This window comes from Caretta caretta, chromosome 5 (genome assembly GCF_965140235.1).
Source record: "Caretta caretta isolate rCarCar2 chromosome 5, rCarCar1.hap1, whole genome shotgun sequence".
NCBI lineage: Eukaryota > Metazoa > Chordata > Testudines > Cheloniidae > Caretta > Caretta caretta.
This window is the reverse complement of record NC_134210.1, coordinates 104,981,453-106,134,885: the sequence shown is the minus strand read 5'-3', so window position 1 is coordinate 106,134,885 and position 1,153,433 is coordinate 104,981,453. Positions and strand designations below refer to the sequence as shown.

Here is a 1,153,433-nt window from a genome sequence, read left to right as displayed (position 1 = left end):
TTAGCAAAGAGATGAGTAAAGGTCAAATCCTTTATCAATATAAGCTTTAGGACTATTGCTCAGCAAAGCGTTGCAAATATTCTTCTTGCATCTCTTTGCCCTCCCATCGCAGGAACATGCACACTCAGACATGGTGGCATTTCAATGATTTTGAAAGCCCTTAGTCTTTTCCTGCAAGTTCTTTGCAAACTTGGCCAGTATTTCAGGTTAAGTGTTAACGTCAATGAGCTCCTCTTTTAAGATGCATTGTTAGTCTATCACGGAAAACTGTGTGACAAAAATCAAAGGAGTAGACAAATAAGTAGCATACTATCATCCCAATGAGACACCCACATTAAAACAGACATTTTCACACAGATGAGTAGTCTCAAAATAACCCCTTGATAGGAAAAATCCCCAGCCTGGAATCTAAAGGTCTTTCACTGGCACCAATGCAAAACAGTTGAGAGTATAGAATGGTTTGTCTAAAATAATCCATAGTACTATCTTTAAGGATATGTTCTATATTTGTATGAAACAAGGGCAAAGTTCATCAAGAAAAAAATCCTTTTTTGTCTCTAAGGATTGTCAGATACTTATTAAAAATGCAAAATCTCTTATTCTATTTTTTAAAACCTTTTATAAATGCAGGTCACAATTATACTAAATATGGGCAGAGGCTATTATATGAAAATATAAAACAGACAAAAGGACACGCACAGGATAACAATTTTCTGTTACATTTAACCTCTCACAAATGCCAGCTCACCACTCCCCAAACTACCCTTTCAAAAAATAAAATGTTTTATTTTTATAACTCTGTGTGTGTGCGCGTGTGTGCAAGAGAGAGAACTTCTGCTAGATGCCAATTTCTAGCCTGGATTTCTCTTCAGTCTTCTTGCTTTTTTATTTGTCAAGAGGAGAGCCTGCAGTAAATGAAATATAAAACCAAGTTCCTGACCACTTTTTGGAAGAGGAGGGGTCTTTGATGAGTGTTCAGACGAAACTGTAGCTAGAGCAATTTCAATCCAAATACCTAAATTCTTGTTTGCTTTTACTGGATGAAGTATTCTTTGCTTCCTGCCCACCATTGCTGTGCAGTGGATATACTGTATTATTGTTTATCGATGGGGGTCTATGCAGATCCACCCATGCAGAGCTCAATAGCATCTCTAGCTTACTGCTGTATATAGTTTATAAAGCACTTTGGAATTCTTTGGGATGCAAGAAACAATATAAATGTAAACTATTATTATTGGTTGATTTTTATTTTGCAGGGTTGTGTGAAAAAGGTGAATACTTTGGCCAATAAAAGAAAATCTTTGTTGACGAATTATAAAAAAGTTTGTTTATATGTATGTTCAGTGCATGGCTTTATCACCAGTTATGGGATAATGGTAAGATAAGGTAGACTTTGGGAAACCTTATTGTGGTGTGTATGGCTATAAAAAATATCTTCTGTGTACCGCATCTTTTAATGTAAGGCATCTGCCCATCTGTGTGTCTTGCAGTGCTAGGATACCAGGCTGGATAGTGTCCCCCGCCATGCTCTCCTGCTGGTAATAGCTCACCTTACCTGATCACTCTCCTTACAGTGTGTATGGTAGCACCCATTGTTTCATGTTCTCTGTGTTTATAAATATCCCCACTGTATTTTCCACTGAATGCATCCAATGAAGTGAGCTGTAGCTCACAAAAGCTTATGCTCAAATAAATTGGTTAGTCTCTATGGTGCCACAAGTACTCCTGTTCTTTTTGCAGATACAGACTAACACGGCTGCTACTCTGAAACCTGTCTTAAAAATGAAGTGACTCAAATGTTAACCACAGTCTTATTTTCTTAACATGTATGTTTCTTTCACTAAAGTGTACGGAGTTTCTAAAGTATCGATACATACAAAATCCTTACATTGGTAAAGAAGACTGCTGTTTATTTCTCAGGCTTTCTGGGCTCTTGGTATAAGGCCCAGTTTTGCAGAGCATGGTCTAATGGACTAAACATGGCAGTGGTATCCAGAAACTTCTGTATTCTAATTCAGACTCTGCAACTAATTCATTGTGTGGTCTTGAGCAGTTTACTTAGGGCCAGATTTTCAAGAGTCCAGCTCCTATTGAATGCAATTGAAATGGCTAGATTTGCTCAGTGTTCAATACACAGAAGTTCCCATTATTCTAAATGGGAGCTGCAAAGTGATGGATTTTTTTTAAAATGTGGCCCATAATAACACTTACGGGCTTGATCACATGGGCAACTAAGTACTTCCACCTCCCTTGCCCCACCACCGCAGTCAGTGAGAGCTGAGGGTGCTCCGCAGAGCCCAGGAACAGCACCCTATATATCTGAGTTTCCCTAAATGTAAAATAAGGATAATACTCTTTAATTACCTAACTCACAGGGGTGTTGGCAGGATCAATTAGTTAATGTTTGTACAGCACTTTGCATATGTGAGTGCTATGTTAGCACTAATTATTATTATTGTGGTGATGTCTTTGATGTAGGTTCTTGTATCTTGAATTCCAGAAATGAAAATTAGACTGTGTGTGTGTGTGTGAGTGTGAGAGAGAGAGAGAGAATGAAAGTGCAGTTCAGTGAAGCACAGCAAATGGTTTTAAAACAGCCATCGCAAACCCATCACTGACATGGTCAGCAGGTAAGAATTAGCCAACTGACACTAAGTGGAGCTCCACTGAATTATGGTATCCTTGGAGATTTAGCAACGGATCATTGATGATTAATGAGACTTGGGAAGTTGCTTTAAAAAAAAACCCTTCCATTTTGATTGCTAATTACTCAAAGAAAGACTAAGAGCAGGAGTCTCGCACTGCAGCAGGACAACACATTTTAAGCAAAAACAAGAAAATTGATCACCCAGTTAGTATGCAAGCAGCTATGGAGAGCAGGGTCGACTGTGCTAATTCAAGAGACGAGTTGGGAGTTTGAGAGCTTTTGCCAGAGCCACATAGCTTATTTCAGACTTTCAATTAAAGATGAACTGAACCAGTTTGCAAAAGTTCAGATACCTCTGGACTGAGGTGTCCCCCCATTCACAGAGCACTATGATTGGTACAACTATCTGTTTTCACTGAACTGCAGGCTGTGCAATAAGGGCTTCATTAGTAGTAGTATTTTACTATTTGCATAGCATGCAAAAATGTGCTTTCCAGGGGTGAATGCTTTACAGACATAAAAAGATCTGACATTTTTTGAGTCTAAATAGACAATACAGACAAAAGAGGAAGCACTCATTTTTCATTCCTTTCCCATTTTTGTTCTTTTTTAAACCCTTGCCTAATATTTAGCCTCTCTCATTGACTAAGATACCTCACATCTCCTAAATCTTGTAACCACAAGACCATACTTACTCTACATATCAACTTCTTTGTATCAAAATGTACCTTCACATATGCACGCACAACTCCCATTGACTTCCTGTGGGGATCATGTGTGTGTATTTGACTGTAGAATTTGGCTGTAGGTTATTCTATCCTAGAATGGATATGTTCTACTGAGGAGAGCCCTGAGTGGACTGCTTTGCCCATTTGCAATGGGGTACTGGCTATTGAAAGTACGCCCTGTGAAGAGCAGCATTGATACTGGCTGCCAATCTAAAGATATTAGTGTGATTATAACAGTGCCAAAATTATCTTTTCATATTCTTACATTGCTTCTGATGAGACTATTAAAGGATCAATAAGAGCTGGCTGACTGATGACAAGAGCAAGAGGATGACCAGATCAGTGTTTAGTTGGCAATAGTAGCAGCACCAGGCCCAACAGCTAGAATTTTCAAAGGAGCCTAATAGAGTTAGGTGAAAGTCAATGGGATTTGGCGACCTCATTGCTTTTGTCTTCTATGAAAACCCCTGCCAGGGGATATCTTTAGCCCTCTAGTTCCATATACTGAATCGGTAGACTATATCCTAGATCTTTAGGTAATAGTTCTGTTCTCTGATCTGAACGTACGATTTCATTTATTATTTGGGAGTACAACAAGGAATGCCAGGTACTTCAGAAAAACAAGATATGGACCCTTCCTCAAAGAGCTTATAATGTATGTTCATTATGACACAAAAAGTAAGGATCATAAGTAAGCCTAAGGACAAAAGTCACACTAAACAGATCACAAAGTTATTCCTCACAGTTACTGCATCTTAATGCTTTTGTTTGACTCTGGGGGAGGAATGTGTTTGTTGGTTTGTATTGACTTCTTGGTGGGGAGGGCGGAAATGGCAGAATTGAGATTTAAGGAGGGATTTGAATCAGGAGAGAAAGAGCTTGGCAAACAGGTTTTGAGCCGTCATGAGCTGCATAGATGATGGTCTGGAAGAAGACATGCAGATAGGAGTAAGAGAAAGGAATGAAGGGGATGTTGGCATCTTGGTGGCTCAGAGGACTGATGCAAAAGGTTAAAGACCAAGGCTGCGGCTGAGTTTTACAGCTGAGGATTCTGTAAATTCAGCCATTGTAAATCCAGAATCTCAATGGCACATTTATGCTCAAAACGAAGAGCCTATCAGTAATATTTCAGACTACATCGGAGAGTTCAGAACCAGCAGGCCTTCTCAGATGGCACAAAGGAGTAGTAGAACCTATCTGTCACAACATCATTAAGCTACCAGGTGCCCAACTGAGACGAGCCAGAGGTAGAATTCAACAACAAAACCAAGACCCATCACTCTCCATTTCCCCTCCGTCCCTGAACAAAGTGAAAACACCAAGCCAGGAATCTGCTGCAGAATTAACAAGAAGTAAAGAACTTGCAGCATGCTACACTCAAAATCCCAGATCAATCACTCTGCCGCTTAGCTGAGGAAATGGGCATCAAAATTAGATTTGACTGTGACCAGGATTTAGGAGAAAAAGAGAAAGTGGCTTTACCAACTGAGCGTATTAGAAATATAGCCAGAGCCATCATGCATGGACAACTCTTTCTGCTTCTCTACTTGTGGATGATCATCCTTCTCCTGCAAGAACAAATGTGGCTACCAGAAGACTGGCTAGGAATAACAAGAAAATAGGTGCAGCTAAATGAGTGTAGGTTGCAATTCCACTGGAGCACATAGCATGTGGCAGTTGTTGGATTTAAGAGGGTTTAGAGGCAGCATCAACTGTTAGAAAGCATGAATGAGAAACTCCTTCTCATGGAAGGTTAGAAGACTGAATTCTGATCACTGTAAATCAGAAGAAACTCCACTCAATACAGTGAAACTATATTGGTGTAAAAATGATTTCATTGGGGTCAAAATCAGGCCCATAGTTCCTTTTTTCCCTTCTCCTTTTTTTCCAGATGTCAGTCTCTTTAATTTTCTTCTCCATGCTATGCTTGTGGTGCAGGATGCAGTGGAGACAATCCCTGGTTCAATCTCAGTTTATACATTTTTGAGTATTCAGCCACTGTCCTACACTTATTAGAGTATCAGTTTGCCTCAGAGCCCAGTTCACCCTGTGGAAGTATTTCTAAAGTACTGTACTTTTGCATTCCTTGTAACGAGGTGTATCAGCAAAGACTGGACATAAGACTCACCCACCTCTAGTTCTAGCCCATCATGTTGCTTTCAGTACAACAGGTCATTTGGGCTTAGAAAAAGAAGCTGTGATGTATGACACTGCGTAATAGAAATGTTTTTATGCTGAATGAGGGTTACAAAAGATCACCTTTTTTCCCGTCAAGCTATTCATTAGCATTTGGGAGAGCAGGCACAACAGACAGGATCGAACAACGCCAACTGATCGCAAGAGTGGTCTCTTGTACTCATAGCCTAACAAACTTTGCCATCTGCTGCCCTCTGACTATCAAATCTTCCTTGATCTATTTCAGTGTTTAAAGCAAACCTTACAGATAGTTGTCCCCCTACATTTAGGAGGGAACTAGTGGTGACCTTAAGTTCTAAGGCCATTATCACAGCTGTGGTCTTATTTGTTCTTCATTTGTTTAAATATTAATCTTACAGTAATCTAAAACTGAGGGGGAAACGTATGACACTAATTCAGCTAAGCCAAATCCCAGTTTGAAGAAAGGTGCTAGAATGCAACAGGAAAAATATATTTGCAAATAAGGACATTGGCCCTATGCATTACAGTGGTGCATTCTCTCTGCGAGAGGTGCATGAATCATAATAGTCTAGCTCCCTTCACCTCTTTATACAGTATTATACTTCACATACAGTTAGATGAGTTGTAATATAGGTTATATTTTTTTCTCTCAGCAAGTTGTTGTATGGTAGAACACTGATCAAAAGTGTCAAACATCATTATGCTGACAGATTACCAAAAATCAAGCAATTGGCAGTGAAAAGAATAAAAGGATATTATGCGCATTAAAATAAATATGGTCTCATGATGGCAAAAACACATTCCGTTTACTGTCAGTTAAATAATATAATTTTATAAACAGAATGCATTTTTAACATCACAGAACAGTACAACCTCATCAAAAAAGAGGCAAGACTTCAGGAATATATCTAGATGGCTAGCTCTATTATGCTAATCTAGCATGTCTATTGTTCTGTGCTGCTTGATCATTTTGTAAGACATTATAGCTCAAATATAGACCTGGAGATATAGAAAATGGATCCCTAAGCAGTTTGAATAAAATAGCTCAGTAAAAAAAATGTTGCAACGTCTGTACAGGGAATTTATCAAAATGAATAGAGAAGTTGTTGCAGAATTACAATTGCAATCTGCTTCTTACATTTAGGACTGCTTAATAAGTGGGCAGCCACATTTGGCACCCATAGAGGTTTCAAAGTGGTCGTCAGAGTGGTAATGTAAAATGTGGTAATCCAGTCTTGATTTACTAAAAATGTGGACAACCATGGAGAGGTCAGTATATGAACAGAAAGGATGCAGCATGTTTGTGAAGCACAGATGGGGAAAAACTTCTTTTGGCCACGGCTCTTACTGGACATCCCAGAGAAGGTAGCAGCATTTAAAAGGAATTAAGATATTTTATATGAGAGATTACATTCCCCCCCGTCATAAATATAAAGGGAAGGGTAAACCCCTTTAAAATCCCTCCTGGCCAGAGAAAAAATCCTCTCACCTGTAAAGGGTTAAGAAGCCAAAGGTAACCTCACTGGCACCTGACCAAAATGACCAATGAGGAGACAAGATACTTTCAAAAGCTGGGAGGAGGGAGAGAAACAAAGGGTCTGTGTCTGTTGGTACGCTGCTTTTGCCGGGGATAGAACAGGAATGGAGTCTTAGAACTTTTAGTAAGTAATCTAGCTAGGTATGTGTTAGATTATGATTTCTTTAAATGGCTGAGAAAAGAACTGTGCTGAATAGAATGACTATTTCTGTCTGTGTGTCTTTTTTGTAACTTAAGGTTTTGCCTAGAGGGATTCTCTATGTTTTGATTCTAATTACCCTGTAAGGTATCTACCATGCTGATTTTACAGGGGTGATTCCCTTACTTCTATTTCTATTAAAAGTCTTCTTGTAAGAAAACTGAATGCTTTTTCATTGTTCTCAGATCCAAGGGTTTGGGTCTGTGATCACCTATGCAAATTGGTGAAGACTTTTATCAAACCTTTCCCAGGAAGTGGGGTGCAAGGGTTGGGAGGATTTTGGGGGGAAAGACATGTCCAAACTACGTTTCCCAGTAAACCCAGTTAGTGTTTGGTGGTGGCAGTGGATATTCCAAGGACAAAGCATAAAATTAATTTGTACCTTGGGGAAGTTTTAACCTAAGCTGGTAAAAGTAAGCTTAGGAGGTTTTCATGCAGGTCCCCACATCTGTACCCTAGAGTTCAGAGTGGGGGAGGAACCTTGACATGGTGGCAGAGTGGTGGGATTAACCTGAAATCATTTTGAGATCAATTTGAGATTTTTTGAACTAGAAATACAGATTTTAAAAAGGATTTTTTTTTCCTTTGGAGCTGCTGGAAAGCAGCTTGTTTTTTCTCTGCTTTGGGGCCAGAGGAGAGGCAAAAGGGGATTATCTTTCTGAATTGCAGGTTTTCTTTGCCTGGAGGCAGGGTACTTAACTCCTGCAGGGAAATTCACAGTCTTCCAACCCAGAGTTTTTTTTCCCCTAAAATTAAATGGGGAGGGGGGTATTCTACCCATTTGCCTGGAGACAAAAGTGGCAGGGTTTTTTTTGGGGGGGGGGGGGGGATTTTGATTTTTTTACAAGGAGCACAAATTTGAAAAGGAATTTTTTTTTCCTTTGGGCTGCTGGTAAGCAGGTTTCCAAGTAGTTGGAGGTTTTTTGCTTTGATTTGGGCCCAGAGCAGAGACAAGGGAATTATCTTTTTCTGTAGGCTGACAATCACTATCAGAGAATAGGTATTCTATTCCAGCACAGCAAAATTTTACAGCCAAGTTTTGTTTGTTTATTTCTAAACCTCGGGTGTAAAGTTAGTTAAAAACAGAGAGGTTAGGATGACAAAATCCACTGCTCGACAAAAGCTGGAATTAGCCTGATTTCAGGCTGAGGAAAAACAAAGGGAACATGAAAGACAGATAGAACTCATTTCAGAGGAACAGCCGTGTTAGTCTGTATTCGCAAAAAGAAAAGGAGTACTTGTGGCACCTTAGAGACTAAGCAATTTATTTGAGCATGAGCTTTCGTGAGCTACAGCTCACTTCATCAGATGCATACCGTGGAAACTGCAGCAGACTTTATATATACACAGAGAATATGAAACAATACCTCCTCCCACCCCACTGTCCTGCTGGTAATAGCTTATCTAAAGTGATCAACAGGTGGGCCATTTCCAGCACAAATCCAGGTTTTCTCACCCTCCACCCCCCCACACAAATTCACTCTCCTGCTGGTGCTAGCCCATCCAAAGTGACAACTCTTTACATAATCAAGTCGGGCTATTTCCTGCATAAATCCAGGTTTTCTCACATCCCCCCCACCCCCATACACACACAAACTCACTCTCCTGCTGGTAATGGCTCATCTAAACTGACCACTCTCCAAGTTTAAATCCAAGTTAAACCAGAACATCTGTGGGGGGGGGGGGGGGTAGGAAAAAACAAGAGGAAACAGGCTACCTTGCATAATGACTTAGCCACTCCCAGTCTCTATTTAAGCCTAAATTAATAGTATCCAATTTGCAAATGAATTCCAATTCAGCAGTTTCTCGCTGGAGTCTGGATTTGAAGTTTTTTTGTTTTAAGATAGCGACCTTCATGTCTGTGATTGCGTGACCAGAGAGATTGAAGTGTTCTCCGACTGGTTTATGAATGTTATAATTCTTGACATCTGATTTGTGTCCATTTATTCTTTTACATAGAGACTGTCCAGTTTGACCAATGTACATGGCAGAGGGGCATTGCTGGCACATGATGGCATATATCACATTGGTGGATGTGCAGGTGAACGAGCCTCTGATAGTGTGGCTGATGTTATTAGGCCCTGTGATGGTGTCCCCTGAATAGATATGTGGGCACAATTGGCAACGGGCTTTGTTGCAAGGATAAGTTCCTGGGTTAGTGGTTCTGTTGTGTGGTATGTGGTTGTTGGTGAGTATTTGCTTCAGGTTGCAGGGCTGTCTGTAGGCAAGGACTGGCCTGTCTCCCAAGACTTGTGAGAGTGTTGGGTCATCCTTTAGGATAGGTTGTAGATCCTTAATAATGCGTTGGAGGGGTTTTAGTTGGGGGCTGAAGGTGACCGCTAGTGGCGTTCTGTTATTTTCTTTGTTAGGCCTGTCCTGTAGTAGGTAACTTCTGGGAACTCTTCTGGCTCTATCAATCTGTTTCTTTACTTCTGCAGGTGGGTATTGTAGTTGTAAGAAAGCTTGATAGAGATCTTGTAGGTGTTTGTCTCTGTCTGAGGGGTTGGAGCAAATGCGGTTGTATCGCAGAGCTTGGCTGAAGACGATGGATCGTGTGGTGTGGTCAGGGTGAAAGCTGGAGGCATGCAGGTAGGAATAGCGGTCAGTAGGTTTCCGGTATAGGGTGGTGTTTATGTGGCCATTGTTTATTAGCACTGTAGTGTCCAGGAAGTGGATCTCTTGTGTGGACTGGACCAGGCTGAGGTTGGTGGTGGGATGGAAATTGTTGAAATCATGGTGGAATTCCTCAAGGGCTTCTTTTCCATGGGTCCAGATGATGAAGATGTCATCAATATAGCGCAAGTAGAGTAGGGGCTTTAGGGGACGAGAGCTGAGGAAGCGTTGTTCTAAATCAGCCATAAAAATGTTGGCATACTGTGGGGCCATGCGGGTACCCATAACAGTGCCACTGATCTGAAGGTATACATTGCAAGGTAGCCTGTTTCCTCTTGTTTTTTCCTACCCCCTCCCCCCCCCACAGATGTTCTGGTTTAACTTGGATTTAAACTTGGAGAGTGGTCAGTTTAGATGAGCTATTATCAGCAGGAGAGTGAGTTTGTGTGTGTATGGGGGTGGGGGGGATGTGACAAAACCTGGATTTATGCAGGAAATAGCCCGACTTGATTACGTAAAGAGTTGTCACTTTGGATGGGCTAGCACCAGCAGGAGAATGAATTTGTGTGGGGGGGTGGAGGGTGAGAAAACCTGGATTTGTGCTGGAAATGGCCCACCTGTTGATCACTTTAGATAAGCTATTACCAGCAGGACAGTGGGGTGGGAGGAGGTATTGTTTCATATTCTCTGTGTATATATAAAGTCTGCTGCAGTTTCCACGGTATGCATCTGATGAAGTGAGCTGTAGCTCACGAAAGCTCATGCTCAAATAAATTGCTTAGTCTCTAAGGTGCCACAAGTACTCCTTTTCTTTTTAGATAGAACTCATGCGGCTGAAGAAGGAGGAGAAGGAAAAAGAGAGGAAGCATGTGGAGGAGGAGAGGGAAAAGGAGAGGAAGCATGCACTGGAGATGGAGAAGGTAAAGGCTCAGTGGAATATACCAACAAACCCTAGCAATCCTTCTCCAGGTACCACTCCCCATCCCAGAAAGTTCCCCACCTACAAGGCAGGCGATGATACTGAGGCCTTCTTAGAAAACTTCAAAAGGGCCTGCCTTGGGTACAACATCTCTACTGACCAATACGTGGTAGAGCTGAGGCCGCAGCTCAGTGGATCCTTAGCTGAGGTGGCAGCTGAAATGCCTAAAGAACACATGAACAAGTATGAACTGTTTAAATCCAAGGCGAGAGTCAGAATGGGGATAACACCCGAGCAGTCTCGTCGGAGGTTCAGAGCCCTAAGGTGGAAACCAGACGTGTCATTTACCTGACATGCCTACCACATTGTGAAACATTGGGATGCCTGGATATCAGGAGCAAGTGTTGAATCTCCAGTAAATTTGCCCTTCCTAATGCAAATGGAACAATTCTTAGAGGGTGTTCCTGAGGAAATAGAAAGATACATCCTAGATGGGAAGCCCAAAACTGTAATCGAGGCAGGAGAGATTGGAGCCAGATGGGTGGAGGGGGCAGAGAAGAAGAAAACTGGTTGCAGTTGGAGTGGAGACCAGAAGGGACCACCCCAGACCACACCCTATTCCCGGGGGCCGCCCAAAGCCCCACCTATCTCCCAAATAACCCTTCAGACCCCTTATCGTCCCACCACCCCGTTCTCCAGCAACCCACCTCGCCCCAGTGACCCGTCAGCTGGACGATGTTTTAAATGTAATGAGCTGGGGCATGTAAAGGCCAACTGCCCCAAGAACCCCAACAGATTACAGTTCATTGCACCGGAATCACACCAGAGGTCCGCAGGCCCAGATACCTCCCAGATACCCTTGGAGTGGAGGGAAACTGTGAGTGTGGGCGGGAAGAAGGTCACCGCATGGAGGGACACCAGAGCACAAGTGTCAGCTATCCATGCTTCCTTAGTGGACCCCAATTTAATCAACCCAGAGATCCAAGTGATGATTCAACCCTTCAAGTCCAACTCTTTCAATTTGCCTACAGCCAAGTTGCCTGTCCAGTACCAGGGCTGGTCAGGAACATGGACTTTTGCAGTCTATGATGATTATCCCATCCCCATGCTGTTGGGGGAAGACTTGGCCAATCATGTGAAGCAGGCCAAGAGGGTGGGAATGGTCACCCGCAGCCAGGCTAAACAAGCCGTGAGGCCTAGCTCTGTTCCGGAAACTTCTATCAGGACCTGGTCAGAGGTGATGGACCCGGACCCCAGGCCAATGTCTGCAACAGCAGCAGTGGATCCAGTCCCAGAGACCCAGATGGAACCAGTCCCAGAACCGGAACCAGCGGAACAACCAACACCAGACCCATTGCCAGCACTGAATCCAGTACTTGCAACCTCAACACCAGAGGGCCCCACCGAACCTGAACCAGCAGCAGCCCATAACCCTACACAAGAGGCTCAGCGGGGCCTGAATCCCAACATAGTGCCCCAGCGGAAAGCGGTTCACAGTCAACGGAAACAGCCTCATCCCCTACATCACTTCCAGAGGTACGAAGCATAGGTCCACAATCCAATGAGGAACTGATGTCTCCAGCATCAAGGGAACAGTTCCAGACCGAACAGGAAGCAGATGAAAGCCTCCAGAGAGCTTGGACGGCGGCATGGAGCAACCCACCACCTCTCAGCTCTTCAAATCGATCCAGGTTTGTTGTAGAAAGAGGACTTTTATACAAGGAAACTCTTTCTGGGGGACACCAAGAAGACTGGCATCCTCAGAGATAGTTGGTAGTTCCAAGCTCTTGAGCTTAGCCCATGATCACCCTAGTGGCCATGCTGCAGTGAACAGGACCAAAGACCGTTTGGGGGGGTCATTCCACTGGGAGGGAATGGCAAGGATGTTTCTACCTATGTCCGGTCTTGTGAAGTATGCCAAAGAGTGGGAAAACCCCAAGACCAGGTCAAAGCCCCTCTCCAGCCACTCCCCATCATTGAAGTTCCATTTCAGCGAGTAGCTGGGGATATTCTGGGTCCTTTTCCGAAAAAGACACCCAGAGGAAAGCAGTACATACTGACTTTCATGGATTTTGCCACCCGATGGCCGGAAGTAGTAGCTCTAAGCAACACCAGGGCTAAAAGTGTGTGCCAGGCACTAGCAGACATTTTTGCCAGGGTAGGTTGGCCCTCCTCACAGATGCAGGGACTAATTTCCTGGCAGGAACTATGGAAAACCTTTGGGAAGCTCATGGGGTAAATCACTTGGTTGCCACTCCTTACCACCATCAAACAAATGGCATGGTGGAGAAGTTTAATGGAACTTTGGGGGCCATGATACGTAAATTCGTAAATGAGCACTCCAATGATTGGGACCTAGTGTTGCAACAGTTGCTCTTTGCCTACAGAGCTGTACCACACCCCAGTTTAGGGTTTTCCCCATTTGAACCTGTATATGGCCGTGAGGTTAAGGGGCCATTACAGTTGGTGAAGCAGCAATGGGAGGGATTTACACCTTCTGCAGGAACTAACGTTCTGGACTTTGTTACCAATCTACAAAACACCCTCCGAACCTCTTTAGCCCTTGCTAAAGAAAACATACAGGATGCTCAAAAAGAGCAAAAAGCATGGAATGGTAAACATGCCAGAGAGCATTCCTTCAAAGTAGGGGACCAGGTCATGGTCTTAAAGGCGCTCCAGGCCCATAAAATGGAAGCATCGTGGGAAGGGCCATTCACGGTCCAGGAGCGCCTGGGAGCTGTTAATTATCTCATAGCATTCCCCACCTCCAACCGAAAGCCTAAGGTGTACCATATTAATTCTCTAAAGCCCTTTTATTCCAGAGAATTAAAGGTTTGTCAGTTTACAGCCCAGGGAGGAGACGACGCTGAGTGGCCTGAAGGTGTCTACTACGAAGGGAAAAGTGCTGGTGGTGTGAAAGAGGTGAACCTCTCCATGACCCTTGGGCATATGCAGCGACAGCAGATCCAGGAGCTGTGCACTAGCTACACACCAACGTTCTCAGCCACCCCAGGACTGACTGAACGGGCATACCACTCCATTGACACAGGTAATGCTTGCCCAATTAAAGTCCAACCTTACCGGGTGTCTCCTCAAGCTAAAACTGCTATAGAACAGGAGATCCAGGATATGTTACAGATGGGTGTAATCCGCCCCTCTGGAAGTGCATGGGCATCTCCAGTGGTTCTAGTTCCCAAACCAGATGGGGAGATACGTTTTTGCGTGGACTACCGTAAGCTAAATGCTGTAACTCGCCCAGACAACTATCCAATGCCACGCACAGATGACCTATTAGAGAAACTGGGATGGGCCCAGTTCATCTCTACCTTGGACTTAACCAAGGGGTACTGGCAGGTACTGCTAGATGAATCTGCCAAGGAAAGGTCAGCCTTCACCACACATCTCGGGCTGTATGAATTTAATGTACTCCCTTTCGGGCTGCGAAATGCAACCGCCACCTTCCAAAGACTTGTAGATGGTCTCCTAGCGGGATTAGGAGAATATGCAGTTGATACCTTGACGATGTGGCCATATTTTCGGATTCCTGGGCAGACCACCTGGAACATCTACAAAAAGTCCTTGAGCGCATAAGGGAGGCAGGACTAACTGTTAAGGCTAAGAAGTGTCAAATAGGCCTAAACAGAGTGACTTACCTTGGACACCAGGTGGGTCAAGGAACTATCAACCTCCTACAGGCCAAAGTGGATGCTATCCAAAAGTGGCCTGTCCCAAAGTCAAAGAAACAGGTTCAATCCTTCTTAGGCTTGGCCGATTATTACAGACGATTTGTACCGCAATACAGCCAAATCGCCACCCCACTGACAGACCTAACCAAAAAGAAACAGCCAAATGCCGTTCAGTGGACCGAAAAATGTCAGAAGGCCTTTAACAAGCCTAAAGCGACACTCATGTCTGACCCTGTACTAAGGGCCCCAGACTTACAGGGTAATTAGATTCAAAACATAGAGAATCCTTCTAGGCAAAACCTTAAGTTACAAAAAAGACACACAGACAGAAATAGTCATTCTATTCAGCACAGTTCTTTTCTCAGCCATTTAAAGAAATCATAATCTAACACATACCTAGCTAGATTACTTACTAAAAGTTCTAAGACTCCATTCCTGTTCTATCCCCAGCAAAAGCAGCGTACCGACAGACACAGACCCTTTGTTTCTCTCCCTCCTCCCAGCTTTTGAAAGTATCTTGTCTCCTCATTGGTCATTTTGGTCAGGTGCCAGCGAGGTTACCTTTAGCTTCTTAACCCTTTACAGGTGAGAGGATTTTTCCTCTGGCCAGGAGGGATTTTAAAGGGGTTTACACTTCTCTTTATATTTATGACACCCCCCCACAAGGTTATGAAACTGAGTAACAAATCGTGGGCATACTCCCTTATTTGAGGGAGCTGTCACAGTTTCCACCTCTTAATTTTGCATCTCCTAGTCCACCAGCATACCAATTTCTTCCAGATTGAGCCTCAGCCAATTAGTCTGTGCCACAGGGCAAATTGCATACTTGAAACTGACAGGACCTGATCAAATGAAAATGTATAGCTGGGTATTGTCTGCCTATGAAAAAAGCTTCAGCCCAAACCCTTTGCTAACCTTTTCCCTGCTGACCCCACAACAGCTCCATCCACACACTGAGGGGTGACCAATCAGAACCCTGGGAAACCCCATATGAGAGACTCCTTGATTCAGCTGAGTCATCTCCTGATAATGCACTCTAACTCTTCCACTGTATCCTCCTCCCCACAATTCTGAACCCAGCCCAAATTCCAGCTACCTCTCACCTCCATTGGATTGGAATGGTCACTATATCTGTGACATACCAGAGTACAATCTAGACTAGTGAGCACCCTGCCCTGCATCCTTGGGTGCTTTATTATGCTTTGCTGGAGTAGTTCCTACTTGGGTCACTCACAAACAACCTTCCAGCATGCAAGCCACACCCTGAGTGTGTGTGTGTAACTGCAGCCTGCCAGCTGTACTTGGGTTATACTCTGGCTCCCACAGTGTTGGTTATACTGCAGGGTGATCCGCAATCTTAGATTTCCCCCCAGAAAGGTATGTCCTGTATTGCCCAGCCCTTTCCTGGACAGTGCAAGTTTTATTAGGTCTGTTATTTCTTTAAAATAATAATATGCCAGTTTATTATTTCAAATAGTTATTCAGATACTTCAATTTAAATACGCAGGATTAGATAAAACAGTAAAACAAAGAGAGAGCTTTTAAGTGAATACAGTTAATGAGCCATAAAAGCCAGAAATGGTTACAAGAAAAATAAAGATGAAACACAACTGGTGCCTAACATAAACTATGTTAAATTCAAAGCAACATTTTCTTGCCACATGTTTTCAGCAGTCATACTGACCAAACTTCTTAGGTCAGGACCCCTTCTCCCAGATGCCAGTGAAGGCTTCCTTTGTTGTTTCAGGTGCAGGGAATGTGATGGACAGGAAGAGAAAGGGGGGGGGGGTCCAATGGGGTATTTGTCCCTTCTTTTATAGTTTCAGTTCTGCTCATGAAATACATTTCCAGCTGGGTACCAGGAGACAAAAATGTCTGTGGGGACGGATGTTCCCTGTTGCTTTTCCCTCACCTGTTTGAGCTTCCCTTGTGTCCATTCCTGCTTGATGACTCTGTTTACTGTTTAAATACAAATGAATCAGATCATACATGCCTTTGTTTAGGATTAGGACAGACCTTGTTTGCTAACCTCAGTTACTCTATGCAGTGGAATCTTCACACACATTTTATCAGGACAATACCCATCAGGAAATTATGAGTTTTCAAATGATATCTTACAAGGCATACTTTGTTACAAAGATTATTACAATAGTATATAGAATGTGAACACAGGGATATATTCTGTCATAATCTCCAGTGCTGCTCTCCCACTCAGGCCAATGAGATGGAGCATGGACTGCAAGGAAAACCACAAACCTCTATGAAAAGATATAAAGGCCCTTTCACAACAAACTGATTCTCCACCCTAAAAATCAATCTTCACAGCATAGACCAACTCCACAAACTGCTCCCCTCCTCTCAAGTCACACAACAAAAACTCTTCTCCCCCCTCCAAAAATATGAAAAGCCTTGCCCATCACCCAACAATGAAAGTGTTCCCTCACTCTATGATCGACCCTCCTTGTATCAGACACAAAATAGCTCTCCAGCTATCCTTCTCATAATCAGCCTCTGGAGCCTGCTGGGCTCTGCAGAGGGGCAGAGTATCCACTTAAGGAATGGTCTCCATCGTAATCATCATGCTGAGATAATGCTGTCACACAATGGAATCCAGACAACAACAACAACCTATTAAATAATAACCCTTTTGTAAATAACTTTGGCAAAGCTTCATCTCAGAACACTCCCAAATTTTGGCCCAGTTTAGATTACTGAATATAGAAAGTGTAATATCTTTAAAAGCTGGTTTTTTAGCTTTATCTTTTCAATTATTTTTGTCACAAGCGTTCATTATTTTCCTTTTCACATCATGTTTAGACAAACTTTTCAAACCTAGGCTCCTTAAATTGGCATCTAAAGCCAGATTTAAGCATCTATGTAACAGATTGTCAGCAGATCTCATTAAAAAGACGTAAATGGGAACTATGAATGCCCAGCAGCTCTGAAAATCAGGACACTTATTTATTTGGGAGTCTTGTTTGAGGCACCCAAGTCTGAGTGTTTCCATTGACCTCAATGGCCTTTGGATCAGGCTAGGAAGGAGGAGGCTTGAGAAGTTACACATAAGCAAATAACAATGGGACGTATGAGCAATACTCCCTTTCTTCCCACGATGACTTTGAAACTGCAGGTTATATTCACTCTTGCAAAATCCCAATTTGATTTTGGCCAAGTGGCTAATTTTTCATTTCCCCATATCTGACTGCAGGAAGAATGAGTTTGCGGAAGATGAAAAACATGCCTGGTGTGTTCCAAAAGCATTGAGGGATGTGATTTCAGACAGGAGATATCCAGCTGCTCACTTGTTATTTTCAGAGAGAATATCATGATGGTTGATGTTTTTACATTTTTTTATGATTGGATATCTATGCTACTTCAGAGCACCATTAACAAGGCATTTGAATTAATTATTCTCTTGCATCATGCTTTGATTTTTTTTGTAAACGTTCTGAGATAGCAACACCTTTCCTCAGTGCATTTTGCTAAGCTTTTCATTTTATTCTCTCCATTTGCTACTGTTCTGGTCTATAAGGATAGCAGTTCCCTCCTTCTCCTGTGAGGCTAGATCCCTTTGTTGCTTAGAATTTTGGTAGCACTGGAAACCATACCATCCCAAACCTCAAAAGCAAGTTTGATGATCGAAATGCACAGCAAAGCCTGTATGAAGTCCTATGGAATATTTGAACCTTAGGACCAAATTGTGATCACTTGTGGGAAGGCAGTGGGACTACCCATGTGAGGAACACATTAAGAATTTGCCCCTTTATGTGCACATACATGTTTTGGGTGGGCTGTCATTATAGGAATAAATTTCACCGTGTATTCAATCTCAGAGTTAAAGCTCAGAGTCAAAGGTCCACTTATGAATGACAACGGCACACAGCCCCTTGCTCTTGATCATGCAGAGATAAGGTAATTAACATGATGTAATTCAGATCAACAGGAGTTACATAATACGGTATTAGATAGTTTAATAAATACATGATTGATAACGCAGCTCTAATAAGATTAAATCCTTTGGGTTATCCTGGTTTGAGCATTGTTATTGGAGTACTCTGCGTGTATATATGTAAATAGTTAATAGAAAATGTTGTAGGTACATACAATTTTACACACAAGGCTAGACTTTGAACATTTGGACCAAAAGTACCTTCTGCTGCTGGTTCCATTAATATTATTGGGGGTACTTGCATTCTGGTGTGGGAGAAGAAAGTCCCAGGACAGGTAGTTACCATACCAGTCAGTAACTACAATTGTAATTTCTCCTGATCGGAATCTATCTTCCTAGCAGGATGTTTAGCCTCAAGAAGTGATTCCAGATCCCATTAGAAAGTATAGAAAATATACAATAATATTGTACATTAAGCTTCCCTTGTACAGCATAACCGCATCAATTTTACTGAAAGGTGTGCCCTGCAGACATGGACGAGGGGATTGGATTTACAAGCACAATTGACATTATCTGTGAAGTGAAAGAGACAGGAAAATTTACCATGCTTATGGAGAAGCTGTCTGGAATTTGATGAGTTTGTCTTTGGATTGTGGCCTGCAAGGCTGAATTCTCACTACATTTAATTATATATTTCTAGCACAATTGTCTATTTTCTCTATTACAGTGTGGCTATGTGGAGATTATCTTGTAATGTGAAATGTGTATGTATTTATTTATTTATTGTGCATTTTCATTTACTGACTTTGTTCTTGAAATAATAATTGCTACATTTGGTATAAAATTGTAACCCCAGGAAAGCCAGCTGTTTTGTTTTATATTGCTGATGTGGAATTCATAGAGTATTAGGGGTTTTTGCTTGTTCACGGATTTGTTTCTGGCATTCAGAATGGGGTTTTTTTTAATTAGTTTTCCTCCTAGTTTCAGCCTGGTTTTTTCTCTGCTCTGAATACATACGAGTTGCATGTGTAAATCTATTTTTGCTCGCTCTTTACGATCTGACTGGGCAACCTTTACTCCAGTGATCATTTATTCATAGAAGTAGTCCTACTGATTTCAATTCATTCACTGAGGGTGCAATCTGTACTCACTGTGGTGAGCACTTACTCACGTGAATAGCCCAAGGAGGAAGGGTCACACTATTCCTCCCGTAACATGTTAACTGCAGTGTGAAAATTCGGGAAATGTTATAAATGAGATTTTTTTCTAGAAAAAATAAAATCCCAGATGGAAAACAAGAAATCAGATTCAGCTTTTAACTCTCACAGGTGCCAATCCTGAAGCAATGAGCAAAGCCTGAGTAAAAGGGCTTTGCTCCCATGCAAAAAGCTGTAAACCACAGCACAGATAAGGGAAGGATTCCTCAGCTAACATTCACTTTAGCACCTGAGAACCTGTGTAACCATCCTGTAGGCCAGTGATTCCCAAACTTGTTCTGCTGCTTGTGCAGGGAAAGCCCCTGGCGGGCTGACCAATTTATTTACCTGCCGCGTCCGCAGGTTCGGCTGATCGCAGCTCCCAGTGGCCGTGGGAGCTGTTGGAAGCAGCGGCCATTACGTCCCTTGGCCCGTGCCGCTTCTAGCAGCTCCCATTGGCCTGGAGCAGCGAACCGTGGCCAGTGGGAGCCACAATCGGCCAAACGTGCGGACGCAGCAGGTAAACAAACTGACCCGGCCCACCAGGGGCTTTCCCTGCACAAGCGGCGGAACAAGTTCAGGAACCACTGGTGTAGGCAGTAGTGGTAGGGATGGGAGAGGTGAGTAGTTGGTTCTCTGCTTCCTCCCTACTCAGGGGTTTAGCATTGATCCTGATTCATCTGTGGGGATAGGCCTCATTTCTTATCCTCTGCATTCCCCTAGGAACAAATTTCACTTACAGAGTTTGGGTTTTCTTTTGATTTGCTCTCAACTGTAGTGGATGTGCTGCATTACACCTTATTAACCATTATAGGCACCCACAGCCTGGTTGAATTATTATTTTTTATTAACAGGTTTTTATGAAAAGCTGTTTTTAATCCAAAACTACATTTTTGATGGACAAAAATTGTTTTTTGTTAAAAAAATGAAACCCCAATTTTTTTTGTATTAAAAAAAATCAAAATTATAGGAAAATGCCCACCTTTTCTCAGTATTTTTACTCTTTCTTTTTATTTGTTTTAAATTAAAAAGTGAGAAAATATAACATAGAATAAAATTGAATGAAAACAAAATCTTTTCTTTTTTTTTTTTTGAGGAAAAAAACTCGTTTTGACCAGCTTTGTTGGGCCCATAGTCTGAAAGATGATCAAAGGTGAAATCCTGGCCCCATTGTAGTCAAAGGTAAAACTTCCCTTGACTTCAGTAGGCCCAAGATTTCACCCTAAATGTAGAACTGGCTGAAATTTTTCAAATGAAAAATTTTCCCATTGGCAACTGTGGTTTTGTTAAAATCAAAACATTTTGTTTTTGTTTTTTCTGTCCAGAACACTCCAAATTTCATTTTGAATCAACATTTGTTGTATTAAAAAGAAAGACATGCATATTGATAAGTCTCAATGCACAGATATAGCTGATTACTTGGGAGAAAATGAAGGATCTTCACATGGGAAAAGATTTCGAATAATCTTTCTGAAAACTGTAAAGCATCTGAAAGGTAAAAACAGACTCCAATGAGAGACTGCTGAATTGGAATTAATTTGCAAACTGGATACAATTAACTTAGGCTTGAATAAAGACTGGGAGTGGGTGGGTCATTACACAAAGTAAAACTATTTCCCCATGTTTATTCCCCCCACCCTACCCCCCACTGTTCCTCAGATGTTCTTGTCAACTGCTGGAAATGGCCCACCTTGATTATCACTGCAAAAGGCTTTTTCCCCCCCGCTCTCCTGCTGGTAATAGCGCACCTTAAGTGATCACTCTCTTGTTACAGTGTGTATGGTAACATCCATTGTTTCATGTTCTCTGTGTATATAAATCTCCCCACTGTATTTTCCACTGAATGCATCCGATGAAGTGAGCTGTAGCTCACGAAAGCTTATGCTCAGATACATTTGTTAGTCTCTAAGTGCCACAAGTCCTCCTTTTCTTTTTGAAAGGTAAATGTATTTCATATTATTTTTCTTACTCTGTTTCTTAATTACCAAAGCTATCTTTGTATAAAAAATGGCTTCCTCCCTCACAACAAGAATCGACCCTCAGTGCCTGAGTACAGATGGGAGATATCACTGACCATTTTGTCAACAGCAACAATAATAAAAACAAACTACTGCTGTTTTTAAAGTGCGGTTATACTCTTGAGGGCCGAATTCTGCATCAAATCACACCCAGAGCAATCCTTTTGACTTCACTAGGGGTTGCATGTCAGTGCAAAATTTGGCCCTAAAATGACTACTTAGAAATGACAATGTGAAGATCCATAGCTATTCTGTTTCATATTACTCTGAATCCACACTGGGAATAGATCTGTTGAGTGAGAAAGTGCTACTTTGCTAGTCATAACTTGACCTATAAATCTTGATGTAAGTTTGCATGAGATAAGAAATACATCTATAGTAAAAGCCAAATATTGTTTATTATTTGTTAAGCATGGAGAATATGTTCTGTGCTGCACAGATAACCTTTGGCCTGACAAGGTGAAGAATCGTAAGTACTTGCACATGCTCTATGTGTCTACCCAGCATTTAGACTACGTTGCTGATTTGGCCATAACATCATAAGTACGTTTTAACTGGTGCATAGGATCCTCCACATTGGTATGTATTACAACTCTAAAGCATTTATTTTTTTTCCCTTTTAAAAATTGTGGATGAATGAGAGCATTTTAAATGAGCTGCTTAGGCACCTGGCACTACTGGGCCACTTCTTCCTTATTCAGATGTTACTTAGTGGATGGGGAATGATTTAGGGCCTAATCCAAAGCCCAATGAAATGTATAAGAGCATTTACTCTAATGGGTTTGGATCAGGCCCTTAGTGGATGATCTTTCCCATTAATATTTTGAATAACATAACATGCCCAAACTAGGGAACCATTTATCTCATACAAATTTTCAAACCCTCATTAGTAATAAAGGTATTTGAGCCTAAATACCTTTAAATTTTACCTGACAACCAGGTTGCTTCTCTCCCCTTGACTTCCCTTCTGGAAGTTACTGGGTTGTTTATTAAAGTGGGAGTAAATAAATTTGCCAAAAGGAGGAGATTGTTTCCTTGCATGTTCTAAGCATGGGAGGAGGAAAAAGAAGCACAGGCAGAAGAACACTTGGAGTGGTGCCCTAATATAAAAAAAACAAAACAGAAAAACTGTGAGAAGAGTTTAAAAAATATTTGCATGCCCAGTGGAATAACATTTGTATATGTTTAAATGCCTCATAACGGGAGGAGGATTACATCAGAATGTATAGGAAAATCCCTCCTCTAAAATTGAATATGTTCGTTACTCCTTACAGTGGTAAAACTACAAGGACTTTGAGTGTTTAATTTTTTTTTAGAACTAGTTAGTTTGTGCTCAGGGAGCTAACCTTTAGCTCTATCATCTGATTTCAAATTAAAATGGAATGACTGCACTGAACAAATCCAGTATTCAGAAGTATCATTAAAAAGGATTATCCTCAGGACTATCCATTTTCAGCTAGGCTAAGAAAGGAACAAAGTGATGAAAGGTCCCCCGTCAGGGGAAAAAATGATTTACTGTTCTTAATAGCAATAGTCAGAGAACTTTCAAATCGCTTTATGGCAATTAATTAATTAATCCCTCGCAACTCCCCTATGTGGTAGGTAAACCTATATCATCTTCCCCAGTTTACAGTTAGCAAAACTGAGGCAGAGATAGATAAAGAAAAAAATTGTAAAGCGTCTTTGGATCTTGGGTGTCTCAAATTTTGAGTACCCAGTCCTAGCTACTGGAGCCCTTTTTAAAAATGTCCACTGATTTCAGTTCCTCAGTCTTTTGGTGCCCAACTTTAGATACAAATAGGTTGTTTAAAGTTGGACACTCAAAAGCTGATGCATGCTAACTCAAATGTCTGGTTGTAAATTGGTCCCTAAATGATTAAGGCAACTCCTCAGAGGATGAAAGTGTCAGCAGCAGGAGTAGAACCCTAGACTTTCTGATGCCTAGTCTTGTGTTAGACCACTAGATCACATAACCAGATGTTTTCTGTCTTGAAACAAGCTGCAGCTTCTAGCAATATAGATGCTGCAGAGCCATGAAAGAGAGCAATATATTACTGCTACTACTGCTAATGGCTAATAATTCCTCAGAACTGATGTCTTACCCCTCCTTCACTCACCAGCTGGATCAGAAAAAGGAATGAACATTTAATGTTTGTTTCAAGACTAACATGTCAGGTGTTATGCATAGTCTAACATGCTCATGGATGTTAATTATCAGAGTTCTTGAAATGACATTTAGGGCAGGTCTACACTACACATTTACATCAGCGCAGCTGCACCGGTGCTGCTGCACTGCTGTAGCATGTCTGTGAAGACGCTCTAAGCCTACGGGACAGAGCTCTCTCGTCTGCTTAATAACTCCACCTCCCCGAGAGGCAGTAGCTATGTTGGTGGGAGAAGCTCTTCCGTCAACACAGCACTGTCTACACAGTAGGTTAAGGTCAGTATAACTACGTTGCTCAGGGGTATGGATTTTTCACACCCCGAGCGATGTAGTAATACCAAAGTAAGTATGTAGTGTAGACCAAGCTTCAGTGTTCCAAGAGCATGTCTTCATAGTTCTCCAGAACCACAGACAAAATAGTTGGAGACAGGCCGCCAATCTTGCAATTTGTGTGGCTATGGTATATCATGGGAGATGAAGTCTTGTGAGAGAGCCCAGCATATAGTGGAGAATGGGTGCATGAGACACCCGAGCTACAACTCCTTTGATACGCTGCAGCCTCAAAATATTTTGGTTTTCAGCTTAGGGGTATTTATTTTTTTGACAAAAAATGACACTTTTTCCACAAAAAAATTCATTTCGTGAGAAAACCAATTTTCTGAGAAAAACAGTTTTAATGGAAAATCTTCAATAAGCCCTATTGCTGGGCTTAGTTGAAGACTTATACTTGGGTGATGCCACTGACTCACCATCTGAGGTTATTGGTGTACCTTCTCTAGCTCACTTACTCAGTGCCTGCAGCTTGCTAGACTTATATCAAAGTGTAGGCCCCTGTGAGCTTAATGCATCAGCACCTCTAATTTGTTGATCTTATTTGAAGGCCAAGACTTCTGTGAAGTCACTGGATCAGCACCCCCACTCCCCTCTGATTTCAAAGCAGGGGCCTCTATATCAGTTCATCAGTGCAGTTTTGCAAGCTGATATCAGTGCTCCAAACTCTGTGAGCTGGTAGGGTCAGGAGTTTTAGCTTGCTGGGCTGATCTCAAGCCTGTGCCTTGGTGAGGTTAGTGATTTACTTTTTATTGTTATTTAAATTCCAGCAGCACCTAGAACTGCTTGAAGGTTTTCATCTGAAACTTTTTTGAGACAGAAAATACAGATTTGGGTCAACTGCAATATTCCACTAATTTGTGTTGATTTTTGGCAAATTGTTGTGGTCAAAACACAGTATTTTGACATTTCTGAAACATCTAATTTTGATTTTTCAGGCTAGATTCACACACACCAAAAACAGTATCCCCCCATGACCCTTAGCCTAGTGGTTAGGGTACTCACATGGGATGTGGGAGCCCCAGTTAGACTTCGTACTCTGGAGCAGGGACTTGAATCTATGTTATCCTCCTCCCACATCAGTGTCTCAACCCCTCCCCCCCAATCGTATAGGTATTCTGGGATGGGTCTCTCCCCTATTGAAGCTCTTCCACTTTGTATGACATACTTTACCAGTTCTTGAGAGAGCAAGAGAGAAGGAATGATTCTATAGCCTGGTGATTAGGGCATTGGGATAGCATCTGGGTTCTAATCCCCATGCTGTTGGATATTTAAGCATTTCTACAAAGTGGAGCAGCTTCAACAAGCAGAGATTGAGAGAGGTCCATCCTAGAATATTCTATAGCCTTTTTTTTTTTGAGTTTCAAATAAACATGTGAAAGAGCATTGCCCCACATCCTAATATCATTATGAAATTCAATGATTCAGCTACCACTCCCTAATATACTAAAATTCACAAGATTTGGAGTCAGGTCTGAACTTGTGCCTAACATTCACTTCTCTCAGTTAATAATCCCTCCTGTTATTTTGAAGAAGGTAACATCACAGATTTATATGTAATTCTTTCTGGCCTGAAGTCCTTCGTTCTTGCTTCTTTAATCCTTCTCAGTATTACCAAGGAAGCTTATGTATAATGACACAGAGATGTTATCAGTTCTGTGGTGGGGAGTTATCTATGTCAGTCTCTCTCTCGTTCTAAGATAGTGTGAGACCCACATTAGAAATCATGATGAATCCTAATGTGTGTATCAAGGTGAGCTAGTGAGCATTTCTGTGTAGAAAGGGAATGTGTGTGCATATATATATATATATATATACCTATACATACATATATATATGTATGTATGTCAGCGTTTTTATGTACTTCAGGGAAAATATGTCTGTCTTCGTCACCATGTATCCCTAACTTTCCTCCATCTGAGTGTTTTTTGTACAGGACATTATTCAGCTAATGTATTTCACATTTTCCTGATAATAACTGGTTCTTCAGATAATGTGGCATTTCAATTAAATCTGAATGGAATAAATAACTACACACATACTGTTTGTTACTGGAATGTGATTAAGTGATAATAGTTAAGTTGCAATGTTTTATGGGACAATGATCCAGTTCCTGAGTGGATAAACTGTGAGCCTGAGGGCCAAGCAGTTTATCCCAGAAAGGGAATACGATTATTGCAGAGTAAAACAGAAAGAGAGTGGCATGAGCTGTTTTGTGCTTCAAAACGTAAAGGAGAGCTGAGATGCTTTTAATCTATCAAGTTATGAAGTTCAAGCATCAAGTTTTTTCTTGCAACAATTGATGGTGATAATTGTTCATTGCAGAATTGGTACAGGTGGTGGAAGGACATACAGTCACTCCCCCAATTCAATTCAAGCACTGATTCTTATGTATACTCAAAGTTTTGCCTGATTCAGCATCAGTAAACTAGGAACCCTACTGGAGGCAATTTTTTATTTCCTTCCCTTAAATCAAGCAGGCTGGGGAAGTAAACCTTTTTCTTCTCTATCTACATAATCATAAAATATTGATCCATCAATGGTTCAAATGCAAATTATGAGGGGGTGGGGAAAAAGAGTAACGTGTTATCTTATGATGTGGCATGGTACACTACAGTGCCAAGACTTACCTGCTTATTCAGTTTTGAGCTGTGGGTTTCATGATCTGCAGAGTGACATTGCATTTCCAACACAGATATTAATTGCAGGAAAAGGTGCAGAATGTTAGTAAGCAGAAGAAAAATGCTTCTGACTGTTACTGATGCTTGGATCTGAAAGGAACTGAGGCTCTCCACTCTCCCCGCCCCCGTTGTATAACATTTGGGCTCATGTATATTAATATGTTTGGTAAAGGTGGCCAGCAAACAGAATCTCCATTCTGTGAGAAATTCCAACAGAACAGAATCAGAACAAAAAGTCTCAATTTTGAAATTTACTGTGAAATGGAAATTCCAAGTAATATTGATTCGGAAGCATTAAGACATTTCATTTTTTATAATATTGAATTTTCAATAAGGTCAAAAATTTTCATTTTGACAGTGTTGAAATATTATTATATATCATTCATAATATTAAGATTCTTTTTTTATTGTATTATAAAAACCTAACTGAAACACAACAAAAGGAGAAAGTCAAAACAATTCGTTTGGACAATGTTCCTTCAAAAAATTGGTCAAAATCAAATGAAATATTTAGGTTCTGATGAAACTGCATTAGCCATGGAAATCTGTTTAGAAGAAAATGTTTCTATCAGCTCTACTGTTTATACAAATTAGGTTGACTTCTAATCTCAGATACCGCAACATATATCCCTAGGTAACTTACAGATTTCCGGTTGTGCACAAAAACAATAGCAAACACACAGTAGTAACATTTTTCTCTTTACATACATGTAATGATGTCAGAACAGAGCTCTTACTGTGGTGGCAGATTATAGGACAGATTTCAGAGTAGCAGCCGTGTTAGTCTGTATCCGCAAAAAGAACAGGAGTACTTGTGGCACCTTAGAGACTAACAAATTTATTAGAGCATAAGCTTGTGTGAGCTACAGCTCACTTCATCGGATGCATAGAATGGAACATACAGTAAGAGATAGATAGATAGATAAAGTTGGAAGTTACCATACAAACTGCGAGAGGCTAATTAGTTAAGAAAAGGAGTACTTGTGGCACCTTAGAGACTAACCATCTGGTACTTTACTTTTGAGCTATAGCTCACGAAAGCTTATGCTCAAATAAATTGGTTAGTCTCTAAGGTGCCACAAGTACTCCTTTTCTTTTTTGCAAATACAGACTAACACGGCTGTTACTCTGAAACCTGTAATTAGTTAAGATGAGCTATTATCAGCAGGAGAAAAAAACTTTTGTAGTGATAATCAAGATGACCCATTGAGACAGTTGATAAGAAGGTGTGAGGATACTTAACTGAAGGAAATAGATTCAATATGTGTAATGACCCAGCCACTCCCAGTCTCAGTGCATATCATTTTAGCTCCCCTGAAGCCAGTCTGCCCCTCTCTATTAGTGCAGACTAGTGGTACACGTTAATATGCTGTATTTTCAAAGAGAGAGGAGGAAGACAATTCATGGTGACTATTGCCATTGAAGCGTTTTGCCTACATTGTTTATAAGTCACACAAAATCCTGATGTAGAAATACAGATTTATACTCTAGCTTTGCATGGCCATATATAATAAACAGTGAAGAGTTTTTGGAGGAGGAAAAGTTTCAGAGTAACAGCCGTGTTAGTCTGTATTTGCAAAAAGAAAAGGAGTACTTGTGGCACCTTAGAGACTAACCAATTTATTTGAGCATAAGCTTTCGTGAGCTACAGCTCAAAAGTAAAGTACCAGATGGCAATAGGCACTAGCCACTGTACATTATAGTGGATGGGACAGTGGTTAATCTGATTGTGTATGAAAACTTGTATTTCAAATAGTGTCATAAACTACAAGGAGCATGCTTTACATTTTAGGAAACAATTTTATTTCAGCATGAACAGTCTTGGTCTTTTTGTGAATGTAGATAACACATTAGTGTACAGTGTTCTTCTTCTAGTGGATAATAAAGTTCCTTGATATTTATCCCCCTACTGTATAATGTTAGTTATTAGGGAAGCTGTTCCTTCCACTGATATAGTCAAGGGCCAGTTGTCCTGCTATTCCCATTATAAAATGACAGACCAAAACAAAATGGCTTTGGAATGGAACTTGGCAAAGTAATTCTTAGGCTGGTAACCAATTTTGAAAAATGTCAGGCCAATCACTGTACTTTTCACAAACACAATTTTGTTACTTTTGTTTAAAAGAGGAAAGTCTGCTGCTTGCATCTTCACCCTATAAATAGAGATCGGATTTGGGGCTGTATTGTGGTTGGCCTTAACTTGAGTGTGGGGGGGGGGAGGAGAAAGCTGCCCCCTTAAGAGGGATGTGGGCTCAGCTGCAACCGTGCAAAGTTTGGCCTGCCTTCCCAGGTAGAGGCAATGAGTCCACCTGACAAGGACTCAGGTGACCAGGAACTGAGCCTGCTGGGGGGATAAAAAGGGATTCCTGGGAGAGGAAAGAAGCTGGTTGTTGAAAGCTACCTGCTGAGTAGCTGCCTTTCTGCTCAAAGAAGAGTGTAGTAAGAAAGTGTACTGCTGAAAGAGGTTAAAGAAAGGTGCATTGCAGCTGAAGAAGTGCAGTGGCAGGAGAAGAGACAATACCTGGAAGGGTGTGCTGTTGCTGAAGGAGTGTCTGATAGAAGCAAGGTGAGTCTCCAAGAGAGAGAGCTAAGCAGAAAAGGACCCCAAGGAAATGAGCCCTAGCAGTTGGTGCTTGTCAGAGTGAGAGGCTAGCCAGGTCTGATAGTAATATAGGAAAAGGCCCTGGGGGATTGAGTCCTTATTTTTGGCTTGGCTATGGGAACAGTCTGTTCAGCTCTTTAGGAGTCCCAGGGCTGGGAATCCATAGAAACTGGTGGGTCTGTGTTCTTCCTCCTATGGTGCTACCTGGTGATGTGAAGCAGTGACCCCTCATATTAAAGGAAGGGGCCTGGAGACTGACAAAAGCCCAGAAAGACTATAGTGGAGCCCAGGTATGGAGTGGAAGACTTTTCCAACTTTGGTACCCTAGCAAGTGGTGGACTTAAGGGGCTTGGCTAAAGGACCAAGTCTCCATAGTCGCCTTGACTATGCTGACCATTGAGAGAATACAGTTCATGGGTGACTCCCAGGTGGAGTGTAATCCTGTAGGGAGCAGCCAGGAATTAGGGCCAAAAGCACTGCAAGGAAAAGGTTGATTGTAATAGATTGTGTCCAGAGCTAAGGTCCTGAGAAGAACTCAGTTGAAAGCTCCCTGGGCTGAGAGGAGTCCACCAGCTCAGCCCTCATACACATGTGTACACATCCTTCCGTGCATCAGCATTTGGTCAGTCACAGTGAGGCAGGTGGGGGCTGCTGGCCTCTTTTCCTCCTTATATAGGTGGATAGAGAGAGAGGGAAGAAGTAGGCGGAGCCATGGTTCTACCCATCCAACATGCCATCTACTATAGTTGGGCCATCTCAAAGGGGTAGAAGGATCCTATACCCAGTGAAGAGTTGTAACTAATTATTTCCTCCTGTAACTAATTACTTCCCTGCCTGTGAACGCGCACACAACACAAGGGAGCATGGGAGTTCTGAGTCACAAGTCCTCACCAGAGCTCCTCCTGAGTGGTGGTACAATCTAGCCCTTAATTATCTGTAAGTAGTGCATGCTACTATACATATAAAAACAATGAGCAAATTTCTGCAGCTCTCTTGACTACACTGAGGCTATGAGAGTTTAAACTAGCTGAGAACTTGGCCCAAACACTTCACTCTTTGACTAGCCCAAGTAGCAAAAATTAGATCTATGGAATTTTTGAAGATTCTTCTTTTTTTGCAAAATAAACAGAAAATGACACACTCTGTACAAGGCACCCCAGGATAACATTTGCAGCAAATCACTCCTCCTGAGACCTATGTCTCTATGTTACTATGTCTCTATTGGCTTTTAAAGCATAACCATCTTTAAATATGTGTAGGCACTGTTGGAAATAGCAGCTGAAATTCCTGTGTGCTAGGCAGGCAGTATCTGGCAGTATCAGGAAGTATCCTACTCCATCTGAAGTCAGTGGCAAAACTCCCATTGACGTCACATGGCAGAAATGTCAGGTATACAATCCAGCCAATTCCAGGTGATCTCTTCATGTACCAAATACCTGGTCCAAACAAATGTGCCACAGCTGGGACATCTGCAGAACATGCCACATGCCAGTTGTTTGATTTAATGTCAGTTGGGAAGATGATCCAGAAGAGAGAAAGCTCAGCACATTTAAGCCTGTTTCTTTCTCCCTTTCCTCCTTTTTTTTTTTTTTTTTTTTTTAAATCCTCTCCTGGTTTGTTTCTGTCCTCAATCATCACCCTTTTTTAGGCAATGACACCAATCCTGAATTCTCAGGAAGTATCCTACTCCATCTGAAGTCAGTGGCAAAACTCCCATTGACGTCACATGGCAGAAATGTCAGGTATACAATCCAGCCAATTCCAGGTGATCTCTTCATGTACCAAATACCTGGTCCAAACAAATGATGTTTGCTGCACTGGTGCACGTCAGATATTTCAGTTGTCACCATCTCTCTTAAATGTATCTGCCCACTGACATACAAGTGTCTTTGCTTAACGTGAACATCAGCTAGCTTCCATGCCTCATGGCCCATATGAGCACAGCTGTACAGAATAGTGTTCAATAGGGAAAATGAAGTAAGAAAAAAAAAATCAGACACCATCCACCATTCTGCCTACTGGGGTAATAAAGTTCAATAGCTATTTGTTTTGCCTTTATACTTAATAACATGTGTACGTGTGGTCCCTGGGGAAAGCAAGACGACACTTCCAGGGAGAGCCAGCCCTGTGATACCTTACACTGGTAAGAGCACCACACTTTCACAGGATCTAATGCTAGAGAGTGACTTTCTGTATAGTTCATATCCTCAATTATATCTATAGTGCTTCTGGCCCCTTTTGTTCCCCAGAGGAGTGTGGAAGCTGGGGATAGTGAAGAGCCAGCCTCTGCATCTGAAAGAGGGAGAAAGACTATGTTGCCATGGTTTGTAACTGCTTTTTCATAAATGTTTCAGTCAGGTCATGGCCTGCTTGATTAATTCCAAGAGTTCACATTCATCTACTGCTACACAGACAGCTTACAGCAGATGTTCACCGAAGCCATTTCATGCTGACTTAAATCCCTTTTCTTTTTCAAAACCTAATATATAGGGATGGCTGCAGTGTGGACATAGAAGTCACTTGAATAGTTGCTCACAAATCAGTTGCTGCTTTTCAGGATCCTAGAATTCCAGTAAAAAGAAAAGGAGTACTTGTGGCACCTTAGAGACTAACACAAGTACTCCTTTTCTTTTTGCGAATACAGACTAACACGGCTGCTACTCTGAAACCTAGAATTCCAGTGTTTGCAGTCATGGTACCAATTGCAAAGAACTGGTATTATGCTTCGACTGTCCTGCATAACAGTGGCCATCAATGTTATTGATGTGGTAGGTCATTAAATAACAGGTTTTGTTGTGCTCTTTATGCAGCATAAGCAAAATGTTTAGGGACAGATTGTGATGACTCTTGCATGGGTATGCAGGATGGGGGGTCAGGGGAAGGGCATGGCCTGCAATTGCTCAAAAGCAGCACACGATAGAAATCCCTGTACCCCCTCTTGCTCTGGGGAATGCAAGGACTGTCTGCTCCTATTCCCCCCAGGGACCAAGTGCCCCAAAATAGGGAAGAGGCAGCCTCTCGTCACGTGGAGTAGATTGGAATGCTGGAGGGAGAGCCAGACTGAATATTGGGAGTTGAGGAGGATTTGCAGGATCCTAGACCCCATCAGGAGATGATAAAAAAGACGATCGGGGTATGAATTTTGAGGAAACTGAGATCCGAGAGAAAAGTGTTCCAGGCTTAACATTTCCTCATGAAACCATGTGAAATTCTACTGTATGGCACAGTTGCTGCTTAAAATTATGTTAAAAACCTAGTGGTTTTTGGTTGAGTTTTGACCATTATTTTTTCTGATTGAAACTTTTCATTCAAACTCAAATTCTAGGGGTCTGAACCAAATCAAACTAAACTCATGCTTAACAGAACCACCCATGAGCTGAAATCAGTGCCTCACACAGTTCTAGTCACTAGTAATTACCTGCAGCAGGCAAAAGATACTCTCGGAGAGTCTGTAATTTTGATTGAACGGATAACAAAGGAAAGGACTGCTTTTCTTATCCTCTGCACAGCACTTCTGATGTCACTCTAAGCACTGCAAGAAGATAGAATGCCACTATGGAAAATGACACGATTGCTTGAAATCTGCATCTACCTCAGTCATTCCCTCTGATTTACTCCTTATTACAGTATTATGTTGTAAACACAAGACACACTTTTGCAAGTCCTGTTTTTCTGAATGCCAAAGCATCTCCTACATCAATAATACCTGTGCCTGCTGATTTCCTCTCACTGTAGCTCATCCCCACCTCAAAGCCAGATTGTGACTTGCCCTTGTGCATGAATACTAGCTGTGTGTGAGGGCCAAAGGGGCCATATTCTGCTCTCAGCTACACCAATATAAATCAGGAATAGTTCCACTAAAGTTACAGCAGTGTGAAAAGAGAATCAGGCCTGAGTGGCTCTCCTTTCCTCTCCCAGCCTTTGTACCTGCTGCACTGGGGACAGCCATAACTGCAGTCTCTGGTCTTCTGTGGGACTAACCATAAGAAATGGGGAAGGGAGAGTGGAGTGGTACCATGCCTTCACCCCGCTTCTGCCACAAGTGGATGGAAGCATGCGCTGGACACTCGGAAGAGTTGGTTGCAGAGTGATGCTCCCCAGCTCCCTACTGGAGCACCCATTGGGGCAGTCTGGGTTTCTTGACTTCTGGAGTATGTGTGTCAAGTAAAGAGAGAAAAGAATAGCTATAACTTCACAGGACTGCTGAGAAGCCCCTGACATCCCACCCTACCCTACCCCACAATGCAAACATCTTCAAGATTTAAGGATAACATAATCCAGATCTGAATCTAAATTGTATAGCTTTAAAAACATTTTAAAACATACATTTTTTACAAGTACATTATTAAAATGGAGAGCATTCTAACAACAAAGTTGACTTTTCACCACTCATGTTAGTTTTCTCTTTGCATTACACTGAGCTTTGGCACTGAAATGAAACTGGTGAATTTAGCTGTTGTTTGGCAGTTTCCTTAGCTGATTTTTCATGTTTTACTAACATGACGCTGTTGGGTTTGGGTTTTCACAGCACTGAGGATATGTCTTTTCAATGTGGCTGAGCATAGCAGGGCTAGGCTAACCTGGGTGCTCAGACTCACGTGGGAAGACCTACCCTAACTACCCAGAACAGAAAAAGGGGTGGGGGGGGAGAAAATACTAGTATCCTCATTTTACAGATAATTTCTCTCCCTCAGTTCTGCAAGTGACTTTCCCAAAGTCCCTCAGGGAGTGTGCAGGAGACCTGGGCACTGAATCCAGACATCCTGAGGCCTGATTTAGTGCCTTAACTACAAACTTATCCTTCCTTGTGTGCTCTAATCAAGTTCCTCTCTTCTTCCTTAAAGGGGTTGGTATATTTCTTTTGTTATCTTTTCTGCCTTTTCTTAGCTTCTTCCTTTGGGGTATTTTGGGGTATGCAACTGGAGAAATAAATCAAAGAATGGAGTTTTACATTTACAGGGTGAGTTTTGGGGTCATTCTGGTCTCCTGTTGCATGAATAACAAAGACCTGAACCAGCCACCATGAAAGTTTTGTCTCTTGCCTTCTCTTCATGGCTGATATGCTCCTGAGGGACTAACTATCAAGGCATGTCATGGATGTGTTACCTGAAGGTCTTAAACTCTTTAAATATGTAATAATTCTTCTGGAATCAAGTTTCAGTGTAACTTGAAGGAGGAGAATTAGCCCACTCCATTGCACGCTGGGCTTGTTTTTGTCAGCATGCGCTCCTAATCACTTGGCAATTTCTTATGCAAATTGGAGGAGCAGATGCTGAAGAATTGCTTTCGGGGTTAGCTTTTGGGGGCCTGCAAAGCCAGTAGCTGTAGATTTCTTCATTTTGGGGTGAGTTCCAGTAAGGCTTAGTAGAAAGGGCTCAATTCTTCAGTGCATCTGTGCACTGCTCAACTGTGGAATGAGTACCTCTGGGTGGGTGAGCCTGTTGTGTTAATTTTGATTAAATAAATGGGCCCTACAAGTCAAAGGTGTTAACATGACCCTGTCACTGTCCAACATTAAACAGTTTTAAACAAGGTTCAGGGTTTGGTATGCAGAGACTTCAGTCTGCTTTGTGCTATGGAAAACACACCAATAAAAATCCTTAACTTTTATTAAAGATACAGAAAGAAGGAAAAATAGTTAAAGCATTTAAAATGTTAAGTATTAAATAAAGCTTCTATTTTAATAATATCCTTTGCTTTCTTTGGCCATAGAGAATCTTTAAAAGAAAACCTCCCTGTTTGAAGCCTTTAAGATGGTGGTAACTGTACTCTTGGGGAAAAGAGGAGAAGCTAGTCAAGATAGCCAGATCTGCTGCTGTTGTTAAAGTGTGATCCTGTTTCCTAGAAGATAAAACAAGACAAGTGCACGCAAAGGGGAGAGGGAGAACAGCAAAGAGAAAATGCAGCTTCTGTCTTTGGTGGTGACTCTCACTTGCAAATTTACTGCTAGAAGAACTCAGGCCTGACATACTGTTTTACTATCGTCAGAGTAGCAGCCGTGCTAGTCTGTAGTTTAGTTCCACTGAATGCATCCGATGAAGTGAGCTGTAGCTCACGAAAGCTTATGCTCAAATAAATTTGTTAGTCTCTAAGATGCCACAAGTACTCCTTTTCTTTTTTTTTTGGTTTTGTTTTGTTTTGTTTTTTACTAGCCACTCCAAGATCTGGCAAGCTTGCACCAGCAAACAATGTGTTTAGGACATTGCTTTTAGCTGCCTCTTTGGTTATAGGTTTCAGAGTAGCAGCCGTGTTACTCTGTATCTCCAAAAAGAAACAGCTCACTTCATCCCATGCATTCAGTGGAAAATACAATAGGGAGATTTATATACACAGAGAACATGAAACAATGGGTGTTACCATACAGACTGTAACAAGAGAGTGATCACTTAAGGTGAGCTATTACCAGCAGGAGAGCAGGGGGGTGGGGGAGAACCTTTTGTAGTGATAATCAAGGTGGGCCATTTCCAGCAGTTGACAAGAACGTCTGAGGGGTGGAGGGGGGGAATAAACATGGGGAAATAGTTTTACTTTGTGTAATGACTCATCCACTCCCAGTCTCTATTCAAGCCTAAGTTAATTGTATCCACTTTGCAAATTAATTCCAATTCAGCAGTCTCTCATTGGAGTCTGTTTTTGAAGTTTTTTTGTTGAAGAATTGCCACTTTTAGATCTGTAATCGAGTGACCAAAGAGATTGAAGTGTTCTTCGACTGGTTTTTGAATGTTATAATTCTTGACATCTGATTTGTGTCCATTTATTCTTTTACGTAGAGACTGTCCAGTTTGACCAATGTACATGGCAGAGGGGCATTGCTGGCACATGATGGCATATATCACATTGGTGGATGTGCAGGTGAACGAGCCTCTGATAGTGTGGCTGATGTGATTAGGCCCTATGATGGTGTCCCTTGAATAGATATGTGGACACAGTTGGCAAGGGGCTTTGTTGCAAGGATAGGTTCCTGGGTTAGTGGTTCTGTTGTGTGTTGTGTGGTTGCTGGTGCGTATTTGCTTCAGGCTGTCTGTAGGCAAGGACTGGCCTGTCTCCCGAGATCTGTGAGAGTGATGGGTCATCCTTCAGGATAGGTTGTAGATCCTTGATGATGCATTGGAGAGGTTTTAGTTGGGGGCTGAAGGTGATGGCTAGTGGCGTTCTGTTATTTTCTGGTTATAGGCTTACAGCAATGTTGCAAAATATACAGCCTTGGCTGGGTAAGCCGGACTCCCCTTCGATAGAAGGTAAAAGGAGAGAGATAGTAAAGATGAGAAATAAGGGGTGAGGAGGGAGGTTAAGGGGGGAGTGACAAAGTCTCACATCCAAGGTGGTCATTTGGATTTAGTTAGAACTGATGGAAGTGTTGATGCCATCTGGGTCGCTCTCTCACGCTCTCTTTCTCTCTGACCCATTCTGATCAGGATATCTTTCAGAATCAGGATGACAAAAGTTTAATGATTCCATAAGAATGGCCATATTGGGTCAGACCAAAGGTCCAGCTAGCACAGTATCCTGTCTTCCGACAGTGGCCAATGTCAGGTGCCCCAGAGGGAATGAAGAGAAAAGATAATCATCAAGTGATCCATCCCCTGTTGCCCTTTCCCAGTTTCTGGCAAACAGAGGCTAGGCAAACACCATCCTTGTTCATCCTGGCTAACAGCCATTGATGGACCTATCCTCCATTACCTAGTTCTTTTTTTTTTTTTTAACCCTATTATTGTCTTGGCCTTCACAACATCCTTGGGCAAAGAGTTCCACAGGTTGACTGTGTGTGGATCCCAGGAAACTGTGGAGTTGGCAGCCATGATGGCTCATTCTTTCCTGTTCTCCTGTCTCTCAGCTTGCAGGCAGTCTTCCCCACAAGTTCTTTTTCCTTTAAAGATCCCAAAAGGAATTGATGGGTGGAATTGTCCATCCTCTCTTTATTTTGTTTGCCACTTAGGCTTAATTTTCAACAGGCCAACACTTCTCTTGTTTCCCAGGCATAAGCCTAACACCGTCCTTGAGTTATATCAGCAAGCCTCTTCCTTTGGACTAATTCAGTCTTTCTGCCTTCCTTTTTGCACCTTTTCCCATCAACATTATTGTTGTAGGTTATTGTGACTTTTTATGAACTTTCCCTCACTTCTTACAACTGAGTTCACAATTAGAGTAAATTTGTAGTTCCAGTTATTACAACAGTCCCCAAAGATTCCTTCTGCTCTGAAGGGCTAGCAGGCATCCAGAGCATGGATAAGGAGGAAGATGGAGTTTGCTGGTTGAATGGTGAAGTAACAATAAAATTGGGATCTTGAGGGGTCAAAACTAACCTCATTGGGGGTCCCCAAATATCTTGAATGGGATGTCTACAGACCCCTTTAATGGGATGTCTACTATCTTGCTATTACTCTGAAAATATTGAATGCAGCCCTTGCTGTTTTACCTGCTTTAGATTATGTAAAGTTATAATTATATACCATGACTCAGTGCTCCCTTTCACATACATGCCTATTCTGTAGTGTTATCTAGCACAGAAACACACTGTTAAGTAACTTTGATAATGGTTAATAGGTAGAGCAAAGGGTTGATTAAAGTACAACCATCTAAGTATGTTTCTTAACTTGCATAATTATCTTTAATTAAAGAGCACAGAATATAAACTCTACTTTGTGCCGTGATGACCACTGACAAGTGAAATTCCCTACGGAAAGGGTATTTGTGGATTCTGAGAGATCCTGTGGGGAAATCAATGACATTTTAATCTGCATTAGACATTATTCCTGCAGAGAGGTATCTAAGCAAGCCCATAGAAAACTACAGATTCTTACAGACAACAGAGCATCTTCTATCATATGTATCTCTTATTATGTAGAGATTTTTCTATAGGTGACTTGCAGCATAAACTTTTTTTATGGCCCCTTTTATTTTTTAGTCCCAAAAGTTGGCAGTTTACATTTTATATAAGGTTAAATACAAGCAGTCTAAAGATTAAAATTTTTCTATCTGATCTTCTAAAGATTAAAACCAATCCATGCATAATCCCTCACTGCTATCCAGAATGCATTTTAAAAATGTTCATTTAATTATCCAGACACTAAGACTTGCACTCTGTATTACATCATATGATCATATCTAAAGTATTATTAATGGATTACTGTGCTGAAAAATACAAAACATTCCCCTTTTGTAACTTTCATGGGTGCTTTACTGCCTCTCTGTGCTGCTCTTTGTGATTTCTATCTTGAGTTCCGAGAGGAAAATAAATAAGAACAGGGTATCAGAGTAGCAGGCGTGTTAGTCTCTATTCGCAAAAAGAAAAGGAGTACTTGTGGCACCTTAGAGACTAATCAATTTATTTGAGCATAAGCTTTCATGAGCTACAGCTCACTTCATCGGATACATTCTGTGGAAAATATAGTGAGGAGATTTATATACACACACAGCATGAAAAAATGGGTGTTGTCATACACACTGTAAGGAGAGTGAGCACTTAAGATGAGCTATTACCAGCAGGAGAGGGGGGGCTGTCTGTAGGCAAGGACTGGCCTGTCTCCCAAGATTTGTGAGAGTGATGGGTCGTCCTTCAGGATAGGTTGTAGATCCTTGATGATGCGTTGGAGAGGTTTTAGTTGGGGGCTGAAGGTGATGGCTAGTGGCATTCTGTTATGTTCTTTGTTGGGCCTGTCCTGTAGTAGGTGACTTCTGGGTACTCTTCTGGCTCTGTCAATCTGTTTCTTCACTTCAGCAGGTGGGTACTGTAGTTGTAAGAATGCTTGATAGAGATCTTGTAGGTGTTTGTCTCTGTCTGAGGGTTGGAGCAAATGCGGTTGTATCGTAGAGCTTGGCTGTAGACAATGGATCGTGTGGTGTGGTCTCGGTGAAAGCTGGAGGCATGTAGGTAGGAATAGTGGTCAGTAGGTTTCCGGTATAGGGTGTTGTTTATGTGACCATCGCTTATTAGCACCGTAGTGTCCAGGAAGTGGATCTCTTATGTGGACTGGTCCAGGCTGAGGTTGATGGTGGGATGGAAATTGTTGAAATCATGGTGGAATTCCTCAAGGGCTTCTTTTCCATGGGTCCAGATGATGAAGATGCCATCAATATAGCGCAAGTAGAGTAGGGGCATTAGGGGACAAGAGCTGCCGCTCTCCTGCTGGTAATAGCTCATCTTAAGTGCTCACTCTCCTTACAGTGTGTATGATAACACCCATTGTTTCATGTTCTCTGTGTATATAAATCTCCTCACTATATTTTCCACTGAATGCATCCGATGAAGTGAGCTGTAGCTCAAGAAAGCTTAGGCTCAAATAAATTGGTTAGTCTCTAAGGTGCCACAAGTACTCCTTTTCTTTTTAAGAACAGGGTACTTTCCACTTCTCTGTGAGGATCTGAAAGCCCTTAAGGCTCACAGAACTTTTGTGAGGTAGGTACTATTAATATCCTTATTTTGCAAATGTACACATTGAATATACTCTGGTAACAGCAATCAAACAAAGGCTGCCATAATGTCTTGTGCCATGAGTAGAGAGAGGTTAAATTTTCTGATGAATAGTTTACTCATTGAAACATGCAGTTTTGGGTCAACTGAAAGTATTCCTGAACTTGATATGAATTCATGAAATAGTTTTCACCAAAACATTGACTTTTTTGGTTTGGTGAAAACACTTCATTTCAATCCCAAACATTGTCTTTAGACTTTGCAGCATTTTGACAAAAGCAAAGGGTTCATAGAACTGGGGTAGGGGTGGTATTTACATCTCCTAAAGTCCACTGGCTAGAGCACTCTTCGGGGATGTCGGAGACCCAGATTCAATTCCCTTTTTCTCCCAGATGTGTAAAAAGGGATTTGAAGTTGCATCTGTTACTTTACAGGGCAGTACCTTAGCTCCTGGACTACTAAATATTCTGGTGTAATGCTTTCTTAATCTCACCTCTTGAAGCTGTTCCACTTTTTATAAAATAGTTAGTGACATAGGAACTTGAAGTTGGGTCTCTCACAGCCTAGGCAAGTGCCATAACTACAAGGCTATAGTTATTCTTTCTGCCCAATGACTATAGTCCTTGAGAGTGGCAATTCAGAGTGATTCATAATGACAATGTGGTCCAGGGAAAGAGTGATACTAGCAATTGTACATGTAAGTGGGTAATAGAATGCATAATTTTTGGATATGCTAATATTCAATTTGCATATGCAACCACAAAGTAAATGTATTTTTTGCACACACATTTTGTGAAGCATTTTTTTAAAAATTAGTCTCTATTTTTTTTTTAGGCTATCTCTAATCTGAGAGAGTCTGGCAGCTGTGTACAGTATAGATTTTGCTTTGTTTATGTACTATTGATTATACAGTTCTCTACAAGAAGTCCATAAATAATCCTCTTCAGAAATCAAGTTATAACGAGATTACACTGTAAAGAGAAATTTTAGCTAGACAAAATATAGTTCACTGAACCATAGCAACTTGTTATAAAATCTTTCATATTATTGTCCTTGTTCTTGCAATTCAATGTCAGACACTTTCTGTGCTCTTCATAAGGATTCCCTAACATTTTAGTGTATTATAAAGTGCAAAAAATATTGTTTTTTCAATCTAATTGGTACTGACTCAAACACATCAGCTCTGCCGCAGCCTACATGTAGCTTGGAAGCACTGTGACAGCCAGACTCAGCCATGGAAGCTCCTTGTTAGTTGCTCCCAGGCTTGACATCTATATGCAAGCTGGCCCAGGTCTTGGCAGTTCCATATCTGCTGGTCACAACTTTGGAAGCTTTGTGCTAACCAGTCCTAAGGTTGAACAAGCAGAAACCAAAGTAAATTCTGCCTCTAGCCTAGCCCATTGAGCAAGCCATATCTACTTAGGGCTTGTCTGCATAGTGCAAAACGTGCCCGAGGGTGTGATTTGTTAAGTTCACTAACTTGCTGCGCTCTATCAGCTACACACAGACCCTGCTGGCATGCTCTACAAGGTGCCTCCTTTGTGTGAACATAGTCCTTAAGTCTTCTGAGCTTTGTGGAAGGCACAGAGCTCAGAATATGTTGTGGTGTCACAGCTGGTGTATGTGTTTAAAAAATAATAATAATAATAATTTTGTGGGGGGATGGGGAGTCTATTTCAACCAAATAGAATTCTGTGAGGAAATTCGAAGGTTTCAGTTTTTCACTGCAAACAAAACAAAAATCCACAAATAAAGAAACCATTTTCATCTAAATTGTTTCACTGAAAAATACATTTTGTCCTGCTCTAATAATAGTAATTGGGAGCAAACAGTGTGATGTAATTGGAAATAGAATCCAGGGTTTCTTTCTCCCAGCCTTCAGCTCCGTTTCAAGGTATATTCCTGCTTCCTCACTCTTTACACTTCCAGGAACTCTTGTAATCGCTGTATGTTCTAATGAAGATATTTTTACTCCTTGCATCATATCAAACAGAGCAGTTTAAGGTTCACAAACTCCAGACTGAATAACTCTAAAGATACCCGACTAGCCTTTCCAAAATGGCACCAGTCCTCTAAGGTCAATTAAGTGAAACAAACCTGAAGTTTCTAGGACACAGAATTTTTTATTTGACATCCCTAAAATAAGTTAGAACAGCTATTAACTTGTAAAAAGAAAAGGAGTACTTGTGGCACCTTAGAGACTAAACCAATTTATTTGAGCATAAGCTTTCATGAGCTGCAGCTCACTTCATCGGATGCATTCAGTGGAAAATACAGTGGGGAGATGTATATACATAGAGAACATGAAACAATGGGTGTTACCATACACACTGTAACAAGAGAGTGATCACTTAAGGTGCGCTATTACCAGCAGGAGAGCGGGGGGAGAGGGGGAAAGAAAACCTTTTGTAGTGATAATCAAGGTGGGCCATTTCCAGTAGTCGGAGGAACAGTCGGGGGGAGGGGGAATAAACATGGGGAAATAGTTTTATTTTGTGTAATGACTCATCCACTCCCAGTCTCTATTCAAGCCTGAGTTAATTGTATCCAGTTTGCAAATTAATTCCAATTCAGCAGTCTCTCGTTAGTCTGTTTTTGAAGTTTTTTTGTTGAAGAATTGCCACTTTTAGGTCTGTAATCGAGTGACCAGAGAGATTGAAGTGTTCTCCGACTGGTTTATGAATGTTATAATTCTTGACGTCTGATTTGTGTCCATTTATTCTTTTACGTAGAGACTGTCCGGTTTGACCAATGTACATGGCAGAGGGGCATTGCTGGCACATGATGGCATATATCACATTGGTGGATGTGCAGGTGAACGAGCCTCTGATAGTGTGGCTGATGTTATTAGGCCCTGTGATGGTGTCCCCTGAATAGATATGTGGACACAGTTGGCAAGGGGCTTTGTTGCAAGGATAGGTTCCTGGGTTAGTGGTTCTGTTGTGTGTTGTGTGGTTGCTGGTGAGTATTTGCTTCAGGTTAGGGGGCTGTCTGTAAGCAAGGACTGGCCTGTCTCTTGCTGGTAATAGCTCACCTTAAGTGATCACTCTCGTTACTGTGTGTATGGTAACACCCATTGTTTCATATTTTCTATGTGTATAAATCTCCCCACTGTATTTTCCACTGAATGCATCCGATGAAGTGAGCTGTAGCTCATGAAAGCTTATGCTCAAATAAATTGGTTAGTCTCTAAAGTGCCACAAATACTCCTTTTCTTTTTGCGAATACAGACTAACACGGCTGCTACTCTGAAACCTATTAACTTGTGTAATTCTTCTTTTTCTTCATTTTTTTTCCAAACTAGTGCCTTGTCCTCCTTTCCACTTCTCCCACCTCAAACTATTAAATAAAATCACCAGAAGGATTGTTTTGGTCTGACTAAAGGTGTGCCTGTTGGCAAGGAATGTGAAGGTGAGAAGTCAGGTCAAAATGTTGATTCTAATGGAAAGCAAGTCTTAACTCCCGATTATGAAGCTACACATTTTGGACTAGGCCTTCAAAAAGGTGGCTTTCTACTTTTGACCCAATAAAATATATGCCTACATTTTGCAATCATATTTTGTACCCACAGAAAGAAGGATTGTAGGCAGAGTTCAGGCAACTAGAAGTGCAAGCATTTTAATGTGCACCCATAGTGCACTTCTGTGAGTGCAAATTGTACCTGCAAAAATGGAGGTTAGACCTCAGCACTTTGAAAATGTACTTCTTAGAGAAACATAGAAAGGAAAGTACTAGAACTTTACAAATTGGCCAATTTAATGTTGCTGTTGGAACTTTAACTTTTGCATAGACTTCTTATGTTGTTTAAAGTAGTCTCAATTAGTCTTTGACGTTCACACCTCATTAAGGCAAAGGGAGTAGGGGAGAGTTGATTTCCAGTTTTTGCTGCTGTTTGTTTTTTGCAACACTTGATTAAAAAGACGGCTGAAGCACATTGGAATGGCGGTAATTTCACAGCAAACAGCTTTAATTTTAAAAAAAAAGGCTTCATAATCGCAGGGTATTCCAGGGTGCACGTGCAGATTTGGGGGTTTTCCTCAAGCACATGATTTTCTTCTCTCCCTTATGTTAAGATAGACTTTCTTTTCTGGACAGTGTGGTGGGTTGGTGGGCACATGGAAACTGCCCCAAGAGTAGCCTCTGTCTTTTCCATCCCCTTGCTTGTGCCACCCAAGGAGAAGGAGCGTGATGTAGCTCCCACTGAAGTCAATGGGAGGTTTGCCCATGATCAGTCCATTTGTCAGACAAGGAAGCTGGACCTCATTAAGCTGTGCTGAATTCTGAGGTTTGTCTCTAATGTGCATATATACAGGGGAGAAATAAAATAAATACTCAAAAGTGGCTTTTCCCACAGCTTCTTGTGTATAATTTTTTAGCCAAACCAAACATAAGTCCTGCATGAGAAATGTCTCTACTAAGTTTCACATTTTAAGCTGTTTTTAGTTGTATGGTTGGTTCTGATTTTCTTTTATAGTGGCAGAAGTGTATTTTTGTCCCATAACCCTAGTTCAGCTGCAAAGAGGTTGCTCAACCATTTTGTAAAAAATTCATCATTAGTCAGTGCTCAAGCATGAAGCATTTCTGCCCAAGAGATGAATGTTTCAGGAAGTGATGACCGTGTAAAAACAGGTTTCAGAGTAACAGCCGTGTTTAGTCTGTATTCACAAAAAGAAAAGGAGGACTTGTGGCACCTTAGAGACTAACCAATTTATTTGAGCATAAGCTTTCGTGAGCTACAGCTCACTTCCAGAGGCTTACAATGCAAACATGTTCAAACTTTACTGATAACAGGTGTGATGAGCTCAAGTTATAATAAATTAATAGCACTGTTCACCCAAGACCTTCAATGTTCTTTTGCCCATTAATTCTCATAGTACCCCTGTCAAGTTGGTAAGAATTATTATAGACATTATTTTAAAAGTTAAAACTCTAATAAAATTGCTTTCTACTTTTGCCAGACCTGGCTTCCAACTCTGATTAGATGGCCAGACAGAAATAGTTTTAGTAGTTTAATCCTACATCACAGTTCAAAAAAACCCCACAAGTCCTGTGCAGTGGGCAGTTTCTGTTGCAAAGAGATCCAGGAGTAGAATAGCAGAGATACAGAATGCTGAGGCCGAAACAGAAGTGCATTCAAAGACCTGTATGTTTGACAATGGCTCCTGGTCACAGTCAGTGCCATTAGTCTCTCCACTGTCAAGCAACAAAGTCACCCACATTTTGAAAACAGGGTATAAATAAAAACCACGTTAATTACTATTTCAGTAAAGCCCAGGCCATGTTATAGCTCTTTCATATTAATCTCAAATAAACATGCATAATCCATTTGCAGTACCAGGCAGCTAACTCTCAGCTGTCTTACTATTCCTGTCTTAACTCTTTTGTTTTCTGTTATACTTAATTCCCAGGTAAGGATTAGTCATGGACTCGTTTGAGCAAAGAGCTCAGACATTCCCTTTCCAGTAAACCTGAGGTTAAGAGATGGCTAATTCTCTTTCCAGAGCAAGGAGCCTGATCAGGCACACCCTTATGTAGCCTTACTCACACATGTACTCCGATTGATTTCATGAAGGGTTTGCATAAACAACCCAAGATTCCAATCCCTCTTAGAGATTAGCTATGTTTGAGGGCGGGGAAAATTAGTCATAAAAATATCCACCCAAAACTTGAACCTCCTAATATGCCTGTTTGGGGATGTATCCAAATTTTTCATGCCCCCTTGGAGCAGCCAGATATTTTGTCACATTCCCTTTACTCTTTCTCCTATCAGCTGTGCAGCCCTCACTTATGCATTTACTCACATGAGTATTCCATTGACTTCACTCATGTAAATTCACAGCTATGAGAGTAAGGATTGTACAATTTGGTCCTAATGGAGGTGCTTTCCTTTATATGTTGCTGCTGCTGAAGGATGGAAATTTGAGCTTTGGGCTCTTTCTTATGTGGATTTTTTTGTTTTGTTTTTTTGGGGGGGGGGAGGGGGTTGTTTTTTTTATTTATAGTCACCTTGTTGTACAACAGGAGCTCTCACACACAATCTCTTAAAGAAGATCAACTGTAATGTAAGAAATTGTTCAGCAAGGTCAAATGTTTGGTGTTTGGTATTTCTTTTAAGAAATGTCATGCAGCAATGAAGTTTATAACACTTTAAAGGGCCAAGTTTTAGCGTAAAAGAGAAAAATCTTTCATTTTTTAAAAAAATGACAGAAAATATGGAAATAGCAAAACCTAATATCAAACTATTGTGACAGGGTCAGGCCAGCTGCCTACAGAAGAGTGATCCTATTGGGATCCAGGAAGTGCCACTGCCGAAGGATCCCCCCCAGCCTAAGAGGGGGATCCACAGAACCTGGAGACCAAACAATTAAGGGGACAACTAATGAAATAACAAGGGCAGGAGTGTGGTCAAAGGGTCAAATGAAGCGAAACAGACAGGGACACCAAGCAGAGAACCCCAGACAGTGCCCAATGCTCCTCAAAGGCATCAAGGGAGTCAGTGGACACTGCCCAGAGGAACTCTGCCCGGATAAGTGAACGAATGGAGGATTGGAAATAGGCCCCACAGTCACAGGAGACTCCATTGGCCAACTTCCTCACCCTGATTTTATAGATGGCCATTTTAGCCAGGGCCAGGAGAAGGTTGACAAGGAGGTCCCATGACTTTGTGGGGCTATGGATAGGGAGTGCATAAATAAAAAGGTGAAGGGAAAAGTGCAACCAAAATCTTAACAAAATGTCTAAGAGGAGCCGGAATAGAGGCTGCAGCCTGGCACCCTCGAAGTAAATGTGCGCCAGGGTTTCCCTCACACCGGAAAAGGGGCAGGTGTCCGGGATAGGGATAAACCGCGCCAAGTACACGCCCATGCTCACGGCCCCATGAAGGAGCTTCCAACTTATATCCCCAGTGGGCCTCGGGAGCAGGGTGAAGTATAGGCTGGCCCACCAGGGCTCCTCACCCTCTAGAGGTGGCAGGAGGTCCCGCCACTTTGTGTAGGGGCAGGACGCGAGGGTGAGGGCATGAAGGGTGTGGAGCACAAGCGTGTATGGATGTTTCCTTGGTGCGGTCTGGAAGCGGACTGGCTGCAGATCGTGCAGCCTGCTCACGGTGAAGGGGCGGGGGGGTCGGTCAGGTCCACGGCGCAGAGACCCAATAAAAAGGTCCAGGGGGTACAGAAGAGTGATAGAAGGCAGATATATTAGTCCCAGATTAAGTAGATCCCTTTTCCCTGGGTAAAGTAACAGGGCAGTTCCAGAACAAGCAGGAACTTGCTGGAACCAGTTAAGGCAGACAGGCTAATTAGGACACCTGGAGCCAATTAAGAAGCTGCTAGAATCAATTAGGACAGGCTGGCTAATCGGGGCACCTGGGTTTAAAAAGGACCTCCCTTCAGTTAGGGAGAGGCGTGTAAGGAGCTGGCAGTGAGAGGATGCTGGAGGACTGAAGAGTACAAGCGTTATCAGACACCAGGAGGAAGGTCCTGTGGTGAGGATAAAGAAGTTTGTTGGGAGGAGGCCATGGGGAAGTAGCCCAGAGAGTTGTAGCTGTCACACGGCTGTTACAGGAGGCACTCTAGACAGCTACAATCCACAGGGCCCTGGTCTGGAACCCGGAGTAGAGGGCGGGCCTGGGTTCCCCCCAAACCTCCCAACTCCTGATCAGACTCAGGAGGAGTTGACCTGGACTGTGGGTTCCACCAGAGGGGAATGTCTGGGCTGTTCCCTGACCCACATGGTGGATCAGCAGAGACTGCGTGGGTTGTTCTTCTCCTTTCCCTCATGCTGGCCAGTGATGAGGTTATCTGAGTGAATGGCAGATTTCAGCCATGAAAGCGGCCAAACTGAGGGCTGCTGTGAATCTCTGAGGCAAGCAAATCCACCAATAAGCGCAGGACCCACCAAGGTAGAGGAGGAACTTTGTCACACTATATAAACTGAATAGTTACAACATTTAAAACAGTCCTTTGCCATTGTCTGGGTAAGATCTATCACAACCTGAAAATTCCTTTAATGACTAACAATAATGCTGGTACTTTTCATGCTTAGATGGCCCGTTTCTGACATTGTTTCCCTCACATTACAGCTGACAATGGGCTCACAGGGACACACTATTATGCTCACAGAGAAACCAATGCACAATTAAGTGTAGGGACAAACATCTGCATCTTCATATCCACCAAAAGAGCAAAATATTAGCACCACTAACTTGATCTTTAAAAATGTATTCTATCCTTGTCATTAGCAGCCTTTTTGTTGAAGAAAGGGTGTGGAAAATCCACTCCTCCATGGGGATAAAATATAAGAACAGAAATCCCTTAAATGTATACCATTTCATGATTCCTTCCTTTTCTATATGAGCAGGATGGGGAGAGTCTCACTAGCATTTCTAGAATGGAAAATAATGAGACCAATATACATTTTGTTTCTTTCAGTCACCACTTAACTCACTTCTCCCTGATGTTGCTGAGTGACAACACAGAAAATAGTCATTCAAGTAGGGCTAGGTATTTCTTAACACACCAATATGACTTCATTCTTTGGTATGAAAACTATAGCACTCCAAAAATCTCATTGTTAAACTAAAGTGAGAAAATTATATGCTGTATTCAGGAGTGCTGTACAAATGATGCAGGGTATTTACCAATGTGGATGAAATAAGAATTGAAATCCGTCTGATGTTCAAGCATTAGTTATTACTTGCAGTCTAGTAGTTCTTAAAGGTCCCAGTTAGGATTGGAGCCCCATTGTTCTGGGCACCGTAGACTCATATTTAGCTTGTGATCCCCACTATGACACTCAGATTCCTTTCCATAGTACCTTTTCCTTGGCAGTCATTTTGTATGTGTGCTGATTGTTCCTTCCTAAATGGAGTACTTTGCATTTGTCCTTATTGAATTTCATCCTATTTACTTCAGACCATTTCTTCAGTTTGTCCAGATCATTTTCAATTTTAATCTTATCCTCCAAAGCACTTGCAACCCCTCCCAGCTTGGTATCGTCCGCAAACTTTATAAGTGTACTGAAGAAGGTTGTGGAAGATGCAGGTAAATGGACACTTCAGGCTCGTATCACTAGCAGACGTGAGGGATTGGAAACAATAAGAGAAAAGTGGTTAATCATGGAAGGTTATGTTGTGAAGGGCCTTGAAGATGGGTATAAAACTTGAATTTGATTCAATAGAAAATGAGAAGCCAGTGCAGAGGTTCAAAGGCGGTTAAACACAATCAGAGCGACAGGCAAGGAAGATTATCTGAGGAGCTGCATTTTCAGTGGATTGAAATGTCCCCAACTTGTATAATGACATGTTAGTGACAGGAGGTGCACTTTGAATGGCCTGGAATGTTCCTGACTTGCATAATGACATGTTAATGACAAGAACTTAGAGGGTCAGAGCAGCATTCTTATCTGTGAACCTTCTGACTTCCATGAATTTTCCCAAAACCAGTGAATTCACCAGGGTTAAAACTCCTCAAGGGCAGCAGATTCTGCAAATTGAGCAATATGCAGGCTTGTTTTGCTATTGTGACCTCAAATTAACAAAATCTATACTCTACAAGAGATTGTACATTTAGTGCTTTAGGTAAAAAAAATAATTTAGACTTTATTTAACCATGTAAAAAATAAAACCTGCTTTGATGTAGCAAATTACCTCCCAGATATTGTTACAAAAATGAGACACAAAGTGGTGAATTAAGGTTCCTGGATTTCCTTAACTCAACTTGGTTCCTTTGGCACTCACTATGACCACAGTGCAGATGGCTTTGATTGGGTCCTACAATATTTTATAACATAATCAGTTAAGTTCTGTAGGGCAGACCTGGCCTGCACTCTTTGTTGTAAACTTCTTTTCACATCAAATGTAGACTGAAAAATGTGCAGAACATCACTGTCCTGTTGTCAGACAACCCCTGGACATAAGCTATACATGGATCTCCTTGTTCCTTTGGAGAATGTTATTGTAAGTGCTAATTTCACCATTCCTACACATGCTTGATGAAATGATCTTCCTACACTTTAGCCAAGATAGACTTATTCTAGAAATTGTTCAGATTGCCTGGAGATAAGTTTGACCATGAAAGTCAGGGTCATGTTACTGGAAATGGAAACATGATTAAAAAAAAATTAAAGGACAAAATACTTATCATCCATGGGGTTGGATTTGTCAAAGGAATAAGGGGGAGATAATGTTCAGTTTGGGGAATTCTAGTAAATAAATGGAACGCTGACCCTCAGCAACACTCAAAAGTAGAGAAAGGTTAAATCTAGTGATTAAAACCCAAATTTCTGTCAGTCATACTCCCCTCCACTGGGCAGTGAAGGGAAGAGGGGTAGAAAAGGAGAGGAGACAGGGGAGGCAAGACCCTCAACACCAGCAATAGGACCAAAGATATCTGCAACATGATTTCTCCCCTTCCCCTCCAACACAAACAGAAACCACTTGGAAATTATTAAGTTGTAGGAGCTCTGTGGATTTGGACCTGAGCTGGGAAGGAGCCATGTGCCAGAACCTGGGTGGACAGAGCCAGGCACACAACTTGTCTATGTGGCATCCTTCTTTTCAAAATCTAGGTATGTAGTAGATTCTCCATCACTCGATGTCTTTACAACTTGATATCTCACTAAAAGATATGCTGTAGGTCAAACAGAAGTTATGGGCTTAATGTAGGAATTACTGGGTGAGGTTCTGTGGCCTGTGTTATGCAGATGGGCAGACTAAATGATCATAGTGGTCCTTCTGGTCTTAAGATCTATGAATCTCTGAAAACAAAAGGGAGTAAATTTTATTCTAAACAAAAGTAACTCCCCCTGTTCATTAGAGGGGATTAGAGTACAGTTACAGCAGAGGATAAACCTTAGTAGCCAGGCAGAGCCTAGGGAGCATCACAGTTGGTTTCTGATTTTCCAGAAGCTTCTCTGGCTCAGTGGGATTTGAAGGTTGCCTCAATTGAAGTTGCAGATTTCAGCCTTTGAGAGAAGAATGCAGCAACAAGCCTACAAATATCTGTTGGTGGAGTGTTTGATATTTTCCTTATCCTATGAACTTTCCCATGGAGAGGAGCATTTAGGTCTCATTGGGCCTGATGCACTTTCCATTAAAATTAATAGAAAACTCACACTGATTTCAGTGAGAGTTTCATCAGGCCCACATAGAGGAAAACCCACCTTTTGTGTATTCCCTAGTTTTCTATAAATGTAGGAGTTTTCATAACAAGCAGTGATTGTTTATCTCCATTCAAGTTTGTACATTGGAAACAATTATGGTAATATCTCACTATTATATAGTACATAATCTTCCATTCTCTTGCACCATAATCTCTAGCTTCATGCCAGGTACAGATGTAATAAATTCCAATTACTGAATCACCAGTACTATTTCTTGCATTACCTGAGTTTTCACGGTCTCTCTCCTGTCGATCTATGATTAGGCTTGATTTTGCTTGGTGTCTGAAAACTGATAACTTCATGGTCCAAACTACTATGGCTTCACAAACACTGTAGCCTACATGCACTAAACAGTAAACATTTTATTTGCCTGTAATCCTGTCAGAAACACTGGTCACGTAATTGATAGGAAATATTTTGGACTTCTTTTTCCATTTTTGTTCAACATCCCCCAAAATGCCCCACCAAGGGACACATTTTGTCATTGGGTATGTACACATTTTTCATTAAACTCAATGAGACCTCTGTGTGTGGGGGTAACTGATGCCAGAATTTGGAACTGTGAATAACTAGCCTGGGTTTCAGTCCTATGTGACTTTTTTTTAATGATTTAGCTCTGATCCTTACAGGAATCAAACCTTTCCATGTTAACTGTCTGCATCGTTAATCTATTTATAGTGTGTGAAACATTATTCAGCTATTACAATTATGCCAGCTATTTTTATCCTCAAAGTTCCTTTAAATGCTCTTTTACTATATGTAATTTTGCCTAAAATTTTAGGATATATTTTATTAGAATTACTAAAACAATTGTAAAACTTGAATTTTTTCTGTCCAACTATAGCTATTTTTTCCCTTGACAAAATTTCACATGGTTGCTGAGCTACATGGTATGTTTTCTAACTGTGCTTCTTTTCATACTAAAAAGAAACAAACGTGAATATGAAAGAAAGAAAGAAGATCCTGTACCATTCTTCCTTCCACACCTGCCTAGCTTTCTTTCCGTCTGGTCTTCCAATTCTCTCTCATGTCTTCTCTCTCCCTCTTCCATTTCATCTCCTCTCTTCTCAGCTCAGCCATCTTGGCCTCTGTAGTATCCTTTCAGCCATGATAATGACAATCTGTGTTCACGCGCTCTCTCTCACTCACACACATACACACACATTCTTTATTTCTTCAATATCAACTCCCTCCCAACATTTGTAATAAAGCTCATCTCACGTGATGAATAAAAAGATCAAATCTAATTATTCTCAGTTCAATTTATTTTTCTCTTGCCCTTGTCGTCTTCCCCTTTTCCTCTTCCTCTTTTAAATGAGGTTTAGTGTGGCACTATCCTGCCCTTTTTTTCCAGAGTACATTGATCGTTTAAGGAGATGTGTCACACACAGACATCCAAAAGTTTCAATTTAATTTTTATCAGGGGTTGGCCAGTCCAGTGCCAGACTGTGCACACAGTTAAACAACAAGAGCTCTCTCAGGGGAGTATAGAGTTGCAAGCTTAAACATCTATATGCAAATTAGATTTTATTTATTTGCTATCAGTTACAGCAGAAATTTTCCATTGAGGCAATTTTGAAACTGGCATCGTCTCACTGGCTGCAATGCATATAGAAACTTATTTTTAAATGCCAGCATATCCTAAGGCAAGGTTATATCATAACTGCATAATCATCCTAAAGAAATAACAGGTAGCACTGAAGTCCACTAAACAGAAGTGCAGGGAAAAGATTCACAGAGATATTTGTTGTATGACAAGTGGAGAAGAGGCATTGAAAACAAAGAATATCTCCCAGGCAGAGGACTGTAAAACCTATCTAAGTGCACTCTAATCCACACACTCTCCTAAACTTTGGCATATGTAAACCTGGAGCTTAATCGAGCAAAAAGAAAACATGTTTAACTGGTGACCCATAGAAACTTAGAAGGTATACTGTTACACAGCTGGGGGGACTAAGCCTGACACTTCAGAAGAGAGCCCCTCTTTGATGGTCCTGGAACACAATATTAAGTATATTCTGCTGCTCTTCTCTATGAAGAAGATGATTTACTCTTACTAAATACTATCTGTCAACTGGACTGTAGAGATTGACATCAATGGACCTCATAAAAGTTGCCCTAGCAATCTCTCAAGATACCCTAAGTGCAGGCAGAGTCTTCCTCTGAAATGTAAATGTCAGTAAACTACAGAAGGACTTCAAAAAAACACCACATCAGCTAGAGGTTTTGAGTGGACTTTTTTCTGCCTAATAGGTCTATTCTTCATGAGAGAATAGAGTGGTTGAACTCAGGAACAAATCTGCCCCCAGTGGAGAGTATTACACAGACTAAGTCTGACCTAAAGATGTATTTGTGCAAAAATATTGGTTTCCAGTTCCTGCTCCCCAGAAGAGTCAAACCTTTTAAAAATATAGTTTGTTTTTTGCAATACATTTAATCAAAAATGGCATTTAAGCCCCAACAACAACAACTTTCACCCCCACCCCCCCCATGGTCAAGCTGGGGTGGGGGTCTCACCATCCTATGCCTAAGGCAATTGCCGATTGCAGCATGGCCTCTAGCAAAGCTTTCTGAGATCTCACCTACAATGACACTTAGCCCCATTTTCAGCCTTCAATATAGCTGCACCAGTGCTGACCCACAGTGCAGGCAAGGGAAGCTATGAGTTGCACTGGTGGAGTTTATAGGCTTGGGAACAAATTGATAAAGTAAATAATATGTCATCAGGATCCGATAGTATTCACCCAAGACTTATGAAGGAACTCCAAATATAAAGTTACAGAACTACTAACTGTGGTATGTACCCTACCACTTAAACCAGCCTTTGTGTACCAGATGACAGGCGACATTGGCGCTGACTTCCCCTCTGCTCCGTGGGTGCTCAACAGCCCCGCCCCGCCCCACCCCTGCATCACCCTGCCGCAATTCCACCCCCTTCCCCACCCCTGCCCCACCTCTTTACCACCTCCTCCCCTAAGCGTGCCATGTCCCCACTTCTCCTCCTCCCTCCCAGAAAGTCCTAAGCACCACCAAACAGCTGTTAGGGGGTGAGCGGGAATCGCTGGGAGGGGGGAAGAGTGAGGATGTGGCGCACTCAGGGGAGAGAAGCGGATGGGGCAGGGGGAGCTTGATTGCTGGTGCGTGCCACACCCACTGATTTTTCCCCATGAGTGCTTCAGCCCCGCAGCACCCATGGAGTTGGCACCTATGACAGAAGGGTATCTAATGTAAGGCCTATTTTTTTAAAAAAAAGTCTCCAGAGGCAATCCTTGTAATTATGGGCCTGTAAGCCTAACTTCAGTACCAGGCAAACTGGCTGAAACTATACTAAAGAACAAAATTATCTGCCACCTAGATAAACGTGATATGTTGGGTTAATGTTGACATACCTCACCAATCTTTTAAAATTCTTTGAGGGAGTCAAGAAACATGTGGACAAGGGTGATCCAGTCAATAGTGTACTTGGACTGTCAGAATATCTTTGACAAAGTCCCACACCAAAGGCTCTTAAGCAAAGTAAGCTGTCATGGGATAAGAGGAAGGGTCTTTTCATGGATCAGTAACTGGTTAAAAGATAAGGAGTACTTGTGGCACCCTAGAGACTAACCAATTTATTTGAGCACAGGCTTTCGTGAGCTACAGCTCACTTCATCGGATGGCATACATCCAATGAAGTGCGCTGTAGTTCACGAAAGCTTATGCTCAGATAAATTTGTTAGTCTCTAAGGTGCCTCAAGTAATCCTTTTCTTTTTGTGGATACAGACTAACACGGTTGCTACTCTGAAACCTGGTTAAAAGATAGAAAATGAAGAGTAGGAATAAATGGTCAGTTTTCACAATGAAGGGAGATAAATAGCAAGGTCACCCAAGAATCTGTACTGGGACCAGTGCTGTTGAATATATTCATAAATGATCTGGAAAATGGGGTGAAGAGTGAGGTGGCAAAATTTTCAGATGATACAAAATTACTCGATAATCAAGTGCAAAGCTTATTGTGAAGAGTTACAAAGGGATCTCCCTAAACTGGGTGATTGGGTGACAAAAAGGCAGAGGAAATTCAGTATTAAGTGTAAAGTAATGTACATTGCAAAAAATAAACTCAACTATACATACAAAATGATGGGGGTCTAAATTAGCTGTTCTCATGCAAGATAGATCTTGTAGGCACCATGGATTGCGTTCTGAAAACATCCACTCAGTGTGCAGTGGCAGTCCAAAAAGCTATCAGGATATTAGGAACCATTACAAAAGGGACAGATTATAAATCAGAAAATATAATAATGCCACTATATAAATTCATGGAATGGCCACACCTTGAATATGGTGTCCAATTCTGGTTAGCCCGTCTGAAAGAAGATATATTAGAATTAGAAAAGATACAGAGAAGGGCAACAAAAATGATTAGGGGCATGGAACAGCTTCCAGACAAGGAAAGATTGAAAAGACTGGGAGTGCTCAGCTTGGAAAAGAGACCAATAAGGGGGCAACATGACAGAGGTCTATAAAATCAGGAATGGTATGAAGAAAGTAAATAGGAAAGTGTTATTTGCCCCTTCACATAACACAAGAACTAGGGGTCACCTGATGAAATTAATAGGCAGCAGGTTTAAAACGAAAGGAATTGCTTCACACAACGCACAATCATTGCTGTTGCAATGGGATGTTTTGAAGGCCAAAAGTATACATAGGTTCAGAAAAGAGTTAGCTAAGTTTATGGAGGATAGGTCCATCAATGGGCATAAACCAAGATGGCCCAGGGACACAATCCCATGCTCCAGGTATCCCTAAACGTCCAACTACCAGAAGCATCTGGCACTGGCCACTGTTGTAAGACAGGATACTGAGCTAGATGGACCCTTGGTCTGACCCAGTATGGCCCTTCTTATCCTGGAGTCAAACGGGAGTAAGTTCCACCAGTGCAAATTACAGCTTTCTTTGTCTACACATAGAGTTTATACTGGTACAAGGTCGCTGAAGGTTGTTCTTGTAGCTAATTTTATTCTTAAATTCTTGATGTCTTTCAGAAGTGGATGAAAAAATGTAGAAAGTCTAGTTGTCTCCTCCCAGTGGCTATCACTACAATGAGACTTATGGTAATATGGCTTTAAAAATAAATATAAAGGACAAATTCATTGGTTTATTTCCAACTACCACAGGAATATATGTGACTTTATTTTATTCTCTCGAACCATGTTGTGAATGAGTTTTAGAGCTTGTGAAAGGTGCCAGGTTGACAGTCCTGGAGACTGAAGTCCTTTATTTGTCCACACAATGCCAACTTGTCCACACTGTATTTATTACCAGTGCATAGCAACCTTGGTCTTGAAGGGCTACCCCTAGAGGTGAGTGTGACATTATTGACATGAACTGTGATGTATAGATCATTGTTGCAACCAGGGTCGTATGGTTGCACTAGGTCTTGTACAGAGGAGGTCAAATGGGTGTCTATGGAAAGGTTGTAGTTTGCTGCTTATGATTATGCTGTCTGTATGGGTGTATCATTTTTGTATTTGAAGTTATGAATATTGGGTATGTAATTGTATCTCAATGTGTTTGATTCTAAGTAGCATCAGTGAAGCATTTGGTAAGCTTCTTGAGAAAGGACTATTCTCAGTAAGTGCCCAATCAAGAAACACTTAACTGACAATGGACTTTGGGAGACACCACATCTCCACATCTGAGCTTTCCTGGGACTGTTCTAACTAACATGTAAACAATGGCGTTGGCCTGCAAAAAGCTGAATCATTCATGGACATGTGACTTGCCCAGGTGGCTACAAACTCCATCTTGTTGCTGTGATTTTGCACAGGAGAACAAAGGGGTTTCTGCCCATGAGAGAGAGAGAATATAAAAGGCCCTGGAAACCTCTCCATTTTGTCTTCAGCTGGCTTAAGAGATGGACTAGCCATCCCAAAGAGATGCCTGAAAGAAACTGGAACAGAGGACAGTAACTACGAGGGTGTGAGTGATTGCTGGACCCAGACTAGGAAGGAGTCCAGTCTGTGAAAGAAGCTTATTGGAACATCTCTGGGGGGTGAGATTTCATCTGTAATCAGTTTCTTACTGTATTACACTTAGACTTGCATGTTTTGCTTGGTAACTTACTTTGCTCTGTCTGTTATTACTTGGAACCATTTAATTCCTACTTTTTATACTTAAAAAAATCACTCTTGTTTATTATTGAACCCAGAGTAAGTAATTAGTACCTGGGGGAGCAAACAGCTGTGCGTATTTTTGTATCAGTGTTAAAGGGCGGACAACTTATCAGCTGTATCAACTGTATCAACAAGGCAGCGTTCTAAACGCCCAAACTGTCAGAGAAAATGGGCTCAGAGGTCATTCCAGCACATCAGGTGACAGTCCCAAGAGGGTCTCTGTGACCAAACCCATCACAGGGAGATGGTAGCTAAAGTGCCATAGCCCTGCATTTTTTTGGTTTCTCTTCTGAGATTAGCAGGTGAGGTGCCAATCAGCGCTGTGTAACTAACAACTGAATTCACTAAAATGATATTCTTGACTGAACTGGGTGGGATGTTTTGACAACTTTTTTTTAAGCCAATTTGTCAAAATTGAAACTATTTGCAGGGAAGGGTTGGTTTTGACAGATTTTAAAATGTCAAAATGTCCCATTTTGACAGTCTCGGAATGAAAAAGTTCAGAGTTTGGGGAGGGAGGGGGGAAGGAACTGCCAAAATGAGTTTTTGTTTGAAATCCAAGTTTATTTATAGCTTAAAAATCAAAATTAAAATGAAATGTTTAGAAATTGCCAGAACAAAACATTTTGACTGTTCCAATTCCCCTCCCCCCTTCCCCCAATTTTCTATTTGTAAATTAATTCAGGATATTGACTTTTAATCTGGATTTGAGATCGGGAAAATTTTTGATGTCTTCAAAATTCTTGCAGGAGGGGAAAGCTATACCCCACAACTCCCTGCAGAACCCTTTCTATTTATTTTTCTGCAAACATTCAAATTGACTATTTTTGCCCCTTATTCGTTTGCAAAAGTGTTTGTAGAAAACCATAGTTTCACAAATACATATGCAAATCCAGTTTTGTTTGAGTGATCACACCTAAAGTGTTTGCATGGCCAGGGTGTAATCTCTTTGATTTGTGCTGGCTCTCTGGACAGGGATGGATTTTGCCCTTGATGGGTGTTACAAGAGAACTATTTTAGTTAATAGAGCTAGATTTGTGTTTTTCTTTGTATAGTCTCTGCTTTGCCAACTTTTATGTTTTTGTTTTCCCCTTTTCATCTCCCTCCACCTTATGCAATAATACTGTAGAGCAGTCACATCTGGCTTTAAAATACAATTTGCTTTTTTCATGTGGGGGCACTGATGCACAAAAACAATCGTAATGCTAAGTAGGTACTAATTATGAACAATGAGTCACCAATGTACTTTGAAGCAAACGTGGTTTGATTGATGCGAAGTGCCTGAGCTAGGGAAAGAAATGGTAGGAATTTTTTTCCCCTCTCTCATTCATCCTTTTTTTAATTTTCAAAGTTTTTTTTTCCATTTCCTCCCCAACTGGCAGTCATGAGAAGTTGCCATGTTACATAACCACTTCTATCCTTACCAGATGGAGCATGATGCCATTAAATGTCTGACGTTGCACTCCTCAGCACTATTTTATTTTGCACGCTATTTGAGAATTAGTTCTACATTCTATTCAAAACTGGCCAATTTCTACCCTAGCTTAGGCATTGTGATGTTGGCTCTGTGTGTGTTTTCTTTCTGCATGCTGTACTGACTCTAGCCAGATCGCTCATACAGCAATCTCCGATCGAACTACCCAATAACTACAGACTCAGTTCATAGCGAAGGAACTTGGTCAGATTTATTGTCAATGAAGCACAGTCCTAATATCTTGGTTCCATGGTTACAGGTACACTACCACATGTATGCCCGTTGCACTGGACTAGCTCAGTTAATGGCGGGACTTTCCATTATCCCCTAGACCAGCCAAAGAAACTCCCTCTGACATACCTCTTTATACGCTGACACAAACAAGTTATCTATTACTCCTGACATATCTAGGTGCCACCCTCTGATGTATTTGGGTGCCACCCATTACCTTATACATGTTGGTTCAATCAAAACATCTCTATCCATCATGCTGTCATCCTGATCTCATCTTTAGGATGGGTCAGTATGTCCCTGTTATCTTTGGGGAATGTGTTTGGTATCGAGATGTTCCGGTACCACCTTTCTGAAATGTGTTTCCGTATATATTCTTATGCCTAACACTGTTTAGGAATGTGTGCTTCTGCAATATCAGCCCTGTTCTTGCCAGATTCTGTGAGCAGGGCCTGCCTCTTGCTTACAACTTAACTTTGCTTTATATCAGAAAAGTTTTGACTACTTTAGTCCAGGCTTCAGGCCTCATACCAGGCCTCTGATACATGGGCTTATGTTTCAAGCCCTCTTCCAACTACAGACACATACTTCCTTCCCTAGACGCTACCCCAAATGATCTATGGTTCATTTTATGCCTCTCTGCAGTGCTGTTTCCAACAGTTTCTACTCTAATATTTAGAAGGGCTCAAATCAAAACTTGGGATCCCAAAGTTGGGATCCCAAGCCAGTTGGTATATTTGAAATCTGGATCTGAATTTTTTGTAGTTTGGGTATCTCTGGGGGGGAAGAATAAGGTGCTGAAAATGTTGGCATGTCATTTGCTCTTATAGGTGCAATTCTTGCAATTAGAGAGAGGTCCAGACCACAGTATGTGGATCTGAATCTGTCTCCAGAGTTTCCCAATATTTGAGTGTATTAGGAAGCATACACTTCAACCCATTTTAAAGATAGGACACAGCCAAAAAAGTTCAGCTCCAGATCCAAATTCGCCTGTCTATTGTGTATATTTGGATAGAGGGTTTTGAGGTTGAGCCATCTCTAATTTCATTGCTGGGTATAAAACCTATTGTGCAATATTACTTCCAAAAAGACCCGTTTCTTTCAACTAGGGTTGCACGTGCTTGACTGACATTTTCTTCTTGATGCTGTCAGAATGTAGCTAATTAGGTGATATGCTAATCTACAGATCCCTTGTGTGTATCCTCCCAATTCCCCACCTGTGCCCTCACAGGGGCTCATGCAGCACCACTGTACATGCTACATCCTCTTGAAAAATGCCAGGTTCCATATATTATGCAACAAACAAACAGAAAAGGGTAGCAGGGCATTAATGTCACCAAAAGACACTGTTAAACCTGAGACCAAGCAAAACTATTGTAAGATGTTAATTTAAAAGTAAAGCTGGTTGAATTACTGATTTGGGGCAGTTTTCGGGGGGAAAAAAACAAAAAAAAAATCAGTTAAGCTTAAACCAAAACGATATGTTCTTTGAATGCTGGCATATTGACTATGTTGACAAAACCAGCATTTCAGCTTGAATTTTTCTTTTTGTTTCCAGTCACTTAAAAAACCTAAAACCAAAGGACTAGACTCACAAAATGAGGGAGGCAGTGGTGCTGCCTTCCTTATGACTTTTAGCCCCATGGTACTCACCTAGCTTCAATTCCCCGCTCTGCCTGATGTGATGTTAGCTTTGCTCACCCACATTATAGGATACTGCCTCAAGCCCCAGCACTATGGGGTGTTTTGGGAAACAGGCGTGTCTCAATCTCTCCTCTTGAAGCTGTTCCACTGTGTATAAAAAAATAAGAGGCATTGAAGCATGAACTCCGGCTCAGGTCCCTATCATTGTAGATGAGTCCCCAACCAAGGAGGCGAATAGAGTCATTTGCACTCACTTTCTTTGGTCCAATGACCAGAATGCCTGGTCAAAAAGGGACCCTGGCAGCTCCGGCCAGCTAACCGGGCCACTAAAAGTCTGGTTGGCAGCCGCAGGGCAGGCAGGCTCTGTGCCCGGCTCCGTGCGGATCCCAGAAAGTGGCTGGCATGTCCCTCTGGCTCCTAAGTGGAGGGGCAGCTAAGGGGGCTCCGTGTGCTGCCTCCATCTGCCAGCTCCACAGCTCCCATTGGCCAGCCCACCTGTGTTTAAATGTCTTAATTAAATATAAACTAAAGACGCTCTCAAAGTAGCACGGTGTAGTGGTTGGAGGACTGGCCTGTGAGTCAGGAGAACTAGAGTTTTTATCCCAGTTCTGCCAATTACCTGTTGTGTGGCCTTGGGCAAGTTGCTCTGCTTCTCTGTGCCTGTTTCCCCTCCCACATTTGTCTGTCTTGTCTATTTAGAATGTAAGTATGTGTCAAGGGACAGTCTCTCACTATGTTTGTACACTACCTAACACAATGGAGTCCTTGTCCTGGCCTCAGGTGTGGCACTACCAGAATATAAATAAGGTAATAACCATAAGGTGCATCAGGAAAAGAGCAGAAAGGCATAGAATTAAGTTCTCGGCTGTATTTACTCTGACTCTTGTGCCTGCCAGATGATGTCAAGATGCTAGAGTGGATTCAACTAGCCAATGTAATACCTCATCTGGAGAATGGACTTGCTGTAATGTATAATAAGCATTAGAACAAAGACTTAAACTAGGACCCTTATGATTCAAAACCAGGTGTTCTCCCCCTCTCCCTCCGGCAGAGCTAGTAGGTGATCTGCTAAACTTGTCTCAGCTGGAAGTCTCTGTTTGCTTATCTTACCCCCACTATTTTTTGCATGGTTCTTTGTTAGATTGTTATGTGCTCTTGTAACACTTGAAGTATTAGAAGGCATCCAGTACCTATGTTTGAGGTAAGACTTCTTTTTCAAAGTCTCAGTTAGGTAACTGTATCATGAGAGGAGGTAATTTGGCAGAAAAGCAAATGCATGCTGTCTTCTAGCGAGGTAGGTTGCTGGCTGAGTGCTCACAAGTGAATGTGGAGAGGGAGAGAGGAATCATTCTGTGATATTTCTGTCCTTGAAGACAGTTGGGGCTGATTCAAATTTTCTTCTGCACTTCTGGAGTTGTCAGTCCACAGCAGGAGGGTGGGGAAGGGGCACCCCAGGAAATCAAAGCAAACTCAATTATCTATCTGCTGACAATGACAAAACCATTTCATTCCTTAGCTCTTCACAGAATGTGAGGGTGAAAAATTAAAAGCGTGAACATTTTTAATGAGTGCAATTATTGAATCATCAGTCACACAGTCCATCTGCTTCAGAGTGTTCCAGTGACTAGAGAAATACTAAAATACTGCATTGCCTTTTTGCATTCATATAATCACATAAATGTTCTTTAAGGAAGAGCTAATGATATTCATATATCATACCCATCACTTTCAATAACTCACAGCTCTCCTTTTTTCTTCCTTCACTCTATTAATTACTAATTTTGCATTTTGACACCAACTTACTGCAAATATCCTGGCAAAAGCATGGATAACAGTTAGCCCTGTGACATTAAATACAGAGATATGTAATATTCAATTGAAGAGATAAACTAATGCAAAAATTATCTCAAAGGTACCATTCAGTCTGGAGGTTGTGAACAAAATGCACTTTACGCTGCAAAGAGGACTGGATTTTAAATTCCTGTTCCTACTACTATCAATCCACTTGGTGCACAGGTCTGGCTGTGACAGTATGTCAGTGAAGAGCCAAAGCTTTCTCAATAGAGTCAGAAAAACCTCTGCAAATAGTCAGGATAGATGTGGGAGGGGGAAAGGTTCCAACAAATATATGAACCTGAGGAATTGTGACCGAACTATAAATCTGGTTTGGCTCTGATAGCCTAAAATCCATCCCAGAATGGCAGGAAAGGTGGAGATTTGGATCTTGAAACTCTAACAGGCTTTGCTATGTATTAACTCATTATTCTGTTAGGATTTGTGTGAGAAGCATGTGGCTGAGTAAAAAGGAGAATGGCCGGAATTGCAAACAAATATAACAACACAATGTAATAGATCTGCATTGGGTAGGTCATGTTAGGCTCTCTCTACAATACCCAGCTGTGAACTGCCCAGATTCAGTAATCTGCATATCTGAAGTGTATTGCCTGAGAAACCAGTAATATTGCTACAAGCACCAATATCAAAATATTTAAGGTTTTATCTTAAACTTCTTTCATTCAGAGTCTGTAAACATTATAAGGTAACAGTTGTTTTTCTATAGATAATACAACAAAAACAACCACATTTCTGTCTCTCTTCTCAAGTCTGGAAATCCCTTTTCTTGTAGCATTGGATAGTCTTGTCATAGGATATGTAATTCATAGCAGCTGATGCCAAACTAATGAGCCCAAGAAATTAGACATTTTGAATTCTGCATCATGTCCATTCTGATCGTGCATTTGAGCTAAAACCAGCGAGACTGTATGTGTGTTGGTAAAAGCCCATTATTTGTTGTCAGAGATAAGGCAAGTTATTGTTTTTATTGTTACATTATCATACTTGCTCTATGAAGTAATTATTTATTCCATTTTCAAACAGTATGTTTTATTTGGGAAACCAAGATCAAAGAGGCAAACAGTTGGCTCAAATGTTATTGGCTGCATACAGGCTGTGGCTAGCTAATATACTCCTAACTTTTTCTCCCTCCCCCCAAGTTAACCCTTGCTGGGGCTACCGCAACAATTTTTGCTATCAGGATGGAGAAGTGTTAAGTCAAATAAATAATTAAGCAATGTATTGCTGAAGTTGTTCTGTTTGGAGGAATATTGGATTATTTTGTTTTTCAAAGTTCCAGATATGGATACTGACTCTTGCATAGAGCGGTGAAAAAAATATGGCCCCAGTTTCACAGACAGTTTCCTCAGTAGTAATCTAAAAGTAATCAGTAATCTCCTTCTCCTGTGAGAAAGTAATCACTGGTATGTGGGTGAAACCAATAAGTGGTGGTAGATTAATCCTCCCCTGAAACTTTAATAGCTATGGTTAAGGGCTATGTGCTGTGTCGGGTGTTCTGGAGAAGACTCACCCAACTCAGGTTTCGCTTATCCTTTTGCAAACTAAGGGTCTGATCCTGCCAACATTTACAAAAGTGAGGAACTTTACAAGTGAATTTGTGATAGAGAGAAAAGTGAGATTGCATACAGGTCAGGTGTGGAGAGGTAGGCGTGAGGGTCCCAAGATTTGAGAGGGCAGAGTACCCAGGACTATACCCTGCGATCACAAAACTCCCAAACTACTACTGAACTTTGGCTAGTTTTGATAAAATGGCTAAGTTATAGTTTGGCATTAATTGCCTAACAAAAGTAGAAATGATGACTGAACTTTGAGATTTTGGGGATCATTTGAACTCAGTATTTTAAGTGTGAATCTGGGAGCACTAAACCAATGCAAACCAAAATTGAATGACTGCAAAGCAAAAACACTGTTTCTCATAGCTTATATGGGGATTCTCTGATAAAGCTGAGATCTTCTACCTTACTTATTTCAGAGTAGCAGCCATATTAGTCTGTATCCGCAAAAAGAAAAGGAGGACTTGTGGCACCTTAGAGACTAACCAATTTATTTGAGCATAAGCTTTCGTGAGCTACAGCTCACTTCATCCGATGCATTCCGAAAGCTTATGCTCAAATAAATTTGTTCGTCTCTAAGGTGCCACAAGTCCTTCTTTTCTTTTTAACTTACTTATGTTTTTTACTGTTATAATTTAACATTTACATTGTGGATCAGGTTGGGCCAGGCAGTGTTAGGCACGGAATCACTATATAGTTAATTGAACAGGAGTACTTGTGGCACCTTAGAGACGAACAAATTTATTTGAGCATAAGCTTTCGTGAGCTACAGCTCACTTCATCCACTGAATGCATCGGATGAAGTGAGCTGTAGCTCACGAAAGCTTATGTTCAAATAAATTTGTTCATCTCTAAGGTGTCACAAGTACTCCTTTTCTTTTTGCGGATACAGACTAACATGGCTGCTACTCTGAAACCTGTTGTTATATAGTTAATTATAATCCCTGGACCAAAGATCTTACAACCTAAAAGACAACACAGAATGGGTGGGTGAAATAAACAAGTCAATGGACAGGTGGGACAGATGAAGTAACGGGGATGGAATCCTGGCCCCATTGAAATCAATGGCAAAACTCTATTTGAGTTCAGTGGGCCCAGGCTTTTACTCAGGAGATTTATAGTATGAAATATCTATGAATACAACTCTAACCTGCAGTAAGCCAATTGGGATAAGCAGTTACAGGAATCATAGTTCACCTCCAACTTTGCCATTATCAGAGGCCAAATTTCTCTAGTATTCATTGCAAAGGTAGGCTACAAGAACTTGAATATTTGGTCAGCTTAGCTTTCATCCCAGAACTTCAGCACACCCGACCAAATTCAGCCCTGACATAAATGGACACAACGTTCATTGATAGCAGGGCTCAATGTGGTCCATTATAAAACCAGGAGCTGACAAGAAATAAAGAGAGAGAAAAAAAAAGCTGTCTTAAAAATCTCCTGTTATCCAAAGTTAACTGCTAGGAATGGCCTATGGTAAAAGTCGTTTACAAAATACGGTGACAACCAATTTAGAGGGTCTTATTGCTACAGTAAACTTTAATACCAGCAATATTTTCAATCGACATTGGTGTCTGCAGCACATTTTGGACAGTCCTCATTGAAAAACTGGTCAAAATATTATGGCACTGAGCAAAACTGGGACCAGCCCCATTTTAAAATGTATTTAACCTTTCCCACCTTTACCTAATTACTGAACTTTACCACTTTCTTTACACACACAAAAAATAGTCCCTAATTCACCACTGCCATGCCAATCAGTTTAACTGTGCAGTAATACTAATGGAAGTGGGGGAGCGGGAAGAGAGAGATGGTGGGTGTGAGAGAGAACACATAATGGTTTCTTTGAACTGTAAGGAAAGGAATAGAGAACGTTAACAAAGAATGTAATTTAATACCTAATCAATTTACTGATTGGATTTTCCATGAGATTAACTTTGAGTCCAGAATGAATTGCACTGATCTCAGAAACAGCTTTAATGACCACAAGTGGTATGAGGCTGTAGTGGTATAAAAATGATAATGTCAGAGCTTTTAAACCACTACTATAGTTAATTAAATGTGCTCAGATAACATTACAGGTCAGACATAAACCCACAAAAGCAGGGAAATTCTGAGGTAAGGCTGCCAGAGAGTCTGTAATTCTGCCTGTTGTGCTTACATATTGCAGCACATACGGCCTTTTATCTGGGGTCCCAGAGCAGTGGATTATCTTACATATCAAAGGGGTGAAACCTGCCCTCAGATAAATATGCAAAATTCCCTTTGACTTCCATGCCTTTTGTGTATGTATTTCCAAGAGCAGTATTTAGCTTTATTCAATACCTCTGGGGCAGTTTAAGATTAAAAACAAACAAAAAACAACATAGCTGTGCTCCAAACAGGAAAGAGGGCGGGCAAAAGTGACCTTTATGCTCCACCTGATACTGGGGCCAATAGGTCATTTGGGCAGCCAGGTGTCAACCAGATATGCCTGTGTCCTGGCCAGGCACACGGAGGCATAGCCATCTCTCCTGCAGTGGGGGGCAGAAGATGCTATGGAGATGCTTGCAGTATCACTAGGCTTCTTATCACCTGGCTTTGGAGATTTCTTACTAACTGGCTTTGTGCTGCTGGAGCAGAGGATCTGACCACAAGACTTATTCTTAACTCCAGGACTACTGGACTAAATTCCACCCATGTGTGTTATTACTTTAATCTGTAATATGTTAACTTACTGTAGTTTTTAACATCTAATTAGTTTGTTTGTTGCTTTCCAATATTAGATCTCATTCAAGGAGTGTGGTCCTTCCCATTAACATGAATGAGACTTGCCGTGATGAGGATGCCACTGCTCTTACACTATAGAATGCAAAAAAAGATCCTGGCGAGGTGCCATGCTAATGGCCTGACTCAGACAAGGACCTTGACTCCCCCAGTGTGCTTAGCACTTCTTACAGGTTATGCTCTTCTCTTTGAAACCCCATACTTAGATCATAACACAGATTAATTATGGAACATGCAGCTGAAATGTTTGACCTCAGAATTTTATGATTAGTTTCATCCATAGGCAACCATCCCTCTTAATAGTACAGGTTTGAAAGACATGGATCATGCAGTTTTGTTTGCTGATTTTTCACTTTACAATCTAGCATTCACTAAAGCGGTATTCAGTCAGTCCAGACTGAAAGATACAATAACTTCTCAACTCCAGTCTCCTGTTGTTGGCTTGATTTTGGCTATGATATCCCAGAACCATATAGACTTCTTTCCATTTTTCTGAGCTTTTGGGATTCCCTTGCTGCCCTCCTCAAGAGTGGGGAAAAGTCCAGGAGATTGTAGAAGGGTCTCTCACAACCCCATTTCCAAACTTTTGAATCAGAGGTTACAGACGGGCTTCAGTATTTTTAAGGTTCCCACCTGGAAAATACAAAAAATGGAAGATCAGAAAGACATCCAGACTATAAATAAGCTAAAGGAGAATTACTAGCTGGAGAAATGTTTTCTGCCTTTTACCACTGATTCTGAGAGAACTAACTTGGTGTTTAAACTGAGATCATATGAATTATATTTATTTACAACCTAATGTAAACTGTGAACCATTCCCTAAAAATACAGATGTGAAGTCAAGTATAATTTCAGGGCTGCTGCTGTTCTGAAGCCAATTAACCATGGGCATTTTTTTCTTCAGAGATCCATGAGATGAGAGAATCCCTCCATTCCGTAAAGCAACTCCAAGAGTAAGCATCTCTAGTGGTAGATATCAATCAGATGTAATGTGCTGAAATGGTGTTTGTGGAAAATAATTGGAGGAGATACAAAAATAATGGAGAGGGTAAGGGAAGAATGGTTTTGTGTTTCATCTGGAGGCAAGGGAAATCTAAGGTCAATTCTTTGCTTGGCCAAAGACATCCTGTGTGACTTGCGTAAGTCATTAAGGTCCATTATTGAAAGTGCTTATTAATTTTGGATGCCTTGGAGAAAAAGAAAAAAATATACAATATGTGCAATTTTTCATCTGGATTTGAAACAAAATGGAGTCAATATGGTGGAAAGAGTCAGAAAGGCTGTTCTAGAAAGGAGTAGCTACAGGGAAGAAGGTTCTTATACCAACATTGTGAAACTGTGTAGAGGGCTAGAGAAGAGACTGTTTAAAGGCCAAAGTCAGGATGTACAGCACCAGTACAAGGTGTAAAGTTTCATACCCCCAAGTGGAGAATGGAAGAACATAATGGAAGAGGTGGAAAATGGAAAAACGAAAAAAAAAGTATTAGAAATGTTAGAAGGAAATTGTTTTAGTGAAAGAACATAGCAAATGGGAAAAATATTAAAACAGGAAAAAAAGTCGGGATATGATTTTCACATATAAGGTCAGTTAAACATTAAACAACATTCATTCATGACTTACGTTAATTTATGTAAATACATATGCAAATTAGCCATGGACTTAGGGCTCCTGAGAAGTTGTTAGTGTGGCTCTTGGTGCCACAGAGAATATGTATCACTGGTTTAGGCCATGGATAATATGTGGTCATTTTGGAAGCCCCAAGTCCACTGGTACAGTATTATTCTAATAGATAAATGGGGGTCTGGGCCAACACAGATTAGCTGTTTAGAGTTCATCTCTGGCGAACTATAGAGAATACAGGGTGTATATTACTCTATGAATAACTTCCTAAGAGATATGGTACTCAGGCCTAATTCTTTTAAACAGAATGGCAAGTAGTATAATAGGCTAGCCTCCATGTATGCTGCAAGTTACTTTGCAAGTGTTGATCATTTCAGTTCATAACGCTATGCCTGGAAACATGGACCAACTTTGGGTACAGGGCATGAATGAAATTTTCCTAGCAGGTGTAACTTAAAGTAGATAACATTTTGCTTTGATTCTGTTATGCTGGAGCTGGCGGGGGGGAGAAAATCTGTTTTTTGTGCACTTGAAATATGGATGTATTCTTTCATTCTGTTTTTGATGTGAAAGCAGTTCAGAATTGCCTCAGGTTATTCTTCTGAAATCTCTGTGATATCATCCAGCTAGAATTATGCGCACATATTTTCTAAATTCTGCAAGGAGAATAGCTGAATTCTCTGTGACATTTACCTTACAATATCTTTGCAAATTTTTTTTTCAAAAACCTATTTCCCATCTTAAACTCGATCTCCTGGAGTGTTTAATGCCTTTTAAAATCTTTATTACTGTGGCCAGTACAACCGCAGTATGCAATAATATACATAAATAAATTTCCCATAGGGTTGCCACATTTTCCAAACCACATAGGTCTTCATTTTCTGGAGAATCCTTTTATATGTTCTAGGATGCTGCTTTGTGAGGACCAAATTTTGCCCTGGGATATGTATGTGCAGCTCTCGTTGAATTTACTTGGAGATGAACGTGCATATCTGAGGGCAAAATTTGATCCTAATTATTTAGCTCAGTGTGACTTTTCCCATATAAATTCATTTGTACCCCCAATTCTTCAGACTGAGTCAGTTCAGTTGCCATTTTCTTCATCTGTCATTCCATTTTTAATCCTGCTCAAGGTATAAATACCATAATTCAATATCTTCAATTGCTCATAAATGTTTCTCCTCAGCTACATCCAGATCTTTAAAAGTGCTCGGTACTATGAATTCTCAGTGACCCAGCTGAGAACCTGAAGCCCCAAACGGGTCTCACAACAAAGCCTCTGCCGTTCTACTGATTATCCAGGCTGAGTCCTGCAAGATACCAAGCACTTTGGCCCCATTCTAGCAAAGGACTTATATGCTTTGTGTAACAAGGCTTTTGCTTGCCCTCGCAACAAATCAGCCAGAGACCTCTTCTGAGTGCAATCACCAGTGCTTTTTATTTTCAGTGTCAGCTCCCACCACCTTCTATTTACAGTCTGCTCCAACCTGGGGGATAGCTAGCTTCTCCAGCTAGCAGGGATGCACAGCCTTTGGCGGCTGCTCCTCCTCTCTTCCCTCCCCCTTTCATTTCCTTCCTGCCTGCTTGCTTGCCAGCCTTATATAGCCCCCTGGCTAATAAGACCCGCAGGTGCTTCTCTTCTGGCAATTAGGTGTGGCATACTCAGCCAGCCCCAATTAATGCTTCTTAATTGGAGCTGGGCTAACAGGGGCCTGGCTCAGGACCTCTTGGCCAGCACCCCGTTACACTTAGCTTTAAGCATGTGAGTATCCCCATTGAAGTCAATTGAACTGTTCACATACTTAAAGTTAAACACATGGTTAAAGTGTTTTACTGGATCAGGGCCAGAGTGCTCAGTATTTCACAGGATTGAGCTCTTTATGACTAATTCATGAATGATGAAATCTTGTCTCCCCTCCAAATTCCACACATGCTACTTGAGTGTTTTCAGTCCAGTGCACCATTTAACCATTTTTAAATAGCAGTTTGAGATGGACAAGGTATTCTAGGATGTTGCAAGACAAACACTAAAATTAAAAAAAAAAAAAAAACTACAAGGACATCTATGGGGCACAAGACATTGGTGAAGATAAAATCCTAACAGGTGTCAGTATCTTTGTGTTAGGCTTGATCTTGTAGGTGACGAAATGGAGGGTTATGCTCTAACAACAGTGGCATCTGTATTTTCCCCCCTCTGCTACTGGTATCAGTTTAGAATAAACAGAGTAAGACAGCCCCACTGGGTCCCCAAATAATCCCACCATTGCTTGTGTCCAGTGGATGTCATCGGTACTGAGGAACATGCTGGGCTTTCTCTAACGCCTCAAACATCATGTATTGTACATGTTATTAATCTGTATATAGGGCCAGGATCTATCTCACTCTTGCTGGTGTAAATCAGGAGTAACTCCATTAAAGTCAATAGGGTTACACTGGTGTAAAACTGGCATAGTTCTTAGGAACTGGCACATTTACAATTGCCCACATGACTGCTTTTGCTTGGCAATGCCTTGAGCTCGACAAATTCTGTGAATTTTGATGCAGGGCAATGTGTATGCTGGTACTAATGAACTGTGCAATTTCTGCCTTGTGGTGCAACCAGCAGAAAATTCCAGTGGAGATGAATCTACCAAGTCTTGCCTGGAATGACACTGAATGGCATCTATTAATGAATAACTCTGCATGAATCACCCCTATCTGAGTCTCCTGTGGGATATGATAGCCAGTTTTCCCAAGCACCGACAGCCTCTGAGGACTTGTCACACCTTTCTTGGCATGCAGTGTGAAAATAGATACAACTCCACCTACAGCTGTATATCAACTGGTGGAGAAGTAAAAGCTCAACCATCCTATTGCGGTGTAAGAATTTCCCGGTCAACCCTTCTTACATTAAGAAATTGTAAAAACTTGTCTTCAGTCTTTTTTTAATGCTGACTCTGCCTCCATCTAAGAGCAGAAGCAGAGCCTTTGACTTATATTTTATCAGAAAGTCTTTTTATGATGTCCTGAGGCAATGAAAATTTGATTCATATTTATAAATGGCAACAGTGGCCACTGAATTTGACATTAGTTGCCTGAAGGGGATAATAAAGTTTTATGACTTTTCGACGATATTTGCTTACTTGCAGATGTGATTAGACAAGGGCAAGTGCCTTCTTAGTACTGAGACTCTGTTGGGGGAAAACAATACTTTGAAGCTTACACCATATTAATAAAGGAAAAGCTTACAGAGATTTATGTACTTTAAAAAGGAGTATTTAAAATGCCAAGATTAAAAGTCTGTACTTGAAAGGTGCTTTGTTGGTGCACAGACTAAGATATAAGCCATTCTCAATAAACCCAATGGCTGATCACAAACCCCGGGGGGGTTATATCGGCTTTCTTTGTATATATCATTTGCTCCAGTGGAGCCATGAGCTCTGACATTCTCTTCCCACAAAGGAATAATAATCTGAGTGTGCTTGCCAGCATGTGTGTGTTTTGTAGACACGACCAAACAAGGACAAATCCTCGCTCCTATCCCCCACCTAGTTTGCAGTTAGACACCACTGAGGGGAAAGCAGTGCCCTAAAGGCTGCCAGCCAACTAGAGGATGCGAAAGTGCACGTGTAAGGACAACTCAGACAAGTTTATTTGCCAGAATTCCAGTTTTCAATTAAAAGAAATCACACTGTACTGTAACAGGTGGGCCATGTTTGCCTGCAACACATCACTCTGTCAGCAGGGAAGGATCCTGATGGAAGGGTGTTTCCAATTCACAGTGAAAGGTGACTTGACACCATCAAGATATGAGAGTTGCCCTCTGGAGATAGGTTTCAGAGTAGCAGCCGTGTTAGTCTGTATTCGCAAAAAGAAAAGGAGGACTTGTGGCACCTTAGAGACTAACAAATTTATTTGAGCTTAAGCTTTTGTGATTAAGTGAGCTGTAGCTCACGACAGCTTATGCTCAAATAAATTTGTTAGTCTCTAAGGTGCCACACGTATTCCTTTCCTCTGGAGATAGAAGACCTAGGCTGTGGGCTTATCCACCCTCACAGGGTGACCCTGGGAATAGGCAAACCAGTGGCGAAGGCTTGGGTTGAATTTGTATTATTTCACTTTCCTTTTTTGAAAGAAACCAAACCCCATTAAGGTGATATGTTTAGACCCAGCTTGTTTGGAGACAAGGAGGCAAACCGCCTTATTGTGTGTATGTTGAGTGAGACCGTACTGGCAAAAGGAAGGAACCTTCTTCTTGTAAGACTCAGTTCTTGTGGGTACAATTCATTTATTGTGATTCTGGTTTTTGGTCTTGAATTGTATCTAATTGTATATTGTGCTCCAAATTCTTTACCAGTCCTCCACTCTCCCACTGTGCTTGGTGGGGTTCTTGACTTTTTCTTGTCGGCTTTTCTGTTTTATTGGGATAGTTAGGGGCATTTTGCACTACTTCCCTCATCCCCCATCATCCATATTCTACGCCCTCCTTCAGTTCATCGCTGTTGTCCCATGCCCTCTGATTAATCATTCTGTGCTGCCCTTATTTTAAAGATGTCAATAGAAAATTGGGCCAGCTGTTCCCATATATGCCAGCTTTGATGAGGACTTGGGCAAATCAGTACGAATAAAATAAACACAAACCTGAACTTTCATGGAAAAACTGGATTGGAAACACTTTTAAATCCAAAAAAGATCTTTCTTCCCCCCGTTCTTTTTCATTTTCTTTTGTCTCTGTGCTTCCTTATTCCTGATAGGACTGGGCTGGAAGTGTCAAAATGCTGAGTAAAAGGCTGGCATTTCTGGTTTGAACTGAAGCAGGGAGTGCCTGAAATCTCACAAGAAATCCTGCTCTTGGGAAATGCCCAGCCCAGTTTAGCAGTGTCATAAATATAAAGGGAAGGGTAAACCCCTTTGAAATCCCTCCTGGCCAGGGGAAAGCTCCTCTCACCTGTAAAGGGTTAAGAAGCTAAAGGTAACCTCGCTGGCACTTGACCAAAATGACCAATGAGGAGACAAGATACTTTCAAAAGCTGGGAGGAGGGAGAGAAACAAAGGGTTTGTGTGTCTGTCTTATGCTGTTTTCTACTGGGGATAGACCAGGAATGGAGTCTTAGAACTTTTAGTAAGTAATCTAGCTAGGCATATGTTAGATTATGATTTCTTTAAATGGCTGAGAAAAGAATTGTGCTGAATAGAATAACTAATTCTGTCTGTGTATCTTTTTTGTAACTTAAGGTTTTGCCTAGAGGGGTTCTCTATGTTTTTGAATCTAATTACCCTGTAAGATATCTACCATCCTGATTTTACAGGGGGGATTTCTTTATTTCTATTTACTTCTATTTTTATTAAAAGTCTTCTTGTAAGAAAACTGAATGCTTTTTCATTGTTCTCAGATCCAAGGGTTTGGGTCTGTGGTCACCTATGCAAATTGGTGAGGCTTTTTATCCAACATTTCCCAGGAAAAAAGGGGGGTGCAAGTGTTAGGAGGATTGTTCATTGTTCTTAAGATCCAAGGGTCTGGGTCTGTAGTCACCTAGGCAAATTGGTGAGGCTTTTTACCAAACCTTGTCCAAGAAGTGGGGTGCAAGGTTTTGGGAAGTATTTTGGGGGGAACGACGCGTCCAAACAGCTCTTCCCCAGTAACCAGTATTAGTTTGGTGGTGGTAGCGGCCAATCCAAGGACGACGGGTGGAATATTTTGTACCTTGGGGAAGTTTTGACCTAAGCTGGTAAAGATAAGCTTAGGAGGTTTTTCATGCAGGTCCCCACATCTGTACCCTAGAGTTCAGAGTGGGGGAGGAACCTTGACAAGCAGACTCAAGGGGCCACATTTTAAAAAAGACACTGAGGTTTGCATACAATCACACACAACTTCATGTGCACATTTTGCAGGCAATAGGGGTTAATGAATGTACAAATCAGATGATTCTCTGTGAAATGAGCAATCAGATAATTTCATGTCACTGTCCTAGCTAGCCATTTGCATCTGAAACCACAGGGAGGGAGAGAGAGAGACAAACCAATACAGAACAGTTTGGCTTGTATTTACCTAAAGTGTCTCTTCTCCCCACGTGAAGGAGCTGTGGAGAGTCTTCCAGTTCACTGCCTGGTTCATAAAAAGCACAGTAGTGAAAAAATAAGTGCTACTATGGTACATTTTAGTTAGATTAAAAGGCAGGGCAGTTGTTGCATAATTTATTATTGATTTTGGGGGGGGAGGGGAGAAACGTTTTCAGTTTCTGAGCTTCAACAGGAGCACATGGTATATATCTAGTTGCCATGATTGCAAATTTAAAATAGGTCAGTGTGACGGTCTGGATCACAGAAACCCCCTGGGAGCCACCACCTAATGTGCCAAGACTACTTCTGCCCCTGCTTTCCTGCCCAGACAGCTTAGGACTTCAGTGCCCTGCCTGGTTTGAGCCAGACCCGCTAGCCTGCTGCAAACCCAGACCCAAGTCTGAACCACATCCCCTAACAGCTGTAGGCTTAACTGGAAGCAGCTTACAGAAGTGTGCCTGTCTTTAACACTCAGATGCCCAACTCCCAATGGGGTCCAAACCCTAAATAAATCTGGTTTTCCCTGAATAAAGCTTATACAGGGTAAACTCATAAATTGTTTGCCCTCTTTAACACTGATAGAGAGAGATGCACGGCTGTTTGCCCACCCCCCACCCCCCCCAAGTGTTAATACATACTCTGGGTTCATTAATAAGTTAAAAAGTCATTTTATTAAATACAGAAAGTAGGATTTAAGTGGTTCCAAGTAGTAACAGACAGAACAAAGTGAATTACCAAGCAAAATAAAATAAAACACACCAGTCTAAGTCTAGTACAGTAATAAAAACTGAATACAGATAAAATTTCACCCTTAGAGATGTTTCAATAAGTTTTTTTCACAGACTGGAGCTGGACACCTTCCTAGTCTGGGCACAATCCTTTGCTCTGGTACAGCCTTTGTTCCAGCTCAGGTGGTAGCTAGGGGATTCCTCGTGATGGCTGACCCCCTTGTTCTGTTCCACCCACTTATATATCTTTTGCATAAGGTGGGAATCCTTTGCCCCTCTGGGTTCCCCCCCGCCCCTCCTTCTCAGTGGAAAAAAACCAGGTTAAAAATGGATTCCAGTTCAAGTGACATGATCACATGTCCTGTGAGGCTCCAAGCCTTCATTCCTCCTAGCCTGACTCACAGGAAGGCCTGCCTGCAAACAGAGCCTTCCACAGTCAATTGTCCTGGTTGATGGGAGCCATCAAGATTCCAAACCACAATAGGCCCTCAGAGTTATATTTCATATTTCTAGTTTCGGATACAAGAGTGATACATTTATACAAATAGGATGACCACACTTTGTAGATTATAAGCTTTGTAATGAGACCTTACAAGAGACCTGTTGCATGAAGCATATGTTAGTTACATTATATTCACACTCTATATATAGAGTGTGTCACAGTCAGAATGATAAATAAAATCCAACCAGTCAATTGGTAACAAACAGCCCAACTCGACCCCACTGCCATCAGACTTGAAAAGAAATGTTTTTGTCTGTTCAGCATAACTATATATATATAGTTAGATATTTAAAACACTCATTTCAGCATTTAATGATATCTAACTTGTTTAGCTTGCAGTGCCAATTAGAGGTGAATGATGAGACAAATCATATTTAATAACAATCAAGTGCAATTGTACATTTATTACCAATGTAATTTTGAGTTAAAAAGTAACAAGATTTATCCTATAGCTGGTACTTCCTAAATCACAATGGGGCATTTGTAATAATCAATATTTAATTAACTTATAATTACTCACAATAACTGCCTTTTAAATGCAAATTAAATGCTTCTTTGAGACATTTTAAGTGTTACTCATTTCTCCTATTAGATCAGTTTACATAGTGCTTACTACTAAGATTTATCCTTATTGGTGGTAGAGGCATTTGGAGTCTCAGAAGATATGTTTTGCAGAACATTAGTGAAAACCCATGCATATCAGGGCTTACTAATTTCTCCTTTGTATTTGTCTTTAAAACATCTAATGATTTAACAATTATAATATTAAGCATATGCTGCGGGCGATCCTCTTTAACTTGCACACACACATGCCATGCCCTTGTTCTGCATTGATTCATTCCATTTAGTCAAAGTGAATTGACAAGAGATATGCAAGTTTTAATATAAAACCACATCCTCAGATCTTATTCAGTTTTAACTCAGGCAACGTTCTCATTGATTTCAGTGGGAATTTGCCTGAGTAAGAACCTCTGGAGTTGGCTCATCATCTCCTTAATATACAGTGTCACAAAGACTACTTTACAAAGCAAGTCAACCTTAAGCTCAAGAAAGAAAGAAAGTGAAAAGGAGTTGGTGATTCAGGGCCCAGGTAGATGGTTTTAAATAGATAGAGCAGCATCATAGCGTACTGTGGAAAGCTGTCTGTTTCAGTCCTTGTGGGGTTTGCTAAACTGAACAGCAGATTACATTTGCAGAGGTTGATAGATTTTCAGGTTCACTTTGAGTTTCAGCTTTGCACCAAACCTGAGACTTGAAATGAAGCCTGTGTAATGTATTAAACCAGTGAGTTCTCCCCACTCCTTACTTCCCGACAAGAAGTTCCCAGACTCCTCTTTTTTGAAGGAATATTTCCATCTCACTCCAAAATCTTTTGGGGAAAGATCAGCTGCCATCCACCACATTTGCAGGAGCTAGTACTGTAAGTCTCTTGCTCTCCCAGTCCCTGAAAAGTTCTCCTGGGTTGGGTGTGCAGGAGTCAGGAGGATTAGGGAAATTCAATTGAAAATTCTTATTCTGGTTCTGATTTTTGACATTTTAAGATTCCCTGAAGTTTCCTTAGTTACCATGTGTGATGGGATTTGGGGCATCTCAGGCCCCAGGCTCACCTAGGCATTAAGAGCAGGGGATTTTCCTGGTCTTCAGCACTCGGTTGGGGGGTCAAGCAAGGCCTTCAACCATACCAAAGAGTAATTTAGGGATTGGAGAGGTAGCCCTCCTAATCACTGCAGGAGGGAAGAGCAGGCCAATAGGCTGCCCCCTAGGAGGTATGGGAATATTAAGGAGAATGTTGCAGACCAACAGATCTATGCATCAGAAAACTCTTAGGAGGGTCCATATAGCTAATTTTCAAATAGGGGGTAGTTGTGGGGATAGAGGAAAGGAATGGGGTGGAGCAAAATAAGCGAAGTTGCCTCCGGTACTCCAAAGGCTAATGAGGCTGCCTTCAGAGGGCATTCACAAACTAGGATAGTTTAGCCTCCTTTAAGGTTGCCAACTTTCTATTGGCACAAAACTGAACACCCTACTCCCACCCCTTCCTTGATGCCCCACCCCCCACTCACCACATTCCCCTTCCCTTGATGGCTCGCTCTCCCCTACCGTCACTCACTTTCACTGGGCTGGAGCCAGGGGGGTTGTGTGCGGGAGCGAGGGGGGTGAGGGCTCTAAATGGACATGCAGGCTCTGGGGTGGGGCCAGAAATGAGGGGTTTGGAAGGGAGTTGGGGTACAGGAGGGGCTGAAGGCTCTGGCTGAGGATGCGGGGTTTGGGGTCCAGGAGGGGGCTCCCAGCTGGGGCCAAGGGATTCGGCATGTGGGAGTGGGCTATGGGCTGAGACAGGGGGTTGGGTGTGGGAGGGGTGAAGGCTCTGGGCTGGGGTTGCTGGCTCTGGGGTGGGGCCAGGGATAAGGAGTTTGTGGTGCAGGAGGGGGCTCCAGACTGGGGGGGTGGGGCTGAACAATTTGGAGTGTGGGAGGGGGCTGCGGGTTGAGGCAGGAGCTTGAGATGCGGGGGGGTGCAGGCTCTGGGGTGTAGGAAGGGGCTCTGGGCTTGGGAGGGACTCAGAATTGGGGTTCAGGAGGGGGGGTGGGCTCTGGGTTGTGGATGCAGGCTCTGGGGTGGGGCCATGGAGGAGGAGTGCAGGAGGGGGTTCTGGGTTGGGGCACGAGCTTACCTCGAGAGTCTCTGCTCCCCCCCCCCCGAATCAGATTGTCCAGGAATCAGCCAATGGGAGTGGGGAATTGGTGCTCGGGGTGGGGGCAGTGTGCAGAGCCCTGTGCCCCCCCCCCCCCCGCAGAGCCCTGTGCCCCCCCCCCCCCCCCCGGCCTAGGAGCTGGACCTGCTGGCCGTTTCTGGGGCTCAGCATGGTGCCCCAGGCCAGGTAGGGACTAGCCTGCCTTAGCACCGCCGACCACACCCGCCAGGGTCCCTTTTCAATTGGGTGTTCTGGTCGAAACCCAGACACCCAGTCACCCTAGCCTAGTTTGATATTTTGTTGTGAAGTTTTCATAGCTCATGAGGGATAAATGAAAGAATGTCATTAATAGCAGTGTCACAGGGAGGGGGCAGAAGTGATTGGCCAAGATTTGAAGATCAAATGAATGGGTGGAGGAGTAAATAGACAGCATGGAGCAAGTCCATGGAGTGTATTGGATATTGGGAGGGCAGTTTTGAATGGGATTCAGTGATTCATAGAAAGAGAAGGTGGGAAACAGAGACGGGCATGATCTGGTCTCCTTTTCTAGTAGGGTTAGAAAGCACTCTGGACTCAAAGTTTAGAGAGTCAGGGTTTAGGAAGCCTATAAAAGAGGGAAAAGCTGTCATTGAGATGGGAAATGATGAAGCATTTTAATGTTGGCTGCAGTTAAGCTTCAGTAAACCTGAGGGAGAGGGTGGGCCTCCTACTGACAGACAGGTTCTGTATAGCAGCTAAGCTGGGGACAAGCTGATTAAACTCCAAACCTCACCCCCTCCTGAAGGTCTTAAGGTAGAGTTATAGCCAGGTATCTGAACAAAACCTAGGTACTCTAAGGCCCTACCCGCCGTAGGAAAATGACTCATGGTTGATAATGGATGCCAGCTCCAGGCTCACCCAAACCCATCCTCATCTAGCATTGAAAATAGTCAGGATGTTCATGCACACACCTTTTTTTAGCGTCTGATGCAGAACGTGGTGTCAAGGTTCCTTCCGCACTCTGAACTCTAGGGTACAGATGTGGGGACCTACATGAAAGGCCCACTAAGCTTATTCTTACTAGCTTAGGTTAAAAACTTCCCCAGGGTACAAACTTTGCCTTGTCCTTGAACCGTATGCTACCACCACCAAGCATGTTAAACAAAGAACAGGGAAAAAGCCCACTTGGAGACGTCTTCCCCCAAAATATCCCCCCAAGCCCTACACACCCTTTCCTTGGGAAGGCTTGATAAGAATCCTCACTAATTGGTACAGGTGAACACAGACCCAAACCCTTGGATCTTAAGAATAATGAAAAATCAATCAGGTTCTTAAAAGAAGAATTTTAATTAAAGAAAAGGTAAAAGAATCACCTCTGTAAAAATCAGGATGGTAAATACCTTACAGGGTAATCAGATTCCAAACATAGAGAATCCCTCTAGGCAAAACCTTAAGTTACAAAAAGAGGAATATACATTCCCTCCAGCACAGTTTATTTTACCAGCCATTAAACAAAAGAAAATCTAACACATTTTCTAGCTAGATTACTTACTAACTTAACAGGAGTTGGAAGGCTGCATTCCTGATCTGTTCCCGGCAAAAGCATTACACAGACAGAGAGAACCCTTTGTCCCCCCGAAGATTTGAAAGTATCTTGCCCCCGCATTGGTCATTTTGGTCAGGTGCCAGCGAGGTTACCTTAGCTTCTTAACCCTTTACAGGTGAAAGGGTTTTGCCTCTGGCCAGGAGGGATTTTATAGCACTATATACAGAAAGGTGGTTACCCTTCCCTTTTTATTTATGACAGTACATTTAACTCCTTATCAACCACAGTCATTTTTGTCATGTAGATGGAGCCTTGGTTTTGATTATGCTGGAAAGGCAAAGGCTTAGTCTCAAGCAAAAATAAAACAAAATCCTTTCTGAGATCATTAATGACTCTTGTACAGGCTTAGTGAGCCAAACCAAAAATCCTTATGGAATAAGGCTATAGGATTTAATATTATCTTTTCTATAGCTTGTATTTTTATTCAATCAGTCTTTATCATTTAATAGAGAATTGTATCCCTGTATTGGTATTCTATAGGATGGTTCAAAAAAACCTATAGAAAGGATCATTCTCTATTAAAGAGATTTTAAAAATTATTTCTACAGCCTCCTGTACAGTGCTAAAACCCTATAGGATTCTTATTGTTTTATTCTATTGGACTCTTCTACAAAGAAAGGAGTAGTTAGTTGCAATTCTCAGAGTTGCTGAAGAGACTCTAACATGGGGCCATAGGAGAGGGAACGGCTGAGAACAGGTTATGTGGGCTGTAACTGCCTGAAGAATAAATATGAAGTCATTTTCCAGCACTGAAAAACCAATTAATTTCACATATGTGTATTCACTTTAAAATAACAAAAATGCAAAAGAAACATAACCACAAGTAATTTAAAATAAAAGGAGCCTAATAATCAATGCCAGTTTCAGATCCTGTGTACTGTTGACAGAATCAGTACACTTGGCAGCTATGCATTAATGGAAGCACCTGAGTGACATTTGCAAAAAATGATGAGCTGAAAAGCATGCTCCCTGCTGGGCCAGCAGGGTTTGTTTTGCTCTATTAGCCTGCATTATTTAAAACATGTGACTGCTGAAAGAGATCCACAACAGGTACATAATAGAAATTAGGTAGGGAATAATGAGGAGGAGGGGTTGTTTGTTGGCAGTTATATTTTTTAATAAGTCTTATCTTACCACAGCAACAAAAGATTTTTCACAGGGATTCAGTTAATTTGCAACTTTAATAAATGAGAGACTTGTGGAAGAGAGGTGTATGAAGACAGAAAGCATAGGTGACATCTGACTGTGAAAAGATAAGAGATTCCACCCATTTCCTTGATTGTAGGTTACACATGGTGTATGTGAACTGAAGTTTAAAAATCAATTAACTGCATCTTCCACAAGATTGTCCATATGAATTATGTACAAACACAGATAGACACATAAAGTAAGCTATAAAAACAGAAACAGCTTCATGCCTACTTACAACACAGACTACCCAAGTTTAAGGGAAATACAACCTTCCCTTAAATATTCCCCCCTCCCACCCAGCGTCTGCTGCGCTGTGAAATTTTAATATCTCATCAAGTACATAGCAGCCATAAACGACAGTCCCTTTTTATATTGTTTCAAATGCAAGAAGGAGAACATTCTTTGTAATGACCTAAACCTACCAAATGAAATAACTCTCTGGGATGCTGAATGCTAAATTATGAGTGATTATTTCTAAATTCATTGCAACTTTGTTTGGCATTTTTATTGCCTGCTTAATTTCTTCCAGCTAAGCCACAGAAGTCATTATCTGTGATATAAGCAATGCGCCCATTAGAAAAAAGAATTTCCAGATTTGCTTTCTAGCTGCTTGGCTTCCAATGCCAGGTGACTGGGCCACACAGTGGAATGTCATTACAGTAGACTCCAGCATCAAATATGCAGAAATAAAACAAAGGTCGCCATGTGCTTTGCATTCAAGAAACTCCAAAGCACTTTTCAGACATTAATCACTTAAACTCCACAACAACTTTCTGAGGGAGGGAGGGGAAACTGAATCAAAAAGTTTAAGGAACATGCTCAAGGTCACACAGTGAGTCATTAGCAAAGCATGAAATAGACCCCACAAGTTCTTATTCAATCTCCTAATATGACAGCTAGATATCACTCCACAATTATGTTAAGAAAGATATATTTGAAAGCATTTAGGAATGAATGTTTGTTCCAGGACTCTGTCTCACCTGGACTGAGGACACATCATCATCTTATACCATCATATGTTGGTGCATCAGTGGAAAGCTGTTTCTCCACAATAACAAGGGAGAACACATTTGCTTTGCTAGAAGAAAGAAACCTATTTTTCACTGAAGCCTAAGTCAGGTCCTAGGGTAGGATGAAGTCTGAGCTACATATATTCCCACTCAGCTACATGATGGCAAAGGTTTTGGGTTTTGTTTAGGGAGCATGCAATGGTGTGATATTCGTAGAACTGTAATCAAGTAAGCTATTGTAATCAGATCTTTGGTTTTAGGGCAGATGCCTGCTGGGGCCAGGAAAGTATCCATTGCCCCCCATGTTGAGCACTTCACAACTGACTAATGATATTATGTGGATTTTTTGGCCTTCCTATGAAGCATCAGGTATTGGCCATTACCAGAGGCAGGACACTGATCTGGTGTGGCAAATTCTCTATTCTACTGATCTCTGCCTCTGGCAGAACTGCAATTAAGAACTTCAGTTTCATTTTACAAACTGGAGCCAAATAAAAATCAAGATAACAAAGAGCCTTGAAAGAAGCAGGAGACGGAATAAGCAAACTTAGGGAACTGCTCTAAACATAAGCGTTGTAGTTAATAGAGATGGCCCAACAATAATCACCAACTACATTTAGCAAATATTCCCTTTTTAATCTAATTTATTCCATAGTTTTAATACTTTAAAAAAAGCCAGTCAGATTCTATTTCATGAATACATTTGTCATAAATATAAAGGGAAGGGTAAACCCCTTTGAAATCCCTCCTGGCCAGGGGAAAGCTCCTCTCACCTGTAAAGGGTTAAGAAGCTAAAGGTAACCTCGCTGGCACCTGACCAAAATGACCAATAAGGAGACAAGGTACTTTCAAAAGCTGGGAGGAGGGAGAGAAACAAAGGGTCTGTGTGTCTGTCTATATGCTGGTTTTCTGCCGGGGATAGACCAGGAATGGAGTCTTAGAACTTTTAGTAAGTAATCTTGCTAGGTATGTGTTAGATTATGATTTCTTTAAATGGCTGAGAAAAGAATTGTGCTGAATAGAATAACTAATTCTGTCTGTGTATCTTTTTTGTAACTTAAGGTTTTGCCTAGAGGGGTTCTCTATGTTTTTGAATCTAATTACCCTGTAGATATCTACCATCCTGATTTTACAGGGGGCATTTCTTTATTTCTATTTACTTCTATTTTTATTAAAAGTCTTCTTGTAAGAAAACTGAATGCTTTTTCATTGTTCTCAGATCCAAGGGTTTGGGTCTGTGGTCACCTATGCAAATTGGTGAGGCTTTTTATCCAACATTTCCCAGGAAAAAGGGGGGGTGCAAGTGTTGGGAGGATTGTTCATTGTTCTTAAGATCCAAGGGTCTGGGTCTGTAGTCACCTAGGCAAATTGGTGAGGCTTTTTACCAAACCTTGTCCAAGAAGTGGGGTGCAAGGTTTTGGGAAGTATTTTGGGGGGAACGACGCGTCCAAACAGCTCTTCCCCAGTAACCAGTATTAGTTTGGTGGTGGTAGCGGCCAGTCCAAGGACGACGGGTGGAATATTTTGTACCTTGGGGAAGTTTTGACCTAAGCTGGTAAAGATAAGCTTAGGAGGTTTTTCATGCAGGTCCCCACATCTGTACCCTAGAGTTCAGAGTGGGGGAGGAACCTTGACAACATTATTCCACAAATAAAGGCAATGTCAATCAAATAAAGACTTGGATTTTTTTCTTGTTGTGCAGCCTTCCTTTTTGGGCATTATGCTGGGCACTAGTATAACTTGCACTCATGTATCCAAGAGCAAGCACATGCTCAAATCTCTCTCTGTGTCTCAGGTCTTCAGTATCCTGGTGTTTTGCCTAAAGAGATGAAGGTGGATTACCTAATATGCCCATATAAGGTGACCATAGCATCATCCTGCCTTTATTGTAAAGCACATGAAGGGCCTTTACTTCACACACATACTCTGAACAGAGGGTAGAGGCGAGATCAAGAGACTAGCTTTATTGATCCACTACTTGTGACTTGGTCTCTAGCATGCTTTTCATTCCTGTGGAAGTGGATCCACAAATAGCTTTGCCTGGGCAAAGCTCGAGCTGTCACCTGACAACCACAAACTGTTACATGTTTCCTTGGCGTGTGCTGTCTGACAAGAAAGTGGACAGACGAGCTTCCTACCCTACCTTCTATTACGTGATCCCTATCCCCACAATGTGTGTGCACACACACACACGACTGCCTGCTGGGCAGCTAGTGTATACTGGCCTGGGCATGGTCCCGAGCAGTGTAGAATACCTGAAACTCCCATTTACTTCAGTAGTGTTCTTCCCACACTAAACTTTAGACAGACCAGCCACGAATAACTTTACCCCCTGAGTGTGCTTTTTCTGCAGAAAGAATACTGACATATCAGCTAACTCTTTGGTGGATTAAGTTCAATTTATAAAATATCAGCTCCCCTCTGTGCATTGTAAATTGGACACTCACCGTATGCCCTGCTTTTATTAATACATGATCATTGATCACACTGTGAAAGATCAATGTTCCATCTGTACTGTGCCATGTACTATAACTCAATGAAATATTTCTTTAAAGAAACTGTAAGGATCTAAAGTACCCTCCTAAAAAAATACGTGTGGCCAATGAAGCATTGCTCTGCTTCTGCTGATGTTGTGACTGGAAGTATTTCTTTCAATAAATATTAGCCCACCTAGTCTCTCTCTAAACTGTATCTCATTACAGATCCAAATTGTCTTCTGTTCAATATAAATCTAATGCCAAATTTTTGCCGTAGTATGAGCATTGCAACTCCATTAAAGTTGGTGGTGTTACAGTCACATAAACGAGGTCTATGATTTGGCTACTAAAAAGAACGGGAGTACTTGTGGCACCTGAGAAACTAACAAATTTATTAGAGCATAAGCTTTCATGGGCTACAGCCCACTTCATCGGATGCATAGACTGGAACATATAGTAAGAAGATATATATATACATACAGAGAAGGTGGAAGTTGCCATACAAACTGTAAGAGGCTAATTAATTAAGATGAGCTATTATCAGCGCTATAAAAGTTTTTTTTTTCTACTGCTGATAATAGCTCATCTTAATTAATTAGCCTCTTACAGTTTGTATGGCAACTTCTACCTTCTCTGTATGTATATATATATCTTCTTACTATATGTTCCAGTCTATGCATCCGATGAAGTGGGCTGTAGCCCATGAAAGCTTATGCTCTAATAAATTTGTTAGTTTCTCAGGTGCCATAAGTACTCCCGTTCTTTTTGCGGATACAGACTAACACGGCTGCTACTCTGAAACATGTTTTGGCTACTGGTAGCCAGGGAAAGCTGCTTTGTGCTCAGCACTATTAAAAATCAGATCATTTGTTCAGGTGCTAAAATACGGTATTAGGGGCCTATCATGTGACATCCATTACTGAAAAAAGCCCTTGAATCCAGGGGTGCTGGAACTAGAGGTGCTGAGGTGCTTGGCAGTATTCCCTGGCTTGAAGTGGTTTCCAGCATACATAGAGTTTACGGTTTGATTCAATGGCTTTCAGTACCCCCACTATACAAATTGTTCAAATGCCATTGCTTGCATCTAGAGATGGTCAGATCATTCATAGCAAACAATTTATACAACAAATTTCAGCCTTCTTTTCCGTTAAATAATTTTCTATCAACCTTTAATTTTTATGAATTTGTTTCCTATTAATAGTTAATCAAAATACTCCATGCTGTCAAATTTCAGTTTATGACTTGTTTATGACCTAAGCTTGCTCTGGGTATTCGCTATTCATTTTTTACACTGTATTATTAGTCAACTTAAGTCAGATGGTTTTCTAGCTGTTCCCTGAGTTGGGGAAATATTATAAAAACATATCAAGTCACTAGGCCTTTGAGTCTTTCAGGGAGAGGATGGAAGCCATTTGTGAAGCTATGAAGAGTTAGACTATTTAAGCCTCCTTCTGTTCTTAGCTATTTGTGTCAGGCCTTTTCTGGTGCATCACTTCATGCATCTGACATAGCATGGAAAAAATAGATTATTACAATGTCATGGGCATGATGAGGGAGATGTACAATTAATTTTCTTCTTGTCTTAGAAATTGTGTGTGATCTCAGCCACAGCTGATTACAGCCAGATCCCTGTTTGGGGCAGGATGCTGGTGCGGGATTTTGTACAGGTGCTGCTAAAGATGTAGTCGAACAGATTTATGTATCTTTCATTCTGCAGTGGAGTCTTTCTGGATGGTGGCAGACAACCATACAGCAGTACTATCAGCTGGCTAGTCAGAATGTCTGATCTACTTGTGGGCCTCCAAACATTCCTGTCCTTGACAGTACCTGGCAGCTCAAAATGTCTCTGCTTTTGACCAAATCTAAATGTTTGGCAACTACAGCAACTGTTGCTCACTACGCATCTGAAAAGACAGACCAAACTTTTCCAAGGTCTTCTTCAGGGTCTGTACCCCCCAATGGTTCTGCATGGGTGGTATTAAAGCAGAAAATGTTGACTGAATCGCGGTGTGTTTTTAAAAGTAGTTGACTCTGGAAATGGAAGGGCCACACCCTAACTGGATGATAAAGTTGCAAAGCTGGTATAGTCTATTAAGCACAGCACCAGAGTGTATTTAATAGACCCTCGCAGATTCACATACGGGAACATGGTAATTCTAAATACTAAGAAATAAAACAGTGGTTTTACTAATTTTCAGGAAAATTTATGGAAATATTTTGCAGTGAACTCTCACATTACTAAGGTTCCCTTATTTTTACAAAACACATTGCCAGTTATTGATGCTTAAGTCATATAGAATTCTATGACGCATCAGAAATATTTGATCAAATAGATGAATAAAAAAGGATATTCTGTGAATACTTATTCACTATTTAAAAATATATATATTTTATTTTATGTTTGCATATTTGCTTATTCACAAGGCCACATGCAAAAATCTTTATGCAAGGTCTTTACTCAGGCAAAACCCCCTTTGGGGATTTGGTCTAATATTTGCTAATTTGCAAGACATCTTTTAGCCATGAATATGGATTAGCAGGGACTCCGCTTTTAGGATTGAACAAATATGTGCATGTACTTGTGGTTGTGCCCAGCATTAAGGTGCAGATTCTGGTGCACGTAAACAAATATGGCACATGCAAACACGTGCAATCATCTTTGTATGAATGCTTTTAAAAATCTGGCCCTGTAATGCCGAAAATTGGAGTCAGACTGCTTGATGGTTAAAAGATTAGAGGGATGGTTTTGTAGTTCTTCCTGTGTTTCACAAGCACCTTTTTCATTGCTGCAGTAAATTTCTGCAGTCACAAGTGCTGACTACTGTGCATCATGTCAAACAGCTAGCTGCTCTGTGAAAAGGGATTACAGGGTGTGGTATGTGAAACTCCAGGTGGGTTAAACCACTCTGCCAATGTAATTTACGTAACATTCATCTGATTATCAGAAGCAAATAATCAAAGGTAAGGAATGTTGGAGGATGAAATATAGGGTAGGAATCCACAGTACAGTACCTACACTAAAGTTTAGACAAATCTTTAAAGGACTGTGTGAAAACAGCATTAATTTCTTTAAACTAAATTGATTTCAGCCAGTCTTTGCTGAAGCCTTGCAGATTACCATTGCATTAGGGATAAAAGGTGAACAGTCAGGTAGTCTTTTCTCTGTTTTGAGAATGACATTCCAGGCAGCTACAATTCAGTACTAGTAGGAGTGATTAGGCTGTGCCATCATCCAAACTGCCCAGGGCTGACAAAAGGATGAATCATTACAGCAGCAGCAGCAGACCCCCTCATTGCATTGAGAAAGGGAGGCTGGTGTTGGCAGATAAGTGACAGCAAGCTTGACTCATCGCCATGTATTATGAAAAGGCCAAACAAAGGGCCAAGCTGCAAATGTGCAGTTTTAAGACAATATTAGTGGAATAAAAATACACACACACACACACACACATACTGCAGCTCAGAATGAATGAAAGGAGAGCAGTGTTCTCTCAGCTTGAGTTACTGAAACTCCTATGTTTTGATATGAGTTTGGCTCACTAGACTACCATCATTTCAAATTGGTTTGGGGAAGATCCCAGGGCATCACCAATAATCCAGTTCCTCTAGAGGTCCAGCCCTCTAAACCTAGTATCTTTCTCATTGCCTCTGCTTTAGGGAGAGCTGCTGGAATGAAAGGTTCTCTTTGCCCTCCTGTTTCACATGGTGGCATTGTGGGACGATGTGTGTGCCTCAGTGCAAAGGCACAGTGGAAATGTTATCCCATGCTGGTGCAAGCTTTTTAATCTTGGAGGACAATAACTAAAAGATAGTAACAGTATTGGTAAGATGGTATACCTTCAGAACCACGCCTGTCATATTTGGCAGGCACAGCTTCACCAAACCCACATGGATAGTTTGCCAGGGTTTAGATTTCCACACAAAATCATGTGTCTGGCTAACACTAGTAGTTATTACTAATAAACAATAATATTTACATTTATACATTTGTTTTGACAAAATCAAGAGAGCTGTATGAAAAGTTTCACAGCAAAAATGAAACTGGTACATTTTGCCAACATTTGCAAAAAAGCAAAAAATACCCTGTCTTGCCGTAAGACGCTGCACTTAGAATCATAGAATATCAGGGTTGGAAGAGACCTCAGGAGCTCATCTGGTCCAACTCACTGCTCAAACTAAATCTTAGCAAATGTTGAGGAAAAAGAAGAATATTTTCAAAAAATCTCAAAATATGGGAACATTTTTAAAATTCTTTGAGTCTGGATGATATTGGGCAAACTGTTGTGGCTCAAATTGTCATACTATTTTGTATGCTTTTTCAGGTTCATATAAAACTGTCACAAAATGTAAGGCAGAAATTTCCCAATATGCGACAAAAAAGCAATGCACAACATGTTTATATTGGTGCTTACCTGGAAAATGAACTGACCTAGACCTATTTACTCAGACTCTCCAAAGATGCAAAAGTGGGCTCCCTTCAAAAGCTACCAGTTTACTTTAATAAATAAGAGCTTGACTACGTAGGGAATTATTCTGGATTAACTCTTTATATGGATGCTCTTATTCCAGAAAAAAGCGCTTTATTCCAAATTAGCCATTAAACTAATTTGGAATAAGGCACTCGTAATCCAAAATAAGAGCATCCACACATGGAGTTAATCACAAATAGTTAATCTGCTTTAAAGTAACATTCTAATTTACTCTGGATTAATTTTCATGTGTAAAAAGCGCTGGTATAACTTTACTTCAGTACTTTCAGTAGTCAAAATGTTCCCTACAAGTACAGGAAAGTTTGGGGTAATTTTATATATCTTAAAACTAGGAAAAACCTCTTGTGCATGTGGATAGGTTTGCTTTTCATTGGTTTGACTCAAGCCATCCTATCTATTGGTGCCTAAACCCCAGTAAGTCTAATTGGCCTGTACATTTAGGGCAGGGCTACACTGGCAGTTGTAGAGCGCTTTGAGTTAAACCCTTCAGAGAGCGCAGTAGCGAAAGTGCTGCAGTCTGTCCACACTGACAGGAACAAGCGCACTGGCATTTGCAGCGGCATTGGGAGCGGTGCATTATGGGCAGCTATCCCACAGAGCACCTCTTCCCATTCTGGTGCTGTTGGGCATAGTGGGTTGGAGGTGACATGGGGCACAAGGGCTGCACGGGGGGGCGGGCACGGTAGTGCTCCACCTGCATGGCTACGAGTGGCTGCATCGAGTCTGCTTGGCGCTCCATTATGCTTTTCAGCCGATCTGTGCTTTGCTGCCATCACTCCTCATTCTGCTGGTAGATCCTCCTTTCACTGTCCTGCCACTCCTGCACTTTTCAATACTTGAATGCTGCATTACTTCATGCAACATGTCTCCCTTGCTTCTATGTGCCCTCTTTCTGATTTTTTGGAGGCTTTTGGCCGGTGATAACACAGACCGCTGAGATCTCAAGGTTGCATCTATAAAGGCAAAATACAACACTTAACAGAGGCAGCATTGTTCACACCAGACAGAGCAATGATTCCCCCATACTTAAGGGCAAGCACAGTCTACACAATAGCATAATTTGCCCATCCCAAAGCGAGCGCACATAACCCACGGGAGCCCCAAAATGGTGACAGGTTTCAGAGTAGCAGCCATGTTAGTCTGTATCCGCAAAAAGAACAGGAGTACTTGTGGCACCTTAGGGACTAACAAATTTATTTGAGCATAAGCTTTCGTGAGCTACTGCATCCGATGAAGTGAGCTGTAGTTCACGAAAGCTTACACTCAAATAAATTTGTTAGTCTCTAAGGTGCCACCAGTACTCCTTTTTCTTTTTACCAAAATGGTGAGTAAGCAGAGGGTCAAGCGTGACTGATTGTTTCATGGCTGTACTGTCCTCTGGGTTTCTGTGCCTTGAGGAGAGCCAACAGTGGCAGGGGGCCCCTATACTGAACACTGTCCCCACATTTTCCACAGGAGTTCGTCCTGGAAGATATCTCGCTGCTGAGGGTGACCTGGGAAGCAAGGGAGGGTCTTCTACTGCATTGTGGATTCTGCCCTGGCCCATATGCAGCTTGCCTGTGTGCAGCAATGGTTCCCTCCGCCCCTCACAGCACAGGGGCGTGGACAAGTTAGCCTTACTGGGACAGAGAACACAGTGGTTCTCCCGAGAAACCTGCACAAGCGCATTACCCAAGTTCTGGATGAGACCTTTGAAGAGATCACAGAGGCCAATTACCACGATGTGAGAGAGCACCTCAATGCCCTATTCCGCATCTAGGTATGCATGCAGCCCCTCTTTGCCCCAAGAGCCTGCACCGAATAACTTCCTTCCCAAAATAAAAGCCGCTTACTGGGAAGCTCCTCTGGCATTTGTCCTTCCCCAAACATCGGCTGCCGCAACTGGCTACCTTCCTCCTGGCTTGAGAATAGCTCCTGGCTGCATGCATCTAGGGATTCCAGGGTGTCTTCCTCTGCCCCAACACCCTCACTCCCAGTTTGTTGCTCTTCCTCCTCTTCCCACCTTGTTGAACTGGGCTCTGAAGTGTCCATGGTGGTACTCGGAGTGGAGGTGGGGTCGGCCCCAAGTATAGCATCCAGCTCTTTGTAGAAACGGCAGGGGCATCACCAGAGTGGCTGTTTGCCTCGCGGGCTTTGCGGTAGGCATTCTGCAGCTCCTTCCCTTTAACCCTGCACTGCAGTGCATCGCGGACATGGCCCCTTTCCATCATGTCCCTTGATATCTTTCCGAAGGTATCATAATTCCCATGGCTGGAGCGCAGCTGGGATTAGACAGCTTCCTCCCCCCAAACACTGATGAGATCCAGCACCTCACCATTGCTCCACACTGGGGATCGCCTGGCGTGTAGAGGCATAGTCAGCTGGAAAGATTCGCTGAGAACACTCCATGGCTGGCTGAGCAAACAGGAAGGGCATTTTCAAAATTCCCAGAGAATTTAAAGGGTGGGTCTGACAGTTGGTCACCTGGGGGAAGGGCAGTAGAGTTCAAAGTGATGACCAGAGTGGCTAGAACAGGCATTGTGGGACACTTCTGGAGGCCAATCAGAGTGCACTAACAGACCAGGGCATCCACACTGGTGCCGCGGTGCCTGAGTGGGGGCGCACCAAACCTTATTCCACTCGCCGAGGTGGAGAACCAGGAGCAGCCCAGCCACGGAGTCAGAGAGCTCTACGTGTCTTGCCAGTGTAGACGGGTCGTGAGCTAGTGTGCCCGGGGCTCCTTTAATGTGCTGTAACTCGCAAGTGTAGCCAAGCCCTTACTAAGGAACCGAATGTAAACTGTATAAAATACAGGAGATGGTGCATGTACTATACAGCACATATGTGTTTTGTACTTCTTGTGATCTGAGTAAGAACGTACATGTTAAAAAAAATGTTCATAGTTATTTGCAAGCTCTCTTATATGAGCGTCCTTCAACTTGGGTCTCTTCTAGCATTTTTTTTTCTTGTCTTTTACTTGAATTTGCTTCTCACACACACACTCTCTCTCTCTCTCTTCCCCCTTAATTTTATTTTGGTTTTTTACATGTCCAGACCTTACCAATCCCAGAAATATTTTAAACAGAAATGAACTGGTGGGAGAACACCCACTACCTACTGTCACCTACAGGCAAAAAACTTGAAACCCATCAGTAATGGCCTATTTATTTTAAACCAACAGTTTTAAGTTGGGACATATTTAAAGAGGCCTTGTTTTAATTGTAGTTTTAATCAGTAATCTACAATGCTTCACAGTAAAAAATGGTCTCACTTCATTCATTTAAATATGGGTCCCTCAGAATTTCACAGGTATGGGAAGTAAACGATAAATGAGATGCTTTTGCTTACATGACCTATCAGGGACCCACCCTGGAACAGCCTTTCTTGTATCAATATACAGGAAACCCTGTTCCAAGGTGTCTCACTGATGTTCAGTGGCGTTATGTTATATGTAATTTGAAAGTAGAGATATTGTTAACTGCAAAATTTTTCACAAAATAAAAGGTGTGAAAATGTTTTGATATTTTTAGATGTGACATTTCTAAGTGAAATTGTGTCATTACAAATTGCAATTAAGAAAGAACAGAAAGCCTACACGGAGTGGAAGATGGGAGGGATCAGCAAGGAAAGCTACCTTATTGAGGTCAGAACATGTAGGGATAAAGTGAGAAAGGCCAAAAGCCATGTAGAGTTGGACCTGGCAAAGGGAATTAAAACCAATAGTAAAAGGTTCTATAGCCATATAAATAAGAAGAAAATAAAGAAAGAAGAAGTGAGACCGCTAAACACTGAGGATGGAGTGGACGTTAAGGATAATCTAGGCATGGCCCAATATCTAAACAAATACTTTGCCTCAGTCTTTAATGAGGCTAATGAGGAGCTTTGGGATAATGGTAGGAGGACAAATGGGAATGAAGATATGGAGGTAGACATTACCACATCTGAGGTAGAAGCCAAACTTGAACAGTTTAATGGGACTAAATCGGGGGGCCCAGATAATCTTAATCCAAGAATATTAAAGGAACTGGCACATTAAATTGCAAGCCTATTAGCAACATTTTTTTAATGACGCTGTAAACTCAGGGGGTGTACCATATGACTGGAGAATTACTAACATAGTTCCTATTTTTAAGAAAGGAAAAAAACGTGATCCGGGTAACTACAGGCCTGTTAGTTTGACATCTGTGGTATGCAAGGTCTTGGAAAACATTTTGAAGGAGAAAGTAGGTAAGGACATTGAGGTCAATGGTAATTGGGACAAAATACAACATGGTTTTACAAAAGGTAGATCGTGTCAAACCAACCTGATCTCCTTCTTTGAGAAGGTAACAGATTTTTTTAGATAAAGGAGAGGCACTGGATCTAATTTACCTCAATTTCAGTAAGGCATTTGATACGGTTCCACATGGGGAATTATTAGCTAAATTGGAAAAGATGGGAATCAATATGAAAACTGAAAGATGGATAAGGAACTGGTTAAAGGGGAGACTACAACGGGTCACACTGAAAGGTGAATTGTGAGGCTGGGAGGAGGTTACTAGTGAAGTTCCTCAGGGATCGGTTTTGGGACCAATCTTATTTAATCTTTTTATTACTGACCTTGGCACAAAAAGTGGGAATGTGCAAATAAAGTCTGCAGATGACACAAAGCTGGGAGATCTTTCCAATACAGAGAAGGACCGGGATATCATACAGGAAGACCTGGATGACCTTGTAAACTGGAGTAATAGGAATAGGATGAAATTTAATAGTGAAAAGTGCAAGGTCATGCGTTCAGGGTTTAATAACAAGAATTTTTGTTATAAACCGCGGATGCATCACTTGGAAGTAACAGAGGAGGAGAAGGACCTCAGAGTATTGGTTGATCACAGGATGACTATGAGCCACCAATGTGATATAGCCGTGAAAAAAGCTAATGTGGTCTTGGGATGTATCAGGCGAGGTATTTCCAGTGGAGATAAGGAGGCATTAGTACCATTATACAAGGCACAGGTGAGACCTCAGCTGGAATATTGTGTGCGGTTCTGGTCTCCCATGTTTAAGAAAGATGAATTCAAACTGGAACAGGTACGGAGAACGGCTACTAGGATGATCCGAGGAATGGAAAACCTGTCTTATGAAAGGAGACTCAAAGAGCTTGGCTTGTTTAGCCTAATCAAAAGAAGGCTAAGAAGTGATACGATTGCCCTGGGGTTTTTTCGCCTTCCTCTGCAGTGTGGGGCACGGGTTACTTGCTGGAGGATTCTCTGCACCTCAAAGTCTTTAAACCACAATTTGAGGACTTCAATAGCTCAGACATAGGTTAGAGGTTTGTTACAGGAGTGGGTGAGTGAGATTCTGTGGCCTGCGTTGTGCAGACGGTCAGACTAGACGATCATAATGGTCCCTGCTGACCTTAAAGTCTATGATGCTATGAATTCCAAATTCAATTATTCTCTCATTGTGTGTGTTTTGGTTGGTTGGTTTAACCTTTTCCTCTCTTTCTCCAGGGGGAGGTGGGAAAGGTTAAGGGAGAGTAAAAGGGGAGGCAAACTGAAAATTGGGGAGGCAATAAAAAAGGGGAGGCAAACTGAAAATTGATTTGAATGGAATCAAACCAAAGAGGGTTGTTTTTTTTAAATTTTGTTTCGCATTGTTTGGAAATTGCTCCCAAAAAATCAAAACAAAAAGCCTAGGTGGCATTTTTTAATGAAATGGTACTGCTGTGAATGACTTTATGGCATTGAGCAATGCTGCCTGGCTATGATATTTTCTGGAGTGACACAGCAGCATAACTCCCTCTGTTCACCAGACCTGCGGATACCGTACGACTGAAATTTGGTAGATATCTGCAAAGCTCTTTGTTTTGCCAGCTTTAGTTAAAACCATTGTAACTCATGGGAGGACACACAATGCCTAAAAATGACACAGATTGTGCCAAATTCTACTTTGATACTCCAATATAAATCTAGAGTAACTCTGCTGAGGCAACGCCCATAACCTGAAGGTTGTGGCTGTGCCTGACCTGGAAGAAAAAAGAGTAGTGGCTCCTTAAGAACCCCTCAGGAGTTGGGAGGGAGGAGATCTGGGGGGAAAAGGCATCACCTGAACTGGTGGGCAGGCTGATATGATGCAAGTAAACCATTGGGCCTGCACACATGAAGGAGGGTATATAAATTCTATCCACCAGCCTGATCTTCCCCCCTCATATCCAGATTAGCAGCTCCCAGCCCCACCTTTGGGATAAGCAGAGAGCTGGGGGTCTTTTTTTGTTCTGCTGTGAATTTGCACTAGTCACCCTCTGGGTTTCTTCAACTCCCCCACGGCAGCTTAGGGATCCGGTAGTGTACAGTTCAAGAAGTCACAACTTAACAGGTGGCAGGTGCCCATCCCTAGGGGAATCTGGGTCCCTGTTGAAGTAGAATCAGATTTAGGGGAAAGCATCCCTAAAGAAAATGGGAAACAAGGATGTGGCACCTAATGTCAGTACAGCGAGGAGACAATCCCCTTTTCCTAACTCCTTAACCCTCATAGGTGGAGAGAGTAATGGGATCCCAGCAGCGGGCTGGGGACCAGTTGTGGAGGGATGGGCAACTGCGAGCATCCCTCTAGCAGACAGAAGGGATTAATAAAGGAATCATCATCTGCACTGGAGTTATTGCCATTTAGTACCCAGATGAGTTAAATAATAAAGTTGTGGCTTAATTAAACCACATCTTGTCCGTCCCCCCCCTTTTTTTTATGTTGCAGACAAGGTAAACAAAGTTTAATGTACATCCTTAGTTTAAGGTTATACGATTGTAAGGGATTAAACACATTTATGATGGAGCAGTCCATATTGAGATCCCATAGTGCACAAAATCTATATTTTTTTCTTTCTGTATGACAAAAGTTAATATAAAAATTGACTTTGTGCAAAATCTGTTGGCGAATGAAGCTGTTTTGGTGGCGCAGCAGGGAAACATCAAGTATTTGTTTTGGGTCAGACACTGCCACTTGCACTCACATCGAGGTCGTCCCTTATTCATAGAGCTGGTGAGCTCATTGAGACTACTTGAGTACAGTATTCAGCATTATTAAAGGCAGCAGATCTGGTGCTTAGTATTTAATGTGCAGCATTCTTAAAAGTCATGTTTCACTTCATACCTTGTGATGCTGCTTATGTTTTGAGGTATCAAACAATGGTGTATGGCATTAGGCTATTTGATAACAATGTCAATAAGATATCCATGTACTCTGTTTAATTTCTACTTTTATCATCGTTGCAAAAAGCTTGTGTATCAGCTGCTTAATAATTCAAACATACACATATACAGCAAAGGCAATCTTGCTCACAGTTCCTGGTCCATAAGTCATCTGTCACTTTCAGTAAAGCTGGCTCTTGTTGAAATGTACCAAAGTATCCAGGCCTAATTCAGGTAGTCAGCAAACTTCAACATCTGCCAGCTGGAGGACATGGCATTGTCTGCTATTCCCTCTTCCACCATCTTCATTTCAGATCTGATGTCAACTGAGGATCCAGGGGGCAAGTGTGTGATAAGAGTGTGGCAGTCGTCACATTCTGATTAACACACGTTATTACTGAGTGAATTCCATGAAGTTACAAAGAAACTACACTATTCTCCGACACATATCTCAAGGTGTCAGCTTTGCTTCTCTACTAGTTACCATGCAGTTGGTGAAATATAAAAGTTCCCAATACAATACGAAATCTGGATTACTAATGGATATATTAGCAGTATAATTTTTCTATGTATCATGAGTCAAAATCAGGTTATGATTTAAGAAAAATCAAATATGGCCTCAGGCCAATCGGCAGCGCTGTTACTGTTCTCTGGCTTGATGTTGTGACTAGATGTCCACCCATATGGAAGATAACCTAGTGATAATTAGTGCTTTTTAAATGTTTATTGTAGGGCTCAAAGCCATAGCTTTGTGAATAACACGGATTCACTGTGAAAAATGAATGAAAGTGGAAATGAGCAATTCAAAGTCTAAAATGTATTCCAGACTGATATAATCATGTCTTTGATCCTCAGAGTTATTTATAACACTGTTGCTTTTATGATCTCAATTACACAAGTTAAGGAAATACAGGATTTGCTGGCATGAGAAATCTTGGCTTTAATCTACCCCAAAGCACTGGGTCTGATTCTAATTTACACTAAGTCCTTTTTCACCACTCTTGCCAGTCTATGTAATATAATTTGTAATGCAATGTAAATGTCATTTAACCCTTATTTAAGGCTGCATTACATTACCAAAGTTTTGTGAAGGGACCTTAGCATTAATGATAATTAGGCCCTAAATCCACATACATAAATGTGGCTACATAAGCGATATGGTGAGAGAGTGATTTCAGTGCTCTCAGGGTGGAGACATGATAAGGGTTGATGCTGAGCTGCACTGCGCCCAGAGAACAGTGGAGGTATTCTGACTGAGGCACAGCACCTCCTTGAGTTCCCCATTAGCCTTTTTAATGTGTGCAGCATATTGTCGTCCCCCCACCCTTCCAGAGGCCCAGCGAGCTCCAATTCGATAGCACGTGGTGTGGGGTATCTCCTGCTCTCTTTTTAGTGAGTTGATCCAACAGCTTGGCAGCAGCCCCTGTGCCCCTCTGAGGCCTGTTGTTCTGGGTGGCCCTTACACAGGCTCCTTCCCCACCACTGCATGGCCATATAAGGGTGGAGGAGCTGTATCTTGCCCACACTGTTCATAAACCCCCAAAAGGTTCAGAGATTCAGTTCAGACAAGTACATGCCTTGAAACTGCAGAATCAGGTTGAAAAATCCCACATCAAGAGCCTGAATCATGGGATTTCATGCTCGACCTATCACAGAAGTATGACGTTATCTGATTAGAATATGACCATGCAAATCATTGTTGCTACCACTGTTATATAATTTCAACAAATCTTATACAAAGTGTGATGCTTGGGTTAAGCAGCTTGCAAGCTAAATGACCCAGAGCCAACCTTTAGAGACATGTTAGAAAAGTATGCAAATGGTAATTAGGGCCATTCCATGGTAGATAGGCTAGAACTTTGAAATGCAAGCCTATATTGTTAGAAATTAGCAGTGATAGTAATTGTATGTGTGTAGTCCTATCTTGTTAGATGTTAGCCATGTTAACAGACAGTTCCTGTCTGTCACTATAGCTATTGATTCAGAGATCAAAAGGGAATATTAACATTTAAATGAACCGTAAACATAGGATATCACTGTGTTCATCTCTCTTTGAAATGTCTCAGAATAGCAGCCATGTTAGTCTATATTTGCAAAAAGAAAAGGAGTACTTGTGGCACCTTAGAGACTAACAAATTTATTTGAGCATAAGCTTTCATGAGCTACAGCTCACTTCATCGGATGCATTCCTGAAGTTGATAGATTTCTACTCCATAAGGCTAAATGCAGTGCCTTGCATAATGACAGGCTTCAGAGTAGCAGCCGTGTTAGTCTGTATTCGCAAAAAGAAAAGGAGTACTTGTGGCACTTTAGAGACTAACCAATTTATTTGAGTATAAGCTTTCGTGAGCTACAGCTCACTTCAACCTGTCATCTCTACTATGAATCTGATCTCAGAACTGTACTCATGTCTCTATGTATATTGATCTTTTTACCAATACTTTCTTTTTTCTTTCTTAATAACTTTTAGTTTAGTTAATAAGAATTGGCTGCAAGCGTGTATTTGGGTAAACTCTGGAATATTCATTAATCTGGAAGGTAATGTGTCCAATCCTTTGGGATTGGTAGAACATTTTTTATATGATGAATAAGATTTTCAGTAATCCTTATCATATTTGATTTGGGTGTCTGGGTGGAGGCTTAAAGCTGGGTTGCTTTAAGGGAACTGTGTTGTTGGCTTCTGGGTGCCCAGTGAGGTCTTATAGAAGCTGTTTTGTGCTGGTTTGGTAAATTTAAGTATCGGAATATCCACCAGCTTTGGGGGTTATCTGCCCCTTTCTTTGCAGTTCACCCTAATTGAGTGACCTCAGCATGGCTCACCTAGGACTTCAGTCACAAGAAGTAAATACTTTAACAGCCTTTATCGTAGTATTTCAGCACTTTGATCCATTTCCATCCAAGTCTGGAATCTCAGAGGTGTGAACATACAATCTTTATAAAAGGTTAAGTAACTTTTTCAAACTTCATTTCTGGTTCTGTCTAATATGCCTAACAGTTCTATACTATTGCCTGTCACTATAGTACTGAGCACATTCCATGTAAAATAAATAACAATAGCAAAGTCCCGAGTGACTCTTCCTTTTTTGGAGTCAAACCTTTGCTAAGGGTAAGGGGTTTTTTTTTGGTAGAGGTTTAGGGACAGAAAGGGGTGTATGGTATTGAGAGTGTTGTTATGGTAGAAAGACTTTTCTGATCCAATGCACATATAAACATACCTACTTACACTAGAAAGCCTGAGGTATCAAACAGAGCACCTTATTCTCATACATTTTCCTATTTGGTGATTCTGATTGTTCCAGTTTGGTCATTTCATATTCCCTTTGACCATATATGCCAGGAGTCAGATGTAACTCAGAACAACCTCTTCAAGAAGCTCCCTTTGGGAAGTGAGAGTTCTTTGCCTAGTGGAATGAATTTGGCCCGCATCCCTACAAACAACAACTTTACACCTTTATTAACTTCCCTTTTTGTTCCTTGTGTAGGAGCTGCCACACACTTCTTTAATGTAACTCTTGATACTGCAGTAAAAATGCAGTGGGGTAATTTATTTAATCCATGTGTAGTTGCAGGCAACTGGGGATCATCATGGCCTCTTTTTCTGCTGATTCACTGGTGAGCAAAAAATATGATGAATCCCAGATGTTTGCACACAATAGACTCAACAGGCCTGAAAGAGTGCAGTGGGCATCAGTGACAGGTGTTTCTTTCTCACAATCGCAAGAGCTAACCTAGGGAAAGGAGGACATATTTTAAAATAAATGGGCTGTTATGGCAATTTCTGAAATAATTGCAGAATTTTTGTTCTCAAGTCTGGAGACCCGGAGTTAGTGAAATGTGAGTTTGCACAGCTTTTACCACAGGATTAACTACATCTGTGTGTGTATTACAGCATCTCGAAATTCTATTAGTTAACAAAAGCCAAACAACCCCTTCTGTAATGTATACAGGATGGTGCTGAACACTGATATGTTGTGCTGGTAGGGGATGGGGAGGAGGGAGAGAGATGAATAATAATTGCATCCAGACAACTGAACTTTGAGTTAATTGAGAGAATTTTCAAGGTAACAGATAGCAGTTCTCAATCAGTGAGCCATGTACCGCTCTTGGTATGTGGGTGCAGACAGGTGGTAAATGGGTTGGTTTAAAAAAAAAAAGACTCCATTATAATTGCAATGTACTTTTTAGTTTTAGAAGTGGAACACTAGATCTTAAGACTGAGAATCGCTTTAATGGGTGTTAGGACACAGTCTGGGATACTTGCAGGTCATTTATACCAAATGATTCTATCAGCTACTGACGACAACATTGGATGGAAAGGATATCATTTTCTACTAGGTTTCAGAGTAGCAGCCATGTTAGTCTGTATTCGCAAAAAGAAAAGGAGTACTTTTGGCACCTAGAGACTAACCAATTTATTTGAGCATAAGCTTTCGTGAGCTACAGCTCACTTCATCGGATGCTGTAGCTCACAAAAGCTTATGCTCAAATAAATTGGTTAGTCTCTAAGGTGCCACTAGTACTCCTTTTCTGTTTTCTACTAGGACAGCCAAGTACAGTTCTCAACATACACAGCCATAGGATCATAAGTTAGAAATCAGAAAGACCAAATACATCAGTCCAGCTCCCTGCAAGGGCAGGATAGTGTCCCCCCTGATATTTACTGATCCTATCACACTCCTGATCTGGTTGAAAAGGACAAGTGATGTATCAAAGACAGGTTTGCTGAGACTTAGGTTTACACTGTGATATGAGGGTACTGTCATCACAACTTGGGTGTCTATATCCTGCATCACTGTAATGTGGCAGTATCACTAGGGCCTGCAATGCAAACGTTTAGGGCTTCATTGGGTCATCAAGCCAAGACTTGTAGGAGGGGGCAGTACGGTGTTGGTCCACCTGTGAGGCAACTCCCAGGAGCATTGTACTTCAGGCAAGCACACAGCCGCCAGGCTGCGCAGGAAGCCCTGCCCCACATGCAGGATCGGGCAGCAGGAATATGGTCCTGTTTCCTCCTTGCCGCCTGTGAAGGATAGTGCTGGCAGTGGGAGTAGCCTGTTCTCAGAGAAGTGCAGGGCCAGGTAGACATGAGGCTCCTTGGTCCTGTCCCTTCATTGCACGCTTGAACACCCCAGTCCCTTTGCCCTCACCTTACATGTATTAAACTGGTTGGGTTTTTTTTAAAAGTGGGAACATTATTTTCAAGCCATTTTCAGAGCCTGTGCTCAAAATGCCTTTCATGTGAGGTGTATTTTTTTTCACTGTCATTGATGATGACCTTTAAACAAAGTGTGTTTTTCCTTCTTATTTTGTCTTCTGAAGATAATTACTTACATAGCTATTAAACATTGTTTGGCATTGCTTTGATTGAACTCTGCTATACGGTATATCCCTTTGTTCAGCTGTCACTGTGACACTGAGCTGTCTACAGCAACTGGTTAGCATTATCCTCACCTTGTGAGCGCTAAGTGGATATGCTGTATTTTACTGTGACAGCTGGACCTTTTTACTTGAGCCTTATTGGATTTGATAGTTACCGTTAGAGGATGTCTTCTTCACACACACACACACACACACACACACCCGCCCCCAATTGTTTATTTCCAGGGTCTCCTGTCAGTTCAGAATGTGAAAGACAAAAGGAAGCCCTGAAGTTGTGGATCATGATGCACCCACACTGGATACCAAATGTTGGGGCAATATTGTTTTTTGGCATGGTATTTCGGAAAGCTTATCTGTGTCATCTCAGAGGTGTGGTGAGACAAGAGAGGGAAACCTCTTCAAGCTTTTGTCTGGCCAAAGATTTATCTTAGCTATATTTAGCTATTTTATCTTTATCAATAATTCCTTGTTTAGTGCTGAACAAGCCAGTGGAAAAAACAGTCTCCCCCGAAATGGAACTCAGACTTATTATGTCATTGACACTGCCCAAAGTAAGAGTCAATGCATCGACAGAATATCCCAGTAGAGTTCCAGGCGGACTTGCACAATTCCTTCAGTTTGTGCAAATCTAACCAGACGGGCCAATATAACCCCCTCTCTTTGATCAGCTATGTCCCCTCCACTGACTCTTTGGGGTGGCCTGCACCTTCTTTCTTCCCCGCCCCCTACCCCGGGGCATGAGAAGGTAGCAGTCCTCATACATCTTTACTGTAGCTTTTGAAAGTAAAATATCCCCCTAAATGTGGGGACTGTGGCTGTGCCTATCCTTGGTGTGCAAAGTGCATGGCCAAAGAATGTACCCCCATTGAATGCTGTCCAAGGTCAGACAAATGTCTAGCCCTCATTTATAACATTTTAGGATTAACTACCTGTTAGTAATTGTCAGACAGATATGTGGATAGATACTCTAGGACCAAATTCCGCCCTCAATTACACAGGTGTAACTCTAGAGAAATTCCACTGACTTCAATGGGATTACTCTGGATTTACACCTGCGTAACTGGGTACAGAATTTGGCCGTCTCTTATATAAGGTCACGTAACTTTAAGAATATGAGCTAAACTGACACAAAATTGTCAGAATTGAATATGAATGTGAGAGTTCATTCTATATAGACAAAAACCTGAAAGCATGTTCAAGGACTGTTCAGTCTCACCACCCAGATGGGGAAGGGAGGGGTCATTCAAATTGACTCAAGCAGAGGAGAATTTGCATATTACATTTTATACAGTCACTCAAGACAGGAGGCAACAAACCAAAACCTAAATGGAAAAAGAGAGAATTTCTTGGACATTTCTCTACTGCCTCCTATTAGGTTCATAAGTCTGGCAAACACAGAAGCCGTTTCCAAATTAAATAAGTGAGCAAATAAACTAACTTACTCACCAGATGGCTTTTCCCAGGATCATCTACTTCTAGTTCATATGCAGACACACACATAAACAAGAAACTTCCAAAATTAGGCCTTCAATTCTATTCTTAACTGTAGGGAATGCAAAAGTCAGAGGACAGTGGGATTTTAGCACAAGTAGTACAGTACCCCACAGAATGTATAAATGAGTGAGTGAGAGGCTTACCTCCACATTTTGTTGTTCATACCTGATGCAATTTTAAAATCTGAAGCAGCATCCTTTTCTCTTCCTTTCTGCAGGATACTTTAGTACAATGGAACGCAATGTGGCCTAGTAAATAGAGCACTGGACTGGGACTCCATACATTCCCTGCTCTATCACTGGCCTGCTGGGTGATCTTGGGCAAGTCACTTCCCTTCTCTATGCCTCAGTTTACCCATTTGTAAAATGGTGGTAGTGATACTGACTTCCTTTTGGAAAGCACTTTGAGATCTACTGATGAAAAGCACCTACAAGAGCTAGATATTATTATTATTATTATTGCTACTACACACATTAACAGAATGCAGATGCCTGTGGTTTTCCCACCTTTTGGGAAGTATGAGTGAGAGTATGTCAAATTGTTTGGTTAAATGAGAAGTGTCTCCAACCTTTGCCCAAGATCCACACTGAACCTTTTTTCAGGGTTGAAAAATGTGGTTATTTCTCATTTTTTGTGTGCCCAGTTAAAGAGTTAGGACAAACATTTTAAGCAGCCCAAATAAGCCACATTCGGTCCTGCTTCACCAACTCTTTAACAGTGCACATCTTGTATAAGCAGACACCATATCACAATGCAAGCCCTAAGATCCAGGAGGACGCGCTCCTAGAACACTGAATTAAGTTTGGGTTTAGGATTCAAATTCATCTCAGTATTTAAGATATTGGTTTTAACTTAGGCCCCAAGCCATTTAATACTTTTTCTCTTTGAGAGACGCGTCTCTCCTCAAGCCATTCAGGCACAATTGTGATAAGAGGAGGCTCTCAAGCTGGTTTGAAAGAGATGAAGCTGGCTGTGTAGAGCCTTCTCCACGAGAGGCACTCAGCTCTGGAAAAAGCTCACTTCCCAGTATGAAATAGTCTTGGTCTGTTGGCTTTCAGAGCATGCTGCAAGGAACACTTATATGTGTGAGCTACTGTGGAGCATAAGGTTTCAGGCGGTTATAGCTATGTGGGGAGGGAAGTTTTGTATTTGGTAGGTGGTTCAGTGCTGTTGGTTGGTCCCATTTCATTATATTTTTGTAGTTTGTGACAAGGGAACCTAAAGCTCTGAGTAGCTGGCCCTTTTTATTGTACAAATCCAAAAGAACAATTAATGCTAATTTTGTGATTAAAACTAGAGCTGCAATAAATGTTTGGAATGGAACCCAAAATCCTGTGAAACTTGCCTCACTTGGGGTTTGCTTAGCAACTGGAAACTCAGCTCAGCTTTCTGGAAAGGCTTTTGGAGATGCTGAAGTTTGAGAACATTTGGCAAAAACACAGACACAGTTTTAGTGAACCTGATTTCCCCCCCCCCCCCATTAAATCCATGTGAAACTTACAACTTTGCATGGTTTCAATTTTAAACCATGTAAGACTTGTTTTGACCTGAGTTTCACTTTGAGTATTTGCATTGGTTTGAGCCCCTAGAAGCCAATGGGTGTGAGCCTGTGTGATCTGAAAATGGAGAAAATACTTGCATGATGTACTGTGAATGGAAAATGAAAAGCTTTACACAGCACCTAAATGTCTATGTGCTTTTCTACTCCTATTAATAATTAGAGGTGGGCCCAACTTGCCTAGTTAGGACCCAATTTCAAATCAGAACCCAAAGTTTGTGGAGGGGAGTGGATCCTGGATTCTGTTTCAAACCAGTTCTTTTAAGAACTGTACGTATACTAAGAAATGTGCACCTATAGCATCTTTCATGGTGTGCATCCCAAAGGGCTTTAAAATCCCTGTGAACTATCCCAGAAGACACTACTCCTGTTCATCTAACAAGCTGCAGAAAACAAGCCAACATTTACTGTCTGTTTCAATCATATATAACCCAGTACAGTAGCATTTAATAACGTGGGGAATGGGAAACAGGAGGGCAACACTGGGCTCTCAACAGATGGAGAGAGCAGCAGGAGAGGCAATATTAGCATTCTACAAATCAACTTGGCAAGAGTAAGTTAATACCAGTAAGTCAATCGATCAACAGGGACCAGAAGGGCGTCAAATCCTGCAACAATATAATTTGCAACTGTAACTTCAATTATTGCAATTTAGAGCATTTCCCACTTTAAACATTGTGGCTGTATTTAGAACCTATGAATTCTTGGGACTAAGGGAATTTGCTTCAATCTGGCTTAAGGTGGGGAAACGTCTCACAATTCCACACACAGCTCTGCCAATACAGCTCCACCTTAACCTGCAACAACCCCTTGCCATTCTTTTCCTGCCACTATCCCGAACAAAGAATACCACTTGATGCAAGGATATCATTTAAAAAATTACATATCTATCCAAGGTAAACTTATGTCCAGGAGTCTCAAAAACAAGAATTGGGTCTGAACAGGTATCCTGCCCTGGATAAATTAGTCAACCTGACATATATTATTAGGTATATCTTGGCTATGAGGAAATGCAGTATTTATCAATGTTTGTTTTGGACAGAAATATCTAAACTTTTTTGATGCCTGTGGAGATGTGGACGATAGTACTAGGATTGGAATAAGTGATTATCTGATGATGCGTGTGCATGCACACATACCCTTATCCCACCCTGGCAGCTGGTTGAATAAAGGTAAAATGTTGAATAAAAAGGAGGAAAGAGATTTGGAACTTAGCATCACCTTTTCCTTCCTTTGGAGCTCTACATATGGGCACTTTTAGTGGACGGTACTGGGGGTGAGCGGGAAGAGAGTCGCAAAGATACCTGGCTTTCTAACAAGTGTGGAATTGCTGAGGAAGATTCAGATCTTTCTTTACTTTGTGATGTTCTCATGCCAAGTGTTTAAATTCTCTCACAGAGAGAATTGGCATCAGACCTAAAACTAGGGCAGGAAAATGATCAAAGGTAAACATGTCAGCTTTGTTATAAATCACATCTAGTGTCCTGTGGCTGTGACTAAAACTAAATGAACCTTTGAATTACCCAGGACTGTCACTAGCTATTGATGATGTTGTAGAAATACCAGTGTGTTCTTATTTCACCTTTGCGGTTTCACCTTCCAGACCATAAGTAAATCTTTTCCTTATGATTTCACATGGACACAGTTGACTTTTAACCTCAAATGCTCCATTTAGTGATAATATAGAGAATGTTTATCTTCGTACTCTAAGAAGATTGTAAGATCATACTCTGAGATCAAGCACTGAAGTCAGGAAATTCCAAAAGTCAAGGTTTCTCCAGCAGCATTAATTCAGCCCTGGTGCACATATAATATATTTGCATAGCATATACGTTTTGATTTCCTAGGGAAAGGGTAAACGAAAAGTGGGGGGCACCACTGAGAATTTCATACCCCCATCCAGTACATGTTCATATTTAAGGATTTTCAACACAAGTGCCCTAGTCTACCTCTTTCCTTCTGTGCCACTGTGACAGCTGAGGTCAACTGGGGCACATCTGGTGATGATTACTAAATGTAATAATCAGAGAGTTGGAGTTAGGGCATTCTCAGTGGAGGGCTGTCATCTGTGCTATTAGTTATACCACTGGTTTGTACAGCCCACTTGTGTTGGTTATCAGGTCATGGTGTCTGATGACGATGAGTTCAGTGGTATGTAGGTTAATTGTGGATGAATTTCTTCCAGTGTTGAAGTTTATCAATGAGATTATTTATATCTATCTATATATACACACACACAGCACACACACACAGAATTTTAATATGGTTTGGGGTTTAGAAATATTGTGATGCTTTCTTTATAATAATTAAAACTTCCTTAAAATTTCATAGGAAAGTCATTGTGATGGTGAGAAGGAAGCCATGCATGGAAGAGTCCTACCCGTTGGATGGGTGGTGGTACAAAGAAGTGTTTTGGCCACTGCAGTGGGGAGACGTATATTTCCGAAGGAGTGCGGGTGAGGAGTTGAGGGCACATATTACATATCTCCACTTCTTCCCTACTTTGAAGCTGATTTTTGGACCCATATTTTAAAAAAAATATGTATTTTTTTCCAGTTTGACAAAATGTGAGGGCCCCTTACCAAATTAATCTGATGCCATGCTGTGCTATGTTTGAGAGCTAGCACAACAGTTTATGCTAAACAGGTAACATCTGGACTAACAACAAAACTCTTGAAAAACAATAGTGTGTGACACAGGACAATTAAAATGAAACACAGCCACATAAACACTTACTGCACGTGGGGAAATTTGATAACTTCAACCTCTTCACAACATATGGTGTCCACATATGTGTGTATTAACTCTATATGGTAAAATTCAGCAGGAGAGTTTAAGCACAGCTGCAATTCTAATCCACAGTTATCCTTACTTTTAAGGATTGATTGTTAAAGATTTGAATGTGAGAATCCCATGGGCAAGCACTTAAGCCTAAGTCATTTGCATCACCCTTATTGTGTGAGGTTTACTACATTAGCAGAAAAGACGGCCATTAACTTCTTGGGTATGAGGACTTTTAGATAACTAGGGCAAGATCCACCAAGGTACTAACTCCAACATTAAGGCACCACTGGCTTTCTCAAAACCACCACTCAGCTAATGCCTAACCCAAGTTTCGCTTGGCAGACATGTGCAAAGCCACCTAAATCCTGACACACCAATAGCTAACTTGTTGCTCATGCCTAAGCCTAGACAGGCTTCTCAAACTAGGTGTTCCCCTGCCTGCTCTGCTGTGCTCCGCCCCAAGGCCCCACCCGCTGCTGGCTCCGCTCTGCCGCCTTCCTCAGCATTTCACTCCAGGCTAGTTTAGACAGCTCCCCACTCAGCTGGTTGACTTCTGCGGATCCTTTTCTTAGCTGCCTAATTCTCCCCACTCATTGAGCCTGGAAGCCTAGCTCCGGGTGGAGGATTCCACTATGTGACAGGGTGCCTAGGAGTTAGGCATTGCAATGAATCATAGAATATCAGGGTTGGAAGGGACCCCAGAAGGTCATCTAGTCCAACCCCCTGCTCAAAGCAGGACCAATCCCCCACTAAATCATCCCAGCCAGGGCTTTGTCTAAAATGCCTAAAAGCCCTTTGTGAGAGGCTAACACCTGAGTGAGGCGCTGCCGATTCAACCTTCAACAACGTCAGAAACTGACAGGAAAGAGTTAATATAGTTTTTAGTTAAAAATATATATTTAATTTTTTTTTCTGATGGGTCTCACTACTAGTCTAATGTGATATTGGGATAGAGAGGGGAGCTGAAGTGGGTTAGTTTTTGTGTGGCTCATGGAACCTTGCATACAAGGACTGTCCTGAAGCAATATAAACCAGCATATGCACATTTGTAATTGAGGCTTGCATAAGCAATAAACTGAGAAAAGGAGCCTGGTTATTTTCTGGAGGCTCAGAAAATCTGGGCATTTTTACTGTGGGAGAAGCATGACAGAAATGTGAGATGACTGACAAGTGAAGGACAGGCATATTTAAGGAAGGGACGTTCTTTATACCAACCATCAGTACTGTTGGGTATCAGTTATTGAGTATCAGTTACCAGCAGAAGTGTGTGACAAGTATTCGTGCACATAATAAAACCATACTACCAAAATGATGCCATCTCGTTGATATTTTTCAGTGATGTTCTCACTTTCCCGAGCTATTACTGTCACCAACATTGCCACAAGCAACAAACCCAATTTTTTCTATCTTTCCTCATAGATCATGTTTTCTACACCTTTAGTCATTTTTGTTGCTCTCCTCTGGACATTCTCCAAATCTTTCCTAAAATGTGGCACCCAGAACTGTACACAACATTTCAGCACAGAGTGGAGCAGAAGAATTATTTCTTGTGTACAACACTCCTGCTAATACATCCATGAATGCTGTTTGCTTTTTTTTTTTGCAACAGTGTTACACTGTTGACTCATATTTAGCTTGTGGTCCACTGTGACCCCCAGATTTCTTTCTGCAATATGTCTTCCTAGACAGTCATTTCCCATTTTCTATGTGTGCAACTGATTATTCCTTCTTAAGGAGAGTACTTTGCACTTGTCCTGTGTACTTCAGACCATTGCTCCAGAGCATTTTGAATTTTAATCCTATCCTTCAAAGCACTTGCAATCCCTCCTAGCTTGGTATTGTCTGCAAAGTGTACTCTCTATGCAATTATCTAAATTATTGATGAAGATATTGAACAGAAACAAACTCAGGACCTGTCCCTGCTGGACCCCACTTAATTTGCCTTTCCAGCTTGACTGTCAATCACTGATAACTACTCTCTGGAAACAGTTTTCCAACCAGTTATGCGTCCACCTTATAGTAGCACCATATAGGATGTATTTCCCTAGTTTGTTAATGAGAAGGTAATCCAAGACAGGATCAAAAGTCTTACTAAAAGTCAAGATATACCACATCTTGGTATATCTCTCTTGCTACACACACACACAGCTTGTTACCCTGTCAAAGAAAGCTATTAGGTTGGTTTGACATGATTTGTTCTTGTACCTGTAATTCCCCAGGTTGTCTTTATTCCCCTTTTTATACGTTGGCACTATGGCCTTTTCTTTTTCCAGTCCTCTGGAAGTTCTCCCGTCTTCCATGAGTTTTCAAAGACAGATAATCACTAATGGCTCAGATATCTCTTCAGTCAGCTCCTTGAGTGTTCTAGGATGTATTTCATCAGCCCTGGCAATGAAGACATTTAACTTGTTCTTATCCTATTTTAGCCTCAGATCCTAGCCGACCCACAGCTCCAGCTCTAGCCCTGATCCCAGGCTCTGGCCATGCAGTGGCGGGAGCTGGCCTGGGGTACCAACTCCTGGCCCTGGCCACGCAGCAGTGAGCACTGGCTCCAGCCATGCAAGGGTGGGCGCTAACTCCTGGCTTCAGCCACGCTCTGGCCCTATGGCAGAAGGCACTGGCCCAGAGTGCTGACCCATAGCTCCAGCTGCGTGGCAGTGAGCTCTGATCCCTGGCTTCTGCCACACAGTTCCTGTCCCCAGCTCTTGGCTCTGGCTGCAGGCACTGAGCCCTGGTCCTGGCCACAGTGCAGCAGAAACCAGGTCCTGGCCCTGGCCATGTGACAGGTCCTAGCCCAGTGGAGCTCATCACTCCCCCCATCGACCCTGCTGCCTCCTCAACCCCGCATCCATCACACCATCACCTCCCCCGGTCCCACATCCATCCCATCATCGCCTCTTGTCCCTGCTGCCTCCCCCATCCAGGGCTTAATGGGTCCTGGGGCTTGCTGAGAAAAGTAATATTAACAAACATGCAAGTATCACTTTTTTCAGCAGACTTACTAGCTATCTGTGAAAAGTGATACTTGTATGGTTAAGATCACTTATCGCTTTTCATAGCCTCCCATGTAACTACTAAGCGTGCTGTGAAATTAACAAATACACAAATATCACTCGTGAAGGGGGAGGTAGCATTATTTTTATAACTGAGTCAGCCAAAAAACCCTACAAATCTAAATTACAATGATTTGGATGTGTATCTGTGCCTATTTTATTGTTTTTCCTAAAGTTAATTAAGCATTTTAGAAAAAGAATGGCAGTGCGGCCATCAGAGAGAGTTGGTGGCCACACTGAGGCCATCAAAAAATTTGTTGTGAGAACCCCCATTTTATATTCATCTTTTGTAATTTGACCTAGTTTCTACTTTTTGTTGTACTCTTTTTTGAGGTTCAAATCACTGAAGATCTGGTTAAGCCAGGGTAGTCTCTTGCCATACTTACTATCTTTCCCATGCAGCTGGACAGTTTGCTCTTGTGCCCTTAATAATGGGTCTTTGAAAAACTGACAATGCTCTTGAACCGCTTTTCTCCTTAGACTTGCTTCTCATGGGCTCTTACCCATCTGCTCCCTGAGTTTGCTGAAGTCTGCCATCTTGAAATCATAGATTCATAGATATTAAGGTCAGAAGGGACCATTATGATCATTTAGTCTGACCTCCTGCACAATGCAAGCCACCGAATCTCACCCACCAACTCCTGCAATAAACCTCTCACCTATGTCTGAGCTACTGAAGTCCTCAAATCATGGTTTAAAGACTTCAAGGTACAGAGAATCCTCCAGCAAGTGACCCGTGCCCCATGCTGCAGAGGAAGGCGAAAAACCCCCAGGGCCTCTTCCAATCTGCCCTGGAGGAAAACTCCTTTCCAACCCCAAATATGGCAATCAGCTGAACCCTGAGCATGTGGGCAAGATTCACCAACCAGATACCCAGGAAAGAATTCTCTGTAGTAACTCAGATCCCACCCCATCTAACATCCCATCACAGGCTATTGGGCCTATTTAAAATGAATAGTTAAAGATCAATTAATTGCCAAAATCATGTTATCCCATCATACCTTCTCCTCCATAAAATTATTGAGTTTAATCTTGAAGCCAGATAGGTCTTTTGCCCCCACCGCTTCCCTTGGAAGGCTGTTCCAGAACTTCACTCCTCTGAGGGTTAGAAACCTTTGTCTAATTTCAAGTCTAAATCCATTATCTTTATTGCGCTGTTTTCCCTCCAATCATTCCTTAGAATCATGAACTCTACCATTTCATGATCACTTTCATGCAGGCTACCTTCCACTTTCAAATTCTCAACCAGTTCCTCCATATTTGTAAAAATCCAATCTAGAACAGCCTCTCCACAGTACACTTCTTATATGACCTTAAACTAGTCATCCAAATTGTGTGTGTCATTTTTTCCCATCTATAGAATGGAGACTTTGATACTTTCCTACCTCACAGGTTTGTTGAGAGGTTCCGTTTGTTAGTACTTGTAAAGTGGTTTCAACATTGCATGCAACGATTTCCAAGAATTATAGTCTGATTCTTGCAGACTGTCTAGTCACCGGGTACTTTGGATCATCCTAGCCTCCCTTTTCTCCTGTCACTGTTTCTTATTCATTGCATTTGCACTTACCCTGACTCTTCCAACTGTCACTCCTCCATGAAGCAATTGCAGCAGAAAACATCCCTCCACAGCAAAATAGTGTGTCTGGATGGTGCACTTGATCTTGACCTCACTCCCCCATACATCCATAATTTAAGGCACCTGCAGATGACTGCGCTAACAACCTGTTGATTTGTTTTCAATACGATTATGTCTGCATGACGCTTATCTGCAGTTGCTTGAAAGTGGAGCACTGCTGGGGATGCACAGAGCTATGTGAGCTTGACAAAAATGAGCTTGAGATCAGAACCTGCCTGACAGAGAGGAGAAAGATGTTGCTGTTTGCAAGCAGAAGTGGGTGAATCCCATGTCTAAACTGCTCTCTAAAATGTTGAGGCAAATACTGCTCTTTCAAACCCATTTTACCTGGGAATGCCAAAGGAGAAATTCTGCATATATTTAATGCGTATATTTAATTGCATATACTGCACAGGACAGTCTGAAAACAGGTTGCCTCAGTGAGGGGATAGTGAGCATTTCCCGTCAGTTCCCTGACAAAATCCTCTGATGCAAAATCCAAGCACAATCCAGACCTACTGCTCTCTTGAGGGTTAAGATTCTGGGCCAGCTAGCAAACTCCATAGCCTTAATAGGATATTGTCAGCTTAGCTGGAGGGACACAGTCCAGGGCCCCACCACATCTATACATTTGATAACCTCTGCCAGCAGGCCCTGAGATGAGGACATGCTGCTTCTTTCAAAGTCAGGGAAAAGGAGTGCTATCCATAAGGCTCCCCTGCCAATTAGGGATTCGGGATGCATCTGCCTCAGAGCCTCTCCACTCTCACACTGTAGTTGCACATTCCCTCCTTGAGTTCCACAGAGAAGAATGGCAAAAGTACAGTCTTTAAATGTAATGCCTACAAGAAGATTCAACAGTTTATAATAGATAAAGCCATTCTTTTATATAATATTTCCAATATTCTGTAATGAAATAGATATTACAGTATTGTTCCATTTCAGAATATTATTCTTACATATTTATAGTCCCAGAAAAAATAAATACTTTGAGATGGAGTTAAGGTTGAAATTACATATCAATAACTGAAGGGAAAATAAAGCTTTACAGTTAATTGTCCACAAAACAAGTATTTGAAACCTTGGAAAGTCAGAGTTAAACTTAAAAGATATCCAAACATGCTAAGTAAGGTATGGAAATACAAGTTAAGGCACCCAAAGAACTTTAACTTTGCTCTCTAATGGCACCATACAAGGATTTTTAGTGTATAACGTGTTTGTTCTACATTAAGTGAAACTGATTTTAGAAAAACACTAAATTTCTCTCCCCTCCCCTGCCATGGTTATTTTAGTGCCTTAACTGTGGATTTCTAAGTTTTTCTTAAACTATTATTTAAATTTTTGAAATTTCAAATATTGAAGTCAAAAACGTCATTTTCCAATGAGAAATTTTAACTAAACAAGGTTTTGGGGGTTTTTTGGCGGGACATTTTTTCTGTTGAATCATTTTGACTTGTACAACCACTACTACACGTTTCAACGTGTGAGAAATACTGGATGTGCCAAATTAGAATATGCTAGTATATTTCTAAGGCATGGAATTCAACAACAAATCATACAATAATCCACACATCGTAGAAATGGTAAGCCAGTTTTATTGATTTTAGTTTGCTCTTTGCCAGTGTAGGCCCAGAAATGGTATAAGTCTACAAAACCCATCAAGTGTTAAATATTTAGATACACCATGACTGTATAGTCATGAAGTCATCTGCTCCATTTTTTCCTGTGCTTGTAAACTGATAGTGAACTTTTATCAAAGCCATATTTGCCAATTTTATTGACATAATTGCAGTGTCACTTTGTAAACAAAAAATGAGGTTTTTTTCCTCTTAGATATCAAGTCTATGCTCATTAGTTTCCAGCCCAGTTTGATAGATCCTAGAGGCACAATCTGAATAATTCTTGAGGTTTATCTAAAAATGAAACAAACATACTGGCCTTTTAAGGTTCTGTCAATATCACATTCTACACTAATGACAGGTTTCAGAGTAACAGCCGTGTTAGTCTGTATTCGCAAAAAGAAAAGGAGTACTTGTGGCACCTTAGAGACTAACCAATTTATTTGAGCATAAGCTTCCGTGAGCTACAGCTCACTTCATCGGATGCATACAGTGGAAAATATAGTGGGGAGATTTTATATACACAGAGAACATGAAACAATGGGTGTTACCTTACCTTTCCCTTGCATCTGATGATGTGAGCTGTACCTCACGAAAGCTTATGCTCAAATAAATGTGTTAATCTCTAAGGTGCCACAAGTCCTCCTTTTCTTTTTGCGGATACAGACTAATACAGCTGCTACTCTGAAACTTTTCCCTTGGGAGACCATCAGTGTTCAGGAAGGTAGGCAGTGTCTGCTGCCTCGTTCAGCGCCTTACGTGTTGCACTGCTTCTCACTCCCCTTGAGCTTGGAGAAAATGGCACCCACAAGAGCAGATCCTGCTCTTTTTACAACTTGTTGTTCCCTTTGTCAGGTGATCTCCTGCCAAGCTTCCTCAGGTGATCAGAGGCCCCTGTCAGGTGACTTCATTGCCCAGGTGACCTCTTCTCTGCTAAATCAGATTACCTGGTTGAGAGCCAGTCTATGAATAAAAGCATTCCATTTTGATAGGAGAGCACTTAATGTCGGTGCCCCTTTTCTTATTCCTTTACCCTTTGGAACTTCAGCCCAACAAACAGACAATAGAGAAGGCAAAAGGCTGCATTTTCAAAATGGAGTTTGAAGCTTGGTAAAGCTACATACAGAGAATTTATATTCTCTCACAGAATTCAAAAACTGTATAGACAGATCCCAAAGTGTCACACCTTGCTCTCTCTCCAGAAAACTCAGAGTTCAGTTGTTTCTCTTCCCCAAATACCAGTCACATAAACCAAATCAGTTTCACGCTAACCAAAGCCATTTTTAAACTGGAGTTTTATAGAAACCAAGAAAAAACAGAAGCAAAAAGTATAACATAATATGTACGTGCCTACCTGAATGTTAGACATGCACTGACCTTCAGATTACAATATATTGTAAGATTATCTGGCTCTAAAGATTGGCAACAACTTGTCAACGCCCTTGACTCCAGTCAAAGAAGACAGGACCAGGAACGTGAGCATACTTCCTGTCATAGACCATTCCAGTGTAACTGACACATGTAGATGAGTTTAATCATACCCTCCCTCCCTTCACACAGTGTCACAATTACCACATTAGCTGCCCTTCTGGTCTCACTTGGACTCTTCAAGCACACACTCCCTCAGGGCTCTAGCTGTTAGCCCGGTTCAGGGTGGAATCACATGATTTGCCCACTTTCAGAGTAGGGCCTGGGCTGCAGGCCCCTCTGATCAACCATGTTTACCTTGGCACGTCTAACTTATGTTCAGTACCTGCAGTTCTCTGGGAGCAGTGACAGTGGTATCTAGTTACCAGTCTTCTTAAAGGCAGAGTATTATTTATTTAGAATAAAAGCATTCTAGAGAAAACAGATTTTAACATACACTTTATGCATGTCTACTTTATGAGGTGTCTATCCATCTGCCACAGGGGGATCCTGGTAGGTCTAAGCTCCCTACAGGACCATCCTCTCCCCCTGAATGCTAAGTCCTCTTCCCTTAACCCACCAAGATGTTTTGTGTCAGCATGTTTCCCTGTCAGAGCTCACCAACAACCCTTGCCCTCCTCCACCGTGCTTCAGGGAACGTCATTCTAAATCTTGCCCAATCCTTTGATAACTCTCCTTCCCAGGATCAAGTCACCATTGAACTGTTTATAACCCTCTGATCTGGTAACTCCCAACTCTGACAAAACAAAGCTTGGCGCTTGTTGTAGACAGGAGGCAGGATTCTTGGAATGAACAGACTTCCTCGTTGTCTTTCAAGTTTGTGCCTGGTTGTTCTTATCTGGGAAGCCATTGTGTTGCCTTCCTGAATTGAAGCATTATAGGTGTATAATAAACATTCCACTAAACCCCAATGTAAGTCAGATCAATAGGGTCATACAGGGAAGTCTAATAATAACCAACCATAGTTATAGTAACTTGATCTCACCATCCAGGGTCACATTCACTGTTCATAAAATTACAACATTTCAGTATTCTTCAACTATTATATAACATTTCCAGACCCATCACACAGACTTGTTACCTCCTTGGTATGATGTAAGTTCATTGTGTCAACGAATATTGCATTTCTGGCATCACCATATACTCATACATAGATTTTAAGACCAAAGAAGGCTAGTAAGACCCTCTATTCTCACCACCTGTATAACACAGGTCATAGAATTTCACTGAGCTATTCCTGCATCAGTTTGAATTAGATCTTCCAATCCACTCCAAGTGATGAAGAATTGACCTCTCCCCAAACATGAGGTAAGGTGTTCTTATGACTTAGTGCCCTCACCATTAAAAAAGTGCATTTTTTTTTCAGTTTCAATTTTTGGGCTTCAACTTCCAAGACATCACAACTTGTAACAGCTTTGTTACATTAAGGATCTCTTCAGTATCAGATGCCTTCTTGTGTAAATACTTAGAGATAATGATTAAGTCACCTCTTAATCTTCTAAATTGGTTGAACTCTTTAAGCTAAATAATATCTTTTCCAGTGGCCAACATAACTAGCCATTTGAATAGATTAAGTTGTCGGGAAACATTTGTTCCATCCAATCTTCTATACATGTTCATTAGCTGGTCCTCTGTTAGAAAATCTAAACAACATAAATTAATATTTGCTGAGCATATTAACAGACAGTTTCTTCCAGGCATTCAGAAAATCATTGATTACAATGTTGTTTATTCAGATAAATACCAGACAGAACAACAACCTAGGCTAACTTGGACAAACTTGTCACAGGTTCATCTATCACTACTATCGCACCTATTACAGCAAAAATAACTTTTTTGGGTGTTTTCATACACAGCTATGCAGTTCAACATTACCTTCAATGTGACACAGATGACCTATTTAGGGAGAGATTTATAGCTAAAATACTTCTATTTCATCATCTTCTCCTTACATTTTTTTTTTGTTTGCTGAAGAAGTGAAACAGTAGATGACATTTGATTTGCATTAAATTTTGCATGCCCATAAATCTTGTTTTGAACAAAAACTAGTGTGTTTGAACTCTGGGACCTGTATATATTTTATAAATGTTTGACATATAATAATCACTACATTCATATTATATTTAGGGAACAATATGAAAGCCTTCCTGTAGATAATTTAACATACACAAGTGGAAAACAACCACGGATAATGTACTGGGTAAAAGGTATACTTTATAATGTAAGGATAGGAGTACTTGTGGCACCTTAGAGACTAACAAATGCTCAAATAAATGTGTTAGTCTCTAAGGTGCCACAAGTACTCCTGTTCTTTTTGAGGATACAGACTAACACAGCCGCTACTCTGAAAACTGTAAGGATCGTTTTCAAGTGCAAACCCTGAGGGCTTGTAGATCAGGTGAGGGATTCCCTTTCTTTTTGTTCCTCTCAGTATGAAAAATATCACCCAGCTTTCAATGCTTCAGGCTAAACCAAGAGCAAAGGGGCTGGGGAGACAGGCTAAAGGAAGCCTGCTCTTGACCCATTCGAGAGCAAGACAGAATGTTGGTACAGCACTTCTTGAGCCTGGAGACAGGAATGGGGGCTGTCTCTCTGTCATGGTCATAGGAGCTGTACACTCAACAGGGGATTTGGCTGAGCTAGGACTTGGTCAGGGAAACTGCTTCCCCTACACACTGGCTATCAACTAGTGGCAATGCTGGGAGTATGTCCTACATCTCTAAAAAGGTGTGTGCAGTAAAAGCTGTTTCTAAGTGCCTTTCCTCTAGTCCCCACCATGAGGCTTTCTTCCTGCCTCAGTACTTCTCAGGCAGAATACTGCTATCCACCAATGCTGGTGCTGTACAGCTCCACAACGCTCTTCCCATGGCTCTGGCTGTAAAAGCAACCATAATGGAGACCTTTTATGGAACAAAAACAAACTGCTTTTAAATAAAACACTTAAACAACTCTTTGGGTTCAAGAAACAAATTACAATAGAATGTACTATTATTCAAACTAATTTTCATTACAATTTTCCATGCATGCAGACTTTAGTATGAACTAGGGCACACCAGTTTTTTAGCTATTTATTCTGTACTCACTTTTTATCTATCTTTTCCTTGCAGTTATCCATATGTTTCTATTTCAACCAGCTACCTGTAGGAATGCCCTCAATAACTAATGAACACCTGTACATGCTCTGGGCTTGTACATCCTGTGTACACAGTGGCTGAGGTGTCTGTATCACATTTCAAAGGTGGTGAATTCAATTAAGGACATATTTTTTTATTAACAGTTCTGTTAGCTTTTTCCACCAGTGTAATTTAAAACTGAATAATCTTTAACTGCTCTTATTAAACACTAGACTGTAAACTCTACATAAAGTGCTTTGGGGCAGTGGTACTTTGTTGTACAAAATCTGTCTAGAACCATGGGATCCCAATCCCTGGCTGGACCTTCTATATGCTATGTCAATACAAATATTAGAAAGATGTGACACCTAAATTTCAAATGTTAAAAAAGCAAAATTTAAAAGGATTTCAGCCAAATAAAGATTCCAAATTCTACCTCAACCCACTACTGCTCTAAAAACATGGGTAAGTGTTCAATTGTGTTGGTATGGGCATATGATCTCTGTGAAAACACAGCCATATTTGAAAACAGTCCAGTCAAACGAGATCTACCAGCACAGATTTTTCACTACCTTGCATGTAAAAATGCACATGCCTAAATTTCACAGTCACTGCAATTTCACATGCACTCACTTTGTGTGCATAATTAGTGCACACATGGGGTCAGAAAGATCTGGTTGATTGGTCCTGTTTCTGCTCCAGCTGAAGTTTGGTCATGGACTTCAATGAGACAACTGGATGGGGCCTTTTCTCCTCTGCTTAGGAGTTACAAAGCCACATGTGTACAGTTTGCACAAAGGAAGGGGAGTGTGATCAAGTTACCCCATATTGTGCCTTAGTTCACTGATTGGTTTAAAATACATGTTTTCTAATATGGCTTCACACTGGCATATGTGCAAGTTCATGTGCAAAATCCTGATGGCTTTACTCAGTATTTGTCTAGTTAGGTAAAACTTATTGAAGTCAAATGGGAATTTTGCTGAGCAAGGACTGGTCTAAAAAGGAGTAACACCTTCAGGGATCCGGACCCATATTGTTACATGGCTGAAGTTCTGTTTTAAATCAGATTGTATCAGCCTGACTCTTATTTTGCAAAGTAGCCTTTTTATTCAGCCTGGGTTTTTTTGCTATGCTGTTATAAAGATCAGTTTCACATAAACATCCCCGAATGGTGCATATAGATAGCCAATACATTTTGTTGACAATGGGGAGCTCTCTTAGAAGTGCTCAAACTTGTCCACATTTGGACATGCACAAAGTGAAACAGCAGTGGACTATTTGTGTTCTCCTCATCATCATCATTCTGAGTTTGTTTTTAAGCACTATACATTATTCCTTGTGAAGACATTAGTGCACATTTAGAGTAGTTGCATTAATGTCAGGATAAATTACCATGCAGTCCTCTGAACTCTACCATCCAGCTGCAGCACTCAAAACAGCAAAAGTTGAGGGTGCCATTATACTTCCTCTCCCAGCCACCTTTCTTTTCATCATGATTTTCATTTTCTTTTTTGAACTGACAGACATGAGGCGTAGCATACCCACAGGTACATCCATCTAATTCAAGCACTTCCCAGGGCCCATGAGCATGTCTGTGGACAAGCTGGGAACAAATCACATTTAAGCCATTTTAGTCTTCATGTTTTGTTTAGAGTACAGATTAATGTGAACATTAAATACAAACTAGAACAAACATCAAGATTTGATAATGTTATTTAATGAACCATCACATTCTTTAATTAAAATCATTTGCCATATTGGTGTGAGGAGAGGCCTCGTTAAGGCAGAAGCTTCAGAAATAGTTCTGGATGACTAGCCAAATCCCTCCAGGGGCACTAAGGAAATGGGTACTGGAGTAGGAGCTCCACCATCCTCTGAAAAGGTGCAGCATGCGATCCGTGCACTAAACCATTGAATCAGAGCAATTCACAAAGATTATCTTAACCTGGGACTTGAATTGGTAATATGATGTATCAGCACCTCTCCTGAGCAACACTCTTGTTATGCAGAATCTCTGGGTTTTCGGCTTCTTCTTTTTCTTTAAATAATCCTATGAGCCTGTCTGCACTTAAAACACAGGCTGAACAAATCCTTCCTGTGTTCCAGAGACAGAATCCTGTAACAGAGTTAACTGGGTCTCGTTTGGGAGCTGGCCACAGGGATCTTACGGGCATCTCTGTATCCCTGTGCTCAAGATTCTGTAGCACAGGGCTCTGGCACAGTACAGTGACATGATGCAAAACGATAAAGTGAATACATCTGCCATCTTGAACTCCAAGAAATGTCTAGGTTCAGTTTCACAGATTTAAATGGTTCCTCCTGAACCACTTGTCCTAGTAATAAGCAGAGATGCAAGAAATGGTTCAGACAGATGTTGTCATAAATATAAAGGGAAGGGTAAACCCCTTTGAAATCCCTCCTGGCCAGGGGAAAGCTCCTCTCACCTGTAAAGGGTTAAGAAGCTAAAGGTAACCTCGCTGGCACCTGACCAAAATGACCAATGAGGAGACAAGATACTTTCAAAAGCTGGGAGGAGGGAGAGAAACAAAGGGGTCTGTGTCTGTCTGTATGCTGCTCTTGCCAGAGACAGAACAGGAATGGAGTCTTAGAACTTTTAGTAAGTAATCTAGCTAGGTATGTGTTAGATTATGATTCCTTTAAATGGCTGAGAAAAGCATTGTGCTGAATAGAATAACTATTTCTGTCTGTGCATCTTTTTTGTAACTTAAGGTTTTGCCTAGAGGGGTTCTCTATGTTTTTGAATCTAATTACCCTGTAAGATATCTACCATCCTGATTTTACAGGGGGGATTTCTTTATTTCTATTTACTTCTATTTTTTATTAAAAGTCTTCTTGTAAAAACTGAATGCTTTTTCATTGTTCTCAGATCCAAGGGTTTGGGTCTGTGGTCACCTATGCAAATTGGTGAGGCTTTTTATCCAACATTTCCCAGGAAAGGGGGGGTGCAAGTGTTGGGAGGATTGTTCATTGCCCTTAAGATCCAAGGGTCTGGGTCTGTAGTCACCTAGGCAAATTGGTGAGGCTTTTTACCAAACCTTGTCCAGGAAGTGGGGTGCAAGGTTTTGGGAAGTATTTTGGGGGGAAAGACGCGTCCAAACAGCTCTTCCCCAGTAACCAGTATTAGTTTGGTGGTGGTAGCGGCCATTCCAAGGATAACGGGTGTAATATTTTGTACCTTGGGGAAGTTTTGACCTAAGTTGGTAAAGATAAGCTTAGGGGGTTTTTTCATGCAGGTCCCCACATCTGTACCCTAGAGTTCAGAGTGGGGGAGGAACCGTGACAGATGTGACCTGAACTTCCACCCAAACCTTGAAGTGAATCTGAACCTTTCAAACAGTGGTATAGAGGGAGACTGGATGGTCTAATAGGAGATTTCCCATCTCTAATGTTTGATGTTTGTTCAGACATGTTTGGTTAACTGTCTTTCATTTTTGGTCTTCTCTGTTTTCCTTGGGTTTGGTTGGGCACAGAAATAGAAAAATACAGTGAGACAGGCTAGTCTAGTTTTTGACCTGGCTGATTCCCAGATGCCCTGGAAAGCTTGCAGGAGCCCATTCTTGTGAATTCTAAAGCTAAGAGGTTCATATGAATTGGATAACTATCCCCACTTTGGATGCTTATGATACCCAAATCACCAATGATAATTGAGGCATCTGAACAATACCTGCAAGAAGAAAGAATAGCATATGTCACAGCCGTTTTTGAAGAGAGGCCTGGGTGAGGTCTGAGTTGTACTTTATCCTTATCCAGGTAGGGAGGGTTGGAGGTTAGCGCTTTTAACTCTGACACCCTCCTAGCCAATGTGATGGCAACCAGGAATGCCACCTTCCACAAGAGATACCGAAGGGAGCATGTCACGAGTGGTTCGAATGGGGGCCCCATTAGTCTTGAGAGGACCAGATTGAGACCCCAAGCAGGTACAGGTGGTCGTGAATGTGGATATAGCCTTTCCATGCCCTTCAGGAAATGCTGTACCATGGGGTTGGTGAATACAGAGTGCCACAACTCTCCTGGGTGGAACGCCAAGATGTCAGCAAGGTGTATCCTTATGGATGATCCTGCCAATCCCTGCTGCTTTAGATGCAGTAGATACTCCAGGATGAGTATCGATGCCTAAAGCGGAGGTGTGCGACACTGCTCACACCACAAGAGAACCTTTTCCACATAGCTGGTTAAGTGGCCCTGGTGGAAAGTTTCCTGTTACCAAGCAGCACCTCCCTCACTGATTCTGAGCATTGGCGCTCCATTGGGTTTAACCATAAAGCTTCCAAGCCATGAGATGGAGGGACTGGAGGTCTGGGTGAAGGAGGCGACCATGGTTCTGTGTGATCAGATTGGGGTAGAGCGGCAGTGCGATCGGGGTGTCCACTGACAGCTCTAAAAGCGTGGTGTACCAGTGTTGGCGTGGCCACACTGGGGCCAGCAGAATTGCCTCCGCGGATCTTGAGCAGCATCTTGTGGATGAATGGGACTGACGGGAAGGCATACATGATGCTGTCTCCCCAGAGTAGCATGAATGCGTCCGAGATGGAGCCCAGACTGTGTTTTTGGAAAGAGCAGAACATTGGACACTTCCTGTTGCTCCTCGTGGCAAATAGACCGACCTGATGGAATAGAACATGGAAGATGGAATGTATGATGTCCAGATGGATGGACCACTCATGGTTGTGAATCGACCTGCTGCTGCAAGCTTGTTCTGTACTCCTGGGAGATAGGATGCCTCCAGGTGAATGGAGTGGGTTATACAAAAATCCCAAAGCTGGAGAGCTTCCCGACAGAGAGGGGAGGAGTGGGCTTTGCCCTGCTTGTTTATGTAAAATATGGCAGTGGTGTTGTTGGTCATCACCGCTACGCACTGGCCCTGCATTCTGGACTGGAAGATCTGGCAGGCCTAGTCGCATAGCTCTGAGCTCCTTGATGTTGATGTGGAGTAAGAGCTCAGTCTGCAACCACAGACACTATGTCTGGAGATCTCCTAGGTAGGCCCCCCAACCCAGTGCTGACGTGTCCATTACTAGGGTCATGGAGGGTTGAGGGGTATTGAAGGGGACTCCTTCACGGACCATGTGAGTGTCTAGCCGCCAACCGAGGGATTCTAGAACCTGCTATGGCACTGTCACTACCGAGTCCAAGCTGTCTCATCCTGGGTGATAGGTTGAAGCGAGCCATGCCTGGGGTGGTCTGAGCCTCAGTCTGGCATGCCTGACCATGTAGGTGCAGGCTGCCATGTGGCCGAGGAGACTCAGGCATCCCCTTGCAGTTGTGGTGGGGTATCGCCTGAGAGTCTGGATGATGTCGGTCATTGCTTGGAATCGGGACTCCAGCAGGATTGCTCTCGCCTGTACTGAGTCCAGCACCGTCCCGCTGAATTCCATTCTTTGGGTCAGTGACAGCGTCAACTTGTTCACGTTGAGGAGGAATCCTAGTCTCTGGAAGGTAGCTCTGACTAACTGGACTTGAGACTCCACCTGCTCCCTGGAGTGCCCCCACAGCAGCCAGTCATTGAGGTAGGGATACACCAGTACCTGCTTCTTGCGGAGAAAGGCTGCGACCACCGACATGCACTTGGTGAACACTCAGGAGGCCACTGATAGACTGAATGGGAGGATTGTGATCTGATAGTGTTTGTGGTCGACCACAAACCTCAGGAAATATCTGTGCGCAGGTCAAATGGCTATGTGAAAGTACGCATCTTTCATGTTGAGGGTAGCTTACCAGTCTCCCAGATCCAGGGAAGGTATGATCGTGCTCAGAGAGACCATGTGGAACTTGAACTTCACCATGAACTGGTTGAGTCCTCGCAGGTCTAGAATGGGTCTGAGACCCCCTCCCCTTTTCCTGGGGGATAAGGAAATAATGGGAGTAGAATCCCTTGCTCCTTAGCTCCTAAGGAACCTCCTCCACTGCCCCTATGGTGAGGAGCAGTGGATAAAAACTGGATAAGAAGTTTCTCATGAGAAGGGTCCCTGAAGAGGGATAGGGAAGGGAGATGGGAGGGAGGGAAGGAGCAGAACTGGAGAGAATATCCCACATCTACCACGAGGAGCACCCAGCGGTCTGATGTTATTTGCGACCAAGCAAGGTAGAAGTGGGACAGATGATTCATGAAGCACAGGGAAGGATCCAGAATCATGGCAGGTACGCCATCTTCAGGTGTCCTTTCAAAAGCCTTGTTTGGAGCCCAACAATGGCTTGGTCAGGACCTGTCCCTGCCCTGAAGGCAGGTTTGAAGGCTTGTGCTTGTTATTTCTGCCCCTAAAGTGGTAGAAGTCCTGCCTTGGGCTGCTGCTGCTGTGGCTGTGGCTGGGGCTTGAAATGCTTGCACTGGGTAGCCAGTGTGTGCATCCCCAGCAACTTCATAGTTGCCATAGAGTCTTTCAAGCTGTGTAGCCTTGAGTCAGTCTGGTCTGAGAATAGCTCTGCACCCTTGAAGGGAAGGTCCCGCAAGGTCTGTTGAACTTCCGGAGGTAACCCAGATGCTTGGAGCCAGGAAGTTCTTCTCATCACCATCCCCGAGGAGAGGGCATGGGCAGCTGAATCAGCTGAGTCAAGGGAGGCCTGTAAGGAGGTCCTCGCTACTGCCTTCCCCTCCTCAACTATGGCAGAAAATTCCACTCTTGACTCTGCCAGAAGCAACTCCTTATACTTAGACATAGAAGTCCAAGAATTAAAGTTGTACCTGCTGAGGATAGCCTGCTGGTTGGCTATGCTCAGCTGGAGGCACTCTGTGGCATAGATCTTCCTGCCGAAGAGGTTCATGCATTTAGCCTCTTTAGACTTGGGGGCCGGTGCCTGTTGCCCCTGACGCTCCTTTTCATTTACTGCCGAGACCACCAGGGAGCAAGGCTATGGGTGTGAGAATTGGTACACGTAGCCCTTGAAAGGGACAAAGCACTTCCTCTCTATGTCCCTGGCGGTGGGTGGAATGGAGGCTAGAGTCTGCCACAGGGTTTTATTACTGTTTTGAATGGTCTTAGCAGTAGTGCCACAGTGGAAGGACTTTCTGGAGCAAGAATGTCTATCATAGGGTCCTCTGCCTCAACCACTTCCTCCGCCTGCAGGCCCACGTTGCGGGCAATGCGACAGAGCAAGTCTTGGTGTGCCCTGTGGTCAATAGGCGGTGGTCCTGAAGCCGATGCCCCTGCTACCACCTCATTGGGCAAGGAAGATGAGGTGGCAAGTGGTGGTACAGGGTCCTCCTGGCCCTCAAACTGCCTAGGTTGCTCCTGGACTGTACCAGGCTCTGCCACTGGCTCAGCAGGAGCGGCTGTCTCGTGAACTAGCGGCAGGTCCTGAGCTGGTTCCGGCCCACCTCTACAGTCTGAGGGGGCGGCCTGGAGAGGGCAGCTTCAGTTTCCCAAGGGGCAGGTCCATCTCTAGATAACTGGGGGGAGGGGCGGCGTCCTGAGGTCACAGACCTACGGGGTCCAAAAGGGCCATTGTGTGTGGGGGGGGGGTTGCCACTGTAGCTGCCAGGCTACATGCACATCCCTCTGGTGCCTGCCCAATCTATGCCAACCACGCCTCGAATAATATGAGTTGGCATCAGTCTCTGAAGAGCCCAAAGGCAATGACCACAGTGGTGCCAAAGCCCCTTGTGCCAGCCACCAGTGTTGTGTGGAAAAGGCAGGGGATTGGTGCCATGACGATCTCGCTGAGGATCGGTGCCACCGGTCTGGTGACAGCGACCAGTGCTGTGGGTCCGGTGCCAGCAATCGGCTGCTGGGCTCCAGTGCCGCTTGTCGGTACCAGTCCTTTGAGGGTATTGTGGAGCAATCCATCCTCAGTGTCGGGGAGATAGATCGCCATGTCCCCAGTGCCGAGCATGTTCTCGCTGGACTTGGTGCCAGGGAATGACGTTGCAGCGATAGGGATCGGGAATGGTGCTGGGCGCAGTGCTGGTTCGGTGACTGGGTGTGTCATATCATGGCGGGTTTGCCTCTGGATGGTACCAGTCTCAACGGTACAGGAGGCTTGTCCTTAATAAACGGGGGCTGAGCCACAGTCATCTCTATGAGATCTCTTGCGGTTTCAAGAGTGTCCGGGGTGGAGGGTGGCTCCAACACCTCCACCTGGCACTGCTCTGCTGGAGAGTCAGTGTGTGCCAGACTCAACGGTGCCTTCTGAGGTGCCAGAGTGGATGGTATTGACTCTTGCTGTCTGGGAGCCGGGTCCTTCCTCGGGTGCAGCAAAGCATCCCCTGGCAATCCTGCAGCTCTTTGAGGAGAGTGCCCTCTCTGTCTTTTTATGTCACCTGTGGGACACTGGGGAAGTAGAGAGGTGCCGGGATGCTGCTCCCTGTTGTGGTGCTAGGGATCACCAGTGACGAGGGTCTCTCGTAGTTTCCTGAGTCGCGGACCGACGCCAGAGCGCTCCTCACCGACGTGCTCGGCCCTGAGTTGCGAACCGATGCCGGAGTGCTCCGCACTGATGCGCTCAGGCCCGAGCCTTGGCCGTCCAAAGCTGCTGGACAAAGTGTGGATTCCATGAGCAGCTGCTTCAAATGGAAATCCCATTCCTTTTTCGTGCTAGGTTTAAAAGCCCTGCAGATTTTGCAGCGCTCGGTCTGATGTGCCTCGCTCAGACACCTCAGGCAAGAGACGTGGGGGTCAATATTAGGCATAGGCTTGTGGCATGCACTGCACAACTGAAAGCCTTGGGCTCATGGCATGCCCCAGAGCCCAAAAAGGGGTAAGGGGACAGGGAAAGATCCCGCTCACAAAGACTTATATTAACTATAACTATACTAACAACTAACAACTACAAAACAAGAAAACAAGAAGAATTAGACTAGGTAACTACACTAAGGGAGCACTTGCAAAGCAAGTAAGTCACAGTTCCAATGGCACCACAGACGGTGAGAAGGAACTGAAGGGGAGTTGGCTTGGCAGGGTCATATATTGAGCGCCATGAAAGCACCACTCTAGGGGGCTCCCCAGCCGACCCGACGGGAGCTGCTAAGGGAAAAAGTTTCCGACAACGGTGCATGCAGCATGTGCACACCTGACTGGAATTGACGTGAACAAGCACTAGAAGAAGATCTGGTTGCCTCCATGACATTTCCCTTTGATGGGCTGCAATTTATGAAATTGAACCTCATTTAAAAAAAAAAAAAAAAAAGGTCTTTTTTCAGTGTTACATAGTGCACACATAACAATCATCCTCCTCCCTCCCCATTTGATGTCATTTTTACTCCATCTTTGATCCATATAATGTGTCAGAGCAGACAAGACATCAGATGTTATTTTTGACACAATATTGGCATTGGCATGTTAAAATCTTTACGTGATTAAATGGACAAGAAGAGATGAGACATGGAAATCCTGACAATTGTGTGGTTTCACAGATCAATTGTTGTACATAAGTCTTTGTTTGCAAGATGCCCTAAGGGCTCCTTTGCACTAGCTGTGATTTATTCAGAATGCAGCTGCCTGAGTTTAAACAGGGAGCAGGCTTTCCTGAAATATCACTTCTACCCTGAAATCCCTCCACTGGGTCCTAGTAAATATTTGAACTGCACATCCTGTTTTTCATTTATAAGAAGGACCTCTGTGGAAAGAGTATTTTTCTTCCTCACCTAGTACTACTAGCAGCAAAACATGTCTTAAGTGACCATCCAGTGGATCAAGAAAACATCCTCCACACCACAGTTGCTTGGTAGAAATCGTCTAACTAGAGATCAGATGAAACTGTATTGGAAACCTTAGGGACATTTTAAAATAGTTGTTTCAGACAGGGGTTGCCTAGTGTTTGGCCTTAAGTGCCACACTGTTGCTTGCACAGTAGTTGTTTAGCATTCCTTTTTCAAGCGCTCTGGGACCTCATTTAAAGAGAACTATTATATAGAAATGTCTGCATCTTATATATTGTATTGTACTTTGTATTGCATTTTGTTCCAGCTGCTGCCACTACAACCACAGTGCAGTGCTCTGGGACTGATCTGAATTTGATCATATTAAGGGTGCCTGTCCTTATTCTCCAAGAATTCAGTAGGCCACATATTTCAAAAGGTACAGAGTGTATATAACCATATTGGAGAGGAAAATACAGAAAAGAATTTGCAGTAGAGAATTCATAAATTGTAAATATTTGGTGTTACTTCCCCCCGAACCCAAATATCCGTATAAGCATCCCAGTTTCCTGGTAAAGTTCAATATTACATGCATTTGTATAATGTCAAGATTAAATAGTAAACATATCTGACTTCTCATCTGTATAATCTTTATTATATATAATAACTAAATTGGTAGCTTAGGAGGTTGAAGAACGGTAAGACTCAGAGTTTAAGGCTAGAAAAGACCACCAGATCATCTAGTCCAGGGATCGGCAACCTTTGGCCCGCGGCCCACCAATGGGGGCCGCGGGAAGCGGCAAGGGCCAAGGGATGTGCCAGCTGCCCTTTCCGCAGCCCCCCATTAGCCTGGGACAGCGAAGCGCAGCCAGTGGGAGCTGCAATCGGCCGAACCACGGACGCTGCAGATAAACAAACTGGCCCAGCCCACCAGCAGTTTTCCCTGGCAGGCTGCATGCCAAAGGTTGCTGATCCCTGATCTACTCTGACCTCACAGGCCACTAACACCACCCAGCCACAAGCATACCAAAGCCAACAACCCAAATTAGATCAAGGTATTACAGCCCTCAGGAGACTAAACCAGTGTGTGCCACAGGCAGAGAACAGGAGGGACCAAGGTGCACCAATGCCCAAGGCCACTGTAATGGTATGGAAATGATTAACTAAGATTTACCCAGATCCTGGCAAGAGACCTGCACCCCACACTGCAGAAGAAGGGGAAAAAAAACAATCCCAGGTCGCTGCCAGCCTGACGTGGGGGACAATTCATTCCTGATGTCAAAAATATCAAATCAAGCTACACCTTGAGTATGAGCAAGACCAAGGACCTGTGAAAAATTCTCAGCGCCACCTCCGAGCACCAGCCCATCCCGTACTGTGCCATCTCCAATCAGATCATCTCTGGTGCTTCAGAGGAAGGAAACAAAATAAACTCCAGAATACATAGGGATTCCCCATCCCATTCTGACCCGCAGGTAACCAGATGAAGCCCAGAAGTGTGAGTGTTTAGGAACATAAGACATGAACTGGAAGGGACCCCCTAGAACTGCTGAGACCGGCCCTCCCCCAACACAACCCAGTGATAAATTCCCACTCAAATTTATCAAGCTCTATCTACAGGTTGTTTGCCTGTACAACTCCTATTGGAAGGCCATTCCAGAACCTAAAAACCTAGAAAATAATGCATTTTCCACATCAAATATTAAAATAGAGAGAGAAATACAATGACTCCATTTTAAATGAATACCTTATAGAGGAACCATTCAAAGAATAATTGTTGGTGCCTATTATGATATAGCCTCCTTACAGTTGCTGTATGGAAAGATTCAGAACATTAGAATGATGGTCTGGAATACAGTGATTCATTTCACACCAGTGCAACCCTCCTAATGGAAATACTCCTACTGATTTCAGTGGGCTTTGGATCAGGCCCAAGACGAGCCACCTTAAGAGCCCTAGTAGCCTTTTTAAGGAATGGATTTATAGGGCACACAAATCCACTGACAGAGAATCTCAAAACCAGTGGACGTTTGTCTTGCTTCAGAGAAGGATTGAAAAAGTTGCTAAATCTAATCTAGAAAATAAGTTCAACAATATCCCTACCACTTTATATTGAAATATAGTGCCTTTCCCCTGGCATGCTTTAGAGAGAACCTTACATACTGCAGGGGTCACCATTAAAATACAGTCTTCTTTGATGTGAGACAAAGTGTCCTAGGCAGGTAGGCTGCAGCCTGTTTCCAACTCTCCCCAAACTCAATACTTTTCCCAGTTGATTGTCTCCTCTCCTCTTCCTTCTGACCCATTTAGTTCAAGTAGAGCTCTACTTGAGTTTCCATGGGCAAGTCAGAATAGCTTTGTAATTGAAACTGCAGGTGGATTTTAAGTTAGGAGAATGCAATTTCTTGGTTCTGAATTTGGCCAGGACACCAGACTCAATGACGTAACTCTTGCAGAAAGTGCCAGGGGACTTTTAACGATCACGAGGGGTCAGGCGCTTGGTTTTATTCCTAAATTAAAAAGTTAAATGCTTCCATCAACACAAATCCTAAGACAACGCTGAAGCACGAGTTCAATAAAGACTCAAATGAACAAGTGTACATTCTGAATTTTCACCATTTTCTGCACTGGATGGGTTTTTTCTTGCATATTCCTCTTTCCCATCCAAGTATATAGCAGGCGTGACTATGTTTAGCTTCTGTTATCTGATGAGAGCACAGCCCAGTGTAGCATAGGCAGATAAAACACGTGATAATCAATTCTTGCTTCCCACACCTTACTAAACTAATACATCATAAGTGCACACCCTCCCTTCAGAATGAGAAAAAGTTATTAGCAAGGGACCAGAAAAGAACACTAGACTCCAGATTTTGTTAATCAGAACCACCATAAACAAAGTACCAGTGCAGTCAGGCACAGAAGAACTTAGATAGCAAATGCAGTTTAATGCTGACAAATAACACAATATTTCTTAGGGCGAAGAATAAAAAGAGGAAGTATTTGACAAATGGAAAAGCTCTTCAGAATACTGATCAGGAAACAGGTTTTGCAGTAATGGAAGCAGAGACCCCCAAGCCTTCAGCACAATGTGCAGCTGCAGCGATGAAGGGAAACAGGCGGCTGAGTTGGACTGCTGGAGGAATACATTATCAATCAAAGCAAGGCACACCCAGAATGATTTCTAGGGAAATGCAAGTGCATAGCAAACTGTTCTCTTTTCCCCTTCTCTTCTTGCACCCCCACCTCCCTTCTAACCACTAGCTGCCTCATAAAACTTTCACCCAGATCCATCTTTTGCTTCTGGCTGATTGGGGTCCATCTATGTCACTACTCCAGCTGTGCCTCTGCTGCTGGCTACTGGGTGATCTAGCTTTCCATATGTGCCTATAGGCCTGTCTACCCTGGGAAACCTTTCTAATCCGTCTTAAAATTGGCTCAGCTAAGTACATTTCAAAACCAGTTAGCCACAGTGTAGACTTGTTTTTAGGCATCCTGACTCATTTTAACTGAACTGGGACACAGGAAGGGGGCAAAAATGTGTACCACCCAAATGACAGTGGGGTTGTGTCATGCTGATGGCTTGATCTTGTGCCCTGGGAAAGTCAGGAGACTTTGATGTGACCTAATTCATGTGCTGAAAGAAACAGCTGACATTGGGCCAAGAAAAATCTACTTAGGTCAAGAGCATGACATGACAGCATGCAAATATAAGACAACCGAGGAATAATAATTTCTGTAGCAAAGAGTAATAAACCTAAACATATGGAAGAGATTATCATAATGGTGACAGGGAGGCAATGATGAGCTTCTGAATGAGAGGAAGCTAAAACGAGGTAAATTAAAATGTGATAAAGCAAACGGAGTTAGACATCAAGGCCTGGTCACCTCCTCCAACAAGCCAGATATTCATTTACTTTGAACATATTTAATCCTATTTCCAGAGATGCTAAGAGAGAAAAACTGCAAAATTTTCAAGTGTTTAGGTCCCTACTGGTGACTGTAGGACAAAAAAAATACCCATTTTTCATGCTGGAGCTCAGGAGTGCTGCAGACAGGAGTTGTGGAAGGGGATTGGGAAGAGAATGATTGCATGCTCTTCCTGACAGCTGATCCATGAAGTGACAGGGAGCAAGTCAAGAGGCACTTTGGCCTCATTTGCAGTAACAAGGATGAGCACTGCATATGCAGTTATCTTGAAGGGAACAGAGATCCATAAAGAAAAATGATCATTTCAAATCAGAATGAGTTAGAAGACTTGTCCTCTGGATCCAATCTGTATCAGTTTTCCTTCTGCCAAACATAGTGAGGAGGAAATGATTGGGGATCTGAGGGTAAAAGCATTTTGTTTGACCCAGCAAAAGTACCATTTATTTTATAATATGGGTCCCATTTTAAATTATGGGGAAGATATTAAGCTCCCTCTCAAGTAACATTTAGGCAGAGCCCTGTTACTCCACAGGAGCCAGCCTGAGGATACAGTAGGAATAGGCATGCCTTATATTAAGCCCCAAAAACAATGAGAGGAAGTGTATAGGCAGGGTTTGTCTGTAAAGAACAGCCAGTATATGTGCTGATAGGCACTGTAACTAAGAGGAGTTACAGTGCTGTTCAGACCTGCACAGTGGATAAATATGTTGTGCTAGCAGGAAGATGGGGGAGGGAAATGGCTGGTCTAAGTTGGGAAAGAAGAGAGGCAGCCCATGGACCAGTGGATTCTCACCAGCCTCAAAGATAATCACGAGCAGATAATCATGAAAGTGACTTGGCCCTACAGCTAAGCCCCAAATCTGGAATCATCAAAGGTGATCAAGCTGTTTCCTGGTGGGCCATGATGAGCTGCTCATAACAGGAAGAATGGGTGGGAGGGATGGATAACAGAGAGAAGATAAAAAGAAAAGGAGTACTTGTGGCACCTTAGAGACTAACCAATTTATTTGAGCATGAGCTTTCGTGAGCTACAGCTCACTTCATCAGATGTTTACCGTGGAAACTGCAGCAGACTTTATATACACACAGAAATCATGAGACCCCTCCAACGCATTATTAAGGATCTACAACCTATCCTAAAGGATGACCCAACACTCTCACAAGTCTTGGGAGACAGGCCAGTCCTTGCCTACAGACAGCCCCGCAACCTGAAGCAAATACTCACCAACAACCACATACCACACAACAGAACCACTAACCCAGGAACTTATCCTTGCAACAAAGCCCGTTGCCAATTGTGCCCACATATCTATTCAGGGGACACCATCACAGGGCCTAATAACATCAGCCACACTATCAGAGGCTCGTTCACCTGCACATCCACCAATGTGATATATGCCATCATGTGCCAGCAATGCCCCTCTGCCATGTACATTGGTCAAACTGGACAGTCTCTACGTAAAAGAATAAATGGACACAAATCAGATGTCAAGAATTATAACATTCATAAACCAGTCGGAGAACACTTCAATCTCTCTGGTCACGCAATCACAGACATGAAGGTCGCTATCTTAAAACAAAAAAACTTCAAATCCAGACTCCAGCGAGAAACTGCTGAATTGGAATTCATTTGCAAATTGGATACTATTAATTTAGGCTTAAATAGAGACTGGGAGTGGCTAAGTCATTATGCAAGGTAGCCTGTTTCCTCTTGTTTTTTCCTACCCCCCCCCCCCCCAGATGTTCTGGTTTAACTTGGATTTAAACCTGGAGAATGGTCAGTTTAGATGAGCTATTACCAGCAGGAGAGTGAGTTTGTGTGTGTATGGGGGTGGGGGGGATGTGAGAAAACCTTGATCTATGCAGGAAATAGCCCGACTTGATTATGTAAAGAGTTGTCACTTTGGATGGGCTAGCACCAGCAGGAGAGTGAATTTGTGTGGGGGGGTGGAGGGTGAGAAAACCTGGATTTGTGCTGGAAATGGCCCACCTGTTGATCACTTTAGATAAGCTATTACCAGCAGGACAGTGGGGTGGGAGGAGGTATTGTTTCATGATTTCTGTGTGTATATAAAGTCTGCTGCAGTTTCCACGGTAAACATCTGATGAAGTGAGCTGTAGCTCACGAAAGCTCATGCTCAAATAAATTGGTTAGTCTCTAAGGTGCCACAAGTACTCCTTTTCTTTTTGCGAATACAGACTAACACGGCTGTTCCTCTGAAACCTGTCAGAGAGAAGATAGGAATACTTATACAAAGAATGTATTAGTATTTAGTTTATCATCATTTGCACCCAAAGTCTTTAGTGCCATTTCCCCATACATTCTCTTCCCTCTCAGGCAAGTCCAAAGTGTCTTGGCAGCTAGGCTGCAGCCTGTTCCCAACTCTCCCCAAACTCAATACCTGTTTCCCAGTTGATTGTCTCCTCTCCTCCTCCTGACCCGTTTTAGAGCTGGATTTCCCATGTAGCTTTCCTTCAGCCTCCAGTCTTCTTGGGTGTTGTAACTGTTCCTCCTCTCCTATAGGATGATGTGGGTCTGTCCTATATACACCTCAGACCCCTCCTACTCCCAGCAGCCTCTGGGAGGACTAGTTAAGTGGAGTCATCTGTTTGTTTTTTCCTCCTACATGACCATTCATACTGTCACACATCCAAGGTGCTGTCAGGAGTTTTCTATGCTGTGTACCCCTCTGGATCCTTAGTTTTTAACTTTTAACCTTACTCCTGACCCTGTTTTTTCATCTGTTGTCCTCAGTACTCATTCGCAGCCTGGGTCCATGGCTCCTCCCCTCATTGGAGGGGGCAAGTCTCTAGCTTTGGGCAAGCCTAGACCTGCCTGTCCCAGTACCTGCAAATAGTACAGTCTCACATCCAAAGGAAATGTTGCAAAGATACTTTAGCATTGCTTTGTTCCTACCACACTGCAACTATTTGATATGAGTTTCTTCTGACATGGCACTTCACAATACATTGAGTGTGTAGGGTTATGAATGGGGAGAGGAGGAATTAAAAAAAAAAAAGGTTAAGGACCCTGCATTCATGTGCCAAAATGGGCATTTATTTGCTGAAGTATTCATGTGAGAACTCAAAAGTGTTGTTTGAAAATAGATCGTATACCCTCCTTCTAGGAACCTGACATAGTGCATTAGGCAGGGACAAAACTGAGGAAATGCAAAACATTTACAGAAGACATTCAAAGAAATTGCTTTTTATGTGCATTAGCACTTGTGAAAAAATAGTCCAATTAAATTGAATGCAGCAGACTACTGACTGGAAGGACATTGTTGGATAGCTTGCCCAAAGGAGCAGTAATAGATGACCTATTGTACCAAAGAAAGCAGGATAGAACCAAAAGGTCTCAAAACTAAATTTACATAAAAACTCCTTTCATGAAGAATAACTATAGTGTTGTAAAGCTCTAGTTCTCAATTTAAACAATAACGTAATGAACATTTCATGACTGTATTAGGAAGGGAGAGGAGAAGTAATTCCCCACCTACCTCAAATGCTTTATCCCTTTATTCAGACAAATCCTCATTCCTGGCACAAAGTCTATATAAATGGGTTCTCTGAGAGTCCGCTCCTAGCCCTGCTTTCCCAGTGCCATCAGAGGCACCAAGAGCTAATATATATGTGGATGTGGGTTGACTGGTACATCCATCTAGTTGCAGATTCATGGCCATGCTCCCATCTCTGTCCTCGAAGCCCCTTCTGCACTACTGCACGTGGACCCACCACAGACCCAAACTCTAAGGTGTATAAGAGGCCCTACAGCTCTTCATGGTAGGTCCTGTGGAACGGAGATGACTCCTTTACTTTTAGGAACCCTTTCACCCACATAAATACATGGGAAAGATTAAGGGTCAAAGGGCATCTAATAGGATCCCAGATATCAAGGCATGGAAGATTTTTCCTCCAGTTGCTGCTTTGGTTCTTTAAAAAGTTCCTTTTGCAGGGATGCTAGAGGATTTGACATTGTTACAGATGCAGAGACATAATTGAATGGGTGATAACAGGTCGAACTCGCCTTGAGATCTTAAACATTATTTTCACTGCCCCACTATTGGAATACAAGGAATAGCTGGTTTTTATTTCCTATTTAAGACCAGCTTTCTGAGGATACCTTAAACAGATGTATTGCAGGCCTTACCACTGTTTAGCACTTCAGTATTAGTGGTCAGTCACCATAACAAATTCACTTGGTATTAGTGGATGTAATACTGTGTGCAATGCCACAGGAATTCCCATTAATCTCGCTGACACCTTTGAAATTCTCTGTATTGTGCATGTAGTGTCTTTTTATGGGAGTGAGGGTGGGGAGGGGGTATAAAAGAATGTTGTCTACTTTTAATTCCCAGACATGGTTTCTTTGTGCAGTCAGTCTCAACAATGGGCTCTACTCCACTACATTTCCTTTGTGAATCAGAAAGGGGAAGGGACAAGTACAGAAACCAGATAGTACTCCACTGTCACTCTGTGCCTTGGCCTATTGCCTCAGACTTTGCTCAGGGTGGGATGATTTGTCGCTGAGTAAAGTGGTGGCTCGTGATTAATTTATGAAATGTGGGGAACAGATTCACACATGTTGACATTATCATAATGTATACAAGACATGGTTAATGTCACAAACAGAAGTCAGCAAAACTGTATATTTTCTTCATGAACTCTCCTGGTAATGAAATCATTTTTGCATGCTGTGTGTTTTGTATGTTTGGAAGTTCTTCCTCATTTGGAGGCTGACTGTGCCCAGCACCAAGTAAAGGGAGAGCATAGGCCAAGTAAAAACATTAGACCCAGCCTTGGCACTCTATTGATCACAGGGACTGCTACCTCCTATCACCCTCCGAAGTGCAGGGCACCTAAGAAGAGACAGGAAGAGGCAGAGCTAGCCATGAACACAGGCAGATATGCTGCACTTCTTGAATGGCTGTAGCAGTAGGTATACTCTTCTATTAGGCTAGGGAGCTACAGGAGGAAATTTGCCTGCCTGAAGTTTGTGGACTAACGCATGGAATACTGTGCCTTTGAACCACTCTGGGACCAGGCCAGTATTGAAATACTGGCCAGTATTTCAAAAAATTTACCAGAAATACAGTTAATTTAGGACTTGTGTGTGTTTCTAATCTGCAAAGTAGCTCTGTAGAAACTATTGTCTCTCACTGATTTGCAGATCAAATCTGCTCAGTTTGCAAATAAAAAGAAGTACCTGTCACCCCTGTAAATCCAGCCCAGGATTTCAAAGTCAAGCTAGGTGATTTCTTTCTTATGCATTATCAACAGGAATAAAGGAACTGTGGGGTAAATTATGCCTCAAATTACACCTGTGTTGCATGATGGCAGATATCTACACGAGAAAAATCAGCCAGGTTAGTTTAGGGTGTGTTAACTGACCTCAACCTAATCACAACAGGGTTCCTCGTGCTGGTACATTGCAATACCTTTCGATGGATGGCACAGACCATGGTGTGAGCTTGGTAAAAGATGTTGAAATGTGTCCATACTAAGAAAAAGGTTGTGGTTAGGTTGAAGTTACTTACCACACCTTGACCTTACTTTGACCAATTTTTCTAGTGTAGACAAGCCAGAGCCTTCAGTCGGGTTCCACAAGTGTAATTTATTGGATCTGAGGGTGATGCGCAAGCAAGATTAAAATCCAACAGTCTTTCAGCTGTGTTGGCTCTGCAGAGCTAACAGGAGTGGACTGTTATAAAAACATATTTTTGTCACCAAAATCAACAGACAGGACTCAGAATACACACAGGGAGCTGACCTGCTGAGTAAGAATTTGCCATTTTAACATAGTCACTTTTCAAAACAGAATTGCACACATTACTGGAAGAGTATGTCCTATTGATCTACTACAGTATATCATCATTTGCATATAGTTTCTGGAGATGAGAACAGGAAAGATTAATATCTGCTGTAGAAATTAAAAGGTGCTCTAAGAAAGCATTTTTCTGTGACAAAACTTGAAATCTGTAATTAATTAGCAACATACTAATGTCACTTTTTTAAACTATTGTCAATATTCTGAAACATCTTTTATAGATTTGTGATTAACTGCTAATTATAGACTAATTACATTGTTCATTATAACAGAAGATCTTGTGGGCTGACACAGAATCCATAAACGATGCCCATGAGACAACAGCAGATTTAATAAATTCTAATCCAGCCGTCTCCTTTTACTAACCAACAAAGCAGAGAGAGAGACCGCAGCACACCCAGTGCTCAAACTGGAGGCTATTCTTGCCAACATTAAGAAACTGTGGAAAGATTTCAGCAGCTAGAAAATGACACAGGTGAACTTTGCAATACCTTCTTTGACAGAAATGTAAGTAGACTGATAAGAGACAGAAGTGGGCTACACTGACAGATAGCAGTAGCCTGAATGAGTCACTACAGTATCTGCTATGGAACAGATTGTGTGTCTGTGCTTGAGAGAAACTCACCTGTTTCCAAAGAAAATGAAAGTGAAGGTCCAACAGAATTGGAGATAATGGTAATTCTAACAGAGATCATATTTTATATGCTATTTTCTGCTTACTTACATGTACTTACTAGATTTAACCTATCTACCAAGGTGTTCCCTTTTCTATTGTCAATAATACCATCTACTGTTGCTCACCCATATTTCTATAGTTTTACTATTTCTATAATTTTATAAGTTGCTCCTTGTTTCACTTGGCTTGACAATAAAGGCTGCAGTTCATCATCACTCTTCAGTTTGATCAGAATGCAAAATAATTGCCACAGTTGCCTAAGAGCCATTTGTCACTGGAGGCCCCACAGATGCAGGGAGATGTTTTCGTGTTCCTGCCACTAGCTGTGCAGGGTGTTAGGTCAGTAAATCCCTGATCAAGATGACACTATACAGTGTTTCACATGGTTGTGATTATCAAAGGGTTGATTCAGGAAAAGACATTACAGTGGGGGCTAGTGGTCTTTTAAAGTGAATAGACAAAGCTCACATTCTCAGAACAGGCCCAGATGAATCCTCTGGCTGACTAGGCAATAGCTATGGAACTATGTTCCGTGGACTAGAGTGCATGTACACTGATGCAATGACTGTGAGTGACTGCCTCTGGCTACTACTGGTCCTTGGGGGGTTGAATTGAAAGGAAAAAAAGTGATATTTTCCCAAGCTTAATCTACAACCCAAGCTATGCCCACAAAATAAGCTTTGCCCACTTGAGATGTCCTACTGAGATACCATGCACAATAGATTATGCGGATGATCAAAATACAATTATTCATGCACCACTGACCAGAATCAAACTCTTTTAGCTTGCCCTCCCGCACCATCAGTGGGATTCAAATACCCCCACTCTGGGTCCTCACACTTAGTTCGCCTTCTCTGAACCTCTGTTGCCCCATTGAACTAATTGATTTGGCTACCCCTAGCGTGGGGCTCAGATGCCTTGCTGGACTCTTGCTCCTTGGGATTGGCTGCTTCATGACTGGAGGAAAATGTGGTGATCCTTGTGGTACCATAATGCCATACCAATCAGAGCAGATTGTGCAGATAGTTATAATATGATTCATCCTCTCCTTTCTTACATGCTTTGACCAGCAGGAAAATAGTTAATGTGAAGATTTAAACTGTCATAGTTGGGCATCTGAGTTAACACATCACTGAGATGAACAGTCACAGTCCACACCTCTCTGTGGTAACGTTTCAGCCCTCTCAAAACTCAGGCAGCTATGCTGCATCAGTTCAACATGTGAACCAAGTGTAAGCTTTTCTTTGCAACTATCAGTCTCAATCTTTTTAAATGAAGGTTTCAATTCTACAGCAAAAGACGGCACCAGGAAGAGGTGGTGGTATGCAATGGCCCTGTGGAACTCTTCAACATGAACCTTGCAGTTGCTCTCAGCACAAAGAGCGTCTACTACTGGTATCTGCTAGTGGCTGCTCCAGACTAGAGTAGAGCTCTCATACTGCAGCATTGATTCATTCTGGCTCTTCTCCCAGCTCAAAGCCCAAGGCAAGCACTTGGAGAAGGAAAACAAGGAGATATAGACAGTGTGAATTTTTTCCTCCTCAAGAATAGGGCTGCAACCAGAAAGAGGAAGTCAGTGAGTGATTTTTTCTGAGCAGACTGCCCAGCAGCTTGCAGCCTAAACTTACTTTTCTGTGGGCCAGGGCCAACCCTCAGCTCTTCCTAACTCCCTAGCCCCAGATCCGTTTCCATCAGAAATGGTACTTTGAGGATGAGCGGCCACGGACAAGATGGAGAACAGAGAGGAAAGATGGAATTCATGTAACCGAATGGATTTATTTTGGAGGTGAGAGGAAAAGATGAATTGATATTGGGAGAGTGAGATGCTAGGGTGGGTTTTACTTTAAGGCAGGGGAGTTATATCAATATTCAGGGAGGGGGGAAGAATTTATTTTGTTGCAGCAGAAAACATGGCTCATAATTAAAAATGCTTCTGAAGAATAGGTTTGGCTCTTTTTTTGGCCTTTGGAAACAACTGGGTGCCTTAAATAGAGGCATTTTAAAAAAGCATTATAGGGAAGAATATCCATACACCATCCACAAAGGCATCATCATACCTTTCAAAAATACTGTATATCCCTCCTTACACTGAGTTTATTTATCCCCATTCTGCAAATTATTCATTATTTAGAGAGGTGATCAACAGTAACTTTGCATGTGCTCTGGCCCAGAACCAATTTACCACAGCAGGTAGAGATCAGATTGTGTCTGATACAAACCTCAAACACTCAAATGAGACTGAGTGCCATATCGTTGATGTGAGATGATGTCTTAAAGTAATTGTCAAGAAAATCAAACTCATAAGTCACTCCACAATCCTATACAGACTTTATCCTCCTCCTGCAACCAGAGGAAACAAAGGGTCCTAAACCATGATCAGTAGATGGCATAGAGCATGTATTAAGGCACAAGGAACCATTCCACCTAAGAATGTTAAGGCTTATTCCCACACAGGTTTGGCAGCATTTGAGCAAAAGATCATATGCTTCCTATGACAAACTGGACCTTCTCAAGGCACTACAAACTCAACCTTCAGTCATCACTTGATGCCTCATTTAATGTGAGTGTTTTGGACTGCGGTGTCTCAGTAACTAAACTTTAACTCCTGAGAAATCTGTTTAAAATTCTCCATAGATTTCAAAATGATTTTTCCTCCTAGGAGTAATTACAATCTGGTGCATCCCACTGTGAGGATGTTATGCACAACTGTGGAACAGAAGGGAAATTTGTGGTTACCAGATAATTCCATTGATAATTCATGCTTGTAAATCTGACCTACCTGGGGAGTTTACCTGCAAAGTCTGAACTTCAGTCTTATTAGCAATTACTTTAAGAGGCTCTTTTCAAAAGGACCATAGTGTATTTGTTACTACTGTACTGTTTAATATGTTTCAAAATGGGAATACTTCAGTTTTGGGAGCTGTTCTCCCCAGGGGACAGTCCTTAGTAATTCCCACCAGCATCCGAAAGCTCTGGTCTCTGACCTCACACAGTATGAAAGGGGAGGATCCACTGTGAGGCAGGAATAGTCAAAATAAGGGAACTAGCAGATAAATACACATTTTTCAACCTTACAAAATTCATTCAAACTGGCTGTTATAGGAACACTCACATGAATTAAAAACAGGCTGAAGGGCAAAGTATTGCAATGTAGTCAGGTGTGGGGGAATGCTGTAGGGTCAGTGTTAAGTCCAGAAGTAATTCAAGATCTCGAAATGGGTTGGGGATAAATACTACATTAATGAAACATGCAGAAGATACAAAACCAGTAATACTGTAAACAATGGTATGGAAAGAGATCCAGTTCAGAGAAAAAATGAAAGAGAATTGTGGGGGGACACTCATTTGGATCACAGATATACAGTGGCAAAAGAAACGTGGAAGACAGTCAGCCAAACTATCTATCTATCTATCACCCCCTTAGTACCTAGCTGATAACGATAGGCATCAACAAATGTTAAAAGTGGTTAATCATCTCTAGGTATCTGAAGACGAGTTTCTTAGGGCATACAATCAAGACTAATGTGATGAAACTAAAAGAAAAAATAAAATGAAAAATTAGGAATACTTCCAAACACTGAGGTTTATTGGATTGTAGAATCATCTCCTGGCCTATTGCTTGGAACATTTAAAAAGTAGATTGGAAAACACATTTGAAAACATACTGGAGGGTACAATACTGTGCTTTCAGGGGAGGGGAACTCTATTAGGATCATTTTATTAGATCTGATTATCTGTTATGAGCTCTTTTCACTCTGCATGGCTCCAGAAAGCAGGAGGTGGATCTGCCTTGTCCAAATTCCTAAGCACATGGACAAGCTCTCAGAGAAACATTCATATGCTAAAAGGGTGATAAATGTTAAATGCATCTTTCAGGCTAGGTGGAGAGACGGAAGAGTGAACCTTTACTTATGTCCTCTGAGAAAGATTTTGGGGGGATAGGAGCTGTAGAAATATACACTCAGAACAAATGGGGCCATGAGTTTCCCCACGCTTCAGTCACATATATGCACTGGATGGTAAGGATAACAGCTCCTGCGACAAAGCTCTGGCTAAGATCGAAAGGCATGGATGTTTGTAAAATTTGTCTTTTGTCTTATTCTGGAACCAAAAATCCTTTCAACAGCATGAACAAATCTATTAGCTTGTTTCCAGCCTTATGTGGTCCTAGGAACATCCAAACCTGGCAAGGAGGCTTGAGGTGGAGTATATATTGTTCTTTTTTGAGTCACCTTATTAATAAAGCCAAAACTCAGGAAAGGTTGATCTTAGACCCTATATAAAATATGTGTATACTTGTTTTGGAGCAGAATGGGAATCCCACCTAGTCTCATGGTCAATTTGTCATAACAATCATGGAGTTGGAAGCGTAACTTACTATACACTATTTTGGGAAAACATCACCTTCCTTAAAGTGTTCCACCAACTAAGTAGGTCAATTGTAAAGGAAATGCCTTGGCCCACATTTACTGCTAATAGTGTCCTCCTCATTATGCTTAGAGAACAATAATGTTAGCTTTTGACAATTACATCTACTCAATTCACTGATCCATTATCTGGCACAGTGTCCATCTGCTTTCTTGGTTGGTTTAAAATAAACAAGCCAAACCACAAATTTACTAAGCACAAAGTAGCCTCTCTTGGTACCTTATGGTGATTAACTCTTACAATCTTCATCCCCAGACATCCTCATCTATGACAGAAAAAAACTGCTTTCATAATCGCCTACTTATAAAACAACTTAAGACATTACCAGTTAAGCCAAAAGAAAAATGTACTTGTAATAGGGTGACTGATTTAAGGATAGGGTTTTTGGTTTGTGCTTTCTCTTTTTATTTTATATATATCCCTGGATTACGCCATCTGTTAGTTCAACCCATTCTAGAACAATTTTAGAAATCATTTCATGATTCTCATTAGTAGATTAACCAGGCTTTAGGTTGATTACATTGGTTAAATACATTTATGTCTCATTTTATAAACAAGTTTTTGAACTATATATAAAGTTATTCTCTGGGAATAACTAGGGGTAATAAGGTGGAATGAGGATAGAGAAAATTCTGCTAAATATCAGGAAACACTTCCTGGCATAACTATTACAATGGGGAATATTCTCCCAGGGATATAGTGGACACTCCATTGTTTGGAACATATAAAAATAGACCAGACTGAGCACTAGAAAAATCTACTGACAGAAATAATTCAGTGATGGAAGGAAGATATATGAGATATTAATGAAATAAACATTTAATTCATATTCATACAATTAGTTATTTCTACAGCCCCCTCCCCCCCCCAAATATACATGGAGCTTTACAGAGAAGAAACTTCAATTTAAGGGCCAAATTGTGCTTATCTGCTCTGTGGGTGCACAAGAGGGGAAGGTGCAAGGATCCTCCCACCCTTTTATGCCTCTGTGCAGCAGCTGGGTATCTTTGCAGTCCTGGAGCCCCCTGTAGCACTGGTCACAGCCGTAGTAATCAACTGGCTAATCTGGTCCCATTGAATCCAATGACAGTCTTCTCACTGGTTTAAATATAAACTCTTAGGGGTGAGGACTGTCTACTACTCTGTGTTTGTACAGCGCCTTACATAATGGGGCCCTGTTCTTGGTTGGCCTTTATCATAATAATTAATACATAGAGGCAAGATTATGCCAGATCCTACATCCCTCCTTCAGGAATAAATTCTGTTAACTTTAGTGGGACTTTTGCCTCAGCGAGTTCTGGGCCCTTAGGGAAGTCAAAAGGTGAGTCTTCCAGTGCAGTGTGGGTTTTATTAACCAGTGCCATTGCCCAGAACCATTCCAGTTCTTTACAATGTTAAGCCCCAGTGAGCCTTATTTACAATAAAGATCTTATACTTCAACTCCAGAATCAATTGGACTTTTATGGCTTTCACAGTAATAGTGTGAGCTGGTTGTGTTACCCGTCAATCAGAGCCTCTCCTCACAGGAACAGCAGCTGTAAAGACCAGACTGAGTCCCTTATTTATATGTTTTGACAAGGCAACACTACTCTTCTCCCTTTGATGCACACACACACACTTAGCCTGGGTTATGCTCCATTTTAGGTGAAACCGAGTCATCCACAGTATAATGGTTCTCTTATATTGGATATCAAGAGGGAAAACTGCTATTTAATGTTGTTGTGATTTTGTCTTTTGTGTCAGGGGCACCCTGCTATTCGCTCCTTTTCTTTTTTGTATAAATCCAAAGAAATAATAGATAAATAAATTGTAATTATTTAAAGGAACATTTTCTTTTAAAATTAATTCCAGATTTTTCTAACTACATCAGAAAAATGTATAGGTAACTTTATAATAAAAAGCTTGTACACACACACACATAAGAGACAAAGAACTTCATTATTTTTAAGTTAAGGTTGTTAGTTAGTATTCAATTTTAAATATATCTCATTTTTTATTCTCCATCACTAACCAATTTGTTAGTCTATGAGGAGGCAGAAAGACAAAGCTATCATAGCTGTGCTCCCTATACAGCCTGGAAATCCAGCTACACAGTACCTTCCTTATTCATCTTCTAAGTGTGTGTCAGAGATTTCACCTTCCAAACACAGACCACATATTCACCTACACATAATCCAGTGTGCACATATACTGGTAGGCTGAGAACGTCAGAGAGGTTCATCATACCAGGTTAATGCATTACTTATTTGCCAAGGATGATAGAAAAGAGTCTAAATATCTGCAGAATGTGTTATATTTTTGGGTGCAGTAATTGAGTTCAAAGCATTCTCAGGTATAATTATAATATAAGCTATTTTCTATTGTGTAGATGGCTTGACCATTTATGAGAGAAGAGACTAACAGGTTAAGAGTATTTTTTGACTGTGTAATGCAATATTTTATGTTGCATTTTATTTATGAGAAGGGATTATTTAGAGAGAAGTAAAACTCCCATTCCAGGAATATAAAGCTCCTGATTCAAGCCCTGAGGGGTCATAAGATATTGGAACTCAAAGCTGTTTCTGGTCCAGTACTAGCAATTGTCCATCCTAGGCCTTAGGCCAGTTTAATTTTGAGGAGAAAGAAGAAACCATTCTGCTAGCAAGTTTATTTAAAAAGTGGCAGCCTTTTGAAGATGCTTAGCTGTTAAGGAATGTCAGTATAAATCCTAAGGGAGATGGATTTGGGGTAGAGAGCAGAGGTGAGAAAGCCATAAAATAAAATATACTTGTCATGCGCTTTTGGCTTTGTAATCTATTACATAGATATCACCCACATATATGTGCTGTATACACACACAGATACATTTAGGTTGTGAACATTCATCTCATTTGTCATCTTTTAGGCATATTTTCAGTAAAAAAGTTACCTTGCTCCCCTCTGTGAAATTCCAGAAAAATAAATCTGTTACTGATGTCCAGATCAACCGGGGAATCTTTTCACAATCCTAAATGGCCCTTGTCCAATTGATCTTTTAACATGTGACTTTCACAGGTGGATATCACGTTTACGTATACATCAATGTTTTTTGATAGGTTTAGTTGGGGGGATTTCCCACACACAAAAAAAATCCAGTTAGAGATTAATGGCTGTGAATTTTCTACTGCGGTTTATAACTGTGTAATCCCAATTCCATTTTTCAATGTATTTTTTTTTCATGAGGTAGCCCACTGAAATCCAACATAAGCAAAAAAATTGCTTCTATTATATGGGGACTAGAGCTGGGAGAATATTGTGAAAAAAAGTTTTAACAAACACTAATGTAAGTAAAAATGTCAGTTTGCTTTAGTAGTATTCATGATGCTTTTTGTGTGCTTTCTGAAAACATTCCTAGGAGCGATTTTTTTTTAAAAATTTCCAAGGCTTTATTGGAAAGCAAAATTGCACAAATAGTTATGTGAACAGCTGTAAATGCAAAAGGCAAGATTCTCATTTATACTAGGGCTCCTTTACACTGCTTTGTACATTACATTTACACTCTTTTATGCTGTCAGAAGAGTGTAAACTGGCCTTAGTTTAAATGAAATGAAAATCAGTCCCAAAGTTTGTTCATGAAAGTTTTTGCAGTCATCTTAACATCTCTTTGTTAAGAGATCTTAACATCTTTCCCTTCTGTTTATAAAAGTTTTAGTCATCCAGCCAAAGAATGGAAACAAAACCACGTGACCATCAACCATCGCACACTTTATATAGCAAATACAATATAATAAAAATCAATCATTCATGAATAACCCATTGCCTGAAACAAATATTCAAACAATTTCAAATAATAAACAAATTTGTAAAAATCAAAGTCTGTTCAGCAGTAATTTGTGAATAGAGGTAAATTCATCAAATAAATTATTTGCTGCAAATGGGAAATAATTTTCCCCCCTCGTGTCTATTTGTCAATATAGTGGCCACAAATAAAAATTCAGCATTTGTCAGCAATAACCACACAGTTGTGTCTGTGGCACTATTGATTCCATTATATGTAGAACAGGAAATAACTGTGAAACAAATCTTGAAGTCCTTACTGTAGTCAGTAGGACTTCTGATTGAGTAAGGGATTCAAGATTTGGTAACTATATGGTATGGCTGGCAAACAAAGTCAATTGCTACACGTTTAATAAAAAAAAAAAAACCACTGATGCTCACAGGTAGTGGAGGTCTGAATAAAACTGTGCCCTTTTGCGAACAGGAGTGGCTAACATGGGAGTTTTGTGAGGGAGTTCTCCAGGTGAAGGAGGAGCGATTACGTGACAACAACAAAGGAACCAGCTGCAGGAGTAATTGTCAGACATATAGATGAATATAATTTGTGAGGAAGAGTCAACATGGTTTTAGTAAATCACCAATCTACTAGCATTCTTTGAGGGAGTCAACAAGCATGTGGACCAAGGGGATCCAGTGGATATAGTGTACTTAGATTTTCAGAAAGCCTTTGACAAGGTCGCTTGCCAAAGGCTCTTATGCAAAGTAAGCTGCCACTGGATAAGAGGGAAGGTGCTCTCATGGATCGGTAACTGGTTAAAAGATAGGAAACAGGGTAGGTATAAATGGTCAGTTTTCAGAATGGAGAGAGGTAAATCGTGGTGTCCCCCAGGGGTCTGTTCTGGGACCAGTCCTATTCAACATATTCATAAATGATTTGGAAAAAGGGGTAAACAGTGAGATGGCAAAATTTGCAGATTATACAAAATTACTAAAGGTAGTTAAGACCGAGGTAGACTGCAAAGAGCTACAAAAGGATCTCTCAAAACTGGGTGACTGGACAACAAAATGGCAGATGAATTTCAATGTTGATAAATGCAAAGTAATGCACATTGGAAAGCATAATCCCAACTATACATATAAAATTATGGGGTCTAAATTAGGTGTTACACTCAAGAAAAGATCTTGGAGTCATTGTGGATAGTTCTCTGAAAACATCAGCTCAATGTGCAGTGGCAGTCAAAAAAGCAAACAGAATGCTGGGAATAATTAAGAAAGGGATAGATAATAGGACAGAAAATATCCTGTTGCCTCTATATAAATCTATGGTATGCCCACATCTTGAATACTGCATGCAGATGTGGTTGCCCCATCTCAAAAAAGGTATATTGGAATTGGAAAAGTTTCAGAAAAGGGCAACAAAAATGATTAGGGGAATGGAACGACTTCCATATGAGGAGAGATTAATAAGGCGGGGACTTTTCAGCTTGGAAAAGAGACAGCTAAGGGGAGATATTATTGAGGTCTATAAAATCATGACTGGTGCAGAGAAAGTAGATAAGGAAGTGTTATTTACCACTTCTCATAACACAAGAACTAGGGGTCACCAAATTAAATTAACAGGCAGCAGGTTTAAAATAAATAAAAGGAAGTATTTCTTCACACAAAGCACAGTCAACCTGTGGAACTGCTTGCCAGAGGATGTTGTGAAGGCCAAGACCATAGCAGGGTTCAAAAAAGAACTAGATGAATTCATGGAGGATAGGTCCGTCAATGGCTATTAGCCAGGATGGGCAGGAATGATGTCCCTTGCCTCCGTTTGCCAGAAGCTGGGAATGAGTGACAGGGGATGGATCATTTGATGATTACCTGTTCTGTTCATTCCTTCTGGGGCACCTGGCACTGGCCACTGTCGGAAGACAGGATACTGGACTAGATGGACCCTTGGTCTGACCTGTAGGGTCATTTTTATGTTCTTAATTGTACAGTGAACAAGTTAGGATCATGAGATAGGCACCAAGCAGAAAATGCATTCATACCACAACCCTTGTTATCAGATAACACCAAACTTATATTGAAATTTAAGGTGCTTAATTGTTACTTTGACCCAGGTTTTAGGAAATATTATTTCAAATGGTCTATATCATTCCAGAAAGTGATAAAAATAGCTGCTGACAAGAGCATATGAGGATGATCAACCACTTCAAGGCAGTGAATGATTAACAGAAAAGTGGGTCAGGAGGCTTGGTTCAGCCATGAAAAGTACAGCTAGGTAATGTAATGATTAGTAATCACTAGAGGCACCAGGTTTAGCTGCAGAGAAGGCACATCTGTTTTTATTAGCTAAATAACTCAGATCATTCTGAGTCTGACCAGGTTTCTGGAAACATCTAGTTCACCCTGGACATACTAAGAGGCTTATCACCTATTAGCATAGTCTTACCCTACAAACACTACATCATCTAATTTGCATATTCACTTCCATTCTAGAAATTTCCTACCAATTCGTACACATAACACAAAAGAAATGTCTCTAAGCGTCCTGACAGTTCAGCTAATGCTATGTTATTAATGAAACCAACCTTGTTCAAGCCAAGCTAGTAAATATATCCCAGAGAGCTTGAGCAAAGCAGCTCATCATTCTTGGAGCACTGTTTACCATGGCATGGAGGATCAATACACGAAAGGAAAGTATAACTTACATTCCTTTATTTTTCAAATTCTGCACTACTGCCATCTCTGTTAACATTACTGACATAGCTGTGGTTTCTTCTGTCACATTTTAAAAGGAGAAACACACACAAAAAAAGGCCCCTGTGGAACTGGACTGAGATATCCTGCTGGATCACATACAATGGACTATCTAACATAATGAATATATGCCTACATTGTAATTTAATTATTTATGCCTGCACACACATACACATTAAACCTATATAGCCACATTTTGCCTTCAGATAAGCACTCATTAGCCCTACTGAAATAAGAGTTGGATGCATCTGTCCGAAGGTAGGAAATTTCTCACTGCACAGAAACATTATATATGTGTGTGTGAATATATATGGAATCTATGTTGTGACAGACTGACTATATCCTGGACACACTTTACTGAATTAAGTTAAACCTGATTGAATTACATTTAACAGATTTAGGATTTGTTGAATTAAAAATGCAAATGTTTATGTGCTATTGTGGGATTGCTCATAACTTCAAAGGAATTTTTAGAACAACTTGTGTAAAGTGGATTTTTTGGAATGTATATGGAAGGAGGGAACTCAACATTCTCCCTCTGGAGCCAGACTTTTGAAGCTACGCCCTGGGGAGAGCCCCACTGTCTACTAATTAGCTACTCCTGGAAACCCCAGGTCAAAGACTCCCTGGGCTTTATAAAAAGAGGACTAAAAATATTGTGAATGTGCTTGTTCTGAGCGGAAGCTGTGATGAACTTGTGACTACAAAGGGAACTCCTGGGATGGGGTGTTCAAGGATTGCTTCTGCCAAAACCCATGTTAGAGTTGGAGTGATGTCTGGTAAGCTAATTAGCATGGATGTCAGTTCTTTTATTGTTTAATATATTTTCTCTGTAGTACTTTTATCCTAATAATAAAATAGGCCTTGCTAAAAAGAGCTGTGTGATATCAATAACTGTGGGCAGTCACACTGTTAACCATGTCTGAAGAGAAAGCAAGTAGGTGTAACTCAGGTAGCCTGTCTCAGCTCAGAATAACACAGTGAAGGCAGGGAACAGTGCAGCCTGGAAATACCCTTGTCAGAAGGGAGAGAGACATGTCTCTCCACCCAAGAAAGTCAATAGCTGGGGAGCGGGAAGGCTCAAAGTGGATGCCCTCAGCTGAACCATTGAGGGGGATACAGGTGCAGTTGCCTTGAACTGTGATAGATTTTGTTTTCGGAATTAGTATGGTTACTTGAATAGTTGGCATTCAGATATATTGTGCAGTCCCAGTAGCATGTTAAGGTTAAGTCTCAAGAAGCCATTCCAAGCGATGTCTTTTACCCCTTTAACTTTAGCAAAATAAAAAATAGAAAGAAAAGGAAGTCCCCAAATTCTGTTTGGGCTTAAAATTCTCAACCAAGGTTTTCAAAAATGAGTGCCTGAAGTTGGGCTCGCCAGTTATCATTTAAGTGTCTAAATAAGTGGCCTAAGTTTTAAAGTGCTGTGCTACACAATGGGAGCATCTGGGTGCTTAGTGCTTTTGAAAATCATGCCACTTATGAAGGTGCCTAAAGAGAGACTGAGAGGTCTAACTTAATGCACATATGATCTAAATTCTTGGCTTTTATGTCTAGTTTCCACCCATAAGTGACTTTCTGTGGGAAAGTTTCAATAAAATCAGGAAAGCTGATGTTGAGTTATAGGGCTAAAAAATTTATGTTGCCATTCTCAAAAAAATGTTCTCAGTTTTTTGGGTGTCCTCCCCCCCCGTCCATAGCTCTAAAAATGATTGCTTTTAAAAGTTCATGCAGTTAACCCTCAGCAAGGACAAGAGCTTGTAATAGGTTTAAACGGGATTTAATTCTAATGCTTCACTCTTACAGAGCTTGGGAGTTAATCAATCAATGGGAGTTAGCTTGCATTCCTTGCACATCCAAGACTGCCAGTGACTGTAACGAGAGTTCTGGATGCACAAAGAATTCAGGATCTGCCCAGTACTGTATAGCATGTTTTATCTTCAAAAGCCCTCTATGGCACCTCTGTGGTTTTGGACAGTTAACGGGAAATGGAACAAAGAAAGGGTAACAGCCAAATTGTGCCCATCCTCTGAGCAGATCTGCAAAAGGAGAGCATAAAAGGAGCCTCTCACCACATTTGTGCAGGAACTGGACACAATCTGGAACCTTGGTTTCAGAGATTACAAGGATTCTTTAGGGCTAATACAATGAGGAGTCCTTGTGGCACCTTAGAGACTAACAAATTTATTTGGGCATAAGCTTTCGTGGGCTAAAACCCACTTCATCAGATGCATGGAGTGAAAAATACAGTAGAGAGGTATAAATACACAGAATATGAAAAGATGGGAGTTGCGTTACCAAGTGGGGGGTCAGTGCTAACGAGCCAATTCAATTAAGGTGCTTAGCCCACTTCTCAGCTGGGAGGGCACAGAAGGGCACCCATGGCATGCTCCTCCTTCCCTTCAGTTCTTTGGAAGCTCCTCCATGAAGATTTGCAGTTTGAGGAGGGTTGGAGCTTGTTGGCTGGCTGGAGTGTTCCAGTATCTTCCCCCAAAATCCCATAGAGCAAATCCTCACAAGTTTTTTGGAATCTTTCTATTTACCCACCCCACCCACTTCTCCTGGTATCCCACAACCACTTGTGGGGGATTCAGAAAGAAACTCCTAGCAGCATGACTCTTGCAGGGGCTGTAAAATCTAAAGGTGCCTTAGGGGCTGTGCAACACTGCTGAGACCAGGGATCTAGCAATGGAATCGACTTTCCCTACAGTCAACCCATAGGCTCTCTGGTGGATGTGGCAAAATCCACCATCCAAGTTGAAACAATTAAAAGGTCACACAGCAAGATGAAAGTCCTGAACTTTCCACTCCCCTATGTGGGAAAAATACATTGAAAAGAATGAGGCTTTTGAGGGGAGTAAATGTGAGATGATGACCGTTTTGTACATTGCTAGCAGAATGGTGCCCCACTCCTGACAGAGGCCTTAGGAAGCAATGACCATACAAATATTGTGCCTTCTGCGCGTGGATCTTCATGATCATTGCAAACATTAAAGTGTTACGCTTCACAGGGTCCTGTAAGGTACTTAAATATTATTTCCATTTTACAGATGTAGAGACTGAGACTCAGAGAGGTTAATCTTATCCACAGTCCTCTGAAGTCAACGTTGAGTCTTTCCACTGGAAATGCCCCAGAACAACTGCCCTTAAGGGGCAGAATTTTAAAGGTATTTAAGATATGGAATCAATGGGAGTTAGGTGCCTAGACACCATTGAGGAGTGATCCTGCGTGACTTGTCCAATGTCATATAGCAAGTGCTCAGCAGAGTCAGGAATGGAACCTAGATTTTTCTGACCCCTCCATGTGCTTTATCCACAAGAACATCCTTTCCCTCTTGAGTTAATACAAGAACTAAATCAAATGAACAAATAGTATATGATATTCCTCCCTATATAAAAGAAGAAATATCACACTAGCCTTGTTAAGCACCAAAAGCTAAATGTTGTGAAAGTTAAAGAACAATTTCTAGGAACCATCAATACACATTGTAAAAATCTTGCCTCCATTATAAAAGTTAAGGGACCTTTTAATTTAACCAGCAATATGTAATTCAATTAACATGTACTTTAGAATTCTGGACTAGTTGAATTGACAGTGAAATCATTATTGTCAGGCTGTGGTATATTTTCAGTTTCTAATAAATGTATTTAAATGATAACTTGAGGTTGCTTCCTATTTACAAAGAAATAACTGGATCCTGGATGAATAAATTTTGAGGCCAAATGCTAAGGAGTTTATTCAGACCAGGATATGGATATTAATGAGTTAAAAGGAAATACCCTCAAGTTGTTCTCATTATTCTGATGTTTTTAATTAAATATTCAAATTTTAAGTGAGAGAGAAGATAAACATACAAACAAAACAGGCTGCCAAACTTCTTTAAGGGAAATTGTTTTAAAGCATTTAAAAACTTTGTTTCCCCACTACTCCATCTCTATCACCTCCCCTTCTCTGTTTCTTTATTTTCATCTTTCCCCACCTACCTACGTCTTACCCTCCAAGTTAGTGAGACTTTTCTCCCCAAATAGCTGGGAACCTTCCAGTGAAAGAAGGCAAACAATAACACACACACACAGAGGAGTTGTTTGGAGGACAAGACACTTGCCAACCTATAGGCAGAAAAGGGGATAGCTGGTAAGACAGATGGAGGAAGGAGGTTAATTAGTCAAAGGTCTTCCAATTATATTTTTAAACAGATTTAATTTCATCTATTTCAGAGCCCCATGTTAATTTTTGGAGGGGTTCCCTCACTCCCGGCTTCTCTCATGTATCTTTTGGAGTTTTTCTGCTTCAGTTGAAAAGAGTAAGCAGCAGCAGTTGCATGTTTGTTGCTGGCAAACAGCTTGTATATTTTGAGTGTAGGCGCCTGTCAGACCAGATGGCATGATTTTCAAAGGTGCTGAGCTTTGGATGTAGTTTCATCACGTCTGAAAAATCAGGTTAAGAGCTATAATAGCCAAATGCAGAGATTTGGATATTCACAATACTGTCAACGGACTATACAGCAATTTTACAAGTCCCTGTACTCTCATTGGCTAATAATGGCAATTGGAGTACATGGCTTTGCATAGTGTATGACAATTAAGAAGCTCAGTATTTATGCAAGAGCCAGAGTGCACAGGAAACACAACTGGTAAAAATGTGCTGTTATATATCATTATAGTAACTGTACAGCAATCTGGCATAGACAATTCCATTTCAGTATAGTATCCAGTAAACACTTGGTTTCCTCATAAGCTACAAAATATACATTTTTCCACCCCAAATTATATGAATTTTGGCAGGAAAAAAAAGACATTAACTTCCATCCCAAGCTGTCAGAATTCATTTTAAGAAAACCAAAAAAATTTCCTTCTTTGATAAGTTACAGGGGACAAATCTGGAAATACACAGAGCCACGTTTAAGTTGACTTACTCCCTGTCCCACCCCATTAGCTGCTATGCTATTGGCCAGTGGTGTGAGTTAACTAGGAACTTGGCCCACAGTATGAACAGTCTTCGCAGCATGAAATATTTCTTTTTTGTGTGTATGTTGTTGTGTTTTAAAAATTCTCTCTTGACCTGAGAAACCTTTCAAAGGCACAGTTTAATTAGGGACATAAACTAGAGCTGACAGCCCAATTCTTTTCATTTTGATCTGGTGATTCAATAGGATAGGGATATCTCTAAATGCAATGACATGCTTTTTCAAAAGTGTCTTTATCAAATTTTGCTACACTATCAGAAGTCTCAGCAACATTAGGTTGTTCTACTCAACCCAAAACACCCACATGGACATTTCTTCTGGAAGTTCTTCATACATTCCAGATATTTGCTTACAATTAAATATTCTTAGCAAACAAGTTCAAGGTAGAGCGATTTTGTACATTCCACATTGTGTTGAGTAACATTTTGTTTTGTATTCATAATTTGCTGTTGTTTTTCATAGGAGATTGTAATACCAACTGGATGTTGTGGTTTTGAGGCATAGGTATTCAATTTTGCCTCTAGAGATTTCCCAATCAGTAAAAAACCCCAATAAAAATCTACATTCAGATAATTCTCAAGGCCAGCTGGAATAACTCCAGTCAAACTGATCTGAGATCCTCCCTTTCCTAAGGTAACAGTTGCTGGATATGTGGGGCTAGAAGCTTTGGAGAAGGTCTATCTAGGTTTTTAGACTATGTCAGACACCATAGTGTCTGAATACCTTGCAACGATTAGAGAAATGGAAATCTAGTCTGCATCCCTCTTCATCTCTCTCATGAGATGGTAACCTAAAGAAACAATTCATACTTTAGTGTTCTGTTGTTCTCTCTTAGGGCTTGTCTTCATGAACTTTTAGTTCACAGCAAGCAGGGGTGTACATCTACCCTGCAGTAGGCTACCGTGCACTCTTCAGGTAGACCTTGCTGATGTGCACTCAGAGTTCCTTACTGTGCTTTGATCTGCACTGCTTTGAAACAGGACTACATCAAGGTGCATCGAGGAACTGTTAGTATATGTCAACAGGGTCCACATAGACAGTTAGTGTAGCAGGTCAGCACAGGGTAGATTCATATCCCAGCTTGCTGCAAATTAAATGTTCATGTACATAAGTCCTCAAAGACATTATACAAAAAACACCGGGAAAAAAAAGACAGGCACTGTTGAAGGGCAACCGGCTTGAATGGCAGCAACAGCAACCACCACTGGAACTTTGACTGAGAAGAATTTATATGCTAATAAGTATAATGTAACAACAAATGTAGATACTTGTAAAGGAAATAAAAGTTTTCCTTAGCTGTGAGTTACAGACCGATCTTGAATCTGTAGCATTTGTAATTTTTTTTATTGCCTTTTATTGCTGTTATTATTTCAATGAAGGTTGAATATGAGAATAATAGAATATCAGGGTTGGAAGGGACCTCAGGATGTCATCCAGTCCAACCCCTTGCTCAAAGCAGGACCAATCCCCAGCCAGGGCTTTATCAAGCCTGATCTTAAAAACCTCAAAGGAAGGAGATTCCACCACGTCCCTAGGTAACGCATTCTAGTGCTTCACCACCGTCCTAGTGAAAAAGTTTTTCCAATATCCAACCTAAACCTCCCCCACTGCAACTTGAGACCATTACTCCTTGTTCTGTCATCTGCTACCACTGAGAAGAGTCTAGAGCCATCCTCTTTGGAACCCCCTTTCAGGTAGTTAAAAGCAGCTATCAAATCCCCCCTCACTCTTCTCTTCTGCAGACTAAACAATCCCAGTTCCCTCAGCCTCGCCTCATAAGTCATGTGTTCCAGTCCCCTAATCATTTTTGTTGCCCTCCGCTGGACACTATCCAGTTTTTCCACATCCTTCTTGTAGTGTGGGGCCCAAAACTAGACACAGTACTCCAGATGAGGCCTCACCAAATGTCAAATAGAGGGGAACGATCATGTCCCTCAATCTGCTGGCAATGCCTCTACCTCCTGGCAACAAGGGCACACTGTTGACTCATATCCAGCTTCTCGCCAACTGTAACCCCTAGGTCCTTTTCTGCAGAAATGCTGCCTAGCCATTCGGTCCATAGTCTGTAGCAGTGCATGGGATTCTTTCGTCCTAAGTGTAGGACTCTGCACTTGAACCTCTGCACTTTGTTGAACCTCATCAGATTAATATTTAAATCTAGTAGCCTGCCTCAGAACCTTATTGAGCCAGGTTCCATCAGGGTGATAGTGCCTTCCCTTTCTATGCAATGAGATCACCCATAAGAACTGCAGAAGAAAGAAGAAATGTCATTGCTTGCACAAGATACATTTTCCTCTGAAATCCTTGAGTGATATCTGAAAAAACAAAACCACATACCAGAGAGGGCCATCGGGAAATTTTCTGTCATTATATCATACTGAGGGTTATGTCTTATGTCACAGATTAGATAGTTTGGCTGTAGTAACGGGAGATTTCCCAAGGGACTTCACTTTATACTCCACCAACCCATCTGTCAGCAAGTCCTTCATTACAAGGAATCAGAGAACAGACTCCAGTGCAAACAAAAGGGACAGGGCTTGGGAAGCAAAAGTTTGCTTTGTCTGAGGAAAGCAACCCAGCTGAACGCATTTATCGAGTGAAATTCAATCTGATTTGATTCAGCAAGCCTACTCAAGGTCCTACACACCACTTAGAATCCTAGAATCATAGAATATCAGGGTTGGAAGGGACCCCTGAAGGTCATCTAGTCCAACCCCCTGCTCGAAGCAGGACCAATTCCCAGTTAAATCATCCCAGCCAGGGCTTTGTCAAGCCTGACCTTAAAAACCTCTAAGGAAGGAGATTCTACCACCTCCCTAGGTAACGCATTCCAGTGTTTCACCACCCTCTTAGTGAAAAAGTTTTTCCTAATATCCAATCTAAACCTCCCCCACTGCAACTTGAGACCATTACTTCTCGTTCTGTCATCTGCTACCATTGAGAACAGTCTAGAGCCATCCTCTTTGGAACCCCCTTTCAGGTAGTTGAAAGCAGCTATCAAATCCCGCCTCATTCTTCTCTTCTGCAGGCTAAACAATCCCAGCTCCCTCAGCCTCTCCTCATAAGTCATGTGTTCTAGACCCCTAATCATTTTTGTTGCCCTTCGCTGGACTCTCTCCAATTTATCCACATCCTTCTTGTAGTGTGGGGCCCAAAACGGGACACAGTACTCCAGATGAGGCCTCACCAATGTCGAATAGAGGGGAACGATCACGTCCCTCGATCTGCTCGCTATGCCCCTACTTATACATCCCAAAATGCCATTGGCCTTCTTGGCAACAAGGGCACACTGCTGACTCATATCCAGCTTCTCGTCCACTGTCACCCCTAGGTCCTTTTCCGCAGAACTGCTGCCTAGCCATTCGGTCCCTAGTCTGTAGTGGTGCATTGGATTCTTCCATCCTAAGTGCAGGACCCTGCACTTATCCTTATTGAACCTCATCAGATTTCTTTTGGCCCAATCCTCCAATTTGTCTAGGTCCTTCTGTATCCTATCCCTCCCCTCCAGCGTATCTACCACTCCTCCCAGTTTAGTATCATCCGCAAATTTGCTGAGAGTGCAATCCACACCATCCTCCAGATCATTTATGAAGATATTGAACAAAACTGGCCCCAGGACCGACCCTTGGGGCACTCCACTTGATACCGGCTGCCAACTAGACATGGAGCCATTGATCACTACCCATTGAGCCCGACAATCTAGCCAGCTTTCTACCCACCTTATAGTGCATTCATCCAGCCCATACTTCCTTAACTTGCTGACAAGAATACTGTGGGAGACCGTGTCAAAAGCTTTGCTAAAGTCAAGAAACAATACATCCACTGCTTTCCCTTCATCCACAGAACCAGTAATCTCATCATAAAAGGCAATTAGATTAGTCAGGCATGACCTTCCCTTGGTGAATCCATGCTGGCTGTTCCTGATCACTTTCCTCTCATGCAAGTGCTTCAGAATTGATTCCTTGAGGACCTGCTCCATGATTTTTCCAGGGACTGAGGTGAGGCTGACTGGCCTGTAGTTCCCTGGATCCTCCTTCTTCCCTTTTTTAAAGATTGGCACTACATTAGCCTTTTTCCAGTCATCCGGGACTTCCCCCGTTCGCCACGAGTTTTCAAAGATAATGGCCAATCACAATCTGCAATCACAGCCGCCAATTCCTTCAGCACTCTCAGATGCAACTCGTCCGGCCCCATGGACTTGTGCACGTCCAGCTTTTCTAAATAGTCCCTAACCACCTCTATCTCCACAGAGGGCTGGCCATCTCTTCCCCATTTTGTGATGCCCAGCACAGCAGTCTGGGAGCTGACCTTGTTAGTGAAAACAGAGGCAAAAAAAGCATTGAGTACATTAGCTTTTTCCACATCCTCTGTCACTAGGTTGCCTCCCTCATTCAGTAAGGGGCCCACACTTTCCTTGGCTTTCTTCTTGTTGCCAACATACCTGAAGAAACCCTTCTTGTTACTCTTGACATCTCTTGCTAGCTGCAGCTCCAGGTGCGATTTGGCCCTCCTGATATCATTCCTACAGGCCCGAGCAATATTTTTATACTCTTCCCCGGTCATATGTCCAACCTTCCACTTCTTGTAAGCTTCTTTTTTATGTTTAAGATCCGCTAGGATTTCACCATTAAGCCAAGCTGGTCGCCTGCCATATTTATTATTCTTTCGACTCATCGGGATGGTTTGTCCCTGTAACCTCAACAGGGATTCCTTGAAATACAGCCAGCTCTCCTGGACTCCTTTCCCCTTCAAGTTAGTCCCCCAGGGGATCCTGGCCATCCGTTCCCTGAGGGAGTCGAAGTCTGCTTTCCTGAAGTCCAGGGTCCGTATACTGCTGCTTTCCTTTCTTCCCTGCGTCAGGATCCTGAACTCAACCAACTCATGGTCACTGCCTCCCAGATTCCCATCCACTTTTGCTTCCCCCACTAATTCTACCCGGTTTGTGAGCAGCAGGTCAAGAAAAGCGCCCCCCCAGTTGGCTCCTCTAGCACTTGCGCCAGGAAATTGTCCCCTACGCTTTCCAAAAACTTCCTGGATTGTCTATGCACCGCTGTATTGCTCTCCCAGCAGATATCAGGAAAATTAAAGTCACCCATGAGAATCAGGGCATGTGATCTAGTAGCTTCCGTGAGCTGCCGGAAGAAAGCCTCATCTACCTCATCCCCCTGGTCCGGTGGTCTATAGCAGACTCCCACCACTACATCACTCTTGTTGCACACACTTCTAAACTTAATCCAGAGACACTCAGGTTTTCCTACAGTTTCGTACCGGAGCTCTGAGCAGTCATACTGCTCCCTTACATACAGTGCTACTCCCCCACCTTTTCTGCCCTGCCTGTCCTTCCTGAACAGTTTATAACCATCCATGACAGTACTCCAGTCATGTGAGTTATCCCACCAAGTCTCTGTTATTCCAATCACGTCATAGTTCTTTGACATCACCAGGACCTCCAGTTCTCCCTGCTTGTTACCAAGGCTTTGTGCATTTGTATATAAGCACTTGAGATAACCTGTTGATCGCCCCTCATTCCCAGTATGAGGCAGGAGCCCTCCCCTCACAGACATTCCTGCCTGTGCTTCCTCCCGGTATCCCACTTTCCCACTTACCTCAGGGCTTTGGTCTCCTTCCCCCGGTGAACCTAGTTTAAAGCCCTCCTCACTAGGTTAGCCAGCCTGCTGGCAAAGATGCTCTTCCCTCTCTTCGTAAGATGGAGTCCGTCTCTGCCCAGCACTCCTCCTTCATGGAACACCATCCCATGGTCAAAGAATCCAAAGCCTTCTCTCCGACACCACCTGCGTAGCCAGTCGTTGACTTCCACGATTCGACGGTCCCTACCCAGGCCTTTTCCTTCCACGGGGAGGATGGACGAGAACACCACTTGCGCCTCCAACTCCTTTATCCTTCTTCCCAGAGCCACGTAGTCCACAGTGATCCGCTCAAGGTCATTCTTGGCAGTATCATTGGTGCCCACGTGGAGAAGCAGGAAGGGGTAGCGATCCGAGGGCTTGATGAGTCTCGGCAGTCTCTCCGTCACATCGCGAATCTTAGCCCCTGGCAAGCAGCAGACTTCTCGGTTTTCCCGGTCAGGGCGGCAGATAGATGACTTCATCCCTACTTGAGTGGAGCTTGAATGTGTAGGAGCTCTGCGCACTCTAACTGGAAGTAGTAAGAGTAAGACCAATTATAGAAATGAGAGTTATCACTTGAAAGATGGAAAACATTTACATCAGTGAGACTGGCTGAGAAGGTGACAAAATCAAAGGATTCAAATACAGCTCAAGCAAACTCTAAGGTTTATTGCTAGAGCTAGGTTAAATTGGTTCACAAATCTGATGGAATAAAACCAAATACAGGGACATCTAAAGTGTTGTGGGTATATGAGATAATTATCTAATGTACTTCTGCAGCCACTAAGGTTGCAGTGAAGGACCCAGCACAAAGGAAAGCTTTACTGCTCAGTGAAATATTTTCTCTTGCTTTCAGAAGTCACTAACTATTGCTTGACTGATGGGCTTCATCACAAGACATTTATGTTTTTCTTTGACCAAAAGTCAGAAAACTATGGATTATGAGAGCTGGGTGGAAAGCAACCTAGAAAATTAAAAAATAGTGTTAAGTTTTAAAAGTAGTTTGGGGTGCGTTAGAGGGGAATACTGCGGAAGGACATTCTCCTCTCTCTATTCCATTTGGCTGATTGATAAGAGATAAAAAGGCTTGAGATAAGCAGAGAAAAGAAAGGGAGACAAAAAAATCCACCCCACCTTAAACCATATTTAATTAAGGTAAAAACGCTGCATAGTTTTTGTCTTGAACTTTTAAGGCAAGGTGCTTTTTCTCTATGAATGTACCTGTGATTCAGTTTGGGGGCCAGGGATGCCTAGATCCCTAGATGGTGTGAATCAACATAGCTCTGTGAAAGTCAAGGTAGCTATATCTCTGCACTTGGGTGTCTAAGGTAGCACAGCAAGCAAATATCCCTCACTTGTCTGGACAGAAATTTTAATTAAATCATTATGTCATCAGATCTCTCATTAACATTATAGCCCATTCTATAGTACAAACACAGGGATACACTGCATATTTGTCTACTTGTTTCTATATGTGTAAAAAGGTTTTGGAAAGTGGGGGTATAAAATGGGCATGGAATTATATGAGTGAGTTTAGGATCCAACCCTCATATACCATCAAGAAGAATATAGACAGATAAAGGAGAGACATGCAAAGGAAACAAAAGCGAGCAATAAAAACTGAAAACTGCGCCTCCTATCTAAAGTTATGATCGTTAACCTTTATGTCTGTTAAAGATGGATATTTTAGGACCATAAGAACATAAGAATGGCCATTGACTGGGTCAGACCAATGGCCCATCTAGCCTAATATTCTGTCTCTGACAGGGGCCAGTATCAGATGCTTCTTGCAGTTGGAGGTTTTGGGACATCCAAACTATGCGGTTGCATCCCTGACCATCTTGACTAATAGCCATTGATGGAACTATCTTCCATAAATGTATCTAATTTTTTTAACCCAGTTATACTTTTGGCCTTCACAACATCCCACGGCAATGAGTACCACAGGTTTACCATGCATTGTATGAAGAAGTACTTCCTTTTGTTTCTTTTAAATGTGCTGCCTATTAATTTCATTGTGTGACCCCCTTGTTCTTGTGTTATGTGAAGGGGTAAATAACACTTCCTTATTCTCTTTCTCCACACCAGTCATGATTTTATAGACCTCCATCATACCCCTCTTAGTCATCTCTTTTCTAAATCCCAGTCTGTTTAATCTTTTTTCATATGGAAGCTGTTCCATGCCCCTAATCATTTTCATTGCCCTTCTCTTCAGCTTTTTCAATTCTAAAAATGGGACAACCTTTTCCCTAGTATTTGCCCAGGGCCAAGTACACCACAAGCACTAAAAGCCAAAATTTCAAAGCTATTTAGGAACCTAAAGATGCATACAGTCAACGGGAGTTAAGCACCTAACTCACTTAGATGATTAATGGCAGAGACACCCAACTCTTTATGGGGGGGGCAAATTTAAAGGTATGGGGGCACAGGACTGCCCCACTTGTCTCCTCTGGGCTGAGGAGCAGCAGCAGAGCCAGGACTACCAGGGCAGTGGCAAGTGGGTGTCTTGGGGAGCATCTCATGGCAGCTGCACACCATGGGCCAGGGCCAGCTCCAGAGGGGGACAGGCAAGATGCATGAGGGGCACAGCTTGTAGCTGTGCCGCTCACCCTGACTGGGGAGCGCCCAGGTGTGCAGACGTGGCCTGGCTCAGAGACCAAGGCAGGAAGGGCTGCTGGACAGCCAGCCAATGGCCCGGCGCCCACAGCACAAAGAGGCAGGGGCCAAAATAGCTCCCACCAGCTTACAATCCGCCAGCTCCTGGCAGGAGGCAGGCAACAGTTTTCAAACTGTGTAGCACACCCTGCTAAGGGGCACACCCCACGCTTTGAAAACCTCTGTGCTAAATGGAAGGCAGAAATCAGGGGGGAGGGGAGCACGTCACCCTCCATGCCACCCTTCATGCATTGCCTGTGACTAATGGAATTTACAAATGTGCCTGTCTGCATCTCTAGTCACCCAGATACCTTTGTTATCTGTCCCCAAGTAAACAGCAATAAAGAACATAGCCCCAACTCTGCAACTAACCTAGTGGGTGGCCTTGGGCAAGTCACTTCACTTCTCTGTGCCTCATTTTCCCCATCTGTAAAATGGGGATAATGATGCCAATCTCCTTTGTAAAGTGCTTTGAGAACTATGGATGAAATGTGCTATATGAATATATATTATTATTTCCCCCCTGCCATGTCCCATTAAATGAGAGGATGCAGTGTCACTTCACACCACAGTGTAAATACTCATAATATACAGCCACTGTGACTGGAGGACCCCTTCCTGTTTGGATCTACTTCAGCCACTGGTAACGAGACACTAACCTCACAAAGTGGTCAAACAGAGATCTCAGAGACCTGCGCCTAGACATCCTCTCATCCGAGGAGCAGAACAAAAGATCTCCAAGGCACCTCTGCCTGGATTTAAGCAATAGCTGGCTCTCTGCACAGGAATTATTTTCACCCAGAAATCGGATACAGAAGTGTTCTGTAAGCAGAGATGTCAGTACACATGTTAATAGATAAGGTGCCAGTAGGTGGAGCTCAAGAATATGCAACGTTGTTCCAGTTTTTATAGGTCCAACAAACTTCTCGCTGGACACTGCAAATGGTTTTTGTATGCACCTCTTTATGGGACACTTGTAACAAAATTAAATTTAATTGGGCCCATTTTTTTTAATGAATCTGTATTTTTATTGTTTGGATGAAAGTCCACAAATGTGTTTTGTAGCACTTGGCCAGCTCTCATCTTAATCCTGATATCCTGGCCAAATTCTAACTTGGGTATCTGGATACCTATCTAAAACTCACCTGCAATCTCAGTTGGGTACAATGCTGTTCCCTTCCTACTCTAAATTTTTCTATAGTGCTGCTATGCACTATACAACAGCTGCTGCATTTCAAAGTGTGTGCCTACAGTGATCTCTGTGCTATACTACTGTTGTTTATGTTTGTAAAGTACTTGGGGATTCTTTCAAATGGAAGGTGCTGTATAAATTGAAGTTATCACTTGGTCACAAGTTATTTGCTGCATTAGTGTAGGCAGGAGGTTGAAGAAATTAGGCGATGAACAAGTTGCCTAGTCTTTTGTCTAAAGTTAAGACAAATTATTTCAGGAAACCAAAAATATAGCCTCCTTCTAGGATGAGACATTGATCCTTGATGCTACTTCATGCCACTTGAAAATTGAGCAAGGGGAAGATTAGCTAAAAATGGCTTGACATTTAGGGATTTCCTATTGGCACTAATAGGATCAGACCCTCCCTAGTGATATGACCATCTCGGTACTGTCATCATTACACAGCACATTGTGCACTGGATAATAATTTCTTCAGATTCTCTGTACTTCTGAAACCATAGAAATTCAGACCACCCTTCTACTATGGGAGTTGAAGTCACTTCATAACACTCCTCTATTTATGTTCCATTTGGGCCTCAGCCCCTTTAATCATCTACTATGTGTACTTAATTTGCTATGGTTACCAAGTTATTACTAGCTGAATAATAAAACACTCAGAGGGTTGTTTCACATTCTTTAGTTGCATGTTACGTGTTAACTGGAGGAGTATAAATATCTTCAATATATAATTAACTGTACAAAATATGAATGTTTCTAATTACAGTTCTAGCTACAATCTATTCTCATTTAATATTTCTAAACCCTACATATTCTCTCAGAGATGTGGTAAAATGTTGCCTGTCAGACGTCAGTAACAAAACCACAGCAGAAAAGACTAATGGAAGTATTTCACAGTATGAAGGAGGCTATGCTTCCCCACCTACCTCAGAAAGACATGCATTGCAGAAATTAAATATATATTGCTGACCTGATTTCATTTATATTTAAATGCTTCAAGTGGGGAACTGGATGGTTTAAGAAACTGGTAATGATCTATGGAGGCTTTTGTGTCTAGGTCCTCGATTCAAAATCCAACAGAGGTGACGGTGATCAGAAGTCATTATTGTCAAACACAGGCATGAGAGGAGCTCAAGATCCCTGCAAACTATATTTTGAGCTCCTAAAACCTGGTTCAGGTTTGTGAACCTTTCTTCCTTTATATCCCCCCCCATAGGTTGATTCATATTTTTTTTAAAGGGGCCCAATTTTTGCCCCACAAGATTGTCTTCAATGGCAGTCACTTGGGTCTTTCAGAGGGAGAACAGGATTCAGAGTTTTCTACTTAAAGAGAAGCCTGACCTATGTATGAAAGACACAACACCTCCCCAAAGCTAGGCTTGCAGAATTGAGTAGCGCTCTCTTCTCTGTGTGTTATATATATTTCCATGAGAATTATTCTCTCCTCTCTCTCAGTATGTGTTTTTTCCTCTATTCATACCATGCTCTATATTTCAGCCTATTTGTTTTTCATTCGAATATTTTCTCCTCCTGATTGCATCTTTCTTCAGCTTCTCCTAAAGTGGAGCATGAATTCAAGATTGTTCAAATTCAAGCTAAACTTTCAAAGCCACATATTTGAATGTGCTCAAAATTGAGCCAAAAAAAAAAAAAAAGTTCACCCTTCCCTAATCTCGTGGCTGCTCGGTGGCTTCTGTGAAATGAACTGGTGATCACAGTCCTGTTCTTATTGGGTAGATGCCAAAGACTGGCTGGGCTTTGAGACTGAAATGCCCTCACAACACACAAGATTGCTTCCTCTAGACCAGGTCTTAGGCACAAGTGGGAAAAGCTTGCAGTGCTCTATTCATGCTATAGCTCCTGTAGGGACAAGGCTGCAAGTCTGACATCTCTCATGAGAATGACATTTTGGTTTTAAAAAAGTCACAACTAAGTTTCCAAGCTAGGCTGTTGTCAAAATAACTGTGGTCATGGTAAAGTGTTATGTTAGCACATCCACTGTTTATTGTGGAATGGAAGAAATCTTGTGGTGTACTTGCAAATAACACCTGCGTAATAAGAAGGGCCCTTTTACTTTCCAAATGCCTCTTAATGACAACTTCTTTCCTCAGGAAGGGGAAGGTTCCTATCCCTATTTTTCCTTTACTGCCATATATCTTAAAAAGCCTCACATTTTGGTAACCCTCCCCTTACCCAGAGACAAAAATGTGGCTCCATCCTTCAGAGTTCATCAGAGATACTCCTGGCAGAGGGAGGCATGTTTTTGCCCTTTGGTTTTCTCCCTATGACTGTTTAAAAAGCTATTTGTAACTTTAGAGTTTAATTAGCACTGCACATAGAAAGAGAACAACAGAAGGCTGTGGTTTCACCACACAGAATTCATTTGCCAATTTGTTCATCATAGGGATTGTGCCGAACGCACGTGAAGCCAATAAAACTGCTGGAAATATACACTCACTTGGCCTATAACGTATGTATATCATTCTTCCTGAACAGTAACTGAGAGCTGCTTCAGCGAAATAAAGACACTATGTAGGAAAACAAATCAGGTCTAAATTACTGCTAAAAAACTACTAGGATTCTGGGGGAACCTCAGGGTATCTCATGTTAGCTTGCAATTACAATCATGTCAAGTTAATCCGCTAAAACCATGAGCCAGACTCCTCAAAATGTTAAGGGATAATGTAAATTCATTTTGTTTCTGACGTGTAAGTTCCTAATGCTACTAATTCTCCACCAAGTCTTACAGTTATTTTCTTCTGTCCCACATTCAGCTCAGATTTCTCTCATTAGCTGTTCAAAGGACAGATCTTTACTTTATTTTAATATTTACCCTATTAAATAAAAACCCACAATGACTTACACCTGGCAGCCTTTCTAATAAAGCAGAGACCAGAGGCATTGTAACTTTCTACACTAAAATAGTTTATTCATATCCATCTAATGAGACTTAAATATCCAGTGAACTCTGCTAGCACTCAAATATGCATCTTCAGTAAGTGCATGTAACACCCATCAATGCACATATGGAAAGGAGAACAGACCCCAAATGAGAGTATGACTTATCATTTGGGGATGGAGAAAGATTCATATAATGGACATGTGTTAGATTCATTTAGTCTCCCATATCAACAGGCTATGTATCTGAAAAAGTGATATTTTTTAACCTTTGACAGATAGAAAGTTAATTCATCATCAGATGGCTTTGCCTTTAACCTTTCATCACCATCAACTGGATTTGCAGGGGGATACAAAATCATCATTACAAAACACCTGCACATTGTGTTGTGCTATTTGCACATTATCACATTAGAACAGTGTTCTGCATTTCAGGAGTCACATGGTTTTATTAAGCTAATCACCAAATCATGAGGTGAAGTAATAGCTATGAGAAAAGCAAGCTCTTAAGAAAGGAGGGAGACATGGAAAGAATGAAGGTTCTGCAAGTGATCCACACAAAGGACATTAAGGACTGGACTGCGATTCCAGTGAAGAAACAGGAGACTTGATCAATGGCCTCAGATAGAATACTGCTTTGAGGAACCTCATCACCAGATATGGAAACCCACTGCAAAAGCAATCCCCGTAAGGTGGCACTATGCCTTACCATTGACTTTACCATTGACAAAGGCCTACAGATAAGACTTGATCCCCAAGCGGGCTGAGAAAAAACTCTTTTGAAACCTGTGCTGGAGAAACTCCAGAATGGAGAGAATTTGAGGCTTCTTGTCAAAGATCAGCCAATCCTGGCATCAGAAGAGAACAACCTTGTAGGAAGCATAGGAAGTCATCCTTTTTCTGAGAGCAAAGGAGGACCTTGAGGACTTTGTCTGCAACCCCTGGCTTGTCAGGATAGAGTATTCACAAGCAATACCTGGAACTTGAGAAAGTCAGGGCTGGAGTGAAGGACCAAGCCTTGAGACACTAGGATTTTCAATTCTTGGAGAAGGAAGCTCATCTACTTTGAGAGATGGAGAAGATCCATGAATTAGACCCTTGCAGTCTTGCACAAAGTGCCATGCGACCTTCAAAAACCAAAGATGAACAGGGTGTTGGTTTTTCATCTCACTCAAGAGATTGCACTTTATTGGCACAGTGCACCATGTGGGAGTATTGATTCAGAGGGACAAGTCCCCATTGCAAGGATATTGTCACAGGTTCCTGTGCTGTGTCAGTTTTCCTTTGAGGGTTCCCATCCAAATACTGACAAGGCTTGATCTGATTTAGCTTATAAGGGTTAACAGGATCATAGCCCAAGGTGCTATAGCTAAAGAGTAACCTCAAAATGAGTCCTTACTGAACAGATGATGAAAATTGAGAATGAATCCCATACTTTTCATTATACCTCCATGATGACAGCTCTGTAACTGTATGTGAACTATTTAATAGATTGCCTGGAGGAAAAGAAAGCAGAACTTTATGACTGACACTTAGATATCCAAAATAAAGATATATAAATATTTTAAATATGAGATTAATTTCCCAGTATTCTGCAGTGCCCTCTAGCTCACTGTTTGCTCAGATGAACTATGCCCCATATAACCAAATTCTCACTAACTCGGTGGTCATCCTATCTGATTTTTGACATTCTTAGGAGGCAAACTAGAAGTGAAACCTTTACATTTAGAAATATAGTATGAATTGGATTTTTTTTTCTTGAGACTTTCAAAACCAAGGCCATGAATCATTTCCTACGTAGTTTTAGATTTATGATTCTGAGTCCTTAATCTGGGCCAAAGATCCCTTTGGCATATTTTGTTTGCAAAGTTTGAGAACTTTTTGATGAGAGATAGGTTAAGCTGATCTAATTCGCTGATTCAAGATTTAGAAGGATAAGAGACAGTATCATGCACCACTGAGTTCCAAAATTAAGTACAGTGAGGCCAGTGCAGTAGTCATTAATCAACATGGTCATTAATCGCCACGTTGGCACATTTATTTGACATTATCTTCTCTAACACACACGCATAGCAAATTTAAAAAAAAAAAAAAAACAAGAAAAACAAGACACACTGTTGCACACACTTCTGCCCTGGTGAGAAAATGAGAGAACAAACAACACATGACAGATGCTAGTCACATTGCCTAACAGATTACTGGAAGGTATGCAGATACTATAGTGATAAGCCTTGGAATATGAATCTATATAGAACAGAATCTGAATTATGTTGCTTTTGTGAAAGATGTCCATCCTGATAAATTACTGTAGGCTTAAGGTTGGTAGCTAACCAAGTAAGGTAAAAGTACTCCATCCTACCTGTCTCCTACTCATTCCCATATCATATATGTGCATGAGAAAGTTAAAATGATTGCTTGTTTTCACGTAAGGCATGAAGTATGGAAAAGTTTATGTTTTATAGAGCTGGTAATTGGAACCTATATCAAGTTCCATTTCTCTGTTTCGGTTTGCACTGCATTTTAGGATCATGAAACTCAATGTTGCAAATTGTGGGGTTTGAATCTTACTTTCCTGGGCTGCCACCGACTGAATCACATTGTGCTTTCTTGAGCACAAAGTATTAACCCACCCAAATGCATTTGATGACAATAAACGGTGGAAAAGTAATCTCTTAAGATCATTACCTACTTCTGAATCATTTATTCACAGCAGTACCAAATGTCTGTCTAATTAATTGTTGAACATAAGCCTTCACCATCACTCTCTCTGCTACCACTGAGACAGAGGCTCTGCGTCACCCACATCCTAAAATGCTTAAGGGAGACAAAGCCTGCTTTTCCCTCCTTGCTGTTATCACCACTCAAACAAGGCTTTTCCCATCAGTCTTAGTCCTCTAGCCTCATGATGCTGAGGCCATGCTGGAAGAAGTGAGGTAAAGGCCCCCTCCCCCAATCCTCCTTGTCACATGATATATACATATTCGGGGTCTTTATTCATCACAGTACAAACCTGTGTGGGAGCTTTAGTAATAAACATGTCAATTGTTTACCTTTGCTCATTTTAATTCTATGTGCTTTATATTTTAGTGATTTAAACGGAATGTCTGCCTCCCTTTTGTTCAGTGATATCCCTTTTTAAAGAAAGGATCCAAAGGAAAAGAAGTTTAGGGCAACTGGAAAATGTGTATCAGTGATATGAGGGTATCTCCCACCAGTGGAGTGGACATGGATGCAGATGTGATCACAGCAGTTTGTTAGTGCTTTTGCACATTTGTATTGCCCCACCCTTCCCCTTTTGATACTCTCTTTTTTAAAGAGACATCAGTGAATAAAGAGGGAGGCAAGTAGACTGTCTCTGTGTTGGCCTTCCAACAAAGGGAGTTATCACGCCACTTCCCCAATGACTGTAAGTGGGAATTTCAAAAGTGCTCGATGACGGCCTACCTCTGCTCTCACTGAATTCAGGGTAGAACTGCCACTGAATTCTGTGGGAGCAGAGTTAGTCCGGCACTAAATGCTTTTGAAAATCTCTCCCATATTAGTAGTAATTGTTGCTCCCATTATTCCAAAGAGGACTCTGGACATGGGTGGGAGGGTTTCCTTGATGTCTCAGTCCTATGCATTCTCCCTCCACTCACAGCCATTGAAATGGAAGCTACAGACAGAAAGGACCTGTTCCCAACAGTCTGCTATAGGAGTTCGATCAGACATTTCTTAGAAAAACTACTTTGAGTACCAGTCAAGGGTCAACAGTTTTCAACTTGGATGTAGTTTCTCCCAAAGTAGTTAATTTGGAAAGGATAAAGTTGGGGGGGAGGGGGAAGAAGGGAAACAAAATTAAGGAATTTGTGGATATGATTCTTGATTTACAAACCAGGACAAAAGCACCAAAACTCTGAGTCCCATTCTCCACCCCTTACTCCATCAAAATCATCATAGAAGCACGTGGGAGAACTTGGTCTTTCAACTGGCATTTTAATAAAGGACAACACTTGACTAAATTACATAGAAACGGGGGAAGTAATGGAGAATTTCGTAAAATCTTCAATATTAGGCTCTTTCACTGAGGCATTAGCAGGGGTTGAACTTTTTGTTCTCTGTTAAATTCTATTGCTAAATTTAAGCCTCCTATTCATCTTTCAAATTCCTCTCAGGTTTTTCCTTAAATGCTTCTCCATCTGATTCTTCTGTGTGTACAAGAATTGTAACCATTATCTTAGCATCATTGTGGGAGAGAGAGTGTGAATTGTCAATTATCTAGAAGGGAAAAAGGAAACATTCATTTTCAGAAGAAGAAGGTGTTTATATTTCCAGACATTAGCAAAACTAACCAGTATGAAGGAAGACACTTTTCATCCAGAATTTCTGTCTTTTGGTTAGAATCTATCTGTATTATTCCTTGCCAAAGTTATGCTAATCAAAGGTAAAAAGAAAACATATTTTTGGACTGTGATGATGTTTAGCCTTTTTATCAGCTCAAATGGTCAATAAGGATGAATTGCTAAGTAAACAAGGTGGTGTTGGTTCTGATAATGATTTACTGACTAGTTCTATATGGGCCAACAATGATGGCTTAAAATATTGTATGCCACATATGGCAGTAGCTAGTACTCTGTTTTTGAAAGTGTATTTTTATGCCAATATGCATAAAGGAATATTTTCTTAGAGTTGACTAGAGGTTTTTTTCCCCTCTCCCTTTATAATTCCAAGGTATTAGTAACATTTGTAATTATGTATTTTCTTTTCCGTAATAGTTAATAATGCTGTAAGTTACACTTTTCATTTCTATTGACTGAAATTTATACTGTTGTATTTTAATTTAAATGGTAACATTGTGGGTGAAATTCCCCCTTCCCACCATTGCAGAAAGCTAGCACAAGTCCCATTCAGCACTTACATCCCTGTTAAGCTCTTAAAAGAAGACTTGTACTGGCTTTTTCACTTTCATCCCCTAAGAATTACAGGATTCTTTGGAAAATCTCCCACTCTGTTGCTCTTCCTGCTCACTTTGAGTGAATCCTGGCCCCAATGACATTAATGGCAAAACTCCCATTGAGTTCAATGGGACCAAGATATTACCTTTATATTTTCCCACATCCTGATAATCATCAAGACCACTGTGCTTATGAACACTTCTTCTATATGTAATATGGGCAATCAACAACTACTTCTTTCCCTTTTACCAGCTAGTGGGGGTCCGGTTACTGGATCAGTCTTTTCAAGGCTTTCTGGACCAACACCCTCCTTATCCACTCCAGTCTCCTGTACACAGTCTCTACACAATTTGACTGTCTTCTCATTCTCCACATGCAAACTGTAATCTCAAATGCCTAACAGCATTCCCTGCATCCATCCTTTGTACATGCCCATGCCATCTCAGCCTCCTCTCTTGTAGCTTGTCTCTAATACTGCAGATCTTGGTCTCACTCCTGATGACATCATTCTGCATGTGGTCCAGCAGTGTCACTCCTCTCAACATCACAATTCAATGGCTTCAAGTTCTGGTCTACTTGGATTGGGGAGGCATCAGCTGGAGTACTGTGTCCAATTTTTGGGTGCCACACTTTAAGAAAGATGTGGACAAACTGGAGAAAGTCCAGAGGAGAGTAACAAAAATGCTAAGAGGGCTAGAAAACATGACCTATGAGGAAAGGCTGAAAGAACTGGGCATGTTCAGTCCTGAGAAAAGAAGACCAAAGGGGAACCTGATAACAATCTTCAAATATATTAAGGGCTGTTATAAAGAGGGCTGTGATCAATTGTTCTTCAGGTCTCTTGAGGGTAGGAAAGACATAATCAACGTAATAAGCAGAAAGTTAGGTATTAGGAAAAAAACTAACTACAAAAGATATTTAAGGGTGGGAATAGGTACCAAGGGAGGTTGTGGCATCCCTGTCACTGGAGGATTTCAAGGTACTTGGTCCTGCCTCAGCACAGGGGGATGGACTAGATGTCATCTCAAGGCCCTACTTTTCTATCAGTTTATAAGTTGTGTGTCTCAGATATCAAATCACCTGGTATATAAATGATTTCAGATAGGAAAGACCTAATAACTCATCCAGTCCATCCCCCTGCCAATGAAAAATCATTTAATCTTGTAAATGAGATAGTGTTTCCTCAAGTCTAATTTAAACATACTGAGCAATGGGGCTTTCAGGCACATCATGCCATTTCTCTCAGCACCTCCAGTGAAGCACGCTGGGAACTGGCACACAAGATTCTGAAGACGACCAATTGGGAGCAGCTCAGTGTGGGGTAACAACATAAAAAAGATTGGGAAAGCCTTAAACGAAAGTCATCGTAACTTCTAAAAACAAACGTCCTCCCTAGCCCTTTAACATTTCAATTCAGTGTGTGGTGACGTGTTAAGCAAAATGGACCTAATGCTAACTTGATATAAGCAGATGTGTGAACAGGTGGAGCATTCCCCCTCAGCTCAGATAAAATCCACATATGCTGTATAAGGCCACACTTCCCCTTATTGGGGGTTGGCCTAACTGGTATCTCAAACAACAACAGACCATAAACCTCAGCCCAAACTTTCTTCACAAGCCTGGTGTTTCCTGACAAGACCTCCCTGACTGTCCCCAGTTCTCTTTGATAAGTGGGTCATGCCCACCGGTATATCCTGGTGGAGAAGCTGCCGTGAAGTAGCAGAATTTACTCTGAAGCTCTAAGCAGGGTTCTACCTCTTGTTAGCAGGGAGCACCAACAGCAAAACCTTGAGACCTATGCAGGGTCTTAGATCATGCTACCTGTTCCATACATTTTCCTACCTACCCACCCCACAGCAATGTGGGTTTACTACATTCTCCACCTCTGCACAACTCACTAAAGTCACAATAAACATTATGACCAGGATGATTGTGGCAATTCCTTTTCTGTGGCTAGGGACATGTCCCATCGCCACTTGAAATTCTGTGGTGCTCAGGAGGGATTAGAAGTAGTGCTAGTCTTTCCCTTCAAAAACCCTCCAGGATAATAAGCAGGACAGCTTTATCCAGAGCTGACCCACTCACCCCCTTACTCATAAGGGGTTACAGCTGAAGGCTGTATCCATTCAAATGGATGATTTGAAGTACCTCAGGTCTATCAAAGCCCTCCCACAAGAGGGGTATGTTCATTAATATATTGTATTTATTGTGCATCGTGGGATTCAATAGTCAAACAGAGAAACCCAGGAGATTTTAACAAGCATTTTTACTAGGTGGAAAAAACTAATGAACTTGCTTTTTGTTTGTTTTGATCTATTCCAATTTCTTCCATTCAGCTCAGCCAAAACATACGTAGACTGGGAATTAAAAGACCATGTTCACATTATCTCCCCTCTGAAGACTTATTTTCAGGAGGTCAAAATCCAGCGATGCACTGCCAGTGGAAATTAGAAACATCTATTCAAATGTCCTTTATGAGCACAGACCAACTGTTGAAGTTCCATAATATAGCACGAATCAGCAAGGATTTGGAATAAAGCAGCTGTGCCTTCGGTTATTTTACTCAGTTAGCATTGTTATAGGCTCTAGCACACACAAAACTCAAGCATGTGCATCATTTAAGCGTTTTCTGTTGAACTGCTTATTCAGTATCTTCCCCCTCCTTTTAAACTGTGCTGTGACGGGGGGGAGGGGGATGGAAGGGATTTTGCTGTTTTCTTTCTGTCACACATGCAGCTTCCCCTCCTCATTTCAAAGAAAAGACAATGTAATTTTGTTTTCCTGGAAGGGAAAATACACTGTGTTGCAACATCAGTTCCATTTCTGTACATTTCTAAGCTATCATAGCAGGAGCTGGTTTTGATCCCAGAGGCATGGCTCCGTCCCAAAGTTGAAATTGGTTAATAATAGTTTCAAAAATGCAAAATTCCACTAACATCTAAAAAATGCTACTGACATCCACACAAACCAAAAATGAATGATCCAAAAAAATCCAATAATGGACAATTTATACTTGAGAAAGATTTCTGAAGAGTCTCTTTGTAAATACACTAATCATTCCTGGTGATAAAAAGAGCCATCTGAGATAAAGCAATGGAAAGGCTGTTCAGGCAATGGCCCTGCATGCTAATGAGCTGGAACTCTTCAACTGCTGTGTAGCGAGGATGATGCTGAACCTCAGAACTAAACACTAACTGACTCCTCTCCATCAGTGCTGACAAATATTTCAGCCTTAAGACCTGATTAAATTCTAATTGCTGCCTGGCAGTTGAATGCTTTACGTGGCATCTTGAAATGAAAATGAGGATGCTTAACCAACCAAGAAACTCGCTAGCCTGGCAATGACCTATTTGGAGAGTCTGACGGACATTTAGTGATAGTTCAGCTGTTTTCTTGCTGAGGTATTTGTAAATGAGTCTCATTTGAGAAAAAATATTCTGTAATGGAAAGGAGGTTGCTCTGATCGTAAAAAAAATAAATAAATAAAAATAAACAGTTTCCACAAGGGAAGAGAGTATTTTCATTTAGCTAATTTTCTGCACGGAGAATATTTTGACATATGTTGCACTCCACAATAGGAATCTTGATCATTAATGAGTACGGTTTACAGAAGATCCATTAATCTGCCCCCTTGTATGAATGTATATTCAGTAAGAATACCATTACAGGTGTGGACTCAAATAACATGATAAACACAAAAGTTAATGGGCCACTTAAAAGTAGAGCTGGTTGAATTACCTGCTGCAAATAATTCATCTGAAAAATTCTGTCCATTTTTCTCTTCATAAATAATTTATGAATCCATCCTGATTTTATAAGTATGTTCATTACGCATAAACACTGGCCAAACAGTTTATGCAAACAAATTTCAGCTTGTGGGTTGCTCATGAACTGCTCCCTTCATTTATTCGCTATTCCAAGTGTCTGACTGGCCACCTAAGTCACACGGTATTGTTTCTGCTCCCCTGTTGGATGACAGCAGGATAATGAATAGCAAGTAAGGAACAGAGAATTATCAATAGTGAACAGGAAATACTCTTGTTCATGCTTAAATACATTTACTGATATGTGAATATGGATATTTGTAGGAGAAACAGCAATTACCTCAACATCTGAAGATGCAATTCTACGGCAGACAGGCCAAGACACAGGTAGGCATTATTTTGACATTATGATATAGGATATGATTTATTTTTAAATTGCAAGTCACTATACATCACCAGCAGGTGCATAACGTGCCAATAACAATAAATAACTAGTGCAACTCATTTTCATCCCCATTTTCATCTTTTGGTCCCGTATACGGGTGGATGTTCAGTACTATACTCTTGGCTCACCCCATTCCTTACTTGCATGCAGCACCACCATGACGTTAATGAAGGTCTGGATTAGCTGTTGGTTTGTTATCATATTGTCTTCCTACCATGGATACAGCTGCAGCAAACTATAAGGGATAGTGGCTGTTATACAGGTTTGTTTTTAATTTCACAGAAAGAAACTGGAAACATGGTTTATTGTGGGTTTTTGGTTTTTTTTTCTTTTCTCCTCCCCTACCCCCCCCCCCCACTACAATGGATAAAATTTCTAGAGGGCATTCCTCTCCAGATTCTAACAACTTTCACATAAGCCAAATGTGGGGCCCAAACAGGTTCATACTGTTCTTTGTTTCCCAAAGATATTATGCTGAAAACCAGCAGTGACACTACCAGGTATTTCAAAAGCATGCGCAAAACTTAAACTAAAAAAGCAGCAGCAAAGCAGACGAAGATGAATTAAAGCCCTGTGTCAAGGAAATACTGTTCAGTGGCCTAACAAAGTGGATAAAATAGGGTTGTTATTCACTATCTATCATTTGGAAGGCTATATTGAAGGACAATTCCAAATACCATATGCTGCACTGAAATACCAACTGCAAATCTCACAGTTTTATCTTGAGTCTCATTGTATTTGGTGTTTTTCTTAAAGCACCAAGTGCTGAAGTCAGATTATTAATTGTAATAATTATAATTATTAATAATGAAATAATTTTTCCTCATGGTTTGCTACCTTCTTTTCTTCTCTGTATTCTATTTTCCCAGCCTCTGGTATTCCTTTACCTCCTTTTTTTTCCCCTCAGAGGGGCACCTCCTGATTCCAAGTGCAAAATGTTTAAAACAATGAATACAAAAAACACCCTACATATGATTAATATTTTTAAAGTGTCCTATTGCTGCTGTTCTACAACATATATTGCAGTATCGGAAAATGGGGAACCTAAGATAGTACTTGCTGAAAAACACAAATGGATAAATGTATTTATCAAAGAAAATGGCTGAAGGATTGAAGAACAAACACCTTCTTATATACACACACAAACAATTTGGCATTTTTTTGTCTGAGGTTTTATGATAGCAAAACTATCAGAAGGTATAGTTTGTTAATGAACTTTTTACTTTCCTTTAACTTAAGCAATTATTTTCATAAGTAAGCGTTTGCTGGAAGATAAAGCATACAGTAACTGGTAAAGAATGCCATAAACTCAGAGGCCTCATCATAAAAAAAACCTTGTTAGTAAACACCCATGTAACTTGCCCTTTCTCTCTGAATTCTTTACTAGACTGATGACTAAAAGCATTACTGGGACAAATTCAGAGGTGATATATAAAGGCAGTGTATGTTAGACATCAGAAAGTGAGTTTAACAGACTCTAGGTAGGCATAACCTACGTGCCAAAGGGTCAGATGTAAAGGATATAGCAATAAAATCCACTGACAAGTGGGTGTGAGATGGTTTAAGTTAAAGTATTGAGTTCAGTCAATAGAGTTAAACCATGAATATTTCTGGCCTAATGAGTCTGAACTAGAAGAGTTCTCTAATTATCCTGCTCTGCAGTAATATTTAATAAACTCCAATAAATGGTGCCCTGTGAAAGTATTTTTTGTCCCAAATCTGGCTGTAGGATAGGATTGCTAGGATTTAATATGCACAGCGGTTGACTATTTTGTAAATATGTGTTATCAAAAGTAGTTTTTCATAGTTAGACAGAGAGGTTCTGGAGGGCTTTGTCATCTTTAGGGAGAGCACTGAAAAAATAGGTCAGATTCCACAAATATAATCCAGACTGACTATTCAAGAGGGCAAAAGTATGGAGGGAAATCACCTGTTCCAGAGGTAGAAAAAATGGCTATGTTGTCAGTGCCAAAATAGCCTTTGCAGAGACTATAGAGGGTAAGTCTCATTTAACTGTAGAGAATGGAATCTGCCTTCTGTAGCTATTCTAATCAATATAAAGCTTATGTAACAAAATGTGCACTATTCTCATTAGTTCACTAATTTCAAGGAGTACTTCTACACTAAACCCCCCTGACCACTTCTGTCTAGAGAGTGACTTAATTTGTACTAGGCAGTCTTGCTTTACAGTCAGAATGAGAAAATGGAAATAAAAGCAAGCTTCTGTGACCTAAAACATGACACAAAACATTACAGTTTACAGGTTGCACAGAGTCTAGATCTAAAAGCTAACATAAAATGGAGAGAAATGGATGGCTGAAGGGCTTGGAATTCATCTCTCTTACCATGCATATCACCAGTTCAAATTCAGTCCAGTTCAATAACAATCAAAGTGTTACAATCTACGTTGTTCGGTGGCATGTTTGAAATGAATTTGGTGGATTTCATTCCTGTTCCTACTGGATGTTCCAACACAACCACAACAACAAAATTTCAGAGAGACCATATTACCCGCTAACCACTAGAGGTGTTTCCATCTGGTCAACAATAAGACATATTGATGGGGCAATGTGGTGAAATTTGAACTTCTGCTGTTTATGGTGTACCTGCACTGTAGACAGGGTTGTCAATTCAAGATGATCCACCAACACTAAATTCACATTCCCCCAAAATTGGACAGTTTTAGTGCCTATTTCCCAAACTAGAGGATATTGTATACCTTGTAACCCTCTGACTTTATGTAACATGATCATAAGACAAACCTTTCAAGCAATAAGCACACACTTACTCTTTCAAAGACTATGCTAATAATTCTTGACATTTCATTTCATGTCATGTTGTTCCTACCTTTGCCACTCCTTTTGACCAGTTAGTTATTCCTTCTGAAGCCACACGCTCAAACAATTAATGAGTATTTAACTCTGTCCCCACCAGTTGTTCACTACATCATATTCCTCCATCCCAACGCATGTTGGAAGAAAATTACTAGAAATGAAATTTGACAAAGCCAGAGTAGTAGCTACAAAAACTACAAAAGAAAAAAGAAAAAAATTATAAATGGACAACAACAAAAGCAAACCAAAAATCTCTTTATTTTTTTCTTATTGTAGAATAGTTGCATAATGTCCCTAGTGCTGAAGCATATTTGTAATCAGCAGCTTTTGCTAGGTTACAGAGTGGGTTAGTTTATGAGATTCTCATTTCTGGAGACCTGGAGTTGAAATTATGACTCAGGTCACACAAATGAAAATGAGTTTGCTGATCTCCATGCTAATGACCATTTGTATATATCAAAAACACCATTCAGCTGACAGAAATGGTAATCTCTGGTCAAAAGAAAATCAGCATTGGGACAGCAAGCCTGCAGGTCAAATCTGAGTGATACTGTGGAATAGAGAGAGGAAATCTTGCACAGCATCTGCCTACACTTTACAGAATTTTACAAGTGCCCTTTCATGAGCACTAAATTCACTCAGAAATATATAAAATGAAGTTGTACAGGGGCACATGAGGTAGGGAAGCTTCATTACTACTTAAGAAGGAAACTACATAAACAAAACACTAAATTTAACTGACAGCTTAAGTTCTACTAAATAACCCAGTCCTGCAAAGCTTTATTCATGGTGAGTAGTACCACTGAAATCAGACATTATTTTAAAGTAACTGCCATTGTGAATCAAAGAATCATAGGACTGGAAGGGACCTCGAGAGGTCATCTGATCCAGTCTCCTGCACTCATAATAGGACAAAGTATTATCTAGACCATCCCTGACAAGTGTTTGTATAATCTGCTCTTAAAAATCTCCAATGATGGAGATTCCACAACCTCCCTAGGCAATTTATTCCACTGCTTAACTACCCTGACAGTTAAGAAGTTTTTCCTAATGTCCAAACTAAACCGTCCTTGCTGCAATTTAAGTCCTTTGCTTTTTGTCCTATCCTCAGAGGTGAAGGAGAACAATTTTTCTCCCTCCGTGTAACAACCTTCATCTACTTGAAAACTGTTATGTACCCTCTCAGTCTTCTTTTCTCCAGACTAAACAAACCCAATGTTTTCAATCTTCCCCCATAGGTCAGGTTTTCTAGACCTTTAATCATTTTTGTGTGTATGTCCTGCATGTAAAAGTGTGCATGTATGTAGGAAGTCTGTAAATGCACAGTAAGTGTGGCTACATGGGTATGCAAAGCCAGTGTGAGAAAATGTGTTGTGAGAATATATATGCATCTGCATGTTAGAAATGCACTACCAGAATCTGTAATGTTACCAGAAATAGATCTGGATCCTTGCAATGCCAAACATTACATGAGCAAGAAAAAGTATTTCCCACTGGGGGAATTTTGTAAGAGTTTCAAAATGTATTAATTTAAACAACGAACTAACGGAACATTCCATGGGGGGAGGGAGGATACTAATAATAAATAATAAAATTAAAAAACTCATTTGGATAAAGGAAATTTTGGCTCTGTTCCCAGCTCTGCCACAAACGGTGTGTGAGACTTTTAGAAAGTCACTGTCTCTTTCCATGCCTCAGCTTCCCATCTATAAAATGGGGGTGACAATAGAAGAACAGAGGGGCATTGTGATGATTAATTCATTAATCGATAGGAGGTGATTAATTTGGTAAGGAGCACCACATAAAGCTTTTAAACAAATCTGTCCAGCTGCAATACCAAGGCAATACAATACAGAGAAGGCTTTAAAAATAGCCAAATACCTCTTTATAATGGCCACAAAACAGATTAGTATTTTTCTAGCTTTTAGAGCATGTAGTTGCATAATGCAGTGTAAATAAAATGGAGGAACTCTTAGGGGGACTGCAATTTTACTGGTCCTTAGGTTAATTATAAAAACAATTTGTGACTAACAGGGCTGAATTTCATTTGCTATTATTTGACATTTGTGAATATTCAAACAAATATTGGATATTCATGCAACTGTTTGTGAATCCAGCATAATGCTTTCTATCTAGATACCTTCATGATTCCCATCACCACAGCATCTCACTGCAGCCTGAAAATTCATATCAAAGTGTGGTATTCACAATTTGCTACTTAAAATGTTTTAGTCCTCTAATATGAAAGCCTAGACCATACTATGTGAGTGAGGTAATGAATCACACACGACAAAAAGTGAATAACAAAAAACCAAAGCCGATAGTTCATGAAAATTAGTCAAATTTGCTCAAACAGTTCCATAACTACTTACTTATTGAAAGAAATTCAGGGTTACTTCCCGAACAACTTGTTGATCAAAAAAAGGCAAAATTTGTATTTCACAGATTTACATCCTCATAAAATTACAGAATATCTGAAACATAGTAGCTAATTTTTATGTGCATAATTTTGTGCCACTTTAGCATCAAAGACAATAAAAACAATAAGAAGTGGCATTAAATTTTATAAGCCGCTGGAGAACTCTGTCCATGTTGGAAAAGGATAAAACTAACGTTCCCCACCCTGCAAAGAAAACGTGCTGTTCCACATTGTCAGCATCCACAAAGGATTGATGTCCATTTCATTTACAGTAGGCTGTTTGCTGAAGCTATGCTGCATATGCACTGTATTGTAAATAATGTCTTCATCTAGCAAATAAAGCAATCCATAATTTCCATGATAAATGCCAGAAAAAAGTGAAAGATATATTCAGAAAAGCACTCTGCCAATAATAATGCATTGTCATCCAGAAGCAGCACCCTGAGCCCCTGGGAAGAGAAAGCGCCTCCCAGGTCAGCCAGGATAGAATGGTTTGCCAGCTCTAAACCTTACATTCTAAAGACAATCCCAAATTTTCTGACTCCCATCCCCTAATTATCATTTATTAGTAGTAGTATTATTGCCATTTTACTACCTGCCCTGAAAAACACATGAGCAGTTTTGAGTTGCTGGGTTTTTGAAGACAGCTCTCCATGTTTATTGCTTCACCTTATCCTCTCCCTTCAACTCTGAAATGTGCAGAGAGATCTGCGGCTCAGTATTATTAGTCAATCTGGACTATGCTTTAGTTGCTGGCTATGTCTACATGGCCCCACAGTTTGGACTACCCAGTTGTGCATTGCAGCATGCACCACTGTCCTGTGCTGTAACTCACCCTTGTGGATGCCACTGACACAAACTAAAATGTACCTAATTTGTGTGAACTAGTCCTGTTTGAAAGAGAATTATGTTAACATGAACTGGGGAATTTTTAGTTCGCACCAGCTGCATCCACAAAGGGGAATTACAGCACAGTAGGTTAGTGTGCACTGCAGTTCATACCCCTGTAGTCCGAACTGCAGGGCCATGTAGACAAACCTCTAATCTGTCCCAGTGCAGATCTCAAGAGACCAATACCAGCTAATGCATAAAGTTACTCTGATATGTTCCAAAGGACGTGGCATCTAGACATGGGCTGTGGGGAGAATTTTTGCAATGTAGGCCCTATCTGGTTAGTGGAAAGTAGGCCCTATCTGGTTAGTGGAAAGTATGGGAAAGGCACAAAATAGGAGGAACCCACAGAATCTTTCCACCCTTCCAAAAATGAGATAATCTACTGCTACAGTCTTGTGCCAAGGGTAATTTTAAACTATGGAGAATAGTGTGATTCTGCATCCATATAATAATGCTACTTAGCATTTATATAGCACTTTTCATCTGTTCAGCTCAAAGCACTTTTCAAAAGATGGGGATCATTATCCCAATTTTACATATGGGGAAATTGAGAAACAGAGAATTTAAGCCAAAATTTTGTTATGTGCCAGCTGATTTTGGCTGCCTCAATTTTTGAGAGTCCAACTTGAAACATCAATAGGATCTGATTTTCAGAGGCACTGAGCATCCACAATTGCAACTAAATGAACTGGGAGCTACAAGAGTTCAGCACCTATGAAAATCATACCACAGGTGTCTCAGGCTGAGCACCCAAAATCGGAGGTACCCAAAATTAGTAGGCGCTTTGGAGGAAAAAACAAAAAAACATCAACCTATGTGACTTTCTTGAGGTCACACAGCAAGTCAATGACCGAGCTAGGAATAGAACACAGGTCTCCCGTCTCTGCAGAGTCCCATCAACTGGGCCATGCCATCTCCATTAGGCAGATGGCAGATGTTAGGGAATATTTTTTTTCCTGTCAGCCATATTCAAAAGCAAGCTCTACACAGTGAAAAAAATGGAAGACACAATTCACCCCTCTCCATGCTTATTCCATAGCTTGTGCTAACAGATAAGATTCTCGTCTGCAGATTTCCACCCACAGACATATGCATGTATGGTAAGTACACTGCCACCAAATAAAGAGTGGGGGGAAGGCAACTTGAACAGAAAGTTAATGAAGTGAGTTTACTAATCCTCTCTTAGATTAGAGGCTCCCAAATTTCTTAGGGCTTTGGGAAAAGAGATGTAATCATTATATAGAACACTGGGTCCAAAGCAAATTTGAAATCACATCCCCATTATAAGAACTAGTAATGCCCCATCTACAGTAGGCATCTGTTCCAGTATGTAATTCACTACAGAACAGGCTGCCTCTTGAGATCAATCGCATAAACCAGAAGCAGCTGCTCTTGCTCCTCCTACCCCTCTCTCTCCAATTCTTTGGAGCCATGTCACTAAATCTCAAACTATACATTTGTTTTATTACTTTATGTTTCAATGGTGCTAATGGGTGAGTTGGTGGCAAGGCTTAAGCTGTAACCTGTAATAGTGAGAGGATAGCCCTGAAGCCTTCCGACTGCAGAGTTGTTTAATAAAATCAATTTGCCTGCTTAAAATGGAAAATCAAGACAAGATGTTTCGATTTTTTAATAAAGTAGGTTGGCATAAATGAAAGGAGCTGATTTGTATGCTGATTGGCCTGGTGTGGAGCCAAACTGCAGATAGTTGGCCTGAAGCCACTCTGAGTTGTTTCACTCCTACTCTTCCCCCAGTCCCTAGACTGCAAAATGAAAGAACAGCAGTGAAGAAAAGGAAGTGGGAAGGGAAGCAGAAGCAGGGTCACGTGGCATGGTAACCATCCAGCCACAGTAGTCAAAACAGGCTAAGCATAAACTACATCTTAAAGTTACGGTAGCACTCGTGGTATCTAATAGTATTAGTACTTTTGTCTTATTTCTTTTGCACTGGGAACTGATTCGCATTTCTATCTGGAACCCTTCTGCCAGATGGTTATCAGCAGCAAAAAGGGCAGGGTTCAATATATCTACATGTCTGCAACGCACCAAACGAACAACAGATGAACCCTGCAAAGCACCATGAATTCCTGACAGGCCTTGCAGACCAATGACCAGACTGACCAACCAAAAGTCAATTGTGTGAGTCACAACTCTAACTCCTGTTTGCCCCCAGTATAAGGGGTATCCCACAGAATTAATCTTTTAGGGCTCAACTGGAGCTTTAACCAAAGCCTTAGCATCCTGGAGCTCAACCACGCAGAAAGTTACACTGCTGTTACACTCCTTCACGAGGCTCACTCCCCTGTGTGGCCAACCCACTCTACTGACCGGTGTTGAAAGGGAACAAGGGCTGGGTCCATAGCGCTGCCTCCTTCTTGCTTTGGGGTGACTTGTGCACCAAGGCCCAGCACTGCAGAAGGTGCACAAAGAGGAGAGGATTCCTTTTTTACTCATGCAGGAATCAGCAACAATCTGATTCTCAATTAAATGCTCGCAAACAAACTTGCACTTTGCATGTCTACATGTACAGAAATTGCTTGTCTGTTGTGGTCATTCCTATGGGATTTTTAAAAAACAAACAAACTTCAAACCACAAATAAAAAAACAACAACGACAAATCCCTGTGGTTTGTTAACCTGAATCATGTAAATATCACACATTTTCCCCCTTCAGAGAAATGAACCATCAAACCCTGGAATTGTGGGGCGGGGGGGGAGGGAATCAAATCTTCACAAGGTACTGAGTGAAAGCCAAACGGAGCTCTCCTTGACGCATGCAGCATTCCCACTGAGTTATATAGTAGTTAGATGTGCATGTCTTCCAGGCAGAATTTAACCCTAATATTTTATAGCAGCAAATCTGATGGCTAGAATCATTAGAGGTGTAAAAGATCAATGAGATCAATCATTCCTTCTTGAAAGTGCAGGATATAGTCTATATAGTTATCTAGAGTTACTTGTATACTTTTTTAAGCACCTTTGTTCCAAAGGATTCCATAGAGTTTTACAAACAAACACAGAGATCACTTCAGGCTCAATGAAGAGCAACCAACTCTGAGGTGAATCAGAGCACAGCATCACAAGTTTAGAACAGAAAATGATAAAGGATGCTGAATGCAGTTGGAACAGCAGAAGGAATTTTCAGGTAAGCAGAATATGAGTTCCCAAACAATGGTAAAAGCCATTACCCAAAGTGAAACAAGGATTGTTAATGACCAGAGATGGCTAGGACTTCATTTTAGATTATCCAAAAGATAGCACTTGTACAATCACATGCCTCAGAAAACTATGCTGAGAACACAGATTTAGTTCAGTACTGGCTGAGACAGAAGAGCACCACTACCAAATTACTGAGGCCACTTTGTGTAGCACCTTGTGTTCCTCGGAGGACTCGCAACCAGCTAGTGATTAATCCTGACCCTGTTTAACATATAAGAGAAGAGGTGTTGCTGCAAATACAGTTTAAAATAAATCACATCTTTTGTCTTATGTTTCCTAAGAATTACTTAAAATTTGCCAAGTAATTACCATAATATTTACTCATGTTAATTAGTGAACCAAAGTATTAACAATATTTACAAGGAAAAATTACATCCATAAATATAAAACTAAATATATTGCCAAGTACAGGAAATGTAGTAGCAGCAAATTACTAAGAATCGCTATAAGTAATTCTCAAGCACTAACTGCTACTACAAATTTCTTGTAAAAAGGACAAATTGTTGTGCTACTAATAATAATTTCAATAACTAACTGCATGCAGTTGCAATCTGTGTAGGAGGAAGGATCAGAGAAATATCACTGACTCATTTACACAACTGAAAGCTGGGCAAGTAAGCACCTTTAAGATGCAACACAGGAATAAATAATGCTGTGTCCGAAATTAACTTATACAGTTAACTTAGATTAACTTATTAACTTATACTGAATGATTGAAATCAGTGGGCATTTTACCATTGACTCCATGGAAGCAGGATCAAACCAATGATGGAAAAGTATCTTACTGTTACTACAACACCTAAATTGATCAATATGCTATAGCAGTGTTTCTCAACAGCTGGCACCGGTCCCTGAGATCTCCCTGACACAGTTTAGGAAGGCAGCAAGCTGGTCCCGGGTACCAAAAAGGTTGAGAAACACTGTGGCATAGCAACAGCTTTTGCTCTCTTTTAGGATTTCAGTTCAGATATCAAAAGTCCATGAGGAAGAAAACTATTCTGATGATTCTCCTGGCTTCTTAAAATACAAGTGCAACCCCTTCGAGACCAGTTAACACATCCTGTCTGTCACCTCTGACTTGTGTCTGCTGTGTTGCTAGAAATTCTAAACAAGGCCATTCAGAAGCTGTGCCATAGAGGTGAAGAGAGTGAGGACAAGGGAACTGAGGGATTACCAGTAGATTTCACTTAATTTCAGAAACTGTTCCATTTTGTATTTCTGCAAAAAAAAAAAAAAAAAAACCAACAACAACAAAACCCAAATCCTTCCAGGCCATTATTCCACTAGTTTGTGCACTGCATTATTCTGGGAAGGCCTGTGTGTGTCCCCTCTTAGTTATACTTGTGACTGCACCTGATATCCATTCCATTATGAGCAAGATTTTGACAGTGCTCCGTATCTAACACAGTGAAATGTGAGTGACTTTATAGGCTCCACTCCCAAGGAGATGTCATGATATACATTTGTTCTGTGACAGAATACATTGGGAGGTGGTAACAATCATTATTATATTGCAACACTCTATGGTTCAACCTGGACCAGCAAAAGGTTTTGTCACTGCCTGCCCTGTAACCTGTTGTTCAGCATCCTCAGACTAGCAGGATGTTCACAGCACAATAGCCTCACTCTGACTTCCACCAGCCTGGTTATTCCCTGCAGGGTGAAACCAACACACTTCCAGTCTCGAGTTCTTCCCAGCTTTCTCTGCACAGCTCAGCCCCTCTCACTGTAGCAACCGTATCAAGTTCTGTGCACCTTTAAAGAGACAGTATCCAATAGCTTATTAACTTAACTGGGGTTGACAAACCCTCCATTTCAATCAAAGCACTGAATTGGTTTACAGTAAAAGTGAAACAAGGTTATTAACAAAAGGATGTAGGTTTAAGTGATACCAGGTATCAGGAATGAAGATAGAAATGGTTACAAACAAAGGAAAAATGTGCTTCTAAAACTAAAATTTTATCAAGTTACAATCTTTGCCTAAGCAGGTTTCTCACCTATACTCACTTCCTAAAGATTTCAACCTCCTTGGCTGAAGAATCCACTGTTCTGTGATTTCCATACCTTTGCCCCTTTTGTCCCTCAAGTGGTGAGCAAAATATGAGTTCTCTCCCCCTCTCTTTATAGCCCAATAGACCTTTGAAGTGTATTCTTCTGTAGTGTTGTCACAACCTCCGGAGTTCCCCTGGGAAGACAGATCAGCATTGTATGTGGCTAACACTGTTGCAAGCATCACAAAGCATTTTGGGGAGGGTCAAAGGTGTGTGAATGGAGAGTGGAAGTTTCCTTTGCAGAATACGAGAGGCCAGGGGGGAGAGAAAGAAGAAGAGCAGAGAACGGGTTAACTCAACACTTCAGCTAGCTCCGTGTGAAGATAAGATGCTGGCCCCGGCCCAAGGTCATGGGCTCAATGAGAAATCAGCAGCTGCCCAGCCATAAGAAGAGAAGAACTAAGCTGAGCAGAGCTGCAGAGATAGTAGCTAAAACAGTGAAAGCAAATAAGATGGCGACAGCGAAGGCCAATAGAAGGAAAAACAAAGTCTTCAGAGCCGGGGATGTTTTGGGAAACTGAGGAGGCCACAGCAAGCTGGTTTGGACTGGCGCAAAGAGCACCAGAAGCAGAGGTCCCTGAATGGAATACTCCTGCAAGGAGCCCAGGACTTAAAACCCTCCTGAGAGCTGGAGCAATTTGGAGAGCACAGCAGATCCTTGGACGCCTGGGCCAGGATAGCACGCCGGTCCACCTTCCCTTCCCCCCCTACCCCAATCTTCTTCTGACATTACACCCAGACTTGGCCAGTCTGGGTCGTGCATGTGAGAGTATGAAAGTGGGTTAGGGCTTGGGGCATTAACGCTTTCTTTCTTCCCCTGAGTGATGTGGGAGCATTCCCAACACTGTCTGCTGATATTTTATTATTTTATTAATAAAGTTTTAAAATTTAGACACTTGGTGTGTTACATCATCTTCTCTTCCGCCCCCCTCCCCCCCCCCAAACGATCCTGCGGCATCAGCCTGATCACCTGACACGGTGACAGATTGATAACAGAAATCTGTCACAGTGTATCCCCAAATAAAGTTCCTTTCCCTTGCTGATTGTAGACCCCAGGATGCCTGGTGTAGACCCCATGCTAGCTTCTTCCCAGCTTGTGTTTTTTACAATGCAAATCTTCCTGCAATCTACAATACAGTTGAATAGCCCCACTCTCTTTGGCTATACGTACCCTAGGGTGGTGGTTTCCCCTTTCCTTTCTCTGGAAAAACCTGTTTATCAACTTCTCCTGATATGCCTGGCTTAAACACATTTTAGTTACACATTTCCAGCACATCTGTATAATTCTTTGTAGGTGAACTGTACATACATCACACAAGAATATTAATGATTGGTGAGTTATTAGTTTTCCAATGATGTATTACAAGACATTTTTTAAATAAATATGACAGTGTGTGAGGTGCGTTGAGTTGGTCAGGACAACTGAGTTTTACTGTTAAATAGCCAGGATCCCCTTACCAAATGGCACTGTAGTGCTCCTCAGGTGGTCACAGACATCATAAAATGTTCCAGTAGATCAAGATTTACAGATGTAAGCATCAATGATAGAACAACCATGCGATACGTTATCCACACTGGTTGGAGGAAATACAGATGTGCCATGAGATACAAAGCACGTAGTTTCTCTCTCTCAGTGAGAAGCTCACATGCTGGGTTCACCTTCTCCTCCATCATCTACCTCTTCTCTCTCTCCTTGGAAAAAGTAAGGAATTGGGGGGAGAGGAGACTGGATGGCTAAGACATTTTTCAAACCATTTAGAATAAATCATAACTTTGTATTGACTCACTCCATTAGTATTATAGAAGCGTCAGGCAAGGCACTCAGAAAGACTCAAGAATTCAGATGCTCAATCTTTGGCACTTCTGGTCACTGCCACACACACAGCCATACCCACTTCTCAGCCTGCAGCAATGAGACCAAATAACCAATACAAATTCTCCACAAACCCATACTTGTTAACAGCTGCCATTCTGAAAGTGATAGAACTAGTCATCGGCGATCCCTTGAGGTCAAGGATGATCTTTCACAGGTTTTATTTTTCATGGGTCCTTTGGTGACTGAGGAGTCCGATCCTTGAGCCTCATGCTCATTGGCAGACATTGCAGGTAATGTTGGAAGACAGAGTTGGCCCATGATTGCTCTGTGACCGCTGTCTTTCCTTTCTTGACTGGTGTTTTTCTGCAACCAGGGCAAGGCGATTTTCCTCAAAAGTAGATGTTCCCTCTCTGACAAGTCTTCACCAGCTATCCCTATCCCAGGCTGCTGTCTCCTAGTGTGTGGTTTCAATGACACATCTCTTGATGTTTATATTGAGGCTGTCTTTAAAATGTTTTTGGCCACCATGTTTCCTTTCTCCTTTGGTAAGCTGGGCATACAGCAGTTGTTTTGGTAAGCATACATCAGGCATGCACACACAGTGCCTGTCTCCATCTCAGCTGATGCCGGATATCAGGGCCTCAACACTGAAGATGTTGCCCTCTTTGAGGACACTGACATTCGTGTGATGATCCTCCCACTTTATGTTGAGGATCTTCCAAAGAAAGTGCTGGTGCTCCAGGTTTTTCAGGTGTTTTCTATAGGTCACCCAAGTCTCACAGCCATAGAGGAGAGTTGGGATTACCACTGCTTTATAAACTCACCGTTTTATAAACTAAGAGTCTAGTATGTGTTCTGATGTTGTGATTGCTGAACACCTAGTGAGGCAGTCTGCCAAAAGGAAGGCCAGCACAGCGAATTCTGTGCTGAATCTCGACGTCTCTGTCTGCCCTCTGTGAGAGATGGCTGCCAAGATAAGCAAAGTATTCTATATTTTCCAGTTCTTCTTTGTCGAGGTAGATCTTCCTTGCTGGGTTTGATGATTGACCAGGGACTGGTTGGTGGAGAACTTTTGTTTTGCTGATGTTCAGTTAGTCCTAGGGTTTTGTAAGCTTCAGAGAAGCAATTAAGGGCTGTTTGCAGATCCTCCTTTGAGTGTGCAACTACAGCACAATCGTCTGCATACTGGAGTTTGGTTATTGTTGCCGATATTACTTTAGTTCTGGCACGGAGAAGAGAAAGGTTGAAGAGGTTGCCATCAAACCGATATTGGATGCCTATGCCCTGTGGTAGACAGTCTTGGGTTAATGTTTTCATAGCTGCTCAGAAACTGGAGAAAAAGGTGGGTGCCTTGTTTTACGCCAGTTTGGTGACAAAGGGCTCAGAGGTAGAGCCACTGCACAAGGTGGAGGCAATCATCGGGTCATGGAGGAATCTTACAATGGTGATAAATTTGCTTGGGCAGCGAAACTTTGACATGATTTTCCACAGAGCCTCACAGTTGATAGAGTTGAAGGCTTTGGTCAGATTGATAAAGGCCATATACAGCTCCTGGTGGTGTTCTTAGCTCTTTTCCTGGATCTGCCTGGCTGTGAAAATCATGTCGGTGATGCCTCACGATGGTCTGAAGCCGCACTGGGACTCTGGAAGTACTCCCTCTGCAAGAGGGAGCAGGCGATTCAGTAAGATTCTAGCAAGAATCTTCCCAGTGATGGAGAGAAGGGCAATGCCTCGATAGTTGCACAGTCGGTCCTGTCTCCGTTTTTGAAAATAGCGACGATGTTAGTATTATGTAAATCAGCAGGGATTTCTTCGGCATGCCAGATTTTGAGGAGCAGCAAGTGAAGCATATTAGTCAGTATTGCATGTTAGTCATGTATTTCTCCCCTCACTTTCAGTACTTCAGCTAATATGCCATCAGGAACTGGTGCTTTATTGTTCTTCATTTGTTTAATTGCTTTGCAGACCTCCTCAGGTGTTGATGGGTTGGCAAGAGTTTCCCAGATTGGGTGCTGAGGGATGGAGTCGATGGTGTCGTCAGTCACAGTCAATTCTCGATTTAGAAGCTTTTGGTTCCTTCCAGCGCTCTTTGATGGATTTGTTATCTTTAAGAAGGGTACTACCATCTTCAGACCTCAGAGGTGTGAGACTACATGTGCTTGGTCCATACAGGGTCTTTGTCTCACAAAAAAAGCTCCGCATATCATGTCTGTCAGCAAATGTTTGGATTTATCTTGCTTTGTCCTCCCACTATTCGTTTTTGTCTTCTTGGATCTTCCTTTGAACTTCAGCTTTGAGCTGATGGAAAGAGCTCTGCTTCTGACTGGATAGTGGTTGGTTTTGCCAGTCACAGAAAGCTTTTCTCTTCTGGTCCAAAGAGGCTGTAATCTCAATGCTGTTGTTGTCAAACCAGTGCTGATGGCGGTGGGGAGCAAGGCCAATGGATTCCTCACAAACCTCATGGATGATCTGGTTTAGGGCTTTGCCATCTTTTTTGACATGTGTGCTGTCATTTCCAAGTGTGCATATGACCAGTTTTTCACTGAGGAGTGTTTGGAAGCTCTCTTGGTGCACTGAGGATTGAAGTCTTTGGATGTTGTATTGCAGTCTGTGTGATTTGGAATGCTTTCTATGTTTTGGTGCAATCCTGATGGACATGACTGACCTCATCAGGTGGTGCTCAGTCCAGCAATCTCATGATTGCTCCCCTCATGACACAGGCGATTTGGACATCTCTTAGATTCTGTGTTCTTACAATGACATAGTCTAGGAGGTGTCACTGCTTTGAGTGGGGGTGTTGCCAAGTTGTTTTGTACTTGTTGCTTTGTCTGAAGATTGCATTGTGATCACAAGGTCATGCTCTGCACATTTGCTGAGTAGTAGGATGCAATTGGAATTGGCCTTTCCCATTCCTTCCTTCCCAGTGGTGCTACTCCATACATTTAGAATCTCAGCCAACTCTTGCGTTAAAGTCCCCTAAAAGGATTATTTTATCTGTTTTTGGAATGGATGACAAAACTTTTAATCCAGGTTAGTGTAGAAGGATTCTTTCTTTTCTTCAGTGCCAAGAGTTGATGCACATGCACTGAGGATAGTGGCAAATGACTTATTGAGGGTCATAAGGCGCTCGTTGATGCCGACGGGGAGCTCAGCCAGGCGGTTGACTAGAAGGTTTTTGATTGCAAAGCCAACACCATGTATTCACCCATTGCTTGCTGGTTTTCCTTTCCAGAAGAAAGTACAACTGCCGCCCTCTTCCCTCAAGTGGCCTTCATCTGCCCATCTTGTTTCGCTGAGAGCAGCGATGTCAATGTTGTACCTCGAGAGTTCTCGGGCAAAAATTGCTGTTCTGCATTTGGATCTTTCACTTTTTGATTTGTCTAGTAGGGTACGGACATTCCAAGTTGCAAGAAAGATTTTTGTTTTGCGACTGCATTGGGAGTGATCCCTCTGGACATGGTTATCCAGTCAGGTATGGTGGGATAGCCTATGTTTGGGGCACCTTGTCTAGCCCCTTCCCCATATAGGTGAGCAGAGGGGTTCCTAAAAAGGCCTGCTCGTTCATAACCACTGCTGCCGAACCCCGCCACCCACCCTTGATTCCAGTCCAGGGGCACATGACGACCATCTTGCAGTCACCGCCTACATGTGGGTCTGTGACTAGGGATTCCTAGTGATCACTTCACCTATCCCCATCACCACTCTCCCATCGCCGCAGAACTTTTATGGGTAGGGGTGGGGGAGAAGTTCTGCCTGTGCATGAGTAGTTTAATGTGGGGGAGCTGTTGTGCACCAGCAGCTACACAAATCTTGGAAGAAGAAGCACCTGTGTCCGGTAGCAAAGAGATCCAAGACGACCGGGGGTTTCTCCTCTGTTGCAGGCTTCATCCACCTTTGTAGCTGTTGAGAGGTGATCCTGCTTCATATGCCTGTTCTGCCATTGAGGTCTGTAGGATTAGTAATGAGCTCATTAAGATTTAGTGTATCAAGGTACTCTGCCCATTCATTTCCCTGTCTTTCTGGGCAACGTTTTAGGTTTAGCCAGTTCTCATTCGTGCCGTATCGCTCTGCTGTGCCAGCTCATTAATTGTTAGCAATACGATCTGTGGCAGAAATAGTCCAGCTCTTTATATCAACAGTCCTCTGCATTAGAACTGGTTGGGAAATTTGATTTTTGTCCTTCCTCCCCCACCAGCCCCAAATGTTCAGTTTTGGTGAAAAACTGAAAACCACAAAGTGTTCAGCTTTTTCTGTTAACCCACCCAAAATTCTATGAACATTTATATCTTGTGACACAGACGTTTTCCATCAAAAAAGATTTGATAGAGATTTTTTTAATCAGCTGTATTCTCCACCTTGTAGGATCAGGCCCTCAGCAAATATTTGGCTTAATTCTGATCACATTTACAGCAATTTTATGCCAGAGAATTCCATTGACTTTAATGGAAACACTCATTCATACCAATGTAAGTGAGAGGAGAATCAGGCCCATTATGTTCTGTATTGTTTTAATTAGATTTATTCATCCCTTGGTGGATTAGCACCTTGCGTTCCCTAAGAAATACTGTACTATAATGCCCATTATCTGTACTGACTGGTGACCATAACATGCATCATTCTTCCCAAGAAAATCAGTCTAAGTTTACATTGCATATCATGAAATGAATGTCCTTCTTCCTGAGCATGACGTGGCCCTTACTCTTTTGTCCTTGGTGACTTTTTACTTTGGTATGTGAAATAAGAACCATCCTGAAATTTTGCCACAACGGTGTTCTACAAAAAAACCAAACATTACAGAGGACAAAAAAGCTGAACTAATATAAATACTTTTATTTTTGTTTATGTTTGGTTTAGTTGCCTCAGCCCTGTTCTGATTTCAACAGGCACTGGTAGCAGACATAAGAAAATACCACAAGAAAAAATGTTATCGTATTTTCAGCATAGCCAAAAGCAAGGGAGCTAGGGTAATCTTATATGAATGCCTGGCCTCTCACAATTTCCATCTTACTATCCAGATCAACAAGGTTCAGCCAAAATTGGATAATTCTCAAAAATCACATCAAAGTTCTGAGGAGGTTTATCTAATTGCAGCTATCACTGAAAGGTTCAAAGACAAAGGGCTAATACAATCTGACTGTGGAAGATTTCAAACAATTTTGAGTAAGATTTTAAATGCACTGAAATTACCTATGAACTCCTTTATCACAAGAGGCATATCCTTTAAACATAAAAAAATAGGAAGTCATGGCAGACAAGTTACATTTGGCATCTTTACCATATTAGGGTTCAATCCTACAACTCTCACTGATATACTGAAATCAGCTGGATTTATGTGAGTAAAGGCTATGAGTGAGAATGAGCTGCAAGATTTTTTTTTTAATTAAAGGTAAACAGAATTGTTGACAGTGCAAGTTCCTTTCTTATATAACACCCTGGCCAAGTGAATCATCGTCACGCTTTACATGGTCCAGCCACTAAAAGAGGTTTATGAATTTGTTGTTGCTGCTTCCAAACTAAAGGACCAAGTCTTTTAGCTCATGAAGTGGGGGTGAATGAGAGCAGGGTGAATACTTCACATGTGCTCAGTCACAAGAAAACAAAGCTCACAGAGTAAAAGAGTTTCTTTCATGTAAGGTTGGGATGAAATGCAATGGAGATGAGGAAACAGGATCTTCTGTTGAAATGTGCTCTTTTAGGCCAAGGCAGTTGTGTAGTCAAGCCACTTCTGGCTATTGGTGTGTCAAGCATGGTGGGAGTAAGTAGCAAATTCAACTTCCCTCTTATGCGGGGTTTGGCCAGGTGGAATCAATCAGAGCACAGACTCATGGGCCAAGCCCCACAGATCTGGGTCTCCCTGCCCCGGGGAACCCCCACCCTCTATCCCCACCTCGCCTCAATCTTTGGCTACTGCCAGTCACTATCTAGCCCCTGCTCCCTGGGGTGGACTGCAGTATAATTGCCACATCATCGGCAAGGAGGGCCTGGAGCTGCTGCTTATCCCTACCCTTGGTCTGCCCTCTGCTACCCTAGTACCCTTTTCCTAGGCCTTCATCAAGGGCTGCAGCCTGCGGGTTTCTCAGGCCGGAGCTCCCTAGCTCCTCTGGCCTTTCCCCAGCCCTGCTCCACTTTAGGTACCCTGTTCAGCTCCCAGCAGTCAGGCCCCTCCCTCTCAACATCTAGAGAGAGGCTGTGTCCTTCTGGCCCACTGCCCTCTTATAAAGGCCAGCTGGACCCTGATTGGGGCGTGGCCGCAGATGTGGCTGTTTCCCCAATCAGCCGAGGCTTGCTGCTTTCCCTAGCAGCAGCCCTCTCCCAGGGCTGATTTCAAGCCCTTCAGGGCAGGAGCGGGTGACCACCCCACTACAGCCCTATATATGTTTATCCCAGCTATCCAAAACCCTTAAGTCTGCAAAATCGTAGTATAAACCTCATGAGAACAGGCATAGCAGATTTCTGGCAATTTTCCAGATATTTCTAAAAATTCAGACCAACATTCTACAATCTCAGCAATTCCCGACTACCACTGTGCATTCTGTGTGACTGAAAGAGTCAATCTGCTGTCTGCCAGCAGGCCTGGTAAGAGAAAATTTCTGGTCCTGTTGCTGCAAGACATGGGGAGGGGCAAGTAGGTTGGCCCTGGGCTGGTTGACGTACCCACTGCCACTTTGAAAAATATTAAGATGGGTGATCAGACCACCTTGAGGTGTCAGAGAGGTGGTGGTGTAGTAGCAGGTCACCAGGCCTCCCCTACCTAGGTTGGAGACTGCCCAGCATCTCCAGGAAAAGTCAGCCAAAGTTCATTAATTATAAAAGGATGAGCTCTGCAGGAATTCACCTGCACTTGAACCCCCAGGTTCAAGCAAACCTTAAGGAGCGTGAAGCCCTGTGTATCAAAGCCTTAGCTTCATTAAAATCCACATGAACTTCAACCAGCAGGCTCTGTGCAGCTTTGTACTGTGGAGTCCCATCCAACAAAGGAAGGATGCAAAGGCAGCAGGGTAATCCTTTCCATTATCTTTCCCCCAAACCCAGGGCTGGTGATTATTTACACCATCGAGAGCAGCTGCCAGCACACCCCATAAAGAAGCAAAAGAATCATAGTGTTATAACATATTTCACGGAAAAGAATGTGCAAATGTATTTTAAACATTAACACTGGCCAATTTTTGTACAATTAAAAAAATTCAGTTTGACATATATCACATGGCCCTTCATTATTAATTCCATATGTTTTTGCTCGTTTCAGATATAGTTAAAGTAGATTAGGTCTTCTAATGGAAGAGCAGTGCATGCTTTTTTACTTGCCAAATCTACCCTGGACGAGACTATGATCTGGTCTTCACTGGAAATAGCTGTTATTTCCTAATGTTGTTATGATGGTTTATGTTGAGCCCCTCTCTGCTGAAAAAGTTTTATTTGGCACTTCTGTTTTTCATCTTGCAAAGTACATTAGGAGTCCATCCGATGAGAAGCTTTCAGGTTCCAATTTTTGTTATTATAACAAATCTCAAAAAGTTCCCCTTTGCAATTTTAAACCCCAAAATAGTCTCATCCCTGATATTCATTATATAACAGGTAGTTTTTGCAAACAGAAATTAAATCAAGATCTCAAATCCTCTGTGGCATCTGTACATCTGTATGGATTTGGTTATTTCAGAATAATATAGACTGGGTCTACTCTCTGATAGAGCGATATCATCTCTCTTTTATATATAAAAGTCTTTTATAGCTTGACTTTAGTAAGGCTTTTGATATTGTCTCACATGCCCTTCTCAAACAAACTAGGGAAATATAGCCTACTATAAGGGGGGTGCATATCTGGTTGGAAAAGTGTACTCAGAATAGTTACCAATGGTTCACAATCAAGCTGGGCAGAGCCCTGCAGGGATCTGTCCTGGGTTTGGTTCTATTCAATATCTTCATAAATGATTGGGATAATGGCATAGAGAGTACACTTATAGTGATTGCACAATACCAAGCTGGGAGGGGTTGCAAGCACTCTGGAGGAGAGGATTAGAATTCAAACTGATCTTGACAAACTGGAGAAATGGTCTGAAATAAATAGGATAAAATTCAATAAGAATAAATGCAAAGTACTACACTTAGGAAGGAATAATCAATTGCACAAATGCAAAATGGGAAATGACTGTCTAGGAAGGAATACTGCAGAAAAGGATCTAGGGTTATAGTGGATCACAATCTAAATACAAGTCAACCATGTAATACTGTTTCAAAAATATTGAACATCATTCTGGGATGTATTAGGAAGAGTATTGTAAGCAAGACACAAGAGGTGTCTCACTAGGAGGGTGGTGAAGTACTGGGTTACCTAGGGAGATGGTGGGTCCTTCCTTAGAGGCTTGACAAAACTCTGGCTGGGATGATTTAGTTGGGGATTGGTCCTGCTTTGAGCAGGGGGTTGGACTAGATGACCTCCTGTGGTCCCTTCCAACCCTGATATTCTATGATTCTATAATCAGTTTTTCCACTCTACTCAGCACTGATATGGCTTCAGCTGGAGTAGTGTGTCCAGTTTAGGGCACCACACTTGGGGAAAGATATGTACAAATTGAAGAAAGTCCAGAGGAGAGCAACAAAAAAATTAGATATCTAGAAAGCATGACCTATGAGGAAAGACTGAAAATAACTGGGTTTGTTTAGTCTTGAGAAAAGAAAACTGAGTGGGGACATAACAGTCTTCAAGTATATAAAAGGTTATTAGAAAGAAGAGGGAGATAAATTGTTCTCCTTAGCCACTGAGAACAGGACAAGAAGTAATGGGCTTAAATTGCAGACATGGAGATTTAGATTAGACATTAGGAAAAACTTCCTAACAGTAAGGGTAGTTAAGCACTGGAACATATTACCTAAGGAGGTTGTGGAGTTTCCATCACCGGAGGTTTTTAAGAACAGGTTAGGTAAACACTTGCCATCAATGGTCTAGGTAATACTGACTCCTGCCTTAGTTTAGAAGACTGAACTAAACAACATACCAAGGACCCTTACAAACCTATATTTCTAGGATTCCATGATTCATGAGTTTGTGCATTTTCAAACCTCAGTCTTAGAAAACAAAACAGTGTCTTAAACATTATACACAGTCTCTCAGAAGTCTCTGCAGTCAGAATCTTCAATCGCTATTTTATTGTATTCTCTTATACTCTACATTCTGATAATTTTTATTAGTATTTAATATTAATAGCATGGATATACTATTTTGTTTACTTTATTTGCATGTACTCTTTCTAGTATACTATTCTTCTATGCTATGTATTTTTCTGGTAATGAAATTATCTGTTATTTAAAGTTAATAAGTCATTTGAAAACACCAAAAAGTTTAATATAGTCCATCTTCTTTCTCTCTCACACACACACACAGTTCAGTGCCCTGAATCCATTCTACATCTGTAAGCAATCCCATTTATATCATTCACTCTTATTCTTAGAACTCTTCCTTATGAAATTGATAGAGCTTCCCCACCATACCAAAAAAAAAAAAAAAAACACAGCATTATTACTCACTTTTCCCTGGCATTGCTTTAAAGCTGTATGAAGCACTACTTGGTGTCTTTGGAGCTTATAAATATACATCTACCCTTGGAGCGAGGGGTGTGATTCCCAACTTGTGGAGACATACTCACACTAGCTCTCATCAAGCTAGCGTGCTAAAAATAATAGGGTAGCGGCAGCAGCATGGGCCGTGGCGAGCAGCAGCATGGACTGGCTTCTCTAAGACAAACTCTCCTGGACCCGATGGGAACATACTTAGGGCACCTAGCCCAGGCCACTGCTTGCGGTACCACAGCTATGCTACTATTTTTAGCACACTAACCCAATGAGCACTAGCCCAAGTGTGTCTATGTGAGCTAGGAATCACACCCCTAGCTCTAAGCATATAGCCACAGGTTGAAATCCTGGCTCCATTGACTTAAAAGGTGCTAAGATTTCATCCGTAGTCCCAAATCTTAGTTAAAGTTAAGGCAATCACAACATACACATGGAGAATCAACATCATGGAAATTTGAGTCTGTGCTGGTTAAGAAATATTAAAAAACGCTCCCACCCTTCTACACTAACTCATTCCTTCCAGGATTCCTTTGCTTGTAGTAGATGTTATTAGTAGGCAATATTTTGGTGTTATAAACCATTATCACCAGCCAAATAGAAGCTGTAAGATTCCTGATCACTCATTCTTTCGCTAAGAATGCCATCCAGCCTAGCTCTAAGAATCTCTCTGTTAGAGCAGCTCCATTATCAGTTCTATCAGCATCTACGTTCCAGTGAAGTCGCCTAACAGTGTCAGAACTTAGATAAAAAGGCTTTTTATCTTGCATAGTCAGTAACGTGTCACAGGAACACTACATATTGGGGACATATTCTTTGCTATTAACATTTCCCCCATAATAGGTCTGCTGTACTCATCTTGTCCAACACTGCTATTATTTAGCAAGAACGAGGTGTGCCAGGTTCTGCAAAACATTGCAGATCCTTTGTGCCAGTCTGGAAGCATAAAGGAGCCACAAAGAGGCGTAAAGAGCCCCCTCGGAACATGCTCAGGGTAAAGAGATTCCCTGTATACAACTAAGCAGATGTAAAGGCTCTACAGAGTGTCCCTCCTGCCTGGCTATGCTCAGATGATGAGCGGCCTCTAGGTGGTTGTTACAAATCAGTGCTATTTAAAGCAGCCATGGGGGTGCTCTGTATTGCTTTGGGAATTGAGCAGGCCCCCAGGCAAGGCCAGAACAGGATTCTACGAGGCACCTTTTTCCACCCTATTCTCCATTTCTACTCTGCACTAGTATTTTCACAGTTTTCCAACATGGACCAAAGTCTTTTAACCTATGGCAGTACCATCCTAACAAAATGGCTACTGTAAGATGGACAAAAGCATATTTTACAATGACTGGTGAAGTCAAGTCCAGTATATTTGGTGGAAGTTTTTCATTTTTAATAAGCTACTTATGGTCTGTCCTTATTTAATTTAATAGTTTAGCTTCCTGCCCCTCTCTCCCCACCTCCTGGTAGTGAATTAGTTTCAAGAAATAATGGAGAATTTTATGCATAATCATATTGCCGGTATTGTCACTTAAAAACTTGGGTCGCCATTACCCCAGCACCCCATCCCTACTTGCTCACTAGCAGCGCACTGTATGGAAAACCACAAAAGATCATTACCCCTGTAGTCTAAAGCCAATGTGCCAGCATAATGAAAAACAATTCAGCAGTTCCCTCTGCTCTGTTAGTTGTGTTTGTCATAAATGAGTTGTGGAGATTTGGAGTGAATGATCCATATCATATTGAACTGTCCTTTTTATCGCTGACAATTGAAGGTGACTGAAAAGCTGGGTCAGTGTCAGACTCTATCTAATTGGAAACCTTTCCTCATTAATGTTCAGTGTTGACTTGTATTAGTTGATGAAATTAGGACCACAGTGGAATAGATTTTATTACACAGAATGAGCTAGTTGAGCTGTCTTCCATTTAAGTGTTATTTTAACCCCACCCCCTGTGGACTCAGTTGAAAAAGGAGCCCAGCAAAGGGGAGATTCTGGTGAGGCAGGATTAAGAGGAAATAGAATAAAAATGTCAATTCTGCTCAGGAAATTGAAACCATGTGGATATTTATGCCACATTTATTTCAGCAAATCTTTGTAAAAATACTACTTCATAGCTCATCAGGGGTTATTCTGTGGGCTTGGGTCAGGAATAGATGAAAAACTTTTCCCAGGTAAAAAATGGAAATGGCAAATTTGGGCTTTTTTGCTGGGTTTGTGAAAAAGCAACAATAAAATATTTTTTTCCACTGGTACAGTTATTTAAATGTTGCTATAAGAAAGAGGCAGAGTTGTCTTCAGCAAAACCCTCTGTCCCAAAACCTCCATTTTGTTGCTTTTCCAGCTTTTGTAATTTGTTTTTAATGAAAGGGAAACCAGTACAATTACAATGTTTTAACAAGTTCAGTTTAACCCTGCATAAATGTAAGGACTAGTTTTACAATCCAGGGTATGCTGATGGACTAGACAAGTGGGTTTTGACATTTTGTATATTAGTTCCCTCTAGAAATACCCTTCCTTCTAGTTGGGAGCCTCCTCCCATTTGGCAATATGGAAAGGGCAAAGTGGTTGTAAACCCCTGATAGCTCTTCATTTTCCCCAGCCTGAGAACCCCTGGACTAGAAGATTGACTAGGTCTTTCCCATCTCTAAGTTCTTTGTGTTTTTGTTCATGAAATGCTTCAAATTTTCTGTAGGCACCTGACGGATTTGATTAAATGTTGCAATTTCTTGATACTCAGCTTACGCACAGACTACTAGAGCTAAGATGAGTACAGGAGCAGATACATACAACTTCATGATGTTCACAGCCTCATTGAGGAGTATAAAGTCTATGATTTATGCATAAATATACCACAGCTGGAGTCATTTCCAACTCCAACTTATACACATTGAATAGCCTGTTGCCACCTGCCATACTATATCTTTGTCCTCAAACCACTACTAATGAAGGATGAACCTTAAAAGGTTTGGGGGTTCAGAAGTTCAGTTTGACTGATGTGAGGAGGCTTTATATAATCTTATAAAAAAAATTGCTTGAACCTCTAGCACTCGCAAAACTGAGGCTTGATCCCGTGATTGGCTGAGCACATCTAGCAGTTTGCTAAACACCCTCAACTTCCATTAAATTCAGTCTCTCTCAGAAATTGGCCTTTTGGTCTGGAAATCTCACCATTAACAAAAAGCATAAACATGCTCTCACAAAATTTCTACTACTTATGTGGCTCTTGGTCATGCCACGAACCAAACAGCCTCTCATGCATTATCTCAGCCGTTCTTCTGGCCAGAACCAGATGGGGAACAGAAATTTAAATGAATGGGGGGAAGGGGGAAATCTACGTAAACTTTTTCAAACCTCAAAAATGATTCAGTACAAGTTCAGAAGGAATTTTGTGCCATTGTTTATAATTTTAACATAGTTTGTGTGGTGTATTGAAACTATAACTTCAGCTTGCAAGGGGGTTCCTCGTCCTGTTTACAGCCTAGGGGGCTCTCTAGGGAAGAATGAGATCAAAATTAGTTCTGCAAGAGCACCAGGCTTGAGTACAGTGGGCTTGTACTTCTGTTTTAGGGAGCAGTCTGCTTTGTCTCTCTCTGATTTTGGGTTCTTATCTGTTATTGTTTGGAATTCTAAGAAATAAAATTAGTGTGATGTTGCAACCTTCCTGCAAGAACATTTTGTCTAACTTCTCTGTATGGAAGTGATGAACATAACTTGTTACTTGCTTTATCCAGCCAAAGGGGTTTGCCCATCCTTAGACATTAGAAACAATGGGCCAGCTCAGTGAAGCAATTTATATCAGCAGAGCATCTAGCCCAAGATGATTACATTGTGAAAAGATATAGAAATCTCATAGTGTGGACAGTGAGAGGATATAATTTGTTAATAGGGCTAGACAAAAAAATGGCTGAAAAAAATTTTCAACCAAAAATTACTTTTCTACCACAATGAAAATGTGTTTGAAAATGTTTTATCTTGTTTGAAGTTTTCTGGTATTTGTTTTCTTGTGAAAACTGAATTTGGGGGGAACTTTTGTGGATGGGTCAGTAATTTCATTTTTCAGTTTCAGTGTATGTTAAAAACTGCAGAGTTAAAAAAAATAGTTCTCAAAATTACCAGCACAAAATAATGGGCATTTTTCAATTAGGTTCAGTTAAGAAGTAAAAACAGACAACCTGCCCATTGCCCTACGAAATGTTGCCCTTATGACCTTAAAAATTTTATGTTATACATTGTAGGGACAATTTAAAGATTATGACTACCTACAAACCTCTAAGGTGCAATTGTTTTCACCCACGTTAAATATAAATTGATAAAATACATTTTGTTTTGCTCATTTTTAAGATCCATACAGCTCTCCTTTCCCTGCCTGTGTGGATTTGTGCATCATAGAACCAAGCTTGATACAATTTGCTACTTCATGTCTAATCCTAGCGCTGCTGGGCCTGAATGGCTTTTCAGATTCAGATTTTGATGTCCTGACTTCTTTCCTCTGATGTTGTAAGAAGGCTTTGCCCTAGCTTTAGAGGACTTCTTTGGCTAAACATAAAAGGACAGAAGAAAGAAGCATGCAACTTTAATCTATCCTCCCCAAGCCAAACATTTGGAGTGTGATGAGTAATTTGCATTACCAAGATAGCATTTACAAATTAACCTTGATACAATGAGATTTTGTGGAGCTTTCCATGTCCCACAATCATATTTAAAACAATTATGGCAGGGACGAAGTTCTAAGAATTAGTAGGTGATGTTGGTAGAGGGGAGGAGTGGAAGATTACTCTGTAAAACAAGATGAGAGGATTCTATCCTAGGTCAGAGCAAGTGACACATCACATCAGCAACAAAGAGAATTCTGACACCACAGTGTAAAATACATTTCCAAAACAGAGGGAATGACATTAACATCAACAGTGGAGACCGATTAATTTATTTAAAGGCTTTATTTATTTAAAGAGAAACACTGGAGTGATAACTTTGCAGCCTGCAGGATCCGCAAAGGTGACATTACTCCAGCATGCATCTGGAAACTCTTGCATTTGTTTTCAACCTACACCCAGAGGTCAACATGGTTGGTTTGGGTCCTTCAGTAATGTTTCCCTGCTTCACCTCTACAGCATTTATAAACCCTAATGACTAGGAAGTGAGACAGATTGTAAAATGGAAACCCATTGATATCTAAACATTGGAAGTTACTAGTTAAATGCTGCATTGCTTTCCTCCCAGATTGTCATTAAATGACCTTCTGTCTGAAGCTTCAGCTACTGTGGAAGAAAAGGTGCAGACACTTTATTGGCACTGAACTTGAAATTCGTAATGGGTACATTATAAAACAGCATCATCCATCTGACAAATGAAAATCATTTAATGGGTGCTCTCTTAATTATAATAATTTGGACAAGAAGGACATCAGCTGAAACTGTAGCAAGAAGGTCACTCAATGAGATTTGTCGTCTTTGGAGTCTCTGTTCACATCAATATCAACACTCTCAATCAACATTTTCCATTTTTGGGGGGCAGGTTGTGTTTTTTTCCCCTTCTAATGTAAAAAGGGTCTGGTGAGGGCACTGAAGCAAAGAAGGAAAAGGGAGGGGAATGAGTAATAGTTGGTCTATTTGTGGAAAAAAATGTGTTGTGGCATAACAATTGCGGATGCTGTTGTCAGCAAAGTACAACTCTATCTGTGGGTCATTGGGAGGTTACATACGACATACACAAATCAGATCTCTTGTACAGAACCCCCGTTTATGAGCCCAGACTAAAACATTAGACCAAGAACCATGCCAACTATCCATGTTTTCAATAGACACAATCCAAACCCACTTGATCAATGCCCTTCCACCACTACACAACTTTGGAAAAGTTTAGCTCTTTTACCTTTGTAGATCAACCCCATCTCTACTCTGAACTTCATTTGATACCACACATTGGTGGGATTGCATGAGGGTTAGATTAGAGCCACAGAATTTGGCCCTCAAAATTTGTCTTCAAGCTTTGTCTATTTTATTGTCTAAAACAAGGTGTATGACACATTCATGTGCTGACAATGAAAATGCCAAAAACTTGTACAGCACTGAAATTAAACAGATGCTTCTGTACTATGGTGCAAGAGGCACTCTATATTACATGCACATAAAGTGATCTCTAGCAACCTTTGTGAACCAACCTTCCTCGTGGTGTTTTGAACACTTGGCCTTATAAAGTCTCTTTTTGCTGATGATTGCATATATAACAACCCACTTTTAAACTAACAATCTGTTTGGAAACTAAGAGTGACCCCTAGTATTAGAAACTATTAGGCAAATTCTTGAAAATAAGTAATCCTTTTCTAGAAATCAGGGCAGGTTTGTCAACAATTTATAAAACAGGAAATATGGTTACACTTGTAGGATGTCTTACTCATAACTAGCAATTTAATCAGCACTATCAGATATCTGGTTTGGGGTCCTAATTCACAACAAGTTTCTTATTATGCGGACTTATTGCTAGTCTTGGCCCTTAAGGCTCCTGTTTTGGATTTTTATTATTAAAGCCTTTGCAACTCCCTTTCCAGAAAAAAGTTATGTATTCTTCTTTTCTAGAATTATTTTATTTAACAAGGAGCTGCGTCATTTAAATTGCCATTGCTCTGTCTCTGAGTTCACAAGATCAGGACCCTGTCAGCTTGAAAAAGATGACAGAGCAGATAAAGAAGCAAAGTGGCAAACACTAAAGAGAAAGGCTTTAGTCTCCAAAGTAGCATATGTAGACGCCACAGACAAAAAGACACAAACAGCCAGGTGGGTTACTGAACTGCCTTCTTGCTTCATTAGAATACTTACATATCAAGCCTGTGTAATAGGTCACATTGTGCGAACATGGCACCAAATAGATATACCTGTAGAAGTGTTGCAAGATCAAAGCTTTTCTCTCCCTCTTTTTGCTTATCCTTTTAAAAAAACAAAACAAAAACCTAACATTGACCTATGTCTAAAGCATAAATCCTGTTTCAGTTAGGGAGTGCTATCAGCTCATTGTTGCTCCTGAGAAAAGATAACAGAAGATAATTGTTCCATGTCTCAGCAAAGGTCTCTTCATCAGGGGTTAGTCAATTATTATAAGTGCATAAGGGTGACACCTAAGTAAAAAAAGTGGGGGGTTGGGGCAAGAATGAGTGTATGTTTGGGATCTAGAAACACGAAAGGAATAGCTATTAGAAAATGAACTGCAGTTTCAGATTAAGGGACCCTCAACATCATGGTAGTATGACTTTGGTTTGGGGAATATTTACTAAAAACAATCAAATGTTCCATTTAGCACTGAAGAGATAGTTTTAGGATTAAAGGATTCAAGTCTGGAGCCAAACCGCTAGGAGCTGGTTTACAATATCTTATAACCTTACTCAGCTTTCTTTTTGAGCCAATTATCTGGGACAACTTAGCTGGAATTCAGGCTGTGTTTGTGCAAAAATAAAATACACATATACTCGAGTCTTGGGATTAAACAAAAATAATAGAGAAAAGACTCAATTCTATAAAAACAAATCCTCCCCTAAAAACAAAAAGTCCCTAATGGCCTATCATACCCAATCGCAACAACATTGTGATGGAGTGTGCTTGCCATTTTTACACCCATAAACACGTATCATCCCCTCATCTGCTTTTCCTAATTTCACAGGAAAGAGGAGTCTATCTGCATGGCCCTTTCATGGCTCATAAAGGCGCAGCTGCTATAAATCAAAGAAGTGATGGCATTACTGAAGGGAGAGAGGGCTGCACGGAGCATTTTTCCTGACCTCTTTGTGAAAGAGTCAAGTCTACAGTTTAATGAAATGAAATCTCTTCTGAGGGAATATGAATGAGGTTGCCTCTGGAGCACTGTTCTGGGGAAATGATTTCAGCTGGCCTCTGAGAAGATTTACACCTAGGTCTCCAGAGTCAGAAGCTAAGGCAGGCTGCATTTACTACCTGGAGACCTTTGAAGAAAGTCACTCCTTATCTTAAAGCCAATAGCAGCCTGTGAAATTGCTTGAAGTAAAAACATTTCAGAGACAGAGAGAGATATAAATGAACTAAACAAGAGCCCAAGAAGACTGTGGCTCTCTGTAAATAAGAATTTTATCCTATATAGGAATTTCCTAAACATAAAGGAGGAGAGAGGATTAAAGTTATTATCGACACAATCAGGGCAGAGCAATACAGAGTTAATTATTAATAATAATAATTAGTATTACCATAGGGCCTAAGAGCCCTTGCCATGAACCAGGACGTCATTGTCCGAGATGCTGTACACACCCAGAACAACAAGACGGTCCCTGTCCCAAAGGGTTTACAATCAAAGTATAAGACAAAAGACAACACTTAGATACAGACAGACAGGGCAGTACAAGGGAACAATATGATACTACCGGTCAGCGTGAATGACAGAAGTCTCAGCACACCAGCAGCCTAATTGTTACTTTATTTGCAGGCTTCATGGGAAAGGAAAGTTATAATGAGTGATTCGAAGGAGGAGAATGAGTCCGTTTTGCAGATGTTTGTGGGGAGCTCCTCCCAAGTGTAAGGGGCAGAACAGGAGAAAGCACAAAAGGACTGGTCTGAAACTCTAACAAGTGGGTGATAGAGGCTGGCATCATGGACCTATTGGAAGTGGGAATTAACATCTCAGCAATGAATGAGAGATGATAGGCAGAGTGAGGACAGGCCATGGAGAGCCTTGGAAGTGAAGGCAAGTAGCTTATATTTGATGCAGTAGAGAAGTAGGAGCCAGTGGAGGGATGAAAACGTGAAAGGGACATGGTTGAAACAACTGGCTAGGAAAATGTACTGAGAGACATGGGTTCAAATCCTGGGTTAGGCCACAAATGAGCCTGAATTTGGGGTTGTCTTTATCCCAAGATTCTCAGCCTAGGAGTTGTCCAAGACAGATGGAAGAGTCCCTGCATGGAAAAGGTTAAAAACCACTATTTTATCCTATTCTTTAAATTTATATTTATCCTTCGGACAATGCTGACTTAGCATTCTTAGTAGGGAGTCAGTGGAATAGCAAGGGGCACTTCAGGCCAGGACTGATGTGTAGAAAGATCTGCATGGGGAAGCTAACACAATGGCCTGCCACACTGGCATGAGCACAACCTTGCATAGCGATATTTTATTGTTAGTAGCAACAACCTATGACCAGAAAAGAAGGCCACTAATTTTCCACATAGAGAGATTACAGAGACCCAGAACACCATCATTGGGTGAATGTAAGACTTCTTTAAGTCTTGTTTTAAATAGACTCTTTCCACCTTGCTATATGCCCTCTAGTGGTCAGCCTGAAGAGGGGCTCTACACCTGCATAACTAGTGCCATACCACGGTACACTGTGATAGCAAACACCCAGAAGTATGTTAAAAATACAGCTGATCAAGTTATTTGTTGCAAATAATTTATCAGACAAATTTTGGTATTTTTCCCTCAAATTATTCACACCTGAAGAGTTCATTGTACAAAAAGCTCCACAGATCGAATAAATGCAGCAAATAATTTATTCAACAAATGTATAATATCAATCAGCATAGAAATTACTCTCATTTTTTCCCCCATTATTCAACTAGCTTTAATTAGAAACATAGGACAACCAGCCTCTGGGGCACATTACTTCAATGCACAACAGCCCTTTCACCTTTGGAGACCAAGCTTCAAGTTATTTCTTCAAATCTTTGTGCAAAGTAATTTAGCTCTCAAGTGGAATAGAGAGAACTCCAAAGATTCAAGTTTGCTTATAGCTAGAGTTACTTACACAAACATACACTTACATTATTGTAAACATTCATTTGGGTAGTAGCCTCAAAAAAAGTCATTGTTTTAACAGTTAAATTGTAGCCCAAATCAAAATTTTACCACCGGGACACGTAAACCTCTGAATATAGGGATTTATAATGGACATGCTGACAAGCCCCTGAACTATAATAGACTGAGAATCACCTATTCTTCTGTGGTACCGTAAATGTCCTGAATTTCTCATTGGAGAGCATAGGCAGAAAGGTCAATAATTATGCAAAAATGAATAATGGGTTTAGAGCAATCACTACATCCAGCTGCTACAAAGTATTCTCTAAATCTGTCTGCCAGGTGTCTACCTGTTTTCCCTAGGGATATTTCCAGAAAATAATGTCGTAAATGATATTCCTAGATATCTAGGACAATGCTTAGCAACATAGGTAAAATCCAAAGGGTCCTAGATACTGGTACTAGGAACTATGTTTACTTTGTATGGCTGGTTGGTTCTGTCAATGACTAGGTTTTCATATAAATAGAGCTGGATGAAAACCACACAAAAATCCTGCAAATAATTACTTTAAAAAGAGTAATAAATAATTTGTTTTGGCCACTTTCTCCCCGCTTTTGTGTTCACTTTACTTGAACATTCAAATGTTCCAGTTTTACTGCCAAACATTTTTGGAAAGTGAATTCTATAGTCACATGCACAAATATTTACAGAGACCAAATTTTGAACTCTCAGTCACTCTCGAAATGCATTCAGACTCGCCCATCAGGGAACAGAAATAATACCATGTGACTTACCTGACCAACAACAATACAGCATGAATATTCAATATTCATTATTCCGTTCACAATGCATCTATTGCTTAGAAAGCTCACCAGAAAAATATTCCATCAAACACTTTTGAATTACAAATATATCTGAAAGGAAACTGATCTATTCAGGGATATTCTGCAATCAGAAGAAGCTAATGCTAAGGTTATAGCATTACAGCATTATAGCAATTCCATCCCATGTAACCTCCAACCGGTGAGCCAGGCAAATTAGAAGTTATAACAACTCTCCTTTTCTAGCAATTAACCATCCTCATAATTCTTCCCTTTTCATTGTGAATTATTGGCTTTATTCTATTAAAAAAAAAGTGAGAGACCACAGGCAGAGCCAAACATATTCCAGACAGGTGCTGTGGAAGATTCCTTCAGAGCTTTGTCAAAGCTCCTCAGCTCTAAACTGAAACATCACATCTCGATATTCAAAACCGAGGCTTCTTTTTAACAGTCCTTGTCAACTATGGCACATTATGTGGTGGGTTCTGTGATGTGGATTCTAGAAATGTCACCAAACTGACGCTCAGCTCTGTTCTAACTTTCCCTGGAATTCAGCACTGATATTCAGAAATGAAATGAAGCAATTGCTAGAGCACAAAGCAACTGGTTTACACAGTCCTTTAACTGAGAGAAATAAAGCTGTGTAGGATGCATAGAAATTTTACAGCAGATTTGAATGGGAAGGGGTTGATATATTGTACAAGAGTCCCAGCTTTCTAAAAGTGTTAAATAAAATAGATGGGAGACGTATGTCCATCCCTTCTCCCTGCACTTCCTCCCCGACTGCAGAGATGCTGGCAAGCGTAAAAGTTGGTTAGTTCTCCTGCTGCCACTTGGACAGCATAGCGGCCACTGAATGCATTATATGCCTCCATGATGTTCTGTCCTGAGCCAAATCTGGTGCACTACAGAGTAGGATGCCTGTGAGGGCCAAATGTCTGCAGACATCATCCAATGATCATGTTTTAAGTCTCCGGGGTGGGGTGGGGGGATCTTTTCCTTCCTGTTTTCACTGTGTTAAAGTCAAAGATAAATCTCACAGCGAAGTCAGTAGGCGTTCAGAGCAGATGACCTTACAGATCATTGGGCAACCATTTGAGAGAGTAGGACCTGTTTAGTTAGTAAGTGGATCTCTTCATTTTACTTGATTTTGTAACATTAGAAGCTTTTGATCATTTGGAGATGCTTCATCGGAATCATGTCCTATTTCCTTTCCATCTTGACAGTGAGGGGCCCTGGTTCAGTTCTATAGGTCAGAACACTGATCACTAAAGCATTTTATGTCCTCAACTTTGTTTCTCTACTTATCAGGGTGTTTTGTTTGCAAAAGACTTTCTTGATGAGATGCCCCATTACTGACAATAGTTTGGCAATTAGGTCTTCAAGTTCTTTCTTGATGCCGCCCATGTTATCAACAGAGCCAAAGCAGGTGAAATCATTGCCAAACTCGACTGAGTGGTTACTAGATGCTAGAATCTACAGCTTGTTCAAAATCACTGATCAGAAGTATTTTGGTTTTACCTCAATTGATTTTCAGGCCAAGTTTTACTGCTGAATTCTCCAGGGCTTTTAAGTGCCACACTGAGCTTATCCATTGAATTGACAAATAGCACTATGTCATTGGCAAAATGGATGTCAGTGAGGCTGAGGTCATCATCAAGGTGAATGTTCTCCTCAACACATATCAAGAGCCCCATTGACATTGCATTTGTGTCTAACAAGGCCACATTTGACTGTGTTGACAAGGGATTATTCTGGTTCATCTTGAAACTCGCAGGCCTCTCTTACGAGCTCTGTAGGATGTCCCATCTCAAGCCCAGTTCCTGTAAATGGGAAAAGAACCACCTTCTTCCAAATTAGGTCAGGCTTTTGACAAAGGATGCGTTGCTACCCCAGAATACTTCAGTGGGGTGAAAGGCATCTAAGAAAACAGCTCTCTGGGCAGGAGGTCTCAGAAATCCATTGCTTTTACAATTATGGGCAAAAAAAGAAGAGATCAAAGATGACATATTGGGGGGAATCAGGGTACAGAAGAGTAAACTAGGATGGTCCTGCTAAGAGTAAGGAAAGTGACAACCTTCCATGAAAAAATGAGTAGTAGTGTAACAGAAAGTTTACACATAAGCCTACATACTATGTTGAGGGATGCATGGCTAATACACTGTATAGATACAAACATAGATAAGACCTTTCTCTAAGCAGAAAAACACGCAACATAGTGAATTTAAAATCCTTGCACTTAGAAGTCTTGGCTCATTCGTTTTGGTCACAAATGAAAGTGAGTTTCATGGAGTCACTGTGGCCTACTGGAAGTTTTCCCCTCAACACTGACCAAAAAATGACTTATCAGAACAGTACAACTATCAGTCTTTGCTCAAGAACAAGAATGGTCTTGTGAATATTTAGAGGCACTAAAAGACCTTGCTGGGAACCTTGCAAAGTACCTCTGTTTATTGTACTCTTTGTCTCAGGCCACTGTATTGACTAGCCACTTCTTTGAGTGCCAGATTAACCATTGCCACTACTCTCAAAAATAATCCTTAAAATGTTCATGAAATGGGAAGTGGAGGAGCAGTGTTGAGGAGAAAAAGCTAAGCAAGGGTAACCTTGGCCTCTTCCCCTTATAAATAAAAAAGAACTACAAAAAATGCACTGCAATTACAACAGAAAACACACTCTCAGGTGACATTTTGGCTGTGTGGCTTTCCTCTGGCTTTGTGACAATGAGAACGAGTCTAGCTACAGATGGTTTTATTTTTCCATAGCCAGAAAAAAGGTCTCACAGCTAAAATGTCACAACCTCTCTTATTTCAATTTCCAGTATGTATTCAAAAGCTAAGGCTGACATTTGGTCCTGAACTCTCATATTGGTATGGAAACAACAAAGAAAAAGCACAAATGTATGAGGAGTTAAGGATGGAGTCTCTCTCAGACCTACCTCTGTTGTTCCTGGATTTTGTCTGGTCGTAACTGCTACTGGGCCTTGGACGACTCAGGACTTTAGGGTTTATGCTGTTCAGGCTGACTGCAGTCAGTGTCTTTGCAGCATCTTTTGGGAAGGAGCATAGGAGGTCCCTTGCCTTTGACCACATGCTTAGATTCCCCCTTCAGCTGTGTCAGCCTCTTCTGAAGTCAATGCTAGATTTCCCTCCCCGCAGAGCGTCCTAAAGTGCTTGTGCCCCACACTAAACAGAACCTGAGCTGTGTCTGAGCTGTGCTCGACAAAGCTAAAAACAAGCGTGCAAAGGTGGTTTACAGCCATCTAATCCTGACACTCTTCTTAAAGAACATTATTCACTGGCATAAAACAGAGCAGCCCTAAGATTTTTACTTACTCTTCTTACTACTAAAATTTTGGCAGCTTAAAATTTGATCCTGTTTAAAAGATGGATTTTACTTTCTCCATAATTGCCACTTATGTCACTTACTAGTTGCCTTGATTTTGCAGAAAGAATATGGATGCCATTTATTTTTACTTCCTATTTTATGTGCATGAGTCCGGTGAGATCACTACATTTAAAGTGAGACTGGCCCCCTACTCAAGCTGAGCCTTACAATAGTAGAATACAGATACAGTGCGTATAGTAAACTAAATATCATCCATCTTACACGTTAGTATTAAAATTTGTGAAAAAGCATATGATTTGGCAAGGGCCCTGACTAGGCATCCATTTGGCTCTTTGGCATAAACAAACACATTCTCAAATTGACTAAAGGTCCAGTCTTGCTCCCATTTAGAGCAGGATTGTGCCCAATATGGAGTATTATCATAAATAATTATAATTAGGTTTAGTATACTTCTCCCTAACCAGGAGAGAAGTGGCCAGTGGAAATATGTACAGTGGGAGCAGTCCTTCTCTGCTATTGGGAATGAAAAGAAAAGAAAATGCAATCTTCGTGGGTAAATTCAGACACCCAGAACAGTTTTAAATATGGTGTTCTCATCATACTCATGTATATTAACCAGAAAGGAAATAAACACAACTGACATATGGTCAGATGGATTTTTCTTCAATATTAGAAGCATTCACTCAGAGACTGAGATGTTACAATCTGACAAACAGTTTATGGATGAGTTATAAATTATTGGAGATAAGTGTTTAAGCAATGCTAAGACCATCTCAAGTGTAACAATACAAATAATGCCACTGAAATAAACACCAGGTTTTTTTAATTGCAATCAGTTATATTGTGCATGCAATAGCCCTGAGTCCCCACTCTCTTCCAGATTTACATGAGTGTAAAATGAGTGTAACTGTGTAGGGAATTAGGCCTCACATCAGTATTTTATTTTATCTCTATTTGGTGTTATTCAAAATAAAAAAGGTTGAGTAAAGATCAAAAGTAACGAGGGATAGAAGTGAGAAGGAGAGGGACATTAAAAATTCTGATAAATCAGTTTGTAAGTGCAAGGACAGAGAGAGACGGACAAGATAATTTCCCCCAGTGTGCCTGCACATCACAAGAAGTACAGTTTTAACCAGGCCATCTCACGACCTATTACATTATTTGTTGTCTCTCCCCCTCTTACAATGGAGCAGGTAATGGATTTGGTTTATTCCTGTTATTATATTACACCCTCCCACTTCAAGATAGCACTAAAGTCTTATGGTCTAACCTTAGAATGCTACTTGGCACAGGGATGAGGCCCAGTAAAAGTGACACACACCACATGTCAGGCTTTTATCATGTTTTCTATTGTGCTTTGTTATGGAGAAAGGAACAATTTAAAAAAGGAAAGGAAAACTGCTGTCAAGGTCACTGGCATTTTTCTAGTGCAGGATTGCCATAGGTGAAATTATTTTAATTTACAAATTTGCAGAGAAAAAAAATCTCCCGCTGTGAAAACCACAATATTCACAGGAGCATGTGGCGCTGGTGAGTTCCACCGTATGACGAAGTAAATTGAAATCTCACATTTGCTAGACCTTTTCTTTGGAGGGGTGGGGGCGGAGGGAAATCATATAAAGAGTTATAATGTGATTAATGGTATTGCAGGGCTGATCTCACTCATTTTACAATTCTGTTTTATGCACAGGTTATCATACTAATTAACTACATCTGAATATTTATCATCTTAATGGAGGGCTTTTGTGTTTCCTTTTACTTCAGCTCGAAAGCTTCCAGTTTGGTGGTCTAAGACGGCAATAAGAATCAATGTCACAAAACAGATGAAACTAGATAATAAGATTTTAAATAAATTACCTTGATATAAGCACAGCACCAAAAGAAAAAAAATAGCATTACTGAATTTTCCAGTTCTGTTCTCAGCTCCACAGAAGTGGCAATAAATAAATAAATAAACAAACAAACCACACCCAAGAGACACAAGAATCACAGCACGTGCAAAATACTCTTTCATTTTATTATTCTTGGGCCTTCTAAAGGAGCGGACTCACCCCAGAGGCGCCTCCTGCTGGTCGTCCTTGGGAATAAGCCCTTTTCCAGCATGGAGCGCCCTCCGCAGGCTGGTGATCCGCACAGCTCTGGCCCCCATGTCTCTCACAGACCCTGGTACCCCCACACACTGCCTCTGGGTCTCCCCTTCCTGGGGAACCCCCAACCCACTATCCCCACCTTGCCTCATTCTGGGCTACTGCCCGTCATCACCAAGCCCCCGCTCCCTGGGGCAGACCGCAGTGTAAAGGCCACTCATCATAGGCAAGGGGGTTCGAACCTGCTGCCTTCCTTTGCCTCACAGGACCTCTATGGGCCTTGGACCAGGCCTACAGCCTGGGGAGTTGCCAGCCTGGAGCGCCCCCGCTCAGCCTGCTGCTTCCCCAGCACTCGCACCACCCTCAGTACCCTGTCAGGCAGGCAGCCATGCCCTGCTCTCTCCCAGCCTGGAGAGAGACTCCTTGGGCCTCTGGCTCACAGCCTTTTTATACAGGCCAGCTGGGGCCTGATTGGGGCGTGGCCCAGCTGTGGCTGCTTCCCGAATCAGCCATCCCCAGCCACAACCCTCTCCAGGGCTGCTTTTAACCCCTTCTATTTTAGGAGCGCGGTAGCTACCCCGCTACAGGCCCTATACAATGTAACTAGCCCAATATTTGTATGCCAGCTGGAACCACAGGAAAAGTTTAACATGATCAGTTTAATGAGCAGCAATGGGCCGTCAGCAGGAAAGGCTGAGAACTATTTCTCACTATTTGGTAGTGAGATATTCGTGTGAAAAGCTGGAGATGAAAGATGGGTCAATCCTTCAAAAACATTTCTGCAAATATTTCTTTCATACATCTCTGTCATATTTTAACTGACTGTGCTTTTACAGTGCTCAGTTTCCATTAATATTCTGGCAGATACATTTACTTGTGGATTGTTCACAGATGGAACACAAAAGCAGATATGGCAGAACACTCATAAAAAGTTAATATCAAGCTCATAGTTGCAAGTATTTGCAATCAAAATATAATTAAAAAGTTACATTCAGCCAATCAGGGGACAGAATCATACACATGCCTCCGGTTGTGTCCAATCAAAAGAAACCAATTTTAAATACTTGAATTGAGCTCCTCATGAATAATCATCATAACATGAATTTATTTGCAAAAATGCCATAGTAATAGAGTTGCAGAGATTTGAGTTCATTTCTACAGGCCCTGTAGCCCCTAGGGAAATTTCTATTTCAGGTTTTATACCCATCTTTCATTTTGAGGGAAATTTTTCCACAAAAATTATTGTGATTTTACAAAAGTTTTAAGAACTCAAACAGGTAAATGTTACTAAGTTAACTCTTCATTACTAATATTTCACCCAGCTCTATAAAGTGTATTCACTTTGCAGTTTTACTGAAAGAGAAGAACAGTGTAAAAGAAACCGAAGCATAGCCACATGTGTGTGTACACATACACACACAGCTAATTCTAGTCTTTTCAGCTGCTTAGCGAGCCAATGCTGGATTCTTTCACTTGATAAAAATATTATCAATTGAGTTGATAGCTTCATTCTTTACAGGCTTGAGAGAACCCTGGAACAGCAAAAGAAAAGCTATATGGTATATTGCAACCTAAAGCACATAAGCCACAGATTCATTCTTACCTCATGACATCTGCAATCTTTAAGGAGGGCAGCTTGTAAAGTGAGAGAAAACAGTGTAGGTCTGCAAAAAAAGGAGTACTTGTGGCACCTTAGAGACTAACCAATTTATCTGAGCATAAGCTTTCGTGAGCTACAGCTCACTTCATTCGATGAAGTGAGCTGTAGCTCACGAAAGCTTATGCTCAAATAAATTGGTTAGTCTCTAAGATGCCACAAGTACTCCTTTTCTTTTTGTGAATACAGACTAACACGGCTGTTAGTCTGAAAAGTGTAGGTCTGAAAGCCCTCTGCCCACTGCAACTTGCTCTTTGATCCACATCCTTTAAAAAAAATGTATGCAAGGGATATGAATAGTCTAGTAATAAAAAAACAAATAACAGAAGCACTGTACTAACAAAAAAATCCCAAATGCTCTAGTTCAGCAGAAGCTTGGAACTGTTCCATAAAATTCTAGATTTTTACCATTTTGCTAAGCCCAAAAACGGACCTACTTGAGGGTTAAACATCCCTGAGGTCTTTACTTTCTAATATTGGTGTAGTAGTGAGTTAATGGAAAAGGCAATACTGAGGGCTGAGAGTAAGAACAAGTCATGTCAATGTTATATTCTCTGATGCAATGACCTTTGGTTTTATAGATATCTATCATATTGATTCCAAGAGCTTATCCACTGTTTCCTGTGAGTAAGCTACAGGAAAGGAAAATGTATAACCCTGCTTGCTGGAAGTCCTGCCTCTTGCACAGTGCAACTTCAATCCCAGAAGATGGGCTTCAGTATAATAAATATCTTTGCTAAGCAGGGTCTGTAACGTGCGGTATCCCAGAGGCTGATATAATCTCACAAAATATTTGTGTGGGTAGACCTATTGAGTGGAAAGGAAAGATGGACTATATTAGGGCATGTCTACGCTTACTGGTAGATTGGCACTGCTGCAATTGATGCAGGGAGTGTCAATTTAGCAGGTCTGGTAAAGACACACTAAATCGATGGGAGAGTACTCTCTTATTCACGAAACTGAAGTTGTGTAACTTAGATAGATTTACCATGGTAGTGTAGACCAGTCCTCAGTATCAGGACAGAAGAATATTTGAACAACACATGCTTTATATACTGTCATCAGAGAAATTCAATGAAAGGATCTTGAAAGTGCACATTAATCTCTCTGTAAATTAAAGAGAAGAGGACCAAAAAAAGGCAGCTTGCTTTTCATTCAAAAGGCTTAACCTTAGAAGGTACTGACTGGCCTCATCTCCCATGGGGCTGGTTTAGCATGTTGCAGCATCAGGCTCTAATTGCCTGGTTAGATTATTTAATTAACTTTGAGAAAACTCTTTTAGGGGATGCAGCAAGGGACATTTAACCAAACTTCCCTCCAAGAGAAAACCTTGGCTGGCATAAACTGAGAGGAAGGAGAAAGAAATTGCTTTATCAGAAATTGTACTGATGACATTATGCAATGTGATAGAGATTCAACGCAATATTTAATTTGCATACATTCCCTTTCACCCACTATTTTTAGATATGTTAAAAAAAATTGAACTACATCTTGTGTCCCTAGAAATTTACTTTTGAAAGTGACTGTTTCACATTCTTATTACATACAAACCTCTGCTTTCTTTCCAACTCTTTCTCATCAATTGCCAATGAGGAAGAGGATGAAAGCTGACGGTGATGTAACACTGTAAATATTACCCGGGAAGGGGTCAATTTGATTCAACTGTCTTCTCAGGAGAGTAGTAACAGACAGTTTAACTAGCAGAATTACATTTAGCTGGCTCTACAAATATGAAAACGAGTGAGATGGTATGAAATTTTAAGGTGATCCTACTTCTGAAACAGCACACAGGGAGGGAAAACAAAGAGCCACTGACAACCAAAATGCTCCTTCAAGTGAGCCTTAGAGCCAGAAGGATTTGGTACTATATATCATGATTCTGTATATCATGCATACAGGATTTTCAAGTGGTGCTAAGTAACTGCATTAACTGTGAACATCAGTTAACACAGTACATACATAAAAAGGTTCAGAACATCAAGTCTTTATGAAAACTCCCAAAAATGCTGTTTTTGATTCAAAACTGGGGGAGAAAGGGAAGAGGTACTGCAGCAATGGCATTTACTATTTCACCAAGCAGCTTCACAACTCAGTCAGAAAATTTAAAAATCATTTGGGTTGGCTGGGAGGGGCGGGGGGAGAGTTTTTAGCCAACCATGTAATGTTTTTGGCATATCAAGGCCTTCAGAACGGTTTATTACTTGAGAGCTAATAAAACAAACATGACATCATAGCACCCACGAAAGCTACCATAAGAAGTTAGACATGTCCAGGGTGAATAGTTATCCTACACTGAAATTCATGCAGGCATGAGAACCTGGATAATCTGAAAGTTTGCATGGCTGTGGTTTTTTGGTAGCTCATAACATGTCTGCTAAATGTTAATATCCAACATATGGCTCTTGTTTGAAAGATTTTTGATTAAGACATTAAATAGAGTCATAACTGGCCAAGCCAACCAAGCAGGAAACATCCTTATCTCCCTTTTGAAAGTAGTCATACAACACAACAGTATTTACCACTTCTCTCATATAGACTACCTGTCTCCCATTCTTCGCTATAAATACACAGACACACATTCATTGTCATCTTGGTTAAAAATGACACTCCCAAGTTCAATTCAGACATAGTCAGTTCTAGATGGCAAGTCCTTGTGGATGTGCAGAATGTCTTGTAGTTGAGAATGTCTCGCACTGCGCACACTATCTGTTCTATCCAATGTACCAGATATTATGCAAACATTTACAAAAAACTGAAACCCCTTCCACTTGCAAAAACAAACTATTCCTCATCCAGCCACTCCAGATCCCCAGAAAAAGCCTGGAAAAACACAGAAGTCTCCCTACATGTTCTGAAGGTAACCAAATTCAGCCTTTGGCAAAGCAAGAAGACATGAATGTTACAAAGTTAAAAACCACTAAGCCTGCTACCCAGCCCTCTCTGCTTAACTCAAGAGGATGTTAGCTTGAGTGTCTCAGTTGTTCATTACTCCTATGATATCCCACAAGGAAAGTAGCTTTCACCCAAGTAGCCAAGACACAAAAACATTCAGTTAGGGTTTTAATCAGTGAAAATCAGTATCTGAAGCTTCAACTGGAAATCTGTTGGAAGCCATTTTTGATAGGTAGATGGGACCCAGCAGAAGAATGATCACATGGCAAAATATGTTTTTTTCTTGCAAACGGTAACATAACAGTCCCTTCTTTCACTGTTGGTCTTAGATGTTGCAATCATCCACAGCAAACAAGGGGTTAAACTGCATCCCTGGCAGTGAGTTGCTAGATAGGTTTTGTCTTATGTTTCTCTTGTGCAGTCAAAAGCAGGAAAAAAAACCTAGCATGCTACAGGAGACTAAAGCCATGATTAGAGACCAGATTCGGCAAGACACCATATACAATGTTCCAGAGGATAAAGCGCATCACTGAGATAGATCGGTGCTGTATTAATCTCAAATTGTGTTCTGGCCCCTTAGAAGCAGTTTAAATTAGAGCAACCTGAGGGTTCCTTTAAATTCTTCTGTGGGGACCAGCCATGCACACACCTTAGGATCAGGGTGAGCTTTATGCCATCTTTGCATGCCTCTTCCTATCCTGCACTCTGTGCAGAGTAGCCAGACCTCATAATTTGGCCCAATAGTCCTAGAAATAGTGTTCTGTGATGAAGAATGTGTTTTAATAATTTGGACAAAGACCTGCCAATTTCTTCCCTTATTGTAAAATTTCTGGCAAGCTGTACTTCACAGGAAAAGTTTTGTTATAAAACAAAATAGTAAATGACTGTACTGTAAATATAATTTCCTAAAGTGTTCTGTGATTTTGCTACCCTTATTTTTCTTTCTGGGCCTATTGTTTATTGTCCATTAGAACCAAATATGAAGGGTGGCCTTTATTACCTCATGCAAGAAGATATTTCAAGATGTGCAGTATAAATCCTACACTATTTCTCTGTTCCTTCTCTACTGCAGCTCAGTCATCTGAATGATAAATAAGCTTATGCTGGTATTAGGGTTTAGCTAGCAATGAATTTCACTTTATTGCAATATTTATGAAAGCTTTTGAAAACGTGGTTAAGTGAAACTCTTACAGTGGGCTACAGTCAATATTTCTTGCGCAGGAGGACATTAAAAGCTGTGGAGTTTAACCTTCTTTTTTGATACCTTACCTTCCTCTGTCTTTTCTCTCTTCTGCTATTCCATAGAGTCCAGTTCTCTCATCATAATGATTTTTTTTGGGGGGGCTGGGAGGGTTCCTTGCTTGCTTTTTAGATTGTTTATCTTACAGTCAAAACTAAATCACCCAATCAGCTTGGGGAACAGGGCCAAGAAACCTGAGTCACGATAATTACCAATTTCAGGCTGCTGCTATGTCTTTCCCATTAAATCTGTATAGCAATTATTAGCAGTGTTTTACAATAGCTGTAAGAATTGCTATTTAACCCTGTCTAATTGCAGTTCTGACTCATAAGAATGAGTTTGTAAACAATTTTGTCCTTGAAGACTGTTTTATGGGTTTGGGTGGATGGGGGGACTGTTTTGAGAGGTTTTATTTTGACAGAAAAAGGTTGAGGAAATGTGTGAAGGGAAGATGGGGATTGAAAAGTTAATGTTCTCAGAACAAGACCTTTGTTTGAATATTCACATATAAGCACAGGCTGATGTGTTCGGGCCTGATCCTATTAGTGTTTTCTGCAAGAACCTGAGTGTTCAAAGGAGTGGATGGTGGCTCAAAATCTTCCAGGATTGGATTCGTTTTGCAGGGGGAACAGTACTGATAGTCTACACTCCTGAGCAGGAGATTATGACTTTAGACACAGCCTGGAGGAATGGTGCATAAGCTGCTCCAGCCCAGGAGCAGTCCTGGGAGGCTTTGAGAGTCAGGCACAGCCCTCTGTCTCACACTAGCCTAAGCCAGAAATGCTTTCATGCTCTCTTTATCCCTGTGATGGCTCAGCTGTTCTGGCCAAGAAAAAAATGGGGGTGGAGCCCAGGGTCTGCCCATTCCCTGCCCACCTGAGAGAAAGTTATCAGGCACATAGCCCTGCTTATTCCTACATGCCTGGGTTTAAGGTACAGATAGCTCACATAGATCCATCCCACATCCTTACATGGGCAAGTAGCCCAATTCAAAATCTTGGCTCCAGTTCCTGTTGCCTATTTAACTCAGTCACAGTGGGCCCTGGACTGCTTCAAACGCCACTCACTGAAACCAGGGTTTGTAGAAATTTAAATTCCCTTGAAGATTAAAGTGTGCCTAGTTGCGTGGGATGAAATGGGCATAGCTCAGTTGCCCCCAAAAGTCTGAGAACCACTGATCCACTTGAACAGAACAGCAACATTTCAACTCGACAAGGACAAGCACAGCAGCTTGAAGAGATTAGTAAAGTTGTTCTCTCAACTTCTTTCCTAATTGAGAGGATAATGGCGTCAGGATCAATATGAGCCACCACCAGTATGAAGATGGAACTGCTGTCTGTGCCGAATCCCAGCTGGTATACAATTGGTAAATGCTTCTACAGTGTCTTGAAGATACAGAGCACTACATAAGAGTCAAGTATCATTGTTACTGCTAGCCAGAAAATACTAACAAAAATAAGAAATGTGGATTTAGGAGAGTAGACAGAGGACAAGATATTAGTCTAGCTCTACTGTAGAAGAAACAGAAGAGAGTACAACAGATGGCAAAGAACTAGACATTGTTAAGCACTACAGTAATTATGGAAACATATCCGTCTTTCCTTATGTTGAATTGAGTCTTCCATTTTAATGTGTGATTGACACACACTCAAACAATTTCTCAAAACTAAATTAATGCACTTGAAATTCCACAAGCATGATTTAGTGGCACGGGATAATTTTCCTGAAAAGTTTAAGCTGAATTGGCTGACGTTTGTTGGAGGGGAGGAGAAGCACAAACCAAAAGGGATCTCACTTATTGGATACATTCCTAACACAAACATTTCATAAATCAATATTATCATATGTCCAAAAAGGCCTGGTTTAGAGCCTCCAAACTTGTTTAATCTGATGGCCTTTGTAAGGACTAGTGTTTCTGACTACCTTCGCTGGAAGTGGAGCTTGCAGAAGGAACTATTTGGTAACTATAAGTACACTATCAACCCCAAGTAGTGCCTAGCTCACGTGGATAAGAAACCAAAAGAAAAGACTATGACATCTGCATGGCCATAGCAATGCAGACATGAGTGTGGATAGACCTGATATGAAAAGCCACAACAGGGTTAGTGGCAGGAAGCAGGAGAGTAGGAAGTTCATCTGGGGAAACGAAGAATGTGCTAGATATTGCATAGGGATCTAGTGTGGGGAAGGGAGGGAGTAAGCTACATGAGAAGTGGAGAGAAGTTAGGGGAGGAGTAAGGTCCATCTCTGTGAAACTGGGAGATTCCACAGGGACTTCTGACAAATTAAAAAACTAAGAAATCCCAGAGCATGATAACCCAAACCATCTTAACTCTGCCCTCAGCCCTTTATCATCACAAAACAACTGAAAAGCAGGAAATACTCTTATTCTCAAACAGCACACATTTTAATTGCATCAAGGACTCCAAAACAATAAATGTTCCAAGCGGACTGCTTAGACGTGTGCTACATTGATTAAGCATTACTGTAGCATTTAGCTACTGTGGTCCTTATGAGGCATAAGGAAGAATAGAATCCAGCTCACTCTTTCGTAAGTGAGTTGAATCTGCAGAACTAACAAAAGTAAACAGCATCTAGATAAAAAGAACTAGGATCGGATACAACCTGGTCTTTTGCCCTTCTGTTTTATACCCAAAGGCTTCTGGGAGCCTTAATGAAAATTAATATAATTATAAAATAAACATACAAGGAGATATATTCAGAAATAGTTAATCACCAAATATGGAGCAGCTAAAAAAAAAGAATCATTACAATCTGTGCTCCTACTCCTGCAGAACTCTAAAATAAGGCAAGAACAAAAAGAGTCTGATCTTGCCAGAAACGGGTCATAGTGGATTATCCAGGCAGATATAATTCTGGATGTACATGATCTTGTTGAAAAAGGCCCTGCCTCCCACTCTTCCGAAATTACATTTTGGACCTTCTTGAGGTCCAGCCATCACAATTTGTTGGGCAGCAGTCAGTAATGCCAACACACACGTTCACCTTGGAGAATTTCACTGCAGAGCGAGGCAGTAATGTGGTAAAATACTAATGCGCTTGTGCTATCTTATACAAAAGCTAGCTGAGTGTGAGCCGTAAGTAATTTTCTGGACTATAAAACAGCGTGAAACAAATAACTTACCACTAATACTGACGAGAACCGCCACCCTTAGCTGATAACTGGGAGCAGACACTGCAAATAAAAGTTTTGCCTACATTCTTCCATTCCCTAAACCTACAGATATGAATGGCAGAAGGATGGAGGACATCTTGCTTATTACTATTAAATACCCACAAAATAGTGATTTTATATATTTTAAAGACTATTCTACACCAAAAATCTACACCATAGTCTACACACACATTTAACCCTTCCTCTGAGCCATCAGTATAACTTATGCTTAAAAAGAGTTGCTGGGGAGACCTCCTGTGTACATTGCACATTTGTCGTACTATTGACTTCAATGGGTTTCGGAGCAGGCCCTCGCTGTTTCTAAAAATTTGATCTCCGATATAGCAGAGATACTCTTGACTGCTAGTGCCAGGCAAAGCTATCTGTAGACACTGTGCATTTCTTATGCTGTGCTCTCTGAAATTCTTGAAAACTGACTAGAAATGCAAGCCAAAAACCATCTCAAGAGATACAGTGTAAAAATGGTTACATGTTAATGAGCAGTGGAATCATTTGGAATGCAAGTGAGCATACAAGTATTACTGATAACAGTAAGAATGAGATAATTATATAGCTGAAAAGATAGTAACTATCTCATATTATGATATTATAAAGTGAAGCTTTTCTCTCTCTCTTTTTCTTTTCCCCAAAGGAATATAGAAAGTGGAACTCATCAGTTAAGGACCAAATAAAAAGCATGTCAAGTGCCTAGCCTGCCATTTATAACATCTCCCTCTTGTGGTAATTAGAGTGACTTCATGTTCAGTGCAGTGGGTAATTGAAGTAAAATAGTAAGAGTGCGCACTGTAAAAAAAATAAACAAAAAAACCACACACATGGTTCATATGATTTTTGGTTAATTCCACTAATGATTTTTAACCATGTTCTTGACCTGACTCGTCAGTCATGTATTCCTTACAATCAAAAGCTGCAAATGACTATAACAATTGCTGTTCTCCAATCTCCCTTGGTGTCTTTTTTTGTTTAATGATATTTGGCAATTACTGAGTTTTAAATAAAGGTGTTAGGTAGGGCAAGACTGAAAGAATAAAACATCTTGTTATTTAAGCTGCTTTCCAGCAGCTTGTTGTATTACTCTGGAGTCCACTTAAAAAGCACCTGTTGAAGAAATAGTCCTGTTAAAACAATGAATTTCTGTGATCCAAACTAAAATACATTCTGAAACACAAATGACTAGCCAATAAAGGAATAAGTATGTTAAAAGAGTAAATTGCCAGTAAATCGGAAGCCATAGCAGAACAAAAAATTGAACTGCTAAATGAGTGTGGACCAAACGCAATAATATAAAATTCATAATATAGTAAACTAAACTCAATAATCAACATTTGTTGAAACATACTTTTTATGAACAAGAAGGTCACATATTAGCAGATTTGCATTGTGCAAACAGGATACATAAATTATACTACACCTTACACCATGTTGCATGGGAAGGTATGCAGAAAAAAATGCTCAAGGGGCACAGTGGATCTCGGTATGCCTACTGATAGGAAGAACGTTCTATTTAAACACTGAAAAAACAAAGATGATCCATCTGAGAAAGACATGTATTACAGCAATGGTCAAGACAATATTTCTTTAACAAGTTGCCTATGGAATGGAGGAGAGACTGAGTGATTTGGAAGAAATGTAAGAATGTAAACTTTTTAAGTCCAAGTAACAGCAGAAATGCAGGTTTCCAGCATGAGAGGGCAAGAGCATCGAGAACAATAGGATAAAGACAATGAATCAGCATGGATGGTAACAGCTCTAGGTACAATAAGCACGCATTTTCTCTTCAGTGGGGCCTGGAGATTATTAGGCATTCAAGTGACTTGTGTATATATTCTGTGCAGTTGTGAGGGCATAATGAGCATCCACAGCATTTTTGGCTGTATTGTTCATTTTCAAAATGCTGGCATCTTGTACATTTCAACAAACAAACCACAAATAATTTCCCATCCTAGCATTGGCTAGGCTCCTTATATAGCTGGGGAGAAGGTTAGTCATGGGTAGGTCTGGCAGGAGGATGACAATTCCATTTCACACGTTGTGAGCTTTATAAATTGGCTTTCATTCCTCACTGGAATAAAACCAAACCCTTTCCAACATTTTCACAAAATGGAATTGTGTTGGAACATCCATTTTGGGATTGGAAAAGTTAAGTTCTCCATGCAGGTCTCTCTCTGTGACCAGAGAGTCCACCCTGGACCTCAGCAACCTTCCCGTCAAACTTTGTCAAAATCTCTGCATCTCTGAGAAACATTTCAGCCTTGAAGAAATGGCATAGTTAGACACTGTTCATCAGCTCTAGTCCTGAGGCTTGAGGAGAAACAGGAATTCTGCTTCCTTTAGGCTAAAGCTGGTTCCAAGCACAGCTTGGATGTAATGGAAAAGAAGGACAGCCACAGAGAGCCATTTGTGGCACCGTGATTCAGAGATACCTGGTGCCAGCGCAAGTGACAGCTGCCCTTGTGCAACCCTAAGTTACAACAGTAGAGAATCACACCTCAGGCCCCTTCCTCACTGACCCACCTATGCCTATGGCCCTGACATACTCCTTCCGTCTCCTTAAGTGGGGGAGGGGTGGGCAGCTGGCCCAAGAGGCAGCAGAGCAATCTCCACCAGATTTACACCAGTGGAGAGTCCCACTGCACAGGGGGAATTATTCACCGGCTTTTTCTGGCCTCCTTAAGGCCACTTTATATAACTTACTAGGCACAAAGTGTCTGTAGCAGGCTAGGGAACCCAGGCCTAAAACATCTGGGGCTTTGTCTGCTTAATTAATTTAGATTAGTTATCAGTTTTCATCTAGTTTATTTTGTGGTCCTTAACTAATATTTTCAGTTGTGTCCTTTGGAGCTGATCCTTTTCTGGAGCTTTTTCACAGGGAAGCTGACTACTATTCTCAGGATTTTTCATAGATGAGGGGAGTACATTTTCTTTCCGTACACAAATCTTTCAAAACAATAAATCTTAGGTGCCCACACTCTGCAATGCAATGCACTCCACATGCAATATAAGCAGGGCCTAGGACAACTTTTGGGCTGTACAACTTTCACCTCATCGTTTATATACACCTTTAGGGAGGGGAACAATCTGGCTCTCACTTTTCCCTTTACTCCATTAAATTCCAGCTCCTTCCATCTACCAGCCAACAACACCTGGACGAAGTTCTCAGAAGTTTGTCCTCTATGCTGTTCCTGGATTAACCAGAAGGATTTTGCTACAAAGCTATACGTCATGCATAAGGGATACATTGCTGCCACTGCATGGGTCCAGAGAAGGAGGGATTCAGTGCCATACCAGAATCTCAAGAATGGCAGGGCCTTACCAATAGAGGCCTCATCCTGAATTTATGTGCACTCAAAGTCAGAGGAAGTTTTGAGTTTGCAAGGATTGCACAACTAAGCCCCTTATCACCAAGCTGGCTTTTTTATTTAGCTGGGTGCATTAGTTCACTTAATCCAACTCTTTTGACATTGTTTTAATTATTATGGGGGAAATGATCCCATTTGATCCCACGTTGTATTATGTATCCATTTAATGTACTTTACAAAATAAGCATGAGAAGTTGAGTGATCTGATTAGCTAGGGCTGTAAAACAATTTAATTCATTGCTCAGAGCTTATGAGTCTCTTCATTTAACATTATGCAAATTCTTTGACAAAAAAAGTAACATTTTATAATAAAATTGCATTAACCAAGTCAGATGTTCCACTGATTGAATTATATTAGAGGATTTTCATTTAGGACAACCAGCTTTGATCATAAATACACACTTATTCAGGGCCTGCCATGTCTTATTGATTAAAAACGGGATATTGTCTCTCTCATTTGAATGACGTTGCAGTTCAAAGGGTTTTAGAAAAACATCCACTATAAAGAAATTGGCAAAACAAATGTGTAGTGCACTTCAGCCTCTAGAAAAAAGAAAAGGAGTACTTGTGGCACCTTAGAGACTAACCAATTTATTTGAGCATGAGCTTTCGTGAGCTACAGCTCACTTCTGAGCTGTAGCTCACGAAAGCTCATGCTCAAATAAATTGGTTAGTCTCTAAGGTGCCACAAGTACTCCTTTTCTTTTTGCGAATACAGACTAACACGGCTGTTCCTCTGAATTCAGCCTCTAGAGAATTTCATGACTTCCTTCTTCTTGGGAGACTGTGGAGGGTTATTGTTTTAAAAAAGAAATGTGTAGAGTATATACGGTAGTAGAATAATTAATATTTGAAAAAAATCTACTAGAGACAAATATGTGCTCGTTCAAATGCCATGCAAATAGCAGAAACGCCCTCATCTGTTTGTTTTTTTAAGCATATCATGTATTGTTTCGGAGATCCACAACCTGCACCTCCCAAGCAACAGCTTTGGCTTTGTCTCCTGATAACATAATGCAGCAGTCATCAACCTAATCAAGCAGTGACACCCCACCCCTCAAAAAAGTAGAAAACTTGACTGAAATCATAGCCCTGCTAGATGTAGCAGGAATCTCTACGATTGCCCTTGAATTCTCATTTCAGGGGATTTTAAATGAATGAAAAGACAAAAGGTGTTCAGAGTGAAGTTCATCAAGTTTGGATATTTTTCACTGACAGCTAATACATTACTGAGCAGCTTTCTGAAGTCTACAGTAATTATTACTTATATGGCAAGACTTGGAGGCCAATATTTTGAGACCCTCAGATAGAATGCCCTACGTAGTAAATTAATGAAAAGACTTTGCACACATACAGTGAACTCTGAAGAGCTGTAAACATTTTGGAAAAAAATGTATTAATTCTCACAGCACCCCTTGTGAGGTGGATAAGTGCACGGCTTGGGAATGGGATGATCATCATTCCTGTTTTACAAATAGAGAAATCAAGAGAACTGTTAAGTGACTTGCCAAAGGTTACAGGAGAAGTTTGTTATAGAGGCAGAAGAGGACCCAGATCTTCTGATCCCCGGTCCTGAAGTTTAGTATGGAGCATTTACAGGACATTGATCAGAGCAGCAGACTTAACATTCCCTTTGACTTCAATGGGTTTTGATCATGCTCTAGACTAAGTTAAAGATAGAATGAGAGTTTTCATAAAATCTGGATTGGATCCTCCCATTAGACTAAGCACCAAATCATCTGAAGGGTTTTCTGAGTCTTACCTAAACCTGAGATTGCAAAAATGAATGGCAAAAAGGTTCTCTGGAGCTTCCTGTTACTTCTTGCTTCCAGGAATAGCCTGAGAATAGTCTTCCTTTTGGAATTTGGAACTACTTCACTCAGTCTGAGCTGGGACCAAGATACACACAGAGATCTCAAAAATGTGGGTGTTTTGTTTGTCCCAGCTCCAGCAACTCAGGCTGCTGCTAGGGGTAGAGAATAGACAATTGCTTCAAAGATAAGGCACAAGCAGTAAAGTATGCATATTATTGTATTATCTTTGACTGCGAAGCAGAATTGTATTCTCGTTGTCAGCCACAGATGTATTCATATGTTTTATGTATGCTTGTTCCTTTAAAATGGTCACATTGAACAATAATTTTTAAAAGGGACTAAAAAGTTTGAAAGGAGATAAGAGCAGTTAATTCCAGCATTGGATCAGATCTGTTCCACACCATTCACTCTTGTTTTACCATACACATCCTATCTTCTGCTCCCCAGCTCCAGCTTGAGGTACACCATTGATTGTGTTCCCCACTGCTCTGAGCCCTGTTTAGAGCTAAGAGTGCCACCTACTGAGTCCCCTACACTACTGAGCATCTTGTGCAGTCAAAATGGATGAATAAAAAGCTCTCCTTATGAATGGTACCTCCATAGCAACACCACAGACACCTATTTCCCAAGTGAACATATCTTCCATGCCAAAAAAAAGAAGTAATTAAAAAAGTCTCAGCCATACATCTGAGTAATTTGTTTCTTTAAGAAGAAAAAGAAAAGGGTCAACCTTTCATGAAAAGTCAGTGCCTCTATTAAAACAGCAGTTTGCTTGAAAAACAGTTCAGCTACAGTTCAGGCTAAGTTTCTTTCCTGACATAACCCATCGAGATGTTTTTTCCATCATCCTCCTGACTGGTCATTATACTAATTAAATACTTTATTATGCCAGGGTACATTAGATGTCATCTTGGAAGCACTTCAAACAGTATTGAATAATATAAAAGCAGAATATAAGGCAGCCACATTATATGGTCAGATTACAGAGTGAACTAGCTTTTCCTTTTTGGCAACAAAATTGCAAAGAGAGTGCATATTTTAAAAAATTGCTGGAATCTCTAGAAAGTGAAGAAAAATAACAGAGTTATAACAACACTGATGCTTTTTCCATTTTATTACTTTTGAGTATGAAGTGCATTTTTCTGGCATCCTAACCAATGACAACATATTAGAAACATGTATATTTTTAGAAGAGTTGTATTATTGTTGACCTAGCGCATATACTGAGTTTAATCATCTAAAGTCCTGCCCAGGTTATATGCCTAATACAATAGATGCTAGCTAGACAAATAGACCATTTCCTCAAACATGCAGAAAAATCATCAGAGAAGAGAATTATCAGAAATTCCATCAATGTGTGCATACTTATCTCCTCAGTCCAGGGAACGAATGTGCATACCTCATTTTATCTGTAACTGAATTACTCCTTTGTTTCCCTCCCTTTTCTGAGCCACGGTGCAGTATTATTTACAGATGCTCCACAACGGACTCAGAGTCTCAATATGTCCAGATGAGCTGGGAAAGCTGGCATACCATGGAGGTCATGCAGTATCACACGAAACAGTGAACTAAATGAAACCAGCATAGCAGCAACAAGAACTTGAACTCACATTCTGAAATACACATTTCAGGATCAGTCTCTCTTTGTCTCAGAGCATTTACGGGACAGAAATAAATGAACATGAAATCTGTCACTTCAGTGTAGACATTGCTTCCATGAAATGGAGGGGCAATGCTTTGAGGAAGGTTTGGAGAAGATTTGTACACAACTATTGCACCCACATGACTGCAGCATTGATTTGATAACACTGCAGTAAACAAACATAATGGCAGTCAGAGTCCCAAGCTCAAAATATCAGGATAGGAGGCAGATTCTCTTTCAAATAGAGCTGATCACAGGTCAGAGGGGTATGTCTTCCCGAGTCTAGAGGCTACTGTGCCCCACTATTTGCTGAACAGCCTAGGCTCTGTTTACAATATATGGTCCAGGCAATTGAGAACCTGGTCCAGGGTATTTTGGGGGAAAAAACCATGAAGCAATGAACCTTGTCTAAATATAGTATGTTTACTGTTAATTGGGAGCCAAATTGTGCCAGGCTCTGCAGTGGTGCAAACAGGTGAGTGACTTTATGGCACACCCCTCGGTGAACGAATCAGGCACAAACACACTCCTTGCACTGACAGTTCTGGGACTGTCAGGACTGGGAAAGGCTAGTGCCCACAGGCCATCCCACCTGCTCCATCCCCATGCTAGCCAGCAAAGTTGACATAGGAGGAGGAGGGGAGTGGATGCTGCATTCCCCTTATGGTCCAGCGAGCTTTGGAGGTTCCGGATCTGACAGAGCCATCATGCCTCACAGAGCTTCCACTGGGTGGCATCCCTCTGCACTATCCTACCACACAGAGCTTCAAGTTAAACCCGCAATGGAGCCATATGGGCCAAATTCAATTCTTACATACACCCTTCAGCAACCACCTATCTGTCACTGAGGTTGCTTGAGATGTATTTGTCCCTTTACATGTAAAAGGAAGAGGTGCCAATTCTGAATTTCCTACTCAGTCAAAACTCCCAGCCATTTAAGTCATTCGCCCCAACTGAGATGTACTCAGCTTCATGGCTGCTATTCTGCAGAGTGTCGTGTTTATCTTTCACACTTCAAGTTAACTGTTAGCTGGGATCTTTTGTACAGTATTAATTTTCAGTGGGACTTAGAAAACAGAACATTGGTTTTTATGGAAGTTCTGCCTAAGTAACTGACTAAATTTGTCATGTAAAGGGGTGGGAGATGACTGGAGAGTTCAAAGGATGCCTCTTCACATAGGAATGCAGGACTCTGAATGCAAATCAGAGCAAACTCTGGTGTGTGGGGTGTTAGATGGACGTAAAGCGAACTTAGTTGTTTCACAAAAGCTCTCCTTGCTTTAGTGTGGAGACCACCACAGCAGGATCAGATCAAGAAATGGAAGAATGTAGTACAGGTAGGCACTTTTGAAAATTCCCAGTTTGTGCCTGTCTGCATCTTTAGGCACCTTTAAAAATCTGAGCCCGTATATCTCCGCCAAACGTACCAAGGCTTTTATGGGCACTGAGTGTTTTAGGCACAGCAACATTTCTGACGGCTGCACAGGAGCATAAATTGCACACACTGCTGATGAATGCTTCCCTTCCTTCTGAACCAACTCACTCTGGGGCAGCAGCCAGAGAGAGGTGAAAATCACACCAAGTCAGGATTGAAAAAAGAGAAGAGAAACCCAGAAAATGAACAAAAAAGCACATTTTAATTTAAAGGAAAGTCTTTTTAAGGTTTCAAGGCCTGAGCCACTGGTGGGACTGTTACACAAGCTGGAAAGCTGCCAATGTATCAGGTTGCAACCGGCCATTAGAAAGGGTTGAATGTGGATAATCTTCCCTAAGGACCAAGCAGTCAGACAGCCTTGATTTTTTTTTTAAATTTAGATTTAAAATCGCTAGACTAATTGGAAAAACACTTTAAAAGGGCTTTAGGAAATTAGGTGAGAATAGTTTTTTTTTTATTGTTGTAGGCAGTGGTTGCTAAAAACCTTGTCTTTAAGAGATGGAGACTCAGACACATGAAACTCTTATCAGGGTAGAAAAAAACAAGTATTGCCTTTATGGGTTTTCATGATCTGGAGGCTTGTATTACTGCTGTTTTTTTATTTAATCCAAAATTTAGAAGCAACCAAACTAAATAATATCAGAATGGCATGGCTGATTTCTCAACAACCTGTACATTTGTAAGATCTTATTAAAAATAAATTACATTGACATATGGTTAAATTAAGCGAGCAGTCACTGTAGATTTAAGACCAACATTTTGATTTACTGATCAACAAAAATATCAATAGAATTTTTTTTCCATTAAAATAAAATAAGAGAAAAGAGCTTCTAATTTTGCTTTGCGCATTCCCCTGCAATATTGTGATATGAATCTAAACATCAGTAATCTATTGCTCTTCGTCACTCATGATTAGTACCAACTACAGCACTGTTTTCAACTCAGACATTCAGAGGTGAAGTAAAGCACTAGAGGTTCCAACCAACCATTAATTTGAAGCGTGGAGCATAAACATAATGGTCTTATTTATGCAACAGTAGCAGAGTTGTGCTAATGCATTAAAACCAGAAGGTGAAATTGACTAGAAACCAAAGGGAATCTGACCTGTCTAGTTTCCTGGCACAAGGTGAGGAGCAAAACAAACGAAATGCATAAATGTGAAAAATAAAAGACTTAATTGTTGGTTTTAATAATCTGCAACGTAAGTAAGAGCTTTTTAATAAACATACACATTTTATTTTGACAGTGTCCTTACAATCACTGCCAGGCTCAAGGAGTTACAGCTATTGGCTCCAATTCTATATGTCACTATCTATTTGCACAGTCATTAATAGCCACATTACAGATTTACAGGGGTAGCCATGGCATCCATCTGATTAGTTCCATTCAGATATAAAACTGATCCTCCTAGTTTTCTGGGCAATATTTTTTTGCAGAAGCAGCAAGGGTAGCGTCCTACAGTGACCTCTCTTCACTGGACATTTTTTGCCAGGTTTTCAAGTGCTCTGCACCTACAATTGGGACCAGATTTTCATAAATGCTCAGCACCCAGGAACTCCCATTGTGATACCAATTAACAGATTTTCACATCAACTGTACATAGCTACACTTTTCTAAAAATCTGGCCCCAGTTGTGGGTGCTGAGCCGTTCTGAGCATTCCAGCTTCATTACTGCCCCTTTATGGAATAAAATTGCTATTTGGTACCTTCTGCAAAGATTCTCCAGACTACGTTTTCAAGCCAGTAGGCTCATATGTTCCTTATTTTTATTGTGTGGCACAAGGGATCAAAAGCTATCACCTCTTCTTTCACAAAGAGCACCAGTTGCAAATGGGAGCCAGAACGTAGGCAGAGGAAGGCTAAGAGGGAAAAATAAAGCTCCAAGCATGAATCAAGACTGAATCTAAAATAAAAGGCTATAGAGACCGACTAAGGGAGTTGGACTAAGAAAGGCAAATTCTTTAAACTCACTGGCCTACCAGAGTGACTTGGTACCTGACCCAAAATAGTTATTTACCATTCTAGAGCCCTTGCTGGAGGTGAATGAGTCTGGGCAGATGCTGCTCAGAGCATCCTTATAGCTGGGCATCTGGTTCCAATGTAGGCTCCTCTTCCACCAAATGAGAAAGTGTACACAGATCTGGAGCATATGTTCAAATAGACCCTGGGTGGCTTTAAATTAAGCTACCCTCATGAAACACATACGTACATAGCTGGAGGAAATTCTTGTTTTGTGACCAATATCCAGCAGTCCCTTTAAACTTCACTCAGCACTCAGCCCATTTTATATCATGCATTCACAAAGGAAAATAAAATGACAACCTTGTATGTTACAATTACAGCTAATTTATAATGTGAGTTTTATATGCTGTAAAATGAACTCTTCTTCATAACAAGTCCACTTTTAAGTTGTCATTCTTGACTATTTGCAATCACATTCTATGATTATTAATAGTGCAAACAGAAAAAATATTCAATTTAAATACTGAATATTTAAATATAAATAATTTTAAATAAGTTTTTTCCCCCATCTTTTTCTTTTTAATGGTTCATCTCCCCTCATTGATTCTCCAAGGAAAAGGCTAAATCCAGGAAACATCTTAGCTTCTTTATTCCATAATGCCATCATCATGATCATGCAGGAGATGCAGACTGTATAAATAAAGGGAGGTCACTGTGGTCTGTGAGCCCTGAACAACAATAACCTGATTCTGTGCATTGCTTTGGCAGTGTAATGGGGCCTTAAAATGAGTATAGCTTAGTGTAACTGAGAATTAGGCCCTCCACTTTCAATGTGAAACATTTTAGGGCTGGAATTGCCTGTATATCAACCTAAGTTTAGGTACATAAAGGGAAAAAGTGCTATAAATGAAAACAGAGGAGGAGGGTAAAATGCTCTATAGCTATAAACGATACATTGTTAGCTATTAATAGCTCAGAGCCCTGTACTCAGCTCCAATGCATGGTCAGGTGGAGAGCAAAGAAACAGGAATCACGAAAGCATATGCTCAGATAAATTGGTTAGTCTCTAAGGTGCCACAAGTACTCCTTTTCTTTTTGCAAACAGGAATTAGTGCACAAAGGTGCCCTGAACACATGAAAGTAAGGAGTCAATGCAGCGTTCTCCCTTCTTTCCCCTTGTTGACATGAGTATGTCTATTTTGGGTGTCTGAACCTCCAAGAAGAGACAAAGCTGAAGTCAGTTAGGAGCCTGGGAACAGCCACTACTTATGATATTTAACCAGCCCCTTAGTACTCCCCAATTTCGACGTATAAACGTTTGGAATTAAATATTATACTGCCAAAACGGGCATTCCCTCCAGCAGAGTCCCCTCAACGGCTTCTATTGCACAGCTGAGATGCTGGAAGGGCTTGCCACAGCAGTCCAGCTTCAAAGGGAGTATTGCCACCACCAAAACGGAGAGGGAGCCCACAGAGCAGCCTGAAGGGGCAGAGGCTCCAAGATCCATGGGCAATGCCCTTGATGATTTGCAGGGTCTGGGGAACACTCCCAGCTCTTTTGAAAAGCCAGATCCCTTTCCTCCCTTTCGCTGGACTAGCCCCCAAAATTGCAGCTTTGAAGAGGCAGTTATTTTAACTTAGTTTTTCCCTCCCCCGGTTTCTGCCCAGGAAAGTAGCATGGTGCCCTGAGTACACTGCAACACAAAAAAAAAAAAAGAACAGAAAATTAGAATTGTGTATGGTACCTGCTTACATTGTCCACTGTAGAGGATTAAAAAAAATCTGTTCTACATAAAGTGATTCCTTCCCACAAGATAGGACTCAAGTGTAATTTGTATTCACATACATGCACAGATAAATTGAGGCCGGGGGGGGCGGAGGGAGACAAAACCTGGTGCTCCCATTCCCGATTTTAAGCAGCATTCCAGAGTGATCTTATTCGGATGAACTGAGCATGGGCCCTTCTCAGAGCAATAGGAAAAGCCACACATTACTGTAACATAAGAAAATAGAGTACTTGTGATCAGAAATTATTTATATTTCACTTATTTCTGTAGTGCTCATTACCATAGCATCTAAGTATCAAACAGAAATTAAATGTTTTACCCAAGAGGTCAAACAAGAAGTTTGTGGCAAAACTGGGAAAGAAATCCAGATTTCCTCGTACTCACTTATCTGCCGTACCCATAAGGCCACCTTCCTCCCAGATTTCTAATATTCCCTGGCACCAACATGACTCCAAACCAGTGGATTTAGATATATTACTGTAAGCATAGGTGGATGGAACAGACAAGTAGAAAAATTATCCTTCAGATTTGATTCTTGTGGTAAGAGAAGTCTCAGCTTCAGTCTCTCTCTCCCCATTGACGTGCTATTCTGCCTTTGGCTGTCACTACTGCTTGTTTGTGCTGCCAGTCCTTGACTCTCCACAGTCTAAATCCTCAGCTCTATAGTTCAGCAGAAGGAAGCAAAAACAAGGGAGTCTGAAATGGAAGTAAATTCCCTGTTCCAATGGTATTTTTTCCTCTTTCCTATAGATAGAATGACACACTGTAAATTCTAACGGTAAGAACTATCTACTCCCATTCATTCACCATACTTGAAACTCTCTCTCTCTCTCTCTCTCTTTTGCACGTTTACCAAGACAAAAATCACACTCTTAACTAGCCGCCAGGACAGAAGCACATATTTTAGAGTCACTTCCCAAAGGTAGCATGATCATGAAGGATATGGGAGGGGAGGCAGGAACAGCTTTTATTCCACATGAGCTGTAGCTCACGAAAGCTCATGCTCAAATAAATTGGTTAGTCTCTAAGGTGCCACAAGTACTCCTTTTCTTTTTGCGAATACAGACTAACACGGCTGTTACTCTGAAACTTGATTTGCAGAGGGTAAGATTTAATGGCACAGACTAAGCCAGTTTTTTTTAAAAACAACAGAAGTCCCTTTGCATGAGCAAAACGTATGTGCAATGGGTGAAATTTTTCAGGTGAAGTTTCACCATAGCTTCAGGCAAAAAAAATTTTTTTTACGACTGAGAAAAAAAAGAGGCCAACCTTATAAGTCTTAGCCCAGTGTTTAGGGCACTCATTCAGGATGTGGGAGACCTAGGTTCAACTTCCTCCTCTGGCTGATGTGGAGAAAGGATTTAAATTTGGGTGCTCTAGATTGCAGGACAGTGCCCTAATCACTGGATAATAGGATAGTCTGTTGTGGGGCTCCCTCAGCCTCCCCTGTTGAAGCTGTTCCATTCTGTGTAAATAATTAAATACTCATTGGGCCAGGAAGGGAGAGTGAGAATGGCTATTGCCTGGTGGCTAGGGCAGTCTTCTGCAACATGGAAGACTCAAAAGTGCCTGGCCCCAAACCAAAACTTTGTAGAGTTGTTCAATTTGCCAACATCATTCAAGATTTTCTAATTTGGTTTGGTCCAAACCAAAATTTTTCAGAACCGCCAGTGAACCAAAAAACAAGTTATTCACCCTGCTTTGATGTCCAATGGTACCCTTATTTTTGCATATGGATTTACTGTTTTAGTATGCCCAATCAGACAATGAAATGCCCAAAGGGTATGTAGTCACCTTGGGCCACACATCAGCTAACGTAAATCTGCATAGCTCAATCTATAACTTTAGTTACACATACAAATGTAGAACCATGCACTAACAACTGTATCGTAATTGCACATGCAAACAAATGCAGACACTTCCTTGAACATTTCATTCTAATCCCATTGCCTCTCCTGACTCAATGAATGACCTCGAGCATTTCACTTGCCTTCTGTCTGCCTCGGTCTGCCCCATCCATCAAGTAGATTAACGGTAGGTTAACTGCCTCACGTGTGAGGATTCATTACATAATGTCTAAGCAGTATTTTGAGATTGCTAACTAGAAGATAGACTGTAAAGGAAATGTATCATTAATACACATAAATCATCGTAATCAATCATTATTCACTTGTTTTTAAAAAGTACAGTCAACCTTCTTATTTTTTTAAATCTTTGAGAACTTGACAGTTGCTGCAAAATTCCATTCAGAAAGAGATATTTCAGCCTGGGTTCCCTGGTTTGATGCTCACACTCTTATTACGGGGGGGTGGGGGGGGCACAGAGGTGAGAGAGAAATTGGGGGCGGGAAGGAGAGAGAGAGAGACATTGAGTGCTCCTGGTGACATTTGCTGCACACACACACACAGGAGCATTTCCAGCCACTGATTCAGTGCTCTAAATATCCGCCCAGCCTTGTTAGCTCCTCTTTCAGCCTCTGTGGTATTCCGGATGCTCAGTAAATGACTGCCTGCAATTGCCTGCCTTGACAACTGAGCTCTATAAACCAAGCTCTAGGAAAACTCGAGTTGAATGAAGGGGCTGCTTGAATAATTTATATGATTGTTACTTTTACAACTTCAACACATTTAGGTCTAAATCCAATACACATGAACTACTGTACAACACTCTATTCACTGCAAACTGGGCCAAAGAGGAAGCTACACTTTCCTGGGAGGGGGGAAAAAAAGCAGCCAGAAAGGGCAGCAATTGAATTTCACTGTAGTTCCCTCTACACTGTGTGCTGGAGTGCAGTTTGTAACAGGAAAATAAAAAATGGCTCATCAGTGCAGTAACTCCCCTGCCTTACTCAAGTGCCAGGTTTAACCTGCCTCCTTATAGAGAATCTTCATCACATGGGTTGTCTACACTAAAAAATTACATCATGTTAGAACATGTATTAACTTACACAATGTTAAACATGGCTTACTACTCAGTGTAACAAGGAGCTCTGTGTTTAACCTAGTGTCAGCTAGCCAGGCAGGCAGGCCTAGTGTATACTGAGTGTATGACGTCAGGTTAGTTAATGCCTGAACTCACTGTGTAATTTTCCGCTGTAGACAAGCCCTTAAAGGCAGTCTCTTAGTTATACACTGGTTAAATAAATGTGGACAAATCCTCAGCTGGTGTAAATTGGCATCACTCCACTGGATTCAATCAATTTATATCAACCGAGGATATGGCCCATGATGTCAATCTCACACATGCATTTACATAATAACATAATAACATATGTTAACATAATAGTTAAAGCAGCATATATTTTAGCAGCCCGGGTCTTTCTGGATAATTATCAGTGACTATCAGCAAACCTATCCTGTTAGCTGCTGAAGTGGGGAATGCCTCCTTTAGACCTAGATGATGATTTCCAGGCCACATACCCACCCCACTCAGACCCCTGCCACACACTGAATAGAGGCAAGACGCAACTGTATAATACATACAACCCTTTACAGCCTCTCTTTCTTCCTCCACTATCCCCAGAAAACCGCTTTAGCTAATTCTACAACGTGATGACCAAACATTTTCCCCTTAAATGATTTCATGCCCACAAAATAGGTTTATTTTTAGTTGCTGCTGTTCTTATTTGTTCAAGGGAAGGGATAACTGCTCTTCTTTAATGAGACTATTCTGCAGACACAGTAGTCTCTTTCTATAACGGCTGGTTGGGTGCCAGGCACCCATCGCCAACCAAAAATTTCTATTGTGAACTCTCTGTAGCAGTGGAGTGGGAATATAGGAGCAAAATGGTTGTGAACTAATGTGATACAATATTCATGGCTGCATACTGGACAAGCAACTGTCCAGTTCAATACATTACGGTTTATTTCCTAGCTATAAAACAAACAGCACTCATTTCCTCAACAGCCATCTAGTCAGAGTGCTTTTCAGCATTATTAACCCCATAATCAAAGAGGATGGGCGAGTCTAAAAAAGAGGGAGCCCTCCACCATTCTGGTTAGCAAAGCATTCTGTACAAAGAGAATACAGTGTATAAGCATTCCTAACACATTTGGTCTATGTCCAGAACATCAACCCCATCATTGTTCTAACTTTGCTGTGAGCTGAAGGAACATTCTGGGGACCGATGTGCAATTGAGCTCCTCACCAAACACCCCACTTCGCTTCATAATTCCTTTATTCTCCCAGGGCTGCCACAGCAAGTGGGGGGTTTCTCCCTCCTTCACCCCTTTTCAAGCAAGTGCAGGATTTACACACGCAAGGAATGTAACCATGCTAATTGTTTCACACTTCTGGAGTTCATCTGGTAGTCCACAATAAATACATCCTAATGGATGTAAAGCCTATGAACATCAGGTACACCCTGCATGGGAGTGGGGGGGGGGGACAAAAAACACAGCAAACAACAAAAAGAAACGACATATTTCTGCTGCATGCTCAGCTAGCTATGTAACTACATCACAGCTAATGTATTGCCCAACATCTAAGTCCTATACATTTAGATAAACAGAACTTGTAACACTATAGGTATATCTACACCACACACTCCTTTCAGCAGCATGTAGAGTACATACACTGTGCACCTCCCAATCCCCATCACAGATATATATAGCAGTGTAGATGGTGAGGCACTGCTTAAACGAGTAAAGATACGCATGAATTCAGTGTGTGTGTACTCAGGTACCCTGCTAGAGTCTTTTCCCACTGCAGTGAAAGGATCCAGCAGCTCCCTGTGACTGGGAAAGACTTCAGCAGTGATAAAAGACTCCATCAGCTCCTTGCTGATGGAGTCAGGGGCTCGTTCACCTGCACATCTACCAACGTGATATATGCCATCATGTGCCAGCAATGCCCCTCTGCCATGGAATCATAGAATATCAGGGTTGGAAGGGACCTCAGGAGGTCATCTAGTCCAACCCCCTGCTCAAAGCAGGACCAATCCCCAACTAAATCATCCCAGCCAAGGCTTTGTCAAACCTGAACTTAAAAACTTCAAAGGAAGAAGATTCCACCACCTCCCTAGGTAACGCATTCCAGTGCTTCACCACCCTCCTAGTGAAAAAGTTTTTCTTAATATCCAACCTCAACTTCCCCCACTGCAACTTGAGACCATTACTCCTCGTTCTGTCATCTGCTACCACTGAGAACAGTCTAGATCCATCCTCTTTGTAGCCCCCTTTCAGGTATTTGAAAGCAGCTCTCAAATCCCCCCTCATTCTTCTCTTCACAGACTAAACAATCCCAGTTCATTAGCCAAACCGGACAGTCTCTACATAAAAGAATAAATGGACAGAAATCTGACATCAGGAATCATAATATTCAAAAACCAGTAGGAGAACACTTAAACCTCTCTGGCCACTCAGTAAAAGACTTAAGGGTGGCAATTTTGCAACAGAAAAGCTTCAAAAACAGACTCCAACGAGAAACTGCTCAGCTTGAATTAATATGCAAACTAGATACTATTAACTTGGATTTGAATAGAGACTGGGAGTGGCTGGGTCATTACACATATTGAATCTATTTCCCCATGTCAAGTATGCTCACACCTGTCAACTGTCTAAATGGGCCATCTTGATTATCACTTCACAAGTTTTTTTCTCCTGCTGATAACTCATCTTAATTAATTAGCCTCTTACAGTTTGTATGGCAACTTCCACCTTCTCTGTGGAATGTGTATATCTATCTATCTATCTATATATATATATATATATATATCTTCTTACTATATGTTCCATTCTATGCATCCGATGAAGTGGGCTGTAGCTAATGAAAGCTTATGCTCTAATAATTGTGTTCATCTCTAAGGTGCCACAAGTACTCCTGTTCTTTTTGTGGATACAGACTAACACGGCTGCTACTCTGAAACCTGCTGCTAGAGCCTTTCCCCACTGTCACCCTGCTACCAGAGCCTTTCACTGACATAAAGAAAAGGAGTACTTGTGGCACCTTAGAGACTAACCAATTTATTTGAGCATGAGCTTTCGTGAGCCACAGCTCACTTCATCAGATCGTGCCACAAGTACTCCTTTTCTTTTTGCGAATACAGACTAACACGGCTGTTCCTCTGAAACCTTTCACTGACATGTAGCTACACATCACAGTGTGGGCAAATATGCTACACAGCATGCCTCTTGTGGTGCGTAGATGAGACCTACATGTAGTCACACCTTCCAGTGACCCCAAATAATATTTCATCTACCACTTAAACTAGGGGAGTAACTCCATTAGCTATTAGTAATTAAGCTCTTATTCTGACTGGGTTTCTGCATTGTCCCATGCACTAAGGAAAGATGGTACACAGATCTGATGACCCACAGTTCATGGACAGTCTTTCAAAACTGCCAAAAATCCAGGACTACAAGCCTGAAAGGTGGGGAGTACTTGCAACTACCACAAAACCAGTGCTTGGTATTTTTCAGGTTTTGTTGCCTATGAGGACAGTGACAGCTAACCCACAGCAGCTTTAATGTATGCATTATACATAAAAATCAACCAGCAGCACATTATGCTTTCAAATCCTGTGCATTTGTTTAGTAATGGTATACTTCAAATGGCAATCCCTGCATTACACTGTACAGGCACCTAATTTTCTCTTAGAAGCATTCGGTGAAAACATTAACTTCACCCGCATTTCTCCTCTGCCTAATATATTGAGGAGCTTGAAAATACAAACCATCGCCCCAAAAATCTTATTGATAATTGTTCCTGATTAATGCATGAGCATCAATAAAAGGAAGATGGAACACTTTTTATTAATTAACATAATCAAGTCAAGGAAAACAGGCTACATTACCGATAGCTTGTGTAAAAATAATTGACTCATTAATCTTAACCATAAAAACATGTTCACATTAGCAAGGTCAGCTTACTAGAAAGGATGCAAATCCTAGGAGCACATGCACACAGGTATGATTCTGCAATTCTTCCATTTGCACAAAGAGTATGTTTCTTTAGGAGTGCAATGAAGGTTTTAGGAAGGACAACTATTCAATGGCAAAGCCACAGGAACTCTCAGTGAGAATGTCATGCCACATAGATTGTAAATTCTTTGGTGCAAGCTTCGAGTGTGAGTGAGAGAGATTTAGCACAATGAGACTCAGATTCCTGATTGGGGCCTCTAACAATACAAATGATAAAATACACATATCCCCTAACCTCACTCACTCTCACAGGCATCTCACTCACTCTCTCAGGTGGTACAAGGACTGAAGATTGTGGACCAAATTCAGCTCTGGTGGAAAGGTTCAACAAAGCTAAATTTGGGCTCATAAAGGTTACATGATAAGCCAGCATTGGTGCATTGCTGCCTAGGAGCAATAGATATATTCAGGAAGTGAAAAGAAGGTCAAGGCAGCAAAGGATTTTCCATATCTATAGGATGAAAGGGAGCTATCATAAAATCACTCAGCGTTTAAAGATGAAGTCAGGCATCATCCTGTAAATTCCATGTTATAGGAGTTAAACTTTGCATTATCCATATTACACAATGGATTGGAAGGCAAGGAAGGTAATGTGTGTGTTATGCGACAATGTTGCATGTGTCATATATCACATAGAAATGTCTTTTCTTTTTCCATTCCTGATACCCCACAATTATCACGGAAAATTAAACAGGAAGTCTCAGTGTCTGACCTTGAGTTCCCACAGCCTTCACATAATGAGGATGTACTCAGCAGTCCACAGTGTTACATGAACATGAGATATTTTCTACAGCCTGAAAACGTGTCTGCTGTAATTGTAATACACTGTAATATAATAAAATGTGATGTGGATGAATAGTTGGGATCCACCCAAGATACTGTGGGCCAGAATCTCAGATGGTGTAAATTAGCATAGTTCCATTGACATAATCTTGGCTGAGGGTCTGACCTAGTATATTCACATTACAGATGCCATCTCACCTAGCTGTCCAGATTTCTGTAAACCTGCTGTAACTCAGTATGAAACACTTTCTTTGTATCTTCCCTTGGAGTTCGTAGAGATTGTAGCATGAAGGCTCCTCTACTCCCACCTCTCCTCCTGTGTAAAATGAGCCACCTTGTCTCTGCTTCTCTCTTCTTCCCCCACCCCTCTCCAAAGCTCATGGTCACAATCTCTTTTTTCCCCAATTTTGTTTTAGTTCAGAGACCATGTTGGGTTTTTTAACCCTATATTGTTGTCTTAATGACTTTGTTACCCACTAGTCCATAATGATTGACAAAAGAGGATGTTTTTTCTAGAAGATATGCCCTAGGAACTCCTTTGAGGAAGTTCTACAGCCTGCATTATGAAAGCGGTCAGACTAGATGAGCACAATGATTCCTTCCAGCACTGGAATTTATGACTCCAAAAGAAGTACTGAAGAATATTAAGGAAATATTAAATGGCTGGAGCAAGTCTTTTCTCAGTTACTTCAGTGTCTCATCTACAACAATGTAAATCTGGAATAACTGAAGGGATGTGAATGGAATTATTCCAGGTTTACGTTAGTGTAAATAAAAATTTGGCTCATGTCATTTACTCAATAGTAAACATTATGTATTTTGATTAGGGCTGTCAATTAATCACAGTTAACTCACGTAATTAACTAAAAAAGTAATCGTGATTAAAAATATTAATCGCAGTTTTAATCACACTGTTAAACAATAGAATACCAATTGACATTTAACAACTATTTTTGGATTTTTTCTACATTTTCACATATATTGATTTCAGTTACAACACAGAATACAAAGTGTACTGTGCTCACTTTATATTACTGTTGATTACAAATATTTGCACTGTAAAATGATAAACAAAAGAAACAGTATTTTTCAATTCACCTCATACAAGTACAGTAACGCAATCTCTTTATTGTGAAAGTGCAACTTACAAATGTAGATTTTTTTTGTTACATAATAACCAAACAATGTAAAAGTTTAGAGAGCCTACAAGTCCACTCAGTCCTATTTCTTCTTCAGCCAGTCGCTAAAAGAAAAAAGTTTCTTTACATTTACGGGAGATAATGCTGCCCGCTACATATTTATAATGTCACCTGAAAGTGAGAAAAGGCATTCGCATGGCACTTTTGTAGCCAGCATTGGAAGGTATTTACGTGCCAGATATGCTAAATATTCACGTGTCTCTTCATGCTTCGACCACCATTGCAGAGGACATGCTTCCATGCTGATGATGCTTGTTTAAAAAAATGAGTTAATCATATTTATGACTCAACTCCTTGGAGAAGAATTGTATGTCTCCTGCTCCATGGTTTTACCCATATTCTGCTATATATTTTGTGTTATTCTCGTCTCAGATGACGACCCAGCATATATGTTGTTTGATTTAAGAACACTTTCACTGCAGATTTGGCAAAACACAAAGAAGGTTCCAATATCAGATTTCTAAAGATAGCTACAGCACTTGACGCAAGATTTAAGAATCTGAAGTGCCTTCCAAAATCTGACAGGGAAAAGGTGTAGGACATGCTTTCAGAAGTCGTAAAAAAGCTACATTCTGATGCGGAAACCACAGAACATGAACTACCAAAAAAGAAAATCTGTTGTTGGCATCTGACTCAAATTATAAAAATGAACATGCAACGGTCCGTACTGCTTTGGATCGTTATCGAGCAGAATCCATCATCAGCATGGATGCATGTCCTCTGGAATGGTGGTGGAAGCATGAAGGGACATATGAATCTTTACCACATCTGGCACGTAAATATCTTGTGACGCCAGCTACAACAATGCTAGCAAACACCTGTTGTCACTTTCAGATGATTTTGTAAACAAGAAGCGGGAAGCATTATCTCCTGCAAATGTAAACAAACATGTTTGTCTGAGTGATTGGCTAAACAAGAAGTAAGACTGAGTGGACTTGTAAGCTCTAAGGTTTTACGCTGTTTTATTTTTGAATGCAGTTATTTTTTGTACATAATTCTACATTTGTAAGTTCAACTTTCATGAGAAAGAGATTGCACTACTGTATTTATATTGGGTGAATTGAAAAATACAATTTCTTTTGTTTTTTTACAGTGCAAATATTTGTAATAAAAATAAATATAAAGTGAGCACTGTACACTTTGTATTCTGTGTTGTAAATGAAATCAATATATTTGAAAATATAGAAAACATCCAAAAATATTTAAATAAATGTTATTCGATTATTGTTTAATCTCGCTATTATTTTTTTAATCGCTTGACAGCCCTAATTTTGATACAAAAAAAGACAATAGGGTAAACCTTCAAAGAGGTGAACAGGGATTTATCTGTATCAATTTCTACAAATCCTGCTGTAAACATTTAGGAGTAGCCATTATGAAACCATTTTTCTCTCTTTATATTTAATCACATTTAGGTGAAGTATTTTTAAGGAGCCTATCACCATGAAATCCAATTACCAGGACCCGTGCAAGTGCTGTACATATTTGGAGCTCTGTCCAGAGTAGGTGTTGAGAATCTTATCACACCACTGACAATGCTGGATTTAAAAATAAGTAACTATGCTTCTTCCCTCCCAAATTAAAAAAAGCAACTACTCTGTAATTTTAAGTGGTCCGCAGCTATTATTGACTAATCAATCACCTGAAAAGCTTTATACGGAAATAAATAAAGTTAACTGAGATATTGGGCTGAAGGAAAAGCAGAGCCACAAAACTAATTTGTGGGGAACATAGTCATAACTCAAATGCAACTATCAAACACAGTAAAAATTAGATTATTTTTGAAGTTTCATTTAAAAATGGAGCGGGGGAGGTTGTATTCCGACCTTAGACCAAAAAGAAGCACATTTGCCCATGCCTGAGAGATCTCTAGTATGAGGTTGTCTTATTTGATCTAAAGAAGGTCTGCAAAGGATTTTCACTGTGTTTGGAAATATGTGCAGAATTTGACTGCACTAAGGAGAACAACCTTTAAAGAAAGATACATTCCAGTTATATTAGGGATTGTTGGTATTTTTGTGTTTAAAGATGACAGTGAGCAAAGTACACAAGCAGATTTATTTATTTAAAGAATCCTTATTACAAATAGCTTAGTTGTTTGAAAATGAAAGGATTTTTGAAAAAATCATGCTCTTTACACCATTCATGCAGTTTGTTCATGTTTGCATTGTACTCAGCTTTCACTATAGTTTTCTCCCCCACACTGTTGTTTTAGCAAATGTCATTTTACCTCTGTTCTTCCATTGGTATATTCCAGCTCACTGGTTGGGTCAGAAAAATGCTGTACATGGGATGGCAGTGTCCCTTTAAAGAAAAGTTTATTGGAAAAGGCAAAGGCCCATTGATATAGAGTGAACCTTGAGCCTGACAGAGGCATTGATCTAACAAAATAAATCTGATGAGCGGTTTCTGGAAACGGACATTTTAACTAAAAAGCTAAATAAGTTAAAATCAATAGTTCTTGAATCTTATGATCGCACCACCTTCTGTGAAGACACAATTGTGCTGCTGCAAAAGCAGGGTGAATGAAGTACAGTCGGAAAGATCTAAAAAAAAAAAAAAAAAAAGACATGGGTCACTTTGCTGTGTTGTAGCCGGAAGCTCTGCACATCTATTTCCGATACTTCTCTAAGAGGGCCCATGTCAGCAAAGCTCCCAATGGTATAGTGGTTTCCTAAGGCTCTGGTCATTTGCTCCAGATTCTTTATGAAAACAAACATTTCTGAGGGTATTTTTCCCCCGAAGCCGATTCTCATTGTTAAGTGAACTTGAGTTACATTCAATGTAGACAGCAAGACAAATCCAACCCTGCTTTCATTTGTCTTACTAGGCTTTCACACCACACTCATCCCTATTCTTCTCTGTCCAAATTCCATCTCATGATGCCCCTTTATAAAGACCCACTCTCTCACATGACATCCTCTGCCTTTATTCCTGCCTTCTCTGAGGTATGAATGGCTAGCAACATAGGCCTGAAGTGATTTCTGGTCCCAAAGCCAGAAAAAAAGAAATTCCAACTCACCATAATGAAATAAAAATGTTTTCCCTTTGCTCTGTATCAAGGTTGATTTTACCCAGCATCCCTCAGACATGGGCATTCCATTAATATAATATAATAAAGTAATAACACTCTTCATTAATATGGTAACTGTCATTTAACAATCTTATTTCATATTATTGTACAAATGTTAATTAGACTCACCGCACCTCTTTGAGATAGGAAATATTAACTCAGTATTGCCAACTCTAGCACTCACAAATACTCAATCAGACCCCCTAAAATCACGAGATTTGTTCCAAATTTCAAGGTTTTTAAGCTAATCAATAGATTTGGTGTTCTTTTTATTGGCCTTCTGCTTTATGAGCCTTTACGCTTCACATTTTCAAGGTTTTTTTTTCTGCAGCTATGAGGGCCAGAAACATCCTTGTTTAAATGAAAGCTGAGATTCTGACACAGTCACATTGCATCAGGAGTGGAGGCTATAAGGGAAACATCAAATATCATGAGACTCATGATAAAAACAAAACTAAGAGGCTATTGACCTTCCCAAATGCAGACAAGAAATAAGTGGTAGAGTCAGGAATAGACCGATTCTCCACTGCCTGGCCTTTGTGTGCTCACTTACACTTGTGCTGAGGGGGTGTAAAATGCTACCAGATCCGAATGGTATAGCTGACATGCAAGGCAGGGAGGAGTTAGGTCCAACACCTCTAAATCAAATACAACAACAGTATTTCTTATTAACATTCAGCCTTCCTTTTGAAGGCTCCTCTTTACCTATAACCCACAGAGACCAGCTGGTACTTCTTCATTCTTCACCCCTCTTTCTACAATTGACTGACACCAGAATGCTGATTTAGAAAGATGTAGTTTTGAGCATAGAAAAAATTATGTTGAAATCTCTTTATACTTCCTTCTCTTCTGCTGTTTTTGGGGCATGCATTGCTTTAGATTTGAAGCCTGTTCTTCCATAATTGTGCGAGGGCAGCTTTAAAGCAGTGGCCAACTTCTTTGTCACTACTTGCTCTTCTCCGACTTGGGCATATATAAGTGAGCAAAATCTTTCTAGCTCCTGAAGGCTTCTCTGCTGCAACAACAACAATGACCAAGGCCAAAACAGGAGAGATGGATTAGCATGAGGAGCACTCACTGTCTTTGTATGAGTCTTCTCCCACCCTCTGAATCTTACCACCACTCCTACTAGAATTTTTCACAGAAAAGAATATGAGCAGGAAAAAAAAATACAAAAATGCCCTGTTATTTTTCCCAGGACTGATGACACAAAGATAACATTCAGTGTCTTTTGCTGTTTGAAACCAGCCTGGCAATTGCTGAGAAACTCACGAGTAAAAAAAAATGAAGACAATAAAGCATGAACTTGGTTGGGAGGCAGGAGATGGAAAGAAGAGGGAAGGAGAAATCATCCTGCATATTTTCTCTGGTGTTACCTGAGAACTATCCTCTAAGGAAAAAAAATACAAAATTCATACCCTAGCTCAAATTTTGGTCAAACATTCATATCTGCCCAGTCTTGCGTCTGGTCTAACACTACCCTGAATATGTCAGAAGTAGATACCGTTAAAATCTGCACTATTAAGGATAAATCTGCACTGCACTATGATGGCCTGAGTTGAAATTAAAGAGTAAGGGAAGAAATGGCATTGCCTGTTTAAGAAAGTGAGGAGGACATACTTCTGTTCTGCCTCTCCCCCCAAGAGATGGGAGGGAAATAGAATGGAATTTAAATGTGATCAGTGAAAAAGGCTATGCAATTATTAGAGTTTCTCTCTCTCATACGCATGCACACATACACAAAAGGAGGAGAAATTCCTTGGAAAATTTCTGAAATTTGAAAGGATTTTCCATAGTTACATTTTGAAAGGGAACTTTTTTCCCATTTACCAGATGTTGCATGGTTTTATTTTCAAATGCAGAATTTTGAGATCAGATAATTGATACAGACCACTAAGTTTTCACACACACACACACACACAAAATCCCACCATGCTGCTAAACTGACCAATCATAGTTGCAATGCACAAAACAAAAAACTATATATTTATGTAATCACCACCAGGCTATTTTATTGCCTTTAAAGCTTTTGTTGAAAAAAATTCAAAAACAAGAATTTGAAAAAATAAAATTGCACATATTTTTCATGAAAAAAGACAAAATTTCCACAAAAATATTTGTCATTTTAAAAATTCCTGCTAGGCTTTCAAACAATAAATTATAGGTAGAATCATAGGATACATTCCCGATATGCAAATAAGGCCCAGTAATTTTTTGAGAATGAGAGAAAAAAACAAAATATAGCCAGATATGCCAGAGACCATTCCAAAGATACTATGAAGGGGATTAGGCCTGATATTTCATTGCTTTCTGTAGCCACTGGTGTAAAATGGTGTAAAAACAGATGTAAAATGCTAGCGAATCAGATTTTTCTCTTTCTTCTATCCTTTTTGTGTGGACACCGGCTGCTCTTCCAGAAGAGGAGAGGCCCAGATTCTGCGAACATTTCTGCACACACTTAATGTTAAGTACATGACTAGACCCTGTGAAGTCACCAGGACTAATCATCTGCTTAAAGTCACTGACAGACATCATGACAGGTTTCAGAGTAGCAGCCATGTTACTCCGTATCCGCAAAAAGAAAAGGAGGACTTGTGGCACCTTAGAGACTAACAAAGTGTTTACAAAACCAGTTCCCCATTTTTTAAAATATACAGTGTGCCGTTAACATGCAAATTTAAGTTTCTACTTTGTAGGCAACTGAATTACCATCTGAACAACTGCAAAAGCAAAACTTTGAAAAGCAAAATAACTGCATAGTTTGAAAGTCACTCCTACACTGCTCTGGAATTCTTTAAAGCTCAGTCTTTGCAACAGATTGCAGCAAATGGGAATGAAAGAACAACAGATCCTTACTATCAATGTTTCTAGCAATGAGCTCTGCCTCCCAGTAACGTTTTCAGTCAGTGAAGATTATTTTAGGATCATAGTGACTGAGATTGTCTCTTTTGGGCCACCACAATAATTAGCTTGAAAACATTATTAATGTATAGGAAAGCATTGCTATTGTATTTTCTAAAATAATCTGCACCGGTTTCCAAAAGTCCCGTAGGCTGGGGGAGAATTTACAGATTGTAAATGGTTAAAGATTTGAGATTAGTTTAAGGTAATTCTTGCCTACCAAATTTATTAATGCTGTGAAGAACAACGAAAGCGGTGTGTCACTTTGGGGGTTCACCCAGACCAGTAAGGGGTTGAATCACCACTGACCTGTAACCCTGAGTTCACCTGCACTCTGCAGCTTTGGCTCATAGCCCTGACACCAGCAGATAGCCTACTGCACAATGGTCTCACCCTGGCTTCCACTAGCCTGGTAACTCCTTGCAGGGTGATGTCAACAGTTTCCAGTCCTGAGTCTCCCCAAAACCATCTCCCCTGCAGTGTCCAGTCCTCTCACTGGACACTTGTAGAAGTTAAGTTCATTACCTCCAAAGACACACAGAATGCACTCCAGTGTGGTAGCTTAGCTGAGGACTTCACATTTCAGTTTAATACACAGCACTGGGGGGCGGGGGGGGGAGGGGTTGTAAGGACTCAAAAGTAAGTTTATTAACAAGAGCAGATATTTAAGTGGTAATAAGTTGAAATAAAAGACAAACATGGTTACAGATAAAACAAAACACACTCTCCAGTGACTAAAGCTTAATTTCAACAAGTTATAATCTTTGCCTAAACAGGTTTCTCACTTCCATTAAATTTCCATCAACTCTTGCCTTCCAGGCGAAGAGGACCCCAGTTTTCAAAGCGTGCTGTATCCTACCATCCCCTCAGTGATGGATGCCCAAATGGCTTTTTGCATTGTTTTATATTTCCCAAACGCTATTGTCTGTTTCAAAAGCTGGGGTGCAAGCTCCATCCCCCGTTTTGATCATTAAGTGGCCTTAGCCCCTTCTTCTTTATCTTGATGGCTTTGTTTACCTTACCTTTGTTTACCTTACCAATGACAAGATTATTTGTCATTGTCCTCCTAGATATTACCTCCCTCAATTTACATAGGAAAAAGCAGAAAAACAACATTCCTTTGCAAGCATTATGTACTGTTTGCAAAATGCCTTTTAAGAACTAATTTCCAGCACACATCTATGATTCTTTACACACAACCCTTACTTGCATCATGCAATAACATTAATGACCAGTGTGTTTCCAATTTGCGTGACATCTTTCAGACACAGATTATGACAACATCATTAGGGGCATCATGTGAGTTATGGTAGGCTGTGCCCTCTGCCAGCTGGCACCAAGGGACTCCCTAGGTTATAGGAGTAGCCCATTTGTTTAACAGAATAAGGGTATTTGGCAATGGTGTGTTTGTTTATATTTTCTTGTTGTACTTAGAGAACTGGACATGGAGATACATTAAAGTAGAAGAACTGTTCATGGTCACAAGTATTGTAAACTGTCAAATAACTTGTTTTTTCCTAAAGTAAATAGTCATTCTAACAGACTGGCAGTGTTGGCAGGAAATACTAAGCCCTGTTAAAAGGCAAAGATTCTGCTGAAAAGTGTTAAACGTATTTTGCTAACTCTGTTGTAAATGCCAAGAGGCGGAACCAGCCAAGCCATCTGTGACAGATATTGCAATTTCCTGCAGTATCCTTGGGAGACCTTATTGAATTAAGTTTGGAGTCCATTGTATAAATGAATGATTTTATGTATTATTGTGGGCCGTGATTGTACTTAACCTCTTGAGAGGGGAGATGTGACAAATGTGTGACCTGGGGGGGTTCAAAGGACTATATTGAACAGGCAAGACTGGACTTTTGGAATGAAAAATGTTAAATGGTTTTCCTGGGGAATATCTATGGGGAGGTGAATGATAATTCCCCACCTCTGGTTATACAAAAAGTCAATCTTTTGAAGCTATGCCCTGAGGAGTAAGCCATTGTCCTTTTACATGAGGCCAAGATCAAGGCCCAAGCTGTATAAAGGAAAGACTGAACTATTCATGGCTGTTCTGGTTCTGAATTTGATACAATTATGAACTTGGAATCACGGGGAAAATCTAGTTGTGCGGTTTGAAGGACTGGTACGCTTTTCAGCATGTGTGTAGGTTCTTTTGTTTTTATTACATTTTCTCTGCAATATTTTCACCTTAAATATAAATGTGCTTGCTTATAAAAAGAGCTGTTAGTTATAACTGTAGGCAACTATGCTATTCATAACCTCTAGAGAGAAAGCAAAGCACAGATGCTGGCGTGTTTAGGCAGTCTGGCTTGCTGGGAGTATCACAGTGGAGGCAGGGAACTGTGCAGCCTGGAAAAACCCTGGTCAGGAGGGAGAGAGACACAGGTCCCTATCCAAAAGAGGTGACAGCTGAGGAGCCGGAAGCCTAGAGTGGATGCCCTTGAGGGACCACAGAGGGGGAATCCACATGCAGTTGGCCAGAACTGTGACAGCATCCTCTTCAAAAGCTGAAGTAAAAGTAAAAGCCTTTATTTCTGGCATGTCTCCTTACTGGTGCTGGTCCCTGGCCATACAATGCCACCTCCCTCTACCCGACTGGATGGCCACCTAGAAACTGGAGTCCAGGGACATTTAGGATTTAACCTCTCCAAGCAAACAATCACTAGCCACCGTCAAGTCCATCAATCAAGACATTAGAGCCAAGAATACTTCTAGCTAAAACTTCTCAACTACAGCTTCTTGAAATTGAGTGAAACCACAAGCATCACAACCACCATCATGCAGAAGTAACAAACTTTTTAGTTTTGTTTTCTCTTCCAATTTTTATTCATAGAGGCATGATTCTACCATAGACTTCATGCACTTGATTTTAATTCCACTAAATGGTTGGGAATGTGAGTGATTGTGAGAGAGAGAGAACAGAACCTGTGAAACTTTTGAGAACAGCACCTAGATAATAGGTCCTCAAATACCTAAAACAACCCTAGTTTAAACAACTTGGTTGTCTAAAACATCACACATGCAGTCTCAACATTGGCTTCAACCTGGAAGTGATTTGACCCTCCCTCTATCAGCCATTCAGCTGACATAAAGATATGTAAATTAGCATTAAGATTGATAATACCCACTTACTCTGGGGGCTAGTAGCTAAACAAGACTGCTCCCCTCCCAAATTATTAAATAAAACTTAAGAATTTTTGGTTTAACAGCCTAACTAAATGAATAAGTTACATTTAATATTAACTGACATTCAGCTTTGTTTATGTGTATTTATTTTAGCTATTTTACTTAGTTATCTAGTTTAGTTAAATTATACGCAATTGGAAATCTGTGTGGTTTAGATTCTCCTTCCCTATATGTCAGGGTTCCAGACTTGAGGAGTCTTGGGGTAAATAATCAACTCTGTGACCTAACCAGTGGTGGCCCATAAAACTGCCCCCATAAGTCTTCACATAATTTGTGTCCAAACGATTTGTTAGCTTTTAGAGGAACGCTGACTTCCATATTTATCATTTCTTTAAATAAGCAACTGGGTTCTAGAACCTTTCAGATTTTGGGGAGGATACCATATGTCAACCTAAATACTGACCAGTTGTTCAAAGTAAGCCTATACTCCTCACTGTTCCAATGTGAGATCTACTGCTGTCAGCTGTACTTCTCACCATGACCACGCTTCAGCTTGATCTTTATTTTGGTGTGAACGGTGTTTAGTCCATTAATCACACAATCCTGCTAGGATTAGGTCAAGTTACTCTTGCAACTCACCTTCTCTATTCTCCTCCCTCCTTGTTTCTTCCCCTATTGATATTGATGATTCATTCATTCTTTTCCTGAAGATCCTAGAGTGATTTCTGTATGCATTTCTCTCAGCCCGCCTTCTTCCCACTGTGTTCACGATCTCACAGTACACCAGAGCGCATACTACTGCAGGGTCCTGTTCCACATCCAGAGATTCCTAGTTCAGTGTCCTTGGAAGACCTTGGTCTAAACAGCAGATTATTAATGACCTTGTGTGCTATCATTTCAGATGTTGATGACTAAAATTTGCTTTGAAATGTTAAGGGGCTATGCAATCACTTGAGCCATCAGGCTTGAGGTGCAACTACAGCAGTGAAGCATGTGAAACTAGCAGCTGCTTACTGAGCAGCAGCTGCAGAAGCAATAGATATGGAAGGAGCCAGTCAAGCTGCAAAAGGAGCTTCTGTTGTCTTAGCAGAAAGCTTATACTTTCCTGTTTCAAGCTGTTTATGACATAAGTGAGTTGAGGATACAGAGCAAATGTAAAACAGAGCCTGGAGAAGAAACCTCTTACAAAATTCATTTAGCAAAAGTATATCAATGAGGTCTTTCTTGTCCAATAGTTGTATATTAGCAAGAAACTGCCCCTAAGAGTCAGAATCCAAGTTCTTGTTTCTCCTTCTGGACTGAGTAAACATTGCATTTCATACCTAGAAAATACATGCATTGCCTAGAGATACAAGTCAGCTGAGATTGTGGTAAAATAATGGAACAATCTTCAGGCATTTTTCCGTTTCTTTAAAAATTAATAAGGACTTGAAAATTAGATCGGAAGGATTACTGACCAGCTCTGAAGCATGATTAAAGTATCTCTATTTCTCTATTGCTTTTGAACACATTCCCCCCCCCCCCCCATTAAAAAAAATTTAGTCCTTTGTTGAACGGAAATTTACTATTTCAGAGTTCTGTTTATTTGTTTTTTAAAGTCTATTTAATTTCAGTGAACAAAGTCAGAGCCAGGTAGCAATTAGTTCTTTAAGAAGGGATTTTATATTATTTTAGTTTAGCAACCAAAGAAAGACCAACTTTTCAGGAGGCAACTCAGTTTATGGTCATTCTTAAAGATTTACTTCGGCCTGCTGAGATAGATTAGATGTGTTGGTTTTGCATAGAGATCACTGTAGAGTGATTTATTTGTGGATTTTCACTATCCATGAATAATTCAAATCTCTAATTTACCCAAACATGCAGTCCACCAGTAGTTTGTCTCACTCCCCCAGTAACATATTTCTTTATTTTTAATTTTACTTTTCTTTAAGGAAAAGAAAAAATGTTCTTTAAGAAAAAAATATACATTTCAGGCATAACACATTCTGTTCAAACTAGCCAGACAATACAACCTAGTATGTCAGTAATTTAGGAGAAAATGAAATCTGTTGAATTAGATACCCAGTGGCAATTCAGAGTGTAAGGATCTCATCCAAATTTATTGCTCTGGATGGGAAACAGAGCAGATGACTGAGCACAGTCAGGATACACCAAGGGCGACATTTTTATATGTGAATGGGCAATTTAATTTGTCTCTACTTTTTATGAATTGCAGGCATAGATGTATTTGCACAAAAATACATAGGCATTTTGAAAGCAATTAATTAAGCATGCAATTTATATGAAAACAATTTACTGTTGGACATTATCTAGGCACCCAAAATACACATGCAATTTCCACACCTTCCAATTTGTGGACATAATTTATTTTGATTGTGTAATTAGGAAAGTAGACTCTTATTAATTTCTGTCTTTCTAACAGAAGCAAGACAAATTCAGCAGCCAAGATGTCAAACCTATGAAGGAAAAGGAAAGTGTAGCTTTTGGCACTAGTCAGAAAAGCTTCAGGCAAAGCTTATATATGGAAAAGTAGAGAAAATAAGAATCCTGAGTTTATGGCACATATTAGCTTAGCTTTTGCCTCACTTAAAAACTCTCTCTGTGAGACAAAATACAGTTAATGCCAAACCTTAAAAGCACAAGAGGGTTGAGCTGGGGGAAAAGATCATCCAGCTCAAACATGCCTAATGGTTGTCATTGCTTCAGATATATTTTATTTCGTTCCCACTAGAGCTCGTCAGAACACTTTGACAACATGTATTTTCAATGAAATATGTGGTGTCATTGAAGCCAAAAATGTTTTGCAGAGACTATCTATTTCGACAGGAAGGTTTCTGAGGTCCAGGTGGACTCTGGTCACTTCTCACCAGACATACCTGAATCAGAAATGTGACCTTTTCAAATCCCAAAACAGACATATCACCACAATTCCATTGCGCAAAAATCTTCAAAAGGTTTTGCTTTCATTCCAGTGCAGAATGAAAAAGTTTCAAAACTACAAAAGTTGTCTCAAAACACAATTGTTGTTCTCTGGTCAGTTCTAGTTCTCACCCCTCATTCTTTCCTTTGTCGTGAAATGATAGTGCTCCCCATTCACCTCGTCCCCACCCTGTTGCCAACCAGCATTGTGTGGCCTAGTCCACTTCCTGAAGTGTTACTAATTTACTGATTTCTGCTGTGCTCTAGAGGGGTCTGATTCTGAGACGTTCTCTGCACCCAAAACTCCCATTCTGTGTGGCTGCAGCATTAAAATCTCAGTTGTGCCAGTTGTCCAGGACAGCTAGTTCAAAAGCAGGGTGCTGCAAATCGCATCCAAGGATGCCCTTAGTTCACAGCCTAAGGCCCTATTCAGCAAGAGCTTAAGCATGTGCTTCAACAAGATTAACCTTGGGGCTGTGAAACAGAAGTAGAGCTAACTGGCTCTGCTAAGGTTTATTCAGCCAAGACTTAGAAGGGCTATCAGGATATTTTGAATCCTCTGAAGAAGAAAAAGTGACCATCCAGCACAGGAGCAACTGGTATTTGACAAGACAAGTGTCCCATCTTTTACCTTGAATGATTAAATGTAGAGCATCCAAGAACTCCACAGCAGACATATTTGGTTTTAATCACCATGAGCAGTATGGAAGGCTTCCTTCCATCCCCCCAGTTTTTCTCAGCCAAGGACTTTTCCTTCACATGTCCCTGAAAATTCTTCTCCTTCAAAGCCCCTGCCCATTTCATCTTCCCAAGAACATAACAGCCATACTCGGTCAAAGCAATGGCCCATCTAGCCCAGTATCCTGTCTTCTGACTGTTGCCAACACTAGATGCTTCAGAGGGAATGAACAGAACAGGGCAATAGTAATCCATCCCCTGTCATCGAGTTCTAGCGTCTGGCAGCTGGAGGTTTACAGACACCCAGATCGTGGGGTTACATCCCTGACTATCTTGACTAATAGCCATTGATGGACCTATCCTCCATGAAATTATCTAATTCTTTTTTTAACCCAATTATACTTTTGACCTTCATCACATTTCCTGGCAACAAGTTCCACAGGTTGACTGTGCATTGTATGAAGGAGTACTTCTTTCTGTTTGTTTTAAACCTGCTGTCTATTAATTTCATTAGGGGACCTCTGGCTATTGTGTTATGAGAAGGGGTAAATAATAATTCCCTAGTCACTTTCTAAACACCTTTCCTGATTTTATAGACCTCTATCATATCCTCCTGTAGATACCTCTTTTCTAAGATGAACAGTCCCAGTCTCTTTAATCTCTCCTCAAATGGAATCTGTTCCATCTCCCTAATCATTTTCATATTCCCCCACCACCACCACTTCCCACTCTCTTTTTCTGAGATGGGGGCAACAAGAACTGCAAACAGCATTCAAGGTGTGGATATACAATGGATTTACATCGTGTCATTATGATATTTTGTCTTATTATCTATCCCTTTCCTAGTTCTGTTAGCTTGTTTGACTTCCAGCGCAAATTGAGCAGATGTTTTCAGAGAACTAACCATGATGATTCTAAAAATCTCTTCTTGAGTGGTAATAGCTATTTTAGACTCCATCATTCTACATGTTTAGTTGAGAATATTTTTCCCACGTGCATTACTTTGCTCTTAACATTGAATTTCATCTTCCATTTTGTTGCCCAGTCACCCAGTTTAGTGAAATCCCTCTAACACTTCAGAGGAAATTTTGGTCTTGACTGTCTTGAGTAATTTTGTATCATCTGCACATTTTTCCACCTCACTGTTAACCCCCTTTTCCAGGTCATTTGTGAATATGTTGAACCACATAGCTCCCAGTTTATAGATCCTTGGTGGACCCTGCTATTTAACTCTCTTCATTGTGGAAACTGACCATTTATTCCTGTCCTTTGTTTCCTATCTTTTAATCAGTTACTTGTCCCCAAGGGGACCTTCACTCTTATCCCATGACAGCTTAGTTTGCTTAAGAGCCTTTGGTGAGCCTTTGGCAAAGGCTTTCTGAAAGTCCAAGTACACTATATCCAGTGGATCACCCTTGTCCACATGCTTGTTGACAACCTCAGAAGATTCTAATATATTGGTGTGGCATGTTTTCCCTTTCCAAAACCAACATTTGCTCTTACCCAACATATTGTGTTTCCTACATTTCTGATAATTCTGTTCTTTACTATAGTTTAAACCAGTTTGCCTGCTAGTTAGGCTTATGAGCCTGTAATTGCCAGGATTGCCGCTGATGCCTTTTTAAAAAAAATCAGACTTGTATTAGCCATTCTCCAGTCATCTGGAATGTAGGCTGATTAAAATGATAGAGAACATACCACAATTAATAATTCTGCAATTTTATATTTGAGTTCCTTCAGAAGTCTTCAGTGAACAGCACCTTAGAAAAACCATACAAAGCACCTTTAAAATCTAAGCAGAAGTACATTTCTGTAAAGCATTTTGGATTTGTTTGAAAGGGGGTGTGTGTGATTGACTTACAAATTAGTAAGATTAAAGATAGATATTTATTTTGATAAATGCTGACCAATGACTTCAGTGCCTTTAAATTCAGATCAGGAGTTTATAACATTCAGTGTTGTGGTTTTATTTAAAATATTACATTAATGATCTGGCATGGAAAAATCTCAGACCAAAAATAAAACCTCTCCTTTTTATACCAGTACATTATTAATTAAAATGCATTACTCTGTAGATAATACAAAATAATTTTACCATTCTGTTCCTGGCAAACCGAATTCTTCTTGTTACTAAGTACCAATGCAACATGCAGAAGGAGAATACAGTGTCATTAAAAGTTTCAGGAGGATTTGAAACTTTTGCAGTAGATTGTGTGGTATATGCCATTAGAACATGAAGACAGATTTAAAACACTGGCCATATAAATGTGTCACATGTCAAAGGATAAACCCAGCCCCACTGATGAATATGATTATGGACCTTCAAACCTATTGTTTTTCAAGCTCAATTACATCCTAAAGGCCCCATCTTCAATGAACTCCAAGTGGTAGAACCTTCTTGCAACCTGAATAGTTCTGATTTCACTGCAGCATCCGGGCTTTAGATTGTAAACTCTTTCTCCAACTGTAAATTCCTCATGCACAGACCATTTCTTCCTATGCACTTTGAACAGTGCTTAGCACAAGAGGGACCCACTCTGTGTGCTGCTCCAATACACACAATAACAAGAAGTTGCGTGCTAGCGTTTCCAGAAAAGATCTACAACCTTATATTGATACAGCGCCTTTCATCCTGGAGGAACCAGAACATCTGAGAACACATACAGCATACAGGCATTGCTTTACAACTACCCAAAAGAAGAACATGGTGATTGTATGCTATTAAACAATGACACTACACTGGGAATGAAGACACATTTCACACCCACATTAAACTATAGAGGTAATTTAGATAGGCAGAATGAAATTACTCAAATTGGCGGGTAGACCAGGGCACTGGGTTTTACACCCCGTACTGTGAAGATTGCAATGGGATCTGTAATGGCCACTAGGGATCAGGACTCTGCTTTTATGTCCGCATATGAAATATGGCATCTCCCACAGCACAAGACTCCCCCACCTCTAGGCTGAGGTTTTAGTTCAGTGCTGACTCCGAGAGAAGACTGCCAATCACTGAAAGGAACGCTGAGATACTTCAGTGATGACTGCGCAGGTTTCAGGAGAACTAATTTAGGGCTAGATCATGAGTTAGCGATCTGCCCTTAGCAAGGGACAGAGAGGAGTCGTGCTGCCCAGGAGCAGCCTGGGAAAGCAATTGTAACTCACCTTGTCACTATCTCCCTCCCAGACTCTCCGCTGTTCCAGAGAGGAAGCAAACTGCACTGGATCTATACCCAGCATATGCCTGCCATTGCACCTGTACATCTATTGTCCTCTCTCCGCTGCCTGCAGACGGCTCAGCAAAGCCTGCTTCCCCTCTCATGCTAAGAGTAGCAGTACAGCTAGCCAGTGCGAGGTAGCGCAGGGCTCCTTTGGCCCCTTTACTACCTTGCTCACCCATGCAACCCAGTTCAGGATTTGGCCTTATTTAGGTGACAAAGTTAAAAGATGAACACAGGAGGCCAGATCCTCAGCTGATGCAAGTCAGCATAGCTCCACTGCCTTCACTCTACCTATGCCAATCTACACCAGCTGAAGATCTGGCCCCTTATTTATACCGCTGCAGTTTAGCTGTATTCTCTGTCTCAGTCTCTACAAGTGGTTCATGTCTGTAGGGGAAGGATCTGTTTTAGTCAACAGGAAATGTGCTACTATACAGCACCGTGCAGGAGGCGTAGCTGGCTACCTGCTGAACCTTACTACTTTCTAGTATGGGAACACTTGGCTAAAGTACTGTAGGTTCAAGGGTCCCATCCAAGTATTAAGGAGCTCTGTCTCTGCTTAGTTTGCGAAATCTGGCAAAATCCTACCAGCATTAGGATAGCTGATAAAAATGTTATCATTTGAACCTGCAAACTGTGAGCTAATGTACTGGCCCAAAATCAAAACACCAGGCTTGCTCCAGCAGCTTGTGTATGCAAATGAGGGAGAGGGGAAGAGATTCTACAGAAAATGCCCAGAGAAAATAAAAGCCAAGCTCATATATTAAGCAAGAGGCAACTCTGTCACAGAGGAAAGCAAATTTCAGTGCATTATAAAGTGTCTCATTGTTGAAGGAAGGAGGAAGGAAGGGAGGTGAATAAGCTTAAGAAGCAGAAAATGTGGCATAGCATAGCCATGGAAATCAAAGCTGGAAGCTAAAGAAAGGCACAAAAGGGAGCCAAAGAAATACTGATAGGGCACAAGAAGAGGAGCCATAATAAAAACACAGAGTGGAGAAGGAGGAAATGTAATTGTACCAGTGGAGGAAATCTACCATTGAGAGAACAGTTAAACTGAGAGAGGGAAACTCCACATCTCATGCATACAACTAATGCATGAATTGTAGAGTGGCACTCAGGACTGGCAAAAAGATGGTCTGATATAACTACACCTAGTGAATATTAACATTAAAAAGAAAAAAAATACAATTTGTGAAAAATGAAATTAAAATAACACATTTGTAATGGTAATAGGAATTATTTGCATGAGACTTTTTAAAGTTAGCTGTTAAGTGCACCATGTTAAATTGCTCTTAGCCTAAAAGTCTGACCTTTTTCTACATTATCTATGGGCCAGATTGTTCCCCCACTTCCATATTCTCAGCAAGTCTGAGTAACCTGCCTTAGTTCAGGGGTAGGGGGACTCCACAAGGGCTGAAGGAAAAGAAGTCTCTTTCCCAGACTGTGGAGTCTGGACTATCAAAGAGGATAGTCTGCAGCCCTAAGTCTGCTGCTTTACCATGTGGGCAAATTTGTGGATACATGGAGCATCAATCTACCAACTCTTGCCCATCTGGCCTTGCCCCAGTAACTACAGACCCTGCTGTACGGACAGGGTCTGTGGCAGCTCTATGAGGCATGGAAGGGATGTGGACCCCCTATATGGTCTTCCTAAATCACGCACTAGTTCTGCTGTAGGCAGGGTTTTCCACTGCTACAGAAGAGGAGTCAGGTTTTACCCCAATGTACCATAATAAGAATATTATAGCAGGATAAAAAATGGAGAGAGCTCTATGATGAGGCATATTAACAATACTCTCCACATATTCCATGGAGACAAAGTCCTATAGAAGCCTCTGATGGAGTACAGCCAACATCCAGAGAGAGAGAGAGAGCCTGCAGAGAAGGAAAGTTAAAACAATAGCTGAGCATTAAAAATAATACTTTCATGCCAATAGCATTGTCATGAGAAGACGGGGTTCTGAAGCACTTAGGGAATCCCATATTATCCCTTGATGTGCTATATGTACTAATGCAATCTGTGTAGCGTTCCCTTATGTTAAAAATGGAATGCAGACAACAATAGCCATTTCCAAAGACCTAAGGATCTGAAGACTTATCTAGGCCCCATAACACTGAGAGCTAAAAGCAGCGCATAGCCATAGCCCTGCATTCGGTTTGGGGCAAAGGTACACTATCTTTGTACAAGCTCTCTGGAGGCATTGTGCCAGTGCTTTAGGGAGTGTAGGATGAGTCATGGTTGCAGTGCCACCGTTGGACAGGGCACAGCATCTGCTCTCCTCTGCACCTGAACTGCTTAGCTAGAGAGGTCAACGGTCCCAACCATCTCTGGTCCCTACGGGCAGACTAATGCCAGCTCTAGGTCTATAGAGTCCTGGCAACCCTCAGCATGGACTCCCATCATGCTCAGTCCCTGCTCCTTGCACATTCCCCTCTCTTTGCATATTCTCACAGCGACCAGGCACTATTCAGGCATGTGAGTTTATCTCCAGTACCATCACATCCAGCTGGAATGAATTATTTGATCTTTCATTACCACGGTAAATTACTTATTTGTGGGAAGGCTTTTTAAGAATTCTCCTTTAAAAAATATACAACCACTATAAAATCTATTTAGCATGAAATATATCCCATGATCGCATATGTACATAAAATATACTTCACTACAAAGGATGGAAAACAAACACCATAAAGCTTTTTAAAATCTACTTTCCTCACACAATTTGTTGTGTGTTTCCTGCAGAAGAGGAGATCCAGACGTACCATCAATGCTCCAAAAAAAAGACAGACAGACAGACTATCCTGCAGGTTTAGAGATGGATGTAAAAACCTAATAAATCAGAGGTATGGTAAAGTAACCAAGGCTACTGTAGTTCTATGTAGGCTGTGAGTGGAAGGAAGAAAGTACCATCTGGAGTCCTTATACTTCAGAGCTGGAAAATCTTTAAAAAAAAATCAATCTACTGTAATGCAGAAGTGCTATCCTCTTATAAGAGAAGGCATGAACAGAGGTGAAGAATTGAACAGTCATGTAGTACAATATCTTGTTTTATGGAGAAAGATCATTGGGACATTTTGCAGTGAAGTATTAGAGAACAGCAGTGTGATAACAAAATCCCACTTAAGGATGCACGTTGCCCTCTGCTGGAGTGGAATACAAATGTGGTGATTCCACAGAAAAAGGGTGTAAAGTTGGTGGAGAGGCGAAGGAATGTGTTGTCCTGGAAAAACGCTTCTCAAATCCCAAACATTACTATGGGTAAGTTTTTCTCTTTCACAACTTTATTAGGCAAAGGACCAAATTGAACCCTCCAGTCTGGGTTCAGATACAAGTTTACAACTCTGCCTTATCACTAAATAAGCCAAGTGCTGACATCAAAGTTGCAACACTGCCACTTTTGAGAAAGTCCACTTTTTCAGCCTCCTCTGCTAAGTTTCGATCTGAGGTTTTGTTCTAGCCCATTTTATTATAAATAAGGCTGTGAGTTGGTCACAGATTCTGTGTCTTTCTGGGACCTCCGGGACTTCTGCAGCTGGCAGGTGCGACTGACCCCAGGGCGGTGCCTGCAGACAGAACAGCATGCGGATCTGCCTGGCCGTGCTTCCGCGTAGGAGCCAGAGAGGGGACATGCCGCTGCTTCTGGGAGCTGTTTGAGGCAAGCGCTGCCTGGAGCCTGCACCCCTGACACCTTCCCTCGTGCCCAACCCCCTGCTCCAGCCCTGATCGCCCTCCCGCCTGCCAAACCCCTCAATCACATCCCAGATCCCCCTCCTGTAACCCAAACCCTTCATCCCCAGCCTCACCCTAGAGCCCACACCCCCAGGCAGAGCCCTCACACACCCCCATGCCCCAGCCCAGAGCCCCCTCCCACACTCCGAACCCCTCAGCCCGGAGCCTCCTCCTGCACCTCAAATCCCTCATCCCAGACTCCACATCAGAGCCCACACCCCCAGTCGGAGCCCTCACCTCCTCTTGCATCCCAACCCACTGCATCAGCCTGGAGCCCCCTCCCGCAGTCTGACCTCCTCATTTCTGGCCCCACCCCAGTCCTCTGAGCCAGTGAGTGAGAGTGGGGAGAGAGAACGACAGAGGGAGGGGGGACGGAGTGAGCAGGGGGTGGGGCCTTGGAGAAGGGGCAGGGCATGGGCAGGGCCTCAGAGGAGGGGCGGGGCAAGGGTGTTCAGTTTTGTGCAAGTGAAAAGTCGGTAACCCTAGGTCCCAGGCCAGTGGGGCCATCCCCCACCAGCACTAGCAGTCACTGTCCTGGGCCACCCTTCTCCCCCAAGCACCAGAGGGCACCCCAGGGCCCCCACGCTGAGCACCAGCGGGCTCCATAGCGCCAGCCCCCTCCATAGTAGCAGTTGCACTCCCAGAATCCTCCGGAACACCAAAGATTTAGTCAGGGGTATTTACAGTACAAGTCATGGACAGGCCACGAGGCCCTGAATTTTTGTTTATTGCCTGTGACCTTTCCATGACTTTTATCAAAAATGCCCATGACTAAATCTTAGCCTTAAATACTTATGTAAAGGCCATGGAAAATTTAAAAGTATATTCAAAATGATTAAATTTCTGTCCTACTAAAAAATATAGTTCTTGTAAGACTATTGTTTCTCTCAGGCTGTTTTTATTTAATGTATTTATTGCTTTTGATTTTAAATAAAAAAGTAAATTATGATACATGATCTATGACTAGTTAGCACTAAACTTCTATGCTTACAAAGGATAGTGCAGTTGATATTGATGCTGTCCACAAATAGCTTTCCCCACATCCCTGCCGGCCTTTTTTGCCGTCACTCAGTTATGATTGGCTGCAGTAATTCACATATTCAGGATATTAGAGGGACTTGGCATCACAGTGTAATCCTTAAAATTGAACAGTTGTTCAATTAGATTCTGATTTTACAGATAGGAAACTGAAGCAGAGAGGTTAAGTGACCCCCCCCCAAAAAAAAAATCACACAAAGTCTGTGGCAGAGACAGGAATTGAACCCAGATCTGGGGCATTCCAGTCTAACATGAAGTAGTTAAATATTATCAACCTCATTTTACAGATGGTGAAGCTGTGCCTCAGATACTTATTAGGGCTATATATAGTGGAGTAATTTTGACCCCCCTGTCTTCCCTGGGACGGGGAAAGCAAGAAACTAGCTCTCCAATTGCTCTTGGTCCCAGGGGTAGCTGGAACAATTTGTATAGTGGGGGTGCTGAGAGTCATTGAACCAAACCCTGTAAACCCTGTATATAATGGAAACCACTTCAAGCCAGGGGATGCAGCAGCTACCAGCACCTCTAATTCCATCCCCTACGCTTGGCCCTTGCTGTCCTCACAAGAGCCTGTCCACACTACAGATCCTTCCACCCTCCTTACGGGGCTCTTTAGCAGCTCCTCAGATTCAGTCTCTTGTAATCAAATCCATCATCTCCCCCTCCTCCATCCTTTCAAAATCTCTACCCAGTCTAGCTGTCCTGTTTCCCACTCAAGTCACTTCTGTTCCCTCCACACTCGCTTCCTCTTCCCTTGGCCACCTCTTCCCAGGGATATGTGGCAGGAGCAGAGAACCAGAATCCCAGACCTTCTCAGCCTGTTATAGGAAACCAGCCTTTTTTGTGCCATGTCCCTTGCTGACCATCTGCCTTTCTGTGAGGCTGAGCAGCTCAACAACAGGAATGAGATCGTGGAAGACTGAGCACTGCTGCAGAAAATAGCAGTGACACTGCTGACCTTCCCTCTCTCAGATGCCTTCTTCCTAATTCCCCTCTATGGGGCTAGAATTTGAGGAGGTGCAGCGGCAGGTATTACCATCCACACACTGTCTGGAAGCTATGAGGTAGTTCATTCATTATGAGATAGAAAGTGCTATAGAAGTGCAAATTAATATAATCAAAGCTGCAGCATCAGATGATGCTTAATGTTTGTAACATCATTCATTTAAACCTACATTTTCTAGGGCTTTTCAGGGATAAATTGTGTGTGACAGTGAGAAGAAAAGCCTAAAATGCAGCCATATTCTCGGGGTACCTCTTGGTTCTGTGAGAATTGTGGCTCATCATTGTCCTAAGTGTGTTTATTGGAAGCTGCAAGGAGCAGAATTAGGGTATCTTCTTAGGTGGCCTAAGTGCAAACGGACAATAGATAGATGTTGAACAAAAACTAATTATAAGACCAAGGCAGCACACTCCCAAGCAAAAATAAAGTGTTTTCTGCTTTATAGGCTCAGGAGCAGAAAGCAGCCCTGAGACACCCTGCAGTAACTGTGCAGAAGTTCGTGCAAACCCCTCTTTTGGGTGGAAAGCAGTTGCTCCCCCTTGGTCTTGCTTTGTGTTAAGTTCAAACGGCATTAAAAACAAAGTGAAATTTAGCTGGAAGCTATAGGTTCAGGCTAGTTTAAGATGGAAACTGTGTGTTTGTACTTCACAAACCATTAATCAACCCACATATTCAGCTATTTTTGACTAATACACGTTTTCTTCAAGAACGTTTGCCCTGAATATTGTTATAGTGGGAGTCCCCAGTTGGCATAGTTACCCATAGTATTCTATTTCTTAGAATGTGAACAGTGCACAGTCTTTGAAGAAATGCTGCATTGTTTTGTGATAGAATTGTTTTGGGGAAGGGCTATTGCAAACAGCCTGCATCTTTTAACTAGAGTTAGTTTTTGGTGCAGAGTTGCTTCCTGGGAACCAGACACTGGTTTGGATTGATATTCCCGAAAGCGTGGATTGCCTGCATGCTGTCTGTGACCACTTTTGTTCTAAGACTGGTGTATATAGTGAAACACACAAGAAAATTCCCTGATTCCACACCACTGGTGTCTCCTCCATTAGGAAACTAAACTGCAAGGCCCCAAAATCTGCTATCAGCTGGCAGAAGGGAAACAATTTTCCCTACATTCCCACTGATTCATTCTTCTACTCGTAAATTTAGAAGTTATCAGTTCAATTCCCAGTCACGCAGACTTTAAGGCCAATAGGGACCATCTAGTCTGACATCCTGCACATTGCAGCCACAGAACCTCACCCACCCACTCCTGTAATAGACCCATAACCGCTCTGGCAAGTTACTGAAGTCCTCAAATCGCGATTTAAAAACTTCAAGTTACAGAGAATTCGCCATTTACATTAGTTTAAACCTGTGATGCCCCATGCTACAGACTGGGTAACAGTCTGACCCAGCAGGAAATTCCTTCCTGGCCCCAAATTTGGCAGTCAGTTGGATCTTGAGCATTTCAGTAAGATGCACCAGCCTGACACCTGGGAAAGAATTCACTGTAGTAACTTAGGCCCCCCCTATCTAGTATCCCATCACTAGCTGTTGGGGGATATTTGCTACTAGCAGTAACAGATCAGCTACATGCCATGGTAGGCAGTCTCATCATACCATCCCCTCCATAAACTTAACAATCTCAGTCTTGAAACCAGTTATGTTTTTTGCCCCACTGCTCCCCTGGACGGTTATTCCAGAACTTCTGTCTTCTGATGGTTTGAAATCTTCCTCTAATTTCAAGCCTAAACTTATTAATGGCCAGTTTATGTGTACTTGTTCTTGTATGAACATTGGCCTTTATCTTAAATAACTCCTTTCCCTCCCTGGTGTTTACCTCTCTGATATATTTATAGAAAGCAATCATATCTCCCTCAGTCTTCATTTGGTTAGGATAAATAAACCAACCTCCTTGATTCTCCTCTCATATGATAGGTTTCTCATTCCTCTGACCATCCTAGTAGCCCTTCTCTGTACCTGTTTCAGTTTGAATTCACCTTTCTTAAACATAGAAGACCAGAACTGCAAACAGCATTCCAGATGAGGTCTCATCAGTGTGTTGTGTAATGGCAATAACACTTTCCTGTCTCTACTGGAAATACCTCGCCTGATGCATCCTAGAATTGCATTAGCCTTTTTCTTGGCCACATCACATTGGCAGCTCATAGTTATCCTGTGATCAACCAATACACCCCAGTCTTTCTCCTCCTCTGTCACTTCCAATTGATAAGGCCCCAGCTTATAGCAAAAATTCTTGTTGTTAGTCCCCAAGTGCATGACTTTATATTTTACACTACTACATTTCATCCCATTTCTATTACTCCAGTTTTCAAGGTCATCCAGATCTTCTTGTATGATATTCTGGTTCTTCTCCATATGGGCAATACCTCCCAACTTTGCATCATCTTTGTGTGCAAGTTTTATTAGCACACCCCCTCTTTTTTGTGGTCAGGTCATTAATAAAAGTGTTAAATAAGATTGGTCCCAACCCAAGACCAATCCCTGACAGTTACCTCCCCCCAGTCTGACTGTTCACTTTTCAGTTGAGGATGACAGGATGGGGCTATTTTGAAAGAATTTGTCAACATGGCTCCTAGTCAGCAGGAGGGGTCACTTTGATCAATGTGAGGAACTCCCTTCATCCAGAAACTAAATTTGTTGTCGCCAAAACAGTCCAAGGCCTTTTTGGTTTGGCAAGTGGTGGAGGTGAGGGGCTTGGGTTTGGCTGGCAGTGCAGGACAGAAACACTATGCTGTCCCACAGCAGTAACTATTTTTAACCTTTGCTCGGAAGTACTCTCTCTCTTTTAGGGTCCTCCAAACAATATTTCTAGAATATTCCTCACAATTTCCTTTTATTCTAATCTGTGTATCAGAGGCCAAGCCTGGCTGACCTTTACAATTAATATCTCAAACTTTGATTCATGTTGACCTTTCATCTTCCATAATGTCCTTCCTATAATATCAGGTTTCAGAGTAGCAGCCGTGTTAGTCTGTATTCACAAAAAGAAAAGGAGTACTTGTGGCACCTTAGAGATTAACAAATTTATTTGAGCATAAGCTTTCGTGAGCTACAGCTCACTTCATCGAATGAAGTGAGCTGTAGCTCATGAAAGCTTATGCTCAGATAAATTTGTTAGTCTCTAAGGTGCCACAAGTACTTCTTTTCTTTTTCCTATAATATGGGCCCCTAAAAAACTGTACACATTGTACTGTTCCAACTACTGTCCCAGTCCCATTAATGCCTTGCACAGTATCAGACTAACATTTACCAATTTATATTCCCAAACTATTTGAGGCTGCCTTTTCACTGCTGCCAAATAACGTACAAACAGTTTTAGTGTATTATTTATGATCACCTTTCCAACCCAAGATTTTTCCAGTTCTGTGTAATATTTTGTGCTTCCATTGGAGGCTTCACGCATGGTTAGGTTTTGGTCTCTAATCTTATTACTTTTGCTTCTCTGCTTTCAGTTATGTGGACCACATACATCTTATCTAAATCCATCTGAATTTGGGTTTTTGTTATTCCTGTGTTTTTGCTAACATTTTCTGTTAGCATAAGTTACTTTTCTTCTCCTCTTCTTATATAGTGCCCTGGTTAGATTCTTATGGAAAGTTATATACAATATATGACACCTACATGTCCTGGTGATAAGAATAATCAAATCCATTCTGCAGCACATGACAAATGTGATTTTCAAAGGCCTATAACTCAATGAACTGAAAAAATTAAATGCCACCGAAATACTCAGATGACACTTCCATGCCAAATTTCAGCTTTCAGCTCCCACCCACTTTGGCTTCAAGGCATCTCCAAAAAATGTGTTGCTTTAAAAATGTGTGTGTGTGCGCGTGCTCACACACACACACGGGAAGTGTATTTGTCCCCCAGTCTCCAAATACTTGGAAGCAACTGAACTGTTTTAACTCAAACTTCCAAAATAAATTGGGCTCCAAGTAGCCAACCATGAACAATTTCGGCCCATTAGGAACAAATTTCAGAATCTAAGGCAGCTGAAAAAAAGCGATTAAAATAGAAATGATTAGGCATCATGAAATACAACTTCTACCACTTTTGCCTCTGAAACAATATATACACATAAAACCAAAATACACACAAAAAAGGTTTTAGATCTCTGAAACCCCCACGTAGTAACCAGTAGGTACTAGGCAAACCACTAAACAAATATAGGAATAAATAAGTACCTTCCACTTTTCTATATGAGCTCCTCATTAAAAGCTGGGCAGTTTTATCAAAAAGGACTATTATAATTCCTCTTGCTGACCTCAAAAAGATCCAGTGCAGGCAGCAGCAATGCAAGTGTCCTTGCCACGCCCCTTTTATATGCTTCATTCCTAATTTGAAGGGGCTACTTTCCAGAGCGGGAAGGGAAGTTCTAGTTACTTGCTCCTCTAGTCCTTAAACTCTTTGCTGAAAATGTAATCTCAGGTGCCAATAAATAATTGTGGTGATGTTGTTGACACCTGGCCCACTAAGAACTGGACTTAAGCAACTATAGTTTGAATCACAAATTTTATAAACTGATGCAATTAAAAAGAAAGGTTTACAGCAGTGCAGCAGCTATAGGATACATCCCCTCATCATAGCAAAATGAGCAGCATCTCATAACTGAGCTTCACTTGCTTGTGCGAGGCACTGCCCTGTCACATCAAAGAAGGCCATTCCCCATATTGACATACACAGTTTAATACAAGGACATGAAAGAAAGCCAATGGAAATGCACTGGTATAGACCATTGTTAAACATTTAGCATTCAAGCACTGATGGGCTATTACACTACTTAGAAGGCTCATGAAGCACTTGTAGCTATCAGGGTGTGAAATGATGCTATTAGGAACTGAAAATAATCCCCCAGAACTGAAGGGTTCAGAAAGTGACTTTGCTGAGTGCCCAAGCCAGGTGTTTTCTGTTTTGGGCACTTGTGTGACCCATTTTTTTCCAGGCACTTTAAGTTTCTATATCTCATAGACCCCATTGGTGCTCATTTAAATTATCTTGACAGCAAACTATATCGCACTGTTTCTGAGGATGGCTCAAAACAGAGTATGCTATGTAATCTTTCCCTCTAAAATGATTTATAAAAGAAAGTATCAGCCTCAATTAAAATCATTAATGGTCCCTCTTGCCTTTATCATAACAGTGAGATAAAGAGCAGACTAGATATTGTCTCTGGATACAAACTTTAAGAAAGCCTTGAGTTGTCAGGTTCAGGGATTTTGGTTAAGAAATTAAGACAGAACTACGTCTTTTCAAAGAAGTTGAAGTGTGGGACTAGTTGGAGCCCAATTTATTTTGGAAGTTTGAGTTAAAACATTTCAGTTGCTTCCAAGTATTTGGAGACTGGGGGACAAATACACTTCCTCTGTGTGTGTGGCGGGGGAAGACTGGGGGACAAATGCACTTCCTGTGTGTGTGTGTGTACGTACACGCATAATATTTATAAAGCAACACAGGTTTTTGAGCAGCCTTGATGCCAGAGTGGGTGGGAGTAGTCGCATTTCAAAATACAACACAACATTCTATCCCCATGGCATTTCACATTTAAAGAAAACAATCTATTCTGAGAACCTAAACAACTTAATTATTCTTTTGATTATTCTTTCAGTACATTATTCTTTCAGGACAATGCCTGTCAGCCAAGCATCCAATAGACACCCAATTTTCCTGTATTTTCTAAAATTCAAGAAATTTAAGAGACCTAGTAGCAGTACACACCAGGAAGTGAACTGGCTGCATCCAGTTGTGACTTCTGGCAAGCAGTGGGACCTCCAGAAACTACAGTGGCCTGTTTCATCCTCCCTTCTTGTGAGGATGCTGTTGGCTGCTCCTTCCCTTCCCCTACCCATAGCATTCTCTTGGCTCCTGAGAACTGAGGATTAAGACCTATGCCTGCCTCCTGCAGCAGCTACAATTGGCAGCTCTTCCCAGAAGGCAGGCAAATGGGGAAGGCAGCCAATCAAAGGGAGTTTCCCTCCCACTGATCTTTCCTGCTGCAAGACTGAAATTTGTGGAGAGCTGGAGCATCTGGTGTCATTTCCAGGCTGGCAGCAGCTGAAATGGCGAAAATTGACAACACTGGGAAAACAGAATCCACCTGGATTTTTTAATTTATAAACCAGAAGTCTTTAAAGAACTAAGGGGGAAGTGCATATGCCTTTGGAATAGATGACATAGGTAGGAATTAGCCGAACATTCAACAACTTTAAAAAAAAATCAAAACAGCTGGAATTGTCTCAAAAGATTCCAAAAAGAGTCAAGTTCCCATTGTTTTTCCTTTATGTAATAAACATTCTTTGCAGCCTCCAGATATTTGTGCCCTGCTCAGATATGATCTGGGCAGCTAAACATGGGCTAGGTATCAGAGTTCAGGGTAAGAAAATAAACTCCACAAAATCTGCACTGATCCTTTGCTATATGCACTGCCTTGCTGGCTGCCTGTATCTTTGGGGAGCATTGATTAACAAGTGAGGAACTGAATGGCAACCTGATGGCCTACTGTCCCTATTCTGAACTGCGATGCGGGTGACAGACAGAATGGATTTCCATTCCAAAGCTATTAGCTCCCGGGAAGACAGGGACTAAGTAGGAACTAAGTTTTTTGAATGCAGTGGATGCAACCCATGGAAATGGAGTATCTCATCTCTCAGCAGTGACTCCTAAGCCTTACTAAGGAGCAGCATCAACAAGGCTCTAGAGAGTCCTGGCTGCCCAGCCATCCTTTGCAAGCTAGATGGTGGCAAAGATGTAAGGGGATCGAGAAGGCAGGGCATAAAGCACAGGAATTTAGAATGATTGTAAGAATTGCAATGGGACATGGACTCCTGAGGGACTGAGTTGGGCTGGTGAAGAGCTAGGTGAAGGAAGAGAGAAGGAAAGGGTTGGATGCTTTTTTGAAAGAACTTCAGAAAACATAACAAGAATTCATGCGTACCAACTGGCAGAGAGTAAGATAAAGCAAGGAGTAGCCTGCTGCAAAATGGCCACTTTAAGGCCTGAGCTATTTGGCTGTTGCAAATTTAAAGGATCAGCCTCAGGAAGGCATGGTGGGAAATATGTTTAGGGAAAGAGGCAGCCCTGCAGTAGAGAGGAGGAAAGAGCTGCTTTTCTATCTTGCAGATCACCCCTACGTCATAAAGACATGTTCTCCAAAGCTCTGGGAAAGGAGTAAATAGCATTAAGAGCAGACTTCCTAAACTTCTGAAAATTTGCCAGCCCAAACACAAACATTTACCAACGTCTGGTTTACCATAAGAGCAATTGTAATGGAGATGGCTGTGAAGCAGATGATGTTGTATTGAGTAACAAAAGAATTCTTCATCTCTGGCAAGTAGAGGACAGACATTTTTGCAGGCTTTTTCATAAATATTTTTGATTTGATCATAGATGTGGGTTTATTTTGAGCACATGGGAAAGAAATTTGAGACTAGTTTGGTTTTTTTCTATATCGGTTTGCCAAGTACTATCTTTAAATATAACACAGCCTCAGAAAATATCTGCCCATTTGTCCCCAAAACACAGTAAAAAAAACAACAACATTGTGTTCAACAATGCACTAACATCCAACTCACTGCTGCTTCTGTTGCCTGTTTTGGGAACACCACCTACTTCTCATAAAAAGGGAGAATGCTTTAAAATTTGCACTGCTGTGCAACACACATTCCATTGTGTCAAGTCACATCAGGTTTAATCATATCTTGTGATGCATACAGAGTAACTTGACATAACCTAATGCAACGTAACATGTCCGTTGTGATACAGTGTACATGGGGGGGAGAGAGAAGGCATTTTTGAAATGCACGGTGAAGTTAGTATTTGTGTAAAAAATTCATAAGCTTGCATGTTCCACAAATGTAGTTTTTAGGTGACTCAAGAATCTCTCTCTTGTGCTATGTAGTGTCCTGAAGTCTTTGTTATACATTGACAAAAGGAAGAAAACTTGAAAACCAAAGCCAGCTTCTCTCTTCTCTTGCAGTACTATAGCAACAAAGTAATTTAAACAGTGGAGGGAACCTTTAAAAAAAAGGAATAATTTGTTGTTTTGTTTTTGTAAATAAGCTGCTGATCCAAGTCTATATTCCTCACAGCATCAAATACATCAATGTTATTTGTAACCTTCAGTTAAAGAACTACCAAGGACATATTCAAAGCATTTATATGGAGATATGGTGGCTGTTAGGTTTTTGTTTGTAAAATGGAAAATCTCTTGAGGGAGAGGTGTATCTTAGAGAAACCAAGTAAAATACACAGACTGTGTATCTGCAGAGACCACCTTGTTTTCCTCCAGAATTGTTAACTGCTAAGTTCATAGCCAAGGGAGTTACACTACATCAGCCTTGCAGTCTCTTCAGAGCTTTCGAAAGAGGGAAGAAGCCTGAAGGAACAAAAATACTGAGGGCCAGATTTTGATCTCACACTGATGTAAATCCCATTGATGACTTCAGTGGAGCTGCAAATCAGGGCCCACATTCATCCCTGGAACAAGAATACCAAGACCAGAATTTTAAAGGGCAATTCCTAAGATTCTTAAATAAAGTGACCTGATTTTCAGAGACAGATGAGTATATGCATCTCTTGCCAAAGTCAATAAGCCTGATTTCACCTCTCACTTGCACTGGAGTTTATACCAGTGTAATTCAATTAAGTTACTCCTGATTTACACCAGTTTATGCTGGAGGCAAATCATGCCCATTGATTTCACTCACTGATCTACCTGAAAAAAAAAGGTCAGGCTACTTATTGAGGTGCTTAAACATGGATTTGGGACCCGAATTCTGGGCAGCTAGGTTAGACCATTTACACCTGTGTCTTTACGGAGAAAGTGGAATGACATTGTAATTTCCATGGTTTTGAAGCCCACTACTGACACAGAATAACTGACCCTATCTGTACAATACAACACCAGAAAGCCTAAGACAGAGTGCCTGGTATTTCTATAGCTTTGCCTATAACATATTAAAGCTCTTTCTAGTTACCTGTTAAGGAGAAGAGACCAGAGGTGACAAACACATAGATCTCCAAAGTATATCTTGTATTTTAGCCATACGTTCTACTGGGCGTGGAGGTGAGGGACAATGGAGAAAAGTGATAAAGTAAATCTTGATCCCAGCATTAAAAGAGCCTCAGGCATTAGATCTGTGCATCTGGCTAAGAGAAAACATCAATCTGTCTATTATGTTCTGCTGTTTGCACTCAGGACAGCCTTCCTTCAAGTCCTGATGTGATGTTCAGGGATTTCTTGGCTGCAGAGGTATATTAAACATTGCTTATCTGACAAACAAATGACCCCATGGTCACTGATGTTTTCATTATTGTCAAAGTGAATTAAAGCAGCATTGCAAAAAACAGAGCACAGGGAGGTAAGATTTCCATTTGAAGAAATGTCTATAATGCATTCATTTAGGATTGTAAAGTAAATCACAGATTGTTATCTGTGCTTTTCTGTCACTTTCAATAAGAGATACTGAGGGCCACATGTTCAGACACAGGTGCCTCAGATGCACCAGTAACTGTATGCAAAGTATTCATTTGTAAATGCATATTTTTTCTTGTACAATTTCATAACTTGTGGAATTGACTACTTATTTGTGCCTGCACTCAAATATTTGTAGGTGCAACTTAGTTGCCTATGTTTCAAAAATGTAGCTCTATGTTGTAAATCACCATAGATTTCCATTTAAGTTTCCATATCATAGTCTTCAAAGATAGATAGCTATGTAGCCTCCCTCCATTTTAACAGCACTTTCAAGCCACAAGTCTTTAAAGCAACTTATCCCAATTAAAAACCCCTCTTTTTTCCCCTCTAGCATTTACAAGTAAAAATAATCTAATTAATTGGAATGCCTTCATTTGTTTGGGGTGATTAATAATGCACAAGGAAATCAGCTTTTACATAATTCATCAATCTGACGCAATCTGGCACTCTCCAGTTCCAGCAAGTAGAAACCCAGCTACTCTGTGACACTTGAAAAATCAGCCCTGAATTGATGCACTGAATCCTTTTGCCACTGGACTTAAAGACATACAAATTCAGCTTGTCATTTGCTAATGAATTTTCCAAGAGTGAGGGCAACAAGAAACCAGCTTAAAAATTATTTTTAAAGTGATAAAAGGTATTAAATATCTAAAAGTGAAATTCTAGCAAAAGGAGAAGGAACGGACCTGCTAAATAATCACTCTGTCCTCAGGCTGTCACAGGATTGTTCCCTTCAGTACATTTCATTTACTAGTGCATTATTCACAGTGCTGGATTAAGGCAAGCCAGAACCCTATGTGCATCATGACACAAGGCCCCCCATGGCCCTACCCCCACACCATGATGTTGACCCACCTCGGAAGGGCAATGGAAGGGGGCCCCCTTCACTCCCAGAGAGGCAGAGACAGCAGCACAGGCCCTGTTATCCCAGGAGTTGTGGCAGAAGCCTTCCTCTCCTCCAGAGATGCAAGGGTGGCAGTTGGAAGGGTCCCCATTATTTACCCCAATAGCATTCCATTCCTCCTGCTGCATCCAGAAACATGTGTTGATGAAACCTCTCAGAGCAGGGGGACCTTGGAATTAACAATCCAATGAGATACATAAGACAGTTTACCCCTCTTAGAATTATTGTTTCAGGGTCCCTGCAAACAGTGCATCTGTTACACTTGGGCCATGTTTTCTAGCTTGTCTTCGCAACCATGAGGGCCAGATACTTGGGGGGGGGGCGTTGTCTGGCGGTTTGTTTTAATGAAAGCTGGAATTCTGCTGTAATCATGCAACTGCTGCAGCTGAGGTCATAAACACAGGTCAATAATGACTATCCCTTAATCTAGACAAGATTATCCCTTATAGTTTTAAATGTTTAAGCTCCAAGTGACAGGGCTTCCACCACTTCATTTGGGAGATTCTCCCACTAACTAAGGCCCTGCAACATACTCCACATGGGCATACCTCTGCACCCATACAAGAGCAGGTTGCAGGAAGCTTGTGTTTGGGACACAGGAAGTACAAGCCACAAGGCAAAGGGAATAGAAAGGGCAGCTGCATCATCTTCATTTTCTCTTCAATCCCTCTTCCTACCTCTGGAGCAACTTCTCTGCAAACTGAAGCCTTGAACAAAGGACTGAATGACCCATCCAAGCTGTGAATGTGTTCCAGACGGACTTTCAAGCCAGGAACTCACCAATACTGTGAAGAACCCGATATATAGATTTCTGAATGTATCTGACCTTTCCTTCTTTCCTTTAGTTTAGAGGCTAAAGGATTGGCTGGCAGCCTGGTATTTTGGGTAAGATCCAAACCTTTTTTTTTAAGGTCAGGCTTGACAAAGCCCTGGCTGGGATGATTTAATTGGGGATTGGTCCTGCTTTGAGCAGGGGGTTGGACTAGATGACCTCCTGAGGTCCCTTCCAACCCTGAGATTCTATGATTCTATGATTCTATGATCATGGCCTACTGTGTTTCACTGCTAGAAAGTCTCCCCTGGTAGTCAGCCTAAGTGCCCTTGTCTTAATTTCATTCCAGTACTTCTAGTTGCACTCCTGTATCTCACTAAATAAATCTTCTCTATCCTTGGTGTTTACAGTCTTCAAATATTTGTAGGCTTACCAGGTTTCCCTTTTTTTGTTGTCTCCTAGCCAAGCTATGCATATTTATCTCTTATAATCTCTCCTCATTAGCCAGTCCTTCCAGCCCTCTGATCATTTGTGTGGCTTTTCTCCAATTCTTTCCAGTTTGGCCCACATCTCTAGGCTTTCTAGGTCCCTTCATATTATTTCTGTTTTCTTACTGGGGTTTGAAACACCTCACAGTTCAGCAACATTTGCCAGTATCATTATGTGTTGCTTTCCCCGCTCTTCCAGATTATTATATGATAAATAAGATGACACCTAACAACTTATCTCCTTAATTTAATGCCGTGCTGTTTACCTATTATTCTTCCTATATGATCATTCAACCAGTTTACATTTCACAAAGCAGAATCCATATCAAAGCCAATTGGAATTAGCTCTGAAAGAAAGATTGAGACAGACTATCAAATGCCCTTACTAAAAACCATTTACATGAGAAAAAATTAGTGACAAACTTGTCTGGTAAGATTTCTTCTTTATAAAATATCCCATTTACTGTTCTTGGCTCACTTACCCCCTAGGTGCTCTTATTTTCTTTATAAAATATTAGCTCCATTATTTTTCTAGGAATAGAAATTGGATTTACTGAATGGTAATTTCCAGAATCTTTCTTCCAGCCTTATTTGACTATTGGAACCACGTTTACTTTTCCTCCATTCTTCCAGTACCAATTGCCCATATATGAGGGAAAAATATGTCAGTGGTAGGATAAAATTTGTTAATTAACTTGTTCTCATAATATTCGAGGGTGCTTCTAATCTCTACATTCTTCCTTTTATGGCACAGAGAGCTTGTATCAAACACTTTGATTGTATTCATTTAACTATTGCATAACTCTGAATCAACAGAATTTGGTGTTGACTGCAGCTCCTTATCCTCCACAGCCATGCTTTCCAGAATGGAGGCCACATGCACATCCTTCCATAATAGGGGCAGGGCTTGTCTATACTGACAGTCAGCATGTGGCAAGCCGTGGAGTGAACATACAGCACACTAATCAGCCATGTGAACCCTCCTACCATGCGCTAAAATTTAGTTTCAAACTGGAGTACATCACAGCAACTCTGGAACTTTTGGTGCACAGTAGCAGGGTCCATAGTGCCGGAAAGTGCGTGGCAGGCTAGTGCACTGTACATTTTCATTCTAGTTTGCTGCACACTATCGATGTCATGTACTAACTAGCGCTGTAGACAAGCCCACAGATTCTGCACACAATCCTGACAGGCTTCTTTAAATATACTTGTTTTCCAAGTGGCCCCTTATGCGTGATTATGCTTGCCCCCAAGTCTTCTCTTCATTTTTCATCTGAAAGGCAATGTTAGACATGAATTCAGTATCTCAGCTCTGAGGCATTAATTTCACCCTCTTTAGTAATGGTTCTACTTTTTACTCTCTGGGATGGCATTTCTCAAACTTTTTAATATTGTGGCCCACTTTTTCAGGTAGACATCCTCTCAGAGACCTCCCTCTACGTAGCCTCCCAAGCATAGAGTCCTCGCTTTCCTTACAGCAACTACACTGCTTAGTTACATGAGAAAACAAGGTTAGGCTAGCATTAAGGAAATAAAACTGAAGTGTATTCACATGATTGTGATTGGTGTGGACATGAAGTAGCTGAAAAGCCTGCAGGAAGGTAACTATGGGGATTTTTTAGTTTACTTGGTCAAAAATTTGTTGGAAATCCTTTAAAAAAAATCCTGGGCTATACTACAATAGGATAAAGCATCATTGCTCAAAGTCCAACAGCCACCATTATCATTAGGACAAATAGCTCAGCAGACCGTATGGAACACTTCTAGGACTATCAATGGTCCAGAGACCACTAATCTAGTATTTCAACCCTCCTCACCCACACGTTTGTTTAGAAATGATAAGAAATGCACTTCTTATCCTCTAGCTAGTATTAGTTTATTCCATTTTATGCTTCCCTTGTTTATCCCCACAAAAAACTTAAGACTCTGAACATTCTTGTTTGCCTGGGTAAATCCATTGCCTTCCATGGAGCTTACTAGAGTGACTCCAGTTTAAGTGACAGAAGATTCAGGCCCAATGAGTCCACTTTCAATACAATGCGTGTATTCATATCTTTGGTCTTTGTCATGTCCACTAGAAACTGAATCCACCCACTCATTCCATATAGATCAGACAACATAGAGGGTTTTCTTTCCCCTGCCCCCCATCTTTAAGCTGATGGTTACCGCTAGTTTCTTTTTAATTCTAGTGCATATGTCTTTCAAACAGTGCCTTCAGCTGCACTATTAAATATTGACTTCTGAAGACATGTTGTCTGTCTTTATTTGCCCTGAGGAAATCTTAAGGCAGCTCTGAAAAAACAGAATACAACAAACCTCACGTGTCAAACAGCTACTGTAAAACAAGCTCCCCTGCTCTCTTAAATAAAATGGCCATGGATGGCTCCCATAGTGAAAAGGAACATAACTTATTGAGCCCTGTTTCACTGCCCAGGATGGATTCCTCCAGAGACTGGAAGCATTTATTTTTTATTTCTAAAAAAATTAAGAGAAATTTTCTATTTATAGGCTATTACCAGCTGTGTTTCAGAAAATATTCAGAGATTATAAAGCCAGAAGGGACTATTGTGATCATTTAGTCTGACTTAAATACGAGACTCCTCCGGGCAAATGTTGGCCTCTAGGCAACTAGAGCCTTTTTAAGATAAATATTAGGAAGGAAGCCAAAATGTCAGCATTTGGCTAACAATTTAGCTCTTCCATTTTCATTGATTTAATCCCACAATCATCCTGCTTCTAATTTTCTGAAAATTCAAATTGGTGAAATTAAAAGACCACCCAGGGCAAAGGAATAACTTGTCTGCAAATGCTTTAAAAACTTCATCTGACATTTACCAAAAGCTGAGCACTTCTCTCCTGATCCTGGTTCCTGCCATAAATCCACATGCCGTCTAAGGATGCCGAGCATGAAGCGTATTGCACTTCTCAAGTTAGAGTGGCAGAAACTACTTCTAATCCTCCATCATCCTCAAATTGACTTGTGTCTGACACTGTCAATCCTGAGCACCAGGTGTACTTGCAAACACCAGAGACTGAAAAACGATTTCATTCTAATCCTAAATAAGTATATCTAGAATTGCACACATACTGACTGTTTCTTCTTGGGCACGGGGGTGGAGGGGAAGGTTATCTAAAGGTGTGTACTGGACTGTAAAAAGGGGAGAAGCCTGCTGAATATACCAATGTGCTATTCGTTTTAAAGCTTAAATTTTGTGTGTGGGGGGGGGAAATGGTACCTTATGCACTGTACACAATACACAATGTTAAATGTCTGTTAAGCAAACACAGTCCACATATTCAAAGTAATACAGCTGGGCCCAAGCCAGGACTCTGGATCCAAGCATAAACAATGCTCTATGCAATCATTCACAGCACCAGATTTTAAATACAAAAGGAGTAAAAAAGCCAATTTTGCCTTCAGAAGATCATAGCCTGCCTTAGTGCCCATATTAACCATTACAGTTTTCTATGAGCCAGGCCCAGAGACCTGCATCCCATTCCTTAATTCTTCAAAGGGGTGCTGGCTTTAAATTGAACTGTGCATGGTATTCTGGGAGGTTTAGTTCCAGTGGGCAGCACTGGCGGTGAGCAGTAAACTGTTCTGCTCCCGCATATATTTGAGGAACAGCAAAGCTACCAGCTAACCTGACAGCTTCGTTTGAAGATACGGCATGGGGAGTAGCCAGCAAACTCCCCTGGAGAGCACAAATCAAAAAATTATCTTTAAAATTACGAGATTTTATTTAAAAAAAAATTTGGTTGACCGTCTAGTGTTTGAACCTTTCAGGTACGCTCAGGTCATATTTTCAAGCTTTTCTCTGCAACCAGGAGGACTAGAAACTTTTAAAAAAAAAATGGAAGCTGAGATTCTAGTGTAAAAAAATCACAACAAATTGGAAGCTGAGGCTTTAAAGTAATACATCAAATAGTATGAGACTCACAATGAAGTCTGAGAGTTGGCAACATTTGAAAAGATTACAAGAGTAGAAATGAGTAGAGGTTGGTGGACATACTTCCCAGAAGGCAATAGTCAGCGGGCATTTGGGGGGAAAGACGCAGAAATCATAGAAAGTTCCTGAGAAGAACTGCTCGTGCTAGATTTCCACAATTTTGTTTCAGATGCCAGATCCAAATTTGGATCCAGCCTGTTGCTTGCAACCTCCACTTATGAAGACGCACATGTGAATGTACTTGAGGTTGGGAGGCACAAGCACTTGCTCGTGCACATTCTCAAGTGTTACAATTTGAACATACAAGATCCATCAAGTCCAGTGCGGAATTAGAGGATTGCCTTAAATGAAACACCATGGACTGAATCAGGAGGTGCAAACACAAAAATAAATAAAATAAAAATCCTCTAGCTCCTTTGCACAAAACTCAAACTGAAGATAAAACTTTGAGCCTCAAAACCTTGGGATTTTTTTTTTAATTCTTGTATTCCCCATACTTCCTGTTCACACTAGAGGTAACTAAAAAGTAACAAAAGAAAGCCTACTCATGTCATACATCTGGCACAGGAAAACTAATAAATATTGGGAATTTCCTCTGAGACTTCCAAGTGAAGAAAGTTCAGATTGTGTCAGTTAAACATGAAAAAGGTCTATAATATATTGAGTCCATCCTCCTGCTAGGACATAATATAGCCTATACACCCCTCCCTTAGCAGAGGACAAATATTAAAGGGTTACAAGAGATTTGAAGTTTCCTAATCAGATTGCACCTCATTAACCATTCCCCTTTACAAAAGCTGGTTTTGTAGCACATCCAAACAATGGCAGGAGAGGAACAGTGAAGACTGTATACTGGGAAATCGCCAGAAGGGATTACCTTAATGGTTGTATTGGGAAATTGCTCACTAAATAAAAAGAGAAAGCAGCTTCTTATTTACTTCTCTAACCTGAATGTCACTGGCTAGTATTTAAAGTGTTACATGCTTCACATGTGGAAACAAAATGGGCTGCAGAATGGAATAGTAATGTTACAATTTGCATTGTAACCAGCCAAATGATTGCAGAAAAGGAATAAAAAAAGGATAAAAGGGATAATCCCATCAATCACCTTTTCAGAAAGTAATATTGAGGCAATAATAATATCACAATGCATTGTCTGCTTACATTATTCTCTTAACTCCCTGTATTCTCAGCCAATAAATACTCATTGCTGTCTTTACACCTGCTTCCTAAATTAGAGCAAAGGCTCTACAGAGCACTTAGAAAGCTGCTTAAAGTTAAAGTTGCAGAAACCTCTCTTGCTAAATCAATTCCCTAAGTCTTTCCAATGTGCTAGGATGTATGCAAGTTATGGTCTAACATCATAGTACTCAATCATGTATTGTTTCACAGTTTTTTGGTAAACTTTTTAATATTACTTTTACAGTGGAAACACGGTTGGGTGAATGGATGTATCAAGAAATAGGAAAAGAGAGATAATGGGACAGGGAGTTTATCATCTCAGAGCCATGGTTCAAGTTCAATCCCAGATGCTAATTACCAAAACAACTGATGGCTATTCTATAGCCTACATCAGGGGTTCTCAGCCTTCTTCTTTCTGAGCTCCTTCTCCCCCCGCCCCGCCCAACATGTGTGATAAATGAAGTGGGGGCGGGAGGTAGCTCCCTTTGATGGACACCCAGCCAGCCAGTCAGCTGTAAAATCCCTCTTGGTAGCTGTTCTCTACTTGCTTTACATGTAAAGTGTTAAAAAGTCCACCAGGTAAAGAAAAAAAAATGGGCCCCTGACCAAAAGAGCCAATGGGAAGGCTAGAACTTTTTAAAATTGGGAAAGAAACTTTCCCCTTGTCTGTCGTTCTCTCTGGGCTGAAGAGACAGGCAGCAGGAATGCTGTGTAAAGTTTGAACCAGATATGAAAACCATCAGATCATGTCTAGAACTACTTTTAACAATCCAAATATGTAAGTAAATTTGGAATGTTTAGGGAGGTGCGATTAGGCTTATTTCTGTTTATTTTTTAAGGCTTGTGGACTCCTCTGTGCTAGTGCCAGATGCTTCTGTTTGCTTGTAACCTTTAAGCTGAACCTCCAAGAAAGCTAGTTTGGGTGCTTAATTTTTGGAATTGCTCTTTTAAAATCTAGCAAAAGCTTAAGTTCCAGATGTGTTTTCCTTTTTGTTTTTAATAAAATTTACCTTTTTTAAGAACGGGATTGAATTTTTGGTGTCCGAAGAGGTTTGTGCATGTTGCTTGATTAGCTTATAGCAACAGCTAATTTCCTTTGTTTTCTTTCTCAGCTCTTCCCCAGAGGTGAAGGGACTTGAGGGTACCCCACAGGGAGGAATTCCCAAGTGTTCTTTCCTGGGTCCAAGGGGTTTTTTTGCATTTTGGTGGTGGCAGCGATTACCAAGCCAAAGTCAGAGAAAAGCTGTAACCGTGGAAGTTTAATACAAGCCTGGAGTGGCTTTTAAAATCCTTGCAGACCCCCACCTTCTGTACTCAAAGTGACAGAGTGGGGATTCAGCCTTGACAATGTTATCAAAACTCCACTGCCCACCTGTGCCACAACAACTTTGTTCTCCATATAAAAGCCAGAGCTGGCATTAGGGAGTAGCAAGCAGGGCTGTTGCCCTGGGCCCCACACCACAGAGGGCCTCATAAAGCTAAGTTGCTCAGGCTTTGAGTTCAGCCCCAGGCTTCAGCCCCACATAATGGGGCTTCGGCTTTCTGCCCTGGGCCCAGAGAATCTAACACTGGCCCTGCTTGGCGGACCCCCTGAAACCTGCTCATGGTCCCCCAGGGGTCCCCAGACACCTGGTTAAGAACCACTGGCCGACGTCACTTGGTGGGCTCAGTTCCTAACAGACAGTAGTCTATTCGCACACAACCCCCTCTCCTCCAATCACAATCTCAACCAAGAGGATATGCACTGAAGGAGCAGAGAGACTGAATTCATCCCCAACACTTAAGGGATCCCTCCCAATCAGGTATGAAAACTCATTACTTTTTACTGGAAGCTTTTACTGCCACTCCCCATGAAGTATGTGTCCTATGGATAAATAAAGGACTCCTGGAAGCACTAATTTTGCTAAAACAGGACTTGCAAAGGAATCTAGAAAAATTCCTCCAACTGTGGAAAATACACTCAGTGCCTCTATTCCCCAGGATCTGAGGAGAAATAAACAAGGAGTGGAAAAGGAAACAATGTAATTATTTCATACAGTCTTCACACTGAGACACAGTAATGGTGTTATCAAAACTACTATCCCAACCAGCATGACTACATTCCAGCTTTGAAGGAGTAATGGATAATATTTAATGAACCTACCTTAACAGGGTCAAGTATGTTGCAACACAGTTTCAAAGCTGTGTTCTGCAAAGGCAAGTCATGCTACTTACAAGTATTGGAGCAGACAGGGCTTTGAGACTATACGACCAAACTGATCCCTGGTGTAAGGCCACTGAAATCAGTAGAAGTTTTCTAATATTTGTGAAATCACTGCCAAGGCAACTTATGTGCAAATAATAAAAACTACTTCAGTAACTGCTTCAGTAAATACAAGATCTGGTGAAAGATTCTGCAAAATTGGACTGAATCTTGGTATCCAAGTGGGCTGTGTGCTTCTGCTCTGAAGAGAATATGTATTTTTCTTCCTAGTATTATAAGAACTGCCATACTGGGTCAGACTAAAGGTCCATCTAACTCAGTATCCTGTTTTCCAACAGTGGCCAATGCCAGGTGCCCCAGAGGGAATGAACAGAACAGGAAATCATCAAGTGATCCATTCCCTGTCGCTCATACCCAGCTTCTGGCAAACCATCCCTGCCCATCCTGGCTAATAGCTATTGATGGACCTATCCTCCATGAATGTATCTACCGTATATACTTGTTCATTAGCCCATTCATTAATAAGCTGACCCCCCCAAGATAGATAGCTTAAAATAGTAAAAACTGTATGACCCTTTCATAAGCTGACCCTATATTTCAGGGGTTGGCAAACTTTGGCTCCCGGCAGGGTAAGAAGCTGGCGGGTCGGGACGTTTTGTTTACCTGGAGCTTTCACAGGCACGGAGCCCCTCAGCTCCCAGTGGCCGTGGCTTGCTGTTCCCAGCCAATGGGAGCTGCGGGAAGTGGCGCCACTCCCTGCAGCTCCCATGCCTGGGAACGGCAAACCGTGGACACAAGGAACTGAGGGGCTCCATGCCTGCAGACGCGCCAAGAAAACAAAATGACAATGTATTAGATTTCAATTCAATGATTTCATAGAGTTTAAAATCATCAAATTTTGGGTAAACCCATTTATAAGCCGACCCCCGCTCTTTGATGCGTCATTTTTTTTACCAAATATATTCGGCTTATGAACAAGTATATACGGTAGTTCTTTTTTGAACCCTGTTATAGTCTTGGCCTTCACAACATCCTCTGGCACAGAGTTCCACAAGTTGACTGTGTGTTGTATGAAGAAATACTTCCTTTTGTTTGTTTTAAACCTGCTGCCTATTAATTTCATTTGGTGACCCCTAGTTCTTGTGTTATGAGAAGGAGTAAATAACACTTCCTTATTTACATTCTCCACACCAGTCATGACTTTATAGACCTCAAATCATATTCCTCCCCCCCCCCCCCCCCCCCCGTCATCTGTTTTCCAAACTGAAAAGTCCCGGTCTTCATAGAATCATAGAATATAAGGGTTGGAAGGGACCCCAGAAGGTCATCTAGTCCAACCCCCTGCTCGAAGCAGGACCAATTCCCAGTTAAATCATCCCAGCCAGGGCTTTGTCAAGCCTGACCTTAAAAACCTCTAAGGAAGGAGATTCTACCACCTCCCTAGGTAACGCATTCCAGTGTTTCACCACCCTCTTAGTGAAAAAGTTTTTCCTAATATCCAATCTAAACCTCCCCCACTGCAGCTTGAGACCATTACTCCTCGTTCTGTCATCTGCTACCATTGAGAACAGTCTAGAGCCATCCTCTTTGGAACCCCCTTTCAGGTAGTTGAAAGCAGCTATCAAATCCCCCCTCATTCTTCTCTTCTGCAGGCTAAACAATCCCAGCTCCCTCAGCCTCTCCTCATAACTCATGTGTTCCAGACCCCTAATCATTTCTGTTGCCCTTCGCTGGACTCTCTCCAATTTATCCACATCCTTCTTGAAGTGTGGGGCCCAAAACTGGACACAGTACTCCAGATGAGGCCTCACCAATGTCGAATGTCTTATTAATCTCTCCACATACGGAAGCCATTCCATACCCCTAATCATTTTTGTTGCCCTTTTCTGAACATCTTCCAATTCCAATATATCTTTTTTGAGATGGGGCAACCACATCTGCACACAGTATTCAAGATGTGGGTGTACCATGGATTTATATAAAGGCAACATGATATTTTCTGTCTTATTATCTATCCCTTTCTTAATGATTCCCAACATTCTGTTTGCTTTTTTGACTGCCACTGCACATTGAGTGGATGTTTTCAGAGAACTATGCACAATGATGCCAAGATTTCTTCTTGAGTGGTAACAGCTAATTTAGACCCCATCATGTTATATGTATAGTTGGGATTATATTTTCCAATGTGCATTATTTTGCATTTATCAACAGTGAATTTCATCCACCATTTTGTTGCCAAGTCACCCAGTTTTCAGAGATCCTATTGTAGCTCTTTGCAGTCTGCCTGGGACTTAACTATCTTGAGTAGTTTTGGATCATCTGCAAATGTGGCCACCTCACTGTTTACTCCTTTTCCCAGATCATTTATGAATATGCTGAATAGGACTGGTCCCTGGGGGACACCACTCTGAAAACTGACCATTTATTCCTACCCTTTGTTTCCTATATTTTAACCAGTTACCAATCCATGAAAGCACCTTCCCTCTTATCCCATGACAGCTTACTTTGCTTAAGAGGCCTTTGTTGAAGGACCTTGTCAAAGGCTTTCTGAACATCTAAGTACACTGTATGCACTGGCTTCCCCTTGTCCACATGCATGTTGACCCCCTCAAAGAATTCTAGTAGATTGGTGAGGCATGATTTCCCTTTACTAAAACCATACTGACTCTTTCCCAACAATTTATGTTCATCTATGTGTCTGACAATTTTGTTCTTTATTATGTTTCAACCAGTATGCCCGGTACTGAAGTCAAGCTTACCAGTCTGTAATTGCCGGGATCACCTCTACAGCCCTTTTTAAAAATTGCTGTCACATTAGCTATCTTTCAGTCATTTAGTACAGAAGCTTATTTAAATGATAGGTTACAGACTACAGTTAGTAGTTCTGCAATTTCATATTTAAGTTCCTTCAGAACTCGGGTGAATACCATCTGGTCCTTGTGACTTATTACTGTTTAGCTTATCAATTTGTTCCAAAACCTCCCCTAATGACACCTCAATCTGGGACAGTTCCTCAGATTTGTCACCTAAAAAGAATAGCTCAGGTTTGGGAATCTCCCTCACATCCTCAGCCTTGAAGACCGATGCAAAGAATTAATTTTGTTTCTCCGCAATGGCCTTATCATTCTTGAGTGCTCCTTTAGCATCTTGATCATCCAGTGGACCCACTGGTTGTTTAGCAGGCTTCCTGCTCCTGATGTATGTTAAAAAAAATTATTACTTTTGAGTCTTTGGCTAGCTGTTCTTCAAATTCCTTTTTTGGCCTTCCTACATATAAGTGTGTGTGGGGGGGGTCTGTTCACATCTGAAGTTTGAATAGAACTTGTTTAGACAACACTTCTCCCCCACCACAAAAAATATGAACAGTAAAGAAAAAAATCTCTGGCCTAGATTCATCCCTGGCGTAATTCTAATGAAGTGAGTGTTTGGATGATTCTTTCACTACTTCTGGTATCTCCAAAAAACTAGTCACCAGTGTTTTTTACATAGTTTGGTTTGGCAGATGTTTCACTATTTACTTGAAAATCCGCCATTAGCTCCAGTGACGAGATTTGTAACAGTAAAACCCCAAAAAGGCATCTGGGGCCAGTAAATATTATAAACAGAATATGCATTATATGCATTCAATAAATCCCACAGCTGTTCCCAGTACAGCTTTATAGGAAAGTTGGGATCTGCAGACAGTTCATATTTGCATTACAGATCATTAGCTCAGAACATGTTCACTACAGCAACACGTCTTGTATCATGCCTGAAATCAGAGATATGAACTGAAGTCTTAGTTGCACATTTCTCTGTTGATGAATATATGAACAACACTTCAGAAGTGCCAATACAGAGTCATACATTCAAAAAAAAATTCAGAAATATAGTTGGAAGGGCCATTGCCTTGTACATCACAATTGTAGCAGTAATATATAAGGGCCCACCTTGCACCAGTTGTAGAACCTACATTCATTATTGAAAGTTGTATAGCAATAAGTGTCCTAGCAGGAAAAAAGAGCTGGGAATGTCAAATTGGAATTTAAGAGCCCAACGTCCAAAGGTTCCAACTTATCACCAGTAAGTAAAAGTTTCAGAGCAAAACATGTTTTACTGAAAAGCATGAATGAGCCACTATCAACTGCAGTATCAAGAGACAGTTACCAAATCAACCCAACATGTCACACTGGAGAGATAAAGCTGTATTAAAATACAGGGTTCAATCTACTAGGCTACGATATGTCACACAGACAACTTGTAGCTGAGGATTAAGTGCAGGATCCATGCCCAGGGGGACTCTCACTGTATCTAGATCTCTCCCTTCATGCTGGGGATCAGTCTTTTCTGATGCACTATACTCCTCCGCCCAAAACCTGTCTGAGGATATTTCATGGGTCTTGGGGAGCAGGTTGTGGGCCACACCCAGAATGCCATACTCCTCCCACAGTGAGAAGTGATCAGTCAGCCAAACAGCAAATGCAGAGTCAGGCTGCATTAGCTTTGGTGCAGAGCCCACTGCATGCTGAGACATGCTTCTTGATATGGGAATGGCAGCAGAAATGACAGGCTGGGGAAGCCAGGACAGCACAGGCCCCTGTGGAACTCTGCTGCCAGGGAGCTTAAGATGTGGGGAAGCCTATGAGCTAGCGCAGAGGCTTAGAGCCTCCACACAGATGGTCTTGGGTCTTCCGTCAAATAGAGCTCTGGGAACACACAAAAGAATGCACAAGCTCGTTCCAATGAGGGGTGGGGGTTTTTTGGGGGGGAGGGGAAACCACCCCCTTTATGAAACAGTTTATGCAGAAGTCCGAGTCTCACTGATATGCCCCTTTACATTTTTTCTCCACTCATATAAACTGTTTTGATGTGGGGCTGATTTAGACCCACTGCCGTAAAGAAGCCAAGAGGGCCCTTTTGTAACACAGTATTTCCTTCCAATACCACCCTTTTATAAAGTATTTAGGACCAGATTTTCAAAGGTGCCTTAAAATGCAGCTAGGAGCCTCATGGGATTTTCAAAAGAGCCTAAGTAGGCTAGGTGCCTAACTCCCACTGATTTCCTCTGGCGATCTAGTTCTGACAAGAGAGATCTTTACAAAACAAAACCCACAAGATACTGACTGCAAGACCACGGAAGGAAACAGACAGGAACCTCCATGGCTTGAAGAGACTCTACAGCATGTGTAATGGTGATTGCAGTCACTAGAGGCTATGGTAACTATTTCTGTACACAGTACACATATAAGATGAAACAAATCAATAGCAAGATGCATTCTGTTTATTACAAGATTAAAGTAGTGCCATTCCTTGAGGCAAGGATGATACTACAGGGCCCATGACTTTACCCACTGCAGATGAGAGGAAGATTTTCCACCACCTTAGATTTGGGAAGTGCAAGTGGTATTCAGAAGGTCCATATGGTTCAATATGTGCTTTGTACTGCTCTTCTTAGCCATCCAGCAATCAGAGTCGTATGTCTGATTAGTAGGATTGAATCACCCATGGTAGAATCTTTTGATAGGCAGGTTCAGAGCTGTTTAGCTCTCACCATGCCCAAGGAGAATGTCTGCAGGGAGAGACATTTACTTCCATGATTAGAATGCACTTTGTGCATCCAATTTTGAATACATGTTTGTATCTCAGAGGATCCTAATCTAGAGTTTGGATTATGCGGGTTTACAAAGGGTTCCAGCCAGAAGCGGATTTACCATGAAACAAACCATGCAGTGGCACGGGGCCCCCAAAGACAGGGGGCCCCCAAAATGCAGGACAAATATCTGACAACCTGCCCCCGAGACCCGGCCAGCGGTGCAGCAGGGATCAGGAAGGCAGGCTGCCTGCATGCCAAGGCCAGTGGCCCTATGCCACTCCTGGAAGCAGCCAGCTGCTGGCACGTCTCTGCGCGCCCCTGCTGTCCCCCTCGCCCCAAGCAGCGCAGAGACATGCCAGCAGCAGCACACCAGGGCTAAGGCAGCTCCCTGCCTCCTCTGCCTCCCTCCCTCCATGCCACTTGTCTCCCAGAAGCTGCCAGCATGTCCCTGTGGGCCGGGGACAGGGGATGTCTCCGTGTGCTGCCCCAAGCTCCAACTCCAAGCCCCTGCCCCAAGATCCAACTCCGCAGCTCCCATTGGCCAGGAACTGCAGCCAATGGAAGCTGCAGGGGCGGCGCTGTGGGCAGTGGCACGTGGAGACCCCTCTGACCCCTCCCACCTAGGAGCCACTGCCAGACGGGGGTGTGGGCCGGTCGCTTTGGGAACTGCGCTGCCCAAGGTAAGTGTCACCCTCCTGCCCCCCTCCCGCACTGCAACCGCCCGCCCCAGCCCAGAGCCCGCACCCCTCACCCCCTCCTACATCCTAACCCCCTGCCTCAGCCCAGAGCCCGCACCTAAACTTCCTCCCAGAGCCCGCACCCCTCGCCCCTCCTCCCACCCCCCACACCTCTGCCCCAGTCAAGGTACCTCACTTTATTTTCATTTACTTCCCATTATTTATAATATAGGAAGAGGATGAAGAAAAATAAGAAAGAAAAACGGGAGGGGGCGGGGGGTGAGAGAATGTTCTTTTTCTTGGCTGGGCCCCAAGGGGCGGGGCAAAAATGAGTCTGCGTACAGGGCTCATTAACTCTAAATCCGCCCCTGGTTCCAGCATCAACATTACTAGCAACCTTGATCACATCCTATTGGAATTTTTACAAGTCCTCCTCTACGGCAACTCTTCCGTGTTTAAGCACTTCCAAATGAAGAAGTCGGAAACTTTGGTGGGCTAACAAGGGATCCTCTGCTAAATGGAAAATAATGGTGTATGACACAAAACACAACCAGCATTTTTTTGCAGTCCCAAAACTGCTGGAAAAGCCAGGCTTAATGCTTGAGGCTAAGGGCAAATTTACAAAGGGTCAAATTAAATTTCTAAAACAAATTACCCCAGAGGGACAGGATGTCAAAGCAGACACTGAAAGGCTAAAGACAATCAATTCAAATGAGTAAGCCTAAGAACGCCACTGAGCTATATCAGTTCATAGAAAATCACCTGTGAAAATTGCTACCTCACCTAACAGGGAAGATTCCTAGATTTTAAAGCCAAAAGTCTGATACGACTTCCTGCATAAACACAGGCTGTAAAATTTCACTCGGTAATTCTTGCATCATACTTACGACTTCTGGTGGGGGCTACAGTATACGTATTTTAGAAAGACACCCAAGTCTTGATGTAGAAATCTCTGAAGCAATCAGAATTCCTTGTACTGGGGAACTCAGAGCTGACTGTTCAGTGAGATGAAGAGAAAGCTGGGGATTTGCTCACAATATCTGGATCAAGAGAATGCCTTACAAGCTGTCACAAAACAGCTTTATGTAAAAGGCCTGCCTTGGCAGAAAATAAAGGGTTCTGAATCTCATAGAATAAAAAGTATTAAGCAAACATGCCCTGACCCCAAAGGTTGTAAATAGTACCGCGCAGTTAATAATGATGTTAGACCTTTGATTTTTATTGTCATGGGAGTTATTTTTAAAGAGTATATAAACTTGGTGGCCTCCATTTTAGTCTCCATATAACCTTAGAACAGCCCCTCTCTCCTTGCTAACGCTAAGTGATGGGAGAAATATTGTAGCTGTGTCCACATACCCCAGCCCTCTCCTTACTCATATGCCTCTATTTTACTCAAGGCCCAAGGTTGCTTTATGTAGAGGATCAACTGCCTCTTACTGAACCAAAGCAATTGGGCTGGGGAGACATTTGCTTCCACAGTCACGTCCCTGAAACTTAACTCATCTGAATGCCTCTAAATATGCTGCAGTCCAGTGGCTGGTAAATATCTCCCAGAGACACAGTGACCTGGTAGGTCTGAACATGTCATACATGAATAACCGTTCCGCTATACGTGGTATTTTTCACTTTGCTCCGGACCTGAGCTATAGGAAAGGAAGATGTTACAGAGTCGCTCCTGAACTGCTTGGGTTCTGGTCAGGTGCAAAAGACGTAAGAGTTTTATTTGGTCATTGCTTCATTCAGGCAGGACACCGCCTGCAGCAGTCTTACTCAGCAGCAATAGGCACTGGTAGCAAATCAAAGAGTTCCACATGAGGCCTATCTTCCTGCTGGCAGGCTCTGGTAGGCAGCAGTCACTAGTCACTTCCTGGCCCGGTGAAAGCTGGAGGTGTGCTCTCCCCATTGACCTGGGCTAGCCCCTTTTAACTCCTCCTGCCTAGCCTAATACCTATTGCAGGTACAGCACAGTGGGGCCGACTGGAGCCACAGCAGCTCTTTAAACTCTTTCTGGCCAGTGTGGGGTTTGTATACCCCGTCACAGAGGGCCAGGGGACAAGATAGTTAAACTAGGTCTTCAGCTTCTTTAGGACAGACTGAGAAATGGCAAGAAAAAAAATTAGTTTTAAAAAGAAAAAATGTTTTGTAAAAATCCAAAATAATATTGTGTCACATAAGTTGCTGTACTACCATGGCTAAAGTAGCACTTCCATTACTGGACTATTTTCAGATGCTTGTAACTTTCTGGGAAAAAAAAACCCTTTGAACTGAAATTTCTGTACATGACCTCAACTTAGAAGCAATTTTTAAAAAAGTTTCCTAAGCGTCTCCTTGTCTGTATAAAGAAACCTATTTTAGATGAAAATCACACACACAAAGGTGTTGCCGGCACCCAGTGCCAGAGGCAAGCAACAGCAGGGGTTCGTTGCCCGGTGTGCGTCACCCAATAATCACAACGGGGTGGAGAAGCAGAAAAGTTTATTTGAAACTTCAAAGACGGTACAGGGAGAATAGAATCTCAAATCCTGCACACAGAGCAGGAAGTTACACAGGCTTTTATACATCCTTTCTTCAGCATACTTATCCAATAGCAAGCTGCCCTAAGTATCCATATAGCCAGCCAATCCAGTTACCAGCTAGTTCCCTTGTTCTCTGTACCATCTATTAAACTATAGATATAAAGCTGCTTTGTTCAGTATTGTTCTGCCATATCTGCCCTGCTTGGCCTTGTTTAGTTTCAGGCAGTCTGACTTTGCAACATATTGTTGTAAAATCCCCAGCATGACTGCTGCGAGTGCTTCCGGGCGGGGGGGGGGGGGAAGTAAGGACACTTGGGCCTAGTGTGACACTCGTGGTCTTCCATCCCATCGAGTTACCTAGTGGCCATGCCCAGTGTCCCCAACAAAGGCATTATACTATATGAACTTAAGATCATAGCTCAAACTCTTACTAATTAATCAGAGAGGTAGTAATCTAGTTGCCATTACAGAAAGCTATGATCCAGGGTGTTGTTTTTCCCCATCACTCAGTGGCATGGATTTGAATATGGAAAGGAAATACAGCAAAGTTGACTGCAACCCATTTTAATGAAATCTAGCAAAAAATAAGAGTTCTGTATCTTGGAAAGCGGCAGCAGAGTTTGTATAAAAGGATAAATATAGCAATTGCCCTTCTAGTAATGAGTTTAGTCTGGCTTCACAGGATGAGCTACAAACATCCGGAATAACATTAACCCTAGCAACAGAATCTAGTGCAGAGGTTCCTTTTCAATTGTTATGGTTAGCACTGGAGACAGAAGGTCAGGATTTATGAGCTGTGTTCCCCAGCCTGCCACTGATCCACTGTGTTGCCTTGGGCAAGCATTTTAAAAAACTCTCTTGGCCTCAGTTTTCCCAGTTTTAAAATGGGGACAATATGTCCCTAATCAAAAGGTGCTGTGAGTGGACCAGTAGAGTACACCACCATTCAAAACCCATCAGTTTCACTTCCACAGGGGCCAGGCAAACCAAAATCTGAAAGTGAAACTCATCTGAAACGGCTGGATTTCATCTGGCTTTGTAATGATACCATGCAATAAACTCATAAAGGTCACATGATGTCAATGCAAAAACCAATAACTTGGAGAAGGTTTTATTGAAACTGGACACAGGTTTACTGAAAGGTGTTATGACCTTTAGCAAAAGCTTCTGTAATGAAAAAACGCAAGTTTCTTGCAGTTTGGGCTTTTGTAATGAATATTTTATGCAGCCCCCAGCAATTCGAATCCTGCTGATCTGAGGAAGCCACTGTATGGTGAATGAATGAATGGACTTTTTGCTGCTCATGCTTTTTAAAAAGATGTGAGTGTGTTTATTCCACAACTCTGGAACTGATTGGATCCTCAGTTCCTTCCACTCACAGTTCTAACACCCTGGCTCAAATTTTCAAATTTAGTAGCTTACAGTTAGGTACCTAACTCCATACTGTGGCACCTAAATAGATGTGGCCTGATACTGAAAGCTGCTGAGCACCTGCAGTTCCCATTGAAACAAACTAGATTTGCGGGTGTTCAACACCCCTCTGAAAATCACGTCTCTTATATAGGTGCCTAAATGCAGATTTGGGTGCCTAACTTTAGGCAATCTAAGTCTGAAAATTTTGGCCAAGGTATTTAATTTAAGGCAGCTAAATATGATTACCTTGGTCTGAATCCCAACAAACTGTTAACAAATTGCTATCTTTATGCTGGTTAACAGAAGAAGAAGACAAGAAGAAAGCCAAGGAAAGTGCGGGCCCCTTACTGAATGAGGGAGGCAACCTAGTGACAGAGGATGTGGAAAAAGCTAATGTACTCAATGCTTTTTTTGCCTCTGTCTTCACGAACAAGGTCAGCTCCCAGACTACTGCACTGGGCAGCACAACATGGGGAGGAGGTGGCCAGCCCTCTGTGAAGAAAGAAGTGGTTCGGGACTATTTAGAAAAGCTGGACGTGCACAAGTCCCTGGGGCCAGATGCGTTGCATCCAAGAGTGCTAAAGGAGTTGTTGGATGTGATTGCAGAGCCATTGGCCATTATCTTTGAAAACATGGTGATCAGGGGAAGTCCCGGAAGACTGGAAAAAGGCTAATGTAGTGCCAATCTTTAAAAAAGGGAAGGAGGAGGATCTTGGGAACTACAGGCCAGTCAGCCTCACCTCAGTCCCCAGAAAAATCATGGAGCATGTCCTCAAGGAATCAATTCTGAAGCACTTAGAGGAGAGGAAAGTGATCAGGAACAGTCAGCATGGATTTACCAAGCAAAAGACATGCCTGACTAATCTAATTGCCTTCTATGATGAGATAACTGGTTCTGTGGATGAAGGGAAAGCAGTGGACGTGTTATTCCTTGACTTTAGCAAAGCTTTTGACACAGTCTCCCACAGTATTCTTGTCAGCAAGTTAAAGAAGTATGGGATGGATGGATGCACTACAAGGTGGGTAGAAAGTTGGCTAGATTGTCGGGTATCAAGCGGAGTGCCCCAAGGGTCGGTCCTGGGGCCGGTTTTGTTCAATATCTTCATTAATGATCTGGAGGATGGTGTGGATTGCACCCTCAGCAAGTTTGCGGATGACACTAACTGGGAGGAGTGGTAGATATGCTGGAGGGATAGGATACAGCGGGACCTAGACAAATTGGAGGATTGGGCCAAAAGAAATCTGATGAGGTTCAACAAGGACAAGCGCAGAGTCCTGCACTTAGGACGGAAGAATCCAATGCACCGCTACAGACTAGGGACCGAATGGCTAGGCAGCAGTTCTGTAGAGAAGGAGCTGGGGTGACAGTGGACGAGAAGCTGGATATGAGTCAACAGTGTGCCCTTGTTGCCAAGAAGGCCAATGGCATTTTGGGGTGTATAAGTAGGGGCATTGCCAGCAGATCGAGGGACGTGATCGTTCCCCTCTATTCGACATTGGTGAGGCCTCATCTGGAGTACTGTGTCCAGTTTGGGGCCCCACACTACAAGAAGGATGTGGAGAAATTGGATAGAGTCCAGCCAAGGGCAACAAAAATGATTAGGGGTCTGGAACACGTGACTTACGAGGAGAGGCTGAGGGAACTGGGATTGTTTAGTCTACAGAAGAGAAGAATGAGGGGGGATTTGATAGCTGCTTTTAACTACCTGAAAGGTGGATCCAAAGAGGATGGATCTAGACTTTTCTCAGTGATAGCAGATGACAGGACAAGGAATAATGGTCTCAAGTTGCAGTGGGGGAGATTTAGGTTGGATATTAGGAAAAACATTTTCACTAGGAGGGTGGTGAAACACTGGAATGCATTACCTAGGGAGGTGGTGGAATCCCCTTCCTTAGAAGTTTTTAAGGTCAGGCTTGACAAAGCCCTGGCTGGGATGATTTAACTGGGAATTGGTCCTGCTTCGAGCAGGGGGTTGGACTAGATGACCTCCAGAGGTCCCTTCCAACCCTGATATTCTATGACTCTAAGAGAAGCACTGGTCTCTGAGCTGCCTGCTTCTTGTAGCGGAATGCTCTGATCTTCAAACTCCCAGTATAACCACCCAGGTTTTCATATCCTTGCACATAACCCTTCCAATCTATTTTAAAAAAATCTTTAGTGACTGTAGCCCTGAAGGAAAGGATTCAAGTTGTGAGATATACAACTGGATGTGAAGAAGGGATGTTAGAGGCACACTGTATTAGTTACAGCAGGTTCATAAATGTCACCAAGTAGATTATTGATCACATATTCTCTCTGTCTGGGTGTCTGACTAAACACACAAAACCTGAACAAACAAGATGACAATTAATACTGTTGCTTCTCCCCTTCCACAAGCACTTGTCTGCACAGCAGTCCACAAACTCTGATAATGCTAAAAGTAATATCAAAATTCACCGGCATCTCACTCCAGAAATAGAACACAAATTTATGTGATGCAGCCTTTAAACAGAAAATGGAATAAGATCATCCTTGATGAATAAATCATTCTGTTTCTGGTGTGGGAGCTTAATAACTGAACTCTAGATCCCCCTGAGGACAATTCAAAACATTTGTTTTCATTTTCTTGACATTTTGTCAGTGTAACATAACTGACTGTGCTGCTCTACTTGTTATTTTCTGTGATGAAAATGACTGGCTTTGCCAAGGAACCTTAAGAGATAATGAATTAAGTGGTAGAGGAATGAAATCGGTCACGTGATTCCCCAGGAAAGAACATTCAATCGTATGCCGGTTTACAAATAATTGAAGACAGAACAAGTACTACAAACTAGGGGACTCAAGCAGGAGGGACTATAACAGGTTCCCGTTATGTTCACTGCAAAAAAAGTTTCATTTGAAGGATTTCCAGCATGTTTTATGCCAGTTCTTTCATAAGGGATGTGTTTTTTTCTATAGCAATTAGTTGTCAATTATTTGAGGACTTCAGTAATTCAGCCAGAGGTTAGGAGTCTATTACAGGAGTGGATGGGTGAGGTTCTGTGTCCTGCAATGTGCAGGAGGTCAGAGTAGGTGATCATGATGGTCTCTTCTGACCTTAATAAAAGGTCTATGAGTCTAGGGGTTTAATGAGTCAATGCCATGCTTTGGCTTGCTTTCATTTTCTTTCTTTTGTCACAAAAGGCAGGCAAAATGTAGCAATCATCATGGCAACATTGACAACTGCCACAGGAAAATCCTATATGGGCTCCAGGGGATGCAGCAGGTTAATACATTCAGTGCTTAGGCCTTCCACCTCAGGAGACACAGCTGGAAAATCTGGCTCAGGGGACAAGTGAACATGCGTTCTATGGTCTCATCCTAGCCTCTAGTGGACACTTATCCACATCACATAACCGTCAGACGATTTGCCACAATAGGTTCAGTCGCTGTTCAAATGAACCCCCCACAGCTGTTAGAGTGGAGAGTATTGCTCGACGGAAATGAGGTGCATTGTCATTGCTATTTGTATAAAGCTTGCACAGCACCTGAGCCCAATATCATTGCTCGATGTTAGCTGCTCATTTTCATTAGCCTCCCCTAAACCACCACACAAAAGCTATCTTCCGGCTTGTCATTCCAGCTATGTCACTCCCTCACTGTGCAGCTCTCCCCGGGCTCTCCCTTCTCCACCACATACTCTTTGTCATCACTGTTAAGGACCTATCCTTCCCTAAACACTATCGAGCCACTGACCCCCATCTCTGCTCTGCCAGCAACACCAATCCTGATTACCAGTTTCTCAAGTTTTCCGACCTGTATGCTCTCTTCCATGCTGCTGCTGAAGCATGGGAGGAACGCCATGTAAAAATCAACTAAGTCACTAGACACTGTCCTCCTTTAAATCTTTCTTTAAACCCCATCTCTTTCATGATGCCTACAAAACACTTCACCATGATCAAGCAGCTAGCATGTGAGATTGCTGCTTCTTACACTAACCATAATTGTCTCATGGTTACGCTGTTCTCCTGTCTGTCACAGGGGATGTTGTGTCTCATCTCACACCTAGATCATGAGTTCTTTAAGAAAGGGACCACCTTTTCATCATATGTATGTATATAGTATCTAGCACAGTCAGGCTCTTATCCTAGATCCAGCAGTGGTATCTATTATTCATTGAACATGGACTACATTGGGGTAATTTTGCTTATTTTCATATTTCAGCTTTCAGTGGTAGCAACAGCACTTTGACTCTGAGCAAAGTAACAAATGCATCTCAGATGGTGCACACAATGCCTCCCTCCAGTCATCTCAATTGATAAAAGGTGCATTTCCAGAAATACTGTACATCTCTCCAAATATCTGTTACTAACAGCATGTTTGAACTGTTACTACTTAACCTCTCTGTGTTCTTCCCCTCCCCCACCAACCCACCTCCCAAAGACACCCAGTGATTTGTGCAATCATGGCGCTCGACAGCATATCTGTTGGACGGAAAGAACTAATATTAGCAATAGCAGCATCCCATTATTCTTAGGGTATGTCTACACTACGGAATAAGGTCAAATTTATAGAAGTCGGTTTTTTAGAAATCGGTTTTATATATTCGAGTGAGTGTGTGTCCCCACAGAAAATGCTCTAAGTGCATTAAGTGCATTAACTCGGCGGAGCGCTTCCACAGTACCGAGGCTAGAGTCGACTTCCGGAGCGTTGCACTGTGGGTAGCTATCCCACAGTTCCCGCAGTCTCCACTGCCCATTGGAATTCTGGGTTGAGATCCCAATGCCTGATGGGGCTAAAACGTTGTCGCGGGTGGTTCTGGGTACATATCGTCAGGCCCCCGTTCCCTCCCTCCCTCCGTGAAAGCAAGGGCAGACAATCATTTCGCACCTTTTTTCCTGAGTTACCTGTGCAGATGCCATACCACTGCAAGCATGGAGCCCGCTCAGGTAACCGTCACCCTATGTCTCCTGGGTGCTGGCAGACGCGGTACAGCATTGCTACACAGTAGCAGCAACCCCTTGCCTTGTGGCAGCAGACGGTACAGTACGACTGGTAGCCGTCATCGTCATGTCCGAGGTGCTCCTGGCCACGTCGGCTGGGAGCGCCTGGGCAGACATGGGTGCAGGGACTAAATTTGGAGTGACTTGACCAGGTCATTCTCTTTAGTCCTGCCTGCAGTCAGTCCTATTGAACCGTCTTATGGTGAGCGGGCAGGCGATACGGACTGCTAGCAGTCATACTGTACCATCTTCTGCCGAGCAGCCATGAGATGTGGATGGCATGCAGTCCTTCTGCACCGTCTGCTGCCAGCCAAAGATGTAAAAGATAGATGGAGTGGGTCAAAACAAGAAATAGACCAGATTTGTTTTGTACTCATTTGCCTCCTCACCTGTCTAGGGGACTCATTCCTCTAGGTCACACTGCAGTCACTCACAGAGAAGGTGCAGCGAGGTAAATCTAGCCATGTATCAATCAGAGGCCAGGCTAACCTCCTTGTTCCAATAAGAACGATAACTTAGGTGCACCATTTCTTATTGGAACCCTCTGTGAAGTCCTGCCTGAAATACTCCTTCATGTACAGGCACCCCCTTTGTTGATTTTAGCTCCCTGAAGCCAACCCTGTAAGCCGTGTCGTCAGTCACCCCTCCCTCCGTCAGAGCAACGTCAGACAATCGTTCCGCGCCTTTTTTCTGTGCGGACGCCATACCAAGGCAAGCATGGAGCCCGCTCAGCTCACTTTGGCAATTAGGAGCACATTAAACACCACACGCATTATCCAGCAGTATATGCAGCACCAGAACCTGGCAAAGCGACACCGGGCGAGGAGGCGACGTCAGCGCGGTCACGTGAGTGATCAGGACATGGACACAGATTTCTCTGAAAGCATGGGCCCTGCCAATGCATGCATCATGGTGCTAATGGAGCAGGTTCATGCTGTGGAACGCCGATTCTGGGCTCGGGAAACAAGCACAGACTGGTGGGATCGCATAGTGTTGCAGGTCTGGGACGATTCCCAGTGGCTGCGAAACTTTCGCATGCATAGGGGCACTTTCATGGAACTTTGTGACTTGCTTTCCCCTGCCCTGAAGTGCATGAATACCAAGATGAGAGCAGCCCTCACAGTTGAGAAGCGAGTGGCGATAGCCCTGTGGAAGCTTGCAATGCCAGACAGCTACCGGTCAGTTGGGAATCAATTTGGAGTGGGCAAATCTACTGTGGGGGCTGCTGTGATGCAAGTAGCCCACACAATCAAAGATCTGCTGATATCAAGGGTAGTGACCCTGGGAAATGTGCAGGTCATAGTGGATGGCTTTGCTGCAATGGGATTCCCTAACTGTGGTGGGGCTATAGACGGAACCCATATCCCTATCTTGGCACCGGAGCACCAAGCCGCCGAGTACATAAACCGCAAGGGGTACTTTTCGATAGTGCTGCAAGCTCTGGTGGATCACAAGGGACGTTTCACCAACATTAACGTGGGATGGCCGGGAAAGGTGCATGATGCTCGCATCTTCAGGAACTCTGGTCTGTTTCAAAAGCTGCAGGAAGGGACTTTATTCCCAGACCAGAAAATAACTGTTGGGGATGTTGAAATGCCTATATGTATCCTTGGGGACCCAGCCCACCCCTTAATGCCATGGCTCATGAAGCCGTACACAGGCAGCCTGGACAGTAGTCAGGAGCTGTTCAACTACAGGCTGAGCAAGTGCAGAATGGTGGTAGAATGTGCATTTGGACGTTTAAAGGCGCGCTGGCGCAGTTTACTGACTCGCTTAAACCTCAGCGAAACCAATATTCCCACTGTTATTACTGCTTGCTGTGTGCTCCACAATATCTGTGAGAGTAAGGGGGAGACATTTATGGCAGGGTGGGAGGTTGAGGCAAATCGCCTGGCTGCTGGTTACGCGCAGCCAGACACCAGGGCGGTTAGAAGAGCACAGGAGGGCGCGGTACGCATCAGAGAAGCTTTGAAAAACAGTTTCATGACTGGCCAGGCTACGGTGTGAAAGTTCTGTTTGTTTCTCCTTGATGAAACCCCCCGCCCCTTGGTTCACTCTACTTCCCTGTAAGCTAACCACCCGCCCCTCCTCCCTTCAATCACCGCTTGCAGAGGCAATAAAGTCATTGTTGCTTCACATTCATGCATTCTTTATTCATTCATCACACAAATAGGGGGATGACTACCAAGGTAGCCCAGGAGGGGTGGTGGAGGAGGGAAGGAAAATGCCACACAGCACTTTAAGCACAGCACTTTAAAAGTTTACAACTTTAAAATTTATTGAATGACAGCCTTCTTTTTTTTGGGCAATCCTCTGTGGTGGAGTGGCTGGTTGGCCGGAGGCCCCCCCACCGCATTCTTGGGCGTCTGGGTGTGGAGGCTATGGAACTTGGGGAGGAGGGCGGTTGGTTATAGAGGGGCAGCAGTGGCAGTCTGTGCTCCAGCTGCCTTTGCTGCAGCTCAACCATACACTGGAGCATACTGGTTTGGTCCTGCAGCAGCCTCAGCATTGAATCCTGCCTCCTCTCATCACGCTGCCGCCACATTTGAGCTTCAGCCCTGTCTTCAGCCCGCCACTTACTCTCTTCAGCCCGCCACCTCTCCTCCCGGTCATTTTGTGCTTTCCTGCACTCTGACATTATTTGCCTCCACGCATTCGTCTGTGCTCTGTCAGTGTGGGAGGACAGCATGAGCTCGGAGAACATTTCATCGCGAGTGCGTTTTTTTTTCTTTCTAAGCTTCACTAGCCTCTGGGAAGGAGAAGATCCTGTGATCATTGAAACACATGCAGCTGGTGGAGAAAAAAAAAGGGACAGCGGTATTTAAAAAGACACATTTTATAAAACAGTGGCTACACTCTTTCAGGATAAACCTTGCTGTTAACATTACATACATAGCACATGTGCTTTCGTTACAAGGTCGCATTTTGCCTCCTCCCACCGCGTGACTACCCCCTCAACCTTCCCCCCTCCGTGTGGCTAACAGCGGGGAACATTTCTGTTTAGCCACAGGCAAACAGCCCAGCAGGAATGGGCTCCTCTGAGTGTCCCCTGAAGAAAAGCACTCTATTTCAACCAGGTGACCATGAATTATATCTCACTCTCCTGAGGATAACACAGAGAGATAAAGAACGGATGTTGTTTGAATGCCAGCAAACATACACTGCAAGGCTTTGTTCTACAATGATTCCCGAGTACGTGTTACTGGCCTGGAGTGGTAAAGTGTCCTACCATGAAGGACGCAATAAGGCTGCCCTCCCCAGAAACCTTTTACAAAGGCTTTGGGAGTACATCTAGGAGAACCGCAAATGCCAGGGCAAAGTAATCCTTTCACATGCTTGCTTTTAAACCATGTATAGTATTTTAAAAGGTACACTCACCAGAGGTCCCTTCTCCGCCTGCTGGGTCCAGGAGGCAGCCTTGGGTGGGTTCGGGGGGTACTGGCTCCAGGTCTAGGGTGAGAAACAGTTCCTGGCTGTCGGGAAAACCGGTTTCTCCGCTTGCTTGCTGTGAGCTATCTACAACCTCCTCATCATCATCATCTTCTTCGTCCCCAAAACCTGCTTCCGTATTGCCTCCATCTCCATTGATGGAGTCAAACAACACGGTGGGGGTAGTGGTGGCTGAACCCCCTAAAATGGCATGCAGCTCATCATAGAAGCAGCATGTTTGGGGCTTTGACCCAGAGCGGCTGTTCGCCTCTCTGGTTTTCTGGTAGGCTTGCCTCAGCTCCTTCAGTTTCTCGCAGCACTGCTTCGGGTCCCTGTTATGGCCTCTGTCCTTCATGCCCTAGGAGATTTTCACAAAGGTTTTGGCATTTCGAAAACTGGAACGGAGTTCTGATAGCACGGATTCCTCTCCCCAAACAGCGATCAGATCCCGTACCTCCCGTTCGGTCCATGCTGGAGCTCTTTTGCGATTCTGGGACTCCATCACGGTCACCTGTGCTGATGAGCTCTGCATGGTCACCTGCAGCTTGCCACGCTGGCCAAACAGGAAATGAGATTCAAGAGTTCGCGGTTCTTTTCCTGTCTACCTGGCCAGTGCATCTGAGTTGAGAATGCTGTCCAGAGCGGTCATAATGGAGCACTCTGGGATAGCTCCCGGAGGCCAATACCATCGAATTGTGTCCACAGTACCCCAAATTCGAGCCGGCAACGTCGATTTAAGCGCTAATCCACTTGTCAGGGGTGGAGTAAGGAAATCGATTTTAAGAGCCCTTTAAGTCGAAATAAAGGGCTTCATTGTGTGGACGGGTGCAGGTTTACATCGATTTAACGCTGCTAAATTCGACCTAAAGTCCTAGTGTAGACCAGGGCTTACTGAGAAAGATTAGGAAAAGTGTGTGCTGCAGCTTTCAGAGCAATGTGTGAATGGCTGCCCCAAAATGATGCAAGGGACAACTCTAATAGACAAGCCAAAGTATAGAAGCGACTGCCAAAGAAAGAAAACATTATCAGATAAACACCAGGACAAGACAAACATTTTAAAATGAAAACTTATAAAGCTGAGAAAGAATGAAGCTAAACAGGAAATACTTCAGCCTAAGGGAACATTTTCACAAAGAAAGTGTGGGGCACGCAGCACTTAGGAAAAGAAGAATGGGAAGCCAAACTACATTTATAAAATGAGTCCATTAAGATGCTTAGCCCAGACACTACAAGATGGAATAAACCCAAGACTTCAATTTTACTTGAGGGTTTTTGTTTTGTGAAGGATAGGAATAAAAGTAAAACATACTGGTACGTTGTCTGGATTTATAATTCCAGGCAAATCATGTAGGCAGGCTGATGCTGAATAAGCTAGCATGGCCTATATGATCAGTTCCTGGGGTGATAAGACAGAGGGGTGATCACTATTACCTATCTGGTCCTACAACTGTAGAGCATAGAGACTTTTATACCTTTAATTAAAAAAAAAATCACTTCAGCAGGAACATGGTAAATTAAACAACATGAGCTGAAGAATCACACTTTAGGCATCTGAACAGAGAAAAGGTTTCCTATTTCCTAGAAACAAAACAAAAAATAACCTAAATGGAATTAGTTTGCTTCAGGAATTTCTAAGTTTGATCTGACAAAAATAGGAACTTGACTAGATTCATAGATTCATAGATATTTAAGTCAGAAGGGACCATTATGATCATCTAGTCTGACCTCCTGCACAACGTAGGCCACAGAATTTCACCCACCACTCCTACAAAAAAACCTCACACCTATATCTGTGCTATTGAAGTCCTCAAATCGTAGTTTAAAGACTTCAAGGAGCAGAGAATCCTCCAGCAAGTGACCCGTGCCCCATGCTACAGAGGAAGGCGAAAAACCTCCATGGCCTCTTCCAAATTCCTTCCCGACCCCAAATATGGCGATCAGCTAAACCCTGAGCATATGGGCAAGATTCATCAGCCAGATACTACAGAAAATTCTTTCCTGGGTAACTCGGATCTTACCCCATCTAATAACCCATCACAGGCCATTGGGCCTATTTACCATGAATAGTTAATTACCAAAACCATGTTATCCCATCATACCATCTCCTCCACAAACTTATCGAGTTTAATCTTAAAGCCAGATAGATCTTTTGCCCCCACTGCTTCTCTTGGAAGGCTATTCCAAAACTTCACTCCTCTGATGGTTAGAAACCTTCGTCTAATTTCTAGTCTAAATTTTCTGGTGGCCAGTTTATATCCATTTGTTCTTGTGTCCACATTGGTACTGAGCTTAAATAATTCCTCTCCCTCTCCGGTATTTATACCTCTGATATATTTATAGAGAGCAATCACATCTCCCCTCAACCTTCTTTTAGTTAGGCTAAACAAGCCAAGCTCCCTGAGTCTCCTTTCATAAGACAAGTTTTCCATTCCTCGGATCATCCTAGTAGCCCTTCTCTGTACCTGTTCCAGTTTGAATTCATCCTTCTTAAACATGGGAGACCAGAACTGCACACAGTATTCCAGGTGAGGTCTCACCAGTGCCTTGTATAACGGGACTAAAACCTCCTTATCCCTACTGGAAATACCTCTCCTGATGCATCCCAAGACCTCAATAGCTTTTTTCACAGCCATATCACATTGGCAGCTCATAGTCTTCCTATGATCAACCAATACTCCAAGGTCCTTTTCCTCCTCCGTTACTTCTAATTGATGCGTCCCTAGCTTATAACTAAAATTCTTGTTATTAATCCCTGAATGCATGACCTTACACTTCTCACTATTAAATTTCATCCTATTACTATTACTCCAGTTCACAAGGTCATCCAGATCCTCCTGTAGGGTATCCCTGTCCTTCTCTAAATTAGCAATACCTCCCAGCTTTGTATCATCCACAAACTTTATTAGCACACTCCCACTTTTTGTGCCCAGGTCAGTAATAAAAAGATTAAATAAGATTGGTCCCAAAACCGATCCTTGAGGAACTCCACTGGTAACCTCCTTCCAGCCTGACAGTTCACCTTTCAGTAGGACCCGTTGTAGTCTCCCCTTTAACCAATTCCTTATCCACCTTTCAATTTTCCTATTGATCCCCATCTTATCCAATTTAACTAATAATTCCCCATGTGGCACGGTATCAAATGCCTTACTAAAATCTAGGTAAATTAGATCCACTGCGTTTCCTTTGTCTAAAAAAATCTGTTACTTTCTCAAAGAAGGAGATCAGGTTGATTTGGCACGATCTACCTTTTGTAAAACCATGTTGTATTTTGTCCCATTTACCATTGACTTCAATGTCCTTAACTACCTTCTCCTTCAAAATTTTTTCCAAGACCTTGCATAAGGTCCCAGTGGCCATACATCCCAAAGCCCTCCTTATAGCACCACTGCCTAAGCCATCTGTTGATAGTCATAATCTTGTCACACCTTAGTTGCCCTTCTCTAGAAACAGGCAGAATCCCACTAAAGATCACCTGAGCCTCAATTTCCTTAAGCGTCTTCCCCAGCCTAGCATAGTCTCCCTTAATGCTTTCCAGCGAGAATCTAGCCATATCATTTGTTCCCACATGAAGGATAATTAGGGGATTCTTTCCTGCTCCCTTTAGAATCCTTTTCAACCTCAGGTCTACATCCTGTATCTTAGCACCTGGAAGACAGCACACCCTCCTATTCTCTGGATCAGCTCTGGTTACAGGCCTATCTATTCTTCTCAGTAAAGAGTCCCCAATCACATAGACCTGCCTTTTCCTGGTGACGGTGCTATTCTCCAGTCTATCCCCTGTTCCCTCTGGCTGCAAGTTCTTTCCATTCCCATTCTCCCTTGTAATCCTTTTTAACCCATCCTGTATCCTCCTGGGGCTCATATTTGGTGTAATCTCCATTAACTCTTCCCCTTTTGCTATAGGACTAGCCGCTCTTCTCTTCTTCCTTGTCCTTCCACCTTCAGTGACTACCTGCTGAGCCCCTTCTTCATTTTCCAACTCTGCAAACCTATTCTTAAGCTCTATTTCTCCTTCACTAGCTCGTCTTTTCCTCTGCCTAGTTCTTTTAGTCACATGCTTCCACTGACCACTGTCCTCACCCAGTCTCCCCTCAGAATTCCCCAGTCCTGCTTCCATCTGCAAGTCTGAGCTTTTTCCTTCAGATACCTCATGTCTTTGCTCCATAATCTGCTCAAACCCCTTCCTAAACTCTACCTGAGTTTCCACCTGCATCTCCAAACCTCGGATCTTTTCCTCCATCAGGTCTATCAGACGGCATTTCATACAGACAAAACTCTTACCAGGTGCCCCCTCCAGGATCATGTACATACCACAGCTTCCACATCAAGTCATCCTCATTGTGTCTTCCACAACATGGGTCACTCCCACTGCTGCCTCTATATCTGTCATAGCCTTCCCACCTAAATCCTGTTAATCTGGGAAACACAAACCACACCCAAAACACCACCACCCACAGCAAAAAACAAGCACCACAAGACAAACTCCCCTTTCAAACTCCCCTGTTTACAGCTCTGTTTGCTAGCTCCTGTGCCGCTGCCTGACTGGCTGCTACCTTTATAGGACCCCTAGTCAGAGAAGCCCCGCCCCCTAATCAGGGCTCAGCTTCTCTCCCAGCACAAAGCCCCTACACATACAAATACTATCAATACAAAACCAAACACAAATACCTTCTCCTCCAACAGAACTCCCACTCAAACTCCCCTGTTTACAGCTAGTGGAAGAAGAGAGAAACCTGATTCAGCGATGCTGACTATTAAACTGCAGTATGATCCTCCTGAACAGGAAACGAATTAAATGTTCAGTTCAAAAAAGATTACATTGCCATTACTATCCACTAGGAAAAAAGTGCAAAAGATTACATTGCCATTACTATCCAAAAAGTCAAAAAACACAGCAAATGGCATGCTTAATTGCTTTGTGTAAAAGAATGCCTTTTATTTTGCCCAGTGCTTGAGCAAAACCATTAAGTGTTAATGCATATAATCTATCTAGCAAGCTAACTAGTTTAATCAATCACACAATATGTGAAAACATAAAATAACCCAATAGACAAGTTAATAGTAGAGGTAAGGAAGAAAATGGTGACAAAAAACAGACTGATTAATGATGCAGAACTGTCTAGCTCTAGTATGGATGGGGTTTGTCTAAGTTTATTTAGTGGTCAGTAAAGCAAAATAGATCAGGTAATTTGACATATTAAACCACATCAGAAGAGTTGCTCCACAGTGATAAAAGCTGGAAAATGTACCACATTTTCAGACAGAGAATAAAAGTAGTAATTTATAAAATTAGAGCTGTTCCATATGAAAGGGAAGAATTAAAATGTACTCAACTTGAGAGGAGCCATTTCAGTGGTACCCACAATGGAGCCAATGCTGTACTTTGAATAAAATGAGAATCAAGCCAAACCATTACCCAAAGCTTCAACCAAAACTTTCTAGCTACCTGAAATTTTTGAGTAACTTGCCCTTCCTCCACATTATTTTCCATTGTGCACTCCCTGTGCACTCCCTCATTCTAGACAGGGCCAGAAGAAGAAAAGTTGAAATGCCACAGGAAAACTTGCTCTCATAAGATTAACAGCTCCATTTTGCAGACCCAAGAAGTTTAAAAACTCCCATTAAAGGTCAGAGAATCATGCAAATTTTTGGATACACAAGTGAGCTGAATTGTCAGACCTCAACATTCACCCATCACTAGTTTATATTTTTCTGTCATGTTGAATATTTCACTGGGCAAACCAATGAATACACATTCATTCTAAGGCGTGAAAGAGGAGAGAGAGAGAGAACAGTGTGTAGAAAGTCAAAATGGAGCTGGTAACAAATGTGGGAAAAGTTGGTGGCATATAAAGAGTCTGATTGAAACCCATTACTTAAAGGAAGTCAAGTGGTTTGTTACTCTTGATATAGAAAACAGAGCTCAGGAGCCAATCAAAAAGCACCAGAGAAACATATCCTTTTTGGAGCTGTCAACAGATTCCTGTTGGTAAGGCCCCTTCGCATATCATCCCACAGTATACCAACCCACCATCACCAGTGCTTACTCCATCACATCATGCTGATATACATAGGGAATTTACCAACATCTATTTAAAAAGAATTAGCTGCACCCTGAAAGAGTCTCAGCAAAAACATGTACTGGCTGCATAAAGTTTTCTGCAGCCTCAGAGATAGCTCGGGACTCAGAAAAGATTTAACAACTTGTAGTCCACTCTGTAAATGTGCTGTTCCTGTATGTAGCCAGTTAGATTCCTTCTGCCCCAGTGCTACTGGACCAAATCATCAGTCCTCTCTCAAGCAAACTCCCACTGACTTAAATAAACAGGGCACAAAAAGCAATGCTTAGAAGTAAAAGCCAAATTATTACAGAGTGCAAGAAATGAATGAATTAATACACTGCTTTAACAGAAACATAGGCTAGTACATAGTAACGTGTGATCCAGTATGGCAAATCCTAACACTTGTCTGTCAGAGATGGTATTGTGCCTATGAAAGTGACGTATGCTTGCTCCTTTAAAGAAGACAAATGTCCACCACACAACACAGATAGGTAATTGTATAAACAGAGGGGGAAAATTTCTTCCTGAGCCTGTGATGATCATCTTACCGCTGGAAGTATAAGATTACTGAATGTGGGCTTGATCCTGCAAAGTGCTAACCATTCTGGTACCAGTCCAACAAAGACCTTAAATATGTGTTTAACTTTAAAGGCATGCTTTGATTTATGGAGTCAGCAGAACCATCCAAATGCTTAAAGGCAACTCTTTGCTGCATCAGGACTGGAATGCTCAGTACCTTGTAGGATTGAGCTCCCTGACTGCTAAAGTTAGAGAAAGATGGCCCAGTAATCTGGGTAACAGACTCAGCCTTAGGTTCAATTCCCTGCTCTGCCACAGACTTCCTGCATGAGTATAAGGAAATCACTTGCGCCCAGAGCCAAAAACAGAACTTAGGCAACCTAAGTCCCAGATTTAGGCGCTACAGTACAAAACCCCCATTTAGTGGCACCTCATTTTTACTATAAAAGTTCCCTAGGCAGCTAAGTTTCTACCTCCTCGCATCTGCACTGCTGCCTTGGGCGGATGTCCAGATATCTGACGTCTAAGCTCCAGCGCAATCCCCAAACCAGGCGAAGATAGGCATTGCTTCACCTAATTTGGCTGCGGGGCCTGATCCAGTAGGCAAGCTCTGAGAACACTAGCTCCACCTGCACAAATCAAGGGGAACGGAGGCCAGTAGTAGAATTTACACAACCCTCTTGTGGCTAAAATCTCTTGTAACCTCCATCTGTGTGTCCAAGTCTGTGATCGCAAGACTTCTCTGTCTTCCACTCTGTAAATGCTCATGAAAGACTCTTCTCTCTCAAACTAACTTTCTTCCACATCATGAGCACTCATATGTTCAGCTTCTACTAAAGCAAAGTGGCTTCTGAGTAGAAGGGTTTGTTTTTGAAAGACTTATTGAACTCTAGCTAAATCTTGCTTCCAAAGCACTAGAAAACTTCCCAAAGCACTGTAGGCATGGCCAGACTAATACATCTCTTTTTGACAGATGCAGAACTTTTATCTCCTTGGCTACAGTGTAGCAGGCTGATTGCAGTTTAAGTCTCAGTATTTGGGTTTAAATCTTGCTGCATGCTGGAAGTCTAAAGAGGTTCCAAGAAGGGCATGGAATTCTGGGAACATCTGCCCACATAAACATTATACAACTAAGGAGAGGAGGGAGGAGACAGCAGTTTGTAGCAAGGTGGGAAAAAACTGTTTATTTTTCCCAGGATAAAAATGAACCTCCCCATTAACTTCATAGGTAGGAGAAAACCTCTTGCTCACCAAAATTGGTCATCATCAGTATTGTGGGGAAACGGTTCATTCAACCAGCAGCACAATTAAGGCAGAGAGGGAACCTCCTGTTCTAATGGAAGGACTGCTTTGCAGTGGAGTAGAACCTCTCATGTCCCAGGATGTTTTCAGGGTTGCTCTTGGAAGTTTCCTTCACATGAATGCAGACAGAGTAATTGGAAAAAATATAACCTCCCCACATGAGAGGGTTTTCGTTTTCATGGCAGATTTGCGTGAGATTGTCTTTATCTGGGAGATTCTGGATCAGCAGTCGAAGCAACAGCTGGTGCACTCTGCTTGAGCTGTATTTGGACATCGGGGAATGTCGTGTTATCAAAACGTTTTAAGTGCACCCATCAAAGCTGACAAACTGGAACCTGCTACATCAGCCAGGCAGGCTTATGGCCTGGTTTCACATCACTGTGTGGAAAACAAATTGCAAGGGGGAGTGAAACACATAAATTATTCTAATACTAAGCTTGCTTTACTTTGAACTTGCCCAGAACTCAATTTAGGTCCAAGCTCTGCAACTCTGTAATGCTGGCTTTGGCGTTTAAACAGTTCACTATTCAACAGTATTTGTGAAAATAGTAAAATAAACTTTTATGAGGCCCCAAACCCCCCTAGATGTATTTTTTGTTTGTTTGGAAGGCACACACGAACCTGGGTAAACAAAACATACTTTAGGACAACAGGGATTTTGCGTGTGTTAAATGAGTCATTTAACTGCATTCCTCCACAAATGTTTCTCTCTCCGATTGTGAATTGCATTGAAATCCACATAAAACGCTTTATGTGGTATTAGATTAGGAAATGTTATTGACAAAGAGCTGCAGTCAAATCACAGCAGTCACCCTCAGTACTAAAACAAGGTTTTTCCTCAAAAGCTATTTAATTACATGTACAGTATGCCAGACTATTATTAGCAGTTTCAATACGTTCAAAATGCTTTAGCCAGTGTTGGGCTCAATTGCCTTTTCCATAATATCCAGATTGACATTTATTTTTATGGCACGTTGTTATGTTCTAGAAGAATAAACAATGCAATCACCTGATGGCTTAGCCTGCATGCGATTTATAGTGCACTAAAGATTCTCAGATTTTCACCCAGCATCCCACTTTGGCATAAAATTAGGCCATAAATTGACTGAATGCAGCTTTCACAGATTAAGTTGGAGTTTTTCAGCCTGAATTTCTGCCTGCTCCTCAAGAAGGCAAAACTGAGTGTGCACAGCGCCAGTGTGGAGGGCTAGGTGAGAGGCACAAGATGGAAAATGATGAGTGATGGGGAATTTGATTCTAGAGTAATGATGGTGTTGCTGTGCAACTGCCAAGTTTCTCCTGCATAGTAGTGGGAGAACGGTCAAAGAGGGGAATACATAACTAAGTACCTCAGTAGCATGATGAAGATTGTTCCTAGATTCACATCTCCTCAGATATACCCATACGGAGCCCCCAACTTGTTCTTCTGTACCCTGTGCTCTTGAGGCTAAGGGAGTATACACACAAGAGGTTGAGAGCTTCTGCAGCTCAACATCAAGAACCATGCCTAGTCCTTGATCTTACTTGTACTTGCAAGGGTGAAATGTAAGACGAGGACACCAATACAAGGGAAAGTTGAACTTGCTGCTATGTCTCTTGTGACCTTTCAAAGTAACCCAACACAATAACCAGTTGAAATTAGGAAGTTGCTTTTCACGCTGTGTTACCTCTCTCACTAAAGTACCCTGTTGTGCAATAAATACAATTCATCAAAGCACACGCTGGTATTTTGAAAGGTTTGAGTTTCACCCAAACTGCCCCATTAGACATCCTGACCACTCAGGTAAAGCCAACCCACAGCAGAGCTTACCCTCAGCTTGCATATGGGAGCTCGGACACAAAAGAAATGGTAATTAAACCACCCTTGTTCAGGTTCTTTTAAAAAGAGATTTTTAACTTTTTGAACCTACCCTAAATGGTTTTAACAACTGTTAAGCAGCTCACACCTGGCAAGTCAAGATGTTGCTGTTTGACTTGTTAACATTTATAAACACAAACTGCTATTTCTAAGACTGGAATCTTTTACATTTGTATGAATTAATGTTTATAAACAATATATATTACATACCCCTTATATTTGTAGCCTGTTTGTTTCTCTTACATTTTAATCATCAGTTCCTTGATGCTTTTTTGTGAACAGGCATAGATCTGAATATTTTATATAAGGATGAGTGTATAAAGATGCCATGAAGAGTAAGTTGGAGATATTGATTATGATGTGCTTGTGTGTCACAGACATGACAATGTCCTGGACAAACCTTATGGAATTAAGCTAAACATTATTTAATTAAATTTAATACCTATGGGATCTTTTGTATGAAAGACAAAATTGTGTATAAAGAAAAGGAGTACTTCTGGCACCTCAGAGACTAACCAATTTATTTGAGCATAAGCTTTCGTGAGCTACAGCTCACTTCATGGGATGCATAAAAGTGGAAAATGCAGTGAGGATGTTTTTATACACACAGACCATGAAAAAATGGGTGTTTGTAAGGAGAGTGATCACTTTAGATAAGCTATTATCAGCAGGAGAGTGGGGTGGGGGAGAGAAAACCTTTTGAAGTGATAAACACCCATTTTTTCATGGTCTGTGTGTATAAAAACATCCTCACTGCATTTTCCACTTTTATTCATCCCATGAAGTGAGCTGTAGCTCACGAAAGCTTATGCTCAAATAAATTGGTTAGTCTCTAAGGTGCCACAAGTACTCCTTTTCCTTTTGCGAATACAGACTAACACGGCTGTTACTCTGAAAATTGTGTATGTGTTCTTGTGGAATTGTATGTAACTTCCCTAAGAGACAGACTAATGCAAGCTCTGGGAAGGATTAGAAACTTCAAAAGACTTTGGTGGACAATGTGTTTGAAGTTGAATTCTGAGGAAATACTTGGGTTGAGAGAATTCCAAACCCCCACCTAAGAACTCATCCTTTGAAGCTTCACCCTGAGGGGTGGGGGAAACCTGTCTGCCAATCACCTGTTACATGAGAACAATTCAAAGACCCAATATGGATTCTCCAGGAACCAACAGACAAAGAAAGGATTTTTTAATAAGTAGCCTGAATTTAAGATGACTTGGGGCCTCCTTTCTGATTCAGTACATGGACAGGACTTCTGGTCCAAGGTGGGCCTCAATCTTTAGGAAAGGGTTGGGAGAACTAAACACCAACCAGAGCCCTTGACAGAGTTAGCGGGTTGATCTCTGGTCTGGTAAGCTTATTTGCATGCATGTAGGTTCTTTTGTTGTTTTTTGATATGTTTTCTCTGTATTGCTCTCTACCTTAAGAATGTACTTGCTTAGAAATAGCTATGTGGTAATTTATAACTTTAGCAATCACTCTGTGTATCGTCTCTGAGGAGAGAAGTGAAGCAGGCCTGCATAGGCAGACTGCCTTTTGCCAGGAAGTCACAGTACACTCAGGGAACTATGCAGCCTTGATGTACCCTGGCTAGAAGGGAGAGATACGTAGGTCTCCGCCCAAGAGAAGCAACAGCTGGGGAGGCCAAAAGCATAAGAACGTGTGCTCTTGCTGAACCACTAAGGGGGAAATACAGACTTGCAGTCACCTTGAACTGTGACAGCTTGTACCATTTATCTCCTAAATCTAGATAATTTAAAAAAAAACAACCCTGGTTCATATGAGAAGTTACACATTTGAAATATGTTTTAGCAACATGAAGTGTATGAAAAAGATAAAATTCTGTAAAAAGTAAATGTTAGACACCCACACAAAAATCACTGAAGCTTGAGAAATACCAAGGGTAAAAAGAATAGTTTGAAAGTAATTTTAACTGCACATGGGAAATTCTGCCCCATTTGGAATCAGAACTGCCTCTTTTTCCTACTTAGTATTGATTAAGATATTTGCAGTACATCAATGAAATTCACTGTATGCCAAAAGGAACAACGTTCAGAAATTTGAGAACCACACAATATGACTATCAGACCAACAGGAAACAAGAGTTGCTCCTTCCTCATCTCTGAAAGCCCAATACGTCATAAAAGATGCCTTTCATCAGCCCAGCAGAGTTCTTGTAGTTTCATATGTCCTCCAGCCTGGGAGTCAACGGATTATTCCATAAATGAAACCAGATTCTGATGAAGTTCACTTACTGTTTTAGGGAACTTACTCTATGAACCTGCATAGAAATGTTATCACTTAGCCAATAAGTCATTAGCACAGTTCAGATTTGAAACCAGAAACTAAAGAGGAGAGTGATGAATCTGGTTAGACTGAGAATAGCTGAGAAATTGCAAAAGTCTTTGAGTAGCAAACCCAGCTAAGAAGCTGTGGGACCCCTGTAATTCTGGCTAAACCTACTGGTAAACCATATGGGAACCTAGTGCTGTGACCCTTCTCTGGCTCACAGAACATTCCAATCCCAGAACCAGAACTCAGAGAAGATAGAGAAACTTTGCTAGGTCAAGAAATTTAAGATGATGTTGAGATCAGATTCCCCAAATCCTACTTCAGTATGGCTGTTTTTACCCCAGTCTAAGACATCTAACTTATGCAAAGATCTGAGACATGAATATTAATTTGTTAACTGCTACTTGGGTATTTGGTTTCATCTTTGTAAAACAAGACAAATGCCTGGCTTAAGTGAGAGCCCTGAAACTACCTCCAAACCATTAGATCTGTGTGAAAAGTCTTTCCTAGCAAGAGACTGATGCTTTACAGAACTAACTAAGCAGATCCCTATGTCAACCACTCCCTATATCCAATAAACAGTTACTACTATGAAGTATTTCGTCAGGTAAAAAGTTATAATTTTCAAGCAATAATCATTGAAATAATTGTATACTGCAAGCATGTGATTGTGAGACATAATGCATACTGTTGTGTTGCCTCTTAAAAATAAACTTTGTACCATATTTTTCCTACAGCTGTCCTCCTTAGATGGAAGCTACGCAGTCTGCCAGTGGGTATTTTATTACCAGTGCCAACCATGGTTCTAGGAACATAGGAATTGCCATGTTGGATCAGACCCAGAGTCCATCTAGTCCAGTATCCTGTCTCTGATAGTGGTCAGTACCAGATGCTTCAAGTGGAAGATTTAAGAAGCCCACAGTAGGTCAATGTGGGACAGTTAGCTCGCTACATAGGTCTCAGCCTGATCTCTAAATTGTAGGGATTGGCTTAAGCCCTAAACACAAGGTTTAATATCCCATCCAAAATGTTTGTAGTCATTAACTATGACAAACTTAATAAATTCTTGATATCCATATACATAGTCAATCCCTTTCTCATGGATAACATTATGCTATCTTAATGCAACTTTCTCACCCAGGTTAATAGTTTGTAATGGAGGATAAGTTGTCCATTTATCTTGAGCAGGATACAGTAAAGTAGTCACATGGTTCCATGAGAAAGCTTTTTGTACTGCATGGGTACTTGTAGGGGGTTTGTAAAAAAAAAAAAAAAAAAAAACCATCCACACAATTTCCATCCCCAAAATTGTGCAGGAAGGGAGAAGCCATGAGCAGCTAACCCCAACATGTAATACAACATATAAGTGTTATATACATACGAACCAATAGAAAGTAACATCAATCAATGAGTGTCTTGTACTACTAGTGTATTGTATCCTCCCAGTGCATGATCCTTTGGATGTTTAAGGTTTTAGCCTGTTCATTATAATCCCAGGCATATTCTAGGGAACCCCTTTGTAGGGTTATGACTATCCACTGGTTGTTTCCCAATTCTATTCTGGATAAATAGATCTGGGTTCCTGTTTTTCCTGCACTCCTTTTACACATTATTTCTTCAAAAGTTCACTTGAAGGTGTATCTGCACTATAACCATGTCTCGGCCCATATCCATATCCCACCCACCCACTCTCAGTTTATGCTGAGGAAGTTAGAAGAAATCCATTTTGGTATGATAATTACATATTTTTAAAGGAGGAGGCTAATGTAACTGCTTCAGGGTAACACCTCAAACCAGTGCTTTAAAAAGACAAAATGCTCCTATTTGTCAGTACTTCTATGTTAACATTACCTATACTGTAATAGCTATGAATTGACAGATTAAAGTCCATCTTTCCTAACAAAGCACACAAACCCAACCCTTCATTGTATCCATTTCACTTCCTACCGTTGTGATGCTTTTAATACCTTCATTCCCTATTCTTTGGCCAGTACTACCACAAATATTTTATTTTCCTGAATTCAAACATAAATTCTACTAAGGGGTCATACCCTGAGGTGTTCACTCAGACAAACCACCACTGAAGCAAAAACATTTTAATACAATAGCTGGACTAAACACACATACTACAAATACATTAAGTAAATTTGCATTTTAACACTATTGAAGAATTCTTTTGAATTCCTTGAGGTGTTGAAATAATGCACCATATATTTTTTAAAAAACCCTATACCTTTAATTTAATGGAATTTTCTCACTTTGATATAGGATCAAATGCATTAACCATGAAATATTCATATTCCAAATTGCAAGTGAACTGTCCAAGGAACTTCTGGCCTCTTTTCCCATTCCAAAATATAAGAAACAAAAATATTATATTTTCAAAGGTAGTATAAAAACATATGCATGCTTTGTGATAATACATGACCAAAAAGAGCATCAAATGGTCTAAACTATTTTGTTTTTTAATCCTGAGTCTCATAGACTCATAGATATTAAGGTCAGAAGGGACCATTATGATCATCTAGTCTGACCTCCTGCACAAAGCAGGCCACAGAATCTCACCCACCCACTCCTGCAATAAATCTCTCTACTGAAGTCCTCAAATCATGGTTTAAAGACTTCAAGGTGCAGAGAATCCTCCAGCAAGTGACCCGTGCCCCATGCTGCAGAGGAAGGTGAAAAACCCCCAGGGCCTCTTCCAATCTGTCCATGGAGGACCCCAAATATGGCGATCAGCTGAATCCTGAGCATGTGGGCAAGATTCACCAGCCAGATATCCAGGAAAGTATTTTCTGTAGTAACTCAGATCCCACCCCATCTAACATTCCATCACAGGCCATTGGGCCTATTTACCATGAATAGTTAAAGATCAATTAATTCCCAAAATCATGTTATCCCATCATACCATCTCCTCCATAAACTTATCGAGTTTAATCTTGAAGCCAGATAGGTCTTTTGCCCCCACTGCTTCCCTTGGAAGGCTGTTCCAGAACTTCACTCCTCTGATGGTTAGAAACCTTCGTCCCCCTGCCTCCTCCCCCCACCATGTCTGAAAAATCCAGAGGCTTGAATAAACTAAATCAGTGGTCAGGAGAAAAACTGACTGAAACAGAGAAGATCAAACCTGGAGCTCTTTGATCAGTTGATTCATCAACATTTGTAGTGAACGAAGAGATGGTAATTTTTTTTTTAAAAAGGACCTGGATTCACATTTCTCTCAGACTAGAGAGCAGGGAGTTAGTGTAGGAAGCCTTTCCTGTAGATGAAGTAGCTGTATAATTGTAGCAATGGGAGGGTACTTCTAAACTCAGGGTCAGAAAAGAACCAGTTTGTATTTCTAGATTGTAAGAATGGTTGTGGAAACTACTCAACGGGATGCACCCTCTACACCCGAAGTATTTATAAGCAGCCTTACCTTCTCAGAGCAGGACTCCCTTTGTACGTCTTCACTGCAGTGTTAACTTGAGTCACTCCTTTTCAGTTAGCCTAGCTTGAGCGAAATATACTGCAAAATAACTCTTGAGTTGATGCATCCATGCTGGTGCTGCACTTGCTTATTGTGGCCCTAAGACTTTTGAGCCACTGCATGAATTCTTTCCCAGTGAATTGTAGGATAATTTCTCTGTACTTGCTGGCCACATGGGGAGAATCATGGAAAGGTATTGAAAGATTTGTAGTACTTGAGTGGTGGTAGCCTGCATAACCTGCAGCAGAGTTTGCTGCTTGTGCTCGCTTGAGTTTTAGCCATACCCCTCTTCTCAAGCCAGACAACTGAAGGGAAAGCACCACTGCGCTCAAGGAGTTGTGTGTGTGGACAGGACTTAAATCAGGGACAACATTGGAGGTAACTTTTCAGTGAAAAGAAGCCTCTGGAGCCAGTGGAACTCTCTGATTTTCATCTAAGAACAGCCCCACTCTGAGGTCTATTACAGCCAGAGCGGTAATTTTGCACATGGTTTCAGTGTACTGAAAATATCTGAACATTTCACTTCACTTCATTACAATCTCCAAATTCATCCACTGTAGAAGGAAAAGGTTTCTCACCAATCCAGCTCTCACCCCTCCAAGGAGCCTGACTCAGCTCTTCCAGGCAGCATTATATAAAGGGTAACTCAAGGAAATCAACGGAATTACACCTGTGCAAAAGTAGCAGGAGTTCACACAGAAGTCCAAAACATTTATTGAGTTCATTAGGTAGAATGCTATATGAAAAAATGATACACAGTTCTCCATTGCCAAGGTCTTGGGTCACAGTTTCCTTGTTAATGCAAATTTTTCAGTTGATCCTCCTGAAGAAATATACTCATTTTATTCCTCTGTCATTATTATCCCACTTTAACATTTTTAGTGTTATTCCAAAGTGCTGTCTCATGAAATTAGAGTTTCACAACTTGTTGGTTATATTAAAGTTATTCCCTCACATTGAACTTCCTCTACTGTTATTTGTTTTAATGTTCTTCATTCTGGGCCATTGGCCCCATATTGACCTTCACCCTATTTAGGGACACACCAGATCTTCCCATACCTTTAAGCTAATGTTTTCGCCAGAAGAGTCATCTGCTCCCAGATACGCAGACTATCACAATGCTGTTTATTTAGACAGTCCCTGAACCTCTCAGCCAGAACACACACAACTCTCCCACAAGTACTTGCTCCTCCTTCACCAAATTTAACCTGGTGGAGAAGAACACTCTTTCCTCAAGGCCAATCATGGGCTTAAAGCAACTATGCTACTCGTCCCCTAGGCTGCCACAATTAATGCTAAACAGCTTATCCATATTGCCAGAAACCTCCTCCCCCACAGCAGATTTTACCTGGGGAAGAGCAGATGTGTAAAACTAGTCAGTCATTTGGTATTATAAAATCAGAGGAACCAGAGACCTCACACAAGCCTGACTTCCTGAACTAAGGCTCACAGTGTAAAACAGGCTTCTCTTTCTTAAAGAAACAGCCAAGGCACAAAGGGCTAGATCCACAAAAGGAAGTTAGGCTAAGTGTTGCAATGCCTAATATTTAGATGCCCTGATGCCTAATAGAATCCACAGCCCTGTGTTAGGTGCCCAGCCTCCCTATACAATGCATGGGGAGAGTTAGGTGCCTACAAAATGGTTTCACAGCATGCTGACCTGGGAGCAGCCTAAACTAGCTATTTAGAAATGGCAAGGAGAGGGGTAGGATCTAAGCCTTGCTCCTTGAAGGGACATGGGCACCTAAGTCTGGGCTGGAGAGAGGTGCTTCCCTCTCCTTGAGATTCACAGCCATGAAACCTCTCCTGGAGTTAGGCACCTAAGCCCTGTCTTGCATAAGACACAGCTGGGGGAGGGCCCCCCTCCCCATAATCTTTGATCCAGTCAAGAACACTCACCCACATGGGAGAAACCCAGTCTCAAATACCTGCTCTGCCATGTCAGCAGGGTTTTGAACCCAGGTCTCTTAGCTCTCAGGTGAGTGCCCTGACCATTGGGCAACCCAGCATTCTGGACTGGAGTTTCTCCACTCCCCCCCACCCCCAAATCTCTCTTCTTGGAGATGTTCCACTTTGTATAATTGGTCATTGGATCAGAGACTTGCACTTGGGAGACCAAGTGCGAGGTGAGCACCCTAATGACTGGGCTAGAGAGACATCCTTATGCTTTCCCTGGCCCAATGACTGTTAAGCAATTCATACGAAGTGGAACAGCTTCCACAGGAGAGATTGAGAGAAACCCGCTTCAGAAGGCTCCATAGCCCAGTGCACCTCAGTGGTGAGAACCCTGCATTGAAAACCCTGCTCAGGCAGAGATGGGATTTGAACACCGGCCTGTCACATCCTGGGTGAGTGCCCTAACCACTGGGCTAAAGGGGAATGTGGAACCACCTCCCTCGGCCCATGCTTTGCCAAGGCCCAGTGGAGTAGGTGGGCTCTGATCTCACCTCCTGAATCAGGCCCTGCGGATGACGGGGACAGGACACCTAGCTTGACTATCCTGCTGTCATTTAGGCATGAGTTGGTGGGTTGGCATCAGGACTTTGGTGGCTGTGCACCTGCCCACCAACAGAAATGTAGGTACCCTAGGGACTTCAGATACCTACAGGGTTAGGCGGCACTTGAGCCGGTATTTGGAGGATCTAAATTTTGCCTGTCAGCCATGTAGGTGCCTCAAGCCTAAACTGCAGTTCTTACCGGAGACAGCGGGCCTATGAGGCCCTCAGTGCAAGTTACCATACAGAGTAACAGGGTTGAATTATGTGTGCTTATTTTCGCCCCCTGCAAATTACTACTCCATTTTAAATAGAATCCACCTGTGAAACCAGCACGCTATTAATCAGGGATGTTCACATGTCCGCTGTTACAGAACTGGCTTCTCGGGTATCTTTGCTGAAGCCCTAAACCTTCCATATTAGAAACAACAAGCAATGTAAAAAGTATGTTATCTTTGGTCTTTCTAATGGCCCCATTCCTGCATTATCTTGATGCCGAAAACTTGCCTGTTTTTAACCTACCCCCTCATCAGGTAGCTTGATCTCCTTTGAGGTGTAAGTACTAAGGCCTGTGTCATAAATATAAAGGGAAGGGTAACCACCTTTCTGTATACAGAACTATAAAATCCCTCCTGGCCAGAGGCAAAACCCTTTCACCTGTAAAGGGTTAAGAACCTAAGATAAACTTGCTGGCACCTGACCAAAATGACCAATGAGGAGCCAAGATACTTTCAAAGCTGGAGGGGGGCGGGGGAACAAAGGCTCTGACTGTCCGTGGGATGCTTTTGCTGGGAACAGATCAGGAATGCTCTTCATAAATCCTCAGAACTTCTGTTAAGTTAGTAAGTAAGCTAGCTAGAAATGCGTTAGATTTTCTTTTGTTAAATGGCTGGTAAAATAGGTTGTGCTGAATAGAATGTATATTCCTGTTTTTGTGTCTTTTTGTAACTTAAGGTTTTGCCTAGAGGGATTCTCTATGTTTTGAATCTGATTACCCTGAAAGGTATTTACCATCCTGATTTTACAGAGGTGATTCTTTTACTTTAATTCAAAATTCTTCTTTTAAGAACCTGATTGCTTTTGCCTTGTTCTTAAGATCCAAGGGTTTGGGTCTGTGTTCACCTATGCAAATTGGTGAGGATTTTTATCAAGCCGTCCCTAGGAAAGGGGGTGTAGGGCTTGGCATAGAGTTCAAGGACAAAGCAAAGTTTGTACCTTGAGGAAGTTTTTAACCTAAGCTGGTAAGAATAAGCTTAAGGGGTCTTTCATGCAGGTCCCCACATCTGTACCCTAGAGTTCAGAATGGGGAAGGACCCTTGACAGCCTGTAACACCAGAGCAATCTCACTCTGCAGCTGGAGAAATCAGTTTGCTTTTTGCACTTCTCAACATATTTCTGCCTTGTTGGAAACCATTCCCAAAGGCACAAAATGCAATGGAACTAGGCATAACAGTCATCACTGTAGCCCTGCCATAGAGATACAGAGAAAACAAACTCAAGAGGAGGGAGATTAAGGCATGAAAGGGAAGAAGTTTAGCAGCTAGAGACTCCTGCAACCCCGGATCTGGGTTGCAGCAGACTAGTGATTAAGATCTGGGAATATGCTGGATACAACTGAGACAATACAATAAAATGTTCATAATACAGCAGGAGTTTTTCACCATGCAGTAATATACACTGCAACTGTAAAGAGAAAGCAGGCCACAGGTAAACCATAATACTTGGCACTTCTGCATCTTCAAAGCACTATGCAATCATTTAGTTAACTGATCCTTACACCATTCTCATTTTATAGATGGGGAAAATTGAGGCACTGAGAGTATAAATCATTTGCCCAAGAACACAGAAGCAGTCAGTTTTGGGATAAGAATTTGTAAGTTCTGACTGCTTACTTATTTGCTTAATCAATGGGTGCGTGCTGCTCTCACCATTATCCTTTTTAAAAACATGAATCATTTGTTTCCGTCCCACTTCATGGATTATGAATGACAGTGTGATTGCTAAAAATGGAAAAAGTCCAAAGTCGAGTGGGTTGTTTTAGAGCTCTGCTAAACCCAGGTATCCTCACGGCATCTGTGGGATTATAGCTGGGATCAAATGAAGAGCCACAGACCCAGGAGTTTTCCTTTTTGAGCAACCAAAAATAAAAAAAGGAGAAAGAATTGCTGTTGTATTCTGGGACTGTGATGTACATTTGTTTAATTCTCCAACTACTGTATTTACAGATGACATTATGTTTGCACAATGCAGAGCTCTCAGAAAAGAAATGAGCAGTATAAACATATGACCATGACATGAGGATTCATAATCCTTTGTGCATGGCAGACACACCTGGTGGTTATTCCACAAACCAAACTGTTCTGTACAGAAGTGCACAGGAGAAGGGTTCTGTTTTGTTAGAGAACATAGAAGAAATGGAATGAATCTGTAATCCACACTGGAATTATAAAGTGACAGTGATTTACAAGTAGAAAAGTGTGTAGAAAGCTCCAGGATTTATTTTATTTTAAAGGATAATTATATGGCAGGGTTTCTTTACACTAATCTGTTTACAGAAATATTGAGCATGCATTACACATCAAACTCAATAATTCCCCCCATCTTTGTACTCCAAAATTTGTAGTTAATTAAACTGATTTGTCTTTTTTTTTTTTTTTTTTGGAAACTCTCTTGCCGTCATCCTTTCCAATCACTACTTATTTAAATTTCATCCTTGGCCAGTTTCTTCATAATGTTTATCTGCTCCAGAGGATTTGAAATGAGAGTAATACACTGCTCTCCCATTTAATTTCTTTCTTAAAGCTGGAAAATGCCAAGCATCAACTGGCCAGTTAGATAACACAATTTCCCTTGTAGGTTATTTGCTTAAGATAGCTAGGGGCTAATTTAATTCCTGAGTTGCTTATTTACTGGTGCTGTTAGGGATTCCCTACAGTTAAGAATGAACTGTGCGCAAAGTTTCTAAAGAGAATCCTGTATGGAAGTTTCCTGATGCAGGATCAGGTTAAAGTAAAAACATATAACAACAAATTGCTCATTTTTTCTCCTGCATAAATTTAACTTCTACTACTACCTGAACAGAAATTTAATGTTCTGTTGTTTGCATACTTAGTTTTTGGAGCTATTTATCTTGCATAGTAAAGACACAAATGGATACTTCAAAAGAATAAGTTTTTTAATGGATAGCTTACCTTTACCTTTGTCTGATTTCTTTTTAACTCCCGCTGAAATGCCTAGCAAGAAAAGCAAACGTAAAATTAGTAAAACAAAGGCATCTTTGTTTGCTTTTCATGTTTGAAGTGCTTTACAAACTTTAGCTAATTAATTCTCACACCATTTCTGTCAGGTAGGGAAGAATTATTATTCCCATTTTTTTCAGGGGAAACTGAGGATAAGGGTGGTCCAATGACTTCTTACAACAAGAGCAGTGTTTAAAACTCAGGAACACCTGTGCTTCCGGTCCTGTGCTCAGTCCACTAGATCATGCTGCTTCATTGACTCTAAGCATTTCCCATACATTTCGGTTTACATTTTCAAAGTGCTTTGCAAGCATTCGCTAATGAATCCATGCCACAACCCTCCAATGTAGGAAATAACAACACTCAGTGGAACCTTACGTGTTTTTCTTTTGCAAGTTGTTTGAGCAGAGAGGAACCTTTGTTTTAGAAAGATGGCATTGTCAGAGCAGAGAAAGAACTCCACAATATTTCTCCATGCTGTCAGTCTCATGGAACACTGGGTTGTAACAAGTTAAGAGCCCCTGGATGAGCTATGGGCAAATCAATTGAATTAAAATAAAAATCTTCACCCAGAACCTCAGCAAAACACAAACTTTAAGGTTTCCCAAAACTAGTGAATTTTCCCCTCTTACTCCCATTTTTGTGCACTTCTGGGTTCTATTTAGGATCAGAGGTAGAAGATTCAAAATAATGGAAATAGTTGAAAGCTCACTAGGCAGCCAGTTCCGCTGAGATTTCCAGCTCTGTCTGGGAGATCAAGAGAACTGGATAATTTGGATAAGCATTCACATCTTTCTCTGAACCACATATGGGCCCAAACTGGTCACACCCCAAACTTTTGAGGGGGTGGTATTTTGGAATCTGAACCTGGATCTGAACCTTGCACATGATCCTTTCATCTAATGTGCCTTTGGAGCTTGGAGGCATTCAGACCTGAGTATTTCAAATCTGGAAACAAATCACTACTCCAAAATATTTGAACTTCCTCAACCATCAGTATCCAGGGTGTGTAGTGGAAGAAATCCATATGGTCCAATTAAACATATAGGCCAAAGTTTTAAAACATCACGGGTGATTTTAGGGAGCCCAGTTTAAGACCCTTTGAAGAGGTCTTGCTTTTCAGAGAGTAACTTCTCTGCACTTTCTAAACAAAATAACTAAATAATCAGGACCCTATACAGTGACTGAAGCTGGACACTTTCCCAGTGCTCAGGATACTGACAGGCACCTTCTGCTCAATGGGTGCTGCAAAACCCAGGGGCTGCTCCCATCTGCATAAACAAGAGTCTCCCCAATACAAAATTGAGCCAAGTAGTCCAATTGCATTTGAAGGGGATGGGGGGCTCCTAGTACCCGCTGCCAAAGTCCTTTCAGTATAGTCCCAGAGTCCCTAACCCCAGAAGGGTTACAGGATAGTTGTACTGACTGCTTAACAGCTCACCTTGGGGCTTGCCAAATCTATGCTACCTGGTCAGTATACTGGAGTCTGTTGTCCCCTTGTAGGCATGGGGGAGATTAGTGAGTGTCCTTCTTGAGGACCAGTTCCCTGAAGCCTTCCAGGATCCTCTCTCAGGAGCTGTAGAACTGCCGTCTACTCCCGTCCAGAACTGCTCACCTACTGTCCTCTGCTTCCTGCCTTTAAACCCTTATTCCACCCAGACATGATTGACAGGGCCAGAGGGACAGGGCCATCCTTGCCCGCAGCAGCTCTTTAACCTCTTTGTCACCATGGTGAGGTTTATATACCCCATCAGAACACCCAAAGGCACTATTCACTTGAAAATCTTGGCCATAATATTCTGTACCACAAGACATGAAACCTTCTCTGCTTCATATAGCACCACCACCAAGGGGGAGGAAATCCTAGAGCATCTGGATCAGTGCTACCATTTTTTCCCCAGGTAATACTGGTGCCAAATGAAGGTGGGAATCAGCCAGGTCACTTGTCATGGCATGGGGAAGTTAGAGCTTTTCTGGTAAAGTGGGTTGGCCCATATCCTTTTCTTCAGGCCTGGAATGAAGCATGAGTCATTTTCCCCCTCTGAATGCAGATGACAAGAGTTTTGTTAAAGGTGAGCAGGTAGAAGATTCAGTTTGTGGGTTTGTCAAGGTTCCTCCCCAACTCTGAACTCTAGGGTACAGAGGTGGGGACCTGCATGAAAACCTCCTAAGCTTACTTTTACCAGCTTAGGTTAAAACTTCCCCAAGGTACAAATTAATTTTATCCCTTGTCCCTGGATCTCCACTGCCACCACCAAACTCTAACTGGGTTTACTGGGAAACATAGTCTGGACATGTCTTTCCCCCCAAAATCCTCCCAACCCTTGCACCCCACTTCCTGGAAAAGGTTTGGTAAAAATTCTCACCAATTTGCATAGGTGACCACAGACCCAAACCCTTGGATCTGAGAACAATGAAAAAGCATTCAGTTTTCTTACAAGAAGACTTTTAATAGAAGTAAAGAAATCCCCTCTGTAAAATCAGGATGGTAGATACCTTACAGGGTAATTAGATTCAAAACATAGAGAATCCCTCTAGGCAAAACCTTAAATTACAAAAAAGACACACATACAGGAATAGTCATTCTATTCAGCACAGTTCTTTTCTCAGCCATTTAAAGAAATCATAATCTAACACATACCTAGCTAGATTACTTACTAAAAGTTCTAAGACTCCATTCCTGTTCTATCCCCGGCAAAAGCAGCATACCAACAGACACAGACCCTTTGTTTTTCTCCCTCCTCCCAGCTTTTGAAAGTATCTTGTCTCCTCATTGGTCATTTTGGTCAGGTGCCAGCGAGGTTACCTTTAGCTTCTTAACCCTTTATAGGTGAGAGGATTTTTCCTCTGGCTAGGAGGGATTTTAAAGGGGTTTACCCTTCCCTTTATATTTATGACGGGGTTTTATGTGTCAAATGCAAGTGATCTGACAGCCACCATGAGAGTGATCTGGTCAAATCACTGGTTGGGTGAACGAACAATTAAAAATGTACACACACATTTCCTGTCCATACAAGCAATTGTGTGGGGAACAGTGTGGGACAGATCTTGGAGGGCAAGTCTTGATTCAAAATGTGTGTGTATTAGAAAGGTCTGCACAGATCTCAGACTAGAGAATGGAATCTGCTAGCCCAACAACCTCTACTTTTCCAGATGTCCAAGCTGTGAAGTCTGTCCTTCCTTCAGTGCCCATACCCAGCATGGCTCTCATTCACATTAATGGAAGTCCACTATAGGTACATGTATAGAGAGGAGAACAAGCCCTCTGGTGAACAGAATATAACAAAGCAGCACTTGTGATTTGGCAGACTCTTGAAGAGAATGACTTGCCTCGCCAGGTATGGGTGAGGCCTATAAAGGAGTAGGATTAATGTTGCAATGCATGATGGAAGAGCTGTCTCTGCAGTGCACTTGCTTACTTCTGCACTTCACCACTGTGCCCGACTGTACCAAACAGCACCCAGGGAAGGGATGTAGTGTGCGACTTCCTTCTGTATCCATACCCTAAATAAATCATCCACAGAAAGTCTAGAAAAGAAATTATTATGTAAGAAGAACAACCATGTCATCTTCTTGTGATGTTTCCTGGGGGTACCCAGGGTTGTGAGGCACCTTGCAACCACCTGCCCTTAGCATAAGGAAGGCTTGTCTGTGCCTGCCAGGGGTCAGCTCTCTAACCCCTTCAGTCTGAACTGTCTTTCTGTAGTGGCCAGCCCCATGTCCCCTGGACACTCTCAGTATTCACAGATTCACTGTGTCCCACTTACCAGTTCCATCTCAGATGACTGTGCTGCTTATCACCCAGTACTTAGGTTTATAGTGAAATCTAGTAAAAGCTACAGATAGAGCACAGAGATTCAAGTAATAGTAAGCAGAAGCATTGGAAACGGTTCCACATAACATAAAATCATGACACACTTTATGGAGCCTCGCTGTGATCAACAAGGTACTCTCATGTCTAACCAAGGGTTACTTACCCAAAATCCTTGCAGCATTTTACAGCCTGGTGGCTGTAACACGCCTTTCATGAGACAGACCTGCTGCCAGCTTGCCTGCTAGGTGAAGGATTCTTTGTCCCACAAAACATATATCCTTTGTCATAAACAGGACACCCCCTGGTGTTTGTTTCAGCTTGCAGATTTCCTTTCTCATAGATTTTGCAATTTCTCATTTCGCAGCTGGCTCAGTATGCAAATAGGCATGCAGTGTGAGGCATACAATACACAATACCAAATGGCTGACCGGGGGATAGATGTCTGTTACCGTGGAAATGTTCATTTCAGGCAAGAGATATATCACCTCCTGGTGACATGCCTTAAATCCAAGACCTGAAGAACATCATTTTTGGTAGAGATACATAACTCCTTAGATATTATCCGTACATACATTCCACAATGATTATGCTGAGAGCACACTACTGACTCTCGGTAGAGATCCCCACATGCCACCCTTTGGTGAACTATGATGCATATATCTGACCCAAGGGATCCCAATAAAACCCTATGCACCCCCCTTGTGCCCTCTGCCACGAGAGGGTCCCTGGGTAATACTCCCTCCTTAGCCAATCCCACTGCCTCCCCAGACAGGATCAAGATACAGCTCTAAATTGCACTTTGATTTTAAAAACTCTTTAGGGTCTTGGTCCAACCTGCCTCATGAAACTTGTTCCTTTCCACTCCCCTCCCTCTTCTCATCTAGCATCGGCCTCCTTTTAGCTTCTTCCCACAATCTCACCATAGTTACTACAGCTCCTGGGTCAGATTGCCTGTATATAATCTCACCCACATCATAATACCACCTGGCTTTTATATAGCTCTTTTCATCCAGAGATCTCAAAGCACTTTCCAAAAGAAGGTCAGTATCATTATCTCCATGTTATAGCTAGGGAAACTGAGGTACAGAAAGGTGAAGTGATTTGCCCAAAGTCACCCAGCAGATTAGGGATAGAGCCAGGTCCCCTGAGTCCTAGTTCAGTGCTCTATCTACAAAAGCATCTGAAAATAGATTGGTGCTTTTTCTGCAGCCCTCATTGCCTCTGCTCTTTATTATTTCACTCTGACTGTAAAACATTCAGAGAGACAATCTGATGCTGTACAAAATAAAGTTGTATTGCGTGTAAGGCAAGAGCATCCTGTAGCCAACACAGATAAATATCTTTTTAAAGATATATATTTAGTTTAAGTGGGGCTGGGGCAGGAAACAGGAACATTGCTATCTCACCATGTAGATTGATGCACTGTATAAACTGAAATAGTGTGTTATTGATAAAGAAGTAAACGTATTTTATCCAGCCTCAAAATGCCTTTTATGGGGCGAAAGCTATTGCAGGGTAAAGACATTTACTTTAATTAGCTAATGTTTTTACTGTGCTTTGAAAATAGGGAGTGCTGTGAACAATTGCCTTTTTTGAACCATTGTTATTAAGTGGCCACTTTGTGCCATCCCTCTGTCTGATTCTGGCCGTAGAGCCAGCATATCTGAACCAGGGAGGATCTCCTAAGTGCCAGGGGGATCCTGCAGTGAAGTAGAGTTGTAGAGATACCGATGCCACCCTCTCCACACAGCTGCCAGCAAAGGGACCATAGAACCAGGGACAAGGCTAAGGTACGACCAAGATGCATCAATCCCTGACTGTAGTGTTGGCACCACAGGGATGTTAACAGGTAGAGAAGTTTGAGCTAAAGTAGTTTAAGGGCTGATTTAACCTACATAAGGGGGCTGACCTCGCTTACACTGCCTCAGGATCAGGGGAACTCATCGGCGAGTTCTGTGTCTCAGAATTGGTGGAGTACAAAGTTGAGCTTACACACACCCACCACCTTGCACTGCATGATCCTTAGCCAGAGCTGAGGATCTGCCCCAATGGGTGTTAAATTTCAAGTTCATTTTTTTTCCCGCACATATTTTCTTGTCTTACAGGTCTCCCTTTTGTTATGCCTATCGCAACAATGGGGCTTAAATCTCAGATGGCAGCAATAACAATGTTCTTGCTCCCTCTTGTAATTTATTGTCTGATAAACTGTGTGACCCTAAGAGCACCCCAGTGCCAGTTGGCAAGGGGCTCCCTGCTACGTGTATGGCCTGGCCTGCTCAATAAACCTCCTCTCCTACCCTGATATTTATTTAAAAGGAGTCATGTAACAGATCGTGTGAAAACTAACACCACACTGGTCTTTAATGTCACTGTAAAATGAATGTAACACTGCTGTATGCAAAATTATGGATACTCTCTGCTAGTATGTTTTGGAGTCTGTAAACAGACCAAGGAGGCAAATCAGGTTTTTACCAGATGAAGGAGAATAGCCAGCCCCTCTTGGGCTCAATTGAAAAATCAAGCCAGATGTGGCCAAGAACAATGGACCATTCATTTGTAGCAGGGGTCACAGGAAGACCATTTGCTTTGCAAAAATCACAGGAGACTGCAAAAATGAACCTGGCGTTGGCTCCCTGGTGGACACAGCAAGCTGAGCCCCCAGGAGGGCTTCCTGACTTTGAAAATGATGATAAACTTGGAGAATATAAGGAATATAAGTCTTGTGAGTACCCCTTACTTAGGGGACAATGGGGAGCAGCACCCACTGCATTCATGAAAGTGCCATACACAGGCAATCTGGCCCAGGAGGCAAGAGTAGCAGTAAACTGACTATAGGCGAAAAACCTACTTCGACAAAGATTGTAACTTGCTGAAATTAAATTTCAGTCACTAGGAAGCATGTTTTGTTTTGTTTTACTTTTAACCAGACCTTTGTCTTCTGTGCCTATTTAATATCTGTTTTGTTAATAAACTTATTTTTGTTTTATAACCTAACCGTGTCAGTGCTGGGTAGTAAATTGAAGGGTAAAATCCTCAGCTAAACTATCACGCTGGTATGCATTCTGTCTCTTTGGGGGCAGCGACCGTAATAATTGCTGTGACGATCCAGTGAGAAGGACTGGACACTGCAGGGAAGACAGTTTTGGGGAGACTAGGGACTAGAAGGGCTGTTGGAGTCAGGGCTTTGAGCCAAAGCTGCACAGCACAGAAACACCCAAGTTACAAGTGACAACCTCACACTGGTCCTGGTGAACCCCCCACAGTATCACATACTGCCTTTGCTAACCTTCAGGAAAAAGAAATTTGCCAAGCCTTGTCTCTCTTTCTTACCTTATAGAACCATCTATTTTGCTTTACATTGGCTCAGTCTATTGATGAAAAAATAAAACTAAGCTTTAGGGACGGATTGTGAGACGTTCTCCACAACATACCATTTGGAAGAAACAACAGAAGAGGACTATAGAATACAAATTACTTCATATCAAGTAACCTTAGCAGACCAGCTCACAGGGCTTTCAGAAGCATCTGCAACTATGTCATAGAAACAGAGAATGGGCCATCCTAGGCGAAGATACAGAAAACAGGTCTTGCGCTTCTTCCAAAATATCTACTGAAGTCATTGTCATTCCATTGACTTTTTATCTTTCCATTCCCCTCCCAAAGGCATTGGGGAGGGAGGGGTGTTTCCAAGAGCACAAGCATGATAGATACCCAAAATCCCATTGAAGTTAAATGGGATTTTGGCCACTAGCATCCTTAGGCTCCTTTGAAAATCCCAGCTTAGTGATGAGTGGCAAACTAACAATTTTAGACACTGACACCTTCATCTTATCCACTGACAATGTATACAGAATTCAGACTAACAGTTCACGTTTCCACACACTGCCATACCAATAAGCCTTGCCCTGCTCCAGAGGGACCATCGCCAGCTGTCAGAGAACATTTCACTGACATGCCCATCCACTACTAGGCCTCTCTGAAAAAAATGGCAACTAAACACCAGTTAGTACCAATTTTATTACGTGTTTTTAGGATGTGGATGCTTGTCTATGAGGAACTGTGCGAAGACCACCAACTTAGGTCACATACACAGTAGGTCACTGAATAATATCCAAAGCCATTACATGTGACTATCTACTGACCTGAGCCTGTAGTGGTAAAAGATTATTTACCCCAATACTAGTCTCTTGAGCATCACAGCTCCTCTTGTTAAATTGCTTCTCAATTAAAATTAAAAATATAACCCCTCTGAAGTAAAAAAGAAACACAGGACTCTAGGAAGAAGATTAATATAGTTCAAAACTCGACATTTTAAAACTCAGCACATAAGAGCTAGCAAGAGAGAGGAACATATATGGCCCAAGGGTTGTATTCTGCCATTGAAGACAATGGAAGTTATTCATATCATATGGCAAGAGAATCAGGCCCAAGTCAAACTTTAACAGTGACCTATGATTGGATAAGAGCTTGGTGATGGCTCTGTTTAGTATCCTTCTCACATATTTTGTAGAATGAACACACACACACACACACGTAGTGCTGCCGGAGTGGTCTGGAGCATTGTTCCGGCACCTGAAATCCAGGACAGAGCAGTGCTGTGGCATTTTTGTGTGATACACAAGGTTGCAACATCACTCACATTTGCATGGCTGCCCCATCAACTGATGACGGGCAACCACCCGGGCAAACCTGAGTGGGGCTGTGACCACATGCACCAGGCCACGATGCCACTCCTTTTCCAAATTTGACCTGCAACATGTGAGTGGGCACCCAGCTGCTGTGCTCAGAACCAGAATGAGCCGGCCTAGCCCAGGAAAGGAGCAGAGTGGGGAGCTGGGGTGGGAGCTTCATTGGGTGGACAGGAAAGTCCTGGGGACAGTGATGAGGGCTATGATATGAGTGGGGATTGTTGGAGGCCAAGTGGGTTATGTTGAGGGGCAGGATGGATGAGGGATGTTGGAGGCTGTGGGCAGTTGGGCTGAAGTGTTGGGGGCTGTACTAAGTAGGATGTGTGTCAGGGCTGCGGGATTGTGGATGGGGGCTGCCAGGATAAGTAGAAGATAGTGGAAAACCATTGTCAACATGGTCTGATCAGTCACCTTAATTGTTTTTATGGAGTGACCCAAAAGAAGCTGCAGCACACCAGTGAATCCTGCCCTTATTTGAAGTTTGTAGAAAATATTGTTATAAAAACAGTGTTTTATATGTGCTGCCAATAGGTTTTTTTGACAAACTACAGGTGTTCTTTGGATGTGCCTTGCTACGTAGTTTAAAGTTTGGGATATAAAAGCTGAGTTCCATGTGTTTTATGCTGATCTACGTGTATTTATTACTACTGTGTGTGAAGTCTTACAATTGCTGTTGCAGAGTTTTTCAATGAGAAAAATGTAGTGGTACAGTGTTTTGAATATGGGTGTTTTATTTTGTGGTAACAACACACACAAGGTAGATTTTTGGAGACTATCTCACACCTGACAGAATTACCAACTTGAGCTCACTTATGTAGGGCTCCTGTCATATAAAATTAGCAGAATATCACTGTACATACATATATAGTATGAGAATGCAGTTAAAGGGACTCCATATTGGGCTCTATGATGTTAAAGCTCCAATACCTTTTGGTTTCCACAGATCTGGCGGTAGAGTGAGCTTTGGCAGGCTCCATTTCCTCATCTCAGCAGCATGGTAACTAAAGCCTGAAGACCTTAGCAGAGAAGAGTTGTGTCTCCATTTTGTTGTCCAGAGTGTTCACTATTCATTAGGAAGGCGCTTGCACTGAATTCACTGACAAAACTCCCATTGATTTTATTGGGAGCAAAATCAGGCCTTATTCATTTCATCAATTGTTCACAGGAACTCCCATTGTCTTCAACATAAACTTCTATGGAAATTGCATGCAAGCAACAGTTAAGATGAATGGTGCCCTGAATGAATTAAGAATAGCTTCAAGCAGTATTACATGCCTATGATGGGGTAAAGGATAAGAGACAGGGCTGGAGGTTTACGGAGTGCGGGGTGGTGAAAATGATGACTGGAAAGACATTGTAATACTCACAACCAAATAATCATTTATGGCATGCAAGCTGAGCAAGTCTTAGCTCACATAAACTTCCTTGCTCTAATCCTGATTTGAAATGATTACAGTGTAAAATCTATACAGCAGCGCCTAATACCTTTAATGAGGGACAGCTGTGTGTGGGGGCAGGGGAAATGGTGTCTGTATATGAGAGAGAGAGAGAGACACACACACACACACACACAGCCCTCTGTATGCTCAATCTTCCCTTGCTCTTATACAAAAAATGTGGGTTGTGCAGGGCTCTGCAGGTGGAGTAGCTCTTTTTCTAAAGACTCAGCCCATGGGCATCAGCAGGCTTTGTAAAGCATAGCCCAGAATTTGTTTTTGTCCATGTAATGTAAATAGAGTGGGGACTTTAAAGTAATAAATTTGCATCATTGTTTGCAATAGCAGAACACTTTTCCCTTTCATTCCTTAACGTATCACAGCTCAAAAGCTCTATGTTGACTGGAATGTTACACAAAAAACGTATGCCTCTGTAATTTGAGTAAACTATCATCTAATTAAACAATTTAGATTGAATATGCTAATGCAAAGGATCATAAAAAAAGAATAATTACAAGAGGACTTCAAGAAGATAATTACAAATGGGATATGTTGAATCTGAATAAAATTCCTATTTTCTTTAATTACTGAAAACCCATCTTAGCCAGGGATTGAGAATATCTTTATTTAAGCATTGTACACATTTAGATACTTGGAAAATATTAACTTGATTGATACATCTGTTAGCTATTGCCTAACAACAATCAAAGCTTATAGACTTTAGTCTGAAGATGAAAAGAAGGCTCCATTGCCTCGGTTTAAATGAGACTATAGGAATGGCTATAGTAGGTCAAAACAATGGCAACCTAGCCCAGTATCCTGGCTCTGGCAGTAGCCAGGCAGCTGGAGGTTTAGGGACTCCCAAATCATGGGGCTGTATCCCTGACCATCTTGACTAATAGCCATTGATGTACATATCTTCCATAAACTTGTCTAATTTTTTTAAACCCAGTTCTTACTTTTGGCCTTCACAACATTTCCTGGCATCAAGTTCTACAAGTTGACTATGCATTATGTGAAGAAATACTTCCTTTTGTTTTAAATCTGCTGCCTATTACTTTCATTGGGTGACCCCTAGTTCTTGCCATGGGCGGGGTAAATAAGTTTTTCTATTCACTTTCTCTGTATAAGTCATTTTATAGACCTACTCCCTTATTCATCTCTTTAATGACCAGTCTCAGTCTTTTTAATCTCTCCTCGTATGGAAGTTGTTCCATTCCTTTAATCGTTTTCATTGTGGTCTCTACATCTTTTTTTAGACAGAGCAATGAGAACTGCACACAGTATTCAAGGTGAGGGCATATTATGGATTTATAGAGCAGCATTATATTGTCTGTTTTATTGATCCCTTTCCTAATGGTTCCTAACAGTGTTAGCTTTTTTCACTGCACATTGAACGAATATTTTCAGAGAGCTATACACGATGCCGCCATGATTTCTTTCTTGAGTTGCAACCGTTCATTTAGACCATCATTTTGTATGTGGGGCTAGGTTTTCCAATGTGCATTACTTTGCACTTGTCAACCCTGAATTTCATCTGCCATTTTTTTGTTCAATCACCCACTTTAGTGAGATCCCTTTGAAACTCTTCACCATCAACTTTGGACTTCACTATGTTGAGTAATTTCATATCATTTGCAAATTTTGCCACCTCGCTGCTTATCCCCCTTTCCAGATTATTTATGAATATGTTGAACCACAGTGGTCCCAGTACAGATCCTTGGAAGACTTTGCTATTTACCTCTCTCCAATAAATTGGTTATTTCTACCCTTTGTTTTCTATCTTTTAGCCAGTTATTGCTCCATGAGAGGACCTTCCCTCTTATCCCGTGGCAGCTTAGGTTGCTTAAAGTACCTTTGGTGAAGAACCTTGCCAAAGGCTTTCTGAAAATCTGAAAGTATACTATATGGACTGGATGACCTTCGTCCATATAGTTGTTGACTCCCTCAAATAATTTTAATAGATCGGTGAGGCATGATTTCCCTTTCCACAGATGTGGTGATGAGGGAGCTTCAGCAGAGTTTCCTCCTCTCAGCGGGATGGCAGCCAAAGCCTGAGTCAGCGCTGCACTCCCAAAGTTCTGAGATCATCCTTCAATCCAGGGAAGGTGTTCCACCAAGTTGATACCAGAATAATTGATGTAAGCTTGCTCAGCGAGAACAGTTGCAGAAAAACAAGACAAGCCACACACTCTGACTGACAATACCCCTGAAGAATTCAGAACACACATGGTACTATTCTACAGCCATAGCTAACAAAAATATAATTAGCTCTTAGGCCTCCAACAATCCCTAGAGAGGGTATAGCTCTGAGTAACAGGCAGATGATTTTTTGTGTGCACGCGTATCAGGGATGGTTTCCAGGCACAAGTGAGCTGTAGCTCACGAAAGCTTATGCTCCAATAAATTGGTTAGTCTCTAAGGTGCCACAAGTACTCCTTTTCTTTTTGCGAATACAGACTAACATGGCTGTTACTCTGAAAGAAATGTACAAAGACTATTGGTTGCCTTTGGTTTACACTTTATTCTCTGGACTTCCTTTCTTAGGTTGATTGTCTATTTCAAAGACAGGTGATGGTTCAGGTGCCTTGAGCTATTTTGTCATCACCTCTGTGTGTGGTTACGTTTCTTCAGAATCCTTGTCTGATATGTTACTGCCTGCACTAACAATGCCAAGGGGCAGTGCAGTACTTTGTCACATCATTTTTGGTGCCCTAGGTAAACTATGTGAATTTCCCATATGGAAGCTGCAATTTAATCTGTCCCAGTCAGAGACAGAAGGAGTCTGTGAACCCTATTCCTCCTTTCCTCAACTGTTCAGATATTTCTCTTCAATTTTGCTTATACCTACATTGGGCCAAATGCTTCTATTTGGTCACTAGTGCAATTCCACTGAAATAATGGCATAGTAAAGGGGTAACAGAGTGGGATCTGGCCTCTGATCAGAAAGTAGAAGGACCCAAAGCAGTGCCTTTTTGCAGAAGACATTGTGGACATGTCAGTACTATGCAAGCTGCAACTTTAAACTAGTCCCAATTTTCAGTTACAATAATGCCCCATTCACCACTCTATTAGTGCCTCTTTACACAGAGAATGGTATACAGCGGCCTTAATGTAAATGAGAATCAAGCCCATTGTTTCCTACATAGAGCTGGGGAAAAATTTTCCAGTGGAAACTTTTTTTGGTGAAAAATGCAGATTTGGTGACAAACATTTTGTGAATTCATATCAATTTCACCATATATATATATATATATATAAAAACACTGAAACAAACACACACAACCCAAAAATTAAACGTGGTGTTTCAACATTTTCTATGTGAAACATTTTGATTTAAAACAACTTGGTTTTAAAATTTCCTTTTGTTGTATTACAAAACTAAAAATGAATGCTCCAAATTGAACTGAAATGTTTCAGTTCAGATCACACAGTTCCCCCCGTCCCCCTCCCCATTTGCTGAAAAATTAGTTTTCCTCATGGCCTGAAACAATTTTTATTCAATTTTTTTGGAATTGCCAGTGAACCAAAAAACCTATTCCTCACCCAGCTCTATTCCTATGCCCTAGGATAAATGCTTTGTATCAGTTACTGTAAAAGCTCTGAAATCTTTGTTTTATGTATACCTACCAGCATTTCCAGATTAGTTTTCCTTTGGGTTAGTGACAATATTACCTTGTGTAGTGGTTTAAGATTATTATATTTGTGATATAACAGTTTATGATGTTCTCTCTCCAATGATTTTGGTTTTAGTTTTCTCACTCAATGTTTTAAGATTATCTGAAAAAGAAAATAAATAGGCCTGTGTCCTATCTTGTTTTTTTAAGATGCACAAAAAGAGGACTGCATGCTTTTGTTTTCTTTTCTTTTCTTGTTTGCTGTTTTACATTAGAAATTGAGGTGTGGTCTACCTTGTTTTTCCAGGAAGACACTATATGGATGCCTGGAGACTTACTAGGAATATGATATCATAAATGCCAAGGAAGTGAAAGAAGAGCAATTGAGAGAGGAAGGGATTTTTAGTCAGACTGTATAAACACTATTTTTGTTTGTTTTTTTAACACTTGCTTGAGCCAAAACTTGACATACACTTCAGAAATAAAATTCAACACTGATGCTCCATTCATTATGAACTGAAAACGCTGCCACTCCACTTCTCTGGTCCTCCAAAGAGATTTCTAGCAAAGATGGGAAAGGCCAAACTTGATTACTTTTGTTTACATTAGGGAAATAAAAGATTAGAGGGGGGAAAGTGGTTTGGTTGGTTTTGGTTTTTAAAATTCAGACTCTCCCTATTTATCATTAAAAAGCAGAGGGGAAAGGCTCAAAACTTTCCTTGCCCCTTTGTGGGTCATTGTTAAGTATAACTGAACTAAAGGGCATCTTCTGAGCTATTTCAGCATGAAAGAAACACAAATAACTGAAAAAGGACTGTCCATCAGACCATCACAATCCCCAGCCAAATACATAATGGTTACGAAGCATCCATGGTTTGGAGTTGAAAGAACTGGAAGAATCTAGCCACAGTCTTAGACAGTGATGGAAACTGAAGACATTTTTAAGAGGCTATGAACTGGAATATCATGGGCTGTGTTTGTGTCCTGATATGGTTTCAGAATATTAAGAATTAATCTTTTCCTGAGAATCAGACACTGGAAAAGAGAACTGTACGTGTCACTAGAGGAATTTTTGATATCTGGACAAGATCAGCTCTATTCCAAGGGGAAATATCTTGAACTGTATATAATTAGATTTTTTTTTCTTTTAGCTCTGTTCCAATTATTGCATTTCAACTTTAGGGTGCTGAATTAGTTATGGACTTTTTTTATTGTTATTAACAAAGAATATGAGCACCACTGCTAATTCCTACAATAGGAGAAATGGGACAAATTGTTGGCACCTAATGAAATCTGTATACGCATAAGGAAACCCATTGAAGAAACAGTGACTTTGAAATAGCTGATTAATAGGTTGGTCAAGATGCTAGGGCTTGGGATAGCACCCTGTCTTGCTACTGGGGTCATTCAGCAGAGCAGAGAGTGACTGGATTGCATGGCCAGAACAATTTAAAAGAGCTTTCCAATGAAGTAATGGAATGAGAGAGTCTAAGTTTCCTGATTCTGTTACTCAAAGACAAGAAAGAGCAGCATATATCGGTTTACTTACACCCTGAAGTGAAAAGTGACTATGGGAAATTAAAACGTGCATCAGAGCAACAATTTAAACCGAAGGTATATGTACACACATGCATGCAAACACTCAATCACTGCAGCCAGGCTTCTTTCCTGCAAGGAAGCACAAACCTCTGGAAAGTATAAAGGATTTCAGGTGGAAGGCATACTGCTTGATGATGAAAACCTACCAAGATTGTGACCTTCCTACTGTAAAGGAAGCTAAGCCAAGGAAATTGCATTTACAGGTATTGTAATTTGCAAAAGATGCACCAACAGAGTGAAAAAAAAAAACACACCATCTCTGATTGAGGCAGAGGTTATGTAATCTAACCATGAATTTAAAGCAACCTTACTCAGCCACCTTCAAATTCTCCCATTTCATGTTGCCTTATTTACTTCCATTTGGTAGCTGTAAAATACAGCATTTTTCTCCCCCATGGAGATTCTTTTCCCCTGGAGAATGTGGGATTATAGAAAATTGAACCAGTTTTTAAGGCAATTGCCTTGTGAGAAATTCCCATGTGAGCAGATGAACAGGAGTTTAGGATGACTCAGACTGGCTCTGCATTTGATAGTACCGTGGCATTTTCACCTGCCTGATTATACAGCACCTCCAAGGAAAGCATTGTGGCTCCTTAATTGGTAGAATTTATGGCACCTTTATCCTCTGAGGATAGTTGCCCTCTTTGGCATTGACTGAAGCAGAGTTTTTAAAAGCAGCCACAGCTCAACTCAATAGAGCAATAAATCCTAAAATTAGGATAAGACATAGGTACAATGTGTTCTTGGTAGATTGGACAGGTGTTTCTTTTAGGAGTTTCAGTAGCTTATTACACAGAAATGGTCAATATTCAGTCTGACCTCTGCCACTGATCAGCTGTCTGCTCCTGGCACACTACTTCACTAATCTACCTCACCCTGATTGCTACCAGCATGCCCTAGAAAGTTCTGTTAACCCATTGTGAACTGAGATTTTCCTGTAGGAATCCTAGCAGTAAGTTCACAGAAGCTGTTCAGTGGATTTCAGGGAAAGTTTATATGCCGCTTTTTCCAAATCCAGAAAGTTCATAGTGTTGAAAATAGAGACCTGTCTAAGTCACACAATTCAGACCCAAACCTCAACCCCTCCAGCACTTCAATTGTTTGAACCCAGGTTTTCATTCAGGACCATCTCAAAGTAAGATACATATAAACTGTAAGATTAAGAGGAGGCATATCTGTAAACCAGGGGAGCTCAACTAAGTGAAGTTAGGCTTCTCTGAGCCCAGCCCAAGCAAGTATCTTGCCACAACAGATTTTTAAATTGAGTTCTAAAAGGCTCCCTTAAAAAACAATAGAAAAGGCTTTTCCCCCCCCACCCAAGTTTCAGTGGATCAGAAAGACTGTATTCACCACACCTGGAACAGCCCCTGTGGCCTTTCCTTTACTCAAAGATTGTAGGTAATTGTATCAGAATGGCGAGTTATCCACATGAACCTGGTATAACCTCTACCAAAATAAAAGTTAAATCAGCTCCAAATCTTTTTAACTGTTTCAATTTGAGATGTGCTGGAAAAACAAAAAAAGTTTTACCAGTACATTTTTCCCATGTGGACAAGGCCCGATTTAACCTTCTCCCTGACAATTTGTTGATGAGTTGATTACTCCTTTACAATCTTATCCTACATAAAAAAAAATTTAAAAAAAGTTACCTGCAATAGAATTTGACTCCTTTTGAAAATAAAAACGTAATTCCAAATCTGGATTTGCTGATAGTATTGAGTATTTCAGTATAAGTGCTAGCTAAGAATAGATTTTTCTTTCTAGGGAATAAGAGTATTTTGGTTTAGAAGCAAACATTGCAACTCCAAGTGATTAGTGGTTTACTAAGAAACAATTAAAAGGTCTTTACAAAAAAACAAAAACAAAAGTCACATGATAGTAATGGTCTAAATCACTACTATACAGCCCCTACTGCTGTACATTGTTTGGTACTATTACTATAGAATATCATGTAATTTTATAAGGGAAAAATTGGTATTTTGTCACATCCAGTGGAGCTATGGGGTCTAATTTGTCCCTGGGGTAACCTGAAGGTAATGGGAGTTACACCAGATATGAATTTCCTCCAGAAGATTCAATACCAAGTAGCAGGATGGGTGTTTTTTCCTGTAATAGTGATGCAAAAGTGTTGTTTCCTGTTTTGCCCTGTCTTCGCAGGAGTGAAAAACCTGTTCTCCCATGTCTAAATGCATATGGAATACAATCAATCTGCTTTGGCTGAGATCTTGAGACCCCAAGACTGGTCCTTACCTTTGTCTCCCTTCTGAATCTTGTCACATGCACACAAGCGCTCTTAGCTTTTTCTCATCCCTCTCACAGATACCCAGCCCACCTCCTAGAATAACTTTGGTCAGTAAGGGAAGAGAATATAATAAAAGTACCCTTTCCTCACCCCTTCAAAATACACCTAAAATATTCTTTTCTGGCTATTTTAATGGAGACAACAGGAACACCTGAATGTCAACTGTACATCCCAAGAAGCCAGCCACACAAGCCCTCCCCCCCCCCCCATTTTTTGTATGCCGAGGTCAATGAAGGAGTTAAAATGAACTTGATACCACATTCCGAGTTAGATTTGAAAAGCTTCTTTTTATTAAGGGACTGATTTTAGTGCTGAAGGGGGTGGGGCTGTGGCGGCTCCTCACTGAGCAGCCCGTATAATAGTGTTGGTAACTCATGTTCCATAGCGGGATTCCACAGTCTGCTCTAACTCAGCTCAGCTGTTGTTTTCCAATTTCTTTAGGGCCCACCTGCTGTCTGTACTAATTTAATAGACAGACAAGCAGGGGGTGGGGGTGGGAGGTGGTTAGCCAGAGTAGGGAGAAATCCGAAACAAATATTATTAAAATTAGACTGATGTGTGCAGTATTATATTTAGTGCCTAGAAAAAGCATAAACACATAGCTAATAATCTTAAGGTTTTATAATCTAACAAGCAATTATTAACTTCCTCCAGTAGGTGTCCTTTCCATTAGTACGATCCACAAATTTATTGGGAAAATTTGAGCTTCTATATCACCGCCACTATCCCTCCACTTTCCTAGTAACACATGGTGGTTTGATAATGACAATGGGGAAAACGTTACTCTCACATTAGCACTGCAGATCTCTTATGTGCAATGCAGATCCCTACTGCCTATTCTGCACAGGATCTCCACAAACGTCAGTAATCTGTGAGCAGAATTTGTGAATAATAGCTTCTTACAACTATATAGCACTTTTTCACCCCTAGATTCCAAAGACCTTTAAAAAGCTGAGCTGCATTGTGGATAGGGCACTAGCCTGAAAGTCCAAAGACCTGGCTGCTAGTCCTAGCTCTGACAATAACTTGCTGTTTAACCTTAGGCAAGTCACTTCATCTCTGTGGCTTGGTTTATCCTCCCACCCTGTGTGTGGAGTGTCCATTTAGAATGCAAGCATTTCAGGGCAGGGACTGTCTTTAACTGTGTGTTTTTGTAGTGCAGCCCTAGCATCATACCGCCCCCATCTCGATTTGAGCATCTGGACACTATTGTAATATAAATTGTTATAATAAATTGTGCTTCAAATCTCTCCACCTGTAAAATGGGGAACAAGGAGGTTAAGTGACTTATCTACAATCACACAGTGAATCAGAGGCAGGCCCAGTAATAAAACCCTGTCATGTGCCATATCCATTCAACATACTCCTCCAGGGTTAGCTACAGCTAGTTAACTTGTATTTGTAGAAGGGCTTCTACACCTTTGTGGGCAGATCTGCTTCACAATCAAACAAACTCTGTCAAATCTGATTTTCATTGTATTTGTTCTTTTACATCATTGTTTTCCAGAGTTTTTAATACCTTGCTAAGAGCTTGAGAATAAAAACAGTTCCCTCCAATTTTTCCGATTGTCTTTGTCCAGCATTGATTTCCCCATTTTGTCTCTTACGGAAAAGAAGCCTGGGAGGGCAAGAATCGTTTATTTTCTTGCTTGTCAAAACCATTAGCCATGGTATTGCAACAACATCAGGACAATTCTAGAAGAGAGGTTTGTTAAATAACCTCTACTGTCCCTTAACTGGCTTACTCCATGAAACAAAACAAATTTTACATGCATTCATAGTGGCCATTAGCTTTTTAAAAAGTTATTCTGTGATAAAGTGACATGTTTACAAAGAAACAGTATATCATTCACTTGATTCAAACATTTTTTAAGGTAGATCAAATCTGAGGTCTAAAACGGGGGAAGCTGTCCCCTTTAATCTATGACATACACCTTTTATAGTGAGTACCACTCACATATGATTAATACCACTGCGTGTTGTGAAACAGTGTACAGCAATATAGGGAATTTGCATCAGGTAACAGCATCTTAAACAATCATAACTATGAGCCAGCTCGGAGGGAAATTCCCTCCTCCACAAACATTTTTAACAAAACTAAGTTTGTTACAATTTCTCTATAAAGCGTTTTGATTAAAAAACAAAATGTTTCTCAACTTTCAGCAACCAAAAACTGAAACAGGTTAGTTGGATGACAATTTTCAGTAAAACTCAAAACTCTTGGCCAACTGGCCAAAATATTTTGGTCAGTTCCCAACAAAAAGAATGTTTTTAGAAAAATGTTTGGTAGCCAATAACTGATCAATTTAGGGGGGTTGGGGTTTTGTAATTTAATATTTAACTATTTAATCAAAACACGTATTTTCCACACAAATTTCTGTTTAAAAAAAGCCATTTTCCACACACAAAAAACAACCCACCAATCTCTGAATGAATTTATTGACCAACTCTACCAGCTGATGCTACCAGGGCTTAAGCAGTATTTCCCAATGAGATGAATGGGGAATTCTGATTGAAACCAGAATACATGCAATTGTCATTAACATATTATCTATTATCTGTATATAGTGCCAGCCACCCATAGGTAGGTGCTTGACAGTCAGAAATGAAGATTATAATCCCCTCATGAGAGTGTCTCAATCTAACTGGACAATGCAAAACGCTGGAAGAGGGATGGGCTGCAACAGAAGTGCTGTCACTGAACAGTGAAATTCCACAATTTTTGCTTTTTGGGGGGGCGCTTCCTGGTGTGTGTATAAGACAAACCTGCTAATTTGTCAGTAATTCATATTTGGTACAGAGGAGAAACAAAGGACTATGGTGTAATTTTACACTATGCCCTTACATGAAAGTATTAGTCATTTCTTGTCCAAATTTATCATCTAGCCCTTATGATTAAATACTTTTTAAAGCCCTTAGAAAAATGACCTGATCCAGAAATAATTAATCTCAAAGTAGTTATAAGGGGAAAAGATAAAATGATGAAATTGCTCAAGGGGTAGAGTTAAGGGTTATCCGAGGAGCCCTAGCTGCATTTTCTGACATTTGAATGTTTAAAGCAGGAGGGATTATGTTTAACCTTGCTCCTTCATTCCTAATGGTTGGGTTTTTAATATCTACTATATCTTGAAAATAAAACACTTTAAAAAGGTCCATTCTCTCAAACTTGAATCCAGCTGAACAAAGGTTTTTGTCTGGGAATTGTCATGATCTAGGGTTAAACTTCATTTTTGATGTAAGCCCATCAACTTCAACTAGTTTCTCCCAGGAACGAGCATGACCCAGGTTACTTTATACATATTTATTTGCCTGTCCAGCCAGCCAGCCACCCACCTTTTGATATAAATGTGCTGGTATTTTCCTTTTACAAACAATGAACCAAATCGAATGAAAAGTTGGGAGGCAAAGGAACAGAGTCTTCAGTCTTACATATACTTACTGCCGAAAGCTGATGAGTTCATTTCTAATGTATGGAAAAAGCCATTTACCTGTCATTTGGACTACTACATTTTCAGATCCTGTTAAACACAGTAATTAGACTGCAAATTGGCACCAAATGACAAATGTAGTGAAATTGCAGAGCTTGGCTTTTTTACAATGCTTTTCTGAAGATTCTCTCTCTTCTTCTTTACCATCAGTTTCCAGGATAATCATGCCTCCCTTTGCTGAAAATGATGACTGTACTTACGTATTGCCCTGTAGAAAGTGAACCTGCATGCCTCAGTGAATTCTATCATCATTTCACCCCCTAATGAGAGAGATTGTTTGCAGGCAGATGAAATTAAATTGTAAGCTCTATTGACTTCAACAACAGGTGCCATTTGTGCAAACCCAAAGGGAACCATTGAATTGTCAAAAAGATTTAACTCTTACTGACACAGTGGTATCAGATAATATCTACTTGGTGCTTGCATCTCACTGAGTTCTAGCACACATAAAAATTCACCATTTATATTCACAGCCATAATGTCCTGGGGGAAATGGCTAGAAAGGGCTGAATTAACTGCAAATGAAATGCCTACACTTACTGATTGCCAGGTTGTAGCTTGTCTATATGGGCTACAGCGAGGCATAGAAAGGGAGGGTAAGCAGAGAAAGCTTAATCGTGACAGCAACAAGAGTGTTAGAAAGAAAGTTTTCAAGTGGCTTATTATGCAATTCATCAGTGGTAAGAAAATGTACATAGTAAATCCTATTATGAAGAATTCCAATTATTGCTCACTTCCTCCCAAACCCTGAGTTAGAAAATGTGGGCAATATTAAATCTGCATTAGCAATTAAATCAGAATGCTCACCAACAATGTATACTAAAGAAGTCCATACAAAACCCAGCTCTCACCATTTTGGAATGAGCTTGCCAGGCTTGTGATGTTAACATCAACAATAATCAATTAATTAGTATTAGCTCAATGGTTGTTTTTAGTGTCAAGGTAAAACATTGCAATTCTTCAAATCAACACTCAGCAGAGAAGAATCCCCCCAATTCCTGTAATGAACAAATTAGGAACTGCTGCCTGATGCTCACAGTGTCACTCAGTTTCTTACAATTGTTTTTTCCTTCCCTGGTGTAAAGTCTTCCACTTGTTGATTCTGTCCTTGTCAGATAATGGGCCAGTCACTGCTATCTACCGGGAGAATCCTTTTGGTTTCTGCATATAATTTGATATTTCAGTGATATGAAGAACAATTAAATACTTAAGCATTACCTAACTTTAAAAGTCTCTTTTGAGATGAAATATATGCAAATGATAATGTCTATTATGGTTATAGTAAAATTCTTTAATTTTGACTTGAAAGCAGAGAGATTAAGAGAGCATGATGTATTTGATGCAGTGAAATAATCAAACCAACTTGGTATCACTTTTTGTGGCAATTTATCTTCTCTGCCTAAAGGAGAAAGATATTCCAGCTACAATAATAGATTTATGTAGTTTCTCCCAAATCTGTTTCTTTCAATTTAAATATTCAAATATGTGAAGTCCTTTAGTGGGTAGTAGCTTCAGGCATGTAACAGATAGGACAATTCTAGGAGATGAAGGTTAGAACAGTCCATTGTTGAATATGGTTACAAGCCAGTGCTTGTTCTCTCCAAACAGGTCCTCAAATTCACTTCATTGTGATATGGAGAAAAAGGGGAGAAATTTATGCCTTGTGATTTCATAAGTGGTATAAAGTCATGACTTCATAATGCATGTTTAAATAATCAGCTAGCAGGTTCTCTGCATAACAAGCATGTTTCACATTTTCCTGGAACTGTCGTTAAGTATGTATGAGTGCATATGTTAGGGCCGAGCACTAGGATCTGTGCGGACACTACAGTTAGAGGCATTGTCTGCTGCCTTCTGGAGGCAGAGTGACCACGAAGTCGAGATACTGAATTGCAAGTGGGGTGTGTCGTACCTGGTGAGATAATGCCAGTTTTATGCTAGTAAGAAGTAAAGTGCGTTAACATCTTTGACATTTAATGATGTCGCTTTCAGTTTGAACACGTTGCACAGATATTGAATCCATACATCAAGTACTGTGGAGCTTTCTGTTTTAATAAAAATAAATAAATAAATACAGACACTTCTTTTCTTGAGAAGGAATAAAAGGAATCAGGACCCCCACCTAGTAGGTGTGCTTCCATTTCATCAGTTTTGCTATTCTGTGTGTGCTTCCCTGTGTCTCGGAAAATCTTATTTCACTCTCCTATTCTTATCTGCCACTTTTCTTATTTTCAGATCAAACTGCACATTACCCTGCCAGGCTGGTTATTCTAAAATAAATGCTACATTCAACATATTACGTCTGTTTATAAATCCAGCTGGAGATTGCTTGGGTTACATCTTTTTCAGAGGAAGTTGCTGCTATTTCCCTCTCCCTACTCCATCACTCTGTTCCCCCCAGCCAATCATCAAGGCCAGTGGGAAAATAAAGGAGAAAATGTCTGACATTTGATCAAAACACTGGAGAAAATGGCAGGGAATTTTCTTGTTTTTTCCCGAATCACTGTGGGTTAATATGAAATAGCACAAGTAGGTGCAGCGGGGGTGGGGGTAGAAGCACCAGTTTAACAAATTAAAAGTGAGGCCTCTCTGTGAGTCTACAACAAGCCCCTTGGGGCACGTCTACACTACAGCTAGGAGCGAGCCTCCCAGCCCAGGCAGAGACTTGCGCTAGCAGGGCTTGTGCTCCCACTCTGAAAATAACACTATGGATGTTGTGGTACCAAGGTGGACGGTCAGGTTGGCCACCCAAGCTCAGCCAGCCAGAGCCTCAGCTGGTGCCTCAATCTCCACATTGCTATTTTTAGCATGAGCCCACTAGAGCAAGTAGCAAGCTTGCTGTCAGCTATAGCTCTCACGCACCATAAGAGCCAGGTCCCATTGCAAAGGTAGATTCTGGGTTATCTTTTCACATACTTTTATGCTGGTGCAACTCCACCAACTTCAGTGAATTTACACTGGATTTACACCACTGTAGTGAGATGAAAAGCAGGGTTGGATTCCAGCGGTCAAGCAGAGGCCTTACAATTCCACAGCACCTCACCATCGGGCAGCAGCTTGGAGCCCCACTGAAAAAGAAGGGGTGGGGAGGCGCATGGAAGAGGGTGTGCGCATTGTGCGTACCCTGCTTGGTAAACATCTGCCCTGCCTCCTGAGAATGTTTAGGAGGAACTTTACCTGCTTCTGAAAACTATTTTTTCTGTTATTTATAAGTATAAAATATAAAACTACAGGTGCCCATCCCAGTCTCAGTTTATCCTACTAAGATAGGAAACTTATATTGGGCCTCTGTCCCGCATCTTGAGACAGACACCCACTAGCTAATGAAGATAAAATAAGCCCAAACCTCACAACTTTTTGGCCCTTTGCAGCATGTCCAGTGGGATAACCTATCCAGACCAAAGTTCCAATGTTCTCCCAGAGAATGCCATGATGACAGATTCCTCATCTCTATGGAGGGGATTTCAGTTTGAGAGCCTCTGCAGATCTCAGCTGTATATTGTACATGAAGAGAAGTGACCGCTCTCAGGTAACTCAGTCCTAAACCATTTAGGACTTCATAGAGAGGGGGAGTTCTGGGTGCCACAGAAAGGGCAGCTTGACCCCACGTCCTTCCTGATAAGAATTGTGTTGAAGTGGCTGATATGTGCATTTTCAAAGAGCAGGATGTGCCCCAGGAATGTCTTTTGGGGCCTCACGGCTGCAAACTCTGGAAAAACCCGCACCTGGTTAATCAATAATCAGAAGGAACCTCTTGCTTGACTATTGAATCTGCTTACTTAAGTTTTCTTTAAGGGACATGTCATTCTATTACTAAAGTATAAATAAGAGGGAAAAGTTTGAGGTAGTTGGACTTGTTTTTGGACTCTCCCTCTGGATACATCTTGCAGTCTCCACCGGCAGACAGAAGATTTGGCCACTGGAAGCCTGTCGCTATGCCACTCGAGAGCCACATTCAGCTTTGGTAATTATCAAGGGTTGGGGATGTTTTACTAACCTGTTGCGGACACATGTTACTGCTTGAGACTAAGCAAAGTTTAGCTTTAAGTGAAAGCACTCTTGTGTTGCCCTGTTTGTGCCAGCCATCTAGCGGTCGGACGGCCATGTCTCCCCTGATTTATTTCCTGACACCACCTCGCACAGAGTAAAAGTTACCAAGAGCTTTGGGTTGAAAGAACCCCGAGTAACAACAAAAGACTTCACAATGGATTTTCTGTTGCAAATAAGTAAAAAGGAGAAGCTTTGCAAATAGATGTTTATTCTACAGCTTGAACACCCTGTGCAGTGGGCCAGATAGAAATGTGTTAAACCCAGGGATCTTCCCCCCAGGACAGGTGCAGAAGCTTTAAGATGGAGAAGGTATCTGCTTTGTTATACATAAATGTATCCAAACTATTGTTTTACTCTAAACCCATGAACTGTTTCTATTACTGTGTAAACCTGTGGGCTTCTGAGGTTTTTTGGTTTGTTTTTGGCTTTGAAAAAAAATGTAAGCACAGATTTATGCATGAAGATACAGTGACTGTGCACACAAAAAAAGGGTTGTTTACATCTAACTAGCCAATTACTGTGCAAACACAGTTTGCAACCATGGTGTGCAATTCTGTGCCCACGTTTATGAAAATCATGTCCTGTGTGTTCCAATTCTTTTACTAAATGCATTAAAATCCCTTGTTAAGAACATGAGCCTGTTCCATATCTCAAAGTTATCATTCTTCCATGGCTGTGGCTCTTTTGCGAAACAAAAGGAAGCCTAGCTGAATTCAGTCTCTAGTGACCACCCTTCTGAATACAGGGGCTCAAGTGTCCGCAGTCATTGGTTCAATCAAAGAAATCATTGGCAGGCGTGTGTGCAATGGTTGTTAATTCCTCCTGTGGGCTCCCATCTCAGATATTGGTTTCAGTAAAGTTATAGTTGCATATTCTTAACATGTTTGCTACTGCATGTGTGTGCGCGCACACACTCCCTAATCTCCACTGCCTCCCACCTTGTGGAGGCCTTTAAGCCTTTTGTGGAGTAGGATATAGTCAACACAAGGCAAGTTGTACTTTAGCGTGTGCTAAACCGATTGAGTAGCCCAACCAACTTAAAGTACACACTAAAGTACAAATTCCCTCCTTTTGACTAAAGTCCTAGGTATTTGTTAGGTCAAGCTAGCTCACATGAGATATCACACCTTTAAATCCTAGTCAAGACTGGGCCTTACAGAGATTGAAGGGTCCAAAATAGCTCTGCAAAGGGTATCCCTGAGATTAAATCTCAAACTGCAAAAAAGTGTCTTGGATGGTTCTGCACCCCAGGGCACTGAATTAGGCCACACAGTTGGAAATTTTAGCTGGGCAGTGGAGAGCCTTCTTAAAGATATTTTGCAAATTATCTATATTATATTTGGCTCGAGCCACTGTTGACTGTTTTTGACATACAAAGAAGATTTAAAGGTTTTCTGTTTGTTTTTAAATACAAAGGGGACTTCTGTTTTGATTTTTTTAATTTATAGAAATTTAGGTCCTGTCTTAGTCTGGTAGACCCTACGGTAACTGGAGAACTAGTGAAATATTGTCATCACCTACACCAAGGACTGAAACATGAGCAACTGAGAGTTTCAAGTCAAACTGTTGAAAATTAGATTTGCTTGTTGGTGTATGAAAAACATAACGGATCAGTTTGATGCTCTATGATTTGTTGTTAATTGAAGGTTTGTAAGAAAACAATTCAGTTTCAAGGCTCCGAAGAGTTCTACTAAACAAATAAATACAAACAGCAAGTTTTGTTTTAAACTTTTATGAAGTTTGAGAAAGACTGATTTTCCTTTTGTGTACAGATGCAACTGAAAAAAAACGCCACTGTCCTTTCAAGTAGTTTTTAAAGACACCAGTAAAGCAATATGAAATGCTTCTATTACTTAAAGGAAAACTACTCATTTTCCTCAGCACAGGTCTTGCCACATATAAACTGTGAAATGTATTTTGGTATTAAGGGTCAGATTATGGTCTAATGCACAAATCTAACTGACTTCAGTGTGATCTGACATGAATACTGGAGGCCAGAATTAGCTCTATAGAATTTAATAGCTATTTCTTACATTATTTCTCATCTTATTGCTGTGCTGCTGGTGCCCTCTGTATATCATTTGCAACACTCAGAGCATGAGATCCCCTGTGTAACAGGCTATCCACAGGTTTCCATACTACGGTAATTCTTGTTTACTTGTGAGTGGTCTGCTAGGAGTATTGTGAAATAAGTATTCATATAAGTATTGTGAAATTTCCTCCCCCTGGAGCAAGAAGAAAACTATTTCTTCTTGCTCCAGGGGGAAGAAAGTGATGCCAACCTTTATCCAGTGCAGCTGACTTACCCCTCCTTGCTGACTCTGCCTTGTGGGCTTGTGTGTTGCAAGGGAGGAGATGGGGATCAGAGCATGGGCTCCCCCCACTGCCCAGTCACCTGCACAAGAGTGGAAGTAGATGACCTCCCCTCCACATTACGACCTGTTGCGCTGGTAGCCTGTGCAGAGAAGTAAGGGGGCACATTACTCCCCTGCCCAGGTTTGCAGGCCACATGGGAGCTCTATGGGGACAGTTCTCAAAGGCAGTAAGAGCTGTTAGGAGGCCAGCCCCAATGAATGTCAATGGGAGCTGGTGTCTGGCTCCCACAGACGCCTTTGAAAATCTTCCTCGATGTATATTTTTTAAAACATTTTGCATAATCGGTATAAAGAGGACCACTCCCTGCTCCTGTCTAAAAATAGGATTTTATTTTTTAAAATTCTTTATTATAAAATTCCCTTAGAAAGGTGCAAATGTTATTTCCCTGCTAAACTGCCATGTTTTTCTCCAATTGTCGGTGGAACCAAAATGAATACATTAGTCTAAAATTCAGTCATTAGATTTGGAATTTTACATTAATTGTGCACTAGCATCATTGATGGTAGTTTGCTGGTATCAGTGTCGTCACAACAGTACCAGGAATATAGTTAATTGTTCTGCCTCTCCAACCTCTAACAATAGGGCACAAAACCTTGTAGGTCCTAAAAAACCATGGTTCTTCTTGGTTTTGTTTCTTTAAAATTAGTTGGGAGTGATAAATAGCCACTATACCCAGATATTTTGAATCTGAAGGATTTTACAACCAGATAGAACAGATGTAAATCTAAATATAGCATTTAAGGGTAATAATCTCTTCACATTGTGTACAAGTAACGCTTATTACCATTAACGAGTATCATGCATACACATCAAGAGAGAGAGACTATACCCTTGGAAGATATGCTGTAATTGCTTAAAAGAATAAAAAATTAATTAAATGCTTGGAGATATTGTGGATGATCAATGTTAAATCCCAGTAAAATATAATCACTAAGTGATCTGATATAATAAGATCAATTATTGATAGTACACAGACAACAGTGCAAGTATGAGAAAACCAAACTGAGGACAAGCTCTCAGAAGTGCCTCAGCCTCAGTACATGTTGACAGAGATGTGGCTGTCAGGAAGGAGGCAGGATATGCCACAGGAATATTTAAGCCCCAGCAATTCTGAATGGCTACTGACCAGAACAACTTTTGGGCCATTCAGATTCAAACCATTAACCTAAAATGCAGTCCAGTTTACATCTATTGCCAGTTCCTTAAATCAACCACTTACGATAGTTAATGAGTTGTAGACATACAAGTTTGCAATAAATCTTGTGTAAAATTTTATTTGCGGGTGGGGGAATAATACAATTGCTAAATCACTTGCTCTCTTTAGGGTACATGTGACGTGTTTAATTAAAGATGATTCAGTCACAGGTTTTCATTTGATTTAGAACGTGGAGAAATTCATCACAGCATCACACCTCCCTTCTGGTGACAGTACGCAGGTTAATGACTATATAAAAAAGAAAAAGCCTGGAGGAGTGGATGTAACAACTGAAATCTTCATCTTAGTCAGGCCAAGTTCCAGCGAATCAAAGAACCTCAACGTTTTGATCCTTACTGAAATCCTTTTAGCTAGAGATGGACCATGAAGGTAGTGCTCAAATGTGGATCTGGATTAGTTTATGCTAGGCTAGGGTGCAAGGTTGTCCATGGCTCATGTCCAGATTAGACAGCTCCAAAATATCAAACTGCTCTTGGGAGATTTTTTGCCCACCCAGAAATCTCATGAATTCAGCTGTTCTTGCTAGATTTCGTCTGTATTCCAACATGAACTAGGAAAAGTCCTCTTGTGGCTTTAGAGCCAACCCAGAACCTGAACCACAGGAATGAGTTGGAATTCACAGACTTATATCCAAACACTCACCTCCTTCTTGAAATTCACAAGTGAACCTCAGATCCAAGGTTCAAGTTAGAGTCTCACTCTGATTTTAGCATCAGCATCTAGAATTAAATGGGGGAGAAAAGAGGGATGAGTTTGAGTACTATTATGTACAGACCACAATCTTACTTAGTGGAAGAGAAATGTCCTATACAGAATATTTCAACAGACACTAGAAGATTGACTTACTGATCTGTAAAACAAATTGTTAGAGAACTGCAAATATTTTGAAAGAGGTTAGTTTTATGTAAGTGTAACCCTTCTGCCTGTCAGAGTTGACAGCAAGGGCTGGGTTCAGTATCTAGGGGTTCCGTTCCAATAACGGAATGCAAAACCGGCTCGAGCCCCCATCCAGTGACCTGGGACAATATATACCACCCCCCATTGGCGTTTCTAAGATGCAATACTTCTCCTCTCGCAAACACAGAGTCTGTGTGTAGCAAAAGCCTTTTAATAACAGAGAGAAACAATGTGGTGGTATTTCCCCAACATAATGCCAACAGGATTATTAACACAAACCACCCCAAGCAAGTCTCTGTCCCTGGTCAGTGCAGCCCCAGAGTTCAAAAATTTATCTGCAGAGTTTTACCTCCCACCCTGGGTGGAAATGGGGGGGGGGTGAGGGAGGGGAGTTAAGGGGCACCTTATGTGGTCCAAAACCAACTGCCCTGCCTCTCTGTGGGGCTTCGCTCTGCCAGCTGTCCCGTGAGCCACTCCAGCCATCCTGCAAACTGCTCTGCTCTGCCAGCCATCCCACAATATATATCTTCAGATCCTCGCACTGCTTAACACAGCGCTCAGTGACTTTAGCTCTTTAGTGATTTCAGCTTGTAGTAGGGGAACCTCAGTGCTGATCCACTGTTGGCCCAAAGTGAATTCAGCTCAGCAGCCTGTAACTAGACTCCTAATAGAATCAAAATTAGCTCTGATATTCCACAGTAGAGAGAGAAAAGACGGTGCAATTAGTGTTTCGGGCCCATACCACCAGGTACTAATACCTATCCCCAGCCTCTCAATGCACTGGGTTTTGGAACCCATGACCCTTGCCTAGCGAGTGCTGCTTAGTTGATGGCAAGTCCCTCCATCATAACAAAAGGCCAAGTACAGTTCCACTGTCCTTGATTCACATAATCAGGATAACAGTTTATTCTTCCTGCCCCAATAATAGAGAAACTGGGGCTCATACAGCAGCCAAAGTGACCATCTAGGCGGGGTGGGTGTGCCTATGCAAATGAGATCAGCCCCTGAAGTTCTTTTCCACAACCCACCACCAGATGTCAGGGTAAAGCTCATCCTGACTCTGCTTACATAAGAGATGTACACTTAACCAGGGTGAAGAGAATATGGAAACCCAGAGGAATGAACTAATGGATGAATGTCCTGTAGTCCTACCTCAGTTATCTGAACCACATTAACAGGAACCAGAGCTGTGTTGGAAATTGTAGGATAGGTGCAGCAATTGGCCAAGCAACTCACGGATCTGCCCTCTGAGATCCAAAGCTAGTGTACACAGACATAGCTCCATTAAAGATCTGCCCAGGAAGTTTAGTATGACTAACAATCAAAGATAACCATCTAGGATTGTTAATATGGACATCCTGCACCATTGTAGCTTGCTCTGAGGGAATGTCCATCCAGTCTGGTTTCTAGATAAACGAAGCACAGGAAAATACTGCTTTAACTTTTTTTAGCTCAGTGTCTTTTTAGGGTTATGGAAGGTTTCTTGGGAAGGCGGTTAGAATCAACTGGAAGAAATCAGGTGTAATGCCATTGTCTTGATTTTGTACACAAGCTTTAGTTTAATAGTGCTGTTTTGGGGCGGGGACGGGAGGGCAAAAGGAGACATTGAAATATTTCGCAAGTATGGTTAACTACCGCCACTATTTCCATTAGCTCAAGTAACTTCCTCTCAGTAAAATTCCAGCTGACACAGAAAGATAAACTTGCTTCTTTCCTCATTATGTGAGAGGATTATCACAACAATGAACATCATGCCAAACTGAACTATTTGCTTAGCATGCTACCCGTGAATATTTCTGAGTAGCTACTCAAAAGAATTGACAGACAATTAATGGAATTCCTCCAAGATGGGGGGGGGGGGGAGGGAGAAGAGGACTTTTGTTAAATAAGCTACAATGTTTTAGGGGATTTAATCTCCCAAAAAACTCATATACACACCCTGCCCCTCTCCCACATTGAGGGAGTCATACAATGACACAGTACTACTTGAACATCAAATTATGTAGCTTTATCAGCACCAAACATTCAAAACTCATAGTTTTGGAACACCTCCTAACCTCATGTCCATGCAGAAAAGATAATACCAATCCTCTTTCATAGGATTGCCAAAGTCTGTAGACACAAGCTGCAGGAATAGTGAAAATAAATACATCCTGGCGCCAGGAAGCCTCTTTTGATAAATCCTCTTCTGCATATTGGTAAATTTCCCCTCATTTCTGGCATGATTGGCAAGCACGTGTGTTAACTCTCTTGCTGATATACTGATAAATGGTGAGGGTTAAGTCGTTCCAGTAGGAATTTCACTTACCACAGATTTAATTTTGAACGTTTCTCCAAACAAAGAAATGCTACTTAGCGGATTTTGGAAGAAACACACAAATCCTCTTCCTTTCTTCCTGGATGGACAATACTTTGAGACTCTGCCTGGGTTATGTTTGATCATAACAAGCTAGATCCAAAGGCCAGTGAAGTCAATGGAAAGACTCCCATTGACATCAGTGAATTGTGGACCAGGCCCATAGTCTAGAATTGTTCCATGGGCCATTGGATCAGGGCAATTCAATACTAATGCTTAATCGGATTTCTTGAAGTTCCAGAGCCAAGATGTTAGAAGTTCATGGGAAACAAAGCCACACTCCCACATATGTTTTTGGATTCTCACATAAAAACCCCTTTTGTAATGCAATAGTGAGATGAATTACTATGCTGCTTGGAATTGTTACAGGAATTAATTCACTGGCACTCCTTTTAAGTAACACTGCGAGCTGTTGGGAAAAGGGATAGTTTTTCTTAAGGGCCATATTGCCTGCCAGAATGATAATACTGATGAATTGGAAAAGCAGGTCGATCCCATGTGTGGAAGCCTAGATAAATGCTTTAGAACTTGTGAAATGTACAAAGCATCTGCTGGAATTCAGGGACAAGATGGATTGCTACAGACTACACTGGGGTTCATTCCAGGATCTTTGTTGTCAGCATTTAACTCCATAGCAGCCCATACTACCATACATCACGCCAGCCATGCAGAAATGAGCATCCCCTTCTTTTCTCTTTTTAATTTTTTTTTGTTTTCATCATAGTACAAAATTATATAGTAATAAAAAAATTGCAAAATTTGCTTTTTTGTATAATTTCAATGGGTAATTTTGAGGTTTATTTTGAGGTTTATTTTTAAGCTTTTTCAATATAAATTTCCAGTTGAACAAAGAGTTTTAAGCATTTTTATTTTTAATTAAAGTTTTCACAGTTGCACTTATAACAGCGAACAGCAGCCACTGGGAGCTGTGGGCGGCTGTGCCTATGAACAGTCAATGCAAACAAACCGTCTCGCGGCCCGCCAGCAGATTACCCTGACGGGCTGCAGGTTGCCCACCACTGCACTAGGGGCATTGTGTGGCAATAGTCATTGCCTCTGTACAGCCTGCAGCTTCTCTGGTTTTCACAAGCCAGTACTTTCTCCTCAACTCTATACTTTGGCAGCAGACCTGTCTACAGAGGCAGTGATACCCTGAGAGGGAAAAAAAAAACACCAACCATGCTGCTCCTACTTGCCTACATTAATGCTCAGAGGCTGTACCCCACCTCCTTCCCAGCCTGCCTTCTGCAGATAGAGCAGCTTTGCCAAAGTTATCAATTTTGGCTAGTTTTGGGTTACACATCACTCATGGTATCGGACGATAGAAGTTGGTCAAGGGACATCTATTTAGATCATATCACCAGACATCGGCAATACCAGGGGAAAATGATCTAGAGTGCCATTGAGAAGCAACGTCGGGAAAGTAACTGAAATACTTCTCTGAGGGATTGCATTTCCTGAGGGACAACCTACACTCATTACTATATTTGCATTCCATAAGGTACTTTCAGTATAACTGTTTATGAGTTATGTATCTGACTATTTGGATGCTAATATTTAAACTGTATCATTAAATTCATTAACCTTAATTTGGGATATTGCAGATTATGTATTTATGACCTTTTAACCAAACTTTGTACTTTTGGATAATTTAAGCATTATACCCAGCTGTATAGAAACTCTTTAACCTGTGTATTAGATAATTTTAACGTTAGCTTTAATAATAAATTAAATTGGAATGCAGGGACAATGAAATGTTATACTTATTGGAAGAGTAAAGGGCCACAGACTGTCCTTAGCATGTCCTATTTGGGGGGGGGGGGGTCAGCCTAAACTCAACCTCACTTGCTAAGCAGAGGGTGGGGGTGCCAAATCCCACCGAAGATGAGGGGTGCAGACAGGTGTTTGTACCAGATGGTGTGATCTCTGCCTAAAGAGTCCTAGACGCCATTGGACCCTTCCTCTTTCCTGTGTTTGAGGGTAGCTGATTGGAAAGTCCTAGTAATTACTGAACAGAAACAAGACCCGAAGTGACTGATGAGCAGGTCTAGGAGCTAAGCCTTAGACTTGGTAGCAGGACAGCGCTGCAATGAAAGACAGAGAGGCAGCAGCCCAGGGGTTCCCTGCTACACAGTGAAATCACGAAGAGCTGAGCTAAGCGGGGGGAAGTTCAGAAAGCTCCATTGCAGAAGTGGCAGGGAGCAGCAACCAGCAGCAGAGATGAGAGGCAGCAGTGATAACCATAGCAACAGTGAGCCAGGTGCAGAGGCAGCAGCAAAGGTCTCCACACTCTGCTCAGGGGTGGGAGGTGGACCCATGTGAATTTACCTGTGAACACTGGGTCTTTGCGGACTAAAGACAACCAAGAGTGGGGTGCAGCAGAGGGCAAGAGGAGTGACATGTTAAAGGGACATTTGTTCAGATTTTCACACCACGAAGTGGGAAACTGAGGCAAAGGACACAGCCCAGTGTAGAGTGGGTTCGGTGTTTGCTTTTGGTTACATACATTTGAATGTGGTCATGGTGTTGTCCCAAATTAATGCCGAGTTCCCTTTCCAATAAAAGTTTATTATACGTAGATTCAATACATGCAATTGAGGAAGTGTTGCCTCTTAGAGGCACCCGGGGTGGTGTTTAGTTTTCCCAGATTATTGGGTAGGGCCACAAGCTGGGTCTGTGTTGTTTTGTTAAGAGGAACTCCTAGATATTGAATGCAGTCTTTGTTGCTGCCAACTCCACCTGGCAGAAGGATTACAGTTCCTCCTGGGTCTTTTACCTATGCTCTTTAAGGACTTAGAAGGAGGCAGCAAATACAGCAAAACAAATCTCATTGCTTTATCTACTCCTTATTCTGTTCTGTCCATTGATGTCTCTCCAGTGACTCCCTGCCAAGTCCCTCCGTGACTCCAGTACAGCTCAGGTGCTTCAGAGAGCCAACTTCCTCAAAAATTGAATTGAAAAAACCCAAACAAACTGATAACGTAAAGCCTCAGGTCTAATGTATCCCTCCATGGAGCCAGCAAGGAGGGTTAATGAAGTGTTTTCTCCGTCTGTGCAACAAGGGAAGGAAACTCCCTCATAACTCACTGGCTGCCAGCAAACACAAGGTCAAAACACCAAGGGCTAGATACACGATAAACAGTTGGGTAAGTAACTGCCATTATCTTTACTTGGGTGGGGTTAGAAGAGAGATTAAAGAATAAAAGGGAGAGATGCATAGTATATGAAAATGGAAACAGAAGGGGAGAGGGACAGGAGACCCACAGCACAGTTAATAAGTAACCCCCCCCCTTCTGTTTTTATTTTCTCTCTGCCTGTTTCTCTGATTTTCCCCCTCCTTCACCAGATGGCTGAAATGATTAAATGCAGATAAGACAACAACACTTCAAATTCCAGCAAAAGATGTGCATGGCTACTTGCATTCAGCTTCAAATTTGCTTTCAGATCCAGAGCCACCTATGTTCATATGATTTCAGGCAGGCTGACTGCCCTCAGATAGGGGAGAAAAGAAGAATTGTAGAAATCTTCCCAGCTGGCAGGGAATGAGGGACAGTGAGAAATCCAAATAATACAAAACACATAGGTCCAAAGTTGGGCCCTTGTCTACACTACAAACCTACGTTAGTATAAGTATGTTGCCAGGAGCATGAAAACCCCACATCCCTGAGCGACGCAGTTCTAACTCAGTCTGCACCAGAATCTCTTATCAAAAAGAACTTATCCAGTCAACCTAGCTACGGCCTCTCAGGGCAGTGGAGTATCTACACTGACCGGAGAATCTCTCCCATCAGCATAGGTAGTGTCTTCACTAAGCACTACAGTGGCACAGCTGCGGTACTGTAAGTGTATACAAGCCCTCAGGGGTTCTTAGGATTTATTCTTTAGGGTCAGATCTTACTCCCCCCCACCAGTGCTCCCCTCCCCCCTGCATTTGTTGAGGTACTAAGTGTTTCAGACCATCACACCCCCTGTGCATAGTGTCGTGGGATACCCAGCACCATACCATTACAGAGGTTGGCATTTCAGCCTCAGCTCATCTCATACTACAGGCCAATTTCCTCCATTCATTTAGGCTGTATAGACATTCTTTATTATTCTAGCTCACTCACTTAACCAGAATGCACATTTGCTACTGCAGAGGAGCCAACTTCAGAAAGCAGCATTAAGGAATAGTGCCAATGTCCTCCCTGACCCCAGTGGCTAACTATCTTCTGCACAGCGGGGGAGACAGAAGGAAGTGTCTGAGAGATTCAGCTGTAGGAAAATGAAGTCAACCACAATTACCATTGCATCCATTTTCTAACCTATTTAAATGGGATTGTAATTGCATAAAATTACTAATTTTGTTCATTAGAGTTCAATTAAATCCATCTGAATTCAGGATAATGGCATTGTTGTAGTACAGCCATATTAAAGATGAAACACTCTCTCCTGACTGTTTTCCTTTGAGGAAATAAAGTTTTGCTTCTAATGAGCCAAGAAGCAAGGCATCTTTTACAAACAGAGCAATGAAGATTGCAGATTTAGGAACAGCAGGCTTATTTTTATTATAACAAACAGCCATTTCCTTGGTTACCAAAATAACTAGACTTGATCATGGATCCTTTGTATTTTAGGGGGGGGAAAACCAGACAGTTAATAGCTTCTTAATCATATTACAGTGAGGTCTTTGATAGGCAACAGGAGGTGGCCTAGAAGTCTCGCTCCAGGGCATTCTGTGTTCCAGGCAGATATTTAATTTCGAGCTCAGTTGGGCTGTCCTTAGGGAGCAGAACCTTCTCATTTCAGGAAGTGAATTAAATTCCCAATTGAGCTGGAAATTAAATATCTGCCTGAAACACAGAATGCCCTTGGGCAAGGCTTCTAGGCCACCTCCTGTTTCCATACATGCAGCCTGTTTATGGTCCTCATGTTTTCTAGTCAAGGGCCTCTTCCCAAGGCACACATTATGGGACAATCCAACAGAACCAAATGGGAGGGTGGCGGGGGGGTGGGGTGGGGGGGGGAGAGAAGAGAAAACAGTTGTATAGAAAGGGCTCTAAAACATTGACTTTTAATGAAGAATAATTGCCATTCTAAACAAACACTTTTACCATCCAATTTGATAGGGAATTATACCCCTTCTTTAGAGTTCTATGGGTTTATTTAACATTCCTATAGAAAGATCATTCTCTGTTAAAATTCTACAGAACTTTTACTTTGGGGACCAGGTGGTATGGATTCCACCTAGAATGAGTAGAAATCTAGGTTGTATAGACATTCTTTATTATTCAATATCACAATGTACATCAGTTTTAAATTTTGCCCTTAGTTTTTCTGTTATATTTTCTATATAAAGAAAACAATTTAAATCTAGGACATTTTATATTAACAAGAGAACAAAATCCTCCATGAGAGAGTACAGTGTGACTCTCCTTTGTAAGAAGTTAAATCTTAACTGAACACAAATAGCTGTTGCCTTCAGGAGTCTCCTACAAGGGGCAACACACACATAAATCATAACAATCACTACATCTTGCACAAGAGACACTGGGACACAATTAGTCAATTCTATAGAGTTGTAATCAGAAACTGTTGCAGAAACCTGTGTTAGTTTCCTCTTATGTTTTACATTGCCCCAATCCAAGGTAGGAGATCACCTCTATCTATTGGTACTGCCTCTAATTAAACATTAGCGGGTTTCATGCTTCTTTGATGCCTGAAGGACATCAATCCACACTGTGTAGAGGTCAAGCACAGGAGTTTATTATGTACAGCACTGACGGAATGTCACCTTGCTTATTAGGCTCAGAGACATTGTCAATCAATTGATTACAATGGAATATATGGATTTTCCATGGGCAGGGAAAGTGACGGGGTAGGCAGTCCACTTCCCTGGATAGGTCTAGCAACAAGACATGCTAGCACAGTAGCCCATGGACAAAGGTTACATAATGTCTCCACCCATGGTCTCAAGTTAACAAATTAACATTTAAATATATTACTATAAAATATATATGTTGAATTCTAATTTGGGATCCATAGGCATGAAGTAGCGCCTTTGATTGTCCAACAGATACATATCTAGGGGTAAAAGCAAAGAAACAGTGAAAGTACATGGCAATAAAGATGGTCTTTCAAATTGTTCATTTATGTTTTAAGGCAGGCATTGGTCCCTGGGAAAGGGAGGAGGCCATATATTATACTGATATGCTTGAACCTTTCATAAACTTAAAGTTGGATGTGTGGGAGGAACATCTCCCTACAGAAGAAACTAACAACAGAAACAGGGCTTCTTGGTTCTATTTGCAACTTTGAATAAGACACAATTATTGCCCCCAACATCTGGCGTTTTGCTGGCCAGGCATATCTTAGCAAAAGCAATGCTATCTTTGGTTATTCTGCTTTCTCTTAGCTAATCACTATTTGCCTCTGACCTCTTGACCAAACTCCGGACTTTGGGCCTGTACGCAAAGCCATACACCAGGTTATTACATCAGCAATGGATTTTAACCCTTCAATGACAAACACAGTTGAGAACACAGTTTTTCCTAAGGGAGGCCAGGATCAGGAGAGTGGGAATGGAACACACATATTGTACCTCTAAGTCATTTGTTCAAAACCAGTGCAGGAACTGAGCCCCCTAATTGGTGGCTAGAGCTGCACATTTAAAAACCAAGTTAAAACGGTTTCAAAACAGAACCAAAAAAAAATGGCGTATGACATGATTTGAGCCTGTCAATGTGGTCACCCCATCTGCCCAAGTCAGCCAACCACATACTACTGGTTGCAGTAGCAGAATGAGAGACATATTTGGATACATTATTACACAAAGACCCCTGGCCAATGAAGACAGCCAATAGGTAACAAAATCTTTGGTGTCTGACAATTTGGTAACCCATATAAAAAGAATTCAGTCCAATTCCCAGTGGGCAAACAGCCACATTATAGAAATCACTTCAATTAGTACTTCAGACTAAAGGCAAGTATAGCATCAGTTTAATATTGGATAGTTCCATGATAGAGGATATACCATATACATATTTGAGTATATGGTCACTTCTCTCACACCAAGAAATAGCAGAGTCAGTTTTAAGGTCCACCCTGCATGTGAGTCAGTACCACATTACCTCTCTCTTTTTCACCAGTACCCCAAGTGGGAGGTATTTCATTCTGCTGCTTGGTGGAGCCCTAGTTCGTTCTACTCACCAGTAGCCTAAACAGCCTAAGTAGGACTTACCACATCTCTCTCCACAGTAGCAAACATTAGGACAATTCAAAGACTCCCCTGCAGTGCCAATGAATTTTTCTTCTGGAACTCCCAAGTGACCCTTATTCTAGCAGTCCTAACTCAGCCTTCAAGGGTGCCTAGCTTAAAAGCTGTACACTAATTGTGCCCTCCTGCTGGAGGCTTTATTAATGCCACAGCCAGAAAGCTGCTCATTACAGTTCAGCTGAGGTTGGTTTCCAAGCTGGAGCTCATTTTCTAACCATAGCTCCAAGCTGCTTTTAAATGCTCCCTGTAATTGATTTGAATTTCTAACTTAGGGTGGGCGGGAGGTTCAGTTTATACACAGATGGCTGTGGGTTTTTATTGGATGGAGGTCATCACTGATCTGGGAGTAGTGAAGGAAGATGGAATCCAGGGGGCTGCTTCTCAACTGACTTGAGCATTGCACAGTAATTTGCAGCTGGATAGCATGAGTGTAAAAAGACTGCCCAATCAGAATGGCTGTATGGCACATCCATTTAACACAAGTGTAAATGAGCACACACAGTGCAAAGCAGTGGAGAATCAGGCCTAATGTCTTTTCTATCTTTAAATTCTCTGATACAGTGATCCCTGTTGGAAGCTTCCACAGAGAAACCAAGGACTGACTAGGACTAGAGAGTGATGTAACCCCTCACCTGGAGTACAGGGAGGTTTGTCCTAGCAGTGCTGATGCTGAGGAATAGCTGCAGGGCTTTGGTCTCTAGGGCTCATCAACCAGCTGCATTGAAAGGCACTAATTCACTCAAGTATTTATTTTAATTATGTTTACTGAATTGTCACATAATCGTGCAGCTAAATCTATTATCTTTATAATAATATTATGAACTGTTATCACTACTTTTCATTTTAACTGTTCTCCTGGAATGTTTTCTGACAGTTCAGAGGCTGGGTGTAGGAAATGAGCAGTTGACACAAACAAGGGAGAGGATTGTGTTTGTAATGGCAATGGGGTGGGAGGAGAAAGGCAGGACAAGTAGCGGTGGCAACTCAAAGAGGGCAGGAGCAGCACTGTAGTAGAGGAAAGGGAAAATAAGGAGCATAAGGGAGAGATATAGGGCAGAGGAAAACTGCAACCTTTTCGCTACAGAATGGGACCAACACACAACTAAAGCGAGTGCATAATACATTAGGTTGTCTGTGCTTGAAATAAAGTCAGTGTTAAATATGAATAAAAGAGACAAGCAGCAGCAAAAGAGATGTTAATTTCCCTATTTCACTTAGATCCAACTTTTGACAACCTGTATTCACTTTGCTGCAGAACTGAGAGGCTTTGACAAGTCCAGCAGCTCCAAGTAAAACACAGCCAATCTACATTTTCAACCTCTTGCTGCCCTTTTATGTGCTACATATCTTCCCATTGCTGCAAGGCCATGTAGTCGGCTGGTATCTTATCCCACTCATAGTCGCACCTTTCACCTTTCCATTTTTACTGTTGCTAGCACTCTCTGGAGCAGAAGCAGAGGAAATGTTCTATTAACTAGGTGCATTATATGTTCTACATTCCATTTTAGTTTCATCGTTTCCACAGCAGCCAGATTCTTCTTAGAGAAAAGATACGGTACCTAGTCAACTGAGTTAGATTTTTGAGCATAAAAAATTAAGAACACAGGACCTGAGTGGAGGATGTGCGTGTTGTTACCAAAAATGCTTGATTAAAAGTTCAGCAGCAGACTGACAGAGCAAACATTTTTAGCATAATTTACTGTATTTTGCACTTAAAATATTGGCAAAGATTAGAAATTATGGTTACATTACTGTCCGCTTTCCAGGAACAGTGAGCATTTGAGTCAAAATGTAACCCATTGTCCTTAACAAAAAAGCTGACAGCGGAATACTTCTTACAGATTTACACTCGTTCTTCCTGGGGAAATTGATATGGGAGTTCAAGCTCCAAATACGGGGCCATTAATAAGATTGCAGTTGGATGCTTTAGCCACTATCTATACCCGTACACACATTTTACACCCCCAAAGTACTGAGCTGAGTACCCAAATTCAGGATTTGGACCTCCTTCTCAGCCTCCCCTATTTGAACGCCAGGCCCACAGATGAATGGGTGAGGCCGGGCTGGGTACGACTCAGTCTAATGTTGCTAAGCTAGGGGAACCATCTGGAAAATTGTGTGGGAATTATATCAGCATCCTTCAGGGAGGGCCCGTGACCGCTGTTTGTAGCACAAGGTAGGGGGCTTGCCTGTTCCGGCCAGATGCCCAGCTAGTGGCAGCTAAGAACTTTGTGCCCCTTTCCCTGGATGAAGCTCTGCATCCTCTTTCAGAGGCTGACCTTGTCATCCCAGGAGTAGGCTGGTGTAATGCATTCTCCATGGGGCTTCGCCTTGAGCCCAGCTGGAATTTGAAAGGAGTCCTCAGGGCTGCAGCCTCTTCAGTCCATGGCTCTGGGACCAGAACAGGTGGTGAGTTCCCAAGTGCCATTCAAGGTGCTGGTTTTACCCTGCAAAGCCCTATTGGTTTGTGAAGTTGCTGCCTCTGTCACAATGCCAGCCTGCTGCAGCTAGAGTGCTGGAGCTTCCTGGATGTAAACAGGAGTGAGCTGCCAGCAGATCAGGCCTTGGCTTTAGAATTTGCTTTCTCCCCTTGGCCTATAGTGCTCGGATTTGTTACCCTTCCAGGCACACCACAAAGCTTATCTTTTCTCTCCAGCATTTCACGGCAGGCAGGTGGCTCTTTAGCTTTTAACAGAATCTTGCGGTTCTGCATCAGGCAGGGTGTGGGCCATGAGGATTTGGGGGAATCGGATTGCTGGAAGTAGGTCTGGCACCGTCATTGTTTTGTTATTGTTATTTTGCTGTTTTGCATGGTGGAGGCGGGTTTGTTTTGTAAACCACACCCACAGCTATTTGGAGGAGGTCACTTTTTGGTGTGTTCATAAATCTAAGTAGATCAAAAAATAGAGACTTGCACAGTACTGAAATCAATACAGATAGGCTGTGTCCATTGCCATAGTAAGATGGTGCGACCAACTTTGGTTGCTAGCACCAGGGCCGGCTCTAGGTTCTTTGCTGCCCCAAGCGGAATGCCGCCAAAGCAAAAAAAAAAAAAAAAAGGGGGGGGGGGGAGTGCCGCCCCTTGAAAAGTGCCACCCCAAGCATGTGCTTGGTTTGCTGGTGCCTAGAGCCGGCCCTGGCTAGCACCCTGATCCCCTGCCTGCTCTGTAACTGGCATTTGCCACCTGTTTACATGGTACTACTCTCCCCTACTGTCCCTCTGCAAATGAAACTTTCTCCCACAAGCCTCTGAGGCAGCTACAGCATGGGATGGATGAGGGGAGGGAGCTAGTGTCTATTTCCTATGGCCCAGCTGGGGCTCGGAAACCCCCTTAGGAACTCGCTCTCAGCTAGTCCTGAACTCCAGCTGGAAGAATTGGTTTTTAGTTATTTAATTTGTTTAATATTTTTAACTGTTTTAAAAATTGAACAAAACTTTAGTTCCAAAGCAGCTAGGGACGGATTTCCTCCTGTGATAACATGAGAGTTTGGGGAGCATGCAAGGTAGGGCCACCATGCAGAGGGACATGTACAGACTCTGCCTCAAATTAGCATATTAGGGGCCAGCAAACCTGTGCGGTTTTTAACTCTTATCCAAGCCCCCGGTGCAAGGGCTTGTGTCCTAATGAATTCTGAAGGCATCAGTGAAAGCCAAAAAATACGATAGATGAGTATTTAATGATCTTGGTGCAATCCACAATAAAAAAAAAGAAATTCAGCGACACAGCCGAAGCTCATCTTTGGTTTGTCACAGATATTGCAGCACACAGAACTATACCAAGATAAGAATGTCTTCAGCTGTCTGCTGTACCTGGACAGTCATAGGTTATGCACAAATGGGGAAGGAGACCAACAGACACAGAGATAAAGGGATCCTAGGAAAGAAATTATACTGACTAACAGAGCCGTACAAAAAGTATAAAGCATAAAATCATGATAAAAAGAGATGTTCCAAAGTGCAAAACAGTTTCTCTGCTAAAGGGAATACCACATAATTCGCTAGAGAAAACGGATTATACGCTTTGACAACAGCGAGGACATGTCCGAGAATATTCTCATAGCAGAACTAAACCATAATTGCCGTGTTATTACAACTTCCGCCGGAATCAGTAGTTTTTACTCAGTCAGAGCTCCCATTGATGCTAAGCCGAGTTTCGGACAGAGGGAGTGCAGCTCTAATCCTGCACTTGAAAAAAATTGGAGCTGTTAGCTGGGTGCAGAAGAGGAAACCTCAGTGTCTCAGAGGAAACACTGCACCCTGTCCTGCATCTGGCCTGCTGTATCACATGAGAGCTTGCACTTACTTCTTCTCGGGAGCCACAGGAGAGCTTTTTCTGCCCCACAGCTGTTTCCAACGTGTGCGTGTCTGGGAGGGCAGAAGCCTGGCATGGGGCTAGAGACAGACACATGGAGAATTCTCCAAGTGTGGACCAAGTGATTGCACTTACAATGTCTTTGTACACGATAAGGAAACTGTACAAATCTCTGTGTGCCTCCTTCCATGGCATATAGTGGTGTGGGATGGGTCCATAAACTGAAGAGATCCATCCCATTTCAACTAAAGGAAAAAATTAGTTAGTGGTGTAAATTAGTTATTATCAAGCCCTGAGAAAACACCTGGGATTGTGCACCAATACTGTCCTTTTCCAGGGGCCTCTCTGAATGGCCAGTGTCCTTTCCTTTAAAACACATCAATAAATGAATAGCTCTGATGGCTAGTAACTGCCCTCCTGGGTCTCTCTCAGTTGCTTTCTGTGACTTTGAAAACAGTAATAATGGCCATGTATTCCCTTCTATCTCTATCTTGGCAGTTAATATAAGACACATTTTACAATGAGCTGACTCACAAGGTATTTTATGTATATTTTCTATAAATGCCTACTGGTATGTAGGTTATGGGAAACACCATAAATCAATGCTCTGTTTAGTGACATGGAATCCTCCCAGATAATTTATTCCCTTGTCCCCACTTCTCCCTGGAGCCTTGTCCCGTTACACAGATGATGCAGCATCACTTCACCACATGCTGTCAACATGCACGACAATAGACAGCCACTGGAACTGTTGCACTCCTGCTCCATTCTGTCTATTTGACCTATTTTGTTTCCCAAAGAATCCTCTTGCTAACCCTCTCCTACATCTTCTGGCCTAGTGCCTAGATACATCACTGCCAAATTTTGCACAGCTTGAAGAGTGATATTTCTTCCCCCTGAGAAAGTTGCTGATTTCACCCTCCAGGTTCCCAGTGGGACAGTTAGAGACTTAATTAAAGACTGCATTATATGCACAAGGGCAACCTGAGTTCTCTACCTTTCAAGGACTTTGCAACTTTAATGTTCTTTTAACATAGTTGGGGGAGGGGGACAATTGGAGGAGGGTTAATTTCCTAAATTTTTAAAAAGGCAAACTGGTTACAGAGAGCCCATCACATGGAACCATACTGACCACCCGTGGGTCAACAAGTAGCATTGGAAATTTTAGGGCCACAGGACAGGTGTCTGCCATTTGAGCTATCAGAGCACTTGATCACAGTAGTAGTTATCCTTCAGGTGAACCAGACACTAGAGGGGGAGGAGAGAGAATTCACCAGTGGGTTTCTCAGCTGTTTGCTTACAGCAAAGGAATGTTGAGACTGAGGAATCCCGGATACAATTCCAGGCTCTGGAGGGGAGTATGGCCTACAGTGGTTATAGATCTATCTGTCACTATCCACCCCAGTCCCTGCCCCCCTCCTCCCTACAGCTGCTGATCCTACCTCTGGCTCCCTTCTGCTCCCTTCCCTTCTTTGCATTCAAGGCTGATTGGATTTCCCCCTCTTCCATGATGCCTGGGCACCAGCAGAGTGGGCACTGAGAACACAGACGAGATAGTCTCCTTGTTGTCATTTCCAGTGCCTGGTGTAACACTGGCAGATATGAAGAGCAATTGTTGGAAAAGTCCTGTTCAGCCCTTGCATGGCACACAGCCACTCTGTTGGGATGGCATATGTGTAGTCCCACTGAGAAATAGCTGTGTGAGGAAGAAGCATGCTCATTGCAGATGGAATCTTCTGAGACTTGAGCTGCCAGCCACTAACAAACCTCTGCTGATCATGTTTGAATTGTAGTTTTTCATAGGGTTATAGTTTGGCCAAATTTGGGCAGATTTTTATGGGGACAGCAACAAGCACATCCTTGATCCCATGGCAATCCTCACCTACCCCATAATTCAAGTCCCTATTTTAAAGCATAGATGCTCTAGAGCCTCTCAATTAAATGGTGGCAAGATTTTAACATGGAGAAAACAATGTATTTTTTCCCTAATCTTGGAAAAGGCTGAACTGTTTTAGGTTAAATGTTACAAAAATATATGCCTGAGGCAAACACCTAGCATAGAGATTTGGGCAAAGTTAAAAGTAACTGTCAACACTTTCCACTACAAAATGCTATTTTTAATCTGAACTGTAGGTAGCTACCAGCTCTGCCTATACTATCTAGCTGTATGGGGAACCCCTGAAAGTGTCATGTGGTATAGAGTTTCATCAGTCTGAATTGGGGATGGCACTCTACATATAGATGGCAAAGCTATAATTGAGTTGCTGGTATGTATATCATCCCAAATAAGAGCCAATAAAATCTTTAAACCACACCCTAGCATCACATATTCTGTGTATGCTACATGTCATAGAAATCCCTTATAAGGGATTTAGAACAGATTCCAGGGAGATGGATTGGTAATGTTCAAAAGTGCATGATAAAATGTATTTATTTCATGGCTCTGCAATTTTTCATACAGATGTCACCTCTCCCTCTGTATGTGTGTGTGAGAGATATCACACACACACACATTGACCACATACTCAAATACACACACACACACAACTATGCTTTCTATTAAAATACAGCCTTCACTGGAATGGAACACAACAGCTGTTTAACCAAATAGAACATCACCATTTAAGAGTTGGGGCAGGAAGAATACTGCATTTATCGGAATTCCAGGGGGAATTATCATATGTGCTTTCATACTATATCTAATTTAAAAGTTGTGATAGAGCCATGAAGGATTGACTAATCAATCAGAACTTTTGCAGAATATTTAGTACCATGACAGCTGATCATTCAAGCAATATTTGGCTTATCAGTATTTTTTTCTCACTTTCTCTTCCGTGGAGAGTATCACAGCACATGAAATCAGGAGGGTCGCGTTTGTGAAAATGAGGGCAGAATTTGTCCCATTATGTTTTAAAATATTGTTTATAAATTCATATGAGGTCATTGTACTAACTTTTTTGTGTTTTAGAACACAAGATAGGAATTATATACAGGCTTCAAAATATTAATAACTTCAGGGGGCTATATATATATTTCTTCTAATTGTAATTTTCAGAGTGTTGTAGCACAGCAGGGTACTGTATATCATATTGTTCCTAAAAATCATTGGTTGAATTGCCCTATCATGATGATATAATGCAAATTGGATTAAACAGAAGTCATCTAAAATTAATAAATGAAACGTTTAATTTGATCAACCCTTGAGTATAATTTGGGGAATCACCATCTTGCTACTATAACATTTTCTTTTGCAAACCAGCATAAATCCAAGTACAGCACACTTCCCTGTTATTCATGAGATGGATGTGAACACAATCATGAGTAAAAGTGCAGTATTTTTATCACTGTCTGTCAAAACACTGCTGCTTATGTAAATATATGCCCCGAACAGTAGTCAGGATTCTTGAACATGTGAAGCAATTGGTCTATGTCTCATCTATTGAGAGAATAAAAAGACAGTGGGGACTAGTGTTTAAAACAGAGGACTGGGTGCCTCGGTTCTTAGGTTGTACAGCTGGCTCTGCCACTGGTACAAAGCTGTAACACAGGGAAGACAATCACCTCTCCTCAGTTTACTCATCGTTAGTACTAACATAATTCTTACTCTCTCTAATGTAGTTCACACAGGTGCCGTGAGGCTACATTAGCTTGCAACGTGCTTTGAGATCCTCAGGTGGGAGGCAATATATTATCATCATCATCCTGTGCATTTATATAACACCTTCCATCTGAAGTTCATAAATGAGTGAAGTCTCACAAGATCCTGAGATAATTATTATCATCTCAATTTTACGGCTGGGGAAACAGACAAAGATTAATACCAACATTTTCAAATTTGGATGCCTAAAGACAGCACCTAAATCCATATTTAGGAAGCTAAATGAAAAGGTTCAGAAGTGCTGAGTCAACTTAAGTGCCTTGGCCAGTGTCACACCGGAACCCATATCTCCTGACTTCCAGTCCATTGTTTTTAACACAATCTTCTTTCCTATCTGTGCAACGCAGTATCATTATTATAAAGCTAGTCTGGTGAAATGGTCTGATTTCCAGATCTGAAGAACACTTCACACATACCATCTCTAGCCAAAATTCCCATACGACTTTATTTTTTTCATTGCAGAATCTTCAAACTATCCATTATTGTATAATGAGGAAGTCCCAAGATCTCTGGGTTATCATCATGCTATTCTTTCTTTAAAGTTACAATGTTGATTTATGTTTTCTGAAATTAAGATAATTACATTTCAGATTCACTTTCTTTAAAGCAAGAACAAGGAGGACAAGACATTTTATATAGTTTACGAGGCCTGATAATTATTCATAAAACTTCCAGGACTTTTAGAGTAAAATCTGTTACAATCCTAGAGCACAATGGAGAAAAACAGGCAAATGATATTTTTTAAAAATAATAATTGTTAGTTCCTGCAGATCAGTTTTAATCTGTAGATCTCCTTTACAAAGGAAGAGATGTATCATGACCCCCATTTTACAGAAGTGGGGTGAACTGACCGAAGTCACGCAGCAGGTTAATGCAGAGCTAAGCATGGAACCCACATGTGATTCCTATCTACCCACACTGCCTCACACTGGCCTCTCTAGTAGCTGTAATTTCACAATGTACTTATGCATTTTAGGATTTTATGGTCTCATGAAATTTCACCAGGGCTAATAAAATCATTCTTATCTTCTAATTATATGACAAGACTGTACGTAATTAAATGGTTTGTCACCTGCATTTAGCTCTCGACAAGTTGAATAGAAGCCTGCTCTGTGTGGCAAATAAGACTCATGTACCAGTAGTTTTGCTTTTCCTTCAGATCTGCCAAAAAGAGCTCTGATGTTTTGAAATATGCCAGGCAGCACTCACTAAACCCTCCAACCTCAAGAGAAAGCATTCTCAATTAGAAATACATTATGATTGTCACAGCTAAGCAATTTCTTAGAGACTAAAGGGATTTTTAGTGATTTCATGGTATAAAAAAAGCAGTCAATGTAACACAAAGAAATTAAAATTCCAATGGAGGTGTCATGCAGTAAGTGAAAAGATTTAGCTGTCCAGTCATATAACTAAGAATAACCTTGCAAAGTGAAACTAAGATATGTGCTTCTCAATAGCAAAGAGCAGGTTTGTCTCAAAAAGTGTTTTTCCAGGCCCATGTACCCAGTTATAAGAACATTTGTAAGTAGCACAATGAAAAACAGCAGCACTCAAGATTAAATTGGGTTCTGAGAGTTTTCTTCCTGCGGCAGCCAGTCAGAAATCCTGCTAATGGGCAACTTACACAGAACAGATGATGTCATTTTGATAATGCTTCCTTTTGGCTTTACACACGCCAGTGTTTCTGGCAAATAGCAGAAAACCCAAATGCATTTCCAGCCTGTCTCTACAACCTCCGATAAGATCAGCATCATAAGACAGAGGGGAAAATAAAAAGATATGAGACCATGATACAGTGTTAAATCAATTATTACATCAGTACTGAGCTTTGTGTAGCTATAGTCTGCTCTGTTCATGAATTTACATGTGTATTGCCACTGATTTGTTTCATTCCCACAGCTATATAGATGGGTAATCACATCAGCAGACACAAACAATAGTAAGCAAAAGGTCATTTATTTATTTTTAAACACTATTACATTGCCAACTATTATTTAAAAAGGAAGACCATATTATATTAGTTCAAAACTATCTTGTTAAGCATATATACTTAAACTCTAATTTTACAAACACATAATGAAATACTTTTTATTTTACAAACAGCTATTTTAATAAGTATTATGAAAAACATGTTTTAAAAATAATTGCCAAAATCTCCCTCTTTAAATATACAAACTCCCCTTGCTATTCTGAAGATTTCTTCCTTAGAAGCCAAAAAATATCTAAGTCACACTGAGTCTTCATCAAACCCTACTGACAGCAGTAGTGATATAAAAAGGTAAAAAGCACTGTACAAAGTATGCAAGTACAGCATTTATAGGTCTTAATACTATACATGCTTGCATTTGTTTTCAAAATGTTTTATAAAAACTCCTATTTTTAAAACAAAAAATTGAATGTCCTTCCCTGGCTGTGGAAAATATACAAGCCATTGTAATCCTATCTTGTTATTAAAACTTTATGGTTTTCCAGTGTGATGGGGCAGATATTGTGGTGAGAATTTTTGTCATCTTTATTGGATGCCATATATTAAGATGTTCCTAGGAGCTGATGCTTTTCTCACAGAAGTCAATGGGAGTTTTACCACCGACTTTAATGGATGTGGGACTGTATTCCAAGTTTTCTTTGGCATATCATTTTGCAGTGTCTCTTAATCTCAGTTTCCTCCACTCCGTGATGCAAAATTAATACACAGCCTTTAATATATTAACAAGAAAAACCAAATCTGGAGCAATTTGAAATTGACATGGATAATTGTAGGGGATTGTTTTAAATGTTTACTGGTAAATTCACTGAAAAACTCAGAGTATTTATTTTAGCCAAAAGTGATTTAATGTAATGAAGGGATACAATCTTCAAACCAAGCACCGGTGAATTCTGTATGTTTTCCACCAAAATTTAATCTGTTTACTTCCCTGTAGTGTGTATGGGTTTATTCCTTTGCTGCTTCCTTTATAGTCCCTTCTGGCATTTCTTCTGGAATGAGCTTTTCAAAAAGGTACGGTACCCAGGGTCATCCACATATTCATTCTTAAACCGGGAACTCAATACTCTCTGTCTCTTCTTTTCTCCCTGGATAATATCTGCTCCATAAAATGTGTCTTCAAACCTCATGTCGGAGGCTGTCGACTAAAAACAGACATTAATTACTCCTTCAGTTTCACAGTGGATATCACATTCCGACTCTCTCCAGGGCAGGCACATGAAAGCACCGGTACCTTTGGTTTACACAAACCGAAGACTATTTCAGTGACTAACCCAGAGAATTACATCATTATGAAGCCATCAGTGCTTCAGAACATGCAGTTTTACGATAGTGTTTCTTGGAAAAATCTATTCATGTTAAATAAATGTTGAATTTATTTTTTTAATAAATACGTCACAATGTTTAGTTGCACATATTTGTGGGGTTTCTTAAAATTCATTTGACTGACTAGCTGTTGGATTTCATTGTGTCAAAAGAAAAGGAGTACTTGGAGCACCTTAGAGACTAACCAATGTATTTGAGCATAAGCTTTCGTGAGCTACAGCTCACTTCCACTGCATGCATCCGATGAAGTGAGCTGTAGCTCACGAAAGCTTATGCTCAAATACATTGGTTAGTCTCTAAGGTGCCACAAGTACTCCTTTTCTTTTTGAGGATACAGACCGATACCGCTGGTACTCTGAAACCTGTCACTGTGTCAAAAGATCACAGAAATGAGAGATGGGAAAGATCATATTGGATTCAGTTCATCCGTCTGCCCGTGCAGGTTTATTCTCAACAGTAATGTATATTATCTAGCATTTTATCCAGTCTAGTTTTAAATGTAAGGGATTGTATGATGCAGACTATTAAAAAGATGCCCTGTACAATTGCATGGCTTGTGCGGAGAGGGAGTCATGAGTTCAGCTGATGCTGGAAAATGTTAAAAAAAAAAAACAGGGCAAAAACTGAAACAGCAAATGAGAAGCTATTGAAAAAATAATGAAACAAACGACAGGAATTTTAGGGCCCAGCCCACTCCCACTGCTGAGGCCAGTAGCAAAATTCCCATGAACGTCAATGGCATGGGATCAAACACTTTCAAGATGAAGAGATACCATATATCTCGAGCTGTTTAAAAGAAAGGGTGGAGCCAGCATTATAAACCATGGGGCTAGTCCTGCAAGGAGCTGAGTACCCTCTGACTTGAGGGTACTCAGATGAGTTCTGAATGAGTTCTGACTGAGTTCTATTGACTTGTACCTCGAAGATGCACTCAGCACCTCGAGTACTGGGCTGTATGTTTGTGAAGTCCAAGTTAATAACAGGGAAACAGCATCAGGCTTTCCACTGGGGGGGAAAACTGCACTTCTCATCAATAGCAATCATTTTGTTTTATTTAATAGTTTGATTACGTGTTTTAAAATAATACTTAATTCCACTAAAAGTGAATGATGTCACGTGCAAAAGTAAAATACTGATCTATAAAAATGCCACTATTTTAAAAGAATAGCAAAAACCAGCCACATCTATATTGTTGTTCTTAGTCAAGTGCAACAATAAAACAGATTTACAGTATGTCTAGTTAATTCTAAACTCGTTGCATATACTCTATAAAACAACAAGAGGTAATGGGGCCTTTTCTGAAAAAAAATGAAAAACAACCAACTGTACTCACCCAGGTGGCTTGTTTGTTATTTTTTTCAAGAACCATCTATCTTAACCCTTAGGACACTGAAGGACGAGTGTACTCCTCTGAAGTAAACTGGTCCTGAGGTGTGGAAGTCTAGAATATTTGACTTTTGAATGTCTCTGCCAGAAGGAGCTCTGCTCCTCCCCATTCTTATTGCCTTTCTTGCTCAGCTCTTGCTCTCCTGAGTGAGATAAGCCACCTTCCTGGAAAAGCGCTTCTTAGCAAAGAGACAACCTCATCCTTCTCTGCCTCTCCCCAGCTGCCAGTCCCATCTCCATGTCACTTCTTACTCCAACTGCACCTTCCAATACGTGTTATGCGCATGCTTAAGGCTGCAGCTGGGAACTGGCAACATGGAGAAGCAGCTCATGTCAGGTGGGCATGCTGAGGAAGTAGTCGAGGTGAATATAAGGTCAGGATTTGCTTCTCCAAAGAATCCTGGCCTGCCTCCGTCTTCCAGCTGCAAGAAACCCTCCCTCAGCTACATCCTAGAGTGCTCTGTCTGATTGCTCCAAACTCACTTAAATAGACATTCTGCAGGTGACCCCCCCTCACCCCTCATCCCCTGGGAATCACCTCGTTTCCATATGGTTAATCTCATACAATACATGTGAGAGTAGGGACAGTATGTGCAAGTACACATCTTTATAGCAATAAGAAACACACGGTGCTGCTGTTCTCGTTGACAGATATGTTCAGATTATCTTTAAATACAATATGGATATTTTATTCATTAGCTTTTGAATTTAAACATTGTAAGATTTTTTTAGTCTGTGTGCTTCCATTTTACATGTTAAAAATGACTAAACAGTTAGCTAGCAGTGTATGATTTTGAGTGGACTGCTGAGAAACAGCAGCGTGTGTTATATGTAAATGAGAGGAAGAACATGGTGTCTCTCAGCCTGAGTATCTGACCCTCTAAGTAACTGATATAGGACTGTACAACATTTAGAATTCGTGCCAAACTTAGGTAATACAAACCTCCTCTCTCTTCCAATACTTGTATGTTGGAACGCAGAATTTCTTAATCTTAAAGGAGTTCTGTTCCTTATGGGGCTGTGTGGATTTTACATACAGTACTGTGTTGGAATAACTGATTGCTGCATACCAGCTGGAATTTATGCAGGAGCTGGGGAAGTATTTGAGAGCTTGGAGTCCAATTAAAAATCCGCTGTAGTCAATGGGAGTCTTGCCATTGACTTTAATGGAATTTGGATCAGGTTCTTTGTTGTTTTTTGTTAAACTTTTTGCTTTTAGAATTATGAACTTTGAGAACTTGGAAAATATACATAAATATTGCATATATTTGATAAGGGTATGAAAAGAACAGTTCATCTGTCAACACGAGATGTTCTTACTTAATCCTTCACGCTCTGACAGATGTTCTACCAAGATGTCCCTGTCAGCAGTCAAGATGTGTGTTTGATTACAGTATTTGGCTGTATTGACAGAACAGTAGACCAGTCTCACTGGCCAGTGCACACTTTTGCTACTTGGATGAATCTGGATAGCCACACTAGCACTGATTCTTCACAAAAATCCTTGTGTAGTATAAAGGGCTAATTCAGAATAAAGTCACAGCTTGGTTTAAAGTCCTTTAGAGTAAATTAATATTAGAACGTTTGTATTTGTAAATACTTACGAAACGGGCTTTCACTCGTTTAGGCAGTTCTTCATCTAATGTGTAGATCTCTTCCCTCTTCATTGCTATCTGAGAACCATCTTCAAACTCAACCTAATTTGACACATGGGAATTTTAGAAAAATATAAACTCATTGTTTGCAATCCTCGGGCACTCTCCAACAATAGACAGATTATCTACAGAGATATCAAACATTTGAGTTAAATAGTTATCTAGTGTTATTTATTTTTAGGAAAGAAAATAAAGAACCACCACCAAGGAACACCATGAACAGTCAAGAGTTATAGCCGTACTTCAGAAAATAATCACCAATTAGGTAACGTCTACACTTGTGCGTTTCCTGGGTACCTGTACCTAATAGTCCTGCTGAGCGTCCAGATACAGTGTGCTGAGCTGTGAGTGTATGATGTGCATATATACCCCATGCCTACACTGCCCTTTTTAGGACGTGATGATAGCGCTGCCTTTTCAGTGGCAGTATCACAGAGTCCTGTGTGTCCAAGGAGACACTCTGAGAACTGCCTTGTTGCGTGTTGCTAGTACTGTAAGCCGCATTTGGTGATGGCAGTTCTCAATTATGTCTCCCTTCTGCCTAACTGCATTGAAGAAATGGAGCAAGTCCATGATGATGTAGTTCTGCTCCGTGGACAAATGTTCATATCGTCCAGTACTGGATGGAATGGGTCCAGAAAAATTTGAGACACTGAAAATGGCTGACCAAGAGGGCAAATGAAAATCCACTGGGGTTGCAAGGAAAAGATGTGTTGAATGGTGGGATTGCCATGGTATGGCCATAGCTAGACTGCCACTTCTGGTCCCGGAGAACCAGCATAGCGTGGTGGAACCACCTCATCTTGGAAAGCTGGAATGATGACCAGTGGCTGCAGAATTCAGATTACAGAAGCAGACCTTCATGGAGTTGTGCAAGCAGCTTGCACCAATCCTCCTGCACCAGATCACTTGTTCTCAGAAACCCATAGCAGTACAGAAGCAGGTGATTATTGCCCTTTGGAAGATGGCAACATCTGATAACTATTGGTCAGTTACAACCCAGGTTGGGAAGTCAACTGTCAGAGTGGGGGTTGTACGGGTTTGCCACACTACCAATACTGGAATCTACTCAGGTGTGGTTGCCATATCCAAAGTCCCTTAAATTATAGTAGAATATCAGAAGATAGGGTTTCTGAATGGTGCAGGGAACGTTGACAGAACGCACATCCCAATACTTTGCCCACTGAAAGGGGTGAGTGAATAAGTGAACCAAAAAGTTTACTATTCACTTCTTCTCCAAGACTCAGTGGACAACCAAAGTCAATTCATGAGACTAACATTGGACACACGGGGAAAGGTCCATGACGCCAGGGTGCTCAGGAGGTCAGGATTGTACAGCGGGGGGGGGGGGGGGGGGAGGAAAAAGGAATTTTATTCCCCAGAAATGCCATGGTTCTGCGTAGAGTTTCTGTTCCCACAGTTATGTTGGGGGACCCTGCATATGCACTCCTAACTTGGCTTGTGAAGCTCTTTCCAACATCACTGACCCAAGACAAAAGGAATTAATCTATAGCCTGAGTAGCTGCAGTATGGTAGGGGAATGCCTTTGGGAATCTGACAGCTCATTGGCAATGCCTGCAAACGCAACTGGATGCCAAGGTAGCCAACACAGTTCGCATTATCATGGCATGCCGTACCTTGTGCAACATATGTGAGGCTAAAAGAGAATACTCCCAGAGCTACTGGACACAGGGCAGATATGGTTTACAAACCCTGTACAGGCAGCTAGATCCCACCCATGTGCATACTGCTCCTGGTTCAATTTGTGATGCTATTTTCTCATACATTGTGGAGCAGCGTGGAGCCAGAAAGTGACCTGGGAAAGTGCCACGGGACACTATTTTGATGTTATGGTGCTATTGAAAAAGCTCAATAAATCATTGCTATATGATTGTCCAGCGACATACTTCAGTGAGTTTCAATCCCCTACAGCTGATGGTAATGTAGTAACTGAAAGCCGACAACTGGGTGAGTGCACTCAAGTTTAACACCTTTGGCTGTGGTTTTGTGCTGTGGAGAATGTATCGGCACTATAATGCCATCATTGAGCAACGCTGGTGTTGCGTGTTGACAACTCTGTTTCATGCTGCTTTATGGGGAGTAATTAAGCATTGTTAAAGTAATTTAAAAACAGTTCTGTAAGGTTTTGGGATGGGCTTCATATATGCCTTCTTCACAGCGTTTTCTGACATCCTTACTCACAGCACTAATCAGGTGCTATGCATGAGTACTTCTGTGCTGCAAGCAGTGACTATTTGGTGAGGTTGAGAGAAGAGGCGTTGCAAAAGCACAGTTCACTGTCAGATATCTCTACTGTTAATTTACTTTTGTTTCCTTTGTCTGTATTGTCAATGAAGTCATTAACAACGCCATAAAGACGGTTCAGTTAACTTCTTTTCTGTTTTTCATTCTGGTGCTTTGGACAACAACAGTTACTTCACAGTTTAGTTCACATTAATGAACCTTGTTGTTTTTTTAAAACTAGGAAATTCATGGCCAGGGGCTGAAGGTGACGTGGGAGGGACAGAATTCATTGCATTTCTTTGGCCCCACGCATTTACAGAAATCACAGTCATGTGTCGTGAATCCTGCTGACCCATTCCTAACATGTGGAAAATATCGCATTGATCATACTCAGAAAGCAAGCTGCACACACAAGTGAAGTGAATGGTAACTTTTATTTATAAACGTACATCAAACAAAAGACTAAAACAAATTAACAAAAATAAAATAAAAACAAAAATAGAGACAAATTAACAAAAAAAAATTGTACAATTCCCTGAAAGTGGGAAAACATTAGTGTTTGTAGACACGTCTTCTTGTCCTTCCTCTCCCCGAGAAGAGGGGGAAAGACTGAGGAATATTGTGCAGTGGACAAATGGAGAGGTATCCTGCATGGAGCTTGGGGGATAAACAAAGACTGGGCTATAGAGACTAGATGGGGCTTATTTTTCCCCACAAGCAGGCTTTGTGGGGGTTCCCCGTGCAGAGTTTTGGGTGCTAACAGAGTATGTTGTGTCAGGTGTCCAGCATGCTCCTCCCTGGCAGGGGTAGTGCTGGAGCAGCCTGGACAACAGCTAGAGGAGGAGAAGCGGCAGGAGGAGACCGTGCTGCCTTGTTCTGGAGGAAAGCAGCAGTCCAATGGCAGACAGGTCCCAAAAGTATTCCGCCACCAGCTGTACCAGGGACTGCATGAGTGAATGGTCCCATTCCCTATGGGCATGCTCCCACTCCATGAACCGGTTCATGAGTGCCTCCTCCTGCCTAAAAGTCCGATCCTCCTTCATCCTAAGGAACTCTACTGCTCCTGACTTCTCCTGTCAATGCCAGCGAGCATGGTCCTTCTCTATTTGCCTCTGCTATCTCTGAGGTGCTCTTTCTCCCCTCCTGGTCGAACGGGTTCCCTGCCAGCATCAGGAATGTCCTGACAAGTCAAAGACAAGGCGAGCATTATATTTCATTTCTCCTTTGCAGGAACCTAAGAAATCCCACCCCACCCAAGGTAACTGTGCTTCCAAAAGCCACAATATTGATACATTTTAGCATTCCAGAAATGCTACTGTTATAGCCTCCTTCCTTCTGACTACTTTTGCCTCCCAAAAGGAAGGAGATGAGGGTAAAAACAGCAAGATACCCTGAACTACTGCTATGAAAATGTTGCACTGTAGGGTATCAAGGAGCCAGTTGCAGTGTGGTTTGAGTCCTTTCAGGATTTACATTACTAGTTACCTATATCTTCTTTAAAGGCTGGCCATCATTTGGAGAACATGGCAGTACTGAAGGTGCCAGAATGGAGAAGAGAAGTGGCTTTCCAGACCTGTGGAAACACCCAGCCACCTATGCCAGAGCAATGTTGATGATGACCCCCTTCATTGCTGAGTAGAGAGGTGGACCAAGCACATTTGCCCTGCCACAAGACCTGAAGAACTGGCGTGAATATCTGCTACACCAAAAATTTGTGGAATTATGCTTACAAAACTTGGAGGCAATTAGAAGGAAATTTACCGTATTCTCAGCTAGCAGATGGAGTTCCCATAGAAAAGGAAGAGAGACCCACAGAAAATATCCATCCAGCCCCTAATTCCCTATGCATTGCCAGAAAGTCTGGCCCGTGTCCAGCGAACAACACTGAAAGGGACTGGAAAACACAGAATAGCACTATAAATGTATATTCTTCCAGTCACTAAGGGACACAGCATTGTGTTTGTGAAACTGCTGCTTCATCCATCCCCACTTCTACCAGCTTCTGCAGAGAGGGTCAGCATGGAGAGATACCACTCACCAGGGACAGGGAACGGTAATAAACATTTGCAATGGTCACAGAGAGAATGGACCGCTCTGATTTACCCATTCTCTTCCCGGACATAAGCAAGCCCACACCCCAGACACCATCCACACCCAAACCCCTTCCACTGTCTCCCTTTCACAGGGGGAGGGCAGTTTGGGTCTTTGAGCAAACATAAATGTCATAAAACTGTTCTTTCCCAACCTGGGTCCCTTCATAACTTATGCCCTTCCTCCCTCCCTTCCTTTCCCTCTGGTCTACACAGCCCAGCCTATTGCTATTCAGAGTCCTGGCTGAGAAGTGCACAGACACAGGGGCACAGTGACTGCTTATTAATAATTTGCTATAGCTTCCATTACATGCTTTATAGTAGTTCATAGGATTTCAATTAAATTATTGATTTACAGCTGTGTTTTTCTTGGGGACCATGTAGAGGTGGAGTGGGGACGAGGTGTGGGGGTCAGCATCAGGCGTGTATTACTAGCGCAAGAGGGCCTATTTACAGGGAACGTGGAGGTGTACTGTAACTTACCAGCCTTGGATTCCAGTTCCTGCAATGGCTTAGGAACCTCCTCAACCAGGTCCATCAGGTAGAGGTGTTGACTACTGTGCTCCTCTTTTTTCCAGGGCTTCCCAGGGCTTCCTCCAGGACTTCCTCTGAGGTCCCTACTGCCTCCTCACCCTGCCCCTCGTTGGTGTCCCATCATACGATAAGGCGAGTGGGATTGACGATAGAATCATGAGTCACTTCAGGCTCAGTACTCGCAGCCTTGGAGAGCACCCACTCCAGCTCATCGTGGTATGGGCATGTGTGATGTTCCTCTCCTACAGCGAACATTGGAGTCCTTCACACTCTGGTACAGGAACTTGAGGTGCTCCATGTGCTCCCAGCGCAGGAATGGGGTACAGTGAATGCCTGCCTCCTCCAGCCTCCGTAAAATCTCCCAGTAGAGGTATATGTTCCTGCCAGTATGGGTGAAGTTGTGGAGGATGGCATGGTCTGACCACATATTAATCAGCAAGCGGGCGTGCTTCAGAGACCAGGACGCAGCTCTTGGAACATGATCTGTGATCCCCAGTGCTGATCAATCCAGTTCACGGGAGAACTGATCTTAAATGATCAGCACAGGTTGCTATTACCTTTATACATTTTGGTAAGGGTCAGACAGCAATAGGATCAATGCATTGGGAGAATGGCCTTGGAGGACTATTGTTACCCATGATCTGGTGCATGCTCTTTCCCCCTATCTACACTGCACTGTAGAATGGGTACAGGGCCATGCCACCATGAAGGCATGAACATGCCCACACCCCTCAGGCATGCCAGCTGTCTCAGACTAGACTAGAAAGACTCTGTCCTTCCAAAACATGCTTCAGGGCTTCAGATGGGGACAATAAGGGAGCCATGACACATCAATGTACAACAATGTACATCTAACCATGCACGGTCACAAGCATAGACACAGCTTTACATGAACATGCAGAAGGACTGCACTACCAACACTGAAATTTGTATATAAAAGTCCAGATGTATTTGATTAGGAATGCTAAACAATACCGACATATACAACATCACTTTATCGCACATTAAGATGTCATTATGTTGTTTACATTTGCTTCTAATTTCCCAAGTGGTAAAAATTAATTTCACCATGCTATGTTTCAAGGTTGTGGAAGACCATGTCAAAAGACAGGAGGTATGAGTGACACTGAGGGAAATGCCAGTTAACAGAATTATATTGAATCTGATGGAATTTCTTTAAAGTGCTCTGTTCAGAAGATGAAAAGCTTTATCATGCATAGGTTTAGATTTAATCCATCATGAACCCCTTTAGCAGAAAATGAGAAAGGAACTGTAGCTAGGTGCAGGGAATGCTAAAATACTCAGCCTTCGAACCATTTATGCTTCTTGAGATGCTTCCCCCCCCCCTTTTTTTTTCCCCCCACACCACCATCCATCCCTGGAATCTTTCACCTATAAGAGATGAATGTCTGCTACTATCTACAATTGTACTTTGAGTTCCTTCAAAAACTTTAATTTAAAACTAGTTTTCAGAAAACTTACAAAGGGTCCAATCCTGTAAGCTCCTATGACTTCAGTGGAACTACCTGAGTAACAGCTATATGTAGGAGTAAGGGTTCCAGGATTAGGCATAAAAATGTGAAAATATACACTGAAATACATATACTTCTAAAGAATCTTGACAAGGAGCCCCAGGTAGCACAATGCACGTACAAAAATATAAGGTTTGCTGGTTCAAATTAAAATGTTGCCCTGTAGGTCAAATCAAAACATTCAAACAAACGGAATCTGTCAGATTAATTGTGCACAGTTGAAAAGCTTTCAGCGACTGTCCTAGAGTACATACAGTAACAACAGCCAAGATACAGAGCTGGGAACTTTTAAAATCCTTAAGAGAAGTAATTTTAACTCCATCATAAAGGACCTGGGCCACCTGCTGGTATGCCGCTGTACCGCACAAAGCCCAGGTTAGAGGATGGGGTGCAAAGATGTCTTAGAGTGCATCTTCACACTCCCTGATCCTATTGCTAACATGTGCAGGACTTGTCTCCGGGCATGTTAGAGCAGCCTGAAGCCTGCTTGAATTTAACCCATGCTGTAAATAGTGACAAGGAATCAAAAATATACTGATCAATGATCAGTATGGTGTTGGGGCATTGCTATCACTACCCCCGCCCCCGCTCCCTTTGGCAATGCCTCTCTTTCCAAGCCACTATGGTGGAGAGAGGTGAATGGTCTTCATTCACTGTAGCCCACCAAAGAATCACCCCGATGTTGGGGTGATCTTCCCTGGCTCTGTTAAATGGGCTTTAGGACCAGATTACATTGGTAGTGTGGCACTGAGCAGCCATACCACACAAGAAAATCTAAACCCTGTATGTCCAGTTTGAGGTTTGGAGGATCTAGTCCAGTGGTTCTCAACCAAGGGTGCACATACCTCTGTGGGTATGCAGAGGTCTTCCATAGGATACATCAACTCAGCTAAATATTTGCCTAGTTTTACAACAGGCTACATAAAAAGCACTAGCAAAGTCAGTACAAACTAAAATTTCATACAATGACTTGTTTATACTGCTCTATCTACTATACACTGAAGCTTAAGTACAATATTTATATTCCAATTGATTTATTTAATAATGATACTGTAAAAATGAGAAGGTAAGCAATTTTTCAGTAATAGTGTGCTGTGACACTTTTGTATTTTTATATCTGAATTTGTAAGCAAATAGTTTTTAAGTGAGGTGAAAAGAGGGGGTGCGCAAGACAAAGCAGACGCCTGAAAGGAGTACAGCAGTCTGGAAAGGTTGAGAGCCACTGCTCTAGCCGTTCAACTGCCATAAACATTAATTGGAGTTTCTTTCTTAAACTCTAGCATGGTGCACTATAAATGCACCCTGATGTTGCTAAGGGCTAACACTAATAAGGGTTTCTCCAAGTCTTTCAGTGGTGTAATTATTTACACAGAATGTCAGACTACTGCTAAATCCAAATTTTAACCAGGTTGCAGATGCCGAATTTCAAACTAGTCATTATGTTAAGTGTGGTATATTTTATTTTGTATGCCTTGTAAATGCAGATATTCATCACAGAAAATAAGGGCCCCTACTACATATGGACAAACCAAAGATATATATTGAACATTCAGACAGTGGGATAAAAATGAAAAACTGCACCTATACTGTATCAGTCTGTGTATTCTGTCGTTCTCTCCATGTGGTTTTCTTGTATGAGAATAACAGAAATTAATTGTGTAAATGAAATTGCCAAAAAGCATTTAATTGGGTTCATGGATAATTTAGTCATCTACGGAAAGTTACAAATGGTTACTATGAAGGAACATACAAACAAACAAACTGACCAAGATGCCAAACACTTACATGGCAGATTTGCAGAGTGGCACTTAAAAATACAAACTTGATTTTGCATGCACAATTATGACAAGGATTCACGCAGGATAACTGGGCTTGAATATATCCCGTGCGATACTGACACAGATATTTGTGCACATGGTCATGGTTACTGCATGCCTAGTTCTCATTGCTCCCTGTGCAAATTCCACATGAATGTGAGAGAATTTTCATACATGAATTCCTGATTCAGAGTAAAATAGATTTGTTGAAGTTTTATCTGACCATATAACTTTGTCCCAGCACACGCACACCCCTTTCTAGTTTCTCCTTTCGTAGAGAATGGTTGGTCTAATTGTTAGAGGACTTGGCACAGAAGACCTTAGGCGAGATTCTGTACTGTGCCTCTAAAAGGCACAACAGAGAACTAACAACACAGGAAGAAGGGGGACAAAGGTGGCTTTAAACCATCTTTTCACCCTCTCAATCCTGGGCGGGTTCTGTAGCCCTTAGCTTAATTTAGACAGCCCCGGGGGGGCGGTGGGGGGGAGGGCGGATGTTACAGCAGTATCCCCAGGCTGCAATCTGGCTGCAGCACTTCCCAGAATCTCTGCAGTGCTATGATACACCCCTCCTCACCTTGGTATGTCCTCTGTGCCAGGGCTTGCTAGGGGTCCTTGAAAGGCAGCCTTTTGGCTGTTTCCATAATTCCTGTGCCAGGGAATTTCTCCCACAGCTAGATATGGGGCACTGAGAGCCCCTTTATGCTGCTCCTGTCCTATTACCCAAAATAAAAGGTCCAAAGTGGGGCTGAGGGTTTCACCTGGACTCTAATTCTTAATGACTTACTATGTGGTCTTGGAAACGTTACTTAACCTCTCACTCTTTCTGCTCCTGTAAAAAAGATGATAATATGACTCACCTTACCTAACTCACAGGGTTGTCATGAGCATAGCTTTTTTGTAAAATGCTTTTGTGACGTTGCACCCCATAATGATTTATGGAAATATGCTTATGAATGTATACATGACATAGCTGGAATATGTTTTATGCTACACATGCCATGTAGAATATCTCTGTAAAGGTTATGATCTACTGAATATATTCATCCTATTTGTATGCATGTATCATTTTTGTATATGAAGTTATGAATATTGGCTGTGTACTTGTTTGATTTTAAGTAGCCTTAATAAGGCATTTGGTCAACTTCTTAAGAAAGCAATTTGCAAGTTAAGTGCCCCACAAGAAACACTTAACGGACAATGGAATCTTGGAAGACTCTAATCCACATAAGAAGTCTACCTGGGGACATTCAAGGTAACATGTGAACAATGGCTGCCACCTGTAAAGTTCTGAGTCATGCATGGACATGTGACTTGTCCATGTGACTCCAGAACTCCAGCTTGCAGCTGGATTCTGCATCAGAGAGAGGAGGAGGTCTCCACCCACAAGAGAAAGTCTAAGTCCTGGTAGACCCCTTCATTTTGTCTTCAGCTGGCTCAAGAGATAGCCTCTCCACCCCCAAAGGATACCTGAAAGAAACTGGAACAAAGGACAGTAACCACAGGGGTGTGAGTGATTGCTGGACTCAGACTAGAAGGAAGCTAGTCTGTAAAATAAGCTTACTGGAACATCTCTAAGGGTGAGATTTCATCTGTAATCACTTTCTTACTGTATTAGGCATAGACTTGCATATTTTATTTTATTTTGTTTGGTAATTTACTTTGTTCTGTTATCACTTGGAACCTCTTAAATCCTACCTTTTGTATTTAATAAAATCACTTTTTACTTATTAATTAACCCAGAGTATGTATTAATATTTGGGGGGCAAACAGCTGTGCATATCTCTCTATCAGTGTTGTAGAGGGCGAACAATTTATGAGTTTACCTTGTATATGCTTTATACAGGGTAAAACGGATTTATTTGGGGTTTGGACCCCATTGGGAGCTGGGTATCTGCGTGTTGGAGATAGGAATACCTCTTAAGCTGCTTTCAGTTAAGCCTGCGCTGTTAGGGGATGTGGTTCAGACCTGGGTCTGTGTTTGTAGCAGGCAAGCATGTCTGGCTCAAACCAGGCAGGGCACTGAAATCCCAAGCTGCCAGGGAAAACGGGCTCAGAGGTAGTCTCAGCACATCAGTTGACAGTCCCAAGGGGGTTTCTGTGATCCAACCGTCACAGCTTTCAACATGAATAGTACTATAAAACAATAATCCTTAAAGTTTTATATAGAACTTATATTCAAAGCATAAGGCAGATATTAAATATAAGGGAGGCAGTAAGGTGTAGGGTTCAGCATAAGGGACCAGACATCTGGAGACCCGAGTTTGATTCCCACATCTGCCACAGAATTGCAACATGACATAGCAAGTCACTTACCCTCTCTGTGCATTAATTTATCCATGGATATTATAGCACTTGCCCACTTTTGTAAAACAATTTGAGATCGGCAGATGGAAAGAGTTATATAAGTAAAAAGATTTATATATATATATATATACACACAAATGTATATAAATACCAAATATGTCTCTCTATCTAAATAACAAAAAGTTATATTCTTATTCTTCCCTACGTGTTGTTATTGTGGTTGTTTTATTGTAGTTTCTACCATGCACTTGGGTACTCAACGTTGCTGACTGATTTTTCTCAAAGCATGCACTTCTGAAAACAAACAATTATTCTGCCTCTGAAATCAGGACTGAGCTCTTTAGTCTTGTCCACAGTACTGAGTTCTCCTCTCTCTCTGAAGTTTATAAAATGCCTTAATGTACATGTTAGTTAATATAAGATTGCCTCATTGAACAGCTGAAAATGTGTTTATTTAAACTATGTTTTTCATTGTCCTTTCTCTCATCCCTTTTTGTGAAACTTCGCTAGTTGATTAAAGTCAGGTGCCCAGTTATATCATTAATTAAATGGCTACCAATGCTTAATAAAAGCAAATAACATGGAGAGAACAACAGAATATCATACTGAAGTCTTGTTTTATAGGATGTAGTCCATCGAATAACCCTGAGTTCCTATAAAATTATACACTCTCTTCCTTTGGAATTGTGAAGTTACAGGATTGTACATAGCAATAATTAGCTACAACAGCAGCTCAGCAATTGTAAACAATTGGGGACAATTCTCTTTGATAAGGTAAAGGCATTACTGTTTAAGAGTCAGTACTTAACTCATACCCCTACCTTCCAGAACTTTAAAACTATGGTATGGCCAGTCCAACTTTGGTGTGGAATGAGTTGTTTGTAATACACATGAAGACATTTGAAAGAAAGTTCCTAATATGCACATAATAAGAAATATGGGCACTCACCTGATACATGTGAGCTACATTTGCTCCCAGATATTTTGCCCCATACAGTTTTCCATCAGGCCACTTCACTTGGACCACCTCTCCCTCTGCAGGTGGACCTAGCTTCCGGCAGTCTCTGCTCTATTTACAAACAAGGGAATGTTTCTCAAATCAGTGATTAAGCAATTAAATTTTGAAATTTGCAGTAAAATGCTTCTTACAACTTGATAAGTAGAGGGGAGTTATTATCATGCGTTTTTCAAGCATTATAATCTTGCTAATGGGCCAACAAAACATATTGTTTGTCTTTGTGAGAAGGAACTAGTGACCAAAGAAACACTCCTAACAGTTTGATGTCACGATGTCAAAGCAATGTGTATGAAAGAGATAGTTATCAGCAATGGTGCTACTTTTCCCCAACTTCATTTTTGTCACATAGTGAAGATGAAGTTTAACAAAGTGCAGCTGCTTATTTGCCAGAGGTTTATGGAGGTTGTTTTTTTAATATACTTAAGCAATTTATACTTTGCTAACACCAGTGCATTCCTGCTAGATGTTTACTGATTGCAATATACACATGATCAAACTATAAATGTCGAGAGCATCAGCAGATTCCTTGCTTAGCTGGTATATATACACAGAAAGAATTTAAAGGTTTACTGTCACCTTTGTATCACCGAACTCTGGGCTTAGCTCCTGGCATAACATATGCTGGCTTTGAACCACTCACTGTGTGGGATGCTCTGCCAGGCCAATATAGCCAGAGAACAGAGCACACCATTCACACACTCACCCACATTTCTACACTCGGAATTGTGTGACAGACCACAGAAGAGTCTTTATGTCAGCTCTGTATTAGCTGAGGGGGAAACCTTGTGCAGGCACTTTTCCTCCAGGGCCAACTCAGCCAGCTATCCACCCACGTAAAGCAGCCCACAGGTTCAAATTATGACTCCAGTGACAAATGAAAGTGAATGTAGTGGGAACATCCTAATCTGTATTGGCTCCCTGTCAGTCAGCAAATTGTTCGGCATTAATGACGGACCTAGAACTGGAATAGCAGGGCTGTTGCAAAATAGGATCGAGGTACATTGACAATTGTTTGTAGTTTGCCCAGCACCTAGTTGTTAGACTAGTTACTGCAGTAATGCTTGCCATTTTGAGAGCAACAAATTCACACCACATATTTTCAAAATATTATCATTTCACAACACATCTCACCCTTCATTGTGCATTTACACTTGAGAACATATCAGACTGAGAGATGAAAATTAGCTTCTCTCTAGGCACCTTAGCGCCTAATCATAATGACTGACGACAGTGAAGCGAGAGCAAGGAGACTGCAATAGCGTTTACATGGATAATAACTCATTTGACTATTACCTGAATGTTATCTTATCACTAGGGCTGTCGATTAATTGCAGTTAACTCATGCTATTAACGCAAAAAAATTAACTGTGATTAAAAAAATTAATTGTTATTAATCGCACTGTTAAACAATGGAATACCAATTGACATTTATTAAATATTTGTGGATGTTTTTCTACATTTTCAAATATATTGATTTTTATTACAACACAGAATACAAAGTGTACTATCCTCACTTTATATTATTTTTTTACAAATATTTGCACTGTAAAAATGATAAACAAAATAAATGGTATTTTTCAATTCACCTCATACAACTCCTGTAGTGTAATCTCCTTATTGTGAAAGTGCAATTGACAAATGTAGATTTTTTTTGTTACATAACTGGACTCAAAAACAAAACAATGTAAAAACTTTAGAACCTACAAGTCCACTCAGTCCTACTTCTTGTTCAGCCAATTGCTAAGACAAACAAGTTTGCTTACATTTATGGGAGATACTGTTGACTGCTTCTTTTTTACAATGTGACCTGAATGTGAGAACAGGTGTTCGCATGGCACTTTTGTAGCTGGCGTTGCAAGATATTTACGTGCCAGATATGCTAAACATTCATATGCCCCTTCATGCTTCGGCCACCATTCCAGAGGACATGCTTCCATGCTGATGATACTCATTAAAAAAATAATGTGTTAATTAAATTTGTGACTGAACTCCTTGGGGGAGAATTGTTTGTCTCCTGTTCTGTTTTACCTGCATTCTGCCATATATTTCATGTTACAGCAGTCTTGACTGATGACCCAGCACATGTTCATTTTAAGAACACTTTCACAGCAGATTTGATAAAATGCAAAGAAGGTTCCAATGTGAGATTTCTAAGGATAGATACAGCACTCAACTCAAGGTTTAAGAATCTGAAGTGCCTTCCAAAATCTGAGAGGGACAAGGTGTGGAGAATGCTTTCAGATGTCTTAAAAGAGCAACACTCTGATGTGGAAACTACAGAACCCGAACCACCAAAAAAGAAAATCAACCATCTGCTGGTGGCATCTGACTCAGACGATGAAAATGAACATGCATTGGCCCGCTCTGCTTTAGATTGTTATTGAGCAGAACCCGTCATCAGCATGCATGTCTTCTGGAATGGTGGTTGAAGCATGAAGGGACATATGAATCTTTAGAGCATCTGGCATGTAAATATCTTGCAATTCCAGCTACAACAAAGCCATGCGAACATCTGTTCTCACATTCAGGTGACACTGTAAACAAGACGTGGGCAGCATTATCTCCTGCTAATTGTTTGTCTGAGCGATTGGCTGAAGTAGGACTGAGTGGACTTGTAGGTTCTAAAATTTTACATTGTTTATTTTTGAATGCAGTTTTTTTTTGCACATAATTCTACATTTGTAAGTTCAACTTTCATGATAAAGAGATTGCACTACAGTACTTGTATTAGGTGAATTGAAATATACTATTTCTTTTGTTTTTTACAGTGCAAATATTTGTAATAAAAAATAAATAAAGTGAGCACTGTAAACTTTGTATTCTGTGTTGTAATTGAAATCAATATATTTGAAAATGTAGAAAACATCCAAAAATATTTAAATAAATGGTATTCTATTACTGTTTAATCGCGCAATTAATTTTTTGTAATTGCTTGACAGCCCTACTTATCACCTGTTATTTACATCCATGCGCGATAAACTTATTTTGTTGCTAGCCATGTCTCCTAATCCCCAGATGTAGTCCACAAGTTTGATTCAACCCATGAGCCCAAGGAAGTGCAAACTGCATCCCACTGAGCTTGTTGAGGTAGCTGTGTTGAGGACAGATGGTACTACAGCCACTGCCATCCCTTAGAGGCTCTCTCAGAGTGACAGCTTTAAACCGTGCTCAGTGTCGCACAGGTGCCTGGCTCGTGCAGTCTGATGAGATATGCTGAAATGTGTTTTCTGACCCCAGTCCCTCCCAGCTGGCTCCACCCACTTTCCCGGTTGCGCTAGCCAGTTTCAGGCCTCCAGTATTGACAGGGTAGTAGGCAACCTTCCTTGTTACACTACCCTGCTCTTGGTCAAACTGAAGGTCCACAGCCTGGGTTCCAGCAGTGGAGTTATTCCCGTGTACCAGACTAGTTCAGGGATTCTTAAACTCATTAATAGCATGAACCACATCCTAAAAGAAACACTCTCACAACTGTGAGAAACACTCTCACCTCCCATTTACGATGGCGCTGAAAACACCAGCTACCATGCTTTTATTTTCCCTCCTTTACCTTTATTTATTTAGAATTATAACATAAAAAGAAAAACAAAGCCTGCCTGTGTGCCTTGGACATAATTTTAAAACTACTATACAAAATCATCAGCTTCTCTAAAAAACAAACGATCTACTTGTGGTATCAAACCAAAAAGTACCTCAATGTAATTACAAATACTAGCCTTGATTGCTTCTCTCCCGCTCCACCTTCCAAAAGACAAGCTTGCAGCCTATGATTGCATAACATTCCTGGGATAAGCACCATAACTGCTCATATGGAAATGTAACAGAGGAAAGGATTTAATGTATTTCAGTTACTTTTAGTCCAACTTACTAGCTAAAACTAAGGAGAGCCAGCTCTATGACCAGCCAGCTGTCCAGAGACCACTAGCAAATGCTTTTGAGGATTTCAATGGTCCATGGAACAATTTCCGGGAACCGCTGTACTAGATATCGTGTATTCCATTCCACCATGAGTTCATTACTTCTGTCTATTCTATCACTAGTGTGTTTTTAATATCATCTCTTGTATTAACATACTGTATTATCTTACTATTGAAAAATTGATTCCCACATTTTCTTCTGGGGGAAGGTTACACACATTTCTTAGACAGACCGAATTGGATACTGTTAATTTGAAACATCTAATCTGTCAGATGTATAATTAACAGCAAGGCACCAGAAAAACGGGATCCTTTTAGGTCTCCCTGTACCAGATGTAAATAATCTCCAGACTCAGTAATTTCTGGGTTTGAAGTGTAAATCACATACATTTGCTCTAGAGTTTCATATAGTCTGTGCAGCAAATGAAACTGTAACACAGCTCATCTTATGCCACATTAGTGGATCTAACCTGCTGGTACATAAAGCACCAATCAGCTGTGGAATATCGGAGTCCAGCTGTTTATGCTGTTATGAAAATTCCTTTATTATCTTAAATCACAGAACTGTAAAAATTTTAAAGCTTTTTTGTGTGGCTGTATTAAGGTTAATCTAACCTGTTGTAGGCAGCATTCAATTTTGGGTTCATTAACTGCTTTTCCAATAAGAGAAAATAGCAAGTATTGCTTTAACAATAAATATCAGAGATATATTTACTGAAATATCGTATTTGCCTCTCAATACAGTGACTGACAATAGAATTGCTTGTTCAAACACTTGTGAGCCTAACTCTATGATGAAAATGACTACTTTTCATGACAATATACTGGGCAGCAAGTCAGGGGACTTTTCTAAAATTTTCTATAGTGCCCCGCAGTCTTAGTATCAAAGTGCCATACAGATAAATTAAATCTGCATGGCAAAATCCTAGTGAACTTCATGGAGTGTGAAGGACTCATGAATACTACATGTTCTATGTGTTTGTCTGGATGTTGTAAGTGGGTTCACTATATGAAAACATGGGGTTAATTCAGGAAGAGTTTGATTGCATGTAGGTACTAAAGAGAACAAAGGTTCATTGGCCAACATGTGTTTTCAAAATCCTTTTTCTCTTATGTTACGTACTTTGTTCCTATTGTTGAAATGAAACAATACTTCAGTTCAAGAAATCTGTCTAGTCACTGTCTTTACCTCTGTTCTCTTTCCTGCCTGTTTGCATTCAGTCTTTTGTTGAATTAACCCTATTTTCATACTGTAAATCCATTTACATCAAAGAGATGAACATACAGAACATATAGTATCTGTAAATTATTGTAGTGCAATCTCATCTCCTTCATATGCTGTTTTTAGTTCTTCTTGCTCTGTTTATTGGCCTGATACAAAACCAATTAAAGTCAATGAAAGGCTTCAACTGGGATTGAATCAGGCCTCACAGAACACTCTATTTGGTACATATAAATCATTACTTTAAAATTTTTTATTTCAGTGATGCTGCAATAGCTCTATCAAAGAGCAAGGTCTTGCAGCATGGCCTAAATTTGCTTGGGCTTTGGAAAAGCCTGTTCATCTCTAGGAGCTCATTCTACAACTGAAAACCCTTCACCAAGCACAGATTATTCTCACATCTCCTTTAGGCCCAATGCAGGAAAGCATCCCTCGGCAGGAAAACACACATGTGCTTTCCTGCTTGCAATATCTAAGTATAGCTCTTCCGATCTTAGATGAGATGGAGAAGAGGACTCCTGAACAGAAGGATTAGCATGTAGACCATTCTCAAAGTATGCCAAAGACAGCTGCTTTTTGGACATTTCAAGTTCCGTTTTAACTGTTTTGCCTGGCAATATCATTACAGAATTTGGAATGAATATATTAATAATTATTTTGGGATTGATACAACTATAAGAACCACTGGGTACTTCTGGGCTTCACCCAAAGCAGCACAGATTGAAAAATGAATACATTCCTCTGCCACATCTTCAGTGAAGTCATACTGTAGATGTGGTTCATATTTGAAGGGAGTGGCTAAAAGAAGCCGCAAGATAAAGTGGAAGGGGAAGAAAAAATACTGTGCTCTTTAATGTTTGTATTGTGCTATATTGTCTTGTGAGTAAGGAAAAAATTATTTTATGGCTAAGAATAATAGAAAAGATTAATTTAAAGAAAACTGTACCTGAAGGATACCAAAGAAAGCTAACAAAGGAAAACACTGATAGAGTCCAAGTTAGATATTTTATTAAAAAAAGAAAATGTGTGTTTAGCATTTTTTCAGCAAGGGAGGGAAGTCAGCTGTTGTAGATAAGGGAATACAATGCAAAGGATCTAAAAGCTGTAACAGATCAATAAATCAATGCTTTAAGATTGTACATTTCATCTTAAATAAATGAAAAGCAAAAAGCTTTCCAAGAAATACCTGTGAATAGTCTTAACTAGCAACAAATACCACAGATACATTCCCACTGAATTTACCAGCAGGAAAAGCCCTTCATTAGGCTGGGTAATTTTCTGCCTTTCAACTTTCAAGTTCAGTTTAAAACTCAAGAGGCTTGATCGTTGGGATTAAATGAGTTCCTACTCTTTCAAATTTGCTTCTCTTTCTGTGATTGGTGTGTAAAAATGCATTAGTCAATCAAAGACAGGGAGGCCATGGAACCATTGTTTATACTTAATATAGTAGGAATGACAATGGCCCATTAGAATTTTTTTTTTGTAAACAGGGGGAAGCTGCAGGCTCACATGGCATTTTTCAGGGAAAAATGGATCAATGCTTGTCCCAAGTTTATGTACTGCAGCAAGACCTGTAAATGCTACTAGAAAACTCTCCCATTCAAAATGGGGAAAATGCCAACCATCATTTATTCTAACTGCGTCAGCAGAGCTGGATTTTGTTAATTGTTTTGATGCAACTGTTATAAACTGTCTCTGTATGTGTGGTCATATCACCCATGGGTTGCTGACTCAAGTGACGATAAAGTGGTTTTGGTGATGGCCACAGATTTGAGCCTCACTCCTGGCAATCTTGTTGTCTGTATGTAAGCAGCCACAGGTTTGTTGGACTAGAACATCTTGTCTGAACAGCTGTATTTTACCTCCCACTTAAGCATGCAATGGTGTGGGGCCTTGCCCTTGAACGGATCTGAAAATTGGATCTGAAATCCTCTGTCATACTGGAGGGGCAGCCAGACCAGACTGGAGCAGCAATGTGACCCCATGCAGCTCCCACACCTTTCCAGTCCTTTAGCACCCAGGGACACCCCAGCTCCTGGGGAGAGGCTGAGCAGTGGACTCCAGGAACCTCCCAGTCCCCAGGAGGATGGGAGGATTAGATCTGGGCTTTTGGCACTTCCTGAGTAAGTGGAGCTGCATGTAGATGGGGTCTAGGCCTCCCAGAACTGCCTGGCCCCTGCTGGGGATGGTGCTCTTCAGCCTGGCCTCCTCTCTGAGTTAGAGCTCAGGGCGGAATGTGGGGCAGGGAGACTGCGGGGCTGGGTGCAGGAAGGAGAGCCTGGAGTCGGGTGTGGGGTGGGGAGGCCACGGGGATGAGTGTGTGGGGAAGAGCATGGACCTGGCTGAGGTGCAATGAGGCGGGAAGAACATGGAGATGAGTGTGGGCAGCATGAGGGGAGCGTGTTTGGAGCTGGATGTAGTGGGAGAGAGCTTGGAAGTGGGTGCAGACCAGGGTAGGGACAGCTCTGGGCCCCCTCCTTAGGAAAATTCTGTTTGCGCCCTTGCTCCCACTCATACTGCTGCATGTGCACCCTGTGGAACTACTTATAGCAAGAAGAAAGAAATCAGTTTCCATCTTGATAAGATCAAGATGTTTCTGCAGAAGATTGCTCAGTCCAGTTCTACCAGCTGCTCTCACACAGGGGGCTTTGAAGGGAAGAGGAGGATGAAATGTTACATTGTAAAAGATACATACAGATGGTCATGCTTTCAGGGCTCAGACTGACTTCCATAGTCACCGGAATGTTACTGATTGCTAGGAGAGAGTGCCTTTTTTCAAAAACGCCCGGTATTTCTTGAACAGAGCACTATAACATTATAACATTCAGGTGTCTATAACAGTAAATGGAGATTGCAATTTTCTTTGCAATTGCCACAAAAATAGATGAGGAAAAAACAGAAAGAGAAGAAATGTACTTCAGATACTGAAGAAAAGCCTGTCTCTGATACACAGAAAAGAGTACACTGGAAATATTGTTCATGTTTATCACTCCGAAAGGTTGCCTCTGTAAAGCTGCCAAGGTCTGAATAAGCATTGGTTGTCTGTCTCTCTCTCTAAGTCACACAGGTTCTAACACCTGACTTAGTTGAGATTTCTAAATTTGTATTCATGAACTGGCACAAGTGGATCTATCTTTCTAAACTGACTCCTTTCTCTGATCTTTTGAGGGCATAGGTAATATCTTCTTTCCATATTCACTACAGGTCAGTTTTTATGTAATTTATTAAACAGTTTTTATGTACACTACAGAGAAGGGCCATATTACAGACCTTCTTTGTAGTTTACATAAAGAATGACTCCGCATTATTCACCTATGCATCACCATTATGCACCATATGCATACCATTTGAGAATATGGTATTAACAGAGACAGTGACATCTGTAAGAAATCAGGTTCCCCATTATATTAACAGAGGGCCCAAGCTAGCAGCCTTTACTCACATGAGTATACCCACTGATGCCAATCTCATTTTAAACAGTCAGTTGGACTACTCACCTGTGTAAGGCTGTAGTGCTGGGACCCATTTTTTTAAAAATAGTTTTGTATTATGTGGTACTGAAACTCTTAAAAACATTTCTTCCTGTGTTAAATATATTTGTCACCTCGCAAAAACTGATGCCCCATCACTGCCCCTGCTATCCCTTCACCCTGCTATGGGGGAAAAAAAAAGTCAGTACATTTCTGGCTTATTCACATCCTTGTTTTTCACCAATATAATAGATATGAACAATGGTCCTGGAAAGAGGTCGTTAACTCATGCTTCTAATGCTAGTTAGCTATGTGGGTCTATGATACAACAGCAGAATAAAAACATGGGAAGGTCCTGTGTCTATGGAGGTGGAGGAGAGTTATTTGCTGGTGCAGTGTTTTAAAGTAGCTATTTAGAGTCTGTATGAAATTCATTTCTCTTGGATCCTAACCATTTAAAGATAGGTCAAATTTTGGGCCTAACCTTGACAGTGGAAATTACTTGTACTAATTAATTTGACTAAATTCATTTTAGCCATTTAAATACATTTTAGCCATCTAATTTAGCATTTTGATTCATGCACACTTTTTGTTGAGGTAAATATTTATTTTATTGAGCTGCATCATTTTAAGATAATAAAAAGTACGAGAATTTCACTTGACAACACCTTGCCTAATTCAACCTAGCTCAGACTACTTGCCGAAGGAGGTCTCCTTGGAATATCTCCACTTTAATGTGAAGTGAAAGGATTCTGGAAATGTTTATACTGTTATGGATTAAGGGATTTTAATTGTGGCAATGCACAGGCATAACCACAGAGGTTGGAGTGAAAGGGGAGACAGATCCACCTCTCCAGTTAGAAAAATGACGTTGATAACTGGTGACCCTGATGTCCCTCTCAATCTTTTTGTTTTTCTTTCTTTCGTTGTTAACTGCATTGATATGATCATCTACGGTGTTAGATTCCTTTTCAGATTTACTAGACTATGCAGAACTTAATCTTCTGACAGATTTTCTGACTTTTTACAACTTGGTTAAAATAGAATGCAAATAAAGACCACGAAGAGGCACTGAACAGATATGGGCTCTAACTTTGGGAAAGTTAATATCTAGATGACAGGTTTCAGAGTAGCAGCCATGTTAGTCTGTATCCACAAAAAGAAAAGGAGTACTTGTGGCACCTTAGAGACTAACACATTTATCTGAGCATAAGCTTTCATGAGCTACAGCTGAGCTGAGCTGTAGCTCATGAAAGCTTATGCTCAAATAAATTTGTTAGTCTCTAAGGTGCCACAAGTACTCCTTTTCTTTTTGTTAATATCTAGATATGTACTTCAACAGCTCAGACTCACCTTGAATACAGTCTGTATATTTGGCATAACCCAAGCTTATCTGCTGCATATCTCTGCGTTACCACATGTTGTACCATGTACTAAAGAGGCTTTACAAATCAGCCCTGTCAACTATGATAGTTATATATACCTATACATGCAACACTGTACTATCTCTACTAACTTATCCTTAGCCAAAGTTGTTCAAGTCCCCACTGAAATGTGTGAGGAAGTAAGGGAAACATCACAATGTACAGCCCACTCAGCTGCTGTGGAGCAGTAGATAATAAAGAGTTCTACACAGAAACACAACAGGAGAACATTGGGTCCAGTTTTCAAAATCTGGATGCGTACAGACAGGCACCTAAATCTTATCCCACCTCTGCCACCATGTCAAGGTTCCTTCCCCACTCTGAACTCTAGGGTACAGATGTGGGGACCTGCATGAAAACCTCCTAAGCTTACTTTTACCAGCTTAGGTTAAAACTTCCCCAAGGTACAAACTATTTTACCCTTTGCCCTTGGACTTCCACTGCCACCACCAAATTTTATCTGGGTTCCTGAAAAAATGTAGTTTGGAAACGTCTTTCCCCCCAAAATCCTCCCAACCCTTGCACCCCACTTCCTGGGGAAGGTTTGGTTCTAAATCCTCACCAATTTGCATAGGTAACCACAGACCCAAACCCTTGGATCTTAGAACAATGAAAAAGCATTCAGTTTCCTTACAAGAAGACTTTTAATAGAAGTAAAAAAGAATCACCTCTGTAAAATCAGGATGGTGAATACCTTACAGGGTAATTAGATTCAAAACATAGAGAATCCCTCTAGGCAAAACCTTAAATTACAAAAAAGACACACAGACAGAAATATTCATTCTATTCAGCACAGCTGTTTTCTCAGCCATTTAAAGAAATCATAATCTAACGCATACCTAGCTCGATTACTTACTAAGTTCTAAGACTCCATTCCTGTTCTGTCCCCGGCAAAAGCATCACACAGACAGACCCAGACCCTTTGTTTTTCTCCCTACTCCCAGCTTTTGAAAGTATCTTGTCTCCTCATTGGTCATTTTGGTCAGGTGCCAGCGAGGTTACCTTTAGCTTCTTAACCCTTTACAGGTGAGAGGATTTTTCCTCTGGCCAGGAGGGATTTTAAAGGGGTTTACCCTTCCCTTTATATTTATGACAGTATGCTAGCAATTGATTTATGTATTTTAATTATGAATCAGTTGAACTGGGCTCCTAAATCATAATTTAGGGCTTAACTTTAGGTAACTAAATTTTAAAGCTGGATCCATTATGAAGTGCTGTTATAATTAGAAAAAAACCTAACAATAATAAATTATGAACATAGAAACTGGAGTTAGCTCTTCAATGAGTGGGTTAGTATACCAGACACCAGTTGTGCCTCAATGCCCCAGCTCCCTCCTCTCACCCTCCCTAGGACCCCACAATCTTCCAGAGGCAGTGTTTAGAACACATCCCACTATTCCAGAAGACACTATCACCACTAGCAGCAGGCACAGGCCTGCAAAGCCTCATAGCCTTGTGATGATAGCAGACCAAAATGTGTGAACTTTTCTCACCACCGACCCTGGAATCATTTATTTCTACCATCACCAGCTTTCTCCTCATGTACCACCCCTCTGCCTTCTTAAATCTCTCCATCCTGTCGCCAGGTATCAGACCCTCCTGCTTTCCATTTGCTGGCTTCAGTCTTTTCCACTAGGTCCTTCCCCTCCCTCTCCTCACTTACCCCTCGCTCTTTCTGCATCTCTTCTTTATGCCTCTCTTGCTATATTGATCAGACCCTCCAGTCCACACGCCTTCTAAATCTTCACCTCTCCTCTACAAACTCCTTGACTTACCTCTTATATGCCCTTTTACAGTACTACATAAATTAAAAGTAAAAGCTACTAAAATCAAACTATTAAAGATAAACTCTCCTGTTCCCCTTATCTATATGGTGCTCCCGGAAATGCTGTTTAAGTCCAGAATGACTGTTCAATGTAAGCTGCAGTCCACCTAACCTTTACTTCTAAGACTGGATCAAGCCATGGCACTAACTCATCAAAGCCTTTGATTTTAGGTACTAATTGGTGAAGTTTCTGAAAAACAACCCATAGAGATTTCATAATGCCTAAAACCCAATCAACCCTCCCTTTTATTCTGGAGCAGTGAAGTCAATTTAGCAGGAGGATAATATGAGGATGCCATGGCACTCACAGAAATTAATTAAATACACCTTGACTGGGAATGGCTACTTCAGAAAAAGCCTAAATAACATGCAGAAAATTATTTGGCGGCTGAGGTCTCTTGTTCTCACTAAAAGGTTTTCAAGCAAATTTACAAACCTTCTCCAGGAAAATGCTCAGCAGCAAAATATCAGCATGGAAGCTCTATAAAAATCTATAGAAATAACATCATTATGGAAGGTGTGAAAATTAGACCAACATGTATGGCTGCTGGACTTCTGCATACAAATGGTCTTCCAGCTGTCTTTAGTTGAATGGTATTAAGTTATAGCTATAATTTTTCCCTCCTGAATTTAGAAATTTAGCTTAATGCAGTATCCCACCATGCAGCTATCAAAATGCTCTCATTAGCAGACTGCTCTCTGTAGTAATGGAAATTATCTGCAGATTGTTTCAAACAGGGGCTTAACACAGTATAAAGTGCGGGGAAGGGGGAAATAAAGAACTGAACACATGGTGTGAGAGCTGTCATGATAAGTCAGCTCTTAATGTATAAAATACAGGGGAGAACAGGGCTCATGTGGCAGAGCTGCAAAGATGACTCAACTGGGGTTCCCTGGGTAGACAGAGCACCACCAAGGATTGAACTGAAATGTCAGCAAGCCCATTCTGTTAATGCATTTAATACAAGCTGTCTCCTCTGCTTATTTTAGTTTAGTGTGCACTTGCTTTCAGCTTTGGTGTAAGTGATTAAGCTTACAAGCGACTGTTTTATAAAGAATACGACAAACGTATTTACTACTAACACCTCTGATTTAGACTAGCTTGTCATATAGACAGGTAAGGTATCATAGTTGAGAAGAGTGAATATATTTTATTTACTCATGCCATTAAACGGAAGGGAAGTAAATTGTAGAAACTCTTTGTACACATCTCATGATGTTAAAATGCTGTCAAACAATATTTTGCTTTGGAAAATTGATCATGTACAGTTCTTATGCAAATTTCTAAAATCCAAAAACTAACTTTTCATATGTTCCACATCATGTTGAATGAAAAAGAGTGGCAGTTAATATGCGACAGCCAGAATTTATCTAAACAGGAACGGCTATTCATACCACAAGAAAGCTTCCTATCCCACACTAAAAAGTTACTCAATCACTGAATCAATTGGAAGTCCTAGCTTCCAATCCCAAACTAACAAGTTCACTCAATCTGATGGACTAGTTGCCAAAGCTATCCTCCTACACCCTTGCTCCTCATGACGAAATCATATAACTTGTTCTCTTAACCAGAAAGACATGGCTGGTACAGTCACTCCTTTATTCTTTCTCGGCATATCAGTTTAAAAAAAATAATACTCTCCACATCAGCAGCGTCTTTCACCCAAAGAACTGAAACTTTTACATATATTCATTTAGTCTCTAAATTCCTAAGAGGAAAGGAAGTACTATTATCCCCATTTTACAAATGTGGAAACTGAGGAACAGAAAATGACCTGTCCAAGGTCACACAGCAAGTCAGTGCATGAACAGAACATGGGTCTTCTGTCTCCCAGTCTCTTCTTCAATCATAGCTGCCAACCTGCCAAGAATTTTGCAGAGACATTTCTAAAAATAAGCCTGAGGCCTGGGCAGCATTTTTGGATCCAGAATAATTTTAGATTTTTTTCTTAGATAGGTGAGAGAAAACCCCCAGGAACTATCATCCTAAAATGCACCACAACTCTCCCGCAACTCCTGGATTACTGGGAAAAAATTCTGCTTTTGTCATGGTTCCCCCTTCTCCACTCTATTATATTGGCTACCACTATAACCCCCATATTTTCCGTTGCATCCCTCATGCTCTCCATAGCTTCCACTATGTTCTTCACAATCCCCATGACCATAAGCAACTCTGACTGCTAAACAAGAGACTGATAGGACAGGTCACTATTGTTGACAAACATGGATCAATCACTATATCACTAACACTGTTCTTCTGAGCCCAACCTTGAATATAGGTGTGATATAAACATTGTACTTTTATTGTCATAAGCAAGGATTACATATAGTGAACCAGGGTGCATGCTTGCTGTATATAAGCTGCTAAATTTTAAATCTTAAAGGCAATTAAAGTTCAAATTGTGCCATGAGTGGAAAAAAATAAAGCACAAAAGCTTGTTTTCACTTTTTTAATTCTCTCCAGCAGCATTTACTAAATATTAGGAAGATTTATCCTGTCTTTAAAAGATGATTTTACAGATTATCTTAATTTAACATCTCACCTGAAGTTGGTTCTATCAGCCTTTCCATTATCAAGTTAGACTATTGTTAGAAACAAGAGGAAGTTATAGACAGGAAACTGTGATAAGATGATACTGAGGTTTATAAAGCCTCAAATGTAGACAGATTCAAAGTTAAAGCTGGCTGTAATCTACCCTATATTCATTGTTTATGCTTAACTATTGAGTCTCCTGTATTTGTAGTGTATCAGGGAACCAACAAACAAACGTACAAACAAAAAAGTGTGATTCTGCTCTCACCTACACCTTGGGTAAATCAAGAATGATTCTGTTGAAGTTAATAAAGTTTCACTGTTTTAAATCAGTGTGAGGTCAGACTCAGGCCCCTTGAATTGTATGAGCAGCACTGCCTGGGCCCATGGAGTTACGGATGAAGTGGCAGCCTTCAACCTGACTTTGCTTGTTTAGGTTTTTTTAATAAATTTAAGTCCAAACTTTTAAAGTATCTCAGAAATTCATGTCTGTGCTCTTCTATGCGTGTAAACAGGGACTTGAGTGTGTAAAGAATGACATTCTGTGCGCCAGATTTGTAAGTGTCAATACAAAATTTACAAGTGCAATAAGGTGCTTATAGAAATTTCACAAATAATTATTAAATGTGTTCCTTAATGTTAATTTAATTTGTTAAAAAAATACATACATCTTTCACTCATTATGCAGAATCAGTGGGCCAAGTCCTTCTCACACTCCTTTGAGTAAATGTAATTAAGAAGACAGACAGTGTCAAGCAGACAGAATTGTGCTCAGATTCTTTAAAGCTAATTTTATTAAGTATTTTCCTATTTTCTTTTTAATTTTAATCCTATCACTCCACCACCAATTTTAGAAATAAAGAGGCAAATTCTGCCCTGACTTTCCCTCAATCTTCTTACCATCACTGCAGTCAGTGGGGTCATACAGATTGTACAGCAGATTTTTTTAATGAAGATCATTACAGGTAGGTTCTTGTTAATAAAAATAGGCCCTGATTTTGACACTGGATCCATGCAGGCAGATCCCTGTGCCCCTGTGGAGCTACACTGAAGTCAATAGGGGTCTGCACAGGTGCAAGGATCCACCTATTCACATCCGACTGTAGGATGAGCCTAATATTGTACATTTTAGCCAGCCTCAGTGGCCCAACTCTTTAGGCCTTCTTTCTTGTTGTGGCCTATGCATGGAATGACTTCCGAGACCAAGCATGACAGGCTCCCACCCTCTCCTATTTAAATCCCCCCCTAAAGACTTGCTGCTTCCGTAAGGTCCACAAACATTAACCCATGTCCGTCAAACTTCCACATTTGGTTGGGGAGAAGCCATGTAATGTTCCAGGTTACCACGGTTACCCACCGTGTTTTGTATGTGTGGGTCTGTTTTTCATCTCCTTGGGGCAGAGGCTCTCTTTATTAATTTGCTTCCTGCATAGCACAGAGCATGTTGTTAGCAGTTAAATAATAAACAATAACAGCAACCTCTGAGACCATACGTGCATTGAGAGATAGGACCTAACTTGGCTGAGCTCTGAAGCCCCAGCTGGTCTGACCTCAGTCGCACTATTCTGCTGAATTACACTGTCCATAAATCTTTGATGAAATAACAGACTTGAGAGACGGCTAAAGGAAACTTAAAATGTACTGCCATTGCCATCTTTGTCATTCCTTGTCTTGTACATATTTGATTTGCACAAGTCAATGTATGTTACTGCTTTACCCAGTCACTAAATGCTTCTCTATATAGCAATCAGCTGGCCCAACTAATTAAAAATTCTGAAGCAGAGAGTCTAAGATTTTGCTGTGGATCATTTATCTGTGAGGCATGGTGCAAACTTTATGTCTAATTTTACAGGGAAAAGGTCATTTTCAATGGGTAGTGTACTACACTATGCCCCGAGTTTACATATATGTCCAATTATATGTCCAGGGGAAGCAGCCATTCAGGGCACAGGAGGGTCATATAAAAGGAGCTGCAGAGCAAAGCATTAGTCAGTTGCTGCTTGGAGCAGGAGAAGAAAGGACTGCAGGCCTAGCTGCCTGGAAGAGCAGCAGGGCCACGGACGGTTTGCTAGCAGGGACCGGGGGAGCATTGAGGGAGCTCCTGGCTGGTTGCTAGAACTGAGCAGGGACTGAGCCTGAGGAGGGCTGCAGGAAGATGCCCAGGGAGGGCATACCAAGGCTGGACTACGTGAAGACCAAAGCTCAGGGAGGGCTAGAGAGAGACAGCACCAAAACCCAGGAAGGGCTAGAGAGTGCTACTGAGATATACCCCAGTGGACCGTATACCCCGAAAGGGGTTTGTGCTTGTTAAAATGCAGAGAGTGACTTGGCTGGAGCAGTATCACTGACAAACGTGCCAGAGAACCACCAAAAGGGGTCACCAGAACTAAAGAATGCAGACACGCCCAACCAGAAGGGGGCACTCGCCAGAGGTGGACGCCAATGCTGTTACACAGGGGTTGGCACATTCGTTAGTGAAGCTGTGTGTGAGAGAGAAGTTCAAGCAACAGAAAAAGATAGAAGGAGCAAAAAAGCCCCAGATAAGGTCAGAAAAGTCATGGTAGTGTGTCCTTTTGAAAAAAGCTAAGGGAGAGCTTTTGGTCAAAGTGCTAACTGAAGGGGGCTTGGAACTGTAAAAAAAGAAGTTACCCCCTGTTTGATTCCTACTGTGTTTGGGAAAGAGGAGTATGTACATTCTTTGTAAACAAACAGGATTGCATCAAATACCTGACTCCAATTTCTTTTCCTAGCAGAAACAATCTGCTAGACCCCAAAAATTGGGGTAACAATTTAAGATCTCAAAGGTTCCAGAGACAGAAAGAAAAAATTAAACTGTGGGGAAGCTAATACCATCACATTACGTATATTAGAGTGTGGGATCAGGAGTTGTTAAAATTTTCATTTCAAACTCTGACAGCATCACAAGGGAGTTATTCATGGACACTGATAGCGCTGGAGAGCTGTGAAGGTGGTCCCTGGCAGGGAAAAACCTTTAAATCCCACCCCCCAAAAAACAAACAAAAAAGCAGCCTCTCCAATTGCTTTGCTATTACACTGAGCTTTTGCTCAAATGCACAGTAACTAAAATGTGATGCATTCTATTACAAAGAAAGCAGAAGACCATAATTTTGGTGCTTTGTGAAATTTAGGTGTGTGCTGAAAGCAATAGTAGCCGTCTTGAAAATTTCAGTGATGTACTTTCGCTGTCACATTTCTGAATGGTCCTGTTTCACTTTTCATGGCCAGTAGTGAATTTAAAATACTGATACACACAGAATGATGGACCTTAATCTTCACTAATCTCATCAGTCTGAAGGCTCTTTTGGGTCCACTGGTAAAAGAAGGTGGTTACATTAGCGTCAGCATAATTCTGTTTAGGGCTCTATGTATCACTGTAGGTTTTAAAAAAAAAGAGTTGTAGACAAAAAAAATTCATCGGTGACTGTCATATTTGCTTGGATTGACAGACTTTGAATCATGTAGCAATACATCTTTTATCATGGTTCTTGACAGCAGCAGTTTGCATGCTGAGTTTAACTAAGCTGATATACACATTCTTCAGGAATATATTGTTAAGCAGAAATTTCACAGACATTTTCAGAACTGCCCAGAACCACAGTATTTGGGTTTTGGGAAGAAATCCCCTCGGACTCATGAAAATATCACTCTAATGCTGCTCCAAATACTCTCCACTGACAGATAAATGTCTCCTTTTTCTCCTGTAGGAGCCCTTCCTTTCGGGGAGCAGTTTACACTGGTATTCCGCATGCTGCGGTGACATCCAATTCATTTCTAGGAGCAATTTAGATTGTTAGTTTTAATCTATAAAGACCATTACACTTTGAGTCCTGGATATGTTGTCCTGTGGCACTTACGATCAGGCAACACACTGACAACCCTTAGATTTGTACATGTGGTGGCAAGTGGTGGGTCATTCCCAGTGGAGTGTCCGTGACTCCGGAATGTGTTTCCCTCCTTGGTCTGAGATAGTAAGAATATGGTGACCCGCAAAGCCTACAACAAGGCCTATCGGGCTTTCACGAGGAATGGGAATGGGTCATGTCTTAGCCTTTGTGTCAGGTTCAATTTATTTTAGAAACTGTGTTTATATCACAAATTGTATCACAAATGCCAAGGCATTTTTGACAGATACAATATATAAATAGCAAAAACTACATAAATAAACCTGAACCAGCATGTTCCGTATTTAGCAAGCTGCCAGGATTTTCATGTAGAGATGTGTCTGACAGGTATTAAAATACCAAGTTTCACAGCATGTTGTGTTTACTGAAGGAAACCCTGACTGGAACAACAGGGAGAATAGTTACACTCTCCAGTGCAGAGTCTGCTAATTGACGTCGGCCCCACACACTAGGGCAGGATTCATTATGGTGTGCTGAGCTGGAGATGGGTGACAAGCCACAGAGCATTACGTGATGCTCCTCTAAGCAGCAGCAAGTTGCACTTTCAACCCGCTGTTGGCAGCACTTGCTGGAGAATGCAGCATATGTACTGGCCAGGGTTTTTTGGGGGGCCAGGGGACGACAACCCTAAACAGCCTATTTAACCTGCAGATTTCGTCTCCATTGGGATATGGTACACCAGACAGTACAATTCGCCAGCTGTTTTCTACCATTTGTCACTGAGCTATGGGGAGATCCTTACCTGCTGCGTGTGTAGGATAAAAAGTTGCACTTACATCTTTTACACACCAGCACAGCAGAGGGTAGAACTGAGCCCACAGGTTAGCAAATGCACTGAGGCTTACTAATTTGCAATTTAATTAGTTTAAATGGTCTAACTGAAGAGTCATTTGTTTGTGACAGTCTTACAAGGTTGAAACCAGAGGCCCCAAATGCACAGTAAAAAGTAAATAAAAAGCATGTCCTAATATATTTAGCAAATGCTAACACAAAGCAAAGAAAAATATATAGGGGATGGGAACAATGGATTCCCTGCCTTGGCAACTGTTGAATATCTAGAGCTAGAGAAGACAGAGTTTTAGAGATGAGGCTCCCCATCTTCCTCCTTACAAATAAATTACTGTGCCCAACACTGAAATCGTGGCCTGCCTTGCATAAACACAAGTGTGAGTTGAACTGAAATTGTGCTCAACACATACTGCAAAAGCAGAAAGCTCTATCTTTGTGAGCTATCTGAAAAGTGAAAACAGATTAGAGAAATAAGTTCCTCAATAGGCAGTAACATTGCTTTCACACCAGATTTGATTAATAAGTCCTCCCAGCAGCACTAACACCTGATATGCACATTGCGTGGATTATCAAATTTTAGGCCAGGCAGAAGAAAAAATATTCTTTCCTCCCAGTTACTGCTACAGGTATATTATCGAATGAAAACACAACAAGATTTCTCTAAGGAATATGAAATCTGTTTGGTATTTCCATCAAACAATTATACGTTGTTCATCTAGTATCTGAGAAGCACTGAGGCATATCCAGACCTGATTACATTCCTTCTTAGCTCCAGAACAAGCTATCCCAGTAGGGTGGTGAGCAGCTTCTCATCTCTCCCTTTGATACTTTGATGCAGGTGCACACAAAAGAGAGGTTTGTGATAACAATGCAGCCACATTTGCTTAGTATCTTGATGATCCTAAATCAAAAGGCCCTTGATCATTACTGGAGCCTTTCAGAATATTTCAAAGTAAGGGGTAAATTTTTCAAAGCGATGTAACAGGGATTTAGCTGCATGACTTCCATTAACACCAGTGGGAGGTGAACAGCTAAATCCCCACTCACTGCTTCGAAAATGTACCCCTTTAAATATCTTATTTCCAAAATGCATTAGACTTTTCAATAACTAAACAGTTGACAAGAAAAACAGTATTATTTCCATTGCCAGTATTTGACAGATAACTGGTTCCAGAGACAAGTTGGTCTGTGGAAAACATTAAAGCTCCCAAACATCTTTATAGGATAGGAAGGCTGAGTATTCTGGGGGGTGCAGCTTCCTGAACCAGAACATTCTAACTCTTATGCTAGTGTCTTATGCTATCCTAACCCCCTGCAGCCAGCGGAGAACACAGCTAAGGGAAAGAAGATGTGCATCCTGGCAATCCCTGGCTGCTCTAACAGCCCCTGGGAGTTGTTGGCAACAGGTGCAAGTTATAACACTTATACCAACAAATCAGCACAGCCCAGAGAAGCCTCAGGATCAGGGGACCACAAAGGTGGCTTGATTGAAGCCAAGGATCAGGGCCAATAAGTATGAAGAGGGTGTGAAATGGTACCAAATCAGAATGGTAATGGTTTGCACCCACTCTGCACCCACTTTTGTAAATAATTACACAAGGTGCAAGGCACTGGCAAATGTAATCCGGAATGTCTAAGGAAAACGTGCACGTTCCCCAAATAAGCACATCATGTATTCAGTAACATTCCTGAAAAACATGGAGATTTAAGTGCCTAGGGGAAATCAAAATCTGCATTGCTTTTAGGACTAAACTACATATTCTTTTCCCTGTTGATTTTTATCATTAATAATGTAATCTTACAACTAAACATCAAAAGATGTAAACACGTTGTCAGAACAGATTTCTGAGAGCCATTCTTCCCATTATATATTTGAAAATAGGATTTTTCAATTCAGCATGGAATGTCATTATATTATATCTCAGAGACAGATCAGAGTATGTGGAATTCCCATTCTAATATCCTTTATTAAACATATATTTCTTATTTAATTAAAAGACTTTGGAAGATTAGGTTTGATTAATTTGGTCAAATGGTGGATACTAATTAGAACAACCAAGGTTGGGAAGCCCATTAGAAAATGATAATTCTCTGCAGTGAAAACAACAAACATGAAATGAACATTAAGTCAGTTATCTCCTTTAAAGGTGAAAGGAAATATTCCCAAAGATTCAGTCTGTTTAGCTATGGGTGTTACACTCCTATTATCCAAAAAGAGCAAGTATCTTAAAAAATACTTACTACAATATCTTCAGGGAAAGTGTCCCGACTGAAGGAGCCATCATCAAACATGACTTCATAGAAGACTTGAGATGTCACTCCTATCACTCTGCAACTATAATATCGTGTGTTCCTGTGTTTTGTGATGACAGTCTGCCCCACTGTGATGGCCTTCTCACATGCTTTAGTTCTCTTGAAAGCAAGAATTTAAGAAACAGTCATTAAAAACAGTCACCACTTAGTTTATCAGAACCATGTCACATGATAAAGTACTGCAGTGATCAATCATGGCTCTCAATTTAGCAAGAAATCTTGAAATGCAAAATCTTTCCTTACTACAACAATCAAACTTTCTGTGAAGCATACACATTTACATTTTATTAGCAAAAGAATTACAGCCACACAAGATTGCAGCACATAATTAAAAATATATCTACTATTATGGTGTTTTGGCTCATCTTACAACACAGGAGAACAATTTAAGCAAAACAATTCTGGGACCATTCAGAAATGTTGTTTGCCACTATCTTAAATCCCTTATATCCAGCTCTAGTAGAGATCAGACATGGTGGACCAAGCTTATACTGTAGAATTTTATTGAAAAGCACTTCTCAAGTTTTGGATTTTCATAATGATATTACTTCATATTTTGCTCACTGGGATGACATCAATAGATACACATCTCGTTTTTGTAAAAGTGGTCAACAGTGATACAACAGGATGCTTCACTAACTCAGAAACAATGCAGAACACTCACTTTAAAACTGCAGATGGTATTGTGCAGTTATAATGATTGTTTATTTTATCACTCACCTTTATGATGTAGCAGGTCAGTCATAACCACTGTTTATTTTCATGTTTCCTCTCTAACTTCCCTAAAATCAGCTATCACCTTCAGAAGAGTAGCCAAGATATACTCTAAGGTCAAATTATGCAAAGATTCTACCTCAACAACTATAGGTGTTATACTCCTATTATCAAAAAAACAAAACAAAACAAAACCCCCAAATCAAACCCCATAACTCAGCAAACACTCAGAGATGTACATGATGCAGAAAATTGTGCACACCACTTCCCAACTAATGCATCCCAGTGTGCTTCCCACTTGCACAGTGAGCTTCACCATCTGGAGAAGTAAAATCAAGAGTTTCTCATCCTAATAAGACATCTTATGGCTGTTTATTAGCTGTAAATCATTTCATATTGGTTGCTGTGTTTGTGTGGTAAACTGTACTGTCTCTGGCAACAGCTGGGCATCTGAACTTTTCTGACAACAGGAGATGCTAAAAACCACAGCACGAATTCAAATAGCATATCTGTATTAGTGAAAATGTTTTGAATTAGAAATATTTACTAACCAGCTTGAAATACTGTATGACATATGCTAAATTAATTACCCAATTTCCTACCACTTTTTCAACTGTCTGTAACCTTTCAAGCAGCAAAGTTCTTCAATAAATGTAATAATCTAAAAAAAAAAAGTATCTGTGAAAGTCTGCAAAATGAGGTGACTATAGAATTGTCAGTGTGATTATTAGAAGCTGAGTTATCATCGGTGCCCATGCTCTTTGTTAGATTTTTACATTTTATCTTAAAGTAATTCCTGCAACTTTTTTAAAACAAACTTGGGCCAAATTTTGAAATACTTCTTTTGCTTTGTAATTTTTGGCACACTACCACTTTCTTGCATCACATTTCAGAATTTACACATCTCAAACTTTTGTGTTTCTAAAAACTGAGGGCAAAGCAAGTACAAATGTGTTGTGTGCATTTGAAGTCTATCACCAAAAAATGACAGACTTCAGATGCACACAACACATTTTCTGGGGCTAGTGCACTAAGCTTGTGTTTGCAAGTGATTTCTCTGAGTAAAATTGTGTTCATGAAAACAGAGGATTGGACTGAGGCCTACTATGAAGTTATACACAATTATATGTCTACAGCATTTTCAAGATCACCTGGAAATAATCTTTCTTTCATAATTATACATATTATTTAATGGCGGTTTACCTGTTCTGTATATAACAATATCACTAAGCCTAAACACAAAATGGTGAAATGAGCCAAGAACTAGTTTACCACTATAAGTTATTATCACATAGGTCCCTCTACTGGTAACATCAGTTACCGCTGTTACACCAAATCTTGAATAATATGTAAAAATCCAGGTGTTTGTTTCTTGAAAAATTCCAGACTCCATTTATCCAAATATGTTCAGAAACAGAAATTGAAAATAGTCATTGAATTACCCATGTGAGTGGAGCAGAAGTTTCTGGTGGATATATAAATCCAACAGGAAGTAAATGTATTAAAAGTACAAAATGTATTACAAGTATAAAGATTGAGCTTCACAAAACAAAAACACGATTTTTTTGTTAAGAATATACTGATTGGTTTACTGGTAAAATTTTCACAAAATAAACTCCACAACTCAATCCCCCTACCTCCAGGCAGAAAACCAAATAAATGAACAAAACCCTAAAAAACCTCAAACCATAGAAAACCCTACTGCATCCCAGCTCAAGGGGACGGAGTTTGGCTTTCAGTATGTTACTTTGGTAGGATTCTTGATTTATTTTGCAGAAGAACATATTGACAAGCACACTGTAATAACTGATTGCCTGTCCCAGAAAACATTTCCTGTCAGAAAAGCCTAAGAACTTATTGATGTTAAGAATGTCATTTTTGAGCAGAAAGGACAGTTGTTATGCAAGGGGGTCTATCAAATTAAAGAACCAGATGTGGTATCTTTCAGATTATGGTGCAAATTGTGGTTCAGAAAGTGTGATTTTTCCTCAACATAACCCAAGCCAAGGGTGAACTAAGATAGCAGTAGAAACAGAGAAAATCAAACAGAAAAACAAACAAAAAAAGCCATCTTGGCCTTCCATATGTGAACCTGAAAAAATGGGATACATTATGGTAGAAGTCCTTGCTCTTTATTTGTGTGACTGATGTATTGCTAGCAAACCAGATGCCATTTTATGCCAAGGTGCCCATGCCTCACTTGGATACTGAAAACACATAGCTGGAATTAGTCTGGTTCACCTGTGTGTTAGTACTGGTAAAATAATTAGAGTTATAAAAATGTGCTTAGTGTTTATGCTTTATTGAACACTTGTAAATTGCTACTTGGATTAATCTCACTTTCACATCTGTATCTCATATTGCAAAGTATTATTTGAGCACTTGCACTAAAATTCTCTGTAACTGTGTAAATCACCAGACAGGAGAGAAGCATTAGCTAATGTGAAATACTAGTCTCCAACAGGTGTTATGTCCTGCCCGACATAAAAAGCACATAAACACAAGATGAAGTATTGTGGAACATCAGAGGACAAAAGACTTTGTTGATTGCTTTCTCCCCCACCATGAAGAGGAGATTTGCAAGTGAGTTCCTTTCATCAGCTGAGTTTGCAACTCAAAGCAGAAGTGGGGAAGGAATAAAAAGTCCTAACAAGGAGGAACTGTATCTTTCTGCTGCTTGGACTCTAAGGAGCAAGGATTACTAAGCATAAGCAAAAGATCCTCAGTGCTTAGCCTGGATTAGTCCTGAAGGACATATTGAGCTTGCTTATCACAGAAGTTTCTGTTACTTTTCGAAATTTAAGATTGAAACTCATTTGGGTGTAGTGTTGTCTTTCCTGTGAAATCTAACATGCAATTGACCTGGGGTAAGTGACTGGTCCTTCTGACTGAGAGTAATCTGAATATTGCTGTGATCTTCAGTGTAAGGTGGGTTTACCTGGGAGGCAAGACAGATCAGAGTACCCAAGGGGACTGTCTGTAATTTCATGTTAAGGCTGTTACAGTTTCTGATGAGTTTACACTTGATAATTGATAGGTGGAATCTAAGTATAGAACTCACAACAATTTGGGGTTTGTGTCCTGTTTCCTAAGAGTTTGCCCTGAGGTTGGCACCCACCGCCTTCAGTCACTGCAGGACAGCTTGACAAGTAGACAAAAAACCCTTGGTCTAAAAAGTTCCAGATCATATTTATAGTCAAGGATCATCAAAGCTCTAAGATGTATTCGGTTTGATATGGAAATCTAAGTTTTATTCCACCCTGCCAATTTTACCCCTAGAACTATAGTCCTAATGTGAAAGTGATATTTGAACAGTATGCCTGCTCAGGATTTTTTCCCTTTGGTCTCTGTGCCTCCCCCAAGGTATGCCCCTCGGCCAGGGGGCCAGGCACAGACAGCACAGAGTTGGCTACATTGGCTTTTTTCTACAAAAAGAAAATCCCCCGCAATCCTGTTACAAGAGCTCTCCATTACATTTGTGCTGCAGGAGCATCACAAGAGACACAGAACAGAGGATCAGTTATGGTGGAGCTGTTGCTAAGTTTGTATTCTGTTTTGTACTTTAAGTGGCAGTTCAACTTGCTCATTTTATAGGAAAAATACAGTGTACGTGCTGTAAATTTTAGCACAATGTCTGAGCAAAACCTGAATTTTCTGGGGAGTTTAAAACTAATTAACTGATTTTTTTCAAAGTTCTAATCAATTAAAAATTGCATCCCTCACCTAAAAAAATCTCAGTTTGTATCTCCTGATTTTTGGGGTTCCCCTAGCTGAAACCCTAGGAGATAAGGAGAGTTTGGGTGAGTTATGTATTTATTTTGTTAATTAACAAAAATAATAAAAAATATCATAGTTCTTTGTCATAAACGAATCCTTAAGTGCGGCACTTAGCTAATGGAGAACAAAAGTTTGGATAACTAAGATCTTCTAGAAGCAGTAGCTGCTGGTTTGTCAAAAACCAAGAGCTCTTTGAGACTGTTTTATGAAGAACAGTATCTTCAGCATAGGAACAGCTACTGTTCTGAGGATCCTATTCTGGATCCTTCTCTTCATGGCACTGTCCAGCCAGCTCAGGAGCTCCTGGTTTTCATGACAGTAACAGATGCTAATGTTGAAGATCCTGTTTTTCATGAAGATGGTCAGCCAGTGCAGGATCAAGTGTGAATTTGCAGAACAGATAGCAGAAAAAGTCTGGTCTGTTTGCAGTGGTGGGGAATTTGGGTGAAGAGGTGCTAGAAGACTGACATCTACAACCAGTAGGAAAATGTTTTTTCCCAACAACATTTTTGACAAAAACAAAAAATTATTTTTCCAAAGTTTTTCCACACCGTTTTTTAAAAGTTTTGCATTCAAACATTGAAAAACAAAATGTTATGGGTTTTGGTAACTGAAAACCACAAGTTTTTGCTAAAAACTGAAACATTTTCAATCAAAAATCGAAACATTTCAACCAGTCAGGTAAAAATCTTTTGGATTTACTGAAAAGTGTTGCTCAAATGGATGAATTTTTTAATTTTTTGTTGTTGAAAACAACAGAACCAATTTTTCTATTTACCACTCCCCTAATTTTGTAAAAATCAACATTTCCCACAGAAATTTCCATTTTGACAAAAAAGCCATTTATCATTTAAAAGAATTTGAACGAAAAATTTCTGCTTTGGTCTACTAGTATCTTTATAACGGCAGAAAGGTTGTGCTGTGTCATCCGAGGTGTCTGGTGGTTGTTCTAGTGGTCAGGTGTGTGTCTCTGGATGGAGGAGTAGAGGGTATGCACTGTTAGATGTTTTTCATTTCCTTGCTTTTGTGGTTTTGGATTAGGTATGTTATAGTACAGAGCAATCTTACCTTACCCACACTGTGTGGATTTATGTACATAAAGGTTTTTTTCTGGGCAACCATATACATATATCAGGCTCCTTATCCCCTTTCCTCTCTTCTTGCACATCCACAGAAGGACCAGGAGCAATCACAACATAAAAATTCACATATGGTTCACTATTGCAGCTGTATACTAAACTTCCCTTCCCGCCTCTACATTTTTATGGCCTGATCCTGCATTCCAAGCCCACTTAACATTCACTGATTTCAATGGGATCTTTAGTTATGCAAGGTATGGAGATCTAGCCCACAATGACCAGCTCTCCTTAGAGCATGAGCTACAGGATCTGTTGTCTGAAACGAATGTGCCCCTTTCAGGAGTCTGATTTGTCTTGTATACCCCAATTTTCACTTCACTTAAAAACTACTTGCTTACAAAATCAGGCATAAAAATACAAAAGTGTCACAACACACTGTTACTGAAATATTGCTTACTTCCTCATTTTTACCATATAATTATAAAATACATTGATTGGAATATAACTATTGGACTTACATTTCAGTGTGATACTTGAGCCTCTTTTTCATTTGTGAGCCTTGTCTGAAGCCAGAGTTCCAGGCAGTGGGGCTGAAGTATGAGCCCCACCGCCCAGAGTTGAAGCATGTAACTTAGCTTTCACTGGGTTCCCTGTGGTGCAGGGCCCCGGCCAATTGCCATGCTTGCCACCCCTAATGCCAGCCCTGCACTTGCAACTCCCCTAAACCCCCTCTGAGGATCGCAACCCCCAGGTTGAGAAACACTGATCTGGATGAGTTGAGTTGAGACTTCCACCTACCCCCGGAGGCACACGTACCTCTGGCTGAGAACCATGGTCTTAAAGTAATCCCAAAAGGTTGGTTATCTTTATTTAAAACATATTAATCTCTGAGATCCGAAAAGGAATCTTAACAGGAAAAATGAGTCAGCTGAGGCTTTTCTGCTTTTATATATGCACATAAATAATATAAAACATTACTAAGTCAATTGTTCAGTCATCTCAACTTTCACAGCCGTGATGAGAACTGCCCATGCAACGATATTTTCAAATTTACATATGCAAAATAATACATTGTTTCTATGAAAAAATATGAAACGACCAATTTTGCACACAAAATTTATTGCAAGCAAACCAGTATTTGTGTGTGCAGAATGGGTTACAGCACAGATGTGTGTTCCTTTCGGCATGCAATTACCCAGTCTACATGATGAAATACCTGCTTGCACACCTAAAAGGAGCATCCATACAATTTTGGCAAGCACAGTATTACTGCTCGTATTTGAAAATTTGGCCCACAAAGCAAAAGATTTTGAAAATGCAGCACAACATATAAAAGTCCAAAGTCAATTTATTTTTACTACATTTTGAAACACTATATATGTACTGGTATTACTTCCCCACCTACCTTCTCCATCTCTATTTAGCATAAAATACAAGCCAAATTTTCCAATGGTTGATATTAAAACTGTAATCTAGGAAGAAATAACCACGATGATTCAGAAAGACTGTGACCCCCAGTCAGAAAAGTTTATGAGACCACTGTGATAAATAATCTGGACATAATTTGTTGGCAACTACAGTGCTAAATAATTCAGACTCAAAACAAAATTTCAGCATTGCAGTGGGTGGAGGCTTGACACCTCAGGTTAAGGGATATATTAACATTATGCAGTAAAGTAAGTGTGTGTATGTGTGTGTGTGAGAGAGTGTGTGTGTGTGAGAGAATAGGCTTTTGGTCAAGCAACCTCCCTAATTTACATATTACAAAACCATGTTAGATAATTGTCACATCCCCTCCTCCAACCTAAATAAAAAATGAACTCTTATTTTTCTTTCAACCTCGACCTAGGTAGTAACAAACAACTCTCATAATGCATTTTGGGACAACTTTATTAAGATAACACCAGCTAATTATTGTTTTGCTTTCTCCATGAGCAGAGATAGTGGCATCCTGTCATATGTGTCGTTTATTCAATAGCTGAATATCTGTACAGATTTGCTCTTGCTGACATATTCTATTTTTTTAATCTCTATTCTATTCTGTTTAAAATTGCAAAACTAGTTTAAAAAATCAGTGCTCATTGTTTAATTATTTTGCTTTCAAACAATACAATGTAAGTTAAAGTGATGGACAAACAAGAAAGGTTCATTATGAACAGAGAAGTCCTGTTATGCCAAATGGCAAAAGGCAGTGTAATTTCCGCATGAAAGGATAGCTAATTGAAAGGATAAAGATCTAATAAGAAAATTAATGGTGAACAAACTTTTGAAAGTTTGGAGATTTGATTAGATTAATTATCCAAAAGATAGGATATCAAACCAAAGCATATACAAACTTATGTCAACCTTCCTTGTCTCAAAATCATGTTAAAATTACACAAGGAAAGGCTCTCATAGTATTTTTGATATTTCCAAGATTTTGTCCAATAAAGCACACACAAAAATAGCCTACCTTTGCCTGGTGTTTTTTGGTTCTGGCCACAAAAAATAAGCCAGCCGACCCAAACTCCTCCTGTAAAGGTATATTGTTGGCTCTGAGTTTTGGGAAAGATTGGATTGATTTTTATTTTTTTTCCAAGCCAGTCTGACCATGCATCCCATACACTTCATAAGTGGTTGTGCAAGATGCTGTTTCTCAATGTCATTTTTATTTTTCCTTTAATAACACCAAATATAGATCAAGAAAATCATTGGGGGGGAAATGAAGGATTTTTGTGGGAGTCAATTTTATCATAATAGTGTTGTATCAGACTAACATTTGTTTTGGCTTCTAGAGCACAAAATAATTATCATTTAACAATTGTTTACAGCGCCCTAGTTTAAATGTATGCCAATAAAGTATACTGATAAATTGCAGATGTAATATAATCTGTGCTGTGTATGTTAGATAGACAAGACAGAGAGACAGAAAATGTGAATGCTACATGTTCCACCTTACTTTACTAACAATTTACAGGCGTTATTATTATTAGCATTATTAATAAATATTTATATTATGGAAGCAGGCAAAAGACCCAAGTCAGGATGGGGGGGGGGGCTCATTGTGCTGGGTGCTGTACAAACATAGAAAAAAGATTATCTGTGCCCTGACAGGCTTACAATCCAGAGGGGAAAAAAGGCATAAGTGAATGATATGCTTTGTTAGTGTGGCTGTTTACTCTAGATGCCTCAGTAACAGAAAGGCACAGACGAATTAGATAGAGTTCAGAAAAAAACAAAATATGAGTAAGGAGCAGTAAGTAATGACTTAGAAAAAATAAGTATAAAACCACCAAACAACTGAAGCTGCCAAAAAAAGGAGACCTCAGCCAGTGCAAAAACTGGAGGGCAGACACAGCTGCAAAAAGGTGGTGTTGGTCAGCTTCGCAGAACTGACTCATCCCCTTGGAATGTAAGGGCGAAAGGCTTTAAAGCTTCAAGCTCTGGTGTTGCAAACCCCTTTCTCCACGCAGCAGGCAAGGCAGCACCCACCCTCCCTCCCCTTGAGGTGTGATTATCAGGTGGGTTTGAACCTGCTGTGGGCATTGTGCTAGTCACTACATTTTAGGGGGGGCTGGGAAGATATTTTTTCCCTCACCACGATATTGGCTTCGGTGGAGAGGGTTTTTTTTGCCTTCCCCACAGCGGGTATTAGGGAAGACCTATTATGGTGAGCACAAAAGGCGTGGTAGGTTATATGTCGCAAATTATTTGGTAAGTGTGGGGCAGATGTCCAGTGCATAGGGAAGGCATCCAGTGCCCAGATAAATGGCCTGGTAAAGGACTTAAAAAGGAGGTGCTGGTTAAAGGAACGGAATGGTGTGGGGCTTGGGGCCCCTGTGGTTGGAACAGCAAGGAGCCAACCCCCCTTTCTTATAGCCCGTCTTACCCCTCCCACGAGGTGGGGTGGATGGTAAGGTCCCAGGAATGGATTTGCTGGAGGGACCTCGATGGAAAAAGAGGGGAAGTTGGGGAAAGCCTAACCGGGTAACTGAAAATAAACAGGGTTTACCTGCACTGTACACTTTTATCTGCCGGGTAGTCCCAAACATCTAATAATAACGTTGCAGTCTGATTAAATCCATATCAAGTGTCTCCTGTCCTTCTTTCGGTACAGCTGGACAACAAAATAGTTATAGAAAAACTATGCAATTACAAAGAGAGATGGTGATAGGAATAGATTGTCTGTTCAAAGAGTTGTACACCATTTAAGGAAAGGAACTGATAAGCATGGTACAGGAGGTATAACTAGGAGTAATAGGATGAAATTGATAGAAGGAATATTCAGCCTAGACCACAGAAAAATCTTCCTGACAGAGAGTTCTATTTGACTGAAGAATAGTCTCCCATGGGAAATGATGGAAGTCCCATTGGTTGAGACACTGAAAACTATACTGGAGAAAATGCCAGAAAATGTTCTGTAAGGCCAGTCTTGTACTCGCTGTGGATGGACTAAACTAGTGGATCATGAACCCCAAGAGAGTCAAGGAAAGCATTCGGAGAGGTTCTCTGGTGTTGAAAATGTTATTACAATCTAAAGCAAACAAAAATCTTGCTCTTCACTTCCTGCACACCCATCCGCTCTGAGGTCAAGTATTCTCAGTCAACTTCTCAAAACACAAAATAAACAGATTATATAGATTTATCATTGCTATCAATGACACATTTATGTTCATAGTAAATGTAAGGAGGGAGGGCTGAAAAAATTTGACTTTGAATGAGGGGTCACCAACAAGAAAAGGTTGAAAAACACTGGATTAAATGATCAAATAGGTATTTTCCATCCCTAGACTCTATTATATATTTCTTCTGTCTGAACAATGTTAAGGAATAATTCAAATATAATTTAAAAACTACAGAATGGTTAAGCATCTCCATTAGAAGTGACAGAAATCAAGTGGAACAAAATGCATTAAGATCTACAAGACAGTTAATGACAGTATTGTGAATGGAGTATACATCACAGCTAACATTAACGGCTCTTTCTCAGCATTGATGGAAACTTCTGGCATTGTCACAAAGAATATGGAGTTCTACTCATACTTTGTATAACTATTGTCAGTCAGTACTGAAATTTTGGAAGGACATTTGCAAGGTTTTATTGGGAATGCTGAATAAGTATGTTATATGTGCAATATTTTTATATTGGATATTCATAATATTTAATCTGGATTTTTGTAATAAATGTGGGTATTCGTACTACACTGAAAATTTAAAAAAGGAGACTGTATTGATTTATTGTGGTGGTGAATCTATACATACTGTAATGGTCCTAATGGAAAAGTATGCCAGGCCTATCAACCACCGTTTGAGTACCAACATTTCTCCAAGCTCCAGACATAAGGAGAAACTGTCAAAATATAATGACCTGCTGTATATGAAAAGAATATAGATGGAGCAATCTTTTAAACATAAGCCATTTATAGATTCCTTCCTTCATTTTCCCTAGACAGCTAAGTAAATTCCTGCCTTAATTACACTTTTAGAATGCAAAGACTATCCACAGCATATTTTATTTTTTGTTTAAAAAAAAAGAAAAAGAAAGGAAGAAAGAAAGGATAAAATTCCTTACCACATTCTGATTGATCTTGTGTCTGAAACATGTGATGTAGACAACATAAGGCCAGTCATCAGGCTCCATCAGCACCCCTGCAGCATGAGCACAGGTAACATGGAAGGAAGCTGGACAACGCCCATAAGAACACTGTATGCAGGCACCGGAAAATTTCTTCATTCTCTGTCTGCAGAAGATACATTTCTGTATGAACAAAACAGAACAGAATGTCAACTAAACTACTGTGATTCAGCTAATTTCCACGTTTTATTGACTACATTTTACAGCTAAGCTGTACTGAAAAAGAACAAACTTTTCTGAATTGCAAATTAAGCTTGCAGTATGCTGTAACTTTAAGTCAGCATTTTTGTCCTTCTTTATGGACATACAAAGAGTTAATGGTTTTGGTGCCATAGTGGGGAATCTGATATGTAGTTGATCATTATTAATCGTTTTGATTCTAAATCCCATGCACTGCCCTACAAACCAACACTTACTCCCAAAATGAGCAAATTGAGAATCTGCTAACATAATTCTTCAAAAATAACCATTATGTGTGACAATAAAACTAAACTTCGTACACCATGTTATGTTCCTGTGTGTTCAAAATAGGCATTGGGGGATGGGAGAAATGAGACACAGGCTCTGCCTCGCTGAATAAAACAATTTGTCCATGAAGTCTGGTATCCTACTGCCAGAAATAGCCAATAACCAATATGTCAGATGGAGAAATACTCCATTACTGTGTATTGCCAATTGTGTAAGACTGTACATGGGGATATAGCTTTCTTTCTTACCCTCATCATAGCTTATAAAACAAGAAATATGTTATTGATGATCATAATATTTTAAAATCCACTCACACTATTTTACCCAACAGCCTTAGCAGTAGTGAATTCCACAATCTGACTATGTGGTGTTGAAGTACTGATTCCTTTCATCACTCTAAATTTAACCAATAGTTTTTACAAAGCAACTCACTGAAGTGTCATCAGTGAACTTCACCAACTCAACATAGTATGATGGATTGCCTTGAATTTATGTAACTGTCACAGCAAAGGCTGCGAGAGTAGTGAATTTGTTGGTTCAGGTCATCCTCTCAAGTAAAGTTAGAATACAAAGCATGAGCAGAATAAGGAAGTGAACCCATAATGTTCAGTGCGTCATAGAAGTAAAACACTGTAAAATTAATACATTGGTCTTATAAGCCTTTCATCCAAAGATTTCAAAATGCTTTACAAATATTTAAGTACCCCTTCAAGGAAAGTATTATTATTCACATTAAATGGAGAGGGAAACAGATACAGAAAGGTTAAATGACTTTCCCAAGCCCGCACAGTAATGGGATCAGCACTCAGGACTTTCTACCTCCCAGTTGCTTATTTAACTCATTAGACCCCCTTTTAATGTAATTTCCCAAACTTTAAAAAACTTAAAAATTGAAAAACAAAAATTTCATCCTGTGTAATCGTACTGACTCCCCACAGGGTCAGCAGCAGGGGTGGGATACATGTTCAGTACGGGACTGTTATAATAATTTCAGAGCCTTCTGCCCCCGTGCCTCGAGCCTATCTATGTCCCTTTCCACTCTTATATTCCCCTGCCAAGTCACTGCTCTTGTCCCTTCCTCCCCACTGTTATCCTCTCTGGCACCTGCCTGCCTCTAAAATCAACTCCTGCTCCTGCCCAGTCTCTAGCTTTTGCCCATGCCCCCTTTGCTCCTATGCTACCCCACTCAACAGTTCCTGTCCTTGCCACTTGCTCCTATCTTCTCCCATCATCGGCTCCTGTCTTTCTATCCCATCACTCTGCTTCTGTCCCTCTAGGCACCAGCAAGGGGTGCAGTGACAGCAAAGGAGAGACAGTCTCCCTGCTCTCAGTTCTGGTGGCCAGTATCTAAGCAACCCCCAGCTTTGAGCAATTGCAGGGAAAGTCCTGTTCAGCCCCTGGCTGATATGAAATGGAACATGCTCAGCTGTTCTGTGACTATGATGCATCCAGAGTCTGGTTGGCATGTAAGAAGTGTGAGAGGATGGCAAATGCTCCAGAGAATTTAGCTGCCAAACTCTACTAAGCCTTTACTGAGAATGTGTGAAGTGGAATTTTTCAGAGGCCTATAACTTGGCCAAATGTGGGCAGATTTTCACGGGGATGGCAAAAGGCACGTACCTGACACAGGGAGGTCACCCTGAAAAATTTCAAATCCTTGCTAGTAAGCATGGAAGTGCTAGAGCTTTTCAACAGAGTGGTTGTGACAATATTTTAAACATGAGCATAACCATGTATTTTCCCTCATCTTGTTCTCTGAAATGGCTACACCATTATTGCTGAAACTTAAAAAAAGCAGCAGCAGCAGCTTAGTTGAGAAATCTGGCATTTGTGCCCAAATGGTTAAAATTTGACGAAGTTCTAACTAATTGAACAAAGGGTCTTATAATTTGAAGTGTTGGGCAACTGTACGTATAAGCAGTGCTACCTGCCCCACCTATACCATCCACACCAAATTGTTCTATAGTCAGCATTTTAGGAAGGTAACAAGAACCAAGACACTAAGAAATTATAAGATGAACTATTGTATATGTTTGTACAACAAATTATAAAAATGTCCTATGCAAAACAAAGAAAATAATTAACTCAGAAAGTACATAGTGTTATACAGTAACTCCCCACTTAACGTCCTCTTGCTTAATGTTGTTTCGATCTTACGTCCCTGCTCAATTACAGAACATGCTCCATTTAAAGTTGTGCAATGCTTCGCTATAACGTTGTTTGGCTGCCTGCTTTGTCCACAGCTGGCAGCCCCCCCATCAGCTCCCCTATGCCCCCCCACAGCACCTCCCACCTGCCGGCAGATCCCGTGGATCAGCGCCTTCCCCTCCTCCCCCGCCTCCTGGCCAGGGCAATCAGCTGGCTTGCAGCATTCAGGAGGGAGGGGGAGGAGCGAGGACTCGGCGCGCAGGCTCCCCATCCCTCCCCTGCCTCCCAAATGCTGCAAACCAGATTGCCCCAGGCAGGGGGTGGGGGAGGAGGGGGAAGGCTGCGTGCCGAATCCCTGCTCCTCCCCTGGCCCTCTTGCCCCCTGAACGCCGCAAGCCAGCTGACTGTCGTCGGCGGGGGGAGGGGGGGGAAGAGTGAGGATACGGCATGCGGAGTAAGGGGGGGGAGAAGAAGCGGGTTAAGGGAGGGGACTTGGGGGAAGGCGTGGAGTGCGCGGGCCAAGGGTTGAGCCGCCCCGCCCCTGGTGCTTGCAGAGTAGGGGAAGCTGCCACTGCTGCTGTGCAACGTGCTTCTCCTAGCCTACAGCACCTTCTGCCTCCTTGCCTGCCTGATTGCCTCCAGTGCCAGTGGGCTGTGCCTGTGTGGGGTAAGGCGAGGGCACCTCCCAACTATAGCACTGTACTGTATTTTATGGCAAAAAACAATTTCCCTGGAATCTAACCCCCGCTATTTACATTCATTCTTATGAGAGGTTTCAGAGTAGCAGCCGTGTTAGTCTGTATTCGCAAAAAGAAAAGGAGAACTTGTGGCACCTTAGAGACGAACCAATTTATCTGAGCATAAGCTTTCGTGAGCTACAGCTCACTTCATCGGATGCATAAAGTGGAAAATACAGTGAGGAGATTTATATACACACAGACCATGAAAAAAATGGTGTTTATCATACACCTTGTAAGGAGAGTGATCAACTAAGATGAGCTATTACCAGCAGGAGAGTAGGGTGGGGGGAGACAAAACCTTTTGAAGTGATAATCAAGGTGGGCCATTTCCACCATATTTCCAGGAGTTAACAAGAACGTCTGCAGAATAGTGTGGGAGGGGGAGAAATAAACAAGTGAAAATAGTTTTACTTTGTATAATGACTCAACCACTCCCAGTCTCTATTCAAGCCTAAGTTAATTGTATGCAATTTGCAAATTAATTCCAATTCAGCAGTCTCTCGTTGGAGTCTGTTTTCGAAGTTTTTTTGTTGAAGAATAGTCACTTTTAGATCAGAAATTGAGTGACCAGAGAGATGGAAGTGTTCTCCGACTGGTATATGAATGTTATAAGTCTTGACATCTGATTGTGTCCATTTATTCTTTTACGTAGAGACTGTCCAGTTTGACCAATGTACATGGCAGAGGGGCACTGCTGGCACATATCACATTGGTAGATGTGCAGGTGAACGAGCCTTTGATAGCGTGGCTGATGTGATTAGGCCCTATGATGGTGTCCCCTGAATAGATATGTGGGCACTGTTGGCAACGGGCTTTGTTGCAAAGATAGGTTCCTGGGTTAGTGGTTCTGTTGTGTGGTGTGTGGTTGTTGGTGAGTATTTGCTTCAGGTTGGGGGGCTGTCTGTAGGCAAGGACTGGCCTGTCTCCCAAGATTTGTGAGAGTGATGGGTTGTCCTTCAGGATAGGCTGTAGATCCTTGATAATGCGTGGGAGAGGTTTTAGTTGGGGGCTGAAGGTGACGGCTAGTGGCGTTGTTATTTTCTTTGTTGGACCTGACCTATAGTAGGCAACTTCTGGGTACTCTTCTGGCTCTGTCAATCTGTTTCTTCATTTCAGCAGGTGGGTATTGTAGTTGTAAGAATGCTTGATAGAGATCTTGTAGGCGTTTGTCTCTGTCTGAGGGGTTGGAGCAAATGCGGTTGTATCGTAGAGCTTGGCTGTAGACAATGGACTGTGTGGTGTGGTCTGGGTGAAAGCTGGAGGCATGTAGGTAGGAATAGCGGTCAGTAGGTTTCCGGTATAGGGTGGTGTTTATGTGACCATTGCTTATTAGCACTGTAGTGTCCAGGAAGTGGATCTCTTGTGTGGACTGGTCCAGGCTGAGGTTGATGGTGGGATGGAAATTGTTGAAATCATGGTGGAATTCCTCAAGGGCTTCTTTTCCATGGGTCCAGATGATGAAGATGTCATCAACATAGCGCAAGTAGAGTAGAGGCATTAGGGGACGAGAGCTGAGGAAGCGTTTTTCTAAGTCAGCCATAAAAATGTTGGCATACTGTGGGGCCATGCCGGGAATCCAAAGCAGTGCTGCTGATTTGAAGGTATACATTCTCCCCAAATGTGAAATAGTTATGGGTGAGGACAAAGTCACAAAGTGCAGCCACCAGGTTAGCCGTGACATTATCAGGGATAGTGTTCCTGATGGCTTGTAGTCCATCTTTGTGTGGAATGTTGGTGTAGAGGGCTTCTACATCCATAGTAGCCAGGATGGTGTTTTCAGGAAGATCACCGATGGATTGTAGTTTCTTCAGGAAGTCAGTGGTGTCTCGAAGACAGCTGGGAGTGCTGGTAGCGTAGGGCCTGAAGGGGGAGTCTACATAGCCAGACAATCCTGCTGTCAGGGTGCCAATGCCTGAGATGATGGGGCGCCCAGGATTTCCAGGTTTATGGATCTTGGGTAGCAGATAGAATTCCCCAGGTTGGGGTTCCAGGGGTGTGTCTGTGCGGATTTGTTCTTGTGCTTTTTCAGGGAGTTTCTTGAGCAAATGCTGTAGTTTCTTTTGGTAACCCTCAGTGGGATCAGAGGGTAATGGCTTGTAGAAAGTGGTGTTGGAGAGCTGCCGAGCAGCCTCTTGTTCATATTCCGACCTATTCATGATGACAACAGCACCTCCTTTGTCAGCCCTTTTGATTATGATGTCAGAGTTGTTTCTGAGGCTGTGGATGGCATTGTGTTCTGCGCGGCTGAGGTTATGGGGCAAGTGATGCTGCTTTTCCACAATTTCAGCCCGTGCACATCGGCAGAAGCACTCTATGTAGAAGTCCAGTCTGCTGTTTTGACCTTCAGGAGGAGTCCACCTAGAATCCTTCTTTTTGTAGTGTTGGTAGGAAGGTCTCTGTGGATTAGTATGTTGTTCAGAGGTGTGTTGGAAATATTCCTTGAGTCAGAGACGTCGAAAATAGGATTCTTGGTCACCACAGAACTGTATCATGTTCGTGGGGGTGGAGGGGCAGAAGGAGAGGCCCCGAGATAGGACAGATTCTTCCGCTGGGCTAAGAGTATAGTTGGATAGATTAACAATATTGCTGGGTGGGTTAAGGGAACCATTGCTGTGGCCCCTTGTGGCATGTAGTAGTTTAGATAATTTAGTGTCCTTTTTCTTTTGTAGAGAAGCAAAGTGTATGTTGTAAATGGCTTGTCTAGTTTTAGTAAAGTCCAGCCACGAGGAAGTTTGTGTGGAAGGTTGTTTTTTATGAGAGTACCCATTTTTGAGAGCTCATTCTTAATCTTTCCCTGTTTGCTGTAGAGGATGTTGATCAGGTGGTTCCGCAGTTTCTTTGAGAGCGTGTGGCACAAGCTGTCAGCATAGTCTGTGTGTAGATTGTAATGGATTTTTTACCTTCAGTCCTTTTGGTATGATTCCATCTGTTTGCATTTGGAAAGGAAGATGATGTCTGTCTGTATCTGTATGAGTTTTTTCATGAAGTTGATAGATTTCCACTCCATACAGATAAATGCAGTGCCTTGCATAATGACAGGTTTCAGAGTAGCAGCCGTGTTAGTCTGTATTCGCAAAAAGAAAAGGAGTACTTGTGGCACCTTAGAGACTAACCAATTTATTTGAGCATAAGCTTTCGTGAGCCGCATTTTTCAAGAACATAACTACAACGTTAAGTGAGGAGTTACTGTAATTAATTGGTTCATGCATCAAAAAAAGGGTTGAATTAAAATTAGCTATTCTACATAACATGAGTCACATGGTTTGCCAGACTCTCTCTGCTTCAAGAGATGGAAGAGCTGAGAAACATGAAATGAAAGACATGGGAGAACTCTGACCCCACAAGTTCAGGAGGATTTGGAAACGTGCTTTGGAAAACAGAGACATTGGGACAGGATAATAGCCAAATGATAAAGTCAAAAGAGATCCAAAAGAAGGGCGTAGTGGCTGAGATATCAGTAGACTTGGCCAAATCAATACAGATTAAAATAAGAACTTTACCCAAACTATTTTTTAGGTTTAAAAATTCACTGAGGTTCACCTCTTCCCCTCTTTTTGATCCCTTAATATACTAATGTGGACACACTGAAATACTGGAAAAAAAAAAAGGGCTATGTCTCACAGTATTATTTACTTAGCTCAAACTAGAGAATACTAGAAATCTGGCGGAAAAAGCCTGTTCATACAAGAGTTCCAGAAATAATTTCAAAAGCTTTATTAAGAAAACTCTTCCTTTAATCATTCACAAATGCTGGAAACTAAAGTGCATATGCTATGCTTGATCATTGCGAGTAAGGGGAAGGCCTTAAGAAAATAAACTTGCAAAGTATTAAGGAGCAGATTCTGATCTCAGTTATACTAGTGTAAATCTTAGTAACTACTAATTTAAGTGAAGTTACTCTGGATTTACACCAGTGTAACTGAGACAAGAATCTGGCCCTAAGTAAGTGGGTAGTGCAGATTTAGAATTATATGAACAAACTGAAAAAAAAGCTTATTGTATTCCTAACAATGAGTTGTGTCCACTTTATTGCTGAATCAAGAGAAGTCATGTATTATACCAATTAACTCCAAGGACACACTTATCTCTGATGGTTTATTATTATTTTTCCTTCAGGTACGAAAAGGAATCATGGATAAGATTAGAAAGAGACAGGAGAGTTACTGTATACTCAGGGAGAGAAAATCTATTTTTTTTCCTGAACCTACAACATACAAAACCAATTCATAGTCTACGGATGAGATCTCCCTCAGAAGGCATAATTGAAAGGTGCTAAGGCTGATATATAACACGATAAGATAAATTTCTTATGATTTTGAAGATGCTATATCCTTTATATTGTAGTACCTTTTGGATAATTCTGATGCTGCTCAGCCTCAAGATGGCAGACACACACTAAAGCATACATTTTGAAAAAGGCACAAATACAAGTTAAGGTAACGCAAGTGAAAAGGCATGGGCATGAGAAAATCCCTTATTTACACTTGTGTATCAGGCAGCGTGTCCACAGTTCTGGACAGGAGAAAATGCGCATGCACTTTAAAAAGTGTAGGCCCTAAGAGCTATTTAATACTCCATATTTAGCTAACAAAAAAAGTAGAGAAAATGATAATTTTCTCCCCTTAGTGATTTGGAACCTTACACAAGAAGTTAATAGTGAACTGATACATATTAGATGTTAGTTATAAACTGAACAGTGCTCTCTGTGACACCTGTTGGTAATAGCTTCCTCCCCAAAACTCTTCCTGATAATTTATTCCTTATAAGCACTTATAAACTCTGGGCTTTAGTGGATGGTGGCTGCAGTGTGTTTTTTTCTTTCCTACGAGCAACCTTTTCCCACCGTACGTTCATTACATAGAGTGTGTATTTTGCTATTATTTTATATTTCAAAAGAATTATAAGAAAATAGAATTTAAAAAAGACAGAAATTCTTTCAGAGAAAAAAAACAGGGTGATCGGCAGAGAAAAGCAGAGAAAGGAAACCAGAACTGCTAGGAAGGAAGAGGTGGATCACGAGAATGCAAAGACTGAGATTGCTTATTTATTCTTTGAGGGAGAGATTTTCTGTAAAACAGGTGCGTTACACAAAATGGGCCTTATATTGCATGCTGCAGAAATACCCTTGGCACCCCACAGGACAAGGCCCAAGATGCATACTCCCATGGCCTGGGCTTCCCTCATATTTGTGTGCACAAACCTAATACTTGAGTGTGACATTAACCAACCTGTGTGTAACCAATGATGATGATAATTAACTTTAACATAATTCATTTTTAAAAATACAATTTTGACAGATAATGTGATGTTTATTTTAAGCATTTTTATCGAATAAAATTTTCATAGTTGTGGGAAATCATGGGGGAGAGACGAGGGGGAGGTTGGACAATAATTACTAAATGACAGTAGGCACTGAGATTCAAAAAGTTAAAGCTTTGTAATCATTAAAACACATATTGTTAGCATCACATTTCAAAATATACGAAGTAAATCTCCTTAAATCAAACTCTAAACAGTTTTCAAGAAGCATTTTTCTTATTTTGTCAATTTAGATCATCATTGATGGAAGAAAATTTTTTCTTGGATTGTGTGTGTACAGTGTAATCGACATTTACCCCCAAAAAGCAAATCCTTCAAAGCCTAGTAGTATTTTTCCTGTGAAGATTCTCTCTGACTCAGAGTCACAATCAGGGCCAGATTTCCAGTTAGGCACAGTAAGCATGTGCCCAGGAGCACCTAAAAGTTAAAAATGGGCTAAAAGTTTCTTTTTTTTACAGAAAACACAAAGGTCAGCTGTAGGCGGGGGGGCACTGAAGATGCTGTGCCTCAGGGCGCGTAAGGTGTAAATCTGGCCTTGGTCACAATTCAGTCTCGTTTCACCTCACTAGCGGGAAGTAGTCTATTCCAGCCCTACACCTGGCACAGATTACTGCCACCTCTGTGCTGGCTCAGCTGCTTCAGCTGGCACATAGTGTACAGGGTGGGTAGCCAGTGTAGGGGAGTAAGGGAATGCCTTACATTCCCATATTTCTCTGCATGGGCATACAGGGAACCAACAATCTTGCCCTTGCTGTGCAGGGTTTTGAAAATTCTCCTTGAGATTTATGATATTACAGGTCTGATGTTTCCTACCTTTTGGAACTGGTGGGTTCAAGGGATAGTCTCAAGGTTTGCTAGAGTGATAAATCAGAGATTACACCTGGTTTAAAGATACACCTGAGAAAATAAGATCTAACACATTTTAGAGTACATAGTAGTATACTCCAGAGTTGTAAGAAAATTAAGGAATTTAAACCAAATTTAAATTAACCTGAGCATATGAATATGGAGATGATGAAACATGACAAAAGGTAACAAAATAATGGATTTGCTCCAGGTATTTCAAATTCAGATTCCTCATCAACACAATAAACCTCTGCATTTTCAGTTTGCCAGAAATAACACATTTATTGAAATGCATTCATGCTGACTCAACATTCATTGGATAGCCATAGTAATTCACCATTCTGATATTCCCGTAAGGGTAAATTAAGGCTGTTCTTATCTGGTAAAAGCACATTCAGTTTCTTAGATACCCCTGAAGACTATCATTATGATTTAATGTTTGCTAGATATTTTTACAAAGTAAAAAGCATGGGAAAAAGCAGCTGAGGATCAATCTTAATCACAGATCCAGATGCAATATCAAACAGAAAATAAATAAAATTGTTTATATAACTGTAGATTAAGAATATGGGACAGAATAATAAATTGATATTTGACTGAGATTTTGTAGATGCTTCTCTTTGCACCCCAAATAAAAAGTGTTCTGAGGTAAATGGATTTCATAATCACAGAACAGTTCTTTAATATCAATAGACTCAAATGCAGAGAGAGAGAATGGATTTAAAAGAATGGCCGGGGGAGGGCCGGGGGTGGGAAAGATGCCAGTATTTTTCAGACCAAAACTTGCTGATAGTTTACATAATGAATTTTGTGCATCCTTATATAAACAATTTGATATTGCTTTCCCCAAAGAGATTATTATTTACAAAACAAAATCCAAGTCTCTAGCAGGATCATGAATTAAACAGTAACATGCTCTCCGAGGGCAGGGACTTAAACAGACTAAGTGGAGGTTAAGGTGTTTTTTTTTTTTAAATAATGATTTGGATTATTAATTTTTTTCCAAACATTTTTATGCCTTGGCAAGAAGCAGCAATTCGTGAAATGGAATTTACTACACAATATTATAAAATTAACAAAAATAATCTATGCTAAGGGAATCTTCCTGAAAATATACATCACATACTGATCAACTTTTGTAACTGGAAATAGGGGAGTGGGGAAAGAAAGAAACTTTGTAGGGTGCTCTCTCTGTTCAACAGTCAGTCCAGGTTGTCTTATTTTGGTGCCAATCACTGTTCTACCTGAGATCCTCTCAGATCAATGGAAGTAAACTTCTGTGGATTTTAAAAAAAATATTCTTGCAGTTTGGTACAATTTGATGAATTCCAAAAACAATAAACTGTTCCTTCCGGAAGTATTTTTTAAGTTGTCCCTGGCAGGGATGATTTAGAAAGCAACACCATCCAAAACGGAGAAATTCCCCAACACTACTGGCAGAATTTTAACAAGGGGGCTTGCGTGTTCTTCCACAGGACCCTCAAAATAGGCTGAGATCAGTACTGTTGACCTTCATTTACATAATTTGCCCAGCATACTCAGCAAGTACTCCAGTGTCTTATATTCCTTATATAAGGGTGGACAAAACCTTTGATAAGTTCATCCTATGCACACACATCTACACAACTTTCTGTACAGTTTATGTTGAAGCACCACCAAATACCAAAAGGAAAATATAAATTGATAAATCACCAAAACTCCTTTTCTAAAAGTAGAATCAGAACATTTATAGTTTATTTGTTCCTGGTAGCCAGTCAACGCACACAGTTTTCTCCAAATGCAATCTATACCAGGTGCTTCTGTAAGAACTCAGTCACTACCAACTGCTTCCCTTGCCCACTTCCTATTCAGTTTGCTTACTGAAATATGAATATGTGGCTGTGAGCTATTACTTTAAAAGGAAAGGGTTATGATTTCAGCTTAACTATAGTCTCTTTTTATATATTTTCAAATGTATTTTTACTACAGGACAAACTACATCTCTTGCCAGATGTGGCTTTGAAATATTACATTTGCCTTTCTTGCTCCATTATTTACTTGTCATTTTTCTCCTTTCATTTCAGCATCACACCATAGAAATGAATTAAACACAACACTAAAAGGTGACATTTAAAAGTAGCATCATGCCTGTTTTACGTGCAACTTGAAGCATTATGAAATGAAAGCCGAACATGATTGACATTGGTACCAAAGGAGCACATTCATAGCACGGCAACTAAGGGAGGCTGGAAAGAATTTGGTTTTTAACATCCTTCAGGAAGAAAGTTTATTTATTAAAGTGCTTCTTCTTACTCAACACATAAGCTCCATGTGTGATAAATTCAAATTTTATATAAATGGAGACTGCAGGGGTAAAGCAACCAGGGGGCCAGGCCATTTTTATACTGACTGGGTGGGGGTTATGCCAAAGCAACCAGATTATGCATCTGTTCAATGAATCTCTGATGCAGTCACCATCAGTGTGGTGGCTGTGGAGTGCAGTGCTAAATTAAAGTTGCCCTCTCTCCAGAAGGACTCCTATGTAGCTTATTGGAAATTAAAATGTTGGAAATTAAAGGGGCACTTCCTAACACCTCTCAAGAAAATACTACTTATGACTTTTGGGTTTGAATAATTCCTGTAGAGAAGGGATCCTGGGATCATCTAGACCTTGTAAAATTTGGCATGGAGTGGCATTGTTTTTCCAGGCCATTTTTGGACTTCAACTGCATTTTAATATAAAGCGCTGGTCAGACAAGAAATCTAGTTACTTATATTTGTTACATGGGAAGTCAATGTTTCTGCAGGAAAACACACACACACACAAAACTTAACTCTGTAATAAGAGAAAGCAGTTTAAACTATATCTACTGAGATGCAGCACTGAAAGGATTACATTCTTAGCAATATCCTGCAAGCAATTTACTTTACTGGGAAAAAATGCAAAGAAATTCTTTATCACAAAATAGGTGCCTGCATCTCTTAACCAATATACTTTCCATCCTTCTGAGAACAGCTAGCCTGCAGGCTGATATCAATAAGCTAAAAAGATAAACATTTTCTTTTTTTTCCCTATAAAAACTCAAAAGAGATAATTTAAATTAAAAAAAAATACACCCACCAGCACAGATAGAAACAGTTCTGAGACAGACATAGTAGCATTTAAGACATGCATGTTCAAATATTTAGAAACAGGAATCTTGTCAAGCTCAAACAGAAACCTCTGATGATGATACAAGTGCTTGTATCAAAATTTCATCTACCCTGAGGCTTGCCCACTGGCATGACAGCTATGTGCTGCCTTGTGTCTTAAAACATTTGGAAATGGGCATGGACTTGAGTCCCTGTGCTCTGGGCAAGAAGAGGTCATGGCCAATTACGTAGGTGAATGCACTCTGCCTCTGGGAAGGAAAATGTTACACATGTGAAGTACATTGGCAATGACTGGGGACGCAGCTGCTTGATGGCGTATTCTCTGTTGAAGGGGGGCTATTGTGGACAGAACATTATAATATATGAGAGGGATAGCCACGGTTTAGTGAGGTTGTGCCACTAGCCAAGAATCACCTGGCTCAACTTACGGTAGAGGGGGGCCATTGTAAGTCACACCTATGCTAATAACAATGTCCATATGAGTACAGATGTCAAATCCAGGGAGGAAAGGGCTATTCCAGTTCCAAGAGGGAAAGAGTTATACAAAAACAAAAAAGATTCTTTGGGAAAATATTTAAACAAGCTCCGTATTTCAGCCTGTTTGGAAACCTTGAGTGTTAAAAAGCTTATGGGACCATTTAACTTACTGAGAATTGTGCAGTGTTTGGCAAAAAGCCAAAATCCACTTTTAACTAGAATCAACTTTAATGTGATACCTCACCGGAACATTGTGTTATTTAAGCAGGCCAGGGTGATAAGGCAGAATAGCAAAGTTATGGCATCCCCTAAAGGCACATTAAAATACTTTATTAAGTGTAAAAAGTTCAACAAATCCAAAATGACCAGCCTGTAGCATCTCAAAAACAGTAAAAGTGTTTTCCAAGGCTTTTCTCCCATCCCACACTCCTGTATTAACTCCACTAAGTAAATACTCAGAAAAATCTGAGCCTGTTGCAGAACAAGGTGATGTGTATCTTACAGTTCTAAGCCATTATAAACATTTGCCAAATCACTTCCCTCCGTAAATTTAAATACATTAACGGTTACTTTTACAGTAAAAAAAAATGACACTAAAAATAATAAAATAATAATAATAATAAAAGGTTAATGTTTAAAATAAAGTTCAATATTTCTAATGTCTCTATCTTTTGCTTTTCCCTAATTGCTATCTACCTAAAAGACCAAAAAACGAAAAAGAACAATACAAGGGTTTTATTATGGTCAAGCAAACAAAGGACCCCTGGCCTTAGAAATTTCATAAAAACATCATTTTTCTTACATAAACCTGAAAGTATGTGGATATCAGCTTAGTTCCAAAAAGTTCTAAGTTTGTCATGGAAACAACATTCTTATTTCAAAACAATACAAGTGCTCGCTGTGGACTATTGACATGAAAGCTTCCAATCCAAGCTCATTGACAGCTTGTGGAGTGGACAGATGAGGCATGGAAAATATTTTAAATTAGTTCATTTATCATGTTGAAATTTCCCCTTGTTTTTTCCTACCCCCCCCCCCCCCATGTTCTGGTTTAACTTGGATTTAAACTTGGAGAGTGGTCAGTTTGGATGAGCTATTACCAGCAGGAGAGTGAGTTTGTGTGTGTATGGGGGTGGGAGGGTGAGAAAACCTGGATTTGTGCTGGAAATGGCCCACCTTGATTATCATGCACATTGTAGGGAGAGTGGTCACTTTGGATGAGCTATTACCAGCAGGATAGTGAGTTTGTGTGTGTGGTTTTTGGGAGGCAGGTGAGGGGGTGAGAGAACCTGGATTTGTGCAGGAAATGGCCCAACTTGATTATCATGCACATTGTGTAGAGAGTTGTCACTTTGGATGGGCTATCACCAGCAGGAGAGTGAATTTGTGTGGGGGGGTGGAGGGTGAGAAAACCTGGATTTGTGCTGGAAATGGCCCAACTTGATGATCACTTTAGATAAGCTATTACCAGCAGGACAGTAGGGTGGGAGGAGGTATTGTTTCATATTCTCTGTGTGTATATAAAGTCTGCTGCAGTTTCCACGGTATGCATCCGATGAAGTGAGCTGTAGCTCATGAAAGCTCATGCTCAAATAAATTGGTTAGTCTCTAAGGTGCCGCAAGTACTCCTTTTCTTTTTTCGTTGGTTAATAACGTCATGATGAAATGTATGTTGCAACATTATTTGTGAAGCCCTCCTGTATGATATTCTTGGTATATGTTCAAAACCACACAGTCCTCGAGACAGCTGGGAGAGGAAATGGCAGGAGATAAAGCAAATTTGCATTTCAGCAAACCCAGCTGAGAAGAAGGCGAAGGAGTCTCTGAGCTCTTGTAGACACCATGTTGCCTTCTTTACTGTTTGAATAAACTTTGCTTTTACGGGTAACCCTCAAAAGAATCCACTTCAAAGGTTAATTGGACTATTAAAAGAAAGGGGGAGAAAAGCCCAAGCTTGCTCTCTCTCTTACACCGAAGACAATAAAGGAACCAGCCCTTTGACTTTGGGGGGAGATCCTGACCTGAGAATTTGGTCAGCCATGTTGCTGGAAACATGTGATAAGGATTTTACTTTGAATCCAAGTCCAGCTTGTTAAGTTTTAGCTACTAGAAAGCATTTTACCTTTATTTCTCTTTTAATCATTTAAATACCTGATATTTGAATTCACTTAAAATCCTATCTTCTTTTGTTAACAGACTTGTTTTATTTCTTTATCTAAACCAATGCTGTATTTAAACTGAACTGCTTGTTAGTAACAAACTGTTGAATATTGACCCTCTGAAGGGGCAATGGACCTTTAATATCTGAACTGCCCAGGAGAGGGCTGGACTGTGCACAACACATGTTTTGGGGGGAAATTTGGAATTGGGAGGGTGTTGGGGGTCACACTGCAAGTACTAACCAAGGCTGGTGGAAGCCAGAGTTTGACTGGTGTGTTGCTGCCAGGCTGCTGGAGTCATAGCTGCTGGACCAGGGCTGTGGCTATACACAGACACTTAGGATGTGTGTCTGGTAGGCTGTTCAGGAGTGGCCCAGGTTGGGAGCTACAACAGCAAAGCACTGGTTGCAGGGCAGGCAATGATACAACCCCTCACTGGTCTGGAATGTGACAGTTACTAATTTGCAATAAAAATGATTCAGACTACCGGCTAATCAGCACATACCTTTATCCACATTCTGAAGGTTGATTTTGCCACCAGTTACTTCAGATCATAAGCAAAGAAAACAATAAACCCACATAGACAAAGGGCACAGCATTAACTGTCTTGGGATCCAAAAAATGTGAGCAGCCTGAACTATTACACTCAACAACCTGACAATACCTAGAAATAGTAGTTTGATAAATGCAGCTCAATGCAGTCACTGATGAATAGGATGACACCAAATGTATTCAATATCAACCATAATCAAAAACAGAGAACAAGGAAACTGTGTATCTGTTAGGTATAAACTTCACAAAGATACAAAGCAGGTAATTGTGGATGATACCTTCCAAGGCCTGTGCTGTGCTACAAGTCTAAAGGCTCCTATTCCATTTCTCCTCCATCCAACCCCCGGACTAAAATCTTAATAATCCTTTTTGCATTGTGTAGTCCAGCAACCACATTAATCCACTATCCCTCAGAAAAGGTCTCAACTATAAACCGGGATTTACACTGTATTTTGATTGTGTATTAAGGGTGTTACATGGAAGCCAGAAGAATCTCTACCTTCTAATCAGTTACTCAGAAAATGGGAAAAGAACCTACTGCCACTACTGAGACATACAGAGAAGACATTTTCAAAAGCACACTCATCCATTTTGCTTGTAACCCACATTTCCACATACAATATTTTCCTAATCCATGCAAATCCATCTGTGAGTTTTTGCAGGGCCACATGCCGTCCCCATCATTGACCCAGGGTGCTTGCACCTCATTTTAAATGTATAGACTTGTTTTCTGCCAGAGCAGATTCCTAAAGAAACAGCCACCCTACTGAAACATTAGTGCTTTTAGCTTTACCTTAGAGCAGAACATCCGAATAAAGTTTGATACCATTATTGGTATCAATAATGGTTTGATACCATTATTATAAGGATCTTGGTTTGATACCATTATTATAAGGATCAAGCTATTTTCATGTGTTTATGGGTCTCTTGTTTGTTTTCTTCAATAATAAACATTAATATCATGTTCACTTTCATTCAAATTTGAAAAAAAAAGTTAAACATACTTTGGATTATAAAATGTCCACCTAAGTATCCACTGAAAGTAAATTTTCAGCAGAATATCAAGATGACAGAGAAACTGAGTTCTTACATGTAGGAACTATGTCAAGTTGTGTTGATCCAGTCTTTGAATAATGGCAGCATCTACCCATTCTTGGGAACAGTTAATTCCTATCTCAGAATGACAGATTCAGTTTATTTAAATGAGAAGCAATATCTCAAAGTATAATTTACATAGTCAACTTTAAAAGAGGGCATTATGTGAACCCACGGCTTGTTTGACTTTTTGAAGCAGTACAACAAATCTTTAAAGCACATTTTCTTTTCTCAGCCACCAGATTTCATTTGGTAAGTGAACATGAAGTGTCCAAACTGAGCTTTGGTCTCCTCAAGGAAAGGCTTGAAAAGTCACTGGTTCTGATTTTTCATGCAACAAATTTTTAATTTTCACTATTAGCTGCATGACACCATGAAGGCCTCCAATATTTTAGCCTAGAATCCTGATGTGACTGATGCACTGTAAAATGCAGCAGTGTTACAAAAGCTTAGGAATGTAAAGTTTCAGTTTTAAGGTCCAATCATAGGAACAAACATCAGAGTTAACAGGAAGGATGAGGTTGGGCCAACATGCAGAGTGGATGCCGAGAAGATTAAAGATCATCTAGGTATGGCCCAAAAACCAAATTAATATTTTCCTTCAGTTTTCAACACGGATGATAACATGGAACATTGGCATGGAGGCAGGATGGATGACAGAATTGAGTATATGGAAATGGAAACTACCACATATGAGGTTGTATGACTTTGTAACAAATTGTGAAGGAAAGAATAATTAAATTTATAGAGGTAAATGTAAAAGGGGATGTAATGCAACATGGGTTTACAAAAGGTAGATCATGCCAGTTTAACCTGATCTCTTTCTTTGAGAAAATAACACCTTTTTTAGATAAGGGAAATGCAGTAGATCTGTAAAGCATTTGATGGTAGCACATGGTAAATTATTAGTTAAACTAGAGAAGATGAGGATTAGTAAAATTGTATCGTGGGCAAGGAACTGGCTAAAGAGGAGAAGGCAATGGGTTGTGCTGAAAGGTGAACTACTGGACTGCAGGGAGGTTACTACTGGACTGCTCGGAGTCCCTCAGTGATTGGTCTTGGAACCAATCTTATTCAGTATTTTTATTAATGACCTTCACACAAAAAGTAGGAGTGTGTCAATGAAATTTGCTGATGATACAAAATTGGGAGGCATCATTAATATAGAGGACTGAAATATCACAAAGGTACATCTGGATGACCTTGAAGACTGGAGTGACAGAAATGAAATGAAATTCCGTAGTACAAAGTGTAAGGTCACACACTTAGGGTATAATTATAAGAATTTCTGCTACACGTTGGGAGATCATCAGTTGGGAGGGACAGAGGAAGAGCGAGACCATGGTATGCTGGACTATCATAGGATGACTATGAGTCTCTAATGTGACGCAACTGTGAAAAAGGCAAATGTGATCCTAGGATGCATCAGGAGTGGCATTCCCAGCAGAGATAGGGAAGTACTGATGCAGTTGTACAATGCAATGGTAGAGATCTCATGGTCACCATGTTTAAGAAAGATAAATTCAAACTGGAACAAGTAAGAGAAGAGATACTATGATATCAGAACAATGGAGGGTCTACATTATGAGGAGACAGAGAGCTTGGCTTGTTTATCTTATCAAAAAGAAGGCTGAGAGGGGATATGATTACTTTAAATTACTTTAAATACACCGAGGGCTAAACATTAGGTAGGGTGAATAGCTATTTAAGCTAATGTCCTTATTGGCACAAGAACAAATGGTACAAACTGGCCATGAACAATTTCATGCTGGAGATTAGAAGGTTTCTGACCATCAGAGAGGTTGGAATAGCCTTCCAATAGGAGTTTTGAGGCAAACATTTTTTTTTAGTTTTAAGAGAGAACTGAATAAATATATGAGTCATATTGTATGGCAGAATTGCTTGTGATGCTGGGGGGCAGGGCTCAGCTGCCTGTGGCGGGGGGGTGGTGGTGGTCTCTTCTGTGTTATGTCATGTTTCTAAAGCTCATGCTTCAGCGCTTTAGCCAGTCACTTGCAGGGGATTTCCCACCCTTCCCCCCATGCCCACTGTACCATGGGGGTTTTTTGGTTTCCTTTTTCTGAAGCATCAAAGATGGCCATGGCTGGAGATGGGAGATTGGGCAGGGTGGGCCAGAGTGCTGAGGTGTCACTGAGTATTCTCTCTCTCATGTGCATGGCTGGCTGGCTCTTGCTCACATCCTCAGAGTCTAACAGATCGTCAGAAGTAAAGACAGGAAGGAATTTTCCCCAGGTCATATTGGCAGTGACGTTGGGGGGTTTTGTTTTTGCCTTCCTCCACAGCATGGAGTCCAGGTAACTTGCTGAAATTTTCTGGGTATATCTCCTTTAATCAATACCCTGCCATTGCCAAGAGATGTTCTGAAGGCCAAAACTATAACTGGTTCAAAAAAGAATTAGACACATTCATGGAGAATAGGTTAATCAATGGCTATTAGCCAAGATGGTCATGGATGAAACCCTGTGCTGTAGTTTCAGAGTAGCAGCCGAGTTAGTCTGCATTCGCAAAAGAAAAGGAGTACTTGTGGCACCTTAGAGACTAATAAATTTGTTAGTCTCTAAGGTGCCACAAGTACTCCTTTCCTGTGCTCTAGGTGTCCCTAAGCCTGGGACTGACAACTGCTGGAACTGGACAACAGTGGATGATCACTGAATAATTGCCCTGTTCTGTCCATTGCTTCTAAAGCATCTGGCATTGGCCACTGTCAGAAGAAAGGATAATGGGCTAGATGGACCACTGGTCTGACCCTGTATGACCGTTCTTATGTTGTTCTTGCAGGGGCCTCAGGCATTGGTGCAGCTCAGTTCCTCCTATTCTCTGCCTTTGGCACATACCTCTTTAGTCTCATATGGGCTGTAATACTTTGGTCAAATGTTCACTGCTGGGTTTAGTGTGTGGGTGCTGAGTGGTGTAGGTGGCCTGTGGTATACAGGAGATCTGACTAGATCATCTGGTGGTCCTTTGGACCTTAAACTCTATGACTAATAAGAAAGGCTATGATCCAGGAGACTTGGGTTCTATTCCCTGATGCTGACTTGCTGTGTGACCCTGTGGAAGTCACTTCACCTCTCTATGCTTGTGTCCCCTCCTACCATTTGTCTCTTTTCTATTTAGATTGTGTTTGTGCAGTGCCTAGCACAAGGATTAGGGCCTCTCTAGGTGCTACTGTAACACAATAAATAAATAGTTTATAATGTAATAACGTTTCACAGATTTTAAGGCCAAAAGGGATCAGTATGATTATCTAATCTGATCTTCTGTAACATCCAGGCCTTTTCACCCAGTAAGTTTTGAAGTGATGAGAATTCTTCTCTACAGTATAAGTATATTCTGTACATACTGTGTACCTGCAACCTGTAGTGACACAGCATGTTATATAGTTGCTTCAGGTTCACTATAAAATCCAGAGACATAGTTTTACCTTTGAAAGTAGCGTTTTTCTTTCTGTTCTTAGTTTGCCACTGCAAGAGAGATAAGTCTCATGAGCCCAGAAATCCACATAGTTAGACAAGAGTTCTTGTTTAATGAGGTACCTTTTGTTGTTGTTGTTAGTAGTGTTTGATTTCATTTCCAAATCCCTAAACAATACCTAGGAATACATCTAAAAATACAGTTATAGTTTTATAATTTATTTTTAAAGGACTATCACAGTGAATAATTGACCTGTCTTTTATTTTCTTACAATGCCCACATAATTCCATAAAGGTTGGGATTTTTTAAATTGAAATAAGCAATTCAACATGGACAGTTTTGAAGAAAACTCAGTGGCAACACTTAAGAGCAGCTCTACAATAAGAATTCAATGAGTATGTGAAATACACACGTGAGGAGACGCTTATCTTTGAATTGCTGAATGCTAGTGTTTCAAAGAGCAGAGTTCTTGAAAATTTCTGTTTAGTGCAATAGTAGTTCCTACACAAAGGAATGAATTGGACAGGTGTGAAGAAGAAGAAAAGAAATGGAAATGCCTGGGTGGAAAGAAACTATATAATAGGGGGAGGATGGGGGACACCAAAAAATAAAACAGCAGAGGAGAAACTAAGTAAAAGGGAAAGAATCAACACAAAGGAGAAAGAAGACACTGCGGAAGGAATGTAAGAGTTCATTGATGGCACAAGAATATTGATCTTATTGAGAATCCTGATACTTATCTGATTTAAGTAAGAATTATTATTAGAGCTGTGTGGAGGAAAAGGTAATTCCATGTTACAGACGATTTTAATATTTTAAAATTTGGCTTCCTTCTGATTAGGAATGAAAGCCCCAAATTTTGAAATTCTCTGTGAAAGGAAATGAACCAACCTGACAAGGTGTCCCAGAGATATACACCCTGGAAGGCCTGGGGTCCCCAACTCTGAGGCACCCTGGAAGCCTGGGTCCCCAACAGCCCACCAGGTAAGATTGGAAAATGGGATCTAATGGGAAATTCTGCCCTATGTTGCATGGCTATACCAAGGGGACAAGCACCTTCTTTCTGTGCAGGATACAGACAGAGCCTCATCCAACATTCATGGAAGTCAATGGGAGTCTTTGGCTTTTTATTAATGGGCTTTAGCCCAGGGTCCTAGTGCTCCTTTGACTTCTCTGGGATTCCTCATCATAGTAAATATTATGCCTGGTAGGAACTGTATGCAGAATTAGGCCTCTAGACTACTATTTCTCTGTTATTCTGGTTGGGCATCTATTATTTCTAAATATTGCTTCTCCATGGTGCATTTCCATGTATTCTAATGTTTGCTCGTATTTGAATCTTACACTATAAAGTATTAATAAAAAAATGAGTAAACAACAATAACATGGTGAAAATAAGAGCATACTAAGGGATACATTTTCATACCGAGGTGTGAAACTTAGCAGCATGACTCCCATTAATATTCATATGAGTGCTAGAAGTAAAACCATCAAGCTGAAAATTTACCTCTAAGAATTTTGCTTTATGAATTTCTCTTAAAAGTTGAAAAAAGGTGGAGAGGGATGGTCAGAGAGTATGTCAGTTTCAATCATTTGCTGAGTTCTTCCAGATACACAAGTAGGAGGAAAAAAGTAAAACTGACTGTAACCAGATAACGAAACTGGAGGAGTACAGTAGATTTCATAAATGTAACCCCTGAACTCTAACAAGTCAGAAGTCGTACATATCAGCTATTTGGAGAACAGTTAGGCTTTGTATGTTCTAGTCTGCTAATTGAATCTGCAAGATATGGTAATTCTCTTGGGGAATTGATAAGTCAAGATGCAAAATTACCAGTAGCGATAGGGAAGACATTTATTCTCATAATTCAGTAATCTTTTCTGCAGTTGGGCTATATAGCCTGCTGAAGCTGAAAGACTGTTTTGCCTTATCTGCACAGAGCATACATTACACGGTATGTCAGAAACAGGAGAACAGAGGGACTCTCAAATTCAGCGTGTCACACTATGGAAGGAAGCACCACAAACATGACTACATTCTGGGACACTTCAGCATCTCCACATAGCTCGTCAAGACAACTGAACAGTGTATTAGAATGATACAGTAACTGTCCTATAAAACTGAGATGCCTGTACCATCCAGCACACTTTATTCCTTGGTTGACTGTGAGAGATGTTCAAGTCTGCATTTGTGAGAATTCTAACTGGGATCAATATTGGGCATACCCACTTAAGGGTTCCAGCACTTAGCCATCACCTCTCCTGGGTGGAGACCTACATCTCTCCCCCTCTGGATGGTTAAGGCTGCACAGCTCCCTGCCTTACACTGTGATATTCCCAGTAAGCCAGTCTGCCTAAAGGCCAGTGCCTGTGCTTTGCTTTCCCTCCAAGGGTTATGAACAGAGCATTGCCAACAGTTGCAAGTTACCACACAACTCTTTCCGAGCAAGCACATTTATTCTTAAGGTAAAAGCATGACAGAGAAAACACAAACACACATTAAACATACCAGGAGTCACCCTTCAGTCTTTTGGGGCCCTAGTAGGCTGAAGACTCTAACCTTTCCACAAGGGTTGGGACTCCCGTTGGAGAGAAGGCCTATCCATTTGTTGGATCAGAAAAAAGGCCCTGAGTCAACTTCAACACAGCCTTTTCATAACAGAAGCCCTTTCTTTGTTCGTCTTTGGAAAATCCAGTTTGAAGCAGAATATACAAGCCTCCCCAGGTGGCGATACCTGTCAGGAAGCATTTACAACCTAATTGATTCACCTTAATCACCTCCCACTGGTTTGGGCTCCTGGAGTAGCTGTGATAATCCTCCCTTATGGAGTTGCACACAATCTCTGGCCCATGGTGGTACATAAACTTAAATACAACATGGTCCCCAAAGATACTGCATGGGATTGCAGTATCCGTTACACTTTTCCCCATCTCCTCTGAGTACATGCTAGTTCAGGGAGTAAGGCTCCCTCTCTCCCATGTGTAGAGATGGTTTGGTGGATGGAGTGACATCCAAGGGGGATCTTGGTAGCTGCAGTCATAAAGGAGGGGAAAGTAGTAATAGGAGAAATGTAGAATAAATATAAAATTAGATAATTAAGGTTAGCTTAAATTTGGTTAGAGAAATATATGTTGTAAAGAAAAGACCTAACTAGCAAGTAAAAGAAAGGCCATGACAGCAATGAGTTATAAGAGCAGAAGGAATGAAGTAGGAAAGACGTCTGGTTCAAAGAATAACAATAAAATAAGGGGAAGTTTCTAAAAAGAAGGCCTTTGACCAACAGGGGTGACTGCAGATGGTTTTAAATAAGACAAAGAGAATGTCTTAAAAAAAGCCAACATGGACCTTCCCACCCATATACCAGTGTTATCTAAAATTTTAGGGCCTATGTGAACCCAGATGCAAAGGAAAAAATGTTGGTCAGAAAGAAGGAGGGAAAGATAATAGGGAGGAAAGGCCTTGGGGAGAAAGAAGGTTGTAAATCTTATCTGGATTAAGACTGGAAATAAGAGTGAACTCTCTCAAATTATTTTTTAGCTGAAGTCAGTAACTGACAAATACATCTCTTGTTTGATAAAGGGTATAAAACAGTAAACTCTTAAAGGCTTCATTGCTAATACTTGCTGGACCACATTGGAGCAACCAATATAGGTCTAGGCACCCCCAGGTTTCACCTGTTTGTAAGTATCTTGATCAAACGCTTATCAATGTTTTGTTACTATTTCAACGGATTAAATTGGTTATTTAGGTTTTTCAGGAATGTTTAGAGCAATTGTATAATTACCATTCAGCCTTTGGATTTAGAAAAGGAATTTATGGTTAAATTAGTGTTGTAATAATATCCTACATAAATACTAATTCCAAATGGAGAAGATCACTCTAATAACAGTCCGTAAAAAGAATCTTACAGATCTTCTCTTTTTTGGGGTCAAATGCTTCTTGCCACCGCATTTGAGTGAGATTGCAACCTGGATGAGAGTGAGTTGGTTGATACTCAAGGCTGAGGAGATTATAGTGGGCTAGAGGAAGCCACAGGAGGACATGGCTGAGATTACATCTCCTGATTGAGGGACTATTGCAATACTTTTTTTTTTAACCAAAGTTCATAAATTGGGAACTGCACTGAGATTAGTGTGACCTGGGTGGCTATTTTACAGCTGCATGTGGTTAGGATGCGGCAAACCCTTCCTTTGGACGTACCAGTTTTCCTGAAATCTAGGCCTGTTTTCCATTTTTAGGGTTAGATTAGGACCACTAATTTACATTAGGCTGATACCGAAGCTAGGACACAATGCAGCAACCCAGTTTTTAATTGGAGCGTCTCACTGTGAACACCCCCATGACAGCCCTCCGTCTCTGGGCTGGCTGTCCATTGGCTTGTAGCTGGAGTTTAGGGAGGAAAGTGAATTCCAAAATCAAGGGGACCCTGCCAGCTATTCCCCTCCTTCATACACTGCAGGAGTTATTGCAACTACAGGCAGTACAGCACAGAAGAGCAGTGACTTCTCAAGTAGGTGGGTCCCAAGAAATTTAGGACATAAGGGGTAAAAATCAACATCTTAATCTGAAATAACCTAAACTTTATGATCTTCTACTCCCAAGGGAATTCTGCGCCAAAAATTAAAAATGACCAGAAATAATTGAAAATGCTGTGATTATATTGTTGTTGTGTTTCAGTGTTATTTTGACAAATAAAATATGAAGTACTTTGCAGAATTTTAAAATTTTTAATTTTTTGGCACAGAATTCCCTCAAGGGTACCAGGTTTTATGTGGCATAATCTGGATGCAGGCAGCTCGGTGTGGGGTCTGGGTGCAGAGGGGAATCTGGATGCACAGGGGCTCAATGCGGGGTTCTGGGTTCAGGGGGAATGGGATTCTGCAGGGGAGTACAGGTGAAGGTGGTGAGGGCTCAGTGGCAGGTGGGCTGCGGGAGTGGGTCTTGGTGAGGTGGGAGGTCAGGGTGCAACTGGTTGGGGCTCAATGGGGTGGGGTCCAGGTGTGGGAGGCATCTGGGGGTAGGGCTCAGTGGGGTGAGGGTTTGGGGGCTTGGTGTAGGGTTCTGGGTGCAGGGGGCTCCTGATGTGGAGGGGGGTTCCAGGTGTGCGAGTTGGGGGAGGGATCTCTGTACAGGGAGCTGCTCCCCCTGTACACTCAACCTCCATGCATCTGGACCCTGCCACACCCAAACCCCACACCAAGCAGCATCCCCTGCACCCAGACTCTCCCGTGTCAAAGCCCCCCTTCCCCCATGGTGCAGAGCTTCCTGCAGCCAGGGGAAGTTTTTGGGGGTTGATCTTTCCCCCCAGAAGTAATCTTCAGGGCATTCTACAAAGCCCATCTTCTTGGGATTTCTTTTGGACAGCTGAGGGGTGTGAAGATTTGTTTGTGGTTAGGATTTTCAAAGAATGGCTGTTTTATAAAAACAAAATATCAGCTGATTCCATCCACCATAAAGTGGAAATCCAAGAGTTCTTAACTCCAAGTTCTGTGCCTTAACTATAGACTATCATTTGATTAGTATCCTAGGCTTTTATTTTTGAAGGCCTCTTTCATTTCAGGGCTCATACAGTAGCTTACTGAGGGGAATATATTATCTTTACTAACACATATACAATCTATAAAATCCCCAGTCTTTTTTCCAGATACAGAAGCATGTCTATTGACTTTCGAATAGTACATATTAAATATAATAAGAGAATATTGACTCAGATATAAGAAATTAGTTTTCTATGAGCGGTGAACACTTTCGGAGTTTATACAGTTAGCAGAACTACAAAAGGAACTACAGCCTTGTGGCCTGATGTTTATTATTTAGTTTATTACCAGTCCTAAAACTGTTACAATAAACCCTGATTTTGTAATTAACAAAAACGTAGTACGTATATGCTATTTTAGTAAATTTTCTGATTTGTCTTTTAACTGTCTACACAAGTGAGTTGAAAGAGATACGGTTTATGCTATGAATCCTAACTAAATGGCTCTCTAAGAATATTACTAAATCCTAGTTCTGATCTCACCGAACCTTGTGCATTACCCCACTAACATACTGAATAATAAGCACAAAAGACACGTCCTTTAAGGTTACACTTGCTCTACAGAAGCAATGCATTGTCTCATTTATTCCCAAATGTATGTGAGTCAGTATGGTACAGAGGTTTCGTAACATCTCCAGAGAGAGTTAGTATTTTACAGAAGTTTAAATTCACATTTTTAACAAACACATAAAGAATCTTTAAAAAATGATTGCAAAACAGCAGGGTTAAACCACTCCTATTGCCTTGCCCTACTATTAACAGCTGTCTATTGGCAGCTCTGAGATCATTGCACTTTCCTAGGTAGAAGACAACTGCAAAGAGGTATTGTTGGTTGATTTTTATTTTTATTTTCAAATACGACTGATTTATTACATTTCAGAACACATAGAGATTTTAGCATTAAATATGGGTCAACAATTACTAAACACATCCACAAAGTGACACTCATTAAAATAAATAGCAAAAAATAGCACTTGTATTATAACATGTTGTGATGCTACCACTGCTTTCATAAATAAAGAATGAGAATTAAGCTTTCACGGCGAAATATTTCACAAGACTAGATTGCAAATGTTGACAGAGTCAGTTCATCATTCCAGAAATCAGACAAGGCTCAGTCTTCAGTAGTCAGGAAGCTCATTATTTCATTAAAAATTACATTAAACCTAGGACTCCACTGATCTTTTTATTAAAAATAATCACCAAGAAGGTGAACGGTAATAGTCAGCCTCTTCCACTAAAATATTCGACCTGCATTTAAGTCAAGGGATGAAAAGCAAAAAGTAGTCAAGGCAATAAAGTTGTATAGCACTGAATGGACGAAGAGAGGGAGCTGGATGGCTAAAAGGAATATTTTATGATTTGTTCACTATTCCAGAGCTACTCCAAGTACCTGATAGAGCTGGCTGGGAATTTTCTTACACAACGTTTTTGTGACTCCATGAAGGCAGACCTCTGTGCTCACAAAGAGCCCCAACAACTTCAATAGGCCTCCATGTAGACACACAGTTTGACCCATATGGATCTCCACGAAGGATCTAAGCCTAAGTCTGTAGGGACCAAAAATTACCTATGCAAAGTGAGTTACTGAACCAAATCCAATTTTTAGGAGCTAGATATCTGTCTGTACAAAATATATAGTACAAAATAGATTAAATGATTGACAATGCTCAGTACCGAATTACTGTATCTGAAGACTTAGTTAACCTCTCATTCTCTTAGTTAACCTCTCATTCTCATGCTACTTTGGTAATGTGCATCAACCTCCCCCTGGTCCCTCCAGGGGGAGGTCGATGCACATTACCAAAGTAGCATGCATTCTCAACAGCGAAACAGTATATGACTTGTGGATAAATACAGTACTTTAAATTCCATCTGGCATCTTTCATTGCCAGTCCATTCACTTCTACTTGTATTATAAAAGTTTAAAGTTTAATCTATTTGAGTGAGTTTAAGATACTAAACAAATATTTTTAACAGTACATGAGATATTATGCTTACAATGTAATCAAAAATTGGGCCTATTTATTAACCAGATTGGTTTTTATTATTTTATTTTGCATTTAAGAACACTAACATCTCACTTTGTTGTATAATAAGTCTTTCCCCTTACAAAATGGCTATTCAGTATTTGACATTTAGCTGCAAATATATCAAATATCTGTGATGTGTTCTGATAAGAAATATACAATTCAAACAATTCACCAGTAGGTCTGAGTGCTACGAACTAAACCTTTCCTAACAAGTTAAAACTTACTATGAAGAATTATATTTATTCCCAAACTATCTTAGAGTAATGATCTACTGAGGAATTACAATGAAGAAAATCATGTTCTTTAAAACTATCACTATGAAATACAGAAATAGGATAACCTGAGTATGAAGTACAGCCCCAGAAGCTACATTAACACTTAAATTTGAAACACAGTGTTCTGTGCTTTCTGTCTGAATTTTAAACGAGATGGTTGTATGCTGTTGCCTCAAGTTTTAAAACAGATTAAAACAGATAAGTGCTTTCCCAGAAAGTTTAATAGACACGGTTGGCCAAATTCAGAGACGATGTAATTTACACTCTGGTAAGTGAGTATAGTAGCATCTAAGATAGTGTAATTTCCTGATGGAGGGATGGAAGAAGGTGCAAGTTAGAGTAGGCTGGGGCTATTCTTTCATTTAGATAATCTTATATGCCTTTATTAGCTGTTATACACCACCCTACGTGTTCCATTTGTCTGTAGATTACATCTGTTTGGACTCCCGTATACCCAATTACAAACCTAGACCTTTAAAATTCCATCTGTTCTGCATGATGGGATTGTCTTTTTTAAAAGAATTCAGTGTTATTCAATGGGATTTTCTGACTTGCAGAGTGAATCTCATATAGGAAAGGGTGAATTAAAAAGAGCTAGAACTGTACCTATGGGTTCCAAATGAGATCTTCAGACTTTCTAGGACACAGAGACCCACAGGCAAGGAAATGTAAGGACACATCTCTCTGAAAGATCTCACCACATGTGACTTATCTGCATGTTTCTGTTCAACATCCAAACGAAACTTAAAGATCCCCATAGAGTTTTTTTTTTTGAAGGATGATAACCTCAGTTCCCTAGTAAACAGTTTTCTCAGTAAAACAGGTTCTGAGGTCCAAAACTATGTGTGAGCTGTTAGTAAGGCCCCGAAAGGTTCCAAATGTGCCTATAGAAACTATAGTGACTACTCCTCCACTCTCTACATTGTCTTCCCATAAAATACTGAATCAAGTTTAAGGTCTCAGTCCTTATCTTCAAAGGTGCTCAATGGTCTGGGTTTATCATATCTAAAAGATCACCTGAAGCTCTGAGATGAAGACCAGGTTGATGACCACTCTGCTCCTCAAACACACTAGAACTTTTTACCATAAGGTAAATCCCATCAGTGCAGGAGATGGAACTTTCTTGAGGGCCAGTTCAAGACTGTAGAACAACCTCCCACAGGAACTAAGGACCACCACAAATCTTATCTTCCACTACAAGTCCAAGGTGTGCTTCTTTGACTTTGCCTTCTCTAACATAAACAAGTAGTGGTGCGGAGCAGACGTACTTCCCGATTCAATGGGTGATACTAGACTAAATTGCAGATGGGGCACTCACCACCCACAGCAGCACCCTCCGTGCTGCCACTGCAGCCCTAATTCCAGGTTTATGTAGAAGGGTGATCTCAGGGGTGGGAGGGCTGGAAAGCAGAAGGATGGCTGTGCCAAACCTGAGTGGGCGCTGGGACCCCACGCACTGGGTCACAATGACCGAAGTGGAGAGCTGGGCCCAGCCCTCCAAGACAGAAGCCACTGCTGCTTGCTCTCCAATACCGGCCCCTCAGACTCCTTCCCACCACACTGGGTTGAGAGAAGAGTTTATTTACCTGTTTTTGCACCCTTGATTTCATGATTTCTGTGGCTGCATGTCAGGGGGGTTTTGTGTCCAAGGCCCACAATATCTCCTAGTGGAGATACTCTGATCTACGTCACCCAATGGCCAGAGTCCATGGCCTCCTTGCCTAGCGGCTGGAGTCAGTGGTAATGTCACCTAACAGCGACAGTCCATGGGCACCTTGCCTAGTGGCTAGACTGAGTGGTAATATCGCCCAACAGTGAGAGTCTGCTCCATCGGGTTCAAACCCAGGGCCCTTCAAATTAATGGTTCAGCTACATGGCCTAGGGGGTGGTGCCCTTACACCTGTTCCTTGGGTCATTTTCTACCCCTGCTTCTGTTCCTCTGTCTGTGCCATGGTCTGTCCTCGGGTCTTCCTTGGAGTCCTCTTAGGTTGCTTTCCAGAGCCTCTTCCCCTCTCTGCAGCGACTTGTTATCTTTGGCCCCTGCGGTTGGAAGGCCTGCGACAGCTTGACTGTGAGGTCTAGTCCCAGTCTCTTGGAGCCTCTGCAGCTTCTCTGTAGGAGGCTACAGCATCCAGTTGCTCTTCTGCTCAGTCAGCCCGGACTGAGCTGAGTTGCTCCCTCTTGAACTCTCCCTCACTGTGAGCATGCCCAGCAGGAGTGTGGGGGTGTGGCTTCCTGGATCCAGAACAACTCCTTAACCCTTGCCTCACCAGTGTGGGGTTTGTATACCCTGTCACAGTGCAATTAAGCCCATGAACCCATGCTAAATCTTCCCTAAACAAACAGAAACAAAACCCTAACAAAATAAAACACAACACTAACATTCACAATTCTCCCCTCAGGGATACAACGACAGAAAGAATGAACCACATGTAGCAGACATTAGTCACATCACTTACTACACTACTGGAAGGTTCATAGATACTACAGTGACATGTGCAGCATAAGAACTGATATAGAGTAGAACACAGATTTGCAGTGATCTTTGGAATACGAAAGATACTTTATATACACCAAATTCTATTCGTGTGCCTAAAAATATGTTATTGTAAAGCCTACCTCCAATACAATCTTTTTGTACCGCAACAGTAATGCATTCCACTTAGCAATAACACAAACATAGTACAGTGCAAAAATCCTGGGAAAGTTTCTTCTGTCTGTGTCTACCTGAACAGTCCTTAACGTACAAACACTATTCAATAACAAGATCTGCAGGAAAACAGCAACTACATTTTATCTGCCTAACTTGCTTTAAATAACAGATAACCACAGTAAAACTAAGCAAAGAAAAAATTAGTTCACCAGAGGAACTAGATGACTGGTTCTCAGAAAGTGGTCAGGAGACAACATGGGAGTTCCCAGTTTGAAATGTTTTAACAACCAAACATCTGGAGACCTTTAGTGAAATGAGAGGGGGAGATGGCCAATAAGAGGATCGATCTCTCTCTTACAAGAGGTCTGTACAATGAAAAAATTAGAGAAATGCTGAACCAGATAATCTCTGATGACATATAATGGGGAAAAATAAAACTCCTTTTTTGCCTACTCTGTGGTTATTCTCATGGTTAGAGCAAAAATCCAAACTTGTTATTGGGGGCAGGAGATATCTGCAAGGATGTCTGCTTGAAATAAAACTGAAATATATCCAGTGTAGTTATTTGCCTATAAGTTTTTCATACCACAGAGAAAGGCCCACAACAACTCCTAAGTAATGTATCTATTATCTATGCCTAACCTATGAATTGCAATCGTACTTCTTATTAGCTTTAGTTTAAACTATTTAATCTCTTTTGCTTTGGGTTCTGTTACTTTTTAGTTATCTTTCTCTCTTCTTTCACCATGTAGGACAAAACTTGCAAATATTGAACCATTTGCAGTTTTGCTTATTGATAGTACATACAATTTATAAACTAAGAAGTCTGCAGTTTCTTAAGATTTATGTACTGAAAGATGTTTCAATCCTTTTTTTCAGACCTTGAACTTAAAAAACCTGTTTGCTATTTCAAATTTCCTTTCATGTGGATGAGAAGTATCAAAAGTTTATTATTTTTCATAAATATTGTTATTGTCTGCTGTCTAATCACTATTATCCTTTATCAGAGTCTTGAACTATAGTCCCCCCACACACACTTTTTATGTCCTCTGTTTGCATGTGAGAATATCTAATACCTCTGATCTTGTGATCTTTGAGCTTTTATTTTGTTCTCTTTACTTTGAAGGGGAGTATAAAAGAGACAGATCAGAGTCACATACCTGTATTTGGCACTACTTGATTGGATAATTATAATTTACTAGGAGATATGTAGGATGGAATATAACTGTATTTTGTAAAACTGTACAGTCAGCAGCTATTTCTCTGACACATGATTATATGTTAGTCACAGTTATTCAACTTTATAGGTGTGAAACAAATCTGTCAGCAAACTAACACACAAGAAATCATGCAGCAATATTATCTGTATTCATAACTACTTTGGGTAATGTAGAGGCTCTTCTAAGATATTAGAAGTGTTTGTCTCCCCTGGTCCAGACTAGCTGAAACATGACAAACAGCTGGACCATTCTATCTACTGCAAAAGATGTGTTGAAGTTGCATTATTAGACGCATGCAATTAATACTGTCACTAAGTTACATCAAGAAGTAAATGATAATATGATGATAACAATGGTCAAATTAGTGGCTGTCACACTCATTTATCTGTCATATGCTTTGGAAACGGATGATCAAATAAATGTCTGTTTTTTTAATACATGATATGCGTGGCCACTGGTTGACGAAAGAGAAAAAAATGCATAACACCAGAATATGCAAAACAGCGTTACTATCTGGTTTCTCACAAAAAAATCTGTAATATTGCTGTAGAGCTGAGACACAAAATACATGACATATTGGTGAAATAAGTACTGTCCTAGTGCTGTGTATATTAAAATGTATACTATATTCCTTCATATAGCATCTTTATGGATTTTCCCACAGTTAGACGAAAAAATCTGTAATTGGTCTAGAAACACTAACTCTCAGTCCTTTGCTCTCTCCAATCATCCTTCCTCTTTCTACTCCTCCTCCATAATGTATCCTAGGGCTCATGACCTTTGGATTTGTGATTTTCCATCCCCCTCAAATACATTTTAGATAAATATGTTTAAAATCATCCGATATATCAATAGCAAAAGGACTTGAGGAAGATAAAATGGAGAGAATGACACCTCAAACCAATAATCTGGGCAGACAATGAAAGATGGAAGATACTGAAATTGAGCTGAAGGAGCAGGAAGCCAGAGTTTCAAAGACTGAAAAAATCTGCACTACGGTGAAGAGGCATCAGGAAATCACTGAAAATCATTCACATCCTTGATCTCTTCATACACAAAGGAGTGGATAAGCCCATTCTTGTTAGTTTACGGGTTTTTTTTAATGGTTAGAAAAGAAATATGTACATATATTTATACCTCAAGTGATAATTGCTACATTAGTGTAAGGCATACGGTTCAGCACTATTATTTTAATGATAAGAGTAATGTGATTTTAATAAAAGTTCAGTCTACACAAAGAGTTAATATTAATGATATATAATCGCACAAAATTTTTAAAATAAATTCAAAACACTGTAACTGAGTTGGATTACAGAGGATAAAAGTTTGTAAAATGTGAGTGTATGTGTGAACTGAACCGATTAAGTTTTAAGTTAATGCCAAAAATGTATGGAGATTGTGGTGCTTAGGGACAGCTGAGCCTTCTTACTGTGAAACCAAGTCTAAATGTCTCCATTACCGTAATGTTTCTAATACAACCAGACATATCCAATATGGAGGTGAGAGCTGCAAGATTCTGCTTACAGACAATCTGATTTCTAACTACCGTCATGAAATAATGTGCATAGATACTTGTTAAAGGAGCAGAGAGGGTATTCCTAGCGGAAATCTTTAGGGTAAGGGATAGTTGTATGCCAGTTATCTCCAAGGTACATTATTGAATTGCTGACTAAAATGACTAAACCTTCAGGCAGAGCCATCATAAGTGAGCAAATGATCTAAACTGACACCAGCCCCTTCCAACAAAGATGAGACACGACTGGGTTAATTGTATGAAGAAGAGCTGAGGAGATGTAAATCTTATACAGATTTGGAATTCTCTAATAGAATTAGAAATAGAGTATGTCTTCATAAATCTTTTAATAGCAATTTTATCTGCCTATGTCCATTTAATTCTGAAGTCTGTCTCCAATGCAGTCAAATACAATTGATTTCTCATGTGATATAAAGTGACTGAGCAGCTATACGTTTATGATATAAAACTCCTGGTTGTACCATGTACAAGAATAGTGGCTTCTGCCTTTGCATGAAAAGGGGCAATTTTGTTTTTCATCTCAGTTTTCCAAATATTGAAAAAGAAGACCAGCTTTACAGGTTATTTTCACACTTTCTTCCATGTTCTGAAAGATTTTCCCTTTATGGTGACCAAGAAAATTTCATTTTGCTACATTCAGAAAGATCAGCAATGAGATAAGATAAGACCTTCTGACATAATACATTTTAAGGGGTGTGAATGGGAAAAAAACATTGGGAAACCCTGCTTTCATTTTGGTCTTTCACCCAAGCTTCCATGCTGAACAAGACAGAGGGTGTAATCCTGATAAATTCCAGTGTCTAACAGATGCTCAATCCTGGCAACTTGTAGGTTACATTAGGTGCTCTTTTTAGGCCATTTTCCATTAATATCGAGTGTATATAAAACATGAAGCAGTCAAGCATTCAAGAGGGTTATTCTCCTAAGCATAGCAACCCAAAATTAAGAAGGTAGGGCAAGTATCCCCACTTTGCTGAAGCTACAAGTAGTATTCCATCCTATCTTAGGTTTCTTATTCTGCCTTACAAAATTTAGTAATCACTCTGCAGAAAAATAAAAAAATAATAAGGGATATAACATGGAGGTATGGTACATAAAAAGTGTATAAGGAAAAGCTAGCATGTTGGCGATATTAATAAAGCCCAGACAAATGACAGAATTGTCCACCCAGACAGACAGACTTATTGATACTTCGGACAAAATATCCTTTACAGTCTATAGTGGGGAAGGGTCAATAGTTATCAGAAGATCAAGGTATTTTACACTTACCCCTGAGCCCAGAGGCCTCATAAGGTTGAACAGAAGTGACTGCTCGACCCAGTCAAAGTCTTTTCTGGATTCAGAAATACAATTAAGGTGTGATCAGCCTTCAATTGTACCTACTGGGGAATATTTACCAGTCAGCACAACATTGTCAAGACTGTCATTGACAAATTCCATCTGATAAAATTTAAATAATTAGGACATTAGTCTGAGCAATTTAGACAATCTTGACCTCTGCTTTGAGGAGTGCAATAGGATTGTAATTAGCATAAGACTCTAGTGAGTAGCCTTACTTTGAGCACACAATAATTGTCACCTGGTACCAATGGTCTGGGAGAAGCCCTGAGAGGAGACTCTACTGAGGCTTGGAGTTAAGTGATCTGCCATTGATTAATAAAATGCCACTGCAAAGCCATAAGATCCTGAGGGATCCTCATTAGCCAAGTCTCAGATCGTACTCTCTCTCTCTCTTTAGGAAAAGTGGCAGCACTGAAGCTTTCTATCTTGCATGGTAGAACTTGGGAAGCATAATGCTAGAAATGGTGAGGTGTCTGCTTTCCCCTTCATAGTAATGTAGAGATTATAGAAAGTAGGCAGCTCATATCAAATTTGGATCTTTAACCTATTGTGTTTAAAGTTTAATTTTTGTTTGCACAGTTTCCAAGCCAACACTTTGTCAGATTTGTTGGATTTATCAAAAATACAAATATTTATGATCCTATGAACATGTTCAATTTGGCTGGTTTCTTGTGTACTGATTACAGCTCTGATTTTAATTATCTTCACGAAGGCAGGTTCAGAAAGATACTTCTTAGTGAGTTTTTTCTGTTTTGACTCTATATTTCTTAGGATGAAGTAACGTCAGCTATTGAGCTCACAGGAACTTTCTTATATCCCTCAATAATTATAATTAAGATTCCATGGAGAACTTATTTTGCGGCACCCCAGAAAGTTCTTGAACCTACATCAGGAGTGTCAATGTTGGTAGTATAATTCCTTTACAGCATTCTCAAGCCCATTACCTTCTACTTTTTTGGTTTGCAGGTAAACAGTAAGAAATCCAGATCTAAAAGAATTAAGGCCACAAAATAACTATTGTCACAATATCACAATTGAGGACAATACCAGACAAAAGAAGGAATCCACAAAACAAACAGGCAGGAGTAAGAGTTGTCTCTTTTGTAGCCAAAGAGATCAGAGATCTCTGAGTGGACATAGGAAATATTGCAGTAGGCTATTTTTTACTTCCTCAAAGGAAAACATACTCTTTATCTATAATACAGAACACATTCACTCATTGATTTACAGAAAATAATAAATTATGACATCCAAAGAGGGAACCAGTTAGGACAAAATTAATTTATGCCTATTGTTCACCACAAAAGTTGCAAAAGGCAAACCCTAAACAAAAACAGTACTTCGTAATGGGAAGAGATGACTCTCAGAAAAGATCTGTAACCAGGATGCAGAAATAACTATCCATAATGGCATAAAACAAAAAGTCTGCATAACTTGATGAGACCTTCAATGTAAGCCAGGACTCATTACTTCAATGAGATCTGGAAAGGCTCCAGGACCAGAAGTGGTGCCTCTAGTTCCTCTGTGTCTTTAAAGAATTAATGTTTATCATCTTGGAAGAAAATCAGTTGACCAGGTCAGCTGAATAGCATATGTGATCAAGGAGGATCGATATTTGACCGTCATTTCTATGCTGGCATACATATAAAAATGCATTTTATGAACATCTCTTTTTTAAAACTTTCTGAGATACTTGCAGCATTCTTCTTTTAACTGCAAATCTTAGGAATTTTAGTATAATTGTTCGTGGTTTTTTGCCTGACTCACCCATAGGTTTTGGCCTAAAGGGCTGATGAGTTCATTTTATCTGAGGGTCAGGGATGGGAGCTTGCTGTTAACAAGCTGACTGCAGAAGGCAGTTTGTAAAGGATACTATATCTGATCTTTCTAAATCCTCTGAGATCCCAACAATACATTAGTTGGAACAGCAGCTCTGATTTTCTAGATCTTCCATTTTGGATTTCAGTAACAAAAGTATCTCTCAACACTGGGTGTCTGGGAAAGAAAATGGCAGATGAAATTCAATGTTGATAAATGCAAAGTAATACCCATTGGAAAACATAATCCCAACTATACATATAAAATGATGGGGTCTAAATTAACTGTTACCACTCAAGAAAGATCTTGGAGTCATTGTGGATAGTTCTCTGGAAACATCCACTCAAGGTGCAGCGGCAGTCAAAAAAGCAAACAGAATGTTGGGAATCATTAAGAAAGGGATCGATAATAAGACAGAAAATATGATATTGCTAGTATATAAATCCATGGTACGCCCACATCTTGAATAGTGTGGGCAGTATTCTCACAAAAGATGTATTGGACTTGGAAAATGTTCAGAAAAGGGCAACAAAAATGGTTAGGGGTATGGAACAGCTGCCGTATGAGGAGAGATTAATAAGGCTGGGACTTTTCAGCTTGGACAAGAGACGGCTAAGGGGGGATATGATAGAGGTCTATAAAATCACGACTCATGTGGAGAAAGTAAATAAGGAAGCATTATTTACTCCTTCTCATAACACAAGAACTAGGAGGCCACCAAATGAGATTAATAGGCAGCAGGTTTAAAACAAACAAAAAAGTATTTTTTCACACAACGTACAGTCAACCTGTGGAACTCCTTGCCAGAGGATGTTGTGAAGGCCAAGAATATAACAGGGTTCAAAAAAGAACTAGATAAATTCATGGAGGACAGATCCATGAATGGCTACTAGCCAGGATGGGCAGGGGTAGTGTTCCTAGCCTCTCTTTGCCAGAAGCTGGGAATGGGTGACAGGATGGATCATTTGGTGATTACCTGTTCTGTTCATTCCCTCTGGGACACCTGGCATTGGCAACTGTCAGAAGACAGGATACTGGGCTAAATGGACCTTTGGTCTGACCCAGTATGGATGTTCTTATGTTATGTTCAGTTTAACACAAAATCTGCTTGATTATATGAAGATATGTGTCAATGTCAAGTTTACCTTATTCCAGTTCATAAGTCTGGTTTCAAGAGTTTACCTTATTTTGGCAATGGCCATTTTTAGTGTCGGTGCTAATGTTAGCAGGTTTAATGGTTCCCATATCTGCTATCAATATTTCTTGGGAAACCCAAATCTCCTAAGTCTCACTTAGTGAGGAGTAGTCAGCTCTCTCTCCTATCTTTCACTCAACATGGCTGTTAGTGTGCTCTCAGCAGAGGCGGCCTCCGTCTGAAGTTTTAGGAAAGGAAATCAGAGTTTAAATTTGGCTCTCTCTTTTAGGTCAGGACCCTTGGGCAGACTCGTAAGTTCTTTTCTAGATATTTTTTGCATAGCAGAGACTTGAGAAAATTCATGGAGAGCCATGGGCTGAGGCAGGAAGCAGTCAACTTGCTTGACACCAACTCCCTTGAGGGGTTTCTTGACAGCAACAGCACAGCTGTTTGGCTTTCTATTGACATAGAAGAATTGACATAGAAGAATTAACTGCAAATGCTTTAGAATGGGGTCCAACAGATTACCTCATTTATACGAAGAAAAGTTTTAGGGTCCCCATGTGAAAGGCAGTGGAGAAATCTGCAGATGTGGAGTACTCCGTCCACATCGGCAGATGTGGAGTACTTCACTTTATCAGATATCCATGCTGCGGCCTGTAAAATTAAAGATGTGAAATTCAAAGGCCCTGACCTGCTTTTGCTTTCTGATGTTAGCTCAAGTACTAAAAATAAAAGAGAGAAATTTGTCTAAAGTTAAACACGGTTTTATAAATGTTGAGTTGAAAGAGCAGTATTAAATCCAGTTGAAGTTTGTGTGAGGTATGCAGAAAAAACAATACCTACTTTGGGACAAAGAATTACCAAACACATTTCTGAAGGAGATTAAAAAGGAATAATATCAGATGGTGGTCTCAGCGGAAGAGCAGTTTGAAAAATGTAATACCTGAAGTAACTGTATGTTATTGTTAGGGTAAAATACCTAACAATAAAAAGGCACAAAACTGAAGTACATTACTAGGATGGAATTATTAAACTTACTGAGCAAATTTCAAGTAGCAGCCACTCCATATATGTAATAATGGTAGTTATTTTATTTTCCCCATAATCGGGGGGGAGTGATAGCTCAGTGGTTTGAGCATTGGCCTGCTAAACCCAGGTTCTGTGTTCAATCCTTGAGGGGGCCATTTAGGGATCTGGGGCAAAAACTGGGGATTGGTCCTGCTTTGAGCAGGGGGTTGGACTAGATGACCTCCTGAGGTCCCTTCCAACTCTGATATTCTATGATTCAAATGGATGATGTAGGTAACTAAATCCTCAATTCTGTTAAGGGAATGACATCAGTAGGAGAATAAGGGCTCACAGGATCAGGTCTTTAGAATGTAATGTCAACTGTGGTGTTTTGTAACCTTGTTTGTTTAACTACACTTGAATGAGAATGACTGCCCTGCACTAAAAGCAGGCGGGCCGTTGTCCAGTCTTGTGGAGGAAGACAGTAGTGGTTTATGGCTGCAGGGGTGGGAAACAAGGTCAGAAACTGCTGCAAAAAAGGTAGTGGTCAGCTTTGCAGCACTGTCTCACCCTCTTGGAATGTAAGGGTGAAAGGCTTTAAAGGAAACCCCTTTCTCCACACAGCAGGCAAGGCAGCAGGGGGGGGAAGGAGGGAGGGAAAGGGGGAGGGGAAGATAGCCAACCTAACTGCTGGCGCCTCCTTGTGGCGGATGTCCAGTGCAGATACTCCATAGGGAAGGCATCCAGTGCCCAGATAAATGGCCTGGTAAAGGACTTAAAAAGGAGGTTCTGGTTAAAGGAATGGAACGGTGTGGGGTTTGGGACTCCTATGGTTGGAATGGCAGGGAGCCAACCCCCTTTCTTATAGCCCACCTTACCCCTCCTATGAAGGGGGTGTGTGGATGGTAAAGTCCCAGCAATGGATTTGCTGGAGGGACACGAATGGAAAAGGAGGGGGAGGTGGTGGAGCCTTCCCCCCTTCCCTCCTCCCCGGTAATTACAAAATAAACAGGGTTTACCTGCACTGTACACTTTTATCTGCCGGGTAGTCCCAGACATCTAAAGTAAAGTTGCAGCCTGATTAAATCCATAACAGGTGTCTCCTGTCCTCCTTTCCGTATAGCTGGACAACAGATCTCCTACTACGAGTATGAGGTCCAAAGCAGATGATTGTATAATTTGGCAAATTCTTTTCAAGGCACTGGTCATAGTCTTCTCCTTGATAGAATACTGTAGATTTGTAGGACTGGAAGGGACCTCGAGAGATCTTCTAGTCCAGTCCCCTGCCCTCACGACAGGACTAAGTATTATCTAGACCATCCCTGACTGGTGTTTGTCTAACCTGCTCTTAAAAATCCTGCAACCTCCCTAGGCAATTTATTCCAGTGCTTAACCACTCTGACAGTTAGGAAGTTTTTCCTAATGTCCAGTCTAAACCTCCCTTGCTGCAGTTTAAGCCCACTGCTTCTTGTCCTATCCTCAGAGGTTAAGAACAACAATTCTTCTCCCTCCTTCTTGTAATAACCTTTTATGTACTTGAAAACAATCATCATGTCCCCTCTCAGTCTTCTCTTTTCCATACTAAACAAACCCAATTTTCCCTCACAGGTCATGTTTTCTAGAACTTTAATAATTTTTGTTGCTCTTCTCTGGACTTTCTCAAATTTGTCCACATTTTTCCTGAAATGTGGTGCTCAGAACTGGACACAACACTCTAATTGAGGCGTAATCAGTGCAGTGTAGAGTAGAAGAATTACTTTGCATGTCTTGCTTATAACACTCCTGCTAATACATCAGGGAATGATGTTTGCTTTTTTTTGCAACAGTGTTACACTGTTGACTCATATTTAGCTTGTTAGCCACTATGACGCCCAGATCCTTTTCTGTAGTACTCTTTCCTAGGCAGATGATTTCTCCAGTTTGTCCAAATAATTTTGAATTTTCATCCTATCCTCCAAAGCACTTGCAACCCCCCCCCCCCCAGCGTGGCATTGTCCACAAATTTTATAAGTGTAATCTCTATGCCATTATCTAAATAATTAATGACGATATTGAACAGAACCGGACCCAGAACGGATCCCTGCCAGACCCCACTTGATATGCCCTTCCAGCTTGACTGTGAACCACTGATGATTACTCTCTGGGAACAGTTTTCCAACAAGTTATGCACTCACCTTATAGTAGCTCCATTTGGTCCCTAGTTTTTTTAATATCTTTTGTTCTTTATTGCTTAAATGTTTGCAATATCTCACAACAGATGTTAATTTAATGAAAAGACATTTATAATTTTCTCTTTTCTGTGTTTGACCATGAGATTTTGTCGTCTCACTCATGGACCCTGGTGGAATGAACAAAAAAAATAAATAAATCACACTCCACTTTCCTCTCAGAAGTAGCAGAGGGTAATGTTGGGCAATCGCCATCTGCCAAGAGGGCTCTCTGTCATATATGCTGTCACCTTTGCCGCTTCACATATAGGTGGAGACATATGGAGGCAATTATGCCATGTTTCCAAAGTGGAGAATTCTACTATTCAGTTCTGGGTACAATTCAAGGTACTGACATTGATCTATGGTACACATCCAGTACCTTATAGAGATATGTGGTCTACCTAAAAGACCACATATCTCTCTAAGATGGGGTGGGATGCAAGAGTGAGCTAAACAGAGGGAGGGAGTGAACTGCTTTTAAAGAGCCACACTGCAAACATAGGGAGAACTGTATTCTCTTGAGCCAGTCTCTTCCCTTCAGACTACAGGTTCTCAGCAGGCCTCCACTTCCTTTTCCTGGCAGCTGCAGATGAGGGGAACCTGCTGAGACCTACTGCCAGTTTGGAAATAAGGTACCTCCTGGCAGGAATCCAGGACTTGCAACAGACATTCTCCCATTCTTTTCTCTTTAAAATCAGTACTACCTTTGAAGCCACTCCATTTGACTCTGCATTCTTCTGCTCACCTCAGGCCCCCTCTTCCAGCTCCAGGAGTCTCATGCAACTGCCATTGCAAGCAGCGGTCAGACTCTACAGCTTCTTATGGGAGGAAATGAAAGACTGATTTCTGTTCCTGAAGGCTGATTCTCAAGCTTGCAATCTAAACTGTGCCCACCCTTCACCAATCACCAATGTGCCATCTAATAGAAAGCAGAGACCGAAAAATTTGGCTGCAAATGTTTAACAGCCCAACCCTAAATGTTTAAAATGTAAAAATCCTCCTTGTGTTCAGTTTCCAGTTTTGTATTTTTCTCTGCCCAAAGCAGGCAGAAGTCCACAAACACTGGGAATGACTGACTCACAGGGATAAAGGTATGAAACAAAGATACCTAAGTGTGCTTGCTGACATTGGTGGAGAGTCTTTAAAATGTATTTCATGTAAATATATCCAACATCCCAAGAAGATATCTTCACAAGAATTTACGACTTATGGAAATGGAAATTTCTAGAAGATTAAATAATACATTTATGGGGTGTATTCTTGTAACTTAAATTGATATATGCTCCAGTACAAATAGAAAAACTGACCGATGGGACAATAAGTGATGTAAGATGATGGATGATTTTTTTTAAAATCGATTTTAAACATCTCTAGTTTTCATATGTACTCAACTACTATAAAAGAAACCCCTGCTCTCGATACTGCATTAAGAAGTTGCATTTTTATCTAGCATTTGTGGTGACATGTATTCAAGCTTTGCTCTCATGGTTTATGTTATCATTAGATAACCTCATTATAAACGTAGTCCTAGCGTAATCTCTCTCTCCTTCTTTCTCATCCAGGGCATGAGTTGAACATCTCTGTTCACAGCAGAGGTCAGGGGCTTTTGGTTCCTATTACTTATTATATGTATGTCATTGTGCATGTGTGCGAGTGCACACACACAGACACATACACTTATCCATTTTAAACCACCCTCCGTAAATTGCTCATAATTTTCTCAGTCAAATTCCTTTGGACTGAAACCTTCCAAGTTTCATTTCAAACCAATAGAGGATTTTTTGTTTGGAAGTTTGAAACAGACATAGTTTACTCATTTTAAGTTACTAGGGCATGAACAACCCACAACTCTCTATTTTACAGATTCATACAGAACCCATCACTGCAGTATCTAAGCACTCACAATAATCCATAGCACAAGACATGTTCAAAATACTACACAGCCATTAACCAACTAACCTTTACAACACCCAATCAAGACAGGTGTTATCGCCTATAGGGAAATTGAGGTGTAGTTAGAAAGTGACTTACCTAAATGAAACACAGCAAATTAATGGCATAGCCAGGGTTAGAGCCAGGGTCTGAATTCTGTTCCCATTCATCCAGACCCTATTGCCTCGTATTCCCTTCAGAAATTTTGTTCCATAACTCAAAAATGACTTTGCCTGCAGCCTCCACATGGGGGAGTTACAGTGCAGCACTTTAGTACAAACTGCTGTTCACACTCCTGTAGTTCAAACTGCAGGGCAGTGCAGATATGGCCCTACTTACCTAAATTTTCAAAAGTGTTTAAGAGACTATAAGAGCCCAAGTCCCATTTTCAAAAGTGATTTAGGGCCAGATTTTTACAAGTATGTAGGCAGCTAATTCCCATTATTTTCAATGTAGTTAGACACCTACAAAAGTCTAAAAATGTGCCCCTTAGGCACTTAGCCCTGGTCTACACGAGGACTTTAGGTCGAATTTAGCAGCGTTAAATCGATTTAAACCTGCACCCGTCCACACAATGAAGCCCTTTATTTCGACTTAAAGGGCTCTTAAAATCGATTTCCTTACTCCACCCCTGACAAGTGGATTAGCGCTTAAATCGACGTTGCCGGCTCGAATTTGGGGTACTGTGGACACAATTCGATGGTATTGGCCTCCGGGAGCTATCCCAGAGTGCTCCATTCTAACCGCTCTGGACAGCGCTCTCAACTCAGATGCACTGGCCAGGTAGACAGGAAAAGAACCGCGAACTTTTGAATCTCATTTCCTGTTTGGCCAGCGTGGCAAGCTGCAGGTGACCATGCAGAGTTCATCAGCACAGGTGACCATGATGGAGTCCCAGAATCGCAAAAGAGCTCCAGCATGGACCGAACGGGAGGTACGGGATCTGATCGCTGTTTGGGGAGAGGAATCCGTGCTATCAGAACTCTGTTCCAGTTTTCGAAATGCCAAAACCTTTCTGAAAATCTCCCAGGGCATGAAGGACAGAGGCCATAACAGGGACCCGAAGCAGTGCCGCGTGAAACTGAAGGAGCTGAGGCAAGCCTACCAGAAAACCAGAGAGGCGAACAGCTGCTCTGGGTCAGAGCCCCAAACATGCCGCTTCTATGATGAGCTGCATGCCATTTTAGGGGGTTCAGCCACCACTACCCCAGCCGTGTTGTTTGACTCCTTCAATGGAGATGGAGGCAATACGGAAGTAGGTTTTGGGGACGAAGAAGATGATGATGAGGAGGTTGTAGATAGCTCACAGCAAGCAAGCGGAGAAACCGGTTTTCCCGACAGCCAGGAACTGTTTCTCACCCTAGACCTGGAGCCAGTACCCCCCGAACCCACCCAAGGCTGCCTCCTGGACTCAGCAGGCGGAGAAGGGACCTCTGGTGAGTGTACCTTTTAAAATGCTATACATGGTTTAAAAGCAAGCATGTGAAAGGATTACTTTGCCCTGGCATTTGCGGTTCTGCCTTTGCAAAAGGTTTCTGGGGAGGGCAGCCTTATTTCGTCCTTCATGGTAGGACACTTTACCACTCCAGGCCAGTAACACGTACTCGGGAATCACTGTAGAACAAAGCATTGCAGTGTATGTTTGCTGGCATTCAACCTGTCATAAATATAAAGGGAAGGGTAAACCCCTTTGAAATCCCTCCTGGCCAGGGGAAAGCTCCTCTCACCTGTAAAGGGTTAAGAAGCTAAAGGTAACCTCGCTGGCACCTGACCAAAATGACCAATGAGGAGACAAGATACTTTCAAAAGCTGGGAGGAGGGAGAGGGACAAAGAGTCTGTGTGCTGCTCTTGCCAGGGACAGAACAGGAATGGAGTCTTAGAACTTTTAGTAAGTAATCTAGCTAGGTATGTGTTAGATTATGATTTCTTTAAATGGCTGAGAAAAGAATTGTGCTGAATAGAATAACTATTTCTGTCTGTGTACTTTTTTTGTAACTTAAGGTTTTGCCTAGAGGGGTTCTCTATGTTTTTGAATCTAATTACCCTGTAAGATATCTACCATCCTGATTTTACAGGGGGGATTTCTTTATTTCTATTTACTGCTATTTTTTATTAAAAGTCTTCTTTTAAAAAACTGAATGCTTTTTCATTGTTCTCAGATCCAAGGGTTTGGGTCTGTGGTCACCTATGCAAATTGGTGAGGCTTTTTATCCAACATTTCCCAGGAAAGGGGGGGTGCAAGTGTTGGGAGGATTGTTCATTGTTCTTCAGATCCAAGGGTCTGGGTCTGTAGTCACCTAGGCAAATTGGTGAGGCTTTTTACCAAACCTTGTCCAGGAAGTGGGGTGCAAGGTTTTGGGAAGTATTTTGGGGGGACAGACGCGTCCAAACAGCTCTTCCCCAGTAACCAGTATTAGTTTGGTGGTGGTAGCGGCCATTCCAAGGATAACGGGTGTAATATTTTGTACCTTGGGGAAGTTTTGACCTAAGCTGGTAAAGATAAGCTTAGGGGGTTTTTTCATGCAGGTCCCCACATCTGTACCCTAGAGTTCAGAGTGGGGGAGGAACCTTGACATGGTGGCACAGTGGTGGGATTAACCTGAAATCATTTGAGATCCAGTTGAGATTTTTTGAACTAGAAATACAGATTTTAAAAAGGAAAATTTTTTTTTCTTTGGAAAGAAAGTCCAGAAAGCAGCTTTGAAACTGAAAGCAGCTTGGTTTCTCTCTGCTTTGTGGCCAAGCAGAGACAAAAGGGGATTATCTTGTGAATTGCAGGTTTTTTTGCCTGGAGGCAGGGTACTTAACTCCTGCAGGGAAATCTTCCAATCCAGAGGTTTTTTTTTCTTTTCTTCCTAAAAGTAAATAGGGGGTGTGTGTTCTACCCATTTGCTTTTTCTTTGGGCTGGGTAAGCAGGTTTCCAAGTAGTTGGAGGTTTTTTGCTTTAATTTGGGCCCAGAGCAGAGACAAGGGAATTGTCTTTTTCTGTAGGCTGACAATCACTATCAGAGAATAGGTATTCTATTGCAGCACAGCAAAATTTTACAGCCAAGTTTTGTTTGTTTATTTCTAAACCTCAGGTGTAAAGTTAGTTAAAAACAGAGAGGTTAGAATGACCAAATCCTCAGCTCAACTACAGCTGGAATTAGCCAAATTTCAGGCTGAGGAAAGACAAAGGGAACATGAAAGACAGATAGAACTCATGCGGCTGGAGAAGGAGGTACAGGAGGCTGCCCACAAGAGGGAAATGGAGGCAAGGAAGCATGTGGAGGAGGAGAAGGAAAAAGAGAGGAAGCATGTGGAGGAGGAGAAGGAAAAAGAGAGGAAGCATGTGGAGGAGGTGGAGAGGATAAAGGCCCAGCAGAATATACCAACAAACCCTAGCAATCCTTCTCCAGGTACCACTTCCCATCCCAGAAAGTTCCCCACCTACAAGGCAGGTGATGATACTGAGGCCTTCTTAGAAAACTTTGAAAGGGCCTGCCTTGGGTACAACATCTCTACTGACCAATACATGGTAGAGCTGAGGCCGCAGCTCAGTGGACCCTTAGCTGAGGTGGCAGCTGAAATGCCTAAAGAACACATGAACAAGTATGAACTGTTTAAATCCAAGGCGAGAGTCAGAATGGGGATAACACCCGAGCAGTCTCGTCGGAGGTTCAGAGCCCTAAGGTGGAAACCAGACATGTCATTTACCCGACATGCCTACCACATTGTGAAACATTGGGATGCCTGGATATCAGGAGCAAGTGTTGAATCTCCAGTAAATTTGCCCTTCCTAATGCAAATGGAACAATTCTTAGAGGGTGTTCCTGAGGAAATAGAAAGATACATCCTAGATGGGAAACCCAAAACCGTAATTGAGGCAGGAGAGATTGGAGCCAGATGGGTGGAGGTGGCAGAGAAGAAAACTGGTCGCAGTTGGAGCGGAGACCAGAAGGGACCACCCCAGACCACACCCTATTACCGGGGGCCGCCCAAAGCCCCACCTACCTCCCAAAGAACCCTCCAGACCCCTTATCGTCCCACCACCCCGTTCTCCAGCAACCCTCCTCGCCCCAGTAACCCGTCAGCTGGACGATGTTTTAAGTGTAATGAGCTGGGGCATGTAAAGGCCAACTGCCCCAAGAACCCCAACAGATTACAGTTCATTGCACCGGAATCACACCAGAGGTCCACAGGCCCAGATACCTCCCAGATACCCTTGGAGCGGAGGGAAACTGTGAGTGTGGGCGGGAAGAAGGTCACCGCGTGGAGGGACACCGGAGCACAAGTGTCAGCTATCCATGCTTCCTTAGTGGACCCCAATTTAATCAACCCAGAGATCCAAGTGACGATTCAACCCTTCAAGTCCAACTCTTTCAATTTGCCTACAGCCAAGTTGCCTGTCCAGTACAAGGGCTGGTCAGGAATGTGGACTTTTGCAGTCTATGATAATTATCCCATCCCCATGCTGTTGGGGGAAGACTTGGCCAATCATGTGAAGCAGGCCAAGAGGGTGGGAATGGTCACCCGCGGCCAGGCTAAACAAGCCGTGAGGCCTAGCTCTGTTCCGGAAACTTCTATCAGGACCCAGTCAGAGGTGATGGACCCGGACCCCAGGCCAATGTCTGCAACAGCAGTAGTGGATCCAGTCCCAGAGACCCAGACGGAACCAGTCCCAGAACCGGAACCAGCCGAACAACCAACACCAGACCCCGTGTCAGCACTGAATCCAGTACTTGCAACCTCAACACCAGAGGGCCCCACCGAACCTGAACTGGCAGCAGCCGATAACCCGACCCAAGAGGCTCAGCCGGAGCCTGAATCCCAACATAGTGCACCAGCGGAGAGCGGTTCACAGTCAACAGAAACAGCTCCATCCCCTATATCGCTTCCAGAGGGACCAAGCCTAGGTCCACAATCCCATGAGGAACTGATGTCTCCAGCATCAAGGGAACAGTTCCAGACCGAACAGGAAGCAGATGAAAGCCTCCAGAGAGCTTGGACGGCGGCACGGAGCAACCCACCACCTCTCAGCTCTTCTAATCGATCCAGGTTTGTTGTAGAAAGAGGACTTTTATACAAGGAAACTCTTTCTGGTGGACACCAGGAAGACTGGCATCCTCAGAGACAGTTGGTAGTTCCAACTAAATACCGGGCCAAGCTCTTGAGCTTAGCCCATGATCACCCTAGTGGCCATGCTGGGGTGAACAGGACCAAAGACCGTTTGGGGGGGTCATTCCACTGGGAGGGAATGGGCAAGGATGTTTCTACCTATGTCCAGTCTTGTGAGGTGTGCCAAAGAGTGGGAAAACCCCAAGACCAGGTCAAAGCCCCTCTACAACCCCTCCCCATCATTGAAGTTCCATTTCAGCGAGTAGCTGTGGATATTCTGGGTCCTTTTCCGAAAAAGACACCCAGAGGGAAGCAGTACATACTGACTTTCATGGATTTTGCCACCCGATGGCCAGAAGCAGTAGCTCTAAGCAACACCAGGGCTAAAAGTGTGTGCCAGGCACTAGCAGACATTTTTGCCAGGGCAGGTTGGCCCTCCGACATCCTCACAGATGCAGGGACTAATTTCCTGGCAGGAACTATGAAAAACCTTTGGGAAGCTCATGGGGTAAATCACTTGGTTGCCACTCCTTACCACCATCAAACAAATGGCATGGTGGAGAAGTTTAATGGAACTTTGGGGGCCATGATACGTAAATTTGTAAATGAGCACTCCAATGATTGGGACCTAGTGTTGCAGCAGTTGCTCTTTGCCTACAGAGCTGTACCACATCCCAGTTTAGGGTTTTCCCCATTTGAACTTGTATATGGCCGTGAGGTTAAGGGGCCATTGCAGTTGGTGAAGCAGCAATGGGAGGGATTTACACCGTCTCCAGGAACTAACATTCTGGACTTTGTAACCAACCTACAAAACACCCTCCGAACCTCTTTAGCCCTTGCTAGAGAAAACTTACAGGATGCTCAAAAGGAGCAAAAAGCCTGGTATGATAAACATGCCAGAGAGCGTTCCTTCAAAGTAGGAGACCAGGTAATGGTCTTAAAGGCGCTCCAGGCCCATAAAATGGAAGCATCGTGGGAAGGGCCATTCATGGTCCAGGAGCGCCTGGGAGCTGTTAATTATCTCATAGCATTCCCCACCTCCAACCGAAAGCCTAAGGTATACCATATTAATTCTCTAAAGCCCTTTTATTCCAGAGAATTAAAGGTTTGTCAGTTTACAGCCCAGGGAGGAGACGACGCTGAGTGGCCTGAAGGTGTTTACTACGAAGGGAAATGTGCTGGTGGTGTGGAAGAGGTGAACCTCTCCATGACCCTTGGGCGTATGCAGCGACAGCAGATCCAGGAGCTGTGCACTAGCTACGCGCCAACGTTCTCAGCCACCCCAGGACTGACTGAACGGGCATACCACTCCATTGACACAGGTAATGCTCACCCAATTAGGGTCCAACCTTACCGGGTGTCTCCTCAAGCTAAAACTGCTATAGAACGGGAGATCCAGGATATGTTACAGATGGGGGTAATCCGCCCCTCTGAAAGTGCATGGGCATCTCCAGTGGTTCTAGTTCCCAAACCAGATGGGGAAATACGTTTTTGCGTGGACTACCGTAAGCTAAATGCTGTAACTCGCCCAGACAACTATCCAATGCCACGCACAGATGAACTATTAGAGAAACTGGGACGGGCCCAGTTCATCTCTACCTTGGACTTAACCAAGGGGTACTGGCAGGTACTGCTAGATGAATCTGCCAAGGAAAGGTCAGCCTTCATCACACATCTCGGGCTGTATGAATTTAATGTACTCCCTTTCGGGCTGCGAAATGCACCCGCCACTTTCCAAAGACTTGTAGATGGTCTCCTAGCGGGATTAGGAGAATATGCAGTCGCCTACCTTGACGATGTGGCCATATTTTCGGATTCCTGGGCAGACCACCTGGAACATCTACAAAAAGTCCTTGAGCGCATAAGGGAGGCAGGACTAACTGTTAAGGCTAAGAAGTGTCAAATAGGCCTAAACAGAGTGACTTACCTTGGACACCAGGTGGGTCAAGGAACTATCAGCCCCCTACAGGCCAAAGTGGATGCTATCCAAAAGTGGCCTGTCCCAAAGTCAAAGAAACAGGTTCAATCCTTCTTAGGCTTGGCCGGTTATTACAGACGATTTGTACCGCACTACAGCCAAATCGCTGCCCCACTGACAGACCTAACCAAAAAGAAACAGCCAAATGCTGTTCAGTGGACCGGAAAGTGTCAGAAGGCCTTTAACAAGCTTAAAGCGACACTCATGTCTGACCCTGTACTAAGGGCCCCAGACTTTGACAAACCGTTCCTAGTAACCACAGATGCATCCGAGCGTGGTGTGGGAGCAGTTTTAATGCAGAAAGGACCTGATCAAGAATTCCACCCTGTAGTGTTTCTCAGCAAAAAACTGTCTGAGAGGGAAAGCAACTGGTCAGTCACTGAAAAAGAATGTTATGCCATTGTCTACGCTCTGGAAAAGCTACGCCCATATGTTTGGGGACGGCGTTTCCACCTGCAAACCGACCATGCTGCACTAAAGTGGCTTCACACCGTCAAAGAAACTAACAAAAAACTTCTTCGGTGGAGTTTAGCTCTCCAAGATTTTGATTTCGACATCCAACACATCTCAGGAGCTTCTAACAAAGTGGCTGATGCACTCTCCCGTGAAAGTTTCCCAGAATCAACTGGTTAAAATCGTCCTTGAGATGTGGAAAATATTGTTAGTCTTTATGTACTTGGTAGTATATTTAGAGATGCATGTGTCTTATTAACTCTGTTTTCCTAGAGCTCCAGGAAGAAATCCCAGCCAGTGTTTCACCCTAGCTGAGATTTGGGGGGCGTGTCATAAATATAAAGGGAAGGGTAAACCCCTTTGAAATCCCTCCTGGCCAGGGGAAAGCTCCTCTCACCTGTAAAGGGTTAAGAAGCTAAAGGTAACCTCGCTGGCACCTGACCAAAATGACCAATGAGGAGACAAGATACTTTCAAAAGCTGGGAGGAGGGAGAGGGACAAAGTCTGTGTGCTGCTCTTGCCAGGGACAGAACAGGAATGGAGTCTTAGAACTTTTAGTAAGTAATCTAGCTAGGTATGTGTTAGATTATGATTTCTTTAAATGGCTGAGAAAAGAATTGTGCTGAATAGAATAACTATTTCTGTCTGTGTACTTTTTTTGTAACTTAAGGTTTTGCCTAGAGGGGTTCTCTATGTTTTTGAATCTAATTACCCTGTAAGATATCTACCATCCTGATTTTACAGGGGGGATTTCTTTATTTCTATTTACTGCTATTTTTTATTAAAAGTCTTCTTTTAAAAAACTGAATGCTTTTTCATTGTTCTCAGATCCAAGGGTTTGGGTCTGTGGTCACCTATGCAAATTGGTGAGGCTTTTTATCCAACATTTCCCAGGAAAGGGGGGGTGCAAGTGTTGGGAGGATTGTTCATTGTTCTTCAGATCCAAGGGTCTGGGTCTGTAGTCACCTAGGCAAATTGGTGAGGCTTTTTACCAAACCTTGTCCAGGAAGTGGGGTGCAAGGTTTTGGGAAGTATTTTGGGGGGACAGACGCGTCCAAACAGCTCTTCCCCAGTAACCAGTATTAGTTTGGTGGTGGTAGCGGCCATTCCAAGGATAACGGGTGTAATATTTTGTACCTTGGGGAAGTTTTGACCTAAGCTGGTAAAGATAAGCTTAGGGGGTTTTTTCATGCAGGTCCCCACATCTGTACCCTAGAGTTCAGAGTGGGGGAGGAACCTTGACACAACCAAAATCCGTTCACGCGGTGGGAGGAGGCAAAATGCGACCTTGTAACGAAAGCACATGTGCTGTGTATGTAATGTTAACAGCAAGGTTTACCCTGAAAGAGTGTAGCGACTGTTTTATAAAATGTGTCTTTTTAAATACCGCTGTCCCTTTTTTTTTCTCCACCAGCTTCATGTGTTTCAATGATCACAGGATCTTCTCCTTCCCAGAGGCTAGTGAAGCTTAGAAAGAAAAAAAAACGCACTCGCGATGAAATGTTCTCCGAGCTCATGCTGTCCTCCCACACTGACAGAGCACAGACGAATGCGTGGAGGCAAATAATGTCAGAGTGCAGGAAAGCACAAAATGACCGGGAGGAGAGGTGGCGGGCTGAAGAGAGTAAGTGGCGGGCTGAAGAGAGTAAGTGGCGGGCTGAAGACAGGGCTGAAGCTCAAAGGTGGCGGCAGCGTGATGAGAGGAGGCAGGATTCAATGCTGAGGCTGCTGCAGGACCAAACCAGTATGCTCCAGTGTATGGTTGAGCTGCAGCAAAGGCAGCTGGAGCACAGACTGCCACTGCAGCCCCTCTGTAACCAACCGCCCTCCTCCCCAAGTTCCATAGCCTCCACACCCAGACGCCCAAGAACGCGGTGGGGGGGCCTCCGGCCAACCAGCCACTCCACCACAGAGGATTGCCCAAAAAAAAAAGAAGGCTGTCATTCAATAAATTTTAAAGTTGTAAACTTTTAAAGTGCTGTGCTTAAAGTGCTGTGTGGCATTTTCCTTCTCTCCTCCACCACCCCTCCTGGGATACCTTGGTAGTCATCCCCCTATTTGTGTGACGAATGAATCACGAATGCATGAATGTGAAGCAACAATGACTTTATTGGCTCTGCAAGCAATGATTAAAGGGAGGAGGGGAGGGTGGTTAGCTTACAGGGAAGTAGAGTGAACGAAGGGGCGGGGGGGTTCATCAAGGAGAAACAAACAGAACTTTCACACCGTAGCCTGGCCAGTCATGAAACTGTTTTTCAAAGCTTCTCTGATGCGTACCGCACCCTCCTGTGCTCTTCTAACCGCCCTGGTGTCTGGCTGCGCATAACCAGCAGCCAGGCGATTTGCCTCAACCTCCCACCCCGCCATAAACGTCTCCCCCTTACTCTCACAGATATTGTGGAGCACACAGCAAGCAGTAATAACAGTGGGAATATTGGTTTCGCTGAGGTCTAAGCGAGTCAGTAAACTGCGCCAGCGCGCCTTTAAACGTCCAAATGCACATTCTACCACCATTCTGCACTTGCTCAGCCTGTAGTTGAACAGCTCCTGACCACTGTCCAGGCTGCCTGTGTATGGCTTCATGAGCCATGGCATTAAGGGGTAGGCTGGGTCCCCAAGGATACATATAGGCATTTCAACATCCCCAACAGTTATTTTCTGGTCTGGGAATAAAGTCCCTTCCTGCAGCTTTTGAAACAGACCAGAGTTCCTGAAGATGCGAGCATCATGCACCTTTCCCGGCCATCCCACGTTGATGTTGGTGAAACGTCCCTTGTGATCCACCAGAGCTTGCAGCACTATCGAAAAGTACCCCTTGCGGTTTATGTACTCGGCGGCTTGGTGCTCCGGTGCCAAGATAGGGATATGGGTTCCGTCTATAGTCCCACCACAGTTAGGGAATCCCATTGCAGCAAAGCCATCCACTATGACCTGCACATTTCCCAGGGTCACTACCCTTGATATCAGCAGATCTTTGATTGCGTGGGCTACTTGCATCACAGCAGCCCCCACAGTAGATTTGCCCACTCCAAATTGATTCCCAACTGACCGGTAGCTGTCTGGCGTTGCAAGCTTCCACAGGGCTATCGCCACTCGCTTCTCAACTGTGAGGGCTGCTCTCATCTTGGTATTCATGCGCTTCAGGGCAGGGGAAAGCAAGTCACAAAGTTCCATGAAAGTGCCCTTACGCATGCGAAAGTTTCGTAGCCACTGAGAATCGTCCCAGACCTGCAACACTATGCGGTCCCACCAGTCTGTGCTTGTTTCCCGAGCCCAGAATCGGCGTTCCACAGCATGAACCTGCTCCATTAGCACCATGATGCATGCATTGGCAGGGCCCATGCTTTCAGAGAAATCTGTGTCCATGTCCTGATCACTCACGTGACCGCGCTGACGTCGCCTCCTCGCCCGGTATCGCGTTGCCATGTTCTGGTGCTGCATATACTGCTGAATAATGCGTGTGGTGGTTAATGTGCTCCTAATTGCCAAAGTGAGCTGAGCGGGCTCCATGCTTGCCGTGGTATGGCGTCCGCAAGGAAAAAAGGCGCGGAACGATTGTCTGCCGTTGCTCTGACGGAGGGAGGGGCGACTGACGACACGGCTTACAGGGTTGGCTTCAGGGAGCTAAAATCAACAAAGGGGGTGCCTGTACATGAAGGAGTATTTCAGGCAGGACTGCACGGAGGGTTCCAATAAGAAATGGTGCACCTAAGTTATCGTTGTTATTGGAACAAGGAGGTTAGCCTGGCCTCTGATTGATACATGGCTAGATTTACCTCGCTGCACCTTCTCTGTGAGTGACTGCAGTGTGACCTAGAGGAATGAGTCCCCTAGACAGGGGAGGAGGCAAATGAGTACAAAACAAATCTGGTCTATTTCTTGTTTTGACCCACTCCATCTATCTTTTACATCTTTGGCTGGCAGCAGACGGTGCAGAAGGACTGCATGCCATCCACATCTCATGGCTGCTCGGCAGAAGATGGTACAGTACGACTGCTAGCCATCCCCATCTCTTGCCTGCCTGGCAGAAGATGGTGCAATACGACTGCTAGCAATCCTCATCTCTTGCCTGCCTGGCAGAAGATGGTACAGTACGACTGCTAGCAGTCCGTATCGCCTGCCCGCTCACCATAAGACGGTTCAATAGGACTGACTGTAGGACTAAAGAGAATGACCTGGTCAAGTCACTCCAAATTTAGTCCCTGCGACCATGTCTGCCCAGGCGCTCCCAGCCGACGCGGCCAGGAGCACCTCGGACACGACGAGGACGACTACCAATCGTATTGCACCGTCTGCTGCCAGAAGGCAATGGGTTGCTGCTACTGTGCAGCAAAGCCGTACCACGTCTGCCAGCACCCAGGAGACATAGGGTGACGGTTACCTGAGCGGGCTCCATGCTTGCTGTGGTATGGCGTCTGCACAGGTAACTCAGGAAAAAAGGCGCGAAATGATTGTCTGCCCTTGCTTTCACGGAGGGAGGGAGGGAACGTGGGCCTGACGACACGTACCCAGAACCACCCGCGACAATGTTTTAGCCCCATCAGAGTGCTCCATTGTGACTGCTCTGGACAGCACTCTCAGATGCCCGATTGTTTGCCATTGCTCTGACGCTGGGAGGGGCGCTTACAGGGTTGGCTTCAGGGAGCTAAAATCAACAAAGGGGGTGGCTTTACATCAAGGAGTATTTCAGGCAGGACTTCACGGAGGGTTCCAATAAGAAATGGTGCACCTAAGTTATTGTCCTTATTGGAGCAAGAAGGTTAGCCTGGCCTCTGATTGATACATGGCTAGATTTACCTCGCTGCACCTTCTCTGTAAGTGACTGCAGTGTGATCTAGAAGAATGAGTCCCCTAGACAGGGGAGGGGGGGAAGCAAATGCGTACAAAACAAATCTGGTCTATTTCTTGTTTTGATCCACTCCATCTATCTTTTACATCTTTGGCTGGCAGCAGACGGTGCAGAAGGACTGCATGCCATCCACATCTCATGGCTGCTCGGCAGAAGATGGTACAGTACGACTGCAAGCAGTCCGTATCGCCTGCCCGCTCACCATAAGACGGTTCAATAGGACTGACTGCAGGACTAAAGAGAATGACCTGGTCAAGTCACTCCAAATTTAGTCCCTGTGCCCATGTCTGCCCAGGCGCTCCTGATCGACCTCACAGAGGCGACCAGGAGCACCTCAGACATGACAATGACGGCTACCAGTCGTACTGTACCGTCTGCTGCCACAAGGCAAGGGGTTGCTGCTACTGTGTAGCAATGCCGTACCGCGTCTGCCAGCACCCAGGAGACATAGGGTGACGGTTACCTGAGCGGGCTCCATGCTTGCCATGGTATGGCGTCTGCACAGGTAACTCAGGAAAAAAGGCGCGAAATGATTGTCTGCCCTTGCTTTCACGGGGGGAGGGAGGGAACGGGGGGCTGACGATATGTACCCAGAACCACCCGCGACAATGTTTTAGCCCCATCAGGCATTGGGATCTCAACCCAGAATTCCAATGGGCAGCGGAGACTGCGGGAACTGTGGGATAGCTACCCACAGTGCAACGCTCCGGAAGTCGACGCTTGCCTCGGTACTGTGGAAGCGCTCCGCCGAGTTAATGCACTTAATGCACTTAGAGCATTTTCTGTGGGGACACACACACTCGAATTTATAAAACCGATTTCTAAAAAACCGACTTCTATAAATTCGACCTTATTCCATAGTGTAGACATACCCTTACAAACCCAAGTGCCTATGTCACTTTTGAAAATGGGACTTTTGCTCCTAAGTTACTAATGTGCTTTCAAAAACTGTACCCATAAGCTAGGAATTTCAAACTTGCAGAAGCTTTTCTGTAGATCTGACTGGAACTTAAAAAATAAGCCAAGTCTGAAGAAAATTAGTTCAGTAGTTTTGAAGCCATTAACATATTAAAATTACCAAGTTTATATGGCATTCACACTGTTCAATAGAAAGCAACTCAGACTACTGGGCATTAAGAAATTGCTTACACTACAGCTCCACTAAATTCCTGTTACAGTTTAAAAAGGATTCAGCAGTTTAATCAGGTTGGACATTTCCCTTTGAGGATAATACTGGAAAGTGGAAATCCTGATATTTCAACGAAATCAGTTTTCATCCCAAATCAGTATAAAAATTGAAAATATCATAACTTATAATGGAATGAAAAGCTTTAAAAATACTGATTTGGAAACATTTCTGTCATACAACCACCACCTCCAGGACACTGCCTGGTGGGCTCAGGATGGACCTCCAAGCAGCCCCTCCTTTGATTTCCCTCTTCCGGAATCCTAGTAACTAGGACTAGAATTCCCCAGCAACAGTACATCCAGTCTGTTAAGTTCCACAGTCCACCACCAGACCAAATATAGCTTAATCAAATTTGTTCCAAGTCAGTGGAATCTGTATGTTCTGCAACTGAAACAGTTTAGAATTTTTCTTTTTTTCCTTAAAAATAAACAGGAGAAATTTATTTAAAAAAAATAAAATAAAGAAGGAGTGATAATGCAATGAAAAAGTTAAGTTATCAGTCACCCAAAAGGCAGGAAGTTCCAAATGTTAAGAATGCTCCAACAATCCTAATTTGGCCACCTGGCATATAAACAATATTTTACGGCACCTTAGAGACTAACAAATTTATCTGAGCATAAGCTTCCGTGGGCTATAGCCCACTTCATCAGATGCATAGAATGGAACATATAGTAAGAAGATATATATACATACAGAGAACATGAAAAGGTGGAAGTTGCCATACCAACTCTAAGAGGTTCATTAATTAAGATGAGCCATTATCAACAGGAGAAAAAAAAACGTTTGTAGTGATAATCAAGATGGCCTGTTTCAGACAGTTGACAAGAAGGTGTGAGGACACTTAACGTGGGGAAATAGATTCAATTTGTGTAATGACCCAGCCACTCCCAGTCTCTATTCACACCTTTAAGTCTGTTACTGAGTGACCAGAGAGGCTGAAGTGTTCTTCTACAGGTTTTTGAATGTAATGATTCTTGATGTCAGATTTGTGTCCATTTATTCTTTTGCATAGAGACTGTCCGGTTTGGCCAATGTACAAGGCAGAGGGGCATTGTTGGCACAGGATGGCATATATCACATTGGTAGATGTGCAGGTGAAGAGCCTCTTATGGTGTGGCTGATGTGATTGGGTCCTATGATGGTGTCCCTTGAATAGATATGTGGACAGAGTTGGCATCGGGCTTTGATGCAAGGATAGGTTTCTGGGTTAGTGTTTTCGTTGTGTGATGTGTGGTTGCTGGTGAGTATTTGCTTCAGGTTGGGGGGCTGTCTGTAAGTGAGGACTGGTCTGTCTCCCAAGACCTGTGAGAGTGAGGGATCATCTTTCAGAATAGGTTGTAGATCTTTGATGATGTGCTGGAAAGGTTTTAGTTGGGGGCTGAAGGTGACGGCTAGTGGCGTTCTGTTATTTTCTTTGTTGAGCCTGTCCTGTTGTCATAAATATAAAGGGAAGGGTAAACCCCTTTAAAATCCCTCCTGGCCAGAGGAAAAATACTCTCACCTGTAAAGGGTTAAGAAGCTAAAGGTAACCTCACTGGCACCTGACCAAAATGACCAATGAGGAGACAAGATACTTTCAAAAGCTGGGAGGAGGGAGAGAAACAAAGGGTCTGTGGCTGTCCGTATGCTGCTTTTGCCGGGGATAGACCAGGAATGGAGTCTTAGAACTTTAGTAAGTAATCTAGCTAGGTATGTGTTAGATTATGATTTCTTTAAATGGCTGAGAAAAGAACTGTGCTGAATAGAATGACTATTCCTGTCTGTGTGTCTTTTTTTGTAACTTAAGGTTTTGCCTAGAGGGATTCTCTATGTTCTGAATCTAATTACCCTGTAAGATATCTACCATCCTGATTTTACAGAGGTGATTCCTTTACTTCTATTTACTTCTATTTCTATTAAAAGTCTTCTTGTAAGAAAACTGAATGTTTTTTCATTGTTCTCAGATCCAAGGGTTTGGGTCTGTGGTCACCTATGCAAATTGGTGAGGATTTTTACCAAACCTTTCCCAGGAAGTGTGGTGCAAGGGTTGGGAGGATTTGGGGGGGAAAGACGTGTCCAAACTATGTTTCCCAGTAAACCCAGTTAGAGTTTGGTGGTGGCAGTGGATATTCCAAGGGCAAAGGATAAAATTAATTTGTACCATGGGGAAGTTTTAACCTAAGCTGGTAAAAGTAAGCTTAGGAGGTTTTCATGCAGGTCCCCACATCTGTACCCTAGAGTTCAGAGTGGGGGAGGAACCTTGACACCTGTAGTAGGTGACTTCTGGGTACTCTTCTGGCTTGGTCAATCTTCAAGTCAGCGGCACTACTATGGGTACCAGCATGGCCCCACAGTATGCCAACATTTTAATGAATGACTTAGAACAACGCTTCCTTAGCTCTCGTCCCCTAACGCACCTACTCTACTTGCGCTACACTGATGACATCTTCATCATCTGGACCCATGGAAAAGAAGCCCTTGAGGAATTCCACCATGATTTCAATAATTTCCATCACACCATCAACCTCAGCCAGGACCAATCCACACAAGCGGTCCATTTCCTGGACACTACTGTGCTAATAAGCAATGGTCACATAAACACCACCCTATACCAGAAACCTACTGACCACTTTACTTACCCACATATCTTCAGCTTCCATCCAGGACACACCACACGATCCACTGCCTACAGCCAAGCTTTAACATACAACTGCCGAATTGGAATTAATTTGCAAACTAGATACCATTAACTTGGGCTTGAATAGAAAGTGGGAGTGGTTGGGTCATTACACAAATTGAATCTATTTCCCCACGTTAAGTATCCTCACACCTTCTTGTCAACTGTCTGAAACGGGCCATCTTGATTATCACTACAAAAGTTTTTTTTCTCCTGTTGATAATAGCTCATCTTAATTAATTAGCCTCTTAGAGTTGGTATGGCAACTTCCACCTTTTCATGTTCTCTGTATGTATATATATCTTCTTACTATATGTTCCATTCTATGCATCTGATGAAGTGGGCTGTAGCCCACAAAAGCTTATGCTCAAATAAATGTGTTGGTCTCTAAGGTGCCACAAGTACTCCTGTTCTTTTTATGGATACAGACTATCATGGCTGCTACTCTGAAACCTGTCACAATATTTTATATTCCTGCTTTCCCCGTAAAAATATAAAACTCATTTGCTTGGTAGTTACAAGTATATGTGCAACTGTGATGGGTTGTCCATCCCACACTCACTCTGAAAGGTTTAATGGAGACCAGATGGGCCAATTAACCTATTGGGCTGAAGGTTGAGAGGAAAGCCCTCATTGGAGGAAGCTCACCTGTGCAGGAACAGGCAGGGCTTCCATAAATTAAGGGAGCTGAGAGCAGGAAGGGGACTTACAGGCAGGTAGTCTGCAGTCATTCCCTGGGAGAAGGGAGGTGTACTGGGGGTACAGAGAGAAGTAGCCCATGTTTGCTCCCTGGCAAGTGGGAGTAGAGAAGCCAGCAAACCCCAGAGAGCGGGGAGTGCTGGGGTAGGAAGCAGCCCAAGAAGTAAGCAGCTAGGCTGGGGATTCAACAGACTTTGGCTGTGTGTTGTAGGGTCCCTGGGCGGGCACCCAAAGTAGAGGGCTGACCCAGGTTCCCCTACCTGCCACTGGGGAAGTGAACTGGAAGACTGCCTGGGAGTGACAGAGACTTTGAAGGACTATACCCTGGAAGGGGGGAACACTGAGTGTCTGGCCAGAGAGCTGAGTCATTAAGAGGATGCTGAGGTTCCTGGAGTGAGAGAGGGGCTGTAGACCAGAGAGAGCAACAGAGTGAGAGCGTGCAGCCATGGGAAGAGGCATTGACCTGATGAGATAATCCCTAGAGGGACAAGCAGGAGACACCAGATTATCGGTGAGTGGAGCTCCCCATCACAGCAATATAGCCAAGGGAAAGTTGTGGGAACTTATGAATTAAATTTCTCCACCTCATAGTTGCAAAGGCCTGCTTTGAACAGACAACAGTTCTTGCCATGAATATTTTTTAATGATTCAAAACCTAAAATAGTTTAAAAAAAACTTTTAAAACTGAAAATCAATTTCCCTTTGCAAAGAGGTTATTCTCTTTGTATTAAAGGGAAATGCACAGTAACTAGTTAACATTTTAAGCATTCTGCTTTCACTCTTTCAGATACCTCCAGTCTTCAAAAAGGGAGTCATGCCCAGTAAGTAGTCATGCCCAGCTAACGTTTTCCATTTCATTCAAAGGGTTTTTATGGTTCAGTATTACAGCAATGTACAAATTTGACAGTTTGCAATCAGATCTATTCATTGTATCAAATCATTCCGACAGTAAGTACTATACAGCTGCTAATGCACATTTTTATATCACACTTATTAAAAATCTTACAATGGTAGTAACATAAGAATGTACACTAAATTGTGTTTTGCACATGATTTTAATGAGTCTGTGCATTTTAATTGACATTATAAATTGTAGCAAGTTGATCAATTATTGTATCATCTGTATTTTAACATTGTTTTAATTAGAAAAAGTGTCTGTGCTATTTAAAGCTATTTCAATAACAATGTTAAAACGATTTGGACATGTGATTAAACAAGCTCATGTCTCTGTCTCTTTGCCTATTTTCCTCTCTCTTTCTTCAAAAATGTGAGCATGTGAACCAGTCAGTGTATAAGTTAAAGTATAGTATAATGACTTTCCTTGATTGCCTCTCTAGCAATATTTTTGGAAATGCTGTGAGGTAATTAATAGTTCTCTACATGACAACAGTGGAATACATCACTGTCAAATGTTTCTTTAGTCTTTCAGAAATACAGGTGCAGTAGTTCCACAGTTCCATTTCAGTTTAACAAATGAATTTTATTGCAAAGCAAGAACAAAGAAGACAAGCAATATCTGCAAATGTATTTAATTCTATTTTTAGATTTTCTTATTAAAACTGAGGGATAGGTAAGAGAACACTTGCTCATTCTTTTAAAAGCTCAAATGCATTTTTCCCTTGATTCCACTCTTCATTTGGCTTACCACAGTGAAACCTCTCAATTTTCAGAATTGATGTACCTTTCAAAACTATAATCTTTGGCTTTCAAGCTCACTATTATTTGCCTTCAGGTGAAAATTTTAAGTGCATAGGCTTCTAAACAAAATACTACAGCATCAGCCAGATACTGAAAGGCTTGTAGATCAGTCATCATTGCCGTGTAAATTTCTTTTCAAAATAATGTTCCTCACTCAGAGTACACTTGCGCTTATTCTCAGTTCACTTGTCAAATACAAATTTGAGGTCACTGAAAGCCCAAGGGCAACTTCAACTATTGCAAAACTCATTTTCCACCTCTATTTTGTTGGGGAAATAGGATTTCAAATGTAAAAATAATAGGAAGCGTTACAGATAAAGAAACAAAGGCATATGATGTACATGTTTTGGTACAACATTGCAGCGACTGAGTTTGTCCCAACAGGCAATCTATTATCCAAGCATTTTAAAGCTTAGATAGTAACAAAGGTAGATAATACATTTTGCTAATGACAGGTTTCAGAGTGGTAGCCATGTTAGTCCGGATCAGCAAAAAAACCGAGGAGTGAGTAACAGTAGGGGGAAAAAATTAGCATGGGGAAATACTTTTTACTTTGTGTAATGACCTATCCACTCCCAATCTTTATTCAAGCCTAATTTAATGGTCCTCACCCACAACTATTTCACATTTGGGGACAGCGGCACTACTATGGGTACCCATATGGCCCCACAGTATGCCAACATTTTTATGGCTGACTTAGAACAACGCTTCCTCAGCTCTCGGCCCTTAACGCCTCTACTCTACTTACGCTACATTGATGACATCTTCATCATCTGGACCCATGGAAAAGAAGCCCTTGAGGAATTCCACCATGATTTCAGCAATTTCCATCCCAGCATCAACCTCAGCCTGAACCAGTCCACACAAGAGATCCACTTCCTGGACACTACAGTGCTAATAAGTGATGGCCACATAAACACCACCCTATACCAGAAAGCTACTGACTGCTTATACTTACCTACATGCCTCCAGCTTTCATCCAGACCACATCACATGATCCATTGTCTACAGCCAAGCTCTAAGATACTACCGCATTTGCTCCAATCCCTCAGACAGAGACAAACACCTATGAGCTCTCTAGCAAGCATTCTTAAAACTACAATATTCACCTGCTGAAGTGAAGAAACACATTGACAGAGCCAGAAGAATACCCAGAAGTCACCTACTCCAGGACAGGCCCAACAAAGAAAGTAACAGAACGCCACTAGCCGTCACCTTCAGCCCCCAACTAAAACCTCTCCAGCGCATCATTAAGGATCTACAACCTATCCTGACGGACGATCCCTCACTCTCACAGATCTTGGGAGACAGGCCAGTCCTTGTTTACAAACAGCCCCCCAACCTGAAGCAAATACTCACCAGCAACTACACACCACACAACAAAAACACTAACCCAGGATCCTACCTATCCTTGCAACAAAGCCTGTTCCCAACTCTGTCCACATATCTATTCAAGGGATACCATCATACGACCTAATCACATCAGCCACATCATAAGAGGCTCTTCACCTGCACATCTACCAATGTGATATGTGCCAGCAATGTCCCTCTGCCATGTTCATTGGCCAAACTGGACAATCTCTACGGAAAAGAATAAATGGACAAAAATCAGACATCAAGAATTATAACATTCAAAAACCAGTTGGAGAACACTTCACCCTCCCTGGTCACTCAATTTCAGACTAAAAGTTGCAATTCTCCAACAAAAAAACTTCAAAAACAGACTCCGATGAGAAACTGCAGAATTGGAATTAATTTGCAAACTGGACACCATTAAATTAGGCTTGAATGAAGACTGGGAGTGGATGGGTCATTACATAAAGTAAAAACTATTTCCCCATGCTAATTCCCCCCACACACTGTTACTCACACCTTCTTGTTAACTGTTTGAAATGGGCCACCCTGATTATCACTACGAAAGGTTTTTTTTCTCCAGCTGATAATAGCCCACCTTAATTAATTGGTCTCGTTACAGTTGGTATGGCAACACCCGTTGTTTCATGTTCTCTGTGTATACAGATCTTCCTACTGTATTTTCCACTGCATGCATCCGATGAAGTGGGTTTTAGCCCACGAAAGCTTATGCCCAAATAAATTTGTTAGTCTTTAAGGTGCCACAAGTCCTCCTCGTTTTTTTTGCTAATGAGTTCATCGTGTACTATTCAGAGACGATTTTAGAGAAGATGTTTTAAATATAGCGTCTTACTAAAGGAGAGCTAATGATTACATTTTAACTGTTACTCTGATTTCAGATGAAACATTTAAACACAGTGAGCCTGCTTCTCATTTACATTAAGACGTCTCTCTGGCAGGGTAAACAGGCCTTAGTGTAAATGAGAATCAGGTCCAGTATTCCTGTTGGTTTACATTTATGGGCCAAATCCCAGGATATCCATGGGGGGGGTGTGTGTTTGTATTTGAGAGGTCAGTTTGGCTTGATACGTCCAAGGATTTCTTCACTCTGCTATGGAATGTGACTGTATTTTTTATTTCATGCCAAAACAAAGTTATAACATTCTTTTGAAACTACAGAGTATATTCAAGTACTCTGAGTGAAATCCTGGCCCCATTAAAGTAAATGGGAGTTTTGCCATTGACTTCAATGGGGTCAGGAATTCACCATCTGTTTCTATCACATAGAGCTGCGTAAAATAAAGCAGCAAAGGAAAATATCCTTTGTAATACAGTTGGCAGGAGTTTTCACCTGAGTTTCACTCTGTGATTTAGGGTTCAAATGGACCCAAACCCAAAGCTAAACTGAGGCAAAACCTTCAAGTTTTACCTTTTTGGGCTGAAACCATGAGATCTCATTGAATTATGCTTGGGTTCCACAGGAAACCGCAAATAGACCCAGTTCAGCTATAGACTTCACCCCAGCTCACTAACCTGGTCCAAGCTGACACCATCTTCAAAGCACTAAATAAATCTGTCCCTCCTTCTTTTGTCAAACCTCATGTTCCCCTCACTCCCAATCCCCTTTTCCAAAGCTCCCAACCTTGGTCTCCCTATCTGTCAAATTCTCCCATGTTCACTTTTGTGCCTTCTTCTGCGAAGCATTCTATGCATTATATAACATCCCTGAGCTCATCTGAAAGGCTTTTACCTTGTCCAAATTTAAGTCCCTCTTGAAGACCCACTTCTGCCATGCTACCTATAGTGAGACAAAGTCACTTGTATATAAATAGCATTTAAAACTGCCTATTAAAATTATTCCCCTTCCCATGACCTTTGTCTACTTATTTCTCCTTTGACTATCCCTCTGAAGTGTTTGGAAAGCACCCAAAATATATATCCTCGGCACTACCACAAATGAATAGTAGTAATAAGTTTTGGGATTAGTAATGAAATCTTTAATAAGGGAGATTGTGACAGTTTCATTATAAGTCTCACACATTTTTAGCCACTGCCTGCAACACCTGGATACTGACCAGGCCTGATGCTGCCTATTTTATGATAGTGGGGAAGATCACAAACTATAACTTGACAGAGACATTTGGTAGTTGAAATACCTGTTTTATGGGTTTTGGGCCAGAACATGCCTTGGCCCTATGTGGTATGAAAGGCAGGGAGGAGGCATAAACATCCTCATACCCTTACAAAAGGGCCAGCCACAATCTGAGCCATCCATACACCTAAGAAAGAACAGAAACAGAAGGAAAACAGCAACAAAGCTTACAGAATCTCATCAACATGCCACTCTGCAATGCCCCCAGAGGACTTCAGTTTTGACAGATCTTTGGAATGGACAGACTAGAAGCAGTATTTTGTAAGATTTCAAATTGCAAACAAACTCTAGAAAGATATTGGAGATATATAGGTATCTTTTTTAATTTATGTTTTGGGGACGCAAGCAGGGTATATCTTTAAATCCTTTGACTTCACTGAAAACAGTCACAAAGATGACTATGAAAGGGTTCTGGCTATGTTTGATGCATTCTTTATACCCCAGAGAAAAGTGGTTTATGAAAGAGCATGTTTTCACCAGAGAATTCAAGAACCAGGAGGAAATGATGAATGTTTTATAAGAGCTATGCATACATTGGCTGAAAACTGTGATTTTGGGAATGCAAAACATGAATATATCAGAGATAGGCTGGTTATTGGCTAAACAGAGAAACTTTTCACAGCAACTACAACTGAAGAGAGATTTAACCCTAGCCCTAGCTATACAGAGAGCAAAGCAGTCAGAACAAGTCAAATGACCGAAAAAAAGGCAGAAGCAATTTGAAAAACCTGAAACTAGCTCAGAAGCTCTAAATTGACCCTTAAGTCTTAAAAGTCATAAAACCCTTGAGGCAAGGAGAGAGAACTCCTAGGCTAAGAGGGACAAATTCCAGCCTACATGCACAAAGTGTGAAAAAGTCACATCCCAAGAAATGACAAGTCCAGCCAGAGGCACATGGTATAATAAATGCATGAAATATAGACATTTTGCAGCAGTTTGCTGCACCAAAGCAGTCAGAGTGGGCTCATATTACAGACAATCAAGAGCCATTGTTTCTGGTATCTATCACTTGAGATGACATTGAGCCTGTCTGGAGAGTGAAACTGAATATTAAAGGCAAGGCTATTAAGTTTAAAACTGACTCAGGCACTGAGGTCACAATCATCTCAGAAGGGACTTATAATCACCTTCAACCCCTCCCAGAGCTGAAGTCACCTGACACAGCTCTGACTAGTGCTGGAGGTATTCTGAACTGCATGGGCCAGTTCGCCATAGAAACAATTTACAAAGACAAAAGCTTTGCATTCAGAGTACATGAGATCAAAGACCAATAACTTTCTAAGTCACAGCGTGGCAGCAGCAGTGGGCCTAGTGAGAAGGTGAAAACTCAGAGGATTTGAGGATACTGGACTTTTGAAAGGTTATCCAGCACATCTTAATTTAAGAGACAATGCTGAACCATATAGTGTGTAAACACCTCTACAGCAGAGATAGGAAGAGATTAGCTACAAATTTATGCATATTCAGAGGACAACACTACCTCATAATTGTGGACTATTTTTCCAGGTACTTGAAAGACAAAACATGTTGCAGGGTCAAGAAACTGAAGGGCATATTTTCCTCATGTCAGTATTCCAGGACAACTAGGACTGACAACAGACCACAATTCACTGCAGAAAAAATTAAGTCATTCTGAACAAAATATGGTTTTGATCATATTTGTAGAAACCCCTGTTACCCACAAGTGCATGGAGAGGCTGAGAGACAGCCAAGAAAATCCAGTAGCAGAAAGATCCATTCCTTGCTCTTCTGAGTTACGGAGCAACACCAATAGCAGCTGTTGGATGTAATCCAGCACAACTCCTAATGGGCAGATAATTCAGAATTACTGTTCTAACTTTGGAAAAGAACTCTCCCCAAATTGGCCAGGCATCAAGAGAACAGCTAAATTAGATAAAAAGACTAAAATAGCTTTATGAACACTTTTACAACAGACGTCACTCAAAGAAATGCCAGGTCTAGAACCTGGTGACTGTGTTTGTGTCAAATTGGATGGAGAAAAGGGATGGACAACTCCAGTTGTCAAAGAAAAAAATGCAGTGCCTGATCATATGTGATCAGGTCTGACAGTGGAGAGTTTAACAGAAACCATCAATACCTATAGTTTGTTCCTCAAAGATGCCAGATGCAGAACAAAATGACAATAACTCCAGGTTTCCAAACCAACCAATACCAGTCATTGCAACATGCCAGATAATCAAATTATTACACATTTGGGTTGTGTAATTAGAAAACCAGTAAGATTCAGAGACACTTAACAGATTGATACATACTGAACTACAAAGACAGCATGATAGTGAAAACATTTTAAATGGTGTAATGGAGAACTTAAAGAGGAAGATGTAATAGAATACTAAACTGTATTATACTGGGTGCCACTGTGTGTAAAATACCTTATTTAAACATCTGCCATACCTGGCAGAGCATTAAGGATCTTATGATGAGCACGTGTGGTGTGTGTAAGCAGGATCTGTGACTAATTCATATCTGGTACAGAAGTACATGACAGGCACAATCTCAGACTTCTATACACTTGAGTGCAAGGCTAGGGTCACTGAAGGAATGATATTGGGAAGAATGGAGGTACAGTACAGTCAGTGAGGCTGGCTACAGAGAGAAGTAAAAGGTGCATCCCCTTTAAGGATGGAGCAGAAGCTGTGTTATTGCATGCTAGGGAGTCCCGGGAGGCCTTTTGCCTTAATCACAGAATCATAGGATTGGAAGGGACCTTAAGAGGTCATCTAGTCCATGAACTCATGGCAGGACTAAGTATTATCTAGACCATCCCCAACAGGTGTTTGTCTAATCTGATCTTAAAAATCTCCAATGATGGAGATTCTACAACCTCCCTAAGCAATTTATTCCAGTGCTTAACCACCCTGGCAGAAAGTTTTTCTAATGTCCAACCTAAACCTCCCTTGCTGCAATTTAAGCCCACTGCTTCTTGTCCTATCCTCAGAGGTTAAGAAGAACAATTCTTCTCCCTCCTCCTTGTAACAACCTTTTATGTATTTGAAAACTGTTACCATGTCCCCTCTCAGTCTTCTCTTTTCCAGACTAAACAAACTCATTTTTTCTAATCTACCTTCATAGGTCATGTTTTCTAGACCTTTAATCATTTTTATTGCTCTTCTCTGGACTTTTTCCAATCTGTCCACATCTTTCCTGAAATGTGGTGCTCAGAACTGGACACAATACACCAGTTGAGGCCTAATCAGTGCAAAGTAGAGCAGAAGAATTACTTCTTGTGTCTTGCTTACAACACTCCTGCTAATACATCCCAGAATGATTTTAGCTTTTTTTGCAATAGTGTTACACTGTTAACTCATATTTGCTTGTGGTCCATTATGACCCCCCAGATCTGTTTCCGCAGTACTCCTTCCGAGGCAGTCATTTCCCATTTTGTATGTGTGCAACTGATTGTTTCTTCCTAAGCGGAGTACTTTGCATTTGTCCTTATTGAATGTAATCCTGTTTACTTCAGACGTCTCCAGTTTGTCCAGATCATTTTGAATTTTAATCTTATCCTCCAAAGCACTAGCAATCCCTCCCAGCTTGGTGTCATCCACAAACTTTATAAGTGTACTCTCTATGCCATAATCTAAATCATTGATGAAGATATTGAACAGAACTGACTCCCCCCATTCATTATGCCCTTCCAGCATGAATTTGAACTACTGCTCACTACTCTCTGGGAATGGTTTTCCAACCAGTTATGCATCCGCCTTATAGTAGCTCCATCTAGGTTACATTTCCCTTGTTTGTTAATGAGAAGGTCATGTGAGACAGTATCAAAAGTTTACTAAAGTCAAGATATACCCTGTATACTGCTTCCCCCCATCCACAAGGCTTGTTACCCTGTCAAAGAAAGCTATCGGGTTGGTTTGACATGATTTGTTCTTGGCAAATCCATGCTGACTGTTACTTATCACCTTATCGTCTTCTAGATGTTTGCAAACTGATTGCTTAATTATTTTCTCCATTATCTTTCTGTGTACAGAAGTTAAGCTGACTGGTCTGTAATTCCCTGGTTGTCCTTATTTTCCCTTTTATAGATGGGCATTATATTTGCCCTTTTCCAGTCTTCTGAAATCTCTCCTGTCTTCCATGACTTTTCAAAGATAATTGCTAATGGCTCAGATATCTCCTCAGTCAGCTCCTTGAGTATTCTAAGATGCATCTCATCAGGCCCTGGTGACTTGAAGACATCTAATTTGTCTAAATAATTTATGCGATGAGGTAGCCCCATACCATCCACAGAAAGGAAATGTGTATACAGTATGAGGCACAGACCAGACTGTTATGTTCTAAGATGGAACCTACCATATCCATTTTTGTTCATATTTACAAATGTAAGGTAAAACAAAACTTCCCCACCTCTCATCCCCTCCAACACACCTCAGTCAACGTTAATTTCCAGTATCTTCCCTGTCCACTACTTTTGAGGAAAGGTATTTAAAACCTATGAGTAGCATGTGGGTGAGGGTCACTTGGCTGATTACCAAGGTATATCTCACGTAACCATTTCCCTGCCATTGTGGAGGTGTCAGATGTTGGCTTCTATTCTCTTCCTGTGGCACATGATAGTTTGATCTCCTGTGGACTGTGATACTTTGGTCTAATTTTGATTGTTGGGTTTAGTGTGTGAGGGTTGGAGGGTGTTAGTGGCCTTTGCTATACAGGAGATCAGATTAAATGTTCTGGTGTTCCCTTCGGGCCATATGCTCTAGGACTCTAATAGCCACAAGAGCTAAAGCATAAGGAGAAAAAACGAAACAGCAGCAGCAAAAATATCTACTGCTTATTTATAACTGTGCCAGAACCTGTAGGTTAAACAATAAAAACATAGGGCCTGATTCTGATCTCACTTACTCCACTGAAAACCAGGAATAATGTTACTAAAGTCAATGAGTTACAATACCGTAAAAATAATAGGAGCATGGAATCAGACCCCACTATGAGAACTAATGTGCAAAATATTATTTCTAGCCCTTCTCATCCAAACATATATGTTTTGGTGGTGTATACTGCATCATCCTACTTCTCACCAGTATGCAGTATATTTTATTATTGTTTTATTCAAAAATTATTGTATAATTAAAAACTTGATGTGCCATGTAAATTTTCAGCAACATAGAATCATATGAAACAAATAACATATTTGAATATAAACATATTTCTTCATTATGTAAAAACTAAAAACAGTGAAATAAAATTGGCTGGAGGAACCCATTAACTTTGCAAATATGAAACGGCTGTGCAAAATAACTTGAAGCTATAAGCTACTGTAAGCATCACACATATATATTGATTTGCTTTGGGAAGATCGAGCACATATTATATTTTTAAGAACATCAAGACTGATGCAAAACACACTGATTATGATCCAAAATACTTTTTGAGCTACAACTATTTAACAGCAGTTAGTACATATATTAGCCAAGCAATACAAATCAGCCAACTAATATGTTTATCCATTTTTTGTTTCTTTCTATATTCCTGGCTGGATGGGGTATTAGAAGGAATGTCAGCTCACACAATACAGGTATTTGAAAACAGAAGAATGGAAAACTTCTCTCAGTTATGTTCTTTCTCGCTCTCTCTTTTTTTATGCTTTTTTTCATTTCTAAAATTATTTTTTACTTTTAAAGCCCACCAAAAGAATCATCCCCCGCACTGTAAGATCCAGCTTTTGTTTGAACGCATGGTAAAAGGAATTCTTTCATTTTACATTTTATTTTCATTTTTTCCTCAATATTTATATGAAAATCTCATGAAACATCTGGAATTTTACAAAGGAGGATGCTAGCAACATGGAGAGGACCAACATTTTCCTTTAATAGAAGAAGAATTTGCTCCTTTATGTCCTCCTAATCCCTTCTTGGCCTTTAAACAATACTTCCAACAATTTATTTTTAAAAATGAAGTATTCCTGCAGTTCTGAGTGACCCAAATGAATAAACATGTGTACTATGAATGCCTTTGCTCAATACATGAGCAATAGTTGGCATTTACTTTGCTGCCCCTTGTGTTGATTGATTCCCCAAAGATATTCCAATACATGAGGTGCAGGTTTGCTGTGAAAGAAGTATGGGCTGCTGACTTCTAGTAGTGAAGATTCCTACAACTTCAGAATGAAAAAACTGGTCCAATAGCATCCACCCTCCTGAAGATCTCTGGAGAGTGCCTTTTAGGGTTTGTACCATCATGTGCTTTTATAGACATGTTGATAGGAGAGTTGGCCTCAACTACTAAGTTTGGGCAAGTCTACTTCAAAGTTTGGGCATGTTGAGAAGTGGCGGGGGGACAAGTAACAGCAGTGGAGAACAAGAATGGGAGTGCCAGGCGGGGAGGGAAGGAAGAGATGACACCATTCCCAGAGGAAAGAAGCAGAAAATGGGGAAAAGAATTTGTGTAATGAAATGACTCCTGGGGGTCCGAGAAGGCAAGCAGCAGATATAATCAGTATTTTGTAAGGTCAGAAGTTTACCACCAGTGGGGAAGGAGGACTGAGATAAGGTTGATATTTTGGGTTTTGAGCTGGGAAGGATCTGACATATGTGCAATGATACTGAGAGTATGCATATCCAAGGTCTTGCCACCTCCAGCTTGTCAAGAAGCAAGAGACCATGCCTGAGATCAAATCCAAGTTTCCTGTGTGACAGCATACAGGATTTAAAAAATAATGTAATTGTTAAAAAACCGACAAACAACCAAAAATGCCATACTCACACACATCATTAAAAACAGCACATTGTGATGCTGTGCAAGAGAACCTGGTTGGTTTGGGATACTCTGCTAAGGGAGCTTTACAAAACTGTCTCTCGCTTTGTAGTTTGGCAGAGGTTAGAGACTAGAAGCACATCTATGAACTAGTTGGGGAGGGGAACTAAAAGCACAATAATTAAATGCTAGAGAAAGACAGTAATTGGCTTAGTCAAATTCAAACCCTGACAAGCTAGAGTACCTTTCACAGAATAAGCAAAACATCTGCCTTTTCCTCTGCTCAAGCAGAGGTAAGCTCAGACTACAATGGCAATCCCTCTTTAGGAAAATGATGATGATTAAATCTGATTTTAGTGCAGCTAATTTACTAATATCTAATTTAGATTTACTCTTAATCAATAAAGAGGCAGGAGAGGCCAGAAATCTTTTGAGTCTGAGGAAACTATATATTTTCTGGATTTTTGTAACACATTCTAGAAGTAGTAGAATGTCAGAACATTGCAGAAACATCTTTTTCTTCCAGATCAATCCTCCGGGATACAAGGATGTTTTTTTCTTTATGTCTGTTAGCTTTCATTTCAAGCTACCTCCCACCCCCTTTTAAAAAAAACACAAACTATATGCCAAATTGGCTGGCTAACTATCTAGATCCATCAGAGCGGAATCTCTTGTTGACTATTTTTTTTACCTTGGTCTTTCCTCTTTGGGACCCCAACTCTTTCCTGTGTTGACAAATTTTCCAACTTGCAAAAGTTCAACCCCTTACTACTGAAAGCCCACACTTTTCCAGATCTTATTTCTGTACTTGCAATGCCTCCATTGACACTGCTAGTTGAATACTACTACTTCCCTTACCCTATTTACTTAAAGAGAGCCTATCACAATGTATAGCTTCCTGAACCACTCTTTGCACAACTCACCACACCTTTACAATTTGAATATTGTTACTGGTAGGGAGAGAGTGCAAGGACTGAACTGATAATCAAACTCCATCCCCTTAGCTAGACTAAAAGGGTCAACGCGATAAAAGAACTAGATCACCTAAAGGTCCATTTCCTTCTGAAAATTTTGACTTGGCATTGCACAGAGATACCTCAAAATGTACGTTTCCAAAGCTTTACAATTCAAAATTAACAGTTTTGTCAGCAAACAGGAAAAACAAAAAAATATAAGCTCTATGGGCCAGACTGACAGAGTACGGAAGATGGTGGCTGGTTTGCAATAATTAATTATCATAATTTTTAAAAACAGTAACAGATTGTTGGGGTTCAAAGTAATTACTCCTTTTGTTGTCATCTACCCCCGATACAGGGTGGCACTGCCCCTTTCAGGAGGAAGAGGTCTCTGTACCTATGACCATCAGCTGTCTCCCAAGAGGGCCTGAAAGAAGGCACCTGGGCGTAAATGGGAGACTGGGTAAGTCATGATGGAGAGCTGGCCAAAAAAGGGTACAGAGAGATCAGACGTGGGGCTCTCACTGCCAAGAAACCATCCTGGAGCAAGAGGAAGGCCCAGGGGAGCATCCCTGTAGCTACTGTCCTGTACAAGGGGCAGGGAGCTGGGAATAGACCAAGAGGGATGTGAGACTTTCATTAAGCCCAGCACAGGTAGACATTGTTTGTATTATTCTTTCATTTGAGCTTTAGAACTTTAGTAGGGACCCTGAAGGTAAGTCCAAGAGCTCTCCAATCTGAAAGTCAATTGACACAGATGAGGATCCTGGATTCACAGAAGGGAGCAGCGCCAGAACCCTTTCAGCTATGGTACTGAACTTTATTTTATAGATTCATAGATACTAAGGTCAGAAGGGACCATTATGATCACCTAGTCCGACCTCCTGCACAACACAGGCCACAGAATCTCACCCATATTAATAAAATAACCCATCGCATATTCCAGTCTGTGTTGGAGAAGTGTTCTTGATGAGCCCTGAGAAGGGAAAAACAAAGGTGGCCACCACACCTGAAAGGCTGCCCTACACCAGAAGGGGGTATTCCAAGATGGAGATCCATGAAAATCCCTTACTGCGGACCTCTCAAGTAACAACAATGTATCAATTTACTGACGTTAAATAATTATAGAATCTTTCTATAAGGGTGAACAGTATGATACAGGTGAACAGAGGGTGAACAGTATGATACACTACTTTACAAATTAGATGTACGAACAATGCTCATTCATTAAATTTAAATGTAATTAACCAAGACCGGGAAAGATATGATTTAATGCTCTAAAACAAGATTACAGTACAGTCCTCACTCACAATAAGGCTGTCTAAAATAATACTATATTTATGGCAGCTATAAAATATACTGGCTCCCATCTTCATTGTATTCAGTTGAGTTCTTTCATTATAACATCCATCTCACTCAAAAATGCAAAACCCTTTGTTTTCAAGAACAGCATTAAGGAAAGTATGCACCATGTTTCAAAACTTTAAGCAATTTCTGGGAGGTCAAAAATGTACACACAGCTTAATGCAATTTGTGGCATCTCAAAGCTGCGTATATATTAAAGGAGGTTTTGACAATTAAAAAAACTGAGAAACTTGATCAAACTTAAATTAATGGAAGAAGAAAAATAATTGTATAGATTATAGAAAGGTGTTTAAGGCTCTGTAGATGGTCTATAATCATCAGAAATGACCTATTGACTTGCAAGTAATGTAACTTCACAAAAGTTCATACATTTTGGCTTTGTGAACACATTAACCAATTATTTAAAATTAATGTAAGCCTTCCTCCCAAAGCAATTTTTTATTCTTCTGTGGTTTAAGCCACAGGCAGCCCATCAGAGGAGGGAACTTCATATATAGGGGTTATTTATCCCCACAATACTTGGCAAATTTAACATTTCTACAGTCTCAAGAAAACAAACCCTCAATTAAGTGTCACCAACCAAGTTATTGCCATCATATCTGACTGTTTAGGTTCCTCAAAAGTATGCAAGCATTATGTTCATATCCAGTGCTTCCTGTGTTCATATATTCAGATTAATGAGAATTTGAGGCTGACTCAAGCAAATTAAACAGTCACTGTAGCTTAAAAATGAGATTTTGAGAGCCTTCTCTCACACAGTGAGAACCCATATGAAATAGGGCTACATTGCTATGTATTGAAACAAGAAAGTCTGACTCCAGATACAGGAAAATGGGGAAGGGGAGGACAATAGGGCATTGTCCATATTTCTGGTTTTCCAAAAAACATACTAGAAGTAAGGACAGGCTGAAACAGCATTTGGGAATATTTCATACATTAGATAGGGAGTTTTAGAGTTTCTCTATAACAGACTGTATAAGGGAGCCACAAGGTTTAGGAAAATGTTCAATATGCATTACAGAGTTAGTCTATAAAGCCCACGAAGACTTGAGAAATCTCAATGAACAAAGACCAACTGTCAGACATGCCTTCATTTTAAGAATGGCTAAAGCTGTAGTTCAAAATTAAAAATGGTTACAAAATATAAAGCATAATGAATTAAAATGAACAATTAATAGTTCACAATGTTACAGCAAGAAAAGGGTAGCTCAAGGTTAAGTATAACAATAAGCATTTTTTCCATAACATTTGGTGTGGATAAAGAGAACAGATGGGGTTGTTTCCCAAACTTTTCTTTTACACTGGACAGGGGATCACTTTCCTTTTGTCAGAGGAAGTCTGTGTAATATTGATACATAGTCTGATAAATTATGTAATTTAGGTCTAACCCCACAGGGAAAATTCTCTTTGATTTAACAAATGCTTTTGTATATTTCTCACTAGCGCATGGGACTTTCTGCTGGACAGAAGGATTATCTGGGGCTATGCATGGGTTTGAGCATTTGTAGTTGAAGCTTTTGTGTTAGTGTTTCTCACTGCTTTTTCAAGTCCCCAGGGAGCCATTTATTAGTCCAATATAATGTGCAATCTGGTCTGTGCACATTCCTCAATTCCCGGATGGTAAAAATACTATGAGACCACCATGTCTCATCATTTTAACTTCATAAATGGTTCCCGGGGGGAGAGAATACACAACCCTCATGAAAATACAACACAAATAAGAATTCTGAGATATTCTGGTTTATTTAGTTTCAGCAGGATCCTTAATGAGCAGTCACAGCAGTATTAGGATAGTGGTTGCAAATGCTCATTGTTTCTCCTTCCTTTACCCTATGGCAAAGGCCTCTTACAGAAGGTTATAACCCAGAACTAGGCTGAAGAATTAAAATACCTAAATGATCATTATACGTGAAAAAAAACATGCCAATCCTTGGCAAATTCTCTCTTTTAACTGACATTTAAATTTCACCCTGAAACATATGTGAATGTACCTAACCAGAGATGAGACTTCGTATATATTTCAAAACACCAGCACATTTTTAAATGGAAAGGAATGTATGGAGCCTTACTACTCACCAATTTTAATCTCTGCAAAGGTATTCTGCTAGTGTCTACTGGTGTCCTCTCTGTGACATTACCAAATCTTACTTCTGGAATTGCGATTGCACACATCACATGTGCCCACCTGCAAAAAGTGGCAAGTCAATAACACCAAAAAATTGTACAGAAATGTGATTAAAAACAGTGCACCCCTCAAATAAAACCAAACCATCAACCATTTAGTCCTTCCCTATTACATTTCTTTGCTTTATTTTATGAGCTGCACAATAACAAAAAGGTCAAAATGCAAGGTCAATTGACAGTGTTTATCTTTAAGATTTAATTTTAAGTAGCACTAGACAGTAAAAAATTGGTTTATTTCAGAGATGGAAAGATCAGCACAACAAAATAAATGGATTATGCTGGAAAAGTGATGGCAATACAATATGCCACACCAATACCACTTACATGTATGAGGCAAACTAGTCAAGACATTTTTTTAATAAGGTGTTGCAATCTAGTTTTGAAAATATTTGCCAGAAATGTATGTTTCAGCATTAGAGAAAAAACCTTATGTTAACACAGATCTATTGTAAATGCCCTTTCAAGTATTTTCACTTGTTTTACAGAGTGCAAAGCTTTTGTAGTGGTGCCAGGAATGTTTGTACATATAGCCTATGCAATATGTCATTTGTAAAATTTACAGTTTAAACTATAGCACTTTGGATTAACCCTAATTAGATCTAAGTGGGTATTTTTAATCAACCCCCATATTTCACACACAAATACCAAAGCACAGTACCCAGCTACAGTGTCAGGATTCTGTGTTGCTAGGCCAACAGACACAGAGTTAGAACAGAATGAAGCAGCAGCATTATTACCCAAGATGGGCTAGCCAAGAGGGGAAGAAAGCATCACCTGAGCTAGTGGACAGGCTGGTGGAACTCAGGTAAGCCATTGGCCTCTGAGCGGCTGGAGGAGGGTTTATAAACTCTGTCCTTCTAGCTTGAGCCTCCTTCCCTCTCAGGGGATTAGCATAGGACTGGGGTTTTTTGGTCTGCTGTGGGCTTCAGTTAGTTGCCTTTTTGATGATTGGGAAAGAATTTTTCTCTCACTGACAGATTAGCGGGGGCAGGATGTTTTTTTTCATCTTCCACAGAGCAACTCAGGAACCTGGTGGAGTAGATCAGGAGGTATGGCTCACGTTGTCACCATTTAGCAGGTTGGCTGGGACTGGAGCTCCCTATGTCTGGTACAACAGAGACAACCCTCTTTCCCCAACCCCTTAACCCTGATATGAGGTGAAGGTAGTGGGGTGGGTCCCAGCAATCCACTGGGAACCAGCTGGGCAAGGGTGGGAGGGTGACTGCAGCTCTCCATCAGGTGGAAATGATTAAAGAAGAAATCATGACCTGCAATGTATGAGTTACTGCAATATATATTTCCCAGATTAATTAAGTTAATAAAAGTTGTGGCCTAATTAAACCATATCCCTTGACCTTGTCTTTTTTCCCTCGTGCCTGAGACAAAGACAACGTTGCATTCTATTTAGGTGACATCTTGCTTGTTGTTTTTTGTTGGTTTATTTATCTGTTTACACCTGTCAACACCTTAATAAGAAAGGCAAGTGATAAATGAAAATTTAGGGAGACAGTTTAAACCAGATCTAAAATTATAGAAAAAGACTCAGAAATGTAGAGCTTGAAGGGACCTTGAGAAGTCATCTAGTCCAGCCCCCTGCACTGAGGCAGAACTAAGAAAACCTAGAACAGCCCTGACAGGACTGTCCAAACTGTTCTTAAAAACCTCCAAAGAGGGGGATTCCACGACCTCCCTTGGAAGCCTGTTCCAGAGCTTAACTACTCCTTAGAGTTAGAAAGTTCTTCCTAATATCTAACCTAAATTTCCCTTGCGGCAGACTAAGCCCATTACTTCTTGTCCTACCTTCAGTGGACGTGTAGAACAATGGATCACCATCCTCTCTAGAACAGCCCTTAACATCTTTGAAGACTATTATCAGTTGCCCCCCGCCAGCCTTCTTTTCTCAAGACTAAACATGCCCACTTTTAATCTTTCCTCATGGGTCAGGTTTTCAAAATCCTTGTTGCTCTCCTATGGACTGTCTCCAAGTTGACATCATCTTTCCTAAAGTGTGGTACCCAGAAGTGGACACAGTACTCCAGCAGAGGCCTCACCAGTGCGGGACAATTACCCCCCCCCCCATGTCTGACACATGATACTCCTGTTAATACATCCCAGAATTACATTAGCCTTTTTTGCAGCTGCATTATATTGTTGACTCATATTTAATTTGTGATCCACTACAAATCCCAGGGCACTTTTAGCAGTACTACCACCTAACCCAGTGTTTCTCAAATGCAGCCACCGGGGGCTTTTCTTGTGGCCACAGCCTCCTGGGTGATGATTGCGGCGTGGGGAGGGACGGAGCGGAAAGCAGCGGCCCCTCACTCGGGGCCTCCAGCAGGGGGTGAGCCTTATACCCTGTGGAGAGGACAAACACTGGAGGAGCAACCAGCCCGTGAGTTCCCCACCTGCCCGGGGGTGGTGGGATCAGACTTCAGCTTTGGGATGGCGGGTGGCAGTCTCCAGCTACAGGACGTCAGGCTTCATCTCAAGGCTCTGGTGTCTGTCTCCAGGCTCAGGGCTTTGGGCTCTGTCCTCCAACCGCACAGAGGTGGGCTCCAGCCCCGGCTCCTGGCTAAGTGGCAGTGTGCTCTGGCCTTGTGCTTATCCCCCACCATCACCCCTGGCCTCCTGCCTCCCTACCCGCCTCACCATTCAGGGCTTAATTTTCCCTCAGGCTTGAGTAAGTCTGCTGTGAAAAGATATATTTGTATGTGTGTTAATATTACTTTTCACAGCAGACTAAGGCTATGTCTGCACTCGCACTTCTGTTGGTCAGGGGTGTGAACAAAACACTCCCACAACCGACAAAAGTTTCACAGACAGAAGCGCTGGTGTGGACAGCAGTATGTCGGTGGGAGACGTTCTCCTGCCACCGTAGCTTCCACCGCTCATTGTGGGTGGTTTAATTATGCCAGCAGGAGAGCTTCTCCCACCGGCATAGAGCAGCTACATGGGAGACCTGATAGCGGTGAAACTGCAGCGGTACAACTGTGGTGCTGTAAGGTCTGTAGTGTAGACATAGCCTTAGTAGCTGGCTGGGAGGCTGGGAAAAGTGATATTAACATACGAGTATCACTTTTCACAGCAGCAGACTTACTAGCTAGCAAGTCTAAAAAAAAGCAACCAAAAAAGCAAAAGAAACACAACAAAAAAAGGCAAGAACATGCAAAGCACCTTATTTGTGTTTCTAGTCTGTTTAGGTCCAGTAAAGAATAGAAACAACTGTACATTATTTTTATTATTGAGTCTGCAAAAAACCCTACATAAATAAATTACAAAAATGATTTGGACATGTATATGTGCATATTTATTTGTTTTTCCTAAAGTTAGTTAAGTATTTAAGGGAAAATTGTCTGAATGGCCACCTGCGAGAGTTGGTGGCCACACTCTGAGGCCACCAAAAAATTTGTTGTGAGAACCCCTGATGCCAGATATTCCCCAGGTTGTAGTTGTGCATTTGATTTTTCCTCCCTAAGAGTAATACTTCGCACTTCGTCTTTATTGAATTTCATCTTGTTGATTTTAGACCAATTCTCCTATTTGTCAAGGTTGTTTTGAATTATAATCCTCCAAAGTGGTTGCAACCCTCCCTCCCAGTTTGGTGTCATCTGCAAATTTTATAAGCTTACTCTCCACTCCACTGTCCAAGTCATTAATAAAAATGTTGAATAGGACTGGAGCCAGGATAAAGTAAGTTTGGGCTACATGATCTTGTATCATTTAGCTAGATCAGGGGTGGCCAACCTGAGCCTGAGAAGGAGCCCTTACCAACATACATTGCCAAAGAGCCACAGTAATATGTCAGCAGCCCCCCCATCAGCTCCCCAACCCGCTCCCAGCACCTCCCACCCACTGGCAGCCCCGCCGATCAGTGCTTCCCCCTCCCTCCCCACACCTCCCAATCAGCTGTTTTGTGGTGTGCAGAAGGCTCGGAGGGGGAGGGGGAAGGGGGAGAGGGAAGAGTGAGGGCACTGCAGGCTATGGGGAGGGGGCGGGAAGGGGTGGAGTGGGGGCAGGGCCTGTGGCAGAGCCAGGGGTTGAGCAGTGAGCGTCCCCCGGCACATTGGAAAGTTGGCCCCTGTAACTCCAGCCCTGGAGTCGGTGCCTATACAAGGAGCTGCACATTAACTTCTGAAGAGCCGCATGTGGCTCCGGAGCCTCAGGTTGGCCACCGCTGTGCTAAATACTCTTTGACCATAGAAGGGTTTTACTGAAAAAAGTCAGGTGTAACTAACGAAATGTGGCATGAATTATGCCAAGCAAAGATTCAAAATGAATAGTAGATTTGTCTACAACTGGACATGAACAAATATTAAAGCACAACTTTTTCCATTTCATCTCCCAAGAATATCTGATGCACTGTGCTTCATTTTATCATCACTATATAAAATAAATATTAGTTGTATTAATGGCATGATATCAGCTACAGTACCTTTTTTGGGAGTCCATTATAAAATGTAAGTGCAATAAAACAAATCACCTCAAGATCCAGAGCCATTCTAAAAGGATTTAGATTGATTAATTTGTTAATGACATGCTTATATCTGTCAAAAGTTCACAGATGCCATATTAACTTCTGTAATCACAAAATTCCAGTACTAAAGAAGAAAATACATTTGAATGTGTGATAAGGCTTGCCCATGCAAACAATGACAAATGAGCTTTCATCTGCTTCCTTTATACAGTGACCAGCAGAGCAGAGTTTAGAATAGTTAAGAATGTTCAAATAATAAAACAAATGTTTATTTGTAAGCACATAAGTGTGTTCACAGAATGCCAGAGGCACGATTCATTGTCTTCAATGGGCCCTGGACATTAAGCTATTCCACTTAAGGGGAAACTGTAAAGTAATTATATTTGGAAGTTCTCTTTGTGTAAGTATGTATGTAAATGAAGTTTAAAACTAATGAGACTGATCTCAGTGTATCCATCACTTACTTCTTGTCAGTAGTTTGCTTGAGTGCACCACCTCTCAAATTGCAGAGACAACATTCCTAAAGAAAAAAAGTAAAAACAAGTAAGTTATACTGACTACTAGCAATGCCAATTTTATTCATTTAATGTTTTAAAGGATTTGCAAACTATTAATATTATTGACTGACTTATAACATGACATTCACAAACATCACAGTGCCACACAAGAAAAATATAAAAATGTAATAACAAGCGAAAAGAACCACAAAAAATGAGTTTTGAGAATAACCCTTGAAAAAACTGACAAATCATTTGAATAGAAGTCAAATGGAAGGGCATTCCCCTAACGCTTGAATATAAAGTTCTTTATCTGGAATTAATATAGAGCCCATCAAGTTAAACGAAATTAAAATTGCACATAATTAAATTAGTAAAAATTACTATGGAATCATAGACTTCAACCTGGCTGGTTCAACTGTGCACTTTGGAGACCAGCTTTTTTTGTCGTGCAATTGCACAATAATAGACACTCATGTCAGCTAGGACACTCATGTCGATAATTCCCAAATCTATACACTGTGAGAGGCAGTGCGATCTAGCAGATAGAGCACTAGATTGGGACTCAGGAGACCTATGTTCTATACTTGCTGAGTGACCTCGGGCAAACCACTTACTTTCCTTTGCTTCAGTTTCCCATCTTTCAAATGGGGATGATAGTGATCTCCTTTGTAAAGTGCTTTGAGCTCTACTGATGAGAAGTGCTGATTGAAAGCTAATAATAAAGTTAGTGGGGGGTCTGTGACTGGAACTGTATTCTCCCCTTGATCCAACAGAGCACAAGTTTGTTGATTTTCAGGGTACATGGCAAGGCCTGCTTCAGTGGTTCCCAAAATATTTTGGTCAGAGAGCAATAGTTTGGTGAATAGGCTCTCCCACTTCACCGCCTCACACCACACTGTGGTACAAATGCTCTGCCTACTCCCTGTCTCTCTTCAGCCCTCCTCCTTTCTCTTTCTTTCTGTCTGTCTGTCTTCTTATCTTCTTCTGTCCCCCAATTTTTTTTTATTCATTGTTGGGTTTTGTTCCCCTCTCTACTTTGCTTCCTAATACTGTTCTCCCCATGCTACATGATGCATAGGGTGGAGAACTGGTAGCTCTGTGGGCCTGGGACATATGCACACTATTATTATGATTATTTATATTACCGTAGCACCGATGAGGCTATCATGGACCTGGACCCCATTGTGCTGGGCACTGTACAAACACAGAACAAAAAGATGGCCCCTTCCTCAAGGAGCTCTGTAGCTGAGTTGTGTGGTGAAAGAGCAGAGATCCAAATCTTGAGCTAAGAAGTTGCCTCCTGATCTTATAGTTCTCATGTATTATGGATCACCAATTATATAAGGAAGCAAGGAAGGAAGATGGTATTACAGAAGCTGCTCATTGCTTTACCCACAGTAGCTTGTTTGCACTGGACAGTCAGAGGGGATCCAGGGTGTGTTGGTTGGATGGACCATTTGGAACCCAAAAACGTGCTCTCAAGGTCACAGTTCCCCCACATTCCACTACCCTTTATAGAAGCAAGCAATGCCTGCCTCAGTGAGTAGAACCATACGACCCAGAGTAGTTCCCTCAAGTGTTCAAAGGATGGGAACTAAACCCATTTACTAGGAACAGATGTAAATGGGAAAACTGGACTGAAAGTGGCTGCTGCTTTAGAGAGAAATAATGGTCTGCTTCCTCCATGAGAGGGCCCCAAACTGTATTATTTTGTTTACAGTTGTGAGCCTTGTTTTCTGATTAAGTAGCCCAAAAGGCTAAGAGCATTTTTTCCAGGAGACTGTACTGGTTGTTGGCTCTCTGAGAACAAACTGACCTCTTTTCCTAGAACACGTATTTTGCCCCAAACTCAGGAGTCGCCTAGAGTTGTAAGTGGGGTTCTGGAACTGGGCCCTATCACACAGAACCTTTCATTTCTCCCATAGCTCAAAGCTCTTCTTCTGAGCCTATGCTCCCTGGACTGGTCTAACACCCCATCAGCGTGACACACTCCCACTGTTTTTCCTTTCTCTCTTGGGCTTTCAGTTTCCTGGCTGCTTGGAGAAATGGAGACGAAGCCTGGTGTTTCTAGTCCATATACTTCCAATTATGTTGTATGGCAGCAGGCAGAGAGAGAGGAACTCTGGTCTGCCCCAGGGATTTTGTGCCTTTCTAGATCCACATGCCATACAGAACTGGTCTAACCTACATTCTTTCTATTTCAAGCACTGTTCCTTGTTATGCTGCTTCAAGCACTGGAAATAATCCCTCTTCTTCCTTTATCTTATTACCTCTCAAATATTTGTAGACTCTTATCATATCCTCCACTCGGTCTCCTTTTCTCAAGCTGTACATGTTAAATTCCCATAACCTCTCATCAAGGTCAGATCTTCTAATCCTTTTATCATGTTTGTTTCTCTTCTCGAGATTCTCTCTCATTTATCTGTCATTAGCATAATGAGATGCTGAAATCCATATATTCTCAAGAGTGGCCATATCAAGGCTGTGTAAACAAGCATATTCCCGTCCTTACCCTGCATATGATACCACTGTATCATGAGCAACACACTTGTGGAGAACTACTGAGCCAAGAAAGGATGTGGTGAGGATTTTCCTAAACTAGATGCCAAGTACCCAAAACATTAAGGCTTAGTACACTTTAGTTCACTTCACTATCAGCTGACTGAAATAACATGACAATAGTGCATTTAAGAAGCTAATAGGCACAGGACAGTTTCCAATAATGACAACAATAAAACCACGAGGAAACATAATTTTGTAATAATGTCACACAGAAAATTCTTTCCATTTAAAAGAGCATGAAAATAAAATGTAAATAAGTCAAATTAATAGCAGATGAATCTGTCTCTTGGCGTCATCTCAAGACAGAGAAAAGGGAATGTGAGGGAAAAGAGAAGTTTGGTCCAAGTAGATATTAAGGTTATAGGCCCAAATCCTGGCTCAGTCAAATCTGAGCTCTCCAGCTTCAAACATATCTCACAGTCAGTGAGAAAATGAATGGGCCAAGAAGCACAAAGGGAAAGATCCAAAATGGATCTCTGTTACCCAAAGAGATGAAAGGACCATCAAGCCAATGATCTTCCTACCTCTGTAGTGATCAATAAGAGGGGAAGAGAGACAACAGCATTTCCTAAAGGAACCCATTCATGACTCATTCTCAGTTCTGCAGCAGTTTGGCAGGGATAACTGAAAGGAAGAGCTAGAATAATCACCCCAGATAGGGGAAGAAAGAGAGAAAATCTGGCTCAGGGGATGCCTCCTTGGGACAAAAAGCTCATTTGTATGAACTCACTTTCCCACACTTCCTCCCCACCCCTCACACAGTTCAATGGTTTCTAAACCTTATAGGAGCACATTTCTTCTTCCATTCTTGCTTTAAAAATGAAGTGGCTTTTTTTCTGTCTGAAAAATAACCATCAGTATTTTCACTCCTACTTTATAATTCCCTGATGTTGTTGTTCATACTTGGTTCTAAAAATTAATGCTGGGATAAGAATAAACTTGTTTTAATGTCCCTCACCTGCGACAAGTGTTTGTAATGAGAAGGAAGAGCCTAAAGTGACCATCTGCACTATATTCTGCTATTGCATCTAGGCAAGGCTCAGAGCCCTGAAAACTTCCTATGAATACAATAAAGATTATTCAAGCAGCAGAGGGTAAAAATTCAGTTTTTTCTTATAGAAATTTCTCTCTGTCAAGTTGTTAGTAAGAAACCACTCCTATTGCTGTTTATTCCATAGTTACCTACTATAGGGTTTCTTGCAACTTCTTCTGGAGCACCGTCATGGTCAGAGACAGAAGGTGGGACTCTCACCTCCACTCTAGCACTTTTACACCAGGTAAAAGGGTCAAAGTGATGTAAAGGATTGTAAAAACTAATTCCTGGTAGGGGAGGATTCCCCCAGCACATGACAGCAGAAGACAGCCTTATGGCTGTCTGCCAAGGACAAGCCCTGGTGTAGCGGGCATACTGGAGAGAGAAGGTCCCTACAGCACATAGCATTGCAGAGACTCTGGGCAGTGATGTGACCCATAGGCAGCTGGGGAGAGGCTGTCATATCTTGGACAGCCCCCCAGAGATGTCTAAATTTCATTGGTGGGGCATGGAGCAGCTCATAAATGGGAGGGTGCAAAGGTGGCTTAAAGCCACCTCATCTCCTCTTCACCATGGGCTATGAGTTCTATGCTGTGTTTCTAAGCAGTACAGCACAGAATCTCACATGGACTATTGGAGTATATGCATCTGGTGTGATCTGATATGGCAAGTGCTATGCAGCTACCTTAGCCATATTGCTGACAATGAATATTTTGGAGTTTGGTTGTTTTGAGGAGGGGGATTTGGTGGAAGGGGGTGATTATTTAAAGAAGAAGCTGGAAGAAATCCTTTAAGTGCTGAGAAGCACTGAGCTTGGACAATTACATCTACTATGGACAGAATAAGTATTTGTGAAATTATGTATGTACTACTAGCTCTTGCTCATGCCCTTCAGAAGATATACATATCGCAGGATAGCACTGGTCTTTGTTGCAGGTGCACTGTATTAGAAGAACATGTCCAATCTGTTATCCACCATCACTCCCAAAATTCAACACTTGCTTTACACAGAAACTTTCTCCCATTTTGTACTTTGACTGAATGTTAATTTCTCCCCTAGTCTATTATTTCACATTTATCTAAATTAAATCTCAGACCATTTTAAATTGCTCATCTGTTTAAAAGATCTCCAGAACATTCTACACAGTATTTTATAAAAAATCTTTCCGTTAGTGAGCATGCAGTCTTGCCTAGTTTCATATGGTTTGAGAACATATTGAAGCTACAGCTTACTTTATCTTCCAGATCCTTAATGAAGATAATAAATAGTATAATTGCCAGTACCAATCACCCTGTGGGACCCAGATTGTCAGTACTCTTCAATTTGATATTGTAGAATTACTCTTGTTTACAATGGTATGGCAAGGTTTGTAACCACCCTATAGTATTCTTACACATGTACATCATCTTTTTAATTTCTTTGCTACTATTTCTACAAGGAACTGTACTGAAAGCCTGACATATAAATAAATTGAGTGAACTTCCCTTCTCTTTGTCTTTCTGTAATTATAGCCAAGATGGGGACCAGGTTTATTCAAATGAATGTAATTTATTAATTCAAATTAGTTATTATTAGATGAGAGTAAATACCGCAAAAATATCTTTGGTTGTGCCTGAGTACCTTTTTTCACTTTCTTCCAACATTCAAGCTATCGTATTTTGTTGACACCAATGCTTACAGAAAACGGTTTTTGAACTCATGCTTGAGTACTCTCTTCAGAAGTAGTAGTATTTTATATGGGATAGGAGTCTGTTTGACACAGCAAGGAATCAAGATTCCCCAAACCCGTCAGCACAGTCTTGGCACAGACGTGTATAAACAAGCCAAACAAAGATTTGACAGTACTCTTACTGACAACTAGGCTATGGCCTTTTCACATACTGCTTTCTGATTAAATTGCTCTCTCTCCCTGAGACAGTGAAAGCCCCAGTGGCTTCTTCAAACTCACATCATAAGAGCTGCCCTTAGTCAATCAGGGAACAGAAAAAAAATATTACATATGTGACCAAAATTAACTAACCCAGGTGAATTTCAAGTATCAAATACGCAGAGTAAACTATATAACTATCAATTAAGTTTAAAAAATGCCCTGAATGCATATGAACAAAAAAGGAATCCAAGGAACTCGTGATTTGTCAAGGATATTTTGCAAGCAGAAAAAAGAGCTAAATTCATCAAACAAATTATTTGCTGGGAACTATTTGTCTGGCTATAATTATTACTCATCATACGCTTGTCTTCTAAATGGTTATATGCTATAGAAACTTTTAGTAATATTAATTTGTCACAAAACTGTAAAAATGCAAGAGTGGCACATTAGATTTTGATTAGCGTCACATCAGCAGCTTCATAAAAAAGTTACATTTGGGACGGGAGATAACTCTATGTTTTTAATAGGATATAGAACCCATATTTAAATTTTACAGCAAACCAGTCTAGGAAAAATGCATAGTTGTTCTGCAGTTCTAAGCATACATTGTAAAGAAAAAATACATACATACTATATTGGGTGTATGGTGACTAGTAAAAATGATGCAGAATAATTAAATGATGTCAGCTTGACTTTGAATCACCATTTAATCCTCAGAGCATATCCTACTCTCACTATCATTTTTTTGTTTGTTAGTAAGATCCTTGATTTTGAAAAACAAACAAAATGGACTCATGGAAGCTTAGAAAACGAACTTTATTTAACAGAGGTACCAGAATGGATCATTTCAGGTAAATCTGTATTTTGGCTGGTGGGTTAATGCATGGCAAATATTGATAATATGTTTGCAGCATTTGAAGTAGCTCACTATTTGCCCAGTTAATTATATATTTAGTACTGTAATCTTAGATCTCCTTTTTCTGCTACTCCTCATGGTCAACGGGCTTTTCCCATGCCTCTGCTTACTGCAACCTGTGACTGGAAAGCATTTCTTAAGATGTTGTCTCAGCCAACTGCCAAAGGATAGACACCGTTTTCTCCCCCACTGCCACCGAGAAGAGGACAGTTGATTCTATACTGAGTGACATTATCTCAAAATAATCTCGGACTCATATGGTCTCGTTAAAAACAAGTTTATGATGTTTAGAGAAAAATCATAAATATAAATAAGCCTCTAATCTTGAACTCTGCCAAAGCTAAGCTGTGCAGTACAATTTCTGTAGTTGCAATGCAGAAACAAAGGCTTACACTTTCCCCAGCTCGCCCTGTTCTCTTCTACAAAGCATCCCCTCTGAACTCAAAATAAGTGTCCCTGGCTCTCCCTCCCTCTTCTCTCAGTCTCACAGTCTGGTCACCCACAAGGTATTAACACAGATACCCCTTCTGTCTCACATTATGTCTATTATATACTTCCCAAATCCATTTAGATTTGTGCTCATTGCTTTGGATAAGCAGTTTGGTTTTCTGCCCCTTTTTTTACAACATTCTTCTGGAAGTGTTCTTTAAAGTGGCTTTCTCTTAGGGTGTATTTTCATTTCACTCCAAGGTGATGGACTGCAGCTGGAAAACAGCCTTTTGGGATCCCAATTAACCTCCTTTCAAATGTTTACTGTCTCTGACTTGTGGTGTTACCTTAACACCAACTCTTTAAAGAGACATAGCTTCTATTTTTTCAGAAAAACTTAACGTTTATACACAGGTGTGCATTGTCAGGGCTGGTACCACCACCTATTATTAAGGTTGCCTGACACTGCCCATGAGAAGACCCTGTTTTCAGCTGCTTATAACTGCAAAAATTGTACTGCTTCAGCTAAAAATTTGTCACATTGGCTGTCTACCGCCAGCTTTTTTTTTTTTTTTTTGGGAATAATTTCAGCCAAAGTGGTTCAGCCATTTCTGAGAAGGCAGCTGGGGGGAAAAATAGGGATCCTGTGGAAAAAACAGTATGTGATTACATAATTAAAGACTGTGTCATAATGCGCATAATGGACAAGGGGGGCAGAATTAAGGTTGCAGAGGCAATCTGAATTCTAGCATTTCCTAATTTTTATGTGCTTGGCATTGCAACCTTCAAAATGTTCTATTAGTATAGCTTTTTGTGTATAATATGATATATATTTTCATGTACATATCATTTACCTAATACAACAGACAACATTACAGAACATTTTTATGATGCTACAACTCTTTACAAAACAAAGTAAACTACTTTCATTGCCCTGAAAAGCATACAGTCCAAGGGCCCCATACTGAGACCTTGGAAGGACAAATTTAAACTACTTTTACACTTTACAGGGTTCAAAATTAAATGCATCAACTCAAGAAAGGAACCCGAAGACTTTTGCTTAATGTGCAGCTGTGGTCAAAAATGCTAACAAGATGTTAGGATGCATAAGGAATCAGATGGAGAGTAATCAAGAGAATATTATGCTTTTACATAAACCAAGGGTGCAGCCTCCTCTGGAATAGTGTATGCAGTTGAGGCCAACCCGTCTCAGAAAGGATACTGTAGAACTAGAGCACGTTCAGAAAAGGGTAACCACATTAAGGGCATGAACAAATTTTCATAGTAAGAGAGATTGAAAAGATTGGGATTGTTATCTTAAAGAGGAGACATGATAAAGGTATATAAAATAAGGAATGGTATAGAGAAGAGAGATGGGGTAGTTCTGTTCTCCCTGTCTCATAACACGAAAACAATGGGACATTCAATTAAATTAAAAGGTGTCAAATTCAAAACTGATAATGCTTTCCATACAAAATGTGATAAGACTGTGGAACTCATTGCCGCAGGATATTGTTGAGGCCAAGAAATTAGCAAGATTCTAAAAGGGATTGGACATTCACATGGATAACAAAAATATCCAGAGTTCTTATAATTAATAAGAAACATTCTGAAAGTGAAAGTAAGCCTCATACTTCAGTATTTAAGTCAGGGGTGGGCAAACTTTTTGACCCGAAGGCCACATGTGGATGGGGAAATTGCATGCAGGGCCATGAATGTAGGGCAGGGGGGTCAGAGTGTGGGAGGGAGTGCGGGCTGCAGGAAGGGGCTCAGGGCAGGGGCTTGGGGTGCAGGAGGGGTGTGGGGTGTGGCAGGGGGCTTAGGGCAGGGGTGCAGGAGGGGTGCGGAGTGTGGCAGGGGGCTTAGGGCAGAGGATTGGGGTGCAGGCAGGGAGCTCAGGGCAGGGAGTTGGGGTGGAGGGGTTCGGGGTGCGGGTTCCAGCCCGGCACCGCTTACCTGGAGCGGCTCCAGGGTGGCAGCGGCGCACACCAGGGCCAGGGCAGGCTCCTTGAGCGCACCTGCCCTTGCCTGTGGGTACCTTCCCTGAAGCTCCCATTGGCCGTGATTCCCTGGTCCCAGCCAATGAGAGCTTCGGGGGAGGTACCCACAGGCAAAAGCAGCACACACAGCCCTCTGCCCCACCTCTCCCAGGGGCCACAGGGATGTGGTGCCGGCCGCTTCCCGGAGCAGAGCAGGGCCTGCAGCAACACAGGGTTGGCAATCCTGAGGGCCGGATCCACAGCCCTGAGGGGCCGGATCCGGCCTGCTGACCGTAGTTTTCCCACCCCTGGTTTAAGCCAATCTTTAAGTATTAGTGACCAGCATGGTATCTAATGTCGGGGGCAAGATTGTCTCACATCTGCCTACTGCATGGTGACCCCTGTTGGAGACAAAACAATGGACTAGATGGACCTTGGTCCAATCCATGGGTCCAATCCATTATGATAGTTTCTATATTCCTCGGTTAAAATGACAGTATCCAGATTGATAGTCTAAACCTTGATTTACTATTTAAACAATCCTGTCAGGAAGGTCTCACAGTTTGGATCCTTTCCAATCTTATTGCCTCTAAAGTGTGTGTTAATAAACACTGCCTGACAGACTGTTATTCTAACAGTAAACACAAACCAAGGTACGCACATTGCCAGTATCAATCCTTGCATGTGATTCTCACAGTAAGTTATTTGTCCTTTTATTATTCTTATTTATTTTTCTGACAGCAGCATGGATTGGTTTGAAAAAGAAATACAGAGAAAGTATCAGGAAGGTTAAGCCTTTCCTACTGGAGCCACACCAATTCTGATAATTTCCCTTTAAAAATGGCCAAATTCTTTTAAAATCTGGTAACAAAAATACCTCGCTGGAGATTACGACTTTGTGTGCCAAGTTACAACATGAAGCACATTTTTATGGCTGAATTATCAAATCTTGAAAATCAGGGCTTATTATGGACGTGCTGACACAACCTCATCTACAGCGGTGCATCATTATAAGAAGATTGTCCCAATTCATTATTTTTTGTAGAATTAAATAATGTTCCAATGGCTCTTTAGAAGACATCAGTTAAAGAAATACCAATACAAAATAGTCTCCAGTGGCTGTCTTAAATGTCCTTGTTTTAGCTGATTTGCCAAATACGCCTCAGCAAGTCACGTTTTTAATACCTGGCCCAAACCAAAAAAGCTTTAAGAATTGTCCTCCTCAATCCATGTATTAGGCTCTTCTAACGGGAAATATAATCAAACACAAATCCACTCTCACTAAATCTGAATTTGGAAATCAAAAACTAATGTACTTAAAGCACATCTGTACACAAATAACTGAACAACTAAATAAACAACTATTGCATGGTTACTATTAACACTCCATACAGCATCCTTGAAACATGTCCAGGGCTCAAAAAATCTCTGATCTTTCAGTTGTCACTTCTGTGGCAAGTGACTTCAAATTCTGAAGCAGATTAAAGTCTGCAGTATTTCTGTGATAGTGAATTTGTACCTCCCTATCTCTCTAAAACTACAGTCAGCAGCAGAATTTCAGAGAGCTAGATAATGTTTGATTGTGTACATGTACGCAGTCTCCTCGCTTTAGAAATGTAGCAGGGACAAGTCTAACATGACAAAAGCCAATCAGACCAGTTTGCAGCTTCCACCTTCGGTATATTCCGTGTAAAGACTGAGTGCCTGTGGCCACTTAAAGAATCACAGAAATCACATGAAATGTAGTAATTTGTTTTCTACTGCAAAAACCGGCTGTAACTTGATAACAGAATACAGTGCTTTTAAATTAGCTAAAATGATCTTAAGCACTTCCTTCTCCCATGCAGAGAATGACAGACAGTAGAATCTTGACCCAATTGAAATCATTAGCAAAACTCACAATAGGGCCAGGATTTCACCCTCTGTATTTAATGTTTCTTGAAGGAGTCTTAAAAATGACTTTATTACCCTTGGGAAAGACTACCTACAAGTTAGTGTGAAAACAGTGGCTTGAGCCCAGGAAACATGCCTGTGCATTCACAAATACACATGTACCTATATGACTGTACACATATATACATATTTTGCAGATGCAACTTCAGCACCTTTGAAAATGTGGCCCTGTTCAGTAAACTGAATAGTGAGATATTACTTCTCATTCACCAAGCCATGAGGGGTAATATATAATATGTACTCAGGATCTAGAGATGCTTTATTTTGTTACTTTATTCTTTGTTCTCAGCATGATTAAAGCAGCTAAGGTGTAAGCATGTGTGTCCAAGTGAAGATAACTTCAAAGTGTTTCTTTCATTTTCATTGATTGGATCTATTTTCATCATTTAGAGTAAGTATCTACGAGCACATTTCTTTCCTTTCTCCTCCCCATTTTCTCCTTCCCCAAATTTTTTTAAAAAATAAAGGTATGTATGCTTGTGCAGAGTGCCTAAGGGGTGATGGCACTCCTGCACAGGGTATGGTATGCTGTGTTCCCTGAAATGTCGGTCATTATTCTTCCTGACTTTACTAGTGTTCTCCAGCTGAGGTATTTAAGATTAATGAGGCATTTGTTCTCAATCAAGAAGCTAGGTATGAATACAGTTTCATTTTCAAGAACTACACAGATGAATCATTTAATCATTTGGTCTTTTTATTTTTTGAGATGATTTTGTGGCTAATTTTTTGTGAGCAGTACTCTAACACAGATGGATTCAATGTCACTTTTCCTCTGTCTCAAAAATAATTATCAGTCAAACAATAACAACCGCACAGTAAAATATAAATGTGCATTATCTTACATGTGGGTGCATGCAAATGCTGAATGATACAAGAGCTGACATGTTGTGAGCTGTGCTAGAGGAGGTTCCCTGGGTGATAGTTACTGGTAATAAAGCTAAATAGCCATCCTACAATTTACTACATGGAAACTTACAAAATGCTTTTGCATATAATATTTTCATCGTTTCATTTAAATTAGAATTTTCTGGAGAGAAAAGTTAAACATAAAGCAGTGGAACTAAAAGTACTAATATGTACCATAATAAGCCTGCTTATCAGCATGCTGCTCTTCAATGGACTTGAAGAGGTGAAGAAAGGTACGGAAGCAGGGTGGCAATCATTCCATAATTATGTATTATTCACACAAAATATGGCTGCTGCTGCAATGTAGGTGTTCCACTATATTATACAAAACCTTCCTTATTATGCAGCAAAGAGATAAATATTTGCAATTATCTGATTTATGCATTTCTTTATAAAGAATAAGGATACTAATTTATATTACATTATATTTTTCATTATACAATTTACTGTTTTGCACTATGATTACTACTTTGTTTATATATAAGAATATCTTTGTTGCATGACTCTTGCAGAGAATACATGAGGACCAATGTGGCAAAAGTTCCACTGTTTTCAGAAGAAGCAGGCTAGGGGCCAATACTGAACAATTAATATACTTCAAAATTTAATGCATACTTAAATTGCAATATATACATTTCAATAAGTAAAAATATATTTTCATATTATTTAAAAGTTTTAGCAAACTAACTATAGTGAAAGCAGGGATAAGCCTAAATATTGACATGGCTAATTAGATGAGCACAATAGTCAGAAGTCTATTATCATAAGCATATAGGAGCAGGTCTTCTGCTAGTGTAAATTATCCTCCATGACAATGAACCCAGCTGAGGATCTGCTCCATAAACTGAAAGTTATGTAAACCTATAGAAATGTAGGAGTGTAAATTTTCATAAGTGATTAGTGATTTTCAGGGCTCAACTTGAAGTACCTTAAAGGGCTCTGATTTTCAGAAAGCGCTGAGTTTTAAAATGGTGCTTTTAAAGTGTTTCAAAATGGGGTCCAAAAAATAGAGGCATTCTAAATCACTAGTCACTTCTTAAAAATATTGGGTTCTACAGATACATAATGAAACAGCTTAATACGGTGTATTCCTGTAAACTCCTAAAAGCAGTAACACTCCACCTGACCGACAGGACTGGAATGCCTTGTTTATAGGAACTCAGTATGAGCAATGGCATTCACCCTGTAGGGCAAGCACAATTTAAGTCTCTAAGATGTTAGCGCTAATTCAGACATTTCTTTGGGCTCTTGATCGCCTATATAGGGAGCTCTCACATCTGTAAAATTTCTCAGCGAACACTAGAATCATTAGGTGTATTTGGCTTACTTCAGTGTTTCAGTAAGACAATCCCTTTAAGACTACTTCAGCTTCAATCACCTAGATCAAAGGCAGATTTCATCTTTGAAGCTATCCAAGAACAGTATCATGTATACAAATAACAGAACCTATCCTAAACTACTACAGAAGGAAAAGCTGCTAACCAAAGAAAATAATGTGTGTCTGAATATTTCAGAGGACAGTTCGCCCAGCTAATAAATACAAGAAGGAATTTCCAACCAAAGGAAACAGCCTGGACTCCGTAACTTTTAGTACACCCAGAATCTGTTATACTTTCAAATGTCTGTCATATTCCTAGTAGGGACTTGAATGAAAAACAGCTTTCTGGACTTTCATTTATATAGTGCCTTCCATCCCAAAGTGTTTTACAAACTTAAACAGATATACAAAATTAAATTACACACAGAGACCAATTCTCCTGTGAATTAAATATAAAATGCTGGAGAGAAAACAACAACTATTTAACAGGACAACACCAGTACACAATAGTTTCAGAAAGAAAGAGAAAAATGCCTTTTCCACTCAAAGCTAATAGTCACCATGCTGGAACTTGGCCAGGACACTGGGGTTAACATCCCTGCCATTGCTTCCACTCCTTCCAACCATCCCACCTGACCACCCTTTTTGTATCCTCCCACGCTGTCCCCTTATGGATGGAACACCCTGTCATCTTGTTGTTTATCATGTAGTCTTCCTCTGCATTCAAACCTCTTCTCAGAATATAATTCTCCCACCAGGCTTTCGGTGCTAACTCCCCTCAGATAATGGGGTATTTACATTAATAACCTATATTCACAGTTTATTATAGAAAACTGGATCCAGAATAGCATAAACTGGGAACGTTTCAGAGTAGCAGCCGTGTTAGTCTGTATCTGCAAAAAGAACAGGAGTACTTGTGGCACCTTAGAGACTAACACATTTATTTGAGCATGAGCTTTTGTGGGCTACAGCCCACTTCATCGGATGCATAGAATGGAACATATACTAAGAAGATATAGATATACATACAGAGAACATGAAAAGGTGGAAGTAGCCATACCAACTGTAAGAGGCTAATTAATTAAGATGAGCTATTATCAGCAGGAGAAAAAAAACTTTTGTAGTGATAATCAAGATGGCCCATTTAGACAGTTGACAAGAAGGTGCGAGGATATTTAACATGGGGAAATAGATTCAATATGTGTAATGACTCAGCCACTCCCAAGCCACTCCTGTTCAAACCCAAGTTAATGGTGTCTAGTTTGCATATTAATTTAAGCTCAGCAGTTTCTCATTGGAGTCTGTTTTTGAAGCTTTTCTGTTGCAAAATTGCCACCTTTAAGTCTGTTACTGACTGAGTGACCAGCGAGGTTGAAGTGTTCTCCTTCTGGTTTTTGAATGTTATGATTCCTGATGTCAGATTTGTGTCCATTTATTCTTTTGCGTAGAGACTGTCCAGTTTGGCCAATGTACATGGCAGAGGGGCATTGCTGGCACATGATGGCATATATCACATTGGTAGATGTGCAGGTGAACGAGCCCCTGATGGCGTGGCTAATGTGATTAGGTCCTGTGACGGTGTCACTTGAATAAATATGTGGAAAGTAAAATATGTGGAACCCAAAGACAGAACAAAGCTTTCAGGAAGAGGTTGTGGTGAATACTGTGAGTAGCACATTTTTAAAAGGTAGAGCAATAACCCTGGCAGTAGCATTTTAATTAACTGTAGTCTTTTAAGAGGAGCATCAATTAAAAGGGAACCACAGTAAATGAAACTAGCAAACTATGAGATTTTATGTTATTGTCATAATCGCTAGAGGAGAAAGCCAAGAGCATAATCTAGCATCATTTCAGAGACATTAAAAAGACAGTTTTGTAAACATGACCCTAAAATGACAAATAGGATTCAAAAATAATTTCAATACTTTGAATCATGTGGATGGCTGCAATGTGGTTCCATATTAATAAAATTTCAAATATGGTAATTTATTAAAGTTGTGTTTGAAATTGATAAGTATTAGTTTATTTTCTCCAAGTAAAATTACAAATGTTTCCCCTTACTGAATTAAGAATGCCATTCAATCACGCAACCAAGTCAATGGGAGTTTTGCCACTTAGGTTTGACAACCCTCCAGGACTATCCTGGAGTCCAGAGGAATGAAATATTAATCTTTAATTAAAGATTATGCTATGCGATGTAATTTTTAGGAATACGTCCAACCAAAATTGGCAATCCTATTTGCCACTGACTTCAGCAGGGCCAGGATTTCACCTCAGCATCTATCCTCTCTCAAGTCCCACAGCTCACACTAATAAAATAAATTGTTTGTATTGGCATAACTAAGCTAAATGTGGTAATAAAGGCTACTGAATGCTAGATTAAAGAGAAAACGTTTAAAGTAAATTTAGTGCTAATAAAAGATGCCAGATTTATAGCCCTGAAAATTTTCCAGGTAAACATAGAACAGCTAAAATAAATAGGCAGCACTAATATATATTTCCAAAAGTTATCCTATCAATGTGCTTCTAGAGCACCAAGGGACCACTTCTAAAAATTAGAAAGCAATTAATATGTCCATTCAATCTTTGATACTCCCAACCAAAATGTCAACTTGTGCCACTAAGACAGTAGACAAATCCGGAAAAAAAACGGCACTGAGGCCAACTCCTCATTTCACACAGGTCACCAAACTGTATTGAGATTAATATGAAGTGGTCACCACTAATAATCTTGCAACACTTCTATCGACACACATCTACAACTACAAAAGTTCACTTACATATTTTACACAGGGTTTCAAATGAAAAATATAAGACTGATCTCCTAGATGGACCCTGGTTTACCACCTATTCTCCTAGAAACATCACTATTCTCATGTACTCCTGAAAACACAGAAACCCTGAAGTCCTTTGTGCTTCCTCATCTCCAGTTCCAATACCCTCTTTTCCTTAGCTTCCAGACACCTCTCCAAGCCTACCCTGCTTCTCCACCTCCTCAACTTCCTACTAAGACCTAGGATTCCTCCTCAACCTGCCATTCATATGAAATAAATGACAATACCACATATTATCTAACTATTTATGTTCTTATATTGCACCTATCACCCTGTTATGTGACACTCCGGTGCTTTTAAATAGGAGCATTTCTTAAATAATCTCCAACTCTGGAGCTGTTTCAGGATCTTCACTTCTTACCTTCCTTCAACATGAAACTAACAAAATATGGGATTTCATATTCTTTTATACTTTTCCTCACTGTGTTTTGATAATTAAACATGCTTATTACATACAAAAAATGTAAACTCTCGCTGCTTTTTCCCTTAAGTCACACTGCTGTATATAACAGAGGTATAGGTTGTTTTTAATATCAGACTTCAAGCAAATGTTCTGAAGGTTCTCAGTATTTTGAACACAACAATGTGGTTTTCCATCCTTATTGCAGTCACCCAGGGAATTTTCATGAATGTTCGCCTTACAACCCCAACACTTAGAAATGCCACAGCTGTCCCTTTCTTGAAAGGAAATTGACAAACTTTTTGTTAGAGCAGCAGGGCTGTCTAACCCTGTTCACTTAACTGATAATTAGATTCTCAGTTAAAGGCACCCTGTCACTTGCTAGCATTGACTTTTGCCTTTCCCCGCACCCACTCACAACTCTGGAAAAACCATTACAAAAGCAGTTTACGAAGTCCTGAAATTCTTGATTGTTTGATAAAAAGCATTTAACAAGTTTTTCCATTGACCAGCAAAAGAGAAACATGAAAACATGTTACAGAAATAGTAATCCATTCTATACACACATTTTAATAACTATGCACTGAGCAAACACTGGACAACATCCTTATAAATCAGACAGTATTTTTGTCAGTTTTAAATCATTATTTCCCCTCTTGTTCCACTCAGCTTAGTCAATACGTACACCACACCTACTACTCAGGGGGTTCAGGCGGTGATGCTCTCAAACAGTTTCCCCAGCAGACAACTCCCTGGGACCAGGGAGCTCTGTTCACTGCCTGAATGCCACCCCCTATACCCCCTGAGCCAGGATCCTCCCGTCTGTGGACCTCCAGGACTGACAGGCCTTATGGGAGTAGGGGATTGGAGTTGACTAAGTTGAGAGGAGCTCTTTAACCCTTCTTGACTGGGACAGGAAGCTGCCCCACCACAGTGAGCAATGTCACATTTTCCAGACACTTGTGTCTTCTTCAAAATATCTGAAAATTTCACCCCCTGATTCCTATTACTCTCTTTTCTAAGGCACATGACTGTAAGTTTTCTTTACGGAAGTCAGATAAGAGATGACCAGCTGCCTTAGGGAATCCAATATGTATTACCAGGGAAAGCCTGAACCTAGAGATGTGTCTTGCATCGCACCCTAAAATAGGATTTGTGCTCTGACAGAACTGCACCAGGAGTTAATTTCAGAGTGTAGGCCTTGCTACTGAAAATGCCTTAACTCTAGCCCTGCACTGAGTTAATACACAAGCACATACAACTGCAGGGTCCCAGCTGACCACAACCACCATAGCAGGAGGTATTGGGGGAAAAGCCTCTCTAAGAGAAATGATCCAGGGATAATATCTCTCACCAGGTGTCAAGACAGGGAGTTATTTGAACAATGACATAGTAATGCATATCTTGTTGAGGCATCGCCACAATAATAATAATAATACCTTGCTCTTCACCAGTAGATCTCAAAGCACTTTACAAAGGAGATCAGTATCATTATCCCCATTTTACAAATAGAAAAACTGAGGCATAGAGAAGGGCAGTGACTTGTCCAAGGTCACCCAGCAGGCCAAAGCTAGGAATAGAACACTAGTATCCTGAGTCCCAGGCCAGTGCTCTCTTTTCCAAACCACACTGCCTCCATGCCTCAAGCATGCTCTTAATGTCCCTTTTTTAGATGGACCCCTATTTAAACCTGGGGAATTCATGGTCAGTTGGTAACATCTACACTGTGGACACTCACTGAATACACAAAAATAAAATCTGCATTAGTGCTTATCGTGTGTATGTAGCGACCTACTTGGAATGTTTGTTTGTTTGTGCAATAGGTACATGTGCAAATTTCCCAGGCTCAATGTAGACAGCCAATTTGCAAAGTTTGGCCTTTAACTTTCTAATGCCTAAAGGGGACAATATTTCTTTATCAAGTTTAGTTAATGCTTAGTAGATAGCTTTACAATTCAGTTATCCCATCCATTAGATTCATATAAATCACACTTAGTAAGTATTTATTAATAATGAAATGATTGTACCACATTAAATCAGGAGGTTAGTGTTCATTAATCAGTTTTGTCACTTATAGCTTTGCATTTCTTAACTGGGTGATGAAATTAAATGCTTTCCCAGAGAATACAACTGCCATAAAATGTAACAGAAGTTTGTTGGGGGAAGGCAGATTGGCTAAATTCTGGACATGGAATGGCTAAATGAAAAAATAAATGGCCATTCCTTAGTAGTAGAGTGGTTGTAACTAAAAAGTCAGCATTTACCCAAAGTTGCCATTATGGGCATCAGAAATCCAGCAACTATGCAGAGAAATACTGCAGTGTTTTAGATACCACGGCATAGAGATTGCTAACTTTTTAATAGTGAACACTACATTTCTTCCATCAGTTACAATGAAAAATAGGAGCAGACATTGAAAAATATCCTATGAGCCTATATAGGAGACATGGGTTATAAAACCACCTTTTGAATCCCATTGTTTGAGTTAATGCAAACTAATTGGGTCAGAGATCTGCTTGATCCATGAGGAAAAATGTTAACATTCTGTAGAATTTTTACTTATTTTAAAATAACCTATCTTCTTAACAAAATTTATTATTGTTTACACTTTATCAAATATTATTCCTGAAAAAAAAGATTATGAAAACATGCAATTTTCCTGAAAGGACAGGATCCATCTATTTCCAATAACATTTAGTCCCTGCATTATTTTCTTTTTTGATCATACAATATGCATATATGGTTTGAGATATGAAATATTTTATGACCATTCACTGGTGTAAATCCATAAATGCTCTGAAAGAACAATTTCATACTTGCTGATAATTTATTATTCAGCTTCCCTCCTCTGCTCTCCCCAGCTTCCCATGCATACATTCTCCAGGACTAAAATATTTAGAGTATATTTCATTACTTCTTTTCCCTCCGATGTCTAGTCAAAGTTTGGGGGTTGCTTTCTTGGACAATTTTCTACAAAGAATATAATCTACTTGCTAGCAATTTTCTTGACAATGTAAAATTCTTTCAAGGCTCTCTTGCTCAAAACAATGAAATTTTACATTTAAATCTAATAATATTGTTAAAAGAGACGCAACCCCCACCCCACGTTACCAGCAATAAGTGGTGTATTTAGAAGAACCCAGCCCTGTATACTGCATTCCAGATACAATACCTTGAGTGCTTTTTTTTGTTGGTCTGCGGGGAGTAGGATAACTAAATAAACTATGCAACTTACAGCTGTCCAAGCTCCTTTTTTGCATCGAGAACACAGCCATCCATCATGGACTTCGTGAGAAGGAACACCGTAACAACCTATAATAAGAGAGTTGGGTTGACTAATATATTCTGCCCTTCTGGGTGTCTATCACTCTACACAATTCAGCTGTAAACAAACACTAAAATAACACATGCCTTGTGACCAAAATGACAAAATAATGAGCCCCTTCCCAGGTTAAGTCTAATGCTACTGCATAATCAACTTATGGGACACACAGGTAGCAATTCATCTAGTTCTCAACTCTGAGAACCTTCAATGTTATTAGTTTCTGCTAGTCCAGTAATAGGCACTATATTTTTCCATATGAAAACAATTAAAAATCAGATAAATGAAGAAACACTAAATCTTTTCAACTATATGGCACTTACATAGGAGGATCACAATGTGCTATACCAACATTAACTAATTAAGTTCCAGCACCTCTCTGAAGTAAAATAGGAAATCACTCCACCTGACACTTCTAAAAAGGGGAAGAATATATCAGAGGTGAAATTATGGCCCCAATGAAGTTAACAGCAAAACTTCCATGGACTTCAGTGGGGTCAGGGCTTCACCCTAGTTATTTAACAAGGCAACACAACACTAAACAACAGTTTAGAATAGGAAGAGAACATGTTATTCTAACAAAAGTTCACGGTGAATTTTACACAAAGGAATGGATACAGGAATTGCAGGTAGGCACACATTAATAACTGGAGAAAGATTGGGCACTGGGGCTAATGCCCATATAGTTAATTAAAGTGTTATGGGACAATTATTGATCACAAGTGGTCAAGGACCTTGGTTTTACTTCTCAACTGAAAGATGGCACCTCTAGCATCATCCCTTTCCCTATTTTTATGCTGGGCTATTGGTTCAATACTGACTTAGAAGGAGGGCACCATCTATTTAATAATGAAAGTATTCCTTGGAGGTCTCCCATTTAAGTACTGACATGGCCCTGACTTTTGAAATCTAGTGGGATCACAGAAGAAGGTGATATGGTTGCAAAGGTATTTTATTATGCTAAGTTTGATTGATTTCAGCAGATGAGACTGCAAACTGTAGATATAAAGCTTTGGTCTGTTCCATAATGAGGTTAACTAATATTTACGGGGTTCCAATTATTTGCTGTTTTCACAAAGTTAACAATTCCTGGAATATTTGAAGTTCTGATATAAAGTTTTACCCTAACAATTCTGAGGACTACATATAAAACTGTCCTGAATAGACTCAGTATATGTTGCTTCCTATTCAAAAACCATAATAAAGCTAAGAAGGCAAAATTGTAAATCACAACTTCTTTAAATTGAGTGATTAGTTTATTTACTTGCATGAACCTGTACACAACACTTTGCACAGGATATTAGAAGACTTGTTCCATCCTCTTCAATAAAGGCATTTGATGGATAGTTTTCAGTGTTTTCTTCGCTATAAATAAAACACATCTCTGGAATAAGTGGTTTAGTCTTTTCACCAGCCGTAAATGTCTCATCTGATTTTGTTTCCCAGCAAGTATAATTTTCTTCATTATGGTTGTCTGGCTGGAAATACACAATATTTATATTTAACTAAAAGACACAAAAAGCTTATTTGTTACTTTGACTTGGGTGTACACACTTTTCCCCTTCAGTTCTTACACTAATGGTTTAACAGTTTCAAAAGAAAATTAGCTGTTTCCAAAGCATCCACCACCACCATTTTCTACAGTTACTTGATTATTTTGGTAGGTCTTAAATTAAAAATAGCACTCTGGCAGTCTGAAAGTTAGTGCTGCTGCAGCTGTGCTCACTTTATTGTATCCTCGCTAGCACTACAATTTTGAGACCTCTGGGCCCGATCCAGCTCATATTCAACTATGAAGCTGCTGCACCTCAAACTCCAGGAGTAGGTTAGTGTGCCCTGTTAATATGAGTGTAGTAGGCTCTTTTCCTGTCAATCAGGTAGGATAATTCAACAAAGCAGCCTCTTTCTGCACAGCCAGATATAAAGTAGCAATGTATGTCTGAGTATCCCTTCCTTTGCCACATACAACCTCCAGTTGGGAAAGAAGGGAGTCCTGCCATTAACCGTCCTGGGGCAGGAGCTCCCTCACTGGCAGCAGGAAGATCCAGTGTAGAATCGCCTGGCCAGCAGCATGGGAAAAACCAAATTACCACCCCACTGCTACAGCTACTCCCTGACTCCCATTTGGTACACGGACTATTTTACTCCTCTCTGACCAGTGCTCACACAAAGGAATTATTCTAGTTCAAGGACTTTCAGAAATTCTATACCCTGTGCAGTGTTGGTGGGAGTGATGGCTCAGGTCTGGGATATATAGTTCTGGGGAGCATCTGAGATGTTGAGTTCTCGTCTCATGAGAAGCTCTACAGTTCTCAGACACTGAACTGCAGGGTTTCTGCGTTAGGAAAGGCTTGCCATACCTAACTCAACAGACCTTGCCCCTCTACGCCACTGGTCCCCAAACTGTGGAGTGTGCCACCTTAGAGATGGCAAAGAGGAACGTTTGGGGAGGGGCACACCCTGGGGGTGGGGCAGGGAGGCAGGGGCAGGGGCAGGGAGGCAGTGCCACACTTTCCCAGCCCTGCTCTTCCCCCAGACCAGCTCAGCCCCCAACCTCACTCCTCCCTCAACCCCAGTCAGCCCTCAGCCCAGCTCTGCCCTCACTCCCTGTGCACCCTCAGACCAGCTCCACCCACAGCCGCAGCTTCACTCTACCCCCTGCTCCATCCCTAGCCTGGCTCTGCCCTTATCCCCTCTCCGCCCCCAGACCAGCTCCACGTCTGGCTCCACATCCTGCCCCATTCCCAGTTCCGTCCCCACCTCCACCTTCAGCCCCAAGTTCCTCTGCTGAGAATGCCTTGGCTATGCAGTAATGGGGGAGGGGGGACACGAATAGTCTCCATTACTAGTAAGGGGTGAGCGTGACTGAAAAAGTTTGAGCACCACTGCTCTCTATACTATAGGTCAGTCTGCTGTGCAGCCAAACATCTGCAGCTTTCTAGAGCTTATCAAACCAGTAATCTGCTGCTATTTTCCACTGTGCTTATTTCTTTCAAAATGAAATTAATTCACAAAAATGGTAAGAATGGCCTGACTCATGAACGTTTTTATATTTGCTATGATACACAGCTGTAAACATCACCATTTTTTGCTGGCAGCTCTGCTAGAAGTGGGAATGGCTAAAATGATAGCAAACACTATTTTTCTTTTTATTGTGCTCAGATTAGCATGATTTGTACTTGGTACTCTATGTCTCACTTTTACACTGGATCCATTCATTTACGAAAATGCAAAGCCCCAATAGTTAAAACAAACACAGGAGTCAATAAAATCCTTTGCACCTGCCCGATGCCTCTTTCTTTAAAGATAATTTCACTTCATTTGGAAAGGGTACCAAAGCAGTGATCTCCAAGCCAGGACTAAAACCATGTACGAATTATTGTCTTAAATATGAAGAGATGTACTGCACTTATGTGTGTCCCATTCCAAGGATGTTATTTTTAAAATATTTTGATGGGCAAGATTCAGCTTTAATATTGTTGCAAGTTGCAAGCATTCGGTGTGACAGAGCAAATGTGCACTGTGTGTGGAGGTGGCTGTGTGGTGTTAGCAGCCTGTGATAGACAGGAGGGTGCACCGTAGAGTAAGTCCTCCAGGAAGTGTAGGGATGCCGCACTTCTTGCACACTGTAAAAGCAGAAGCTGTGGGCTGCAGCTCCAGTGTAATGAGAATTTTGTTACCTCATTGCTGTATATACTCCTGTTCATAATAAAGGGTTTATTGTGACACCGGTCTCCTTGGCAGTGAGATAATCCATGGTGCCAAGAGTGGAAGGCACAGCATAACTCAGTGAGACCCAGTGGCTGCTATACAGTCTGTGCAACTGCACATAACTCCCCCACACCAGCACTGAGAATGAGGGGAAATGCTGAACATGCCTGGAAAACATTCAAGCAGCAAGTTGAGCTGCATATGAAAGCCACTGGGACAAATAAACTGGAGGATGAGCAAAAGATTAACAGTACCAGGCACAAAGCCCTAGATGTATACAATGCATTCCATACAGATGGTGGTGAGGAAAGAGAGGAAATGTTCAAAAATAACCAAATTGTTTGAAAATCATTGTGTCTCTAAAAATGTCACGTATGAGAGAGATGTATTTAGAATGAGAACACAAAATGAAGGGGAAACAATAGAGGAGTTTGTCACAGACTTAAAGTTGTATTTAGAATGAGAACACAAAATGAAGGGGAAACAATAGAGGAGTTTGTCACAGACTTAAAACTAAAAAGTCAGTCCTGTGAGTATGGAATATTAAAAGACTCTCATTAAAGACCAGATTGTCCTGGGGTGTAACAATAAAGAATCTGTGAACAGTTACTAAGGGAGACGGATCTGACACTAGAAAGGGCAATATGTATATGCCAAGCACCAGAACAAACAGAAGCACAAATAAAAAACCTAGAGAAAGAAACAGAGCACATGACTCAGTACTATAATTAAGCCAGCAAGGGGAAAGTTCACAGAAATTAAACTGACTAGTGACAGAAAAATGGAAAGCAGGAAACAAGCCAGTGATGTGGCAATCAACAAAAGTATAGTAAATGTCCAACCTTCGGGCAAATATGTGGAAACTATAATAAATCCAACCATTACACTAAAATGTGCAGAGACAGTGCAGGTTTCATGTATTAAGTACAAAAATGGATTCTTCAAACTAAGAGGAAGAGCTGTTCTTAAAGAGAAGGAGGAATATGAAAATGCAACAGACTGATTAATTAAAATGTGCACTATCACTAGGTGGCTGGCTCCAGTAAATGAAGTCAGGCCACCTCTCCCCTAAACCAGTAAAGGTGCTCCCATTTGGCCAATTAAGAGGGCGGAGCAGCTCCTGGAAGCTATAAAGGACCAGAGAGACACAGTGAGAGAGATCTGATGAGTCAGGGTTGCCTGGAAGGAGGAAATCTGCATGAGATGAGAGCTACCAAAGGAAGAAGATGTTTTCTGGGGCAAGGCTGAAGGCAAGAATAACAGCAAGAGGGGTTTACTGGCTGAGCTCCCAGAGCCAGCACCAGAGGCCTGGAGAGGGCTGAAGATAGGAGGAGCAAAAGAGGGAGGTGCCTGCTGACTCTAAGCTGGAGAGCCGAAGCCAAGAACCAGAAAAGGCTGAAGGCTGGGGAGTATTGGAGGAAGTTACCTGCGGACATCTCCATCATTGAAAGCTGGACCCGCTGATGTCTCTGCAACAGAGAGCTGGACCCAGAGGAACAGTGAGAAGGCAAATGGACCAGGGGGAGTGAGGCTGCTCCCCTAGCGAGGATAATCTCCCAGCAGAGAGGCTGTGGGAATTCTCACTTAGGAGGAACAGGGTTGCACTCCAGGCTGTCCTGGCAACGAGGGATGGAAGAGGACTGACAAAGAGTCCAGGTGTGGCAAAAGGTTCCATTGTATGGTATGTGGGGTGTCAAGGGACAAAATGGAATGGGTTTTTAATAACTGCTTTCACTGGGTGATAAACAGACTGTGTTTTGGAACTTTTGTTGCAGACTATTTGCAGTTTGTTTTGTAAAAACAAACAAACAAACAAACACCAGCCCCCAAAAGGGGTAATACTGAGGCAAGAGAGCTTGGCATAGAGTCCCTGGTTTGCCTCAGAGGGGAAACTGAGGCAGACATTCCTATCATGCTGCAGCCTGTTATAAGAGGGCACTTGAGGAGGAGCCACCTCTTGACATGCACAAATGGCACTTATGTGACATACAATATGGACACCAGGGCACAAGTAAATGTAATAACAAATACTGAAAGAGAGATATGGAAGGAAAACAACTGTGGAGGAGTAAAAAGTGTCTGTGAAAGACTATAATGGGGAACAATTTCAGTGATGGGAGAGTGCATGCTGACACTTAAATACAAAGTGAACACAATAAAAAAAAGAGTTTGTGGACAGGAGATTGTGGCAGAAGCGAACAACCAGTCTTGGACCTACACAGGTGTGAGATGCTTGGTCTCATAGAAGGATGTATGACGTAAGAGCAAGGGTCGGCAACCTTTCAGAAGTAGTGTGCCAAGTCTTCATTTAGTCACTCTAATTTAAGGTTTCACGTGCCAGGAATACATTTTAACATTTTTAGAAGGTCTCTTTCTATAAGTCTTTAATATATAACTAAACTATTGTTGTATGTAAAGTAAATAAGGTTTTTAAAATGTTTAAAAAGCTTCATTTAAAATTAAATTAAAATGCAGAGTCTCCCCCCACCCCCCGACAGGTGGCCAGGACCCGGGCAGCATGAGTGCCACTGAAAATCAGTTCGCATGCCGCTTTTGGCATGCGTGCCATAGGTTGCCTACCCCTGACATAGACAGACAGAACAACAACCTAGACTAAGATATGAAAGTATTAATAGCATCATGTAAAGATGTATTCACAAGAAATGGGTGTCTCCCAGTAACATGCAAGATACAGTAAACAGATGATGAAGAACCTGTGGTACACACTATACAAAAAGTTCCCCAAGCCTTAAGAGCTTCAAAACATGACAGCAAATAGTATCCTTCAGAGAATGAAAGAACTGACAGATTGGGTTCACTCCTTAGGAACCATAGAGAAAAAAAGGAGGGGACTCTGGCTGCGTATGGACCCTAAGGAGCTGAACAAAACCATAAAAAGAGAACACTTCCACTTGCTCTCAAGAAGTGAACTGCTATCAGGTGGTAGGAACCAAATTCTTCAACAAATTAAATGTATCACTGGATTTTGGCAGATCCCCTGGGACACTGAGAGCTCCAAGATCTGACTTCAAACAGACCATTTTGGCAGATACTGCTTCCTCAGACTGCCTTTTGGAACATGTTCAGCTCCAAAAATATTTCACAATACAATGAGCCAGTTCCTAGAGGGTGTAGCACATATGAAAGTGTTTGTGGATGACCTAATAATATAGGCCAGCACTGCCACTGACCATCAGGAATAACCGAGGAGAGTACTGGAAACTGTGAGAGTTAATAACATTAAACTCAATACGGCCAAATGTCAATTTCAAACAACAAAAACAACATAGTTGGGAAAGAGACTGACCTCGAAGGTAATCTTGCCCAATGAATCAAAGGTTCAGGCAATATTGAACATGCTGAGACCTGAAGATAAAAAGGGAATTCAAAGACTTCTAGGCATGTTGAATTATTTCAGCAAGTTCATATCTAACTATACAGCTTGCACAACTCACCTAAGACTTGTGCTCCACCTGGTCACCAAATGGGCATGAATGCCAGAGCATAAAAGAAAAGGAGTACTTGTGGCACCTTAGAGACTAACCAATTTATTTGAGCATGAGCTTTCGTGAGCCACAGCTCACTTCATCAGATGTGATGAAGTGAGCTGTGGCTCACGAAAGCTCATGCTCAAATAAATTGGTTAGTCTCTAAGGTGCCACAAGTACTCCTTTTCTTTTTGCGAATACAGACTAACACGGCTGTTCCTCTGAAACAGAGCATAAAAGGGAATTCAGTGATTTAAAGCAGGTTCTCACATAACCTCCAGTGCTGCAGTTTTTTGACTCATTGCAGGACATCAAGCTCTGCACAGATACTTTGAAAGGAGGGCTGGGAGCAGTACTAGACCAGTGTCATGGAACTGATTGGTTGCCACTCTTATATGCCACAGAGAAGATATATACATAAACTGAAAAAAGACATTTGGTCTGGTGTATGGATGTCCAAGATTTCACAGCTTTCTCTATGGTTGTAGCTTCAAAGCATAAGCTGAACAAAACCACTGATTGCCATACACAAAAAGGGATTTGGAGAAGCACCACCTTGGATATAGCGACTACTTTCGAAAATACAAAAGTATTAGGTGACCCTGGATTTTCAACCTGGATGCTATTTAGTAATGGCAGACATACTATCAAGAACTTATGCTTCAAGTATCAATACACAGCTTGATGACCTGGAACAACCAGTAAATATACCTGTGAACACGGTAAGTGTCACATGCTGTATCTCCAGGCATATGAGATGAACTGGAGACAGCAACAGCTAAAGATGAAAGCTGCAAGCAATGAAACAAACGATAAGTAAGACAGGAAAAAAAATCAAAACTTCCCACCTGCCTAGTCCCATTATAAAACAGCTTTCAGTGATTGCAGGAGTGCTCTTGAAGGGAACACAAATCATAGTGCCAACAGTGATAAGAAAAGTATTGGAATGAATAAATGAAGGGTATCTGGGAATGACCAAATCCAAAAGAAGACCTAGAGAAGTTGTATTCTGGCCGCAGATTAATAATGACATCGAAGAAATGATGGGCCAGGTCTGCAACATCAGAAATACAAAAATTCCCAGCAGAAAGAACTGAGCAAAATTAATCACTTGCAATTCCATGGGACAAAGTTGGAATTGATGTGTTCAACTTGGGAAGACATGATCACCTGGTTATAACCAATTTCTGAGAAGCAGTCACACTTGAAGATACCACATCTGCAACTGTTGTCAGGCATATTAAATCTGTATTTGCTTGGCATGTTATTCGAGAATAGTAGTAACTGACCATGGACTACAATTCAAGAACAGGGAATTCCTGGACTTTGCTAAAATGTACGACTTTCAGCATGAGACATTAAGTCCCATATACCCTCAAGCCAATGAAGTATCTTAATGTGGAGTTCGTATAGTGAAGAACTTGCAGAAAAAAGAAATGGATGCAAGAGAAGATCCATATCTATCACTACTCCAGTTACAGAGCTACATCACCACAATGTGGAAAGTCACCTACTGAACTCCTTTAGAGCAGATGTAGAAATATTCGATTACCAAATATGGGATACAAATGAAGGATGCCTAAAGAGCCTGTGATAGTGAGAGAAAAAAGTCTAGGAAAGTACAATCAGACAAAATATTATGACAAAGGAGCAAGACCTCTTCCATAGTTAAAAACAAAGACATAGTAAGAATTTGATCAGTCAAAGTTACAATGATCAAAGAGGAGTTACCTCGCTCTGGACTCAGTGACCACAGATAAAAGCACAATCTTATGAAGGAATAAGCATCTGCTCAAGGTACCTGGCAACCTGGCTGGGACAAGTGAAGTGAGAACAGACATACAAGTTGAAAACCATTCCCAAACTGACCCTGTTATTGATCATAAGACAGAACCTTAGAGAAGGCTTTGCAACACAGCAGATTGGAAAGATTGCTAAAATGTCCCACAAGACTGATCGAGACACTTTAAGGTTGTGTTTAGCAACCTGAAGAGTTAGGTCAGTTAGTGTATTTAATTTAACAGTGTTTTAGTTCAGGCAGGAAATTTCAAAAAGGGATCTAAAAATGGGAAGATGTGCTGTACAGTAAGTCCTCCAGGAAGTGTAGAGATGCCCAACTTCCTGTACACTCTAGATACAGTGTTTAGTTTGGGAAGCAGTAACAAAGAAGCCCAGGATAAGGCAGTTGCAGGCTGCAGCTACAGAGAGTAGTAGAAAGTTTATCATCTCATTTCTGTACCTACGTCCTGTTCATATTAAGGAGTTTATTATGACAACAGTCTGCTCGTCAGTGTGATATCACAAAAGTCAGACTAAATGATTTGGTGGTCCCCTCTATCTTAAACTCGATGATTCTATGTCAGAATTTTCACCTGACATTCATTATTGGTATTTCCACAAATGTATATCAAACAGTACTGTAGACTAGATGTTTTCACTGGGTGAACTGTTGTTGCCCAAAAGGCCCAACTACCATTAAATCACAGGGGTTCTGCAGTGCTGCAGACCAGGAAAAGGCCAAACAGCAAGACTCTGTCCTCCCTTGAATAATTTTCTTTCCACAGTAATGAAGAGAGAGATTTTGGGGGTGGGGGAGGAAGTGACTAGTGGATTTGCAACTGCATGGTTCTGCTGTCTTCAAATCTGTCTCCCCTACAAGGAATGAGCATACAGCGCTTATTGCAAGCCTGTGGACTGTGATAAAGGCCACGAAGAAGCCACTCAGCTACTCCACCTTCTACCCACAGGCTGTGGGAGGAAATTGGAAGGAGGCCTGCCAGTAAATCCTTCTTGAAAAATTTATTTACTGTGGCTGGTGGATCATTTACCCCTTATGTAGTGATTAATACTTCATTTTCTATACTAATGAGTCTTAGCTAGAAATGAATTTTTCCTTTCCTTTTCATGTCACAAATTAACCTTCTAAAATGATTAGTGTTTGCATCATTTAATTTTATTGTCATGCATAGCTATAAAAGAGACATTAAAGACTCCTTTCCAAATAACTACTGAATTATTTGAATCCAGCTTACCTTGTAGTAGGGCATAAGGAGAGTGCAAATGGCACAATGGGGTTCCATTTTGGCTGCAGCTGCATTATATTCTTTTTCAGCAATGAAATTGTGCGCTCTTTTCTGCCAAAGGTGGACAAGAGGCTTGGCCCATGACTCTGTTTCTTGCACTTCCTCTTCGATTAAGGGAATCTCAAGCAGTTCTTAAAGAAAACAAACACCTGGTAACACTGTATTCTTGGGATGAAGGCAAACAATACTGAAGTATCCATCTGCACTAGCAATGAATAGCAAACAGTGTCAAAAGAACTTCGGCATGTGAGAACAAATGCAAAATAACAATACAATTATGCAGTGCAGTGAAGAGGTCCACAGTGCAGGGCGGAGAGGAGAGCTTTGCCCCTGTGCTACATGCTTACTTCTCCACATAAAGAGCATCAGGGAGCATTGCAACACATATATTCCTTACAATTTGTGTTTATACTCAGATCTGCAGAGTGAACACCTATATCCCCCATCTCTTACTTCCTCCAACCTCTGCCTCCTTCCTAATATGCACTCTGCTTTAACTCCCACCACTTAACCGTGCTAGAGCCTGTCAACCAGCACCAAGCAAGTCAGTTCGTTTTCCCAATATGGTGCATTTCAATTTGCTTTTAAAAATATCTTTATATTCATTTTCTGCAGCGTATAATGCACAAATATTTTGGACTTTAAAAATATGCAATACTGAGAGACAATCAGACCTTGCCTATGATCAGGCTCAGGTGACGTTCAGTGGTGGCTGTGATGCCTCCTGCTGAGAGCCTGCTGGGCCACCACATGAAAAAGAATCTGGTGTTCTCAGGGATCTGCCTTTTCAGACCTGAAAGTAAGTTTGTCTTACTTGTACATTGTGTCCCTCTGAAAACCTGCACAGTGCCTGAGACTAATAGGTTACTCCTTCCCCTTTTCTCCACAAAGGTAGATAGATCCTTTCCCCCAAGGTGGATTTTTGCCACCTTACCCTATGAGCAACCTCTGCACCAAATTAGCTGGGAATTCCATAGAAAATGACTAATTTTACCCTATTAAATAAACTACACACATGCTAGAAATGTCCAGTCCTCATTACAAGGAACTGGAACTCTCACAGAAGAAAAGTTTAGTGGTAACATGCAATTAATTTCTGTTTAAGTCTCCCCAGATTTGGTACTAATGGGATCTGTCTAATTGTAGCTCTCCTGCACCTGGAAGACCCAAGATGAAATGTGAGAGGATTAAAACAACCTTGACTCACATCACTGAACTAAGGATCTCCAAGGCATCCAGAGGCATCCTCCCAGGAGGCAATCATTTCTACTGAGTAGTACCTGGGAAATGTGTGAAGAGAACATTGAGTAGGACATGGCATATCTCTAGGACAGAGGATGATGCCCTTTCTGCCCAGGAGGCAGCTAGCCCTCAAGTAAAGCAAGTAGTTATTCATAGGACAAAGAACCTCTGCATGATTCTTTAATACTAGTTCTACTAGTTGAATTTTATTCTCCTGAGTTCTAGGGACAAAGAACATCAGGCATAAATACATACAGAGGATAGTCTAATCTTTTAGAGGATTTCTTAACTAGGATGGAAGGAAGGAAGGAGAGTGCTCTCTTCTCAATGGAGACTTGCAAGGCACAGCCACCAGTTCTGCCTGTCAGAAACATCCTTTAACCAATCACAAAGAAACAGGATTTAGTGGGTTGAAAAGATAATGATGAACCCTTTTCAAGCCAGACTGAGACTGCAAGAGAGAAATAATTTCTTGGGCAGCATGGCAAACTAATCTAACTCCCTTCAAGAAGCTGCTTACTAATAGGTGTCTGTCAGGAATGATGTAGAAAATGGGGTCCTGGGACAGGAGACTTGAAGTAAAATCCTGTCCCCACTGAAGTCAATAGCAAGACTCCCGCTGACTTCAACAGGGCCGGGAATTCACCGTGGTGTTGATTTAATGGGTCCTCCAGGACTAAATTGGTGGAGACACACCATGTGACCTTCCACATGGATGGCAATGATCTCTTTAGGATCCCTGGATGGCATAGGTATGGGGGGTAGAACTCCCTGTTCAGTCTGTGAAGGGGAACCTGTTTCCCAGCCTTCGTAAAAATTTGCTAGAAAACTCTGCAAAGATAATGTTGTGGACTTTTGTCCCTTCCTCCTGGAGGTTTCTGTGCAGAAGAGCATATCAGTCAAACTAGTTATTACTAGTAAATCACCCCAGATGCAAAGAGCAAAAAATCAGGAAAGATGACTGCTGGGAAGAATATTTTACTCTGTGGCAAAGTTTCTCTCTGAAGTGATCCCCTTCCACATACACACACGCATATACCCATGATTAAAAATTATCTCAGTGGTTCTTGAGGACATGAAATTTCTATGCAGTCAGATGAATGGTGTCTGTGAGGTCTCTGAGATGGGAATTTTTAGAAAAATGGGAGGATAGGTAGGATACTGAAAACCCTGGGAATGGGGAGAGAGGAAAGAGCAGAGACCTTTGAAAAGTCATTGAACACAATTTAAAGAGGAAGAGAATAGACAGTTCTACAGTGTGGTGTTCATTTTTAACAATGTATTTATGAAGATTAGTTTCTTTCAGAAGAAAACTTCAACAATATAGAAGAGTTTAAGTAAGCTGGATCATCACATTCCTTCAGCCCATGACTGCCTTCACTAGTTTATTTATAATGTTATACACTGCTATTAAAAAACAACTCTTCAAGAAACATTTGCCAGCAATGTACATACAGCAGACTTGAGAAAAACAGGAAATGCGTGTGAACAGCAGTTTCCAAACCTAAATTCAGTTTGCAGATGGCTATTGGGTGACATGCAGGTACAAAGTGTACAGTTAACAATGTAGTTATAGTTAGACAAATTAAGATTTCCAGAATACAGAATCCACCTTGTACCAAAATTTCCACCATAATTTTTTTAAGTTAAAAGAGTTCTGTTGAGCATATTTGCAATACCCAAGAATCTTGAAATAAAATATATTGTTCCCGGCCATGACCACACCTCTCAGTGTTGTCATTTTTAATATGACAGGCATAGATTATTATTTCTTATATTGCCAATATAGCAGAAGTCAATGAGTTAATGTCTCCTGCACTTTGCTCTCTGGCAATTCCCTAACACATTTTCTGGTGGAGGATTTACATCTACCCCCTTTTACATACTATGTCACAAAGTTTCTCAAACCTCTGTTCTTGGCCCCTTTCTCTTCTTTATTGACCTTTTCCTTATAAAACAACCTCACTGCTAGCTTCATCCTTCTTATGTTCAACGGCTATTAGCCAGGATGGGCAAAGATGGTCTTCCTAAGTCTCTGTTTGCCAGAAGCTGGGAATGGGCAACAGGGGATGGATCACTTGATAATTATCTGTTCTGTTCATTCCCTCTGGGGCAACTGGCATTGGCCACTGTTGGAAGACAGGATACTGGGCTAGATGGACCTTTGGTCTGACCTTAGTATGGCCTTATTCTTATGTTCTTGCTAATTTCTCTCCAGAACTAAACTTCTCCCCCAACTCACTTTTGAACCTATATATTGTCATTATTTTTAATATTTATATTAAAATTGCACTTTCAGACAGAATTAGAGAGCCATTGAGCTAAGCATTCTACAAACTCAGAGGTAGACACAATCCCTGCCCTGAGGAGTTTACAATCTATATCTTCCAGAAATGGGCACAGTGCTGGGAACTGTTGACCAGATTCTCAGCTGGCGCAAAAGGAGATAGCTCCATTTAAGCCAGTGGTGTTTTGCCAATTTACACCAGCTCAGCATAGAAAAAAAATATTGTTCTTGAGAAAATCCCACAAAAAATTGGCTATTAAGGAATTTTTTTTTTCACATTTCTTGATGGCATTTAGAAACCCTGAAATGTTTCTCTCTTTCCTCAGATACGATAATTTGACGCAGCAAATCCCGTAGTTCTGATACAGTCAAAACTCTTACTGATGTCAACTGATTACCTGTGTAAGGATTGCAAGATTGACCCACTAATGGTGCCTCATGGAAAACTTTGAAAAGCATTTCTGCAATTTATCCAGTATGTCAGACTTGCTGCTCAATTCTTTAGTGATCCATTTTTTGATTACCAACTACATCAACAAAGAACCTCTCTATTCCTTAACAGTTCATCTGTTCTTGTTGCTTATTCCCCATCTGATATCAGAATACTCTATTTCAGACATTGTAATTATTTCCATAGCAACTAATGATGATGTCACCAAGTGAGGCTACACTTACAAAGGAAATGAGCTGCAGGAACAGATGATTCTTTAATGGAAAAATACTTTCACACAAAAATCTGCTCAGGAGTAGACCTGAATGCTTCACTTCGAGAATACACATTATACACTGGTATCCAGATTTTTTAACAACAGAAACTCGGTTATCTGGTTCACATTCTTATGAACAGCTTTCTGTTCTCCCAGTCCTGGTCGGCTCAGCAGAACATCAGCAGATAAGACTCTATGGATGTAGTCTAACAGCATATAGTCGTATGTGCTCACATCCTGATATGGGGAGGAAGCTATGTGAGGGGAACTGGCCAGCAGACTTAAGATCGTGTTCAAAGTCCTCTGATCTGGGAAATATAGCATAATGTTTCCTCACTCCGACTGCAGAAAGTATTTCCTGGGCTGGCTCCCCTGACTGTGCGTTGAAGTCTTTATTTACTGGAACATGACTGCAGTACAGAAAGTAGTTATGTGAAGTCAAATCTTGGGATAATGAATCTGACCTTCTAATAAGCAAGAGTTTCACTTATCTGATGCTCAGATAAGCAAAGTTTGACTGTGGATTTTTTTTTTTAAATTTCTATGAGCTGTCACTAAGGTAAGTGAACATTAAGTACCTTAACTAGTTGCTAGCATTATATCAATGTTGGTAAAAAACCTACTAATTCATGGGGTGCAATTAAAAAATTAAGCTAAACAAAAAGAAGTCATTCTTAAACCGAACGAATAGTGTCTACACACAACCTTGCGCCAGCTTAACTAAGCTGCTTTTAAAACAAACCTTTAGTTAAGCCAGTGCAAGTTTGCATGTTGATAAGGCCTAGAAGAAGTCAGCTAGTACCAACCGAGCACAGCCAGGAAATTAACTGAACAAAATTAAACATCACACGATTTCTACAAACTGAACATTTTACACTAGCATCCTTGCCAAGTTCGAAATATGATTGTAAGAAGCAGGCACAGAGTAGTATCATATCAAGCCAGCACTTCCCTTTATATGCTTTCCAAGTGCAATAGCAACAGCCACTTATATAACAGCCTTTCATCCATGGATCTCAAAAGCCTTTACAAACATTAATTAAGCTCAGAACACCCCTATAAAATGGGTAAGCAGTATTAGTGCTCTGCGTCTCTTACAAAGTTTGGTTTACTAAGGGAACTCCAACGTTTTAATCGCAGAAAATTAGAATGAAGCAGTTCATTTCAAGTCTCTTATCTCAGGGAGAAAAAGAAGAGGAAAAAAGATTTGAAATTCAGCCAACTTGAACTGGGCTCTGAGTTCAAGGTTCAGAGTATTCACAAACTTCATCCCACGCTGGTGAACACAGGCTGAGGTGGTTCATGCAGCTGGTGATCCTCCTTTTCTCATAGTCTGTTTGAGAAATAGACCCTCACCCTCAACTATTCCCAGAACCCCAAATGAAGACCAGCTCCCCTAGTTATTCACAGAACCCTTTATTCACTGAAATCTGACTGCAGCACATAGACTATATGTGCAGCCAAGTATGGGTAGGGATAAGTATGACAGGAACAGCTGGAAATTGACCAAGCCTAAACAGGTAACAGACTGCAGCCATATCATAATTTGGAGGACACCTGACAGAACACTGAAGTGTCTTAGAAGCAGATCTCCTAGTGAACAAATCTTTACTGAACTCGGAGCAACAAAAGACTGAGGTGAGACCCTGAAAGCCGAGTTAGGTTGGTCCAAAGCTGCCCCAATGAAAGAGGCTACCACCTGAAGGAAATGCAGTTACAGTGGGGAAGACATTCCTACCAAAGAAATCACTGAAGCACTTATCCCAACAGGGCCCTAGCCTTGCACATTGACAGAGGCATTTCACCCAGGTGGGTAAATTCAGAACAGACTCCTACCAGCCGGGACATAGCTTGAAATGGGCGGGAGATCGCAGCCCTCCTAGAAAATAGGACTCTAGAGGGTTCTGTAGGAAATGCAGGCGCCACCAACTCAAGTTCAGAGTTTCTCCGAGAGACTGAGGAAGAAAGCAGGAGCAGAGATGTTGTCTTCAGCTAGGCGGCATCCCTCTCATCCAGTCATCCAGCCTGAGCGCCTACTGATGGGACGATGTAGCTTACTATTCTGGAGGCAGTAAGGCTTAATGTATCAGCTCTGAGGCTCCCAAGAGGTCTAGTGGGGAGGGAAAGCTCAGCATGCTTCCAAGAACTGCTGTGCCTTAACTCACTTGTCATAAACATACAGCTAAGGGTAGCATACAATCCCTCCTTTACCAGTAAGGGGTTAAAAAGCTCAAATAACCTGGTTAGCACCTGACCAAAAGGAGCAATAAGGGAAGAAGATCCTTTCAAATCTGTGGGGGGGAGGTTTTGTTTGTGCTCTCTTTGTTGCGCTCTCTCGGGACAGAGAGAGGGACCAGGCAGGAAAAAAACGCTTCTAAAACCCTACCTGAAATAAGCATCTAAGTTTACAAAAATTGTAAGTAAAGCAAGGAAATGCGTTAGATTATCTTTTGTTTTAGCTTGTGAATATTCCCTATGCTAAGAGGGAGGTTTATTCCTGTGTTTTGTAACTTTAAAGTTTTGCCTAGAGGGGAATCCTCTGTGTTTTAAATCTTATTACCCTGTAAAATTACCTTCCATCCTGATTTTACAGAGGTGCTTCTTTTACTTTTTTCTTTATAATAATATTCTGCTTTTAAGAACCTGATTGGTTTTTAGTGTCCTAAAAACCCAAGGATCTGGTCTCTGCTCACCTTGTTTATCTATTTATTTGGTATATTATTCTCAAGCCTCCCCAGGAAAGGGGGTGAAGGGGTTTGGGGGGATATTTTAGGGAAACAGGGACTCCAAGTGGTCCTTTTCCTTAATCTTTGTCTAAGTCACTTGGTGGTGGCAGCAATACCGCCCAAGGACAAGGAAGAATTTGTGCCTTGGGGAAGCTTTTAACCTAAGCCGGTAGAAATAAGCTTAGGGGGTCTTTCATGCGGGTCCCCACATCTGTACCCCAGAGTTCAGAGTGAGGAGGGAGCCCTGACATCACTTCTCTATACTCTCTTGGCAGGCCTTCCGGTAGGCAGTACATTTCCTATGTTAATTGGAGAGCTGTCCTTCTAATTTTCAAGTTTAAGTTCCTGTTTATGCACACAAATTTGGGTTTTGCATGTACATATCTCAAAATGTGCGCACACAACTTAAGAAGCTGGTTCGACACCTGGTTGAGAGTTTGACCCTAGCTGAGTGTTCAGTGGAGTAATTGTGTAACTGTCAAGGAGTTGTTCTAGTCTGCGTACGAGATGTTTGTGTGAAACACACATTAAGTGGTCTGGAGTGACCATATACCAGTCATCTGAAATAGTTGCCTTAATTTGAGGAAAGAAAATTTGCTCTTAAGTTGAGAACTTGCATTCCAAATCAGAGAAATATTTCCTGATTGAATTTTAAACCTTCAAAGTTGGCATTTACACCGGAATGCTGGAAGAGCTTTTACTGAGCTGTAATGGGCACGTTATGATACGTTTGCTACTTGCATTCAACTAGTGTTAGCGAAAGAAAAACTATAATACTAACAGTATTAGTTCCAGATTTAACATGGTTGTGAAATGCTTAGATGATAAATTGATATCATCTTAGTATTAATGGAGTATCATTTCTGGCCATTACAGTTTTCTAATGCTACTGTGAGCTTAACAGATCAGCACTTTAGGAAGTACATTTTCTGTCTCTGAGCAGCTGGTCTTTTTGTTTGTGCTTTCACGAGTACATTGTATGCTTCTTGTAATTCCACCTGCATTTCTGGTTGTGTATTGCACAACATTTCCTCACGAAACAGTAAAATGAATGGACCACTATCTTCCAAAACATTTATTAATTGGATTATGTGGGCATTAAAGGAGATTTTTCTTTATTAATGAACCTTTTATTCATTTAATAAATCCTTCCTTACATCCCACAAGCCAGACAGAGGACTGGATTCCCAATATTCAGAGGCACTTTTATGTTGCTGTAAGTGACATCTCATTATCTGTGCTGCCTGGAAACTGGTACAGGTTATGGCAAGGTTAAGTATTTTGTTTCCCAGGGAAACATGGCACGTACAATTTATTTCCAAAAGAGAAGTATTAACATGCCATGAAATAATTAATAACTTCATATAAATTAATAAATGTTACCAAAGGATACATCCTGTTGTATCAGAGTTCAGACTTACTGGTACTGATACTATACTAGCATTAACAGTGCCAAAACTCCATACCATTTGCTAGATAATACACTCAAGCCAGAAACTGAACCTCAGATAGGATAAATTAATGTATATAATATAATTAATGTCATACCACCTTTACCTTTGCAAATACATACTTGATGCTCTATCATATTTGTCTCAGGGAGGAAGAATTTTTTTTTCTTTACTACCTAGACAAAATAGGAAAAATAAGGACCAGGACTTCTTTTAGGACAAAGGAAAACCTCTTTTAAAACAAACATATAAACAGTTACTGTGTTGCAGTCCAAATAATTAAAAAGTGAATAATACATTAATGAAAGCAATCTTTGTTTTCACAAGTGTTTTTTGTTTAAAAGTTTGTGGTAACTTATTTCAGCACTCAATATTATCTATTTTGAACAAATTTTGCTTACTAAGTTAAAGTGAAATTCTCAGAAGGAAAACATTTGGGCCATTTACAGAATGGGCTGTTGCCAGTACTTGCTGATCTAACCTAGCAGATGTGAAAAGCCATAGACTCTAATACAGTACAATTTTCTTTTGCCAATCTCAACAATGATTTTGCTGCTTGGGGTTATGTTCCACTGATGTTTTCTGGCTGTGTACAGCACCATTCTCTGCTATGAAGAGCATAGCAGCATCTGTTATTTTTCAGGTACTTGAGCATAATCTCAACCCTGGGAGACATTACATGTAGTTTCAAATGTCCTGAAAGGAATTAAAAAAAAAATCGATTCACTCAATTAGAAAAAAAGTTGCAACTTTGAAACTTCGCTGTTCCTGTATTATTTCTACAAACTAGATTTCAGAAATTGTTTCATTTTTCAGCGAAGAATGCAATAGGATAAAAAACGCATAGGATAAAATGCATAGGATAAAAAAAGGTTAATTTTGTGAATATCTCATAATAACAGTTCTGTAAAGTCTGGGTAATTTATTTGGTGAGTAAGTCTGATTACTGAAGTACAATTAAGTTCCATGGTTCTCATAAAAGTTGGACATGAGGAGAGACAAACTGAACCAGCGTATTAAAGTCTAAACCTAAGAGCTCCTGGAACAAATTAGTTTTAGATTAGAAGGGAAACTAACTAGGTCCATTTATAAAGATTAGTAAAATATCACAAAACACATGACTTATCAGTCCTATCTCAAAATATTTTAATGACATTTAAAAGATTATGTAAATAACTAGAGTTTCACTTAAATGACACAAAAACAATTAGTAAAGAACAATTTTACATCATTTTAACATTTAGTCAGAGAAGGGTAAGTTAATTATACCCTATGTGGCTTGGCTGCAGGACTGTATACCTTATACACTCAAACTCCCAGAAAGAGAACTGAGGGCTCGAAGCATGCATAAGCACTTACGTTACAGACTAATCTAACAGGAATAGAGCATGTTGACATTCTAAACCTCTGTTTTACTCTGCTTAATGACTCATTACAAAAAGCATATTTCTATTTCATAACATGAATGGCAAAGATCCCAGCTAAAGACACAGATTTAGGGCCCAATCCTGAAGTCTTTGAATTCCCAACAAAAGCCAGTAGGAGTTTTGTATGTACAAGGAATACAGGACTGGGCTCAAAAAGTTAAGACAAAACTTTCAGAAATGTTCACTATTTTTGGGTACCCAACCCAATAATCACCTGAGTTTCAGTAGTATTATGTACCTGCAGCTACCACTGATTTCAACTGAAGTTGAATCATCGCTTCTGAAAATCAGGCCCAAGATGTCTCCAGTTGGATGCCCATATACTGAAGCACTCACAATTCAAATGTGGGCCTACACACTCCGTGGTTTACAATGGAAGACAATGCACCAGTGTACCCCCTCATATTTGCTATCACACCCCACTGGAACCATGAAACTGTGGGCAAATGTTAGAATCTTTCAAAAAAGATAGAAATTGTATCAATTCCCGTGATATCCTCTGTCTTTATAACGTGGATTGCCCCTGTAAAATGTGGGACATTTCAAACTAGTACAATTTTTTAAGACCACCCACTGTCTTTAACTCAAAGGAGATGAGAATTAAGACAAAAGAAATCACTGTCTTTAACTCAAAGGAGATGAGAATTAAGACAAAAGAAATTACTGAATGCTCAAACAGACATTTAAGAAAAATTCAGCAGACGTGCAAAAAAAAGGGAAAAAAAAGGCATGACAGGACAGATCAGCAAGCTAAAATAGGCTGATTTGTTCTTATTTCTAAAAGCTTTAATTCACAGAGGTAATGCCCTCCATTTACTAATTACCAGCTGCTCCTTGCACTCCTATAACCTTTTACTACTCCTTACACTTCTATAACCTTTTACTACTTACAGGCCAAAACTGCATGCTAACATAAATTGCTCCCAGTCATTGTACTTATACACATACTATTTTGAAGATTTGGTCCATAGTTAAAAATTAAATTAAACAGCCATTCAAATTCATTTTTATTATTTTTACACACACACACACACACAAAATCAAATTCCACTCACTGTTATACTTACGCAACATCTATGGGCTTGTCTATACAAAGAACTAGTCCAAAGCAAGCTGGAATGTAAATCTATACCACACTAATTTGCCATCGACAAACTGGTTGTGTGGTCCCGGGTACCATGCACTAAAAGTTCTGTAGTGCTCTTTGAACTACTCCCATTTGAAACATGAGTAAACCAAAGTAGCTTAGTTTCAGAGGAACAGCCGTGTTAGTCTGTATTCGCAAAAAGAAAAGGAGTACTTGTGGCACCTTAGAGACTAACCAATTTATTTGAGCATGAGCTTTCGTGAGCTACAGCTCACTTCATCAGATGTTTACCGTGGAAACTGCAGCAGACTTTATATACACACAGAAATCATGAAACAATACCACATTAACTCTCCAGATAGACCCTATGACTTTAATAGGGTTGCATAAGTGTAAAGGAGCAGAAACTGGACTATTAAAATATTGAATGTAATATATTTTTGTATGTACATTTACTACACATACATAGAAACGAGATACTACAGGTTTGAGGACTGACTCCTCATTCCATTACACCAATGTGATGTCATGGTGTAAAATTGACGTATAGAAGTGGTAAATAAGGACTTTTATGTTTCAGCAAGATATGTGACCTATTCCATACAGAGGGGAATAAGCAAGATTTCATTTACTTATTTTTATTTCTTCAACATTAAGATAATCTGAAGTTCTGGGCACAAAAACAAAGTAATAAAACATATACAATTCACTATGGAGAGAGCCCGATTACCACGTCTACTGGAGACGGTGGACAGGGCTTATATTTTTAGTGTAAGCTTAGTAGGTATAATCTATTTAGATGATGTCTACGGTTATTTTTTTTTCAAATGTCTTTCTGATTTCAAGAAATGTTACATATTAATGAACATTCTAATAATTATGATTTTCTAAGCCACTCTACAACCTATGACCACAAATGTACATATGGAAGCTTAGCAAAAGTGAAAAATAGTGAAATCTTGTAGAAACCTAGCATTTCTCACCTAGCAACAAAAGGGAACTCAGATATGTCAGGCTTAGCTGTTACAGTGTATATCCTATTTACTCCAGAAATTAAAATGCATTCTCACTGATGAAACTGTCTAATGTACTATCCAACTAAAATAAATATTTATATAGCATCATTTTAACCTTTAAATTGCTTTAAAAACATTACAGACCAAATTCACCAGCATACTGCAGCTGCTTTTTGCCATTCCAGTGATGCAAAGCAGTTCTAAGCCTAGTAAACTGAGTTTATGGCTGCTTTCCATCCCCAGAGCAGCACAAAGCATCTGAACAACAGCAGTGAATCTGCTCTAAGTAAATAATCAATCTCTGCATAACCAACGTTGGACAAAGTACATATTCAATTTTAAGGGCTGGCAGTACTCTCATGCTTAAAGTCAATAATGTGCTTAAGTGCTTTGCTGAATCAGGGCCTTGGGTAGCTAAGTATTATAATCATTTTATAGACGGGAAAACAGAAGTAGAGAAATTCAAGTGGCTTGCCCAAATTCACATGGTGAATCAAGGTCTATTGGGATTGTAACTCAGAAGTTTCATGCTCCCAGTTCCCTGCACAGATCACGAGAACCTGTATCTCTTAAATGCTTCATTAATACTGTACAAGTACTGGACAACAACTGCACTCAACTTTTTTAAGTGATCAGCTTTTGGAGTTTAACCTTTTGTGCATTATCAGAGAGATAGTATCACAAACAGAATGATACTTAATTAAGAGAACATTTTGGTACAATAACATCAGTGTTATAATTGAGTGTCTTACTGTGCAGATGGTCCGTATAGCAGTTACAGATTTTGGCAGACAAAGAATGATAATTCAAGAAATTCACTCTAATTTAAAAACAATAATTACTAGGATACCTTTTCATGATCATATACTGTGGGATATTGTGTATCCATACTCCAGTAAACTAATCCTTCATAAAAGTAAGTCATACATTTTCTCTTTGGACTGTAATTACAAAACCAGAAACTAGTCTGTGGAAGACAATCTTACAGAGGAGACATCTGGCTCCTTGGCAAACTTCATATCCAATTTGCCTGGTGACTCTGTAGCTACTCCTAGGAAGGCTGCTGAGAAGTAGTGCTAATACAGCAGGAATGCCATTTTCATTTTGGCTTACTTTTAATCATAGGGCATTTGCTCATAACTGTATATCTGAGACTATGGTTCTGTATCATTGTTTTGTGAGACAAAATATATCTTCTCTATACAAATTTTCAAAGGATCTATGAAAATTGCAACAAAACAGGTTTCATTAGCGGTTAATGAGTTTTAATGAACACAAAAAGCTAGGATATTAAGGCTGCGTGTCTGTTACGGAGGTCATGGAAACAATGGATTCTGTGATTTTCTGCGACTGCTGTGACTTCTGCAGCAGCCAGTGTGGCTGACCCCAGAGCCAGCTACTCAGGTGGGGAGCAGCCGTACAGCCAGCCGCACCAGCTGCTGGCCCCAGGAAAGCGCATGAGCAGTGGCAGGTGCAGCTGGCCCCAAGGACCGCCTGAACTGTGGCCAGTGGGGCTGGCCCTGGGGGTCCCCCAGAGCAGCAGCGCTGCAGAGGCCCCTCAGAGCAATGGCCCCCCGGAGGCCTCCCCCAGCTAAGACTTAGTCAAGAATATTTACAGTAAAGGTCATGGACAGGTCATGGGCCATGAATATCTGTTTATTGCCCATGATCTGTACATGACTTTTACTAAAAAATACCCATGACTAAATCGCAACCTTAAGCATAATCCAGTGGACAGGGCACCACATGGGGAGTCAGAAGATCTGGGTTCTATTCCCAAATTTGCTACTCATTCAGTGAGTGACATTGGGTCTAGCCACTTATGCCAAAACCTTCCTATATGATCACTAATTTTTGGGTGCCCAACTTAAGACACGGAGTTTATCTCAGAATGGTGTTGAGCACCCACAGCTCCCAAATGACTTCAGTCAGAATGATCAGGTCTTATCTCTGAAGATCAGCCTCTAGGTGTCAAATATTGATCAAATTTTGGAAAAATTTGGCCTTGAGCTCTCTCTACCTCAGTATTCCAAATCACCACTGATTTTTACTCAACTTTGTAAAGTGCTTTGAGTTCACATGATGAAATGTGCCATATAAGGGTTAGGCTAATTTTTATTAGTCCTTTAAAATTAAGTTAAAATGTATCAGAAAAACTTTAGACTACATAAGAATGGGCAGCATATTTTCCACCTACCTTAATGATATACAGCTATAGCTGTAACTATATAGAGCAATAATATATAGCTAGGATTGTGGAGCTTAAATATACAGTAACTCCTTGCTTAACGTAGTAGTGATGTTCCTGAAAAATGTTACTTTAAGCAAAACAATGTTAAGCAAATCCAATTTCCCTGTAAGAATTAATGTAAATAGAGAGGATTAGGCTCCAGGGAAATTTTTTTCACCAGACAAAAGACTCTCTCTCTCTCTCTCTCTCTCTCTCTGTGTATTATATATATATACACACATATATACATACACACACACATATATACACAGTATAAGTTTTAAACGAACAATTTAATACTGTACACAGCAATGATGATTGTGAAGCTTGGTTGAGGTGGTGAAGTCAGAGTGGAAGAGGGTGGGATAGTTCCCAGGGAATGTCTTACTGCTAAATGATGAACTAGCATTCAGCTGAGCCCTCAAGGGTTAACACATTGTTATTAATGTAGCCTCACACTCTACAAGGCAGCATGAATGGAGGGAGGGGAGTCAGCACGGCAGAGAGAAACAGAGACACACACCGTGTGTTTGAGAGAGAGGCACTGCCCCTTTAAGTATGCTGACCCCACTCTAAGTATGCTGCCTTTTAGATCAGCAAGTTGAGACAACAACTGTTGCCAGCAAGCTCCCTCCATCCTGAGCCCTGTCGTGTCGTCATCTTCCCCCACCCCAATCTGTGGAGATGGGGTAAAGGAGCGGGTGGCAGGAGCAGGGAAGGGGGACACTCTGATATTAGCACCCCTCTTCCTCCCCACCCGCCCCCCCCCCCCACACACACACAGAAAGCAGGAGGCTCCTGGGAGCAGCTCCAAGGCAGAAGGCAGGAGCAGCACATGGCAGTGGGGGGTGGGACAGCTGAACTACTGGCAATTGATAGTCCGCTGGGCTGCTGCTGCACAGGGAATTTAGGGGTGAAGGGAGCTGATGGGGGGCTGCCGGTCCGCCCTGGTTGCAAGCCCCTACCAGCTAGCTCCAACAGGCTGTTCTTTCTGCAAGCAGTGGACAAAGCAGGTGGCTGCCAAACTACGTTATAAGGGAGCATTGCACAACTTTAAATGAGCATGTTTTCTAATTGATCAGCAAAGTAACAACGAAACAACGTTAGCTGGGATGACGTTAAGTGAGGAGTTACTGTACTGTCAAAGCAGCATGTAGAAGTGTGCAAAACACCTGCTCTATATTTGAGTACTCAAACTACAGAATAGCAAAAATGAAACAAAAACAAAATGCCATAATCAGTTGTTTAAAACCAAGACCCTACCACCCTGCAATACAATATGCTAATACAAAATATATTAATGCTAATGGTGGCAAAAATAGATAGGCCTGTGTCAAAAGGTTAATGGCTTTCCCACCTCCCCTACGAAAGTAATGCAAGGAAGAGCAGAGTTAAGTGGTACTTTCATAGACCAAACAAGGAATAAGGATTTTGAACTAGAATTTAGCAATTTAGGTTTCATGGTCAGACAATCTATAGCTGCATCTTCACATATGATTTTACCTTCCATTCAACTTGCTTAACCTGCTTATGACATTAATGATTATATCTTATATGACTTGAATACCAGCTGCTGTTCAGTACATTTCACATGCTGTTGTGACTGAATATTAAAAAAGGCAAAGGAAGCTTTGATTTATATTGCTATATTATATAAATACTATAGCTATAAAACTAGCAATTTTCCCCTAATTATATCAAACTCTTGCTCAAGCTGCTCTTTCTAGTCACAACAGCCTTTTTCCCCCTCTGTCCTCATATCTTACAGTCAAAGTCAGCAAACTAAATTTGGATTCACAAATGCTATTGAAAATGTTAGAAACATTATAGAAGAAACATGCTAACTCAAACTGTAAACTATTAGCGCAATGAAAAATTTAGTCAAAAACAGATTCTAATGCTTTATGCCCAAGTAATGCAGGAAAACAATCTCTGGGGCAAACCAATAAGCATCCATAGTTAATCTACTTACTATTTCTGCTGAATTTGCATTTTATTGCTTAAATGAGCAGAAATATGACTGCATTCAATATAAAAGTATATTACCACAAGCTAATAAGCCTGAATTGAACATAAGACTAGGAATCATTATGCAAAAATTATTAACACTTGAAGTGTGACATGCAGTTCATACTGTACTGCTCCACTTATTTTTCAAATCTGGCAGCGTGAGCAGCATTTTCTGGTTTTGATTCCCCAGTCCCATCTATTCTTCATTGCTATTCTTCCTTTAGGCATTAATTCCATCAAAATAAGCATAACAAGGAAAGACAGACTACAGAGAGACAGATTTTCTTTTAAAAAATGGATTTACATTGAAATGTGTACAAACAATTCTGAAAGGAAAGGATGAAGAGAACTCATGAAAGAACAATTGTTATAATAATGGAATCCCTAAAAATACCTAAGCCAGCCCTGATGTTGCAGATAACTTATTGGAGAAAATGCCCCAGGTCATAATGAAATCAGAGTTAGTAGTAGTAAAAACAAAATACAAAAGTCTCATTTAAAACACAACTTACAAGTAATCCTATGAATAAAAAGCTGAAATTCTGCCAGGGGCAGATGGGACACGTCTTCCTCCAGTCATTATGCAGCTTAGAAAATATGGTGAAATTTCAATGAATAGCTGCTCAAGTGTCAGATAATGTATTAATTTTGCCATTAGCTCTTGAAGATAACTTTCTCTCCCCCTTCATCCCTAACTACTGTAGGTTCTTAGAATGCTCATCACCATAGAATCAGAGGGTCGTCCAGACATGTTAAAGTGAACATAAGATATCTTTTCCTCTGTTCCCCTGTATTGTGGGTTTGTCCGTATGTAATTTTGTTGGAGACAGAAAAATTAAGACATAAACCACACATCTAGCATGCACTGCCTCTTTTAAAAATGATAGGTGAACTCAGGAGTTACAGTAGAAAATGAGTATTAATACTAGACAACTAAAAAACAAAACAAACCTAGTTCAGGCATGGGCAAGTTTTCCCACATGGGTCTGCTGATACCTCTTTCAGTTCACACCAGAAGTATACCTGCAATTCCAGTTCAGAGGTGGTCCTTAGACACACACTCAGACTTTAAAGGCCAGAACGGATCATCATGATCATTTAGTCTGACCTCCTCCACATTGCAGGGAACAGAACCTTACCCACCCACTCCTGTAATAGACCCACAGCCTCTGGCTGAGTTACTGAAGTCCTCAAATAGTCATTTAAAGACTTCAAGTTACAGAAAATCCACCATTTACGCTTGTTTAAACCTGAAAGTGACCTGTGCCCCATGCTGCAGAGGAAGGCAAAAAACTCACAGGGTCTCTGCCAATCTGACCCAGGAGAAAATTCCTTCCTGACTCCAAATATGGCAATCACTTAGGCCCTGAGCATCCAGGCAAGGCCCAACAGCCAGACACATGGGAAAGAATTCTCTGTAATAACTTAGAGCCCTCGCCCACCTAGCATCCCATCACCAGCCGTTGGAGATATTTGCTACTAGCCAATGCCACTGTAGGCAGTCTCATCATACCATCCACTCCATACACGTAGCAAGTTCAGTCTTGAAGCCAGTTAAGTTTTTTGCCCCTGCTGCTCCTCTGGGAAGGCTGTTCCAGAACTTCACTCCTCTGATGGTTAGAAACCATCATCTAATTTCAAGCCTAAATTTATTGATGGCCAGTTTACGTCTATTTGGTCTTGTGTCAACACTGGCGCTTAACTTAAATAACTCCTCCCCATTCCCTGGCATTTATCCCTCTGATGTATTTATAGAGAGCAATTGTATATTCCCTCAGCCTTCTCTTGGTTAGGCTAAATAAACCAAGTTCTTTGAGTCTCCTCTCATAAGGTAGATTTTCCATTCCACTGATCATCCTAGTAGCCCTTCTCTGCACCTGTTCCAGTTTGAATTCATTGTTCTTAAACATGAGAGACCAGAATTGCACATGGTATTCCAGATGATGTGTGCCTTGTATAATGGAACTAACACTTCCCTGTCTCTATTGGAAATACCTTGCCTGATGCACCTTAGGACTGTATTAGTCTTTTTCATGGCTGCTTCACATTGGCAACTCATAGTCATCCTGTGATCAACCAATACACATTGGTCTTTCTCCTCCTCTGTTGCTTCCAACCGATAAGTCCCCAGTTTACAGCAGAAATTCTTGTTGTTAGTCCCTAAATGCATGACCTTGTACTTTGCACTATTAAATTTCATCCCATTTATATTACTCGAGTATTCAATGTCATCCAGATTTATCTGGTCCTCCTCCATATTAACAATACCTCCCAACTTCTGAACAATCATACAGATTTTTGTCAAAACTAGTATTTGTTTGATTATGTGAATACACATCTCCTAGGGACTAAGATGACCCTGATCAAACACAGAATTTGAATCTAAGTAGACTCCAAAGGTAAATGGTAAGTTCATATGTGAAGTAAATAAACCAATCCATTTTCAAGTGGACTGGTGTCCAAATCACAAAATCCTAATAGTGTTTGACACCCTAGTGGGTAGTATCAACACAGAGGACAAGGACTGAATGGGTGTAGAGACTGAACTCTTCTCTTACCCAATAGGTATTACCGCCAGAATAAGGTTGAAGGCAGAGTTGAGAAACTCACACTGCTGATGCTGGCTTGCAGCAAATAAAATACTTCAGTCTCCTGGGCTCTCAATACAGCTCTTTCCATGAGCACTAATTTTGCTTAAAGATTTACAGAAAAGGGCCAGTTCATTAATTCCATTTAGCCTAATCTATTTTGTATTTCTGACACTACTTGGAAAGAAGCACATCACCAAGTATCACTAAAGCTTGCATACATCCTTTGCATGATTTTAAGTTTTAATTCATTTTAGGTTGCTGCTAATGGAGAAAGAACTGAATTCCATGCATCATAATCCACTGGGAACCTAATATTCTCATGCCCCATGCAGATGATCATTCATCAGTCTGAAAGAACTCCTCAAAAATTAAACAAAACTGGAAACTTATATAACCCCAAGGAATATACCCAACAAAAGTATAGATAGTGTGTGACAGTTGAGTCTCACACCACATATGTTAACAGGCTATGAAGTATCCAGCCTACAGTTATCCCAATGATGTAGTTATAAGAATACTCCTGTTATACCAACATTTCCTTGCCAGGAGAACACTCATCTCCCTGAACACCTGAAAAGATATCAGACTGGTCAACCCCAAAAGATTAGAAACATAAGAAATCATCTGGCAACAATAGAGTCCAGATGAAACAGCTTAAGAAAATATTAGCGCTGCCAGCTAGAAAGACCAAGAGGAACTGCTAAATCAGTATAAATAGGTGGTTTTGGAGTAAATCAAGCCCTTATTTCAGAGCTCACATTATGGTTTTTGAACACTTCAGATAGTTATCGCCTATTATAATACACCTGTCTAAAAGCACAACTTAATAAAAAGGTTGTGGAAATGCCTCTTACCCCTACCTGGATCAGACCCATGACTCAACAAACTCAAGGAAGACACAGAGACCAGAAAGAAAAGGAGGACTTGTGGCACCTTAGAGACTAACCCATTTATTTGAGCATGAGCTTTTGTGAGCTACAGCTCACTATGCTCAAATAAATGGGTTAGTCTCTAAGGTGCCACAAGTCCTCCTTTTCTTTTTGCGAATACAGACTAACACGGCTGCTACTCTGAAACCTGTCATTATGACAGATACCAGAGCAAATGAGTGCTGTAGAAAGGCCTAGATAGAACAGATTAGATGAGACAGAATTAATACTAACAGCAGGTAACGCTGCAGCAGCTTTTTGGACAGTAAAAGCAGCAGTTGCTCAGAAACAAGGGGATCAGCAGATGCTGCAACAGGAGCAGTCTTTCTTGGGGTAGCTCTCTTATATGACACATGCCAAGCTAATCCTGGTTATAATACATCACTATAGGATAGATGCATATCCCAACAGAGATGCTCCAGACCATGGAGTATTTTGGCCACAGTAACACTTGCTATTACCATTTTTGATATTTGACAATCGATGTTCAAGTATGTGTTCAGAAAAACCTCTGCCCAGATGCTGGTATTCTTGTTCTGGTTAACAAACAGATGCTCCCTTTGATCGATGCTCATCTAACCACTGCTCTCCAGCTGGTGTGTCAGGAAGAAAAAGGAACGCTGCTGACTGGATTCACACAGAGAGATGAGAGGACAAGCTGTGTCCTCGCTGTGAGGACAATGTGCAGTATTTCCACACCACAAGAGAGACTGGAGGAAAGTGAGAGACCACGTGAGTGGGGAGAGGAATGACAGGAGGATGGTGAAGCATAGCAAGCAACTGGAGCTTCCTGACAGAAGGGGGCAAACTGGCATCCTTCTAAACAGAGCTCTTGTCCTCCCACTAAATATATGTGAACTTGGCATTGCCTTGGTGTCTGCGATTCAGGTCCCCTAAATCAAGCTACCACTTGATGAGGCCTCATTTTGCTAAAGGGGCAAGCACTGCTCTTCCCTTTAGTGGCTCATTCATTTTCCATCTTGTGTGCAAGCTCTGCCCACCAAAGTCTATACTCTCTGTTGCAGTGCTGCCCACAGAAGCTAGAAATTGGGTGGCGGCTGGCCTGTAATTGGTGCATGAAGAGAAGTCAGAGTGAAAAGGACAATCTCGGGAAACCAGACAATTGGAAGGAGCCGAGAGAAATGACAGCGGTACCAAAGTGCAAACGCTCCATCTTGACCAAGCCTGGAAATCTAGCATACAAGATTACCACAATCTTGAGAGAGAGGAGGGTTGGGGGACAAAGGAGGGACTTCTTCAGACTGTTAGTAATACCCACCATTTCCACTGACTGTTTTACCCTTCTCACAACAAGAGGGCCACATGTCCCCAGTAGCTAGCAGGTACCAATTCACACCCATCCCCAAACTATGTCACCAGAAGGATAATCTTCCCATGCAAGGGAGAAATGGAGGGGAGCTAAATGCTAGGAGACACATGACCTGCTGTTAGGCTGCTGCTTCTGTGACAATAGATATAGGGATCCTAGAAGGCTGACAGCCTGCTGCAGAAGACAGCATGGAGACAACAGAGTCCTTGCGACTCACTGCCAGGTTTGTGCCATCTGACCAGCTTATGGCAAGAATAATCCACACTGAAGTGGAGATCCTCATTTCTGATACTTTATTTTAGCTCTAGCCCAGGTTAAAGAGCCATCATCCGCCACAACCTCTATAATCTCTCATTTAAAAAGACTCCAACACACCACATATTTAAATCTTTAATTACTTTACCAGATTAATTATAAAGTTAATAAAGCCCTTTTTGTGTAAATTACTGTAACACTGTCTGAAATCTGCTCAGTCTAGCCCTCAAGGCATGCAAACACTACAGAGATATGGATCATGTGTCTAAGCTATCACTAATGTTCAGAAAGATGCTTAACAGCTAATTGAAGTACTGAATTTGGTGAATTAGAGGCCCTGATCAAAAATTACAGATCTGTTCAGACATTTTCAGACGTAAAGGGAAGAAGAACCAATGAGAGATTTTAGGCTTAGAACGAGGTGGGAGACTTATGGACAAGGAAACAATTATAATTACCACATGCAATTCAGTGACACTTAGCCCTGGTCTACACTAGGAGCTGAGGTTGAATTTAGCAGCATTAAATTGATTTAACCCTGCACCCGTCCACACGACGAAGCCCTTTTTTTCGACTTAAAGGGCTCTTAAAATCGATTTACTTACTCCACCCCCGACAAGGGGATTAGTGCTGAAATCGGCCTTGCTGGGTTGAATTTGGGGTACTGTGGACACAATTAGACGGTATTGGCCTCCGGGAGCTATCCTAGAGTCCTCCATTGTGTCTGCTCTGGACAGCACTCTTAACTCAGATGCACTGGCCAGGTAGATAGGAAAAGGCCCACGAACTTTTGAATTTCAATTTCCTGTTTGGCCAGCGTGGCAAGCTGCAGGTGACCATGCAGAGCTCATCAGCAGAGGTGACCATGAGGGAGTCCCAGAATCACAAAAGAGCTCCAGCATGGACTGAATGGGAGGTACGGGATCTGATCGCTGTATGGGGAGATGAATCCGTGCTATCAGAACTACGTTCCAGTTTTCAAAATGCCAAAACATTTGTCAAAATCTCCCAGGGAATGAAGGACAGAGGCCATAACAGGGACCCAAAGCAGTGCCACATGAAACTTAAGGAGCTGAGGCAAACCTACCAGAAAACCAGAGAGGCAAACGGCCGCTCCGGATCAGAGACCAAAACATGCCGCTTCTATGATGAGCTGCATGCCATTTTAGGGGGTTCAGCCACCACTACCTCAGCTGTGTTGTTTGACTCCTTCATTGGAGATGGAGGCAACACAGAAGCAGGTTTTGGGGACGAGGAAGAGGATGATGAGAAAGAGGTTGTAGATAGCTCACAGCAAGCAACCGCAGAAACCAGTTTTCCTGACAGCCAGGAACTGTTTCTCACCCTGGCCCTGGAGCCACTACCCCCCGAGCCCACTCAAGGCTGCCTCCCGGACCCGCCAGGCGGAGAAGCAACCTCTGGTGAGTGTATCTTTTAAAATAGTATACATGGTTTAAAAGCAAACATGTTTAATGATTAATTTGCCCTGGCATTCACAGCTCTCCTGGATGTACTCCCAAAGCCTTTGCAAAAGGTTTCTGGGGAGGGCAGCCTTATTCCGTCCACCATGGTAGGACACTTTACCACACTCCAGGCCAGTAGCACATACTCGGGAATCATTGCAGAAAAAAGCATTGCAGTGTATGTTTGCTGGCGTTCAAACAACATCCGTTCTTTATCTCTCTGTGTTATCCTCAGGAGAGTGATATCATTCATGGTCACCTGGTTGAAATAGGGTGCTCTTCTTAAGGGGACATTCAGAGGTGCTCGTTCCTGCTGGGCTGTTTGCCTGTGGCTGAACAGAAAAGTTCCCTTCCGTTAGCCACGGAAAGGGTGGAGGGGGAAGGGGCTAGCCATGCACTGGGGGGAGGCAAAATGCAACCTTGGAACGAAAGCACATGTACTATGTATGTAATGTTAACAGCAAGGTTTACTGTGAAAGAGTGTACTCATTGTTCTATAAAATGTGTCTTTTTAAATATCACTGTCCCTTTTTTTTTCCTCCACCAGCTGCATGTGTTTCAAGGATCACGGGATCTTCTCCTTCCCAGAGGCTAGTGAAGATTAGAAGGCAAAAAAAATGCACTCGCGATGAAATGTTCTCTGAGCTCATGCTGTCCTCCCACACTGACAGAGCACAGACGAGTGTGTGGAGGCAGACAATGTCAGAGTGCAGGAAAGCACAAAATGACCGGGAGGAGCGGTGGCGGGCTGAAGAGAATAAGTGGTGGGCTGAAGAGAGGGCTGAAGCTGAAAGGTGGCGGCAACGTGATGAGAGGAGGCAGGATTCAATGCTGAGGCTGCTGGAGGATCAAACTAATATGCTCCAGCGTATGGTTGAGCTGCAGGAATGGCAGCAGGAGCACAGACCGCCACTACAGCCCTTGTGTAACCAACTGCCCTCCTCCCCAAGTTCCGTAGCCTCCTCACCCAGATGCCCAAGAACGCGGTGGGGGTCCTCCGGCCACCCAGCCACTCCACCCCAGAGGATTGCCCAAGCAACAGAAGGCAAGCATTCAATAAGTTTTAAAGTTTTAAACTTTTAAAGTGCTGTGTGGCCTTGTCCTTCCCTCCTCCACCACCCCTCCTGGTGCTTCTCTCCTCCGCCACCCCTCCTGGGCTACCTTGGTAGTTATCCCCCTATTTGTGTGATGAATTAATAAAGAATGCATGAATGAGAAGTAACAATGACTTTATTGCCTATGCAAGCGGTAATCGAAGGGGGGTGGGGAGGGTGGTTAGCTTACAGGGAAGTAGAGTGAACCAAAGGGCAGGGGGTTTCATCAAGGAGAAACAAAGAGAACTTTCACACCGTAGCCTGGCCAGTCATGAAACTAGAAAAGGAGTACTTGTGGCACCTTAGAGACTAACCAATTTATTTGAGCATAAGCTTTCGTGAGCTACAGCTCACTTCATTGGATGCATACTGTGGGAAGTACAGAAGATCTTTTTATACACACAAAGCATGAAAAAATACCTCCCCCCACCCCACTTTCCTGCTGGTAATAGCCTATCTAAAGTGTTCACTCTCTGTACACATTGTAAGGAGAGTGATCACTTTAGATAAGCTATTACCAGCAGGAGAGTGGGGTGGGAGGAGGCATTGTCCCACCTATATGTGAGCCTGGAAGATGGTGGGAACTAAGCTCACTGAGGGGTGGAGCCAAAGGACCCAGGACAAGTAATTGCAGGGGACAACAAATGAAAACGCAGGCATGGCAGTGAGGGTCATAGGATGAAAACGCAGGCATGGCAGTGAGGGTCATAGGGTAAAAATCAGGCAACCAGAAGGGGACACTGAGGTGGGAAGTGTGTAGTAAATGAGGCAGGGGATTGCAAGAAGAGAAAGGTTTCAGAGTAACAGCCGTGTTGGTCTGTATTCGCAGAAAGAAAGGGAGTACTTGTGGCACCTTGGAGACTAGCCAATTTGTTTGAGCATGAGCTTTCGTGGGCTGCAGCTCACTTCGTCGGATGCATGCTGTGGAAGCTGCAGAGGACATTATATACACAGAGACCGTGGGACAATGCCTCCTCCCACCCCACTCTCCTGCTGGTAATAGCTTATCTAAAGTGATCACTCTCCTTACAATGTGTACAGAGAGTGATCACTTTAGATAGGCTATTACCAGCAGGAAAGTGGGGTGGGGGCAGGTATTTTTTCATGCTTTGTGTGTATAAAAAGATCTTCTGTACTTCCCACAGTATGCATCCGATGAAGTGAGCTGTAGCTCACGAAAGCTTATGCTCAAATAAATTGGTTAGTCTCTAAGGTGCCACAAGTACTCCTTTTCTTTTTGCGAATACAGACTAACACGGCTGTTACTCTGAAACCAGTCATGAAACTGGTTTTCAAAGCTTCTCTGACGCGCACCGCGCCCTGCTGTGCTCTTCTAACCGCCCTGGCGTCTGGCTGTGCGTAACCAGCAGCCAGGCGATTTGCCTCTACCTCCCACCCTGCCATAAACATCCCCCCCTTACTCTCACAGATATTGTGTAGCGCACAGCAAGCAGTAATAACAGTGGGAATATTGGTTTCGCTGAGGTCTAAGTGAGTCAGTAAACTGCGCCAGTGCGCTTTTAAACGTCCAAATGCACGTTCTACCACCATTCTGCACTTTTTCAGCCTGTAGTTGAACAGCTCCTGACTACTGTCCAGGCTGCCTGTGTATGGCTTCATGAACCATGGCATTAAGGGGTAGGCTGGGTCCCCAAGGATAGTTATAGGCATTTCTACATCCCCAACGGTTATTTTCTGGTCTGGAAATAAAGTCCCTTCCTGCAGCTTTTGAAACAGACCAGAGTTCCTGAAGATGCAAGCGTCATGTATCTTTCCCGGCCATCCCACGTTGATGTTGGTGAAATGTCCCTTGTGATCCACCAGTGCTTGCAGCACTATTGAAAAGTACCCCTTGCGGTTTATGTACTCGCCAGCTTGGTGCTCCGGTGCCAAAATAGGGATATGGGTTCCATCTATGGCCCCACCACAGTTAGGGAATCCCATTGCAGCAAAGCCATCCACTATGACCTGCACATTTCCCAGGGTCACTACCTTTGAGATCAGCAGATCTTTGATTGCGTTGGCTACTTGCATCACAGCAACCCCACAGTAGATTTGCCCACTCCAAATTGATTCCCAACTGACCGGTAGCTGTCTGGCGTTGCAAGCTTCCACAGGGCTATTGCCAATCACTTCTCAACTGTGAGGGCTGCTCTCATCTTGGTATTCTTGAGCCTCAGGGCAGGGGAAAGCAAGTCACAAAGTTCCATGAAAGTGCCCTTACGCATGCGAAAGTTTCGCAGCCACTGGGAATCATCCCAGACCTGCAACACTATGCGGTCCCACCAGTCTGTGCTTGTTTCCCGAGCCCAGAATCGGCGTTCCACCGCATGAACCTGCCCCATTAGCACCATGATGCCCACACTGCCAGGGCCCGTGCTTTGAGAGAAGTCTGTGTCCATGTCCTCATCACTCTCGTCACCACGCTGATGTCGCCTATTCACCCAGTTTCGCTTTGCCAGGTTCTGGTGCTGCATATACTGTTGGATAAAGCGTGTGGTGTTTAATGTGCTCCTAATTGCCAAAGTGATCTGAGAGGGCTCCATGCTTGTCAGGATATGGCGTCTGCACAGAAAAAAGGCGCGGAACGATTGTCTGCCATTGCCCTGATGGAGGGAGGGGCGACTGAAGACATGGCTTACAGGGTTGGCTTACAGGGAATTAAAATCAACAAAGGGGGTGGCTTTGCAAGAAACAGAATGGCCCCCTCAAGGACAGAACTCAAAACCTCAAGGATAGAATTCAAAACTGGGTTTAGCAGGCCATTGATTTCACAGAGGGAGGAAGTAGAAAATGAATACAAAACAAATCTGGTCTATTTCTTGTTTTGATCCACTTCATCTATCTTCATCTATCTGCTGGCAGCAGACCGTGTAGTATGACCGCTAGCCATCGTCATCTCCTGGGTGCTCGGCAGAAGACGGTGCAGTATGATTGCTGGTCATCATCTTCTGCTGGCTGCTGATTAAAAGACAGTACACTGCCAGCAGGATTGAATCGCCATGAGATGAAACTTAAAAGGGTAATGACCTGGCTGAGTCACTCCCATGTTTGCCCAGGCGCCCCTGACCTCATCGAGGTCGGTTAAAAGAGCACCCAAGACTACGTCAACGACGGCTACCAGTCATACTGCACTGTCTGCTGCCAAAAGGCAATACACTGCTGCTGTGTAGCAATGCAGTACCACGTCTGCCAGCACCCAGGAGATATACGGTGATGGTTAGCTGAGCGGGCTCCATGCTTGCTGTGGTATGGCGTCTGCACAGGTAACTCAAGAAAAAAGGCACAAAACGATTGTCTGCCCTTGCTTTCACGGAAGGAGGGAGGGAAGGGGGGCCTGACGATATGTACCCAGAACCACCTGCGACAATGTTTTAGCCCCATCAGGCACCTGGATTTCTATCCAGAATTCAAATAGGCGGCGGAGACTGCGGGAACTGTGGGATAGCTACCCACAGTGCAACGCTCCAGAAGTCGACGGTTACTCGGTACTGTGGACGCACTCCGCCGACTACATGCACTTAGAGCATTTGTGTGGGGACACACACAATCAACTGTGTAAAAACGCTTTCTGCAAAACAGACTTCTATAAATTCGACCTAATTTTGTAGTGTAGACATACCCTTAGCTGAGGCTGACTGAAAGCATAACATTGAAAGAGACATGCCAGCCCTGTTAAATTTGCATTATCCAACAGAACAAAAATGGCTGCAGAGGGGGTTTTTTTAAGCTGCCTGTAAGGTTGCAGCTTATGTCTGGAGGTAAGCCTTCCATTGTTCGTAGACAAAAGCTGTGCAAGTTACACCTTCAGGGGGGCCAACCTTTTGCATTCCTTTACGAAGTGCTTTGTAGACATGAATTTAACATACCAATTCATGGCTTTGCTGGATTTATACTTACACAACTATACTTGAGTGTTGTAACTTTTCATAAACAAAAAAAATGTAGCCTCATTTAATAAGCAGCTGGCACCACTATGTTGAAACCATGAGACCGGATATCTTAGAGATGCTCAGCACCCACACAGACTTCACTGGAGGTCTGAGCGCTGAAATTCAAGCCCGTCAGTGTCAGCAAGCTCAGAAGTGACCTGTATTTGCCAGTCCCAGCTCCTCTAAGAGCAGCCTCCTAGATGAATGCCAAAAAGAAGGCAGAAAACGAAATGAAATGTGATGGAAGCAGAACACTAACCATATCGCTTGCTTGCTGTGCATCAGTTTCTATTGTGAGTTTGTAATTTCTGTTGGTTATTGTCCAAAAAATTATTGTTGTAATGGAGGTGAATGATTTAAATAAAGAAGGGCTTATGTTAATTTAACTATGCTAATAACATTGTTTAAAATAAAGTACATGGTTGTTTTCCACCTCCCTTAACTAGTTTTTTTAAAATCTATCATCAAAATATGCCGTTTAAAAAAAACTGTTACCGGTATATGTTAAAAGACAATATACATTCCATACTCCTATCTATTAAAATACAACAGAATTGCTGTGCACTTTTTCCTCAAACTATTTTCCCCTAAAATGAATGTTTTGTTATTGGAAACGCACACACAGGAATGTGACAAGAATAGAGGATTGTTTATTTTCCCAACTGTTAATAGCTGGTGTTTGCAAACCTGAAATAAAAACTGCTTTCAACAACTGTTATATACCTTATTAGCATGTTTGCATGTCAACCCTGAAAACATGATCAACATTTTAATAAGAGATGTCTGATAAGTCATTCAAATCAAAAGTACCATCAACTTAGCTACAGGAACTGTGTACAGATGAATCTATAGTAGCTGAAGGGAAAAGAGGCTTCTTTTAGCACTACTTACCAAATATGGAAGATCAAATTTCCTTTGTAACTTAGGGCTTTAACATAAATATTAATCCTAAATTTTTGAAAAAAAAAACACACAGTAAAACTTAAAATTATGATGGGATAACAACTAAGGCCTCTATTCTCCATTTAACAGAAGAGAGAACTTTTGCCGTTTTTAAAATATTTTAAATGGAGGTCATCACACACTGTATGAATGTCAGATCCAAACTATTCCCTAATTACATAAGTTATAGGATGCAACATACTGCTCGAGGCTCGAGTGAAAAACTGAATTTGAATGTGCCACAAGGTTTAAACTACAAAAGTGAAATGTATGCTACAGTTTGAAGGCTTTAAGAAAGGGAAAGTGCAGTGACCTAGGAGCTGTGGAAATAAGAAAAAGTACTGCCCTTGGGTAGTGGTATTTGGGGTTTTTTTATTGGGGGATGAGGGTTTTTTTAAAATATATTTACACACATAAACATACCCCCCCCCCATTGCTTATAACAGTTAAGGAAAGCAAAAGCACCTTATACATGAGTGCAGCTGGCATACCGTATAGCTTGATGGCTGTACTATATAATTTTGATCTTACTATTTTTTCACAACCCCATCAGACTGAAATATTATGGGAGAAGCCCAATTCTATTTGGATCTATTGAAAAACTGTCCAATCTATGGTGGTATCTAGCTTTGAGGTGCAGAGTTTTAATATTACAGAAAGATTGGTGCATAATATTAGGCTCCTTATTTAGGCATCTAAGCGATTGGACTACATTTCAGAAGTGCTGAGTACATAGCAGCACTCCTGGAAGTCAATGGGAGCTGCTCTGTGCTCAATGTTTAGGAAAATTATTTAACTGCTTAAATGTGAATTTAGGAGCCAGATTCTTTGCCCTGACACCATCTGCTTTGTGCACCACCAAGCAAGCAGAAAGCTACCTTAATGCTGCTGCCGATTCCCGCACAGAGTAGGAATTGTGTCAGAAATGAGGATAGGTAGGCAGTCCTGCATAGCTTTAAAATTTCATTAAGGGCTATTTTTGCTTTTAGTTGGCCTACATTTATGCCTGCTCTCTTCAGCTATGCTGAGAATCTGATCCCTGGTTTTTAAAATCTTGAACTTTGCTTTTTACAGAAACTTACTGGTATAACTATAGAAAATGGTATAAATGATATTCCTGGGGAAATACTGCAAAACTGCACATGTACAGAATTCATGTCCTCTGCAGATTTCTTTGCTTCCCCACAGAAAAATGACTTTCTGACAGGGAAGCAAAAAGAAGCTGCAAGAGCAGTCACACCACACCATTCCCTAGCAGCACAGGTACATTGTTTCAGGCACCCAGAACAGCCGGCGGAGAGGTAAATCACAGTGGGGCTGAGGACACTCCAGCCAGTGGCTCCTACCCTGAGCCGGGATCAGCTGCTCGTCCCAGCTGGGCTGGAGGCAGGAGCAGACGGGGCTTCTTCCTCCCCTGCAAGGAGTAGCTGGAGCTGTGTCAGACCCTCCCGCAGCTGCAGGAAGCTCATCATCCTCCCCTGCTTCCTGCCCTCATCACTCCTCAGCTGTGGGGGTAGGGGTCACTGTATGGGGAGCTGCTTCCAATCCACCCTACCCCCGTGCATCCGGACCTCCCATACCCAGACACCCCTGCCAAGCCTCACCCAGTACATCCAGAATCCTCCTAGCCCTCCATACCCGAACCCCACCCCACTGAACCTCAACCCCTGCAACTGGAGACCCTTGCCCACAGACCCCCTGCCTCCGGACCCCCACCCCTGCATCCAGATCACCCCTCAGAGCTCCCTGCACTCAAACCCCCACGCTGATGCCTCACCCCCTGCACCACCCTGAGCCCACACATCCAGACCCCCATGCCACTGACCCTCAACTAGCTGCACCCAGGCCCCCACCCTACCAAGCCCCAATCCTCCAGCACCGAGACCCCCTCACTGAGACCATTACACCCAGAACCCTCCGCTGAACTGCAACCATCTTCACCTGGAAGCCCCTGCAGAGTCCCATTGCCCCTGCACCTGGAAACTGCCCCCCCAACAAGCCTCTGTGCATCCAGATCCCCCCACTGAGCTGCCTGCACCCAGACTGTCCCACACAGAATCCTCTCATCCCACAACTGGATCCCCCCACACAGCCCCTCCACACTTGGATTCTACCTGGTTGAACCTGCCTGCCCTATACCTGGTGAGCCTGGTGCAGAGGGGCAGGGCCCAGAGTGTTTCTGTGGCAGGCCCAGGCCTTTGTGCAGTGTCAGGTTCGGGTGCAGCCTCACTGCTGAGTCCGCGTCCTGGGGGAGGGGGCTACAAGGTGATCTCCCACCTTCATGTAGCCAGTGGCCTGTGCTCCCCACTGTCATGCTGGAGCCTCTGAATTTATTTAGGTTTCAGAGTAGCAGCAGTGTTAGTCTGTATCCACAAACAGAAAAGGAGTACTTGTGGCACCTTAGAGACTAACAAATTTATTTGAGCATAAGCTTTTGTGATCTACAGTTTGGCAAATAAAACATGCAGAATTTCAAAATATTGTGCGCAGAATTTTTATTTTATTGACGCAGAATGCCCTCAGGAGTAAAATGAGGAATGTATGTGGGATATGCTCAGTAGCTCTCCATTTTCAATGGATATAATAAAATGGCTTTGTCAAACCTAGAGAGAGAGACCAGTCTATTTAATTGTTTCCCTTTATATTTTAACCAATTGTGGGGCCAGAATCCAAGGTATAATAAAGACTGTTGGTAACCTTTCTGATGCTTTGGAATATCTGTGGTCTCTTTCATGAATCAAGACTACAGATGTCTTTACCAGAACCACTTTTCAAGCCTCCAACTGGATGTCTAAAACAATAGAATCACAATGCAATTTTTTTTTAAAATAATCCAACGAGGTACAGTTTACAAGCAGGACTGATGTTCTGAAGATCTAGAAATGGTATGTCATAGCTATACTTGCCTTCCTAAAATAAGATATAAAGTTTGCTGCTAAAGCCAATTGCTGTCAAATTCAACAAAGGAGATCTGGCTACAGAAAGTGTCTTCATCCCACATGCAGCACTTTAAATGACTTCAGACTGTTCTGAGCTTCTTACAAGACAGTTCTAATATGTTTAGGAGAATTTAAGTGAAACGGGGGAAAGAAAGAACTCATGAATTCAGCAAGCATGCTGAAAGCTTTTTAATGGAATTATTCTGCAACTTTAGAAGATTTCCCACACAGTCAAAACACTCTTTCATCTTCAGTACTTTTGTGATAGTTAAAAGATATATGTATACAGGTTATAAAGACAGACAGATGTAATTAGAGAAACACATTAAAAGCATGCTCACCTTCATCACTTACTGCCTGCTGTTTAACCAGTGTCATAGGAGATCTGGCTGGGGGTTTACTTAGTGGATGACGCCAACTCTTACATGTTTTCTTTCTTTCAATTTCTGCTAACTGAAAGGGAGAGACCATATTTAGTTTAGTTGGAAACTGAACAAAACTAATGCTGATAAGCAAGAATATTCTTCTGCTAATGGCGTAAAGCAGGGGTTCTCAAAGTGGGGGTCGGGACCCCTCAGGGGGTCACAAGGTTATTACTTGTCGGGTTGCGACCTGTCAGCCTCCACACTAAACCCCACTTTTCCTCCAACATTTATAATGGTGTTAATATGTTTTTAACTGATAAGAGGGGTGGCACTCAGAGGCTTGCTATGTGAAAGGGGTCACCAGTACAAAAGTTTGAGAACCACTCGTGTAAATAATCCACTTTGTTAGATAAATTCTCACATCAGGCATGTAAAAAACCTCTCATCGATGGTTCAAAAATTTGTCTGACATTAGTTATTTTGTTAGATCTAGGAGATGGGATAATCTCTCCCTTTACTTCAGAAAAAGGTGTGGAAAACAACTTGGTATTAGGACAACAACATATTTAAAAAACATGTACAGTTTTTCTTCATAAGTTTTCACTCATTCAGTTTAGTAACTAAAAGTTAAAATGCAACAGTTAAGTTTGTCTTTAAAAAAAATACAAAGCAACCATTAACAAACAATTACAATAAATAAATGCTAAATCTACTGAATAAAGATTAACACTGGCTGAAAATGTAATGTACGCTAGAATACTTCTGTATATTTCAAGTTTCAGAGTAGCAGCCGTGTTAGTCTGGATCTGCAAGAAGAAAAGGAGTACTTGTGGCACCTTAGAGACTAACAAGTTTATTTGAGCATAAGCTTTCGTGGGTTACAGCTCACTTCATCAGATGCATAGAATGGAACATATAGTCAGAGGATATATATACATACAGAAAATATGAAAAGGCGGAAGTTGGCAGACCAGCTCTACCTTTTCATATTTTCTGTATGTATATATATTCTCTGACTATATGTTCCATTCTATGCATCTGATAAAGTCACTAAAGCTTATGCTCAAATAAATTTGTTAGTCTCTAAGGTGCCACAAGTACTCCTGTTCTTTCTGTATATTTCAGAACAGTTTATCACACTGACTCATATGGTATTAAATGGAAATGTGTGTGCCATTTCATTTATCTGCACAGCCATGCTATTCTCCCTGTGGTGGCTTCATGCAGTTGTCAGTAATTATCATCATATGGGTACTTTTGGAAAAAGGGAAAATCAGGTCACAACAGCCTCATTTATCAAGGATCAGTACCAGAGATCACTTATGGAGTTTGCCAGTCTAGGTAAGGAGAACAGATAAAGGAGATGACTGACAAAACAATGCACAACCTCGAGATGACTGACAAAACAATGCACATCCTCAAGAACAAGAAAACAGCAAATCAAGGTTGTCAGCAGCTACAATACAGAGCTACATACCATTTACTAAATTAAGTGGAGGGAGGAGGATGTTGTGGCTAACGCACAGGATGGGTTTATGACATCAAAAGATGCAACTAGCTGAGCAAAAAGGTAAAGCAGATTGGCCTTCCTAATAGCATCTCTGTAATATAACCCTGTATAACAGTAACACAGACAGAGCATGGAGGTGTATTGGAAAGTATTTGAAAAGCCACTTGGGAATGTCTGAGAGGTACCCAGATACATTAAATATAACCTGTAACACAGCATGATTACAACACTGAAAAGATGCTTATAGTGCTTAATATTATTACAAAGGGAGGAGTGGTGAGAGAGACCATTTATGTCGGCGTATGCAGCTGCCCAAAATAAGTTGAGGCCACCGATGCCGCTCTGGTGATAGGCCCAGGGTGTCCAGAAGGGCCACTGAGGAACCTGCCGTTGGCCTGGCCACGGTGCCGGGTAGGGTTGTCGGTCTCAGACTGATGACCACGGAGGAGCAGAGCGGCTTGGTGCCGGAGAATGGTGCCAACTGGGGGACCGGAGCGGTTCACCCACACGGGCCACCAGTGCCGCAGGCCGATGCGACAGAGATGGTGGTCTTATCGCCAACATCATCACCGGTTTGCTCATGGAATGTACCAGGCCCAGAAGCGGTGCTGGCGATCTGTCTCGCCTAGGAGGGGAGGATGGTGCTGTAAGCGCCAAAAGGTCCGCTGCTGCCTGGAACGCCTCCAGGGTGGAAGGAAGCTGTAAGTCTTCATGGTGGCGTGCAGGACAGCGCTGCGGGTCTGGACTTGACTGGACCCATCTCGGGGCAGAAGTCAACGGAATCCCTACCAAATGGGAGCCGGGTGGGGGTTATTGACCATCTGGTCTTTAGACCTGGCCAGGAAGTGCCCTCTGTTGGCCTTTTCTGTTTTGGGGGCACTGGGGCATGCAATCAGTCTGGATGTCTGGGTGTGGGCAGAGCCATGGTGGTGCTGAGGGTCTCTAGCAGAGTCCTTCCTTGGCACCAGCAACTGATAATTGGTTATCTCAATATTTTCAAAGAGAAGCTCTTTCGGAAGTGGTGATAAAGTAGCGGTGGAAACTTCTGGTAAAGGTAAGAAATCTCTTCCTTCTATGAGACAGAACAGAAGGGAATTTTGACCTGATAGAAACAGGCAGCCCCTGGTCATCCTGCTATCAAAGAAGAGATTCTGACTTCTATAGAAATAGATGATAATAGACGTAGATAATGGACAGTCGCTGGTAAGAGACGTATCAGGAGATACAGATCTGAATTTATCTCTACGTCTTCTTCCACCTCTAAGAATAAGGGCCAGACTCTTTGGTCCACATGTATAAGGCCCAGGACAATGTAGGAGGAAGACCCCAAAAACTTTGCACACTATTGATCTACCTTAAACAGGTTAGGTTATGGAATTAATTCTGAATGGATACTTAACTGAACTGAACTCTTCCCAGGGACAGATTCATCAAGCCCCCAACATCCAAAGATCAACTGATATGCTAGATTACACAAGAAGTCATCTGTCATTGTCTCCAAATAGGGGCAACGGAACCTGTTCTATCTTTCAAATGCTAAAAGATAATTTACTCAATATTCTCCAATGTTCCCAAGAGGACAGGAGTCACAAAGCAACACTGGATTTGAAGGCCCCCAAGTAGTTCAGAAGGAAATTCAGATTCAACACAGAAATGATAAAGTTAATGCAAAGTAATTGTCTCTCTACAGGGAGCCTAAAGTACCCTGCTGTTCTTTCCAAAAAGAGTGCATGGTTTTCCAAGTTTCTATCACTATTAATGGGTCCAATATTGTTTCTGTAATAACACCCATGGTCTGTTCATCTGTGAGGACTGAAACCAAGATCGCTCAATTTGAATGCATGAACCACTATTGCCTGAGCTAAAGGACCCAGTCCATTAGCTCAGAGGCAATAGCAAACTCATGAACACTTTTTATGTGGTCCATCCACTAGAGAGGGATAAAGATATACTTGATGAATGTGGGGAAGCTCATCACAACTTCAAATCCCTGCATGACCCACCAGTTGCAATGACTTGTCTGGTCAGTTCATTTCCGGGGAATGAACTCAGGACACCTAGTTCTAAAAGCACGAGGTTCTCCTGAATCTGAGCTAAACAGATCTGCTCTTTAGTTCAAGATTCAGCCATTTCTAGCTGTCCATATTAACACCATGGACAAACCAAGATCTTTACCTTTTCACCCCAATGTTACACAATTTCTACATACTGCTGAAATCCTTCACCTTCCTCTGGTACACAGATTTCCTGTCTGGCCTTTAAATTAGTATTCAGGGTACTAATCTCTCTCTTCCTCCTCTTATTCCTAAGTAAAACATTAATTTCCACAAAGCTCATGAAACTGCACTACCTTCCTTCTGTTAAATCCATTTCACCAGGGGGCGGGGGGGGGGGGGAAGAGGAAGCATACATTAGATGAATATAGGGCCATTAAGATTTACATCTAAGGTATTAAACCTTTCAGGAAGTCAAGTTCTGTTTTCAACCGCTATTATCCAGATGTTAACGGTGTGAAGGCCTCAAATACTTCATCTGCCATATAGATCAAAGCATGTTTTGCCAAAGCACATGAAGCCACATGTTTCCACCAAACAATGTCATGGCTTATTCTACTAGGTCACACACAGTCTCTGGAGTGGTAAGAGCGCAAGCTCTATGAAGAGACCTGCAAGGTTGTGACCTGGTCTTTAGAACATACTTTTGCCAGCTACTATATGGTCTATCTTTAGTCATCTGCCAACACTCAACATTTGGTAGGAGGGTGTTACAATCTGTAGTGCCTCCCTAAGCATCCTCACTTGTGGTTGTGAATACAGTGTATAGTTACACAAAGTCAAAGGTCAGAAGGGATCACAAGATCATCCAGTCTAAGCCTCTATATATCACAGGCCACCAACACCAACCAGAACCCACACACTAAACCTAACAACTGAAAACAGATGACAGTATTACAGCCCTCAGGAGACTAAGCTATTATGTGCCACAGGCAGACAAGTTCAAATCACTTGTTTTAGCATGAGATTATTTACTGCTGTTCATATCCCCATGTCAGATTGCCAGACTTTCCAATAGCAGGAGAAAGAAAAATTTGATTGTGGTATCCTTGAGAGTTTCCTTCCTCCTATTATTTTTATGTGGTCCATCCACTAGAGAGGGATAAAGATAACCCTCTTATAACCAGCAATCCTCCTAACACATTTTAGGGGTATTGACTCATGGTAAATGATTGGTATTTTTCCTCATTTCTTTGAATACGTAAAAGTTTCTTTCCTCACACTTGAATATCTTATAGTAGTGGCCATTTCTGCTCTCATAGGATGCTTTTTTCCCCCCGATTTTTATTTTATTTCAAAGGCTCTAACTAAGTTTCCTAGCATCGTTATAGCGTGGGGAGTCCTCCATTCTGGCAGTTAGTGAAAAGAAGAGGGGCTTAGCTATACCTTCTGACAATTCAGACTTTGCCTACATACTGTCAGATTACCAGATATCCAAAACAGGAAAAGAAAAAAAATCATCAAGTGAGCTGCAATAAAATTCTGTCCTAATTCAGGAAATCATCCCTATTCAGGAAAGCCCTTAACCACATGCTTCATTTTAAGCACATGCTCAAGTCTCACTGAAGTCAATGGGACTTAACACACACAAAGTTCTGCAGGTTTTCGTTAGTAGCCTGCTGTTGTTCAACATCTGTCTGTGCCCTTGATTATGAATAAATTAAAACCACCATGCAATATGTTTCATATACAATGGGTATTTTCAAAGCATTTTTTTCTTACGGCAGGTATTTCTCCAGGTTCCAAACCACTTTCACTACTTTCACTGCTTTCTAGGTCGCTGACATCATCCTCTGTGGACACGCTATTCGTTTCCCCTTTTTCCAGGCACTCTGATTCAAAGGAAGCATATCCAGGTGACTTTTGGCATGATTCAACCCGGAAAGCCTGATTCTGAGATTTTAAAGAATTGTCTTCTTCATTTATACAAATGATAGATGTGGGTCTCGGGAGTGTAGAATCCTTAGGTGTAAAGGAAGCAATACTGGAATCTTCCTTGTCCTCATCTTCTGTTTTTATTTTCTGCATTACAGGAGTAGGGCTGAAAAGTGAGTTTGAACACATGTTCCCTAGGTATCAAAAATATGGGTTTGTTAATAAACTTCATATTGCATTATTATTATTCTATACCATTCTCACAGCAGTCTGAATTGAATATCAGTTTCATAACTCTGCTTGTCATTTAGAAATCCTGTCTAGCATTCCATCAGCAAAAGGCCAGACTAAAAAGTAGAATGATAAATTATTCTTTGATAAAACATAAGTAATAGCATATTGAGTTTAGAGTGTAAACCTTTTTTTACGTCTTGTTTTTCTTTCTATTGGCATTTTCAATTTGAACAACTAGACAAAGTATTTTTGTATCACTTGAAATTATCAATATGCACTCGACATGATTATTCTGACAGCCTACAGGCAATTTAACTACTTGAAATAACCACTGTAAAAGGTTGGCATATTGAACTTTATACTCTGAATTTACACCTATTATGCCTGTGTGAAAATCTGTCAGTAAACAAGAAATAATGACTTAAAATAAGGAAAATATATTTACAAGAAATATCAAGAATTGTTAGCAAATAGCAGCGCTGACATAAAAATCACAAAAAATTACAGTGAGTAATTTTGTATTTCAGTGCTGCTGAAGATTAATTTCATGTGCAGTATACAATGAAATATTAAAATCATCTATCTGGTTGCAGAATTTACCAATAAGTAGTCCCATCTAATGTCAATGCAGAAATTCCAGATATAAAGAATATTTTCTTTAATTAATTGTTGGAATGTATCAGCCAGAGATTGCAGGCACCAATTGCCAGCACCGTACACGTAACAACGTAGCCCACATCGTAGCTGTCACATCCACAAGGCTCCCTCTACAAAGGTCCAACCTTCTATCTTTTAATTATGAAAAGCAGAATGGAATGAGCTCTACTTTACAAAGCTTGTATTTCACCTTGGCACTTAAGTAGGACTTGTTTTTTCCACAGTGATGAACACTCACAACTTCTATTTAAGTCATTGGGAGTTACAAATGATCCATACCTCTGAAAATCAGGCAAAGGGGTGGATATTGTCAAGTCCCAACTCGGCAAAATATGCACATGCTTACCTCTAAGCACAAGTAGTCCTACTGAAGTCACATCTGGACAATTCACCTTGTCGTCTGTCTGGTGCTGGGAACTGTAAAATGCCTACAGCTTCTGGTTGGTACATTTGAACAAGGATGGTATTTCCAGTAAGGGTAATATCCTTCACTCCTGAAAACCGTTTTGGTGCCAAACTGAAAACAATGGGACTCATCATGTGCTTAAAGTGAGGCATATGCTCAAGTATTTTGCTTAACTGGGGCCTAAACTCCCTTCTGGACAGGAGTGTGAGACTATGTCTTGCCCGCAGTGAAATTCAGAGTCAGCAAGAGAATGAATCTCAGAAAAGGTATCAGCATCAAAGCAGGGTAAATAAAAATATGCTGGCACAGGCATATGTAACGTGTGCACAGGGAGCATGCCCTCTAGCAGACACTTCTAGTGTAGCTTAGGTAACAGAACTTGCACACTTAGAAGTGGGGGATTTTGTGCACAAGGAAACTAAGACTTTCCATAACACTATACACAATTCGTTTTCTGCTTGCAAATGTAAGCAGTACATCTCAAGTGTATATATTATTTACAGTATCTCTCAGTGGATAAGGTACTTCATATCATTTTCCAGACACGTTTTTCATTTGCTACAATGTGCCAATCTATGGAAGGAGTTAATTTAAAAAAAAAACTGCTTTTTTAGGGGAGAGGTTCCTTTCTTTTAAAAATAAATGAGTAAAAATAATTTTACCTGTTTTGCTCTCAGTTCAGTATTTTAAACTGGTTGTACTCTTGCTCCTATCACATACAAATACCATATGATGCTCATGCCTGCATGATTTCCCTGCATAAAAACTTTATGAATAGGCATTTTTAGTTATGCCACTTGGAGCAACACTTTTCCCTTATCATCCACAGATTTATGGCATCATAATATCAATAGCCTAAAATTTACAAGTGAAACATAATCAGTCCTTATCTCACCTGAGACCTCAATATTATCCAATAAATGCTGATCCAGCTGCATTCTGCTAATGTTTTTCTCTTCCCCAGAAGGCACTTCTGAATTTACCAGCTTCACTTTTTCTTCTGGCTTTTCATTGACCTTGAAGCCATCTGTAGCTGCTTCAGTGGCTATGATTTCTGCACCAACGATCATAGCTGATTCTCTCTCGTCCTCTGGAGTTTTAAGCTTTTTAGATCGAGATCTGGTATGCTGGAAGCTGTTATAAGAGATATTGCTGTCACAGTAGAATGTCTGTCTTGGATAAGATAAAATGTCTACCAACATAAATGTCCCTTTCACCTGCTTAAAGTGGTAAAAAATTGACAATTTCCCAACTTTTTGTGCCTAGATAGTGTTTACAATTTAAGTGATAGATTAACAATTGATTGGATTTAACCTTCTAATGTTTTATCACAATTCCTTAGAACAAGGCATTAAACTACAAACCTGAAACAACAGCGAGTCTTTCTTAATCAAGTTCCAAAACTAGTTTTTGATGAACCATTCTTCGGAACCTGAAAGTGACTAAGCTGAGCAACATAACGATAGAGAAAAAAAATATGCTCAGCTGCACTAAAATTAGATAATATTGTCCCAGTCCCAGAGTGCACTAGACATTTTGCCTGATCACTCTTGCACATTCATGTAACTTTTACAAAGATAATTATTTTTGGCAACTGTATACGCATCTTTAACATCAGCTACTAGAATCTGAATTAGGGAAAATTTCTGAGGCTTGAAGAAAATGTTATTTTACTACATTTAAGTATATAGATAAAGTGCAACCTCCAGCCCATCTTATGCATATTCTGTACCACCAACAGAAGGGCAAACATGGAGCAAGAATGCTGGCAACTGCTCTCAAAGACTGAATGGGTTGTAATCTGCATGCCCAAGATACAGGGAGTGAGAGTCTCAAGTCCCAGATTCAAGTCTCTAGTATAGCAGGGCAGTACTGTACACATTACTTCATCACAAGTCAGGTGTTGCCAATTTCCAACCTGATGAGACTTTCATGAGAAGTGTCCTGTGTAGTGGACATCACTAATTTATATCAAAGGGTTGTATATTTTGAACTGCAGATGTAGCCAGTGAGCTAGGAATATTTTGATAATCTTTTTCACCAACCTTTTAAGGAGCCATATTTTACCTCCACTAATATTCTCTGAATTTCCTTCTCTTCCTTCTATCTAGTGATACTTCTAGAAATTGTGTTGCAATGCTGAAAATGGTGATTGGTTGGCATTGTTTTATGACTCCTGGGGATCAAAATCATCATGTTTTTCATCAATACATTACAGCAGAGATGAAACAGAACACACACTTTATCTTCATTTTCACAACATGCATTCCTGTGTGTCTGCACCACTGCCAATCTGGTAATTAAATAGCACAGGAGTGTGTTCTTAGGGGTAGTCCTGGGTTGACCTTGTTGCTCCCTATGGTTAACCACTTCCACCACTAGGGAGTTAGGAGCATGATGCGTGTACAGGTACTCATGGCCTTTGGATGGCACAAAGTACTTGCACTCAGCTCTCTTGGAGATGGGTGGCAGGGAGGAGGGAGTTTGCCAGAGGGCATTAGTGATCTTAGAGACCCCATCATGAAGGGGCAGAGCCACCCTGGCCAGTGCCATGGAGCAGAGGACATCGAAGAGAGAGTCCAAGGGCTCCTCTAGCTGCTTCACCTGAAGACCCAGGTTGGCAGCAATCCTCTTACATAGTTCCTGGTGCACTTTAGTGTCATCCGGAGGAACCAGGAGAGGAGGCCCCATTATAGCCTCGTCTGGCAACAATAAGGAAGATGCCAGTGCGGTAGGGTCCTCCACAACCATTGGTGGCCCAATGGCTTGTTCTTCTGTTCCCTCTTGGACCTGCAGGGTGCTTGCGCCCAAGGCTTCGTGCACTAGAGGAGGGCGGGAGAGAGAGGTAGCCGGTCTCTCCAAGGTTCTGGACACAAAGCGGGCAGCCTGGGAGGGCTGGGTGACCCCCCCTCCACGGGTTCCATGGGTACCACGGCGCTGGCCACTGTGCCTGAGACCACGGGGCCGGTTTTTTGGGGCCAACAATGTAGCCAGTACTGGAGCTTGTCCCACTGTCAGGGAACCTTGCCCTGAACCAGGGCTGGATTCTGAGTGGTCACTCCCAGGATGGGGAGGAACTGGGATGACTCTGTCCCAACTGGTGCCGGTCACTCCACCTGGAGTCTGATCTGGAGCTGGATCTTAGGGACTGGTGACGCTTGACGGATGGTTTGGAGCCAGCGATGGCTTGGAGCCAGCAATCTATGTCTTGCACTTGACGAGCGGTACTGGGATGAGGAGCGGGACCTGAAGTCGGAACGAGCCCGCACTGGGAAGCACTCGCACACAGCAATGCCCTCCTAAGGGATCGGCGACGGTCTGTGGAATGGTAAGATCAGTCACTCAACAGGTCCCTGGAGCGGTACTGTGGTCTCGGAGATATTGGGTGCTGCGAAAGGTACTCCTCCTGCGGGGTATGTGCCTCCAAAGGTCTGCACCCGGTGGCCAGCAAGCTGCGCCTTGAGTCTCTCTGCTCATGTCCAAGGTCCGGGGACTGAATGGGGCTGCGCTGCATCTGCCTTTCGTGGTCAGATGCGTGGCGGCTAAGGGAAGGTGAGTGCTGGCAGGATGTCCCCCACAATGGGGAATGGTGCTGCTGAGGTGGGGACCGAAGCAGTCCAAATGTGGGTTTACCCCGTGACCGGGGAACCACAGGAGCCGGTGTGGGCAACACCAGAGAGACATGATCCCCTGCGCTGCCTGCAGGGCCTCTGGCGTGGATGGCACCCGGAACTGATGGAGGTCTCTGCTGCTATTCACGGTAGCTGGTGGGGCGTGGGCTGGGCTACATCGCTTCACCGGAGCTTGGGCCTGGGATCCTGATGTGGGTGAAGAGTTGCCCGGCCTGGGACTTTGCTCATATCCAGTCTTATCCTTTCCCTTGTGGGAGGTTGGAGACCGGCCTCACCCCACCTTCTTGGCTGGAGCTACGGATGGGGACAGGTGCTGGCCAGGGGATGGTCCCAGTGGGGCACTGCATACCAAGGTCACGGTGCTCAGTGCCGAGTTGGAGCGTTGCTCCGGTGCCAGGGTGAGGGCCGACTCCACCCGACTCCATAAGCAGCGCTCTTAAACGAATATCACGCTCCTTCTTAGTCCTTGACTTGAAGGACTTGCAAATTTTGCACTTCTCACTAATGTAGCCTTCACCCAAGCAACACAGACAGCTGCTGTGTGGATCACTAACGAGCATGGGCCTCTTGCAGCAATCACAGGGCTTAAAACCTAGGGACATGCCCCGTCCCAAGGCAAAGTCCCGTTTGGGACCTACGAAGTCTCTAACTATAGCTAAGGGATTTATAAACACTAATAGAAAACTATATACAACCTAATACAGGAGATAACTAGTTTGTACGAATGAACAGCAACAGCACTAACTGAAGCAGCAACAGTTCCAGCCATCACTGGCAGCAAGAAGGAACTGAGGGTGGGGGGAACCGGCAGCGCCCTATATACCGTGGTATGTGCGCACCACTCTAGGCGGCACCGGAGCCGGTCCCCTACGGATACTGCTGAGGAAAAAATTTCTGGCATTAGTGCATGTAGTGAGCACACACACCTAAGTTGAATGGACATAAGCAAGCACTTGAAGAAGAAGAATTAGACCAAAGTCCCCAAACTAAGGATCCAATTCAGCAAACAGATTAAACATGTGGTTAGGTGCTTTGATGAATAAGGATGCATTAAAGCATGTAGTAATTTGAGGAATCAGGGCCTAATTTACTTTTTGTGAAGGGAAGAATATCAAACTTAACTTTGAATTGCTGGGATTTTGTATGGTTGGTTTTTGAAAGGACTTTCATAGAAGACTATAGGTTGGAAAACCAGCTTGGATAAGCTAACAACACATTCACACACTCCTGAATATCCCACAAATCAAACTACAATAAAGGTTTGAAAATGTTCCACTAAATCTTCTCTCACACACAGATACACACATGAAAAGTCTGCTTGGAGTATGTGTGCATCCCTCAGCCCTTTGGGTAGGGACCAAGGAAGGTCAGGGGCAACTCTTCACTTAGTAGACATTAAGTGTCATATTTATTGGGAGTCTCAGGAAATAAACTAACAGTTGAGTCAACATGGAAAATGAACATCTCACCCCTAGATGTCAACCTTTACTTCAGGGGTGAGGCACATTTGTGGAACAATATGGGGAAACTCATGTGGAGAGTAACTCCACTCTCCACGAGAACTGAAGCCCCTACCCCCATGAACCCTGATTCATTAGGGGGAAAGCAGAGAGAGGGGTACTGGCCTCAGAACCCTGACTGGATAGAGGACTGGAAAGAAATCTCATAACTGGCTTCCTCCTGCCATCCCACCTGACACTGGAGAAGAGAAATGCCACTCCAGAATCTGGGGGTAGAGAAGAGGCCCAGGGACCAGGTTACAGCCAGGCTGAAGGAGCAGCCTAGACCCAGCAAAGAAGCCTTGACTAGCATGGTGACTGTGGACATGGACACCAGGCAAGGCAGCAGAGACTGGGATTCATCACTCCAAGCTTGCACTGTGCCCAAGCACCGGCAACCACTACAAGGGCCAGAAAGGAACCTGGGGACTAAGACACTGGTGGCTGTTTGGACCCTGGACTGAGTAACGTGGTATTAGTTTGAACATTTAAGCCTTGGGTGGGGGCTACATAACAAACTGGGGTGCCCCCACCACACAATGTCGTTGCCAGTGTTTTACTCATCCAGTGGATAAGCAGAGAATGTTGGTCTCCTGTGCTATCTCATCACCTTTTAAGAGAAGAAAATTCATTTAAAAAGTAAAGAAGGAAATTCACAGTTTAGTGTTCACTTGCCAATATGTAGTCACAATGGGGCATCGTCCTTAATTATTTAATGTTTGCAAAAATGATTTGAAGATTAAAAGTGCTATTAAATGACTAAGGATTATCCTTAACTTGATCCAATTGTGCCCTGCTGTGACAAGACACAAGCAAAGCTCATCTCATAATTTTAGCAGTTAAAACTCAAAGCAATAATGAATAGGAAAATCAGTTGGAATTCTGTTAAGTGCAAACAGAAGAGAAACGCTGCATGTAAAGAAAACTTTCCCCCAAAATACTATCTGCACGATGACACTGGATCCAGCTGTAAAAATATCAAAAGTCAAAACTTTGATAGCATCAATGATAACTCAAAAAGTTAACTTTTCAGGTATGTCAGTAAAGTCTGCATTGACAATTGGGTTAAGGTTTTCATTATGCCAAATTCCAACCTGTTAATCCATGTTAGGACACAGATATTTAGACCTGTTTGCAAAGGCCTATACTTTAAAAACAGGCCTAAATATCTATATCCTAACACTAATTTATTACCCCGGCTTGCCAGAACCCGCAACTACCATTACGAGAGTCCAGCTGCGTGGACTGTTGGGGAGGGGGACTTACAGGCTGCCGCTCGCCTACACAATCCATAGCAGATATAGCAGGTATTGGCTGTGGTATTCTGAGAGTCTGCCAAATAGCTCTCTCTCTATAGCGCTCCTAGGCTACAAGCTAGTGACCATTAAGTCTATTGCTAGAGGTTGTGCACAGCTGCTGCAGTTCTGCACCTGTTTTATACCCCTCTTTTCTAACTCTAGCATTTAGCTCACTCCCTACAGATGTTTTCCTGATCTCCTAGCTGGAGATGTTGTTACACACAGTGTAAGTGCCAGTGAACACACCCTCACCAAAGGAATAGATTTAAATATTGCATTAGAAGCAATGGCCACCTCTCCATGTGCATAAACTTCAGCTATGCATTTTCCTTTCATGTTGCAAAATGAATGTATTTTTCATTTAAACAATCACTATGAATTATGACTTTCTTGGCCTCAAGCTCATGGTTAAATTATAAGAAGAGCTAAATTAGCTGTGACTAGAATAAATCAACAACTCTAATGGAATGTCAGAGAAAAGGGCATTGAAAAAAATGGAAACATACAACATATTTAACTTTAATTAAATGGAAGGTGAACAACTCCAATTACCATTTGGGAGGTTTCTTTGTTTTCCTTCTTCTCTGCAACCAGGCCTTTACCTCAGGTGTTGTTTCAGGCGTGGGTTTCATGTGATCAATGGTATATAAATCCTTTCCTTGTTTCCACAGTTGATATCTGTCTGGTTGAAACTTCCTTACAAAGATATCCATGGATATTGTTACCATGTCGTTCCTGCAGGTGCACTGGGGGAGAAATCAGAAATATATACTGCATGTGACAAACTAAATGATTTGCCGTAGTTTGTAGTAGAAAAAGCCTTGAATATGAAACTCCTTTTTTGGGAGGAATGGTCATACAGAAAATATTACCTGGGCAACTACAGCCATACCTGGATTCATCACAGTTCTGTGAGGACAGTCCATTTAGCACATATATAGTATGGAAATTTCATTGGTTGATGAACTCCTACTAATAACAGACAAAAAGCAAGCATCTATGCTGTTTCTTTTAGGTCCATTATCTGCATTTGTTATTATTAAGCACGAGGGTACTGTTGAACCCAACAGATAGACTGGATTACCCTTGAATGGCTCCATTATTTTCTCTGGTTTCAGAGTAGCATCCGATGAAGTGAGCTGTAGCCCATGAAAGCTTATGCTCAAATAAATTTGTTAGTCTCTAAGGCGCCACAAGTACTCCTCCATATCACTTTTTTCTTGCTCCAAAATCTACCTATTCTCCCAAGCTTTTACACAATTGGAAAGGATTGAGTGAGACGTGTGAGGATGCTTGTTCTGAAAAGAGTGGAGAACAGTTTTTAGATTCTTAGAGTATGTCTACACAACAGAAGTTATGCACAGGCTAGCCTACCTGAGCTAGTTTGAAGCCAGCTAGCATGGGCAACAATAGGAGTGAAGACAGCAGAGCATGGGCTTCAGCCCAGGTAGTAAAAGCCCAGGATGGACGCTATGTTCTCAGCTCACTAAGCCCACACTAAAGCTCATGCTGTGCTGTCTTCACTGCTACTGTTACCTGCACTATCCAAATTCAAATTACTTCAGGTAGACTAGCCCATGTACAGCTTTTGCTGTGTAGACATACCCTTAAATTTTAAGGCCAGAAGGGAGTGTTGTCATCTAGTCTGACCTCCTGAGTAACAAAGGCCAAGGCATTTTACTTCATAATTCTATCAAACCAATGACTTTAGTTTGGTAATTGGTCCAAATTGTTTAATGTATTGCTATTCTTGATAAAGTCTCTATGTGCCCACAGAGATCTGAACTGAACTTATATTTTAAAAACACTGAAATAAATAGCAATGAATTTGCAAGTAAGATTCTCTCACTTAAAATAACAGATACTAAAATATTATCTTCAAAGCAAATTTACTGTACCTGAAACTCAAAACAATCTTTATATTAGGAAACTATATGTGAATCAACAAGCCTGCAGCACATAAACCATTCATGCTAAGAACACGTTTTTTTTAGCTAAAAAATTGATTCTCCAAAATTGAAAAACCATGAAATGTCTTAATGTTGTATCTAATGAAATGTCTCAATGGATAAGTGAAACTAAGCCATATAGCTAATGTAACCTTTCAGGTGAATGAAAGAATGAAAACAAATTAACACTGTATGGCCTGACCTTCTAGTCCTCTATGATTCGTTCTATCATGCCTTTTTAACTGAACAGGATGTTTAACCACAGATGGAATTAAATTTGCTTGTAACTGACTGCTAAATAGGCACACTGCCTTTGTGTACTGCAGGTATATTTTCTCTCTCCTCCATCCACCAGCCACTTCTACCCCATCCTTCTTTTCCTTGAAAATCATAAAATCTATACTGGAAAAGGGGATTAGAAATGTCATAAAATGCCCTGCTTTCCTTTCAATACTTTAAAAACACACATCCAGCGTAACATAAAAAAGCTGAACAGGAAACTACTTCAGGCAGCAGCCAGAACTCCATTGAAATCAGACATTTATACAGTCGTGGCAAATTGCTGCAAACATGAAAAAGCAATTTAAAAACTGGTTTTGTAGAAATTAACCTCCCATGAAGAAAATGTTTTTGCCAATACTTTTTGTTTGAGGTACGTCAACCAAAGCCTAACCCAAAGGAAAATTCTCTTACTGACCAAATCCCAGATCTAGAGTGTGGAAATTATGTGATATTTCAACACTTGAAGTTGTTATGACTCAGGGATGTTATCTTTTAATGCAATTCCTTGGATCTTTTGATGACTGCTAGCGTGATAAATGTCATACTAGTTTTTGTCTCAAGTAAACAACTCCAGGAAAGATTTCTGAATTTACATTTTGCTCTGCTACATTTTCCAATGAAATTTTTAACACAATTTGAATCAGAAGAAAGAGTGTGACTAGAATCATGGCAGCTCACAATGCAAGAATTCAGCACTGCTCTCAAAAGAGTAGAAGAGAAGACATGTCATACCCCACACTTTCATGATACTAGTTTTCATTGCTAGTACCACAGCATTATTCTACACATAACATTGATATATATTAATACTAAGATCTTATATAGTGCTTTTCAGCAGCAGATCTCAAAGCCCTTTACAAAAGAGATGGAGAAATTGAGAGATAAAGTGTCTTGCACAAGGTAACACAGAAGGCCAGAGGCAGAGCTGGGATTAGAAGCCAAGACTCCTGAGTCCCAGTGCAGTGCACAATCTACTCGGCAACACAGTATCTCATTTCCCTCATACACTGGGATGCAGTCATTGTAGCTGCTTCTGTCTGATACTTTGGCTGGAGGGGCGTGATTACCAGTTTCATATATATAGATAGGGAAGGACAGGTTATATTAAATCCATTATTTTAGGGAAACTTCTTTTAAGCATATATTTTTTTAAATCAGTCGTTCTCAGTTTTAGTTAAATTATTTTCTGAAACCTCCTAAAAATGAACAATCCTTACACATTTAAAAGTACAATTTCCTTAATAGCTATTTTTAAAGTCTGCAATTTAACTGAATTCCCTACTTCTGTATAGAAGGTGCTGCTGTACAACACCCAAATACCTACCCCGTGATGTTATTCATAATTCTCCCCATTTAGTGGAGCTAATATACAGAGGAGAAAATCATTCAGAGTATTAAAGGAGGAGGTCCCGAGATCACAATCACATCAAAAGTGCTAGAGTGACAGCACTTCATGATGTTTGATGCCTAGAAACAAAATTATCTGATGTGATTTTTCTTTTTCCAGGGAGAGCACTGTATTATTTTTGTACTAAGCTCTTATTCTACTATGGCCAGCTTACCTCATTCAGAGAGTCACGGATCAATAACACTGAGTAGTTACAAAAAAGCACTGATAGTCCTTCTGGATATTGGATAGGTGCAAATGACTGTCCACTGGAATAGCCTTCATCATTAAGAGCTAAATGCATTACATAAGGACAAGTGACACTGAATTAATCCCCTAGTTTACACACAAAATCCCTTTGAATGCAAGCTACACTGCTATGCAGAGATGACAAATGGTTGCTTAAGGAACAGTTTTAAAAGATTACTGTCTTTGCTGTTAGGCATCAAGTCTTCAAGCAATTTGGAAAAGGGCCAATATTTAAATCAGCATTGATTTATTGAAAGAAAAAATCCAACAAGAAAAAATATCCAATGATAAGATGATAATGTTCTAAAAGAAAAGTTTTATAATAAATTATGCCTAAATGAGGTACAAAAATCTCCCTTTTAATAATCTTTGAATATTTGATGCTGTTTTTATACTACTACTGAAGTGCATTACATTTGTGTAAAAGTAAAAAAGTTTATCACTATCTAAAATGAGAAAACAGCAGAATTTTAATAATATTTGCAGGATTATCAATATGCTAATTAAAGCCTGAAGATTTAAGGTTCTAGACACTGGAGGCTAGAAACATTTGAAAGCATCATATTAGACAGTGAAAGCAGATATACGCTGCAAAACATTTCTATTTATTTTCCCCAAAATGCGCCAAGAAAGAAATACGTTGCTTTGATAAATAATCTGGAAGGCTTGGGGTTTTTAAAGTGTTCTTTCCTCATTTCCCATCTGACTTACTTATAGTTGACAGTTACATGGCTTTCTGCTTCCAAGACAGAAGAGTGAGTGAGAACATCTCTTTCTGAAGCTAACTTGAATGTCATTCTCTTGAAGAGCTCCACTGGGAAGAGACCATAGGACATGCAACTCCCCAACAAAATACTTAGGGTGTCATGTTCACTGTTCACAAGAAACTTAGAAAAAATTCATCATATTTTTAAAGGTAAAAAATATTTTCATGTGGAATAAAAATTAAAAATTACTTTTTTTTATAAACTGACAAAAAATAGAAAGTCGTCTGATGTTACCACCTGATGGGTATTCTTTGGCCTAAGTGAAATGAGCTGTGCTCAGCCCATGCCCTAGCAGACAAGTGTCCATACTACAAAAAACTACCACCCTTCCCCATCCCCCAAATTGGCATCCTTGTTAGGTACTTCAGCAGAGAATCACGAACTGAATAAGCATAGGGACTCCTGGTCAGGATTGAAACATATTGATAGAAACGGGAGAGAATTTTATTTGCTGCTGCCTGTGCAACACACCCAACTCTGAGGATAAGCTGTTACATCAATGGCAATTTACGCCCAATAAAATTAAAAGAATAGTTCATGTTGGAGGTGGTAAATGTTGTAGCAGGAGTAGTAAAAGGAATTCCTTATCCATATATAGTATAATTGGCTTCTTATATGGGATTACAAGCAAAGATCATCATGGTGATCAAAAAGATTATGGAAATAGACCTCCTTCATGATCCTTTGGTATTATTATTATTGGGTTTATTATTAGTTCTACTAGTATAAAGAAAACAGCTTGACAGAAACATTTATTAGTGTTTGATAGCAGTGAGTTGAAAGAAAATGGTTTCATCCACTTTATTAAATTGGTATAACAGACTGTGAAATGTATTTGTAATGGAGAAAACTGCCTACTTGAGAAATCTTTTTTTTTTAATTGCAAAGAATGCCATTTCTGAATAACTTAAACAAAATGAATATTGGCAAAGACTAAATATTTTGACTGGTTTTGCCTGTCTAAGCCATACTTTCCTCCCCTTTTAGGCTCTGATTCAAAAAGGTAATTAAGCATGTGCCAAACTGTAAGCATCTGTATAGCTCCATTTAAGACAATGGGATTATTCATGTGTTTACAGTTAGACATGTGTTTACATGCCTTCCTTAATCGAGGCCTTACACCCAATGTCAGCAAATCACTTAAGGATGTTTATTATTTTAAGAATGTGAATAGTCCCATTGATCTGGACATGCACAACTGAAAGACAGATACAGCAGTGGATTTAAGTGGCAGACCAAAACTTTATTAATTTAATAATGGGGCAAGCACTATACACCTCCTCTTACATACCTGGCATTTAACTGGGTCCACTATGGGGTTACTCAGCTCCCAATATATAACCATTAACTCAAGGTATACCTTCTTCAGCCTGCTTCTAAGACTAGACTCAGTCTGAATTCTCTTGCCCTGCCCACCACCAGGAGGGTAGAGGGTACCAAGAGGGACCTCATTCTGAAAAGACTTCAGGTCTCCCCTTCTCCTCACAGGCACAAAGTCCATCAGGAAAATCCTGGATCTCATTTCCACCTGGTAGATGGCCCTTTTTAGCTTTTATCTTCACTGGATACCAGCCACTGGGAGAACCAGCAATTAGCTTAATTGTGTGCATACACACACACACCCCCTCCAAAGTGCCTAGTATCTATTTCCTGCCAAATGCAATCCCTAAGATCCCATAGGCAATGTCAGTCCTGTATCTGAGACGTGCACAAGGTGACTGTAGTTTGCCTTTCAGTGAGCACAGAAGAGATATGAGCTATTTCCGCAACATGTCACCTCTGCCATATCATTGAAGGTAAAGAACCTCAACCCTGAAGCTCAGTTGTGATCTCCCTGCTGACCTGGCTGCCTGCTTGTAGGCCCAATGCTGTACAACAGCCACAGATCCAGACAGCAACCGTTTTCTGATGTCCCCTGCAATCACAGATAGGGTTAGTTCTCACTCTTTTGCCTGCTCCAGTAACCCATCAGCAGGGTAAACATAGGTCCTGTCAGAGTGCCTGGATCCTTGAGAAGTAAAAAAAAAACAAAAAACCCTCCAATGCTGTTGGCGTTGCTGCCTCAAACCTGAAAGAATGTGTGGAAAAATCTGCCAGATTGAGACCCAAGTGAGCTAATGCATTCCTCATTACCACAGCAAACTGGTAGCTGGTCAAGTAGTTACCATCCCTGTGTACAACTAGGTGGGCCTGGCTCCCACATACATGTGGTTCCAACAAAAACTGTTTGCGGCTTTTACCAGACATCCCCATTCAGCTGAGCATTTCCTTAGCTCTACCATGGCCTCTTTTCTAGTCTGATCAGTTTCCGAATACCTTAATTTCAAGTCGATTGCTCCTTGTTAAAACTGTACATCCGCCACTCTAATACATGCCAGGAGCAGGTCCCTGCCACCTGTACGCTATTTCACTAAGCCTGAAAGCATCAACAAGGACTTGACAAATGCATCTTTAAATAGAAATGCCTCCGTCCCACAACTGCACTCCCTAGGTAAAGCCTTCGATAACCCAGCAAATTTCACAGAGGGATGGTATACCGGTTATCTTCTTTGCAACGCTCATTTCATGACCATACCTCCAAAACCTTCTGTAGTAAGAGTCCTCTACATAAGCCAGTAAATCCTGCCACTATGCAATAAACCAGGCCAACCAGAAAACCCAGTATTGCAGAGGAAGCTAGTCCATGATGCATCACAGACACTCCGTATCTCACCAACTGAGGCTCAGTGACGGCACAAACAAAAGAGACCTAACTTAACTCTAAATTACATAAACCTAACAATTGCAGCTTTATAAACCATGATTGCCCTTGGGACTCTGGGGTTTTCATCCATTCTGAATCATGGCTCCACAAACCATCACCTGCAGGGCTTGGCTGTCAGCCAGTGTTAGCTCCCAGAATTTGATGTCCTGAAATTGAGCCAGAGCATCAATGAGGCCATTATCTACACTATGCAAAGAAAAGTTTGATAAACAAAAAAAGCAGTGTAATAACTGCTCATACCAGCCACATTCCCCATACTGACTATTGGTTAAGGATGTGAACCCATACCTGGTTGTCACACCAAAAACAAACCTGTTTATTTCCAAATTCCTCACCCCAAATAGTGACAGTCACCAATATTGGACCCTCCTAATGCACCCATGACATTATGGATTGTAGGAAATTGGTCAATGCTAAGAGGACTTGCCCCTACCCTCAAGTAGAGTTGATTAAATTCCTCTACATTCCCAACACACATATGAATGTTCAACGTGATCACTGCTTTTCAGTAAACCAAAACGGATCATGAACTGTGGCTGCAAGGGTCTAGCTGCATTTGAATGGGCTCCTCAATGACTACCACCACCTGCTCTCAAATTCTGCCCATCTCATAGTCTGAGTCACTTAAAGAACTGGCAGTTACCAAGATGGACCAGTGCATGGCTTTCACTTCAGAATCACCTTTCTCACTCCTGATCTCATCCCTGAAGACAGTCACTTGACACCCCCAGCTTTGGTGTGCCTTCTCCAGGGAACTGTTCCTGGCCCAGGGCAGATTCTTTTCTCTGTAGGCTATGTATTGGCGCCCATTAGTGAAGTCCACAATCTTTATGGCCACCGTCTGAAAAGGGGGTCCTCTATTAGAGGGAGTGGCCTCATTGCTTCCTTACTCCATCTTGGCCTTCCCCAACCACTGAAAGGAATCATGTTTTCAGAACTTACCAGCTTAAGTTTCCCCACTTTTGCTTATGGTCTTAGCTGCAGCAACTCTTAGCTATGCCACCATTTCCCTACTCTTGTCTGAGGCATCATGCAGCAATACTCAGGCGTAAGGAAGCAATGAGGCCACCGGCTTCCATGGTAAGAAGAGGCAGTGAGTTAGCCTCCCTATCAAGTCTGGCCACTGGGCTTGCACCTGAATTTGGTTCAAATTTTTTGTCAGACATGAGACATTGGAAACATGGAAAATTCAGAAAACTATTACGTTGAGATATGCAAGATGTAATGGGCTCAGGGAATATATAACTTTGTGGTCTAGGGACTGTATTCCAGCTCCAAGGAGGAGGGTTTCTGAACTTCCATAATAACTAAAGTCAATGGAGGTTAATTACTGCAGACCTTGGGACAGGTAAGCAACTCCAGAGATACACTATCCCCTGGGGTGAATTGAATACTCTGATTCAGATCAGGTTCAAGACATATGGGAGACCAAAAAGAGGGATTTTGGTGTAAAAAATTCAGCCTGAACTAGCTGGGAGACCCCTCATTTTTACCCCAAAACTGACATGAGGTTGTAACAAAGAGAGCAAACCCTTACTGGAAGGGTTTGACAGACAGGAAATCTACCAAAGTCTCTCTGTGGAAGATGGGTGACACTTGGTAAGCTTAGCATGGACATAGATTCTTTTACTGTTTTATTATGTTTTCTCTGTATTGCTTTTTATTCTAAATTAAATCTTATGTGCTTGGTGAAAGCTGCCTGGCCCCTGGTAAACACTGTCATTGTCCCTTCTGAGAGAGAGAACCCCCCGTGTCTGGACTGAGGTCAGACCTGCTGGGAAAGTCACAGTGAATTGCAGAGGGACAGCAATTCTAAATTCCTGGTTTGGAGGGAGAGGGAAGTGGGTCCCTGCCAACAGAGAGGCAATGGCTGGAGGCCACAAGGATGCCCATGAACAGACCATGGAGGGGGCAGAGTGAGTGTTGTTAACCTTGGCACTGCAACACTTGTAGCATGTGCCTCAGTAAAATATCTGAAAGAATATCCTCAATACTCCCACCACCAGCATCTGCGAGCCCTCCTAGGTCTTTAAATGTACCTTTAAATGTCCCAAATGGCCTTAGGCCCATCCCAACATTCTCTCTGAGTATTAAAAGATGTTTGATTTGTAACATTCTGCTTGCTGGATGGATCAACACTTGCGGGCTACTACCACTGCTCTACGTGTGTACCCATTTGAGTCCTGCAGGGGTCAAGGCCTGAATTTCACCACAGGGGAATTCATTAGCCTACCCCTTAAAATCAGGGCACTAGGATCCAGGAATCCCACAATCCCATCCCAGCATGGTTGGCCAGCTATTAGCATTTAGGCTGTTGCCCAAGGGAAACATATGGGCCCAATATCTGGGCAAGATGTCTCCTAAAAGACAGGGCAGGTTTTAAATCTGAGAGAGATGAGACGTAATAGTCAACTGGCTCCTCTGTCCCAACCCCAGTCTCCTCTGGCCAGCCAAATGAAGGCCAGTCCCCTTCCTCTCTCGCATGCACATTCCTCCATACACAGATGTAGGAGGAGGAGTCAGCAGCAGCTCTCCTCTGTACCTTGAGGAATTTGAGCATCTTTATATTTAGTCATACCAAATATCCATGCACCCCTCAATGGCAGGCAGGGGGCACTGCCTTCAGTTTAATTACTCAATGCTTAAAGTTACCTTCCTGAAATAGAAAAGGAGTACCTGTGGCACCTTAGAGACTAACAAATTTATCTGAGCATAAGCTTTCGTGAGCTACAGCTCACTTCATCGGATGCATTCAGTGGAAAATACAGCGGTGAGATTTATATACACAGAGAACATGAAACAATGGGTGTTACCATACACACTGTAATGAGAATGATCACTTAAGATGAGCTATTATCAGCAGTAGAGCGGGGGGGGGGGAGGGGAACCTTTTGTAGTGATAATCAAGGTGGGCCATTTCCAGCAGTTGACAAGAACATCTGAGGAACGGGGGGGGGAGGGGGATAAACATGGGGAAATAGTTTTACTTTGTGTAATGACCCATCCACTCCCAGTCTCTATTCACACCGACGTTAACTGTATCCAGTTTGCAAATTAATTCCAATTCAGCAGTCTCTCATTGGAGTCTGTTTTTGAAGTTTTTCTGTTGAAGAATTGCAACTTTTAGATCTGTAATCGAGTGACCAGAGAGACTGAAGTGTTCTCCGGCTGGTTTTTGAATGTTATAATTCTTGACGTCTGATTTGTGTCCATTTATTCTTTTACGTAGAGACTGTCCAGTTTGACCAATGTACATGGCAGAGGGGCATTGCTGGCACATGATGGCATATATCACATTGGTAGATGTGCAGGTGAATGAGCCTCTGATAGGGTTGCTGATGTGATTAGGCCCTTTGATAGTGTCCCCTGAATAGATATGTGGACACAGTTGGCAATGGGCTTTGTTGCATGGATAGGTTCCTGGGTTAGTGGTTCTGCTGTGTGGTGTGTGGTTGCTGGTGAGTATTTGTTTCAGGTTGGGGGGCTGTCTGTAAGCAAGGACTAGCCGGTCTCCCAAGATCTGTGAGAATGATGGGTCGTCCTTCAGGATAGGTTGTAGATTCCTGATGATGTGTTGGAGAGGTTTTAGTTGGGGGCTGAAGGCGATGGCTAGTGGCATTCTGTTATTTTCTTTGTTGGGCCTGTCCTGTAGTAGGTGACTTCTGGGTACTCTTCTGGTTCTGTCAATCTGTTTCTTCACTTCAGCAGGTGGGTATTGTAGTTGTAAGAATGCTTGATAGAGATCTTGTAGCTGTTTGTCTCTGTCTGAGGGGTTGGAGCAAATGCGGTTGTATCGTAGAGCTTGGCTGTAGACAATGGATCGGTGCTTGTGGTTTTTCAGCCACTTCTTTACGTGCCCTTTAGCTTTGTGGTAGCCACAACATAGAGGTTTTGGCCTGCAACTTGCCCACCCCACAGACACCCCTGCCTGTAACTTAGAATTGTTCCTGGGAACCATTTTCAATAATTGAGAATCAAGTACTGGAACTTGGCTTAAGGATTTATCAGATAGTGTATCATGACTATTAAATCCCTTCAGTAGACAGAATCACTTGTGACAGGGTCGGGCCAAATGGCTATAGGAGAGTAATAGAAGGCAGATATATTAGCCCCAGGCTAAGTAGGTCCCTTTTCCCTGGGTAAGGTAACAGGGAAGGTTCCAGAACAATCAGGAACCTTCTGGAGACAATTAAGACAGGCTGTAGCTAATGATATTTGCTATCATGTAAAATTATGCCGCTACTTGTGACATATCCTCTGGATCTGAGCATCATATGCTATACAAAGGTGTTATGAGGTTTAACATAATGAACTGAAAGTAGCTGGGGACCATAGCAAAATACAGTAGCTATATAACACAGACAGTGTTATATAACAGTGTTTCACAATGCGGATAGGATGTTATAATAAAAATTCTTTCTTGTTATAGCTGATGAAACCTACTGTAATCAATTTTCATATAGATCAAATGAAAATAGAAGTTTTGGTACTTTTATTTCTCAAGTAGATTTTTGGCCTTAATTCTGCTATGTAAACATTTAAGAGAAATGCAGTGTCTACATCAAAATGCAATTTCCAATTCTATGTCAAATCTTCTTGTGCACAACCATGTGAAACCATGTGTAAGAATATAGTCAAGAGACATCAACAAGAGTTTCTCTCTGTTGTGGTAAAAGGACCAATAACTACGATGAAAAATGCATATAAAAGACAAACAGAATGAAAAAACAATTAGGTCTGCAGCATTCTACATGTGCTGTAGAAATTCCCATCCTAAAAGCATATTACAAAAGGGGACTTATTAAGCTATTAGTCTTTAAAATGCTTTCCCAATTGTTTATAATGAATGAAAGCTTTCATCGTGTTAGAGTGGTAGTTAGCAGTGATATAGCTATAACAATTCAGATTCTTATTACTAAATCTGCAGAGACTGAACAGTAGAATAGAATGTTTCACTTATTGTTACTCACTTTTCTTACAATAAGATAGAATTTAGAGGAGTGAAAGATGTACTCTGAGAAACTACTACTTCTTACAGGCGATATAACAAACTCTTTCATTTAACAGATTACCTACAGAACAAGCATTTAATAGGTACTGTTTCTCAGGAGGAGAGGATTTAGAGAACCATAGTAACAATAACCATTCGTTGCTGCTAGAATCAGGGAGTGATATATTTTTACACTGACCTTCTGGCAACTTGTAGGCTTTGCTGCAGAAACCTTTGATATCAGTTATCCATCTGTACAAGCTCCAGTAAAACAAGTGTTCCTTTGACAAGAGTCTTGAAGAGGACACTCAGTTCCAGTCAAACAAAGCAAAAACAGAAACTTCCAGTATGCCACTCTTTGTTGTCGGGTTTTTTAAACTATCTTAATGTTTTATTTGTGCATTAGAATAAAACTAGCATGTTATACTGATTTGCAGCATAAATATATGAGCAAGTGGGTTGCATTCTCTCCAGTACGCTAATGTATAACCAGAACAAATATGTTTTTCTTTGATCCTACTGTCTCTGCCCAGTTACATATAATATCACTCATGTGGTAAGGTGTTACAAGAGTGAAGCTAGTCAGCATTACGAAGAACAGCATCCAGGTGTGGACCCATATTGGAGACAGGTAAAAATGGGAACAGATTTAATCTGTGGGAAACAGGGTGAGAGAAGGGGACTTTAAGCCCATGAGAAGCAATTTGTACATCTCAACTTGTGCCCAATAAATTCAAGTTGTCACTTCAGAGTAACATACCTGAAACATAGGACAGTACTCTACTGCACTCTGTTTCACAAACAATGTCATTCATCTAGCACGCGGTTTTAAGCAATTAAAAAGGATTATTATTATTAAACACTGAATTTCATTAATTGAAATTACAACAGCCAGAGTTTCAGAAATAGCTACGGTAAAAGATGCACAACTACTTCCAGTCTGACCCCCCTTTCAGTTGCTTTCTAAAATTTTAGTGTTTCTGGATTAAATGCTCCATGTTCAGTGTCTGGCCTCAGAGGAACTTTTTTTAAACTCTGCAAAAAAACAGCTCTTCCACTTCTGAGTGAAGTTTTTTTCTAAGCTCATAGTATAAGGGTCTGTACTTCATGGACACATTCCTCAATCTCTCTGCGGTCCCTGCCAACAACCAACCACATTTTGAAACCCTCTTTTTGGGTTTCCATGACACTGCCCAGTCCTGGTTCTCCTACCTGGTTAAACCTCTCTATTTGTGGCCCCCAAGCATCTGTCCATACTGCCTACCACACTTCCCTCCTAAATGACTTCACCCATGCCCATGATCTTTTATATCTCTATTCTAGTTACTCTTACACCAGTCTCTCCAACCCTGACTTTGTCTCCTCTGTTCAGGCTCACATCTCTTCCTGTCTCTCTAATATTTCTTCATGGATGTCCTATGCCTGGAATGGGTATCCTTCTTTATAAGTGCCAAGTGCCCTTACACTCTTCTTTCAGATCCCTCCTAAAAATATGCATCTTTCACCTTGTTTTCCAGTAATGATTTCCACTTCTTTGCTCTCTTCTTCTCTTCTGCCTGACTTCATTCTCTGTTTTTAAAACCTTGGAGTTTATGATATTTGTTCACTATGGACAAGATGATCACTTGGCCTATGCACGTGTGCGGGCAGGAAGGGGTCATGAGCCTACATTTACTGTTATGCGTGGGCTGTCCACATGGCTGGTCCCAGACAGGAGCAGGCTCCACAGGACTGCTCTGTTCCTAACCCCACACAGTCAGGTGAGCAGGGGGCAAAGAAGAGTAGAGAAGGAGAGGAGAAGAGACCCCCAATGTGCCAGCCAGCACAGATGAACCAGTGAGGAGCGGTGAGCAATCTGATACGAGTCTGGGTGAGTAGCAGACTGCCTTCCTGCCTTGGAGCAAGGGGAAGCTAAAAAAAGGAGTTATGATTCTTAAAATCCTCTCCTTGCCCACTCATGGGGTGGCAAAGCTACGTACTACTTCTCACTCCAGCATAGAAGAAAAATGACAACTCATATTGACTCCGATTATTTTTATTTATTTTAATATTCTGCACTCCTTTCTCTGTCCCTTTCCTTTGTCTCTTACCTTCATGTTCTACCTTTATCTAAATTAGATTATAAACTCTATCGAGCATGGACAGTGTATTTTATTGGTCCTTGTAATGCATCATGCAAATTTATGCTGCTAAATAATCTATTCAACATAATATTTGAACTGTATACTCTGCTGTTAGCCAAGTACAGCATTTCTAGTCATACTCTTCTGCAAGGTTCAGTCTGTAAACTTATGCAGAGATTTATTTTTCAGATATATAAGAGAAATAATAAAATGACATACTGTAGTAAAAACCCTTTTTTATTAAATAATTCAACTGAAATTCTCATACAACAAAGTCACCTGCTCTACAAAAATGTGCACAACACATCAGGATCCTATTGTTTAATATACAAATCTATACCACTTAGGCTTTTTCATTCATTCATAAAACTAGACAATGAAAAGTGGAAATTCTAAACTAATTTACTGTAGAATTATTTTCAGACCAGAGGAACAAATTATAGAAGCCCCTTTTCTCTTTCTAATATGCCAGTTCACATTTGTACTGCATTTCCTTGGGTCAAGAAAATAAGGGATAGAGAAACCAGATAAAAAACTTTGCCTCTTAACTCAGAAAAAAAATAGTAGCAAACTATTCAGAAAGAATACAACAAAATGCAAATAAAATGAACTTCCAGAATGTAAAGTGTGGTTACACTTTGAAAAGCAACTCTGAACATGCCAGTGTAGACACTTATGTATATGTCCCTCACAGTCAGTCAACTCCCACTGAGATCAATGTGAATCTTTCAGTTGACTTTAGCGTGTGTTGGATTGGGCCCTCGTGAATTTCTGGGTCACATTTCCTCAGTTTTTGCTCACACTTGCTTCTATGTCACAACTGATTTTTATTTTTATTTTTTTAACTGTCAACAATCAAATTCAACCTTAGATCTCAGAGTCAGGTTATCTTCTCTGTAGCTTACACTTTTACTACCAGTAATAAATATGCTGCCATGAGAAACTTAATGATCTGTTCTGTTAATGATACATTTAAGTGATACATGATACATAAGCCAGCTCACTCCTTCTTCCATGTTTTAGTCTCCAGTAGTTAAAAATAATGAAAACTTATTTTAGTCAGTAAAATACACCACATACAATTTGGAATATAAAGTGGGAGTAGATCTGCTGAGCAACAAGATGTAATTTTAATATAGATTCTGACTACAACCCACAGTTTAATGCAGAAAATTCCTATGGAGATTCTGTAAGAGTTAAATATAGCTGTGCTTTGCTTTGGAACAAAGGAGATTGTCTCAGTTTTCCAATATAAAAATGGATGTGAATATAATATTTTCCATAAGCGTGCTCTGTTTATGGGGCTTTTAGAACTCAAACCCCAAACAATACTGAAAAGCTTATTTATTTAAGAACGCCATGTCATAAACAATGTTGCCTGATGTATGTTTTTGATTAACTTAGTCCCTTGCTACTTGAAATTCTCTGAGTAATGTTACTAGAATGTGAAACAACCTATAATTTGATTAAAGTTAAGCAGACAAAATATGCCTTCAGGAAGAGAAGTATAATTTACTACAAGATTTTCTGTTAATAATATGGAACTCAGAATTTTGACACAAAGTAAAAAATAAACCTCTTAACTTTTTAGGAAATACATTCTCTCTATCACACACACACACACCCCACATCCTTACAAGATTCTAGAGTGAAACCACATGAAAATAATTCAGCATCTTACATCATTTGTTTTACAACAGCCTCACTGATTGTGTATGTGTGCATGTCTGCCACTGCTATTATCTAGACAGGAACTGTCTGTATCATCAGTAGCAGGATCGTATATTGCATTTTCTTTCTCTCTCTCCCCTCTGTTATTATTTACAAAAATGACAAAATTCTTAATCAAAGATGAAAGAGAAAAATGCTTATTTCCAAGTAGAGGCAGAGGAACATGTGTCACTCAGGCTGACTGCATGAAGGAGTTGTGTCAGCATGTTACTGGATGAGAAATATACTAGTCCCTTGCTAAATGGAACAGCATTTGTGACATAGGTTCTATGCGAGATTTTTTTTCCTTTAGAGTGGGGGGGGGAGAGGAGAGAGAGAGTGAGAGAAAAAAAATTGTAGAATCCTGTAGGCCTCTTTTCACCCTCCCGTAAAAAATCATATGGAAATAGTGCAAACTGGAAACTTTCCTTTTACTGATTCAGATACTGACACAGATACAGTACTAATAATGTAAACAGCCTTCCAGGCATGGGAGCAAATTCTCTCAGATATGTGCTCTAGAATATTTGAGAGAAAGGTTGAGCTCTAAAACAGTAATAATAAAAGAATGAAATCTATCCAAATCCCAATTGTTTATGGCTGACATCTTAGTTGAGCACGAGGATGCTACTGTTGAAGTTATACTAACATACCACTGGCGCAGCTACTGGTGCCAAGACTGTGGAAGTAACTTGGTGGCAAGAGCATAATGTTGTTGATCGGTAGCAAAGAAGACAGAGTAGCAGAACCAAAGCAAAATCAATTGCAGATTATCTACGGCCAAAATCTAGTGGGATTATCGCCATCTGTCTCTGGAAGAAGGGGAGGTATTTTTCTTTTAACGGATACTTCTACAAAAAGAAATAGAGAGTCACCGATGTGCAGTGAGAGAACCCTCCAGCAAGTAGAGGGATGTCAACAAATAAATCGGTGCCATTAAAGACCCTAAAGAAATATCTGCCAAATGTCTTGGAAAATTGAACCTATTGCTGGAAATAATGAGTCTCCAGCTAACAAATATTATAGACAGAGAGACAGGGGTTCAGCAAATGGTAAGAAGGAGGGCTCATTTTCCGTTCAAACTCCTACTAAAGAGAAATGGCAGGCCAAATGAAAAGCAACTGCAATTTCTTCAGCTAAAGTGAAGAAAAAAAGTACATAACGTGAAGACATTAGTTGCTCAGTCTTTTCTCTTAATCAGATTTAATTTTTAAAAAAGAAAAATAACCAACAGTAAGATTTGGATGGTAGGGGCTACATGTACAGTTCTCTGCAAAAGCCTCTTGTACCACGTACCAACAAGATGATTTACATTCTCTTCTTGTCCACTCTTACTTTATCTACAATGTATAAAATACATCAGATTAACAGCAAACCATTATGCATCTCACTAGGTGCTTAGATGGCTCTTGTAATCATACTATCTGAGTTATCCACAATGAATACAAAATCATGCACAGAGATTGAAAAGACCCATTACGTTTTTGGTTGTAGTCCAGTGGTGACTAAATTTTTCAGGCAATGGTACCAGTTGTCCAGACTGAGTCCTGAGTTGTATCAGCTATGTCCACCTCATTTAATTGTGTGTTCACTCACATGACAGACTGGGGTTTGGAGAAACCTAAGCTCCTCAGAGCATTAAAATGGGTAAGACTGAATGGGAATTATGCAGAGGCAGTATTCAGGTTCCAACAGAGTGGCTCATCATTATTAATGCCAGAAAGAGGAGCCTGGAGTACCTCTCACAAAAGCCTGAGTGTGCCAGTATTCATAAAATAAAATAAAATAAAATAAATAATACCTCGCTCTTATATAGCACTTTTTGTAAGTAAATCTCATAGCACTTTCCAAAAGAGTTGAGCGTCATTAGCCTCATTTTACAGATGGGGAACCAAAGGAACTGTGAGGTGAAGCGACGTGCCCAAGGTCGACCAGCAAACCAGTGACAGAGTTGGGAACAGAACCCAGGTCTTCTGAGTTCCAGTCCAGTGCTCTCTCCACAAAGCAATGCTGCCTCCCATCACACATCACTGGTTGAACATACTAAACCAAACTCAGCCCTCTTGTAACTCCAGTGAGATCAATCATTCATAATAGTCGTATTGTGTCACAGATTACACAATCCCTAGGTATATATGTCACCTTTGAATAACAGTGTTACTTAGAATTTAGAATAATGCCGTTGATACCACATTAGCCAATTCAGAGGAAGTATTTTGGCTACCCAGTCTTGATCTAACAAATGCATGGAGATATCAAAGACTTGCTCATATGGCATTAAAAAAAATCAAGACGTGAGAAGATCCATTATTTTCATTTGTCTTAACTTTCATTACTGAATTTGTGGCACTTTAAGTAAAACAGGAATTTATTCAACACCATTTAAAATACAAAATAAAAACAGAATGATGTGTTTGCAACTACACAGTATTAAACTGAAATCTATTAGTTAATACCGGACATTCAAAAAACTGACAGTCAAAAACTGCAGTCCTTACTTGAAGGAGGAAAGCTAATGCACATTAGCTCTCTTTCTCTCCTACAATCCCAATACATGGAATCTTCTAACCGTCTCCTACTGCCGCAAACTGGAGTTACTACAGAGCTACTGCATGTTTTCAAAAATTCATGGGTTTGCTTGGTGGCTATGATGGGTACCTAGCCATAAGTACAAGATTTACCCTTTTGGATTATACTTCTGAACTTCTAAAATAACCGTCATGGGTGTGTTTGGGGCAATATACCCCAAAAGACTCAGAGTTTTATACATAACAGGTTAGAGTTGATACTATTGTGATTTTTATTTGTTATCCACAAAACATTTAGGTATTTAAAGGTATTAGCTTTAGAAAAACCTTCTGCTTACATTTAATGCAAGGCAATATTCCAATATTTTTGCTTTTCATAAAATTATTGCCTTTATCTTTGCACAGGCTTATACAGTTGCTCCTTATCTGGTACAGAGATAATTGATAAGACCTAGCAAATGGTACTGTATTGTATACAAGTTATTTTTTAATCTTTATGAGTCTATTAATCATGCAGTACATGTCAAAAAGTAAAAAAAGATTAAAATTTCAATAGTGTATTCATTTCCTGTGCTCATATATATTTCTATGGGATATTTTGTATACATTTGCAGTTATCCTGAAATCAACAATAAATAATGAAGCTAATATCAGTTCAGTATTCTGGCAGGCACTATACACTGATCGAAGACAATTCTATCTCACCCTGTCCAGTTGAATTTCTGATTACAAAAATGAAATCTGTAAGTTTTACAAAGTAACAAAACATAAAGGCTATTAATATAGTTGTGTAAAAATAAAATAATACATGGCCGTTCTTTTTTTTAGTGCCTTAAAATGTGGCTGCCTATTGTGATCTATTAACTGTCAAGAAAAACGTACAGAAATATGTTCTCCTTCCAAAAATACCAAAAAGAACAAATGCGAACAGCAGCAGCTGTCCATTAAAAAAAATGCAAAAGCCATTCTCTTCAGCCATTTGACAGAGTAAATTAAAGTGGGAAAACTAAGGTTAGACATAAAGAACAAAAAATCAGTGTGAAATAGACTTGATTGTTCTAATTCTACATGAAATATATTTGATATAGATTCAGTATTCTGAAGCTGAAATATTGTTGTCAACCCTGCCCCCACTTTAACACTTACACTACAAATGATAAACTTTCCTTTTATGTCATGGAGTAATTAAATTTCTCCCTATCAAAGGCTATTTTTTCTAATGTATCAACACAAACGTTTAAAGAACTTTCATGATAGAGAGTTTCAAGTACATCAGAATCAAACATACTTTCATACCCTATTAATTTCCTTTTTTCATATTTTTTTTCCATGTTTGCTAATTACCAAACACTAAGACCAGCAGGAATAGAAGCTGAACTGTTTGAATTCAAACATCCTCCATAACTATCAATGGAGCCAAGAAAATGACAAAGGATTTTTTTTAAATAATATTTTCTCCATATTTCACTAAACTTGTTCTAATATTAAAGTATAATATTTAAAAGGTTTGTGTTCAGCCTGAGAATTGAATACTTAATAGAGTTATTTTTTATTTATACTACACGTGATAGGGCTAAATTAGATCATTAAATTTTAACATTCCATGGAGGCATAATGGTTTTCTGATGATGTCAGAATAGTGCGAATAAAACTTTTGCCTTCACTTTTCCAATGGAATTAGCATGTTATTTTATGGTGCAGATGTCACTCCACTAAGTTATTATCACTTTGTTCCATCTTTAAATAGATAATTCTATGCCATATGTCTGTGTAGGAATCAAGATTTTTGTATCTGAACTTACCACATTGCTCTCTCCCACTAAAATTAGTTAAAGAATTAATGCTGAAGAGAGCATGCAATGAATATTAAACTAGCTGCCTCACAAGATGAAATGACATAAGGCAGAAAAGAATTACTTGATACTGGTTTCGAGCATAGCCACTCCTCTTGTCAAAGGAGCAGTAATTTGACTTCATAACAAGAAATTTCAGTGAGGAAGACGAACAGACTATGACATACACTTTTTTGATTAGTTACTATGGGACCTGATCCTGAGTGCCTCCTAGAAGACGCCAAGTACCGTCAAATTCCAGTGGCCTCAATGGAAACTGAGGGAGCTCAGTACCTTGCAGGATCAGGCCCTAGTGAATACAGATGGCAATAACACTATTACTAAAAACAGTAATACCCCACTCTTATATAGCTATTTTCATCAGTAAAACTCACAGCACTTTACAAAGGAGATCAGTATCATTATCCCCATTTTATATATGGGGAAACTGAGGCACAGAGAGTTGAATTGACTTGTCACAGTCATCCAACAGGCCAGTGACTAAGCCAGGAATAGGACACATGTCTTCTGAGTCCCAGTCCAGTGCTCCATCCATTAGGACAAACTACCTCTCCACTGCCTTTAGAGACCAGTATACCTGTGGTTTTAATGATGGGAGAAATGGAAGATTATTTACTACTGGAAATACAATATATACATTACAAAATTCAGAATTAATCTTGGGCCACCAACATTATATTTTGTTTTATCACAGGACAAGTTATCAAAAGCATAAGCATTTCTTATTTAAAAAAACAGGAAAACATTCTCAATATTTTAATGAGATCCACATCCTTTTGGATTAAAATAATTTTTTCTGTAACATTGTATGAGTACAAAACTTTCAAAGGATGAACCGTTCTCCTTTCTTATCCTCTAAATACATAAAAAACTCTTCAAACGTTTTTCATCATCATGTGTGAAAGATTAAAGACAATATTCAATTGATCTGTTGTATTTCATGGCTTCAATAAAGACAGTGCTTCACAGGGGAATGCACTTTTGGAGGAGGTCAATTGCAAAACGTTGAAGTACTACAAAACTCTGTCAAGAGCACTTGCTCTTGGGCACACCACCAACCACAAGGACAATTTAGGAGACTAATAACCCATAAAGAAGTTGAGGATTCCTACATAAACAGCAGGACTTGGGAAGTCACAATCCACTAGAAGATGGCAGGAGCACCAGAACTTTTAAAATGTCTTCTTGCCTTGGAAATTAAAAGAACCAACCTTGGTGTACACACCTGCCTACATGTAAGGGAGTTGTTGGTGAAAATTTGTATATACAAATATTGTATGTGTGTGCAACCGTGCATGCAAAATTTCACAGAGCCAAATTACAGAGATCAGCCAGCTGTGTTATATTATTCCAATGCAATTTCTCTATCACACAGTACATAAAGTATAATGTAAAATTATTTTACTTCAGATAATTTTTGTAAGGAGCTGATAAAGGGTCTGATCCTGCCGACCCCTCACTCATATAAGTAGTCTTTATTTGTGCAAGTAGTTGGAAGCCAATGGGGACTACTCAGATGAATAAGGACTGTTCGTATCAGTGAGGTTTTGCAGGATTGGGCCCAACAGTTGATCTTTTATGCGTGACCCGAGAGTAGGGATATTTGAATAAATGCAGCTTTCATAATATAGGAATGAAAACTGATCTCAAAAATAACCTCTAACCAATAGGGCCCTAAGCAAAGGAAGCAACTTATCCAGCAGGACCCCATCCAACAGGCAGCAACTTAACCACCAATGAAAGTTCTGCTGTTCTCTTTGGCAATGGAGCCGGAGGCACTGTTCTGAGTAGAGACATCCCAGTTAGTAGAAACTACATGATACTGATTTAAGTACTCTTTATTTTCTATTTAATTTATTTATTTTTAAAGATGACTCACAGGCCAGCTCAAACTTGTGCCTCACCCACTTATGGGGATTGCACACAGAAATTACTCAAGTCCAAAGGCAACAGGAACTCCACAGCCTGACTCTAAAGAGAGAAAAGAGGTCAGGACTAAGATGGAGCTTTGCATAGCATGAGAAGCAAAGAGCTAATTTTTGTGACCTTTCTTCTCCTTCAGTTGTTCTGCGACTCCTCAGCACATAGCTGTGTGTGAAAAAATACCAAATTCATCCATGTCATATTGCGCAACTCCCATTCGTGCCAAAGGAAGTTACACCTTCTTATGCCAGGGCTGAATGTAGCCTCATAGCTACCCAGAAGACTGCTGATTTTTTTCAGGACTGGCCCACAGGCTGAGGTAACTCACCATGTCTCACAAACACAAACTAAGATTAATGTTTTTAAATGATTTAGTATTTAAGGAGAACTCAAAAGTGCTCACTGTTAAATCACCTTCTCGTCCGTGAATATTTAAATCATTTAAACATAATTTATTTCCAAATTTAACAATTTCAAATTACACACACAAAACCATATATACAGCCTGCTACCTTTTCAGCCTGCTATTTTTAAACTATAATTTGAAATCTGTTTTCTTTTTATAAGAACAACTTTCTAAAACAGCCAGGACTATAGAGTGTCAGAAATTTAAAAAAGGTGGCCCTGATTCAGAGAAGCACTCAAGCATGTCCTTAAGACCCATTAAGACCCAAAAACCATCCCAATGAGTCGAAAGAATAGTAAATATGGCAGGCGACCAGCTTGGCTTAATGGTGAAATCCTAGCAGATCTTAAACATAAAAAAGAAGCTTACAAGAAGTGGAAGGTTGGACATATGACCGGGGAAGAGTATAAAAATATTGCTCGGGCCTGTAGGAATGATATCAGGAGGGCCAAATCGCACCTGGAGCTGCAGCTAGCAAGAGATGTTAAGAGTAACAAGAAGGGTTTCTTCAGGTATGTTGGCAACAAGAAGAAAGCCAAGGAAAGTGTGGGCCCCTTACTGAATGAGGGACACAACCTAGTGACAGAGGATGTGGAAAAAGCTAATGTACTCAATGCTTTTTTTGCCTCTGTTTTCACTAACAAGGTCAGCTCCCAGACTGCTGCGCTGGGCATCACAACATGGGGAAGAGATGGCCAGCCCTCTGTGGAGATAGAGGTGGTTAGGGACTATTTAGAAAAGCTGGACGTGCACAAGTCCATGGGGCCGGACGAGTTGCATCCGAGAGTGCTGAAGGAATTGGCGGCTGTGATTGCAGAGCCATTGGCCATTATCTTTGAAAACTCGTGGCGAACCGGGGAAGTCCCGGATGACTGGAAAAAGGCTAATGTAGTGCCAATCTTTAAAAAAGGGAAGAAGGAGGATCCAGGGAACTACAGGCCAGTCAGCCTCACCTCAGTCCCTGGAAAAATCATGGAGCAGGTCCTCAAGGAATCAATTCTGAAGCACTTGCATGAGAGGAAAGTGATCAGGAACAGCCAGCATGGATTCACCAAGGGAAGGTCATGCCTGACTAATCTAATCGCCTTTTATGATGAGATTACTGGTTCTGTGGATGAAGGGAAAGCAGTGGATGTATTGTTTCTTGACTTTAGCAAAGCTTTTGACACGGTCTCCCACAGTATTCTTGTCAGCAAGTTAAGGAAGTATGGGCTGGATGAATGCACTATAAGGTGGGTAGAAAGCTGGCTAGATTGTCGGGCTCACCGGGTAGTGATCAATGGCTCCATGTCTAGTTGGCAGCCGGTATCAAGTGGAGTGCCCCAAGGGTCGGTCCTGGGGCCGGTTTTGTTCAATATCTTCATAAATGATCTGGAGGATGGTGTGGATTGCACTCTCAGCAAATTTGCAGATGACACTAAACTGGGAGGAGTGGTAGATACGCTGGAGGGGAGGGATAGGATACAGAAGGACCTAGACAAATTGGAGGATTGGGCCAAAAGAAATCTGATGAGGTTCAATAAGGATAAGTGCAGGGTCCTGCACTTAGGACGGAAGAACCCAATGCACAGCTACAGACTAGGGACCGAATGGCTAGGCAGCAGTTCTGCGGAAAAGGACCTAGGGGTGACAGTGGACGAGAAGCTGGATATGAGTCAGCAGTGTGCCCTTGTTGCCAAGAAGGCCAATGGCATTTTGGGATGTATAAGTAGGGGCATAGCGAGCAGATCGAGGGACGTGATCGTTCCCCTCTATTCGACATTGGTGAGGCCTCATCTGGAGTACTGTGTCCAGTTTTGGGCCCCACACTACAAGAAGGATGTGGATAAATTGGAGAGAGTCCAGCGAAGGGCAACAAAAACGATTAGGGGTCTGGAACACGTGACTTATGAGGAGAGGCTGAGGGAGCTGGGATTGTTTAGCCTGCAGAAGAGAAGAACGAGGGGGGATTTGATAGCTGCTTTCAACTACCTGAAAGGGGGTTCCAAAGAGGATGGCTCTAGACTGTTCTCAATGGTAGCAGATGACAGAACGAGGAGTAATGGTCTCAAGTTGCAGTGGGGGAGGTTTAGATTGGATATTAGGAAAAACTTTTTCACTAAGAGGGTGCTGAAACACTGGAATGCGTTACCTAGGGAGGTGGTAGAATCTCCTTCCTTAGAGGTTTTTAAGGTCAGGCTTGACAAAGCCCTGGCTGGGATGATTTAACTGGGAATTGGTCCTGCTTCGAGCAGGGGGTTGGACTAGATGACCTTCTGGGGTCCCTTCCAACCCTGATATTCTATGATTGACTTCAGTGGGATGTGTTTTCCTGAAAAGGGATACTTTTCTGAATTTGTATCAGTATTAACATCAATATTATCATCTAGCTATGTTACAATTATTTGTATTACAGTAGTGCCTAAGGACTAATAATGCTAGGAACTGTACAAACAAAGACTAAGAAAAAGGCCCTGTCTCCAAACAGCTTACAATTTAAATAGATAAGACAAAGGATGAAAAAGAATTTGTGTGAACTGCAATTTTCCACCAGTTTATAACACTATTACGATTGCAAAGTCAAGCATTCAAAAGTTGGGAAATGCTAGAATTACGGTTGCCTGTGCAACCTTAATTCAGCCCCCTTGTGCATTTGCATTATGATACAGTCTTTAATTGTATCATCACATATTATTTTTTTCCACAGGACCCCTTCCTCATTCAGTACACAGGATTCTCTAGGATCTCTGCCTCATCTGCTGGAGAAGTTGAAAGATGTGTAGTGGATGAAGCAGAGGATTACAGGAACAGAAATATGGTCTCATAGCTAATGCAGTTGAATGTTGCCCTGAATGACTGAATTCTATCCCTGCCTCTTCTGCAGAGTTCCTGTGTGATACTGGGCAAGTCACCTAAACCGAACTTTTCATACGTAGCACGAATTGTGTGTTCCTCATTTAATAGCTGCCTAAACTGAGACCTGGGGGCTCACCACTTACTGATGCAACCTAAACCAGTGGCAGCTGTGCTTTGAACATATAAAGTGGTATATAACGCTAAGTTCTCTGCTAAGTTCTTTATGTATCTTAAGTTGAACACCCAAAATTAGTGAATATTCGTGGCCTTAATTTCTCTTTGCCTCAGTTTCCTGACTGTAAAATGGAGATTATACCACCACCTCCCCTTACATGTGAAAATAAATTAGCAGTCTGTGAAGCATTCAGATTCTATAATGATGAGCACCACAGAAAAGCCCATGAACAAATTAATAATTCTATATTCAGAGCAGGGTTTGAATAGTGTGCGTAAACAAGGCCAAGGCCACACATTGAGCAATAAGGATGAAACAAAATACTGAATTGCTGCTCATTAAGTGACCACCATCCACCTTGTGCACTGAATGAGACCAAAGTCCTGTGGAAAAAATAGTAAGTGATGATGTAATTAAAGACTGTATCCAAATGCATATGCCAAAGGGGGTAGTTCTTTAGATGTGTCTGTTCCCAGCCTTGGCAAAACAGCTCTGTCAGTTTGACCGGATCTTGGAATTAATATCTTCACAGCTAAATAGCTCAGGTATTGTTTCTTAGTTGCCCTTGAAATGCTTACCAGGAAGTTACTTATCTATTATATTGCTTTCCTGCTAGTTTTTTTAAAAGCCCTATTATTAAACTAACCACCTATGCATACAGTACATGGTCCAATATAGTCATACGGTAACCATTTCCCATGACCAGTCACATACAGTATTCATAAATTAATACAGATCACCCCAACATCCACAGGCCCAAATTCACATAGGATGTCTGTAGAAGAATAGGGAATGGAACCCACATCTGACTCCAAGTCCTGTGTTTTAATCTATCATCTTTCCTCTTCATATAAGAGCCACAGTTGGGTACAAGATACACAACACCACAGTTTACTGGGTAATATAGATTATGGATAAATTTCCAATTCCAGATTATTGGAACAGCCAGTCAGTGTTAATATTGTCCATATGGCATCCTGTAAATAACTCCTTTTTCTCAGCTTGCTCTAAATACAACTAAGTTCAATTTGTTTATTTTTAAAATAGTAAACTAAGCCCACAAATTCCTGAATTTATAGTCCCTGAAGATTAGACTACCCCCAACAGTTATTTCCCTATATAGGCTGCTTATTTCCTAGGGAGATTTAAATTTAGCCATGATTTTAAATCCAAGTCATAAAATGGGGGGGGGGGAGGGGGAGAACAGGGAATAGACGATGTGTGTTTAAATGCATTACATTCTCTACAAGGTCAGTAAAGTAACATCAAAAGAGCAATTAACTACTGATCAACCCAAGAGAAGATAATGTATTCTAATCTACCAGAATCAATATACTGTCTAAGAAACTAATCTACAATACCACATTACTTTAATATCTAGATCCAAGTCCTTATTTGTAGGAAAAAAATAATATTCAGAAATGTGGCAACCTGCACTAAGAGATACTATATTATTGAAAATTACCACCAGTCACACAAATGAGTATCATCTATTAAAAGATAACAGTAAGTTACTTGTATTGAGCCAGAAAGGAAACTATAAGCCAAATTCCAATTCAGAAAAAGTCATTTTTCATTCTGGCTTTTTCTCAATTGTAGTTCGATAATTTATTTATTTATTTATTTATTGCCCCCCAGAAAGTCAGGTTTTTCTTAGAGAGATTTCAATCTCTTTTGTCTTTTATACTCCTTTTACACTTTTGTAAAAAAATATTCAGAAACATTTTTTTAAATTGTAGCTTGGCATCACTAAAAGTAGCACCTCCTGCTAATCACTGACAGGAGATGCTTTTCCAAAGACAGCCAGCTTGGCAGAAAGTGTGACTGGTGGACTAGTTTAAGCTGTAATTACATAATAAACATTCTTAAAGGAGTGAAAAATACTGTTGAAAGTGAAATTCACCCTGACTCTTAACAAAACCAAAGTAAATGAGCTTTGTGGAAAGAAACTGTGCAGAGGTGGTGTGTGTGAGCCTGTGATCCCCCCCCGCCCCCATCAGAAAGCACAGTATTGGACAGTCCCACAACATCCTCTCTGAATCCCATGCTAAAATAGGGCCATAACCCACATGCACTCCCTTGTGCAGAAGTTTGTGGTCTTCTGATCCCCACAGATCTCACGTTTATTGGCTACAATCCAGTTTTTCACTTCATCTTCCAGTATTGGTGCTCTGCATGGCAGTGATAGGTGACGTTGCCCGACAACACATGGGGAAAAGGGAGGCAAAGTGCCCTTCTGCAACTTTAACTCCTATATATGCACCAGAACCATAACAGTTCTGCTATGTGGGGGGCTCTCCGCAGCCCGTGAATGCTGGATGAACTTCACCCATAAAAAGTAACCTATATCGTCTACAGAGTGGAGCAAGAGCATTCAGCTTCCTTTTAGCCTTTGATGTTCAGATTTATTATTGAAAATCAGTAAGGAATTCTCTATTAATAATTTCAGTTTCAGGAGACCATTAATGACTCTCAGAACATTATCGAGAGAAGCCATATCATACAGACATGTGGTAAATCCCCACTTCTACTCATATTGCATGAGGAACCTACCATCCTAGTTGTACAATGAAAATGAATGGTGCTGCTCAGAGACTGCAACATTTGTTCTCATTATGAATAACATTTAAGAATGGCCATATTGGGTCAGACCAATGCTCCATCTAGCCCAGTAGCCTGTCTTCTGACAGTGACCATACTGGCTAACAGCTACTGATGGACCTATCCTCCAGGAACTTATCTAATTCTTTTTTAAACCCAGTTATACTTTTGGCCCTCACAACAAGTTCTACTGGTTGACTGCGTTGTGTGAAGTACTTTCATATGTTTGTTTTAAACCTACTGCCTATTAATTTAATTTGGTGACCCCTAGTTCTTGTGTTATGTGAAGGAGTAAATGACACTTCCTTGTTCACTTTCTCCATACCATTCATGATTTTATAGACTTCTATAATATCTCCCCTTACTTGTCTCTTTTCTGAGCTTTTCAATCTCTCCATGTTTGGAAACTGTTCCATACCCCTAATCATTTTTGTTGCCCTTCTCTTTTTCCAATTCTAATACATCTTTTTTGAGATGAACAGAACTGCACATGGCATTCAAGTTGTGGGTATACCATGGATTTATATAATGGTATTTTGTGTCTTCTCTATCCATCCCTTTCCTAATGGTTCCTAACATTCTGTTATTATTTTTGACTGCTGCTGCACATCAAGCAGGTGTTTTCAGAGAACTATCCACAATGACTCCCAGATCTCTTTCTTGAGCAGTAACAGCTCATGTCGATCCCAATCCATTTTCTATACATACTTGGGATTATTTTTTCCTATGTGCATTACTTTGCATTTATCAACACTGAATTTCATCTGCCATTTCGTTGCCCAGTCACCCACCTTTGCGAGATCCCTTTGTAATTCTTTGCAGTCAGCTTTGGACTGGGATGTGCAATAAAGTTGATCCACCTGCAGGAATCATGAAGACATGCCTTTCTCCAGCACATGACTCAGTGTACAGTACTGGAACACTATCTGTAGGTGTATTATAAATTTGAGATAGGACTAGCACTAAAAATAAATTCCCTCAGCTTTCGGTCTTGCATTCCATTATTAGGGATGGTATGTTTTGACATCAAGGTCCACAACTTTCAAGGAAAGCCTGTGCTAAGGAGGCCTACTGCTATAAAGGCACTATTTTAAAGAAATTAGTAACTTAATATTTTAAAGAACTAGATTTAATACTATACGATAAGACTATGCCAGGGAACACTGGATTTATCTGGAGGAAAAAAGGATTAATCAATGCAAATCATTCATGTCAGGGTATATAATACAATTTACAAAAGAAGAAAAAAAAGAGGGGCTTGGAAAACTGAAGTTCTAGTGCAGTGAATTATGCCAAACACTGTAAGCGTTTCTTTAAAAAAAAAAGAAGAAAAGAAAAGAAAAGAAAAAGAAAAAAAAACAGATGAAGAATCTGAATGGTCCAGCCGGTTTCTAAAATGAATTAGAAACATTTCAAAAATAAAGGTGGGTGTGTCCTGATTGCACTGATTTCTGATAAAACTTCAAATAAATCCTCAGTTAATCAGAAGCTGCTCCATTCACTTTTTTTTTTAAGCTGCTTTACTTTAATGGTCTTCAAGGCACAAGTGTTCATTTACTAAGACTAAACATGTTTGATACTGCAAATTAGGAAACTGTCCCAAGTAAACAATGAAAGCTCGCCCAGCAGGAGAGTCAAGGACCCAGGAGAACAGAGACCAGGAGAGACTGTCTACGTCCTACCCATATGTCAGCAAAGGAATGTCTAACTTTTCTATTCTTGCCTTCGGATTAGCTCCATGAAATTCATAAGTATCATATCGGCAGCTCAGAAGCAAAAGCTGGGTGAAATTCTTTGACCAAAACCTTTTTCCCCGCAATAAAAACACAGATTTGGCAACACCAAAACATTCCACGAGTTCATGTCAATTTCACCAAATTTTTTCAGTTAAAATAAAAAGTAAAAAAATTCCAAAAAACCCAAAATGCTACATTTTGTCATTTTCAAAACACTGATTTTTCCATTTGAAATTATTTTTCATATAGAAATTTTCTTTAATTACATTTTATAGAATAAAAAAGTTACATGCTCAAAATGAAAAAAATTGTTTCAAACAAAATACAGTACTTTGATTAGAAACTATTTTTTAAAACTTTGATACACTGAAAATTTTCATTTTTTGGTTCAACCCAACCTAATTATTTTTCCCAATTTTTAGAATTGCCAGCTAACCCAAAAATCTGTTATTCACACAGAAGCAGCAATGAAACTGATCAAACAGTCTTCGATTTCACCCAGTTTCTCAGGAAAGCTGAGAGCAGCAGCAGAAATCCAGAGAATGAAGGAGGGGTTGGAGAAAAGGAAGTTTGCAAATACCCTCTTTCAGGAACAGTGCTCTGATAAGAAGTACCTAAAGCTCTCAACATTTCCAATAGCCAAGGTGGGATAGCGTGGTGACACAATGGAATTCAAGACACTGCTCATCATTGGAGGTCATCCTCTTTTATATCTATCTCTGGATAGTAGGTCTGGTTAGGACATGTCAGGTAAATTTTTCAAACACTTTATTTTTTAAATCTAAACTAATCAAACTGCAGTTATTGAAATACAGTAATTAACAGTTACCCTACTCCACAAACCATATAATAGCAAATACACTGATTTTCTTTTGATAAACTATTATTATACTATACTAATGACCCAGACAAAATTGCAACAGCTTTTACAATAAACTCATTGTATAAAATGTTATCAAATGATCACTCTCTCACTGTGAATATGTTGATAAAAAATTACAGTGTTTTCAAACACTGTTTTGCTGTTGGTGGATTTTTTGTATGTGTGTGTTTTTTTGGGGGGGAGGGGCGTTGTTTTGTTTGTTTGTTTGTTTGTTTTGTTTTTTGCATGCCTGAACATATTTCTTGCTGAAGGAAACCATTAGCCTATGACAATGTTTATTTTTGTGAATAATCTCACTAATGAAGGTTAAGTTAGTTCAAATAATGTAAGAACTAGCACAAATCTTCCCCTGAAATTTGAACTGATCTTTCTATGACAAAATGGTTGAGTCTCCCCCACCCTAAGACCTCCCCTTATCCTGGTTCTAGCATGGCACGAAGAATAAGTAAAATATCATGAGAAAGACTGCTTTCACAGGTTTACAGGTCAATAAAGTCAGCCCAGCAGCAGGCTTATGGTTTAACAGGTGCTGATGATTGTTGATGCTCCTTGCTTATGATATATATTTAATTTCAAAATGCCACTGGTTAACATTTGGGGACCATGCATAGTTTCCAAAGTTGAGGATATACGACAGAGATTGATTACACTCAAAGGTAAAACTCTAAAATATTTATTTAATAAATCCATAAAGCTCATGACTTGCATATTCTTGGGGGGTGGGGAAAAATACTATTTCCCATCATGATCACAGGTGCTAAATAGGGTAGAAGAGCTATGAAGTTTTTAGCTTTGCAGTCCTAGCCAAAAGTTTTCTCTTTGCTTTTCTGTGACACGAGTTAGGGTTTCTTGATATAGTAGCACTAATTTAAAACATATCAGAGCTGAACATAAGGAAACTCTACCTGGTTAAGTGAACTGGCTAACGTGTGACTGAGGATACAGTAAGAAGAGGTGTAATGTAATTCTAGCCGCATTTTCTCTTATATAGACTGACAACTTAGTACTTTCCTTTTCTCACAGTGTATACAAATAGTATTGCAATTTAGTTGGCTAACATTTTTTAATGATCCTTTTTATGCACTTGGTGAAACAATTCATTCAAATTCAGTCGTGAGTCATATACTAGAAGCAGTCTGCCTATTGATCAAATAATATTTTTCCTGGAAAACTTACAATTAATACAATCTGTACTAGTCACTGGACTTTATGGCTATTCAGAGCAATTAATATGTATCTATTTAAATAAGTCCCTTAATCAGTGTGCAAAAATAATTATAGGCCTATTCCAAAAAGTTTATTTGATCATATACAAATACATATAGGAGAATTATGAGGTGGATAGAAAGCTGGCTAGATCGTCAGGATCAACGGGTAGTGATCAATGGCTCCATGTCTAGTTCGCAGCTGGTATTGAGCAGAGTGCCCCAAGGGTTGGTCCTGGGGCCGGTTTTATTCAAAATCTTCAGTAATGAGCTGGAGGATGGAGCGGATTGCACCCTCAGCAAGTTTGCAGATGACACTAAACTGGGAGGAATGGCAGATACGCTGGAGGGTAGGGATAGGATAAAGAGGGACCTAGACAAATTAGAGGATTGGGCCAAAAGAAATCTGATGAGGTTCAAAAAGGACAAGTACAGAGCCCTGCACTTAGGATGGAAGAATCCCATGCACTGCTACGGACTAGGGACCGAATGACTAGGCAGCAGTTCTGCAGAAAAGGACCTAGGGGTTACAGTGGACGAGAAGCTGGATATGAGTCAACAGCGTGGCCTTGTTGCCAAGAAGGCCAATGGTATTTTGGGATGTATAAGTAGGGTCATTGCCAGCAGATCGAGGGACGTGATCATTCCCCTCTATTTGACATTGGTGAGGCCTCATCTGGAGTACTGTGTCCAGTTTGGGCCCCACACTACAAGAAGGATGTGGAAAAATTGGAAAACGTCCAGCGGAGGGCAACAAAAATGATTATGGGGCTGGAGCACATGATTTATGAGGAGAGGCTGAGGGAACTGGGATTATTTAGACTGCAGAAGAGAAGAATGAGGGGGGATTTGATAGCTGCTTTCAACTATCTGAAAGGGGGTTCCAAAGAGGATGGATCTAGACTGTTCTCAGTGGTAGCAGATGATAGAACAAAGAGTAATGGTCTCAAGTTGCAGTGGGGGAGGTTTAGGTTGGATATTAGGAAAAACTTTTTCACTAGGAGGGTAGTGAAGCACTGGAATGCGTTACCTAGGGAGGTGGTGGAATCTCCTTCCTTTGAGGTTTTTAAGGTCAGGCTTGACAAAGCCCTGGCTGGGATTTAGTTGGGGATTAGGTCCTGCTTTGAGCTGGGGGTTGGACTAAATGACCTCCGGAGGCCCCTTCCAACCCTGATATTCTATGATTCTATGAGACTTTAATTCCAAAAGAATTCTGGTGATGTCCAACCACCAGAAATTGGTGTAGTCATAAGAATCAGTGCTATAATTCAAAATTATTGAATCGTTTAGTTTTATATACATTGCCATAACCTTTCCAAACAAATCTTTCCCCTCACTCCTCCATTACAGCTACCTGCTACAAATTCACAAGGCATACTGGCATTTTATAAAATTGCTGTTAACACTAAAACTGTTATTTCTTTGAAACAGAAAATTTTTATGACTGCAATAAGGAACTTTAGACTATGTGGCCATACTTTTTTAAATGTTAATGCACACTTCAGGTGAGCAAGGGAGGACTCTATTTCACCTAGTGCCTCACTGTCCAGTCAGTGTGTCCATTAATCTATGCTACCACACACACAATTTCTTGTATCTTATTGGTCAGCTTTACTATACTGAGAACCGTAACCAATGCTGACATACTGTGTCTATTACCATTATGAAAGGGAAAAATATTTTGTATCCCCCTATATAATATTAGTACGACCCAAGACAGAAAACAGCATAATTGTAGTATAATATTTTTCAACATAAATGCTATGCAAGCATTTAAAAAAAGGCGCATTCCAAAATGAAATATAGGAACGAGATTATTGGATCTGCTATGACCCAAATACCAGTGAATTCTCAAAGGGTTCAAGCTTATCTGAATCTTAGCAGCAACATACTACAGTAAAAGCTGAAATCATGGACTCAGATTTTTAAGCACTACAGCAACAAGATGCATGCTACTAAATCATCATCTTTACAATATAATTTCTTAACATTACTTCCTAGAAGATGAACTTCTTATTTTAAGATAAAATAAAGATCAAATGAGGAGCTGCTTCCAAGACTGAATACTGTTAAAAACAGAACAAATGATGTAGGTTGAGAAGTGGGGAATATATAGTATAGCTAGCGCCCTACCAAATTCATGGTCTATTTTGGTCAATTTCACGGTCATAGGATTTTTAAAACTGTAAATTTCACAATTTCAGATATTTAAATCTGAAATTTCACAGTGCTGTAACTGTGGAGATCCTGACCCAAAAGGGAGTGGCAGTTCGCAAAGTTATTGTAGGGGGTTCACGGTATTGCCACCCTTACTTCTGTGCTGACTTCAGAGCTGGGTGGCTGGAGAGCAGCGGCTGTTGGCCAGGAGCCCAGCTGTTAAGACAGCACTGCCACCAGCAGCAACGGAGAAGTTAGGATGGCATGGTATGGTATGGCCACCCTTACTTCCGTGCTGCTGCTGGCAGTGGCTGCTTTCAGAGCTAGGTGCCCAGGCAAGCAGCCGCCACTCTCCAGCCTTCCCACTCTGAAGGCAGGGCAGAAGTAAGGGTGGCAATACCGCAATCCCTCTTCAATAACCTTGCGCAACTTCTTTTTGGGTCAGGACCCCCATTTGAGAAACGCTGGTCTCCTGCCATGAAATCTATATAGTATATGGCAAAAGTTCACAAAAAACAGATTTCACGGAGGAGACGAGATTTCACAGTCTGTGATGCATTTTTTGTGGTCATGAATTTGGCAGGGCCTTAAGTATAGCCATCCAGGCACCATTCCAAATCAGCTGTCTGCCTTCATAGTTGCACTTTTACTTGTCAAATGCTACTTAGAAATGTGGCAGATACAGTATTAAACAAATATTTAATGCAACACAGGCTGCAATGGTGTCAATCAATAAGAAGTTCAGCAGATTTCCTCCAAGACTACAGGAGCTATGGACTTTATTGTTATGTTCTCAGACAGGGGAATAATAATTATATTTTAAAAGTGACTTTTGGCCTCCTGCTCACACACTGTAAGGTATGTTATTACAGGTTATTGTTCTTACTTAAAACACAATCTGTCATACAGCAACACAAGTGCCATTGGTACTTAGCTATGTAAAGTTTGTATACAAGTAACTCGAGAGCAAAAAGGATTATGTAGAAGCAGATATTTAGAAATTCAATTAAATTTTTAATTTTGTGGTTCACATCTCTACAAATTAAAATGATTTCTGATTAATTAGATCCCAGGCTTTCAAAATAGTTTCAACCTAACTCGCATTCACTTCATATACTACAAATTAAAAGTATAAATTTAACAGCTTAATTATGTCAAAAATCCTTGCAATATGGACAAGTTAATATTGCTACGAAATCCTTACCTTTTACATTACCTGCCTTTTTAGATTGCTATCTTACTACTGAATTATGATTTTTTACAATTAATTTTGTAATTTTTTTTTAATAAACAGAAAGCTAAACAAAAAGAAGGGAAAAAACCTGCAAATTTCCAAAATGCACTGGTTCATTTCCCGTACTTGAGAGCCAATCTGACTGGGAATCCAACTGCAGCTTTCCATGATATAAACCTATGAACGTCAGGCAGCAAGCCAGAACGTTAAGTTTTTGACCAAGATCTCACCTGCCCACAATTTATGTCGTGCAAATTCTTCATCTCCCAAAAAACCTTCAGGCTGTTCGTTCAAAATATGATTTTTTTTTAAAGACACTAGAACCTTTCTTCAACACTTAATAGTAAATTCATTTAATAGAAATGGGAGTGAGCTCTGGTAGGGACAGAGCTGCTCACACAGATCTTTATCTAATTAAGAAGCAACTTTGACAAGCTATGAAGCGAGCCCTATATGGTCCTCCACAGCATTCATGACAGCCTCTGGGGAGATTATCTTTCAGGCGCCAAAAGGAATGCAGAAAACTGGGCTATGTCTACACTAGCCTTTTATCATTGAGTTTTCCTAACACTGTTGCCACCAGTTCAACTCTACCAGAGGTATAGACAAAGTTCCTGCAGCTGCTATCATTTTTACCATCATGGTCACCAACTTTGCTCATAGCAGATTTAAATGACATGATGGTAAAGATGCTGGGGGCTTCTGGCACCCTTATTCATACCGCAGCCCCAGCTGTTCTTGCCTACAGTGGAACTGAACCTAGCAATGGCTGGATATCTTAGAGAAAACAGACTACTATAGGCAAAGCCCCCGAAGGGGAAAAAAAATGAACTAAACTTCTGGTAATCTATCTAACTGTGCTATAGAAAAATATGCTGGTAGGTTGAATTTGACATAAAGAGCTGTAAAGGATTCATGGTCGCAATAAATCTGTGAAGAAACTACTGAATGCATTAGGCAGGGCATAATGTTCGTAAGTGGCTGTGTGCCAGGCAGCCTTCACACATGTGTTTTCAAGGCACTACAGATAAAGAGTTAGTGCCAAAGTCATTATCTTCCACCCCTAGAAGCTTTTGCTTGAGAATATCAGACACAGGCAGTTACACGTCATGCTATCAACACCAATGTGAAATGGATCAGCATAACAACAGATCCATTTTGGTATTAAGCACATTTGCCTAATAAAAAGGATGCAACCATGGATAGTATTTCAGCTTCTACTACCGCACCTTGCAAGGAACCTTCAGAACCATGCTGCCATTAGTGTGAAAAGATGCATTTTTTAAAAAAAATCTCGTTATCTGTGTTATTAGAAAACATAATCTTTCATTTATTTTAATATAGATGAGAAGATAACATCAGTCCAGACTTTTTTTTTTTTTTTTTTTTTTTTTTTTACAGCTGGCCATGAAGAGCAGAGGTAGATGGAATCAACTCACTGTCTGCTATGTGAAAAATAACATATGTAGATTTCATAAGTCATGATTAAAAAAAAAAGGTTTATCAATGCAAGCATTTGATATGGCAGGTGTGTACCAGTTTGATTCTCAGGAATCAGAGCTAAAAACAGAGTAAAGAAGGATATTTTCACAGACTTTTGTTTTGTTTTTGTCTTTCTATAACAACAAATGCCAGCATGGATTCCCAGGGATAGCTCAAAGATCTGCTAAAGAAAACAATGTCCTGGAAATGGAAAATGGGATTGACAACTAAACAAGAACACACAGTCCTTTACATTTAGTAGAGAAAAATTAAGGGAAACAAAAAAAAAGCAGAATGAGGTAACAGTAGCTATAGAAGAAAAGGTTTTGACAAATATCTCAGAGGTATATCAAGTAGGCCTATTAATATTAATAAATAAGAAAGATGAGGAAATTCATGACTCAAAAATGGCTGAAACAATGGATTTCTCTTTTAAATCTGTCTTTAAAAAGAAAACTAAAAGAAGTTTGAGTATTTAGGATGTAATGAAGATCTTGTAAAAATATCTGTTGATGAGGAACAAATAAAATTTGGGGGTATATTTAAATACATACAATTTAACTAATCTGGATTGTATGCGTCTATAACTTTCCAAACACACCTCAAATCTAATTTTTCAAAGTCAAGGGGTCAAGCAAAAAACCAAATCGGATACCAGTCCTGAAGAGGTTTGAAACATGGGGAGAAAATTAAGTGTTTCAAACTGGAAAAATAACTGGAAACACATATTTAAAGGGAAGGAGGAAACAGCAAGGCAGTAATGGTTGGGTTGGTGGTGGCAGGAGCAACTTAGACATGAGTTTGCAATGTTGTTTAACAATACACCGCACTTCCTCTCACCGCATCCTCCGACACACAATGCAGTTTTGGGCTTGATATGCAGTGGTATCACCTAATGTAGCAGAGAGGTTAACAGTCCCTTCTCTATATAACTGTACTACAAACTGAAGTACTGTATGCAGTTCTGGGCACTTCGTAATCAAAAAGTAGTACACTGATAGAGGAAAGTTCACAGAAGCATAACCAATATAATTAGTACGCAGGAGAGAATCACTTGTGAAGAAAAATTAAAGGAGTTAAATGTAACTTGGCTAAGAGGTGGCAAAAGAGGGAACACGTATCAACACTTTACAAATATTCGAAAGTTATAAACACCAATGAGTGGATAAAATGATTTGTGGTGGTACAAGGGGGTATAACTACTCTAGAAATAATGGGGTGAAATTAAGAAAGAATAAACTTTAGGATGAATATTAGGAAAACTGCTTTGACAGTGAGAATCATTGGGCTATGCAATTGTCTCTTATGGAAGTTGTAAAAGCCCCTGGGACACTGAAAAATATAATGGACAATACACTGGTAAATGTCCTGTAGGAAACAATCTTTCATTGTGAGAAGGAAGGTCGATTAGGTGACTAAACAGGTCGTTTCACTTCTATTATTGTTCAGTAAAATGCCATTAAAGAAAAAGGAACAGTATTTATCACTAGTGTTGGAAAATATTAATTCATCACAAAATACATAAACACAGTCATTCTAATCCAAAGTCACTCAATGCAGTTCATACAAAATTGTTTCGGTTTGCGCTGGAGACATCCTATTTCCTGCATTACAAAGATTAAGAGTAACTTTGTACCAAGCAGAAGTGTCAATGTGTTTGAACTTAGGTTCTTGCTCGCTTACATCACATTATGAGAGATGCTGATGAAACAGGGATAGGATACAGAAGGACCTAGACAAATTGGAGGATTGGGCCAAAAGAAATCTGATGAGGTTCAATAAAGATAAGTGCAGGGTCCTGCACTTAGGACGGAAGAACCCAATGCACAGCTACAGACTAGGGACCGAATGGCTAGGCAGCAGTTCTGCGGAAAAGGACCTAGGGGTGACAGTGGACGAGAAGCTGGATATGAGTCAGCAGTGTGCCCTTGTTGCCAAGAAGGCCAATGGCATTTTGGGATGTATAAGTAGGGGCATAGCGAGCAGATCGAGGGACGTGATCGTTCCCCTCTATTCGACATTGGTGAGGCCTCATCTGGAGTACTGTGTCCAGTTTTGGGCCCCACACTACAAGAAGGATGTGGATAAATTGGAGAGAGTCCAGCGAAGGGCAACAAAAATGATTAGGGGACTGGAACACATGACTTATGAGGAGAGGCTGAGGGAGCTGGGATTGTTTAGCCTGCAGAAGAGAAGAATGAGGGGGGATTTGATAGCTGCTTTCAACTACCTGAAAGGGGGTTCCAAAGAGGATGGCTCTAGACTGTTCTCAATGGTAGCAGATGACAGAACGAGGAGTAATGGTCTCAAGTTGCAGTGGGGGAGGTTTAGATTGGATATTAGGAAAAACTTTTTCACTAAGAGGGTGCTGAAACACTGGAATGCGTTACCTAGGGAGGTGGTAGAATCTCCTTCCTTAGAGGTTTTTAAGGTCAGGCTTGACAAAGCCCTGGCTGGGATGATTTAACTGGGAATTGGTCCTGCTTCGAGCAGGGGGTTGGACTAGATGACCTTCTGGGGTCCCTTCCAACCCTGATATTCTATGATTCTCCCCAGTCACCAGAGTTGGTTACATCATTTTTACCGGCAAGGTGGATGCAGAACAAATCCAAATCACTACAGCAGAATATTGTGATGAACCTGCTAAGCAGAGGACTACAACTTCCATCAGTTCCCTCCCCATTACACTTCCCCTCCCTCCTGGCCTTGTCAGAGGAAAGGTCTTGAACCAGGAAGTGGCTGGATTCTGTTTGTAGGCAGTGGCCACATGGGTTATCCGGAGCTCCCTGAAGGAAGGCAGAAGCAGCAGCTGCATGGCAAGCAGGGAGCTGGCGAGAAGCTGAATTCAGAGTTCAATCCCCAGGAACCATATGCAGGATGGCATGTGGAACAGGATGTGACTGCTGGATGCTACAGATGGGTGCGGGTCTGTGTGGGACTTACAGGGGAGCAGCAGCAGCACCTAGGCAGAGAGTCAGTGCAGAGTGGCCCCAGTGAGAGACACTTAGGGCATATCTATAGTGCCCCACGGTTCAGACTATGAGGGTGTGAACAGCAGTATCTGAAAAGAGTTCTGAAGGTTTATCTCCAAAGGTATAATACCATTATTTACTGGTGCCATATATTATTACTCTCAGGCATATGTCAAGCCAACCTGTGGCAGGTGTAACAAAGTCTATTATGGAAAAGAATGAACAAACAAATAAAAAGATCAGAAACTTCTTTTTAAAAAAAAAGGATCATCAAATTCTACCCTAAAAGTTTGAATTCTTGTGCCAGAAATTGTCAAAAAAATAAGTATGGTGGTGAGAATGCAGAGAAGTGTATCACCAAGGACTGATCAGCATGACTGGACAGATTCCATGTTAAACGGGCCCCGAGTATTTTGGATTTCTTTTCAATTCATAGCTAGATAGTTTGATAATATTAAATCATTTTTTAATATCTTCCACACATCAAAACAAAACAATTATGATAAAAATACTACTTCCATTGTCAAATTAAAAACTTTTTTTTCTCTGTCACATTTTCCTGTCAAGGCCCATTTCTAGAATTCTTTTCCATTTCAACGTAGCTATCTTTTAAATATAGAGTCCAAATAATTTTTTTAAATCATACTGTAATAAAATACAGTAACTTATTTAATTGTATAAGATGGAAATACAGTTCTAGAAAAGAGGATGGATTGAATGATTTCAGATTCATAAGTATTGCAAATACTTCTCATGGAAGTGAAAGCAAATCATTGCATTAATCCACTGGTAATGTTAGAGCGGAGATTAATGCACTTTGAAGGGTCTTAATTACAATATTTTCAGAAAAGTAAAAAGAAGCATTTACATTGTTCATAATTAGTATCGCTTTATAAGCAAAAGCTATGAAATAGAGTACCGTAAGTCAGCAAATCAAGTTGACAAACTCCAGTTTTCTTCTTTCAATGAAAAAGATATTTTTAATGTGTTTCATAGTAGATACCTATTCTCTCCTCAAAAACTGCTGAGTTGAAGAGAAAGGACTAAATCCAGCTTGAGCCACGTGACAAAGGAAAGTTGTTAAGGCTTTTCTTAAATCTCTTTTAAAAGTAAAAAAATATCAATTAATCTTATTTGCTAGAAAATAAAATGTCATCCTTTGGCGCTACAGAAAAGGAGGCCATAATCCGTCCTGCCATAAGCAAACTCATTATCCATTGATTTACCTGGGAATTGCACTTGCCTGCACCAGGACTGAGTTTGGTCCAATATGTTTAAGTCTCCTTTATTTACTTTATGTTACATTAATCTAGGGCTCCTCCTTCAGGAGAGTGGCAAAAGCCCTCTGCAGACATCCACTATTATCTATTGTTAAAACAGAGATAATGATACTGACCTCCTTAGTAAAGCACTTTGAGATCTACTGATGAAAAGTGCTGTACAAGAGCTAGGTATTATTGTTATGATCGGGATCCGGGGGAGAAGAGGGATTCTGAACCTCAGAGAATAAGCATTTGAATCAACTAATTGTATATAATATTTCTGTACTATAAAAGTGTGTCAAGTAAGGTCTGTTATGAAAGCCAGTGACACACTGGTAATTAATATCATTGTGAAATCTATGTATTAACACTACATAACTAATTATGGATATTCACGCATATCATGCTTTAAAGCAGAGGTCTCCAACCTTTTTACGCCCAAGATCACTTTTTGAATCTAAGGGCAACCAAGGATCCACCCTGCCCCTTCCCCAAAGCCCAGCCTGGCTCACTTCATCCCCCCCTCTCTCCATCACTCACTCTCCCCTACCCTCACTCACTTTCACAGGCTGGGTTGGGGTTTGGGAGGGAGTGGGGTCTCTGGGCTGGGGCCGAGGGGTTCGCAGTGTGGGAGGGGCCTCTGGGCTGAGCCTGGGGTAGGGGTGCTGGAGGGGATGAGGGCTGCAAGCTCTAGGAGGGAGTTTGGGGGCAAGAGGGGGCTCCAGGCTAGGGCAGAGTGTTGAGTGCAGGAGGGGGCATGGGGTGCTGGCTCTGGGAGGGGGGGTGGGGCTGGGACAGAGTGTTGGGGTGCAGGAGGGGGCATGGGGTGCAGAAAGGGATATGGGGTGCTGGCTCCAGGAGGGGGCTCAGGGCTGGGGTTGTGGTGCGGCCTCCTGTCAGGCAGCACTTACCTCCAGCGGCTCCTGGTCAGCGGCGACCGCAGCGAAGCTAAGGCAGGCTCCCTGCTTACCCTAGCCCCACACTGCTCCCAGGAGAGGCCAATGCACCCCTGCGGCCCTTGGAGGGAGCACATGACTCTGCACGCTGCCACTCTCTGCAACCACCACCCCCACAGCTCTCCCAGCCAATGGGAGCTGCAGGGGCGGTGCTTGCAGGCAGGAGCAGTGCACGGAGGGAGCCCCCGTCCCCCCTCCCCCAGGGCCATGCTGGTCGCTTCTAGGAGCAGCGTAGGGCTAGGGTAGGCAGGGAGTATGCCTCAGTGGCAGCCACACTGCACCACCAGAGATCGCGATCAACTGGGAGATCCTCTAGGATTGACCAATTGATCGCCATCAACCGGCTGGTGACCACTGCTTTAAAGTCTGTGACCAAGCAAAGGGAGGAACTGGTTTCCTCCCAGAAAGGAAGCTACCTACCGATCTCCAATGTAACAGAATCCCCTCACTCATCTGGGTAAACGCCCAAATATCACAATTAATATTATCATCATTCCAATTTTGGCCCACCTCTAGTATCCCAATAGAAGTCCTTTCAGCTTAGCATGTGACACATGTGGATAGCTGATGATGAGTTGTTTTACCAAATTTGAGGTAATTTACTCCAGATGTGAGAGCGCAAATATGCATGTTAATCACAGTTTGCAAATTCTAACACTTTTCTGCCACAGAAACTCCATGTGTAGTATTACTGAAGAATCTTGTTGAGATATAGTACCCAGGAGTAAATTTGAGATGAACTGAGCCAATGTAACTTCGAAGTTATTCAATGATGACTTAGGAACACCCGAATCTAGCAAACTTTCTATGGATGATCAGGAATCTGATTGTCCTAAAGAGATTCACCAGGGGGCTGAGAAGTTTTACAAAGTTTTCCCAGACAGGAGGTTCAATTGTAACGTCCCTCTCTAGCCACCAACATACATCGCCACACAGGGTAAGGTCTCCAAGACTTCAACTCCCTGTCGTCTTCATATAGAAACACAGTTCCCTTCCTGTAGATCTTAGGAGCTTGCAGAAAAGCAGTGTGTGGCTGGCTGGGGATGCAAGGAGAGATGAGGGGGCCTGCAGTAATCTAAGAGACTAAAGATAATGCAGCAGCTGTGAAAGGAGGCTTGATGCAAAAAGCAGCTCCCTTACAGAGCTGCTAAGCTCTACTGGAACGCAACCCTGTTTCTCATCAGTCTTAGAAGCTCCATAGGGCAGGAGTTCCACGGCAGCATACAAGACCTTCCAAGCTCCACAAAGTCCTGTGGCTCTGTACTCCTTTAAATGACACGTGATAGATGTGTAGGCACTTTGCTTACTGCACTAATGTAAGGCATTCAATTACTACAGTAATCTGCACAGTGTAAGAACCTGGACTGAACAGAATAGAACTTTTGATTTTTTTTTTTAGAAGAAAAACACGTGGAGGTAAGAAAGTATTGACCGGTCTGTGGATGTTCTAAAGTCCACTGAAAGAGTCCTGCAGGGTTGGTAGCATTAAATGTATAAAAGCACCACATGCAAAATAGAGAATTGCTGCATCCCTGCTACTACTTTTCAACTTTTGGTACATGCTCCTGTGGAGCTTGCAAGATCCAGGGCTTCCTTACCCTCAGCAGTGAAGGACTCCAAAAACAGATCTATCTACCACTTCTCTGATGACTTTTCATATCTGTTTTCATCCCAGAAACCCATCAATTAGAACTATATTTAGTTTTGCTATCAAGTTTGCAAACAAAAACATTGTGCCAATTCAGCAGACGCCATCAGATATGACTCAGTAACACTAAGCAATATCCAAACATCAAATGTAAATCAAGATATGTTCAACATTAACAGCAATAGAAACATGATAGTTTAAACCAAAGGTGGATACAATGAACCTACCATTTTCTACCCTTTGTAGTACCTACAGTACAGGAAATAATAAAGAAATATTTGTGATTGTTCCCAAACCACAGCAAAGCACTTACATTCTTTGCTGTGCAAAAGGCAGAAAAGCAACGTACCTAAGAGCAACTGGGACAAGATGTCATGCATTTGTACCCACATATCTATCCATGGAAACCATATTTGCTGACTTTGCATACAGTCCAGTACACCTACACGGGAACAGATTTCCATTCATAAGCAAGCAGAAATCACATTAACACTTAACAGGAGTTACTTGTGTACATCATGGGATGGCCATAAATCATAAATTTGCTAGGTTTGACTATGCCATATTTTGGCTTGTGCAGGCTTTAGCAATTTATTCACAAAGGTGGAGTAAATCACTTAAATGAGCAGTAAAAGCACAAAATTTGCTCTGTTTAGTGCTGTTATGCTCTCCTTACAAATGTGGGTAACTAGAACAAACTCGTTATTGAGTCAAGCCCTTAACTCACTTTAACAAATTCAATTGGTTTCACATTGGTTACGTGTGACAAATGCACATATTAAAATAATGTGAATTTTAGAAAATGTCACACTTCAATTATGTATTTTCACTACTGTATTACAAATGTCAATTTTATTTGATCATAAATATACCTTAATTTGTTTTATAAACAAAAAGCTTGCATATAATGGGAGGGTTTGTTTTTTTGGGTTTTTTTAAACTTGTTTGTTTGTTTTTAACTGGCTCAGAAAACACAGCAAAATGTAATGCTGTATAGTTTAAGTGATAATTTCATGTTCTCCTGGCCACGTGAAAGCTTGTTTGGAGAAATTATTATATATATATATATCACATTACAGGGGAGGCTGGTAGTAACTACTATATTTAGATAAAAGAAAAGGAGTACTTGTGGCACCTTAGAGACTAACCAATTTATTTGAGCATAAGCTTTCCTGAGCTACAGCTCACTTCGTCGGATGCATACTGTGCAAAACACAGAAGATGTTTTTATACACACAGACCATGAAAAAATGGGTGTTTATCATGGTCTGTGTGTATAAAAATATCTTCTGTATTTTCCACAGTATGCATCCAATAAAGTGAGCTGTAGCTCAGGAAAGCTCATGCTCAAATAAATTGGTTAGTCTCTAAGGTGCCACAAGTACTCCTTTTCTTTTTGTGAATACAGACTAACAGGGCTGTTACGCTGAAACCTATATTTAGGTCGCCTACCACCTTTCATTATAAAAGATCCTTGTGACTTTTTTTTTTTTGATACGCTCTCACATCTCTTCTGTTTGCAGCAGGACTTTGGCAGAGGGAATACCTTCTAGCTAGGGACTTTGTCCCATGACATTCTGTTCAGCTTTTGTTGAGATATAAAGTATTAAACATCTCAACTTCCATTCTGCTGCTTGTATTCTTCAGGAAAACGCTGGCAGCCTGCCAGAATAATAACTCAACAAACAATCATTCTCCTGCCAGCTGATGTTAAAGTAGCCGCACTACCACACATCCACGTACCTGCAATGCCTAGGTGTCCCTGGAGCAGCTGTGGTAGGGGTGGTGGGGTTGCAGAGTCAGGCCTGGCTTCCCCTGTCCACCTACAGACCAGCACCTGGCCCCAGCTGCCCATGTCTTCCCCCGCCTCGCTCTCAGGGCACCACATGTGGCTGGAGCTCTCCCATCTGCCAGATTGTAGGAGAGACAGCTAGGCTACGGTCCCCTCAACCACTCCTTAATCCTCACAGACAACCCCTCCTGAGGGAGAACCTACCCCAGTTTCTGGGTGAGGAGAAAAAGAGACAAACAAGCCAGGCTGTGCACCCCACCCCAACTTGACCAAATTCCCAACACAGTGGTCCATTCCCCCCTCCAATACAACAGTTTTCTCCTAATCTGAGGTAATTTAGTTAATCCTGTAGCTCAGTATAAATTGCAATGCTGAAGAGTGACAGTTCAAACCCTGATGATGCATTCAGGGGGTTGTTAAAGTTGCATATAATAGAATTAGTTTTTCCAGTTTCCCTTTGAAAACACCTAGGAAATTACATACAAACAAAATTCTACTAAAGAACATTCATTAGGTTGCAAAGTCAAGCACTTGGAAGTTACAAAATGCCATATTTATGCTTGCCTGAGCAGCTTTAATTCAGCCCCCTTGTGCGTATCTATTATGATACAGCCTCTAATTACATGATCTCCCATACTATTTTTCCGAAAGGATCCCTGCCTCATTCAGTGTGCAGGATGGATTCACCAGGAGACACAATTAAGGTCAGATGGGTAACAGTAAATCTAGCATAATGAAACCTACATAATGTTCTTTTATTGCAGTTCTTTTGTCTTTTATATATATAGTTCTCGTAAGGAAGCATATTCAGTGTTTCCCTAACATGTCTCCTCATTGAGGGGTATGCACTCCAAAAGCTGATTTCCATTGCAAGTTTTCCACAACGTAAATAACAGTGTGTGCAAATTCCAGTAAATAAAACCTGGCTAAATTATCTGTTCTCTAACCCACAGGATGCATAACACAGATTCTTCCTATACTACTTCAGTAAATTGTTTTTTAAGTTGGAAAAACACAGTCATACAGTTATATGAAACAGGTTAAATAGGCAAGTAAAAGTTAAAGCTAATATGTTGGCCCGGAGTCTGAGCTGTGTTTGGCACAGCTTTCAAAAGGAAACAGTGGGGTAAGGTCGCTTCAAACCATCTTTGTGCCTCAGACTGACACCTATCATGGGTCTAATTCTGTGCTGATCCAGACCCTAGTATAAAATACTTCAACCTTGAGGCTGCTCTACTTTGCATCATGAACCATATTACCTGTTGGGCCATTCCAGGTACCAGGGACCTGCAAGACATGGGGTTGCCCCTGCCATAGCCCCTTGTTCCCAGCCACAATCTCAACAGTGGAGGCCAGGCCTCCTGTGACATAGGAGCCAGTATAGTACCCCTATACCACCCAAGAATTCCCCTATGCAAGGGAGAGGCACCCAATTTAGGTCTGCTTTGCACCACCTGAGGAATCAAGAAAATTTGTGAACAATGACTATGCTGGTAAGTTATTTACTAACAGAAATGTTTACAGAAAGGTACCATGAAACTGATTAGACTCCTGAGGCCCTATATTTACTGAAAGTCTTCTGTTACACCATTCCAAACTGTCACAAAGCACCATTTTCTGTCACTGATGTGTATTAAATCCTCCAAAGCTAAATCAATCTTCAGAATTGACTTTAGCAGTCTAGTTTCGAGCAGCTTAAGTGTCTAACTAATACTGTAACACCAACTACTTCCAGCACTACCCACTCCTATTGGATCTGGCACAAGTTCAGAGGCAGTAAAGTTCAATCAATAGAGGTAATAAATCAGACGCGCTAAGCATGAATCAGAATACTGATCAAAATCAATAGCTTTGTGTACTTTGCTAATTTAATTTTTAAACAGAAACAAAAAATGCTGCTTTAAAATAAGTTCTGTACTCACGAGTGTCAAGATAATAATGTAAACGCATCTGCTATAATATCTGAGTTAAACTTAGCTTTAAAACAGTTAGTTGCTATTGTATGTCATAAGCACATTCCCTCTTAGGAAGCGCACAGCTGGAATATCATGCTGCATTGTGTACTGTATTTGCAAAAAAGATGACTGATGCTCAGTTAGGGCTTGATCCTGCAAGGTTAGCAGCAACTCCAGAAGGTGCTAAGTGCCTTCAGCTCCCACTGAGTTATTCAATTGCAGGACTAAGTTCTAACTCCATTCAACATAAAAGATATACACATATGGAGGGATGTTCTCCCAAAGATGCATGTATTTGCACAAGTTACATGTCCACAGTGTGACAGGAACACATACCCTCCCCTAGAAAGGTTTTTCTTCACAACTACGAGGAATTAAGATTTAAGGGCGGTATAACAAATTCTTAATCAAGACACACTTAATAGAATAGATTTACCCTAATGACACCAGTAATGATTGCTGCTGGACTGGGATAGTTTTATTAAAACTTCCACTCAAAGTGTTGTTTCACTCTGAAAAGTGAGTCTTTAAAAGTAGCATTTTGGGATCCACGTCTGTTGTATCTCCATGATTTCTAGATTCAACATGCTCAGTTTATAAGTAAAAATATTATTTCTCACTCCATGTCTACAACCCTAATCTGGGATCTAAAAATCAAGCAAATTTTTAGTATCTCACACACCATCAGAAATAAAAGGTCCTGTTGGACAAATCAGGTCCTCACTAAAACCTGTGCCATTCCACTACCTCCAGTGCGGTTGAACCGGTGTAACTGACGGACCTTTACAAACAATTCTGTGGATGATACATAAGAAAGGAAATAATTCATCTCATTCTCTCTTAGCTATGTTGGCTGCCAGACTAACAGGAGTAAAACGCAGAAAACACTTATTTTAGCTACTTACAGTCAGCTGTTATGACTCTGAATTCACTGAGAACAAATCTGTTGAGTAAGTAGGTGCCGTTTTTACATACATTAGTTACTTTTCAGAATAGAACAACACTTGAATAAAACTGACTGGTGTTAGACGGATAAGTGATGCTTAGCCAGATGATGAATAGCTATGAAATTCTAAGCTCCAAATTTTTAATTCAGAAATTCCCAAATAAAAGTTAAAAAATAGGATGAATATCTAATGAATACAAAGTTCACTTTTGTAATTTTAGTTGGTACAAGATTTTTATTTTATTTTTTAAGCCTTTTTGAGCTTTAAAAGAAAATCTCCAAAAGACAGACCTCGGTTCCTAATCTGGACAGTTGTTCAATCAATTCAGAGAATCCTTCCAGATTCTCTTATTTCAATATTAAGCATAGCTCCTATAAAATGTATTAAAAGTTGCATGCATGCAACAAGGTGAGAAAGTGTTCCTCAGGCTTATAAATACCATGGGAATGTATTTATTTTTCAGTACATCAAAGGTTACAAAACCCTCTAAATAGTGATATTACATTTGAATTGGAGGCTTTAATGGTTATAGTTCATTTGTTGTTACTAATCTGCCCTTATTTACTGTTGAACTGCATTTTAAATAAACTGAATACACGTTTTTACTTGAATCATCATCTTTAATAAATGTAGTATCAACATTATTTCTACTAAATAAAAGTACAAAAGTTAAAGTTAAGTACACAAGAGCATGATTTTTTTTTAAAAGTTCTAGCATTTTGTCAGTTTAAAGGTAAACATTTTCTGATAGTAGTATTGTATGGCAGCCAATTGAAAAGTCATGTGAGGACAACCAGAATTGATTTTAATATCAATAACGAATACACAAAAATCAACAGAAAAATATAAATTCACTGTATTTCAATAGTGCCAGAGTTTAATTCCCTAATTATCCCATCTCCCTACATTCCACAAGCTTTACTGCCAACTAAAGGAAAGAACAATTAAGGAATTTCAGACACACAGTTTATAGTTATTATGGGCTATGTTTTTAAAGCTATAAATGGAAAATATCCTGAGGTAGATCATTACTCACTTACACTCACAATTTATCTGCCCATATTTGAAAATTTGGGTCTATACATTAGTTATTTAACACCAAGCAGTCTCCACAAATATAAAACACTCACTAAATCTTGTATGAAAATAATGTGCAGTATTTTCAAAAGTGCTCAGCGTTGGCATAAATCCACTCTTAATTTAAGTCAATGGTAAAACTTCTGTTGACTTCAATGGGAGAAGAATTAGAGCACCTTTGAAAATCCCACCCATTGTTTTCATATAGGCAATTTCACATACTTAGTGGGGGGCGGGGGGAGTTCCAATATTTATTTTACTGCATTTATTAGGCAATTTAAAAAAATAGAAAACAAAACTGAGTAAATTTCGTTTACTGCTAACGATGAGCACAAATCCAGGGCAGAACTGCAAGCCAATGGGCCAGCTCTCTGGGCCAGCACTAGAGACATGAATTCAAGATGGCACCTCCTCACTTCTCTTGATTCTTAAACTAGTGAAGCTCAGACAACATCAACCAGAGAAGAGGCCATTTCTCTGTAACTTTGGCCAGAACACCACTGCCATGATTTACAAGGAATGAGGGAGTACAAAGGTGGCAGAAATGATTGCTCCCTATCTGATCAATATCAGTTGTATGTTATTATAAATATCTACAATGAGGAAATGCTTTATTGTTATATATGACTCCTTATGTGGTCATCACTATAAAATCCAGATTCCAACCTCAGGTTCTCTAACGACAACCTGAAATCCATCTGACAAATGTCTTCAACTGATGGCACGTATCAGAAATAAACCACCTGAACAAAAAAGCTAAACTAGTCTGATCCGTCAAAAGTAAAGAAAAAAAAGTCAGATAGGAAACTCGCTGCACCTGCTCCCACTCACAAACTTCTTGGAAATGCAGAAAGGGAGAATCCATGCTAATGATTTCTATGTTAAGACATTCCTCCTCAGCAGGACAACTTTTTGGAAGCAGAATAATGTCACAGTGAGAATTCCACACACAGAGAAGTCCCTCTATACTGCATTCAATTATTTAAATTTGCAAGCCTCAGCGACATGAACTCTGGAAATCCTCATAATCCTTGCATTGCTGTGAATTCCCAGAAAGATGCTCTCAAGTGGTAAAAAATGCTAAAAAAAAAAAAAAAAAAAAAAGGACCACCACGGCCTCAACATTTGAGCCCATAAAATCTTTGAAAGTAGAACTTCCTCAGCTACATTGATCCAATATGGGAAACAAGCCTTTCCCCAATATTACACTGAAAAGGATCTGATTTTAGAAATAGTCCAAAAATATCGAGGGCTCACAGTAAATGTCATATGTACTATTGTATTTCAAGGCCTCAAAAATAACAACAGGTTTATTTTCAGAAGTCCCTGCACTTTACCTTACTGAAATACTGCTTTTGTTTTTAAATAAGAAGCTGTGCATTATTTTGAAAGCTATATCCATGCAAGGGGCAGCTATATATTTAGTATATTACAAAAAAAGCTATTCTGAATCAGCAGGAGGTATATATCAGCACAGATGGAAAGGCAGGCAACATTAACCACCATAAAATAAAATCATTTTTAAAGAACTGAATTTCAATGTTAAATATAAAACAAAAACCCTGGAGTAAACAAAAACAAGAGGCAACTCTGTAAGCAAGGAGTGTCTCTGTGAAGCAAACATTTCAGTGTGACTCTTCTTCAGAAGTTTTAGGGACGAAGAGGACATAAGTCAGAACTATTTAAATGAAGATTCTTTGACAAGAAAATCTTCCTTCTTTTCCTGAACTGAAAATGTGTTTGAGCAAAACATCTATTTTATGAGTTTCCAGGAGAACAGTGCATTTATATGACAAGGGTTAGATCTAAATCCAAAATCCACTCCACATTTGTTCATGAGTTGTAACAAGACATGATTTATGGCACTCGTCTTTACCGGAGAAAGAAAGAAATACTTTGTAATTAGGATTATAAATTCTCTATGCACTAAAATAATAAATCTCTCAATTCTAAAACTAGTACTTTGAACATGGCCCAGAACATATATATATATAAGAAAACAGAGGAAAAATATTCCAGTACAAAATAAAATGCTAAAAGTGTAACATGTAAATAGTCATTGAAGTCCACACAGTATATACATGTTTGCAGTTGTTAAAGTAAACTGAAAAAAGAGGGGAGCGCTCACTGGCTCAGATAAGAAAGAGAGGGAGGAGCACTGCTCCTCCAACTCTCAAGAAGAGGGGGGCTACTTTCCATCTTACTTTAACTCAGCTTTTTGTGTGTGTATCAAAAATATATGCATGGAGCCTGTGACAACATAAGAAAAGTATATATACTAAAATCTGATGTCTCTTACTTGTCGCTCCCTGATTTTGTTTCTGTATTTTTCCACCAGCCTTCTTCAGGTTTGTTGATGAATTTAAGTCAGTCTCTAAGTTTCTGAATCTTTTTAAAAACTACAGTAATAATCCAGCCACATTTAAATCCAGTTTATGTGGAGGTGGAACTGTCGTGGTCACGATTTCTGTCACTAATTTCACATGATGTACTTATCTCGTACTCCAGCATGGATGACATCACTGGGTAGTAACTGAGCACTTTTAGGGGCAGAGAAGTGTGTAGGTTTGTTACTGTCATTGTTAGAATAGGCAGAACACATATTCACATAATTGTTTCCTACTGTAAGATTTATATCCAAAGGATGAAGTTTAGATTTCATTTTCTGGTAGAATTCCCTTGTTCTTGTGTTTTCATGTCCTACTACAAAATAGGAAGGGGGGCAAAATAATGACATACATCTGTCTTATCTAAAATATATGTATTTATAATATGTTAAACCAATATTTTATCTCATTTAATACTATGTTTAGCTTCTTTCAAACACTGCACTAAACATACACTAAAAAGGCCTACTCAGGCAAATATTTACAAGAAGATACTTATAGAATTAAGCAGAAGCACGGTTGGCTCTGTCATTGAAAGAGACCGCAAAGCACCGGAAAACTAAAAGACACATTGAAGTTGATTAGAATTAATGGGAGTTATCTACCTACCTCCCCATGCATTAGGGCCAGTAGGGCTGGATATGGTCAGATATATTACTTTTTGATATAGCCCTGCTAATATGCCTTAGTCCTTATCTACAACTTCACTGGTTCATTTCTCACATTCTCTGGAATACTGATTGCAGAACATTTTGATTGTTGCCACATGCTGCTGATTCTATGATTTAGAAAAACCATCCACCAATGGCTAAATTGAAATGGTCTAATCAGTTTTAGTTTGGTATTAATTAATTACTTTTAATTTTTAATTATTACCGTTAAATTTTGCACTACATTCACCTGGGACAAAAAATAGTCTAATCAGCTTTATTCGGTTTCTAGGCACTTTCTGAGTTGCATGCCTTAACATAGTAATGCAGTGTTTGAATTGAATGTTTCAATTCCTGCTGCTGACAACCCACCCAGGGGCGCAGCACTACAAGTGGTGGCCTGTACAGGGATATGAATTGGATGGACCTCTGCAGTTCAGGAAAAGCCCAGCCAGGGGCAGTGGAACACACACTTACTCAGTGTGGGGCTTTGTTGTTTCCTTCTAGCAGCTACACCACATAGAGACTTCAGTCTGCTACTGGCTTTTAAATAACAGAGCAGGATCTTTTAACTCAAGCACGAGAGGCTCATATTTTCACATCCAGAAGTCCTAAGTTCAAACCCTACTGATGACAGCGCACCCAACAGTGTCATATTAGGCAAACATTGCATGCTCAACAGGAATAGTGATGCCCAGCTCCCAGCCGCAGTCTATGCAACAGAGCAGCGAGCAGTATGCACATATGGGCAGAATTTGCCATCCAAGGAATGTGTCAACACAAATCAGTTGAGGCAGCTGTAAAGAGCAGGGCCTGGAAGGGTATGAGAACACAGCCTTCTCAGTTAAAGTGGCTTACCCACGGAGGAGCATACAAGTCATTTTGCTGCCCAAAGAGCAGACAACACAGATCAGCTGCTCGCTACCATCAGCTGCATCCACTTGCTGCTCTTATCACTAAAAAACCCAGCCAGCTCCCCATGAGCCAGGCATCCGTTACTAGTTCCCCCAAGTCCTGGACAGTTAAGTCAGTCTTTCACTCACCACAATTCTGGCTAACCCCATCTCCCATTGCCCACAAGACATGCACTGGAGTCAGGGTAGCAAATGCAGTAGCTGAACAATGTGGCACTTGTATACAATACTGCTCTGCCCGATTTGTGCTATTTCTATAGGGAAGAAACATATGAATGCTCCATGTTGGGCTCCTTTCAATGACACCATTCACCAGGGAGCATAGCACACTCCTGATGTTTGCCAATGTATTCTGCTTCCCTGGATATGGGAGGATAATGTGACTGGCACTGATCTTTGTCTTGCTGGGGCACATACTTACTTGGCAACACAGCATCTGGTACTGCAGACAGGGCTGATGCTGTCAGCCAGCATCAGATGGAATGGAGATGCCCCTGGAGCGGACCAGCAGTGACAGAGTGATGGTAAGAATCACTTCAGCCGGCTACTGTGGTTGACCATTCTACAACTTGTTGGTAGCCAATTCCAAAACTTCCTTCCCTATCACTTCTCAGGAATATAACTGGCCTCTCTCATTTCCAACAGGCAAGTTGTAGCAAATGGTAATAATGCAAAGATTACCCTCCTCTCCAGATGAAGTACTACGTGCAAATGACCAGTGCAGTGTTACAATGGTCATATGCTGTAGTTTCATAATCTAGCCCTACATTATTCTCCACATACAAAACCCTATTACTGAGCCAATTCTGAGCCCCTCCCTTAGGGGTTCCACTAAGGTAGTAGAACCAATGTTCTTCAACATTGTGGAGAGTCCACACAGAGGACTGGACGCTCTGTGGCTCCACGATGGGGAGCTCAATCCATGGCATTACACAGTACAGTTCTGGGAATGGAGTTGGCCAGAAACATTCATGCAACTACACAGAGCCATTGGCTAAAACTCAGTGTGGAAGGAATGCAAATGGACCCCACCACCCCCTGTAAAAAAAAAAATCATAAGACTCATTGATATTGACTCAGGGCCATTGTGGAAATCTGAAGGCAGAGTTTTACTCTACATCCGCTCTTTGCAGACTATCTATACAAGGGACACCATCATAGGACCTAACCACATCAGACATACCATCAGGGGCTCGTTCACCTGCACATCTACCAATGTGATATATGCCATCATGTGCCAGCAATGCCCCTCTGCCATGTTCATTGGCCAAACCGAACAGTCTTTATGCAAAAGAATAAATGGATGCAAATCTGACATCAAGAATTATAACATTCAAAAACCAGTAGGAGAACACTTCCATCTCCCTGGACACTCAATAACAGACTTAAGAGTGGCAATTCTTCAACAACAAAAATTCGAAAACAGACTCCAATGAGAAACTGCAGAACTGGAATTAATTTGCAAACTGGACACCATCATATTAGGTCTGAATAAAGACTGGGAGTGGATGGGTCACTACAAAAACTAATTTCCCCCTGCTGATACTCACACCTTCTTGTCAACTGTTTGAAATGGGCCACCTTGATTACATTCGCCTCATTAGCACTACAGAAGTGATTTCTACCCCTTTTTGTCAACTGTTGTGAATAGCCCACCTCACCTTAATTGAATTGGCTCAATAGCACTGACCCCCCATTTGTTAAGGCAACTCCCATCTTTTCATATGCCATGTATTTATACCTCCTTACTGTATTTTCCACTCCATGCACCTGATGAAGTGGGTTTTAGCCCATTAAAGCTTATGTCCAAATAAATTTGTTAGTCTTTAAGGTGCCACAAGGACTCCTCGTTGTTTTTGCTGATACAGACTAACACGTCTGCCACTCTGAAACATCTCTTTGCAGACTGTTACCATCCCCTGACTATACTGTACTATTGTCATTTCATCATGTTTCTTTGAAATGTATAACATGTTGGAAGACTATCTTGTTAGGACTAAGGATCTAAATTTTCTAATATAATACAGCTAAAACATGGAAAATCTGTCAAGAGGTTTTTAAAAAGTAAATTAAAATACACAAGTCCAGTTACAAAAAAAGTTACAAACCAGATTATTCTGCACAGCTGTAGGAAATGTATTATATTTATAAACCTTAAAAACTCCTTTAACTATTAAGAAAAACATACTTAAAGAATGCCTGAGCTAAGCATCTGACCTAGAAATGATTTTCAGCAGTGGTCCCCAGGTGAGCTAGTGTTTACAATCATGACTACAACGGTTTCATTTTCAAAAAGCAAACATAGCCATAGAGTATAAACTTGTCTCCAGTGAGAAGTCCAAGCATGGCCCGAACAAAATCTCTCTTATCCAGCCAGTTCTCATGTCTTATAATGAACTCTACCACTCAGTGGGACAATTAAGAGTTGATTTTCTATAGGAAGCCAATACTAGGATTTACCCATGGTAAAAAGCATCTGTTAATTAAATACTGGAAGGGAATTGCTTGGAAAAAAGTTAGTCATTTACAGGTATTCATCTCACGCCAGTGTGGGTCCCATTTGCTAACACCATTCATCTACAATTGTAAACTGTTTGAATACTGGAGTCTATTTATCTCACTTAAAATGGATTCCAGTTATGCACTGACATCATGTTTATTATGAACGAGATATATAACACCTTTATTAGACCATGATTATGTAAGAATATAACTGTTTGATTACGAGGCTACATTTCGTATTATATATGGGTCAAAAACTTTTGTGACCAACAAAAAACTCAGCAGAAATCATTGGTGGGAGAATAAGAAAGATGATTTCTTAAAGTACATTTTTAAAGCCACTCAATTGAAAGAAATTTGTTTATTACAGACATTCAGTAACACCTGTCTTCTTGGTTCAGCTCAAGTGGCACAAATGTTGTATGTGTAACTGGGTCCTAGAATAGACACAGATATGGAATCATAGAATATCAGGCTTGGAAGGGACCTCAGAAAGTCATCTAGTCCAACCCCCTGCTCAAAGCAGGACTAATCCCCAACTAAATCATCAAATCTTCTTCTAGAACAAGGGTCTCAGACACAAGGGGTTATTTTCTGCAGCCCGCCAGATACCTATGGCACCCCACCCCCAGCTCCCTGCGGCAACCCCCCCCCAGCATTTACCTAGAGCGGTTCCATCCCAGCACACACCGAGGGCAGGGCAGGCTTCCTGCCTGCCTGCCTGCCCTGCCCCCGCACCGCTCCGGAAAGCGGATGGAACCTGCAGGGCAGGGGTCTGTGAGTTGCCCTGGTTGCTCCTCCAGGTACCTCCCCGAAGCTCCCATTGGCCACTGTTTCCCCGTTCCAGCATCCCCCCTAGGTCCCGGTCACTTCCCGGAGCAGCACGGGGGCAGGGAGCCTGCCGTGCCCCTGGTGTGCACCGGGCCAGACCCGCCCCCCCCAACCCCTCCTGCAGCCGAACCCCCTGCCCTGAGCCCCCGCCGCACCCCACAAACTTCCTGCACCCCAACCTCCTGCCCTGAGCTCCCTGACCCTCTACCCCACCCTGCACCCTGACCCCCTGCCCTGAACCCCCTGACACACCCCGCACCCCTCCTGCACCCCAATCCCCTGCCCTGAGCCCCCGCCGCACCCTGCACCCCCTGGGGGCAGGGAGGGGGTGGAGTTGAGGTGGGGATTTCAGGGAAGGGGTTGGAATGGGGGCAGGGAAGAGGTGGGAAGAGGCAGGGCAGGGGCAGGGCCTCGCAGAAGGGGTGGAGTGGAGGTGGGGGCAGGGCACTGGGGGGAGGGGTGGTCAGTGGTGCAGCCCTAGGGCTAATGTACTAGTCCTCATGTGGCCCTCGTGGTCATTTGAGACCCCTGTTCTAGAAGAACTCTGACATGGAATCCAAATTCATCTATTTCAAATGTGTCCCACACCTTTCATCTTTTTTTCTTCATTCTTTTCTTTTCTTTCCTTTCAAGAAGGAGTACTATTCATGTATTAGCTTCTCCTGATAGAAGATCTTTAACTTTCATCTCTGTAGACACTTCTTACCCTGTTAGCATTGTACAGTAAAAATAGCATCACAATTTTGATATCTAAGATGCATTTGGAGTGTCTCATTTAATTTTGTTAATAAATTAATATTATTTCTGCATAATCTAGTAACAAGCTGGTTAAGTATTTAGAACAAATGCACCATTTCAACCTTATTTTAACTCACTTATATCTTTTCCATAAAATTATGTACAAGGCAGTGCTTTGATTGATCCCTTTTGTCTTTGTTTTTTTAAAGTCTAACACAATCCCATTATATAACTTGAATTTTCAGAATGTGAAGAAATGTGCATTTTGAAATAGTTAACTTTTTCAGAGGCACTTTGCCCTTAACCCAAAATAGCTGTCTTATGAAATGTCATACATGACACGTAGTTAGTGCAACACAGTTAGAACGCAAGCTTCCGTTGTCTGAAGCAATTTTGTTTTGAAAAGATAACATTCTGAATGTTTCAAAATCATGAACTAAGGATGCACAGTACATTGTTTTCCTTGACTTTCAAGTACAGACTAAATATATAGATATGCACACTCGGATAAGCCACTGGCATTTATCTGAACCATCACACATTCTGATGGGAAATAGTGCAATATGTTTGAGTACATATTTATTCAAATAAGTTGAGAAAGAGAGAAAAAGAAATGGAAAGGAAGAAGGCAAGAGGTGACAAAGAGCATGAAGGTATTTATACTGCATCTTACTATGGGTCCACAAGGACTTTGTATGTAGCTTCCACAGAGTTTACAGCTGTTTCTCCAGTTGATTGCTGCTCAGTTATTTTCCCTGCCTGAAAACCCTTCTTATATTTTCACTTTGTGACCTACATATGAAATTTTAAAACTTATAGTATGACTGACTTCATTCTGCCCTCTCAGATATAAGGATTAGGTCACACAATACCTATTCAGTTAATACAAATGTCTACATACATTTTAAGAGAAACAAGGCAGATAAAATAATATATTTTATTGGACCAACTTCTGCTAGTGGAAGGCACAAGCTTTCAAGCTTCAAAGAGCTCTTCTTCAGGTCTGAAAAGGGAAACCAGAGTGTTTACATATATTCTAGGACTATAGAAAAAGCTGAAATTCATACATAAATCAAGAGCACAGTTTACATTTCCAATAATTTCTAAATTAATATTGAAGGCAAATTATTAAAGGGCAATTTAGAAGACTATAAAGACTAGTAAGAGATTCCACCAAGGGGGTGGAGGTGGAAGTGGATGTTCTTCAGTCAACGTTGTGATGGGATAACCAAACCCCACACTGGGCCAGAAGGGGTTAATGAGAGCCTGTGGCTCTATCAGCCCCACTCAGCTACACATGCAGTAAGTGTCAAGGCTGGAGGAAGGACCTAAAAGGGTTGAATCTGGCTCAGCTGGGGGCTGACTGGGAAGGAGAGCAGATTGCTGTCTCTCACTCACGGAGAAAGCTTAGCTGGAGCCAGGCAACAGAGCTGGCCTGCTGGCAGACAGAGCCTCCCTGAAGGAAGGGGGCCCAAAGCAGTTGTAAAAGTAATCTGGGGGAAGTCAGTTGGTCTACACTGGTGGAGAGGCCTCCAAGGAGCAGGAAGGCTCCTGCAGGGTCAGAAATGCCCCTGCGAGGGCGTGGAGAAAACTCTCCTGCAGCAGAACAAGCTGGGTGGAAGAAAATGCTAAGAAGCTTGATAGTGATCCTGGAGAACAGACCTAAAGAGAGAGATGCCAATACACAGTGACCTCAGGAAGAGGCCACAGGGAAGACCTAAGAGATTGAGTTTGGAGGTGGTCCAGAGAGGCATCAAGGGATCTGGAAATTCAGTGAGGATTCTTGCAGCATCCAAAACCCTAAAAACTTGTGGATTACCACATTACAATAGGGTCTCCTAATATACAAGCAAACATATACAATATATGCAATACAAATCTAACATACAGTATGAGGTAGGAAATGCTGCTTATATGCATCTAATGTTATTTTAAAAATACAGTAAAATCATAAATGGACAACAGCTGAAGTTATTAAAAACCTCGCTGAAATAGCAGTCAAAATTAGGTTTTTAAGAGCACACACAATAATATTAAATCTTACATACTCTACACAAATATGCATATCTAAAGTTACATAATGACAAACTTCAGCGTGGTAGCCATGTTAGTCTGTATCAGCAAAAACAACTAGGAGTCCTTGAGGCACCTTAGAGACTAACAAATTTATTTAGGCATAAGCTTTCGTGGACTAAAACCCACTTCATCAGATGCATGGAGTGGAAAATACAGTAGGCAGGTATAAATAAACAGTACATGAAAAGATGGGAGTTGCCTTAGCAAGTGGGGGGTCAGTGCTAATGAGCCAATTCAACAGGCCACTTCCACCTTAACTGAATTGGCTCGTTAGCACTGACCCCCCACTTGCTAAGGCAACTCCCATCTTTTCATATGCCATGTATTTATACCTGCCTACTGTATTTTCCACTCCATGCATCTGATGAAGTGGGTTTTAGCCGATGAAAGTTTATGCCCAAATAAATTTGTTAGTCTCTAAGGTGCCACAAGGACTCCTCGCTGTTTTTATAATGACAAACTGTACTTTTTATTCATTCTATTGTTTCTCAGATATTATGTCAAATTGTAGATCTTTGTCTGCTCATGTAAAAAGAAACCCCCAGAGTACTGAATACATGCAATGGGGCCTTAGTTCGGATTTTCCCAAATTTTTTGAGATCTAGTCTCTCACTAAACTATTTATTATTAACAAAACTTTTCGGATATGCCTGCACGCAATGTTAATACATTTGACTATTAATCATCTTATGCTTTATCTGACTTTGAAATATATGATGAGATTATTACAGTACATAAATATTTATATATCCATAATTTAAGCTTTACAGTTTTAATTCAAGGAACCTCAAGGTGCCTGATTGTTATCTATTCAGTTTTTGAGCCAAGACATTCTGATTGAAAATATTTTCACAATACCAGCTACGGAAAGCAACAGAAGTATACATAAACAAGAAAGTTTCTACTGAAATGAATAACTTAAATTAAATCCAATAGTATTTTTACTTTTGTAATGTCCTATATTTTATTTTAAATTTAATGTTTTAATTTATCCCATTACTTTTTCATATTCAGGAACTTTAAAAAATCCAATAGATATTCAAAGGAAACAAGGCATTTTGGCAAAACCCATCAATTTATGATAATTTCTAAAACCAGAAACTCATTCCACTGATCACTTTTAAGTCGATCAGTGCATCTGGTTGGGAGAAAAAGAAATTTCCTATACATAAATAATATACTGGTCATCTTAAATCTTTACCAATTCTTAATTTAGAGGAGATAAGCACATTTAAATTAACTCTTTTGCTTGTGCTTTTCCCATACAGATGTATCCTGAGATGCTAAACTGAAATTTACACTGATAATTAAAAAAAAAAATCAAGACCACAATTAGGTTTTCTGTATGCAATACACTGTGGTTACCATTAAAAATTCAACACTTCCAACAGCAGAACAACTGTGGTATTTCAGATAACACTGTGTTGACTGTGGGCAACTGCTGACTTTTTAAATGAAACCGCAAGAGACATAAACCAGGATGGTATTATTAAAACCCAGATATTATTAAAAAATGCGTTCTTTAATCATACAGATGTGCAAAGAACAGTGAGTAAACCACACATCAGAAAGAAAAAAAAATACAATTTCCATTATAAACTGAAATGTATGGAACCAGATCTAGTCAACAATTTCTCCATTAAATACTTCAATCCATTTCTCTTTAAAATAAATGTCTGTTAGTAAGTAATTTACATAATAAACAGTTAATATAAAGTACTTTAACAAGTGAAAACAAATTGTTAGTTCTTATTTTATAAGATCATTAATGGTTGGCTTTATTAGAAAAGAAATCCTTTTGAAAAAAATACAGTTCCTATATTTACTGTCAGATACATTTTGTCTTGTGACTCTAAACACTATTTACGTCCCAGTTGCTAGGTATCGGCATATGTATTTACCTAGCTATCCGTTTCCCCTTTCATTTCTAGTATCCCTCCCTTGCTGCTATAGTATGATATGCAGTTCTTTTATAGGTGCTGCTCTGAATATGGCACTGCAGTCAGCACTAGCAATAATGATTACAGGCTGCTGCAAATACCAGGAATGATCCATTTGACATTTTGCATAGTCAATTAATTTCTGAGTTTTCAATTTTGCTGGGCTCTTTTTGAGCAGCATGTCAGCTAAATATAGTATGTCTGGTTGATCTACAATATTTTCACCCCAGCTAACAGAATATTATCATAAGTCAGATAAAGAATTATGATCATTTTGTTCTAACACACAAAGCTCTAGTCTAACTGTTTTACAGAAAAAACAAAAAAGCAGTAAAAGGTTTATTCCCAAATTCAGTCTTGTGCTCCTCAAGCTGTCAGAGTCTGGGAATTGCTACAGAAATTACAATTAGCTACAGCAAAGCCTGTGCAGGGAGTTGTATATAGAATGTTCTCTTGAGACTCCTATCAGATATTTAGCTACAAAGTTACAATAAGTGGCTCCAAAGGGAGCATCATCCAAGTTCTCTTTGCAAAGAGTTCCCTGAAATGCTTTCAAGCGAGGGAGTCTAAATGGAAGACAAATTATTGTAGATCCTTAGGACTTATCAAGATTATGTTGTGTTTCACAGGAGAAAATTAAATTATTGACAAATGTGCTTCTTTGGGTGGTGATAAGAAAACATAGGTAAAAAGTAAGGTACATCACACTGTAGAAACTCAGCATGGATTGTGGTGAGGATGTGCTTTGTTTTTAAACAGACCAGAGGAATCTATAAGTCTTACCTGAAGCACATTTTTTATTTTCATTAGTTCTGCTTCTGGGTAATTCCAATTATTAATGTCCATTGCTTTTTCATATCAAAGCTCACATGCTGATGCAAGACTATTCTTATACATGGGGGCTGAACAATCTAATCCAGGAAATAAACATGTACAGTAAGTGCACAAACACTTTAAGATATGCTGTATTCTAAACTATGGAACAGTTTTAAGCTTTCAAACATAACCAGAAACAATGGGCCTGATTCTTCTCTCACATACCTTAGTGTAAGTCAGGAGTAACTACTCTGACTTCAGTGAAGTTGCACAAATGTAGCTCCTGACTTTGTATGCGACTTCCTAATGAACATGAGAAGAGAATCAGGCTTTCTCTGATCTGTTTAAAAAACAAAGAAAACCCTGCCTCATTCAGTGCCCAGGCCTATTTGGTCCACATGTACATAACTGATCCCCAAAGGGGATCCATCTAGTAAATCAAAAGGGCCTCTCCCTCTACTGGTGGAAAGTACCAGAAAAAAAATCACAGGGATCAACTAATTCCAGGGGACAACAAATGGGAGTGAGGATCATAGGTTTAAAATCAGGGTTCCAGAAAGGGACACTGAACAAAGGACCCCAGAAAGTGCACACTGTTCCTCAAAAGAACCCAGGGAGCTAGTGCACACCATTCAGAAGAACTCCACCTGGAGACACGACCAGACAAATGTGCAAAAATGGGCCCCACAGTCACAAGGACCTCCCACCCCCTCCAGTCCTCTTCTCCTGGACTGATACATGGCCAGTTTGGCCAATGCCAGAGGGAGGTTGACGAGGAGGTCTCATGACTTTGTGGGGCCACAGATGGAATGTGCATGAGTGAGGAGGTGCAAGGAAAAATACAGACAAAACCTGAATAAGAGGTTCTGGAAGAGCCGAAAAAGGTGCTGCAACCTGATGCACTCTACAAAGATGTGTGCCAGGGTCTCCCTCTGGTCGCAGATGGGACAGGTCTCAGGAGAGTTTGTGAATTGTGCCAGGTACATGCCTGTGCTCATGGTTCCACAGAGAAGACTCCAACAAACATCCCTGGTGGCCTGTGGAACCAGAGTGGAGTACAGACTGGTCTACAGGTCTCCTCGCCCTCTGACACTGGCAGCAAGTCCCACCACTTCATGTTGGAAGTTGTGTACCTATTGTAGGTTGGGGGGGGGAATGGTGGGCCTACACCCACCCACAGCTAAAGGCCCTCCCCCTTAGGCAGGGGGAGGCGCCATTGACCCAGGCCACCAGTAACTACTGGAGACAACAAATGAAAAAAAAAACAGGGATGGGAGTGAAGGTCATAGGGCAAGAATCAGAGAACCAGAAGGAAACACCAAACATAGAACCCCTGAAAGCATTCAGTGCTCCTCAAAGGTATCTAATAAGTCAGTGGGACTGCCCAGAGGACCTCTGCTTGGAGACATGATCTGAGAAGGGATTAGAAAAAGGCCCCACAGTGACAGACCACCCCACCCCCCAACTAGCTTCCTTCTCCTGGTATCTTCCGTAGGGCCCCAAGCAGCTGAAGGGTGCCCCCTATTTGCTTTGTATTATAAGAACTTGCCTGTTTTAGAATTGTGGTGGGAGTGGGCCCAAAAATATTCCTGCTTAGGGCTCCCAATGGGCTAGCACCGGCTCTGCTTGGTATGATGCATGGCCAACTTGGCCAGTGCCAGGAGGAGGAAGTTGATGAGGAGGTCTCGTGACTTTGTGGGGTCATGGGTGGGGTGTACATAAATCAGGAAGTGTGGGGAAAAGTGCAGCCAGAACCTCAGTAAGAGATTCTGGAGGAGCCAGAAGAGGGGCTGCAACCTGATGCACTTTACGTAGACGTGTGCCAGGGTCTCCCTCTCACCGCAGAAAAAACAGGTCTCCTTGGGGGAGTTTATGAACTACTCCAGGTACACAACTGTGCTCTTGGCTCCATGGAGGAGCCTCCAACAAATATGCCTGGTGGGCCGCGGAACCAGAGTGGAGTATAGACTGCGGCTCCTTGCCCTCCACCGGTGGCAGCAGGTCCCGCCACTTGCTGTTGAAAGGTGTGTAGTGAATGAGGCAGGAAACCATGAGGATGGCCTCATGGTTAAGGAAGTTGAATGCTGCCTCTTCCAGAGTTCCTATTTATTGCTGAGCAAGTCAATAAAACCAAAGTTTTCACAGGTGGCCGCTAACTGTATGTTCCTCGATTTCTGAGTGCTCATCATGAGACATCTGAGGCCAGATTTGCAGAAGAGCTGAGCACCTACAACTGCAACGGAATACAACTGGAGCTGTGCTTGGAACATGAAAGTGCGACAGATTGCTAAGTAGCCTTAAATATCAGGCCCTAAATGTCTCCAATTGGGCACCCAAAATTAGTAGACACCTTTGGTGATAATCTCGTTATGCCTCACTTCCCCAACTGTAAAATGGAGATAATGCCCCTTCCCTCCCCCATTTCACAGGGGTGTTGTGAAAATAGATTAATTAATGTTTGTGAAGCATCCAGATGTTCTGGTGAGATCACCACAAGAACAGCCAGGATGAAATTAATATATTTTTACTCGCTGCAGGGTTTGGATAGTGTACAATAAGGTTGGTAGCCATATATTAAATGAGGAGACTAAAAAGAAATATTGAACATCTGTGCATTTACTGAGTGAGTCTGGATCCTGTGGAAAAAACAATATGTGATCCTGTAATTAAAGATAGTATCATAATGCACGTGCACAAAGGGGCCTGATCAGGTTGCACAGGCAACCTTATTCTAACGTTTCCTAAACTTTGAGAGCTCGAATTTGCAACCTATATAATTTTAGTCTCCCTAATATGAAGCCAATTTATCTAAATCACAAAAAATATGGAGAATCATTTAATTGATATGCAGACTAGTCAAACTACATGGATTGTTTCAAAATTCAAGATGAACATTATACAAGCACCTTTCTGTGAAATACTCTGCACACAGACATTTGACTTGTTTTTCTCAGTATATGTTCTTGTGACAAGTCTTTTTCATTCCAACAGCTAAAATGGAAATTCAAATTAGTTTTCTAATCTTAGTTCAAAGCATTTCCATAAACAGGTACAATCACTAATGTCTTACAACTGCTACACTGAGCTTCTTGTGTGGAAGGAAACACTTCCAAATATGGTATATAAGCTGGAGACATTTTTGAATAAGTGAACTGGAAGCACTGATTCTGGAAAAATAAAACAATCTTAATCTTTTTTCATGTAATTAGCTCTTTTCTACCATCTGTGATCAGCACGCTGATCATAGGTATAGCTGCCACTGATTGAAAACAGCTACAGCCTTAACACTGTGTAGTACACAAAACTAAAATGTATGGAGAAACATGTTTCTACTTTGATTTCATATTATCCTAATTATATTATGCTGCAAAAGGAACCAAATCTACTGGCACAAAAAACTCCTGAACTCTGTGCCTAGCAAACTCAAAGGTTCACCCACATGTGAGAAATGTCTAACCTCCAGGTAGGGGGATGCCCAGCACAGTTCTCTTCTATCCTATGTGCCCCTGCCTCCCTACTCACTGGCATTCTCAACACAGCTTGTTTTGCTGCTGGCAGGCTGCAAAAATGTCCTGAGGAACACAAATGAGAGGAGGGAAATGGCAATTTTTATCTGTTTGTATATCTATCGAATCTGAATGGAATTCTATAGGATAAAGAAAAGGAAGTTCAACAGCTCAAAGGCACTCTCCAGTCAGAATATCAACAGCCTGCTGCAAACGATGGACGTAAGAGAGCTTCTCAGAATAGGCTGCAAGAATCTTTCATAATGGGAAGTATTAAACAGCTTAATAATGGGGGAACTGGTAGTGACATTTGTTCCCATATAAAACACACATACTGTGATTTGTTTTAATTTATGCATGTTCAGATATGTACTAAAGCCACAAATGATAACGATCATGCTAAGTAACCTTTAACTCTCCATTCATTAGTCAATTTAGGACTACAGTCATAGCTGACGAATAATTTTTTGGGCAAAAATTGACTCCCAGTGTAGTTTTAGTAGCATATTACTTCTTTAAAAAAATACTGGAAGAACTGAACAGTTAAAGGCCATTTTTACTGTCAAACAAAACACTTCAGCTACTCACCTGTGTGGATCAGAAACTACAGAAGATACAAGACTTGTAAACTTGTCCGGTCTGACCTACATCTTAAAATTTACAAAATTTACAATTGTACCACATTCTGGCCATGTGAATAAAGATACCTTTAACAGACATTACTAGTGTAAATGTGTTTTCAGTGTCAATTTAATTTTTAAGATGATGAATAAACTATTCCATTCCCAAATAACATTGTTCATTATAGTATAATATTGTTCAGCAAGTGAGATGTGTAAAATTTAAAAGCTACTGTGTGCCCTACCCAATCTGAAGGATGAATTTACTTTGGCCCAGGGTTTTTAAAGGTATTAGGTGCCTAAAGATGCAGATAAACGCCCAGTGGAGTTTTCAAAATCACCTGGGCATCTAACTCCGAATGAATTAGTTAAAATGGGAGTTACATAGGTGCTTTTGAAAATCCAAGTAGCCAGTTAACTCCCACTAAAACTAATCCATTGGGAGTTAGGTACCTCAGCACTTTTGAAAATTCTATGAGGTGTCTATCTGTAACTTTACGAACCTAAATACCTTTACATATCTGTGCCCCTGTCCCTTCACTACCACTGGTCCAAAGTGGACACCATCATACTGCCAGTTAATGACACTTTCCCTACTATGAGCGATGGAACATTTTATTTGAATGGCAAAGGCCACAGCTATGTGAAAGATAATTCTCGATTACCATATGAGAGCTTTGTATGAAGTAAACACTGGCTTCCCCAAGGCACCTAAGGGAAACATGTTGATAATTTAAAAAAATATTACCAAGAAATTTCTAAATATCACAAGCAAGATGATTTCCTCCTATAGAATAGGCCATCAAGCATCAGGGATTCTTTTTTCTTTCACTCTCTATTACTGAAGATAACAATGAGAATTCTTTAAAAATGCAGAGTATCTTTAGCACTGCTATATTTTTGTATAAATTAGTCTCCACAAAAAGTAATTCAAGTCCTATATTCAATCCTACCAGTAAGCCATTACAACACAAAGGAGACTATTTCTGTGCAATTAAAAATCAAAAGGTCCAGTATTCTGAACTTTCTGATTGATGTACCCTTATCCTTTCTGCAAAATACTGGATTTTTAATGTTGTTAAAGAGATGTATACTCTGCCTGGCATTCTGCCCTTTCAACACATGAAATGTGATAAGAAGATTTTGGCTGTACTATAGTCAGACTCCGATAATTTTTCTTACCTGAAATTTTGTTTTCTCAGGCTTCTCCAGCCACCAATTCAAAGGGCTACTTGAGGGCTATTCCTGGAATTCAGGCATGAAGTTGTGATGATTTACAGCACTTCTGGTTATAAATAAAAAATAAAGAGTTGCCTTCATCCGTTGCTAGGGGCTGGAGAAGCAAGCATCAAATAGCCTCTGGATTTCAACATAACAGTGAAGTCATGCAAATAGCAATACTGCAATCACAGATTCATAGAATGTCAGGGTTGGAAGGGATCTCAGGAGGTCATCTAGTCCAACCCCCTGCTCAAAGCAGGACCAATACCCAACTAAATCATCCCAGCCAGGGCTTTGTCAAGCCTGACCTTAAAAACTTCTAAGGAAGGAGATTCCACCACCTCCCTAGGTAACGCATTCCAGTGTTTCACCACCCGCCTAGTGAAAAAGTTTTTCCTAATATCCAACCTAAACCTCCCCCACTGCAACTTGAGACCATTACTCCTCGTTCTGTCATCTGCTACCACTGAAAACACTCTAGATCCATCCTCTTTGGAACCCCCTTTCAGGTAGTTGAAAGCAGCTATCAAATCCCCCCTTCTTTCTTCTCTTCTGCAGATTAAACAATCCCATTTCCCTCAGCCTCTCCTCGTTAGTCATGTGTTCCAGTCCCCTAATCATTTTTGTTGCCCTCCGCTGGGCGTTTTCCAATTTTTCCACATCCTTCTTGTAGTGTGGGGCCCAAAACTGGACACAGTACTCCAGATGAGGCCTCACCAATGTCAAATAGAGGGGAACGATCACGTCCCTCGATCTGCTCGCTATGCCCCTACTTATACATCCCAAAATGCCATTGGCCTTCTTGGCAACAAGGCCACGCTGTTGACTCATAGCCAGCTTCTCGTCCACTGTCACCCCTAGGTCCTTTTCTGCAGAACTGCTGCTGAGCCATTCGGTCCTTATTCTGGAGCAGTGCATGGGATTCTTCCATCCTAAGTGCAGGACTCTGCACTTGTCCTTGTTGAACCTCATCAGATTTCTTTTGGCCCAATCCTCCAATTTGTCTAGGTCCCTCTGTATCCTATCCCTACCCTCCAGTGTATCTACCTCTCCTCCCAGTTTAGTGTCATCTGCATACTTGCTGAGGGTGCAGTCCACGCCATCCTCCAGATCATTAATGAAGATACTGAACAAAATTGACCCCACGACTGACCCTTGGGGCACTCCACTTGATACCAGCTGCCAACTAGACATGGAGTCATCGATCACTACCCATTGAGCCCGACAATCTAGCCAGCTTTCTATCCACCTTATAGTCCATTCATCCAGCCCATACTTCTTTAACTTGCTGGCAAGAATACTGTGGGAGACCGTGTCAAAAGCTTTGCTAAAGTCAAGGAACAACACATCCACTGCTTTCCCCTCATCCACAGAGCCAGTTATCGCGTCATAGAAGGCAATTAGATTAATCAGGCATGACTTGCCCTTGGTGAATCCATTCTGACTGTTCCTGATTGTTTTCCTCTCCTCTAAGTGCTTCAGGATTGATTCCTTGAAGACCTGCTCCATGATTTTTCCAGGGACTGAGGTGAGGCTGACTGGCCTGTAGTTCCCAGGATCCTCCTTCTTCCCTTTTTTAAAGATGGGCACTACATTCGCCTTTTCCAGTCGTCCGGGACCTCCCCCAATCGCCATGAGTTTTCAAAGATAATGGCCAATGGCTCCGCAATCACATCCGCCAACTCCTTTAGCGCTCTCGGATGCAGCTCATCTGGCCCCATGGACTTCTGCTCATCCAGCTTTTCTAAATAGTCCCAAACCACTTTTTTCTCCACAGAGGGCTGGTCACCTCCTCTCTATGCTGTGCTGCCCAGTGCAGTAGTCTGGGAGCGGACCTTGTTCGTGAAGACAGAGGCAAAAAAAGCATTGAATACATTAGCTTTTTCCACATCCTCTGTCACTAGGCTGCCTCCCTCTTTCAGTAAGAGGCCCACACTTTCCTTGACTTTCTTCTTGTTGCTAACATACCTGGAGAAACCCTTCTTGTTACTCTTAACATCTCTTGCTAGCTGCAACTCCAGGTGTGATTTGGCAGTCCTGATTTCACTCCCGCATGCCAGAGCAATATTTTTATACTCTTCCCTGGTCATTTGTCCAATCTTCCACTTCTTGTAAGCTTCTTTTTTATGTTTAAGATCAGCAAGGATTTCACTGTTAAGCCAAGCTGGTCGCCTGCCATATTTACTATTCTTTCGACACATCGGGATGGTTTGTCCCTGTAACCTCAATAAGGATTCTTTAAAATACAGCCAGCTCTCCTGGACTCCTTTCCCCCTCATGTTATTCTCCCAGGGGATCCTGCCCATCAGCTCCCTGAGGTTGTCAAAGTCTGCTTTTCTGAAGTCCAGGATCCGTATTCTGCTGCTCTCCTTTCTTCCTTGTGTCAGAATCCTGAACTCGACCATTTCATAGTCACTGCCTCCCAGGTTCCCATCCACTTTTGCTTCCCCTACTAATTCTTCCCGGTTTGTGAGCAGCAGGTCAAGAAGAGCTCTGCCCCTAGATGGTTCCTCCAGCACTTGCACCAGGAAATTGTCCCCTACACTTTCCAAAAACTTCCTGGATTGTCTGTGCACCGCTGTATTCCTCTCCCAGCAGATATCAGGGTGACTGAAGTCTCCCATGAGAACCAATGTTAAAAGTGAAATGTGATGCTCTCTTTCTGGTGTGACACTTACATCTTTAAAACACAAATCAACTGTTTTAAGTTTTTGCCTTTACAATAACGATGACAAAGAGCCACACAGGTATGTCTACATACGAGAGCATCTCACCATTCCATCAGCAGGTGTGGCTCTTGCCTCAGCCTTTCTTCCTTGCTAATGTGTTTAATTCAGTTCAGCACTCTGACAAACCAACAGAAAGTCCTCCTCTTCCACAGTAAAGAAAAATCCAGTGGAACAAAACATCCACAAACCCTATCCTTCACCCTCCTTTGGCCATGGCTCTGTGACCATCTCCCCTTGGTTACATGTGTTTAACAATTCCTTCCCCTTGACTGCAGATGTGTAACCGTATCACCTTTATATGGTGCCACAGAGCCATGGAGAGCTCATGCCTTCTCTTCACCATGGGCTCCATCCCAGAAACCTTGTGAAGAGAAGCAGCTGTTCACTCCAAACTCAGTTATGCAGTGCTTTGTTTCTACCGCTCCCCGACCCCCCACCCCGCCTCCCGGCTCACTTCTATTTGCTAGCCTCTTAGGCCTCCTTCCCAGCCCATCTCTCAGGCTTCTACAATACAGGCCTTCTAAGCAATTCACCCAGCTCCCTCTCCAAGAACAGCACTAATGACCACATCCAGAACTCAGTCACTGGAGGCCTCCCGCACAAACTGCTACTTTCCTGAGGTCTCTCTCAACACTAAGCAGCATGTTTTACACCCCCTTTCCCACCATGCTTTATTGCAAGCCTATAGTTCTCCAGTCTCTCCTGGAACAACACTTAGTATTCCTCTGTCTTGAGCTGGAAGGTCCAACAGGAGCATGCTGGACCCGTGCTGGCCTGCGCACCCTGCTACACCATGCAGGTCTTCCTTCGGAAAAGAATGATAAACTGAAGCTATTATATGTGGCTTATAGCACATGTATATTAGCAGAATTATACATGTAATAGCGCATGCTACATGTGACTGAAAATGAATGTGGTTCAATTACGTTTTCATTCTAATTATTGCAAATCTCATTTTGGTAAAACACAGTTCATAATACAGTGATAATTAAATGTGTAGCAAACTTTTCTCCCTCTTTATGAGCTCTTGTAAAGAAGCCCCTCAAATACTGCCTGGATGTTTCCTTAAATTTGTGGGACTCAATTTCCTCTTAAGTAAGGAGTCCACGCAAAATGACTCTAAATAATTATTAGGCTCCATTCTAAATATTAAACATTTGAAATTGTGAAAACTAACAGTGTGCATGAAACAGAAAAACAGGCATTTTGTTACTTTGTGGTTAGAAATAAGAATTTTGAAAGGTTTTCTTCTGACAAGCCCAAAACCAGACGCATGATTGAAAGACCAAAAAACAGAAATGAACAGGGAGAAAGGAGAACAGACCACCAGAACAACATGTAAGTGCTTCTGCTGTTCTTGGAGACATAATTTGTTTCCTTACAATCTAAAAGCAGTCATGGAGAAAGCAAAAGAGCAAGACTTCAGATTTTGACTAGGCAATGAAGTTAAGCGAGCTGAGGAAAAAGAAACAGTGCAAAAAACACAATGAAAAGGAAAAGCATAAGAGATACATTCTATCCAAAGCCAGTCTCACTGGTGTTATTCAAACAAACTCTGCAGATTGTATTAACATCTGTTTAATCTGAGTGATACAGCCAAAAAAAAAAGAAAAGAAAAAACAAATCAAGGCTATATCTCCCCCATACTGGCTCATGCCATTCATCTGTACAATTGATGCTGCTGCTTTTCCTGCCCTTTTTTTCTCTTCCCTCTCTCTCCTTTCTATCTTTACTATGTTCCCCCTTTTGGTCTCATATTCTCCCTCTCTCTCACCCCCTTTTGCTCTTAGAAAAGGGGATGAGGCAAGCCATATCCCCCTACTCCTCCTACCCCAAACAACAGCCTGCAGACCTGGCTGAACACACAAAAGGGAAAGCAAGTTGCACAATCATAAAGGAGTATAGCAGTTTGATTGCAGCTTCTGCATGGCCAGCAAGTCTGACAGGTATTCAGACTCCCTGAGGCAAAACACATCCCTCTATTTCCCTGGGGCTGTGACTAAAAGCCACAACTGAATCCTAGCTTATTTAACATCTGTAATCAAGAAAAGGGGGGTCTGTTTTTATTAAACTCCCCCCTTAGGTATAGGTCAGGAGTTTATGACTAGAACAGATAACGGATATGAGTTGTGACAAGGGCATGAATGAGGTCCAGGCTCAGCATATCATCTAAAGGTAGCTCAAGTTCACTTTAACCCACAGTACACATTTCAGCCTTAAGTGAATTTTGTGCTCATGAAAGGAACTAGGCTGACAACATTCCAGACCTCTCTTTATAGAATAGGAACAAGAGAGCCAGAGGAAGTGTAAGGTTTCCTATCCCATCTGGCTATAAGCAACAATCCTCTTCTGGGGAGGAACACTTGTACACAGGAGAGTACCAGCCCCCAAGTCCATATTACTCCTTGGCCTCTTTAGGTCTACACTACAGCTGGGAGCATGCTTCCCAACTGGGCTAGCTGTGCTCATGTTAAACTAAAAAGAGCATTGCAGTTGGGTATAGCATGTACAGGAGTTTGGGCTAGCTGCCTATGTACCCAGTGGTCTGGGCGAATTTATACTCAGACAGCTAGCGCGAGCTGCTGCCACACTACCCCAGCTACACTGATATTTTTAGCACACTAGCTCATGCAGAGCTAGTACAGGTCTGTCTACCCGAACTGTAATCCACATTCCCAGATGCACAGTAGACCTAACCTTTGACACTGCCAACAAAGGCACCTATTGGAATGATGGTTTTATGGTGTCAACACCCGTGTATTAAAAATGTGATTGAGACCAAACTCACTTCACATAAATCATCCATCAGAATTCAATAACTACAGTATTCTCTCTTAGTATTTGGAGTGTATTTCAACTAATGAGGTAGAGAAAAAAAGACTCCTTATTCCATTACCAGTGCTTGGACAATAATTTTATAATTGCTTGCTTTGAAGAAGAGAAAAAAACACATTTCATTGCTTCAGAGGAAGGGTCAATTACTTTTCACTTTTCACCCACTTTTTAATATGAGCTCCCACTAACAGTAACAGGTGAGGATCCTGAGATACATAGGATTTAGAGCTTTCCCTAGTGGTATCTGTAGAGCTGGCCAAACGTGCACCCCGGTGTCCTCTATACTCTGAGTCAACTCATCCTTTGGTTCCTTTGTACTGGACTCAGATGAAAGACTATGATGTGTTGGGAAGGTAGGTGGGGCATATCATGGATACATGCAACACATCTCGAAGAACAACCATTTTTTCTTCTTCAAGTGATTGCATATGTCCATAGCTAGTCACTGCTGACTCCCAAGCAGTTTCCAAAAGAGGCAGGTCTAAGGATATGTCTACACTATGAAATTAGGTCAATTTTATAGAAGTCGATTTTTAGAAATCGATTTTATAGTTGATTGCGTATATCCACACTAAACTCATTAAGTCGGCAGAGTGCGTCCTCACTACCGTTGCTAGCATCGACTTACGGAGCAGTGCAGTGTGGGTAGCTATCCCATAGTTCCCGCAGTCTCTGCCGCCCGTTAGAATTCTGGGTTAAGCTCCCAATGCCTGATGGGGCAAAAACATTGTCGCAGGTGGTTTTGGGTACATGTCGTCAGTCGCCCCTCCCTCCGTGAAAGCAACGGCAGACAATCATTTCGTGCCTTTTTTCCCCGCACAGATGCCATACCACAGCAAGTGTGCAGCCCGTGCAGCTCAGCTCACCGACACCGCCGCTGTTGTGTCCTGGGTGCTGTGGGTAGCAGACGGTGCAGTAGGACTGCTAACCGTCATCATACACCACTTCTGCTGCAACTCTGCTCTGCTGCTATTGTCTCAATAGCGAATTTCTCCATGTTGTCTGTCATGGCCTCCTGGGTACGTGCGTTCTTCCTCGGGAAATGTGCATGGTGTTAACTGTCGTCCTCCATGGTTTCCGCTGCAACTCTGCTCTCCTGCAGACTCCATACCACGGCAAGCATGGAGCCCGCTCAGACCACCACGGCAGTTATGAGCATTGTAAACACCTCGCGCATTATCCTGCGGTATGTGCAGAACAAGAACTTGCAAAAGCAGGCAAGGAGGCGATGGCAGCGCGGTGACGAGAGTGATGAGGACATGGACACAGACTTCTCTCAAAGCATGGGCCCCGGCAATTTGGACATCCCAGTGGCAATGGGGCAGGCTCATGCCGTGGAACACCGATTCTGGGCTCGGGAAACAAGCACAGACTGGTGGGACCACATAGTGTTGAAGGTCTGAGACGATTCCCAGTGGCTGCGAAACTTTCGTATGCGTAAGGGCACTTTCATAGAACTCTGTGACTTGCTTTCCCCTGCCCTGAAGCACAAGAATACCGAGATGAGAACAGCCCTCACAGTTCACAAGCAAATGGCGATAGCCCTGTGGAAGCTTGCAACGTCAGACAGCTACCGGAAAGTCCAGAATCAATTTGGAGTGGGCAAATCTACTGTGGGGGCTGCTGTGATGCAAGTAGCCAAGCAATCATTGAGCTGCTGCTATCAAGGGTAATGACTCTGGGAAATGTTCAGGTCATAGTGGATGGCTTTGCTGCAATGGGATTCCCTAATTGTGGTGGTGTGATAGATGGAACACATATCCCTATCTTGGGACCGGACCACCTTGGCAGCGAGTACATAAACCGCAAGGGGTACTTTTCAATGGTGCTGCAAGTACTGGTGGATCACAATGGACATTTCACCGACATCAATGTGGGATGGCCGGGAAAGGTACATGACACTCGCTTCTTCAGTAACTCTGGTCCGTTTGAACAGCTGCAGAAAGGGACTTACTTCCCAGACCAGAAAATAACTGTTGGGGATGTTGAAATGCCTATAGTTATCCTTGGGGACCCAGCCTACCCCTTAATGCCATGGCTCATGGAGCCATACAGAGACAGCCTGGACAGTAGTCAGGAGCTGTTCAACTACAGGCTGAGCAAGTGCAGAATGGTGGTAGAATGTGCATTTGGGCATTTAAAAATGCGCTGGCACAGTTTACTGACTCTGTTAGACCTCAGCAAAACCAATATTCCCATCGTTATTGCTGCTTGCTGTATGCTCCACAATATCTGTGAGAGTAAGGGGGAGACATTTATGGCGGGGTGGGAGGTTGAGGCAAATCGCCTAGCTGCTGATTATGCGCAGCCAGAAACCAGGGTGATTAGAACAGCACAGCAGGGCACGCTTCGCATCAGGGAAGCTTTGAAAACCAGTTTCATGACTAGCCACGCTACAGTGTGACAATTCTGTTTGTTTCTCCTTGATTAAAACCTGCCCCCTTGGTTCACTCTACTTCCTGTAAGCCAACCACCCTCTCTCCTTCGATCACCGCTTGTAGAGGCAATAAAGTCATTGTTGTTGCAAAATCATGCATTCTTTATTAATTCATCACACAAATAGGGGGATAACTGCCAAGGTAGCCCAGGAGGGGTGGTTGAGGAGGGGAGGATGGAAGGACCCTTGGCACAGATGCTAGGCCGAAGGGTGGAACCGTGAACTGGAAGCGAACTGGACATTTCATTTTGAAATGACATTTCAATTTTCACTTTATTTAATTAGTTTAATGCAGGAATCGGCAACCTTTGGCACCCGGCCCACCAGGGTAAGCCCCCTGGCAGGCCGGGCCAGTTTGTTTACTTGCCGCGTCCGCAGGTTCGGCTGATTGCAGCTCCCACTGGCAGCGGTTCGCCGCTCCAGGCCAATGGGGTCCGTGGGAAGCGGCGGCCAGCACATTCCTCAGCCCAAAATGCTTCCGGCAGCCCCCATTGGCCTGGAGCGGCGAACTGCGGTCAGTGGGAGCTGTGATTGGCTGAACTCGCGAAAGCAATTTTACTGCCAAGTTTAAAAAAATATATAAACACAACAAAAAACAGGCTTTTATAAAAGATAAAATTCTTATCTACTTTATAGCAGCAGACAGTTAGTTAATGGACCACAATATATAGTGTTTTTTATAGCAAGACATGTTTTAGATAAAAATTACTGTTTGGAGTGAAATTAATCTTTGATTAAAAAGCAGATCATCAATAAAATGTTTCTGTGACACAGAAGAAATACTTTGGTATTAACAAGATTCCCATATTTAACTGATTTCTGGAAGATTTTCAACATTCTGTTTCGGGGGGTAGGATTATTTTATTTCCTTCTCTCTTACACAATGATAAATTTTTAAGAGTCACATATGTGGAAGGTTTATGTTCTTGTTTGGTCTTTATTTGTTGTATACAAAATCTGATCTCACTTAAGTACATAATCACAAGGTACCAGTATTTGTCAGCTCGGAAATTCTTATTTCAATAATCTCCTACAAGTTTCTTTTGAATTAAGAAAAGCAAAAGGTAATGAATACAAAATCTGGAACTGAACCTGAATGACTCATATTGGAACCGCAAAAGCAGAATAATAAGATTACTTCATTTGTTTGCTCTTTAAAGAGTCTTTACTGCAGTGACCTTTAATTTATTGCCTACATTCAATTGTCATATTCATATTTTCCCCTCTACGATAACAAGGACTAAGTTTTATAATAAAATTGAATAAACTACCAGGAAATACCACAGAATGGCCTGGCTCCAGGGAGTGTCAAGTTTGGTTCACATTTTTTCTTCTGTAACTGTTCTGAATTTGCAACTGGGAGTTTTTCCTTTCTGCTTCTGTACACTATCAAAATAGAGTAAAAGGCTGTCCATTCTCTCCCAAGTACCTGCCTGCTCTGTAAGAGCATAATGATTTGATGCAACAATGTCAGGGAACCTGGCAAGGTTGAGATTATTTCCATTAAGACAGCAAAGCAAAAAAAAAAAAAAAAAAAACAACATCTGACTATAGCCTTAGAGAACATGCACCAAATAACATTTCCTTAACATGCTCTAATAGATTCAGGCACAGAAGACAATTTGAATTGGAAATTAATTCGTTATCAGCTGTCACAAAATGCGGACATTAAAATTAGAAAGTATGACAAACATGATGCATCCTTTTTATAAACTTTAGTCTGAAATAATACCAAACTAATATTGATCCAATATTTAAAGTATCTAAAGGTAAAGTTCTCATACAGGGGTCGGCAACCGGCAGCACACATGCCAAAGGCGGCACGTGAGCCGAATTTTACTGGCATGCTGCTGCCAGCCAGGGTCCCGGCCGCTGCCCCAGCTCAGCCCGCTGCCGGCCTGGGTGAACGGAACCCCGGGCCGGCAGCAGGCTAAGTGGGGCTGGCGGCCGGAACCCTGGCTGGCAGGAGCCGGCAGATGGAACCCCAGACCGGGGTTCTGTCTGGCAGTGTAGTGTATTAAATTTCTCCCCGTAGGAATGTGCTATTTGCGGAGCACCAGGACTGGCAGCCGTAAGTAGTACACTGTAAGTAGCACATTCCTACAGGGAGAAATTTAATACACTGCACTAGGTAGGGAAGCCTGTGCCTCCCCACACAGCTGGCCCACTTCCTGCCCCTCTCATAACCCCTGACCCATCCGATCACACCCCCCACCCCCGACTGTCCCCCTCAGAGCCCTCCACCATCCAACCCCCGCCCGCTCCTTGTCCCTGACCACCCCCTCCCAGGACCCCCTGCCCCCTGACTGCCCCCCTCAGAACCCTCCACCATCCAACCCCCCCCCCCTTGTCTCCTGACCGCCCCCTCCTGGGACCCCACCCCCCGTCCAAGCCCCCCTGCTCCCTATCCCCTGACTGCCCTGACCCCTATCCACACCCCCAACCCTTGACAGGACCCCCGGGACTCCCACACCTATCCAATGACCCCTGTTCCCCGTCCCCCTACCATGCCCCTCAGAGCATCAGGACAGGCAGCCGTAAGTAGTACACCGTAAGTAGCACATTCCTATGGGGAGCAATTTTATACACTACACCCAGCCCCGCTCAGCCCACTGACGGTCTGGAATTCTCAAAATAAGTTCTCTCACCCCTTATCAAAAATTACACTACAATTAGCTTAAAAACTTGAAAACTTAAAAACTTTGTTTGTATATTACAGTAATAGTTAAAAAAATGTATAATGTTAATAAATACATAGGTGTGATGAAACAAAGTAGTTGTACTTATATGCTTGTGCTTAATTTGTGTTTTCGATGATTTACCTTCGAAAAAAATCTCGCATGTCTCGTACCCCCAGAAAGGGCATCTCGGACCCCCAGGGGTGCGTACACCCCAGGTTAAGAACCACTACACTAAACTGATAAGATCTGCATTTTAATTTAATTTTAAATGAAGCTTCTTAAACATTTTAAAAACCTTGTTTACTTTACATACAACAATAGTTTAGTTACATAATATAGAGAGAGACCTTCTAAAAACATTTAAATGTATTACTGGCACACGAAACCTTAAATTAGAGTGAATCAGTGAAGACTCGGCACACCACTTCTCAAAGACTGCCGACCCCTGTTCTAATAGAATCCCTTTTTTAAATGTCTGCTATACAATTTGATACATTCATAATTGAAGTGTGGGTTCATTTTGCACCTGTGATTCCCATCACCAATATTTTGTCAGTGACAGACAAATCATAAGAAATCTTAGAATCATAGAATCATAGAATATCAGGGTTGGAAGGGACCTCAGGAGGTCATCTAGTCCAACCCCTTGCTCAAAAGCAGGACCAATCCCCAATTAAATCATCCCAGCCAGGGCTTTGTCAAGCCTGACCTTAAAAACTTCTAAGGAAGGAGATTCCACCACCTCCCTAGGCAACGCATTCCAGTGTTTCACCACCCGCCTAGTGAAAAAGTTTTTCCTAATATCCAACCTAAACCTCCCCCACTGCAACTTGAGACCATTACTCCTTGTCCTGTCCTCTTCCACCACTGAGAATAGTCTAGAACCATCCCTCTCTGGAACCACCTCTCAGGTAGTTGAAAGCAACTATCAAATCCCCCCTCATTCTTCTCTTCTGCAGGCTAAACAATCCCAGTTCCCTCAGCCTCTCATCATAAGTCATGTGTTCCAGACCCCTAATCATTTTTGTTGCCCTCCGCTGGACTCTTTCCAATTTATCCACATCCTTCTTGTAGTGTGGGGCCCAAAACTGGACACAGTACTCCAGATGAGGCCTCACCAATGTTGAATAGAGGGGAACGATCACGTCCCTCGATCTGCTCGCTATGCCCCTACTTATACATCCCAAAACGCCATTGGCCTTCTTGGCAACAAGGGCACACTGCTGACTCATATCCAGCTTCTCGTCCACTGTCACCCCTAGGTCGTTTTCTGCAGAACTGCTGCCTAGCCATTCGGTCCCTAGTCTGTAGCTGTGCATTGGGTTCTTCCGTCCTAAGTGCAGGACCCTGCACTTATCCTTATTGAACCTCATCAGATTTCTTTTGGCCCAATCCTCCAATTTGTCTAGGTCCCTCTGTATCCTATCCCTGCCCTCCAGCGTATCTACCACTCCTCCCAGTTTAATATCATCCGCAAATTTACTGGGAGTGCAAGCCACACCATCCTCCAGATCATTTATGAAGATATTGAACAAAACTGGCCCCAGGACCGACCCCTGGGGCACTCCACTTGACACCGGCTGCCAACTAGACATGGAGCCATTGATCACTACCCGTTGAGCCCGACAATCTAGCCAACTTTCTACCCACCTTATAGTGCATTCATCCAGCCCATACTTCTTTAACTTGCTGACAAGAATACTGTGGGAGACCGTGCCAAAAGCTTTGCTAAAGTCAAGAAACAATACATCCACTGCTTTCCCTTCATCCACAGAACCAGTAATCTCATCATAAAAGGCGATTAGATTAGTCAGGCATGACCTTCCCTTGGTGAATCCATGCTGACTGTTCCTGATCACTTTCCTCTCATGTAAGTGCTTCAGGATTGATTCCTTGAGGACCTGCTCCATGATTTTTCCGGGGACTGAAGTGAGGCTGACTGGCCTGTAGTTCCCAGGATCCTCCTTCTTCCCTTTTTTAAAGATTGGCACTACATTAGCCTTTTTCCAGTCATCCGGGACTTCCCCCGTTCGCCACGAGTTTTCAAAGATAATGGCCAATGGCTCTGCAATCACAGCCGCCAGTTCCTTTAGCACTCTCGGATGCAACTCGTCCGGCCCCATGGACTTGTGCATGTCCATCTTTTCTAAATAGTCCCTAACCACCTCTTTCTCCACAGAGGGCTGGCCATCTATTCCCCATGTTGTGATGCCCAGCGCAGCAGTCTGGGAGCTGACCTTGTTCGTGAAGACAGAGGCAAAAGAAGCATTGAGTACATTAGCTTTTTCCACATCCTCTGCACTAGGTTGCCTCCCTCATTCATTAAGGGGCCCACACTTTCCTTGGCTTTCTTCTTGTTGCCAACATACCTGAAGAAACCCTTCTTGTTACTCTTGACATCTCTCGCTAGCTGTAGCTCCAGGTGCGATTTGGCCCTCCTGATTTCATTCCTACATGCCCGAGCAATATTTTTATACTCTTCCCTGGTCATATGTCCAACCTTCCACTTCTTGTAAGCTTCTTTTTTATGTTTAAGATCAGCAAGGATTTCACCGTTAAGCCAAGCTGGTCGCCTGCCATATTTACTATTCTTTCGACACATCGGGATGGTTTGTCCCTGTAACCTCAATAAGGATTCTTTGAAATACAGCCAGCTCTCCTGGACTCCTTTCCCCTTCATGTTAGTCCCCCAGGGAATCCTACCCATCCGTTCCCTGAGGGAGTCGAAGTCTGCTTTCCTGAAGTCCAGGGTCCGTATCCTGCTGCTTACCTTTCTTCCCTGTGATCTTCCTTAGAAGATCCTAAGCAATTGTTTTTCACACTGTTCTTTTTACAACAAACCCCATACTTTTCACCCCACACAAAAGACAGATTGCCAAAAACATTCTGAAAGCAGGGGAGAGAGCACCGCTAAGGAGTCTGCACTCATCAGGATTTACAGGCCAAAAATTGCTGAGTAGGATGAACACACAGGTAGCAACCCTCACTACAGCATAAAGACTGAAGAAGTAGCTGCACTGGTTCTCCATGGCCTTGGGGATGCAGGTGAATCCATTAGGCCATATCACTGAAGGTGTTCCCACATGCAAAGCCCATTTAACCGGGCTTTGCACAGGGGGCCACGATTGGTCCCATGTGAGGCATATGTCAGTGTGTAACTTTAATATGCAGTCTGGATTATCCATCTTTATTAATTTCATGTCCATCCACAATATCGAGGAATAGCCTTTCCTTTCTATCAGGTATATGTCAAAGATCCATATACAATATTAATATTAGTAAAGATGGTGGGGGGCAGCAGATATGCAACAACGAAGTGTGCAGAGAACTAAACCTAGTTTCAATATTATGATCCTTCCTTTCAGAAACCCTATTCTCAGGGATTTCCTAAAACAATCAGCAATGGGATAGAAAGAAACTACTTTCTTTGCCATCTACAGTTCCATGATAGCAAAAACAAAACAAAAAACCATCAGTAATATCCACTGAGACTCTTCTTATAAAAGGAATATATAGTCATCCTGTCTCGTTATTCCATTTGCAATCATTTAAATATTCACTCTTTGTATTAATTATTATTATTTACTATTTGTACTATGGTAGTATCTAGGAGCCCAAGTCATGGACCAGGGCACCAATGTGCTAGGCACTATGCAAACACATAACAAAAAGACAGTCCCCGCTAACACAGGGACACCCCTATCTAACCTCCGCTGCTGTTGGAACAGACAGATTGAAGGTCTGGGAATTTCTGTTTGTTTACTTTTGCATGCAAGGGCAATTAACATCTACACATGTGAATAATTCCCATTGTCCACAAGGGGGACACTTGTGTAAAGATTACTGATTTGAACAAGGGTTTTGCAGGAGTGGGTCCTAACATAATACTGTACATATCAATGACTTAAGTTCTCACTCTAACTCAGTTATAGGTGGCAACACATAACACACACTGTTCTAAGACTTCAGCAATAGATAAACCTACAAGAGGATGAGCTACGGACAGAGCAAGAGCTTTGATTTTTTATTTTAAGTCCGATCTTAATGTTACGTACGCTTGCTTTGTTCTGTTCCTGTCCAGTTTAAATGCACTTGTAGAATGAAAAATCAAATTTCAGATTTACAGTTTTACAAATAAATTCTCTTAACCTTTCAAAGTATGCATCTAAATTGATAAAATAGTTTTTATTAAAAAGAAATCACATAATGACGGCAACAGAAATGAAGTTGTGAGCTTCTATTTAAGAGAAAAGCACACCTGTAGCTATTAGCATTATATTCCTTAACTTAAAATAAGATTATAACCATATTATCCTAATACTTATACCACTTTAATGAAGTTTGAGATCCAGATTTAAAAAATAAAAATCAGTCTGAATTAGATAATCCGCTCACAATAAAAACATGACTATCCATCATTTGACTTTGACACTGACTTTTTGAGCTGGTTCTATGCTCATGCAGTTTACCATTGTGTCAGACAAATAACAGACGAGAGACCCGTATCAAAATATCATCATATTTCTCATGGATGAGTTTACTAAGCTAGGGTTGCCAACACTGTATTTCAAATAAGGGACTGTTTTCTTACCACCCCCACCCCACACCTCTTCCCATTATTAATAAATAATATGATAAAATAAAATAACATAACAACAACAACAAGCAGTACCCCAGGGGTATTTCTCGCTGATTTTTACAGCACTCAGCAAATCCCAATCTTGTTGTATAGAGATGAAAAGATAAAGGATGTCCATTGTAATAAGGGACTGTTGGCAACCCTACTAGACACCATTATTTTGGTTTCTAAATACGTTCCAAAGGATAAGCAAAGCGAAAGGCTATCAGGTTCTTCAACATCTCTGAAGTAACCATTTACAAAGTTCTTTTTCACATTGTATTTCCACTCTTTCTTAAAAAGCTATAAGCAATGTTTGCTGAAAACTTATTGACTACACTTAAACATAAGTACACCTCCTTTAATTCATTAGTAAGCAATTATGTACGCATATGTGTCAAGTTTTTATATTTCAATGACACGTTGCTTAATGAAACAAAAGTTGTCCCAAGTTCTTCAGCTTAAAGATTTCCTGTCATTAGTTCAATATCACAGATACACTAAGTAAGGAACAGTACATACATATTCATATGTGCAGATAAACACATTTTATTAATAAGATTGTCTTAGGACACTGAATGACTAGAAAATCAACTTTGCTTTGACCAGGAAAGTTGTAACATCAGGTAACACTTTATGCATAATTTGGTTTCCAAAGATCACAAAGTGTTTTACAAACATTAAAGTTTCTCAATAATCCTTGTAAGGTAGGTATTATTATCCCTGTTTTACAAGTGGTTAAACTCAGCCCCAAGAGAAGTTACTTGAGAGCAGCCAAAAAATTTATAATCCTTCAAATCCCTCAATCTAAGCACTGTTACACAATTTCAATAAGTCCATCACCACAGGATCCAGTACCACAAGACCATATTTCCACCACAATGAATACATACAGACAAGCGTAACTCCTACCTGATATCAGTTAGTAATATTAACGTGCCCTTATACCAGATACACTATCAGCACACAGCGGTCATTTGGGATTAATGTTCCTTTTAAACACCAGGGTTTCATAGTGTGGCTCACTTCAGACCCCCAATTCCTATATTTTATTTGAAAGTTACAGTCCTCTGTGTGGTATATGTAATCTTCAATAGTGATCAAACTGAAAACGTTTTGAAAGGAGAATCCCATATCGCGAGTACCCTAACATCTTATGTCCTTTTTCTCCCCTCCCTTACTATTCATCATTTCCTTCGCCCGCTTTCATCACTCCCAGTCTCTACTCAGTTTTATTCCTTCTCACAGTCTTTTCTTTTAGGTAGCCATTTTTCACCTTTCCATGCTAAACGTTATCGAATATGAAAAGGATAAGATGCTATAGATATCATATCCTGAAATTGTGGCTGTTACAGCACTGATTTTTAATAATCATACACTTACAAACATGGGAGCTCTCATTAGACTAACTTTACATAAATCAGGAGATGCTTTTATTAAATAAAGACAAGCTACTTTTTTTCAGAATAGGAAAAGAATCTTGCACTGTGTTTGCCTTAGCAATACCTGATAAGATGCAGAGTTAGCCCTTCTTTAATCTGCATACACAAATTTTCTCAGTTACAAGAATTATGAACATGAAGTTGTTTGTTAAGGAATTAAGAAAGTCCTCAATGTCACACTGTGAATAACTGGTGGTCTATTGATTGCTGGCAGGTCATACAGGACTTGATCTAAAGCCCATTGACATCAGTGGCATGAATCTGACCCATTGTACTGGCTTCTCCCTATTTCTCCCCGCTAAGCTGTGTTAAAATGGACCAATCCTATTCAACCTATTCATAAATGATCTGGAGAAAAGGGTAAACAGTGAGGTGGCAAAGTTTGCAGAGGATATTAAACTGCTCAAGATAGTTAAGACCAAAGCAGACTGTGAAGAACTTCAAAAAGATCTCACAAAACTAAGTGATTGGGCTACAAAATGGCAAATGAAATTTCATGTGGATAAATGTAAAGTAATGCACATTGGAAAAAATAACCCCAACTATAGATACAATATGGTGGGGGCTAATTTAGCTACAGCTAATCAGGAGAAAGATCTTGGAACCATCGTGGATAGTTCTGTGAAGACATCCACACAGTGTGCAGCAGCATTTAAAAAGCAAACAGGATGTTAGGAATCATTAAAAAAGGGATAGAGAATAAGATGGAGAATATCTTATTGCCCTCATATAAATCCACGATACGCCCACATCTTGAATACTGTGTACAGATGTGGTCCCCTCATCTCAAAAAAGATATACTGGCATTAGAAAAGGTTCGGAAAAGGACAACTAAAATGATTAGGGGTTTGGAATGGGTCCCATATGAGGAGAGATTAAAGAGGCTAGAACTTTTCAGCTTGGAAAAGAGGAGACTAAGGGGGGATATGATAGAGCTATATAAAATCATAAGTGGTGTGGAGAAAGTGAATAAGGAAAAGTTATTTACTTGTTCCCATAATACAAGAACTAGGGGCCACCAAATGAAATTAATGGGCAGCAGGTTTAAAACAAATAAAATGAAGTTCTTCTTCACTCTGCGCACAGTCAACTCCTTGCCTGAGGAGGTTTTTTGTGAAGGCTAAGACTATAACAGGGTTTAAAAGAGAACTGGATAAATTCATGAAGGTTAAGTCCATTAATGGCTATTAGCTAGGATGAGTAAGGAATGGTGTCCCTAGCCTCTGTTTGTCAGAGGGTGGAGATGGATGGCAGGAGAGAGATCACTTGATCATTACCTGTTAGGTTCACTCCCTCTGGGGCACCTGGCATTGGCCACTGTCGGTAGCCAGGATATTGGGCTGGATGGACCTTTGGTCTGACCCAGTATGGCCATTCTTATGTTCTTATAAAATAATGAACTGGAGTGAGGTGTCCACAAAACTATCTTTGTATTAGATAAAAAGAAAAGGAGTACTTGTGGCACCTTAGAGACTAACCAATTTATTTGAGCATAAGCTTTTGTGAGCTACAGCGTGGTCACAGTAATTAGATGCAGGAGACTGGATTTCAAAAACTGTTCCCCTAATTTGTGCATGCAGTCACTGTAATTTGAGTGACACTGGCAAACTAGACTCATAATTCACCATTTTTGTCTACAAACACTCAAATTTGTCCAAGTAACTTATGAATGGCTGTAGGCATGCAATTTTGGAAATTATAATAATAAATGATAACTTTGCTTTCTAAACATCTCAAAGTCCTTTGCAAAGGTGAAGAAGAATGAGTGTTCCTATATTACAGTGGGTAGAACTGATGAAGTGACTTGGCCAATGTCACACAGCTAGTCAATGATAGACCTGGGACTAGACCATGGATCTCCTAAGCGTATGTCCTATACTGTAAACATTAGACCACTCTCAGAACCTACATACTTCTTCATAATTTATTCTGCCATTGATACATGTGCATAACTATAATTTCTGTTAACAATAATAAGAATTTGTATTGTACTTTACTTGTCAAAGCATTTTACAACTAACGATTAAGCTTCACAACACTTCTGAAAAAAATAGGTCATCATTATTATCTCTGTTTTAAAGAAGAGGAAATAGAGGAGGAGAGAGTGATTGCCCAAGGTCACTCACCAAGTCAGTGGCACAGCTGAAAATAGAATTCAGGTCTTCTGATCCTAATCCTATGTTCAAACCAACATACCATGCGGTCTCTCTCAAGCTGTTAACGGGAAATGTGTGTACATATGGACAGTAAAATAGACACTTTGAATATGTGATGCTCAAAGGACAGTTGAACAACAAGTAAACCATATGTCTGAAGCCTTTCAGAATATCCCTCAGGAGCATCAGAAATAGTTAAGTGTTGGGGGAGGCGGGTATCACTGTTGCATGTATGCATCCACTTTATGACTTCAGACATTTGCTGGAGGAATGAAGGTTTAAAATGACAAATTTAAAAGGCAAGATAGGAATCAAAGATCTATCCAAACAAAATAATATTTGCATGACACACTTTAGCTCATAAACCTGGGCTAAGAGACACCGGTAAACTGATGGATGTTTTCTGAGGGCTGTAGCCTGCATAAGTCCATTTTATTACTAAAGGTGTGTAAACAAAGTTGTCTTTTCCACAGTACCCATGACAGAGTCAATGCATTGTAATGAAGACTTGACTCCTCTGTGCTGAGGTAAGCCCAGCAATTCTTTTAATCAGTCTTAGTGATACCATATGTGATTTACAGTACAACCATTCACAAAGTTATAAAATACTATGCCTCTTCTCAAGGGGGAGGGAGGTAACTTTACAGCACAATCTAAGCAGACATAACAGGAGATAGCCAAACACCTCCGAAATACTGCATAAATCTATCCCAGAACTGCTTGATGAATGAGCACATCAGTAATAGAGAATACATGAAAGAGCTAACTGCAACTTACATTTTTGACAAACAAGTGGTAGTAAACTTCCACATTTTCACAGAAGTCTGGGCTCAGTTATCAGCCTCTCTCTGAATTTGAAGAGCATCTCCCATAGTAAATAACTAATGAACACCTTACACAGCCTTGTGAAAGTGCATAAGGAATACTAATACTACAGCTCATTGCTTTTTCATCAAGTTCATATAATCTTTTCTTAGCATTTACTTGAAGGTGCTCTTTTAGTTTAAAGTTGGAAATAATAAATTAAAAAAACAACAAATTAAATTTTGCCAGACATGAGGTTATATTGCCCTCTGCTGATGAATTACTATAATTAGATAGAAAACTAAAGTTTAGGTCCCAATTGATTGTTTTGAATAAATCTTTTAAAACAATGTGTTGTACGGAAATTAAAGTACTGGCTTTTCCATGATATAATTCCAACAGACCACAAATGTCAGTTCTGCTTTGCAGAAGATTATCAACAAACAGAACAATATGAATAAACATAAAGAAAGAGGACACATCCAATTTTAGACTTTTCTGCTCCGTGGGTTAGAAAATACATTTAGCTAACTTCATTCTAGTCTAAAATACAATTTATCTGCAGAATCCCACCTGAAATTAGTTACCACAAAAAATGTTGGGCCATTCAAATTATTTTAAATTGCATTTTATTATAGTTGTTTTCTCTTTCAAGTGAATCCAACATGTTACTACGGTTAGAACACAATAAATAAAATAGAATACAACTTTTAATGGGCAATTTTTAGGGGGAAATGTTTAGGAGAGGTTAAGAAAGTATGTTCAAAGATCTATGCGGAATAATACTATGATGAAAAAGACATTTATAGATGTTAAATTATATACTATTTCTTCAGATAATCTCGGAGTTGGATTTGCACTCATATAACTCATTTGATCTAAGTGTCAGGGAGAGTAGATTTAGGCCCTCTGTTTTTATACTTGTATTTCATATAGCAGCAACAAAATGTAGGTGGTGGTGAACAAGTAATGTATATTATTATTATTTACTACTATTACTCCTACTAGATCGCGGTGCCAGAAAGCCCATGTGGATCATCTGGCCTGACCCATTGTATTTTGGTAGCTTACAGATTATGTCATTCTTTTTGGCCTTGCTAGACCAGTGGTTCTCAATTAAGGGTCCAGGGCCCCCTGAGGGGCTGTGAGCAGGTTTCAGGGGGTCCGCCAAGCATGGCTGGGTTAAGACCTCGCTAGGGTCCAGGGCAGAAAGCCAAAGCCTGCCACACAGCACTGCACCCTGGGGCCCCGAATCCTACCACCTGAGGCTGAAGCCAAGCCTAAGCAATTTAGCTTCACGATGCCCCCGTTGTGTGGGGTCCCAGGCAACTGTCCTGCGTGCCACCCTGTAACGCCAGCCCTGGCTTTTATATGCAGAAAAACAGTTGTTGTAGCACAGCTAGGCAGTGGAGTTTTTATAGCATGTTGGGGAGTGGGGCTTATAAAGAAAAAGCTTGAGAATCCCTGGTCTAGACTACTGCTAGAGGTTTTTTTTCAGTAAGGTTATCTGAGTGCAACTAGTTTAACTCAGTTGAAAAACTGTATCTACATGGATGTTAAATCAGGTTAAAACCTTTATCCTGACTTTAGCAGTTGTAGCCTAAGCTCCTCACATGCTAAAGTACAATTGTTTTGTTCTGACTAGAGTTCAAGAACATGTTCATTAAATTGAGCTAAGAGCTAACATCACATCTTAAATCCTAGTCTAGACAAGGTCTTTGTGATTTATCTACCCTCTTCAAGAAATGTAAGTACGGTGTAGAGAAAATAATAATACTGTCAAAACAAAACAATACATTGTCCCTATTTTTCGACACAAAACTATAAGAGTTCAAGTTTTTGTAATTTTGCTTTTTCACAACAGCATCCTTCTGTAATATTCTTCAATCACAAAAGGCTACATTAAAGTAACATTTGGAGTCTGATTTAAAACAACAAACGAAAGGAAGCAATATCTGTAGGATGATCTAAACCAGTGATGGGCAAACACAGCCACTGGGAGCTGCGGGGGACTGTGCCTGAGGATGGTCAATGTCCATAAAATGTCTTGCGGCCCGCAATCAGCTTATCCTGATGGGCTGCAGGCGGCCCGTGGGCCACAAATTGCCCACCACTCATCTAAACTAATACATTTTTGATTGCCCTAACTCTAACCAAATTCAATGATCATTTTATTTTAAAAGTTATTCACACTGAGTTCAACAAGTTAAATATGATGAAATAAGCATGGTCACTTAGTAACGTGATATTCTATTATTTTCATCTTGCTCATGCCTGAAAAGTATGTGAGGTTTTTATTTAACTGAGGACACAAGTATTTTTTGTGTGTGACATTCATGTGTAAAGCAAGAACTATGTCAGAAGGCAAGAGAAAACATGGAGCCTGCATTAACTTTATTTTATTTTTTAAAATAGCAGACAGCAAATCAATCAACGTATACTGGTGGAGGTATTAAACTGCACTACTCAAGGACATTTGCAAGAAGGACTTAAAAACTTTCAGCATCGACACTGCAAACTGGGAAGATGCAACTAGCAACAGACCACTCTGGAGGGCTGCACTGTGCCAAGGAGTCAAAACGGGGAAGAGAGATGGCTGAGAGGAAGGTGAAGAGAGCAAAGTGCAGCAGGCCACAAGAGCTAGTAGTGCACCAGCTTCCTCTTCTGGCCCTGTGCCTTACTCTTGCAGTATTTGTGGCAAGGACTGTCACTAGAGAATTGGACTTTTTGCCTGTTTGCAATGCTGCAGCATGACACACCGTAACCGAATTGCTTTGGCACATACACTATTATCTTTCAATGTGGACAATTATCATTTACCCAGTAAAATTTGAGATAAGTGGCACTGCTAAAACTAGAGGTTGGAGTAAACAAGCAGTTACTATACAAAAAGAGAGGAATGGTTTACAGAGGGAGAAGCATATTTTATTTTATTTCTTTTTAAATTATCTGTCAATGTTTCTCTTTTAAGGGAATTCTACACAACAAGAGCATAGGGTCTCTGCCATTATGATCTAAGAGAGGGGGACAATAATTGCCTGAACCTAGAACTCAGTATTTCATCTTTGTATTTTACCAGGGATAATATGCACACACTACTTAATCCCCAGGAAAAAAAAACTAACAACCAGCAATCTTTCCGATATCAGCTTTGTCTGTAGTCGTGCCCTATGTGCTAGATCCCATGCCACAGTTTGCAACAAAAATGTTCTTCATTATTATCCTAAATATGGAAAAAACCTAATTAAGATTGCAACCCCACAATTAGATCCCCATGGACAGATCCTTGCATCTGCATAAGTCCAATTGCAGGAGGAGGGCTTTAGGCCCTAGATCATGTAGACCCTGTTTATCTCTGACCTAGATTCCTCACAGTTGGACATCTCTGCTCCACTGGCAATACAAGTCTCAATAACTCTTTTACTATCTTCTCCCTCAAATGTCTCCAGTGCTTTCCTCCATGCTGTCCATGAGGAAAAGAGCTTTGAATGCTCTTCTAAACAATAACCAAGCCTCTGCAATTGCATCTTTCAAATCACTACTAAAAGTTCACTTCCGCAGTATCACCTACAAACCATGATCATCTCCACACTTTAAATTTAAAGCAAACTATTTTTAGAACCACCAAAATACATGTTTGCCTAAGCTGCATGGACACGTAATCATATTTCCAAAACCTATGTCCTTCCTTGTCCCTTCCCCCCCTCCCTACTGGTTTTATCCTCTTTTGATTGTCAAGTACATCATTTAGATTGCATGCTTTTCTGGGCAGGTACCAATGAGTGCCTATGGGTTTCCTGTGAAGCACCTACCATGCTTGTGGGAACTATAAAATAAACAAATAATGGCAATAATAATATTTTCCGTGATGTTCCCTAGAACTTATCAACTCAGATGCCATGGTGATAAGCAGTTATCTGGATGCACTTGTACAGGACACAGCTGTAACAAACTACATCTTCCCACCAATGAGGAGCATTTATTTAGCAATTCTCTGAGGTCCTCAGAGGACCAGAAATGGAAAATAGCATCCAGCTAGCTATGTGTCAAGTGATTCCAAAGACCTGCTGTAAGTGGAAAGTCTGAACTAAGAGATGTACATTTCAGTCAAAAGTTAGTTTGAGCTTTGATACATCCAATGAGATCCAATTCTAGAGACAAAGGCTTATCACTGAAAATGATGCACTGACAGCTTCCATGAACTGTGCCTTTGGAACAGATGGCCACAGCATTTCTTTCAAATGCCTCTGATGTGGCAAGGTGTAAGGGAAGAGCTGGACTTTGAAAGAACAGAGATCTAGAGTAGTTAGGGCTTTGTCAATATAAAACACCACCTTGAATTTCACCCAGGAGCAAAGTGGCTGGCCAGCACAGAGTACAGAGCACACTAATTATGTGGTAGACAGCTGACTTTTACACTAGTTGAAGCTTCCAAATACCCTTCACAAGTAGTCCCAAGTAGTGTGTATCACAGTAATCTAGTCTCAAGACAATCGCATAAATGACCATAGTAAAAGTCTACATTTGAGAAGAGTGGGCACAATCTTTTAGCTATAGTCTAAAATGAATTAGGGGATTCCTGACCACTCCTGCTCACCAGAAGAGGAGCAGAGAAGAGTTTAGTACGAGAAACCCTACTAAACTCTTCTCTCTGCCAACCAGCATCACTTCAATCTTACCCAACTTAAACCAAATATATACTAGATCAAAATGGGAAGCAGTCCCCTACCTAAACCTACTCCCTTTTCCCCTAGGCCTCAGAGATGAGTTACGAGAAGGCACTGGCTTGGGAACACAATATATTTCATACTGGATTAGACAGCAGATCCATCTAATCTAATATCCATTTTCCCAAACTGGCCAATACCTGAATCTTCAGAGGTAAGTGAAAGAGATCTGTAATCTACACAGTAAATCAGGAAATTCTGAGATCCTGAAGTGTGATATTAGATAAAGTTATCTGGCTTCCAGTGCCAAGTTCTACACCTAGACAACTGGCTTCCAAGGCCTTCAACCCAACAAACCGAAGTTACATGTTAATCAATAACAATGAGAAAATTACTAACAAGCAGTTACAGCACCCTGCGGCATCAGTGAATTTAAGGATTTCAGGTCTCTATTTTTAAGCCATTTCCAGAAGTCTTTTCTAATATCACTTTAAATAATAAAACCTTCGTATATACTAGAAAGGAGACAGACTATCGTTAACCTCATTTCCCTCCCATAACGAACAACTGTAGACCTAAAAGAGACAGCTTCTCATCATACATATCCAAGCAGCTTTTATCCCAAGATACTGAAAACCTATCTTTCCCAGGACCCAACAGTATTTACTAGTTGTCAGAGCAAAATGAGTTCAGAAACTACAAATAATCACCAAGGTAAATTCTGGACATGTTGCAGATGGGCCTGGTTAAAACTATTTAGCTATCTATATGAGAAAACAACAAAGTTACCACACTCATTCCCCAGGTGAAGAAGTGGCTGGGCATGATGTGCCTCCAGTTGGTCCAAAGTGATCCCACTAGCTAACTGTAAGTGATATTTGAAGGCTCTAAATGAGACTCAAACGAGAAATAAGATTGCCTCAATGTGGGGACTTGAAGCGTGAGGGTATGGGTGGGAGGTAACTGGGTAGAGACTGAAGTGTGGTACCTTGCATAATGGTGCCACAAGTACTCCTTTTCTTTTTGGAGTGTGGTAGTGGTCCTCCTTTCTGTAGAAACATATGGAGAACACTCCAGAAAAATATTTTCAAATAAATGACTTAAAAATGAAACTTATTCATTTTGCTACAAATTGCAATCAGGGAATTTACCTGGAAAAGTGTCCCAGACCACATAAACACATTTCAATTGTTAAGTAAAGATAGGGACTCCCTACTTTTAAAGTCTCTATGGGCAGGGCATCCAGCTAGTCCAAAGCTGATATGATAAATCAAAAGATTAAGAATACACTCAGCTAGAGTCTTGAGCATGTTGTTAACACTTAAGTGAAGTAATCATTACTGACCTTTTCTCATACCTAACTTTCAACAGTTCTTAGTCAGATGGTGCCAGTTTCAATTGTGTCTTAAATCAATCAATCAATCACTGTTAAACTTCTCTTCATTATTTCAAATGATCCAACTTCGCTTAAATATTTCTTGGCTGGAGGCCTTTATAAAACAGTGAGATCCAACATAGTTGTCAATGGTCTCTTCTCTGTGTTTGAAGCAGCTGTCTTTAGTATTTAACAATAGAAGTGAGTAGAGAAGTCAAAACCAACACTGACCAAGAGACCATGAATTTTTCTTGATAATTACAGTAGAACCTCAGAGTTATGGACTCCCTGGGAATGGAGGATGTCCGTAACTCTGAAATGTTCGTAACACTGAACAAAGCGCAGTTCAGGCTCCAGATCCAGCAGCTGAAACTCCATGCCAGGCTTCAGCAGCATCTGACCTCCCTACTCAGTTCAGACATGAGTTTGCAAGCTTGTCCCAGTCCTGGCAGACGAGTGTGTGTGTGCATGTGAGAGAGAACAGTGTGTCACTCTCCCCTAAAAACAGCTCAGTCCCCTCCCGGTGGGGGGAGGGGTGAAAGCAGTGCAGACCGCAGCACTGCTCCTGCTCAGCTGGCTGGCTCTGCCTGCCTTGTGCTGGCAGCAGTAAGTGGTTGCCCTACACGTGGAGGTGGGGACAGGCAGCCCAGATGTGCTATCTTTAAGATGCAATACATGCACAGAGTATTATTTCTTCTTCTTTTTTTTTTTTTTTGGTCTCTGCTGCTGCTGCCTGATTGGTTACTTCAGGTGTCACTTGGTGTCTGGTTGACTGGTCAAGCTGTAACTCGAGTGTTCGTATCTTTGAAGTTTTTTACTGTCACAAAGTCAGAATGCTTCACAAAATTAGTCAGAAAAAGAGGGAAGACCTGTCATATTGCTGTTTGTGAAGGTCTGTCTTGGCAGAGCTTGGCACACTGGGTGTGTGAGCACCATGGACACTGTTAAAGATTACACTGTTGACAGTGCATAACACAAAGCCATTTACCTGTACGCTGGTACATAAGAAAGAAAACAACATAAGATAACTTCCTGTAGTTTGAAAGTTCCATGGTGTCCAGTCTAAGGCATACTATGAATTGCCTGTTATGGAGTCCACTCACTAGAACAGTGCCTCCTACTGGCCTTCTCAGGGATTGGCTCTCTCAGCCAGCACTCCCTTTCCTGGTGGTACCTCTCCCATTGTCCTCTCCACCTGCAGACCCGCCTCAGTCTAAGTCCCACAGTGTCCTCTTCATGACTTGGCCGTCCGGTTGTGGCACCATCCATGTTTTCCCCCTTCTGGGGGGAAGTATCTCCCAGTTTTATAGTCCAGCCACTTCCCCAGTTGGCAAATGGGGGTGGGGGGGGATGGACCCGGCCCAGGGACCCTGTAAATAGCAGCCTCCTCCTGCCTCTTATTCCTCTCACTGCTGCTATGTCTCCCTGGGCCACTTCCCCGTGGCCCCCAGCACCTTCTTTGTCTTTCCTCAAGGCACGCAATTACGCAGTCCCAGCAGCTCCTTTTGCTCCCCCATCTCTGACAGCAGTTGCTCTGTCCAAGGTCCTGCAGGTCTCTCAGCATTCTAGAGACAGTGCCCACTCCTTGAGCTCCGAGCAGCCTGACTGGCTGTTCCCTGCACAGCCTCCTTGGGCTGCTTTTAACCCCTTCCTTTCTGGTGTGGGGTAAACACCCCATCACAAAGCTTGCCACAGGTTTTCCTGTCCTAACAGCAATCTCTTTTATTTTTAAAATTGTCAACATTGCAAGAAGATACTTCCACAGTAGGCCACCAACACAAATTTATAATAAGCAATAGCCATCCTAGTTCATAAAAAATAAAAATCAAACTGACCATTCACCCATCCTCAAATCATTTTTTAGTTTCGGATTAGGCTGAATACAGACCCGCAACTCCTCCCTCCCTCTTTCATGATCTTAGCACCTTCCCTGCATCTTTGAACAGGTTCCCCTCCCCACAATGCCCGAACTGTCCTTCCTCAAAGACTGTGTGTTAATTATAATTTGCAGATATATAGCACATTTTAACTGATGATCTCAACGAACTTTATAAAGTTGGATACAATTAAGGGACTTGCTCAACTACATAGATCACCTGATATTCTGACTCCCAAAACACTTTCTTTAAGAGTGAAAGACTGCTGCCTCAGCACACCTGACATCAACTCTGCTTGGCCCTGGTGACCACGGAATACAAATCGCATGTGCTCTGGGACACATGAGCAAACGGAGAACCAAATAGATTATAAAATATTAACTTCAAAATGAATGTATTTTTATATAGGGAAAAAAAACAGTAGTGTCAAAGCAGTTTTTAGTCCCACTTTTTGTAATTTAAAAATGGTCCAGCCAAACCCAGCAGAAATCTTGTATGCAAAGTTTTTGTCTCAAATAGGTTATCATGAAGTAGAAATAAAGTTTATAAGACAGTGACATAAGTTAAACAATGGTGCTGTAAGAAACTTAGAACACTCTGAACAAAAGTAAAACTTAGAATCCAACGTCTCTCATTCTACTTCAGTTACAATTCCAAATGACAAGAAATCATATGAGGCCTTACATATTGGACAGCCCTTGAGAAATAACAATTATGTATGTAGCCTGACCTTGTGCTCTTCCTTCTTCAAAGCTATTTGTCAAAAGCTTTCAGACTTTCCACTATACTAAATTCAACTCCAGTGATTAATCTACATGTGAACTAAAACGGTGATGTAAGAAATGACTTGAAATGGGCCATATTTATCTTTTTGCTTGCTGTAAATTTACCAAGCAACTGGGGAACATAATAGATACAAACACTCAGGCTGATGCAGACTCTTCCTGCCACTGGATTTATTGGCGCATATTCAGTACTGTCAGCAGATCTCTGTACATCTGCTTTGTCCAACTGCAAAACATCAATGATCAGACTCTTCATGGAGGAAATTAAAATAAGAGAAGTATTAAAAAAAATCCCATTAAATTAACTGACAAATTAACATCAACATTCTCAGATGCAACAACTTGTAAGAAGACATCAGCAGCACCCACATCTATTTTAAACTTGTTCAGGAATGTCTCCTGTTATGAGAAAGTTCTTATGGTGGCTGTGTCCCTCTCGTAACTTACTTCATAAGACTTTTAATGCCCTATATTGCAATATGTTTAACCTTTAAATATAGTATTTTCTTTCTTTGTGGATCAATAAAGCTCAAAAATGATGTCACATAAAAAGTGCAAAAAAATAAAAAAATAAAGAGGAATCCATCAGTCTTTTCATCATAGACTTCTGTTGTCAAGAGTTTGTAACTTGGCTGTAACAATTTGCTTGGGGCTAAAACCTGACACAGAAGTTGTAATCTAAGGCCAAATTGCTTTTAAAATATTCAAAACAATCTCTTATTCCATTTATAAATGATAAAAGAGTGAAAAGTAGGTAAAGGGGAACAACCTCTGCTGCATTTTTTGTTTCTTTGTTTGCACTATGAATTACATTTTTAACATGAAAATTTGTAGGCTGTTAATGCAATAGGCCAATGCTCTTTCAGAATTAAAAAAATGTATGAGCCTTAATAACATTTTTAAAAATTGTGCACAGACTGTATTTTTAATATAATTTTTAGCTGTTTCAAATGGTAGTACCACAGTTAATGTCTACACTGGATGAAAAATACATTGGATTATCATTAATTCACACTAATGACTGGAAGACCCATTGTGAATTAGTTTTTTGGGAGGCATTAATAAATAAGTGAACAAAAGCAGCAAATAAGCAAGAATAATGCATCACAGGTACTTTGCTCATTTATTTCGAGAATTGTATGGTAATTTAGTTTTATTTATGTTAATATTTTATAACGTGCAACTAAATACACTGTAGTATATTTAGTAAAAAAAATCTTAATAATACAAATCCTCACTACAATACTGTGCTCCTAAATCTAATCAATCTATAGACTGATATGGCCCAGATCATTGCAGTATTTGAGCACGCTATCGCTACTACTATTGATTTTATGTGGCAGACACTCAGATACTATAGTAATGGGCCGTAGCATAACACCCCCGTTTAGATTAACCTATCTATCTTAGGCAGTGCTTAATGAAGATCAAAACAACAGAGGGAGTTCACCACTTCCTATGAACATATGTCATCACAGACATTGTGTCACATGGTGAAATATTACTTTGTAAGATGATACATGGCATAAGTTAGACATGAATGTGTCTGAAGGGAGCTGATGGACCCAAGCAGACTCATAGCCAGCCAAATAAGTATGTATATGAACAAGCACACAGAGTACAGACCTGTGGAGATGAACATTCTTTTGCTACTAACCATCTTCCTCACCCATATATCGCACATAGTGCCATGAGCACAGAGAGAACGGACAGGACCATTCTGATGCAAATAATTTTGAACAATAAAACCAAGGCCTCACTGGCTCAGCATCTCTACATTGATGGGTTGATGTCAAGTCACGGGCCTCTCTAAATTATTGGCTAAGTACCACCAGCTTGCACTAATCATGTCAGAACAGAGGCCTCCTTGAAGTACCTGGCTCAGCATTTCTATCTGGCTGGACTGATGGCAAGCTACACGGGATGAAATCCTGGCCTCACTTGAAGTCAATGGCAAAATTCCCATTGACTTCAGTGGGACCAGATTTTACCCAAACCCTTTGAGACAACTGCCTCAACAATTCTGTCTTGCTGGGATGATGCCTAGCCACAGGCTTCTGTAAGGTCATTTATTCAGCATCTGTAGCTTGCTGTGCTAATGCCACGACATCTATCTGTCAAGTTAGTAGCTCAATTCCCTTCAGCAGCCCTTCGTTCTACAGAGGTTCTCCCTTCCACAGTAGTCCATAAATGTAACCAACCCCACTTTACCCTATACCCTCTTCCCACCCGCCACCCCAAAACAGACCCAGGAGTCTACCCTCGGTCTACCTACCTATATCTGTACATAGATATATGTATTTAGTTTTTCTTAATCTCTTATAATAGTTTACCTAGCTAATAATACAACTACAAAAGAAAAACAAGCTATAATCGTATATAAACTCTAAAAGGTCCAAAGATTATGTAATACAAATGTTACTTGGTGAGTTTGAAAAATTCATTGTATTATGTCATTCTGGAATGGTTTTCTGCATGCTATAGTACTATGGCTATAGTATTATGAGGTGGCCTAGTATTAGCCAGAGAAACTCTTACGAGGGCAACCAAGTCCAAGGCTGAATTCCAGCCTTCAACCCTGCCCTGGAAGACAATGACTAAGAGTTCTAGAGCTCTAGCACACTCAGTCCCTGGGAGAGACAGGGAAAGATTTCTAAGTGCAGCGGAGTCGCATCTTACACAGGGGTTAGGTTCTAAAGTCAGTGTGTAAGGTGAAAATCGTGTATAGTTAAAATTACCCTTGAAAATCCCTTAAATCGCCCATAAAGTACAGTATACTGTACTTGGTTTTGTGTATACAACCCTGTACGGTAATATGTATACAGTAATGTACAGTATCTAATAAAGAGTACATATGCAAAATATAATTTTACAGTACTGTATTTTTAATTACGGGGGTAAATATAGGGGGCCATCAGGGCTTGATGTCGATCCAGGAGACGGAGGTGACGGAGAGTTTGGGTGACAGAGAGCAAGTCGTAGACGAAATGGTTGGCTCTGGTTCAGCTCGAGAAGCTGATTGCATAGGCTCATCTGCTGCTGGTTGTTTTTCCTTGAAAAACATGGTGATCAGCAACTGTAGCTGTTGTCTCTTGAGCTGCTCAAACATTTCTTGATACGGTCTCAAATCGTCCGTAATACTACGTGTGATTTTGAGGCTTCGTTCCATAGACTGATCGTATTCAGAAATTAAATCATTCAAGTGTTTCACTGCTTGGAACACTTCAGCAAATTTATGAAGATTCCAATTTGCTGGTTCTTCCTGTTTGTCGTCATCATCTTCATCCCGTGTAGATGATTTTATTAGTTCCTCTCACTCTTCGTTAGTCAATGTTTCTCTGTGGCTCTCAATTAATTCTTCAATTTCTTCCTCAAGGATGTCAACAAAGCCGCCACCACCCACTTGCCTAGCCACCTGAACAATGTGTTTCACTTCTTTGTCAATGGTCAGGAAACCCTTAAAATCATTCACACATTCTTTCCATAGGTGTCGCCAACATGCATTGACTGTTTCAGACTTTATTGCATCCATTGCCTGTTTAATACAAGTAATGCAATCGGCAATGTTGAAGCACTTCCAACACTCCATCACATTAAGATTGGGATCAGCATCCATAGCGCTACATATCCGTGAGAACGTAAGCCTCGTGTAGGTGGCCTTGAAACAGCAAATCATGCCTTGGTCGAGAGGTTGGAGGTGGTATGGGGGGGGGGGAAGATGACTTCAACGTCGTTATGTGCAAACTGGAGTGCCACAGGGTGGCCAGGAGCATTATCTATGATCAGTAACACTTTAAAGTCAAGTCCTCTCTCTTCGAGGTACCGCTTGATCTCCGGAATGAAACACTTGTGGAACCAATCCAGAAATAATGCTGCTGTCACCCAAGCCTTTTTATTTGATTGCCAGAACGCAGGCAGGAGATTTTTGTTCTTGCCTTTTAGGGCATGAGGATTTGCAGCTCTGTAGAGCAAGCCCGGTTTTATTAAATGCCCAGCCACATTGCCACAAAACAACACAGTCAAACGGTCTTTAGCTGCTTTGAAGCCACGGGCTTGTCTTTCTGATTTCAAAGTGTAAGTGTAGTTGGGCATTTTTTTCCAGGAGAGCCCAGTCTCGTCAGCATTAAAAACTTGTTCCAGAAGATAGCCCTTTTCTTCTATGATTTTCTTTAATTGTTTGGGGTAGGCTTTTGCTGCCTCTTCATTGGCAGATGCAGCTTCACCAGTAGTCTGCACATTTTTGAGGTTGAAGCGGTTCCTAAAACTGTTAAGCCAACCTTGGCTGGCTTTGAATTCCTTCTCATCAGAAGGCTGTCCCTCTTCGGCAGGAGGTTTGAACAGCGCTTAGACGCTAAGAGCCTTTTCTCACAGCGTGTTGCCATCGATAGGCACACGTTTACAGTTCACGTCTTCCAGCCATAAGTTTAATGCCTTTTCAGTCTTCACTAAAGTCTTATCATGCACCTGGCTTGTCACCTTAGCAGTTACTGGAGCACTTGATGCCACGGGTTCACGAATTTCTCTCTCCTGAATCTTGATGGCACAGATACTAGATTCGTTGAGGCCATATTTACGCACCACGTTGGAGACTGACATACCGTCTCTCAATAAGTCCAATACAGCCAGTTTTTCCTCCAGCATTGGAACAGATCGCTGTTTCTTCAGTTGAGCACCAGATGAAGTAGTTGGTTTGCGTTTAGAGGCTATATGGTAAGAAAAATATGTACAGTATCTTTAAACACAAGAATCACACTCAGCGCAGCGAGATGCTCACACTGTGAGAGGCACACGGGAACTGAGACCGACTGAGGGAACAGCAGATTCATGTCTCCCATCTCATGCTCACTCCAGTGGAGTGGAATGGTGGGCGGAATCGCCTGCGCTATTTACAGGTATCTTGTTATTTTTTTTTTGGCCGAGCGTGTATAGTTGAATTTGCATAAGTTAAATGCGCGTATGATGTGACTCACCTGTAATGCTAATCACTGGAACCATTTTGGAAGCAAGTGCTGCTAGCCTGTAGAGCAGTGGTGGGCGTCCACCACTACTATAGAGGCAGTCATACCCAGGATGACCCCTGCAGCATGAGGGGCCTAGCTGGGCAGCGGGCTGCTCCAAAGATCCTTCCAGTGAGATGGAAACTATATTGAGTTGTTTGTAAAGAATGTTATTTTATTTACCCTTCATCCTACCCCTCCCAAAGAAAAATAAAATTATGGTCTGATTTTGGTTTTAATAAGTATACATAAAATGCTAATTTAATTAACATGAATTTTCTCCACAGTCATTTTCTGAATAGCTCTGGAAGATAAAACAAAATTATCAAATCCTAATTAAATATAAAAACCCAACTGAACTGCAGCAGTATAATCAATACAAATTACATTATTTAAATATGGCAAGATTTAATGAAAGATTTCACATTACATTTGTTTTCGGTGAATTCAAAGCTTTCCAAATTCAAAATGTTTTGTAACAAATTTTATGAGCAGCACAGCTGTGAAATATAATTTCATATTATTCCAAATGAGCAATTATATGTTAGCTATATTATCTTTATAGAACAAAGTATAGCTTCTGTTGCATGTAGGAGTCCAGTTACAACACAAGCAAAAATCAAGTGAAGTTTGGTCTAAGTGCTGGTTCTGTACAAATGCATCAGCTTATCTATAGCACATCTCATTATTGTGTGCCATGCTGTTCAAAGTGACTGAATGGCTCTACTGAAGATATTACTTCTCTCCACTTGCAGAGACAAGCTCTTTTGGGGTGTACATGACAGAAAAATATATCTCACGGAAAATACCGACTTGCCTACAAAAATATATCTGGCACTTTCCTTGAACACTTAAGTGTACTGTTCAAGGGCCACAGATTTTAGAAGAAGTGCATTTCAGTTAGTTATCAGCAAACTAATGCTTAAGATATTAAAAAAAAACTGTCTGAACCTGAAGCATTCACAGGTCCCTATGAATTCAGTAGCAATTGTGAATGCTCAGTATCTTTGAAAAAGCAGGGCTCAGCTTAAGATCTGGGTTTGGTTAAGCTTGGATGCTTATCAAAATATGTTTTCTCTAAAGTATCTTGAAAAAACAAACTCTCACATTAGAATATTAGGATTTTGTTTTGGCCAGGTCAGAAAGGCTGCAGGAATAGATTCTCTCATGGTATTTCTGCTTCTTGTCCCAGCTGATCCAGGAAACCCAGAGGCATGTGATTAAACAAAATATGGTCCACCAACCTTGAAAAAATGTGGGCTAGTTCCAACTTTATGTTAACTAATAAATCCACCCAGACTTGGTAAATCTGAATATTTCCCCCAACATTGCAAATACACTTCCCTCATTTGTCCCAGTTGCTGTGGAACTTAGGGTACATAATTTCTTTTAACATTTCTGTATGACCCGTTCCTAATTGCTTTCAGACAAGAACACAGAAATAGCTATTACTTCTCCGTAATGAAGAAATAATGCCAATTAGAGGATAGTGGATGTAATTCACCTGGACACATGTGATGCATAGAAGAATAAATAAGCAGTAAAACCAGCAGATCATTCTCCAAGTTGCCCTTTGTTAATAGCATCCGTACACAGAACTCAAACACCAGAATGATCATGGGCTACCCCGGGACAGAAACCCACTCTAAACAAGCTGCCAAGCATAACTAGATTGCCTAGACACTGCTGGGAATAAGATGCAGACACAATTAGCATGATTATAGTGAACACCACAATTTTGTTTATGTTTTACAGAATATATACTGTGAAGAAAAAATAGGATTAATAAGCATTCAATTTGTTAATCAACTGGCCTAGAACAGCATAACTTAATGGCACCCATGGCACCACAAACAGGAGAGGCTACCATTACAGCCAACCCCTTAACCATATCATGGAATTATGACTGATGCCATAATCTTTACCACCCACCTTTCTCCTGTATGATAGTTGAGGGCTATTTAAGGGATGGGCCAGTATACAATTGACTTTGAAGCCCTCGATCCTTGTGCCCAACCAACCACAAATGCAATCAAAATCTAGTCCCCAAAGATATCCTCAGGATTAAGAAATAGCTTCCGCAACTACCTTGACCACACTGGCCACCCACCACACAACATGCAAAACGCATTAAACTCCCAACCAGTACTACAAAATGCTTTGCAGAAAGCAAAAAAAACAAAACCAAAAACACAACTGCTTGACCAATCTTCGGTAGGAGAAAATTCCTTCCCAACCCAATAGGTGACCTGCTTAGATACAAAACAAAACAGCAGCCCTCATAACATGCAACAGCCCCAAATAAATTGACCACATGACAATTAGGGTAAGGATGGGACACGGGTAAACCATGACAACATCCAGCAGCAGCTTCCTATATGAACTCCCAGGGGCCAGAGTTATAGGACCTATCAGTCGCTAGGCAGACCACAAATATACTTGTCATGGCCATCCAAAGGGGAAAGGAGGAAAAAGGGGAGAACCTGCCTGAAACAGTATGTAATGCCACAGTACAGAAGAGCCCCAGAATACCAGTTTTTTTCTGCTCCAGGCACAGGACCCATTGTGGTAATATAGGCAACAACCCTTAAAAAGCTCTCTAGTACATAAACCAACACTATTTTGAGAAACTGTACCCTTTGAATGTCTCAAATATATATCGCAAAAGAAGCATTTTTACACTGTGTCAGATATCACCAATGTTTATACTGTAGGTAAAAGTTGGTTGACTTATTTTATTTTTCAATAAAAATCAGAGCAAGGGAAGGTCAACTCACAACATGGTGAATCTGCAAAACAATAAGGTTCCCAGAGAATCAGCAGGATCCCTAACATAACATACAAATCATGCTAGTTTCAGCATGAATACTTATGACCAGATTCTAATGTACACCAGTGGAAAAAATTCTGAAATGTCTGAAATATGCACTTTGACTATTTTGAACTGTTTATCAGATTGAAAAATGAGACACTAGTTGACCTTTAAAAGAAATCATCTACATGTGCCACACTACTGATTGCTTTCTGTTCAGAAGTTTGCAAATTTGGCTCCCTGCTGCAACATATGGTGTAGTGGTATCTTTCTTTGCAGAAACCCAAGTGTTACAGTATGTATCGTTAGAGATAAGCAACAACTCCTTAGAATCCTCCTCTCAGCAATCTGGCCAGAAGGAACTGCAGAATGTTGTAAATTAGCTTCCCTCTTTTTATTCTTGCAGCCTCTGTTTTTGCTGGAGTTAAGACTGAATGAATGTGAGGGATCCGAGGAAATATGTAAAGCAATCCATCTGCCCATCCTGCTGTTAGCTCTTTCACTGTTACAACTATAGCTGCTTCTGCCAGGAACCTCAATGTATGGGTTAGGGTTTTCTCAAGATTTTAAAATCAATTTAGTGCTAAGACTTCTCCATTTCTGAATATAAAATTGGCCTCTCCCTGACATATATGCCAGTAATGTGAATTGTAGTAATAGGTCCTAAGCAGGAAAACTGGTGTAGAACATCCATAAACAAAAATTTCCTTATAAGATACCATATCATATTTTATCTCCTTTGCAGAATGCTCTGGATTTAGAGCTGTGAATCTGCCCTGCTTTCAAAATGCTGTCAAGATTTCACTTATCGCTCATTACAGATATTTATGCAAGATTATTATTGATGAATGGCTCAGTCTTCCTTCTCCTCCTTCCCTTCCTCTGTGTGTACGTCTACTCCTAACCATTGTTATAGTCACATACAGCACTTAATTTTCATTAAGCAGATTATGGAAAATTTTGGTGACAAATGGCAAGATATCGTTGGATTTTCACTCTAAACATTTCCACCAAAGACACAGATATGCAATTACTTTCCTTTAGAGAAATTTTATTGTTTTGAGAATATAAAGATCTAGAAAAGCGTAACAAGTACAATCATTATGTCAACCAAAATGTTGTTGGTATTTACAAATAAACTAAATGGTAATGATCTTATATTAACACAGGGGATTGCATCTAGAAAGCTCCCAAATAAAATGACAAGCTTTAAAGAATTGCAGGTACAAATTACATACAGTACACATCCAATTTTCCAAAAGGCTTGCATTTAAAAGCTCTAGGAAAGAGGCCCTGTGGTCTGCACTCAGAAACCCCCAATTCCTGGGTGCAGACTTCAGAATCTGCAGAGTTGGTTTCCTGACTGTAGAGGACATAAGCTGGCTTGTCCAAAGCCAGACAGTATTGTCTTTTCACTGTGCTCTGGGTTCCCCAAGGCCAAAGAACTGCCTCCACAGTGCTAAAAAAGGTTTGCAGAACAAAGAGCTTTAACAGAGCTATACTCCAGCTAAAATGGCATTCTAGATGCTGACCAACACCGTAGAGGCTGCACTTCAGACTTTGGGAAACCAGAACATGATGAAGAGAAGATGCCAATTATCAATAGAGAGGCTCAGAGCAACCCAGTTCTCAAATGAATGCCAATTAAATGGGTCTGAATCTGGTAATCAAGAAGCTTTGTATGTTTGCATCAGCTCTCATCAAAGCTAGCTGGGGATAGGACCAGAGCAGTGACACAGAATAATCTGGACAACCCAAGAGCTGGAAATCAGAAAATAAACTGAAATGAAGGTATGATTTGTTCCAAACCTGAAAAACACACAAATCTGATCCCAGTGAATTCTCCCTGAGCCTATATACATACATTCAAGCAACATTGCTAGCAGCATTGCAACCTGAAAAGCAGGAGAAATTTCCAGGAAAATACCTGGAGGGTGGGGGACAGCACATACAACTCTCCCAGTCTAATCATAGGGCATAATGTGAGACCCAAATAAATCCACCATGCAACTGGAAAGTTTGATACATTTCTGATTTTATATACAAAGGGCCCGATCCTGCAATCCTTATTCAGGTAAGGAATCTATTACAATCAAAGGGTCTACTGGGATGAGAGCTAGTCACCTCAATAACAGATACAAGCTACGGCCCTATGTGATTGATAATTGTTATTAGCAATAAAACATAAATGTATAGCTATTTATTTACTTGATTGCAATTACCTACCATTTGATCATGCCAAATTTAGATCTTCACTAAAAACAGGAGAGGTTAGACCAGCGGTTCTCAAACTGTGGGTCACAACCCCATCTTAATGGGGTCACCAGGGCTCGTGTTAGACTTGCTGGTGGCCCAGGGCTGAAGCTGAAGCCTGAGCCCCACCACCCAGAGCTGAAGCCCTTGGGTTTTGGCTTTGGCCCCTGAGCATGGGGTGGCGGGGCTTCGATTTTGTCCCCACCCCACCCAGGGCAGCAGAGCTTGGATGGGCTCAGATTTCAGTCCCTCTCCTGGGGTCATGTAGTAATTTTTGTTGTCAGAAGGGGGTCGTGGTGCAACGAAGTTTGAGAACCACAGGGTTAGAGTAACACAACTGGCAATTGTGTTCCTTCTCTCTCTCCTTCCAAGCCTAATGGAAAACTATAAAGTATTTGTTGTTATTTAAAATACGCTTACTTCAGCTTCAATAATACCTCAAAATATTTCCTCTCCAACTCTCCACCGAAGTGCTGCCAGCAGATTTTAAAAGTTATAAGTCTAAGACATCACATTCTGCTTCTGTACTATTTCTCATTCCCAGCTGCAAAATTGAAAGTCCTGGTTTCTACAGTGAGTATCAGTATAAAATAAAAACCCAATAAAAAGACAATATTTGCCTTTCCTCTTCCAGTAACAGTTTCTTAGCTATGACACCCCCACACACACACACCATTTTAAGCTATATTTAATGTTTTTGTCGTTGTCTACAAGATATAATAAACGTAGCTAAAATAAAATTTCAAGAATATATATTAGAAATAGAAGGCCACAACCTGCTTCCACTGAAGATTAGGAGGCGCACACAAAGACCACATTGGAATAAATTTGACACCACTGTAACAGAACAGAATTTCACCCAATTCATAAGAAAAATTACTCCAAGCTAACAAAAAATATTCCTCCCCTTAATGCCCTACAAACTTTATACGTTGTTTCTTTACCTTTCACTTATTTTCTCCCTGCGCTACCTACTGATGGTATCTCACTCCCACCCCCAACACATATTTGCACTTAGTATTATTGTTTATTAAGGATTCTTATATGGGAAGCTACTTTTTCCTCTACAAATCTTAAAAATGCTCCCTGTATATTTTCAAAAATTAATTAATATTTTTCCAAAGTCCTCTATCCATATCTTTCACCTCATGCTGTCATTACTGTTCTTGTACTAAAGTCCTTCATAGCTGAACTGTTCTTGTCCTTTGGTAATGAGAAGATATCCAAAAAGGATCTCCCTTCAATTGCTATTCCATGGAACTCCACATTTTAGACACATCTTGTAACATACATGCAGCTTAGGGTGACCACCTTTTCAAATGCAAAAACCGGACACATGCAGGAGCACAGCCCCCCTCCATGATCTCTCCCTCCAGAAGCCCTGTCCCCTGACCAGGCCAGGAGCCAGAGCCAGGCATCAATAAGTGCTGCCCAGGGAGCCTGGGCCGCTGTGGGGAACCCCAGACCCCCTACCTGCCTTGGGCAGGGGGCCAAGGTGCCCTAGTGCAGCCCCCAGCCTGTTTCCCTGACCCCTGGGGTGCACCACCCAGGGCAAGTGGAGGGTCTAGGCTCCCCGCAGCATCCCTGGCTCCCTGGGCAGCTTTTACTACTGCCCGGCTCCAGCTAGTGGCCTGGCCAGGGGCAGGGCCTCAGAGGGGAGGAGCTGGGGGCAGGGCCTTGTGGCGAGGGAGAGCTAAGGGACTGGAACTTGAAATGTACATTTCGGCCTGTCCCACCCAATTAGGGACAGGTGGTCACCCTAACGCAGGCGAGTCTCCTTGAACAAGTCATCTACAGAAAAGACAAACACGCTCGGAAAGCATTTTTTAAAAAATTGTTTCAACTAGTACAGTTTTGCTCCCAGTTTAGATGTGACATGATTTGTTTGCAAATTTTTTTTAAAACCCATTTGAATCCACTTTATTTCTAAAACTGGCTGTAAATGGTTTCCTACCAAAAACCTTTTTTTTTTTTTTTGGCTTGCAGGTTATCCTAAGTTTTGTTTAATCACAGCATCTGTGAAGACTTTTGCCCAAATGTTTTATAGTTTGTCACTCCCAAAACACAAGCCTGTTGTCCTGCATATCTTCTGAATGCCTCCAGTATCAGTTGTTGACTCAAGCCCAATTCTTCATTTGGGCAGGTGTCCAATAAAGTTCATGGAATATTTTAAATTGCATCACATCTTAGAGCAGTATCTCATTATCTTGTAATTCCAGACCCAATTTTTAAATCCATTCTGAACCCAAAGTTTAAAATTGCAGTGATTTGAAAAAAATAAATTCTCCTTCCACTTCCCCATCTCAGCTGCAGATTCATGCCCATGAAAAAAATTTTAGCCCCACTTCACAACAGTATGTCAGAAAAGGTCAAATTTCTCTGTTGTTTTCTATGCTATTGTTTTCTTTCACATGGTTTGAGAAAGCAACCCGAGCATTTGTCAATGACATCAGGTATCTGTCACCGCTGAATCCAGGTGAAATAATCATATGAACTCAACCTGAATGAGCAAGGCATGATAGAAACAAGCAGAATGGGTAAGCAGATCAAATAAACCTTCACTTTTCATTAACAGATGTTTGCTGGCCAGGTTCAAATCTTTGCTGAGCAGCTCACTGTATCTCTAGTCTGTATCCAGGGGAGAAGGGGAAGAGAGGAGGGAGAGAGGGGTCTTTTCAGGGTTTGTACGTGGTCCATATTGAAACACAAGACCTGAAATCCCCCGGGGCTGCTCCTTCCTCATCATTTATGTGAGCAGGACTAAACAAGCAGTCTATAAATGCCTAACAGTAGCTACCATCAGTGCAATATGTTTAACTGAAAGATGGTGGGAAAATATCAGTCCAAACCACTATTTTAAAATAGTTGTGAGGCTGAGATGAGATAGCTCCCTTTGAGCAACCTGCGTTTCAGACTAAACAATAAACCTGAATTCTATGAAGGTATCTGAACAGAAACTCTTCTTAGAACCCCAGGCTTAAATGATGTCGAATGATGAACGGCGAAAATCAAGTGAGGCTGCTATAGTATGAGGTCTCCACATATCCACAGAAAGAGGACTGTTTCTTCTACGTATGGGAACTACTCCAGTTTGTATCTTTCTCCTCCACTTTATTTTATTGCCCTACCCCTTGCCCTACCTCTTCTATCTACCTTGCTTTTATTATTCTCTAGCCTCCTTTCACGATTTTCCTTGCAATTTTCTCTTCTTGAGCAGTTCATCTGATTTCAACAACATGACATATCTCATTCTCTAAGTCAACTGGAGCAGAATGTACAGAATGTATGCCAGGCATACATACCAGTTCCTTTTTCTTTTCTTAACATTCTAAGTACGAATGTATTATAACCTATCCGATGAGGATTGTCAGTACCTGAGACCTCATCATGTGCAGAGGAACAACCTTAGACAGACAGAAACCAAATTTGAGGATTTGGTATCTCTAATGCATTAGAAACTTAAAATACCTTACTTCACACTGGAAAGGCAAGGATATATTCTATTCAGGCACTGAACTGTACTTGAGCATGACTTCTATTTCAGAATTACTGGATGCTCGAGTGACTTATTTTTTCAGAACTCAGAAAAGGCATCGACTTTAATTCTCCTAAGGAACGGATATTTAAAAATTGCTTGCAAGTCTTCATATAATCATACACCTCTTTCTTCAGTATTAATACTGTAACTGACTGAGAAGAAGGTTATACATATCCTCAGCGAGGGACCAGGCATTCCAAGTGATTGATTTCAAAATCATTCCTCAACCATTTGAAAGTAGTTAATGCTTTAGACATAAAGACGAATGTTAGAAATGGACCCTAGGAACAAAGGCCCGAAGGTATGGGAAAATTTGTCAGACTTATATCAGGATTCTTCTTGTTATATTATATTCCAGAAAATAATTTCAATATATTTCTATTTCGCCTCCTCTGAAAATACTAGTATGTTTTACAGTGGTTTATACTTAAAAGGAGGCTCATCAGGAATTCCTGATTACAATGATGTGTATTCACAACTGTCAATTCCACAGAACTTTAGTCACACATTCCACTCTATTTTATCAGAATTACTCAAACTGTACAACACAGACTGCTCTTTATATATTCTTCCACATAATTCTAGGTTCAAAATTAAGAAGTTCTGTTCATTACTGATATTTTTTAAGTTTAAACGAGGGTAGACGTAGAGAATAAATTTTACACTAAGGTCTCCGATGCTTGAGGAATACTTTTAGGTTAAAAATATTTTCTTTGGATTTGAGAGATTTTTAGGAAATGGAGTTTAGCTCAATGAATGGCCCATGTACCTAATTTTTGTATATACTGTATAAAAGTATGTCCTTTTGACTGAAATCAGCTACCCTGAATGTCTGAAACTCTTTGCTAGCCAGTATGAGCTACCACTACTAATCGAAGACAGTTGTCTGGAACCCATTTTCAATAGGAAAGCCGATATGCAAATAGGTGCTCTTTGCCCTCCTATCCCCTGTTCAGACTCCTTGGTGGGCTCTGAGAGACTTCATGGAGAGAGATAGTTACTCTCAGCGCAAAGTATCTGCATTTGATTTGGCCTTCTGTAACACACACACACACACACACAATATCCCCAATTCATGGATATTTAAAGTTTCTGGTCAACATTACCTCTTCACTCTCATATATTCTTTGGTGCTCTCTCAATGGGAGAGGGGCACTACAAACAAGCGGTCCTACAAGAGTGATACTCAGACCTCAGTGGTTCAGGAACCAAATTAGCAATCAACATTACCCAAAAGAGTAGCATGAATTCATCATTTTATTTATTATTTTATATATATTATTCTCACCGCAAGATGACTGATCAAGTATTATTTTATCAGCTAAAATTGGTTAATAACGTAGTGAAAGCATTCCGATTGGTTCATAACACAGACCGGTTAATAATTAAAACACACAGTGTTTTAATATCATGTGCTGCAAAGAGCTGCACAAAACACATTCAAGAGCCACTTGCAGCTCCCAAGCCTCAGTCTAAGTATCACTCTCCTAGAAGATCAGCTATCTTGAACCGTATCAGCTTGGTGAATCACTGCTCTCTCGCTCTCTCTCTCTCTCTCACTCACTCTCTGAGGTCAGTCTCAGCATTTCTGGCTTTATGCAGGGCAAAACAGAAAGGGAACAGTACCTATTATCATAATTCCCTAATGTGGAAGTGCCAGCTTTTGGCATAAATTAGTACAGGTTTAACTATTCTATATGGACCAAAAAAATTACCTGGTTGCTTCCTTAGCAGCACATTCAGCAAGGCTTTGTATTATTGAGGACTATTCTTAGCCAATCACAGGTCAGTCAAGCTGCGCCTCATGCTCTGGCATCCCTGTTGATCAGTTGCCTATCAGATGTTCTGCATGAGGAATTGCACAGTACAAACTGTTGATAAGTAATGCAAACTAAGGAGTTACTGGCTATCCAGTTCCAGTCTCACTATCAGATTAAACAAAGCAGGAAATACATTTCATGATTTTTAGGTGAGAAAGGACCACAATGATCATCTAGTCTGACCTCCTGCATAAACAAATCCAAAAAGTTTCACCCAGTAAGTCCTGTATCAAGCCTGTAACTTCTAGCTGAAGTACGTCTTTTGGAAAGACGTCCAATCTTGATTATTTAAATCAAGAGATTTAAAGAGAATCCAAATGTTGATCCTCAGATTCCAAAACAAGAATATTTATAACATCCATAAGTAGAAGTGAGACCGACTTTATGAAGACATTATCAACAAGATAATCTTCTGGGGCGGGCCGGAGTGATCATTAAATTGTTCCTAACATAAAATGATCATCTGAATATTGTCTCTTAGCATTTAATAGGTTGGCTATTTTGCACCATACGAAATGCTCTTGTTTTGGACCTCGAATTATGCAAACTATCGATTCTCACAAAGAAAAAACGGAGATCTTTTAATTTGGTCAAGACTGAAGTTTCAACATTTCTGCAGCAAAACTGGTGAAATTCCTAAGGGAATAAACCATAAACTTTCACAAATGCACTCCAAGCAACACATACTTTTTTTTTGGCAAAGAAAAGTAAATGTTTCCAAAGCACCAACAGTTTTTCCTTTTCTACTATCTTTTATTTTCAAGAAATACTGGAAATTTTGAAGCAAAATATTCTGCTTTTTACAGCAATACAAACAAATGATTTTCCATATTATTTTCTACTTTGACTTTTCCTGTCATTTCATGGCAATTTCTGACCATGCAGGATGTACTGAAGAACTAAAAAAGACTTTGATGTAAACACTATTTTCTCCACTAACACAGAGCGAAAGCAAAGTTCAACTGTCCATCATTAATACATCAGGGTGAAAAATGTGATCATTAGCACTACTCAGTTTTACACAGTAGATACATTTGTACACTGCCTTTCTTTTGAGTCCTCTTTAACTTTACTCAGTCTACTGCTAATTGAAAATTGTTTTGTAATTTCAGCCAAGTGTTTCCCCTAAGAAAAAGGACTGAATTCTCCTATTTTTATAAATCACTTTCTTCACATTAAAATTCTGTTTGCCCTCTGAGTTATTTTTTAGTGATACTGAAACTTTTAACACTTCCCTTGACATACTATTTCTGATCGTTTCTGTTGCTTACATATTGGTAATGAAAATAATTTTAATGGAAAAGACATCTCCCCTTAGAGAAAAAAAAAAGAAAAGGAAATGAAACAGAGATATCTGATATCAGGAGACCATAGAAAAAGATAGCATTAAATTTCCAGTCGAGAAAAGCACTTAAGCATGTGTGTAACTTTAAGCACCTAAGTATTCCAATCAAAATCAATGATTCAAAAACAACAAAAGGATATAATTTTTGAGGAGAAAAACCCATCAAGTTTTAAGAACCCACATTCATTCATGTGGGTTAGGACTTTTCTTGTTAGACTTTATCTGAGTGAAGTAAATGGGCTTACTCACGTGCTTAAAGTTATACATCCTTAAGTGCTTTGCTCAATCATAACTGCGTGACCAGAATTCTGAACTGTTAGAGGTAAAGGAATAAAACACATTCTAACTCATGTACACAAATGTGCCACCTTTCAAATAGCATGTTAATTTTTTTGTTTTTTCAGATTTATATCAGATTTATATTTATATCTGTTCCCCGCTGCTCAGCTGGTTCGCTGAGCGGGGGCGAACCAGCTGAGCAGCAGGGAACAGCACAGCAGCACACAGCAGGAGTTTGCCTGGGAGTTCGCCTGGAGTGAGCCCAGTGAGGCTTACATCTTGCCAACTTCTCTGAGGAAGCTCATAGTAGGAAGGCGATATGGAATGGGGAGGGTTCAGCTATTGTGACCTGCACTGGATGTGCCATGTTTGTCTTTCTTCCACAGGACAGAAGCGACTTTGTCTGTACAAAGTGCAAGCTGGTCTCCATATTGGAAGAGAAGATTGAAGGTCTGGAGCAACAGATAATGACCCTGCGTTGCATACGAGAATCTGAGGATTTTCTGGACAAAAGTCAGGATATGCTTCTACGGGCACAAAGCTCTAAAGATTTAGAGCCGGTTGCACAGCGGAGCCAAGTGGCCAGTGAAGACCTCCAGAAGAAGAAGGGGGAATGTCCGGGTTCCAGCAACGCGGACACAGGTAACTAACCGCTTTCATGTTCTCTCCACAGGAACCATTGCGGAGAGTGGACCAGATGATACGTCTGGGGGGAGAAAGCAGAAGGAGACTCCGCTGGTTGGAAGGCATGAGATGCACTGTCCTGAGGTTGGGGGTTCCACGACCACCACACGCAAGAGAAGGAGGCGGGTGGTGGTGGTCGGGGACTCTCTCCTCGGGGGGACTGAGTCATCTACCTGCTGCCCTGACCGGGAAAACCAAGAAGTCTGCTGCTTGCCAGGGGCTAAGATTCGCGATGTGACGGAGAGACTGCCGAGACTCATCAAGCCCTCAGATTGCTACCCCTTCCTCCTTCTCCACGTGGGCACCAATGATACTGCCAAGAATGACCTTGAGCGGATCACTGCGGACTACGTGACTCTGGGAAGAAGGATAAAGGAGTTTGAGGCGCAAGTGGTGTTCTCGTCCATCCTCCCCGTGGAAGGAAAAGGCCGGGGTAGGGACCGTCGAATCGTGGAAGTCAACGAATGGCTACGCACGTGGTGTTGGAGAGAAGGCTTTGGATTCTTTGACCATGGGATGGTGTTCCATGAAGGAGGAGTGCTGGGCAGAGACAGGATCCACCTTACGAAGAGAGGGAAGAGCATCTTTGCGAGCAGACTGGCTAACCTAGTGAGGAGGGCTTTAAACTAGGTTCACCGGGGGAAGGAGATCAAAGCCCTGAAGTAAGTGGCAAAGCGGGATATCGGGAGGAAGCACAGGCAGGAACGTCTGTGAGGGGAGGGCTCCTGCCTCATACTGAGAATGAGGGGCAATCAGCAGGTTATCTCAAGTGCTTATATACAAATGCACAAAGCCTTGGAAACAAGCAGGGAGAACTGGAGGTCCTGGTGATGTCAAGGAATTATGACATGATTGGAATAACAGAGACTTGGTGGGATAACTCACATGACTGGAGTACTGTCATGGACGGTTATAAACTGTTCAGGAAGGACAGGCAGGGCAGGAAAGGTGGGGGAGCAGCACTGTATGTAAGGGAGCAGTATGACTGCTGAGAGCTCTGGTACGAAACTGCAAAAAAACCTGAGTGTCTCTGGATTAAGTTTAGAAGTGTGAGCAACAAGACTGATGTAGTGGTGGGAGTCTGCTATAGACCACCGGACCAAGGGGATGAGGTGGATGAGGCTTTCTTCCGGCAACTCGCAGAAGCTACTAGATCACACGCCCTGGTTCTCATGGGTGACTTTAATTTTCCTGACATCTGCTGGGAGAGCAATACAGCGGTGTATAGACAATCCAGGAAGTTTTTGGAAAATGTAGGGGACAATTTCCTGGTGCAAGTGCTAGAGGAGCCAACTAGGGGGGGAGCTTTTCTTGACCTGCTGCTCACAAACCGGGAAGAATTAGTGGGGGAAGCAAAAGTGGATGGGAATCTGGGAGGCAGTGACCATGAGTTGGTTGAGTTCAGGATCCTGACACAGGGAAGAAAGGTAAGCAGCAGGATACGGACCCTGGACTTCAGGAAAGCAGACTTCGACTCCCTCAGGGAACGGATGGGTAGGATCCCCTGGGGGACTAACATGAAGGGGAAAGGAGTCCAGGAGAGCTGGCTGTATTTCAAGGAATCCCTGTTGAGGTTACAGGGACAAAACATCCCGATGTGTCGAAAGAATAGTAAATATGGCAGGCGACCAGCTTGGCTTAACGGTGAAATCCTAGCAGATCTTAAACATAAAAAAGAAGCTTATAAGAAGTGTAAGGTTGGACATATGACCAGGGAAGAGTATAAAAATATTGCTCGGGCATGTAGGAATGAAATCAGGAGGGTCAAATCGCACCTGGAGCTGCAGCTAGCAAGAGATGTCAAGAGTAACAAGAAGGGTTTCTTCAGGTATGTTGGCAACAAGAAGAAAGCCAAGGAAAGTGTGGGACCCTTACTGAATGAGGGAGGCAACGTAGTGACAGAGGATGTGGAAAAAGCTAATGTACTCAATGCTTTTTTTGCCTCTGTCTTCACGAACAAGGTCAGCTCCCAGACTGCTGCACTGGGCATCACAGCATGGGGAGTAGATGGCCAGCCCTCTGTGGAGAAAGAGGTGGTTAGGGACTATTTAGAAAAGCTGGATGAGCAGAAGTCCATGGGGCCGGAAGCGTTGCATCCAAGAGTGCTAAAGGAATTGGCGGCTGTGATTGCAGAGCCATTGGCCATTATCTTTGAAAACTTGTGATGAATGGGGGAAGTCCCAGATGACTGGAAAAAGGCTAATGTAGTGCCAATCTTTAAAAAAGGGAAGAAGGAGGATCCTGGGAACTACAGGCCAGTCAGCCTCACCTCAGTCCCCGGAAACATCACGGAGCATGTCCTCAAGGAATCAATCCTGAAGCACTTACATGAGAGGAAAGTGATCAGGAACAGTCAGCATGGATTCACCAAGGGAAGGTCATGCCTGACTAATCTAATCGCCTTCTATGATGAGATTACTGGTTCTGTGGATGAAGGGAAAGCAGTGGATGTGTTGTTTCTTGACTTTAGCAAAGCTTTTGAAACGGTCTCCCACAGTATTCTTGTCAGCAAGTTAAAGAAGTATGGGCTGGATGAATGCACTATAAGGTGGGTAGAAAGTTGGCTAGATTGTCTGGCTCAACGGGTAGTGATCAATGGCTCCATGTCTAGTTGGCAGCCGGTGTCAAGTGGAGTGCCCCAGGGGTCGGTCCTGGGGCCAGTTTTGTTCAAGATCTTCATGAATGATCGGGAGGATGGTGTGGATTGCACTCTCAGCAAATTTGCGGATACTAAACTAGGAGGAGTGGTAGATACACTGGAGGGCAGGGATAGGATACACAGGGACCTAGACAAATTGGAGGATTGGGCCAAAAGAAATCTGATGAGGTTCAATAAGGATACGTGCAGGGTCCTGCACTTAGGACGGAAGAATCCAATGCACCGCTACAGACTAGGGACCGAATGGCTAGGCAGCAGTTCTGCAGAAAAGGACCTAGGGGTGACAGTGGATGAGAAGCTGGATATGAGTCAGCGGTGTGCCCTTGTTGCCAAGAAGGCCAGTGGCATTTTGGGATGTATAAGTAGGGGCATAGCGAGCATGATCGTTCCCCTCTATTCGACATTGGTGAGGCCTCATCTGGAGTACTGTGTCCAGTTTTGGGCCCCACACTACAAGACGGATGTGGATAAATTGGAGAGAGTCCAGCGAAGGGCAACAAAGATGATTAGGGGTCTGGAACACATGAGTTATGAGGAGATGCTGAGGGAACTGGGATTATTTAGTCTGCAGAAGAGAAGAATGAGGGGGGATTTGATAGTTGCTTTCAACTACCTGAGAGGTGGTTCCAGAGAGGATGGTTCTAGATTATTCTCAGTGGTAGAAGAGGACAGGACAAGGAGTAATGCTCTCAAGTTGCAGTGGGGGAGGTTTAGGAAAAAATTTTTCACTAGGCGGGTGGTGAAACACTGGAATGCGTTACCTAGGGAGGTGGTGGAATCTCCTTCCTTAGAAGTTTTTAAGGTCAGGCTTGACAAAGCCCTGGCTGGGATGATTTAATTGGGGATCGGTCCTGCTCTGAGCAGGGGGTTGGACTAGATGACCTCCTGAGGTCCCTTCCAACCCTGATATTCTATGATTCTATATCATTCCAAATTGACTATGCTATAAAACAAGCCAAGCTTAAAGTTTGATGCGTGTAGTTATGAATATAAGGGAATTTTTTCCATGTTTAAAAAAAATTAAAAGGGCTTTATGATTCGTGTTCAAACCCCTTTGCCCTTCAACCCCAAACAATTTGCTTCTCTGTTATTTCAAGCATGGAAAAATTTGCTATAATTTGAAGAATTATGAACTATAAAGTAGAAAGAAGAGATAAAATGGAAAATGGAAATTAATCTTGCACCTAAACCTTCTTTCAGATACATCAGTTTTATGTTGGTACAACTGCAGTGACTCCAAAGGATTTAGTTAGTTCAGATTCACAGTAGTATAAATGAGAAGCAATTCAATCTTCTGGACTAAAGTATTCATTGTACATTAACATTATCAGATAAAAAAAACAGAACCCCATTTCTCCCAATAGACCAGAAGGCTTGTGTTTATTTTAAGGGTGTGAGGGGATATGTAATGCAATGAGGACTAAAGATTATTCAAAAATCCTGATCATACAAAAGTGAGAAGAGATTTTTGAATAAATTAGTGAATTTTTTTTATAGGCAGAGTGGGAGCACACCTTACAGTTAAGGTTGCCTGACACTTTCCACTATAAGATCCTGATTTCAGTTCCTTATAACTTTGCCAAACTTTAGCTCTTCCAGCTGAAACTTCTCATGGCAGGTGTCTGCCTGATGCTGAAGTTTTGGAGGTTTTTTTGTTTGTTTTTTGTGGGGAGTGAAAGTTTCAGCTAAAAGAACTCACCTGTTTTGTAGAAGAAGAGCAGGTGAAAATACTTTGTTTTGCTCATGTTAAAAAAAATTTTTTACAGGCATTTGGTTGAGAAGCTCTAAAGCCTCCATGCTCTAGAGCAATGGCTTGGTATTTGGCAGAGACTCACCTTGGGTGCATTTTGCTTTGCCAATTTATTAGTCTCAAAAAAATCTGTTTGTTCATGCTCAGTAGAGATTTGTTAGAGTTTGACAGCTAACTTCTCCACAGATGCTGTCCGAACTGGGCATGCTCCAGCCCAGGGCTGTAGGGGTGAGCAGAACGTTCCTTACAATTACTCTTCCAGGCAGGAAGGGGTGCTGTGGCATCAGTCCCGTGAATTGAGAGCACGGAGACTCTCTCATCTGCGCTTTCAGTGCTCCCCCGGCTGGTCCACAGACAGCGAGAAAGAGAAGGAAGCAGCAGTCTAGATAGTGTGCAGAGAGATGGGAAATTCGGGGGAACATGGACTTGAGTGAGTTACAGGAGTCGCAGGTTGGGAGGAACAGAAGAGGAGGGCACCTGTAGCCAAAGCTGAAGATGGTGGAAAGAAGCAAAATGGGAGGGGGCAAAACCTGGGCTGTGGGAGGTTGGACAAGAGCAGAGAGGGATGGGGGCAGTGATTGTATGGTTGCAGAGGATTTCAGTAGAGAAGGAGGGTGAATGGGAGGAGAGAGTGATAGAGATAGGAAGTAGGGTTGGAGAGGATAGGCACAAAGAGCAATTGAGATCTTCAGGAGGCACAGAGGCATAACAGTCCCCACGGACATGGAGTCCTCTAACACGGGGTCTCTAACATTCCTCTGCTGTCAGAAAATTCCTGGTGAGCCCATGGCAAAGCATGTGTCTCATTTTCCTCTAGAGTGTCTGGTGAACAAAAATAAGAAAAGCAGCCTACTCCTACTACCAATTACTGGGTTAGCTCAAGTGACAGATGTCTGTACTATGAATCTAAAGATCTGAACTCTGCTGATGACTGAAGTTGAGGGTTCGGTCAACATGGTTCCACATGATGGGAATTTCTAGTTTTTCGGGGGGTGGGGGTCAGGGTTTTTTGGTTTGTTTTGGGGATTGTTTTTTTAATATAGTTAGGAAATCAGAACCAAAAAAAGTTAGAAGAACATTAAGATTGCAAAGTCCATTTTTGCCCTTAAGAACAATTGACCACATAATGGAAGTGATTAACATGGAGTAACTCTAACAGGGATGGAAATTTCTCCAACCCTTAAGATAGGAGAATGTAGTAAATAGGTATTAAAACAACTTTCACTCCAAAGCAAATGGATGTAGATATACACTCTAATTGCACTGTCATACCTTTTTTGCTGAGTTCAAATAAATTTATCAAAGAAGAATTTTTGGAGCTCTAATTCTATTTCTTTGAAAAATAGTAGGCTATGAAGAATATCTCTTTACAGCTGTGACATTAATGTATGGAGAAAAGACCAGTCATTCAAAATAGTTTCTCTCAACGAAGTCAAGGATAACTACAATTTACATGCTGTAGGAGTGGAAATAGAGAAAAATTACATTGATTTTTCCCAACATTTCATACAAATGGTATTCTGAAAAGACAAGTTTATTGCAAACTATTGACTTATTGTAAGAAAAAATAATACTCTATTCTTTGCTTAGTACTGCCATAAAACAATAGCTCCTGAAAGTCTGTTAGTTTTGCACAAAATCTGTCATCTCAGTGCATTTGTTACATCGATAAAAGAAACTTCTACAGTATTTTACACTTAGAACCAGCTAAAAAAAACAAAAAAAACCCAGATTCTATCACTTCTGCTCATTCATAGTTCCGTGAATGTACTCCAAAATGTAAAATCCACTTTGAAGAGTATACTATCTCATTATTTCTTATTCAGATTTACACAAAAAAAAATTCTGTATTTTATATAGGCATATGTTAATGTTTCTCTTCATAAGCCTCTTTAAGGAATTAAACCACGAATGGCAGTGACAAGCAAGACAGATCATCCCAAATGAGTGCAGATAAAACATTTATATCACATCATTCCGTCATGTATTCTGTATATGCCACATATGTTAGAGAAAATCTATTTTGGAAATCTATGGTGTTTTAAAAAAAATTATGGAGACTATTTCTTTAAATCCCTCGATTTATAAAGACAAGTGCCTTAGTTATCATGAGCTAAACTATACAGGAACTAGAGGGAGCCATAAAATCCCACATAAATGACCTAAAATAGCTTTTTTGTACCTAAAACTAATAATTTTGAAGTCCAATATACCAAGCCATTCCAGAGCTAGAAGTGAGTGAAGTGTGTCCCATTGGGAAATTGGCCATCTCCACTTTTCAGTGGTATAACACTCCTGTTTCTAGCCCTGCAGGGTGACAAGGTAACAGACTTTAAAGTCATGATATTTGTATATAGAGAAAATAATCTCCAGTCTTACCCATCATGGGCCTTGGACAGGTACAAATTTTGGAAGGAAATCCAAGTTTGTGGTGAGGATGAAAAAGGGAAGGTGGATTAGAAAGCAGACAGCAGTGGAGGTGGTCAAAGGTGCATGATAAATTAATCACTCACCAGTGTATCATAGCAATATCACTTTCACTTGTCATATACATGTGCATTCCCATGTTCATGCATAAAATCAGGTTAAATTATGTACAATTAGATGAGCAATCCAGCAATGCTAGCTCTTTTCACTTTCCCACCTTTCTTTACTTTTATATATAGGGTATTTATTTGAATATATGGTGTAAAAACATTTATTTGACTGTTCCCTATGTATAGGGTCACATTTTTATTTCTAGGATCAGTTCTTACAATAAAAACAGGTGCATTTATTTCAGTATGTAGATATCCACAACTATGGATGAGTCCACATGGTGTTTCCTTAAACTAGGCAGGCATAATACTTTTCACTCACTCATACTTACTTTCTCAATTTTTTTCAAACCTAAGCTACCCCATATTTTTATTCAAATTGTGGGAAAGTGGAGAGGAGGTTATATTACATAATTGTTTCGTATGGACCAGCACTGTTCTGATGTAGAAATGATAAAGAAATGTTTAATGTGTTACCTGTGAACGAACCCCATGAAAGGAATCTTTCCACCATTTCACATTTTCCATCAGGAAGTCAGCTATCCCAAAGTACTGCTTAGCTGTCACATGGAGAGAGAAAGGGGACTGGAGACCTTACTACAATATCTCCATCCATGCTCAACTTGCTTTAGATAGCAGAAAAAGTGAAGGTACTTTTCAATGCTAATCCTGAATTAAGAAGATACAGCAACAGCACTTCCTGCATAACTGTTAGGCAACCAATGTAAGCCATTAATTTCAATGTTTTCTGCTTGAAATTCTGCACTTAGCTGTCCTATGACACACAGCTGATGCACACATATGATGTCTTAGCTGCAGGCACTTATGAGCAAGCACAATATCAAGTTAGCATAAGGTGACATGTTAGTTTCACTAAAACACAGTTGCCCTCATAGTAGGGTTAAATACTATGTATATTTTTTTGCTCTGTGCCAGCAATGCAACATTAGTGCCAGCTAACCATATATTTGTGGAAACATCATTCATTCTAAGGCAAAATACCTAAATACTGCCATAGTTGAATGCATGGGGGCTCCCTAGACCATGTCAGTGGTTCCTGAATCTTCATCATGTTCCACAGAAACCAAGTCACCGAGTCATACAGAGCCTAGCTCTGATTTTTGGAAAAGTGGACATGTTAAATTGCATAAATCCTAAATTATCCCTGACACCACTGTTATGAGTATTAGATGTACCAAGATCCAGCACCAAACCAAAAAAAACACCAAAACAAAAACTAAACAAGAAAGAAAAGTTACCTAGCTCAGATGTCTAACTATTCAAACTATAAAAAGTAGATGACAGATTAATCATTCATGAACCTGCTTCAGTAGAGAATATTGACCGTCAAATATTAGAACTGCATCAGTTTGGGTGATCTGTATGTAAAGTACTTTTTTTTTTTTAAACTACGCTGAACCATTGCATCTTTTGCCTTAATGTCACAGGATAAAAACTAATAATAATGTTAGGGCTGAAAAAATGCCTATTGTGCGGTAGTGACTATGTTCTTTCTTTCCTCTCTTACAAATGTATGGATATATTTATCCACACATATACGTCTCTCAATTTACATAACATAATCATATAATATTTTGGATAGCGTATGCTAGATATGACTGTCCTCAAGACAATGTTTTTACTCAATGAAAGCAGTACAGTAAATAACTTTTCTTCCCTTTGAGACACTCATAAGTGCTTGAGGCTGCTGCAACACAAAAACAAAAATATCTTCACAAATGTCTCCAAACAGTCAAGCTGAAAATCTAAGCCAAAGTTTCATTTAACAGCCTGTCAGTTTTTTGATGTGAAGCTAATGAATGCAGTGGCAAACAAATCCATCAAACCTAACATCAAAACAACTGCACTTCATCCCACCAAAGGGAAAAAATGAAATACAACCTGCAGGTCAGCCCTTTGATCCAACCTATCCACAGAAAACAGGTCTCTAAACAGCTACTGCTGCAGAATATGCATGAGTAATGATGAACTTAATTTCAGGAAATGAAGGAATAGTATTTAAGGAGCCTGTGACTCCAGGAGAAAAGGTTTGCAGAGTTTTTCTTTGATGTGCTACAGTCAGTTAAAAAAAAACATACAAAAGACCCCTACACTGACCCTTTCAACACATACTCAAAAGACACTAAATATAAAGATGAACTATAGCGACCTTAACATTTTTCCTCATGTTACTTTAAAACAAAGAAAAGTGATATGAAGTTTACACAAAACTATGTCAGAGTTAGGCTGCGTCTACTCTCCGGGGACTAGTCTGGTATACCTCTGTTGACGCAGCTAGGTCGGCATAAGCCCGTAGTGCAGATGCAGCCTACAGCAACGAAAGGGGTTTTTCCATGGTTGTAGGAACACCACCTTCTGGAACAAAGTTAGATACATCGATGGAAGCATTCTCCCATTGACACACCAGCACCCACATGGGGGTTGGGCCAGCATAGCTATGTCAGTCAGGGTGTGGATTTTTAAACCCCTGACCAATGTAGCTATCTATATCTATGTCTACACCGTGAGCAAGGGGCAAGATTCCCAGCTCATGTACACGTACTCATGCTAGTTTTCACTTCCTTAGCACAAGTATAAATATGAACTTAATCACGGTAGCATGGGCGGTTTAGCTGTGCCAATTACATACCCGTTGATTTCAGGCAGGTTTGTGCATGCTGACATTGCCCATGCTACCATGGCCATACTGCTTTGTATACTCATGTTAGCTTGATGAGAACTAGCGCAAGTATGTATATGCAACCTGGGAATCACATCCCTAGCTCATAGTGTAGCTGAAGCCTATGTCGACCGAACTTTTAAGTGTAAAGCACACTTTCTTCAACAGTATGTTTAAAGGAACAGTGTATTTTTGGGTAGGGGATTGATGTAAGGTGAAATTAGGGTCTGTCCACCATGACGATGTCCCTTTATCTTCTTTTCATATCATTAGTAAAGTTCTTCCAATTCTTGTTTAAAGAGGGTTTAATGATGGAAAAGCGTGGAATTGACAGCCCTGGAAAATGGCATTATCTTTTCTCCCACTGAAGAGGTACAGCACAGCAGTAATAGTGCAAGTTCTCTCATGATACCCCACTGATGTGCCCTCACAGGATTTTGTAACACTCACTAAAAGAACCACAGACATTTATTGCAAGAACCAACTCCAGAACACAAAGGCAGGACTGACCTTCCAGTTATCCCCTAGGTAAGATCAACAACAATGACAGGGAAGAGAACTTACCACTAAGATAAGGATATGACACCATCTACTGGTGGAAGTATTGTCTATGACCGTGGTTCTCAACCTATTTACCATTGTGGGCCACATATGAAGCTCTCTATGGGTTATGTGGGCCACATCCACAGAATATATGTGGCCGTGAGGATGTCACATGAGCTGCAGCTGCATACTGAGAACCACAGGTTGAGAACCACTGGTCTACGCTAAACATTACCATTCCTATGCTCCTGTAATGTCTCTTCAGAACTGAAAAAAATGCTTTCAGGTTTGTTTCAGGTTGAAGAATGGGTGAGTTTTGGGGCTGGATCTTATTTTACCCAAATGACACCAGTTACATTTCCATGCTGATGAGCTGTGATGCAATTATATTATGGCATTTTTCAGAGTAGCAGCCGTGTTAGTCTGTATCCGCAAAAAGAAAAGGAGTACTTGTGGCACCTTAGAGACTAACAAATTTATTTGAGCATAAGCTTTCAGATGCATTCGAGGAAGTGAGCTGCAGCTCACAAAAGCTTATGCTCAAATAAATTTGTTAGTCTCTAAGGTGCCACAAGTACTCCTTTTCTATCATGGCATTTATTATAAGGTCAAATGAGAATTGTAGAACAACTGTAAAAGAGAAAGTTCACATTAACAGAGAGACAGAGTTGTGCTTTTAAGAAGCATAGTACACCTATAACTACCATGAGATAACACATGACAAAAGCTAGATATCTAGCTACAGCTGTTCTTCCTAGAAGGTGACAAGAAGTATTTCTGCCAATATGAAGGCATTAAAAATGGGAGTAAATTTTAAAGGACAACTTTCACGCTGGGGACAACCTTGAAAATAAAATCACACAGGATAGTCATCTGTTACACATTTTTACACTTTTCCTTCCCCCTTTGCTGATTAAAAAAGATTTAATTCAGCTAAGGTGTTTCTCTTTTACAGCCTACTCCAGCACCTCACTACAAAGTCAGAATACTGAATTTGTGCCAGCACAATCATTTTCATAGCAAAACACTGAGATCATAAATAAAGAAACTAGGTTCTCGCTTCTTGATTGAGGAGGTGGTGGTAGCATTCGGAATTGACAGGAACAATTTTTTTTTCAAAATACCTACTTCAATAGCAAAAGCAATGAAGAAAGGTACTGGCAAAGTATGCTGTTTTCTTTCTTTAAAGTCATAAGTGTTTGACAGCACATTTATACACAGGCTATAATAACTATTATATAAATACTGTATGTTGATTTATTACCAAGTATTTTCTTCCCTCAAAACACTTATTTTCCACGTTTGGTTCAGAAATGCTCAAATCCACCATTTTGGAATTAATTCATTTGCACTTTGGCTGTGTTCAAATATAATTTTTAAACAGTAAACTAAGCTTCAAAGGTGGCTGCAGTCCCTTGCTCTCAGGAGGAGGAAATTTCCAAGATGAGATCTAGGAGTATCTCCAGCTGGGAATTTAAAATAGGTATTTTGTTTTCTTAAAAACAATTTATGTTCCAGATATGCTCTTTAAAAAAAAACTCACCATCACTAAAAGCCAAAATGAGACCAGATGTAAGACGATGAATCTCCACTGAAGCCAATGACCCTATATTTCTCTTTCAATAGCTCTGATCCATTTCATCACAGGCATGCACCGGCCCCAGTTTCAAATTATCGTTATATGGGATTTCACACTTAAGCACTCAGTCCTGCAAACACACTAATCACATGAGTAGTCCCATTGGCTTCATTGTTTGCAGGACTGGGCCCTAAGGAAGGACCATGACAAATCCTTGCATTTTACACATATTTATTATTATTATTTTTGTACTATAGTGACAACTGAAGGTCCCACACAAATTGGGTTCCCACTGTGCTATAAAATAGGAAGAGATCATCCTGCCGCAAGGACTATATAATTTAAATAGACTAGATAGAGGAGGGGTAAGGGAAAGGGATGCACCAAGCAGCATGATATGGGTAATGGTTGGCAAATGTCATGTTTTCTCCACCTTTGGGGGGGAGGGGTTGGTGGTGGAGATATTGATTTGGGAAGTTGAGGGTATGCAATGACAGAGGAAAGGGTTGAGAAGAGATGAAGAGGTGCATGGAGGCCATGGAGAATAAAGCTGCAGTGGAAGGACAGTGGAGGAGGAGATTGGAGTAAACAGCGGAGAAGAAAAAATGTCCAAACTGAAGGAAGGAAAGTCTGATGAAATCACCTGTATTCAGAAGCAATACGACAAAGGTTTTTACTCTCCACCTCTCTCTGCTCTTGCCAGGGAGAAGGCCAGAGTCCTTTTATCCTGGGACTGGCTCTGTCCTGCAAGCTTCCTTCTATCTTAGCCCATGTGGTTGAGTTAAGGAGGAGCTACACAGAACCTTTTCTCCTTAAGAGTGTCCTCCCTGCAGGGTCTAGAGAGTTCCAAGCTTAGCTCACCTGCCAACTCCCCTGGCTCTGCAAACAGGAAAAAGAAAGAGAGTTTCTTTGTTCCTGGGCTCGTTTTTCAATTAACTACACTAATAAACAGCAGTGACAAGAAATGCAATGTTGAGAAAATACATCAGTAGATAAAAGTGCACAATCTTGTTTTGAACTTTTTTTCAGTCTCCTTCTAAACTCTAGCACCTCAGTATGACAGGTAGCATTTACTGGTCCTCTCCGTAAGTATTTTCATTTGGAGAGAAGGTGGAAATCATGACTGATTCTCCAGATTTTAGCATATCACCTAATCACCTTTCCATTACAATTAAATGGATGATGCATTTTTCTGGGTAAATTTTACATAATTTCCTAAAGTACATTCACACAAAGAAAGTGAAAGGACTCCACCTAAATTTTTTTTTATGAGGGCAATGATGGAATTCACTCTAAAAGTCAATTAACTCTGATAAAAATGTCCATTTTTCAGTACATTAGTTAATGGGGAAGTAATACGGAAAAAATGATGGGATCAATACAAGCCAAGACAGCTTCTTATAAATATATTTCAGTAACATACTATCAGTGCCAGATCATCATACAAACTCCCAAACCAGCCTTACTGCAAGACAAGTCAAACCACAGTATGTAATTCCAGAAGGTGTCACTCAATTTGCCATCTGAGCTCTTTCTGTTTAATTCCAAGTTATCCTTTCATACCCAAGGTCACATGAGTAACATGACAGCTCAAAAACTAATACATAGAAAGGGTTATAAAAATGCTAACACGTCCAGAGGTGAGTGCAACTAACACTGACAGGCGCACAAGAGAATCATGAATGAATTATATAGATAAGGTTCTTAAATACCACAGTGATGAGCATGGAATAAATACTTAAATAGGTAAAAGGTGTTTTAAGTAATTGTTTTCCACAACAGTCCTGAAAATAGCTGCTTATAATTAATAACTGTTTTGGGGAAAAGCAATCCCTCACTTGCAGGAGTCAGAAAAAAATTCAAATATCTTTAAACTGTGATAAACAAGGAAAACCAAAATATGTGTTGGTGAAGACTGCAAAAGGTTTGAATGTTAGTTGACTGCATATGTATTACCTAGAATTGTTTCCCCCACACAGCTACATATCATTAAATCTTGGCTAAAGAGAGACACACAAATTCATTCTTGGATTAAAGTGAATATCTTGTATCCAGTCACTCCAGAAGGGATTTTATTTTGTAGAATACAAAAAAATTAATCAAAATGGTGTGTAAACATTTATATTCAGAAACTTTAACACTTGAACATTGCCCCTACTTCAGCACACAAGTTGCCTACTCAGCACAAATTAAAGTAGATCCCAGCAAAACATACAAACTAATTGACATTGGTTCATCTGTTTTACCAACATTAACAAAATGCATTGGAGTAAGATAGCTTAAAATGTTGTTTGCAGAACAGCAAGGAGTTCCAGCCTACTCAGATAAACGTAAGCTCCATTAGGTAAATAATAAGACATTAGTCAGAAGAAATGTCCCATCTGCCTTCTTTCATACCCTTTAAATTTTGGTATAAATAAATTAAATTCCAGAAACTGAAGCTATAGGATGACTATTAGTAATACTTAAAATGTATGGTACACCTCTCATCTTCACAGCACATTACAAACATAACTAACTAACCTACGTGACCTACCATGAGAAAAATTCAGTAAGTTTTATCTAATCTTAGGGTTTTCTCTAGCTCCTGTCACTATAGTATCTGAACACTTAAACCCATTTCACAGACAGCCTGCTCCCCTCCCACTCCTCCAAGCACCATCAGGATGGATGCCAGGCCCACTTCCATCTCTGGCATCTCTCTCTCCTTCCAGAGGATCAGTGGGGAGAGGTTAATGTGGTTTCTGTCCTCTCTCTTCTAGGGCAGGGGGAGGTTTGGAATGCTCCACCCTTTTCTCTATCCCTATCTATTTTCCTTTATCCCCTTTAACCATCTCCTCTGTCCCCTGTCCAAATCTGTGCACTCTACCATGTATCAACTGTGCCCCTCAAACCACTTGTCTCTCTTACCTGTGCCAGACCCCATGCCTGTCTCCACAGATATTACCCACTCTGTTCACTGCACTGAGACTACAGTAGAAAGAAGTACCGGAGACAGCAGACAAAGGGTGCAGCTTCTCCACCTGGCCTCCTGCCTTCTCACATGCAGCCCTCATGCAGCACTACAGCCTTTGGGAAAGAGGTGCAGCTATCATATTCCCCAGGACTTTAGTAAAGACAGCCCCAGCTAAAACAGGGTTGTTGGAGGTAGGTGTACATATGGGGAAACTGAGACAGTGAGTTCAGGGATTTCCCCAAGGCCACAGAATGAATCCGTTTCAGAGCAAGAACTGGAATTCAGGAGTTTGTCTTCTCTAGTTCTGTGTTCAAAACATGCCTCCCTCTTTAAAGGCATGACCCATTTAAAACTGCAATTTATGTAGGCAATTTATTTCATTGGGCCCTCAACCTCATGGCATTTTCTTTAGGACAATAGTACTGTTCTTTAACTTTAGTATTTACTGTAGCATCAATAAAAAAAACTGTATGCTATTACATATCTAACTATTCTTCAGACAAAGAAGAGAGGAAGGCTGTAGCTCATTTGCTGGTTTTTCTGTTTCATTTTTGGTTTTTTGGAGGGGAAGTGGCATAGACAATAATATAGCTGTAAGTAACTCAGAACTGCCTTCTTTGGAAAATAATCAGTCTTCAGTACACAAAAACCTTGCAGGCGAACAATACCTTCTACTGACCTAGATTACTGCGTTTCACTGACACCAGAAAGGCATCTCCAATATAATACATATTAAAGCGAAAAATGTAACAGTAGTCTGAAAATTGTATTTAGATCTAAAACTTTTTTCCCCCAATTAAAAATCATATACGTATCATGTACAGACAGAGAAGAAGCAACAGATTAAACTTCAACATCAGTAAGCCATGCCAGCCTGGAGAACCATAAATTGCAACATAGAACTGTGTGGCTTGTTTTATTAAATGCTATAATAATATTATAATAGTGGTTATAACCTACTAACATGCCAATAGCCTTCTGAAGCAGAGAGGATTTCTTATTCTTTTTAAATGAATTGACATTTTTGGAAAATTTGTCTGGAGTTCCAGTACAAGTAACTATAGATTTTCCCATGTTTTCCATTTCCTGCCTAACAGAAGACCAAGAAACAGTATTTTTCAGTTTGCAAAAGCTCTGGTATTTCATGCATGCTTTAAAACTGTTATACAAATATAATGCAAGAACAGTTAACAACATGCACTGTTTTCTCTATTTTTATTTATATAAGAACATAAGAATGGCCACACAGGATATTCTGACAGTGGACAGTGCCAGATGCTACAGAGGGAATGAAGCAAAGACAACAACAAATCAAGAGATCCATCCTCTGTCATCTAGTTCCAGCTTCTGGCAGTCCGAGGTTTAGAGACACCTGGAGCAGGGGGTTGCTTCCCTGAGCACCTTGGCTAATAGCCATTGATGGACCTATCCACTATGAATTTATCTAATTCTTTTTTAAAACCGTTTCTATTTTTGGTCTTCACAACACATGGCAATGAGTTCCACAGGTTGACTGTACATTGTGCAAATAAGTACTTTCTTATGTTTGTTTTAAACCTGCCGCCTATTAATTTCATTGAATGATCTCGGTTCTTGTGTTATCTGAAGGGGTAAATAACACTTCCCTATTCACTTTCTCCACACCAGTCATGATTTTATAGATTTCTATCATACCCACCCCACCCCCCACGTACACTCATCTCTTTTCTAAGAAGAATAGTCCCAGTCTTTTTAATCTATCCATGCCCGGAAGCTGTTCCATACCCCTAAAATCATTTTTGTTGCCCTTCTCTGTACCTTTTCCAATTCTAATGTGTCTTTTTTGAGATGGGGCAACCAGAACTGCACACAGCATTCAAGGTGTGGGCAAACCAGAGATTTATATAGTGGTATTATATTCTCTCTCTTATTAACTATCCCTTTCCTAATGGTTCCTAACGTTCGGTTAGCTTTTTTTTTTACTGGAGCTGCACATTGAGCAGAACTTTTCTGAGAACTATCCATGACGACTCCAAGATTCCTTTCTTGAGTGATAACAGCTAATTTAGACCCCATCCATTTTTTATATATAGTTGGAATTATTTTTCCCAAAGTGTATTACTTTGCACTTATCAACACTGAATTTCATCTGCCATTTTGTTGTCCAGTTTTGTGAGATCCCTTTGTAACTCTTCGCAGTCAGCTTTGTACTTAACTATCTTGAGTAAATTTGTATCATCTGTAAATTTTACCTCACTGTATACCTCTTTTTCAAGATCATTTATGAATACATCCAACAGCACAGGTTTCAGTACAGATCCTTAGGAGACCCCACTATTTACCTCTTTACATTGTAAAAACTTACAGTATATTCCTACCCTTTGCTTCCTATCTTTTAATCAGTTACCAATCTATGAGAGGTCCTTCCCTCTTCCCTTTTTATTATTGGGTTTTCTGTTTTTGTAGCCTCTCTAATATCCCTGAGCATTTCACAATCACCGTCATGCTGCTATAGTTTTATTGTTCAAGCATGTAATTTCTATTCATAGAGACTTTATGGCTCATTTTGATTCATTTAAGATTTTTACTCTATGCTTTCTTTCACATACAGTGCCACTCCCCCACCAGCACACCCTACTCTGTCATTCCTATATATTTTGTACCCTGATATTACTGTGTCCCATTGATTATCATCATTCCACCAAATTTCTATGATACCTATTATATCAATATCCTCATTTAATAGCAGGAGCTCAACTTCTCCCATCTTAGTATTAGTCTCCTAGCATTTGTATATGAACACTTAGAAAATTTTTCAATATTTAGTTGTCTCCCTTCATTGAATGGGACTCTTTTTCATTTGGCTGTTTCTCTTCAGTTACAACCTGTATTTCATCAACTTCTATCTTCTCCTCTTTACTAGGACAGAGAGTATCCCCTTTAACAAACGGTGTGCTCCTCTACACCTGTTTCCCACATGCCTTTGTTTCAAATATGAGGACTTTAAATATCCGATATAACAGGTAAAGTTGTAACTTGGTATTTCCCTAATGTATCTTGTTTTACAATTAATATTGGAACATTAAAGCAGTAACATACATTTCCTTAACATTCCATCAACTTGTATTTGTATCTTATTTGTATGGCATGAACAAATACAAACAAATGTCATTATTATAAATAATTATCTAATTATTTTGTTTCCATTAGCTTTGAATAATTATGTAACTGCTGTTGAAAGGTGTGCAATACCCTGAGATATGTTTTATTTGGCTAATACTGCTTCCAAGTCTTTTTCCAGATTAATTAAAAAATGAAGCAAAATGTTCAACGAGCCAGGCTTTAATTCTGACATTTTTTATTATCTTGTAAAACGAGGAGTGCAATTCATGACTGTGGCCTCTAGTCACAGGAACTGGGATTCACACTCAGCTACAATCCTTAAGATTTCTCTATAGCAGATATTCTTATTATTCTTGATTCAAATAGTATTTGGAAGATTTCAGACACTTTGAATTGATTACAAACACCCTGAAGCCATTTTACCTTCTTATACAATACATGAACATGGTATTACACCTTCAGTACATAGCATGGAAGTCACTGTATTTCAATGACTGCTTTTTCCATGGACAAAGAATACTCAAAATGGATTGAATGAACCAAGACCTCCTAACCAAAAATTAGAACCAAATTCCGGACTAAGAGAGAGAAACTCCACTAACTTTTCAACGACTCAGCTTACCGCACATTTGAATTTAACCTCCCCAGAGTTATGTTAAACTCAAGTCTTCTACATGGTGGTTCATTTTACTATCTTTTGAACCACTGAGCTACTAAATATATAGATTCTTAAAAATCAGTATTAAAAAATCAGGGCCTTATTAATTACCACCATGAATGTAAGTTTTGCATTAAAAGTGAAGACCTAGCTGAACATTTTAAATTCTTATTGATGTTTTTATTACTTTCATTACAGTAAATGTCTATGTATAGGCTACGTGAAACAATGGATCATTTTCAGGCCTTTTACCTCTTGAAACCCACTCATCAATCTCATTCACAATTATAGTCAATAGTGCCTAAAATCAAGAAGTTCTGCTAACAGAAAATATTCTCAAGGTCTTCTTCCAATTCCAAGTATTTAACCCTGTACTCTTCCTGGATTACATTGTTGCAACCCCTCCTCCTCCCATGTTTGCTTTTGAAGTGAATTCACTTATCATCTCATTAGCTAATGTAACATATACACAATTTGTAGATGCTGCTGTTGTCAGTACAGAATATCTCAGTCTGGAAAGTGGCTCCACATTACATAGTTATCAAAGCATCCTAAACAATGCTCTTATAATCTATACTTTTTAATAGTGGAGAGATCATATAAAATACTGTACAACATTAATGACCTTTTGCTGAACAAAATACACACATTTGATTCAGTATATTACACAAATGCTGTATGTGAACAGAATGTAAAATATATGCAACATATGCAAAATTTCAGACTAAAATAGTAGAAACAAGGTGGGAGAGGCAATATCTTTTATTGGACCAATTTCTGTTGATTAGAGAGAGGCTTTTGAGCTACACTGCATAGCTCAAAAGTTTGTCTCTCTCACAAACAGAACTTGGTCCAATAAAAGATATTACCTCTCCCACCTTGTCTCTATAATATCCTTGATGTAGCTACAACACTATAGCTGCATAGACTAAAACAGTGACACGAAACTGCTTTTTTGTAAAATATATTAGTGATTCTAAATTATGAAACATTCCCACTCTGGGAGCATATTTAATTTATCACAAAATATTGCCAACATTTAAAAAAAACATTACAGATTAAAGTTTAATTTGCTCATTTAGTTCAGCCCTCTTATTGATCTTTGTCCTCTTTTGAACAGGCACATTACCCCTCAAATCTGTGGCATGTTTTCCAAGATACATATAAAATTCTAAAAGGGAGCAGAATCGCTGTATGTGACTTGAATAAGGGGATTTCCAAGCTGCCTCTATGACTAAAATGCATAGGGTTTTAGAAGAACAGAAATAAATTCTGTCTCCCCCTTCCAAACATAATTCTCGATTTATATGGCCTCATATAAACCTACATAAAAATATCTCCTGAAAAATAAAGATTTTTAACATACAATATACACATTAAGTCATATCTAAAATCTACTACAACAAATAATACATGTACTGCAAGTGTTATAACATGCTAGTAAATGCACAATATGGAATAGTACTGCACTGACAGGATGATGTACAAGATGACTTAATTGTTCTTCTCCCTCTTCATCTTCTCTTTTTCCTAAGCTTATCATTAAGGAATAACCAAAGGAGACATTTAATTCAGGCATTATTTTTGTAGTATTACTTACCAATTTAGCTACTTTTCCATAATCAATCCATCTGATTGTGGCAAAGTTTGTTGATTCTGCGCAGTTGAAACCATGGTTAAATCCCGCATGGTATCCATATGGGAAGGTTATCATAAATTCCCCTGCCTCCTGTGTGATCTACATAACAAGAAAAAAACACAAATAACCTATTTAAAAAGACCTTCTCTTATTAAAGAAATGAAAATTATATTTGCTGATGTCAAAATAGATATTTGCACATAGCATCCAATTTGGATTAAATATAGGCAGACCTGAGGAGACATTACTGACTACATTTTGAAATAACAAACTTCTGGCCCATCAGTATCCCCACATTAGAGTAGGCCACAAATTCAGAAAGTGTTCACAAGGGAGCAAATCATGTTCCCTCTTCTACAAAACCAGACGACCCCTATTAACAATACATGGGGGGGGGGCAATGAGTAGAGAGCATAAGATTTGAAGTGGGCAGACAAGGCAGGATGGCAGCCAGTGGGCCAAATATCTGCTGCTACCTTCCCCAATAGAGGAGACATACTGTAATGGTTGGGAAGGCTACTTCATCCACAGGCCTTAAGTAGGTTTCAGAGTAACAGCCGTGTTAGTCTGTATTTGCAAAAAGAAAAGGAGTACTTGTGGCACCTTAGAGACGAACCAATTTATTTGAGCATAAGCTTTTGTGAGCTACAGCTCACTTCACCTTAAGTAGCTTCTCTGGAATGGTGCCACAGATGCTCCATGTAATTGAGCTAGGTTAGAGGGGGATTTCTTTTCCCTGCCCTTTCCCATCCCCACACAACTTTTCAGTGCCTGACCCATTTAATGCTAATTAGGTTTCATAGGTGTCACTGACAACCTATTCTGAAGACAGTGGGACTATACATGTATAAATGAGGAGCTAATTTAGTTTTCACACCTTCTATTACTGAATAATACAAGAATAGGTGCCATTTCTTCAAAGTCTGTTTCAAGGAAGCAGAACCACACTTTTTGTGTAACATCACTACTACAACTTTACAATAACTAATAATGCTGAAGACACTTTGTATTCTAAATGATGTAATGACTGTCCTAAACTTTGTGACATTAAAATCTCCTTCTTAACACTCCATTAACACTTATTTTACTGAGGGGTTTTGAACAGTATTAAGGATATTGAAAGGATGTTGCTACAGCACACTACTACAACTCTACTCAGGGGGTGTGGGGAATGGCTTAGCATGGAAAGCCTCAGGTCTGGGAAACGGTATTCAAATAGCACTGGGCAGTGAAGCTTTAACACCACTTGATGCAGTAAACAAGGATTTATCCAAAGGATCACTTTTCCTTACAAAATACAATGAAGAGTGATTCAGTGGAAAGAGACTGCAGCCCAGTGATTCAGTAGATTAAGTTATAGCTAGGGAAAAAAACAATGACACCACAAAAGATACAACTATATTTTGTACAGTATAGTCATTTTCATATGAACAGTTAAAGTTGAATGCCAGATAGTGAACAGCAAGCAATATAAATTTACAGAAAACAGTGGAATAAAGTTAGTGATACTGGGCAGGATTCTCTCTTGCTAGTGGAGTAATGTGCACCTGTATGTGCTGTTTGGGTCTGCTACACTCATGGGGAGATTCATCAACAGAGGACGGGCGGCAGAACCACTGCTTGCAATCCCCAAGAGTTCCCACCAATTAGGGACTGTTTTACTTTCCACTGGGAGCTCCACTGGACCCCAGCCATCAAAGGCTGCAGCAAGGATGAGCTTACTGGAGGCTGCTGAACAGATGGCCCAGCCACATCCTCTCTTCAACTGGCTGATAGGTGCTACTTCATGGCATTAGTGAGCAAAGCAGTGAACAAAAATCTATATACTCCATTTGACATGCCCCTTGACACTAAATTTAGGTCAGAAAATAGGCCCAGTGGAAAGAAGCTATTTGTTGTGAACAATACTTAAGGACAGATGTTTGGGTACCAAGCAGTGGTTATTGGTTAATGGAAGTCAAGAAGACCTTAGTGATCAGAGGGACATCTTCTGTGGGTCTAATAATGCTTTGCCTGAACAATACTCAGGTGAGAAATTCACAAAAATGAAAAGACACTATATTAAGGCAACATTGTGGTTGTGCTTTTAAATACAGTAAAAGACAGAATGTTCAAAGTTAGTTAACTTTTACATAGCCACCATAACTAGAGATCACACTACACTTCTGTAGAAATTTATATTACCTTTAATGTCTTAAGCTCTCAAGCATAATAATAACAGTTTTTGTATTTAATTTCTCATTTGGACCCCACAAATACACAAAACTCTGTTCTCACAATCATATGAATGTCGTGTGTGCATTCTCTGTATGCAACAAGAAACCCAAAGGAATGGCACTCCAGATATTGGCATGTTCTTGATATCACCACCATCTTTTGGGCCAGAATGGGCGGGGGGAGGGAGAAGATAGCAAAAAAACATTGAGATAAGATTAAAGAATGAAAAAAGTCATACTTTATATACAAATATATAAACCATCTTATGGTTCCAGCATAAATGTGAAGCAACTGGATGCTTTATATATGCATAAGCATGTGTGTAAATATATAGCACACAAACACACACAGCGACTCTAATTGGAGTTTTCAGATCGTGTTGCAGGGATGTATAAGAAAGAACATTCTCAGTGCCAGCAATTCCCAAATTTATCTTGTCATGCACCCCCCTACTGATGACAGTTTAGCAGGTGTTCTATTGCAATAAGCGGCAGTTCAGCTGTCACCTGGTAAGCGTAGGCTGGCTTATCAGTGTTCAGCACGTTTCCAGTTCTATCACAGCAAGCCACGAGAGATCACAGCCTGATTCTTTCTATTCACTTTCTCACTGATTCCCATTAATTAAAACTGCACTCGGGTACAGGCTGCTTCTTCCTAGCAGTAGGTGACAGAACTAAATTTATTCTATTTAACTATTTCTAACACATTTTTTAAAATAGAAAATGAGAAAGTCCAAGACACTGAAATAAAGTAACCGACCTTATTGCTCTGGACTCGCCTACCTACCCCAAACACAAGCCTGACAATGTTAAAAACAAATCTGCCAGCAAGTTATTAAACTTTATGCTTCCACCATCCCCATATGCTGAAAAATATACTGCTTAAATTAATGTTCATTAAATCCAAAACAACAGATCTAAATTCCGTGACTTTATCTGACACATTAGTGATAAATTACAAGGGTATGAAAAGAATCAGTAGTTACATTATTTCTCTTGACCTCACTTAATAATATCCCATAAATCTAAACTGAATGAGATAGGAGGCCCTACGTAGCCATACAGTCTAGAGCAGGGATGGGCAAACTACGGCTCGCGGGCTGGATCCGGCCCCTCAGGGCTTTGGATCCGGCCCGTGGGATTGCCCCCCGTGGTACCGCAGGCCCCATGCCACTCTCAGAAGAGGCCGGCACCACGTCTCTGGGGCCCCGGGGCCTGGGGGGCAGAGGGCTCCATGCGTTGCCTTTGCCTCCAGGCACCGCCCCCTGCAGCTCCCATTGGCTGGGAACAGGGAACCGTGGCCAATGGGAGCTTTGGGGGAGTGACCTGGAGGCGTGGCAAGGGCAGTACGCGGAGCCCTGTGCTCCCTCCTCCCCCAGGGGCCGCACAGGGAAGTGGTTCCGGCCGCTTCCCAGAGCGGCACGGCGCGGGGCCAGGACAGGCATGCAGGGAGCCTGCCCTGGCCCCGATGGGCGCCGCTCACACCCCGGAGCCGCTTTAGGTAAGCAGCACTGGGCCGGAGCCCGAACCCCTCCTGCACCCTGCCCCCCAAATTCCCTGCCCTAAGCCCCCTGTCTGCACCTCACACCCCTCCTGCACCCCAATTCCCTGCCCTCAGCCCCCTCAAATACCCCGCATCCCTCCTCTGCCCCAATCCCTTGCCCTGAGCCTGTTCCTGCACACCGCACCCCCTCCCACACCCCGCACTCCCTCCTGCACCCCAACCCCCCTGCCCCGGCCCTGCATACAATTTCCCCTCCCAGATGTGGCCCTTGGCCCAAAAAGTTTGCCTACCCCTGATCTAGAGAGTGAAAAATTGAGCAGCTGAGCATATATACATATCCTGCTACCTATATGTAAATAAATCACATATGTGAAAACAGAGACAACAATCATAAACAAAAACTGATGGGCTTATTCTGCAAGTGGATTTTGTGTGAGAAAAATATACAGGCTTATTGTTGGACTCCTCTATACACTTTAGAAAAACCTAGAGGTGGGAAATCAAGAATCTATAAAATGATCATAACTGTATAATGATCAGAGGCTGCTAAATTTAAATATCAGACAAACAAATGTCCAAGGGGAGCTAAGTCAGGCTCACCAAGCTGCTGAATGAATCTTGGCATAAGTTGATGCCACTGTAAAAAAACAATACACTTTCACTGCCTCACACCCACATGAAGTACACACCTAGTCACAAGTAAAAAAGCTCTTAGGTAGAGAAGAGCTAGGATCATGGGAAGAAAAAATCAAGTGGAGAGGAGGATACACAGAGTATTTTAAATGTTTTTCAAGCAGCTAAGCACTTAATCCTTCTCAAACCCAAAAGGAGATTTTTTTTTAATCAAGCCAAAGTTCTTTTTTTCACTTCTCCTGCTTTATATAAAATGTTCATACTGTATACCCTTTTTCACTCAGTCACTATCAACCAGCACAAAGCAAAAGAATAATATATGCACTAAATTTTGTAGAAAATAATCTGTCACCCAGAAAAGGAGCATCTGATTATTATTTTTTTCAGTATTTCTAACTACATCTACTAAGTTGCATTAAAAAGTTTCATAATAAATTTTCAAACATTTATTCCATCGTGTATTTTCATCTGAAATTTATTACCACAAAATGCCAATAAAAATTATACTGCACTACATACAAAGAAAACAATAAAGCATGATCCATACAAACATTTCTTTAAAAAGTTTGATCCCAACAAAACATGATCTATTACCACTATTTAAGAGTGGTATGAATTAATGTAGTAGCACCAATCTAAATAAATTTGTATTTACCAAATATCAAAAAATATTACATAATGGACTGTTGATGGCTTCAAAAATTAAGATATTACTAAATGAGTTTGGAACATAAAAGCTTTAACTTTTCCAAGCTGTTTCATATTAATATAATTATATTGCATTTCAACGGGATTTGGCAACCTAACTCCCCCTTAGGCTTCTTTGAAAATCTGAGACCAAACCAAGGAAACAACCCAACAGCCCAGAAGCTTGTTTTAACAACAGTAATTTGGAATCTCGGCCTGAATAAAAAGATACTGTTTTGCTTTGCCTTTGTAGCTACACATATCTGGATACTACGCACAGAGGCACGTCATTAAAATAAATTCTACTGTACCTTGTCAAAAGGAATTCCATATTTTTTCAATATTGAGGGAGAAATCAGTGTCATCTTGTGGCGAAGAAAAGCATCACACCCTTGAGAGCTGCTTGGGAAGAAGCCTAACAAGACAAAATAAGCAACGTCAGTTTTCTTCAATTAAAACAAGAACAGGAAACTTTAACAGTATTTTGTTTAAAGCACAATACACTATATATTTGCATACTTTTGTTGAAATTCCTTTCTCATCATTGTCAATTAACGGCGATATCTACATAAAAAACAAAGCTATATAAATTAGCCTGATTTTCAGATCTTATTTTTTGCTAGAATTTAGGTTTAAAATGAGAGAAAGAAATACTTCAATAATAATTTGGGCCTCGCTTGTTGGATTTTATGTTTTTACAGTGTTTCCAGTTTATTGAGGAAAGACAATTACTCCAAGGAATTAAAATATTAAAATAAAATATTTTTCCATCTCAAATAAGTTGACGCATCATTTCTTGAATCTTCAAGTCTTACTCCCTGATGTTGCTTTGTACAAGGCTAACCCTAATTTTTCAACTATATTTATATACAGCTTGGAGGTTATGGAAGCAGTAGTTCAAGCCATTTCTTTACCGTGATAATGGTTGATGCTCAATGGCTAGCTGAAGTGTTTCCTCCCAATCTGGCTGACAGCAAGCACTGAATATTTGTGCCACATGCCTCCCGATAGGGCAAATGTCATCAGCAAACAACTGATGTCATATGGTGGCTCAGCACATTGCAATATTTTGTTTAAAAATTAAGGTTAATTCAAACCTCACCCCCAAATATGAAATGTAGATAGATCAGATAGCAATGTTGCGCTAGAGTAGGGGTGGGCAAACTATGGCCTGGAGGCCACATCCAGCCCTTCAGACATTTTAATCTGGCCCTCGAGCTCCCGCTGGAGAGCGGGGTCTGGGGCTTGCACCGCTCCATGTGTTCCAGGGCTCAGTACGGCTCCCAGAAGCAAAGGCATGTCCCCCCTCTGGCTCTTACGCATTGGGGAAGCCAGGGGGCCCCACACATTCTCCCCACCCCAAGCACCATCCCCGCAGCTCCCATTGGCTGGGAACCACAGCCAATGGGAGCTGCAGGGGCGGCACCTGTGGATGGGGCAGCACAAAGCCGCCTGGTCGCACCTCCGCATAGGAGCCAGAAGAGGGACATGATGCTGCTTCCGAGAGCTGCTTGAGGTAAGCGCTGCCTGGAGCCTGCACCCCTGACCCCTTCCTGCGCCCCAACCCCCATCCCTGATCCCCTTCCCACCCTCCGAACCCCTCAGTCCCAGCCCGGAGCACTCTCCTGCACCCCCAACCCCTCATCCTTAGCCCCGTCCCAGAGCCCGCACCCCAAGTTGGAGCCCCCCTCACACCTCAACCCCCTGCCCCAGCCAGGAGCCTCCTCCTGCATCCTGAACTCCTCATTTATGGCCTCACCCCAGAGCCCACACCCCCACCAGACCCCTCACACCGTCCTGCACCCCAACCCCTAATTTCATGAACATTCATGGCTTGCCATACAATTTCCATACCCAGATGTGGCCCTTGGGCTAAAAAGTTTGCCCACCCCTGCTCTAGCAGGAGGAGAAAGAGGTTGGTTTCCATCACTAAAACCAAAGTCACCCTCCTTTCTCAAGGTCTGGGTTTTGTTCCAAGACACTCTACCTACTTCCTCTTTAATCTTAGACAAGTCACTTATCTCTCTGCACCTCACTTTCCCCACATGTAAAATGGAAAGTTCTTTGAGTTCTACGGACAGAGAGCTATTTAAATGTTAAATACCATCTTCATTGTTTATAATCATTGTTTATAATCAGTCTAGTTGTCCTGCTCAGTTCATTCAGCAATGGTAGAAACTGGTTTGTGACATCAAAATGTGACATAATGGAAATAAAATATAGTGCTACAAAGACTGGATTGTAACATTACCACGGAATGAACCAGGTGAGAGGAGTAGGCAAATTATAAAGAAGACAATTCTGTTTATCCCCTAGTTACTCAGTGATCAGCAATTACGAGAAAGTCTTTACAGCAGAAAAGTACATGGCACTAATGACTGAGAACTACTGAGGATCACTGAAATTCACATGTTAGCAATCAAAAAAAAGTATATTATTTTAAAATACCTAACGCGGATCATTTCAAAATCATTCATTTTGGCCATTTCAATTTAGTTTATTATTTATACTACCTTCATAATGGAGTATGTTTTGCAAAATTATTGATATCTTAGTAACATTAATTAATTGCACTTATATAGCATCTATCATACAACTATCCCAAAGCACTTTATAAAGATCTCCCTGTTTTTGCAGAAAGGGAAACAGGCACAGAAAAGTTACAGGACTTTCCAATGGTCACACAGCAAATTTTGGGGCCAACTCAGGAGCAGAATCCAGAAGTCCTACCTTCCACACATCTGCTTTAACCAAGAGACCGTTCCGTCTCATGTTAAGTATAGAAGATTTTACTAAGCACCCTACTATTAGATATAAGGTGAAATGTTTGCTGTTTTATGAAAATTAATGGGTTTGTTAACTAGGGAATCATGAATTAGGAAGGCTCCACTGCAAAGAAAAAAAGTATATGACAATGAAACAGGATGGAAGGGGTTGGTAAAATATTACAGTTTGTAAATTTTGTCATAATGTGGTACTTACATAAACGAATAAAAACCAATCTGTATTTTATTATATAACTGGCTTACAGGGACAAAACACATTTTCCCTTTGTCATATTCACATAACAAAAGTAATTGTCATTTTCCCCCACTGATAACCACATTCTGATCTGTTTTCTCTCATATACGAGCACATAAAGGAAACGATAGATAAGTGAGTTAGGACAAGTTACCATTTAATTACAAAAATCTGCTCACCACACCAGTGCATGAAAGACAAAGGAAAATGAATGCCAATAAAAGTCCATTTTATTCGTCTACTAAACTCCTATGTAACACTCCACATTTTTCTTTAAGGGACTATATCATTAATGAGAAGATTGTCAACAGATATGCCAATACTAAAAGCAGTTTATTTTAAATGAATCCATCAAACTTTTAAAATCTGTAGGTTTGTATTACATTACATGAATTACTTTTTAAATTAAAATCAATGATGAAAGAAGAATCTATTTAATTCTCTTTCTATATGGATTTGTAATCAGGGCCCAAACAAATGTGGTGACTGGCCATAAAGTAACTTAAATTGGAAAACCACTGAAGGAAGGTAATGTGCAGTGTATTACGGACTCTGTATCAGTTTATAAGTTATATTTATCATGAACCTCTAAAATTATGCCCTATGTCATTTCACCAAAATCATTGTGTACAATGTAAAATAGTTCAAATTTAAATGGTTTGGAAACTAAAGGCAATATTTTCATAAATAGGATATATACATATTTGGGCATCTAAATATGAGACCCAATTTTAAAAAAAAAAAAAAATGCTGAGCACCTAATGGGACCAAGATGCCCAGCCCTGTTTAGGTATCTAAAAATAAATGTAGATTATTAACTTCAGACTCTTATTTCTTTAAATCTTGTCCTCAATTGCTGTTCTGCTCCATCAAGGACTCTTAATAGGTCCTCCAAAATAATTTCCAGTCACATGTTAAACGTAAAGCCATTTAAAAACAATGTCTTGTTTTCAGTGTACAAGAGTATATCAGCAATATTATTTTACAGAGTAAAAATAAGTCTTTATAACAAACTATATAGATTCAGAACAAATACTAGATTTTGTTTATACAGAGAGTGACAGTTTATGTCTGCAACCTTAGGAATCTAAGGGGAAAATATGGGGAGTTGGAAAATCGGCGGGATTCAGATGAGTAGGCTTAGAGCTCTATACTCTAGGCCTCTTGAGAGGTTAAAGAACTTTTACCCTCTGTGGGTCACCAACCAAAAACCGCCCAAAAATTACAATGTCCAAACTGAATTCCATTTGTCTTAAACAAAATAATGTTTTATTGGCAACTGCATAAAAACAGAGCGAAAAAGTCATTAAATAAAAGGATAGGTAAAAATAAACATACATGCTTAAAAATACTATAGAAAGCATTACTGGACCGGCACTAAACTTAGGTACAAGACATTGAAATATCTGGACTCTTCTGTCAACACTATATGAGAGAGAGAGAGCACATGCAGAGATTCTTTTGCCATTCAAAAAGATGGTTATTTCCTTGGAGCATGTTCACTCTTTAACAATAAAGACATTTCCAATCATCCAATTCAGCTGTCTTAATACTCTTCATGTCTTAAAAATAATGAACAAATTTAGGGCAACATTCTCTCAGAATAACCAGCCCCCGCCCCCAATCTACACCCTCAACCTGTTTTATTCTCCATGTCCATTCTCACATGAAGGTCTATTGGGGTCTCTTAAAGACTACAGAACAATCATCTTAACATGTCTGCCTGGGCAGGTTCTGGTAAGCATATCAATTGTGCATTCCTTTCTAGCTGACTCCCCAACCCCAACAACAAAAAGTTTCTTAGATAAAGGATATGAGGTTCAATTAAGATGTGAAGTTGTCATACAGATCTTTCACTACACAAGGACTAGGAAGTCTATTAAGATTCCTTTGAATCTGCAGGGACTAATTATTGTGTCACATTTTATTAAAATTTAATGCTGACTAATTTTTTCCAACAGCCATATAATTTTTTCTCCCTTTTGGAACTGTAAATAAAACCCAAAGACCTTTTTTAACAGCAGCCCTTACAATGCAGTTTCACCAATTTATTGGGCCACGCTGCCTAGCAAACTACTGGTGAGCTACTCAGATAAATACCAATGAGCCTCAGCACATGCATTTCAGTTGTCATGATGCAAACATGACAATATAATACAAGCGTAATAATCCTGATTTTAAAAGCCCCACTTACTACCTGCTATAAAGCCCAGGGTGTTGTACAACATAATAAAGTAATTTACAATACATTGACATGAACCCCGTAAAAGATTAACAAAACTGTCAAAAGGTGATATTAAGGTTTGGGGGACGGGGGGAGAAGAAATCAATTGGGACCGAGAGTGATCAAATCAAAAACTCTCGTGAACAATAATAATTAAAAAAAGTAAACGCTACACTGAGACCCAAGACAGTAAAAGCATAATCAGCTCAAGACACAAGGGTAGGAAAAAAACCGGTGGGCAGTGACTGAGTGCACATACCTAAAGAGGTTAAGGCATCAAGGACAGACAAATTTAGCACAATGATTTGATGGAATGGATAAGTGTATAATTGAAAGTTAGAGTGCAACAGGATTGAGTTGCATTCTTTCCTATGTTCTCAAGAACCAGACTGGTGTATTCAAAACTTCTCTAATGGCAGGGGTAAAGGGACACCAACATCCACAGTAAGATGTACCAGAGCAGCAGTAATATTGCCCATTAGACAAGAATTTCACTTGCACTGTTGGTGGCCAGACCTTCGGGTATGACTGGATTCCCCACAAGTTAGGGCTGTTTTATTTGGACGGGCTGCATCTCTCCAACATCACTTCCAGTATAGTTATCCTTGGTCCAGACTTGGCTCAAGATCTTTGTGACTTAGGTGGATGGGGCAATGAGCAGCAAAACATAAATGACAATCTGCTAAGCAGATTACTAGCTGTATCTGAGGGCAGGCAGTACACATGTATACAGGACATTATGGCACTGAGCACCTTAAGACCACAAAAGGTTTCAAACACTGAGGGAGAGCAATCTCAACTAGATTCAGCTGATACAAAGGTTGTATTCACCTCCTGCTTCATAGGAAAGCTAAACCATTAGGGAACAATGAACACTATCAGCTGTAGGGCCCAATTTTTCATTTTAGAAATGGTGACCCACATAGCACAGGACTCTGATGGCAAAGTCTCAGTCTAACAACTGGGAATCAGGCAGTCTCTCAAATGGTTTACGATTTGTTTGTTTTTTTTGTCAGGGACAACTGGAAAACACATCCGTAGTACAAGGAACACTTGCACAGGATCTTCAGTTAAATTGTATTGTTGTGATCATATAGAGCAGAGATGGGCAAACTACGGCCCGCAGGCCACATCCAGCCCCCGAGACCGTCCTGCCCTGCCCCAGAGCTCCTGGCCCGGGAGGCTTGCCCCCGCTCGCCTCCTCCCCCCACTGTTCCCCCTCTCCAGCAGCCACGCGGGCAGCGGGGCTGCGAGCTCCTGCCGCTCAGAGCAGTATAGTAAGGGGGCGGCGGTGCGCACGCAGGCGGGGGGTTGGATAGGGGGTCCCAGGGAATAGTTGGATGGGGCGGAGATTCTGGGGCAGTCAGGGGTCGGGAAACAGGGGGAGTTGGATAGGGGGTGAGGTCCCAGGGGGCTTGTCAGGGGGCGGGGGTGTGGATAGGTTGGGGCAGTCAGGGGACAGGGAGCAGGGCGGGTTGGATAGGGGGTGAAATCCTGGAGGGGGGGGCGGTTTGGGGTAGGGGGTCCCAGGAGAGGGCAGTCAGGGGACAAGGAGCAGGGTGGGGGTTGGATGGGTCGGTGGTTCTGAGGGGGACAATCAGCGGGTGGGAAGTGGGAGGGGCCAGGGGCCAGGCTGTTTAGGGGGCACAGCCTTCCCTACCCGGCCCTCCATACAGTTTCACACCCCAATGTGGCCCTCGGGCCAAAAGGTTTGCCCACCCCGATAGAGAGCCAGATTGGGATATGCCTACCTCAAAAAGAGTAGTGCCTTACTCCATTAGCAGCCCCACTGACTCCAACAAGACTATTAGTGGTATAAAGGTACTATTCAATATGGGTAAGAATACAACAACCTGGCCCATAATAAAGTTGTGGCTTTACAACAGAACTGAAATGTCTTCTGAAGGCAATCTCAAATACAGATTCCTAGGTTAATAGATCCATATAATCCAAGGCCAGGAGGGACCACAGTGATCATCTACTCTGACCTCCTGTATAACACAGGTCATAGAACTTTGCCCAAAGATTCCTGGCGCATATCTTTTACAAAAACATCCAATCTTTACTTAAAAGCTGTCTCGCTGTTAAAAATTTACACTTTATTTCCAGTCTAGTTTCAACTTCCAACCACTGGATCGGGTTACATCTTTCTCTGCTAGACTGAAGAGCCCATAATTGAATATTTGTTCGACATATAGATACTTATCGACAGCAATCAAATCAACCCTTAACCTTCACTTTGTTAAGCTAAATAGATTGAGCTCCTGGAGTCTAACTCTAAGGCATGTTTTCTAATCCTTTACTCATTATTGTGGCTATTTTCTGTACCCTCTTCAATTTACCAACAACCTTCTTGAATTGTGGCCACCAGAACTGGACACTACTCCAGCAACAGTTGCACCACAACTGCCTGCGTAGCTCTCCCTAACCCAACTCTGGTGGGGGGGGGCAGTGCTCACAGCCACAGCCCAGCCATGATAAAAGCCACGCGGGCAACTGTGGAGAGCCACAGCAGCTTGAGGGGCCCAAGCAACCCCTGCCCATGTCCCTGCCCCCCAGGTTCCCAGCCCAAGGAAGGTGGAGGGTCTATGGCTCCTCACAGCTGCACATGCAGCTCTTACTGTGGCCGGGCTACAGCTCCAAGCCCCTGCCCCTCCCTCAACCCGGAGCTGGATCGGGGAGAGCCAAGCAGGCAGTTGTGGGGAGCCGGCATGGAGTCATGGACCTTCCACCTGCCCTTGGCCAGGAGGAGGAGCCCGGGGAACAAGGACACGGGACAGTGGCTGCTCTCAGCTCCCTGCATACTGGGGAGTTGGAGGGTCCACGCGGCTCCCCACAGCTGCCTGGGCTCTCTGGCTGGGCTCCACAGAGGCCTGGCCAAGGAGGGTGGGGCCTAAGGTGAGGAGGAGGAGAAGAGGGCAGGATCCACCCTGGCAAAAAGTGGACAGGACAGGCCCCACCCATAGTCCCCCTCAGTCCCAGCGCCACTGCCTGGAAATACACCCACTCGATGACATTTCCCCATTTACAATTTTAGCTAGCTTTTAATCCATTTAATTTATGTTATGTTAATTTTTAATCAAAATGTCATGCAGATCAATGTCAAATGCCTTACAAAAGTCTACGTATATTATGTCAACACTATTACCTTTAGCAACCACACTCGTAATCTCATCAAAACAAGACGTTGGTTTGACAGGGTTTATCTTCCATAAACCCATGTTGATTTGAATTAATTATGTTATTCTCCTTTAATTCTTTATTAAAGATGTCCCATATCAGCCACTCCCTTATCTTGCCCAGGATAGATGATAGACTGAGAAGCCTATAATTACCCAGGTCTTCCTGTTTACCATTTTTAAAAATTGGCACATTAGTTTTCTCCCAGTCTTCTGGAACTTCCTCAGACTTACTGAAAAATCAACATTAACGGTCCAGTTAGCTCTTCAGGCAGCTCTTTTAAAACTCCTGGATGCCAATTATCTGGAGCTGCTGATTTAAAAGGTGTCCAACTTTAGTAGCTTCTGTTTAACATCATCCATAGATAATAGTGGAATGGAAGGAGTGTTATCATTACCATATGATGAGACTATATCATCTGTTTTTCCCCAAACACAAAATATTTATTGAACACTTCTGCCTTTTCTGCTTTATTATTGATAATTCTACCATTTCCATCTAGCAATGGACTAATGCCATTGCCAGGATTCTTTTTGTTCCTTATTGTTCTTAACTCTGTTGAACATAGATTTCTCCACGTGTGTCTTTGTTTCCCTTATCAAATTTTCTACAATGCCTAATTTCTGATTTGTATTCTTTACTATCAACTTCCCCTTTCTCTCATTTATTATACAGACGCTCCCCGGGTTACACAAGACCCAACTTATGCAAATTCACATTTACAGAAAAATCTCCATAAACCAGAAATAGGATTTTCGAGTTGCGGAAATTTTTGCGTAACGTACAGGTATACATTTCCGACTTACGCAAAATTCAAGTTACGCAAGGCTTTCCGGAATGGAATGATTGCATAAGTCAGGGAGCATCTGTATATTATTTTTTAATTTTATATAGCTGTCTTGACTTTCCCTGTAAACCAGGTCAATTTTTTAACCATTCTGACCTGTGGATTAATTAGCAAACACTTAGGAACCTTACTACACATTAATACACATATATTCTGCTTTAGCCCGATACTTTATATGGACTTGCAGTATTTCTATGATTAGTTTATTGATTTAAATAGGAAATACAAAAATTATATCATCATTGTGGCAAAGTTCAAAATTTAAAGTGACTAAAGAAAGGAAATTCAGAATAAAGATGGTCTCCCCATCTTTAGCTCAACTAACTTTACTTATGGCCTGCATTCCCCCATCTAGTGCTCCTCTGTCAATGTCAGTTAAGGAAGGAAAGACAGACATAGCTATGATTATTTTTTCTTGGTGGGTTTAAGTTATAATGTTAACATATAATCGATTCGTAATGTATTAACCCTTTGAAGGTTGATATTTTCCAGACTGCAAGAAAAATGAAGCATTAAGAGGATGAGCACGTATGGTCATAGTGACCTCTGGAAGACAGTAACACTCTGCATAAGTACAGACTATTACAGTCACAGAAGATGGCAACTGCTGCTTGCAATGAAATGAGTGTTATTATACACAGATGTATATGTAATAATCTAAAGTTTGTTATCTATTCATTTCCATCTCTACTAACTTTGACTAAAATAAAATTGCCATTTGACAAAAGCTTTAACTCTTCAGCAGCCACAAATTTTCAGTTTTTGCAAGCATGAGGTGACAGACATTTAGATAGACATGGACAGATACAGATATATCAAGTTCTGCATTAATGTCAAGAACTATTTATAATTTTATTCATAAATGATAGCTATGAACTTCTGTATTAAATAGATCAGCTTATACTACATACACTGTAGTTTTGAAACATTCTTCACAAACTACTTACAGTATATTACACTCTGCTTTAGTCCCTTTGCGTAACATAATTGAACATCACAGATAGATGTCATCTCTTTTCTAAAATAACCTATATAATTAAGGAATCTATTTAAAGAATCTGAAAATCTTCCATACTGTCACTTATGATTTGCTGCTCTGCCTCTACTTTCCAACCAACTTTGTCAACCAAAAATCCTTATGAATGCTGTGGTATTACAGATGAACATAACAACAAGTTTAAAAATTGCAGTAACAGCTCACTTGAGATTTTTATTACATTTAGGTCTACATAAAATTGAAAAAAAACTACATAAATGAGAAAGCAGCTGAAGGGCGAAATCAAACTGCTGCCTTTATTAGATGCAAGTCTAATGTCTTTCAGATAAAATATTTGTAGGTGCCACAGTCAATCAAGATTTCAACGGAAACCAAAGACGAAAGCATTCATGCATAAAAGGCAAGTGTGATAATTATGATGTGCAGACAAGATAATGGAAAATATCCTAGCCTTTCTTCAATCTTATGTACCCAGTACAGTACTGCCTTGACCTAGACAACCTGTAATGCTTCATCACATTTAATATATTATTTTATTTTAATTATTTAAGAGAATTTAATTAATTCGGTAAGCATCTGGTCAGCAAGACTAAACCTCTGAATCATGCAGCTTTTTAGCTATTGCATTTCCACAAAAATTATGCCACAAAAAGAGTTTTGAATAAACATGTAATTAAGTCTGAAGTCCTCATCATCCTCTAAGTTTATTAACCTTTACTGATTAGATAAATTGCAGCCATGTGGCTGACATGACATTTTCATCATTTTAAAACAGCTTACTTTAAAACTTTGACCATGTTTTAATGGGCAGTAACTACATCATGAAGATCACAGATGCCTCTTTCTCAAACTCTACTAGCAACAAAATAATAAGGAATTATGGAGCAATTATTAAAGAAAATATGGGAATATATAGTCAGAGGGAGTAAAAAGTTCATTACTATAATCCTTACATACACATGTAATCACCTTCCATGTCCTACTCTAATCTACTATCCAGACCCAGGGACTCATCCACTTTAACATTCACGAGAATAGTTCGTTCCTACCAGAAGTTCAAGATTACAATTATGTTGGTATTATTAATATAATGTATTGGGCTACTAGAACATACCAGCTTTATAGTTATTAGTATGCCAAAACTTTCATAATAAAACTACAAGTGTCAAACTAACTAGTCTCTATAATTGTTCATATGATTTTAAAAGAAAGTAATTCTTGGAGTTCATTTTTAAATTTGATGGAGAATTGAACGAACTGAAACAAGTGAAAAAATGTGGTGATAGTCACCTTTAATGTCTGCTAAACTAGTAGCCAATACCAAATTTTATGTTGGGATGAATAAACTTCTTATGTAGTCTACAGGACCGGTATCTCTTAGGACCTAATCCAAAGACCACTGAAGTCAACAAGAGTGTTCCCAGCATCTTCAACAGCCTTTGGCTCAAGCCTTAAGAGAAAGCCCAACGCAAGAGGGGAAAAGTGCAAAGTCTTTACCTGCCCTGTTTCAACCATTCAAAAAGCTGCATTTTCCATTTTAAAGGATAATCCTGACAGAAGTAGAGCTGGGGAAACTTTTTCAGTGAATAAACTATTCACTGAAAAATGCAGTTTTGGCAACCCAAAACTATTTGTGAATTCATGTTGAGCAGGAGGAGGCAGCAACAGCAACCTCCCTTATAACCTTTAGCCAAGTGGAAGACCTGGGTTCAATTCCCTCCTCTGCCTGATGAGAAAAACAGGATTTGAACATGGGTCTCATCTCTCAGGTGAGTGCCCTAACCACAGGTCTATAGAATATTCCGGTATCAGTCATTCTCAGTCTCTCCTGTTGAAGCTGTTCCGCTGTGTACAAGTAATTTAATAATCATTGGAGCCTGAACCTGCGTCTCCAACATCCTGCGTAAGTGCCCCAACAACCAGCTACAGAATCATTCTCGTTCTCTTTTTCTGGCTCAATGACTACTTATTAGAGAGACAAGGTGGGTGAACTAACATCTTTTATGGAACCAATTTCTGTTGGTGAAAGAGACCAACAGGCGTTGGTTCTATAAAATATATCACCACACCCACCCCGTCTCTCCAATACCCTGACACCAGCACAGCTATCACACAGCAAACAACAATTATTGACATTCATGGTGGCTATTCCTAGTCATTCATAATGGCAATGAACAGTCATTGAGCCAGGGAAAGAGAGTGAGATTGACTCTCCAGTCATACTCTGCGTAGCTCGAAAGCTTGTCTCATGTGGATGGAATCTTCAAAGATTTTACCTGTTTAAATTGAAGAAGTCTCTACTGAGCATGTGCAAGCTGCAATTTTATTTTATTTTTTATAAAAGCTTATGACTTGGGCAAATTTTCACAAGGACTGCAAAAGGCACATCCCTGTCACAAAGGCCACTCCCCCACACCCTGCCAAATTTCCTGTCTCTGCTCAACCAACTGGATGCACTAGAGAATTTAAAAAAAAAGTCTCAGGACTTTTTTTAACATGGGCAAAACAACATATAATTCCCTAGCCTCATTCTTGCAAATGGCTCAACCTTTTTGCTTGTTTTGTTTTTTAATTTCAAACAACAAAAACCCTACAACCAGCCTGAGGCAGACACCAAAAATGGAAAAATTCAGACCAAATGGTAAAAGTTTTGCCAAGTTATTAAGTAACTGAACACAAGGGCTTATAATGGTAAGTGTTAGGCAACCTCAATAATAGGCGACGCCGCCAGTCCTTCCTATACTAAGGATCACTCACTTCACAAATGAATTGCAGTGAACTCTATGGCGGTAAATAGCAGGCCTCCTGCACCAGCAATAAGGCTAAATGGGATTTGAAAAGGAGAAAATGAGGAAAGCTCTCTCAACTGGAACTACAAGGGGAATTTAAGTAGGTAGAAAGTAATTAGCCAAGATGGAATTTGGCCATGGTACCATGGTTTAATGATCACAAATACACAGGACATTAGTATTATGTGTCAATAATTCAGTTCACCTATGCCAAGTATTACTGTTCTCAGCGGCTAGTGTAGAATTAACTCAAGGGAGAATAAAACCCAAATGTATGCATAATTGTATGTGTGCGCGCAAATGCCCTACTTGCACATATGCATCAGATTCTTTTGCACACACAATTTGTGTATAAACAAAAACTTACATATACTTTTGGAAATTTGCATCTGATCATGCTCTTTAAACCAAATATTTAAACCTATAAACCTAGAAATATCTTTGGCCTACAGCACCTGACTAAAACATGCTTAACCATATTTCAGATGTAATTGGTGAAAATATCATCTCAAAGAGCTACAGCTCATGTGGTACCAGTCCCAGAAATGGGTCTAATTATTTGTTTATCCATAATTCTCAATTTTAATCTGGAGACAAAACAAGTATCTATAAAATAGTAAAAAAAATAAGTCAAGAAAAAGATTAAGTTTTAAAAAGCAAGCTTCAATTGCTTTTAAATTCCGCCCCGCCCCCCTCCACACACACACACACACACAAACATTTTGAAAAATATTCATCTACCATGTTTCAGGCATTTTAGAGGAGGATTTTAAGGAGGATGAAACCATATTAAGGAGGATGAAACCATATTAAGTCAGGAGCGCTGAGATTGTAAAATTATTTTACCTGAAATCAAAGAAACTCCTGAAAATCAAGGACCTTTGAAACAAACATCTTTGATTAGAAATGTTGAAAATATTACCTTGAGCTAGTCTTTCAAGACGTTTTCCATGTTCTGGAGGGATAGCATACCTAAAATGTATGCAAAGAAATGGATTAAATGTTTAGCGCTACAATTATGAAACAATAATAATTCTGCATGGACAAAATAGCTGAATCGTTATATGGTTATTAACATGGTTATTAATATAAAGTACACTGTAAAACAACATGAGGAAAAATTAGGAGTTTATTTACTTTTAAGAAAAGAAAGTGCTTTATTTTACTTTTAATTTTAAAAACCGATTAATATAATATAAATTGTAGTTTAAGAATGTTTTAGTCACCAATACTCTTTTGAATTTCTAGAGTTTGGCAATACCTGTATGTAATTATATCTGTATACAGTTATTCCAGTTAAAAGAAATGCAGATATTGATTTTTACTTTTATTTCCGAATAAGACTAACACATACACCAAAGCAACAAAACTTTCATGTAGGATTATTTTCTTTGATTGTTTCACAAAACAAGAGTTCAACTGAAAAATATGAGTTTAAGATGCATTTTTCATATTTGTGTTGAATTGCAGGAATGAGACAGTTTATTTTAGTCATATATCATTACACTTAAATCAGTTTATAATTCAAAGAAATATGCATTCATAAATGCAATATTTATCTCATTTATGAAAATACTGTATTTGGAAATATTTCAATCTTTGATTTCAAGAAACTTTTTTAAAAGATTTTATTAAAGTCTAGTCACAACAGATCTGTGAGAAGAAAAAGCATTGGTACTATCCCATTCTTTTTTAGCGTTAATTGCAGCTTGAAAATTTAAGATTACTTTAATGCAGGAAGATTCTTCTTCCTTTCCTAATTTAGCAGCACATGGTATAATATAAAAATGAATTAGCATTTTGTTATTTACTTCACAGATTTACCATAGATGTTAATTAGCTTGTAATTTTTGGATTCAATAGCATATGTGATGTGTGTGCACAATCAGCTTCTATTTCACTTTACATGTTTATGGCAGAGTTTGGTTGCGTTTGATATCCTCTACACAGAATAAACATGTAGCTTTGATCAGGTGAAAATCACCAAGTATGTATTTATCAGCCTATTCCATATACAAATGTTTTCAGATTGGTCGAACAGCCAAACTATATGAGAAGTACTTTGAAAGTAGGAGTTAAACTGGCAAATAATAGAAAAAATTTTGAACTGGCAGTTGACTTTCTGATCACTGGTCCAAGATCATCTCTTGGAAAAGTTAATTAACCATGGAAGTACACACAATGGTTCACTTAAGCTTTCCTAGCCACGACCAGTCAATATATTGGATCATAAAATGTGGGAGTCACTTACTTCCAAAAAATAATTCAGCTATGGGTACGTCTTTCAAGTAGAATGACAACAATTCCAGAGAATATGGCACAGTGGCTTCAACTTTACTGGAAACAGCCACCATAAAACAAAAAAAGTCAGCAGCCCATATCAAAGGTGAAAAAAGCATTGCTCACCCGACCACAGGTAACCCCTAAACCCAAATTAAACATAAATCACCTGATTTCAATATCAAAGGTGCGTTGCACTGTTTCCAGACTAAATCAGCTCTCAGCCTCACAGCATCTGTCTATCTGACTCAGGTCATGAGTTGTTAAAGCTCTGTTCCCATGTAATTAGTTAGAGCCAAACCCAAGCAAAATCAAGACAACCTCTCACTGAGTTTCACCAACACTTGTGGTATAATAAAATAATCCGCCCAACTCCAAACCATCCAACTTCCTTCCTCAACTGATACTTAAAGTAGCTTTATCATTTAATGATCCTGTGAAAGGACTATCCATACCACAAATGAAAACCAACAAGCCCCTGACGCAATAATTCAACATCCCCTAATACAGAAAGAACAGAACCACACACAGCAAATAATTAAAAAGCTTCACAATCTCCCAAATAACAGATAACCACTTTACAAAATTTACATCACCACCTATTTTAACTAAATATTGCTCCAGTATCTTCTGTAAAACATTTCCCACCATAAATGTTCTTCAAACTTGGAAAATATTTCTGGTAGGAAATGTTTTACAGAAACATACTGGTTACGTTCAACTCACGTTCCATTTAAAGGTGAAAATGTGTGTTTTTTCTCAAATGCTGATGGCCTAAGCTTCTTTTAATATGAACATTTGCAAATATTTTGTATCTAAATGCAGGCCTCTTATAGTAACTGCCTGATATCATTGTTATAGGAATAATAAGATGCTTTATGTACAAATATAGGAGTGCTATTTGATGCTAAACTAATTATTAATGTAAGCAGCTATTTAAGTATAGAATACTGATATTAATGAGGAATTAATTAGTTACTGGCAGTGCTCAAAATTTTTTCAATCCACTCAGGAAGATGAGAAAAATCATCTTTCCAAAAATTATCACATAGAAGCAACATCTTAAGCTCAAGTCCTTATACAAGTTATTTAATTTTAAAAACTGTTTTGAGAACTATTAACTCTCATATAGAGAATAGGAGGACGGCGTGGACTTTTTAGAAACAGAATTTCATTTCCTGTCAATCTCTGATAAAATTAAAAGAATATCTCAGAAAAAAGACTAAATAAAAAGAAATACTTAACACTAACTTTACAAGTTATCTGGATCTTTCCTGCCTAAAGAATAAAGGCAATTAAAGAAACTTTGCATATGCATAAAACAAGGCTTGTTCAGGAGCTGTAAGTGTCACCTAAACCAACCCCAAAGGCATGGAGCCAATGAAAGAGTGACAGCAACCAATATGAATGTAAACAAGTCTGAAAAGAAGAGTATTTACCTATAACTTCATGAAAATAAGGAGAAAGTTTTAAATAATTCTGAAGTGACCCCAAACTCACACCCCGTCCTACTCTGATTAGAGAGCAAGCACTCCACAACTAATCCTGTTCATCACTACAAGCAAGCTGCTCCAGACAGATAAGAAAAACAGAGAAGACTCAAGAAGAAACCAACCCAAGGAAACCTCCCCAAAACGTCAGCATGAATTGGTTAACTAAGAGGAGGTTAACTAAGACCATGCCAATGAATTATATTTAAAACTCTTGGAATGATTTTGTTGGAATACTGAAATGCTGTTGTAACTTAAAAGGCTAACAGTTTCTCTTATTAATCACCATATGGTCAGGCCATGTACCCCGGAGAGGACAAGGGGTTAAAAACTGGTTAACAGAGAAACAATGGGATTTAATGGTATTTGACATTCTGAATATTGATTAATTGGCCTACCTCAAGACAGTTCCTTAAATGGCTTCTTCTAATGCAGTGTTTCTCAAACTTGGGACGCCGCTTGTTCAGGGAAAGCCCCTGGCGGGCCGGGCCAGTTTGTTTACCAACCACGTCCGCAGGTAAACAATTAGTAAGAGCTGCCCTACCATTTCTTGTTTCTCTAAACCAAATATATATAGTAATTTTTCATATAAAATTACATGGATTCCAATTTAAAATTACCTCTCTCAATTCCACAAACTCAATGAAATGACTCAAGTTCTCATGGTAAATTTAAACTATACTTAAGTGCTTTGCTAAATTGGGGCATCAAGTAGCATCCCCACAGACAGAGGTCCAGTAAGTGGTCTGTGCAGTGGTAGTATAATCAACCAGTCAAAAGGCTTACTTTAAGACAGTGGCCCATAACTGTCCAGTCAGCAATAAGACCAGATAGTCCTCCCCAGATGACTCCAATCAGTGCCCCTGTGACACTGTGGAACATTTCTCAAAATGGCAATCACTAAAATCAAGTCAGAATTGGCCTGGATGCCTACAGTCAAGATGGTAATCAGAATTGTGTGAATTTATGATTCAGTTTCTCATGACCTGCCAGGACAAGAAAATAATGAGGTCGACTACTGGGAAGCAGAGTACATTCTGGGATACAGTATTCATTTCTAGCCCCAGTGGTTCACAAGATACTGGATCTGGAATCGATTATTGGTCTGTTAGGCCAGAAGTTCCTTTTTGGCGATGTTCTCAGACTAAATATAGAGTACTAGACCAATGACCTATGTAATTTTCAATCTCTGCTCATACATGCACAAATATCACCATTGAAATGATCAGTGCACCTTGAATTGTTTTTGGTTTCAAATGCCAAGTGGTAAGCATAGAAAAAAAACATGTCCGTGATACTTTGGACATTTTACTATTCTGTGCATGGTAAATGTGACTCACATCTAAGATTCTTCTCCCCTCCCCACAGCCCGCCTATCTGCCAAACTAATGGTTTTTTTCTAGTTTGGAGGTCTTAAAACCCCTTAAGCCCCATCCTAGCCACATTCACCTCTATACCATATTTTAACAATTTAATTTCTATTTCTAAATGTTAAGGAATTGAAAACTATTATAGTTTAATTGAAAAAGCACAGTAAATGAACAAGCTATAACAAGAGGTTCAATTCCTGACTTCTCCTAACCACAAGCTATAACAAGAGGCCTATTCCTGACTTCTCCCAACCACAACCCCTCATTCACACTTAACCACTGCTCAGTGGGTCCCATTCAAATACAAGACGATTCTTCCATCAAGATAACCAGCATCCTCAAGTTACAACAATTGCAACAGAGCTCATGCCCACTTCAGATGTACTGCAAATGGAAATGACTGTGGGGAGACTTCCAACTTTATTCTGCTCACTTACTGCAGCTTTAGTAGCATCTCATTACCTTCCTAAAATTGAATCTCTTTCTCTCCATGTTTGTCCTTGCAAACTGCTTATATGTCTCTCTGTCCTCTATCCCATATTACACACACAGCAGTGTGTACACTATAATTTAAAATATATGCTCACATCTTTCACAGCCCAAGGCAGACAAATTACTGTATATAGTGCTGTGTAGTGTACTGTAAATCATTAAACTACACAACTCCATAAAGTACAACCAAAAGTGTTGGTACTCTACAGAAAACTAAAGCCCCTATTAAAGAAAAGATTCTCTAATTAGACAGACCATTCCTGGGAAATCCATTCTCCCATACAGTATACTCAGACAGGAAGATCATATTTGTGAAGTGACTGCTGTACAACATGAAACACAGCATCTAACCACTTGCATTTTTAGCATGTGGATAACGTTAGGTGCATATCAGTAACACATCAATACTGCAAAACTGTATTTGCCCATTGACCTGAGGTCAATTGTCCCAGACATTCAGAAAGACAGACAAGACTCAAGGGAAGTGGTTTAACTAGGCTGTAACTTTATTAACTTAAATGCATGTGAGATCTATCCAACAATAAATTTTCCAGAACAAGTCATCCTTCCTTCCATAATCTCTTCCACTTGGCAGAGGGCTACCATCAGCTCCCCATTCCTCCACCCCGATAACCTTGTCTTAGCACCATTGCTGGGACCCTACCATCCTCCCTTCATATGAAAGCTAAGAGGCAGGGGAAATGGGGTTGTCTCCTCACAGGAGCCCCAACCCTATGCCCCAGCTTCTTTAGGGGATGCCTTTCCCTAAATTCTGGTATATCAGGGAACCAGGCCCCCTACTGAATGAGTATTTGCACTGGGTACCTGCCAAGCTGAGATAACATGAACTTTATGTCCTAGCCAATCACTGGGTTGCTGTGGGAAAGGTTAAAAGAAAACATTCAGCCCAGGCCAATATGCTGGTGAAAAAATTCTTTTCCATCCTCCAAGAGGTGGCTAGCACAATACCCACAGCAGGCCCCTCAAAACACCCAACCATACTCTTATTCTAGTGGTGAAAAGGTGGGAGCTGTTGCCCCCACAGACAAGATGTGCTGGACTTTAACAATTCATTCGGTGGTTCTGTCATAGTAGAAAGGTCTTCTGGGTATCGACCAAGATAATTAACATCCCCAATATATGTCTCAATTCTGATATATTAGTTGGTGTCTTCAATTCTCAAATTGCTTTTACTTTCTCAGGAATATGGCTGGTTCCATTTTTGGTTGTGTGCCCCCAAAACTCGATTTGGGGTATTTTTCCAGACGGACTAATTAGGTTTAGGACTTCATTGAGGATTTTGTTATGTTCTTCCATCGAATCAGATATATCAGAATATCATCTATGAAAACTACAACTTCATTTGTGTTTGTTACCAGTTGTGCCATGTTTCTTTGGAACATTTCACGTGCCCCAAAAGGTAATCTTTGAAACCAAATTCTAAAGGAATCAGCTAGCATCATTTCAAGGCATCCAACTTGGAGAATACTGTAGCTTCTTTCACTTTGGAGAGCAAATCATCCAATATGGAAAGGATATATTTTTCTCTCACAACAGCTTCATTAAGTCTTTTAAGATCCACACAGATTCATATTTTTATCATTTTTCTTTATAACTGGTACCATTTGGGAACACCACGCTGTTGGCTCAGAGATTTTCTCAGTTAAACCAATCCACTCCATTCTCTAAATCAGTTTCCATTTTATAAAGTAATGAGGTAGAAATCCCGCAAGGTGTATGTATACTAGATCATTCAGCATTCTCTCTTAAGGTTATTTGTACTGGATTTCCTTTCAAAACTCCAGTATCACCAAATATTCCATCGAGTTCTTCCACCTTTCTCACCAGGCCCATCATGGCTGCCAAGCTGCAGCTCAGAACGCTGCTGTTCTGTGGTCCTTTGATCACCTAGCTTTTGACTTTGTAAATTTTTTCTGTGGTGAACTGGCCCATACAGATCAGAAAACCCCAGAGCTGAAGTCACCTGATACAGCTCCAACTAGCTCTGGAGAAGTGTTGAAGGTGATTTTCAGTCCCTTCTAATCCCTTCAGCACCTAAGTCAGTTTTAAGTTAAGACTTGCCATGAATATTCAATTTCACTCTCCAGGCAGACTCCATGTCATCACAAGTGATAGATCCTAGAAGAAGTGGCTCTTCATTGTCTGTAATGTGAGTCAATTCCCTGACCGCTTTGGTGTGGCAAACAGCAGCAAAATGTCCATATTTCGCGCAATTATTACACCATGCACCTCTGGGTGGACATGCATTATCTCTTCGGCTGTGTTCCCTGTAAGCTGCATGCTTGGGAGCCTGCCCAGGAGAGATTCAAATGCTGTCCAGCTGATTAGCAGAGTCCGCACAGCCAGCAGCATGTGTTCAGGTGCCCTCCCCTCATGCTGCTCCATCCTGCAGCTGCTCCCGGACCCTCCTGTAGGCTGTGCAGGGGTGGGGAGGAGGGTGCTGATGTCAGGGTGTCCACCTCCCCCTGTGCCTGTACCCCATCTCCACAGACCGGGGAGAGGGGACACAGCCTGGCTCAGGAAGATTAGGAGCTGCTGCAGTGAATGGTGAGTGACTGAGTGCCTTTCTTAAAGAGACAGTGCACTGTTTCTGAGATTTCCCCAGCAGCCAGCTCACACACTCTCTCTCTGTGTCTCTCACTCACACACACACACACACACACTCTCTCCCCCCCTCCCACCCCCTTCCTTCTGCCCATGTACCACATCTCCGCAGAGCAGGGGAGGGGAGGGGAGACAACAGGGCTCAGGACAGAGCAGGAGAGCTTTCAGTGACGGTCTTAAAGAGACAGTGCACAACATCTCTCAGAAACTTCCCCAGCAGCCAGCACACACAGAGTCTCTCTCTCTCTCACTCACACACACACACAGTGACACATTCACCTCGCAACACATACTTGTATTATTGTTGTTACTTCTTGGTACTTCCTGCAATAAACATATATTCTCTGTAATTTTATTCTTTCAAAGTGTGTTATTTTAGTGTTTTGTCTGGGCTATGCATTTCATAATTTTTATTTCTCTTACACTTAAATTTAATTTTTTGAATAGTGAGTTCTAAAATGCCTAACCTGTCCTGGCTGGAGCAGCTAAACCCAGGGTTGTGAGTTCAATCCTTGAGGGGGCCATTTAGGGATCTGGGGCAAAAATTGGGGATTGGTACTGCTTTGAGCAGGGGGTTGGACTAGATGACCTCCTGAGGTCCCTTCCAACCTTGATATTCTATGATTCTAAGGAGCCCTATGATGATAACTTTTTAAACATATATATTATATCTAGGTTTTTTGTTTCTACTGGTGGCGCACATCTGCACATACCTCAGTGCACATAACAAAATTTATTCCACACATGGATGGAAAAAATTAGAGGGAACATTGCTCTAGGGATATGACTTTTTCTATACCATCTGCATGTAGGCTAGAATTTGTCTCTCTAGCCTAGGAGTTCTCTTGCCTCAAGGGTTTTGTAGTAATGATTTTTAACACTCAAGTGTCTGTTTATAGTTTCTAAGCCAGTGTCAGATTTTTCAAGCTTGTTAAGTTGCTCTAGGTTCTGCTCTTTCATCAGCTCAGGCTGCTTTGCTCTGCGTATAGCTGTGGCTAAGGTTAAATCTCTTTACAATGGTGGTTGCTGTGAAAATGCTTTATCTGTTAACCCAACAATCAGCCTGTCTCTGATATATTCATATTTTGCATTCCCAAAAATCAGTTTTCAGCCAATGTATGCAGAGCTCTTATAACACATTCACCATTTTCCCCTGGTTCTTGAATTCTCTGGTGTAAACATGCTCTTTCATAAACCACATTTCTCTCAGGTATAAAGTAAGCATCAAACATAGCCAGAATCCTTTCATAGTAATCTTTTTGACTATCTGCAGTACAGTCAAAGGATTTAAAGACACGCTCTGCTTGCTTCCTCATAGCATAAAGAAGATACCTGTATATTTCCACTTTCTTTATGGTGCTTGGTAGCAATGCAAAATCTTGCAAAATATTTTTTCAATCTATCCATTCTGAAGGTTTGTCAAAGCTGAAGTTCTCTGGGGCACTGAAGAACAGCATTTTGATGACATCCTGCAATCTTTATTGCTTTGTTCCTTCTGTTTCTGTTCTTAGGTTACTCCTCACACCACACCACGTACTTCTGTCCAAGACATGGACTAGTCACAGAGCTTGCTTATATGCACCAGAAGTTTTAATCACAAGATCCTTTATTTAAATGAATATATACCAGACTTTACAAATCATTAAAGTATTTTACACACACTGCCACCAAGTATAAAATATAATTGTGTAAAAATATAATTTGGAAGGCCAAAAAAGAATCTGAAGTACAGCTAGCCAAAGACTCAAAAAAGTAATAGCAAAAAAAAAAATTTAAGTACATCGGAAGCAGGAAGCCTGCTAAACAACCAGTGGGACCACTGGATGATTGAGATGCTAAAGGATGATAAGGCCATTCCGGAGAAACTAAATGAATACTTTGCATCGGTCTTCACAGTTGACAATGTGAGAAATATTCCCAAACCTGAGCTATTCTTTTTCGGTGACAAATCTGAGGAACTGTCCCAGATTGAGATGTCATTACAGGAGGTTTTGGAATAAATTGATAAACTAAACAGTAATAAGTCAACAGACCAGATGGTATTCACCCAAGAGACATGAAGAAACTCAGATGTGAAATTACAGGACTACTAACTAGTCTGTAACCTATCATTTAAATCAGCTTCTGTACCAAATGACTGGAGGATAGCTAATGTGACGCCAATTTTTTTTAAAAGGGCTCCAAAGGTGACCTTGGCAATTACAGGCCGGTACGCCTGACTTCAGTACCGGGCAAACTACAGTAAAGAACAAAATTGTCACACAGATGAACATAATTTGTTGGGGAATAGTCAACATGGTTTTTATAAAGGGAAATGATGCCTCACCCATCTACTAGAATTCTTTGAGGGGGTCAACAAGCATGTGGACAAGGGGGATCCAGTGGATATAGTGTATTTAGATTTTCAGAAAGCCTTTGACGAGGTCCCTCACCAAAGGCTCTTAAGCAAAGTAAGCTGTTGTGGGATAAGAGGGAAGGTTCTCTCATGGATTGGTAACTGGTTAAAAGATAGGAAACAAAGGGTAGAAATAAAATGGTCAGTTTTCAGAATGGAGAGAAGTAAATAGTGGTATCCCCCAGGAGTCTGTACTGGGCCCAGTCCTATTCAACATATTCATAAATGATCTGGAAAAAGGGGTAAACAGTGAGGTGGCAAAATTTGCAGATGATCCAAAACTACTCAAGATAGTTAAGTCCAAGGCAGGCTGCGAAGAGATACAAAAGGATCTCTCAAAACTGGGTGACTGGGCAACAAAATGGCAGATGAAATTCATTGTTGATAAATGCAAAATAATCCATGTTGGAAAACAGAATCCCAACTACACATATAAAATGATGGGGTCTAAATTAGCTGTTACCACTCAAGAAAGATCTTGGAGTCATTGTGGATAGTCCTCTGAAAACATCCACTCAATGTGCAGTGGCGGCCAAAAAAGCAAACAATGTTGGGAATCATTAAGAAAAGGATAGATAATAAGACAGAAAATATCATACTGCCTGTATTTAAATCCATGGTACACCCACATCTTGAATACTGCGTACAGATGTGGTCGCCCCATCTCAAAAAAGATATATTGGAATTGGAAAAGGTTCAGAAAAGGGCAACAAAAATTATTAGGGGTATGGAATGGCTTCCATATGAGGAGAGATTAATGAGACTGGGACTTTTCAGCTTGGAAAAAAGACGGCTAAAGGGAGATATGATTGAGGTCTATAAAATCATGACTGGTGTAGAGAAAGTAGATAAGGGAGTGTTGTTTACTCTCTCATAACATAAGAACTAGAGGCCACTATATGAGATTAATAGGCAGCAGATTTAAAACAAACAAAAGGAAGTATTTTTTCACACAACACACAGTCAACCTGTGGAACTCTTTGCCAGAGGATGTTGTGAAGGCCAAGCATTCAAAAAAAGAACTAGATAAATTCATGGAGGATAGGTCCATCAATGGCTATTAGCCAGCATGGGCAGGGATGTCCCTAGCCTCTGTTTGCCAGAACCTGGGAATGGGCGACAGGGGATGGATCACTTGATGATTACCTGTTCTGTTCATTCCCTCTGGGGCACCCGGCATTGGCTACTGTCAGAAGACAGGATACTGGGCTACATGGACCTTTGGTCTGACCCAGTAAGGCCATTCTTGTGTTCTTAACAGCATAATACAGCTAAGCATTCCTTTACTAAACCAGTGAACCCAAAGTGCACTGTTGCCACAGAGACAACAAATATGTGTATATTGCACGTGCCCAGAAGGTAGGGAACTGGACACTTAAATGTAACCCAGTGGAGTGTGTAAATTGCTAGCTTCCACAGGGAAGGAACAGGGCTCGCAGAGCCTGGAGCGGAGTGCCTGTGGTCCTACTAACTGGGGACCCTAGTAACCCTGGTGGTGCACAAACAGAGCTCCCTCCCACTGTAAACAGGTGGCAGTGTTCTCCCCAGGACCCATCAGGGAAAGCAAGGAGAAGGAACACACTGCTCACCCAAGCCAACTGCAATGCTGACTAGGCCAAGAAAGAACCTACCACAATCCTCTCACAATCCCTTTTGTGTGCTCTTTTCAAATACTGGACATGCTCCAGACACTGAAGTAAATTTTCCTGTGTTCCATTTGATCTTTAGCTCTAGGTTACATTATTTATTTAATAAGGACAGTTAGGTCAGAAGGCAGCACCTCCAGCAACTTTACCTTGCCTTACATTACGTCACACTCCTTTTTCATCCATTTTTAGCTCTTCAACAGAATAAAACTAAATTTATCTATAAAGCAATGCAAATGTAGATGTCATCTATGTTTTTAAAATACATCTTCCCATTATTTTGGACGTTGATTAACAAGTCCTAATATTTTCTTCCATAAAATCAATTTGCTTTAAATTGAATACATTTATTCAGCCCAACCATTAATGTTTGTAATTATATAATACTAGTTACTTTAATTTCTTCTTAACTTGAAGGCATGTCGTTTTCTAACTTATGTTAAAGGTTATAAAATGAAAATATTGATTTGGGGAAATGAAATGTAGTGTAATATACATTCTTTTACTTTCTGCGATGACACTTGTATTCTGTTTTGCAGCATAATTAATGCCCTATATATTCAGCAATATTTAGGTTAAAAATTAGTGGTGCTATTTTTGTATAAATCAAACCTAGGCTCCTTAGCTTTCCATAATGCTATATTTCCATTTACTATATCCCTGTTCTAGCTTTTATTAAACAAAGGCACCAAGATGAGTCTGCAGAAACCTTAGTCTGCATCCATTTGGGTTCGGTCTGGAGAACGATTTAGAGGTATGTTGTTAGAGTATGTTATTTAACACGTTCTAACTAATACTTTTTAAAATTGTAGTGTAGCAGAATACTAGCAGGCTTCAGTCTGTCCAGTTTAGCACATGTTAAAGATTACATTGCCTTGTCTACACTAGAATTTTAGAATATGTTAAAACATGTTGAAGATAAGGCCCTTATAAAAAGTGTAAGTGCTACAAGAAACTAGAGAAAAGTTATTTGATAATAGCAAAAAAACTGTTGGAAAATCTACTCTCCAAGACACTGTTTGTATAAAGTTTCTATATCCAAGTTTGCTCCAAATTGAAAATTCTGATTAAAAAGAAAAAGTGAGGAGAAATCCCAACAAAGGGAGAGTTTATTCAGAGGAACAAAAAGAAAAGGAGTACTTGTGGCACCTTAGAGACTAACCAATTTATTTAAGCATAAGCTTTCGTGAGCTACAGCTCACTTCATCGGATGTCATTATTCAGAGGAACAGTGACATGTAGGGCAGTAAACATTCACTAATTGAACGAAAATCATCCCAGAAGTCAGAGCAGAGGGCAAAGATGGTTCCACAAAGTGCTCTGGCCACTGCTTAACCACTGGTAGCTCCTGCTGTAGCAATCATGGGATGCATGCGATAGTGAGGTATATCCACTCAGTCTATGCTGCATTCTGCCCTTGAAAAACTGGCATATTTCACTTCCATAGCATGGAAATCATTTACCTTCCCCTACATTATCTGTAAACCCAATGACAGCTGTCAGACTGCAGCTGCAAACAAGGAGCCAATGGCAGCATAGCAACCAGCTAAGCCATGCTGCCAATACCACGTAATGGACAGATGTACCAACATCACTGAGATTTAGGCCAAATTTTCCAACAGATCTTTAGTCTGTGTGTCCCAAGAAGGAAACTTGCAGTATATTTTACCTCTCCTCAAAGCCACAGCTCTATGATGGCAAGTCCCTCATTTTCATGCACAAAGATCAGGATATGAGCTGTAGTTGCAAATACAGAGGCTTTAAAAATATGGCAGTTTAGTTAGGAAAACATGCTTCCCATGAATTTTGAGCTGACCACTTGCAGTATTCTACAAACTAACAATGTACAGTAGAACCTCAAAGTTACAAACACCAGAGTTACAGACTTAGCGTTCAACCAGACATGCTGTAAAAACCAGAAGTCATCAATCAGGCAGCAGTGGAGACAAATCTCCTTCCCCACCGTCCCACCACCCAGCAAATACTGTACTGCCTCAGGGCTTTAGCCCTGGGGCTCATGGCTTCAGCCACGGGGCAGATGAGGCTGCAGCGGCGGGAGAGGGGGGGGTGTCAGGGTTCCGGGGGGCGGGGGGGAGAAGGAGTGCAGCTGGGGACTTCTAATCCTTGGGAGCAAGATCGAGGGGGAGCACTGGGCTTGGGCTTCAGCCCCATAGGGGTGCCCAGGCTCAGGGTTTCAGCCCCATGGATCCGTTCCAGCTTCAGCCCCACAGGGGTCACCGGGGCTTTACCTATGAGGAGAGCACTGTTTTCAGCCCCAGGGCTCCCCCCGTAACTCAAGTCCTGATCCCCAGCACCTCCCACGGGGCAGAAGCTGGGAACGGAGCCATGGGGCTGAATCCCCAAGCCCCAGCACTCCCCCCAGATCTAAAGCCCTGAGCCCTCGTGCTCCCAGGGGACAGAAGCCCTGAGGCCTCTGCCGGGAGCCCTGACCCCTGAAGCACCAATTCCCCTGTGGCTGAAGTACCTACAGTCTTGTTCAGAGTTATGGACCATTTCAGAGTTATGGACAACCTCCATTCCCAAGGTGTCCATAACTCTGAGGTTCTACTGTACTGAGGAACCCAGAGATCTTCAGCAACAAACAAAATGAGAGGCAAACAAGTGCAAAATTCAAAGCAGTTTCTGAGAACATGAGACTGGTGCATCCTTTCAATTCCATGTACTGAACTGGCTACCACACTTGCTTACCTCTCCTTTGTCCCAGACACCTCAGGCAGAAAAACAAGACACCAGGAATGCAGTTTAACTAGGCTGCAACTCAAATAAGGTAAGACAGCTCAGGCAGTTAGAATAAACAGATGGGGTTTTGCACTGAGAAGTACAAAGTTATTACATGAAAAAGGAAAAAAAATGGCAGAGAAGTTCAGCTTGTAAGATAAGTTTTATTTTTAAAATGCCAAAACTAATAGCGACCATAAAATATTTTTATAGGAATGGTGGGTGACAGTGTAAGAAGCTAGGCAGATTTTTGCAATTTAAGGTTAATTTTTCTTTATGTTTTGGGATGTAATTATATGCACTAACACCCAAAGAAATGAGCTTTAATTGTTCCAGATATTATAGCCAAAGAACATACTTTTGTAATATATATTGAATATTACTAGTACCGTTTTTTACCTTAACTTGTAGTGCTACTGTAACTCTAAAACTGATTATTTTGGAGGCACTATGTTTGTTCAGAACCTTTCATTAATTTTTCCATAGCCCACTGATCAGCGAACGCGATTGCTCATGGGACAGGTAATTAGTATTTGGAGGCTTTCAGCTCTAGTTCATCATTTCCAATGTAGTCATGCTTAGAGAGGGAAAGTTGTTCACACATGATGTGTGTCTAGAGGCCTATGTAAAACGAGAGGGGGATTTCATTACTTCTTCAAACAACCAAAGAGCTACCACCAACTGGTCCATATTATTAGGATTATCAACAGAATAGCCAAAGAATGCCCCTCGAGGTCAGCACTGAGGTCTGTTTACAGGATGGGGAGAAAGCCTCCATTGCTGCTGTCTACGCTGTATCTCTTTTATGGATAAAATGAGGACTTCACGCTTCAGTACTGCCAATACAGCATTTTCATGGGCATTACATTTTGACAAGTATATGGAGGAGGAAAACAGCTGGCTGAAATTGTGGAGATTTAGATTCTACTCAAATTCTAGACTCTAGGAACTGTAATAAATGGCAGTGCAGTTAATAACAGGTTTCAGAGTGACAGCCGTTTTAGTCTGTATTCGCACAAAGAAAAGGAGTACTTGTGGCACCTTAGAGACTAACCAATTTATTTGAGCTTTCGTGAGCTACAGCTCACTTCATCGGATGCATAAAGTGGAAAATACAGTGAGGATGTTTTTATACACACAGACCATGAGAAAAAAAAAAAAAACATCCTCACTGTATTTTCCACTTTATGCATCTGACGAAGTGAGCTATAGCTCACGAAAGCTTATGCTCAAATAAATTGGTTAGTCTCTAAGGTGCCACAAGTGCAGTTAATAGCTGATGAATCATAGACAACTAGGGAGCCCAGTCCTTAATCTTCTAGAAAGTAAAGGCTTCCACATAGTTGTCTTAACCTTGCTATAAAATGTATTTCTGAAATGGTTCAGAATTCCACACATTGCCCAACTAACAAAATTTCAGTGTTAACACTTTATTTGCAATTCAGAACCCATACCTTTAGTAACCTTTATGGAAACTCAGAAGCCAACTACTCTGTGCATGTAACTATCAGCTGACCAAAAGCTTGCTTTTCCAAGTCACAGATGATTTGCCCTTAAGGCCAGTGTAGAGAATTTTCATTCCTTTGCCTGCAGCTTGCCTGTGCTTAGCAATAAGCATCATTCTGTGTTTGTCAGTATTGTTACCTTTCCTATTTTTACAAGAATTAAGTTCATCATGAAAAATTTAAAAGGAGAAAGTTTTGACATCCCAAAAAAGTAGATCAGTCCTCAGGAGAGTATTCTATAGGGTTGGGAAAGTCCCAGAGAAGGAATTCAAAGCAATGTTAGCTGTTTATGCAGTATGCACCACTAAAAAAAAGATTTAAGTATGTATGGGGCTTCTGTGTGGGAAAGTCTGCATCATCATCATATATTCTGCACCACCCACTCAAATTCATTATATGTGCACTAGCATGAAAGAATCTTTATAAAACTATATCGCAAAGGCTGAAAGATATTATATAAACTACAATAAATGAACTTGCTGAAGTTATCCATGATTAGAAGAAGAAAGTCATACGTAAACGACTCAGGCCCCAATACTTAATTCTATACTAAACTAAGAGGAGACTGCTATTTTAGCAGTGTATTTTGAGGAAAAAGTTTTTAAAAAACAGCAAATTCCAAAGATTATGCAGCTCCTAACAAAAACAAAATGATGAACTTAACTTCACTTGTGATTTGGCAGAACCCAAAAAGAGTCAGTATAAGAGATTTATTACATTAAACAACTTTAGCCAGCAGTTTGTTTGGCACTCTCACCAAAAAAGCCATAAGCTGAATGGGCAACATAGACTGCACTACCCCTTTAAGTCACTGTAAGCCAGAGTAGACAGACATCAGTGAAGTACTTTTGTTTTAACCCAGATCCTAATAATAATAATTGGGCAATCTTATGTACTGGTAATAATAAACCTACAAATGCAGGTTAAACATTTTGTAGGAATCCAGGACACTTTGGTAAGTCCCTATGTAGCAAATGAGAAAATAGAATGACTTGCATGGATAGTTTTTATGCAATTAAAAATGTTAGAATAGTCTTAACATTAAATATCTTTATAGCGAATTTTCATTTATTGGACAGTGTTCTCCATTACTTCCATTTTACAAATTATACCCAACCGACTAACAAAATGGAGGGATGTCACTCATGTTAATTTTTGTGATGTGTGATAAGTACTTTATTTAGCACTGCAAGTTATACAAGTATAGGCGGTCATTAAATTGGAAATTAAATTTGTATTGATTTAGTATTAAAACAAATGTCAACATATTGCATACCACCATCTGGTGACTATACATATGGATGGAAAACTGTTGATCTGTGCAGAGTGCCCAGATAATTGTAATTGTTTTAAATAAAAACTACAGAGAAGCTGTCTATCAGGTTTAAGCGTAACACAGTTTTTAAAAATAGAACTATTCATAGTAATAATGCAAACAAACAGATAAAACAAAGAATGATCACATTTTCAAAATGTGCTTTACTACATAAAAAATGTAACAACTAAATGACAATATGGGCATCAGGCTGATGTGAAACAGCCTTTTGTATTCACCCAATTATTCTTGGTAAAATGTGACATTTTACCAAGCTACTGCACTGTAATACTAGTTTATGTGATGATGGAAGGTTGGGGGAATAAAACAGCTGAGGATTCCCTTGGCATGATTAGCATTAAAAAATGCCAAAGCTTTAAGCCAGTAAAAATTTCTTAAACTAACTTTAAAGTCATTTTTAAATTTCTTAAACTAACTTTAAAGTCATTTTAAATGGTCGATGATTAGCTTAGTTCATCATCCTCCACATTTTATCAAAGCAGTTGATTCAGCCTAATTCTAGATCACTGGCCCAATACCCACTCCCCAGCTCTCTCTGTCCACTGAGCAATATGAACAGTTTGCTATGCTATTCCTTTAGAAAATCAATATCACCCATCGTACTTCTTCGAGCCCAGGCACCTCATTGTCTCTTGATTCACCTACAAAGAGACGTCCTTTCATTTCATGTATCTTTTCCCATCCATCCCAATATTGTCCTCAACAAAATCTGATCCATGAGCAAAAGCCTACCTCGTTATTGGACTCCCTTCCAACCTCAAGTTTTGTCTTCTGATTCCTTATAATCACAGTACTTAAAAAGCACTACACTTTCTGTAACTTTCCAGGTCTTTCTCAAAACTGCTATTAGCTCTTTAAACAAAAATACTTCATTGGATCATTCCTTGCTCATCAAAAGATATCCAGTTTCCAAACTCAATTCCTCAGCAAAGTTTGGGAGAAGGTGACCCTCTTTCACCATTCCAGCCACCTTCTCCAGCACAACATGTCTGACCCACTTCAAACTGGGCACTGAACCTTTCATAGTAAGACTGCCCTTCTCTAGATAAATTAGTAAACCAACACTTTTGCTTATGATGGTTCCCTTCCCACTTGATGGTTGCGACTTTTGGTGTTACTTATCACACACCTTCCTAAAAATTCTAACGAGAAACCAGTATGTCTAATAATCTTGTTCTCTAATTTGATTCAACCATTTCCTTCATTGATGAAAGATGTACATGTTACTTCCACTCTACATGCTAAAGAGTGTCTCAAGGCTCTATCCTTCTTCGCTCTATTGGGTCCCACGTACTTTTTTTGCTAGCTATAAAAGTTGACTAATGAACAGATGCTACATCTGTCTTTTCTCTATTTGACATGTCATTACTATCAGTTGTGTATATCAATTCTGTATGGATGACTCCCAGCTCCTACCCCCATGTCACCTTTCTGTCTCTCAGTTTCCCCATGTGTAAAATGGGAATAACGTTATTTAACTCCTTTGTGAAGTCCTTTGAGATCTATCGACGAAAAGAACTACATAAGAGAGGGTTGATGATGATGATGATGATGATGACGATGACGATGATTCCCCACTTTCTTGCCTTGACTCTGTCAGCTGCCGGTTACACCAAAGCATCCTATTCCTGAAGGACTGAAATGTCCTGCAGGGACTTTTACTCTCTTTCTGAGACATGCCTAACTGCTCCCCTATGCCTAACTCTACCATCTTTCTCCTTAACTCAGACAACTTTGCTCCCTAGGCCAGAAATCTTGGGCATCATCTTGAATGAGCTTTCTCTCTCCTACTTCTTCTTTGTAAGAATCACCAATTCCAGAACGATGATCTGAACAATGCTTCCGCTGAAATAGATATTCATACCTTAAATCTGAAGCCTTCCCTAATCCACAAGGGCAGAGGAGCTTCCCTCACCTTATCACCCTAACAGGGACTGGCCAGCAATTGTTGGGGACACCAGCAATCACTGGGGAGCACAATTCCTATTAGAAGATGCAGATTCTAGCTGTGCGAGAAGAGGGGCAGCAGGAAAGGGTGTGGCTCCAGCCACAACCCAGTCCCTCTGCACTCTCCTTTTGTGTGCATGGCAGAATCTCATGCTATCTTCAGAGGATCAGAATACTTGCAATCAGAATACTCTCTTGCTCCAGAAAGAAGGGCTGCCCAATATCTCTGAGTTCTTGGTCATCTTCATTGGCTTTTAGTCATCTAAGAATCCAATTCAAATTCTTTCTTTCAAACTTCCCCATGGACTTGCTTCATTCTACTCCTCTGACTTCCCATGCATTTACTTCTGAGCTAAGACTCATTCACCTGCTCCTCCAATCCTGGCTTCCTATGTTCCCTCCATTCAGCTCTCTGGTCTATTTTCCCTGCTCTCTCAAAGTTATGGAGTCACTTTCCCTTTCTGAAGCTTACCCTTCTCTTTATCTTATGACTGACCCTCTCTCCAGAGTGTTTTGTGATATATGGAACAAATCATATAGTAATGTATTATCCTGCCATTCCCAGTTCATTTACAGGAGTCATAGTGTGAAGGCCAGTAGGACTGCCACTGAAAATGCCTTGCTACAAACTGAGGACCCATTCATTCTGTATTTATCTATGTACATTGTCATGTTAGTTTATGCAGTGTTCTTTTTAACAGAAAATAAAGGATTTGACTCCATATATGACAAAAGTTCTAAATCCCAATCGTAAAACACAGACACAGACAAAATAAGTACAATTCCAAAAATAGCCCTGTCTAAACAACAATCTTAAATATACACCTTACACACAGGCTTTTCTTTAACAAATAAAAATGAAACTAGTCTTGCTACAACAGAATTCAAAATATCCAGACTGCCATGAAAATAATTGCTTTGCTCCTGTTTAATCAACACTTTCATGTATCCTTCACTAATATTCTTCAGTGAGATTTATATCATTTTAATCCTTCCAGATCTGAGAAGTATCTACCTTCACCACTATTTTACATGAGTCAGATAACAGCAGCAAGAAGAAACTTATTTCAGACACCTAATGTGCCTAGAATGTTTTCCAAAATTAAAAGGCCCTATTCAAATTTTTTGGATTTATGGACATATATTATACCTTGGAGCATCGTATGCATCTTCTACATGGCTCCAATCTACATATGCTGTTCAGTATTCTGCCTTTATTATTATACTAGTCTAGTAACTGGAAGCCCATGCTGTCACACAGGCATAACTCAAAGTCATGTGTGTAAAAAAGCCAAAAATGGCAGAGAATTTAAAAACTGGACAGTGACAGACAATGAATACCAGTGATGATTGAACCTGGTGATTCTATGAACAAAAAGAGCTCTAAACCATGCAGGTAGCTGTTTCCATTGCTACACACTGATTCAGCAGACATTCCAGGCTTCAGAGTGATGTTTGGGTTTAGTGTGTGTTGATTGTGCAGTTGTGTGGGTGGTACTGTTGATCTGTTTGGGGGAGGGTTGTGTTAGGAGATTTGTGCAGGTAGCAAACAAAGAGAGTATGCTGCAGTGAGCAGGGCTGTTTGTGTTTGGGGTATTGTGCATGCTGGTTGTGTCGTGCTGGGAGAGTTGTATGGATTTGTGCAGGCGGCAAATGGGGCAGTGCTGCAGTTAGGGGCTATGTATGGTTTGGGGTTCTGTATGCTGGTTGTGTTTTTGTGTGTTGATTTGTGCAGGTGGCAATTAGGTGCACAAGTGTGGCAGCTGGGCCAAGTAGTCCACCCTCTGTGCAGTATCCCTCACACAACCAATTAAACTGTTGCATGCAAAGTAGCAGTAGAGTATGAGTGATTGCTTGAGTTACCTCTGATATCACAATGGCCTAGGACTTATGGCACTATACAGATACATGCATTACTGCAGCTGTACACCATACAAGTGTAATTTGTGAAGTCAAAATGTTCTGAAACTTAAAAACTGGACCGGAACAGACCATGAAGCCCAGTGATTGAACTTGGTGATATTCTGAACAAAAAGAATTCTCAACCATACATGTAGCTGTTTCCACCACATCATACTAACTCAAGAGATGGTTTAGGCTTCAGAGTGACACACAGAGTGACATTCTTAGAATCACATTATACAGATGCTAGTGTCTGCTTTCTAGGAATGTTTTCCAAAACTTGGGTTTAGCTCCAAGTGCAGTTCAATACTTAGGCCATGAGCAAAATTTCTCAATTTATTAGTCAAGACACAAATTCTCCCAGCATACCGTCCTGTGCATCAGCTTTATCCTGTGACCCAAAAATATTAACCAGACTGGGGGGGGGGGATAAAAACACCTTACAACAGCCAGCAGAAAAGGCATTTTGTAATGTGAACAAGTATTCAACACAAACTGTTGTGAACTCCAAATCACCAAGGCACTCCCTTAAATATATGGGCTAAGTGAACCATTAATCACTCAGACAACTTTGCTAGGTAACTAAGAATGTTCTATAAGGAAATCAAAGAATATAACAAAGCACCATTTAAATAACTGTCATGAATATAAATTTATAGTAAAATAACTATTTTATAGAATTCCACATTTTTTCAGAAAAGAATGCAAAGGAAAACTTATGGTAATAAAAATGATAACTACTAGCAAAAAAAATAAATTATAATACCCTCAAATCTAGTAACTGTCCCCTCACTGTATCTTTTTCTCTTTCCCCCAGCTCCTGCACTGTTTCCCATGTTTTCTTTAATTTTCCATTCTTTCCCCGTTCACCTTCAAATTATTTTCTGCGTTAGACAATTTTCAGGCACTACAGATCCTAAAGCAAAAAAATAACTCCAAAAAGAAATATTACACATTTAAACACTCACACACATTCATTATGGCCCTGATCTGGCACCTGACTAGATGCGGCACACACCTTTCCTGCACAGAGCTCCACTGGGCTCTATGTGGGTATGGCAATTGCAGTTGTGGAATCAAGATATACAATTTACACAGACACTCTTATTCGCATAAATATTGAGAACTGAACTGTATAATGAATGGGGTGCACTATTTATCCACAGGATACTTTCAGAAATTAGCTCCCCATTCCCCAATTGCTGCCATTGTGGTCAGCATATTTGAGGCATGCTAGTTCCATAATCTGTCAGTCTTGGCCCTTGGAAGAGATAGAAGGCTCTCGTCACAATTAAAAGCCAAGATACTTCATCTTAGTAAATTATTTTTCAATCTCAGATTCACCAAAGTAGCATTTGCTAGTGATCGCTGAATTAAGTGGTGGGCTGGAGAAGGGCTCCTTAGCAAAATTACCTGGACAGGATAAAATATATTCTGATGATAAGAGATTGTGCCACCCAATACCCAGAACTAATAGTTCTCTCCTTTATGGAGATAGACAAAGTGGCTTTGCCAGCATTATTCAGCCAGACGGTGTTTACCTGTGAGATTCTGACTGATCAGGGGGCAAACTTTAAGTCAGATCTGCATGAAGGACGATGAGAGAAATGTGGAGTTCAACAATTTCGGTCAGATTCTTACCACCCCCAGACTAAACAGCTCTTGAGAGATTTAATAGAACCCTTAAAATTATGTTCAAAACTTTGAGCAGCCTTCAAAACCTCCAGTCAGGATGGAGAGAGAGAGAGATGAGTGTTAGCCCAAGAGAGAAGAGGGCTAGGAGCCGGTAACCTTTGAGTGAATACCCTTGAAGGACCTCAGAGGGGGAATACAGGTGCAGTGGCCCTCTAAACTGTGACCCCTTCATTCTAGGCCCATCTGCTTCCTCCATTTCATGACTTCCATTCTAAACAATTACACTAACATATGCTTTTGTCAGTGTCATGATCTGTGCCTTCAGTTGCTCGGCAACCAAGTGAGTCAACTGTCATTACAGGTTTCAGAGTAACAGCCGTGTTAGTCTGTATTCGCAAAAAGAAAAGGAGTACTTGTGGCACTTAGAGACTAACCAATTTATTTGAGCATAAGCTTTCGTGAGCTACAGCTCACTTCATCGGATGCATACTGTGGAAACTGCCTTTACAGTTCATTTTGTAGTACTTTTGATGCAGCTGAGCATTATCTAATTATGACTGTCAAAATGCCTTTAGCTTTTCATATTTACTGAACTCAACTGTACTTAAATGTAATGTAAATACATTAAATTTATAAAATTAACATAGCTCTATTAAGTACTTATGCTCAAAGAATGATAAAGAAACTAAATATTTTTCTATTACTTATAAACAGTCTCTATTTACCATATAATAGCAATAAACAATGTGTTTTGGAGGGGAGATTTTCAAAGTCACAAAGGGCAGTTAGGTACTCATCTCTCATTGAAAAAAATCAATGGGAGTTGAGTGCCCAGCTCCCATTTCTTTTAAAATTTTATTTAGTTATTTGGAAGACTCAAAACCTATTTGTAGACTAGAGGGACATTCAGCACAAATCTTAAAACTTGCTTTAAAATACTTTAAAACGCACTAATCAGAACTTTGCTAAACTCTTGCCAGAACATGTCCATGTTCTATTAGGATTAAGTAAGTGTCTTTGCTGGTTGGAATTTTACAAAATTAAGTGTTTTTCAAAACTGCTTTTTGAATTACTTTCATATTTCTTGGGATCGAACATAAAAACTTTGTGTTTAAAGGAGAGTTGCCTATTTAGGTAGTTTTTCATATATCCATCCATCAATGTTGTATGTGAAAAGTCCATCTTTCTTTTCTACAATGAAGTCATAATATACTTGAATTTATTAAACCAATCATTTCAAACAAAATGTACTATTCAATGATGCAAAACTCAGATATATTCTAGGCAGATGATTTGAAGTTATGGTCCTGGTCCTCTTTACGTTCTCAGTAACAAGAGCTCCACTGTCTTGTATTTAAATGCAAAGCATTTAGACTAGAACTAGAATCTAGAAAACATTGCTTTTCCTACTGTGCTTTTGCAATATCTTTAGTATGTTGATCAGTTTGCCAGCTTACATATTTAAAATGTCACAGTTCTTTCTCCTAATCCAGAAGTGACTGAATGCATGGACATAATTTGAACAACACCATTAGTGAACATCACCTGCAAACATTCCCATCATCATAACTGGATGACCAGAAATAAATCGGCACCTACATAGGGATGACATGCACTATGTACAGCTTTAGCATATGATAAAGCAACCAACATACCATAATATGAATTATCTCCATCAGAATGAAAAATGTAAAGTCTCTCTCTTCATATACACACACACACACACCCCTAGTTGTCTCCTCACACTACCAAAAGGCTATCCAGTTAACAGTCCAGGAGAGAGAACCTCTCTGGCTGTGGGCATCACAGTTAAGACGTACCTTGATCATTCAGTCTCCACTTACATGGAGTTTGCTGTGTAGCAGTGGATAATACAGACCCAATTCAATAAAACACTTAAGCACATGCTTAATGTTAAGCACTTAAGCAATCTCATTGACTTCAGAGGTCTGGTTATACATTTAAATGAACTACATGCTTAAGTACTTCGCTGATGTGGACTTAAGACACCAAATCTGTCCCAATGATTTCAACGAGGCCCTAATAAGAGTTCTCTCAAATAGTATCCTGGGTTTCCTGATTCAAGTAATGCCTGTTATTTAACTACTGTTTTTTCTTTTCAGTCTCAGATTCTTCCTTTTTAGCCATTTCCTTTAAAAGGAGAAGTTTATATTATTAAGGCCATTCTCCTTCAATCACAAGACTCAAATTTCATTACTTTCTGAGCTGCCCACCAGATTGCTCTTATCTTGTTTAAATGGAGCTCCTCACCACAAAGTAATTCTACCTCATCTGTTTGCTTTAGTCAGCTGAAACAAAAAACAAACATCTTTCAAAATGAGCTTTCATAAAAAAAAATTAAACTTGCCATGACTTCGGCTCTCCAAAGTGGAGATAATTAATACTGTAGAGATCCATATCTTCAGTGTGCCATGCGAATGTTGTTTTCCACATGCCAAAATAGAGATAGGGGGTATTTACACCCTCAATAGAAATTCCACAGTCTTCACCCACAACGTCCAATATTGTATTGAGATGGGCAATATTCCATTCATCAATATCCTGAAACAAAGACATAAAATACATTAATAAATACTAAAAATAATATGACTACCAAATAAAAACACAATCTGCTGAAATGATTCCAAAAGGTATTTTAATTGAAGAGAGGAATGAAAAATAACACAATCAATTATCAAGAAATTTCAACGGTACAATACATACACTTAACATTACTAAGTAAGTGATATAAACCTGATCTAATGCTGCAATATATTAATACGCAAGTACAACATTATAAGCACTTAGGGGGCCTGCTGAAGTCAAAAAGACTCCTATTGAATACAATGGGCTTTGGATCAGGCCCTAAGATTGCAAGATCTTCAGAGCAGAGAAAACATTGTCCTAGAGGTTTGTACAGCATCTAATTAATTGGGACCCCGATCCTAACAGGGACTATAAGTGCAGCTACATTAAAAATAATAGCCAAAGAGAATAAAACTCTTTTGTAGGTATATACCTACAAGCTAGGACCCTGTTCAAAAAGATATGGATGCACATTTTATTCGGTTCCAAAGTAAAATCATGCAATATGAAAGTGTTTAACAAACAGTAACTTAAAACATACATTATTTTATTTACCTCTGAAAGTTTAACATTGCTCTGTAAAGGATGAAAAAGATAAAATCACTAAGTCACTTCAGAAACATTTTTAATTATAATAAAATATTGGACAATAAAATACTTAAGGGGAAATCTTCTGAAGAACTGCATGGAATTTCAATCATTTTACCATCATTATAACCTATAGGAATTCTGTATTTAAAGTCCTACGTGGTGTTTTTGCTGTATTTTATATTTATCCATTAAGAGCAATTCTAATCTCAGATGCTAAGGTATGCATCACTGTGTGTGATATAAAATAACTGAGATCAGAGCTGTTCCCTAAAAGTAAAGAGAAGGAAATCACATTTTATTATAACAGCAATCAGGAGTACCAGTAAGGTAGAATTACTAGATATATAGAGATACAGAACACCAGGACATTCAAGCAAAATAATTTAGGCCCCAACTCAAGAAAGCAGCCCTATTTAGAACAGCACTTAAACATGCGTTTAAGGCTCCCTGACAATAACAGGACTTAAACACATGCTCACAGTTAAGCAAGACCAGATTTTTGGTCTGAAGATCTGCACAATTCTGGGAAATCTCACTCAAGTTTGGGGAAAGGAGTGCTGAAATGCCAGCACCCCTACTGTGCAGAACTGAAGTTGTGATACATTGTCTGTGATGTCTGGTGGTCATGCAGTCAGCGAGGCAGCATCTCTGAGTAGAGGAGGAGAGGGTATGAATCATTAAGTGTCTTCATTTTCATTCCCTTGCTTTGGAGGTTGTGTGTGACATGTGCACCAACCTTAACTGATACACAAAGCAGTGATTCTGTGTATAAACTTCTGAGCTTCTTAGTTTTAGGAAGGATCTCTGACCACAATGGCTACTTTAATGAAGAACAACATGGGCCGCTAAGCTGGAGGTGCACATTCACAAAGATCCTGGTTTTTATTAAATGAGTTTATGCCAGCCAGAAAATAAAAAAATTTAAAAAATAAATTACAGGGCCAGCCAGCAAATAAAACTCTCAGTTCAGGTTTTCAAGATTTTCTTCAAAACCACAAAGGCTACAAATAAAATTATTTTAAACAAAAGCCCAGATTCTGGTGTATAAATGTGACATAAAAATATATGTGATGAAGAAACAGTCAGTTATAAGGCGTATTGTCAATATTGCAAAAATTAACCTAGCTGTAAACTTAAGAAATAGCTTTTCCCTTAGATGCTACTAAAAAAGTGCCCCTTTCAAATTAGTAATTGTATGCAGAATATAAACATTATGAGACTCAAAATAAACTTAAAAGACCAAATGTAATTAATTTTTACTCAAATTAATTAACAGATTTACTTGAAAATCCCTAGAAAATTAAATCTTTGCTCACAGATTATGTGTTGTAAATTTAGGGAAGATGCACTGTGTTCTTTCTAGGGAACAAAGGCACTGAATATCTGCTTTAAGTGGAAAACTGAAAACAACCTTAATCATGGAGATTCCATTGTGCTTCCATAATGTTGCTTTCTTACAAATAACCAACAAAGCATTAAGGTTTACTCTTTTTATAGCCCTATCTTAATTCCTCATACCATTCTGAGTCACCATAGATACAGTAAATTAGTATCAGATAAATTGGCTTTCTAGCACTTTCCTCACCACTTCCAATCAACACACTGCCAGTTTTCTTCCAAAAACAAGACCAAATTTCCATATGAACATAGAAAACCAAATGAGTGTGGAATACACAAAATACACAACTCCTTCAGCCTATACATGATCTATTTGCATTTACTCAAGTTAACTTCATGCATAGCATGGAAGTTCTCAGCCAGGGAGGACATGTTGATAGAGTTTGGACAAAAACATTTTAGCTGGTTATTAGCAAATGATGATCTAAAAATATTTTTGCCAGTTTTAAATTCTTTTTTAATCCTCTTTGACTATATAAGAAAATCAGTTTTATTTCTGCAACTGTAATGTTGCAAGATGTTACTTTATAAAATGGAAAATACTGTTTTGGTATTCCAAACATTTCAAAGCAAAACATTTGCTCAGTATAATATGGAGTCAAGTCTCATTGACAACAATGTAACTGTGTTTAATTCTCACAATTGCAACATTGACAGCAAAGAAAACAGGAGCTCTAAAAGTGTCGCTCAGCTCCAACATCTCAACGCTTAATAAGAATACCTCTCAAAATTCAACTGGCTATTTTATATTTAATATCCAGCATTAAATTAATAGTACCCAGGCTCATTCATATGTAATGTTTAGTAGACAGCCACTTGATTGTAGAAAGGCAGTTAGAATCCATTTAGTTGTCATCCTTAGCATGTGGAGAGAATACAATCAATAATTATTCTGGGCATTTGGGGAAAACTGAGAGTTAATATTTTTATTTAACATCTTTCTGGATGTTCTAACCTAGATTATAAAACTGTTCTTTAATTGCAATAAAAATTTATATGAAAATATTTCTAATTTCTACATATATTTTAGGAGCATATTTGTCAAATGTAATGGGTGTTTTTTCAGAAAACACATCAGGCAGTCTGACCTAAGGGACAAAGATGTGCAGTAACAGATTATTTTTTATTTAAAAGATGAAATACAGAATAAGATAACCAGGAAGAAAAGGTAACAAAGAAGCACATTTTTTTTTTTTTACAAGTTTCATACCTATAGTGACTAATTATCTATGGCCCTTGTTGCAGCACATTAGACTTACCTTTTATTTCCTCTGAGAAGTGCTGCCTGAACTACAGGTAACAGTTCAAATGAGAGATCCTTAGTTCCCTTTTTCCTGACGTGTTGGGTGACCGGGTTAGGCTACTCTAGAATCGCTGCGGTGGCTCAGCTGTACCCACGTAGCTGCACTGCTGTAGCACGGCTCGTGCAGACGCTCTATGCTGACAGGAGAGCGCTCTCCCGTCAGCACAATTACGCCACCTCCCCGAGTGGCGTTCACTATCTCAGCGGGAGAACTCCTCCCACCAATACAGCACTGTCCACATCAGTGCTTAGGCCAGTGTAACTTACGTTGCCCAGGGAGGTGGCTTTTCCACACCCCTAGGCAATTTATGTTATACCAAAGTAAGCGCTAATGTGTAGAAACCCTGTTTGTTACTGTTAACTACTGTCCCGTGATCATATGGCTCTGTTAATAGCATTTGAATCAGCTTTCAACTCAGTGTGGAGATGGAAGGGGAAAGCTAGATGCCAACTCTAGCAAAGGTTTGAAAACTCACAGAGTCCTGGAAAAACTGACTCTCTTCTTTCTCAAGGAGCAAAGAATATTGTAGCTTTCAGTAGCTCAAGTGAAAGGTCTAGCTCCAGATTTAAAATAGGATCAGGAGCTCTTCTGTAACTTTCCATGATAAGAACAAAAATGGGTCCCATGTAAAACTAACTTCCATTCATTTTGGTTTTTTTAAAGGGTAATTATCATTAGCGGTATGATACCATTCTTTGCTTCTCCTCTCTACAGATCAACTAACAGTTTCCTGTAGTCTTTTTTTTAAACATTGAGGCCAGATTCCAGAGGAAATTTAAGACCAACACAACCTTTGTAGACCTGTCATCAGCCTATGACAGAGTCTGGATTTAAGGCTTGATGCTGAAGCTCGCAAAGATCATCCCCTGCCGCAAAACACTACGCCTGCTATGGACGATGCTGAGCGATAGGCAGCTACGTGTCCACTTGGGCAACGAAGTCAGTTCGCCTTGGTTCCTCAACAATGAACTGCTGCAAGGCTCAGTACTCGAGCCAATGCTTTAATGTTTGCACAAGCAACGTGCCTCCAACAAAGTCATGCAAATTTGCATAGGCGGATGACGTTGCCTGGCAAAATAAGCATCCACCTTCAGTGACATTGAGACCACCTTGAACAGGGACCTAAACACCAGGGAGGAATAGTTCCAGAAATGGAGGCTCAAGCAAAATCCTCACAAAACAACAGTCACTGCATTCCATCTTGATAACAGGAATGCTAAGCACGTCCTAAAAGTGACCTTCTGTGGCCACTGTGCAACATGACCCCACTCTGACCTATCTTGGAATGAAGCTGGATTGCAGGCTAACCTTCCATAACCATCTGAAGAAGGTAGCTGCCAAGATGAAGACAAGGGTCAGCCTGGTCCAAAAACCGGCAAGCACAAGCTGGGAAGCACCCGCAAAGTTACAGACCTCAGCGATGGCCCTCGTGTACTCCATAGCCAAGAACAGTGTAACAGTATGGACCAGAAGTAGCCACATTCGACTTGTTGATGTCCAACTGAACACTACAATGCAGTGCATCACTGGAACCCTCAAGTTGACCCCAACACCCTGGCTGCCCATGCTGTCACACATTGCTCCCCCATCCATTTGCCATGATGCCACAACCCTTCGGGGATTTCAGAGGATTGTGGAGAATGAACGTCTTCCCATCCACCAGGACCTTAACAACATCCCTCACCACCACTTGAAGTCAAGTAAGCTCTTTTGGAGCCATGCATTTAACCTTCAACAATGCAACTTCAACCCTTATGAAACTTGGAAAGTTGAATGGAGTCCACAAGAAATAACAAATAAACACCTCATGAAAGACCTGACGCAGAGGTTTCATGACTTCGATCTTCCACAAAGTTCATGGGTAACCCTAAACCGTATCCACACAAACCATGGAAGATGTGGATACATGCTGCACAAATGGAAAATTAAAGACTCTCCAGTGTGCGATGGTGATCACCCAGAGCAGACCATGGAACATATAACAACTTAACGCCTGATTCAAAAATATGAATGAGATATCACAGCAATACACTCTGCTGCTCCAGACGCAATTATCTGGCTTAACCTTCTAAATATAAAATTGTAGATGTTGCTCTACATTTACATCAGCCATACAAAGACGACGACTCTTTTTTAAGAGCAATTTCTCTTTGCATGTATTATTATGGTCTGTGCTGTTTTGGTGCTGCATTTTTACTTCTAGTATGTTGATTAATTCCATTATTAATCTGGCAGATAATTTATTATTAATCATTATAGGAGCCCCAGAAATGGACAAGGGCCCATTATGATAGGCACTGTACAAACAGAACAACAAGACAGTCTCTGCCCCGAAAGAGCTTACAATCTGAGAAATTTGTTGTACCTCCATCATTTTTTTTTTTTAAAAGTATGACTTTGGTTGAAACAGCTCAAATAAAAATGAAGGGAGGGACTAAAAGGTTGCACACTCAAAAACATACAAGTAGAGCGGTAAAGGAAAGATACTCAGAATGACCCATGCTTAGCCACTTACAGCATACATACAGTTGTACTGGGGTATTTTATTATTTCTTCACATTTACAAAATAGAGTTATGGATATATTCTGTGACATGTGCATCAATTCCATAGATTAAAACACGCATAATACAGAAATATAACGAACCCCTTCCATCAGCCTCCGCCCTCCTCAATAGCTTGAGAAAAAGAGAGCAAAAAGGCCAGCTTTGCAGCAAGCCAGAAAGGATGAGAAATCAGTATTAGCCTCTGCTTTGGAACTCACTCCCATCCATTGTTCCCTCTAAGCTGTGCGCGTGTGCACGCACACACAGATCCTAAACCCTGCACTCACGGCGAAACACCACGCGCACAAAAATTTGCACAGAAGACGTTCTTTCCATACACGGCCTGTCAAAAATTAGAGGAAACATTGCTCCCATCCTTCATCTGCCACATCCTTCCAAGTATTTCTCATCCTTCCAGGTATGCCCAACGTCCTGCTCAAATGTCTCTGCTGATTTCAAATGTTATACGGTATATCACAGGAAGAAAGGTCTTCTCTCATGTAACCAGGTCCCAAACCATTTAGGACTTTCTAGGTTGAAAGCAAACTTCTGAATCCCACCTGGAAGCTTTTTAGGAGTCAATGCAGATCACAGATCACTGGTTTAATGTGCTCCCATTGTACAACTCTGTCGATATGCAGGCTGCAGCATTCTGCATGAGCTTCGGCCTCTGAATAGTCTGAAGGTGTAGCCCTATGTAGAGTTTATTACAGGACTCTAAACTTGAAATGACAAAGACACAAATAACTGTGGCAAGGTCTCTGTGTTGGTGAGAAAATGTTGCTTCTGTGTTACCAGATAGAGATGGAAACAGCACTCTTGTCTAAAACCACTACTCGGGCTTTTAAGAGCAGCCCAAGATCTAACAAGATCCTCAAGTTTCACACTTTCTTAACAAATGGCAATTACACTCCCTTAAAAGAGGGGTGCTGATATAAGTTCTGTCAGTTCTTCCAGCTCAATGGTGGGCAACCTGCGGCCCATCAGGGTAATCTGCTGGCAGGCCGTGAGACAGTGTTTACATTGACCATCCGCAGGCACGGCTGCCCGCAGCTCCCAGTGGCTGCGGTTTGCCGTGGCGGTTGAACACCACTGTTCCAGCTGCTTCTCCTAACCCTCCAACATTACCTTAGTGTGGACTGAATGGTTGCCAGCTAGCTGCATGCAGTGTAGTTGTAGCCACTTCAGTCCCAGGATGATATTATACTTATGTAAACAATCTGTTCCACCTTGCATTTAGCTGTGACACTCGGGGTTCCTTTTTCAGACCAGAAGAAGAGCGGTGTGTGGCATGAAAGTCTGTCTCTCACAGCCAGCTAGCTCTCATTCAAGCCCCAAGTTCATCTATTCCCTCTGTCATTCATTCTACTTCTCTGGCCATGTCAGGTGTAATGGAGACAGAATTGAGCATCATCAGCTTACTGAATGTATTACAGTTCATGTCTCCCCACAAAACCTGCCAGTCTCCTCAGGTACACAGTGAACAAGAGATATGACAACATAGCCTTTGTGGCACTCATTCGGCAAGAGAGAGCCCTCAAAGTAGAGAAACAATTACCCATAAATACACTTTGTGTTCTCTTAAAAAGATAGGAACGGAACCTTTGAAGAGCTGGAGCATCCATCCCTGATTGTGTCTGCAAATAAAACAACAAAATCTCATGGTTAAGTGCAGTTAAAGGTTGTTGACTAATCTAGAACAATCAGTATAGACCACTACTAGAAGATCAACAAACTGCAATTAGTACAATTTCTACTCCAGATCCAGGCCTACAACCAGATTGACTGGGAGTCAAGGAAGTCTGTAGAATCAACAAACTGCTACAGTTGCCCTGCCATAACCTTTTCAGTGACCTTCCCCAAAAACTAAAGATGGGACACAGGTTGATAGCCACACTGTTGGCATCAAGAGTAAATTTCTTGAGCCTGGGCCACACACTAGCTTCTTTATCACAGAATCATAGAATATCAGGGTTGGAAGGGACCTCAGGAGGTCATCTAGTCCAACCCCCTGCTCAAAGCAGGACCAATCCCCAACTAAATCATCCAGCCAGGGCTTTGTCAAGCCTGACCTTAAAAACCTCAAAGGAAAGAGATTCCACCACCTCCCTAGGTAACGCATTCCAGTGCTTCACCACCCTCCTAGTGAAAAAGTTTTTCCTAATATCCAACCTAAACCTCCTCCACTGCAACTTGAGACCATTACTCCTTGTTCTGCCTTTAAGAGACACTGAAACCGTTCCCTCTCCCCATGCAGGGAAATGCTAAGGAATGCAACTAAAAATTAACCAAATCATCCCTGCTAGCTTTCTACAGTCAGAAAGGACAAAGGTCTAAGTTGCAGGTTGTGGCACGCATCTCCACCACCCTAGTATGCAACAGTGGCTGAAAATAAAACAGAGATCACACAGCATTTGGCCCCTCAATACAGCAGAGTGCTCAGCCCCAATATGAGCAAATTTTGCATGGAAAGCAACATGAAAATTCTTCACAATAAGAAGAACTCAATTCACTAACTAAATGGAGACAGAAAGGATTCACCAAACTGTCAACTGTTAAGAACACTTGAACCATGCAAGTCTTTGCAAACACTATCATGCAAACAAAGAAACCCTTTCTTTACACCCTGCAGACCCAGGGTATACGACAACAACAACTTCTTAAATTGTAAGATCTTTTAGACAGGGACTGTCTTTTTTGTTCTCTGTATGTACAGTGCCGAACACATTTGAGTTCTGATCCATGACTGCGGCTCCTAGGTGCTACAATAATACAAATAAATAAATAAATAAATAAATAATCGACACTCTGATGTACATTTTTCTGTCTCTTAATTTCCCACAAAATGCTATTGAACAAATGGTCTTCCTCACCCATCGTTTGACCATGTCAGTTCCCCCTTCGAATCTATCCACTGGCTCTACCTTGCTCTCTGTATCATATTTTCAAAGCCTTGCACAATTCTGTTCCAACCTACATCTCAGATTTCATTTATTTTAGAGATGTCCTACACCTACTTTTCTCTCCCAACAATGCCAGACTCAACTCTCCTGATAAGAGGAAGCAGGGTGATGTAACGAATAGGGAGGGTGTTGGACTTTACATGGTATCCCAAGATTTAATTTTATTGGATTGGGCCAAAAAAGAGAGCCAACTTTCAGTTTCATTTATGAACCCACTAACATCATGTTTACAGAGCTACTGTAATACCCTTAGCATCGCCTAAACCATTAATAAAAGTTTATGTCTCAGTCTCCTTGAAATAATAGTAAATCATAACAAAAGGCCCCTTAAAATGTAGCCTTTGAAAGAAATATTTTAACTGTTTACAAATTGTGACAGCCTGTACATTAAGGTTTAGATTACCTTAAATAAATACACACACCTGCTGGAAGTATGTTCTACCATGAGCCAATCAGTGATGCTCTGCCCCAGTCTTTCATCTACCTTTCTGTTCTTGTTTTAGACATTTCTTTCTGTCCCACCCTCTAATAATTGGTAAAGCACTTGTGACAGTCGTGACAGCCAATCACAGAGTATAAATATTTAGCTAATTTAATCCCAGGAAAGGCATGATTGGTGATGTTGATTCCCTCTCTCCCATGCTTCTTTTTCCCCATAGGTGTGTCCACAGTAGAAAAATGTCTTATTCAATTTTCAGTAACACTGCAACTAGCCACATTGGTGCTATTTATTAATTATTAACAGTGTAAACTCTTGTGTAGACTAGACAAGCATTTTTATCAAGGTCAGATGACATGGTGGCCACAGAAAAACAAAACCTTGAACTCTTGTCTATGAAATGTAAAAAAGTTTCCCAATTCACCTATAAAAGTACAGACAGTGGTGACCTTAACATAAATACAGTCCTTGTAATCTATCCCTTAGTGGAATGCCTCCCTAAATTATTTCTTGAGTCAACTGGGTTGTCCTTATCTTACAAAGTCCTGTAATTAAATATAAAAACAATAAAAGATGTGTACAGTATGGCATAATACTTCAACCTAACACTAAGCCGTCTATGTGAATTTCTTTTCTATAAACCCACAGTGTGTTTTCATAACAGTTACTACTTTAGGATATTTCCTAATTTATAAATAATTTAATCTGTGAACAAAACAGAGACAGTTAACCATGAAATACAACGCTATAAATACATTCAAGGGGTTCTGGTAACACAATAAATCACGAGAGCAAAGTTTGCTTCCTTTAGGTTGGTTGCAAGAACTCAAAAAATGTGTTTATCGCTTTGTTCCCTTTCCTATTTTTTATTCCATGTAACACAGATTTTACAGTTGTGTCCCTTATTCTAAACCCTCATTATCCTTTGAGTTAAAAAGGAAAAAAAAACACCACTTGTTAATACACTGTAATGTCATTTCAATTGTTCTCTCCCATAACACCAGCAAGGTCTTGGATTTCAGAAATACAACAAATTGCCAGTTTTTAATTAATTTTTAAAAGTTAAAATTAGGGGTGTACATGGCTTCAGAGATAGCTTTGCTAATAGAAAATGAAAGTCATTGTGCAAAACAGACAAATCCTATTCAGAACCAGACAGCAAGATGGCAACTGTTTTTATTTTTTTGTTTTATAAACAAAAGAGCAAAGAGCTGCATTGCTGCAGCTTTTGCCATTAATTTTGAAGATCGGAGTGCATGCTTACAGGGCACGGAAACATCAGTAAAGCAGAGATGCAACACTAAATCCATGAATTAATATGTGCCTTCAGCTGGCTTTTTTTTTTTTAATGGAAATGCTTTGAGATATTTGCCTTATTGTTTTACGGTAAATTCAATGCTTGCAGCATGTTGTCTGCAATAGTTTCCCTAACTTTACAAAATACAAACATTTGTTTCCATTATCACAAATAGTTTGTTATGAGAAATTAATTGTACCTTCCCCTTTCTTTCACTGTTTGCCCACAATTGTAGGTAGGGGTACTACATCCATTCTTTCTGCATAAATAAAAACCTCTGAAATGGACAAACTCGCAAAAGCAACCTCTAGATTCTAAATCTAGTCAAGAGGTTTCTCCCCTAGGTCGGCCTTCAGCACATTAGTTGCCCAAGAGCACCATCTGGCGGACAAAGAGTAATTTGGGAAATAAAAGTTCTGTCTAAAAAAATAATTTCCATTTTTATCAATGTTTCCCCAGCTTTTCTTGTTGGAACCTCCTCCCAGCAATGACTTGGTGCCAGGCATCACCTCTCACTTTCCTCCATATCCCCTTGTCCTGGCATGGATGCCCCATTACACCATGTGTCAGCCCCTCCTCCCTCTCTCTTGTTTCCCCCCCCCCGTCTATTCCTTCAACCACTACTCCTCCCCCTGCTTTTTTTTTTTAAATGGAATTCTTTTATTCCACAGGCTGCTATTTTACTTCTTTTCCTCCCTAGCCATTTGTCCCCACTTCTAATCATCTCCCAGTTTACTATCTTCACACTACCAGTCTCCACCAATTCTATTTCTGTGTTTTCATAATTCTCATCTCCTCCTTGGTCTTCTGGCCTCTCCCCTTGTATTCACTTGTTGCAGTGTCATGAAAACACAACTCATTGGGACAGGAAATCTTTGTCCACGTGTCTCGACCAAAGCTGAGAGGTGGTACAGGTTCCAGAAACTCTTTTCCCTTCTGCACCTCTCCCTTAGACATGATGGGGTTCATTTCAGTCTGGAGATGCTTGTGTGATGTTACCCATGTGACAGCTATTTTAACGATATCCAGATTTATTAAAACCACAGAGAAAATGGAATTAAAAACAAAAAAAAAATGGTTCATGTAATAGATTCACACTTCTCAAAGAAAAACTAGAGAAATCGTTCCCAGTTTAGTTAGAGATGAAAATAAGAAAAGTGAAAGCTTCTAACTTTTGAAAGCAATCCTTTCTCTCTGCCCCCTTTTGGTCAGATTGTCTGCATCTCTTGCTGTCCAGAGAACAACACACACTTTGTGTGTCTAGAGAGCTCTCTTATCAAATCCTCCCCGATCCAGTGCTGCTACCCTAACTTTCAAAACCAGTTTTCTCCAGTTACATGCATACATAATAGGGTTTACATGCACTGCTTTCTCCATGAGATGGACCACTGGGGATACAAATATCTTTCACTGATGATGAATAGCTTTCAAAGACTCAACTACTTAGTTCAGATACCGACTTTCAGACTACCTTGGCTGGTTGTATTCTAATTTTGGTCAGGGCTCGATTAAACTCCCTTAAGCAATTTGTTTTTTGACAAACCCTCTGTCACATAGCCTGTCTACACTTCCCGGAGGACCAATATTGTGGCGATCGATGCATCGGCGGTCAATTTAGTGGGTCTAGTGAAGACCCGCTAAATTAGGGATTCTCAAACTGGGGATTGGGACCTCTCAGGGGGTCATAAGGTTATTACTTGGGGGGTTGCAAGCTGTCAGCCTCCATCCTAAATCCCACTTTTCCTTCAGCATTTATAATGGTGTTAATATGTTTTTAATTTATATGGGGGGCGGGTCGCACTCAGAGGCTTGCTATGTGAAAGCGGTCACCAGTACAAAAGTTTGAGAACCACTGCGCTAAATCGACCACCAATCAATCACTCTCCCGTCGACTCCTGTGCTCCACCTGATTGAAAAGAGTAAGGGGAGTCAATGGGAGAGCATCTCCTGTCGACACCGCATAGTGTGGACCCCGCCGTAAGTAGATTTAAACTATGTCTATTTGAGTTACGCTATTCACGTAACTCAAATTGCGTAGCTGAGATTGACTTTTCCCTTTAGTGTAGACAAGGCCCAAGTTACACACTACTTCTCCTAGTGATTACAAAGACAGCAGAGAGCATGGCAAGAAGTACTAAGCAGAACCACCAAAAAGGAGAGAGAACACAGAACAGTTTCCCGGAAGCTCCCCACATGGCATACAAGAAAGACCAGGGTTCCACCCCTCTCTCAGAGCAGACCTTTATGAAGGAAGGATTCATCCAGTAAATTGGAGAAGTGCATGTATTCTTACAAAGATAAGTTTGCTTCTCCTTTCTTGATGGTCTCATTGCTTAACTACTCCCTTAGGATATTTTGCAGTTTCTTGGATGGTTCTCTAAGTAGCAAAATTGATTCCGATAGATATTTCACATTTCTCTGACTGTACAATGAGAGCTGTACTAACAGTCACTTGTTACCCATAGTCACCTGTGTCAACAACCAGCAAAATCCTACTTCCTCTAGAAATTTCCTTTCTCCACTATTTCAAATCAGAAATAGGTAGTAACTCTAAGGGAACTTCTATGCAGCCAGAGACCTGTCCAGCTGTGTAAACAGTATTGCAACTAATCTACTAAGGTGAAGCAGTTGGAAAAATGAAGCTATTTCGAGAATGGGTTGTTTTTTTAATCCAAAGCTGAAGAATGTTAGTTAAAACTGTGTTTACTTTCCTCACAAGAGAAGCACAGAGGTAGGATAACACCTGAGGGGGTAAAAAGAAGGAACCTCAAGAACTGGAGAGGTCCAGAGGGTAGAATGATTCCTGAGGCCAGTAAGGGGATTGGTACGTAGCCATCTCGGAAGAGAATGATCCAACTTGTGCAGGTTCCTCAGACCTAGGGTCAATCGTAAACTTTCTAGGAAACTCACAAATCCAAAGGACTTTGGGGTGAACCTCTGATCCCATTCCAGATGAAATCAAAGTTGACCTTGACAGTCCTCAGATCCAAGCCCCTTCCTCGGACTAAGATTGCTTCTGAGTGACAAGGTGAGCGAATCCAAGCAGCTCAGAGTCAAGAAGAGAAAGACAGAAGAGGAATTAACAAGTCTAGAAGAATGAAGTATGAACTCATAATCATCCCAGGCCCACCAGGTCTAAAGCACCACACTCATCTCAGAACTCAAAGTCAAGGGGCAACAAACCAACAACAGAATCACTACAGGAAATAATTTTCTTTCGCACTGATGTGGAGAAGGACTAGTTCAGGTGAGTTCTTATACCTCCTCACAGAGAAGGAGTTTCAGGTAGCACTCATATCTGAAGATGGCAGAAGCATGCACATGCAGAACACCTTTTCAGGGAATGTCCATCTTCACAACATATCAGACATTCAAATACCACAGCGATAGGGGGCATACAACATCAGAGTGCCGGCCTGCCCTAGACACCTCCCCACCGCATGATGTGCGCCACTTACAACCTGATTTTTTTTCTCCCAATCTGGCAGGCTATCAATTAGGGTAGACTTCGATTTGAATGCCCGCAATCCCACTCACTGGGAATCAACAGGGCAGAACCAACAACAAAAAGCGCTGAGGGGGCTGGAAATGTGTAACGGAGCTGAAAACTGCACAAATAAACAAAAATAGGACTATACTTTTTAAAGATTGTAACTAGACAAACTAGTTTATCCAAAAAAAAAAAAAAGAAAGAAAGCTGCTGCAGCAAGGCCTTGCAGACACCAGACATGCTTAGCGAAGGGTTGTTGAGCCCATGAGACCATATACCCCTCTATCAGTGTTCAGATTCATAAGGGGGCACACTTCTTCCCAAGAGTGTCTAAAGCACATCATACTAAGGGCATGCGCAACTCAACAGTGGGGCTCTTGAGAGACAATTTTCAAGAGATACCTGGCTCTCAGCTGCAATTCAAGAGTGCAACATTAACTAACCTTTTGGCCAGGGTTGGGGAGGGGGTAATGACATGTATAAAACTACACATACTTCATCATAAATGCTCCCATTGATATCTGCTCCATAGATCGGTGCCACAAAGGTTAAATTCTTCCAGTATTTACGCTCCAGATCTTCATAATCTATATATCTTGGAGTGCAGTATCTGCAGAGGGAGAATGAAATTAAAGGCAGTATTTCAGAGGATCTTAATTGACAAGTTGTCCTTTCACTTTCATGGTTTTGATGTCTCCCAACATCCACGTTCATGATGTGCTTTATATTTGATTTTGCGGACCAAGTACTTTTAGACAAATATATCAGTTTCACACTCTTTAGTCCTTTCTCATATTCAACAGTCCTAAACCTATAGGTTTCATAGTAGCAATGCTTTCAAAGTAACACTGGGTAATTTCTTTCTCAGTATTTATGTCGCTATTAGTCCTGTGCCACCCAGATCATTTGTTCCTGTCTCAACAGATGGAAGGACCGTCTACTACCTGTTCTGAGTTTTAGGCCGTTAAGCGTGATTGTTGTCACCCAAGGCACTTGAAAAAGCCAATACACTACTAGTTAGTAGTCCTCACAGTCTCTCTTCACCACCCCATCCTCCATTTTAGCCTACTACATTTCCTGGGCTGGTGAAGAGGCACTACTGTTAATAAACAATATGGTCACCAGTTCCTACCCTTGTACTGCAGGAGCATAGACACCAAGGAGTGTGCACACACCTGCTGGTCCTAGCAGAAGTGGGTCCTGCAGATTATCCCCAACAGGTCCAAAAGGCAAGTGTTCTGCCATTTAGTATCCCTGACCAGAAGCAAGGGGAGGAATCCCAATGCTCCTGTGGACCTTGCTTTCCTTTCTCCCTCTCCCAGATAAAGCTTTTTTGGGAGAAGTGGACCAGTTCTTCCAGTTGTCAGAAATCTTTGGAGGATCTTGTCTTCATCCCTTTGGTTGTCCCAGATGCATGAGGCATTTTAACATCCTTTTCTGTGGCCTGGGAAGATTCTTCTAACTTCCCATAGAGGGAGCATGCCTCTATTGCCATGCAGACTACTCTGCCAAACCTTTTCCTCAGGGTATCTGGCCACAGTACTCCCTTATTTAGAAAGTCTTTAGGAAGGGAAAATTGCTTCCATAAATGCAACAACTTCGGAGAGGGGAGAGAGTTTCAGATCAACTCTGCAAGCTCTTTCTGTTCAGACTGCTTGGAAGAAAACTTGGAAGTACAGGAAGCAGGAGGTAATGCAGCTGACACAGCCTCTATTAAGAAGGATGGAGGAAGAGCCTCATGGTGAGCTGACTGTCTCTCAGCAAACAGGAGTTGGACCCCAGCAATCTATGAGTAACCAGAACTACAGACCAGGGCTTCTCTTAAATGCTGTTTATAACTCAGACTAGAGCCCTTCAGCCATGTTAAGATGACACCAATGTTCAGGGTATGCTCATTTGGGTATCCCAAATGAAGGGGAAAGCAATTTAGTGTCACAGAGATATGCCCATAGAAAGGAAGCTGGCCTCCACAGAAACCTGGACTTCTTTGAAGAGAGGGAAAATCTTCTTTAAAGAAAGCTTAGGAGCTTCTGCTATTACATTGTTTAAGAAGAATGGAACAACCTAGGAGGCTTTTTAAGTACTCCTAACTCATATAACCTTATTAAATATAACATAGCAATATGATTTTATAGGTAGCGGGATAAAACAATTGTAACTACAAATATTTCTGAAATATTTTCTATTATGGTGTGTGCAGAATTATGGTTCTGTTGGCACTCGTGGGATATCCTATGTAAGTGCATGGTTACTCATTATTTCATAGGGTGACCAGACAGCAAGTGTGAAAAATCAGGACAGGGGTGGGGGATAACAAGCGCCTATATAAGACAAAGCCCCAAATATCGGGACTGTCCCTAAAAATCAGGACATCTGGTCACCTTATTATTTCACCACTTGTGAGTAAAAGAAAGAATCCAAACTATGTCTATAAGACCTTTATACGACTACATGGCATTTTATATTCTATAATTTTTATATTGTATTTTTATATTGTATTGTATTGTATATTGTATATTATTATATAAATTTTATATTTTATATTGTTTATATTATATTGTTATATTTTATATCCCCCTATGCAGATGTGAGGACATAAAACAAATGATCATAGCAATCTAAACAGATGTCATTATCAGCAGGATTTAAAGTATGCTGGATCATAAGGGGTCATAGACACAGGAAATTAAATTTCTAAAAAGTGAACCAGTTGCAGAGGTGCACTCTTTTAGTATCACCTTGGAGGAAAAGCCTTCTAGTTGGCTACTTTACCCACTTGTCTGCCTCCTGGGGAGAAGCAGCCAAACAGGGATGCTGCAAGAGGCAGACAGTTATTTCCCTTCCCCTCAAGAGCCCGCACCATTCATGGCGGTGGGGGAGGAGTGAGCAGAAAGATCGCACCCACTCAGAGCAGTTCACGGAGGGCAGTTCCACTCCCTCTTTCTCCACCCTCATAAGACCAATAAGACAGCTCCTCTGCTCCTTCCCCCTCTGCTCTCCCTCCGTGCAGCAGCAGCATCTGGCCTGGGAAGGCAGGGAAGGGTCTCCGTTGCAGTCTCCCTTCCCTTAGGCCTGTGGGAGGGGCTGAAGAATTCCAGGTGCTGCAAGAGGAGCAAAGGTGAGGCAGGGGGCAGAACTGATGTGGGCACTAAAGGGGATAGTAGAAATATGGGGGTAAAATTGACTTGGGGCATGGTGGGGGCAGAATTGCTGGCAGAAATGGGACAGAACAGATGTGAGGAGTGGGAGAAAAACTGATGTGAGGACAGGGGGATGCACAGATGTTGAGGTGATGACAGACTCAACATTTTTTTCAGACCACTCTAAGCACTGAGTAGTGCCTTCTACCAACTCCCAGAAGAGGGACAAGGATGGCCTTCAGTAAGTAAGCGAAAACATAAAAATTACCTGGTGCCTAAAAAGGTAAAAAAATCACAGTGAGGGGAAAAGTTTACACATTCTCCTTTCCAAACAGAATACTGAATATACATACTTGTCACTGTTGGCCAGTTGCCTGAACTCTTTCACAGTCATTGGCTTTTTCTGAATGTTGTATTGAGTGAAAAGCCCTGACTGACCAGTGACCATCTGCTGAATTGGAGCTGGAATCACTAAATCATCAATGTCGTTGTAATGTTTTCTCGGCTTCCACTCCTTGGGTGGGATCACCTGAAAAGTCAGAGCAGCAATACACAAATCAGCATAGCTACTGCTGATGTCAAAAATACTTTTGAAGTGGATGAAGAAACAAGTAAATCTAATACAGAAAACTTAGCAGATCTGACCGAAAGATTTAAAGATTTAATTAAGTTAAAAAATCTTGTTGTCCATGAACATTGTGTACCATCTAATTTAAACATAACCTCTTCAATATTTTTTAAAACTAAATAAAAGTATAGAGTTATTTGCTGAATGCCTCTCTCTATCTTCCTATCTGGGTTATTCAGTAAATCTTACAAAGTCTGATCTATACACAATTTTTATTCCAATTTAAACTATTTCATTTAGGGGCATGATTTTTTTTAAACCAAATTTGTTAAATTGGTACAACCCCTCATGTGGATGCAGATATATTGGGCTGTCTTAAACAGAGTTTATTCCCATAAATTTATGTAATAAAACTAAGTACAAAAACTGTGTGTATACAAGCTCCAATTGATTGTAAAGTTTTGGGTTTTTTTCATTTCAGGTTCCCCTGATTCACACCATCTGATTCCAAGTTCTGCTATGACTCTCAAGCATGCACCATGCTATTCACAGCCATCAGGAATTTTACAGAAACTGGAGTTCACCCAAATGGTCTCATTCAAGTTTCTTCTTTTAGGGTATTAGGTAGTTTTGAAAAGATGTTTTATATATTATTACATCCCAAATGGAAATCTCTCTACATTCCAAATATTGTCTATTTATCTTTTAATTCACTATTTTGCCAACAAGACATTTTTTAAAACACTGCAATACCTATTGTTCATGTAGAATTCTTTATATATAAACTTCATATATTTGTATTATTGTTATTATTTAAAGACTGAAGACATTTCCTCCTCTTTCCCCTCACTTTTAGTTTTGTCTTTTTATATGCTACAAACATTGGAAGTATTTGTTTAGTTTTTGTAAAAAGCACACAGCAAGTATGGCATTGTTCATTATTTCTATATATGTGCATTAGCATCAGCTAACAAAAATCTTGGATGAGTTTATAAGAGTTAATCTGTATTCCCTCTGATAGCAGGCTGTTTCTTCAAAATGCAAACATTTTAGGGTTATATATAAAAGTGGCTATTGCATTTTTGTTTATCTTTAAAACACCTTAGTGAGAGTATGGAATTTTAGAATGCATCTGAGACCTGAAGATCATTCATTGTCTCCAGATAACAACATGGTCAAATTTTAAACCTAACCCACTTGAACTGTACAAACCTAGAACATGTAGGAAATACAAATTTAGACAATCAAAGAAAATGTTTTTAGCAGATAACCATTTCCTGTTAAAGGCATAGTTAATATTTCTAATTAAAATGTAATAGTTTAATCCTGCACTTCCTACATGGTTAAAACTCACATTTTCTTTTCTTTTTTTTTAATTAATTATTATCATCATCATCTTTCATGTGACCTTTGGCCATCTAGGGACTGCAACATTGGGCCCAATGTTTCCTCTTCTTAAAGAAACAAGAGTGTTCAACTGTCTAGTCTTGTAGTTTCCATTAATGTTTTCACACAAGTCTTAACAAGTTACATGCACAAAATACACAAAACACTGCTTTGGAAGCAGAGAAGCCGTGCATTCAAAATGTATGCATAAAAATCAAGTACGTGCATAGAGATTTCCATTTTCATTACTATTAGGCATGAACTTGTAGGTTTGGCTCCACAACATGAATATTAAAAACCAGCATTTGCATTCTTTTGTTTAATTCAAGGTCAACAGTCTTTTGTTTTTAGCAATATGCAGCATGAAATATTTTTGTGAATAATATACAAAGTATCCTCCTTCAGCAAACTGGAGCACATTTATTGTTTAATTGTATTACAGTGGTGCTTAGCGAGCCCACCTGAGATTGGGACCTCACTGTGCTATGCGCTCTCCCTGTAGTGAGAGAGTCCCTGCTCTGAAGACTATCATCTAAATAGACATGACCGACAAAGGTTAGAGACAGGGAACAGAGACAAAAATTAAGTGACTTGCCTGAGATAAGTAGTTCAATGGCAGACCTGAGGACAGAACCTAAAAGTCTCTTGATTCTCAGTAAAGTACCCTTTCCACTAGGTCATGCAGCCTGCCTCCCCCCCAATCACAGCCCAAGAGCCTGTGGCCACAAGAAAAGGCTTTGGTGGCCGCATTTGAGAAACACTGGACTAAAACCAAGACAGTGCAACATTCAGGCTTTATTCCTCCTTCAGTATGTACTGTGCTCTCTCATCTAGCACTTCCTGAAAGCAGAGTTCTCATTCCTATATATAATTACAGTATGGCTCTCCTTTTTTGGGTAGCTATCTATCGTAACAGAGGTATACATTTAAGACTACATACTCCCCTCAATCTCCCATTGATTTTAACAATCAGTTTGCAAAAAGATCAAAGGTAGAATATGGCCTTTATTTAGTAATTAAACTTTTAGTTATCGTGTATTATTTCCTCACGAACTTATCACATTCAGCATCACTCACTGGAAAAAACAGGCTCACTGTTAGGATCATCACACTATCAGGCCTTTGTGTCTCTTCTTTTCACAGTTTCTCTCCCCCTCCCCTACCTTTTTCTCTCTCCTCCTTTAATCCCTCTGCATTTTCTTCCCTAAAGCAACTCACAGCTCCCCCTCTCTGTGAGCATCACTACCCTCCACTTCCTCATCGCATCTGATAAAATGATGAGCAATAATACAGTGCTGACATTTAAAGTGAAACATGCCGGATGTTTCATTAGACTGTCAGGAGATCCAGAAATAGAACACCTGCATAAGTGGGTCAAGGCAAAGGACCAAAAGTCCACATAGAGGAGAAAGAAATCCAGAGGGAGAATGCCTTTGAAAAAATTCTGTGAGTGGTTGAAAAACAGAAGCATGCTGGTCTACAGAATTTGTTAGGGGCCACAAGTACAAACGTGCAGGCTTTGGTATATGTGGGAGAAAAAAAAATTGATTTCAGTAAGGAGCACGCTTGATTCTGAAGTGTATGCTTGGACTAGAGTCTGCTCTCTAAGGAACAGAAAGTCCTTACGCCTGCTATGTTCTGGTAAAAGTCCAGTTTTACTGAACATGACTGAAGCAGCAAAAAGGTGGGATGTTACAAAGAGGAGATAGCTCTCCTCTTTGTTATTATGTTATAATATAATAACATTATAGTTATTATGATGTTTGATGTGATGTTATTTGTTAAGGCCAAAAAGGAGTTCTCCTCGTGATTAAGAATATTCTGTACAGCTTTCCCAAGAAATGGGCAAGACTATATGGGGCAGGTATGTTACAGGGTGTGCTGCCCCATTAGTGGGAGCTGTGCCTAATTACCTGACTCTCAGGCGATGGGTTTGAGCTTGGATTGATGGTAGGGTCAGGTGACTGGACATTGCATAAGGGTAGCTGAGGTTGGCTATCTATAAGCGGGAGTCTTCTCCCCCAAAGAGAGGAAAATCATGGGATGGCTCTCTGGAGAGGGCCTGATGTCCTGATAAAAGGGTAAAGAGGAGGGAGTAAAAAGTAAGCCCCACCTGCAGGAGATCCAGAAAAGAGCCAGGGTCAGAGAGGATGGGGTGTGGCATTGACTTTACTTAGCAGCCAGAGAAAAAGGCTTTGCTGGAGCTGTGTGCAGAGAGGGGGATGAGCAAAACCCTGAAGTGGGAATTAGGAGCTCAGGAGAGGCATAATGGACTGGTGAGCCTGGAGAAGAAGGCGAGGCGATTGTGTCTTTGAGTTCAACTGTTCGTTTATGTTAACGAACCGGACTCCAAAAAGGGAGAGTAATTCGAAAGCATAAGAGTTGGGGAGTTTTCTTTTCCTGGGGAAAAAAGGAAGGAAGGAAACTGAGGCAGCAGTAGGATCTCACTGGATAAGGTAAGAGCCTATTTTAGGGGATGGGGAAGAACAAGCGGATTGTCTCTCATGCTGCTGCCGCCCTTCTTCCTCCCTGCATCTGACTCTACATGAAGCCCTCGCGGCATCCAGCAGCCATTCTGCTGTGGTTGCTGGCCTGCCCTAGAAGGGAGATATAGTCAAAAAAATTGTTCCTAAGATACTGTGGGTCTGATCAATCACTACCTCTTGGTAGTGGGAAGGATTTTTCCCTTGGGGGCAAGAATGACCAGGCATCTGGGATGGGGAGGGGAATTCACATTCATCATAGCATCCCATTCCCAGAGGTGCAGTTTTGAGTTAATAAGAGTAAGAACAGGAAGTTACAGCTGTATATATGTAAGTGGATTGTAATGATAAGTGCAAGGTATATGGGGCGAGTTGAACAGGTAGTTCTCCTACATAGTAGACAGTCTCAACCGCAAAGGGTAGTTTGCTTACAGATGGTCCTAGCACATCACTTAACTCTCATTAGAGGCTCCAAGTAGCTGCATGTGTACCACAGGGCCAGACCTCAGGACTTGGCCTCAGCTGGCATGCAAAATCTAGTGAGGATAGCTAGTGGCAGCAACCACAAGTGAAGGGTACATCTGGCTCTCTGAGTAGACAGAGGCAGCGGGGCCAAATGTGAGTGGAGCTACGGCCTTGTGTGGCAGTCACAACATCACTCAGCTTGGGAAAACTCTCAAATAGGTGAGTCTAGAGCAAACCGCCTCTTTGAACTCCCCTTCTCTGGATGACCCTGAATGAAATGTTCAGCTTCAACCAGCAGAGGGCTTTGGAGGTCAAAGCAGGACAGTCAAACCTGGGACTGCTGGGAAGCCTGGAGTTGTTACTTGCAGTGTTCCCAAAAAATCCTTTGATTTTTATAAGCTGGTGTTACAATTAGTGGTAGCAGCTTCAAGATGGCAAAAACACGTTTGCCTAAAGTTTCTTCTCAGTGGTCATGCAGATGAAACTGGAATCTGTGAGTACTTGATAGACTTTGAGCTGCTGCTCTCTGTGAATGAGTGGACTGATGAGAAAGCATCACAGAACATAGCAGTGTTTTTGAATGATGATGCCAAAGCTTTTTACCAGAAGCTTCCCAGTGTGAATCATGGATCTTACAGACAATTACACAAATACTTATATGACTTCTAGGAGAAATCTGTTTTTGAAATACTGGAGGGAATGACAAGATTGGAGTAAGAGGAAGGGGAACCCCTGCATACTTTATTTGCATTGAGGAGCCTGTTTAATAGGCTTTCCCTGCCCCCTCACAGTCTGAGAGATAGCTTGAGTAAAGCAGAACCATCCGCAGTGAATCTGGAACTGGCAAAGCAGAGAGGGACCTATGTCCAGTGACAGAACATGAGAGAATCCTGTGTGAAAAGTCAGTTTATAAACAGAGGAACTTCATAACCCGCTGGTGAAGGAAGATAACATACTGGATAAATGTATGGACCAGATTATGTGCAGAGAGTTACAAATGTGGAAGCAGAAGCTGGGATCTCCTTAAAGGTATCAGCTATTAATTCTCAGACCGAGGGTGATTCCTTTATAACAAATGCTATGCTTCAAGAAATGCTTGCTAGTGAAGTTCCTAGTGCAAGATATTTGCAGAAGTTCCATGAGTCAAATAAGAGCAACAGTCTCCCAAGTAGTTCGCATATGACATTTGCGGGTAATGAGGAGGCAAAGCTCATGGGAGACAGAATTGCCCAAGCAGAGGGAAGCCACACCAGGGATACCAGAAGTTGCTGACAGAAGCATCCATAGAAGACAATGGAAGGAAGTAATTAAAACAGCTATTCTTACAGTATGCTGGTGGGTTCTCCAAGAATAATGGGAGGCTTGGGAGATATGATCAGATTAAGGAAGGGACTGTTCCTGTGAGGCAAATCCTAAAGAATGCTAAATTGCATGCTGGAGGATGTCCTGCTTGGACCATCTATATCACCTTGAGATTCCCAATTATAATCATGAAAAAGCCCAATGGAGACTTAAGAATATGTATTGAATACAAGAGACATAACTAAAGAGTTCAAGATCGCTACCCACTTCTCCACATAGACACTGTGAGTACTGGAATGTCTGGTTATTGTGGAGGCCATTTGGGCCAATCATCCATATTTACTAGGTTCAGAATTCATATAGTACACCATAAACATGGAAAGAAATATATGGCTGTGGATGCTCAAAGCTGGATGAGGACAGTGAGAACAGACTCAGACTGATTGTGTGATGACATCTGGCAAGAACAGTCTAAGGACCCTGAGTTATTCTGGTGTGCTAAAAGATCTACCAAATGAGATGCAGACTGGAGAGGTTCAAAGCAATTCAGGAACAATTATCCATTGATCCAGCTACCCACTTGCTGGTGTATGATTTTCCAGGTCTGTCAGGGTTGTCTTGTCAGCAAGCTTGCAGAGAGCAGTACTGGAGTGTCTTCACGACATCAAAGCAGCAGGCTGCCTGGGGTGTGAAAAGACTCTGAACCAGTTATTCAACAGATTTTTTTTTTTTTGGCTGCAGATGTTAAGGATTTGGTACTTTCCTGGCTTACCTGTGACAGGCAAGCATCGGCAAGGAGAGGCAGAATTCCTTTTAGGGGATATGCCCCAATCTAGTAAGCCCTGGGAATTCATAATGATGGTCTTAGAAGGACCACAACCAGAAACACCAGTTGAAATCGATATTTGCTGATAGCGTATGACACCATGTAAAAGTATGTGGTGGCAGAGCCACTAAAAGATAAAAGGCCTGAGGCAGTCACAACTGCATTAATAAAACACATAATGTTTCAGATTGCCTGCTGTCCCCACCCCAACCCGTCAGCTGCCTTTCAATGATCAGGGAAGGCATTTCACCCACTGTTATTACATGAGGTTTGCTGACAACTCCAGATAACATACCTAAAGTGAGGTCTGGTGTTGCCTGCCCTGCAGGTAATGGAAGAATGGAGTGAGTAAACAGCACCATTGGTTCCATGCTCATACTCTTACTGAAGACCAATGAGACTAGGATATACAGACACTTCTTGTCTTTGCATACACCACCAGCTGACACTCAGCTATTCACCACTCTCTCTCTCAGATTATTTTTGGACTCGCAAAACCATGCTTGCATATGACTTGATGTTCAGCAAGAAACAGCAAGGCCTCCTGCACCTACACAGGCAGAGTCTTATACCAGTGACTTGAGCACACAGCATTTCAGAAGGTGGAGGAATGGATAAGCCAGAAGGAAGGTGCCAGGAAAAAGTTCCCATATGCCCATCCAGGAAGAAAAAACATGTGGCTATGCACCAGGAAAAATCAGCCAGGAAAAAAACCCCTCAAATGTCCTCCTTTTCAGGACAATCTTACACAATACTTAAGAAAATAAACAGTTTATCCTTGCTGATACACAATGTGAAAGCTTACCCCTTTGTAGTACACGGAGAATTGAGGCAGAATTTATTGAAAGAAAGGGGAGGGCAAACACTGAGGTTATTCAACAACCTCAGAGGAGGATTTAAAAATTCACCAGCAGATTTCTATAACTTGTAATGGGAAACTGGTTGTGGAGGAGTAGGTCCTCACGACTTCACCACATTGCAGTCTTCAAAGGACTATCTACACCCACCAGATATGCCTAACCTGGAGAACATGAACCCTATACTTGCTGATAATCTCTAGATTAATTTACAAGTGGCATCTCCATGACTGAATACAGGACTCAAGGAGGCAGCCTAACAGGGAAACCTGTCAGGATGGCAGACTACCTGGATTCCTAGGAGTTACAATGATGATAAAATTTTAGTTGTTGTTTTCAAACTCCTATTAAACCAAAAGAGGGAAAGTTGTCATGATCAGTGCAGACAGCACCTTCACCAACAGATGGTGCTGAATCTTTATTTTATTGTGGTTATTTGTTCTGATATTATGTTAACCTGGTTTGAGGGACCTAGAAGGAAGTTAAATACTGCCTGCGTGTGCTGATGTTCTTACTTGCAATATTCCAATAAATCCTTCAATTTCTATAAGCGAGTATTACAGGAGTTTGTAATTTTGTCACAATTTATGGCTAGAGCCTCAAAAGGGCCAGTTTGCAGGAATTAGAGAGACCTGGGAGGTGACTGATGGACCCTAATAGCCTACAGGAAGAAGGGGAGACCTTAAGTCTTCATATTCTCAAATATCCTTCAAGTGTACCTTTTATTCCTTCTTGTGGGGAAGGGTGAGAATATTTGAAATCTGGACGTTAAGCTGAAGGGGGCCAACCCTGAATATTGGTTATTCGGAAGGCTCTACCAAATTCATGGCCATAAAAAACATGTCATGGACCGTGAAATCTGGCCTTTTGTGTGCTTTTACCCTTACTATACAGATTTCACAGGGGAGACCAGTGTTTCTCAAACTGGGGGTCCTGACTCAAAAGGGAGTTGCAGGAAGGTCGCAAGGTTGTTTTAGGTTAATAGTATTGCCGTCCTTACTTCCGCACTGCTTTCAGAGCTGGGTGGCTGGAGAGCGGCAGCTGTTGGCCAGGAGCGACAGCTCTGAAGGCGGCGCCTCGCCAGCAGCAGCACAGATATAAGGATGGCCTGGTATGGTATTGCCACCCTTACTTCTGCGCTGCCTTTAGAACTGGGCGGCCGGAGAGTGGCAGCTGCTGACTGAGGACCCAAGCTCTCCAGGCAGCAGCGCAGAAGTAAGGGTGGCAATACCATACCATGCCATCCTTATTTCTTCACTACTGCTGGCAGCAGCTCTGGAATGACATACAAAGAGAGATTTGAGGTGTGTTCAAAAAACTCTGGAGACTATCAGATGAACAAAGTTGAGCTGGAAAATGTATCCTTATAACTTACTTTAAATGGGGGAGAGAAGGCAAGAGAGTGCATGCCTGCATATGTGCGCAAGGGAGGAGTGACATGCAAGAGTGGAAAAGCCAGGGAACATAATGTACTTCCACTTCATCCTACGTGTATTGTTTTCTGTAAGTAAATTGCAGTAGGGTTGTCTTGCCAACAAACAATTGAGGTACAAACACACCCTTGGAACATTAAACTTCAAATGAACTAATTTACAGCGTGCAAATCACTGACTAGTGTTACCATCAGAGAAAATCCTACTCCCATGGGAGGCAACAAGAGTTTTTCCAATGACTTCAACAGAATCAAGATCAGACCCCCCTCCCAAATACCATTAGCAGGTACCTGATAATCTTTATATTAAGATTGCAGGACCGTTTCCATTCTAATCCATTCTTTACTCATATGCATAACGTTGTTAAACCACCCCTTTGGATCTGAAATTCTCTATGCTTAGTATCTGTTCCATTATTGAGCAAACTAATAATAATATCTAGCACTTGTATGGTTTCAGAGTAGCAGCCGTATTAGTCTGTATTCGAAAAAAGAAAAGGAGTACTTGTAGCATCTCTAAGGTGCCACAAGTACTCCTTTTCTTTTTAGCACTTGTACTGCACTCTTCATGAGTAGATCTCCAAATGCTTCACAATCTTTTTAATGTATTTATCCTCATAATATCTCTGTGAGGTAAGGAAATATTATTATCCCCATTTTTACAGATAGGGAACTGGGGCACACAGATGGACTAAATGACTTGCCCAAAATCACACAGGAGCTGGGAAATTGAACAGGTCTCCCAAAGTCTAAGATAGTGCCCCAATCACTAAACCATCCTTTCTCTCAAAACAGTTCAAACATTTCTATGTGAAAAGAGAGTGAGGAAAAAAATGCACTTTCCCCCATAATAAGTGTAAGTGGCTGAAGTTTGAAAATGGCACTTTGGCATGGAGACATTCCTTGCTGAGGGAAGGAATAAATGGCCTTCTGTGGAAGGGAACTGGTTTTGACTTGTATTTTTAAATAAATTTCAAAAGAGTCTTGCTTGACAATTTAGAAGTTTTAACAGCTTACACAGTGTGTGTGGGGGGGTAGGGGGGGCCTGAAGCCTATCTGCTTCTCTCCCAATCCCTGCAAACAACTGTAGCTCTGAACCACAAACTGGCATTTAAATTAGATAGCAATGTGGACTCCCTACCCATGTTCAATCTTTCTGTGTAATGACACTCTGCAACTACGCTTCATTACATCATGGCAAATAAGAGAAACAACTGTGACAACTCAGTGCCCAACTCCTGCCCCTCCACCTTATTCATCATCTTTGTACCCACATATGCACTTTAGGCTAATGTAAAAACTAGAGGATACAGTATACACACACCCTCTAACCTGTACCATACTCTTCAAGATATTGATATTCTACCTGGATACCATTTATATGTTGATATAATGCTTTGGTACATTCAGAAGCTGGGGGAAAAAAAAGCCAAGTCTTATTTTTAAATCATTATACACATTAAAAAAAGATTACATAGATTTTTTTTTAAATTATATTGCTGTGGGCCAAGCTCCTTCAACACCAAAACAGTGTTCACAGACAAGTTACAAATCTATGAAATAGGGCATCTTAATAAATACATTGACTGTCATTTGAGAATGAGTGACAGTCACAGCATGCTACATTTTACGGTATTTATGTAGTTTTTGCCTTCCAGACAAAGAGTGAATATTCAGATCAGATATATTTAATGTTGGTAAATAAAAGTGACACACTTGCAAACCACATCCTATTATTACTGAGTACATCAACTCACCAGCCAGAGCCACTGTGAGGATTTCAGTGTGCGCTCCCACAGTTAATTGTAACCATCACCATGTATGAGCTGTACACAGATTGTCTCTCTTGGAGCACCATCTTACCCAGCCAGCTAGGCCTGAACTACTATTTGGCTGCACCCAGAATCTATGAGTCCTTATACTCCCTTCTCTGGTACTCAGACTGGTACTGTCAATTTGTGAGGAGTTTTATTCATGAGCATGTTCTCATCAGTCCAGCCTCAGGCATATTGAGATTCCATGAGGGGGTATTCTTTCCTTATATGTCCTTGCTGCCCACAGGAGTTAACAGGTCACTGTGCTGGCCTCAGGGGCATCTTTCTTTGTTGGAGGTAGATTGGTCACAATATGGCACTAGAATCTCCCTGAGGAACCTGTTTCAGATGACTGATGTATAGGACAGATGCTCACCCTATTCCTATCCCATTGTTCTCCCAGGGCTGCCCCTGACTGAGCAGGCAGCTTGGCACTCCTGGAGGGAACTTCTAAATGTGGTTCCTCACAAGCAGGTGTTACAGCTTAGTGTCCATATCTCATGCCTCCCTTTAATCAGTCAGATGGGACCTAAAACCCATCTTGAACAATATTAACATACAGGTGAGCTGGTCTATTTCCAGTTATGAATTTGTCAGTGCTCAGCTGATGCCTACAGCCTTGGCAAGATTTGAAACCTGGTTTACCAGTGTCAAAGATGCATTTCTTCATTGATATCTAAATAGTCTAGATAGCAGCTTTCTCTTGCTTGTTGTCCTTGGCCCTTTCTTAGTCCTGGTTGTGATAGACTGACTGACTGCCCCATCAAATACAGTGCCAATATCAAAGCCCAGTGCTTGGGGACCACTGAGAGACTAGTGCTATCCCCTCACAGATGGCCAGAAATGCCATCTGGTCCAGATTCATCCACCAGTCCAAGGATGCTAGAACCTAAACAGATGCATGAACAAGCATGTCCAGAAGCTGTCTGTTTCGTCAACAGACAAACTTCAACCAGCTTTGTATGCATCTAAGATGAAGTCTGGCAGGCTGAATCACATATGTGTTGGATGCTGTGTGTCCCAACAGCCTCAAATTAGCCCTCACTGCTGTCTTGAGGTTGGTTTTTAGTCTTGTGCAGAGGTTCAAAATGGACCAGAACTTTTCTTGAAGCAGGTAGGTTGTTGCAGTCATAAAATCAAGAATGGTCCCAATGAACTTGATTTTTTGCATTGGTGACAAAATCTACTGCTCTGTTTTATTTTTAGAGCCAGCTGAGCAAATAGGGTTGAGTCTGGTGGATGTGGTCCATCACCTGTTGGTTGAACTGGCCCCAAACCAGAAGCAAGAGACACCACCCTGAATTTTATCTTCCTGATAAAAGTGCTTAACTTCCTTAAGCCCAAGACAGGTCTCCCTCTGGGTATGATGAAATATCAGGAGTAGAACTCCCTTCTCCTGTGCAGTAAAGGGACCTCCTCTCTAGCTCCAAGATTTAAAAGATACTGTACCTCCTGAAGCAGTATGGTCTTAGGAAAGAAGTTTCTGAACAAGGACAGTGAAGATGGGTAGGGTAGGGCAAGGACTAGAGTTGAATGCTGCAACCCAGTTTCAGTGTCAAACTCACTGGACTATAGTTATGGAGACACTGAGGAAGTGGAACAGCTGGTTGCCAAAGAGGGGGCATGTGGCAGGGCAGGGGTAAAACCCCCTTTAAAGCCCTGCCAAAATGCTGGCTGCAGACAGCTCTCTGGTCAAAAGGCCAGGTAGAGAGACATGCCAGGGAGCCCAGCTGTAAGCCCTAATGAAGGCTAGCTCAGAGCAACAAGCTGGGCCGAGTGGGAGCAGCTGTGCTAAAGACTGGGAGGGCTATAAAAGCCCTGGGAAAACTTCAGAGAGAGGGTGGCCTGGGAGGAGACAGGAGGGCTGTTTCTCTGTCTCCTTACCTACTGGAAGGAACCTCAAGGGCCAGAAGACCCTGGGAGGGGTCTGTGGTGTGATTGTTGTTGGGGGAATTGGGACTGCACAAGAACTCTGTAAATAGAAGACACAAAGGTGAAACCACTGAAGAAGGTGGTGGGACTCTTTATTATACCAGCCTAAACAAAGGGTGCAGTCATAAAAGTGGGAGTGCCGGCACAGACCCGGTAACAGGGCACAAGATGGACAGATCCTCAACGATTGCCACTCTGCTCTTGACAAACCCATCAAAACTGCTGCTCTGAAGTACAGAGACCTGGATGGCAAGAACCCACAGAGGGTATAGGTGAAAACATCTCTTCGGAAACTCAGCAGCTGGTGCCATATATGTGCATTTGAGGCCTATAATGACTTCTTCTTGGGGTTGGGGGACATCCTCGGGAACAAAGTGTTGCTCTGGAGTCTTCAAGTGAGTGTAATGTCTCATCCATTTTGTCTGTGAATAAGTTGCAGCCCTTAAATGGCAAGTCTTCCACCATGTTTTGTGCCTCCCTTGAGATGCCAGACGCTGGTGGCAGAATAATTTACCACATAGTGATGACTGTTGCAATCAACCTGGAGCTGTATCCACCAAGTCAAGAGCTGCCATAAAGAAATGCCAACAACCAGGAGGCCCTCTATAACTAGGGAGTTAAACACATTTCTCTAGTCCTGAGGAACCTTTTGTGAGAATTTTGCCCTGGAGTCCAAATTAATAAAGTCATATTTCAACAAGAGTGCCTGATAGTTCAAAATAAGCAAGGCCTCATGCTTCAATCTGGTGATTTCTGTACATTAATGCAGTACTTAGGCACCTTCCAAGAACAAAAGAAAACTTCCCCACTGATAAGCTGGAAAAAGGGACCATGAGCTTGAGGCATTGCAGAGTGCTCAAACTTGTAATCACAGGCAGTGAGAGATGGATCAGTGTGGCCCTTCCCTTTTTACCCTCAATTCAAGGCACAAGGATGTGCAGAGCACATGCGCCACCCCAATAGGTACTGCTAGCTGAAGGTCTCTGACTCGCATACTCTGGGTTCATGAAACCCGGAAGTAGAATATATATTATGTGCACAATCATTTGAAAGAACACAAAATGACACAGCTTGCTCTTACTCTCTGTTCTTCCACCCTCTCCGCTCATTTCAATTATGTCAGTCCTGTTTCTCAGGGCTCCCTCTGTTTTTCAACAGAGTATTTTAATGTTGAAAAGCACAGAACTCTCTCCATCCCTAAAAAAAGAGTTGGACAAGCAGGGAAAGATATTTTAATATGTCATATGTAGGATGGGACACCAGCATTTCCGACTGTGGCTCCAGAGTGAGATCCAAAGCCTGGATGGGAGTAAATTAGGCCAGGAAAGAATCTGGAAAGAAAAAGAATTGATGCCTGGGACCATATTTCTTGTCACATAATGTGCTTGACTGATCAAAGCTCACAATCTCTCCATTATTATGGTAGGATGTTTTCTTAAATGCAGAACACCTGAACACAGGGGGGCACTACCATATTAAAATTAACAAAGGTTCTCAGTGTCATCACTCCCTTCCCTGAAGCGGTCGAAGAAATGAAAACGAGAGACCAGCCAGTCTGCTGCCTTTGGGAATTTCAGTGCAAAATTAAAAACAGTTAATATTGAGTTTGCATGTCTTGAAAGAAAAATGTTAATATTTTCAGAAACACAGAGTGACTCTTTTCTTATAAGTGACATGAGAAAAGTTGCTGTACCCAGCATGCTCTCAGCTGCTGCTATCTTTGTCAGTAATTTTATGATTTTCAATTCCAGGATCTGTTACATTCTCCCTGATCCCCAGTCCACAAACACAAAGCACTCAGGTCTCAGGTGTCTTTAATCTGTTAATTTTCTTTGTTTGTTACATTAGCTCACCAGTTCCAGATCTCATTAACTTTCTCCTGTTACACACCTCCAGCCTCACCACAACCTCAGTGTCTGCAGTCTCCCTGTGTGACAGCCTCCCTCCTGAGAGCTACTACAGATGTTACTCTAACGACTGTCACTAAATACACAACCCTGCTATCAGACATAACATTAATCTAAATGTGACATCGAGTAAAACAATTCACTGAAAAAAAGATTTACCCAGGGAAGCAAGGATTATGTTTAGAGCACAATCAAAACAGAAAAAGTCCTTATCTCCTGATAGGTCTTAGCAAATGGCTTACACTTTCATTTAATGTCCTTAAGAATATGAATTCAGGATTTTAACATAGAAACTCGTACTGTAAATGACAGCTCAGTTTTATTTACAGTTGAAAGGCAAAGCGAGTTTGACCTTTTTTTTAAAAAATATTTTTTCACTCTTTAGAAATTCTTCACTGAGAGTAGAAAAACCATCCCAATCAGCCCGCCCAAAAACTGAATGAGAAGTGCAATCACCCCTAAACCCCAATACCTTCTTGCTCCCTGACAGGGACTGAAAGCATTGACAAGGCAGTACAAAGCACACTGAAGAAAGAGGGCATCTTCCTTTACTCTCTAGTAACCAGGTCTTGCCTTCACTGTGAGAGAGGCAATGAAAGGCCTCAGAAAACTCTGTATCTAGCCCATGGTGACTGGAAGAATGATCACCACAATGTGGACCCTTTGATGGTGGGAAAAAGTCAGGTGGCCTCATGGCTCCAAGAAGAGTTTATCATACCCCTGGACATTCTACCATCAGCAAACCTAAGATGCTAAGATTTTCGGGATCAAGGAGGCAAGTCAATATACTGAACAATCCAAAACAAGTTGCACGATCCCTTCACTCTCTGCTAGCTCAATTATTGCTAATCAGAAAGCTTCCTGTTCCCCAGCCATCTTAGGACTTGATGCTGCAAGGTGTTGAGTGCTCTGGCTTTGGTCCAGCGAACACTGAAGCAAATGCTTAAATGTTAAGCATATAAGCAGTCCAATTGCAGTGATTAGTACCATGCAGCAAACCCATCTGTTTCAAAACAAAATGAGCACAGAAGGTGGTGGGGACAATATAACATCAATGTGTACTTTTACCTCATATACTTATCTATGTCTGTAATGAATGAGTTGCCCAATCTAGTAATTGGAATTTTCATTTAAAAAAAAGAAAAGTTTCTAGCCTTCATGCTCACAGAGAAAAGTCTGAAGATGTGACCCAAGTGCATCCTCAAGGCTCAAAACACAGAAAGTAAATAAGAACCCAAAGTTTGTTATTTTTATTTTATAAGTCTCATTTTAAGCCATTCTGATGATTTTTGAATGTTCTCGGTTTGCAACACAGTGTTGGAGACCCAGTGATTAAGGTAGCTGTTCCTAGTGACTACTCCGAATGACCGAGCTGAGGTTCCCAGATCTGCATGTACATGGTTGTGTTTCCTCCCCTATGATCCTCAGACCGCAGGACTACATAAAGAGTAACAAGACTAATGTATATAGCATAGATAAGAACATATTCATCATGTAAATAAGTTACACCAAACTGAAGTTGTGACAGTTTCTCTCCATTAATGGAAACTGACTAGCTACATGGCCCGGAATCAACCATTGCTCAGCCAAGAGGCAATGCTACAGTAGCTTTTGCATGGTTTCCATGCCTTACTTTTGTTAACCAGGAGGTAGAATGATTACAATTTTAAAAAATCAACAATTTGAAATCCTATGATGGCCCAGATTCTGTAAACACTTAAGAATGTGCTTCATTTTATTCATAAGTAGACCCACTGACTTCAGTGAAATGATTCATGTCAGTAAAGTTACACACACCTTTAAGTGTTTGCACAGTAGATTCCTATATTTGGAATACTGGATCCCCTGATTTATATTATGAATTCTCTATTTTGGACTGCGCTGCTAAGTACTAACTTAGTCAGCCTCAAACAGAGATTTTCTTTTCACATTCCATGTGATAATAGCAAATAGATGATAATTTGAGAGTATGTGGAGGACAATATACATTTTCTTTTTTCTTTGTTTACATGCAACGTGAGCTATTCCATTTAACTTTTGTTAAAGAGGGACATATCAACAGCTACCACAGGAGAACCATTTGAAAAATTATTAAAATTTAACACATCAGTTTTGCAAAAGGCAAATGTTTAAGAAAATAGTTGTTCTTTTATGTAAAAGATGTTTACCTTTGCAAGTCCAGCACGATGAGCACCTTTTGATTCCATGTATGCTAAGTATTTGTTGAACTCCCTGAATTCATCCATTGAAGGCCTAAAAGTCATAATTTTGCAGCTTGGGTTTGGAGGACTATCCGAGACTACAGCTGCCATTGTGGCTCAATATCAGTCCTGCTAAAAATTAAATAAGTTATTAATAAGTATAATGTATATTGAAATGAAAAATCCTTCAATGAAAATAGCTTCCAAAAATGTATCAATATATCTGCTCCTTCCTGGAATGAATGCTTTTGAAATGCTATCTCCCAGGCTGGTTACAAGAACATAATATAAAAGTAGGACTAGGTTGTTCAGCCATTACCCACCCTGGTGAACCCAATCATGAGTAACAGTTGCACAATCTAGCCCCTCATTGTTTGTCTTTATAACAATATACTTTCTAAACTTATCCCTCAATATTATAGCAGCAGCTGCTTGTGATGATTCATCTCTGGTACACTGTAACTTTCTCTGTCTTAGGTATTTACATGGCACCCCCATCACCACAGACCCCAAGCACCTCACAATACTCTTGTTTGGCAGTGAAGTCTCATTATTCCCATTTTACACATGGGGAATTGAAACACAGAGAGATTAAGTGACGTGTCTGAGGTCACACCAGAAATTTATTGCACAGTCAAGAACTGAACCCAGATTGCCTGACTAACCACTAGACTTTCCTTCCCCTCATTGTTTCTTTTAATAGGTTTTATATATATATATATATATATATATATATATATATATCTCAAAGACAGAGAGAAACAGGACACGTCCTCTTCCCCTGCCCCCATATGTTTTGTCACTAAAAATAGGAATTAATTTATTTCATTTAATTAAAAGCAACAAAAAATATATTCTTGTCTCTCATACAAAGATATAATACTCATGAAATGAGTAGCCACTTATGTGGTTTTCACATATTTATGCTTCTGCAACAGAAACTAACACCAGTCCTGCTATTAGATTGGCTAGTACCCCGTACAGAGCACTTGTGGGATCAAAGGCATACTTTCTGGGTTTGCAACTGAGGCATGTTGCATACCTCATGGCAGAACGTAATAAAATAATTCAACCTTTGATTGACTTTCTAGAGAATTTGCATTGTAGAGCACAAAAAGGAACTGAACTGTTATTAGCAAGGTCAGTTCACTGTAGGTCATCATTCCTCTTTTGCCCTATGCAAAAGCATAGCCAGGAAAAAAAATTACACCATGTTATAATTCAAGATTGTCACCTTTTTGCTCTGTAAAATACTATTTTAAAGCATCATCATTCAATACCAGCCACATAATCCTAATTCTCGCTCAAAGTGCAACAATATATGTGATCACAGCTATGAAAGAGAAAGTTAAACCAGTTTACATATTAAAACATCTTAGCTCAATTTGTTAGCATTTTTAAACATGCTGTGCTAAATGTGTGGCTTCCATGAGCAGTAAATATCTGTTCTAATGCACTGGAATCTGTCATGAAAAAACAAATAATGAATATTGAAATTAATTGGAATTAAGGCAATTAAGAATCACCGTTATGGGACTGTGGGCAAGGACCCAAAAGCAGGCCACGAACTCTGCGGTTACCATGTTGCAACTTTAAGAGAATGGGGCAGAACCTCTAAGAGGAGGGCTCTTATTGGGTAGTCTTGGAGCCTTCAACAAGCTCGTAGGTTGGCTGGCTGGCTGGGGACACAGAGCAGTTGGTATTGGCAAGCGAAGCACATGAAGGCCCTTCCCTGCTCTGCCCTCCACTTCAGCAAGATACTCGTAGTACTCTACAGTCACTCCTTGGATAATCCTCCCCACTCTTTCCAGTCTTGCTGCCACTGCCACAGTGGCTTCATGCCTGCTGCTTATTGCAAACCTCGGGGACATCTTTGCTTTTCCTTCCTTGCCTTCTCCATCGTCAGCTGTGGCATCCTCTCCTCTTCACCCCACAAATCTCTCTTTATGGCCACTGCTTGGGAAGGACTGTGGCACAGCAAATAGTGGTTGAGGATAGAGTGGGAACTTCTGAATTTTTAATCTCATCTGCTCCAGCAACCTCGTCTGTGCCCTTAGGCAAGTCCCTTAACCCAGGCCTCACTTTCTCTCTCTCTCTCTCTCTCTCTGTGTGTGTGAGCACACACCACTAGCTTGGCCACAGTATCTGCCTTTGTTGGTTTAGTTTTGTGTGAACTGCTGCTCTGCAAATCTGCCTGTGAAAGATTCTTTTACGTCTCTCTCCCTCTCACTCCCCTATTAGCGTCCCTGCACTTAGTCTGCTTTTGTGCCTTTATTTTTCCCTTATATTCAATCTTTAGTTCTCCCAAACATGCATACATGTGACTCCTTCTCTTGGCACTTATCAGCTTGATATGTTTTCCTGACCCCACCTTCAATAAGTCCCTCTCCCCTCCATACTTTTTCTTTGTACCTAGGAAGTTGTTTGAGCTGAAACCTTGGCTTTAGTTGAGTGGATTTTTTTTTAAACTGTTTCTCTGTTTAAGAATGCAAGGACTGCGGGACAAGGTGGTTGACATAGTTCGGCCATTCACCTATTTTCACTGGTTTCATTCATATTCCTTTCCCTTTTCCTGGGAAACAGTTGTTAAGGTGTCGGATAGAGATGTTTGGCTTAGACCGGTGAATTGGACTATTCAGATTTCTGGATTTTTTTTATATAGTGGCTTTTTAATGGGGACAGGGGAAGGGTGGTGTGGATATGTGTATACACGGTTGGGGCATTCTGGGGAGAGAGGGAGTACACAATTGGGACAGTCAATAGTTTTCTTAATGGCAATTGAGGTACGTCTGATATACCTTGCATAAAGGATCCTTGGAGTCATTTCCACCAAGAGTGCCCCTTTCCTTTCATCTCCACTTCTGGATGCCTATCTGATCCTGCTACAATTACTGGTCCAGGGAATATGGAACTGGATCCATGAGACCTGGGCATAGTGATACTTGCCTATTGTGACATGCTTGAAGGTTATTGAATAGGGGACACTGTATGAAAGCCACGTGTCCACATGGTATGCACGTGTCCACAAGCAATGAACAACATTAAGAGGCCTCCGTCCATTGCCACCGTCCTTAATCCATACCTGCTATTTCAGGCTAGGAGTGTGGCTCGGTGTTCCTATTCTTCTCACCCACTACTGATTCAGCAAGAATGGCAAATCAAGTTTACACTTTTCATCCTTACAAGCCATTTCCTACAAGACAGGCTACATTAGAAAAGTAAATGTACAGCAGCACTAAAGATTCAAGCATGCTGACCAACCAATACAACTAACTACTACTGTTCATTTGCCAAGAGGTTATACATCTGCTTCACGGATTGCAGACAACTAAGGCTACGTTTTAGTCACAAGCATTTTTAGTAAAAGTCATGGACAGGTAATAGGCAGTAAACAAAAATTCATGGCTCGTGCCCTGTCCATGACTTGTACTATATACCCCTGACTAAATCTTGGAGGTGAGGGGGCAGCCCAGGGGTCCACAGGTGCTTGGGGCGGGGGGGGAAGGTCCAGGGGGTGCCATGGGTGCTCAGGGGAGGGAGGGTGGCGGGACTGGCATGCTCCTTACTTGGCTCCTCGCAGCTTCCCAGAAGCAGCAACATGTGCCTCCATCAGCTCTAACTCCACCCGCTGCCCGCACCCCAAGCATCAGCTCCATAGGTCCCATTGGCCGGGAACCGCAGCCAATGGGAGCTGCGGAGGGCAGTGCCTGCGGGCACAGGCAGCATGCAGAGCTAGGAGCTCAGGGAGAGACATGTCACCACTTCTGAGGAGCCCCCCAAGGTAAGCGCTGCCCAGAACCCTCACTTCCTCCCACACCCCAACCCTGAGCTCTCTCCCACACGCACCCAAAGCTGCTCAGGCGGCCCCCGGACTAGCCGCATCAGCCACTGCAGAAGTCACGGAGGTCCCAGAAAGTCACGGAATCCATGACTTCCATGACAAACTCACAGCCTTATGGCTAAATAAAGAAGAACTCAGACGTCTTAACAAGATAATTACTTCATAACCATGATAGCCAAAAGGCATATTTCTTCAACAGCAACGGAAAGACCACATCCAACAGCTCTTATGAGTGAGCCTCTGGAGGTTGGGAATGTTCCATTGGTGCAATTCCTACCACATACACTCACACCTAAGCCAAAGGGCTTTGTGCTAGGACAACCTCCCCTTCATTTCATGTGCAGGTCTTAATTTGATTGACAGGACATGAGGGAGGACAAGAGGGAAGGAAGAATAGAGGAGAGGGTAACAAGTGAGAGAAAGAGTGTAGTGGCACTTAAGGGAGGAATATTTTCCCACTATTTTTAAAAAAGAGCATTTATGGTATTTTCCCCACCCTTAGTCTCACATGATTACTTGACCTACAGTTTCTATTTTATTAGTTTTCCCCGAACTGCGATGGCGATTGAGGCTGGAACCCCCGCTATATTTATGGATGTCCACTTACCTACATTTACCTAGGAGACAAGGTGGTTTCTTCCCTTATTTATTTAAGGGATTTAAGTGTAATTTTTCTTATTCCTGAAATGCTGTTTGATTTTTCTCCTATATTTATCTGAAAAACAGAGGATTTTTCTTTAAAGCTTTGTTTTTTAAGATGGACTTTTTACATTTAGGTCCTTTTCCCCTCAGATCCACACCCCGCCCCCTGCTTCTTCCTTTCTTCCAAGCCCTCTTTAATTGGGGCTTTAAGGTAGGGAAAAATAAAAAAGGGAGAAGAAAGATCTCATGCAATTTATAACTCCCCTTCCAGTAGAGCTACAAGGCTGGGTTATATGACCCCTGCCCTGTTCTGGACAATTTTGGGGAGGATAATTGGCAGTGATGTATAGTATGAACTCTGACAGCCAGGACTTAAGAAGTTAGTAAGGGCCTTTGTAGTAGGGTCATAACAGCAAAATTTCAACTGAAAATGAGTGTGTGTCAGCAATATTATCATCAGTCATGTGCATGTTCCTGCACGTAATACTGCATGCCGGGCATTGAAGGACAGAGTGGGAGCCTATGATGCTGCTGAAGCATCTATGAATAGGAGTAACCCAAGAGGTTTGGCATTGGTGAATCAGTCTATGCTCCCAGCTACCTTGTGATACCACCAGGCTGCTTTCACCTGTTTTGTCTTGTAAGAAAGTTGCTAAATTCCACGACTTGTGACCCATTCATTGAAACATGTGGGCCAATGCACTAGGGAGCAGGTTCCACTCACTCTACAGAGACCTCATACCCAGTGGCCATCTTCATTCAGTGCACAGGCTGCCAGATGCAGTAGCGTAGCTGGGGGGGAGCGGGGCAGCGGCCGCTCCCCCACCAAGCAGAAGTGGCGCCTTTTTAATTCTTTGGTGCCTTTTTAATTTGTACTCACCCAGCGGCGCTCCGGGTCTTCAGCGGTGGGTCAGGCGGCGCTCCGGGTTTTCAGCAGCACTTTGGCATCGGGTCCTTCACTCGCTCTGGTCTTCGGCAGCATTGAGGTGGAGGGGGTCCTTCAGTGCCACCAAAGACTGGAGTGAGTGAAGGACCCGATGCCGAAGACCCAGAGCACAGCCTGACCCGCCGCCGAAGACCCGGAGCCCCGCCGGGTGAGTACTAGTGGGTGGTGCCTTTTTTTTTTTTTTTTATCTCTGCTCCCCCTGTTTTCTCCAGCTGGCTACGCTACCAGCCAGATGCCCTGATCAGTAAAGGGGTTTCATGGTGTGCTGAACAATGGGAGATTTGGCTAGGTCTTGGAAACCCCCAGAGGAGCAGGAACCACACACTCACACTCACTATGCTGTATACCATTATGGCTTCCTTGCCCAAAGCTACCAGCATCAGGCAGGAGGCCCTGTTGTTCAGGATAGCCTTTAGGCATGCTCCTGGTAAGAAAGTTTGCAGTAGGTGCTGAGAGAGGCCAATTCTAGCACATTCCACAGAGAAGACTGGAGTAACGCAAAAGATATTGACATTCAAATCCCTTTCTATAAGCCTGAGTAGTTAGAACCAGACCTGAGCTGGGCCTGAGGTGCATGTCTAGGTTATTTGGTCTGTTCGATAGCTGTTTTGTCATCCTATTCCCTTTGGCAACCTTTGAGTAAAAGCTTTTTCTGTTCATACACAGGGACTTTTTCCCCCTTATTTAACATCAGCTAATCCCAGGTTCAGGAATTGGATAGATGGTGCTCTGTCTGCTTTAGAACATGTATCTGGTCAGATTTGGCTTCCTATTTGTCAGCCAGCAGAGCTGACCATGATATCACTCCTCAATTTGTGCCCATTCTCACTGCTTATCTTTGCTTGTAGCTTCAGGGGCAAGACTGGCTCAACATGATCAGCAGATTCCCTTCCCCAGTTGGATCATTGGCCAGCCTGTAAGAATGAAAATTCCTAAAGAGTTTTCTCCTAGGAAATACCCAATATGGAAGAGTCATCCTGCGCTCTGCACATGAAGAGCTGCTGTGCAACTGGGTGCCTCTATTGAGAACACATGGGTCGAAGAGTCATGACGCTGGGAATAAATTTAAGACTTGTATTACTTTTGATTAAGCAACATATAAACATCTTTAATCCTGAATTTCCTCAATCCTTGGAAAAAATTATTCTCACCCTTATTTTCAGCATCCTAGTTTGCAAACAAATCAGTTACTGCAAACAAAAGTCAGAAGGGGAGGGGAGGGGGAAAGAAAATCAGGGCTTAATATGGGAGACCAAGGTCAGCCTTAAGTATGGTGTCATTACCAACAGCTCCATAAAACTGTGCAGCACCTTGGACTTGGTCCAATTCCAACTGAAGTCAACTGAAATTGGGATCAGGCCCATTGATACTTTAGAGAGGTGCTATGTAAAAAATAAATAAATACTACCTACATAGTATGAATTCCCTACACAGATATCATCTTAGCGCAAAAGATAACAGAAATCCCTGAAATAAATATAGATGTTAACAAGTGACACCAGAACAATGTTTTATTGATTATCTGTCAATTGTTAAAAGCTATTAACAGACCTCTACCATTAGAGCTAAAGACTGCATCTCTTTCATGTCCTCTTCTACGACTGTAGTAAAGAGAAAATTGCTCCTAAATTTCAGATGATACAAAAGTTGTGGGGGCTTTGTTCATTCATTTCCCTTGCTAGCTAGTTCATGCATTAATCTTTTTCATCTTTATTCAGTGTCTGTGGCTTGAGAACCGCTTCTCTCCCTTTCAGAAGTTGCTTCTAAGTTTATCTTCTGTAGGGGAAGGAAACCAATATTCAAGTCTCAGCTAGTGAGCAGACGTTAATCCGTTAATTGCAATCACTATAATAACTTATCAAGCAGTAATTATACATTTTTGAGAGTTTGGAAATATTTCAAGGAGCAGATTGAGACTAGAAAAATATATTTGGTTATGTCATACTATACTACATACAAAGAATCTAGTATTTTGATATGTTAAGAATGTGTTTACTAGTCCTTCACTGCCGGGATAGAAAAATTCTCAATAACTGGACTCTCTGCAAACTTATACTCTGCTTCTATTGTGATTTTATGTTTTAAGGTATTTTCAGTTTACAGGTCATTCACATAGTTAGAACACACCTGTAGTCAACAAATATTTCAAATTCTTTTATCTTTAAGCTTTGTCCTCATTCAGCATGCATGTGTACCATTGGGGAGGGAAAAAAGGTGATTTTCCTTTTTATGCTTATACTATCCTCTTCCTCTGCCTATACAGTTGGATTCATGGTAGTAAGGCAGCGTGGCTTTACAATTAGAAGACGACAAAAAGATACTACCAACCTAACTTTTAAAACCACTAAAAACTTTCTCTATAGAAAGACTGTTTTAGAATGTGGCATAAACAAGGCAACAAATGATTCAATGTAAGAGGTCTTAATTGCACTTTGAGATGGCTACTCATCACCCATGGGTAATGTACCTATCCTAAAAACTTACACTGATGTCTTTGTACCACTCGGCACGATCACGTGTTCTATGCATGTGCTGATGCATATTATAGCTAGAACAGTAGCAACAGCCTTTGTTACAGTTGTTTGCAGGCACAGCACTTCTTCCTCTATCCCCCCAGATGGTGTCTTGGTGGATATACTGCAGATGGGATTTCATTCTCCGCAATCTTTGCTATCCAAGCAAAATAGCATGTACATACAATTATATCCAAAACCAATCCACAACACATTAAAAGCATAGTAAGGTTTCAAAGTCAAGGACTCAAAAGTTAAGCCCCAAATGAGCACTGGCCTTCTATACGTTCCTAGGGCTGCCTTTTAGTTTGCTGGTATCTTCCTACTTTACTGGCCAAACAGATACAGTGAAAAGATGGACACAGGAATCGAAGACCAGAACGTTAATGCCCAATTTACTCAATGAGGGGAAAATTTACTAAAAAGTCAGCACCAGAATTTGTCCTCAGAATCAGTATCTTAACTCAGAATCGGAGAGAGACAGACAGAGAGACACACACACAGAGCAAAATCAATCACTTCACATAAAATAAAAATCTCTGTATTGCAGGGCAAGAGAAAGAATGCTATAGAAAAAAAAAGGGTAATTTGTTACCTGTGAATTAGTGTCTTCAATTCCTTCTTTTACTTCCTCCTACCAACAAGTGTACACAAAAATAATTAGATATAGGCAGAGAGAGAGAGAGAGAGATTAAAATCAGTTATATAGTACCAGACATTTACAAAGTGCCTCAAATGATATAACATACAAAAAGTTTCAAATCTACTGGCCTGATCCTGCAAGCACTTAAGCATGGAGTTATTTTACTCAAACGAGCATTTCATTTAATCTCCAGAGTTTTCGGGATCAATTCTTCCATAAAATTAAAACAATGACGAGGTGAAAGATGAGACTGTGGCTCATGAAAGGGAGGCTGTGGAGGTAATGGATAAAGACAAGAGGAAGAGAGATTCTTGGAGAAGTGGATTTTCAGATGGTGGAATCCAAGAGAAATTCAGAAAAAAACCACAAAATTTCTTTGACCATCAGTACACAGTGTTGCAATCCCAACAGGAAAAATTTAATTGCCAGCAAAAAGGTTGCTTCCACCCAATGAAGATTGGAAACAAGTCAGTAGCGGCATTGTAAATCCTTAATATATAAGGAGCAACAGCCCCACCATTCTGACCTCCCGCTTCTAGTAGTAACAACAGGAGAAAATAAGCTCATTTGTCAGAGCTGTTGTAGAAGGTGGCCGAAGGAAAAAAGAAATTATATTTGGTGTCAATTATTAACCTTTAGATAGAGAGATAGATAAAAACCCACATTCTAGTGCAGATAACTGAATTTAAAAAGCTACATACAACTATGCTAAATGACATGCACATATGGCCTGATGTGTGTTCATGCCCACCATTGCAATATATACATAATGGTGGATATTTGCTATGTATAAGCCCGTACTGGCAGCAAAGTATCACTGGAAAGAGGTCATACGGATATTTGATCTCTGTGTATGTATTTGATTTTCAAGCCTTCACCTTCAGACAATTTAAAAAAAGTACACTGGTCTCCTTAACATGGCTTACAGATTACCTCTACAGAATACAGATCCACTCTACTCTATTCCCCCAAGCCCAAAGGAAAATTAATATTCCCTCCTTACTCATCATTCTATACTTTCTCAAACAGTCTGAAATCTATTGTAAATGCATATGTTACCTAAGAGTACATATGCTACCTAACTGTACTACATACAGAGAGATATGAACAGCTCTGGAAATTAAAATGGTGTGACTTCATTCCAGGCAAATTATGAGACATCGTATAATAACTAGGACTGTCAAGTGATTATTTTTTTTAATTGCAATTAATCACACAGTTAAACAATAACAGAATACCATATATTTAAATATTTGGGTGTTTTCTTCATTTTCAAATATATTGATTTCAATTACAACACAGAATACAAAGTGTACAGTGCTCACCTTATATATATTTTTGATTACAAGTATTTGCACCATAAAAAAAACAAAAATAGTATTTTTCAATTCACCTAACACAAGTACTGTAGTGCAATCTCTATCACAAAAGTTGAGCCTACAAATGAAGAATTATGTAAAAAAAACCTGCATTCAAAAATAAAACATTCTAAAATTTTAGAGCCTGCAAATCAACTCAGTCCTACTTCTTGATCAGCCAATCCCTCTGACAAACAAGTTTGCATACATTTGTAGGAGATAATGCTGCCCGCTTCTAGTTTACAATGTTACCAAAGTGAGAACTGGCGTTTTCATGGCACTGTTCTAGCTAGCATCTCAAGATATTTACTCGCCAGATTTGCTAAAGATTCTTATGTCCCCTCATGCTTCAACCACCACTGTAGGGGACATGCATCCATGCTGATGATGGGTTCTACTCGATAACAATCCAAAGCAGTGCAGACCAATGCATGTTCATTTTCATTATCTGAGTCAGACAGCACCAGCAGAAGGTTGATTTTCTTTTTTGGTGGTTCGGGTTCTGTAGTTTTGGCTGCAGAGTATTGTTCTTTTAAAGACTTCTGCTCCATACCTCGTCCCTCTCAAATTTTGGAATGCACTTCAGATTCTTAAACCTTGGGTCAAGTGCTGTAGGCATTTTTAGAAATCTCACATTGGTATCTTTTGTGTTTTGTCAAACCTGCAGTGAAAGTGTTCTTAGAATGAACCACATGTGTTGAGTCATCATCCAAGACTGCTATAACATGAAATATATGGCAGAATGCAGGTAAAACAGAGCATACATACAATTCTCCCCAAAAAGTTCAATCACAAATTTAATTAACGCATTATTTTTTTAACGAGCGTCATCAGCATGGAAGCACGTCCTCTAGAATGGTGGCCAAAGTGTGAAGGGGCATACAAATGTTTAGCATATCTGGCAGGTAAATATCTTGCAATGCCATCTACAAAAGTGCCATGAAAATGCCTGTTCCTATTTACAGTGTCACCAGAAAGTGAGACAAGAGCAGTATTATCTCCTGTAAATGTACCCAAACTTGTTTGTCTTAGCAACTGGATGAAGAAGAAGTAAGGAGGGCTGAGTGGACTTGTAGGCTCTGAAGTTTTACAAATTGTTTTGTTTTTGAGTGCAGTTATGTTACCCCCCCAAAAAAATCCACATTTGTAAATTGCACTTTCAGGACAAAGAGATTGCACTACAGTACTTGTATGAGGTGAATTGAAAAATACTATTTCTTTTGTTTGTCATTTTTACAGTGCAAATATTTGTAATAAAAAATATATACTTTGATTTCAATTACAACACAGAATACAATATATATATGAAAATGTACAAAAACATCCAAAATATTTAATAAAAATTTCAATTGGTATACTATTGTTTAACAGTGCGATTAAAACTGCAATTAATTGTGATTACTTTGAGTTAATTGCATGAGTTAACTGTGATTAAATCTTCAGCCCTAATAATAACTAGTAACTTCAGTGTAACATATAGGGCATGTCTACAGGCAATGAAAAATCCACAGCTGGGCCCTGTCAGCTGACTCAGGCTTGGGGGTCTCTGGCTATGCGGCTTTAAATTGCGTAGATGTTTGGGCTCACAAGAGGGGAGGGTCCCAGAGCCTGGGCTCCAGCCCTGACTGTCTGCACTGCAATTGTATAGCCATACAGCCAGAGTTCCATAAGCCTGAGTCAACTGACATGGGCCAGCCGCAGGTGTTTTACTGCAGTGTAGCCACACCCATAAATTAATTATATCCTATCCTAGATTGTTGTATAGCATTCCTGTATACTGTTAAACAGTTGTTTTCCTTCAACTTATACAAAAAAAAGCACAAATGACTCAAATGTTATTTTACAGCTATACATTTTAAAAATCATTGCAATTTTTTCCTTCTATATGGAAAAAGACTTTTCTGCTACTATAAAGCATAGCTTGTTCTTGTTCATTTATCTGTTGACTAAGCATTGCCCCAAACCCTCCTACTGAGGTATCAGCCTGAAATGAGTTTTGTAATAAACTAAATTAAGAAGAGCTGGAGTTTGCCAGGTGATTATTTGCTGTCTCACTCTAGTCAAATATGCAACTTCATCTAAGTACACTTAGTGAGTAGAGCAGTGGTTCTCAACTCTGGTCCACCGCTTGTTCAGGGAAAGCTCCTGGCGGGCTGGGTCGGTTTGTTAACCTGCCTCTTCCGCAGGTTCGGCCAATCGCGGCTCCAACTGGCCATGGCTCACCGCAGGCCAATGGGGACTGCAGAAAGCAGCACAGGCCGAGGGACATGCTGGCCACCCTTCCCGCAGCCCCCACTGGCCTGGAGCAGCGAACCGCAGCCAATGGGAGCCGCGATGGCCGAACCTGCGGACACGGCAGGTAAACAAACCGACCCAGCCCGCCAGGGACTTTCCCTGAACAAGCGGTGGACCAGAATTGAGAACCACTGGAGTAGAGCATCTATTTCAGCTAAATTATATACAATATTGCACATAAACAAATGTGTTAATAAGATGTTTCAGTTGCACAAGTAAGCACTCATAACACAGGTAATGGAAACATAACTACCTCCCTGAGTGTGTGCATAATCCAACAGTTTTCATTTACATAATCTCAATTTATCTCACAAATAACTCAATATATTAGTTAATTAGTTAAATTTCAGTAAAATGATTGGTTAAGGTATAGCTAAGAAGAACTCAAGTTTTACTATATAGTCTGCAGTCGGTCAGGAAGTGAGTGTGTGTGGGGGGAAATGGGAACAAGGAATGGGGGTGGGGAAACTGGAATCATGTTTGGCTAAGGGCAGGAATGGGAACAGGGACACAGGTATAAGGCTCTGTGGTATCAGAGCTGGGAAGGAGGACACTAAGGAAGGAAACTGGAATCGTCCTTGCTAGAAGTTCACCCCAATAAACATCAAATTGTTTGCACCTTTGGACTTCGGGTATTGTTGCTCTCTGTTCATGCGAGAAGGACCAGGGAAGTAAGTGGGTGAAGGAATAAGCCCCCTAACATGCTCCTTTTATGATCTGTGAATTATTTAACTGCCTTACAGCCAGGGCGGCGTGACTTCTTAGTTTCAGGCTTTGCCAGCATAGTTAACGTGTCAAAATCTCCCTAGTATAGATGCACTTATATCACTATGAAACTGCCTATACCAGTATAGCTTACTCTTGTTTGGCAAAGCAAAATAAGCTATCCTGGTAAAAAGCACCTTGTACCAGTATAACTTATATCTACTGTATGGCTTTTACTGGAATAACTATGTTGGTAAAGCAAAACAAAATGAACAGACGTTAACACCAGTTACTGACATAGGTATGCCACAGAGCAGGCCAATTTAATAGAAAAAAATCTCTATGTAAAATCTGAAAGTCTATTAACAATTAAGAAAACAAGTACAATACATCCACTTTAACAATTTAAGACTACAAAATGGAAAGACAGTAAAGAACTAGCATATGTAAATATCTCTTTTTGTAACTCATGATTTAAACAAACTTTGTCTTTAAATTGTTATTTTTATCCATCATAAATATTAAACTACAACGGAACCTTTGTTGCCCCATCTGTAAAGACCAGAATGTCACCTACTTTTACAGGTACACTTAGGCAATGTTAGTGAGATGGCTACACTCAAATCCAAGTATCGTAATGATTTCCATAATAACAAAGACATGGAAGGTTTTTGACAAGCAATAGGAAAGCATAAAGATTTGGTTCTCTCATTCAGACTGAACCTCAAGCTAACAATTGCCATGCTTCAACTAACTGCAAAGTTTGTCTGCCAACTTTGATGCTCCAATGACTGCCCATACTTTGAGCCTTAAAAATCACATACAAGAGCCCCACGTATAGTGTGATTATGCAAGCATGTAAATTTGCTCCATAACTGCTGATAATTTTTCAGTTACTGAATAATTGTGGTCCAGAATCTAAACTTAAAAAGTTTCTAGCCCTTGTAGTTGCAAAGGAAACCTTCAAAACTTCAGCCAAGAGTAAATCAATACAGCAATGTTCGCCTGTCTAGGGACAGCCTGAAATGATACCTCAAGGAAGTATGAGCTGCTTACATTAAGCTCAAAATGTTGACTCTGAAGCCTAATGATGAATATTTTAAAATGTCAATATTAACTACAGCACTTGAAACATTCATTCACCCAAAGCAAGAAGAAAAAAATTTTAGGGTGAATACTACCAATTTTAACATAATCTAAGATACAAAAATGATCTTTCACCTGTTTTGCTGGCAGTGGGAATTTTTGTGTGTGTGTTTCTACAAAGTCACCCTGCTTGAGTGCAGGGTGTGTACACTGGTGTGTACAGGACTGACAGACTGAGTTTTTTTAGGTTTCAGAGTAGCAGCCGGGTTAGTCTGTATCCGCAAAAAGAAAAAGGAGTACTTGTGGCACCTTAGCAACCAACAAATGTATTTGACATAAGCTTTTGTGAGCTACAGCTCACTTCATCGGATGCATTCAGTGGAAAATACAGTGGGTAGATTTATATAAACAGAGAACATGAAACAATGGGTGTTACCATACACACTGTAACGAGAGTGATCAGGTAAGGTGAGCTATTACCAGCAGGAGAGCAGGGGCGGAAAAAACCTTTTGTAGTGACAATCAGACACCACTGACTTCCTGAGGAAACTACAATCCATCGGTGATCTTCCTGAAAACACCATCCTAGATACTATGGATGTAGAAGCCCTCTACACCAACATTCCACACAAAGATGTCAGGAACAATATCCCCGATAATGTCACAGCTAACCTGGTGGCTGAACTTTGTGCCTTTGTCCTCACCCATAACTATTTCACATTTGGGGACAACGTATACCTTCAAATCAGCGGCACTGCTATGGGTACCCGCATGGCCCCATAGTATGCCAACATCTGTATGGGTGACTTAGAACAACGCTTCCTCAGCTCTCGTCCCCTAATGTCCCTACTCTACATGCGCTACATTGATGACATCATCATCTGGACCCATGGAAAAGCCGCCCTTGAGGATTTCCACCATGATTTCAACAATTTCCATCCCACCATCAACCTCAGCCTGGACCAGTCCACACAAGAGATCCACTTCCTGGACACTATGGTGCTAATAAGCGATGGTCACATAAACACCACTCTATACCGGAAACCTACCAACCGCTATGCCTACCTACATGTCTCCAGTTTTCATCCAGACCACACCACACGATCTATTGTCTACAACCAAGCTCTACGATACAACCGCTTTTGCTCCAACCCCTCAGACAGAGACAAACACCTACAAGATCTCTATCAAGCATTCTTACAACTACAATACCCACCTGCTGAAGTGAAGAAACACATTGACAGAGCCAGAAGAGTACCCAGAAGTTACCTACTACAGGACAGGCCCAACAAAGAAAACAACACCACTAGCCATCACCTTCAGCCCCCAACTAAAACCTCTCCAACGCATCATCAAGGATCTACAGCCTATCCTGAAGGACGACCCATCACTCTCACAGATCTTGGGAGACAGGCCAGACCTTGCTTACAGACAGGCCCCAACCTGAAGCAAATACTCACCAGCAACCACACACCACACAACAGAACCACTAACCCAGGAACCTATCCTTGCAACAAAGCCCGTTGCCAACTGTGTCCACATATCTATTCAGGGGACACCATCATAGGGCCGAACCACATCAGCCACACTATCAGAGGCTCGTTCACCTGCACATCTACCAATGTGATATATGCCATCATGTGCCAGCAATGCCCCTCTGCCATGTTCATTGGCCAAACCAGACAGTCTCTACGTAAAAGAAGTAATGGACACAAATCAGACGTCAGGAATTGTAACATTCAAAAACCAGTCGGAGTACACTTCAGTCTCTTTGGTCACTCGATTACAGACCTAAAAGTGGCAATTCTTCAACAAAAAAAAATCTTCAGAAACAGACTCCAAGGAGAGACTGCTGAATTGGAATTAATTTGCAAACTGAATACAATTAATTTAGGCTTGAATAAAGACTGGGAGTGGATGGGTCATTACACAAAGTAAAACTATTTCCCCTTGTTTATTTCCCCTCCTACTGTTCTTGTAAAGTGCTGGAAATGGCCCACCTTGATTATCACTACAAAAAGTTCCCCGCCCCCTCCAATCTCCTGCTGATAATAGCTCACTTTACAATGTGTATGGTTAACACCCATTGTTTCATGTTCTCTGTGTATTTTAATCTCCCCACTGTATTTTCCACTGAATGCATCTGATGAAGTGAGCTGTAGCTCACAAAAGCTTATGCTCAAATAAATTGGTTAGTCTCAAAGGTGCCACAAGTACTCCTTTTCTTTTTGAGTTTAAGTGATTTGCTTCATGTTGATACATATATTAATTACCAAATTAAACAGGTGATGAAATCTGCCTATACCAAACTAAAGGGAAACTGCCAAAGAAAAAAGAGGGAAGGGAAACACAGTAATAACTGAATTTCTTGACAAAAATCAGGGTCTGGCCTGTTAAATGAGGATAATTACTTATATCTTAGAACAGAAGTGTACCATATTGTGCACTTAATCACACACATGCATTCATCAGTCATGAAAAGCAGAGCAAGAGAAGAATCTACAGTTACATTTCTTTTTTTATATCATAACAAAAAGAAAGGGCCTCTACATTCAGCCATAGTTACCTGAATCTCACTTGTCCAAATTACTGTGAGCCAGCTGTGATTTCTCTCTAACAAAGGGAGCCAGGAGGATCACCTTTTGTTATGCACACTCCTTTGCCACACACTCAAAGCTATCAAGCTATTAAATAGCATCTACTGGTGCAACCGTTTTGTTTTGCTAATCAAAGCTTTCCCCTTCCCCCCATGGTAACTTGTTTTGCATTTTGGAAACCAAAACAGGGTAATAGGACTTCAAAAGTTAACTTAGTAAAACTCAAATTTGGAAATTGATAATGCACCAGACACCAATGTCACCTAACATCTGTCATGTGCCCTATTAAGTTGAATGAACAACAGTGATACCACTGAAAAGTTTATTCTGGAATTTAAGTTGCACAAAACCTATAATCTTGAACTCCAGAAAAAGATTACCCCTCACAATATTCCCTCTCCCCCACTTTCTTCCAAGCTCCCCCATTTCTTCTCTAGGGTCTATCACTTTTCTTCTCTCTCCTTAGGTACAATGAACTGATTGCTACTCTCATCCCAGCTTCCACCAGCACATCCATAGAAGTTTGCTGCCTACCCTATGCAAGTCTGGAAGTCAGCACTCTTCCCAAAATGCTGTCAGTTGCAATTTTCCTTTCATGGGTACATGAGGCTGGACTTGGCTTCTGGATTTGAGAGAGCACTGTGCAAGACATGCAAAAATAGAGAGAGCCTGGCCCACCACTGCTGTCATGCTCCATACACACAGCCACCAGCTAGTGTACCACGAGGCAAAGATTAAGCTGCAGATTTCATAGCAATACCATAATGACACCACAGTTTTGTTAAGGAGATCCAGATGATTTCATCATTACATCTACAGCACTTAACACCCAAGGACACACAAAATGGTTTATGTGCTAAATATTTTACAATCTAAATTAGCCACACTACAAAGCAGTAAATTCCAGAGCGGATGAGAAAAGGAAGGAAGGCATGAGAGACAGAGACAATGGCTCTTAGCAAACCATCACTTCAATTCATATATCTCTCAGGTTATTTAGTAGCAGTTTCCCCATCTTCTTTCCATCTTCTCCTTATTAGTGATGTTTGCAGGGCACATATGACAACAGAACAGCAATTATGGCTGGGAGTTTACGAAGGCTACGTCTACACCACAAATGATTTTGGTATAACTTACTTTACTCAGGGGTGTGAATAATCCACAATCCTGAGCAACCTAAATTATACCAATCTAAGCACCAGTGTGGACAGCGCTATGTGGGGGGAGAGATTCTCTCATTGATATGGCTACCAACTCTCGTGGAGGCAGGAATTAAGTTGACAGAAGAGCTCTCTCCTGTCGGCTTAGAGCATCTTCACCAGAAGCATTGGTGCAGCTGTGCCGCTGTGGAGTAGACATAGCCCAAGAAAGTATTAATTTGGGGTGGGAAGGGATAGGAAGGAGAGAAGTGGGACTGGAACTGGCAGACAGAAACAGGAAGTTCTTCCATGCACAGAGGGAGGCATATATAATACAGATTTGTGAACAGAGTTGGTCCAAATGATTTTGATTTAAAATGTTGATTAACATGAACAATTCTGCCAAAAATTGGAAAACGGGTCCATCTTAAACTCTGCAAAATGGAAACAACTTCAACATTTTTTTGAAAATTTTTAATTATGGAACTAAATGCTCGCATGAAAATTAAGTGCATGAAGTCTGTGCACCCGACTTTGAAACAGCAAAACCAGAACTTATGAACTGATTAGGAATTCTAAAGTCACTATTTATTGTATTTGGCTGCCACACGTACATATTTGATCTTGTTAAATCTTCAAATATTTTCTTTTAAAAAATGTAAACTCCTTCTAAAATAAATATCATGGTTTGGTTGACACCCATCAGAAATGTAATAGCTGTCAGTTAAAAAGTTTGCACATTCCTAAAAATGTTAAGGTCTAAAATTATTTTACTCTTACTCTGATATACAAAGATTCAATCAGGAATTTTAATATAAAATCTGAATGTATGGGGTTTTAGTGGTTGACCTACATGGCTAAATAGAAATACAGATCCAAAATTCCTTTAGAAAATGCATTTTAGACTATTTGAGCATTTCTCAATTTTTGTTTGTAAAAATGTGAATAGGCAGCAAACTTATTTTCAGGTTTGATTTCCTTATCTTGATTGGAAAAATAATATTTTTAAAAAACAATTTACAAATGACCCATGAAAGTTAATTGATTTCAACATGAGCAGAATTAAACCCATAAACATTATTCCTCTACACCTTTTACAAATGGTGTGAAAAGACATTTTAAAACAGTTGATTTTGGAAATGGGCAAGAAAAAAAAATCAAAAGTAAGCATTTTTATTTTTTCTTCCTACCCCTAACTTTAAGAGGGATTTTTTTTTCCCATGCAGACTTACATGTGGAACTCATTAACTTTACTGCGAGTGCCCTGCTACAACCTCATAAATACTGCTGAAAACTTTAGCTCAGAACAACCAAACCCACCCCTGAAATTTCAGAGAAGGTTCATTGCCAGAGCTACCAGTCTCAGAATGCTGGTAGCACAAATAGCATGCTGAACTAGGTCTAAATTGTATTCTGGGATACAATATACAAACAGTAAAAAAAAAAAAAAAAAAAAAAACCAACAATATGTTATTTAAAAATTAGGGCTGTCAATCAATCACAGTTAACTCAAGTATTTAACTCAAAACAAATTAACTTGATTAAAAAACTTAATTGTGATTAATTGCAGTTTTAATCACACTATTAAAAACAATAATAGAATTTACCAAATTAAATTATAAATATTTTGATGTTTTTCTACATTTTCAAATGTATTGATTTCAATTACAACCCAGAATACAAAGTGTACAGTGTTCACTTCACATTATTATATTTAAGTATATATATTTGCTCTGTAAAAAAGATAAACAAAGAAATAGTATTTTTCAATCTACCTCTTACAAATACTGTAGTGCAGTGGTTCAGGGGGGCCATGGAGCCCGAGGGCTGAAACCCGGTGCCCCGAGCCTCAGCGCTGAAGCCAGGAGCGGCGCGGGGCTGAAGGCAGCGCCCCCACCCCACCTGCTGCCCCCAAGCCAGGAGCAGCGCAGGGCTGAAGCCAGCTGGCACCCCCTCCCCGAAGCCGGGAGCGGCATGGGGCTGAAGCCAGTAAACCTCCTCCCACCCCACCAAGCCAGGAGCAAAGGGGGGCTGAAGTCAGGAGCCCCAGCGTCCCACCCCGACCCAAAGCTGAACGCCGCACCTGGAGCCTCCCCCCAACCTGTACACAGTCCCTACCTACCCACCCACTGCCTGCACCCTGAGCTACTTCCCTGCCTGCACACTGCCCCTAGTTACCCCCCTGCACCCTGGGCTACTCCCCCTAACTTCACACAGCCCTTAGCTATCCCCTCCCTGCATCCTGAGCTACCCCCCTGCCTGCACACAGCCCCTATCTACCCCCTGCCTGCACCCTGAGCTACCCCTGTACCAGCACACAGCCCCTAGCTACCCCTCTCCCTGCACCCAGAGCGGTTTCCAAACTTCTTAACTGAGTCCCCCCTTTGAATTATATTTTTTGGTTGTGTCCCCCTACAACCCACACAGGCTGGGTGGCCTCCTGAGTGAGTTGAGGGGGTGCTCCCTCCCTGGACCCTGCTGTGCGGAGCTGGCTCGAGCCCCACCAACCCTCCACGGATAGAAGTAAAACTATGCCTATGCCCAGAGGTCCCCCCACACACACTAGGCCCTGGCATTTTTATAGTATGTTGAGGCGGGCCTCAGCAAGAAAAAGGCTGAGAGCTCCTGCTGTAGTGCAAAGTTTTTTTTATCATGAAAGTGCAACTTACAAATGTAGAATTTTTTTTAACATAATTGCACTCAAAAACAATGTAAAACTGTAGAGCCTACAAGTCCATTCAGTCCTACTTCTTATTCAGCCAATTGCTAAGACAAACAAGTTTGTTTACATTTATGGGAGATAATGCTGCCCTCTTCTTATTTACGTCACCTGAAAGTGAGAACAGCATTCACATGGCACTGTTGTAGCCAGGTTGCAAGGTATTTACAAGCCAGATATGCTAAACATTTGTATACCCCTTCATGCTTGGGCTGGTAAATTGTCCTTTTTTACAGTGCAAACATTTGTAATCAAAAATAATAATATAAAGTGAGCACTCTACGCTTTGTGTCTTTGTTGCAATTGAAATAAATACCTTTGAAAATTTAAATTGGTATTCTATTATTGTTTAACAGTGCAATTAAAACTGCAATTAATTGCTATTAATTTTTTTAATCTAATGATTAATTGCAATTATTTTTAATTGTTTGACAGCCCTCTTAAAAATATGATTATATTATATTTATTAGACATCAACACGACAGCCTTTCTGGCAATCCTCTTGTATGTTTTCTTCTTACAAACGAAATACCACTAAATGATAGACCCAATATATCAAGCTGGTCGAGTACAACAGTATCTTTCAGTCACATTAGTCTTCTAACTCTAAGTGGTACATGGGAAACTGACAGGTCACAAGGTTCTATCTTCTTTTCCCTGTTTCCAGCTGCTAAACCGCATCAAAAGACAAATAAAATACTTCCCTACTGCTCAAATTTTTACGTAAGAAATAGCTGTATTTAGCATATGGATGTCACATGGCCATGTGCGGAGCTGGCCATAAGAAACTTGCTGTGAAGCTAACACTATATGAAAGAACCTGGTGTTCAAAAGTATATTACCATCAACAGCACATTTTTCAGAAATGTTGCTTCCTTGTTGTGACCAGACTGTACATCTCTGATACACTTCATACTTTTGGCACTTGATCTTTTTTGACAAGGCCAACAATCATGTGAACTTTTTTTTTCCCCACAGTATTTCCAAATTAGGCCTTATTTATTCATTGGACAATCTGGAGATATTGTGAGTTTCCCATACCTTCAAAAAAATCTAGTACATCAGCTGACTGATGTAATAAAGTAACAGGGTAAAAATAAAACTGAAAGCTTTCCTGCAAAATTAATATAAAAAAATAACTGTGTTCCTCCTTAATGACATGACTTTCCTCTCCACAAAGTGCCTTTACTCCATTACTACTCATTAAAAAGAGCACAACTTTGTAATATATTTCTCCCAAAAGGCATGATAAATTCCAATATGTTGGGTTTTAGAATTTTCTGAGGTCCTAATATACTTTCTTTACAGCTAAACAGTAACCAAGAGAAAAGATTTTCCACAAACAGATGCTATAATGCAAATCTACCACTAAACTCAAATAGATTAGGCATAAGGAAATCCATGGGAGTCTGTGGGAGGTGGGAAAAAAGAATGGCATTATCTCCGCCCAAGGCCCCTGTGGTTGGTACTGCAGAAGACCCCGTGGACCCTGTCATGGTTACAGGGCTAGGTAAACTCTAACCCTTCTCTGGTCTCTTTGAACACACCCCCTGAGGTAAAAGACCTTGTGCCTTTATGTTTTCTGGAATGGAATCATACCATCTTCCCACTCTTAGAAGGAGTGCCCAACTGGGTTGAGCATCTGCAGTACTTTCCTTAGGGACCTGTTATCAATGGTTAGTTGATGCACCTGATGAAGTGAAATGAGCTGTAGCTCACGAAAGCTTATGCTCAAATAAATTTGTTAGTCTCTAAGGTGCCACAAGTACTCCTTTTCTTTTTGCGAATACAGACTAACACGGTTGCTACTCTGAAACCTAGAGGAAATGTAACAATGGTTTTGGCTGTTAGCCGGATTCCACTAATACACACTTCCAAATGTGATTCTTTTTAAATAAAGTTATTTGCTTTATTACTGCTTCAAGTTTTTTAAATGAGCACCAACTTTTTAAACTCGATTGGCACACAAGATCCACAGGGAGCGAGCGCTGGTCTGACAGATTTTGTGAGGCCCATCTAAGCAGTGCTCCCTGCTGCAGACTATAGCAAAATTACAGGTTGGGTGGAAAGGAAAGAGCTGTTCCTGGATGGGATATTTGCGAAGCAGTTACACAACTATCCACATAGAAAATTTTTAAAGGCCTGATTCTCACACTGAGAACCACTCACACTGCTTGGCAGTGTAAAAGGTCCTTTTAAGTGGGAAAAAATTAAGCGTGTTAAGGTAAATAAGAATCAGAACCCAATTTCTTAAAGCTTTATATTTAAACTTTAAACACTTCCAATGTCTAACAAGAACGAGTCTCTCTCTATCCTCCCCATGCCCCCACGTTCATGCCTTGCCAGTCTCCTGTGTCCCTGCCTGACTCATTGAAATCTTTCTATTAACTCTCCACTTTCCCCAGTTACTAAATAACACCTCTCAGAAAGGCCAACAAAACAAAATTAAATTGGAGTTCGTAAGCCATGCTGTTTTGGAGATAGAATGAGCCAAAAAAAATTTTTTTTTAATTTTAAAAACTGAATTTCAGGTACATTTTCAAAATACCATAACTTTGACACTCCTTTTATACTTTTTCCTATACTTAACAGAAAAATTCTCATGCTGCATTTCATCCCAGGGTAGAAGTTTTGTTTTAGAAAGACTATATTATCTGGGAAGTTGGGAGAGAGTGAAGTATGACATTCCATAATATTGATCCATTTCAACCCAGTGATTTTTTTTCCTCTTTTTCCTGACATTAGTATTTAAGTTAGAGTGATTTTAACTCTCGAGACAGAGGTATGTAAATTCTGTAGCAATTCATTGCAGAGAAGGCTAGAGCAAATAGGGTGGATAAAAATTTGATTTAAAGAAAAATTATTTAAATTTCTTATTTAAATGAAAATCATATTTTATCCATCCTATTTTCCTCTGACATTTCTCTACAACTCATTGCTGCAAAGCAGACCCTGTTACCAGATACCAAAGCTCAACAGCAAGAAATGCTTGATTGTTTTCTCTGTACAAAATCAGAGCACCCAAAATGTTAGAAAGTGTTTATTACAGCAAACATTTTTATCCACACTATGGATGAAAATTTTACCAAATGTTATGTTTGATATGGAAAACCTGTTTTTTGTGCTCCAAAAAAACCTTACTGTTTCCATTACGTATAACCATAGTCAGAGGAGTACACTATAATACTGAAGCAAGAGCATTTTTATTTTATTTATCTATCTATCTGTTGTGCCCAATTCAGGTTAGCAATAGTTCAGAAGAGTTGATCTTTGGGAAAGAAGCTGAAATAGGAAAAACTTCAGCCTGGAGAACCTATTGCAATAATAGATTGCACACAAGGTGATTTTCCTCTATTTTTTGATGATCAAAACAACTGTTCCTGTGGAACCATTTATACAACATCAATTTTTTTTTCTCCTGTCCAATATGGGAGAAAACTGCCAGAAAAAAGAGAAAAGGAAAATGGCAAAACCAGCAGAGACTGCCCTTTATTATGAGAACTGGATGGACTTTACAGAAGGAAAGTCATTACAAACATCATAGTATGCCACTTGCACTGAACATATGGAGCTGCTGAATGACATACCAAAAGAAGAGGCTGAGTTCTGCACTGGTTTAATGCATTAATCATAAACTTCTGCAGATCTGGGCTATGTCTTATATTGGGGTGGCCACTCTTCAGAAGTTAATATGCGGCTTCTTGCATAGGCACAGACTCCGGGGCTGGCACTACAGGCACCAAGTTTCCAATGTGCTGGGGGGGCGCTCACTGCTCAACCCCTGGCTCTGCCACAGGCCCTGGCCCCATTCCGCCCCTTTCCTGAGCCTGTCGTGCCCTCACTCCTCCCCGAGCCTCCTGCAAGCCACAAAACAGCTGATCAGCAGGTGCATGGAGGGAGGAGGAGGTGTTGATTTGTGGGGCTGCCGGTGGGTGGGAGGCGCTGGGAGCGGAGGGGTGGGGGGAGCTGATGGGGGCGCTGCTGAAGTATTACTGTGGCTCTTTGGCAATGTACACTGGTAAATTCTGGCTCCTTCTCAGGCTCAGGTTGGCCACCACTGTCTTATTTAGTCCAATTTGATTGTGTCTCGGAGCCATTGCAGAACTGCCATGATTGACAATCTGCTGGAGAACTCAATGAAAAGCGGGACTTGGGTGTGTTAGCAAAGCAGAGTTCGGAAAGCACACACAGCACCTGCGCCCCAAGTTAATGCTAGCAATTCCCTACTTTCATAAGAAACATTCTTCAGTATTCCTTTTATTTTTTACTAGATTCTTAAGACCTTGGGGTAAGGGGTGGAGTGGGGGCAAGGGTGGAGCCCCCCCTCCCCCAGCATATTAGAAAGTCTACGCCTCTGATGGCTGGCTCTGGGGTAGACTAGCAGTAATCTTCCTTACTAATCCCCTTTGTAGTCCCCAGGAGGAGGGAGAAGATGCAGAAAACACCTTCTCCCTTCTACCAGGTAAAGTTGGGGGGTTGGGGGGGGGAGGGAATGAGAAATTTATCAGAACCATGTAGCCAGACATTGGTTGTGACAGGATGCAGAGGCAACACCTAGTTCTCAGTAAGCAAAAGGTCATCACCTCTGGCTTTCCTTTCTTCTCCCCGTATACACATGATTTGATAAGGAGCTATAAAAATGGCTGCTTGTCAGCCACGGGGGAAAAAGTACCTATAAAAAGGCAGAGGTCTAGATCCAGGGATCAGTGAACCCCAGATTGGAGAATTCTTGTTGTTTGTCTTTAATTTATGCTGAAAAAGTTTCGCTCTTGCTGATTACTGTTGTCTTATTTCTGCTAAGTCACTTACATGATGGTTCTCCCAGAGACTGGCCTTTTCACCAGGGCACTGCCCTGAGCATCGCCGATGGAAAGACACTCCATACACACGTATACTTTGTCTTTTGTAACTCCCTGTAGCTAGTAGGTACCTTGTACATTTTTTAAGCGCTGGCAAGCACCCTACTCCCCACACATCATTAAGGAAAAAATTGCCTACTAGCCAATTGTGAATGGATTTTTCAAGCCCTACCAAAAGGGAAAAACAAAATATTAATTCCACACAAAAAAAACTATATTAAAAAGTATTCTTAGGGTTGCAGAGTGAACCATTCAAAAGTTAGGAAAGGCCAGAATCCAGGTAGCACACACAACCTTAATTCTGCCTTTTTGTAAGTATGCATTATGATATAGTCTTTCCTTATATGATCACATGATGTATTTTCCCCTGCGTGGACACTTACTTCACTTACCACACAGGATGGGTAATGCTCAGTGAATGAGGCAGCTGTTCAATATTTATTTTTATCCTCTCCATTCAAAAGGGGACTCATCTTATTTACTGCACACCATCTAAACCTTTCACTGAATAAGGATTTTTTCAAGAATGTCTTCATGAGCTTTTCTATAACACTCACCACCACATTGTACATAAATTTATCAATGTCCCTGAGGCACTCTTATCTTCAAAATACTTCTTTAGAGAATTAATACCACATTTTACAGGTGAGGAGCCGAGGCACAGGAAGATTAAAGCCAAAACTTGTAAGTGACCACCTATTTTGGGTACCTCACTGTGACACCTTGTACACCCACATACCCCACTTTTATATGGTTATGTTATATTGTGTACAAAGTATGCCTTGTGAGGTATTGTTTGAAAACTGAAATCTGCTGAATATTATTATCCTGATGAAATGTGTGTAACATCACTGCACGTAAAATTGTGAGATCCTGTTATAAGTTTGTTATTGAAATATATTGTAATTCTGGGTAACGCCCTTAGACCATTTTCTCAAAGACAAAGGCACGCCAGTTAAGTGCTAAACGGCCATTACCTGCTTAATCGGAGATTTACCAGCAGAGGAGCTGTAAACAAGAAATTTACAATTCATTTCAAGGACAGTTGGCAGTTCACGTACACCACAGAACTGCCTGATCCCATGACCCATCAAAGACTTTTCCAGTACAAAGGGTCAGAGTATAAAAAGGAGAGGCAGTGACCACCTCATCACCTCTCTTCCCTCTTCTCTACATGGCAGCAGGATTGCTTGAAAGACACCACTGAATTGGGAGAGTGGTCCTGGCATGGAGGTTTTTCCCACCAGTACAAACTGTTGCAAGCTTTTGTAGAGAAACCTTTTTGTTTTTAAACTTCTTAGTAAAGTTTAGGAATTAGCTTGCATGTTTACCTTTTTATTTCTTTTGTAACCACCACTGACTTTTATTCCTTACCACTTGTAAATCACTTAAAATCTCTCTCTCTCGTGAATAAACTTTTTACTGTTTTATCTAAATCAGTGTGTTTGATTCAAGTGTTTGGAAAATCTATATTCAGATCAACAGGGCTGGTGCATATTCATTCCATTTGTTGGAATGACAGACTAATTCATGATCTTGTATGGTCCGGGGGCTACTGAACGATACCAGATGCACATTTCTGGGGAGGCAAGGTTGGGACTGAGGGATGGGCGGATATCGCCCTGTATCTATTCATGGATGGCTGGGCGTAGCATTCATATATTCAGCTGGGAGTGACTTTACATGCTGATGGCTGTGAGTGAGCAGAGCCTGGAGGGGTTTGCTGATCACTAGCAAAGCAGTGTAAAAGGGATCCTAGGCTGGAGAGCTAAAGGGACACAGCAGTCCAGGCTGCACCTTGAGGAACATCACACTCAGTAACTGAATGCTGAACTTAATTTTTGATTTTTTCAGAGGTGATCATCTCACAGGTCCCACTAATTTCAACTGGAATTGAGAGTGTTGAGAACTTCAGACAAAAAAAAAAAAAATCAATCCTTGGAGTCTCAAATAGGGCACCCAAAAAAAGAGAATCACATAATTAGTGATCATGTCCAAAAGTTTTCATTTATCATGTAGGAAGTGTACAGCAGAGCCGGGGATAAAACCCAGCTATCACAGATCCCAGGCCAGAATCTTGATCACAAAACTCTTCTTTCTCTTCCTTCAGTCCCTGCCTCACGCACTGTGCATCCCGTGCACTGAACGAAGCAGTGGGAAAACAATTATACACGATCAGAGTTAAAGTTAAAGACTATGTCATAATACATATGCACAAAGGAGCAGAATTAGGTTGCGTGGTATTGCTTAATTCTGATATTTCCTAAATATTACACCCTAATATGCTTTTACCATAGCTTTTAAATGGACTTTTTGAAAGAAAAATGGAGAAAATAATTCTATCATATGCAGGTCTTTGCTAAACAACAGTTAGAAGGTTGGATAGCAGAATTCCTGTCTCTGGGAAAGGAGTGATTAAAGCAGGGGATTGAGAATTAGGAATCCTGGGATAATTATACTTTGCGTTTACATACTGCAAATTCTCAGTGGGTCTCAAAGCATTTTGTATGCAAGAAGGGCCCCATTTTACAGCACAGCCAAGCACACAGATTTGGCATATTCTTGCTGAAAGGTAGTGTACTTTAGAAAAGGAGACTTGGGTCCACCATATCAGAGATCTGGGTTCTATTCCAACTTCTGCTAGAAGGGACATGTGCAACCTCTTTAGTCCTCGTTTATTCCTCCTGTAAAATGGGAGGAATGATATATGCCTCCCTCCTAGTGAAGAGATATAAAGTCTTGTGCAATAATAAGAGTTGAGAAACACAAATAATTATTATTCTAATAAATGGAAGAGACAAGACCCAAAAAAAGGCCTCCTATTCCGAGCCCAGTGTTCCTTCCCCCAAGCCACTAGGCATCTTGATGGGGGAAAAGAACCAGCTACATTCATTTTGCCCGTGTTGGGTTTGAAGCTATAGCTCCATATAGCTATTTAGAAGTGATACGCGAGGCTCAGTCTGGCCCAGGAGCATGCATGCTTTTAACTAGTTCCCCTGGCTCACAACTCAGTCAAACTTAGAGGGATTTTCATGGGGACAACAAAAGGAACATCTGAGCTTGGAACTATCGCCCTGCCAAAATTTCAAATCCATACGCAAAATCCCTGGGACTCTAGACCTGTCATAAAAAAAAAAAAGATTTAAAACAATATATATGTTGTTATCTCCTTTTCACTGACCTACTCTCAAAAGTGAGAACACTGCTTTTGATTAAACATTTAAAAAAAAATCAGCTTGAGACTGAGACCAAGCTGGACAGTTTCAGCCCAAAAGGTTAACGTTTGTCTAAGTTACAAGAAACTAGAAATATGGAGTTACAGAGAAAATATTAAGCAACCTTAATAATAGGGTTTAGCAGAGTTGTAATTGCAGAACACAGAATAAAAGAATTGTTAAAAACAAAATCTCTTGGGATGTCATAAACCTCCTAGTTTTGCCACTCCATCCTCCCCCCTTTACAAAATATCCAACTGGTCCTTAAACTTACTTTCATTTCTGTTGCTTTATTCCCTGTATTTCCACCCAATTTCTAATTTGTGTTCGGCATTTTATTTTAAAAACCTTTTCTTAACCACTACACAGGTATAAATAATTTATCTGGTTGCAAAATACTGAATACATTTGTAATTTTGAGTACACTGTAAGGTCACTTCTACACGAAGGAAATAAATGGTGAAAATTAACTGAACCTCACCGCTCCCACAATGTCAGTCTCTTTACTTTCCTTCTCCGCAGGTGCTTTTACAATAATTATCTAGGTTCTTTTAAAAGGGACACTATCAAGTCATAGACTCAATTTTTAAGTTTTGATAGAAAACGAAATTTCCAAAAAAAAGTTTGGGTGAAATCCTTGCCACACTGACGTTGATGGCTGTTTTGCCCGATGGGGATGGGATTTCACTTTTTACTGGCAGAAATTTTTATTTTCTTTTTACTTAAGAGCGGCCATACTGGGTCAGACCAAAGATCCATCTAGCTCAGTATCCTGTCTTCGAACAGTGGCCAATGCCAGGTGCCCCAGAGGGAATGAACAGAACAGGCAATCATCAAGTGATCCATCCCCCTGTTGCCCATTCCCAGCTTCTGCAAACAGAGGCTAGGGACACCATCCGTGTCCATACTGGCTAACAGACATTGATGGATCTATCCTCCATGAACTTACCTAGTTCTTTTTTGAACGCTGTTATAGTCTTGGCCTTCACAATATCCTCTGGCAAGGAGTTCCACAGGTTGACTGTCCATTGTATGAAAAAATACTTCCTTTTGTTTGTTTTAAATCTGCTGCCCATTAATTTCATTTGGTGACCCCTAGTTCTTGTGTAATGAGAAGGAGTAAATAACACTTCCTTATTAACTTTTTCCACACCAGTCATGATTTTATAGACCTCTATCATTAATTAAACATTATGTCATGTGATTAAGTCTCCAGGAATATGTCCAACCAAAATTGGCAATCCTATCTGGAGCCTTTTTTAAAAATTGGCATCACATTAGCTATCCTCCAGTCATTTGGTACAGAAGCTGATTTAAATGATAGGTTACAGACAACAGTTAGTAGCTCTGCAATTTCACATTTGAGTTCCTTCAGAACTCTTGGGTGAATACCATCTGGTCCTGGTGACTTATCACTGTTTAGTTTATCAATTTGTTCCAAAACTTCCTCTAATGACACCTCAATCTGGGACAGTTCCTCAGATTTGTCACCTAAAAAAAATAAACAGTTTGGGAATCTCCCTCACATCCTTAACCGTGCAGACCGACGCAAAGAATTCATTTAGTTTTGCCGCAACAGCCTTATTGTCCGTGAGTGCTCCTTTAGCATCTCAATCGTCCAGTGGCCCCACTGGTTGTTTGGCAGTTTCTTCCTGTTTCTGATGTACTTTTAAAAAAAAAAGCTATTACTTTTTGAGTCTTTGGCTAGCTGTTCTTCAAATTCTTTTTTGGCCTTCCTAATTGTATTTTTACATTTCATTCTCTTTTCTTTTTTTAAAAAAAGTTGTTTTTGGATTTGCAATTGTAGCATTCTGCTAATGTTTGAGAACCAGAAAGTGAAACTGATGGGAACTATAGATAGAAGTAAATTTACTTTCACTTTCTATTTTTTGCATTATGCAGTTGTTTTAACCTGAACAAATACATTCAAAATTCAAACTCTCTCATATTTTAACATCTTAAATTACTGACAGGAAAATTTGCTTTTAATATTATTTTAACCTGAGAATGTTTCTTTATTTTTACCCAAAAGTTAGGCTCAACTCCTGCAAAAACTTATCCATGCTCGGTTTCAGAGTAGCAACTGTGTTAGTCTGTATTCGCAAAAAGAAAAGGAGTACTAGTGGCACCTTAGAGACTAACCAATTTATTTGAGCATAAGCTTTCATGAGCTACAGCTCACTTCATCGGATGCATTCAGTGGAAAATACAGTGAGGAGATTTATATACACACAGAACATGAAAAAATGGGTGTTGTCATACACATTGTAAGGAGAGTGATCACGTAAAATGAGCTATTACCAGCAGGAGAGCGGAGGGGGGGGTGCGGGGGAGTGATCAGTCTCCTTACAATGTGTATGATAAACACCCATTTTCTCACGTTCTGTGTGTATATAAATCTCCTCACTGTATTTTCCACTGAATGCATCCGATGAAGTGAGCTGTAGCTCACGAAAGCTTATGCTCAAATAAATTGGTTAGTCTCTAAGGTGCCACTAGTACTCCTTTTCTTTTTTATCCATGCTTTTATCTTTAAGTACATGAGAAGTTCCTCTGAAGTCATTGGAGCTACTCATGTATAAAGTTAAACATTTAAGTATGCAGCATCAGGATTTTATTTAGCATTTATAATTACACATCTTTAAACCAATGAAATAAGGCCTAGATTAATATATAAATCTATGATAGTACAACTAAAACTAAGGACAGACCAGGTCATGCAGGGGAGGGGGGGAGTGCACTATATGTGAAAGAAAATGTAGACTCAAATGAAATAAAAATGTTAAATGAATCCACATGTTCCATAGAATCTCTATGAATAATAATTCCATGCTCAAATAAGACTATAACAGTAGGGACCTATTACTGACCACCTGACCAGGACAGTGATAGTGACAATGAAAAGCTAAGGGAGATTAGAGAGGCTATCAAAACAAAGAACTCGATAATAGTGGGGGATTTCAATATCCCCACATTGACTGGGTACATGTCATGTCAGGATGAAATACAGAGACAAAATTTCTCGATACTTTATATGACTGCTTCTTGGAGCAGCTGGTACAGGAACCCACAAGGGGAGAGACAACTCTTGATTTAGTCCTGAATGGAGCGCAGGATCTGGTCCAAGAGGTAACTATAACAGGACCGTTGGCAATAGAGACCATAATATAATAACATTTAACATTCCTGTGGGGAGGAGAACACCTTAACAGCCCAACACTGTGGCATTTAACTTCAGAAAGGGGAACTATGCAAAAATGAGGAGGTTAGTAAAAAAGAAGTTAAAAGGTACGGTGATAAGAGTGAAATCCCAGCAAGCTGCATGGATGCTTTTCAAAGACACCATAATAGAGGCTCAACTTAAATGTATACCCCAAATTAAAAAACACAGTAAAAGAACTAAAAAAGAGCCACCGTGGCTTAACAACCATGTAAAAGAAGCAGTGAGAGATAAAAAGGCATCTTTTAAAAAGTGAAAGTCAAATCCCAGTGAGGTAAATAGAAAGGAGCATAAACACTGCCAAATTAATTGTAAAAATGTAATAAGAAAAGCGAAAAAAGAGTTTGAAGAACAGCTAGCCAAAACCTCAAAAGATAATAACAAAATGTTTTTTAAGTACAACAGAAGCAGGAAGCCTGCTAAACAATCAGAGGGGCCCCTGGACGATCGAGATACAAAAGAAGCACTCAAAGACGATAAAGTCATCACAGAGAAACTAAATGAATTCTTTGCTTCACAACTGAGGATGTTAGGGAGATTCCCAAACCTGAGCTGTCTTTTGTAGGTGACAATTCTGAGGAATTGTCACAGACTGAAGTGTCACTACAGGTGGTTTTGGAATTAATTGAGAAACTTAGCAGAAACAAGACACCGGGACCAGATGGCATTCACCCAAGACTTCGGAAAAAACTCAAATGTGAAATTGTGAAACTATTAACTATGGTTTGTAACCTGTCCTTTAAATCAGCTACTGTACCCAATGACTGGAAGATAGCTAATGTAACACCAATATTTAAAAAGGGCTCTAAAGGTGATCCTGGCAATTACAGACTGGTAAGTCTAATGTCAATACCGGGCAAATTAGTTGAAACAATAGTAAAGAATAAAATTGTCAGACACATACAAGAACATAAAATTGTTGCGCAAAAGTCAACATGGCTTCTGTAAAGGGAGATCATGTCTGACTAATCTATTAGAGTTCTTTGAGGGGGTCAAAAAACACGTGGACAAGGGGGATCCAGTGGACATAGTGTACTTAGATTTCCAGAAAGCCTTGACAAGGTCCCTCACCAAAGGCTCTTATATAAATTAAGTTGTCATGGGATAAAAGGGAAGATCCTTTCATGGATTGAGAACTGGTTAAAAGACAGGGAACAAAGGGTAGGAATAAATGGTACATTTTCAGAATGGAGAGCGGTAACTAGTGATATTCCCCAGGAGTCAGTCCTAGGACCAATCCTATTCTACTTATTCATAAATGATCTGGAGAAAGGGGTAAACAGCAAGGTGACAAAGTTTGCAGATGATACTAAACTGCTCAAGATAGTTAAGACCAAAGCAGACTGTGAAGAACTTCAAAAAGATCTCACAAAACTAAGTGATTGGGCAACAAAATGGCAAATGAAATTTCATGTGGATAAATGTGAAGTAATGCACATTGGAAAAAATAACCCCAACTATACATACAATATGGTGGGGGCTAATTTAGCTACAACTAATCAGGAAAAAGATCTTGGAGTCATCATGGATAGTTCTCTGAAGACGTCCACGCAATGTGCAGCGGCAGTCAAAAAAGCAAACAGGATGCTAGGAATCATTAAAAAAGGGATAGAGAATAAGACGGAGAATATCTTATTGCCCTTATATAAATCCACGGTACGCCCACATCTTGAATACTCCGTACAGATGTGGTCTCCTCATCTCAAAAAAAGACATACTGGCATTAGAAAAGGTTCAGAGAAAGGCAACTAAAATGATTAGGGGTTTGGAACGGGTCCCATAGGAGAGATTAAAGAGACTAGGAGTTTTCAGCTTGGAAAAGAGGAGATTAAGAGGTATATAAAATCATGAGTGGTTTGGAGAAAGCGAATAAGGAAAAGTTATTTATTTGTTCCCATAATATAAGAACTAGGGGCCACCAAATGAAATTAATGGCAGCAGGTTTAAAACAAATAAAAGGAAGTTCTTCTTCACTCAGCGCACAGTCAACCTGTAGAACTCCTTGCCTGAGGAGATTCTGAAGGCTAAGACTATAACAGGGTTTAAAAGAGAACTGGATAAATGCACGGAGGTTAAGTCCACTAATGGCTATTAGCCAGGATGGGTAACGAATGGTGTCCCTAGCCTCTGTTTGTCAGAGGGTGGAGATGGATGGCAGGAGAAAGATCACTTGATCATTACCTGTTAGGTTCACTCCCTCTGGGGCACCTGGCATTGGCCACTGTCGGTAGACAGGATACTGGGCTGGATGGACCTTTTGTCTGACCCAGTATGGCCGTTCTTATGTTCTAAATGCAATACCATCTAAGAAACCTACAGAGCTCCATAACAATTTGCTGCTCCAAAAAAGCAGCACAGTTTTATAGTGCACTTTAGACTCATCAGTATGAAACTGCTTATAAAATCCCTTTATTGCATGTCTGAAATATGCAAGAATAACTAATTAAGTTCTTGTTCTAGAACATCCAGTATTTAAGCTTGCTAATTTCTGATTCTACGGAAGGGAAGGGGGGGCATTTTTTTAAAATGCAACAGCATATTAAAGAGTTATTTTCTGTCAGTTGTTTACTGTTTTGTTGTAGACATGAAATGAACATAAAAATACCAAAACACAATAACAAGTTCCTCACTGTTATACTGTTTACATTTTTGTTTTTGAAAAAGTGTTATGGTTGTCCCAAGAACAATTCTTATTCGCTATCATCATTGAGATGAACTTAAACAAACATGAAACAGTACAATTAAGCAGCTGCCCCAGTTGAAAGAGGACACATTTTAAACAATCTAAAATAATAATTAGCATTTGCCTGCATAATTTACTGATTTGAATGTATAACTGTGGTAATTGTATATTTATGTTTAATACAGTATTTTGTCATTAAGGGTCTAAATTTTAAACAAGTCAGACCCTTAATGACGAAATACTGTATTAAACAGAGACGCAAGACAAAAAACTAACTCACTACACCTCATTTTCTTCTTTTAATATTTACACTGCAATCTATGTTTAGAAGGCCAAATCTTAGAATTTTATATTTTAGCATCTCTTCATACTGGCTAAATGTTTCCCCATTAAGTGCAATGTATGCTAAATCTGACCCGATTATGGCTTAATCATTACCATTCTTTATTATTAAGCTAAAATCATTTCCTGGGAGACATCCCAAAAAAGCAGATCCTGGTTATGTAGCATAGGTTTTATAACCAGGGATTAGCCACAGTTCCGTCACCAGTGGCCAGCACCTGGCATAGCTATCCCAGCACAAATTCAAGTGGAGACAAGGGTAGCCATGAATCACACTGGTTCAGTTTACCCCAATTTTAAGCAAAGGAAAATAAACTTTGCAAATCACATTTTTGTCTACACTTGGGGGTTGTGTTATTGCAGTAAAACCATTTACTGGTTACCAAAGTATACACATTGACAGAGAAACAATTTTACAAATATGTATGTCATCATACTCAATATCTTAGTAAAAAATGCATCCAAGAAAAAGGTCACTGTGCCATTTTGTTTCTCTTTTTTTTTTTTTAAATCAAGCCACTAAGCTATCACTACCAAACCCTTTGCTTTGCATAAAATATATCAGCTTACAAATTATAGTTATGTCAGCTACCTGATAGCAGCAATAATGGAAGAAACTAATTTTTAAAAGTAGGGACAGAAATTACACATTTAAAACTACTTATTTAAGAACATCGAAGGTGGATCCTTCAGTCTCTGAAATGATATAAACATTGAAAATCAATCAACAGGAAGAATTTTTTCTTTATATAAAGAAACAAGATGAGTTATCTTCATTCAAATGCATTACAAACTAGCAGAAATGTTCAAAATAAAAAATGTTAATTTTAACCAGACCTTGACACCAATGATGCTTTTACTGATTTAGGATCAAATCCCACTCATTTCACTCATGTGAGTAATCCAAATGAGCCTAACAGGATTACTTCAACAAATGAGGAGAGGAACATTTTACCTTTATTTTCTGACTTTCAAGTAGATTGATAATGTAGAATTTAAGGTCCCAATCCTGCAATTTGCTCTGCATAGGTGAATCCATGTACCCACACAGAGCAAGCTGTAGGACTGGGGCCTAAAATGATTATTAATTCAGAATATAGTAATCATTTTCTTTCTAGTTTTTGCAGTTATTACACAGAAAATCCCTTGCTACATTCTGTTGAAAGTTTGCTTATGATATTTTTTTGACAATGATAACAGGAACCCTATCTCTGAACTACAATCTCCTGTCAACCACTTAGCTTAGTACTATCACACAGGTGTCACTGTGGTCTTGTATTGGTTAACTTTCACTGAAATATCAACAACAAGAAATGTATATATTGTACTACTGCACCTATAGTTTACAGAAACTGCAAGAACAGAAAAATGCACCATTTGAAAAAAAAAATCCAAAGAATATGATGGAGAGAATAGGACAGTCAGAAAACTGTATTCAAATGCATACATGAAAAATCTGTGAAATTACATGACTTTTTTTTTAAAAAAAGTGTCACAATTCAAGTCAAAACAGCACCTCCTAATCTAATACTATGCACTGTTAAACTAATTGATTATTTTTATCTGACACCTGCTAGTTTCATTTACCAAGCCTGATTTTTAAAATTATCTTTCTCTATAACAATATTGCTATTTCACAATGAAAAGCAATAGAATCCACAACACATCCCATAATAGAGGATCCAAAACACTTCCTGAAGGTTCCAATCCTGTAAGGGATTCAGTATGGCCCAGTGGATAGAGTAACCAATTAGCACTCAGGAGAGCCAGATTCTATTCCTGGCTCAGACACTGGCCTGCAGGGTGACCTTGGGCAAGTCATTTCAGCTCTCTGTGTCTCACTTTCCCCCATCTGTAAAATGGGAATAACAACGTTTACTTCCTTTGTAAAGTACTTTGAGATCTACGAATGAAAACCACTCTATAAAAGGTAGGTATATTATTTGGACAGACATCTGTGTCCACATGTAGCACCACCAACTTCAGGAGGGGGCCAACCCATGCTGAGCTCATTGTAGAACTGGGGCCAAAGTAATACACCTGCTGTATTCCTTTCACTATGTGTTTTTAAATGGGATTTTTCCCAACCGTAGCTTATCCAGGTCTACACACACGCTCATATCCAACTCGGAAGTGCAATCACACAAGAAGTGAGAGACACACTGACAAGTCACACATGCAGTCTGATTTGTTTTTCACGTTTATGTTATGAAAACACTGGTTTTAAAATACAATAGCATGTTCGTGAATACAAAATCCAAACGACTCAACATGCGCCGCAAGAACTGCATTTGCCCCTCGCTTCCCTCCATTTATCCGCCGAACTAGCAGATGCACCCAGCCCAGCTGCAGCGCGCACAAGGGCAGCAGCCACAGTGACAGCTGGGGCAAGCGGGCTGGTTTCCTGTGGGATCCCCCCACGTCCTGTTCAGCAAGTGCAGCACCGTACCGCGGGGCGGTTTGGGGGTGCAGAGAGTGAACATGGCAGAGAGAGCCGGGACCCACACGCACCCCCCCTCCCTCCCTCCCTCCCGCGGGGCCAGGGCTGCTCACAGGAAGCCACCCCCGGCCCCTCCCCACACGCACAAGCCGTGCCCTGGTCCCCACTCATCCCTGCTTCACCACAAACACAGCCCTGGCCACACGTACTCCCGGCCCCTCCCGCGAGCAGGTGGCAGCGGCATCCCCACCTAAGTGCTGCGTGCTCCGGCCTCCCCGCCCCAGGCAGCCCCGCCGCTCCCTGCGCCACCGCGCTCCCGCAGCGGGCTCCAGCCCCTGCCTGCTCCCCTCAGGGGCCTCCCCTGCGGGCTCCCCCAGCCGCACCCCCGGGCCCGGCCTCTGCCCCCAGCGGGGGTCTGTGCGCTCCGGCCCGGCCCCACGGGCTGTACCTGGACGGGGAAGTTAACGGCCCGGCAGGGTCGGGGGAGCGGCCGCACTCCCCCTCGCTCGCTCTCCGCTTCGCTTTGCTTTCCAGGCTTCTTCCGTGCGCGGATGACAGCTGTTTTTTGCGCATGCGCAGACCCTCCTGTAGGCACGGTGAGAACGGAGGCGAACCGGGGACATCACGTGACACGGGAACCCCGCCCACTAGTATGGAGGGCCGTGTCAGGTGATCCCGGACCCCTTAACCGTATTTCCGGGAAGAGCACTGCGCATGTGTAAGAACATGTTTCTGGCGGGAGGGGTGAGGAGCGACATGAAGGGACCCTGGACAATAACTGAAACTGCCTGTGTGACAGCATGGAGAAGGTCACGTGAGCCTGATCTGCTGCTGGGCAATGAGCGGGAGAAGCAGCAAGCGGATCTCTGTTCGGCCAATAGAAGCCGCGCGCGCGGGCCCCTGGGGCCGCAGCGCCCCTAGTGGGGGTAGGCAGCTGCGCCCGCCCCCAGGGCACCTCGGGACCTCGAACAGGAGCCTGGCCCTGCCTGTAGAGCTCATCACAGATGCTGGGGGGGGTCTTGTAGCACCCCCTGAGTTAAAGTGGTTTCCATTGCATAGAGGGTTTATGGAGTGGTCCAGTGGCTCTCAGCCTGCGCCCCCGCCCCCCCATAAAAACTGTGCCAGCAGCCCTGGTAGAGCTGGCTGGTGCTCGCCGTGGGCAGGGCCCACTTTACCAAGCCCCGTAGCTGAGGGCAGATAAAGGAGCTGTGCTAGCTGCACACATGGATTTCTGCACCAGCGAGGCGCCTGGGTCTTAAATAAAAAGCTCTTGTGCTTGTGGAGAAACCCTCGCAACTGGGACCCATTCCACGGTGTGGCCTCCCAGACAACCCCCCTGCCGCGGCTGCTGTCCACAGCTAGAGTTGAAATAGAAATAGGGCAATTATTTTTGTGAGAATCCTTGTTTTTTCTTGTCTGCGTCTTCGTGCAAAAGAGCCCACCCGTCTGGGATCCACGTACTTGTTCTCCAGACAGGGCTCCTGGCTGAAATTGGTGACTGACTTTATTTGAGTGTTGAAACCAAATGCAGAAGTCGTCTCTCTGTTGTGGCTTTCCACAATAGTATGGCTCTCCGTCATGCACTCCTGCAGGTGTGCACACTCGCAGTCACGCTACTGGTTTATCTATTGCTGAAGCTACTACTTGACAATTTGTGTGGTGTAGCAACAGATGGCAGTTTCCACTTTCCTGCTGTTAGAACAAATACATCGTGTTAATCTGATGCGGCTTAAACGTGTATCGCACATAACTGGAAAGGTTTTGTTAAGTCAAACCTAAGTCAGGCAGTCAACCACTTTGATACAATAAGGTTACAACCATAGGCCTGTCCACTGCGTAGAGGATGCCTATGAAGTTTGGCCCATGGAACTGCCAAATCTAGGCAGGAAGCCACAAGATACGTTAGGACAACTCTATACAGTCCAAATGGTGGTATGAATGAGGCAACATTTCTTTGCCTGTAAAATGAAAGTGCACCAAGGAAACTGATTTTTCTGCCACATATTTCTCTCACCCTGGTCAGTGCAGTTACAGTGAGAAATTCATCTCTGATGTATCTCTAGCAAGCAATTTATTATGTTGTATGTGCCACTTTTTTTTATTCAACTTATTAAGCCCTGCCATATAGTGTAGTTTTATTAATTTAGCTGTACTCTTCTTGATTTAGCTTCGAAAGCACTGCTACAATATGTAATTTTATTTTCAAGGCATTGCTGTAATTAGTCTTTTTTTCCTCCTCGTTGTGTGATGTGCCCTATTATCTGAATTCATTGTCTGCATCAACTGGCATTTCTGTAGTATCTCCTTGTATTATCTGGTCACTATACATGGATTATGGAAAGCAGTGAGGACTTCTCTACATCTTTCTTGTGATATAGACTTCTGCCTTGTAGTGTGCTAGTGAGTCATTTTCTACTATACTTCTTTAGAGACTGCTGTGACAAAGAGGTGAGTCTTGCAGCATAACCTGACGATAAGGGTAGGACTCTTCCAAAACTTTCTACATGCTGTTGAGAAGGCTCACCAACCAATATCTGAATTTGTAAGTCAGTTCTGGTCATGTACCAGATTACTATAATTGATGAAGTGGGTCCTGGAAAAAGATTGAGTCCCTTAGCAAGTCAGGCCTATACTTACAAAGGATGAAGTACTGTGATGAACACATGATCTCCTAGTGTGGCCTGGTCATTTGTCTGAGACAAATGTTTCCTTACTAACAAATGAGAAGCACTTTTGGTGCGACCTCTATTTGAGACTTGGGACTAAACGTAAAGCTCATCTATTTGACTTTGTTTTTCCTCAGTAAGGAAATGGAGACTGAAGCATTGTTAGAGATGGATAGCAAAAGACAAGCCTCCTGTTGGAAGTGGTCTTTAAGATATATCCCTCACTGCAAAAGATGTCTCTTATTTTAGATACAAAATTATCTCTGCCCATGTAAAGACTGGGTTCTCACTTCTATTGTAAAACATTATTACTGGGAATACTATCTCATAAGATTGAAGTTATGGAAAGTATTATTTATGATCAATAAGGGATAGTGGTACAGTACTGGTATAAATTAAGGCCTCAATCCTGCAAACAGGGATCCACTTGCATAAAACAGTTTAGCTGGACACTAGCTCCTCCAGCTGTTCCCACAATGGACTTTCCTTCCTGATGTGTTCTAATTTCACCAACAGTGAAGGAGGGGGCAGGAGCTTTCTCCTCCCCTCAACCCACCAACCTTGGGAGGAAAGGGAGCAGAGAGAGACAAGAGGAACAATGTCTCCCTTAATTTAACCCCTGCTCACCATTTCTAGCTTGTTAGAGTGATGCCAAGGCAAAAGAGATCACTAGCTCTGCAACTCTAGATTGCTGGACTGATATCAAGTGACAGCTCTCTCTGAGGTTAACAGGCTGAACAACTATAGCTTGCTGGACTGAAGGCAAGGCTGTAGACCTTTGAAAGTTACTGACTCAGTGCAGGGAACTGGACTAGATGACCTGTTGAGATGCCCTCTAGTCCTGCTTTTCCATGAGTCTATGACTCAGCGTTCTGGGTTTATGTCAAGGCATAGGCCTTTAGGAGGTCATTGAATAAGCACTTCTTGCATACTACGGTGATGTGAAGGGACATGGTTCTCTGATGTCACTGGCAGAGCACTTTTAGCTTGATTGGCTGATTATTAAGAGAAAGGGCACTGAGTTCACTGACTCAGGACTTCTTTCCTGCTGAGATGATTAATGATGTCCAAGTACAGACTTCTATGAAGTCACTGGCTCAGCACTTCTAGCTCGCTGACCTGACATCAGGGCACAGGCCTTCTTGAGGATACTGGATTAGCGAATCTTGATTTCAGGGCACAAGTCTCTTTGAGTCATTGGATCAGTACTTTTAGCTTGTGAGCTGATACTATGGCAGAAGGCTTTCTGAACTCACTGGCTCAGCACCTCTAGCTTGCTGGGTTGCTCTCAGCATGTGTATCTGCGAGTTCACTGGCTTAGGCATTCTAATGTGTTGGTCTGATGTCAAGGCCTCTGGGGTTATTGGATCATCATCTCTCACTTATGGGGTTTATGGAAAGGCCAAGATTTCTGAGGAATCTCGGGCTCTGTACCTCTAACTTGCTGGTGTAATGTAAAGGTCTTAGTGAGATTACTGGCTCATCAAACCTGATTTGCTGGACAGATGTGAAAGCACAGGTCTCTGTTTTCAGCTCAGTAGTACTGCATGTGCCACCCAGAACAGATAAATGCTCCAGCATAACAGGATATAAAATTAGCCTTTCTGTGACAATGTTCCCACCTTCCCTCTTTCAGGCCCTGTAATAATCCCTGTGCCCTTTGTCTAGAGGTTAGGAATATCTGCTACAATAACTCATATCTTACTTTTGCCTGGAATAAGTTTTTCTGCCAGTTTGAAGCACTCCCCAGGAGTCTAAATCAGTAAAATATGTAGTCTGCCTATTAACTGGTGGGTGCAGCTATATTGAATGTCTTGAGAAACACGAGCAAACCAATTTGCTTAATCTGTCATCATCATAAGCTTGACCTTGTAATGTAAATACTTGGGTGCCTAATTTATACTAAGCAGATTCACTAATATAATGGTTTACATGAAGAGAGGCATCTTTTTAACATACGGTGTACTCCACTCTGTTGAATTTCCTTGTCATATGTGAAAACACCAGATGGCAGTGCTGAGGTAGCAAACAATGCACCAGATCTAAGAAAAAAACAGCCATTAGCATTCAGACAGGCTTTTTTTCCCTAGCTATACATCTTAAATTTCACTTCACTGAATATGACATCATTCTTAACAGTATCTTTTTTGATCACTTCTATCAAATCATCTATCCTGTTGCTGTTTGCACCCTTTAAATAGTGTTCTGATAGTCATTTATCATATAACCCCTTAATCATGAAGAAGAGACAAGAGATGGGCTTGAAATGGTAACCAGCAGGGTTTTACTTAAAAAGCCAGACCTATCTGGGTACTGTTCTGGTTCAGCTGTTTTTATCAGACTTACTGGGTACAGATGACATTAACCCAAACAGACATTTTCACATGCAACTCTGGCAATTTGTGCATGCAAACAGCTACACGCACAAATATAGGCATGTAGTTATGCTGAGACGTCAAGTTTTTCTTTCTTTTTCTCTTTTACTCCTGCCCCCTCTGTTTCGCCCTCCCCTCCACCCCGCAGTGTGCATGCTTCTTGGTCATGTGTGACATAGCAACAGTACATGCAAAACAGTTGAGGTTTCAGAGTAACAGCCGTGTTAGTCTGTATTCACAAAAAGAAAAGGAGTACTTGTGGCATCTTAGAGACTAACCAATTTATTTGAGCATAAGCTTTCGTGAGCTACAGCTCACTTCATCGGATGCATACTGTGGAAAATACAGAAGATGTTTTTATACACACAAACCATGAAAAAATGCGTGTTTATCACTACAAAAGGTTTTCTCTCCCCCCACCCCACTCTCCTGCTGGTAATAGCTTATCTAAAGTGATCACTCTCCTTACAATGTGTGTGATAATCAAGGTGGGCCATTTCCAGCACAAATCCAGGGTTTAACAAGAATGTCTGGGGGGGGGGTAGGAAAAAACAAGGGGAAATAGGTTACCTTGCATAATGACTTAGGCTTGAATAGAGACTGGGAGTGGCTAAGTTAATTGTATCCAATTTGCAAATGAATTCCAATTCAGCAGTCTCTCGCTGGAGTCTGGTTCTGAAGTTTTTCTGTTGTAATATCGCAACTTTCATATCTGTAATCACGTGACCAGAGAGATTGAAGTGTTCTCCGACTAGTTTATGAATGTTATAATTCTTGACATCTGATTTGTGTCCATTTCTTCTTTTACGTAGAGACTGTCTGGTTTGGCCAATGAACATGGCAGAGGGGCATTGCTGGCACATGATGGCATATATCACATTGGTAGATGTGCAGGTGAACGAGCCTCTGATAGTGTGGCTGGCCCTGTGATGGTGTCCCCTGAATAGATATGTGGGCACAGTTGGCAACGGGCTTTGTTGCAAGGATATGTTCCTGGGTTAGTGGTTCTGTTGTGTGGTGTGTGGTTGCTGGTGAGTATTCGCTTCAGGTTGGGGGGCTGTCTGTAGGCAAGGACTGGCCTGTCTCCCAAGATTTGTGAGAGTGTTGAGTCGTCCTTCAGGATAGATTGTAGGAAGTCATTATGCAAGGTAACCTATTTCCCCTTGTTTTTTCCTACACCCCCCCTCACCCCTTCCTCAGACATTCTTGTTAAACCCTGGATTTGTGCTGGAAATGGCCCAGCTTGATTATCATACACATTGTAAGGAGAGTGATCCTTAGATAAGCTATTACCAGCAGGAGAGTGGGGTGGGGGAGAGAAAACCTTTTGTAGTGATAAACACCCATTTTTTCATGGTTTGTGTGTATAAAAACATTTTCTGTATTTTCCACAGTATGCATCCGATGAAGTGAGTTGGGGTTTGTGTATGTAATCAAGCTAACAAATTCTTTGTATTACTGAAGATTAAAAAAACATTTATGTAAATTTAACATGAATAAGCAATAGCTGAGATGTATCCATCTCTGTCTTCTAGAATGCTCGGAGTGGTGCTTCTTTCACATGTCTCTCTGCTGCCACATCGACAAAGGAAGAGGTCAGTAACTGGAAATCATCACTAAATATGTTCTCCTTCACCCCAGAAACAACAGCGCTTAATGAGAATATCACTGACCAGCTGAGACTATACTGTGCCATGCAGAATTAATTGCTTTCAGTGAGCAGCTCTAACTAATAAATCAATGGCACAATATGATTTCTCATTAATAGTAATTTCTGTAGTACAACTACTACATTAGTTCTTTTCAAGGAACCCTGGGGGGAGGAAGCGGTCACAAAACATTGTCTCTTTGAGGTATGTCAACCTCCACATCTAAAACTAATGTATCTATTTGGAAAGTCCCAGTACAAAAATAGCAACCTAGAGAATGAAGTATATGGATCAAAGCCATTGTTTAGCCAACAGAAGTATATGGCACCATTGGTATGTGCTTATGCCCTCTGTGCTCTGTAGGCCAAATTCACCTGTGCATTGAAGTAATGAATGGTGCCAGCTCATACCAGTTATAACTTTGATCCTGTATTTTCAATAAAAATTAAATATTGCCAGGGATACACTTGTTCTTTGTATGTATTTTTCCTATTAAAAAAATGTATTCTAATATTATTAAAATACATTGATCTAAACTAAAAGCCAGAAGCATTTTACATCACAATGGACACAAAATAGATTGAAACTGAATGGATTATATAAATTAAAACTGTGTGTGATTGGCACAGACATGGCCAATACACTGGTAATGACCTGATTAATTTACAAAAGAAAAATAAGGAGGTAAAATGTATTTATTCTCCTTTTCACTCTGTTTTAACATATACATTCTGCATAGCGGGGTGAAAAAAATCACCCACCAAGAACCTTTTTGTTGTCTTACTAACAAGAGTTCTTTATATAACTGTTTGATCTAAATGGGGTTTATTAAGACTTGATCCCAAACCAAAAACTTTCTTCTGAAACTCCAAAGTTTGAGGGCATTAAAATTATCCAAATCAAGATCTGACTCTCACTTTTGCAAAAAGCCTCTGTTTGTTAATAGGTCAAACTCTGCATTCAAAGACCCTTTACTTAATGCTAGAGCTGTAAATTGCAGCTTGAGTCCATCTCTATTATTTATTAAAATCAGTAAAATGTATTCCATTCCTGTAGGTTTTTTCACTTGCTTATGTGTAGCTGCTTAGGTAAGTTATTTACTAAACTACAGTAATATCATTCACAAGAGCACTGCCATTAAGAGGCTGTTGTTGCTGATGGGTTGGCAACAATAGGACCCGATTATTCTGCCGGTTCTACCCATGTGACTCCTAGTGACTTCACTGGCAGTTGTACCTACACAACTGACAAGATAATCAGGACCATGATGAGTATGGATGTGTGAATGCTCAAGTGGAGGGAAGGGGTTGAAATTATTCTTTTGTTTCTTCCTGTAGGAGTAGGGAAGAGGGAGAAGTTTGTAATTGCAGCCTGAGAAAGTGCAACAGTACATTCAGCTACCTTAAGCATTTCTGTACAGACACCAAATCCCTTTCCATGACCTGCTACAAGTTCCTTGTTTTTTGTTTTATATAATATATGTTCAAATATAAGAAAACAGGAGTGGAGTCAAGAACGTCTTTACTGTAGTCCTAGCAGGTTGCTTACGGCAACAAAATGTTAGAGGTCCTAAAAGCTAGAGTCACAAGAGTACTTAGTGTTGTAATGCCTAATTTGTAGGCACCCTGTGATTAGAGTAATTCTGTACCCTGAGTTAGATGCCCAGATTCCCCATTAATTGTATAGGGAGAGATAGGGCACTAGGAAATGGATTCTCCAAAGCCAGTAAACTGAGCACAGAGCCACCTAAGCTAGCCAGAAGTGAAATGCAGAAGAAAGGGGTGGGGCTTAGGCTAGATCCTCAAAGGTAATTAAGCACCTAACGCCCATTGATCTGGGCCTTAGGCGCTTGACAGGCTGGAGGCAGGCATCTCTCTCTGTGTGGGATTCTCAAATGTGAACCTTCTCCTGGAGTTAGGTGTCTAGGCTGATGGGAGAGGAGAGGAGGGAGACTGACCCCACCCCATTATAGCCAATAGCCTACTGGTTAGTGCATGAGGGCTGCAGGAGAACCAGAATCCCTGCTCTGCCTAAATTGGACTTGCACCTAAGTCTCTGCTCTGAATCAGACAAAGCAATTATTTGAATCTGGGTCATCCACAACCCAGGTGAGTGCACTAATGATTGAGCTATTGAGGTATTCTGGGTTGGACATACACACACTCTACCCATGCACCCCTGAAAAATTCCCAACCTACTCACTCCTGGTTGTCTTTTGTGCAGGTTAGGCATGTTCTAGCATACACCGAATGGCTCAGGCCCCACTAGAGAGAAACGCAGGGGAATGCCAAAGAATCCCACCAGGGCTTTAGCTTCACTAAGGGCTTCAAGCAGCTCATTAGCATCTGGACTTAAATGGCAGAAATTTAGGTGCTGATGGGGATTTAGGTGCTTACAGGGTTAGATGGCAACTGAGCGGGGGTTTTGAGAATGGCAGTGGTACCTAAACAGAATGCCACTAACCATCACCTACAGCCTCCAACTAAAACCTCTCCAGTGCATCATCAAGGATCTACAACCTATCCTGAAGGTCAATCCCTCACTCTCACAGACCTTGGGAGACAGCCCAGTCCTCGCTTACAGACCGCCCCCCAACCTGAAGCAAATACTCACCAGCAACTACACACCACTCAACTAAACACTAACCCAGGAACCAATCCCTGCAATAAACGCCTGTGATGTTACACTCTATATGATTATATGAAAATATGGTCATGAGTGTGAATATAATGTAACTGGAATATGCTTCATGCAAAAGGTCTCTTGTAAGGTATCATTAAAAAGCTTATAATCTATTGAGCATGGTCATCCAATTTGTATAAATGTATCGTTCTTGTATCTGAAACGAGAAATATGAAATATAACTCTGAGGTCCTATTGTAATTGTGCAAAGTGTGGGCCATTAATGGTGGCTTGAAATCTTGATGGCTCCCATTAACCAGGACAATTGGTTGTAAATGGCTTTGTTTACTTGTAAGTCTTCCTGTATACTGTGTGCTGGCAAGTGGGTAATGAAGTCTTACAGTGACGTGATTGTGTCACCGAAACTGAAATCCATCTTTAACCTGGTACTTTTCCATTAAGAAGGAGGGGTGAGAACCCAGAGAGGGACAAAGAATTCCCTCCTTGTGCAACTGATAGATAAGCGGGTGGAACAGAACAAAGGGGGCTACAGTCATGAGAAATCCCCTAGTTACCACTGAGCTGGAACAAGAACTGTACTGGGAAAAGGATTGGGCCCACACTAGAAAGGAGTCTAGTCTGTGAAAGAAGCTTATTGGAACATCTCTCAGGGTGAGGTTTCATCTGTAATCAGTTTCTTACTGTATTAGACTTAGACTCATGTATTTTTGTTTTATTTTGCTTGGTAATTTACTTTGTTCTGGCTGTTATTACTTGGAACCACTTAAATCCTACTTTTTATATTTAATAAAAATCACTTTTTGCTTATTAATTAAGTCAGAGCAAGTAATTAATTCCTGGGGGAGCAAACAGCTGTGCATATCTCTCTATCAGTGTTAAAGAGGGCGGACAATTTATGAGTTTACCCTGTCTAAGCTTTATACAGAGTAAAACAGATTTATTTGCGGTTTGGATCCCATTGGGAACTGAGTGTCTGGGTGCTAGAGACAGGAGCACTTCTCAAGCTGTTTTCAGTTAAGCCTGCAGCTTTTGGGGGACGTGGTTCAGACCTGGGTCTGTGTTTGCAGCAAGCTAGCATGTCTGGCTCAACAAGACAGGATACTGAAGTCCCAGGATACTGAAGGGAAAACGGACTCAGAAGTAGTCTCAGCACATCAGGCGGCAGTCCCAAGGGTTTCTGTGACCCAACCCGTCACAACCCCATTGTCAACTCTGTCCGCATATCTATTCAAGGGACACCATCATAGGACCTAACCACATCAGCCACACCATTGGACTCGTTCACCTGCACATCTACCAATGTGATATATGCCATCATGTGCCAGCAATGCCCCTCTGCCATGTACAGTGGCCAAAATGGACAGTTTACGCAAAAGAATAAATGGACACTATTCAGACATCAAGAATTGTAACATTCAAAAACCAGTAGGAGAGCACTTCAATCTCCCTGAACACTCAATAACAGACTTAAAAGTGGCTATTCTTCAACAAAAAAAACCTTCAAAAACTGACTTCAGCTAGAAACTGCAGAACTGGAATTAATTTGCAAACTTGACACCATCAAATTAGGCCTGCTGAAAGACTGGGAGTGGCTGGGTCACTACAAAAAATAATTTTCCCTCTGTTTATACTCACACCTTCTTCTTAACTGTTGCGAATGGACCACATCCACATGATTGAATTGGTCTTGTTAGCACTGATCCCTCACTTGGAAAGGCAACTCCCATCTTTTCATGTGCTGTATATTTATACCTGCTTACTGTATTTTTCACTCCATGCATCTGATGAAGTGGGTTCTAGCCCATGAAAGCTTATGTCCAAATAAATTTGTTAGTTTCTAAGATGCCACAAGGACTCCTCATTGTTTTCCAACTTAGCAACTTAGTTGCTTTATTGTGAAAGTGATTGTGGTCTGTGAGGAGACTGGATAGATATTTGCCTCTCTGGTCAGGGCAGCAGGAGCCACAGAGCTGTCTCTGAGTCCATTACACAGATCTCAGGATAGTAAGTCCAGCCTTCTGACTCCTTATTTTGACCCCTCTCTTCACCATGGACAATATGTTCTTTTGTTATGTATTGAATCTGTGGGGTTTGTCAGTGCACACTAGGTGGCAGTCTTCATCTTACATTTCTCATGTCAACTAACTGCTAATGAGCATTTTCCTACATACTAAAAATGACTAATCTGCTCAGGCTGTAAAACAGCAGGGAACCAAGGGAGACCAGCTCTGCCAGTAATCTTATTGCCTCTACAAAGGTTTAATTTAGAGCTGCAGTTAACTGTTCACTAAATAGCCAAACTGGCAAATAAGCTGCAAATGAATGGAGGGGCCTCCTTGTAGTCATTATCTGCCCTGTTTTGTGACACCTCCAGTATGTTCTTTATCCCATTGCTGGTAAAAGATTCTGAACACACTTTTGCCTACCACTTTTAGATGTTATCAGGCTCCATTACTGTAGACTCACTTAAACTAAGTCCTTCTCCCATAAACATACAGCACCTTCATTTTCCTGTGGCTGGTTAGGGATAATACAAACAGCATCTTACTATGGCTGGTTCGGGATAGTACACAGGGCCTGTAAAATAAATGCCTTTAAAAGTTGGCCTTTCTAGAATTTTAAAATTAAAAATAGTTCCTGTAGAAGGAGGAATAGCACCTAGGAGCTGTGCATTATGTTGTAAAAACATAATTCTATATATTTTCCAATTGACTATTATTTGAGCAATGGTGGGGGGACAAAAATAGCCTAAGACAGATGGGACTATCAGCAAACAGCACTCATTTTGTGATGCATGTATTTATTGTATAACTGCAAATCCCTTCTTCCTAATCATGAGGTCTCAGTTTGATATGCAGAGCTCTAATTTGTATACGCATTTCTGTGAATTGTGCAACTTTCCACTGATGAGCCTAATTCAGACAAAATTATCTATCCTTGGCTTCTCAAGTTGAGTAAGTCCCAGAATGTGATGGATCCTGGCTCTGCCACAGGTGGACGTTTTAGAAAGGAAGGTCAGCCTCTACAGAAGTCCAATACCTCCATGCCAATAAGCTGTGAAGTAATAATTGACCAGGAAAAAAAGAATACATGAAAAAGATTATGCACATGAACTTTCCATTTCCTGTATTGTTCATTCCTGATTCTTTTTTAAGCCCCCATGTGCAGCTACACAGGAAACAGGAGTTACTCCAGTTACAGGCTGAAATAGCTTCCCTGAATGGTGCAAGTGAAGAAAACAAAGAAAGAAAATTCCCCCCTTTAAACAGCCCTTCATATTTTCTCAAAAAACTATTAATTACAGTAAGGGGAGACAGTAATAATACTTAATTCATAAGGGTATAATGGGGATTAATTAATGGTAGCAAAGCTCTTTGTGGATGAAAAGTTTAAGTATTATCATCATTAGTACATTTGACCTTATTCAGAACATACAAGGGAAAGTAATGTTTGTCTGCTGGAGGAGCATAAAATCAGTAATGGAATAAATATTAGTTGCAATCTTATAAATTTGAATTACAAGAAATGGGAAGGGGAGATGTAGCCATTATGATAGTGTGCTGTGTAAATATTATACTCAAAAGGTGTCTAGCCCCAACTTTAAGATTTTATTTAATTTCAGTTGTGAGGTCAATAAGAGAAGGTGACTATTTTCAGTATCTACTTTTGTGTCTACATCCATATTTCCACCCTCTATTGCTGATCTTGGTAACTAACTGTAAACCTTTGGGTGCCAAGTGCAGTGCTGACATGCAGGCAAGTTTCCTTAGGGCCAAAACTTTTTTCCCCCCTATTCTAGTGACAGGACACTCCAACCCATATCCTCTGGATGCTGATGTGAGTGATACATACTATATAACCTTAGGCCTAAATTGTGCTGATAGTAGCCCACTTTGTCTGCTGGCCCATGAAAATGCCATTGGCTTCTTGAGCCCTATAGATGTGGAAGCTAATATCTACCTAAAGGCTAATATCCAAACTTTCCTTTTCTGGTGATGCAGAATGCTCAGTCAGGCATTTCATTCTGCCTCCTTACCCCTTGATTCTGCTGTTCCTTGTTTCTAGATCTGATTGAACACATGGAAGTGACATTGGGAAACTCCCTGATGCCCTGCATAAATGTTAGAAAAGAATTTTTGAGAGGCAACAATCCAAGGATCTTACCTGAATGGCAACACCAATCCAAAGGTCAGCTAGGGAATAGCAAGAAAGGGCCATGAATATGTCACAAATGAAGATCCCCCACCTCTCTCTCTCTCTCACACACACTCTCTCTCTCTCTCTCACTTACTTCCCCTCCCCCTCCCAAATGCACTGAAGTTTCACAGAGTACCATACTTTGGAAATCTGGGGAAAGAAAGCCTCTTGGGGCTCTACTCCCAGGTAATGTTTATTGAAAACAGAAGATAGTAACTCACTTACAGATACACAGAAATATTACTATAGTGTAGAGTTGGAATAATTTCTGTGGTCTTCATGGTTGCAGAAGGACAGTTGGAAGAGGCCGAGACTCAAGCATTGTGTGGTGAGGGCAAATGTGGATCTTACTCACATAACATCTCCTCTAGCTCCAGATTTGCAGAAGTCACAGAAACCTGAGGTGATTCTTTCTGTTGAAGCAGACCTATCTAGTGAATGTCTGCCTTCTGTGGGGACAGAAGCCACAAATATGGCTTGCACAGTTTGAGTAGCCTGTAATATTTTGGCCAGATCAGGACCCTAGGGTAGTGGAGAATTAATTATGGTGGCACCAGGATCACAATCTTGGAGAGCTCCTATTAAAAGGAACAAACCTGCTCAGTGGGCAGGTTTTTCTAAGTTCTCAATGCTAGCTCAGTACCTGTGTCCATAGCTTTTGATTTTTAAAGAAGAGAATTCATTATTTGATCTGATAGTGCAGTGTTGCTGGTAGTGTCATAACATCTTGTTCTAGCTGAGTTAGAGCTTTTTCTTTTATGTCCTTTTTATCACTCTTCAGTGATCTTTCCCTGAGCTGTGAAGTACAGTCAGTCAAATGCTCTGGGTCATGCAGTATCAGCTATCAGTACTACCGTGAGCTGCTGGTGCCTGCTGATTCCCAATTTTTGATCTGTGGTAAATTCTGTGCACTCAATCTCTTTTGGTTTAAGATCGTTTTGGCAAAAGTAAACAAAGCAGATCTTAATAGCTGGAGACCAAAGTCATCAGGACAAATTATTCTGGTTATATCTGTGCTACCCCACTGACTTTATCAGGGTTGGAGAGGTGCAGATGAACCACAGTTTGAGAGGGGTAAAGTTATCGAAATCAGAATATTAAACAAAGGAAAAGACATGTAAGGGAATTGTATTGTGTACCCTAGAGGACAGTATATTTGAGCAGACAGACAGTATATTTGTGCAGACAGCTATTTAAACTCTGGCTGTGATACCCTTAGGTATATGGGGCAAAGGGGAAGAGAGACAAACAGGCTGAGTAACAGAGAGAGAGAGAGAGAGAGCGCACACATGTACATGAGAACCTTAGTGAGAAGAACACAAATGTAGAAAACACTATATGGCATTACTATAACTGTTCTAAAGTTCCCCATCAGACCAAATATTTAGCATTTCAGCCCCATTAGAAAAATGTTCAGAAAAGTATGAGCTTGTGAAAATAGGGTGAGACTGGGACTCTGTCTGTAGACTTAACAGCAGTATTGGTGGAGTGATCTAATATAAAATAACACCATGTAGATAGCTTGGCTTCACACATACTGGTCCCCCTTCTGGGCTGCACCCAAACTTTAGTTCCCAGCAAAGCAGCTTTGTGATGGAGAGAGTAACAGCTCTGCCAGCTATCTCCTGTTACTGTGCCTCCTACATATGGTGCTGTAGACAGTTTATGCCTAAAATTGACCCTGTGGATGGGGCGGTGTCCTGCAGCTCCCTGTTGGGTCTCCTGTTGAGAGCAACTTGCTTTTTCCTCTTCCAGTACAAGATGTTCTTTTCCTGTGGACTACTCCCTTGCCTCAAGCCAAAGAGGACCTTGCAGTCACCTTTACACTGGGGCAGCTGATCTCATCACTTTGAGGCATCTTGAGGCTTTCTACCTAATTTATACCCCAGAACACAGGCTGGTATTATAAAACCATGTATATGCAAGATCCTTCCTTGCCTCCCATTCCTGGAAGAATAGAACGAATCTTGCACACCCCAAAATTTTACATCCCCTGGTGCGTCAATTGTGAGGAAGCCTCAGCCATTTCAATTTTTAAGCAGCAAGATAAATGAGCCCACCAAAAGGTGTACTGCCGGTCGTAGATTAAAGCTATGGGTGGCCTGGATCTAACAATATTTTGGGGCACTCTTGTGTGGAGTGTTGGACTTAGTCTTCCTGCCCAGGCAGATTGATTCTTCTAGTCCTCCCTGACTTCCAGCTCTGCCCCTCCTCTGTTCTTGATGCAAAATTGCTGGAAACAGTCAGCTGTGAACAGCACCATGTCCTGCTGGGCTGCCTTTGACTCATTGTTATTTTTACACTCCCTCTTAGTGCAGGAGCTTTAATTCCTCCTAAGTCCCTCTGCCCAAATAGTAGAGCACATAAATATCTTGGTAATCAAACTCAAAGTAGTATATAGCAATTTGATGAGGCTTTGGTAACATTCATGCTTTATAAAGTTTACTCAAACCATTGATTTATTCCAGGACTGAGCCCCAACATTTCCAGGAGCAGCTCAGGTATGTTTCATGAGAGCTCTGACAGTTATGGCAGCTGAATCCCACTGCTAGCTTGTGTGGAGTCTGTGGTTCAATCACTGGCCTGTGAGTCACAGTCAAACTGCAGTAATTGCAGGATTTCAACAATTTCCACCCCACCATCAACCTCAGCCTGGACCAGTCCACACAAGAGGTCTACTTCCTAGACACAACAGTGCTAATAAGCCGATGGTCACATAAACACCACCCTATACCGGAAACCTACTGACCGCTATATTTACCTACATGCTTCCAGCTTTCATCCAGACCACGTCACACAATCCATTGTCTACAGCCAAGCTCTAAGATACAACCGCATTTGCTCTGATCCCTCAGACAGAGACAAACACCTACAGTATCTCTATCAAGCGTTCTTAAAACTACACTACCCACCTGGTGAGGTGAAGAATCAGATTGACAGAGCCAGAAGGGTACCCAGAAGTCACCTACAACAAGACAGGCCCAACAAAGAAAGTAACAGAATGCCACTAGCCGTCACCTACAGCCCCCAACTAACACCTCTCCAGCATATCATCAAGGATCTACAACCTATCCTGAAGGACGATCTCTCACTCTCGGACCTTGGGAGACAGGCCAGTCCTCGCTTACAGACAGCCCCCCAACCTGAAGCAAATACTCACCAGCAGCTACACCCCACTCAATAGAAACACTAACCCAGGAACCAAATCCTGCAACAAACCCTGGTGCCAACTCTGTCCGCATATCTATTCAAGGGACACCATCATGGGACTTAACCACATCAGCCACACGATCAGGGGCTCATTCACCTGCACACCTACCAATGTGATATATGCCATCAAGTGCCAGCAGTGCCCCTCTGTCATGTACATTGGCCAAACCAGACAGTCTCTATGCAAAAGACTAAATGAACACAAATCTGCATTAGGAATTATAACATTCAAAAACCAGTAGGAGAACACTTCAATCTCCCCGTTCTCTCAATAACGGACCTAAAAGTGGCAATTCTTCAACAAAAAACCTTCAAAAACAGACTCCAACGTGAAACTGCGGAACTGGAATTTATTTGCAAACTGGACACCATCAAATTAGGCCTGAATAAAGACTGGGAGTGGTTGGGTCATTACAAAATCTAAACCTAATTTCCCCAATACTAATTTGCCCCAACTGTTACTCACACCTTCTTGTCAACTGTTTGAAATGGGCCACTCTTATTACCACTACAAAGGTTATTTTTCCTCCCGTGGTATCTTACTGTTAATTGAATTGTCTCATTAGACTGACCTCACACTTGGTAAGGGAACTCCCATCTTTTCATGTATTTATACCTTGGCCTGTATTTTCCACTCCATGCATCTGATGAAGTGGGTTCTAGGCCACGGAAGCTTATGCCCAAATAAATTTGTTAGCCTCTACACCACAAGGACACCTCGTCATTTTTGCTAATACAGACTAACACAAACCATGCTATTACCAGCAGGAGAGTGGGGTGGGGGGGAGAGAAAACCTTTTGTAGTGGTAATCACCCATTTTTTCATGGTTTGTGCGTATAAAAAGATCTCCTATACTTTCCACAGTAATGCATCCGATGAAGTGAGCTGTAGCTCACGAAAGCTTATGCTCAAATAAATTGGTTAGTCTCTAAGGTGCCACAAGGACTCCTTTTCTTCTAGCTACCACTCTGAACCTGACAATATGTAGGCACTCAACATATGTATGTACATAATTTAATTTACATTTTAATGAATCCATGACACTGTTTTATATTGTAAAATCAAGCAGATATGTTGTCACAAGTCTGCCAATGCTTCCCTCTTTTTTGCGAGGAGGAGTTGCTATGATGCTATTTTTCTTGTGTGAATGTTTTTAAGGAAGCATCAGATATATTTATGCTTTGCAAAATTCATTTTTGAAATAATTTTTACTGATAGTGATGTTTATTTAAGCATTTTTTTAATCAGAGTATAGTTTCTCAGCTATGGGAAATTATGGGGGGTCAGACAGTTATTTAAAGACAATGATTGAGATTCATAAAGTTAAAACTTTAACCATTCAAACACATATTCTCAAAATATACAAAATAAATATCCCTAAATCAAACTCTGATGTTCTCATGCAGTAAAGTTTATCATTGTGTGTGTATAATGAAATTGACATTTATCAATTTTTATAGATTAAAAAGTAATCCTTCCAAGCCTATAAACAACCTACAGCAAGTTATAAGGCCAGGATTCTCATGTTAGTTTATAAAAGGTTTGACTATGAAAGTTCCAGAGTCTGTGGAGCTGATTCTCATTTACAATAAGGCCCCTTTACACAGTACTCTGGCAAATACAATTACAAACCCTGAGGCTTCTTTACACTGCCAGACTAATATAAAAGGGCTTTATGTAACTGAGAATCAGTCCCTGAAGTTTGGAAATAGTCTGTTGTCGTTACATGCTGTGTGAACAGGGGATTGAAAGCTATCTGAACTTTGAAAGTGACTTTAATATTTGATTTTATATTGATGAAACATTCTCATACTATACGGTGTATGAGCCACGCTTTTCCCTGCACAAGGCAAGCCATTAGTGGATTCTTCTAATGTTACAGGGTATAGCAGAAGACTGGAATAGTGTGGCTGACGAAAAATGTGGGATCCAAACTTCACACACATGCGCACACACACACACACACACCATAACCCCTAAAGAAAATGAAGTTATTTCTTAAGTTACCTTGGGCATTAAACTGAGTCTCCCTTGCCCTGAGGAGGTGAAAAAAGAGGCTTTAACACATTCTGAAGCAACATCTGGCTACATGTTCTGAAACAACGCATGACTAGAAAGGAAACTAATAGTGAAGGAGAAGAGAAAGGATGAGGGGGATGGGCAGGGAGACGGAGCATGGAGGAGGAAGATGGATCTTATTAGTGAGGAGAGATATGAGCGGGAGGAGAAGGAGAGGAATGATAAAAACTGGGGAGAGCAAGAGCAGGAGAGTGAACAAGTTATATGGGGAGAAATGGGAAGGGAAAAAGGACAAAAGAATTGAAAAAGGGATACAAGTATTTATTCAAGCAGAGAGAGAAATAAAAAGGGAAAGAAAACAAAGTTGGAAGGAAGAAGGAGGTGCATGGAATGAGGATAAAAGCTGGTGCGAACCTCCAAAATGCACTATTTTATACATTAATGCACCCAGGGGATGCATTTCCAGATGAATTCCCTGCAACGTCTGCATAAATTCAGACAACATTTTTATAAGATTATTTGATGCCATTCTCTGCCGCACAGTTCTGTATCCAGTTCTTTCCATGTGCCGGGACCAAAGGGTACTAACACAGCACCGGAGAACATTACTTTGCCCAGTTTCCTGGGAACTGACCCTGTCTTTTATCCCATCATTTCCTTTTAATTCACTGCAAATTGAAAAACTTTTACCTATCTACACCTTTGCTCACTTTCTGCAGCTCCATCCGTTCTGGAGTACAGACAAGTCCTTGTCATAGGAACACAGAATTACCTTACCATGCCACTGGTTCAGCAAGTCTGGTATTCCACCTCCAGCACTGGTCACCTGGTGCTTCATGGGAAAATGAAATACATACAACCTCACATACCAAGACAACTGTGGGCTTTGGCAACAACCTTTCTTCTGAGCTTTGGGTAACTGGCTATATCTGCCTCTTTATTGAGTCTTGGACACTTACCTTTTGAATTATAACATGCTTTCCTATATGGTGCACCCCAGAATCCATTGCATCCCATCTTATATGGGCATTTAAAATGGAAGCAGCTTGATTCAGCTGTTGTTCACTAAAGAGCAGGGTGACCAGATAGCAAGTGTGAAAAATTGGGACAAGGGGTGTGGGAAACTAGGTGCCTATATAAGAAAAAGCCCCAAATATCAGGACCGTCCCTATAAAATTGGGACATCTGGTCACCCTTCTGAAGAGGTTGGGATAGTTGTAAAAGACATGGGAAAGCATGGGCAGAAGGAATGTGAAGACATGCTGGGAAGGAGAGGAAAATACTCAGCCCACTACTTGAGTAAAGAAAATGTGGCACCACTGCACAAAGGAAAAAAAGAATATGAACAACAGATGTGTGCTCACATCCAAAGCAAAGGGCAAAGGTTACTGCACTGTAGTTTAACAGATATATGAGAGAGGTCAATTAGGCTGAAATTGCGAAAGTAAGCCAAGGGGGAAATGTATCTGACAACTGGGCCATAGAAGATGGAATTGAGAACCCTGTATGTTCTGATGAGGGGCACTTAACCAATGCAAATACAGCATTTTGCAACAATGTCTCTAATTGTATATTTAGATGGCTAAAAGTAGGGATTTGTCAATGACCTTGGAGAAAAAAAATTAGTTACAATCTTTGCCCAAACCTTAGAATGAACTGAACAATTTTGGGGCGTATAAGAAAAAGTCATTGGAAAGATCCTTTTTTGTTTGTACATCTTTGCACTTTGGCCGGGCCCAGAACCTCAGATACCATACCTGGAAAAACTTATTCTAACAAAATATCCAGCTCAGATTATTGGACATTTCTATGAACTGAAGTATTTCTTAATATTGTTGAATCATTAATTATCTTAGACGTAGGCTGTGTGGGCAGGGTATGCATTACAGATGTGTTAAGTATTTGTATAGATCTTTAAATCCACTCAAACTGATCCTCAGGTCTGACATTCTTTCCTTTCCGAAATCTCAGCAGATGCTCACTAAAGTGAAAATGTAAGCTGATGTTGTTTACCCATCTGGAAATCTGGCAAGTCCTTCCCCACCAGCCAGCTTCTCTCTCTCCAGGCCAACAGACACCCTTTGGCTTCCTGAAGACATCTAAGCTCAGAAAGAGGAGTCCTGTGGCTTACTAGAGAGCAAGGGCCAGCTGTTTGGGGGTGGGGTAGAGGGGAGAAGGTTGTTTGTTGAACAGCCAAGCAAATCTGCAAGAAGTCACTCACGTCCGGCCTGGGCAATGCCAACAAAACCATTCAGTTTCTGAATCTATGTTACAAGCCAAGCTCTGCAGGGTTCACGCTAGAGCTAAAATCCTATTGAATTAAGTGCTGTAAGGAATGAGAGAAGGAGGAGATGATTTACATGAACTTTTTACCTCCTGGTCAGCTCTGCATCTTGTGACTCTTTTGTATTGGGTTGCCATGGCAAGCTGACCTGTCTGTAAAATAGGTCATCCTCTCACTGAACCAGAATCTGTAGCCTGTTGGGCATCCACAGGATAGCATAATACCATATAGGCTGCAGATTGCTTGTAACATTTGAAACCCTATGTAATCTGGGGTTCACAGGGATGCAAGCCTCTTGCTGTAATGCAGAATTTAGGGATGGTTAAATATCCAAATCTCTTGTATATTGTTGTACAGTGAGAGCACATGGGATTTTAAGTTTATTTTTACAGTCTGCTAATGTATTAACATTACTATTAGCATGGTGGTGTTTGTAGGGATTCTCTCAGGCAGATAGAGCATGAGCAGTTGCTGGTACGAGCATCCAAAGGGGGATAGGGGGAGAAAGATGACAGCTTTTCACTGTTCCAGCAGTGAGTGTAGATTTACTTAACATAATTTAGGCTTGAATCCTGAAAGCTGCCTCACACAGATGTTTCCAGGCACCCTAGCAGAGCACCAGGAGATCCCCATTAGGGATCTGCCCACATTGAGCTGCTGTAGGATCAAGGCTTCAATTCTGAAAAAATTAAATTTTGTATAGAGGAAAACTCCTTGAGTCTCCTTATTTTATATTTGAGTCTTTTAGATCATCCTATCCAGTCCCCTTTTTAGACAAATATTTACTGCTCAGTACTAACTATAATACTTCAGCTTGTCACTGCTCATTGTCAGTGTAGACTAACACGTTTGATATTTATTGGTAAAAAGAGTCTCAAAATAGGGATGAAGTAGTCCTTTCACTTTTCCTTTCTTTCTAGTTGTTAGGGATGCTGTGTGTAGCAAAGTTGCCACCCCCACTCACACTCCTCTTGGCTATATATGGCATTTCAGCACCTTTGCCTCAGTTTTCCCCACCGTCCTTTAGCCTTCTCTACCTAAAGGAGTATCCTAGTCCTCCAGCCACACCACTTTACAGAGTCCATCCCCTTCCAGGGCAGAGCTTTTTACCAAAATCCAACAGAAAGTAAAAACAACTAAACCTTAAACCCAGCTGAGCTCAGCAGCTCCCTCTCTCTCACAGCTATACTTTTGCCCTCCTATAATTTTTTTCCCCACCCTTTGTCCTCTGGCTCCTAGACCTCAAACAACCCCACTGTCCAGGGGGTAGTACACCCCTCCCCTCACTCAGGGTTCAGACAAGCTCATCTAAGTTCCTACCTCCATTCAGGCATCCATCTCACACTGTAAATAGCCTGTCTACTCTTCTCCCACTTTCTGCTTTTCAGCTTTCCTTGGGGCTGCTTCCTACAAGACAGGACCAAAGACTTCCTCCCATCTGATGTCCTCTCTCCTCTTTTAAATCCACCCCATTCACCTGACCACACCCTTCCCAGGTACAAGCTGTGAAGTTGCATCACTCTCTGGCTCCTTCAACCCTTTTGGTGCCAGTGTGAGGTTTATACCCAGTCACACTGAGCTAAATTCTCCTCTCACCAGTCTAATTCAAGTCAATGGGGTTGTTTGTGCCAGTGCAGCTGAGAGGAGAATCTGCCTCCTCTGTTCTTATTGCCATTACTACACTGTGTTTTTTAAAGAACTACTGAGGTAACAAGTTCCATTTTATAATATATGTTGTACACCTTGCTCTGGATTGGACAAGGAGATACAAATTACACCTCCCTGTCCCCCATCATGCAATGTGTCTACTCCCTTTTTACTTGGGGTTGCCATTTGGAGAGGCAGATTTACACCCTAATTTTGCAGGTTGATCCAAGGTGAACTCCTGCAGTTAAAGAGGGCTCTACATGAGTGCAGAGGTCCACATGCATAAAGCCACTTGCAGGATCAGGGCCTTGGTTTCCATCAGAGACACCATATGATCCTGCTGAGCGATCCATTTGCTGTGGAGACTTCACAGCTGGCTCTGCACCCTGGTTTATGCCAATTTGAGCAGGTATAAACCAGGGATGCATTTATCCTACTTTCTTTGTTTCAGCTTTGGAAAAACGGTTAGAAAGGTACAGTATTGCATCACATCAATATTGATGATCTGCTTTCTAAATATTTGCACTCAAGAAGACTAAAATATTAGCAGTGCCAGAAGATAAAGTTTTCTAATATTGTCTTTGCTGTAGTATTTAGTTAACAGAGTGCTGTTAATTACTTGTTGTCTCTGTGGGGAATATCACAGTACACATATTACCCATAGAATCAAAAGTAATGAGGATATTGTTTTAGAAGTATATAAAAGAGTCTGTAACATAAGGACAATACACTTTTCCATTTTGGGTCATGAAAAAAACATGTCACACTCTTGCATCTCTTATAGTTTAAAATTTTGCCATGAGAACCATGGCTCAACCATTTTTTCACTAGAAACTTAAAAAGAAAAGGGCAGCTTGAGGCAGACAAGACACCGTGCATGGAAAATTTCAGCTCAAACAGTTCAAGTTTTGGCAAAGTTATAAACAACTGAAAATATTCTTATAAATGGGAAGTTTTGGGCATCTTTAACTTTAGATGGTGCTATCATCTCTGCCTAGGACTAAGGGTCCCTGATCCTGATTAAGCTCTCTGGGCAAAGTAATAATATAAATATATAATAATAGTGATGTGTTACATTTGGTTTAAATACAGTACTATCACTTGGCCATGACACCTGACTACATGACATCTGTATATAAAATATATCTTAACTAATGCATAATAAAACGTGAAAGTAGTTTATTCAGCTCTGAGTTCTAAAAGCAAGCCAAATCCTGCAGTCCTGACTCAAACAGTAATAGATGTGAACACCCCCTCACACCCACAAAAAAAAACCCCACAACAAATTAAACAAAAACACTTTGTTTTGAAGGTGGCCTGCAAAAGAAAAAAATGCTTATGCCCCTTTTTTGGCTTTATGATTTATACAGAGAGCTTTAAATTTTTGAGATTCTCTGCTCTCCCCCATGTTTGTTCTATTTACACTAGAAATATGTCTTAGCTGCCTACTTATTGCTGGGAAACTAACCAGACTCTTTTAAACTCTGTGTCTTGATTAGTTTTGTTAACACCCAATTACTGGGAGCAATGACCTCCTTTCATAGATTCATCTGAGTGTTGAGGAAGCTCTCATCCCAGTTCTTTGTGTCCCAAGGAATCTGCCAGCATAAACAGGGAAGATAAGACTCGATATTTCTAAGATGTTTTAAAAAGGGGGTGAGGAGGGAAAAAAGTACTAATTAAAAATAAACAACCTTTTAAAAGTCTTTATATATACATCAATGAATATTTTCCTTAAAAGGACACAACCACTCTTTCTTTTGCAAATCACCTTTAACTCCCAGATGATAATAAAAGTAAAAGTGCAGGTGTGCACTTTCCCAAAAGATGACTTAACACCCTGTTACCACTAAGGAATAAACTGGAAAGGTTTGGATCTGCTGGAGAGCAATTTATTTTATTGCCTAATAAAACAAGATTGGGCCAGGGAAGTTCTTATACTTACTGCATAGTTATTCACAATAGATAACATGAATTGATATCAAGTATTGGTAACAGGTAATGCCCTTAGTCAGCTTAGTGTACATATATCCATAGTTAGTATTTTAAAATCATTAGATATTATAAATCTGATATCAGGTACAGTGTATCCAATAAGCCAAGTACAATTGTATCTTTGACTTAGTATTCAAGGTCTGTCTAGTTTACCTTTGTACCGAGTTAGAGGAAGAGCAAGAGAGAGATCAGAAAACTATCCGCTCAGTAACAAATAATCTTGTCCTCCTAGAAGTTGCAACCTTGACATTCTTTGGTTTCTCCATTCTCATTTTGCAATGTTTGCAGAGTTCAGTTTCAGGTATTTTTAGGTTTGCTGATATATTTTCAAAAGTAAAAACTTAATACCATACAAATATCTGTTAGAGATTGCAATAATACAAAAGATACTATGTATCTGGTAGTAGATAAGAGACATTATGTCACTGTAGGAAGGAAAGGTTGAGGTCATGGAGATAAAATCCAATAGAGTTTTCTGTAAAGGAAACAAAATCTAACCTCACTTATGCACATAGGGCAAATGCTGCCTCACTCCCTTTATATGGGTACAGAAAGTCCAATATACAAGAGAACCAGTGAGGGGCAAATGGGTAAGGCTTGGGCAGGCCAGATGTTAGAGTGTGGCTCTGACAATCTGTCTAGAGACAATTGATGAATTCTGTTTGGTATTATGAACGCTTTATGTATCTATATCAAATGACAAGCTCCCTTTTGATTATCAGTCTGGTCTGCGCCTTCTCTCTTGTCTTTTTACTTCCATCTTGGACTGAAATTCCAAAGGACATTGAAACAGGGTTAGCAATGGTTGGTCACTAAAGATGATCAGGACCTGTGTAGATCTTGCCCAGGCTGAGCAAAGGAGTCACTGCAATCTAGATAAAACCAGTTTTCTCCAACTTCTCTGCAGAGGACTAGGGTTTGAAGGAATGGAATTTCCCCAGAAAAGGTAACAAAGAGATGAGATGTCTGGTGCAGCCCTGAAAACAGACTGGGTTAGTTGGACAGACAAAGGAAGCTTGGGGCATGAGAGAAGAACAAAGAGGTAGGCTCTTGTAGCACCGGGGATCTTTTGACTAATGTGCCAGTCAGGAGCTTAAGGACACCTACTGCAAGGGGTCAATGAGAGACAGACTCAGTAAGCAGGAGAAATCATGACCATCAGGAAAAGGATCCTGGACTTGTTAGAAGAATTTGACCAAACCCCAAAGGACTCTTAAGTGATGTGGAAACTGAGGCAGGAAATGATATATAGGTATTTTGTATAGGTGTGTACATCTCTTGTGCTGTCTAAAGTAAAAATAATTGTTAGAATCCTTCTGCAAAGCTTGCATCTCTTTGCCTTAACTACCTGGTGCCCTTGAAGAAGTAAACTGCAAACCAGAGAGACCGCAAGGTTGAAGTTCTTAGAAAGCATGTGCATAAGCAACTGGAGAGTCTAGGAGAGCTGGCACCAGTCTCAGGGCCTAAGCATCTGGACTATGGTGTCTCAGCTCTCAGAAAGGGGTGCTAGAAAGAAGTACTCTGAGGAGCCAGAGGCAGCGACTGGACATTACTCAAATAAACTTAGGGACATGTGGCCAGTGTGTGGGACACAAATGCAGCAGCCTGTTAAGTGTTCAGAAGAGGAAACTTGACAAGAGTTGTGACAGTGTCATTGTGATGTACTATTTTAATATGAACTTATATTTCTGGATGGTGGCAGATCTAAACCCATATCAGCAGGCACTAAGAAAAATCATCTGTATTTGCATCATGTGCTCAGTGTAGCACTGATGGGTGCAGCAGGGCAAAGGTGACTTTTAGCCCTCTAACATAAGTTAGAGCAGCCTTGAGACTTATTCTTTATGCAACAATCTCTAGGGGCTATTCTATAGCCAAGAATAGATGTGGAACAGAGTGATTGGGCCACATCCCTTTTTTCACTAGGCATGCCTCCTACAGATGGGGCTTCAAGGGGCATGGCGTAAAGCCATTCTGTTCTATCCAGGGAATTCAGGGACTCTTCCCTGGGAATGATTTTCCACTGGCTTTATGGCCCCTCTATACTGCCAGCATGGTGTAAAAGGAACACAACAGAAGGGGGAATACAGCCCACAGTCTAAGTACTTGTATATGTGCTGGGGGGAAAGGGGAGATACAGATTTCGTGCTAAGGGAACTTTGGGAAGTAATTTTTTCCCCCAGTAATAAAATTTGCTACCAGCTCCTGATGACAGAAATACAATGTGATGCCACTTCCTGTGAAGTGGTAAACACAGAAAGATGACACACATCTTGCTTGGTATACCGTATTATGTAAATGTTCAAATTACTTATTTATGTAATGGGATTTTCACAGTACTTAAAACAGACAGTGTGGAGACTCAGGATAGAGCTTGAATATTTTATGAGAAAATAAGCTGTTTGTGTGTTTAGGTAGTGACCTCTCAAAATTAATATGTAGCAATAAGACAAGATCTAGTAACAACGTTATGGTGTGCTTTTTATTTTCTAAGGGTTAAGATCTTTTATTTGCTAACAATCATCTGTACTGTAAATACTTTTAAAAAAACCAGAATTTGTTAATTCACCCTTGCCGCTTGTTTATAAGACTTGGTGGTGGGAAAAACCTTCTACCTGGAAGCAGTAGCCATTATAAAAGTAAGGCTGCAAGAAAGTCTGAAGAATCTTCAACACTGGGCTAGATTCACCCCAGCTATAAAAGTACACTACATCTCTCTGTGCCCATGCATCCAAGGAAGGATTCACCCCAAAGAAGGGCAGGTGGTACTGTGCATGTCCTGCCTCTTAGTTTAAAGTTCTGTTAAAAAACAAAAACAAAACCCTGCCTTTGGGCGTTGTTTTGGGGATATTCTGATTCAGCACATACCCCGGCCAAGTCACTGAAGTGCTGACTTCTGCACTTTTCTTAGCAGTGTACAAGGTAGCCATTTTCAGCTGCTGGAGCCTTTCCTCTTTCTCCCGAGGACTTGCCATTGCAGGGGCCTCTGTCCTACTCTTCAGAAGCCAGAATAGACACGGGTGAATCTGTACAAAGACCTTCCCATTTTTAACAGGAGTACCTGTGATGGGTTGGACCCCCTGGGATGTCACCTGGTGTGCTGGGACGCCGCTGAGGCAGGCTGTTCTGCCAGCCTAGGCCCCCTTTTACCTGGTCTTGCTGGGCTAGGCTCCCCAGCCTTTTCCAGCCAAGCACACAGGCAGGGCCACACCCAGCTGCACAGAGAGACAGAGATCCACTCTGAGAAGGCTCAGCTTAAGGGGCTTGCCACAGCACCCAGATGTCCACCCCCCTTGGACTACAAACCCAAAATTATATGAAATTTGCCTCCTCCCTCAATATGGAGGAGGATATGCACAACTTCAGGAATAAGAAATCACATAAACTGGGTTATATTGTAAACCAGAAATAAATGTATTAACTATAACAGGTCTATTTTAAGTAGTTAAGGAGGTAGCAGACAGAACAAGGCAGATTACTAAGAAAATAAAACAGGGCATGCAAACTAAGCTTAATACACTAAGGAAACTAATTACATGTAAGTTCTCACCCTAAATGTGATTCTGATAATCTTCTTCACAGACCAGATGCCCTTCCAGCCTGGGTCCAGCTCTTTCCCCCAGTTCAGTCTTAGTTGTTTCCAGCAGTCATCTTGGGTGGGGTAGCAGGGGAGAACTGACAACCAGGATTACCTCACTCCCCACCCTTAAATAGGATTTGCATAAGACGGGAGTCCTTTGTTTCCTAGTTTGACTCCCACCCTCCAGCTTCTCGTGGAAAAGTACAGAATTCAAGACGGGTTCCAGTATTGGGTGACGTGGCAAAATGCCTCTATAGGGCCCCTGTAGCCATTCTTCACAGGCTGACCCACATGTTCACAGGAAGACTAAGCTCTTTTACAGTCCATTGTCTCTTGCTGATGGGCCATCCGCCCTGTCTGGCTTTTCCGTTGTTGTACTGAAGTGTTACCAGTGGGCGTCACCCAAAGTAGCATAGTTGAAATAAAGATACATAGTCAATGTTCCTATCTTCAGATACAGAAATGATACAGGCATACAAATTGGATTATTGCATTCAGTAAATCATAACCTTTCCAATGATATCTCACATGAGCCATCTGGCATAAAATATATCTCAGTTATGTCATATTCATATCATAAGCATATTTTCATAAGGAATGTGGAATGCAATGTCTCAGTACATTATCCATTTATATTTTTGTGGAGGGGACTTGACAAATATTTCTCAAAACTATAGCTAGGTCACCTATGTACCTACATAGCTTTTTAAATAATAAGCATGTTTGAGAGTCTAGGGAAAAGGATGCTGTCTGAATCCAAAATCAGAAGAGAAACCTTCTAGCAATATTTTACAGGATTAAAACAAGCGCACAGGAAATGCTGCAATTTAACAATGCAAATTGTTTGAGTAGATACAAATGGTCTTTACCACCCTCAAATAATCTAGAGGTGACATCAAGAGTTGTCATAGTAGGGGAACTCCCCAATTACATGTCTGATTAGAGTGGGGGAATGCAAGAATGAGGAGGTGAACTGATGACTGGGGAAACTGTTGAAAGACATTTGGAGGCAGTCTGTAGGCAGTCATTTTGAGTCGGGCTCCAAAGAAGGGAGTTAATATTCTGTATGTCTCATAGTTCCTGCAAAGCCCCAGTGAGATGAAAGCACTTAGGATAAAGTTTGTTTTAAAGGTCTGCCGGCTGAATAATTATTGAAAGATCCAAAATACAAAAAGCACAAGCTCATGCATGCATTCTGTAACTAACTAATTAGAATAATATAGGAAGATTCCAGACAGAATTCGGAGAAACTTGCATCACAAAGTTTCCCAGGGCATCAAAATCCAAACTTTAACTGCCTATCTTTTAGATGGATTTATGGGCCCAAACATCAGCATTAGACTTCAGACTAAGGGTGGCCAACCTGAGCCTGAGAAGGAGCCAGAATTTAATAATCTACATTGCCAAAGAGCCACAGTAATATGTCAGCAGCTGCTCCACCCATCAGCTCCTCCACCCCACTCCCAGCGCCTCCCACCCACTGGCAGCCCTGCCAATCAGCACCTCCCCCTCCCTCCCTGCACCTCCCAATCAGCTGTTTCCTGGCATGCAGGAGGCTCTGTGGGGGAAGGGGAGAAGCGAGGGCATTGCAGGCTATGGGGAGGAACCGGGAAGGGGTGGAGTGGGGGAAGGGCCTGTGGCAGAACCAGGGGTTGAGCAGTGAGCACCCCCCAAGCACACTGGAAAGTTGGCCCCTGTAGCTCCAGCCCCAGAGTCGGTGCCTATACAAGGAACCGTACATTAACTTTTGACGAGCCGCATGTGGCTCCAAAGCCACAGGTTGGCCACCCCTGCTTCAGACCAAAGAAGTGATTTTTCTGTATTTAGAGCTGGACACCAAACCATCGATTGTGCGCAGCAAGTCGGAGAGAGTGCACTCAGCCACTGGATCATTGAAAGAGTGTTTGGAAAAAAGCTGGGATGGCCTGAATAGTATCTTGGAAAAAGGTTGTGGACTTAAATTGATACATCTCCTCTCCAATACTAATAGTAACTCCTCACATACAGTGTTTTTCATGTTCAGAGCACAGTACAAATATTATCAAATCAATTCTCACACAGCCATGTGAGACAGGTATTATCCCAGTTCTACGGATCACTCCACTAGACCACTCAGGCTCTTTAAGAATAATTGTTTTAATTTCCTTGCTCTTATGACTGCTATTTATAGCTATGAGGAACAATAAATTAGAGAGGGAAGGAGTCTAATGTGACTGGCCTAGAATAGCATACTATTGTTACATCCATGATATATATAGAGATTTTGAAACACCTTATTCAAATGAAATAGAGGTTTCACTCACCACAAAGAAACAGTATTGTATCCTCTAAGAGTAACCCACCACTTCCCTTATTGTGGTTAATTTTGGTGGCATGAATTTGCAAATTGATTTTTAAACTAACTTTAACCAAATCACTGTGCTAGTCAAGACGGATCAATTGCTCCCCCCGCCTCCCTTTAACACTATTCAAAAACAAAGAAAATCAAGGAACTGTAGAACTACAGTCTAGAGCAGAGGTGGGCAAACTACGGCCTGCGGGACCGTCCTGCCCGGTCCTGGCCAGGGAGGCCCCTCCCTGCTGCTCCCAGTCCCCCGCAGCCATGCCGTCACGCGGGTAGCGGGGCTGCGTGCTCCTGCAGGGCAGCATGTCTGGCTCCAGCCAGGCGGCATGGCTGACAAACATGCTGCTCTAAGCAGCATGGTAAGAGGGCCGGGAGTCATGGGGGGCAGTCAGGAGACAAGGAGCAGGGGGCAGTTGGATGGGGCGGAGGTTCTGAGGGGGGCAGTCGGGGGTGGAAAGTGGGAGGGGGCAGATAGAGGGCAGGGGCTAGGCTGTTTGGGGAGACACAGCCTTCCCTACCCGGCCCTCCTTACAGTTTTGCAACCCCGATGTGGCCTTCTGGCCAAAAAGCTTTCCCACCCCTAGTCTAGAGTGTGGATATTGGTACATTTTGTGTTTAAAAAAATAACCAGGGGTTTGTAAACAGGTTATTTTTTAAAAATATCAGACTAGTGAGGGTAGGCATTTTGTTAAACACCCATGGTTACTGTAAAAACAGACTGGATTGCAGTGGTGGGATTATACAGTTTGGGAGGGAGAATGTAGAACCAAGGAGTTTGTCTGGTTTGAAGACTCCAACTGAAACATTTTCTATAAAGTAGTCTGTTTCGTTTTGCTCCCACAAAAACCAGGGGAATAGGGAAGGATGATCTGTGATTCAGGCATGTAACTCCAGAAATATTGGTTCTATTCTTAGATCTGCCATAAACTTTGTGTTTCCCCGTAGGCAAACCACTTCAATTTGTGATGCCTCAGGATGCCCTATCCATAAAATAAGGATAATACTGCCTCAGAGAAGTGCTGTGAGGTTTCGGTTTTTTAATGTTTATAAAGTGCTTTGTGATCGTTTGGTGGAAGACTCTATAGAAATGCAAAGTTCTATTGTTAATTTTTACTACAGTGAAGGAATTGATATTATTCATTTATAGGAAACCTTTTTATTATCGTTTCAAGAAATCTATTTTCTTGTAAACTGTTTCCAGTAAACTATTCAAAACAGTGTGGACCACATACAGCACTTTTAATCCTTATTGTTTATTTTTCACCCTCACTTCTGCAGAGTATCCTCCAGTGAAACTGTTCCTGGCACTGGACAGTTTGGAATGAAATTGCATATTTTTCATTGTGAGGCATTTTCTATTTTTTTTTTTTTTTTTTGCAGATATTCAGACTACATTACTTTCAGGGGAGCAGAACTGTGCCTGAAGAGGACATGTCATGTTTACTTTAGTTGAGTTTCAACCAGTGTCATTTACTAAACTCTTTGATGAGCTAAGGGTGCTTGAGGCTGCTCTTTGTTTGTGGGACCTATGTCCTGCACATCTATTAAAATCAAGCAGGAAGGTAAGGGTACTGTAGTTAGTTTGATATCATTAATACCTCCCTAATGTAGGACTATAGAGGCATCTGGCCTTATTAGCATGTAGGCTGGTGTCTTACACAGAATTTCCTGGGGAGTGGGGGGCAGGCCTTTTAAAAAGCCCCAGTGTTCTCCAAGAGAGAAACTCAGCAGCAACAAGGGGAGGGGACTAGCTAACCGCTCTGCTTCCCTACAGAGGCAGGACTTTGGGAGCATATGGCCCAGTAACAGTCTCTCAAACCTTGCTGTTGTCAGCAGTTTTGTAGGTTTAGGAGCTTGGCAGGGCTATCAGGTGTCACCCATTTAATGTATTTGGCAGCCCTGTCACAACTTCCAGCAGCCTGGCTCTAGAGATCTCCTACATTCAGCTGGTCTGCATGCAAATAACTCCACTTGCTCCTGTTGATCTCTACTTTTGCACCCAATTTCAGGCAGCCTCTGTGCCTCCCATCCATTTGTTCCCCTGCTGGCTTGCTAGTGTGAAGCCCCTTGAGAGGTGGAGGAGGTACCAAGAGCCCCTGGGAGAGTTGGGATGGAGTGGGGTGAAAAGAATGGGGGATGATACTGATGAGGCTAATAAGGAGAGGGGCAGAATGAGAGGATTTACCCCAAGTTCCCCTATCCCCCACCAGCAATACCCTACTACTCCCCATACATATACTCTCATTGATGGTGGGGGATGGCAGGAGAACTCTGAGGGGGAAAAATCAGTGACATTTTCTCATGAGTGCATGAGAACAGGAACACATGGAACAGGAAAAAACTTGGCAGCTATGGATTGGCCATTGGAAGTGAAAGAAAGGGAAAGGGGAGGTAACTGAATAGATTAGCAAAAAGAAAAGGAGTACTTGTGGCACCTTAGAGACTAACCAATTTATTTGAGCATAAGCTTTCGTGAGCTACAGCTCACTTCATCGGATGTATCCAATGAAGTGAGCTGTAGCTCACGAAAGCTTATGCTCAAATAAATTGGTTAGTCTCTAAGGTGCCACAAGTACTCCTTTTCTTTTTGCAAATACAGACTAACACGGCTGTTACTCTGAAACCTGAATAGATTAGGTAGTAAGCAGGTGCTGGAGACACCATCACAGCCAGACTACTTAAAAACATGAGAGTTATATACTCGATAACTGTAACTGATCAATAGATTTATTCTGTTTTGCTTCTGACACTTAGTCTTCCTGCTGATTACAAAAGCAGCTTGGATAATTCTTCTCCCATCGGGTGCTGGTACTGCTCCGTTTACTATCAGGAAAGGTTATAACCTGATAAACTCCTCAGCCAGGCAACCGTTTCTCCTGCTTGATGAATCCTGATTTTTACCAACCAGTGAAGAAGCAAAGGAGCGGGTGGTCAGGTCTCCAAAGCCCAAGAGAGAAAAAGCTAGGAGGGGAAATTCTCCATCTGCTTTTGGCAAACTATAGGGACCTATGCTCCATGTTACTTTAACCCCCACTCAGCATCATTAGCCTGCTGAGTAGAGTTGCCAGGCATCCGGTTTTCAACTGGAATGCCCAGCCAAAAAGGGATCCTGGCGGTTCCAGTCAGCACTCCCTCCTGCCTGCCCTGCCTCCATGCAGCTCCCAGAAGTGGTCAGCATGTCCCTGTGGCCCATAGGCAGAGGGGTGATCAGGGTAGCTCCACACACTACCCCCACCCCCAGCGCAGGCTCTGCAGCTCCCATTGGCCTGGAACCATGACCAATGAGAGCTGAGGGGCAGCATGCACAGCCCCCGGCCCCTCTGCCTAGGGGCCGCAGGGACATGCCGACCGCTTCCGGGAGCTACATGGAGCATGCCTAAGTCCCACTGCACTGCTGACCGGTAAGAGCCACCCAGCTAGAGCCTGTGCCTCAATCCTTTTCCTGCACCCCAACCCCCTGCCCCAGATTGGAACCCCCTCCCACACCCTAACTCCCTCCCAGAGCCTGCTCCCCAACCCCCTTCCCCAGCTCTGAGCCCTCTCCTGCACCCCAGAGCCTACACCCCCAGCCAGAGCCCACACTCCCTCCTGCACCCCAACTCCCTGCCCCAGCCTGGAGCCCCCTTCTGCACCCTGAATCCCTCATTTCTGGCCCCACCCCAGAGCCCACACCCCCAGTCGGAGGCCTTACCCCAAACCCCAGCCCAGTGAAAGTGAGTCAGGGCAGGGGAGAGCAAGCGATGGCAGGAGGGGGGATGGAGTGAGTGCGGGCGGGGCCTCAGAGAAGGGGTGGGGTGGGACGGGGCAAGGCTGTTTGGTTTTGTGCAATTAGAAAGTTGGAAACCCTATCCAAAACATTTCTCTGGCTAACAATTTTGAAAGAGAACTAACCTATTATAATGAAGTATAATAAGAGAATTATAAATAATGTTAAAAAACAGAACAACTAAATCCCACTGTTGTAGATCTGGTCAAGCTTCCTCTGCTGGAGCAGGCTGCTGTGCTTGGATCCAAACCCTGGATCCAGCATGCTTCTGAGCTCCCCTAGGTCTCAGCAGGCTTCCACCAGTCTTTGGCCATATTTCTAGGGCATAGACTGTCTGTTAACACTTCCAGGGAATGGGATCCTGTGGTTAAACTACCCTAGGTCCCCAGCACCAGTGCTGATTCCTCCCCCCTGCCCCAAGTGCCCTAGTTGCTCAAGCACACTCTCCCCAAAGCTCCATCTGGTTTATGCTGGTTTTTAGTTTAACTTTCAGGGACACCGGACTGTTTAAGCAAGAACACACAGACTTTGCAAAAGAATTCCAAACCAATTCCACTTTACTCATAGACAAGAGAGATACAGATCAATAGAGGGAGACAAAATTAAAAGGAGTACTTGTGGCACCTTAGAGACTAACCAATTTATTTGCAGACAAAATTTGCATGCAAATCCCTGCCTCAGTTTCCTCACCACTCCAAAAGTCCTTTGGGAATTGGGAATCTGTTCAGGGAGTCCAGGATTCTGCTGCATCCCATCCTCTTGCCTCCCTTATTCCTTCCTTCCTATCTTCTTGCCTTCTTGTTCTAGTCAGTGAGCAAGAGCTACTCAGCAGACCTTTTCCTTTTATAACTTCCAGTCCTGTCTGGTGACTTCCCTGATCAGCCTCAAACCCCCATCAACTGATCAAAGCACCCTATCAGATGATCTGTTGCTTGGTCACTAGCCCACCTGGTAGAACAGGTTTCCCTGGGCAATAGACAGTTCTTTGTCAAAGGGTGTTTGCATCAAAGTTTAATGATCCTCCCTGGGTAACCTGCTAAGTGTAAGAATTTATCCCTCCTGACCCTCTTTTTCAGCTCATTATGTATGCTGTGGAGCTAAGGTGCAGGCAAGGAAGAGTTTTACAGTCAAAATGGCCCTCCCAAAAACAAAATGGAATTTGCAGATTGATATAAATAAATGCAGACATATGGGTTTGAGTGAGCCCTTTCAGCCCTGATTGTTGGTCAGACCTACTACATAAGGCAATCTTCAGAAACTTCTCCTGCATTTTAGGTGTCCAGACAAGTTGGAGTGAATATGCTACCCACTGTGGCCCATTTAGGGGAGTTACTACAAGCATGTAGTGGATCCCTAACAGGAAATTTACAAGAATTCACCATTCCAACTCAACTCTGCAATTCCCAGGCATGCAGGGTTCTTTGTTTTCTTTATGCGCTTGCACAGCAGACTGATGTGTATCATAGATAAGCCACTCCACTGCACCACCACAATATGGGAGTTGCATGAACTCGAAGGCTGATTATTTTGCCTGGTGAGAGCTCTAAAGAAGGAGAATCACTACAAGTTTTCCTATCAGGGTGCAACTACCATTTATGATACAATTAGATATATCATGTAATGCTGCATTCTGGGAGCATCTTTGAAAGATGTGCTGGCAAACAGCCTTCAGAGTTCTGACATCAAAGAAATAACTGCTCCCTTATGCTTGTGAGACAGATATCCATGTTCCAGTTTACTTACATTGAAGCTTGCTGCTGCTTTCTGCAGTAAGGATGAGAAGGAGGGGAATCCCCAATTACTAGATGAAATAAAATAAAAATAAAGATTAAAACTAAATATTTCCTTAGAGATAGAAGACAAAATTAGAGACCTAAGGGCCAGATTCTCAGCTGACGTAAAAGAGCATGAAGTCAGTGGAGTTATGCTAATTTATACCAATTGAGAATCTCTTCATAGGCATTTAGTTTACAGTGAATTTCTTGTGGCACCTTAGAGACTAACCAATTTATTTGACTAACACGGCTGTTCCTCTGATACCAGTGAATTTCTTTTATCTTTTTCCTCCACTCCTCCCTGCTCCCACAACTGGCTATATGCCAGTATCTCAAATGCTAATAATCAAACACATACAAGATTGTATAGCCTAACTACCTTTTTAAGTTAAAGAAAATCACTTGCAATTCTGATAAGTATACTTTAGGAATAGAATTGTCAAAATCTGTACCATGCCTACAGAATGGGAAAAGATAAGTTTACAAATACAGCAGAATTTCATCTTCTTAAATGGAATAGGTCAGAATTTATTCAGATCATACAGGGTTTGAGACAAGAGCAGTTTTTTTTGGGGGGGGGGGTTCATATAGATGATGGATATTGAGTGTGGGGGATAAGTCTTTTTCAATTTCCTGATAGGCAGTCAGATATTCTAATAATGGACACCTAAACTGCCAAACATTACCTGAATTTAGACAATGAGGATTTTCTGATAAAAATATTATATTTATGGCTGATATTATTTCACTACTATGAAAAAGCAGCACTTTAAAAAAAAAAAAACTTTTATTCTTCAGATGCTAGTTCCTGAACAGAACTGCAGTTGAACAGTAACCGTATTTGGCACTTATATAAACTTTCCCATCAAAGTTGCAGGCTGTAAATCAAATACAGTAGCAGTATCCTCTTAATAGTTTGGGGTGCAGAGGAGGGGAACAAAAAGTGTGCTACAGAAGTACAACATATTGTTACTGTTAATCTTCAGCCACTATTTCCCCCTCTTTCAGATCTGAGTTTAGCTTACACTTTGGCATTGTGATGTGTTTACAAGAGGATATTATGTAAATGGTGACAGACACTTGATGTGTTAGGCTTGCCAATACTTCCGTGTCATGCCAATATGATTATTGAAATAGACCTGAAACTTTTGAGTTGCTTGAGAGAGAGAGGGGTGAGAGCAGGGGAACAGGGGAGGCTGGGGTAGGGAGATCTAGAACTGAAGGATGAGGGGCAGTGGAAACATGAGGAGAAAAGGAGCTGTAGGGTGAGGGCTTAATGCAGGGCAGTGGAAGGGGGGATCATGGGGGTGGAGGGGCTGGAAGGCAGAAGGCAAAGCTAGAGAGAGTCCAGTAAGAGCCTGGACTGAGGAGCTAGAAGAGGAAAGATGGGAGATGGGGACCATAAGTGCAGGGGAAGTGGGGTTACTCAGGATATGGGTTAATAGGGATGAGGGAGCAGGAGTGGTGAAGGGGGCTGAGGATAGGGTTACCAGGAAGCAACTATGAAAATATAGGACAGGGGGTGGGGGGTGATAGGCACCAATATAAGAAAAAGTCCCAAAAAACGGGACTGTCCCTTTAAAAATGGGACATCTGGTCACCCTAGCTGAGGATGATGAGGAGAGAGCTAGGAGTGGGGATGGAGAGGGCTGGGGGTTGACTGGGGCTGGGGATGAGGAAGGTCTGAGGGTGAGGAGGGGGATCTGGGGATGGGGAGGAGGATGACGGATGAGGTATGGGAGTGGGATGGACAGTAGAGGGGGATGAGAGGATCAGGGAATGGGGAGGGAGTGGGGTCGATAGGGATGAGGAGGTCTGGGAGGGGAATGTTTTTGTGGAGGATGGAGGTGAGAGGGTCAGGGGATGGAGAAGGTGGACTGGGGAAGGGGCTCTGTGGGTGGGAAGGGAGCTGAGGGGGTTTAGGGATGGAGAAGGGGGACTGGGGAAGGAGCTCTGTGGGTGGGAAGGGGGCTGAGAGGACTGGGGATGGAGAAGGGAGACTGGGGAAGAGCTGGTGCGAAGGGGGATGGTGGTGCTGAAGATGAAGAAGGGGGACTGGGGAACGGGCTCTGTGGGTGGGAAAGGGGCTGAGGGGACTGGGGATGGAGAAGGGGGACTGAGGAAGGGGCTCTGCAGGTGGGAAGGGGGCTGAGGGGACTGGTGATGGAGAAGGGGGACTGAGGAAGGGGCTCTGCATGGGGGAAGGGGGCTGAGGGGATCTGGGGATGGAGAAGGGGTCTGCGGGTGGGAAGGGGCTGGAGATGGAGAAGGGGGACTGGGGAAGGGGTCTGCGGGTGGGAAGGGAGCTGAGGGGGGCGGGAGATGGAGAAGGAGGACTGGGGAAGGGGTCTGTGGGTGAGAAGGGAGCTGAGGGGGGCTGGAGATGGAGAAGGGGGACTGGGGAAGGGGTCTGCAGGTGCGAAGAGGGCTGAGGGGGGCTGGGTATGGAGAAGCGGGACAGGGGAAGGGCTCTGCGGGTGGGAAGGTGGCTTAGGGGGCTGGGGATGGAGAAGGGGGACTGGGGAAGGGCTCTGCGGGTGGGAAGGGGGCTGGAAATGGAGAAGGGAGACTGAGGAAGGGGCACTGCGGGTGGGAAGGGGGCTGGGGGTGGAGAAGGGGGACTCAGGAAGGGGCTCTGCGGGTGGGAAGGGGGCTGGAAATGGAGAAGGGAGACTGAGGAAGGGGCACTGCGGGTGGGAAGGGGGCTGGGGGTGGAGAAGGGGAACTCAGGAAGGGGCTCTGCGGGTGGGAAGGGGGCTGGAAATGGAGAAGGGAGACTGAGGAAGGGGCTCTGTGGGTGGGAAGGGGGCTGGGGGGTAGAGAAGGGGGACTGAGGGAGGGGCTCTGTGGGTGGGAAGGGGCTGGGGATGGAGAAGGGGGACTGGGGAAGGGCCCTGGGGGTGGGAAGGTGGCTTAGGGGACTGGGAATGGAGAAGGGGGACTGGGGAAGGGGCACTGCGGGTGGGAAGGGGGCTGGGGGGTGGAGAAGGGGGACTGAGGAAGGGGCTCTGTGGGTGGGAAGGGGGCTGGGGATGGAGAAAGGGGACTGAGGAAGGGGCTCTGCGGGTGGGAAGGGGGCTGGGGGGTAGAGAAGGGGGACTGAGGGAGGGGCTCTGTGGGTGGGAAGGGGGCTGGGGATGGAGAAGGTGGACTGGGGAAGGGCCCTGGGGGTGGGAAGGTGGCTTAGGGGACTGGGGATGGAGAAGGGGGACTGGGGAAGGGGCACTGCGGGTGGGAAGGGGGCTGGGGATGGAGAAGGGGGACTGGGGAAGGGTCCTGGGGGTGGGAAGGTGGCTTAGGGGACTGGGGATGGAGAAGGGGGACTGGGGAAGGGGCACTGCGGGTGGGAAGGGGGCTGGGGGGTGGAGAAGGGGGACTGAGGAAGGGGCTCTGTGGGTGGGAAGGGGGCTGGGGATGGAGAAAGGGGACTGAGGAAGGGGCTCTGCGGGTGGGAAGGGGGCTGGGGGGTAGAGAAGGGGGACTGAGGGAGGGGCTCTGTGGGTGGGAAGGGGGCTGGGGATGGAGAAGGTGGACTGGGGAAGGGCCCTGGGGGTGGGAAGGTGGCTTAGGGGACTGGGGATGGAGAAGGGGGACTGGGGAAGGGGCACTGCGGGTGGGAAGGGGGCTGGGGAGTGGAGAAGGGGGACTGAGGAAGGGGCTCTGTGGGTGGGAAGGGGGCTGGGGATGGAGAAGGGGGACTGAGGAAGGGCTCTGCAGGTGCGAAGGGGGCTGAGGGGGCTGGGGATGGAGAAGGGGGACTGGGGAAGGGGTCTGCGGGTGGGAAGGCAGCTGAGGTGACTGGGGATGGAGAAGGGGGACTGGGGAAGGGGGCTGAGGGGGACTGGGGAAGGGGGACTGGGGAAGGGGTCTGCGGGTGGGAAGGGGTCTGCGGGGGACTGGGGACTGCGGAAGGGGGACTGGGGAAGGGCTCTGGGGGTGGGAAGGGGGCTGAGGGGGGTTGGGGATGTAGAAGGGGGGCTGGGGAAGGGCTCTGCGGGTGGAAAGAGGGCTGAGCGGAGCTGGGGATGGAGAAGCGGGACTGGGCGGCTGGAAAGGGCCGCGGGGCCGAAGGGAAACTTGCCCTGTCGGTGGCTGTGGGCGCACCGGCAGGTGGCCCGGCGGGCCGGGTTGTGTGGGGCGGGGTCAGGCGGCCCCTCCCCTCGGGCTGCCATTGGCGCGGGGTCTGAGGGTGGGGGCGCCTCGGGGCCTCCCCACAAAGTGCCCGGCAGGTGCCGCGGGCTGGGGAGTTGGCCGGGCGCGGCGGCGGCAGCAGCATGCAGACCTGTGCCCGCTGGTGGGGGCGGCTCGTGGGCCGGGGGGCCGCCCTGGCGGGGAAGAAGCCGCCGGGCAGATGGGGATGGCGGGGGCAGCAGAGCGCGCCGGCGGCGGCGGGGGGCAGCGCCCCGAACACCAGCGCCGCCGCTTCCGAGTCCTCCCGGTACATCGAGCAGCTCCTGCCCCGGCACGATGACTTCTCCCAGCGGCATATCGGGCCCCGGGACAAAGAGAAGCGGGAAATGCTGCAAAGTGTGGGTCTGGCGGTAAGTCCCTGCGGGCTCCTTGCCCCCTGTGCTGCCCGCTCTGCCCCCCTCTCCACCCCCCCCCGCTGCTCCTCAGTCTGGTGCCCCCCGTGTTTTCCTGCTCGCTTTCCCTCCCCCTCTCCTACCCTCTTGTGCATCTTTGCATCTCCCTAAAACCACTTCCCCGTCGCGTCCTCCCGTCTCTGCCTCACCCTCCGCCCGCAGGGAAGTTCCGGAGCGAGGTGCACAAGAGCAAGAAGTGGGGACTCGCCGAGACTCCGGTAACAACGAAACGAGTCTCAACAAAGGTCCCACGGAGAGATGTGATGAGAGACTGTGAAGAGGAGAGACTCTTTTAAAATTTGTGTGCGCGTTAGTGCAGGCTATCAAACAGAAAGCTGCCGGGTGACGGGGAACGCGCGGTACTTACATGGATGTCCTTTTTCAGAGTATCGATGAGCTGATTGATAGAACCGTCCCTCCCAGCATCCGCCTGAGAAGGCCTCTGGAGATGGATGACCATATTTGTAAGTGACCATTTCACGCTGAACGCCAGTAGGAGCTTTGTGTAAAATCTCCCCCTCCTTGCCCCTCTTGCTTCTGGTCTAAATAATCTGCATTAAAATAGCTCAGCGGAGGAGTTACGGTTTTGCTTTTCTGTATCCCAGTAATTAGTCTAATGACTAAAATTGTGTAAAAACTGTAACAGAAAACCCACCCATTTCAAGTAAAAAGCAACAGGACTTATCACAAAGAAGCAAAAACAATCATGCCAGTACTATACTGTATTGCTCTTCAATCTGTGATGTTGTGCCTAGTTGTAGCAGTATGTTGGCTGCATAAAATTAGCTGTTGTTTTCACATTTGAAACAAATAAAACTTTTACGACAGGATGAGACTACCTGAAGATGTGTTTTGAGTTAACTAAAGTGCAGTCAACTTTGGCATGCCCTGAAAGCATTGTAATATGTATTGAAAATTGCTGCTCATAAATCTGAGTCTAGTACACCCTAGTACAAGTTACAGGCAAACTGCACCTCTAAAATTGTTACCTCCTATGCTGAGTGACACTTTGAGGCCTGTTGCTCAGAATTTGCATCTTTAAATAAAATACTAAAAAGGGCTAGACGGCTTCTGTACCACAGATAAAATAACTACTTATGTTTTGAAGTTTAGTCTGATTTTTTTAAAAAAAATTTAATTGATCCCAGTGTATGGATCAATGATGTGCATAAATTTTAAAACTGGCATCTAAATTCAGCACATCATGAGAAACAAAGGTGCTCCTTTTGTACTTTAATAAACGTAGAACCTATTTTGATGAAAACCTGTTTGCAGTATTTCTACCCAGCAGAATTTTTTTTTCTAGTTGAATTAGTCATCAGAAAATGGGATTTAACTTGGGTATAGAGGTTACTTTTAATAGTAGCCTGAATCTCAACTATAATAGTACTAATGGGCACTAGTATAGTTTAGCAAATTATTCTTGTCGTAAATCCAAGCCTACAGGTGCTGTTAGTATGCTGGGGGAACTTGTGGATTTCAGTTCCTTAAAACTAAGGAGGTCTCAAACATTTAATTAGAGGGAACATTTTAAAAATATACAATTACATTAGTACATAAAGACCATAATAAATGTGCTTGCCAATATCTTCCTGGAAAACACATTTGTGCCAAAAAACATTTTAGAAGTCTTATTGACTAAATAATTGCACTGAAACATAAAGCTTAAGAAGTGCCTAGCATTCTGAAAATCACTACATCAAGTATCCTCTTTTAGCTTATGTTAGTGTTTAACATATTAGCAAATAGGACAAATTATTTTGATTCCTCTTGCTCCCTTTTAATATTGCTCATCAGCAAATTGTAATTTGAGTGTAAACTTCAGGCCTTTCACCTTCTTTAAGGTTCCTGGCCAGTCCAATCTGGTTAGTTTGAGATGACATCACAAAACAGAAGCAGCAGCCAGAATGAACAGCTAGGAAAACTATAACCTGAAAAAACTACTTCTAGACAGGAATAACACAATATGATGAAAAGTCTTTATTATTTCAAATATTTTATTTAAATCTTTGATGCATTGGTGTATTTTACTTTTCAATAACTTTTTCCCGCCTCTCAAAAAGAGTGGGGGTGATCTTAAACTCCTCCTCCTCGCTATCTTCATGATTTGCATAAGTAGGGATAATTTAATATCTCCCTAATGGTGACCTAGCTAGACAGTATATTCTAGGATTGGAATGTCTCTATTAAAAGTCAAAGCATATTTGTAAATGGTGTTTTCATCAAACTTGTCAGATCATTTTAAAACTGTAAGTGAACTGAAGTAGAACTTCACTAATGTACACTTCTTAAAATAACTCACATACAAGGCAGTCTCTCCCCACTTCTCAAAGACTTAATAGTAATAGAAAACTTCATTACAACATCTGCTAAGACTTACTGAATATGCTACAGTACATTTACTGATACATTGTAAGTGGTCATAAATAATTAAACACTAAACTACTGTTGTCAAAATAAACTAAAGTGCATTTTGATGCATTATCCTTTCTATAATGTGCTCACATGCTAATTTGTATAATTAATTTATCATGGGTCTCCCAATCACTAGCATGAGTTAGTGACTTTCTATCCTAACTACTTTCTACTCGCTGTCTGAGGCAGGCAGGTAACTGTTGGAAATATTTTCTTCATAAGATCTCCTTTGCTAACATCCCGTTTAGTTAACTGGAGACTGATCCAGCTGTTACTCTATTTTATCTTTTGTATTATACTGAAAAAGAGATACTTGAAAAATAAACTTTAGAGGAATACAATTGACTATTGCATGCTACTTTTTGTTAAACAGTGACCCTTAAAAACCTAGATAGTTCAGATTTAGTTTAGGTTTGTGCTTGGGAACTGGAAATTTCAAGCACTCCAAAAGCCAAACTGGGAAGCAGAAGGGGATTTTGGTTGTGTAATTTATTCCTTGTTCTAATTGTGTGGTTTAAACATATGAGTAACAAACCTGATATGTCAGCATGTTTACATATAAAAAAAAGTCTAGATGTTCTTTAACTTTGTACCCAAATACACTAAATGTGTCCTCTCTGGGATGAGGAAACAATAAAATGTGATTTGGAGGAAATAGTAACTACTATGTTAATTGAAAATCAGAATTTGAGGCGCTCTGCAAAAGACCCATGTTAAAGTTGCCATTCTTTTCCTCAGTTAATCCCATCTCCTTCAAACATATTTGCATATATTCTCCAGTTCATTAGAGCACAAAACTTTCATTTATGCCTTCTATGTTGTTCTTATTTCCCATTGTTTGCATTACTGTTTTGATCCAGGCCTCACAACTGGAATTCAGAAATAGCTTTTTCCAGTTGTGCATTGCCACTTTTTTGTCCTACTTCCCTTCCCTCCTCTCCCCCCCTTGTGTTATGATTGGGCAGTATTCAAATTTGCACACTTTTGGAATGTGGCAAGCATTCCATGTCTTCCTTTTGTATTGCTGGTGGAAGACTATATTTGTTTAAAGATCTACTAGAAAGCTGTCTAAAAATGTGTGACTTTGTACTGAACATCTTGTACCCAGAAGAGCTGGATCAAACTTGCCTCCTACCCAATGTAGGGAAGGTTGTCTTTCTAGCTGTCAAGCAGAATTTCTTATAGAAATGTGGTATGTATGTATATTATTTCCACACTTATAGATTAAAGGAAAAGTCACGTTTGTTTGAGAATTACACTTTATTTAAAACATGTTAGATAAACTCTTTTAAAAAATTCCTTTTCCCAACAATTCATAAAATGTACACAGCATTTTCACATTTTATGTGGGAGTGGGGCAAGCAATCTCTACTAGTGTTTTTTTGGTTAAACCTAGTAAATTTAAATAGCTAACCCTTTCCTAACGTGACTTTTGGGAATAGATCAATGGGTTTTGTGTAACAGGGCTTTTAAAATATATACATAGAATATTTTTATTCCAGAGAATAGAGGTCAGTTCAGGAAAGAACTCAAGCATGTGCTCGAGTTCAACTGAAGTCAAAGTTTGGGTTGGATACACATTTAAATTCCACTCACCCAGAATAAGCAGGAATTGAGTGCTTTCAACTTCTGCCTTATTTAAGATTGTGGTAGTGGTATATGTTCTTGGACTTTGTCTATGTGGGAGGTTTTTTGTTTTTTTTCAGAATAAGAATGTGAATTTAAGCCAATATAATTATACCAGTATAACTACCCCCCCCCCCATGTGAACACTTATTCTAATATGAGTGGTGCTTTATATTTAGCTTTTTTACTTAGCAAAGGGTTTAAACTAACCTGAAACAAGCCCACTCATACTGCAATAAGAGTGTTAACACAGGAGTTTATATCCGTATAACTGATAAAACTTTCATGTGTAGACAAGGCCTTGATATTAGCTAAGTGTAACTGATCCAGCAGTAAAGATGATCTCCTAATGAGGAAATGGGTGTAGGGGAGTGGTATGGCTCTGGAGGGATATGTGGCTTTGGGCACCTGTGGTTAAATGTGAAGTATGCTTTCAAGCCCAAGTTAGACGTGGCAGTAGCAAAGATGCAGAAGACTTGTCTGCATTATAGCTTCCCTGTTATCAGTGAAAGTACTCTAGAAGTGAGATAGAAGTTCTAAATTTCATAGGCGACATCCACACGATAGGCTTTTGTTAGAATAGCTAGGTCGGGGTAGTGAGAGGTATGGTCCCTTCCCTAACCAATATAACTGTGCTGACGGAAGTCCCTGGTGATGCAGTTGTATCAGCAAACCTGCACTTTTACAGTTATAGCTCTTTCACTTTCGGCAAGTGGAATAAGGTATACAGGTAAAAGCCCAGCTTTGCCAATATAAGTTGCATCAATGCTAGGAGAGCTTTTCTGGTATAGTGTCCTGGTATTCCCATACTAATAAAGTGTTCATAGTATTGATGGCACATGGCCTTAGTGTAGATAGGGGCAATGGGTGGACAGAAGAGGGAGAAGGAAATGTCATTGATCTTTATTATAAAAGAATAGAGATTCTTTCCAGAAGAAAAAGATGCTGGCACTGGCTTCCCTTCCCAACCAGAATTCAGGGTACACAAGATGTCCTTGACAGTTCCCTCTCTCCTCCTGGCACCTGTGATGTTCCATATCCATTAAGTAAAAATAAATAAAAAAAAAATTGAACACTCTTTTCCTTTTTGTTTGTTCCGTGCAGTATTTCTTTTCTGTCAGTGTTTAGTGGGTGAGGGACCATGTCTAGGAAGTTTTAACTACTAACCAATAAAACATTATTTGACTTGGTATAAATTAATTGTGAATTAAGGTGGTATAATTCCACTGAGGTGTGTGTGATTGTCATTGCATCACAGGAGTGATGAGTGTTATATATTCACCAAAACAGATTAAATTAGTTGGCATTTGATTTTGGTTATGGCTCAAGCTCAGATCCATGCTGTGAGCAGTTACAATTCTCACTCTTCTGCTGTCTGTTCCGTGATGTGTTACTGCTGTCCTCTGTCCCTGCCTTTCAGTGTCATTTGACCAGTGGCCACATCTTTACTGCCAGCAGGGCCCTTTGCTGCCTACTCTGGTGCTTCTCCATCCAAGATGGACAGAGGGCTTTGCCACTCCAGTGTTATTGATTAAATGAACCCAGAACTATATTTGCATGGACTGGGGCCTGTTCATTTAAAACATTCCAGAACTGGGCATTCTTATTGACATATCGTGAGAGTGTTCTAGCACGATTTATCATCTAAGATGTGTGTTACCTGTTCCTTAGTGACAAAGTGGGAGAACAAAATTCAGATAAATAGAACTGTGTGGGATGGGAGTGGAAAGATGCAGAGCTCTGGTTTCAGACTGCCATCTTACATAGCAGATCTTACTAATCTTACATAGATTAGTGGGTCTCAAACAAGTAAAATCAGGTCATCTAAGCAAAGCTGTGAAAGAAACAGATCACACAGAACTAAACTGTCTTATAGCTTCTAGAAAGCATCATAGTAAGTGTGTGGGTGCACGAGCAGGTAGATGCGTGTGTGTGTGTCTGTGAGAGACAGAGGAGAAGAGGGGGAAGAAATCGGAAATTTACATACTGCAAGGTAGCAGTGGGAGCTCTTTCTGCTAAAAAGCAGCAACTTGTTTGTTGAAGAAGTTGTGAAATCTGTAAACGTTAACATTGAACTCTTGGCAGAATCTGCAGTGTTCTCTTCTGTGAGTAGTATTGCCTCTGATAATGTTATACACTGAATTAAAAAAAAAAACAAGGTCAACTGCACTTATTTATTCAGCAAGAAAAGATTTGTCAGCTAAGGTATGTGAAGGATTAGTGGACTATTTTCAGCAAAGAAAGTGAAGGTTAAGCCTTTAATCTGTGCTGCCCTAGAAAACTGGCAGCAGGAGATTGAGTGTGATAGCTGACTTCCACGTGTTTCTTAATCTGCATTCATTTATCAATTTTATTTTGCCTAGTTTGGTATGATTTCTTATTTCACAACCTGGAGGGGAAAAGTTAAAAATAATTAAATCTGTGATCTAAAACCAGAGTGTTTACAATATGAATAAATAATACATACAAATGTTGTATATTGTGACCAGTGTCACTAGTCTTGTTCATACTGCCTGTCTTCAGAGAACAGTAATATGCAGGAGTTCAATTTGTTTAAGGCCTGTGTATTCAGGGGAAAATTGGACCCCTATTCTGCAACAAGGTCCCTGGATTTGGCAGCACTCGGGGGTAGCAAACTGGAAATTCTCTGACCCCTTAAGTTTAAAAACTCCATTATATAAATTTAAATTTTTAAAACTACTGCAGTAACCTTATTTATCTCTTAAATTCAGTATTTGCCATTCACAGGGTGAGCTGGCACATTGAGAGTTTAGGTTTCAGCCTCACCTGCAACTAGTTTACCTTTCAGTTCAGGACCATATAATGGGAACATCTGACTAGGAATCAGGCTTGCTGCAGGATATAAAAGAACTGGAGCCTGAGTCCAGTCAGGGGAGTGACTCAAAGGAGCAGGTGGTCTTTCTGAGCTGCTTTATACCAATTGCTTTAAAACTGCAGGTCGTGACCCAGTACTGGGTTATGGAACATAAGGGATAGGGTTGTGGTGCTGACCGGACCGTTAAAAGTCCCGTCAGTGGTGCTTCCCGGCTAAGGCCGGCTAGTCCTTACCTGTTCTGACACAGCACTGTGCCCCAGAAGCAGCCAGCAGCAGTTCCAGCTCCTAGACGGGGGGGGCGCCTCCGGGGCTCCGCATGCTGCCTCCACCCCAAGCTCTGCACTCCCATTGGCCAGTTCCCACTGGCTTGCACGCCTCCACCTAGGAGCCAGACCTGCTGCTGGCTGCTTCCGGGGCGCAGTGTGGCCCATGGTGCCAGGACAGACAGGAAGCCTGCCTTAGCACCCCTGCTGCGCTGCTGACTGGGAGCTGCCTGAGGTAAGCCTGTGCCCCAAGCCTGCTCTCCAATCCCCTGCCCCAGCTCAGAGTGCCCCCTATACTGGAGCCCCTTCCTGCACCACAGACCCCTCAACCATGGCCCCACCCCAGAGCCTGCACCCCCAACCCTCTGCCCCAGCCCTGAGCCACCTCCCACCCCTTGAACCCCTCATTCCCAGCCCCACCCCACAGCCCTCACCCCCTGCACCCCAACCGTCTGCCCCAGCTCTGAGCCACTCCCACACCCCAAACCCCTCATCACCAGCATCAATTTTCTTCAACTGTGTTGCCAGGAGAAAAGTTCAAAAACCGCTGCTTTATACTGAAGCTCTCCTTAGTTCTGAAGCAGAAGACTACGGGGAGCAAGTTTGCTAGGAGTGAAGCTTCAGCAGGAACAGACATGAGAACTCTGCAACCAGGATTGTGATCCAAAAGAAGGCTGAGTGGAAGAACTGTGGTGTTTGAATTTTGCTAATAAACCAGACTTCTAGAAGGAGGAGAACTATTATGTAAACACCCACATTATGAAGTCTGATTAACTGTGGAAGAAGGGATACTAAGGCAGTAGCAGCATCTGAAGCCAGACAGTTCTTGATATGCCATTAAAAAATTGACAAGACATAACAGCATGAGAAATTGAGAGGTGGAGTGGAGAAGCTGAAGACTGAGAGCTGGGAAGAAAACTTTTAGGGATTTTGACAATTTGTGGGTGGTTTCTCCTAAAAAATAGTCTGTAGTGTAAGAGCTACAATATTGACACTTGAATTCTTAGTGAAAAGAGAAGACAAGAATGGGGATGGCTGGAGACTTGCACCAAACACCAGGAAGAGTAAGGTCTGTGTAATTGGGGACTCCCTACTCAGAAGGGCAGGCAAGCAGCCCATCTGTTCTTCTTAGTAGGGAGTCTTCAGTTACATAGAGGCCTGTTGCTAGAGTGGATTTGGGGAACAGAACTGCTTGCTGGTTGCCCAGAGCTAAGATACAGGATGTAGATCTGAGTCTGAAGAGGATCCTAATGGGAGCAGGAAACAATCTACTGATTTGTTCTTCATGTGGGAACAAATAATACTGATAGTCTCCCTTGATGCATTCCAGCCAGAATCTACCAGGCTGTGGATGATGCATAAAGAAATGGAAGTTCAGGAATTCAATCATTGGGATTCAACCTGTCCCTGGAAGAGGAGAGTGAAGGTAAGACCCAATTATGATGCTCAACAGATGGCTTAGGCAATGGTACTATAAAGGAGAGATTTGGGATGTTCAACCATTGAGAAGCATTCATGGACAGAGGACTGTTCTCATAGGATGGACTCCACCTGATTAGGAGGGAAATAGACTCCTGGGATGGAGATTTAATCAGTTGTGCTAAAGAGCTTTAAAACTAGGAATTCAGGGAACACAGCTGAGAGATGCTCATGTAATCATCATTCCTGCTTCTAAATACTGAGCAGGAGGAAAATCAAGTAAGAGGATACAGCAATGGAGAAAGGAACATCAGAAACTAGGAGGAGAATGGTCATCCAAGAGAAAAGATAATGCCTAGACCACTGACAGTAATGGTCAGGGAGGTGATATTGGCAGCAGAATGACTACCCAATTGAGTAAGGAATCAGGGGGAAGCCAAGCAGAAACTACTAAGATGTCTATACACCAATATAAGGCACCTCAGTAACAAAATGGAGGAACCAGAATTACTGGTACAGGAAGTGAAACCAGATATAGGGATAACAGAAACATGGTTGAACAGCAGTCATGATTGGAGTACAGGTATTGAAGGGTATGTGCTGCTCAGGAAAGACAGGAATAAAGGTAAAGGTGGTGGAGTAGCACTGTATATTAATGATGAGTAGAGCTCAGTGTTTGTCACAGAGGTTGCAGAAGTAACAGATACCTTGACTTCCTGTGACCTCCGTAACTTCTGCAGAGGCCAGTGTGGCTGACCCCAGGGCCACCCAAGCAGCTGGCCCCACCAGTGCGGGAGCGGCCCCTGGGCCATCCATACTGGCTGCTGCTTTGGCAGCCCTAAGCAGCTGGCCCTGGGGACTGCCTGAGCAGTGGCTGGCCCTGGGCCTCCCCCGGCAGCCACTGGCCCCCCAGGGCTTCCCCCTGGCAGCTTGTGTTGTGGGCCCCCAGGGCTCCCCCTCTGGCAGTTAGTGCCACTGTCTCCACTACCCCCACCCCCGCAGCAACACCCCTCCTTAAGATTCAGTCGGGGTAGGTCATGGGCTGTGATTTTTTGTTTTTCTTGCCATGACCCATCTATGACTTTTGCTAAAAATACCCATGATTAAATCACAGCGTCAATGATGAGGTAGATTCTAAAGAAGTTAGAAGTGATGGAATAGATAAAACCAAATCTGTTAGCTTTCTTCCCCAGAGTGATTTTTGAATCAAACAGAGGTTCCACTGGGATACTGGTTGGAAGTCTGCTACAGACTGCCAGAATCAGATTTTGATATGAAATAATCCCACAATTTCCAACAGACTTCAATTTCACAAATATAGATTTGAGGACAAATGCTACTAATAATGGTAGGGCCCAGATATTCCTAGCTGACAGAGTTCTTCACCAAATAGTCACTGAACCAACAAGAGGTGATGCCATTTTAGATCTAATAGTGGCAAGTAACTAGCACCACATAGAAGAAATGGTTGTAGAGCACAACCTTGGTTTGAATGATCATGATATAATTTGGTTTAAACAAAATGGAAGGATAAATAAAAATACATCTGCAAATAGGGTCCATGATGTCAAAAGGGCAGACCTGGAAGAATTCAGGGAAGTGGACTGGACTGAAGGATCTGAATGTGGAAGAGGCTTGGAATTACTTTGTCAAAGTTGCAGAAGCTATCTGAAGCCTGCACCTTAAGCAAGGGGGAAAAAATTCTTAGGAAAAGATTGCAGACCAAGCTTCTCAAATGGGTTAAGAGAGAGCCTACAAGGAATGGAAGATGGGATGGATCAGCCAGGAAAGCTACCTCTTGGAGGTCAGAAAGCATAGAGGAAAAAGTGAGAACTGCCAAAAGCCAAGCAGAACTGGACCTTGCAACAGTAAAGTTTCTTTAGTCCTATAACAGGGGTGGCAAAGTTTACTTAACCTCTGAGCTGAATAAGACAATTGTCAGAAGTTTGTGAGCTGGGGCTCAGGGCTTCAGCCCTGCTGACAGCACATGCTGCAGGACTGAAGCTCTGAGAAGTCCCTAGCCCCACCACCCTGCTGCAGGGCAGAAGCCCCAAAGCTAACATCCCTCAGTCTGGTAGGTGGAGAATGGGCATGGGGAGGGGGGCGGTGTGTGGAGAAATGTGGGTGGCTCTGCGAGCTGCAGTTTAACTGTAGAAGAGTTGTGGTTTGGCCACTTCTGCCATATATAATAAAAAGAAAACAATGAAAAAAGTGGAACTGCTAAACACTGAGGATGGAGTAGTGATTAAAGATTATCTAGGCATGGCCCAACACAAAGGAATACTTTGCCTCTGGTTTTAATAAAGTTAATGAGGAACTTAAGGGTAGCTTCAGGGTGGCTAATAGGAAGGAAGATATAGAAGTAGGAATTACTACATTTGAGGTAGAAGTCAAACTCAAACAGCTTAATGGGACCAAGTCAGGGGGCCCAGATAATCTCCATCCAAGAATATTAAATGAACTGGCACATGAAATTGCAAGACCAATGGCAAGGATTTTTAATGAATCTGTCAATTTGGGGGCTGTTACTTCTGACTGGCAAATTGTCCCCAGACCTTCTTTAAAACTGCTACTATATTAGCAATGATCCAGGAAACTCCAGGACCCCTTAGCTTGACCTAAATTGTATTCAGGGTCTTGGAACAAATTTTGAAAGAGAAAGTAGTTAGACCATAGAGAGAAATTAGGATAAATTACAACATGGTTTTACAAAGGGTTGATTGTGCCAGACCAACCTGATCTTTCTTTGAGAAAATTTTTTTCTAAAAATTGGATATACTGCATAACCACGATTTATTTACCTGGATTTCAGTAAGGTATTTGATACAGTTCCACATGGGAAATTTATTAAATTGAAGATGAGGATTAATATGAGAATTGAAATGTGGGTAAGGAACTGGTTAAAAGGGAGACTACAATGGGTCATACTGAAAGGTGAACTGTCAGGCTGGGGGGGAGTTTATTAAAGGAGGAGTTCCTCAGGGATCAGTTTTGGGACCCATCTTATTTAACATTTTCATTAATAACCTTGGTAACAAATGGGGGAGTGCATTAATAAAGTTTGCGGATGACACAAAGTTGGGAGGTATTGCCAATATGGAGGAGGCCTGGGATCTTGTACAAGAAGATCTGGAGGATTTTGAAAACTGGAATAATAGAAATTTAATAGTGCAGAGTGCACTTAGAGACTAACAACAAGAATTTTCTTTATAAGCTGGGGACATATCAGAAATGACAGAGGAGAAAGATCTGGATGGATTGGTTGATCACAGGATGATTGAGCCACGAATGTGGTGTGGCCATGAAAAAAGCTAATGCAGTTCTAGGATGCATCAGGTGAGGTACTTCCAGTAGAAACAGGGAAGTGTTAATACCATTATATAAGGCACTGGTAAGACCTCATCTGGAATAGTGTATGCAATTCTGGTCTCCTGTGTTTAAGAAAGATGAATTCAAACTGGACTAAGTGCAGAGAAGAGCTACTAGGATAATCACAGGAATGGAGAACCTATCTTTTATGAGAGAAGATTTAAGGAGCTTGGCTTGTTTAGCCTAACCAAACAAAGGGTGACAGGAGATATGATTGGTCTCTAAATACTTTAGAGGGATTAACACTGGAGAGGCAGAGAAGTTATTTACATTAAGGGTCAATGATGGCACAAGAACAAATGGATTTAAACTGGCCATCAACAAGTTTAGGCTTGAAATTAGATGAAGATTTCTAACCATCAGAGGAGTGAAATTCTGGAACAACCTCCCAAGGGAAGCAGTGGGGGCAAAAAACCTAACTTGTTTTAAGACTGAGCTTGCTAAATTTATGGAAAGAGATGGTGTGATGAGGTTGCCTATAATGGCACATAGCTTATCTGTGACTGGTAGAAGTAAATACCTCCAATGGCCAGTGACGGGCTAGATGGGGAGGGTTCTGAGTTACTACAGAAAATTCTTTCCAAGGTGGCTGGGGTGGGGGTGTGTGCATCTTGCCCACATGCTCAGGGTCTAATTGATAACTATATTTGGTGTCAAGAAGGAATTCTCCCCACCCCAGGTCAGATGGGGAGAGACCTTGGGTGGTTTTTGTTTTTTGGGCCTCTTTCTCCAGCATGGAGCATGGGTCACTTGTTAGTTTGATCTAGAGAAAAAAAGGTGGATTCGCTGTACCTTGAGGTCTTTAAATCCTGATTGGAGGACTTCAGTAACTCAGCCAGTGATTATGGGCCAAGTATAGGAGTGGGTGGATGAAGTTCAGTGGCTTGCAATGTGCAGGAAGTCAGACTAGGTGATCACAATGATCCCTTCTGGCTTTACAGTTTGAGTTGCTCTCTTCTTAGAATCCTAGAATATCAGGGTTGGAAGGGACATCAGGAGATCATCTAGTCCAACCCCCTGCTCAAAGCAGGACCAATCCCCAATTTTTGCCCCAGATCCCTAAATGGCCCCCTCAAGCATTGAACTCACAACCCTGGGTTTAGCAGGCCAATGCTCAAACCACTGAGCTATCCCTCCCTTCCTTTATCAGAAAGGAAACATGACTCAGGGCTGGATAAACCCATACACTTTAAGAGGGTACTTGCAAGAAAGGGACTCCTCAAGGTAGTGGTAGTGATGGGTGGGTGGAAATAACACGTAGATCACCAGTTCAGATACAATGCAGGGCAGTTAGTATGGTAGTCAAGTATATAGCTTGATCTGTGAAAAGAGTTGGATTTTTTGAGGGTAACCTCTAGTCATTACAAACACTGTCATGGGCTGATATCCAGGCCACCACATTCTGTGACTGCATTGAACAAATGCTCCACTTCCTGCACAAAAATTTCTCCTTGGCTATAGCCATGTAAAACAGAAGACCCCCATGACATGCCACCTTATGTGAAAATTCCAATTACAGACATGCCACTATGGCAGTGGCCCATCCCATTCAGATTTGGTCAATCTAGTCTGAAGTAGTTGGGAAAACAACTTCCCAAGCAGAGGCAAGTAGTATCCCTCAAGCCATTAATCTCTGGGAACCAGTTGCAGTGAATGTGACTTTACGAATACAATAGTGGTGGTGGGGGGAAACAATTACACATCTGCACCATAACTTAAACATTTTCGTTATCCTGTTGTGCAACTCTCACTGGTCAAGGTGTCTTCTGCCAATGGCTCTGTAAGATTTCATGTAGGTGGAGAGGTCCATTCTAAAGCCTATTCTACTATGAAACTGACCTGATTTGTCCAGTCTTGTATCCTATAACTTCTTCTGGAATAAGCTGCATCAGAATTGAGGGGAGAAATCTTTTGTATTACTACTGCACATGGCATTATATTTTACCTTATTCCCAGTAATATAAAGTTCCTTAGCATTCTGGTATCTGATGTTTAGGCACCTGACATCAATCTTCCTGGGTAGGAAGCTGGGAAAGTTTGAGATCTATTTATGACCTCTTCACTAAACCTTAATTATGAATGATGTACAGCTTCATCTAGCAGTTGATTCTGCCAGTTTCAGGTGAGTAAAGATCCCTTCCTAGAGGGCCTGTATTCATGCATACTCAACTGCCCCAGAAAGCATGTGGGGTGTGAAAATCCCCAACATTCTCCCTCTGTAGTATGGAAAGTGTTTGGAATCTTATGAAGATTTAGGTAATGGTTTATCCTTTGGTAGTGGCATTTACTTTTATTTAAATAACTTACACTGTGTTAGTATTGTAAGACTAAAGCAAGAAAAGAATAGTTTCCTGCAACTAAATCTTTCATGTTAAGAGATCAGTGGGATGTGGCTATTCACAAAGGCAACTTATAAGGGTGGAGGAGGAGAAATGGAAGTTAATGTCAGCGTTACTCAAATCTGTTGCTTTTTGGAAAATATTTTGATCTTGTAGACTTATTCTCCCTAAATATTTTACTAGATTAATACCTCACTTACTACTGTCTCTTCCCTTAGTTTGTTCTAAAACTGTTGACAGCTGCCCATTTCTACACAGAGTCAAGCAAGGCAGTTTAGTCAAAACTATTAACATTTGTTCCTGCATAACATTTTATGCTATAACATTTTCTTTTCAATCAGGTGAAAATGAAATCCTTGAAACTCTACACAATATTGCAAGCAAGAACAAAATCTGGAGGTCCTACATGGGCATGGGTTATTACAACTCCTCAGTACCTCAGGCGATTGTGCGGAATTTGTTGGAGAATGCAGGATGGTAATGTACATTGCTTCCTGATTACAAACCTATAAAAAGAACAATATATATGAAATGTTTCTAAGTGTGATGCATAGACAGATATATAATAATGCTGTTTGCCAAGACGTTCCCATTCTTTATACAGATGATATGCTGGTCAGATTGAAACTTGATTAAGGGAATCATAAAAAAATATTGATCCTGACTTTAGCAGGAGTTTAATCCATAATGTGGCAGTAGAAAGGTATTGTAGCTTAGACTTTCACAAATAGAGCATCTCCATAGTTTGAAAGATCTGGTGCCTAATGCAGAGTATTAGCTAAACAGGTGGCATTAAAGAGATATGGTTACTTAAGATTAGGGTGACCAGATGTCCTGATTTCATACGGACAGTCCTGATATTTGGAGCTTTTTCTTATATAGACGCCTATTACCCCACTCCCCTTGTCCCCATTTCACTCTTGTTATCTGGTCACCCTGCTCAAGATGAATTTTATGAATGGAAAGTTCACACCTCTTGTTCACTGAAACCATACTTTGACATGAATGGAAACATTCATAACTTCAATTACTTTGAGAAAAATGTAAAGGAAGACCCCAGACTAAAATAACTATGTTCTGCCCAAAATTTAAGCTTTGAGGTTCAAAATACTTATTCTCACTGGCATCTGCAGTTCCAGGTGGATATTCTGACTATCATGAGAAACAATGATGGTTATTTACTGACTGGAAGGAAGTAGAAAGCCGCAGAAATCTTTAGCCCTTCCCCATTAGATTTCTCTAGCTCAGCTTTTCAAAACAAGAAGCTTAGATGTCTTGAATGCAGAGTCAGAATTTGGGTGCTTCTCTTAGTTTACCAGTCACTGAAGTAGATGAATAAATGAAGTTTACCCACTGTTAAGAATTTTTGAATGCACTGAGTGTCTCATTCAGTTATTCTCAGAGCTCATGCAACAGCAATGCTCCTATGTGGAAGGCCTTAGAGTACTGTCAAACTAGACCTTTTGACTTCTCATTTTCCAAGAATCTGAAGAGGATAAGTTTCCTTTAGTTATTTCTTGGATTATCTTTATACCATGTGCTTCACTACAGTGACAGTCATGGCCCTTTACCTCTTTAAAGACATTTCTTGATGAAGACCGCATGGTCAAAATGTTAAATATTCCCTAATCACAAATTTGGACAGAATATTTAACATGCAAAATTAAAATATGGAAAAACATTGGTACGTTAATGCTCTAATGCCAATTGTAATTGTTGTCTCCGTATCTCCACCCACTCTGCACAAAGACTGAAGACATCCAATATTCTGACTCACCCACCATATGCACATCTGAAATCCCTTGTCCCTTAGATCAATGGTCCCCAAACTTTTCAGGATTTCACCCCCTCCTTACCCGTCTGCAACCCCTGCTGCTGGGGCTGGGAGCAGGGCTGTGGCTTGGGGGTGAGGGATGTGGCCAGGGATAAGGTGGCCGAGGTTGGGTCTGGGAGCGGAGCCGCAGGTCTGGGTGTGGAGCTGTGGGTGCAGGGCTGGAGCAGAGCTGGTCGTAGAGTGGAAATGGCTGGCACTCTCTCTCCACCCGCCATGGGGCCTGGCCTGGGCCCCATCATGCCCCCTGAACTTTCCTCTGCACCCCCCTAGGGGGTGCCCCACACACACAGTTTGGGGACCTCTGCCATAAATATTCTCTCCTCCTCTCTGTGCAAAAGTGAAGACCTCAGCTTAAGTCTTCACCTCTAAATCAGCTTTGTCTTAAATAAAAGCAAAGTTTTAAAAAGGTAAAGACAGTGCTTGCAATTTAAAAAAAAAAAGTAGACTATAAGCACAGTTAAACTAATCACTATAAAAAGCATTGGTAACTAAGTTCTGAGCTTGATTTGTAGAGCGTAGATTTGTAGAGCATAAGATTTTGAGTCCTAGGATTATGTTTTATGCTGGAGAGCGCAAAAAGTGCCATTATAAATCTCTGCAAAATTTATGGTTTTAAGAAATCAAACTTTCCTAGCAAGTCTTGAATTTTAAATGCTAGGTGCTGAAATATTGCAGCCCCATGTTTCATAGCCTAGCCAGTGCCGTAGCTAGGTGGAGCGAATGGGGGAGCGGACATAAAAAAAAAAGTGCCAGCTGTTTGTATGCACCTGGCGGCGCCCCGGGTCCTCAGTGGCACTGAAGGCCCCCGGCGCTGAAATGCAGCCGAGGACCCCTGGAGATAGTGAAGGCCGCCGCAGTGCCGGACCCGCTGCTGAAGACCCGGAGCACTGCTGGGTGAGTAAATATGAAAAAAGGCGCCAAAAAATTAAAAAGGCACCACTTGTGTTCAGTGGGAGAGTGGCCGCTGCCCCCCCCAGCTATGCCACTGAGCCTAGTATTTCCCATGAGGTTGTGCTTATCTTTTCTGCTCAGTTATGCACCCTGACAATAGCAGCTCTTTCCTTCCCAGCTTCTGAGTACCCTAATACAGAAGATATGCATGCTTCAGGATGATTTTTTATATTGAAATATAGCATGGCCCTGGAAAGTGGGTTAGGGTAGAAAGGAATTGTTCACTTTACGTGCGTACATCTCAGTTTGAGACATATGGCCAATGCATTGTCTTCTGTTAAAATAATTGGGTGTGGCACTGTGAGGAAGTGAGGGGGAAGGGATTAGGGATTTTCATTTATCAGAATGTTTTTCAGATGGGAATATTGTCTGTTTTTAGAAGATTTGCTAGAGAACAGTCTTCCAGGGAAGTTAGATCTGCTAGGAAAATAAGCATCTCTGTAGGAGTCTCAGAACAAGGTGACTTATCAAGAAAATGATGAACAACTTTGTTTCACAATGAAAGACTAAACAGCTTAATTATTTTTAAATAAAAATGGTCAGAAGGCTATGTACTAGTTCTTATAAATAGCAGCTGTTTGAGTTAGTTTCCAGAAAAGTGCTTGTTTGAGTACAGAAAACACAACATCTTTCAGACTCTTCAAAAAGTCACCTTGATCAATCTGCTTCAGAAATTAAACTTATTTTAAAAAAAAAATTGAGACAAGATGAGAATTTTCAGTCCAAAAGGAGGCTTGCTTTTTTGGGGCAGAGAGGCGGCAGTCAAAGTTAGTAAGCAATGAGAGTCTTAAGGTTTTAAGCTCCAATCCATTCTAAATGATGGAGTTTCTACCAGGCAACTCCATTAGTAAAAAGCTTGTTCAATTTTTTTCGGGATATACGCTATATCAATTACTTGATTTCCTTTTTCTCCAGTTACATAGGAATCATACATAGTTACAGGCTGCTGGCAAGCTCTAATGACACTTTCACTCTAAACACATTTCATAGGAAAGTGTCTGTGTGTGTGTGGGGGGGGTAGGTTTCATTTTATCATTGAGAGGACATTTTATTTTATGGTATTAGCATGGCAAGCTCTTGAGGTCTGGACACAGAACCAAGTGGCCTGCTATTTTTGAAAACCCCATTTAGTCTTGGTGTACAATAATGGATTTATAGCAGCTCAGCTCTCTGAAATCCGGACAAGGCTTTTCCTGTTGGGGTCACTGCAAAATATTGGCTAATCAGTATTTTTACTTTTTTTTTCCTTTTTTTTTTTTTAAATAAAAAAGCTTCTACTCTCTGGGTATTCAATGTTACCTGCCTCAAAACCTTGTAGTATGGTGTAAACTTCACAGCAGAGCAGAACTGTGTAAACACCACACACTTATGTGCACATGATTCCTGATAGTCTTCACATTATCATTGCATTGAGCTGTTTCCCTAGAAACAGAGCTAATTAATTCCTGTGATGTGACATGAATGTAAACTAATCACCAAAGAATATTTGGCTTCATAAATAAGTTTACAACAAGTCTAGACTTAATCTTGTTCATCTTTTATGTTAGTATTTAGAGTAATACTCATTGTCTATATCACAGTATATTAGAGACTTTGAGTCGTTTGACTTTTGTGCACTTCAGCTACAAAACTGCACTTTATAAGAATAAGGCTCATTTAAAACAAAAAAAAAAAAGCATCTACATGAGGCTGAAGTCAGCAAGAGTGCATACTCAGGGAAAACACACAAGCAAAAGGGTAAAATTTTCAAAGGGCCTTAGTCCCAACTGAAATTGGGCTCCAAAGTCACTTAGGAACTCTTGAAACCCAGTATGTTATCACAATTCATGTGATACTGTGCTGAGTATAGTTGCGTAATTTGTTTTTAAAAGCAACTTAAGTGGTTTTTGGGGGTGCGGGGAACAAAGCTCTCTTTTCATGAGCTCTGCATGTTGATGGCTGCTGTGTTTAGTGCACAGCAACATCAGGTTATGGATGTGCAGTAAAAATCCCTGTTTAGTTTACACGGGTTGGGAAGGCACTGTTGATTGAGGCCAAAATAGGATTCAACCAAGTGGGGATCCTTAATAGAGCTTCAGATGGACCCATAAAAATATTTCAGGACCAGTGTAGTTTTTTTTTTTTTTAAGCACTGAAAGGAAAAATATAGTATGCAACCATATAATTAAAGACTGTATCATCATGCATATGCACAAGGGGGAAGAATGAAGGTTGCACAGGTAAACTTAACTCTGGCATTTCTAAACATTTGAGCGTTTGACTCTGCAATGTTAAAGTTCTCAATATAATTGTGTCTGTAATACTGAGAATATTCTGCATGTGTGTTTCTCAGAGAGGCATTTTTCATGGTGTCTTTATGCCTTAATTTATGTAGACAAATATTGCTGTCTATATTACATAGAACACTTATTGCCACAATCTTGATTTTATTTGATAGTAAACACCTGTTACTCAAAATGAAAAAAGCCAGATAATTCAAACAATAATATAAATACTGGGAGTCTTGGCTTTCTATTATAAAGCAGAATATCTCACACCTTGTGGCTCATGAAGATGTTGTCACGAAGCCTAGTAGAGGTGGTGGGGTTCTGGTAACTTTAATATCCTCATTTTTAAAGGTGCTCTGACTTTTTACCTGTTAAGATTTCAAAATGCTGTGTATCCCTGGGAATCCATGTAGTGGTAGATAGTGTATATTTCTGGCCCTGGTGGTACATGAGATTGGATTCTCAAATTTCAAGGTCCCTTATATTAAAAGGTTAATATAAACCAACAGGGAAGGAAACAATTAGCACTGATCCTTGACTGGAAATAGTAATTCTTGGGCACAATGTTCAGTGATACAGGCTAGAAAAAGCAAGACTATAGAAAGTATACTCTTGGACAGTCTTCCTAAGACGTGCTGTATTCTCAAGAATCAGACTTCATATAAGCCTTCAAGTGAGTGCAGGGGAATGGACTGGATGACCTCTTGAGGTCCCTTCCAGTCCTATGATTCAAGAAATCATACAGATGCTGGGTAAATCAGCTTAACTGCCGTTTCTCTAACCATTTGGAAACAAAATACAGTAGCACTAAATGAAAACTCTAGATAAGTTCTTAGACCTTGTAATAAACATCCATAAGTATATACATAAACTATTTAAGAGTCTTTCATAAATACAATAAATTGTTCTGTACTTTTAGAGAATAGAGTTTTGTGTCTTTGTGGGATCTGTACTTCCCAGCAGAGATCTAATTTGAAGCAAAGTAGAACCAAAAGAGTTGGCTTTGGAAGCAATAAACATTTTCAGAGTTGTAATAAGGACTCAAATTCATTGTTAACAAAATAAAATATACCTGTCTTTGAAACATTCTGATTTCCACTACTTTCTAAGCCAGTTCTTTTGGTCAGTAGCCCAACCTTTGACTAGGAAACCCATGTTTTCTGCCAGTGTCTGCCTGCCCTGCTTCAGGGGATAGTTACTGCTACTTCACAATTCTTTTAAGCTTGTTTCTTGTGAGGCATGCATAGGATATGTCTGCCCAGCAAAATAAAACGTGCGGGGTGGGAGGGTCTCAGAGCCTGGAAGTCTACATAGCAATGAAACAGTCTCGCAGCCCAAGCCCCACAAGCCAGAGTTGCCTGGCACAGACCAGCCATGGGTTTTTCTTTGCTGTGTAGACATACCCTTAGAGTGCACCTTCAGAACTTTCAACCACGTCTTAAAGCTTATATTCATACAGATGAACAAGTCTAAGCCCAGTGACAGAAAAACAAGCATAGAGAAGCAGAGTAAAAAAAAAAAAAATATTCATTACACATACTACTTCTAGTTTTAACGTAGACATCTTTGTATCGTTTAAGAGAAAGTACTGAACTTTCATAGCACATGCCTCCAGACAGCTCTAGAACATACAGGCTTGTTTAAGTAAAAAACAAATCTCCTTGCCACTTGGAGTGCTTCCTTTAAATCACAGCCAGACTGCTGAAATCAGTTTGGGAATGTTAATTTGTAGAAACTCCCTTTGATCAGAAAAGAGTGAGTGACGGCCATATGTTTTCCTCCAATTTATTTCCACAAGAGGCTATTTGTGTTCCTTGTCATTATGCTAATTATTCTTTTTCATTTGATTTATTGTAGTTGCTATTATGCAGATCTACTACTAAGCCAAAGTTCCTTTAGTATGAACCCTATTTTATCTGCTATGACAAAACTGACATATATAAACTTCAAATATTTGCCTTGTTAGTATAAAACAGATTTCAGGGAAATTCAGACAAATCTGGTGCCCTGGACCAAAAAAAAGAAGCCACTTTATTTGAACTAATAATTTGAAAATTAGAATTGTTCAAATCCAGGATTTTGGCAGTGTCTCTAGCTATATTCTAGGGTGAACTAGCTTTCAAAATGACCTGTGTTAAAACAAGCTCAGTATAGAATAAGTGGTTATACTACAGACAGGAGAACTGTTGAACTTCATGAATGATAACTTCTGTACTAACATGGAGGGCCATACTTCCTTGACTTTTGTGGTGTGTATAAACTTTGTCTCCTTCACAGACCTGATTAAAAAATTTTTGTTGTAAATATTTTTGCAATTCAAAGTCATAACATGGATATCGCTAAGCTGAGCTGTATTAGTGATTATGTCCAGTTCTGCAGTATTGTCTGTCACATGCATCAAACCTTATTGTAAACTATAGCAGCAGGGAGCAGAATTGGGAAGCCCTAAGATAATAAATTCCTTATGGAGAAACTTCAGCACAGGTTGTATGTTCAACGGAGCAAATGTCTAATACAAAAATCATCAGACAACATTCTAAATGGAAAGATGTTTAACTGTTTCCTTGAAACTATTTGCTTTCTATTGTGTGTTGGGACACTGAAAAATACCTTCAGCTTGCTTGACATCTGTTTAGAGTTGCATATTCTGAACCTTTCATTGTAACTTTTATCTCATCCTATTTATCTCCACTTTAATACATTGAAGTATCCTATGGAAACAAGAGTGGTTACTTTTTCAATATAATTGTGATTTCTTTTGTATAGTGTTTTTTCTGTCCATGAAACTCTCTAGCTTACTGTGAGAGGCAAACAATGGTATCTAGATCTTCTCCCCCTCCGTCCCCCCCACCTTATTCAGGCTACTAGGAAAACCAAAGAAAACTGCTTAAACCCCCATATCCCCCTCCCCAGCCCCAATTTTTTCTTCACGGTTGCTTTAAACTAAGTTTCCCTCAGAATTCAGTTTTGATAAATACTCTGAAAAGGTTTTTAAATTGTGAATCTGTTTAACTCCTTTTGAGTTCCTGAAGAAGGGAAACTTAGTTTAACAATATAGACTTTTTCCAGGATTTTAATTGTACAATAGCCACATCTTTTTCTGGTGCGTTGTGTGGTGTATTTTTGGTGCTTACAGAGACTGACTGCATCTGTGGTCAAAAATGCAGTAGAGTCCTCAGCAGTGCTGCATCTTTGTTCAAGGATCTTAATCTTTCTCTTGGTGCATATTCCTTTTGCAGTGTAATCTCTGGAGTATCTCAAATCCTGGATTGTACAACTTCAAACATAAATAGTATTAAAACTATCAAATAATTTCCCCCTACCCATACTTGACTTATTTGTGGATCTTATTGAGACTAATCTTGAAGGTTACATACTGTGATGTAATTTACAGTATGTAAAGCTATATGAGATTCCAGTCAGTTATGTGTTCCCCATCATAATTTATTGTACTTGACAAATTTTGATTTTCAAGAGACTATATTTTAAGGGCTTACCATTAAGGCTGAGCTTGTAGACTTAACTCTAGTTGACTTTTCAACCCTTATTTTGCATTTAAACACTAGGGGGTTTTTGAGTGGGATTTCTTCCATTAAAAAAGAAGACTGACAATTGCCAGTGGATTGTTAAATTCCTTGATGTGAAACTGAATGAGCTGGGTACCAGCTGCCTCAATGAGAAGTTTATTACAGAGCCAATTTCTTCATAGCACCCTAGTATTCTGAACCATTATACCTTTGAAGTAGCCATTAAGGAGATAGTAAAGTTTTGCAATTTATGCATACATGGGGGGGTGGGGGTTGCCTTAAAATGAGTAAACTTAAAAACCACTCATCTAATTTCATGGTAGATCAAATCAACCAAGGTCAGAATTTCTAGCTTCCACCATCTGAATTATACTTGCACAACTTCTCACCCAAACATATGAGGAAGTATTTTTTTGGCACTCATCTGTAAGTCACACAGCTGAAATGATTGTGCTCAAACCATAATGTTATCTTAAAGTTGAGGCTAATCATGGGGGTGGGAAATCATCCTAAAAAGAATTAGTTTAACAAAGTCATGAACAACTGGGAAAGGATGATTTGGATTGGAAACAGCACTTATGTTAATTATAACAGCAACTTCTTTATCATATCAAGTAATCCCATAACAAAAGCATTAAAATGAATGAGAACTATGAGGTTTTCAAAGCAGATAAAACTAGCTTCAGTTAATTGGCAAAAGGGGTTTTATTGGTAGAATGTTCACCTGAATGGTGGACACCTAAATTCCCTCTAAGCTGCACGACCGTCCAGCTGCCTATTAAGCCCCGTGCAGGGGCTCGGGGCTGCTGTGGGGAGAGGCGCCCCTCCCTCGGCCCGGCCCCAGTGCGGACCTGTGGTGGTGGGGAGAGGCGTCCCTCCCTCTGATTTTTTTTTACATCCATGTGCTGGCTTCACTTAGCACTATTCTTAGGCTTCTGTCCCTTAACATGCATGTGTAGAGAGACTGGACACCTAACTCAGGGCTGTGGATTCCACTGTGTGACAGGCATCTAAATGTTAGGCATTGCAATGCTGAGTCTTAAGTCTCCTTTATGGATTTAGCCCCTAAGTGCTTAAGTATCTCTTGAAAATGGGACTTGGGCCCCTAAGTCACAAAAACACTTTTGAAAATTGTACATAAGGGCTTCAGGGTGAGGGACAGCGCACAGGTGAGAGGCAAACTACCATTCTCTCCAATTGTGGGGAGAATGGAGGGGGATTTGGTTTCCTACTAGTGTGTTTTCCCTGCTCAGCAGCTCCAGTTTTCATATCAATCTCTGGATTGTAGGTGTCTGATAAATTTGAGTCTTCCCACTGCTGGAAGGGAAGAGGAGCATTGATCCTGCTGTTCTTTCCCTCCTGTCCCATAGCCTCCTGGCTGCTATTTTGGGTCTCTGCTGCTTTACACTGCCCCAGGCCTCCTGGCTGCTACCATGGTGGTGTTTCTGGTACTCTGCTTCTACTTAAGCTGCACATCTGAATATTCCTCTGTTACGCAGAGTTTCTCCAAGTTTCAGCAGAATAAAATTGATCTGATGTCAGTTTTACTGCTGCCCACCAGCAAAATTTATTTTAATATTTGGAGCATATGATATGCCACATTTGGAAAGTGGCAGTCTGTGGGCTTGATTCTGGGAAGTCTGAGTGCCCTCAACTCCTATTGGGGCTGAGAATGCTTACAGTCTTGCAGATGAGCCCTCTATCCTCAGAAGAGGGCACTAACAGTTTGTGCACTTGTATACTTCATAAAGTTATGTAGTCAGACATAAGTATCTTAGGCTTAGATTTCTAAATGTCTTGACAGTTTCAATAATGCATTGGCTGCAAACATCAGATTTCTAAAAACAGATCAGTTAAAAGCACAACACCAAGATGTTGAAGTTGTATTAGATCTAAATATTTTATGACCAGATAGATTTTCTCCACCCTTCAGTTGTTGAGAATTAAGTTCTGTTGACCCAACTCGAAGTGTTAGCTCCTTTGCCTCTGTAATTACAGATAAATAATCTCAAAAACAGTAACTTAAATTCTGTTCAAAATGAGAAAAAACAAATCTATTTGCCAGGTAAAGAACCAAATTAATTTTGGCAGGATAAATGTTCTCAATTTCCAGGAGGGTATTAAGAGCACAGAACTACTAAAACACACAGTAGTGTGCTTTTGAACAGATTTCCCAGTTTATATTCATGTAAAAGTGTGTGTGTGGAAATACTTATGTTTAAATCCATTTGCAAAGAAGTGCTATGGACCTGATATATGAAATGTGTTTATCTAACAGGGTTACCCAGTATACCCCTTACCAACCTGAAGTTTCCCAGGGTAGACTGGAGAGCCTGTTAAATTACCAGACTATGGTATGTGATATCACAGGAATGGATGTGGCCAATGCATCTTTACTGGATGAGGGGACTGCTGCAGCAGAGGCTATGCAACTGTGTCACAGGTAACACACTTAAATGGATGGCTAATTTAGATTCAAAGAATTGTGAAGTGTTTTGTTTTATTTCCTTATGTGGGTCTGAATCGTTCAGTGGACTAAAAATGACACTGTACCTCACAGTGAATCAGTCTTATGGCATGCTAGTCTAGTATTTTCCACAAGCAAAGTTAACTGTATATAATACTTCTTACCTTGTTTATGAATTACATTTTTCAGAACTCAATGTTCTCGGTGTGAAATATATATTCTAATAAATGTGTATGTGGGTGAGAGAAGCAACTATTCCATTGTAGACTGTTCTTGAGTTTTAGTTTGTTCCCTGATCCACTTAACCTTTTTTCCCCCTCTTCTTTTAAACAGGCACAACAAGAGGAGAAAGTTCTATGTTGATGTCCGATGCCACCCTCAAACGATAGCAGTAGTCCAAACTAGAGCAAAGTAATGCTGATCTCCATCTTGCTTAATAAGTAGCACAAACAGACACGTGAAATATTGTCCCATCCCATCACACCTCTCATTCTACATTGATCAAAAATTGAATATTACAAGTATCTGGCTCCCCTTTGTGTACAGGACACTGATTATATTGGGAACTAGGTGTGCTTTGGGAAATGTATGAGAATTTACAGTAGCTAGTTTGGGACTGACTTTGATGATACTGTAAGTACTTCATGATGCTGAGGATTTTCCCTAGAATAATTCATGCAAACCTTGTAAAATATCTTTCTTTTGTATCCTGTTCAGGGGCTGAACTAACTGATTAGATCCATTTCTAGTAACTGATACCTAAAGTTCTACCATGTTCAGCTGCAGCTAAACATCTTGCTGGTTCAATATTTCATTAGTCCATGTATAAAGCAGATACAGTAATTTTGTATCATGCAACCTTGTCTGTAACTAACTTATCTTCCAAATAAACAGACGTGAACTCATTCACAATTTTTAAAATTGAGGTAAAAGTATAGAAACAAGAATATATTTCCCCTGTCTACACTGTTAACATACCTGTGCACATCTGAGCATTGAACTCCATTTGAATATTCTCTTACCTAGCAAATGATGCATTACTTTGAAAGAAATCAGTAAGGTTTAGTGAAACTAACTTAATAAATTCATAGTTATATACAAAAATCCTTTATTAAGAGATTGTAAATAGAGGTTGCAAAGCCAAGCCCTCTGAAGTTAGGAAATGCAAAATATAAGTTAATTCTGCTCCCTTCTGCATATGCAATATGATTATCTTTACTTTCATGATCACATGCTATTTTTATGGCACAATATAGCTTTCACCACCGTAGATGCTCACACTTCCTTAACTGTGTAGGAGTGTGAAGCATGTTCAATCAGCTATACTTTCAAGAAAATATTCCCTACATCAGTGAAGTCAAATCTGTTAAAAGTTATCCCAAAGTATGAAATGGCTTCAATAACTTTTGCGTTCCATATCTCTTGCTTTTCAGTTACAGTAGTGTTGTCATTGAGCTGAAATTGCCCCATGAGATGGATTTCAGTGGTAAGGAGGTCAGTGGAGTGCTATTTCAGTACCCAGATACCGAGGGAAAGGTGGAAGACTTCACTGAACTAGTTGACAGAGCCCACCAAAATGGGGTAAGATAAAGTACTATCATGGTGTCTCTCCTCCCCCCGGACTATGTCTGACATTTAACTTGGCTATAACTGTAGGCATTGCAATTGTCTTTGTAGAGGACGTACAGAGCAAAGACTACTTTTATGCTTCAGTTTCACATGAATGTTCTAAAACAGTTTGAAGTAGAATCTTGGTTCCCCAAATCGATACTATGTGTGTGCTTTCAGAGAAGAGGCTAACAACTCTATGCTCTTATGTTTTCAGACTCTTGTCTGCTGTGCTACTGACCTCTTGGCTCTGTGTATTTTGAGGCCTCCAGGAGAGTTTGGGGTGGATGTTGCTCTGGGTAACTCTCAGAGGTTTGGGGTACCACTCTGTTATGGGGGACCACATGCTGCCTTCTTTGCGGTCAAAGAAAACCTGGTGAGAATGATGCCTGGGAGAATGGTTGGAGTTACAAGGTAAAGTTGGGACATTTTTCCATAATTTCTCAGCTGGAAATGTCTGATATGGCCCCCCCAAATCATAGTATCTAAGCATCTCGTAATCTTTAATAAACTTACAACACCTCTTTCAGGTAGAGAAAGCACAATTATCTTCATTTTATATATGGTGAGCTGTGACACAGACTGTGACATGCCCAAGATCACACAGCTCTAAAGAGGAACTAAACCTGGGACCCCCAGTCCAGTGTCCTAACTATTCCACTATCCTTCTCATAAATTAGGAGAATGAAGCATGGTTGAAATTTTCCCCAAGATTATAATAAAAAAAAATATTTGGGTAAAGTAAAACACTGTTTACAGAGAAGACTTAAGAGAATGAAATTCTCCACTGTGAGAATTCAGGAGCAGAAATATCTAAGTTCATTTCTGTTAAAGAAGTGAGCCTTTAGGGCAATAATTTAAAAGCCCAATAATGATTTAAAAAAAAAAACAACAAAAATTGCCAGGAGAGCTGTCCTCACGGGTCCCGTCCCCCCACTGAAGGGGCATCTCACTTTGTGGGACATCCAGGCCATCTGAATTAGCAGTATTTCACTTACTTTACTAATTCTGAGCTTACCAGACCCTAAAATGTTTATGGTAGTGAGGAGTGAATTTCAGTAAAAGTTCAACAGATTTTCAGGAAGCAGACAGAAAATTCAGAAGTTTATCTGAAGTATCAAGAAATTTAAGTGAAGGAAACTTGAACTACATAATGCACTGAAGGTGGGGAAAACCTTAATGATTGGAAGGGTGGGGAGAGGGTGGGAATACTGAACAAAATACCCATTTTATACCCAGTATAGTATAGTAGTGTTTTGAAATATTGAGAACACGCTTAACGGAGTACACTATAACTGTCAGTTACAAATTGTCCATATTGGAACAAAAAATGCTACACATGCTTCTGAAACAATATAACTTGTAAAATTAATAAGTTTTAATGTACTTAGAGTCATAGAAGATTAGGGTTGGAAGAGACCTCAGGAGGTCATCTAGTCCAACCCCTTGCTTGAAGCAGGGCCAACACCAACTAAATCATCCCAGCCAGGGCTTTGTCAAGCCAGGCCTTAAAAACCTCTAAGGATGGAGATTCCACCACCTCCCTAGGTAACCCATTCCAGTGCTTCACCATCCTTGTAGTGAAATAGTGTTTCCTAATATCCAACCTAGACCTCCCCCACTGCAACTTGAGACCATTGCTCTTTGTTTGGTCATCTGCCACCAGTGAGAACAGCTGAGCTCCATCCTCTTTGGAACCCCCTTTCAGGTAGTTGAAGGCTGCTATCAAATCCCCCCTCGCTCTTCTCTTCTGCAGACTAATCAAGCCCAGTTCCCTCAGCCTCTCCTTGTAAGTCATGTTCCCCAGCCCCCTGGGCATTTTCATTGTCCTCCGCTGGACTCTCTCCAATTTGTCCACATCCCTTCTGTAGTGGGGGGCCCAAAACTGGACACAGTACTCCAGATGTGGCCTCACCAGTGCCAAATAGAGGGGAATAATCACCTCCATCTGCTGGCAGTGCTTCTGCTAATGCAGCCCAGTATGCTGTTAGCCTTCCTGGCAAGAAGGGCACACTGCTGACTCATATCCAGCTTCTCATCCACTGTAATCTCCAGGTCCTTTTTCGCAGAACTCCTTCTTAGTCAGTCGGTCCCCATCCTCAGTGCAGGACTCTGCACTTGTCCTTGTTGAACCTCATCAGATTTCCTTTGGCCCAATCCTCCAATTTGTCTAGGTCACTCTGGACACTGTCCCTACCTTCCAGCATATCTTACCTCTGCCCTAGCTTAGTGTCATCTGCAAACTTGCTGAGGGTGCAATCTATCCCATCATCCAGATCATTAATAAAGATGTTGAACAAAACCGGCCCCTTACCACTAGCATGTTTATGAACTTTTTTTTTTTTACACTGCTTCTCACATTTATCCCAAAGAACAATATGCTTTGTGTGACTGAGTTCACTCACCTCTTGTGAGCACCTCCTGTTGGGCCATGTATAATCCTGCACTCATTCCTTTTCCTGCTTCCTCGTCACCCCCATCAGGCAGGTCTTCAGTGGCTCAGCCCTTTGGCCAAGTCTCACACAAACACATGAAGGAACCCCTTCCAGGGTAACAAAGGTCCAACAAGGACTATTGCTCTTCCCTTGTTGGTGTCTATGAGCCCAGAGACAGGACTAATTCTCAGCCCCTTCTGGGCTAGCTTTAAGTCCATCCCTGCCCTGTTATAGAGCAGTGCCCCAGGCAGGGGTGAAAGTAACTGAGGCCACTTACCGGTACGGGGTGGGGCGGATCTGACCCCCGGGGCCTGAGGTGGAAGGGGCGGGAGTGGGGGGGAGGGTCAGCATCCCCCAGCCAGCCCTTGCAGTCCGGCTGGCCCGGGGCTCCGGACTCCGCTGCTGCCCGACGGCCGGGGGGGGCGGTAAAAGGGACAGGAACGTTAAAGCACCGCAGGGTCCTTTGCCACGGCCCCGACGACGGGGTGGGCACAGCAACATTAAGGTGCCGCGGCGGCAAAGGGTCATCCTTAAAGCACTGCTGCAGCAGGCCTTTAATGTCCCTGCCCCTTTTACCTCCCCTGTCGGCGGCCCTGCTGGGACGGACCCTACTGGCAGGGCCGCTGACAGGGGAGGCAAAAGGGGCAGGGACATTAAAGTGCTGCCGCGGCAACGCTTTAATGCGGGCTGGGTATGGGCTGGTGCGGGTTCTTACCGGTAGGCCGTACCGGCTCACTTTCACCCCTGGTCCCAGGGCTTCATCACGGGACACTTTGTTCTCAGAGGTTCTCGCTGACCAAGCTGTTCAGCCAGGTCACCTCTCACATTCAGTCCCCCTCCAGGGGAGTAACAAAGTTCAACAAATGGTTGGCCCTTTCTAGGGTCTTCAGCTCCATCCTTGACCCCTTTAAATTCTAGCCCCTTTTTGGGCTTCTAAACAACACTTGTCCCCTCTTTGGGGATTTGGCCACTCTGCCAGTGGCAGGGGAGGGGGTAACCTGGGCCCACCAACTACTCTGGGTCCTGACCCAAGGACCCTACAAATAGCAGCCACATGCTGCTTCCTTTAATAATTGCTACTGCTATTCCCTGGGACGCTTCCCACATAGCCCCTTCCACTTCGCCCTTACCTCAGGGCAGAACCCATCTTCTGGTTCACTCTTGAGCTCCAGCAAGGAGTGTATATTCTTTACAGCTTTAATCACTGCTAGGAAATGATCTGCTTAAGCCCTGCACTGCAGTTCCTTTTAACTGAGCCTGCTGGGCTTTGATTGGCTGCTTCCTTGCAGACTTTCTAGGCAGAGCAGGAGGATTGACCTTTACTGCTCCATTTTCGGGGGTGGGTTGTAGTAGGACTGCAAGGCCTCCAGCAGGGGGCATCAAAAGGCCCAGTACACCCTGTCATACTTGGCATTAGACTTCAGAATCATGAATCAAGCTTGTGGCATATCCTAACATGCTTATTTCAAACTATGATCAGTTTAAAGAGTTGTGTATCTCAGGGGGAAAGAATGTTCATTTTATTTACTAAAGCTATGTGCTATTATAGTACCTTAGGGTATGCCTTACATTTTAAGTGTGTTCTCATCTCACAGTGTCACCAGAACATTTGGGGGAAAAAAACATTAAAATGTAAAGCTACGGTCAAAACTAAAATATTTCCCAAAGGCAATTTATGCTATGACCTTCAAATTGTTTTTGTTGTGTTTGGTGGAGGCCTTTTAATTGATGAAGGAACCAAGCTGTGTCGTTGGAACCCTAGGACAATTGTAGGATTCAATTGTCTTTATCTTGGACACCATACAGCAGCTGAGAAAATACTGTTTGTGAATAGTTTAGTTTACTGAGTTCCCTGAGTCTTAGAAATGTCTGTTCTGAAACATTTCATTGTATACAAGATTGTTGCTGTCAAATTTTCCTCTCTAGTTCTGAAAGTCTTTAAATATTAGGAATTCTTTAAGAAATTAACTGAGCTGCACAGATTGATGGATTGGTACGGACACTTAGCATCATCTTGTGCTAGTATCAATGGATTACTCAACTAATATTACATGTATTAAGCAGTACTTTTTTAAGGTAGCAGGTATTACATATGCAGAGTGTTCCTTCTTTCTTGCAGTGTCTGAACTCTGCCCCTGGGAGTGTTCAATTTAAAAATCAGTGGAAAATTTTTGTAGCCCTTGATAAACACCAGTGCTTTCATACAACTATAAAACCAGTAAAATATGATTTTTTGAATTATTATTATTATTATTTATTATATTTATTTTTACTGTACAGGATTAGAGAAGACTAGCTAGATTCTCTAAACTTCCCCTAGAGACAGAGGCTCTTGACAGATGTGATTTGGATAAATATAGAAGTTTTGGATATTTCAGAACCTTCTGACTATTGTTTTTATAAAAAAAAAAAAAGAAAAAAAATTCCCAATCCAGAGTATCTGTCATTTGAGGGGTAGTGAAAAGGAAGTGGGCAGATCTGGGTCCCTTTAGTGTTCTCTTAAGTGTTTGTTTTTTTAACATGAACATCTGTTCAGGGATAGGCTAAGGTTTGGGTCACTTTTTACTTTACTCAGAATGGTTATCTATCACAGTTCTTCACCCCAAAGAAATTCTACCAGTTAGCTTCAAGTTAGCAAACTAAGCCTAGCAGTTCAGTTAATGCAGAGCCTGTATCAATGTAAACTAACAAAGAAATATTTTCTTTTATGGTCCAGAGATGCAAATGGAAAGGAAGTATATCGGCTTGCATTGCAAACTCGAGAGCAGCATATTAGAAGGGACAAGGCCACCAGCAACATCTGTACAGCACAGGTGACCTCTATGTCAAAAATCTGTGTGTGTGAGTGAATTTTCAATCCCGTGAAACTTGGAATTTTTGCTTGGAAAAAGAGGATCATCTTAATGATCTGTTTTCATTCAAAAAGTTAATCTTGCAGCCACTTGTCATGGAGGGGGAACTCCACTGAGTTGTGCTGAGTTCCTATAAACTGGATGGTCCCTTTTTGGAGAAGTAGAATTTTAACACTTCAGAATGAAGAGTTCCGGTTTGTATTTGTGCAGAAGTAATTTCAGAATTCAAACAGTGAAAATGTGAACTTTATAGGTTTGTGACGTGCAAATAGCTATTAAATTCTTAATATTATAAAATAGCTATTTTCAAATCAAAATGGAATGATAAATGAAATTTGTAGGTTGAGAAGTGCCCAGGAACAAAGTAATAACTTTTTGCATGAGATTTTGAGAACTTCTTTGATACTTTTTGCAGCTGTAATTATGACAAACATCTTTATAATTAGATGTATTAAAAAAACTTTTGGTCCCTATGCAGGCTGTATTCATGCTCTTAATGTGTTTTGCCACAATTTCTCTTTTTAGATTAATACTAGATATTGGCAGTTTTAAATCTTTAGCACTCATTAGAGATGTTATGGTAGAAAACAGTTCATTCTCTTGAGCACAGACCTTTAAACAATGATTCTGTTGAAAGCTATATTTAGGGGTTTGTGAGATTCAAACCAAAAACTCAAGCATTCTACCCAGGATACAGAGACTATTGGAAGATGTGGTGTGATGTATAAGGGTATATTTAATTTTATCTACCATCTAGTGGTCTGAGAGGATTCTGCCTCCAGATCAACTACAGTGGTGAGGTTGTCCTTAGAATGAGGGCCTCAATGAGCACATGAGAAACAATCCATTGTGTGTTCTCTGATTAGTAATGTTATAAACTTTATTAACGAAACAAACCATCACAAATACAGTAATGTAGCAAAGGAGATAGAGCCAATACAGAATGTCAGGCACTTGCATTACTCACATCATCCCTTATTAGGAATCCCAAAAGAGGTGATGTGATCTGCATATTGGAATACACGTACCTGATGACTATGTATCCCGCTTTCCACAGGATGGGTATCGTCTTTTAAACGGAGTTACACTAATGCCCACCTTCCCTATACATATATATTAGAGAGACAAGGTGGATGAGGTAATTTTTTTTTTTTATTGGACCGGCTTCTGTTGGAGAGAGAGACAAGCTCGAAAGCGTCTCTCCAACAGAAGTTGGCCTAATAAAAGATATTACCTCACACACCTTCTCTCTCTCTGATATGCTGGGACTGACACGACTAGAACAACACTATTTTCCTGCACTGAGTATACACCACCAGGGTCATTATAATAATATTTAGTGTTTTATATGTAAAGGTATTAACTAAGCCCAACAGTACCACTGTGATGTACATATGCAAGTATTACCCTTTTGGTTTTATATTGGGGGAACTGAGGAACAGAGATTTGACTTGCTAGCCATTAATAGAGCCAAGGCTCAAATCCTGGTCTCCCAACTACCAATATTGTGCTTTAGTAACTATACCATGTTGTCTCTCAAATAGAAATCTACAGGGAGTTTTAGCAATATCTGCAGAACTTTTATACGTATGGCTGGCTACAAAGATTAAGCTTACAAGTCACAGTATTATTTTTTTTTAGTCACTGAACCACTTAAACACCAAAGGATCTTGAATTCATGAACAATGTTACTATTTAAAATGTTTGTAAATTCATAATTTACTAAGAAAAAGATATGTAGCTTTCCTATCTCCTAACTTTGTAGATTACCTAGAACTCAGTTTACCTTTCATTGATAGCTTTTTTTAATACTGTGGTTATATTGTTGCCTTGGGACACTCAAGAAGCTAGTTATACTAAACTGTCAGCAGTCGACCTTAAGTGATTGTTCCTAAAATATGTTTGGACATTTTAGGCGCTTCTGGCTAACATGGCTGCCATGTATGGAATTTATCATGGTTCGAATGGATTAAAGCACATTGCAAGAAGGGTGCACAATGCCACTCTAATCTTAGCTGAAGGTTAGTATTTAGAAATTATAAAGGGGTAGATCTTACATCTTCGCATCTCTTAAAAACGCTGACCTTCCATTTTTTGCTCACCAACGGTTTTAAGTAGCAGAAGAAATCCAAAATTTCTACACTGAGTGTACGCCACTGGGTCATTATAATAATAATATTTAGTGTTTTGTATACAAAGGTATGTATTAAGCCCAACAGTACCACTATGATGTACATATGTAAATATTATCATTTTGGTTTTAGATTGGGAAGCTGAGGCACAGAGGTTTGGTTTACTAGCCATTAATAGAGCCAAGACTCAAATCCTGGTCTCCCAACTACCAATATTGTGCTTTAGTAACTATACCATGCTGTATCTCAAATAGAAATCTACAGGGAGTTTTAGCAATATCTGTAGAACTTCTTGAAAGGCTTATGCTTTCCTACTATTACCTGCCCATTTTATTAATCTATACTGGATGAGAAAACTCAATGAGTTCACTAAAATGTAGTTTAAATTTACAGATTGAATAGATTAGATTAGATTAGCTGAAGTGAAGGCTGTTCAACGTAATCAAATTATATAGAACACCACACTGCTATAAACACTGAAATCCCAAAATGTATTGGCTGACTGCATTATGAGCATGACTTGAACTCTGATTATTAAGAACAACAGGAAACTTCTTGATTGTCCAAATCAAAAGGATATTGAAATATTTTTTTATTTGAATCTCATCCAAAAATCTGCAGTTCTGTTTCTGTAGAATGTCTGCATTTAGGAGATAATCTTTTTATTACTGACCTTGGCACAAAAAACGGGAATGTGCTAATAAAGTTTGCGGATGACACACAGCTGGGAGGTATTGCCAATACAGAGAAGGACTGGGATATCATACAGGAAGATCTGGACGACCTTGTAAACTGGAGTAATAGTAATAGGATGAAATTTAATAGTGAAAAGTGCAAGGTCATGCATTTAGGGATTAATAACAAGAATTTCTGTTATAAACTGGGGACGCATCACTTGGAAGTAACAGAGGAGGAGAAGGACCTCGGAGTATTGGTTGATCACAGGATGACTGTGAGCTGCCAATGTGATATAGCCATGAAAAAAGCTAATGCAGTCTTGGGATGCATCAGGCGAGGTATTTCCAGTGGAGATAAGGAGGTGTTAGTATCGTTATACAAGGCACTGGTGAGACCTCATCTGGAATATTGTGTGCAGTTCTGGTCTTCCATGTTTAAGAAGGATGAATTAAAACTGGAACAGGTACAGAGAAGGGCTACTAGGATGATCCGAGGAATGGAAAACCTGTCTTATGAAAGGTGCCTCAAAGAGCTTGGCTTGTTTAGCCTAACCAAAAGAAGGCTGACAGGAGATATGATTGCTATCTATAAATATGTCAGAGGGATAAATACCACGGAGGGAGAAGAATTATTTCAGCTCAGTACCAACGTGGACACAAGAACAAATGGATATAATCTGGCCATCAGAAAGTTTAGACTTGAAATTAGATGAAGGTTTCTAACCATCAGAGGAGTGAAGTTCTGGAACAGCCTTCCAAGGGAAGCAGTGGGGGCAAAAGACCTATCTGGCTTCAAGACTAAGCTCAATAAGTTTATGGAGGAGATGATATGATGGGATTAATTGATCTTCAACTATTAGCAGTAGATATGCCCAATGGCCTGGGGTGGGATTTAAGTTACTACAGAGAATTCTTTCCTGGGTGTCTGGCTGGTGAGTCTTGCCCACATGCTCAGGGTTTAGCTGATCGCCATATTTGGGGTCAGGAGGAATTTTCTGCAGTGTGGGGCATGAGTCACTTGCTGGAGGATTCTCTGCACCTTGAAGTCTTTAAACCACGATTTGAGGACTTCAGTAGCTCAGACATAAGTTAGGGGTTTGTTACAGAGTTGGTGGGTGAGATTCCATGGCCTGCATTATGCAGGAGGTCAGACTAGATGATCATAATGGTCCCTTCTGACCTTAAAGTCTGTGAGTCTATATTGGCTGTATATGTCTAGTGCAACTATTGCTATTGATGTAGGCATTTAGGAGGTCATAACTAACCCTTCTGTAACTGATGTTGGCAGAAGATTTCAACTCGTAATAAGAGCAATGCACCCTATGAATTGATCACAGTTGTCCAATTGCCCCTGATGGCCCAGCTGTCTATAAAATGCTGGAGGGCTCAGATCACTCTCTCCCAACAAGGTTCTGCTCATCTTGCTTGACTGGCCTTGCTCTCTGTAGACACCTGTGATCTCAGAAAGTGAATGCTAGCTCTTCCTATTAGCAATCAATAGGTTGTAATAGTTTCTGCTGCTGTTGTGCATGGGACAGCTTCACCTGTGCTGGACCAGTAGGAGTACTAGGGTAGGCTGCCCATTAACATTCTTACCGCCATGTGGTCTAGAGCTGTTCTGATCAAATTTAGATAATCCTGTGGTAAAATTATGACTACCACCTTACCCAGAGCTGCTACCGCTGCTAATACAGAAAGAGCTGGGCTGGTGCTAGAGCAACAATGTAAAATGCTCTGCACTTGCAGCCCGTCCCTACTCTTAAGACTTGTGCGATCACAGGAAGCATCTAAGCTTTTGGAATTCTCCTGTTCCAAGCCAAACTCCAGGAATACTTGCATCTTTATACACCTCTACCCCGTTATAACGTGGTCCTCAGGAGCCAAAAAATCTTACCGCGTTATAGGTGAAACCGCGTTATATCGAACTTACTTTTGGCCTTGAGCAAAAGCATTTTCTGTGGGCGCCTCTCGGGGGTGACAGCAGGTGTGCGGTGCCCCGGGCTGGGCTAGTAGGGAGCTCTGGGTGTCATGGAGCTGCTGGAGCCGTTCTCGTGGCCGGGCTGCGCTGCTCACCGTGGGGCTGCAGGCTCGCAGCAGTTGCTGTGATCGGCCATGGCGCAGGGCAGCGCGATGGTGGGATCGGCTCGTGCTCTGCCACCAGCCTGCTGGCTTCACTGCCACCACCACTGCTGGGGACAGATGTGGTTCCCGGAGCCGCGCTGAGTGTCAGGCAGCAGCAGATAAGCAGCTGCTGTAAAGGGGAAGGGGCGAGGGAGGCTCATTAGTCGCAGCCAGTGCAGCCTCCCTCCCCGGCCTCAAAAGTACGGGTGTTAGTGTCTGAGCCAGAGAGCGAGGTGGGGAAGTCGGGGAAGCGCTGCCGGCTTGCCGTGCTGCAGTCCCCTGTCTCTGAATCAGTGATAGCAGCTCATGGAACGGAACCCATGCAGTGTTAATCTGATTATACGGAGGAGGAGGAAAGCTGAGACTCCCACGCCCTATCCAACACCCCCATCCCCTGACCACCCTACCTCCAGAACCTCCGAACCATCCAACCCCCCCGACCCCTGACTGCCCCCCGAGATCCTCTGCCCCTTATCCAACCCCTCCGCCCCAGCCCAGCACCCTTAACATGCGACTCAGAGCAGCGTGTTGGAGCCTGACATGCTGATCTGCCGGAGCATGCAGTCCCGCGCCCCAGAGCGCTGCTTTATCGTGTTTTATCCGAATTTGTGTTATATCGGGTCGTGTTATGTTTTTTTATATTGACAGTGGGGGAGCAAATACAAAGACCTATCTCTTATATTGAATTTAATAATGTCTTGTTCAGCAACAGTTCTCTTAGCATCTATGTGCATTATAAATAAAGCTCAGACATAAAATATTACATGCAGAATTGCACTTCGGTAGAAGTGCTGCTAGATTTTACTGTCCCATGCATTCAGTGTAATGCTGCTTGTTAAAATAGTGCTTACGTAAGAGGCAGATGTGGAGGGTGGGAAGAGGGAACCAATGAAGCATGGAATATATGGAATTAACTTACTTCCTTTAGGTCTTAAGCAAGCAGGTCACACATTGCAGCATGACCTGTTCTTTGATACCTTGAAGATCCAGTGTGGCTGTGCAGTCAAGGAGGTCTTTGACAGGGCAAGTCAACGGCAGATAAACTTTCGGATTTATAGTGATGGCACAGTAAGTCACAGAACCTTTCACAAAATCTTACAGCATGGTTTTCGTGCATTGAGAGTTTTCGGTCATTAAGTAGTATGATGGCTATGAAGAACGGAAAAAGCTTTTTTAAAGAAGTTGTCTTTCTAACCAGGTCAGATATGTTACTCCACAATTTTTTCCATAAAATACTTTAAAATGGTATATAAAAACATGGAATTACTTGGCAGCATACTGAATATTAATTAATTTTTCCAAAATTCCTGGGTCTTTTGCTTCATGTCTTTCTAATACTGTTTTTTTTCCCCCCGCCAGTGGTGGGAACTTGCTATACTTATTGAGGACTTCGTGGAGAGACTCTTAAAACCTATCACTCACATGATGTGGGTACTATATAAATAAGTTCCAAACTCCAGCTATTTTTGTTGTAGCCATATTTAAAGATAATTATAAACAGAAGTTGATTGCAAATCATTCAACATGGTCAGTAGGAACACCAAGCCTAATGAAGCCATGTCCCCTTTGTGACATATAAAATGTAACTGCATAGCCATAATAGAATTAAATATATAATCCAATTATTTTTTTAATTCAGGTTAGCAGTCTCAAGCCCTGAAACCGTAAAGTGAACCTGGGATGGTTTAGGAAGAAAAAGGAGAATAAAATAAGCAAGAAATAATACAAATATAACTTAATTATATTGTAGTTTTAGGAACTGAAGTGATTTGTAAATGAAATATTAATGGTTCAGGTACATAAAATGGAATGAAGATCGTATATTGTGATGTGCAAAAACACAACATATGTAATGTAATTCCTGGTTTTGGGAACTATGAGTAACTGCTGCTACTTTTTTCCCCTCCATAGATTGGAGTGTCACTTGATGAAACTGTAACTGAGAGAGACCTGGATGACTTGTTGTGGATTTTTGGGTGTGAATCTTCATCTGTAAGTACAATATAGATAATTTAAAAATATTTAGAAGTGTTACTGTACTTCAGAGAGCTACAAAAATGTATTAAACTATATTCAGGTCAAGAATATTAATAAAAAAAACCTAGTCACTCAATTGTTTTGACTTCCTCATTCCTCCTGTGAACTCTGCTACTTTGGCTTAGATAGTGAGCTCTCTGGGGCAGGGACTGTCTGTATTTTGTATGTTGTACAGGATTGAACACATTGTCAATGCACAATACAATGGTAATTTCAGATTTCCCTTTACTGAAGAGATCAGGATGAGCGTTACTGAGTAATGGCATGCTCTGGGAGTATGCTGCTTAATCCCCTTGTGTTTCAGGGCACTAATTATTTTTGGGATTGAAACCTCGGGTTTGGCAGTAATCCCTCAGTGGCCTGCAGGAAGTATGTCACACTGACTCCACCCACAGTACTTGGTAATTAGCAATAGTGCTCCTCTTGAGTGAATTAGTGAGGCTTCTGTAAATTTTTTATTTTATATAATGCCAGAAGTGTTATGGATGCTTTACAAGAATGTACATTGATAAAAGTACGTGCTTGAAAGAACCTGTCAATATTGGTAATAAGATGGCAGTGTATTTCAGCTGACTCTGATAACTGCACTTGTTGAGAGAAGAAATTTAATTCTTTTTCTGTGAAGATGTCTTATTTAATCACTTAATATTTCTCTACTTGTCAAAGGAATTGGTTGCTGAGAGTATGGGAGAAGAAACCAGGGGCATTCTGAGTACAGCATTTAAGAGGACTTCCAAATTCTTGACACATCAAGTATTCAACAGGTTTGTGAAGTTTATTCCCACTGCAGATTTTCAGTTTCTATAGAGATTTGACACATTTCCTGCCCCTGCCCCTTCCCTCTTTTGTACTCTGTGAAGGTTGTACTGAAGATTGTCACCTTATAGCAGGGGTGGGAAAACGTTTTGTCCAGAGCGCCACATCGGGGAATAGAAATTGTATGGTGGGCCATGAATGCTCACAAAATTGGGGTGGGGGTGCGGACTCTGGAGTGGGGCTGGGGATGAGGAGTTTGGGGTGTAGGAGGGTGCTCTGGGCTGGGGTTCAGAGGGTGGGAGGGGGATCAGGGGTGCGGGAAGGGGTGCGGGCTCTGGGGTGGGGCTGGGGATGAGAGGTTTCGGATGCAGGAGGGTACTCCGGCCTGGGATCGAGGGGTTTGGAGAACAGGAGAGGGATCAGGGCTGGGGCAGGGGATTGGGGCGTGGGGAGAGGCTCAGGGGGGTGCAGGCTCTGAGCAGCGCTTATCTCAAGTGGCTTCCGGAAGCAGCAGCATGTCCCTTCTCCGGTTCCTATGCAGAGGTGTGGCCAGGCAGCACTGCATGCTGCCCCGTCTGCAGACACCACCCCAGCAACTCCCACTGGGGTGGATAGGAGCCAGAGTGGGGCCATGCTGCGGCTTCCAGGAGCTGCGTGGTATGGCCCCTGACCCTGCACCCTGACTGGAGCGCCGGAGTGGCCCCCGACCCTGTGCCCTGGCTGGAGCGTGGCCGAGTCACGTGGTGCGGCCCCTGCACCGTGGCCGGAGCAGGGCCAAGCTGCATGGTGCGGCTCATGGGCCAGCTTAAAATGGCTCGTGGGCCAGGTCGTAGTTTGCCCACCCCTCCCTTATAGCATCCATTTACTTATATTCCAGTGTTCATCCTGAGATAGCACTTCAATACTAAACGTCTGTTTTTTGGAGGAAGGTACAAGTGACTAAATTTTATTTATTTTTTTTTTTTGGAAAGGTTGTTCAAACCCTTCTTGCTCTGGTCTGAACCAAGCTAAACAATATATTATTGTCCTTTTGTGGATAAAATGCATGTGTTCATACCAGCTTGGTTTCCATAATGTTTGTGTCCATCTTGTGTTTGTCTACCAAACAAGCACACTTCTTATTTTCATATTTAATTACTCCTGGGGGAATTCTGCACCACTGCACAATGCAGAATTTTGCAGAAATTAATGTGGTACAGACAGAATTTCCTTTTTTCCCCCACAGAAATGGGCTGAAGTGCTGCTGGCTGCCACTAGGGGCTCCTGTACCTGGCAGAGCCCAGCTCACAAATAGAAGACAAGGCTGGGGGAGGGGGAGGGAACTGGAGGGTTCACAGCACCCCCTGAAGGAAGGAGGTGGCAGCGTGCAAGCCTGGGACCCAGCATCAGGCTGTTTCTCCCTCTGGATCCCTGGGCTCTAGGAGGGTAGGGTATGTGAGTGTCTGAGCTGGGGGGTCCTTGCAGCTGGCCTCTGGGGGAGAGGCGGTCTGAGTGGCTAGGCTTGGGAGCGGGGGTGGGGGAGAAGAGGGGTCTGAGTGTCTGACCCCCTGGCTGTGCTCTGCAGGGGAGGGGGCAGAGAAGCAGGAACTGGGTTGTCATATGGATTTCTTTAACTCTCTACTCCTGGGGGAATTTTTGTGTGTGTCTGTGTTGTTACAGACATACTTGCTGACTGGTATTTTGAAATAAATTACCAAAATAATTCAAACTGGCATGATTATATCTTGGTGTTCTGACAAATAGCATTTGCAGAATTTTGCAAAATTTTAAAATATTGTGTGCAGAATTTTTTAATTTTTTGGTGCAGAATTCCCCCAGGAGTAATATTTGAAGACTTAGACTTGTCAGAAGATTTGAACAATTTCATTTATGGTGATGGTATATTTCTAATGGCAGTAAGAGAGATGTACTAAATTCTTTTAATCAGAACTAAATATTCTGGTCTGACTGGCTAGCCAGGAAATACTGGTGTATTATTAGCTACTTGTCTGCATATCTTGTTTATGAAAGACTAAAATTAAATACAAAAAGAAAATGGCTGTTATCCATTGTGCAGTCTTTGTCAGCTCCTGTAGTGGAGCACTTCTGTATGGGTTAAGCTGCTTGCCCTAACGCTACATTTTGTTTCCCTCCAGCTATCACTCTGAAACGAATATTGTCCGGTATATGAAAAGACTAGAAAACAAAGATATTTCCCTTGTTCACAGCATGATTCCTTTGGTAGGTATTTCCTTAAAAAATAAATAAAATCAGGTGATTAGTCTCTCTTTGAAGGAATAGTGACTGAATACGTTCTTATTATTTTTTAGGGATCCTGCACAATGAAGCTTAATAGTTCCTCTGAACTTACAGTAAGTTCATCTGACAGAATTATTCCTTATTTGAGACCAGCCCAGAGTAAACTGTCTAATCAGCCAAACAGACACAGTCCCTATTATTAAGTATCAGAGGGGTAGCCGTGTTAGTCTGTATCCACAAAAACAACGAGCAGTCCGCTGGCACCTTAAAGACTAACAGATTTATTTGGCATTCTTCAGATGCATGAAGAAGTGGGTTTTTAACCCACAAAAGCTTATGCCCAAATAAATGTGTTAGTCCCTTTTATTGTACATGTAAACACTGAATTTTATTGTCTTAAACAACCTAAACTTCAAATGTTTTTGGGTGGGATTTTCAATTGGAGCAGAGTTGAGCCAACACTGAGGGATTTTTTAAAAATTCCATTCCAAGTAATTTTGTTGGGGCGGGGAGAAGGTAAAGATGACAACTTATGTCTTGTTTAAATTGAACATATTTCTACCTGCTTACTGATTTATGTTTGGGAATTTCAAAGATGCTTAAGAGTTAAGTATCCAACTCCTATTGAATTTCCATAGCATTTGGGCACCTAACACTTCTTAAGGCCTCTTGAAAATCCTACCCTAAAATGTTATGAATATGGTGTTAATAACATGGGTGGAATTAAAGAATTGGATTTTTTTTTAGCTCTCTGAGGAAGGGTCTGCCTGTACTGTTTGTATAGTGCCCAGCACAATGGATCTTGGTACTGATTTGGGTCTTTAGACACGACTTTAATGAAAGCACTCAATGATAATAATAATTAATAATAAATAAAAATAATCCAAATCTCCTATTTGTTACCTGGTCACCATATGACAGGATAGTCTCCTTTCAGTTCAATTTCTGAAACCAGTCAATGAAACCAGCCAGAAACTCCTGTTGGTAGGAGCAGCTGCAGCCAAAGCAGGGCACTTCAGGCACTCAGAGAACTTTCTCTAGTTTTGACTGGACTTTCTCCGCCTTGTGCTGTGTAGCTGCTTGTTCCAACCCTCTTCCTTCCCCTCCCTCAGTCTCTTTACCTTGGCTGCACTCCACACCTTTTCCTCTTACCCTCTTCTCCCTGCTCTGCCCCCATCCCTTCTCCTTCCATTTAGCTTATCCCCTCCTAATTAACCCTCCCCACCCCTCAGTAAATTGTGAAACTAACATGACATTTGTTTCTGTCGTATAGCTCACTCTATTACATTCCTTTTCCCCACGCTGTTTGTTTGGATTATAAATTCTTTGGGCTGAAGACTGTCGGCTACTTGGTTGTACAGTGCCTGGCACAATGGAGCCCCATACAGTGCTTGCCTATGACGTTCTGGGAGTAAAACACTATATCAGCACCACTTAATTTGAGCCTCTAAACTCTGATTAACAGCAGAAAGTCATTACTCAGAGACCTAAGTATCTCTGGTCTTCTCCCTCACCATTAACCCTTTTTACATCAAACACGTTGCTTACAAACTCAATCTCTTGTTATAGCTCAGTATTTTTCTTTTTTTTCTCCCCACCTTTAGCCTATCACATGGAAAGAATTTGCTAATATCCATCCCTTTGTGCCTCTAGACCAGGCTCAAGGGTACCAGCAACTTTTCAGGGAGCTTGAGAGGGATCTGTGTGAGATCACAGGCTATGACAAAATCTCCTTCCAACCAAACAGGTAGGGGCTCTTCACTAGACATCCACTCCCTGACGTGGCTTAACAAAAAATTAATCTCTGCTTCTAGAAAATGGTTTGCTGTCAAAGGATTGGAGGCAAGGGTGCTCCCAGACATCTTTGAGATGGTACACACCATCCATCCCTGTGGAGGCATCTCTGCTTCAGCCGCTGGCCTTAGCACCTCTCCTGAGGAGTCTGTGCCATACTCCGCCCCCGTCTTTCAGCTGGTCCCGCCCAGGCACTGTCACTCTGAATTCCTAAGAGGGTGGAAAAGCTGCAGGCAGGCTCCTGAAGAGAGCCCTAGTGAAGGATCCGGCCCTATGGCAGCATCAAGGAGAAGCACTATCCACTCAGGTCTGGCCCCACTGGACCTCCATCATGACAGGGGCTGTGGGGACAACCTGAGCAGTGCTGCAGCCCCCATGTACCAGTTCATTATATCACTCACTCAATTTTGTACCCCCTCCACCACATCTTGATGGAAGGCCAAACCTGAGTGGGCAGGGGAATTGCCAGGGCTGCTGCTCCTCACCACTGCCAATGATATGTACTGTGAGTGTGGCTGTGGGCATTCCTGATTGGAGGGGATCTAAAGGTTAGCTTCTTCTGCAGCTGTACTGCCTGAATGCAAGACTGGGGCATTGAGGCTTGATTGTGGTAATAATGTTAGAGAATCTTATCTGGCAATGTTTTCTTCTAAAAGTTTGAGGGTCAGGATGAGTGACAGACCAATCTTGTCCTTCCCTCACCCCTTTCAAGTTCACTTTGATGTTTGGAGTCTCTTCTTTGTTTTTAATGCTCTTCTCCATTTTCAAGGTAGAGCTTGTCATATGGATGAGGCAGCCTTTGGCTAGACAAGTGCTGCTTCAAACAGAGAAATCTGTGGGGTGCTGGTGGTGCTTGGGAGAGACTCTATCATACAGGGCTAAACGAATCTCACCATCCCCTTTTCAAGCGGGCAAGGGTGGTTTGCCAAATCTCATCTTTGAGGGGTTGGTGAGCCATTTAATCTGCCCTGCTGGCAATAACTAGAGGTGAGCACAGGGGTGATTGTGTTGCTTTGGTGGAATGAGAGCAGGGGAGCACAGTGACAGGTGTGTACTGGCCAGCTGATCGCTCCAGGTGTACTATCCTACCCCTTTCCTGAACCTCTTTGGATTTCTTTGGGGCCTACTTGGAGTGCTTTATCCTGTTTTCCCTCAGCCCCATGATCACTGTTGCTCTTTGAATCAGCCATGTTCTCAAGCAAATACTGCCTCCATGCTGCTGTCATTCCAGATAGCATTAGCAGGAGGAAGGCTCTTTACGGATTCTAGAAAGTATACATAGAGAGAGAGACTTAAATTGGGGCCCCCAAATGATCTAAAATAAACAAAGACAAAGGTTGACTTGTCACTCAAACTGGCCCTTTCCTCTTAAAGGTAAGTAATGTCAGACACACTCAAATACTTTGTTCATTGAAATTAAGGTGTAACATCAGGCATACATGCTATGGTGAATTCTTTCTCAGTGTTTAGAAGATACATGAACATTTCTTTTCACTTCACAGGTGATCTTGATGAGCATTTGGTCCCCCATTCCAAATGCCACACAATGGCCTATAACCATCCCTTCTGAGAAGCTAGTTGGATGTGATTCTTCCCTCAGTTGGGTGGAGGCATTGATTGAGTAATATGAAGTGTTTTAATTCTTTACAACCTACCTGAGCTGAGCACTGAAGTATAACATCCCTTAATTTATGTCCACTGACAAAATCACTCTGGGCTGATTTTACTGTCTAATAGTGCAACAAGCTGCCATGCAGGGAATAGGGCTGAGCCCACAGCCACGGGTTTGGGCTTTTGGGAACTAGGTATGTTGAGGAAGTTCTGAAAAGCACATCAGCAAAGCTCTTGGAATAGTGCTATTTTGAATACTGTTGGAGAAGCCAGCAGCTACATAACTTAAATTCTTGTTGAAAATGCTCTTTGTTAATATGCAAGGTTTTATGAGGCTAGAGAATCTCTAGGGTTTTACTGTAGTAGTCAGTGAGTACTGTTATGATCCTATGTAGTGGAACTATAATCACTCATTTCATGCCAAATATACTGAAATGATGTCTTCTGCCTCTTTAAATGACTGTAAAGGTATTCCAGTTGTTGGATGTCTGTTATGTTGTAATGCTTTATCCAGGCCTTCTATTCTTGATGGAACAGCATCTCTCTACTAGCTGTATGTATGTATGTATTTATTTATTTATTTATTTTGCTAGTTAAATTAGTATTATGTGGTTAGAAATGGGGGATCTAATTCAATACCTACAACGTTGTTGCAGTCCTAATGCTGAGAGAATATAAGCTAGTGACGTCACTATAATATGTTTCACCCAGTACGCTTGATAAACTGTGTGCATTTGTCTTGCATCTCCTATGCATGTGCAGCTTAAAACATAGATTGTATTTGTTCTTTATAAACTACTTAAACTTGCTCAAACCCACCAAGAATGGCTTGAGCAAGAATGGTTTAAATGTGACCTACAGTACTACGTGGACATTTATAATGGGCTTTGTGTTCTTGCAGTGGGGCCCAGGGTGAATATGCTGGATTGACTGCAATCAAGGCTTACTTAAATGCAAAAGGAGAACGTCAGAGAAATGTAAGTGTGAAAATGTATCTGAGACATAACTTTGTGGAGCAAATGGTTTGGAGAATACGTTCTCGAGGAAGAATGGGTCCAGTGGTTAGGTTGTAGCCTGAGATTTGGGAAACCTAGAGTGCTTGCTCTGCCAAAGACTTCATATGTGACCCTGGCCAAGTCACTTAGGCTGTGCCTTAGTTCCCTATATAGAACAAAGGGTAACGGCACTTCTCTACCTCGCAGTGTTGTGGTGACAGTCCCTCAATTATTTGGTGTATTGATCAAATACTACAAGAAGAGGAGCCATATAAGTACCAAAGGTAAGGTCAGGTTTGACCAGGGCCTTAACTAGGGCGGGGCGAGTGGGGCAGCTGCCCACAGCCCCGAGCCGCCCTGGCTGCAATAATGAGGGCACCATAAGCGGTGCACGAGTCTTCCGTTTTTAGAGAGACTTACATGCGAGCGCTGAAAGCTCCCTAGAAATAGGAGAAGCCAGACCGTGGCCCTGCCCCCACTCTTCCTCTCCCCACAGGCCGGCCCCTCTCCGCCGCAGAGGCAGTGGGCCAGCACACCTCCAAAGGGAGGTGATCTATGCTGTATCCATAGCATTTGCTCTCCTGCATGGCCAGCCCTTTTTTGGGAGGCTTAGGCTCCCCAAACCTCTTATATATGCCACCCAAGGGCGGACCACAGGATTGGGTCCAGCGGCATCAGGTTCTCCCCTCGCTCCCCTTGCGGGATCAGGCACAGCAGCATCGTGCCAGAGCCCAGGGTGCTCAGGGCCCCAACTCCCCGCAGGATCACGGCCCTGTGACCCTAGCCGGAGCAGGCTCTCCTTGGTGCGAGGAATGCAGCAACAGGCCTCTAAGTGCCCTGGCTGGTGGAAAGGGCAGAAGGAGGAAGGGCTGCACACTACACACAGCAGCGTAGTGGAGGCAGGAGCTCGGCTGCGCCAAGTGCCTGGAGCGGCTCCAAGTGCCTGGAGGGGGTTCATGGGGCCAAGACCACAAGGGAGTGCAGGGGTGAGGGGAGAAGAGGGGTGCAGGAGGGGACTGCAGGAGTTAGGGGGGAGGGGAGGGCAGGTGTTGGGCTGAAGGGGGGTCCGGGAGGGGACTGCAGGAGTTAGGGGAGAAAGGAGGTGCAGGAGGGGAGGGCAGGTGTTGGGGTGAAGGGGGGTACGGGAGGGCCAGGGTCAGGGGTGAAGGGGGGCCCAGGACGGGAGTGGATTAATACCTGTATGTCCTCAATCTGAAACTTCCAGATTCCTGGAACACAACTTGTTAGCCTTACTGTCTTAACACTACTGAAATTGAGCATTCTAAAGCTTGATAATATAACATAAATGTAATCTACCCCCAAAACGAATTCCTTCCTGTCAATATACACCCTTAAATTGATATAATAATGTTTCTTTCATAGAGCGAAAAATCCGTACTTCTTAAGGAAAATACCTTTTGCTTTAAATAGTGGGCAATTATTTATCTGTAAAATAAATCCTAATAATAAGCAAGTTACAATGGTACATAAGATCTCCTAAGGTGCACATGGAAGAACATGAAAAAACAGCTTAACCAATGAAGCAGGCCTCTAGAAGAACTTTTTCTCATATGCTACCAACTAGAACAGGCAGTAAAGGGTAGCATCATTCTCTGAACAGATTAAAAAAAAAATTTGTAACGTCTAGTTTGTTTTGGAGGGAATGTCATGTCTGTCTATAGTGTCAGGTATGAATTTCATTGGGTAGTATAGATTTTTCAGTAGACAAAAGATAGGATGGTGGTAATGAAGTCCACATCTGAGAGGGTTGCAACTGCCTGACCAGATGTAGATGAGGGCAAAAAAAGTTGTCCTGCTCATTCCTAATGTATCTGTGGTTCTCAGCCTTTTCCATACTGTGACCCCATCTTAAAATAGAACATTTTTTGGGACTTCCCTCGTATCTAGCCATAACAAAAGTTGCAGGTGGACCTTGAACTTGGTCTTAATCCACAGGCTGAGAAACTGTATACCAGGGGTAGGCAACCAATGGCACGTGTGCCAAAGGTGGCACGCCAGCTGATTTTCAGTGGCACTCACGCTGCCTGGGTCCTGGCCACCGGTCTGGGGGTTCTGCATTTTAATTTTTAAATGAAGCTTCTTAAACATTTTAAAAACCTTATTTACTTTACATACAACAATAGTTTAGTTATATATTATAGACTTATAGAAAGAGACCTTCTAAAAACGCTAAACTGTATTACTGGCACACACAACCTTAAATTAGAGTGAATAAATGAAGACTCGGCACACCACTTCTGAAAGGTTGCCAACCCCTGCTGTATACTATGACTTCTAAGAGCAGCTGGAAGTCTAACAAGACACTTTCCTACCCCCACCATTGTGAATTTGACTGATAGCAGATGTGCCCTCAGTCCTTGCTTTACCCTGTGGCAGTTTCCCCGTCCTAACCAATCACCTCAGAAATCCCCAAATGGAGCCTCAGCCAGCTCACTCTGCTCCAGGCCTCAATTGCTACCATGCACTGATATAGTAATCATACAGACTGAGTGAGATGACACGGAGAGAACAGTATAATCATATTTGAAAACATTTCAACTCATGCCTAACTAGCCCAACCTCCAACAGGAGGGGTGGTAAGGTGGAATCCCATGCTAGAGAGCCCATAGAGCCAACGGCTACCCTCTGGGATCTTCCTAGATAAAACAATGAAATCACCACAGAGCAATAAGAAAAGGAGTACTTGTGGCACCTTAGAGACTAACCCCCAATTTATTTGAGCATAAGCTTTCGTGAGCTACAGCTCACTTCATCGGATGCATACTGTGGAAACTGCAGAAGACATTATATACACAGAGACCATGAAACAATACCTCCTCCCACCCCACTCTCCTGCTGGTAATAGCTTATCTAAAGTGATCACTCTCCTTACAATGTGTATGATAATCAAGTTGGGCCATTTCCAGCACAAATCCAGGTTTTCTCACCCTCCGCCCCCCCCCCTCCCCCCCACACACACAAACTCACTCTCCTGCTGGTAATAGCCCACAGAGCAATAGTCAGTCATCTATTGTTCAGGCTTGCAAGTGAGTGAACTGTACCTCATGACCAGTGGTACTGAAGGCAGCTGATAAATCTAATATCAGCATGGATAGATCTAATATCAGCATGTCCCCAGGGGAGACAATTGTGTACTGCAGTTTCAGGTTTTATTTACAAGAGAACTTACTCAACAGGAGCTGAAGTTAAAATGAAATGTGAGTTTTAAGATTGCTATCTTGCTGTTATCCGTTGCTTTTTTTCTGCTCTCCTTTCTTTTCTTCTGGTCTGCTTTCTATTAGAAAATATACCCAAGCCAGTTCTCTGTATCTCTGACTTCCACTGTGCTCATAAGTATCCAGGAAGGATGATAATTGTGCAGACAGCCTTTTGAAGGAGCTTCCTTTCTAAAGTTATTCGGATCAGCAGGTGCCAAGTATTAGTGAAATCAAAATAATTTTGCAATAAGATGACTTTGGTAGTACATTACATTGTGGAATATACTAATGTTTTTTCACCTGGTATAGCTCAGTCTATGATGCAGTTCATAGTGTGATAGCTTTAATGCAGAATTGCTGTTTTGGGGCAGTAATAACTTGACAGCAAAAATTGTCTTTGGTCTTGGTTGGACAGAATATTCACCTACTTCTTTTCTTTCTTAGGATTTCCATGAGTTTAAGTCAGACCATTGTAAAGTAATGTTAATGTTCTTGTTACTTGATAATGGATCCCTCAGTGAGGGATAAATTTTTTTTTCTTTCTGTGTCTGGAAAGCAGCTAGGTACAATCTGTGTGGAGTTCAATATTCAAAGATAGCCCGTGGCAGGCTTTCAAGGGTAGAACAGAGTTCAAGAGGAGAAGAGACAGGTTGTCAGGGTCAGTTCCCTCGCCGCAGGATGCCTACTACATGTTCTTATAAACTTTAGGAGGATGAGGAAGGAAGAGTTTGTTAAGATTAGAAAACTCTGTCAATTGAAATTAACACTTGGGCGTCTTTGAAACTTGTTACACAGCAGTGTCAATCTCACATTTTCTTTTTTTATATAAAGGTACTTCAATGCTTACATTTCTCCAGTGAGCTTAAGATAGGCGTTTCACTTAAACGTACACACAAGTTTTGTTCTTTCTACATAATCTGGTACGCTTGGTCTCTTTCCCAGTTTCTGTAAAAGCTGGCACTGTATCTTGTTATCTACGGCTGTCCTAAAGTTCAAATGTGATGTGCACAGGCCTGGCGTATCTGGCTTTTTGCAGTGGCTGAATATGAAAGCAAATGAACCCTGATCAAAAGCTCTCTTCAGACTAAGCCTCCTTTTGATTTGGTGCCCCCTTGTGGGGAAAGTATTGTGAGAGATGCAAGCAGCCATCCATCTAGTCATTTACACTTTACATCAAGTGGTTGTAAAACACTACCCGGCCAAAATGTAACATTCTGTACCTACTCTGTAATTATGCAGCACAATTGCAAATGACTATATAAGGTACAATCCAGTGGAGAATTGGCCCCCTTACATTCTTTTCAGTACACCTGTGGAGATGTTAAATGTAACATTTTATATGTCGCTGCAAACAGGGCAGTTATGTTGGTGCCATAGTAGATTCTATTTTTATTAAGTTTTTCTGATTTCACTTTTTAAAAATTGGATATTTTTATGAACATTTGTTTTGTAATTATATGGTGTGAAAGCAGAAATCTTAAATATTGCAGCACTTCATTTAATTTGAAAGCATGTTACTTGTTGACTGTAAGGCACTTCATTATAAGCTACTTCAACTCAATTTAAATTAAGTAGCTTTATTTACATACTCATTTTAATTATAAACTTAAAATGTTTAATCCAGAGTTGAGGTTTACAAGAGAGGCATCACTGTGTATAAAAGAAGACTTGGTTTCATGATTTGCAGAGAATACTAACGCAGCATCAGTAGATGTTGGTTGGGGTGGGCAAACTACGACCTGTGGGCCGGAGCTATTTTAAGCTGGCCTGCGAGCTCCCACTGAGGAGCAGGGTCTGGGGCTTGCCCCACTCCGGCTGGGGAGCAGGGTCAGGGTACGCACCACGTGGCTCCCGGAAGCCACAGCATGGCCCCGCTCCAGTGTGTCAGCCAGGATGCAGGGTTGGGGGCTGCACCATGGGGCTCCCAGAAGCCACGGCGTGGCCCCGCTCTGGCTCCTACGTGCTCCAATGGAAGCTGTAGGGGTGGTGCCTGCAGACAGGGCAGTGTGCAGAGCTGCCTGATCGCGCCTCCATGTAGGAGCCGGAGAAGGGACATGCCGCTGCTTCCAGGAGCTGTTTGAGGTACCTGTACCCCTGAGCTTCTCCCCATGCTCGAACCTCCTACCCAGCCCTGATCCCCCTCTCGCTCTCCAAATCCCTCGATCCCAGCCCAGAGCACCCTCCTGTACCCCAAAGCTCTCATCCCAGCACCACCCCAGAGCCTGCACCCCTTCCCGTACCCCTGCCCCAGCCCTGATTCTCCCTCCCACCCTCTGAACCCCTTGGTCCCATCCCAGAGCACCCTCCTACACCCCAAACTCCTCAGCCCCACCCCAGAGCCTGCACCCCCCCAGCCAGAGCCCTTCCCCCCACCCCGCATTCCATTCCCCCACCCTAGCCCGAAGCCCCCTCCCACATCCTGCACTCCTCATTTCTGGCCCCATCCCGGAGCCCACACCCCCACACAGAGCCCTCACCCCCTCCCACACCCCAACCCCAATTTTGTGAGCATTCATGGCCCGCCATACAATTTCTATTCCCAGATGTGGCCCCAGGCCAAAATGTTCGCCTACCCCTGATGTTGGTAATGAATTTGAAAAATGTTTTTGTCTAATTCTTCTACAAAGTGGTGGAGTTTTTACTAAAACTCCACCAACAAATTTGTCAACTAAATTCATAAATGTGTAAAAGCAGCTGAGTTTTACTATGCTCATGTACATTCAGTAACAAGAGATGAAAACACTTTCAGTGTAGGTAATTTAATCTTCAAATTATTCCTAGCTTGCATTTTTTTTAATTGAGTTTTATTGTCAGTATGAGCAGTTTTCCAAAGATTTCTCTGTTACATTCAGATACCATGATTCTTTAGAAGCTCTATCTTGCATCCAGAGATCAAATGTAGAAGTGACTAGGAAGCGAGAGTTGGGAGGTACAGTGGAGAGCTTTTCAATCTTCAGACGAAACTGAAATTAGGATATGTTCATTCCAGGTTTTGCATGTGTGTGTGTGTGTGTGTGTGTGTGTATAGATATTTGACTATCTCAAAATTAGTGTGTAATAAATCATTCCTTCTGAGATGAAATACAAACCACATGCAAGTAGAAACTTATAATGGAAGTGTTCTTCAAAAGTGGCCCTCAAGTGTGAGGAATACTTAGTAAATGAACAGTTAATATGGTAATGGGTTTTGGATGCTACAATTTTATGTAAACATTTTGTTGTATGAAAATTGTGTTTGAATTATTGTAATACAAGTAGTACTTCTGTTTGTACCTTTTCTGGAGGTCTGATAATGAAATGCATCTTTTGATGGGTTTTACTGCATTGGGATTTCATGGTTGGTCAGTGTAATTAGAACTTACATTTCTCCCCACTCAGGTTTGTCTTATTCCTAAATCTGCTCATGGTACCAACCCAGCAAGTGCCCAGATGGCAGGGATGAAGATTCAGCCAGTGGAGGTGGATAAAAATGGAAACATTGATATTGCCCATCTAAAGGCAATGGTGAGTGTCACATCTGCTGTTTATTTTGGGGGGTGGGAACTTTCCTCTTTCCCTCTGGGTAATGGATTGTTAGCAGCTGTATCAGATTTTCTGTTATGAAGGAAAATGGTGCAAATAAATAATGGATACCTGCTTTAAAAGAAGAATAAATCATTCTTCCTTTTCTTGCTATCTGAGAAACAAGTCATTAAACTTGCAAACCTTCTTTAAATTTGGGGATCCTTTGTGTAGAAATGGTTGACAGAGTGTACATTGTAGCTTCTTTCATAGCGAGTTGTTCTCCCTCCACCCCCAGTTCAGTATCTGAAGTGAATGAAGCATATTCATGTGATTCTCAAACATTTGTAGCTGCTCTTTAACCTACTAACTTTAACCTCATCTACTGAAGAGCAGTTCCACAGCTGGGTAAGATGTTGCTAGGCAACTGCCTCTGCATCTCTGAATAGATTGGCTGCAGATGAAGCTCAAGTAGCAGAATATATTTAAAATATATTTTGGAGTTGTTAGGTATTAAAATTATCATTGCCATTGAAGGGAAAAAAAGACTGACAGCCAATTTCCTAGAAAATGTGAAAGACCAATTTTGTTAACCAATGAATGCAGCTTGTTTAAAATCTCTCAAATGTGATTAAACTTACGTTTCTCATTCAAGTGATTGTGCACATGTACGTTCCACTGTAGATGTGCGCATGCCCAATGCATTCGAGGTAGAGATTTTTGCCAGCAGCACATGTGTCCCGCTATCCTTGTGTGCAGAACGGAGGGCACAAAAAGGGCATGGTCGCCACCTTCCTCTCAGTTCCTTCTTACTACCTTTTGGAAAGAGTTGGGGCTCCCCACCAGTCTTGAGCCTCAGTTAGCTTTGAAGGAGATTTTCTCCTGTGTATAGTTGTAGTTCACTTCAGTTTAGTTGGTTACTAGCTCTTTGTGGGTGTGGGGGTGTGTGTGTGTAGGGTGGTGTGGGGTGTTGGGGGAGGGGAGATTGCCATGCAGAAATCTCCTGGATTGAAAAAATGTACCACATTCAGGACTATTATCCATGTCACTGATAGGCACAAGAGTTGCCTCATTTGTTTAGGCAAGGGATGTGTGAGAGACAAATGTCCTATCTGTACCTCATTCTCTGAGGACAAAGAAACAGGGATTTCTGCCTTAGAGCTCACAGAAGTATAGGGCTGGAAGGGATCTTGAGCGGTTATCTAGTCCAGCCCCCTGCACTAAAGCAGCACCAAATATACCTAGACCATCCTGGCAGGTGTACGTGTAACCTGTTTTTAAAAAATCTTCTGTGAAGGGGATTTCACAGCCTCTCTTGGAAGCCTATTCCATAACTTATCCCTAGAATTAATTTTTTTTTCTAATATTTAACTTAAATCTCCCTTGCTGCAAATTAAGCCTCTTGCTACTTGTCCTACCTTCAATGGACATGGAAAACCATTGATCATCATTCTCTTTATAACAGCCCATAATACATTTGAAGACTGTTACGGGTCCCTGCTCAGTCATCTTTTCTCAAGAGTAAGCATGCCTAATTTTTTAACCTTTCTTATAAGTCGGGTTCCCCCCAGTTTGTCCACATTTTTCTTAAAAATGTGGTGCCCAAAACTGCCTTTCCATTGGCATACTTGGCTATTTTGCCTTTAATATGGTCTTACTGAGAACTTTTAACGGGTCTTATTCGTATGTACTTTCCAGTCTCTGATCAATGGGACCTGGATTTAGTTTTGTCCTGTTTTTCTTAGGCCACACCTGAAGCTTATGTCTAAGGTTGTATCTGCATTTCACCTCAGAACATTCATATTCCAATGGTGTTCTCCCCTCCGCCCCCAAACAAAACAAAACAAAAACAAAACCTCATTCTAGCAAAACTGAAGAGAAGCTTCATACTCTGGCCATTTGGAGGGCTCTATCCTTATCTGGACAACAACAAAATCTTTCAGATGAGGCTACAAAAAGTTTAGGATATTTGATGAAAGGGCAACCAGTTACAGCCCAGCATACATCTCACTGGATTTCTGACCGTATCAAGGTTTCCTCTCCTCAGAGAATAAGAGCCCATTCCACTAGGGTTCATTACACTTCATCAGCCTTCTTGAGTAACAAACTGACAGTAGACATTTGCAAAGCAGCAATAACACGGTCGTTGGTACATATCTTTTTCCGACACTACACTATCACTCAAGCTTCCCAGGGCAATACCATCTTTGGAAAGTCAGTGCTGCAGTCTCTTTTCAAGTCCTATCACCTGTAAGGAAACTGCTCATGAATCACCTGCAGTGGAATGTATCTGTGAATAATCACTCAAAGGGGGTGGGGGAAAAACCCACCTGTTTACTCTTTGTAGTTGTGCATAGTAATTGTTGTTTTTCTTCGAGATGTATTGTGCACATATACATTCCACAACTGTCCCACCTTCCCTGGTACTGTGGGTATTAGACATTTGTGTGAAAGATGCCATGCCCCTTTTTTTATGCCCTTGGCTCCACACACAAGGATGGTAGGGGCACATGTGCTGCCTCACAGTACTGCTGGCAAAGTCTCTGACTCCACTGCATTGAGTGCACACATACTTGTGTGGTGGAATGGATGTGTGTGCCATATATTTCAAATGGCCATTACTGTACAGACAAGTAACCATTTTTCATACTACTTTTCCCTCACTATCGTTGATTTAAATTAGTCTTGGTGAAGAACAGACATCTCTACATAGATGCTTCTGAAGGAAATGTAGAGCTCAACACCTTTCACTTAAGTAACCAGACATTTGTCATGATAGAAATGCATACACATTTTTTGACTTAGAGATCATTAAATTTCCCCAAAGTCTAAAACTTAGCACCAAAATCATGTGCCAGGGAGGGTGATTGGCAGTTACGACTTTGCGGGATGAAATGGGTAAACGTGTTTTCAGCATGTAAAACACTTGTAGTGGTGACAGTAACTACTTGATTTTTATAAAGGTTTTTGCTGAAGAGAAATTTGTGACCCTCCAGTGACCTTCTATATTCCCTCCTTTTTTAAAGGTGGATAAGCACAAAGATAACTTGGCAGCTATCATGATCACGTACCCTTCCACCAATGGTGTGTTTGAAGAGAATATCAGTGATGTGTGTGACCTGATTCACAAACATGGAGGCCAGGTTTACCTAGATGGTGCAAACATGAATGCCCAGGTGTGCATCTGTTAAACAGATTTTAACTATTAAATGGTGGTAACTTCCAGAGAAACAACAAATATCAGTTCTCACGTTTTCAACTTTACCACAGCTTCACCGTAAGACTGATATACCATAAATGTTTGGAAAGAAACTGAGGTTACCAAAAACACCAGTAGAAATTGGATGGTAAAAAATATTGTCACCGTTCATGGCAGAGATGAGCATCTCTCTCCTTCCTGACCCAGAGTTTTCAAGGGTGCACAGTTCCCTGCCTTACACTGTGATATTTCCAGAAAGCCAGGCTGCCTAAACAGCCCAGCTTTGCTTTCTCTTCAGAGGCTGTGAACAGCATCGTTGCCTGCAGTTACAAGTTATCACACAGCTCTTTATAAGCAAGCACATTTATCAAGGTGAAAGTATTGGAGAGAAAACATATTCAAAACAATAAAAGAACCTACATACATGCAAAAAAGCTTACCAGAGGTCACCCATCAGTCTTATGGGGCCCTCACAGGTCAAGTCCTTCCATCACTTCTGCAAGTATTGTTCCGTCTTGGACGGTCCGGTCTACTTGTTGGATCAAAAGGAAGGCCATGAGAAAGTTAAAACTCAAGCTTTTTATCCAAAAGTCATTTCTTTGTCTGTTAGCTCTGGGAATCCAGTTTGAACTAGTATATGCAAGGCTTCCCAGGAGGTGATACCTCTCAGAAAGGGCTACAACCTGGCTGGTTTGTCTTAATCACCACCTATTGTTTTTAGTTCCTGATAGAGTGGTGGTATCCTCCCCCATGGAGTAGAACACAATCATACAAAACCATTAACTTAAAACAATGGACCCCAAAGATACTTACATTTAGTTCACTAAGGTTTCCCAAAGATATGCAGGAAATTGCTATATGTCACAAATATAATTTAAAACAGGCTGCATGCTGAATGACCAGAAGTCTAGTGAGTAGAATTATTCGTACTGGTCTTATTTGTCTCAAAGATGTTTATAAAAAGTATCTGGAAGGCCAGAATAATAAATTGAATTTTAAGTCTAAAGTCCTTTATCTGATCTAGGTGTCTGTCTTTTACACATTTAGTTAAGAATTTAACATTTGTAAAAGATGCTAAACCTTCCTATATTTAATGGATATGACCTTGTAAAGGAAAACAAAATTAATAATTTTAGACTAATTTTTGCATAGAAAACCAGCACAAATTGAAGAAATGACACTAAAGCATGTTGATAGGTGATTAACAGATGCAACTTTCTACAATGGTGACTTCTCCTAGAGTGTCAAATCGCAGAGATGAGATCCATTTGTATATGAAAAATATATTTTCCGAGACAGCATTTGAACTTTTGGTGATGATTCTCTGATAGGTGGGTCTGTGTCGCCCTGGAGACTATGGATCTGATGTCTCTCATTTAAACCTTCACAAAACCTTTTGCATTCCCCATGGAGGAGGAGGACCTGGAATGGGCCCAATCGGAGTGTGAGTATCAGGCTCTAGCTCTTAAATTTACTTTGGAGGAGAAGAGACCCTAGTTGTACATAATAATTCTATTGAGAGTAAGGGCCACTAGCACTGATTGGGAGAGGCTTTGTTTTGGGAGAAGTTGTGTATGTTTCTATTCTAAGGCACTTCAGACTGACATTTGAATACCATTGTATTGTCATCTTGATATCACTACTCTACTCACATATCCCTCAGCCAGTGCACTAGAGTCTTGACAAACAACCACCCCTTCATGACTCTGGAGCCAGGCATATCAGAAGTTCATTTTTAGTTGAAGGATGCTAACAAATCCGCCTCATTGTGATAGTGGTTCTCCATCTCTTTGTGATGGAAGCTCCCATAGTCCCCTTGCACAATCCAGGATCCTGGAAGTTTCTTTTGTAGATTTCTTATTCACTTCATTATTTTGTTTTGTTTTCTCTCACTCCATAGAAGGCTACATGCTGCTCTGGGTAGGTGGGAGTCTTTTTTACTGGTGACTACTTGACTAGCTATAAGGAATGTCCCAGCAGTAGGGAAGAGAAGCTTGTGTGGGTGGGCTGAAATTGATCCTGGAGTCTGCCTATGCAAGTTGCAGCCATGGTCAGCTGCATTAAAGGACCTACTTAGGGAGGAAAGGCTGGTGGCTTTCAAGGAGAAACTGGATATGTTACCCACAGCTGCTATATAAAGTTGATTGTGGGTGCACGGAGTTGTACAGCTTTCCCAGTCTTTCTTCTAACCCTAAACCTACCCCATCCCTTACTGCATTTCTCTGTTCTACATTTCTTCTCCTTTCACCCATCCCCAGTGACTAGTCTAACGTTCCTCAGGTTGGGAAATACCAGTCTACAGAGATGGTGAAGGGGGAGAATTCCATCATTCTAGAATAACATGGGCGATGACCTGGTGTTTAGTTTGCAACTAATGAAAACCTAGGCCTCCACCTGAGAAATGTGTACCGTGTAAGCAAGTGTGTGTAGACTATCATCCTGCTTGTTAAACCTGTTGACTTCTTGCAATATGAAGGGTATTAAACATTTGGTCCCGATTATATTTACACCCCATAAGCAAAACAGATAGGATAAGAAAAACCACTGCAAAAATGGAGTAGCATGGGGAACAGCACAATTTTGCATACTGTAGTCTTGATAATCTGTGCTCAGATCTGTACAAGACAGTTTTTTATAACCAAGCCAGGAAAGAAAGGATGTGTGTTGGACTTACATTTGCAACAGTAAATAGGCATGGGTAAGTAACTGGCAATTCAATATGGAACCTCTCACTAGATTACCAGCTCAGATTTATTTTTGAAGTAAGCTGTCTTCAGTCTAATCTTTAATGGACTAGTGTCCCTCTTGTAAAACTCACCACAACAATTGATTCTATTTGGAGTGAATGATAAAGGAAGCGTAGACTGGTATGGAAATGGTTAGAGTGGATTTCTGTACTTGGGTATTTGTTCCTGATAGATTATAAAAGAAGTGGGAATCCTCTTCTGAAGCTAGCCAAAATGATACAGCGATGTGTTTGTTTTAAAATCAGTGTATCTGTGTTTCAGGAAGAATCATCTGGTGCCCTACCTGCCTAGCCATCCCGTCCTTGCACTACAGCTTGATAAGGATGCGTGCCCTTTGGGTACAATCAGCGCTGCCCCTTGGGGCTCCAGTGCTATATTGCCCATTTCATGGGCCTACATCAAGGTGTGTGGATTTTTTTCCCCCAGCATCAGTTAAGGATCTGTTTATTTTTCCCAGTGTGGCATTTCTATATTTGGGAAGGTGAAATTGAATATTTTAGACCTATCCAACATTCACGGTTTCAAATGGGTTCACAAGGTCATTGAAAATGGTGGCATTGATTCTCACGTTCTAATTTCAGATATAGCATATGGCAGTCTTGCAAAATGCCCAGGAAAACTTTCCAACCCAAGTACAAAATCAGATTACTTGCCCTTCACCTCAAGGAGTTATACTTTACTCACATGTCAAAGGAAAAAAATTATTTCACCTCGGCAAGTAGAATGTTATAAAGCTGTTTAATGCAGTTTTCCCCCAAGAAGACGTGCACACCATAAACAAAACAACCAGTGCCCCTGTTAAAAGTCCTAGAGCAGATTTCAGGAATAAATTTCATGTTGAGATCCTTGCTATCTTTGGGGGTGCTGCTTCTATAGATAGTGGGGGCAGTACAATGAACTGTTGCCATAAATGAACGTATGCAACTTGTTTAATGTCCTTGTTTGTTGCCTTTTAATATTTCTTGAGGCCAGAGTTATAACCACATGTATAATTAGACTGTATCCAAGAAAGAAGTTTGTCCTCCCACTGTTTCTCAGAATCATCCGGTTTTCATGTTCTTCAGGGAGCTTCTTGGCAATAGTAAATTAATTTCTTATTTACAGAATTTCTTACCTACTTTGTCTCAGTATGCTGCAGTATTGGGTTCAAAAATGTCAGAAACACTCCACAGCTAGTAAATGCAACTTTCCTGAAACATCTTTCTTCAGGAGACGATCAAATCTGATTAGTTTTGGCTAAGGCACATGAGAACTTGGCTTTAGTGTTTGTCTGTATTTAAATTCTTTGGAACACTGTGAAACGTACTGATGAACCTGTTGACACGTGATTAGATTCATGGGCTAATTTGACACTTATTTGGTAAACACTATTAAAAATGTGCCTCAGATTCTCAAGTTTAAGATAAGCCTAATTCCCATCTTTATCCTAAAGATGTGTAATGATCCTTGGTATTGTAAGCTGATTCCAATTTTGAAATATTCACACTGGAGCATATTATTTTAAGTCTAGGCATCTCCCTGCTCTTTCATACTGAGCATAGATAATAAACCAGAAGCCTCCATGGGCTGCTCCTCTAAGTGAAGTGAGAAAGGCTGTGAATAGCATTTTGGAAATCCAGGGGTGCATTTGACCCTGTGTCATACCAAGCAACCCTCTTCTACACATTTTAACGCTATTTAAGGGCTGTGGAAAGTTCCTTGTTTTGTGCCTTAGCCTGTTTGCTAAACAAAAAACAAATCTTTGTCTACCAAAATTCCTTCATATGAAGGAACGTGCCCAGTTTGTTTTTGTCAATTTAATGTGGAAGAAAACTAAAGTATTATCTGAGTGTGGTGCTAGAGCTGCCCACACTAATAACTGAAAAGCATCCTAGCTTTTAGTGAGTCTTGGGTTCAGCCCTTCCAAAAGAGGGGTAGGTGAAACAGGAAATGCCTTGTGTGTCCGTGAGTTTATGAACTGACATGTTCAGCTATGAGAATATGTTCACTGTTTATGGGTAAGAGGTTGTTTCAGACCTGTGTTACTATAGTGTTTTTGCTCTTTTCAGATGATGGGTGGAAAGGGTCTTAAACACGCTTCCGAGATTGCTATATTAAATGCTAACTACATGGCAAAAAGACTAGAGAAACACTACAAAGTCCTTTTCAGAGGGGCAAGAGGCAAGTATTGAGCTTACTTTGTCTCCTGACATTCTAGTTTCTCCCAGCATCTCCTACAGCACTTTGGATTTTAGATGCGGTGTTTGCTTTAAACTGATGTGAGGGTTTTCAGTCCCAGCACATATTGTAAAACAGTGCATACACAGGCAAATAACTAGGCAGAGGGAAATATTTAGTGCTAATCCTAGACAGGAGCCAAAATGAAGCTAAGGTATTGGCAGAGGTGAAAAGTGCACTTTTGGTAACTAGTTGCAACGATGTTAAAAGTTGTAAAATGAGTCTTCTGCCTGTCTTTGAACCAAAGATTGTTCTCATCAAATTGGCAAGTAAGTCTTATCTTAAATAGCGGGGAAAAAAACTGTTAAATAGTACGTCATTGAGGAGAGACTGTAGTAATTCAATATAATATGAAGCACAGTAAGCAAAGAGCATTTTAAATGATTCCTTGTTCAATACCCTATATTACCACCCTAAAAAATGCCTGCAGTGATGCATGAATGGTTTAGGAGACTAATCCAGATCTGTTTCAGTTCCCTAGCATTTTTGTTATGAAATGTAACCCCTTTGGGGAATGGTTCAGCTATTGTCTACCCCCTCTTTTGTTGCCCCTTAAGGCAGGGCAGAAATTTATGAGGAATATCAGATTGCAAGTTTCAAGTCAGTAGAAGAAAGATCTTATTTTGAGGACTGCCTCTTCCCTGTTTCAATTGAATGGCATTAAAAATATCCAAAATGCATTCCATATACTCTTCAACCTTGGTGTGTAGATATGTAAATACTTTACTTTAAAGCAAGTAAAGATTGATTAAAGTTGCTGACAGTATTTTAAAAATTAGAACCTTAGTTCACAGAAATACAAAGCTAAATCTCAAGTTTTTGAAAGGTTCAGAAGTGAAATGTTCAATCTTCTATTCAAGAATAACCCTATTCATCTGGAGTGGTGATGGCAATGTATTTGGGTCTCTTGGGTCACACTTGCATAAAAAGCCTGGAAGAAAGTATTTTCCTCTGGAGAATCCATGATCTTTCCCTTGTTACTCACCCAAGGGCCTGAGATGATATTAATCCTGCTTTTCTGGCAAGGCTGAATACAGTTTTCTTCCTCAGACCATTAGCAACTCTCAACATTGGTCAGAGGGGGACATTCAAAAAAATGAGCTACTGTTTTCTTGCAGAATTTGAGCATGCTCCTTTCTCAGGACCTGCTGATCTGGGGAGCTAGTGACCCAAACACTAATCATCATGTGGCAGTAGAGTACTGCTGCATTATTGGACAGGTCTGAAAATGTACTTAACCTGAATTGTACAGGAGGAAAGGCATGTAGATAATAAGAATATATCTTGGGAGGATATGCTTGCATATAAGAGAAGCTGCTTTGAGCATTTGTCTGATTGTGCTCTGGCTAAATCTAAAGCGCTCCGGCTAAATCTAATGCGCTCCAACACAAAGTGTTGTTGTTTCTGTATGTGTACCACGGAAATTTGTTTTTAAAAGTAATCATTTAAAAGTGTGGCAATGGAGAGAGATTGGGAGGGCAAATAAGTATTCAAATACACTTGTAGTTCACATAGTCTCTTAAATGTGCACTTGTGAAACTATAGTCTCCAACTGGAGAGTCCTTGCACATCCTGGAGATGAGTTCTCCACCAAGCCACTGGAACAGAAATGTGGTATTAAAATTGAGGCCAATCTGCAGTTCTGCTCTGTTCTTCAACAAGTGAGATCAGTATGTAACCTTTGTTCACTTACAGGTTATGTAGCTCATGAATTTATTTTGGATGCCAGACCCTTCAAGAAAACAGCAAATGTAGAAGCTGTGGATGTTGCAAAGAGGCTTCAGGACTATGGTGAGAGAGTCCAAAAAAGACATGTCATTTACCACAGTAAAGACTAGAATTTCTTAAACCTACCTTCAAGGGCTACAGAAATATCCTAGTCCTCTAGTGTTCTGTAGCAACATAAAGAACGAGGAGGACTTGTGGCACCTTAGAGACCAACAAATTTATTTGGGCATAAGCTTTTGTGGGCTAAATCCCACTTCATCGGATACATGCAGTGGAAAATACAGTAGGAAGATTATACACACACAGAGAACATGAAAAAATGGGGGTTGCCATACCAACTCTGAGACTAATCAATTAAGGTGGGCTATTGTCAGCAGGAGAAAAAAAACTTCTGTAGTGATAATCAGGATGGCCCATTTCAAACAGTTGACAAGAAGGTGTGAGTAACAGTAGGGGAAAAAATTAACCCCTCCAACGCATTATTAAGGATCTACAACCTATCCTAAAGGATGACCCAACACTCTCACAAGTCTTGGGAGACAGGCCAGTCCTTGCCTACAGACAGCCCCGCAACCTGAAGCAAATACTCACCAACAACCACATACCACACAACAGAACCACTAACCCAGGAACTTATTCTTGCAACAAAGCCCGTTGCCAATTGTGCCCACATATCTATTCAGGGGACACCATCACAGGGCCTAATAACATCAGCCACACTATCAGAGGCTCGTTCACCTGCACATCCACCAATGTGATATATGCCATCATGTGCCAGCAATGCCCCTCTGCCATGTACATTGGTCAAACTGGACAGTCTCTACGTAAAAGAATAAATGGACACAAATCAGATGTCAAGAATTATAACATTCATAAACCAGTCGGAGAACACTTCAATCTCTCTGGTCACGCAATCACAGACATGAAGGTCGCTATCTTAAAACAAAAACTTCAAATCCAGACTCCAGCGAGAAACTGCTGAATTGGAATTCATTTGCAAATTGGATACTATTAATTTAGGCTTAAATAGAGACTGGGAGTGGCTAAGTCATTATGCAAGGTAGCCTGTTTCCTCTTGTTTTTTCCTCCCCCCCCCCCCCCCCAGATGTTCTGGTTTAACTTGGATTTAAACCTGGAGAGTGGTCAGTTTAGATGAGCTATTACCAGCAGGAGAGTGAGTTTGTGTGTGTATGGGGGTGGGGGGGATGTGAGAAAACCTTGATCTATGCAGGGAATAGCCCGACTTGATTATGTAAAGAGTTGTCACTTTGGATGGGCTAGCACCAGCAGGAGAGTGAATTTGTGTGGGGGGTGGAGGGTGAGAAAACCTGGATTTGTGCTGGAAATGGCCCACCTGTTGATCACTTTAGATAAGCTATTACCAGCAGGACAGTGGGGTGGGAGGAGGTATTGTTTCATGATTTCTGTGTGTATATAAAGTCTGCTGCAGTTTCCACGGTAAACATCTGATGAAGTGAGCTGTAGCTCACGAAAGCTCATGCTCAAATAAATTGGTTAGTCTCTAAGGTGCCACAAGTACTCCTTTTCTTCATGAGGAAATAGTTTTTAGTTTGTGTAATGACTCATCCACTCCCAGTCTTTATTCAAGCCTAATTTAATGGTGTCCAATTTGCAAATTAATTCCAGTTCTACAGTTTCTCGTTAGTCTGGTTTTGAAGTTTTTTTGTTGGAGAATTGCTACTTTTAGGTCTGTAATTGAGTGACCAGGGAGGTTGAAGTGTTCTCCGACTGGTTTTTGAAGGTTATAATTCTTGACGTCTGATTTGTGTCCATTTATTCTTTTGCGTAGAGACTGTCCGGTTTGGCCAATGTATGTGGCAGAGGGGCATTGCTGGGTTAGTGTTTTTGTTGTGTGGTCTGTGGTTGCTGGTGAATATCTGCTTCAGGTTGGGGGGCTGTCTGTAAGCGAGGACTGGCCTGTCTCCCAAGGTCTGTGAGAGTGAGGGATCGTCCTTCAGGATAGGTTGTAGATCCTGGATGATGCGCTGGAGAGGTTTTAGTTGGGGGTTGAAGGTGATGGCTAGTGGCGTTCTGTTACTTTCTTTGTTGGGCCTGTCCTGTAGTAGGTGACTTCTGGGTACTCTTCGGGCTGTGTCAATCTGTTTCGTCCCTTCAATACGTGGGTATTGTAGGTTTAAGAACTCTAGACAGAGATCCTTTAGGTGTTTGTCTCTGTCTGAGGGAGTGGAGCAAATGCGGTTGTATCTTAGAGCTTGGCTGTAGACAATGGATCATGTGATGTGGTTTGGATGAAAGTTGGAAGCATGTAGGTAAGTACAGTGGTCAGTAGGTTTCTGGTGTAGGGTGGTGGTTATGTCACCATCACTTATTAGCACCATCACAGGACCTAATCACATCAGCCACACCATCAAGGGCTCGTTCCCCTGCACATCTACCAATGTGATATATGCCATCATGCGCCACCAATGCCCCTCTGCCATGTACATTGGCCAAACCGGACAGTCTCTACGCAAAATAATAAATGGACACAAATCCATTAGCCCACGAAAGCTTATGCCCAAATAAATTTAGTCTCTAAGGTGCCACAAGTACTCCTTAGTCTGTATCAGCAAAAAGAACAACACAGCTACCACTCTGAAACCTGTAGCAACATAGTGGCTCATACCACCACCCTCATAATCCCCTGTGTTTGGACAATCTCCAGATACTGGAATGATGCCTTGGGGCTATGGGCATCCAGCACAGATGCTGTTCTTTGTTGCACCAGGCAAGAGCAAAAGGGACTTAATGTTAACTTTGCAACCCCCTCCTGGGCTGTGCAAGGCACATGCAGACAGGATCGGACGATCTGGCTTAGTCCAAGAACTTTGTGGGATTCAAACAAAATTAAACATCTGAATGGAAAATGAGAGAATCTATAGTTATGTTAAATAGTTTAAATCCTTACATTGTTAAATTTTCTTATGCTTCATGGCATAGGTCAGCCACTGATGGAGGTTAGGAAGAAACTTCCACTGTGGGCAAAGTATTCCTTAATTAGCCATTATGCAATTTCTTGCACCTTCCTGAAGCATTCACAACTGGCTACTGTCAGACAGGATACTGGACTACATGGACCGCTATCACTGGATTGATCCTCTATAGCAACTGTTATATTCCTAAGTTAACATGGGCAGCTGTCACTAAAATGCCATCCAGTAAGAAATTCTCAATAAAATAAATAATCCTAAAATCAGAGAGAAAATCCTCCCTGCTCTCTGTAGTGTTCTGCTTCTGTCCAGGAGAGGGCACATCATAACATTTACAAATAGTTAGGTAATGGCTTCAGTATTTATGATGTGGATCCATCTGATTGGTAGAGGTTCCAGTTGAGCTTCTTCCAGGGTGGCTTATAGACCTGGCTTACTTAAAAATAGTGACAACTGGACAGTTACTAGCCTACTCCCTTTACCTCACCCTGTCCTTCCTACAGTGCTGCTATCTTCCTTTCCCTAGATGCCCCATGTCTGCACCAATGTTCCCTCTAATTTTTTCCAGCCATGTGCGGAATAAATTTTGTTATGGGCACCAAAGTAATGTGTGAATGTGCACCACCGGTAGCAACAGAAAACCTAGATAAAGTAAAAGCTGTTTTCCGGTTGGTGAAGTTCCGGATAAAGCTCTATAAACTGGCATTTCTGATCTTCATTGAAATTCCAGTTTATAGTCTGGTTGGTGTGGAGCCAGTGGGGGCGTGGGCTCTGGGAGGGAGTTTGGATGCAGGAAGGGGCTTGGGGCCACAGGTCAGGGTGCAGGATCCAGGGGGCGCTCAGCTGGGGTGGCTCCCCACAAGCAGCGACCTTTCCTGGCTGCCCCTAGGCAGAAGCACAGCAGGTGGCTCCGCGCTGCCCTGACCACTAGCTCTTCAGCTCCCATTGGCTAGGAACCACAGCCAATGGGAGCTGCAGGAGCAGCATCTGCAGGCGGAGGCAGAGTTTGTCTGCTGTGCCTCTGCCTACGACCAACCAGAGCATCACCCCTGGATCTTGTGCCCCAGCCCGCTTCCCTGAGCTCGCTTCTGCACCCAAACTCCCTCCCTCCCTCTTAGTTAACCAGCATTTTTCACTTACCGTCACCCCGCATTCCTCCAACATGCCTGATAAAACAGCTTTTACTGTAATATATATATTTTTTAAAAGTTACCAATAGGGATAATTACTCTAGCCAGGACAAATTAGGCATTTTAGAACTCGCTACTCAAAGAATTAAGTTTAAGTGTAAGAGAGCAATAAAAATTATGAAATGCATAGACCAGTCAAAAAAACTAAAATAACTGCACTTTGAAAGAATAAAATTACAGAGAGTATATGTGCATTGCAGGAAGTACCAAGAAGTAACAACAACTGTGTTGGGAGGTGTGTGCGAGAGACAGACACTGTGTGCTGACTGCTGGGGAAGTTTTGGGAGATGCCTGTCTGCTGTCTCTTGAAGGCACTCACTGAAAGCTCTCCTCCTGAACCATGTCCCCCCTTCCCCACTCTGTGGAAATGGGGTACATGGGGAGGGGAAGAGACTCTCTCTCTCTCTATGTGTGTGAGAGAGAGTGTGTGTGATTGGCTGCTGGGGAACTCTGTTGACTCTAACGAGTGAAGGTCTATGTAAAGCAGCTGTAATTAAGAAACTTGCTTTTTCAGCTTTTATGAAAACCAAGCACATCAGTTGCTGGTTAATACTTTAGTAGCTCACAAGCACCCTGTAATCAGTGATGGGATTGCTTTTTATGCAGGCTTCCATGCTCCAACAATGTCCTGGCCAGTGGCAGGGACCCTTATGATTGAACCAACAGAATCCGAAGACAAGGCAGAGCTGGACAGATTCTGTGATGCAATGATCAACATTCGTCAAGAAATTGCTGAAATAGAGGAAGGCAGAATGGACTCAACGGTTAACCCGTTAAAGGTGAGTTGACATGCAGACCAACTTCACAACGCTAGTGTCTTCATTGCTGCTGTTTGAAGTCATCTTATTTGTAGTGCTACCAAAGGTTTCCTTTCTGAAATTTTCAGTACTGTAGGAAACCTATTGTATGCAAATGAGAATATGAAACAGCTAAGGAATAAAACATTCATTGATGTGCAAATTTGAGTGAATATTGGTCTAAATTTCACAGATCTTTGGGGCGTTTAGGGGGTTCCCCCAACTTAAATGCTTTTGCCTGAAATCTTTTAGACTTGACCTAGTCAGAAGTCCTGTCTATGGTGATTATCTGATAGACCGGAGAAAAAAATTCTGAAAAGTTTGTGAACAGTGTTTATATAATTTTAGTTTTTCATGTTTGTATTTTCTTGGTCTTTTACCTAGTAATGTGTGAATGACACTGACTTATTCAGAGGAGGGAACCAACCCCAAAACTTGTTTGTAAAAACATAAAAATTGGAAGAGGCACTTGAGCACATGTAGTACCCAAAACTACTTGTAACTCATCTTTGGAAACTCATTCTGTGTTTCAAGTTCACTGCACCTTCTCTAATGTTGCACTGGGTTTTTAAATACCTGATTTATTTTTTCTTTGTATTGGGGTTGTAACCACATTGGTTCCAGGAGATGAGACACAAGGTAATATCCCCTATGGATCAGCTCTGGTTGGTGAAAGAGCAGCTACTGAGCTGCACGGAGCTGTTAGATGTGAAAAAGACTCTGTGTAGCTTGAAGTCCGCCCCTCCACCCCCAAGCCAAATGGGTTGGAACTTGTATAGTGATGAGGAATACAGTTGCCCAACACCAAAGTTATAGGGTGGAGAAGAATCAGATTACTGCTACTGTTCTTGTATTCAGAAATCTAGCAAGGCAGAAGGAACAAAAATTCATGGCCACAACTATAACCAGCTGCCTCATGCTCCATCCTCTCTCCACTTTCCTATTTTATTTTCATCTCTGAAATAATACCTATAGCAAAGCTGAAAAAAAATTATATATGGATATTCTGAATCACTTCAGTCCATTTCCCTTTTTTAAATCAGTCTTTCATTTTGTTAATTAAACATGCTGTAGCCACAAGAGAGATCCCCTGAGCACTAATCTGAACTATTGAAGGAATACAACTATTGTATCAGCAATATATGGATTTGTGAGGGTTGGCAGACTGAAATATTTCATTGAATCCTATTCTCCTGCATGTTTTAACTAGCTTTTATTCTGTTGTAGATGTCGCCACACACTCTGACTTGCATTACATCCCCTAACTGGGATCGTCCTTATTCCAGAGAAGTAGCAGCTTTCCCACTAGTAAGTAGCTATTTAATCTTAGTATCTCTGAATTACCAATGTTCCTTAGTTTGTGACAAAAGATAAATGTGGCTCTGTTCTTGGTTGGTTGTTAAGTCTGTTACTGGTAGTATCTCTTGAGCCTAGAAATGGAGAACATTTTAGTAAGACCAACTAATCTAATTAAAATATTTATCCCATTTACATACTTTCATTTAATGGTTTAGATATGATCTATAGCAAATTGGGTACTATTTTCCTTTCACCAAACAGGGAGATGGGTACTGTTTGACTTCTGCATTCTGCCAATCTACCTACCTTACCCTGGCCCCTGAGAGAAGCTAGGTAGGAATCCCCTCAGTTCCATTCCTTCTGTGCAAGGTTATCTGTTTTACGGTAGTGCTAGGATCCCTAACAAAAGATTTGAGTTCGGCACTACACAGACTCCATTGCAAAGAACTGATTAGCTTCTGACAAGATGCTGACTGATGGGGAGGGGGAAGTTGTTTGCTTTACTGTCATCATATGAGGCCCTTCTGAGATGAGGAATGCAAGCTGATACTGCTATAGGGCACTTTGGAGTCTTTCAAAGGAGTAGGCAGACCCTTATGTTTTGATACCTAAATGATGCTAGTGCGTCCAGGGTAGACGCTGAGCTAATGGATGGCACCTCACCAATTCTAAACACGTTTTCTGTATTTAGCCATTTGTGAAGCCTGAAAGCAAATTTTGGCCCACAATTGCTCGAATCGATGACATCTATGGAGATCAGCATCTGGTTTGTACCTGCCCACCAATGGAAGTCTATGAATCTCCCTTTTCTGAACAGAAGAGAGCCTCCTCCTAGGTTTTATCCCTTTATTTCCAGGTGGCTGGATTCATGCCTTACCACTGCATTTCAATCCACCACGATGGCGTCCTTTTCCCTGCACCCGATGAGGGGATTTATATACTATGTATATTTTTGTAATCTCCATACTGTTAATTGAACCACTGCTCAGTTAAAATGTAAATACAATCACTATATTGAGTTGATTCAGTGCCTCAGTATCTAAAGCAGTTACAGCTCCTTTTGTCTTCTTCTGTTCAGAGTGATGACCTCCTCTTTGTGCGGTAAGGGCTTTAACTATTAACATAGAATTTTTCAAGGTTGTAAGGAAAGATGAATAATTTTTATTCCAGGTATTTCACATGACAGTAATCATTAAATATTAACTGCCACAGTAATTTTGTATAAGTAAAGGCAGTAGATTTTGTTATTAATGTACTTAATCTGTTACCACTGACCATAGTGGTGGTAATTGTTTAATATTAAACTGTGGTATTTTTGTTTTTTACCTGTCAATGCTTGTATTCTAATAAAGTGCACTCGAGTTTTAAGAATGGCTTTTTGGGGGGTCTGGCGTTTCCCAATCTAATTTTTCTTTGGTATTGAGTTGTCAAAAATGCCAGTAGAGATGTAGATCCTACAAGAAGTGAAAGCTGCTGTCAAATCTGTTTGATGTGGTTTTTTGGTAGTATCACAAAGTAATTTACTTAACTTCTGTGCCTTCCTACCTTTAATGAAAGTGCCTTCTTTCAGTCCCGTTCCTCTCCTCAGGTCTTTCATAATGAAAAGTCACACACTAGTATATCCCTTAAATAAATTAATATCAAACTTTTATGTAGGTGCTGAAGAGTTGCAACCTGAACTATTCCTTGGGTACTATGGTGATGGGAGCCATATAATTAGGGCCTTGGGTAATCTTTAAAAAAAAAAAAAAATCATGACAAAATGGCAAAGTATTGAGTTTCATGGCATTTCCACAGAATGAACTGTACAATTAGTCAATTGCAAGGCTGGAATGACACTGACTGACTAAAATTGACTCAAGTTACTTGTAAAATTTATTCCATCCTTGCAAGCTTCCTTTTTAAAAAAAAAACCCCAAAACATTAAAAGATCAGTGTTTGGGAGCATTTTCACAATTTCAGTGCCCTCTATAAAATCATGTTACACTGGGTCGTACATATAATTACTTGTATCTGGCAAATGAAACATTACAGTTAAAGACTGAGGGGTGGAGGAAGGAAAGCTTTATCATCTTAGTCGCTTTACAATGTGACATTCAAATAAACCATACTTTTGAGGTGCAAAATAAATTTTTTTCCAGATTTTTTTTCCCACTGGTAGGTGTGATTAGGTGCTATAACTGAGCTAGTTTCGCCTCAACATGAAACAATGAAAAACTAAAAATGATAGCAGAACTAAAAATAACCTTCACTTGAAATGTCTTACAATAGACACTAGAGCTGCTAAAGGGTCTCCATCCTGTATCTTAGACCTCAACTTTTACTCACTGTCCCTTTTACGAGTTAGTCTGCTCTTGCTCTGAAATGTCTCCATAGATTCCCTAGTCTCAGAGTAGTGTGCAAAGATGTATCCCAAACTATTAAAACCACTGAAGCCAAACTAGGTGTGACTTCAGTGGGCAAAGGGATTATTCTTATAATAGAAGCGTGCAGAATCCCCATCGGATTTTAATCTTGCATCCACCCTCTGAATTTGGGGCTGCTGCTTTTTGTGCACATATGTTTAGTTGTTTGACACAGCCCAGAAGCACTTCACTCTACTTATCAATGCATTGTTAGCTTCTCTAACCACTGCAGTGATGATTTTTTAAATGAAAAAAAATGCACATCAAGTTTGGCTGCCATTACTTGAAAGTGAGATCACTTCCTGGCTTTGGACTTCTGGATCTATCTGGATCTATGCGGATCTATGAAAGAGCTGAGCTCTCTTTACAATTGAATTTCCATTTTAGTTAGGGAGATGCCCCTTTTTCCACAAAATATTAGGGCAAGGTATTCTGTTGATGATGGAAAGGATCCCCAGAAACTGTGTTCTGGAAATGTTGTTAGTTAATCTTTAATAGGAAAATAGAAAAAATGGTGATTATAATTCTCACCCCCTCCTCCTGAATCAGAGCTCCTAGCACTTTATATTCAATTGTACAGTAGCCAACTGTAGAAACAAAAATGCTGGAGTCACTCCAGCTCATGAGTAGAACTACAACCAGATAGACATGTGCTAATTATTTGGAATTAAGCCATGGAGACCGATGATTCTCAATGGGTGAGGCACCATATTCTCTATATTGTTATTTCCTCCAAACTAGTATAAGCTGTTCTCTCTAGCCATGTCTAAAATAGGAAAATAGCTAGCCAGCCATATTTGCAAATACTAACTTGTTTTTAAGGATGCCTTTATGTCAACTGTAGAAAGGTCCAATGTGGATAGTGTTAGTTCTATGTAGAGGATAGAGTCCTGCAATTGAACCTAGATTTCTTTGCTATTATAGTGCCAATATACATAGGTTAGGTTATCAATATATACTGCCTTCCTTTAAAAATATTTCAACTTGTCTAAAATGGTAACTCCATAATATATTCCATGGGGATGTGAAGTGCCAAGAGGTGAATTTACATTTTGAAGTCACTATTGTACATCTTAGTGCAATGAAAGTGCAGTGGTTGTAATGATCAGCTTACTGTAGATTAATCAACAGCCCTACTTTTCATTCATCACAGTTAACTCACACGATTAACTCAGTTATTAATTGTGATTAAAAAAAATGTGATTAATCGCATTTTTAAATAGCATACCAATTGACATGTATTAAATTATTTTTGGATGTTCTACATTTTCAAATATATAGATTTCAATTACAATAAAGAATACAAAGTGTACAGTGCTCACTTTATATTTGTATTACAAATGGTTACACTGTAAAAATGATAGTATTTTTCAGTTCACCTCATTCAAGTACTGTAGTGCAATCTCTTTATCATGAAAATTCAACTTACAAATGTAGGTTTTTTTTGTTACATAACTACACTCAAAAACAAAACAATGTAAAACTTTACAACCTACAAGTCAACTCAGTCCTCCTTCTTGTTCAGAAAGACATTTGTTTATATTTACAATAGATAATGCAGCCCACTTCTTAATTACAATGTCACCTGAAAGTGAGAACAGGCGTTCACATAGCACTGTTGAAGCTGGGTGTCGCAAGATACTTATGTGCCAGATGTGCTAAAGATTCATATGCCTCTTCATGCTGATGATGCTCATTTAAAAAAAATAATGCATTAATTACATTTGTGACTGAATTCTTGAGGGAGAATTGTATGTCTCCTGATCTTTTTTTACCCGCATTCTGCCATATATTTCATGTTATAGCAGTCTTGTTATAACACGTTTGTTTGTTTTAAGAACACTTTCACTGCACATTTGACACAATGCAAAGAAGCTACCAATGTGGAATTTCTAAAGATAGCTACAGCACTCAACCCAAGGTTTAAGCATCTGAAGTGCCTTCCAAAATCTGAGAAGTATGAGGTGTGGTTCATGCTTTCAGAATTCTTTAAAGAGCAACATTCTGATGCGGAAACTACAGAACCTGAACCACCAAAAAAGAAAATCAACCTTCTGCTGGTGGCATCTGAATCAGATGCCAAAAATGAACATGCATCAGTCCGCACTGCTTTGGATAGTTATCGAGCAGAACCAGTCATCAGCATTATCTTCTGCAAATGTAAACAAACTTGTTTCTCTTCACGATTGACTGAACAGGAAGTAGGACCGATTGGACTTGTAGGCTCTTAAGTTTTACATTGTTTTGTTTTAGAATGCGGGGGGGGGTTTGGTACATAATTCACATTTGTAAATTCAACTTTCATGATAAAGAGATTGCACTACAGTGCTTGTATTAGGTGAATTGAAAAGTACTATTTTTGTTTTTTACAGTGCAAATATTTGTTATAAAAAATAAATATAAAGTGAGCATGGTACACTTTGTACTGTTATAATTTAAATCAATACATTTGAAAATGTAGAAAACATCCAAAAATATTTAAATACATGGTATTCTATTATTAACAGTGCGATTAATTTTTAAATCGCATGATTAATCGTAATTAATTTTAATCACTTGACAGCCCTAATGAAAAGGTGTATTTCAACTCTGTTTTTTCAGATTGTCCCTTTGTGCTGAAACTTTCCAAACTTGGTCATTGCTTCAAGGAGTGTTTGTAAAATCCAAGCTAAATAGATTCCACCACTTGAATTTTTTAGGCTTTCTAGTAGTTTTACAAGTATTAAGCATCTAATACTCCTGTGAAGTAGACAGGGAGTTAAGTGCATCTCTCAAATGGAAATGAGTCTGTGGCACACCAGGGAATAGAATCCAGAAATACTTACTTTTTGTGCTGTGCTTTAACTACTAGTTTCCTACCTATAGTAATGCAGTGCTCAGGTTGCATATTTGAAATCAAGAAATGTAAAACTTGCTTCTATTGTACTGCCAACTTGGCCACGTTGCATACAGGCAGCTTTCTTATTGTTCTTCCTGAAATGTGAAACTTGATCTTTAGTGGAGAAGTTAATGGTACTGTGGGGACTATTTTGCATTTCTTGATTTTTGTATTCAAATACACAAATGAAACACTGCAGAAATACAAGCTTTGCAACTAACTTAGCTAAAAAGAAATTCTATATTATCTGCATGTATTCAAGATAAAAGAAAATAACTGAGGAATTCTAAATAAGTGAATTACTTGTATATGCCCAAGCATCTTTACAAAAAATTCTGCACCATCCCATCCACCATGAAGCAAATTATTATTTATAACCCTCCAGTGGTGATGCTAGAATTGAGGCTCAGGGGGAACTTTATTTGTAAATCCCTCTAACACAAATGTTGTTTCTAAATTTCAGACTTATAATTTACATAGCACTGAAAATGTTTGCTTTAAGTGGTATAAGTTTTACTGTATTTAAATTCAGTACACGATTTGTAAAATGAAAATAGTCTCAAATCTCCAGGGTACAAAATGCAAATTGCAACACTTGCCCCCCTCTGTAAGCAAACTGGATGAAACGTCTTATCTGTAGCAGTAAGAGTGACCGCAGTAGGTAGAGTTCTGCATAGTGCATACATGAGCTGTACAGGCTTCCCCACCCAGCTCTGCCATAGTATCTCACTCCTGATCTGCAGTACTGTTTTAATACGCAAAGCTGAATCAATGCAAATAGATACCTTTTTCATGTAACACTGCTGCTAGCAAGGTGCTGCCTCAAAACAAGAGGCCCAGCATGTCTGGCACACAGGATGGAGAAAAATATGCCATCTACTTACATTATAGACAAGATTTACCTAACTAATACTAAGCCGCAGTTCACTCAGACAGCTGTGAGTTTAAAGTTTACTGGTAAGAGAAGCTGTTTCATTCACAGTGGGGCAAATACTTTCCATGGAATAATAGGAGAGGTTGTATAGGACTATATGCAAAAACTTGGCCAGTGGTCATTGTAGTGATCGGAGCAGCGGGGTTTTTTAAATGCCACTGCTTAGCAAATGAAGTGGATAAGTACAGCGCCTGTTTGGATTTTTGGAAAATGACCTCCCCACCCACTTTTTTTTTTTTTTTTTTGGCTGGTGTTTGCCAGGAGGGGGAGGCTGAAGAAAGGAAATGACTGCTAGCAAACTGCAACAGCTGCTCCCATGTGAACAGCAAGGGAAGATGTTCCCACAAGTCCATTAAGGGTTAAATTTAGATTTAAATTTAACAGCTCTGTTAAATTTCAGAATCATCTTTTTCCAACAAGAATAATAGAATTGGCTCTTACTAAAATTAACATAGTAAAGAAGAGCTATAACTCAGGCCTTGTCTGCTTCAGGGAAAAAAACCTACTCACAGCCACTTAAGAAACTGCCCCGATGAAAACGCTCTACTGTAGATTGCACCACTGCACCGTTTGAAGCAGGCACGAACCCCACAGGTGAAAGCAGTGTCTTTGTCTGTCTGCACTAGGAGTTGCATCACTACAGCAACAGCTGTGGCTGGGCACTAATGGATGTAACTGGTCTGAATCCTCACTGCAGATAAAGCTTAAGTTATTACGTGGGAGTTCCCATTTTGCTGTGACAGGGAGAAAAATGATGTTTCATTTCCATCCATTGCAACTTGATTCTTCAGGTTACTTCCTACATACTCAGCATGCAACATTCCTTGACTCCTTCTCCCCCACGCAGCAATTCACAGAAAGCCAGAACTTTTCAAGTAGGTTAACTAGGGTTGTCAACCCTCCAGGGTTGGCTGGGAGTCTCCTGGAGTCGGCACTGATCTCCCGGTGACTACTGAAAGCAATCTGGGATATTTTAAGAAAATGACATTGTCATGTTGGGGAAAAAAAATCTCCCAGGATAGCTTTAGTCAGAGTTAGCAACCCATTGGTGGGACCAAGTATGAGCTAAGGCAACTTAGGCAATTTGCAAGGTGACAGTCTGTCCTCAAACGGTGGCAATATCCCTATCTCAGGACTTGTTCCAGTCTCTAAACCCATTGTCCTTGTTTTTAGATATGTCTACAGGCCTCATGATTGTGGCTTCCTGCCTCCACACAGTTCGTTAAGCCAGTACTTTCCTCACAGGGGATTAAGGGCACAAGGTGGCAGTGAAAGAAAGGTATTGCTTAGCTAAGACAGAAGACAGGAGCAGGGACCCTTTCTCTCTTCCCCTCCCCTCCTGTGAGTGCCTCCCTTACCTTCCAACCAACAGCAGTCCACTGTGCCTGCCATAAAAAAAGGTGTGCAATGCTTTCACTTTGTAAATCTCATCAACTTCTGCAGAAGTGAAGAATCATGGCTTCTCTGGCAGCTTAACAGTATAAGAGGGTGAAGTGGAAGAGTGCTGAAACAGAAGGTCTGGATGTTGGATTCACAGAAGGAATGCCTGTACCACACCAGCCACAGAAATCTGTGGGATCAAGGGAAAGGTTTACAGATGCCTGAGTAAGACATAGGTAGAGGAAATTGGAATATTAAATGTTGGGAAAATGTGGAGAATATTTGGAGAGCCCAGCTGAGGGCAAAGAATAGAAAGGGGTGACTTGCAAACCACAGGAAAATCTCAGGTATTTGAGTTCTAGTGATTACTAAATTGTAATTATGGATCCTTCATCTATATAGATTCTTATGAAAACAGCTTACCCACATTTCTTCAAGTAATATAGCTGTTGGTGCTCTACAGCGGGTGCCCATGCAACCCTTCTTGCCTTTGATGGGAGATTTTTCAGAGGTAGTGTCCGTTTGGCCCATGCATGAGCTCCAGACATCCACCATCTTCTTAGGCTGTACAGCCAACTGCATCTTTTCTGAACTGATTTACTAAAGCTGATCCTCAATATCAAAAGGTGCATTAGTAGTACCATTATTCCATTACTTTTGCAAGAATTGGATTGCAGTGTTATAATTTGGAAAACACCGTAAGTTATATCTTTGATACATTAACATCTAATTGAGTACATCTCTTGTAACAATAATCAGTAAAGACATGTAAGCCTTCCTAATAGTGCCTTTAAATGATGATAGAGCTTACTTACGTTGCAAAGTTGAGGACAGAGACTTTTGCCAAGTGTCTGCACGTTGCAGAGCACAGTAGGGCTGACAACTCTTAACTGTTACTGGAATATAAGCAAACAGTTGTATGGAAACCTTCAGCTGCACTTGAACAGTGTCTCTACAAGAGGCACATAACTAAAAGCTCTGGCTGTTGCACCAACCTTGCAGGGGTTATTTTGGTGTTGATGATTGAAATAGAAAGAATATGTTGTGTAAAATGTGAGTAAATTCAGTTCTAGGTTTTATTGCCACTAAGGAGTACGTGTTGCTAAAACTAAGTGGCACATTAAGAAATTCCTATTAAATAGTCAAACAGTTTCTGCATTTATTAAATCCAGAGACACCAAAATCAGTCTCGCAGGTGCTTCTTTGCTGACAGCCTGACACATTAGAAGTGGGTGTCTGAAAATTCTAACTCTTAATTCCAAAGTTATTTGCTGTAAAAGCCACTTGCACCAAAATGAAATCATGTTTAATTATTATAAAAAGCACATGAAATACCACTGCACACTGGCCTGTAACTATGGTTGAAAGCAAATTCCAGCTCTAGAGGGCCTGTTCAGTTGCTGCACTACCCTTCTTGAAGAGGCCTTGTCACGCTGAGTGCGTCACTGTTTCTTCCAGTCGAGTGGGCTTTGTTCTGTCCAATATGGGCACAAGACATGGGTGTTCTTGGTGTGATTTCCTCCCACAGTCAATCTTATAAAACATTAGAAATGTACCACGTTAACAATTTTAGTGGTAGGTTCACCTCCTGCTAACTGCTGGTGCCAAAACTAATTAAACAGCAGAACTTCCTAGGCCTGGCGTTGTAAGGTATGCGCTCCCTTAAACCAGCCACGACACTGAATTGATGATAATGGGAGAAGTGCTAATGAAACCCTACACTATTCTGAATTAGGAAAATAAATGTTAAATTGAAATTTAAGAACTGCTTTTTGCTGAACATAGTTAGGCACTCCAATTATTTATAGAACTGGATTCTGTGTGGTTCTTATTTGAAATCACTGGCATTTACACACAAACAGTTTAAGCCTAACTTGGAACATAATATTAAGTGCTTTGGCACGATGCACAATTTCAGATTGAGATTAAATTTAAAACACTTCAGAGTTGAAGTATTGTTCACCTTATACATCTAAATTTGAGGCACAATATGAACATTCAGGAAAAGCTTTAGGAACAGTGGTAACAAGCTACAGTTAAGAAGTCAGACTATTACTGAAAATTTCTCTTTCTCCATTGAAAAGTTTTATGGCTTTGAGAAGATTTTAATATTAAAATGGTATATTATTACTCAGTCTCTGAGTATGTTACATTAGTCTCTGAATCTCTGTTAAGACTGTCAAATGAGTGTTAATTGCTACTAATTATCAAACAGGTAAGGCTATCATAAAAGGTACCATAAAGACTTTACAGGACCTAAATATCACTTGGAAATAGTGCAGAATTCAGTGTGTGCATCTTGCACATGTCAAGCTATTGTAGGCTGCTTCACTATAGTGGGCATGCTGTCTACAATGAAAATATATTACAAATCAGTGAAGGTTTTAACCAGAAGAATAGTCAGGCTACCATTTTCAAAGAACCTAAAGAAAGAAACTCAGTCAATATCAAAGGAATTTGGGCATCTAACGGTCTAAGGTTTCTTTGAAAGTCTGAGTCTCAATGTTCACAGCTCTGTTTGAAGGATGACATTGGAACCAATTTCATTCTGTGTTAAGTACAGGAAAAAGCCAAAGGGAGAATTATCCTATTTCCTTAAATTTTTGCTCAACAGAAGCCTTTTGGACAGTGAGAGTGGGTTGGGATATCTAACATTGGTGCCTGTACATTTTGCATTAGTAAACTTGCAGTGGAAATTCTATCTCCTGGAATGAAAGAGAAATGTTACTTTAGACAGAAGGCTTTAACAGATAAAAGGTCAAACATATTACTACTTTCCTGCTGAAAGTTAAAAGTAATGCTATTCCAAGCTTGTCAGATACCTATACCAAGACTAAGAATAGAAGGGTTAGGTGATTTGTTTCTCCTCCACTTTTGATAAGATAAACTGAGTACTCTCTCTCACATTTATATTTCTTCTGTTATGACTCTGGTAAGCAAACATGTTAAATGCCTGAACTCATTGCTGCTAAGGTATAAAAAGAAGACCCTAATCAAAGTAGGGGTTGGGTTTATTTTAAATCGCCTTGGTCTGAAAATCTCCAAGAGTAAAAACTCCCCACTAGCGCAAACCTTAGATTACATGCTGAGACCATGAGATATCTGTTAAACCTACCAAGAACAGATTAAGATAGAGTAGATTCTTCTATCCTTAAAGCAGACTGTGGCCCAATATATTCACTATTTATCGACATTACCAACTTTTGAAATGGAAGGTCATATAATACCCCATTTTAAGTATAAAACCCAATTGAAGAAAACATTTACTACAAAAAAGTACTTGTTTGTTAAATATGATTTAGGCTACATGGCTGTTACAATACAAAGCAACAAAAATTAGCAACTTTTTCTGAATCATAAAATATTTAATGTATATTTTGGGGGAATATACTGTATATAAAATTTCAGATCACAATATGAAGCGATTTGAACCCTCTCCAAGCTAGCCCTGCCTTCAATGCTGTGTAGATGTATTGCCACCGATACAAGTTCTACTAAAAGCATACAGGTTTAACTAATACAAAAGTGGCTTGTTTCATATGAATTCTTTTTTACACAACTAGAGTGTCTTGAATACCCTCCTTAAGTGCAAAAAACACAGATCACTTTACACTAATGTAGCAACAATGCATTCATATTGTTCTCATTAGTCATTAGTAGTCAACTTGCATAAGATACGAGAAAAAGCACAATGAAGCTCACAAAAATAGACTAAAAATCAGCCTGTTCTTGAGGAAAAAAAAAAGAAGAAGAAAAAAATGCAGCATAATGGGAAAAAAAGAAAAAAGGATTATGCACACCACAGAATTTTTGTTCTTTAATCAAACTGGTTTAAGTGCTGCTTTTTTGTTTTGTTTTTTTGTAAATCAAATTGCCTGGACCAGGCACAACTAATATTCAGGAGGCAGTGTGTAGCTAAACTTCACTGAACTTTCTTTAATCCCCACAAATTATCTTCCTCTGTCCTGAGGTAGTTACAAAAAACAAACAATTTAAGCATCAGCTACAGCTGACCAGTCAGAGCTGAGGCTTTTGTTTTTCTGTTTTAAAAACTAGTTGTCAACTGGCCAAAACTACCTTTGATGGTGAAAGAGAGCTGAGAATTTGAGTTCTCACTACACAAAAGAGATGGCTGTAGGGGGAAGAGAGTTAGCTGCTTCAGAATGTGACAATATGTTGAGTCCCATCGAGTTGGCTGGTCCACTGTTGAATTTCTCATGTTTATTCTCCTTTATTGTCTATAAAGTCACTGGGAGAAGTCAGGTAGGAGCTGAACATATCATCGTCCTTTGCTGTAACCAGGGAAGAACTGGTCAAGTAGTGTCTGCAGTATCTTGTTGGGAACCATCGTGTAGCCCTTCCCAAGGTCATAGCGGCAGGCAGGGCAGGTGAAGACTTCAGCTCGGAAGGAGCGCTGTAAACAGCTCTAAGAAATGCAAGGAAAGAAAAATTACGGCTTTTGCTTTGTGCTGAAAAACTAGCTAAGCAACTACTAGAGAGCAAATGTAGTGCACAGCATAACTAGAACTGTTACTAAGCTATTACTAAGTCTTCTGCTACACATTTTTGCCATTACACAGAGGAAGTCAACAAAGAACTCTGTTCTTGACTACAGTACAAGCAGTAAGTTTGGCATGAATGAAAGTACAGTGTCACCAGTGAAGGACTCCACTTCCCCCCGCCTCTCTGTGGGTAGGAGAGCTCCGTCTGCAGATTCTTTCTAGCATTCCTGCTAAACTTCTCAAACATTACAGCATTTCATTTCAAGCTATGAGTCTGAATATGCAGTTGTAGTTTATATCTAAACTTTTATGAACTTGCTAGGGCTCTGCAAATTCTTCCCTAGTTCTTCCTTTCTACTTAAAAAAAATATATATATATTTAAATATTTTTTAAAAACTTATTTTTATTAAGCTTACTATGCACATGCTACATAAATAAATTAAGCTTACTAATTGTACATAAGAGAAAAGAACCCAAGGCAAATGTCTAATGGAGTAAGCACTAAACAAAACAAAAAACATGCAATCCACATCTACTCCATCTTTATGAAAGATCCCAATAGTCAATCCTCAAGGGGGATGTGTAGAATATTCATATACATGGTATTCCACAAAATCTTTATCAGACATTTACAAATAAATATCCCATTCCCTTCTCTGTTGTCCCCAGGTCTCCAAGTGCCCCTTTTTGTCCTTCCCTAGGCACGTGGGTGGAGAAGGCAGAGCAGAATCTCATGGAACAGAGCCTCTGGGAACAGCTTGGACTTAGCTAAGAGCAGCAGCAGGGGCAAGGAGAATCTCAGCTCCTGGGCAGCAGTTATAACAACAGACAATTCTTTACAATTTGAACTCTGAACATTGTTTTCTTCCCTCGTGGTCATTCTGTTGCCACCCTCATTATCCTTACCCTCTTGGATCCTCACCATCTATCCAGCATTCTTCATTCCCTTCCTCTCTTTCCCTTGTTTTTTCCACTCCCTTACTTCTGTTTATTCACCCCATCATGATAGTCCTGGCCAGTGTTCCCTCTAATTGTCCAGTCTGGCCAGTGTACATGGCAGAGAGGCATTGCTGGCACATGATGGCATATATCACATTGGTAGATGTGCAGGTGAACGAGCCTCTGATAGTGTGGCTGATGTGATTAGGTCCTAAGATGGTGTCCCCTGAATAGATATGTGGACACAGCTGGCAACGGGCTTTGCTGCAAGGATAGATTCCAGGGTTAGTGGGTCTACCAATGTGATATATGTCATCATGTGCCAGCAATACCCCTCTGCCATGTACATTGGCCAAACTGGACAGTCTCTACGTAAAAGAATAAAAGGACACAAATCAGATGTCAAGAACTATAAAACATTCAAAAAATCAGTCGGAGAACACTTCAATCTCTTTGGTCACTCGATCACAGACCTAAAAGTGGCAATTCTTCAACAAAAAAACTTCAAAAACAGACTCCAATGAGAGACTGCTGAATTGGAATTAATTTGAAAACTGGAATCAATTAACTTAGGCTTGAATAAAGACTGGGAGTGGATGAGTCATTACACAAAGTAAAACTATTTCCCCATGTTTATTCCCCTCCCCCCGACTGTTCCTCAGATGTTCTTGTCAACTGCTGGAAATGGCCCACCTTGATTATCACTACAAAAGGTTTTTCCCCCCTGCTCTCCTGCTGGTAATAGCTCACCTTAACTGATCCCTCTCGTTACAGTGTGTATGGTAACACCCATTGTTTCATGTTCTCTGTGTATATAAATCTCACCACTGTATTTTCCACTGAATGCATCCGATGAAGTGAGCTGTAGCTCACGAAAGCTTATGCTCAAATAAATTTGTTAGTCTCTAAGGTGCCACAAGTACTCCTTTTCTTTTTTTAATAAATGAGCGATTTGTGTTGTATGAGGTGCTAACACTAGTCTTAAAAATTAAACTTCTATGGGTAGATTTTGTACTTGGAAGATATAATGATCCAAGTACAGTTAAACCAAATTGTTGTTCTTCTACGGAACTAGTAAATCAATATTCCTCCAATACAATGGCAGAGCTATTCTAAGGCACGCACATCCCTTGAACTGTGACCATATAGCTAACATGTAAAAACATATTGGCAGAGAAAATGCATAAAACAGAGATAACTGAGATAACAGAAGCAGATGTGACATGTACAGTTTGGTGTGTGTGTATATACGCCTCCCTACACACAAATGCACTCTCTCTTTCTATGTGTGTGTGTATATACATATATATGCAAAGTCTTTACTGATTCTAGTAAACATTGGATTCCATAAACTGTCTGGTATCCAAGTCTTCAAGTTTGAAAATATGAAGTCTTATGGCGATAGACTCAAGCAGCGCAACTTAGCTTAACAAAGGGAAGGTTAAGGGCTGACTTGATTACAGTCTATAAGCCCCTACTTGATAAATGGGCTCTTCAATCTACCAGAGAAAGATATAACATGATCCAATGACTGGAAGTTGAAGCTAGACAAATTCAGACTGGAAATAAGATGTACATTTTTAACATTGAGGTGATTAACCACTGGAACAATATAACAAGGGTCATTGTGGATTCTCTGACACCAGAAAATTTTAATCAAGATTAGATTTTTTCTAAAAGATATGCATTAGTCTAGGAATTATTTGGGGGAAATTCTATGGCCTGTGTTATACAGGAGGTCAGATTAGATTATCACAATGGTTCCTTCTGGCGCTGAAATCTGCAAATTTAATATAATTTCCCAATGGGTGCCCAGCAAATAGTGTTAAGACACAATTTACTCAGGTAGTGAACCAATATAAGTTGTATTGCGTTGTTTTATCTAATCATTTGTTCTAGAATTTGATATGCTGTGGTCTTTCCTAAATAGATGAAATGAGCTCTGTGTTACTGTGCCAAAGTCTAGCTATTGGACCAAGTCAGTCCCTAGCTTAATTCCATTGATTTCAATGGAGCGACACTAAGTGAAGTTTAACACATCTGTTTAAAAAAAAAAAAGTAAAACTAATGCATTTCTATTTTTAAAAAAAATATAAAACGGAAGAAAATACAGATTACTCAATTAAAATAAACCATAATCATACCAAATTGGGAGCAAACTTGTTGCATTCCTTGGTCAGAATGCTTGGTATAATTATTGTCTTGCTAAAATATAGACTGGCTCAGTTGACTGGTGCCTCAGTGCCAGAAACTCAGCCCAGAGCAGGACAGAGTTTGTACTTACTTTGCAGACATTATGGAGGCACTCTGTTGTCACTGGCTGGTAAACCAGCTCCTGGCAGCAGACACACATAAAGGATTGTTCCAGTTTCTTCAGAAAATTCTAGTGTAGGGCAAAGGAAAGAAAAAATGGGATGAGAACATTCTACTAAGGGCACATCCATGAACATAGCAAACATATAAGAATGAATAATACCCTTGTGCGGATTGTCTAAAATTACTGTAGCTAATGCAGTTTTTAACAGGGGCAAATCATTTGCCCAACTACTGTAGTAATCACACTTACTTAAAATATGTACAAATTTAAACCTGGTGAGCCAAATTTTGCTTTCATTTACACAGCTGTAAATCTAAAGTAACTGAGAACAGAATTGGGCCCCATAAGTCTTTGGAAAAAGCATAAAGACCAGCCCTTTCTCATGACAGCTTCTAAATTAATCCATATTTTACATAAATGTTATTCTTTTCCTAAGCCTTGGGTTCTAAGCAGGCCAGGAGTTTCCGAGTTAGTGCTGATTAATAATTTTGCACAAGTGCCAAGAGTTGGAAAATCCACACACACTACACTTCTCCAAATATGACTACATGACAGCTTGATTTTGTAGGTAAGCATAGTTGGCTTGTTTATATTCTAGCTTCCTTTTTTTCATATCAGACAGTCTGAATTGCACATTTCTTCCAAAAAGCCCACTGGTATTGCTCCCATGCCTGCAGAAATATTGTTTCTAATATAGCCATGCACTCAACTTGCGTCAGTGTTATCTATTTCTATATTCTGCTCACCTCATGTTTACATGACTCAACTGTTTACCATTTCTTCTTAGATTGTAGACTTCTTAGGGAAGAACAATGCTAAGCACATTAATAATAAATAATAAACACTGAACTTGTTATACCATTTTTTTTTCAATTGACTTTAAATTCGAGATTTTGGATATTTGGTTGGGTTCAGTCTTCCTCAATCCTTCATACCCATGACAAATACAACCTGAGGGAGTGGCCAGGAAGCTGGTCCATGGCCATGCTAAATTTCCTGCTTCTCCAAGTCCTCCTGAGAATCCAGAGAAACAAGGTTATGAAAAAGTACTAGTTCCACATTAATGTTTGTTAAAACAGTAAGACCTAGGGATTCTCAGCAGGGGTCAGAAAACATGGGAAGTTATGTACCTGTATCAAGTGATCATTCTTCCCTTCTGAAGTTGCCTTTGTCATAGATTGCAGTATTCTAGAAAAGTGATCTCTACTTCTCTACACAGAGGGGAACAAAGCACCTAACCCTTTCCTGGAGCAAGTCACCTCTGCACCTGCTATTGTACTCACACAATCATAGAATCATAGAATATCAGGGTTGGAAGGGACCCCAGAAGGTCATCTAGTCCAACCCCCTGCTCGAAGCAGGACCAATTCCCAGTTAAATCATCCCAGCCAGGGCTTTGTCAAGCCTGACCTTAAAAACCTCTAAGGAAGGAGATTCTACCACCTCCCTAGGTAACGCATTCCAGTGTTTCACCACCCTCTTAGTGAAAAAGTTTTTCCTAATATCCAATCTAAACCTCCCCCACTGCAGCTTGAGACCATTACTCCTCGTTCTGTCATCTGCTACCATTGAGAACAGTCTAGAGCCATCCTCTTTGGAACCCCCTTTCAGGTAGTTGAAAGCAGCTATCAAATCCCCCCTCATTCTTCTCTTCTGCAGGCTAAACAATCCCAGCTCCCTCAGCCTCTCCTCATAAGTCATGTGTTCCAGACCCCTAATCATTTTTGTTGCCCTCCGCTGGACTCTTTCCAATTTTTCCACATCCTTCTTGTAGTGTGGGGCCCAAAACTGGACACAGTACTCCAGATGAGGCCTCACCAATGTCGAATAGAGGGGAACGATCACATCCCTCGATCTGCTCGCTATGCCCCTACTTATACATCCCAAAATGCCATTGGCCTTCTTGGCAACAAGGGCACACTGCTGACTCATATCCAGCTTCTCGTCCACTGTCACCCCTAGGTCCTTTTCCGCAGAACTGCTGCCTAGCCATTCGGTCCCTAGTCTGTAGCGGTGCATTGGATTCTTCCATCCTAAGTGCAGGACCCTGCACTTATCCTTATTGAACCTCATCAGATTTCTTTTGGCCCAATCCTCCAATTTGTCTAGGTCCTTCTGTATCCTATCCCTCCCCTCCAGCGTATCTACCACTCCTCCCAGTTTAATATCATCCGCAAATTTGCTGAGAGTGCAATCCACACCATCCTCCAGATCATTTATGAAGATATTGAACAAAACTGGCCCCAGGACCGACCCTTGGGGCACTCCACTTGATACCGGCTGCCAACTAGAGATGGAGCCATTGATCACTACCCGTTGAGCCCGACAATCTAGCCAGTTTTCTACCCACCTTATAGTGCATTCATCCAGCCCATACCTCCTTAACTTGCTGACAAGAATACTGTGGGAGACCGTGTCAAAAGCTTTGCTAAAGTCAAGAAACAATACATCCACTGCTTTCCCTTCATCCACAGAACCAGTAATCTCATCATAAAAGGCAATTAGATTAGTCAGGCATGACCTTCCCTTGGTAAATCCATGCTGGCTGTTCCTGATCACTTTCCTCTCATGCAAGTGCTTCAGGATTGATTCTTTGAGGACCTGCTCCATGATTTTTCCAGGGACTGAGGTGAGGCTGACTGGCCTGTAGTTCCCAGGATCCTCCTTCTTCCCTTTTTTAAAGATTGGCACTACATTAGCCTTTTTCCAGTCATCCGGGACTTCCCCCGTTCGCCACGAGTTTTCAAAGATAATGGCCAATGGCTCTGCAATCACAGCCGCCAATTCCTTCAGCACTCTCGGATGCAACTCGTCCGGCCCCATGGACTTGTGCACGTCCAGCTTTTCTAAATAGTCCCTAACCACCTCTATCTCCACAGAGGGCTGGCCATCTCTTCCCCATTTTGTGATGCCCAGCGCAGCAGTCTGGGAGCTGACCTTGTTCGTGAAGGACTGTGGCTAGTTTAATCACTTTCCTCTATGCCAGGGGTTCTCAAATTGGGGGTCAGGATCCTTCAGGGGGTCGTGAGGGTATTACATGGGGGATCGCAAGCTGTCAGTCTCCACCCCAAATCCCGATTTGCCTCCAGCATTTATAAAGGTATTAAATGTATACAAAAGTGTTTTTAATTTATAAAGGGAGGTCACACTCAGAGGCTTCCTATGTGAAAGGGGCCACCAGTACAAAAGTTTGAGAACTACTGCTCTATGCTGCAAAAACAAATGAAAAGATCACTCTGCAAATGTAAACGTTCATCCTTACATCTCAGTCTTCCCAAAGCAACCCATCAGGGCAGGGGAAATTTGTACTGGGTATTTTAGAAGCATAGTAGGCCTTATGGAGATTCTAACTCTGATATTTTAGTTGCTCTAGAGCTCCTCACTCCATATAAAAGTAAAACTGGAATTATGATTACACAAAATATAGACCTTTAAAATATTTTTTAAATATCAGAATTGTTTGATTCAAACTGAACCATATATATAGTACAAGTGAAAACAATGAACATCAGTATGCGTTAATGGTCAAACGGTCCATTTGCAGTGCAGCGATCTAGCTGACTCCTATTAACATTAGTGGGAGCTGTATGGAAATGTATATAGTATCAGGTAGTGTCAAAATTATAGGTAGGACTCTAGAGGAAAACTACTTCCCAGTAACTGGATTTCCCACAAGCTAGTATTTTCTATTGTTACACATACATGTCACTATACCCTTGTGTTATGTATAACTTTAGGATTTATACCTCTCCGGTCATTTAAAAAAAGTTAATACATATGCCTTGGAGGGAACACAAGAAAATGGCTCATAACTTTATCTCCGCTCCTTTATAGCTACTAGTCTAGCAGCAGTGTAGTGGAGAGGTATCTTAAGTGGAAGAACAGGGAACTACAGGTGCTTCTACTTTCAGAGAATTCCTGTTAATAAGAAGTATATTGGTCCTGCTACTTCCCAAATAAATGGAATTTTTATGGTGTTCATTTTTAGGCATCCTATTTTCCTGATTTGGATTTTTCTGAAGTCCCTTTTCTTTAGAGTTTTGCTCGTGTTTTTTGTTCTCCCCGTTCCCTCTGTGTGTCTGGAAGGACCAGCTAGTTACAGGCGATCGTAAGGAGTTTAGACTTTCCTGAAGAAGACAAGTATAGATACTGTGGACTGACTGGTACCAAATACTGATGCAGGCATTTAACATAGTTGCTGAGAGCTGGCTGTTGGAGCAATGGCCCTGCAAAGTGTTTGTGTACTCTATTAACAGTAGGGTTTTTTTTTTCTCTCTAAGATAAATATATATACTACTACTTCTACTACTATTTCTTCATCAATCTACACATTCAAAGTGATTTACATAATCAACTAATTACTACCAAAACATTTGCTTTGGGTGTCTGTTCCCCTAAATATTGTCCTTTACTGGACATTACATCAGCCATATCTACTCAGTTGTGCTCATGTTTTCCTCTGATGATTGCAGCTCAGAGAATAAGGAAGGCAAAGAGGGAGAGATATGAAGAGGGAGGTGAGATGGAAAGAAAAAGGGAGGCTGGGATGGGAAAAAGCAGAGGTAGAGAGGGGAAAAAGAAAAAATAAGATGCGAAGAGTTATGAGGAGGAAAGGGGGAGGAAGAGAAGAGGGCAAAGGTGAATGAGAAGGTGGGGAGAAACTACTATTGATGATGATATAAAACTCACTTATCCATGGACTATCACCAGCTACTCATATAGTATTACAGCCAAGCATGTTGGTATTTTTAATATTTAAAGAATCTAATTGGAGAGGCAGAAAGTTGTTCTGGGGAAGGCATAACATTTCTTAGTTTTTCATGACTTGATTTTTGACCTTCAGCTTTACACTCTCTGTGCTTTGATTTCTCCATCTGTAAATTGGGTAAAATAACTACCACCCAGAGTGTCATGACGATTAATTAATGTTCACATATAGTATATTTTGGGCAGGGAGGAGGTTTTATTGCCCTTACCCTTTTGAAGGAATATACGGTCTCTGGAATTTTTATATTGAGGTTTTGTCTCCTCCACCTTGGACTATCCCTTGTTGTTTCCTTAACATTTTATGTACATATACTGTACACTGTGTTTTACATACACCCTTGCCGTCTTAGGGACTGATCTGGCTGCCCCCAATCATGTGAATAGGGTTTGCCCCCAACTAACAGCTGCAGGATTGGGCCCTTACACTAACTTTATGTGCGGTAGTGTATGTTTTTCTCTCTCAGGATAATGTGTGTGCTTTTTAAACTAACTTGGTATCTGAACCTTTTGATATGACTATCCACATCTGGCCTTCCCAGCGTTTCTCTACCATCTCCTTCTTGAGTTAGAGCACAAAATTAAATTTCCTGTCTATTACTTTAAGTAAAGACAGTATTACTGAGAAGCATTATCTTTCTTTTTATGTCTTATTTCTCATGCCCACATCACACCAGAGAACATATATTCACAATGTAAAAGACGACATAGATAGCAACGGTATTACTACTGTTTGGGCTTTTTTTTTTTTTTTTTTTGCAAAATCATAAATAAATCTTTTTTTTCATTAGCATTAGTGTTTCAAGTATGAGACAAGAGTTAATAAAATCTCTCAATCTACGTAGGCTAAAATTCCCGCTGGCATAAAAATGCAGAATAATATAAGCAAGCTGCAAACATACTGGTCCTTCCTTAAGTGAAGCAAGCACTTCATCCCACAGTTTCTGGTTCAGACAGTCTTCTCTAATCAGCCACTGCTGTTGCTGGGTTAGCTGGAAAGCCTCTCCTTTCCCTCCATCTCCCATTCTCATGGTTTTGGGTGTCTTTTTAGGCTCCTCTATACCTACTGAAAAATATTATCAGCAGACACAATAAGAGCAGAGTGTTAGTTTGAACTGTTAAGAAGGGAACACAACAAACAGGAATCTTATTTGTGAAAAACTGTAATAAATTCTTCCTATTGTTCAGCTTTATTCTGGACTGCAGCACAAGGCTACACATAAGACTGTTCATTTTTTCTTTCTGAAAAAATAGAAAAAGTGTTAGGAATGGAGAGAAAATTATACAGTATTTTCTTTTCTCGTACAGTTTTATCCTTTTTCCCTTTCCCAGCACTGAACAGGATCCTATGAGAACAAACCTTTCCTTTACATTTAGTTGAATACTTGCTTCACTAACATTTTTTCTTGTTTCACATTCTCATACCAAATGACTTCCTGTTTTCTTAACAGTTTTCATATTATTGACTTTAAATATATACAACTTGATAGAACTCTACCTAATCTCAAAAAAATAAGAAGACATACCATTATCAATTGACCTTTTCTGGTTTCCATTGCTCTGTCTGGTTGGCTCCTGTTTCACAGTTTGCTTTTTAACCTTATCTTTCTTCTCTTTACTAGCCATGGCTTCCAGATAACCTTCAGGATACTAAACAGAAAAACAAAGATTTTTTGTTTTTAAAGATAAAACAAAATCTGCTGGAATATGGGGATGTCCATTTCCAAAACTTCAACCACAAAACCTACACATTGAAATAATTTCAAAGGACTCACATAAGCAAGAAAATGAAGTTACATGTGTAACATCTATTTTTAGGTAATTGTAATTCAGTCATAAAGATCTGATGAAGCTTGATGTAAAAGGAACCAATCCAGTGAAAGATATCCATGGCCTTCCAAACTCCACAAACCACAGACTTAAAGCTGAAGATGCTGATTCTGTGGCAAGGTAATCCATCCAAGGAAAAGGTTGGCCTGTTGAGAAAGGCAATACTGCCTTGAATCTTCCCAGCTCCAGAACAGGGAGTTGGCAAAGCTACTCGGGTGGGGGAGCGGGGGGGGGGAACTCATGTGAAATGAGTTTCCAGTTGCTCAGAGGTTCTGCAATGCTGAGAGATTGGCTTCTCTGTGGGAGCTCCACAGTCACTGGGTACAAAGTTGGGAAAAATAACAGACACAGGTACACATTTTTTCAAAGTTATCAGGGAAGATACATTTACAGCTCCATTTAGTAACCATGAAACAACTCACAGGAGTACTATTCAAAGTGAGTAATAGTTGTCCTATTGGGCTCTCAAAGAGTGACAAACGCATAAAAGCAAGGTAATTCAGGCCCAAAGCTCCAGCCATAATTCATCCTGCTTTGCCTAAATATTGCAATGTTTTCTAAACTGCTGGAAATCTTAAATATTTTGTGATCTTAGGCCCTACCACAATGAGTATGTGAAGAATGGGGATAGAATTTAACTGACTTTTTTACAATTAGAATTTAAGTTAGACTCAACTTATTTGATTAAAACATTGAAACAAGTTTGTGAATTTAGATTCTAACCTGTACATTCAGACCCAATTTCTTTGACCGTTCTATTCCTTCTGAGGTCCAAGGCGCAGGTTCAACGTCATCTCTTCTCAGAAGATAACGCCAAACTAAGAATCCACATTTTCCAATTTCTGGCCAATATTTCACCACCTAAATCACAACAGTTCCAGTTTATGCATTTTCTCCAACAGCTTATAAAATTGTGTCATACTAGGTCCCCAAATCAAATTCAAGCAAATCCTGCCAGAAGTTGAATGTTCTCACTTCACTGGATTTTCATTATTTTACCATAAACCATCAAATACACATAAATAGTCATACTGTATATAGATCAAGGAGAACAAAGCAGACTTGAATCATATTATATACACTACAGTTTTAAATCTTCTCTTCCCTCCACTGTCAAATGGCTATTTCAATAAATGTAGAACAGTATGTTCAGTGATATACATCCTTATGGTAGATGCTAGGATTTTAAGAAGCGTGTGAAAAATTTTTTTGGGAGGCGTGGGGTTAAAATGAATGGATTCCCAGGGATCAGTTTGGTTCTGTCCATGTTTGTAAAGACAGCTTATCTACTCAGATTGATATATCCTTGTTATGGACTATGTTCTGTTACTGTTGCTTTGAATACTTTCATTTCAAATGGTCTTCAATACAGAATAAGCTAAGCTACATAATCTTTACTAAGACACCATGATCACTTTCTTCCAATGTAATAATAAAGGCTATGAAACACTAAGAATCTAAACAGCATTTTCCTCTTAAAATGCAATAAAGTAGGTAGCAGAAGACTGTGTACCTTATAAATGCCATCATATCTATTGCCTTCCTCAGGGGCATATTTGCTGATCCTTCGTCCTTTAGAACTGCGCACCACTCGAACTGGCTTACCAGCTCTCCAATTCTTAGACTCTGCTCCATTTTTATCATCCAATGGAGCATCACAGTTTAGGGCCAGTGCCCTAAAAACATATTAAAAAATCTTCATGTAATATAATGCATCATAAAATATAATGCTCAGCATGAATGTGACTAGGTCACACTTTATTTGCCTTGCCAGATTATGCTTTCACCAACTAGCAAAGGGATAGATAACCAGATTTCTAGTAAAGTCCTCCCCAAGAAAGTGGACTGGGGCCAGAAGTGACAATAGGAGTTTTCTAGCATCTGTATCAGTAACAGCTCTGCCATGCATGACAGGGGGAAAAAAATGGAACCACATGGAATTTTGTTTTAAGTGTTCAAGTAGAAAACCTTAGGGATGCTAACAGGCAAAACATGACGGCATGCAAAAAGCTGATTATTCGTATCTTAGAGTAGTTATTTCTCAAAAAATGTGGCAGGAATGATAAAATCTAAATGATCAGCATCAGCTAAGGCAAAGTTTATATCTCCCTCTTCTTCCTTCCACATCATTTCAGGTTATCAGGTTTTCTAAAGTGTCATCTTTCCAAAAATAAAAAGTATGGGAAAAAGTAAACTGTATACAGGAATTAGTATTTTAGCCAATAAACACGTGTGAAGATATAAAACCAGCCAAACAGTCATATCTGGAAAAGGTATGCAATAATTGTCCAACAGATCTCAATAGCTAAAGCATTACTTTACTTTGCCTGTGAAACTGCCAAAGAATAGGTACTGTGTGAGCAATAACAATTTTAAGATTAGGCTACTAACCACCTACTGGATTTCAGAGCTCAGGCTCCAGACCAAGCGGGAATATCTGTACTGCTATTTTTAGCTCTGTACCACCCAAGTCAGTTGACCCAGGCTCTGCAACTCGCTGCCATGGGTTGTTTTTTTTTCTGTGCAAATGTACCCAATGAATAATGCTTTGAAAATTTTTCATTATCTCAGAGTGAGAACCTATAGAAAATAAACTAGTTTTCCAGGAAAGAATTCATCACTGTCTGAACTCTAACAAAGTTTACTAATAGATGTTTGCCCAGGACTTCTTGGCCACGCATTCACAGTTTATTTATTTGGTTTGATCAGCGGCTATGCATTAACACTTTGTTAGTTTGCTTTGGTGAAGTCTCATTTCAAAGAGGACTAGATCAAAGCAAACTAATGAACTGTTAATGAATGGCAACAGAGTCCATAACATTGCTGTGACCACAGTGAGAAATTATATATTTTTTACTTTGCCTGTGCCATTAATTATGCATTATTTTACTGTGACAAAACTGTATCAATTGTCATAGTATAAGGTTAATGTTGAAGAGCACAACTCACTTGGAATATCTTTTTTTTTAAATAGTTTGTAACCTATTAGCAGCCTGTTCATTAATTATTAATTATTATCATTATTATCATCATCTAAGTGGACCCTAACCATGAAGACTACTATCTGTCATAACTGCAAGCCACTGTAGCTGAACTATATTAAATTCTTGAGGCCAAGTTTTAAAAAAGAGTACTAAGGTCTATGTGCAAAAAAATCATGCACTGCTGTGCATACAGAAAGTTTGTGATCAAACGGTGGCTGTTCAGATTCATACATTAGGCAAATTAGATAAGTCTGCACAGCTACAGACTAGGGACCGAATGGCTAGGCAGCAGTTCTGCGGAAAAGGACCTAGGGGTGACAGTGGACGAGAAGCTGGATATGAGTCAGCAGTGTGCCCTTGTTGCCAAGAAGGCCAATGGCATTTTGGGATGTATAAGTAGGGGCATAGCGAGCAGATCGAGGGACGTGATCGTTCCCCTCTATTCGACATTGGTGAGGCCTCATCTGGAGTACTGTGTCCAGTTTTGGGCCCCACACTTCAAGAAGGATGTGGATAAATTGGAGAGAGTCCAGCGAAGGGCAACAAAAATGATTAGGGGTCTGGAACACATGACTTATGAGGAGAGGCTGAGGGAGCTGGGATTGTTTAGCCTGCAGAAGAGAAGAATGAGGGGGGATTTGATAGCTGCTTTCAACTACCTGAAAGGGGGTTCCAAAGAGGATGGCTCTAGACTGTTCTCAATGGTAGCAGATGACAGAACGAGGAGTAATGGTCTCAAGCTGCAGTGGGGGAGGTTTAGATTGGATATTAGGAAAAACTTTTTCACTAAGAGGGTGGTGAAACACTGGAATGCGTTACCTAGGGAGGTGGTAGAATCTCCTTCCTTAGAGGTTTTTAAGGTCAGGCTTGACAAAGCCCTGGCTGGGATGATTTAACTGGGAATTGGTCCTGCTTCGAGCAGGGGGTTGGACTAGATGACCTTCTGGGGTCCCTTCCAACCCTGATATTCTATGATTCTATGATTCTTCTTGTTCTGAAAATTTGGTCCCTTATGTTTAATCACCAGAGGAGTCAGGTTAACACTCAGAAAAGGAATATGGTGGAATTTCCCATGTGAACTACTACCTTATTAAATTCAGAAGATGGCTTTTGAGGAGATGCAAAATGAAGTTTCTCAGTGACTTTAGGTCAGTATAAGATGTCATTTATTCATATACAGGCTAAGTACAGGATTGGACACTGATCACCTTTCCTGAATAACTCTGCCTAATCTTGTCCCAAAAATTGGTAATATGTTGTTTGACTTTCTTCTGCACATAATAAAAATGCAGCCATGTTCTGTGAAAAATTGCAATACTTCAGTTTGGCAACCTGGAATACTTAAAAGAAATCTACCTATATGAACACCGACTAGCAACACACAGATAGATGAAATTCCCTCTTTATGAAAATATCTGGATCATCATCGCTTTAGTGAAGAGTCCAGGGGTAAAGGCTGATCATTTAAATGCATTCCTGTACAGTCGAAAAACTGATGAATCATCAAAAAGTAGAAATGTTTTTTGTTAAAATCACAGTAGGCTTCTCTTTCTTCTTCAATGCCAAAATAAATGTTTCTGCATGTACTGCTTAAATGACAGAGATCCCTCACATTGAGTTTTGGTGGAGATATGAAAAAGCTAATGTGAAAAGGTGCAGTTAAACAACAAGTGAAAGCATTTAATGAAATAGCTCAGGAGAGCTATAACAGATCTGTTCTGCTGCTTGCGAATGAAAATCAACTGACAGGGCACTGATGCGCTCCATCAGAGATGATGTCATCAGAAATTCCTTTTTTATCCTATGCTGGTTGGGGAAAGCATTATCATGTTGCCTGGAATCCTATGTAAACAAGGTAGAGAACCGTTGTGAATTCTAAGGAATTCTGTGAGTACAACAAAACCCCCAACCACATAGCATCTTTGAAGTGCTGTTATTTATACTAGTCTTGCAACCAAATCATCTGATAACTAGAAATAAAGGTGACAAACAAAGCAACCACAGCTCTTTTTGACAGACCACTTTAAGACAGCAGTAGACTCATGCTTGAAAGGTGGGGAAATGCTTCAATCCATGCCCACTCACTGAGTGGCTTCCTGTAATAAGAAGGCTGAATGCCATGTCTGCTATAGCAAAGATCAAAAAATTAATTTTGAACACTGACATGACCGAGGTCCAGCACTAGACTGCAAAAACATTAATGCACTAAATCATAAAACGTATCTACTACCTTTTATCCAGATTACTTATATCCTCATTTGAGATAAAACTGTGTTTTATATCTACAGGAACTATGTAACAATTAAGCACAAAAAACTACATTAAAAGAACAGTAAGGTTACAAAGTCAAGGATGCAAATAATAAGAAATGCCTGCATTAACGCTGCCCGTGCAAAACTCTGCTAACACTGTCACCCAAGCCTGTCTCTGTCCCTATGTTCTCAACACTCCCACCTTAGTTCTTGTTGCCCTCTTTCACATCCCTCTGTATTCAAGTTAGGCTGTTCCTTCTCTTCTTCATCACTGCTTGGGCACCAGCAGGGGGAGCACTGAGAGTATGGGAGTCTCCATCTCTCAGTTCTAATGCCTGGCATTACAGTGGAACTGTGCTGCCAGAAGGAAAGATTGCAGGGAAAGTCCTACTCGGTCTTTGCAACTCTGCACTGCACTATGCTCAGTCGACCTATGGGAATAATGCATGCGCAGTCTGGTCAGCATCTAGGAGTTGTGACGATGATGAAACATGCCCACTGCCAGCAGAATCTTCAGAGAATATGGCTGCCAAACTTTACGAAGCCTTTACTGCGCATGTCTGAACTGCAATTTTTCAGAGGCTTATAACTTGACAAAAATTAGGCAGATTTTCACGGGGACAGCAAAAGAAATATCCTTGACATCAGGACAACCCCTAATTTCATGCACTGCTCCAATACATGGATGAACTAGCACTTCAGTGAAACAGATCACATTTTTTTTTAACCTGGGTAAAACATATTCTCCCTAACTTATTTCTTGCAAATGGTTAACCATTTTAGCTAAATAACTAAGTCTGCCTTAGCCAGACACTTGGCATGGAAAATTTCAGCATGAACACTCAAAGTTTCGCAAAGTTATGCCACTGAAAACCGGCTCTTATAGTGGAAAGTGTTAAGCAACATTAACCAAAGGCATAGCTACCAGCTCAACCTATAATATAGCAATGTGTTTTATTCAGCTACAATTACTGTTTTAAATCAATATAACAGGGCATGGATGAAATGCCAGTGGATAGCCAGAGGTACCATCATTTACAAGGGTTTTATGAGATAAAAGGAAGGTATCAAAAATTTGTTTTAAATAAATGGAATCTAACAGTATTGTTCTTTGAAAGACCTTAATTTAATTTATACTTCAAAAAACTTACCTGTTCATGTGTGTTAATGTTTGATCAAATGAATGTTCTCCAATCCTTTTATTACCAGAAAGATCTCTACCACCACTCCCAGTGTAAGTGAATTCATCACCTCGATCCTGTGGGAGAAGATTATCCTCTGTTTTAACATTCCAAATTAAAGCATCTGAACTGAAAACACCAGTGCTTCATTGGTCCTGTTTCTCAAACAAGAACATTTCCCTAACACACAACTATGAATTTGTGCTCTGTTCCTACATGACTCTCCTTCTAGAAATTATACTAACACAAAGCTACTGGTTCCATGATCATCAGACCTTTGACTACTAAACCCTTAGCTTCTAAAAACTGTGGAGGGTGGGGAGCATACACTGATCATAATTATAGTGTTATTAAGATAGAACAATGAAAGTTTAGTTTAGTAGGAAATCATATTTTCAAAATATGTATTACCATCACTGATAAATAGGGTTCTATTCTGCAAGGTACTAAGCACACTGGCCCTGATCCAGTGGCGCACTTAAGCATTTTCTTAACTATACTTCAATGACACTTGTGCTTAATGTTAACAATGTGCAAAAAGGCACTGCTGGATCAAGGCCAGAACACTCAGCACCTTGTAGGATCCAGCCCATACTGGGCTGGGATTGGTAAACAGAACTTCATTAACTAGAACATTACTAAAATGCAGCTCTAGCTATATTTACCGCTGTAAGAGAAGTTTTTCATACACATCGTCAGATAGGTGTTATGAACTCACTATTATACGAATGGAGACATTTATTTGCATTCGCTTTTTTAAGTACAGTATAGGATTCCTCTCCAAAAGCATTTTTAATAACACAAATCAGTGAAACCAAAAGTTTTATACATGCCTTAATTGAGTAACTGCATAATCCTACTATTACCTCTCTCGTCCTACTTCTCCCCTTTCCTATCTTTATTACCCTAAGTTGTAGTGTCATGTCTGAATTTAGCTCAAAGGATCTTCAAGGCAGGGGATGTGTCTTTACTTGTTTCTGTACTATCCTTAACACACTTTGGGATGCCCAAAATAATATATAATAATAATTGTAACTTCTTGTATTTAATATCCAGTAGATGCACAAAAACTATTTAAAGATATAAAAAGCATGTCTTGTTTGAAAAGAAAGCAAAATATCTTTTCAACTACAGATTAGACCATTTTGTTGCATAGGTTATTTTAGTATTCTAACTTGGTCTTTTGTTTGGCTGATGGAAAACGTTGTCCTAGATTGTATCTCAGAGAGCTTCTAATATACTTGAATTTTTAAAAAGGAGAATATCAACTAAATTTTAAATGTAGGAATGTATTATCAAATAAAAATGCATTTGGAGAGGAATCATATTCTCAATTTTTTAAACAGTAATATTTTGCACTGATATATCACCTTCTATCCAAGGATCTCAAAGCAGTTTCCAAACTTCAGTGAATTTAACCCTACCATTCTGTGAAATCTGAATGAATTTTATTGACAAGCTGATAAAGAATTGGTAAATACAATTTAAGAGCTCTATGGTTTAAGCAGGAAGAATGATTTGGTGCTATTGATCACATTTTTAAAAACAATGGGTTTTTGTGAGCAAGTTGAATGACATTTCTGTAAGTATCTATGAAATGTCACAATTAGCAGATTTAAAAAAAAAACAGTTATTTCTTATGTGTGTGACAAGTAATTATTTTTCTGCTATGTAACAGTACTTCCTTCACATCCTCAGAACAGTTCATTTCTAAGTTTTGGAACTATTGAGGAGCCATGCTTTGAGCAGGAGAACTTGCAGATTTGCGTGACGGATCTGGCCCAAATCTTGAGAAAGAAGAGGAACAGGGTGGAGAGTAAATGGTGGACAGACCGCCAGCTGAAAAAGGTATGGAAACCAAGTCCGTCTTGGCCACACTGGAACTATAACAACAACTCTGGCCTTTTCTTTCTTTATCTTTAATATCACTTTTGATATTAGTGGAATTGGTGAAAATGCATATCACACATGTCTGTTCCATCTGGGGAGAAAAGCATCTCCAAGAGAATGGTGACCCAGGCATTCTCTGGAGCAGAAGTGAGAGCATTTCTTGTTCTTGGGTGGGGTGATCAGGTCTATCTTTGGAGTTCCCCAATGTATGAATATGTTGTGAAGGATGGTATTGTCTACTTCCCATTCGTAATCTTGGAAACTTTTCTGCTGAGAATATCCGCCATAGTGTTCTGTATGCTCAGGACATAAAGTTGCTGAGATACTGATCTGGTAACAAATGCATCAGTTCCATATTTGCACTGCCTTGGCACATAGGGAATGTGATCTTGCTCCTCCCTGGCAGTTTATATAGAACATGCATGCAATGTTGTCTGTCATAATCTTTACGTTTGCCTTTGATCATTGGTAGGAAGAGTGTCATGCATTCTTGACTACTCTGAGCTCTAGTAAGTTGACACGTAGTGTGGATTCGAGAGGGGACCATTTGCCCTGAATGGTGTAGGTGTCGGTGTCCAAGTGGGCTCCCCATCCCATTAGGGATGCCATCCATCATCAACAACAGGGTTGACTGAGTGAAGGGGACTCCCGTACATAGCTTGTGAGGATCTGCCCACCAGTTGAGTGAGTTTTTGACTCTTGAGGAAACTGACAGAAGTTTGTTTAAATTGTGTCTTCTTGGGATATATACCATTTTGAGCCACCCTTGAAGACAATGCATGTGTAGTCTTGTATGCTTTATTACAAAGGTGCCCACCTGCCATATGCCCCAGTAGTTGTGGACAGGTTCTGGCTGAAATCCGCAGATTGGCCTGAACTGTCAAGATTAAGCTGGCTAAGATGTTGAACAATGTGAAGGGACAAAGGCTTTGACCTCTATTGCATCTAAGCAGGTTCCTATGAATTCCAGCTGTTGCAGTGGACTTTTGGGTATTTAGTTATAGACCTAGTTGTAGGAATAGATCTATAGTTTTTCGTGTGTCTCTCAAGGAGTAGGTTAATGTATGTACTTTGAGCTAGCAATCATCTAGATATGGAAATATCATGATGCCTTGTTTGTGAGGATGTGCTGCTACCACAGAAAGGACTTTCAAGAATACCCTAAGTGCTGATGATAGACCAAATGGGAGCACTTTGTATTGGAAATGATCTTGACACAGAGTGACTCTTAGGAACCTTCTGTATGATGGGTGGTTTGTGTTATGAAAGTAAGCATCTTGTAGGCTGAGGGCCGAGAACCAGTCCCCTTGGTCCAGAGATGGGATTACTGCTGCCAAGGTAACTGTCTTGAAATACTGTATTGTATTTTATTGTATTGTATTGAAACTGTTGAGTGCCCTTAAATCCAGAATGGGTCTCTAACTGCCGTTCTTTTTCTGTGTCAGAAAGTATTTGAAATAGAAACCCTTCCCTCTGTGTTGGGTGGAAACAGGTTCTCTGGCACCTAGTTTTAGGAGGTGGTACATTTCTTCGTGTTACAATGCTTGTGAGAAAGGTCCCTGAAGAGAGGCAGGGAGGAAGGTGAAGTGGATTGAATATCCCTTGGAGATAATCTCTAATATCCACTTGTCTGAGGTTATAATGCTTCCAGTTTTGATAAAAAGGAGTAAGACAGTCACCAAATTGGTGGAGATGTTTGGATAGTTTGAGCAAATGAGACTGCGAGAGGTAACTTGAGGCCTCGAACAACACATCAAAATTGGATGTAAATGGGTGCAATGTCAATAACTGGGGAGCAGTTGGTCTCTGTTTCTGTAATCTCTGCCTCTTCCTTTGAGGATCCTAATGTCTCTGGGGAGAAGGAAAGTGAGTAGGCCAGGATCTCTGTGCCGTCTGGTACTTACTGAGTCTTCTTTTCTGGGCAGGAGTATAAACACCCAGAGAATATAATGTAGCCCTAGAATCTTTCAATGTGTGGAGTGATTCTTCCATTCTTTCTGCAAACAATTTAGATCTCTCAAAAGGGAGGTCCTCCACCATGATGTGTAACTTCTTTAGAAAGCCGCAGAGATGACGCCAAGATGTTCTCTTCATGACAACTGCTGTGAAGTTGGAAAGTGCAACTCTATCGACAGCAACCAGAGAAGCCTGCATTGCTGTCCTCGCAAGGAGCTGACCCTCACCAACGATAGCCTGGAATTCCTCTCTCTCATCCAAAGGGATGTGTTCAATAAAGGTATTTAATTTCAATTAATTGGTATGGTTTTATTTTGCCATGAAGGCTTGATAATTAGTGATCCTAAAATGTAGAATATTTATTGAAGAATATTATTTACGCCCAAATAAATCCAGTCATTTTCAGTCCTTATTGTATGGTGTCGTTTTAGCATAGTACTGTCTGCCATGTTCATTAACAGTGTCAACGACCAGTGAATTAGGGAATGAGAAAATAAAAAGCCCCCTACTTTAGAGGACACATAATATTTTTTGTCTGCCATTTTGCATGCTGGGGGTAGGTATCGTGTCTGGTGTCTGCCATACAGTTTTCACCAAATCAAGCAGCGCTCATTGATGAGGAGTGCCATTTTTGCTGATGACATCTGTAGGATGTCAAGCAGTTTATGCTTTGACACTGACTTCCTCAAGCGGGTTTTGCAGAGAATCCAGTACCCTCTTAAAGAGATCCTAAAATTGTTTGAAGTTGTCTGCCACAGTTGGTGGGGGAGGCATAACTGACTTATCAGGAGATGAGAAAATGTTGGTCACAGGAGTGGCTTCCTTGTCTAGTCTCTCCTTCTGTTCCTCAAAGGTCTCCTCTTGAGGATCAGGAGGTCTGACTATTGAAGCTGCAGGAGATCACCTTCCTTTAACTCTTTAGGTAAGCTAGAGGCCCTCAAAAATTGTTGTCCATATGCCACCCATGGGTCCCAATTTGGCCACTGAGCTGGTGGAAAGGGCAGGAATGGGAGTATCCAGTAGTGTCCATACCAACTAGGTCGGTCTCTTCTACTCTGATGGTAGACTGAAGGCACATGAGTTTCTACCTGGCTAGCTCCCTGGTGTTGTAATGGAGACCCCTGGAGAGACACTGAGTATAGCTCATCCCCATCCTCTTTCTTGTCACTTGACAGGGGTGGAGCAGTCATGGACATCCGGGCATAACCCATACTGCAGTTATGTCAGTGCCTACTAAGGGTGATTCAGGAATCTGTCTCCAATACTATCAAGTCTTTGAGGAACCGAAATTCCTGTGGCACTGGAACAGCCATCAGTATCGTTGAGGCCAGCTGAGTAGGCACCATTGAAGTGGACACAGCTGTCAGTACTTCAGGCCCTCTGCATTCTGAGGAATGGCCAACAGGTGTTGCTGTAGCCTTTTGCAGTGCCAGCATAGTAGATACCAATTGTCTACAATACTCCAGAGGTACCGTTTTAGAGGAGCTGGGTCTTTCTTTGCCGCTCCTTTCCCTTGAGGGTACCATTCTGCCCGAGCCTGCCCACTTAAGAGTCTTTGGGCTTACTGGTGGTATCGGGAGGATCCTGCAAACTCATAGGTACCTAGTCACGGGTCAGTCAGTAGTGAGGTTATTGACTAAAGGGTCCTCTTTCTCTTGGCCAATTCCCTGCCTGGGGAACTTGTGGCCTGCTTTTTCGAGACTTTCTGAGAGGAATCTAAGGATTTCCTCTTTGAAGTCACTGAAGAGTTTTGATCAGACAATATTGATGGCAATGACCTCAACAGGGAGGTCCCAGGCCCTGGGGCTGGTTGGAGTGAGCTTTCGATCATGAGCAGTCTTAATTTCAGCTCACAGCTCTTTGGTTCTGGATTTTAATTTAAGACAAAACATGCACTTGTGAGGCATTTGTGCCTCTCTTAGGCAGTGAATGCAGCAAGAATGGCCATTGCTGACAGGAATGGCTTCCGAACAGGAGAGGCAATGTTTAAACCCATGGGAGCCAGGTATACTCCTTTCGGGGTTCACTTCCTGAATTGGAAGAGCTACGGAATCTAATTTATGCTAAGGAGATAACTATTCTGTAAGCGAAATTATTCTCTTTTCATTAAAAAAAAAATTAAGTATTAACACTAACTGAAATACTATTACTACTAAGGAAAAACTAGTAAGAAAAAACACTAAGAAAAATCTTTGTAATGAGCTCTGCTTAAGACTCCATCTCAAGCCAAAGGCAGTTGAGAAGGAACTGAGAGCAGTTTGCATGCACAGTGCTATATAGCAACAGAGTAGAGTATGAGACAGGGAGACTGCATGTGCAGGCCAAATGGACACTGCTACCATAACTCCAATCTGAGGAGCAGGGATGCGAAGACGCCTAGAATGGAGCACCCATAGGGACACTATTCGAAGAAGAAGAAAAGATTCTGAAGACGACAGATGTCAAAAGGGAGCTCTTTAGCAGTTTTACATTACAAATCTGTGGGTGGGAGGCCTGAAGTCCTAATATAGAAAATGTATTTTCTATATTATGTATTCTGGATGTACTCTAATAGGACCAAAAATATTGGACAGTCTTATTTTCCAGTGCTTGAAACGGCTTTCTTCAAGTAGCACTTTCTGCCACTGACTAAGTTCTTTTTGGCATCTCCCTCTCTTCTCTTTAAGCCTTCTCTCTCTCTCCCCTTATATTGTCTCTGTAAAGTTACCACCTAATTGTCCTAATTATAAGATATAACACACATTTTAAATTCAATTCACCTCTGCACCACATAAATTCTGAATTGTCTTAATTTGGGCACAATCCTGTGAGATGCTGAACAGGTTCAGTGAAGAATAAGCTCGCACAACCCTTACTGAATTGGGAACTGAAGGTACAGCACCTTATGAGAGGCATTCAGAACTTCAGATGATCTGATTATCTCTTACTATATCATGGCATATATTAAATCAAACCTTATTATTTTAATCTTGTTCCTGTTATATACCTAATTTTGATTCTTTTAATTTTTAACTCTCCAAGACTCAGATGTTAGACTCTTTCTTGTTACTCCCTCCAATTTTTCTCTTGTATAGTTTGCCCAAATTTCAGTTTGGTCTTTAATCTAGACACAGAACTAGATAAATAAGCAGAATTTAGTAGAGGTAATTTTAAAATATTCTTCTTGATTACCAAAGCCGAGTAACAGATTTCCTAGATTAGGTCTGAGTTTTTGTTAGAACAAAAACTTGGTTCTACCAGCCTTCTTAGGTTCAATACCCGAACCAGATTCACCAGTTTTACACTAGCAAGAAAGTGGTGAATCAAGCCCAAGATTTCCACCTAGCATAAGGAATGGAAACCTGAAGAAGAGGTCTGTGTAAACTCAAAAGATTGTGTCTCACACCAACAGAAGTTGGTCCAATAAAAGATATCACCCACCTTGTCCCTCAAATAGCCTGAGGCTGACACAGTTACAACACTGCATACAAAAGATTGGACACATTCAGCTAAAACGAAGGCTTCAGAACAGGAAAATGATTATTGGCTGGTGAGAAGGTGACAATAAATTCTGAAAACGTTGACTAAGGCTTCGTCTACGCTGTCATTTTCATCGTTAAAACTTTGGTCACTCAGGGGTGTGAAAAAACCACATGCCTGAAGGACAAATGTTGTAACAATGAAAAGTGCTGGTGTGGACAGCACTTTGCCGGTTCGCACTCCTGGGGATGAAGTGACCGCCCCTCGTTGGAGGTGGTTTTATTTTGTTGCTGGGAGAGCTCTCACCTGGTTATAAAGAATGTCTACACAGTGCACCTTACAACGGCGCAGCTGCAGCAGCACAGCCATGTCATTGTAAGGTGCGCAGTGTAGATACAGCTTAAGTGAAAGAAGTAGACAACTGTAGATTGCGCTCTCCTTGAGATTTTTCTTATTTTTCTGACTGGAAGTTGTTTTAAAGAGGAGTCATCACATCGCTAAAACTGGAATCAGTTTTCACATGAATCCAAGCAATTCAACAATTTTGATTCCTTATGTCCTATCCTTCCCCAAAAGTTCAAGATCAGAATTTGGATCCAACTTCCCTAAAGTTCAGGGGTGCTGGTTTGGAGCCCCTTTAACAAATAAACCATGTAATAAAAATATAGACGTGCCATTTTCAGAAAGACACTATAACTATCCCCTTCAACATCTTTTTCAGTTCAAATATCTATTTCATAAATGGAGTGCTTTTCTAAAAAGAAAACTGACAATTCTACATTTCAAAGCTTTCAGACCAGCAAGTCTGGATCACCTTGTTAATGTATAACATTTGCTGGAGCCTGTTGGCATCCCCATTTACTGACAGTAACAGACCTCCTGCTCTGCATGCAGCATATTGTTAGACCATGAAAGCACTGTCTATCTGATGGGAAAACATAGCCACTATTTGATATTCATGAACTTCCACACCAAAAACGTGGAAGTAGATTTATCCTTAAACTTCCCTAATACTTAGAGCAAATATTCATTACCAGAATTGAGAGACAGATATTAATCAGTGCTCTTCTGAACAATCTACAAAATCCAGACTTATTTTGTTCACAAGAAGTTGCTGGCTTGTGCTAAGTCAGCATTGTGGAAAAGGGATGACAAGCATAAACATACACATACATCTAGAAGCAAAAAAATAAATAATATAATGATTACATGTGGCAGTAAACTTTTGACTAATTTTTCCCTGAAATTGAAATTTCTTTGATTTTGGTAGCACCCACAATGTGCTAGGCATTCTCCAAACAGCAAATATGGCAAAGTACTTGACCTGAGGAGTTCACCATCTAAAGACAGAGAGCTTAAGGGGAAAGTGTGCAATATAGAAGTAGAGCAGTCAAGGCAGGGCTTGTTAGTACTGGCAATGTAAAGTTAATATATTTTTTTTAAATGGTGTACTTTGTCAATATGTCAACTAGACTCCACACAACAGAAGTGACTCTTTGTGACCCAGGCTTTGGGCAGTCAGGATTAATGGTTCAAATGATAGTTCAACCTACAAGTTAGAGCAGCATTTCTCAAACTATTGTACTGGTGAACCCTTTCACACAGCAAGCCTCTGAGTGCGACTCCGCCTTATAAATTAAAAACACTTGTTTATATATTTAACACCATTATAAATGCTAGAGGCAAAGCGGGGTTTGGGGTGGAGGCTGACAGCTTGCGACCCCCAGAGGGGTCCCGATCACCAGTTTGAGAACCCCAGAGTTAGAGGCTGGTCTAGAGGGACAGAGTCCAGGAATGAGCTGGGGGTCAGTACCAGAAGGACAGAAGCTGAATACCAGAACCAGAGGGTAACCCAAAGTCATAAGCAAAATGCAGAGCTGAGGATCAAAGTCAGAAGCCATGGTTGGGAACAGAGGCTGGAGCACGAGCAAGAGCTGGTATGAAAACAAAGCTGAAACAGGATGGGAACAAGGCAGCAGGATAGAGCAGGGCAGAGCAGGGATTGGAACAAGGGCTGGAAGGAGCAGGCAAGCGCAGCTCTGGACATGGTACACATTGAGCAGCCATTGATTGTCTGTGGGTGCCAGTCTTATAAGCAGGGCTGCTAAATCAGCAGCCAATCAGGTGCTGTGGCTACCTACGTGAATTCCAAGGCAGTGCAGTTAGCTCTCTGGATGTCTAGCAGCAAAAGTAATCAGGGAGCAGGCCAGCAGCTGAGCTGGTCTGGCCACTGACATTCTTCAGGAGGGACTCAAGCGTACAGAGGGAGGCACCTTGTGAATGAACTCAGGAAGGGCATTCCATGCATAAGAGCACTGTGGAAGAAGGCAAGGAGATATTTATGCAACAAGCTGAGAAATGGGCAGGTGGGACAGACCTCACTGGTGGAACAAAGGTGACAGGGAGTCACACAAAATAAGACAAGTAAGTAGGGTGGGACAGAGTTAGGCAGGGCTCTGAAGACTGTGGGGAAAAAAGCTTGAATTCGATGCAGTTGCATCAAATGGCAATTATAAGATACAGTCACAAAAGTGAAATGCTGGCAAGCTGCAAGGAACCTCTTTAAAACATCACAATAGAGGCTCAAATTAAATGTACACCCGAAATTAAAAAACATAGTGAGAGGTGAAAAAAGTACCACAATGGCTAAACAACAAAGTGGTTAAAAGCAAAAAGATATCTTTTGGAAATTTGGAAATTAAATCCTACTGAGGAAAATAGAAAGGAGCATAACCTCTAGCAAGTCAAATGTAAAAATGTAATTAGGCAGGCCCCAAAAAGAATTTGAAGAGCAATTAGCTAAAGACCGAAAAACTAACAGTAATTTTTTAAAAATACATCAGAAGCAGGAAGCCTGCCAAACAATCATGGGGCCGTTGGACAATCAAGGTGCTAAAGGAGCACTCAAGGATGATAAGGCCACTGCACAGAACCTAAATGAATTCTTTTCATCAGTCTTCACTGCAGAGGATGTAAGGGAGATTCCCACACCTGAGCCGTTCTTTTTAGAGGACATATCTGAGGAACTGTCCCAAATTCAGGTGTCAGTAAGGAAGTTGTGGAACAAACTCATACATTAAACAGTAATAAGTCACCAGGACCAGATGGTATTCACCCAAGAGTTCTGAAGGAACTAAAAAATATGAAATTGCAGAACTACTGAATGTGGTAGGTAACCTATCACTTAAATCAACTTCTGTTCCAGATGGCTGGACGATAGCTAATATGACCCCACTTTTTACAAAAGGCTACGGAGGCGAACCTGGCAATTACAGGCTAGTAAGCCCAACTTCAATACCAGGCAAATTGGTTGAAACTATAGTAACGAACAGAATTATCAGGCACATAGATGAACATGATTTGTTGGGAAACAGTCAACGTGGCTTTTGTAAAGGGAAATCATGCCTCACCAACCTATTAGAATTCTTTGAGGGGGGTCAACAAACATGCGGACAATGGCAATACAGTGCATACAGTGTACTTGGGCCTTCAGAAAGCCTTTCACAAGGTCCCTCACCAAAGGCTCTTAAGCAAAGTAAGCAGTCATAGGATAAGAGGGAAGGTCCTCTCATGGATCAGTAACTGGTTAAAAGATAGGAAACAAAGAGCAGGAATAAATGGTCAGTTTTCAGAATGGAGAGAGGTAAATAGTGGTGTTCCCTAGGGATCTGTACTGGGACCAGTGCTTTTCAACATATTCATAAGCAATCTGGAAAAAGGGGTAAACAGTGAGGAGGCAAAATTTGCAGATGATACAAAATTACTCAAGACAGTAAGTCCAAAGCAGACTGCGAAGAGTTACAAAGGGATCTCAAAAAACAGGTGACTGGGTAAGAAAATTGCATTTATCAACATTGAATTTCATCTGCCAAGTAATGCATATTGGAAAACATAATCCTAACTATACATACAAAATGATGGGCTCTAAATTCGCTATTACCACTCAAGAAAGAGATCTTGGGAGTCATTGTGGATAGTCCCATGAAAACATCCACTCAATGTGCCACGGCAGTCAAAAAAGCGAACAGAATGTTAGGAACCACTGGAAAAGGGATAGATAATAAGACAGAAAATATCACAATGCCACTATATAAATTCATGGTATGCCCATACCTTCAATACAGTGTGCAATTTTCGTTGACCCATCTCAAAAAAGATATATTAGAAATGGAAAAGGCTAAAAGAAGGGCAACAAAAAAGATTAGGGGTAAGGAAGAGCTTCCATATGAGGAGAGCTTAAAAAGGGACTTTTCATCTTGGAAAAGGGACAACTAAGGGGGGATGGGACACAATATGATAAAGGTTTATAAAATCCTGAATGGGGTGGAGAAAGTGAATAAGGAAGTGCTATTTATTCCTTCACATAACTCAAGAACCAGGGGTCACCCAGAGAAATTAATAGGCAGGAGGTTTAAAACAAACAAAAGGAAGTACTTCTTCACACAACACACTGTAACTAAGGGATATTGTGAAGGCCAAAACTATAAAGGGGCTAAAAAAGAATATTAGATAAATTCATGGATCATACGTTCATCAGTAGCTATTAGCCAACATGGTCAGGAATGCAAGCCCATGCTCTGAGTGTCCCTAGCCTCTGACTGCCAGAAGCCAGGAATGGATGATAGGGGATGGAACACTCTTTGCCTGTTCTGTTCATTCCCTCTGAAACACCTAGCAATAGCCATTGTCGAAAGACAGGATACTGGGCTACATGGACCATTGGTCTGACGCAGTATGGCCATTCTTATGCACACGAGGAGCCAGAGGCGGAATTCAGATATGGGGAAGATTTCATCAAAACAAGAGGAAAGCAAGATGATTTTATTGCCAACATTTTGTATGGACTGGAAGAAAGCAATGTGTTACGGAGGTTGCAGTAGTGAGACTCTAAATGCTGACAGCCTGAGAGTTTTAGACACTTGTAAGGATAGAAAGGATGGATCCTAAAAATGGCAGGATTTAGATATGCCCCACATGTCAAAGGCGAAGGGCCAGATTATAGGCTTAGGTGACAAGGAGGATAACCATATTGTTGACTGTGATAGAAAAAGAGGGTAGGCAACAGAAGAGAAAAATTCAGTTTTTCTCCTTGTAAATTTATGCTGATGATTAGCCATTCAAAGGTAGATGTCAGATAGACAAGTTTAGATGTAGGATGGATGGATGTCAACTAGTCAGGAGTGGAAAGACAGATTTGAACAATCTGCACAGATATGGTAGGTGAGGTCAAGGAGGATCAAGACAAATAGAAGCCCTGAAATTTGGCCAACTAGTGCTTTGAGAGACCTAAAAAAATCATCAAACCAAACTTTCAAATCCTCAAACTAGTTTCCCCATTTAATATGAAACATCCATAAGACAGCAAAAGACAAACAAAGAACAAATCTCCCTCTTTCTTGTGGAACCTATGAGGAGCTATTTTTTTCCCCTAAAGAAAGGAAGTGCACAAGCTGTTTGTAATCATCCATGAAGAGGGGTTACTTACTGTTAACTTGTTCTTCAAGAGTGTCCTCTACATGGTCTCACTTGTGGGATTGGTGTCCCCTGGCATTGACCTGCAAAATCGTCAAGAGAGCAATTTCCATTTGGATTAATTTGCTCACCTCTCTCCCTTTCCTCATGGAGTAATATGAAGGTATAAAAAGGGAAATGACCCCAACCACTGACAAGTTCCTTCCCTAATTTCAGGCTTGTTGATCCAAGACTTTAAACAAGTGGGAAAGGTGGGTGGAGAGCATGAATATGCAGAGGTGACACTATTGAAGAACAGCAGTTACCAGTAAGTAATCTCTCTTCTGTGAGTGGCCTCTGCACAGTCCCATTTATAGGAGACTGGCAGGCACCTATGAAAGTGAACGAAGGGGTTTTAAGTGAATAAGGACTGCAAAACTGCCAATACAAGCATCAACTCTGGATGGCAGCTCAAGACAGATTAGATTGCAATTTCCCTCTCCCAGATCAGATCTTAGCAAGGGACATATTTCTGCTTAAAACATCTACAGAGCTTCAAAGAACAGCTTTACAAAATCTATTAAAATGGTAAATCAAAGGCACAGAATGGATGCTACCTTCAGATTATTTGAACATGTTTTGATATCTCCAGGTATGTAAACACCTAGTGAGACATCACAAGAGTGTCCAAGAAACTTGGGGAAATACAGACAGGTTAGTGGCCTGTATGAGATATAAACAGAGATGACTTTAGACTAGAAATGGGGATGAGGAAATCACATTTGGCATATGGAGTACAATTTATAAAGGACTGGCCATTTGGTTTTTATCTCACTAAATTTGTGGGATGTAACTACGGCTCTGAGGAACGACTTTTTCACAGGTTTATGGTACAGATGATACTCTGAGCATTAGCAGGCCAGAAGTCCCACAAGCTTTGTGATACAAGACCGATGCCAAAGCAAAAGAGATGCATGCACAGGAGGAAAACCTACACGGTAGTTAAATGAATGCGTCCTTCTCATGGCACCCACAGCACAGCCAAGTGTATTGATATGAAGCAAATCTTTATTTCCTTTGGTGCAGCCATCAAGACAAAGTCATTACCTCTATCAATCCTAGTGGTACATGGAGCAACCATTCCATAAACTTGGTTATTATAAAGTTTACAGGGACTGTTGTCCTGAACATGTAAGGATGGCAGCTGATATCACAACCCATGCAGCCTGAGATAACTCAAAAATTGTTCTTAATGTTCAAAGCATAATACATGACAACATTAAAAGCAAGAAAGGTTTGTTTGGTCAAGAGTTTCTGCTTCTCGGCAGAATCCACTAGACTTCTGAAAAACGTCATCAAGCATCTCAGCAATCAAGAAATCAGTGCATCAATCCAAGAAGATTCAGGCTCAGATGGCGATTTCTACATCAACCTTAAGGAAGAGATCCAGTAAACTTGAAAGTGATGCTAACATCAGACCTAAGATGTCTCAAGTCAAAACTGCCAAGACCTGATTCATACCTGGCCTCCATCCTGACTGACCAGCTTACAGATCTTAACCAACAGAATCGGGGAGCACTCAGAGGAATTCCTGTTTTCTATCCCAAAAAGGGGAGTCTGCCTGTAGCGGGTTGGTCACACCACTCCTGCCTGAAAGGGATAAAGCAGCCCTAGAAAGGGCTGCAGAGAGGGAAAGCTAGGCTGATTAGGAAAACAGCCATAGCTGTAGTCAGCTTAATCAGGGCCCAGCTGGCCCTTATAAGAGGGCAGTGGACCAGAAGCTGACACACTCTCTCTCTGGCTCTAGAGACGGAAGGACCAGGCTGCCTGGGAAGCTGAGGAAGGTACCTAGGGTGAAGCAGTGCTGAGGAAGGGCAGAGGGAGCTGGGAGCTCCAGCCTAGCAAAGTCCCAGACTGCAGGCCTTGTCAAAGGCCTACAAAAGGGTACTGGGGCTGCAAAGGGGCAGCCCCTAGACAGACAGAGGCAGCTGATGATGCAACCTCCTTGCCGATGATGAATGGTTTACAAACTGCAGTCTGCCCCAGAGGTTGGGGGCTAGATGATGACTGGCAGTAGCCACTTAGGTAAGGTGGAGATAAAGGATTGGGGGTTCCCCTGAGTAGGGAGACCCAGACTGTGGGTTGCTGTGGTGGGCAGAACCCCTGGGTAAAGGACACTGGGGTCTGGGAGGGACACGGGGGCCAGTGGCAGGCGAGACATCAGCCGGCAGAGGGCACTCCTGGCTGGAAGAGCTAATTCCCAGGATGACCAACAGGAGGCACTGCACCAGTAAGTCGTCGCCCTGCAACACTGCCCATCACAGTAAGTCTCGTCTGACCCTGAAGCAGAACTGGAGATGATGGATGTTCTCAATGGTAATAAATGGATTAATCAGGACCTACTCCCCTTGCATATACATAATGCCAGACAGCGATCTAAGATATTTGTGCTGTTGTAGAAAGACCTTCCAAAGAATCTGCCTGGACACACTTTGGCTTAAGTGTAAATAATGTCAAGAATGGATGGTACCTTAGTAATCAGTCTCATGGAGGCTACAGATGTAGTTTGAATAAAGGTATAACCCAATTACACTGTAAGGAACTGGTTTGTGGATCAAAGTCTAGATGCAGACATGAATGTCCTGATGTCTGAAACAGACAATGTCAGGACATGACATAGAGCTGCAAATTATCCTGAGAAAAGAAGCAATTTAATGCCAATGTCACCTTAAAGGTAGGAGCGATTTTTCATGTGCTTTGCGGCCAAGGAACAGCACTTAACACCAAAAATTTGAAGCAGATTGCCTACTAGGCTTAAACAGAGGAGGAAAATCCAAAGTCTTTCTGGCACTACAGCAGGATAAGTTCCAGGACTCAAGCATCAGAAACGTGGCACCAAAAAGCTCAGTCCACTAATAGACTTTCAGGGCCAGGACACGGTGCTCGCAGGACTGGCTGTCCTTTTTTAAAACTTTAAAGTGTTGCTTTAGGAAATCTCAGTGTACAGTTGATTGCACATAAATAGGAGAATAAGAAGATCCAGTGATCCAGCATCAGCAGATGCTCGTGCAGTGGACTCAAGGAAACCTCATTACGGCCCGTCTTCATAAACAAAGCACGGACACTGATGTTTGGAATCTTGATGTTTCCAGGCAGTAATGGCTTCAGGTAGTTTCAAAGTCAAAGTCTTAGTTATTTTTTGAATCAATAAGGCGTGTGGCACTGAATGAAACCCACTAGCTACCAAATTGTCCTCAATCTAGGCCTAAGAATGGGCTTCCAAGGTTTCAGTGATGAAGGTGTCTGCATTCAAGGATACCTTGGTTAGGTGATGTGTTTCAGAGATGACAAAAGGCACTTCAGTTTCTTCTCAGAACCCTGGCCTGGAACTCATCTGGAGGAACTCCCACAGAAGGAATGTCTACCTATTGCCTCAGTTGACTATCTCTGCAGATCCTGGGAATTAACCACAGGTAGGTATCACTTGACTACTGAAATTACACAAACTAAGTGTCTGACATTGGAAAGATTCCAGAAAAGGAGACACAGATGTAAGGATGCTGACTCAGTATACTCCCAAGGATCATGGGGCTATACTATCTCTAAAAATGAAGAGTCAATGGTGTCCAGTTCTCAGCACCACCCTCAATCTATTTATACAGATCTGGGGACCTTTAATCACTTATGCTTGACACAGAGCCTCATTGCATGTGATTCTTCTGAACCTGTGGTGCAGGATCTCAGCACTGGGCTGGGGAAGTGAGGAAACAGATCGACAGAGTGAGACAGGTACCCAGAAATCACCTACTACAGGACAGGCCCCACAAGGAAAATAACAGAACACTACTGGCCACCACATATGGCCCCCAGCTAAAACCTCTCCAGCACATTATCAACGATCTACAACCTATCCTGGAAAACGATCCCTCACTCTCCCAGACCTTCGGAGACAGGCCAGTCCTCGCTTACAGTCAGCCCCCCAACCTGAAGCAAATACTCACCAGCAACTACAAACCACACCACAGAAACGCTAACCCAGGACCTAATCCCTGTAGCAAACCTTGTTGCCCACTCTGTCCCCGTATCTACTCTAGTGACACCATCAGAGGACCCAACCACATCAGCCACACCATCACAGGCTCATTCACCTGCACGTGTACTAATGTTATATATGCCATCATGTGCTAACAATGCCCTTCTGCCATGTACACTGCCCAAACCAGACAGTCCCTACGTAAAAGAATAAAAGGACACAAATCAGACATCAGGAATGGTAACATACAAAAGCCAGTGGGAGAACACTTCAAACTTCTTGGACATTCTATAACAGATTTGAAAGTAGCTATACTTGAACAAAAAAATTTCAGAAACAGACTTCAAAGAGAAACAGCAGAACTACAATTCATTTGCAAATTTAACACCATTAATTTGGGCTTGAATAGGGACTGGCTCATTACAGAAGCATCTTCGCCTCTCCTGGAATTGTTTGGGAGTGGACTATATCCACCCTGATCAAATTGGCCCTGTCAACACTGGTTCTCCACTTGTGAGGTAACTCCCTTCTCTTCATGTGTCAGTATATTTATGTCTGCATCTGTAATTTTCACTCCATGCATCTGAAGAAGTGGGGATTTTACGCACGAAAGCTTATGCTCAAATAAGAAAAGATAAAGTAACTAAAAAGCTAGAAGACTGATTTGGGGGAGGCTGCTGGGGGAGGAGAGTTAATATGGAAATGAGACACTAATAATACATATGTATAAGAAAAGACAACAAAAAGTTATAAATGAGTTTGTGTAACAAAGGAAGGTTGAAGCTGTCCAGTGCTGGAGGTGACTGTAATGAGACCATCCTGATCAACTTCCCTCTTGTGAAAAGAAAAGGAGTACTTGTGGCACCTTAGAGACTAACCAATTTATTTGAGCATAAGCTTTCGTGAGCTACAGCGCACTTCTTCGGATGCAATTGGTTAGTCTCTAAGGTGCCACAAGTACTCCTTTTCTTTTTGTGAATACAGACTAACACAGCTGTTACTCTGTTCCCTCTTGTGAGTAACTGATCACTACTCACTGAGTGTTTGGTCTTAAAAAATATTTGTTAGACCCATCTGTTGAGTGACCCTTAATCCAACACTGCTTACACTGTTCACCGAATCATTTCATGCAAGTGTTTCATCAGAGTCAATTGTGCCAGATCCTCAACACCAGACTGTCAATCCAGATGGATGCAGAGATCAAACACCACTTACACTTCTGCTAGATCACTTCAAACAAGTGGTACACCAGCCAATAGTGCCAAATCCTTAGAATTGGACTTGCATGATTCAGACTGTTGTGGGGATGTTAATGCCATGTACAAAGGGGGTACCCGATGACTTCATCAAGTACTTCACCACATTCTATGATGCCAGATCCTAGGCAATTGACTTGGTTGACCTAGAGGGATCTGGGGCCCTAGTGCCTCTTATAGTGGGCACCAAACTACTTCTGATTCTCTGAAACTGATGGTGCCAGAACTGTGGCAGCATGTCAACAGTTTCAGGACCTCAGCAATGAACTGGGTCTACCTAGAGGGATTCCGGACCTCAGCAACATGCTGATTGTGCCAGAACCTCTGCACTGGATTAGCTCTACCCAGTCACACCCTGGGGCTTTGGTGTCATATCAACAATGCTGGAATTTCAGTGCTGGATTAGGTTGACCTGGACAGATCCAGGGACCTAGTTGCTGTATCTACTGTGCTGGAATCTCAGTACCGGGCTTTGTCAGTCAGGTTAAGACCATGGACCTGAATGCTGCATGATCTGGAAATAGAGTCACTTGCCTAGCGAATCTCTAAAGTCAATGATGGACTTACACATTGTCAGACTTAGTTTCTGGGACTTGAAGAGCTTCCCATCAGCAGGGTGTGGCAGCCCTCCTGCTCCATGTGGGTCCAGATGACACATGATAAATGGGTATCATTTCTATTTTGTTCTTAAATTAAGAAACCTGTGTTAATTAACTGAGAATCTAACTAAAATAAAAATAGCCCTGAGAAGGCAGAAGAAAAGGAAAAACTGACAAGGAATGAATTGAGGACACTGTGTGTGAAATGAGCTCACTGAACCTTTGGCAGTTAAGAAGGAACCCAGGAGCAGTTGGGTGCATTCCTCCAATAACCTGAGAATTGCCCACCGAGGAGGCAGAGGGAGGGATAATTGACCTCAATGAACACCACTCTTCAGAAGATTCTGTAACTCAACAATGGGAACTGCCAATCCCACAAATGGAAATAAGCAGAGTACACTTGAGGAAAAAACAACATTCATTCAGATTAAACTATTGACACAGAATCAGTACTTAAGTTAACCACCTTGATTAATACTTCCTCAAACCATCTGAAGAATACACCTTCAAGTCCATTCACTGAGAGGAAGCAAACATCAGTTTTAATCCTAACTCAAAAAGTATTTAAACTTTCAATGAAGTCACAAAAACTGACTGCAAAAACTACAGATTGACAATTTGGCATCTCAAAGGAGAGAATTTTGAATCTTCTTTAATAGTTTGAATTGGATACAGAGATGCTTCAAAAGGAATAAATCATGAAGATTCTGATCCCAAACTTCACAGTAATTAGGAATGTCTAAAATCGGTCATATTGGCTCCTGACAAACACTGGTCCATAAAGAACGTAGTTCTTAGGGTTTGTCTACACTTACCGGGAATCGATGAGCGACGATCGATGCATTAGCGGTCAATTTAGCGGGACTAGTGAAGACCCGCTAAATCGACTTCAGATCGTCCTCCCATCGACTCCTGTACTCCATCAGATCGAGACAAGTAAGGGGAGTCAACAGGAGAGTGTCTCCCGTCGACATTGCGTAGTGTGGACCCCATGGTAAGTAGATCTAAGCTATGTCGGTTTGAATTACGTTATTCACGTAACTCAAATTACGTAGCTTAGATCGACTTTTCCTTTTAGTGTAGACATGGCCTTAGACTGCTCAAATTCATAAAAAAAAATTCTGCAATGATTTCTTCAATGATTTCTAGTGTTCTAGAGCCCTTAAAATATCAAGAACAGGACTGAAAGATTCTCATTTTTAACAAATCCAACAATCTGAATCAGAGGAACCTTGAATTAGTGCATCTTAAATTGGATATCTAAAGCAACTCCTTTCCATTAAATTATGAGGATAGACAATCACAAGAAAAGTATTAATATGCGAACACTTTAGATGCATGTAACTTCATGGAAATTCAGCATAAGCAGCAAGACTGTTAAGTTTCAGCTTACTGCTCATTTTGCAAAGGCTGATGGAATCCCTTTCTAAATTTGGAATCTGGTCCCGCATTGATGCAACTGAGTAACTTCATTCACTAAACTCAACAAGATTTATGTGACCACAGTTACACACGTTTGTTTGTTTGCTTGCAAATTGGGCACTTTCAGTTGTGCATAAAAGGATAAGAACGGAAAGCCAAAGGGTAATTTCCCCTTCCTGCAACAAGTTTTTGCAAGACAAATCTCACTCATGTGATAAGCAGTTGCTCATACCCACAAGGAGAGCATGGAGAAGAATCTTAAAGGTAAGTAGAAACCATTTGAAAAACACGATAAACACAAGCCATAAAATAGCCTCTAATATTAATTTATCACTCAATTTTGCAAACACTTACATACAAGTAACTATGCTCAAGTGATAGGTCTTGTTGGACTCTTAATCCCCCTTTCCTTGGTCCTGTTTAGTAAACTGGCTGGGGTAGGAGTCCAAGCCTCTACACCAATTTTTAAGGAAGTGTTTTGTGGGGGAACGGTTGGTGTATGTAGAAGAGTGACAAGAAAGGAGTTTGAATTTTTCTGTGTGTGTTAGAGAGCTTTCTCCTTTAACCCTCTCCAAGAAAAATGGAAAGGTGGAAGTCATCTAGAAATCCACAGAAAGTTGGTTTGTGTAGGTTAATGCCAGCGAGCAGTTACTGAAGGGAAAATTACCATTATTACTAAACATGCGCCTAAAATAAGATTTTTTTCCCTCTGTATTCTTAATTAAAGAGCTACAGGAATTAAGCCTAAAGGCACAAAGTTGGGCAGCCGTACAAACATTTGAGAATAGCAGCTGCAATATTTCTTCCCCTCCCTTCTCCCTCTCTGCTCCAAAATATAAAGCCCACAAGAGTATGACTTTACTTGAGTATCAGTATCTGCAGTAGCACCTGGCCACACCATCAGTTTGGGGATAGGGCCGGGGATACCAAGGCTCCAAAACATCAATACCACTGCCAAAAATAAAGAACAGAAGTAACAGCATCCCCCAGCTACCCAGCTTTGACCATATAGCAGCTGACTCAATAGGATGCCATGGCCATGTGCCCTGGGGCTTGGGTTGGGGTTGACTCCAGGGATGTAGTAATGTTCCAACACCAAGTACCTCCTCATGTGACTTCTCCAACAGAGACACATTGATGCCTTCGGAGGCAAACTCCCGCAGCGGCAGCAGCTGGGTAAGCGCTGTTGGCAAAGAATACATAACATTCTGATGCTATTTAGGATGTTTATTTCATTTCCTTGTCTAATGCCTTTTCCCCTGCAATTAACAGCTGCCTATGTTTTTTTTAAAAAACAGGATGCTTACTGCTTTATGTTCACCTGTTGCATGATTCAGAATTCCACCTGATGGCATAGAACTGCAGGAGGGGGGGTACCCTGTGTAAACATTATTTTGATTACGGAAAACAATCTATTCACACACTTATCTTGGTCAGGCTCAGGAAAAGAAAGGACAAACAAGACTAATGCTTCATATTTACTCTAGATGTTGATATGTATTGGTCACCAATGTAGAAATTTCCCAACATCTTTTTTTGAGCACGATGATCCAAAGTGATAACATTTTCCTGTGTAGTACTGAGGGCCCTCAGCTCTCAGTTAAATCAATGGGAGACGAGGACCTTCTGCACATCTCAGGATCAGACCTTGTATCTTTTATCCTAGCCTCACTAAAATTAAGATCTGTGGTGATTTTACAGGCATCACTGCCAAAAGTTCAAGATTATCAGCTGGACAATCAGTTTTATTAACTTGGGAGCAATAAACATGATGGTCAGGGCAGGATCTAAAATGCATCATTTCCAAAGCCCACTGTCACAGGCTCATCAGATTTTACATGCCGATAATAAATCCAGACTATATAAGAATATTAACAATTAGCATTTGTGAGTAAACTAAAATTCAGCTGTAATTAAAGTACTTTACATTAGAACACGAAGTTGTCTTCTGTCATCAATAACCATATACTTTAAGGATAGATTTTTTTTAAACATATATTTTTATTTAAATTAAAACAAATAAATAATAGTTAATTTTTATTATTCTGTGAGCTCACACCTTGTTTATGAGGGTTAACTTTAGGAGCAGCAATGAACTTAACTCTAACATTCATAAAACAAAAATCTTTACATTGGTTTGGATAAAAACATACCACTTCATCTTCAAATCCTCCAGCCAGCACAAGTGAATAAGCTCCATCATTACTGCGTCCATGGATTCCACCAACATGGGGTCTGTGAACGCCTGCTTCACTCACCTTGGGTAATAAAATTAATAGAGGAAATCTTTAAGATAACTTCTTGAAGCAACTGGCCAACAATATTAATTTTTAACAATTCATTTATTGTTTAATGAAGTATAATTCTATGTGAAGAGGCAGTCTGCATAAAAGGTTAATATGAAACTGCCTAAGGAAGAGAGGATTTTATGTACTTTTAGGAGAAACAAAGTCACAAAGGCAGTCTGGGGTGAGCAAACATTTTGCCCTTAGGGCCACATCAGGGTTCCAAAACTGTATGGGGGGCTGGGTAGAGACAGCGGTGCCTCCCCAAACCCTAACCCTAACCGCCCCCTCCCACTTCCCACCCCCTGACTGCCCCCCTCAGAATCCCCAACCCATCCACCCCCCGCCACTCCTTGTCCCCTGACCACCCCCTCCTGGGATCCCCTTCCCCTAAGTGCCCCCCCGGGACGCCACCCCTATCCAATCCCCCCCCCTCCCTGACCCCTATCCACACCCCCACCCCGACAGGCCTCCCTCTAAAGCTTCCTTTCAGAATGTGGCCCTGCGAACATGGGCGGAGGACTCAGGAGGAGCAGGGGCAGCCACACAGCCGGAGAGATGCGGCGGTTTCCCTTTCAAAGCGCCGCTTCTCTCTGGTGGCCTGGGGCTCCTCCTGAGTCCTCCACCCGTGTTCGCCACGCTCTTGCCACCTGTCCCCTGTGGCTGCTGGTGAGCCTCCCTTCCTGCTCTCCCCTGCTCCCACAGTGCAGCCCCCTTCTGTGCTGGCGGCATGGTGAGCTGAGGCTGCGGGGGAGGGGCCGGGGGCTAGCCTCCCCAGCCGGGAGCTCAAGGGCCAGGCAGGACGGTCCCGTGGGCCGTAGTTTGCCCACCTCTGGTCTAGGGCCCAATTCACTGAGCAGTGATTAGAGGTGGCTGAGTGAGGGGATTGAATCACCCATTCCAGCTGGATATGGGACCCAGCTTTAAAAAGCATGCAGGCTCCCAATGACTGGTAAGACATGTGGCTCATGAGACTAAGGCAATTAGCTAGTTGAGTTTGCCAGCAAAAGGACAGTAGGGAGATAAGGAAAGGAAAACCACAGAACCCTAACCTGCAGCTACTCTATACAGAAGAGCCCACAACTGGACAGAAATAATGTGTCACCAACACCACTGCTAGCTAGCTCTAACTCTGCCTGTACCTCTTGGGGTCACTGCCAGACAGGCATCTTGATTCTGGAGGCTTCCACCCTGGCCCTGTCTTGACTTGCTCGGAACATGGCCTGGCGGGAAAACCCACTAGTGTGTTGGGTGTCTTCTGGTAGTCCCTCAGGTAGGTGAGCAGCAGGTAGAAGTGACTCATCTGGGTAGCATCTAGGAGCATGAGCACTTCATTGACAGGGCACACATGGAAACACCTGGGACAGAGAATACTAACCAACTTCAGATGACTACAGCATCACTAGAGGAGGAAGGAGAATTGGCACCTCTACAGGGAGGAGATTGGTTGCTGGTCACCTCGGGCAGCAGACAGTGCTTCACCGCCATGCAGGTCCCCCATCCATCATGGTCAAGAACCAGTATGGAGTACTGGCCATAGAAGGTAAGGAGCAGACCCCAACAGCTAAGGAGGAGGAGCCATCTTCTCCCAAGACTTCTCCCTTCACCACACCCCAGAGAAGAAAGTATAGGGTGCTGGTGGTCGGGAATTCCCTTCTGAGGGAGACAGACATCCATCTGCCAATCTGATATAGAGTCCCAGAGGTGTGCTGTCTGCCTGGAGCCAATACCAGAGATGTCACAAAAAGGTTGCCAAGACTAATTCATCCCCTGACCCTATCCCATGCTGCTCATCCACATGGGCACTAAGAATGCTACCAGGTATAACCCTGAGCAGATCAGCAGTGAATACAGGACTCTGGGATTGAGGATGAAGGAATCGGGGACACAGGTTGTGTTCTCATCCATCTACCCAGTTGAGATTAAGGGTCGAAGTAGAGAGACATATCATGGAGATGAATGCATGGCTGCATAGATGGCATCAATAGGAAGGCTTTGGCTACCTCAACCACAGGTAGCTGTTCTAGGAAGGACTGCTAGGAAGAGATGGGGTCCAACTGACCAATAAGGGGGAAAGGATCTTCATATACCAACCTGCCAACCTACTGAGGAGGGCTTTAAACTAAGTTCAGAGGTTGGAAGTGACAAAAGCCCACAAGTAAGCGTAGGAAAAACAATCCTAATGGACAGTTAGATATTGGGGTAGGGGGAACATGGAAAATTACAACAGGGTCACAGGAGCAAGAGTGAGATCAGTGAGGGAATCTGCTCAATATCTTAGGATGTCTATACACAAATGCAAAGAGTATGGGGAATAAACAAGAACAAGAACTGGAAGTATTTATAAATAAGCTAAATTATGACATAATTGGCAGCACAGGGACTTGGGATAAATCTCGAATGAAATATTGGTATAGAGGGGTATAACTTGTTCAGGAAGAACAGGCTGAGAAAAAAAGAGAAGTGGTGTTGCATTAAACATCAAAAACATATACATTTATTCTGAGGTCCAGAAGGAGGTGAGAAACAGACCGGTTGAAAATCTCTGGGTAAAGATAAAATAGGCAAAAACAGGAGTGATGTCAAGATAATGGGTTACTATAGACCACCAAATCAGGAAAAGGAGATGGAGGCATTTCTAGAACAAATAACAGAAATATCCAAAACACAAGCCTTGGCAGTAATTCTAGACATCTGCTGGAAAAGTAACACAGCAAAACACACACTTTCCAATAAGTTCTTGGAATGTATTGAGGAAAAACTTTTGTTTCAGAAAGTGTAGGAGGTAACCAGGAGGACAGCCATTGTAGACTTGATTCTGACCAACACAGAAGAATTTCTTGTGAATTTTAAGGTGGAAGGCACTTTGGGTGACAGGGATCATGACAGATTTCATGATTCTAAGGAAAGAAAGGAACTAGAGCAGCAGAATAAGGACAATGGACTTCAAAAAAAACACACTTTTAACAAAATCAGAGAGGTTCTATAAAGAAAATCTAAGGGAAAAATGAGTTCAAGAGAGCTGGCAATTCACAAACAGACAATATAAAGGCATAACAGCAAGCTATTCCAATGCAAAGGCAAGATAATAAGAGGTCAATGTGGCTCCAAGAGGAACTCTTTAATCAAAAAGGAATCCTATAAAAAACAGAAACATGAACAAAGTGCTAAGGGTCAGTGCAAAAGAACAACGCAAGCACATAGGGACAAAAGCAGACAGGTTAAGACACAAAATGAGCTACACCCAATAAGAGGAGCTTCTATAAATTCATCTTTCTCAATTGAAGACAACTGGCAGTTTTTCAAAGAGACATTATTAAAGGCACAAGAGCAAACTATCCCACTGCGTAGGAAAGAAAGGAAGTATGTCAAGAGACCACACTGGCTCAACCAGGAGACCTTCAATGATCTAAAACTCAAAAAAAGAGTCCTACAAAAAGTGGAAACTCAGCCAAAATTACAAATTACACAGTTATGTAGGGACAAAATTAGAAAAGCCAAAGCACAAAACGAGATCAAACTAGCTAGAGACATAAAAGGAAACAAGAACACATTATACAAATACATTAGAAGCAAGAGGAAGACCAAGGACAGAGTAGGCCCGTTACTCAATGAGGGGAGAAAGACAATAACAGAAAATGTGGAAACGGTAGAGGTGCTTAATGAATTCTTTGTTTCGGTTTTCACCAAGAAGGTTGGTGGCGATTGGACATCTAACATAGTGAATGCCAGTGAAAATGAGGTAGGATCAGAGTCTAAAATAGGGAAAGAACAAGTCAAAAATTACTTAGACAAGTCAGATGTCTTCAGATCACCACGGCCTGATGAAATGAATCCTAGAATACTCAAGGAGCTGACTGAGGAGATATCTGAGTCATTAGAAATTATCTTTGAGAAGTCATGGAAGACAGGAGACATTCCAGAAGACTGGAAAAGGGCAAATATAGTGTTCATCTATAAAAAGGGAAATAAAGACAACCCAGGGAATTACAGACCAGTCAGCTTAACTTCTGTACCCGGAAAGATAATGGAGGAAATAACTAAGCAATTTCCAAACACCTAGAAGATGATATGGTGATAAATAACAGTCAGCATGGATCTGTCAAGAACAAATAGTGTCAAACCAACCTGATAGCCTCCTTTGACAGGGTAACAAGCCTTGTGGATAGGGGGAGAAGTAGTAAATGTGGTATATCTTGACTTTAGTAAGGATTTTCATACTGTCTCACATGACCTTCTCATAAAAAAAACTATGGAAATACAATCTAGATGGAGCTACTATAAGGTAGGTGCATAACTGGTTGGAAAATCGTTCCCAGAGAGTAGTTATCAGTGGTTCACAGTCATGCTGGAAGGCCATAACGAGTGGGGTCCCGCAGGGATCAGTTCTGGGTCCAGTTCTGTTCAATATGTTCATCAATGATTTAGATAATGGCATAGAGAGTACACCTATAAAGTCTGCGGACAATACCAAGCTGGGAGGGGTTGTAAGTGCCTTGGAGGATAAGATTAACATTCTAAAGGATCTGGACAAACTGGAGAAATGGTCTGAAGTAAATAGGATTAAATTCAATAAGGACAAATGCAAAGTACTCCACTTAGGAAGGAACAATCAGTTGCACACATACAAAATGGGAAACGACTGCCTAGGAAGGAGTACTGGGGAAAGGGATCTGGGGGTCATAGTGGATCACAAGCTAAATATGAGTCAACAGTGTAACGCTGTTGCAGAAAAAAAAAAAGAAAAAAAAAAGCAAACATCATTCTGGGATGTATTAGCAGGAGTATTGTAAGCAAGACATGAGAAGTATTTCTTCTGCTCAACTCCACACTGATTAGGCCTCAACTGGAGTATCGTGCCCAGTTCTGGGTGCCACATTTCAGGAAAGATGTGGACAAATTGGAGAAAGTCCAGAGAAGAGCAACAAAAATGATTAGAGGTCTAGAAAACATGACCTATGAGGGAAGATTGAAAAAACTGGGTTTGTTTAACCTGGAGAAGAGAAGACTGAGAGGGGACACGATAACAGTTTTCAAGTACACAAAAGGTTGTTAGAAGGAGGAGGGAGAGAAATTGCTCTTCTTAACCTCTGAGGATAGGACAAGAAGCAATGGGCTTAAATTACAGTAAGGGAGTTTTAGGTTGAACATTAGGAAAAACTTCCTAACTGTCAGTGGTTAAGCACTGGAATAAATTGCCTAGGGAGGTTGTGGAATCTCCATCTCTGGGGATTTTTAAGAGTAGGTTGGACAAACACCTATCAGGGATGATCTAGATAATACCTAGTCCTGATATGAGTGTAGGGAACTGGACTAGATGACCTCTCGAGGTCCCTCCCAGTTCTATGATTCTATAACTCTATTTGGCACTGTGGAGGTCTCAGCTCACATACTGCATCCAATTCTGGGCACCATATTTTAGGAAAGATGTGGACAAATTGGAGAGAGTCCAGAGGAGAGCAAAAAATAAATATAGGGTTTAGAAAACCTGACCTATGAGAAAGGCTAAAAATTGGCATGTTTATGCTTGAGAAAAGATTACTGAAGGAGGACCTGAAAACAGCTTTTACATATGTTAAGGGCTGTTATAAAGACGACAACTGATTGCTCTCCATGTTCACTAGAGTTAAGATAAGTAGTAATGGGCTTAATCTGCAGAAATGGAGATTTAGGTTAGATATTAGGAAAAACTTTCTAACTACAATCATTGTTAAATTGTACCATAAATGGGCACAAACCTGAAGGCTTGGTGGATTACGCACCCAAGAAAATATTTACCATTTACTTAAGGAAATTTAAGCGTTGCATTTTAGCCATCTTTTAATTGCTGATTGTTTCATAAATTAAAAACTACATTAAAAAACCACAGAGGCTGAAAAGTCAAGTACTGAAAAGGTAGCAAATGTCAGAATTAAGTATGCCAGTTACAACCTTAATTCAATACCATTATACATATGCACTGTAATACAATCTTTAATTGCACGATCATGTACTATTTATTTCAGAGGCTATCTTCCTCTTTCAGTGCACAGGATGGATAGTGCTCACTGAATAGAAATTCAATATTTGTTTTTATCCTCAAAATTGAATGTGTGGTCCCCATACTTCATTCACCACATATCATCAAAACTCTGAACTGAATACAGAAGAGGAGGTTACTTACCTGTAACTTCAGGTTCTTCAAGATGTGTGGTCCCTATCATTATTCCACTGTGGGTTCCATATGTGCAAAATGCGTCAGGAGCCAGAGATTTTGAAAGTAGTGTCCGTTGTTTCCATGCATGCTTCCTGGATCACCTTGTGCCTCTGATCCAGGGGATAAAGGGGAGGGCAGACCAACTGCCTCTCCAATTCCTTCTCCACTGTAGATAAAAGAAGATCCAAAGAAGAGGGGAAGGAGAGTAGATACTGAAATACAGACAGGGAGGTCTGTGCAAAGGACAGGTGCAGAGGAGCACTGGACTAGGTCAAAGTGTCTTCTAAAGGTGTGAACGGAGCTGCACATGTCCCTCCTCCATATCTGTAAAGCAGCTATCTCCTAAAGCAATGCAATAGTCACTACAATGAGCTCTTACCCCATGGAGGGTTAGGGTTTCGACAGTTGATAGCAGAAGCTCATGGGGTGGCAGTTTGGAGAGTATACTGACTCAAGCCATGCTTGGAGGCAACAAAGGTAAAGTCTTGTGAAAGGAGTGATCTGAGTGCTGGAGACGAAATGCCTCAGGAGAGAGAGGCAAGTCCTAATTGATACTCAAGGGCTGTTTGTGATCTGGGCTATAATACTGTTCATGGTCTGAAACTGCCTTTGGGGAAGTAAGCTCTTGTAGTGACCAAATCCAGGATGGCGCCAATGAACTCCAGGGACTTCATGGGTGTCAGAACATATTTTTCAGGGAAGAGAGGAGGTATAGCATCATTAAGAGTTGACATATGGGCCTCCTATTGTGACTTGGCAACAAGGAGCCAGTTGTCAAGGTAGGGGAAGACAATGAGACCGAGGTGTCTGACGTGAGCTGCCAGTACAGCAAATACTTTGGTGAAGACCATGGGGGCGGTCGCTAGGCCAAAGGGAAGTAATCTGTACTGAAATGGTCTGGGCCTACTACAAATCTGAGGAAATGTCTGTGGGTGCGATGAATATATACATGAAATTGGCATTCTTCATATCGAGAACTGTAAATCACATGTCCTTCTCCAGGGATGGTATTAAAGAGGCCAGTGTGACCATATAAAACTTGAGTTTGCAAATGAAGCGGTTGAGGTGGCACAGGTTGAGAATTGGTCTCCATGCACCCTTCTTTTTTGGGTATAAGGAAATAAGTTGAGTAAAAGTCACTCTCTTGGTACAGAGGAGGGACATGTTCTATCACTTCTCAATCAAGAAGAGGAGGTAGAGATGCAAACTCGATCGCACAGCCAAAGCGGATGTCATTCAGCACCCACTGGTCTGTGGTTAATGCACTCTAGGTGTTGAGAAACAGTGCTAGACAACCTCCAAATGGCATGTGAAGGTCAACCGATGTTGGACTTAGGGACTCACAGCCTCAAGGTCCCATTAAAAAATAGCACATTGTCAGGGGGTTGAGATTGGGATACCAAGCCTGTTGCCTCAGACGTAGGGAAATGGGTCCTTTGAACCCTTTGCCTTTTGCATGGTGGTTTGAAGGGCCTTGGATACAAAAATTGCTGAGCCATGGGTCTAGGTCTAGATGACTGTCGATGGATCTTCCTCGTGGGGGCACGTTTCAGAGTAGCAGCCGTCTTAGTCTGGATCCATAAAAAGAACAGGAGTACTTGTGGCACCTTAGAGACTAACAAATTTATTTAAGCATAAGCTTTCATGGGCTAAAACCCACTTCATCGGAGGCTTGCAGTGGAAAATACAGTAGGAAGATATATACACACACACACACACAGAGAACATGAAACAATGGATGTTATCATGCACACTATAATGAGAGTGATCAGTTAAGGTGAGCTATTACCAGTAGGAGGGGGGAGGGGAAAACCTTCTGTAGTGATATTCAAGATGGGCCAATTCTAGCAGTTGACAAAAACGTGTGAGGAACGGTAGGGGGGAAAAATAAACATGGGGAAATAGTTTTACTTTGTGTAATGACACATCCACTCCCAGTCTTTATTCAAGCCTAAGTTAATTGTATCCAGTTTGCAAATTAATTCCAATTCAGCAGTCTCTCGGAGTCTGTTTCTGAAGGTTTTTTGTTGTAATATTGTGACTTTTAGGTCTGTAATCGAGTAACCAGGGAGACTGAAGTGTTCTCCAACTGGTTTTTGAATGTTATAATTCTTGACGTCTGATGTGTGTCCATTTATTCTTTTGCGTAGAGACTGTCTGGTCTGGCCAATGTATATGGCAGAGGGGCATTGATGGCACATGATGGCATATATCACATTGGTAGATGTGCAGGTGAACGAGCCTCTGATAGGGTGGCTGATGTGATTAGGCCCTATGATGGTGTCCCCTGAATAGATATGTGGACACAGTTGGCAACGGGCTTTGTTGCAAGGATAGCTTCCTGGGTTAGTGTTTTTGTTGTATGGCGTGTGGTTGCTGGTGAGTATTTGCTTCAGGTTGGGGGGCTGTCTATAATCAAGGACTGGCCTGTCTCCCAAGATCTGTGAGAGTGATGGGTCGTCTTTCACGATACGTTGTAGATCCTTGATGATGCATTGGAGAGGTTTTAGTTGGGGGCTGAAGGTGATGGCTAGTGGCATTCTGTTATTTTCTTTGTTGGGCCTGTCCTGTAGTAGGTCACTTCTGGGTACTCTTCTGGCTCTGTCAATCTGTTTCTTCACTTCAGCAGGTGGGTATTGTAGTTGTAAGAACGCTTGATAGAGATCTTGTAGGTGTTTGTCTCTGTCTGAGGGGTTGGAGCAAATGCGGTTGTATCATACAGCTTGGCTGTAGACAATGGATTGTGTAGTGTGGTCTGGATGAAAGCTGGAGGCATGTAGGTAAGTATAGCAGTTAGTAGGTTTCTGGTATAGGGTGGTGTTTATGTGACCATCGCTTATTAGCACTGTAAGTGTCCAGGAAGTGGATCTCTTGTGTGGACTAGTCCAGGCTGAGGTTGATGGTGGGATGGAAATTGTTGAAATCATGGTGGAATTCCTCAAGGGCTTCTTTTCAATGGGTCCAGATGATGATGTCATCAATGTAGCACATGTAGATTAGGGGCATTAGGGGACGAGAGCTGAGGAACCGTTGTTCTAAGTCAGCCATAAAAATGTTGGCATACTGTGGGGCCATGTGGGTACCCATAGCAGTGCCGCTGATTTGAAGGTATACATTCTCCCCAAGTGTGAAACAGTTATGGGTGAGGACAAAGTCCAGCCACCAGGTTTGCCGTGACATTATCGGGGATACTGTTTCTGACGGCTTGTAGTCCATCTGTATGTTGAATGTTGGTGTAGAGGGCTTCTACATCCATAGTGGCTAGGATGGTGTTTTCAGGAAGATCACAGATGGACTGTAGTTTCCTCAGGAAATCAGTGGTGTCTCAAAGACAGCTAGGAGTGCTGGTAGCGTAGGGCATGAGGAAGGAGTCTACATAGCCAGACAATCCTGCTGTCAGGGTGCCAATGCCTGAGATGATGGGGCGTCCAGGATTTCCAGGTTTATGGATCTTGGGTAGCAGATAGAATACCCCTGCTCGGGGTTCTAGGGGTGTGTCTGTGCAGAAACTACACCATCTGTTCAAGAAACTCCCTGAAAAAGCACAAGAACAAATCTGCACAGACACACCCCTAGAACCCCGAGCAGGGGTAAGGAAGCAAAAGACTCCTCTTGATCAGAGTCTCCCCATGAGAAAGCTGATTCCTGTTCCAGAGGCGGTATCATTGGTGCTGCTGGAGGGAACATATATCTTGAGAAGGGATCAGGAGATTAACTTCTCTGAGCAGTTGACTCTCCGGGTGGTGAAGACGAAGCAACAGGTTCTGACCTGGATCATGCAGCAGTGAGAAGGAACATGTGAGGTGGTTGGATATTATTTTCAAATTTTCCCGCTCTGGACACATGGTGCACACATGTAACCCACAGTGGAATACAATAGGGACCATCACCAGAAGAAAAATTATTAATTTCCTTGGGGGTTTTCTATGGTACTCTTGATACCATCTTGGTCTTTACAAACATATATAAATTTTTTCTTCACAACTGTTGAGGTGGTTTTATTATCCTCATTTTACCCATGTGGAACTGAGGCACAGATTTTAAGGCCAAAATTGTCAACTGTTAGTTTCACAACTTGAGAAGCCATTAGTCTGAGCTAGCAGAGTACTTAGCACTTTGTATATTTAGAGCGCTGCTCCCATTGACCTCAGTTGCTTTTGTCAGTGCACAGCACTTTTGCAAATCTCACCCCAGGAATGAGTACCTCAGGCTGAGTACCCAGAAAATGAGGAACACACAATGCTCACTTGTGAAAATTTTGGTTTACGTGACTTGCCCAGCTTTCAATAGGAACTCTGTGGCAAAGGCAGGGATAAAATCCAGTTTTCCAGAGTAGCACTAAATGCCTTTAAATATGAGATTGTTCTTTTTCTTCCTGCAGTTCCCTTCCTTATTCTCCACACTTTTTCAACTTCTGCAAAAATGAAGCACAAAACAGGGGTCCTGCAGACCACATCAACAGTTGCATGGGCATTTCCTAACTTCTGAGTATTTGACTTTTCAACCTTAACGTCTAATAAACTATGTTAAAATAATGTTATTTTATATGTTTTTTAAAAACTTAAAACTTGAAAAAACTTAAATTTCATCCTGTGGAATCATGTGGGGTTATCAGCAGGGTTAGGATTTTTAGCTCCACAGCACAGTCCTTCACCACTGGAGCCAATGAAGTAACTGGTAGCTTTAGAAGAATTTTCTGTGTGGACTTGCCACTAGTGGAGGAATAAAGTCATACAATTTGCCATTGGATTTCATAGTTAGTTATTTGAGTCGATGCTAGCCACGGTATTAAGAACGCACTCCGCCGATCTACTGCACTTAGTGGGGACATACACAATCGACTGTACAAAATCGCTTTCTAAAGATCGACTTCTATAAAATTGACCTAATTTCATAATATAGACATACCCTTAGAAAAGTTGTTTTTTTATTTATAACCTGAGAATATTTGATCTGGAAGTCAACGAGAGATATAAACACAGAACTCTGCAATTCCATTTTTATAGATCAACTTTTCAGAATACAATTGGACTTTCAACTACTTATTTTCATTCTCTTCATAAATGTGTGTTTTGAATAGGACATGATGATCATAAAATATCAGGGTTGGAAGGGACCTCAGGAGGTCATCTAGTCCAACCCCCTGCTCAAAGCAGGACAAATCCCCAACTAAATCATCTCAACCAGGGCTTTGTCAAGCCTTAAAAACCTCAAAGGAAGAAGATTCCACCACCTCCCTAGGTAATGCATTCCAGTGCTTCACGACCCTCCTAATGAAAAAGTTTTTCCTAATATCCAACCTAAACCTCCCACACTGCAACTTGAGACCATTAATCCTTGTTCTGTCATCTGCTACCACTGAGAACAGTCTAGATCCATCTTCTTTGGAACCCCCTTTCAGGTAGTTGAAAGCAGCTATCAAATCCCCCCACATTCTTATCTTCTGCAGATTAAACAATCCCAGGTCCCTCAGCCACTCCTCATAAGTCATGTGTTCCAGTCCCCTAATCATTTTTGTTGCCCTCCGCTGGACTCTCCCCAATTTTTCCACACCCTTCTTGTAGTGTGGGGCCCAAATCTGGACACAGTACTCCAGATGAGGCCTCACCAATGTCGAATAGAGAGGAATGATCACGTCCCTCGATCTGCTGGCAATGCTTCTACTTATACAGCCAAAAATGCCGTTAGTCTTCATGGCAACAAGGGCACACTGTTGACTCATATCCAGCTTCTCGTCCACTGTAACCCCTAGGTCCTTTTCTGCAGAACTGCTGCCTAGCCATTTGGTCCCTAGTCTGTAGCAGTGCATGGGATTCTTCTGTCCTAAATGCAGAACTCTGATAGTCTGAAAGTCTGTCAAATATCACAGAACATTCTATAATGGAAATTACACTTTTTCTAACAAAAGTTTTAAGTGGTTACTCAAATGCAACAAGTATTTTTGTGAAAAATACACAGAGATGGAGAGCCATAGCGTAATTTTAGACTAAACAGAAATTACGCAACTTTGTCATTCTCAGATGGCTGTGTCTATGGTACAGCTCACCTCAGTGTCACAGTCAGGAAGGGTCTGTAGAACTAGACTGGAATTCAACTGCCTCACTGCTACCACAGAGGAACTGTCACAAATGCATAGTTAAGATTGACTTTTGCCCTTAAAAAGGAATTCAACCTCTTTATTATGATTAATACACTGAAACTTTCCTAAACGAACAGGTTACACTGAGTACTGAATGAATTTTCAGAGAACATATAAGTAAATGGTAAATAGCTTTAATTAATTTTTTTTATTAGATTACAGGTTTGGTTGATAAAGGTAATAGGGTTGATGTAATATACTTAGATTTCTGTAAGGTGTTTGAACTTGGTACGGCACAATATTTTGATTAAAAAACGAGAATATAAAATTAATATTGCACACATTAAATGGCTTAAAAATTGGCTAAATGATAGGGCTCAAAATGTAACTGTAAATAGGGAATCATCACTGCGTGGGTGTGTTTCATCAATAACCTAGGAAAAAAACATAAATCATCCTTGATAATGTTTGAAGATGACACAGAATTGGGGGAGTGGTAAATAATGAAGCAGATAAAGGACTGAGTCAGAGAGATCTGAATTGCTTGGTAAACTGGGTGCAAGCAAACAATATGCATTTTAACACAGCTAAATGTAAAGATGTACATCTTGGAACAAAGAATGCAGGCCATACTTACAGGATGGGACTTTATCCTGGGAAGCAGTGACTCTGAAAAAGATTTGGGGGCCCTGGGGGAAAAAATCAGTTGAACAGGAGCTCCCAGTGTGACACAGAGCTAATGTGATTCTGGGATGCATAAACAGGGGAATCCTGAATAGCAGTAGAGAGGATATTACATCTCTGTTTTTGGCACTGGGAGAATGTTGCTCTGGTGTCCACAATTCAAGGAGGATGTTGATAAACTGGAGAAGGTTCAGAGAAGAACCACGAGAAGGATCAGAAGATTAGAAAACATGATGTATAATGACAGATTCCACGAGCTCAATCTAGTTAAGCTTAACAAACAGAAGGTTAAGGGTTGACTTGATTCCAGTCTATAAGTATCTACATGGGGAACAAATATTTAATAACTGGCTCTTCAATATAGCAAAGAAAGGTATGACACAATCCAGTGGCTGGAAATTGAAGCTAGACAAATTCAGACATGGTGATAGCTATTAATCATAAGAACAATTTATCAAGGGATGTAGTGGATTCTCCATCATTAACAATTTTAAAATCAAGATTGGATGTTTTTCTAAATGATATCCTCTTGGAATTATTTTGGGGATGTCGTGTGACCTGTGTTATACCAAAGATCAAATCAGATAATCAAAATGATCCCTTCTGCTCTTGTAATCTATGAAAATTCCGTGCGCACAACACTGAAACAACATTCTCAACTGTAAGTTCTCTTTTTTCAAAATAGAATTTGTAAAACAGATCACGTTCCTAAATGTGACATAAGAGCTTGATTTAACCCTCTTACATTAGTTTTATGCTGGTGTAACTCTATTGACATCAGTATAAAACCAGTGCAATGTAGTGAAAAATCAGGGCAAAAGATCCTTGACTCTACCAAGAAAGTAGGTTATGTTACCCTGGATTTGTTCTTCCTTTTACAAAACACTTTACTTGTCTGTACAGCAAATAATTAAAGGTAGATAATTTGTATTTAGGATAAATCCCTATTCTTGGTGCCTAGAATTTTTTGCAGGTTTGTGGCTGTACATAAAAGGTATATATGTCACTAATAAAAAGCATATTATCTAAATATCTTCTAAAAGGAAACGCGAGATAATAGGCTCTCTCTTACACACTGTAGATGCTCAAACTGTGATTTTGTAAGGCCTGGTCTACACTACGAGTTTATGTCACATTTAGAAGCGTTACATCGAATTAACTCTGCAGCCCTCCACACAACAAAGCCATTTTTTTCAACATAAAGAGTTCTTAAAACAGATTTCTGTACTCCACCAGAAAGAGGGGATTAGCACTAAAATCAACATCGCCGTTTCGAATTAGGGTTAGTGTGGACGCAATTCGAAGGTATTGGCCTCCGGGAACCATCCCACAGTGCACCATTGTGACGCTCTGGACAGCACTCTGAGCTTGGAAGCATTGGCCACGTGTACAGGAAAAGCCCTGGGAACTTTTGAATCTCATTTCCTGTTTGGCCAGGCGAGCTCATCAGCACAGGTCACCATGCAGAGCTCATCAGCACAGGGGATCATGCAGTCCCAGAATCAAAAAAGAGCTCCAGCATGAACCGAAGGGGAGGTACTGGATCTGATCGCTGTATGGGGAGAGGAATCCATGCTATCAGAACTATGTTCCAAAAGATGAAATGCAAAAACATTTCAAAAAATCTCCGAGGCCATGAGGGACAGAGGCTACAGCAGGGATGCAACACAGTGCCGCGTGAAACTTAAGGAGCTCAGACAAGCGTACCAGAAAACCAAAGAATCAAACGGAAGCACTGGGACAGAGCCCCAGACATGCCGCTTCTACGCTGAGCTGCACGCAATTCTTGGGGGGGGGGGCGCGCCACCACTACGCCACTCCTGTCCGTGGACTCCGACGATGGGGTACTCTCCGCCATGCCTGAGAATTTTGCGGATGGGGAAGATGAGGAGGAGGAGGACGAGCTTGAGGAGAGCACACAGCACACCGTTCTCCCCAACAGCCAGGATCTTTTGCTCACCCTGACTGAAATACCCTCCCAACCCAACGAAGCCAGAGAAGAGACCTCTGGTGAATGTACCTTTTAAAATATAATACACGTTATAAAAGCAAGTGTTTTTTAATGATTAAGTAGCCCTGAGGACTTGGGATGCATTCATGGTTAGTACAGCTACTCATTACCATTTGAATTTCATTTCCTGTTTGGCCAGGCGAGCTCATCATCACAGGAGACCATGCAGTCCCAGAATCGAAAAAGAGCTCCAGCATAGACCGAACGGGAGGTACGGGTTCTGACCGCTGTATGGGGAGACGAATCCGTGCTGGCAGAACTCCGTTCAAAAAGACAAAATGCCAAAATATTTGAAAGAGTCCCCAATGGCATGAAGAACAAAGGCTATAACAGGGACCCGCAGCAGTGCCGCGTGAAAATTAAGGAGCTCAGGCAAGCCTACCAAAAAACCAGAGAGGCAAACGGCTGCTCCGGTTCAGAGCCCCAGACATGCCGCTTTTATGATGAGCTGCATGCCATTCTAGGGGGTGCAGCCACCACTACTCCAACCCTGTGCTTTGACTCCATCCAAGGAGTGGCAGGCAACACGGAAGTGGGTTTTGGGGCGAGGAAGACGATGATGAGAAAGAGGTTGTAGGTAGCTCACAGCAAGGAAGCTGAGAAACTGGTTTCCCCAACAGCCAGGATCTGTTTCTCACCCTGGACCTGAAGCCAGTTCCCCCTGAACCCACCCAAGGCGGGCTCCCAGACCCTGAAGGCGGAGAAGGGACCTCTGGTGAGTGTAGCTTTGTAAATATTATACATAGTTTAAAAGCAAGTGTGTTTAATCATTAATTTGCCCTGGCATTCGTGGCCAGTACAGCGACTGGAAAAGTATGTTAACGTGTCTGGGGATGGAGCGGAAATCCTCCAGGGACATCTCCATAAAGCTCTCCTGGATGTACTCCCAAAGCCTTTGCAAAAGGTTTCTGGGGAGGTGTCATAGGCAACCTTATTCCGTCCTTTATGGTAGGACACTTTACTATGCCAGGCCAGTAGCACGTAATCGGGAATCATTGCGGAACAAAGCATTGCAGCGTACGGTCCTGGTGTTTGCTGGCATTCAAACATCATCCGTTCTTTATCTCTCTGTATTACCCTCAGGAGAGTGATATCATTCATGCTCACCTGGTTGAAATAGGGTGGTTTCAGTAAGTGGACATTCAGAGGTGCCCGTTCCTGCTGGGCTATTTGTCTGTGCCTGAAAAGAAATCCTCCCTGCAGTTAGTCACGCAGCAGGGAGGGGGGTCATTGGCGCTGAGCTGTTTGCATTTGGCTAGCAGGGATCTTCCCTGATACCAACCACGTGGTGGAGGGAGGGGTAAAGTGATCCTCCCAGAGAACTGGATGGGACAGGGGGGTTAGTTTGGTTTCTGCTGCTGCACTTTAACAGGAAAACCGCAGCACTAAATGGCCAACTCAACGTGCTTTGCTTGGTATGGGAGAGGAGGGCGCTGCTGTTGTGAAGGTTGCAGAGGGCGAAAGACTATGATTTACCATGGCCGCCTAAAAGCTGAATTCTGTTGCCTGTCATTGCGTGTGTGATCTCTAACACCAAAGCCGCAGGCACGCAATAGAAGATGCAAAATGCGACCTTGTACCAAAATCACATGTGCTATGTAATGTGAATAGTGTTGTTCACCGTGAAAGAGTATAGCCATTCTTCTGTAAAATGTACCTTTTAAAATACTTCACTCCCTTTTTTTCCTCCAGTAGCTGCAAATGTTTCAAGCCTCCCTCCTCCGTCCCAAAGGGCTATCTCCGATAAGGAGGCAAAAAAACGCACGTGCGATGAAATGTTCTCTGAGCTCATGCAGTCATCCGGGACTGACAGAGCTCAGCAGAATGTGGGGAGGGACACAATAGCAGAGTACAGGAAAGTGGCCGATGAACGTGAGGAGAGGTGGCGGCAGACAGATCAGAGAAGGCATGCGGCAATGCTAGGGCTCCTGTGGGATCTAACTCATATGCTCCAGCGTATGGTTGAGCTACAGGAAAGGCAGCAGGAGAAAAGACTGCTGCTACAGCCCCTGTGTAACCAACCGCCCTCCTCCCCAAGTTCCGTAGCCTCCTCACCCAGACGCCCAAGAACGCGGTGAGGGGCCTCTGGCAACTCAGCCACTCCACCCCAGAGGAGTGTCCAAACAAAAGGAGGCTTGCATTCAGTAAGTTTTAAAGTGCTGTGTGGCCTTGTCCTTCCCTCCTTCACCACCCTACCCGGTGCTTCCCTCCTCCACCACCCCCCTCGGCTACCTTGGCAGTTATCCCCCTATTTATGTGATGAATAAATAAAGAATGCATGAATGAAGAAGCAACCATTACTCTATTGCCTCTGCAAGTGGTGATCGAAGGGGGGAGCGGAGGGTGCTTAGCTTACTGGAAAGTAGAGTGAAACTGGAGGGGGGGAGGGAAGAAGGGGAGGGGAGGGGGGGTTCCACCAAGGAGAAACAAACAGAACTTTCACACCGTAGCCTGGCCAGTCATGAAACTGGTTTTCAAATCTTCTCTGATGTGCAATGCACCCTCCTGTACTCTTCTAACCGCCCTGGTGTCTGGCTGCGCATAATCAGCAGCCAGGCGATTTGCCTCAACCTCCCACACTGCCATAAACGTCTTCCCCCTTACTCTCACAGATATTGTGGAGCGCACAGCAAGCAGTAATAACAATGGGAATATTGGTTTCGCTGAGGTCTAACCGAGTCAGTAAACTGTGCCAGCACGCTTTTAAACGCCCAAATGCACATTCTACCACCGTTCTGCACTTGCTCAGCCTATAGTTGAACAGCTCCTGACTACTGTCCAGGGTGCCTGTGTATGGCTTCATGAACCACAGCATTAAGGGGTAGGCTGGGTCCCCAAGGATAACTATAGGCATTTCAACATCCCCAACGGTTATTTTCTGGTCTGGGAATAAAGTCCCTTCCTGCAGCTTTTGAAACAGACCAGAGTTCCTGAAGATGCGAGCGTCATGTACCTTTCCCGGCCACCCCACGTTGATGTTGGTGAAACGTCCCTTGTGATCCACCAGTGCTTGCAGCACCACCATTGAAAAGTACCCCTTGCGGTTTATGTACTCGCTGCCTTGGTGCTCCGGTGCCAAGATAGGGATATGGGTTCCGTCTATGGCCCCACCAGTTAGGGAATCCTATTGCAGCAAAGCCATCCACTATGACCTGCACATTTCCCAGAGTCACTACCTTTGATAGCAGCAGCTCAATGATTGCGTTCGCTACTTGCATCACAGCTACCCCCACAGTAGATTTGCCCACTCCAAATTGATTCTGACTGACCGGTAGCTGTCTCGCGGTGCAAGCTTCCACAGGGCTATCGCCCCTTGCTTCTCAACTGTGAGGGCTGCTCTCATCTTGGTATTCTTGTGCTTCAGGGCAGGGGAAAGTAAGTCACAAAGGTCCACAAAAGTGCTCTTTCGCATGCGAAAGTTTTGGAGCCACTGGGAGTCATCCCAAACCTGCAATACTATGTGGTCCCACCACTCTGTGCTTGATTCCCAGGCCCAAAATCGGCATTCCACGGCATGAGCCTGCCCCAGCATCACCATGATCTCCAAATTGCTGGGGACCGCAGTTTTACAGAACAGAAATCTGTGTTCATGTCCTCATCGCTGTGCTTCCGTCACCTCCTTGCCTGGTTTTTCAGGTGCTGGTTCTGCATAAACTGCATGATAATGCGCGAGGTGTTTACAATGGTCATAACTGCTGCGGTGAGCTGAACGGACTTCATGCTTGCTGTGCTATGGCGTCTGCTCGGGCAATCCATGGAAAAGGGCGCAAAACAATTGTCTACCGTTGCTCTGACGGAGGGAGATGTTTATCTCTTGGACAAAGTAGCTTTTTGTTATTATATCTCTTCAAATCCATGCAGCTAAGTGGAATGTGTCTGCATGATGCAGAAGACATTGATTTAACAGATTAGGCATTCAAATATTAAGGAGTAAACCTATGAAGTTAATCATCTACTGCAGCATCATCTCGAAGGCTTCTGAAGGAAAAAAGAGCCCTTCCTACATTTTGAGTACAGATCCTTCCTCGTTATTATTTGTACTACAGTAACACCAGAGGCCTCAATTATATTAGGGTCCTCTGTGTCAGTCGCTGTAAAAACACATATACAGACAATATGTTCTGAATAGTTTACAAATCCTATGAGAAGGTCAACATTTAAGATGAATGCTTGTGTTTCTGAATTTTAGGAGCTATTTTCTTATTAGATTTACGCTTTCTTCCCTTTGTTGCGATGGGATTCCTTCAAGGAGAGTAACTGCTTTTATCTGATTTTTATTTTATTTTATTTTTTTTTAGCACCAGAGCTCTGGACTTAACTTTGGAGGACAATTTGACGGATCTCTGCAATCTGGGAAATTGGAGCTGGAACTCAAGTTCATCCTTTTGTTGGTTTTCAGGGACTCTGGAAGGACCATAACTTCTGTTTCCAACTACTCTGTTACCATCTCCCATGTGATTCCAAACAACCTTCTAGCAAAAATACAAAGCTAGCGAGTTCTAGAAGCAAAACGATGATTCTAAAAGGAAGACAAACTAGTGTCAGGTGTCAAACCCACTTTGCTGAACCACCAAGAGAGTCCTTAATCTGTTCTGCAGCTAAGTAAGAAGCAGCTAAACTGGTGGCTGAATGAGTAGGTGAGGAAACGAGAACATTGCCGCTAAGTGATCAGCACAAGAGAAAATTTCTGATGCCATGGAAATTTGCCCCAAGACCCATATACCATTCCAAAATATAAAATTCCTCTAAAAAAATACAAGAGAAACTTGTTTTCCATTAGTAAAAAAAAAGTGTCCCTTGCTAAACAAACTTCATTGAACTTAGAAAAGGAAATATCTGGTCTCCTCTTTGGAGGAAGAGATAATGGAAGGACAGTCAGTTCAGCAAACATGCCAGAAGGAGGGGCTTTCAGATGTCTTTATTCTCCAAGCCAGCCCCTCCACCCTCAAAAAAGGAGTTATCCTCTATTAAGATGGATTGGATAATTATTATTATTTCTGTCCAAATCAGTAGAGTCAAAGCAGGAGAAAAAGAATTAGCCAGTTTTGAAAATAAAAAATGACCACTTTCCTAACTAGAAAAACAAAAAATCAATTATGTGGATTAGTCTTAGTATTTCTCAATGTCAGATGAGGCAGGGGAAAAGAGGAAACAACAACTGAAGGTACTGGTATCAGTTATGTCTCACCTGAGAAAGATTTGTGCCACTTTGTGAAAAAGCCATTAAACGTTTTCTAAAGTCTAACCCGATAGCACACTGAGTGTTCCATTCAGGATCTTGATATGAAAGACTGAAAATGAATCCTAATTACAGTGGGTGCACTTCAAAAGTTCATTTGAGTTTTGGAGGCATTACCAATTCCAGTGCTATTCCCCATTTTAAGTATAGTATTGATGACTACAACTAGTAGTAGCTCTAAACCCAGAATGAACTCTTAATTGTGCCCACCGTACTTTATTCTACTGAAAATGACGGCAATCAATACCAAAACCATTCTTGTACCAATAGAGAATATACACTAGAGAATATACACAATAGAGAATTCTAAAGCAACATACCTGAACTCTGAATTTCCAGGTTGTTCCAACAGGAACGCCAGGTATAGGTCCATAGTGGTTAGAAGGAACAATAGTGCATTCCTTAGTACGACCAACACAAGCCATACCCTACCAACATATCAGAGAGAAGAAACTAATTTTATTATATTTAAAGTTTCTTTTCAAAGTTGATGCAGACATAAGGATCTCTGACTATTATGATAAAAATATTTTATATACATTTTTTCAATCAATTTTATGTAAATTCTAGTTTTTATTTATAATCCTTGTCTCCAGTCAACTTTAAAAAAAAGGATATTGACTGTTTTAACTTTTGGAGTGGAGACGATGGGAAAAATTCAGCATTGGTTTACACACTGTGCAATTCCACTGAAGATTGCATGATGTGTAATTTAGTACTGAACTTTGCACAGTTAATTTATATGTATAGTCACAGATATGACACACACACGCACACACACAGAGTTATATTTATTCTTGAAATACACTTTACCTTGCCCCAGTCTCGCTGACTCTCAGTACTGGCAGATGGCATCTTTGCTTTCTTTTTACTCTGCTTGAGCTTTTCCCCAGCCTTTACAACTTCATTCGAATCATTTTTGCAAGAAGGACAGTACCTTAAAAAAAAGGTTGACAGATTTTTAAATCGCTTAACCTAATGGCAACATATTTGGTGTAGCCAGAATGGTGTTGATTAATCCATATTTTCAAGGTTTTGCCAACCTCAAACAATTCCAGTGTAATAAAACTGATAATAATAATGCTTTGCATTTATACTGTACTTTTCCTCCTAAATTCTCAAAATACTTAAAGTATACATTAAAGCAGAGTTCTAACTAAAAAGTAACTCCTAATTCCACCTCCAATTCAAATTTGTGCCATCTCATTGTCTTCAATATGGATATACAGGTGTAACTCAAGGCTCTGATTTTGACCTTGAGATTGGATCTTACTGAACAGTGAGGCATGAGCCAGATTAGACTTTAGCTGTGTGAGTTCTGCATGGCTGACTATAAGAATAATAAGAATAAGAGGCTGCCAACCACACTGTAAGAAAAACTGACAACATACTTATGAGGTATATATTATAACAAACCTATTATGTTATGAAACAGGAATCTCTTTATGCCAACTGGAAGAGGGCACAAGAGCACATAAGGGTTACTGGGATCCCCTGGATCTGGTATCTACATAATAGTTTGCCAAAGAGTGGCATTTAAGGTTTTTGCTGAAAGTCTGTGTCATACTGGTCATCACAATCACTGAGAAATGTATGTACGGATAATATGCAAGAAGTTATGTATACATAGTGAAAATTATGTTCTTAATGCCTGTGAATTAGGGCTGGTTACCAGAAAGTGTTAATAAGTTGCTTTCAGGCAGAAGACATCTGCCTGGCTATAGGTAAATTGAGTATTGTGTTCTTCACAATGGTTGTCTATTTACAGACTAAGCAAAATGCTAATCAGGAAATTGTGAAAACTACAAGGAGGTTCCCCACAGGAAAAACAAGTAATGGGCGTGTCCTGTTTATGAACAAAGACAAAGGAATGTTGGAACTATAACTGGAGGTAAAGAGAAAAATTCTGCATCCGTCACCTAAAGGACAAGCTGACAGTGTACTTGTCTTATGAAGAGAGGGTCACAGCCAAGCTGGCTGTTAAATGCTGAGAGAAAGACTTTGGTAAGCTAAACTTCATTAGATAGGAAAATGTCTTGTTAGTTAACTCTAGGCTCTAGAAAGCAGGTTATAATTTCATTTTACATGTAACCAGTTGTTACCAAATATTTCTACTTGCTCTCATTTGAATCTCTGTATTTTGTTAAATACACTTCTTGGTTTTACTATAAACTTACCTAACTGCTGTGTGCAGTGGTGATCTTAGGTGAAGCTGGTAATCAGCAGTATACTACTTCTTTGGGAACTGTGTGAGTATTCAACGGATTGGGCCTGGACACTCTAAAGAGATGCTCAGAGGGCCTGGGGAAGAGCCTATGGTGAACTTGCAGAGGACCGCAGAGCCTGCCTAGGCTGAGACGAGAGTGCTTGTGAGGGAGCTGACCCTGACAGGCACAGAAAAGGCTTCATCACACTAATGGCAGGTGGTAGCGAGATGCCTCACAACCCTGGGTACCCCCAGGAAGTGTCACATATATACTGAGGTACAAAGATGGTAAGTTTATTTCCCAAGATCATACAGCAAAAGAGCAAGGATTTGAAAGTTTTCACATTTGACAGGGAAATACTTCTCTTTGGGCAAGATCTAGTAATATGCTGAGCAGTCTGGCCCTGATCCAAAGCACAGTACTTTAGCATGAGCAGTCCCATTCAACTGGAAATTGCCGAAATTTGGCAGTAGGACTACTCATTTGCTTAAAGCTAACCGAATGTTAAAGTGCTTTGCTGCATCAGGGCCAGAGTGCTCAGCATCTTGTAGGATCAAGCCCCTTAATCAGAAATATCTTTGAGTGTTCCATGGAAAATGGGTGTGGATTTGACCTAGTTAGGAGTCTTCTAACATCTCTTGCTATGCATATACAACACATTTTGTCCTGCATTTTTGGCAACATTTTTAACAGTGAGCAGCTTAAGAAGGTTGTGCTATGTATGTATGAACAGTTAATTTCTTAGTCAATTGACTTATTCCTTGAATTACACACAAGACAGGCTGTGCTGCTGGTTAAAAAATAAAATGTAAAGAGTTTATGGATGGTGACAGACAAACTATTACAAGAAGTTTAAGGGTGAAATTCTGGTAGAATTGAAGTCAATAGCAAGACTCCTATTAAATGAGGCCAGTATTTCACACTAAAGTCAATAAAGGTACTTCACTAGGACAGTGAAATTAGTAAGGAATGAAAAAATAGAGGTAGCCATCCGTATCTAAGGTTATCCCAAAACTGTATGAAGTTACGTTCTATTATTTGAAAAGTAGAATGCAATAAAAAGGACTGTGGAATAATGCGTATTCACAATAAGGCAAATTTGGAAGTGTGCACGCAGCTTTAACTATGGCATTTCCTGCTTTAAGATTGCTTAACCAAGCAATCTTAATGTTTCCTTAACTGAGCTTTGTATGGAATATTAAATACTGTTTATCATATAAATAGACTGGTTCTGATCTGTATGAAAATGCCTTATCAGTATTTCCCAAACTGTGGGGTGGAACTGGGGGCTGCCAAGTTTAAATTATTAAAATTTAAAATGGACAATTTTCTACTTTTAAAATAAACAAATATCTGGTATTCAACTAAGGGTCAAACTCTGCCATGAACCTAAATTAGTATGCAAGGCAGGAAGAGAAAAGGAAGAACGCTTCTTTTACATTTCTGTGCAGTGGCATTACATTGCAGAACTGCAATCCTTTACACAAAAGTGAGTGCAAGGACCTCATAGGATTGGCACTGCTACATAACCTACAAGAAGTGGACAAGCAGCAAGGCCATAGCTGTGCCATTCCATGGCACTGGCTTCCCTGGCCAGAACAGTTCATCTACCTTTATGAATAAAACTCAGAACGCATACGCCTATACTGCAAACAAAACAAAGTTAAATTTTAAAATGGAAGAAAAGTTATATACCTCATCAGTCACTGTGGTTATTCTAAATGTTTTGTACATGTGGATCCCACTTCTGGTACGGGTGTAAGTTCAGAATCTTTTGGCCAGGAGTGTCTGGGGAGCGGTAAATATGCCCTAGATGTCCCACCGGAGGGAATATATCGCCTAATGGTCCCGATTGCCACTCGGTTCCCCTCTAGTCCAGAGTTCCAAACATACATAGGACTCCAGAATAGAGCAGAGGAAGGCAGGATCCAAACACCCAAACTATATTGAAAAACTAGTTATTGACAAGGTGAGTAACTTGTTTTTCTTCTTTATGTGTTGTCCGTGTGGATCCCACTTCTGGTGACTAAGAAGCAGTCTCCATAAGAGTGGTAGAGGGTCTGAGTAGTCCTAATTGAATAGGGATTGCAATACTTGGCCAAAATTGGCATCATATCTGGACTGTCCAAGTCCAAGGATTGATGTTTTACAAAGATATGAATGGAGTTCCAGGTGGTGTTTTTCCAATTCTCCAGTACGGCAATGTTCCTAAATACGGCTGAGCAGGGTACCTAGGCTCTAATAGAATGAGCGCTATCCTCTCTACAGGGTTTTAGGCCTGCCATCTGATATCTTATATGTATGTACTCTTATCCACTTAATCTTGGAGTGGAAATGGACTGCCCTCTAATAGTGGCACCAAACCATTGTCTTCATACTCTTGAAGAACTTTCTCTCTTAAGAGTCTCTCATGACAGAAGTCCACGAAGGAGGACAGGGAAGGTGAGTGGGGTGTGGGAAGGACGTGAACTGAATTCCATATCCTGTGGAAATTACCTCCTGGGCCTAAAAGTATGAACTAATACTCAGTTCAAGGCTGGAAGAATAGGGATAGATGGTTGCCAAACTGAAGAAACACTAAGTAGGGCTCTTAGTGTTATGCTGGGGCTCCCAACATGCTCATCAAGCCTGCTGCTTGTTTGAGGAAGAAATGGAGCTGACAGAGAGGAAAAAAAGATCTCTTCTTCTGGGCGTGGCAGAGAAGGAGAGTCACTGGAATATTGATATGTCTTCATTTCAGTCTTTATTGAGGTTGCTTTTAGAACCCAAAGGGCTCTCTCTGCTATTACACATATAGTCCAAGAGACTAAAATACTGCTCTGGAGTCCTTTAAGGGAGCAAACATATTCATTAGTTTTTGAACTAAAAGGATCTGAACCTTCAAAAAGGCAGATCCCCATAGTGGCTTGGACCTATTTAGGTATCCCTTAAGAACATCTGGTAAGTTACTGCAGTGAACACTGAATGAGATGGTGTAGCCGAGATTTCTAGGACAGCCTGGAGAGAATGCTTTGCTAAGAGCTGAACTTCAGAGCTAATCTCTTTTGAGCGCCAATTTTTGTTCTTAGGGAAACTTGTCAATAAAGGATGACAAAATCCCAGATATGTTAGTAGTTTGAGATACACATCTACGAAGAAGCAAAAGAGCATACATTTCTGCAAAAAAGTCTAATTTCTTGGGGTCACTCTCTTTAGACACGACTAAAGGCCCGCATGAATTTTGCATAAAGTATCATCCTTTTATATTTACCAGTCCTCATCTTCTGGTATCTTGCTTAAAGGTGGATTCAGGCAGTATATATGGTAGGCCATATTACATTCATCGCACAGAAGTTGCATGTGAGCATCCTGTTTTCCACCACACAAATAGCAGGAGCAAAAGCGACATTCCGTATCTGGGTCTGCCCTACAGTGCTTGCACTCAGGGCCACTCTTTCCTGTGAAGATAAAGTAGAAAACGTTAAGCCTCAGAGAAGTGATTTTAGATTCATAAATATGCCATTATGGGGAGGGAAAAGGAGAAGGGGAAAATGTACTGTAATGCTGTGAGTGCAGGAACTTTCCTACTGTCTGTTTTAAAAAAAAAAAAAAAAAAAGTCAGGCATAATGATAACTATTGAGAACCATTTATTTACAAAACTACATATATCATAATGTTACATATATAATACTAATTCCATGTCAATTTGTGGTCTTGTATGACAGACTTGCAAAACAGTCATTACCATTTACCAGCCCAGGCACAAAATCTTCTCAATCCCCTTGCCATCAGGATGGTGATGAAAAAGCAAAAAGATATTTTACTTTTACTCCATCAAAAAAGGCCTCAATTCCTACACCCATGACAAGCTCCACTGATTTCAAAGAGAGTCTGCCCACATGGAGCTTATTACAGGACAATGGACTAATTCCATGAAGGCTTCAGTGAGTAACCACTCCTGTGAATAACCTTATCCAATCTGATGGAACTGCTCACATGAGAAAAGATATTCATGTATAAGTCTTTGCAGGATTAGACCAAAAAAGTTTCTGCAGAAGAACATGAACAAAACTGCAAACTTTAGCCACAGTCAACTTTAATAGAACTCTAGGGGGGAAATTTTTTTTACAAGATCAAATAAAGAGGAACTTAAAGTTTCATTTTTATTTGATTAAATGCAGGATCATTTTTACATAAACCATTCTGGACAGATATGATCAAAGATGGGAATCCACAAAATAAGACTGGCATCTTGGAACACAGATATTAACTGGGAAATGTGAGGGGCTGCTTCAAATATTAATGAAAAGGAAAGTACAGATTGCCTGAATTCAAGAAACCAAATGGAAGGGAGCAAAGGCAAAGGCTATAAGCTACTATACTGTGGCATATCTAATATGAGAAAGAGTTGGTACAGTTTTAGACAAAGTAATGTGGGAATGTGTAGTGGATGTGGAGAGGATAAGACACAGGGTGACTTTGGTTAAGCTAGCTTTTGAAAATGTGCCCCTAAAAGTTATATGTTCATATGCATCACAAGTGGGAAAACAGACACTATTATACAGAAAGCAATAAAGAATGAAAGAGTCATCACTAGTGCCAACCTTAATGGTCACATGAGAGAGAAGGTAAAGCTTCAAATGGTACAATGGCAGTTGTGGATATGGACACAGGAACAAGGAAAGGTAACAGTATGCTCAGATATATGATTTGACAGTGAATACTTTTTTCACTAAGGAAGAAAAATGATTACCTTTAAAAGCGGTAGCATAGGGGCACAGATGAACTGTTTCCTAATAAACTGAACTGAGCTGAAGAACATCAAAATCTGTAAGGTCATTCCCAGAGAAAGCATTGTAACTCAGCACAGAATGCTGGTTCTTGACTATGGGTACATATCATTCATGAGAAGAAAACATCCAAAGCAGTACAGAAAACCAAGTGGTGGAAGTTTAATGAAGCTAGCAAGGCATTTAAAACTAAAGTATTGGAGATCTCTTTGGGAGGGTGAAAAGAAATACATTCTGGAGGGATCTAGCCAATCCCAGTGGTCTGTCTCTGGCGCACATGATGCAAACGATGAGAGCTCTCATAAGTGATCTTTTTCAGTTGATGCTGCTCAGTATGAGGTACAGCTGTCCTTTGCTCTGTATATTGTAGAAGCGGGTGAAAGGGATAGAAATGCACAAGACTAGCTGTGTTTGAGTGTGCTCCCCATTCCACAGTGAAGCTAAGCAGTGTGACGGAACAGTGTGTTAATGCACACCAAGATTTCACAGGAATCCTCCAGAAATCTTTAGGAATCTTTCCTGGAGGTACTCGCCGATCCTCTGCCAAAGGTTCCTTGGCAGAGCTGCTTTGTTCCTTCCCCCATTGTAGGAAACTTTCCAGCACCACTCGGCAATCACTTGTGCAGGGACCAAAATGGCACGCAGGTGAGCAGCATACGGATTGGGTCTAAACCTGCAAACGTGCAGTAGATGCACCCCTGCATCCTTGCTTACCCTCAGGAGTCAGATATCAGCTTCGATAACCATTGCCTGGCCTGTGGAAAATGGTGGCAGAATTTACAATATTGTCCCTATTTGCCTTCACTGATCCCCTGAAAACATCACCTACACCCCACCCGGGCAGAACTCACCATGTTTAGGCTGTTTGCAGAGTTGTGTGCTTGCCAAGGGTCAGTGAGAAAGTAATTGGTAGTTACAAGAAGTGTATTTTACTGTAATGATTTAATGCTGTGCGTGAACTAAATCATGCTTCTGTGTATTGTTTCTTGTGCTTCTGCAGATGTAGCCTTCAGGGGAACCCCCTACACACCAGCGGAGTGCCTTCTCCAGATAGACGGAAGCGACCAAGTTGTAGCAAGGAGAACATGTTCTGAGAGGTGCTCCAATCCCCAGAGGCCAAAAAAAGTGAACCCAGGGAGGGGAGAGAAAATGAAAGGCAGAGTAAGAAGCACATTCTAAAGGCCAAGAGTGAATGATAAAAGTGATGGAGGAGCAAACAGAAATGTTAAAGTCCCTGATCACCTAACAGTCAGGATAGATAAGTGCTTTCCCCCCCGCCCAGTCCCCGCAGCTAATACAGAATTGTTTTCCATGCCCTCCCCAAAATCCTCCCACATATTCCTTACAATTAACCGGAATGTCTCGATGCCCCGTTCACACTACGCCTTTGGACAGCTTCCAAAATTATATCTGGACTTATGCACAGCTCTGAGAGCCTACGCTGCTCTTCACTGTTTTCTTCCTTCCCACCGTGCCTTTTGTGTGTGTTGATTGGTGTTTAATAAAAACAAACTCTCTTTAAGAGAGCTGCTCTTTATTTATGTCTTACACACAGCGATTGCCACTGGTAGCAATACATAAATGCAATTTAATCATTTGCTTAGTACAAATCCTGCTTAGGAGTCACCACAATTTTTAGGCAAAACAAGATAATTGAAGTTAATGAAGCATGGCAGACTGCTGTATAGAAATGCACCATAATTGGTACTCATTATCAAAATGGTGTCCCAAAGCCTCCCTGATTCTAATAGCCATGGTATCTGGCTGCTCAAAATCAGCAGCCAGGCAATCTGCCTCAGTATTCCACCCCAGGGGAAACTTTTCACCTAGGCCTGGTCTACACTACGAGTTTAAGTCGAATTTAGCAGCATTATCTCGATTTAACCCTGCACCTGTCCACACGACAAAACCCTTTTTTCGACTTAAAGGGCTCTTAAAATCGATTTCTTTACTCCAACACCGACGAGGGGATTAGCGCTGAAATCGGCCATGCTGGGTCGAATTTGGGGTACTGTGGATGCAATTCGATGGTATTGGCCTCCGGGAGCTAACCCAAGGTGTTCAGTTGGGACCACTCTAGACAGCGCTCTCAACTCAGATACACTGGCCAGGTATACAGGAAAAGTCCCGCAAACTTTTGAATTTCATTTCCTTTTTCGCCAGCGAGGCAAGCTCACCTGCACTGGTCACCATGCAGAGCTCATCAGCACAGGAGACAGCACTCTGAGCTCGGATACATTGGCCACGTGTACAGGAAAAGCCCCGGGAACTTTTGAATCTCATTTCCTGTTTGGCCAGGCGAGCTCATCAGCACAGGTGATCATGCAGTCCCAGAATCAAAAAAGAGCTCCAGCATGAACCGAAGGGGAGGTACTGGATCTGATCGCTGTATGGGGAGAGGAATCCATGCTATCAGAACTACGTTCCAAAAGATGAAATGCAAAAACATTTCAAAAAATCTCCGAGGCCATGAGGGACAGAGGCTACAGCAGGGATGCAACACAGTGCCGCGTGAAACTTAAGGAGCTCAGACAAGCGTACCAGAAAACCAAAGAATCAAACGGACGCACTGGGACAGAGCCCCAGACATGACGCTTCTACGCTGAGCTGCACGCAATTCTTGGGGGGGGGGGGGGGCGCCACCACTACCCCACTCCTGTCCATGGACTCCGACGATGGGGTACTCTCCGCCATGCCTGAGAATTTTGCGGATGGGGAAGATGAGGAGGAGGACGACGAGCTTGAGGAGAGCACACAGCACACCGTTCTCTCCAACAGCCAGGATCTTTTGCTCACCCTCACTGAAATACCCTCCCAACCCAACGAAGCCAGAGAAGAGACCTCTGGTGAATGTACCTTTTAAAATATAATACACGTTATAAAAGCAAGTGTTTTTTAATGATTAAGTAGCCCTGAGGACTTGGGATGCATTCATGATTAGTACAGCTACTCATTTCCATTTGAATCTCATTTCCTGTTTGGCCAGGCGAGCTCATCATCACAGGAGACCATGCAGTCCCAGAATCGAAAAAGAGCTCCAGCATAGACCGAACGGGAGGTACGGGTTCTGACCGCTGTATGGGGAGACGAATCCGTGCTGGCAGAACTCCGTTCAAAAAGACAAAATGCCAAAATATTTGAAAGAGTCCCCAATGGCATGAAGAACAAAGGCTATAACAGGGATCCGCAGCAGTGCCGCGTGAAAATTAAGGAGCTCAGGCAAGCCTACCAAAAAACCAGAGAGGCAAACGGCCGCTCCGGTTCAGAGCCCCAGACATGCCGCTTTTATGATGAGCTGCATGCCATTCTAGGGGGTGCAGCCACCACTACTCCAACCCTGTGCTTTGACTCCATCCAAGGAGTGGCAGGCAACACGGAAGTGGGTTTTGGGGCGAGGAAGACGATGATGAGAAAGAGGTTGTAGGTAGCTCACAGCAAGGAAGCTGAGAAACTGGTTTCCCCAACAGCCAGGATCTGTTTCTCACCCTGGACCTGAAGCCAGTTCCCCCTGAACCCACCCAAGGCGGGCTCCCAGACCCTGAAGGCGGAGAAGGGACCTCTGGTGAGTGTAGCTTTGTAAATATTATACATCGTTTAAAAGCAAGTGTGTTTAATCATTAATTTGCCCTGGCATTCGTGGCCAGTACAGCGACTGGAAAAGTATGTTAACGTGTCTGGGGATGGAGCGGAAATCCTCCAGGGACATCTCCATAAAGCTCTCCTGGATGTACTCCCAAAGCCCTTGCAAAAGGTTTCTGGGGAGGGCAACCTTATTCCGTCCTTTATGGTAGGACACTTTACTATGCCAGGCCAGTAGCACGTAATCGGGAATCATTGCGGAACAAAGCATTGCAGCGTACGGTCCTGGTGTTTGCTGGCATTCAAACAACATCCGTTCTTTATCTCTCTGTATTACCCTCAGGAGAGTGATATCATTCATGCTCACCTGGTTGAAATAGGGTTGTTTTAGTAAGCGGACATTCACAGGTGCCCATTCCTGCTGGGCTGTTTGCCTGAGACTACACAGAAATCTTCCCCACTGTTAGCCACACGGTGAAGGGAGGGGTGAAGCCATCATCTCAGAGAATTGGGTGTATGTGTGTGCCTGCGGGGGGGCGTTAGTTGGGTTTCTGCTGTACGTGAACCCGGAAACCACAGCCCCTCCTTTTAAATTGCCAACCCATTTTTAATGGGCAACCCAACAGCTACTTCGTATGGGAAAAGATGGCACTGCTGTTTGACGCCATTCCCACATGTTATGAAGCTTAAAGAAGCCAAAAGACTGTGGCTTACCATGGCTGCCTGCAAGCCAAATTCCGCTGCCCGGCCCTGCGTGAGTGATCTCTCACAGCAAACTGGCATACCCTCAATAAAAAGCAAAATGCGAGCTTGTAATGAAAGCACATGTGCTATGTAATGTTAATAGCAAGGTTTACTGTGAAAGAGTATACCCATTGTTCTATGTAATGTTAACAGCAAGGTTTACCGTGAAAGAGTATACCCATTGTTCTATAAAATGTGTCTTTTTAACTACCACTCTCCCTTTTTTTTCCCCTCCACCAGCTGGATATGTTTCTCCTTCCCAGAGTCTAGCAAAGACTAGAAGGCGAAAAAAACGCACTTGTGATGAAATGTTCTCTGACCTCATGCTGTCCTCCCACACTGACAGAGCACAGCAAAATAAATAAAGGCAGACTATCTCAGAGTGCAGGAAAACACAATATGGCCGCGAGGAGAGGTGGCGAGCTGAAGATGGTAGGGGGCGTCAGCTTGCTGAAAGAAGGCAGGAGTCAGTGCTCAGGCTCCTGTGGGATCTAACTCATATGCTCCAGCATATGGTTGAGCTACAGGAAAGGCAGCAGGAGAAAAGACTGCCGCTACAGCCCCTGTGTAACCAACTGCCCTCCTCCCCAAGTTCCATAGGCTCCTCACCCAGACACCCAAGAACGTGGTGGGGGGCGGCTCCGGCCACTCCACCCCAGAGGATTACCCAAGCAACAGAAGGCTGGCATTCAATAAGTTTTAAAGTGCTGTGTGGCCTTGTCCTTCCCTCCTTCACCACCCCACCCCGTGCTTCCCTCCTCCACCACCCCTGCCGGGCTACCTTGGCAGTTATCCCTCTATTTGTGTGATGAATAAATAAAGAATGCATGAATGTGAAGCAACAATTACTCTATTGCCTCTGCAAGCGGTGATTGAAGGGGGGAGGGGAGGGTGCTTAGCTTACTGGAAAGTAGAGTGAAACTGGGAGGGGTGTAGGGGTGGGGGGGGTTGGTTTCCACCAAGGAGAAACAATCAGAACTTTCACACCGTAGCCTGGCCAGTCATGAAACTGGTTTTCAAATCTTCTCTGATGTGCACTGCACCCTCCTGTACTCTTCTAACCGCCCTGGTGTCTGGCTGCGCATAATCAGCAGCCAGGCGATTTGCCTCAACCTCCCACACTGCCATAAACGTCTTCCCCCTTACTCTCACAGATATTGTAGAGCACACAGCAAGCAGTAATAACAATGGGAATATTGGTTTCGCTGAGGTCTAACCGAGTCAGTAAACTGTGCCAGCACGCTTTTAAATGCCCAAATGCACATTCTACCACCGTTCTGCACTTGCTCAGCCTATAGTTGAACAGCTCCTGACTACTGTCCAGGGTGCCTGTGTATGGCTTCATGAACCACGGCATTAAGGGGTAGGCTGGGTCCCCAAGGATAACTATAGGCATTTCAACATCCCCAACGGTTATTTTCTGGTCTGGGAATAAAGTCCCTTCCTGCAGCTTTTGAAACAGACCAGAGTTCCTGAAGATGCGAGCGTCATGTACCTTTCCCGGCCACCCCACGTTGATGTTGGTGAAACGTCCCTTGTGATCCACCAGTGCTTGCAGCACCATTGAAAAGTACCCCTTGCGGTTTATGTACTCGCTGCCTTGGTGCTCCGGTGCCAAGATAGGGATATGGGTTCCGTCTATGGCCCCACCACAGTTAGGGAATCCCTTTGCAGCAAAGCCATCCACTATGACCTACACATTTCCCAGAGTCACTACCTTTGATAGCAGCAGCTCAATGATTGCGTTGGCTACTTGCATCACAGCAACCCCCCACAGTAGATTTGCCCACTCCAAACTGATTCCCGACTGACCGGTAGCTTTCTGGTGGTGCAAGCTTCCACAGGGCTATCGCCCCTTGCTTCTCAACTGTGAGGGCTGCTCTCATCTTGGTATTCTTGTGCTTCAGGGCAGGGGAAAGCAAGTCACAAAGTTCCATGAAAGTGCCCTTACGCTTGAGAAAGTTTCGCAGCCACTGGGAATCATCCCAGACCTGCAACACTACGCAGTCCCACCACTCTGTGCTTGTTTCCCAGGCCCAGAATCGGTGTTCCATGCCATGAACCTGCCCAATTGACACCAGGATGTGCACATTGCAGGGGTCCGTACTTTGTGAGAAGTCTATGTCCATGTCCTCATCACTCTCATCACCACGCTGCAGTAGCTACTTCCTCAGCTGGTTTCGCTTTTCTTGCAGGTTTTAGTCCTGCATATCCTGCTGGATAATGCGGGCAGCGTTTACAGTGCTCATACTTGCCGCAGTGATCTGAGCGGGCTCCATGTTCCCAGTGCTATGGCGTCTGCGCTGAAAAAAGGCGCGAAACAATTGTCTGCCATTGCTCTGATGCAGGGAGGTGCGACTGACAACATGGCTTTCAGGGAATTAAAATCAACAAAGGGGGTGGCTTTGCATCAAAGGAAAAACAGAATGGCCCCCTCAAGGATAGAACTCAAAACCCTAGGTTTAGCAGGCTGTTGATTTCATGGAGGGAGGGAGGAGAAAATAAAAACAACACAAATCTGGTCTATTTCTTGTTTTGATCCACTTCATCTATTTTTATATATCTTGCTGGCAGCAGACCGTGCAGTATGACTGCTGGCCATTGTCGTCTCCTGGCTGCTCATTAAAAGACGATGCAGTAGGACTGCCGGCAGGACTGAATTGCCATGAGATGAAACTTAAAAGGGTAATGACCTGGCTGAGTCACTCCCATGTTTGCCCAAGTGCTCCTGACCTCTCTGAGGTCAGTTAAAAGAGCACCCTGGAGTACGTCGACGATGGCTACCAGTCATACTGCACTGTCTGCTGCCAAAAGGCAATGAGCGGCTGCTGTGTAGCAATGCAGTACCGCGTCTGCCAACACCCAGGAGACATATGGTGACGGTGAGCTGAGCGGGCTCCACGCTTGCAGTGGTATGGCGTCTGCTCGGGTAACCCAGGAAAAAAGGCACGAAACGGTTGTCTGCCATTGCTTTCACAGAGGGAGGGAGGGAGGGAAGGGGGGCCTGATGATTTGTACCCAGAACCTCCCGCAACAATGTTTTTGCCCCATCAGGCATTGGGATTTCTACCCAGAATTCAAATGGGCGGCAGAGACGGCGGGAACTGTGGGATACCCACAGTGCAACACTCCGGAAGTCGACGGTTCCCTCAGTACTGTGGACACACGCCACCGACTAAATGCTGGATAAATGTAGTAAGACCATTTGTGTAGGGACACGCACAATCGACTGTATAAAAACGCTTTCTACAAAACTGAATTCTATAAATTCGACCTAATTTCGTAGTGTAGACATAGCCTTAGACTCATAAGTATTATGGAGTGTGCAGCAGGCTGCTATGACCATGGGAATGTTTTCCTCAGTCAGGCCTAATCTGCCATAAAGGCAGTGCCAGCATGCTTTTAATCTGCGAAAGGCACATTCCACAGTCATTCTGCACCTGCTCAGCCTGTTGTTGAAGCACTCCTTGCTGCTGTCCAGGTTTGCCGGGTAAGGCTTCCTGTGTCATGGGAGAAAGGAGTACGCTGGGTCTCCCAGAATCACTATGGGCATTTCAACATCCCCTACTGGAATCTTCTGATCTGGAAATAAAGTCCCTGCTTGCAGCTTTCTGTACAAGCCAGTATTCCTTAAGATGCGTGTGTCATGTACCTTCCTGAACCACCCCGCGTTGATGTCAGTGAAATGCCTATGGTGATACTCAAGCGCCTGCACACCATAGGGAAGTATCCCTTTCTACTGATGTACTCCACCACAAGATGGTCTGGGGCCAAAATGGGAATATGCATGCCATCTATTGCCCCTCCACAATTAGGGAATCCCATTGCTGCAAAGCCATCCACTATTTCACACACATTGCCAAGAGTTACTGTCCTTCACAGCAAGATGTTCTCTCACACTTGCATTGACTCTGCCTCAACAGCGTATTTCCTGGCTCCAAACTGATTTGCGACCAATGGGTAGCAGTCTGGAGTCACCAGCTTCCACACAGCGATCGCCATGTGCTTCTCCACTAAGAGGGCAATTCTCATTTTGGTGTCCTTGCACTGTAGTGCTGGGGCGAACTCCACACAGCTGGGGGACTGAAAGGATACATCATTAAACTGAAATCTTCATTACATTGTTTAGATGTGGTATGTCTTATAAGTGTATATTTAGGGCAAATGGATTGAGTATTTCCAGGTTTACTATAAACTCAAAATCTGGGAAACTAAATGGGGATGAAACAAAGTAAAATAATTGATGGAGGGGATGGGGAAGAAGATGAAAAAGAGGGCTAAGCTGAAGGTGCTAGAGAAGGTATCAGGACTGATAGTGCCTCCGACAGAAAACAAAGTCACACTTCTCTGTTGAACTTTGCCATTTCAAGAGTGCAAAAAGTCTCCAGGTCCAGTTAAGTGATTTGCTTGGTGTCAGGATCCCAAATATGGATGTGATTCCGGTACATGAGAATTATGAAGGGGGCAGTGGTGTAGGGTAAATGCAAGTAAAGCAGATGTGCTAACTTCTTACAGTGTTGCCAAACTTAAGAGCTAAATTCCAACACCACAGTGACTGAATACCTTAAAGCAAATTTACTGTATCCCATCTCTACCTTCTGTGGGGGTCTTCTGCAGTAGTGAGATCGGACACTTTTCAACTTTCTCTGCTATTAAAAAGCTAAGCATCTTACCCTCCTTTTTAACTTTCAAACTATTAGGGAAGGAAGGAAAGTAGTCTAACCCAACCTTTTGTCTAAAGTTCTTGATCTATTGAATTTAGTAGTCTTTCACACCACATTTTTGGTGTAATATGGAAAAATCATCAGCTTTTCCTTTCCACGTTAGATTTTTGAGTTCATGGGCTTTTTAAAGAATGAGTTCCTTAATACTACATTTTAAACATCTTACAGTTAAGGCCTGGGCCTTCGCATTTGGAGGGGGTTTTGGTGCAAGAGAGGTGTGGGCTCTCTCAATATCTACATTCTGATCCGGGGGAAGACACAAAAGCCCTAGCAGCATGGTGGATAAAAATTCCAGAGGCCTCCCTTTTTCCATCTCCTCTGGAAGACCCACCATTCTCAGATTGTTTCTCCTCGATCTTCCTTCCAGATCATTAACCTTCTCCTACAGTGTTTTAATAGCCATTTCCTGTTGCTTTAAGATTATATTCATGGTACTCCCCGTGTCTTCTAGCAAGGAGAGTATATTAGCAGCTTCCCCATAGTCTTGATGCCAAGCTTTGCAAATTAGCTTGATGTGTACTAGTAATATGTTTGATCTCAGTTATATCTTGTGATACAAATTCCAAGAGAATGGACATCATGACCAAAACTTTTAGCCAGTCCATAATTTTATCTAGTCTCAAAGGGGTGGACTCTCCCTGATCAGCCATCCTGGCCCTAGAAGGGCCATCCGACAATATCTGTTTTTTAGGATTTTGTGGAAATGTTTGAGACAGTGTGAATCCTCCTATTATTAACAGTTTTATTCGTCTTTTTTGGTAGGTAAGTTTCAGATTTCTATTATAGGACTTTCATGCACAAGACTTTTTTCAGCACAGAATTTTTATTTTGATACTTAATAAATGTGTCAGGGAAAATTTAATAAGAATCTATTAAATGGAAAAATTCTGGCATTCTTTGGTTTTCCATCAAAAGTAGAATTAACTGTGCAGCTTGAGAATATTTCTGCTCTCTACATTATCACTTTTGGAAAGGATAGGGACTGTGGCTGGTCTGGATGTATATATAGTAACACATAAGGAATACATTCCTTGACACTGTCTCCAGAACATCAAATTTAATTCATTTCATGGAACACATGTGGGATAGCCCCTTTCTGGATTTTGGGGCCTGAATCTGCTGCCTATTAGGTTACCTAAGGTCATGGCTCTTCTGAGCATACATATGGGTGCAAGCATCAAACAGCATTTAGCTATACATGTTTAACTGGAAATGTTCAAGTGCAGGTGGAAGCTAGAGGGTTACATATGGAGGAAGTATACTTTATTATTACTTATTTATATAGCTCAATAGATGTGCATGGTGATTCACAGAACAAAGAGAGAGATTCCCTGTCCAGAAAAGCTTACAATATAAAGAACAGAGGAACAAGAGGGACTGTTTGAATTTAGGATGACAAGAGTGTTATATGGGCCACATGGGAAGCTAGCATTGGATCTTGGTGGTTAACATTTTTAAGTTATTAATCATTTTCATATGTTTAGCACTATAGCTTTATAGAAGAGCTTGACGAACTTTGTTCTGAGATGGTGTTGAGAGGAACGAACGCATGGGGGGCAGCATGAAAAAAAGTACGGAAGTGGCTGTGGGAGAAGAATATAAAGTTGGCATCCCGATTAGCAATTTGTATTGCGCAAAAGGATTATAAGATCATCTGATGATTATATATGCTAAAGACTGTGATAAATTAAGAATTAATTCAGCAGATACACTAATGTTAATTTATTTCACTGCACAGCAGTAGGTATAATGTCACTGAGTTAAATGTGTGTCACATTTCCCATGGCCTCAAAACTGTTCTACAAAACCTGCAACTATACTCGTAAAACAAATAATTAGGTGAACAAATGCAAAGCAAATATAACTTAATTTTACATGTGCAGTTTTGGGGGCACCATAAAATTGTTCCTCAAATTGTCAGTTCACAATGAAAATATTTTTTTAAATATTTTCTGTTGCATAAAAATAATCTTAAAATGAAACTGACTAGAAATTAACTATGAACAAAAGTGAAAGTGACTGTATTTTCATTTGCCAATCTTGAGAAAAATGAGAACACCCGTAGCATAAGAAGTAAAACAAATTATTTTAAATCCTTTCATTTATAAAAGTTAAGAGTAGGAAAGGAAATTTGCTTTTTTAAAAACAGTGATATCTAACACTGTAGTGCCCTGTGAAAGGGACAAAGAAACAGTGGGCACATTGTCTCTTGCATTAAAGAACAGCTGTGCAAAGGACCCCAAAATGTGGCTGCTTTTTGTCACAACTCTGACAAACATAATTCAGCAGCATCCACTAATGATGATGTCCTCTGCCTCTCATTCGCATTTCCATTAGAAACACCATTTTATCAATACCTTTTTCATTTGGGTAGAAATTTTGATTTTGGGTGAAACTTTGTTTCAAGCTTTGAGATAAGAAGCCAGTGTCTTTTCTGGTAAGGGGAATTTAGTGCCAGGAAGATTACAGGTAGCCAAGTGATGGCCCTGGAGACTGAAGTCCTCTGTTTATTCACAGAATAAGTACAACACAAGCAGTGCCCATGTAAGCTTCCTCAGACTACCTGCTAATGTTCTTTCACCCTTAGAGAATGTCAGGGCTGAACTGTAGCTCACACAATAGGCCCATTCAATCCTTGGCCTCTGCTCAGAATATAAACAAAGATGTCAATTGTGATGGTAGTTTTTGTGATTTGGATACCGGTCCACTAGGAATCATCTAAGGGCTATCAGTGGTTGTTCCCTATTTCTCTGCTTGTAACATTTTGAACTGATGATTTAATATGCAGATATATTACATCAAATATCCATTTCTAAGTAGTTCCATATAATGCATGAATCATCAAAAAAGTGGCAACAGAGTCAAAGGGCTGTCTAATAATTACTATATTATTGACAACATATAAAACACACTTTCATTAAAATTATTGAATCTGCATTGTTGTATCATTCTTATCAACTATGATTTTTAAAATTACATATTCACATGTTTGAATACCATTCTCAAACATATAATGAAATAAGCATACTTTTGAAATCTCCATCACCAAATGTCAGTGGATAAGCTCCGGGCTTTTCAATCTTGTACATTTCTTCTATAAAAAGGATTTTGCAATCATTTATTATGTCTTCTGGGCCTCTGGAGGGGGGGGAAAAAGAAAAGTATATTTAACTTTGTTTCTTTGATTCCTGTTGCTGTAATTGATAAACCTTGAGGAAGAGCTATAGCTAATAATCAGTGCCAGTTTTAATTTTTAAAATCCATAGAATTTTGGACTGTAGCTGTATTTACTTATTGCTCATTTTAAGCCGTCACAACCATTACATGCAGCACTGAATAATTTGGTCTAAACTGACAATAAAAATTCAACATAACGATATAACTTTTAACAAAGCCAAAACAATAAATAATTTACATCAGCACAAGGTAAATTAAATAACAAGCTAAGAAGTATCATCATATTGCAGATCAGCTAGTGCAAATATCAAAGGCACCAACTGATAGTTCATTCATTGAAAGTATTTTTTTTAAGTTGTTTCTCAAACATTAAAATACTGTTTTGTTATCCAAAGTTAGCAACAGCAGACCAGACAAAATCAAAAGCTAGCAATGGCAGACCAGACAAAATGCAAAACACTCAAGAGGCACTATACATTATAGTAAACCTAAAAGAATTCTTATTGGCAATGATATAATAGAATTATACTGTTAGCAATGACAATGAATAGTGACTTATAACTGTGTTATAATATGCACTACTGAACTTAAACAGAAAGAAAAAATAATATGGTAAATAGTTTAAATTCTCATTGTACAAAAATCCTTTCAAACATTTTCAGTGTCTAAATGTTCAGGTTTCTTTTAAGTTTCACTTTAACGCTGACTTTCTTGGATTTCTAAACGTTTCAGAAAACTAAGGCCCCAAATCCAGCAAGAACAGATACAATATTCTAGTACATATTATAGTACGTATTCTTACACCCTTGACCACAGAGGGACTTTTTTTGACAGGTGTCACAGTGCACAAACTTCCAATGGTACACAGCTAGTACTTCAAAGAACAAAACATTCATATTAAATGGGTGATGGAGGCCATTAATGAGTAAAGATAAAGATTTTAATCTCATACCCCCTACTCCACTTAATTTTCCTCCCGCTTTCCCAACTGATTTTAACTGCGACGGGTGACTGACAGAAAACTTTAGTCCTTCACTGTGCCAAGTTGTCTTTTCAGCTGCTATTTGTGGATCTCTTGCCACTTTCAATTTTACAATATAAAACTAAATTAGGAATTGTTCACAGTATTACCAATTTAGAGCCAAATCCTGCAAGTACTTACTACTTAGCAAGTCCCATTGACTTCAGCGGGCTACAGCTATTAAGTGGCTATAGGATCAAGCTGTTATACCCAAGAAGGGAAATTAGTTTCCTAATTGTAATTTTTATTTCTCATTATTGAGGGCATCCACTGATCTGGACATGACTTTATATTAGACCTGCTCATTCCATCACTGTGGAGGAAATCTGTGCTCCCTATCCCCATCATAATTTAAACTCCCTCTGTTGGACTGCTGCAGCACCATATTCTGACCCCAGAAGAGGGCATCCAAAATGAAACTACATAAACAACCTGGTAGAAAATTTTAACAACACAGTAGACAGGATTATCAGAATTAAAAGAACAACACCTTTTAATCAAGAACATTGTGATGTGTGTAAGGAGAGTCTATCTAGACATGGGAAGGTCCTTTCCATGAAAGGAAACTAAATTTTCTCTCTCATACACTGGCTAGACATTACCTATAGGAATTCTCTCTTACTGTTTCTACTTCCTGTGGAGCAAAAGAAACAAATACAACATGACATTTTTCTAGAGGGATTCATAGCAATGGACAATGTATGTACTCATATAGTTTTATGAATTTCAATTGTATTTGATCGCATGGTTTAGCTTGAATGAAGCCCAAAATACCAAAAGCTCAATGAAGGAGAAAAAAATCATTATGATAGTGTTTAGGAAAGGAATTGCAAATTTCAAGAAGCCGCACTGCACGTGTCAAAGTATAAAGTTTTATGGTTCTCTGTCCAAAACTCTGAAGAACCTTTTGCAGAGTAACTTTAATGCTTCCAGGAGGCATCTCAGTGGCTATTTTGCATGTCTGGTATACATTCAATCTGACCCAAATAGAGACTGAAGACTGAGGCACTGAAACACGGTTTGCGACCTCCTATGAAAAACAAACAATAGTAGCGGACTTTCATCACTGGCATAGACAGATTTTAAAACCCATTTCATGCCAAAAGTGTGACATTGCTTTTCTTACTGATGCTTAAGTGTAGGGGGAAAAAAAGAGGAATGAAACAGATGGATTTAATTTGAATTCTGTTCATTTTTGGTTTTCTACAAGATCAGGAAATGGATTAAGTACCATCTTTTCAAGGAAGAATTGAAAATGGGTTTTTTAATTGAAAAAACTCCTAGTTCAAAAACTCTCCTGCCTGAAAGTAATTGCTATGAGGAAACAAGGAGAGGCTTCCAGTCTAGGATTAAAAGGGGGTTTTGTAGGGTTCTAATGAACCAGGCTGAAAGTGCCACAGCAAAGGTACAGTGGAAGTCGCATCTTACACGGGGATTAGGTTCTAAAGTCAGCGCGTAAGGCGAAAATCGCGTATAGTCAAAATTACCCTTTAAAATCCCTTAAATTGCCCATAAAATACAGTATACTGTACATGGTTTTGTGTATACAACCCTGTACAGTAATATGTATACAGTAATGTACAGTATCTAATAAAGAGTACATATGCAAAATATAATTTTACAGTACCCTATTTTTAATTACAGGGGGTAAATACAGGGGGCCATCAGGGCTTGATGTCGATCCAGGAGACAGAGGTGACGGAGAGCTTGGGTGACGAAGAGCAAGTCGTAGACGAAGTGGTTGGCTCTGGTTCAGCTCAAGAAGTTGATTGTGTAAGCTCATCTGCTGCTGGTTGTTTTTCCTTGAAAAACATGGTGATCGGCAACTGTCACTGTTGTCTCTTGAGCTGCTCAAGCATTTCTTGATAAGGTCTCAAGTCGTCCATAATACTACGTGTGATTTTTTGAGGCTTCGTTCCATAGGGGAGACAGTATTAATTCTTCAATTTCTTCCTCAAGGATGTCGACAAAGCCATCACCACCCACTTGCCTGGCCACCTGAACAATGCCTCTCACTTCTTTGTCAATGGTCGGGAAACCCTTAAAAATGGTCGGGAAACCCCTAAAATCACACATTCTTTCCATAGGTTTCGCCAACATGCATTGACTGTTTCAGGCTTGACTGCATCCATTGTCTGTTTAATGTAAGTGATGCAATTGGCAATGTTGAAGGACTTCCAACACTCCATCACATTAAGACTGGGATCGGCATCCATAACGCTACGTATCTGTGAGAACGTAAGCCTTGTGTACGTGGCCTTGAAACAGCGAATCATGCCTTGGTCAAGAGGTTGCAGGATAGAGGTGGTATTGGGGGGGGGGGGGGGGAAGAAAGACTACTTCAACGTCGTTATGCACAAACTGGAGTGCCGCAGGGTGGCCAGGAGCATTGTCTATGATCAGCAATACTTTAAAGTCAAGTCCTTTCCTCTTCGAGGTACCGCCTGACCTCCGGAATGAAACACTTGTGGAACCAATCCAGAAATAATGCTGCTGTCACCCAAGCCTTTTTATTTGATTGCCAGAATGCAGGCAGGAGATTTTTGTTCTTGCCTTTTAGGGCATGGGGATTTGCAGCCTTGTAGAGCAAGCCCGGCTTTATTAAATGCCCCACCGCATTGCCACAAAACAACACAGTCACACGGTCTTTAGCTGCTTTGAAGCCACGGGCTTGTCTTTCTGATTTCAAAATGTAAGTGCAGTTGGGCATTTTTTTCCAGTCTCATCAGCATTAAAAACCTTGTTCCAGAAGATAGCCCTTTTCTTCTATGATTTTCTTTAATTGTTCGGGGTAGGCTTTTGCTGCCTCTTCATTGGCAGATGCAGCTTCCCCAGTAGTCTACACGTTTTTAAGGTTGAAGCAGTTCCTAAAACTGTTAAGCCGACCTTGGCTGGCTTTGAATTCCTTCTCATCAGAAGCCTGTCCCTCTTTGGCGGGAGGTTTGAACAGCACTTAGAGACTAAGAGCCTTTTCTCGCAACGTGTTGCCATTGATAGGCACATGTTTACGGTTCATGTCTTCCAGCCATAAGTTTAATGCCTTTTCAGTCTTCACTAAAGTCTTATCACGCACCTGGTTCATCACCTTAGCAGTTATTGGAGCACTTAATGCCACGGCTTGACGAATTTCTCTCTCTCGAATCTTGATGGCATGGATGCTAGATTCGTTGTGGCCATATTTACACACCATGTTGGAGACCGACATACCATCTCCCAATAAGTCCAACACAGCCAGTTTTTCCTCCAGCATTAGAACAGATCGGTGTTTCTTCAGCTGAGCACCAGATGAAGTAGTTGGCTTGCGCTTAGGGACCATGTTGTACGAAAAATACGTATCTTTAAACACTAGAATCACAGTCAGTGCGGCGAGATGATCACACTATGAGAGGCATGTGGGAACTGAGTCCGACTGAGGGAACAGCAGATTCATGTTGTCCATCTCACGCTCACTCCAGGGCATACACTCATTGAGTGGAATGGTGGGTGGAATCACCCGCACTATTTACAGGTATCTTGTTTTGTTTTGTTTTTTTTTGCCGAGCGCGTATAGTTGGATCTGCATAAGTTAAATGCGCATATATGTCGTCTCACCTGTAATTGTAGCAGAGCTCCAATTTTGTGGCTCCTTAGAAGGTCTCCATGCACATGGAACACCTTTTAAACATGCAATTTAGTCCATTTACTCATCATCATAATGCAGTACAACAATCAGAGAAGCAGCTCAGTGGGTAGCTTCATTTGGAAAAGAAATAACGACCGGGAAGCTGATTCTCTCATTGCTGCCCCCCAATTTTTTTAAACATTTTTATGTATTTAGATTTAAAATAAGAGAAGCTTTCCCAAGGATCTAGGTGCCCTAGTAAGTCATTAGTGATACAATAAAATCCTAGCAGCATCATTTCAGCAGGTACTCTCTCTCTCACACACACACCCCGCAACTCTTTTCTCTCTCTCTCTCTCACACACACACACACTTTTGCAGCATCCCAATTAAGGTCACTAAATTTCAGACCAAGAGGAGAGAAAGTTTCACAGCCCTGACAGAGAACCTCTTTTATAATGAGTGGGATCCAGCTCAGGTGCCCCTGCCGACTATAGTTGTGGTAATATAGCACAGGGAAAGAGATGATCCTTCAGGTAGAAGGTAAAGCTAGGACTACAATGGATGAGTTGATAGCGCTGAGTTAGTGCTCTAATTGCACTACCAGAGGCAGAACCTCTGGCCCGAAGGTGAAAGTGCTTTGACCCAAGCCCCAGAGGTTTCATGGAAGCGTTTAACCTACCTCCAGTATTTGCACAAACGAAAACGAAGCCCAGATTTCTCAGACTGAGGTTAGGTTTGGGGGGGAGGGAAGGAAACCTGCCTCTATTGTGGTGGAATGAGCATATCTAAACCACAAATAAGGTCTACAACAGTGAATGTATCTGTATGAAAACTGTTATTAATAGGACAGCAGGGTTCCTAGGTGATGGGAGAAAGGAGAAGAGGTCCAAATAGTCCAGTAAACATTAACCTTCTATTAGAACGTAAGAATGGCCATACTGGGTCAGACCAATGGTCCATCTAGCCCAGTATCTGATCTTCTGACAGCAGCCATTGTCAGATCCTTCAAAGGGAATTAATAGAACAGGGCAATCATCAAACGATCCGTCCCAGCATCCAGCAGTCAGAGGCCTAGGGCCACCAAGACCATGGGGTTACATCCATGTCCATCTTGGCTAATAGCCACTGATGGACCTATTCTCCATGAATTTACCTAATTCTTTTTGAATCCAAATAGTTTTGATCTCCACAACATCCCGGGGCAACAAGTTCCAGAGGTTGACAGTGTGTTGTGTGAAGAAATACTTCCCTATTTGTTTTAAATCTGCTGCCTATTAATTTCATGGGTGACTCCTGGTTCTCGTGTTATGTAAAGGGGTAAATAAATTCCTTATTTGCTTTCTCCACACCGTTCATGATTTTACACACCTCTATCCTTAGTTATCTCTTTTCTAAACTGAATAGTCCCACTATTTTCACTCTCTCCTTATACGGAAGATATTCAATACCATTAATCATTTTTGTTGCCCTTCTCTGTACCTTTTATATTTTTAATATATCTTTTTGAGATGGCGGCACTAGAACTATATGCAGTATTCACAATGTGGGCATACCATAGATTTTGTCAGTTATTTTTAGTAAAAGTCATGGGCAGGCTGAGGGCAATAAACAAAAATTCATGGAAACCCAAGACATGTCTGTGACTTTTAGTAAAAATAACTAGGGGTAGAGGGGAGGCCTGAAAGGGAGATGACTTAAGTGCAAGTGGGAAAGGAGGGATGAGAGCCCCAGCCCCACTGGGGGAATGAAGGGGTGCGATGTCCACCACCTGCTGCTACAGCTGGGAGCTCCAAGAGTCCCCACTGCAGCCCCAGCAGCTGTGCACTTCGGGCCTTCGCTGGCTGACAGCTAAGCAGAAAATGTCATATTCTGTTAGCTTTTTTGACTGCACACTGAGCTGATGTTTTCTGAGAATTATCCAGGATGACTCCAAGATCTCTCTCTTGAGTGGTAACAGCCCTCAATTTTGTTTGTATAGTTGGGATTATATGTTTGTCAACATGCATTACTTTGCATTCATCAACACTGCATTTCATCTGCCATTCTGTCGCCCAGTCACCCAGTTCTGTGAGATCCCTTTGTAACTCTTCACAGTCTTCTTTGGATTTAACTATCCTGAGTAATCTTGTATAATCTCCAGACTTTGCCACCTCACTGTTTATCCCTTTTTCCAGATAATTAATGAATATGTTGAACAGCACTAGTTTCTTTGATGCCTATTATATCAATATCCTCATTTAATACCAGGCACCCAAGTTCACCCATCTTAATATTTAGACTTCTAGCATTCATATACATGCACCCATAAAATTTAATTTTTTAATGTCTACCTTCATGTGAGGTAATTGAATGGGACTCTTATTTGACTGTGTCTCTTCAGTTTCTTCCTGTATTTTATCAATTTCTATCATTTCCTCTTTACCAGGATACAGAGAATCCTGTTAATAGATCATCCCCCTAAGGGAATGTCTCTGTCTGACGCATGTGATCTTTCACCTGTCAGCTTTGCCCCAGCCCTTAGTTTAAAAACTCCTCTACACCCTTTTTAATTTTACATGCCAGCAATCTGATTCCATTTTGGTTTAGGTGGAGCCCATCCTCCCTCGAGGAAGAAGTTGCTTGGATTTTTGATACTTTCGACATGGCCAAAAAGAGAGAGGAAGAGATCCTTGTCAAGGATATAAATTATACCTCTGGAGATGGCTAAAGTGTGAAGTATTTCTCTTGGGGAAGACTGTGGTTTCAGGAAGACAACTGGTAACATGAAGACTGATGTAGATGGAATTCCAAGACTCCCTTGGGGATGAACTTGGATTGCAGTCTCATCGCCACTTTGTCCCTGTGAAATTACATGTACAGTGGCATATAGGCTTGCTGATTCTCTGGGGGGAGGGATAGCTCAGTGGTTTGAGCATTGGCCTGCTAAACCCAGGGTTGTGAGTTCAATCCTTGAAGGGGCCATTTAGGGATCTGGGGCAAAAATTGGGGATTGGTCCTGCTTTGAGCAGGGGGTTAGACTAGATGACCTCCTGAGGTCCTTTCCAACCCTGATATTCTATGATTCCATGCTGGCATTATAGTAAGGTGGTATAAACAACACTGCAATTGTTCGCAGGCAGACTCAATATTAACCACAGAAGAATCAAATAAAAGTGCCAGGTGAGAGTCAGATCTCTAAGTGGGAAACAGGCATGAAAAAGGTCCTTCATCAAACTTGATTCTGTAGCATGTAAGAAACCTGAATGTGATCACCTGCTGCCAGTTGAACTTAGAGAGAGCTAAATGCCAGTCCTGCAGTACCCTCTTTCAGGAGCAAAACACAGGCCAGAATGTTTAAATCTGGGCTTTAACTGGATTCACATTATTTTGGGCTGCCCATACGAAAAACATTTTCCATTCTGAAGAATTGGCATTTCTACCAGAAGCCTTCCTGCCCGGTATAAGGACAGGTTTCAGAGTAGCAGCCGTGTTAGTCTATATCCACAAAAAGAAAAGGAGGACTTGCGGCACCTTAGAGACTAACAAATTTATTTGAGCATAAGCTTTCGTAAGCTACAGCTCATTTCATCGGATGCATTCAGTGGTCTCTTGCACCTGTTGGGAGCACTCCCTGTCAGCGATGCTCATCCAGATAGCATCCAGGCCATCGGGTGCAGTGACTGCAGATCTGGATGCAGTATCTGACCCTGGTTCCGAGTCACTGTTGTCTAAGCAAAAGGGAAGGTGTGTGGGTGATAGACCTATGATAGGTATCCAGCCACATGGTAACAGTAGCTTTGTCCTGTCTAATCTTGGATATTATTCTGCAGGTGAGGGGGACTGGTGGAAAGGCATAGGAGGACTCGAGATCACCAAAGAAGTAAAGCATCTGGCAGAGATTGTAGGCTCATGCCTCCCCTGGAGCAGACAGCCTTGCATTTGGCATTCTCTACCATGGCAAACAAATTTATGGATGGCGTCCCCCATTGTTAGAATACTGTATCTGATATGGATTTCCACAGCAACCACTCATGGTTAGTTACCATTTTTCTGCTCTAGAAGTCAGCAAGGTCTTTCCTGATCCCTGGTGAATGAAGAGCCGGTGGTATCACCCTGTGTCAGCAGTGATATTTCCGTAACTTGATGGCATCCCCCATTATTTGATATAGTGCATTCCTGGCATATTGTCCAGCAGAATCTGCACTACAGCGTTCCACAAAACAAGCAGGAATGTTATGCAGGCTAACCTGATGGTCTTCTGCTCTAGGATGTTAATGTGTAACCTCAGGTTGTCCAGAGACTCAAACCCTTGTATTTGGAAGTGATTCAGGTGGTCAACCCAACTTTTTCCTGAAGCACCAATAAACAGGTGTCATTACAAGGAAGGAGCTTGAAAAAGACCCTTCCTCACATTAAAGGGTTGCAGCCACCACATAAGTTCTCTCCTGTTCCAAGACCTGTGAGACACAAATCTGTTCATATGATATTTAGATGGAGGAATACACTGTCATTAGCCAGCATCATAATCACCACAGGCAAAGTCTGGCAAGCAATGTCACACATATATACATGTTTCTAGTAATCCCAGACACATGCAAACCATTGTGGAAAGTTTCATCCTTATGTCATGTATGAGTGACTGAAGGAACCTGACTCTATCCTCTAGCAGATATGCTCATGCTGACTAAGTCAAATAGGGCCCCAGTAAATTCTACTGGCCAGGATGATGTGGCAGACTGCTTTTGTAGTTCATCTGGAATCCTAACTGAGAGACCAGGGAGAGGACTTCCTCTAGGGCTATCTTGGTCTTGCCAAGCCTGTGCTCCTGAGAAATCTCCTCTATAGCTCCTAAATAGCACAACAAAGCCACTTGTTTGGTTTGTAAAAGGTCTCGTGAAAGAGGGACAGGGCAGAGCAAAGGGGAAGGGGTAAGGAAAGTCACTTCCAGTTCTCATCTCCCACCTCCACCTGTCAGTCATAATGTCTGACCAGGCCCAGTGAATGGGGCAATACTGCTTCCAAAAGAAGTGCTTCAGAGACTACTCCTGGTGCAGCTCTTGAACAAGCAGTCAAATTTACTAACTGGTGGGTTTAATAGTCTCTTACTTCTTGCTTATGAGGGCGATTCTGGGCAATTTTTATACTTTGGCAAGTGTGAGTGAGAGATCATTCAAAGAGTAGTATCACTAATAAAACAGCATCCAATTAAAAGAATCTGTATGTTCTCTGGTGATAGAATATAATCACTGCAAAGAATTGATATATCATCTTCATTATATTCTGCAGGCTCCAGAAATTTAGAGAATATTAAAGAAAAAGCAGCTCACACCAGACAGGTGTCTTCTGTAGAGCTTTTAAACAAGACGAGAGGACGAAAACACCACCCTATGCAAGTCTGTGCTCACTAATGAATAGAACCTTGTATTACCACATACAGTAGTGATTTGTGCCATCTGTATCTTTAGAGAGCATGTAAATCTCCTTGTGGTACTTTCATGACAGCACTGTAATAAGAGCTGCAGTTACAAACACAGGAAAGTCACTTCAATGGTGAAAGTAGGTGCCAGTGGAGTTCACTCCTAATAAATATTCTACTCAGCTTTGTTTGGGTGAGTGACCAAAAGGATAGTAGTGGCAGGAAGTTTATATAAACTGTGTGGAATGGAGAAAAAAAATCTGTTAACTACCTTTGTAACTGTTCTTCTTTTAAATGTGATGCAGACATGTATTCTACATGGGTGTGCATGCCCTGCACACTAGAGCTGAAGAGCTTTACCTAGCAGTACATGCAGGGCGATGCTCACGCCCTGCAACAACAGCCCCTCCCCTGGCCATATAAGGGTAGAACCACCCCAGCCCTCCTCAGTTCCTTCGCACCAAAAGGCAGAAGTACAGACTACAATGCAGAGGGCAAGTCATGGAATATACACCTGCATCACATCTCAAAGAACAATAGTAATGTCAACACAGAAAACAAAGCTGTACTTTGAATTGATAGGGTTGGTCCCTTCTGGATAATTCATAAATACAGACAATTTATTTTTTTATTATTGCAATAGAAATTACTGGAATATAGTCATACTGAAGATAGCGTCGGCATAATTTTTGAAATAAATTTACTTTGAAAGAATATTCTGTTTAAATTACTGGAAATTTTGTATTTAAAATGTCCTATTATGCGTAATATTAGTTGCAAACAAATACAATCAATGGCTGTCATCGGTACACTGGTAAACGCAGACTTTTTAAATGCTTTAGTCCTACCAAAGTAGAAAAATTCTGCTCCGCTAGTTATCCCTGAAAGGATATCACTTCTGTAAAAGCGATAGATTAAAGAGTTATCGGGCTATATGGTCAACTTGCTTAGAAATTTGTGATTAATGTACACAATGAAAATGCGTATTCATATAATTCTGTCACAAAATATTCTTAAAACAAAAAAAGGCAAACATTAAACAACTCTCTCATTCCTCAGTTCCACATATTGCTTAAAATCAAGTTGATATCCATATCACTTTCTATTTTGCTTCCTTTCATCATTTACTATACACTATACACTAGTACATGCCATTTATTTTATGAAAAGTTAAAAAATGAACATAGAATTATAAAATTGAATTGAGTTCCTAGACAGCGACCCAGGCCACACGAAAGACATGCTAATGGCAGTTTATCCACTGCAGCAGGTCAGTCACACAGAGAAACATGCTAGTACTCTCCGCACTCTCCATTTATACCTTCAGGCCGCAAGGAGACTTGCCAAACACAAGTTGACTAGAAACTCCACTTGTGGCCATTATCTTTGGTGTGTGGAAGGTCAGGTTCATGCTACATAGAGAAATATTAGCTGCTGCTAGATATCAGTTACTGCAATGCAAAAACTCTGCCAGTTTTCATTGTCGTTCAGGAAATTTAGCCACAATTATCACATCCCAAAATTATTTTTTTTAAACCACTTCATGTTCCAGTAAAAAATTACTTCTACAGCATGATAACTTGAAGTAAAACTGCTGAATCAACACAGTAAAAATTCTACTATTCTAAACAAATAAATACATGTGAAGGATATAAACAACTGGATCACAATAAAAAAGGAAAATCTCCCGATCACAGTTTACTATGAAATTTCAATTTATAGGCCTTCTGGCAATGGAACCACATTTAGACCTATGTTCGCTACAACAAACTAATTACTTTGTCAGTTGCTATAGTTACTGTCAGAGAGCTTCCTCAAGGTCAGCAAAGAAACACCAAAGGCCAGAAGTGTGAAATTCATACAAGATAAAAGATCAGTCATTGTTGGTTATGTGTTATTATTAGCAAATCTGTGACAAATGATTTATTAATTTATACAAAATCTACTTTGTACTGTAATAAAGTTCAAATATATATATAGGCAAGAGCCAAACAGGGTATGCATTTTTTTATTTTTACATTCATGTAAAAATAGTCTGGATGAAATAAAATGTTCCTGATCCCTGCAAAGTGCAGAAGGGCTTTCAGAAAGCGCTTGAAATCTGAAGCTTAATTTTACTAATTATTATTTCATCTGTCTTGAAATGAAAAGTGCAACTGCTCTATAGTAAATCAAAATACAGCCTGAAAACTAAGTGTTCCTGTTATATTAAATGCCACAACCCAGGAGAAGGCATGGGTGTGAATGGACCAAAATGAAGTGAGTAATCCTTCAGGAATGAAATGTATAAGCAAAAATCCACCATTCTGTTTTATTCTCCGTAGTATCATCACCTTAAAAGACATTATCAGCCAGGGGTGGGTTTTTTTGCAGTTTTTTTTATTTGTTTTTTGTAAACAGCCACCATTTGGGGAGAAAAATTAAACACAGGCCCAAGTTATAACATTTAGACATCTTACTACTTTGATATTGCACGTCAACTAGTTAGATACCCAGCAGTCTCATTTACATCTTCAAAATTTAATGCTGAGTTGATGCTCCTTTTAAAAGCTCGGTCCTACAATTCTTCCATATCCAAAGTCAATTTAGAAATGGAATGGACGAGGAATATTTTAAGAATTTTTGGAAACCAGACATATTGCTAACAGGATGAGTGAACATTTCTGCTCTTTACCAAGCTTGTCTCCCTGTATAGTATATAATTATAACAAACAGCCCGTTGCTGTGACATCTCATGGATGTCTAGCCATCAACTAAAGACCAGCATGGCTAAAACAGAGCTCAATCTTCCCTTCCCAGGCTTCCTTCTCTACCTTCCGTCTCAATCCCTGTGGACAACAGCACTACCCAGCCTGTCACTCAGACCTGTAACCTAGGCCTCATCTTCCATTCAGACCTCTCTGTAGTCATCATGCCCAGGCTATAACTAAATCTTGTTGATTTTTTCTGCATAACAATTCTAAGATAAGGCACTTCCTATCCCTTCATACAGATAAAACTCGTTCAGGATCTCATGTTGCATCCTGATTACTGCAACATCCTTTTCTCTGACTGACAAATATAATCTTGCCCCATTAAAGATGCTGCTACAAAGATCTTTCTCCTAGCTCCTTACTTTGACCATGTCCCCCCTCACTTGACAACAGCTGGGCTGCTAGTGCTTGGAGATCATTACCTATCATGCTTACTGACCAATACTGTTTCACAGTTTCCTTGTACAGCTACATCTTGTTTGTCTGTATCCTCAAGTTGTTTCTTGTCGTACTTAGATTGTAAACTCTTAGGGGCAAGGGCAGTCTTTTTATTCTGTGTATGTAGTACAGTGCCTAACACAATGGGTTGCTGGTCCATGACTAGGGCTCCCAGGTAATACTATAATATAAATTATTATTAATATTAACTAGCCTCTCTTTTATACTGTGTAAATTGGCCAGAGAATGACTTATTCCATGAAAATAGTTGGTAGACTGCTCAAACCATGCTATTACTGCTAAACAATCTTTACAGTTATCCAGGAATACAGTTCCCAAAATAAAAAGAAAATATCACCCTTATCTTTACCACATTCATTGAAAGTCATTTTTGGATGTATTCTAATCTTGAGTAAGAAGTCTAAGAACCTAAAAGGAAAATAAGATCAAACAAACATAAAAAAAGATAATTCATCGGCAATGTAAAGTTTAAGGTAAGATGTAATCACTATCTAGTTGCTATTCCAGTTATAGGTAAAACTAAAACCTTAGCCTAACCTATATTTTAGACAACCTACAAACAAAAATTGCTTAGTACAATGGTTTCCAAACTTTTTTCTCCAAAAGGACCCCTTTGGCAAAGTGTCTGCGAGGTTAGACTATGGCCCAGAATTTTAAAAGTATTCTAGAATCAAATTGTATATTAAGAGATTACACTGTATTTTATTCACTAGAATGTAATCATTTAAGGATCTTTAGTATTCAGTTAAGATCTCCTTGTGCCACAAAAACATGAATGCAATGAATTATGCAGTAAACTCAAAATACTCAGTTTGCAGACCCAAGTATATAAGCTTACATGATACTGAACAGCAGCTAACTAGGACATTTGGAAGGACCTCAAACATTTGCACAAGCTTTACAGCCAGAGTCCTCTGGCCAGTTCTCCTTAAAAAGTGAACTTTTGCCTGTTTGAATTATTTAGCTAAAAACAATCAATATGACTTAGTGTGAATAACTTGACAACATTTTAACGGACATATTTGTTATTCAATGATTTTATTGCATGATGATCGGTAAAATTTCAATCTAAAAAGTTGCTGTAGTCATGTGTTACTATATAGCCATGTTAGATTTTTTTTTTTTAAATAGGTGGTTTCTTAAAGAAACCTTAGAAGCGAGCACTTAGTCTATGGTGAAACTGACAGTTATTTTCTTCTAAGGGTTCTGAAGAGTCTTGTATAGCTCATCTCAACATTGTAACAAGTAAATTAATCTGAGGATAATCAGCAGTGCAGTCAGTCACAAACTAAAGAACTCATGTCAAACCACTTATCTGTCAACACTTATGTGCTCTCTGGTTTCTGGTGTACTTGAAAATATATAAAGGAAACAGGATACGATTTCTAACAAAGTAACTACCTACAGTTCATACAACAATGTATATCAGAGCCCTGTGCAGATACAAAATTTATATCCGCGGATATAGAGTGGATATCAGCGGAGCTGCAGGCCTCTATCAGGAACCTCAGCGGCAAAAGCAGCTGCTCGCAGGAGCCAGCGCCAAGACTGGGCAGCTCCTCCGCATGGCTGTACTGCCCCCAGCCTGCCCATTGGGGCGGGCACCAGGCTCACTGGCAGCTGGTCACGCTCCCAGACAGGAGTCCCTTCCACGCAGTGGTATGAGTCTCCTGTACTTTTAAAATTAACAACAATTAGAATTATTTTTTCTACTGTTTTCCTTAAGTGGAAATAAAAAAGGTTATCAAATTTAATACTAACCCATCAAATACTTTTTAAAGGTGAAAATAAACACATCATTGCATAACACTTACGCACATGCTTAACTTTGAGCACTTCAGTGGTTGACTTCAATAGGACTACTCACATGAATAAATGTAAGCACATTCGTAAGTGTTTGCAGGGTTAAAACCAATAAAACCAATGGGATATCCTCCTGAACCCTACTGTCTTTTTAAAATGAGTGATTTTTAACAACCAAGCTTATTTACATTTTCTTTTTATGTAATTCTTATGGGGGCCAAAAAGCAGCAGCATTCCCTACACCTAAGAAATAGTGAAAATAAGTCTGGGTAAATTCATAAGACTACCTTATCCTTGCAATAGGCATAGAATTAATTTTCAGTTGATAGCACTCTCCAGTTCAGAAATTCTCCTTGACAAAGTAAATACAACCATAAGTGCCACCTTGCTCAATTAACAAACAACAAGTGAGCCATCACGATCGCTGGCAGGGTCACCTTCACCAGCTCGTAACAGCAGCAGATGCAAGTTGTGATCCATGATGCTATCCTCTGGGCAGACACCAGGCCACTCTTCATCCTGTCTGCGACCACAAAACAAACAACTGTGTAGACTTACGGAATGGCTTCATTCTATCTATTTAGAAGGCCAGGGCCCATCTGACGTCCATGGTATGCATCTGTTGTGAGAGGCTTTGGACAAAGGACCAGCAAGTATATGTCTTAACCAGTATGGGAGACAACCTTGGGTAGAAAGGCTGGGTGCGGACTCACCTGGACCTTGTCTTTATAGAAGATTGTGTAAGGTGGCTCTGATGTGAGTGCCCTGATCTCGGACACCCTACGAGCCGAAGTAATAGCGACTAAGACGACCACCTTCCAGGAGAGAAACAGGAAGCCAGGAGCTTGAAGTGGGGACCCAAGAGCCTTGACAGCACAAGACTCAGGTCCCAAGTGGAAACCGGATCCCTGACATGCAGATAAAGGCACTCCAGGCCTTCCAGGAACCACACTGTCATGGGATGGGCAAAGACTGACCAGCCTTGAAAGGGAATGCCAAAATGGCCACCAGGTGCACCTTGACCTAAGACAGTGACAGGCCCTGGAGCTTATGGTGCAGCAAATAGTCCAGGATGCCTTGCAGCGGGGCCTCTGCTGAACAGATGTGACGATCCAAGGCCCAAAACGTGAACCCATTCCACTTTGCCACATAGGTAGCTCTGATGGAGTGTTTCCTGCTGGACATCAACACAACACCATCATTCATCCCCACTTAGTCAGGCTTAGCTACTTAGCAACAGCCAGGCTGACAAGTGCAGTGCTGCCAAGCTCAGGTGCAGCAGATTGACATGGCCCTGGGACAGCAGATCTGGCCGAAGAGGCAGCTGCAGGGGGGTGGCTGCCAACAGACACAGCAGCGTACCAAACCAGTGTTGACAAGGCCACGCTGCGGCTATGAGGATGACAGTTGCTTTGTCTTGCTTCACCTTTAGCAGGACCTTGTCGATTAACGGCACTGGTGGGAAGGTGTACATCAGCACTCCTGACAACAGAATCAGGAAGGTGTCCGACAGGGAGTCCTTGTCCCTGCCCTGCAGAAAGCTGAACACGTGGCACTTTCTGCTCTACCGGGATGTGAACAGGTCCACCTGGAGAGTTCCCCACCTGTGGAAGATTAGACTGACCACTTCTGGATGGAGCAACCACTCGTGGCAAGATGAGAAGGTTCTGCTGAAGCTATCTGCAAGAACGTTCTTGGTTCCGGGCAGATGGGCAGCTACCAGGTGAATGGCATGTCGCACACAAGTCCTAGAGGCTGAGCACTTCCTGACGAAGGGCCGAAGACCTGGTGCCGCCCTGCGGGTTGACGTACTACATCGCAGCAGTATCATCCATCAGGACTTGCACCATCTTGCCTTTCAGGTGGGGCAAGAAAGCCTGGCAAGCCAGGCGAACCACTTTAAGTTCCCTGACATTGATATGAAGGGCTAGATCATGTTGTAACCAGAGGCCCTGGGGGTTGACCTTTCCCAGGTGGGCTCCCCAGCCCAGATCCGACATGTCTGAGACCAGGGTGAGCGACGGAGATGGGGTCACGAAGGGAACTCCTTGCAGTAGTCCAACCACCAAGAATTACACCACCAGTCCAAAGACAGTAGGACATGGCTCGGCACCAAGAGCACTCAGCCTGGGGGTGCCTGCTGGGAATTTAAATCAAGGCTCGTCACGTTTGCAGAGGCCTCAGATGAAGCCACGCGGTCATGTGGTCCATCAGTCGCAAACATGTGTGGGCTGTGGTAAGTTGGTGGCTTTTTCTGTGGGAGATCAAGTCCACCATGGCCTGAAGCCACGCTTCCAGAAAGAAGGCCCTGGCCCGCGTGGAGTTGAGAACCACTCCAATAAACTAGAGTTGGACTGGCGTTAACATAGACTTTTCTGTATTTAACAACAGGCTCACGTTGATGCAGGTGGAACGCACCGGATTGAAGCTTCTTTGCACCTGCCCTGGACACTTGCCCTTGATGAGCCAGTCATTGAGGTACGGGAACAGGTGGACCCTCTGCTGTCTGAGGTAAGCCGCCACTGGCGCCATGCACTTGGTGAACATCCTTGGGGACGAAGATAGGCCAAAAGGGGGTGCCATGAACTGGAAATAGTGTCCTCCCACTATGAAACTGAGGAAGCGCCTGTGCCCCAGGAATATGGAGACATGGAAATAAGCGTCCTTCAAGTTGAAAGAGGCGTACCTGTCTCCCAGATCCAGGAAAGGGATAATGGAAACCAGGGAAACTATGCAGAACTTCAACTTGTTGAGGCAATGCAGGTCCAAGATGGGTCTTAGGACTGCTTTGGCCTTTGGGATTAGGAAATAACGGGAGTACAGAATCTTCTTCCAGGCATGCCCCAAGGAACGTCCCCCACTGCCCCCCCCAGGCACAGGAGCTTTTCAGCCTCCTGAATGAGGAGTTGCTTGTGAGAAGGGTCCCTGAAGAGGGACAGGGAAGAGGGGGAGTGGGAGGGAGGAACAGCCGTGCATTGCAGGATATAGCCCCGGAATACTCTATCCAGGACCCAGTGGTACGAGGTTCCCCTTAACCCAGACAAATGGAAAGGGCGGAGACAGTCCAGGAAAAGGCAAGAAGGATCTGGGGAAATGACTGGGGCATTGCTCTTGAGTGCACCCTTAAAATGCGCGCTTCTAAGCCCCAAGGTGTTTGGCAGGCCCAGGCTGCGCAGATGAGAGGAATGAAGAAGGGCGATGCCAGCTGAAGCTATTGTCCCTTCTTTTTGAGGAACTCTGGCAGGGCTGCCAAGGCCTTGGTGGTGGGGGCAGCTGGAAGAGCTTCCAAGCAGACTGTGGCATATGTATGCCCAATGAGCGAAAGGTGGCCTTGGTATCCTTCACGCCATGCAATCTGGCGTCAGTCTGCTCCGAGAGAAGACCCACCCCATCAAAAGGAAGGTCTTGGCTTGCAGTCTGCATGTCCTGCGAGAGGCCTGCTACCTGGAGCCAGGAGCTATGCCTCATAACTAAGGATCCGTGTTTGTCATGGAGGTCACGGATTCTGCGACTTTCCATGACTTCTGCAGCAGCCCCACATGGCTGGCCCAGGAGCCACCTAAGCAGCTCGGGCAGCCCCCAGGGCAGTCACACTGGCTGCTGCTGGGTCAGTCTCAGAGCCCCCCAGCAGCAGCAGGAGTTTGGGAGGGGCAGGGGGGCCTGAGGGCCTTGGCTTACCTGGGAGGGCGCCTCTCCCTCAGCTCCCCTAGCTCCACATGCTGCCTCTGCCGGCAACCAGGTACTGCCCCTGCAGCTCCCATTGGCCATGGTTTCCAGCCAATGGGAGCTGCAGAACCAGGTCTTGGGGTGGGGTGGAGCGGAGGCAGTATGTGGAGCTAGGGCCACTGCTTTCCAGGAGCTGGGTAAGGAGCCTGCCCAGTCCCCAGCGCCCCCCGCCATGCCCCTCTGGGCCACTACACTCCCCTCCCCAGTACCTGTGGCACCCTGAGCGCCCCCCCCAGTTTTGGTCAGGGGTATTATTAGTAAAAGTCATGGACAGGTCACGGGCCTTGAATTTTTGTTTAGTGCCTGTGACCTGTCCATGACTTTTACTAAAAATACCTGTGACTAAAATGTAGTCTTACTCATGACCACAGAAGATGCGACTGCCCAAGCCACATAGTCCACCTCATCCCAGGCCATTTGCAGAGAACACCTGGCTGCCGCTGTGCCCTCCTCCACCAAGATGCTGAATTTCTGGGCTAATCCCTGTGGCAAAGACTCCAGGAACTCGCATAGTTGAAATTGTACCTGCCCAAGAGGGCTTGGTGGTTTGTCACCTGGAATTGCAGGTTGGCAATCAACTAAGTCTTTCTCCCAAAGAGATGCAGTCTTTTGGCCTCTTTATTCTTGGGGGTACAGGAGGAATGGAGTTGCTTATCTTTTTCACTGGCAGCAGAGACGATCAACGAGCCCAGGGGAGGGTGGGTATACAGATACTCTTACCCTTTGGCCAGAACAAGCAGTTTTTCCTCTGTCCTGTTGGAAGTGGGAGGGATGGACGAGAGGGTGTGCCATAGGGCTTTGGCGAACTTGAAGACCCCTACGTGGGATAGCAAAGCAACGCGGGCAGGGTGGAAACTGAGAGGAGTCCCTCTGCTCTGCCATTTCCTCCACTTCCAAGCCCAGATTTTCTGCCACTGTTTGGAGCAGAGCCTGATGCTCCCTGAAGTCATAGAATCATAGAATATCAGGGTTGGAAGGGACCTCAGGAGGTCATCTAGTCCAACCCCCTGCTCAAAGCAGGACCGATTCCCAATTAAATCATCCCAGCCAGGGCTTTGTCAAGCCTGACCTTAAAAACTTCTAAGGAAGGAGATTCCACCACCTCCCTAGGTAACCCATTCCAGTGTTTCACCACCCTCCTAGTGAAAAAGTTTTTCCTAATATCCAACCTAAATCTCCCACACTGCAACTTGAGACCACTACTCCTTGTCCTGTCATCCGCTATCACTGAGAATAGTCTAGATCCATCCTCTTTGGAACCACCTTTCAAGGTAGTTGAAAGCAGCTATCAAATCCCCCCTCATTCTTCTCTTCTGCAGATTAAACAATCCCAGTTCCCTCGGCCTCTCCTCGTAAGTCATGTGTTCCAGTCCCCTAATCATTTTTGTTGCCCTCCGCTGGACTCTCCCCAATTTCTCCACATCCTTCTTGTAGTGTGGGGCCCAAAACTGGACACAGTACTCCAGATGAGGCCTCACCAATGTTGAATAGAGGGGAACGATCACGTCCCTCAATCTACTGGCAATGCCCCTACTTATACACCCCAAAATGCCATTGCCCTTCTCGGCTACAAGGGCACACTGTTGACTCATATCCAGCTTCTCGTCCACTGTCACCCCTAGGTCCTTCTCTGCAGAACTGCTGCCTAGCCATTTGGTCCTTAGTCTGTAGCGGTGCATTGGATTCTTCCGTCCTAAGTGCAGGACTCTGCGCTTGTCCTTGTTGAACCTCATCAGATTTCTTTTGGCCCAATCCTCCAATTTGTCTAGGTCTCTATCCTATCCCTACCCTCCAGCGTATCTACCACTCCTCCCAGTTTAGTGTCGTCTGCAAACTTGCTGAGGGTGCAATCCATACCATCCTCCAGATCATTAATGAAGATATTGAACAAAACTGGCCCCAGGACCGACCCTTGGGGCACTCCGCTTGATACTGGCTGCCAACTAGACATGGAGCCATTGATCACTACCCATTGAGCCCGACAATCTAGCCAATTATCTACCCACCTTATAGTGCATTCATCCAGCCCATACTTCAACTTGCTGACAAGAATACTGTGGGAGACAGTGTCAAAAGCTTTGCTAAAGTCAAGGAACACCATCTCCACTGCTTTCCCTTCATCCACAGAACCACTTCTCTCGTCATAGAAGGCAAATAGTTTTGTCAGGCACAACTTGCCCTTGGTGAATCCATGCTGACTGTTCCTGATCACTTTCCTCTCATCTAAGTGCTTCAGAATTGATTCATCTGGTGGTCTGGCTCGTGGAAGACCGGAGACTGCCTTGTCCAAGGACGAGGATGACTGGGTTACCGGAGGAGGTTCCGGAGCTTCAGCCACCAGCAGGGAGGGGAGATTTAGGGCTGGGTACTGCTTCCTCTATCCCAACCTCCGAGCGATCTGCACGCACTGAGCCCAGTGCTGTTAATGCACCTGATGCCGCCTGCTGTTGCTCTGAGGCAGCAGCCGATTGCTGGGAAGGGGGCATTGCCATGACTGTCATTCACCATGAACCCCAATAAGGCCACTGGCTTTGATGCCACTGCTGCACCGTCACAGTCGATGTGGTGTCAGGGCTCCAATCGCACCGGTGGGACTTGGGCAAGTGGCTAAACCCTCCCTCTGTGCTGGAGGAGTCCCCTTCCAGCGACCACAGAGGAGCCGACAATGACTGGGTGTGCCTGCTAACAGTTGCAGTCGGAAACGGTGATCGGAGCAGGATGAGCAGTGTTGGTACTGGGGCGAATGGTACTGGCGCCCAGGAGTCCGGAGCCTGGATGGGGATCATTCTCATGTGGTAAGCAATGGGGATCTTTGACAGGAAGCCGACCAGTAGAAGGGCGAGCGGTGCTAGTAATATGGAGACCGGACGTTGATCTCTAGGTGAATCGCCTGAGTGGTGGTGACCACAATTGCAGTGCCAGTGATCGGGGGTGAGCCCCAGAGAATCGGGGCTGTGGATTTGGGGAATTGCGTCACTTGGGTGGGGAGTGCAGTCTTTTTATCAGAGAATCATCAGCTATCTCCCCCAGGAGTCACGGCGGCTGGCTTGCACTCCTAGGGAGCCTTTGCCGCATCCTGCTGCCTCAAGGGCACCGGTGGAGGCCTCTACTCTCTCCGGGCTGGGAAGGCCTGGGAAGGTGCCTGCAAGGGTTTCGGTCCCATACCACTCCTTTGAGTCAGTGACAGACCTTTTGAGGGGCTCAGAGCCCCAACAGGAGAGGCTCGCATTCGCAGCTCCGGAGTGGCTGGACGGGCTGAACTAGGTCCCTTGCCCGAAGACCCTTGGGCCTTTTTGCCCAGTGCTGGGGAGCTGTGCTTCTGCGCCTTCTTCTTCGGCGCCAGAAATGTTGATCGGTGCCAGGCAGAGCCCAGTGCTGGTGGTGCACGACACACCGATGCTGAAGCGCTCGCCGATTCTTGGTGGGAGGGCTCGAATATCAGGTGAAGGGCCGACTCCATTAGAAGGGCTCAGAGTTCAATATCCTGCTCCTTCTGAGTTTGTGGCCGAAAGTTTTTACAAACTCTTCTCTTTGGTGAGTGATTCGTCCAAGCACTTGAGACAACAGCCATGGAGACCGCTAACAGGCATAGGCCTATTACAGTCGGTGCAGTGCTTGAACCCGGGGGACTGGGTCATGCCCCACCTGGGGCAAAGTCCCACTGGGGACTCTAACTACGACAATAACTATCAAGAACAATTAAAACTATGTACAAAGCCCTAAGGCTGAATGGCTCTTAACAAGGCGAGAAAATCGCAAGGCAAGGGAGAGAGGCGCTCCAACTAACCACCACGGGTAGTAAGAAGGAACTGAGAGGGCATAGGGCCAACAGAGCTTGATATACCATGGCATGCATGCGGCATGCGTGCAGCACTCCAGAGGACACCACAGCCAACCCTACGGATACCACTAAGGCAAAAGTCTCCAATGACCATGCACATGGACGGGCACATACCTAGAAAGAAATAGACATGAACAAGCACTCGAAGAAGAAGGAGGATTTCCCCGGAGATGGCTGGGTATGGGCCTGTTGATTGATGCCAGAGCTAGAGAACCTTCTCTGAGGTCTATGATTTTTTCCAAAAAGAAAATCAAATTGCCTGGGCAGATATAGAGGTTGCCTAAAGTATTATGGGCAGTACTGGGTGTGTGGCAGTATTTGCTGTCATCTCTTGGGCTCAGGGGCATTTTCACCTAAGGATTAGACAGTTGCCTGGGAGTCTTTAAATTAATCTAACTTATTTTTGTCCAAGACTAAAAAAACACCATGAAAAGGTGGTCCTCTATAGTCGGTTTTACGTCGGGTGCTATATCAGAATTATGTAGCCACGACTTTTTTCATTATTATAACACAGGCCATAATACTGGAGGAACAATCCACCACATCCAGTGCAGACCAAAAGACTTTTTGCTGGCCATATGGCCCTCTACCATTAAGCCTTGAAGTCTTCCACTGTGTCTTCAGGAAGTTTCTCTGGTTATTTTGACAAAGCTTCCCAGCACTTGCAGATTAGCTATAAAATCTGGAGACACAAAGTGGAATATATTTTTCTGCCCAAGATGTCCAGTCATTTGGGCTCTCTTTGGGGGCAGACTTGTTTCTCCCCTGCCTCAATGTCTTGTTGGCAACCATAACCACCAGGGACTTCAGACCCAAATGAGAATAAAAACACACTAATCCACATTCAGGGACATGGGAGTGCTTGTCTGTGTGAGCGAACAAAGCTGGTGTGTTCAACAGGACCTTTTCTGGTTCCAAAAGGACCTCACTAATTAAAAGGGCTACTCTTCCTGGGATTGCCCCCTGAAGGCTATCCAGTAGCTTACAGGTATTCTTGTGCAGTAGCTCAGCTCATCACCAAGGTCCAGCGACTTTTTGAATGAGGTGGAGACCACAACCTGGCAGATTGAGGGACTCCCCAGGGATGACACAGAGACCAACAGAGAAGGGAGTAGGGCATAGGGAGACAAAAGGTGTCAGGCCATGCTGATCTGTTCTTACAATATCATCAGTACTAATCATAGTACTGACGGTCCCTCTCCAGAGGTAGTCTGGATAACTTACTGGACCTAGTGCACCTAGCTGGGGATGGTGAGGAGCTAGACAGCCCTCATCTTGAAGGGGGCCTCGGAATATTGAGTCAGCTTAGGTGGAGCTACTGGATGATCTGATTTGTCTCGCACCCAGCAAGATAGAGACAAGTCAGTACTGACGATGCACAGTGATCTGTGCCCAAAGAGTCCATGAGACATAAAAGGTCTCACATCCAAATAAGGTACACAAAGAAGCTTCATAGTCAATGCTGAGGAATAAACTAACAATTCCCTGGTACCAAAGCAATAGGCACCAAAGTTAAGAGCACCCATGCCAGAGTGGAAGGGTATCCCAGTATTGAGGAGCGAGGCGGCACAGCGGACTGTGCTGAGGTGGAGCCCTTAAATGGTCTCTTAGCCCATACCTAGGTCAGTGACTGCCCAGGTGCCAAAGTGGTCAATTGGCCAGGAGCAACAGGTGGCACCAAGGGACCAGTAAACACTTGTACTAAGGGCAAACTGGGGTCAGACAGGTACAGCAGGTCCCTTGCCACCATGTATGCCTATGGGGTGATATGTAGAGAGATTAACGCCACTGAAACAATGTCTGTCAGTACTGGACTCAAAGGCAGTTGCATGGACTGTTCCGCAGTCCACAGTATGGTACCTGGATCTTCTCACCTGAGCACCGGGGAGCACCTGGATCTTCTCACCTGAGCAGAGGTGGATGATTCAGCTCTACCCTAGGTATGTAGTGAGTCACAATGTTGTAGGAAACCCTTTTTCAAGGATGACAATGAACCTCTCTTGGAGCTAGAATGGCCTCAATCAGCCTTATGGATCCCCTTGAGAGGAACATCAGAGGAGGATTGGCCCCTCCTTCTTGGAAAGGAATCAGAGTCCAGAGGCCTGAATGAAGCTGTGGAAGGAGGCAGTGGTTGAATGAGTGCTAACAAGACGATTGGGAGCTAGGACCGCTGCCGAGGCAGGCCTCATGGTTTGCTCCATAAGGTTCTATTTGAGGTGCAGATCCCTGGAAATCTGCATATGCTTGCCAAAGGATAAGCAGATGCACATCTCTCTTTAGTGTCCCCCTCACCAAGGCACAACATAAAAAAAGTGGGGGGGGGGGATCCGTGGTACTATTGGGAAAAGAAGCCCCACGTGATAGATAGTGCTTGAAGCTTAGAAAGTGCTGCGTACCCTTGGTGCCCAGCACCAACTAAGAAAGAATAAAAACAGAGCAAAAAATAAATTTTAAAGGAAAACCTAAGTACAGGGTAGTAACTGCCAACTGTTTACAGAGCAATAGATGCTGACTAGGTGACTGTCCAAAAAGGGCAGAGGAAAATGCTACAGGGCATTCTAACTCAGACTGTGGGTGGAAGAAGGAACTGAAGGGGGTCAGGATAGCAGCACCCTTACACGGTCTCAAGAGGGACCACAAAGATATTAAAGATCCTGGTGGTTTTTTTTTCTTCAGAATGACAGCCCTATTTGAACTCTAAATACTTGTTTGTTTATTTCCATACTATCAAAATATAGTAGGGCTGTCAATCGCAGTTAACTCATGCAATTAACTCAAAAAAATTAATGGCGATTAGACGCACTTCTAACAATAGAATACCAATTGAAATTTAATAAATATTTTTGGATGTTTTTCTACATTTTCAATATTGATTTCAACTACAGAGAATACAAAATGTACAGTGCTCACTTTATATTATTTTTATTACAAATATATGCACTGTAAAAATGATAAAAGAAATAGTAGTTTTCAATTCACCTCAAAAGTACTGAAGTGCAAACTCTTTATCGTGAAAGTGAAACTTACAAAGGCAGATTTTTTTTGGTTACATAATTGCACTCAAAAACAACTCAGTGTAAAACTTTAAAGTCTACAAGTCCACTCAGTCCTACTTCTTATTCTGTCAATCGCTAAGACAAACAAGTTTGTTTACATTGACAGGAGACACTGCTACCTGCTTCTTTTCTACAGTGTCACCTGAAAGTGAGAACAGGCTTTTGCATGGTACTTTTGTAGTCAGAGTTGCAAGGTGTTTACATGCCAGGTATGCTAAACATTTGTATGCCCCTTCCATGCTTCAGCCACCATTCCAAAGGACATGCTTCCATGCTGATGGAGCTTGTTAAAAAGATGTGTCAATTAAATTTGTGACTGTACTCCTTCGGGGGGAGAATTGTATGTCTCCTGCTCTGTATTACCTGCATTCTGCATATAATTTCATGTTAGCTTAGCAGTCTTGGATGATGACCCAGCACATTTTCGTTTTAAGAACACTTTCATAGCAGATTTGACAAAATGCAAAGAAGGTACCAATGTGAGATTTCTAAAAATAGCTACAGCACTCAACCCAAGGTTTAAGAATCTGAAGTGCCGTCCAAAAATCGGAGAGGGACAAGGTGTGCAGCATGCTTTGAGAAGTCTTAAAAGAGCAACACACTGATGCGGAAACTACAGAACCCAAACCACCAAAAAAGAAAATTAATCTTCTGCTGGTGGCATCTGACTCAGATGATGAAAATAAACATGCATCAGTCCACACTACTTTGGATTATTATCAAGCAGAACCCATCATCAGCATGGAAGCATGTTCTCTGGAATGGTGGTTGAAGCATGAAGGGATATATGAATCTTCAGAGCATTTGGCATGTAAATATCTTGCAACGCCAGCTACAACAGTGCCATACTAACGCCTGTTCTCACTTTCAAGTGACATTGTAAACAAGAAGCGGGCAGCATTATCTCCTGAAAATTGTAACCAACCTTGTTTGTCTGAGTGATTGGCTGACCAAGAAGTAGGACGAGTGGACTTGTAGGCTCTAAAGTTTTATATTGTTTAATTTTTGAATGCAGGGTTTTTTTGGACATAATTCTACATTTGTATGTTCAACTTTCATGATAAAGAGATCGCACTACAGTACTTGTATGAGGTGAATTAAAAAAATTTTTTTTGTTTACAGTGCAAATACTTATAATCAAAAAATAAATATGAAGAGAGCACTGTACACTTTGTATTCTGTGTTGTAACTGAAATTAATATATTTGAAAATGTAGTAAACATCCAAAAATATTTAAAATAAATGGCATTCTATTGTTAACACCGCAATTAATCGCTCAACAGCCCTAAAATATAGCCTGTACTATCAACTGATATTTTCACTTCCTTTCCCCAAAAAATACTGTGTAATATTGGGATCAAATATTCAAAAAGTAGAGGTCTGACGTCAGTGCAAAAAAGCTATGCAGAAAAGTACACCTCCACTGGCACATCTTGTTATTTCTACTGTGCGTACAAAGAAGATAAATGTACATGCAAATTATTAGTTAGCTACCCACCTAATCTTTTTGGACGTGTAATTATTCAATTTGTATACACAACAGTAGCCCACAGTCCTGAGCATCTTAATTTTAAAATTCTAGCCAAGAATACCACATTTTTCCTAACAGATGGATGAAGTCATCCTATACAGAGATTCTATGAAATACTCTGGAATAATTCTGGATCAACTATATTTATAGTGGTAATAACAATACCACTATCAATTGTTTTTTGATTGACAATTCCTATGCACTTTTAGATAGAATCCAAGCACTTGTTGTCAGGAATGTTCTAGCTGTTAAAAATTAAAGAAATGAAAGAGTAAAGAAAATGCCATTAATTCAGTTACCTGTCTAATGTAAGATAGTTCTCAAAAAGCATTTCCAAAAAGCACATCACACTTAGCTTTCAAGACCGTAACTAAGTAAAGATTTCCTAAAGAATCTTAATATATAGAGTGAGAAGAAGTTGTGCTGCCCTCAAAATATTCAAAACAGAAAAGAGTAAGAAGAACTAAATTAATTTTATGGACTACTGTTACAAATACGAATTGGCAATGATACAACGTAAATCCCCAAAGAAGGGTAACTTGTAGATGGAGACAAACACTTGAAATATTGGGAAAAAACACCACAAATCAAAAGCAAACAAAAAGCCCACAAATACATCTCATATTTATTATACAAGGACTGTCACTCACTGAAATTATGTATTGTATTAAGCACAGACTCAATCCTTGTTTGGAGAAGTGTCTAAAAGAATAATACCCACTCAACAATTCAGTAAATAATAGGGATTGAAAGTAAGTAGCCCACTTGTTTTCTTAGAGATATGATCATTTTAATAGTCTTATAGGATTCCTGAAGAGTGGGTCTGGGTCTATGGAATAAATGGATATGGAGATCATGTGGGGGAAGGTTGTAAAGACATTCAGTCCCTGGAAATTATCACCACCACCAAGCTGGAAGCAGGCTGCTGAATAAGGCATTCTGTAGAAGAACAACTTCTGCTTTAAATGCCACCTGAAGAAGTCATTAAGCAAGTGATTGTTCACTCTGCTAAAGAGGGAATATTAGCTGGGTTTATAAAGTCATAGGACTAGTTATTTTACTCTATTGATCATGTGTTGCTGTGGCATTGTCTAAAAATCCTATGGCGACTGTTTCCAGAGAAAGAAAAAAAGCAAGTTTCCACGCTCTGCTCAACCAACTCACCACAGACCTTAACTGCATGACAGCTGGGAGTGGATACAAGAAATCCTCTGGATTGCTGTAGGAGGATTCGCCTTTCCTCATAAAACTGAGGCCTCATCCTACTCCTGTGGATGGCAAAACAAGCAGAACTGCTCTATTCAGGGCTGAAAATATGGAAGAACAATTAGTGCATTTTTTGACCTTGTATTTGCTCTCTACTCTTTCTGTCATCTTACTGCTGGAAATAATGTGGGGAAGAGAGAGGAGTCCTGCTTCAAAGACGACTGCTAAATTAAGAGCTTGTCTACACAGCAAGGCAAAACATGCCAGAGGTATGTGATCCGAGGAGGACTGCATCAACTTCTCTGTCAGGAAGAGTTTCAGTTTCATATCTCTCACCTTCCGGGTATGCTTGGAAAAGGAATAATGCATAATGTGTTCTTCCACAAGGCAAATGAAACACAAGGAGTGCCCATCATTTATAAGCATAGTGGAGTCACATAAGTAACAGCTCTTGTAGACTGGTAACTCAGCCTCTGCTATGATCCTAGAACCCTTATACAGAGGGCTGTCAAAGCTAAATGATACTTAATTGACCTAAACAACTATTTTTAAAAAATATATATGCCAACATGCAAAAGGAAATTTAGTTTATGAACTAAAACTAACTAATCAACTAGTCCTAAAATCTAAAGTGAAAGGCACAGTGTGCAAGAAAAGTGGATATTGCCAAGGGTTGCAATTTCCAGCAATGGGTAGTAAGAAGGACCTATAGGGTTGCTGGGACTACTCCACCCTTTATGTTCTCGGTGGAGGGCATGAGACCATCCAGCGCACCGGTGTGGCCCTAATGAACGCTGCTACCCAAAAATAATCAGATCGCACACACACATGTAATCCATGTGCACCAAAAGCAGAATCTATGTGGACAATCACTTGAAGCACTATAATTGAGAACTATACAGAGAATATAGTTAGCATCAAACTAGATTTTGGCCATGTCCACAAATCATAGATTTCCGCCCATTAAGTTATAGTTCAGCAGAAGATACTGAAGGTAATAACCTTCTATCTCCTAATAAAATGGACAAAAAGAAAGTTATTTGACTGTCTTGGTTAGCACATCCAAAAGGGGAGGATTTTGAAACAGATAGATAATACTTCAAATTTAAGATCAAGGATATTTACATTAAATAGGCATATTATGAAGGACTATTGAAACAGAAATTTCTATATCCAGATTAAAATATGTAACTCTGAGTCACATGAAGAGTCCTGTGTTGAGAAAAATGTTCTAAATGTATTCCAAAGGCTTTACAGCCTTCATTGCTAAACCCTGAAGCAGACTTGTTAGCAAAAATACTCTAGGGTGAAGGAAAGGATGCTTATCTGCCCAAAATTCACCATGAAGTCAACACAGAACTCAGATATCCTCAATTATAGCACTAAGAGAAAATGACAGAGTGGGAAAAAGGCAATCTCATTGCTTACCTCAAAATTCTGTACTACAGACTTGAAGTAAATTCAGCCTCTGAAGAGCTGTCCTCAAGCACCTTGTATAAGATTCAGTGAAGTAGCTGAATTTGTCTATATAGGAATCTCAAAGAGTTTGTTTTCTTCCATTCCACCATTAACCTACGAACCATCTGGCCCTGAACATTCTACTAGCAGACTGAGAAGTCTGTCTAGAGTGCCAAAGATAACTGTCACCCATTAGGATCTGGAAATTCCCAAAGGGCCTGAACAAAAAAAATCCACTGAAAATAGATGCTTCAGCCTTGGTAGTATTGAAGGAAAACATGTTACTAGTCTGATCCAATGGGATCACAGATAACAGATCACGCAATAAGATTAGCCCTGGCAATTCAATCAATCAAAGAACAAAAGAAACATGGCGGGAGGGGCACAAGAGAAGACAACCACATTCTAAATGCATTGATCCTAAAAAGTTTCCATCTGCTAAAAAATTCGAGTAATTCCAGGATCCAGACAGATACAGAGGTAAAACGGAAAGTTAAATTTTTAATCTAATGAAATGTAATGGCCAAAACTGATTTCTTTTTTTTTCCTGCATGCTTTCAAAACTGGTCAATATAATCTTACCCCAGAAGAATTTTGGCATGAACTTCTTTGTTAGTCCTTGAGATTTCCCTCAGAGAGGTAATTTCTGCATCAAACCAGAATCCTCTCTCTTCTGGAGTCTCTACATTGTAGTTAACCATCACCATATCACCCACATTGAGTTCACTCCACTTCAAAATGGTTCTTGCTCGTGGTCGAAGATTATTGGCACCCATTTCTACTATACCATTCTCTGGATACCTTGGGGGGGAAAAAAGTTACAAATTAGTACTTCCACTATTATATGAAATGAATCAAAGGGTAAAATTTTAAAAAGTGCCTCAACTGACTTAAGAGCCTGAGCCCCATTTTCAAAAGTGTTTTGGACTCCTAAATTACTTTTGAAAATAGGATTTCTGTTATTTTGACATTTTTGCCTGTTCTCTGACTATGGTCCTGGCTACTTCGGATTTGAAAAACAGTTTTAATCAAAACCACACAAAGAATCATGTTTATGTAAGGTTTTTGCTAGAAAGATGCTAAAAAAATTTAAAATCTGAGTATTAACCTGTCCCAGTCTTCCTCCTACTAGGGTCAATAGCAAAATGCCCAAACATTCCCACAATGAAAAGAAACAAAGATTAGAAATGGGATTTTCAAGATACTAGTCTAACTCTACCCCCATTAAAGTCAATGGGGAAATTCCCCTTGACTTCAATGGCAACACCGTTTTTGAAAATCCAGCCCTACGTGTACAGCATTTACCAACAAAATTATGCAAGATGAAGATAGCATAGGAAAAAAAGTATACATTTGTTCATCAAACAGTAAGTAGACAAATTCCAGAGACAAGCAAATAAACACTACTAATCACAGAAAGAATGTTTCTTGGACTCCCTATCATATAAAATGGCTGATAGTTTTAAAATGTTTCTCCTTTTATTTTAGTGATTAGCACTTTAGTAAATGATAAAATCTAAAAAACTAAACAGTACCATATTTAAGAATTTCTCTCACCAACCATGTAGTAAGGATTGCAATATTGTAAAAAAGGCTTCCTGAAGAATTAAAGATCTATTAAATCACAGAGTTTTTCATTTTTTAATAAAACCCCATTTTTTTTTTAAGTTATTTTAAGGAGACACGTGAATTGCTAGGTTTTTACAAGCAATCAATCTTATTTTCCTCTAAGTGGTGGGGCATATTATTCCAGCACAGACATACACCACACTAGAATTGTACTGTAAATACTTCTAATGAGCTCCATTCCTTTAACTTGGGCAATACCTATTTAGCAGGAGTAATGTAGTGATATCTATTTGAAAGATAGCTACAGTAAAATGGCATGAGCATAGAGTGTGCTCAGGCTTTTGGAGGAGCCAACTACTTAGTATAAGAACATACTCTCCTTAAATCCTCTGTATAGATCCATTCTTGCACAGAACTCTGAGCAGAAGAGGAACATGGGGGGGAAGAGAGAAGACCACAGCAGTAAAAACGCATCTGTCAGCAAACCTAAGGTGTTGTGTTATTCCTTGTTGCAAACTCCTCCACCTGGGGAGCTGCCCAGAACTGGAAAATGGATGTTCCTATGTCTGAGTGACAGGATCATTTGGAATGATTGAAAAACAACCTGCTCAGGTAATCTGCCAGGGTATTTTGAACCCCCAGGCCATGGGTCACTTTCAGAAATATACAGACAGGACTGCTTCCCAACAGAGCAGTGAGGACCAGGCTTCTCCCTGCTCGTTTACATAAAACACAGCAATTATATTGTCGATCAACACCAATACATCCATTTGCCTGATGTGAGAAAGGAACTCCATGCAAGCTAAACAGATGGCCCACAGCTCCCGGATGTTTGTGCGTAGACTGAGATCTTGGGGTGACCAGAGACCCTATGTCTGCAAGTGTCCCAGATGAGCCCCCAACCCCATGTCGGAGGCATCTGTGACAAAGGCAAGAGTGCTGAGGTGGGGCAAAAGTAACTCCCTTGCATACAGTGACCAGATGTGTCCACCCATCTAGAGAGGGTAAGATGTGACTTGATATGTGCACTAACATGTCTATGTGGTTCTTTCTTGGAGAATATACCTCTGCCACCCAGTCCTGATGGAGTCCCAGGCTCAGTCTGGTGTACTGGACCACATAAGTACACACTGCCATGTGCCCCATCCCCTTAAACAGCTTCTCACCACGGTGAGAGGATAAGCCTTCAAGTCCAGAATAAGGCTTTGAATTGTACAAAATCTTGTCTAAAGCCATAAAGCCCTGGCATCTGTCAAATCCAGGACCATACCAATAAATTCTATTTTCTACATTGGAGACATGACTGACTTGTCTGATTTGATCAGGAGGCCTAGCATGTCAAAGGTGGATCAGATTATGTGAATGCTGACCACCATCAGTGACACAACCTCCAGAGGAATGCTACCACCACCACCACAACCACATCTCTCCACTATTTTTGGAGTTGGAGGCAGGGAAGCTGGGGTCTGCCAGAGGACTCTGGTAGATTGTAAGACAGTCTCAATTAATCAGTAGAGCTATTCAAGCTAGAGCTGCAGATGTCAAAATGTCCACCAGTTTGAGAGATTTTTCCTTGACCTCCTCTGGTTGGATATCTAGGGCCATAGCCATTCTCCTCAACTCCTCCTAATGAGTCTTAAAATTGTCCCGAGGTGAAGAAATAGGTTCATCTGGGAATGAGGAAGAGGGGTGCTACCAGTACTAGGAGCAGGTCCAGTTCCTGTTCCTCTTCTGGCTGATCGTGTGAGAGACCCTGACTCTGCTTGGTAGTGATGCTATGGTGGTTGCAGAGACAATGCTCCTGACTCCCAGTAAATGGAGTTGGCTGAGATGGTTGTGGGGATGCTCTTGTTTGGTGGGGGAGCCCATGGATTCCAAAAGGGCCACTGGCACAGCTCAAGTCCCCAACTATGCATAGCCCAACAATCCCTCCCTACTGGTACTGAGGCAGAAATCAGGGTGGCCATTCCTCCTGATGGGACTGGCTAGGTTGGGATACATAGGAATCCACTTCAGTGTGCGATGAGTAAGAACTTTATTGCTGAGACCAAGGTGGTACCGTACACGTTGGTACCAGTAAAGAAGGCAGTCTCTGAAGAAAGGTGAGCCAGAGAGATCATCTATGGCTTTCCCCGAGATGGTCTCGACCTATCTGGCACCCTGATAGCCACATCCGATGGAGCTACTTAGTATGGAGGTGATGACGCAGGAGACACCCCTCAGGCGCCAGTGCCAAGAGTCTCTAGAACCCCTGGTGATGGTGACAACCTCAATTCTCTTGCAGCCTCAAACGCCTCAGGAGTAGACGGTAATGGGAACATACTCGACAGTACTGTGGCAGGAGGAGATGCTTCGGGAGCCAGTCTCAGCAGGCCCACGCTGGGCTCCGGGAATGTGCACTTTTGGGAATGCTTCCTCTTTGAAGACTTCAGTAGTGTGCTACTGACTAATGCTGAGTTGGTCAGTATTTGGACCAAGATAGAGGGCTCAGATGGAGGCTGTAGCAACAACTCCATCAACAGACTTTTTAATTTGATTGCTTTGTCTCCTCCTCTCCCCTACTTACAAATGCCACACTTGTCACTTTTATGAGCCTCCCCAAGCTCTTAAGGCAGCTGCGGTGAGGGTCACTATTAAGCATTGCCATGCCACAAGAGTGACAGCGTTTGAAACGCAGAGACCACAACATATCTGACACCGGGGCTAGTACCCAAACTGGATAGCAGAACCACATAAAACAAAAACCACCACAACCACAAATTATTTTTAAACTAAACTAAACTATACGAGGTACTATTTACACGTAACAAGTAAAGACCTGCAGAAGCAAGGACCAGGAGTTCCAACAATTATCACGGGCGGTAGGAAGGAACTGAGGGGGCACTGGGGGAGCTCTGCCTTTTATGCCTGCATAGTGTGTGCAAGACAGCAGATGGTGTTTGGGCTGCCCCAATGGGTATTGTTAAGGGTAAAAATTCTCCAACAACTGTGCACTAGAGCACACAAACACCTATAGTGGAATGGACATGTGAAATCAATCCACTTTTCATGTGTTCAAGGTAGATTAACTCGTTTGTTGTGTAGGCAAGGGTTGGGATAAAATTAAACAAGACCAGTGATACGTACTGCAGAAGAATAAGGTTATTTCCATTTGCCACCTCCCAAATTATTATGCAACTTTTTAGCAGTGGATTGCTCTAGTTTTATAAAAGGTGGGTCTATTAAATAGAATCTGCCTCCCATAGGGCCAAAAAAATTTCAGCTGCATTGAGGTTTACGATCCCAAAGGCCTGCTTCTGAAAATACTATCAGGCATAGGGCTAATTATTGAGAATAATAAATAATAATAACAATTTGTACTTCTATAGTAAAGTCTGACTTCTAATATGAAGAATGGTGGAATTCTACCAACCAGTAAGTTCCCTATCCTATCCCTCAAAAATCTCCTTCCCCAGAAAAACAAAACACAAAACAGAAGAGGTAGGAAGAGAAAGGATAAAACAAATCATACCCATTTCAGGTTTAGATCAGACCTCAGACAGTATGCCTACTTTTATCTGGCTTTACTTTAAAAAAAAATTCAGCTTATTTATACACCTCTAAACACAAGACTATAAAATCTAGACCTCAATTATTGTGGTAAAATATGCCACTACAGCGTTAGGAAAAGAAAAAAACGTAGGGCAGTGTAAATGAGCAGATATACAAAGGAACAAAAGAAAATCTTTTGAGAACACCAAAACTATGAAAACATTACAAAATTTTCTCAATTATTTTCACTAAAGAAAGTAGATTAACAGAATCCTAATACTAGAACTATTCATAGACTCAAATGAGGCTAGTAAAAGGTATTTTCTTCTTTATTGCCTTTCTTCTTTTTAAAGCTTCTGTCATATCCTACAGGAGGTAACAGAAGTTGTGTGCTCTTCAGCAGATTTCCTACCTATATAATACATACTCCTGAGAGCATTCTGCACCAAAAAATTAAAAATTCTGCACACAATATTTTAAATTTTTTCAAATTTTATTTGTCAAATAAATGTGGAGACTCCAGCATGGCATTTGGGTGCACAGGCCACTGGCTGCACAGAGGTGGGAGATTACTGGGTTTGGATGTGGGGAGCTCAGTGCAGTGGGGATCCAGGTGCAGCTGGTTGGTGCTCAGTACAAGGGGATCCAGGTGCAGGTGGCTTGTTGGAGTGGTCCAGGTGCAGCGGGAGTGGGGCTTGGTTGGTGCAGGAAGCACGGGGGGGAAGAGTTGGCAGAGCTTCCTATAACCGGGGGAGAAATCTGGGGGTGGGTCTGACATAAGCCCGGATGCTATGCACGGAAAGAGGAAGTCCCGTCCTCCCCAGCCCAGGCAGGACTAAGCTGAGCCCAGCAAAGGGTGGTAGTCACCAGCTAGGTCTTCCCCACTCCCACCACCCACTCCACAGTGATTTACACCTCTGCCAGCTGCCTTGGGCACCCAAAACATACTGCTGGAGAGGGTTGCATGATCGGTCTTGTGGCTTCCCTTTACTTCCCAATCAGAAAGTCATTTTTCTGCAGGGAAGCAAAGCAAATTCTGTGCATGCACAGTGGCACAAAATTCCCCCATAAGTAAATAAATTGACAATGAGCTAAATTCTGCTCTTAGAGTACATTCACTCTGCAATTAAACACCTGTGGCTGGCTGTGTCAGCTGACTCAGGCTTATAGGGCTCGAGATACAAGGCTGTTTAATTGCAGTGTGGATGTTTGGTCTTGAGCTCCAGCCTGAGCCATGGGACTACACGAGCAGGGAAGAGTCCCAGAGCCCAGCACCAGCCCAAGTCTGAACTATAATTAAACAGCCTTGTAGACTGAGCCCCCACACACACACACAAATCAGCTGATATGGGCTGGTCATGGATGTTTAATTTCAGTGTAGACATACCCTTAGTTGTACCACTAAGTTTGGTTTACCGCAGCTGTAGAAAATCTGATATAGTAACCTCAAGCTACAAAAGTTCTTTAGAAATTAAATTCACAAAGGGCTCCAGTATGGGTTTTTTTAAGTTATAAGCTTAAGCATATAATATTTAAAAAGGAGAAAGACAAAAAAGGAATAATAAGGATTAACAGATATTGCACAAAAGAAACTTTCTTTTTTAGCTGTATCCTTACTGAACCTACTTCTAATTTTAAATCTTAATACTAACATAGCAAAATTCTCATGTGGTCTCACATCTCTATGGAAACCTTTCTTAGCAATCAGTTGCCCATGGAGCTTTGGAGCGGAGCCCAGAGCTGGAGCATGGAGCAGCTCTGGAGCTGCAGGTTTTGCCTGGAGCTGGAGCGGAGCTCCAAAGCCCTGGTTGCCTATAAAGAAAGTTTCCAGTCTTCCTTGGCCACAGGCGGTATTTGAGCATTCCTAACATGTGATACAGAGAAATGTATTAACCCTATGTCACTATACAAAAATCTTTTCCTGGCACCAAGAAATTCCAGAGTATCCTTTAATCCTTTTCCCATCCACCATCAGAAGCTGATGTAACAGAAGAGAAAAGACTCTAAATTCACATACTGGAACCAAAACAGGACGTCAGGACTTTTTTTTGCTACAACGATATACAAGGTCAGTTCTAAGACTCAAGTTGTTACAACTCCTATTTAATTTTCCCCATATTTGTAATTTAAACAAAACCCAAGCTCATTACAATTTTTTTTTAAAAAAGAGTTTTTAAATACACAATCAGAAATGTGTAACACACCTAACTGAACAACAACATTACAGCATATCTTCAAAAATTAAAGATCTTTGCAACTTCTAAATTAAGGGTATATTCTACAGTATCTTACCACAGACCTAACTAAAGTTTTTCCTATTCATTTCCTTTTTAAAAATAAATGTTAAATGTACTATTACTTCACATTAACACTACCAAAATGGAAAGGAATTTTGGTTCTTGGTCTGTCTGCCATTATGTGAATTTGGACTTACAAATATCTTTTTCACCAACCACAGGCAGAGACATCACCCCCCACAAACCCAACCCTTTGGATCTGTTCCTCTTTACCAGTTCAGCCATTTACCATTATGGTAATCTAAAACAGGGTTTCCCAACCTGTGGGTTGGGACCCAAAACTGGGTCAACAGAATGTTTCAAAGGGTTACGTGGCAGCTCCTGTGGGTCCTGTCCCACAGGGCTGGCTGGGCTCGCTTCCCTGCTCCAGGCACTGCAACCTCCAGTGTCCCAGAGCCACTTAGGGTTTGGCCCAGCTGTCATGACAACAGGAGTCCAGGTAAGCCAAATTTGAGTAAGTGGCACTGTACTCCCTGAGCCAGGTCAAAACTCCACTCAGATAAATTTGATCCAGTCGGGGGGCAGGGCCAAACCTGACTGGCACCGCAACCCCCGAGGTTGCAATGCCCAAAGCAGAGAGCCAAGTCCAGCCAGTCCCACAGCACAGGAGCTGCAACTGTGGGGTGAATGCCAGGCAGCAACCAACTCCCCTCCCCTCCCCTCCCAGTAGGTAGGACCCAGCCAAAACCACCCTAGGGGCTGCACCCCCAAACTGTTTACTGGGTCACGACAGGCCATAAACATTTACAAATGGATCCTGAGCCCAAAAAGGTTTAGAATCACTGATCGAAAAGACATAGCTGACTCTTCCTTCTCTTTAGAGGCTTCTACAAAGTCATGCTTCCCTCACCCCTCAATAAATTGGGCAAGAAAGAGGAGCAAAAGAAAAAAAATTCATTCATTCAAACAGGAGGATTTGGTAAAAAATCTAATTCATTTTTCTCTAAATAATGCAGAATGTGGGCTCCTAGGGCTCGTCTATCCCACTTTGAAAGGGAGCAAATCAAAGTGCACTATGGAACATTTACTGAGTGGTGGCAGCAGGGTGTCCCCCCAACACACACACAGTTCACAGGAGGCTAGTGCAGGGTAGATTTACACCACAACTTGCCATGATCTAAATGTTCGTATAGACAAAGCCCTTACTGATTGAACCCAGAAAAATGCTACTAACAGGAGAGTTCAAGCTGTACCATTGTATACAGGTACTGGAGTTCATAAGTAAGGCTGCGAGTCTGTCATGGATGTCATGGAAATCACAGATTCCGTGACTTCCCGTTACTTCTGCAGCAGCGGCAGTTTGGGTGTGTAGGAAGGGGTTCAGGACTAGGGGCAGGAGGTTGGAGTGGGCAGAGGGGCATTTACCTTGGGGTGGGGGGCTCCCTGGCTCCCACTGGCAAGGCCCTGCAGCTCCTAGGCAGAGGGGCAAAAGGACTCGGAGCTGCCCGCACTGGCAGCTCCCATTGGCTTCGGGTCCCAGCCAATCAGAGCTGTGCAGCTGGTGGTCGTGGCGGGAGCAGCACACGAAGCCCCTTGGCTCCGCCTCTGCCGCCTCGGAGCTGCAGGGACACGCGGTGCCGGGTAGGGAGCCCCTGCGAGTCCTGCCAACCCTCCCCCTATCCAGCACCAACGGGGTCCCAAGCCATCTCCCCCCACATCCCAAGGTCTGCAGAGAAGGCATATTGTCATTCTCCCGGACATGATGTCTGGCTCATGACTCCCCCGCCCTTTTCTGACCGCCAAGATGACTAGTGCCAAGTAAAGACAATCATCACTCATACGGACCTAGAGGTATGTGGTTCCTAAATAGACATCTGAAGAAGTCTCATCAACCATGGATCCTTCTGGAGATTTCACTCACCAAAGCAATCTTACTAACAGATCTTTGCACAATTTGAGACATACTGCCTGGAACCTGAGTAGTCTCACCTCCTTTATAAGGATTATTCCCAGAATCTAGATTTCTTATTAAAACCAGAAACACACCAATTAAGTAAGTTTACAGAGGATTTGGGGAACAGTCCCACTGTTATGTGGGAAAGAAGGTACATTTCCTACATCTCTTCACTAAAGAGATCTAGGAGAAATTTCAAGATTACTTTGGTTTGGTTCCAAGTCCAATTTATCAGAAAGTGCAAGTCTCAGCTCTGGAAACTTTGAGGTCTCACTAATCAAATTCCAACATACTGCTTCAGCTGTACATTTCCAGATTTCATAAGTAAGTTTCTCAAAGACATCTACCCCACCCATTATTCAGGAACCTCAACTTTGTATTGCCAATCCCCGCTAATCCTCTCTCTGAGCCAAAGGGAGAAGCATCCGTGTCAAGATGGTTTTCCTCTTAGCAGTCTCTTCAGCTAGAAGAGTGGGCAAACTTGGGACACTAATCAAAAAGCCCTTATCTACCATTTTCCTTGACAGGATAGTCTTTATGCCACTTCCTCCATTTGTTCCTAAGGGGAATATGGCTTTTCACTTGGATCAATACTTTTCCTTATACTCTGTCCCACAACCTAAAGAAACAGTTGCACGATTGATATCTGATCAAGGTAGTATAATTTAGGGCTGTCAATTAAAATTAATTTGATTAATCATGAGATTAAAAAATAATCACAATTAACTGCCGTTTTAATTGCACTGTTAAACAATAGAATACCATGTCTTTAAAATATTTTTGGATGTTTTTCCTGCATTTTCAAATATATTGATTTCAATTACAACACAGTGTACACTGCTCACTTTATATTGTTTTTATTACAAATATTTGCACTGTAAAAAAGATAAAACAAACAGTATTTTTCAAGTCAACTTGTCCAAGTGCTAGAGTGCATCTTTCTTGTGAAACTGCAATTTACAAATGTAGATTTTTTTTTTTAAAACTGCACTCAAAAATAAAATAAAAACTTTAGAGCCTACAAGTCCACTCAGTCCTACTTCTTGGTCAGCCAAATGCTGACACAAACATGTTTGTTTACATTTATGTGATATAATGCTGCCTGCTTCTTATTTACGGTGTCACCTGAGAGTGAAAACGGGCATTCACACGGTACTGTTGTAGCCAAAGTTGCAAGATATTTATGTATCAGATATGCTAAACTCTCATAAGTCTGTTCATGCTTCAGCCACCATTCCACAGGACTTGCTTCCATGTGGATGACACGCATTAAAAAAAAAGTGTTAATTAAATCTGTGACTGAACCCTTTGGCGGGGGAATTGTATGTCTCCTGCTCTGTGGTTTTACCTGCATTCTGCCATAAATTTCATGTTATAGCAGTCTCGGATGATGACTCAGCATATGTTTCTCGATTTAAGAACGCTTTCACTGCAGACTTGACAAAACGCAAAAAAGGTATTAATGTGAGATTTCTAATGATAGCTACAGCACTTGACCCAAGGTTTAAGAATCTGAAGGTACCTTCCAAAATCTGAAGAGGGACGAGGTGTGGAACATGTTGTCAGAAGTCTTAAGAGCAACACTGCGATGCAGAAACTACTGAACCTGAACCACCAAAAAAGAAAATGAAAATTTGTTTGTGGCATCTGACTCAGATGATGAAAATGAACATGCGTCAGTCCCCACTGCTGTGGATCATTATAGAGCAGAATCAGTCATCAGCATGTAAGCACATCCTCTGGAATGGTGATCGAAGCCCACAAATGTTTAGCATATCTGGCAATAAATACCATGAAACACTGGCTATAACAGTACCATGTGAATGTCTGTTCTCACTTTCAAGTAACACTGTAAATAAGAAGCAAGCAGCAGAATCTCCCATAAATGTAAACAAACTTATCTGTCTTAGCATTTGGCTGACCAAGAAGGAGAACTGAGTGGACTTGTAGGCTCTAAAGTTTTTATTGTTTTATTTTTGAGTGCAGTTTAAAAAAAAAAATCTGCAATTGTAAATTGCAACGTAAGAAGAAAGATTACACAATAGCACTTGTATGAGGCAACTTGAAAAATACTATTCCTTTTGCTTATCTTTTTTAGAGTTTAAATATTCACAATAAAAATATGAAGTAAGGATTGTACACTTTGTATTGTGTTGTAACAAATCAATATTTGAAAATGTAAAAAAAATCCAAAAATATTTATTTATATTATAATACATTTAAATTGGTATTCTATTATTGTTTAACCGCGTGATTAATCGTGATTAACTCAAAACAAATTAACAGTGCCTTGGACAACAGGGTCCTGGTCCCTGACTAGAGCTGCTAGACACTACAAACACACAAATAATGATAATGCTCCTTTTATATAGGGGACAGAGTACACAGCTAATATTTTCCACCCAGAAAATATTTTGTCTACTGAAGACCCCCAGGGGCAGACAGGGCTCATCTGGCAAGGTGCAATGGCTACTTCAAAGGTACAGCAGGACCATATAATAAAAACTGCCTTGCAGCTAACATGGTCTTAAGCCAACTTCCTTTACTTGGCTCACACAAGATAGTATTTTTGGCCTCATCTGGCACACTTTTTGAATAAAGGGCCTTCTAGTTTCAATTCTGTGTTCTGCAATAAATCCTTTAAAAAAGAAAAAAAGTGGATTGGTAGATAAAATTTTGTTTTGGTTCTCATGTCTATTCTCCTCCCCCTCCCCAATTTTCTTGCAGGATTTTTATTACTGCTTGCTATTTCCCATCAGTACTAGACTAATGGAACAGTGGGTACCCACATAGGAGAAAGGTAAAATTAGTTTCCTTACCTGTAGTGTTCCCACTGTTCCATTAGAACCCACCCTGTGCTTATATATTTGTTGTTCTAAGCCTCAATGACTTGAAAGAGCACAGGAATAAACATTTCTGGTTTGATAGGAGGACATCTAGAGAGTGAGTAAGAGAAAGTGTTTTTAGTGAAGCACTTCAATTGTTAATCTTTTTATAAAATTATATATATAATGGTCCCCGCTGAGAGAAATGTGGGAGCTGACAATCAATTGGGATGGGGGGGAAGATAAGAGGGATCTTGAGTCTACCTCAAAAGTATGAAAAGGCGGCTGAGAGACCAGGAGTAGAGGTCTAACAGAACAGCTGATGCCCACTTGGAGAAAGTTATTGGCAAGATAAAACTAATTTTCAATGGTGTCTAACGGTGAGACTTTCACGTTAAAAGACTCAAAAGACTATCCGCTGGGAGATGGATATGACTGTGCTAACTCCATTTATATTTTAAGGCAAGTTCAATTAGTGTGAAGATATACCCTCTGATACAACACTGTCAGACTGTGTAATTTTTTCCTACAAATTTCATTTGTTTGACTGTTCTACTTAAAAGGATGGAGGCTGATATAACAATTCTTGGAAAAATACTGAGTGCTGCTTTTTATTTCTTCTATAGGGATTTACTCTTGGATAGTGGTGGCATTTGCACAATATTTCAAATTTGTCTTTAATAAAGGTCTTTGAGAGAGGGACATTTTTGTTGTGTGTTTGTACAGTCCACCTAGCACAACAGGAACCTAGTCCGTACCTGGGCTAATAGGTGCTACCACAATGCAAATAAATAATAAAGATACATGTGGACACAATCTGTGGTTTGTCTAGATTCAGAAGAAGCTGTCATTTAAAGATGAACAGAAATCTTACTAAACTCTCTAATTACTTAAAATGCTCTGTGTTTTTCCACACAGAAGAATAAGACCACATCATTTGATTAAAGTTGGACCTTGGTGGATTTGCACCACTCATTGCTAGCTAGCTGTTTTGTCTGCCAGGGGATAACTTTATATCTGAAGCTCTCACTACTAACTGAAAAATGCAGAGATCTTGCTCTCCACACAGCCTCAGAATAACTGTTTTCTCAGAAGCTCACACTTAAATATTTAGCAAGTTCATTCCAGTGAAAGTAGGTAATCATGACTTCAAGGCAATTTCAGACAGTTAAAAAAAGAAAACAATGCAGTTATGATGGTCACTAGCTAAGAATACAAACCTGCTGCAGATCATATTAAAGGAAGCCAAAAAAGTTGATTGTCTCCGCCTGCTAGAAATGCCCAGCTAAACCTTAAGGTACAGACAATAGAGGAACAGAATTGAAACTGTTTGTTGTATGTCTGCGCAAGTGACATCATGCATCCTATATCTTCTAACTCCAGGGTTGCTTCACCTCTCCAGTAATTCTCTGACTTATACGAATTGACAATAGCTGAGCGGATTAAACAATTTCCTTCCATTGGTCACAAAAGCCATTTCCACAATTTTTTTATGCTTTTTCTTGTGCCACCATGTCTCCTTTAAACAACTCTGTTCTACCTTAAAAAGTCAGTCAGTCTTAAAACTGGATCTTTAAAATCACAGAATGATTCACTTCTGTCACACTATAGTGAAATTTTAATTATATCGAGGGCTTTTAAGGTACTTTGCAGGATTTTCTTGTAACTTTTTAATTTTACTGATATTTTATTATGATATTGAGGGGGGGAAATTGTATTTTACATATAAGGACACATGACTTGTTTGTATAGATGCATATATAAAAAAACTAACTAACAGATGGTGCACAAAGATCAAACTTGTATGATCCTCAAGCATGAGCACATTAAAAAACCCAGCTATCAGGAGTAGTTAAAAGAAGTTATGTTCAGGTCCCCAACAAATAGCAAATCAATTTTTACTTCTCCTATTAATAATTGTTTTATTGTATTATATTGGAAAAATAAACTTAAAATTTAACAGACAGTGCTGATTTAAAGTTTCTTTTGAAACTCTGATAAAGAACATATTATAATTAATTCACCCTCAGCAAGATATACCTCATTTATACTCCTGTACAAGGGTACATGCATCATCCTCTACTATGAAGACTCGAAACACAAAGGCACCATGTATTTTAGTCTCAGCAATGTAACGGAATATTCAACATTATTCCTTTAGTTGCTAAAAGTCTGTTTAAATGGAAGGATGCTTTTATTTTCTTGGTCCCAATTCTGTAAGCTGATGCACCAGTGAGGACTTCTGTGTTGTGAAATCCCATTAAACTCTATGGGACTCTGACACAGGAGTCTGCACTGGCACATTCATTGCAGGTTTGAATCTTTATTTCTTCACCCAATATTCTCATTCCACACTGAGATTATGGAATTGCTTTCAATCCCTCAATTGGGGGATTGGCTATAAAGATTTACACAAAAGGCAGACTGGTAACTGTGTGTATCAATATTACCCTTGAGTCAGATTCATCCAATTCAAGCACCAGATTTTGCTCCCATGAGAGTTTTGTCTCTCCATTTGGACGTCAATGGGAGTAATATAAATTTTAAAAAGTTATGCTTTACTTATACTCATATCTTATGCAGCAAAACAGATACAGCAAATCTGATTTTTAATGTCACTTCCTTGTTAAGGGGAGGGTTTTAAGTTTCATAAAGGTGAGCCATAAAAGTTAAATATTTCATAGGAATTCAGGAGTAAAAAAAATTCTTGTCACACCCCGATTAGTCATTACATCCAAAAGAAATGTATTATGGCTTCTTAATACCGCTTTTTGGTTGTAATTTTGAACTTGCTCTCTCTAGGATCCAAGTTTCTTCAACAATATTCTTGGTTTACACAAACCAAATAAATTCACATTGTGTCCTCATAACAATATCAGGAGCACTTACTCATCATACTTGATATGATAAATAGCATCTTCAGTGTCCATACAGTCTGAATAAGATGTTGAAGGTGCACTGTCCAAATTATTTGTATTCTCTCTAGAATGATCTTGGCTTAAGTTTCCGTTAGTCCTTCTGTAAGTATTGCCACTTTTTGCTTGAGCTTTACCATTTTTATGTCCTTTTGTTGCTCGGGTTACATTTTCTATGTGAGCTTCAAACCAGGCTCCAATGCTGACATCACGGGCATCCACCAATTCATTTATCTAAAAATAAAAGTTTAACAAGGAGTTAATGTTTATTTCCTAAAAATCAGGTTAAATGGGGAAAGAGAACAACTGGCTAAATAACTTGGTCATTCTGAGCTAACCTGTGCTCTCAGTTTGTGTAACAAAACAATATTCATGCACCCACTAAATTTAAAAATATATATCCTAAAAACACAAAATATAAATGTAGGGTATTTTGTGCTTTTAGGATATATATTTTTTCAATTTTAATATTTGACTCAGCTGTAATAATACTTAACATGAATATCATTTATAAGTAAACAAAAACTACTGTTAGGTTTCTATAAGATAAATTAGAATAGTAATCTATCATTCTCCTCCTCCACAATATTGTTCCCAATCATCAAGATTTATGCCTTTAGGAGCTGCCTTCCCAAGGGCAGGAACTCAGAATATTAGCTCACAACCTACAGAGTTTTTTGACTTCAACGGTTCCTCAATATTGGAATAGTTATTTTTCCCCAGATGTTTCCTTTAATCCTGCACTGCCCCCGATTCCTCCAGCCAAGAGCAGAAGAAAAGGCTCTCCAAACCTACCAAAGCTATTACCACAGCTAACCAAGACTGAAATTTCCATTCATCTTACACCTCTAACGGCTGGTCTACACTACCGCTTAAGTCCATGTAACGTATGTCACTTGGGGTGTGAAAAAGAGACATCCCCCCCCCCCCCTTAAGTTACATCAACCTAAGCACTGTCCACACCAGTACTATGTCAGCAGGAAACACTCTCCCGCCGACATTATTTCACCTCCACCAGAGGCAGAGGCTATTATGCCAACCGGGGAGCACTCTGTCGGCACAGTGTGTTTACAGCAACACAACTGTATCAATGCAGCTGTGCCAATGTAGCACTGTTGGGTAGACTTGCCCTCAGAAACACAACTCTGGTCACAACAACATTCCTAGCTTCTGTCAACTTGAACCTGGAAATGAAGTACAATTGCTCAGAAATTGCACCACCACCAGGCAACTAGGCTATTCCATAATACATTTCACTTAAAGTAGATAGTTTGCCTAAGTTTTTCTGTTGACTAAAAGTGTTACTTTGACAGTGCAATGTTTTCTCTATGATTAAAGTTACAAGACGACTTATGCAGAAAACATCAGTTACTTAGGGTTAGGTGGTTATTTTTTTTTAAACTTGATTTCTGAACAAATAAGTACAGATATTTGAAACATGAACCTGGATTCAAAACAGTATCTACAAAAATCTATCACTCTTAATACTGTAACACCTCCATCCACTCTGTACTCCGAACATAGAAATATTGTAGCAGTCTGACAGAATGGAGCTGTACCAAAAGAAGAAATGACAAATAAAAGGAGAAATATATACTACCAAATTAAAAGTACATTCTAATATTGCTCAGACCAGGCTCAAGTTATTTAAAACAAACTTCTAAGATGTGGCTTTTTGTTCCTGCTGGGCCCACATCAACTATTAATACTTTAACAGAGGCTTTCCAGGGTTTCATTTAGTTTTAGTTATCTTGTCAAAAAACATTTTAAAAAGAAACTACACTTACACCCCTTTCTTCTTCTGTAATAATACATTCCTTATATAAAAGATTTCCCTCCCCTTTCCAAAAAAAAAAAAAAAAAAAAATTAAAAAAAAAAATCTCGAAGTGGGTATTATCCCCATTTTACAAGTAGGGACACTGAAGCTAACAAGCAATGACAGAAACAGCCCTTAACTACCCACTCAACAATACTGCCTCAAAGAGTAATCTTTCTGAACCTATGCAAACAACCTGTTTATATAAGAAAGGTGCAAAAAAATTTTAGTAGTGGTAGTAATTACCACTATTATTTCAGATGTGAGAGTATTTAAGTACTTTGCAATCACAAACGAAGTTATAGATCCTACCGTAAAGAGCATAACAGATGAAGAATGGAGGATAAAGACACAAAATACAAAAGACCATGGTGAGAACAGGTATCTATCATAGTAGTTACATGGTTTTGGAGTTCAAATAAATAAGTTAATAGATCACTAAACCCCCTTTCTCTTCTCTCACTCCCAACCATCTTCTACGATTGAACCCTCTCATCTTTCTATAATGTAAATTCCCAGGTTCCACTCTCCTCCAACATTCAATAGTTCTTACATGCGATAAATAAAAGATAAGTAGATGGCTTAGGTCCTGATTTTAAAAACACATGGAGAGATAGCTATGGAGGCGACATTTCTACATCACTGAGTCTGCATTATAGTGCACTTCCCCACTTTCAACTTCCTGACAACCAAGCTGTGAGGGAATGACAATACCACAGATTACCCGATTGCAGCTACTCCTGGAATTCTCTGAGAGGATTCCATGGAAGTTGTAATATAGTTCCAGATTGTAGAAATTTTCCAGGTTAAAAAAAAAAAATCAGCAAAAAGATAAGGAAGACAGTGAGAGTCCCAAACACATTCCTCTGTCTCAGAGTAGCCCTCACCAATGTTCCCGCTAATTTTTTACGTCCATGTGTGGAATGAATTTTGTTATGTGCACCAATATGGAGGTGATGTGTGGCAGGGGTGGGGCCAAGGGGTTTGGGAGGGGACTCAGGGCTAAGGCAGAGAGTTGGGGTGTGGGCTCTGGGGTGGGGCTAGGGATGAGGGATTTGGGGGAGTAGGAGGGGGCTCAGGGCCAGGGCAGAGGTTTAGGGTAGGGGTTCTGGCTGGGAGTACAGGCTCTAGGGTGCAAGCTGCCCAGCCCTCCCAGTCTCTCCCTGACACAGCAGCCCAGGGCAGCAGCGTCTCTCCCCTCTGGGGCCAGGGAAACTCCAGGGCCGGGGAAGCAGCGCCTCTCCCTGCCTGTGCAGTCCTTGATAGCCTGCTGTGTGCCTGCACAGCTTAGAGGGAACTCCGTGCCCTACACCTGCACAACCTCCACTGGGTTTGGAGGAGAGGGAGATGGAAGGCAAGGGTGACTCAGCCCACCTTCTGTGTGGAAGGGAGAATCCCAGCCTTAGCTCACCTCTTGTGGAAACTTCAGAAAAGGTAACTACTTACAAAAGATTTTTAAAAGGTATAATGGCTTTGTGGGACAGCTATGGAAGGGCATTCCATGCACAAAATGTATTGAAGAAAGCAGGGAGACAATTGTAGGATAAGCAGACAAACACAGATTGGCACCACAGAGGATGGGAAGTGATCTGACAAGACAAGAGGAAATAAATAAGAAGGGACAGAGTTGTATAGGCCCCTGAAAGCAATCACAAAAAGCATGCACTTGATGCAATGAAGTAAGCCAGTGCAGGGATCCAAAGAAGGAGTGAGATGGTTAGATTCACATGCAAAGAAGATGATCTTAGCAGCTGCATTTTGTATGGATTGAAGGAAGTTACATAGCTATTAGGATGGCCTGTGAGGAGGTGGTGGTGCTGGTTACAGTAATCAAGAGGTGTGATGAAGACCCAAAGAAAGGTTTTAGATATGTAGCCAGAAAGAAAAAGTTGGATCATAGAAATGCAAGTTGCACAGGCAAAAAGTGGTAAGATTTGGACGCTATTTCAATTTCTGTGGTGAGGAAGAAGAGAGTCAATTTGTGTAATAGCACAAAATCTTCCTTTTCTGATCTGTGCTGAACATATATTTTATGTAGAATCTAAATTCAGGGATCTACATTGTGATAGGTTCGGCCACAGAGATCCCCTTGGGACTGTCATCTGACATGCTGAAACTACCTCTAAGCCCGTTTTCCCTGTCAGCTTGGGGCTTCAGAACCCTGTCTTGTTGAGCCAGACACGCAAGCCTACTGCAACACAGACCCAGGGTTTGAACCACATCTCCAAAGCTGCAGGCTTTAACTGAAAACCACTCAGAATAAAAAGTAGGATTTAAGTGGCTTCAAGTAATAACAGACAGAACAAAGTAAGTTACCAAGTTAAAAAACAAAAACACACAAGTCTAAGCCTAATACATTTAAGAAACTGAATACAGGTAAATCTCACCCTTAGAGATATTCCAATAAGCTTCTTTCACAGACCAGACTCCTTCCTAGTCTGGGCCCAATCCTTTCCCCTGGTACAGTCCTTGTTCCAGCTCAGGTGGTAACTAGGGGATTTCTCATAACTAGCCCCCCCCCCTTGTTCTGTTCCACCCACGTATATATCTTTTGCATAAGACGGGAATCCTTTGTCTCTCTAGGTTCCCAACCCTCCTTCTAAATGGAAAAAGTACCAAGTTTAAAATAGATTCCAGTATCAGGTGACATGGTCACATTTCCTGTGAGACCTCATTCTTTATTACCCACAGGCTGGCCCCCCAATGTCCACAAGAAGATTTGCAGGTAAATAAACCATCTACAGCCAATTGTCCTAGTCAGTGGGTGCCATCAAGATTTTAACCCACCACTAATGGCCCACACTTTGCATAATTACAATAGGACTTCAGAGTTAACTTTATATTTCTAGTTTTAGGTACAAGAATGATACATTCATACAAATAGTATGAACACCCTCAGTAGATTATAAAGCTTTGCAATGATACCTTACAAGAGACCTTTTCATAAAGCATATTCCAGCTACATTATATTTACACTCCTAAGCATAAAGAAAAGGAGTACTTGTGGCACCTTAGAGACTAACCAATTTATTTGAGCATAAGTTTTCGTGAGCTACAGCTCACCGATGAAGTGAGCTGTAGCTCACGAAAGCTTATGCTCAAATAAATTGGTTAGTCTCTAAGGTGCCACAAGTACTCCTTTTCTTTATGCGGATACAGACTAACACGGCTGCTACTCTGAACTCTGAAGCATATTTCCATAAACATATGGAGTGCAACGTCACATACATAATTTACCAGTTAAAGGTATTTGATCAATTTTTCATGTACAGATTACCTTTGTTTGAGGGATGACATCCACTTGAGACAATTAAAAATAGCATCAGTGAAATTCAAGTAATTTCGAGTCCATTATGTGTCTCTTCTTAAGGGTATTAAAATTCATAAATATTTAAGATTTCCTAAATGTTACCAAGTTACAGGTACACAAATAAGAGGAGCAGCTGTTAGAAATTAAGACCACCAGAAAAAGAATCATATAAAACTAATAGAAATAAAATTACCCCAATTTTAAAAATTTGGATAAGAAAAAGGGTGAGAACAGGAAGAGGTGTGAGTAAGATCCCCACACCTCTTAAGGACAGTGGTGAAACTGACTTCATTAGTTATGTAAATAGGCCAAGTTTGCCCCTTTCTCGAATCTGAAATGCTATGACCTACTTCACTCCATTGTGTCACCTCTGCTCTGCAACACTCAGGTGAGCAATTTTATTATTTCCGTTGCACTCTGAAGACTGATAATAAGTGGAGTGTAAGAAACGAACCATTAGCAATGCCTCTACACTCCAGCTGCAGTGGTATGCAGTTCAGTATCAGCAAGTTTCCATGGTAACTGAATATTAAATGAGACGTGAAAAGGCCTCTAGTTTTTTCAGACAAATGTAACCACCACTGCAAGCTCACTGAGTAGCTATGAATACAGAGCAAAAAATCATGAAAGAAAATGTTCTGCCATGACTTCAAAAGTCAAAGAAAGGTACATGCATTTATCAGGTAACATATATAATCAGCAAGAGGGAACAGAACATATTATCCAACAAATTCCACTGTATTTCTTACCACATCTGAACCTGATATTAGAAGGATTTAACAGCTGCAGGGAAGAGAAGCAAATTCCTGCATCACTCAAATTGTTAATATGTGAAGAGCCATGGCAATAAAGCAATTTAAGAAATATGCACAAGTAAAATACTTGTTTAAGAGACCTGAAAAAGCACAATAAGCAGTGTACAGGGTCAAATTTTGCAAAGATGGTGCAAGGAATAGAAAGTTGCATGATGTGATCTAGCCTGTACTAACAAAGTACTTCATGCCCCAGACAGGATACTGCCCTTGTCCAGAATTACACTAGGGGAGGCTGGTGGAAGGGCGACTTCAATTTACAACAGAACTCTATGAGGTTCTAGCCAGAGCATGCATCTTAAACCTATAGAATCACCACATAACAGCTGTTCTGGCTACCTCCCATTTTTTTGGCCCTGCTTACTTTAGTTGCTATGCTGACCTCTTGTGTCCACTCTCCTCCTTTGCCACTTGCTAATGCAAATGTGGCCCTTTAAAAAAATAAAATAAAAACAAAAAAACAACCATGATCCTTAATCACAGTGGACCATTTACACTGGCATACCCCATGCGGACAACGTTAGCGAATTTAGTCTACAGTAATCAGGAACTAACAAAATCATTGGTTTTAATTTGAAGAAATAAACCAAAAACTGAAGGAGATTTCAATAGCAGAGCCAAGTTTGCAATAAATAATACATCTGTAGTCTTGCCAGAATTCAATTTTTATAATAATTGTGATGGATAATATCAATGTTTATTTTTAAGCATTATTCTTCTATTTGTATCAATTTACATTTTCATAGTTGTGAGAAATTATGGGGAGGGGGAAAATCTGATAATTATTTAACAGGAGAAATTGAAAAAAAAATTAAAGCTTTATAATACAAATTATCAACATCACATGTCAAAATATGCAAAGTAAATAGCATTAAATCACGATAATAAGCTCTCAAGCAGCATCTTTCTTACTTTGCCTATCTGTATATTAATATTAATGGCAGGGGTTTTCGTATATATATAGTAAAATTGACATTTACTGATACCTAATCCTTCCAAGCCTATATATGAAAAAAGCAATGAAGTGTGTAACACAGCACTGGAATATTCAGGTAAATACTGATTAGAGAATCCCGTATTTCAGAATAGAAAATCATGGCAATTCAAGCTGTGGGCATACAGTTGTACCAAGAATAAAGGAGCTTTTAGGATTGCCAATATTGTAAACATATAAAAATACAAAAGTTTACTGAATGTTCTAAAATAATTAAGTAGAATTTATTTGATTTTAAAAATTGAGACAAGATAATTTGACAGCAATAAAGATTCAAGACCAGTAGAAATGTTTTCCAAATTATCAGGAAATGCCAAAAGAAAGACACTCTAGAACTCTTTGTCCTGGATCTAAAGAGTCTTTGAACTCCAAAAGGAACAGGTCACCCAACGGTACTAGCATGCATGAGGAATGCAGATGGCATGCCCAAAGTACCTCTTAGAGCGGGGGTGGGCAAACTACAGCCTGGGGACCACATCAGGCCCTTCAGACTTTTTAATCCAGACCTCGAGGTCCTGCTGGGGAGCAGGGTCCGGGGCTCATCCCGCTCCAGCACTCCCGGTGGGAAGCAGGGTCTGGGGCTTGCCCCACCATGTGCGTACTGTGTCTCCACATGGCTTCAGGAAGCAGTAGCATGTCCCCGCTCTGGCTCCTGCACCCCCCACCCCAACCACCTGCCCCAGCCCGGAGCCTCCTCCCACACCCTGAACTCATTATTTCTGGCCCCACCCCAGAGCCTGCTTCCCCAGCCAGAGCCCTCATCCCCTCCCACACCCCAACACCAATTTAGTGAGCATTCATGGCCCGCCATACAATTTCCATACCCAGATCTGGCTCTTGGGCCAAAAAGTTTGCCCACCCCGTCTTAGAGTTAAAGAGACCTTGCCACACAGGTCAGGAAGGACCACCTTTGAAGTTCCATGCCACATGTGCTCTCACAACGAAATGAATAGTGGGTACAAAGCCAAAGTGGCAAAATTGAGAACCTCTTATCACCCTGTTAAAAGGGACCTGATGCTACAGGAAGAGGATTGCAACAAAATGTAAAAAGGACTCGCCAAAACTGAGAAATTGATAACAACCCAATCTGCTGGAGCATTGTTGAGAGCTACTCACCAGCAAAAATGCAAACTGACGGAAGCATGACTGTTATAAATCTTGAGGTAGGGATCCAATATAGTAGGTTGGAGAAGGGATATAGAATTGCATAACTAATCAGACACTGGTCAGTACCAGATGTCTCATAAGATACAAATCCACTATAATGGACAATTATGCAAGCATTATTATGGAGAAGTTTCCTTCAAACTTGTTCTTCCAAGTTAAGGTCTCAGCGTTAAATGTTTATAGCACTTACAAAGTTTTACCGTCTTATTATTCTCAAAGCATGTATAAATATTTTTGAATTTTACTGTGATAGGGTGCATACTCCACACAGGTGATGAAAGAGTTAATGTGGGCCTGAAAGACCAACTATATTACCTAGCTGCACTTGGAGGGACAGCCAGACTTAATTGGAGATGATGCCCAGCTGGAAAGGGGTTGGGTGGTGATTATACTGACAAGATTAGAGCAGAACGAAGTCTGTAGTTACTTGCAGAATTTGAGAGTAGGGAGACCAAGCTGTGGGATCCTCACATGAGCAGGGGAAGCTGGCAGTCACCAGAGTGAAGCCAGCTCTCATGGGAAGCCCTGATAAAAGAACAGCAACTCCCAGGGAGGGAGCCTTATGAGTCATTTATTTGAGACAAACGTAAGATCACCCCATAGGTAAGCAGAAGTGGGATTTTGTTCATACTTCAATGCTCGGATTTTATTAGGTGATTCCAGGGGAGGGCCCTCAGTCCTAGCCTTGAAGCAAGTGTGCACGTAGAGAGGCTTTGGGAGAGAAGGCCTGAGAAAACCTGGATAGGAAGAAGTCCAGGTAAACAGCAGCAAAGAGTTGGACTGAGCAGACTGTGGATCTTGGTTATAGGAACCCAGTATGGAGGGAAGGCCTGGGTTCCCCTACCAGCCACCCGAGAAAATGACATGAAGCCTCTGAAAAAGGGACCAACAGAGAGCCCTGAGAAAAGGGTGCAACTGAAGACTTTTTGGTGACGGTGTCTGGACTGTTTATTTGTATGGACTACATAATTACCTGGCTCAAGGGCCAAGCAATGGAAAGAGATCACCAGACCAACAATCAACTGAGGGATGCAAGATGAGGAGAGAGTTGCTACACTATACTTGGCCACAAGGAGGTGCTCTAGCACTCAGTGAACTCTTTCATACTTACTAAACTCTCTGTCTAGCTAACAGTTTCATACAGTGAGATCACCAGTCAGTGTGATGGACAGTAAAATATTTCCCCTACTCATTTTCAGTGCTGCCTTTTAAATTTTGTTGGGTGTCTCACTCTTGTATTATAAGAAACAATAGGAGCACTTGGTGCTCACTCTCAATTAAACAACCCTAATCCTTTTCACCTCTCTTCATAGGGAAGATTTCCATCCTGCTCATATTTTTTGCTCATCTTCTCTAGACTTTTACCACTGCTGCTAGGTTTCTTTTGAGATGGAGGAACAGAATGGAATACAAAATTCTAGCTGAGCGCATACCCAGTGCCTAGCATAGTGGTGTCCTGGGTCCATGACTAGGGCCCAGAGGTGCTACGGTAATAATGGCATATTTTCAGTGATTTTTTTTATCCATTTTATAGCAAACTGCAACATCTTGTTTGCATTTTTGATCACTGTTGCTCAAGGAGTTACTGTTTCCATTCAGCAGCAGTACACAGTGACACACGTCTTGTCTATGAATGGCCACAGTAAACTCAGAACCCATCAATCCTTACTAGCAGTTCAATTTTCTCCTTCCAGTGTGGAAAACTTCACCAGTCTACTGTGAATTTCATTTGCCAACATGCTGCCCAGCCACTCAGCTTTGTTGTTAGGTCCTTCTGGAGTTTCTCATTCTCTAGTCATGACCAAAACACATCCCACCTGCAAATCGCTGCCTCATTAACAATTAATGTGCCATCATTAAGAGATGTAATAAAGCATACCAGTCCTAGAAAGAATCCTTTGGACACCTCACTATTAAGACTGATCATTTATTTCTGTTTTGTTTTCTCTATCAGTTTCTAACCCATGACAAAATGGTAGCCTCTCAACTTGTGAGAGAGGGTTACTCACCCTGTGCAGTAACTGAGGTTCTTAGAGAGGTGTGTCCCTATGGATGCTCCGCTGTAGGTGCGGCAGCATCCCCTGCAACTGGGATCTCAGATCTTCACTAGCAGTGCCTATCAGACCACTTGAGCACCTCCCCTCTCTTGCACTGTGTGCGGGATGTACGTATAGCGCTGTGCAGTCAGAACGCTCCCCAGTTCCTTCTCTGCCGCAGAGGTTATGTTTTCGGCTCCGAAGGAAAGGGGAGTAGTAGGGCACCTCAGTTACTGCACAGCGCACAACTGTAGATAGGACAGCATGTCCGAAGAGTGTGTTCATTGCGACCTCGGGCGTAACAATATAATGCTGGGAGAAAGTATCTGTCAATGCCCATGTGGCAGCCTTACAAATGTCATCCATGGGGACATTATTAAGGAAGGCAATAAAGGCAGATAGCAATTGTGTGGAATGTGTTCTGATTGCGGTAGGCTGTCTCTCGTAGCTCGTAAGATAAACATACAATGAGATCCATTTAGCAAGGGATTGTTTAGATAAAGCAGTTTAGATAAAGCAGTGCCTCTGGATCTTTCGGTGGTGGAGAGGAATAATCATGGTGATCTCCGTAAGGGTTTAGTCCTGTCCAAATAGAAGGCTGTGTGCCACACATCTCGGGTGTGTAGCACTGCCTCCTGTTGATTACTTCTGTGATTACTGTGAGGCTTCAGGGGGGAAAAAAAAGGGGGAGATGTATCGGTTGTTTGAGATGAAAAGACATTGGGACCTTAGGTAAGAATCTTGAGTGTGGGTGTAGCGTAACTGTCTTACGTATCAGAAGAGTAGCCATGTTTGCCGCTTTTACAGACCCAGACTAAGAGTCCTGTAGCACCTTATAGACTAACAGATGTATTGGAGCATAAGCTTTCATGGTCTATAAGGTGCCACAAGACTCTTTGCCACTTCTGTCTTTATAAAAGACGTATGGTGGATGCCATGAGGGCCATGATTTCGCCCCTCCCCATCTAGCAGAGGTGATGGCAACAAGAAAGGCTGTTTTCACTGGTAGGTGTATGTAAGAACAGGTTGCCACTGGTTCAAATGGGGGGCCTAGACCTAGGGTTCTCACAACAAAATGTTTTGCTGGTGGTCGCTTGCTGGTGGCCGCTTTGAAAATTTTTCCTAAAATACTTAACTTTAGGAAAAACAAATACATATGTACATATACATGTCCAATCATAGTAATCTATTTATGTAGGGGTGTTTTTGCAGATTCAACAACATACAGTTGTTTCTATTCTTTACTGGACCTAAACAGAATAGAAACAAATAAATAAGGTGCTTTGCAAGTTCTTATCTTTTTTGTTATTTCTTTTGCTTTTTTGGTTGCAGGGCTTTGCTTTTTTTTTAAAAAGAAAAACAAAAAGACTTGCTAGCTAATAAGTCTGCTTCTGTGAAAAGTGATATTTGTATGTTTGTTAATATCACTTTTCAAAGCAGAGACTTGTTAGCTAGCTGGGAGGCAGTGAAAAGTGATATTAACCAACATGCAAATATCACTTTTCACAGCAGATTTACTCAGCCCTGGCAATCTGGGGGACAAACTAATCCTTGGATGGGAAGGTGGGTAGGGAAGCAGTGGAGGCCAGGGGGTGGTGGGGTGAATGGGTGAAGGGCAGCGGGGGCCAGGGGTGATAACAGGGAGGGGGTGTGAGCCCAAAGCCCAGCAGCTGTAGCCTGAAGCCCAGTGGCTGGAGAATGGAGCCTGTTGCTGTGCGGCCAAAGCCTGAAGCCCCACTGTCAGAGCCTATGGTCAGAGCCCGCCGCCATGTGGCCAGAGCCTGCTGCCTGCCACACCAGGACTGAAGCTAGAGGCCTGAGCCTAACCACCCCCCGGAAGGTGGGGAACTCACAATGGCTGTCTGCTCCTCCAACATTTGTGGCTCAAAATGGGGGTAGGGCCCAACCACTTCTTGCTGCCCCGCCCTCCCCCAATCCACTGCCCAGGAGGCTGTGGCTTCAAGAAAAGCCCCTGGTGACCACATGCAGCCACAGTGGCTGCATTTGAGACACACTGGTCTAGACAAAGAACGCAGGACTAGGCTAGGTTCCAGGCCGGGGTAGGGTCTCTCATATGAGAATAAGATTTTCAGTACCCTTCAAGTAGTGCTTCATGAGCGGGTATGCGAAGATGGAGTGACTATCAATGGAGGGAGTGAAAAGAAGGGATTGCTGCCAACTGTACCCTAATAGAGCTACTGGCCAACTGTGACTGCTTAAGATGTAGAACGTAGTCAAGAATAAGTGTGCTGCATCAACTGTGTGTGAGGTGCACCAGCCGTAAAAAATCTCATTCATTTGTGTGGGGGGTGGGGTGGGGGGAGGGTTGTTGTGTCACACCTGCTATTCAAAAGTATCTGTTGACTGCATCTGAGAAGGTTAATTTCCTGAAACCAGAAGAGGAGCCAGGCTTTGAGTGGGAGCATCTGGATTGGGATGGAGAATGTGTCCCAAGTCCTGTGAGAAGAGCCACAGTGTTAGGTGGAGACAAGTCAGTCAGCATACCATCACGCGTGAAAGTTAAGTATACCAGACTTGTCGTGGCCAGGTTGGAGCTATTAGTATGACCTGTGCTCAGTCCAACTGTATTTTGCAAAGTACTTGGAATAGGAGGGGGAAGGGAGGGAAGGCATATGAGAGGTGCATCCCATGTTATGAGGAATGCGTCCCGCCCCAATCCCACTCTGGAACGGAACAGAGGGCAGCAGGAGTTGTGCTGAATGGCAAAAAGATCTACGGTGGGATGGCCCCATTGGTTGAATATGCTTGCATATCCACCTCCCACTTGTGATCGTGTGAGAATGTCCTGCTTTGTGTGTCTGCAGTGTCTGTGTACCCAGAAGGTACACAGCTGAAACAGAGATGCTGTTCTGGATAAACCAGTTGCACAGTTTTTTGTCTCCATGCATAACATGTGGGACCTCACTCCTCCCTGCCTGTTGATACAAGACATGAAGGCAAGATTGTCCATTACCATTCTTACAGTATACTGCTTGAGAAGAGATAGGAAATGCCAGCAGGTATTGCGGACCACTTGTAGCTCTAAGAGGTTGATGTGTAAGGTGGATTCGGTTGAAGACCATCTGCTCTGCACTATGTTTGTGTAGATGCATTCCCCAACCAATTAGGGAGGCATCAGTGGTTAGGATTATAGTTGGCGATATTGGTAGGACGTTGTTGGGCTGTTTCCATCACAGTAGCGAATCCTTGACTCACCTTGGCATGGATAAAAGTTTGTGTTTATGGGGGAGGTATACAGAATGAAGCCATACTTGAAGACATCACGTCAGTCTTGTATGTCTGACCACAAAATGTGGCTCCTCCCATGTGATGAGGTGAATAGACTCCAAAACGGGAAAAACGGAGCTAATCAGTTGCCAAACTGTTGGAACGTCAGAGACGGTGGAGATGACTTGAACAAGGGAAGGCGTCTCAGGGCCTCGACCACACGTTCAAAATAGTTGCTTTGATGCTGGTGAGTGAGATGTAGCCCCTTCAGAAGCAGGCTGGTTACATTTAGTAGGAGGTTTTTGTCACCGTCATTGGGTGTCAATGTCACTGAGGGGTTCGGGATCACCAGTGGAGTTGGTACTTCCCCAAGCGTGTCTTTGGTTCTGGCGTGTTTTTCCTGAGAGAACAAAGTGTAGCTTGGGTGTCTTTAAGGGAGTGCAATGAGTTCTGTGTGCTCCCAGAATAGTTTCTGGCTTTTGAATGGTAAGTCCTATACTGCGGTTTGTACCTCCATAGGAAAGCCTGATAGGTGTAGCCATGATGAGAATCTCATGACCATAGCAGTCGCAATGGATCAGTGATTGGAGAGTCTAATGAGGCTTGTAGGGTCGTATGGGCTAGGTGGTATCCCTCCACTATCAAGGACTAGAATTGCTCCTTTTTGGACTCTGGAAAAACTTGGCCATGATTTACCAATTTTGAGTAGTTCAGATTATACTTGGCCATGAGAGCTTCATAATTTGAAATCCTCAACTGTAGAGTGACTGAAGAGTATGTCTTGCATCCAAAGAGGTCTAGGCATTTCCAGTCTGTCTGGATGACTAGCTCGAGATTGGTAAAGTTGCTCTCTCCTTCGTCACACTGACCACCAAAGAATTTGGGGTGGGATGCGAAAATAAACATTTAGTATCCTTTGCTGGAATGTAATATTTTTCTGTCAGCGTGTTTGCAGGTAAAAGGGATGTCATCCGGGGTCTGACACAGAACCTTTGTAGGTTTGAGAAGAGCTTCACTGATTGGTAGTGTGATCTTTGCGGAAGAGGATGCGTGGGGGATATCCAGCAGTTTATGCTACCGGACTTTGACTTCCTCCAGCAGCATGTGTAGGGAGTCTGCAATCCTATGGAACAGATCTTGAAACTGCCTGAAGTCATCAGCAGATGTAGGGGGTGGAGACTTAACTGCCTTATCAGGTGAGGAGGAAGAAAAATGTAAATTTGGGTATGCCTGCTTTTCCTGATCTTCCTCCTCAGTTGGTACTGGTGGTGGCTCAACCTCCTGAGGGCAAGACACGAATGGAGAAGGGAGAGCAGTAGGTCTCCAGCTTTAATCTCTGGGATGGTTGCTGAATCGTGCCCCATAAATAGCCCACGGGTCCCAATATGGCCAGTTTGGTGGGAGTGGCACATGTGGCTGCATCCATGGTAGTCCCTGACAGGATTGGGGGTCATATAGTGATGATAACCAGGTGCAATTTGTCCAATAGTAGAGGGAACAATGGAGTCCTCATCCTCCTCCTCACTGGGGAAGTGAGGTGCCATCCTCTGTGGAAAGAGGGAAGAATGTTGAGAGTCTAGAGAGGAGGGTAGAAGCGGGAGGAGGTCCAGTCAAAGAAGCGGAGACTCAGCCTAAAGACCTTCTGGTATCTGACACTCCTATCTAAAGAGTCTTGTGAAGGAGGAAGGAGCATCATCGGTGCTGTTGTAATGCCCAGTGCCGAAGAGAGGGTCTATGTTCCCGAAGTTTCAGAAGATGACACCACAGATTTAGCTGGTGTCAAAGACTTGCTCGGTGCTGATGGCTTCATTGGTGCCAGAAATGGAATTAGTGCTGTAGCTCCTGTAAGTGAGCCGCCTCAGTCCCCAAAACTGGGAAACAGCACTGAGGGCTGACAGTCTGCCTGGATAGGGTCTTTAGACAGTTTCTTTGAGTCAGCATCAGAGATACTTAGACGAGCCCTGGAGCCATGTCCCCTGTCAAATGAGGTTGAAGCCACCAACCTAGCTGGGGAAAGTGTTCTGGTGGGCTGCGCCTCAGAGTGAGAGGAGGAGGAGGAAGAAGCTAATTTCTTGTCATCCGCACGCTCACAGGAGGACTCTCTTGACAGGGTGTGGAAAAGTAGGGGCCAACAAATGACCTGGTAGAGCATGAGGGCCTCTCTGTGGAAGAGTCCAGGTCTGATGCCAGAAGTAGTGATTTCTCCATGAGAGGTTTCAATCTAAGGTTCTGGCTCTGGGTTTCAGGTCGAGGCAGTGGGATCACTTTTGAGGGATGTGTCCCTCTCCCAGACAGCAGATACACTGTGGGTGGCCATCCGTTATCAAGAAGGCAGCCCAGCATGAGAAGAACTTCTTAAACCCAGGAGAGCTGGGCATAAGAGTGAAGGGGAAAAGGCTTCCAGTTGGGAAGTGGGAAAAACAGAAACCTAATCTAGGAGAACTGTAAAGATAAAAAAAGTTAACAAAAAAAACGTTTACACAGCTAGAAGGAGAATGAAGAAAAACTAGCTATACTATCAGGTATGGCACTATATTTCTGAGGGAATAGGAGAAGCAGGCTCTGCTAGTGGATTCCGTCCCAGATCAAAGGCAGTAGAGAAAGAATTGGAGGTGGCTGGACCACACAGCACTGTATATACACATCTCATGCACACCACGAGAGAGAGGAGCTGCACATGTGCAGTCCAACAGGCACAGCTAGTGAAGATCTCTAATCCCAGGTGCAAGGGGCACTGCTGCACCTACAATGGAACACCCACAGTGATATCACTCAAAGAATAACTATTCAGTTTCTTTCGTAAAGTCTTATAAAAGAATTTTTGCCAAAGGTTCATGGAAAGTCCAAGTAAATTATATCTTTATTGCCTCCTTCAAGAATTCAGTTAGGAGAGGTATAGAAGTAACACAGATTAAATATCATAGGGATAAACCGAAGTGTTTAATAACTGTTTTATGTTATTTCAGCTACTATACCTGGTAATGATGTTAGGTTCACTGATCTAGAATTTTCAACATCACGCCTAGCACTTTAAAAAACCCTCCAGCAAAGTTGCTGATTTTAATGACAGGTATATTTTTGCTAGCAGCTAAGCTACTTCATTCTTAAGGTCCTTCAGAACTCTTGAGCATTTGGTCCTGGTGACTTGCTGCAAATTAAATCATCACTTTGCTTATAACACCTTGTCTTTGGATACCACAGTTTTTGAGAGCTTCTTTTTAAATCACCTGAGAACAACAGCCATCTACACATCCTCTGTTGTAGAGACTGATGCAATGAGTTCAGTTTCTCTGCAATGTTTTTAATCCTCTACAATTTATCCCTTTATGACCCGACAGTCTAGCAGATCCAATGATTCTCTTGCAGGCTTCTAGGTAAAGTATTTCTCAATGTTTACAAAGCAAGTAGCTAGACACACAAAAATACTTTTTGCCATCTTATACCTAAGCATGTCATAGTTTACATTCCTTTCCACTGGTTTCCCTTGAGCAGGATTTTTTTTTTTTAATTATATTTTTGGCTTGAATAAAATCTTATAAGCACCATTTAATTTGAGTGTTTAGGGAAGGATCCCTAGTCAACAGAATGCACCTGACATCTAGAAACTGCAAGGAATACAACACCTGTATCCACATATTAAATACTTTTCTGTAGATCCTAAAATTGAAGTGCTTTAAGGCGATCTTGGAGAAGATTTGGCAGTCCTCAACAACGTCGTGATGGCAGAATTTTCTAACTGCCTCCCTGGAGATGGTTCACTGAGGCAGATGTAGCAATCAGGTGGTCCCTTTCTGGGCAAGAAGAAGAAGGATAATTTGCCCTCTCCTTTTCACTCTAAAAAAAGGAGTTTAAGTTATTTTCTAAAGCCCCTACCTTAATTTCTTAAGGTTATTGATAAGTGCCTATTTTAGCACCTCTCTTCTTTGAGAAATCCATCTTTTCTAATGTTCTTTCTGATTTGTGGTATCTTCCTTTGTCTTTTTCTTGGTTATGTCTACACTGGCAACTGAATGACAAAACTTTTGTCGGGGGGGGGGGAGGGGAGGAGGTTTAAACAACTCTGAAAGACAAAGAAGTTCTGCCCACGACAAGTGCCAGTGTGAACAGCGGGGGTGGAAGCTTTTTGTCAGCAGGAGAGCTGACAAACAGCAGCTATGCTGCGCCCCTTTTAGCAACACGGCTGTAACAACACAGCCATGCCGTTAAAAGCTGCGTAGGGTAGACACAGCCTAATGAAAGGTGAAAAGGGAGCACAGGGACTGAAGAACGGGCTTTATGCTTCTAGTGAAAGGAAGGAAGGAAGGAAATTAGTGGATAGGAAGTGGGAAAGCTGGTGTCGTTTACATCAGATGTAGTTGACAGGTTTTTTGCCTCCTTACTTCCTAATAGGTGGTGTAATAATGCCAATTGTATGGGATGTTGTTGGACAGTGCAAGTGATGTATGACCAAAAAAATTATCTCCCGTCTGTTACACTGGTATTGTAACAACCACTTCTAGGACATATTAAAGTGACTTCATATCAAGAGAGTGAGCTTCATGAAGACGTTTCTCCAACTTGCAACTCAAACTGTAAGCCTCAGCTCGGGTACATGTAACACACTTTTCTTCTATCGCCTTGAACACTACCCTGTACACAGGACTGCTCTCAAAATTCTCACAAGGTAGACCGAAGCTGGACAAAGCAGAAAAGTGGCTGCCTACCATGAAATCTGTAACTTCTAGTTTTTCCATCTACATTGCAACAAGACTAGATCTGCCCAGATGAGGAGAAAAAAGACCAAGTTTTTATAATACATTTGACCTCTTACTGTGCAAATTTAAATCTAAACACTTTTTTTGTAAGACTGCTTACTATTTTAGGCCCAGTTCAGCAAGTTACTTACACATGTCTAACCTTAAGAATGTGCCTTCAGTATATTGATCAGAGCCTTAGACATCATAAACTAAACACCTAAATCCCATCATAATGAAGTTACCTGCTGTACCCGGATGCTGTAGCAGATATTTTTAATTGAAGCATATGATCATCATTTTTACCCAAATACTTTAAATAAATCTCTAATTAAATCTCTAATTAAAACAATCCAGACGGTACTACTGGCCCTGATTCTCCTAATACTTATACACATGCTTAACTGTAAACATGAGCATAGACCCATTGACTTCAAATTTGACATTAAACACATAAGAGTGTTTCAAGGATCTGGGTCTATATAAGCTATAGAACTGAACCTAGAAATACAAAACAAGAGGACTTCAAAACTTGCAAATACCTTATACAATCCAATGCCAGGATCAATGAGAAATGACCGAGCAGATGTAGATGGCTGATTGGGCGATCCACTCCCTGTTGTTCTCTTGACTTTGTTCTTACAGTTGGCAACAGTACACGGGTTGACTTCTCCATCCTTATTAGTCAAGGAACTGGTAGGAGCATCAGACTCAGTCCGTATCAAAAGCTGAACTATGTCATTTAGTCCAACATTGTAATCGAATAAAGTATGTCCATCTTCCAGCTGTCAAAAAAGTAGATTTTATTTTGCAAAGGTCCATTTTAAGAAATATTGCTAAAATTTCCTCTTAACACAATAATTCCATTGAATAGAAAATGGTAAAGCATTTTTTAAAATACTAATTAAATTACTTCTATGTGGTCATTCGTTTTATAGTTTTCTTGCTAGAAGTGAACAGAAAACCCCTTAAGCTCAACGGGACCAAGATTTCATCCAATGAGATTACTCACAGGCATAAAAACTATACTTGTGCATCTTGGCAGGATTTGGGCCTTACCACATGAGGGACAATCTTCACGCATTGATATATTTTGCATTCCACAACCAAGTCTCCTTACAACTTTTCATGAGTGATGTACCCGAATACTTGGATACTAATATCTAAACTGTACTCTTAAATATATTCACCTAATTTTGAGTTATTGCTGATTATGTACTATATGTATCATTTGACTTCTAAAAACAAACTTTGTATTTGTGGATAATCTAGCACTATACCCAGATACACAGGTTGAGAAAAAAAGTGTCTGTTCATTATATAATTTTAACATTAACTTTAATAAATTTTTTAAATCTGGTATACTCCAGTTATTTCCTACTCAGAATGCAGACCATAACCACATAACTACACTGTCTCCAATACTATTAAGTGTGGGGAAATGAAGTTTTACTGACAACCACTCTATTGCGCACAATTCACACTTTCCCAATCTTTTCAAAGCAGCAAGTCAATATTTTAGACTTAAATAATCTTTCACTATCACAGTTTTCTAAAATATCCAGACAGCCAAAAAAGGGGTAAAAATGTAATTGGAAAAAAAATTTGTTTACCTTTTGAAACAAAAACAAATACTTTTTGTGAGAGATTACAATTAGAGAAAGAATGCAATGACATATATTAGGCCTTCGGGGTTCTAGTAAAGAACTCATCTGTATCAAGAGCACCCACAAGTTGGGCTTAGAAAAGAAAGCTTGCTACTCCAGGTTTCTTTAAGACCAGAAGTGGTTAAACATTATTTCACAAGCGAGTCTTGTTAACTCGCCAGTTAGGAACTATGGCCCCTGAGCTACAAAGGCATTTAAGTGCCTAAAGCTTAGATTTAGATGCCTAAATCCCAGTTTTAGGCTCTACTGCAATCCACGAAACTCCCACCCAGCCCTGTAGGCACCTAAACTCGGCATCCAAGTCTTCAAGTTAAAGTTCCATAGGCACCACTGGGCATACACAATGCTGACTCTCTAGGCCAGGGACGTCCCTAGTTATTCTGGGGCCCTACGCAGCTCCCCCGCAGGGGTCGGAGGCTGGCCTGGCGGGCAGGGGGAACTGCCTTTCTCACTGGGTCTTAAGACAGGCAGGGCTTAGGACACTGCCCTCACTGGACTACTCCCAGGGAGTCAGAGAAATAAAAAACTTATCCTATATCAGAAATGTAATCTTGTATGAGCATACGAAATGCTGGAAGACCAAACAAGAGTGGGATCAGTATTCTTTCCTTCCATGCAAGGAAAAGTGAGGGAAGAAGATTTCCATAAGAATACAAGAACGCCCATACTGGATCAGACCAATGGTTCATCTAGCCCAGTATCCTGTCTTCCAACAGTGGCTTTGAGCCCCCACAGTTCTCAGTGCCTCACTTCAGTGGCAGGAAGTGCTCCTAGCAAGGACATACACCACTGGCAGGAGAGGGTAATATGGACACCAACAGCCAATATAATTGCTGCAGGGGCTGTAAGTCAACCTAATTTGTAGTGTAGACAAGCCTTAAGACACAAAATTAGTTACACCTACTAAGGGACATAAAAGGCAATTAAGAGGAGCATCTATAAATACATTAAGAGAAAGATGAAGAAAGTGTACGTCCTCTACTTAGCAGGGAAGGAGAGCCAGTAATGAATGATATCAAGGAAAGAGGTGTTTAATGCCTATTTTGCCTCATTTTTCTCTACAAAAGTCAGTTGTGATTAGATGCTTAACACAATTAATATTAACAACAAAGGGGAAGAAACTCAAGTGAGAAGGGGGAGGAGGGGGAGTATTTAAGTAAGTTAATGTATTCAAATCTGCAGAGTCTGAGAAATTCACCTTATGGTACTTAAGGAACTAACTGAAGCAATCTTGGAACCATAATTATCTTTGAGAATTCATGGAGGATGGGTGAGGTCCCAAAGGACTGGAGAAGTGCAAACAGAGAACCTGTCTTAAAAAAAGGAGAACAAAAGAGAACCTAGAAATTATAAACCATTCAGCCTAACTTTGAACCTGGATAGATACTGGAACAAAATATTAAACAATAAATTTAAGCTTCTACAGGGTAATAGCATTTTAAGGAATAGCCAGCATGGATTTACCACAAACAAATCATGCCAAATCAATCTAATTTCCTTCTTTAACAGCGTTATTCGCCTAGAGGATATGGGGAAGCAGTAGACGCACCATTTCTTGACTTTATTAAAAAAGGCTTACTATAGTCCTACATGACAGTCTCATAAACTAGGGAAGCATGGTCTAGATGAAATTACTAGTACAACTGGTTGAGAAGAAGACCACGCTCAGCGTTATCATTCAAATTGGGAGGGTGTATCTAGTGGGGTCCCGCAAGGGTCTGTCCTGGGTCTAGTATTATTTAGTATTTTCATTAATGGACTTGGATAATGGACTGGAAAGTACACTTCTAACATTTGTGGATGACATCAAGCTGAGGAGCTGCAAGCACTTTAGAGGACAGGTTACAATTCAGAACAGTCTTGATCAATTGGAGGAGAACTGGCCTGACGTGAACAAGATAAAATTTAACAATGACAAATGCAACGTTCTACACTTAAAGGGGGGGGGGGGGAATCAAATGCACTATTACAAACAGAGGAATAACTGACTAGGTGGTAGTCCTGCTAAAAAGGATGTAGGAGTTATAATGGATCACAAACTAAATGTGAGTCAACGATGTGATGTAGGTGCAAAAAAAGGCTAATATTCTGTGGTATGTTAACAGAAGTGAGGCCTCAGCTGGAGTACTGGGTCCCAGTTCTGGGTGTCACACTTTAGGAAAAATGTTTAGAAAATAAAAGGTTTAGAAAAAGGTTTAGAAAAACCACAAATAAAAGGTTTAGAAAAACCTGACTATGAGGAAAGCAGAACAAACTTAGTATGTTTAATCTTGAGAAAAGATGACAGAAGATCTGATAACAGTCTTCAAATGCGTTAAGGGCTATTATGAAGAGGATTGTGATCCATCGTTCTCCACATCCACTGAAGGCAGGACAAAGACAATTTGCAGCCAAAAGATTTGCAGGATAGTTAAGTATTGGAATAAGCTTCCAAGGGAGGCTGTGGGATCCCCTTAATTGAAGGTTTTTAAGAACAGGTTAGACAAACTGTCATATATGGTCTAAGTATATTTGGTCTTGTCTCAGCATAGGGGGCTGGACACAATGACCTCTCAAGGTCCCTTCCAGCCCTACATGTCTGTGATTGATGAACTTCAGTAGAAACTTGAACTGTTCTTTGGTGTAAAGCAGTGGTTCTCAAACTTTTGTACTGGTGACCCCTTTCACACAGCAAGCCTCCGAGTGCAACCCCCTTTAGAAATTAAAAACATTTTTAAAAATATTTACCACCCTTATAAATGCTGGAGGCAAAGCAGGGTTTGGGGTGGAAGCTGGCAGCTTGCAACCCACCATGTAATAACCTCGCAACCCCCTGAGAGGTCCCTACCCACAGTTTGAGAACCCCTGAGGTAAAGGCTTCCTTACAGGTGAGGTTCCACATTAGATTTACCCGTTAGAGGATTCTTCCTTTCCTGAAGTCTTTATTAGCATTTCAAAAGACACAAAGGCAAGGGGAGATGGAGACAGTGGGTCAAAACTCACTGCAAATGTTTCAGTGAATAGCTACAGTGGCTGCTATAACTGAGTTGGCAAGTTTCTGTTTCTAAGTGCTTTCCAAGATAAAGGGCTTGGCTACATTTACATTTTATAGCGCTCTAACTTGCTGGCTCAGGGGTGTGAAAAATCACCCCCGAGTGCAGCAAGTCAGAGCGCTTTAAAGCGCTATTATAAACAGGCTCTGAGCAGTGGGAGCCGCGCTCCCAGTGCTCAGAGCTAATTCCCTCGTGGCGGTGGATTACCAGGAGCACTAGGAGTGCTCTCTCCCAGCGCTCACGCACTACCACACTCACACTTCAAAGCACTGTCGTGGGAGCACTCCTGCAACAGTGCTTTGAAGTTTCCAGGGTAGCCATGCCCAAGGAAGATGTATATTGAACTAAATGGTTAAGATGTAATGAATTCTCTAGAAGAATCTTCCCCTCCCCGCCCCCAATGGTGAGCCAAGTATAAGAGCGTGTTAAACTGAATGCACCTGTTAAGACAGAAAGGCATCTGTATTTCTAGGCACCCTGCTGATGCAATGGATTCAGTTTCCTCAGGGGGGTAAGCAGACTTCTTCCACTTGCCATATCTACTATTTCTGACCACACCATCTCTTGGATAAGGATAATTTTATAGCTTGAGTAACTAGCTAAAAGTAGTTCTAAATTTCTGTGAGCCAGTACTAGAAGTAAATGAGGTTAACAATATTTGCCAACTAGAGCAACAGCCTGCAAGCTATACCCTGCAAAACTGCAGAATTGCTATACAACAGCTTCATGGTACAGAATGTTAAATGATTCTTCGGTGCCATGTCTCCACCTGCCCAGGCTATAGAGTTAAATGTATCAAACTTTTTTAGCTTCATTGCCCTTCCTTAGGGGGAACCATATTCCCCTCGTAAGGGTTATCAATATAGTCAAAGAGTGACCGGAAATGTGTAAAGATAACTTTCCTTTATATTTGAACATTTTCCCATGTATGTGTGTCAACTTTAGTGAACCAAAATTGTTTACCTCCTTTTCTCCCCCACAAAAAAATCTGATGATAAAAGTCCTAAAGCACTATGGCAAAGTAGGTAGAAAGTTTTATCAGAGAGTTAGCACACTTGCATTTTGAGCCAGTTAGCTAGTGTTTTTTGTAGCAGACAAGAAGCCTTTATCTAGTTATTTTTCTGGGCCACAAGAAGTTCTCAAACTATCCAGGATTAGTTTTGTAGACTGTTGCCAGGGACAGTCACTCTGTTTCCCAGAGAGAAAAGTCAACTAATCTATGAGCAACAGATCAGGAGCATGACTGGCATTAGCACCCAAAAAAGCCATCACTGCCCTTTTGAGCCAGCATTCCTGCTACTCTCCTCCCCCTCCACACAGACTATGTAAAAGTAATGAACTACTTCTGATCATTAGTACTAATAGATATAAAAGAGTGATAACAATGGCGACTGTATGTCTTCATCCTTATTCCTCACAAAGGATTTCTTGTATGTTTAATTTTTATTCAACTCAAGTTCAGATGAGCCGTAAGTCTTGCTATTAGAGCACCAGGGAGAGTAGCATGGACATAGCTGTGGAAACAGGAGTTAAGTGGTTATAAAGAGGAGCAGAACAGGAAAAGCAAACTACTTAATGTTTAGCCTGAATTTCCTCATATTCCCAAATAGTTGGGTTTTTTTTGAAGGGGGAGGAGGTTGTTTGTCAATTTGAGATTTAGTTCAGGTAGGTTTATTTAGCTAATTAAAATAGAGATTTAAAAAAGAATCGCTTTATTCACCCTGAACTAAATCTCAAATTGACAATCTACATTAAAGCCTAATGTTACTATAACCTAGGGCTGCCGATTAATCACAGTTAACTCATGTGATTAACTCAAAAAATTAATCATGATTAAATCGCACTGTTAAACAATAGAACAAATGAAATTTATTACATATTTTTGGATGTGTTCCTACTGTTAAAATTCTGATTTCTATTACAACACAAAATAGAAAGCATACACTGCTCACTTAATATTTTTATTACAAATGTTTGCACTGTAAAAATGATATAATATTTTTCAATTCACATCATACAAGTACTGTTGTGCAATTTCTATCATGAAAGTGCAACTTACCAATGTCTATTTCTGTGTGTTACATAACTGCACTAAAATACAAAACGCAAAAAAATTTAGAGCCTTTAGAGCAAAAAAATTAAGTCCACCCAGTCCTTGTTCACCCAATCACTAAAACAAGTTTGTTTACGTTTACCGGAGATAATGCTGCCCACTTTTTATTTACGTCACCTGAAAACGAGAACAGACGTTCACATAGCACTGTTGTAGCCGGTATGGCAAGGTATTTACGTGCCAGATCTCCTAAACCTTCTTAAGCCCCTTCATGCTTCGGCCACCGTTCCAGAGGACATGCTTCCATGCTAATATGCTTGTTAGGGGAGGAAAAAAAAAAAAAAAAAGTTACTCACCCTTTTTGTAACTTGTTCTTCAAGATGTGTTGCTCATATCTATTAAAGTTAGGTGTGTGCACATGCCGCGTGCATGGCTATTGGAAACTTTTCCCTAGCAGCTACCTGTTGGCCCATCTGTGGAGCCCCCCGGAGTGGCACTGGTATGGCGCTCTATATACGACCCTGCTGGCCCAACCCCCCTTCAATTCCTTCTTGCCGGCTACTCCAACAGAGGGGAAGATGGGGGGAATGAAATAGATATGAGCAACACATCTCGAAGAACAACAGTTACAAAAAGGACGAGTAACTTTTTTTTCTTCTTTGTGTGCTTGCTCATATCAATTCCAGTTAGGTAACTTCCAAGCCTTAGCTCTGAGGTGGGGTCAGAGTCAACGTATTGCTGACCGAAGTACCGCTCTGCCGAAGGCAGCATCGTCCCTAGATCGTGGGACAATGGCGTAGTGCAATGTGAAAGTATGCACTGAAGACCATGTCGCAGCCCTGCAGATCTCCTGGAGAGGTACATGGGCCATGAAGGCTGTTGATAAGGCCTGCACCCTCGTGGAGTGATGTGTGATGGCAGGAGGAGGAACCTTTGCCAAGTCATAACAAGCACGGATACATGCCATAATCTGGGAGGAGATCCGCTGGGAAGAGACTGGTAAACCTTTCATCCGCTCCACCACAGCAACGAACAACTGGGTTGTTTTGCGGAATGGACTCATGAAGTTGATATAGAAGGCGAGTGCTCTCCTGACATCCTGTAAGTGTAGCTGTTGTTCGTGAGAGCTGTTGTGTGGTTTTGGATAGAAGACTGGCAGGAAGATGTCCTGGCTAATGTGGAAACAGGACACCACCTTGGGGAGGAAAGCTGGATGAGGTCTACTCTAAGCTGTACCTGGTCTTTATGAAAGATAGTGTACAGAGGCTCCGGAGGTGAGGGCCCGTAGTGTTACACTAATAAAATAATACCAATAGAATCTTATAAGAGGAATAAGGCAAAATGCCGCATTTATTGTAAATACAACAGTTAGCATATGCTTTTCAATCACACACACACACACACACACACACACACAGAGTCCTGCCAGTTGATGTTTACAGTTACCGGTCCAGAGTCTGGATCAATCTAGAGGCCAGCCAGATTGGTCGCAGAGGGGAGCAGGGCTCTGTTGGTCACGATCCGATACTCCTGGAGTGTGGCAAGACAAACCCAAAGTCTCATGGCCAAGCATCCTCTTCTTATAGTTTTTTTTCTCCTCTGTTGAAGTCTATGGATTTTGCTGAGTCAGTTTCTGACCGGTTACTCTTTGATTGGTGTTAACATTTCAAAACACCTTTGAGAGGGTCATCCTGTCCTGGTTTCGATTTAATCAATTGTCTTTAACTTTAGGGATGCCAGCATTCTCCTCAGGGTCATCAATCTGCCCTTCCTCCATTATGGACGCGCATTGATGATTTTCTGGTGTCATGAAGTCTCTTCACTCCTCCTTCCTTGACCATCTGGCTAGAACAATGGCCTTCACACCTTATCTTTTCCTGATGCATGCATTCCCCATTCACAGTGTCTCTCACAGAGAAGACAAATTAAATTTCACTAAATCTTGTGGTCAGAAACAGTTTACATTGTGCTCAGGCCTTCGACATTCCTTTAATCTAATTAACAAGACAATAAAAAATCCTGTCTCTTATTAACTAAACTTTATAACAGGTCCTAATTGTAATGCATATAGGAAAACAATCTCATAGAACCAGAGGGTCATTCCTTTCTGCTATTCAAATGGGGAGGGCTAGCAGGATGAAATCAAGACATACATTAATTCTTATAGTACAAATATAAAATCCTGCTCCTACAATAGTTCAAACATGCGTCATGCTGAGGTGATAGCCACCAGAAAGGCAACCTTCCAAGAGAGGCAGAGGAATGAACAAGAAGCTAACAGCTTGAAGGGAAGGCCCAGGAGGCAGGAGAGGACCAGGTTAAGGTCCCAGGCCGGGATGGGGCTTCATGGGAGGGTTAGGGAGGAGGAGAGAAGAGAAATGTATCTTTTCCTTACAGGAAACATCCCATGATGGGGTGCATGAACACCAAAACGCCCGGAATTGCCTGGGTGAAAAGCCGAGATGGCCGTGAGGTGGACCTTGAGAACATCAAATGCCAGACGCTAGTCTTTCAGGTACAGAAGATAGTCCAGGATACAAGGGATGGGAGCCTGGAACGGGAGCACCTGCCTTTGGGTGCACCAGCTAGAGAACTACTTCCATTTCACCCTGTATATGACTCTAGTAGATGGCTTGCAGCTCTCCAGAAGCACCTGTCTCACCGGATCCAAACAGGTGAGACCTTCCTGGTTCAACCATGGGATGAAGAGACTGAAGGTCTGGGTGAAGGAGGCGACCATGGTTCTGTGTAATGAGGTCGGGAGTGAGAGGTAGCCATATCGGTGACTGGATCGACAAATCCATGAGCGGGGGTACCAGCACAGGTGAGGCCAAGCTGGGGCACCAGAATGACATCCACCTTGTCCCTGTGGACTTTGAGAAGCACCTTGCAGATAAGCAGGAAGGCATATAGCAGCTGATCGGCCCATGGAATCATGAATGCATATGTGATCAAGCCTGGACTGTGGCTCCTGAAGGAGCAAAAGGTTGGGCACTTCCTGTTGGCCTGTGTGGCAAACAGGTCGATTCAGGGAAACCCCCAACTGCAAAAGATAGAATGGATGATATCAGGGTGAATCGACCACTCGTGCGTGAGGAAACGTCTGCTCAGGCTGTCCGCCAGCACGTTCTGAACGCCCGACAGGTATGAGGCCTGGAGAAGGATGGAGTGGGTAGACAAAATTCCCACAGTAGGAGGGCTTCCTGACAGATCAGGCTCCGCCTTGCCTGTTTACATAAAAACATGGCAGTGGGATGGTCCGTCAATACCGCTACGCAGTGGCCCTGCAAGTGAGACAGAAAGGCTTGGCAGGTGAGGCGGCTTGCCCTGAGTTCTTTGATGTTGATACCAGTTCCTCTACCTGCCATAAGCCCTGAGTTGTCAGGTTTCCGAGATGCGCTCCCCAGCCCAATGTGGACATGTCTGTGACCAAAGTCAAGTGGGTTGGGGTGGGTGAAATGGAACAGTGGTGCCCACAGTGCGGGGATCCAGCCACCACTGTAGGAAATCGAAGGTGTGCTGAGGGATGGTCAGCACCATGTCTAGGCTGTCATGGCCTGGGCCATACACAGATGCAAGCCACGCTTGCAAGGGCCTGAGTTGTAACCTGGTGTGTTAAACCATGTAAGTGCAGGATGCCATATGGCTTAGCAGCCTGAGACACTGCCTTGCCGTGGTGGTGGGGAAGCTGCAAAGGGTGCAGATTATCTGTGAGAAGGCCAGTTGACTAGTCTCTGGCAGGACCGCTCTTGCTTGAGTTGCATCCAGAACTGCTCTGATTAACTCTATCCTTTGAGCTGGGGGTCAGCATGGATTTGTTGACATGGAGAAGGATACCTAATCATTTGAACACATCTATTTGCACCTGTGACTCTACCTGCTGACAGGAGTGGCCTCGAAGGAGCCAGTCATCCAGGTATGGGTAGACATGCACGTGTTGGCGGCAGAGAAAAACTGCTACAACCGCCATGCATTTGGTGAAGATGCGAGGTGCTGTGCACAGCCCGAATGGGAGGGCTGTGAACTGATAATGCACCTTGTTCACCACAAACTGAGGAACTGTCTGTGAGCCAGGGTGATAGATATGTGAAAATAAGCGTCCTTCATATCCTGGGTCTAGGGAAGGGTTTGGATTACCCCTGGCCCTGCCCAAAGGGAAGACGCGACAGCTTGCGTCAATTGTATCTGATTCTCTTATGGGAGAAGTCCTGCCTAGGCCTAGGGGGGAAAAAAGACCGCTGCTGGGTGGTCTGTGGTTTAAAGGGCTTCCTTTGGGTCGCCGGAATGTGTATGCCGAGGGACTGTGTGTTCCAGAAGTCCTTTAGGCTATGCAGTCTGGAATTTGTTTGTACAGCAAATTGGCCCTGGCCATCAAAGGGAAGGTCCTGTATGGTCTGCTGAACTTCCAGGGGAAGACCAGAGGATTGGTGCCAAGCATTGTGCCTCACTGCAATCCTGGATGCCAGAGTACGTGGCATCCAGGGAGCCTTGGAGGGAAGTCCGGACAACAGCTTATCCCTCTTCAGCAATGGCCACCCAACTCTGCTTGTGACTCAAAGGGGAGAAGCTCTTAAAATTTAAAGATCAAGGACCACAAGTTATAGTTTTATCTACTCAGGATTGGAAGTTAATTAGTAATCTTGAGAGAGAGAGAGGAGTGCCCTATGGAGTAAATTTCCCTTCCATACAAATCAAGCAGTTTAGCATCTCTTGATTTGGGCATGGGGGCCTGCTGACCTTAGAATCATAGAATATCAGGGTTGGAAGGGACCCCAGAAGGTCATCTAGTCCAACCCCCTGCTCAAAGCAGGACCAATTCCCAGTTAAATCATCCCAGCCAGGGCTTTGTCAAGCCTGACCTTAAAAACCTCTAAGGAAGGAGATTCTACCACCTCCCTAGGTAACGCATTCCAGTGTTTCACCACCCTCTTAGTAAAAAAGTTTTTCCTAATATCCAATCTAAACCTCCCCCACTGCAACTTGAGACCATTACTCCTCGTTCTGTCATCTGCTACCATTGAGAACAGTCTAGAGCCATCCTCTTTGGAACCCCCTTTCAGGTAGTTGAAAGCAGCTATCAAATCCCCCCTCATTCTTCTCTTCTGCAGGCTAAACAATCCCAGCTCCCTCAGCCTCTCCTCATAACTCATGTGTTCCAGTCCCCTAATCATTTTTGTTGCCCTTCGCTGGACTCTCTCCAATTTATCCACATCCTTCTTGAAGTGTGGGGCCCAAAACTGGACACAGTACTCCAGATGAGGCCTCACCAATGTCGAATAGAGGGGAACGATCACGTCCCTCGATCTGCTCGCTATGCCCCTACTTATACATCCCAAAATGCCATTGGCCTTCTTGGCAACAAGGGCCCACTGCTGACTCATATCCAGCTTCTCGTCCACTGTGACCCCTAGGTCCTTTTCCGCAGAACTGCTGCCTAGCCATTCGGTCCCTAGTCTGTAGCTGTGCATTGGGTTCTTCCATCCTAAGTGCAGGACCCTGCACTTATCCTTATTGAACCTCATCAGATTTCTTTTGGCCCAATCCTCCAATTTGTCTAGGTCTTTCTGTATCCTATCCCTCCCCTCCAGCGTATCTACCACTCCTCCCAGTTTAGTATCATCCGCAAATTTGCTGAGAGTGCAATCCACACCATCCTCCAGATCATTTATGAAGATATTGAACAAAACCGGCCCCAGGACCGACCCTTGGGGTACTCCACTTGATACCGGCTGCCAACTAGATATGGAGCCATTGATCACTACCCGTTGAGCCCGACAATCTAGCCAGCTTTCTACCCACCTTGTAGTGCATTCATCCAGCCCATACCTCCTTAACTTGCTGACAAGAATATTGTGGGAGACCGTGTCAAAAGCTTTGCTAAAGTCAAGAAACAATACATCCACTGCTTTCCCTTCATCCACAGAACCAGTAATCTCATCATAAAAGGCGATTAGATTAGTCAGGCATGACCTTCCCTTGGTGAATCCATGCTGGCTGTTCCTGATCACTTTCCTCTCATGCAAGTGCTTCAGGATTGATTCTTTGAGGACCTGCTCCATGATTTTTCCAGGGACTGAAGTGAGGCTGACTGGCCTGTAGTTCTCAGGATCCTCCTTCTTCCCTTTTTTAAAGATTGGCACTACATTAGCCTTTTTCCAGTCATCCGGGACTTCCCCGGTTCGCCACGAGTTTTCAAAGATAATGGCCAATGGCTCTGCAATCACAGCCGCCAGTTCCTTCAGCACTCTCGGATGCAACTCGTCCGGCCCTTGTCTCTCTTTCATTCACCACCTCTACCACAAGAGAGCATGGGGGAGGATGGATGAAGAGACACTCATATCCCATAGTGGAAACAAAGTATTTATGCTCAGCCCCCTTGGCCATAGGGGGAATGGAGGCAGGGGTTTGCCAAATAGTTTTGGAGTTGGACTGAATAGTCTTTATAAGGGGTAAGGCCACCCCAGGGGTGCCCCTCTGGTGCCAGGATGTCCACCATAGGGTCCTCCTCTTTGACCACTTCCTTCATCTGGAGGTTTATATTGAGGGCCACCCGTCAGAGGAGTTCCTGCAGGGCCCCGTAGTCCATGGGTGGTGGTCCATCCATGGAAGTGCCTGCCACCGCCTCATCAGGGAATGGCAAAAAGGAAGCCACCAGCAAGACCGGTTCCGTGGCAGACTCTGGATCCTCAGGGACCAGGTCCTTACGGCCACTGGGGGTAGCCTCCACAGGCGGCTGTGGGGCTGGGGCTGGGTTTTGTGGAGGGTTCTGGGGTGAGTGGCTGAAGGTCGCCTCTGGGAGGCGAGATCCCAAATGTGAAGGTGAAGGGACGCCAGGAGGGGCACCCTGGGCCTGATGGTATGCCCAAGGCATCCAGAATTGCCACTGGGGTGCTAAAGAGAGTCCTGCCTTAGGCTCCCTGGCCCTGATCTGGGTGCCTCACACGCCCCGATGCCCTGCCTGATTGGAGGGAGGGGGATCTCGAGCAGGACGACCAAGGGGAAGCAGTGTGAGACTGCACCAGAAAGGCATCCTCCTCCAATGGACTGGGTTGGATGCTGTGAGGGGTAGCGGGGGTCTCGATGTTGAGTGGTGGGACAGTGCAAGGTGGTGCCGCTGCAGGGAGCAACAGCGGGATGTGGAGTGGTGCTGCGACGTAGAGCAGTGCCGGGAGCAGGGAGCAACACTGGAAGGTGCAGGCTGAGGCGGGTGCTGAGAGCGGAGCTGCGAGGTCACAGAGCGGGACCTGGACCTCTAGCAGGACCACAACCAATCCGCCAACGATCACCTCGAGCAGGAGTGGCTCCGATGGTCGGGGCTGCGAGACCAGTGCCGTGAGTCAGATTGGTGCCGCAAGTCAGACCGGTGCGGGGCACAGAGCAGGGGGCAAATGGGACGAACATGGCAGGCTTGCCTCTGGACAGTGCTGTGCCTCGAGAGAGTGGAGACCACGTAGTTGGAGACTTGGGGGCTTATGGAGATGACTGCACCCTAGCGGCTTCAAAGGTGTCCAGAGTGGAGGACATCATAACTTTCCCCACATGCAGCCACAGTGAGTCCAGGAGAGCAGGGCTTCTTGGAGACAGGAGCCCGGAACAATTATGCCCGGCCCGAGCCTCATTCCCTACACCGTACCCTTCCGGGGGTGTAGTTTCTGTGGCAGGCCGCTGCGGGGGGGGGGGGGGGGGTGTGGAAAGAGAGAGACGGACACAGACGGGACTTCGCCTTGGCCTGTTTCTTACGGGCAGCCAGTGACTGAGAGCGGTGCCGGGGAGAAGGCTTCTGTGGCCTGGGGGACTGGTGGCTCCTGGGTTGGTGTGCCAAGTCCTTTCTCGGCACTGCAGACAGCACCGCAGGAGGAGTGCTCCGCACCGAGGTGCTCAGGGCCGGGTTCTGCTGCGGACAGAGAGCTGACTCCAAAAGGAGTTGCTTTACGCAAATGTCCCTCTCTTTCCTGGTGCAAGGCTTGAAAACCTTGCACTTGTCCAATGATGGGCTTCTAACAGACACCGGAGAGTTTGGGGGGGGGGGCGGGGGGGGGTCGCCCGTGGGCATAGGCTTAGTGCAGGAACTACAGGGTTTGAAGCCCTGGGACGGCATGCCCCAAGGGGCACCTGTTGGAGGGGAAGCCCCCGCAACCACTAAAGACTACAACTAACAACTAAGTAAGAACTATTAACTAACAATGGGTAACTATATACAGAGATTAGCAGAAGAGCCAGGGATTAGTGGGACACTTGTAAGCAAGAGACCACTGTTCCAACAACCGTCACTGGTAGTAAGAAGGAAATGAACGATGAGGGCGTATATAGAGCGCCATACCGGCCCCACTCCAAAGGGCTCCACAGCCGGCCTGATAGGTAGCTGCTAGGGAAGAGTTTCCAACAGCCGTACACACGGCGCACGTACGCACGCACACACCTAACTGGAATGGATATGAGCAAGCACTCGAAGAAGAAATAATGCATTAAATTAAATTTGTAACTGAACTCCTTGGGGGAGAATTTGTAGGTCTTTGACTCTGTTTTACCTGCATTCTGCATATATTTCATGTTATAGCAGTCTGTTTTAAGAAGACTTTCACCCCAGATCTGACAAAAAGCAAAGGTACCAATGTGAGTTTCTAAAGATAGCTACAGCACTCAACCCAAGGTTTAAGAATCTGAAGTGCCTTCCAAAAATCTGAGAGGGACAAGTTGTAGGGCATGCTTTCAGAAGTCTTAAAAGAGCAACACTTTGATGCAGAAACTACAGAACCCGAACCACCAAAAAAGAAAAAAAATCAACCCTCTCCTAGCGGTATCTGACTCAGGATTAAAATGAACATGCATCGTTCCGCACTGCTTTGGATGGTTCTCGAGCAGAACCGGTAATCAGCATGGACGCATGGCCTCTGGTATGGTGGCTGAAGCGATACATGAACCTTTAGCACATCTAGTATGTAAATATCTTGCAACACCGACTACAACACTGCCATATGAATGCCGGTTCTCACTTTCAGGTGACACTGAACAAGAAGCAGGCAGCATTATCTCCTGCAAATGTAAACAAAACTTATTTGTCTGAGCGATTGGCTGAACAAGTAATAGGACTGAGTGGGCTTGCACGCGCTAAAAAGTTTTACATTGCATTCAAAAATAAGTTATTTTTTGTATATAATTCTACATTTGTAAGTTCAACTTTCATGATAAAGATTGCACTACAGTATTTGTATTAGCTGAATTGAAAAATACAATTTCTCCTTTTTTTACACTGCAAATATTTGTAATCAAAAATATAGCACGCATTGTACTATTCCTATTGTGTTGTAATTGAAATATATTTGAAAGTGTAGAAAATAGCCAAACATATTTAAATATATGGTATTCTATTGTTTAACAGCGTGACTTAATCATGCAATTACAGTGGTTTTTTTTAAAATCCCTTGACAGCCCTACTATAATGTATTAGTCATTTCAATTCACTGTTTTTATTTAATCAATTTACTGTCAAAGTTTTAATTAAAGTCAAACCATGGAATTGGTGGAAGACTGTAGTTAAATACCTGGGAAACAGTGTTTGTTGCAGTTTTAAACCAGTTTTTGACAACAGTAATCTCTCCTGCTGGTGCAGAACATGTTTCCTTTCAATTTATTCAACTAGTTCAATTCAATAACAAGCTCATACAAAGGTGAGAAACCAACTGGGAGTTGGAAAAAAAAAAAACTTATTTTTATTCCAATTCATGGATTGGAAGGGGAAAACAAGGTGTGAGAGGATGGTATCTACTAGTAAAATGTCTTGAAAGACATTGCAATCAAAAAAGAGAGACTACAGATAATGTTTTGTTGTTTAGTTTTAAATGCGACACGTTTCAACAACTTTATTTTTGTGTCCAGCACATTTAAGGTAGTTTTATTTAATAAAAAGCCATTCTTGTGCATTTAAAAATTTCTACCTAAATGATACAAGTCATGAGAAAAGTTAACCATTTTCTAAACAGCTAAAAATTAAATCTGACTAAATATATTTTAAAGCTTTAATTGCTTGAACAAAGGTATAGCTAATGTGTCCCCTGGTTAGCAAAAAGTAGTACTAAATTTAATGTAAAGGTTATATTTAGTTGTAAATCAGTATGTTCTAGTGTTTTAATAACCAAATGACAAATCAACTCATTAGGAAAAGAACTGGAGCACAAAAACAAAATTAGAAGTGAATTATCTACATTATGGTTTCCCGCTTGCCAATTCAAGGCATGATTAAAATTGGTAATTTAAAAGTCATCCTGCTGTATTCCTCCTCTACCCAAAGCGCCTCAACAAGTGATTTCTTAGCAGACTGTACTGAGTAAACAAAGATCCACACTGATTCTTAATCCTGTAATAGATGTTGCATATTGGAAAATTATTTAAACCCCTTGAGATCTGTCAGAGTTACTATATCTTCAGCTAATATTACTTTTACGTTAATCTACCTAAACAGTAAAACTAGCTAGGATTCAAAATAGCTTGTTACTCTGGCTCAGGAAAATAAACCCATCTGAGTGTTCACTGAGCTAGTTACATTACCAAAATTCAGTTCAACTAGAATTCAGCAAAAAGCAAGGCACTGCTTCTCATTCCAAGTGACTGCTTTTACAGCCACAAACTGTATCAACTTTCCTTGTAGTAAGTGTGTTCAATACAGCTTTGAAAAGATAACCCTTTAACTGAAAGTAAGCCACTTCATAAGTTTCAGTAATGTTACTTCCATGTAATCCTATTAAAAGCAATTTTCCTCAGATGTCTAAAGGAAAATTCAAGGTGTTTAATTCAGTTTCAGTTCAAGTAGTAATCTTAAGTTTTATAAGAAAAAAAAAGAATAGCAGCACCACACTGGTTTCACTTATTCCAAGTTTTTTTAAACAGGGATTGCTTAATTAAAAGCACTCTAAAAGTGCTGTTCATGATTCAGCTGAAGTTGTGTCCCCTTAGAAGGATTTTACTTAATATTTCTGAAATTCTTTATTCAGTTTTGAGAGACAAAGTGGGGGAGATATCGTCTTTGGACAAACTTCTGTTGGTGAGAGACAAACTTTCAAGCCACAGAGAGCTCTTCTTCAGATCTGGGAAAGGTACTCCCAAATACACAGCAAAATGCAAGATGAAACAGATTGTTTAGCATAAATAGTTAACATATATTGCAAAGGCACCATCCAGTGGGCAGTTAAAAGGGCAAAAAGTCTGCAGTCCTAGGGCAAAAAGTAGGGGCTAGTAGGTTACAGATTGTTGTAATAAGCCATAAATCCACTGTCCGTGTTCAGTCCATGATTTGTAGTGTCTTGCAGAGTAATGAATTTAAGCTCCCAGGCTCATCTTCTGAAAGCGTGTGCAGTTTTCTTTTGAGGACAGGATAGTGTGATAGAATGATCACTTTGTAAGAAGAATTCATCCAGAGGCGATAAGGTGTTTTCATCTTATTTTCCCATGTGAGTTCATTCAAAAGTGTAGTCAGATTGTCTGGTTTCATCCACATAGTTGTTATTGGAGTGTTTAGTGCACGAGATGAGGTACACCAAATGTTGTGATAGGCATGTGTTGGATCCATGGATCTTGAAAGGTGTTATGGGAGGTGTTGACCACTGTAGCAGTGGAGATACGGTCCAATAAAAGATTATCTCACCCACTTTATCTTGCTAATATTCTGGGATTGATACAGCTACAACTATACCACATTATTCAGTTCCAAGCAGTTCCAGTGTTGGTCTGTCCTCTAAAAATTATATAGTAGTGAGAATTTTATGCTGCAAGTACTAGACATTAAAACAAGTCATGGAAAATTTAAAAACAAGTGAAATTTTAGTACAACATTTCTGAAGTTATAAAGTGTTTCTTCTGTATCTGCAGGGTTCTAGTACTGTAATTTTTTTTCCCCTCCAAAACTATCTTGCACCTCAATCAAGCTACCTCACCCTTCTGGTTACTGTGCAGCAGTGTAGTTCCAACCGTCTTTTAGCTGAATGAAAAGGGAAAGACTTCTGGTGCTTCAATTCTAGTGAAAATAGCAGCTGTAGAATTCTGGTCCATTGGTATGCCAAGTCAACCACCTTCTTCCAAAAGCCCAGATTCTGCTGAATCTATCACATGGCTCATAACACATTAAGTAGGTCAGATCCAGCCTACAGGTTAGGTATTGAACACCACCAGCCTAGTGGCAGCCACCTGATACTGTGCACCTGGTACTAGGAAACATTTAGTTTCCTTCAATACCTTCTCTCGTGGGAGGGGAGCGCCAAAAACCAAACTGCATTCAGCAAGACAGGCAGTGTGTGGCAGATGCCTTCTGGACTCACTCAAACGGTCTCATTCAGTACCACAATGCTCTTACCGCAGCCCACAAATTGCTATGATTTGAACTAAAATGATACAAATCTTGAGATGCCCTATGTAGACAGTTAGGAGCTGAAGTCAGAGCATACAACAGCATGAGACAGAGGCAAGTATCCTGGAGAGAGCCAGAAGCTCTTAACCATTCAAGTGAAAAGTCCCAAAAAGCACATTAGATTTGGTTTACAAAGGACTGAGGATCCTGAGCTGTTGTCTGTAAAACACTCGCTGGTGATCTGGAGAGCACCTGGTTCCATGGTGGTTGAGTTTCCAGATGCTAAAACTATATTAAATTTAAAGAAAATCCTTGTCCATACTGATTTTTATGACTCATAAGAATGTCAGCCCTGAGATGCCTGGCTGAAGGGAAGGTGGTCCATGAAAGCCAACTGCCCAATTTTAAGAAATTTGTGCAGCATGGGGTAGGACTTAGGGATCGGTAGTACTCTGTTAGAATTCTTTTTACATATGACTGCCACTACTGCCTCAGACTGACAGACAAGGTGGGTGAGGTAGTATCTTTTATTGAATCAACTTCTGCTGGTGAGAGAGAAGTTTTCGAGCTTATTCAGAGCTCTTCAGAGTTGTCAGGCAACTAGTTAGCACAGTCAAGCTGCATTTTGTGAAAGTTAATATATCTGCAGAGATTTTATAAATTTTACCGAAGTTAAGGTGCATAAAGTCATTTAGCACTGATTTCATTAAAGCTTTCTTTCAGATTTTTGTTTAGATGTTAGTTCTTCCCTTCTCATTTTGTCTCTTAAAAAGCAAGAGACATTCACATTAGCGATCTGCCTTCCTAATTATCTATAGACTTTCTATTTACATGGTTTCCTATTAAGGAGCATCATTTAATATATCCATCTAAACCAAGTAAGTTCTATGGGCCTATCCTATCATTAACATTCTTTGAGAACACCAAAACTCAATCAGGAACTTAAAATATATCCAGGTTATCTGCTTTGTGTTACCACCAACTTCCCATGAATGTTCAGTGTATTGGGTCAAGAAACATGAAATGATTTAGCCAGTTCTCCAACCGAGTTACTGTGGCTAGGCATCTTTAAGTATTTTAAAAAGGAGGAGACTGAACCGGACTACACTTGAAATATTTATAATAGTATTGCTTAATGGATATCTATGCTAGTGAAAACCTCCAGTGCTGAACCAATATACAACCAGTGTCATTACATCGGTATAAATATCCGTCATACAGACAGACCTTAACCATCTTCAGAAGTATGTGCATATGAGTATAGACAGGTAGCACAGCATTCACAAGTCTAACTGTATGTACTACAACAACTCCCAAGAAGGGAGCTGTTTATCTGTAATACATTAATATAAGTGACTAGCGATATCAACTGCAATCGCTAATAAAAAATAAGATACATGTGGGACTAGTTTTGTGATGGAATACAGCTAATATAGCTGAGAAAGTTTTGAAAGAAAATTAGTGTAGGTATTGTGACAGGGTCAGGCCAGATGGCTCCAGGAGAGTAATCCTATTGGGATCCAGAAAGTGGGTGGGCGCTACAGGAGAGTGATAGAAGGCAGATATATTAGCCCCAGGTTAAGTAGATCCCTTTTCCCTGGGTAAGGTAACAGGGATGGTTCCAGAACAATCAGGAACTTTCTGGAAACAATTAAGGCAGACAGGCTGATTAGAACTCCTGCAGCCAAGCAGAAGCGGCTAGAATCAATTCAGGAAGGCTAATCAGGGCACCTGGGTTTTAAAAGGCGCTCACTTCAGTTTGTGGTGCATGCGAGGAGCTAGGCGCAAGAAGCGGAGAGTGAGAAGGCGTACTACTGGAAGACTGAGAAGTACAAGCATTATCAGACATCAGGAGGAAGGTCCTGTGGTGAGAATAAAGAAGGTGTTGGGAGGAGGCCATGGGGAAGTAGCCCAGGGAGTTGTAGCTGTCACGTAGCTGTTACAGGAGCCACTGTATACAGCTGCAATCCACAGGGCCCTGGGCTGGAACCCAGAGTAGAGGGCGGGCCTGGGTTCCCCCCATCCCTCTATTCCCTCCCTACCCCCCCAAACTCCCTACTTGATACTGGAGGAGTTGAACTGGACTGTGGGTTCCACCAGATGGGAAGGTCTCTGGCCTGTTCCCTGATCTACTAGGTGGATCAGCAGAGAATGCAGGGATGATTGTTCTTCCTTTTCCCCCCACACTGGCCAGTGATGAGACTGAGTGAATGGCAGATGTGAGCCATGAAAGTGGCCATACTGAGGGCTGCCATGAACCTCTGAGGGAGAAAAATCAGCCAATAAGTGCAGGACCCACCAAGGCAGAGGAGGAATTTTGTCACAGTATGCATGGCTTTCTGTATATATTCCAGAAGTTACTACCTAAAGACTTAAGGGAAACAAATCACATTATCTATTCCCTGCCCTTGGTCCGGTGATGTAATGTATGTGGGTGAGCCCGAGATGGCACAGAGTCCCATTGATACCAATGAGACCTCCATGAACCCATTTGTGGGATCAGAGCCTACATGGATTAAACTTCTTTTGCAACAGCCACTTTGCAGCTGCCAAATACAGCTGTATATTTTTCATGTCTCAAGTAAGAAAGTAGAATGCTTTTGAAGATTACCTAAAAATTTGTTTCAGGATTAACCAAGAACTTGTAACTCCATGCTAGAATAAAAATGACCACAGGAGAGGCACAGACACATGCTCGTTAGTTAAACCGCAAGCCTGCTTCTTGGTCGTAGGTTAAGATTGAAACACTGTTTAATTCACGGGTGATTAATATGGTGAGGTACTTAGAGAGAAACAAATAGTTAAATTAAAAAAAGAGGATGCTGATCATTTGCTAGAAGCTAACAATATTCTAAAAGGTTTGCTGAGGAGTTCCTTCAAATATAGGACCTAGTAGAAACAGAACTTGATTCTAGAGAAGGAATTCATGTTCAACAGCTGAAGCTATTGAAATGTTCAAGCCTGAGAACTCAACTACAATTAGATGTTAGTATATGACAGGTCATTTTCTAGCATGTGCGGGTTTATCACATGCCACTTCACACAAGAATGAACACTTGATTTTGGATATATGGAAGTGGGTTTCTCCTAGAAGTAATTAGATGTTGTTCAGCTCATGACAGTTTTGGAAAATTCAGAGATATTCTTTTCCATGTTACCAGTGGGTATCTAAAATTATATGGGGAACTAGTCTAAAATTGTAATAGCAACATAATTTCAAGCTACGATGGAACTTTTAAAATTACCTGAATCACCTGGATTTAAATTGCTCCACCCTGACTACAATATAACATGCTTGGAAATCTGTACAAAGTCTGAATCTCAAAATCCGATCGCTTTTTAAATGCCCTTTCAAGAACTCTAGAGACGCTCACTACCACTAACTTCAGGTGCTCCGATACTAGAGTGATTGTACAGAAGGGAACAGAATTGCTTGTTTATTCAGTAACTTTTTCTAACAGTAGGTCAAAAACAGATTTCTTATTCTATCCAGATTTTACACACTCAAAAACTAGGACTCCTTGGAAGGAAAGAGAAGGAATAGCTTTGGTCTAAAGACTGTCCCCAGGATCCTCCTTGAAGAGTTTTGTAGCACAGCTTCACTGGAACCATGTTACCAGGAAACCAGGGAAAGGAAAAAGCCAACACCCCATATGGCATGGAAGCACAGGGTTTTTCAGATGAACCTAGACTCCTGCAGATCCCAAGGAAGTTGCAGCTGTTGAAGGATCAAAGACTCATTGCGCGGGAGGTCCCTGCCTCCATTTGAATAGTCTGGAGGAAGATCTGTAAAGGGAACCCAGGAAGTTTCCCCTTTAAGGACTTTGAGGGTTAATTCAGCCAGTCATGTTACTAACGTATAAAAACCCTGAAATTGTTTTATGGTGTTTATCAAGAGATATTTCTGGACAAACAGAAGCAGTGATCATAAACAAGAGAAACTGATATCAAGAAAGGAGTTAACACTCATCAGGAAACACTTTCACAGAGAACAGTTCATATTCTGAATAACCAGAACAGCCTTTGTGACCCAAGGACATCTTGATGCCAACAGGCAGAGGGCATGGTAGGGGCATAAGGATTACAGGGATCCCCTGGGTCTGGTATATACATATCTCACATGACATTCTTTGATGAATGCATCCGATGAAGTGAGCTGTAGCTCAGGAAAGCTTATGCTCAAATAAAATTTGTTAGACTAAGGTGCCACAAGTACTCCTTTTCTTTTTGCAAATACAGACTAACACAGCTGCTACTCTGAAACCTTTGATGAACTGCTATCTAATGAAATTACATGTACCTGTGTTACAATGGTCAAAATCTTTGTAAAAATATGTATATCTAGACTAGAAATTATATACTTACAGACTTGAAGTTAAACTGAAGTCACCCAGAAATGACATGCCTTAAAACAGGTTCCTCCAGACAAGAGATAGGAGACTTATCTCCCTGACTGACTATTGTGTATTATATGTCTTATAATAATCTATTTGCATACGGAGTCAAATGTTAATGAAGAGATTGCAGGGACTTCAGGATACAAAATTAACAGAAAGAGGTGAACAGTGGGAGGAGAGGGGGAAATGCCATTTACAGGTTAAAAAAAAAAAAAAGATTGATCTAATATATTTAGGGGTGCAGTGACACCCTAGCATTCTTCAAGCAGGCTTCATCTTACAAAAGGAGGGTCTGCCAGTCATCCTAGTTGAAAAAATGCAGCGAAGGATTTTGGGTAAGTAGTGCCTTATTAGATGAGATGGCACCTCGTTAGTTAAATCTGGGCTCTAGTATGTGTTTTCTTTTACATGTAAACATTTGTTTCCTTTATTTTTAAGAATGAGAATATTTTACAGTAGAGTCGCATCATATGCGCATTTAACTTACTTTTTGCTGAGCATGTATAATTGAATTCTTGTAACTCACAGCGGTGGAGTACTGTACAGGAGTCGACAGGACAGTGCTCGGGGGGGGGAGGGGTTTGAGTTATAGTGTCTACTCTAGATGCAATAAATCAACTCCCGCTAGATCAATCGCTGCCCGCAGATCCGGTGAGCATCTCGCCGCACTGTGATTCTAGTGTTTAAAGATACATATTTTGTACATGGTCCCTAAACGCAAGCCAACTACTTCGCTGTTTCTTCAGTTGAACACCAGGTGATCTGTTCCAACGCTGGAGGAAAAACTGGCTGTGTTGGACTCATTGAGAGGCAGTATGTCCAACGTGGTGCGTAAATATGCCTCAACAAATCCAGCATCCATGCCATCAAGACCCGATAGAGAGAAATCCATCAAGCCGTGGCATCAAGTGCACCAATAACTGCTGAGGTGATGAGCCAGGTGTGTGATAAGACTTTAGAGAAGTCTGAAAAGGCATTAAACTTATGGCTGGAAGACATGAATCGTAAACATGTGCCTATCGATAGCAATACGTTGCGAGAAAAGGCTCTTAGCCTCTATGCGCTGTTCAAACCTCCCGCCAAAGAGGAGGGAGTTTTAGGAACTGCTTTAACCTCAAAAACGTGCAGACTACTGGTGAAGCTGCATCTGCCAATGAAGAGGCAGCAAAAGCCTACCCCGAACAATTAAAGAAAATCATAGAAGAAAAGGGCTCTCTTCTGGAAAAAGTTTTTAATGCTGACGAGACTGGGCTCTCCTGGAAAAAAAAAAATGCCCAACTGCACTTACATTTTCAAATCAGAAAGACAAGCCCCGGCTTCAAAGCAGCTAAAGACTGTGTTTTGTGGCAATGCGGCTGGGCATTTAATAAAATTGGGCTTGCTCTACAAGGCTGCAAATCCCTGTGCCCTAAAAGGCAAGAACAAAAAAAATCTCCTGCCTGTGTTCTGGCAATCAAGTAAAAAGGCTTGGGTGACAGCAGCATTATTTCTGGATTGGTTCCACAAGTGTTTCATTCCAGAGGTCAAGCGGTACCTTGAACAGAAAGGACTTGACTTTAAAGTGTTGCTGATCATTGACAATGCTCCTGGCCACCCTGCGGCACTACAGTTTGCGCATAACTATGTTGAAGTAGTCTCCCTTTTTTATTCTTTCATTCTTCGACTTTTTAAGTATACACTATTTTCGTCTTACACGCTGACTTTAGAACCTAACCCCTGCGTAAGATGCAACTCCATTGTATTCTTGTTTTTGTAACAAACAAATCTAAATGCTGTGTGTTAAGCAGATCTGTGATCCAAGGTGTAAGTAATAAGCTGTGGTGTACTGTTCCTTTCAGAGAAGAGGATCTATATAATCTGAGTGTGTCAGGTGGGTCATGTGGCCACTCAGGGGAGGGGGAGGAGAGAGGAGGCAGCAGCGCACCTGGAAGACTTGGGGGTTGGAGTGCATCTACTGCTAACCTGCAAAGGCACAGTGGAGCCGGAGTAGGCTGAGAGAATGCTTGTGTTGCTTATAGCTAGTGCAGTCAGGGAGCTGACCCCTGACAGGCACAGACTTGACATCCTCATGCTAAGGGAAGGTGGTAGCAAGATGCTGCACAACCTTACGTACCCCTAGAAAGGGTCACAGAACTAGCCATTCAAAACACAATTTGATTAGCACTATTCCATAGGATACTAAAAATCAAGAGGACTGTAATTCACAAGTAGGCCACCAATGTATGCCCCTATCATAAACTTAAGGAATAATGGTGAGAAAAAGGCAACTCTCATCTTTAAAATTCCAGTATATGTTACTGCGCGCGGGGGGGTGGGTGTTAAGCTTCCTCTGCCAATAGTCAATGGTACCACAAGCAAAGTAGTGCAGCAAAGCAATTTACACATATGCATATTAGCATGGTTGTGTGTGTCTGTTAGCTATAAGGACTAAGAACAGTAGATGATTAAACAAACCAACTGCATTAAGATTAACAGAAAGTATAGTATTTGACTAATATTGGATATAGGGTTGTCCAGTGATTAAAAAAATTAAGTGATAGTGTGATTTATGCTGTTAACCAATGATAGATTTAAATATTTTCAGATGTTTTCTACATTTTCAAATAAAATTGATTTAAATTACACAGAATACAAAGTGTACAGTGCTTACTTTATATTACAAATATTTGTACTGTAAAAAAGGTATTTTTCAATTCCCCCATTACAAGTACTGTAGTGCAATCTCTATCATGAAAGCTGGACTTACAAATGTAGAATGTACAAAAATAACGGTATTCAAAAACAAAACAATGTAAAACTGTAGAGCCTACAAGTGCACTCAGTCCTACTTCTTGTTCAGCCAATCGCTCAGAGAAACAAGTGTGTTCACATTTGCAGAACATAATGCTGCCCACTTTTTGTTTACAATGTCACCTGAAAGTCAGAACAGGTGCTCGCATTGCACTGTAGTAGCCAGTATTGCAAGATATTTACATGCCAGATGCTCTAAAGATTCAAATGTCCCTTCATGCTTCAACCCCCAATCCAGAGAGGGTGTGTCCATGCTGATGACAGGTTCTGCTCAATAATGATCCAAAGTAGTACAGACCGACGCATGTTCATTTTCATTACCTGAATGAAAATCATCATCAGATGCCACCAGCACAAGGTTGATTTTCTTTTTTGGTGGCCCAGGTTCTGTAGTTTCCATATCAGTCTTGCTCTTTTAAGACTTCTGAAACCATGCTCCACACCTCGTCCCTCTCAGATTTTGGAAGGTACTTCAGATTCTTAAACCTTGGGTCGAGTGCTCTATCTTTAGAAATTTCACACTGATAACTTCTTTACGTTTTGTCAAATCGGCAGTGAAAGCATTCTTAAAACGAACATGAGCTGGGTCGTCATCATTCAAGACCGCTAATACCCGGATTCTGCCATATATTTGATGTAAGAGAGCCAGAGACATACAATTCTCCCCCAAGGAGTTCAGTCACAAATTTAATTAATGCATTTTTTTAAACAAGCATCATCAGCACAGAAGCATGTCCCCTGGAATGGTGGCTGAAGCATGAAGGGGCATACAAATGTTTAGCATATCTGGCACGTAAATACCTTGTAATAACAGCTACAAAAGTGTGAATGCCTGTTCTCACTTTCAGGTGAGATTTTAAGTAAGAAGCGGCCAGCATTATCCCCCAAAAATGTAAATAAGCTTGTTTGCCTGAGCGATTGGCTGAACAAGAAGTAGGACTGAGCATACTTGTAGGCTCTAAAGTTTTGCATTTGAGTGCAGTTATGTAACTCCCACCCCACCCAAAGAAAAACCATTTCTAAATTGCACTTTCACCATAAGGAGAATGCACTACAGAACATGTATGAGGTGAACTGAAAAAATACTATATCACTACAGTGCACACATTTTTAATACAAATATAAAGTGAGAACTGTACACTTTGTATCCTGTGTTGTAACTGAAATCAATCTATTTGAAAATGTAGAAAAGCATCCAAAATGTTTAATAAATTGCAATTGGTATTCTATTGTTTAACAGCATGATTAAAGCTGGGATTAAGTGATTTTTAATTGCTATTAATTTGAGTTAATCACACAAGTTAACTGCAGTTAATCAACAGCCATAATTGGATGGCATTCCATGCTTTAAGTTATAAGAGATACAGCTCCAGACAGTTAATCAAGACAGTTAATCTTTAACACATCAGCCTTTTGACAACCAGGTCCCAACTTTAACATGGTTTAAGTGTATTAAGTCTTCCCTCCCCGCTTAATAATTGTGACACTGCCCTACCAAACACACAGCCATGAAAAATGCATCATGGACTGTGAAATCTGGTGTCTCCCCCCGGGAAAGCTTGTCTTGTGTGTGCTTTTGCCCTATACTATACAGATTTCACAGGGGGAAAACCAGCATTTCTCAAATTGGGGATCCTGACCCAAAAGGGAGTTGCGGGGGGAGGGGGTCACAGACTTATTTTAAGTGGATCAGGGTTTTGCCACCCTTATCTTTGCACTACTTTCAGAGCTGGGCCGATAGAAAGAGGCGGCGGCTGTTGGCTGGGCACCCAGCTTTGAAAGCAGCACCCCACCAGCAGCAGTGCAGACGTAAGGGTAGCAATACCATACCATGCCACCCTTACTTCTGCACTGCTGCCTTCAGAGCTGGGCAGCCAGAGATTGGCAGCTGCTGACTGAGGGCCCAGCTCTGCAGGCAGTAGCACAGAAGTAAGGGTGCCAATACTATACCACACCATCCTTACTTCTGCACTGCTGGTGGCAGCTCTACCTTCAGAGCTGGGATCTCAGCCAGCAGCCGTCACTCTCCAGTTGCCCAGCTCTGAAGACAGCACCACCGCCAGCAGCAGCAGCCCAGAAGGGCAACAGTACTGCAACCCCCTCTACAATAACCTTGCAACCCCACCCACAACTCCTTTTTGGGTCAGGACCCCTATAATTACAATACCATGAAATTTCAGATATAAATAGCTGAAATCATTAAATTCTAAAAATCCTATGACTGAAATTGACCAAAACGAACCGTGAATTTAATAGAGCCCTAGACATGTCTTTGAAAGTTGAGAAAAAGCTTCAAAATTCTCACTGATAGTCTGTTGGTTTTTATTGCATTAGAAACCAGAGAAGTGTTTGTGCTTCTCCAAGACATATGGTATTAACCGTACAAAACTGAAAGTGGTTTCAGTAAGTAATGGCTAGCAACAGCCCAAGGACAAAAGGATCGCACTGCATCAGAGCTTCTGTACAGGAAACCCTGCACTGGCCAAATCTGGTCGATGTCACATCATTTTGGATATTTTAAAGATTAAATAAAATTGTGACCTAAAGTCACTTTATCCAACCTGGAGTGCCTGTTTTAGACTAGAGTGCCTGCTTTTCTTTAAATATTAATTTAACAGTGTACACAAAGTGAAGAAAGCCATTGAGCTATTGTACATAGGTGACTAAGTCACTCAAAACCCATAGCCCAGAAGCAAAATAATTATCCTACAGGAACTCTGTACCTTGCAGAGGATCTTTATCTCCCACTGATTTAGGACATGTCTATGCTACAAATTGTGTGTTAAGCAGAGCTCTGATCCAAGGTGTAAGTGATATAAGCTGGGGGGTACAGTTTCTTTCACAGAAGAGGTGTTGATACCAAGTGTGGTGGCACTATGGGTAGGTATCCGAGTGTGCCACCATGCTGCACTCCAGCACAATGTCTTTTGAGAAGTTTTTGGAATGTGTTAGAAAGAAATGACTGACCCAAGGATCTCTGGAAGCTCAAGGTCAAGTTCCCAGCATGCAACTTTCTCCATCCCATAATGCCATCCATATCCCATATTTTTATTGAGGTTTTTTTTAAAATCCCACTAACTCCCACAGCATTTTTGCTGTCTCCCATCTCTGACAGAGGCACAGAGCCTACAGACTTAAACACTATTCTCATGAATGCTGCAGACACAGGACGCACGATTCTCCTATATTTGCAGATCACAGGAAGAATCACAACAATGGGAGACATGACAATTTCTCTGAGGACAGCCTGCTGAGCGACACAACAAAACAATTCCAGGGGACTGGCGCTGTTCAGAGCAGTTGCATATGGTGGAATGCTGCTTCTGAGCCTGAGAAAGGAGCACTGACTGGTGGGATCACACCATAATGAAGGGATGAGCAGTGGCTGCAGAACTTTTGGATATGAAAAGCCATATTTCTGGATCTGTGTGCCAAGCTTTCCCCAGACACCAGACCGAGAGCAGCATTCAAAGTGGAGAAGCAAGTGGCGACTGCACTCTAGAAGCTATGAGAGAGCAACATCTGACCACCACCAACCTGGGCCCAAATTCAGTGACCTAGAAACAAGACTTACCATCCACTTTCCAGTACTGAGCCATGCAACCCCCATAAACTTGTTCTAGATTTAACTTGTTTGAACTAATTAGCAAGGGCAGACTAGGTTTGAATACTTATTTAAAAAGTAAGTAAAGTCTAATTGTATGTTTTACAGACAATTGACATTTCTTCCTAAAACTTAGTACTGTGCAAGTACAGTGATTAAGAGTTCACCGTTCGTCAAATTGCAGCCCCTAAAAAATGTTCATTTATAAGACCATTACCATGAGTGTTTAATAAAACGTGCAGCTCAACTTCAACTGCAGCACAAATAGTACTTGTAGTGTATTAGGCATGTTCATTACATTTTCCACATGCTTAAGTTCTCATCTACCAGAGATTTTACTTTTAGAGCCCAAGTGTCTATTATGTGTGTCTTACAAAGTATATTTTCAGGTACCTATAGAGACTGATGCCAAATACCACTAAGGATAATTACATTTCAGAAAGGTTTGGGCAATTTCCAAGAGAAATAGGTTGCATTTTGATTGGAGAGTTATTTGGTAACATAGAAGCAACTGATTTTTCGTTGTAACCCCCACTGAATTGCATAGCTTGAACCTATTGTCCTACCTAAATGGCCATTAACCTCAGCATTAGCTCACTGTCAATCTTGTTTCAAGTATACTGTAGTACAGTACTAATCCAGCTGGACTTCTGCGCTCTTGCAACAAAGGTATTCAGTGTCAAACTACCACAATCTAACAAATTATAGCTGGAGCAGATAGTGCTACCTATGGTTATAGTTGGCAAATACTTCCCATTTTAAGATCCTGTTTTTAGTTGCTTAAAAACTTAACTAAATTTTAACTACTTAACCTGAAGTTTCCCCATGCTGGCTCTCTGCCTGAGGCCAAAAAAAAAAAATTTAAAGTTTCAGCTAAAATGGTCAAGTAATTTCCAAAAACAAAATTAGGGGAAAATACAATAGTTCTCACAACCGTTTCATTCAGAAGCTCTAGCCCATCCATGGTTTGGAGCAAGGACTGGAAGTTGGAAAGGAAGAAGTTTGCCTTGTTGTTGGGACAAGAGCTTTATGCTGTCCCCACGAAAATTCACTCAAGTTATGAATCTGAAAAATTTGTTCGCAAATGCTCAGTAGACTCGTTAGAGTTTGACAGACAGCATCTCAGGAGAACTTGTCTGCATAGTACATGTTCCAGCACAGCAGGGGCTAAGCACAACTTTCCCTAGAATTGCTCTTTCTGGCACCAAGGGGTTGCTGTGGTGCCAGGCAACAAAACTGAGAGCAGGGAGACAGTCTATCCCATACTCTCCATGCTCCTGCTAATAGAAACCAGGCTGCCTGGAAGAAGAAGCAGCCTTATTTTTTATCCAGAGGTGTAATGAGAAGGTTAGGTGGGTGTATAGAGAGCAGAGGAGGGGGGTCTGGATCACAGATTATACACCCTTGTGCCCTGAGCCTATCCATGTCTCCATTTTAACTCTATCTGCTAATTTTCAGGAGCAAAGATTATGAGGGAGCTTTAGTTTTAACCTCACCTACTAACTTATTAACTATGAGCTGCCTTGCCCTGCTAGGATTTTACCTCATTAGTTATATATTAGCTGATGCATTAGCACACCTTTCTGCCTAGTGAAGTCAAGGCCTAGTGTAGTTCTTCCCACCACTCCCTACCCCCCTTCCATCTGGCAGCAAGGTTAAGTTGCCATGGTTGATGGTTTCACTAACACCCAATAGGTTGTGATCTCAAGCAGCATCAGAACGAAGCTGAGACAGTTATGAGCCACAAAGCAGCAATGACAGCATGTAGGCATCTGCAGAATCATTAAGACACAGCCTTGCCTTACATTTGGATTACTTTCCTTTGAAAGTGTTATGAACTTTATTGTATTTTTTTTTCATTCTATAGTCCTGATCAAAAACACCGAATCCCATAGCACAGGGGTTTTCAAATTGTGGGCTGCGACCCGGTACCATGGCATGGTGGCTCTGGTCAGCTGCTGATTGGGCCATTAAAAGTCCCGTCAACGGTGCTGCATGGCTAACACAAGCCATTTCCTACCTATTCTGATACTGTGCTGTCCCCGGAAGCGGCCAGCAACAGGTCCAGCTCCTAGGCAGGGGGCTATGGGCAAGAGCCACATGCACACCTCCACCTAGGAGCCTGACCTACTACTGGCCGCTTCCAGGGCGCAGCACAGTCTGTGGTGCCAAGATATGCAGGAAGCCTTCCTTAGTACCCCCACTACGCTGCTGACCGGGAGCCACCCAATCTCCTGCCCCAGCCCTGAGCCCCCCCAAACCAGAGCCCCCTCCTGCACCCCAAATCCCTCATCCAGGCCCCACCCCAAAGCCTGCGTCCCTCCCACACCCCAGCCCAGAGCCCCCTCCCATACCCTGAACCCCTCATTCCCAGCCCTACCCTGCAGTCTTTACCTCCACTCCACATCCCTCTGCCCCAGCCTTGTGCCCCTCCCATACCCCAAACCCCTCACCCCCAGCTCCATTGGGTTGCTGGCATCAACAATTTTCTTCAACTGCATCGCCATAAAGTTTGAAAACCACTGCCACAGTAGTATGCACAATTTCCTATGCTGCCACACTACCTGCCTCAATCCTGTACTGGAGAGGTGTAAAAGGACAGTTTAGACTGCAACTCCCTTCCATATCTGACCACTAATAAGATCGCCATGAAGGATGCCAGTTTTGCTGGTTGTTTCTGTAATATGGACAGATACCCAATAACCTCTCATGAGCTAAACTCCTCATGCAACAGTGAGATACAAGTTAGTTTCCAGCCTAGATAAGATTTTAACCAAGAACCTGACAATTCCATATCCCCAAACCAATCTCTCATCCTGAAGTAACTTTCGTATTTTGTGATCTGAAGTAATAACTGTTAAAGCAGGATACCATGTAAGTTTCAGTTGTACAAACCCAACTTTGCAGCAGGAATTTGTTTGAATTCCTATGCAGGCTTGTGGATCAGTTTAAGTTTTGTGGCAAGTTTTCAAGCTTAAACCTCAACATTTTTTACTGCTTGTTTTTCCAGTAAAGTAACTGAAGCTAGGGATCCCACAATGATTAGAGTTTGGTTCTTTGAAAATAGTTTACTGTATTAGTTCTAAAAAAAGTGTGTAGAGTAAGTCTACTCAAACCAAGATCTCCTTTACTTCCCTTACAAAAACTTTTACTTGGGTATACAAGCATTTTGCCATTTCCTGTAAAATACAGTTAGCATTTTTGCAGTACATGCTCTTAGTTACAAGAATTATCTACAATAAACTTCAGTGTACACACAGGCCACAACCAGTTTACTAAAAGGAGGATTTGGGGAATCTTAATCAACCATTCTATACAAATCAAATAGCTTTTTGTCAAATATGGCATATCTTACTGTTTAAAGCAAAGAAGCAATTTATGCCTTTTAAAGTACAAGATTACCCATGTAATCACAAGATCACTCCAAGTGATTTAAAAAAAAGACTACTGGAATACTTCACCACAGAAAGGGAGGAGTCTTGGATAATGTTTCTTGCAATACAGTTTCTGAATTGCTTGCTAGCTACAGAGAGACCTGTAATAAATGGCCACAGACTCAGAACATAACTGTGTAGGGATTTTGAGTTGCTTCTGCAGGGAAAACTGTCATGCTACATTCCTCCTACATATATGACCTTGAAGGGTACATTTACATGTACTATACAGAGAAATTAGAGGACATTACCCTCTCTTGGAAAGCAGCTGTTTAAAACATATACAGCCCTAACAGTATTACTTAAATATCCAAAGCTGGGCTTTTATGTAAAAAGCTAGCCTGAAAAGGTTTTCAATTTTTTTTCTGTTTACATGAGCAGCTCAGATCTGTCTTTGATGAAAAACTGACAGGGATAAGTAAAATGGTGACATGAGCCCAGGGTGAAAATTCAGTAATCAAAAGGAAAGGATTACTCATTGTTTAAAGCTTGTTCTCCTCCCTGCCCCCTTTCAGATTTTGGATTAAGGGGGCCTTTCATTTTTACACCCCAACCTTGTCAATTAAGCAGAGAAAGCTCACCATAAACATCTGAGACCTCACAGAAGTCCTCCAATAAAACCAGAAACCCAAGACTTTACAGGCCTAACATTTACAGTTAAACAAGCAGGAAAAATTTTACTCTCATTCAGATTCTTTTCTAAAAAAGGGGCACAGAGGGACTAGCTTTTTAAAAGTCTTAAGACTTCATAAAACAGGAAGTTAGCAACTAAGGAAGAACAAGGCAAGTCTGCAGAAACTACAGACTTCCTAAATATCTTGACATATTTCCCAGATTAATCTAATTTAAGGAATCCTAACTCTTTCACATTGCCGAGAGCCTTTATAAAGTGAGCCACAAGTGACAGACTGCAACCATGAATACTGCCACATGTCCTTCTGTACAATCCTGAATGCAGTAAAAATTCATGTTTCTATACAAATGTTTTAGTGTGAAACTTTAGCTGCATACAGGGTCAATCCCCTGCTTAATTTTACTCCCTATGTTACTACACATCTCAAAGGTTTAATGCTCTTGCCCAAAAGGGAAATGAGATGTCAAGAAGCTACAAAGGTTAAGCTTATGGTAGTGTATGTGCCTGAACTGCAGTAGCGTTGGGAAGTTTATCCTGAGAATGTGTGTCTCAAGGAGTAACAAACTAGTTTCTTTCAGAATGCGGATGCACTCATTCATTTCTGTTAAAATCAAGTGAGTAGATACTAACTCTTTAACTGAGCACAGTACATCCTCATGTTCAACAGAGTATACTTTAGGGGATAAAAATCTCTTCAATCTTCAGTTCCACATGCACAGCTGACAAACTAACTTCCAGCAGGAAAGGTGTTCAGAACCAGAATCTATTTGTTTGAGCTCAAACTAGTTCGTACATTCAAATAAAAAAAAAATTGCAACTTCCACTCCTTTGTCTTACAAGGAAAGTAACCCAAGCTTAAGTCAGCCAAAATGTCACCTTAGCCACACAAGATTTTCTTTTTTTTTTTTTTTTTTGGGGGGGGGGGAGGAGGGGAAGAATCAAGGTGGAAACAAAAGCAGTGACTTTAAGCTCTAACCAGCCTTGTGTCACCGCAACTAACAAGCCAGACCCGAATCTCCCCTTCAGGAAGTGCGTAGATGTACTGACATCAATGTGACTGAAAGGTCAAACTGACACCAACTCTGCCCACTTTTAACTGCTCAAAACTCTGCTTCAGCTTCTGGCTTCATAATTATTATAACTTTAATCCTCCAGTAAAATTTTAAACTTCCAGATTAACACTCCTGCCATAAGAATTGCAATCTTTCTATAGCATCTTTCACAGACATTTCCTCACTCTATGGAGCACTAGATACAGAAAAACTTATGTTAGTGGTCACCTGTTGATGACTAATATTAAATCCCATTCCTTGTGACTGCTTCTATTATTCACACCAATATATATCCAATCTGTTAAATTTAAGGTTTAATCTTAGAGACATAACCTGGCCATACTGGTTAGAGCCACACTGCATCCAGTGGTAGCCCAGATCACTCTTCCTATTAAAAAAGGAGATTCAACCACACTGAAGTGTGCAACCTCCCTTTCCTTTTATGCCCTTCCTCTACTACTCTTGCAGCATTCTGCATGCCTCATTTGCCACTACCCTATGTCTATATGATGATGAAAGCATCTACAGCTATAGGCACAGACACCGGGAGGTCCTCTTTGGCTAGAGCAATCCTGGGTACCACTGTGTCCACAGCATAGCCCACACAAAGATTTTTAGGCACAGTTCAATTCAGGGACAGCTGATGCAACTTGTCTGACACCAGTAGGCACTGGTACCTTGTCTGTGGTAGCTCTCCCATTGGAGAAGCCCCAACTGTGGGCAATTTCGGGGTGTGGGGGACGAGAAGGGCTAACACAAACAGGGTGCAAAAGTCCTGCTAGGGCAAGCTATGCTCAGGCTTATTCGGTTTCTGCAAGTGAAGCTAAAGCCAAGGCGGGTAAGAGGCGATTTCTTGGAGCCCCCCACCCCACGTGGTCTAGTCACGTGCGCGCCCCCCCCCCAATTCTGCAGAGCTGCCCCCGCTCCCCCCCCCCCCCCCGAGAGGGGAGGGTTCGTAGCCAGGCCCAGTAGTTCCACAAAACCGTTAATCCTTGGCGCGAGGCCGGGGAGGCGAGAACCCCCCTCGCTTCAGGCACACGCCCCCGGCGCCCCTCCCCACGCCACATACACACGTGCGGGGCCTGAAAGCGGCGCTCCGCCCTGGAAGCCGCTTTTACACACAGCGGGGGGAGGCGCCTCCCCTGCTGAAGCCAACGGGGACACCAAGGGGGAAGCCTGGAGGAGCCGCCGCGTCTCCTCCCATCCCCGGGCACGGCAGGGGGGGAGGCGCGAGGCTGTCCAGCTGGGAAAGCCGACACAAAGGAGTCGGTCCGACACCCTTTCCCCCCGGGGGCGCCGCCTGGTCCCTTGGTCAGCAGCGCCGCAGGAAGGGGGAGCCGGGCTGCTCCTGCCCCTCACGTTGCCCTAGGCCCAGCGAGAGCGAGTAAACAAAAGCCGCAGCCAGCGGCTCGCATGGCCGGGCAGCCTGGAGCGCCGCTCCGGGGAGCACAAAGAGCGCGCGGGGGGTGGCGGCAGGTTTGGGGGCACTCCCGCCTCACCTGCTTGCCCCGGTAGAAGAGGCGCTGCCGCTCGGGGCTCACTCGGAAGCTCTCCTGGATCTTCTCCCGCAGACACTCTATCTTGGTGAGGCGACTCAGGTCGTCGATGGTCTGGGTCTCGGTGCCGTCTATGGTGCGGACCTGGATCCACATGGTGCGCGGCCGCCCACCGCTCGGGAGGCTGCCGGTCGCGGCTCCCGCCCGCTCTCCGGGGGCGTGAGCGCCTCTGCCGCTTCTTTGTTTTGGCTCAGTGGGGCAGGATGGTAAACCCGCGGAGCAGCCCGAGCCTCCCGGGCCGACGGCCTCGCTCACAGGGGCGAGGAGACCAGACCCCCGCCCCCGCCGGTCCGAGTGCGCCCGCAGCGACGTGTACGCGAGGCCGCGAGCTCCCTGGTGCAGCACAATGAGTAGAAGCACCCTGAGCGAAGCGCCGCGGCCAGGTCTAACGGGCACCGCCGGGAGCCATGTCCGAGCCCCGGGGAGTGTTTACCAGCAGCTGCCGCTCTCACATGGAGGTCACGGCGCCAAGGCTGATATCGCGAGAGTCTCCCGCTCCCTCTCCCCCCCGCCCCGCCGCCTTAAAGAGACCACAACAACAACATCGAGGAGACAGGGCCGGCTCCCCCCACCTCCGCCTTCGCTACCCGCAGGGCCCCGCCTTACGCCCCGCCCCCAGCCGGCCCCCTTTTCCCGCCTTGGGTCTGACGGGCTGAGGGTTCGCGCGGTGACGAGGTGTAAGGGCAGATCTGCAACCATCTCCGCGGGGAAGGGGAAGAGCGAGTCTTTCGCCTTGTCAGGGCGGGAGCAGACTCTGCGTTGTGGGGCGCTCGGGGCCTGCGGCTTGTCTCGGTCCGGGGGACCGAGACCTGTTAGGGTGCATCTCAGCTTCATTGTTAAAGGAAGAAGGTAAGGGCAGGGTCTACACGGATCCTGCACCCAAAGCTGTGCTAGCAGCACAGAAAACAATTGTTGCCTCGTGACACTAACACCAAACTCCTCCAGACCCCTGCAAGGCACGACTAAACCATACCTCAAACACGCAGACCCGATGCCTGGATCCTTCCAGAGTCTGGTGGACCCGAACCCTCCAACGTTCTCACAGAGATAAAGAACAGATAAAACAATTGTGAGACCACCACTAAATCTGGACCCAGAGCCGCAAAAACCTGGAGTTAGCCAGCTTCGTGCCCCGAACCCACAAATCCCACTGACTAAACACAAAACAAATCTAACTGCTCTTGTTATACAGGGAAGATCTAGATCCTGACTCATCCCAGCACAACAGCATAGAAGAAAGAGGATTCTGGCACCTAGATCCAGCTTGCCAAATTTTGGGCCCAAAACTCCAAAGAGAACAATTTTAAATAAAGAGCAAGCCTCTCCTGCTTCACTGGAAAGCTAAATAAAGAGCTAGCTGCTCCTACTTCACAAATCTGGACCCTAGTGTATCCTGACCCAATGCACAATAAAAATGTATCTGGCACCTGGATTCAACAGGATACAGAATTTTGTGATATCGTTCACTGTGGAAGCACTGAGGTCTATATGTTCTACAGGGACTCAGAGCAGCTTTACTTGTACTCTGTGAGATAAAATTTGGGGATTGCGCTCAGAAATTAATAGACTATGATAGGATTCAGGTGTTAAAGATGTTTTTATGGCACTCTTACATTGGAATGAAAGCAAACATTCCTGCATGTCTAATTCCGGTTCTAACCGGACTCCCACTGTGGCCTTGACCAAGTAATATAGGACCTGATTTACAAAAATGCTGAACACCTGCAACTGCAGTTGAAATAAGTGGGAGCTGCTAGTGCCTATACTTCTGAAAGTCAGCCCCTTGCCTTTTGCCTTCATCTCTAAAATGATTATGACAACACACAGGGGAAAAGGCTTATTATATAATTCAGTAACTGACCCCACTACAGCATACATGGTCCAAGCATTAGGCACCTCAAGCTCTAGCTTTCTGGGGGTCCCTGTAACGGTCAGGGCTCACACCTGCAGCACCTCCTTCTGGTCATCCTTGGGAAGTAGCTCTTCCAGCCTCCAGAGCACCATCTGCAGGCCAGAGTCCTGCTGCCACTGGCTCCCCCATGTCCCTCCCGGACCACAGTGCCCCTTTACCCAGGGTGCTGCCCCTGAAGTACCCCACAGATTTGGGTCTCCCCTCCCCAGGGAACTCCTGCCCTCTATCCCCACCTCACTTCAGTCTCTGGCCACTCCCAGTTCTCAACTAGCCCCCATTCCCTGGCACCAATTGTAGTGTAAATGCCACTTATCATAGGCAAGGGGGGGGGGTTGGATCTGCTGCCCCGGCCTACCCCTTGGGCTGCCCTCTACAATCCCAGTACCTATTTAGCCTTCTACTAGGCCTACAGCCTGGGGGGTTTCCAGGCCAGAGCTCCCCAGCTCCTCTAGCCTTCCCCCCAGCCCTGCTCCACCTCAGGTACTATAGTACACTCCCCAGCAGCCAGGCCCATCTCCCTCTACAGCTAAAGGAGACTCTCTCTCTCAGCACTTGGCCCACACCCCTTTTATAAGGGCCAGCTTTGGTCTGTTTGGGGCATGGCCATAGCTGAGGCTGCCTCCCAATCAGCCCAGCTTTTCCCATGCCCAAGCCCTCTCCCAGGGCTGTTTTAAGCCCTTCCAGGCAGGAGCGGGTGACCATCCTGCTATGGTCCCCATTAACACTACCACATGTCAGGTAACAGGTTTTCTTTACTAGAGAGACCAGAAGTAAAGGGTGCAAGTACTGTAGGAACAGTTGTTTTAATAGTTATGACCAAAGAGAGATACAGCCACCATTCTCTCATCCTAACCCTTAGAGGCAGTCCAGTCCAGGAGTGTGAGTCAACAGAGTTCCAGTATAACACCTCCACATCATTTTCTTTTTCTGCAGGTTACAGCCCTGTGTCCTCCTGAAGCTACTGCTTGCCTCCTGCCAGCAATAAGTGTCTCTCTCCTCCGGTTTAGAGAGAAAAGAATCCTGAAGGTAAACAGGAGGGTGAAACAGCTAGGTTGGTTGGAAACAGGGTCAGTATTCTGAGGAAAACCTTTGTGGAGATCACAGGATCAGTTTGCTCATGAGGGGAACATAGGATCAGTTTTTCTGGAAAGACTGGTGACAGAGGATTCATTTGCTCAGAGATCATGCTTGGGGATCCATTGGCTGGTCAGGCATGTTGGGGATAGAGGATCAGTTTGTTGGTATCAGGGTTGCTGGATGGGAGGATCAGATCTCTGAATTGTCATTCACAGACAATGAATTGGACTGTTGTGTGGAATATTGCTTGATGGATTTAGTGTGACAGGATGGATTAGATGCAAGAAGAGAAACCATTGGAAGGGAAGATGAAGAGTGGTAAAGAGATTTTATTGGGAGTCTGTGAGGGGAGATGAGAAGAGACAGTTGATTTAATGGAAGAAGGGAGCTAATTAGGGACAGAATATCTTGATGGGGCTGGTGGGTGCTCATTGGCAAATGATGTACTGATGAAGGAAAAAATTGGCTGAGGAGTACAGAATATACTGGGGACTGAAGCAAAAGCAAAAGGTGAACATAAGAACGGCCATACTGGGTTTGACCAAAGGTCCATCCAGCCCAGTATCCTGTCTACCGACAATGGCCAATGTCAGGTGCCCCAGACGGAGTGAACCTAAGAGGTAACGATCAAGTGATCTCTCTCCTGCCATCCATCTCCACCCTCTGACAAACAAAGACTAGGGACACCATTCCTTACCCATCCTGGCTAATAGCCATTTATGGACTTAACCTCCATGAATTTATCTAGTTCTCTTTTAAACGCTGTTACAGTCCCAGCCTTCACAACCTCCTCAGGCAAGGAGTTCCACAGGTTGACTGTACGCTGTGTGAAGAAGAACTTCCTTTTCTTTGTTTTAAACCTGCTGCTCATTAATGTCATTTGGTGGCCCCTAGTTCTTATATTATGGGAACAAGTAAATGACTTTTCCTTATTCACTTTCTCCGCACCACTCATGATTTTATGTACCTCTATCATATACCCCCTTATCTTTTCCAAGCTGAAAAGTCCTAGTCTCTTTAATCTCCCCTCATATGGGACCCATTCCAAACCCCTAATCATTTTAGTTGCCCTTCTCTGAACCTTTTCTACTGCCAGTATATCCTTTTTGAGATGAGGAGACCACATCTGTATGCAGTATTCAAGATGTGGGCGTACCATAGATTTATATAAGGGCAAAAAGATATTGTATGTCTTACTCTCTATCCCTTTTTTAATGATTCCTAACATCCAGTTTGCTTTTTTGACTGCTGTTGCACACTGCGTGGACGTCTTCAGAGAACAATCCACGATGACTCCAAGATCTCTTTCCTATTCAGTTGTAGCTAAATTAGTCCCCATCATATTGTATTCATTGTTGGGGTTATTTTTTCCAATGTGCATTACTTTACATTTATCCACATTAAATTTCATTTGCCATTTTGTTGCCGAGTCACTTAGTTTTGTGAGATCTTTTTGAAGTTCTTCACAGTCTGCTTTGGTCTCAACTGTCTTGAGCAGTTTAATATCATCTGCAGACTTTGCCACCTCACTGTTTACCCTTTTCTCCAGATCATTTATGAATAGGTTGAATAGGATTGGCCCTAGGATTTGACCCTTGGGGAACACCACTAGTTACCCCTCTCCATTCTGAAAATTTACCATTTATTCCTAACCTTTGTTGACTATCTTTTAACCAGTTCTCAGTCTATGAAAGGATCTTCCCTCTTATCCCATGACAACTTAATTTACGTAAGAGCCTTTAGTGAGGGACCTTGTCAAAGGCTTTCTGGAAATCTAAGTACACTATGTCCACTGGATCCCCCTTGTCCACATGTTTGTTGACCCCTTCAAAGAACTCTAATAGATTAGTAAGACATGATTTCCCTTTACAGAAACCATGTTGACTTTTGCCCAGCAATTTATGTTCTTCTGTGTGTCTTACAATTTTATTCTTTACTATTGTTTCAGCTAATTTGCCCGGAACTGACATTAGACTTACCTGTCTGAAATTGCCGGGATCACCTCTAGAGCCTTTTTTAAATATTGGCGTTACATTAGCTATCTTCCAGTCATTGGGTAGAGAAGCTGATTTAAAGGACAGGTTACAAACCATAGTTAATAGTTCTGCAATTTCACATTTGAGTTCTTTCAGAAGTCTTGGGTGAATGCCATCTGGTCCCGGTGACTTGTTACTGCTAAGTTTCTCAATTAATTCCAAAACCTCCTCTATGTCACTTCAATCTGTGACAATTCCTCAGATTTGTCACCTACAAAAGACAGCTCAGGTTTGGGAATCTCCCTAACATCCTCAGCCGTGAAGACTGAAGCAAAGAATTCATTTAGTTTCTCCGCAATGACTTTGTTGTCTTTAAGTGTTCCTTTTGTATCTTGATTATCCAGGGACCCCACTGGTTGTTTAGCAGGCTTCCTGCTTCTGATGTACTTAAAAAACATTTTGTTATTACCTTTTGAGTTTTTGGCTAGCTGTTCTTTTCTTATTACATTTTTACACTTAATTTGGCAGTGTTTATGCGCCTTTCTATTTACCTAACCAGGATTTGACTTCCACTTTTTAAAAGATGCCTTTTTATCTCTCACTGCTTCTTTTACATGGTTGTTAAGTCACGGTGGCTCTTTTTTAGTTCTTTTACTGTGTTTTTTAATTTGGGGTATACATTTAAGTTGAGCCTCTATTATGGTGTCTTTGAAAAGCGTCCATGCAGCTTGCAGGGATTTCACTCTTATCACTGTACCTTTTAATTTCTGTTTTACTAACTTCCTCATTTTTGCATAGTTCCCCTTTCTGAAATTAAATGCCACAGTGTTGGGCTGCTGGGCACCACAGCTATGTTAAATGTTATTATATTATGGTCACTATTTCCAGGTGGTCCTGTTATAGTTACCGCTTGGACCAGATCTTGCGCTCCACTCAGGACTAGATCGAGAATTGCCTCTCCCCTTGTGGGTTCCTGTACCAGCTGCTCCAAGAAGCAGTCATTTAAAGTATGGAGAAATTTTGTTTCTGCATTTCATCCTGAGCTGAAATGTACCCAGTTAATATGGGGATAATTGAAATCCCCCACTATTATTGAGTTCTTTATTTTGATAGCCTCTCTAATCTTCCCTAGCATTTCATCGTCACTATCACTGTCCTGGTCAGGTGGTTGATAATAGATCCCTACTATTATATTCTTATTAGAGCATGGAATTACTATCCATGGAGATTCTATGGAACATGTGGATTTATTTAAGAGTTTTACTTCATTTGATTCTACAGTTTCTTTCACATATAGTGCCACTCCCCCCACACATGACCTGTTCTGTCCTTCCGATATATTTTGTACCCTGGAATGTTTGTGTCCCATTGATTGTCCTCACTCCACCAGGTTTCTCTGATGTCTGTTATATCCATATCTTCCTTTAACACAAGGCACTCTAGTTCACCCATCTTCTTATTTAGACTTCTAGCATTTGTGTACAAGCACTTTAAAAACTTGTCACTGTTTATTTGTCTGCCCTTTTCTGATGTGTCAGATTATTTTTTATGTGAGAGTTTCTCGTCTGATCTGGCCTATACTTTATCCTCTTCCATCCTCTCCTCCTGACTAAAACCAATAGACTCTCCTTTAAGAGAAGTCTCTGTCTGATCCACATGCTCCTCTGCAGCAATTGGCTTTCCCCCATCTCTTAGTTTAAAAACTGCTCTGCAACTTTTTTAATGTTAAGTGTTTAAGGTGGACTAGGAAGAGATATGTAGGGGCAGAGGATGGATTGGAGCAGAAACTTTGGAGATGGATGACAAGAGATGGTGGGGCTCGTGGCAGAAAACAATTAGTTTGAAACAGGATTGATTAGACTGGGAAACCAGAGGATCTATGAGGAACAAAAGATGACTGGACTGGTGGGAACATAAGGCCAACTTTGTGGGTGCTCTGGGGCTGGAGCACCCACAAGGAAAAAATGGTGGGTGCTGAGCACCCACTGGCAGCCCCCCATCAGCCCTCCCCCCCCCCAGCACCTCCCACCTGCCATCGGGCCCTACAGATCAGCACCTCCACCTCCCTCCCCGTGCCTCCCGCCCGCTGCGATCAGCTGTTTTGCGGCGTTCAGGAGGGGAGGAGCGAGGATGTGGCACACTCAGGGGAGGAGGTGGAACTGAGAGGGAAGAAGCGGGGCAGGGTGGGGCCTTGGGGGAAGGGGTGAAATGGGGGTGGGGCCTGGGGCAGAACTGGGGGTTGAGCACCCCCTGGCACTTTGGAAAGTCGGTGCCCGTGGGTGAGACTGTGGGAGAATGAGGAAGCCTAGGTGTAGGAAACAGACGCAGGGAAAAGAGAGAAGAAAAATGTCAAGTGGAGGAAGACACAATACATTTGAAACTTGTTTTAAGTATCTAAAAGAAAGTTGTATTGTAAAATATTAAAAAATCAAGCATTTGGGCTTATGGTAACTTTTTGTGGGAAAATGGGGGCTTTGGAATATGTGAATATGGATGGAAGGTGGGCACGGTGCTACTGTGTTTGCATTACCTACTAAGAAAAGTATAGGCTGGTTTTGAGAGAGAGAGTGTGTGTGTGTGTACACAAATGCTTGATTTTTCTGTATTTTACTGAACAAATTTCTTTTAAACACTGAAAACAAATTTCAAACATATTGTGTTTTCCTCAGTTATATTCTTCCTCTTTCTCTCTATGTAACATTTTGACTGCTAAGAACAGCTTGAGTGCTTCTGGAGCACAGGGGTTTTGGTGCACTCTTATTGGTGTCTTAATCGTCTATAATTTGCCATTGGCAAGTTAATCTAGAATGTTAAGTAAATGTAATTTGTTGTTGTTTGATTTGTGTCTAAAACTTTTTCTGAAATCTTCAAAAATGTAGGAAATTGTACTTCCTATCTTACAATTTCCCAAGAAAGGATCCCTGATTTAAATATGAATTGCCTCACTACAGCATCTCACAGACTCTCCATTTTTGTTTGCTTAACTACAGGCCTGTGAGAGCAGCTGGGGAGAGCATATAACCAGACAGACTCACACCAAGCAGGAGTCTCTGCTCTCTTCTCGGTAACGCTGGGGACAGACACTGAGGGGTTAGACAGAGGGAGAGATGGAGAAAATGTGCAGAGTCATGGAGCAGACAAAAGAAGCCATAGATGAGCCCTGGGGACACATGAGTGGAGAGATAGAAGGATGGAGGCCTAAGAGGACACAGGGTTAACAGAAGGAAAGAGCAAAAGGAGAAAATGTGAGCTGTTGAGGTAGAACATGGAGCCATTGTAGAGAAGGGGGAAAATTATAAGGGAGCCTTGGGGGAAGAGAGAGGAAGAGGGGGACAAAATCTTTATAAGGGATGTAAAGATTTTTTTCAAACAAGATGTCGGTCTGAGAGCCACTGCAAACATTTTGGTGTATTTTAGGGTTTTTTAGGGCTCCCCCCCCTTTCTTTCTGAGGGAAACTGCCCCCCCCCCCAAAAAAAAGTAAACCTAAAATCCACTGGCATGTGCACAGACCTGCTCAGCAGCTAAATTTTGTACAAAAATGTTTACATTGGCAGATACTTAACACCCTTGAAACCAATGTACTTACACCAGTGTAAAACTGACGTGAGTGGACGATCAGGCACTTTGACTACATTGAAGTTAATCTTAATTTACACTGGTTTAAGAGAGATCAGAATCAAGCCTAGTAAAAGTAAACACTTGGTGCAGAGATGCACCAAGCATTTGTAATAATACTTGTGTGTTACTTATGTAGAGCTGACTGTTTCTTGCATCACGTGAGGAGAACTATGGTAGGGGTCCTGGTTTTGACAATCATCTGGTCCTGTGGTCCTTCCATATTTTTGATGTACCTGTGAAGAAAAGCCACCATTACATGTGTCCTCCTGCAGCTGTATATATAATGGATATACATGGAACAATATACTTTTCCTCTCTGCTGCTATTGAGACAAGAAGGGCTGAAATGTTGGAGCGAGTTGATTCCATGCCCTTCAGAATGACAGTGAATGGAGTGAGAAGAGCTGCCCTTAAGTAAGGGCCCAGGGAATAGAGAAGTGACTGCTTTTGAATAACAAAGTAGTAACAAGAGGCTATATAAACATACAGTGAGACACAGTTCCTGTCTTGCAAAGATTATAGTCTATGAGCCAGGTTCTGCCACCCTTACTTAGGTTGAAATCAAGTGGACTACCAAGGAACAAGGTGCTACTCAGTGAAAGTAAGGAGAGCCCTAGACTAAGGGCTGGTCTACACTTACAGTGCTCCAGCGGCCCAGCTGCACCAGCTACCTACACCAACAGGAGAGCTTTTTCTGTCTGTAGGTACTCCACCTCCATGAGAGGCAGTAGCTAGGTTGACGGGAGAAGCCCTGTCTACACCGGGGGTTAGCTCAGTATAACTGTGGCTCATGGGTGTGGATTTTCCACACCCCTGAGAAACATAGTTACGCCAACATAACTTGCTAGTGTAGACCAAGCCTAAAACAAGATGCAGTAGTTGTATCAGACAATGCACAAAGATAGGGAGACATAAAATAAGGGCACTATCATTTAATAAACGTTTAACTAAAACTGAGTCAAATTGCCAAATTATTCCCTTGTGTACATTAATTTCATTGGAGTTACACTAAGAATTAATTTAACCAAGTGTGCTTTTCATTTCTTTTAAAAATCACCTAATTAACTGTAGAGTGAATAAGGATGTCAATTTTAGTTTTTTAGGTGTCAATCTTAAAATTGACTAATAGCTCAGAAAATAGCAGTTTCTTATCTGTGTATGGTTGTTAAGACCCATTTGCTTAATTTTCAATGGTCTCTGGCACTGTTTACTACAATGAAGGTATCACTGAAAAACGTATTACAAGAAATAAACAAACCTGATTGCATTGTGATAAGTCAGAAGCCTATCCAAGATTTTAATAATTTTATTTTAGCATTCAGATACATTCTGTGGCCCCAGTCCTGTTTACACATGTGCGGTGCTGTATTTTCTTTCAAGATTTATTTACAAATGTAATGGCACAAAGATCCTTTAGATGATTCCCTTATATCAAGAGGCCTAACTTGTGAGTAAAATCATTGTGTTGATTATAGTAATTATAATATAGTTAATTATAGTATAGATAAACATTTTCTATACATGATAACAGCCTATTATAGAAAAATAAGGTCATCCATTTAAAGATCTGTTAATAACCACTTAAGAAATAGATGGAAGTAACATTAAGTTTAGGGGTTAAGAGTCATTAAGGGTCAGTTCATTCGCCCGGCTTCAAGTACAGAAATCAAACTTTTGTTGTCAGTGGTGAGGGGAGGATATGTTTGAGCTTTAGCTCCATGAAGCCCTCCTTTCTCTAACTCACAGATACATCTGTAAGCAACTTCTGTACATTTGGGATTCTTAAGTTTTTTGAAGTGGTATAGCAGGGAGGAGGCGGGGCCAAGGGAGAAGCACTCTCCACAATATCATTACCCTCCAAATCTACAAGGATTTCCCTGTAAAGGATAGTACTGTCTGCATTATGTTATTGAAAATTATACTCTGCCCTCAGAACCTTGTCATGGTGTGTGGGAGGGGGGCTGACCCAGGGAATTGCACTGAGGCACTGGGCTTCTGAGGAAACACATCTACCCTCTGTGAATGTTCTGAGTTCCTCACAGCTACTCTTACATCTTTCTCTCCACAATAGAATGATTTGTGCAAAACTCTGCCAGTTGAAGCTCATGAAGTTTCCTGGCACTTTGTGCATTTTTCTTATCTAGGTCATGATTTGGTCATAAAATACATAGTTAGCATATCACTCAGTTGGGTGAAATTAAGGATATCGCTATCTTGTTTCCCACATGTGGCTGCATTTTTTTGAGAGTTAAAGTGAATTTTAATATGTAGTGTGATACAGGAGGGCCAAGGAGCAGTGGTAGAATGGTCGAGGGGAAATATATAATCCCTAGGCTAATTAAGGCATGGTTCTCTGTAGACTAGGGAGGGTTGCTACAGGTTAATTGGAGTACCTGCAGTCAATTAAGGCCCTGTCAGGAACCTAATAAAAACCCCCTGCTTCAGGCAGTCAGGGGAGGAGGAGGGAGAGAAGACTGGAGCTTGGAGGTGTGGTGTGAGAGCTGAAAAACCAGAGCACCTAAATAAGGGAGACTCCCTCCTGCATCTAAGGACTGAAGGTAACCCCACCCAAGGAGGAAGAGGGTAAGAAACCTGCAGGGGTTAAGAGGGGCTGGGACTCAGAGCGAGGAGCAAATCCAGACCCCTCCCCTGCTTCCCTCCTCTACCATCTTCCTGGGCCACTAGCGGGGCCTTCGGCACCCAAGAGTAGGGGAAAAGGGAGGTATCTTAGTCCTACCCCACCCACCCCTGCAAGAAAAGCAAAGAACCCACCATGTGAACATTGGCCATTTTTTCACAGTAGTTTGTAATTCTGTAAAGTGTTTATAGGTTTGCAAATAAATAACTAAATAGTAATACTAATTAATAAATGGAGCCCTATTGAAACTAAACATTGAGCTATTGTGACAAAGCATTAGTGTATTATTCATACTAAACATTTATAGGATGTAGAGAGAATGTTAGTGTTGACTGTTAAGGATAATTTCTTTTAAAATACATATTTTATACCAGTCTGAATATATGGTATTCGCACAGTAAAATTTTTGTTCAGATACTGCATCTCTTCCTTCAGAACGGAACTGATAGCTGATGGGCCCAGGCAGGAACCTTCACCATTGCCATGGCAGCATTGCACTACTGGTTGACTGTATTGTGAGGATTACATACCTTGTTCTGAAGTGTTAGCTACTGGAAGCAGCTCATGTGAAGTTAATAAAAGTATTGTGAGTCAAATCCTCCATTGGTTTTGCAGGAACTTTTCCAGTGAATCCTAAATCCTGCAGCAAAAAAACTTCAGGATCAGACCTGATGATCACTTTAGATAAGCTATTACCAGCAGGACAGTGGGGTGGGAGGAGGTATTGTTTCATGATCTCTGTGTGTATATAAAGTCTGCTGCAGTTTCCACGGTATACATCTGATGAAGTGAGCTGTAGCTCACGAAAGCTCATGCTCAAATAAATTGGTTAGTCTCTAAGGTGCTACAAGTACTCCTTTTCTTTTTGCGAATACAGACTAACACGGCTGTTACTCTGAAACCTGCTGAGCTTCAGTTCATTTGCAAATTTGACACCACCAGCTCAGAATTAAACAAAGACTGTGAATGGCTAGCCAACTACAAAAGCAGTTTCTCCTCCCTTGGTGTTCACACCTCAACTGCTAGAAGAGGGCCTCATCCTCCCTGATTTGAACTAACCTCATTATCCCTAGCCTGATTCTTCCTTGCATATTTATACCTGCCTCTGGAAATTTCCACTACATGCATCCGACAAAGTGGGTATTCACCCACGAAAGCTTATGCTCCAATATGTCTGTTAGTCTATAAGGTGCCACAAGACTTGTTGCTTAAGTTAGGTTGTATGTGATAGAAATCTTCTGTTAGTTTCAATTGAGAATTAGTATTGCATCAGAATCAAGATTTGATAGAAAAGCTAATTTTAAAATCAGTGGAACATCTCTAAAGCATCCATCTTGATTTAAGATTTGATAAAAATCCTCCAACCAATGAAACAATCCTACTGAATCTGCATGACTAGCAAATCTATAGGTCATCTTTAATTTTAACAGTTTTATACTTGGGGGTAACAGAACTCCACATCCAATTTTATTACTTACTGGCATGCATAATAACTACCTGTCCTGCTGTCTGGAGTGGCTCACAACAGTGGTTGCTAACCTCAGGGCTAAGAAAAAAAAAAAAAGAGAGAGTTATTACAAGGTTAAATCAGGCAAGTATATGTAGACAAATGAGTTAGTCATCCAAAAGATGACCGTTCTAGTAATCTGTCAATTCTGAATGTCTTTTACCCAGGTTGACCCAGGGTACCTCTTCTCTTTCGTAGCTCGGCCCTATAAAAGTCCAAATAGCAGAAGAAATTAAACATTTTTCTTATCAGCTGTTTTTATTTACTTTTTCCAGAATTCAAGCTGATGGGATGAGCCCTTTTGCATGTAGTCCCTTCATAGGAATAAGGGGCAATTAACAAAGTCTTTGTATTGTGATGTCCTACAATGGCCCATTTAGTTTTGATAGGCCATCTTGATTGGGTAGGAGACAATCCCTCCTGACTGGGTTCAGTTTCAGTGCAAACTTTTTTTTTTAAAGTTGCAAAACAAAAACTTAAATAGTACCTTATAACGTGATAAAGAAATTGTAAGTGAAAGTAATGCATGTAGCAAATTACAAGCATTTCATAAAGTTTAAACACATTGTTATATGTTCAATTACCATCTTAATCATACTAACAGGTGAAACAGACTGGTTTCTAGCAATGAATTTGTCAGTGCTCAAATGAGGCCTAAAGCCTTGGCAAGAGCAGGAATCTCTTCTGCCAGCATCACACTATCTTCTGAGCATCCATTTTTCAATTGTTTTAAAATATTACTCCAAATGTCTAGTTTAGAGTCCTAGAGCTTGCAAAATTGCATAGAGCAACTCATTAAAGAGGTTTTTTTACTTTCATTTCTGTTTCTAAAATAACTTGGGACCTAGTTTAGTTCCCATTGTAGTCAGTGGAAACACTCCTGTTAACAATAGGTTTCAGAGGAACAGCCGTGTTAGTCTGTATTCGCAAAAAGAAAAGGAGTACTTGTGGCACCTTAGAGACTAACCAATTTATTTGAGCATGAGCTTTCGTGAGCTACAGCTCACTTCATCAGATGCTGTAGCTCACGAAAGCTCATGCTCAAATAAATTGGTTAGTCTCTAAGGTGCCACAAGTACTCCTTTTCTTTTTACTCCTGTTAACATCAACAAGTCCTTGCTAAAGTAGTTTTTAAATATTAAAAACACTTTTTTTTTCTCCTGAAACAATGTGGAAAATTTAAGTTCAGTCTGAATCTTTATTGCAAAATAATAAACCTACAAAAACAGATTTATATAGAAACATTAATGTAACTGTAACTATCTGGGTAATACTGACATCCAGTGCCAGTCTTACATGTCCTGGAGAAATTGGTAAGAACTGCCGTAGGGTGGGCTGAAGTAGATTTGTTCCAATACCCTTTTCTTCTACTTAACAAGAATCTCCTGCAATCATTCCCACTGCCAGTGAGGCAAAGAAGAACCTACTTTATTTACCATCTTTGCTGGAATCTCTTTAAGAAAAAGGTAAATAAGAAAATAATCATTTAAATGGCCACATTAAACAAGATACACTGGCTACATTTTTCAGAGTAACAGCCGTGTTAGTCTGTATTCGCAAAAAGAAAAGGAGTACTTGTGGCACCAAATAAATTGGTTAGTCTCTAAGGTGCCACAAGTACTGCTTTTCTTTTTGTGGCTACATTGTTACCTTCACCTCTCAAACTCAGATTCTTCTTCGAGTGCTTTCGCAGATTGATTCCAATTAGATGTGTGCCGGATGTTTCCCCTAGCAGTACCCGCCGGGTAGGCTGTGAAGCCCCCGGAGACACACCTTCATGGCACCACATATAGGGCCCTGCCGACCCGCTGCCTCTCCAGTTCCTTCTTGCAGCCAGTGACAGTCGGCACATTTAGTCTCTTGTCTTCATGAGCGATCCTCTAGCATAGTTTCTGTAAATAGTTGAAGAGAGAGTTTTAAAATTTTACAGTTAGTTTAGGTATTTGAACTTGGGTTACTGGGGGTTCCCCCCCCACAACCCTGTTTCCTCTTCCCTCTCCTGGGCCCGGGGTATGCCTCAGACCCCAGGATTTAAACCATGTGGGGTTTGCCAAAAGACTGTGCCTAAGGGAGACCCACACATGGCTTGTCTAAAGTGCATGGGGATGTCCCACCAAACGGACAGGAGCAAGTTCTGCAGGAGTTTTTGCCCCCACACAAAAAAGAAAGGGACCAAAGACTGAAGCTGCTGCTAATGGAAGCAGCTCTGTGCCCTCAGTCTGAGTTGAGCCTCATGGACACGGCACCAGGCTCCTTGGCATCGGTGTGCAGCGCACCAGCTTCAATACAGGATGCAGCACCAAGGAAGGGATCTGGGGTCAGAGACCCTTGGCACCAGCACTCCCTGGCACTGAAGTCTGCTGCATGGGAGCAATCGCGGCACCAATCACAGTCACCTGTGCTAAGGAAGAAGTACAGGAAGACTGACAGGTGGCGCTCCCCCTCTCGAGCAACAGAACGGGAGCCACCCTCTGCCAGGGAGTGCGACCTCTGCCAGGCCACCTCTCCCCTCTGGCTCAACAGCCAGCACTGTCGACTCGGGGCCCCTAGCAGGAGTCATTGAGTCCATGAGTCCAGTGCCACCAGAGAAGACCCAGGTGGAAGACTTAGACATTCCTTCCACACTGGAGACTTTCGAGGTGGCCTGAAACCATATAGCCCTGACCAGTCTGCACTCTCCCAACCAGCATGAGAGTTCACTGGCCCCAAGGCACCACAGAGACCACTGGTGCAGTCCAAGGGCAAGTCTGCTATGACTGGGTGCCGACCTCCATATTCCTGGCACCCGATGGGCATGGCATTGCCGTGGTCTCCATGCTCGGACTCCTTGGAGTCCGAATCTGTGGTAGACTCCTCTGTGTCCCAGAGGCGCTGACACCGTAGCCGTCGGCACTCACAGACTGCGGGGATGACGCAGACCTTCCCTCCAGTGCTATGGCCAACACAAGGGCAGGTACCAGCCCAGAGGCTGGCACAGTGGCCCTTCTGGACCCAGTGGGCCATACCATCAGTCCCAGGGGTCCGTCTCCTGGTGCTCCTTTTCGTCACATCCAAGGGAAGGACTGCATCCAGGACCAGGGACCCCTCTTGGGCATCGGCCACTGCTAGTGTGACTACCACCAGTACCGTGCCCGGTACTGTGCCCAGGAACGGCACCAGGCCTGGCACCATGCCCGGCATGGGCGCTACAACCAGCGCTGCAGAAGGCACTGCGACCAGCACCATGACCAGTACTGCAACTGGCACCGAGGTGGATACTGATTTGGGGGTGGAGCCATAGCAGTTTGAAGAGCTGGATGGGCAGGACGGACCCTCCCTGGCTCAGGGCTCCTTGTCATCGTTACCAGACGAGGCAGTGTCAGGAACCTCCTTGGGGCTGCCTCCTCCTGACAGTAGAGCCCACCTTGAACTCCTGAGGCGGGTTGCTCAGAATCTGGGGATACAAATGAAAGAGGTCACCAAGGTGTGAGACCCAATGGTGGACATTTTATCCCCCACGGGGCCTACCCGGGTGGCTCTTCCCCTGATTTAAAACTATTCAGGAGAACACGCAGACCTTCTGGCAAATGCCGGCCTCTCTAGCCCCTACAGCTAAGGGGGTCAAGAGGAAATAGTTTGTTCCCTCAAAGGGTGAACAAATATTTGTTCACCCCTCTCCACCCCCCGCCCCCGGCCTCATTGGTGGTAGTGGCTGTTAACGAGTGGGAAGTTAAGACCAAAGCAGACTGAAGAACTTCAAAAAGATCTCACAAAACTAAGTGATTGGACAACAAAATGGCAAATGAAATTTCATGTGGATAAATGTAAAGTAATGCACATTGGAAAAAATAACCCCAACTATACATACAATATGATGGGGACTAATTTAGCTACAACTAATCAGGAGAAAGATCTTGGAATCATCATGGATAGTTCTCTGAAGATGTCCACGCAGTGTGCAACAGCAGTCAAAAAAGCAAATGGGATGTTAGGAATCATTAAAGGGATCAAGAGTAAGACATACGATATCTTTTTGCCCTTATATAAATCCATGGTACGCCCATATCTTGAATACTGCATACAGATGTGGTCTCCTCATCTCAAAAAAGATAAACTGGCAGTAGAAAAGGTTCAGAGAAGGGCAACTAAAATGATTAGGGGTTTGGAACAGGTCTCATATGAGGAGAGATTAAAGAGGCTAGGACTTTTCAGCTTGGAAAAGAGGAGACTAAGGGGGGTATATGATAGAGGTATATAAAGTCATGAGTGGTGTGGAGAAAGTGAATAAGGAAAAGTTATTTACTTGTTCCCATAATACAAGAACTAGGGGCCACCAAATGAAATTAATGGGTAGCAGGTTTAAAACAAATAAGAGGAAGTTCTTCACCCAGCGCACAGTCAACCTGTGGAACTCTTTGCCTGAGGATGTTGTGAAGGCTAGGACTGTAACAGGGTTTAAAAAAGAACTAGATGAATTCATGGAGGTTAAGTCCGTAAATGGCTATTACTCAGAATGAGTAAGGAATGGTGTCCCTAGCCTCTGTTTGTCAGAGGGTTGAGCTGGATGGCAGGAGGGAGATCACTTGATCATTACCTGTTAGGTTCACTCCATCTGGGGCACCTGGCATTGGCCACTGTCGGTAGACAGGATACTGGGCTGGATGGACCTTTGGCCATTCTGACCCAGTATGGCCATTCTTCTGAGAGGCAAGGTCAGCAGTGGCCTACCTCTAGAGCTAAGGACACAAAGAAGCTGGACCTCTAGAAACACTGGAATGCGTTGTCTAGGGAGGTGGTGGAATCTCCTTCCTTAGAAGTTTTTAAGGTCAGGCTTGACAAAGCCCTGGCTGGGATGATTTAATTGGGGATGGGTCCTGCTTTTGAGCAGGGGGTTGGACTAGATGACCCTCCTGAGGTCCCTTCCAACCCTGATATTCTATGATTCTGTGATTCTCTTCGGGAGGAAGATATACTCCACCGGAGGGCTCCAGCTTCGCATTGTAAACCAGTAGGTGATCCTTAGCCGATATAACTTTAAATCATGGTATGCAATGTCCAAATCCTTGGACCTTGTCCCAGTGGACGCTAACTCTGAATTCTCGGTCCTGGTGGATGAGGGTAAGGCAGTCGCCAGAATATCACTGTAAGACGTGCTGGCCTCGGCAGACTCTGCAATGTGCCCCATGTCCTTGGGTATCGTGATGCGCCATTGCTCCTGGCTGTATGCCTGGGGCCTCCCCATGGAGATCCAACAGACAATCCAGGATCTCCCATTCAAGGGCGCTACACTAATCTCAGAAATGATGGACTTGAAACGCCATAGCTTAAAAGACTTCCGAGCCACTCTAGGATTGCTGAGGCTGCACGCTCCGGCTACCCAGCATAGACAATTTAGGCCTCCGCACACGCCACAGCCATACCAGGGCCAGCCCCGACAGGACCATAATCGCAGGCAACCCAGAAATCAGAACCGCTGTCACCAACCCCAAATGCCGAACAACTGGGGATTTGCGTCATTTAGGCACCAGGTCCTAGGCAGACCTTTTGAGGATGCGCCCGAGGGTGATATACCAACCAGTGAACTGGATCCTTCTTTCCCCTTTTCAGTACATCTATTCCATTTCTACTGGGCATGGTCCTAAATTAACTCAGACCGTTGGGTAGAAAGGGGATACTCTCTCCAAGTCTCTTCAGCCCCCCTCACCTCCCTTCCCCATCCCTCTTCAGGGGCCCTTCTCACAAGCAACTCCTTATGCAGGAGGTACAAACCCTCCTATCAGTAGGAGCTGTGGAGGAGGTTCCGCTGGAGCTCAGGGGCAAGGGGTTTTACTCCCGGTATTTCCTAATACCAAAAGCAAAGGAGGGCCTCAGTCCCATCTTGGACCTGCGCAACCTCAACAACCTCATGAAGAAACTAAAGTTTTGCATGGTCTCTTTGGCCGCTATTATCCCATCCCTGGATCCAGGAGATTGGTATGCCTCTTTCAACTTGAAGGACGCATGTGTCCACATTTCCATAATTCTGCCCCACAGGCACTTCCTAAGGTTTGTAGTGGGAGGCACTCATTACCAATTCACAGTGCTACCGTTCAGCCTGTCATTGGCACCTCGGGTGTTCACCAAATGTATGTGAGTCATGACTACCTTCCTGCGGAAAGGGCAGGTTCAGGTATTTCCATACCTTGACAACTGGCTAGTGAAGGGCCGATCCAGGACACAAGTGAATCAACAGATCAGTCTGATAAGATCCACCTTCGACTCATTGACTCCTCCTAAACATTCAAAAGTCAACACTCGCCTCTAATCAGAGAATGGAGTTCATGGGGTAGAGCTAGACTCAAGACAGGCAAGAGCTTTCCTACCTCAATCCTTCTTTCAGGCCAGTCATGACATCATACAAGACCTCAGACGATTCCCTACAACCACGGCAAGGAGTTGCTTGAAATTCCTGGGTCACATGGCATGTTGCACATATATGGTGCAATATGCAAGACTCAGACCTTTCCAGGCTTGGCTAGCATCTTTGTATCGACCAAGCAGAGAGAGCCTAGACAAAGTAGTCACTCTTCCACCGTGGGCTCTCGAGTCTCTTCAGTGGTGGCTCGACCCTCACATGGTGTGTGCAGGGGTGCCTTCTCCAAACCTTGCCCCTCATTATGTCTGGCCACCGATGCCTCAACCATGGGGTGGGAGGTGCACCTCGGAGAGCACAGAACTCAGGGCCTCTGGTTTCCAGAGGAGGTGCTGCTTCACATCAACATCAGGGAGCTGAGAGTGGTTCATCTGGCGTGTCAGATCTTTTGGCCTCACCTGGAGGGCAAATTCATATCAGTCCTGACAGACAATACAACAGTGATGTTTTATATCAGCAGACAGGGGGAGCATGCTCCTCTCCCCTATTTCAGGAAGCCCTCAATCTCTGGGAGTTATACATAGGACGCTTCCAGGAGTATCGAGTGTTATATCTCCCTAGATCTCAGAACAAGCTAGTGGACCATCTTAGCAGGTCTTTTCACAGTCATGAGTGGTCCATTCTCCCGGACGTAATAAATAATATCCCCCACTGGTGGGGAGTTCCCCAGATCAACTTGTTCGCCACAAGGACAACAGGAAGTTCCTGTGATTCTGCTCCTTCTTAAACCACAGCCTGGGTTCATTGAAGATGCATTTCTTCTTCCACGGAAGGACCACCTCTTCTACACGTTCCCACCTATTCCGCTCGTTCACAAGGTCCTCCTCAAGATCCAGAGTGACAGAGCCTCCGTGATCTTGGTGGCACCAGCCTGGCCACATCAGCATTGGTTACTCCTGGGGGAATTGTGCGGCAAAAAATTAAAACTTTTGCACACAATATTTGAAAAGTCTGCAAAATTCAGCATATTGTATTTGTCAAAATAACAATATAATCATGCCAGTTACAATTATTTTGGTCATTTATTTCAAAATATCTGTCAGCAAGTATGTCTGTAACAATAGAGACCAAAAAAAAAAGATTCCTTACTAGACATATTAATACAGAACTTCTGTATTGTAATTTAAATGAATTACACGAACTGTATTTCCTGCATCTGTCAGAAGCAGTGCAAAGGCTTGGGGAATCAGGGGTAACGGAAGAGCGAAGGAGCCTAGGAGCGAAGCTGGAGGGTGTTGGGGGTGTGTGGGAGGTTTTTCTTTGTAGGGGGGAAAGATTGTTATGGTGTTGGGAAGCCTCCCCCAGGCAGACCCTGGCTGACCCCAACTCTCTCCCATTCAGTCAGGCACATCTGCCCCTGTCCCCGCAACCCTCATCCCCATGGGTCTCTGCACCCCCCCCATCCCCAGGCTCAACGCTGTCATGCCACTAGCTCCTGAGTCATGCTCCAGTCTGTCCCCCCACCCCCCCACTAGCCAGTCTGAACCCTGGTCTGTGACACACATACTCCAGCAGCACTGTGTGCCCAACTCTGTCCTAACCTGGCTCTGTGGGCAGGATGCTGTGATGAACTCTACTTCTGGCCATAGAATTTTGTATTTTCCCGCTTTAAAAAACATTTTGCTTAGGTGCTGCAGTTTGGCCTTTTGCCCACCAGTGGCCGCTGTGGCGCTGGGACAGCCGGCATGAATGCAGATGGCTGTTCTGACACCACAGCAGCCTCTGGTGGGCAAAAGGTGGAACTGCATCACTTCTTAGGCAAAATGTTTTTATGTGACAAAATTATGTGAGGCAGATGAATTCTGCACGTCTGCAGAATTCCTCAGAATCCCCCCACAAGTAATTGGTACACCATGCTACTGGAGCGATCACTGGATAGTCCAATCCCCCAGCTGTTAATTTCAGGCCTTTATTACTCAACGTCATGGCCGTCTCCAGCATCCCAATCTCAAGTCTCTCCACCATCGACCAGAGCTAGCTACTTAGCCAAGTGGAAAAAATTTGTGATTTGATGCTCGCAGAGCCGTATCCCTCTGACACAATTGTCTGTTCCCTTTATCTTGGACTACCTGCTAAAATTGACACAGCAGAGCTTGTCACGCTCGTTGATAAAGGTTCACTTGGCTGCTGTCTTGGCTTTTCACCCAGGAGAACATGGCCGCTCCGTCTTTGCTAATCCGATGATGTGAATGTTTCTTAAAGGGTTAGACAGACTATATCCTCAAATCCAGCAGCCCACCCCAGCTTGGGACCTTAACCTGGTATTCTCTAGACTGATGGGGCCTCTATTCGAGCCCCTACCGACATGCTCACTACTCTATCTGTCTTATAAGGTGGCTTTTCTGGTCGTGATAACTTCATCCAGGAGGGTGTCTGAGCTCAAGGCCCTCATATCCAACCCTCCCTATACCATCTTTTACAAGGACAAGGTGCAACTTCAAGCTCACCCAGCGTTCCTCCCGAAGGTGGTCTCAAACTTCCACGCCAACCAAGAAATATTCCTTCCAGTTTTTTTCCCAAAGCCTCATGCCAATAGCTACGAGCAGAGGCTCCACTCCCTGGACATTTGGCATGCACTGGCCTTTTATATTGAACGAACTAAGCTGTTCCACCAGTTGTACCAGCTGTTTGTCACAGTGGTGGACAGGATGAAGGGCCCCCCAGTGTCCGCCCAAAGGATATCATCGTGGATCAGGTCCTGTATCTGGGCATGTTACGACCTAGCAAAGGTCCCTGCCCCCGTTCTGACAGCGCATTCCACCAGAGCTCAGGCATCTTCGGTGACCTTCCTGGCCTAGGTCCCGATCCAGGAGATCTGTTAGGGCAGTAATGTGGTCCTCGGTCCACACCTTCACTTCCCATTATGCTATCACCCAGCATGCCAGGGACGATGCAGCATTCGGCAGAGCAGTACGTCAGTCAGCAATTCCATGAACTCCAATCCTACCTCCTAGGTAAGGCTTGGGAGTCCCCTAATTGGAATCGATATGAGCAAGCACTTGAAGAAAAAATGGTCACCTATCTTCTCGTAACTGTTGTTCTTTGAGATGTGCTGCTCATATTCATTCCAAATCCAACCAACCCCCCCACCCCACCCCCTGTCGGAGTAATCCGGCAAGAAGGAACTGGGGAGCCAGCAGGTCGGCAGGACCCTACATGCGGTGCCATGAAGGCATGACTCCAGGGGGCTCCATAGCCGACCCAACGGGTACTGCTAGGGGAAAAACCTTCCGGTGACCGTGCACAGGGCGTGCACTCACCTAATTGGAATGAATATGAGCAGCACATCTCAAAGAACAGTTACGAGAAGGTAGGTAACCGTTTTTTCATGAACCTTGGGATGGAGATCTAGTGATAGTACACAAATCTTTTTTCCCCCCCTAATATAGCTAATTTCATGCACATTAAGGGCCATATTTTCAAAGTGGCCTCAGCCTGGTATCTAAATTTATGTCCGCCATCTAAAACTTAGATATGCCAGCACAAATTGTGTAGTTTGTATACACAAAAACTTGTTTGTTCTGATTGTGCACTGACAGAAGAATTTGTCACAGATATCCTAAATACTAATCTGTCTGGAGTACCAAAGAAAGAATTTATAAAAATCAGCACTGGATATTCAAGTTATATGTATAGTAGCTCTATCCAGAATTAATTCTGGATACTGTACCTTATTTTTAACTGTCTCCAATAATTAAACAAAGGCATCTCTAAGAGAATGGGGTAGGTATCTAGTATAGATAAGGGAATGTATTCCTGTTAATCTCAGTCTGAAACCAGGATAACTGGTGTGAGGCCCTGAAGAGAAGGGGTCCACCATGATTTAGACCTGAAGCCAAAATCAGCCAGTCAAAGTAACAGATACTGTAACTACAACAGCGTTTCCTAAGAGAATCCCAACATGTTCATCTGTTCACCTGTTGCAGTTTTGTTAATTTAGATCCTGAAAAGATTTACATATTTGTGCACTGAAATCTGTGGGATTAACGTTAAACACATGCATAAAATTAGGTGTCCATGTTGACGCTGTTAGATCTGTCAGCAGCCTTCAACACCTTTGCTCATGAGTGTTTGTGAATTCCCCTGCAGACTGCAGTAATGGATGGTACCGTTCTGGGGTGGTAATATGTGGAGGTTGTTCACCTTAATTTGGAGCGCTATTATTTGGAGTTCCTGCAGGAATCTATCTTGGCTTCTCTCCTGTTCAATGTGTAATTGAAGTTGTTAGGAGGGTAGTTTAAAGATATGGGCTGCAGTGTTTTCAGTAGGCTGATGACACTCGGGTCTATGTGTCTCTCTCCTGATCCAGCCAGTGCTGATTATCGTCTAGCTCAGTGTCTAAGGGAGATTGTGGCATGGATGAGAGCTAACTGGCTGAAGCTCAGTCCAAATAGGACTGAGGTAATGCTCATAGGTAGGGTACCTTGTAGAACCAAGACTTTTTAGTTTGTAGCTTACAGAGAAATGGCCTCAATTGTTTACTGATTCATCTAAAAATCAGATCTCTTGTTTCTGCGTTGATATTAAATGCAGTTTTCATTTCATTTGGCTAAGAACTGAAAAAACAGTGAAATGCACACATACAATCTGTAGTTTTTCAAGCAATTATATTTTTGTTATTTAAATGTATATTCCCAATACACGAAGTGATTAGTCCTCAGTAAGGATCATTTGCTTGCTAAATTAGGTTTTCTAAAACACAGCTATTTTTGAGTTACGCAAGCAAAAAAACAACTCTGAATCTGATAGAAATACACATTCCCAATGGCTGGACCATTTGTTAAAAAGAATTGAAAAAATCATTTACAGGGTGAGACTTTGTGTACCAAGGCCAGAAATAATTGTTTTTTCACAGTCAGAAACCTCAGAAAACAAGAGTTTACAATGGAACTGCAATCTCAGCCACAACTAATTTGTCACTCATACATTGCTATTCACCTTCCATGCACTGAAGCAATCATAAGGAAAAGGATGAATACTAACAAAGGACTAAATCCCACAAACATATAAGTAACCTAATTAATAATAACAACTCATGAGAGCATTCACATTGATTTCAACTGGACTACTCGCATGAGTAAAATTACATATGTTTCCAGGATCAGGCCCAATGACGAGAGTCTTACTAGGGACACTGATTATCTAAATCAGGGCAGATTTAGGTTATGGTCAGAAAGGGCCATTGTTATTACCTAGTCTGACCTCCTGTATAACACAGGCCATAGAATTTTACCCATTCATTCCTGTATGAAGCTGAATAATGTGTGATGAGACTAGAGCATATCTTTTAGAAAGACATCCAGTTCTGATTTAGGAATTTCAAGTAATAGAGAATCCACTACAAGAAACATTCTGGTTTGACAATTGGACATTTATAGCCCACAACGGTGCTAACAGTGCACGTTTGAGACTTCATCGTCAAATAAGAGAGGCAAATCCATATATTAGCTATGTTAAAAATATTCTACACATGTACACCAGGAAGGAGAGAGTTCCGGGCTCACTTGGTTAACACATGCACCTCACAAGTCCCAAGGCAGTATTTCCATTTTCCTTACTAGTATGTCTTATTTTATTAGGAACTGTTGTTCATAATGTAAGAATACATTGCATTAAAAAATGTGTTTCAATTAAATGACTGATTGGGGCCAGCCACCACTTTGGCCCTTAGCCCAGACTAGGTCAGCCTTAAGCCACCACCCCACTGCTGTAGCTTTTATGGACATTGCAATAGAACAGAAGAGTCAGGGTGTGGGGATGTCCTGAAACATTCCCTGCAGTAGGGCTTCTGTTGTGAGCAGGGGACACAGAGCTGGCTTTGTGCTTAGCAGAAAGTCCCCTCCTCTAGAGGGATAAGGGCCATAAGGCAGTGACGGGCTGGACCTTGAGAGTTCATTGATCATTAGGACGGGTGTCTACAAT

The 1,153,433-nt window shown here is 41.5% G+C and overlaps 3 protein-coding genes and 3 long non-coding RNA genes across 25 annotated transcripts; 3 read left to right on the top strand and 3 right to left on the bottom strand.

Moving 5' to 3' along the window:
• Positions 1-353,429: 353,429 nt before the first annotated feature.
• On the bottom strand, positions 353,430-829,182 carry KDM4C (lysine demethylase 4C). 15 transcript variants are annotated; one of them, XM_048850754.2, is made up of 24 exons: positions 829,026-829,180; positions 799,872-799,910; positions 795,783-795,890; positions 791,302-791,466; positions 774,515-774,690; positions 771,517-771,631; positions 756,777-756,970; positions 731,969-732,018; positions 718,300-718,403; positions 712,910-713,047; positions 579,215-579,408; positions 573,129-573,367; positions 570,784-571,130; positions 565,474-565,585; positions 533,424-533,605; positions 524,457-524,670; positions 523,106-523,182; positions 503,634-503,689; positions 498,585-498,693; positions 422,209-422,394; positions 411,016-411,186; positions 389,606-389,725; positions 378,082-378,174; positions 373,719-374,910 (listed from the first exon to the last, which is right to left on the bottom strand). In XM_048850754.2, exons 4-24 carry the CDS (start codon positions 791,443-791,445, stop codon positions 374,734-374,736), a joined length of 3,198 nt encoding a protein of 1,065 aa, XP_048706711.1. In that variant the 5' UTR covers positions 791,446-791,466; positions 795,783-795,890; positions 799,872-799,910; positions 829,026-829,180; the 3' UTR covers positions 373,719-374,733. The 15 variants fall into 15 exon arrangements, 13 of the variants coding, with proteins under 13 accessions (XP_074984877.1, XP_048706711.1, XP_074984871.1 ...); XM_075128770.1 differs by having other exon boundaries at positions 791,302-791,463; XM_075128769.1 differs by lacking the exon at positions 795,783-795,890.
• Positions 829,183-829,286: 104 nt separating this feature from the next.
• On the top strand, positions 829,287-839,754 carry LOC125637115 (uncharacterized). 2 transcript variants are annotated; one of them, XR_007356832.2, is made up of 2 exons: positions 829,287-829,503; positions 835,154-839,754. It is a non-coding gene; the product is annotated as an uncharacterized LOC125637115 (long non-coding RNA). The 2 variants fall into 2 exon arrangements; XR_007356833.2 differs by having other exon boundaries at positions 829,287-830,169.
• A 936-nt stretch (positions 839,755-840,690) lies between these two features.
• Positions 840,691-869,766, bottom strand: LOC125637381 (uncharacterized). Of its 3 annotated transcripts, none has more exons than XR_007356923.2 (4): positions 869,679-869,762; positions 864,697-864,754; positions 842,075-842,103; positions 840,691-840,964 (listed from the first exon to the last, which is right to left on the bottom strand). It is a non-coding gene; the product is annotated as an uncharacterized LOC125637381 (long non-coding RNA). The 3 variants fall into 3 exon arrangements; XR_012668617.1 differs by lacking the exon at positions 869,679-869,762 and adding an exon at positions 869,395-869,462; XR_012668618.1 differs by lacking the exons at positions 840,691-840,964; positions 842,075-842,103 and adding exons at positions 856,695-857,220; positions 869,461-869,582 and having other exon boundaries at positions 869,679-869,766.
• On the top strand, positions 868,973-940,098 carry GLDC (glycine decarboxylase). Its single transcript, XM_048851772.2, has 25 exons — positions 868,973-869,269; positions 869,697-869,775; positions 883,920-884,055; positions 894,436-894,600; positions 894,958-895,035; positions 896,058-896,205; positions 896,450-896,646; positions 901,384-901,480; positions 903,435-903,540; positions 907,378-907,517; positions 908,361-908,441; positions 909,153-909,250; positions 911,378-911,462; positions 911,552-911,593; positions 913,085-913,227; positions 915,787-915,862; positions 922,477-922,602; positions 925,626-925,775; positions 927,130-927,242; positions 928,807-928,948; positions 930,594-930,705; positions 932,458-932,553; positions 937,238-937,410; positions 938,656-938,736; positions 939,419-940,098. The coding sequence occupies exons 1-25, from the start codon at positions 869,003-869,005 to the stop codon at positions 939,560-939,562; spliced, it is 3,075 nt and encodes a 1,024-aa protein (XP_048707729.1). The 5' UTR covers positions 868,973-869,002; the 3' UTR covers positions 939,563-940,098.
• Positions 940,099-949,668: 9,570 nt separating this feature from the next.
• UHRF2 (ubiquitin like with PHD and ring finger domains 2) lies at positions 949,669-1,128,867 on the bottom strand. Of its 3 annotated transcripts, XM_048851774.2 has the most exons (16): positions 1,128,336-1,128,865; positions 1,092,379-1,092,621; positions 1,073,714-1,073,973; positions 1,059,291-1,059,509; positions 1,028,707-1,028,816; positions 1,015,112-1,015,298; positions 1,010,468-1,010,591; positions 1,009,975-1,010,082; positions 989,314-989,418; positions 967,065-967,171; positions 962,191-962,353; positions 961,401-961,538; positions 960,374-960,497; positions 959,750-959,913; positions 954,051-954,149; positions 949,669-950,750 (listed from the first exon to the last, which is right to left on the bottom strand). In XM_048851774.2, the coding sequence occupies exons 1-16, from the start codon at positions 1,128,486-1,128,488 to the stop codon at positions 950,604-950,606; spliced, it is 2,451 nt and encodes an 816-aa protein (XP_048707731.1). In that variant the 5' UTR covers positions 1,128,489-1,128,865; the 3' UTR covers positions 949,669-950,603. The 3 variants fall into 3 exon arrangements, with proteins under 3 accessions (XP_048707731.1, XP_048707733.1, XP_074984869.1); XM_048851776.2 differs by lacking the exon at positions 989,314-989,418 and having other exon boundaries at positions 1,128,336-1,128,866; XM_075128768.1 differs by lacking the exons at positions 949,669-950,750; positions 954,051-954,149 and adding an exon at positions 956,594-956,755 and having other exon boundaries at positions 1,128,336-1,128,867.
• On the top strand, positions 960,634-971,181 carry LOC125637382 (uncharacterized). The gene is made up of 3 exons (XR_007356925.2): positions 960,634-960,797; positions 968,793-968,942; positions 970,997-971,181. It is a non-coding gene; the product is annotated as an uncharacterized LOC125637382 (long non-coding RNA).
• Positions 1,128,868-1,153,433: the final 24,566 nt, after the last annotated feature.

Excerpts from the sequence above, each read along its gene's own strand:
- UHRF2 (XM_048851774.2), bottom strand. The coding sequence starts at position 1,128,488 with ATGTGGATCCAGGTCCGCACCATAGACGGCACCGAGACCCAGACCATC. Across the intron at positions 967,172-989,313 it reads GAGGATTTGAAGATGAAGTG|GATCGAGGTGATGAATTCAC; the intron begins GTATGTTTTTAT and ends CTTCTCCCACAG. Across the intron at positions 960,498-961,400 it reads AATTGGGTCTGAATGTACAG|TATCCTGAAGGTTATCTGGA; the intron begins GTTAGAATCTAA and ends TTTTCTGTTTAG.
- GLDC (XM_048851772.2), top strand. The coding sequence starts at position 869,003 with ATGCAGACCTGTGCCCGCTGGTGGGGGCGGCTCGTGGGCCGGGGGGCC. Across the intron at positions 896,647-901,383 it reads AGAATGGTTGGAGTTACAAG|AGATGCAAATGGAAAGGAAG; the intron begins GTAAAGTTGGGA and ends TTTATGGTCCAG. Across the intron at positions 913,228-915,786 it reads ATCTCCTTCCAACCAAACAG|TGGGGCCCAGGGTGAATATG; the intron begins GTAGGGGCTCTT and ends GTGTTCTTGCAG.
- KDM4C (XM_048850754.2), bottom strand. The coding sequence starts at position 791,445 with ATGGCAGCTGTAGTCTCGGATAGTCCTCCAAACCCAAGCTGCAAAATT. Across the intron at positions 571,131-573,128 it reads GGATAATATTGAGGTCTCAG|GGAACATGTGTTCAAACTCA; the intron begins GTGAGATAAGGA and ends TTTGATACCTAG. Across the intron at positions 565,586-570,783 it reads AACCTGGAGAAATACCTGCC|TTAGCAGAAATTGAAAGAAA; the intron begins GTAAGAAAAAAA and ends TCTCCCTTTCAG.